Consider the following 1,046,243-nt stretch of genomic DNA (forward strand, 5'->3'; position numbering starts at 1 on the left):
GTTCACATACCGTTGAAGCCTGGCTTGGAGACTTTTGAGCATTACTTTGCTAGCATGTGAGATGTGTGCAATTGTGTAGTAGTTTGAACATTCTTTGGCATTGCCTTTCTTTGGAATTGGAATGAAAACAGACCTTTTCCAGTCCTGTGGCCACTGCTGAGTTTTCCAAATTTGCTGGCATACTGAGTGTAGTACTTTCACAGCATCATCCCTAAGATTTGAAAGCCCATCAGGTACCTCTGGCCATGGGAATCTCAAGGCAAAAATACTGGAGTGGGTTGCCATGCCGTTCTCCAGGGGATCTTCCCAACCCAGGGATCAAACCCAGGTCTCCTGCATTGCAGGTGGATTCTTTACCATCTGAGCCACCCAGAAAACCCTTCTCTCATATGTCTTCTCATTATTAGCAGTATCTCAGCTTCCAGTTACTGTGGAGTCCTGCCTCTCCAGCCAGTTGACTGTACTGCTCTGCTGCTGGTTCTGCCTTGCTCCCCTGGGGTCTCTCCCACCACGGTCTGGTTGGAGCCTCTCTCCTTCAATGGTTGTCCCAGCCTGGCCATCAGATGCACACTGTTCAGCCAGTCTCCCCTCAGCACCATTCAGATCCTGGCCTTCCACATTAGAAGACCCTTCTTGTTCTCAAGAGAGTCCTAGTTCACCAGCCAGCCCGCAAGCATCTGTGTGACCTCTTCTCAGCTTCTTCCAGTCTTGCCTGCCCTCGCTCCACCAGACTGTTTGTCCCACACCCCATGCCGTTGTCTGTGTGTGTGGCGTGTCTTCGCACTGTGCCTAATTCACGCTTCCCACCTCCACCTTTCGAAACCTCCCTCAAGCCATCTGCCACTCTTTCTTGGAGACTGTTCTGATTGCTCCAGTGGGAAGTATTCCCTTCCCCTGCCATCGTGCGTTCATTGTTGCTCCGTTCACCCTGCTGCCTGTAAGGAGGCTGCAGAGCATCATGGGCAGGAGTCTGGGCACTGCCTCCCTCATCAGGTTGTTTTTAGTACGTCTGCTGCCTTGCTGTATGTAGATGAAACCATTTAGCAGTGTGCCTTGGGGACAGTGAGTGCCCTAATCAGTGTTTGGTTTTCTTTTTCTTATTCTGTACTTTATACCATGAGCTCCCTCATGGAAGAAACACGTCTAATACACTGTTCAAATCTTCTGCAATGCTTTCACACACCATGGTTAAAGTGGACACTTGTCAAATGAACTTCTTATGCCTTTGTACTCTTCCTTTTTAATATTTAACTTGACTACAGCCCTTCCTGGAGTAAAAGTCTCAGAAGCTCAAAAGAATGAAAAGATAGAGCCAAAGTATGAAGATTGTGTCATATATGCATGCGTGTGTGTGTATTTTTAGTATTTGTCTGTATATATATAGTAGGAAGACCTGGGTTTGATCCCTGGGTTGGGAAGATCCCCAAAGGAAGGCATGACAGCCCACTCCAGTATTCTTGCCTAGAGAATCCCCATGGACAGAGCTGCCTGGCAGGCTACAGTGCATGGGGTCACAAAGAGTCGGACACAACTGAACAACTAAGCGTATGTAATGTTTTAGTATATACCTGTTTTTAAGCATGTACTTGTATATGCAGTATTTGTATTTAAATATACATGAGTCACAGGGACTATATCCATTTCTGTGAATAGCTCAACCTAAATAATCTGGAAAAGTCTGTATCCATCAGTGCTTCTGAGGAATAGTGTATGAAGAATGAAAGAGAAATAAATCCGTTTGGGGTATGAAAGAAGGACCACCTGGCAGAGGCAATGGGAAACCTCATTAAGGTCTGTTAAGCCCCCAGTACTGGGTCAATAATGGTGGGATTTGTTTTGAGCTCCATTAAACTGTAAGTATGTTTAATTACACTGTGTAATCCAGGCAAACCACTGACCCTTCTCAGATGCTTTGCTGTCAATCCAGCTGTTGTTGCAGCTGTTTGCCTTCATCCCAGAGCTGCTCCCCCCAGCTTTAAGTGTGCCAAGGCTCCCGAGGAGATAAAAGCCTTTCCTCTCACTAGACTTGGATATCTGTGTGACAGACTCTTTGCCACAGTCCGGAAGTATCTGATTGGATCACCCTCTACAGTGGCTGTGGGAGGGGGCAATGGGAGATGAGGATAGAGGCGTTATAGAGACCAAAACAGAAAAACTGCTTCTAGTCCAAGTTATCAGATCCCTTTACAGATACAGGGCTTTCAGGTGTACAGTTGAGTTGCAGTGTGAGCAGAGGGGGTCTGCTGTCATCCACCATCTTCAGACCTGGAGGTAGGTGGACACTGCCAGGACTCACCCTGAGATTCCAGGCTAGACACAGTTGGGGCCTAAATATGCCAACCTGAATGTGTGGGGCTTTTGCTTGGGGTTTTCTGCATGCATAATTCATGCATAAGAGCACCCTACTTTCTTCTGGGAAAGTACTGCATTCCGCAGTGTGCCATCATGATATGGTGGTAAATCCCAGGCATGTGTCCTCTAGTTTGTGGTTGAATATTCCATGCCAAACCCTTCAACCTCTACTTTGATCCCACAAGTGCCCCCTTACCTTCTAGAAAATTCCCTTACTGCTGAAGTTTGCCAAAATGAGTTTCTGTGGTTTTTAATCAAACTGCCCAAACTCAGAGCCTGTGTGATTGATGGGCATCTGAAAAGGGATTTTTTATTTTGGCCTTTCTACAAACACCATTTCCATTCCTTTTGGTCCTTCTCCAGAAGGCTTCCAGACATAGGAAACATTCCCTAGAGAAGAAGAAAGAAATGAAAAATGTCCATAAACAGATAAGCTCAGGAGCCAGCTTTAGGCAGGGCAGCATGAGCAGGGACCTGGGCTTGCTCAGTGTCTCTGGGGCAGTGCAGGCTGGCTGGACCCCATGGGGAAGTGTGGGCTGAGCCAGTCAGCTCATTGAAGGCTCACCCAGCTAAATATCCAAACCGAGTTATGCTTTTTGGTTGAAAACCTTCCCTAAAATGTACTGATATGTTTAACATTTCTACATTAAGCTATAATGCCCGCAACGCCCATTTCGTTGTTGTTGTTGTTCACTTCTATGTCCTGTCCAACTCTTTGCTACCCCATGAACTGCAGCATGCCAGACTTCCCTGTCCTTCACTATGTACTTGAGTTTGCTCAGACTCATGTCCATTGAATCAATAATGCAATCCAATCATCTCATCCTCTATTGCCCCCTTTGCCTCCTGCCCTCAGTCTTTCCCAGCATCAGGATCTAAAAGCCATCATCAGATCATCAGATCCCTTTACAGATACAGGGCTTTCAGGTGTACAGTTGAGTTGCAGTGTGAGCAGAGGGGGTCTGCTGTCATCCACCATCTTCAGACCTGGAGGTAGGTGGACACTGCCAGGACCCACCCTGAGATTCCAGGCTGGACACAGCTAAAAGCCATCCCATTGGAAAAGATCCTGATGCTGGGAAAGACTGAGGGCAGGAGGCAAAGGGGGAAATAGAGGATGAGATGGTTGGATGGCAGGTAGCCAAAGTATTTGGAGAAGGCAATGGCACCCCACTCTAGTACTCTCGCCTGGAAAATCCCATGGATGGAGGAGCCTGGTAGGCTGCAGTCCATGGGGTCGCTAGAGTCGGACACGACTGAGCGACTTCACTTTCACTTTTCACTTTCCTGCATTGGAGAAGGAAATGGCAACCCACTCCAGTGTTCTTGCCTGGAGAATCCCAGGGATGGGGGAGCCTGGTGGGCTGCCATCTATGGGGTTGCACAGAGTCGGACACAACTGAATCGACTTAGCAGCAGCAGCAGCCAAAGTATTGTAACTTCAGCTTCAGCATTAGTCCTCCCAATGAATATTCAGAGTTGATTTCCTTTAGGATTGACTGGTTGATCTCCTTGCTGTCCAAGGGACTCTCAAGAGTCTTCTCCAGTACCACAATTTGAAGGCATCGATTCTTTGATGCTCAGCCTTCTTTATGGTTCAGCTCTCACATTGGTACATGACTACTGGAAAAACCATAGCTTTCACTATACAGACCTTTGTTGGCAAAGTGATGTCTCTGCTTTTTAATATGCTGTCTAGGTTTGTCATAGCTTTCCTTGCAAGGAGCAAGTGTCTTTTAATTTTGGGGCTTGTGCCCCCAGAGATGTCTGCCTCTGAACTAATTCCCATGCTACTCCGGTGCGTCTGTAGTTTTCAGTTGTTCTCCCTTCCCCATTTCTTGATTTTGAATAGTTTTCTATCACTTCTCACCACTAAACGTGTCTACACTCTGTATCACTCTTTTGATTTTCTATCAGCTTAGAAACCAAAAAGTTAAGCTGGTTAAAACTAAGTATAAAGAAAGAGTGAAAGCTTTTGTTGTGAGTAAAGTACATCCCAGAACATGGAGTTCATGGCATCACCTTTTCTCCTAAAAAAAAAAAACAGTTTCCTCTTATATTCTGAAATGTTATGTGATTGTCAGGGCTGGACTCTGGACACAAGGGGTGTTACTGTGCTCATAAAAAGTTTTATTTCTCACTGATTCTACTGAACTTCCTCAGCTGCTTTTCCTCCCCCAGTGAACTTGTTAATCACCTTGACAAAAAAAAAAAAAATCAGTGGAAATCACTGAGTTCTTACAGATTGTTCTTGATTAGATGTTTACATCAGAGTCCACTCTTGTCAGAGAGCAGGAGTGAAAGATGTTATCAGGTAGTTTTTGTTACATAACATGTCACTCTGAAATCTATGAGTTTAGAATGACACTCTTTGTCTGTTTATTTGTCTATGATTCTGTGGTTCAAAAGTTAGAATCAGCCTCAGCTGGGGTGGGGCATTCCTGCTCCACTTGGTGTCACTTGGAAACTTTAACTAGGACACCAGGGATGGCTGGGGAGGCTGGCCCTCTCCCACCTCATGGTTTCATCCTCCAGGAAGCCAGGAGGTGATTTCTACTCCTTTCTGTGGATGCTGGGTTACACGAGAGACAGGATGAAGCTATGAGGACAGTAGGCTCAGAAGTCCCAGACTGTCACCTCAGCCATACTTTGTTGGTCAAAGCAAGTCACAAGACTGGCCTGCACTCAAGGAGTAGAGAAATAGACTCCATCTCTCGATGAGAGAACCTGCAAAGGATTTGTGGTCATTTTCAATCTATAACAGCAACCCTCCCCCAAATTCATCATCTTATAAAGGACCAATTAGGCATAAACTCTTCTGATTCTAAAATAATCATCTTTCCCTGGCCCTGTCCAACCTCTTGTTATCTGATTAGTGCTTGTCAATTAACAAATTGCTTTCATGTTCTATATTTCATTTATCTACACAGCAAACTTTTGAAGTATGTCATTTCCTATTTTCAGATAAAGAATTAGAAGTCCAGCACCCCACAGCTATGAAACAGGGGTACCTCAAGTCCTGTTCTTGTCCTCTGTGCTCTTCTTATGAAGAATTCATTTATTTCAAGAGGTCAGTCTGCTTATTTACTATCATGTTTGAGATCAGATTGAAGCTAGCTCTTCCCCTGACTGAAGACTTCTGCTTTCATGCTACCATTGAATCTTGGGAGAGGAGCACACATTTGTCTAGGATGCCCATCTCCCTAACCATAGAACTGTGCTTACAGGTACCACATGTGCTTCCTGGGGGCTCTTTTACACCAACACTTAGATTGACTGACTGCAAGGAGAAGTATATGTAGCTGGTACCTCCTCAGAAGAGCAGGACTAATAGCCATCTCATTAAAAAATGATAGCAACAGACTGGGAACTTTTATGGCTTCTAAGCATATATAGTGAAATTCTTGAATTTCCTTCCAAAGTCTGCAGCCTCTAGCTAGCTATCCTATGAAATGAGGTGTGCATGCCATGGTTCTCTAGCACAAATGAAGTTTTTAATTTAGCTAGGAACAAGTTTTCTTAAAACAGAGGAAGTTTCTACCCACACTCTTAGAATCTTGAAAATTTACTAGGGAGATGCTTTAGAAATGAAATGTGCATAAATTAAATCATTGAACAGAATATCCACACTGGACAGAATGTTCAGGGATACATAGAGGGATCAGAGATCATTACAGCCAACTGTGAGGGAACGGTGTTGTGTGCAGTTGTGTCTGACTTTTTGCCACCCCATGGATGGTAGCCTGCTAAGTCTCTTTGCGCATGGCATCTTCCAGGCAAGAATACTGGAGTGGGCTACCATTACCTCCTCCAGGGGATCTTCCCGACCCAGGGTTGGAACCTGCGTCTCCTGCATTGGTAGGTGGGATTCTTTACCACTGAGTCACCTGGGAAGTCCAGAATGATTAGTGATACATTACTTATTTACCTATTGCATTTCAATGCTTCCTCTAATTTTTCAATTCAAATGCCAAGGAATCCAAGGCAGGGTTCTTGGAAGGTCTTTAGTTTTCATATCTTGTGACACTTAGTGGTATGTTGTCATTGATGCTACTTTCAAAGCTTCACATTTTTTTATGTATATGGAGCATTCTTACTTGTAATTTCTTTATTCCCAATTCTGTGAGAGAACAGAGCAGTTTCCCAAACAGCTGAGTGAGGAAGCTGAGACCATGAGGAGTTAATTGTCTATTCTAAAATCACAAATCTGCGTGTGTGTGTGCATGCTAAGTCACTTCAGTCGTGTTCAATCTTTTGTGACTCTATGGACTATAGCCTACCAGGCTCCTCTGCCCATGGGATTCTCCAGGCAAGAATACTGGAGTGGGTTGCCATGCCCTCCTGCAGTGGATCTTTTTGACCCAGGGATTGAATTTGCACCTCTTATGTCTCCTGCATTGTCATGTGGCTGCTTTACCACTAGTGCCTCCTGGGAAGCCCCAAATCACAAAGAGACAGAAATACCAGACCACCTTACCTGCCTCCTAAGAAACCTGTATGCAGGTCAAGAATCAAGAGTTAGAACCGGACTTGGAACAATGGACTGGTTCCAAATTGGGAAAAGAGTATGTCAAGGTTGTATATTGTCACCCTGCTTATTTAACTTATATGCAGAGTACATCATGTGAAATGCTGGGCTGGATGAAGCACAGGCTGGTATCAAGATTGCCAGCAGAAGTATCAATAACCGCAGGTATGCAGATGACACTACCCTTATGGCAGAAAGTGAAAAAGAACTAAAGAGCCTCTTGATGAAACTGAAAGAGGAGAAGGAAAAAGCTGGATTAAAACTCAACATTCAAAAAATGAAGATCATGGCATCTGGTCCCATCACTTCATGGCAACTAAATGGAGGAAGAATGGAAACAGTGAGAGGCTTAGTTTTTTGGGCTCCAAAATCACTGCAGATGGTGACTGCAGTCATGAAATTAAAACACACTTGCTCCTTGGAAGAAAAACTATGACCAACCTAGACAGCATATTAAAAAGCTGCTGCTGCTGCTAAGTCGCTTCAGTCGTGTCCAACTCTGTGCGACCACATAGACAGCAGCCCACCAGGCTCCCCCATCCCTGGGATTCTCCAGGCAAGAACACTGGAGTGGGTTGCCATTTCCTTCTCCAATGCAGGAAAGTGAAAAGTGAAAGTGAAGTCGCTCAGTCGTGTCTGACTCTAAGGGACCTCATGGACTGCAGCCTACCAGGCTCCTCCATCCATGGGATTTTCCAGGCAAGAGTACTGGAGTGGGGTGCCATTGCCTTCTCCGATATTAAAAAGCAGAGGCGTTTATTTACCAACAAAGGTCCATCTAGTCAAAGCTATGTCAAAGCTAGTCAAAGTTTTTCCAGTAGTCATCCCTGATAGCTCAGAGGTTAAAGCGTCTGCCTGTAATTCAGGAGACATGGGTTCGATCCCTGGGTTGTGAAGATCTCCTGGAGAAGGAAATGGCAACCCACTCCAGTATTCTTGCCTGGAGGATCCCATGGACAGAGGAGCCTGGTGGGCTACAGTCCACCGACTCGCAAAGAGTCGGACACGACTGAGCGACTTCACTCACTCACTCATGTATGGATGTGAGAGTTGGACCATAAAGAAGTCTGAGTACTGAAGAATTGATGCTTTTGAACTGTGGTGTTGGAGAAGACTCTTGAGAGTCCCTTGGACTGCAAGGAGATCCAACCAGTCCATTCTAAAGGAGATCAGTTCTGGGTGTTCGTTGGAAGGACTGATGCTGAAGCTGAAACTCCATTACTTTGGCCACCTGATGTGAAGAACTGACTCTTTAGAAAAGACCCTGATTCTGGGAAAGATTGAAGGTAGGAGGAGAAGGGGTCGACAGAGGATGAGATGGTTGGATGGCATCACTAGACTCAAAGGACATGCGTTTGAGCAAGCTCTTTGAAATGGTGAAGGACAGGAAAGCCTGGTATGGTGCAGTCCATGGGGTCGCAAAGAGGCAGACATGACTGAGCAACTGAACGACAATGACTCAAGTCAAAAGTGAAACTAGGGACTTCTCTGGTGGTCCAGTGGTTAAGACTCTGTTCTCCCAATGTAGGGGGCATGGGTTAGATGCCTGGTCAGGGAACTGAGATCCTGCATGCTGCATGATTGTGGCCAAAAAAATGAAGTGAAGCTGAAACCCCTATTATACATCCTTCTACAGGTCATGTTGCTGGCTTAAAAATATACAATAGTGTATCAATTGTTTTCTGAGTATCAAATAAATGCACATAAAAATAGAAGTCTAAACAAGAAAATAAAAATTATTTTAGATCCCACCACGTAGAAATAACCACTGCCCTTCTATCATCAGCTGGCTTTATCTTTGGCATTACTGGAATTAGTTGTGTATACAGAGTTTTTTGTTGTTTCACTTGTTTTAGTTAAACTTACGAGTATTTTTCCGTGCTATTTAAAAATCTTTGGAAATATAGCTATAAAATGCTCAGTGACACTATGTCGTATGCATAGTCCATAAATCATTTATTCAGTGTCCTGCTGTTTGACACTATCAGGGATACTATTGTATTTCTACTCTAGTAAGTAACAATGGAATGAAAAAGTTTATGTATAAATGTTCTTTTGTATTTCTGAAGTTTTCCTTAGGACATATTCTTATGGAACTGTACGGTCAAAAGCCGTTACGTTTTTTAAGGCACTTGACATTTCTTAAATATTAAATTTCTCCATTAAATTCAAGTGAAATTCATACTGTGCAAGAGAACGTCTCAACAGTAAGCACTAGTGTTCTCTAATGGAAATTTTCCCCTAGGAGAGGCAGGAACAGAATTGGTGGATAGTAGCTTGGTCTCAGAGAATAGACCCTACACAGAGATTGGAAATAAAAATTTTAATGGGCTTCACTGTTTTACGTTTGCTCTCTCTGTCCCTGTTCTAAGGTTCTGCTATCACTTAATTTTCCATTATGAGATTAAAAATCGGGAGTGACAGAAATAAAGCGTAGGACTCTAGTGAGAAGGCTGTGTTGCAGTTAGCCTGGGTTTGCTTTCCTTGGCATCAGTACACCCTTTTCATTCAGCTACTTCAACTCACCTTCAGTTCTTACTTCTTCTGGGAAGCTTACTCTGTCTTCCTCCCCATTAAATCTCATTTTTATTATGACTTTGTCATACTTGCTGCTTAATTGTGGTATTAACACATTTTAAACTTTACATTTATTTGAAGACTTATATTTGGTTAGTATCTGCCTCACCTGCTTATTGAGAAGCTCAATCACATCTAATTTTTGCATATTATTGCATGTTCAGTACAGTACCTGACATATAAAGATTCAATAAATATTTGTTGACTTAATAAATGATTGAATGAATGGATAAGTCAATACACAGCTGTATAAGCATCAAAATAGAAGTTAGGCATTAGGAACAGTAGAGGGAAGGAGATGAGTGTGGCCTTAAAAGGGAGCCTTATGGTGATGGAAACATTCCCTAGCTTGGCTGGGTCAGTGTCCAGATCCTGGTTTGGCAAGATGTGGATAAAATATAGATAAGATCTCTGTATTATTTCTTAGAACTGCATGTGAATCTAAATTCAAAATAAAGTTTAATTAAAAAAAATAGAAATAATGTTCAGTCTGTGGAGGTTGGCCTAAAACTCTTTTCTCTACATTGAATTAAAAGGTGAGGAAAGCTCCAAACTACTTAATGTGGTTGCTGGAGAACTTCTCCACTAAATCATAAGGATAAGAATGTTGGAAGAGCTGTTCATGTCACTGTACTCCTGCCATAAATGTATGGCTGGGGAAAAAACAGAGGTACATTTTCTGAGACATACAGAGGGTATCAAATGTGAATAGAATATTTAAGAGCTCTATTTTATAAGGTGTAAAGGGTGGCCTTTTTGAAGATGCTAAACTATGTAGTTATGGTCTGGCCTTTCTAGCAATGCAGTAAAGAATCCACCTGCAGTTCAGGAGACTTGAGTTCAATCCCTGGGTTGGGAAGATCTCCTGGAGAAGGAAATGGCAACCCACTCCAGTATTCTTGCCTGGGAAATCCCATAGACAAAGGGGGATTTTATATGCAAAGAAATCCTATGGCAGGTTACAGTCCATGGGACTGCAAAGAATTGAACATGACTTAGCAACTAGACAACTATGATATATGAGCATACTTTTCAGGCCTATACTTAAATATCCTGGAGGAAAATATCTTCTTATGCTTTTTTCAGTACAGATTTGTAAATTTATGGTGGAAATGACTAATACTAAGCCCTAATCAGAATGCTGCCTGTGATCTACAGAAGCCAAGATATTTGCTGTTGGTTTACAGAGCTGAAAGAAGAGAACTTTCAAGATGTAGTGGTAGCTGGGCTCTGTTCATTCCCTAAGGAGGGAAACAATTATTGCAAAAATCCTTAATTAGTGAGAAAGTAACTTGGGGCCAGATAAAATGAGAGGGAGACCTTATCAATATTAGGGTCATATCCAGAGACTATCTTTTGATCTTTCTCTTTAAAAAATATATAATATGTATTCTTTAACTTATGTGTGTGCGTGTGTGTGTGTGTGTGTACTTACGGATCTTTCTTTAAAAACACATCAGATTTTTCTCTTTAGATTTGTTTAGTAGTTGCAGGAGGATTCCTTTTAGATCTGGACAGTGTCCGGTTAGTATAAATGTGCATGTTTCTAAAGGACAAAGAAAATTTTGTCTTCAGTTCTGATAAACTATATCTTCAAAGACAAAATTTATTTGTATTGCTTATACAGTTCTTTGAGTATTTAAAATTTTTTTCTCCCAATTCATACCCTGCCTTTTCTTCTATTTTCTCTGATTACTATCTTCCCATAGAATTTGCAGAACAAAATAACTCTGCAATTATAGGTTGTAACTGCTCAATAATTGCAAGCACGGTGCTTGAGTGCTTCACACAACGGGTTGGTACAAAAACAGGACCCCTTCAGGTCATCTCTGCTGGAGATATTTATCATCAGAGAGATGCAAATACAGTCATCTGGAACTTTTCTTTTTTAATTAATTCAAAGGATGTTAGATGAGAATGGCCAAAATCTTATGATCCACAACATACTAGAAAATGAGAATAACTGAGTACAAAACACACAGAAACAGCACTTGATTCATGCTAAAATGAAGGCAGGTTTTTGGGAAGGAGACTAAAGAGCACAGGGTAAGTCAATTCTTGTTTGACAATCTGATTACTAAGAAATAAGAGGAAGTGAACAGCCTGTTGGGCTTCCCTGGTGGCTCATACGGCAAAGAATCCGCCTGCAATGTGGGAGACCTGGGTTCGATCTCCGGGTCGGGAAGATCCCCTGGAGAAGGAAATGGCAACCCACTCCAGTATTCTTGCCTGGAGAATCCCCATGGATAGAGGAGCCTGGCGGGCTATAGTCCATGGGGTTGCAAAGAGTCAGACATGACTGAGCAACTAAGCACAGCACAGCAAACAGCCTGTTGTTTAATCCAAGGGCTGGTGGGGACTAGTCAGCTGCTCTCTGAGCATAGTTGCCAAGGTGGTAATAAAACCCTTGAGATGCACAGAGAGATGGGCATGGATCTTCGAGCAGGAGAGACAGTAATAAAAATGGAAGTGAGTGTTGGCAAATATTTTCTTGCAACCTTGAAGAAGCTCTGCTCTTTGTAACTAATGAGTAATGTGTTGATGTTTATAAAGCTGTCGTTGTTGTTCAGTCGCTAAGTTGTGTCTGGCTCTTCTGTGACTCCATGTGCTGTAGCCTGCCAGGCTCCTTTGTCCGTGGGATTTCCCAGGCAAGAATACTGGAGTGTGTTGCCATTCTCTCCTCCAGGGGATCTTCCCAACCCAAGGATCCAACTTGTATCTCCTGCATAGGCAGGCGGGTTCTCTATCAGTGAGCCACCAGGGAAGCCACTTATAAAGCTGAGCTCAAGGTAAATGTTATTTTCCTTGTATAATGAGATACTGTAAAAGATGTGGCTAGAAAACAAAACATCACTAAGAAAAGGACTAGAAAAACTTGAGGTGGGTAAGATTTCAGACATATCTACACTTTTGTTGAAAATCTCCAAATTTAGTAGTTTAATAATGATAAGGCTATAATACCAAGTATTTAGAATGACTGTAGACCAGTTGAGTTATCAAGTCTGAGAAGAAATGAAATTAGGAAATACTTTGAGATGAATAAAAATAAAATGCAGCATAGCAAAACTTACAGACGGCAGTTAAAGCAATATTTATGGGGAAAAGTATAGCTGCTGATCACTGTATTTTTTAAAAGAATATAGACATCAAATTATTAACCTAAACTTTCATCTTGAGAAACTACAAAATGAAGATCAAATTAAGCTCAAAGGGCTTCCCTGGTGGCTCAGATGGTAAAGAATCTGCCTGTAGTGAAGGAGACCTGAGTTTGTTTCCTGGGTCGGGAAGATCCCCTGGAGAAGAGAATGGCTTATTCCAGTATTCTTGCCTAGAGAGTTTCATGGACAGAGGAGCCCAGCAGGCTATAGTCCACAGGGTTTCAAAGAGTTGGACACATCTGAATGACTAACACACACGTATCAAGTATGGAAATAATGAAGATTAGAGCAGAAACAGATTAAATAGCAAATAAAAATATGACAGAGGAAGTCATTCAATAAATATAGTTGAGCATATTTATGTGCCAGGCATTGTACTAAGTATAGCAAATATCATGTCTTTCTCTTCCCCATGACTGTGGGTTCCTTGTGGGAAAGAGTTTGAGTGGGTTGCCTCTGTGGCCTCTACAGGGGTTTGTAGGTAGTACCCAGTACTAGTTGTTGAATGTTGGTCCACTTGAATAATTAGTACTTGCACATCCTTATTTCAACAAAGCTCAGAGGTTCATACAGTTCACTGGGCCTCTTTGTGTAATAACATCACTAGCTAGAAATTACTGAATATTTTCAGAGAGGTACACTCTACCTTATCATTGATGTTCACAGAAATTCTGTAAAAAGTGTGATTTCCTCTTTATAAATGAGGAAACTGAATGCTGAATTGTCACACACAGTACTGTGTGGTAGAGGGGAGTTTTGAACTAAAGTCTACAGTACTCTTCTCACCATACCATTGTGAGTAGTAATATAAAGCTTCATTTGAATTGGACTGAATATTACATGAAAGCAAGGTGCTAAGGAGTCCATGTCTCAATGTGCTGAACTCTGTGACCTCTGAGAACAGTGACCCTTCGGCACACTGTCCAAGAGGGGAGTCTGGGAATGTCCTTATCCAGTAGCTGCTGCCTTTCATGGAAAGTGAGCTTTCAGATTTCAATGCTGAGAGCTATGAAGGCCTCCCCAAATTGATTTTTTTTTTTTTCCTATGATGGCTTTTGTACCCTTTAGCAACCCAGGCTTATTTTTTGATTGAACTAGACCCCAGTAATTTCCAGACTAAATGGATTTCAGAAGTTCCAAAAGGCTGAACTCTTTGAAAAATACACAGCCTACAAGTGGTCACAGAAGGAACCTTCCTCTTGAGCCAACTGTATTCTGAATATTGAAATGTCATTTTTATCACTAATGCAGTTTTTCCAGATGGATTCTTTTTCAGGTTTGCTCGACATTCGCAGAAGGATAAGTTCTTGTTATTAAAAAATTTCTTTGAGTTTGAAATAAACTAAAATTAGAAATAATGTTCTTTGAGAGGAAATGTGAATTAAGATGCCTCACATTTCACTTATTCCTGATGTGTTTTCCCTGAGAATGTTGTCAGCATTGCACTGGCCTCCTGATGCAAAGAACTGATTCATTTGAAAAGACCCTCATGCTGGGAAAGATTGAAGGTGGGAGGAGAAGGGGATGACAGAGGATGAGATGGTTGGATGGCATCACCAACTCAATGGACATGAGTTTGAGTAAACTCTGGGTGTTGGTGATGGACAGGGAGGCCTGACGTGCTGCACTCCATGGGGTCTCAAAGAATCGGACATGACTGAGCAACTGAACTGAACTGTATTAAGTAGGGAAAAAATGCTTAGTAATCTCCACAGAGTTAATTCCATAGGGGACAGTAAGTACATCCATTTAGTCTAATAACTACAGCACATGGTAGTTACTTGAAGTAAGCACATTTTCCACCTGGAAGGCAAATTTGGAAGCTAAATTCTGTATTTTATCTTGTTGATGTCACATTTTATAGTGTCCCTGTGATCTGATTATCAAGTTGCAAGGTTTTGTTTTTTAACTTCTTAATCGAGGCATTATATGTGTGTATATATATATTATATTGTATATGTGTGTGTATATATATTATTTCTATATGTGTGTGTGTGTATATACACATATATATATATATATGTATAGTTAAGCATATAAATCTTCTGTGAAAGATCCAATAAATGTTACCATATGTATACATCTGTGTAACCACCATCCAGATCAAGATGTAGAACATTTTCAGCACCTCCAGAAAGTCCTCTTGTGCTTCCTTTTAGCCAATAGCCTCTTCAGAGATGACCACGTTCTAACTTTTGTCACTATTATTAATATTTGTTTTGCTTGTCCATGAGCTTTATAACCATGAAATCAGTGTGTACTCTTTGGTTTCCAGTTTATTTTGTTCAGCGTTATCTCTGTGAGTTTCATGCATGTTGCATGTAGCACTAGATCATTCTTTTTTTTTTTTTTTTTCTGTGTGGTATTCCATGTACCACACTTCCTTTGAAGAATCATAGTCAAGATGACCATAAATTTACTCAGCAAAATAGGCAAAGAACCTATCTATCAGAGGAAGGTATAGTAGATTAACAAAAAAAATCCTGTGATCTTATCTCATCCTACAGGGAGGGAGGGAGGGAGAGAGGGAGGGAGAGAGAAAGTGCCATCATCTAGTCAGAAAACGTTTATCTCACATGAGCAGACTAGTCAGCCTTTTATTGGGTCTGCGAAGTTTTACTTCTCAACTGCCTCTACAATGGTTTGCACTATTCAGTAATTCCTAATAAGATGATATTGTTAATTGACATGGATGGAAGAAAATATTCCTTTTTGGTTCATAGTAAAGTGTATTTAGTCATGTAAGTAGTGTCATCTTCAAGAAGAGGCAGTTTCTAGGAGCAGCACACTTGGGACAAGCGTTGATGGTAGCCTGAGTCATGTTGGTGCTCAGTACAGAGAGCAGTGTGTAGAGTGTCTTCAGTACACTCAGTCCATGAGACTATGAGGACCTAGAGAATGGAGGCTCTTTAGGTAGTGCTCACCATAGATGTGAAAGAGCAGAACAAAGTGAGATGGGTGAGGAATTTTAATGGAATAAAACTTGAGACTCTGGTGGTTTTATGTGGAAATACAACAGTATGGGGCATCTGAACACATACCACATTTACCAGGGAGTGGCGATGAATAGAGCCATGGGAGCCTAGATTGTCTTTCAGCGTTTGAGGCTCTTCTATGATCTTGTAGGGGACTGAGGCATTCTGAGATAATTCCAGCATAAAGTGTACAAAGCTCCAGACCTTATCAATTGTATTGTCTTGGGCCAGCCATCTGAATGGTCAGGACAACTAAAATCTGAAAGGCATTTGATAAGATAATAAAAAAGGTAAATGATATAGAATTCGTATATCATGAAAGGAAGAGTTTGAGGAGAGAGCACAACTTTTAAACTATTTCAGCTTCATCATTCCAGGTATATCATTAAAATAAATATGTATTTTGTCTATAATTCATTTATTCATTCATTCAGTTAGCTTTTGTTACCTCCTACAATGTGCTGGGATACTCCCAGGCAGCAATGCCCATTGTCATTGAGCCTACACTGAATCTTTTCCAAGGGCATTTTGTCCTACAGCTGTTTTTGCTGCTTGAACTTTCAGGTTTGTGACTATATTTACAGTTTCCTTTTTGCCTTTGACATTTGTACTTCTCAACTCAATGCTTGAGTAACTTTCCATGCCCTTTACATATCCTGCAGCTAATAACTATGCTGCATACCTAAGAAAAAGGAAAGAATCTTGATTTGGGAATTTGTTGAGAATTATGAGCCAAAAGCTTCTACATCCTGACTATGCATTTTCTGAGCATGGTTTACAAAGGAAAAGCATCTGGGTTTGTTTGGATGTGGAAGGAAGAGAAAAGTAGGCATCTGCTAGAACTTTGGGCTATCTGTAATGAAGTTCCTTTACTATCAAGGGGGAATTTGTTTTTTTTCATCCTTTAGCTTCAGATGGTCTGAGAAATGTTTCTGACGTGTAAGGTGCTCATGCCAGTGCTATGACAAACCTAGGCAGCATATTAAAAAGCAGGACATTGCTTTGCCAACAAAGGTCTGTATAGTCACAGCTATGTTTTCTAGTAGTTCATGTGTGGATGAGTCAGGTGGGTGAGATTTGGACCATAAAGAAAGCTGAGCACCAAAGAATTGATGCTTTTGAATCGTGGTGCTAGAGAAGACTCTTGAGAGTCCCTTGGACTGCAAGGAGATCAAACCAGTCAATCCTAAAAGAAATCAGTCCTGAACATTCTTTGGAAGGACTGATGCTGAAGCTCCAAATACTTTGGCCACCTGAGGTAAAGAGCTGACTCATTGGAAAAGACTCTGATGCTGGGAAACATTGAAAGCAAAAAGAGAAGAGGGCAAAAGAGGATGATATGGTTGGATGGCATCACTGACTCAGTGGACATGAGTTTGAGCAAGCTCTGGGAGATGGTGATGGACAGGGAAGCCTGGCATGCTGCAATTCATGGGGTTGCAAACTGTCAGACATGACTTCAGTTCAGTTCAGTTCAGTTCAGTCACTCAGTCGTGTCCGACTCTTTGTGACCCCATGATTGCAGCACACCGGGCCTCCCTGTCCATTACTAACTCCTGGAGTTCACACAGACTCACATCCATCGAGTCAGTGATGCCATCCAGCCATCTCATCCTCTGTCGTCCCCTTCTCCTCCTGCCCCCAATCCCTCCCAGCATCCGAGTCTTTTCCAATGAGTCAACTCTTCACATGGCCGAAGTACTGGAGTTTCAGCTTTAGCATCATTCCTTCCAAAGAAATCCCAGGGCTGATCTCCTTCAGAATGGACTGGTTGGATCTCCTTGCAGTCCAAGGGACTCTCAAGATCATTCTCCAACACCACAGTTCAAAAGCATCAATTCTTCAGTGCTCAGCCTTCTTCACAGTCCAACTCTCACATCCATACACGACCACAGGAAAAACCATAGCCTTGACTAGACAAACCTTTGTAGGCAAAGTAATGTCTCTGCTTTTGAATATGCTATCTAGGTTGGTCATAACTTTTCTTCCAAGGAGTAAGCGTCTTCTTGGAGCCCCAAAAAATAAAGTCTGACATTGTTTCCACTGTTTCTCCATCTATTTCCCATGAAGTGATGGGACCGGATGCCATGATCTTCGTTTTCTGAATGTTGAGCTTTAAGCCAACTTTTTCACTCTCCACTTTCACTTTCATCAAGAGGCTTTTGAGTTCCTCTTCACTTTCTGCCATAAGGGTGATGTCATCTGCATATCTGAGGTTATTGATATTTCTCCTGGCAATCTTGATTCCAGCTTGTGTTTCTTCCAGTCCAGCGTTTCTCATGATATACTCTGCATAGAAGTTAAATAAGCAGGGTGATAATATACAGTCTTGACATACTCCTTTTCCTATTTGGAATCAGTCTGTTGTTCCATGTCCAGTTCTAACTGTTGCTTCCTGACCTGCATACAGATTTCTCAAGAGGCAGGTCAGGTGGTCTGGTATTCCCATCTCTTTCAGAATTTTCCACAGTTTATTGTGATTCATACAGTCAAAGTCTTTGGCATAGTCAATAAAGAAGAAATAGATGTTTTTCTGGAACTCTCTTGCTTTTTCCATGATCCAGTGGATGTTGGAAATTTGATCTCTGGTTCCCCTGCCTTTTCTAAAACCAGCTTGACCATCAGGAAGTTCACGGTTCACATATTGCTGAAGCCTGGTTTGGAGAATTTTGAGCATTACTTTACTAGTGTGTGAAGTGAAGTGAAGTCGCTCAGTCCTGTCTGATTCTTGGCGACCCCATAGACTGTAGCCTACCAGGCTCCTCCGTCCATGGGATTTTCCAGGCAATAGTACTGGAGTGGATTGCCATTTCCTTCTCCAGGTACTAGTGTGTGAGATGAGTGCAATTGTGCGGTAGTTTGAGCATTCTTTGGCATTGCCTTTCTTTGGGATTGGAATGAAAACTGACCTTTTCCAGTCCTGTGGCCACTGCTGAGTTTTCCAAATTTGCTGGCATATTGAGTGCAGCACTTTCACAGCATTTGAAAGAGGATTTCACAGGATTTGAAAGAGCTCAACTGGAATTCCATCACCTCCACTAGCTTTGTTCATAGTGATGCTCCAAGGCCCACTTGACTTCACATTCCAGTATGTCTGGCTCTAGGTCAGTGATCACACCATTGTGATTATCTGGGTTGTGAAGATCTTTTTTGTACAGTTCTTCTGTGTATTCTTGCCACCTCTTCTTAATATCTTCTGCTTCTGTTAGGTCCATACCATTTCTGTCCTTTATCGAGCCCATCTTTGCATGAAATGTTCCCTTGGTATCTCTAATTTTCTTGAAGAGATCGCTAGTCATTCCTATTCTGTTGTTTTCCTCTATTTCTTTGCATTGATTGCTGAGGAAGGCTTTCTTATCTCTTCTTGATATTCTTTGGAACTCTGCATTCAGATTCTTCTATCTTTCCTTTTCTCCTTTGCTTTTTGCTTCTCTTCTTTTCACAGCTATTTGTAAAGCCTCCCCACACAGCCATTTTGCTTTTTTACATTTCTTTTCCATGAGGATGGTCTTGATCCCTGTCTCCTGTACAATCACGAACCTCATTCCATAGTTCATCAGGCACTCCATCTATCAGATCTAGGCCCTTAAATCTATTTCTCACTTCCACTGTATAATCATAAGGGATTTGATTTAGGTCATACCTGAATGGTGTAGGGGTTTTCCCTACTTTCTTCAATTTCAGTCTGAATTTGGCAATAAGGAGTTCATGATCTGAGCCACAGTCAGCTCGTGCTCTTGTTTTTGTTGACTGTATAGAGCTTCTCCATCTTTGGCTACAAAGAATATAATCAATCTGATTTCAGTGTTGACCATCTGGTGATGTTCATGTATAGAGTCTTCTCTTGTGTTTCTGGAAGAGGGTGTTTATTATGACCAGTGCATTTTCTTGGCAAAACTCTATTAGTCTTTGCCCTGCTTCATTCCGTATTCCAAGACCAAATTTGCCTGTTACTCCAGGTGTTTCTTGACTTCCTACTTTTGCATTCCAGCCCCCTATAATGAAAAGGACATCTTTTTGAGGTGTTAGTTCTACAAGGTCTTGTAGGTCTTCATAGAACCGTTCAACTTCCGCTTCTTCAGACATGACTTAGTGACTGTAAAACAGCAACAGTGCCCAGGAAGGAAGTTCAGTAAGAGATGTCATTCAGGAGATGAATTGGGTTCACTCATGATTGAGAAAAAAGGACCAAGGAAAAGGAATGAAGGAGATAAAGTGGACCAAGAAAACAAATCCAGAGGAGAGAAAGCATTTAACCCTAGCTGAGCTGACAATATTACACCCAGGCTCTCATTTTTTGATCACTTACTGTTTGTCAGAGCCTCTGTAGCTCCCCAGGGCTGGCAGTGTCTAATTTAAGTGTTCCAGCAATCCCATCAGATATCTATTATTGATTTTATCATGTTAAGAAAAGGAAACTGAAGATCAGATGCTTTGTCTAGATCACCCAAATGACATGCCACAAATCTGGGATTTGAACTCTGGCATGAATGGCCCCAGGAGCTATGAATCTAACCAACTGGCATGCTGTCCCTGAATTCAGATGTGCACAGCAGTAAGGGGCAGCTTGCAGCAAGCAGCAGTGAGCAGTAGCTGGAAGCAGGGTGTTAGTTTTCCAGACTTGGAGTCCTAACCACCTGACCACACGGGCCAGCAGTTAGGGCCAAGGCCCATAGTCTTGCCTGCCTAGTCAAGAACAAATTCAGGCCAAGAGGCAGAAGGTAAAGAGTAAAGTAAAAAGTTTATTGAAAAGTACATGCAGGAAGACGCTTCAGCGAGCTCAGAGAGAGAGTTGTGCCTTTGGGAAGTATAAATCCTTTATAAGGGGGCAGCTCTCCAGGTCTTTGTCTTCCCTCAGGCAAGTCACCTTCCTTTGTTACCTGCTGGTAAATTTGTCTCAGGACCCTCCCTTGGGGTGTGCCTGCACACTTTAGCCAAAATGGATCTCAGAGTAAAGGCTTCTGCGAGGAGCAAGACTCATTATGACCTGGAATTATCCTCTGACTTTTGACTCCAAAGAGCCTTTCTGTGCATGTGTAGTGTCTCCCTTATCTTTTACTCAGACAGGGTTTTTTTCTGTCTCTTTGTCCTTGCCATGATTATTCCCTTGATATGTTAACAAGAGACAAAGACTGGCTATTTACCCTGTTTTTGTTGTTACTTGCAAATGTAAATACAAATAGGGGCGAGCTGTGAATTCCTCAACTGGAGCCTACCTAGCTCTTGTCTCAAGAAATATAAAGAGGAAGCTGGTGGATTGTTAAAGTCCAGCCTCAGTTCAGTTCAGTTGCTCAGTCGTGACTCTGTGAACCCATGGACTGCAGCACGCCAGGCCTCCCTGTCCGTCATCAACTCCCGGAGTCCACCCAAACCCATGTCCATTGAGTCAGTGATGCCATCCAACCATCTCATGTCTGTCGTCCCCTTCTCCTCCTGCCTTCAATTTTTCCCAGCATCAGGGTCTTTTCAAATGAGTCAGCTCTTCACATCAGGTGACCAAAATATTGGAGTTTCAGCTTCAACATCAGTCCAGCCTGGAGCCCATCTATTTCCTACCTCATCCCCATCTCTATCTGTAGATTGAGATAATGAAAGGTGTGTAGGACAGAGTGCTGTTTACTAGGAGGTGAAAGTAATCAGAGGCTGTCTGGAGACAGAAGGATGTGTCCTTGAGTTTAATAAAACTGGGTTCTCTTCAAACCTCAGAATGCTCTAATGCTTCACGTGGCTCTATACATGGAGGAGTGGCGTCACAAATGTGATGCTCTAATGCTTCAAGTGGCTCTATACATTGGAAATGCTCTCAAAATGGTGTCACAGGAATACAACAGACAATTGAAAAAGGTAGTCTTTACTTCTGTAGAAGGATGTGCTACAGTCAAAGGTTTGGGAGCAAGCACAGGAAGCAGGAAATCCACTCCATTTTTATTCCTAAAATGCAGATTCTCTCCTCCGGCTCCTCATAGGCTAAGTCACAGAGTTCCAATCTTCCCAGATATTATCTAAGTTTTTGATTGAACTATTTATATTAACTATTTTCCCTATGCTTTTAATTTTTTGTGTGCATGTCCAGGACAAAGCCCGTGAAATTAGCCCACCAAAACGTTCTTCTGAGGAAGGAGAATTAGGAAGTGAAAAGACCAAAGGATTGGCATCTAGCCACCATTTTAGGAATCTTATTTATAAGCCAACTATGTATCTTTTTGTTTAACTATTCTAAGAATGAATCACTTCTTTATTTCTTATAACTTCTCCTTTGATAGAAAAGATCATATCCTTCTTAAAGTGGGAATCACTGCCTGTCAAACCTGGGTGTGTCCTTTATGGAACCGTGATTGTCTTGTCTTCATTTGTCAATCACTCTGGAACTAAACCAGAACCTCTGCAACTGGGAGAGCTCATTAACCTTCCATAAGCTCTCTTCTCATAATGTCTCATCTGCATCTCCCCCATGCTGCTGTGAAGTATGATGCAGATGTGATTACTTGGTGTTTCCAGGTAAGGAGCCTGGACTGCAGGAAACTACATGGAATCTGGACTACCTGGGTCCCTGCCCCCTCCCTGTGCTCCAGGCTGATTCAGTTGTTTGGGCTTCTGTCCGTGTCGTCCTAGATCAGAGAACTAGTGCTAGTCTTATCAGAATTTAAATTAAATTTCAAAGAATTCTCAGGCTTGCTTTCTTTTTCTTTTTTTAAGGAAAATGGTCTCAAAGACTTGATGTAATCAGTCATTCGAGTCCTTCCTGCTCTAGAGCCAATTCCACAAGCTGTTTCTGGGAAATGTGGAACAGCAGCTCACCCAGGCCTGCTGAAGCCTGCAGGGTGGGCAGAGCAACCAAGGGCCCCATTAGTGATTCTGGAACCATTAAGAAGGACTGTGCAACCTTCACAACTGGCTGTATCCATGCTACTTGGGCTCTATTGTATTGCTTCCTAAAAACCATTAGCTCTTTATTATGCCAGGCATTATGCTGTGTGCCAGGGTTTTAGAGTTAAATGAAACTCTGTCCTTATCTTCAAACAATCATAGCTCAAATGAAGTGTGTATTGGTGGGGGTGGTGGTGGTAAACATGTTAAGACTTAATATCTGTAAGTCATGCTTAAGCATGAGACCAACTGCATGAATAGTGTGCTTCAGAATTTCTGAGGAAGAAAGAATTGATTGTGCTTGGGTAAGGAGAATGAGTGGGGGAGGCTGTTTGAGTTGGGCTTTGGGGCCCCAGAAGAATTTTATAGCAGAAACATTATGAGCAAAAGTGAGAAAATGTAAGAATAGTTTGAAAATAATAATTCCAAAGAGAGTTCTGTGATTTTAATTACTTCCTTAAAGCCTTATCCACTTACTTGTTTATTCAGCAAATATTTGCTGGGTTGCTACCTGTGCCAGGGCCTGGCTCAGCTTTAAGGATGCAGCAGTGACTAAGAGCAGCCAGGTCCCTGCCCTGTGGGAGATGAGAGTCTCATGGAAGGAGGGAAAAGCGAATTGGCTGATTTCACAGGGATTTCTTTGGTAATAATAATGGTAAGGAGAAGTTCAAAAGGGCTAGAGAGGAAATGGCAACCCACTCCAGTATCCTTGCCTGGAGAATCCTGTGGATGGGGGAGCCTGGCAGGCTACAGTCCCTGGGGTCACAAAGAGTTGGACATGACTTAGCAACTACACACACACACACAGAGAAGTAAAAGGGCATCACAAATGTGCCTGAAAAAGAGGCCAGAGCTTGACTTTGGATACTGAGGAGGCAGTCAGGATGGGTTTCTTTAAGGAAGTAATGTTTTAAGTTGGAATCCAGAAGATGATTAGGAATTAAGCGAAGGTGGAAAGCATTCCCAACATAGGAAGTCATTATGGGCTGCATTGTATCCCCCTAACCCATTTATATGTTGAAAGCCTAAACTCAGTACCTCAGAATGTGACTGAATTCAGACCTGGAGCCTTTAAAGGGGTGATTAAGTTAAAATGGGGCCATTAGAATGAGCACTAATCCAATCCGACAGGTGTTATTCTAAGCAGAGGAAATTGTGATATGCCAAAAGATATCAGGGGTGCATGGGCACAGAGGAGGGATCCTGTGAGAACACCACAGGAAGACAGTCACTTGAAAGTCAAGGAGAGAGGCCTCAGGAAATCAACACTGCCAACACCTTGACATTAGACTTACAGCCCCCAGAACTGTGAGACACATTTCTGTTGCTGAAGTCACCAAAAATGGGTGGCATTTTGCTTTGGCAGTTCTAGCAGCTAATGCGGGGGTAGGATGTGCCGAGGCCGTCGAGTGTGCAGGAGCCCTGTGGAGAACCGGAGAGGCGGCAGTGTGGCTGATGGCACTTCCACTGCTGACCTGGTTAAGTCTGTCCCCTGTCCCTGGAACTTGGAGTGGTCTCCCTGTAAGGCAAAGGTCTTGGGCTGATTGACTATCTCTGGGGTCCCTCCTGGGCCTGTGATGCTGTAAAGTCAACGTATAAATCCATATAATCCTGGAACCTTAGAGAATAAATGGGCAAGATGATTATTTAGGAAACTTTCAAAACATTCGTTTTTTTTCCCCTCAGTTTTATTGAGGTATAATTGACAAATAAAATGATATACTTTAAAGTGTACAGGGTGATGATTGAACACACATATACTTTGTGAAATGCTTACCACAATCAGGTTAATTGTCATATGCACTGTTTCACATGGTTACTACTCCCACCCTTTTGGTGTGTGTGTGGTGAGAGCACTTACTGCTTTCTTAGCAAATTTTAAGTATGTATTATTATTAACTGTAGTCACCCTGCTGTACACTAGATTTCCAGAACTTATTCATCTTATAACTAAAGGATTGTACCCTTTGACAAGCATCTCCCCATTTCCCCCAACCTCCAGCTTCTGATAACCGCTGTTCTGTTCTCTACTTTTTGTTTCTCTGTGTTTGCCTTTTTTTTGGGGGGGGGGCCGGATTTACACATGTAAGTGAGATCACAGACTATTTGTCTTTTCCTATCTGACTTATTTTGCTTAGCATGATGTCCTCTCAATGCATCCACTTTGTGGCAAGTGGACTTCCTTCTTTATCGTGGCTGAATAACATTTCATTCTCTCTCCCTCTCCCTCTCTCCCCCACCCCCTTTATTTACATCTTCTGTATCTATACCATAATGTGTTGGCTTTGTGAATAATGCTTCATTGAACATGGGGTGTGGATACCTCTTTGAGATACTTATTTCATTTCCTTCAGAAATGCACCTCAAAGAGAGACTACCAGGTCAAATATAGTTTCATTTTAAAACTTTCGAGCAGCCTTCATACTGTTTTCCATAAAGGCCATACCAATTTATATTCACATCAACAGTCCAAAAAGTCTCCCTTTTCTTCCCATCCTTGTCAACAATTTATCTTTTGTCTTTTTCATAAGAGTCATTCTAACAGATCTGAGGTGATAACTCATTGTGGTTTTGTTGAGGTCCTTTAATGGACTGGAACCTGGTGGTCTAGAGTTGATGATAAGAAAGTAAAGGAGAGAGAAAGAGGCTGATATTCCTTGGTTTACGCAGAAAACCAATAAAGCCCCTGCACGGGACTTGCTCTGTTCACAAAGGCCTCAGGCGCCCTCTCGATGAGGTGAAGGTGCAGAGTGCATTCTCGAGAGGGTCTTAGAAGCCCAGGCAGGAAAGTGAACTCAGAGAGCCTCTGCACTCCAGGGGATCAGCCTGAAAAAGAGAGAGAGGGAAAGAGAGAGAGAGAGAGAGATAAAGACAGACCCAGGGACCAGAGCTCTGATGGAGCAAAGATGTTTTAATCAACATGGTGTGGGCATATATACTGTCTTATAAGGTAGTTATTCTCAGCAAAGATAAAGATTAAAATTCCAGACTTACAAAACATAGGCGATCAATATTAAAGACAGAGAGAGTTGTAAACAATCACTTTTACTGTATGGTTCATAAGAAGGAAGAGGGTACTTATCACCATATAGAAAAACTAAGGAAGGAAATGCCTGGATTCCTCAGCCCCCTGGAAAGGCTTGCCTCAACTCTTAGGAACAGAGGATTCCTGACAGATCCAAAACAGCACACAGGAAGCCTCCTGTTAAATGCTTCCTGACATGGTTTGATTTCCATTCCCCTGATGATTAGTGATGTTGAGCATCTTTTCATGTATGCATTGGTCATTTGAATATCTTCTTTGGGAAAAAGTCTACTTGGGTCCTTTGCCCATTTTTATATTGAAATATATTCTTTGTCTACTGTTGGATTGTATAAGTTTGTTATGTATTTTGGATATTAACCCACCATTAGATGTATGGCTTGAATATATTTTTTCCTATTTCATGGGTTACCTTTCTATTTTGTCAGTTATTTCTTTTGCTTTCTGCAGAAGCTTTTTAGTTTAGTGTGCTTTCCATTGCCTGTGCTTTTGGTGTCATATCAAAAAAATTATTGCCGTGGCCAATGTCAAGAAGATTTTCCCTACTTTCTTCCAAGAGTTTTTCAGTTTCAAGTCCTACACAGTAGTTCCCCATTATCCACAGGGCTATGTTTTAAGATCTGTAGTGAATGCGTCGGAGAAAGCAATGGCACCCCACTCCAGTACTCTTGCCTGGAAAATCCATGGACGAGGACCCTGGTGGGCTGCTGTCTATGGGGTCGCACAGAGTCGGACACAACTGAAGAGACTTAGCTGCAGCAGTAGCAGCAGCAGTGAATGCCTAAAACCACAGATAGTATCAAACTCTATATATGCTATGTTTCTTCCTATACATAGATGTCTATAATAAAATTTAATTTATAAATTAAACACAGTAAGAGATTAACAACAATTATAATAAATAGAAAAATTATAGCAATATACTAGAATAAAAGTTATGTGAATATTATTTCTCTTTCTCACAATATCTTATTATACAATATTCTTCTTGTGATGATATGGGATGACAAAATGCCTATGTGATGAGATAAAATGAGATGAACGATGTAGGTATTGTGATACAGTATTAGACTACTATTTGCCTTTGACAATATGTCAGAAGGAGGATCATTATCTGTCAGAAGGAGATGTTTTTGGATCACTGAGTCATGATGATGTCAATGGTTAGATGTCAGGAGCAGACAGCGATGGCAGTTTGGGAGCCCAGGTAGGGATAACATGAGATTTTATCATGCTACTCAGAATAGCATGCAGTTTAGAACTTATGAATTGTTTATTTCTGGAATTTTCCACTTAATATTTTTAGACTGCACTTAACTACTGGTAACTGAACCATGGAAAGCAAAACTGTGGATGGGGAGACTACTGTGTTTAAATCTTTAATCCGTTTCAAATTAACTTTTGTGAATGGTGTAAGATAGTGGTCTAACGTCATTCTTTTGTATGTGGATATCTGGTTTTCTCAACCCTATTTTTTGATGAGATTTCCTTTTATATGTTCTTGGCACCCTTATTCAGTATTAGTTCACTGTTTATGGGTGGCTTTTTTCCTGGGCTCTTTATTCTGTTCCATTGGTCTGTATGTCTAGTGTTATGCCAGCACTATACTGTTTTGATTACTGTAGCTTTGTAATATAGCTTAAAATCAGAAAGTGTAATGCCTCCATCTTTGTTCTTTCTCAAGACTTACTTTGGATCCTTGGAGTCTGTTCCTGGTTCCATATAAACTTTAGGATAGTTTTCTCTATGTCTGTGAAAATATCAATGGAAATTTGATTTGTTTTGTTTGTTCATTCACTCAGTTGTGTCCTACTCTTTATGACCCCATTGACTGCAGCACACCAAGCTTCCCTATTCTTCACCATCTCCCAGAGCTTGCTTCAGCTCACGTCCATTGAGTTGGTGATGACATCCAACTATCTTGTCCTCTGTCTTCCCCTTATCCTCCTCCTTCAATCTTTCCCAGCACTAGGGTCTTTTCTAATGAGTCAGCTCTTCACATCAGGTGGCTAAAGTATTGGAGCTGCATCATCAGTCCTACCAATGAATATTCAGGATTGGTTTCTTTTAGGATTGACTGGTTTGATCTTTTTGCAGTCCAAGGGACTCTTGAGTTTTCTCCAACACTGCAGAGACTTTGATAGAGATTGAATTAAATCTTTATATTGCTTTGAGTAGGCTTCCCAAGTGGTGCTAGTGGTAAAGAACCTGCCTACCAGCACAGGTGACATAAGAGACAGGGGTTCAACCCCTGGTGAGTAGTGTGGACATTTTAATGATGTTAATTCTTCTAGTCCATGAATGTGGGAATATCTTTCTATTTACCAATTTATATTTTCTTCAGTTTCTTTCGTCAATTTCTTAATAGTTTTCAGTGTTTAGGCATTTTACCTTCTTGGTAAAATAACATTTATTTCTTGGTATTTGGCTGTTTTTGGTACTAGAGTGAATGGATTATTTTTTTAATTTCTCTTTCTGATAGTACATTGTTATTGTATAGAAATGCAACTGATTTGTGTATATTGATTTTGTACACTGCAACTTTATTATATTATTATTAGATAAAAGACACGTTTATCTGCAGCCAACAAGAGCCCACTTGCTGGCTGCAATTTGCAAGTCTCTATTATCATGCTCCATGTCATGTTCAAGCACAGAATAGCCAAACAGTGACAGATAACAGATACATTGACACTCCCATGTCTAAGAAGGATGGAAGAATGTGTGGCACTATATTTTGAGGGGTTTAGTGGGGACAGATCTTGAAGACTTTGTGGGGAGCAGGCTGCTTAGGAAGATGAGCAACCAGGAGCTCCTGTTTCCAGACACCTTCAGGAGGTCATTTTCTGGTCTTGCCTAAATCTTGTAGGCACAGGCCTGATCTCTGTCGCTGCAGCCTAGCTTCCGAGTTTGTGTTTGGCTTGGGCAGACTCGCTCGGCACCTTCCCAAACCCCCAATCACCTTTCCACTCTGTCTAAATAGACTTGATATGATGAAAGACACAGACAGAGTTAAGCTATTCCCCAATGATATCAAATAAATTGGCACAATTAGGGAAACTGGGTGACCAGAATAGTGGCATAAGAGATACTTGTCCCTGTGTACCTTTTTCAGTCTTTTCGCTTTATAGCCAGTGAATGTATTATTTATTCCCACAAAATGAAATTCAAAACTGATGCATAAATAAGCAAATACATAACTCATATTCCCTTGGTGGTTCTGCTGCACAGCCAGGTTTGAGAACCACTGCATTAACTCATCATAAGGGAGGAAAGTAAACTCAAATTGCTTAGCCCATTTATCAATCTTCTAGTGTAGGCATCTGCCTTGTATCCCCAATGCTTAGTACAGGGCATGGATGAAGGGTACTCAGTAAATATTCGTCGAATTTAAATTGTTATTCACTTGACCTCTATAGGAGATTGAGTTGAGTTGGCCTGATGTTCTGTGTGTATCTTTACCTGTCACCCATAACACTAAGGGCCATATCATCATGTCCCACATGAAAAACTGATCTCCAAATTTCTAGCTCTGAAGTGCATGTCACTGGGCTAGCCCCAAGGAGCAATGGGGCTCCTTCTCTAACCCTTTTCAAAATCGTGACCTTTCCAAGCTGAATTTGGAAAGAATCTCAGGGCAAAAGTCAGAATTCTGTATCAACAGGGCATAATGCAAGCTTGGGAAAGTCTTCATGGAGGCAGGCACACCTTGACCTGTTCTACGAGAATGGCTAGGATTTCACGGAACCGTGCTGTCACAGGAGACGTGGATTTGGGGATTAGGAGCTATGGAAATGGGACTGTAAAATGGGGAAATGCTTTGAGTGGGAAAGTGGGTAGGTGTTTAGGGGAAATTGGGAGCAGCCTAGCTCTGAGAAAGGCACACCAGGAGATGCAGGCTGGAGAGAGGAGTGGGCCAGATTGTGGGAGGCCTAATGAGAACAGTTAAAAGTATTTGATATGATACACAGAGGAAATTATAATTGTTATCTCATTAGGATTATTAAGACCTGGTTGAAGAAATACTGCAGATTATGGCTTTGTAGCCAAATCGGGCTGCTATTTTAAGCAAGAAATATGCCCCAAAGCTTGCTGCAGAAGCAGACAGTATCTGTGAAACCACGCTCTCCAGAAAAAGAATGAGTTCTGGGACAGATTCAGACAGGTTTTTGATGTTGAACCTGCTGAGAATAATGAGGAGAAGAGGTAGTGAGTGGGAAGAATAAGATAATCATTCCTTGAAGAAAGAAATATAGAAGCAGAGAAAATAACTGTTTTCCCCTCTCTGTGTGACAGGGAAAGAAAGGCTGAATAGGGTGATGATAAAAGGTGGCCTCAGATGAAATTGAGGATCAAGTGACAGAAATGGATTCCCTGGCAATTGTATATCCATCCTGGGCTGAGAGGCAGAGCCACCCTGGACTTTTGTTCCATATTCTCAGCTCGGTAAATCCCTTTTCCTTTTCCCTAAAGCTCTTCTTGCCGAGTCTTTGTTGGAAAGGATGGGGTGTGTTCTTCCGTCTCGTCTGAAAGCTGCCAGGCATTCTGAGTGTGTGCCATGTCAGCACACCTCCCCACAGATGGCAGGGAACTCCAAACAATGTGAAAGAGTCCAAATTAATGGGAAACAGTGCAAAATAAAACACTCTGTATGTGAGCCCTATTTGCCCACAAATGGTTTGAGGGAGGAAATAGGAAAGAAATCAAGCAAAATTAACTTCTTTCAGGAAGTCAATTTCATTCTTCTAGGAGAGCAGGAGAACCTGGGGCGTACAGGTCGTAGTTACACATTCCACCCTAAACTGGAAACCTATTTGTTTTACAGGCTGAAAAGGCTTGACATGTGGGAGTTACCTTTTTGATACAATCTGATGCAAAATATCCACTGCCCAATAAGTTTCAGGTCCTTTAAATCAAGGGACATTTCTTAATAGGGTTATTTTTTTCTCCCTTTCTTATTTTTAATGTTCAAATTCCTACTAACAGCTCTTTTCAAGGGAGATGGGGATGAATTTAGAAAAGATGTTCTTCAGGGACTAGATGGAGCCCACACTGTTGCCCTGTCAGGCTTGTGAAATTTCCCCTTAGGCTAACACATAACTAGCTTACTCCAACTTGGTTTATAGAGGGCTATGGAATGTAAATTTGTATGAGAAAAGGTCTAGGGGTGAAATTAAGTATCAAGAGAGTCCATTTGCTGTTACAACTGGAAGATCAGCCCCAGCAGGGCTAGCACAAGGTTGAGGTAAGCAAAGTACTAAGGCTGAAATTTAAGGAGGCACTCACTCTCAGGGTTATTTACATGTGGGGTAAGCTCCAGGAGCCTCCTTAAATTTTGCTCCCCATGTGCCTCACTCTAGCCCCTGTCCAGAACCTCAGTGCTCCAGTCACAAACACCTTGACAGTTATGCTGCTGAATCACCATTTATCCAGCAGTTATGTTCCTAAATACTATTCACAAATATTGAGAAGCTTCATCTGTTTCTTAGGATCTTCCCCTGGCAAGGGCTCCAACCCTGTTAACTTTCTATTTCCTTTATTGCTTAATACAGATTACCTTAAATGTCAAGAAGTTGACATTGAATGAATTGATAAAAGAAAAATAATCTTGGGGTGTTAATGATCACCTCCCAAATCTATTTTACATTTTTGTTTTCCTGGCTTGATTTTCTATAATATGAGACCGCCTGTGATAAATTTGGATTTCAGTAGTCCCACTAGGAGGCTAGACAAAATGAGAGTAACCATGACTCATATTACTGCCCATTCATCATGCATACATTCTAGGTCAAAGCTATATGCCGTATTGAAGTGTCTTAAAGTACCCAGTAGATTCTACATTCTCAGGGTTAAGTTAGTTGGGAACCTACTGTTAACCACCTAGAGAAATGGATTCTCACATTCTATGGTCCTTGATCTAGCATCTTGCTAATAAACAAGGGCATCTATATCAGCCTGCATAACAAGATTCAGATCATTTCATTTTAACCTTTTTTGTAAATCATGAGATCAGTTTTGGCCAGTACAAGCTTGAATCCAAGACAATTTTAAGACCTTGGTCAACAGAGGACATCTTCAGGTCATTTCATCCTAAGTATCAGAAAAGTTGTATCTGCATCATTCATTGCTGAATGATATGGAAATATAACTGGATATCTAAGAGGGATACTTCTTGCAAGGGCAGATCTATCAATATTTTTTTTTTTCAGTTTCCATTGCTTTTATGATTAGAAGATCCTTTACTGTTAAAAAACAAAATTAAAAAATCATATTGATTTTATCCAGTGATTCATGCATCAGACAGCATCCAGGCTAGCAGACAGAAAGTTCCAAGGAGCTGTACAAAATGAAAGACTTATGGCAGAGGGAACAGAAACAAGGAAGTCATATTAGATTTTAAAAATAAAAATAAACCCTATTGGTTACTGTAAGGTTACTTTCCTTTAGAGGGTAAGACCCCTGGAGAAGGAAATGGCAACCCACTCCAGTACCTTTGCCTGGAAAATCTCATGGACAGTGGAGCCTGGTGGGCTGCAGTCCACGGGGTGGCAAAGAGTCAGGCACGACTGAGTGACTAATACTTACTTACTTATACTTAGGAGTCTATTGGACAGATACCTAACTGGTAATGATTAGGTGATCCCTGATTGACTGGTTCAGAAGGGCATTTCTTGGAAAGCTGTATCTTTAAGATTTGGTTTGGTGATGTGGGGCATCCATTTGGGGCTTGTTGTCTTGTTTATAAAAATTTCCCCACCAATCAGACTCTCGGCCTTTCTGAGAGATGTGATTAAAATAATTAAGGCACTAGCTTAGCAGCTAAGTGATTCCCAGCTAACACTCTGGAGTCCTTAGAAGTTTTGCTGAATTTTTGTGTGGTGTTCACCGATCACAACATCTCAGGTTCGCATTCTTTGTGAGTCATCCTCTGTTCCTTTTCTAAGGTGCTAACCTTAGGGAGATCATTGGCTCCTATGTTCTAGACTTAGACCTGTTTGTCTTTGGAATGTTTTCTTCTCCTCTGGGTACATGGTTTCATTTAGCGTAGAGGAGAAGGTCTAAGAAACGCTCCCATTTGGCTCTGAATATCAACTTTCAAAATGGCCAACTTCTGACCATAGAGCTATTTTTAAGAAAAGTCCTTTTAAATATCTTGTCAGGTTTCAGCCAGAACAAACGTTAAATATTCCTAGAAGTACTGAATAGCCTTTTGGACAAAGAGGCATCCCCAAAGAAGATACAAAAGGAGACTGTACTCCCAGGGTTCAGAGCCATCCCCCAAAGACAGTCAAAAGAAAGGAAAACTTAGTTCCCCTGACAGCTGGCAGCAGTTGGTGGGACCCTCTCTGAAAAAGGAGTGCAGCCCACATTTCTGTCTGGCCATATTTTTAGGCCCTCAAAACTGATGGTTGATCTGCCTGTGTGTGCAAGAACCAACAACTGGAACATCCCAGGCAGGCAGAAAGCCAAGCCAAGTTCTCAGGATACAAAATAAGACAGACAAGAAGGAAAGGGCTGTCCCTGAGAGCTGTCAACAACCAGTGGGTGCCCTGAAACTGAATTTGTAAGAGTCTAAATTTGTAAAGGAAGTGACAGCCTGAAATTCTGTTTCTCTCTCTCAACTGGCCACTCACAACAGAGAACCAGGAGAGCTGACCAGAAGGGTAAGATTTCTCACCCTTCACTGACTTTTGCCACTGTTCCCAGGATCTCATCTGCAGGCTCCAGAGAGTAGGGTTTCAAGTAAAGAGGTAGCCCTAGTTTCTACCACAGTTTGGCAAGATTTAGTGCTAATTTTACTTTTGGTTTACCCTTGACTCTTTAGGGGAGTCACGGGTAGCAGTTTACCAGGGAATCCCTCAGAGTCCCAACATCCCTGGGAGGGGCCCATATGGGGTCCCTGCTTCAGTGGTAGATATGGGGGCATATGTAACGATGCTAACTTGGCAGCCTTTTACTTGCAGTCTTGTAACCTCTTCATTGTGGGAAGGTGACTCAGGTAGAGGATTAATGGGGTCTGAGGATGGAGGAGAGTTATAGGAGCCATGTCAGTCTTACAGTCTTTTGTTTTAGCTTGCCTCTTCTGTCTTTAGTTTTCATTAGCTTTTCGCAATGAATGTTTCAGTGAAGCTGTTTTGAAACTTTGAAACCTTTTGGAAATTTTTGCATGCCAATTTAAATAGGTATCCCATTCTGTTTGTTTGATTTGGGAAACTTGCTCTCAAGTGCACCTCTTAAAAGAACGATCATGTTTAACTGGAACGTTCCCCTAAAGGCCATTGTCATTCTAGGTTGTCCTAGTGAGATTTGGCCATTTTTGTAGATATCCACAGCTTCTGGGATGACAGTTCTTAAATGGAAAATAAGTAGGTGTGCCAGAAGGTGGCTCATTCACTTCTTTGAAACCCGAGGATCTTATGTCTTCAGATGAACTTTGGTCTTTCAGAGCCAAATTAAAACCTCAGAGGTATTAAATACAAACAGATAAGGACAAGCCACCAGTGGCCACAAGATCTTCACACTATTAGCATTTTCGTGGAAGAAAAAACAACAGGGCCGCATCTGATAGAACTGAGACCAGGAGAACACGAAACAGTCCATAGGTATTCACCGGAAAGCTAGGGAGGCTGGTTTGAGAGCAGCAGATGAAATGAGGAGGCATTTTTCTTTCTCCAGTACTGGCTGAGTGCTAAGAGTCCACATTAAAAAGGTTTGAGGGAGCTACCTTAGTCCAGACCCTGTGAATTCTTAAAACCAGCCAGCTGGAGCGCCCATCAGGACAGCGTCCCACCCTGAGGAGTCACTGCTGGGAGTAGAATGAAAACCGAACAGGAGAGAGATGACAGGAACAAGGAGAGACAAAACCCGGGAGGGGAGGAGCCAGGAAACCTCAGGATATGGGTTGCCCTATTTTTGAACATTACAGAACAACCACGAGGGTGCTCTGACAAGTTATAAACGCTATCCCGAAGCACGTCTCATTCTAAAAGTTCAGGAATCCAATTTCACGCAAAAGTCAGCAGCAGGAAAAATGGAAGTCAAATCCATACCAAGTTGTTCTAAGATAAAAGAGAATAAGGAGAACAGCATCCCTACAGACAATGAAAGCATACCAGAAAGGTACTTTCTCAAATGGAGTAAAATCGTAGCCTATTAAATATTTTAAAACAAGCTTAAAGTGATTAAGAAAAGGGTATAAGACATTAAGGAACAGTACAAGTCAGAATTTGAAAAACTCAGAAATGAAGTGGCAAGACTCAGGACAGGACTAAAGATAATATAAAACCTTGTGGTCTTCATATAAACATTTTTTTAAACCAAATCACTAGAGAGATAATAGATCTAAGATCTGCAGTGAGTTTTGGATACATAGGTGCCTACAGAAGTAAAACAAAATGAGCGTTAGGGAGAGGTTGGAGTTTATAATTACTACATGCCATAGCAATGTAGATACAGTAGAACTGCAGCTAACGTGGGGGGGATGTGTAGAGCATGTGCAAAAATCATTTTAATGTTTTCACTAATCATGTCATCATCAGTATTAAAATTAGTATTTGCATCAGTATGGTCATTCCAGTACTATCATGTGTATAATATGTGAAAAAACAAATGAGTGATTATCGAATATTCTTATTCTATCACCCCTGCTGTTGCTGAGAACCAGGACTCTCAGTGTGAAGTTTCAAAAGGAGCCACACATATAATATAGAAAAGGTTAAATAAAAGTTTTACAGGCTCAAATTTGAATTCTAAGTAGCAAAATGAACTCATGAAGCCCATGTATGTGTGTGCACATATTTCCTAGTCCTGTGTACCTTTTAAAAGCCTAGAGATAATTGAAATACAACTTTTCTCTAAAAGTAACTTGGGCTTCGTAAAGAGATACCTGATTCTAGATCTGGAGCAGAAAAGCTAAGATGGGCATGGGCCAGCCTGTCTCACACCCAGAGGGGGCGGCTTGGAAGCTGCCAAATCCTACTTGGGTCATGACAAAAGGACTCTCCAGGGAACTCAGCAAGGGTCCCACTGGCTAAAGGTGAGACAAATTGTGTTTCAGTAATGATGAAAATCGCAGTGGGTTGAAAGCCAATGAGTTCAGTTCAGTTCAGTCACTCAGTCGTGTCCAGCTCTTTGCAACCCCATGGACTAGAGCACGCCAGGCTTCCCTGTCTATCATCAACTCCTGGAGCTTGCTCAAACTCATGTCCATCGAAGCCCAATAAATATATTTAAGCCCATGATTTTATAACATTAAAAAATAATCACCATCAGAGAATGACAGGAAACCACTTCATTGTCTGGAAAACCAGTAAATAAATGAAAAGAACCAAGCATCTTCCTAGCTTTCCTGTGTGAACTGTATTGCAAGTAGTCAAAGAGTAGAAGAGGACAGGTTGAATATAAAATATTTCAACAAATAAACTAATGAAATGTCTGTTTTTTTTTTTTTTTTTTATGTTTGATGGCTATCAGCTTTTAAGCTTCAGTCTTCTTTGACCTTTTGCCCCACACCTGGGCAAGCTGATAAGACTGGATGTTCTCTCCTTGGGCACCTATTGAAAGTTCAAACCACACAAGTCCTATCCAGGCACAGAAACCCTTACCTCAGTCTCACCTTCTTATCAAAATAAAAACCCTAAGCCAGTGTCCTTTCTTTGGTCTCTCAAGTCATTTTTTGGGTTAGCTGAGAAAATCAGTCATGCTCTTCCAGAAGCTTCATTATATAAATAATAAGCCTTTTTATTCCCTCTTGGTGTGTGCATGTGTCTGTGTGAGTGTGTGTGTCTGTGTGAGTGTGTTTGTATGTGTGTAATATGTTATCAGTCTTGACATCCAAACCAGTTTTGGATGGATATTCATTCTTTCTTTTCAGAATGAGCTCATCATAAACTAAAAGGAAAAAGTAAACTTAGAAGATTGCCATTTATAACGCATAATTTAGAAAAATGTATCTAAATCCTGCTGCTGCTTCTGCTGCTAAGTCGCTTTAGTTGTGTCTGGCTCTGTGTGACCCCATAGATGGCAGCCCACCAGGCTCCCCTGTCCCTGGGATTCTTCAGGCAAGAACACTGGAGTGGGTTGCCATTTCCTTCTCCAGTACATGAAAGTGAAAAGTGAAAGTGAAGTCACTCAGTCGTGTCCGACCCTCAGTGACCCCATGGACTGCAGCCTTCCAGGCTTCTCCATCCATGGGATTTTCCAGGCAAGAGTACCGGAGTGATCTAAATGCTAGCATAAAATTAGAGACACAGCAGACATGTGTTCCTCCTATAGTTTTGGTAGAATCTGAATCTCTGTTTGTGTGAGTGTATACTCAGAACAAGTTAAGACATGATAAATCTGGTACTCATAACCCTGCTTGTGGAAATATACACTTGTACTATTTTTCTGGAAAGAAATTTGGGAATAAATTTTAAGAAACTTCAGAGTTGTAAAGTTCTGTGTCACATACCTTGCAGATATAAAATCTAAGCAATGATTAGTGGTGGTAAAAACTTATGCCTAAATAGTTACAGCATAGTAATATAGGATCATTTAAAGTAGTTAAAGGAGAAGGATATGCAATGTCTAAGTGTAAAGGAAAAGAGTGAATGACATGCAGCAAATTAAAAGAAGATTTTGAAAAAACGTAATGAGCATAAATCTTTAAAAACATGCCATAGTGTTGTGTTTTTTTTTAAAAAGCAAGAAACAAATAAGTGTTTAAAATGGTTACATAGATGAATAGTAAAAAACCTGGGGGGAAATTCAGCAATGCAAATTCTATGACTCCTGATGAAAACAGCTGTTTGGGAACCCTTCTTCAGTCAGCCTGTGAGAAATGAGGGTTCCTTAGCAAAGTCAGCAGGCAGCACTTACCACATTCTGAGGTTTCATGTTCACTGAAGACTGGGTCTAGAAACCTCATTCCTTCGTCCAAATACTCTTGCAGTAAGTAGGGAAAGGAACCTTAACATTCCCCAAAGGGGATGATAATAGAGAATGCCCTCAGCTTTTCAAATAAAGGATGCAGGTCAAGTTATCATCATCATCATCTTTGATTCTGTGCTTGTCAGGGAGGAGCTCATCCCAGTCCCAGGGCCCCTGAGGTGCTGAAAGGCAACTTTTCATATCACATAAGAGCACACACATGAGAATTTTAGTGTCCTGGCAAGACTCTAAGTTCTACAGTAGTGAGTGTATATCTGTCCTAATCCCTACTGGAGCCCTGGCTCCCAGCCCAGAGCCTGCACACAGAGAGGATCAGATTAATACTTGTCAAATGGATGAACAAATGATCCTGTAACAGATGTGCTCCTTGGGAACCAATTCTCCAGTGTTTAAGTTTTCTTTATCTAGCTAGAGATGGACTGAAATTATCTCTAGGAAAGGATTCTATATGTCCTACACCAACCTAATGGATTGATATTAAATGTGGGCAGCCTTGGAGAAGGGAATGGAAACCCATTCCAATATTTTTGCCTAGAGAATCCCATGGACAGAGGAGCCTGGTGAACTACAATCCATGGGGTTATAAAGAGTTGGAAACAACTGAGCTACTAACACACTGTGGGCAGCCTACTACTTCAATATTAATGCTATCTACCATTTATTGTATGCTACAAGGCATATAAATAAGTGCTGAGTATTTCATATTCATTATGTCTAATACTTGAACCATAGAGAATTTAAGTTGCTGGACTGAGACCACAGAGCTGCAAGCTTCCAAGTCAAGGTGAAACTGTATGTTTCCATAGCCCACATGCAGTCATAGGGATAAAATTAAGAAAAGAGAGAAGATGAAAATTATCTCTAGATGTCTCCACCGAAGGGAATGAATAAGTAAGAATATCATCAACAGGCAGTGAGATTAAGTTGGTGGGAAATTCAGAAAACTCCCTGATATTTCAGTTGGCTTGTTCATTTTCATTTGAAAAGGAAATAAGAAAAAATGGAGTTCTTGAATCAGATACCTTAATCCTATCTTCAGGGAAGGCAGAACATGGTGTTAGAGATGAGAATAGCTTTTTTAAAAAAGGGTGAAGCTTTTCTTGAAAAGATGAAGCACAGAGATGCTGGGGAAAATGGGGATTTGAATCAGGCAGATTTTTTTTTCAGGTTTTTTATAAACTTTGGCTGTGTGGATATTCACTATTAAATGTGAAGAGGAATGAAAAATTAATTAATGTATTAATGGGACAAAATGTTAGCAAAAATGAAACAAATATGCAAATGATTATAAATTTGAATATTTCATCTAGAAGTGTATACACATGGAACTTTAATTTGATTATTGACACTAAAGAAAGTGAAGTCGCTCAGTCATGTCCGACTCTTTGCGACCCCATGGACTGTAGCCTACCAGGCTCCTCTGTCCATGGGATTTTCAAGGTGAGAGTACTGGAGTGGGGTGCCATTTCCTTCTCCAGGGGATCTTCCCAACCCAGGGATCAAACCCAGGTCTCTTGCATTATGGGCAGACGTTTTACCATCTGAGCCACCAGGGAAGTCTGACACTAAAGATGGAAATTAAAGGATAGTTTTTATTCTTAAATATTAATCATTTAGGAGAAATGGTTAATAATGGGGAATTGAGATGTTTTCATAAATGGGGTTCAAAACCAATAATGAAAGTAAAAATTTTAAGATTAAAACAATGAAAACCTGATTGTTAAACAGAATTTAACCAGAGAATAGTGATAAAAATAATTCAAGGGTTTTATAGATGCTGACATTTTTAGAGAATTTGTAAAGTACTTACTTTTATAAGAAGAATTTATTTTGCCACCACAAGATAGAAAATGTTCTAGGTATCTTAAGGAAAGCTAAATAATATACAGATTTGCAAGACTCTTATTGACTATTACTGGCCGTTAGTTCTCAATACTGGCCGCACATTAGAATCACCTGGATAGCTAAACAGTGTTCATCTTGGATCCCTACCCTAGACTAATTAAACTAGAAACTATGGGAATGAAAATCAGTACTTTTTAAAAGCTCCCAAGATGATTATATTTTGCTGCCAGGATTGAGGATCACTAATTTAAACAATGATGAATAAGATTATGTACCTAATGAAAGTAAGAACCATGCATGATTTATTCAGCACAGTATCTGGAACATGATAGATACTCGATAAAGACTCGCTGAATGAATTGAGTAATTTAGTAATCCTGTGGCATATCTATAATTAGGGAAGCATATCAATGCTTCTCTCCCCATAATATAATTTTTTAAAATTGCCTGTGCTGAGTGATAACTTATTTTCATTTCTCCATGAGTATGTATCCAAATAGTATTTTCTGATTCATAGTCTAAAAAAATGAAAGGTCCTTTGAAATAGGGCTGAATTTGAATGTGTCTATTTCTCTCACTCAAAGGAACCAGCTAATTGTCTTGCCATCATCATAAATGGTCCCTTAGCATCTCATACAGAGTGGGACAATACTGAGATTCTGGCCCCAGGAGGCATGCATTGACACATTTTTGATGGTGACCTGCTGGAAGACATAGTCTACATCAGAACCAGTATATCCATACATGAAACAAAAAATCAGTACTTCTCTTTAATATGTAAGGTAATCTTTGATGTTTTCTGTTCTATTTTATTCATTTAAAATGGTAGTAAAATGTAATTTCATGACCCACTAGGGGATCTTCACTCACACTGAAAAACATTGCAACAATTGGACAGTACAAATAGCGTGGCCAAAGCAGAATAACAGTACTTTCCTTGCTGTGGAAGAGAAAATACATTCTCAGTGCTTATGACTAACTCATAATATCCTGGCTCATTACACTTGACAGAAATGTATATTTTATTATTTACTGTCTATTTCTTGCAATGTGAATGTATGACTCCTGAGGGGAGAACTCCCATCTGCCCTGTACACCATTGTTATCAGCAACCAGATAGAAACACAGTGCCTGGCTCATGTTAGCCACTCAAAACACGGTCATTAAATTGCTGAACAAATGAATGAATAAGTCCCTACTATAATGATTTCTCAATAACATTACATGAAATTTTCAGTTATTTTCCAAACAACTTTCATTTCCAGAGTCCTTGTCATAAAGTTTTTCATCCTCTTGAATACCCAGCTATGTCATTGTTTTAAAATATCCACTCATCCCAGGGTTCTAAAACTCATCCTACAGTTTAAAAAGTTATCTTTTTTTTGTTGTTGTTGTTGTTCATGGCCCTAAGACCTATGAAGCAAGAGAGAGAGAAAATCTATCTTTTGAATATTTTTCTAGGAATAATAATTTCTAAATATCTCGATGGAGAAGTAGGAGCCTTTGAAAGTAATTTAGTTTCCTATCAGTGTGCTGTCATGTCCCACTCTTTGCAACCTCATGGACTATAGTCCGATAGGCTCCTCTGTCCATGGAATTTTTCCAGGCAAGGGTACCAGAGTGGGTTGCCATTTCCTACTCCAGGGTGTCTTCCTGACTCAGGGATCCAACCTGCCTTTGGAAGTAAGAGAGCCATCAAATAAGGAAGCTAGGCGCTATGAACGGTGGGTACAAATGAGGCCACCAAATCACAGGGAGGTCTGGCTTGTGAGGGGGGAGACAGAAAAACTGAAAATGACCAGTAATTACGCACACAGTGAAGGGAATGAAGAAACAAAGGGCTACATGGTAGGGGACCTGGGAGCACGAATGCAACCCAGGGAAAGAGAGAACAGAGGAAAAGATGAGAGTATAGATCTATGGCTGTCCATCCATGTACACATAGAGCATACCACAGATAATCGCATAAGTCTGTGTCAGCCAGTTCTCATGGGGCTGAGTGATTCATGAGATTCATCTCAGAGATTTGTTGCACTTGGAGATTTATAGACCGAGTTTCTGGTGTTGATGGAGGTTGCAAATCCATTCATTCACATAGTCAGTGAATATTTATTGAATATTTGTCTTGTGTAAGTATTATAAAGAGAATGGCCAGTACAATAGATGCATTACCTGTCCTCATGAAATTTTTATTCTAATGAGGGATTTATACTGATAACAGTAATAAATTAATTACACAATTAACCATGGATCACAATTTAAAAGATTATGGAGATAGCCAATGGTACTGTAAATATTTGAACTATGATCTGAGGCATGAAGAGGAGCAGAGCATTCCAAGTAGAGAGGACGGTATTTGCAAAGGCCCTGTGGCAGTGATGTCTGTTCTATGTGAGGACAGTGTGGCTGGAACGTAGCTAGTGAGAGCAGGATCACTAGGGAAGTGAGCAGGGTCTGGGCCATGCGGGAACTCGCAGGCATACTGTTGAGTTGAGTCACTCACTTGTGTCCGACTCTTTGTGACCCCATGGACTGCAGCACACCAGGCCTCCCTGTCCATCACCAACTCCTGGAGTTTACTCAAACTCATGTCCATTGAGTCCGTGATGCCATCCAACCATCTCACCCTCTGTCATCCCCTTCTCCTCCTGCCTTCAATCTTTCCCAGCATCAGGGCCTTTTCAAATGAGTCAGTTCTTTGAATCAGTGGCCAAAGTATTGGAATTTCAGCTTCAGCATCAATCCTTCCAATGAATTTTCAGGACTGATTTCCTTTAGGATGGACTGGTTGGATCTCCTTGAAGTCCAAGGGACTCTCAAGAGTCTTCTCCAACACCACAGTTCAAAAACATCAATTCTTCAGTGCTCAGCTTTCTTTATAGTCCAACTCTCCCATCCATACATGACCACTGGAAAAACCATAGCTTTGACTAGATGGACCTTTGTTGGCAAAATAATGTCTCTGCTTTTTAATAAGCTCTCTAGGTTGGTCATAACTTTCCTTCCAAGGAATAAGCGTCTTTAATTTCATGGCTGAAATCACCATCTGAAGTGATTTTGGAGCCCCCAAAAATAGTCAGCCACTGTTTCCACTGTTTCCCCATCTATTTGCCATGAAGTGATGGGACCAGATACCATGATCTTCATTTTCTGAATGTTGAGTTTAAACCAGCTTTTTCACTCTCCTCTTTCACTTTCATCAAGAGGCTCTTTAGTTCTTCTTCACTTTCTGCCATAAGGGTGGTGTCATCTGCATACCAGATGAGGTTATTGATTCCAGCTTGTGTTTCTTCCAGCCCAGCGTTTCTCATGATGTACTCTGCATATAAGTTAAATAAGCAGGGTGACAATAAACAGCCTTGATGTATTCCTTTCCCAATTTGGAACCAGTTTGTTGTTTCATGTCCAGTTCTAACTGTTGCTTCTTGACCTGCATACAGATTTCTTAGGAGCCAGGTCAGGTGGTCTGGTATTCCCATCTCTTTCAGAATTTTCTACAGTTTGTTGTTATCCACACAGTCAAAGGCTTTGGCATGGTCAATAAAGCAAAAGTAGATATTTTTCTGGAACTCTCTTGCTTTTTCGATTATCCAACGGATGTTGGCAATTTGATCTCTAGATCCACTGCCTTTTCTAAATCTAGCTTGAACATCTGGAAGTTTACAGTTCACATACTGTTGAAGCCTGGGTTGGAGAATTTTGAGCATTACTTCACTAGCGTGTTGCCTGGAAAATCCCATGGACGGAGGAGCCTGGTAGGCTGAAGTCCATGGGGTCGCTAAGAGTCGGACACGGCTGAACAACTTCACTTTAACTTTTCACTTTCATGCATTGGAGAAGGGAATAGCAACCCACTCCAGTGTTCTTGCCTGGAGAATCCCAGGGACGGGGGAGCCTGGCGGGCTGCCGTCTATGGGGTCGCACACAGTCGGACACGAATGAAGTGACTTAGCAGTAGCGTGTTAGATGAGGGCAATTGTGCAGTAGTTCGAGCATTCTTTGGCATTGTCTTTCTTTAGGATTGGAATGAAAGCTGACCTTTTCCAGCCCTAAATTGGGGACAACACTGGGCAGCAGCCTCGCTGTCTGCAGCATGAGCTCGAGCTGGAGCTACACCACCTTTTTGACCAGTGGAGGCCAGGTGCAGCTGTCCGGTGCGGTGAGTGGATGCAAAGACGCGTGGGTGTCAGAGGAGCTCCTGGTGCTGCTGCACGCGGGGCCAGGAGCTGGGTGGAGCTGCAGGCCTGGGCGCCCGGTTTGGCACTCTGCCGGGAGCCCCTCTGGGCCCAGGCCGTGCTAGAGGTGGAACACGGACCCAGCAGTGATGAGACCCAGGCAGGGCTGCTGTTGCTGCTGCCCTGTACTTGTGCCTAAGTGAGCCCGCTGCCGCCCTTCTACTGGTCTCTGGCCGGAAGGCTGCGGGCGTGTAGGCTGGAGCTGGGCGCCAAGCACAGGTTGCTGCTGGATGCTGCGGGCCAGGTGTTCTCCTGGGGCATGGGCAGGCATGGACAGCTGGACCATGGGACCCTGGAGGCAGAGCCAAAGCCGAGGCTGTTAGAGGCCCCATGGCTGAAGGGCATACTGAGAATTTTCTATTTTCTCCTATGAGAAATGGGAATCCACTCAAAGGTCCGGAACAGAGTTCAGAGGGGCGGCACTATGGAGGGATCAGGAGCAGGATTTAATACGAGTATATCTGTGTCAGGCTGATTCTGTGGCAAGTATTCCAGCTTGCTAGTTGTCAGGTGCTGCGAACCTCTCATTCTTATTCTAACTTGTATGATTTTGTTAGGGACAGCAGCTTTAGTTCTGTTACTGAATGATCTTTCCAGCATGTCTCTGAATCTGTCCAATTTACTGTGCAGAGAAGTTCCCCAGTTTAAACCACTTCTCATTAGAGAATGATTTAAAAAGAAAAAAAAAAAAAAGAAGAAGAAGCTCTGCCTGTCTGTTACTACTGAAGAAAATGTTCTTGAGAGAGGCTCACCTTAATCTTGGGTCTGTAACTCCTGCACTCCAGTAATGATTTGCAATAAATCTGCTTAAATCCTCATCGTGTCTCCCTTTTAATCCTCGGCTCCATCCCTACATATCAAGCTTGGGAAGACACAAATCCTCTCATTTATCAAAAGAAACCCACAGCTCTATAACCTGAGAGTGTAGTTCCATCTGTACAGGAGGGTGGTTAAATACAGCTTTGTGAAATTTTGGTGAAAATGGAATTTTACTTTGCAGATGAGGAAAGTAAGAGGCAGAGGGTTTGGGACTCTTTAACAGTCCATAGGGCCCTGTCTAGACAGCTAAGATGCATCCTTCTAGGGTTTTTATATTGCTTTGCAGATTAGATCAAATTTGATTTGATTATGAACCATTCTTTCTTAAAAAAAAAAAAAAGAAACATTCTTGGAAAAATTCAGGTGTGAAATCTGAACATTAGTGGGAACATTTGAGTTTAGTTACCACATCTAGCAATGAGGAAAGAGTGGGGAAACTTCTTTTAAATATTTATTAAGCAGTTATTGATCATCAGGTACTGTGCCAAAGCTTTAGAGGCACTACCTTATTTTACCCTTGTTACTGTTCTATGAAGTAGATGCTATTAACAGTCTTCATTTTACAGGTGAAGGAAAATGAGACTCAAAATGATTAATTCAGTGCCTGGGATTGGTAGAATCAAGATCTGAACACTGTCTAAACAAACTAAGGGGCATCCCTTGTGGCTCATCTGGTAAAGAAACTGCCTGCAATGTGGGAGACCTGGGTTCAATCCCTGGGTTGGGAAGATACCCTGGAGAAGGGAAAGGCTACTACCTACTCCAGTATTCTGGCCTAGAGAATTCCATGGACTGTATAGTACATGGGTTCACAAAAAGTTGGACATGACTGAGTGACTTTCGCTACTAAACAAACCAAACACCCTCTCTTTTAATTCCAATACATACCATAACATTAACTGCCTAAAATGTATTAATACCAGGCCAGTTTTGACAGGCTCCTAGTATTGTCTAATAATGTAATGTTAATAACTCAGGCTGGCATCTAGGAAAGATAGTGACTTGACCTTAGAAGTTGAATCCCCTCCCTTCCATTTATTCCCTCCCTTAAATTGACCTGGTGGCTCAGACAGTAAAGAATCCACCTGCAATGTGGAAGACCTGGGTTCGATCCCTGGGTTGGGAAGATCCCCTAAAGGAGAGCATGGCAACCCACTCCAGTATTTTTGCCTAAAGAGTCCCCATGGATTCTTCATGTAGCCTGGCGGCTACAGTCCATGGGGTTGCAAAGAGTCGGACACGACTGAGCAACAAAGCACAGCACACACTAACCAGAAAAAACAAAGAATCCCGAAACGGGGAAGAAACCGGCATCAATACAGGAAATCAGAGTTGACTCCATACCCATATCAGAAACCTGCAGGAATTTCTGATACAGTATGGAAATCACACATGAAAAGAAGTAGGACAGTTATAAGGGAACTTAGCAGAAATGAGTCTGCCAAATCCTTAACAGCCTCTAATTTGGACTCTCAGTGGGAGAGGACGCGGCAGCCTACAGGACTGAGGAGTCTCCCTCAGAGTCCCTCCCACACTGGGGATCAGGCAACAGCAGTCAGCTCAGCAGGCAGAGGTTCCATCAGAGAAAAAGCCCTGGGGAGGTGAACTACATATTGAGAGGAAATTCAAGAGCAGCTAGGTTGGAGAAGGAAATGGCAACCCACTCCAGTACTCTTGCTTGGAGAACCCCTTGGACAGAGGAGCCTGGTGGGCTACAGTCTATGGAGTCGCAGAGTTGGACACGACTGAGTGACTAACACACACACAAAATTGAGGAGATACTTGGTGCCAGAGCACACTTTATCTACTCTCCCATCTCCTGCAGGAAGCAGGATGGGCTAGTCAGCACCTGGGAGGCAGGATGGCTTGCCCCGGCCCCCATCCCCTCTGGAAATCTTGGGGCCTCAGTGCCTACAACAGCTGGCCTTGGGCAAATAAAAGGCTAAGTTGTTTAAAACAAAACAAAAGACAAACAAAACAAAAGAACAGCTAGGTGTATTTTTTTTTCTCTCCATCCCTAATATCAATAAGGTAACAAAACATTACCTACAGCAAACATTTCGATCAGAACACCATATTCATTCGGAATACAATCTTCCTAAGTAAGATAGTTTGTTTCAAGGAATGGAACATGCATTTGTTTCTTAGCCTTGGGATAACACAGGGAAGATTCCATTGGCATTCGTGGTGCTTGGTTTTGAAAGTGTGGAAATTTGGTTCATATTCCTTCTTTTTCCCCTATCTGTAAGTTCTTCCCATGCCCAGGTTATAAGACCCAGCTCAATTGCCCATTTTTTCATAAAACCATTACTAACCTCCTTAATTTTTATCTCCCTAAGCCAGGAGTGCTATCTACATCCTTTTATGTCTCTTTGCTAATTGTTGTTGTTGTTTTATAATTCCTAAAATTATAGTTCTATAGGGTGAAAAATCAAAACTAAATACTAGGGGTGGGGTGCAAGATGAAAATATATCTCCCGGCACTCCAGAGATAGTCATCTACATCAGCAGATAGAAGTTCTTTCTGCCATTCTCTTCATTCAGTTCAGTTCAGATGCTCAGTTGTGTCCAACTCTGTGCAACCCCATGGACTGCAGCACGCCAGGCCTCTCTGTCCATCACCAACTCCCAGAGTTTAGCAAACTTATGTTCATTGACTCGGTGATGCCATCCAACCATCTCATCCTCTGTCATCCCCTTCTCTCACCTTCAATCTTTCCTAGCATCAGGATCTTTTCAAATGAGTCAGCTCTTCGCATTAGGTGGCCAAAGTATTGGAGCTTCAGCTTCAGCATCAGTCCTTCCAATGAACACTCAGGACTGATCTCCTTTAGGATGGACTGGTTGGATCTCCTTGCAGTCCAAAGGACTCTCAAGAGTCTTCTCCAACACCACAGTTCAAAAGCATCAATTCTTTGGCGCTCAAGTTTCTTTATAGTTCAACTCTCACATCCATACATGACCACTGGAAAAACCATAGCCTTGACTAGATGGACATTTGTTGGCAAAGTAATGTCTCTGCTTTTTAGTATTGTAATTATCTTCATTACTTCCAGCATAGTTTGGCCCCAGGTAAATAACAGGGAGGGAACACAGCCCCACCCATCAACAGAAAGTTGGATTAAAGATTTACTGAACATGGCCCTGCCCTTCAGAACAAGACCCAATTTCCCCCTCAGTCAATCTCTCCCATCAAGAAGCTTCCATAAGCCTCTTATCCTTCTCCATCAGAGGGCAAATAGACTGAATACCACAATCACAGCAAACTAACCAATCTGATCACATGGACCACAGTCTTGTCTAACTCAATGAAACTATGAGCCATGCCGTGTAGGGCCACCCAAGTTGGACAGGTCATGGTGGAGAGTTCTGACAAAACATGGTCCACTGGAGAAGGGAATGGCAAATCACTTCAGTATTCTTGCCTTGAGAACCCCATGAACAGTATGAAAAGGCGAAAAGATAGGACACTGAAAGATGAACTCCCCAGGTCGGTAGGTGCCCAAATGCTACTGGAGAAGAGTGGAGAAATAACTCCAGAAAGAATGAGGAGATGGAGCCAAAGTGAAAACACCACCCAGTTGTGGATGTGACTGGTGAAGGGAGTAAGTCTGATACTGTAAAGAGCAATGTTGCATAGTAACCTGGAATGTTAGGTCCATGAATCAAGGCAAATTGGAAGTGGTCAAACAGGAGATGGCAAGAGTGAACAGCAACATTTTAGGAATCAGTGAACTAAAATGGACTGGAATAGGTGAATTTAACTCAGATGACCATTATATCTACTACTGTGGGCAAGAATCCCTTAGAAGAAATGGAGTAGCCATCATAGTCATCAAAAGAGTTCGAAATGCAGTACTTGGATGCAGTCTCAAAAATGACAGAATGATCTCTGTTCATTTCCAGGGCAAACCATTCAGCATCACAGTAATCTAAGTCTATGCCCTGACCAGTAATGCTGAAGAAGCTAAAGTTAAACAGTCCTATGAAGACCTACAAGACCTACAAGACCTTCTAGAAGACCTACAAGACCTTCTAGACCTCCTACAAGACCTACAATACCCAAAAAAGATGTCCTTTTCATTATAATGGACTGGAATGCAAAAGTAGAAACTCAAGAAATACCTGGAGTAACAGGCAAATTTGGCCGTGGAGTACAGAATGAAGCAGGGCAAAGGCTAATAGAGTTTTGCCAAGAGAACCCACTGATCATAGCAAATACCCTCTTCGAACAACACAAGAGAAGACTCTACACATGGACATCACCAGATGGTCAACACTGAAATCATATTGATTATATTCTTTGCAGCCAAAGATGGAGAAGTTCTATACAGTTAGCAAAAACAATTCCAGGAGCTGACTGTGGCACAGACCATGAACTTGTTTTTACCAAATTCAGACTTGAGTTGAAGAAAAAAGGGAAAACCACTAGAACATTCAGGTATGACCTAAATTAAATCCCTTATGATTATACAGTGGAAGTGACAAATAGATTCAAGGGATTAGATCTGATAGACAGAGTGACTGAAGAACTATGGACAGAGGTTCATGACAATATACAGGAGGAAGGGATCAAGACCATCCCTAAGAAAAAGAAATGCAAAAAGGCAATATGGTTGTCTGAGGAGGCCTTACAAATAGCTGAGAAAAGAAGAGAAGTGAAAGGAAAAGGAGAAAAGGAAAGATATACCCATTTGAATGCAGAGTTCCAAAGAATAGCAAGGAGAAATACGAAAGCCTTCCCCAGCAATCAATGCAAAGAAATAGAGGAAAACAATAGAATGGGAAAGTCTAGAGATCTCTTCAAGAAAGTTAGAGATAACAAGGGAACATTTTATGCAAAGATGGGCTCGATGAAGGACAGAAATGGTATGGATCTAACAGAAGCAGAAGATATTAAGAAGTGGTTACAAGAATACACAGAACTATCAAAAAAATCTTCATGACCCAGATAATCATGATGGTGTGATCATTCACCTAAAGCCATACATCCTGGAATGCGAGGTCAAGTGGGCCTTAGGAAGCATCACTATGAACAAAGCTAGTGGAGGTGATGGAATTCTCTTTGAGCTAGTTCAAATCCTGAAAGATGATGCTGTAAAAGTGCTGCACTCAATATGCCAGCAAATTTGGAAAACTCAGCAGTGGCCACAGGACTGGAAAGGGTCAGTTTTCATTCAAATCCCAAAGAAAGGCAATGCCAAAGAATGTTCAGACTACCGCACAATTGCACTCATCTCACATTCTGTAAAATAATGCTCAAAATTCTCCAAGCCAGGTTTCAACAGTACATGAACCATGAACTTCCAGATGTTCAAGCTAGATTTAGAAAAGTCAGAGGAACCAGAAATCAAATTGCCAACATCCGTTGGATCATCAGAAAAGCAAGAGAGTTCCAGAAAAACATCTACTTCTGCTTTATTGACTATGCCAAAGCCTTTGACTGTGTGGATCACAACAAACTGTGGAAAATTCTGAAAGAGATGGGAATACCAGACCACCTGACCTGCCTCTTGAGAAATCTGTGTACAGGTCAGGAAGCAACAGTTAGAACTGGACATGCAACAACAAACTGATTCCAAATAGGGAATGGAATATGTCAAGGCTGTATATTGTCACCCTCCTTATTTTATTTATATGCAGATTACATCACACGAAATGCTGGGCTGGATGAAGCACAAGCTGGAATCAAGATTGCCGGGAAAAATATCAATACCCTCAGGTATGCAGATGACACCACACTTACAGCAGAAAGCAAAAAAGAACTCTAGAGCCTCTTGATGAAAGTGAAAGAGGAGAGTGAAAAAGTTGGCTTAAAACTCAACATTCAGAAAAGTAGGATCATGGCATCCGGTCCCATCAATTCATGGCAAACAGATGGGGAAACAGTGGCTGATTTTATTTTGGGGCTCCAAAATCACTGTAATTGGTGACTGCAGCCGTGAAATTAAAAGACGCTTGCTCCTTGGAAGAAAAGTTATGACCAAACTAGACAGCATATTCAAAAGCAGAGACGTTACTTTGCCAACAAAGGTCCATCTAGTCAAAGCTATGGTTTTTCCAGTAGACATGTATGGATGTGAAAGTTGGACTATAAAGAAAGCTGAGTGCCGAAGAATTGATGCTTTTGAACTGTGGTGTTGAAGACTCTTGAGAGTCCCTTGGACTGCAAAGAGATCCAACCAGTCCATCCTAAAGGAAATCAGTCCTGAATATTCATTGGAATGACTTATGCTGAAGCTGAAACTCCAGTGTTTGGCTACCTGATGTGAAGAACTGACTCATTTGAAAAGACCCTGATGCTGGGAAAGATTGAAGGCGGGAGGAGAAGGGGTCGACAGAGGATGAGATGGTTGGATGGCATCACTGACTCAATGGACATGAGTTTGAGTTAACTCCGGGAGTTGGTGATGGACAGGGAGGCCTAGAGTGCTCCTGTTCATGGGGTCGCAAGGAGTCAGACACGACTGAGCGAATGAACTGAACTGTACATTGTTCTGCCTCTTGCCTCATTTGTTTTAGCATGTATCTTGGAGACTATTCTACATCAGACATAGAGATCCTCCTGGTTTATTTCCTTGGCTATCTAGCATTACAGTCATGTGTCCTTTTGAATCCCACTGTTGTAACTGTATTGCTGCTGTATAAATGCACATCTTATTGACCTTGAGATCTAGTGTCCACATACTTCTCCACTTGATTTTATTTTATTAATAACAGAGACTATCTGTTATCCTTTGTTACATTTCCTTAGGGTTATTATCATCTTAGGGCTTCCCTGGTAGCTCAGCTGGTAAAGAATCGCCTGCAGTGCAGGAAACCCCAGTTCCATTTCTGGACTGGGAAGATCCCCTGGAGGAATGTGTGGCAACCCTCTCCAGTATTCTTGCCTGGAGAATCCCCCTGGATAGAGGAGCCTGGCAGGCTACAGTCTATAGGCTCACAGAGAGTCAGACCAGACTGAGAAGCTGAGCACAGCAGGGCATTATCATCTTAGGGTAGAAGTATGAAATAATTAAATTGTGAGCTCTGTCAATGTGCTATTTTGTTATAGGGTAACAGGGTTGGTTTTTTTTTTTTTTCTATTGTTGTTAATTTCAGTATACTTTATAAGCAATAACATGGTCAAATCTTAAGTGTTCAGTTTGATAAGTTCTGACAGTTGTCACTACTAGGCAAAATAAGATATGAAGTGTTTTTTTCACCCTGGAAAACTCCCTCATGCAGCCTTCCAGTCAATTTTTAACTGTCTCCCACACCAGAGGCAATGATTTTCTGATTTCTAGCATCATGTATGAATTTTCTATGTTCTTATACTTAAGTGAAAAAACATAGTATGTATTCTTTTGTTCCTTTTCATTGCTGAGTAATACCAACTTTCATGTGGAACGTACAGCAGTGCTAATTATATTTTTCATGTTCATTATATTCCTAGTACTTGTGTATCTCGCAATGGGAAGTCTGTAGTACCTCCTGACCCCCATTCATCCAGTTCCCCCTCCCGCACCCGCCACCCCATCTTTGTTGTTGTTCGGTCACTTCAGTTGTGTCCAACTCTTTTGCGACCCCACGGACTTTAGCCTGCCAGGCTTCTCTGTCCAAGGGCTTTTCCCAGAAAGAATACTGGAGTGGGTTGCCATTTCATTCTCCAGGGGCTCTTCCTGGACCAAGGCTCAAATCCAAGTCTCCTGCATTGGCAGGTGGATTCTCTGCCACTAAACTACCAGGGAAGCCCTACACCACCTTTGGTAATCACAAATCTAATCTCTTTTTTTATGTTTGTTTGTTTTTGAAGTACAACTGACCTACAATACAAGTTAGTTCCTGTTATAAAACATAGTAATTTTTACTATGCATTTTGAAATGATCACAATATTAAGTCCAGTCACAATATGTCACTATATAAAGACATTACTTACTGCCTATATTCCTCACCCCCTTCACGGGTCACTGCCGTGTTGTGGCTAAGATGTTTGCAGAACTCAATGAAGCTATGAGCCATGCCATGTGCATGGTTGGGCAACATCACCAACTCAATGGACATGAACTTGGGCAAACTCTGGGAGATGATGAAGGACAGGGAAGCCTGGAGTGCTGCAGTCCATGGGGTCGCAAAGAGTCAAAGATGACAACTGAGCAACAGCAATAAATGTACCTCACACTGTACATTTTTAAATCATGACTCATTTATTTTGCAACTGGAAGTTTGTACCTCTTAGTCTCCTTCAACTATTTCTTTCTTCCCCATACCTTTCTCTCTGTTTGTTTGTGTAAATAATTCTGTTTCTTTTCTGTTATATTGGTTCATTTATTTTGTTTTTTAGATTCCACATGTTAGTAAAATAATAGTGTTTATTTCTTTGTCTGGCTTATTTTACTTACCATAATACTCTCTAGATCTATGTTATGGCAAATGGCAACATTCTGTTATTTTTGTGGCTTAGTAATATTCCATTTTTTGTGTGTGTATATGTGAGATATATATATAATCTTTTCATACTCTTTATCTATTCATCTGTTGATGGGCACTTGGATTGCTTCCATAGCTTGGCTATTATAAATACTGCTTCAATGAACATAGGGGTACATATATCTTTTCTAATGAGTGTCTTTGTTTGGATAAATATCCAGAAGTAGAATTGCTGAATCATATGGTAGTTCTACTTTTCTTTTTTTAAAGAATCTTCAAACTGTTTTCCATAGTGGCTGCACCAATTTACATTCCTTCCCACAGTGCATAAAGGTGACTTTTTCTGCACATTCCTACTGACGCTTGTTATTTACTATCTTCTTGATGATAGCCATTATGACAGGTGTGAAGTGATATCTCATTGTGATTTAGATTTGCATTTCTCTAATCATTAGTGATTTTAGTCTAGAAATTTTATGGTTTCATGTCTTAAATTTAAGTTTTAAATCCATTTTGAATTTATTTCTTTGCATGGTGTGAGAAAGTAGTCCAGTTTGGTTCTTTTGCATACAGTTGTCCAGTTTTCCCAATACCCTTTACTGAAGAGTCTGTCTTTTCCTTATTTCATATTCTTGGTTCTTTTGTCATTAATTACCAATGTCAACGTGGGTTCATTCTGGGCTCTCTTTTCTGTTCCATTGATTTATGTGTCTGTTTTTGTTCAAGTACCATACTGTTTTGATGACTATAGCTTTGTAGTATAGTTTTAAACCATTTTGCTTCTGTAGTCCATTTGTTTCTGTGGCTGTAGATACTTTTACTACTCTTGTCTTTTAATGGTCCTCCTTTTTTACATGATTGATTTACTATCTTTACTGTATATTTGCCTTTAACAGTGAGCCTTCCTCTTTCATACTTTTTGAGTTTAGTGTTGTACCTTTCTTCATTTAGAAAAGTTCCTTTAACATTTCTTATAAAGCTGTTTTGGTGGTGCTGAACTCTTTCAGCTTTTGCTTGTCCGTGAAACTTTTGATTTCTCAAATGTCAAATATGAAATAAAGCTTTGCCAGGTAGAGTATTCTTGGTTGCACATTTTTCCCTTTATCACATTAAATATGTTGTCACTTTCTTCTGGCCTGCAGAGTTTCTGTTGAAAAATCAGCTGATAGCCTTATGGGAGTTTCCTCGTGTATAACTTTGTTGCTTTTTCCTTGGTGCTTTTAATAGTCTCTTTTTTAATTTTTGCCATTTCAATTAAAATACATCTTGGCATGGACCTCTTTGGTTCATTCTATTTGAGACCGTCTGTGCTTCCTGGACGCGGATGTCTGTTTCCTTTCTCAGGTTAGGAAAGTTTTCAGGTATTATATCTTCAAACATGTTCTCTTCTTTCTCTTTTCCCTGCTGAGACTCCTACAATATGAATGCTAGGACACTTGATGTCCTAGGCAGTCTCTTAAACTGTCCATATGTATCTATTTCTTTGTTTTCTATTCAGGTTCAGTTATTTCCACTACTCTGTCTTCCAGCTCATTGGTCTGCTCCTTTATATCTTATCTCCTGTTGATTTCTTCTTTGTTGTTTAGTCACTAAGTCATATCTGAGTTTTATGTTACGCCATGGACTGTAGCCCATCAGGCTCCTCTCTCCATGGGGTTTTCCAGACAGGAATACTGGAGTGGGTTGCCATTTCCTTCTTCAGGGGGTTTTCCTGACCCAGGGACTGAACCACATTTCCTGCATTGGCAGGTGGATTCTTTACTACTGAGCCCCCAGGAAAGCCCATTGATTTCTTCTAGAATAATTTTTATTTCAGTTATTGTATTGTGAAGCTCTACTTGGTTCTTCTTTACATCTTCTGACTCTTTGGTAAACTTTCCACTGGGTTCATAGTCTTCTCCCGAGTTCTCTGAGCATCTTTACAGTAACTGCCTTGAACTCTTTATCAGGTATGTTCCCTATATGCACTTCACTTAGTTCTTTTGGGGCTCTAGCTTGTTCCTTCCTTTGGAAAATGTTCCTCTGTCTCCTTATTTTGCCCAATTTGATGACTTTATTTCTATGTATTTGGTAGTTTGTTTATGTTTCCTGACCTTGGAGAAATGGCCTTGTACAGGAGACATCCTGTATGTCCCACCAGCTCACTCCCCTCTGGTCCCTAGAGCTATATGCTTTAGAGGGACCCCTTATTTTGGTTGCATGGGTCCTTCTGTTGTGCAGGGTTACTACAGTGCATGATCAGATGAAAGCTAATCTCTCATCTGGTTGATTGCCAGATCCTGCCTTGTGTGGAGGCTGCTGGCTGCCACTGGGTAGGAATGGGTTACAAGGCTTCTGCCTATGGGCCTGGAGTGGGGGTTCCTGAAACAAGTGCAGACCCACTGGTGGGCAGAGGTGGGTTCTGAAGTGGGCGGATGTAGGGTTTGGGGTCTCAGATCAAATGTCAGTCTGCTGATGGGCAAGGGTATTTCCTGACATGGTTGGTTATGAGTCTGGGGAGTCCCAAAGTTGGTATTGCCTACTGATGGGTGGGGCCAAATCCCAGCATGGCTGACTGAAGGACTCCAGTGGTCCTAGGGCTGGTGTCTGCCAACTGGTACAGGGTCAGGGCCCACGGGTCTCAGGTGCCTGACCACTGGGGAGTGGGGCTTATTCCAGAGCTGGTATTAGCGTGTGGAGCTGGGTCCCAGGGTTTCTGTCTGCAGGGTCTTGGTGGTCCTGTGGCTAGTTTCAACACACTGGTATGCAAAAAACCTGAGCCCTTTCGGGGATGTGGCCAGGCCTGGGGGCAGTTGTGGGCTCAGGCAGCCTTGGGGAAGTGGGCCTGTTGGTGGGTGGGGCTGTCTCTGCCCAGGTAGTTGCTTGGCCTGGGCAACCCAATACGGGTACTGAGAGTCTGTTGGGTGGGGCTTGGTCCTGAGGTTTCTAAGCTAAAGAGAGGATTCCAAAATGGCACTTGCTCGCATCAGTGTCCTCATATTAGTGCATGCTCCCCAGAATGTCTACCACCCATGTCTATTTCCCCAGAGTGAGCCCCCAGCTATTTTTTGCCTCTCTAGGAGTCTCTCAGAGATCAACAAGTGGATATGATTGTGGCTTCTTTCAAAATACTATTTCTGCTCTGGGTCCCAGAGCCTGTGAGATTTTATGTGCACCCTCTAGGAGTGTAGTTTCTATTTCCCACAGCCCTCGAGCTCTCCTGAAGGTAAGCTCTACTTGGCTTCAGATGTCCTGGATGTTCTTCATTGTGTAGGACCTCCATGCTGTGGAGCCCAATGTGGGGCTCAGACCACTCCCTTCTTGGGGAGAACCTCTACACTTATAATTATCCTGCAATTTGTGGGCCTTGACTAGACCATGTCTCTGCTCCTCCTGCCCTCTTGTTATGGTTCTCTCTTTATATCTTCAGTGGTAGAAGATCTTTTCTGAGACTCTCTTGGTTTTTATCATCAACAGTTGCTCTATAAATAGTTGTAATTTTTGTGTGCCTGTGAGAGGAGGTGAGTTCAGGGTCTTCCTACTCCACCACCTCGGCCACTCCTCTGTGACTGAAAAAGTGAAAAGTCAAAATCACTCAGTTGTGTCCAACTCTTTGTGACTCCATGGACTGTATAGTCCTGAATTCTCCAGGCCATTTTGAACTCATAGAGTGTAAGTTTTACCACTTTGTTCTTTTTTAAGATTTTTTTTTTCTTATTTTAGACCCTTTGCATTTTTATATAAATTTTAAGATTACTTTGCCATTTTGTTCAACAAAACCTCCTGGGATTTTGCTTAGGACTATATATAGAGACATGGTCTAGTCAAGGCCCATATCCATGGGTTGGTGACCCACAAATAGCAGGATATTTATAAGTGTAGAGGTTCTCCCCAGTGTATAGGTCAATTTCAAGAGAAGAGACCCTTTAACATTTTTTAGGTGTGTGATTCAGGAAAACTGGATACTCCTCCATTTATTTGGATCTTACATATCTTCCACTGGGTTTATTCTAAGGTGTTTGATATTTTGTTTGTTGTTAAAAATTTGATTTTATATTTTAATGTTATATTACCAGAATATGCAGTACAATTAATCCATGTATATCGGTATGTATTGTGATATTTATGTTTTGTCAGTGAATCTCTCTTTTAATCATTATATGTCCTTATTTTTCCTCTTGTAATTTTCCTTGTTCTGAAGTCTAATTTTTCTGATATAATATGGCCATGTCCCTCTCTTGTATATTTTGGTATGCATGTATCTTTTTCAACCCTTCTACTTTCAACCTGTCTGTGTCTCTATGTTTAATATATGTTTCTTGAAAACAGCATATTGTTAGAGCTTGCTTTTCTGTTCAGTCTGACAGTGTCTGCATTTTACATGTAGTACTAATCTATTTACACCTAAAGTAAGTACCAATATTGTTGAATTTTAATTTTGGCTTCTTGGTATTTATTTACTATATGGCTGTATCACTTTACTAGGGCTGCCATAATGAAGTACTGCAAGCTGGGTAAGTAACAGTCTAGAGGCTGAAGATCTGAGATCAGGGTGTTTGCAGGGTTGGTTCCTTCTGAGGGCAGTGAAGGAAGGATCCATTCCAGGTCTCTTTCCTTGGCTTGTGGAGGGCCATCTTGTTTCTTTGTTTTCACGTGTCTTCTCTCTGTGCCTGCTGCTGCTGCTGCTGCTGAGTCGCTTCAGTTGTGTCCGACTCTGTGCGACCCCATGGACTGCAGCCTATCAGGCTTCTCCGTCCATGGGATTCTCCAGGCAAGAACACTGGCGTGGGTTGCCATTTCCTTCTCCAGTGCATGAAAGTGGAAAGTGAAAGTGAAGTCGCTCAGTCGTGTCTGACTCTTAGCGACCCCATGGACTGCAGCCTACCAGGCTCCTCCATCCATGGGATTTTCCGGGCAACAGTACTGGAGTGGGGTGCCATTGCCTTCTCCTCTCTGTGCCTATCTGCATCCAAATGTCCCCTTCTTGTATGGATATCAGTCATATCAGTTTAGTTCTCACTTTTAACTTGATTACCTCTGTAAAAGCATTAACTTAGAGACTTCCCTGGGAGTCCAGTGGTTAAGACTTTGCTTCCCAATGCAGGGGGTGCAGGTTTGATCCCTGATTGGGGAACTCAGATTCCACATGCTTCAGGGCCAAAAACCAAAACATAAAACAGAAGCAATATCGTAACAATTTCAATAAAGACTTTAAAAATGGTCCACGTTAAAAAAAAAAAAAAAAAGGACCCTAGTTCCAGATGAAGTCATAATCTGAGGTACTGGTGCTTAGGACTTCAACATATGGATTTTGCAAGGAGACACAATTCAACCCATAACGATGTCTCAAAGGTTCTTAGTTCCTGTGTTCCTCCTTTCCTGTCTTCTTTTGGATAAATCAGGTATATATTTAGTATTTCATTTAATACTTTTTATTGACTTCCTAGTTATACCTCTTTGTGTTATTTTTTAGTTGGTTGCTCTCAAGATTACTATCTGCAACTTTTAACTTTTAAAAACTACTTTAAAATATTATATACTTATCAACATTCTGAGAATGTTACCACATTTATCATTTACCCCAAGTTGACCTTTGTGCTCCTTTGTTATTTTACTTTTGCATCTGTTATAAACACTCCAGCACATTGATATTAATTTTACCCTCAATAGTCAATTATCTTTTTAAAGTTATGTGAAAATGAGATAACATTAATTGTCATTAAGGAATTATGTATTAAAACATAATTAAAAGATATATAGTATTTGAAAGAAATATAAAAATGCATAAACATTTGTTTCTACATACATGGTTGCCATTATTAAAAGTAAATACAAATATGACATTGTATCATTCAGCAGCTTGTATGTACTATTCTATTGACTCTGGCATCATTAAAGCAACAGTTTCTAACCTTAGCTGTTACAGCCAGCAAGATGAATGCTTAGGGTAAAGGGAAAGTCCCTGTAAAGGAAAGAAATCAGTCTTCTATGTAATACTGGGGGGCTTAAAAATATTACTCCCTGCTCATAGGCATATTGCATTTTTTCTCCACAGTGGTACCAGGAAGCTCTTTGTTAAGGCTCATCGGGGCTTTTGCACACTAGTAGAAAGATAGATCTTCTGAATTTTACTATCAAGGAGTCTGTATAAGAAATAAACAATGGATCTCTATACCTCCTGTCACTCACCTTTTGCAAGGAAAATGGAATGGGGCAGAGGTGAAGAGAGAATGAGGATTTCTGAAAACAAGAATGGTCAGGTTTACAGGAGGGACTGGTGAAAACATTGGGACTTGTAGAGGCTGAGAGATCTTTTTGGTAATTGTAGAGCTTCTAGTGAGCATGGGATGGTTCTGATGGTCCTCTCTGTCCTCCATTCTTTCCATCACACAGCCTTATGGTTTTGATGGCAGAAATGAGAATGAAGACATGATGTCTGAAGTGTGGGTATCTGGGCATTAGCAAGGGCAGTGTTTTGCATACTTGTTATCTCTCTTTGCTTCACATACTCCTGGCTGTCACCCTGGTAGTGCTGGCTCATATTCTGAACTGAGATTCTCATTTGAGGAGACCCTAAGGGCTCTAATATCAGGCAAGGTTCTACTGCTTGAATGAAAAGAGAGTCACTAAATTTAAAATGAGAATGAGTAGTGGTATGTGCTTCATCTAAATTATTTCATAAGCCCAGTGCTTTAAAATTTGCCACATGTAAATGTAATTGAAACCTTATTAGAACATGCCATTGTGTAGTAATCATTATGATCTGATATATTTGACAGGTATTCTCAAGTTACTTTTTTCAAATATCATGTGGAATTGCAAATATCCATAGTGACTTACGCCTAGAAAATATTGGTAGATATTTGTTTTACACAAACGGTTGATACTTGGAGTGAACATTCCCAGGCAATAAATTGAAATAAATTGAATGATCTCAGAGCTTGCTTGGCTGTCATCACCAAGTTATGAATATTGTGGTTGTAAATAAGAAAGAAAAAAAAAAACCCCACTGAAACCAAACTAAGCAAAAAATGGGAATGAGGAGGGCAGTTCTTGGATCACAGATCTGAATGATACAGAAATGGTTCAGGCAGTGCTTGATCCAGTAGCATATACATTGTAACCAGAGCCCAGTTTTTCTATTTTGCTCCATCTCTTGTATCGTTGGCTTCATCTTCAGGCTCCATGCATTGCCCAGCCCCTGCCACATTGCCAGCTCTCTTTTTCACAACTGACTGCTTTTAGCTGCAAGCTGCTGACCAGCTGCATTGTGCAAGAGAAGAGGATGTGTCCCCTCTGATTGTTCCCGCATGGACCCTTAGGTATCCAGTCTCTTATTGGGCCACATTTGCTCATGAGTCTCTCTTGAATCAATCATGGTGGGCAGGGGAAGAGGAGATTGTGACTGGCTTAATTCCATCAGGACCTGGCCATGGAACATGGTGTGAGTCAGCACTACCTGAATCGCACAGCGTCAGAGGAAGGGAGAGAGGCGTGGCTCACCACTGTGGTCTGGGGACTCTGGCCTGGCACCTGTGTTAGGCTGTCACTTGCTATCTTTCTATCACTGTCTGGAGGAGGTTACCTAAGAAGCTTCATATTGTACCACATTCAGTCCTTTCCTTGTGTTATAAACCCCAGGCTCTGGGATTTTCCTTATCACATAACTGATGCCTCCTTTTAGGGCATGTAGGGGTACAATCGGAGAAGGCAATGGCACCCCACTCCAGTACTCTTGCTTGGAAAATCCCATGGATGGAGGAGCCTCGTAGGCTGCAGTCCATGGGGTCGCTAAGAGTCAGACACGACTGAGTGACTTCACTTTCACTTTTCACTTTCATGCACTGGAAAACGAAATGGCAACCTGCTCCAGTGTCCTTGCCTGGAGAATCCCAGGGACGGGGGAGCCTGGTGGGCTGCCGTCTATGGGGTCGCACAGAGTCGGACACTACTGAAGCGACTTAGCAGCAGCAGCAGCAGCGGGGGTACATTTTGTCCTTAGCAGGGGCCTCCTACTTTTGTCAAGTATAAAAGTACCTCTGATTCAAAGATCTCTAGCTACAAAATTAAACAGTCTGTGTTTCACTTCAAAATGTGTACTTAGCTCTTTGTCAGTCTAGTACTCTAACAAGAAGTGTACCTGTCTACAAGCTGCAGAATTGCTTTGACTACCATCATCATCATCATTTTCACTGTAGACAATGTACTAGGCACATTGCATATTCTATTTTGCTCCAGTCTTGGGAGACACTGCTTTTTAATCATATACACATTTCGAGGCCCAGTTTCAGGTATTTTTCCTCCAGGAAAACGTCTATAATCACCCTTACCCTTAGGAACATCTTCCTTGGGTAATCTTTTTTGTGTGAATTATTTATAATGCTCTGCTTTAATCCATCTTCCCAACTGGATTGTTAGCTGCTCCAGGGAAGTGGTCTTAGCTCATGCTCCCTGTATCCTCAGAGCCTAATGCAGTGGTCTTGAACATCAGGGGCTCAGTAATTATTGATTATTACTCAAGATCATGGAACTCTCATTCCTTAGAGAAAATCAGGAAACCTTTGTGCCACATGAAGAAACTATTTATTTAGGCCATATCCCAGGACAGTCCCCTTCATCTGAGCACTTGCAGGCTTATCCTGTAAAACTACATTTTTCTGAACATTTCTCACACTTAGGAGACTGAAGACCTAAGACCAGAAATGTTTCTCTTAGCAATTCTATTTTCAGCACCATTCCTGGTAATGGCACTGGGATAAGCATTTGTAATATCTGACCTTTGTGAAAGTTAGAGCAGGTTGGCATAAAGCAGAAGACTCACAGAACTTGGAGACTCATCGATCTGCGTTTAAATTCTAGATCTTTTCACTTACTCCATGTATTACCTGATGAGAATTACTTACTATTTCTAAGCATTAGCATTTTCCCCTGTAGGAAATATAATTCCTACATCACAAAGTTAGGAAGTATTCCTGTCTGCATCCCATCTGGAAATACTGCTTGAATTCTGGAACTCAGCTGGAACTCAACTGGAAATACAGTTGAATTCTGACAGTAACCACCGGAAGTTAGTACCTGACTCCACAAGTTTAGGACATGATCCACAACAAGACTTCCCTTAAGATACTAGCCGCTTGGATCCCCAGGTCACCTACACCTCAGACCAATAGGGTATAAGTCCGTGAGGTTCCTGCTGTGCCCCTCATGTTTGAGAATTTGTTCAGATCATTCAAAGAACTCAGGGGAACAGTGCTTATACTACCATTTTGTTATAAAAGATACCCACAGGGTGAGGCCTGGGAGGTAACTCAGATCTTCTGTGCCCTCTCCCCATGGAATCAGTGTGTGTCGCCCTCCTGGCACACTGATGTGTTCACCAGTCATCAAACTCCACTGTGCTTTGGTGTCCAGAGATTTTATTGCAGTTCCATTATATAGGCATGATTCATTAGATAAATGGTCATGTGATTGAACTCAGTCTCTAGCTCCCTCTTCTCTCCAGAGGTTGGGCTAGTTCAAATCCCAACTCTCTAATGACATGGTAAGTTGTTTTGATGACCAACCCAACTAGCACAACTGAAGCTATCTAAAGGCTTCACCACAGAGGTACCTTATTAACATAACAAAGATACTCCTGTTGCTCAGGGAATATCAAGGGTTTTAGAAGTTCTCTACCAGGAAATAGGACAAAGACCAAGCAAGCTGTTATACTTGAGTTTGTGAGCTAATGAATGAAACCATATATTTATGGTAAGAAAAACTGAACATGAAACTCGTTAAAGTATTGAGTTTAAAGGCTGTGTTTTATGATTATACCTGTTGTCCTTTCCTCCCTTTTCTTTGTTTTTGAGAACTACAAAGATTCCAGCCATGCAAAGACACAGAAAATCTAGTGGGTTGAATAATAATGGCTTTACTCAACATGAAAAGTAATCTGTTGTAACTTATGTTTGGATTTAATTCATGAAGTATAGGACAACTTCTGAGTAAAGAAGCTATTAAGGCCGCTCTCTTTTTTTGTTTGTTTTCGTTTATTCTAGGGGATTTGTTTTATTTTGTTGTTTCAAAACTTTTTTATTGGGATATAACTAATTAACAAATAACATTGTGATAGTTTCAGGTGAAAAGTGAAGGGACTCAGCTATACATATGCATGTAGACATTCTCCTCCAACTTCCTTCCCATCCAGGCTGCCACCTGACATTGAGCAGACCCTGTGATATACAGTAGATCCTTGTTGGTTATCCACTTTAAATATAGCAGTGCGTACATGTACATCCCCAATTTCCTAACTATCCCTTCTTCCATCCTTCCCCCGACCCCCGGCAACCATAAGTTCGTTCTCTAAGTCTGCAAGTCTCTTTCTGTTTTGTAAGTAAGTTTGTTTGTATCATTTCTTTTTAGATTCCACATTTAAAGGATGTCATATGATATTTCTCCTTCTCTGTCTGACTTACTTCACTCAGTATGACAATCTCTTGGTTCATCCATGTTGCTGCAAATGACACTATTTCATTCTTTTTAATGGTATTTTAGCCATTCTTCATAAATGTTACCATAACAAGAACATAGAGAAAGCTGAGTGACCTGCTTAGAATAATGTCAGGAGGAAGAATGACAATGGAAACAGCCTCAGATATCATCAAGTTACAGACATGATGAGCACACATGCTGAAGACTTAGGCGTGACAGAGTAAAATGCTGTAATTTTCACATTCTATAATGCAACTTTGGATCTCTGTCCCTGGATGAATTCTTTTGAGATTCCACTAGGTTTTCATATCACAACTAGCCTTGAAATAGGCAAAAAAAAAAAAAAAAACACTTTAAGAAAGTCTTTGTGTGGGACCACTGTGGTGAAACCATTGAGAGCCGCACATCCATTTTCCAGCCATGGAATACTAGAAGAGGTCAGAATGAGTGATGTAGAAAAATGTTTATATTATCATACTCAGTGGAAAGAAAAGTTGCAAAATTGAGCATGAATATGATCCTATTCTTATCCTCATGCACACATGCAGATGGGCACAAAAATGCTGGGAAACATGTCAGGATATTAATAGTTAGAAATTTCTGAATCATGGCATTACCATTCAATTTCATTCTCTTCTTTATTCTCTTCAAAGTGTTTACATTACTTATACCTTCATTTTATCATAAGCACATGGCATGCTTGTGTATGCATTTCTCTGTAATTATTTTCACTTTATTCCCTATGTGCCTAAATGATAATCTTAGTTCCCCAAGTGGAATTTATCTCCTGGAATAGGCATAATGCCACCTATTTTAGGCACACAGTTACCTTTATGTCATGTGCTCACTGTTCATCAGTTTCTAGGTGGACACATCTGCTACCCAAATCTGTTTTCTCTGAACAGTCGAAAAAGAATCCTAGAGACCAAAAATTTAGGATGAATGTGTAAGGTCAGCAGAAATATTAGTGGCTTAGTTTTATCTTAAAACTCTATACACCATCTTATCTAACCTCTTTCTCCATAAGGCCCATATGATTATAGAGGGCCATCCATCCATAAAAATTCTCTGCTAACTTTGAACTTGGCACATCACATTCCTTAAAGTAAGGCTGATGATTCCACCAAAGTCCCTTTAATAGGTGCTAGTTCATTTTCAGAAGTAGAAGCCTGGGAGGAAAATAGCAGATGAGGTCTTCATTTCATGGAACAAACTCTTTCCATGCAGAGAAAAATCTTTTCAGCAAATATGTAATTTAAGGGCATTTTCCCTGATCCCATAATGTGTCTTTGGCAACAGGGGCTGGCTATTGAAATGACCATGTTTGATCCTAAAGACACTTCATTTTTTACTTTGCTGCATAATTCATCCATTTATTCATTCATTCACAAACTTATTGTTACAAACAAAATTCAAAATAATCTGCAGACACCTTCACTATAACCCCATGCTATGCACTGAGAGAATGTAGAGGGCAGAGTATTAGGTCTTACATATTTCTGTTGAAAATCATCACCCAATAGACACCATGCTTCTTATCAATAATGCATATTACCTGGATTTCAGATTTTTTTCCAACCCTCATAGTCCTCAGCTTAAAATAACTGAATCACCCCCCTCTTTTTTTTTTTTTTTTGCAATATACCAAATTTTAGGCCTTCTCCAAGCCTTCTCCCCTGCTATTGCCATGAATTAAATACTGACAGTGGAAATCTTATGATACAGAACCAATGAAAGAATTCAGAAAAGTTAGAGAGACTTTAAGAGGCCCAAAGGTAAAATACACATATTATTAGGTGAAGAAACAAATTTCCTAGAGGTGTTGTTTAGAAATATGCTTTCTTGGTGAGCTCCAGAAGCTTTTTCTCCCTTTGTGATATTAAAAAAAGAATAGGCTCTGGCAGAAGATCTTGCATCATTTTTCCTGCCAAGGTGAGTTCTAAGATAGGCGTTTTCTAGTAAATGTCCTTGTTTACAATAATTGCTTTCCTGGCATTGTGATATAATGCTGCTGTTTCCTTTAATCTAAGTCATACATGTTTCAGTATCTGTGACCATTCAAGCTTTTGTAACAAGAGACACAAAAAGAAATTACTTTGGCTGGTTTCCTGAGATGTTAGGATAGATGCTATCATTTACAGCCATAGTTGAGGAGAAATCTCTTTAAAGCACAAGGGAATCTGTCCCTGAGACTTTATCTGTTTTATTATAATATGATGGAATATGAACAATATCACATATTTTGTGTCCATCCATTGATTGACTAGGTCTTTAGTCTTAAGTGATTGTGACCAATACAAATAATCAATGACTTACTGACAAGATGAAAAGGGATTGCCATAGATCATCTTATAAAAAACCCCAAATGAAATCTGAAACTAGAAAAAGAAATTTAAGCAAAATAGATTCCTCATGGTGCTCATGGGCCCATCAGTCACATCTTTGTGTCTCTACTAAGAGGTACATCTTTCTCTCCAAGATGGGCAACTGGCTCATTTCCCAAGGCCTTGGCTTCACCAAGCCTACTTCATCCCCATTCATGGCCTCAGGGATTTCCCTTTCTTGCAAATATAATTTGTCTAGGAATTGATTTAGTGTTTAATTTGAGATTTACTCTACTGTTATGCTGTGTACATAAACAACTTGGTGATTTTCTTTAAAGTTAAATAAGTCAAAGTCATTTCAACAAACAGATCTTAGGACTGATGTTGGATCAGCATTTATTTAAACTTAGCACAATCACAGAGAAATATTTCTTTTATTTCTAAAAGTTTATTAAGGCCTTAGTTTATACTAGGTGATGTTGTAGGCCCTGGGATTTTGGTGGTAAAAGGACAGATAAACTCCCTTCTCTCATGGTAGGTATGTTGTGGGGGCAGCCCACAACAGTGAATGAATTAACACAAATAAAGAGAGACGGAAGGAGGTAGAAGAAGGGAGAGAGAGAAAGAGGAGGGAGAAAGAGAAGGAGAGAGGGAGAAAAGGAAGAAGGCAAAGACTACAAAGAAAGGAAATTACAAAGAAAGGGGAGAAGGGGGAAGGGAGAGATGTTAGGAGCAATAAGAATTCTGAAACAAGCAAGAGATAGAGTATGTGTGTGTAAACCACAACCTTTACAAGTATCACAGCTCTAGTTCAATGGAATGTACAAATTAGAGCCATGTGATTGTAAAGGTCAGGAACCTCTAACAACCCAGCGTTATTTCATTGATGGGCTATGGCCATGTGGGTCTTTGCAGTGTTCCTGAAAGAATGTGATGTGAAAACAACTACTCCCTACTCTCACAACAGAAAAGAGTACTACTGCGTTTCAATTATACCCCCTTCTTGAAGACTCATAACCAATATTACCATATGAAAGATTCTGGAAATTTACCCTGGTCTTCTGCATTGCAGGCAGGTTCTTTACTGACTGAGCCACCAGGGAAACCCAAAATACTGGAGTGGATAGCCTATCCCTTCTCCAGGGGATCTTCCCAACCCAGGAATCGAACTGGGGTCTCCTGCATTGCAGGCAGATTCTTTCCCAGCTGAGCCACCAGGGAAGTCCTAGTTTATTAAACTGATTTTGACAATGGAAACTTTTTTTTCCTGTTCTACTTATTAACTTCCACCTTACCCATGTTCTAATGGTTGTCACATGAGTAGGATGGCTAGTGGAAGAGGCATCTGTAAGCAGAAAGCACTATCACTTGGACACTCAGCCTTACTAGACAGTAGTCAAAAGATAGTAAAAAGATGATACCTACATGCTAAGGATTTATAGTGTGAGTATGGGCCAGCTCAGTTCATTAACACCTGTTCTGTGCCAGTCCTGGGAATCAAGGTATGAGTAAGGCATCGTCTGCCTTCAAGAAGACCCAGGAAGGTATGGTACAATAGAATAGGTATTTACATGTAAATTAAAATTTAAATCAGTATTACTTGCTCCAGTAGAGAGAAAGACACAAGATACCAGGGAAGCACAGAGATTACCTGGTTAAGGAGTTACAAGGGATATCATGGAAGACTTCCTAGAGGAGGTGACAGGAATTACATATGTAACATCACTGGAGAATAATCCATGCTGTACAGCTATCATATGGGCGATGCTCTCAGTTCCCAACCCTAAATCTACAGACTTTTTTCTGCTTGCTCTCTCTCTCTCTTCCTTCTCTCCATTTTCCCTTTTCTCTGGGACTGCATGTGGACTATAGATTCTTCTTTCTCCTTTCAGTCTTTTTCTTGAAACCACCAGCATCTAAACATGCTCTGCTGCTGCTAAGTCGCTTCAGTCGTGTCCGACTGTGCAACCCCATAGACGGCAGCCCACCAGGCTTCTCCGTCCCTGGGATTCTCCAGGCAAGAACACTGGAGTGGGTTGCCATTTCCTTCTCCAATGCATGAAAGTGAAAAGTGAAAGTGAAGTCGCTCAGTCGTGTCCGACTCTTATCGACCAATGGACTGCCGCCTACCAGGCTCCTCGGTCCATGGGATTTGCCAGGCAAGAGTACTGGAGTGGGGTGCCATTGCCTTCTCCGTCTAACCATGCTCAAATCCCTGTTATTAAAAACAAAACAAGTGAAATCAATCCTCTACTTAAAAATTCCTTTCCTGATACTATGTCTCCCTCCACTTCCCTTCCCTTTACAGCCTGTCCTTCTGCAAGAGTTACCTTTACTCATGTCTCCACTTCCTCACCACTTACTGCTCACCAAGTCCAAAATGCCTTATGATCAAGCCAGTGTTTGCTAAGGTGACCAGTAACCACCATGTTTCTAAATCCAATGACCATCTTTCAGCTCTCCATTATTTAACATCTCTGGAGTATTTCTTCATATTAACTGATCACTCCCTACCTTCTTGAAATACACGCTCTCTTTGGCTTCTGTGACATGATACCTTCCTGATGTTCCTCTTACATCTCTGTTCAATCCCTATTTAGGTCATTAAATATTAGAGTTAGTTGAGACTTAGTCATAGGACCCCTGTACTTTGCACTCTGTATTTTAACTCTATTTTCTGCCTTGGTTTCATTGATTACCATAGATTCAGTTATTACTTACACATGATGAACCATTGATATAAATCTTCAGCTCAGCTTCCAGAACATAGATCTGTCTATCTGGCATGTACACTTGAATGCTTTCTAGGTACCTTGATCTTAGCATATCTACAATGTCAAGTTTAGTCCTTTTTCATCATCCTCTGTCTCAGTGAATAGCATCCCCATATGTCCAGTTCCATAAGCCTCAATCACAGGAGCCAAACTTGACCTCCTCTTTCATCTCTGCATATCCAATCTGTCAACAAGCTCTCCCAACTTCCAAATCTGTACATATCTCTTTCCACTGTCACAATCTTAGTCAAAGTAGCCACCATTTTTCATTTGTGTTTACTGTATGGTTAGCCAAGTATTTTTTAAATGCAAACTGACCAGACCTCCTGCCGACTCTTAGCTGGAAGACCAAAATCTTTAGAATGGTCTACAAGGCCCTTCTTGTGTTTATTCTTGCATTGCTTGACTCATTGCTTTAAGAACATGTTTTGAATACACACACTGTTCAAAGTACCATGGAAACATGCATGTTAAGTCACTGAGTTGTGTCTGACTCTTGGCGACCCTGTGGACTGTAGCCCTCCAGGCTCCTCTGTCCATGGGATTCTCCAGGTAAGACAACTGGAGTGGGTTGCCATGCCCTCTTCCAGAGGATCTTCCTGACCCAGGGATTGAACCTGCATCTCTTACGTCTCCTGCATCGGCAGATGGGCTCTTTCCCACTAGCGCCACTTGGGAGGCCCACGCACTTCTCAAAGCACCAAGGAAACAGTGGTGAACAAAACAAATAAAGCTCCTGTCCTCATCATGGAGCCATGAATATATATTCTAGTGGGGGAGATTAACAATTAAAAAGTATAAGAAATAGAGACTTATTTTCAGGGGTGATAAGGACTATGAAGAAATATTAAGTCGTGCAGGGATTAGAGAGTAACCAGCTAGGAGCGATTTTAGAAAGGTGGTAAAAGAAGCCTCTTTAAAGAGAGGATTCCCACACAGAACACTAAAGGAGGTGAGCACACACTTGAGGTTCTGGCTTTCTGCTCTCTCTTGTTGGTGCTGTAGACCGGCTCATAGTGTTTATATTTCCCAAAGCCTCAGGCTACTCCAAGACCTTTACACAGACTCCCAGTGCATCCTCTTTACCTCTTCGTGTTCCCCTGCTCCTTCTACTCCATCTCCTCCTGCAGTACTCTCCTCTCCTCCCCGAATTTCTTCTGGAAGAATCTTTTTGGCCCCCTGCTGCTGCTGCTGCTGCTGCCAAGTCACTTCAGTCGTGTTCGACTCTGTGCGACCCCATAGACGGCAGCCCACCAGGCTCTGCCATCCCTGGGATTCTCCAGGCAAGAACACTGGAGTGGGTTGCCATTGCCTTCTCCAATGCATGAAAGTGAAAAGTGAAAGTGAAGTCACTCAGTCGTGTCCAACTCTTAGCAACACTATGGACTATAGCCCACCAGGCTCCTTGGTCCATGGGATTTGCCAGGCAAGAGTACTGGAGTGGGGTACCTAGACTAAATCAAACTCTGTGTTCATGTATTCTTGCTGATTATGCCCTTATCTTCATGTTGTCAATTGAGTTTTGTATTGTATGTGGGTGGATTTACACATTCAGTGGAATATTTACTGTTCCTTATGTTTTAATTAACACTAAATTACAGAAATTTAAATTTTTTAAAGTTAGCTGTAAGTTTTAATCTCAAGAGTGAATCACTTTTTAAATTTATAAATCTTTAGTCATGAAATAATAAATGTTTAATTTGTTATATAATTAATATACTTTGATTAATAGTGATGTTAGTTGTAAATTTAACATATTCTATTTTCCATAACATTTAATCTAACTTACTTAATTAATCATATCTTCTTAGATGTTTCAAATTGCAATCATACATGTAATGGATCTGATTCTCTCAGGGCACAGTTTTAGGCAGAACTAAACTCAACCATAATTTTCTTAGACACTTGAACTCTGCTTTCGAAGCTAATAAATGTCAACTTTTGGATGTAAGGGATCCAATTATCAATTAAACAGTTTACAAATACAATCAAATTATCCTATATATTTCAAGTTAAAATCACAAGTTACCAGTTAACCATTTAAAATCAAAGTAACAAACCCCATGGGTCAGTCAACTTACCTACTTCATACAATGTAAATTGCTATTTATCCCTTAGTTTGCCCAGGGTGTGTCAAGAATTGATGCCCTCAACTGTGAGGCAAGAATGTGAGACTTGAGTTGGCCAGAATCTGTGGCCTGATTGCATTCTGCAAAGAACAGCCACAGATAGGGTTCCAAATCCCTCCAGTTAGCATAGCAACCCCAATATTCTTTTAAAATATGATTTGTCTCATGTCATGGGAAAGGTTGGGAAGCATTGCCACAGAGAACAAATACACACACATGTTCTTATGATTGCAAAACCTGTCAAAACCAGATACTGAAGTGTTAATACTTATGGGTGTGTTTTACATACTTCACCAGCTCTTGACTTATTTCCAGACCTCTCAGAATGCTAAGACGCTTACCCAAATAAAGACAGACGATTTGCCATCTCTGGTCAACTGAGGTCACTGGGCTAGGACACAGGATATTGATGGATTTGGCTACATGTCCAGAATAATTCTCCCTGAGCCTCAGATTTAGAAGCTGAGCCCTATTTTGTAGTCAGACTCTGTGTCCTTAGTTCTTAGTAAACTGCACCCTCTTTCACAGTTGTGCTGGCTGATTTGAGTCAGTTCTATTGGACCATGTGGACTGGAATTAACTCCTTTCCTATCATGTGGAAGATGACTACATCCATATTTTAGCTTCTCTCTTGCCACCATCACTCATATATATATATATATATATATATATATGTAGCATGATCACAGTTGCAAATTTACATATGAGTCCTTAATTACTTGATTATCTTTGTCTCCTCTCCTGGACTGTGAAGGAATTCACAGTTAGAGACCTTGACTGTGTCTGCTTTTTGTTCAACATCTTACCTCTACTCTGTGGGACAGGACACCTATATAATCAATTTACCAATGAGCAAATGAAGAATAAATAAAGCATTGTCCAGAGATGTGTGGCCACTAGAATATAAGAGAACTGCTTACAATGTACTCTCAGCCTGTTATGTTTCAGTGGTTGTCAGATCGAGAACAATCTTCCTTATAACTTGCAAGAGTCATCATATAGGTAATACATAGATGTACATCAAGGAATATGACCCCTGAACAAACAACCTGGCCATAAGAAATATCTAATTGCCTTCTGAGAAATGAGCAAAAGACCGAAACATAATAGACCGGAGTAGATGTATACAAAGTCAAAGATAGAAAGTATTCTAGGCCAGTGAGGTTAGTTTGATTTTTTTCAACAAGAGAATGTTACTCAGTGGGATACTCACCAAGGGAGACACTGAAATTAGCCTTCTGAGTGATGTCCAGAGGTAACGGTATCCAGAACTGGTCTGGACTTTGAGCAAACTATATGTCTACTGTGGAAATAGTATCTGTCTTCAAACAACCCAGCAGAGCAAAAGGTCTGTGGTTAACAAGCCAAGATAACTAGGACTTGGACACTCTTCCCTGCCTCCCTCTCCTTACCAGCCTTCTCCTATGTTCATCTGCCACTTTTAAGATGAACCACTCCAGCCCCTCTTAGTGAGAGAGGCCTGTTCCCCAGGCTCCCGTAGCATCATATACTTTGCCATAGCATCATATCACATTATGCAAGTTCCACATCATTTCATACTCACTTCTCCACCTGTTTATGTCCTTTCTTAGACCGTGGATTATACAATGGGAGAAGTGAAGTATGATTTGCTTTATCATTCACAGTGCCTTGCACAGAGCCAGACTCATAGCAGCTGTTCAGTAAGCATTTACTGAATGAATACGTTGTTCTGATCCCCTGTTTAGGAGACACTTTCTGGTTATTATTGGCCTTCACATGTCAAGAGGGTGTGTATGGAGAGGAGTGTGAGTCATAGGAAGAACATGTGTAATCATCTTAGAATTTCTCATTTCCCTGCAGGTTGGTACGTTGGTGTTCTAACATATACGTTGTTTTTTTCTGAGCACTTAGAGAGAAGTCTAGTTTGGCCAGGTTCTTTCTACCATTTCTTAAGCAGCCTCCCTCACACAAATCCTCTCTCCATCTGCATCCTTCTGATCCCAGGTTTTGCTTTTGAAACATTCATACATGGGAGGAGAAAATAATTCAAGACTCAACCTGAAGGCAATTCGGCACTTAAAAAAAATGAGCAAGTAAATGATAAAAAGCGGCTTGCACAAAGGCTGCATTCATCAGCGGTGCCCTGATGTTAGATTTTTATTCAATTTAGTGGCTGTGTAGCTGTTTAGCTATTGAATGTTATGATCTAAATTTATGCTACCTTGAGTCTGAAAAGAATTTAACCTATGATGAAAAACAGCTTGTCTTACTGGTTTCATCCCAGGAAAGGGATGAAATATCGATGAAATATCATGCAGGGTTTTACTCTCTTCTCTTTTTCCAGAAGCCATGGGGTTTAGTGAAGGTGAAGCTTGAAGCAGAGGTGGGGGGAATATGGATGGTGCTCTCACTGCTGCCTTGGGAAGGTGGTGTCTGAGGGAGGGAGCGTTTTCTGTGCCAGGCCAAGGTCTTGTCTCTTCATAGTATTGTTCTGATCTTAGCTTCCATGTGTATCAGCTGACCAAAAGGAATGGATAAGTAGCAGATCTTTGGAAGCCATTTGAAACCCTTGGTGCCATCTTTGTTTCAGGAGCGGACCTTGGCTTTACAATTACTTTAACTTGTAATTATGATTTAAAAAAAATATTTATGTATGTATGTATTTTTGACTGCATTGTCTTCATTGCTGGGCGCAGTCTTTCTCTAGTGGCACCAAGTGGGGGCTACTCTTAGTTGTGCTGCGCAGGCTTCTCACTGTGGTGTGTTCTCTTATTGCAGAGCACGGGCTCTGGGAGCAGGGGCTTCAGTAGTTGCAGTTCGTGGGCTCCAGAGCACAGGCTCATGAGTCGTGGCACACTGGCTCAGTTGCCCCATGGCATGCAGGTTCTTCCTGGGCCAAGGATCAAACCAGTGTGGCTTGCATCGCAAGGTGGTTTCTTAACCCCTGGACCACCAAGAAAGCCCCTGTAATTACAGTTTGAATGATTGCTACTTTTATGGCATGTTTTCAGTATCCCAGACCCTGTGTTAAACCCACACTCTGCATCTATCCTCTTTAATCCTTACAATGACCCTATAAATTTGGCACTCATGCTATCACTTTCTAAGGTTTAGAGACATGAAATGACTTGTCCAAAGTCACAGAAAAGGAACTGGCAGCACCACGACTTATACTCATGCCTGTCTGATTCAAAGTTCATATTCTTTACCACTGTGGTGGCTCCCACGGGAGCAGGTTAAACATTTCTTGGTAAGCGCTGGCAGTTCTGACTCAGTGACTGCTGCCACCAGCCTCTCCTACACTGTAGTCCATTGTGGTTTCCATAGCTCTTTGAAGCCACAGCCTCCAGATTCACCATGGATAATACAGTAGAGTGATCATTACTTATAGGACAGCCTGGCCAAAGTAAGAGTGACATGTCGTAAATGCTTTCCAGGCATTGAGACAAGAACCATTCTGGATTCAGTTCAGTTCAGTTCAGTTCAGTCACTCAGTCACGTCTGACTCTTTGTGACCCCATGGACTGCAGCACCCCAGGCTTCCCTGTCCATCACCAACTCCTGGAGCTTGCTCAAACTCATGTCCATAGAGTTAGTGATGCCATCCAGCATCTCATCCTCTGTAGTCCCCTTCTCTGCCCACCTTTAATCTTTCCCAGAGTCAGGGTCTTTTCCAATAAGTTAGTTCTTTGCATCAGGTGGCCAAAGTATTACAGCTTCAGCTTCAGTATCAGTCCTTCCAATGAATATTCAGGACTGATTTCCTTTAGGATTTACTGGTTGGATCTCCTTGCAGTCCAAGGGATTCTCACGAGTTTTCTCCAAAACCACAGTTCAAAAGCATCAATTCTTTGGTGCTCAGCTTTCTTTATGGTCCATTTCTCACATCCATACATGATTACTGGAAAAACCATGGCTTTGGCTAGACAGACTTTGTCAGCAAAATAATGTCTCTGCTTTTTTATATGCTGTTTATGTTGGTCATAGCTTTTCTTCCAAGGAGCAAGCATCTTTTAATTTCATGGCTGCAGTTACCATCTACAGTGATTTTGGAGCCCCCAAAATAAAGTTTGGGGCTCTCTCAATGTTTCCATTGTTTTCCCATCTATTTGCCATGAAGTGATAGAACCAGATGCCATGATCTTAGTTTTCTGAATGTTGAGTTTGAAGCCAACTTTTTCACTCTCCTCTTTCACTTTCATCAAGGGGCTCTTTAGTTCTTCTTCACTTTCTGCCATAAGGGTGGTGTCATCTGCATATCTGAGGTTATTGATATTTCTCCCGGCAATCTTGATTCCATCTTGTGCTTCATCCAGCCAGCATTTTGCATGATGTACTCTGCATATAAGTTAAATAAGCAGGGTGATAATATACAGCCTTGATGTACTCCTTTCCCAATTTGGAACCAGTCTATTGTCCATGTCCAGTTCTAACTGTTGCTTCTTGACCTCATACAGATTTCTTAGGAGGCAGGTCAGGTGGTCTGACCTATTCCCATCTCTTTAAGAATTTTCCACAGTTTTTTGTGATCCACACAGTCAAAGGCTTTGGCACAGTCAATAAAGCAGATGTTTTTCTGGAACTGTCTTGCTTTTTCGATGATCCAATGGATGTGGGCAATTAACCTAGGGAAAAATGCAAGGTCTTTCTTTGCTTTCCAGGTTAAAGGTTTTGAAAGCTTTGAAGAACGAGAAGATCCATGTGACAGAGTATGTCATGTTCAGGGTAAAATAGAATTACTAACATTCATATAAGGTCAGACATTTGTGTTCAGTAGAGATAAAAACAGGTAGCACTTAGTAAAATGAAACCCAATCACATGAAATCAGTATGCAAGATATCAATCTTTTATTCAACAAATATATATATTGAGTATTTAGTTTACTTTGTGGAAGGCTCTGTCCTAGATGCTGGAGATGTTTTCCTCTACTTAAGCTTATGTTATGGTGCTCATATCATAATGTAATTAAAGACAACTCTTGATGATTAAAGCATGACATGGGATCCACGTCAGCTTTTCCCCAGAGAGAGAGCCAAAGCCTCCCTCTTGATTCAAGGAGTCCTGCAGGGGGATATGTAAACAAACAAGGATGTCTTCAGGAGAATCAGATAAAGGAGCATTGGCAGGTCATGACCCTGACCTCTGAATAAGGATTTGGGAGATGGGGAAAAGTGGTTGGTGAATTACATTTAACTTTTTATTGAGCATTATCCTGAAATGCTTTTCATGTGTCTTGAATACTCTGAATTTGCTCTTTTTTTTTCCCTCTTGGTCTTCTAAAAATGAGCTTTGTAGATAAGGTCAACTGAAGTTCAGTGCTTCTTTTTTCAGGTCTGTGTGCCTCTAAGATATGCAAATCCTCTCTCCATACCAGTGGATTGTGTGGCCTATCCTTTCTTTTCAAACTTCTGAGAGGATTTGCCTAATATAAAATATAAGATAGCTAACATTTTACTTATGACTCGCTATGAGCTAGGACAGATATGAAACATTTTTAAAGATTCAGTGTTTGGCTGGTTTTCTTCTTATGCCCATTGCATGGACGAGGAAGACTGAGGGTTAGCAGATTTAGGTAGTTTGTCCAAGTAAGTGACTGAGGTGGGGTCATACCCAGATCCAACTTCAATGCCCTTGACCTTAAACAATTATGGTGCTCACCACTCAACACAAAAGTATGGCGTGCCCGCTGTGTGCTAGTTCCTCTGGACACTGGGGATATGGAGGGCAGGAGAACAGACAGAGGTCTTGCCTGTAGATATTTCTTCAGCTATGTGGGGGGAACCATGAACAATGAAACAAACATGAAATGTACTATGAAGGAGTGAGAGTTGTATGGGCAATTCGATCCTGTATGGATAGTTACATGTGGATATGTGTTGATTACAAACGTGACTGAAAAAAAGACTAGAAAGACACATACTGTAAGGGTGATTACCTCTGGGTGGTCAGATTTTTATTTTCTTCTTCTCATGTTTTTGAACATTTTCAAATATTCCGCAAGCAGCTGTATACTTCCAATATAATCAGATGAGATCCATAAAGATTATTAAAAACAGAATTTAATCTTAGAAAATCCTGGCAAACTGCATAGAGTTTAGGCACACCCCTCTTACCCTCTTTTGTTTCAGTCCTTGAAGCAAAGTGTGTATTCCTCCCCTCTGTGCCAGTGTCTGACATATTTATCCCTGCCCCCAGGGATCATGTTGGCTCCCTCTGTCCCAAGCTTCTCTAAGTTTGTGCACATCAGTCCTTCCCAAGGCTGGCCCCACACGTGAATCTCCTGGGCAGTGTTTCAAATACTGATGCCAGAGCTTCAACCCCCAGACCTGCTGAAGCTCTGTGTGTGTGTGTCTCCCAGGTGACTGTCACACATCCAGGGTTAAGAAGCCTTGGATGGTGAGCCCCCTCCCCCTGTTCCTCAGTGCTCTCACTTCTGGGGGAACAGCCAGAGCACCTCCTTCCTCTCTGTCTCACCTGGTCTGGGATGCTCAGGAAAGAGAAGGAGGAGGGAAAGACCCGAGCAGGTGGGCAGATCCTAGCCCTCCCAGCACCAGGCTGCAGCCCCCACCACCTTCCTGACCTACTTACTCAGGGCCTGCAGTGCAAGCAAGTGACTCAAGCCTGGCAGCCAGCAGGGATTGTTAACAAAAGCCGAGTACTGTACAGATGGGAGCAGAGGGCACACTCCAGCCACACTAGAATTCTCACCGTTCCGGAACACAGCGCTGGCTGTCACAGCTTCGGGCCTTTGCCTGTGCTGCCCTTTCAGACTGAAATGTCCTTTGATGCCATCTCCCTCCTCCCCTGGGGCTGACTCCTGCTCCTCCTTGAAGGCTGAGCTCTGTGAGCTCCTCCCTGACCTTCTGCTCCCCAGACAGGATGACTCCCTCCCTCTTCATCTGTGGCTCCAGCAGGAATTTGTTCCCAGCATTAAGGCAGCACTTCAAACCTTGTGTCACCTGGGGAGGTGTCTGCCTCGCTGGCTGGATGGGGAGTCCTCAAGGGCAGTGCATCCCTGTGCCTCACACAACCGACTGGTGAGTAGAAGAACCCAGTTCAGTGCCAGCCCTGTTCCTATGGCTGACTACATCCCCAACCACTAAGCCTGTGGTATTTGCCTACACAGATTAGAAATGCAGACTCCTGGAACCCAGCTCAACCAGATCCTGCCTTTGGCAAGATCTCCAGGTGATTCAGATACACACTAAGGTTTGAGAAGCATCAGTTGGCCCCCAAATTCTCAACTTCCTTAGCTGTATAATGGGCATAATAAGTGCTAACTTATAGGGTTGTTGTGAGGGTTGAATAAGCTGCATACTCAAGGGTATCTACTGCAGAACGGAGTGCACAGGGGACATTTTTATTGTTTCTGCTTAATAAATGTTGCCCTGGGGGCAAGCAGGAGTCTGCGGTGGACCACATTAAGAGATCTGGAGTCTGACCCAGTGAGACTTAAACACTGGAGTGGAGCAGACTTCCCAGCCCTCCAGTGGGAAGTGGGAGGGGAAGATGGGTTCCCTGTGGCCCGTGGGTGTGAGTAGGACCCGTGGTCTCTCCTGTACCCTTTAAGGGGCCTTGATCCTTGCAAAACACAAGTGTGTGTTGAGCTTCAGTGCTCTGCCCTGCTGAGCCAGCCTCACCGCCCCCATCCCACTGTCCCCACAGTGAAGCCCACCTGGGTCTTCCTCACTTTGTGAAGTCCATTATCGGAACTGGGAAAATCCCCTGTAAGATCACAAAGAGTTGCAGGTAATTCATACATGATCAAGCTGCAGAACAGGAAAGTATGGTTATTTGGGGTGGGCATCTTTATTATTAATTAGACTTTGATTCCTGGGCTTCCCAGGTGGTGGTAGTGGTAAAGAACCCATTGGCCAATGTAGGAGATATAAGAGACGCAGGCTCAATCCCTGGGTCGGGGAGATCCCCTGGAGGAAGAAATGGCAACCCACTCCAGTATTTTGCCTGGAGAATCCATGGACAGAGGAGCCTGTGGGCTACAGTCCATAGGGTCGCAAAGAATCAGAGGCAGCTGAGGCAACTTAGCACAAAGGCACACCCTGATTCCCAATTCCTTACAGCACAAGAAATATACCATGTCATCACTCACTTATAAGGGCTTTTTTCAATCTACTATATAATTTTGTATTTATTTAATATTTGATGATCATGATGAGCTCTACACAGAGGTCAGTTTTGAGGAAAGTTATTAGTGTTTCATGGAAGGTAGCTGGGTAAACACTGCTCCCAAGTAGTGATGTCTTTTTGACTTGGAATTCCCAGACTCAGTTGCTGCTGGAGAGATAAGACCACATATCTGTCTAGCTCCCAGGCCACCTCCTCTCTCTGGGGCAGGGAGAGAAATGAGACATCTCTCTGCTCTCATCAGATCCTGTCAGCCAGGGCAGATAACCAAGGGAAATAATATCAGTTAAGTGACACCAGCCTCAAGTTTGAACCTTCAGACCTCACTCCCAGACAAATTAGATCAAGGTTGCTCTTCAGTCCACTCTCTGGGACACGGTAGATAAGCCCGACCTGTGAAGCCAGCAGAAGCCCCTGGGGAGACACAAATACAAACAGGCAGAAGGCATGTTTATTTTTCAGTGACATGGCCTGAGGCTGTTTCAGGCCAGGACTGAGAGCTGAAGACTCTGGGCAGCCAGCAGACAGACATTTCTGGCAGGGCTAGAAGGCAGTTCGAGGGTAGGGTTGGACTGACGTCTAATTACGCAGCAGACTCAGAACACAGAACAGATTGTAATTGTAGTTAAGTGGCAAAGCAGGAGCAGGAAGCCAGCAGGTGCAGCGCCGAAGACGTCTAAGTATAAGAATTTGCCTTCCAGGACCTTACGATCTAATAGGAAGGATTAGACTCCCAACTTCAAAGAGTTCAGATAGATGCAGCTGTGGCCAGAGTAAGTCAGCATCTACTCCAGCCTTCATTCTCAGATAGGACTCAGAGGTAGTAGAGTGAATGGAACTAGAAAGTGAAGTGTTGAACATGGTTTTATACAGTGTGATAGAGGGGAAATTGACACACAATTAACTATACGTACCTAAAATATACACTTTGATATGTTTTATGATCTGTATACACCTGTGAAATCCATACCACAAACAAGGTAATGAACATATCCATCACTTTTGGAGTGATGTTCCTTTGTAAACCCTTCCTTGCATCCTTCCCTGCTCTTCCAGTCCCCAGGCAGCCACTGATTAGCTGTCACTATAGAATATTTTGCATATTATAGAATTTTATGTAAATAGTATCATGCAATATGTACTCTTGTCAGACTTCTTAGCATACTTGTTTTGAGATCACTCATGTGATTGCATGCATCCAACTTTCCTTTTTACTCCTGAGTAATGTTCAGTTGTATGCCACAATTTATTTATCCATTCACCTAATGATGGGTATTTGAGCTGTTTTCAGATTTTTGCAGTTATTGCTTTATTTTGTTTTATTCTATATTCATTTATTTTAGCTATATTTCTGCTGCAAACACACACAAGTCTTTGTATGGACATATTTTTCATTTCCCTTTGTAAATGCTTCCGAGTATAGTGACTGCATCATATGGCACATGTGTATTTAAGTTGGCAAGAAACTGCTGGACTGTTTTCCAAAGTGGTTTTATGCATAAAATATTTGGGTTACTAACACTAAAAAAATTGTTTATGTGAAGTTTAAATTTCACAGAGTGCTCTGTATTTTATCTGGCATTTCTATCCCCAAATAAAAGCTTAAAATCAGACCATTCTCTTCCAGATCAGGAATTGGCTAATTTTTTCTGTAAAGATTCAGACAGTAATTTAGGCTTTATGACTTATATGGCTGTAGTTACTCAACTGTGCCCATTATATTTTGATGAGAGCCATAAACAGTATATAAATGAATGAGCATGGCTATGATCTACTAACATTTTATTTACAAAAACAAGAGACAGCTGCATTTGACTGACCATAGTTTGCTGACCCCTACCTTAGGTCACTGATTTCCAAGGTGTGGTTCTGTTATCAAATGCAAGTTTGTGCGCCCAATGCACAGTGAGGCCAAACAGTAGTGAAACATCAGAATCTGAAGCAAAGAAAGCTTTATTGCAGGTCCATTTGAGGAAAACAAAGGAGTGGCTCATGTGCTCGCCCCCGCCCCTGCCAAAACCCTGAACTACCCGAAGAGTTTCAGCTGGGCATCTGTAAAGGATGAGAGAGGGGTGTGGTTGGTTGCTGCAAATTTATGGGTGTTGGAATTATTTGTTATTGCAGCTATCTACATAGGTCAGGTCAGGATATTCCTGTAAATCTCTAACAGGACAAATATTCTTCCCTGTTTTGCAACTTTTTATCTCTGTATGAATGGAAAAGTGTTACACCCCTAAACACCATAGTCTTGAGAATGGGTTATCCTGTATATTTCAGGCTATAGGCAACATTCTTAACTTGAAGCAAAAACAATAGAATACAAAGGTTAAAGTAAAAGAAACAGAGCTAATATGGAGTCAGATTTGTTCTTCCCTATCACAGTTCCAAGAAAATAAAATAAATATAATAAGGATTTTATTTTCTTAGGCTCCAAAATCACTGCAGATGGTGACTGCAGCCATGAAATTAAAAGATACTTGCTCCTTGGAAGGAAAACTATGACAAACCTAGAGAGCATTTTAAAGAACAGAGACACCACTTTACCAACAAAGGTTTTCCAGTAGTCAGGTACTGATGCAAGTTGGACCATAAAGCTGAGCACTGAAGAATTGATGCTTTTGAATTGTGGTTCTGGAGAAGACTCTTGAGAGCCCCTTGGATTGTAAGGAGATCAAACCAGTCAATTCTAAAGGAAATCAATCCTGAATATTCATTGGAAGGACTGTTGCTGAAGCTGAAGCTCCAATACTTTGATGACCTGATTCAAAGAGCTGACTCATTGGAAAACATTCTGATGCTGGGAAAGATTGAAGGCAAGAGGAGAAATGGGCAGCAGAGGATGAGATGGTTAGATAACATCACTGACTCAGTGAACATGAATCTGAGCAAACTCTGGGAGATAGTGGAGGGCAGAGGAACCTGATATGCTATGAGGTCACAGTCAAACATGACTTAGCAGCTGAGCCACCACAACAACAAAATTACAGTTCCAAGATCAGTAACATGAGTATCACCTGGGACCTTGGTAGAAAAGTAAATTCTGTTTCTGTCTGAGACCTACCAAACCAGAAGCTCTAGGGATGGGAAATCTGAATGAATATGTCTTTATTATTCTTTTTTTTTTTTTTTATGCCCAGGCAGAGGTGAGAACATTTATAAAGAGTGGTTAATGAATATTAGATTCAGGGGCCACTCATGTTTTAAGATTTCAAAGCACGAATGTAAAAGCAATTAATTTCCTTCAGATTAATATATTTTCTCTATCCCAAGTTATCAAATAGTAAAGATATGCATAAAAGTGGAATTAGGTTCAGATTCAGTTCAGTTCAGTTTAGTAGCTCAGTCGTGTCTGACTCTGCAACACCATGAATTGCAGCACTCCAGGCCTCCCTGTCCATCACCATCTCCTGGAGTTCACTCACACTCACATCCATCGAGTCCGTGATGCCATCCAGCCATCTCATCCTCTGTCGTCCCCTTCTCCTCCTGCCCCCAATCCCTCCCAGCATCAAGACTTTTCCAATGAGTCAACTCTTCACATGAGGTGGCCAAAGTACTGGGGTTTCAGCTTTAGCATCATTCCTTCCAAAGAAATCCCAGGGCTGATCTTCAGAATGGACTGGTTGGATCTCCTTGCAGTCCAAGGGACTCTCAAGAGTCTTCTCCAACACCACAGTTCAAAAGCATCAATTCTTCAGCCCTCAATTTTCTTCACAGTCCAACTCTCACATCCATACACGACCACTGGAAAAACCATACCCTTGACTAGATGGACCTTTGTTGGCAAAGTAATGTCTCTGCTTTTCAATATGTGTCTAGGTTGGTCATAACTTTCCTTCCAAGGAGTAAGCATCTTTTAATTTCATGGCTGCAGTCACCATCTGCAGTGATTTTGGAGCCCCCAAAAATAAAGTCTGACACTGTTTCCACTGTTTCCCTATCTAATTCCCATGAATGAAGTGATGGGACCAGATGCCATGATCTTCATTTTCTGAATGTTGAGCTTTAAGCCAACTTTTTCAGTCTCCACTTTCATTTTCATCAAGAGGCCTTTTAGTTCCTCTTCACTTTCTGCCATAAGGGTGGTGTCATCTGCATATCTGAGGTTATTGATATTTCTCCCAGAAATCTTGATTCCAGCTTGTGCTTCTTCCAGCCCAGTGTTTCTCATGATGTACTCTGCATATAAGTTAAATAAACAGGGTGATAATATACAGCCTTAACGTACTCCTTTTCCTATTTGGAACCAGTCTGTTGTTCCATGTTCCAGTTCTTACTGTTGCTTCCTGACCTGCATATAGGTTTCTCAAGAGGCAGGTCAGATGGTCTGGTATTCCCATCTCTTTCAGAATTGTCCACAGTTTATTGTGATCCACACAGTCAAAGGCTTTGGCATAGTCAATAAAGCAGAAATAGATGTTTTTCTGGAACTCTCTTGCTTTTTTGATGATCCAGCAGATGTTGGCAATTTGATCTCTGGTTCCTCTGCCTTTTCTAAAACCAGCTTGAACATCTGGAAGTTCACGGTTCATGTACTGCTGAAGCATGGCTTGGAGAATTTTGAGCATTACTTTACTAGTGTCTGAGATGAGTGCAATTGTGTGGTAGTTTGAGCATTCTTTGGCATTGAATCAGCGAACTAAAATGGACTAGAATGGGTGAATTTAACTCAGATGGCCATTATATCTACTACTGCAGGCAGAAATCCCTTAGAAGAAATGGAGTAGCCATCATGGTCAACAAAAGAGTACAGTACTTGGATGCAATCTCAAAAATGAAAGAATGATCTCTCTTCGTTTCCAAGACAAATCATTCAATATCACAGTAATCCAAGTCTATGCCCCAACCAGTAATGCTGAAGAAGCTAAAGTTGAACAGTTCTATGAAGACCTACAAGACCTTTTAGAACTAACACCCAAAAACGATGTCCTTTACATTATAGGGGACTGGAATGCAAAAGTAAGAAGTCAAGAAACACCTGGAGTAACAGGCAAATTTGGCCTTGGAATACGGAATGAAGCAGGGCAAAGAATAATAGAGTTTTGCCAAGAAAATGCACTGGTCATAGCAAACACCCTCTTCCAGAAACACAAGAGAAGACTCTACACATGGACATCACCAGATGGTCAACACCGGAATCAGATTGATTATATTCTTTGTAGCCAAAGATGGAGAAGCTCTATACAGTGAACAAAAATAAGACCAGGAGCTGACTGTGGCTCAGGTTCAGATTAGGAATGTAAAAACAATGCTGTTCTGTATTCAAAGGTCCCTTTTCTTTGCCCAGAAACTAAGAATGTACTTAATAAATGCCATTAACCACCTTCTCATAATGCCATTCCCCTGGGCAGAGTTAGTTAGACTAATTCTCACTCCTCCTTCCCACTGGGTAGGGAAACTACATAAACTAATTTATACAGGGTAATACACTACGATTTTCTACCACAAAGGATATTATTCTACACAAAGACAAATTACGAACTCAATCAGCCACATTTCCTTTTGGCTAATTCCCCTCCTAAGCCTTCCCAGTACATCCCACCCTGACAAACAACAATCTGTCAAAATATTATAGGCATAGGAAAGGAAGACATGAAAATTCATTAAATGCCTGTTCTGTTATGAAACAGCCTCAATTAAGGTCTTAGACACTATTTTTTCTGCTTTATAGTTATTGATTTTGTTTTGTTTCATTAACAACAAGTGATCAAAGGGCTTTGGGCAGAGGCTTTTGGTCTTTTCCACCCCCTTAAAAAAGAGTATTATTAATTAGTTTGTCCTTTTACAAGTAGGTAATGGCTAGTGGGGGTTCAGAAGTTCTTGGGTCTGCCCCCAAGAAGAAACCAGCAAATAAAAAACCTTGACCCTGGGGAAAATAACAGCTTCCCTTGTCCGCCTTCATAAATTTCACTTTGAACACTCCATCAATTTGAACAGGCAACTTAAAAAAGAAAAAAAAAAAAATCACACACACACAATAGTAGTTCAGGCTCCAGTTAATTAAGCAGCTCTGAACAGGAGTTCTCAGGGCAGGTGGAATAAGGCCAAAAGACTGGAAACCAGTTTGGCAGAATATTATCAAGAGTCACAAAGTTCTTTGTGAAAGGATGAAGAATTCTTCCAAATGGTTATAAATCTCCTCGTAAAATATCCTTTTTGAATGTCTCATATGAATTCTTTTCTTCTTCAGAATTAAATTTAGTAACTACGAAGGGATGGACAAGTTTGACAACTGTATATATAACTATGAGAAGAAAACTAAATATATCCATCCATGGAGAAGAGGGGTTTGCTACTGCAAATGAAGGTGGTATTTGTGAATCTCTCCCAGGAGGAGGTATGTCTGAGAAATCTTTCCTAAAGTGGAAATGTTCCCACTCTTTAATATTTGCCATTTGACTGACCAGGTTTAGCGCACCTATCTTTGAACAGCTGATCTGCTTAAAAATAAATCTAGCATCCAGCAAGCACCCAGGACATAGGATGCAATAAATATTTGTGAATAGTGATCACAATGTTCCTAGAGTCTAACACGTGTCATATCTACTTGGTTCTAAATGCTTTACACACTTTAAATGTGAGTATGAAATACTTGTAAGAACTCTTTAAGGGAGATGTCACTTTTGTCATTTAACAGACAAGCAAAGTTAAAAGCAGGAAAATAAGTTATTTGCCTTCAGATGACATAGCTGATTAGTAAACTAGCAGAGATTTGAACTGATCCTTTCAGTTTTAAAATCTTTTCCACCATGTATGTCTTCCTCTCTTTAGTTTCTATACAACTGGGTAGATGACCATTACATAGCTATTAATACAATAAATATAATAATTTTAAAATGTGTATTTAATTAACTTTTATTTATCCCAGTTAATTTTCTTTCTACCTCAACAGAGTATAGTCATTTTAAGCAACTTTGAAAATGTCAAAGTTGGAAATAGTCAAAATAATCGCAGTAAGACCTTGTATACTTGAATGCTAAAATTTAATGTTTTTACTGGAGAAATGCAAAATTTCCTCTACCCAACTATCTTGGAGCCTAGAGACAAAATAGTGGTCAAAAACCATAGACAAATCCAGGCTCTACTGCTTGAAAACTGCATAATTTCAGACAGTCTCAACCTCACTTTTGTAAAGTAGGGGTAAAAATGGCGTTTATTTTATGGGGCTGTTGGGGAGATAATAGCATATAAAAACTATTAGCCTATTCCTAGCACATAATAGGCATGCAGAGGATTTTACTTTCCCTTCTTGCTTTCCTTATGATCTAGTTTGCCACTATTTCTAAGCTCCTGTTTGATAAGCATGACAGGCAAATACACTCTGCTTATAAAGTTGAAATCCTGTCCCACTGTATATACATATATGTGTATAAATATATGTGTGTAAATAAATTTTTTCTTTCGTTTTGTGGTATATAAAAATGCAGTTATCTAAATTCTTTCTGCCATTTTTTGAGTAGAAAAATCTCTCTCCAAATATTTCCCCTTCTGGTATTTCAGTCAGCAAGACAAATAGACTAAGGAAATTGCAACCAAAAAACACCAAACCACACACACAAGCACACATACCAGGGAAGGCAATATTCGTCAATCAAAAGTAGGAAGAAGGAGCCTTGCTTATCTGAAAGCCCCTAAAATCTCCCTGAAGATGCTTTCAAAAAAGAAAAAAATAAAGTGTCTTCTTCATTAGAAGAATGCAGGAGAAATCCCCATGTCCCTCTCACCTTCTCAGCCAGGCACAGAACCAGCTTATGCCCCAAGGGCATCATTAAGTTAACTGCAGCGGCATCTCTGACAGGTGAGACAGACTGGGAGATTTTCGTGTTCTGGGCAGTTCTCCTCCCACATCCTGCTCCAGTGCCCACCAGCGCCTGCCAGATCACAGAAACAGAGCAGGTCAGCCCCTCTCCGGAGCCACTTTGAGATCAAGCCGGCCATGTTGGAAGACCTGGTCTATGTTCAGGGCTCCTCAAGTGGTCTTTTGCCATTACCAAGAGACTCCACTCTCCCCCATGGAGTCTTTTTGCAGCCCAGGCATTCCCTGGATTTTTAGCAGGCCAAAGGGAGCTTTGAGCTTGCAGTAAGAAGATTTTCTTTGGAGAATTAGGGAGAAATGATAGCACTGACCAGCCTTTATTGGTCTTTGTATCTTCACATGTAATAACTCTCATGTATTGGGTGTTGGCAGATGGTATACTTTTAATACATTTTTATACGTTATCAAATTTGAGCTGGATAACAACCCTACAGGATAGTTATTATTATCGTCTTTGATCTACATATGAATACAGAGGCTTAAAGGGGCCAGGCTACCTTGCTAGGGATATACAGCCAGTAATAGGTACATCCAGGGTTTACCCCCAGTCTGTGCTTGCTTTCTTTTTCTTAAAGAGCAAACACTAAATCCTAAGGGGAGAGCAGAGGTGTGGACACATAGGAGGCCTACCTGCATGTGGCTCATGGTTTCTCCTACAGCCCTTCCTGGCCTGACATTTCAGAGAGATGTTTACATGGTGGGTATTTGGACTTGGGCACTTGGACAACAAGCAGGATGGTGCTGGGCCAGCCTCATCCTGAGCATAATACGAATCGTGTGGATTTAGGAGAAACACCGCGTCGCCTTTCACTTAGCTTTCCTGTGGGGAGCGCTCAGAAATCACTCTTGAGATCTCTATCATTTCCAGTCGTTACAGAACCAGCTTAACATGAACTTTTCCGTCCACGAAACAGAAATGGAAGAGCAGCACCTACTGAGAGCCTGGACTGTTGAGAAGAGCAAAGCAACAGGAAAAAGGAGTTCTATCACCTTAGTGTGAACCTCAGCATTCTTCACAAGGCTGTCAGCATCTCCTGAGCTGGTTTTTAAAGTCTCCTCAAATCATTTACCCCTGGGAAAGGTGGCTTGGGTAGCAGAGAGCATGGATAGGAGGAGGCGCCGAGCGGGTATCACTTAATTGCTAAATGAGAAACTGAAATAGGAATGTTATTCAGTGCCATTTGAGATCTATTTTATAGTGTTCAAAGAGCTACCTCAGGTAATTATGGGATTTGGTCCACCTCCAGAGGAGACTCCACTCAGTCTAATTGTGCATGAGAAGAGACTTGAATTTCCTTGCAGTATCCCCGCTCCATGAGGAGACTCTGAGACCCTCAGTGTGAACAGCATTCTCTTGAAGCTCTGAGTCCCCACTAGGAAGTGGACTCAAGACACTCAAGGTGTGTTGGTTGTTGAATTGAATTGATTAAGCCCATTGGAGGCAATGGGCTTAATCAATTCAATTCAATTATGGGACTCCCCATGTGGCCCAGATCCCCAGGCTTAAACACATTATTAATACCAAGAAGACGTCCTCAACATCCCTGATGTAGCTATTATCTATTTCTTGGAAGTTTTATATGGGGAGAGGGAGTGAGGACCTCTCTGCATCCTGCCCACACAGCCTTGAGCTCCAGTGGATGACAAAGGCTTCTGACCATTAGGCATATAGGACATGACGCCTTTTCTGAAGTTTCTTTGACAGGGTCCTTTTGCAGTTGGATTCCACAATCTGTTACATGCCTGTAAAACTCTACTAATGTCCCATCACAGGGCAGGCCTGGCTAGGCAAGGAGTGGGGATTTCTGACTAACAGTATACAGACATGTGAGATTCTATCCTAGGTATGTGACTTGGTTCCTTAGTGACCCCATTGCAGAGCTACCTGATATCTCTCCACAACAGTTGTCCACATGAGCACTCTCCCTGGAGGGCAGAGCTCCTGGCATGGCAGCAGATGCCAGGCTCTTGCATCCAGTCCTCGACCACCTTCTCCATGTCTTTGCCTCTGTGTGGCTTATTTGGAAGAGGCTGAAAGGACTTGTGGTAAAGAGGGCATGGGAGAGGATCCTTATGCCAAAGTGAGGCTCTTCTGAGCCTCCTTGCCCTGAGTTTGAGAATCCAGGATGGAGAAGCCCTGTTTGCATTGATTTGCCATTCAGTTCTGCCTACGCCATTTACCCTGGTTTTGTGGGACCACATGGACCTCATTTACTTCAAGCAGTAGATTAAAATGGAAGATGAGAAAACTTACACAAAGCAACTGAGTTTGAAAATAATGAATTAAAATCTCTGGGAAAACAGGATGTTGAGATGTGGACTACCATGCCAAACACATGCTGAAAATGTATGCATGCATACAGGCTGTGGGCACAGGTGTAGAATCTGTGGGTGAAGTCATCACCCCATGACTTAGTAAATACCTGCCACATCCATGGCCAGGGGCTTAGAGTCAGGAAGCAAGTCCCAGTCACCTTAGTGTGCGTCAAGTAAGCAAAAGCAGCAAAGACATCCTCCAGAGTTTCTTACATGGGCAGAGGATGGGAGACTTGATTGGAAGCTTGACGGAAACATCAAGGGCTTCACAGGCAGCCAGGCACACGATAAGTGCTGAATACATGGACAACCTATTAGTCCATCTTTGATCAAGTGGGCGGAATCACTCTGGTCCCAGGTGTGACATTTGTGTGAAAAATGGGATCTCAAATTTGCCAGTTAGCAGAAGGTTGCTTCACAGCCTAATTAGAGGCAGAGCTCATAAAGGTGACAAAACTAAATGAGCTGATCCACTGCCTGAGAAGCTTTCCACCTTGTCCATCCTCTTCGGAAGAGTTGCGCAAACACCTGTCTCCTAGAGACAGCAGAGCTTTCCTGAAAAAGGACTCCAGGAGCTGCCACTCAGAGCCGCCAGAGCCCTTGAGATTACACAGCAGAGAAGGGAGAGGAGTCATGGTTGTGCAGCTGCTCCATGCTGCTCTGGAGGTGTCATGGTCATACGCACCCCTCCTACCTTTCCATTCTGTGCATACTGGGGAGCAACCCGGTCTACTCAGCAGCCACAGTACCTTCTGTGTGCTGAATGCTGTGCTCACCCATGTGGCCTTGAGCCCCAGCTGAGAGCACAGGGTGTTGAGATTCCATAGCCTCCTCAGGGTCACCAGCCCAGATCATGAGGGATTTTTAACTATTTTATTAAGAACAGCTGTTTCATACATATCTAAACTGTGCCAGGCAACAAGCTAAAGGACTTCATCTGTGTCATGTCAGTTAATAGTCCCAATAATCTAGTAAAGTCAGACCTGTTATTATATCTGAAACTCCAAGAGGTGAAATAGCTTATGGATGAAGAACAAGTAGGTGATGGAACTGGATGTGAACTCAGGTTCCAGAGTCCCCATGTTGGCCGGATCAATAAGGCCAGGTGAGCCAGGTAGCAAAGTGAGGGTGAAGCCTCTCTGTCTCTCGGACATAATCTAGGCAACATCAGGGGTGAAGCATTGATGCCACATGGCTTTCTGAAACAGGACCGTGGTAGGCAACAGAAGAGGAAGGAATCTAGGAGAATAGCTTTTGCTCTGAGAACTCCCTACAGGCCTCTGTGCTCCTCTAAACTCCAGCAGGGCCACCCAGGCCAGGAGCTTTGCTACAACACAAGCCTCCGTTTTGTGGTTTCCCAGCCCAGTGACCCTGGACAGATCCCTTTACTTCTCTGAGCCTTGATTTGACTTTCTATAGAAGGAGTTGATAAACCTTCTGTTTAAAGTGTTTCAGAGAGGATTAACTAAGTGAACACATTTAAAACAAAGTCTGCCACAAAGTAAATGATCAATGAGAACTCAACAGATCATCTTCTTTTCCTTCAAAGGATCATGGTTAGCCTCTGAACCAAGATATATTGTAATCATTTGCTTATGCCTCCTTCTAGGCATCACACAGACTTCATCCATTCACTTAATAATGATGGCTCTGATCTCAGACTGGAAGGGTTCAAATCCTGTCTCTACCACTCACCACAATCTTGAGCAGGTTACCTGAATTCTCTGAGCCTTGCTTTTCTTATCTGTAAAAAGAGGGTAGTAATGGTACCTACAATGTAGGGTTGATATAAAGATTCAGTTCAGTCACTCAGTCATGTTGACTCTTTGCAACCCCATGGACTGCAGCACACCAGGCTTCCCTCTCCATAATCAACTCCCAGAGCTTATTCAAACTCATGTCCATAGAGTTGATGATGCCATACAACCATCTCATTCTCTGTAGTCCCCATCTCCTCCCACCTTCAATCTTTCCCAGCATCAAGGTCTTTTCCAATGAGTTAGTTCTTCACATCAGTTGGCCAAAGTATTGGAGCTTCAGCTTCAACATCAGTCCTTCCAATGAATATTCAGGACTGTTTTCCTTTAGGATTGACTGGCTGGTCTCCTTGCAATCTAAGGGATTCTCAAGAGTCTTCTCAAACACCACAGTTTAAAAGCATCAATGCTTTGGCGCTCAGCTTTCTTTATAGTCCAACTCTCACTTCCATACATGACTACTAGAAAAACCATAGTTTTGACTAGACAGACCTTTGTTCGCAAAGTAATGTCTCTGCTTTTTAATATGCTGTCTAGGTCGGTCATAGCTTTTCTTCCAAGGAGCAAGTATATTTTATTTTCATGGCTGCAATCACCATCTACAGTGATTTTGGAGCCCAAGAAAATAAAGTATCTCACTGTTTCAATTGTTTACCCATCTATTTGCCATGAAGTGATGGAACTGGATGCCATGATCTTCGTTTTCTGAATGTTGAGTTTGAAGCCAACTTTTTCACTCTCCTCTTTCATTTTCCTCAAGAGGCTCTTTAGTTCTTCTTTGCTTTGTGCCATAAGTGTGGTGTCATCTGCATATCTGAGGTTACTGATATTTCTCCCAGCAATCTTGATTCCAGCTTGTGCTTCATCCAGCCCAGCATTTTGTGTGATATACTCTTCATATATGCTAAATATGCAGGGTGCCAATATGCAGCCCTGATGTACTCCCTTCTCGATTTGGAACCAGTCTGTTGTTCCATGTCCAGTTCTAACTGTTGCTTCTTGACCTGCATACAGATTTATTATTAAAGATTTACTTATGAAAGATTTACTGAGCATGGCCCCATCCAAAAGAACAAGACCCAGTTTCCCCTTCAGTCAGTCTCTCCCATCGAAGCTTCATAAGCCTCTTAAACTTACCTGTCAGAGGGCAGACAGAATGAAAACCACAATCACAGAAAACTAACCAAATTGATCACATGGACCACAGCCTTGTCTAACTCAGTGAAACTATGAGCCATGCCGTGTAGGGCCACCCAAGATGGACGGGTCATGGTAGAGAGTTCTGATAAAACATGGTCCACTGGAGAAGGGGATGGCAAACCACTTCAGTATTCTTGCTTTGAGAACCCCATGAAAATCATGAAAAGGCAAAAAGGTATAACACTGAAAGATGAACTCCCCAGGTTGGTAGGTGTCCAATATGATATGGGAGATCAGTGGAGAAATAACTCCAGAAAGAATGAAGAGATGGAGCCGAAACAAAAACAACACCCACTTGTGGATATGACTGGTAATGGAAGTAAAGTCCAATGCTGTAAAGAGCAATATTTCATAGGAACCTGGAATGTTAGGTCCATGAATCAAGGCAAATTGGAAGTGGTCAAACAGGAGATGGCAAGAGTGAACAGCAACATTTTAGGGATCAGTGAACTAAAATGGACTGGAATGGGTGAATTCAACTCAGATGCCCATTATATCTACTGTGGGCAAGAATCCCTTAGGAGGGAGGGGGGTTCAGAATGGGGAACACGTGTACACCCGTGGTGAATTCACGTCGATGTATGGCAAAACCAATACAATATTATAAAGTAATTAGCCTCCAATTAAAATAAATAAATTTATATTAAAAAAAAGAAATGGAGTAGCCATCACAGTCAACAAAAGAGTCTGAAATGCAGTACTTGGATGCAATCTCAAAAACAACAGAATGACCTCTGTTCATTTCCAAGGCAAATCATTCAATATTACAGTAATCCAAGTCTATGCCCCGACCAGTAATGCTGAAGAAGCTGAAGTTGAATGGTTCTATGAAGACCTATAAGATCTTCTAGAACTAACATCCAAAAAATATGTCCTTTTCATTATAGGGGACTGAAGTGTAAAAGTAGGAAATCAAGAGATACCTGGAGTAACAGACAAATTTGGCCTTGAAGTACAAAACGAAGCAGGGCAAAGACTAATAGACTTTTTCCAAGAGAACACACTGGTCATAGCAAACAGCTCTTCCAAAAATACAAGAGAAGACTCTACACATGGACATCACCAGATGGTCAATACCGAAATCAGATTGATTATATTCTTTGCAGCCAAAGATGGAGAAGCTCTATACAGTCAGCAAAAACAAGGCTGGGAGTTGACTATGGCTCATATCATGAACTCCTTATTACCAAATTCAGAGTTAAATTGAAGAAAGTAGGAAAAACCACTAGACCATTCAAGTTTGGTCTAGTGGTTGACCTAAATTTAGGTTGACCTAAATCAAATCCCTTACAATTATACAGTGGAAGTGACAGATTCAAGGGATTAGATCTGATAGGCAGAGTGCCTGAAGAACTATGGATGGAGGTTCATGACATTGTATATGAGGCAGGGATCAAGATCATCCCCAAGAAAAAGAAATGCAAAAAGTCAAGAAGATTGTCTGAGGAGGTCTTACAAATAGCTGAGAAAAGACGAGAAGCTAAAGGCAAAGGAGAAAAGGAAAGATATACCCATTTGAGTGCATAGTTCCAAAGAATAGCAAGGAGAGATAAGAAAGCCTTTCTCAGTGATATAAAAGTTAAATGAGATAATCTATGTAAGATAAAGTGTCCAGTGCATAGTAGGCCTTTAGTAAATGGTACACAGAAAAATAAAGAAAAAGAAGCTATAAACTCGTGTTTATGCAGCACTGCCTATGTGTCAGAGACAGCCCTAGATGCCAGAGCTACTGTGATGGTTGAACTGACCTGGTCCCAGCCTTCCTGGAGGCCCCAGAGTCCAGAGGAAGACCCACACAGCCAGTAAACCTAGAAATAAATCTAACCCTGCAAATTGTGATTCAGCCTAGGGAAAAATGAGCATGGTCCGTTTATGGAGAGTAACAGGTGAGACCTACTTTGTGAAGGTCAAGGAAGATTATGAAGTCTGGAAAATCCTGCATATGATATTTCCCTTCTTGGAAATTCATGACATTCATTAGCATATTAAAGACAGAAATCTTCAATAAAGAAGTGAAGAAATCCATTTAATTTTGTTTAACCTAGATTTGTCCATATTGTTTTGACTACAGCCTATTTTTCCCTGCAGAAGACCTTTTAATCATCCTTTTTAAAAGTTAGTGTTCTGCTGAGCACATGTAAGGCTGAACTAAGCTAGTATTTCTCTGTAATTAGCTGTTTTTGGCAGCTCCAGGCAGGACTCTTTTATTTGGTTATGCTTTAGATTACAATGACAATACTTCTGGTGAAAAAGGTGTTTCCAGGTGTCACATTCATCCCATTTTTTTCAGTGCTATTGATTTTTCCTCTCTCTTTGAACTTCTTTCTTGGTACATTTCTTCATGTCTCTTTGTTAGTGAACTAGTTTTCACTCTGTCTTTTTGCAGAGGGGTGAAAAGATCTTTTTCAATGGGCAGTGAATTCAGGTGAGTTACACAGCAGGCATCGCAGCATGGAGGTTTGACAGCATTTTCCTGGAGCCAGCTAGAGGCATCTGTACCTGGGCTGTGAGAGCAGATGTCCTGTTTAGAATTCAGAAGTGACAATGAGGCCTCCATGCCAGCTGGCAAAGATGTCCTGGGCATTCCCTGATCCATGCCAGCAGGGACAAAGAGAGAGAACAGAGACACAGAGCTTCCAACCTCAGTGTCACTCTGCAGAATAAGTGAGGCTAATCCATTGCTGCTCAATTTCACAGTAGAGCAGGGAGCAGGCAAAGAATGACCTTGGGGCACAGGAAAATGCCCTTGTGCACAAAATGTTTCATACTTCAAACTTGAGAGGGAACTAGAAATTCTACCTTTTGTCTACCATTGGGAAGGCTTAATGAAATACAGTATTTCCTGAAATTAAATTGCAAATATTTCATGAACTAGAAATCACATGGATCTATATTTGTATCCTGACACCAAACCTAAGCTTTGTGACCTTACTTACCCTCTCTAAGCCTCAATTTCCTTTCTTTCTTGTTTTTTTTTACATTTATTTGTTTGGCTGCATCAAGTCTTAGGATCTCAAGTGAGATCCTCGTTGTGGCCCACGTACTCTCTAGTTGAAACGTGTGGGCTCAGTTGTTGTGATGTGTGGGCTTAGTTGCCCCAAGGCATGTGAGATCTTAGTTCCCCGATCAGGGATCAAACGCACATCCCCTGCATTGCAAGGCAATTCTTAACCACTGGAACACCAGGGAAGGCCCACGCCTTAGTTTTCTCATCCATAAAGTAGGAATGCTGCCACACACCTCATATGAGGATTAGCTGGGAAGGTGTAAGGATATATTAAAATGACATTTTGCCTCCCCTGTCATAGAGCGAGGGCAGAGAACAACAGCGAGAAATAGGAAAAAGGATTTGAATATGTAAGAGCACCCAACTATCTGGAGCATGGGGCCCTTAGAGCCTGCAGGCCGCTGGTTGCATGCAATAAAATGTGGGGGCATTTCGAAGAGCAGGAGGAAGGAAAGGCAGTATGGCAGGGTTCCAGGGAACACTCCGGATCCCTGACACCGTGACTCAGCAAGGTGTGGGCCTGCAGTGTACAGTGAGAGCCGAGGACCAGGTGTGTGATTAACACTAACATTTTGCTCCGTGCCCCAGGTGGCCACCTGGTCAGCAGCAAAGCCCCATCTTTAAATGATCATCCCACTCAGCTTCCTCATTTCACAGGTAGAGAAACTGACATATGAGAGACAAAGCTGTCCTACTCAGTGAGACAATGTGATCTAAGAAATCTGGTTCTTAACCCTCATCTTCTTTTTCCACTACACCTAGTACTGCACACCAGAGCAAATAGCCCTGCATAGGGGAAGCTTCCTTACTACATTTTTGCTTTGGGGACTAGAAGAGTCTCAGCACTGGGCACAATGCACAAATCCAGGCAGTGTATTTGAACCCAGATTATTAAGAAAACATCTAGTAGGCATCTTTTATTCTTCCCTTTTGCTCCTTTCTTGTTCTGTTTTTTCTGAACATGGTGATGGTACAGTGACCATTCTGTGACTCTGAGGATACCTGGAGGTGGTGCCAAGGAGGAAGGGGAGAAAAGTGAAAGGAGGCTGGGCCATTGAAAACCATGGAGCCATCACAGCAGTCTGGACTGTCCACTGTGGGCTTATTTTACACCAGAAAAAAGTTTCCATTTCATCATGTGTGTTGGGATGGGCTTATAGTATAGTATCAGACAAACTTGGCTGCAAATCCCAGCTCTTCATGACTTTACACAACCTAGTTAATTTTTTTCAGGAATTTCCATTTCCTTATAAATACTGATTGCCATTAATTAGATACTCTGTGCCAGGAATTGTGCTGGTTTCTTTTCACATGTCATAGAGTGTCATCTCCATTGTACAGATGAGAAAACTGAGGCTGAGGTTGGCAAGTAAGTTGCCTAAGGAAGAATTTAGACCTAGAACTGTCTGACCCTGGACAGCAATGTTCTTAAAACAATAGGTGTCCATACAAAAGGGATGAAAGATTTGTACCACAGGATTTTTTGGGAGGATTAATGTAAAATGGTGTAACAAATGAAAGACAGGAATCACACTGCATGGTAGCTATTTTAATAATTTTTACATTAGTTTTAGTTTTATGTTTTGTTTTTGCTTTTTTTTTTTTTTCCCTTCGGTCTGCTTTGGCTCTTAGTTGCAGCAGTAGGAATCTTTGCTGTGTTGTGCTGGATATTTCATTGTGGGTCATGGTCACTCTAGTTGTGGGGCACAGGCTCTGGACTCTGGAATGCTGGCTCAGTAATTGTGGTGCTTGGGCTTAGTTGCTCTGTGGCATGCAGGATCTTAGTTTCCCAACCAGGGATTGAACCCGCATCCCCTGCACAGCAAGGCGAATTCTTAAGCACTGGGACACCAGGAAAGTCCTGGTTTTGTTTGTTTGGTTTGTGGGCAAACCAAAAGAAAAAAAATCTGTGGGCAAAACAAAAGGTAAAGTAAAAGGATTAGTATTAGTTCAGTTCAGTTGCTCAGTCGTGTCTGACTCTTTGCGACCCCATGAATCGCAGCACGCCAGGCCTCCCTGTCCATCACCAACTCCCAGAGTTCACTCAGACTCACGTCCATCGAGTCAGTGATGCCATCCAGCCATCTCATCCTCTGTCAGAGGGCATTATTCCTCTGTTATTCCTGGCAGTGGCCAATTATTTATAGATGATTTCAAAGCTAGTACTGTCTACTGTAGGGGCTTTCCTGGTGGCTCAGTGGTCAAGAATCTGCCTGCCAGTGGAAGAGATGCAGGAGACTCGAGTTCCATCCCTGCATAAGAAAGATCCCCTGGAGGAGGAAATGGCAACCCACTCCAGTATTCTTGCCTGGAAAATTCCTTGGATAGAGAAGCCTGGTGGGCAACAGTCCAGAGGGGTCTCAAAAGAATCGTACCTGACTGTGCGCATGCACACACACACACACACTATGCACTTTCTACTGTATCTCAGGGGTACTCAGAAGGGCACTGGACTGGGAATATCAGGAAATTTGTTCTAATCTGGATGTATTAGTAACTCACTGTGTGAACCTTGACAAATCTTTTCCATTTTGTGGATTCTAGTTTTGGGCTCTGTAAGCAGAGATGGTTAGATTGAGTTATCTCTAAGGACCTCTTTCTATTGCTTCTCTGATCATTTCAGATGCTCGCAGAATGGGTATACCACCCTACCCGCCTCCAATAGAATACTTATTTCAATGAAGTCTTCAGTCATTTCAAGATACTATATATTCATATTCAAGACCTATGTTAATTTCAAGGCCACTGCTCATATATGTTACTTTTAACATCTTATTACCAAATCCTTTTTCCTCAACACAGGTACTGCAGTTACTTCTAAAAATTCCTTTTAGGACATTAGAATAAGGAAAAATTACAGATAAAATCAAAGTATCAATAACCCTAAAATCTGACTTCCTTTCCAAATTATGTTTTGTTTAGGCTGCTGTTAAAAATGAGTCAGTATTTCCCACCTGACAGTAATACAAGGTGCTTACAAGCTTTCAGGATAAAGAGAAAGCAGCCCAAATTACACATCATTCTTAGAGAGGCTATGAATCACTTGAGGGACTCTGGCAGTTGTCCTAGTAAAAGCTGCATCCTATACATGGCCCATTATACATTCTAAGATCCCAAAACTCCCAAGGTGTCAGCCATGGGAATAATTGTGAGGAAGGAGATTCAGAGACAGTGTTGGGGAAGATATGTATCCAGGAGACTGGGAAATTGGTGTTATCTTCTCAGCACCCAGCCCTGCATGCCCATCAGCATCCAGAGGGATCTCTAGTTGAGGCATACAAACCCTCAGTTGTGGTATGTGGGGTCTAGTTCCCTGACCAGGGATTGAACTGAGGGTCCTGGCACTGGGAGAGTAGAGTCTTACCCACTGGATCACCAGGGAAGTCCCAGAAGACTGTATTTTGATTCACCATGTCTCACCTCAGCACCTCCATGTAGGAGGAAATGCCAACCCCCTGGCTGACAGGTTAGCCAGCCTCTGGTCACACCTCTTGAGTGAACACCAACCACTCTCTACTGGTAGAGATATGAACGTCACCAATCAATGACTGACTTTGGCCTGACCAAACACACTGCTCTCCCAAGAGTAAGAGTTCTTACTCTCCCACTTGGCTTCTCTTCTTATACACCCGAAGCCCTGGGTTTGTTATCTGAGGATGGAAGCCCTGACTGCTGTGGAACAAGAGTCTGTGTCTAGCGCTGGTCCTCCTGGAGCTCAGATGAGGCACCTTGAAGAGATGCCATCAGCTTGGCCTCTTATCACAATTGTTTGGAGAGAAAAATGAGGGTACTTGGGAGTGATTTAATTGTATGGATTGCAATGACTCGCTTTGCTATTGATTTCATATATTCAAGGAGTCTTTAAAGTGATTATTCTTGGAATGGACAACCACCACCACATCGATTTCTGTGAATTTGATGGTGTCTGGAGAAGATCCAGTCCTCCTGGGCGGCATACATTTGGAAGGGAAGTGGCAGATCCTTGATAATGAGGTTCTAAGAGGACAGTGTTGAATACAGAGGAGTGAGCAATGTGGCTGGCTCAAAGCTGCTGTTGCTGCTAAGTCGCTTAAGTCGTGTCCGGCTCTGTGCGACCCCATAGACGGCAGCCCACCAGGCTCCCCTGTCCCTGGGATTCTCCAGGCAAGAACACTGGAGTGGGTTGCCATTTCCTTCTCCAATGCATGAAAGTGAAAAGTGAAAGTGAAGTCGCTCAGTCATGTCTGACTCTTAGCGACCCCATGGACTGCAGCCCACCAGGCTGCTCCGTTCATGGGATTTTCCAGGCAAAATACTGGAGTAGGGTGCCATCGCCTTCTCCAGATTGCTTTAAACACAGCCAGCATGGTCCACTTATGCTGCTCCCAGTCTTGTCCTTCTGGCTGGATGTTCATTTCCCACTGCCCTACATGCCCCAGCCCTGGGAGTCTGGAAACCAGAATAAGAGGAGCACCATAACACTTTAGCATAAGAGGTAATTTCTTAGTCCTCATATCATTTTTATATGAGTTTGTGCTTGCACATAAGAAGTCTATATATCAATTAAAGAGGCAAACATATTAGCAGTGACTCTCTTCTGGTAGATAGAATACAGGTTATTATAATTTTCCACAGTTATTTTTCATATTCAGAAATATATTGGTGTGACCAAAAATATATTTCAAAAAAGGACCATGTCCTCTGACTCAATGGTTCACCACGGAGGAGCCTGGTAGGCTGCAGTCCATGGGGTCGCTAAGAGTCAGACACGACTGAGCGACTTCACTTTCACTTTTCATTTTCATGCATTGGAGAAGGAAATGGCAACCCACTCCAGTGTCCTTGCCTGGAGAATCCCAGGGATGGCAGAGCCTGGTGGGCTGCCGTCTATGGGGTCGCACAGAGTCGGACACGACTGAAGCGACTTAGCAGCAGCAGCAGTAGTAATTTAAAACACAGAAAATATAGTTTTGTATAAACATGATGATCTATAGCAAACTAATTTTTTATACCAGCAAATGAGTTATACTTTGAAAATTAATCTAATATGCAATAATAATAAGAGTCGTGTCCGACTCTGTGCAACCCCATAGACGGTAGCCCACCAGGCTGCCCCGTCCCTGGGATCCTCCAGGCAAGAACACTGGAGTGGGTTGCCATTTCCTTCTCCAATGCATGAAAGTGAAAAGTGAAAGTAAAGTCGCTCAGTCGTGTCCGACTCTTAGCGACCCCATGGACTGCAGCCTACCAGGCTCCTCCGCCCATGGGATTTTCCAGGCAAGAGTACTGGAGTGGGGAAGGATATATAGGATTACATAAATGTTGATACAGTTATAGTGTAGACTATTATGCGATCTTTTAAAACATTTTTCAAAAGACTTTTAAAGATTTGGGAGAAAGTACAGTACGTATTGTGGAAAAAATGTGACTTTCAAACTTTATTCACAACGTAATTCATTTTAAATATAATTATAATTCTCTAAAATACACAGAAAAATGTTTGGTAGGTAGCTTTGTATGGCAAAATCCTGGGTGACTTCCCCATATTTTTTTTCTACTTTAAGTTTTCATTAGTGAACATGCTTTATAGATACATATATACACATATTCATTAAAAAATTCTTATCAGAAGGAGTTTTAAACCCTGGAAACTAGAGCTTTGCTTATTTAAACTCTAAGGAGAGCAGTCAGGCCTTAAGTGAATATAACTTTTGTTGCTGTTGTTGCCCTCAATCTTTCCCAGCCTCAGGGTCTTTTCCAATGAGTCAGCTGTTTGTATCAGGTGGACAAAGTATTGGAGCTTCAGCTTTAGCATCAGTCCTTCCAATGAATATTCAGGACTGATTTCCTTTAGGATGGACTGGTTGGATTTCCTTGCAGTCCAAGGGACTCTCAAGAGTCCTCAATACCACAGTTCAAAAGCATCAATTGTTTGGCTCCCCACTGGAAACGCCCTCCGCCGTATTCTTTCCATCTTGTTTGAGGTCTCAAACCACTGCCTCTTCCCCAGGGTAGACCCCACCGCAATGAGGTTGTCGTTGTTCAGTTGCTCAGTTATGTCCGACTCTTTGCGACCCCATGGACTGCAGCACACCAGGCTTCCCTATCCTTCACCAACTCCCAGAGCTTGCTCAAACTCATGTCCATCAAGTCGATGATGCCAGCCAACCATCTCATCCTCTGTCATCCCCTTTTCCTCCTGTCTTCAGTCTTTCCCAGCTTCAGGGTCTTTTCCAAAGAGTCAGTTTTTCGCATCAAGTGGCCAAAGTACTGGAGCTTCAGCTTCAATATCAGTCCTTCCAATGAATATTCAGGACTGATTTCCTTTAGGATGGACTGGTTGGATCTCCTTGCAGTCCAAGGGATTCTCAAGAGTCTTCTTCAACACCACAGTTCAAAAGCATCAGTTCTTTGGCGCTCAGCCTTCTTTATTGTCCGCCTCTCACATCCATACGTGACTACTGTAAAAACCATTACTTTGACAATATGGACCTTTGTAGGCAAAGTAATGTCTCTGCTTTTTAATACACTGTCTGGATTTGTCATAGCTTTTCTTCCAAGAAGCAAGTATCTTTTAATTAACTTTTTATATTCATCTAATTTTTTTCTAAATTTAGGATTAAATGCTTATGCAGTTACTGAACCAATATCTAGAATAATCTCACTAGTTATTTGGAAATCATGTTACATGGAAATGCAGAGGCACACAGGTCAAATGAGCTAGAGGGTCTCAGGTCAGACATTATTCCATCTTCAGAAGACGGGACTCCAGGAAGTGCATTAATCAGCTTCTGTCTTTCTCTAAAGAAATGCTTATTCTACTCAGAGACCAAGTTCTAATTTGATCCATTCATATTGAGGTGGTTGGCATTTATAATTGATGGTGGGTTTGGCTTATTGCTACATTTCTCACATTGCCACCAAACTGTACAACTGTTAGAGGCATGATTCTCTATGTTCAGCATACTCTGGAGCACTCTATGCAAGGCATCTCAGAGAAATATCCTCCAGAAAGCATTTTCCACATAGCGTTCTGGTGGGCAAATGCCCCCTGGAGGAGCAGGGGCCCTGAGTTTTGCACGAATTCCTGTAGTATTGACTTCTCACCACTCTTCTCCCATCAAACTTTGTATTTCAGTTGGAAATTGTCTATATTAACCAGAAACTGAAATAATGGTCAATATAGACATCAGAGGAGGAAGTGAAGGTGGTTAAAAAAATGTAGGGAAATTTGACACTTCTTACCCAAATCAGATTCTGTAATCCTTAAAATAGCAAGTGTTTTAATCTTCACTTCCTAAGTAGAAGTCTACTGACTCTACTATTATGGGAAATTGTGATCAGATCAATACCGTGTATTACTGATATTATCTTGTGATGTGCCAAGTTTGAATGGGAACAGTAGGTTTAAAGCAGGGTCATTTGTTTGATTGGCTAAGTTATTTAAGTGGTTATACATTATGATTATATGAAGATTCAATCAAAGCTGAGCTCCTACCTCCCCTCACCCCCGAAAGAGAAGCAAAAGATAAAAATTTTTTTTCTTTTTTTTTAGAGTGTCTTCATCAGTGTGGCTAGTCTCATCTACACTGCAGTAAAATGAACACCCCCAAGTCTTAGGCTTACAACAACAAAGATCTGTCTCCCACATCAGTCTGATATGAATTGGGGACTTCCCTGAGTGACTGACTTGTCTCCAGGCAGTGGCCCAGGGACCCAGGCCTTTTCTATCCTGCTGTTGCACCACTTGGCGTCTTTTGCTTCTGACTGTGCACACAGATGACATTGAGAGGGACCAAAGAAAAAACACTCCCATTCTGAATTCATATGAACCTTCCCCCGGAGATGCTCAGTTACTGGCTCTTTAGTGAGGACTAATAGCCTCTGCCACAGACAGGAAGTTGATTGTTGCATCCTTGCTGGAGGAGTATGTTCCCATTAGGGAGCTCACATCCCTCCTGTGGCAGCTCGGTGCCTTCTGGGCTCCAGTGTGAGTCCCCCAAGAAGAATGGATCTGTCCACAGGGCCAGTCAGTTCCTGATGTCAAACTCAGCTATCCTTTCAACCATAGCCCACGTGGGTCACATTTTCCTTAAACTAGCACGTATACTGGTACCCTACGATGTGTGCATATTCTGTCGGTCTAGTTCCCTTGAGAACTGAGACACCCACCTCTGGACTCCTATTCACCCTGTTACTTTCTGCCATAACAACCCCTCTACTCTAACTCCAAACCCTGCTTGTTAAAAGCCTTCCTTTGTTAAGACACATTTTGAAAGACACCACTTCTTTTATGAAGTCTCTGGTCCTGTCAAATAATGTTCGTTATTTAACAGATATTTATTGACCATTTATTAAATGAGAAGCACTGTCTTAGTCCCTGAAGAACTTGTGTCCAACAAAACAGATAAATTCTCTGATCTTGTACAGTTTATCTTCTAGTTGAAGGAGATAATAAGACAGAAAGTAAAGGTTTTTAAATCACCAACTGTAGTAATGGCTGTGAGGAAAAGAAAGCATTGTGACAAAGGGAGGTGGACTGCTTTAGTGTGGACAAAGGGCTTTTTGAGAAGGTACCATGTGGGCTGACTCTTGAAGGTGTGCACCAGTCTTCACCCAGGGCTCGCGGCAGGGTATGTGTACCACATGTAAAATACTTCTCATAATCCACATGATATTTGTTTTCCTTCTACCTCTTCACCCAACATATTAGATTATGAGCTTACAACATCTAATCAAATATTTAATGCCTAACATAGTGCCTGGCAATGGTTGCTTAATAAATGGAAGCTTAGCTTACTGAATACACATGAATGTGCACACACACACACACACCATATAAGTGTTCAGATGTGGACTGTTGGATTGAGGAGAAGTGAATTGACTAGACATCATTAGAAGTAACCCACAGTGTTAAAAACACACAGTCTCATATCTAGTTTGACAGCGAGTCAGTCTCTGTGTGGCATTTCTCAAGTCAGACAGCAAATTGAGAGTCATCCCCAGTCTTCCATATGTCACTCTGAACATACAGCTGGCCCAGAGGGTTCTCTTGGCATCTGCACATATAATTTAGTGGCTAGGGCTCACCCTTAAAAGAAGGGGATAAAATATACTCTCCTACAGAGCAGGGCATCTTGTCCGGGTGCGACTGTGGAGCGGGCTGGACCGCTCTAGCTACCATCTGGTACAATCCTGGCCGGTTTCTAGAGTAGTGAGTGGAGAAGGCTGTAATGGACTTAATACCCTTGCTGTTACAAGGCAAACAATATAATACTATTTTTATTATTGTTTTGTTCCTAAGCAAAGCCTTTGACATGTCTTATTTCTTTCATTCCTCCTAACAGCTTTTTGAGATCGGTTCTGTTATTATTGATAACACTGATTCATGTTCCATATGCAGAGCTGAGGTTTCACCAAGTTAAGAAACGTGTCCAGCTTGCACAGCTGGTAAGCGATGGAGCCGTGTTCAGAAGTCTGACTCCAGAGCCCATGTGTGAGTGACATTGCAACTCTAAGACAGGCACTGTTCTGTTAGTTAAGTTGGTACTGCTTCTCCTGAGTAGGGCAGGAAACACTTCCCAGGACTTGTGTCCCCATGTGGTCCTGGGTTGGGGCCACCGGAGGAACTTGTATGAGACTGGGAAGTGGAAGTGAAGCCAAAGCTATCCTCTCAGACAGGGAGAAGTCAAATGCGATGACAGACGATGCCAAGATGCCTGGGAAGCCTCAGCCGGCCTCTGCTCTCCTCCTGTTTTATGCAGTTCATCTGTTTCTGCCACCCAACAACGGCCTCGGGTGCACTCTTGTGTGCTTGGCCGTCATCTGCAGATGAATTCCTAAGGTACAGCTCATTCCACAGAGCAGTTTTCCAGCTCTCTCCAGGAGCTCTCCCTTTGTAGCCCTCTGTTGACAGCCAGGTACACAGAGCTTCTCTGGCTTTCCTATAAGCGCTGACCTGCCCACCCTCACTGGTGTGTCAGGTGGGCGTGGCTCGTGACTCTGATCCTCCCACCCCTCCTTCAGGGTTTTCATTTTCCCATGCCACCATTTGTGTACACAATGATTCTGCTGTCAAATACTTTATTCTCATAATCGTTGTAGGGGCTCTGTTTTTGTGACACACCTGTGAAATAAAAGTGATAGTAAAAAATAAGTGATAATGATAAGACCACCAGTCCCTGCAGTGCAGCAAATGCCTCGTGCTAAGGGTTCTATGTGCTTTAAGTGAAAGTGTTAGTGGCTCAGTCGTGTCCAACTCTTTGGGACCCTATGAACTGTAGCCCACCAGGCTCCTCTGTCCATGGGATTCTCCAGGCAAGAATACTGGTTGCCATTTCCTATTCCAGGGGATCTTCCCGACCCAGGAATTGAACCTGGGTCTCCCACATTGCAGGCAGATTCTTTACTGTCTGAAGCCCTTGATGGTTATGCAGATGCTCTCTTATACAAGGCCATTTCTGAGTTATGCTGGCCATTTCTCTAGCAGAGAAAAGGACTGGCTTTGTAGTAACTAATTTATGACTAAAAACACCAGCAAGGTGACATTATCAAACACATGGGACTTTGCTGCCGATGTGCCTGTTTAATTGCCCTCCTTAGTGCTCTACTCTTTCGAGAGGATTATTTTCATGAGCTGTGAGTGACTTAACTCACACGGTGACGTATACCTTCATCTGCTGCAACTGAGAGGCGTTAATCAGCACCCTCACACGGTGACTCACCAGGGATGTTCTTGCCAAACAAGGATTGGGTGTTCAGACAGCCCCAGGTCAGAGTGAACATAAGCCTCAAGTTTCACTTCACCTTCTTAAACATCTCCTTTCCATTTCAACAGTCGCTCTCCAGTTCCAGCGCCACAAGGTGTGTGTTAAGTATTTTTATGCCAAAACTAGCCTTGCAAAGTCAAACTTTACCATCCTTTCCAAAGGATGTCCCCAAACATTTCATTTTAGGAGGATGAACTCCTAAAGGTGTGTGTTAAGTATTTTTATGCCAAAACTAGCCTTGCAAAGGTCAAACTTTACCATCCTTTCCAAAGGATGTCCCCAAACATTTCATTTTAGGAGGATGAACTCTTGGTGCCATCATTATCAGTTAGCTTAATGGCCTTGCCAGGCTGTGTCCTTCTCATACCCACACCGTGATCCCATCTTGTACATGTACCATACAGTGATGCATATCAGTTCCCCATAAGTGGGTGCCATATCAACCTGTATATTCTACTCAAGAAGTTACAAAGCCTACCCTATAAAAATACCTAATCCTCATTTGACCTCATAGAATGGACGGATGCAGGATTCAGGCCCCAGACATTCATAAGGAACTGCTTATAGTTACAGGCATGAGAGGGAGCAACGATTCTAAAGTGGGTACCCACACCCATCTTGAGGGCATCATGTAATGAAGTGTCTCCTGCTCCCCTGTATGAATTATTGACGCAGTTCCTTGATCACTTTAAGTCCACAGGTCCATCTGTCCACAGGCTTCCCTCATAGCTCAGTTGGCAAAGAATCCACCTGCAATGTAGGAGACCCTGGTTCAAGTCCTGGGTCAGGAATGTCCCCTGGAGAAGGGACAGGCTACCCACTCCAGTATTCTTAGGCTTCTCTTGTGGTTCAGCTGGTAAAGAATCTGCCTGCAATGCGGGAGACCTGGGTTTGATCCCTGGGTGGGGAAGATCCCCTGAAGAAGGAAAAGGGTACCCACTCCAGTATTCTGGCCTGGAGAATTCCATGGACTGTATAGAGTCAGAGTTGCAAAGAGTCAGACACGACTGAGCAACTCTCATTTTCACTTTTCACTTTCCACTTTCATTACCTTACACAAACAGAAAACTCAACAAAATGGTACATGAATGAGTGACTAGTGAAAAAAGTCCATGCGGATCCCTGTGTCAGATGACTAAGGCTTTTTCTTCAAGGGGAGGTAACTTGGATCACAACGTAGCAATACACAGTGTTTCCAGGGACTTGGGTACCTATTTATCAGTTGTGTCTTTTAGAGTAAACTCCATGTATATCCACTAAAAATGTGGCCCTCAAGACTTTGTGCATCCAGAGATATGGACAGGTGGTGGCTAGAGGAGGACCCAGCTCAGTCACTTAGCTGGCTTCCTAGTACTAGTTAGTGTACCTCCTGAGAGATGGGTGTGTTTCAGGTAGAGGGCTGTGAGCTTGACAGGTGACCCTGACTTTACCCAGACCCTCATGTGACTAGAGGTGCTTACAGAACACCCCTCTGAGATCAGATGTGCTATATGTGGTCACAAGGTCCGTCCATCCACCTGTAGAATATGGATCTTGACTCATTGTCCTCATTTTCTGAACACTGACTTCCCAAGGCACACCACTTTCATCTTCCTTGATTCAGTGCTGTCTATGCATATTCTTGAAATGAAATGTACATTTACTTGAAAAATGGCAATAATCATAATGATGATAGTGGTGGTGATGCTGATAAGCCTTTAATAAGTGCTTAAATGACTAGGCACCTCTTGTAAAATGTAATCTTCGTATGTCAACCGCTATTATTGTCATTTTGTGGATGAAAAAACTACATCTTAATGTAAATATCTCACTAAGGTTAATTCGGCCTTAATTGGTTTACTTGGTTGAACCTTTGCACTCTGAGGAAAGCACCCTTATTTTCTTCTGTTTTCTGACTAATTGAAAATCAATTCTTTCTACAAAAGTCTTACAGAATATTTATTTTATATCTCCTTCACAGTCCATAAGAAAAATGAGTTGTAGTTTGTTAAATTCCATTCCAGTTTTTCTTAGTATAGTTCAGATTACTTCCTTGGGGCATGTTGATCAATAGCATAGTAGAGTAAAGATGTTTTTAAAGCCATAAAGCTTAGCACAGCATTATTTATACCAGCAGCCACAGAAACATACATACAAAATTATCTTAGAGTGTTTAAAGCACTTAATGTATTTCTAAAATCTAAATTATCCAAATAGCATCATTAAAGAAGAAAACACATAAAATGTATAAAATTAAAGTGGATTTTTGGAATGACACTATGGATTTTGTGACAAGCTGTGGGCTATGTCAGGAAAAGGTCGTTCGTTGGTCCTTTTATAAATGATGCTGTTTGGGAATTCTTCCCAGGGTAGTTAGAGATGGATGCAGAGCTTCAGTTCTCAGTCTGCATTGCTTTGCCAACTCTGTGATCAGTGGGTTACATTTGCTGCCTGCTACAGGATGGATTTGAGCAAAAGCTGGAAAATTCTGTTCCTTCGCCTTACGTGTTTTTCCTCTCGGCTGAATGTAGGGTGAGTACAACAATGCCAGCCCCTCGTGGTGTGAGGTGCTGGTGTAAAAGAGACAGCAATGCAAGGCCAAAAGCATTTTTAATGCTGGGGCTTCTCACAGGGTTTGGCCAGAATTCTGGCTCCCAACCTGCCTCCTACCTCCACTCCCTTACTTGACCCAGACCTGTGGGCTATTCAGAGAAGTACTAGGACTCAAGGACTTCTTCGCTTTGGGCTAGTTGTCCTGGCACAAACACAACAGAACTAAACTTCAGGATAGTGAATGACTATAGATCTGCCAGGGAGTGCATGCTCGAGAACTGCTTTTCTTATATTGTTTCAAACTAGGTCCTGGGAATAGGATCCAGTTTTGTGAATGCTGAAGGACCCAGCTTTGAGAATAATCAGCATTTTGGTCTTCCCAAACTATTTTAGGTCCAGCATGCAGTCTTTTTCCTCCTGGTCACATGGCTTGGGTCTGTAGGCAGCCCACCCAGGGCACAGTTTGCCCCTGCCTGGTTTAATAGCAGCTCGCTGCAGGGCAAGTCAGCAGAGTGACAAGTGAAGCATCAGTGGACCGCACACTGGACAGCTGGACAGTTTGACCAATTCTTCTGGGTTTCCTGTGTTTCTCCCAACTCATCTCAGAGATGTTTACTCTCAGATTTCTTTTACTCTGCCACCGTTATTTCGGCCATGTTTTGTGAGTTAATCTTTGTATTTAGGAAGCAAATGGTTTTCATGCTAATTTCTCCCCTAAGGCTCTTTAGGCATTGTATAAACCAGTATTTGCTTTGCTCCAAGATACAGGAATAATGATATTTATGCAAAACACATTAGCTTCATTGGGTCTCTATCCTGTTTCCAGTATGCATGTTTTTATAAACACATACCTGAAAACTTTTTGGCAAACATATCACCATTTTCTTCATTCACTAGATATTTATCAGATTATCTATAATATTCAGTTGACCTTCAGTTGGCCAGAAGAAGAGCAGCAAGCCAGTGCTTTGGGAGAGTAATAAAGTCGAAGGGCTAATGAGATGATTGCCCTGAAGTTTCCTTGCAGTTCAACAGTGTACTTATGGATGGGAAGCTGTGTTATAGACAGGTTACGTACAATGGTATGAAGCTGGAGGGCTGGATTTCAGTGCCTGCTCTGGTACTCACAGACTATGTGATCCGGGAAGGCTTCCTAATCTCTCTTAAGCTTGGGGTTTTCATAAGAAGGAGATTGATTACCCCTAGATCAGAGGGTTAGTGAAAGGATAATATGAATTTATCTATATATATAAGGTATTTAGCATTGAGTCCAGGATATAGTATGCATCACAAGGTAACTTTTATTAATATGAAGGACTTCAGTGAAGGGGCTGGACAGTCTTAATACTATTATTGACTGAGACCCTGATGTCAGGACTTGTGTGAACCTGTACCCAGATTTACAATTGCAGGAAACTAAATATCAGCTTTCCAAAAAGCAAGGGGTGGATCACTAAAGTCACCAAACAACTGCTTATTTTAACATAGAAAATTACACCACAAAATAATATTTTGGCCAATTCTTAAATCACTTTTAAGACCAGGAGATGGAGAGAACCGTAAGTAATATTCTGGTATCTGTTCTTCCACCCTTTTTCTCTGCCCTCACCAGCTTCTCTTCACACGCACACACACACACACACACAGAATTACACAAAGTCAAATGGGATAATAACATGCAGAATATTTTGTAGCCCTTTCTTTTTCACTGAGTGAAATATTATGAATATTCCATTCTACCTATTAATAGCTGTATCGTGTCAAAGTTGACTTCATCACTTGTTTGAAATTTATTTAGATTTTTGAAATGTTTTAAGTGACACTTTGATAAAGATCTTGAAACATATGTATAAGTACATACTGCTATTACATTCTTATAAAAACTTCTAGAGGCAGGGGTTTGGGATCCTAGAATACACACTGTATTTTAGGTCTTTCGTTGCATCTTGTCTCATTTGAAGTCAGTTTCTCCTCTTGTCCTGTGGATGCTGGTTTCTCCTCACCCTTGCTTACTGTGGTATGTGCTGTGTATGCTGTGCTTAGCCATTCGGTTGTGTCCAGCTGTGGTATAGTCACTTTAAAAACTTGCCAACTTGAAAGGGAGAGATGGTATCTCAGTCTTCTTTTAATTTACATATCTTTGAACTTTTTCACACATTTATGGGCTCTACCTCCTTAGTGAACTACTTTTCCAAACTTTTTCTTTATTAAAAAATTGGTAAATTGTGGGATGAAATTAGGAATGCAGTATCTTAGCATATTTTGTTGACTTTCAGGCCTGAAAGTAAAGTAAACGTAACAGCGATGACAGACATGCTCCTTCACAGCAGAAACTATGCCTAGCAGAGCACAGCAAGCCCTGGAGCTGCTCCCTGTGTGTGGACATCTGACGATCGTTAGAACAAGGTCTTCCGATAGTAAAAGCCATGGTAATTAAGGACTTAGCCCCTAGCAGCTACTGTGAAACAATGAATGAAAAAATTTCCATCCTAAAATATAAAGGTTTATTATAGCTCATCTGTAAATGCTACCTGAACCAGTTTCCAGAATTTTTTAGGGAATCTAGAAAGACATTTCTGCAAGTTATACTTGTAGAACACTAATTTAATAGCCATACAGAGAAGCTCAGAAGTTCAGGGAGGCATAGTATCTAAAAAGATCATATGTATTATATGTGAGGATATATTAATATTAATAAGGATATATATATGCTGCATATAGTATATACACTATATATGTATGTGTATGTGTGTGTGTTTATATATATATGTATACACACACTATATCCTTATATTTATATCTATAAACAAAGAGAGAGATAACATATGAAAAGGTCATCCTTAACATCATTTCTGTTTCTGTTTTACAGTAGGTGTTCCACAAAAGCTGTTGTATGGATGGTGGTCATGGTGACTTTCATGCTTAATTTGCCTCTAAGCTTAGCATTTAAAGTGGAAACCTTTGAAGGAAACCTCTACCATAGGGTAATGAGCCCAGGAAATCAGACAGAGCCCACCCATGTCCAGACCTCCCTAATGTTTATAAATTCACCCTTTCTGTACCCAAACAATGTAAAGTGATAAGTCCTAGTTTGTTAGTGATCTCGTGTGTGTGTGTATGTGTGTGTGTATTTAAAGGAGCACATGGGAAAACCTATGATTATAGGGTCACAGTCCACAGCTCTATGAATCAAGGACCAAGGGCTGGAAAATGGATACTTAAAATGAGAAATTGTCCATAGAATTTGAAAAATGTCATGGCAATTTAATTTACTCCTTCTCCCAAGATCCAAGGTCAATTGAAACACCAGTACCTCACTCAAGTGAAACAGGCCCAGTGCTCTTACAGCCACCCACACACACACTGTCATGCCCACAGTTGAACACACCTCTCCCATCCCTAACATAAAGGCCCTGTATTTCACAGCCAGCTCTCATCTTATGCATACCTCCCTGGAGAGGTAACTAGGTCACAGATAGCTTCTCTGACCCTGCTCTTCATCTTCATATCATGACCTTAAATCCCTTCTCCCTGAATTTAAAGAGCAACATGCTTAAGAGGTGGACAATTTGTGCTTCCAAGCCTGACAGATAAGGATACCATCTGACCTCTGCTACTTATTAGCCCTGTGACCTGAAAAAAGTTACCAAAAGGGAAAAAAAAAAGTTACCAGCTTCCTTTTTCGTGAAAAGAGCATAAAAATAGCATCACCTTCCCAAGGTAGTCATGTGTGTTAAATGCGATAAAATGTGCAAAGAATTTAGCAAGCTGGCACAAAGTAAGTGTGCAGTGGCTGTAGGCGCTCATTGTGGCTGTGATTGAAACTCTCCCAAATAGAGAGACAGGTTGAGAAACTGGAGCCTGTAACACAGAGGGAAGTAAGCCAGAAATAAAAACACCAATACAGTATACTAACGCATATATACGGAATTTACAAAGATGGTAATGATAACCCTGTATGCGAGACAGCAAAAGAGACATAGATTTATGGAACAGTCTTTTGGACTCTGTGGGAGAGGGAGAGTGTAGGATGATTTGGGAGAATGGCATTGAAACATGTATAATATCATATATGAAATGAATCGCCAGTCCAGGTTCAATGCATGATACAGGATGCTTGGGGCTGGTGCACTGGGATGACCCAGAGGGATGGTACGGGGAGGGAGGTGGGAGAGGGGTTCAGGATGGGGAACACGTGTACACCCCTGGTGGATTCATGTTGATGTATGGCAAAACCAATACAATATTGTAAAGTAATTAGCCTCCAATTAAAATAAATTAGTTTATATTAAAAAACAAAAACAAAAAAATAAATTTCCAGCCTCCAGAACTATGAGAAAATAAATATCTGTGGTTTAGGTCTAAAAAAAACAAACAAAAAACAAAACAAAAAGATTCTGCAATTACTGAAATGTTGGTTGCAAACTTCACAGAAAAAGGAAAGAGACAGAAGCACAGAGGTTTGTACTATTTAATGATAAAGCAAACTCACTAGACACCTCTGTAGATTCTTCCCCTCAGCTCCTTTCTGTTGCTTCCAGCTGGTTCTCAGAATAAGCTACGTGTACCCAGTTAAATTTCCACTTAAAAGTAAGGTAAAGCCACTTTCCTGTTTGCTTTTAAGAACTGAATAAGGGAGAGAGAATCAGCTGAGGAGACGATGGTGCACCCCAGGCTTGGAAGGAGCCTGAGTCATCCCTACGCTTGGGCACAGGGTGCTCTGCTGGAATCCTGTGCCCCTGCAGACTCCTCCTGGCTCAGGAGCAAGGCAGCTCCAAGCCAGACCCATCTTTTCTGCATGGAGGCAAAAGTGAAAACACCCAGGCTAATGTAGTTATCAGACCATTCATCACATCTGAAAAAGGAAAGAAAGAATGTAGCAAAATTAAATATTTTCCATTTTAAAAGTTTTCTCCATTTTAATGATAAAAATAACATTTGTTATAACAAATGTTGGAAATTTCCCCAAAGTACAGTAAAAAAAATTAAATTTTCTATAATCTCATAATTTATGCTAGCTCACTGTTAAAATACTCCCAGGCTTTTACATATACATTAAAAAGATGGGATGATATTTTAACCTCATTTCCTCACTTAATAGAACATGAATATATGTCCATATAAATGTTAATCATTAGATATAAAACATAATTTTGATGGCTGCATAGTATTCCACCTTGTAATGATATCCTTAGTTATTTAACTTATGTCTTATTTTTGTACATGTGACTCGTTCCCAATTTTTTTTATTCTTATGGGCTCCTAACTAATGAACAGCCTTCTAGCTACGTATATGGGCCCATTCAAGAGTATTTCCTCTGGTGTGGGTTAATTGGCATATGTAGTTATGAGCCCGCCCAAGATTATTTCTTTTGGAAGAAGTGGAATTGGGGCTTAACTGGTACATGTAGTTCAAATACTTTTGATATTTTGCCTGGGAAGTATGCATCAGTTTATACCCCACTAGCAGCCTCGGTTCAATATAGTTGCTCAGTCATGTCTGACTCTTTGCGACCCCATGAACCGCAGCACGCCAGGCCTCCCTGTCCATCATTAACTCCTGGAGACCACCCAAACCCATGTCCGTTGTGTCCGTGATGCCATCCAACCATCTCATTCTCCGTCGTCCCCTTCTCCTCCTGCCCTCAATCTTTCCCAGCATCAGGGTCTTTTCAAATGAGTCAGCTCTTTGCATCAGGTGGCCAAAGTATTGGAATTTCAGCTTCAACATCAGTCCATCCAATGAACATTCAGGACTGATCTCCTTTAAGATGGACTGGTTGGATCTCCTTGCAGTCCAAGGGACTCTCAAGAGTCTTCTCCAACACCACAGTTCAAAAGCATCAATTCTTCGGTGCTCAGCTTTCTTCACAGTCCAACTCCCACACCCATACATAACCACTGGAAAAACCATAGCCTTAACTAGATGGACCTTTGTTGGCAAAGTGATGTCTCTGCTTTTGAATATGCTGTCTAGGTTGGTCATAACTTTCCTTCCAAGGAGTAAGCGTCTTTTAATTTCACAGCTGCAATCACCATCTACAGTGATTTTGGAGCCCGGAAAAATAAAATCTGACACTGTTTCCACTGTTTCCCTATCTATTTGCCATGAAGTGATGGGACCGGATGCCATGATCTTCGTTTTCTGAATGTTGAGCTTTAAGCCAATTTTTCCACTCTCCTCTTTCACTTTCCTCAAGGGGCTTTTTAGATCTAGCAGCCTCTAAGATTTAATTCGGATTCAGGGGCTAAATCTTAGCTAGTTTAAGCCAGTAGTGATAATTGCTTATCCCTTTCCAGTTACTAGGTTAGTCATGGGCATATGACACAGTTCTGGCCAGTAAAACTGAAGGGACATCTTTTTGAGAGCATCTAGGAAATGGGTTCCTCTTTGATTACAAGAGACACAGAAGAGAAAACTGTCCATTTTTTTTTTTCCAGTTATTGAAGTGGAACAGGATGTTGAGAAAGAGCTGCTGCACTCAGAGAGTGACTGGGGATACATGGAGGACAAGAGAGTGTGCAGAGAGAAAGGTGGGAAAAGCGGGCTCCAGACAACGTGGTGAGGAACCAGATTAACCCCGAGGAACTGGCTCCTGACCAGACTCTTTTGTAAAAGGTAATAAGTGTTCTGAGCTACATTTATTCAGGCTTTCTGTAATTTACTATGGAAAACATCTTGATGCTGCTGCTGCTGAGTCGCTTCAGTCGTGTCCGACTCTGTGCGACCCCAGAGATGGCAGCCCACCAGGCTCTGCCATCCCTGGGATTCTCCAGGCAAGAACACTGGAGTGGGTTGCCATTTCCTTCTCCAATGCCTGAAAGTGAATGTGAAAGCGAAGTCATCGCTCAGTCATGCCTGACTCCTAGGGACCCCATGGACTGCAGCCCACCAGGCTCCTCCGTCCAAGGGATTTTCCAGGCAAGAGTACTGGAGTGGGGTGCCATTGCCTTCTCCGGAAAACATCTTACTTGGATAATAAGCAAAAAATGATAAACAATGGGTTTAATGTTCATTCTCTTGATTACAGTGAACTTGAACTTTTCTTTATTTTTTTAGCTTGGTTTTTTTTAATTTAATTTTTATTTATTTATTTATTTTACTTTACAATATTGTATTGGTTTTGCCATACATCAACATGAATCCACCACGGGTGTACACATGTTTCCAATCCTGAACCCCCCTCCCTCCTCCCTCCCCATACCATCCCTCTGGGTCATCCCAGTGCACCAGCCCCAAGCTTCCTGTATCCTGCATTGAACCTGGACTGGCGATTCATTTCTTATATGGTATTATACATGTTTCAGTGCCATTCTCCCAAATCATCCCCCCTCTCTCTCTCCCACAGAGTCCAAAAGACTATTCTATACATCTGTGTCTCTTTTGCTGTCTTGCATACAGGGTTATCGTTACCATCTTTCTAAATTCCATATATATGCGTTATTATACTATATTGGTGTTATTCTTTCTGGCTTACTTCACTCTGTATAATAGGCTCCAGTTTCATCCACCTCATTAGAACTGATTCAAATGTATTCTTTTTAATGGCTGAGTAATACTCCATTGTGTATATAACTTGACCACTTATGGTGCTTCTTTAGTGAACTATCTGTTGCCTTTTTCCTACAGATGTATTACCTTCATATTGATTTAATGTTTGAAATAGTCTTCCTACTTTCAACATATAGAAGTTTTAAAATTTTCTGTTTCTGACCTATTGAATCTTTTTTTTCCTCTGATTTCTTTGATTTTGTGCTTCGTATTTTCTCACAGAGAGAACAAATATTCGTCTATAATTTGCTCTAGTTATCTCTCAGTTTTATTTTTTATATTGATTCTTTAAGGTACATTTTTTTGAATAGTATGAAATAAAGATCAAGTTTTCACAGAATGTGGGAAAATCTTAACACTATTGAAAACAAGGACATCCCCTGTGATTCACAAAATCTTTATCTATGTTCATACTACACCCAGGCCTGTTTGATAGTTTACTGTATTACACATATATTACATTTCCATATGTTATATGCCCAGCATTATGCTATTTACATATTATTACATAGTTGTTTTTTAAAACAGCTATCAGATAAAGAGAAAATATACATTTATGCTGTTTTTCATACCTTTGCTCTTTGTTTTATCATGGATTTGAATTATTATATGAGGTCACATCCCCACAGCCTAGAAAACATCCTTTAGTTATTCCTTATCAGGTGGTTCTGCTAGCAACGATTCTCTCACTTTTAGGAACGTCTTTATTTCAACTTCATTTTTGAATGGTAGCTTTACTGAATATAGGATTCTTGATTGATGGTTTTATACTGAGAATTTTGAATGCTAAGCACTGTCTCTGGTCTCCATTGTTTCTGCTGATGAGTCAGCTATTATATTATTGTGTTCTTTTTTAAGTGGTGAGTCATTTTTCTAGGTGTTTCCAGCATCTTCTCCTTGTCGTTGATTTTCAGAATTTTCACCGTGATGTGTCTCTGTGGATCTCTGCTTTTATTGTACTGTACTTGCAGTTCATTGAGCTTCCCAGATATGTAGATTATTTTTTAAATGTGGAAAGTTTTCACGATTATTTTTTGAATATTTTTTTGATTATTTTCCCTCCTTTTATGTCGTGCTGATGCACTTGATGGTATTCCATGTTTGTCCAAGGCTCTGTTCACTTTTTTTCATTCTCTTTTCACTTGGCTTACTTATCTCTACTGCTCCTTCTTCAAGTTTGCTAATTTTTTTCTTCTGCAAGTTAAAATCTACTGTTTCAACCTTCTAGTGCTAAAAAAAAAATCAGTTATTTGAACTTTGCCATGCTAGAATTTAAACTTTGCCAAGCTAGAATTTCCACTTGCTTTTTGTCTTATATTTCTTTATTGATATTCTCTATTTGATGTAGCAGTGTTATTTTACCTCCCTTCACTTCTTTAATCATGATTTCCTTTAGTTCTGTGATCATATTTAGAATGGCTATTTTGAAATCTTTTTCTGGTAAATCTGACATGTTTTCTCACAAGCTGTTTGTGTTGTCTGCTTTTTTCCCTTTTTACCCCCAGTGTAGCATCAATATTCTCAACACTGTGTGCCCAAGAGAGAGCCTCCATTCCACAAACAGGGTCCAGAAGAAAGAATGGAGTCCCTGCCTCTCAACCGCATTGTGCTGAGACTTAGCATCAGCAGCAAGTAGTTTGGAACATAATGAGAAATGCTGAAGCCTTGCTTCTCTCAGGAAAAAAGACCCCTAACTGGGAGGGAGCAGGTGTGGGCAACCTGTGTTCTTGAGGACAGCAGTCAGGAATGGAGTCTGTGCCACCTTTCTGAGCTAGGACATGGGGAGGGAGGAATGTTTTTGTTCAGATACTATAGAGCCTAGTCTTTCTCACCAAATTTTTATAGATTTTCTTGTGTATTGTTATTGTTCAGTTAAGAAGTTGTTTCTGACTCTCTGCGACCCTATGGACTTCAACACATCAGTCTTCCCTGTCCTTCACTATCTCCCAGAGTTTGCTTAAACTCATGTGCATTGAGTCAGTGATGCCATCCAACTATCTCATCTTCTGCCACCCATTTCTCCTCCTGTCCATAATCTTTCCCAGTATCAGGGTTTTTTCTAATAAGCCAGCTCTTTGCATCAGGTGGACAAACTATCCGAGCTTTAACTTCAGCATCAGTCCTTCCAATGAATATTCATGGTTGATTTCCTTTAGGATTGATTGGTTTGCTCTCCTTGCTGTTCTTGTGTATATGTTTCTTCATTTGCCATTTATATGTAAGACCATTTCCAGGGGTTTTAAATTGTTGTTTTTAATCATTTTTACTAGTTTCACTGAGGAGCAGGTCAGTGGAGCTCTTTGTGTTATCACACTGGAGGCAAGACGGAGAGCAGCAGCCTCATTCCTACAAACACAGCCCTGTGCCCTTCCTATAGCTGTAGGTACCTAGTAGGTCATTAAAGCTTATTTATTGATGTGTCTTTTCTCAGTTAAGTAAAGCTGTATTTCAAGTGTCATTTATAGTTATAGTTTCCCCTACACACAAGTAGGTGTGATGAATCCCTTCTTTCTACAACCATCAATTAAAAGTTAGCATTCTTTCCCTTGAAATAACTCAGAAGATTTTTCACAGTTTTTGTTTTTAACTGCTATAAATCACTTGGCATCCAACCTTGTAGTTTATTGAGACTTTTAACAAAAAGTTTTTCCAAAGGTTTTACTCAAATAATCAGTTTGATCAGTAGGACCAAGCCACTGCGATAACTTTATAATCTCCTTCTGTTCAGTATCAGGGTGACAGATTTGGATTTTTTGGTAGTAGTATTTGAAACTGGAGATAATTATATTACTTTGAACTGTTCATGGTTAATTCCACTCAAGTCTAATCTGAAGGAGGGGCATGATAAAAGTTACCGACAAAAGCAGGGCAAGCTTATGTATGCGCTTAATTCACATTTAGCCTATGGCCCATGTTCAGGATGGATTGCATCCACTGACATTCTGACCATGGGAGAGGGTCTCCTGTCAGGCTCTCTGCCCCTGCCATTGCTATTACAGTTGTGGGGATTCTCAAACTATAGTAAAGATGATTAAAAGTACGTGTGAAGATTCAGTAAATGCAGGATATGGCCCAGAAGTCTGCCTTGTTAAGAGGCTACTGGGCTGGTTCTGATGGAGGTAGCATCCATCAGCACTCATGTTGAGGAACACTGAGCAGGCGCATCATCAGAGTCTTCTTGCTCTGATTTTCTTGTGGCCAAGCAAATGGACAAGCGCTTGATTTCTCAGTTGTTCCTTTACAAGGAGTGAACATGACGATCATGTTGACATTCTGCATACTAGCTTTTTTTCCCATTACAAGTTAGTAACTTAATATTTAGATTTTATTAAATATCTGTTTATAGACCAAGTTTAAATGCACTCAAATCACCAAGGTAGGTATCTTAAGAGGTAGGTATCTTTATAATTACAGATTTCAGCTCATTTGACCACTCCTGGGAAGAATGTAAGCCACCTGTCTGAGAGCAAACTAGTCTTAAGGGCAGCAATATCCTTCAGTGGTCTGTAGAGTACTACAACTTCTTCTTCTCTTTAAGAAAGGAGATAGGATGGTAAAGACTTGGAGGTTGGGCAGATCTGGGTTTGAATCCTTTCTGTGTATCCTCTGAGCAGTGTGGACTTAATTCAGTTGCTTATACTCTCTGAGTCTAAGTTTCTTCATGTGCAAAGTGAAAGTAATAAATCCAATAGGTAAAATCTCTGTTTGAGTCAGAAAACCCATCTTAATTTGGCAAAATATATACATACATACACATACATACAAAAACATACACAGCTTCCTGGTAGCGGAGATGGTAAAGAATCTCCCTGCAGTGCGGGAGACCCAGGTTCGATCCCTGGGTCAGGAAGATCTCTTGAAGAAGGCAACCCACTCCAGTATTCTTGCCTTGAGAATTCCATGGGTGCAGGGGCCTGGTGGGCTGTTGTCCATGGGGTCACAAAGAGTTGGACATGACTGAGAAACTTTCATTTTTATACATCCATAAGAATATCTTGACCCCAAAACTCTAAGATAGGGCTAGCCTGAACTGTGTGGTGTTGGAGAAGACTCTTGAGAGTCCCTTGGACTGCAAGGAGATCCAACCAGTCCATTCTGAAGGAGATCAGCCCTGGGATTTCTTTGGAAGGAATGATGCTAAAGCTGAAACTCCAGTACTTTGGCCACCTCATGCAAAGAGTTGACTCATTGGAAAAGACTCTGATGCTGGGAGGGATTGGGGGCAGGAGGAGAAGGGGACGACAGAGGATGAGATGGCTGGATGGCATCACCAACTCGATGGACGTGAGTCTGAGTGAACTCCGGGAGTTGGTGATGGACAGGGAGGCCTGGCATGCTGCTGTTCATGGGGTCATAAAGAGTCAGACATGACTGAGTGACTGAACTGAACTGAACTGAGCCTCAGGCAGAGTTGAATCTAGGAATTCAGATGAATTCATCTGAACCCATTTGTTCCCCATCTCTTGGGTCTGTGTTCTGCCCTGTAGACTCCATTCTCAAGCTTCCCACAGCTGTCCCCAGCAGCTCCATTTATATGCATGTCGTCCCAAGGTAATAATGTCCGATGGGAGAGAGCAAACGTTCTCACTTCTCTGAGCATGCTTAGCGGCATCTCACTGTAAATCATTTTCTTTGTGTCAAATACCCATCCCTCAGTCATTCACCATGACTAGAGAAAGGTGTTCTGATTGGTCAGGTCTGGATCATATGGCCCTTTGGAGCCAAAGATACATCAACTCCACATGTATCACATGGCTGAAAATAGGAAAGAGTGTGACTTCCACAGGAAAATGGGAAAGCTGCTACCAAATGAAGAGCTGCTGCTGCTGCTGCTGCTAAGTCACTTCAGTCATGTCTGACTCTGTGTGACCCCATAGATGGCAGCCCACCAGGCTCCGCCATCCCTGGGATTCTCCAGGCAAGAACACTGGAGTGGGTTGCCATTTCCTTCTCCAATGCATGAAAGTGAAAAGTGAAAGTGAAAGCGACCCCATGGAGTGCAGCCCACCAGGCTCCTCAGTCCATGGGATTTTCCAGGCAAGAGTACTGGAGTGGGTTGCCATTGCCTTCTCTGAATGAAGAGCTAGAGAGAATAAAGGACCTACATTCATAGCTGTCAAGCCCTACTGCACAGGTCTTAGATGATGTAATCATGGTAAATCACTGAGCACATGACTTGGCACACAGTAAGTATTCAATACATGAAAACCATTCAGAAAATAAACTATTTATTACTGTGAACTAAATCCTCTCTTTATCATAAGTTATAACTTGTTAGGAGCATCATCTCCTAAAGAAGAAAAAGATGATCTGAAATGAATCTTTTCCCCTAAATGGAAACAAAGATCTTAGACATTCAAGTATTCGAAGGTTGAATCCCTGTAGAGGGAGGACAAGGGAAAACAGAGGAAAAGTGGGGAAAAGAAAGAGGCATAGCCTCACTGCTGACACACAGAGAGAGCTGGGTGTGAATCCTTGAGACTCTCTGAGTCTTAGGTTCTTCATCTGTAAATTAGAAATGATGACTATCACCCACCTGCTTCTATAGTGATAACCAACAATTAGTATGAAGAGAATAAATAGATATATTGAAATGCTAGGGACATGAATATTGACTGTCTGGGGGCCAGGCACCGTTTGAGTTCTTTAACAAATGTCATCTCATTTAATCCTTACAGTCATTGTAGGAGGTAGATACTATTATTGTATCTTCACTTTACAAGTGAAGCTCAGAGAGATTGCATAGCAAGCTCAAGGTCACATAGATTATAAACTGACATTCAGTTTAGGTCTCTGATGACTTCTTTTTATTCAGCCTTACAGCCTGCTGTTTCATTTTAGCCTGATGCAAAAACAGACCTGGAGCTTACTGTGGCTCAGATCATCAGTTTCTCATAGCAAAATTTAGGCTTAGACTAAGAAAGCGGGGAAAACTGCTAGGTCAGCCAGGTATGACTTAAATCAGATCCCCTATGAATGTGCAATGGAGGTAACAAACAGATTCAAGGGATTCAATCTGGTAGACAGAGTGCCTGAAGAACTATGGAAGGAGGTCCATAATATTGTACAGGAGGCAGGGGACAAAACTGTCCCAAAGAAAAAGAAAAGCAAGAAGGCACAGTGGTTATCTGAGGGGGACTTACAAATAGCTAAAGAAAGAAGAGAAGTGAAAAGCAAGGGAGAAAGGGAAAGGTACATCCCACTAAATGCAGAGTTCTGAAGAAAGGCACGGAGAGACGAGAAGGCCTTCTTCAATGAACAGTGCATTAAACTAGAAGAAAACAACAGAAGGAGGAAGACTAGAGACCTCTTCAGGAAAATTGGAGATATCAAGGGAACATTTTGCCCAAAGATGGACACAGTAAAGGACATAAACAGTAGAGACCTTGTAGATGCTGAAGAGATCAAGAAGAGATGCAAAGAATACACAGAAGACCTGTATAAAAAGATCCAAATAAACCAGATTGTTATGATGGTGTGGTCAGCCACCCAGAGCCAGACATTCTGGAGAGTGAAGTCATGTGGGCCTTAGGAAGCACTGCTGTTAATAACTCTAGTGGATGTGACGGAATTCCAGTAGAACTGTTCGGAACACTAAAGGATGATGCCATCAAGGTGTTGCATTCATTATGTCAGCAAATCTGGAAGACCCAGCAGTGGCCACAGGGCTGGAAAATGTCAATCCTCATCCCAATCCCCAAGAGGGGCAGTACTAAAGAATGTTCAAACCACCAGACAATTGCACTCATCTCCCATGCTAGTAAGGTCATGCTTAAAATCTTGCACTCTAAGCTTCAGCATTATGTGAACTAAGAACTTCCAGATGTCCAGGCTGGGTTTAGAAAAGGAAGAGGAACCAGAGCTCCAATTACCAACTTTCACTATATCACAGAGAAAGCTAGGAAATTCCAGAGAGACATCTATCTCTGTTTCATCTACTACATGAAAGCCTTTGACTGTGTGGATCTTAATAAACTGTGGAAAGCTCTTAAAGAGATGGGAACACCAGACCCATCTTACCTGTCTCCTGAGAAACCTATATGCAAGTCAACAAGCAACAGTTAGAACCCTCTGTGAAACAACTGATTGGTTTAAGATTGAGAAAGGAGTATGACAGGGCTGTCTGCTGTCATCCTGTTGGTTTAATCTATATGCCAAGTGCATCATGAGAAATGCCAGGCTGGATGAGCTACAAGCTGGAATCAAGATTTGTGGGAGAAACACCAACAACCTCAGATATGCAGATGATAACACCCTAATGGCATAAAGTGAAGAGGAACTAAAGAGCCTCTTGATGAGGGTGAAGGAGGAGAGTGAAAGAGTCAGCTTAAAACTAAATATTAAGAAACCTAAGATCATGGCAGGAGAAGGCAATGGCACCCCACTCCAGTACTCTTGCCTGGAAAATCCCATGGACAAAGGAGCCTGGTAGGCTGCAGTCCATGGGGTCGCTAAAAGTCGGATGACTGAGCCCCTTCACTTTCACTTTTCACTTTTATGCATTGGAGGAGGAAACAGCAACCCACTCCAGTGTTCTTGCCTGGAGAATCCCAGGGATGGCGGGGCCTGGTGGGCTGCCGTCTATGGGGTTGCACAGAATCGGACACGACTGAAGTGACTTAGCAGCAGCAGCAGCTAGATCATGGCATCCGGCCCCATTGCTTCATGGCAAATAGAGAGGAAAAGATGGAACTAGTGTCAGATTTTCTCTTCTTGGGCTCTGAAATCACTGCGGATGGTGACTGGAGCCATGAAATCAGAAGACAATTGCTTCTTGGCAGGAAAGCTATGACTAACCTAGACAGTGTGTTGAAAAACAGATACATTACTTTGCTGATGAAGTATAGTCAAGGCTGTGGTCTTCCCAGTGGTCTTGTACAGTTGTGAGAGCTGGACTGTAAAGAAGGCGGAGCACCAAAGAATTGATGCCTTTGAACTTTGGTGCTGGAGAAGACTCTTGAGAGTCCTTGGACAGCCAGAAGATCAAACCAATCAATCTTAAGGAAATCAACCCTGAATACTCATTGGAAGGACTGATGCTGAAGCTGAAGCTCCAGTATTTTGGTCATCTGATTTGAACAACTGACTCATTGGAAAAGTCCCTGATGCTGGGAAAGATTGAGGGCAGAAGGAGAAGAGGGCATCAGAGGATGAGATGGCTGGATGGCATCAATGATGCAATGGACATGAACTTGGGCAAACTTCGGCAGATGGTGAGAGACAGAGAGGCCTGGCATGCTGCAGTCCATGGGGTCACAAAGAGTCAGACACAACTGGGCGACTGAACAACTACAACAACCTGTGAGTGAGCTGGGACAGTTGTGGATGGCTACTTACCTCTCTCATGCTGAGTCATCTCCAGTTTGCATGCACATGCACACTACTCACACTAGCAAATGCTCCTTCCTCTCCCCTCTTTTCACTGGAGTCATGTTCTCCTCTACTTCATGTTCACTAGCCAGTAATTTCTCCTGGAGAATGGGACAGCTCTTGAAATCAGAATCTACAGACTACTTTCCGCAGCAGCCAGGATCTCAGTAGCCTCCCAGGAACAGGGATGTAGGGGAGCACTTCCCTGCTAGTCTGTGGACCACACCCATGGCTTCAGATCTGCATGCTGCTCTTGAAGAGCTGCTCTGTGCTTACCTACACTAAAGTGTACTGGTTGCCAGGGGACCAACTTAAGAGAAACCCAATGGCCATTAGGAGAGATTTACAATGACACAAGCCATAGAGTTTGAACTTACCATATCTATAGTATAAAGAACTATTGAGAGTTTGAGAGGGACAGGTGGGAACCTTCTATGTGCCAAACCTATATGTATGGATTGTACAGTCGCAAATTGGATGCTTTTCCTGATGAAACCCTGTTTTATGGCCTCACACAATTTCTTTGCCTCTGAACCTCCATGCATTTCAGGCGTTCAGCACTGGCAATCATTCTAGTTCAATCAAATTTTATTCAGGTACAAGACCTCATGTCTCTGACTTCCAAGGTAGTTCCTACAAGAGTGCTTGAACTTCTCATCCATGTGTCCTGATTTTTGTCCTCATACCTTTGGGCCCATTAGGACTCATGACACTTTTGAGCAGGCCTTCTCCTGAACTTCCTCAACGCTTGACGTGGGACAGATATAGGAATACTTGGGGACTATGCAGAGAAATACAGCACAGAGAATTTAAGCAAGTTGCCAAATGTCACACAGTTGGTGAGTAGTAAAACCATGTTTTGATGCTAAAAAGTTTGGCCTTGGAGGCCATGCTCTCAGCTACTATTCTGTCACTGCCTCTCATAGAAAGTGTTCAACCAGGGCCACTTCCTCTTTTTTTCTTTTTATATAGTAAACTGTCTCCACTGGCAGTAAGGCCTGGATTTCTGTTTGGAGTCATGAAATCCCTAAATCAGACCACTCCTTTGAATCTCAAAACCCTTTCTCAGAGAGTCTCAAACTTGTTTTTTTGTTATAATCACCTGAGAGCTTCAAAAAGAGGAGTAGTATCTGGGTCTCCTCCTGAAGATTCTGAGGGAACAGATCTGGGTTGTGGCCTGAGCACGAGGGTTATTGAAGGCTCCTTTGGTGATTCTACTGCTCAGCACAGCTGAGAAGCCGATCTCTACCAGCCCTGAGCAGCAGCACGTTTACCTGGCCAAGACCATCTCACTCCATGTGGTCAGATTTTATTTCCAGGTGTTGGTGACATAAGCATACACACACATACAAATGTGTCAGTTTAGACACACAGCCAAAGGGAACATTCAGCTGCATGTTAATTTCCATAATATAGCTTCACACATGCACCTCCGTCTGCTGGATCCCTGTTTTGCACGTCCTTCACCCGTGGGCCCTGGAAGGGTAAGTGTGTAGGTGGAATAGCGTGGTGATGTGTCTCAGACTATTTATACTAATCCCTATAGCTGGTGAAGCTGTCACTTCATACACAACCATTGTAATATGAAGGGCTCTTCTAAAAATAGAGTTTTTTATCTTCCAAAGGCTATGCTACCTTGAACTATGGAATACATCCAGCTCCAGTGCAGCTACAGTAAAGATAAAAACCTGCCTACTTATCTCTGGTTTACACCTGCCAGTGCTTTGGGAAAGCCTTCCCACCTTGTGGGGCCAGGAAAATACTCAGCAATTTGAGTTTTTACATTCCCGGGTAGTCATGGCAGAGTAGCCTGCACTGGGACTTGTGAGAAAGCTCGGCCATTCCCAGGAAAATGACCAGCCCCTCCCCCTGGGGAGCTAGCCTTTTTTCTTCAGAAAAAGAGTCTGGAGTGCAGACTGGTTCCAGTGAGCTGTGTTTGATAGGCTGCTGAGGGAAGTGAGGTGTCCATGAAAAGCCACCTGAGCATTTGAATCACCTAAGGAGCCTTCGAAAACCCTCATGCTCAGGATGCAGCCCAGAGCAGTTTCCTCAGAGTCTTTGGGAGAAGATGCACCTGTGAATGTGCTGGAACAGAGCTCAGGATTCATTCACCCATCCATCCACCAACATGTTTGTGCCACGAGCACCTCACCGGCTCATGAGGAGGATAGACGTTAAGTGATTAGTGAAAGTGAAAGTCGCTCAGTTGTGTCTGACTCTTTGCGACCCCGTGGACTATACAGGCCATGGAATTCTCTAGGCCAGAATACTGGAGTGGGTAGCCTTTCCCTTCTCCAGGGGATCTTCCTGACCGAGGAATTGAACCAGGGTCTCCTGCATTGCAGGTGGATTCCAAGTAAGCTATGAGGGAAGCCCTGTTAAGTGATTAAGGGCAAATAAATACATAACTAGAAATTGTGCTGGGAAAGAAAAAGAAGCTGTTATGAGGGAAAATAGTGGCGGAAATCCCCTTGAGATTGGATGATGGGGGTGGCCACCCCAGGCAGAAGGGATGAGTTAGATGTGGCGTGGGGAGAGGAGTGTCCCAGGAAAGGGGGCTTTGTGGGAGACACTCACACGTTCCTCCAGGAGTTAGCAGGACTGGAGGCAGTAGCCAGGGCAGGAAGGATGTTAGGAAAGTGGGAAAGGAAAGATCACTCAGAGCCTTGGAAATGAGGAAGGGGACATGGGATTTTATTCTGAGCCCTGTGGGAAGTCTTGGGGTAGTTTAGGTGCAGGCTTGCTGCGGGGAGTAGGCAGAGAGGTTACATGGCCATTGTTGGCCTTCCAGGTGGAGAAAGGGTTGGAGAAGAAGTGCTGGTGGATGTGAGGACATGGGAGGGAAGGTGAGAGGTGATGCTTCATGGCATCCTCACCTTTCTGGTCACCTTGCTTTCTCTTGCCTGCATCCTTGAAGAGAGGGACCAGCAGGTATGTCCCCTGCAAATCGGCACTTGTGTTTTCTGTATTTGGAGGGACGAGGCTGGCCGTGCCACTGCGTCCTCACCCTCATCCACACTGGCCTTGGGACCAGCAGAGTTGCAAGCGTGTTTCCCATCTGACCAGCAGGGTCCTTGCCCCTGGGAAGAGGCTGCGTGTCTCTACCTTCGGTGATAAACAAACACCTGGTGTTTTTATCCACTCTGGCTTTCTCTCATCTGACTCCTTTCTTGCAGTCTCTCTGCCCTGTCCCACTCCAGACCCTGACCTCCTCTCACCTGCCTGGCTATAGTAGATTTCTAACTTCCCTCCCAACTGGGTTTAGAAACACTAGTGTCTTCTGCTAACCAAGCCCATCTTGAAATCTGACTCATCCTTCCTAACCACAATCTTCAGAACACCAACCCTCCCCCCGCTCCCCCCCACCACTCCGGATTTTAATTTGGCTCATCACTGCAGATAAATTAAAACTGAAGTTCTTTCGTTTGCATCCAAGTCTCTTGCTCCCTGGATTATCAACCAGACAGAACTAGTCTTTATTCCAGGGCCGTGGACCTTTGGTCTCCTCTCTTCTGTCTCTGGCATCTGCTCTGCCTGACAGATTCGAGTGACCCCTTCTGTGAGATACACGAGCGTATTCTCACGCAGTGTACTCCCCAGCCTGCATCCTGACCTCAGCCACTCACCCTGTCCTACATGTTCTGGGAGGATAGATACCTTGGTTTATTCCTCAGTGTTGCTGTCCATCTTAGTCAGGGGGTCTAGAGACCCTAAGCACACTTGGACACGTGCTGCTGTAATTTTCCTCCCTTTTCACCCATTCTCTGGGAATGCTGTCAACTTACCAATGGCTCAGAGCTGAGAGACACCTCTGTTCTTTTCATCTAGAAGCTGGCTTGCTTGCTCATCTTGCTTTGTCTCTGTCAGCACCAATCATGCCAGCCAGTGTTTTCTTTTAACAGAGGGCTCCAGAAAAGTCTTTCCCAGCCAGTGTAACAATATTGGCAACATCCCCTCTACAGTGTCAGCTCCTCAACTGGCTAAGTCCCTTCCTCAGTGATGGGGAGGTAGAGGAGAACCAGTTCCATTCTCACCTGCTGTGCTTGCAAATGGCCACAGATTGACAGTGTGACCCAGCTATCGTGTGATGCAGCCCCACTGAAGGGAGGGAAAGCCGTGTAAGTGTGTTACCTTCTCTGGGTCCCTGGAGGGTTCTCAGGCTCCCATGTCTGCAGAGTGGTATTAAGTGGACATGTCACAAGGCATCAGCTGATGGTTAGCTGATGTAGAGAGTACCCTTAATGAAGTGTCAGGAAGCCTAACTGTGGGCCCTGAACGGCATAGCTTCCAGCACTGCAGCACTGATGGCTGATTGCTCAAGGACTTAACAGGCTTCGGGGACATGGCAGCTTCTGAATGTCAAAGAAACTGGGGACAGTGCCACCCTAGACTTAACCAGGAAAATGTCTAACGACAACTTGACCGGCATGGGACAATATTCTACTAAAGTTCTCTACTGTCCCCAGCGTCCTGCCTTCCTCTGCACACACCTTTTTTCACTTCCCTGGCAGATGGAGTGGATAGGAGACATTAAAATATGCTATGTGTTTGAAATGTTCCTGATAAAAAGCTAGGGAAAAATGGTGCCCAGCAGTGCATGATATTCCAAGGGAGAAAATGTTGCTTCTAACTTTACTGAGTTTATGGTGTATTTAAGGAAATTCTAGCTAGTATTAAACCACATGCTGGGCACTTAAATGTGGCACACACTGTACCTGCCCTGTCATTTAATCCTGACTTACCCAGAACCTCTCAGTGAGTAGACCAGTAGAAGAACCAATGCCTGAGAATGCAGCGGCCTGAGGGTTAGAAAGTCCTCCCCCTGGGCTCGCTCCGTGACTTTTAGGCAGATGACTTCCCTCCCTGGCAAATGACTCCCCTCTCTGGGCCTCGATGCTATGTCTATAAAAAAGAGAACTTGCCTTCTAGCTCTAACAGTCTAAAGATGTGTAATTTTTAAATCAGTGTAAGTTACTACACTTATAAACAGGAAAAAGGAAAGGGACATCTTGTTTCTGGGTCCCTGATCACTGCATCGTCACTCAAGTGGGAAACAGTTTATTCCAGTGCAAACACCATCCCCTGGTTTCCACCTAAAAGGGAACCCCTAAGGAGCAGGAATGTATCCGCCTGACAGATTTAATCATGTGATTTTGAGAATTTGCACATCAGCCAGGGAAAACAGCTTTTTTGTTGCTGTAGTTACACTAATACTTGCCACTGTGAATCAAATAGTGAAATAATTCAACCCAGCTTCCTTCTGGACAATCATTTAGAAGCCGAGTGTGTGACCAAGCAATCTGGATGTGTGGCTGAAATGGTCACACATGGTCAGGACAAATTCACTGCAGGTCTGTGGAGGTAGTAGCTATTTCCTTTTATTCTTCTCAGGCTTCAACTCTCTAAAGATTGGTCAAAGATGGTGGCTGATCTGGGGCATAATAACCGAGGACAAAAAGAGACAGATTGTGCTTTGGGCACATCTTTCCAAGGTACGTTAAACTCTGGCTGAAATCTTGGAGGCGAAAGGACAGAGAGTCCCAGTTATCTATAGATACCCACGTACCTGTTGGTGTGGGTACATACCTGTGACAAGAGTCAGTTACCCTTCACCAGGGGGAATGTTTTTCCTAGAGGAGGGATGGGCTTGCTCTAAACCAAGATGTCTCAGCCTCAGCACTAGTGATGCTTCGGAGACCACTTTTCATCCTGGGAGACTGTCTGAGCATTTAAGGATGTTTAGCATCATTACTGGCATCTCCCTAGTTGTGATGACCAAAATGTTTCCAGACCTTGTCCATTTCCCCAAGCCAGGAAGCACTGTTCTAAACCATCCATGTGCCCTTAACTAGACTTCTGGAGACCAAGCTGGGCATTTATGAAAAAGTAGGATAGGGTCAGGGAAGGAGCAGATGTCTCATCCCTCAGGTGGCTTTGAAGAAGCTTAGTTTCTAAAGAATGCCCTCAACTTGGCACATAACTTTTGTTTTTAATTGTGATAAAATACACATAACATACAATGTATTATCTTAATAATTTTTAAGTGTATAATTCAGTATTGTTAAGTCTATTTATATTGTTGTGCAACAAATTTCCAGACCTTTTTCATCTTTCCAAACTGAAACCCTATGCCCTTTGGGCAACTTCCCATTTCTGTTTATACCCAGCACCTGGAAATTACCATTCTACTTTCTCTCTCTTTGAATCTGACCACTCTAGATATATCATGTAATTGGAATCATAAAGTATTTTGTCCTTTTGTGACTGGTTGTCACTTAGCATCATGTAGTCAGGGTTCATCCATATTGCCAGAATTTCCTTCCATTTCAAGGCTGAATAATATCCCATCACATGTACATATATACACTATTCTTTCATTCATGTATGCCCCTCTCCATGGTTGCTTTGGGCTATTGGAAGTAATGGACATGGTTGTTCAGAGAGCTCTTCAATACCTTGCTTTCAGTTCTTTGGGGGTACAAACCCAGACTTGGAATTTCTGGATCAGATGGTAATTCCATTTTTAGTTTTCTGAGGAACCACTGTACTGTTTTTCATAGTAGCTGCACCATTTTACTTTCACAGGGCCATACAAGTATTCTAATTTCTTCATGTCCTAGCCAACACTTCTTTCTTTTTTGTTTTAATATAGTAGCCATCCTAATGAATGTAAGGTGATATCTCATTTGGTTTTCCTAATGATTAGTGATGCTGAGCATCTTCATATATGCTGATTGGTCTGTATATTTTTGGAAAAAATGTCTATGCATATCTCTTGCCCATTTTTTATTTGAGATATTTGGGTTTTTTTGTTGTTACTGAGTTATATGAATTCTTTATGTGTTCTGGATATTAACCCCTTATTAATTATGTGATTTGTAGATATTTTCTCCCATTTCTCAGTTGCCTTTTAATTCTGTTAATTTTGTCCTCTGATGCACTGAAGTTGGTTCTTTTTTTAATGTTTGTTTATTTTTGGCTCTGCAGGGTCTTGTTGTGCAGGCTTTTTTTAGTTGTGGTGAATGGTGGTTGCTCTTCATCGCAGTACACGGGCTTCTCGCTGTGGTGGCTCTCTTGCTGCAGAGCACGGCTCTGGGGCGTGTGGGCTCAGTAGTTGCGGCTCCCAGGCTCTGGAGCACAAGCTCAGTAGTTGTGACACACAGGCTTAGTTGCTCCGTGGCATATGGGATCTCCCCAGACCAGGGATTGAACCCATGTCTCCTGCATCGGCAGGTGGATTCTTTACCACCGAGCCACCAGGGAAGCCCTGCACAGAAGTTTTACATTTTGATGTAGTCCAATTTATTTATTTTTGTTGTTCATGCCTTTGGTATCATATCCAAGAAATCCTTGCCAAATGCCATATCATGAAGCTTTTCCCCTGTATTTTCTTCTAACAGTTTTACAGTTTCAAGTTTTTGATTCATTTTGTGAGGTGACACACACTTATATGTAATACTATCATGTAGGGTAGTTCCCTGAGGCCTAAGGCAGTCAAGCCTCACTTGGCCACTTACCCATGGAATCATGGTTACAGTGATAACCTGCGTTTCCTAGGATCTTTCTTCCCTAGCTACAGCCTCCTGTAAAGTCCCTGAGGCCCTTCTTGGGAGTATCAGCAGGTTCCACACACGTGCACAGAGGCAAGCTCCATTAGCCACTGCAGTTAAGTTCCCTTTCAACTTGGCATCCCCAAGTCCAGTGAATACTGCTGCCTGTTCAGACCTAAATCATCTCTAAACCATCGGCACTCCTGCCACGCATGCTTCTACTTCCCATAATCCACTGCTTCCAACTCGCATGGAGACTGCCAGCACCGTCCTGGAGCTGGATGCCAGAGCTGTATGCGAGACCGGATGGATGTACAGGGCACATCTACAGCTCAGTGGTGGTTCATTGTTCTAAAGGAGCCACACGGTATGGATTTGGTGTTTTGTTTCACTTTAACAATCTAGCACCTTCAGCATTTGCTAGCAGTGTCCTCTCTCCCTAAAACCAGACATGAACACATGGGGGTAAAGCTAAGCTTGAGACATCCAGGGGCAGGACAGCTACCATGCTGTGCTCAGACCCAGCTCTAGTAACAGAGCCTTGTAACACGATGAAGCTGGTGGAACTGAGCTCCTCTTTCCCTTGGGATTTGTACTTTCCCACAAGGATCCCCAGTCCCTCCTGCAAATGGACTTTTGTCTCCTTGCATTTCAATACCCAGCTTAGCATTGCCCTAAGACCTCACCTGCATTCTATTAGAATAATCAAGAGCTCAGGAGAGCAGCCTCCCTGGCTCGCTGAGGCTTCAATGTGAGTTGGTCATGGCATTGAATAAAGCTCCACTATAGTGTGTTCCTTGGAGAAGGCAATGGTACCCCACTCCAATACTCTTGCCTGGAGAATCCCATGGGCGGAGGAGCCTGGTAGGCTGCAGTCCATGGGGTCACTAAGAGTCGGATACAACTGAGCAACTTCACTTTCACTTTTCACTTTCATGCATTGGAGAAGGAAATGGCAACCCACTCCAGTGTTCTTGCCTGGAGAATTCCAGGGATGGGGCAGCCTGGTGGGCTGCAGTCCACGGGGTCACTAAGAGTCAGAGACGACTGAAGTGACTTAGCAGCATAGTGTGTTCCTAAGCAGGTACATAAATCTCGTCTATGGAGAATCTCTGTGCTTTATCCAAAAGGATATATATATCGTATACCATGCAATATTTATGAGTTAATTTGAATCCCACAATGTAACAAAGTACAATAACTACCAGAAAACACCAATAATCCTTCCATTATGCATCACTGTTGACACACTGTTAATTTCATTCTAATTGCACAGTCTTATCACTGAAACACTGGCATCTGTGTGACAGTAATTCAAAGTGTTCCAACTTGAGGGGGATGGGAAAACAAAGCAAAATAAGCTGGCAGAGAAGCTGTGAAATAAAACGGAATTAGGAATTACAGCGTGTGGTTGCCAGCACCTGTTAGCATGCAGAGAGTCAAGCACCAAAAGTCATAGAACTTTCCCCTGGTTGAAGAGACAAGTGATTTTGCCGTGAGCCTAAACCTCTCGCTGGAGTCATGAATGGGTTCTCTAAAGTTATATGTTTAATTAGGACTTGTGTTAATAGAGAGGTGTTCAGTGAGGCTTTAATGTGATGATGCAAAGAAAGCAGGCAGCGTGGCCTGGTATTTATCTCAGTGAATACTAATTTTACAGCATTCCTATTTCTTTTTAAATATGCACTGAGGGCACAGTGTGGTATGGAAGAAAGGAAATGTGCTTCAAAGTCCTACAATTGTGATCAAGTGACTCTGCCTAACAAAATAACCTCTCTTCATTTACCCTGGGCACCTCATCTTCCCCATATATAAAATGGAGACACCATTACCTTCAAAGAATTGTTGTGAAGATTATGCGCGATAACACAGTTCCTAGCAGAGTGCCTACTTCATCATCCTCCTCATGGGGTGGCAAAAGCACTTATTGTTTGTTGATTGCCAGCTGTATGCCCAACACTTAGCTTCACACAGAATCCAGTTACCATGACACAAGGGTGTGTTTCCACTTTTCACTATGGAGTCTGTAGAAGCCATTGGATCTACAGCTGCTTGCAGAAGAGACCTCTTGGGTGAATAGTTGGGGACTTTATCTTGCCTTCCAATCATTCGACTTGCTCAGTAGGTGCTTTAATTGTATCTATTTGATGGATGAGGAAACTGAAATTCTTACAAGTTAAGTGACTTCCCAAAGTCCCATAACTAATAAGCATTCATTTGTTAAAAAACTGAAGCCTTTATCAGTTTGATTCTTAAGCTCATGAACTTTATCACTCTGTGTAATTGACTTGTCCCTTTGTTGCCAGGACTTTCAGTGATGCTCAGTGGCTTGGGATCTGAGAATCCAGTCAGGAAGGATGATTGAGGGTAGGGATGGATGAGGCAGGATGGGACAGGGAAGAGTTAATGGCCCCAGAGAGTGTTCTGTTGAAATGGCTGTGAAATGACTCAGACAAGAGGGTGTGTGCATGTGTAGGTGGAGGGAGGCGGACATAGAGATAGATGTTAGGAAATTGACATGTAGCCAGAACAGTAATGAACTGAGGAAATTGAGCAAGTCGAATGATTGGAAGGCAAGATAAAGTCCCCAGCTATTCACGTAAGAGGTCTCTTCTGCAAGCAGCTGTGGATCCAATGGCTTCTACAGACTCCATAGTGAAAAGTGTAAACACACCCTTGTGTCATGGTAACTGGATTCTAACTGTGTGATACTTGTAGAAATGAAACTACATCAGGAGGAAGAAAACTATGGTAACCTCAGCATCACTCTCACAATATGGATACCTTTCTCCAAAAAATTTTATAAAGGAAAAAAAAAACTGAATGGTTGAGAATCTTAACACCATAGGAAGAATAGATTTGAGAGACCAACCTCACATAAACCCTTAAAAACTTTTACATTCATCAGTACAAAATAAATCCAACTCAATCCAATTAAAAGAATATTGGCTGTGTTTAATACATTTCAAATTAACAGTAACTGGTCCTACACAATTAATTTATGTGTCATGGAAAATTTAATATTACCCTTCCTTGGGGCATCAAAGAATGCCTGGAAATTCATTTTGCTTCATCATAGACATATTATTTTTTTTCCATTTGATATTCAATCTAAACGTTTAATTTGTCTTTGATGAGATGACTCAGACTTCTTGACTCTCATCCCCTTGGTCTTCTTGTAGTCCTAGGAACTGAGCCTTAAGCACAAGCACATCCATCAATATCCTCTTAGAGATTGTACAACTCAGCTCTCTGTCTCCCAAACACACGTCAAAGTGTACCTCTGAGCCCCGGTTGACCTCCTTTGCTTTTTTTTACTCTCCCAAGTCTTCATCATAAAAACCTCTTTCCTGCCTCATTCTTTTCTATTCTCAAGCCCTGATTTCACCTTTTTATGATAACAGCTAATAGAAGTAAAGTGACTCATATGCTGTCACTGAAGTTCTTATGGATGTATAAAAGCTGACGCAAGGGAAGTTCAGTACTCTAATATTTTCAGCTCAGGATATGCATGTGGTTTGGGAAGGATTACAACCGAGAGCTTCAGAATCAGAACCAAAAGTATTTTTGTATTGTTCCCTGGCAAAGAGTTTCTTTCCAAGTTCAGCTTTAGAGATGCCCAGTGAATTCTCCCTCAGGTAAAGCTCTGAAGGTCATTTCTATCTGGTTGCCTTACAATGGAGCCTCAGAAAGACTTAAACAACCTCTTCATTAAAACTGTATATGACACTGATTGACATGGTACTGTTAACACACCTAAAAGATGGAAAGAGCATTTCAGGATGTCATTCAGTGACAACTGAGACAATGAGAATGGGTGCTAGCTTGCAAATTAACTAAAGCTGTTTCAGTGATGGCCAGTGTTGGCAAGAGCGTATTAAAATGGGCACTGGTACACACCAGTGAGATCGTAAGTTGATACATACCATCCTCCTGGAAAGAGACTTGGAAACATGTTATAAGAGTTTTTAATCTTGATTTCATATCCACAACCATCTTAACTTAAATTTGGATTCTTATGTTTATCTCTATTGGGGAGAGACGCCAATGGAAATGTCATAGCATAGGGTGAGTGATTTTTTTTTTTTAAACCGTAAAATTGGCCCTCTGTGTCTACTTCAGGCTCTACGAGAGCTGGAATAGTATGAGTTTGTCCTAAGAGGCAGCTCTCCTTTGGAGAGTTCAGTAAAATCAGGACTGTGGTTAACTGAACAGACTGAGTTCCCTGGGGAGGACTCTGACAGTGATGCAGTTGACATTTCTTTGTAGCACCTTGACCAACTACTCTCTGGTCATGCAAACTGTGCCTGAGAACATACATATAATTTACTCTGAGAAGAAACTCAGAGGATGATGTGTTTCAATGCTGAAATAGGAAGAAATGGAACAAGAAATGAGCTCCAACAGAAGCAGGAGCAAAAGTGAAGGGCAGACATCATATGCATTTTGATGTCATTGACAGTTTTGAGCCTTGGATGAGTAACTTAGGGTACAGGTGTCAACAGAAGTGACTAAATAGTCCTAAGGTAGTCAAGCTGTTGAAACAACAATGACTTTAGAAAAACAAATCATGGAGGGTTTTGGAATCATTTTTCTTGTCCGTTACTGAGGCTGGGGTTGGGTGGAACAAAAGAAGACACAAATAGATGTTAGTGAAAAAGGAATAAACTTCAAGGACACATGAGGTGAGAGATCCTCTTGACTGTCAGGCGATATAACCCTAGAACAGGATGCTGTTGAGGCAGGGATTCCTATTGCTGGCAATTCTCAGGGAGGAAACTGATACACCAGCTTTCCTGTCTAGTTTAGCCAGACACAGGCCTGGATTTCACAGTTCCTGGGCAATCTGAATCAAGTCTTAAAAGTTCAGCTCTGATTATAGGAAAAGCCATTTGCTTCCCTGCTTCCTTCAGATTGGGCTTCCCAGGTGGTTCAGTGATAAATAATCTGCCTGCCATGCCGGAGACACATTAGATGCAGGTTCGATCCCTAGGTCGGGAAGATCCTCTGGAGGAGGAATTGGCAACCCACTCCAGCATTCTCGCCTGGAGAATCCCATGGACAGAGGAGTCTGGAGAGTTACAATCCGTAGGATCACAGTGTTGGATATGACTGAGTGACTGAGCACACACACATGCTTCTTCAGGTCACCTCTAGTCTTCAGCTCCCTATTTCTGTCTCAGATTATCTGGAAGCACAAGACTTGCAGAATCTGGCTGCTTGCATTTCACAGGAACTTGTTAAAAGAAATTGATCATTAGATTCCAGCACATTGCTTAAATCTCTCACAATATGCAGTCTTACACTGAGTGTATTTACAGAAACAATGATGAAACCTATTTTCTTTCTCTAGATTACCTTTTTATGTTGAAAATAGAGATGCTATATTTTTTTTTTAAAAGCAAAGAATGTTCTTATATTTCAATGAGTATTAAAGTATGTAGTAGTTTGATTTACTAATAAAAATGATGACTGGTATATTAACCTATTCAAAGTCCAAAAGGATGGTGTGTGAAATAAACTATGAACACTATACCAAACATTATCAAGATGTAGAAAAGTGCTTTCAAATCTGCAAGTTATAACGCAATCCCAACATCATAAATGTTGAAGCAATGAAATAATGACTCTAATTTAGCTAAACCTACTGAGTGAATATTGTAAAATTCCTTAATGGTATAGCTTGAAGAAAACAAGCTGACAAGAAGTTTGATATATCAAATTTAAACTACATACTTTATCAGTTAAGATGATTGTAAATGCAGGAAATATTAACTCAACTCCAGTTGGCTTTAAAAATAAGAGAAATGTTACTCTTGCATAGAAACAGGTCAAGGCAGGATTTGGGGTTGGTGGACTTCGGGGTTCAACTATATCATGGTGGAACCATGAGTATTTTGTCTGTCTAGACTGCCATGTGTAGCATGAACTATATTCTAAAGCACAGAAATTTTTTTTTGGTCAGATTTACAGCTTGCTTTCTTATTTGTAATACCACAGTTATAACACTGTCTGCATTTTCTTACTCAGACAGGTCTTTCTGATTTGAGATGAACTTCCAGAGAATTCCAGGCCTTGGATCTCTCAGGATGCATGTCCAAATTGTGGCTCCCACAGAAGCCAGTTCGACCTGGTCCTTGGCACTTCCCATGCCTGCTAGGCCCAGCACTCTTGGCTTGGGGTGATGGTGAATCCTCGGTTGTCTTGGCTTCCAAGAGCAGACTCTCAGCCTCTCAATCAGGTATTTCTCTTTGGGCTAAAGGTAGGCTCTTGTAGAAATAGAACCAATAGGATGTGTGTGTGTGTGTGTGTGTGTGTGTGTGTATGGAGGGAGAGAGATTAATTTTAATGGATTTTCTCATGCAACTGTAGAGGCTAACAAGTATAAAATCTGTAGGGTAAGCTGGCAGGCTGGAGACTCAGGAAGGAGTTGATATTGGAGCCTGAAGCAGTCTAGAGGCAGACCTGGGGGCATCACTGTCTTTTTTCTCCTAAAGCCTTCAACTATAATTGTATCAGACCCACACACATCATCTTAGGTAAGCTGCCTTACTCAAAGTCAACTGATTTCAATGTTAACCTCATCTAAAAATACCTTCACAGACATTTAGCCTAATGTGTGATCAAAGTCTGGGGCTTCCCTGGTGGCTCAGAGGTTAAAGCATCTGCCTGCAATGCTGGAGACCTGGGTTCGATCCCTGGGTCAGGAAGATCCTCTGGAGAAGGAAATGGCAACCCACTCCAGTATTCTTGCCTGGAGAATCCCATGGATGGAGGAGCCTGGTGGGCTATAGTCCTCAGGGTCACAAAGAGCCAGACACAACTGAGCAACTTCATTTCACTTACTTACTTGATCAAAGTCCAGGTATCATGGCCTAGGCAAGTTGATACAAACAATTAACCATCATAGTTCTGATGCTGAAAAGTGATCCAGAAGAGACAAAGTATTCCTAGGGGCCAGGCAGAGGTAGAGTTGATAGTCCACTGACCCTGCCTGAAGCATCACGATCACACCTGTCTATAGAGAGTAAAAGCCTAGATAGTGTTCCATGCCTCCATCTGCTATGTTGTTTCAGTCCCATGAAACCAAGAACACACAGCCTTAGAAGGAGCCCGTGCAAATAAGGATCCCTGGCACAGAAATTTCATTAACTGCCTTTGGCTAAGAGACAGTTATTTTTTTTTTTTTTAATTTCTAAACCAGACCATTACTCAATAGTGAAGAAGGAACGGGTTAGTAATCATAACATATTCATTTAGAAAGAAGAGAAAGGGCATGAGCAAAAAAGGCCCATTTTAGTAAAGCTACAATGTCATTTCTCTCCACTCTTAGAATCTACTTTAGCCTAAGCTTATCTATTGTAAGACCTTGCTGAAGACTAAAGGAAGTGGCCAGAAACATAAGGAACAGCATGCCCTGGCAACATTTCAGTAAAGTGTTTCCCAGCTGCATCACCAGCATAAGCAGTCTGCTAAATAAGAATAATAGGTCTTCCAGACAGAGGACCATAGAGGACTAGGCCAAGCTGAAAGTGACTGTGGTCTGGTATAAACTCTGTGCTGTGTACTTATATCAGTTAGAATGACTTCTGGCTGCAATTAACAACAGCAAAGAGTAAAGGTAGCTTAAATCTGCAAGGATATTTCTTGTCTACGAAAAATACAAGAAGTCTGAGGATAAGTGGTTTCGGGGTTAACTCAGAGGATTGAGCTTCCCTGGTGGCTCAGATGGTAAAGCATCTGCCTGCAATGCAGGAGACCCGGGTTCCAACCCTGGGTTGGGAAGATCTCCTGGAGAAGGCAATGGCAACCCACTCCAGTACTCTTGCCTGTAGAATCCCGTGGACGGAGGAGCCTGGTAGGCTGCAGTCCATGGGGTTGCAAAGAATCGGACACGACTGAGCGACTTCACTTTCACTTTCCAGAGGATTAGCAGTGTCAGGGCTCTGTGTCTACACCTTGCAGTCCTCCTGGCCTTGCACTAAGAGTGACAAGATGATGACTGAAGTTTTAAGCAACATATTCCTAAATAATATCCCAGGCAGGCAGTAGGGCAGGGGTAGCCAAGGGGACCTTTCTCATGCAGTATTCTTTCTTTTGTTATGAAAGAGAAGGCCCTCCAGTAGATGTCCCCTTAGTCTTGCTGGTCACATTGGGTCACATACCCACGTCTAACAGAGATGACTGGGGACCTCATCAGCTTACCCCAGGGAGGTGAAAATGCCAGTCTTCCCCGAGCCTGCTGCTGCCTATAGAATAAGGTTCTCTTTGCAAGGAAGGAGAGGCTGAGGAAAGGGTGTCTGCCACAGACCTATAGAAAGAGAAACACCTGAAGACTGAATAAGGTGGTGCCCAGGAAATGTTGAGTATTTGTGGAATCCTTTTGGAGATCTGCATGAAGTTTCTGCTCCTCTCTGGTTGAGAGGCTATAGCATGAGAGAAAGCAGAGAAGAAAAGCAAGCCAGCGTGACAGGGGAGGGCTAGAACAAAGGAATGGAGAATCAAGAATGAATTGGAAAGGAGAGGGGAAATTGAATTGGAAAGGAGAGGGGAAATTGGAGACCATAGGGGGGCAGAAGGGAGCCTTGTGGGTTGTTTTTTTTTTTTTTTTTTAAGATTTTCATAGTGAAAAGTCTATGAAGATTTTCAACAGCTTCTTCTGGGAAAGCGGGTGCTTCCAGAAAGACTCATCCTGTGGACAGGAGCCAGTCTAGGTCTTAGGGCATCTGAACCTTACACAATTGAACAGTCTTCTTTAAGAAAAGCTTGTAAGTATAAAATTAGATATAAAAGTGAGTATTTATTTAGAATGAGGAAAGAGATCTAATCTAAAAATTTTAAAAATATGACACATAAAGTGACATTATTTTTATTAACTGACTGACATACCTCTTGAATAATTTTTCCTTCAGTTTATGCCTGTCTACTCAATACCTCTTCATATTGATGACAATTTTATAATATTTTTTGTAGCTGTCTTAGGAAGATAATTCAGTCTTCTAGCACAGTTGGTTGAAAAAGATATGTTTTATTATAGTTAGCATACATAAAATATACAACTTCACACAGATGCCTCACTGCTTGTTGAGCTGCTTCAGGCTGTGTCCTATAACCGAGGCACTCAGTAAAATTCTATTCCACACAATTTCATTCAGAAAAGGGGAGAACGTGCATGGTATAACTGTAATTGCATCCCTGACCATCATGACAAGGTGTCGTTGAAAACCAAACTCTCCACTTAGAATTTTGCACATCTGATGAAGAAGTTTTCCTGAATTGGCTTCTGGCTCTGTATTTGAAACCTTATTCCTCCTCTCCTGTTCGCATACTCCCAGTGCCAGGCCCCGGAAGCCCATGTCTGTGCAGGTAGCCTCACCTTCACTGTCGTGGGTCCAGGTGAGCGGGCAGAGCAGCAGCAGTGTACCTGGATTGCGTTCTCCCACCAGATGGCTAGCAGTAACTCTGCAGGGAGACAATGGTGCCTTCCCTAAACGTATCCCACTAGACCTAAACTAAATGTGCTCAGAAGTCACCTTCTCCTGAGCTAGATCCAAAAGAAATTGTCACAGCTACTCCAGTACCACCCAAACAACAGGCAAGTGACAGAGGGAGATTGGAGTGGGAAGATAGTAGTCGCAACCATTTGTGGTTCAAATATCTGATTTTTCAAATTTCACAGAAACATATGACAGTGTGCAGAGATTGATAGACCCCTTCCAGGATCTAAATCATAAGCTTCCTTTGCTTTGGGTAAAACTACCTCTGTTTGGAGGGAACAGAGGGTTTGGATGGACTGAAATAATTTCATCTTCCTTGAGTTTATCCCATGGCCCACCATGCAAGTCATGCCACCAGATTCCTGACTTAAGTGCCCCCTCAGTGACCAAAGCAAGTCCAGGCTGCTGACTTTTGTTGTCACCTCTGGCCAAAACATGTTTATTCTTTACATATATGGTGAACTCGCCCTTCAGAGCTACAGTTCCAACTGCATGACATGTTCCCTGATTTCTACAGCAAAGCTGAATTCTCTTCCTTTCCTCTGATTTACCACTGTACCTCTTCCAGCCTCTCCTAAAGCACTTTTGAAAATTGTTCACTTTGGGCTCCTTCGCTTTCACAAGGCGTTTGAAGGCTTCACTGCACCCTTGTGCTTAGCCTTGTGCCCAGCATGGTATATCAAGCCCTGAAGATATGTTTTGAAAAGAAGTCTGGAGAGAGTATACTGGTGTTAATAGAAGTAATAACATCTTCATTGTTAATAACATTTACAATATGGTAAGCCACTTTAGGGCTTCCCAGGTAGCTCAGTAGTAATGAGTGCCAATGCAGGAGGGGCATGAGATCTGGGTTTTGTCTCTGGGTCAGCAAGATCCCCTGGAGAAGGAAATGAGAATCCACTTGGGTATTCATGCCTGGGAAATCCCATGGACAGAAGAGCCTGGTGGCTACAGTCCATGGGGCCACATGAGTTGGGCACAACCGAGTGGCTGAGCACGCAGAAGCCCCTTTATATAGTTGTCTCATTTACACAGTGGCCCCAGGGAGTCTGTATAATTATCTTTCCTACTTTATAGAGCTCAGAAGATTGAGTTAGTCACACAGCTTGTAAGAAGGCAGAATTTCAAAAAAAAAAAAAGAAGGCAGAATTTCAACTTAGATTTGTATGGCTCACCAAGCCCATAAGTAACAAATTCACCTTCTGGGTGGAGATCACAGGCTGACCTCGTGAAAATGATATAGTCCAAGACAATGAGATCTGTTCTCTTCTATCTTAGCTGGTAGAGATGATCAGGACGCTTTTGTCACCGGCTTTGGAATGATGGCTGCATCCACCTCCAGGAGCTACTATCACATCACTGAAGGAGGAGTGAGAGCTGAAACCTGCTTTTCCCCTGCGTCTCCTCCATCCCCTCAGTTGTGTGAAGAGGCAGGCAGTGCAGAGAGAGGAGGGCGCTTGCTCAAGTTTACAAAAGGAACTTCCTGTCTGTCTGGGTCAGCGATCTCCACTTTCTCTTCAGTGGTCTTTGATCTACACTGTGACCACTCACCTCACATCTGGTAATCAACTCTTTGTCTTAGGATATAAGGCTCCTTTTAAGAAATTCCCAGTGAGTTAGTATGATTTGGACAAGCTATCATAGCTGATTGAGAAGTTAGGTCTTTCTATAGAGAGCTACAGGTAGCATTTCTTCCAAGGACCTTTATATCCCACAATTCACCTGAATATGTTATACATGTCCCTAGTAGATATCAACTCAGTGAATTATAATATGGCTTCTTGCTCTTTCCTTTTTCAGGGAAAATAGTCTATTTTATCAGTTTTATGATGAGGCATACTCAACCAGTCACGTTAGATCTACCAGTGACAGAAACCAATATGAGTGTTGAAAACTGAACTTGGAGGACAGAATTGGCTTCCCAGAGTACTCCAACCTAATTTACATCAGAAAAATATCAAATCAGTTTTGGCCAGAATGGAATGAAAAGCACCTAACCTGAACTGATGTGTAATAAATGCCCTACTGAAGCCTCAAGTTGTCTGTCACTAGAGGTGAAGATGTGCCTCAGCAAACTAGAAAGTCAAGTCATTGTGGCAGGCTAGCTGCACCAGCGCCTTTCAGGCTCATTTCCCTCCTGCCTGTTCCGTGAGTGACTCCCTAAGACCTCTTTGGGCACTACTTGCTCACCTCCCCAGTGAACCTGCTGCTTCCCCAAATATTCTAGTCTTCCCTTTCTCAGACTCAGGCATGTCATCTTTTCTCTACCACTGAGTTCATGTATCACAGTTCTCTTACTCTTCTCATCTCAAGGCATTTTCCACTCCTCTATCACATCCTAAGAGGCCGGTTGAAAGGTTATTTACACCTCAGGAAGTGAGGTCAGAGGTAGTCACACAGTCTAAATGAAAGACCACTTGAGTCCTTGATCTAGACCTACAATGAATTCCTTTGGTAATATTAAGCAAGTCCCCTTGCTAGTCCTTAAAATTATCAAGATAAATATTCTTTCAGAATCTCCTGAGTGCAAATAACATGTTAGCAAACAGAGATTCAGTGAAGTTTTAGAAATCCACATTCTATCTGAAGCCCACCTTTTGCCTCTAGATCTAAGGAGCCCTCCAGCCTTAAATTTACACATCTCATCTTTGAGCTCTAGACTTTTCTCTTGCCAAATCCTAATGCCTCCATCCCTTCTTCCCTGAAACCTGAGTCCTCCTGTCTCTTGACAGTGGGTACTAATGTTTTGTCATTGTTATTCAGTCACTAAGTCATGTCTGACTCTTTGCAGCCCCTTGGACTGTAGCATGCCAGGCTCTTCTGTCCATAGGGTTCACCAGGCAAGAATACTGGAGTGGATTGCCATTTCCTTCTCCAACTAATGTCTTAATTCTCCCTAATAAGAAAGTTGCATTCAGTGAGGACCTTTAGTTCACTTCAATGCAGCCTACATTTGAGTCCTTAAAAATCCACAATATGACCCTGGACAGGGAGAAAGATAGTCTTAAGACTAGTTTGGTAACACAGAAGGTATCAAGTGTTGGGTGAGCTGAACTGAACTATGTGGTGTGTCTTTTGGTACCTTCCAAGTCAGACTTTGGTTATTCCACCAACCTGCTGCAGATGGAAAGATAGGATAGAGAACGTGAACCCAACAACTCCTAGACATCACCTCAGGAGGGCAACACGCCCCTCCCTCTGATTTATGGGATCTGTGGAAAGGGAAAGTGTTCTAACATGCAGTCTCCCCTACTACTTTCCAGGAAGTGCCAAATGCATTCCAGATATAGACTGATTGTGCTCAGCTTTCTGAGCATAAAAATAGCATAGATATCCTGCAGATTCCAGTAAAACCACTGACTTGCAAAAGGTGTGGCTTTGACCTCTTATGTAGTAGTGGAGATCGCACAGACTCACCCACTTCTCCCCCTCCTCCAAGTACTGCTTTCCTTTGTTTATCCATCCATCTACTGAAGTGCATCTTGGTTGTTTCCAGCTTTGTGCCTGTGAATGCAAGCACTATAAACATGCCCTGGCAGATGTTTGTGTGGACTTATACTTTGAACACAATTGAGTAAATACCTAGGAGCACAATTGCTGAGTCTTATGTTTAGTTTTGAAAGAAATTGCTGAACTGTCTTCCCAAGTGATTTTACCATTTGTATTCCCATGAATACTGAATGCATTCCTCTTGAGCCTGACTAGCATTTGGGGGCTGCCAGTTTTTTGGATTTTAACCATTCTAATAGGTGCTGAGAGTGCCTTGAAGAGCAAGGAGCTCAAATCAATCAATCGTAAAGGAAATCAACTCAAATATGCATTGGAAGGACTGATGCTGAAGCTGAAGCTCCAATACGTTGGGCACTTGATGCGAAGAGCTGACTCATTGGAAAAGACCCTGATGCTGGGAAAGATTGAGGTCAGGAGGAGAAGGGGGTGACAGAGGATGAGATGGTTGGTTAGCATCACTGACTCAATGGATGTAAGTTTGAGCAACTCTGGGAGATAATGAAGGACAGGAATGCCTGGCATGCTGCAGTCCATGGGGTCTCAAAGAGTCAGACAAGACTATGAAGCAAACAACACAATAGGTTTGTAATGGTACTTCATTTTTTTCATTTCATTGGAATTCCCTTGTGACAAGTGATGTCTTTTCTTATGACTATTTTTTTTTAATTGGAGTAGAATTGATTTACAGTGTTGCATTAGTTTCAGGTGTAGAGGAAAGTAATTCAGTTTTACATATACATATATGTATTTTTTCAGACTTTTCTCTATTATAGGCTATTGCAAGATTTTGAATATAGTTCCCTGGCTATATAGCAGGTTCTTATTGTTTATCTACTTTATATGCAGTAGTGTGTCTCTATTAAACCCATACTCCTAATTTATCCCTCCCCCCACTTTTATTTGGTAAGTATAAGTTTGTTTTCTAGGTCTGTGAGTCTGTTTCTGTTTTGTAAATAAGTTCATTTACATCTTTTTTTAGAGTCCACATGTAAGTGATATCATGTGATATTTTTTCTCTGACTCATTTTACTTGGTATGATAATCTCTAGGTCCATCTACATTGTTGTGTTGTTGTTCAGTAGCTAAGTTGTGTCTGACTCTTTGTGACCCCATGGACTGCAGCACACCAGGCCTCCCTGTCCCTTCCCATCTTCTGAAGTTCACCCAAGTTCATGCCCACTGAATTGGTGATGACATCCAAACTTCTCATCCTCTGCCACCCTCTTCTCCTTTTGCTTTCAATCTTTGCCAGCATCAGGGTCTTTTCCAATGAGTCAGCTGTTCGCACCAGGTGACCAAAATATTGGAGCTTCAGCTTCAGCATCTGTCCTCCCAATGAGTATTCAGGGTTGATTTCCCTTAGGGTGGACTGGTTTGATTTCCTTGTTGTCCAAGGGACTCTCAAAAGTCTTCTACAGCACCACAATTTGAAAGCATGGGTTCTTCAGTTTTCAGCCTTCTTTATGGTCCAACTCTCACATCTGTATGTGACTACTGGAAATCCCACAGCTTTGCCTATATGGACCTTTGTCAGCAAAGTGATGTCTTTGCTTTGTTATATGTTGTCTAAGTTTGGCATCGCCTTCCTTCCAAGAAGCAAGCATCTTCAAATTTCATGGCTGTAGTCACTCTCTGCAGTGATTTTGGACCCCAAGAAGAGAAAAATCTGTCACTGCTTCCACTTTTTCCCTTTCTGTTTGCTATGAAGTGATGGGATACTTCATCCACATTGCCAAAGATTAATTGACCACAGGGGTGTGAATTTATTTCTGCGCTCTCTACCCGGTCCCATTTATGTGTTCTGTTCTGATTTATTTGTCTGTTTTTGTGCCAATATATGCTGTTTTGATTACTGTAGCTTTGTAATATTATTTGAAGTCTGGAAGGTTTTGCTTCCAGCTCTTTTGTGATTTCATATAAATTTTAGGATTATTTATTCTAGTTCTTTTCCTATTTGGAACCAGTCTGTTGTTCCATGTCCAGTTCTAACTGTTGCTTCCTGACCTGCATATAGGTTTCTCAAGAGGCAGGTCAGGTGGTCTGGTATTCCCATCTCTTTCAGAATTTCCCACAGTTTATTGTGATCCACACAGTCAAAGGCTTTGGCATAGTCAATAAAGCAGAAATAGGTGTTTTTCTGGAACTCTCTTGCTTTTATGATGATCCAGCGGATGTTGGCAATTTGATCTCTGGTTCCTCTGCCTTTTCTAAAACCAGCTTGAACATCTGAAGTTCACGGTTCACGTATTGCTGAAGCCTGGCTTGGAGAATTTTGAGCATTACTTTACTAGCGTGTGAGATGAGTGCAATTGTGCAGTAGTTTGAGCATTCTTTGGCATTGCCTTTCTTTGGGATTGGAATGAAAACTGACCTTTTCCAGTCCTGTGGCCACTGCTGAGTGGAGTACCCAGATATTTTGCCAAATATTATTCCCAGCAAGTCTGTGACTGTGTTTTGGATAGGATAAATAAATGAATTAGGTAGACTGAATAAAGCAGATGCCATCCTTATGTGGGTGATTCTTCCAATCAGTTGAAGGTCTGAGTTGAACAAAAAGATCAATCCAGCCTTGAGCAAGGGGGAATTTTTTTTTCTGCCTGACTACCTTGAACTAAGACATCAGTCTTTTCCTGCCTTTAGATCAAACTGAAACATCACCTCTTGAGTCTTAAACCTGGAGGCCTTTGAACTCAGACTGGAATTATACCATCAACTTTCCAGAGTGTCACACCTGCTGGCTGAAGGTCTTGGGACTTGTCAGCCTCCATAATTGTGTGTCAATTTCTTTTCTTAATATCTATTTATTACTTATTTGGCTGTGTTGGGTCTTAGTTGAAGTGCACAGGCTTCTCTTTAGTTGTGGCACATGGGCTTAATTGCCCTGTGGCATGTGAGATCTTAGTTCCCTGACAGGGATCAAACCTGCATCCCCTGCATTGGAAAGCAAATTCTTAACCACTGGACCACCAGGGAAGTCCTGTGTACCAACTTCTTATTTTAAGTATCTATGTATATGTAAAACAATATTTTAACTGAGTAATATCTAATGTTAATAACATAAATAAAATATATTTTATTGGGTCTGTTGAACCTATATCTATATATGTATCATATTGGGTTGCTGAATCATACAGTACTACAATGATGGATACATGATATCATGCATATAGAACTGTACAACACAAAGACTGAATCATGAAGTAAAGTAGTTCAGTTCAGATCAGATCAGTCTCTCAGTCGTGTCCGACTCTTTGCGACCCCATGAATCACAGCACGCCAGGCCTCCCTGTCCATTACCAACTCCCGGGGTTCACTCAGACTCATGTCCATCGAGTCAGTGATGCCATCCAGCCATCTCATCCTCTGTCGTCCCCTTCTCCTCCTGCCCCAATCCCTCCCAGCATCAGAGTCTTTTCCAGTGAGTCAACTCTTTGCATGAGGTGACCAAAGTACTGGAGTTTCAGCTTTAGCATCATTCCTTCCAAAGAAATCCCAGGGCTGATCTCCTTCAGAATGGACTGGTTGGACCTCCTTGCAGTCCAAGGGACTCGCAAGACTCTTCTCCAATACCACAGTTCAAAAGCATCAGTTCTTTGGTGCTCAGCCTTCTTCACAGTCCAACTCTCACATCCATAGTTCACAGTATAAATATAAATTATTTCACAATAATGCATCAATATATGTTAATTACTTGTAACAAATGTACCACGTTTATCTAAGATGTTAACAGGGAAGCTGTGTGTAAGGAAGAGGTGGGATATGGAAACACTGTTCTATCTGCTGAGTTATTTTTTTTTAATGTTTCCTTATTTATTTGGCTGTGCCAGGTCTTCATTGCTGCATGTGGGCTATTTAGTGGCGGCATACATATTCTTAAGATGGGGCATGTAGGATCTAGTTCTCCGACCAGGGATCAAATCTGGTCTGCCTGCATTTGAGCACAGAGTCTTAGCCCATGGACCTCTGGGGTAGTTCCTCTGCTCAGTTTTTTTATGAGTCTAAAACTGTTCTAAAATATAAAGTGTGTTAATTTAAAAAATGTCAAGTATGCAGATCTTGGTGGTGTTTGAAGAAAGTAAGACTTGTGTGGAATGGATTGATGCTTGCGGCTGTGAGTTGCCAGAAGTAAATTGATAATTAATTCAGAGGGTAAGAGTGTTTAAGTAGAGGTGGCCAGGTGCAGTACAGCTGCTTCCCAGGAATTTCCAGATGAGTTGGTTGGTGATGGTGGAGGAGTGGGTCGGAGTTGTGAGTTTACTCTTTCATGTGGTTTTGGTATCTGAACCAATTCAGAGTAAAAGTTAAAGGAGTCGGTGACCTAACTGTCATTGTGTAACCCCTCAGTCTGTCTGCAAGGTCAGACGTGTCAGGCAGGTACCCCATCACCAAAAAGAGAAGTAGATTAAGCACCCTGAATTCAGATGGTGGTGTAAAATATTTCTTGACTTTCCCCCTGATTCACTTGCAGTATAAATAAAGCCTGCCAGCAGGCTGTCTCCAGAAAACTTCTTTCTTCCTGTGTTCTCTAGTCGTCCTGCTGTTGAGTCTTTCTCTCTTTTTATCCTGTCAGGCCAAGCCTGGATCCTCTCCTCGGGACCCTCATCTTCACCCAGGAGAACAGCTACAAATGCTCCTGGTCACTTAGAGCCTCCTCCTGGCCGTCAGTGCCGGGTCTTTAGATACGGCAGTGGATGCCCCTTGGGATTTGGTATACTTTCAGCAAAGCCTCAGTCTCTCTACACTGTCTTATCACAGACACCTTCTTCACCAGGAAAGAGGAGGGGAGGGAAGGAAGATACGAGGATAAAAGGAAACTCTGTCTTACTGTATTAGCTATTATTATTGTTACAATTATCACTGTTATTGCTGGAGCATAGAACTGCCTGCTGCTTGACTGCTTTTCTGTCCCTGCTCCAGACACTAGATATCCCAACAATAATATCCCTTTTTTTCCTTTGAAGGAATATGAGTGAGCCTTTGGCAGAACCCCAACTGTTCTCTAACCTCCCCCCACCCCCAATGTTCTTACAGAGGAGTTGGGGCTGCTTATGCTGCAGGAGGTGAGAAGGAAGCACCATCCAGGTGCAGCTGTGTCCACAGGAGGCAGAAAAGTGTAGAGTTTGACACTCATCATCTCTGATGTTATCTTTTAATGAGAAATACATCGGGAAGAAGGCAGCTTTGACGGGCCCCTGCTGGGGAGAATGTGGCTGAACGGCATATGGTCTAATTGTCAGGAGCATGCACAGAACTGACTCAGCAGCTTTGATTGCTGCTGCATCTCTGAGGCCAACTCCCCCTGCTCCTGCCCTTTCTGTGCTATTCCCAAGCTGAAGGTTAGTCCCCCGAACGAGCTGAGGTCTAGCCAGGAGACTGGGGCCAGCCTGCCCTTCCAGCATCTCTTTCAGATACACCAAAAGGAGGAAGCACATCAAAGGAGGATGAGCAATTTTGCTTTCTTCTCTGAAGGCCAATATAAACAGAAATCATCATGCCAGCCTTTAGGGAGAGAGGGCAGAATCAGGGGCTTTTTATCCAATTCGTCCATATCAACATTTCGAATCCAGAGGATCGGATGCCTTTGTTCACAAAAGGTCACAAGAAGAGCATGTTGACTCCAGTAAGCATTCTTAAGCAGTCTCCTGGGTCAGGCCATTCCGGAAGGGTCTGCCTTCGGAGACACACCACACGAGGATAAGAAATACAGAAGGGGCACAGAGTTCTTGCAGCTCAGAATTCTTTGTCTAATTGCTCAGAGCCCACTGAACTCTGCAGGATGGGTTCTGAGTTCTGGTCCTGTTTATGTCTCATACCTGGCAGGTGACTCCTCTCTCTGGGGCATCAGTTTCCTCGTTCTGCAGTATGAGGAGGGACTGCACTGGTACAACCACCTATGACTCTGAGTCCACTTTGAAAGAACCTGGCAAACTCTTTTTTTGAGTATAGTTGATTTACAGTGTTGTATTAGTTTCAGATGTCTGGCAAAGTGAATCTGTTATACATGTGCATATGTCCACTCTCTTTTAGATTATTCTCTCATATAGGCCATTAGAGTGTTGAGTATAGGGCCCTGTGCTATACAGTAGGTTCTTATTATTATCTATTTTATATATAGCAGTGTGTATATGTCAGTCCCAATCTTCAATCTGCCCACTCACCCCCTGATAACCATAAATTTATTTTCTATATCTGTAATTCTAGTTCTACTTTATAGATAAGTTCATTTGTACCCTTTTTTTAGATTCCATATATAAGAGATGTCATATTATGAGATGGCTAGACAGCATCACTGATTCAATGGACATGAATTTGGACCAGGAGACAGTGGAGAACAGAAGAGGCTGGCATGCTACAGTCCATGGGGTTGCAGAGAGTCAGACACAACTTAGTGACTGAATAACAATGATATTTGTCTTTCTCTGTCACTCTCTTACTTCACTCACGATGATAATCTCTGTCTATCCATGTTGCTGCGAATGGCATTATTTCATTCTTTTCTGTGGCTGAGTACTATTCCATTGTATATATGTACCACTACTTCTTTATCCACTCATCTGTCAGGGGACGCTTAGGTTGCTTCCATGTCCTGGCTATCATAAATAGTGTTGCGGTAAACATTGGGGTGACTGTATCCTTTCAAATTGTGGTTTTCTCTGCCTATATGCCCAGGAGTGGGCTTTTTATTTTTGGCTAAATGAACGCAGATTCCTGGGTCCAATGCCAGGTTTTGTATGTCAAGTTTTCTAGGGCTGTGGCCTATATCTTTGCGAATTTAATAAGTTTCCCTGGAGATGCTGAGGCAGCCAGCTGGGTACTCAGATAAAACATGCTTGGCAGCCACTGAACTAAATGATCTTTAAGGGCCCTTTCTCAGATGATTATTTTTAAAATAATTAATTATATTTTAACAACATAAAATGTAGGCAATTTTCAGAAAAATCAGAAAAGTGGAGAAAATTGAATTTTTTAATGATAATCATTCTACCAGTCAGAGGACTCTACACTATCAGTTGTTCTAATACAGAGGTTTCTGGATTTTTCCTTTTGTTGGTTTGCACAGTTATAACTACACTGCAGCTACAAATCTGCATCTTGGTTTTCATCTAACATTCTCTTATAAACATTTTCCCATATTTTGTCTATGTTTTATAATTAACATTTTAAAAAGTAAATGACAATCTGAGAGCATGGTCCCTGGCCTGCCTTTTCCTCCCTTCTCCTGGGCATTTTCAGCTATGTGAATTGAACCACTTTCTTTGTTGCAGAGTTCTGCAGATGTGAGAGCACAGAATGGGCTGTCTACCCTTCCGTGGCTAGGCAGGACCCTGACAACCCATGTTCTGCCTACAAAATGCTCTACTTTGGCATTTATGCCAGGTGAAGACCAATTCATGAGTCAGATGCGCTAAGTGAAGCCAGCATGGACACCTTTCCACGCTCTCTGACCCCTCTCCTGAGAATCCTGTATCATTGCTGTTGATGGAACAGATTAATGGAGAAACTGATGAGTCTGACCCAGAAAACATCTCCTGATCACTCCCAGTCAGTTTTCATTTGCTATGGTTTGTTTGGCCACTTAGGGGCTGCAGTGAACTTCAGTCTTAATTGGCAAGATCTCAGGTTTGGGAAGCTCATTCATAGACCCAATCACAAGCCCTCTCAGACTCAGTAACAAGCAGAAAACTCAGGGCTAGGCTTTGGGCAGAGAGGATGCTTAGCATCTGGTGGCTCAGGGCATCCCTACCCTCAGTAAGCTTCTCTTCATAGACAGCAGAAGTCAAGAAGCCTGCTACAACACATGCTATTCAAGCAGGAAGCTGAGACTTTTCCTGGGGAAAGGACTATTTAGGGCCTCATAGTGGGTATGAGGCAGAACTTGTTGGCCAGAACTGGCTGCCTGTCCTTGACATCAGGCTGAAGTGCTGATACAAAGTGTCTGTGACTGCTCCTCCTTCAGGAAGTCTCCAAAGCTCAGGTTGACCTTGTCACTCCTCCATGTTCCCAGCCAACTGCTCTGCCTCAAGCCCATGCTAATCTAATGTCCTTATGGTCATCCCTTCTCTTCTCTTCCTTCCCTCCCTCTCTCCCAACTTCCCAAAGTCTCTTCCTCTTTCCCAACCTCCCTCCCTCCCATTCTCCCTTCCTTCCAGAAGTTTTTTGAATGTTAAGCCTATGTCAAGTACAGTACTGGAGATTCTACAGGTTCAGCAGCTGTTGGGAGTGACAGACCAGTCCACCTGTATGGCGGTTTCACCCCCAGCATGATGAATACTGTGACTGGGCTGTGGAAACATAGGGAAGGGCACTGATCCCAGAATGTAGAGGAGAGGGGCTTCCTGGAGCAGCTAACCTCTGAATCACATCCTGAAGACTGAGTAGGAATGAGCAGGGAGAGTGCGAGGACCATTCAGTCTTGAGCCTATGGGTAAGAAAGCATATGACCCACGTGAGGAACTGCGCATCGTTCTGCATTCAGGGCCCACAGGGTTCCGAGTGATGGAACACGACCTTCTATGTAAGTGGTGTGCTGTATGCCACTGGTGGAGCCTTGTAAGCAGTAGCATTCCACTCTAGCAGCAGGGAGCTGTGGCTCTGTGCACTTGGGGAGACAGAGGGGACTGCCCAAGCTCTGAGAGGGAAGGAAGTCTCCTTTGGTTAAATAACACTGAAAGCTTCTGTAAAGTGCAGAGATGTCCTGGAAGAGGCTATCATATTCAGCTGTTCTCACTGGCTGACCTCATCACTCTTCCTATTGTTCAGTCACTTAAGTTGTGTCCAACTCATTGTCACCTCATGAACTGCAGTATGCCGGGCTTCCCTGTCCTTCACTCTCCCAGAGTTTGCTCAGACTCATGTCCACTGAGTGCAGTGATGCCATGCAAACATCTCACGCTCCGTCACCCTTCTCCTCCTGCCTTCATCTTCCCTAGCATCAGGGTCTTTTCTAGTGAGTCGGCTCTTCGCATCAGGTGGCCAAAGTATTGGACCTTCAGCTTCAGCATCAACCCTTCCAGTGAATATTCAGAGTTTATTTCCCTTAGGATTGACTGGTTTGATCTCCTTGATGTCCAAGGGTCTTCTCCAGCACCATAGTTCATGCTTTTCCTGTGCAGGCACCCAACTAGGCACTGAAGGGATAGAACCCAGGAGTGGTGGGCATCATGGGGAAGAATCAGAACCTTCTGGAGGAGAACTTGTCCCGATGGGACACTACTGTGAAGGTCCCTGGGCAGCTTGGCAGGGAGTCAGCACAAGCCAGATACTGATTGAGAAAGAGAGCTGAGAGCACCAGCGTGGCCTTGTCCTCTTATCAACTCTATCCTGAAAGCCGACAGCATCCTTAGCTCTGGGATCAGAGCATCTAGTTTGTAAACCTAGTGCTATGGGTTTTCTTCCTCATAGCATTTAGTTTATTAAAACTCAAGCATCGTGGAAAAGCCTTTTTCATTTATCAAGACAAATGATGAGCTAAGCCTTTTATAGGAATAATCTTCTGCTTGGGGAGTTTGGACTTCAGTCTTTATAAAATCATCTCATTTGAGGCATGGGCTAATTCTGGATGATCTCAGTTCTTTCTGCCCTCCCAAAATTGGATAACTGGCTATTATCAATTAGTTTTTTTTTAAATCTGCATTTGTTACTAAGCATCTTATAGAGTCATTTCATAGACATACAGTCCAGCTGGTGTCTGTTCTCATAATAACTTAGGAACAGTTAAGAGATAGGCAGTCCAGAAAAAAAAAAAATAGTAAGAAAGGATGAGACCTGCAGTTATTAAGTGGCTCTTTCATTTAATCTTCCCAATGATCTGGAAGGTAGATTTATTTATCCATTTATCAGCTGAGGAAACTGACATTCAAAAGCAGATAATGTAGCCTGAGGAGATGGGGTGAGCAGAAAGCTAAGATGAACCCATTGAACCTCACCCTTGCATAATTCCTCCCTCTTAAGCGTAGGCTGAACCTATATATACGATTGGTCAGAACTTTCCTAATTAGTCTATGTGATATGGCAGGGACTGTGCATTTGTAATTAAGATTACTTAAGGTGAGAGAGGAAGTCAGAGACTAGAAGAATGAGAGAGGTTAGATGTAAATAGCACTCTCCCTTGCTGGCTGTGAAGTTGGAGAAGCCATGTGAGAAGGAATACAGGTGGCCTTTGGAGTTGATGCATTCCTGCTGACAGCTAGCAGTAGAATTGGGCTTCCCTCCTGCAACTTCAAGGAACTGAATTCTGCCAACAACTCCATGAGCTTGAAAGCCCCGAGCCCCAGAAAGGAACTCAACCCAGCTGAAGCCTTGACTGCAACCCTGTTTAGCTCTGAGCAGGGGATCCAGCTCAGCTGTGCCTGGACCTCTGGCCTGTGGAAACCAGGAAATAACAAACAGGTATTATTTAAAACTGCTTTGCTTGTGCTCATTGGTGACACAGCCATAGAAAACAAACAGAGAAGGCGATGAACCAGAACTTAAAGCCAAAGCTCAGGCCTGAGGCCTGGCTTATCCCACTGCAGCCGCACCGCCTCTGCCCTTTACTCCATGGGGGAAGAAGGCGAGAAAGGCTTATTGGGCAATTAAACTCTACAAGTATTTACAGAGAGCCTTTTCTACATAGCCCTGGATTAGGCTGTGGGTTACAAGATGATGAAGATCAGCAGCCTCCCTCAAGGGGCCCACTGTGTAGCATGAAAGACAAATGAGGCAGATGGTGGAAGTGATGTGGGAGAGTCTGTGGCAGACAAGCGGCAACATGCTGTGAGAGATGGGCTGGGAGAAGGCTCCACAGGAAAGGACACTTTGAGCTTGAACTTAAAGACTGTGTTGGAGGCCACAGTGCACAAAATGGGAAGTGTGTACGTGAAACATGTCAAAACCTCTCTGCACAATGAGTGAAACAAAGCAGAAAGATGAGTTTTATCGCAAGGGTCTTGATCCACACACCAGGAAACTCAAAGCTAGGGAGTCAACGAGTTCTGAATTATTCCCTCCCTAAGGGTTTTCCTGGGGTAAATGTCAGTGCTTTTCAGCTGATTGGTAACCTGGTGGACTTCTTCCTTATTTGGAGCAAGTAGCTGAGTCAGGGGAACAAGAAGTCTGGAGATGGTGTGAATGGACTTGGCGTTTGGGGAATGGCTGGCATCCTCGGCTGATCTCTGAGAAGAGCTGTAAATTCCTACAACTTATGTTAGGTAAGGGTAAGTTTCATTTTCTTTAATGTGTTTGCATTGGCCAACTGCCTTTTGTCCCTGACATAGTGACTCCATTTCAGTTTGGCTCTACAAAGGGTGACAACAGGGGAAAAAGCAGAGACAGGATATATAAGGTTCTAATAAGTGGTCCGTGGTATCTGGACCATCAGGTGGGGACAGGGCAGGTGGGGACAGGGCAGGTGGGAGGTGGAGCTGGAAGTGTGGATTAGACCAGAGAGAGGCCTTTAAGCTGGTGATACAGCACTCAGACTGTTTCCTCTGGGAGGTTAGAATAAGTTCTCTGTTCTGCCAGCCCTGTCTGCCTAGAGATCTCATAAAAATCAAAATGCAATTTACTACATGACATTCTAGGCTGCCTAATATGCATTAAATATCACGATCTATGACCTCAAATGGCTGTCATTTCTTTGGTCAACTCTTTCACTCAACTTAATCTGGGATTCATTCCACAAACATTTCTGAGCAGCAGCTCTTGCTGGACAGGGCATGGGCCCCAGGGGTCCCAAGCCAGCTGCAGGAGGCCCTCCCCTCAGGGAGCTGCCCTGATCCAGCCTGGGGTGGATATGAGAGAGGAGTAACAAGGATTAAGAAAGCATGTCCAGAAGGAGAAGGGAATCTGATTCCTGGGAAGTGAGGGAAGGAAAAGGCCAGAAAGCATCAAAATCTTCCTTTTCCAGAACTCTCTGGAATTCTCTATGATCCAAGAATCTGTGGCTTCTGATAAGTAGCTCTTGAGCTTCAGCTGGAAAGTTTATACAGGTTACCAGAACTAGTTCAGAGCTGGCAACTGTACTCAGTCTCATTGAAAGCTCAGGACTGAATTACCATGAATGCTCTGCCTTAATTGCATAATGCTTTCTTTCTTAGTTAAAATTTGGCATGAGGACATCATAGGCAACAAAATATTTTAAGGAGTATTTTGTACTTTTTTGTTTTTCCTACACCAGATTTCTCTTTCCTAGTCTCAAGTTCAAAGTTTTTCAGTCTATTATAAAAGGAATAAAAGATAATTTGGGGTAGGTGGATGTAATTGTTCCGCTGACTGTAGTGGTTGTTTCCTGAGCATCTTAGCTCAGGCTGCCATAACAGAATACCATAGATTGGGCAGCTTAGATGACAGAGATTTACTTTCTCACACTTCTGGAGGCTGAAAGTCTAGATCAGGGCGCCAGTATGGTCCAGCTGTGGTGTGTGCTCTCTTCCTGGTTTGTAGATAGTCACCTTCCCACTGTGTGTGCACATGCCAGAGGGGTGAGAGGCAGAGACAGAGAGACAAAGACAGAGAGACAGAGACGGACACAGAAACAGAGAGAGACACACACAGAGATAGAGTGCTCTGCTGTCTCTTCCTCTTATTTGAAGGAAAACATTCCTATTCATTTAATCTTAATTATCTCCTTGTAGGCCTCGTCTCCACATGCAGCCACATTGAGGGGCTGGGCTTCAACATGTGAGTTTTGTGTGGACACAGTTCAGTCCGTAGCAATAGTGGTATAAATATGTCAAAACCCATCAATCTCTATGCTTTAACTAAATACAGTCTATTGTAGATGAACTACACTTCCATAAAGTTTTTTTAAAAATATATACATAGAAGAATAAGCTTGAAACAACCAGAACTTGGCCTTTTAGATATAATACAGACTGTGAATGTCAAATCAGTCCTTAACTCTAAGATTGAATGACTCAGTCACTTGTTGTTCAGGAGCAGAATTAGAGGGGAGATCACCCCCTTCCTCACACCTGATCCCCCTGGGCTGACACCTGTCCCTCTGAGACCTGGCTCCAGAGACAGCATGATGCTGCCTTTTGGCCCAATGAGTCCAGGCTGGCTCCTCCTCTTCGTCAGGCAGCATTGGGCACTGGTAAGTCCTTGCACCTCACTTGGCTTGGGGGCTTTCAGAACCCAGATGAAAGACTGGCCTGTCCCTACCTTTGAGGAGCAGGTCCATTTTCCACCTGCCCTTGAGCATAGAGCATCTCCAGAGGGCCCTGGTTGAGGCCCTGGAAGAGCTGTGCAGTAGATGAAGGGTCTCAACTGGTGCTGTCCCCACCATACCAGGACCTACCAAGGCTTATCCCTTCTAGAAAGTGTTGTGCTCCAGCATTTCTTGTCCCATTCTAGAGCCCCTCATGACAAGGATCTGCAGACTCAGTGTGCAGATAATTTACTGATGGACAGTCATGACTTGTATAACCTGAGGTTGCCTCTGAAGTAACAGAAGCACTCTGGAGACAGTGTCTGAATCCCAAAGAGTCCTGATGCTTTTTTCCTAACCCCCTCTGAACTCTAACCCATGTCCCCTCCACGTCAGGGGGGTTTTTCTAAAACCCTAAATGGATCACGTCACTTGGCTGATTATAGTCCTTCATTATTCATTCCTGTACCCTTCCAGATACTATATATCAAGTTTCTGCTGTTCTCAGCATTAGGCATACAGGAATGAATAAGACACAGTTTCTACCCTCTAGAAAATCACTGTCTCACAGAGGTAGATAGACTTGTGAAAGGATAAATGTCACAAAGGACTGTAGGTGCTTTGATAGAATTGATAATGGGATTTAGCAGAGCCTGAAGGAGGGACATGTCATTTCTTCCTGGGAAACAAGAGGGTGTCAAGCAAGGAAAGCTTCAAAGAAAAAGTGACCCCAAGCAAGGGTTTGAAATGAGAGTCAAGACGTTCCTAAAGAGGAAGCTACATGGAGCAAAGGCATGATAGCAGTGTAGACATACTCACCCCCATTTTACTCATAAGAGTTGAGGATCAGACAGGTTAAAAGTTTGCTTATAACCATAGTGCTCCTGTTGCTAGTAAGAGCTTCTACTATCTATTATTCTAGGGGCTAGCAATACAATGGAAAACAAATTCAAATGCAAATGCAGGGCTCGCTCCAACACTCAACACTGCTACTCATCTTTTCAAGTTAACAGTTCTATCAAGCATCCTTCTGTGCACAAGGCATGTTGGGGAACATGGAAATAAGTTCTCAGGATGTAAGTGTTATTTAGGAAAGGGGATTATATCAGGCACAAATAATTATGTGGTCCTCTCAACTTTGTAGTTTTATCTTAAAAAAACATCATTGGTTTGTTTTGCTTATTTTATTTTCCTGATGACAAAGGGCAAACATTACAACAAAACCAAAGTTTTATTGACCTGGTACTTAGCACTTGACCAAGGTTTTGATTTATACGTTCTTATGAACAAACTAAAACAAACTCTGGCCCACAGGCAACTGGGAGCTGTTCTATTTGTACCCACGCTTAGTCCATGTAACACGAACTGTCATTCTGACAAAGGTCAGTCTTTGTAGTTAAGCTGTTGGTTCTGCCAAGTAGACTCCTTGTCCTATCTCCTGGAGGGGGACCTCTGAATCCATAAATTAGAATCAATACTCAATGTACTTTAATGCCAAGAAGGTTTTCACATGGATGCCTGAACATCTATTTCTGGCTGTCAGAGGGAAAAACAGTGATTAGATCCATAGATAGCATCACCATTCCCCACATGACACTTGCGGATTAAGTGAAGGTCAATCAACTCAAGTCTTTTCATTCCTCTAGGCCCTCCTGGCCTGGGCCAGTGGTATCTAGGATTAATTATGTCCTGTATCGTAGGAGAAGAAACTTGAATGGGATGGGAGAGAGGGCAGGAGCCTGGGAATGATTTTTGCTCACTGAAGTCTACCCAAAGTCCCATCCCCATCCCAATCCCCAAGTAACCAACAAGACTTCTGGAAGCCTTACCTGACTGTACCAGGGAAATTTTTAGGTCCCAAATTCCAAAACTATACACAGGTAAAACATTGGGGATCAAGAGTAGATTCTCTAGGTATTTCCTAGAGTTAGATTCTCCTGGAGTAGAGCTCCAGAACACTGCCTACCCATAGTGTATTACTCTTCATATAAATCCCCAAGAGAAAGAATGGACAGGATGGAAATAAAAAACAGGCTTGGTTCCATGTTAGCTGGGCCTTTGACCCTAAAGCCCAACATAGAGGATGGCAATAAATTAGCCTGGGCCGCGAGTGACACTCTTCTGTCCCACATTAGTTGTGCCCTCTAACCCTAAGCCTGTGTTAGACATCACTAGTTAATTATGGTACTCTATGACAGATCCCTGGAGAAGGAAATGGCAACCCACTCCAGTGTTCTTGCCTGGAGAATCCCATGGACAGAGAAGCCTGGTAGGCTGCAGCCCATGGGGTCGCACAGAGTCGGACATGACTGAAGCGACTTAGCAGCAGCAGCAGCATGACAGATCCCACACTTAGCCTCACATTTCTTTTCCATACAAAGTTTCAACAAACTATTCCTAATTCATAAAATGAGTACAAAGGCTAAGACTGTTTGCATTATTTTTTGGGCCAGAAGATGAGTGAAACTTGCTTTGTACTGTCCTTGCCTCAATACTTCCTTCTAGGTTCTCCTGCTGCTCTAAGCTTGGCTGCCTACCCATAGATTTCACACCATTAAGAAAGATGTCACATACTTGGATTTGGGTCACTAAAGCTGTGCCATGTATCTCCTCTCCTTCCTTCCTTGTTTCTTAACTCCTACCAGCCAGTGATGAGAGGGCATTGTTTTCTCTTCATCTTCCTCCATTTTTGCTTTTCCCTTATGCTGACTTGAGTCATGACCCTCTGCTTGGGTTATAGTTTGTTTGTCCTCTCCCCACCATCTCATATTCCCAAATGGTTTTCGTGAAAATCACATCTTGGGAAGTTTAAACAAAGAGTCATTTAACTTTTCTCTTTCATTGTTAATAACACGAAGAGTCTTATGTGCCAAATGAGCTGGTACCTCTGACTCCAACATCTCTTAATTTATAACTGAAAGTGCTGTCACCCACTGTCCCAAGGATATTTTATGCCCCACGACCTCATGATGTCTCTGAGGCTTTTGTTAAATAGTAGTACTCTCAGAGAAGACTAAAACCTTCTTGCCTCTAGAAAACTTCCTTTTTCTGCTTGACCTTATCTCCCCTTGGCTTCCCAGGCTGGCCCTGAATCTCCCTTTAGTACCCTTGCACGAGGTCAGTGGAAGATGCTGGTGAAGGGGCATGGGTGGCCTTAGTTACTCATAAGCTCAAAGGCTCCTGGGAACTGAATAATAATTTCTGCTTCCTTCAGAGGTTGGAATCAAATCAGTGCTTCTCTCTAACTCCATTGATTTCACTCTCAGGGAGGTATTAATCTGATTGGTCAGATTCCAATAAGTGACAAGTCTTAACAGCATAAATAAGCCCTAATGGACAGACACATCCTTTTTCACTTCATTGCCTCTGTAGCTGGTGAAAGTGTATGTTGCATGATAATAATAAAATTCAAGACTTGAGTGTGGGAGGAGTGGTATATGGGAAACAGACAGAATATTATCATGGCTTCTTTTATCTAAAAATACTTCAATTCAACTCAGTCCTCACAAATGTTCAGGGACAAGAAGTGTTCTCACTGTCCCTTATTAGGACTTTTAAAATGACTCTTCAGAAGTCTGATTCTCCAACCTTCCCTTCTTCTGATCCATCCTGCACTCTGAAGCCATCATGATTTTATGAAATGTGAATCTGATCATATCTCTGCTCTGGGAAAGAGGAAACATGTGGAGAGCTCTGGAACAAGGAGCAGAATGTGATCTTGCTTAGAGAAGTGTGACCCTTGCATGTCTACAAGTCATGGATTACTAGAGAATTCAGATTTTGGTAAAGGGCCATATATACCTCAGTCTCTCCAGGGGAGGCTATCATGGTGAGCAGAAAAATGAAAAGGACCTGGAAAGCAATTTTTAAAAACTAAACGTTTTTGCACAATAGGAAAACTCTTGTAGGATGCCACATTTTCTGAATTTTTTTAGTAAGAGTGCATGGGATCTTCTCCCAAACAGAGAAATCTGAGTCTACTTTTCAAAAGGGTTATGGGGCTGGAGGCCCACAGGCTGGTCTGTTCCCATTTCTGTATGAAGCCCAAAGCACAGCTTGGCTGCCCTATTTCTCCTTCCAGAACTCTGGGCCTGATTAAGAAACAACTCAGATGTACCCAGGTGGGAAGGAGCCTCTGTTCCTTAGCAGTTCAATTGGAAGCAGTCACTGCCAGCTGTCAGGACCGAGGCAGGAGAAGCCAAAGAGGGAAGCTGAGGTCAGGTGTGGGGGAGTGGGGCCAGTGTCAGACTCGGAAGTGTGAAATGAGGCTGAGCAGGGCAGGGAGGATGGAGGGACCTAGAGTCTGAGGCTAGGTCAGCTCTACAGGAGATGACTAATCTAAGCAGTGTGTGAAAATTGGAATTTGGGGTCAGATTCAAGGGCAAACAGAGCTTGTTAGAATGGCAGGGCCAGTTTTCAGGACAGATCCTTGGCCAGCTGGAAAAAAAAAATCATTTCTGGGTATAGAAAACCAGAGAGGCAAGAAGTTTCCACTGCCTCTGATCTTAAAGGCACCATGGGCTTCCCTGGTGGTTCAGATGATAAAGAATCTGCCTGCAATGCAGGAGACCTGGGTTTGACCCCTGGGTTGGAAGGATCCCCTGGCAAAGGGCATGGCAACCCACTCCAGTATTCTTGCCTGGAGAATCTTCATGGACGGAGAGACTGGCGGGCTACAGTCCATGGAGTCACAAAGAGTCGGACACAACTGAGCGACTAAGCATAGCACCCGAAACTAATGTCTATTATAGGCTGAGGTTGGCTTCCCAGATGGCACTAGTGGTAAAGAACAAGCCTGCCAGTGCAGGAGATGTAAGAAATGTAGGTTCAATCCCTGGGTCGGAAAAATCCCCAGGAGAAGGGCATGGAAACCCAATCCAGTATTCTTGCCTGGAGAATTCCTGTGGACAGAAGAGCCTGGTGGTTTATGGCCCATAGGGTCACAAAGAGTTGGACATGACTCTTTCTAAGTTAAGAATAAAAACCATAAAAATGGGCTTATTTTTTAAAAATCAAAAGAAGTGGCCTGCGTGTGTGCTCAGTTGTGTCCAACTCTGCGACCCCATGGACTATAGACCACCAGCTCCTCTGTCCTTGGGATTCTCCAGGCAAGAATACTGGACTGAGTTGCCATTTCCTCCTCCAGGGGATCTTCCTGACCCAGGGATTGAAGCTGTGTCTTCTGCAAGTCTCCTACACTGCAGGCAGATTCTTCACTACTAATCTAACAGGGAAGCCCCCTTTTAAGTCAAAACAGTGGTCAAAAAGAAGATAAACCATTTGTATAAACCAGGAATGAATGTTTATATTTGGATTTTTTTTTTTTTTTCTTTCTGTGATGTGTCTGCCTGGAGGAGAACTTTCATATAGCTCTCCCATTTCATGGCATGTGATTCAACAGGAAAAAGTGGCGGGCAATCTAGCCTCCCACTGAGTGCCCTGACTCATCCTCATGATTTTAATGGCTTTGATTTGCAATGCCCTGTACTTGCCCTTGAACATCAGCAGAAGGGGTGCTCTGATCAGGCAGTGTTTGCAGCCTAACCTTGGAACCATCACATGATCATACAGGAAACCCCATCTCTGATGCTGAGACTGGCAAAGGTACTGGCTAAAGAAACAACTGTCTTCATTGGTGCAAGCGTTTCTCTTCCATGAAATACCCGTTCCTAGCCCTGTGCCATCATCGCCTACTGGGAGCACCAGGAGGGCGAGGCCGGGTACCACTCAACCCTGCTCACCTCCCGGGTCTTCTCACTGGGTCCTCCGATTCTTGCTGAGTGCAGCCTCATTCAGGCCAGCTTCCACCGTCCCTGAGAGTTCCCAGCAGCCCCTCACCAGTGGTTTCTTGCTGGGAGGCAGCTGGTACCCTGGGAAGAGTATTTTTGGGCAAGAGAATCACTCAGAATAGAATCTTACTGCTGATACTTGCTAGATGTGTGGCTTTAGACCCCAGACCTTCATCACTGAACCTCCTTTGTTATAAAGAAACCTGCTTTGTTATAAAGAAGAAATGACATGCAAAAAGAATGCCCCTAAGGTAAAACTGAATTTGAAAACCATGGATGTGCATAACATTAGCTTTGAGGGTAAAAGAACAGGGCCCTGTCCTGCACAGCCTCCTTCTGTTCTCCACCAGCACTTCCCCAGCGTTTCTCTGTGCCAAAAGCTGAGCTAAATACTGAGTGTCTCCATCACCAAGGAAAAAACGTGACCTTTACCCCAGCCCTGTCACCTGGAGGCAAACATCTCACAAATCACTCTGCCCCAGCACACAATAGGCCCTCAGAAATGCCTGGTCTTGTCAGTTTCAGTATTCTATGCCCTTCTAGCTTTGTGTAAGCTCACTGCCCCCACCCAAGCATTTCACCTGCCCTGCTTTTATCTTCTGCAGCCACGAGAGAGCAAGAATCATTGTTCTTTTCTCTGTAATTAGTACAGTGTTCCCAGTAAGAGTTCAATAAAACCTTTGTTATTTAACTAACTAGTAAAACTCAACTTCCAGGCGGTATTTTTCAGAACAGCCTATAGAGGGAAGAGTGGCGTATTGAAAACGACCTCTTACACTTTGAGCTCTGGTTTGATACTGGAAAGGGAAAATGAAGAAAGGTCTTTGCCTTTCTTTGCCATTCTTCAGTTGGCTGGTGAGTCAGGTGGTCTCAGACTAATCCAAGCAAACACCTGTAAACAGGTCACCACCAGGCTGGAGTGGACAGAGAGGAACACAAATGCATACACATCTTTGTTGGAGCTCACTATCATCTTATGTTTACTTTGCCTGTTTTACTACTTTGAGAAGCAACCAGATGAGGGTGTTTGAGGAAAAAAAAGGAAATGAGCCCACAAAATATATTTGTTACTCAGCATGGCATAATGTAGGTGATTTTAACAGCAGGCAGAAATAAGCTCCTTCAGTAAATTAATTCGAACGTGGTGACAAAGCATCCTGAAGTCAGAGAGGCTGCCCCTGGCAAACCCTTAGTTCCTTGGCAGCAGTGCTGAAACCCAACTTTATGTGATTAAAACAGGGAAGCTCCTTTCCAGGAGAACAAGCTAGGAAAACCAAATAAAGAGCAACTTTTCAAAATGCATATTCTTTTCCTTACTTTTCAAGAAAACACTGATCAAATAAGCAGAAAAAATTAATTGTGTTTCTGAAATAAAAAGGCTGAGGGCTCTGACAGTGGAAGTTATGCCTCAGGCCCTTTTATGTTGAAAGGCAGCTCAGTTCTTCTGTCTCACTTCACAGGCCCTGCAGCCAAGCCCCTCCTTACCATAAAACCCCCTCCTTACCATGCAGGAAAAATCATGCCAGATTCATTATGGCTCTGACTGTCAGAAATGTGATGCTAGGGAAAATCTGGAAAACCAATTAGGGGGAACCTCAGTTTCTAGCTACATTTGCTTTTGTTATTTATAAGTCTCATCCATGTGGACATGCACATTCCACAATTTATTTCAGTTTTGTCGCAAATGTTAGACGAGGATTGGGCAAATTAAAGGTAAATAAGCTATGTGCCTGGCGTACCCATCTGGCCCAGGGCTGAGTGTAGATTCCGGCAGAGCCCTGCTTGCGATCCTCAGTGGTCTCTCCTCAGGAGAAGCAGGTATCTGATATGTGGCCCTTGCCAGCCTCTCCAGCGTCACTGTGCCCGTTTTAAACTGATCTTGTTCAGCTGTTTCTGAGCCGCATGCTTTGTACCAACCCTCATCTCTGCTGCAGGGTCTCTTCCATTCTCCATCTCATGCTCTGTGGTGCAACTGAGAAGTCCCCTCAGACCTGGCTGCAGATTCCTCTTCTAGGAACCCTCCTACGACTGTCCAACCTTCCTGACAGCCAGCCTGGCACAACTGCCTCCTCAGGGTCTTGCCCACACCTGGTGTGGCTCTCTTTACAGGCATGTGTCTTCCTTTCAGATCCCTCCCAGGGACACAGATCCCAGTCTTATCCAGTTACGTGGAGATTTTTCTTGCAGCTTTGGGTGCAGTTGTTATTCCAAATGGAAAGACAGACCCTGAACTGGAGTCAGGAGAACTGGGCTATCACTGATCCAGGTTCCCCATGGCTAGAAAGAAGCATGCCTAAAGTCTCTTATAGCAATAAGGTAATATAATTTTAAGACTAGAGTAATGTAAAATAGCTAGAAATAATAACTGTAGGAAAAAGTTTTTGACATGATTATTCTTATACACAGTCACTGTGTATGTCATCTTGAACAATGGATATGGGAAACATAATTAACATGGTTCTTATTTGATGATTATCATTTAAAAACAAGCACAAAGTGAACTCTATTATTTTTTCTAAGTACTCAGAGACCTATATAGGCCTTTTCCCTAAGTGTGGGTGATAAAGTAGCAGAGGCCCAGGTGTATTAATTTCCCAGGTTCCCTTAGCTAATAGCAAGAACATTCTGTCTAGTACATTTAGTAAACAGTTTGTACTCTGATTTGAATTCTGAAATTTAAAGGTTGTTGAAGGGAGAAAGTACCTTAAAACAGCTTCTCACAATTTATTCAGGTCACCATGATTGAACTTCAGGTTATTGAAAATGGTCATTTCCTTCCCTGTTTTGGAATTATAATTGTCCTTGTGAACGACCATTGTTTGCTTCTGTTGAAGCATTGCTTATTAAGACAGGACAGTCAGCTGGTATGCCTTAGGAAGATTTTCACCCCACAGGTTGAAATTATAAGCCACTATGGCTATAATAGAGTTAACTAGAAAATTCAGTTCAGAAAATTCTATATTCACTGATATTCCTGGTGACTCAACATTTTGTTATATTTTGCATTAAAAAGGAAGATCAATCATGCCCTGTGTGATGAAATGCTGCCTGGCATAATAGTGTGGGCGGAAACAAAGCAATTCAGCTTTGTTTTTGCTGTGCTATGAATTAGTCTCGTGGTTTAGGGAAACTGTGTAACCTCTCTGAGGCTCAGAGTGCCAACCTGGAAAATTAAGGATCAAATTAGAGATAGTCCAAAATCCTGTAGTTCTTGGTGCATACCTTGCACCAAATCACCTATCAGGTATCACAGGTGAAGCCAGGGGCATCAGCCAAGAGTTATCTTCAAGAAGTTCAAGTGTGATCATCTTAATCCACTCCCACAAACTGTCAACCATTTCCCAATTTCTACTGAGCAAAGTTTTGAGAATAACATTGAAATATTTTTATCTCTGAGGATAAAGGAAAGAAAGAAAGGGGGCTGTCTCTGCCCCCTGGATCTGTAGGTGAGAAATAAAGTGACTTTTATCATTGTACTTTCTAATGTAGTAATTTCTGCTGAGCCAGGAGTTACACAGAGTGATGGGAAATTTTAAGTGGATATGAGCTCTCCAGAGTCCGTGTCAGTGAGGATTGAATGGACTTTGGGATCTGGGCCTGGCAGCTGTAGCAGAGACTCAGTCACTGATTCCCAAGTTCATCTCCCTCTCCTGGGCACAGAGCTGGATGAAGTATCCCAGCCTCCCTTGCAGGTAGGTGTGATTTTGCCTCTGAATTCTGTCCTATGGAATATGGAGGGAAGGTACCTTTTCCAGCCTGACCCTTGAAAGTTTCTCTACCTGATCCTCTAATCTCTCTCTTCACCTATCTGTCAGCTGAGTACTCATGTCCAGGGCAACTTTGAAAGAGGTCACGCATCAAAAGATGGAAACCTGTGATCTGGGTTCCTGAATGAATGTCTCTACCATAGACTGGATTTTGAAAGAGTAAGAAATAAACTTCTGCATTCACCTGCAGACAATTTGGAGTTCCTTTGTTACAGCAGCTAGCTGCATATAAAAATGCCTGCCTCCATACAAAAATGTTATTTGCATTATTGATTATTTCATGGTATACAGCCAGTAAAATGGCAGCTTTTAGGGTTTTACCTAATTAAGTCAATAAACCTCCACTCACTGTGTTTATCAGGTCTTAATGAGTGAATATTGAATAAATCATCAGATAAATAAACAATGGATAATTAAATCATTGGGTAAATAAACAGCTCTTTCAAGAGTGGGTAAGATAGCAAAAACGCCTTCTTCCTCTTGCCCTCCTATCTATGTCTGGGACAGCTTGGAGCCACCACCGATTTACTCCTGGAGAAATAAGACATAAATTGTGATGCAGCCACAGGACTCTCTGAGGCAGCTGACAAAAGACCCAGAAGGAGAGTGACTGACCCACAGCTACTGCCCATCTCCTGGGTAGGGGGGAAAGACATAGATGGAGATTCAGAAGTGCCATTAAACCAGAAGCCAGGGCTAATGTGCCTCCTGGAACTGGGAAGGAAAGAGAGACTGTTTCCCCATTCTCCATACTGCATGGGAAGTTGGGTGTAATTATTATTTTCAAACCATTGAAAGCAATAAGTCTCTTGTAATATGGAATGAATGTGTCAAAGATTCTGAACTAAAGTAATGAGGGAGCTGGTATAATGGTAAAGCTGGTTCAAAGAGCATTTTGAAGAACAAGGGATATATGGTCTACCAGAATAAATTTGATGAGTTAGACACAAAGCTGGAATATCCTACAGTCAGAAAATAACATCTAGGGTAATCTTTCTTATCTAAGAGAAATCTGCATGTTACATTTAACTTTTTGGGGTCTAATACCTTAATGAAAGTGAAAGTGTTAGTCACTCAGTTGTGTCCAACTCTTTGAGACCCCATGGACTGCAGCCTTCCAGGCTCCTCTGTCCATGGAATTCTCCAGGCAAGAATACTGGAGTGAGTAACCATGCGCTTCTCCAGGGCATCTTCCAAACCCAGGGATCAAAACCTGATGTTCCAATTTGCAGGCAGATTCTTTACCATCTGAGCTACCAAGGCAGCCCCAAGAATACTGGAGCCATGTTCAGTTTTTAGTGATTCCATGGACTTCAGCCCACCAAGCTCCTCTGTCCTTCACTATCTCTTGGAGTCTGCTCAGATTCATGTACATTGAATAAGTGATACTATTTAACCATCTCATCTTCTCCACCCCTTCTCCTTTTGCCTTATATCTTTCCCAGCATCAGGGTCTTTTCCAATGAGTCAGCTCTTTGCATCAGATGGCCAAAGTATTGGAGCTTTAGCATCAGTCCTTCCAATGAACATTCAGGGTCAATTTCCTTTAGGATTGACTGGCTTGATCTCCTTGCAGTCCAAGGGACTTTCAAGAGTCTTCTCCAGAGCTGTAATTTGAAATCATCAATTCTTCAATGCTCAGCCTTCTTTATGGTCCACCTCTCACATCTGTGCATGACTACTGGAAAAACCACAGCTTTGACTAAATAGACATTTGTCAGCAAAGTGGTGTCTCTGCTGTCTAGGTTTGTCATAGCTTTTTTCCAAGGAGCAAGTATCTTTTAGTTTCATGGCTGCAGTCACCATCCACAGTGATTTTGGAGCCCAAGAAAAGAAAATCTGTCACTGCTTCTACTTTTTCCCCTTCTATTTGCCATGAAGTGGTGAGACTGGATGCCATGATCTTAGTTTTTTGAATGTTGAGTTTCAAGCCAGCTTTTTCTCTGTTCTCTTTCACCCTCATCAAGAGACTCTTTAGTTCCTCTTCACTTTCTGCCATTAGAATGGTACCATCTGCATATCTGACATTGTATATTTCTCCCAGGATTCTTGATTCCAGCTTAGGATTCATCAGCCTGGTATGTTGCATAATGTACTCTGCATATAAGTTAAATAAGCAAGGTGACAATATACAGCCTTGTCATACTCCTTTCCTAATTTTGAACCAGTCAGTTGTTCCATGCCTGGTTCTAACTGATACTTCTTGACCCGCATACTGGTTTCCCAAGATACAGGTAAGGTGGTCTGGTTCTCCCATCTCTTTAAGAATTTTCCATAGTTTGTGTGATCTGCACAGTCAAAGGCCTTAGTGTAGTCAGTGAAACAGAAGTAGATGTTTTTCTGAAATTCCCTTGCTTTCTCTATGATCCAACAAATGTTGGCAATTTGATCTCTGGTTCCTCTGCCTTTTCTAAACTCAGTTTGTACATCTGGAAGTTCTCAGTTCACATGTTGCTGAAGACTAGCTTGGAGGATTTTGAGCATAATCTGCTTTGTGTTGTTTAGTTGCTAAGTCATGTTTACTCTTTTGCAACCCCAAGAAATATAGCCTGCCAGGTTCCTCTGTCCATGGGATTTCCCAGGTAAGAATACTGGAGTGAGTTGCTATTTCTTTCTTCAGAGGATCTTCCTGACCATGGGATCAAACCCACATCTCCTGCATTGGCAGGCAGATTCATTACCACTGGGCTACCAGAGAAGCCCTCCTTGAGCATATAGTAGTGAGCATATAGCAAATATAAGGCCAGAGAATTAACTTCTCTCTGGTAATTTCATTAAGAAATCTCATTAAGGGTGGGCTATTCAAAAGGCTTAATTATTTGACCTTCTGTTTTGATACTAGAAACGAGGCCCAATAAATCTCACCAGACTTCATATGCCATGTCAATCAATACCAAAGTCTTCTCTCTTCTAGATTCTCCAGATTTTATTAAGGTCACTGGCAGGGCAGAAAGTGCCCTTCCACACCTCCTATGAGTCTGGGGTCTTATAAGTCACAAATATATCTTGGGACAGGTGTCCTGAGAGGGTATTGGAAACATGGGCACTACATGTTAACTATATCTTTTAATTTATTTATTATATATTTTTGGCTGCACTGAGTCTTCATTGCTTTGTGAGGGCTTCCTGTAGTTGCAGCTTGTAGTAGCTACTCTTTGTTGCGATGTGTGGGCTTCTCAACAGAGTGGCTCCTCTTGTTGTGGACAGGCTCTAGGCATGTTGGCTTCAGTAGTTGCAGCATGTAGTCTCAGTATTTGTGGTGCTTGGGCTTAGTTGTTCCATGGCATGGGGCATCTTTCCTAACCAGGGATTGTTTTTTTTTTTTTTTTTTTCCTAACCAGGGATTGAACCCATGTCCCATGCATTGGCAGGTGGATTCCCATCCACTGGGCTACCAGGGAAGTCCAAGTGTACCTTTTTAAATGGAGCTTATCACACTTGTTTAAATGAAATCAATTTTCAACATGGAACTCCAAATATGACCTTGGTTGCAAAGCTGATTTGTCAAAGTATATCTTGGTAAAAAAAATAAAATAAGCAAATAAAAAGGACTTCCCTGGTAGCTCAGCTGGTACAGAACCTGCCTGCAAATGCAGGAAACACAAGAGTCAAGGGCTCGATTCCTGGGTCAGGAAGATCCCTTGGAAGAGGAAATGGCCACCCACTCTAGTATTCTTGCCTGGAGAATTCCATGGACAGAAGAGCCTGGCAGACTACAGTCCATGGGGTGGCAAAAAGTTAGAAGCAACTGAGCGTCTAACACACACACATATCTTGGTTAAAAAAAAAAAAGAGACTAAGTTCTCACTGAGCATATGCAAATGATATTGTTGTGCAAAATGAAGAAACTCAATATTAGTTTTTGAGTTCTGAGGTATCAGTGAGAATCTGATACCATTAAAAATGTCATATTTCAGTTTGCCAAAGCCTAGTCTACCAAATTAGAAATAGATTAAAAAGAAAGAAAAAATATTTCCTCATATACCTATCAAAAACAGAATATTAGAAAAAGATAACAATATTACAAAGTAAATAAGTATAATTATATTTCTCTCATGAGTTGACTCAGTCCTGTGTAACTAAGTTTATTTCACTGGATCTTGATTCAGCAACTGCTTTCCTGAAGTTGTCTGCTTCTGAACAAAAAGAATTCTGGACATTCCGACAAGCCCCCTAATACAGCCTGACAGTTGTCTAAATAATGGCATGTTTGCTTTGTGGAGCTTGTACCGATGAGTCTAGTTCTTGAAACATAAGTAGTTATTGGTAATGTGGTAGAGTCCTTTCCTCAAGATTCTGAGTCTCTTCTTCTTTGTTGAAGATACAGGTTCTAGCCTGTGGCCCTTCAGGAAAAATATCAGAGGAAAGTGGAAGCTACCTATAGACAAGACAATATGTCTGTGGTCTCACCTAATATGAAAATAGAGGAGGATTAAATTCTTTGTCAGAATATAATGTATAACTTTTTCCCAAGAAGTCAGCCAATGTTTCTTCTTTAGCAAATCATGTTATAGACAGTGAGAGCACTGGAAAATCTCTGCTGCTGCTGCTAAGTTGCTTCAGTCGTGTCTGACTCTCTGCAACCCCATAGACAGAAGCCCACCAGGCTCCCCTGTCCCTGGGATTCTCCAGGCAAGAACACTGGAGTGGGTTGTCATTTCCTTCTCCAGTGCATGGAAGTGAAAAGTGAAAGTGAAGTTGCTCAGTCGTGTCTGACTCTTCTCGACCCAGTAGACTGCAGCCTACCAGGCTCCTCCATCCGTGGGATTTTCCAGGCAAGAGTACTGGAGTGGGTTGCCATTGCCTTCTCTAGGAAAATCTCTAGCACCTGCCAATTCTCTCTGTAAAGTATACATTTTCTGGAACCTTATTATTAATAACATTTTACCAATACATACAGAACTATTCTTTGGTTTGACAGATCAGTTTTCATCATTCAGCTCTTAGAATTTTGCTGAATAATCTAAGAAATATGTGAAAAAAAAACCCTAATTATTTGAAGCATTTCTATTCTTATAAGACTAAAAAATAAATCTTTTTGAGTTTCCAGGAGAACTTTGGTACATTGTGACTATTTTTAGATGTAAAAGAAATGCGAATTTTTTTACATTAATAAGTTATAGTTAGATTTGGGGATGGCAAAATCAAGAATCATTAGAGGAAATGTGGGTGCCTGATCAAGAGAGAAATAATAGCTTGGCTACTCATTAATCAGAGTGGCAATATAATGTTTTAAATAAACAAAAAGGAGGATGACACAGATTCATGGAACATGAGTGCCTTGAGAATCATGAGTATAACAAAATTAGCACAAAGTGCAGAAAATTATTCTGATGAGAACTGGAATCCTTGCTATCCAGACAATAATAGAATATAAAGAATAAGCTTTTATTCCCCCTTTAAGGGGGCTTCCCTGATAGCTCAGTTGGTAAAGAATCTGCCTGCAAGGGAGGAGACCCCGGTTCAATTCCTGGGTTGGGAAGATCCACTGGAGAAGAGATAGGCTACCTACTCCAGTATTCTTGGGCTTCCCCTGTGGCTCAGATGGTAAAGAATCTGACTGCAATGCAGGAGACCTGGCTTTGATCCCTGGGTTGGGAAGATCTCCTGGAGACGGGAAAGGCTACACACTCCATTATTCTGGCCTGAGAATTCCATGGGGTCACAAAGAGTCTTTCACTCACTCCCTCACTCCCCCTTTAAGAGCAGATTAAAAGTTCTAAGATTAGATTATACTTTTAACAGTTTACAACTGTATGTTAATATCTGATTTGACAGTAAGAATTCTCTAGTTCCTCCCACCCCATTTATTAAACTTGTGAGTAAGCCCATCAACACTGAACACAGTTTTCCAAAATTTTAGCACTCTTCTTTCATTCTTGCAGCATCATTATTTGCAGGTACTATAAACCAAGGTAAATAAGATTTCATTTCAACAAACCGTCTACAACTTCCAGTATCCAAGTTTTGTCTTTCATTATTCTTTTCCATATTCAAAAATGGCCAGATATTACTGTTGTTATTGTTCAGTCACTAAGTTGTGTCCAACTCTGCAACCCCATGTACTGTAGCATGCCTGGCTGCCTTGTCCCTCAACATCTCCCAGAATTCACCCAAGTTCATGTCCATTGAATCAGTGATGCTATCCCACCTTTTCATCCTCTGCTGCCGTTTATACTCCTTTTGCCTTCAATCCTTCACAGAATCAGAGTCTTTTCCAGTGAGTCAACTATTCACATCAGGTGGCCAAAGTACAGGAGCTTCAGCTTCAGCATCAGTTCTTCCAATGAGTATTCAGAGTTCATTTCCCTTAGGATTGATTGGTTTGATCTCCTTGTGGTCCAAGTGACTCTCAAGAGTCTTCTCCAGCACCACAATTTGAAAGCATCAATTCTTTGGCGCTCAGCCTTCTTTATGGTACAACTGTAACTTCAATTTCTGCTTTATTGACTCTGCCAAAGCCTTTGACTGTGTGGATCACAATAAACTGTGGAAAATTCTGAAAGAGATAGGAATACCAGACCTCCTGACCTGCCTCTTGAGAAACCTGTATGCAGGTCAGGAAGCAACAGTTAGAACTGGACATGGAACAACAGGCTGGTTCCAAATAGGAAAAGGAGTACATCAAGGCTGTATATTGTCACCCTGCTTATTTAACTTCTATGCAGAGTACATCATGAGAAACGCTGGGCTGGAAGAAGCACAAGCTGGAATCAAGATTGCTGGGAGAAATATCAATAACCTCATATATGCAGATGACACCACCCTTATGGCAGAAAGTGAAGAGGAACTCAAAAGCCTTTTGATGAAAGTGAAAGAGGAGAGTGAAAAAGTTGGCTTAAAGCTCAACATTCAGAAAACAAAGATCATGGCATCTGGTCCCATCACTTCATGGGAGATAGATGGGGAAACAGTGGCTGACTTTATTTTTCTGGGCTCCAAAATCACTGCAGATGGTGACTGCAGCCATGAAATTAAAAGATGCTTACTCCTTGGAAGGAAAGTTATGACCAACTTAGATAGCATATTAAAAAGCAGAGACATTACTTTGCCAACAAAGGTCCATCTAGTCAAGGCTATGGTTTTCCCTGTGGTCATGTATGGATGTGAGAGTTGGACTATAAAGAAAGCTGAGCACTGAAGAATTGATGCTTTTGAACTGTGGTGTTGGAAAAGACTCTTGAGAGTTCCTTGGACTGCAAGGAGATCCAACCAGTTCTTTCTAAAGAAGATCAGTCCTGGGTGTTCATTGGAAGGACTGATGTTGAAACTGAAACTCCAATACTTTGGCCACCTGATACAAAGAGCTGCCTCATTTGAAAAGACCCTGATGCTGGGAGGGATTGGGAGCAGGAGGAGATGAGGATGACAGAAGATGAGATGGTTGGATGGCATCACTGAGTCAATGAACATGGGTTTGGGTGGACTCCAGGAGTTGGTGATGGACAGGAAGGCCTGGTGCGCTGCAGTTCATGGGGTCGCAAAGAGTCGGACACGACTGAGACTGAACTGAACTGAACTGTAACTTCAATACATGACTACGGGAAAGACCATAGCTTTGACTATACAGACCTTTGTTGGCAAAGTAATGTCTCTGCTTTTTAATACACTGTCTAGGTTTGTCAAAGCCGTCCTTCCAAGAAGCAAGCGTCTTTTAATTTCATGGCTGCAGTCACCATCCACAGTGATTTTGGAGCCCAAGAGGATAAAATCTGTCACTGCTACCGTTTTTTTCCCTCTGTTTACCATGAAGTGATGGGACCGGATGCCATGATCTTAGCCAGAACTGTACTCTAGGTCAAATCTAACCTTTTTTTTTCCCACTTGAGAGATATATCACCTTATCTTGCAAGGAGTTAAATTTTCTTGTCATTATTGCTACTGTAGTTTTAACCATTCATATTGATTAAAACTTTTAACTAGGGTAACTAAATTCTGTTTTTAAAGAGAGAACTGTGAGGTAGGTTGGTAGTTAGCTGAGAATCACCTATCATATATAAGGACTTAAGACACCAAAAATCTCACAGAACAAACATTGTGACCCCCAACAGCTACCCACATGCCTTTATACCCTCTCCAAGTGGCAGAAGGGAGCACATACATTAATATGACCCAAAAATATAGCCACTCTATGACATGAAAATAAGAAGCAAAAGTACATCTATTTATATAACAAGACTATACTCCATAACCAAGTTTTCTGTATTCTCTTTTACTTAGAAATTATCCAAGTATCTAAAAATTATTTACTAATTAACTCAATTTAATACTAGCCTATGATTTTAAAGTTAACAAAGAGTGTTGGGAATTATGTTCACACTGACACACTATGATTGTAATTGCTGTTGATACAAAAGGTTTGTCAGAATGATAATTCAAGTTAGTTGTAGTTTTTACATTTCACAATCCTAAACGTTATGTAGGAGAAAATTTAGCTTTTCTGATCAGTAAATTAGTCTAAAAAGTTTAAGAAGTTCAAATTAGCTAGTCTCTATGAAAAACATGCCAAAACCTTACTTTTGAAAAAATCTTGCATTATACCTCATACTGATAAAACCAGAGAAAACAAAGATAACTGTTGTTAAGCAAAAAATTTTAAATCAATCTCATTTTATCAAGTATTCACCTTATTTGATTTTTAATTTTTATTTCATACTGGAGTGTAGTTGATTAACAACGTTGTATTAGCCAAGGGTGGAGATGCCCCAGCCGCTGGTGAAAATACATGAACAGGTCCCACCAACTGTACATTTTGAAAAATAAAAATAAATCAAAAAAATAAAAGCAATGTTGTGTTCGTTTCAGGTATATAGCAAAGTGGTTCAGTTATACATATACGTGTATCTATTGTTTTTCACATTCTTTTCCCATTTAGGTTATTACAGAATATTGAGCAGAGTTCCCTGTGCTGCACAGTAGGTGTTGTTTGTTATCTATTTTAAGTATAGTAGTGTGTACCTTTTAATCCCAAATTCCCAGTATATCCTTCCCCCCTTCATGGACGTGTGTCCCCTTTGTTAAGTTTGTTTTCTGTCAGTAAGTCTGTTTCTGTTTTGTAAATAGCTCATTTGTATAATTTTTAAAAGATTCCTCATATAAACAATATCATATGGTATTTGTCTTTGTGTGACTTACTTCACTTGGTATGATATATTTCATGTCCATCCACATTGCTGAAAATGGTACTATTTCATTCTTTTTAATGGCTGAGTAATATTAATTTGTGAATGTATGTGTGTGTGTGTGTGTATATATATATATAAACACATTTTTATCCATTCATCTGGTGTTGGACATTTTTTTTGCTTCCATGTCTTGACTATTGTAAACAGCACTTCTATGAACATTGGGGTGCATGTATTCTTTTGAATCATGATTTCCTCTGGATATATGGCCAGAAGTAGAATTGCTGTGTCATATGGTAGCTCCATTTTTAGTTTTTAAAGGAACTTCCATACTGTTCTCCATAGTGGCTGTATCAATTTACATTCCCATCAATAGTGTAACAGGGTTCTTTTTCTCCACATTCTCCCCAACCTTTATTTTTTGTAGGCTTTTTGAAGATGGCTAATCTGACTGCTGTGAAGTGATATCTCATTGCAATTTTGATTTGCATTTCTCTAATAATTAGTGATGTTGAACATCTTTTCATGTGTCTGTTGACTATCTGTATGTCTTCTTTGGAGAAATATCTACTTAGGTCTTCTGTGCATTATGATTGGGTTTTTATTTTTATTATTGTTGAGCTGTATGAGCTGTTTGTAGATTTTTGAGATTAATCCCTTGTTGATTGCATTGTTTCCAAGTGTTCTCTCCCATCCTGTGCATTGTCTTTTTGTTTTGCATATGGTTTCCTTTGCTGTGCAAAAGCTTTTGAGTTTACCTAGGTTCTACTTGTTTGTTTTTATTTCTATTACTCTAGGAGATAAATTGAAAAAAGATATTGCTGCAATTTATGCCAAAGAGTATCCGGTGTTTTCCTCTAAGAGTTTCATGGTATCTAGTTTTACATTTCTGTCTTTAATCCATTTTATTTTTGTGTTTGGCATTTAAGGATGTTCTCATTTCATTCTTTTGTATGTAGCTATCCAGTTTTGCCAGCACTGTTTATTGAAGACACTGTCTTTTCTCCATTGTATAGTCTTGTCTCCTTTGTTGTAGATTAATTGACCATAGATTGGTGGGTTTGTTTCTGGGCTTTCTATCCTGTTCCTTTGATCTATATGTCTGTTTTTTTTTGTGCCAGTACCATACTGTTTTGATGACTGTAGCTTTGTAGTACAGTCTAAAGCCAGGGAGCCTAATTCCTCCAGCTCTGTTTTTCTTTCTTAAGATTGCTTTGGCTATTCGGGGTCTTTTGTGTCTCCAAATTTTTTTTTTTAATTTGTTCTCATTCTTTGAAAAATGTCATTGTTAATTTGATAAGTATTGCATTGAATCTGTAGATTGCCTTGAGTAATATTGTCATTTTGACAATATTTATTCTTCAATTCCAAAGACATGGTATATATTTCCATCTGTCTGTATCATCTTTAATTTCTTGCATCAATGTCTTATAATTTTCAGATTTTTCCTCCTTAGGTTATTTTATTCCTATACATTTTATTCTTTTTTTATAAGGTAGTAAATTGGATTGTTCCTTTAATTTTTCTTTTTGATCTTTTATTGTTAATGTATCAAAATGCATGAGATTTCTATGTATTAATTTTGTATCTTGCAACATTACCAAATTCAGTGATGAGCTCTAGCAGTTTTCTAATAACATCTTTAGGATTTTCTGCATATAGTATGTCATCTGCAAACAGTGACAATTTTACTTCTTTTCAATTTGGATTCCTTTTATTTCTTTTTCTTCCCTGATTGCCATAGCTAGGACTTCCAAAACTATGTCAAATAAAAATAGCAAGAGTGGACATCCTTATCTTGTTCCTGATCTTAGAGGAAATGCTTTTAGCTTTTCTCTGGTGAGTGCAATGTTAGATGTGGGTTTGTCATATATGGCCTTTATTATGTTGAGGTTTGTTTCCTCTATGCCCACTGTCTGGAGAGTTTTCATCATAAATGGGTATTGTATTTTTGCCAAAAGTTTTTTTCTAGGTCTACTGAAATAATTATATGGTTCTTATTCTTCAATTTATTCGTGTGATATGTCGCACTGATTGATTTGTGGATATTGAAGAATTTTTGCATCCTTGGGATAAATTTCATTTGGTCATAGTGTATGAACCTTTTAATGTATTGTTGGATTCATTTTGCTAGTATTTTGTTGAGGATTTTTACATGTATGTTTAGTGAAATTGGTCTGAAATTTTCTCCTTTTTTATGGTATTTTTGTCTGGTTTTGGTATCAAGGTGAAGTGGCCTCTTAGAATGAGTTTGAAGTGTTCCTTTCTCTGTAATTTTTTGTAAGTAGATGCAGAAGGATTGATGTTATCTCTTATCTCTAAATGTTTGGTAGAATTTGTCTGTGAAGCCATCTGGTCCTGGACTTTTGTTTTGGGGAGGTTTTTTGTTTTTTTACACTTTCAGTTTCAGTACTTGTGATTGGTCTGTTCATATTTTCTGTCTCTTCCTAGTTCATTTTTGGGAGATTGTACCTTTTTAAGAATTTGTGTGTTTCTTCTGGGTTGTCTATTTTACTGGCATATAATTTCTAGTAATCTCATATGAGCCTTTATATTTCGGTGGTGTCTGTTGTAACTTCTCCTTTTGCATTTCTAAGTTTACTGATTTGAGCACTCACTTTTTTTTCTGATGAGTGTGGCTAATGGTTTATTAATTTTATTTATCTTTTCAAAGAACCAGCTTTTAGTTTCATTGATCTTTTCTATTGTTTTTTAATCTCTATTTCATTTATTTCTTCTCTAATCTTTACAACTGCTTTCCTTCTACTAGCTTTGGGTTTTGTTTGTTCTTCTTTCTCTAATTTCTTTAGGTATATGGTTAGGTTGTTTATTTGAGATTTTTCTCATTTCTTGAGGTAAGATTATATTGCAATAAAATTTCCTCTTAGAACTGCTTTTGCTGCATCCCATAGGTATTGGCTCATCATGCTTACCGTTTCATTTTTATGTATTTTTTATTTCCTTTTTGATCCCTTAAGTGATCCATTGATTATTTCATAGCATACTGTTTAGCCTCTAGTCTTTGTGTTTTTCATAGTGCTTTTCATATAGTTGATTTCTATTCTCATAATGTTGTGGCTGGAAAAGATGTTTGATATGGTTTCAATTTTCTTAAATTTACTGAAGCTCTCTTCATGGCCCAGCTTTATGATCAATTCTGGAGATTGATTTTATTGTGATTGCATCCCTCCTATGGTCTCACTGTGGCTTCTTTGTCTTTGGATGTAGGATATGATTTTTTGGTAGATTTCCAATATATATCTATATATTAGAAATTGGTTATATATTGGAAATATGGTTATTCAGCAGTTAGTTGTGATTTTGGTGTCTTTGTAAGAAGAGGTTTGGTCACATCCTTCTATTCTGCTATCTTCAGATTTTTTATTCTTTATGAAAATGCCTTTTCTGTTACGAAAATGACAGAATAATCTCTGTTCATTTCTAAGACAAACCATTCAATATCACGGTAATCCAAATCTATGCCCCGACCAGCAAAGCTGAAGAAGCTGAAGCTGAACAGTTCTATGAAGACCTACAAGACTTTCTAGAACTAACACCCCAAAAGATGTTCCTTTCATTATAGGGGACTGGAATTCAAGAATAGGAAGTCAAGAAATACCTGGAGTAACAGGCAAATTTGGCCTTGAAGTACAAAATGAAGCAGAGCAAAGGCTAATAGAGTTTTGGCAAGAGAACGCACTGGTCATAGCAAATACCCTCTTCTAATGACACAAGCAAAGACTATACATATGGACATCACCAGATGGTCAACACTGAAATCAGATTGATTATATTCTTTGCAGCCAAAGATGGAGAAGCTCTATACAGTCAGCAAAAACAAGACCAGGAGCTGACTGTGGCTCAGATAATGAACTCCTTATTGGCAAATTCAGAACTCCAATTAGCAAATTGAAGAAAATAGGGAAAACCACTAGGTACAACCTAAATCAAATCCCCTACGATTATACAGTGGAAGTGACAAATAGATTCAAGAGATTAGATCTGAAAGAGAGAGTGCCTAATGAACTATGGATGGACGTTCATGACACTGTACAGGAGGCAGGGATCAAGACCATCCCCAAGAAAAAGAAATGCAAAAAAAGTAAAATGGCTGTTTGAGGAGGCCTTACAAATAGCTGAGAAAAGAAGAGAAGCTAAAGGCAAAGGAGAAAAGGAAAGATATACCCATTTGAATGCAGAGTGCCAAAGAATATCAAGGAGAGATAAGAAAGCCTTCTTCAGTTTTAAGTGCAAAGAAATAGAGGGAAACAATACAATGCAAAAGAGTAGAGATCTCTTCAAGAAAATTAGAGATACTAAAGGAACATTTCATGCAAAGATGGGCTGAATAAAGGACAGAAATTGTATGGACCTAGCAGAAGCAGCAGATATTAAGAAGAGGTGGCGAGAATACACAAAAGAACTGTACAAAAAGATCTTCACAACCCAGATAATTATGATGGTATGATCACTTACCTAGAGCCAGACACCCTAGAATGCGAAGTCAAGTGGGCCTTAGGAAGCATCCCTATGAACAAACCTAGTGAAGGTGATGGAATTCCAGTTAAGCTATTTCAAATCATAAAGGATGATGCTGTGAAAGTGCTGTACTCAATATGCCAGCAAATTTGGAAAACTCAGCAGTGGCCACAGGACTGGAAAAGGTCAATTTTCATTCCAATCCCAAAGAAAGGCAATGCCAAAGAATGCTCAAACTACTGCACAATTGCACTCATCTCAGACGCTAGTAAAGTAATGCTCAAAATTCTCCAAGCCAGGCTTCAGCAATATGTGAACCATGAACTTCCAGATGTTCAAGCTGGTTTTAGAAAAGGCAGAGGAACCAGAGATCAAATTGCCAACATCTGATGGATTACCGAAAAAGCATGAGAGTTCCAGAAAAACATCTATTTCTGCTTTATTGAGTATGCCAAAGCCTTTGACTGTGTGGACCACCACAAACTATGGAAAATTCTGAAAGAGATGGGAATACCAGACCACCTGACCTGCCTCTTGAGAAATCTGTGTGCAGGTCAGGAAGCAACAGTTAGAACTGGACATGGAACAACAGACTGCTTTCAAATAGATAAAGGAGTACATCAAGGCTGTTTATTGCCATCCTGCTTATTTAACTTATATACAGTGCAATTGTGCAGTAGTTTGAGCATTCTTTGGCATTGCCTTTCTTATATATAAGTTATATACATCATGCGAAATGCTGGGCTGAATGAAACACAAGCTGAAATCAAGATTGCTGGGAGAAATATCACTAACCTCAGATATGCAGATGACACCACCCTTATGACAGAAAACAAAGAATAGCTAATGAGCCTCTTGATGAAAGTGAAAGAGGAGAATGAAAAAGTTGGCTTAAAACTCAACATTCAGAAAACGAAGATCATGACATCTGGTCCCATCACTTCATGGCAAATAGATGGGGAAACAATGGAAACAGTGACAGACTATTTTGGGGGGCTGAAAAATCACTGCAGGTGGTGACTGCAGCCATGAAATTAAAAGACGCTTGCTCCTTGGCAGGAAAGTTATGACCAACCTAGATAGCATATTAAAAATCAGAGACATTACTTTGCTGACAAAGGTTCATCTAGTTAAGGCTAGTTAAGGTTTTTCCAGTAGTCATGTATGGAATTGAGAATTGCAGTATAAAGAAAGCTGAGCACTGAAGAATTGATGCTTTTGAACTGTAGTGTTGGAGAAGACTATCCTGAATATTCACTGGAGAAGACTGATGCTGAAGCAGAAACTCCAATACTTTGGCCACCTGATGCAAAGAACTGACTCATTGGAAAAGACCCTGATGCTGTAAAAAATTTAAAGTGGGAGGAGAAGGAGATGACAGAGGATGAGATGGTTGGAGGGCATCACAGACTCAATGGGCATGCGTTTGAGTAAACTCCAGGAGTTGGTGATGGACAGGGAGGCCTGGCATGCTGCAGTCCATGGGGTCATAAAGAGTCAGACACGTGAGCGACTGAACTGAACTGAACTGAATAATGCCTTTTAGCTAGCATTTTCTATAAGAAAGGATTTTTGCAAGCCAACTCATTTAAAATACTAAAACTTCAGATTTTTTATTTTGTGGGAACTCTGGCAATATTATTTATATAAGTGTTTAAAATTTCTATGATCCAAGTAATTCATTTAATTAAACTAGACATTGTATTCTAGTTAATGCCCTTTGGGAGAAGGAGAACATTTCATTCATAAAAAAGTAAAGGCTTTGCTTAATTTCAGACACACAAACCTACAGTGAACATGCAGCTTCAGTTCTACAAACTCAGTCACAGATCAAGAAAACACATAGAAATACTGAAATTCATTGGTCCAGACATCAAAGGGCTATTCCTGGAAGCACATTTTTTTTTTCAGTTGTTTTGAATTCATAATTAGCCAAACAGACAAACAGAAAAGACTACAAAGCTGCATTGTCTATTTCTCACTCTACAGAGAATAGATCCCATCATTCCAGTAGCAATAATCAGACCATAAAACAGGAGTCTCAATCACTGGAGTCACCAATGTTAAATATGAATGGGTGATGCATAAATCAGAATGAGGACTAAAGATGGTCAAAGACCAGAAATAAAAACAGTTAGGTTAAAGAGAGAGAGAGTGTGTCAGAGAAGATGAAGTTTTATTACTCTTTGAGATCCATCCCAGTAGCCAAAATAGCATGCAAGGCTGAACACCCAATGAGGTGGACTTGCTATACCACAGTTAAATTGCCCAGTTGGCAATTTCACTGAAGTCTCCCAAATTGATGATTATAATTTTTACAAATTTCAAAAAGTGAAAAACCTGTAACTATAGAAGGAACATGTGTCAAAGATTTACTGTCTCATCAGTAAGAGAAGCAGTAAGATAGTAAAGCTAGTTAAAGTTGCATTTTGAGGAACAGAAGTTATATAATTTATCCCCAAAACATTCTTAAATGATGGTGGTTCTTACAATGTGGTAAGCTGGAAAATGATTCCTCAGAGATGTAAACTCTCTAATCCCCTGAATCTGTGAATCAGATCAGATCAGTTGCTCAGTCATGTCTAACTCTTTGCGACCCCATGAATCGCAGCATGCCAGGCCTCCCTGTCCATCACCAACTCCCGGAGTTCACTCAGACTCACGTCCATCGAGTTGGTGATGCCATCCAGCCATCTCATCCTCTGTCGTCCCCTTCTCCTCTTGCCCCCAATCCCTCCCAGCATCAGAGTCTTTTCCAATGAGTCAACTCTTTGCATGAGGTGGCCAAAGTACTGGAGTTTCAGCTTCAGCATCATTCCTTCCAAAGCACAGTCCAACTCTCACATCCATACATGACCACAGGAAAAACCATAGCCTTGACTAGACGGACCTTTGTTGGCAAAGTAATGTCTCTGCTTTTGAATATGCTATCTAGGTTGGTCATAACTTTCCTTCCAAGGAGTAAGCGTCTTCTAATTTCATGGCTGCAGTCACCATCTGCAGTGATTTTGGAGCCCAGAAAAATAAAGTCTGACACTGTTTCCACTGTTTCCCCATCTATTTCCCATGAAGTGATGGGACTGGATGCCATGATCTTTGTTTTCTGAATGTTGAGCTTTAAGCCAACTTTTTCACTCTCCACTTTCACTTTCATCAAGAGGCTTTTGAGTTCCTCTTCACTTTCTGCCATAAGGGTGGTGTCATCTGCATATCTGAGGTTATTGATATTTCTCCCGGCAATCTTGATTCCAGCTTGTGTTTCTTCCAGACCAGCATTTCTCATGGTGTACTCTGCATAGAAGTTAAATAAACAGGGTGACAATATACAGCCTTGATGTACTCCTTTTCCTATTTGGAACCAGTCTGTTGGTCCATGTCCAGTTCTAACTATTGCTTCCTGACCTGCATACAAATTTCTCAAGAGGCAGATCAGTTGGTCTGGTATTCCCATCTCTTTCAGAATTTTCCACAGTTTATTGTGATTCATACAGTCAAAGGCTTTGGCATAGTCAATAAAGCAGAAATAGATGTTTTTCTGGAACTCTCTTGCTTTTTCCATGATCCAGCGGATGTTGGCAATTTGATCTCTGGTTCCTCCGCCTTTTCTAAAACCAGCTTGCACATCAGGAAGTTCACGGTTCATGTATTACTGAAGCCTGGCTTGGAGAATTTTGAGTATTACTTTACTAGCGTGTGAGATGAGTGCAATTGTGTAAAAGCACAGGCGGCTGCGACCTGCGCGCTAAAGCGCAGGCGAGAGGAGCCATCCCACGTCCGAGGTCAGGGGCAGAAGCCGGGAGAACCCCATGCCTGAAGGGTTGCGGCCAAGAGGAGTTACCCCACGTCCTAGGTCAGGGGCGGTGGCCGAGAGTATCAGACTGCAATGGCGCAGGAACTGCCGAGAGGAGCTACCCCATGTCTGAAGTCGGGAGGGAGGCCAAGAGGAGATACCCAGTGCCTGAGGTCAGGGGCGGCGACGAGAAGAGTTACCCCGGGTCCAAGGTCAGGGGCGGCGGCCGGGAGGAGATACCCCATGCCCCTAAGCCCGAGGCCAGGGGCGGCGGCCGGGAGGAGCAACCCCACACCCGAGGCCAGGATGGGTGGCAGGGAGGACCAACCCCACGTCCAAGGAGCCGTGGCTGCACAGGCGCAGGAGGGGCTAGAGGAGCTATCACACGTTGAAGATCAGAAAGGGCAGCGGTGAGGAGATAACCCTTGTTCAAGGTAAGGAGCAATGGCTGCACTTTGCTGGAGCAGCCGTGAAGAGATACCCCACGCCCAAGGTAAGAGAAACCCAAGTAAGACGGTAGGTGTTGCAAGAGGGCATCAGAGGGCAAACACACTGACACCACACTCACAGAAAACTAGTCAATCTAATCACACTAGGACCACAGCCTTCTTTAACTCAATGAAACTAAGCCATGACTGTGGGGCAACCCAAGATGGGCGGGTAATGGTGGAGAGATCTGACAGAATGTGGTCCACTGGAGATGGGAATGGCAAACCACTTCAGTATTCTTGCCTTGAGAACCCCATGAACAGTAGGAAAAGGCAAAATGATAGGATACTGAAAGAGAAACTCCCCAGGTCAGTAGGTGCCTAATATGCTACTGGAGATCAGTGGAGAAATAACTCCAGAAAGAATGAAGGGATGGAGCCAAAGCAAAAAGAATACCCAGCTGTGGATGTGACTGGTGATAGAAGCATGGTCGGATGCTGTAAAGAGCAATATTGCATAGGAACCTGAAATGTCAGGTCCATGAATCAAGGCAAATTGGAAGTGGTCAAACAAGAGATGGCAAGAGTGAATGTCGACATTCTAGGAATCAGCGAACTGAAATGGACTGGAATGGGTGAATTTAACTCAGATGACCATTACATCTACTACTGCGGGCAGGAATCCCTCAGAAGAAATGGAGTAGCCATCATGGTCAACAAAAGAGTCTGAAATGCAGTACTTGGATGCAATCTCAAAAACGACAGAATGATCTCTGTTCGTTTCCAAGGCAAACCATTCAATATCACAGTAATCCAAGTCTATATCCCAACCAGTAACGCTGAAGAAGCTGAAGTTGAATGGTTCTATGAAGACCTATAAGACCTTTTAAAACTAATACCCAAAAAAGATGTCCTTTTCATTATGGGGGACTGGAATGCAAAAGTAGGAAGTCAAGAAACACCTGGGGTAACAGGCAAATTTGGCCTTGAAATACGGAATGAAGCAGGGCAAAGACTAATAGAGTTTTGCCAAGAAAATGCACTAGTCATAACAAACACCCTCTTCCAACAACACAAGAGAATCTGTGAATATGTTACCTTAATGGCAAAAAGGATTTTGAAGTTGCTATTTAGGTTAAGGATCTTGAGATGAGGAGATCATCCTGTATTATCTGAATGGGCTCAGTTTAATCATGAGCGAGTGAAGTCGCTCAGTCGTGTCCCACTCTTTGCGACCCTATGGACTGTAGCCCACCAGGCTCCTCCCGCATGGGATTCTCCAAGCAAGAGTACTGGAGTGGGCTGCCATTTCCTTCTCCAGGGATCTTCCCGACTCAGGGATCAAACCCGGGTCTCCTGCATTCCAGGCAGATGCTTTAACCTCTGAGCCACCAGGGAAGCCCAGTTTAATCATATGAGTCTTTAAAAGTGGAAGAGGAAAGCAGAGGGTGAGTCAAGATGATGCTATGTGAGATGGATCTGCTGCCAGTGGCTTTGAAGGTGGAGGAAGGGGGCCATGAGCCAAAAATCATGGCAGCCTCTACACATGGGGCATGGCCCTCAACTTCCATCTGGCAAAAACACAGGGACCTCTGTCCTACACCTGAGAGCGACTGAGTTCTTCCAACAACTGGAATGAGCAGGAAAAGCATTCTCCTCCAGAGCCTCCAGGAAGGAACACAATCTGCCCACCACTTGATTTAGTCATGCGAGACCTGTGCTGAACTCCTGACCTCCAAATGTGTAAAATAATGTTTGTGTTGTCTTAAGCCACTAAATCTGTAATAATTTGCTATGGCAACAGTATAAAACTAACACAGTAAGAGAGAGATAAAATTTGTTAATATCCTATAGACCAATGAAACAATAACCTTTGAGGTTGTCTTTCTACCAGATAGATACCTATATAGCACATTTAACTTTGTAAGAGTCTGAATTCATAACCATAAATACCAGTAAACAGCCAAGTCAGACATAGGTACATTGCTCTAGATAATTAAATCATCTTTGAGTAAATATGTTAAACAATACCCCAATCAACATTGAAAGAAACTGCCACTGATCTTTTTGCTATATTTCCAAGTTTAATTAATTTTTCCTTAATGGGTAAGACAGGAAATATAATTTCATTTTGCTGACAATAAGTTCCTTGAGGGCATCACCTTATTTATATCAATTAATGTTGTCTTATCTCCATACTTGACACATAGCAGCTACTAGATAAATGCTTGTCGAATGGAGTAAAAAAAAAAAAAAAAAAACCCTGCAACCTCATCTCTAAATATTTCATCCTATGAAATCTATGATTCAGCCACACCGAATTCTTTCATTTCTTTAATATAAACAAGGCATGTTCTGTCTCAACTTGAGACTTGCGTTTGCTTTTCCTTCTGTCTGGAACCCACATCCCCATTCAGCTTGGCTATTGAGAAATCATACATTAGGTCTCAAATATAACCTCCTCTCAGAAGTAGTGTCTACTCACCTCATCTTCTCACATGTGATTCTCTGCTCTTATAGCTTCTGAATTTAATGCCATAGAACTTAATATATTATATTCACCTTATGCAGACCCCCAATGATGGTCTAATGCTGGAAATTGTGATAATTTAAGCATCAACTCTAGAGTCAGACTGCCTGGATTCAAATCCTGGGTCTCCAGCTAACTAGCTCTGTTATTTTAGGTAAGTTAACTGATCTTTTTGTGATTCAGTGTTCTCATCTTTAAAATGGGGATAATAATAATATATCCATTACATACAGCTATGATAAGAATTAAAAGTTAAGGGCTTAGGAAAGAGGTTGGTATATGGCTATCACGTGGGAAGCTATTATTGTTTCATAGGTTCCTTGAAATCAGAACCACCATCTTGTTCACCACTGTCCTCAGTTTCTGTTGCAGAATGCTTGACATTGAGTCAGTGCTTAGTATACTTTGTTGACCTGAGTAGAACTGTGACCCATTGAGAACCTTTTTTTTTTTTTCAGAGCAAAGCTGGAGATAAAAGAACAACATCTTGGTAGTGAGATAAGCTATCCAGAGAGACTTAACACTAAAGCCAAGAGAGACCTTCTCTCTGAAATGTCCGGAAGTGAAGTACTGGCCCTGGTACACTCTGAAGGAGGCTGTTGACTTGAGCCCTCTGAGACAGAAGCCTCCTTATATCACAGGCACAGTTAGCCTGGTCCCCAAAGGATCATGGGATCTCAGTAATGGCAGACCCTTCCATCCCCACCTCCCAAACACACACACACATACACACGTACACAATACACACACACATATATTTGATCTTATGGTATGATCATTTTCTCCATCCCATCCTCTCTCTTCCTGGGTAAGGAAATTCTTCAGCAGCCTTGAGAATTTTTCCACTGAACCCAGGGATCAGCCTTTGAGTTTCCTAACAAGGTGAATCTCCAAGCTTTTGCTCTAGTCCAGGGTATCCCCTGGAGGAATATAAAAGATCATGCTCTGGCTGAGAGAATGTGATACCCCTCTTTTCTTTGTTTGTTATTGGTGTTGCTAGCTGAGCCATCACACTCTTTTTGGTGTACAAACTGAGAACTGTCCTCCTTTAGCCCTTCTTCCCAGTGGGATCTAGAAGCACCAGCCCAGCCAGGAACAGCACAGAGACTCCCATGCAGTCTATAGCCTGCAATGACTTAATCAAACTCACACTCCTGCAGGCATTGGCGTTCAGCCCCCACGGAGTGAAAAGAGAACATAAATTATGGGAAAGGCACAGTCACTTTGCAGAAATTACCATGAGCCAGGGTGGAATTTGTACATGGACAGAAACTATGAAATTTAGTATGAATTTTTAAAGGCTTGGTCTTATTACATGCTGAAATGGCTATGTGGGCTGCATCCAAATGAGCTATGAAGAGGCTCACCAATGATTGTCTTCATCTGCCTTGTTTCCATCTGTTATTGAATAAGGTTTTATAATCATTACCTTTGCAATTCTCATTTTAATGCTTTTATTTCCCCTAACACTAAGGAGCTTGAACACACTACACAAATATAAGCATTATAACAATGATATAAAACTAAATGTCATCCCCCTGAATAATAATAATAATTATTTTGCATTTGAGAAAAGTGAGTCAGAAGAAGGCTACACAAAATTTGAAAGGTGATATCACATGGTAACTACAGAGACCAGACTCCTGGGTTCCAGATTTCTAGAAACATTACTCCACCTATTTCTCATTCTATGAGTGGGGTGCTATTATTCCACCATTTGCAGCGAAGGAAGCAGTCTCTTGAATGAGATGAGGCTGGATTCAGAGAGTAGATATTTAATGAAAAGACATAGTTAGAATTTTGCTTACTTGGGTGACAGGAAATTTAAACAGTAAATAAAGGCATTCAGAAAGCTTAGAAGTATTGGCAAGGGGAATTCCAAATGTCGTGCCCAGGATGACTTTCTTCCTTTCATCTCTGCAATATGGTTTGTTGACATTTGAAGGTTTATTTTCCCAGAAGGCAGCTTGCTTGGACCCATGGCACTGCCAGAAATCATAAGACCACACTGAAAAGACACAAAGAAGTTCCCCCTTCGGCTCTAAGCACCTCCTGGTTTGAGTAAATATTAGCGTTTCAGCAACACTAGACTACAATTTCTGAGACTAGCTTGGCATCAACCCATTAAAAATACCATCTTGGGTCCATCTTAGGGGAGAATGGGAAACAGAGTTTTTTCAAACCTAATCCCCTTCTAGCACTTCCATCCTCTGCAGCTGTCTCAGGTATGTGGCTTGAAGGGGAGACTGTGATGCTGGAAAAGGGTCAAGGCCATCCCTTGGTAAGCCAGGAGAAGAATTTGATTTTCCAGAAGGCTCCTTTCCTAAGCTCTAACCTGTAGCTGCACATTGTTCCTCTTTGCCCTCAGGGATGCCTTGCTGGGCACAGCCCTGTCTGCTCCTCCTTTGCACCTTTGCTGCCTCCCTCCCAGCCTTCCCCACTTGGCACCGGTGGTAAAGAATCCACCTGCCAATGCAGGAGATGCAAGAGATGCAGGTTTGATCTCTGTGTGGGGAAGATCCCCTGGAGGAAGGCATGGCTACCCACCCCAGTATTCTTGCCTGGAGAATTCCAAGGACAGAGGAACCTGGAAGGCTACAGTCCAGGGGGTCGCAAAAGAATTGGACGTGACTGAGCATGCATGCACTGATTGTCTATGCAGGATCTCTCATCTCACCTCTCCTCCCAGCCTTCACTCCTGGAAAAGACCCACCCCAGCTTCTGTCTCCAGAGACTCTTGGAGCAGCTTCCTGGTGTTTGAGTTACTTTCCCCCTGGCTAGTATTGGTTAATGTGTCCTATAATGTGATATAGTCCTGTTTTAACAAGGGCTCCTTGAGACAGCTGAGACATGTTTTTTTTAAAAAAAATTATTTGCCTTTTAAAACTAAGTACATGTCTTACTTTGATTAATAGTGAAGTTATGTAAAAGAAGAAAATCATTGCAGTTTCATACATTAGTTTTCCCCTCTGTAAATCAAGTAATTACAGTTCTAACCCAATTCCTTTTGAATAAATCATTTTCCAATTTTTATTCCTTGATGTGATTGATTCTTCTCTGTGTATTCCTCAAAAAGTCTCAATCTAACCAAAACACTTCCTGAAGGACCCCAAATGCATGTCATCTGATATATACTTTTCTTAATATTTATCTTTGTCACTATTTCTTGGCATTTATCACTGGTCTCATTTATTTATTTTTAATAATTATAAAATTGCTACTAATCAATTTTTATTTTTTAAAATTATATAATTGCTACTGTTTTTAATTTTTTATTCATTTTTATTGAGATGTAATTAACACACAACATTAGTTTCAGTTGTACAGCATTCAATACTTGTATATATTGTGAAATGGTCACCATAATATATCTAACATCCATCACTATATATACAGAGTTTTTCTTGTGATGAGAACTTTAAGATTTATTCTCCTAGCAACTTTCAAATATGCACTATAGTATTAGTAACTGTACTTGCCATGATATACCTTACATCCCGATAACTTGTTTGTTTTATAACTGTATATCTGTCCTTCACCCATTTGAGCCACCTCCAGCCCCTACTTCTGACAGCCTCCAGTCTGTTATCTATATCTATGAAGGTGTTTTTTTTTTCCTTTTTTAAATTCTGAGATTCTGTGTATAAGTGAGATCATACAGTATTTGTCTTTTTCTCTGACTTATTTCACCTGGCATAATGCCTTTAAGGTCCATTCTTTCTAAATTCCATATATATGTGTTAGTATACTGTATTGGTGTTTTTCTTTCTGGCTTACTTCACTCTGTATAATAGGCTCTGGTTTCATCCACCTCATTAGAACTGATTCAAATGTATTCTTTTTAATGGCTGAGTAATACTCCATTGTGTATATGTACCACTGCTTTCTTATCCATTCATCTGCTGATGGACATCTAGGTTGCTTCCATGTCCTGGCTATTATAAACAGTGCTGTGATGAACATTGGGGCACACGTGTCTCTTTCAATTCTGGTTTCCTCGGTGTGTATGCCCAGCAGTGGGATTGCTGGGTCGTATGGCAGTTCTATTTCCAGTTTTTTAAGGAATCTCCACACTGTTCTCCATAGTGGCTGTACTAGTTTGCATTCCCACCAACAGTGTAAGAGGGTTCCCTTTTCTCCACACCCTCTCCAGCATTTATTGCTTGTAGACTTTTGGATCGCAGCCATTTGGGAAAATGGCATTAAAACATGTATAATATCATATAAGAAATGAATCGCCAGTCCAGGTTCGATGCAGGATACAGGAAGCTTGGGGATGGTGCACTGGGATGACCCAGAGGGATGGTACGGGGAGGGAGGTGGGAGGGGGGTTCAGAATGGGGAACACATGTACACCCGTGGCGGATGCATGTTGATGTATGGCAAAACCAATACAATATTGTAAAGTAAAAATAAATAAATAAATAAAAATAAAGCTATGATTATAATAGGAAAAAAAAAAAAAGAAACATCAGGGCCTATTGGCCTAATACCATCCATCAGACGTGGGGATGAGGTGAACCATCCAGTCTGGGTGACTCCACGGCTGCATGTAGCCCTGGAACCACCCAGGAGAAAAAAAAAAAAAAGGTCCATTCTTGTTGTCACAAATGACAAATTTTCGTTGTTATGATGGCTAAGTAATTTTCCACTGAATGTAAATACAGTCAACCCTCTGTTTCTGCAGGCTTTTCATCCTTGGATTGAGTAAAACGCAGATTGACAATATTTGGCAAAAAAATTCCAGAGAGTTCCTAAAAGCAAAACTCGAGTTTTCTGCATGCTAGTAAATATTTACATAGCATTTACATTGTGTTATGTATTATAAATAATCTAGAGTTTATTTAAAGTATAAGGAAGATGTGCATAGGTTATATGCAAATACTATTCCATTTATGTAAGGAACTTGAACATCTAAGATTTTGGTATTGGGCAGGTGGTCCTAGAGGAGAAGGCAATGGCACCCCACTCCAGTACTCTTGCCTGGCAAATCCCATGGACGGAGGAGCCTGGTAGGCTGCAGTTCATGGGGTCGCTAAGAGTCAGACATGACTGAGCGACTTCACTTTCACTTTTCACTTTCATGCATTGGAGAAGGAAATGGCAACCCACTCCAGTGTTCTTGCCTGGAGAATCCCAGGGACAGGGGAGCCTGGTGGGCTGCCATCTATGGGGTCGCACAGAGTCGGACACGACTGAAGCGACTTAGCAGCAGCAGCAGCAGCAGGTGGTCCTGGAAACAAACCCTCATGGATACTGAGGGCTGACTGTTGAGCATTTTCTGTATCCATTCTCCTCTCCACAGACACGTAGGCTGTTTCCTTATCTTGGCTATTGTAGATAATGCTTCAGTGAACATGGGTGTGCATGCATGTTTTTGAATTAGTGTTTTCATTTTCATCAATGAGTACCAAGAAGTGGAATTACTGGATCATATGGTAATTCTATTTTTTAATTTTTTGAGGAATCTCTATATTGTTTTCCATAATGGTTGCACCAATTTACATGCTCCCCAGCAGAGCACAAGGGTTCTTTTTACTCCACATCCTCATGTTGCCTTTTGATTACAGCTGTCTTTACAGATGTGAGGATGTGAAGTGATATCTCACTGTCAATTAGATATGCATTTTCCTGATAATTAGTGATATTGAGCATCTTTTCCTGTACCTGTTGGCCATCTGTATGTCTTCTTTGGAAAAAAGTCTATACAGTTCCTCTGCTCATTTCATAATTGGATTGTTTGGGTTTTTTTTTTTTTTTGATGCTCAGTTGTATGAGTTCCTTATATATTTTTGATATTAACATATTATTGGTGGGAGACATATTATGGCTGTGGGCATTCATTTCTGCAAAAATCCGCCAGGCAATAGTGTGTTAACACCATCAAATATATGATCTGCAAATATATTTTCACATTTGGTGGGTTGCCATATCATTTTATGGATGGTTTCCTTTTTCTTACTGGAAGTTTTCTAGTTTGATGTAGTCTCACTTGGCTATTTTTGCTTTTGTTGCCTTTGCTTTTGGTGTCCAATTTTACAAAATCATCACCAAACCCAATATCAAGGAATTTACTGATTGTATTTTCTTCTAAGAATTTTATGGTTTCAGGTTTTTCATTCAACTTTTTTATTCATTTTGAGTTAATTTTTTTATATAGTATAATATGGTGGTCCAATATCATTCTTCTGCATGTGACTTTTCAGTTTTCCCAAAACCATTTCTTGAAGAAACTGTCCTTTTCCCATTGTATTTTCTTGGCTCCTTCACTGTCAATTAATTGACCAGATATGCATAGGTTTATTTCTAGACTTTCTATTTTGTTTGATAGTGTTTTTATTACTACAGATTTGTAATACAGCTTTAAATCAGGGAGTGTGATGCTTCAATTTTGTTCTTTTTTCTCAAGATTGCTTTGGCTATTGGGATCTTTTGTAGTTCCACGCAAAATTTAGAATAACTGTTTCTAGTCCTGTGAAAAAATATCATTGGTATTTTAATACAGATTGCATGGAATCTGAAGGTCACTTTGAGTAGTATGGACATTTTAACAAAATCAATACTTCCAATCCATGAGTGCAGAATATCTTTACCTTTATTTGTGTCTTCTTAAATTTCTTTCATCATTTTCTTATAGTTTTCAGTGTAAAGGTCTTTCACCTCCTCTATTAAATTTATTCCTAGGTATTTTATTCTTTTCGATGCAGTCATAAATGGGATTGTTTTCTAATTTTTTTTCTTTCTGATAGTTCATTGTTCAGTTCAGTTCAGTTCAGTTGCTCAGTTGTGTCCGGTTCTTTGTGACCCCATGGACTGCAGCATGCCAGGTTTCCCTGTCCATCACCAACTCCTGGGGCTTACTCAAACTCATGTCTATCAAGTCAGTGATGCCATCCAACCATCTCATACTCTGTTGTCCCCTTCTCCTCCTACCTTCAATTTTTCCTAGCTTCAGGGTCTTTTCTAAGGAGTCAGTTCTTCGCATGAGGTGGCCAAAGAATTGGAGTTTCAGCTTCAGCATCAGTTCTTCCAATGAACATTCAGGACTGATTTCCTTTAGGATTGACTGGTTTATATCCTTGCAGTCCAAGGAACTCTCAAGAGTCTCCTCCAATACCACAGTTCAAAAGCATCAATTCTTTGGCACTCAGCTTTCTGTATAGTCCAACTTTCACATCTGACATCAAAGGTCCGTCTAGTCAAAGCTATGGTTTTTCCAGTGGTCACATATGGATGTGAGAGTTGGACTATAAAGAAAGCTGAGCTCCAAAGCATTGATGCTTTTGAACTGTGGTGCAGAGAAGACTCTTGAGAGTCCTTGGACTGCAAGGAGATCCTACCAGTCAATCCTAAAGGAAATTAGTCCTGAATATTCACTAGAAGGACTGACTGATGCTGAAGCTAAAACTGCAGTACTTTGGCCACCTGATGTGAAGAACTGACTCATTTGAAAAGACCCCGATGCTGGGAAAGATTAAAGGAGGGAAGAGAAAGGGACAACAGAGGATGAGATGGTGGGATGGCATCACCGACTCAATGGACGTGAGTTTGAGTAAACTCCGGGAGTTGGTAATGGACATGGAGGCCTGGCGTGCTGCAGTTCATGGGGTTACAAAGTGTTGGACACAACTGAGCGACAGAACTGAACTGAACTGGAAAAACCATAGTTTTCACTGGATGGACCTTTGTTGGCAAAGTAATGTCTCTGCTTTTTAATATCCTGTCTAGGTTGATCTTAGCTTTTCTTCCTAGGAGCAAGTGTCTTATAATTTCATGGCTGCAGTCATCATCTGCAGTGATTTTGGAGCCCAACAAAATCAAGTTTCTCACTGTTTCCACTCTTTACCCATTTATTTTTCATGAAGTGATGGAACCGGATGCCATGATCTTAGTTTTCTGAATGTTGAGTTTTAAGCCAACTTTTTCACTCTCCTTTTTCACTTTCATCAAGAGGCTCTTTAGTTCTTCTTCGATTTCTGCCATAAGAGTGGTGTCATCTCCATATCTGCTGCTACTGCTGCTAAGTCACTTCAGTCGTGTCCAACTCTGTGTGACCCCATAGATGGCAGCCCACCAGGCTCCACCGTCCCTGGGATTCTCCAGGCAAGAACACTGGATTGGGTTGCCATTTCCTTCTCCAATGCATGAAGTGAAAAGTAAAAGGGAAGTTGCTCAGTCGTGTCCGACTCTTAGCGACCCCATGGACTGCAGCCTACCAGGCTCCTCCGTCCATGGGATTTTCCAGGCAAGAGTACTGGAGTGGGGTGCCATTGCCTTCTCCTCTCCATATCTGAGGTTAGTAATATTTCTCCTGGCAATCTTGATTCCAGTTTATGCTTCATCCAGCCAGCGTTTCTCATGGTGTACTCTGCATGTAAGTTAAATAAGCAGGGTGACAATATACAGCCTTGACATACTCCTTTCCTGATTTGAAACCAGTCTGTTGTTCCATGTCCAGTTGCTTCCTGACCTGCATAAAGATTTCTCAAGAGGCAGGTCAGGTGGTCTGGTGTTCCCATCTCTTTAAGAATTTTCCACAGTTTATTGTGATCCACACAGTCAAAGGCTTTGGCGTAGTCAATAAAGCAGAAATAGATGTTTTTCTGGAACTCTCTTGCTTTTTTGATGATCCAGCGGATGTTGGCAATTTTATCTCTGGTTCCTCTGCCTTTTCTAAATCCAGCTTGAATATCTGGAAGTTCATGGTTCACATACTATTGAAGCCTGGCTTGGAGAAATTTGAGTATTACTTTGCTAGCATGTGCTGCTACTGCTAAGTCACGTCAGTCACGTCCGACTCTGTGCGACCCCATAGACAGCAGCCCACCAGGTTCCCCCGTCCCTGGGATTCTCCGGGCAAGAACACTGGAGTGGGTTGCCATTCCCTTCTCCAATGCATGAAAGTGAAAAGTGAAAGTGAAGTCGCTCAGTCGTGTCTGACTCTTGGCGACCCCATGGACTGCAGCCCACCAGGCTCCTCTGTCCACGGGATTTTCTAGGCTAGAGTACTGGAGTGGGGTGCCATTGCCTTCTCCGTTGCTAGCATGTGAGATGAGTGCAATTGTGAGGTAGTTTGAGCATTCTTTGGCATTGCCTTTCTTTGGGATAGGAATGAAAACTGACCTTTTCTAGTCCTGTGGCCACTGCTGAGTTTTCCAAATTTGCTGGCATATTGAGTACAACACTTTCACAGCATCATCTTTTATGATTTGAAATAGCTCAACTGGAATTCCATCACTTCCACTAGTTTTGTTCGTGTGATGCTTTCTAAGGCCCACTTGACTTTGCATTCCAGGATGTCTGGCTCTAGGTGAGTGATCACACCGTTTCGGTTATCTGAGTCATGAAGATCTTTTTGTATAGTTCTCTTTTGTATTGTTGCCATTTCTTCTTAATATCTTCTGCTTCTGTTAGATCCATAACATTTCTGTCCTTTATTGTGCCCATCTTTGCATGAAATGTTCCCTTGGTATCTCTAATTTTCTTGAAGAAAACTCTAGTCTTTCCCATTCTATGGTTTTCCTCAATTTCTTTGCACTGATCACTGAGGAAGGCTTTCTTATCTCTCCTTGCTAGTCTTTGGAACTCTGCATTCAAATGGGTATACCTTTGCTTTTCTCCTTTGCCTTTAGCTTCTCTTCTTTCCTCAGCTATTTGTAAGGCCTCCTCAGATAACCATTTTACCTTTTTATTGAGGATGGTCTTGATCTCTGCCTTTTGTACAATGTCACAAACCTCTGCCCATAGTTCTTCAGGGACACTATCAGATCTAATCCCTGGAATCTATTTGTCACTTCCACTGTATAATCATAAGGGATTTGATTTAGGTCATACCTGAATGACCTGGTGGTTTTCCCTACTTTCTTCAATTTAAGTCTAAATTTTGCCTTGAGGAGTTCATGATCTGAGCCACAGTCAGCTCCCGGTCTTGTTTTTGCTGACTCTATAGAGCTTCTACATCTTTGGCTGCAAAGAATATAATCAATCTGATTTTGGTATTGACCATCTGGTGATCTCCATGTATAGAGTCTTCTCTTGTGTGGTTGGAAGAGGGTGTTTGCTATGACCAGTGCATTCTCTTGGCGCAACTCTGTTAGCCTTTGCCCTGCTTCATTTTGTACACATTTGCCTGTTACTCCTGACTTCCTTCAAGGTATCTCTTTAAGGTATTTCTTGACTTCCTACTTTTGCATTCCAGTCCCCTATAATGAAAAGGACATCTTTTTTGGGTGTTAGTTCTAGAAGGTCTTGTAGGTCTTCATAGAACTGTTCAACTTCAGCTTCTTCAGTATTACTTATCAGGGCATAGACTTGGATTCTTGGATATTGAATGGTTTGCCTTGGAAATAAACAAAGACCATTCTGTCATTTTTGAGATTGCATCCAAGTACTACATTTCAGACCCTTTTGCTAACTATGATGGCTACTCCATTTCTTCTAAGGGATTCTTGCCCACTGTAGTAGATATAATGGTCATCTGAGTTAAATTAACCCATTCCAGTCCATTTTTAGTTCACTGATTCCTAAAATGTTGCTGTTCACTCTTGCCATCTCCTGTTAGACCACTTCTAATTCATCTTGATTCATGGACCTAACATTCCAGATTCCTGTGCAATATTGATATTGCTCTTTATAGCATTGGACTTTACTTCCACCACCAGTCATATCCACAACTAACAGATTTCTGTATATTGATTTTATATCCTGAAAACTTACTGAATTCATTTACTAGTTCTAAGAGTTTTTTTTGGTGGACTCTTTTCTATTTATAATATCATGTCATCTGAAATAGCGGCAGTTTTATTTCTTATTTTCCACTGTGGATACCTTTTTTTCTTGTCTAATTTCTCTGGGTAAGACTTCCAGTCCTATGTTGAATACACATGGTGAGAGTGGACATCTTTTTCTTGCTCCTGATTTTGAAAAAAGCTTTCGGCTTTTCACTAATGAGCATGTTAGCTGTGGTCTTGTTCTGTATGGCCTTTATTATGTTGAGGTGCATTCCCTCTATACCCACATTATTGACAGTTTTTATCATAAATGGATGTTCACTTTTGTCACATGCTTTTTATGCATCTGTTGAAATGATCATGTGATTTTTATTCTTCATTTTATTAATATGTTGTATCACATGAGTTGTTTTGTGGATGTTGAATGTTTGCATCCCTGGAATAAATCCCATTTGATCATGATGTCTGATTCTGTCAGTATATTATTGAATTTGGTTTGTTAATACTTTGTTAAGAAATTTTGCAACTATCTGCATCAGGGCTACTGGGCTGTACTTTTTCTTTCTTGTGGTACCATTTTCTGGCTTTGCTATCAGAGTAATGCTAACCTCATAGACTGAGTTTCAAAGTGTTTCTTTCTCTTCTCATTTTTAGAAGACCTTGAGAAGCATTGGTATTGATTCTTTTTTGAATATTTGGTAGAATTCACCAGTGAAATTATCTGGTCCTAGCCATTTGTTTATTAGGAGGTTTTTGATTACTGATTAACTCTCTCTACTGGTAATTAGGCTGCTTAGATTTTCTACTTCTTTGTAATTCAGTCTTAGAAGACTGTATATTTCTAGGACTATATCTGTTTCTTTTACGTTGTACATTGAGATGATATTTCAGTCTAAAAGTGTCATGGAAACCAGAGGGAAGATTGCCTGAGGATTCTTAAACACTAGCTTCAAATAGGCAACAGCTAACAACAACATTCTCTGGCTTTTTTTTTTTTAAGTATAGTTTATTTACGGCGTTGTGTTAATTACTGCTGTACAGTAAAGTGACTAAGTTATACGTATATATACACATTCTTTTTCATGTTCTTTTCCATGATGAGAAGGCAATGGCAACCCACTCCAGTACTCTTGCCTGGAAAATCCATGGACAGAGGAGCCTGGTAGGCTGCAGTCCATGGGGTCACTAAGAGTTGGACACGACTGAGCGACTTCACTTTCACTTTTCTCTTTCATGCATTGAAGAAGGAAATGGCAACCCACTCCAGTGTTCTTGCCTGGAGAATCCCAGGGATGGGGGAGCCTGGTGGGCTGCTGTCTATGGAGTCGCACGGAGTCAGACACGACTGAAGTGACTTAGCACTTAGCACGTTGAATACAGTTCCCCATACTATACAGTAGGGCCTTATTGTTTACCCATTTTCTGTGTATAAGTTTGCATCTGCTAAGCCCAAACTTCCAATCCATCCATCTGCCACCCCTCCCCTCTGGCAACCTCCATTCTATTCTCTATGTCCCTGACTCTGTTTCTGTTTCATAGGTCAGTTCATTTGTTCTCTGGCATTTGTTAGCTGTGATGGCTCCACCCCTCACCCCAGTACTCCACTGGCTCCTTTGAATGGGGCCAGGAGGAGGCAACAGGTCTCAAATGGCAGTGTTTATCAAAGCCTGATTTACTAGCGATGCCTGCTTCTCCCCAGACAGGTAGGATAGGTTCCTAGGGGCCTCTTAGAAGCTCCAAGTCTCCCAACTTGTTATCCCAGATGATGATTGGCAGGTATAGACAAAGTGCATCCATTCCACACAGGAGTCTTGACTGCAGAGGAAGGGGCATGACTAAGAATGTTTATAACTCAGGGAAATGAAGAAGAAAAGTCAAACTATGAACCATGAACTCTCAGGACTTTTATGACACAAAGCAGCAGAAAATGAAGACTTGAAAACACAATGGTTGTTTATGGTGAAAACAATCTGGAAACTTCACAAACAATGAAAAATCACACGATCAAGTGAGTGTTGTTCTTCAGAGTAGTCTCTTGGCAGACTTGATACTTATTCTAAAAATGGTTCTTTGCTCAAAATGTTTGGCCAACTCCAGCTTCAAAATTACTCTCAAGCTTGTGACACATTCTTTTGATATCTCATAAAGATGCCAAGTCTCTGTCTTTTGAAGATAAATTGAAATTTTGTAAAACAGATGAAGGTCATTAAGTCTCATATGTTAGGTAAGTTGAATTATACCATCCCACCACTTCCCCTGAACCTCTGCAAAGTAATTGTGAAGTGATGAAGGTAAATTTCAGTTCTGTCCAACTCTTTGTGATCCACATGGACTATAGCCCACCAGGCTCCTCTGTCCATGGAATTCTCCAGGCAAGAATACTGGAGTGGGTTGTCATTCCCTTCTCCAGGGGATCTTCCTGACCCAGGGATCAAACCTGGGTCTCCCACATTTCAGGCAGATTCTTTACTGTCTGAGTCACCAGGGAAATCCAAATTTCTTATACAGTTTGTAAAATGACCCTAAGAACTATCTTAAAAGGAGAATAGAAAGATTACTGAAAGGTCTTGGAGCAACCAAAGCATCTTTGGAATAAGTGTGCAGCCTTTCGGAGTGGTTACAGATAAATGGGTAATACTACTAGAGTACATAGGTCTGGGGAAGATCCCTTAAAAAATGTGCTTCTATCAGAGCCACAGTCAAATCTAGGCACAATCAAAGACACATAATATTTTGCCATATTTCCACTTCTGAAAACTTGAATAAGGAAGACAAACTCCTTTAGCTTCTAGAACCTTCCAGGCCACCCTCCTCTCTTTACCTCCTGCCGTATACACGGGAGACAGCAGGAGACTGAGAATGAGAGCGAGATCACATGAGCATGAGTGCACAAAACACAGTGAACTGTGCCTGCAGCACGCGCCACTTTCGTTTTGCTCCACACGAAACTGCTTCTTCACTTGACAATTCACTACAGAAAGGCTGAGAAGTGTGTCTCTTGTCTCCAAGCTCAGTATTCATTTAAACCATAGGTCATTATCAACACAAAATATAACTTGTATAACACAGACACACATACACACAGGGAATTTTATTCAATATCTTGTAATAACCTATAATGGAGAAGAATCTGAAAAAAAGAAACTTGCTTTCTTTACCTCTAAGTTCAACTCAGCCCAACACAGACAAAGGAGGTACTCATCAAATGGTTGTCAGATACATGGAAGAATGAATAAAAATCTACACACAAAGTTTATAGAATAGATACTGAATACTTTTTATGTGCCAGGCATTTTGTTAGTGCAAAGAATTCAACAGTCACCAGACAGTCAGGGTTCCTATCTTTGAGGAGCTTCCAGTTGGGTTTATAAGTTTATGAGCCCTAGCTTCATTCCTTGCCCCTACCTGGAGAAACCCACCTGAGTCTCTTTCTTGGTGTTTGGGACCTGCAGCCAGCCTTGCACTGTACAGAGGACACAGCAGGGTCTGGGCCATATCCTCAGCCTTCCCTGGAAAGAGGACTATGGACATGTGGGTGGCAGTGGTGGGAGAGAAGCATATGTTTCTGTCTTTTGCTTCGGGATCCAGCGGCTCCTACTGCCTATGACAGGTTCTGCAGAGCTACGCTGCAGTTACTCATGTTTCAGGGTGCTTCCTTGGTCTTGATCTAGTGCAGCAGATGCCACAACCTTCCAGAACCTTCCACCCTTCCTCAATGAGCACACATCACACGGCATCATGTTAGGCAGACCCCAGCATGCTTACCCTTTGTTCCCTCCCCTTGGCGAAGGGAAGTGATAACTGCCTGCTTTTCAGCACATGCTGTGTCTCAGACAGTTACTTTTCTAAACTCTCAACCCACCTGCGAGATACATGTCACAAATAAGGGAATGGAAGCACTCAGAGGTTGCACATACTTCCTCAGGACCACATAGGATTTGAACTCAGGTCTTGCTAGATCCATGTGCCTAGCATGGATGGCTCAGATGGTAAAACTGCCTGCCTACAATGCGGGAGACCCGGGTTCGATCCCTGGATCAGGAAGATCCCCTGGAGAAGGAAATGGCAACCCACTCCAGTACCCTTGCCTGGAAAATCCCATGGACAGAGTAGCCTGGTGGGCTACAGTCCATGGGGTTACAAAGAATAGGACACAACTGAGCAACTTCACTTCACTTGCTAGATCCATAGTAGGTGCTTATCCCATTACATCAGATGTTACAGAGCAAAATGAAGGGCTCCAGTTGGAAATACTTGGGCACATTTGCTGAAATGAACAATCATAGGTTCTTTGCAGTTTTATTGAAGGCTATGGTGTTGCTCTATGGAACTGCAGTCTTTCCTCTTACAACCTAAAGAAAAAATTAGTATCTGCCCATGGAAGAGAATGTTCAGGAAGGAGCCCAGGAGGGTTTACCAGGGTACTATTAAATCTCCAGTGAGCTATGGCAAATGCTTCACTCATGAACAGCTTTATAATCTAGCTAGGGGCTGCATGCTGTCTGCCAGGCAGATGGGATTCCAGAGATCTGGGTAAATTGGGACTTATTCCCAGAGGACATCATAAGCAGACTGTTGGGGTGCTGTTGAGACCCCACTGTGTGATGGCAAGTTTCCATAATGCCAGCTGACACATGGGGGCACCAGCTCTGTGCCAGCCTGTGGGCTGGGCTAAGTTCTCAGCTACGAAACCAGCCATGCCCAGGGGTTGATGAAGGGGCGGTCAAGCAAGTAAAGGTTGTGCAGTGTGAGAAGTGCTAAAGCAGGGGTAACTCCTTTTGGCACCTCTGCCCGGTGTAAATAACAGCTCCTCACTGCCCTCCAGAGTTCACGGCTACTGTGACCTGCGTGAGACAAGGGCACAGATAGCTGATGGCACATGATGTTCTTCCACTCGCTGAGCACCTGTGGGCCGGTGGAGACAAGCCAAGTTAGACATAGCCCTTGATCGCAAGTTGCCTGTCTTTTCATCATCATTCCACACATTTTACAAAAGTGGGAAAATGCTTCCAGAAGGTTTGTTAATTTGCCTGGGGTCATGGAGCTGGTGTGTGACAGGTGAGGGGTTAGAACACTGGACTATTTGACTACAAAGCCTAGATCTATCTTTCTATGACACAACAGACACATAAGGCTTCTGAAATGGGCCCTCTAAGTGAATTTTGCATTACCTACTTCCATCTTTAAGCATTCTCGGGAGTTTAAAGAGAGGCATTAACAGAAGGCCAGAGGCTTGTTCATTAGCCCAATCAAATCTGAGTTAGCTCAGAGGCCTGGAGAGAGCCAAGCTGTTGCAGAAACTCTTCCTGGGAGCCAGTTTATATCACAGGGGTGGGGTTGGTGGTGGGGTGGGACCATAGACCTCGTCCAAGCAGCCCACCACAATTAGATACCCACTGTGGAAGACACATAGATGCACTCCGATCCCTTTAGGGAAGGACTTGCCATCCAGCTGGCGGAACACAGATAGCTAGCAGATGCCCCGTACTGTCAGCCTCCGGGGCAGGGGGCCATTCACACCCGGGCCACACCCTTCGAGGCAGCCTGTCTTGAGTGGTACCAGGCCAGGCTATTTCTGCCCAACATGGAATGAGTGATCCTGGCTCCCAGGCTCCCCACCCAGGTGGTCAAAGCTTTGTGCGGCCTCCATCATAATTCGACTTCTCCCTGTGCCCAAGGCTGCTTCCTCCCTTTGCTTTCATGGATTCATCCCTCACAGATATCTTGTACTCTACCATCTGTCTGAGCATCTGCTCAGGGAGACTCCAGCCTGCAACTGCACTGAAGCCTTTAGGGTTATGCTTGTGTGAGGGGCGGGTGGGAGACAGTGACACAGGGAAGAACAGTCTTTGCCCATAAGATGCTCACCCGTCAGGCACAAGGGAAGTGTGGGTCGCTCAGCTCAAACCCCATCTGCTGGTGAGCTCAGAGTAGAGTCCTCCTGCCTCTGCCTAAGAAGCAGCACAGCAAGGCCATCCTCAGTGCCCAGTCAGCGTAGGGCTGAGGCCACACAAGGAGTCCTCTGGCCCCAGATACCAGCTTCTTCCTGGCTGATCCACCAATTACATCTTACAGCCTTCGCTTCATATCCACTGATGCCTGTCTGAGCCAGCACCTTTTCTGGACTATTCTGCCAGCTCTGCCTCTAGCCCCTGCTTCTGGCCATTGTCCAGTGGCTTCTCACTGCTCTTATTTATTTGGCTGTCCTGAGCCTTGGCTGTGGCACGTGGAATCTTTAGTTGTGGTGTGTAAACTCTTCTTACAGCATTTGGGATCTAGTTCCCTGACCAGGGATCTAATCTAGGCTCCCTGCATTGGGAGTGTGGAGTCTTAGCTGGGGACCACCAGGGAAGTCCTGGCTTCTCACTGCCTTTAGAATCAAATGTGTACCACTTAGATGGTCTGTGATAGTCTCCGTGGTTGGGCTCTGCCGCTGTTTCTGACCTCAACTCATATATTTTTGAGGGTCAGCCACATGCCAAGCACTGTGCGAGATGCTGAGGATACAGCAGCGAACAAAGCAAAGTTTCATCGTTGTGGGGAGAGACAGGCAACAGACAAGCAAACAATGGATGCAGCAGGCAGTGCCGAGTGTCATGGAAGAGAAAATAGGAAGTGTCTGCAGTAAGAGAGGGTGGCAGCAACCAGGGGGAGGAGACAGAGTAGTCATAATGTACTGACATTTTAGTAGGTTTGTAATAGATTTCTCAGGTGGCTCAGTAGTAAAGAAACTCCCTGCCGATGCAGGAGATGCGGGTTCAATCCCTGGGTTAGGACGATCCTCTGGAGGAGGAAATGGCAACCAGCTGCAGTAATCTTGCCTGGAAAATCCAGTGGACAGAGGAGCCTGGTGGACTACAGTCCACAGGGTCACAGAGAGACAGACATGACTGAGCAACCCACACCCCCAGTACACAAAGGGTTTTAAGGGAGGGAGCCATATGCATATCCAGTGTGTGTGTGTGGGGGGGGGTTGGGTGGGGTGTGGTGGGGGGGATGGAGTGGTGGGGCGGGGCATGTGCCAGCAGAGGAAGGAGCAGGTGCAAAGGCCCTGAGGTGGGTGCCTGCTCGGTGTACCTCAGGGAAGCAAGGTTGCCGCTGAAGTGGAGCGAGGAGGAATGGTGGCAGAAGAGTTCAGGAACACGTAGGGTTTCAGGAGTCATCACGAGAGCTTAAAATTAGACTGAATGATGTGGGAGCTTCAAGAGGGCTTGAGCAGAGCAGTCCCTTTTCTGACTTACATTTTAAAAGAGGCCTCTGGCTGAGGGGGGTGGGGAGTGTGAGGGGCAGTGGGACACCACATAGACATGTTCCAGGTCGGGGTGGACTAGGAGAGCGGGAGTGGAGGCGGGCAGGGTCTAAACACACAGTGGAGTTGACTGCGCTTGGCAGTAGCTGGCTGTCAGGTGTGAGAGGAGGTCAAGGAAAGCTTGGGACTCGTACAGTGAAAGGATAGCTTTTTTTTTAATGAGATGGGGAAGACAACAGGAGAGGCAGGTTTTGTGTGAAAATCAGGAGTTCCCCCGCCGGCTTGACAAACTCAACATTTCGTCGCTTACCACTCCCCATGAACTCATGGCACTCTCACACTGGCTGTCTGTCGGTTTCTAGAAAATCAAGCTTGTTTTACCTCAAGGCCTTTGCACTTGCCACTTCCTTGTCCAGCTGCTTCCTGACTGTGCGGTCTGTGGGGAGCAGCTGTCTGCTAGAAAGGGCTCTGACCTTTAGGCACCTTCTTTCAGATCTCGACACGGCTGCCACTTCTTGCCCATGTGTTGAAAGTAGCTTCCATCCCCTCCCAATCACATAAGTGGGTTTTTTGAGGGGCGGAGTGCGGAGTGCGGAGAAAAGAGTTTTTCTCTGTGCATAACCTTTCTGTTCCTTTGTTTATCTGCTGGTCTGTTAATTCCAGGAGGGTCGGAACAATAGCTCTCTTGCTCCCTAGCCGTTAGCTCAGCGCCTGGCCTCGTGGTTGCTCAATAAACATGTGTTAAATCAATTGAACAGCGAACAGGAAACATCACCCTGTCTTCCAGGGGCTCACAGCCCAAGAGAGGAGGAGATATCACTGAACATTAGTCCCAGGTAAGAAAGAATCAGTGCCGACGGGGCTAAAGAACAGAAGTGGCAAAGGAGCAGATAAGGGGTCTGGCTGGAGTGCCTGGGCAAGGCTGCCTTGAGAAGAGAGATGGAGCAGGTGGAGAGCTGGGAGGTGCAGACAGGAGGCGTGGTGTGGATGTTCAGACCAAGGGCAGGAGGGCCAGGCCCAGGGGGAGGGAGGCAGTGGCCGCCAGGGTAGGCCAGCAGGCCTTTTCTCCTCTGCCCCCAGCAGGGAGGATGAGCAGTGCTCTGCTAGGGCCAGGGCAGGGAGTACCAAGAATGGAACGGCATCACCTGCCACAGAGCTACTCTGAAAGTTCCTTCTCCGGGTGGCAGAGGGACATGCTGGGACCATAAATCAGAATTAATCGCAGCTGTCATGCAGTCGGTAGTCCCCCAGCACGCCCTGGTAGACACCAGAGGAAAGAAACCCCACTGAATTCAGCCATCAGTTGCCCACCCGTTGTATATTCTAGCCCTCTGCATGCCTGCTTGACCCCTGCAACTGCAATCAAACTCTGTTGACACTTTCTGTCCTCAAAAACCCTTGTCTTGAACACAGTTGGAGAATAGCCCTGCTGCCAAGGTCAAGGCCTGAAGGAATCAGAGGAGCTAAAAAATACTGAAACACTCTGTGCTTTATTCCCCACCCACTCCTGAGGCCTTCCTGTCCCCTCCTCTCCAGTCCCCAGCCCAGAAGGGCAGCTGTGTGGATGGGCTGAGGGGAGCAGCCTTTTCACATCACCAGCAGAGGGAGGCCGGTTGTGTCGGCTCAGAGCAGAGAGCAGGGCCAGTGATGGGACAGGACCGCTGTGCAGCGGACACCAGCAGGGACAGAGCCACTCTGGCAGGTTTCCTGGCAACTGTTGGTGCTGGCTGTGATCAGCAGCAGCGTTCAGAGCTAAGCTTGGTTGAGCCCATGGATTCCTCTATTCTGGGCATTTTTCTTGGTTTCTTGGGGCCTTAGTGGGGTTTCTCCTCCCCGTGACTGTTTGGGGTCTGTGCCAGGGTTAAGCTGTCTTCCCTGAAGGACAGGCCCCCACTGCATCAACACTGTGTCTGGCACAAAGGGAACATGTCAAATGGAAGAAAAAATACCCCCCTACCATATTTTTGGACATCCCAGTGACCACCTGAGGCACTTCCAGGGTTATAGGGGGCATGCCTACAAGTGTGAGAAAATTGGAAGGACCTGTCTCTGGGTCATTTCCTCAGCTGGGTTTTTAGCCCTCCTCTGAATCTCGCTGGAAAGCTTCTCCCTAGGTCAGTCTGCTGACTGTGCTGGGAGGGAAACCTGAATACCCACATGGCTGCTTCTCAGTCCAGAAGCCTCAGCACGACGGTCACAGTCTTGTCCTCCACTGCCCCCCAGTGTCTATCTAGGCTCACTGCACCCTGACTGCAGCGCCTTACCGTAACTCCCTTAAACGTTAGACACTGCATTCCTACTACCTGCCTAACCCTTTCCCTAGTGCCGTAAAAGAGGCAGTGCTTGCCCTGAAAAGAATAAAATCTCCCCAGGAGGTGAAGGTATACCCACAAAGGGACATTGAAGCCAAATAAGGCAGCACACCCTCAGAAAAGTGTGAAAGGGTTATTTACAGTGAGAGGTACGCATTTAGTCTTTGTCCTGTTCCTGGCTCTGAGCTCCTAAAATCCTTGGAATTTCTTAACTGATGAGAGTGGTAACCTTTTGTTAGGTGAATGAGGTTGGGGATGGTTTCCTGGAGAACTGATCAGATTCAAGGGTTGAAACTTTTCAGTCTCCTTCCCCCTCCCCACTCTTTACACCTCTGACTTCCAGGATGAGAAGAGGGGCTGGAGGTTGAATGAATCACCAATGGTCAGTGATTTAATCAATCATGGCTAAGTAATGAAACCTCCTTCCAGGTTGGGGGAACACGTGGAGATTCAGGGAGAGAGGTGACTCAGAGAGGGTATGGAAGCTCCTCACCCTTGCCCCATACTTTCCTCTCTTCATGGCTTCCATGAGGCTATTCCTGAGTGTGTCTTTTTATTTACATAATAAACTGCAGATCTAATAAGTGAAATGTTTCTATGAATTCTGTGAACTGCTCTAGCAAATTATTTGAACCCAAGAAAGGGGTCCCTGGAACTTCCCATCTATAGCCTGTCAGTCAGAAGCACAGGCTACAACATGGGCTTGTGACTGACATCTGAATCTGGAGGGGCAGCAGTCCTATAGGATTGAGCCCTTAATATATGTGATTTGATGTTCTCCATGGACAGTGTCAGAGTTGAGTTGAATTGTGGGATAGCCGGCTGGTAGAGGAAAACACCTCTGTCCCCTAACACACATGTTGGAATTGGGTTCCTGAACCCTTTTAGTTGGAACTGGGAGTGGGATTTGTTAGATCATCCTCAGCTCACAGAAACGTGTTTTGAGAAGAAAGGATGAGACAAAGGGGAATGAAAAACCTTTGGTTCCTGGCCACATGGTCGCCTGTGGCATGGAACAGCAGCTGTGCTGCAGTCAGTTACCGAAGGGAAAAGTTCCCAGTGGAATTCAGAGGTGGATTCAGATCCTGGGGCGTGGAATCACTGAATGTATAGGGAAATGCAAAATGATAAGCATGCTAAAGATACAGTCATTTGATTATTATTATCTGTAATAGCTAAAATAAAAGTAGAAGAAAGTGTTGGGTTGGGCCTTGATGGTAAACCAAGCTGAGTCTTGGCCACTAGCTTCTATGTTGCCTGAAGTGAAGTGAAGTGAAGTGAAGTCGCTCAGTTGTGTCCAACTCTTTGCAACTTCATGGACTGTAGCCTACCAGGCTCCTCCATCCATGGGATTCTCCAGGCAAGAATACTGGAGTGGCTTGCCATTTCCTTCTCCGGGGGATCTTCCCAACCCAGGGATCGAACCCAGGTCTCTGCATTACAGGCAGATGCGTTACCACCTGAGCCACCAGGGAAGCCCTATGCTGCCTAGACAGGGAAAAAATTATGCAGGGGCAACACAAAGTACCTCCAAGACCTCTGGTTTCCAAGAAAGTAGTCAGTGTAGGGGAGGGCAAAACCAAGAAACTCCTGAAACCAAGGAATGTACTGTGAAGGAAGAGTCTCATTTGTGGATCTATAGCATCTTATTCCCGAGGAACCTTTGCTGAAATAGACTGTGACAGTAGCTAATTTAGGAGCCTTATCTTTGGTTTTGAGTGTTACAGAGTGAAAGAGGATGTTTGCATTGATACAGAACCCATACACAACAATGATACAGAACTAACTATATAACAACCACAGATATCTATCTGTACAGGAGCTGGACTCACAGGAGGTTGCTCCCAAATGGAACTCTGTAAGGTCCATTTACCCTGAGAAGGAAGGCTACCTATGTGCCCCGATGAATGCAAGTGGAAACTCCAGAAGAAGCAGCTGATAAGCTTTGCGCACAAGCCATGTGGGACTGACCTCAAGATGACTAGGATATTCACCTGCTGAATATGCTACCAGGTCGTGGTAGGTGTAGTGGTTAAGGGGGCCCCTTTCACATGGGCACTCCCTATAACTGTATTGTTGCAAAACCAAAAGATAGGTTGGGGGGGTTTATCTGACATTGGACCTGGCTGAGTCTTCCTAGTACAGGGAACATTTTGAAGGCCAGAGGAAAGGAGTCTTTCCCCTTCAAATTTCAGGAATCTCAAAAGAGACACAAGGTGAAACTAACAGCCGAGCAGGGGGCTGGGTAAACTCAACAGGCTCCAAGAGTAATAAGCATAAATAGAGCCCCTCAGGTCCAGCCTGGCCCACCCCTGGTTTAGGAGGAGGCACTACCCATGGAGGAGCAGAGGTATTCACATGCAAGAAGGCCTGACGTGCCTGATCTGTGCGAGGTGTCTTATCATCTGCTGGCCTAGCTAAGCCCCACAATGGTCCTGTGTGGGAGGTGTGGAAAGTTGCCCCCACTCACAGATGGGCAAACCGAGGCTCAGAGAAGTCAAGTAGAAGGTCACACGGCTGATCAGGGGCCAAGCAGGACCTCAAGCCCCTCTGAGATTCCACAGCTGGCTGCTCTTTGATAACAACCACAACTAACACAGCGTGTGAGTTCACAGTCTGTGCGGTGCTCTCATGTATTTAATTTCATTTAATGCTCATGTCAACCTCATGAAGCTGGAGGTGTGGTTTCCATTTTATATGTAAGAAAATAAAATCCCAAAGAAATACCATATCCATCACTCATTGTGTAATGGGTGGCTGAACTGTGATGTGAAATTGAAGCAGAGGTGTATCTGGTAACCCAGACCCCTCTATGACACCACAAAGTTCTGCTGTGTATCCTTCTTGCCATTAAAATCTGGGGGCTGAGACTTTTCCTGGAAAAACTGTTCTGCTGTGTCCCAGCAAAAGCTGGGGTTCACCTAAGCCTTCCCCATCACTAAACATCTGCCCCGTCACAGGCAGTTAAGAGCACACACCCTCCATGGAGGTCAGGGGCCACGCACAGTCTGCATCCCTGTCAGCAGGTCTGACTAATACTATTGCTGGTTTTGCTCCTGCTCCCCTGAGCATCTCCAGGTCCTGTGATTGGGCACAGTTAGAAACAAAGTCTCTGTGATCAAAGTCCCTATGAACAAAGTTCTGTGATCACTGTGAGGACCCGCGGTATGTCCTGTTGAACATTACCCCGCTTTTCCCCTGAGAACCCTTTCTCCCTGGAGCTGAACATTTATGCACATTCTCTCCATTTACAGGGCTTGCGTGTGGGGAAGGGAGTGACAGCAGCAGGTGAGACACACATGCAGAGGTGAGGTGGCAGTGACCTCCACTCCCTGAGTGTGGCTCCCAGGATGACCCAGTGACAGAGGCAGGGCAAAGCCAGTGTTTAAGCAACTCTGGGTCAAAACAAGGGCTTTTGCTTACTGGAATTCTACATGCTAAGTACTGGTGATGCTCCACTCCATGTAAACATCTTCTCAACCCAATGAGGGCAGAACTGTCCTATTCCTGTATTATAGATGAGAAAAGGGAGGCTCAATCAGCTCAAGACTTCATAAACAGGTCAATTTGATTCCTTCCTCTCTGTTCAAGATCACTTTGCTACAGTACCCAAGGGCTTCCCAGGTGGAGCTAGTGGTAAAAGAACCTGCCTGCCAATGCATGAGACATAAGAGATGCAGTTCTGATCCCTGGGTTGAGAAGAATCCCTGGAGAAGGGCATGGCAACCCACTCCAGTATTCTTCCCTGGAGAATCCCACAGACAGAAGAGCCTGGTGGGCTACAGTCCATAGGGTCACAAAGAGTCGGACCTGACTGAAGCAACTTGGCATGCACACACAGTACTCAAAACAATGGCTCTCAAAATCACCCAGAAGGCCCTCTCCATAGAATTTCTTATTTAATAGGCCTGGGGTGGGCCGGAGAGTTTGCATTTTTAATGAGTTCCCTGCTGACCCGGGAACTTTAAGAAGCTCTGCTCTAGAGGCTGAATGGCTAACGAAGACTCTGCTCAAAACCAACCCAAGTACATGGGAAAGGGGAGTTGTTTCTTGCAATATGTATCATCTGGTGATGCCAGAGGGCTCCTTGAACTGTAGCAGAGGCTGACATTGGACCTGACCCTCACCCTCGAGGCAGCTCTCGTGGAGCAGGCAGGGAGGTGGGCTCTGCACTGTCGAGTCCTAAAGGGGAAGTCCTGTGGGCTAACCCATCAGGCATGGTGGGCTTCAGGGCCTCTGTCTGGCCAGTAAGGGCTGAACTGAGGGAGACCCCACCATCTGTGAGCATGACCAGGGAGAGCCAAACTATACTCCTCGTTTTGTTCAAACCATAGAAGTCTGAGTCCCTGGGAATTTGGTTTCACCGTCTCAGAATCCAGAAGCAAGCATACTTGCTCTGCCAACATCTCTGAGAGCATGCAACCTCCTCCCCACCCCTGCTCCGCACGCAGCCTGCCAGGAGACAATGACAGCTGGCAGGAGGAAGAAGAGGGAGGAGGAAGAGGCAGCTGGGTTGGGGGAGGTGTTGAACCTGGAAGCTCGGAAGACTTCACCCCTTTTTATCGTAGTCACTGTCTGCTGAGGTCTGGCCAAGGTCAAGTGGCAGGTGGTGGCAAGAGATTTAAATTCTCAGTAAAAAAAAAAAACAAAAACAAACAGTAACCCTCCTTTCCTGTGGGACTGTTTGTGCTCTGCTTCAGGTCGGGCTGACCCCATGTTCTTCAGGTTAACAGACAGTCCAAATGCAGATCTACTGCACAGGCAAGGAACCTTCCAGCTATCAGACACATTTCTCATGACATCACCCTTTGGCTCTCCCTTAATGGACCCATGCACAACCAAGGAAGCCAGTAGTTTGTATGGGCTCTGCCTAAAAGCCTGTGTTGAAAATTCATTGCTCTGCAGCAGCTATATGGTATTCTTCTCAGATGCCTGGTATCGCGGGTCAGCACAGGGATGGGGGACATCAGTGAGGCACATGGCAATATCCAACAGGAAGTTCAAAACAGTTTTCCAAAATGGTCTTAGTATATGAGTTGTGGCCATACAGGGAGCCAGTCATTGTAACCTGGGAAGAAGAAGTCACAGTTCCATTTGTTTTGTGCCCATTTAAGATTCGTGAAATTTCAAAATCAAGGTAAGTAGAAAGCAAAACAAACAAAAAATGAAAAGCAAAATGAAAGAAGAAAACCACCAGCTTCCCAGAACACATGCAGCATGTGATTGCCCAGATGAAGGGAAACACTTGTGAACGAGGATGAAGACACAGTTTTCTATCTTCAGAAAAACACAAGAAGGGTCAGGCCCTATGAGAAGAGATGTCCCCATCGAGTTTTCCCTTTCTAGGGGCCCAGGGAGAAAGGGCTGGAATCTAGATTTCTTAGGCTAACAAGAGATTGTGAAGGAGCAAAAGATACTACCAGTTCACTGCCCTGATCGGCCTCTGAGAGTAACATAATAGTTTTCAATCTTAACTGAATATCAGAATTATCTGAGAAGCATTTAAAAATCTTAATGTCAGGGCACACCCCAGACCAATTAAGTTAATGTTAAGAACCTCCCAACAAAGGCTTAAAAAAAACCCTGAGTGATTCCATGGGCTGCCAAGGCTGACAGTCCCTGATCTTGAATGTTCTTGTTGACTTCGAATGTCCTAGATTATTGGCAGATTTTGATAATCTGCTTAATGGTTGTCACCCTTCGCTGGTTGCTCAGTCAATAAAGAATCTACCTGCGATGCAGGAGACCACCTGCAGTTAAGGAGGCCTGGATTTGGTCCCTGGGTCAGGAAGATCCCTGGAAGAGGAACTGGCAGCCCACTCCAGTATTCTTGCCTGAGAAATCCCATGGACAGAGGAGCCTGGGGGCTACAGCCCATGGGCTTGCAAAGAGTAGGACACCACTTAGCAACTAAACCACTAAACCCCTCTCATTTTCTGTCTTTGATACTCTATATCCTTATTTACATGCAGTGATTTTAAAAGAAGCGTGAACTGGAGGCAAGTAATTAACTTATACTTTAAAAAAAAGCATAAATAAAATTGTGAAAGTATTTCCCAGGCCTCCCACATCCTAACTTAAGTCATAAATGCATTTGCAAAATAAAACTTTAGTCCTGAAAAACCCAGCAAGCCAAATGTTTCTTCTCCCATTCTCCCATTTTCAATCAGTTCCTTGATCTTATCTCTAGCCTTAAAAAAAAAAAAAAGAAGAAGAAGAAGAGAAACCTTTTTGCAACAGCTGCCATCTCTTAAAATTTTTTTTTGGTACATGTGATAATGTGGTAATTCTGATTTTTTTTTTTAAGAAAAAATTACACCAGATAGGTCTTAGATAATTTTTCCCACTTCATCACCATTCCCTTGTTCTATTTTTTTTAAGTTTTTTTAGAAGTGCCTCTTCCAATCAAAGGAGGGCCATTTATTTCAAGATCTATAAATAGCTGTGGGTCTTTAAGATTCTTCTAGCACACTGTATTCCTCTGCTCTCTGCGATGTTCATTTTCTTCCCAGTTTTTTATACCTCCACAGCCTGAAAAATATTTTCCTGTGGGGAAAGTTACGACAAATACAGTAAAACAAAAGCAAGCATGCCATGTGCCCAGAGGGGACTTAATCATTAATGAGTGCATGGAAGAACAGCAAAGGGCCTGTCTAGTCCAGGTATGGATTTCAGTACCAGGAGCCGCCTCACATTCCTAAACATGTATGTCACAACTCTGGAGAAATACCTGGAAAAACTGTGCTATTAGACACTTTGCCAGTGGCTACTATGATAAACCAATAGACAGACTGACTATCCAATCTCTGCTTTTATCTCTGCTCTGAATTTCTAATGAATCTTGGGGAGAACCTGCTTGGATTCAGAACCAAAGGAAAAGAACTGAGATTATTTGGTGACTTAGGGACTTTGTTTATTGCCACTTGAGACAATTATTTAAAAATGTTTTATCTCAGTGCATTCATCTTATTTCTGCATTCATGGTTTTGTCTTGTTCCTATCTTTCAAACCATGAATCCTTCAGTAGGATACACTTTATCCATGTTTCTAAGTTGTCAATCACCTCATCTTTTGTGTGTGTGTATTGAAAATTTCACAGAACATTTTCATCAATTTGTGAAAGATTGGCAAGTTTTATGATAATTTTCCTTTCTATTCATCCATAAATGTTGTATAACTCTGTTTATTTTGGTACTCTATACTGTCTTTCAACAGTCTTTTATCAGAAATTTTTACACAAAAATCATATTTTAGACATTATGTATTTTTAGACTTTAAATAGCAATTTCTAAAATTATAGTTTTGAATTATTTATTGCTGTACAATAAAAATATAATTTATTATTATCAGATATATCTTGCAACTTTTCTAACTCTTCCTATTATTTTAATTTCCTGTAGTAGTTTTTCTTATGCATTCGAGACATTCTTAGAAGTTCAATGGCTGTATAAAAGAGTATGCTTTTTTTAAAGTTTAATTTGTATACACAACAGTAATATTTGGGGCAACCACCTAACCTTTAGGAGTAGCTAATGAATGGGCAAAATGTTTTGTTTCAGGATTTAAATTGTGTGTCTAAAAGAAAATGAACTTGCAGGAATCACACTCAAATCTTTAGCTAACCTAGCTGTCTCTCCTCATAAGTCCATGGTTTGATGGTCCATGGAAAAGGCCTTAGATTTTGGAGAGTCTTGTGTTTCAGTCTCTTCTCTGCTTTTTCTAAAGGTGTATTACTTTTTCAAAGAGGAGTGAGAGTGCATTGTTTAGAAATTGAATTCTCATTTTGGATAGCATGGTGAGGTTGGTTATGTATCTGATTGCATTCATTGCTGACCTGCCCCATGATGAGCATTCTTAAGGACACTAATTAGTTTGGAGAGAACACGGATAAGAACAGATGCAAGATTCATCAGCCACCTCTCAGCCAGACGGTTCCAATATGCTGCTCTGTCACGAACCCTGTGTTTCCATACCAGAATTCCTTAATGGTATTTCTCCTCCAGTTTTCTGAGTTCCCAATTCTGAGGAAAATGGATCAAGGAGTCAGGACAAAGGGAAATAAGTATTATAAATCTCCTTTGAGAGTTAAAGCTTAACAAGTGATAGAGACTTTGCTGGTTGGAAGGAATCCACTGACATTGAGTTAAAAGCTGGAGTAGGAGAAGTTGGCACAGGGAGTTAAAAGTTGAGGAGAACATTTCTGGGAGCCTAGTCATTGACAGTCGACTCTTTTTCCCTTGTAGCTCTTGCCATGCTTGTAAGTGGGTGACCCCGCACCTGTCTGCTACTAGTGGTGAGTCATTTTTGCAAATAAAATAAATATTAATCAACTTATGGTATGCTTTCTACAAATCCTGTGAGTGATGTTCCAGGAAGTAATAAGTTTTGCAAACAAATGAAGTCCTTAAATTGGCAATTTTGACATGTGATTCTGTGTTGTGTCATTAATCTTGTTGGGAGATCTGAATGCGACACTATTGGAATACTACCTTATAATGTTTGCTGGTATTTATATGGAATGTGAATATTGCCATAAGCCACAGTTCTTCAGAATGACATTAAACTTAAAATTTCCTATTTTTCTTGTTTATTTTTATAAATCAAACTTTCATATTACCATAATAATGATTAAGGAGTATAAAGAGGTTTAGAAGTATTATATTTTAAGGAAAACATAATGCAGGAGACCTGGGTTCGATCCCTGGGCTGGGAACATCCCCTAGAGAAGGAAAAGGCTACCCACTCCAGTATTCTGACCTGGAGAATTCCATGGACTGTATATTCCATGGGGTCACAAAGAATAGGACATGACTGAGCTACTTTCACTTATGATTTCAGAAATTCCAGAGAATTCCCTGAATTCTAATTTCTTGGTGCCTTCAACTTTATCTTATAAATTTCTCTAAGATTCTGGTGCCCTGTCTATGCCCTGACATCCTCTTTGGATTGGACTGATGTACCAGCCTGGTGATGGCTTCTCTTCAGTTCAATCTCTATACTGAAGCCAGAGAGACCTCAGAGAAACACCAATGTGTTCATTCATCCCCTCACATAGGATGTTATAATGGCTGCCCACATTAAAAAGGTACTTATTAGTGATCTGAGAAATGAAAGTTGAAACCGTAATTACATACCTCTCGTCATGGCACAAAATGATAATTCCTGGCTCCATGAGGCAAGGACAGTATTTATCTGTGCTCAACATCTTATTTATGAGTCTAGCTCAGTGCCACTCTGTAGATGGATGAATGGGTAGATGATAGATGAATGAGAATGAGACATACCAGAGCTTCATGCTGTGTATTACACAGTGTCACCCTGACACGTGGCCAAACAGAAGGTCCTTTGAGTATTGCCCAAAGTGGCTTTTTTTCTCCAAGGCTGACAGTCAAGGTCCCTTAATTTATCCACAATGCCTTCTCCTGTCAGAGCAGAGAAATGGATTCTTCTGAGCTCAAGTTTTCCCATCTTGACCACAGGGAGGATATACAATAGGATATACAATAGGCCTAGTATTTCCTAACTTCTGAAAATTTATCAAACTGTATCACATTATATAAAAATCCATTCAAATATAGCCTAACATTAGCAATGCCCTTCCTCCTGTTTTGCAGAATTACAGTGACAAATGAGATAGTACATGTAAAAGTGCTTCCTAAAGCACAAGGCATTGTGTAGAACTAGTATTCAGCATGATTAAGTCAGTGTGCCTCCACTTTCCAGTCATAGCCATGTCCACCTGTGGGATTCACATACCACAGGGCCTGGGCTCAACCTTGAGCCAAGTTGGAGAGATCCTCTCTCTGTCTGGAAACTCCTTCTTTTCCGATTCTCTCTAACCTGCGTTGCATACCTAATAGTCTAGAACCTAACGCCCTTAATCAACATCCTCATTTTCTCTGGGCAAAAATGGATTGTAGAATGAAACTCACCATGTTTTAAATTTTGGCTTTGGGGCTTTGAATTTCCTTAACCCTTGATCAGTTTCTTAACATTTCTGAACCTCAGTTTCTGCATCTGTAAAATGGGAATAATAATCTTTCCTAACAAGGGTGTTGTTGAGAATTGAATAAAGCTGTGGGTTCAAAATAACATTCTTACTCTTTGGTTCATAATGAGTGTAAGATGTATATTGTTCCACTCCATTTCCCTCTGAGTGATCCCAACTAATTGAAAAGCTTATCTTCACTAATGGGCTTCCCAAGTAGCTCAGGGGTAAAGAATCTGCCTGTCCTGTAGGAGGCATGGGTTCAATCCCTGGATTGGGAAGATCCCTTGCAGAAGGAAATGGCAACCCACTACAGTATTCTTGCCTGGGAAATCCCATAGACAGAGGAAACTGGTGGGTTACAGTCCATGGGGTCACAAAAGAATTGGGAACAACTTAGAGACTGAACAACAAAAACAAAATCTTCGCTAATAAAAAAGGGCAAAAATGCAGGGTTTGGTAAAACGAAAGGTGGAAATATCAGGTTGGGTAAGATAGTTTTCAATCTCTTAATAAAGTAAAGGGTGAGAGATCTGGTCACACAGAAGCCCTCCAGCCTCTCTCAGGGTCGCGGAGCCTTTTGGATAAGAGAAGGGTTGGAATATACAAAAGCTGACCTTGTGACCAAAGACTTTTGTCTGCAAGTATGTTCTAGAAGCAAGATGGTTTTCTAGATCACAAAATCATAGCCAGCTGAAACTTCCCCATCCTGAGTTTGAGTGGACCTCTTTAACACATTCTGGGAGCCATGCCAGCAACAACTGAATTCCAGTTGGCAACACCCAAAGCACGTTTTCCCTAAACCTGGACTTTAAGTCTAAGGAATTATTATTTTGGACCTAGACTTGCAATAAGACGGCCTTATCATTGGCTTGTTGTTGTTATTCAGTCACTCAGTCATGTTTGACTCTTTGTGACCACATAAACTGCATCCCTGTCCTTCACTATCTCCCAGAGTTTGCTCAAGCTCATGTCCATTGAGTCAATGATGCCATCCAACCATCTCATCCTCTGTTGCTCCCTTGTCCTCCTTCCCTCAATCTTTCCCAGTATCTCGGTCTTCTAGTGAGTCAGCTCTTCACACCAGGTAGCTAAAGTAATGGAGCTTCAGCTTCAGCATCAGTCCTTCCAATGAATATTTAGGGTTGACTTTCTTTCAGATTGACTGGTTTGATCTCCTTGCTGTTCAAGGGACTCTCAAGAGTCTTTTCCAGCCCCACAGTTTTAAAGTATAATTTCTTTGGCACTCAGTTGTCTTTATGGGCCAACTCTCACATCCATAGATGACTACTGGAAAAACCATAGCTTTGACTGTGTGGACCTTTGTTGACGAAGTGATGTCTCCGATTCTTAATACACTGTCTAGGTTTGTCATAGCGTTTCTTCCGAGGAGCAAGTGTCTTTTAATTCCATGGCTGCAGTCACCATTGAAGTGGTTTTGGAGCCCAGGAAGACAGTCTGTTACTATTTCCATTGTTTCCCCACCTATTTGCCATGAAGTGATGGGATCAGATGCCATGATCTTAATTTTTTGAATGTTAAGTTTTAAGCCAGTTTTTTGCACACAATCATTGGCTTGTAGTGAGAGTTCGTTTAAGACCACCCCTTATTGGACCTCCTCTATTTACCTACACACTGAGGCACCAAGTAGGTTGGGTCTGCACAGAGGACCCTCCCCAGTCTTGTACTCTGCTGATCAGTAGTGTAAACCATTGCTCCTGGCAACTTATACCTCAGGATCAGGGAATGTTTCCTTTGGTTTTGAATCAAAATAATTCCTGCTGCATTTCAAATATGTTTTCTGAGGTTTTTGTTTGGTTTTTTAAACAGAGAAGGAGCAGCTTTTCACTGGTGCAGCTCCCAGAACCACCCTTCCTCTGTTTCTGATTTCTTGCTGCCCACTCACACTGAGCTTCCTGGCCTCAGCTCTGTGACCACCAGAGTGCTGGCTATCAGCACAATGGATGTCATGTCATCCCTGAAATAATTTTATTCTATGTTCTTGCTCTGCTACTTTCACACAAACAAAAGTTTGGTGCACAATATATGAATTTGCCTATTTCCACTCTGACTCAATACCTGAGTTGAACCTGAAGGGACTGTAATCAGACACAGAAGGCTCTTAGATAGAACAACTTCATATCAGGGATTCCCTAGCATAGTACCAACTTCAGATATTAAGTTCTACTTCCAAATCAGGAGTTGTAAATTTCTATTGTGAAAACAGTCACTTCAAGAGAGATTAAGAGCAGGAAAATGATTGTGAAATTGACCTGTCAGATACATAAGTGATGGGGAGAGTCCATGTGTAATAGTTATGGCAAAATTATTCAACATAGGAAGAAAGCATGCATTTTAGCAAGAGTCTTTTTTCACTGTGGGAAGCCACAGTATGTGCATTTTAAAATGAGTGTGGTTTTACTGCCCTCCAGTGTCTCAGAGTGTTAAGAACCTACTGAACCTACTGAAAAATGCCTTCTCACCACTGGCGATAGATTTTATAGTCAGAGAAAACAAAAAATATTAGAACTCAGTGGAAAAACCATTAGAGGTAATCCAGTGAACATCAGCAGCCTTTATATAGGTGGAAAACTGGAGGCAGAGAGGAAGGGCAGGCTCAACCTGCCAAAATCAAAGATAGCATATCAAGGACTAATCATCTCATTCATTCATTCACTTGTGTGAATGTGTTCACTTTCTCATATAATACTGGAAAAAATAAATTCCATCTTTGTTCCCTACATTTTATCATTTTCTCTGAGGTCCCTGAGGGCAGAACATTCCTTCTTTCTGACTCCAGAGCCAGAGTACTTAATTTAAACTTTGTCCCTCAACTCCTTTATATCCCTTAGGAGAGAAGAAAGACTGGGTCCATGTCACTCACAATTCTCTTCCAAGAACTTTACAGACTTTGGCACATGTAAGGTATTAAATTGGTATTCTATGAAGCAATCAGCCAGTTAGTGAATGGAAAGATAATTTGTTGCAACATTAATTATGGTCTTTTTATTGTTGCTCTCATCACTATAGGTATGCAGACATTTTGTTGAAAGAGCAAAATTTAGCAGGGATACAATCACAAAACAATTCTCCCCTAATTACTACCGCCCTTGTATACTTGCTTGGTGGACTAGTTGTTTTTGTTTTTGTTTTTCTCATACATTACTTAAATCTAGGGTGGGTCTTATGACTTTTGTGGTGAGTTTCAAATATAAAAACAATCTCTGGTCACTTAAATTTTTGTTTTATTTTGGTAAAAGTCACATAATATAAAACTAGTTTAACCATATTTAACTGTACAGTTCAGTGGCACCAAGTACATTCACATTGATGTGCAATTCTCACCATCATCCATCTTCCTAATCTTTCATTTTGTGAAGCTGAAACTCTGTCCCCAAATCCCCATTCTCCCTCCCTACTCCTCCACCCCTAGTCCTTGGCATCTATCAGTGTACTTTCTGACTGTATGAACTGACTATTCTAGCTACCTCATATAAGTGGAAGCAAACAGTGTCTGTCTGTATCTACTGTATATTGGAATGCATTTTTATGGTTAACTTAATATATGTCCTACCTCATAGACAAAGGAGCCAGGTGGGCTACAGTCCATGAGGTTGCAAAGAGTCGGACACGACCGAGTGACTAAGCACACACACACACAAACAGATTGTACCTTTTCCCCTTTGTGCGATACAGTAGGGTCTCATTAGTTATCTGTTTTATGCATAGTAGTGCATATATGTCAATCCCAGTCTCCCAAATTATCCCTCCCCTTTTTTCTCATTGGTGTCCATACATTTGTTCTCTATATCTGTGTCTGTTTCTGTTTTGCAAATAGGTTCATCTGTACTATTTTTTCCTAGATTTCACATGTATGTGTTAATATACAGTATTTGTTTTTCTCTTCTGACTTACTTTACCCTGCATGACAGTGACTAAGTTCATACACATCTCTGCAAATGGCAATTTCATTCTTTTTTATGACTGAGTAGCATTCCATTTTATCTATGTACCACGTCTTCTTTATCTATTCATCTGCTGATGCACATTTGGGTTGCTTCCATGCCCTGGCTATTGTAAATAGTGTTGGGGTGAACACTGGAGTACATGTATCTTTTGGAAATACGGTTTTCTCTGGATATTTGCCCAGGAGTGGGATTGTTGGGTCACATGGTAGTTCTACTCTTTTTGTATTTTTTTTTTAAGGAACTTTTATACTGTTCTCCACAGTGGCTGTATTAATTTACATTTCTACCAATAATGTTAAAGGGTCCCCTTTTCTCTACAGTCTCTCCAGTGGTTATTGTTTGCAGATTTTTTGATGATGGCCATCCTGACCAGTATGAGTCCGTATCTCATGGTGGTTTTGATATACATTTCTCTAATAATTAGTGATGTTGATCATCTTTTCATGTGCCTCTTAGCCATCTGTATGTCCTCTTTGGAGAGATGTTTATTTAGATCTTTTGCCCATTTTTTGAATCAGGTTTTCTTTTTTTCCCTTCTGAGTGTTATCTTTTCATTTTGTTCATGGTTTACTTTGTTGTGCAAAAGTTTTTAAGTTTATTTAGTACCATTTGTTTATTTATTTATGTTTTATTCTAAGCAATACCTCAAAACACAAAAGATCTTGCTTTCACTTTAAAACACAGTGATTTAATTTTCCAATCACTTGAAGATGGACTTTTGCACTGTTTTAGTCCTCACCTTAGAAATGGGGAGAGAATAATGATGAGATGTCACTTATGCTATCCAACTGACAAAGATAAAGCAGATAGTAGTGAATTTCTGCTTCTCAAAATATCAGGCTAACATATTTCAGGCCAAGAAACTCTGGGAGATAGTGAAGGAGAGGGAAGCCTGGCGTGCTGCAGTCCATGGGGTCGCAAAGAGTCAGACACGACTGAGTGACTGAACAAAAAGTTTTCCCACATTTAAAAAGCCTAAAAAAAATTATTTGAACAAAAATCTGCTGATGATATTAGAAGAGAGTTACAAAAACAAAACTTGAGAGATTGAAGATTTCTAAGAGATAGGAAGCCCAGAGCAATGAAGCTAACATTTGCAAAGGCTCCTTCCCTGAAACAATTAGAAATTGAAAAGCTGTGACAAAGACTGAAAATGCAGCAGTTGAGAATCTGAGCAGAGATTTTTATCTGTGTCATAGGATTAGGGAAAATTGGAATTCAGGACTTACAGAAGAGAGTAATACCCCAGAATTTCAGTCTTTCTTCCTTCCCCCTAAGGACCTCATAATGGGTTAGGGTAACCTCCACAAAGAATAAAGCTCAATCTGTACCTGCATTAAGATGATTTGCCCCCAGGCTAGCTGCATGCCAGAAATAAGGGTAAATCCTCTCTGGAGAAGAGGACATTATCCACAGACTCAAATGGTCTCTGCTGCTGCTGCTAAGTCACTTCAGTCGTGTCCAACTCTGTGTGATCCCATAGACCGCAGCCCACCAGGATACCCTGTCCCTGGGATTCTCCAGGCAAGAACACTGGAGTGGGTTGCCATTTCCTTCTCCAATGCATGAAAGTGAAAGTGAAAGTGAAGTCACTCAGTCGTGTCCGACTCTTAGCGACCCCATGGACTGCAGCCTACCAGGCTCCTCCGCCCATGGGATTTTCCAGGCAAGAGTACTGGAGTGGGGTGCCATTGCCTTCTCCACAAGTAGTCTCTACAGTTGTTTAAACACAAGCCTCATACTCAGTCAGAATTAACCAGACATAACAGAGTATATCTGGAGAAAGAAATGGCAACCCACTCCAGTGTTCTTGCCTGGAAAGTCCCAAGGACAGGGGAGCCTGGTTGGCTGCTGTCTATGGGGTTGCACAGAGTCAGACATGACTGAAGCGACTTAGCAGCAGCAGCAGCAGCAACAGAGTATATCACCCCATATAAAATCAGTTAGACAATAGAAACAGACTCATGGGAGATTCAGATATTAGAGTTATCAGACAGACTTAAATAGGACCATGATTCATGTGTTCAAAGAGTTAAAAAAAAAAACAAAAAAAACAAATGGAGTCTTAGAGTAGAAAACTATAAAACAGAAAGATTAAAATAAAAATTCAAGAACTAAAAAGTAATAATTGAAATAAAGCTTTGATATAGTTAAGGAGAGTTAATAAATCAGAACATAGATAAGAAGAACATACCAAGACTGAAGCACAGAGAGACAAAATAATACCAAATATAAAAAAGAGCATAGGAAACATACATATACTGCAAGTCCCAGAAATTGGGATGGTAAATAGTGGACCAGAAACAATATTTGAAGAGTTAATGGCTGAGAATTTTTGAAACTGATGAAAGAAATCAAGCCACACATTCCAGAAACTTTGCAAACCCAAATCAATATAGATTTATAGTGAATGAAATCAAAACAGAGATTAACTTTGGAGGGATAATAGTGATTGAAGAATGAGAGGTAAAACGTGGTTAAATATAAACAAAGTTTTCATTAAACAGTCATCGTAATAGTGTCTTGTGAGATTTAAATATATAAGTATATAGATGCTTTCCTATATGTATATACATATATTAAAATATTTTAATATACAAAACGTTATATAATTATAATACATGCATATTAAATAAAACAACAACAATATTCAATACATGTCCATGCATGCTAAATTGCTCAGTCATGTCTGACTCTCTGACCCCATAAACAGTAGCTCTCCAGGCTCCTCTGTTCATGGAATTCTCCAGGCAAGAACACTGGAGTGGCCATTTCCTACTTCAGTTCAACAGTCAGGACAGAGTTAAAGTATTGCAATTAAACTAGAGGTTAAATATTCTAAGGTCTTTATATTGTCAAAGAAGTATAAAAAAACAAGTCTATATAAGAAAATACTAAGCTATGTTTCAATATTTAGGATGATATATGAAAGAATAGCAAAAGAATGGCTAACAAGAAAATGTAGGAGAAAAATAAAATAGTAAAAAGAATTATCTGAAAGAGAAACTAAGACAAAAGAGAAAAAAAGATTGTATAGTTGATGAAATAAATACAAAACACATAGTAAATTTAAATCCAGATATGTCAACTGTCACATTAAATGTGAATGAAACTAATTATGTCAATTAAGGACAAAGATTGTCAGGCTAGGTAAAATTTTTTTCAGAAACTCTTTGTCACTTACATAAGACACACTTTAAGGATAAAGAAGAATTAAAAGTAAAAAGATGAAAAAAGACTATATAAAGAGTATTGCTATGGTCTGAGTGTTTGATTGGTAGGTTGAAATCCTAACTCCTTAAGGTGATGGTAAAAGGAGGAAGGAGACCTTGGAAGGTGACTAGTTCAGGAGAGTGGAGCCCTCATGAATGAGATCGTTAGTTGCTCAGTTTCTCAATCGTGTCGGACTCTTTGTGACTCCATGGTCTGTCCATGGAATTCTCCAGGTAAGAATACTAGAGGGTGTTGCCATTCCCATCTCCAGGGTATCTTCCCAACCCAGGGATTGAACCTGGGTCTCCTGCACTGCAGGTGGATTCTTTACCATCTGAGCCACCAGGGAAGCCCATAGGACAAAAAGCACTACTAAGGAAAGATTTATCATAGTGGTAAAAGTTTCAGTGAATGAGATTAATGTCCTCATAAGTGAGGCTCCAGAGAAATCCCTCACCCCTTCAACCATGTGAGGACACAGTGAGAAGTCAGTGACCTAGAAGAGGGCTCTTGTTCAATCCTGCTGGCACCCCAATCTCAAACTTCAACCTCCAGAACTGTGAGCAGTGAATTTCTACTGCTTTTAAGCCACCCATTCTATGATATTTTGTTATAGCACCTTGAAGGGACTAAGGCAAATGCACAAAAGAAATATTTCTATACTAATACCAGTCAAGTTAGATTTTAGGGCAAAAAGTACTACTAAAGATCAAGAGATTTATTATAGTGATAAAAGTTTCAATTAACTAGGAAGATTGTGATGGCTAATGTTATGTATCACCTTGACTAGGTACAGTACCCAAATATTCAAACATTATTATAGATGTTTCTGTGAAAGTATTTTTTAGATGAGAGTAACCATTAAATCAGTAGATTCTGAGTGAAGCAGATTACCCCTAATCATATGAGTGGGTGTTCTCCTGTCAACTGAGGACCTTAATAGAAGACTGACTTCAGAAAATCAGAAGATGCCAGTAGATAGCCTTTGATCTCTTCCTAGGTCTCCAACTGTCAGCCTACCCTGCAGATTTTGGAACTGCCAGCCTCTACAGTCATTACCTATCATATCTATAGATAGATGGATATAATAGATAGATGAGCAAATATAGATATGCATATAAAACTGCTTATTAAGTTTGTACCTTAATTAAGCCACAAGATATCCCTTTACAACCTTGTAAGACTGGCAGTTAGGATATTCCCATTCAGATCAGATCAGATCAGTCGCTCAGTCATGTCCGACTCTTTGCGACCCCATGAATCGCAGCACGCCAGGCCTCCCTGTCCATCACCAACTCCCAGAGTTCACTGAGACTCACATCCATCAAGTCAGTGATGCCATCCAGCCATCTCATCCTCTGTCGTCCCCTTCTCCTCTTGTCCCCAATCCCTCCCAGCATCACAGTCTTTTCCAATGAGTCAACTCTTTGTATGAGGTGGCCAAAGTACTGGAGTTTCAGCTTTAGCATCATTCCTTCCAAAGAAATCCCAGGGCTGATCTCCTTCAGAATGGACTGGTTGGATCTCCTTGCAGTCCAAGGGACTCTCAAGAGTCTTCTCCAATACCACAGTTCAAAAGCATCAATTCTTCGGCGCTCAGCTTTCTTCACAGTCCAACTCTCACATCCATACATGACCACTGGAAAAACCATAGCCTTGACTAGACAGACCTTTGTTGGCACAGTAATGTCTCTGCTTTTCAATATGCTATCTAGGTTGGTCATAACTTTCCTTCCAAGAAGTAAGTGTCTTTTAATTTCATGGCTGCAGTCACCATCTGCAGTGATTTTGGAGCCCCCAAAAATAAAGTCTGACACTGTTTCCACGGTTTCCCCATCTATTTACCATGAAGTGATGGGACCGGATGCCATGATCTTCGTTTTCTGAATGTTGAGCTTTAAGCCAACTTTTTCACTCTCCTCTTTCACTTTCATCAAGAGGCTTTTGAGTTCCTCTTCACTTTCTGCCATAAGGGTGGTGTCATCTGCCTATCAGAGGTTATCGATATTTCTCCCAGCAATCTTGATTCCAGCTTGTGTTTCTTCCAGTCCAGCATTTCTCATGATGTACTCTGCATATAAGTTAAATAAACAGGGTGACAATATACAGACTTGACGTACTCCTTTTCCTATTTGGAACCAGTCTGTTGGTCCATGTCCAGTTCTAACTGTTGCTTCCTGACCTGCATACAAATTTCTCAAGAGGCAGATCAGGTGGTCTGATATTCCCATTCATAGGCCCCCAAACAGGACTAAATGGTTGCATAATTTGCTGAAGGACACACATCTACTGATTATTAGGATCAGATCAGAATCCACGTCTTTCTGACACCAAGCACATTTTCTCTTCCCATTGGTTTGTCCCCTCTTTTCAACAATCTTAGTAATTTAGTCTGGCATGTTCCTTTGTTTTGTAGATGGAGATGATGTACTTAATTTTCCAGCCTGATAGACTCATGGCACAGCATGTGTGGCAGGGCCAGAGCGGGGCTGTCTCTCCACACAGGCTGTCCTGCCAACTCCCTGCCCTTGCTTGCAGATCTCTTTGCCAAGTGCACATCTAATGCTTTCAGGGCACTATTGCTCTTCAAGTGACAGATCTTAATGCTCCTAATCGTCACCCATTATATCATCATTACTTTTTCTGTGGAATTAAAATTCTTTTCATAAAAGGGCAAAAAAGTTCATCTGCCTTACAGCATATCCCAGACTTCTCTGTTGGAATAGTTGGTTCTTTAAAATTTCCAGCTCTGGCTCCAGAGTGACTTTCATTATCTTTCCCTGTGGCAGTTTGTGGGAAGGAGTTACAGTCACACAGTAACTTCTGCTGTCAGTGTCTTCCTTTTAAAATGAAAATTGAGACTTCCCTGGAGATCCATTGGTTGACTCTGTGCTTCCAATGCAGGGGGTGAGGGTTTGAGCCCCAGTCGCGGAACTAAGATCCCACATACCACTCAGGGGGGTTAAAAAAATATTAGTAAAAATTTTAAAAATAAAACTGCTAAACAGTGAGTCATAGAGGGCAAGGGCAATATCTTATTATCCTCTGTGTGCCTGGTACCCTGCCTGACACATCATAGGTGATCATTACATACTTGTCAAATAAGTTAGTGGGCCTTTGCCATTCCTTTTTTTGAAGCACATTTGAATTCTCTGCCTTCAGATCTATGGGGTGGCCATTAAGCTTAAGAAACTTATAGCACAATAGATTTTAAAAGACGTATATAGGAATTTTATGTCCCGTCTTACAGGTGAAGAAATTGTGGCATGAGGCACTGAGATGCTGAAGCCAAGAGCTACACAGCAGAACCACAACAAAGGCGATGCCCATCAGAGGTAATCCAATACCTTTCGTTTCTATCTCCTTCCACCTGGACACCTCCCTGGTTCCATTTCTTTTCATTTTTTCTGATGTTACGATTGCAGAAGTTCTTCCTCTCTTAAACCAGTGTAGAAGTTACTATCAGCACAAGGTCAGTGAGTTATAAGCCCTTCTTCATCAACATCAGAGCAGGGACCCAAGACGAGCCCTGTGAAATTCCTTCCCGTCTAAGCTTCCAAGGCAGCATCTTTGACCCACAGGCCAAAAAGAAGTGACTTGCGTCACATTCTGTGGCTGTTGTTTGCTGGCCTGTGAGTTTCTCCGTTAGGTGGCCAGAGGCTCCTGGAGAGGCAGTAAGCAGTCACCAGGGGGACAGTTCAGACTCTGGAGTCACAGCCCAGGGGGCCTTGGCTATATGCTCAGTTCAGTAAACACAGACTGTGCTGCCACTGGGAGCTGTTACGGTAACAAGACAAGCATGGGCCCTGCTTCATGGAACTTTCAGGGTTACATCTAGAAGAAGACAGGCATTCAATGAATGAATAAAAACCTGGCTAGTATTTATGAGTGCTTATTACATGCCAGACACTGTACAGTTTCACACATTATTTGACGGTGAGTCAGTAGGTGGTAGAACTAAAAGATTCGAGCCACACTCATTTCTGTCTGACTCTAAAGCCCAGATTGATGAAGAGAGAATATATACCAAGTGAAATGTCTAGCACTTAGTCAGCATCGTGGAAGAATGGAAGAAATCTGGACTTGAGTCAGGAGGCTCGAGTCCTGGATCTGACCCCTCTGTGACAATGGGCTGAGAAGGTGAGGCCACCGCAAGGGAGAGGAAGCTCCCAGAGGCGGGGCCAGGCAGGTTCACTACCTTGCCTTTAACATCTGGCGCAAAGAAGGTCGTGGAATTCAATTACACTGGCCTGATTGAAAACATCCTGGGATGCTGCCACATGGCTGACCCTTGAAAACATTCTGCTAACTAAAATAAAGCAGGCAATAAGGACAGATATCATATGATTCCATTCAGATGAGGTCCTTAGAACAGTCACATTCATCAAGAAAGTATGGGATTCTGTAAGACGTTATGGAAAGACCACAACCAACTTTTCAGCCAACCCAATAAAATAGTGATTACTGGGGAGTGAGGAGAGGGGAGAATAAGGAGTTATTCTTTAATGGTTGTGGAGTTTCTGTTTAGGTGATTAAAAAATTCTGGACATAGTGGTGATGGTAGCACATTGTGAATGTCATTAATGCCAGTGAGTCATTCCCTTTAAAAATGGTTTAACCTGGTAAGTTTTATGTTCTGTATGTTTGAGCAAACTCCGGGGGTTGGTGATGGACAGGGAAGCCTGGTGTGATACAGTCCATGGGGTCGCAAAGAGTCGGACACGACTGAGCGACTGAAATGAGTGAAACTGATATTTACCACAATAAAATGCAATATTTTTTAATTAAAAAAGTAGATATTCTTGGAAACCAAGCACTGTCACAAGACCTTAGAAACTGAAGAGGACAGACCTGAAGGATATAAATGGAGAAATCATTTGATGATATGCTTTGGCTGATTACTTATTGATACTGAATATCAGCACTAACATAATACTTTCCCAAGTACTCTGTGTACTTTACTACCACGAGAATGGAAGCTACTGTTTATCTTTTGCACAGAAGAGGAGAGCTTGTTCTGTCAGCTCCACATGGGGAGAGTCTGGCCTTGAACTCAGGTCCCACAGGTAAACATCACAGCAGGCTCCTCCTCTCCAGGAAAGCAGCCTCCATCCAAGTAGACTTGATTGGGGTGGACTAATAGCTATCATTTAAAAGGAAAATATGTTTATATATATTTATTGAAATATAACTGCTTTACCATTTTATGTTAGTTTCTGCTGTATGATGAAGTAGAGTGAGTCAGCTGTGCCTGCTAAGTCGCTTCAGTCATGTCTGACTCAGTGTGACCCTGTGGTCTGTAGCCCACCAGGCTCCTCTGTCCATGGGATTCTCCAGGCAAGAATGCTGGAGTGGGTTTCCGTGCCCCCCTCCAGGGGGTCTCCCTGACCCAGGGATCGATCACCTATGTATATACACACATATATCCCCTCCCCCTGAACCTCCTGCAGCCCCCTCATCCAGCCATCTGGATCATCACAGAGCAGCAGGCTGAGCGTCCAGTTCTTTTAGCAGGTTCCCGCTAGCTCTCTATTTCTGACATGGTAGTGTATATATGTCAGTCCCGATCTCCCATTCGCCCCACCCTCCCCTTACCACCCTGTATCCACATGTTTGTTCTCTACATCTGCATTTCTGCCCTGGAAATATGTCCATCTGTACCATTTTTCTAGATTCCACATGTATATTAATTTATTAACTTATGACTTTTTTTTTCTCTTTTTGACTTACTTTGCTCCATGTGACAGACTCTGAGTCCATCCACATCTCTACAAATGACCCAACTCCCTTCCATTTAGTGGTTGAGAAATATTCCACTGGGTATTTAGGTTCTTTCCATGTCTTGACTATTGTAAGTAGTATTGCAGTGGACATTGGGGTACATGTGTCCCTTTGAATTATGGTTTTCTCAGGGTATATGCTTAGTAATGGGATTGCTAGGTCATATGGCAGTTCTATTTTTAGTTTTTCTGGGAACTTCCATGCTGTTCTCCGCAGTGGCTGTACCAATTTACTTTCATTCCCACCAATGGTGCAGGAGAGTTCCCTTTCTCCACACCCTCTCCAGTATTTACTGTTTGTAGATTTTTTGATGATGGTCACTCTGACCAGTGCAAAGTAATACCTCATTATAGTTTTGATTTTCATTTCTCTACTAATTAGTGATGTTGAGCATCTTTTCCATGTGTCCCTTGGCCATCTGTATGTCTTTTTTGGAGAAATGTCTATTTAGATCTTCTGCCCATTTGAAGATGAACTTTGATGAGATTCTAAGTTCTCCTGGACCCAAAGACTGAAAAGGACAGAAAAGCTCTAACCAAATCCATATGATCTCCGGGCTACAAAAAACTCTGTACAAATAGTGGTGCACACAAAATGCGATTTCTTTTGTGCTAAGGAGGAAGTCTAGCTTTTCTCTGATGTTCTCCAGTGGTCTAGTCCTAAGCTGTATCTTCTCCATCCCAGGAGAATGGGTGAGCGTGTGAGGCTAGGCCCTGTCTTGGATAGCTGTCAGTCCTTATAATGCCCCTGGAGCTCTGACAAGGCTGAACAAGATCATCTGTTCATTGCCCCAAGACAGCGCTTTTCCAGATACTGCCATGTACCCCCATGGGGCAAATTTTCCCCTGGTTGGGAACCACCACCATAAGGAAGGACCTCTATGGGGAGACATTAATTCATTCAGGTGCTTAGCCCTCCTTGCTGTGCTGGTCTTTTCTCCTACTTCTGCTGGCCCAGTGTGCTGCTGATCCTATAATTCAGAATTGGTTCATGCTGAATTAAAGAAGGGAACAATGCTGATCCCAGACTCCCACCACCTATCCCTTTACCCTGTGGGATATGCAAGACTTTTGCAGTGTGTTATTCAGTGATATCGGAGAAGGCAATGGCACCCCACTCCAGTACTCTTGCCTGGAAAATCCCATGGACAGAGGAGCCTGGTAGGCTGCAGTCCATGGGGTCGCTAAGAGTCAGACATTACTGAACGACTTCACTTTCACTTTTCACTTTCATGCATTGGAGAAGGAAATGGCAACCCATTCCAGTGTTCTTGCCTGGAGAATCCCAGGGATGGGGGAGCCTGGTGGGCTGCCGTCTATGGGGTTGCACAGAGTCAGACATGACTGAAGCGACTTAGCAGCAGCAGCAGCATTCAGTGATATAAATGAATGAAGAAATTAAATGTTACAAGTGGTTGGTGAGGGCCCTGATCCCAGATCAGCCAATAAAGGGGATCTTGTGATCCCTGCCCTTAGATAATCTACCAGTGGTGTCCCCCTGAGAAACGTCTCAGGGAAGGGACTTGGCAGCTGTCTCTTGGTGCAGCTGGCCACACGCTGGAATGCCTCAGCTGCTGTAAATGGACTTTGCAAACTCCCACACCGGGGATACTCCAGTCTGTCCTTGGAGTGTGTATGAGAGTCACCTTAACTTGTCAAAAAGCCACCCTGCCTCCCTCCTTGAGGCCAAAACAGTGGAGCTATTAGCAGGGGATCACAACAAAGTCACAAGCGGGAACAAGACCATGCACAGCCCATCGTGAGCTTTCAGTAAATGCTGGTTGGGACTTCTCTTCTGGCTGTTTCAAAGGAGGTAGCATGTTCTCTACCAGGTAAGAGAGGATTTACTCCATGTTAGTCACAGTCTCATAAAATAAAGGTTAGCAATTTCTGAACAAATTCAATTTTAGAGTAACCTTTCCTCTCTACTAGTTTTGTTCATGTAAGAACATTTAGACTCTTACTTTTTAAATGAATGATAAATGTAATATTTATTATAGAAAAAGTAACTGCAAAGAAGTGCAATGGCACAGAAAATAATTCACAGTAGTCCTACTGCCAAAGAGAGTGCAGCAAACAATTTTGACATTTTTATCATACATTCTGTCAAGGTTTTTTTTCCTTTGCATGATTTTTATTTTTAGAAGTAACGTGTTGTATTACAGCCCCATCAAAGAAGAAGTGATACATTTCCACTGAAAAAATTGAAGAGAGAGTTTAGTAAAGTTACTGTTAATAAGAGAGTTGCTGCTGCTAAGTCGCTTCAGTCGTGTCCGACTCTGTGCGACCCCACGGACTGCAGCCCACCAGGCTTCTCCGTCCCTGGGATTCTCCAGGCAAGAACACTGGAGTGGGTTGCCATTTCCTTCTCCAATGCATGAAAGTGGAAAGTGAAAGTGAAGTCAATCAGTCATGTCCAACTCTCAGCGACCCCATGGACTGCAGCCTACCAGGCTCCTCCATCCATGGGATTTTCCAGGCAACAGTACTGGAGTGGGGTGCCATTGCCTTCTCCCAAAAGAGAGTAGATGGGGTCAAAAAAGGAAAAGAAGGAACAAGGTAAGGAGACCTCAAGAGATGGTACAGCAACTTCCCTGGAGACTAACAACAGGGAAGCACCATTCCCACTCCCAGCCTTTAAAGGGGAGGAGGAGAATCGGTGGTCACTCCAAGACAGAGAGTGAGTTGGAAGGTTGCATGGGGGAGAACCCCTTGAGAAGAAGAGAGATGATGAGGCATCAGAGGAAGGGAGAAAATGCCTTGTCCTCTAACCTCTGAGTCCCTGCCAGTGGCCCCAGACACCAGCCAGTATGGCTGCCCAGTGGTGCAGTCAGCCTTCCCGAGTACAGGGCAGGGTGGGCAAGGATACTGGGCAGACAGCCATCCAGGCCAAACAGGAGCATGTTCCTGGAACTAATATTCACTCCACCAAGACATGACCATTGGTTTAAGTGTGGTCAGGATCCTTCAGACATTTTTCTAGGTAGTTACCTATATAACTTGTGTGTTCTCAGTCACGTCATTCATGTCCGACTCTTTGCAGCCCCATGGTCTGTAGCCTGCCAGGCTCCTCTGTCCATAGGATTCTTCAGGGAAGAATACTGGAGTGGATTGCCGTGCCCTCCCAATGTGGTCCATAAGAAGCCTGTTTCCTAGTATCCAGCTTCTTGTTCTCAACTTCTGGGGCCATGGCAAGACTGTGGGTCCCTTTTCTATTAAGTTCAGGTGTGCCAGTGCAGTTTCCTTCAGGTAAGGTATACAAACTGAAATCCCATGTGTTACTTGCAGGGAAAAGCTTTAAGAACCAATGAAATCTTCCCCATTTCTCTCTTATCTTCTGCCACTGGGACTAGGAATGTTTTAGACAAGTGATGTCCAATAAAAATGTAATACAAGCTGCTCTGAAATTTGTTCTAAAATGTTCTAGAAGTCACATTAAAAAATTAATAGATAAAATTAATTTTGATAATATGTTATTTGTCAAATATATTCAAACTATTATCCTATGCAGTTGAGATTAAATATTGTTGAGATACTTTACATTTTTTATACAAAACCTTTGAAACCCAGTGTATATTTTATATTCACAGTGTGTAACAGTGCTGATCAGGTACATTCCAAAGGCTCAATAGCCACTCTTAATAGCCTTGCTGCTGCTGCTGCTGCTGCTGCTAAGTCACTTCAGTCATGTCCGACTCTGTGTGACCCCATAGATGGCAGCCCACCAGGCTCCCCCGTCCCTGGGATTCTCCAGGCAAGAACACTGGAGTGGGTTGCCATTTCCTTCTCCAATGCATGAAAGTGAAAATTGAAAGTGAAGTCGCTCAAGTCATGTCCGACCCTCAGCGACCGCATGGAGCCTACCAGGCTTCTCCATCCATGGGATTTTCCAGGCAGGAATACTGGGGTGGGGTGCCATTGCCTTCTCCCTTAATAGCCTTACTAGATAGCAGCTACCATATGGGATGGGCTCTCTTGATGGTTCGCCAAGAGATGGGTAGTAGAGCACCCGCCTGCCAATGCAGGAGATAAGGGTTCCATCCCTGGGTCAGGAAGATCCCCTGGAGAAGGGAATGGCTACCCACTCCAGTATTCTTGCTTGGAGAATCCCCATGGGCAGAGGAGCCTGGTGGGCCACAGTCTACGGGCTTGCAAAAGAGTCGGACACAGCTGAGCAACTGAAAACAACAACAATCATATGGGACAGCACAGTCCTACCTGAATCTCAGGATGACACATAGCTGAGTCAGTAGCCAAAGTGTGATAAGCATACAGTGTGACTGAGAAGTAAACCTCTTTTGTTTACTTAAGGCATCAGTATTTTTGTGTTGTTTGCCCGTAGAGCATCACCTGGTCTATCCAGACACACACACACATCCTATCAATAACTCAGGTAATCAGTTTCCTATGGATGGGCATACACGTGGTTCCCAGTTTTTCACTCCCATAAAAATGTGTTGATAAACATCCATATGTGTATTTCTGATGCTCATATGCAGGTTTTTCTCTGGAGTAATTACCTAAGAATAAAATCATATGTATACTTTTTGTTTTAACAAGTGTGTCTAAAAAGTTGTCTGGATGGACCATACAAATTTTCACTTTAATCAGTGGTATCTGAAAGTAACTGCTTTTCTGTATTCTTACTGGTATTTAATATCATCAAATTTTTCATTTAAAAGGTTTTTTTGTATTTACATTTTGATATTATACTTGACAAAACAGCCTGTTCTTTTAACATCATAAATATTTTAATCTAATTAAAGTTTGTATTAACCTTGATTTTAAATGACTGCATAAAAACACGATATGGATATGCCAGATTTATCTAACCATCTCCTGAGTCTTTTTGGCATTTGGATTATTTATAACTCAGATTATATATATACCATAATGAATATTTTTACACATTCAACTTTTTCCACAGTTCAATTATTTTTCCTTAGGATAAATTCTAAAAGTGTAAGTATTGGATCAAAGGCCCATAAATTTTGTGTTTTTCACGTCCCCTCTTTCCTTTTCTACTTACTTTACCATATTGTATTAGTTTCTGCTGTACAACACAGTGAATCAGCGATGTGTATTCTTTATCCTCTCCTTCCTGAATCTCCTTCCGACTCCCACATCCCGACCCTTCAGAGCGCCTTTCTGAAGCCCCCGTGCTGTGCAGTGGCTTCCCACCAGCTATGTCACATTCAGTAGCAGATAACTGTCAGTCCCACTCTCCCAGTTCATCTCACTCTCCCTCTCCCCACCCATGCTCACATGTCCGTTCCCTATGTCTGCATCTCTGTTCTTGCAAATGGGTTCATCTGCACCATTTTTCTAGATTTCATACATATGTGTCAGTATACAATATTTTTCTCTTTCTAATTTCACTCGGTATGACAGGCTCTAGGTCCATCCACATCACTATAAATGACCCAATTTCATTCCTTTAATTGTTTTAGCAGATTTTTTCCCCAGAAGAATTGTATCAGTTACACTCCTTTGGGAAATGTCAGATTTTTATAAACCATATACTGGGTATATATTTATATATGCAGATGCCTTCGAGTGCAGTATTGGACTTGGTGCTCACGAGGGTGAGCAAAGGCGAAATGACATGTCCCAGGTCATGTGGTAGGTAAGGGGCAATGCTGACCCTTGAACCCAGCTTTGGACCACAAGTTTATGCTTTTTTTAAAAATATAATTTTATTTATTTCCTTATTTATTTTGGTTGTGCTGGGCCTTCATTGCTGCGCAGGCTTTTCTCTAGTTGCAGTGAGCAGGGGCTACTCTCTACTTGCAGAACAAGGGCTTCTCATTGTGGTGGCTTCCCTTGTTTGGGCTTACCTGGTGGCTCAGATGGTAAAGAATCTGCCTGCAAAATCTGCCTGCAACAAGGGAGACCCAGGTTCGAGCCTGGGTTGGGAAGATCCCCTGGAAAAGGGAATGGTTACCCACTCTGGTATTCTTGTCTGGAGAGTTCCATGGACAGAGGAGCCTGACGAGCTACAGTCAGTCCTTGGGATCACAAAGAGTTGGACATGACTGAGCAACTTTCACTTTTACTTTCTCTTGTTGCAAACCATGGGCTCTAGGGTGCACGAGCTTCAGTAGTTGGGGCCCGTGGGCTCGGTAGTTGCGGCTTCCAGGCTCAGTAGTTGTAGCGCATGATCTTAGTTGCTCCACAAGATGTGGGATCGTCCCAGACCAGGGATCAATCCCGTGTCTCTTGCATTGGCAGATGAATTCTTAACCACTGAGTCACCAGGGAAGCCCAAGTTTAGGCTTTTTGTTTGTTTTGTTTAATGCTTCATCTGTCTCCTTTATCCTGGTGTTGAAAATAGCCTTTTCTTTGATCACTACAGCCACAACTCTTGACCCCAATTAATTAATTAAGATCTTCAAGTAGAGCTGTGTAGTATTAACAATGGCTTCTTTCTGTAGGAAAAAATCTCTTCCATGTTTAAAAAAAGGCATGTCAAGCTATAACTTCAAGATGCCAGGAGAGGGCACTGCTGGCCCATAATCTGCTTCAGAAATAAACAGACCAGCTCTCCAGAGGAGACTGTTTTTGAGATGGTTTCCCTAGGAGAGAGAGAGACCTTCTGCTGGAGGAATATTAAGCTGTTGTTTGGCATACAGAGCTGTTTTCCAAGGAGACTCATCAGGGTTCTTTATTCAGGTGATTTAGCCACACAAACAAACCACCTTGTTTCAAAATGAAAGGGGAGTCATGAGAAGGCATTGAACTCTTTTAAAGCGGAAACCATCACAGATATTTCTTAGTATAGTTCTCACCACTGGAGACAACAATGAAATGCACACAGGGACATTCTCAGTCACTCAGTCGTGTCTGACTCTTTGCAGTCCCATGGACTGTAGCCCACCAGGTTCCTCTGTCCATGGGATGATACATGAATACTGGAACAGGTTGCCGTTTCTTTCTCCAGGGGATCTTCCCGACCTAGGGATTGAGCCCTCGTCTTGTGTCTCCTACAGTTGGCGGGCAGATTCTGTACCAGCTGAACCATCCAGGAAGTGCATGCACATGGGGAAATAGGGCCGAATGCAAGTGTGTCAGAAAAGATCAGAAACCGTCTCCGGACATTTTCCCATTTTGTTCCTTGGACAACTGTTGGTGTTCTGTAAATGTTAGCTGAGAGCAGAAGGTTCCTGCTCTCTGAGGATACACAGAGATGTCCCTTCCCTGCTATGATCAGAGCTCCTTTCTTGCCTGGGCCATGGCCATAATATTCTTGATTGGTTTTCTTTCCCCCATTGCCACGTCCCCAGTTCCACTCTGGCCCCACAGTGCAGCCTGAACAGACTTTGTAACGAAGAGTTGGATACCATTACTCCTCCCTTGAAAACCCCCTTGACATTCCCCACCATCTCTCAAATCAGAGTCTTTGCATATCTTACCCTACTTTCAAAATCAAGCCTCTGCCCACTTTCCCAGCCCCATTTCATGCCAGTCTTCCTGCTCCCCTCCTACTACTGTGTTCCACACACACAGAATTTCTTGCCTTCTCCCCAACGTGCTTTGCCTTTTAACTCTCCTTTCATTGAAATTACATGTCTGTTGAGGAGTTCATGCTGGTTTTGGTCCAAATTCTAACCTCCATGCTTTGCGCCTTCTATTCCCTCTGACCTGGGAATTCTTCACCATTGTTTTCTCAGCCTATCAAATTCCTGCTCATTCTTCAAAATCCAGGTAACAAGTCACCTCTTCCTGATGTCTTCTCCAAATCTCCAGACACAGTCACTATTCTGTTGGTACTCCCATGGGTCACTGTGGGTCTACTGTGTGCTGCTGTTTCTTATTTTGTCTGTTGGTACCTCTGTACAGAGAGCTCTTATAAGAAAGGGACCATATCTCGTTCTTCATTTTATCTAAGCTTAGCTAAGCTTATATAGCCTGGCATGTAATAGACTCTCAATCAACTATTATTATTTTCATTTGCATTTGGATAGATAGGCTTTCCAGAAACTTGGGTAATCTGGCAACATACCGCATGTATCATTCTAAAATTTTTGGAGGTTCTAAGCTCTCATTATTCATAATTTTGCAGTTCACACTTGAGAATATTTGTTTATGCTTACTTTTATTTCTTTCTTCTGAATGATTTTATTTGGAAAGAGAATATCTGAGGTTAGATTTTGGACCAAGACCAGCATGAATTTCTTAACAGAGATGTAATTTCAATGAAAGGAGAGTTTCTAGTGGGTAAGAAGGGAAACTGGCTCCAAGTATTTGACAGAAGGAAACAGAAGAATTAAAGTGGAGAGGGAAGCAAGGATCCTGAGAGCTGGTTTGTCACACTGTAGGGAGGGAGAGACAGGTGATAACAGGAGTGAGTGAGGAAGGAGAGAGGGGTGAGTGTGAGCATTTATTTCTCCTCCTACAAGTTCTATTTCTGCTCCCAATGGCAGGAATTAACATTGGTGAAAGACAATTGCCAAGTTTCTACCAACTCCCCACATTCTTTCAGATGGTAATGAGTTCTGAATGATCATTACATCTTGAAATGTATAAAGTCACTAAAAGGAACATTATTCACTCAGAAATTTATGGAGCTTGTCACTTCACAATGTAGGTATTTTAATGAGTCTTGAAACTCTTCATACTGGTCCTGTACACACACAGAAAGTTTTAACAGCCTATATAAGCACATGTCTGCACGCGCACGCACACACAGACATGGAGCTTCAAACACCCACTCTCCCACGTGGGGCATGACTCCGTTTTCCTATTGATGGATAGAACTTTAGGTTGAGATGAACCATCTGTCTACCAAATGGCATTTCTAGTGCTTCAATCACATCTCCAATAATCACTTCTCCTAAACACATTAGTGGGAAATGATGTAAAAAATAATTAAGTGTAACTATCCATTCCATTAGAAATTGATGATATCTATGTTTTATAAATTAGAGACATGTAGGAGAAAATGATTATTCTCACAACTCATTGCGACAGGAAGATCTCTTCATTGTTGCATAAAATTTATCCTAGTAGGAGGAATGAATATTTGAATACTTGGTGGTTTAGGAGAGAAGACGCTAAATGAAAGAGCTACTTGAAAAAAATGGAGTGATAAGGGCAAGTAGGAAAAAAGGGTTTATGCCAGTAAAACTTGCTTCTCACCTTAGGAAAATTAAATACAGTGTAGAATTGATTAGTATAGTTTCTGTGACCCATGAAAATCAGGTAGATTTTTGGTTGTCAAAATGTAGCTTCTGGCTTAGCCAGACACAACATTACTCAAGTTTCCATTAACCCACCTATGAAAAGCCCCTCTCATCCTAAAGTAAGTAGATAGAATCTTTGTTCATCACTGTCCACATGGTTTAAAACACAACAAAGAAAAGCGAGTAATCTCTTTCAGTTGCCTGGATATTTCTTTTTGAGAAGAGAAAATATTGCTCCTTCATTTATTTAGTGCACTATTCATACAAACACACACAGTTTTCAGCAACTTTTATACTATTCATGGACATAAATTCTGAGAAAACAACTAAAGGAAATGTGTGGGATGAGGGGGAGCGTGTATGGTGTGTACAAGCATGTTTTCCTCAAGAGGTTTCTTTTTTTTGGCTTTTGTTTTTGTTTTCTTGATCATAAGTAAAATAATTCAGACATACATGAAAGAGATGTTCTGGTAATAAGGCATATTCAGAGAAGTAGCTTGTCACATTCTCTACTCATTCAGAATGTAAGAATGTTCTGAATTGAGTCAAGCCCATGACTCATAGGAAGGCTAGTAGATGCCTTCTTGGGCTAAATAAGGACACTGACTGAGTGCCTCATGGAAACAAGCAATTGGGCTGGTAGCTCTGCATATCATTTTGCTCTTTGGCTATAAAATAAAGAAAAGTTGACTAGTGTTCAAAGGGACCATAGTTGGATAACACATATAGCAACATTTAGCTCTGGAAGGAAAGTTATGACACACCTAGACAGCATATTAAAAAGCAGAGACATCACTTTGCTGACAAAGGTCCATCTAGTCAAAGCTATGGTTTTTTCAGGAGTCATGTACAGATGTGAGAGTTGGATCATAAAGAAGGCTGAGCACTGAAGAATTGTGGTGCTGGAGAAAACTCTTGAGAGTCCCTTGGACTGCCAGAAGATCAAGCCAGTCAGTCCCAAAGGAAATCAACCCCAATTATTCATTGGAAAGATGATGCTGAAGCTCCAATAGTTTGGCCATCTGATGGGAAGAGCTGACTTGCTGGAAAAGACACTGATTCTGGGAAAGATTGAAGGCAAAATGAGAAGGGGGCAACTGAGGATGAGATGGTTAGATGGCATCACTGACTCAATGGACATGAGTTCGAGCAAACTCCAGGAGACAGTGAAGGACAGGAAAGCCTGACATGCTACAGTCCATGGTGTGGCAAAGAGTTGGACACAACTTAGTGACTGAACAGTAACGAAAGCTCACTATTCAAGCCCATGAAAGAAAAAAAAAAATACTATGGGGTTTATGAAAATAGTCTCTAGGATTGGTAAGAGGTATATTATTCTGAAGGGCTTCCCTGGTAGCTCAGCTGGTAAAGCATCCACCTGTGATGCAGGAGACCCCAGTTCAATTCTTGGGTCAGGAAGATCCACTGGAGAAGTGATAGGCTACCCATTCCAGTATTCTTGGGCTTCCCTGTTGGTTCAGCTGGTAAAGAATCTGCCTGCAATGTGTGAGACCTGGGTTCAATCTCTTGGTTGGAAAGATCCCCTGGAGAAGGGAAAGGCTACCTACTCCAGTATTCTGGCCTGGAGAAATCCATGGATTATACAGTCCATGGGGTTGCAAAGAGTCAGACACAACTGAGTTTTTGGGCTTCCTTGGTGGCTCAGCTGGTAAAGAATCTGCCGGCAATAAAGGAGACCTAGAGTCAATCCCTGGTCATGAAGATCCTCTGGAGAAGGGAAGGGCTATCCACTCCAGTATTCTGGCCTGGAGAATTCCATGGACTGTATAGTCCAAGGGGTCGCAGAGTCGAACATGACTGAGCAACTTTCATTAGATATTATTCTGAAGATACAGAATAACAGCAAATCTTTGAAGGTAAGTTACTACAGGAATCAGACAAAAATGTTTAGAAAAAACATATTTGACTACCTAATAAGATGCCAGGAGATATGGCCTCTGTGAAACAGAAGCAGAAATCCTCAAGGATGGGAAAAGCTAAAATGAAAATATAGCATAAACAAAATAAGGATTTCAGGGAAGACAGAGAAAATAAAAGAGGCAAAGATTTCAAGTACACTAAAGATGCAGAATAAATCTACACTGGAGACAATAATAATCAGAAATTGCAAAAAATTAAATTTAGTGATGGAGAGAACAAACTTTAAAATATATTTGATAGAGGAATGGAAGATGGAAGAGGTAATATACAGAGAAAAAAGAAACTAGATACTCTACTTAACAATTACAAGAGTTTCTGAGGAAAAACCCAGAATAATTGGTATTGAATTGATCAAGAACATAACTGAAGAAAATCAAGAATCAAGAAAATTAAAAAATCAAGAACATAATCGAAGAAAATTCTGCAGAGATTTTTTTAGGGAGGTATTTTTAATAGCAAGATATTGTTGGGGGTCAGGGGTCATATCTTACTACATTCCCACATAGAATCAATGAAAATGACATATACCTAAATATTATATAAATCTGAAATTAAGCACTCATTGTATTTATAAATAAAATGAAAATAATTCCATAAGCATCCTCTCAGATAATCCACATATGAGCTACAAAGAAACATACATCTGGCTGGCCCCAAACTATTCTTCTGTTTTTCTGATACTAAATAAAAAAGGATAAGAGAACAAAAATTTTGAGAGGAAAACAGTGAGCTCTGGTAATTCATATGTGAAAGCAATAGGAAAATACTCTCAGATACACCAATGCTAAGTGGCAGCAGTGGGTAAAGAATCTGGTTGCTCAGTGGGTAAAGAATCCACCTGTCTGATCTGATCTGAATGATCCATATGGGAAAATAATCTAAAAAAGATCGGATGTATGTAGAACTGATTCACTTTGCTGTACAGCAGAAACTAACACAATATTGTAAATCAACTATACTCCAATAAAAATTTTAAAAGAAAAAAAAAAAAAAAGAATCCACCTGTGATGCAGGAGACACAGAACACATGCGTTCAATCCCTGGGTCAGGAAGATCACCTGGAGAAGGAAATGGCAACCCATTCCAGTATCCTTGCCTGAAAAATCCCACGGACAAAGGAGCCTGGCAGGCTACAGTCCAAAGTGTGAGCTATCTCGTTTAAAAAAAAACAAGGTTGGAGACAGAGCTTCAGTTGGTGAAAAAGACTCTCATAAATCAAAAAATTAGGATGATATGTATAAAAGTACTGAAATTTCTGTTGTCATTTGAAGTTTCTTTTCTAAGGAAATATTTTTATATATACATTTTATTGTCCAAAGATATCAATTGAAGCATTATTTCTTTAAGCAAAAGTGGTAAACAGGCTAAATGTTTAACATCACTGAAATACCCAAATGATGGGTCATTATTCATTCATTAAAAGTGATATTTAGGAAGAATTTTAAGGATGTGAGAAAATATTTATGATATAAAGTTTAATGAAGAAAACGTGGTAGAATTTTGTACAGAACAACCTTTACGATTTAAAAAGCACCAAAGAAAATAGATTAGATAAAAATGTAATGAACAGCAGCTGTGGATTCCCCTCAGGAAGGGAATTAGGATTGAATGTTATACTCATGAGCAGTCTCTAAATTTTCTTGGAAAACCTCGAATGTCAGGATGGGAAAGACAGAATAACAAAATTTTAGAACTTGAAATGCCTTTAGTGATTGTCTACTGTTGTAATCCCAACCATGAAACCAGTTTAGAACTCCTCAAGCAATTTTTAGTGCTTCAAATAATAACAAAATACATTTACTATACATTAGTTGGTGCCGGTCACAATTTCTTTACATAGACTCTCTCCAGCTTTAAAAAGTGTTATATATTTATTTACTCATCAGAAGGTCAAGAAACTTTATCTCAGGTCTTCTAACAGCTGGTCTAATAGCCTTTCTAATTCCCCAAACTTTGCATGAACTGGAATGTTCTCATAGGGCTCATAAGTGAGACACCTAGTTTTGCTCGAGTAGATCATAACAGTACCAGAGAGGAGACTATGTGGAATATTTTTGCAGGAGAGTTGTCATGCAAAGCATTTGGAGTCTAACAGCATTGGCTTTTACATATGACTCAACAACTTAAAAGCTGGATGGTTTTAGATAAGTCAATTAACCTTTCTGGATCTCTGTATCCTCATAGACATGTTTTAAGAATTTAATTAGAGGACACATATGGAGCACCAGGCACATTTCCTGGCATATAGACCTCGCTTATATCTATTGATTCTCTCCACCCCTTCACAGAATCTTCTCAACATCCATTCTGATGATCCATTTGACACGCTGACCTCTTCCTCTGAAATGGGAAGCACTCTATGCCCCATTTTCAAACATAATGGAACCATTTTCCTTTCCCTGTAACTTGCTCCCAGTGCCCTCTTTTATTCCACTTTCTAATTGAACCCTGAGTACTGCAAGTTCCTCTCGGCAAGAGCTTAAAGTGGCTTCCTGCCTCCTTGCAAATCTGCCTCTGATTCGACCCGTTTTCTTTGCCTCTCCCAGTGGCAGTGCTAGCCCCCTTGGAGACCTCCAGCAAGGCTGGCTAAACCATGGGGAGCAGGCAGCACGCAGCTACCTTAACTGCAGGACTGGCATCTTTATTCAGACCCCAGGGCACTGGCAAAGGAGGATGGTTGAGTTTGAGTCATACCTGGCCCCAGACTATTCCTTCACCCCGTCCTCCTCTCATTTTCTCTGTGACTGGCATAGACCACCCTGCCCTCCCTCCTGGAACATTCTTACATCCCTTTGTAGCTCTCCAGATGGTAGCCATCCATTAGCCTTCCATTTCAATCCCACTCCCCCAGGAACTGCATGCTCACTAGTCCAGCCTGCTTCATTCCCTACCTCCTGCCAACAGCTGGGGCTCTAGGTTACTCCTCCTACTCAGTTGTGTTTGAGAATGAAGACTCAAACACAGAATGGACCTGAATGGATTTGACAGAATGGATTTGAATCTTGGCTCTTTGTCTTATTAGCTGTGTGATCTTGAGAAAGTGGCCAATCTTTTCTAAGGAAGAGTTTCCTCATCTGTAACATGCATTCGTGTGTGTTAAGTCACTTCAGTCATGTCCAACTCTTTGCAACTCTTTGGACAATAGCTTAGCGGGCTCCTCTGCCCGTGAGATTCTCCAGGTAAGAATACTGGAGTGGCTTGTCATGCCCTCCTCCAGAGGATCTTCCTGACTCAGGGATGGAATCTGTGTCTCTTATGTTGAGTCTCTTACCTCTCCTGCATTAGTAGGTGGGTTCTTTACCACTAGCGCCACCTGATAAGCCCCATTTGTAACACAGGGATACTAATAATACAAGCCTCATAGAAGTGCTATGTAGACTGCATTAAAAAACACTTAGAAAAGTGCCTTGCACATAAATAAGGATTTAATAAACATTTTTTAAAGTAACATACGTTTTTTGAAGTAAGCTTCTATATGACAAGATTGATCATCTATCCATCCATTCATCCATCTATCCTATACTTGGGACCCAGGGGAAAACCAGGCCCAATCTGTGTCCTCAAGGAGCTGGCAGTCTTACCAGGGAGAAAGAAATGTGAGCACGTTTATTATGATAATGATATATCTGAAAGCTTAGGACTTGGCAACTTGGAGCCTGTTGTCTTCCCCATTGATGTGACAGCTGAGACAGAGCATCCTCATTTGGCTGCAGTGTGCTGTCTGCCCATTGCTACTGGCTGCTCACTGAAGCCTCTTGGTCCCTGAGAAAAAGCTGGAGGGACCAGCTATTCTGATTTCAGCGCCACAGTAACCTCTTCTTTTGCTGTATGGGAAATGGAGGAACTTTCAAACACAGCCTTCTGGAGCTTCTAGGACCTTGGCCAGGATTTTAATCCTTCCAAACCAATTACTCCAAGCTGAGGGTCAGTGGGCCAACTCTGGATTTGATCCTAGAGTCAGACAGCAAAGGTTGCCAGTCACCTGATACCCTCTCAACACCTTCCACCCAGTAGATCAGTCAAAAACATCCCCAACAAGGAATAAGTCCTATCTTTAGAAGATTTTTAGGGAGTCATTTCACAGATGCCCCTGCCAATATGAGATTATTCAGAAAACCTCTGAATCACCATACAAAGATGTGAGAGGACACAAATATAGAAATAGTGCCCAATTAGCTCAGAGGATTACAAGAGCCTCTGATCCGGGCCTTAGTCAGGGCTGTGATTTCCACATAAGCCAGCTGGCCTTGTGTCTGATGCCTGCAGACCTAACGCCGAGAGGACAACATGTGGTCTTCAGGGAGCAGGGGAGAGTGTGGGCTGCTCTGCAGAGTCCCCATGACCCAGAATCAAAGGTTATATCCAGAATTAACTCTGTGCCTTTGCCCAGAATGTTCTTTCCAGTTGGCACCCCACCTGGCAAGATCCCTGCCTTTCTGGAAAAACATAGCTTATGTGTCCTCTCTTCTGTAAGGTTTTCCCTAATTCACCATCCATCACCTGATGCTTCCAGTTCTTGTTCAACAGACATTTATGACATTCTCTTTTTATTACAGTGTGCATGTGTTGCTGCATTTTATGAGGTGTGTACAAGTCTGTTAGACTTGAACTTCCCCAAAGCAGTGTCATGTCCTCCCTATCCCAGTGCTCATCAGGGAGTTGGAATTAGATGTAAACAGACAGGACCAGATGAGTAGATAAGAGATTTGATTTCCAACCACACTAGCTGGGAAGTCAGAGTTACCATCAGCAAAGAGCTCAGAAGAATGGAGCCTCTGATGGTCTCCAGGTGAGAGGAGCTGAAATGGGTGATTTCTGAGCCGAGATGGTAGATATCAATTGAATCCCTTATTGACTGTTTTCCCACAATGCTTAGCAACTCTTACCTCCTGGCCACCTGGTTTTGCTTTTTTACTAATTATTTTACTTCTCTCTACCATTAATCTCTCAAGCTTACATACATCTACTGGATCTGTAGGTGAAAATACTATAGTGGTCCACCGTAGAGATCCAATAGATGTAAATAACCCTCAAAGCAAGGGTAACAGTAAAATGTAGCAAACCAACCAGTTTGGAAAATTCCTAAAAATGTAACAGTCAGCACCTGTGAGCTGGACTGGGCCGGCTCCAGCCCCGTTGTCAGGACCAATAACCCTGATCCCTGACAGGACCACCCCTCCAGGACTCCGCCCACCAAAGGGAAGGCATGGCAGGAGAATCCACTTGCCCAGCCCTAGAGACTGCAATCAAAACAGAGAAAAAGCAAAGAAAGTCTGGCCATCCGGAGAACTGCCACTGCCATCCAAGAGGCTGGAGACCACAGAGGCTACAGACAGGTCCGTCCTTTTCTTCACTTGCTAGACGTTGCATTGCCGGGAGTCGGGATGGTTTTGAAACGGAGATTGGTATTTACTGGGGAGCACTGTGGGGAACAACACCCTGGAGGAAGCTGCGGGACCAGCGAAAAGTTGAACTGTGATCTCGATGCAGTTTGGGCTGGTCCCCTGGGGAGCCCCCGTCCTGGGAGGGCCCTTCCCGCTGTTTTGCTCAGAGGCGCAGAGCCAGGCCTTTGTGTGCGCACCGCTCTGGTCTTGGGATGCAGGCTGTCTCAGAGCTTAAGTGTAGTGCCTGACTGGCAGCTCCCTCCACCAGGGGCAATGCCTGTGGAGGGACTAGGCGCTAAGCGTCCAGCATTCAGCACTCGTGGCAGCTGGGGTGGGAAGGGAATGCCTCGGTCCCGCCGGGGTCTGGTCTGCACTCCGGCCATCCCTTACCCCAGAGTGGGCCCCACAGCAGTATCCACTGGGAACCTGTTAGAAATGCACTGGGTTTTGAGGTCCCACCACAGACCTCCTGAGTCAGAAATTCAGCAGGTGGGGCCTAGCAGTTTGTTTTAACAAGCTCCCCAGGTGATTCTGATGCAACCTGAAATCTGAGAGTTTAACTACCTCACACCAGCAGTTCTCAAACTCTGGTCTCAGAACCCCCTCATCCTCTTAAAATTTACCCAGAGAGCTGTTGTTGACATGGGGAATATCACCATACATTTACCACACTAGAAGCTAAAACTGGGAGATATTTTAAATGTCTTTTGGCTTGTTAAAACAAAAATAAAAGCCTAGAATTTTATGAAGAAAAACTGTAGATTTTCAACACTAGAAAAATAATTAGTAAGAAAAGCAGCATTGTTTCATATTTTTGTGAAATTTTTTGATGACTGGCTTAGTCGAAGGCAGCTGGGTTCTCATATCTACTTTTATGTTCAATCTTTCTTAACATCACATGTCATGTAGCTTCTAGAAAATTATACCATACACCTGTACACTAGAAAGAGAATGAGAAGTAAAAAAGGCACGTAACTGCATATTATAAAAATAGCTTTGACCCTGTAGGCCTTAAAAGGGTTCCAGGGACCCACACTTTGAGAACTACTTCCCCTCACTGTCTCTCCTGCAGCAGGTCAGGCCTCCAGGTCAAATACTGCTAGGTTTTCATGTGTGGAGTAGTTTAGGATTGAGTCTTGGACCTTGTAAATATCACATTGAGGAGACTCTAGGTTACGTTACATCCTAGGAAGAGTGGTCTTTGAATTCACTTGGTTGGGCTCAACAGGCCAGCTCTGTCTCTGGGACAGCAGCATAATGCATTCCTATGGTCTGTTCTCTGTGTGTGTGGATCAGGGCTTAACCAGAGAGTTGGACAGCACTGAAACAGTATTTTGGAGAAGGCAATGGCACCCCACTCCAGTACTCTTGCCTGCAGAATCCCATGGACGGAGGAGCCTGGTAGGCTGCAGTCCATGGGGTCACTAAGAGTCAGACACGACTGAGCGACTTCACTTTCACTTTTCACTTTCATGCATTGGAGAAGGAAATGGCAACCCACTCCAGTGTTCTTGCCTGGAGAATCCCAGGGACAGGGGAGCCTGGTGGGCTGCCGTCTATGGGGTCGCACAGAGTCAGACATGACTGAAGCGACTTGGCAGCAGCAGCAGAAACAGTATTTGAGTCTCTCTCCTTTCTGGGTACCCCCTCACTTGTCAGCAGCTGTGTTTGTCTTGTGCTCAGTTCTCTGCTTTCCACTAAAGTTTTCACCACTGCTGTGCCCCCAACCCCTAACACGGAGTGCAGATTCCTGCTGACCCTCAGGCCAAAAATCCCTTTAAAGATCTCAGCCTCACGATGCTGTTCCTTTATTCTGAGTGTCATCTCTCCTCCAGAATCTGCCTGATTTTGTTCACTCACCAGTGCCTTTGGATCATTGTGGTTTGGTATTTCGTTAGGACAAGTGTTTCCCTTGTGGCTCAGCTGGTAAAGAATCTGCCTGCAGTGTGGGAGACCTGGGTTCAATCCCTGGGCTGGGAATATCCCCTGGAGAAGGGAAAGGCTACCCACTCCAGTATTCTGGCCTGGAGAATTCCATGGACTGTATAGTCCATGGGGTCGCAAAGAGTCAGACTCAACTGAGCGACTTTCATTTTCAGTTGTTATTAGCAGGAAGATAGCGTCATCAGGTGGAGAAGGAAATGGCAACCCACTCCAGTGTTCTTGCCTGGAGAATCCCAGGGACGGCGGAGCCTGGTAGGCTGCCGTCTATGGGGTCGCACAGAGTCCGACACGACTGAAGCGACTTAGCAGCAGCAGCAGCAGCAGCAGCGTCATCAGGAGCTGTCCTGTTACAGAGGAAAAGGAGGGCCATGGGACAGTGGAGGGGGCATTCTCAAACCTCCTCTTTCCCATGTCTTCATTCCCCTCTGGGGTCCTACCAAGAAGGTAGAAATCTAAATTTAGTTTCCAGGACCCTGTGAGTAGAATTGCTGTAAGTTAACACTTGGTACTAGGGCATGATTCTCTTTTTAGCTAGTTTCCTTCCTGTGGCAAAGGTCCAGGTGGACACAGGTCCACTTCCTCCAGCTCAATCAGCCAGTATCTGTTTCTCCCAGGATGCTCTTCTTTCTCCCGCTTGGCAGTGGACCCAGGACATCTGCTTTGGCTGAGGACCAAGCTGGCTCAGTGCTGAGGACTGGGGTCCTTCCTTCTGCTCCCACTTCTTTCTGGTTGCATTCTTCTTGTTAATGGGTTTGTACTCAATCAACCTCTGGTCTGCAGTTCTTTAGACCTAACTGGTTTAGGAAAAAGTATCTATAAGATTACTAGAGTTCCTTGTTTTGGAGTTTGAGGCAAAACCTGCAGCTGATAATATATTGTTTTGTTATATTTGCTGCATTTTGTCAGGCATTTCCCCATATTTATCTCTCTCTTTCTCTGAGATCTCAAAGGGAGGGAGGTTGATTGGCAGAGCAGGATTAAGGAGTCCCCACGTGCTTAGCAAAAGCAGTATCTAACAGTACCCCAGAGTCACCCTTAGTACCACCTGGAGACACTATTGAAACTTGGCAGACATATGCCTTCTCTCATGTCACACCCCAAAACCACAGATCTGAAGGCAGAGTCCAGAGTCTATAGACATGGGAGACCTTGATCTGGGACAGAAAGCACCCAGGACTTGAAGCTTACCCAATCCACACATCTTTCAGGGCGCAGAGCAGGCGGGGGGCCTGGCTGTTACAGTGTGTGACATACTGGGCTGTAGGTGTCTCCTTTCACACTTGTCTCCTCTGCTAGACTAGGAGGCTCTTGGCTTCCAGGAGCTCATCCCTTTTTCCTTTTACCCCTGGCAGCCTTGTGTTACACATTATTCTATTTCTGTTCCCAGACTTAGCATGCTTAGAAGATTCATTCAGAAGTCAGATTCATTCTGTTTCAGATTTCTTCCACAGAATCTTAAAGGGGCTGGAAGCAACATTCAGCATGACCCTTTCTCTGGTCCAGATGAGCCTTCCTTAACCCCGGCCCCGCAGCCCGTCTCGACACCTTCTCTGCCTGCCACGGACCTCACTGCTGCCCTCAGCCCCCTTTCTAGGTAATGCCTACAGGCCTGCTTCCTCTCTGTCTAAAGCTTGCTGTGTTCTCTGCACCAGTCAGTGTCCCAACAAGGAAAAAAAAATGGCAAATACCAACTGGATTAGTTAGGAAGAATTTGATAAAAGGACGTTTTACAAAGATAGTCAGGATTTAAATAAAAATCAAGGTCCAGGACGAGGTGAATATTCCTGGCTCCTCGGGAGGAGGTGGGGGAGAGGTTCTATAGTTGAAGATAAGAATGGGCCTGTGATAAAGGAACACAGGCAGGGAAAGACACCCAGCCTCGCTCTCCTGTTGTCTTCTGATCCCCTGCCCTCGGCTTCCACCGTGAAAGGTCAGTGCAGTGATCTTCCACGGCTGTTGACTTCAGCTGGAGCTCAGCAGGCAATCTATTGAAGCCACACACAGTGGTCAAACTCCCGGGCGCAGGGCAGAGTGGTGAAGAGGTTTGGGGGATGGGTCTGAAGGAGGAAAGAGAAGATGATCCCACAAGAGAGGGACTATTTTATCCCATGGAAGGTAGCACAGTATGGGCATTTTTGTTCTAATCTTACCTGCTGTATGATCTTGAGCAAACCACTTAATCTGTATGTGTTTCAGTTTTCACTTCTGCAAAATGATGATAATACAGGGATTTTATGAGGCTGCTGTGGTAGGTATAAAGCCCATAGGCTGAAGCCTACTACATAGGAAACCTCAACAAGTGGCAAATATCCTTACTAAGACAACCTTCCTGTGTGCCCTTAATCATACCAGTATTCCCTCTCACTTTTGCATCTTCGTTCTCTCCAAGGAATTCTTCCCCTTTGCCTGCAAATATGTCTCAGTAGCTGTTTTCCTCATTCAACTTTGGTTTGTGAAGATAAGTGCAGTGATGGGCATTCTCAGAGAGCTGGACACTTCAGCAGGGCCAGAAAGCTGGTCTGGTACACAGCCTTAGATCAGCAGAATGCCCTTCATTTGTGATCAACCCACAGGCTGTAGCCAGCAAATTATCTTAACTTTCTGATTGAGTCAGCTGAAGGGTGATGCTTGTTAGCAAAGGCAGTACCAAGATTGGTCAGCCAATCTGATCAGGAATGGTTGTGTTGAGAGTTGTATCAACATGAAAGACAAATCTGAAAAAGACTGCCTGTTTTGGGGTGTGATTTGTTATGAAATGTGGCTGTTTATGGTTCATTGGCCTTTTCTAGTTGTGTCCTGAGCATAAACAGTCTTCAGATTCTAAAAGCCAGAAGTCCCTTATTGGTGATGTGATAAAGTCACAGCTCTTAAGTGGATATCTAATTACCATTGGGGTTAGCAACAAGTAAATGATACAAACTGTCAATAAACTGTCAATACCCAAATGCTCTCTGCATTAGCTTTCTGGGGCTGCCATCAAGGAGCACTATAGATGAGGTAGCTTAAACAACAGGAATGTATTGTCTCACAGTTGTTCTTGAGCTCAAGGTCCAAAATGAGTGTGTTGACAGAGTTGGTTCCTTCTGAGCCCTGTGAGGGAAGGGCCTAGTCCAGGCCTCTCCCCTTGGGATGTAGACGACCATCTTCTCCCTGTATCTCTTTACATCATCTTCCCTCTATGTGTGTCTGTGTCCAAATTTCCCCTTTTTTATGAGGACACAGGTTGTGACTAGAGTTCTCCGTAATGACCTTATGTAACTTGATCACTTCTGTAAAGACCCTTTCTCCAAATAAGGCTGCCTTCTCAGGTCCTAGGGTCTTGGCTTTCAACACAGGAATTTTGAGGGGACACAATTTGTTCCATAACACCCTCTGATTGCTCTTGAGTCAATAAAGGCTCATACAAGTAAATATGTTTAGAAGACTCTCAAGTTGGTTACATCTCCATAGTTAATTTTCTTAACAACTGTTTTCCTGCAAAGGGCAAACTCCTTTCTCATCCTCCTTTGTAATTTTTGGGGGCGTAGTGCCAGTGTATGCCAAATGGATTAAAGAATTCACTGAACACGCTTCAGGGATCTGACTACGTTGGCCTCTTCCTTTTGCACAAATCAGGTCAGGTCCCTGGGTATCCTCAGATGAACTAACTGACAGAGAAGTCGGACTTTCAGCCTGAACCTGTCTGCTTACTGAGTCTGCCTCTGCCACATCCTTGGGTAATACTGTCTGAGAGCCGTTATTTGTCTTGTCAACACAGACCAGGAAAAGAACATTAAAAATGAACTCTATCAACCTTGTCTTTCCCACATCTTGTCCTCTACATGATGTCTAGAATCCCAGGGTGTGCCTGGCACCTAACCCTCAGGGCAAAATGAAGAAAAGGCTTGCTTTCTTTAGGGCTTTAACTGTTCAGGCCCATCCTTCTGGCTCCAGGCTGCTGCAGAAAGCTAATGTTTGTCCAGGGCTCAGAGTCAGTGAAGAGGCAGTGGGCTTTTGGTTCCCACAACCAGTGTCTGCAGAGAATTGTGCTCTGGGAGCTGGGCAAAGCACATAGGATAGGGGAGCTCTGCCCTCAAGGGTCTTAGAAAGACTCCGAGAGACCTAGGTGGGCAGGGAGGAGATTCAAGCTGAGGGGAGTTGGCTGGAAATGTGCTGACCTGGGTTTAGGGTTCTGCCTGGATTGGACTGTTGGTGTCTCACCTGAGGGTTGCATCTCACAGGTCTGTCTTGAGACTGAATGAACCAAACTCTGGGGTATTCTGATGTTGGTCTCTTGTATGGCTTCCAGCTTAGGTCCTTAGGGTCAGACTGGTGATGGAGGGAATTCCAGAGAGGTGGAAAACATGCACTACTCATCCTCCAGGGTAGGGGGCGATAGGGAAGGCAGGCTGCTGACTGACCGGGACAGGTCTTTCCCTGCTCCCAGGGTCCATCTGACCCGACTCTGAGGCATAGAGGGTTCCTGATTTAGGGATGGGTAAAGGAGAGATGAACTTAACATGCCAAAAGGAAGCTGCTCACTTGAGTAAAGGAGGCTACAGGATGAGAAGCCCCAAGGCTGGAGCTTTCTGCCCTGCAGTTGAATGATCTTCCTCTGTATTAGGGGCTTCCCAGGTGGCTCAGAAAGTAAAGAATCTGCCTGCAGTGCAGGAGTGAAAGTGAAAGTGTTAGTCACTCAGTCGTGTCCGACTCTTCTGTGATCCCATGGACTATAGCCCACCAGGCTCCTCTGACCATGGGATTCTCCAGGCAAGAATCCTGGAGTGGGTTGCCATTTCCTTATCCAGAGGAGCTGGTGGAATACATGTCCCTGTGATTCAAGTTATACAAGCAATCAATTGAAATTCACCCTGATAAATCCTGGGTGACAGGTCAGCACAGATGTGAGGAGAAACCCAAAGCAGTGTGGACGGTGGCTCAGAGCCTAGGAGTTTAGCTGCATAGTGAGAGGACCTCAGAGGGTGGGTTCTCGAATCAGACATGAATGAAAGAATGAAATCAAGCTCATAGACACAAAGAACAGATTGGTAGTTGCCAGAGGCAGGACTGGCAGAAATGGATGAACTTTTTAAAGTTTAAATAAATTGAATAATAAGAAAAAATATAAACCAAGACAATAAACTACCAAATAAAATGTCTTTCTACCTTACAAATATATCAGGGAAGGAAAAAAAAAGTCAAAAAATGTCTGTATACCTTCTATTTAAGTGTTAATCATTCATTCGTGTCTGACTCTCTTTCTGACCCCATGGACTGTAGCCTGTCAGGCTCCCCTGCCCATGGGATTCCCTAGGCAAAATACTGGAGTGGGTTGCATTTCCTTCCCTAGGGGATCTTCCCAACCCAGAGATCGAACCCGGTTCTCCTGCATTGCAGCCAAATTCTTTACCTCTGAGCCACCAGGGAAGGTATAATTCCAGGGAAGTTATTACTACCTTAAGTTAGTAAATAATAACACTGAAATATTGCTATGTTATAATGTTAAAAATTCAGTTCAATATTCAGTGATTTTTTAAATTCTTATTCATCAATAAACAATACAAAATATAAGATGAAAGTAAATTGGAAAATTAGGAAGGAAATCGAGGGGGGGGGCACTTGTGATTCTGCTTAAATGTCTTTGGCTAGTTCATGAACAGATATAGAGTGATAAAGTGAAATGGTTGTAGTATAAGTTATAGAAAATGGGCACTTCTGTGAAAAATAAACAAAAGCAAAGTCTGTTATCAGGGAAGCTAAGTAGCTATGAATAAAATGGTAAGAGAGAAAGAAGTTTTACATCTTGGGCAAGTAATCAAGATTAAAATCTCCAATTTTTATAGTCCTAGAGAAATAATCCAATTATTCAACAGTCTAAATGTATCACTTGTGATTAAACTACTAAATAGATAAGTATGATTTCCTTACAGTTTTGAATATGTACCAAGGTGGAAAGATGGGGATGTTTTAAGGTGTTTCAGTAGTCTCTTCCAGCTGTGAACCATCATTAGACTCTAAAGATGTCAGTTAGAATCAACTTTTCAGAAGGTGATTGTGCAGTTAATCTACTTCCATGTCCTTTTTCTCAATATTTGTCTTTTCTTTTTCATTGTTAGCAAAAAGAGACAAATGGCCTTGGAAGCAAAATTAGTTGATTTTGTGTAAAATGCTAACCTGAATTTTAGGCATGTTCTACGCTATGCTTAGTCTCTCAGTTAGTGTCTGACTCTTTGTGACCTCATGGACTATAGCCCACCAGGCTCCTCTGTCCACAGGGATTCTGCAGACAAGAATACTGGAGTGAGTTTCCATGCCCTCCTCCAGGGGATCGTCCCAACCCAGAAATCAAACCGGGGTCTCCCGCATCACAGGTGGATTCTTTACCAGCTGAGCTATCAGGGAAGCCCAAATTTTAGGTATAGTTGGGGATTAAGAAAAACTTTTAGTTTAATTTAAGATTGGGTATTCCTTTAAGGTTTTACTTATTCATGTATTTTATTCCTGAACAAAGTACTTTAAATCTGTTTGTGTATTAATACCTTGCAATAAGATGCTGTCAAATAGTACGAGAAATGCACTGAAAAAATAGATTTTCTTTTCAATAAATATGTGAGTATGTAATGATGGAAAAATGTATTTATGACATTTTACACATTAAATTCTTGATTATTTCTACTGTTAAATGGTAAAGTCTTTCCAATTCAAATCAACAAACTGTTACCTAATAATACACTTTGGGTTTGTTTTTTTCTCTCAGAGATATTTATTTTGTATAATCCACACCATAGCCACCTAATTTTCTTGCTCTTATCTGACTATGGATAGGTTAACACTATTTGAACAGGGATTAAAATGTTCTCCCTGATTTGCTCCCTAATTTTCCAATTCACAGTGTAGGTAAAATTTCACTGGGCTTCCCAGGTGTCTAGTGGTAAAGAGCCCGCCTGCCAATGAAGGAGATACGGGTTCAATCCCTGGGTCAGAAAGATCCCCTAAATTAGGAATGGCAACACACTCCAGTATTCTTGCTTGGAAAATTACATGTACAGAAGACCCTGGTGGGATGAAGTCTGTGGAGTCACAAAGAATCAGACACGACTGAGTGACTGAGCATGCATCACAAAATTTCATTATATTTTATAGTATTTTTATGTTGATAAGAATTTGATAGTAGTCCCATCAATAAAAGATACCTTTGAAAATAATGGAAAAATTAAAATAATTATTCCTCAGGTAGCATTTGAGAAAGAAAGAAAAGGGTGAGTGAGAAAATTGGAAAGCAGAAGGGAGGTAAGGTAAAGATATTCCAGTTGCACCATCAGCACAAGCAAACATGGAGGTGACAGAAGGTTCATAGAAATTGGGATTTCAGTGGCCACTGGCCACTTTACCCCTCTATACTCTTCCCTGTGACCAGCTGTGTCAAGGAAGCCCTCTGAGTTGGAAAGCATTTTACCAGCTTTGTAGCTGAGAAACCCATGTTCGAACCCAGGAATTGTTATAACTCACCTGAGTCACTTTCAAATGGCCCCCACTACACAGCTTGGCTGAACTGAATTCCACAATGTAAGAATCTTGCCTCACTTTTCAAATTCCCTAACACCATGGCAACCTTCCAATTATTTTACAGGGTCGAATGAAAAGAGCAATTAGAGAATGAGAAAATTATATAGGACTTGAGGCTGAGAGAGCTTAGAAATTAGCAATTCATTATTGGAATGGAAAATGTGACAAAGGAATTTTGAGAGTGATGATAACCTAGCTGAATCAGCCAGTCGGTAGAAGATTCTGGAAACGCTGTAATAAACCATCTCCTAGTTCAACTGAACTAAAGGCTCCCACTGCTTAGAAAATTGTACAGCATTCTTTCCCTCTCCTTGCAGGCCCCCCTGCCATTCTGAGCAAGCAAGTGTGCGTGTGATATGTTTGCAGGGCTCATTCGCAGAGAATCTCCATTTGTTTCTGGTTTAATCAGTTCTCCACGTGCCATAAACCAATTACCACCTGTGATCTGTGTGAGCCCTTCACAGTGTGTGCTATACAGGAACTTTTAACAGGATTCTAACTCTTGTCTGGTTCACAGTGCAGCCTCAACAAAAGAGCAAGGCATAGGATGTGAGCATTGGCATCTTTATGTTCTGGGAGCCCAACCTGAGGCTTGTGACCTGCCCAGAAGTGATAATTATGGAAGAAGAATAGCTGATGTTAGTTATAGAATAATAATCACTAACCTGAGTACTTACTATGAATAAGGTAGTACCATTCTAAGCATTCTACATGTATTATGTTAATCTTCACAAAATCTCTTTTAGTTAGGTATGATTATTTTTAAATTTATTTTATTGAAGTATAGTTGATTTGTAGTATTGTGATAGTTTTTGGTGCACAGCAAAGCGATGCAATTACACACACACACACATACACACACACATATATATATAGCAAATAATAAAATAAAAGCAAATAGCTTGCATTTGCTAATCTCAAATTCCCAACCCATCCCACCCTCCATGCCGCCAACCTTGGCAACCACAAGTCTGCTCTCTGTGATTCTGTTTCTGTTTTATACATGAGTTCATTTATGTCACATTTTAGATTCCATATGATGTGGCACCATATGGTATTTATTTTTCTCTGACTTCATTTAGTATGATACTCTCTCTCTGTCTATCCATGTTGCTGCAGATGGTGTTACTTCATTCTTTGTGTCTGAGTGATACTCCATTCTGAATGTATCTGTATGTATGTATACGTGTGCATACATATATACACACACACAGAAACATCACATCTTTCTTATCCATTCCTCTGTTAATGGACATTTAGGTTGTTTCCATGTCTTGGCTATTGTAAATAGTGCTGCAGTGTGTATTGGGTTGCATGTATCTTTTTGAATTATGGTTTTGTCTGGATACGTGCCCTAGAAGTGGGATTGCTGGATCATATGGTAGCTCTATTTTTAGCTTCTAAGGACCCTCCATACTGTTTTTCACAGTGGCTGCACTGGTTTATATTTCCACCAACAGGGTCAGAAAGAAGGTTCTCTTTTCTCATGTACCTTGTCCAGAATTTGTTGTCTGAAGACTTTTTAATGACAGCCACTCTGACCAGTGTGAGGTGGCACTTCGTTGGAGTTTTGGATTGCATTTCTCTAATACTTAGCAACATTGAGTATCTTGCTCATGTGCCTTTTGGTCATCTGTATATCTTCTGCCCATGGGTTTTCTGCCCATTTTTTAAAATTTTTGTTCTTGAGTTATATGAACCGTTTTTATATTTTGAAAATTTAGCCCTTGTCAGTTGCATCATTTACAAATCCATTCTCCCGGTTCATAGGCTGTCTTTTTGTCTTGTTTATGGTTTCCTTTTCTGTGCAAAAGCTTATGAGTTTGATTAGTTCCCATGGAACTAATAGAAGGACTGATGTTGAAGCTGAAACTCCACTTCTTTGTCTATCTGATGCAAAGAATTGACTCATTGGAAAAGATCCTGATTCTGGGAAAGATTGAAGGCAAGAGGAGAAGGGGGCGACAGAGGATGAGATTGTTGGATGGCATCACCGACTCAATGAACATGAGTTTGAGCAAGCTCCAGGAATTGGTGATGGACAGGGAAGCCTGGCGTGCTGCATTCCATGGGGTTGCAAAGAGTCAGACACAACTGAGCGACTGAACTGAACTGAGTTCCCATTTGTTTACTTTTTGTTTTATTTCTATTGCCTTGGAAGAGTGAAAGATAGGTATAATTATTAACTCCATTTTGCAGATGGGGAAATTGAGACCACAGGAGTTTAATTATTAATAACTTGCCCATAGGCACCCAGCTAGTAAAGGGTAGAGCCAGGTTTTGAACTCAGGCAGTCCACCTCAGGGTCCTTGTTCCTAACTACAGTGAACATCATCTAGTTTCTCTTGTAGATGACAGGTAATGATTGACTGGTCTTATTACTTGTCCTAGCTTATGTGATTTTATTACCCACTTCTTGAAATACATTTGGGATGGTATGGAGAGCACTCAAACTTACTGTTCAACTGTTTAAACTGAATTGACCTTTTATCTGGAATCTTTGCATTGACTTTTACATGAGTCAATCTAATGACCTGGGGAAATCTGAGTGAGAATATTGCTCAATAAATCAGGATCCCTTTCCCTCTGGCTATGGTGATTTTATCTCCTTTATTTTACTTGTAGATAAGTTGTTATGCTTTGTGTTGCTGAAGTTCAGCTAGGCAACACTGCCTTATTATAGAAAAATTGTAAATCTCTGTTCTTGGTTGTATTATTCTCCATACTCTTCTGAAATTTAGACAGTTAAAAATTATATATGTATAACACACACATTTGTTTTGTTGCAGCATTAGGTTGCTGTAGACAGAGTTAGGGTATTTTATATATATATATATATATATATATATATATTTATATTGTTGTTGTTTATATATTTATATTGTTGTTCAGTGGCTAAGTTGGAAGTGGCAATCCATTCCAGTATTCTTGTCTGGAAAATCCCATGGACAGAGGAGCCTGGCTACAGTCCATGAGGTCGCAAAGAGTTGGGCACAACTAAGCGATTAAACAGCAACAACTACTCTATCAGTTCAGTTCAGTCGCTCAGTCGTGTCTGACTGTTTGCGACCCCGTGAATCGCAGCACGCCAGGCCTCCCTGTCCATCACCAACTCCTGGAGTTCACTCAAACTCACGTCCATCAAGTCGGTGATGCCATCCAGCCATCTCATCCTCTGTTGTCCCCTTCTCCTCCTGCCCCCAATCCCTCCCAGCATCAGAGTCTTTTCCAGTGAGTCAACCCTTCACATGAGGTGGCCAAAGTACTAGAGTTTCAGCTTTAGCATCATTCCTTCCAAAGAAATCCCAGGGCTGATCTCCTTCACAATGGACTGGTTGGATCTCCTTGCAGTCCAAGGGACTCTCAAGAGTCTTCTCCAACACCACAGTTCAAAAGCATCAATTCTTCGGCGCTCAGCCTTCTTCACAGTCCAACTCTCACATCCATACATGACCACAGGAAAAACCATAGCCTTGACTAGACAAACCTTTGTTGGCAAAGTAATGTCTCTGCTTTTCAATACGCTATCTAGGTTGGTCATAACTTTCCTTCCAAGGAGTAAGCGTCTTTTAATTTCATGGCTGCAGTCACCATCTGCAGTGATTTTAGTTGTTGTTATTTAGTCATGTATGTGTGTATGTACACACACACATACATGACTAAATAACAATGTGTGCATGTATGTGTGTATATATATATATAGCGGAAGGATATATAAGACCTGAGAAGAGAATAGACAATGAAAGAAATGATATGAGCACTTCAGAAAGTACCAGAGAACAGATTATGGGAGAGGGCAGATTCTTATAAATTCCTTCATACGCCTTTCTCATAAACAAACATATAACAAAGAAACTAGGCCAAGAGCAAGTTGGCAGGTGGGGAGGGAAGTGGCAAGAATTTTCCTACAAATTGAGCTAAGCATCAGCATGGTAACACTGTCCCTTGTGAATCTGCGAAGCAGAGGTCACCTTTCAAGTTATTGGGCATGGAGAGACCAAAGGGCAGTGTCTCCAGCAGCCCCTGTTGGCTTGGACAAGCTCCAGAGACCTGCACAGGGGTTGTCATGGCATCTTGGCTTCAGTCTAATGGGGTAGTGCTTTCCTGTCTCTTCCCCAGGGGGATGGGATGCTTTCTATCAGATTGGGAGATGTTTCCTTTCCTTTAAGCCAGAGAGCAGAGGCTGCTGGGCCCCTGGGGACAAGGCAGTCATCCACAATGCAGACCCAGCATGTTCCCCTTAGAGAACCAGAGCTGCCTCCTTCTCAAGGATAGACAAAACTAAGATGCACCGTGTCCCTGGAAACAGAGATCCAGTGTTGTTAGGATGTCAGCACTCCTTAAAAAAAATGTCAACATTCCTTGACTTCAGCTAAAAAGCTGATGAATTCCAAATCAAAATCCCAACAGAATATTTCATAGAAACTGCCAAACTGATTATAAAGTTTGTATGAAAGAGAGGCTTTTTAAAAAGAGAACAATTGAAAAAGAATGGTGAAGGATGTACTTGACTTAACATGTATCAAAGTATACAAGAAAGAGTAACTAAGATAGGAGAAATGAATGAGTACATCATTGGAATAAAACAAAATACAGAAATGGTTCTGTGTATGTACAGGGATTTAGAGTGTGAGAAAGATGGAGTTTCACATGGGTAAAAAGACAATGAAGTATTTCCCCTGAAATTGAGAGCTGGTTATCCGAATATCATTGCTTCAGTGAAGTTAGACATGCCCCAAGTCACCACCCCCAGTGCCAGAATATAGCTGAGGTGGACTAAAGAGATCTTTATTAAAAACAATATTTAGGTGAAAATGAAGACGATTTTGATAACCTTAGAGTAAGTTAGATCTTTGGTAGGATGCAAGATGCCAGAAGTTAAAAAAAAAAAACAAAAAACTGTTAACAGACTATGAAATAAATATAAACTCTGTACACAAAAACACCGTAAGGGAAGTTTAAAAAAATTCAGCAACATTGTTTCAATTTGCTAAATATTTGAAATTTTTCATAATAAAATTTTGGGGAAAATATAAGCAGCAGATGAGAAAATGTTTGTGACACAAATTACAAGCAGGATTAATATTCAGAATATAAAAAAGTACCAATAAATACCAAAACTGAAAAACTGACGAAGAATAGAGATGGGCAATTAAGAAATGCCAACAGATTATAAACATAGGAAAAGTAATTCAAATTACTAGTAATCAGGGAAATGAAAATTAAATCAACAGTTAGCTAACATTTCTTATGCATTAGATTGGAAATAATTAAATGTATTGATCATATCCTGTGTTGTTAAGGAAATAAGACACTCTCATCCTCTGTTGTTTGGAGTGTTCATATCAAAGCCTTTGGGAGAGCATCCTGGCAGTATTATTAACATTTTAAATTTGCACACTCCTTAATCCAGAAATTCTGTATCTCAATTTATGCTAAAGAAAGACATATTTTTTTAAGATTCATGTAAAAACATTGGGAAAAGTGCCCATTTTTAGAGGGATAAACTGTTGATGCACATAAACTATAGTTATTAGAAAGAATATGGTAAATATATATACTATATATACAAAATTTTTTCCAATGCAATTTTTTTGTCAGTGACAAAGGCCAGTCAGTAAACAATTCATAGAACATGATTTGCATTATATAAAGGGAAAACAGAAAGACTTGATTTTCACAGAACCATGCCTGGAAGGATGGCCATCACAATGTCCCTTTCTTTCTCTCTCAGTTCAGTCGCTCAGTCGTGTCTGACTCTTTGTGAACCCGTGGCCTGCAGCATGACAGGCCTCCTTGTCCATTATCAGAGTTTACTCAAACTCATCCATCGAGTCAGTGATGCCATCCAACCATCTCATCCTCTGTCATCCCCTTCTCCTCCTGCCCTCAATCTTTCCCAGCAGCAGGGTCTTTTCAGACGAGTCAGTTCTTCGCATCAGGTGGCAAAAGTACTGGAGTTTCAGCTTCAGCATCAGTCTTTCTAGTGAATATTCAGGACTGATCTCCTTTAGGATGGACTGATTGGATCTCCTTGCAGTCCAAGGGACTCTCAAGAGTCTTCTCCAGCACCACAGTTCAAAAGCATCAATTCTTCGGCACTCAGCTTTCTTTATAGGCCAACTCTCACATCCATACATGACCACTGGAAAAACCATAGCCTTGACTAGGTGGACCTTTGTTGCCTGTCTCAAAGCTTGCAATTCCCTCTTCTCTCCCTCAACTCTTCACACAAATGAAAGCGCACCTGTATCCACATACACACACACATACATGCATGTGCACACACCACCTGCAGCATTACATCCTAAGTAGGTTCTGAGCTCTTCTCCCTATTCTGCGTTCTCATAGCATCCTGAACTCCCACTTCCCTCATCTAGATCATAACTGTTGTTTCAAACTCTTTTTTATTCTAACTTCCAGAAGACAGGGACAGTGTGTCATATGCTGTTGTATTATATTTGGAACTAATTATATGCTAGCCCCAAGGCCCAGCACTGTGTTTGGCACACGGCAGAAACTAATTTGTTGAGTGATAAATAACTCCTTTGTAATAGTCAGCATTGAAATACATCAGTACATTGCTAGTTAATAAATAAAATGACCTATAAATTTACATCTCCTCTATCAAATGACTGACTTAGAGGAGAAAAAGAAATTTGCAAGTGACAGAGTGGGAGACTGTTCGTAAGCACTCCTTCCTCCAAGGATCCCTGTAGCACCATTTTCTCTAGTTTGCAATGAAAAGAGGTCAGCTGCTTGCCCTCACTTTGTATGGACATGAGCCTAGACCTCACCTGACATCCTCTCTATTCATTCGATATGTAAAATCGTCTTTTGGACTCTGTGGGAGAGGGAGAGGGTGGGATGATTTGGGAGAATGGCACTGAAATACATATAATATCATATATGAAATGAGTTGCCAGTCCAGGTTCGATGCACGATACTGGATGCTTGGGGCTGGTGCACTGGGACGACCCAGAGGGATAGTACGGGGAGGGAGGAGGGAGGAGGGTTCAGGATGGGGAACACATGTATACCTGTGGCAGATTCATTTTGATATTTGGCAAAACCAATACAATATTGTAAAGTTTAAAAATAAAATAAAATAAAATCTCAAAGGAGAAGTGACAGAACAGTGGATAAGAGAAGCTTTTTTTTTTTTAACAGTTAATCAAAGGTAATACTGGCACTTCAATTTTTATTAAAGGAAAAAAAAGCTAAGATAACATGGAATTTGGGTTCCAAAAGATAGATAAAAGATGGAAGAAATGCAGTTCTCCTGTAAACACAGATAATGTTTTAGGACCAGAGAAACCCCGTATCTCAGGGGTGGAATGGATCTGCGAGGTTATCCAGTCCAGTGAAATTATATTTGTTATAACATATAAGTCTTCAGTAGATAAGTTATCACTATGGTTAAGTTTTCAGACAAGGATAAAGCTAAACGTGGGTGTTGGGAGGAAATGTGCCATGTGGTAAGAACAGATGGAATTTGTAAAGAAAACTGGGTAAGATAAACCCTCTTGTCTTTGTCTTAATATTCAAGCCTGCCTCAAGTTTGAATGTATTTCCAGCAGGCAGTGTATCCACGGGCTTTGTGAAAGCCCTGCGAGAGAAATGAGGCAAATGTATAATATCATGATCACTGCTTGAGCTGGAATTCCCTGTGCACCTATCTGTCTCACCAATCCCTGGGAATCTGTTAATTGTCTGGTTCTGCTGTCCAGGCATTGCCAGCAAGTAGTAGGCAATCAAAAGAAGTTTAATTAATAGTATTAGATGCTTTTTTAATCACATGGAAAGAATGAAGTGGTTCTTTGAAAATGATACATGGCTTCGGAAGATGGGAAAAAAGACAAAATACTTTTTATCTCTGAAATATTCTTTGGGATTTGGTATATGATTTTTTCCCCTTACTTGATAAGATTGGAGACCTAGAGACTCAATAGAAAGTAAGTCTTAGGCTCATGATCGGGCTTCCCTGCTGTCTCAGTGGTAAAGGATATGCCTACCAATGCAGGAGACACAAGAGAAGTGAGTTTGATCCCTGGGTCAGAAAGATCCCCTGGAGAAGGAAATGGCAGCCCACTCCAGGATTCTTGCCTGGGAAATTCCATGGAGAGAGGAGCCTGGTGGGCTACAGTCCATGGAATCACAAACAGTCTGACACGACTGAGTGCACACAAGCACACGCAGGCTCATGATTATTTCACTCTTAGAGGATTATTGTCTATCAGTAGGTTCTCTTTGACTGAGGATGGGTAGACCAGAAAGCAAGAGAGCAAAAAAAGAGATTCCAAGCTTTTCTGTTGTGCACAATGCATTTCTCTCAATAAACTTTCTTGAATTTTGTGGCTCTACTTGTAGCCCTATTCTCTGGGAAGTCCCTCCATCCATAGATACCCTGTGGAAAGGACAGGCCTGGACAGGGAGCAGAGGCAGCTAGGTTGGGCAAGAGTCCATGGTGGATCAGGAAGGAAGGAAAAAAATCCAGGTATTCAAACACAGACTCCAAAGCTATGAATAGTGTCCTGCCGGTGGGCAAGTGGGAGATTGCCTTCTGAGGACGAATGTCCTTAAAGGGGTCCTCATTCAGGTGAATGTCTATCCTTACTACCAGTAATCTCTAAGAAATTTTTGTTTGATGACAGTAAGCTACCTTTTGAATAATACTTGCTGCTGTGGGTGTCCGTGTATATGTGCATATGTGTGTGTGTGTGTGTGTGTGTGTGTACACCCTCTTGCCTCCATCTCCTGCCTGTAAGAGTTCTGCCCATAGTCTAACCAGGCTTCTGTGTATTCTCCACCAGAAAAGAGACACACCCATTACCAGATGGTAACAATTGAAAATGAAAGAATTGGTCTCTAGAAACAGCTCCCTAAGTATATTTAATATATTTAATAGTGTTATTAATATCCAAAGAGCTTCCCAGGTGGTGCTAGTGGTAAAGAACCCACCTGCCAATGCAAGAGACATAAAGAGATGTGGGTTCAATCCCTGGGTTGGAAAGATCCCCTGGAGGAGGGCATGGAAACCCACTCCAGTATTCTTGCCTGGAGAATCCCTTGGACAGAGAAGCCTGGAGGGCTATAGTCCATAGGGTCAGAAAGAACTGGACATGACTGAAGTGACTTAGCTTACATGCATTAATACAGAAAACTTTAGGGATGTTCTATCTAAAACAAAGTCATGTTGAATACAAGTCCCATTCTCACCTGTCTTTGGCCAACAGGATCATTGACTGCCCTGCAGCATGTTTGTACTGTAAGGGATCTAGACTGGTATGTACAGCCCTCCCCTTTACAGATGAAGAAACTGAGGCCCAAAGAGATCAAGTGACCTACTTACCCAGGGCCACAAAGTGATGCAGGACAAGCTAGACTGGACCCCAGGCGTTGAGGAATGTCAAGCCCCATGTCACTTTACTTTCCTCGAGTCATCTCCTTATCTTGCCAGTGCTTACTCCATCCCTGGCTGCAACAGGTCCCTCTTGGCTGGCTGGATCTAAACTTAGGCATTTTCTTTCTTTTCCAGTGACGTTTTCCCATATGGTTCATTATATAATTGGTCCTCAGCTAGAAAAGAAAATGTATGCTGGTGTCAGGAGGTAAACTCTCTAACAGTTCTACAGTTACCTTTCTGCCCGCTACACTTTTCAGCTGCAGAGCCAAGTAAATCTAGGACAAATGCTCTGATGGGGCCTGTAAAAAAGGATGTTTCCAGGCCCTCAGAGACCCAGCTTAAGAAATGCAAGTAGTTTCAGAAAAAGAGAAAGGCTGCCACTTTTCAAACCACTACTTTGTCCACCCTCTGAGTCTCTGACCTGCCAGCACAATATTAGCTCAAGCAGACATGATCCCCTCGGCTTCCCCGGGCTTGTCATCTCAAATCCCCAAATGCATTTGAGGAGCAGCACTGTTTGGAGGCAGAAGACTGCAAAAGAACCAGAATAATAAGCCCAGGAGAAGCCAGAGAGTCAAGAGGGAGAGATACTTGGCAATGGCCAGAAGTCCTGGAGCTACTGGGCAAGAAGTTCAAGAGCATCAAGAAATCTCATTTGCCTGCCATGTTCCTGCTCAGGGCACAGCATTTGCTGTTGCCAGTATGGGTAGATGGAACGGGCCAAGAGGAAGGAACTAAAGGCACTGCATGCAGATTTACAAGCTTCATCTTGGGATGAAGGAAGCAAGGCTTCAGAAAGAAAAACTAATCAGCCATGCGGGGAACACAGGACCAGCCTTTAAGCCTGAGCTTTGAGCCTGTGCTGTTCCTTCTAAGGGAAGCAGTTACTTCTAGGGTGGTGGGGAAGGGTGTCCAAAACCTTCCTGCTCTGCCACACGCTGCTTGGTACAAATAGTAACAAACACTTGGCATTTCCCCTAGTGCTATCCTGGGCACTCTTTCCAAGTATTAGGCATTCATTTAACCTTCTCCCAAAGGCTGTTATTATCCCTATTTTCCAAATGAAGAAGTCAGACTCTGCAAAGTGAAAAACCGTCCCCAGTTTGCACATTTGTAATGGAGAAAAGCCATGATTGAAACCAAAGTCTCTGTGACCCCCAGAATCCACAGTCTAAATAATTAGGCTCATTATCTCTGGCAGTGCAGTTGCTATACAAGAGCTTGCTGACCCTCTTGGTAACCATGCTGAGATGCTGCCCAGGTCATTTGAAGGGCCCAGGGTTTCTGATCAGCTTCAAAGGCATTTATAATGCTCTGGGATGCCCTGCTTCCTTCCTCTTTTTCTCTTTCTCTTCTCATCCTTTTTCCCTTTCCTTCTACATCGATTGAAGCTCTCCTTGCCTCAAACAGAATAATATTGAAGCCAATATTTGGTTCCATGTATCAAAAGGTTTTTTATTTGGGGCCAAAGGTCACACCTTTTCTTTTCCTTTTGTAATTTCCAGCTCTTTGCTTATCAGAACTTACTTTCAAGGATCTAACATATACAGTAAAGTATAAGTGATTGATGAGTCTCATAAAGGAGGTGCCAATACCTCCTTATAAAGGAATATCCAAAGGCCAAGAACCACAGAAGAAATATTAAAATGGAGATTGTCACCAAAGGAAGGAATCAGTCACCAGGAAAAACAGAAGGTGTCATCAAGGCCAGGAGGAGGGTGTGGGAAGAAGATGTGGCCAGTAGATTGAGTGTATGAACCTTCTTAGTTGACTTTTGTACCAACTGCTGGCAATGCTCCCCCTTCTCCCAGGGCTACCTCCCTGCAGCCCATCCATTCAGGAAGTGGCCAAGTTGTCTTTTTTCCAACCCACTCTTGCCATCCTTCTTTAGCTAACCCAGAATCCTAATGTAAGTCCTGCCCCCATGCCTCTCAAGGCAGCCCAGTTCTTCCTGTCCTATAGCATGGCTGATTTATCCAGGTCCTAGATAAGAGTTTTCAGGGATACACTCCCTCCCTCCACCTTACTCCCCACAAGAAAATGCACGCACATGGGGATCACACCTAGAAAAGAACATTCCCAGAGATGTATTCTCAGAATTTGCAACTTCTTACTGCTGGGTGAATGGAGAGGCAAAGGGAACTGCTGTTCCAAGCTAGGGGATTTACAAAAACAGCCATCATCACTGAGGACCAGCTCTTCCCATTCCTGTGTTTCATTAGCTCAGCATCAACTGACTTAACTAGAACAGACAAACGCTCATTAAAATATCATGTTGGATAAGATGTAATTCTCAGAATAATGTTAACATCAAACAAGCAATTGGGAGGCAGCATCACTCTGGCCCTGCAAGGGAGTGGGTATTCTGCAAGGTAAGCACTCTTCTTGCCAATGGGAGTGGGATGCTGGGTGGAGGGAAAATGATTATGGATGAAGAGGCTGTTGCTGTGAGAGTAGAATTTCCTCACTGACTAAACCAAGCCCTATTCTCTGAATATTTGGCTTCTCAAAACATAATTCATTGTCAAACCTAAACTCAGTAATTACATCTTCTCCAAATCGACTATTCAGCATTTCCTCTTTACAGATAAACCACCCATCCACTTGTAAGAGAAGCTGCCAAATTAACTTTGAGTTTGCCAGAGTCATCTTCCTCTTAGAGAGGATTAGTGAGGTGTGAGGCATTGTGGGGAGTATCGCCAAGACAAAGGAATCTTAGAGGTAGCTAGTTTGATGTAGTATGAAGAACACTGCCTGAAGTTAGGTCTCACTTTAAGTACTAGCTGTCACTGTAGTGGATTGAAAGTGTGCCTCTCCCAAACTTATGTCTACCCAGAGCCTCTAAATGTGACCTTACTTGGAACCAGGGTCACACTGGACTAGAGTGGGCCACAGTAATGACTCGTACCCTTATAAGAAGAGGAAAGGCACACAGAGGGAAGAAGGCCATGTGAAGACTGGGACAGAAATTGGAGTGGTGAAGCTATTAATACAAACCAAGGAATGCCACAGACTGCCAGAGCCACCAAAAGGAAGAAACGAGAAGGATTCAGAGTGAATGTGGCCCTGCTAACACCTTGTTTTAGGACTTGCAGTGTCTGGAGCTGTGAGAAAATAAGTTTCTGTTGTTTTAAGCCACCCAGGTTGTGGTAATGTGTTGTGCAGTTTTAGGAAGTGAATACAGCCACTGAAAGGCTGAGCAAACTTGACCTAGTTATTTTCTCTGAGCCTCAGTTTCTTTGTCTAGACCAGAGATTAGATCTATGACTTTGGTTAAGTTTTATAATCAATTTTCTCATCTTAAAATGGGGTACTATAACTTTTTTTGATAAAATTACAGTTAACATGTGTTCAGCATTTACTACATCATGAGCATTAATAGACATCTCACTAAATATTTGTTCAGTTCAGTTGCTCAGTCGTGTCTGACTCTCTGCGACCCCGTGAATCGCAGCACGCCAGGCCTCCCTGTCCATCACCAACTCCTGGAGTTCACTCAAACTTACATCCATCGAGTCAGTGATGCCATCCAGCCATCTCATCCTCTGTCGTCCCCTTTTCCTCCTGCCCCCAATCCTTCCCAGCATCAGAGTCTTTTCCAATGAATCAACTCTTTGCATGAGGTGGCTAAAGTACTGGAGTTTCAGCTTTAGCATCATTCCTTCCAAAGAACATCCAGAGCTGATCTCCTTTAGAATGGACTGGTTGGATCTCCTTGTAGTTACTTCTTCCTAAATTCCACTTTGATCTGAAAAGAAGCTGAGATACTAGCTTAAATTCTTGTCACAAACATGAATCACTTCCACAGAATTTAATGTCAAACTTTCCAAAATCCAGTGTAAAAAAAGGAAAAATAACATTTTAAATAACTCATACAATCACAGAACAATTATTTTTTAAGGGTTTTATTTCTTTTTAAATTTTTTTAATTTATTTTAATTGGAGGCTAATTACTTTACAACATTGTGGTGGTTTTTGCCATACATTCACATGAATCAGCCATGGGTGTACATGTGTTCCCCATCCTGACCCTCCCTCCCACCTCCCTCCCCATCCCATCCCTCAGGGTCATCCCAGTGCACCAGCCCTGAGCACCCTGTCTCATGCATCGAACCTGGACTGGCGATCTATTTCACATATGACAGTACACATGTTTTAATGCTATTTTCTCAAATCATCCCTCACATTCTCCCATAGAGTCCAAAAGTCTGTTCTTTACATCTATGTCTCTTTTGCTGTCTCACATATAGGGTCATCATTACCATCTTTCTAAATTCCATATATATGTGTTAATATACTGTATTGGTGTTTTTCTTTCTGGCTTACTTCATTCAGTCTAATAGGCTCCAGTTTCATCCACCTCATTAGAACTGATTCAAATGCATTCTTTTTAACAGCTGAGTCATATCCCATTGTGTATATGTACTGCAGCTTTCTTATGCATTTGTCTGCTGATGGACATCTAGGTTGCTTCCATGTCCTGACTGTTGTAAACAGTGCTGTGATGAACACTGGGGTACACATGTCTCTCTTAATTCTGGTTTCCTCAGTGTGTATGCCCAGCAGTGGGATTGCTCAGTCATATGGCAGTTCTATTTCCAGTTTTTTAAGGAATCGCCACACTGTTCTCCATAGTGGCTGTACTAGTTTGCATTCCCACCAACAGTTCCCTGTTGAACTGTTCAACAGGGTTGAACAGAACTAAGAGGGTCCCCTTTTCTCCACACCCTCTCCAGCATTTATTGTTTGTAGACTTTTTGATAAGAGCCATTCTGACCGGCATGAGATGGTACCTTATTGTGTTTTTGATTTGCATTTCTCTGATAATGAGTGATGATAAGCATCTTTTCATGTGTTTGTTAGCCATCTGTATGATTTCTTTGGAGAAATGTCTGTTTTTTGATTGGGTCTTTTATTTTTCTGGAATTGAGCTGCAGGAGTTGCTTGTGTATTTTGAGATTAATTCTTTGTCAGTTGCTTCATTTGCTATTATTTTCTCCCATTCTGAAGGCTGTCTTGTCCCCTTGCTTATAGTTTCCTTCGTTGTGCAAAAGTTTTTAAGTTTAATTAGGTCCCATTTGTTTATTTTTACCTTTAATTCCATTACTCTGGGAGGTGGGGCATAGAGGATCCTGCTATGATTTATATCAGAGAGTGTTTTGCCTATGTTTTCCTCTAGAAGTTTTATAGTCTCTGGTCTTCCATTTAGATCTGTAATCCATTTTGAGTTTATTTTTGTGTATGGTGTTAGAAAGTGTTCTAGTTTCATTCTTTTACAAGTGGTTGACCAGTTTTCCCAGCACCACTTGTTAAAGAGATTGTCCTTTCTTCATTGTATATTCTTGCCTCCTTTGTCAAAGATAAGGTGTCCATAGGTGCATGGATTTATCTCTGGGCTTTCTATTTTGTTCCATTGATCTATATTTCTGTCTTTGTGCCAGTATCATACTGTCTTGATGACTGTAGCTTTGTAGTATAGCCCAAAGTCAGGCAGGTTGATTCCTCCAGTTCCATTCTTTTTTCTCAAGATTGCTTTGGCTACTCTAGATTTTTTGTATTTCCACAGAAATTGTAAAATTATTTGTTATAGTTCTCTGAAAAATACCATTGGTAGCTTGATAGGAATTGCATTGAATCTATAGATTGCCTTGTGTAGTATACTCATTTTCACTATATTGATTCTTCTGAACCATGAACATGGTATATTTGTCCTCTTTGATTTCTTTCACCAGTGTTCTACAGTTTTCTATATATAGGTCTTTTGTCTCTTATTCTTTTCATTGCAATGTTGAATGGAATTGTTTCCTTAATTTCTCTTCTGTTTTCTCATTGTTAGTGTATAGGAATGCAAGGGATTTCTTTGTGTTGATTTTATATTCTGCAACTTTACTATATTCATTGATTAGCTCTAGTAATTTTCTGGTGGAGTCTTTAGGGTTTCTATGTAGAGGATCATGTCATCTGCAAACAGTGAGAGTTTTACTACTTCTTTTCCAATCTGGATTCCTTTTATTTCTTTTCCTTCTCTGACTGCTGAACCACAGGGCGATTAAAAAAAATTTTTTTTTATTGGAGTACAGTTGATTTACAATGTTGTGTTAGTTTCAGGTGTACAGCACAGTGGTTCAGTTATCCTTATGCAAATCTCCATTCTTTTTCAGATTCTTTTCCCATGTAGGTTATCAAAGAATATTGAATAGAGTTCTCTGTGCTATTCAGTAGGTCCTTGTTGATCATCTGTTCTCTATATAGTTGTGTATATATGTTAATCCCAAACTCATTTAACCTTCCCCAACCTTTACCCTTGGAGAAGGAAATGGCAGCCCACTCCAGTGTTCTTTCTGGAGAATCCCAGGGATGGGGGAGCCTGGTGGGCTGTCGTCTATGGGGTCGCACAGAGTCGGACACGACTGAAGTGACTTAGCAGCAACCTTTACCCTTTGGTAACTGTAAGTTTGTTTTTGAAGTCTGTGAGTCTCTTTCTGTTCTGTAAATAAGTTCATTTGTATCATGTTTTTAGATTCCATGTGTAAGTGATAACATATGATATTTCTGTGTCTGACTTAGTATGATAATCTCTAGGTCCATCCATGTTGCTGAAAATAGCATTATTTCATTGTTTTTATAAATGAGTAATATTCTATTGTGTGTGTGTATATATATATATGCCACATCTTCTTTATCCATTCATCTTTCCATAGACTAGGTTGCTTGCATGTCTTGGCTGTTGTAAACAGTGCGGCAATGAAAACTGGGGTATATGTATCCTTTTAGATTGATTTTCTTTGGATATGTGCCCAGGAGTGGGGTTTATGGATCATATGGTAGCTCTATTTTTAGTTTTTTAAGGAACCTCTGTGCTGTTTTCCATGGGCTTCCCTGGTGGCTCAGTCAGTAAAGAATTCACCTGCCATGCAGCAGACATGGCTTTGATCCCTGGGTTGGGAAGATCCCTTGGAGAAAGGAATGGCTAACCCATTCCAGGATTCTTGCTTGGAGAATTCCATGGACAGGAGAGAGTCCATGGGGTTGCAAAGAGCTGGACACAACTGAGCAAATAACACTTTTACTACTATTTTCATACTGTTCTCCATAGTGGCTGTGCCAACTTACACTGTAGGAAGGTCCTCCTTTCTCCACACGCTCTCTAGCATTTATTGTTTGTAGACTTTTTGATGATGGCCATTCCTTGTGTGGAGTGATATCTTGTTGTAGTTTTGATTTGCATTTCTCTAAAAATTAGTGATGTTGAGCAACTTTCATGTGCTTTTTGGCCATCTGTGTATCAGATGATCACAATTTTATCCTGGCAATCTTAGGAGAGATACTGGTGGGCCAAACTATATACTCCTGTGGACCAGAGTTTTCCTGTAAATGTTTCCAGACTTGATTTAGTCTCGTGTGTTACTAAATTTCTTCTGTGTGTAGGACTCACAGTAGCAGAAATAAAGAAAGACCCAACTTCTGTCCATAAAGAACTTCTAGGCCAGTAGTAGGATAGTGATTGGAGGGAAGTTAGATAAGCCTACCAGAAACTGATGTGAGGAGCCATAGGATCCTGTCCTTATTCTTTGAGGGTTGACCAGATAGATAAATCAGTAACATTCTGAAACAGCACAGACCATCTTTTAACTTGCAGCCAGGGAACACATTTCTTACTAAGCAGTGGTAATATCATTTTACCTTCTGTTCCCAGCCTAGTGCCCACACAGGGCAGTTTAGAGGATAAAAGACTTCATTTTCCTAAAAAACCTACTCTAAGAATTTCTACTTCCAAGAAAATTAAGTCTAGAGATTGAAGCAAAAGATGTGTGCTGAGTCCTGGGAATATACAAGTGAGAAAAACCAACAGACCCTTGCTCTAATGGAGGTTTTATTCCAACAAGGGAGACAGATGTCAACTAATAATTCTCATTAGGGAGGTCAGGGAGGTTGTCCTGAAGTGATGTCTGAGCGGAGACCTGAGTTTATCCAGGTGAATGGGGAGAAAACAGCATCCCAGGCAGAAGGGGCAGGACATGAAAAGGCCCTGAGGTGAGCAGGGCTTGACTAGTAGAAAGGATGGAGTAGAGCCTAATGCTGGTGCTCTTGGGAGGGCAAGGCAAAGTATAGTGGCAAGAGGGCACTGCTGAGTGACACACAGAAAGACCATGCAGGGCCTTGTCAGCCATGATAGCTTTCATCCTTATCCTTAGAGGAGTGTGAAGGTATTTGTGAGTTGAGAAATGTGCAGCACAGTGTGGTTCATGGATCAGCTGCATGGATGTCACTGGGGAGCCTATTAGAAACACAGAACTCAGGCCCAATTCACACCTGCTACTGAAACAGAATCTCTTCCCCATGTGGTTGGCATGAATATTAAAGTTTGAGAAACACTGGATTAGAACATTTTCAGGTAGTATAGGAACTGCACAGTATGGACCTTTGTCATTTAGTATGCATGCATGCATGTGTGTGTGTATGTGTGAATTAAAAGAGGGACCATAATAAATCCCATCATAGACACCTGTTGAATGGTAGGACATGTCCTGTTATTCTGTGAGCACTCTGAGAGTATTTCCTCCTGTGTTAGACCTCCTCTGTGACTTGGGACAGGGCTGAGTATGTTTACTATGCTCCTCAATCACTGCATGGCCCAAGGAAGCCTCTCTCTGTGGTGGCACATTAATCAGGTACTTTGGTGGCCAGTTCCTGCCCCTGGCAGCCATCTCTAATTGATCAGGCTCCTGAGTTTAGACATGGCTTGAGACTCTCTCCATATAGTTTACCAGGGCATACCAATTGATCTGAATCACAAGGTTAGATCAATTTCCCACCCTCCGTTTCTTTGGGCAAGGCATGAAAACAAATTTCAGCAACAATCAACATTTCTGAAGCATCATCTGTATCTTCCCAGGATCTGTTAGGCTTGCAAGTCTAATTGCTGAAAGTACATTTCCAGGAGGGTAGCAGAATCACAGACCCTTGGAGCTTAGCCACAAGGGACAGGGAGGGTTACACAGCAGGCCTCCCAGCCAGAAGAGCAGGAAGAGACAGTAGCTTAGGGAGCCTGCTTCTAACAAAGGCACTGACAGTTCAGGAAGGAATGGCAGAGACTTCTTCAAGAAAGTGTTTGTCTTTTTGAACTATCAGAGCTGCCTCTGGGTCTGCAAAGAAGGATGACTGGAAGTTGTTCAGAAAGACAACTTAGCAGCTAGGCAGCCTCAGCTCCCACAAGCTTAGACAGAGATGGATAATCTGTCAAACACCACAAAAATTCATCCTGTGTCTTGGAACCAACTAAGGTTTCCAGCAGCATAAGTATCCAGCTTCATTTTCCCCTCAAATTATTTATAAAAGAAGAAACTAATCTTTCTGTCTCCCCAACACATGCTTAGAGGTGAATGATAAAACTGGATATGCCACCAACTGTCCCAAATCCAATACTTGGTCAGTTGTTTCAAGACAAGCATTTTTCTGCACACTCAGATACATGGCTGTGATCAAATGAGATTAATTATGTGTCTGAATGCATCAACTTTATTATTCTGGAGTTTTGTGGGCTTGACCTAGGTCAGCATTTAGTTGGTATCCACTTGGTAGCTTCAGAAAGACTGCTGGACACTCTATTTGAGTCTCCTTTGAGTCCTAGTGGAAAGAGGAACAAACAAAAGATTCAGGACACAGCTCCAAAGGGCAACAATATTGCTATCTTTAAGTGATATTTTATTTATCCCTATGACATCAGCAGAGGCAAATGTATGGTTGACTAATAAACAGTTAAAACTACCAGCCAAAGAGAAGGATGTGGGTAGGTAAGGAAGAACCAGAAAAACATAGGTATTAACAACAATGCAGTGGCTCAGATGGTAAAGAATCCACCTGCAATGCAGGAGACCCAGGTTCGATCCCTGGGTTGGAAAGACCCTCAGGAGAAGGGAATGGCAACCCACTCCAGTATTCTTGCCTGGAGAACTCCATGGACAGAGGATCCTGGTGGGCCATAGTCCATGGGGTCGCAAAGAGTCAGATACAACTGAGTGACTAACACTTTCAATTTTCGCATAACACTGCAGTACAGTGGGACATAAGAATAACAGTATCATGGCATTGTTGACCAAGGCTGCAGACTTAGAGGAAGAGGGGGAGATGTAAGCTGAATGCTAGGAGTTGGAAAGGAAAAAAAAGTCGAGCCATTGAGCAGGTCATTCAGTGGCTTCCTTGAGCGTGTGCAGAGGTTCTAAGTTGACCCTGTATACCATACACCTAGAATAGTCTTCCCAAGAAGACAGTAAAGGATGCTTCAGATTGGCAGATCTTGAAGGAATGATCAAACAGGTAAAGACATCTTTTCAAACACCAGTTATTTCTCTGCGGTGTTCAGAAAGGTTTACTCGGAAACACAAAATGCAAGCAACTAATTTCAGCTTTTGTATCTGAGTACTATAATTTCTATATTCCCCTGGGAGTTATTCCATTATGTTTTCTTTTATTACTGTGTTCAGTTCTATGCATGGCATGAAAAGCTAACTTTGAGCCACCAGATTCCATAATGCTGATTCAATATTATTTTATACTTTAGCTAACTCTTCCAGGGAAAGTAATATCGAGATGTATTTCTGTTTGAGAGAGCTGTGATTGTGCTCATGTGCCCAAAGCTGAGCCAAAGACATGGGTCCAAGTGTGTTCATGGTGCATCCCTGGCACGAGTGTAAGGCTCTCTATACAATGAGAAAAGTGTCCATTTATTCATTATTTATTAAAATAGCTTCCAATCTACTCTTTCCAGCTTTATTGACACATAATTGACATATAACATTGTCTACGTTTAAGGTACTCCAAAACTGTGTTGATTTGCTACACTTATACATTTCAAAATCATTATTACAGTAGGGTTAGTTAAAACCTACATCCCCTCACATAATTGCCACTTCTGTTTTGGATGAAGTGAGAGAGAAACCGGTATCTTTGGCATGTCCTGCATAACTGAGGAGGCTGGGTACTCTCTCACATTCTTTTACTTTGCCTTAAGGAGAAGTCATACTCTGAGAAAATCTCTCTTGGCTCCAAGCTGTAATGCCTTTGGGGAGGGATAATGCATAAAAAGTTTCCAATATGTCCAAATTCCTCTTTTTTCTTTTTTTTCCTTCTGTTGCTCTATTGGTATGTTAGGACTTCTCTGTTGGAACCTTGACTTCCGCAAATGCTTTCTTGTCTGTGGGTGATTGACTAAGCCAGTGTGTTGCAGGGTCTCCTGGACCAAACCTGAAAGGGGCTAGGACTGATTCATGAACCACTGTAGGGTCCACTGCTGGGGCCAGAGGCCTGTATGCCTAACACCTATTGTATGGGTGGGCGAGACTGCTCTCCGTTTCCTTAGCATATGGTGCCAGATCCCCAAATTCTCACAATGGCACTTTCGTTTGAGGATGGATGACAAATGGTTGGAGATGGACATGACAGGGGATGTCTTATTCAGTCGTGTTGCTGATGTAAGCTGTCAGTTCATTTAGAAAGTTGGCCAAAGCAGTTGTTGATTTCAAACCAGAGAACATCTGGATGAGGTATGTAATTTAAAAGAACTGTTTGAGATTCATCAGTGCAGTGGTATTAATGAGAAGTGGGAGAATGTATAAAGGAGCCTTATTATTATTTAACTCACTGCTTGAAATGGAGATCTAAAACCAGAGTGACATAGTATATATTTTATGTGATAGATAAAAGCAAATACAATCCAAGAAATAATATTGTGCTCAATTCTGAATGGACTACAGTAGAAAAAATGCATTTAGATCTGGGCTTCTCTTCCTAACAAACATGAATGTTCATGGAAAAGTGCCCAGTTCAGTTCAGTCGCTCAGTCATGTCTGACTCTGTGACCCCATGAATCGCAGCACGCCAGGCCTCCCTGTCCATCACCAACACCCAGAGTTCACTCAGACTCACATCCATCGAGTCAGTGATGCCATCCAGCCATCTCATCCTCTGTCGTCCCCTTTTCCTCCTGCCCCCAATCCCTCCCAGCATCAGAGTCTTTTCCAATGAGTCAAGTCTTCACATGAGGTGGCCAAAGTACTGGAGTTTCAGCTTTAGCATCATTCCTTCCAAAGAAATCCCAGGGCTATCTCCTTCAGAATGGACTGGTTGGATCTCCTTGCAGTCCAAGGGACTCTCAAGAGTCTTCTCCAACACCACAGTTCAAAAGAAGCAATTCTTCGGCGCTCAGCTTTCTTCACAGTCCAACTCTCACATCCATACATGACCACAGGAAAAACCATAGCCTTGACTAGATGGACCTTTGTTGGCAAAGTAATGTCTCTGCTTTTGAATATGCTATCTAGATTGGTCATAACTTTCCTTCCAAGGAGTAAGCGTCTTTTAATTTCATGGCTGCAGTCACCATCTGCAGTGATTTTGGAGCCCAGAAGAATAAAGTCTGACACTGTTTCCACTGTTTCCCCATCTATTTCCCATGAAGTGATGGGACCAGATGCCATGATCTTCATTTTCTGAATGTTGAGCTTTAAGCCAACTTTTCACTCTCCACTTTCATTTTCATCAAGAGGCTTTTTAGTTCCTCTTCACTTTCTGCCATAAGGGTGGTGTCATCTGCATATCTGAGGTTATGGATATTTCTTCCGGCAATCTTGATTCCAGCTTGTGCTTCTTCCAGTCCAGCGTTAATCATGATGTACTTGCATAGAAGTTAAATAAGCAGGGTGATAGTATACAGCCTTGACGTACTCCTTTTCCTATTTGGAACCAGTCTGTTGTTCCATGTCCAGTTCTAACTGTTGCTTCCTGACCTGCATATAGGTTTCTGAAGAGGCAGGTCAGGTGGTCTGGTATTCCCATCTCTTCTAGAATTTTCCACAGTTTATTGTGATCCACACAGTCAAAGGCTTTGGCAAAGTCAATAAAGCAGAAATAGATGTTTTTCTGGAACTCTCTTGCTTTTTCGATGATCCAGCAGATGTTGGCAATTTGATCTCTGGTTCCTCTGCCTTTTCTAAAGCCAGCTTGAACATCTGGAAGTTCACAGTTCATGTATTGCTGAAGCCTGGCTTGGAGAATTTTGAGCATTACTTTACTAGCGTGTGAGATGAGTGCAATTGTGCAATAGTTTGAGCATTCTTTGGTATTGCCTTTGTTTGGAATTGAAATGAAAACTGACCTTTTCCAGTCCTGTGACCACTGCTGAGTTTTTCAAATTTGCTGGCATATTGAGTGCAACACTTTCACAGCATCATCTTTCAGGATTTGAAAAAGCTCAACTGGAATTCCATCACCTCCACTAGCTTTGTTTGTAGTGATGCATTCTAAGGCCCATTTGACTTCACATTCCAGGATGTCTGGCTCTTGGTGAGTGGTCACATTGTGGCCATCTTGGTCGTGAAGATCTTTTTTGTACAGTTCTTCTGTGTATTGTTGCCACCTCTTAATATCTTCTGCTTCTGTTAGGTCCATACCGTTTCTGTCCTTTATCAAGCCCATCTTTGCATGAAATGTTCCCTTGGTATCTCTGATTTTCTTGAAGAGATCTCTAGTCTTTCCCATTCTGTTTTCTTCTATTTCTTTGCATTGATCGTTGAGGAAGGCTTTCTTATCTCTTCTTGCTATTCTTTTGGTGAGATAAGGTACTGATAAATTCTTTTTCATTGGAGAGTGGGTCTTTGTTATAGAAAATGCTCAGAGTGCATTTCAAAGTGTTTACTTTTACCGTCTTTTTGCCTGAACTATGAGGTGATTTTTTTGGGGGGGGCCCTCCATCATGAAAATCTGATGGGGACCTGAAGTTAAACCCACAAAAGTTTAACCCACCCAAGAATGCAGCCCCCTGGGGTTTCTTACTCTCAAGTTATCCACATTCCACCTTCAGCAATTCATCAAAATTGCCATTTAAACATTTCTACCAGTGTATGACCCCAAGGGCTTCCACACTAGGTAAGCAGAATCCCCTGGATTCCTGAAGAATTCTCTGGCCGTGATTCTCTGTGTTTTGGGGTGGTGACTTGTCCTGCAACCTCAATTATCTGTTAAGTTCTGATCTTATCAGATACACTGATAAGATCAGATAAGATCAGAACTTACCTAATCAGAGAAGATCAGAACTTATCTGAAATGTTGTTGATTTTCAGTTTGTTCAGCTTTTTTTGGTCATTGTTATAAGTATTGGAGTGATGATTCCCAGGGTTTTTACATGATGTAAGTGAAACCAAAAAACTTTGGGAGAATGAGGCAAGAAAATGAATTACAAGAGAGATGCAGATTTATGATTTTCATTTTTAGTCTCAAAAAGGATTTTCAGCTGTGTTCTATTTTTCCTTTCATCAAATAAGGAGTCTGTGAACATACAGCATAAGATGTTGATGTTCAGCTATAGAGATGGTGAGACAGGCATTCACCTAATTTGAGGTAACTAAAACTCAGAGAAGGCAGATTTTTCAGGTTTTCCTCTTGTGTGGAATGGAGGGAGGGCATGAGTTGATCATGATATATATGTCTGGATGCTCCAGCAGATGACTGGAAAACATACTGTTCTCATTTGTTAGTATTTTCATTTTTTTTTTCTTTTATTATGACAGAAATTTATTAACTCATTGCTTAATCATCCACCATATACAGGCTGATCCTTTTTTGTCTGAACTATCTGAGAGTTAATTGCAGACTTCTTGAAGCTTCTATATTTGTTGTTGTTCAGTCACTCAGTCACGTCCAACTCTTTCTGACCCCATGGACTGCAGCACGCCAAACTTCCCTGTCCTTCACCATCTCCCCGAGTTTGCTCAAATTCATATATATTGAGTCAGTGATGCCATCCAACCATCTCATCCTCTGTCACCCCTTCTCTTCCTGCCTTCTATCTTTCCCAGCATCAGGGTCTTTTCAGATGTCAGTTCTTCACATCAGGTGGCTAAAGTATTGGAACTTCAGCTTCAGCATCAGTCCTTTCAATGAATATTCAGGGTTGATTTCCCTTAGGATTGACTGGTTTGCTCTCCTTGCTGTTCAGGGATTCTCAAGAGTCTTCTCCAGCACCACAGATCAAAGGTATCAGTTCTTCGGCCCTCAGCCTTTTTATTGTCCAGTTCTCACGTCTGTACATGACTACTGAAAAAACCATAGCTTTGACTATATGGACGTTTGTAGGCAAAGTAATGTCTCCTTTTAATACTCCTTTTAGGTTTGTCATTGCTTTTCCTCCAAGAAGCAAGTGTCTTAATTTCATGGCTGCAGTCACCCTCCACAGTGATTTTGGACCCCAAGAACATAAAGTATGTCACTGTTTCCATTGTTTTCCCATCTATTTGCCATGAAGTGATGGGACTGTCATCAAAGATCATGTCATCAAAGATGACATGATCTTTGTTTTTTGAATGTTGAGTTTTAAGCCAGGTTTTTCACACTACTGTTTCACCTTCATCAAGAGGCTTTTTAGTTCCTCTTCACTTTCTGCCATAAAGGTGGTGTCATCTGCATATCTGAGGTTATTGATATTTCTCCCAGCAGTGCTGATTCCAGCTTGTGATTCATCCAGTCCAGCGTTTTGCATGATGTGTTCTGCATATAAGTTAAATAAGCAGAGTGACAATATACAGATTTGACATACTTTTTTCCCAATTTTAAATGAATCAGTTATTGCATTCCCACCAACAATGCAAGAGTGTTCCCTTTTCTCCATACCGTCTCCAGCATTTATTGTTTGTAGGCTTTTTGATGATGGCCATTCTGACCGGTGTGAGGTGATATCTCATTGCAGTTTTGATTTTCATTTCTCTAATAATGAGCAGTGTTAAGAATCTTTTCATGTGTTTGTTAGCCATCTGTATGTCTTTCTATTTAGGTCTTTTTCCCACTTTTTGATTCGGTTGTTTGTTCTTCTGGCATTGTGTTGTATGAGCTGCTTGTTTATTTTGGAAAATAATCCTTTGTCAGTTGTTTCATTTGCTATTATTTTCTCCCATTCTGAGGGCTGTCTTTTCACCTTGCTTATAGTTTCCTTTGCTGTGCAAAAGCTTTTAAGTTTAATCAGGTCCCATTTGCTTTTGTTTTTATTTCCATTACTCTGGGAGGTGGGTCGTAGAGGATCTTGCTTTGACTTATCCCATTGAGTGTTCTGCCTATGTTTTCCTCTAAGAGTTTTATAGTTTCTGGTCTTACATGTAGGTCTTTAATCCATTTTATCTTTGTGTATAGTGTTAGGAAGTATTCTAATTTCATTCTTTTACATGGGGCTGTCCAGTTTTCCCAGCACCATTTATCGAAGAGGCTGTCTTAGCCCCATTGTATATTCTTGCCTCCTTTCTCAAAATTAATGTACCCATAGGTGCATGGGTTTATTTCTGGGCTTTCTATCTTGTTCCATTGGTCTATATTTCTGTTTTTGTGCAAGTATCATACTGTCTTGATAACTGTAGCTTTGTAGTATAACCTGAAGTCAGGAAGGTTGATTCCTCCAGCTTCATTCTTCTTTCTCAAGACTGCTTTGGCTATTTGGGGTCTTTTGTGTTTCCATATGAATTGTGAAATTTTTTGTTCTAGTTCTGTGAAAAATGTCATTGGTAATTTGATAGGGATCACATTGAATCTGTAGATTGCATTTGGTAGTATAGTCATTTTCACAATATTGATTCTTCCTACCCAGGAACATGGAATGTCTCTCCATTTGTTTATGTTGTCTTTGATTTCTTTCATCAGTGTCTTATAATTTTCTGTGTACAGTTCTTTTGTCTCCTTAGGTAAGTTTATTGCTAGTTAATTATTTTTGTTGAAATGGTGAATAGGATTGATTCCTTAATTTTGCTTTCTGACTTTTCATTGTTAGTATATAGAAATGCAAGTGATTTCTGTGTATTGATTTTGTATCCTGCAACTTTGCTAAATCCACTGATTAGCTCTAGTGATTTTCTGATACTCTCTTTAGGGTTTTCTGTGTACAGTATGTCATCTGCAAACAGTGAGAGCTTTACTTCTTTTTTGATCTGGAGTCCTTTTATTTCTTTTTCTTCTCTGATTGCTGTATCTAGGACTTCCAGAACTATGTTGAATAATAGTGGTGAAAGTGGACACCCTTGTGTTGTTCCTGATCTTAGGGGGAATGCTTTCAGTTTTTCACCATTGAGAATAATGTTTGCTGTAGGCTTATCATATATGGCCTTTACTATATTGAGGTAGGTTCCTTCTATTCCCACTTTTTGAAGAGTTTTAATCATAAATGGGTGATGAATTTTGTCAAAGGCTTTTTCTGCATCTATTGAGATACTATGGTTGTGATCTTTAAATTTGTTAATATGGTGTATCACATTGACTTACATATATTGAAGAATCCTTGCATTCCTGGAATCAGTTCAGTTCAGTCTCTCAGTCATGTCTGACTCTCTGTGACCCCATGGACTGCGGCACCCCAGGCCTCCCTGTTTATCACCAACTCCCGGAGTTTTCTCAGACTCATATCCATTGAGTCAGTGATGCCATCCAACCGTCTCAGCCTCTGTCGTCCCCTTCTCCTCCCGCCTTCAATCTTTCCCAGAATAATGGTCTTTTCAAATGAGTCAGTTCTTCGCATCAGGTGGCCAAAGTATTAAGCCCAACTTGATCATGGTGTGTGAGCTTTTTGATGTGTTCCTGAATTCTGTTTGCTAAAATTTTGTTGAGGATTTTTGCATCTATGTTCATCAGTGATATTGGCCTGCAGTTTTCTTTTTTTGTGTTATCTTTGTCTGGTTTTGGTATCAGGGTGATGGTAGCCTTGTAGAATGAGTTTGGAAGTGTTCCTTCCTCTGGAATTTTTTGAAAGAGTTTTAGAAGGATAGGCATTAGCTCTTCTCTAAATGTTTGATAGAATTCTCCTGCGAAGCCATCTGGTTCTGGGCTTTTGTTTTTTGGGAGATTTTTGATCACAGCTTCAGTTTCAGTGCTTGTAATTGGGTTGCTCATAATTTCCATTTCTTCCAGGTTCAGTCTTAAAGATTGATCTTTTCTAAGAATCTGTCCATTTCTTCCAGGTGATCTTTGCTTTCTTAAAGCTGACTTTCAAGCCAGCTTTTTCACTCTCCTCTTTTACCCTCATCCAGAGACTCTAATTCCTCTTCACTTTCTGCCTTTAGAGTGATATCATCTGCATATCTGAGGTTGTTGATATTTCTCCTGGCAATCTTAATTCTGGCTTGTGCCCAGCACAAGCACAAATGATATATTTACTCATTTGTTCAAATCTACAAAACATAAAAATAAATAGTCTCAGAGGGATGGTACAGGGAGGGAGAGGGTTCAGGATGGGGAACGCGTGTATACCTGTGGCAGATTCATGTTGATATATGGCAAAACCAATACAATATTGTAAAGTTAAAAATAAAATATTTAAAAAAAATAAAAATTAAAAAAAGTCTCAGTTGTTAAATACCACTACCAACAACAAACCTCCTAAATAAAATCAAGATTTCTTTGCTGTTCTTTTTGTCTGTAGAATAAACCTCAGTGAAGGTGTTGGAGTAATGTGTTCAAATTTTACTTGAACAAATATCATTTATCTTTTGAATAATTTGATATTTATTTGATATAGAGAAAGGATAACTTAATTTTTTATATTAAATTTTATCCTTCTTCCCATCCTGGTTAATATATTTTGATTGTTTGAACATGTAAACATAGAATCTAAGAAAAGCTATATAAAAATATATACTCAAAGATGTCCCAATTCTTCTCTCACTCTGGCACCCTATTCCCACACATTCTCTCTGGGTTAATTAGGGAACTAATTTCATTAGTTTTTGGTTTGTTTATCCTTCTAGTATTTCTTTTTGCAAAAATAGCAGACTCACATTTTCTTATACTAATTTTTTTTTAACTAAGGAATAAAATACTATATATAATCTTATGCACATAGCTTCTTTCCACTTAAAGATATGTATTCTGAAGATCACTCCATATTAGTTCATAAATAGCCTCCTTGTTTATTTTTGCGATGCATAGAACATCATTATGTGAGTGTATAATAGTTTATTAAACCAAAAGTCCAAAAATGAGCATTTAATTCATTTCCAAGTGTTTTGGTATAATAGATAATGCCTCACTGAATATTCTTGCTCACATGCCGTTTGTTTCTTTTTTTATATTGTTGTTATTCAGTCGCTCAGTCGTGTCTGACTCTTTGCAACCCCATGAACTGTAGCATGCCAGGCTTTGCTGTCCTTCACCATTTCCCAGAGCTTGCTCAAACTCATGTCCATTGAGTTGGTGATGCCATCCAACCATCTCATCCTCTGTTGTCCCCTTCTCCTCCTGCCTTCAATCTTTCCCAGCATCAGGGTCTTTTCCAGTGAGTCAGTCCTTCACATCAGGTACCTAAAGTATGGGAGATTCAGCTTCATCATCAGTCCTTCCAATGAATTATTCAGGGTTGATTTCCTTTGGGATTGACTGGCTTGATCTCCTTGCTATTCAAGAGACTCTCAAGAGTCTCTTCCAACATCACAGTTTGAAAGCATTTGTTCTTCAGCACTCAGCCTTCTTTATGGTTCAACTCTCACATCCATACATGGCTACTGGAAAAACCATAACTTTGACTGTATGGACCTTTGTCAGCAAAGTAATGTCTTATATGCCGTCTATGTTTGTCATAGCTTTCCTTCCAAGTGTCTTTTAATTTCATGGCTGCAGTCACCATCTGCAGTGATTTTGGAGCCCCCCAAAATATATTATTGGGTATAGATATTTTTTATATTATTGGGTATACATCTTTAGGGTAAGTTCCTAGAGGCTGGGTTTTTCAGGTTTTATTTTTTTCATTTGGCATGAACAATTAGACTATATTGAAAGCAGATTTTATTATGTTTTTTGTATTGTGGAGGTACGGGGAAGAATATAAGAATATTTTGGTTATGTAAAATTAGGAAAACTGAGGCAATGAGGAACCAACCTCTTAAGTGTAATAATAAAAGTTTAACTTAGCTATTGCAGATCTCCATCAGGAGGCAGGCCTAAAATTGGAAGTAATGAGGAAACTAGATTTATTCTCACTCTGGACCTCAAAATAAACAAAAAGCTGGGGACCAACATGGCTGCGATGCTCCCAACTCTGTGAATGCCATGTTTATGGAATAGAAATTGAATAGAATGCCCCAGGAATTATGGCATGTTACAGCCTGGGCACTTGGACTGTCAGTTCAGTTCAGTTGAGTCCCCCAGTCATGTCCAACTCTTGGCGACCTCATGGACTGCTGCATGCCAGGCCTCCCTGTCCATCACCAATTCCCGGAGTTTACTCAAACTCATGTCCGTCGAGTTGGTGATGCCATCCATCACTCTCCTCTTTGACTTTTATCATGAGGCTCTTTAGTTCTTCTTTGCTTTCTGCCATAAGGGTGGTGTCATCTGCATATCTGAGGCTATTGATATTTCTCCCAGCAATTGTGATTCTAGCTTATGTGTCATCCAGCCCAGTGTTTCTCATGACGTACTTTGCATATAAATCAAATAAGCAGGGCAACAATATACAGCCTTGACGTACTCCTTTCCTTATTTGGAACCAGTCTGTTGTTCCATGTCTAGTTCTAACTGCTGCTTCCTGACCTGCATAGAGATTTTTCAAGAGGCAGGTCAGGTAGTCTGTATTTCCATCTCTTGAAGAATTTTCCAGTTTGTTGTGATCTACACAGTCAAAGGCTTTGACATAGTCAATCAAACAGAAGTAGATGATTTTCTGGAGCTCTCTTGCTTTTTTGATGATCCAACAGATGTTAGCAATTTGATCTCTGGTGGTTCTGCCTTTTCTAAAACCAGCTTGAACATCTGGAAGTTCACAGTTCACGTACTGTTGGAGCCTGGCTTGGAGAATTTTGAGCATTATTTTACTAGCATGTGAGATGAGTGCAATTGTGCAGTAGTTTGACCATTCTTTGGCATTGCCTTTCTTTGAGATTGGAATGAAAACTGACCTTTTCCAGTCCTGTGGCCACTGCTGAGCTTTCCAAATTTGCTGGCATATTGAGTGCAGCACTTTCACGGCATCATCTTTTAGGATTTGAAATAGCTCAACTGGAATTCCATCACCTCCACTAGCTTTGTTTGTAGTGATGCTTCCTAGGGCCCACTTGACTTCGCTTTCCAGGATGTCTGGCTCTAGGTGAGTGATCACACCATTGTGATTATCTGGGTCATGAAGATCTTTTTTGTATAGTTCTACTGTGTATTGTTGCCACCTCTTCTTAATATCTTCTGCTTCTGTTAGGTCCATACCACTTCTGTCCTTTATTGTGCCAATCTTTGCATGAAATATTCCCTTGGTATCTCTAATTTTCTTGAGAGATCTCCATTCTATTGTTTTCCTCTATTTCTTTGCACTGAAAACTGAAGAAGGCTTTCTTATCTCTCCTTGCTATTCTTTGGAACTTTTCATTCAGATGCTTATATCTTTCCTTTTCTCCTTTGCCTTTTGCTTCTCTTCTTTGTAAGGCCTCCTCAGTCAACCATTTTGCCTTTTGGCATTTCTTCTTCTTGGGGATGGTCTTGATCCCTGCCTCCTGTACAGTGTCAGGAACCTCCGAACATAGTTTTTCAGACACTCTGTCTATCAGATCTAATCCCTTGAATCTATTTGTCACTTCCACTCTATAATCATAAGGGATTTGATTTAGGTCATACCTGAATGGTCTAGTGGTTTTCCCTACTTTATTCAATTTAAGTCTGAATTTGGCAAGAAGGAGTTCATGATATGAGCTACAGTCAACTCCTAGTCTTGTTTTTGCTGACTGTTTAGAGCTTCTCCATCTTTGGCTGCAAAAACTATAATCAATCTGATTTCAGTGTTGACCATCTGGTGATGTCCATGTGTAGTCTTCTCTTGTGTTGTTGGAAGAGGGTGTTTGCTATGACCGTTGCATTCTCTTGGCAAAGCTCTATTAGCCTTTGCTCTGCTTCATTCTATCCAAGGCCAAATTTGCCTGTTACTCCAGGTATCTCTTGACTTCCTACTTTTGCATTCCAGTCCTCTAATGAAAAGAACATCTTTTGGGGGTGTTAGTTCTAGAAGGTCTTATAGGTCTTCATAGAACCTTTCAAGTTCAGCTTCTTCAGCATTACTGGTTGGGTCATAGACTTGGATTACTGTGATATTGAACTTGGACTGTGGGACAGAGGTATTCAGATGATTGAAGAGCCTCACTAAGGACTGGAGAAATAGGAGCATCTGGATGGCATCAACAATAGAAATCTATTTTAGAGTGATTGTATGGATTCCACTCCATTCAACCCACATTATTTGGCACACACTGTACACAAGGTTCTGAAGGATTCTTGGAAAGCAAGCTCTCAATGTGTTACTGACTATTTGCCCTAGACTGTACTATTCACTGGGCTTCCCCAGTGGCTCAGTGGTAAAGAATTCACCTACAAGGCAGGCATCACAGGAGATGCAGTTTCAATTGCTGGGTTGGGAAGATCCCAGGGAATGGCAACCCACTCGAGTATTCTTGGTCGGAGAATCCCATGGACAGAGGAGACTGGAGGGCTACAGTCTATAGAGTTGCAAAAATCAGGCACAACTGAAGTGTCTTCGCTCGCACACATGTAGTATTCATTATTTAAGTTCATGTTAACAGGTTTGTAGAGAGGTTGTATCGGTATCCCCCTTTCATAGGTGAGGAATCTGAAATTCTAAGTGGTCCATATATGTTAGATCAACCTATTTCTGAATTCTGTACAGCTTCTTACCAGCTTTGTGATCTTCAGTAAATAAGATAATCTGAGACTCAGTCTTCTCATCTATAAAAAGGGAAGAATAACAGGAAAATTGGCAACATAATCTAGAGAAGCCTGGTGCCATCAGCATCTGTATCACCTGGCAACCTTTTGGAAATGCCTGTTCCTGGATTCCATCTCAGATCCAGAATCTCAGAGAGTGGGTTTAGCAGTCTGCCAGAAGAGCTTCAAGAAACTGCGAAGCTCTGTGTTGACCTCCGAGGGAGGAAGACATCAGTATTGGGGAAGTGATGGAGGGAAGAAGTTGATGACCTGCTGGGTGAGAATTGAAAGGGACACATCATTTCAGCTGGAAACATTCAAAACATCATTATTTCGAAATTGCTGAGCAAATTCAACGACTGGTATTGCTGTGCTAATGTGTTAATAATAATTCTGCAGTTAGAAACAAGACCAGGCTGTTAGCATTCAAGGCCACTTAAATTTTAAAGAGTCATTTTATGGAAAGTTTTAATTAGCTCTGGATTGTAACTAACATTCTCTTTAAAACTGTGGTGGGCATTTGATTAGGTCTGCTTTCCAGTGGATGGAAATTAGAGCTGGATTTTACTCATTCCTCTGCCTTTGGGCCAAAGCAGTTCATCTTCTCTGCCTCAGCTTGAGCTCCATGTAGCCAGGCATTGTGCCCATCAGAGGATTCAGACCTGCGTGTCCCCTTGTTCTCTGTGCAAAGGAGAAGTGTACTAAAGCCACTCAAGGGTGAAGTTTGTTCCGACCTTCATCTACAGCCCCTGCCTGTTTCCTCTCTCAATTTATATTCTTTCTCCTAAAGTCTACTTGCCCTGCCTGATTTTTAGGACAGTCTTTTGGGTACAAATGCACATTCCAGCTTCATGCTATGCCTTCACCTGCCTTCAAAAACCCTGCTGAGATGTGTGAGCCCAGCTCTGTTCACTCTCTTTTGCAGCATGGTGAGGTGGGACCAACATGAACAGGGACTGGCTTGTGGACTTATGTTTGTAAACTGACTTTGACACATATATATACTTGAGGTTTTTTCATCTCTCACGCTCAGTTTCCTCATCAGTAAAATGGAGATAAAATATCTTTGCTGTGAGGATTAGAGATGATCCAGAGGTTGGCATATTGTAAATATTAAAGGAGCGGTTGTTACTATCATCATCCCATCACTGCCAGTCATTCTGCCATTTAGTTGTGTTCTGCCTGTGTCCTTTTCAAATTACTTTTTGGAATCTTCCCTTCAAACCCTGAGGGCAAGGACATGGCTTACTTCTTTGAAGTCCCTTTTACTGTTCCCCTACCCTAATCTCTCCTATGGTAATCACATGTTTGCATTGATTGGGAGCCTCACAGCAAATGAGCACCCTTGTTACAGGTGAAAATGGGGTTATTGCAAGTAGCTGGGTTCATGATCAAGTATAAACTGGCAAGCCAGTCCCTGTTCATGTTGGTCCCACCTCACCATGCTGCAAAAAGGGTAAACAGAGCTGGGCTCACACATCTCAGCAGGGTTTTTGAAGGCAGGTGAAGGCATAGCATGAAGTTGGAATGTGCATCTGTACCCAGAAGACTGTCCTAAAAATCAGGCAGGGCAAGTAGGCTTTAGGAGAAAGAATATAAATTGAGAGAGGAAACAGGCAGGGGCTGTAGATGAAGGTCGGAATAAACTCAAACAGAGAGAAAAATAATCAAGTTTAAGATCTGGAACTTTAAGACCTCGCTGACTAGCAGTACAGGAAGCTCAGCTCTGAGGGCAGATTGGTGCAGTTCTGGAACCTGCCTGATATTTGAGGGTCTGGGACACTCACAGAAAGTCCAGAGATTGAGAGGGGTGGAGTGAATCTCACCCATATCTATGACTGGGCAGCAGGGAGCAGAGTCAAGCAGGGGGAATCAACCAGCAGGAAATGGTGTGTCTGCAGACTGTGGTCCCAAAGGGGATCTCAGGGCTTTGCCTGGCAGAATAGAAGGGGGAAAACCAGAAAGGAACTGGAGAGTATGCAATGGCCATCCTTCAGTTTCTTCCAGATGGTGAACCACTTCATACCTTACAACTATCTTTCTATCTCTTTCTGGCCACATGCCTGTTTCAAATGTGGCTATGAGTTCCTTGCGACCCAGAGCTCTGATTTCTTATATTCTAAAGTTTGGGTCCCTGTCCTGTGCCTCACCACAGTAGAGAAGCTAAGCCAAAATATGCAGAAGATGTGGTCTTTGGAGTTAACCAGACACAATTTGAATTCAGGCTGTAGCATCTACCAACCTCGTTGTGTTGACAAAGTCTCCTTATGTCTTGGCCTCAGTTTCTTATCCAAAAAGCGGACAAAATAAGGCTTATCTTCCAGCTGTGAGGTTTCTTTACTAAGGCACAGTTAGTGTATTGCCTGCTCAATTAATGGTAGTTATTTGGTTCTCAGTCCCACCGGTGGCTCTGATTAAATCTTGGCCTAGAAGATTCAGTGAATTGTGCAGGAGATGACAAACTAACTCCAAGTGTCTAAGGCTCTTCTTTTTTTTTTTTTTTTCCCCCAGCTAATTTAGTCCAGCCATCTTCAGCTAATTCAATCATTTCTCATTCACCAGTGGATAAATTGTCCTCATCATAGGCTTAACCATGCAGCTAATATGGTTTGGAGAGAGATTGATTAACAAAGCCATAATTGAAGCTCAATAAGTGAGATAAATCCAAATGTCTGTAAGATCAACCAGAGTCCAGAGCTGACCATTGGCAATATTCAGTTACCCAATTCATTTAACAGTATTTCAGCAAATACTTATTGTGTGTCTATTTCATGCATGTCAAGCTTAGGACTATCTCCTTTGTCAAAGTTGGATATTAAGGGAATGCCAACTCAGCCATGCTGGAAAAGACCTTGATGCTGGGAAAGTCTGAGGGAAGGAGGAAGGGGACAACAAAGGATGAGATGGTTGGATGGCATCACCAATTCAAAGGACATGAGTTTGAGCAAACTTTGGGAAATAGTGAAGGACAGGGAAACCTGGCATGCTAGTTCATTGAGTCACAAAGAGTCAGATGTGACTTAGTGAACAACAGCTCAGCCATGGTCAGTCTGAGTAGACTATAATTAGGAAAAATGACCACTGTGGAGGTCAGAGGTACAGCAGAAAGTTTAAGGCAAGTCAGAAAATGGAGACCAGCTGAAAAAGGGACCAGAAGGTGGGCTCAAGAGGCCATAAAGAGTCAGCCCAAAGGTCCAGAAGTAGTTCTCTTCCACCAGAGGTGAGGAACAGAGCAGAAATTGGAGACACAGGGATCTGAGAGTGATCAGGCTGAGACCAATGTCTCTGCATGTGGTGGGTAGGTGAAGGCTGGGATTAGAAGGTGAAAGGGTTGAACCCAGAGACTTCTCGTATATTCTGATGGGAGAAATGTGTGTTGGTGCGTGCTGGAATAAGTCCATGTGACTTACAGGGACGAAACAAACCACAGATTTGTTAGACTCAATGTAAAATGCTACATTCTCAAGTCAAATATGAGCTGTTGGCTTTATAGTTGTAAGCCTATTTGTCCTTCCCACTAAGAGTAGGGAACTGCACAGATAAGCAAGTATGTGTCTGTTTTCTTGGACTTTAATTGTGGTCTCAGCACTAAGTCCATGTCATTTAAATTTACCACACATCATATCTTCTGAGCTGTGCCATCTCACACACTTGCTCAGCTTGCTGAGGTCAGATTCCCAGGCATTGGGAGTATGACTTTTCCAGTAGGCACAATAGCACTGTGTAGGCTAGTAGAAGTCTTTACTCATGTCCACTTAATTGTCTGATTCATATTGGGCTTACCGCCCTTTTCTTAATAAAAATGTTTGCCAGTCTTCATCCTTACCCTGGCACCTCTGTACCCTCTGCCGGCTATGGCTGAAAACAGAGATGGAGTGAGAGACTCTGTATCTTCCCTGGATGCTTTTAGACAGATCCTTTATCGCCTCTCTCCATTTCCATGAAAACAGCTCAGATAAGGACTATTTGAATTTCCATTCATTTTCTTCCCTCTTCTGTAATAGGTTGATGTTCTCATGTTTCAGCCTTTGAGTGAATTTGCTCCAAACGTTAGCTAACAGAGCCTATATCACCCACCTAGGATCTTTATTTCTTGGGTTCTTTGTCCTTCCTCAGAAGGATGTGTGTCGTGTAAAGAAAATAGTGGATTGTGTGATACCAAATTTCTCTCTATTTGCAGTTCTGGAAACTAAGGTTCCAGAAAACATAACAGTTTAGGGAAGTGTCAACAAATATTCCATGGGCAAATACCCAATTGAATGCAGAATTCCGGAGAAGAGCAAGGAGAGATAAGAAAGCCTTAATTAAGTGAACAATGCAAAGAAATAGAGGAAAACAATAGAATGGGAAAGACTAGAAGTCTCTTCAAGAAAAAGGGAATATTTCATGCAAAGATGGGCACAATAAAGGACAGAAAAAACAAAAATCTAACAGGAGCAGAAGAGATTAAGAAGAGGTAAGAAGAGTTGGCAAGATACACAGAATAACTATACAAGAAAGGTCTTAATGACCCAGCTAAACATGATGGTGTAGTCAGTTCACCTACAGCCATACATCCTAGAGTGTGAAATCAAGTGGGCCTTTCATTACTATGAACAAAGTTAGTGGAGGTAATGGAATTCCAGCTGAGCTATTTCAAATCCTAAAAGATAATGCTGTTAAAGTGTTGCACTCAGTATGCCAGCAAATTTGGAAAACTCACCAGTGGCCACAGGACTAGAAAGGACCATTTTCATTCCAATTCCAAAGAAGAGCAATGCCAAAGAATGTTCTAACTACTGTACAATTGTGTTCATTTCACATGTTGGTAAGGTGGCAAGGTAATGCTCAAAATTCTTCAAGCTAGGCTTCAACAGTACATGAACCAAGAAGTTGCAGATGTACAAGCTGGATTTAGAAAAGACAGAAGAACTAGAGATCAAATTGCCAACATCCATTGGATCATAGAAAAGCAATGGCAGTCCAAAAATACATTGATTCATTGATTATGTTAAAACCTTTGTGTGGATCATAGCAAACTGTGGAAAATTATTAAAGAGATGAGAATATCATACCAACTTACCTGTTTCCTGAGGAACCTGTATGCAGGTCCAGAAGCAACTGTTAGAACTGACATGGGACAATGGACTCATTCAAAACTGGGAAAGGTGTAAGTACATCGAGGCTGCATATTGTCACTCTCCTTGTTTACTTATATGTAGAGCACAGCATGCAAAATGCCAGACTGGATGATTCACAAGCTGGAAACAGGATTGCTGGGAGAAATATCAATAACGTCAGATATGCAGATGATACCATTCTAATGGCATAAGGAGGAACTAAAGAGCCTCTTGATGAAAGTCAAAGAGGAGAGTGGTAAAGCTGGCTTACAACTCAAGATTCAAAAAACCAAGATGATGGCATCTGGTCCCATCACTTCTTGGCAAATAGATGGGGAAAATGTGGAAATAGTGACCGATTTTATTTTCTTAGGCTCCAAAATCACTGTGTACGGTGACTGTAGACATGAAATCTTGCTGTTTGCTCCTTGGAAGAAAAGCTATGACAAATCTAGACAGTGTACTAAAAGGCAGAGACATCACATTTTTTTTTTTTTGGTCTAGTGTTTTTCCCTAATTTATTCAATATAAGCCTGAATTTTGCAATAAAGAGCTCTTGATCTGAGCCACAGTCAGATTTAGGTCTCGGTTTTGCTGACTGTATAGAGCTTCTCTATCTTCAGCTGAGAAGAACGCAGTCAGCCTGATTTCTGTGTTGGCCATCTGGTGATGTCTATGTATAGAGTCATCTCTTGTGTTGTTGGAAGAGGGTGTTTACTATGACCAGTGTGTTCTCTTGGTAAAACTCTGCTAGCCTTTGTCCTGCTTTGTTTTGTACTCCAAAGCCAATCTTGCCTATTACACCAAGTATCTCTTGACTTCCTACATTTGCATTCCAATCCTCTGAGATGAAAAGGACATCTTTTTTTTTTTTTTTTTTTGGTGTTAGTTCTAGCAGGTCTTGCCAGTCTTCATAGAACCATTCAACTTCATCTCCTTTGGCATTAATAGGTGGGGCATAGACTTGGATTACTGTGGTGTTGAATGGTTTGCCTTGGAAATGAACTGAGATAATTCTGTCATTTTTGAGATTGCCCCCAAGTATTGCATTTTGGACTCTCTTGTTAACTATGAGGGCTACTCCATTTAATCTAAGGGATTCTTGCCTACAATAGTAGGTATAAGGGGCATCTGAATTAAATTCTCCCATTCCTATCCATTTTAGTTCACTAATTCCTAAAATGTTGATATTCACTCCTGCCATCTCCCTCTTCACCATGTCCAATTTACCTTGATTCATGGACCTAGCATTCCAGATTCCTATGCAATATTGTTCTTTACAGCATCGGACTTTATTTTCACCACCAGACACATCCACAGCTGAGCATCATTTCTACTTTGGTCCAGCCTCTTCATTCCTTCTGAAGTTATTTCTCCAGCATATTGGACACCTACCGTCCTGGGGGAAATTGCTGTCATCTTTATCTAGCTCTAACTATGAAGGTTACACAGCTTAGAAGAAGCTTCTCTACAGGAACATTGTGTGCTCCCATCAGATGTGTGATACCAGCCATGGTACCAGTGTCACCTATCTAATATTTTGAAGTGAGAATGTACTTTCTCTTCCAAGTCATCTGTCATGGAGAGCTTGAGGGGTAGAAAAACAGCAGAATGCTTTCCTTGTGGTTCTAACCAGTGGGTGGGCATATGAACTCCTTTGGTGTGCACCTTAACCCCTTTGCTTTGAGTTGGAGGACCTTTCCTTGCACAGAGAACATGTTGACTCTCTTATTAGTTAATTATTTAAGTTGGCCCCATGACCCTTCCCTCTCAAGGTCTGAAAGCCACTCCTACATTCTTGTTTCTCGGCTCATGTACTTCTAAAGTTTTTAGAATGTATTTTTAGAACAAGTATGCTTATAAGTAGGTTTTTGACATTTTCAAATATTAGAATTGGAGCATATTTTTTTCTGTATCAAATGCACAATGGCAGAATGTACCCTTAATTTCAAGGAGACTCATTGAAAACTTCCATCTTGATGCATAATTACCACGAGTCAAAGTGGTCATGATTAGTCAGTCAAGCCTCACAATTAAAATCCTCTGTTTGATGAACTTTTGAAATAAAATGCCATTATCATCTAAAACCTCAATAATCTATGATAATGAGGCTCTCGATTAATTCTTTTGTTCTTCACAAAAAGATTAATAATGTTCATTTTTTTTAAAGTATCAACATCTGCAAGAGGCAAACCATATAAACCATATGTAACTAATCTCTTCCAAAGGGAGCAAGAAACAGATTTCGGCATATGTTTTATGGACAGCTAGTATTGCCCTACAATAATTGTTCATGCTAATTATCTTTCTTGAATTGATTACATTTGCAATAAATTATTATCTTTATGATTATTGTTAGTTTCAGGAAAATGTTCAAGAAATAAATGGTGGTTAGTATAAATGACCTTGCACTAAGCTAGTATTTCAGATAAATGCCACATTAAGTGGATAATTGCTATGATCTGATTTTTACCCTTCACAGCTACTTCTGGTCTAGCTGCTGCTTTAGAAATCCTGAGCACCCAGGTGGAATTCTACAAGTATTAAGAATACATTTGAACAGCTTAGATAAGTCATTAAGTTTATGTGGAATATTGTCCTGGACATTATCATGACTTTAACTTAGGTGGCCACTAGTGACTATAGTGATGACCTTTATTTGTTCCAAGGTAATGATCCATCATGAAAGCCAAGAACAGATTATATCTTCATTTACCTATAGGGCCCATGGCTAAAAATACAATGTGTGTGTTTGTGCTCAGTCGTGTCTTACTCTTTACAACCCCATGGACTGTAGCCCACCAGGTTCCTCTGTCTTTGGTATTTTCCAGGCAAGAATACTGGAGTGGGTTGCCATGTCGTTTTCCAGGGGATCTTCCTGACCCAGGGATTGAATACACCTCTGTTGTATTACAGGCAGATTCTTTACCACTGAGCCATGAGGGAAGCCAAAAATGTAATAGACTAGGGCCTTCCTGATGGCTCAGATGGTAAAGAATCCACCTGCAATGCGGGAGACCAGGATTTGATCCCTGGGTTGGGAAGATCCCCTGGAGGAGGGCATGGCAACCCACTCCAGTATTCTTGCCTGGAGAATCCCTCATGGGCAGAGGAGCCTGGTGGGCTACAGTCCATGGGATCGCAAAGAGTCAGACAGGACTGAGCAACTAAGCACACACAGGGCAATGTTTGGTCATCTCCCTATATAAACTCTCCCAATGTTCATAGTCTTTATGATCAATAAGATCTTCTTTTATAGTAATCGAAATTTATTTTTCATCATGTTTCATCCTTGGTTGCAAAAACAACTAGGAACTAGGTGCTCAAACTCTTATCAATCATTGATAGGCCACTGAAAAAGAGTAACTACTTATAGAGGAACATGATCCACATGAATGCATCTCAGTCATCTCAATCACGTCTGACTCTTTGTAGCCCCATGGACTGTAGCCCACCAGGCTTCTCTGTCAATGGGATTATTGTGGTAAGAATACTGGAATTGGCTGCCGTTTCCTCCTCCAGAGGATCTTCCCAAGCCAGGGATTGAACCCTTGGCTCCTGTGACTCCTGCATTGGCAGGCAAATTCTTTACCACTGAGCCTCCTGGGAAGCCCCATGATCCACATAGCTAACAACACATATTGATTCCCTACAGCATGCAGACCCTTGCATGCTTTTGTTACAGAAACAATTCATGAAGTAATCAAGTACAAATTGGGTATAAGCTAAATATCTGGATTTACTTTCAGCAAAATTAGCCAACGATCCTAATATTTCTCGGTATTACTTGGTATTAATTATATATAGCATAATATATAATATATATATCAGACTTTCCAGGTGGCACTATTGATAAAGAACCTGCTTGCCAATGCAGGAGAAAGGAGAGACTCGGGTTCGATCCCTGGGTCAGGAAGATCCCCTGCGGAAGGGTTTGGTAACACACTCCAGTATTGTTTCCTGAAGAATCCAATGGACAGAGTGGAGCCCATCCATGGGGTCATAAAGAGTCAGACATGACTTAAGCAACTTAACACACACACACATAATATATGTTACTTGGTAATATTCTTAGTATTATATCCGTAATATACCACTGCTGCTGCTGCTAAGTCGCTTCAGTCCTGTCGGACTCTGTGGGACCCCATAGACGGCAGCCCAACAGGCTCCCCCATCCCTGGGATTTTCCAGGCAAAAAAACTGGAGTGGGTTGCCATTTCCTTCTCCAATGCATGAAAGTGAAAAGTGAAAGTGAAATCGCTTAGTCGTGTCCAGCTCTTAGTGACCCCATGGACTGCAGCCTACCAGGCTTCTCTGCCCATGGGATTTTCCAGGCAAGAGTACTGGCACAGCAGTTTCCAACAAATCAGTCAGCCATTCTTTTGCTGGTTCCTGCAGAGCACAGTTGTGAATAAGACATCCATTTCACCTGAGCAGTCTTCTGAGGGATATGAAGCAGATAATAGCAAAAAAAAAAAAAAAAAGTCAGTACATTACAGGGTTATTGTGTGGTTAGACTATGGGAGGTCCATGGAACTGGAGGATCATAGAGAGATGCACCTAGCCTAGCAGGAGTGACAGAAGATGTGTGGTAGAAATGACATCACAGTCAAGTTCTGAGTGGTGAACAGGATTCAAGAGAACTCAAGTGAGCTGGGTGAGGACTGGGAAGGCACATAGAGAGTGGGTTCTGGGTTCTTGACAATGAGAGCATGTACATAAGTTCCGAAGGCCAGCAAGAGTATGGCATGCTTTGAGAACAATACTGGATGTTAGTTCAGTGTGGCTGGACCATCAGGTGCAGATAGTAGCTGAGCCTGCAGAGCTGGAAGTTTGGCTTTTGCACTGAAGGTAAGGAGAGCCATTACAGTGTTGGGAGGGGAGGGATGTGCTCAGACATGAATGTTAGAAAACGTATTGAGATAGCAGCGTGAACTGCCATGGGGGGAGTTGCTGGAAATATAACCTAGGACGAAGAATGGCCCACTCCAGACACTCTTGCTTTTCCATGTTCCCTGCAAGTAAAAGCCCATCCGGGAACCAAGCTAACAGTTGAACAGGATTTTCAATTATTCTGGAGCAATGCTATAATCTACTTCCTATGAGAAGAATGCTGTTTGCCATGGCTGAAAATGCTCAATTGGTAGTTCTCTGGGAGAAACTACTCAATTTGCAAAAATTTAAATACCCACAGAGTAAAAACAAAAGCAGCTAATAAGAAATATGTCACTGAAATTGAACAGAAGCTAGAAAAGTCCAATTTCTTGTTTTATTTTATCTTTTCAAAAGCTTGGTTCCACAGCCATTTACCCATGTTATCATTCATCCTTTGTATCATTAGCACTTGGGAAAATGCCTGAAACTGTCACCATGAGACAGGCAACATGTAGAAACTAGAAATGCAGTTTAGGGAAATTAGAAAATAAAACTCTTAAGGAGAGAGTTGAACGTTTCATTAAACATAAAGATGATGCTAAAAAAAAAAAATCCTTCCTGACTTCAAGACTTGCTGGCTACTGAAATGTCATCGCCAATTAGGTCTCTTTTGCATGCTCTGTGGTGCAAAACCAATTATTCTGACAGTGTCTTCAGAACACAGAGATCACTGATTTGGGCAGGCAAAGCAAGGGCCAGTTTTGAACCAGACATATATTAAAGCAGGTACCCGTTTTATAAAAGAAAGGCATTGCTAATCATTCATTCATGCCAGTACAGATCATACACAATGCAGGGGGCCCAATGGAGGCAGGCAGTTCCAGAACTGGATATGGGCCGTGCATGTAGAAAGCTTAGTTATAGTTGATTAAAAGTGTTACGTCGTGGCCTTAAATGGCAGAAACAAAGTGGAAAGCAGTCAGTGTCAATAGAGAGTGTGCTTTCATTAAAAGTAGGTGAGAAATATGGCATGGGGCAGGAGTAGTGACTAGAAGTAAGAGGAAAAACAGTTAATACTTTCCTGAACCAGACCCTGTATTTAGTGTGTATATGTCTTATCTTGGGGCTTTGCTGGTAGCTCAGACAGTAAAGAATCTGCCTGCAATGCAGGAAATCTGGGTTTGATCACTGAGTCGGGAAGATCCCCTGGAGAAGGAAATGGCAACCCACTCCAGTATTCATGCCTGGAAAATCCCATGGACAGAAGAGCCTGGTGGGCTACAGTCCATGGGGTCGCAAAGAGTCAGACAGGACTGAAGTGACTAGCACAACAAAACGACAACAATATCCCACCTTAGAAATGGATATCACATGATAGGGATGCAATTACTTATCTTTTAATATGAGGGAAGTAAGACTTAGAGTCAATGGTTTACTGGCCCTGGGACTTTGGTTTCTGTTAGCACTGGGGATCACCCTGGACTTCATGGTACATCATTTTATTTCTACTTTACTCTGAAACTAGAGGTCTCAGGGTAAAGACGAGATACAATTTTGGTTTCAGAATTTTGTAAATTTCATTAGGTCAAGGAACCATGAGAATTCCTTGTATATTCTTCAAAGAGTAAGACAGAGGGCAAGAAGCATGGAGCTAACTCCAAGAAGCATGGAGTTATAGGGTCTCTTCTGGTATTGTACCAGCATGGGCAGTTCAAATAATGAGACTCTCAATATGCCAAGGAAGGCTTCTTAGAAGAGGTGAAGGCCATAGCTGGACTTTTGAAAGTAGGACCTGGACAAAAGAATACAAGGGAATCCTTGGAAAGGAAGAGAGCTGAGGAAATAAAACCAATCCTGGGCCTGCTGGAAGGGCAACATGGATTCCAGTTCAGATAACTGAGAAACGACTTCACTGTACCAGTGTCTGACTTGAGGTGAGGAAACCAGGAAATAACACCATGAAGGTTGTACACTAGAGATCTGCGCTTTGGGAGTTGGGAAGACACATGATTTTTGGTTAAGTTTTTTTTTTTTTTTTTAATGTGGACTACTTTTAAAGTTTTTATTGAATTTGTTACAATAGTTTCTGTGTTATGTTTTGATTTTGTGGCCATGAAGCATGTGGAATCTTAGCTCCCCAACCAGGGATTGAACCCGCATCCCATTCATTGGAAGGCAAAGTCTTAACTATTAGACTGCCATAGAAGCCCCAAGAGACAGGATTTTGAGAGGCAGTTGATGGTAGACAAGGAAAGGCTGAGCTGCTCCCTTGGTCTTCACTTGCCCCTCTCCAGTTTTGGATCTGTACAGCAGACATTTTCCTAATTTTGATAAATGTGGTTTTAAACCTTCCTCTCGTCCCACTTGACTTCCAAGTAGACTGTATTTCTGTGCCCCTCTTACAGCCAACACTTGAGAGAAGGATGAGTTAGAAGGAAGAATGTTGGGGATATTAGAGTATACCTCTGATTCTCTGGCTGGCATTGCCTCCTTCTACATTCTAGATTTATTTACCTGGTTTATAGTTTTCCTCCCTCCCTGTTTGAACATACCAATCACTAAATTCAGGTTTGAAGAGTTCCTTTTGTCTGAACATGGCATGCTCCAGTGAGGGTTAGGGCAGTGGAATAGAGGGCCAGTTGTTGAAGAAAGGGCATAGGATTTCGAGACCTTGAATACAGGCTGGACACTGAACTCAATCATAGCTGAGAAAGAGGAACATGTTTGTTTTTATGAGAACTGGGGTATGTCCTGCACAGATCAGAGAAGCATGGGCTGAAAGGGAGAGGGAAGAGTTGCATTTTCCAAATAATTCTCTGCTCCTTCACCTGAAGTTTGGCTCTGTGATACATGACTTGGATGTCATAGGCAGATGACCGAAAACTGTACTGAATTCTGCAGAGCTCAGCTTTGTCTATATTGGTGGTAACTCCATTGAGTTACTCTTTGAGTTCACAGGTGGAGTGACCACTTTGACCACTGACATAATTTAGAGAAATAGAGTAAGTTCAACAGGAGTATATGTATAGCCTCAAATGTACTTTTTTAAAGACTTTGGGGCAGCAGGCAATTTCTTTAGTACTTCAGTTCTGGGATGGTGATGAGACTAATCTGACTTTGGTAGATTTCTGTTGGGCAGATGGGAATCCATGCTTTTCTCCTCTTACTATCTTTTGATGTCTTAGATGTCTTATTAGTCAATAAAGTTCCTTTTTTTTCAGACACTCTTGGTGTTTCTAACAGCTTTCTTCCAGCCTCGCTGTCATTCAGTCAACCATGGCCAGTTTTAGCCTCCCACCCAAGTCATCTGACTCCATTTGTGACAAGAGAAGCTATCATCTGGGCAAATCTTCAAGAATTATCTCAGTTGATTGGTACCAACACATAGCAAGCATGCCAAACATCCAGAATACGCCTTAGCGGGTAGGGCCAAAATGAAAAAATAAAATTTCATCTTAAACTTTTAGGTGAATTCATTCTTTCCTTATTCAAAAGTTACAAAATATTTACTTACACTGAATACATCTTACAAAATAATTTCAGGGGCACAATTCTGTTCCTAAAGAGCCCATCATCTTTACAAAGTGATGTCTGCATTGTCGTTGCTGTTGTTTAGTTGCTCAGTCGTGTCCGAGTCTTTGTGACTCCATGAACTGTAACCCACCAGGCTCCTCTGTCCATTGGATTTGCTATGGACAAGAATACTGGAGTGAGTTGCCATTCCCTTCTCCAGGGGACCTTCCCAACCCAGGGATTGAACCCAAGTCTCTTGTGTCTCCTGTATTGGCAGACAGATGCTTTACCACTGTGCCACCTGGGTATATTTAATGGATTAGGAAAAAATCAACACTATTAGCAAAAGTGGCCATGTAAGCATTGCTATTTTACCTGTTATCCTATTCGTCCAGTAGGACAAAGCTGGAGATATAGAGATGATTAGGGAAAAAGAGAAAAGAATGATAAAATATGTTTAAGGATTTGCTAGAAATTGCCAACTAGGATGTGGGAAAGATTAATTAATATTGTTTTGTCTAATGTAATCACTCCCCATTTTGAACTAAGAAAGCAAATATAGTGTAAATGAATAAAGCATAATCAAATCTATTTCTTTGAAATGTACTTTACACCAGGTTAGTACAGATTCTTGAACCATCTCTTTGTTGAAAAGAATCCACGTATTCAGTAATTGCTTTGGTACAATTGGATAGCTATGAAAATGTTTTAAGTTAATTTTCTTCCTCATATTGTACATTAAAATAATTTCCAGATGAGCTAAAAGTACTTAAAACATAACAAATGTATTATAAACTGGGGATAGAGCTGGTCTTTCCAAATGTGGCTGCAAAGAATGGACCTCTAAGGAAAAGGAAGGGCTTCCCTGGTGGCTCACATGGTAAAGAATCCACCTGCAATGCAGGAGACCCAGGTTTGATCCTGAAGAAGGGAATGGCTACCCACTCTTGTATTTTTGCCTAGGAAATCTCATGGACAGAAGAGCCTGGCAGGCTACAGTCCATGGGCACCCAAACTAATGGAACACAGCTGAGCAACTAACACTTTCACTTTCACTTCCAAGAGGTAGGGAGAGAGGAGACAGAACTGACTACATTAAGTTATTAGCAACCCACTCCAGTACTCTTGCCTGGAGAATCCCATGGAGGGAGGAGCCTGGTGGGCTACAGTCCATGAGGTCACAAAGAGTCAGACACGACTGAGCGACTTCACTCACTCACTCCAAAGCGTCTCCATACAAAAGGCAGTATAAATAAAACTACAGGGGAAATTATAAAAACTTGAAAAATACTTGCAACATATGACAAAGTTTGAGGAAAAAAATTCTTAAAAGAAATTTGAATAGCCAATAAGTGTATACAAAGTGGAGCTTCCAAGGTAGCTCAGCAGTAAAGAATCTGCCTGCCAATACAGGAGATGCAGGAGATGTGGGTTCAACCCCTTGGTTGGAAAGATCCCCTGGAAGAGGAAATGGTAACCCACTCCAGTGTTCTTGCCTGGAGAATCCCATGGACAGAGGAGCCTGGTGGACTACAGTCACAGGATCGCAGAGTCAGACATGACTTAGCAACTGAGCATTTAGGCACATATACAAAATAGTCAGCCCCCGTAGTGCTATGATAATGTCAAGACACAGCAAAACAGACAAGATTTTAAAAGTAACAATGCTAAGGGAAATAGTTTCTCACAGTCATTAATGCCAGGAAACAATCTTCCTAGGTCACAGGTTGGTTAGCACATTTCAAATTTGGGTCCATCTTTTGACCCAGAAATTTTACACTGAAGAATTTATCCTATAGAATAATTTAAAAATTATATTATTATTATGCCTACTGTACATTTACTATGTTCAAGGCCCTCTGCCAAGCAATTTACCTGCTTTATCCCATTTAATTTTCCCTACCATGTTATGAGAAGGGGCTGTTATGTCCTATTCTCTGTTTGAGGTAAGAAAAGGTCACCTGACTAGTAGGTAAGTAGAAATAAAATATTTCTTCCTATTAAGTATTGTTTTAATTATGAAAATGACTAAAACAGCTTAAAATTCTAATACAGGGATTTGTTAAATTATGTCACAGTTATTCAATGAAATTCAACCACCTCGACTTTAAAAAAAAATGGGGTAGAATATTTTTTAACATACACAGATGTCTCTGATGTGTTAAGTGTGAGAAATATGTTACCAAAGAATGTACACAAAATGATCTCAGTTTTGTTTAAAAAATAGTATCGGTATTTTCCTATGTATATACAGACATCTTTATAAGTCTTAAAAAATATATGTTAGTCATTTCAGTTCAGTTCAGTTCAGTTGCTCAGTCGTGTCCGACTCTTTACGACCCCATGAATCGCAGCACGCCAGGCCTCCCTGTCCATCACCAACTCCCAGAGTTCACCCAGACTCATGTCCATCGAGTCAGTGATGCCATCCAGCCATCTCATCCTCTGTCGTCCCCTTCTCCTCCTGCCCCCAATCCCTCCCAGCATCAGAGTCTTTTCCAATGAGTCAAGTCTTCGCATGAGGTGGCCAAAGTACTGGAGTTTCAGCTTTAGCATCATTCCTTCCAAAGAAATCCCTTCAGAATGGACTGGATGGATCTCCTTGCAGTCCAAGGGACTCTCAAGAGTCTTCTCCAACACTACAGTTCAAAAGCATCAATTCTTCGGCACTCAGCCTTCTTCACAGTCCAATTCTCACATCCATACATGACCACAGGAAAAACCATAGCCTTGACTAGACGGACCTTTGTTGGCAAAGTAATGTCTCTGCTTTTGAATATGCTATCTAGGTTGGTCATAACTTTCCTTCCAAGGAGTAAGCGTCTTTTAATTTCATGGCTGCAGTCACCATCTGCAGTGATTTTGGAGCCCCCCAAAATAAAGTCTGACACTGTTTCCACTGTTTCCCCATGTATTTCCCATGAAGTAATGGGACCAGATGCCATGATCTTCGTTTTCTGAATGTTGAGCTTTAAGCCAACTTTTTCACTCTCCACTTTCACTTTCATCTAGAGGCTTTGTAGTTTCTCTTCACTTTGTGCCATAAGGGTGGTGTCATCTGCATAATCTGAGGTTATTGATATTTCTCCCGGCAATCTTGATTCCAGCTTGTGTTTCTTCCAGTCCAGCGTTTCTCATGATGTACTCTGTATATAAGTTAAATAAGCAGGGTGACAATATACAGCCTTGACGAACTCCTTTTCCTATTTGGAACCAGTCTGTTGTTCCATGTCCAGTTCTAACTGTTGCTTCCTGACCTGCATACAAATTTCTCAAGAGGCAGGTCAGGTGGTCTAGTATTCCCATCTCTTTCAGAATTTTCCACAGTTTATTGTGATCCACACAGTCAAAGGCTTAGGTGTGTCCAACTCTTTGTGATCTCATGGACTGTAGCCTGCCAGGCTCCTCTGTCTGTGGGATTTTCCAGGCAAGAATACTGGAGTGGGTAGTCATTCCCTTCTCCAGGGGATCTTTCGGACCCAGGGATTGAACTGGGGTGTGTTGCATTGCAGGCAGATTTTGACCATCTGAGCCATGAGGGAAGCCCTATTAAAATGTATATATCAAACTATTAATAGAATTTATGTCTGGATGATGGTATTGGGCCTGGCATTTTCTTATTTTTGCTGCTTGCTTCTTATTTTTTCTACATTAAACACATTTTTGCTTGTTTATTTTAAAAGTTTGCTCTCTACCCTGAAGTCTTTAAGCAACAGAGCCAAGTCAGTTAATAGTTGTTCACTTCTCTCTCAAGTGGAAAATAGAAGATCCAGTGGCAGTGTGCTCAGTGGACGATAAAACAAAGCAGGCTGAAGAGAAATAGGTTTCAGCTGGACTCTCAAAAGATTTTCTTGACAAGTAGTGAGTAAACATTGAATTACTCAGCAGAGGTAGATGTAGAGCTACATGGCCTTATAAAGAACAAGAAGAAGACTCTCTAAATCTCAATTACCAAAGTCCCCAGCCTAAAACAGAGATTCTGACCTGGGGCTCAACAGGTCCCTGGATAGAATCAGGGATACCTATGAACTTGGACAGAAGGAAGCTGCATCTTTATCTTCTTAAGTGTCGAGCTACACATTAGAATTTCCTTCCATTGAAAATACAGGCAACAAACCACTGTTAGTGGCTCCTGTGACTTTTTCACCAGTAGAAAGCCCATGTATTTTCATGTCATATTACAGATGTTTATATTGTTACATTTATTATTTGAAATTATCATAGATAATGCTTCATAGATTGCTCCTTAGTCTTATTTAATACAATTATAAAGAAGCATACATACTGCCATATTTTTTTTTAGTAGTATTTTGCTAACCTTGTTTCAATATCATGGTTTCCTTTTAGAATCCTGTGTATCTTAGTCTTATGTGTTTGAAGACATGCTCCTGAACAGGGGTCAGTAGACTTCGCTGGAGTGCCAAGAAAGTCCATGGCACATGATAGGTTAAATGCCTCTGATGCAAAATCTATAGACCAGACAGGTGTAGGCAGTTGGAAGGTGCCTCTACTCTTCTGCAATTCTCCATGAGGCATCTTGCCTTGAGGTTCAAAGTTGGGTTACAGAGCTTCCAGTTACAGGAGTGTGAGTGCAGTGGCTGGCACACAGTAGGCATTTTAATATAGGTGTGTAACCTCTCTTTCCATTCCTTGCCTGCCTCTTTGAGCAGCCAACAGCTATCCCTGTCCACAAGCCAGGTAAAAAGTAAAAAGTTAGTATTTACTATTTTTTTAAAATGGTCTTCTGTTTAACTGTATTGAATTGGGCTTTAGCCAGCTAACATCTGTATAACCAGATCATCCATTCAGACACCTGCTGAGCAGACACCTGGTACAAAGGCCTATAAGAGTAGTTCTTGGAGACACAGACTGTTGGCCCTTTGTTCTGCAGGAGAGCATCATCTGGCAGGGGAGAAATGAGGTACATGCAAACCATTTTCACAGAAGGTGTACAACTGAAGGAGCAGCTGAGATTGATTTTGGAGTGTGGTGGCACACTTATTTCTGGAACTCTGTGCTTGCCTACTTTTTTCTTTATGGAAGTTTGGTTGATTTCTGTTGTTCTTATGGGAAAGGGACACCAAAAAAAAAAAAGTACTAGCCACCCTTCCTCATCTCCTAGTTGAGTTTATTTTTCTGGCCCTTTCACTGTTACACCCCTACACTTGCCACTGGGTGGTAGGTATCCAATCAGTATTTGCTGATGGATGAAGGTAGCGTGCATCCTGATTTATGAAACACCTTCACATTCATTGACTTAAACCAGTTTTTAAAGTGTGATCTGAGAAACAGAGAAATTGTTAAAATAGACTCCTGGGCCTGATTCCAACCTTCTAACTCAGACTCTCTGAGCTTAGGCGACAGAAACCTGAATTGTGAACAGGTTTCCCTTTCTGGTCCTCTTCTTTGGTGATTTTTTTCTTCACACAAAAATTTGAGACCCACTGTCTTACATGATCCTTAAACAAAAAAAATTCCTATAAATTAGGTAGGGCAAGCACCATCAGCCCATCCAGAAATTAGGAACGTGAATGAGGAGAGGAGAGGTTAAGTGGTTTTGTTGAAGTTGACACATTATAACATAGCAGCTGGTTAGGGTATTACTCAGAGAGAAGGAGCTCAGCAGGTAGACAAAAGAGAATTTTACAGCCAGAACCTGTAAATCCGGGCCCAGAGAATGGAAAGTGTAAGGTGGAAAGGCTGAGGTTCAGGCGGAAAGATTGCCCGGGGGGTTTCATCCAGGCGAGGGGTAGTAAAGGTTTCAGTGAGGACAAAATTGCTGGGTATGAGAAGGAGAGAGTATAATCAGTTCTCATCATTCGCACATTCCATGTTTGCAGATTCACCTGCTCTCTGAGATGGATCTGTGACCCACAGTCAATACTCAAGGTGTTTTCACTGATATTCGCAGACTTGCACAGAGTAGTGAAAAGTTCTGGGTGCCCAGCGTTCATGTTCCCAGCTGAGGTGGAGCAAGGCAAGTGCTGTCTCAGCTCTCAGACTATAAATACGTGTCCTTTTGGTGGCCTACTTAGTAGTGCCATCTTTTTTGCATTTCACTGGTGATTTCTATGTTTAAAATAACCCCCAGTGTAGTAAATGCTGTCTAGGTTCCTAAGCACAAGAAGGCTGTAACATGCTTTAGGGGATGAATAGGTGTCAGATAAACTTCAATCAATAGCAACAATGTGGGTGGGCATGAGTTAAATACTAAAGAATCAACAATGTTTAGTAAGTAAGGTGGTTTAAGACAGAAACAAGCTTAAAACAAGGTTACATATGGATTGGTTGATGAGATTGTTGTGATCAGAGTCTGGTAAGAACCTAACCCTAGATTTCTCTAGGTGCCAAGGCTCAGTGTTCACTAATTCAGCGTTCCCTGTGATTTCACAGAATGCATGTATCAAGAAGAATACACTGTAATTATTTAGCAGTAATACCTGGAAGTGCCTACCCTGCCCCTGTTCTGTGTTTTAGTGTCAGGGCTAGGCACCCTTACAGCAATGCAATTGTTTACCTTGATCTACATGGCAAAGGTGGGGAAACTGAGGCTCCGAATTTTGGAATTAATCTGACATCACTTAGCAAAGAAATGCCAAATGCTAGTTTGCCATAGACATTGCGATCAGAGCAAACAGGGCTTTACTTACTGTTGGAAGGGTAGGTGGGCAAGAAATAAGGGAGATTGTAATGGTAATCTCAAGATGTCAAGCCCAGGGGCAGGAAGGTGGTGGAAGGAAGAAGAGTAAGCTAAGATTTTAGAGGCAAAGCAAGACTTGCTGTTAGCTCCATGGGGTTGCAAAGAGTCAGATATGACTGAATGGCTTTCACTTCACTTCACTTCACTTCACAAGATCTGAAAGTCACCCGCAAAGACTCCTTTAAGGTCATGGGCGAGAATGAGACACTCTCCCCAGTCCCTAAAAGAAAGAGAATTTGAAAAACAGTGTTTATATTTTATGGAGTAGAGGGAGGAAAGGGAAGCCGAAAGAGAACAGAAATCCCATCCAGAAGAAGGGAACGAATAGAAGACTAGAGAGTAATGGAAGCAAAAATGGATTTCCCAGAGAGGTGAAGATGAGACGGCCCACAGTGTGAGACACTCAGAGAGGTTGAGCAGGACGAGGACTGTGAAGATGAGACGGCCCACAGTGTGAGACACTCAGAGAGGTTGAGCAGGACGAGGACTGTGAAGATGAGACGGCCCACAGTGTGAGACACTCAGAGAGGTTGAGCAGGACGAGGACTGTGAAGATGAGACGGCCCACAGTGTGAGACACTCAGAGAGGTTGAGCAGGACGAGGACTGTGAAGATGAGACGGCCCACAGTGTGAGACACTCAGAGAGGTTGAGCAGGACGAGGACTGTGAAGATGAGACGGCCCACAGTGTGAGACACTCAGAGAGGTTGAGCAGGACGAGGACTGTGAAGATGAGACGGCCCACAGTGTGAGACACTCAGAGAGGTTGAGCAGGACGAGGACTGTGAAGATGAGACGGCCCACAGTGTGAGACACTCAGAGAGGTTGAGCAGGACGAGGACTGTGAAGATGAGACGGCCCACAGTGTGAGACACTCAGAGAGGTTGAGCAGGACGAGGACTGTGAAGATGAGACGGCCCACAGTGTGAGACACTCAGAGAGGTTGAGCAGGACGAGGACTGTGAAGATGAGACGGCCCACAGTGTGAGACACTCAGAGAGGTTGAGCAGGACGAGGACTGTGAAGATGAGACGGCCCACAGTGTGAGACACTCAGAGAGGTTGAGCAGGACGAGGACTGTGAAGATGAGACGGCCCACAGTGTGAGACACTCAGAGAGGTTGAGCAGGACGAGGACTGTGAAGATGAGACGGCCCACAGTGTGAGACACTCAGAGAGGTTGAGCAGGACGAGGACTGTGAAGATGAGACGGCCCACAGTGTGAGACACTCAGAGAGGTTGAGCAGGACGAGGACTGTGAAGATGAGACGGCCCACAGTGTGAGACACTCAGAGAGGTTGAGCAGGACGAGGACTGTGAAGATGAGACGGCCCACAGTGTGAGACACTCAGAGAGGTTGAGCAGGACGAGGACTGTGAAGATGAGACGGCCCACAGTGTGAGACACTCAGAGAGGTTGAGCAGGACGAGGACTGTGAAGATGAGACGGCCCACAGTGTGAGACACTCAGAGAGGTTGAGCAGGACGAGGACTGTGAAGATGAGACGGCCCACAGTGTGAGACACTCAGAGAGGTTGAGCAGGACGAGGACTGTGAAGATGAGACGGCCCACAGTGTGAGACACTCAGAGAGGTTGAGCAGGACGAGGACTGTGAAGATGAGACGGCCCACAGTGTGAGACACTCAGAGAGGTTGAGCAGGACGAGGACTGTGAAGATGAGACGGCCCACAGTGTGAGACACTCAGAGAGGTTGAGCAGGACGAGGACTGTGAAGATGAGACGGCCCACAGTGTGAGACACTCAGAGAGGTTGAGCAGGACGAGGACTGTGAAGATGAGACGGCCCACAGTGTGAGACACTCAGAGAGGTTGAGCAGGACGAGGACTGTGAAGATGAGACGGCCCACAGTGTGAGACACTCAGAGAGGTTGAGCAGGACGAGGACTGTGAAGATGAGACGGCCCACAGTGTGAGACACTCAGAGAGGTTGAGCAGGACGAGGACTGTGAAGATGAGACGGCCCACAGTGTGAGACACTCAGAGAGGTTGAGCAGGACGAGGACTGTGAAGATGAGACGGCCCACAGTGTGAGACACTCAGAGAGGTTGAGCAGGACGAGGACTGTGAAGATGAGACGGCCCACAGTGTGAGACACTCGGAGAGGTTGAGCAGGACGAGGACTGTGAAGATGAGACGGCCCACAGTGTGAGACACTCAGAGAGGTTGAGCAGGACGAGGACTGTGAAGATGAGACGGCCCACAGTGTGAGACACTCAGAGAGGTTGAGCAGGACGAGGACTGTGAAGATGAGACGGCCCACAGTGTGAGACACTCAGAGAGGTTGAGCAGGACGAAGACTGTGAAGATGAGACGGCCCACAGTGTGAGACACTCAGAGAGGTTGAGCAGGACGAGGACTGAGAAGATGAGACGGCCCACAGTGTGAGACACTCAGAGAGGTTGAGCAGGACGAGGACTGTGAAGATGAGACGGCCCACAGTGTGAGACACTCAGAGAGGTTGAGCAGGACGAAGACTGTGAAGATGAGACGGCCCACAGTGTGAGACACTCAGAGAGGTTGAGCAGGACGAGGACTGTGAAGATGAGACGGCCCACAGTGTGAGACACTCAGAGAGGTTGAGCAGGACGAGGACTGTGAAGATGAGACGGCCCACAGTGTGAGACACTCAGAGAGGTTGAGCAGGACGAGGACTGTGAAGATGAGACGGCCCACAGTGTGAGACACTCAGAGAGGTTGAGCAGGACGAGGACTGTGAAGATGAGACGGCCCACAGTGTGAGACACTCAGAGAGGTTGAGCAGGACGAGGACTGTGAAGATGAGACGGCCCACAGTGTGAGACACTCAGAGAGGTTGAGCAGGACGAGGACTGTGAAGATGAGACGGCCCACAGTGTGAGACACTCAGAGAGGTTGAGCAGGACGAGGACTGTGAAGATGAGACGGCCCACAGTGTGAGACACTCAGAGAGGTTGAGCAGGACGAGGACTGTGAAGATGAGACGGCCCACAGTGTGAGACACTCAGAGAGGTTGAGCAGGATGAGGACTGAGAAAAGGTCACTGCACTTGCTGATGGGCTGTCACTGGTGGCCTTTGGGAGAGTGGCTTCTGTGGTGGTGGGGATGGAAGACAGAGAAGGAAGGAGTGAGGACGTCTAGCAGTGGAGGCTGCAGATGTGGATGGCTCGTCTCCAGAGGGCTGAGATGGGCAGCTTTCACAGGAGACAGGAGCAGCCCTGGGATAAGGAAATGAGTCCAGGGAAAATGGAAAGGCCAGAGAAAATGTCGTTTTGAAAACCCAGAAGGAACTAAGAGGGAAGGAACACAGACTGGTCTTTGAGAAGAGAAGGAGGCATTTTATGCTCCTTGAGGCGGAGTGTGGCTTGCATCTGCTCGGACCTGGAGAGACAGAGGAATCCAGAGTTTTAAAGCCAAGATCCAAATTCATCCTAAAAGACTGAGATGAATAAACTGAAGGAAGGATGGGGACACTTATTATGCTCAGATTTTCAGTCTCAGAGAGGTTATGTTGACATTATCAATTTTGATGAAAGAATATCTAATCATTTGGGGAAATAGCATTGTTGGAGAAATAGACTTATTTTAAAGCAGATAGAGTTACTTGGCTACTTTTAAAAAGTTATGACCTAGAAATCTTGCTGAATCTGCCTTTGCTATTAATAACAACTATTTAGGACCTAGCATTTTCAGGCAGGCACCTTGCTTAACTTCTTCACAAACAAAACAAAACAAAATCACTTTAATCTCTCAAGTAGGTTTAACATTTCCCATTCTCACTTGTCTGTTTTCCTTATTCATCAAGAAACTTGGCAAGCTTTTTATCTACAGATGTTGCAGAGGCAAACTTCAGCCAGGGTTATGTGAAATTGTCACAAAACCCCAAATTAATAAGACCTGACTGCCTAACGCCACACGCCGGCTAGACCTGAGTGCCCCTAATTGCCCTGCCCATGGGAATAGGAAAGTGAGCTTGGCAGTTTTACTGCGTCTTGGTTAAGCCTCTTCAATGATAAAATGCTTCCAGATATAGAATGTTCCCAACAGCCTGTTCCCTGAGAAATGCTGTGTAAAAGCTGATGGGTAATAGCAGCTCACTCAGCCAAGCCCAGCCATGAGAATTGAGATATTAAAGTTTGATATGCGAAGGAAGCAATTCTAACCCTGAGTCTGGCTCATGGCTGTTACTATCGCTGCCCCGCCGCTGGGCTCAGAAGGAAATTGCACCATCTCACCTGAGACCCTTGTTCTGTAGCCTCCAGCTTGACCTTCCCCAGGGCTTCTGCAATAAACAGACCTGGATTCAAGTCACCTATGTCCCTAATCAGTGGTGTAATTTTAGGAAACTTACTAAGCTTTTCTGGATCTGTAAAATAGAAGCATAGGGTTGCTGTCAGATGCAAACAGGTCATAAAACTCAGCATTGGGCAAGGTCTAGAGCAGGCTGTAAGACAGTGCTTACTGTTATGATTCAGTACTGTTTGTTATCTTAGATGCTAAGTGACTTACTATTTCTAGCCTTCTTACCAGTCCTTTTAATCTCAGATTCCAATGATGTGTGCTCCTCATGACAAGTCAAGCAGTAAGAAAACCTTATTTTTATTCTCCTTCCCTTCCACCATCTCACACATCCTTCCAGAAGTATCCATGGCTAAGTTCTGTGAGCATCCCTCACACCTTTCTCTACTCACATTAACACATTTATAAACATCAGTGATTTTCCTGCTAATTGCATATGTGTGTTTGTTTTTTATTTTTATTATTTTTGCAAAATGGGATCATACTGTTCTCAAACTTACTCTTTCTGCTGGCACAGATGTCTATGTTAATATTCCAAATAAACATATCCTTGGAAGAGTCACATATTACCCTAAACAGTCTATTAATAGTATAATTCGTGGATAATATATGCTCTTATGATTGTCTCAACCAGCTTCCTATTGATGGAGAGTCAGGCTATTTATAGTTTTGTTTCTCTAGCATAAATATTATATTATTTCATCATGGGCATAAAACTGGATCTCCTGTAATATCATAGTTTAGAATGGAAAACTAAATCCATAATTAAGTCTCGTGTTCTGCAGTATTCTTTCTCCCATTCTACCCTATCTGCCCTCAATTCTCCTGTCTCTTGCTTTCGCCTTCTATCTCTCTCTACCTCTCTCCCTTTCTCAAACCCAGTCATCTTTCTTCTTCGCATACAATTGCTTCTCACGGCCTGATAAACTCAGAAGCAAGGGGAAGTTGAAGGTTTGTTTTATCTCTGCGTTTTATTGAATCTAGCCTTAAGAGAGCCTGTAGTCATTTTTTATGACACAGCATTACTTGTAAAAGGACTTTGCAGTCTCTAAGCAAAGGTCTTATGTAAATGAATTACCAGGCTGTACCTAGCTGCCCAGTGGGCACCCTGATGGGTTCATTTTGTTCCATTAGTCTCCTCAGGGAAATCAGAATTATGAGATTCTCATCTGATCCGATCTAAGCAGAGGAGAGCTCTTATTTCAGTCTGGGGAAGCCATGTTGGACATTTTGGACTCTTTCTGCTGCGTTTTTAGATCTTTAGGCTTAGATGTACAAACTGCTCCTGAAAGTTTAGTGTGTTCATTTCTCCCCAAATCCACAGCCTCTGGCACGTGTACAGACTGAGCTCATCTTGAAGCCGGAGACCCAAAGTCTTGGCCCATCTTGAGACGGTGGTACCCACAGGTGCCACTGGACACACGAGGCTATGCCAGTGTTGGCAGAGAGGGATGGAAGGGTTCCTGGTAAGGGACAAATTCTGGCCTCTAGGGCAGAGAAAGATCAGCACAGGCAAGCCCTCGTGTCTCTGCCTGGCAAAGAGAAAATTCCATTTAGCCTAATTTCCTATATTCAGTGCAACCTATAGAGTTTTAGTCAGAGAGCTCTCCCTTGAGATTTACACACACACACACACACACACACACACACACACACACACACTCTCTCTCTCTCTCTCTCTCTCTCTCTCTCTCTCTCTCTCTCTCTCTCTCTCTCTCTTACTTGATTCCAAGCTTCTTGGGGTCTCAGGTCATTAGAAAGACCCATAAGGAGGAAGAGGAGAGGTCTGTGTCTGCCTATGGGTTCCTCTCTGGGTCCTCCTTCCCCACCCTCCTGAAACTAGAGGCATGGACATTTCCACCAGTCTTTGTTATGCTCTCTAGCTTGGTCTTGCCATGCTGAGTGACCTTTTTGCTGCCTACTATGCTGGCCCCTGTCCCTATTATTTTCTTGCCCACTCCAGGCCTACAGGAATATGCTGTGCCAGCTGGGGCTTGCAGGAGGTTGAGGACCAAGCCTAGCCACCACCTTTCTGCCACCCTGCCATCTCTGCTGCTTTGTTCATTTCTCCACAGGGCTGGTGCTCAGGAAATATCAAGTGAGAAGCAAGTGTCAGGCCCTATGTTCATAGTCACCCTTGAGATCTCAAGAACATTCTCTTGAGGTCACCCAGAGAGGGGAAACCATCTGAGAGATGTGGTTTGTCCTCTTCGTCAATTTTTCCCAAAGCTCCTCTCCTCTGTCCCCAGTCTTTTGGCACTGTTTGGTGGCAGCCACCAAACTGCAACTTTCTGTTTTGGTGGTAAAAACCTTCAAACCATTTGTGTTTTCTTTTCTATCTGGTACAGATTGGGAGAATTTTGCCCCAGGAAGTGTATCTCTTTCATTTATGAGATGAAGGATTTAACCTCTCTGGTCATCAGCTATGAGCTTGCTCCTCTATAATTGGAAATTGGTTGGAGGGAGGGACTAGCGAATGACAAGGTAGAGAAGAGAAGGCATCTTTGGGTGACACTTCATGTCATCTTGTCCCAGAATTCCACAGTCAACTATGTGACTAGTGCTTTGTGTCAGCTTCCCATCTGCCAGGGGAGGCAGCATTTCCGTGGTGGCAGAAATTGTACTGTTCATTATTACATCCCCTAGACTCTCCACAAGACCTGCCAAGTTGCAGGACTCAGCTAACATTTGCTGAATGAATGAAGGAGCCATCACACCAGTGCCCAGGGTCAGAACCTGCCTGCTCACAAAGGTGACCTCTGTCAACCCAGCAGGGCTGCCTGGTGCTCCTTTTAGTCTTCATCCAAGGGCCAGAATTGGTAAAAAAGAGGTCAGGGAAACCTGGATGAGCAATTGGGAGAAGAGGGCTAAGGATGTGGGGAAGGAGGAATGACCTCTGAGAAGTAGGAGACAGAATGCCTACTATCTAGCAGTCTCCTGATCTGAGATGTCAAGGGCTCCTGTCTGAGTGTTAAGGACAAGATGCTTGGTCTGTCAGTGCAAGATTCCAGCTGTCATCAATGGCCATTTTCTATGCTTTAACTTGGGTTGAATTTCATAAAGAAAAGGGAGAAAGAAATCTAAATCCCATCCACTTTGCTCTTTCATTTGAAAGGGCTTTGTCTGTGTCTGGATGCACATGACTGAAATCCACAAGTGTGGAGCTCTCCCTTCATTCTTATACCAGAATCTGTGATTCCTGATATATGTGGGAGTCTGTGTAATATAGTGTTTCAAAGGATTTGAAATCAAAATTCTGCTACTTGTTAGCTGTGTGACCTGTTAGTAAACTCTCTAAGCCTCTGTTTCTTTATCAGCAAAACAAGGGGACATACTCCTAATAAACGTACAATAAATGTTAGCATAGGTAACAGGTAAAGAAAAAAACACCCCTCTCAGACTTAACCTCTGTTGGCCAGTTAGTCTCACAATTATGCAAATTTAAATTAATTCATTTGTTTATAAACACATTCATCTGACACATCTGTGTCAGTCACTGCAGTGTAGTTGCTGAGACCACAGACTTTGAAGGTCAACTATCTGGGTTTAAATTCTTGCTCAGATATTTGCTGGCTGGGTCACCTTGAGCAAGTTACTTAACCTCTCTACTCCTCAAACTCTCGTCTGAAAAGAGGGTGCGCTAATGATATTTATTTCATTGGTAACTGTGGGGATTTAAATTAATGCATTGAAAGTGAAAGTGAAGTTGCTCAGTTGTGTCCGACTCTTTTTGACCCCATAGACTGTAGACTACCAGGTTCCTCTGTCCATGGGATTTTCTAGGCAATAGTACTGGAGTGGATTGTCATTTCCCTCTCCAGGGGATCTTCTTGACCCGGGGCTCGAACCCGGGTCTCCCACATTGTAGACAGACGCTTTACCATCTGAGCCACCAGGGAAGTCCAATTAATGCATTAAGAAGATGGAAAACCTCCCACAAATACTAACCATTGTCCTGATTCTGAGTCAGGTACTGTGCTAGGGGGTGGAATATGGTGCTGAATAAAAATACATCCCTGACCTAACAAAGCTTACAATCCATCAGGCAGTATGGTTTACAAATAATGATACAAACATTCTTATATTTATTATTGCAATAAGTGCTGAGAAGGCAGTGTCAAGGGAGTGATAAGCCCATGGAGCAGAGGCTTGATCTGGAATGGGTAAAGAAAGGCTTGAGGGAAGATGCCCCAGTGCAGTGACAGTCCAACCAGGTTGTGAGGATTAGGGCGATTTGGCCAGAATCTGAGGTAGAGGTGCAAAGGCCCTGGCGTTCACAGGAGCTGAGCAGGTTAGAAAAATGAGATGAGGCTGGTGTTGTGGGAAAGACAGAGGGTGACCAGGCTGGAGATGTGTGCAGACTTCAGAGGCAAGGTCAGGATTTTCAGCTTGATCCAAAGAGCATAGGAAGACACCAAGGGTTTTAAGTCCAGAGGTGGAGGGAGTGGGTGGTGGTATGGCCACTTTCTCACTGCCTTGTTCTATCTTTGGATTTATAGGGTGTGGTCAGAAATGGCCCTCTGGCCACTGAATCATCCTCATGCTTTCCTTCTGCTTATCTTCATTCTATAATCCATCTCAGATCAGTTCAGTTCAGTCACTCAGTCCTGTCCGACTCTGCAACCCCATGAATTGCAGCATGCCAGGCCTCCCTTTCCACACCAACTCCCGGAGTTCACTCAAACTCATGTCCATTGAGTCGGTGATGCCATCCAGCCATCTCATCCTCTGTTGTCCCCTTCTCTTCCTACCCCCAATCCCTCCCAGCATCAGGGTCTTTTCCAATGACTCAACACCTCGCATGAGGTGGCCAAAGTGTTGGAGTTTCAGCCCCAGCATCAGTGCTTCCAATGAACACCCAGGACTGGTCTCCTCTAGTATGGACTGGTTGGATCTCCGTGTAGTCCAAGAGACTCTCAAGAGTCTTCTCCAGCACCACAGTTCAAAGGCATCAATCTTCGGCGCTCAGCTTTCTTCACGGTCCAACTCTCACATCCATACATGACCACTGGAAAAACCATAGCCTTGACTAGATGGATCTTTGTTGGCAAAGTAATGTCTCTGCTTTTCAATATGCTATCTAAGTTGGTCATAACTTTCTTTCCAAGGAGTAAGCGTCTATTAATTTCATGGCTGCAATCACCATCTGCAGTGATTTTGGAGCCCAGAAAAATAAAGTCAGCCACTGTTTCCACTGTTTCCCCATCTATTTGCCATGAAGTGATGGGACCAGATGCCATGATCTTCGTTTTCTGAATGTTGAGCTTTAAGCCAACTTTTTCACTCTCCTCTTTCACTTTCATCAAGAGGCTTTTGAGTTCCTCTTCACTTTCTGCCATAAGGGTGGTGTCATCTGCATATCTGAGGTTATTGATATTTCTCCCGGCAATCTTGACTCCAGCTTGTGCTTCTTCCAGTCCAGAATTTCTCATGATGTACTCTGCATATAAGTTAAATAAGCAGGGTGACAATATACAACCTTGATGTACTCCTTTTCCTATTTGGAACCAGTCTGTTGTTCCATGTCCAGTTCTAACTGTTGCTTCCTGACCTGCATATAGGTTTCTCAAGAGGCAGGTCAGGTGGTCTGGTATTCCCATCTCTTTCAGAATTTTCCACAGTTTATTGTGATCCACACAGTCAAAGGCTTTGGCATAGTCAATAAAGCAGAAATAGATGTTTTTCTGGAACTCTCTTGCTTTTTTGATGATCCAGCAGATGTTGGCAATTTGATCTCTGGTTCCTCTGCCTTTTCTAAAACCAGCTTGAATATCTGGAAGTTCATGGTTCATGTATTGCTGAAGCCTGGCTTGGGGAATTTTGAGCATCACTTTACTAGCATGTGAGATGAGTGCCACTGTATAGTAGTTTGAGCATTCTTTGGCATTGCCTTTCTTTGGGATTGGAATGAACACTGGCCTTTTCCAGTCCTGTGGCCTGCTGAGTTTTCCAGATTTGCTGTCATATTGAGTGGAGCACTTTCACAGCATCATCTTTTAGGATTTGAAAGAGCTCAACTGGAATTCCATCACCTCCACTAGCTTTGTTTGTAGTGATGCTTTCTAAGGCCCACTTGACTTCACATTCCAGGATGTCTGGCTCTAGGTGAGTAATCACACCATCATAATTATCTGGGTCGTTAAGATATTTTTTGTATAGTTCTTCTGTGTATTCTTGCCACCTCTTCTTAATATCCTCTGCTTCTGTTAGGTCCATACCATTTCTGTCCTTTATCGAGCCCATCTGTGCATGAAATATTCCCTTGTTATCTCTAATTTTCTTGAAGAGATCTCTAGTCTTGCCCATTCTGTTGTTTTCCTCTCTTTCTTTGCATTGATCGCTGAGAAAGGCTTTCTTATCTCTCCTTGCTATTCTTTGGAACTCTGCATTCAAATGGGAATATCTTTCCTTTTCTCCTTTGCTTTTTGCTTCTTTTGTTTTCACAGCTATTTGTAAGGCTTCCTCAGACAGCCATTTTGCTTTTCTGCATTTCTTTTCCGTGGGGATGGTCTTGATCCCTGTCTCCTGTACAATGTCACGAACCTCCGTCCATAGTTCATCAGGTAGTCTGTCTATCAGATCTAGTCCCTTCAATCTATATCTCACTTCCATTGTATAATCATAAGGGATCTTATGATCCATCTCAGCAGTCTCAAAGCCAGGAACAAATGTGGGAAATCTCTAGGGGCAAGACATTTAAAGCCTCAACCATTCTGTCTTGAATTCCCCCATATGAGGACACACTCTGAAGGAAAACGATGACACATCCTTGTCCTGTAATCCCATCCCCAGTGCCTCACACCATCTAAAGATGTGATATGAAGTTGTCCATCTGTTAAGGGTAAATGGGGAACAGTGACCACACTGATGTCTTCAGAAGTTCATCATGCCATACCCAGCTCACCTTTCACTCTGGTCTTTGTGGCTTTTGCAGGTGGGACTCGGCAGAGGGCCTGCCCATTGGGTTTTTGCCCTGAAGCCCTGGCATAATCAGTGAGAATCGCTCAACTATGTCCAACTCTTCCCAACCCCAAGGACTATACACTCCATGGAATTCTCCAGGCCAGAATACTGGAGTGGGTAGCCTTTCCCTTCTCCAGGGGATCTTCCCAACCCAGGGATAGAACCCAGGTCTCCCACATTGCAGGTGGATTCTTTACCAGCTGAGCTACAAGGGAAACCCAAGAATACTGGAGTGGGTGGCCTATCCCTTCTCCAGGTGATCTTTCTGACCCAGGAATTGAACTGGGGTCTCCTACATTGCAGAGGGATTCTTTACCAACTGAGCTATCAGGGAGGCCCTGGCACAGCTTGCACCAAAATTATTTCTGATTTCAGGAAACTATATAGTTCACAGGGATGAGATGCTGTGACACAGCTTAGTTTTATTTCTGTGTTTTGCTTCTAGCAGCCATTTGCTCCCCCTCTTAGACCTCTTTGCAAAGCTTCAGATTCCCTAAGAAGGACTGGAGCCATCTGCATTACAATACATTGTGTTCCTAGCCAAGGTGTCTGTGCTGGAGAAAGCCTCCCTTGATCAAAAGCTACAACTACTGTTGAGCTTTGGAACAGCATGGAACTTTCTTTACTACGCCTGAGGAGTATTATTTCAAGAAGGAAACATTGCACTCTCAGCGTAACAAATCATAACTGTCAGATAGGCTGCCCATCTCTGGACGCATTAGGCACAAGACCAAACTCTCTGCTATCTTTCCTGGACCGCAGCTGATTTCTCGAGCACTGATTAAACAGCAAATGCAAAGTCTGTACCGACAAATATAGGTCATCTTCCCCTTTGATGACTGAATTGCTAGCGTGTGGGCCGGATGTCAGATCTCTGACAAGGTTTTGTTTTACATTCCAAACCAAGCAGGCTAGTAGAGTCTTCTGCCACCCACGTAGGTGCTGTCTCTTAAGCTCCCGCTGCACAAACTCAGCCCTCCCCTCCTTCCACAATCCGAGGACTAGAACCAAATGAAATACCGGTACAATTCAATTCAGATTCCGTTTAGGGAATATTTTGATTTTCTGGTTGAATAATTCTAGAAAAGATACAGGTTTAGTCCCGAGTCCAACTGGCTTATTGGATTTATATGTTTAAAAACAACTTTGATTTGCTTCATAGCTCACTTTAAAATAACCTGGGCTTCTTCCGACTCTGGAAATGGGTGTGACCTCTCCTCACTTTCTGCTCAGTGCTCAGTTCAAGACCCTGATGCCCCATGCATGAAGTGCTGTGAAGCTCAGTTCTGAAAAATAAATCTTTTAGGGTCCTTGTCTGACTGTGTTTGGGATCCAGGGAGAGCTGAAAAGGCCCAAGAAGCCCATTTTAAGCAGAGAGTTGGCCTACAGCCAGGTTTAATAAAAATAGCTTCACTTTGGGGCAGTGAACTTAAAACCAGCCATGTGTAGTGTGAGAGAAGCTTACCAGGTAGCAACCAGACACTTAGCAACTGATCTAAACTCCTGCAGGAAATAGAGAATTGACTGTAGTGGAATCCAAGTCATAAAGGTTAAAGTTTAGGGCTAAAGGTTAGCCTACAGATTAGAACTTCCCTGGTGGTCCAGGAGTTAAGACTTCACCTTCCAATGCACAGGGTTAGAGTTCAATCCCCAGCTGGGGAGCTGAGATCCCACATTCCTCACGGTGAAAACACCAAAACATAAACCAGAAAGAATATTGCAACAAATTTAACAAAAACTTTAAAAATGGTACATATCCAACACACACAACTTAATAAAAACGGGCTAAAGGCTGCTCTGTGACCTCATATTGTGTGTCTCACCTTTCCTTGACCCCCTATAGTCTATAAATTCATTCTTCTTCTTACTGTTTCCAGAACTAAGCACTGGGCCTAAGGCCTACTAGGTATTTGCCATGTGTAAATTGAAACCAAGTCTTATTTCGTAGAAACTAGGATTCGGTTCTCTGATAGCTCAGTTGGTAAAGAATCCGCCTGCAATGCGGGAGACCTGGGTAGGGAAGAGCCCCTGGAGAAGGGAAAGGCTACGCACTCAGTATTCTGGCCTGGAGAATTCCATGGACTATATAGTCCCTGGGGTCGCAAAGAGTCGGACAGGACTGAGCGACTTGCAATTTCACTTTCACTTTCAGGATTAGGTTTGGATGCAAGGAACTGAGATCCCCTAAATGGTGACTTAAGATTGGGGTACTTAAAGTAGCTCCGAGGTCAGCAGTCCAGGGCTGACATGGTGTCTCATGGGGAGCCCCATTTTCCTTGTGCCATGTGTACAGTGTAGCCCTCCTTCCCCATCAAGGAAGGAAGAAGCCCACCTGCTCACTACTTTTTTAAAAATTTTACTTATTCATTATGAAATATACCACACATGCAGAAAAATGAATAAAATATATACAACTTGATACATTATTGTAAAGCAGGCATATATATAATCAATATCTAAGTTAAGAAATAGAACTTTACCGGCACCTCCAAAGTTCCCATTTCAGGTTTCTGCCTAATCTCTCTCCTTATCACCCACCCGCCGAAAAAAAAAAAAAAAGAAAAGAAACTATGATCGTGACTTTTATAGTTGTCAGTTCATTACTTTTCTTTATAGTTTTATCAGTTTTGTTTATCCTAATTCACTACAGTTTTTTATTGTCTGTTGTAAAGTGTTTTTATAAATGAAATCATCTAGCATGCTTTGTTGTACATCTGATCCCTTTTGCTCAACATTACGTTTGTGAGATTCAGCCATATTGCTGTGTGGAGAATATGTCTGTTTTTATTGCTGTGTACCGTTCTGGTAAGTAAACAGTGGTACCTCCTTGAGTTACTAATTAGCATTTTCTTGATTACTAATGTAGTTAAGTACTTTTTCATGTGGATTTTAGCTGTTGGGATAACTTCTTATATGAACCACCTGCTCAGACTTCTCTTTGTTTAAAAAGATTTGCATTATCTTTTATTTATTTGTAAGAACTCTTTGTGTATTCTGGAGATGCTTTTTAGTTACTGTGTTACACATATCTTCTCTTACTCCAAAGCTTGCCATTGCAAAAGACAAAGTATTTTGTCTTTCATATTTATATCTACAGTCCTGTTGAGATTGCTTTTTATGTATGTGTAAGGTAAGGTTACACCAGGGGCTTCCCTGGTGGCTCAGATGGTAAAGCGTCTGCCTGCAATGTGGGAGACCCGGGTTCGATTCCTGGGTCGGGAAGATCCCCTGGAGAAGGAAATGGTAATCCACTCCAGCACTCTTGCCTAGAAAATCCCATGGATGGAGGAGCTTGATAGGCTACAGTCCATGGGGTCGCAAAGAGTCGGACATGACTAAGTGACTTCACTTTCACTTTCAAGGTAAGGTCTAGGGAGCCACCACTGGTTATCCAGTGGTTCTAGTCACCATGTATGAAAAAGCCCAGGCTCATCTCGCAAGGTCTGGGTGATGAGGTTTCTCCCCACTACCTACAGCACCAGGTTGGCATTTTTGGGGAGCTATGGATTTGGTACCTGGAACATGAGGCCTCTGGCCACTATGTTGTGTTCTCTGCTGCACCATTTGCCCCTGGGGCAGCAAGCATTCCTGCTGTTGCCACACTTCCAAGGGCAATTTCCATGGAAGGAAGGCTGCTAGCTTCCTTGCCTTCATGTCCCCTGCCCTGGAGCACCAGAGCCCAGGCCTCCAGTCCAGCTCTGGCAGAGCACCAGCCACCTCGCCAGGGCCCCAAGGGCGTTTCTTCATCCACCTGGCTCGCAGAATGAAGATGATGCAGAGGAGAGCCACAGCTGACTCTGACAATCATGTTGCAAGAGTGAGAAAACATCATTTGTGAGATCAAGCCCGGAGCCTTTGGAGTGGAAGCACTGACTCCAAGACCCTAGAATACATGAGAACTAACTCTAAGGAGTATCAAATAGTGAAGACTCACACAAAGGAAACCTCTTGAATACAAGACTCGGCATCACCCAACCACCAATAGCACCCTGTGCAAGACCCCTCATCTAAACAACAAACAAAACAGAAATACAAACCCAATCACCAGCAGACAGGATTACCACCTCAGTCAACCTTCATCAGAGGAAAAACAAGCAAACAAAAACTTAGCACAAATCTCATAAATCTTGCACAAACCACTGGATCAAACTTAGAAGGGAAGAAACCAAAGGGAAGAAAGAATTCAAACTTGAAGCCTGGGAAAAGGAACCCTGAAACACAATAAGTTAAAAAAATAATGAAAAGGCAGAGAAATACTACACAAATGAAGGAACAAACTAGAAACACAGAAGTCCAAATAAATGCAGAGGAAATAGGCTGAAAAAGAATTCAGAATAATGATAGTAAGGATGGTCAAAACCCTTGAAAACAAAATGGAGAAAATGCAAGAATCAATTAACAAAGACCTAGAAGAATTAAAGAATAAACATACAGAGACAAACAACACAGATACTGAAATTAAAAATACTCTAGAAGGAATCAATAGCAGAATATCTGAAGCAGAAGAAGGAATCAGTGAGCTGGAAGATAAAATGGTGGAAATAATGAAAAGAATTGAGGATAGTCTCAGAGACCTCTGGGACAACATCAAATGCACCAACATTCAAGTTATAGGGGTCAAAAAAGAAGAAGAGAAAAAGAAAGGGTATGAGAAGATTTTTTAAAAGATTATAGTTGAAAATTTCCCCAACATGGAAAAGGAAATAAGTCAGTCAAGTCCAAGAGGCACAAAGAGTCACATACAGGAAAAACCCAAGGAGAAACATGCCAAGACACATACTAATCAAACTAACAAAGACTAAACACAAAGAAAGAATATTAAAAGCCACAAGGGAGAAGCAGCAAGTAACATACAAGGGAAACCCCATGTGCTTAACAGCTGATCTTTCAGCAGAAAACCTGCAGGCTGGAAGGGAATGGCAGGATATATTTAAAGTACTGAAAGGGAAAAAAATCTATAACCAAGATTACAAATCCAGCAAGGATCTCATTCAAAATTGATGGGGGAATAAAAAGCTTTTCAGACAAGCAAAAGTTTAGAGAATTCAATACCACCAAATCAGCTTTACAACAAATGTAAAAGGGACTTACATAGTCAAGAAATACAATAGAAGAAAAGAGGTCTACAAAATCAACCCCAAACAATTAAGAAAATGGCAATAGGAACGTATATATCAATAATTACTTTAAATGTAAATGGATTAAATGCTACAACCAAAAGAAACAGACTGGCTGAATGGATACAAAAACACGGCCCATATGTATGCTTTATACAAAAAACCCACTTCAGACCTAAAGACACAGACTGAAAGTGAGAGGATGGAAAAATATATTCCATGCAAATGGGAAGCAAAAGAAAATTGGAGTAGCAATCCTCATATCAGAAAAAATAGATCTTAAAGAATTTTATAAGAGATAAGGAAGGACACTACATAATGATTAAGGGATTGATCCAAGAGAAAGACATAACAATTATAAATATCTATGCACCCAACATAGGAGCACCTCAATGCATAAGACAAACACTAACAGACATAAAAGAAATTGACAGTAACACAATAATAGTAGGAGACTTTAACTCCCCACTTACATCAATGGACAGATCATCAAAACAGAAAATTAAAAAAGAAACACAGGTCTTAAATGATGCATTAGATGAGATGGATATCATTGATAACTTCAGGACATTCCATCCAAATACAGAAGAATAGACCTTCTTCTCAAGTGCACACGGAACATTCTCTAAGACAGACCACATGTTGGGTCACAAATCAAACCTCAGTAAATTTAAGAAAATTGGAATTGTTTCAGGCACCTTCTCTGACCACAATGCTATGAAACTAGATATCAATTACAAGAAAAAAAACTAAGAAACACAAACACGTGGAGATTAAACAATATTACCTTAAGAACTAGAAAGACATTGAATAAGCAACATAACTTTACCCCTAAAACAACTGGAAAAAGAGCAAAAACAACCTAAAATTAGTAGAAGGAAAGAAATTATAAAGATCCAACCAGAAATAAATGAAAAAGAAGTGAAAGAAGCAATAGTAAAGATTAATAAGACTAAAAGCTGTTTTCTTTGAGAAGATGAACAAAATTGACAAACCTTTTGCCAGACTCATCAAGAAAAAAAGAATCAAATCAATAAAATTAGAAATGAAAAAGAAGAGGTTACAACAGACAGTGCAGAAATATAAAGGATTATAAGAGACTGTTATGAACAACTATATGGCAATAAAATGGATAATCTGGAAGAAATTGACAGATTCTTAAAAAAGTTCAATCTTCCAAGACTGAACCAGGAAGAAATGGAAATTATGAATAAACCAATTACAAGCATTGAAATTGAAGCTGTGATTTAAAAAAAAAAAAAAAAAAATCTCCCAAAAACAAAAGCCTAGGACCATATGGCTTCACAGGAGAATTCTTTGAAACATTTCAGTTCAGTTCAGTTCAGTCGCTCAGTCGTGTCCGACTCTTTGTGACCCCATGAATTGCAGCACGCCAGGCCTCCCTGTGCATCACCAACTCCTGGAGTTCACTCAGACTCATGTCCATCAAGTCAGTGATGCCATCCAGCCATCTCATCTTCTGTCATCCCCTTCTCCTCCTGCCCCCAATCCCTCCCAGCATCAGAGTCTTTTCCAATGAGTCAACTCTTCACTTGAGGTGGCCAAAGTACTGGAGTTTCAGCTTTAGCATCATTCCTTCCAAAGAAATCCCAGGGCTGATCTCCTTCAGAATGGACTGGTTGGATCTCCTTGCAGTCCAAGGGACTCTCAAGAGTCTTCTCCAACACCACAGTTCAAAAGCATCAATTCTTCGGCGCTCAGCCTTCTTCACAGTCCAACTCTCACATCCATACATGACCACAGGAAAAACCATAGCCTTGACTAGACGGACCTTTGTTGGCAAAGTAATGTCTCTGCTTTTAGAGAAGAGTTAATGCCTATCCTTCGAAAACTCTTTCAATAAGTTGCAGAGGAAGGAACACTTCCAAACTAATTCTACGAGGCCACCATCACCATGATACCAAAGCCAGACGAAGACAACACAAATTAAAAAAACCACAGGCCAATATCACTGACGAACATAGATGCAAAAATCCTCAACAAAATTTTAGCAAACAGAATTCAGAAACACATCAAAAAGCTCACACACCATGATCAAGTTGGATTTACTCCAGGAATGCAAGGATTCTTCAATATACACAAATCAATCAATGTGATATACTATATTAACAAATTGAAAGATAAAAACCATATGATCACATTAATAGATGCAGAAAAAGCCTTTGACAAAATTCAGCACCCATTTATGATTAAAACTCTTCAAAAATGGGAATAGAAGGAACCTACCTCAACATACTAAAGGCCATATATGATAAGCCTACAGCAAACATTATTCTCAATGGTGAAAACCTGAAAGCATTCCCCCTAAGATCAGGAACAACACCAAGGGTGTCCACTTTCACCACTGTTATTTAACATAGTTCTGGAAGTCCTAGCAACAGCAATCAGAAAAGAAAAAGAAATGAATCCAGATCAAAAAAGAAATAGTAAAGCTCTCACTGTTTGCAGATGCCATGATACTGTCTGTAGAAAACCCTAAAGATAGTATCAGAAAATTACTAGAGCTAATCAGTGAATTTAGCAAAGTTGCAGGACCCAAAATCAATACACAGAAATCACTTGCATTTCTATCTACTAACAATGAAAAATCAGAAATAATAATAAATTAAAATTAAAAAAAAAAAGTCCATCATCTCCCTTACTGCTCTGCGACGTCACTGTTTACCTTAATCAAGTGTCTGTATACGCATGGATCTCTTTTTCAGCTCTCTGTTCTACTGCATTGAGTTATTTGTCTCTCCTGGATTCAGTGTTGTTGTTGTTTAGTTGCTAAGTCATGTCTAACTCTTTTGTGACCCCATGGACTGTAGTCCACCAGGTTCTTCTGTCCATGGGGTTTCTCACAAAGAATACTGGGATGTGTTGCATTTCCTTCTCCAGGGGATTTCCCTGACACAGGACCAGAACCTGCAGTTCTGCATTGGCATATACATTGTAAAAATTACTGTAGTAATTTTATAGTAGTAACGTTACAGTAGATCTTCATCTCAAGTAGACTCTTTCCTTTTCTTTTCTTTTTTTCCCTTTGAGAGTCTTAGCTTTTCTTTTCTTTTTTTTTTTAATTTCTAAATAAATTTCAGTCAGTTTGTCAAGTTATACACACACATGTACACCTCATACACTTGTTGGGGTTTTGGTTGGAATTTCATTAAACTTATAGATGAAATTTGGAGAGAAGTGATTTCTGACAATACTGAGTTTTCAAATCCAAGAATGTGGCACATCTCTTTTTTTAGTTAGGTCTTTAATTTCTCTGAATAATGTTACAGTTTTCTATATGAAGCTCTTACACATAGGTTATTCCTAAATATTTGATAGTTTTAACTTTATTGTATATAAATTCTTTTTAAAATTTCACCTTTTAACTGATATATAGAAATTCAGTTAATATTTATATTCTGATCTTATAACCAACAATTTTTCTAAACTCAATTATTATTTTAATTATTTCTTTGTGGATTACTTTGGGTCTTTACATATATAATTATATCTATAAATTATCTTAAGTAGTGTAGGTCTGTTGAAGTTTTCTATTTTTTCTTTGGTCTATTTTATTAACTTCTGTTTGAATCTCATTCTTTCTGCTTTCTTTTTGTTTATTTGCTCTTCTTTTTGTGGTTTAAGATAGAAATTGAGATGATCAATTTGAGTCCTTTCTTTACTAATAGAGCCTTTTAAATTTATTCTTCTAAATATTGCTTGGGCTGTATCCCAATATTTTTGATGTTTGTATTCTTATTGTTAACCAGTTCAAATATTATCTAATTTCACATGTGATTTCTTTTTAAAAACCAAAAAAGAACCTATTATTTATAATTATGTTGCTTACTCCTTGGAAGAAAAGTTATGACCAACCTAGATAGCATATTGAAAAGCAGAGACATTACTTTGCCAACAAAGGTTCATCTAGTCAAGGCTATGATTTTTCCAGTGGTCATGTATGGATGTGAGAGTTGGACTGTGAAGAAAGCTGAGCGCTGAAGAATTGATGCTTTTGAACTGTGGTGTTGGAGAAGACTCTTGAGTGTCCCTTGGACTGCAAGGAGATCCAACCAGTCCATTCTGAAGGAGATCAGCCCTGGGATTTCTTTGGAAGGAATGATGCTAAAGCTGAAACTCCAGTACTTTGGCCACCTCATGCGAAGACTTGACTCATTGGAAAAGACTCTGATGCTGGGAGGGATTGGGGGCAGGAGGCGAAGGGGACGACAGAGGATGAGATGGCTGGATGGCATCACTGACTCGATGGATGTGAGTCTGAGTGAACTCCGGGAGTTGGTGATGGACAGGGAGGCCTGGTGTGCTGCGATTCATGGGGTCGCAAAGAGTCAGATGCGACTGAACTGACTGACTGAGTGATGTTGTTTAGCTTCTAAATACTCAGGATTTTTTAATTACTTTATCTTTATTGTTTACTTCAAATATGTTTTTTGCACCTTGACACCCTCTTCTCCTGTAGGATTTTAAATATATGTGTGTTTACTCTTTAGCATCATCTGATAGATTCATAAGATTCTGTTAATTTCTTTTTCAATCTTCTTCATCTTGTATAATTTCAATTAATCTATCTTAAATTCACTTATTCTTTCCTCTGTCATATCCATTTGGCTATTAAGTCCATCCCATGATTTTTTTTTAATTTCAGAAATTGCATATTTCATTTCTAGAGTTCCATTTCTTTCTTACTTATTATTTCAATTCTCTACTGTGGTGCTCCTTTATTGAAACATGCTTTGTTTTGCTTCATTGAGAATAGTTATTATACTGCTTTAAAATCCTTTTATATTGGTTTCAACATTTAGTTCTTCTTAGATATGAAGTCAGTTGACTCTTTTCTCTTAAGAATATGTTTCATTTTCTTGGCTCTTTGAAAGTTGGATAATTTCAGATTATATCCCGAAAGTTATAAATGTTAAGCTGTGAGAATTTTGGAATCTGTTATTTTTACCCCATTTTTGTTGCTTCTTTTGTTTTAGTGAATACTTTTCTTGGATGGGCTTGAATTGCAAATTCTATTTTGAGGGCAGCAGCTTTGGTCTTAATGCAGATTCTTTGTTTTTAACTTAGCTGCTCTGAATCTGTTCTGTGCCTGAGTCACTCAGGGGTTATACAGAGATAAGAGGAAACAGAGTTTATAGATCCCTGATCTGGCCCTTTCCCTTTGAGGATCCTTCCTCTCTTTAGCACCTATGAGTGCCCAGGCTCACTTTTCTGATTCCCCAGGGTTTCGTTTGTTTGTTTCCTGCAACCCCACCTGTCTCTGTGCACGCAGTTCAGCTCCACACTAATAGCCTTGGAGATGGGGATTTGTGTAACTCTCTGGCTCCTCCTCCAAGCTAGCATTCCCTCCTCACCAGTTAGTCTGCTAACGTTCACTTTCTGGCACCTTCAGGCAGTTGGCTTTTCTATTACGTCCAGTATTAGCAGGTTTTTCTCTTCAGGAGAAAGGGGGCTGTCTTTGTCATATCAGAAGCGGAAGTCTTCTTTCAGAATTCCATCAGGACACTGAAGAGTAGAAGGATCCAATGTTAGTGTCTCAGGCTCCAGACTGGCATAGTCCTCTACTTGATATAAACTCACCAGTAAATTTCCTTGTTTCTAACACTACTAAGGGCAATAGGATCAGATCACTTCTTTTTCTACAGAATGTCAAGACTCACTGGCCTTCTGAATAAGCAGCCTCAAAGTAACATACCTACACTTTGTGGAAAGTTTTTGGCTTTCAGATATGTTTAGAAGGGTATGAGTTAAGTCTGGCAATTAAATTTTCTTGTTCCATGAGTAGGATACTTCCCTGGCTCTTGTCACCAGTATTCTCCAGGAAGGATAATATATATGGTCTTATAGAACTCAAACATGGAGAAGGCAATGGCAACCCACTCCAGTACTCTTGTTTGGAAAATCCCATGGATGGAGGAGCCTGGTAGGCTGCAGTCCCTGGGGTCACATGGAGTTGGACATGACTAAAGCAACTTAGCAGCAGCAGCAGCAGAACTCAAACACAGGAGAATTAATCAAGAAGGACTGGGAGTTGAAGGAAGACAGGAAGGACCCATTATGAAATTCAAATAGGGAAATAGAAATTCTCCAGGTCAGAATACTGGATTGGGTAGCCTTTCCCTTCTCCAGGGTATCTTCCCAACCGAGAGATTGAACCCAGCTCTCCTGCATTGCAGGCAGATTCTTTACCAGCTTAGCCACAAGGGAGTTTTATTAATATTGACTTAGACATTTGGGAAATAAAGTCAGGAGCAAGTTCTGGGCAGAAGAATGCCCAGTAGATCCATTTGGGCCATGTCTGGGGGAGAGGACAGCTAGGTATTGAGTGCTCACAATGTTCTTGGCCTACCACAGCTGCCTCGTGGCCCCTCTTTGGCAGAATGAAATTGAACCTCAGACAGGTTTTATCACCTGTCCAGTGTTTCATGGCTAGGGAGTGGCAGATTCAGTCTGAATCATTGCTTGGCCTCAGAACAGGCAGGGAATCAGGTCAGGGGAGAGAACTTTGACCCATTCTCTGAATCAGAGATTCTCAATCCTAACTGTAGTATAAGCAAGACAGATAGTGGATCTTTATCAGCCATTAAAGCCAATTGAAAGGCAATGAGCAAGACCGCCATTGTTAAAAAATTAACCATGAATCTCAATTTATTTAAGAAAAGGAAAAAAAAAAAGTCATTTGTACATTGCACTGTCTTGATCATTATTTATAACAAGTTACTAGAGCCACCACTTCATGACTTATTCCCTGCATTGCATCAGGGTGAAAGCACTCATGGGCTAGAGAACATTAACCTGGAGAAAGGTAAATAGCTCATATTTGGATGCAGGGACTCAGCAAGAAAGAAGCTGAATCAGTTTTCTCCAGGCTGTCACAGCAGAGCAGCATGAGGCAACCAACCTGAAGCGTGGTTTCTCCCATCCACTTCCAGCCCCCTCTCCACCTCCTCAGCTCACTCCAGCCTGCAATCAATCTGGTCTCTTAGAGCTATTGACCGGCTGCCTCAAAGTCATTGCCCAAATTCCATCTCCTCTCAAATCCATTTTCCCCGCCTCAGAGAGAGCCAATTGGATTTCTCAATTATCAAATTGTACAGTCATGAGCTTATATACTTCTGAGAGGTAATATGGTGTAAGTTTCTTTGCCGTGGAAATGTCATATTGGCTCCTCTGGGGAGTGAATGGAATATTTAAAATACTCTTTCAGTCTCAATAGCCCATTAAGAGGGATGCAAAGGTGAGATGTGACTTTGCTTAGGCTGGAATAGAAATGTGTATTCTTTGAGAAACTGTAATAGCTCCACTGCCTAATCTTTTATTATCTGTCTCACTTTCTACTTCTCTGCCTGGATTAAAAAGTACACAAATGGGCAAATGAAACACATGCCTTTGATAAACATAAACTAATTTTTGACATATATTTATATACACATTTATGATTAATTAAGTCAGCATTCCTTATTTTTTTAAATAATAAATGCAATTGCCATTTGTTGGGTGTGTACTTTGTGCCAAGCAATACTTTGTGCCAAGCAATATATAGCAATAAATGCTATATAATTTTATAAACTAATTTTTGGCTACAAATAATATATAATTACATTCTCCTTATAAAAATTCAAATAATTTAAATAACATCGAATTCTGATTTGATTTCAATCCCAAGATTCTGCTGTACTACCAAAAAGTAACAGCTTTTTCAGTTTTTTGTGTCCATCCAGGATATTCTGTGCACTGACATACATATGTTTCTGTAAAATAGATGTAGTAATGTGGTTTTGAGTGTATATTTGTTTTGTAAATAGAATCATCATCACTGTGTTTCATGCTGCAGTTTGCTTTTCACACTCAACAGTATGTCTTGGGTATTTCCTTGGTTACTGAGAGAGTTCTGGCTCCCTTTCTTTTAAACTCCTATTTCATTGTGCATAACAGGGTAGCACCAGATTTTACTTGGTTATTCTCTATTAAAGCAGAATTAGGTTACTTTCTTTTTCTTTTCTTTTTCCTCTTGCTATTACACACAATGGTATATTTTTATCACTGGGGTCTTTGACATTTATTAGCTTTCTTGTTAGCGATAAGAGGATGCCAGTGCTCAGCCAGGTGTAGTGTGTAGGTCACCCAGATTTCAAAACCTTAGATCTAGTACTAGAATATAGGGAGGATCATCTGCATTTCATTTTGAGCGTGCTAGGGGTTAAGGGGGCTTCCCAGGTGGTACAGTGGTAAAGAATCCACCTGCCAATGCAGGAGACATGAGTTCAATCCCTGGGTTGAGAAGATCCCCTGGAATAGGAAATGGTTACCCTCTCCAGTATTCTTGTCTGGGAAATTGCATGGACAAAGTGGACAAAGGAGCCTGGCAGGCTACAGGTCAGGGCATCACAAAGAGTTGGACAGGGTTGAGCAACTCAACACACACACTGGGATGGGAAGGGTAAGAGGAAGGGAGGGGGAAAAAGCTAAAAACCCAAATGATTGCCATTGAGCTATCATATCTATGATCAGTTACATATTTTTCAGACAACGAAAAGGATAGCTGAACCATAGGAAACACATAGTGTTTTCATTTTGGCTTCTTTGTGTTTTAAATTGGAAATCAGATCTCCTGGAGAGAAAAGGAAAACAAACTCCTAATTAAGAAGCAAGTACTAGGTTTGTGGAGACCCTATTTCTTTCTAGACACTCCATGTACATGTATGCCTCATGAGCTTTTGAAGGGAAGCAGAGTCTGTCATCCCAAAATATGCCACTTTGTCATGCAGATTGTTTTCATCTGAAGACATACTCCGAAGACTCAGAAAAAACTTTTACCTCTTCCTTAACTACCTAAAAGAATTGAGACAGGGGGCCTGTACCAGGAAGAGAGCTGTTGCCTGGGAGAACTCTTCTAGTCTGAAAGAACTCTTTGCAAGGCAGAGCAAACTCCTAATTACCAAGCATCTGCTGTTAACATCCTGTGAGGTTACACTCCTGCCTTGGAAACTCTAGGCCAGTTTCACATTCCTTAGCTCAGGATTGCATAGAAATCTCAATTGCCTGACTTGCTCTTGTGTCTCATATCTTTGGGGAGCCTGTACATAGGAAATTAAATTTGGTTTTCTCCTTTTAATCTGTCTTGTATCAATTTAATTATTAAACCAGTGAAAGAACCTGAAAGGGAAGAAGGGAACATTTTTCCAACCCTGCAGTCTGATTATGCTACGATTCTCACGGCTCCCGACCTCAAGTAGCTGAATTTCTATCCTGCAGACTTTGCAAGGACAAAACACAAACAATTGTGTTCGTTTATCTTTCCAAAATCAGTAGTATTGTTTAGGATGTTTTATTATAAATCTGACTTATTCTCATATGAGATAGTCAAGCATTATGGGAATGTTTAAAGAAGAAATAAAAAAAGAAACTTCAATGTCTTCATCCTGATATTAATTACCATTTTGGTAAGCATCTTCCAGACAGTGCGTTTCTCTCTTTTCTGAGAAATCAGATTTTCTTTAAATATGGTTCTAACACTCATGCGTTTTTATAGCTAATTTTTTTTCCCCACTCAACAACATATTCTGTAAATTTTTAACAATGCTACTAGATGTGATGGCTCCTTGACCAAATCATAATCATATGGTGGTGTGGCACATTTAACCGTTTGTTCATTTCCTTAGTTCCTCATCCATTTATCCCCCATCTTTGTTTCCTGGCTTGTTATAGGTCCCCCATCATGCTAAGCACTGGGCATACAATGGTGGGCAATACAGGTACAGTATGAGGGCCTTAGGAATTTAGGTCTAGTAGGGAAAACAAACAAGCCATCGTTTATCATATGATAAACCCTGTGGGACTTGGTTTAGAAGGTGTGATTAAGCGAGGCTTCTTAGAGGAAGTAATAACCATGCTGCAAAATCACTGAAAACGAGTAAGAGTTTGCACTACCACAGAGGGGCAGGTGTTTAAGCAGGGGGGCAGCATTTGCAAAGAGTTGGAAATGAGAGATATCCTGGCCCTTCTGTAGAAACCAGGATGCTGCTTCTTTATAATGGGTTGCTGACACGGCCTAGCTAGGGCTGGTGGTGGTTGATAGTGGTGGGGGCACCCACCCTGATGTTTTTCATGGCTTTGGTATTCAGCTACAAAGGAAAGGTGTTAGGAAGCCAGAGCCCTCCTCTGCCCGAGGACAGGGCTCCTCTCCCATCAAGCTAGTTTCAGTAGGGAGAGGATGAGAAACCACAGGAAAAGGGTTTTCCCCAGGCTCCCAAAGCTCTGCCCAGGCAGATCTCCAATAGGTTCCCAGCAGCCTGGGTCCTCGCAGGGTCAGAGTGAACCTGCTCAGGGAATGAAGGGTCTGATGAACATGGATCAATGTCAGAATTACTGGCTTTAAAAGACTAAGGGACAATTAGCAAGATTCTGACCTCAAAGATGAGGATAAAGGGGCTAATACAGACAGTCTTAAATTCAACAATAAGTCATAATTTTGACATTTGAGGATAATGTCATTTCCTCAAATGTGGTTTTGCATTGGCATTTTATACCCCTCTACCAAGGGAAATTCTGATAAATGTAAATAGAGCCATGGTTCTCCTTGCTTTCCAAATTATAATTCTCTGAGCTTTCTGTTTAAAGTACCTATTTTTCCTGTGTTGAGTAAGAGTATTGAGTGCCTTACAGGACACTTGGCTAAGTTAGGCTCTGCCCAAGTATCAAAGGAAAAAATACCTTTGATCACTTGGACCCCAGTAGTCATGTTGGAAGCTCATTGTCCCCAGACAGTGGCAAAGGATTTGCAAATGAATTAAATTCTGATGAGTGATACTGCAGGTAAAGCTGCACATCCCAGGGAAATGTTTATTGACTACATATTACACTGAGAAATAGAAAAGATAAATATTTGCACTTCCATTGAGACACATTTAAAATTCCCAGACAGCCGTTGTATAATCTGCTAAGCAATTTGCCCAATTGTTTTCCATTTTTTTTTTTTTTACCAAACAGGTGATTATATTTATTCTAGTCTGTGTAGATTTGTTATTGGTGATTATTTGTAGTTGTTATTCATCTGCTGTTGAAGCTTTTTTTTTCTTTTTGAGGGGGTGGTAGCATCTTAATGGAAATTACATATAAGGTACAACAATAAATCTCTTCTGAGTTTTAAAATCAGAATCAATTTGATGTCTCCATTGACAAAAATGTACAAATCCACAATCTTGAAAATTGCTTGTGAAGCAATATTATTAAATAGGTAGCGTAAACTCTGCTTTAAGAGTTGTAGAACTGGGGTTCCTGGTTCGTCAAATACACTGGATAATAAAGGGTTACCACACCTACAATCCAATTAGAATACAATAAAATGCCTGTCACTAAATTAGGGTCAAATAGGTATTTTTCTCTGATGTTCTATAGATACCCCTGGATCTTAGAATGCCTTTAGGGTCACCATTCATTATTTCTTACTGTATAGAAGGTCTGTGGAAATAAAGTGCAGTAGCGAGCTCTCATTATCCACATCTTGAATAGCAAGGGTTCACCATTCATTTTGCTCATTTCCCGTTTTCATTTTTGGAGACTGATTCTTCAGAAGACTAAATGGGATGAAATATTTTAGGAATACTTGCCTGGCTAGTATATATATGACAGACAGAATGAAGAGGAAACGAGAGAGATAAAGACCAGTAATGAGGTTCCAGGATCAACCCAGGCAAGAAGCAAAGAGGGTCTTGATGAACATGGGGGCGGTAGAAGCAAAAGGAGGGACTAAAAGTTGGCCAGGAAAGAAACGAAAGAGTAGAGTATAGGAATCAAATATGATAAAGTTTTAAGGCAGCAGGAATATGTGGGTTTAGCAGGAAGTAGACATTTGGTTTATTACTTATGGAGACTGCCGTCATCTAAGACACTCCATGCTCCTTTGGTTCATATTGGCATTCTGTATTTGTGAGAGCTTCTTGGGTAGCAGTTAGTTGATGGGAGAACTTTCCCTTTCCACAAACCTTGATCCTTGTCTATCCCCGTTGTATTCCTAAAGCACCTAGCATCATACAGGGCACATAATAGGTACTTAGTAAATGTTTGAGAAAGTAAGTATGTGGTGAAGAAATCAAATGAAGTGAGGGACTAAGTGGGAAAAGAGCAATGGTCATTTGATATTTGTCTTAAAATTTAATTTTCAAATAGAACAAATTCTAGAGCAATATCCTTAGTTTACCAAATAGTAAACAGGGGCCAGGCAAAGAAGGCAAATTGTCCAACCAAGGTCAAGGTCAAACAGAGTCAGAGGCAGGGTAAGAAACCAGGTCTGTGTTGCATACTGTTCTGTCCTCACCTGGTGAGTTCTCCTGCCCCTTTCAGACAGAGGGGTGCCTACTTTGTTTTATTTTTTCTTTATTGAAGTATAGTTGCTTTACAACATTGTGTTAATTTTTCCTGTACAGCCCAATGATTCAGTTATACACATAAGTACATTCTTTTTTATATTCTTTTGTATTATTGTTTATCCTAGGAGTTTGGACATAGATTCATGTGCTATACAGTAGAAATTTGTTGTTTATGCATTCTAAACGTAATAGTTTGCATCTACCTGCCCCAAACTCCCAGTCCTTCCATCTCCCACCCCACCTCCCCCTCGGCAAGCACTAGTCTGTCCTCTCTGTCTGTTTCTGTTTTGTAGATTTATTTGTGCCATTATATTTTAGATTCCACATATAAGTGGTCTCCGTGATATTTGTCTTTCACTTTCTGACTTCTTTCACTTAGTATGATTATCTCTAGGTTCATCCATGCTGCTGCAAATGGCATTATTCTGTTCTTTTTGTGGCTGAGTAGTATTCCATTGTGTATATACCCCATCTTCTTTATCTGTTTCTCCGTCAGTAGACATTTAGGTTGTTTCCGGGTCTTGAAAGTGGAATGACAGTGTTAGTCACTTTGTCATGTCCGACTCTTCGTGACCCCATGGACTATAGGCTGCCTGCCAGACTCTTCTGCAATTCTCCAGGCAAGAATACTGGAGTAGGTTGCTATGCCTTTTTCCAAGGGATCCTCCTGACTCGGGGATTAAACTCAGGTCTCCTTCATTGCAGGCAGATTCTTTACTGTCTGAGCCACCAAGGTCTTGGCTGTGCTAAATAGTGCTGCAATAAACGTTGGGGTGCATAGTATCTTTACAATCCAGGAGCAGGATTGGTGGGTCATAAGGCGATTCTATTTTTAGTTTTTTAAGGAACCTCTATCCTGTTTTCCATAGTGGCTGTACCAATTTATATTGTAGGAGTGTAGGAGAGTTTTTTTTTTTTTTTTTTTCCTCCACATCCTCTCCAACATTTATTGTTTGTAGACTTTTCGATGATGGTGTGAGGTGATACCTCATTGTGATTTTTCTTTGCATTTCTTTTAATAATTAGTGGTATTGAGCATCTTTTCATGTGTCTAACTGGTCATCTTTGTGTCATCTTTGGAGAAATGTCTATTTAGGTCTTCTGCCCATTTTTCGATTTGGCTATTTGCTTTTTTTCATTACAGAAGCTATTTGTATATTTTTGAAATTAAACCCTGGTTGTTTGTGTTGTTTGCAAACATTTTTCTTTCATTCTGTAGGTTGTCTTTTCAGTTTTTCTTGTGTCTGTGTGATTTCCTTTGCTATGCAAAAGCTTATAAGTTTGATCAGGTTCTATTTGTTAATTTTTGTTTTTCTTTCTATTGCCTTGGGAGACTGGTGTAAGAAAACATGAGTGCGATTTATGGGTCAGAGAATATTTTGCCTATGTTCTCTTCTAGGAGTTTTATGGTTTCATGTGTTGTATTTCAGGCTTTAAGAAGTTTTGAGTTTATTTTTGTGTATGGTGTGAGAGTGTGTTCCAGCTTCATTGATTTTTATGCAGTGGTCCAACTTTCCCAACACCACTTGCTGGAGAGACAACAGTGCCAGTTTTAGCTCTCTCCAGGTGACCAAGGGCTGGGACACAAAGACGCAACTCCTTGAAAAGATATGTCATTCAATAAACAGAGATGACCCTGATGACTCTGCCAGGGATGGGTTCAAGCCCAGTAAGACTGACCACAAAATACAGATGTATTTTCCAGAAAATGGAATTTTAAAAAGCATTCAGTTCAGTTCAGTTGCTCAGTCGTGTCTGACTCTTTGCGATCCCATGAATCGCAGCACGCCAGGCCTCCCTATCCATCACCAACTCTTGGAGTCCACCCAAACTCATGTGCATCAAGTCGATGATGCCATCCAGCCATCTCATCCTCTGTTGTCCCCTTCTTCTCCTGCCCCCATTACCTGATTAATTTTTGAAGGGTAATGCTATCACGTGATGTGAAATCGTAAAAGAATAAAGAGGTATAAATAGTGAGAAGTCTCTTTCCCTTGCCTGTCCCCCACCAGGCCAGTTACCACTCCTTATGTAGGTATGTATTTTTTAAAGTTTCTTATATATCTTCCAGGGTTTCTGTACAGATATATAAGCCAAATGTGACTAAGTATTCTTAGCTCCTTTTTGGTACATACAGTGTAGCATGTTACAGACACTCCTCTGCACCTTGCTTTTTCTTTAAAATTGAGGTTGGAGAACTGTCATACCAAAACAAAAGAACTACCTTTGCTAAGCTACAAAGTAATCTATGGAAAAGATGTAACATAATTTAATTAAATGTCCCCTGTTGATGTATGTTTAGTATATTTCTAATCTTTTGATGTTAGAAAAATCCTTTAATGGCTAACATTATATATACACCAAGGATTTGTGCATTTGTAATTTTGGAATGTTGACTGTTACTCTCCTAATGGTTATACCAAGTTACTTTGGAGTTGGCAGTTTGAGAGTACCTGATTCTTCACAGTTTCTACATCAGAGTGTGTTATCACACTTTAGAATGGTAGCCAACCTGATGGGTGAAAAATGCCATTTCAGGGTAGTTTAACTTGCATTTCTCTTAGGAGCGAGGTTGCACATCTTTTAAATGCTAGAAAATGGAGATAGAAAAATTAAAACACACTTACCAAGATCAATAACCAGCAGACACTTGGCTCTAGAGAAGGAGACCTCTGCCATCTCTGGGAGGCATTGGAAGCCAATCACCCTTCTGTGCCAGAACTTTGTGTGGATTTGCGATTCAGATTGCCAAGCCCTTGAATAGTAGACACTGCATTCCCATTGTACAGAAAGGGAAAGTAGATTAACAGAGGGTAACCCTCCCAAGATTTGGTAAAGAACACAGCAGAGGCTTGAAGCCCGGTCTAGAAAACTCCAGGACCTTGGACAGCCACTCCCCTGCACTGTGCAGGATGCTCTCTTTATGGGGAGTTTGCATTAGATCATTTTTATGCAGTTCTACTCCCACTGGATTTATGCTCTGTAGCCTAGCCATCTCCCTTCCCTGTGCCTCGTTTGGAAAAATAGATTTCTTCTCTAAGGTAATGATGGTTCATTTCTTTCCCCTATAGGATTTTGAGATGCAGCAAGTTTCCTCTCAGGCAGTCTCTCCCTCTCTGCACTTTACCCTTTTCTGCTAGTATCTTTATAGAAGCCACTGTGTTTGTAGCAAATTATAAATATTGATCTGTTTTCTCTCTCACCTTTTATATAAACATGGGAGTTGGGGCATTGAGCTGTGTAATAATAGTAAAAAAAAAAAAAAGAAAAAGAAAAGGCATTTGGGAAAACTTACTATTTTCTTGGTTATATATGAGGGATTGACTCAGCATAATCATGTGAGAGCAAAATAATGGAAGACTAATTGACTTCTAAGCTAACGACAACTGGACTTTTCCAAAATTACCTGAGAAAGGCTAGTTATCCCCAAGTGGAACTATTACTTTGAAAGTGGTGGAGAATTTACAGTGGCACCCAACCTCTGCAGCTGTCCATCTAGGAAGCTAAGAAATAATCAAGGTGTGCTTGCCACTCTTCTCTCCAGGTCTGTTTGCAAACCTTTCCAGGTCCATTTGATCTAATTATTGCCTGTAGGTGTCCAGCCCCTGTCCTCATAGTGACATTAAGAATCCCTCCTATGGGTACAATGAGCAGCACTTCTAGAAACCACTTCTGCCTTCTCAGTGTGGCCCTCTCAGTTTCTCCTCCTGTCCTGAAGCCTCAGAATGCCTTCTGGAGAAGGTCAACTTTATGGGGGATCAGTGCCATCCCCATGAAACCTGTACCACCACCAACCAAGTATCACAGTCTTGGGTCATAGATGTCCTGGAAACCAAGGACACAATTAAAGTAGTTTCCAATCAAAATCATCTATGCAGTTCAAGCCACTTGAAAATGGCTGTGAAAATGCACCTTTCAAGTGCCTGGCAGGCACTTCAGTTGAGCAACAGAGAGATCTAGAGAAATGCCAGGCCATGCATTGCCAGGTATCTCATTCAGGACTTTCCTAAGGATGTTGTTTTCTGTTCTGGGGAATCAGGAAGAAGGGCTTGGCAGGAAGAGGAAACAAGACACTGATACTACTGTTTTTCTTCTCTCTGCTTCTGCTGTGAACAACCTCCTTTTACTTTAAATGGTGCTTCTCAACCTTGGATGCACATTGGAATTACCTGGATGGTTTTTAAAAAGACTGATGTCTGGATTCTATCCCCAGAGATCCCTAGACTATTTGGATCGTCTAGGTGCAGCCTAGACACTGGGTTGTTTTAAAACTCCCTGGAGGTTACACCCAGGTTTGTAACAGCACTATTCACAATAGCCCAAAGGTAGACGTGCCCCCGAGTGTTCATTGGTGAATGAATGCATAAACCAAATGTACTATATCCATGTGATAGAGTATTAGTCAGCCTACATGCTACCACATGGATGAATCTTGAGGGTGTTTTGTTAAGTGAAATAAGTCAAACACAAAAAGACATATACTGTATGATTCCACCTATATGAACTATTAATATGTAGAGCTTCTCTGGTGGCTTAAATGGTAAAGAATCTACTTGCAATGCAAGAGAACCAATTTCCATACCTGGCTCGGGAAGATCCCCTGGAGAAGGGAATGGCATCCCACTCTAGTATTCTTGCCTGGAGTATTCTATGGACAGAGGAGCAAGCATGGACGTTTGTCTCCCATCATGGATATAGGTGGCACTTCCATGACAATATCCAGATTAGCTCTATGAGAACCTCCAAGGGTTTCCAGTTTCCTTCCTAAGATTATAGAGTCAGAAGTTCAATGGTTGGTGCTTGGATATATGCATTTTTATAATCTCCCCAAGTAACTTCTGATGTGCTGCAAGGACTGGAAATGACTAGATATCATAAGATCGAAAGTCCTTGATTTCACTTGAAGGTCTTGGGCAGTCTGGCTCTTGCATGCTTTTCCAACCTTACTTCTTATCTTCCCTGTGTCTCTCAGTACTTTTATCCTCACTGTAACACCCTGCACTTACCTGATAATCTGCTTTGGAGTTTTCTTTCTTCCTGAAGTGATTTCTGCTACTTCTTTGCCTCTTACAATCCTCCTCAACCTTTGAGATTTGGACCGACTTTTACCCCTTCCACAGAACTTTGCTGGATTCCTTTCCCATCTTCATTTTTTCCTCTTCTCTCTCCCCTCACCACTGGTTACCATAGTTTTGAGCTTTAGTGTCCTTTCCATTGTACATGTGTATTTCACTCTTAGCATTTCAACATATAGTCTTATGCTTGAGTCTGATTTGCTGCTTAGACAAGGTCCTAGAATGATGCTTGCCTCAGAGTAAGTGTTCAGTATTTATCACATAAAATTGAATTTCACTTTCCAGACTTGACCATACTCCTAAGCTCCAGATAAATATATGCAATGGTGCACGTGATGTCTCAAGCTTTTCAGCCAAACACTGTGAAAATGAGGTTTTCATTTAGCTCTGTACATTTTTCCTACCCATAGTGTCCCCATTTTCAACAGTAGCATCTCCAGCAACCTGATGAGTTGCTCCACTCAAAATGTTGAACATCACCTTTTATACCTCTCTATTTCTCATCTCCTACATCCAGTCAGCCATCAGGGAAAATTCTATCTCCAAGATAAAACGTAACCCTTCCTTTTTCTCTCCTTCTTTACTGTCACCACCAAAAGCCAGATCTCTCTCTACAGTGAAAAACTAATCGGTCTCAAACACTACCCATCACTCCCTACCTCTTTCAGGTGGTTCTCCTGGCTGCAGTCAGACTGGAGTGAGTAACATTTCTGGCTGTGTCCCTCCATCATTTAAGCCCTTTTATTAGCTGTCTGCTGCTCCTGATGGTCACCGTATTTAATAGAATCTAGAAGGCTCTTTCTGTGCCTCCTGCCTCTCATCCTGTTCTAACAGCATCATTTCCATATCTGTTCCTTATTTTGATCTTATGTCTTTCCTTCATCAGAAAATTTTTTCAAAGGATTATTTCTGCATCAGATGCTATTACTGTATCCCAAACCCTTTAACCATCCACCTACTACCCTTCTTTCAGACTTTACTCTAAATGTCACTGCCCCAGGAAGACCTAGCCTCAGTCAGAATGCAGTAGCTTCTCAGAATACCCTATTTTTTTCATCTTAGTATGTAATAAAGTGTGCTTATAAAAATTTTTGGGTGCTCACTCCATTGGATTTTATCCCTGATTGTATGCCTGGATACAAGCCTCTACAAGTTGTTCAAAATAAATATTTATTGCATGAATCAACTCCATACAATCTGCCTGCCTGTGTAGATTACACTTATTTTCTGTACCCCACTCCCAAAGGAGTGAAAATCATTATTATTATTATTTTATTTTATTTTTACCACAGAATTGCTTCTTTCTTGAGCTGACCAAAGCTAATTGTTGAAATGCAAAATGTTGTGGGGGTGGGAAAGGCTGTATCAGAGGGAAAAAAATGCATGAGTGAGTCCATAATCACCATCATGTCCTCTAGTGGGTCCCTATCACCACTCAAGTCCTCCAGCCCATCTCCTCTGAGCTGTCACAGCTGGGAGCACAGTTCTGTAGCCCTGGATCCCCTACCTGCCAGACTCCTTACCTAGAGTTGGGGGGTAGGAGGGAGGAAGGTCCCGCCCCTTTCTCTCTCCCACTCTGGACACATTATCATGAACAAAGACCAGAGAGGAAGATTATTTTCTTGTGATGAATGGTGCATTTTAAACAACGTTCCTTAGGCATTTCAACAATCACATTTATTCTACATGCAACAATAGTTTCATTATATATAGTGAAAATCCTTCTAAATGTTAATGTAACATTGGCCCAAGAACCTCACATTTGGAATAAATAAAGCAAGATATGGCCTCATACTAGTGAAAACTTATTGAGCCCAATTTTCTCTTGGCTGCAACGCATTTTAGGGAGAAAACTGTTTCTCATAGTTGTAAAGAATACAGCCTTTGAAGCCACAGCAATGTGGGTTCAAATCCTAGTTTACTAACCAGGTGACTTTAAGAACATTTTTTACATTACCGGGCCTGTTTTAAAAGGTTTTTCAAAAGATCACATGAGAGAACATGGATCAACCGAGGAGGGCATTTAATACACTTTTAGTATGTGGTGTACTGTATATAGTTAGTGTCTACAGTATGGATAGTGTATATAGCCAGCACTCAGTAAATGGTAATTAATAGTAGTTACTACTATTACAGATTATCTGTCTTCTAGCTCAGCAGTAAAGCTTACCTTGGGTCAAGTTGAAACTTGCCTAATACCAATGATTTATCCAGTAAATATTTCTTAAACCCCTCCTATGCTCAGGCACTGTGCTAGGTACTGAATAATATTTGAGTGAATAAAATGGGAATTTAAAAAAATTGAAGTATAGTTGATTCATAATGTGTTAGTTTCAGGTGTACAGCAAAGTGATACAGTTACGTATACATATCTGATTTTTCAGATTATTTTCCCTTATAGGTTATTACAAAATATTGAGTGTAGTTCCCTGTGTTATACAGTAGGCCCTTGTTATTTTTATGTTTTATATATAGTAGCGTGTATGTGTTAATCTCAAACTCCTAAATTATCCTCCCTCCACCATTTCCCCAGGGTAACCATAAATTTGTTTTCTATGTCTATGGGTCTATTTATTTCATTTGCTCATTTGTATCTGGCTTTTAGATTCCACATATAAGCAATATTTTGGTATTTGTCTTGACTTACTTCACTCAGTATGATAACTTCTATATCCATCTATGTTGCTGCAAATAGCATGGTTTCATTCTTTTTCATGGCCGAGTCATATTCTGTTGTATAAATATATCCCATCTTCAAGATCAGTATGAAGGTTCCTTAAAAAACTAAAAATAGAGCTACCATATGATCCTGCAACCCCATTTCTGGGCATGTATCTAAAGAAAACCATAATTCAACAAGATACTTGCACCCCAGTGTTCACTGCAGCACCGTTTACAATAGCCAAGACACTGAAGCAACCTAAATGTCCATCATCAAAAATGGGCATGGTTTTGCCCTCATAGAGCTTAACGTTCAATGAGAGACAGTAGAACAAGTAAGCAAACCATTAATGTATGGTTGTAAAATGTGCTGAGCTGTACAGAGGGATGAGCTGTATGACCTAAGAGGACACAGAGAAAAGGGCCACATAGGTGGAGGAGTGAGGGAGGTGCCAGTGGAGCAGCTACAGCTGACTGGCTACGTCTATGGGCTCTTTCCTCTCCTCAGCACAACACAGTATCGAAAGAGACTCGGTCAAACGCCTTGTTTATCCATTGTGATAAGCAATGGATACACAATAGATCATATTCCTGATGCCTTGTACAAAACTAGCCTAACTGATGCTCTGATCTGATCAAAAATGACGAGTGTGGAACATTTCTAACCTACAGATCAGCAGATGAAAAAACAGAATCCTTAAAGAAAATGCTAGCAGGTTAAATCTAGCAGCATTAGAAAAGGAACAAACTCCAAAGGCAGACTGACACAGAGAGATCTGCTAACATAATTTATCCTGTCAGTTGGTCAGAGGAGAAAGACTGTGTCCTTTTCTCCTATAAGTAGAAAAATCCTTTCATTGTATTCAACATTCAGATTAAGGGTTTCCACATGGCTGTGGTTGATTTGTCTGAAACTCTAAGGCTAACAAATATGATTAAAATCAGAAAACCTTAAAATCTAGCAAAAGAAAAAAAAGTGTGTATATGTAGAGAGGGTGTATACTGGCCAACTCTACCAGGCTAATTTGGGATGCATCGGTATTTATCAAACCAATGTAAGCCCCATTTCTGCCCAATATGAGCAGTCTGTTTAGTCCAACAGCTTTGAAGAAGCAACGGAAATAAACCCCCAAAGGCTGTGGTTGCTCACTAGCGGCATGGTTTATGCCAGCGTATAACTGAGTGACAGCCTCCATTTCTGAAATTAATTATTTTTCTTCTGGAGTTAAATTTGCTGATGATGCTTCTCACGAAAATATGAGGTCTTTACATAGCAAATGCTCTAATTAAATAAGAATAAAGGCAGAAAACTTCCAGTCCTAAATGAGATACATTTATTCTGTGCGTGTGGTTGAATCTTTAATGATTTGAAATGCAACAGTCTCTTCCCTCCTGGGATAGTGATGATATCTTGCTCTTTTCTAAATTTGCATCTATCTCTTTTCTAATGTTTATTTATGACTGTGGCGAAGAGGAGAGGTGCATTCACTTCGTTCTTTCCCTGCCACCCTCTGCCCAGTCTCCTAACCCCCAGTGCTGCAGACGGAATTGTGTCCTGAGAAAATTCATGTGTCGAAGTCCTCCCCCTCCAGTGTGAATGTATTTGGCAATATGGCTTTTAGGAGATAGTTAAGGTTAAATGAGGTTGTAAGGGTGGGTCCTAATCCAATATGATTGGTAACCTTATAGGATGAGGAAGAGCTTTCTCTTTCCCTCTCTCTCATATCCCATATCTTCCTTATGCCATCTATGCATTCTTTCCTGCTTTCAATACTTGGCCCATTCAGGGAAGACTGCTTGTTTCCTGTGTCCTTTGAACTGGCTTCTAGGGGCTCAAGGGCTTGTACATGTTTCCCCCTATTAATGACCACAGACATTATTGTTGTCTGAGGATCAGTGTCTCTTTTCTGCTCCTCTCCTTTGCTCTCTCCACATGACCATGCATGGGATAGACAGTGAGCACACCATGTATCAGTTACTGGGCCAGGCACTGCAGCCCAAGATCAGTCCTTTTAATCCTCATGTCTGCTGCATCAGGAGAAACACAACAGTGGTCCCCCTTCCATACCGCCTATAAATAATAGATTATACATGTGTCTGGCCTTGAAGTCATTGCTCTTGTCACCCATTTTGTGATGCTCTCAAGAGCCAGTGAGCAGAGGAGTCACTGCTGGCTGAGAAGGGGTAGAATGCAGAAAAAAGTTGATTTTCAAATGGCCAGGCTACTATCAACATCTGCTTTCCCACCTGTCTGCACACTCCCTTACATTGGACCTGGCTCCAGACCTGGCCCTGGCTCCCTCACATCGGACCTGACTGTAGAAACTGGACAGAAAGCCCTTCATCTCTTGTTCTCTGCCCTTTGCTGCTTAGCTGCTTTCTCCTCTTCTCTTTCCATATGACCATTGCTTTCTCCACTCTGCAGAGGGCAATATGGGTGCCCCACAGAATCAAGGTTATATATTCTTATTTCAGCTGTCCAGAAACTTCTGGAATCTCTTGTAGTTTCACTTAACCCTAGGAGACAGGGCCTGACTGACCCAGGTTGGGTGAGGGTTCCACCCTTGTTCCATGTTGCTGTGGCCCAGATAGGCAAGCTCACAGGGTGAGCAAGGCAATGGGCATAAAGAGGCCTCCCTTCTCCCCTAAGCGTGCTGTGCTGTGCTTAGTCACTCAGTCATGTTTGACTCTTTGTGACCCCGTGGACTGTAGCCCACCAGGCTCACCACAGGAAAAGGAGAGGAAGGAGGACGATGGGGGCACCAGCTGGCCAGCTTTGTTGAGTTCCTGCAGGATGTCTTAATATGTTCTGGATGCCCTGATGAACACAAGTGAAATAAAGCACGGTCATCTAAGGGTCTAGCTGGGGAGACCAGGCAGACCTAGAAGAGACAATTCCTGAGCAACATGAAACAGTGTTTACTCAAGAGCTATGTGGCCCAGATACAGTCCTTAGGAGTTCAGAAGCTGATTAGCGTCTGTGCTGGTGAGAAGGAAACTCACGTTCACCGTGACAAGTATCTGTTAGATGTGTTTCCATGTTTTGCCTGATGCCAGCCTCTCAACTCTGTAAGTTAAAGGCTATCTAAGAAAATTTCCTGGAGGTTGGAAGGAAAGGGCATTCTACTAGACTTCATGGCATGAGCAAAGTCATGGTAGTAGGAAAGACCGTGGCTTGTGCAGGGGAGATGTAGGTGACCAGTCAAATGGAAGCAGAAGATGCTTTGGAAACAGTGGGACTTGTAGAAAAGAAGCTTAATAAGGGCACAGATTAAATGACACCACCTCCATTCATTTGTTCAGTTTACTTCTTGACCCCTGCGATGGTGTGGCAGGCCTGGGAACTTAGCACTGGGGATAAAGAGATGAACGAGATGCCACTCAAACTGGGAATTCCATAGTCTTGTGGATAGAGGAATGAGTGATGGAAGCAACAGGCACACTCTTCACACATTTCAAAGATGGGAGAAACACCTGGGGATTCTGGTTTCTCAGTATTTGCCGTGTTTTGCCATGGCAAATAGGGAAGGCTAAGGACTCAACCCAGATACCACTATTGCAGGTCCTCTGTGTCTGTCATCTTAAAGGGCACCCAAGGAGATTTTATAAAAGGAGCTACTAATCAAACAGCTGAAACTTTGGGGATTTTTAGGGTGAACCGGTATCCAAAACAACAGGCTAAAGACACTAATCTGCAGTAGCAACTAAGCATAATTCTCCAAAAAGGCTGATGCCATACCATTGGGCAGCAACTTTGCAGTGCTGTCCATATAGAATAAATCCCATTTTTAATAAAAATGTATCTTTAAGATATACACAATGATTGCCCAAGAAATAGATTGGACTGTCTATTATATTGATATATATATACAATCTCAGAAATTTGTCTCTAGTGCCTGGTTTACTATACACCCACAGAATTTAGAGCTCAATAAAAATACTTTATAGCATTCAGGCAGCAGTGTTCCTATTTCTTATGCGGATACATTGGAAACGTGGTCAGAGCTGTCATTCATCCCCTGCGCTTAAATGTTTTCCACAAACAGTTGCTGCCTTAAGAAAGCATCACCAAATAAAATGTTTTTATTTAGTTCTTCAATGATGTGTCAATAGACATTGAAATAAAAACTTTCTTGTACTGAGGTGCTGTAGCTCCCTTCAGAATGTTTTCAAGGGGAGCTGGAGGGTCTCTAAGGACCCATTAAGGGGATGGGGAGGCAGAGCAGAGAGGTTATTACCTCTCAAAAGGATGGTTCTGCTGTTGCCCACTTCACCTTTATGGGGAAAGAGGGAGCATGATAGAATTTTATTAAGCTGTGCCCTCATCTGTCCAGAGGGGGATTGCCATATCACTGTGCATCTGCGGCATGGGAGTGAGGACCTGCAGAGCACGCCTGTCACTCCTTCCCAGACACCATAGTGTGAAGGTGTCCCTTTCTTCAAGCAAACTCAGTCCACGATGGCATCTTTACCCACTGGAGGTGGTTGAAAAGGAGGAGGATATGTGGACTTTACCAAATGATTCATTTATAATCTGTTTTGATAAGAAAGTTTGGTAGGATGTTGAAAAATAGACTTTTGCATTCAGAAGTTACATTTGCCTGCCCAGTTGTGTTACAACAAGCCCTCTATGTCCAAGGGTTCCCCTTCTACAGATTCAACCAAATGCAGATCAAAAAATATTTGGAAAAAAACAGTCCATAAATTTCCAAAAACAAAACTTCAATTTGCTGTATACAGGCAACTAATTAATACCACTTACATTATATGTACAATTATTTGCATAATATTTACATTGTATTAGGTAACTTAAGTAATCTAGAGATGATTTAAAGTATACAAGAGTATATGTACAGGTTAATATGCACATACTATGCCATTTTATATAAAGAACTTGAGCATCCACAGATTTGGTATCCAAGGTGGTTCTGAAATCAATCCTGAGGATACCACAGGATAACTGTACTTGGAGTGGGCTACGTATCTATAATAATAATAGTATTACTACAAATAACAGTAGCATTCCCATAAAGCCCCCTTCCTTGCCTTAGCTTTCTCCATGACACTTATCATATTTATCATTTCTTTTCTATTTTATTATTTACATTTCTTCATTAGAATATATTGATATATACTATACAGGCAAGTGATGTTTCTTTTTTATTCCACTACCCCATCTTCAGTGCATGGAACTGGCTTAAAGTATGTTCTCATTAAATATTTTTTGAACAAGTGACCTTTATTAATCTTTAAGATCTTCATAATGTTTTGACTATATTTTTATCTCATTTAATTAGTATGATATGATAAATAATATAATTTATTATTCTCATATTTTAATTTTAAAGGAATAAATGAATGTATTTTTCATGAAAAGGGTTAAAGTACCACTAGAGCCCAGATGACGGTCTTAAAATACCATTTCCTGGGAAAAATAGCAAGGTTTCCTAGAGAAATGGCTGATTTCAGAACTGGGGAGGGGAGTGCACAGGACGAGGCTGGAACATCTTGCCAAACAGAAAGCAAGGGAGCTGTCAAACACTACTTGAGTCCTGCCCAAAGATCCAAGAGGGCAACTTGAATGGGCTCACACTGGTCAAAGGTTGGGAAATTTAAGAGTGAAAAGAATAATTGCAATAGCATGAAAACTTGAATGTAGTAAATAAAAGAATCTGTTCTGCCTCAGAGATTGAGAGAGCTGGCAGCAGCACTGTTCCTCACACTTACAGCAGGAAAAACCTGGGTAAATGCAAATGAGTGTCTTTCCTTGAGCTTCGGGAGAGCTGAGGCCACAGGGCAGATAACTAACCCAAAAGGTGGTGTCAGAGACATAAAGCACCAGACCGTTAAGGAGACTGCTGCAACAGGGCCATACCCAGATTCAAGGATCAGGGCTCTCAGTGGAGGCTTTGCCTTACACCTTTATAGGGAGCAGAAGACAGGTTACAGGTTGAACTGTTTTGCAGTCAGGGACAGTCTCAGCGGAAGTGGAAATGGGTATTTTTGTGTCCAGCCACTTGCAGGAGAACAAACATTTCTAACTTTAGCTATTCAAGCATGAGACAAAGAACAAGAAATTGGCCTTCTTGTGAAAGGGACTGACCGGGGCTGGTTTTTTCAGTGGGTCCAGGCAGAAGGGGAAAAGTCTGAGTTTGAGACCCTCTCAGGTAAACGTCAAAGTCATCTTGAGTGTTAAGCCAGTCATGAGAAAGAGTAAACAGCCAATCTTAACCTGAGTCACGGGCTTCCCTGGTGGCTCAGATGGTAAAGAATCTGCCTACAATGCAGGAGACTCGGTTTTGATCCCTGGATCAGGAAGATCCCCTGGAGAAGCAAAGGGCTACCCGCTCCAGCATTCTTTCCTGGAGAATCCCATGGACAGAGGAGCCTGGCGGGCTGCAGTCTATGGGGTTGCAAAGAATAGGACACGACTGATCAACTAAGCACTGCAGCTGAGTCATATGGGGAAAGCTGGTTCTTCATAGTGAGCCATTTTCTGGAACAAAGACCGGTAAGGGGACTTCTTACTGTCATTGATGGGAGCACAAAGTGAGGTAAAGTTTCATTTTGTCACTGGAGAAACAGGTGGCACCAGATGTCTAACTGTCTGCAGTTACTTCCCAAGGGCAGAGTACCAGCTACAGAAGTCCACGGGAGATTCAGGCAGAACTTTTAAAAAATTCCTAAAGACCATTGATGGGCTGTGTTGCTGAGTGTGAGTCTCAAACATAGAGGAGGTTTGCAGACTCTTACAGGTATGCTTCTCTCAAGAGCCATGCAGATGTTCAGCTCATTCCTGGCTGGGCAAGGCAGATGGCAGCCCCTCTGAACTCTACTGAGACCTGTCTCCTGTATGAAACAAATGCCTTCATCTTGCTGAGGAAGAAGAGGCTGGAGGCAGTCTTTTGCAGCTGCCAACAAAGGTCCGTCTAGTCAAAGATATGGTTTTTCCAGGAGTCGTGTACGGATGTGAGAGTTGTACTACAAAGAAAGCTGAGTGCCAAAGAATTGATGCTTTTGAACTGTGGTGTTGGAGAAGACTCTTGAGAGTCCCTTGGACTGCAAGGAGATCCAACTAGTCCTTCCTAAAGGAAATCAGTCCTGAATATTCATTTGAAGGACTGATGCTGAAGCTGAAACTCCAATACTTTGGCCACCTGATGTGAAGAACTGACTCATTGGAAAAGACCCTGATGCTGGGAAAGATTGAAGGGAGGAGGAGAAGGGGACGACAGAGCATGAGATGGTTTTATGGCATCACCGATGTGATGGACATGAGTTTGAGTAGGCTCCCGGAGTTCGTGATGGACAAGGAAGCTTGGTGTGCTGCAGTCCATGGGGTCACAAAGAGTCGGACACCACTGAGCGACTGAACTGATGGGGAAAGGAAGAGAAAAAGCTCTAATCCTGGGGGAAGGGCAGGCAACCTGTAAAGCCCAGCACTAGTTCTGGAGGAGGGGCAAGATCATTTGTGAGGCCACGCCCCCAGCCCCAGTTGTACAGTGATTGCCCATGACCGAGCCTCAGTCCAAGGTCGGAGAACATCTCTGTCTCTCCATCTCTCACCACCACACTAATGAGTATCAGGGAGAAATAGCAGTGGAAGGGCTCAGCAGTAAAGAATCCTCCTGCAATGCAGGAGATGCGGGTTCAATCCCCTGGTCAGGAATATCCACTGGAGAAAGAAATGGCTACCCACTCTAGTACTCTTGCCAGGACAATCACATAGACAGAGGAGCCTGACAGGCTATGGTCTATGGGGTTGCAAAGTCAGACAGGACTGAGCATGTAATGCATGCATACATGTATGCATGTGAGAAGCACAAGAAAGAGATTTTCTCTGGGAAGCAGGGCAAAGGAAAGACCAAATACTAAGCAGGGAGCAGACCCTGAGAAATGCAACCCCACACAAGGTAGGACTGCTTATGACTATAATAGGTTTTTAGTTGGTTTTTCTTTAATTAGTATTAAGTATTTCTATTGCATCACTGTTTTGCCCTCTGTTCTACTTCATCGTGTATTAACAACTGACTTTCTTGTTATTAGGTGCATTTTTTTTATTACTTCATTTTCAATCTTCCTGTGTCACTTTGTTTCAGATGTTCTCCTTATAAAACCACATCTCTGCTTTTGTTGATCCTTGTTGGTATCTGTTGCCTTGATATTTTATAGTGGCCTTTTTGATTCCCTCCAGAGACGTATCTTTTGAGGGTTTAGATGGGATCCTAACCTTGGTTAAATAACTTGTTTAGCATGATGATTGTAGAGCATTTGCTTTATCTTTTTTCTCTTTTTACATGGGCTAAGTCTTTATCATAGCCACCTCTCTAGAAAGTAGAAAAGTGCCTACACTTACTGTTCAGGTTTGATGGGGATTCCAGCAGAGGTGAGAAGCCCCCTTTGTTTCCAAAGCACCCCAAAGCCATGTACTGTCTGAAGGCAGGCCTGCTAGTTGTGCGTATATTTATATGCAAATATGGACATGACTCAACGACTTTCACTTTCACTTCACTCTCTGGTCTTTGGCTAGTTAACAAGCTCTAGCGAGCACAGTAAGTTCTGTCATCTGGGTTGTTTTTACCTCAAATAGAGGTCTGTACAGTATTCTAAGAAAGCTTGAATTAGTGGAAGCATGTCTGCTTGATATCCTCCAGTTTCACTTTTGAGGTCTGGTGCAGGGTCTTCCCAGGTGATGCTGTGGTAAAGAATCCACCTGCCAATGCTGTAGACATAAGAGATGCAGGTTCAATCCCTGTGTCAGGAAGATTTCCTGGAAAGGGAAACGGAAACCCACTGCAGTATTCTTACCTGGGAAATCCCATGGACAGAGGTGCCTGGTGGGCTACAACCCATGGGATCACAAAGAGTCGGGACATGGCTGAACACACACACACACACACACACACACACACATCACCACCACCATCCCCATCAATGAATAGCATTAGGGTGAGTAGCAGTTTTTACTAAATATAAGCAAGGTGCAGAGAGATTCTTAATTGACAAATGGCAATGAGAAGATGCCCCTTCTTGCAAGAGTCAGGGTGCTGCAGTGGCGAATAGTAAAGTGAAAGGGAGAGAGTCATAGAATTTCGTAGGAGGTTAATCAGTTGGCTGAAAAAGTATTATGGGCTCTCAGTCAGTAGTAATGTCTGTTTCCTGCATGTGTACTCATGAGGTCAGGTGGGGAGCCTAGAACTGGTTCAGTAAAAACATCAACACGTTTTGAAATGGCAGCTATTGCCCTAAGACAACGGGTTAACCTTTGCAGCTTGGTCAAGGATAAAGCTATGCTAAGTGATGGGTTTTTGATGGTTCCCATGGAGCTGAATTAAAACCCCAAGAGCTTGTTCAGATGGCTCACACACAAATGGATGAAACAGCTTTTTGTGGCTAAGGAAACCTGAGGAAAGAGGTTATTGAAGAGTCTCCTCTGGGTTATATATGGCTGGTTCTTGTTTGAGCTCTCAGAGCAAAGAGCCCCTTACTAGGGACTTGGTCAATTCATAAAGAGGCGTTGCAATTTCAGAAAAATCTGGCACCCCTTGTCTGCAATATCCATGGAAACTGTTCAATTGCTGTTTGTGAGGAGTCTAAGATATATCTGAACAGCCTTCAGTCCATTAGGAGACAGTGACTTTCCCTCTTAGATAGGTCATGCCCTAACTATTGATAATAAACTGTTTGGCAAAATTTAAAGTTGTCATTTGAAACTTTATGTCTCTTTTCTGCTAAAACTGAGAACATGTGGCTTCCTTTTCACAGGCTTCTTTGTTCTCTGAATAAAGTAGATCATTTACATATTGTATCGGAAGTGAATCACAAGGGGAATTTAGATCTGTTAAGTCTTGATTAAGGGCCTGGGAATGTAGCAGCAGGGCTTCAGTGAATCCCTGGGCCATGACTGTTCAGGTGAAGGCAAAGAGAGGAATTAATGGGCCCGGTCTAGAGGCCTCCTGAAAACAGACAGCAAAGATCCACTGTGGTGAAGCCAGTGGCTTCAGGAGGAGTTGATGACAGGATTGTGTTGGGGTTAGGTATTACAGGGAAGCAAGGAATAATCATTTTGCTGATGGCCTGAGATCTTGAACAAATGATATTGCCATCCACCTGGTGTCTTTGCAGGACAGAAATGTTAAAGGACCAGAGTAAGGATATGAGAAGACCTTTGGATATAAGGCTTCCAAATAGTTTTGAACCTTCTTCTTTGCTTCTGGCTTCAAGGGATATTGGGGAGGTTTATGTAATGGCATGGTTGGATCTATCTGAACTTGGAGAGCTTAGATTCCAATCATTTTGCCTATGTATATGGTTTGTCAACAAAGGTTCATCTAGTCAAGGCTATGGTTTTTCCAGTAGTCGTGTATGGATGTGAGAGTAGGACTATAAAGAAAGCTGAGTGCTGAAGAATTGATGCTTTTGAACTGTAGTGTTGGAAAACACTCTTGAGAGTCCCTTGGACTGCAAGGAGATCCAACCAGTCCCTCCTAAAGGAGTTCAGTCCTGGGTGTTCATTGGAAGGACTGACGCTGAAGCTGAAACTCCAATACTTTGGCCACCTGATGCAAAGAGCTGACTCATCTGAAAAGACCCTGATGCTGGCAAAGATTGAGGGCAAGAAGAGAAGGGGACGACAGAGAATGAGATGGTTGGATGGCATCACCAACTCAATGGACATGAGTTTGGGTAAACTCCAGGAGTTGGTGATGGACAGGGAGGTCTGGTGTGCTGCAATTCATGGGGTCACAAAGAGTCGGACATGACTGAGCAACTGAACTGAACTGATAGTATTTTTAGCCCAGATAGTGTCAAATGCAACATCAAGATCTTTGTTTGTGTTATGCATTAAATATAATGAAGAAAGCAAAGTATGTTCACAGTAGACACAGCTTAATTATGAACAGACAAGTCTTCTAGAACCTAGTGGGCGTTTGATTTTACAGCCCCCTTTTTGAAGTAAGTGTCTCCTTATTAAATTTGAAGAGCTGATATCATAGAACAGGAGGTAATTTTTATCAGTTAAGGGCTTGGAGATATGGAAAATCTGTGGCTTATTTGAAATATGTCCCCCCGGTGTGACATATTACTCTGAGGAAGAGGTTGAGCAAAAGTGGCAGGGTTTAGTGCAGAAAGAGTGGCACGCATGTCTCCTTGAACATGAGTGGCACCAGGAATTCATGAGGAAGACTTTGTATTTATAAGCACTTCACCTTGAGCATTTAAGAATATGTGTCCAGTGTACAGCAAATCTTCTGCATGATGTTGCCACCTTTACATTCATTTTGTGTGGCCAAGTGGCCTGCAGGGGCCTTGAACTGACAGTAGCCCCTCCCTACAGTGCATGCCACCAATGATAGCCAGAGGGTCACAGGTCAGGATCAGTTCCTAATATGACTCCCCCACCGCCCATGGCCTTCACCTTATGAACTCCATGATAAGAAGGGATCAAAGATCACTGAGGGGTCTCAGTGATCCTAAATGAGGGATTTCCCTTTTTCTTACTTCTTTTATAAGCCAGGGCCATCTTTCCTCCATGTTCTTCTGTAAACCATGTCTACAATCATCACTGTCTGTAGGTTGTTGATTGGTTTGTGGGCCACCTCAGTCTTTGATCTGCAGGCTAAGTTTACTTTGAGTCTTGTTTCATTTTTTCCTAAAGCCCTATCAAAATATTCTGCTAGGTATTATAGCTTAGCTCAAGTGCCTTTCCCATTCTGATTTCCGTTTTTGAATTAGATCTCCAATTTCATGTGTAAGTCCATCATCAAAATGAGGTGGAAGGGCTGCTGTGCATTAGCATCTTCTTTAACCCACAAGTATTGTCAGGAGTTATTTTCTAGTCAGCCCTGAAAATCTCCTAGTTTCGTCTTGTTTGTTTGCATACTTGAATTACCATTCAATCAACTTTGGAGTGGGGAATGTTTCAGGTAGGGCTTTTATGATATGAATTTCTTTTCCAGCCCCATTTTTTTCTTTTTTAACCTCTCAGATTTATTGTGGAAAAAAAGGACCTATAGGTCCCTTTCCAGATCAATCCAATCAACTTTTGCCACCCAGGATTTAGCATCTGAAGTTCCAATCAACATGTGCAGAAGTTAATATAGGTTAGGTAATCCCAGGTCATATGTACCCAAAGAATTTTGAGTTCTTTTGTGAATTCAAAAGTGGTAAAGAGTCTGCCTGCAATGCAAGAGACAAGGGTGCAATCCCTGGGTCAGGAAGCTCCTCTAAGATGGAAAATAGCAACCCACTCCAGTATTCTTATCTGGAAAATTCCATGGACAAAGAAGCCTGGGCACATGTTTGGATTTAGGGAAATTTTAATTATAGCTCTTAATTCAGCTCATATCCAAAGCTTAAAGTCTATAGTTGCCTATAGAGTTCTATAAGCTAATGGGAGGGATGGAGTCTTACAGGCAATTGGTATTTCAAGGTTTTAGGTGAGAGGTTGGGAAAAGGTAGGGTGTCTGGACAAGGGGAGGAGGGAGTAGGTGGACGGAGAGAGAGCCGAAGGACAAGGAGGAAGAGGGAGGGCTGGATAAGAGGAGGAGGCAGAGGACAGGGGGAGGATTTATTAGGGAGGGATTCTCCTTTGTTCTTGCAAGGTTGTCAACGTTTCCTTAGCTTTGGCCAGAGAATCTTTTAGTGAAGTAATTGCTTATTCAGAATTTCATTTGGAGGCCTCTGCATGCCAATCAAAAGTGCTGCTCATTGGGATTGTGAAATCTTACTCTCTTTCTTTTCTAAGACACCTCTCAAATGAATAATTTTGTTTAAATGTTCCCAAGAGATGCCACTGAAGGTCCAAACCATCCTTTATGAAGTTATGACAGTTAGAAAGTTAGACATAAGAATTAGGATATTAATCAGAGCACATAAAAAATCAGGACTTTTTGACATAGAGGACCCCAGGAGAATTGGAGCTTGTGGGCAGGAATGTAATGTTTATATTCCTGTGTCTTGGGCACCAACCTGGGTGCTAGCTACCTCCTAAAGCAGACCCAATAATCTGTGCTGCTGGCAGATGGAAAACCAAAGAGAATACTCTCTTTAGATCAAAGCCAGCCTTTTAGGACAAAAAATAGAAGGGAAACCGTATCCAGTTCTATTGGTGACCCACAGCAAAGTATATTCACTGGATGCTGATCTGGTGAGAACTGAAAACTCAAAGGTCTGTGATGCCAGATCAAGTCACAGGCTTATAGGCCTTTGCCTGCATTCTGCCCTTTAAGTCTCCTTTTTAGGACAAATAACACTTTTAGACACCACAGCACAAAAGAGTAACATGAAAGAAAGCAAAAAAAGAAATGAAAAGGAATGGTCTGATTCTACCAACAAGGTCAACAAATGTAAAGCAATAACAAAGTCTGTGTACCATGCAGAGAATAGCCAGGGAACTCAACACAAAAGCAGAGTTCAGACTGGGTGTTGGGTCATAGACTAGACAGGCAGCAAGGCACAAGGGAGCCGGCCCTGTGGGTACCACATGTGGTTGAAGGTTAGGGTCCATGCAGTTCACAGGGCAGACGGGACTTGTAGGGACGGGGTAGGGGTTGGAGGGTAGGGGGTGGGGGATGGAGTCCACCATAACTATGGAAATACAACCAAATAGAAATATGCAAATGTTATTTATTTAGAGCTTGCTATAGAGGCAGATGGAGGAGTGAGAAAGCTTTTTAGTAGTAAAAAGGGGAAGACTTCTGTGCCCTGATTGGAGGTTGCTGGTGTGAGGAAGTTGTGGACAGGCTAACTGGAAGTGGGACATCTAATGTGGTTGGTTAGGGATACATAATTTGCTTTCTCTGGTTGGTTCTAAATTGGAAACAGGGACAAAATTAGGGAAGCTATAAGTGGTTAATAAAGTCTTGGTCACTTGAGGATGATTTTGACAAGATTTCCCACAAGCCTAACTTACAGAAAGCAGTCTGCCTGCCTGGGGTGCATAGTGTACATCACGGATTGGCCTCCTGGGCTGGTTGTTGCAAATCATGAGAGTTCTAGTTATGTACAGTCTGCCCTTTATTGTCTGCATATTCAGTCTCCCATGTCAATCTGTTTATTCTTATATAGGTACTTATTCTCAGTTTCCTAGCAGATTTTAGAGTTTAACATGCATCCTTGATACTATCTTGCTTGACACTCAGTGGTTTCTCTCAACCAAAGGATTAATCAGTGTCCACCTTCAGTCTTTGACTTTTCTTGCTTTTCTTACAGCAATCTCTCCATTATCAATTCTCATTTTCTCCAGAATTTCCCTTAGAAACTTTGGTTTCTGGATCTTTCACATTTTTTAACTTGCCTGTCCTCATTTTCATCTTATCTTTTTGGCTGCTTTCTGAGAGAATTCTTTATCTCAATCTTCCAGCTCACTAATTCTTTCCCTGTTTATTTGGCTTTTCCATCCATCTATTACTAATTTTCCAGACTGTATCAACAATATTTGTCACTTGAAAAAGTCAATGTACAGTATGTTTTGTTTTAAAGTTTCTCTCTGAGGATAGTAATTATTATTATTATTTTAAGAAAGTCCTCTTCTGAATGATGAATTAATTCTGTGTCCTCTTCAGGTATAAATTCTTCCATGGGTCAGACCAAAGAGGTCTTTGTTGTATCTTTCAATATTGAATGATTTTCCTGAGCTTCCTCCAGTACTGGATGATTTGGGGTTGTGTTTTTCTCAGTGATTGAAATTTCCTGTTTCTCTGTTTCTCCAAGTCATGTTTTCTCTGTGCTGTGGGGCCTTACCAAGAGGTACGGTTTTGAATGAACTGTGGATGGTGGGAATGGGCAAGTGTGATTGATGGCTGGGTGGAGTATTTATCATTCTGTACTTCAGCACTTGGTTTCTCCTGGCTCTAGAAGTTCTTTCTAGTCTCTTTGGTCCTGGCTCCAACCTATACACAGATACTCATTATTGCTATTGCCTCGTCTCTGAGGAAGACAGGAATAATGCACAAGATTTTGTCTGCCTGGAGTGCCACAATTTAACTAGCACCCAATTAATTGTTTCTAGGTCACCTTCAGGTTTTGACTTCATGCATGGACTTTTTTAATGCTTGAATGCTCTCTCAGTGAACCCCCACTGTGTTCCATCTTTTCTAATTGTATTGGGGTATAGTTGATTCGCAGCATTGTTAGTTTCAGCGGGACAGCAAAGTGAATCTGTTATACATATGCACAATCCACTCTTTTTCAGATTCTTTTCCCATATGGGCCATCATAGAGTCTCGAATAGAGTTCCCTGTGCCATACAGTAAGTCCTTATGAGTTATCTATTTTATATATAGTAGGGTATATATGTCTATCCCAATCTGCCAGTTTATTCCTCCCCTCACCTGCTCCATTCTGTCATGCACACATACCTAGTTGTCTAAGCACAGCCATACACTTTTATTTAATATATTTTCTATAATTCAGTTTTGTATAGTAATCAGATGATCGCTACATGTGTTCAATTTGCAGTCTTGAAACTAAAAGCTTTTTAGTCTAGTGCTTGTTAAAGTATAATCCAAAGATACCTGGGTAGTGGTGAGGGGTGGTCCCTGAGACCTTTTCTGGGTTCCACAAAGCCCATCCTCTTTCAACTTTATAGTTTGTGAAGCTGGATTCCCTTCACATGCTTCAACCAAAACAATATATTGCAATAGATTGAATACTGTTGCAGCTGTGAGAATTCATCAGTAATCAAAGTCAGGCATTAAAGTGATTTGCATAAATGTGGAACAGTGTTACTCTTCTCATTAATTATGTTTTGTTTTAGAATATATAGTTTTCATAAAATATATTATTGATATTAACATGCACTAGGTTTCTTATTGTTATTTGATTAAGAAACAAAGTATTGATAGATATAACGACCAACATGAACATTCTATCTTTAAGGTCCTTAATTATAAAGGGGTCTTGACACCAAAGCCTTTGAGAACTACTATATTTGTCCCATTTCACATGTGAGACTTCTTGTCTAAGGATCTTACCTAGTGGATTGTGGCAGTAGGAACCACCCGTGGAGTCTTAACTGCAGAGCCCATGTACAGAACCACTACAGATCCTGTTTTTCTGTGTTGCAGCCATCTCTCTATTATGTGCAAGCATATATTTTTATTTAACTGATTGTATTACAGAGAATTTAAAAATGATCTCTTGTGAAAGTGAAAGTCACTCAGTAGTGTCTGACTCTTTGCGACCCCATGAGCTATACAGTCCATGGAATTCTCCAGGCCAGAATACTGAAGTGGGTAGCCTTTCCCTTCTCCAAGGGATGTTCCCAACCCAGGGATCAAACCCAGGTCTCTCGCATTGCAGGCGGATTCTTAACCAAAGTAGTTCAAGTATATATGGTGTATATGTTCACAAAGTCTGTCCCCATTGTAAAGCAAATAGAAATTGTTTATTACTCTGTTATTTCTTCCTGTAGGGGACTTTGGAGTTGGAACTTAATTGCACTAATATCATGTTTTCATAGATTCCATAGCTTTTCACATGCCTTTTTTCCCCAGAAGCTTTCTATCCCAAAAGCTGTTTATTTTATTTTAATTAGATAGCAAATACATACAAAAGACTGCATTATAAGCATAAATGTTAAACATCAAGAAATATCAGTTTCCTAAGTCTATTTTCTGATCGGTAACTACCCTGTGGTAATTCTACCACCTTCTACCACCCTGAAATAACTACTTTCCTGAAAATAGCATCTCATTTTCTTATTTCTGTCCATAATTATACCACATGTGGACTTATCCTTAACCAAAATGTTTTGTAAAGTTTGACCTACATGAACCATACATAGAATCACAGTATACTAATTTTTCTGCAAATTTTTTCCACAATTAGAATATTTTTGGAGGTTGACCCATGTTAACATAGCCATCTAGTCAAGGCTATGGTTTTTCCAGTGGTCATGTATGGATGTGAGAGTTGGACTATAAAGAAGGCTGAGCCATGAAGAATTGATGCTTTTGAACTGTGGTGTTGGAGAAGACTCTTGAGAGTCCCTTGGACTGCAAGGAGATACAACCAGTCCATCCTAAGGAGATCAGTCCTGTGTGTTCACTGGGGGGACTGATGTTGAAGCTGAAACCCCAATACTTTGGCCACCTCATACGAAGAGCTGACTCATTTGAAAAGACCCTGATGCTGAGGAAGCTTGAGGGCAGGAGGAAAATGCGACAATAGAGGATGAGATGGTTGGATGGCATCACCAACTCTATGGACATGGGTTTGGGTGGACTCCGGGAGTTGGTGATGGACAGGGAGGCCTGGCGTGCTGCGGTTCATGGGGTCACAAAGAGTCGGACACAACTGAGTGGCTGAATTGAACTGAACTGAATATGTGAAACTGTAAATTTTTCATTTTCCTGCTGTACAGTTTTCTGGTGCCTAAATATATCATGGTTTATTAATTTTTTATCCTGTCAAAATGACATCTAGATTTTATATAGGATTTTTTTTCACTGTTAAAAATTTTTTTCTAAGACTTCTCTGGTGGTCTGGTGGTTAAGACTCTGTGCTTTCACTGCAAGACACATGGGTTCAATCCCTAGTTAAGGGACTAAGATCCTGCATGCTATGCAGTGTGGCAAAAAAGAAAAAAAAAATTTTTTTTCTATGAACAGTTTAAAACCTTTCTGAGATTACATTCACATGCAGTTTGTAACAAATCATATAAAGAGATCTCTATGCCCTTCTTCCAGCTTCTACCAATAGTAACATCTTACATAATGATAGTAAAATATTATAGCCAGAAAACTGACATTAATGCAATCCATTTACCTTATTCAGATTTGTCTAGTTCTCATGAACTCACATGTGTTTATGTGTGCGTGTGTTTAGTTCTGTGAAATTTCATACACAGTCAGGATACAGAAAAGTTGCATTATAATACTCTTCTATGCTACTCTTTGATGACCACAGCCACCTCCCTTCCTTTCTCCCTTCCTCACCCCTGGCGACCAATTTGTTCTCCATCCCCATAATTCTGTCATTTCAAACCTGCTATATAAATGGAAACTCACAGTATGCAGCCTTTTGAGGTGGCTTTTTTTTTTTTTTCAGGCATCATATTTCCTTGAGATCCATCCAAGTGCTTGCGTGTACCAACACTTTGTTCTTTTTTAAGTGAGCAGTGTCCCATGGCACAGGGGTACTACAGTTTAACTATTCACCTGTGAAGGACACTGCATTGTTTCTAGGATGAGTCTAGTTCATAAAACTGCTATGGACATTTGTGTGAATGCAGTTTTATTTTTCGGCGATAAATGCCTAAGGGTGTGATTACCTGGGTTATATGGTAAGCACATGCTGTTTTGTAGGAAGCTGCCAAATTGTTTTCCAAGAGTGGCCGTACCATTCTGCATTCCTATCTATTAACATTTTTATATGTCCTTTTTGTGACACACAAATACATCTTAGGTATGCACCCAAGGGTTTACTTGGCATCTATGCATCTCTACCTTTTCCCGGGGCTTCCCTGGTGGCAAGCCAGGGAAGAATATGTGGCAAGACAGTAAAGAATCCACCTGCAGTGTGGGAGACCTAGGTTCAATCCCTGGGTTGGGAAGATCCCCTGGAGAAGGGAACAGCTACCCACTCCAGTATTCTTGCCTGGAGAATTCCATGGACAGAGGAGCCTCGTGGGTTACAGTCCACTCACAAAGAAATCAGACCTGGCTGGGGCAACTTTCACTTCACTCACCTTTTCCCGACCCAGGGATTGAACCCAGGTCCCCCACATTGCAGGCAGATTCTTTGTCATCCAAGCCACCAAGAAAGCCCTACCTTTGCTTTCAAATTGTTTTCAAAAGTGCATGCACTAATGTGTTCTTCAGTATATACAAGTTCTGTTTACTCCTTGTCCTCGATGACACTGGATAATGTCTAACATTTCAATTTCCTCTGTAGGGGGGAAGTATAGAATATCTTGTGGGATTAATTCATAGTTCCCTAAACATTTTTCATACATTTATTACCATTTAGTTCTCCTTTTCAATGATATCCTGTCCTACTCCCTTATTCTTGTTTCTCCTGGGTTGCTTGTCCTATGCCTAGTGATTGTTATACCCAGGATACTAAAATTTTGTCAGATATAAACATTACAAGCATTTCATGTTTATGGTTTGATTTTTCATGGCCTTTCTGAAACCTTTTCAGGAATGAGATTGTTAATGTTCGTACAGTCAAATGTATCAATATTTTCTTTCATAGCTAATGCCCTCATGCATGTTTTCCTATATTCTAAAAGTTTTATAGGCTTATCTCCTCTATTTAATCTACATGGAATTTAGTTTAAAACATAGTGTGAGGTGAGAATCCAAATTCAATTTTGTCCAGAAAGATATCCAGCTGTTCCCGTATACTTTCGTGCATGCTGTACTCCACTACCAATCACTTGCAGTAAAGTGTCCGTGTAAGTGTGGCTCTGCTTCAGGGTTCTCCGCTCTGTTATCAACCACTGTGCTGATTTACACAGTGCCTTTGCACGTGCTATTACTGTAGCCATATTCAAAATGTTGATATCTGGGCGAGTAAGTCTAGCCTTCTGCCCCCAGCCTGCTTCTTGATTCCCAGGAGTGTTTGTTCATTTTTCCTTGCTTCGCTCTTCTGTGTAAACATTTTGAAATGCCTTGTCAAATTTCATCAAAGTTTGGAATACTTGAAGTTAAATTGAAGCCATAGAACAGTTTAGGGAGAAATGCATCTTTATGATTATGATTTTTCAACCTATATATGTGGAATCACTCCATGCATTAGATTCTCTGTGAATGTCTTTCCATAGAGTCTTCTAACGTACTCCAAACAAGTTTTGCATGTCTTTTATTTACTTCTAAATAGGAAGCATATATTTGGTTGCTACTGTAAATGATGTATTTCTTTATTGCATCTTTTGAGAATTTGCTGGTGTACAGAAATGCAGCCAAGTTGCTAAATCATTATCATTTCACATTGCCCCCAGTGCTTATCCTTGTGTGAGTTTAATATTTTTTGTGCGTGGAGGCTATCTTTGGTTTGGATGCTTGTTGTCTTTTCTTAGTCTGTGCTGGCTGTTACTCCCTTGAAAGGGGGGCCATGGCCCACATGCTCCCAGGAAGGTGGGGGCAGCAGTTGGCTCCTCGTTGCTGGACTGTCAGCCACAGTGGTTGGGTTGTGCTCACGTGTGAGGAGGTGGGTGCAGCTGCTTGAAATTTGCTGAGCTGTCCTTAATGGCCTGGCCTGTGTATGTGTTTTCTCATGTAGGACTTTGTTCTATCTTGTCCATTAAGCCAGCTATTAATTACGGCATACACTTCTTTTATAGCCTTACTCTTTTCCCATATGTTTGATTTGTCAGACAGATGTTTTTTGTTGTTTAAATCTCCTTTTATTATGGTGAATTTGTCAATTTTATCCTCTAGGCATTGATTTATTTATTGCTTTTTTAGGGTTTGAAGTATGTTATCAGGTATATACAAACCTAGAATTGTAAATCCACTTTTCGTGAGTTATTTTTGTTCACTGCTGCATCCCTAGTGTCTAAAATAGTGGTTAGCACATGAAAGTGAAAGTGAAGTCGCTCAGTCGTGTCCAACTCTTTGCGACCCCATGGGCTGTAGCCTACCAGGCTCCTCTGTCCATGGGTTTTTCCAGGCAATAGTACTGGAGTGGCTTGCCATTTCCTTCTCCAGGGGATCTTCCCAACCCAGGGCTTGAACCCGGGTCTCCCGCATTGTAGACAGACTCTTTACCATCTGAGCCACCAGGGAAGTGGCACATAGCACATAGTAGACTCTAAAAAAAAAAAAGTTTATTGTGTGGATGAATTTATATTTTTATCTATCAATTTGCTGCTGCTGCTAAGTTGCTTCAGTCATATCCGACTCTGTGCAACCCCACAGACGGCAGCCCACCAGGCTCCCCCGTCCCTGGGATTCTCCAGGCAAGAACACTGGAGTGGGTTGCCATTTTCCTCCTCCAATGCATGAAAGTGAAAAGTGAAAGTGAAGTTGCTCAGTCGTGTCCGACTCTTAGCGACCCCATGGACTGCAGCCTACCAGGCTCCTCCATCCATGGGATTTTCCAGGCAGGAGTCTATCTACCTATCTACAATCCTGTGAATCTCAGTGATTTCTTTTTTGTAAAGTGTACTTGGTCTGAAAGTAATGAAGTTATAATAAAATTTTGGGTTGTATTTGCTTGATACAGCTGTTTTTGTCATTTTACTTCTAATTTTTCTATATCCTTGTGTTTTATCTGTATCTTATAAGCAGCAGGTGCCTGGATCTTAATTTTATCATTCAGAGAGTCTATAATTTAACTGGAGAGTTAAGTACATACATACTGACTGATTATTCATATGTTTGCATTCTTTTCTACTAATATTTTCTTTTGTAAATTCCCTTGGATCATATTTTTTTCTTTTTATTTAATTCCATACTTTCTCTCCTACTGATTCTGTTAGTATATGTTCTGTTTCTGTTCTTATAGTGAATACCCTGGACATTTTAAATTTGTATTTAACTTTATAAAAATGTAATCCTCAAATAAAATAAGGATATTAGAATGTTTTAAATCTGATCATTCCAATCTTGCTTTGTTTGCTTTTATGTTCTAGGATGCTAATTTTAAATTTTGTAGCCCTACAGATTAGAGAGTAATGTTTTTGATTTGTACAATTAATATTGATTTAAATTTGCCAACACGTTTACCGTTTTCTATACTTTCACACTTCCATATCAGACCGTCCTTCTAAGATAATTTTTCTTCTAAAAGCACATATTTTAGAAGTTATTTCAGCCAAAGTCTACTGATAGTAAACTATCAGCTTTTGTTTGTCTAACAATGTCTTTATTTTGTACTAGCTCTTGAAAGATAATTTTCCAGGACATCAATTCTAGATTTTCAGTGATGTTTCTTTGGTGCTTTACAGATACCATTCTGTTTTCTTTTGTCTGACACTTTTGCTCTTTATAATGCAACTATCAGTCTTATTCAGTGGTTTTCAAAAAGTGGCCCCTAGACCAGCAGCATTTGTATCACCTAGGAGCTTATTAGAAATTCATTTTAAAAAACTATTCCAGACCTACTGAATCCACACTTTGTGGCTGGAGTGACGGAATGTGTGTTTAAAAAAATGTTCAATAGGTGATTTTGATGTATACTGATGGTTGAGAGGCATTGATGAAATGTTATTTCTTTGAAGGGAGAAGATAATTTTTTATTTCTGCTTGCTTTTAAGATTTTGTCTTTTTCTTTCATGTTCTGTAGATTATGATGAGTATTAGAATTTCTAAAAATTTATCTTGCTTAAGATTTCCTGGGCTTCCTGAATCTAAGGATTTGTGACTTCCATTAATCCCAAAAAACTGTAACAAAGTACCTTTTTAAATATTTCTTTTACCCATTTTCCTCTACTGTATTTTTAAGGAACTTCTTTAGACGTACATTGCAATCCCTCACTTTATAGTCCTTATTTTTAACTATTTCCCCATACTTTATATATATATTTGTTATCTATATTATATCTGAGGTCTTTTCTCCAGTTATCACCCAAAGGTGATTTGTTTGCTTCTGCTTGGGGCACACTAAATTTGATTTACATCTTGGGATATTGTATTGGATAAGAAATATGAATCTCATTTTCAAACCCATGTGAATTCAGATTGTGTTGGATAGTCTCATGGGAAAGTTTTCTTTCTTTGTCATTCTACTGTAAAGTGAGCTAAGGTTAAGACTTTCATATATAGCTTCCTTCCCTAATTTCTTATTTTTTTTAAACAAACTAATCTACTGAGGTCATTGCATTTCAAAGGTTTTGGCTTCCCTGGTATTTCTGAGCTTAACCCTATCCTACTGAGGTTCAGTCTTGGTCTCCTATTTCCTGAATCCAGGAAGTATTAAAACACGGCTAGGGACCACCAAAAGATAAGCAGAAGCTAGCTCTACTATTAGCTTAGCCTGTGGATTTTTGCTTTTTTGTTTTTCCCTAGCCAATTAAAGAGTTAATATATTGATTAAATGATAAAATGATAAATTTAATCAAATTTATTGATTAAATGATAAATGATCAAGGATGGGTTGATGATGACTATCAGGGCGGTAAATGAATTTTATTCGTTATTTTGGGAAATACTATACCAGGAGTGTTTTCTCTGAGCACCTTGTCAGCCCTATTGCCAAACGTTGAGATCACAAACGTTGAATTGTTTATTCTAACCTCTCCTATCTCTATTCATACTCCTCATTGAGCATCCTGGACCTAGTGACCATCCTGGCCCCAGCACTCAGTGGATAGTTTGGAGAATTTACTTGCTCATAGGCTTGCGAGGTGAGATGGTAGGGGTAGGCAAGTTCACATGCCTTGTGTAGCCTGTAGGAGTTTTGTCCAATAGAGCCCAAGCCTCACCCTGGCTTCGCCAAAATGTCATAACCTGAGATAACTTGGAAGCCAACTTGAAGGGAGTGGCCTTTTGAGGTCATACCCCACCTTGTCCCTTCCATCTTAGCTCAGCAGGACCGGGCCCGAACGTGTCAGGGAAGCACAAATAAGAAGACTGCAGGTCAGAAGCCATGATGTGTAGACAACAGTGCATTGTGTCTTAGATCTAGTAACTGCAGTTCCACAGATGTGATGCCGGAGTGTGGACATTCCCTCTGCTCTGAGTGTCACAGATCCTAGGGTGAAAAAAGAGCCCATCAACTAATACAAGATGAAATAGGAGCACAATAAATGTTTGTCAATGGATGAGTTTGCAGAGATTTCTCTGAGCCTTGGAATCTTACCAGATGTTCTAGTCCATGATGGACCCTGATTTATTATCATTTCTTTGTTCTTTCAAGATGAGTGTATATTGAGCAACATGTTCTGTACCTTGTTCTCTGTAAATTACCTAAAAATAGACTTGATATTTTCTGTTAGGGACTTGCAATGCATTCAGTTCAGAAAATGAGACCTGAATTGCAGCAGCCGAAAGGCTCAGGGCTGTTTTTGTGGAGCAGTAGAGAAGTGGCCCCTTCTGATGGCTAAGGGGAACCATAACAGGTAGATAGACCATCACCTGAGAGACGTCTGTCTTTCAGGATGAAGCACATGCTTCAATCAAGCACAAAGATGGGAAGAAGTGAGAATATCCCAGAAACAGGGAAAACTACTGTTTTTTGTTATTCAATCTGGGTGGTTGTGTCTGTAGCACTCCAGGCTTCCCTGTCCTTCACCATCTCCTGGAGTTTGCTCAAAGTCATGTCCATTAAGACAGTGATGCCATCCAACCATCTCATCCTCTGTAGTCCCCTTCTCCTCTTGCACTCAATCTTTCCCAGCATCAGAGTCTTTTCCAGTGAGTCAGCTCTTTGCATTAGGTGGCTAGAGTTTTGGAGCTTCAGCTTCAGCATCAGTCCTTCCAATGAATATTCAGGGTTGATTTCCTTTAGGATTGACTGATTTGTTCTCCTTGCTGCCCAAGGGACTCTCAAGAGTCATCTCCAGCACCACAGTTTGAAAGCATCAATTCTTCAGTGCTCAACCTTCTTTATGGTCCAGCTCTCATATCTGTACATGACTACTAGAAAAACCATGAATAGCTTAGCCACTCAGTTGTGTCCAACTCCTTGCAATCTAGTGGACTATAGCCCACTAGGTTCCTCTGTCCATGGGGATTCTCCAGGCAAGAATACTGGAGTGAGTTGCTATGCTCTCCTTCAGGGGATCTTCCCAACGCAAGGATCAAATCCAGGTCTCCCACATTGCAGGCATATCTTTACCAGCTGAGCCACCAGGGAAGCCCAGAAAAACCATAGCTTTGACTATAGGGACCTTTGTCAGCAAAGTGAGGTCTTTGCTTTTTAATACACTGTCTAGGTTTGTCATAGCCTTTCTTCCAAGGAGCAAATGTAATTTAATTTCCTGGTTGCAGTCACTGTTCACAGTGATCTTGGAACCCAGGAAAATAAAATATTCCAGAAATAGAGAAGCTGAAGCTGATGCTGAAGCTCCAGTAATTTGGCCACCTGATGCAAAGAGCCAGCTTATTGGAAGAGACCCTGATGCTGGGAAAGATTGAGCGCAGGAGAAGAAATGGGTGACAGAAGATGATATGGTTGGATGGCACGACCAACTCAGTGGACATACAAGTACAGGATATACTTGCATAGGATACAAGTAAAACAGGTTGAAGAAAAGGATTAAAATGGAAAAAGAAATCAGGGGCCAAGGTGTTAATATACTTGAAGAGACGTGGTGGGATTTGTATATTATTCAGACAGCAAAAGGGTGACCAAAAACGGTCCAGGATATTTTCATCTTAGCAGAGGTATTTGACTGAACCTGTACACAGGCTAGACATTTTACATTGAGGTAGGAGGGTTTCCAGGTGTCTATATAGAGTTGCCCTCCAAATGACCAGTGCAGTTGGTTTCAGGTGGGAGGGACTGTCTGGTGTTAGGAATGGATGACTAGCTGGCTGTCATATTAAGTACTATCATTATACTCAGTGTGATTCTGGAATGTGGCTTCATAGCTATCAGTTAATTTTAGGCAGTTCCTAAATCCTGGCTTGGTGCTCACCCAAAGTGCTAAGATCTTTTGTTGGCAAACTATTTGTTAAAGTATAAAATGACTCAGGAATTATTCTGCACAAAACATCAAGCTGCAGAATAAATAACCATTCCCCTCATTAATCCCTATGGGCAGCGTCTGTTGGAGAGCCTGGCTTTTCCATAATGAAAATATGTCAGCCCTGAATATATGTTTGCACTGTTGAGACTGAACAGGAATTGGAATGAATTCTCCACTCAGCCGCAAGTGAAATATGGCCGTTTGTGGTGAACGAGGCGCCCAGTGCGGTGAAGTTGAGATCAGATTTGGATTTGGAGAAACCATGGGGAGGCCGAGATCAAGCGAGAGGGGGGAGGGCAGTGTGTGATGGAAGTGAAAAGCAATACCAAGTAAAATTCATCTTAATCTGTGCCCATTTATAAGAGAAAGCTCTGCCACATAATATAGCTGGGTGTTTAAGAAATATGTGAGGCTTTGTTGTCCTGGAAGCTGTGGAAATCAGCAGGAGGTCCACAGTCAGTTTGATGTGCAGAAACGCTGTTAACACAGGAAGCAAAGACCGCAGGCTACAGTGAGTGCAGAATCATAGGGGCTCAGAGACCAGAGCACCCAGAGCATTCATTCACATGTGAGAAAGCTGATGCCCAGAAAGGGAAGGGGTTTGCCTAAAGAATCACAGGGAGCCAGTGAAATTCTTGATTCACGATGACCTCTACTCAGCTTAGCCTTTACAGTCGACACTGAGCCCAGGCTGGGCCTATCTGTCCTCTGCTGTAGCACAGACATCTGGAAGTCTTTGAGGACAAGGTCTGATTGCCTCAGCAGACAGTGCAAGGTACATGGTAGGTGAAAAAATGTTGTAAATTGAAGTATTGCCAGACCTTTACCCAAGGGCCAGGGTATCATTTTTGTGTGTGTATGTGTGTGTGGTTATCTTTTATTTCACTTTGTGTTGTTGTTCAGTTGCTGAGTCCTGTCTGACTCCTTGTGATCCCATGGACTGCAACCCACCAGGCTTTCCTGTCCTTCACTATTTCCCGGAGCTTGCGCAGATTCATGTCCATCAAGTTGGTGATGCCATCCAACCATCTCATCCTCTGTTGTCCCCTTCTCCTCCTGCCCTCAGTCTTTCCCAGCATCAGGGTCTTTTCCAATGAGTCAGCTTTTTGCATCAGGTGGCCAAAGTATTGGAGCTTCAGCTTCAGCAACAGTCCTTCCAATGAATATTCAGGGTTGATTTCTTTTAGGATTGACTGGTTTGATCTCCTTGCAGTCCAAGGGACTCTCAAGAGTCTTCTGCAGCACCACAATTTGAAAGCAACAGTTGTTTGGTGCTTAGCCTTCTTTATGATTTATGATTTCACTTACTTACCTATATTTTATACTTTTTAAGTCAGAGCAGTCAGCCCCACAGTATAATTTAATAGTGAAGAACATGGCCTTTGGAGACATCCCGTCCTCAGTGGCTTCAGACAAGTTGTTTCACCTTTCTGTAAAATAGAAAGAGTAATCATGCCTACTACAAAACTGTTGTGACACAGTTAGGAAATGATATAGGTAAAAGTAAGTAGCCTACAGTCATCCTTGCCATCTACTGATGGTTATATAATTTCTGCCTCATCTTGACTCACTCCTGTACCATTTCTGCCATGACAAATAAGAGGTGCAGAGGTTGACCTGCATCCATTTGAGACACAACATTCTCTGGCTGCCTGTTACAGCATTGCTGCTCTTCCTAGTTTGCAAAGACAGCTCCAGGCAATGTTCTCCTCAGTGGGGGGATGAGTGGAGCCACTGAGCAGACTCGAAATTTTCATTGGTTTTCAAAGATGAGCACGGATGACCAGGAGTTAATAATGCTGCCTGGAGTCCCAGGTCCACAAGACATAAGAACAGCATCATCTGGTCCCTATTTTAAGAACTGGCCATGATTTCCATAAGAGCTAAGTCTTAGATTTTAATGAGTTTCATTGTTTCTTTTGCCAGAATGTGATTTGTACTACCGCTTTTAAAAATTAAACTTAGATTTATATGAATAGAGTTCAAATTTGTGAAAAGTTAGTGGGAAAAAATTCTTCTGTATAATCACATAATCTCGAAGTCCTTAGAAAAAGAAAAGGAAAAGGGTTAATAGTAAAACTAGCAACAGTAGGGCAAATAGTAAAAACATCAGGAATGTCAGGAAAAGAGAATGGCAGACTTTGGAGAACATGTGTTACCAGTTTTGTTAACAACGTGTATTAACAGACCCCCTGTTAAAAAGACTTGCAAATCATTATTTGACACCAAGTTGGTCCTCTGAATTTGTAACCTTCCAGTTTGTGAGTGATAGCACTCATTGGCATGGTGCATTTGTCATCAATAGCCCTACACAAAGCTCACATGTTATAGGATTTCCGCTATATGAAAAGTTCAGAAAAGGCAAGTCTGTAGAGGCAGAAAGTAGTTTGGTGATTGCCTAGGGTTCAGTATGGTAAAGAGGTAGAACTCTAGCTGGGTATGAAGTTTCTTTTTAATGTCATAAAATTAGATGTGATGTGGTTGACAACTCTATACATTTAATAAATGTCAGTTAAAATGGATAGATTTTATACTAAGTTATACCTCAATCAGTTCAGTTCAGTTCAGTCGCTCAGTTTTGTCTGACTCTTTGTGACCCCATGAATCGCAGCACGCCAGGCCTCCCTGTCCATCACCAACTCCCGGAGTTCACTCAAACTCACATCCATTGAGTCAGTGATGCCATCCAGCCATCTCATCCTCTGTCATCACCTTCTCCTGTCCCCAATCCCTCCCAGCATCAGAGTCTTTTCCAATGAGTCAACTCTTCGCATGAGGTGGCCAAAGTACTGGAGTTTCAGCTTTAGCATCATTCCTTCCAAAGAACACACAGGACTGATCTCCTTTAGAATGGACTTCACACAGGTTGAATTTTTCCATCAATTCATTTAGGTCGCTATACCTCAATAAAGCTGGATTAAAAAATCTAACCTAAATGAATTGATGAAATCTAACCTAAATAAATTCAACCTGTGTGAAAATATTGATCAAATGTCATCCTTCCTATGAGGCCTATTTAAAAAAATCTTTCCAGGCAGAATGAACTGGTCATTCTCTTTTTCATTCCCATTACTATTTGTATGCAATACTCATCCAGTAGACAGTAAGTGGTAATGATGTTTTGGTCACCGAGGATTGAGAAAGAGCATAATAGAAGGACATCTCTTGCTTCCCTCCCCTTTTCTTTTTACTGTGGTAAAATATCCATAAGTTATGATTTTAACATGTTAAGGTGTGCAGCTCATTGGGACTAAGTACCTTCACTTTGTTGTGCAGTTGTCACTACTGTCTGTCTCAGAACTTTTTCATCATCCCATGCTAAACTCTAGACCCGTTTAACGCAAACTTCCCTTTACCCATCCCCAGCCCCTGGTAACCTGCAGTCTCCTCTGTCTCTATGAATTGGACTATTTCAGGTACCTCATATAAATGGAATCACACAATATTTGTCCCTTTGTATTTGATTTATTTTATTTAGTATAATACTTTCAAGGTCCGTCTAAGCCGTAGCATGTATCAGAATTTGCACATTTTCTTTACCCATTCATTCATGCACTGATGGACATTGAGATTGTTATCTCTCGGCTATTGTGAATAAAGCTGCGATAACATTGTTGTACAAGTAGCTGTTCAAATTCTTGTTTTCAGTTCCTTGGGGGTGTATACCTAGGAGTGAAATAGCTGGATCACATGGTAATTGTGTGTTTAACTTTCTAAGAAGTTGCCATAGTATCCTCCAAAGTGGTTGCAGCATTTTACATTCCCACCAGCAATGAAGGAGACTTTCCATCTCTCTACATCTTTCCAAACACTTATTATTACTTTTTGATAATAGCCATCCTAAACAGTATAAAATGGTATCTCATTGTGGTTTTGAACTGCATTGCCCTAATTATTACCAGTGTTTGAGCCACTTTTCATGGGCTTAATGGTCATGTGTATATATTCTTGGGAAAATGTCTAATGATCCTTTTGCTCATTTTTAAACTGGGTTCTTTTGTTGTTTACTTGTAAGCATTCTTTATAAATTCTGGGTATTATTCTCTCATCAGATATATGACTGCATGTATTTTCTCTGATTCATTATCTTGATAGTGTTCTTTGATGCATAAATCTTTAAGCTTTGATGAAGTCCAATTTGTCTTTTTCTCTCATGGCCTGTGCTTTTTGGTGTTGTATCTAAGAAATCATTGCCAAATTCAGTGTCATTAAGCTATCTTCCTGTGTTCTAAGAGTTTTACAGTTTTAGCTCTTACATTTAGACCTTTGATCTACTTTGAGTCAATTTTTGTATATGGTATAAATAAAGGGTATAGCTTAATAGTTTTGTATGTGGATACCCAGTTTTTTCAGAATCATTTGTTGAAAATACAACAAATGATTGTATGTAAAATGTCCTTTACTCATTCAGTGATATTGGCACCCTCATTGGAAAGCATTTCCCCATATTTGCAAGGGTTTATTTCTGGGCACTCTACTCCATTTCCATTAGTCTAAATGTCTGCCAGGACCTCATAATTTTGATAACCATAGCTTTGTAATGAGATTTGAAATCAAGAAAATAGAAATCTTGCAACTTGTTCTTTTTAAAGACTGTCTTGACTATCTATGGTCTCTTGAGGTTTCATATAAATTTGTGAATCAATTTTTCTGTTCCTTCAATAAACATCATTGGGATACTGATAGGAACTGTGTTGAATCTGTAGATCAATGGCTAGTAGTGCTAACAATATTTTGATATATGGACAATATTTATATTTTATAACTGTAGTTTTTGCTGCATGCTGCTGCTGCTGTTAAGTCATTTCAGTCATGTCCTACTCTTTGTGACCCCATGGACTATAGCCCAGCAGGCTCCTCTGTCCATGGAATTCTCCAGGCAAGAGTACTAGAGTGGGTTGCCATTTCCTTCTCCTTTTGTTGCATCAGTTCAGTTCAGTTCAGTCGCTCAATTGTGTCCAAATCTTTGTGACCCCATGTACTGTAGCCCAGCAGGCTCCTCTGTCCATGGAATTCTCCAGGCAAGAGTACTAGAGTGGGTTGCCATTTCCTTCTCCTTTTGTTGCATCAGTTCAGTTCAGTTCAGTCGCTCAATTGTGTCCAAATCTTTGTGACCCCATGAATCGCAGCACGCCAGGCCTCCCTATTCATCACCAACTCCTGGAGTTTACTCAAACTCATGTCCATCGAGTTGGTGATGCCATCCAGCCATCTCATCTTCTGTCGTCCCCTTCTCCTCCTGCCCCCAATCCCTCCCAGCATCAGAGTCTTTTCCAATAAGTCAACTCTTCGCATGAGGTGGCCAAAGTATTGGAGTTTCAGCTTTAGCATCAGTCCTTCCAATGAATACCCAGAACTGATCTCCTTCAGAATGGACTGGTTGGATCTCCTTGCAGTCCAAGGGACTCTCAAGAGTCTTCTCCAACACCACAGTTGAAAAGCATCAACTCTTCGGTGCTCAGCTTTCTTCACAGTCCAACTCTCACATCCATACATGACCACTGGAAAAACCATAGCCTTGACTAGACGGACCTTTGTTGGCAAAATAATGTCTCTGCTTTTTAATATGCTATCTAGGTTGGTCATAACTTGCCTTCCAAGGAGTAAGTATCTTTTAATTTCATGGCTGCAATCACCATCTGCAGTTATTTTGGAGCCCAAAAAAATAAAGCCTGACACTGTTTCCACTGTTTCCCCATCTATTTGCCATGAAGTGATGGGACCAGATGCCATGATCTTCGTTTTCTGAATGTTGAGCTTTAAGCCAACTTTTTCACTGTCCTCTTTCACTTTCCTCAAGAGGCTTTTTGTTCTTCTTCACTTTCTGCCATAAGGGTGGTGTCATCTGCATATCTGAAGTTATGGATATTTCTCCCAGCAATTTTGATTCCAGCTTGTGCTTCTTCCAGCCCAGTGTTTCTCATGATGTACTCTGCATATAAGTTAAATAAGCAGAGTGACAATATACAGCCTTGATGTACTCCTTTTCCTATTTGGACCCAGTCTGTTGTTCCATGTCCAGTTCTAACTGTTGCTTCCTGATCTGCATATAGGTTTCTCAAGAGGCAGGTCAGGTGGTCTGGTATTCCCATCTCTTTCAGAATTTCCACAGTTTATTGTGATCCACACAGTCAAAGGCTTTGGCATAGTCAATAAAGCAGAAATAGATATTTTTCTGGAACTCTCTTGCTTTTTTGATGATCCAGCAGATGTTGGCAATTTGATCTCTGATTGCTTTGCCTTTTCTAAAACCAGCTTGAACATCTGGAAGTTCATGGTTCACGGATTGCTGAAGCCTGATTTGGAGGATTTTGAGCATTACTTTACTAGCATGTGAGATGAATGCAATTGTGTGGTAGTTTGAGCATTCTTTGGCATTGTTTTTCTTTGAGATTAGAATGAAAACTGACCTTTTCCAGTCCTGTGGCCACTGCTGAGTTTTCCAAATTTGCTGGCATATTGAGTGCAGCACTTTCACAGCATCATCTTTCATGATTTGAAATCGCTCAACTGGAATTCCATCACCTCCACTAGCTTTGTTCATAGTGATGCTTTCTAAGGCCCACTTGACTTCACATTCCAGGATGTCTGGCTCTAGGTGAGTGATCACACCATCGTGATTATCTGGGTCATGAAGATCTTTTTTGCACATTTCTTCTATGTATTCTTGTCACCTCTTCTTAATATCTTCTGCTTCTGTTAGGTCCATACCATTTCTGTCCTTTATCAAGCCCATCTTTGCATGAAATGTTCCCTTGGTATCTCTAATTTTCTTGAAGATATCTCTAGTCTTTCCCATTCTGTTGTTTTCCTCTATTTCTTTGCATTGATCGCTGAGGAAAGCTTTCTTATCTCTCCTTGCTATTCTTTGGAACTCTGCATTCAGATGCTTATATCTTTCCTTTTCTCCTTTGCTTTTTGCTTCTCTTCTTTTCACAGCTATTTGTAAAGCCTCCTCAGACAGCCATTTTGCTTTTTTGCATTTCTTTTCCATGAGGATAGTCTTGATCTGTCTCCTGTACAATGTCATGAACCTCCGTCCATAGTTCATCAGGCACTCTATCAGGTCTAGGCCCTTAAATCTATTTCTCACTTCCACTGTATAATCATAAGGGATTTGATTTAGGTCATACCTGAATGGTCTAGTGGTTTTCCCTACTTTCTTCAATTTAAGTCTGAATTTGGCAATAAGGAGTTCATGATCTGAGCCACAGTCAGCTCCTGGTCTTGTTTTTGCTGACTGTATAGAGCTTCTCCATCTTTGGTTGCAAAGAATATAATCAATCTTATTTCAGTGTTGACCATCTGGTGATGTCCATGTGTACAGTCTTCTCTTGTGTTGTTGGAAGAGGGTGTTTGTTATGACCAGTGTATTTTCTTGGCAAAACACTATTAGCCTTTTCCCTGCTTCATTCCATACTCCAAAGCCAAATTTGCCTGTTACTCTAGGTGTTTCTTGACTTCCGACTTTTGAATTCCAGTCCCCTATAATGAATAGGACATCTTTTAGGGGTGTTAGTTCCAAAAGGTCTTATAGGTCTTCATAGAACCATACAACTTCAGCTTCTTCAGTGTTACTGGTTGGGGCATAGGCTTGGATTACTGTGATACTGAATGGTTTGCCTTGGAAACGAACAGAGATCGTTCTGTCGTTTTTGAGATTGCATCCAAGTACTGCATTTCGGACTCTTTTGTTGACCATGATGGCTACTCCATTTCTTCTAAGGGATTCCTGCCCACAGTAGTAGATATAATGGTCATCTGAGTTTAATTCACCCATTCCAGTCCATTTCAGTTCGCTGATTCCTAGAATGTCGACGTTCACTCTTGCCATCTCTTGTTTGACCACTTCCAATTTTCCTGTATTCATGGACCTAACATTCCAGGTTCCTATGCAATATTGCTCTTTACAGCATCAGACCTTGCCTCTATCACCAGTCACATCTACAACTGGGTACTGTTTTTGCTTTGGCTCCATCCCTTCATTCTTTCTGGAGTTATTTCTCCACTGATCTCCAGTAAAATATTGGGCACCTACCGACCTGGGGAGTTCCTCTTTCAGTATCCTATCATTTTGCTTTTTCATACTGTTCATGGGGTTCTCAAGGCAAGAATACTGAAGTGGTTTGCCATTCCCATCTCCAGTGGACCACATTCTGTCAGACCTCTCCACCATGACCCGTCCATCTTGGGTGCCCCCACACGGCATGGCTTAGTTTCATTGAGTTAGACAAGGCTGTGATCTGTGCAATCAGATTGGCTAGTTTTCTGTGATTATGGTTTGTTGCATATGTGTCTTTAATTGTTATATCTTTTTGGTGAATTGACCCTTTTATACCTAATACTATTCTTTGTCTCTTGTTAGACTTTTTGACTTAAAGTCAATTTTGTCTGATATTTGTATAGCCCCTCTTTGTCTCTTTTAAATACTGCTTTCATGAAATACCGTTTCCCATCCTTTCAATTTCAAACTATTTTTGCCCTTTATCTAAAGTGAGTCTGTTATAGACAACATACAGATGAATCGTGTTTTTTTTTTCTTTAATCCATTCTGCTAGTCTATGCCTTTTGACTGATGAATTTAATCCATTTACACTTAAATTATTGATAGAGAAAGACTTACTTTTGACATTTTGCTGTTTCTTTTCTGAATGTTTTGTAGCTTTTTTGTCCCTTATTTCTTCCACTGTAGTTTTCTTTGGGTTTAGTTCATTGTTATTTCCTTTTTTGAAACTCTATGAATATTTTATTTGTGATTACTATATGCCTTACATATCACATCCTAAAATTATAAAATTATTTTAAATTGATAATAACTGAAATTCACTTGCTTACAAACTTTACCCTTTTATAGCTTCTTCCCTCTGCCTTTTCTCATTCATATTGCAAATTACATCCTTTTATATTGTGTACCCATTTATATAGATTTATAATGATTTTTATATATTTGTCTTTTAAACTGCTAAAAACCAAAATTACAGCAATACTTTTAAAAACTATTTGACCATGCATTTACCTTTTACCTGAGAGTTTTTGTTTTGAGTTACCATCTAGCTTCCTTTCATTTCCACGTGAAGGACTTAGAATTGATGCTTTTGAACTGTGGTGGTGAAGACTCTTGAGAGTCCCTTGGACTGCAAGGAGATCCAACCAGTCCATTCTGAAGGAGATCAGCCCTGGGATTTCTTTGGAAGGAATGATGCTAAAGCTGAAACTCCAGTACTTTGGCCACCTCATGCGAAGAGTTGACTCATTGGAAAAGACTCTGATGCTGGGAGGGATTGGGGGCAGGAGGAGAAGGGGACAACAGAGGATGAGATGGATGGATGGCATCACCAACTCGATGGACGTGAGTTTGGGTTGGTGATGGACAGAGAGGCCTGGTGTGCTGCAATTCATGGAGTCACAAAGAGTCGGACACAACTGAGCAACTGAACTGAACTGATAGGACAGGTTTAGTGGCAATAAATTCCTTCAGCTTTGGTTTCTCTGAGGTATCTAAATTTTTTTGAAAGATATTTTTACTCATAGAGTTCTTTGTTGCTATGTTTTTTTTTTTTTTTTTCTTTCATCAGTTAAAATAATTTCATTCCACATCTTCTAGCCTCCAAGGTTTCTTGCTGGGAAATTGGATGGTAGTCTTACAGAGGTTAATATGTATATGATGAGTCACTGTTCTCTTATTGTTTTTAAGATTCTCTTTCCATAGTTTATGATGTGTCTTGGTGTGTCTCTTGGTGTGTGGATTTACCCTAAATTTATCCATTTAGCTGCTTGGATGTGTAAATTCATGTCTTTCCTTAAATTTAGGACATTTTCACCTGTTATTTTTTCAAATGATCTCTCCAGTCCTTTTTCTCTTATCCTTTGGAGATTTATATAATGTATATACTGGTCTACTTTATGGGATTTCATAAATCTCTTAGGCTCTGTTCACTTTGTTTTTTCCCTACTCCTCAGACTTGATGACATCAAATGTCCTGATTTGATATTTTTCACTAATTTTTTTTCTTATGACTGCTCAAATCTGCTGTCAAACCTTTCCATTGAAATTTTGTATTCAGTGCTATTTTTCAGCATCAGAAATTCTATTTTTAATGGGATTTTAATATTTTAAAAAATATTTTTAATAGAATTTTTGTCTTCGTTCATATTTTGTTCTCTTATCATTTTCCTGGGTTTCATTAGTTTTTTGTTCATGTTTTCTTTTAGTATTTTGAATATATTTATAACAGTTGTTTTAAAGTCCATATGCTTCTTCAGGGATAATTTCTGCTACTTTATTTTGTTCCTTTGAATGGGGCGTGTTTTCCTGGTAGTTTGTGTACCTTATATAAAATAGGGCATTTAAAAAACATCCACCTTTCTCAGACTTTGCATACCAGTCCTGTACCAGAGAAGTCTTTCAGTAATTAACTGGTCTGATCTGAAGCTTGAGATCAGTCCAGGGTGAAAGTGTAAGCTTTTCTCATGTGTCTTGGCTGAGCATGCATTTTGCCTGGGCCTGTGGGCAGCCTTTTTTGACTCTTCTATGTACACTGTGTGCTAAGTTGCTTCAGTCTTGTCCGACTCTGTGCGACCCCATGGACTGTAGCCTGCCAGGCTTCTCTGTTGATGGGATTCTCTAAGCAAGAATACTGGAGTTAGTTGGCACGCACTTTTCCAGGGGATCTTCCCCATCCAAGAATCGAACTCATATCTCTCACTCAGTTACTTTAAAAGTCTTAATTTCCCAAAGAGTCTACTTCAGCTTCTCTTCAGAGCCTTAGATGGCCTATTGTACTCCTTTACCCATACTCTTCTGTCCCAGGCATCTGCAGGTCTGTAGTACTCTGCAGCCTTCATGAGCAGTGCTAGCTGCCTCTCCCTACCTGAGCTTTGAGGTAGGCATAACAGAGCCCTGTCCTTTAGAAAGCCCCCAGATATTAACTGGTTAGGATATTGCAAAAAAGGTATTTTTTGTTCCCTCTGGTTCATGGGATAGAATTAGGAACTTTGCTGCCACCTCCTCCAGATTAAGACCATTTGTACTGGGGAAGCAGTGTGTTCAGGGCAAGTAAAACACCATGGAATTTACTACCATTATGAATGTGGGTTTTTATTGATTAGGTGTTCACTTGGTTGTTGTAGACTGTAATGACTTAATAGAGTTCTATATAAGGTTATCTTAGACCGTTTTGGGTTGGTTTTGATGTCTCTGTGGAGGAATGATGACTTAGAGCTTCTTAGTCCACAATTTGTTTTATCTCTGGCTTTTGAAGGGAGAATTATACATTGCAGTTACCAAGCACTGGTTTGGAGATACACACAAGGTTCTAGAGAAAAGGGGAGGAGTGCTTGGTAATTCTTAGAGTAGTTGGAAGGGTTGCTAGAGGAGTAATAATTGATCTGAGACTCCTAGGCTGTTCTGGTAAAGAAATTATCAGGAACACAAAGAGAAGCTTGAGAATGGTGGAGGTGCTTGGGGAAAAAATTAGAATTCAAACAGTGAGGAATGCAAGGAGACCAAGAGGTACAAAGGGATCAGTTACAAACGAGTGTATTTGCCAAGCCAAGTAATTTAGATTTGGTCCTGACAGTGATGAGAAACCTTGAGAATTAAGTAGAGCAGTGACATGATCAGATTTGCCTTTGAGAATAAATTAGTCTGGCAGCAGCAGCATATAGAATGTATTAGAGCTGGTAAAGAATAAAGCATGGTCACTGGTTTAAAAATTTCTAAGACAGCTGAGAAAGACGATGGTGGTAAGAACCATGATGGTGGTGAGATAGAGAGGAAGAGATATTTAGAAAGAACTGACAGAATTTTGTGACTTAGTACAGATTGGGAGCTGGGGAGAGAGGTGTAGATGGTGCCATTCTTGAAGCCCAGGAGTATAAGAGGAGAAATCTGAAGAGGAAGAAGCTAGTGAATTATTTTGAAATCATACAAGACATAGTATATTGTTTTCATGATAAAAAACAAAAATGAAACATAGATGAGGCTGATCAGACCAAATCCCAGTCTTTTCCTCAGAGGTTACCACTGCTACCAGCTTGGTGTGTATCCTTTCAGACTCTGTGTATTTTTATATCTACTTGGAAAAAGTGGATAGTGTCACCTTATAGGTGTCTAACTTATGTATTTCATACTCTATTATCACTTGACTTTTTCTTCATACAACAGATGTTTTAGAAGTTCTAAGTCAGTGTGTATGAATTACTTTGTTATTTTTGACTGCTGTATAATATTCCAGAGCATAAAGTTGCCCAGTATGTCCACTGATACTTAGTTTTGTATCAAATTTCCTGTCCTAACAGATGATGTAATAATGGATATACATACATTCAATGTATATCTTTGTGAATTAGTTTGATTTTTTTCCCTCTAGGAGTAATTTCTGAGAAGTGGAATTATTCAGTCTTAGGATATTTACTCTTACTTTTATGGCTATTTCCAAACTGCTCTCCAGTGGCTGATCTGACTGTGCAGTGTCAGAGAGTGTTCCTTATACTACATTCTCAACAACATGTGACATGATCATGATTTTTCTCTGAGTGAAACTGAGAGATCATTGCTTTAATTTGTATTTCTCTGATCATGAGTGAGGTTAGGCATGGTTTCTTTGCCATCTGTGTGTCTTCTATGGCTCACTTGCTTTTATCTTTCCCCATTAGTCTGTTGAATTATATTTTTCTTATGGATTCATAGACATTAAAACATTTTATGTCCCAATCCTTCATCTGTTTTATGTCCTCAATATCTTCTTTAGTCTTCTGTTTATCTTTTAAATTTGTTCATGATGTGCTATTAATTTTGATGGAGGAAAATTTATCAATCTATTCCTTTATGGCTCATGTTTGCTAGGAATTGTTTTTTTGTTTGTTTTTTAAAAACCTTTCTGACTCCTATTGTCAATGGATACTTACTCTATATTTCACTCTATCATTTTGATGTTTTAAGGTTTGAAATTGAGGGGTTAATGGGAAATTTGAGTAGAATGATCTAAATTCCAGGTGTTTTTGTTTTTTCAAAATGGAGCAGAGTCAAAAGCTGCACTTGAAACATAGATTAGGGCTTTTCCAAGTGGAGGAAGTTGGTTGAAAACACTGATGTAGATAAGGCTGCTTAGAGAAAGCATGTAGAGTTGAAGAGAAATGGGCTGAGAACACAGATGAGAGGAACACCTGTATGAGCAGAACTGGCTGAACAAAAGGATATACAGGAGACCTATCCTATGTACAGGATATACAGGAACAGCCAGAGAGGTAGGATTAAATTCAGGGATTGATGGATATGGGAAATCAAGAAAGGCACATTTTGACAAGGCTGGAGTAGACCTTGGTGTCAACCGTGATATCCATCAACCCATACTGTAGCAGTTATTTGTCTTTTTCAAGGAGGCAACTGTACGGAGAAGGACCCTCAAGGTCTTATTCACTTCTATATTCCTAGCACTGAATGTGGTGCCTGCCCATAATGGCATTCACTCATCAAACACATATTAATCTATAGATCTATAAATCTCCTAATTAATCCATATACATCTAGTTGAATGAATAAATTTTGAAATCTTCCCCTTTTCTTAAATCAGTTTATCGAAGTAAATCTCACAACCAACCCAGAATTTTGAGAGGTGCTGGGACCTTTTCACTCACACTATATAATTAGTATTCCTTTGGTCCTGGCCTTTTTAACAGACCGAGGTGGATTCCATGAAGGCACAACTTGAGACGTGGGGCTTGACTATAAATCTGCTGTTACGAGGAATTTCAGGAGTGTCCGCCAATGCCAGCTACTCTTTAGTGTACCCTGTACCTACCCCAGAGGCTTCATATTGACCACTGTTCTCCTGACATTAGTTATTTTGTGGATTTATGAAGCACCTTTCCGTGAACTGTCAATCTCTGAATTGTCTGTAAAATACGGTCCATTGGGTAAAGGATTAGAATTATTCATAAGATAGTTTCTACCTCAGTTGGTGCTGAAATTACTCACTCAGGGTATAATTAAGTCATAGATACATTGGCCTTCATGTGGCTAAGGAGGAAAGGAAATAATTTCTGTTCTGATTGGGTGTTTTCTGATGTTTGACAAGCATATGGTGTGTTAATCCATGAACTGAGGAAAACTCAGAGTCCCTGTGAAGTTTTTTGGTTTTTGTTTCTTTTCTCCCAAGAGAATTGGAGAAGACCTGACTAGGGAGGGAAGGAATAAGAACTGAAAAAGCTTAAGGTTGTAAACAGGATGACAGCGATGAAATCTGATGGATAAGGACGAAGTAACAAAGTTGCAGCTTGAGAAAGAAGAAAGCAAAAAGGGGGACTGAATACTAAGATTCTAGGCTGAGCGGGCACAGGGCTTGGGTGTGCCAGGGTGTTCTGAGAGGGTCAGGACAGGCTGCACCCCCTCGTGGTTGGCTCCCCCGGCGTACAGAAGCCTTAAGAGAGAGCCTTGCATTTAGTTACCCCCTTGACTTGCCCAACCCTTCCGCAGAGATGATGTACGAACGTGGCCTGGTGAGCGCACGTGCAAGCTAACAAAGTACAAATGCGCAGACACTGCAGACAAATTAAAATTTATTGAGACAAACAAATGCACCTACTCAGGACTACAGTTAAGCATTTACTATTAACCAAAAGAGTCGTGTTCACATTCCAGATAAGTCTACATGGGAAAGCATTCAGAATTTACTAGGTTTTTCTACTTCACTATTTCATCTACAATAGGGGCAACAAACTTGACACTCAGGAGTTGGTGGGCTCTCATTACATTGCTACACATGGAACAGAGACAGAAACAGTGACTCTGAGAAAAAGGTATAAAAAGACCAAAACCACCCACTGTAGAAAGGGCTCTTGGATGTTACTGTACAGTGTGGTCAAGGTTAAAAACAAAACTGTAGATGGCATCCTGGGAAGAGGAGAGGGGCAGACCTGGACAGACACGTTGTCATTCAGTGCTGGGTGTGGGAAGATGGGCATAAAGGAGGAAGAACTGGTTCAGTAGGAAGGTATTCCCTTCCTTGCCTACAACATGCCTAGAATGTTGGCAGAAACAAAAAGACACTAATGTGGTAGACAACTAACCACTGTGGAATAAAATTCTGGGGCTTAACTTAGATGCTAAGGAAATGGTATCAAATAAAAGAACCATTTATAGAATAAGAATAAACCCATTCACTAAGGTTCCAAAAATGAGTCATTGAAGTTTCAACTCCATACCTGTCTCCAATAAGGGGATGATTATCACAGTACTATATTTTGTAATCAAAATTTTGATGGATGCTTTGCCACTATCTAAAGGACTCCTGCCAAAAAAAGAAAAGAAAAAATTCTTCTAAAGACTAAGTAACTAAAAAAATCACATCTTTAGTACTTACGCAAAGTATCTTTGAAAAAAACTAATGCTGTCTTACCAAAGTGAGGCATGAAAAGTGGCATTAATGTTGTTCCATTGATTTTGGGTTCCAGTCTTAGGAGGGCTTTTTATTTAATATTTTAATGAATCAAAATATCTTCTTGGAATATCTCTGAAAATGAGCATCTCATTACCTTCCTGGGAATTGACTAGTGAGCACTCTTCTCCATCATTAAGTTAATGCTAAGGATCTTTAAGTGTCATCTTAATTTGACACTTGTCATAAGATAATTAGGCAAATTAAAATCAGTGGTTCACTCTGTTCCTAGAAGTTTCTCTAAGTGAAACCAATTTGTCGATTTTAATTTGTTCTCTTGTGTATTTTTCTAAGCTCAGAGGAGACAATAACAATGGTTTTCTCTGATGGCCTAGACTGAGATTTTTTAACATGTCTCGATTCTTTTATATACGTGATTATAATTTAGCTGCAATTAAGCACCTGTTTTTATAAATTATCATCTCAGAGTTTTGTTCAAGTGAGAAAAAAAACTGAAACAGAAGTGATGGAGTTGAGATCCCAATACAGAGCTTGCCCATGGTCACCTGACACCTAGGGTCCTGGCTGTTCTCATGTCTTTCAGGCTGAACAAGTTCAGTGTATCAAGTAAGTTCATGTCCCATCTGAGCCAACTCCAGGGATAAGGCAAGTGGGCCTGGCCAACGCAGGGATTTGAAAATAGTAGTTTGAGGTGGGCTGGTAAAGTAGAAACAAATGGTCAGTTTGGGGTAGGGTTGGTCAGCTGCCACTATAATCCTAGTTTGGCTGAATATATTTTTTGCCTGAGTTTGGTCTCCTTGTGGACTGGCTGGAGCGCAGGAAGGGAAGAAAAACAAATGTGGGCCACAGAGCCTTGCTGGGTGGCTGGTGAGGAAGGTGACAACCAGGTGGGGCAGGAGCTTAAGGCCCATACTGAACTAAATGGGGCCACTTGGAAGACTACTCTTTGGTACTTGTATCAGGAGAAATCCTAAAGATTGCAGAGATGATGACCCTACCAAATTTGGAGATGGATTCTAATCAGGAGTTGACTTAGGGCAAAGAAATGCAATGGTGAAGGGCTTTCTTCATGAGTCCCTTGACACATGTATGGGGGAGGGGATGAGTACAGGATTAGCTCTTAAAAAAATCCCACCCTGGCTTCCCATGTGCTGTCATAAAGTTCTTTCTGGGCCTCCATCTGAGATTCTTTACAAATGTTAAGTGATCAAAGAAAATCTGTAGAGCTTTTGTAGCCTCATCATGATGTGTGGATAGAGAGGGGCAAAACTGAAAGATTGAGTTAAGGATGCAAAATTTTCTTCTGCTAAGGAACAGCAAGGAGACTGTCTTCTTAGAGAGCGGCGGATATGTGTACATGCCTTACAAAAAGCCCTTGAGTACGTAGGGGAGAGAGGGGCCTGCCACAGACAGGACTGCCACAGCCCAAAGCGGGGTTGGAGCTGAAATGAGAGCAATGGCTTGTGAAGCTGCCCACGTGGGAGTCTCATGGCTTCTGCAAGGAAAGCGATTTAGGCAGACAGAGGCTTATCCAAATCAAAGAGGCTTCCAGTAGCTCTGCTGCCGCAGATGGAAGCAGCCTCCTCAGCCTGTAGGCTACAAGTGCCAACTGGTAGTGCAAAAAAAAGGACTTTGATACAGATTTGCTATTCCAGAAATGACGATCCAGGTCTAAACAAGCTGACAAATGTGTAATTGTTTTTCAAATAAGTTTTTTAATAGATACCCAACTCCCCCCGCCCCCTTTTTTTCCAGAGTGGTGTGTACAGTGTCTTCTGTATATACTTACCTATTTATGCACGTACAGACAGAAGTATCCAGATACCTTTTTTAATAAAATCAATTCCCCAAAGGGACTCTTGACTGAATTAAGGCTGTCATTTGTAGGAAGCCAGATTGAGTGAAGTGAAAAACTGATTTGTAATAATAGACACAGGGATGGCGGGGGGTGGGTTGGGCAGGGGGGAAAAGGTACAGTGTGGTGTGTTTTCCACAACATCTACAGGACACAAGAAAAGCACTTAGACACGGTAAGGCCGGGAACCATGCTGTAATAACCACCCGTGTGGGTGGCTGGAAAGGGTCTTTGACATTTAGAGGGTGGGGGCTCCCTGCACTGTCAGAATCCCACATACATCACATGCTTGTTGTAAAAAAACTCACAGAAGGGAAGGAGGCTCTCATTCGGCCAGCCATTCCCCTAAAAAACAAAGCACAATACCCTTCTTCCCACATGCCGTATGCAAAATCAGCATGATCTGGGAACAAGGAGTTGTCTTCCAAAACCCTAGCTTGGGTAGAGAGTGCGACGATGGAGAAGAGGCTGTGTGCTGTGGAGTCTTAGAGACAAATGCAGGAACGGGAAGTGACTTGCAATTCTGTGCAGACCTCGTGTCCTCCTCCGTGTGGGGACTACCATATGTACCCGACCTCATCCTCTTTGTCGTCGTCCTCATCCTCATCATCCTCCGTCACCGCCCGGGCATGCACCCGCGGCTTCCCCAGTCTGTCCTTGGGTCCCAGGTCCTGCTCATCCTCCAGGTCATCCAGCAGAACCACAGAGCCACCGCTGCCAAAATCCCCCGAGGTCTCCTGCTCCTCCTCTGAAAGGAGGGAGAAGAGATGGGAGGTAAGTTTCTGCTATGCCTCACAACCTCCTTAGCTATAAGGCAAAACCATGCAGTTTACCTTCTGAACATGGGAGCATCCCCATCTACCTGGTAGGGACCACAAGCTTTAGTCTGTTAAAAGCTCCAGAATTCTAGGGAGGTTTATCTTGAGAGTCACTCTTGGCTTGCAGCCACTCCCTGACTGTCAAAAACTGCTATCCAGTTCAATGGTCATGGTGAGCTCCTCCCACTCAGAAAACTAGCTATGCATCATCTCATGTGATTCCAGGTTTACTATATCTTGTTTGTCAACTTGCTCACTGTAGACCACAGTGACTTCCTGAGATTCTTCTGCCCAAATCTTCATACAGTGAGTACCTACGAGTCTCTAGAGGTCACTGAGGGGCAGGTGGAGAAGGCCTTACTCACCACAGTTCACAGCGCCCTGTTTCCTGGAGCCGGCTAGCTCATTGCCGTATTTATCCACACACCAGCATTGCCCCGTGCTGCCATGGCACTGTGTGGCTTTGTAATAGCCCTCCTCATTACACCGAGGGATGAATGCTCCTGGGGGAACAAAAGGTACAACTTGAATCAGAAAGTCAAAATTGCTCAGTTGTGTCTGACTCTTTGTGACCCCATGGGCTATACAGTCCATGGACTTCTCTAGGCCAGAATACTGGAGTGGATAGCCTTTCCCTTCTCCAGGGGATCTTCCCAACCCAGGGATCGAACCCAGGTCTCCCTCATTGCAGGTGGATTCTTTACCAGCTGAGCCACAAAGGAAGCCCAAGAATACTGGAATGGGTAGCCTATCCCTTCTCTAGTGGATCTTCCTGACCCAGGAATCATACCTGGGTCTCCTGCATTACAGGCAGATTCTTTACAAACTGAGCTTGAATCAGAGAAGTGCACAGATAGAGTCAATGCCTTCTAAGACAGACAACTTCTGTAGAAAAACATCTACTTCTGCTTTATTGATTATGCCAAAGCCTTTGACTATGTAGATCACAACAAACTGTGGAAAATTCAAGAGATGGGAATACCAGACTACTGTACCTGCCTATTGAGAAATCTGTATGCAGGTCAAGAAGCAACAGTTAGAACTGGACATGGAACAACAGACTGGTTCCAAATCAGGAAAGGAGTATATCAAGGCTGTATATTGTCACCCTGCTTATTTAACTTATATGCAGAGTACATCATGAGAAATGCCAGGCTGGATGAAGCACAAGTTGGAATCAAGATTGTTGGGAGAAACATCAAGAACCTCAGAAACAGAGATGACACCACCCTTCTGGCAGAAAGAAGAGAGGAACTAAACAGCCTCTTGATGAAAGAGGACAGTGAAAAAGCTGGCTTAAAACTCAATATTCAAAAAACAAAGATCATGGCATCGGGTCCCATCACTTCATGGCAAATAGATGGGGAAACAATGGAAATAGTGAGAGATTTTATTTTCTTGGGCTCCAAAACCACAGCAGATGGTGACTGCAGCCATGAAATTAAAAGATGCTTGCTCCTTGGAAGAAAAGCTATGACCAACATAGACAGCATATTAAAAAGCAGAGACATTACTTTGCCGACAAAGGTCCATCTAGTCAAAGCTATGGTTTTTACAGTAGTCATGTATGGATGTAAGTTGAACTAAAAAGAAAGCTGAACATCAAAGAATTGATGCTTTTGAACTGTGGTGTTGGAGAAGACTCTTGAGGGTCCCTTGGACTGCAAGGAGATCCAACCAGTCGAGCCTAAAGGAAATCAGTCCTGAATATTCACTAGAAGGACTGATGCTGAAGCTGAAACTCCAGTATTTTGGCCACTTGATGTGAGAAACTGACTCATTGGAAAAGACCCTGATGCTGGGAAAGATTGAAGGCAGGAGGAGAAGGGGATGACAGAGGATGAGATGTTTGGATGGCATCACTGACTTGATGGACATGAGTTTGAACAAGCTCCAGGAGTTGGTGATGGACAGGGAAGCATGGTGTGTTGTAGTCTATGGGGTCTCAAAGAGTCAGACACGACTGAGTGACAACTGAAGACAGACAAGAGGGCTCACACATCAGTCAGTATTTGCTGTTGAGCCAGCAAGAAAGAATGGCATGCTTCATAATAACCTAGTCAAGGTTTCAGGGGCCTAGGACTTACTCAAGGTTAGACAGGATTCCTTCTTTGATCATGAGTTCTACTTTTCCCTGTGGTTCTACTCTTACTTTTATTTCAGAATTTTCCCAAATTTTACTGAAATATAATCGACATATAATTGGCATGGTCTTCCCAGCTGGTGCTAATAGTAAAGAATCCACCTGCCAATACAGAAGACACAAGAGACCTGGGTTCGACCCCTAAGTCAGGAAGATCCCTTGGAGGAGGAAATGGCAATCCACTCCAGTATTCTTGCCTGGGAAATTCCATGGACAGAGGAGCCTGGCAGGCTACAGTCCATGGGGCTGCATGGATTTGGACATGACTGAGCAACTGAGCACACACACACATAATTGACATATAGCACTGTAGAAGATTAAGGTGTACAGAATAATGGTTTGACTTATATACTGTGAAATGATAACCATAATAAATTTTGGTTACATCCAACATCTCATATAAAAAAAAAGTTTTTTTCCTTGTGAGCACTCTCAGAATTTACTCTCTCAACACTTTCATATCTACTATACTACAGTGTTAACTATTGTGTTATGTATCTTCAATATTTATTTATCTCTTAACTGGAAGTTTGTACCTTTTGGCCACCTTCATTCAATTCTCCCACTGTCAATACCCTGCCTGTGTTTACCACCAGTTTCATCTATTAATATTTCTTCATGAGTTTGTTTCAAGATTAGACATACAAATGACCATATGCAGAGTTGGACACGACTGAAGCGACTTAGTAGCAGTAGCAGCAGCAGCAGACCGTATGGTATTTTCTTTCTGACTTATTTCACTTAGGATAATGCCCTCAACATCTATCCATGTTGTCGAAATTGGCAGGGTTTCCTTTCTTTCTTATGGATGAATGATATACTGTTATACACATATACTCACACACACACACACACACATACACACACACACCCATGCATACACTTCTTTATCCATTCATCCATTGAAGAACACTTAGGTTGTCTTCATATCTTGGCCAATGTGAACACGAGTGTGCAGATTTCTCTTTAGTATATTCATTTCCTTTGGATATATCCCCAGAAGTGAATTTCTGGATCATATGCTGCTGCTGCTAAGTCATTTCAGTCGTGTCTGACTCTGTGTGACCCCATAGACGGCAACCCACCAGGCTCCCCCATCCCTGGGAGTCTCCAGGCAAGAACACTGGAGTGGGTTGCCATTTCCTTCTCCAATGCATGATAGTGAAAAGTGAAAGTGAAGTCACTCAGTTGTGTCCAACTCTTAGCAACCCCATGGACTGCAACCCACCAGGCTCCTCCGACCATGGGATTTTCCAGGCAAGAGTACTGGAGTGGGGTACCATTGCCTTCTCTGCTGGATCATATAGTAGTTTTTTTTTTTTAATTTGGGGGGGAACCTCCATACTGTTGTATTCCATTGTGGCTGCACCAATTTATAATCCCAGCAACAGTGCACAACAGTCCTCCTTTTCCCACATCCTTGCCAGCATTTGTTATTCCTGTTATTCCTTTTTCATGATAGCCCTTCTCACAGGCAGAAGCTGATATCTTACTGTGGTTTTGGTTTGCATTTCCCTGATGATTAGAGATGCTGAGAACCTTTTCATGTCCCTGTTGACTATTGCAAATTGTATCATCTGCAAACAAAGGAAATTTTACATATTCCTTTCCACCTCGGATGACTTATTTCTTGCCTGATTGCTCTGTCTAGGACTTCCAGTATTACACTGAATAGGACTGGTGATACCTTTGTCTTTTTTCTTGATCTTAGAGGAAAAGCTTTAAACCTTTCACCATTGAATAGGATGCTAGCTGTGGTTGTCATATGTGGTCTTTATTAAATTGGGGTACATTGCTTTAATACATAATTTATTGAGGTTTTTACCATGAACAGATGTTCAGTTTTGTCAAATGGATAATATTTTTCTTTCATTCTATTAATGTGATGCATCACTTGGCTGATTTGTATGTGTAGAACCATCATTACATCCTAGGGATAAATCCTACTTGATCATGGTGAATAATCCTTTTAATGTGATGCTCAATTTGGTTCACTAGTATTCTATTGAGAAATTTGTTTTTGTGCATCTATATTCATCTGGGATATTGGCCTGTAGTTTCCCAGTAGAGTTTTTTTCTGGCTTTAGTAACAAGGTAACTCTGGCTTCATAAAATGAGTTTGGGAGTGTTCCTCCCCTCTGCAATTTTTGGGAAGAGTTTGAGAATGATTGGTATTCTTCTTTAAATATCTGGTAAAATTCAACAGTGAAGCTATCTGCTCTTGGTCCATTCTTTCCTGAGAGACTTTTCATTATTGATTCAATCTACTCACTAGTCTGTTCATATTTTCTGTTTCTTCCTGATTAAAGTTTTTTTTAATACTTGAGAGAATCATAGGATTTTTTTTAATCCTTTATATATTTCTAATGAGTGGCACAGTTTAAAAAAATACCTGTTTTCCTAGAATAAATACTACTTGGTCATGATATATTGGATTTAATTTGCTGATCCTTTTATATCCGTGTTACTCAGTGATAGAGGTATATAATTTTGTTCAATGTCTATATCAAAGCAACTCTTTTGTAAACTGATTCAGGTACTTTTCTTTTTCTATACTCCAGATGTTTTGTATAAAATGAGAATGATCTCCATAAAGTATTCAGCTGTAGAAATATGTTGAGCCTAGTGCCTATTTTAGGAGGTGACAGTAGTATTTTGATTTAAATTAATTTTTTTCTTAGTTTAGTTGAGTCTTCTTTTTCTTCATGACCCAAATATGGTAATTCATAGTATCCTTTTCAGTGACGTTTTCATAATTGCTAAGAGTTTATAGCAATGGTTTTCAAAGTGTGGGCCCAGAAGCAGCTGCAGCATCAGTGGGAAATAGCTTAGAAAATTTTTGAGCCTATCCCAAACCTACTGAGTTAAAAACTTTGACAGTAGGGCCCAGAAAGCTGTAATAAACTCTCCAAGTGTTTCTGATACACAGTGAAGTTTCAGAACCACAAATTTATAGTATGCATCTATATCTGTGGTTACAAGGCTTCCCAGGTGGCTCAGTGGTAAAAGAATCTGTCTGCCAATGCAGGAGTTGCAAGAGATGTGGGTTCAATCCCAGAGTCAGGAAGATCCCCTGGAGGAGGAAATGGCAACCTACTCCAGTATTCCTGCCTGGAGAATACCATGGACAGAGGAGCCCGGCAGGCTACAATCCATAAGATTGCAAAGAGTTGGACACAAATGAGCATGCACGTGTGCATATCAGAGGTTACATCCCATTTTTAAATTCATGAGAACATTTGAGACTTTCATGTTGTCAAAGCTTTGTCTATTTAATTTGTTTTTGCTTTAGTCTTAACTTATTGTCCTTACAGCTTTTTTATTTGAAATTTTAGGTTTCTTTTTCTCCAGAAATGCATTTGAAGCCATGAATGTTCCTCTAAGTTTCATTTTAGTTGCTTTTCTCTCTCTCTGGCACACAGTGCTTTCATTTTCATTCATGTCTAAATGTTTTGTATTTTTACTTGATTCATTTTTGACTACTAAAAAAATCTAGACATGTAAGATTGGATAGTCTCTTTTTTTTCTTCCACTTGTAGAGAATGAATATGATCTATGGTACTTTTTTGAGATATTTAGTTTCAGCTTTCTTTTTTTTTTTCTGTGACTCTATTTCTGCTTTTTCTTTTCTTTTTAATTGGAGGCTAATTACTTTACAATATTGTGGTGGTTTTTGCCATACATTCACATGAATCAGCCATGGGTGTACATGTGTTCCCCATCCTGACCCTCCCTCCCAGCTCCCTCCCCATCCCATCCCTCAGGGTCATCGCAGTGCACCAGCCCTGAGCACCCTGTCTCATGCATTGAACCTGGACTGGTGATCTGTTTCACATATGATAATATACATGTTTCAATGCCATTCTCTCAAATCATCCCACCCTCGCCTTCTCCCACAGAGTCCAAAAGTCTGTTCTTTATATCTGTGTCTCTTTTGCTGTCTCACATATAGGGTCATCGTTACCATCTTCCTAAATTCCATATGTATGCATTAATATACTCTATTGGTGTTTTTCTTTCTGGCTTACTTCACTCTGTATAATAGGCTCCAGTTTCATCCATCACATTAGAACTGATTCAAATGCATTCTTAACAGCTGAGTAATATTCCATTGTGTATATGTACCACAACTTTCTTATCCATTCATCTGCCAATGGACATCTAGGTTGCTTCCATGTCCTGGCTATTGTAAAGAGTGCTGTGATGAACATTGGGGTACACAAGTCTCTTTCAATTCTGGTTTCCTCAGTGTGTATGCCCAGCAGTGGGATTGCTGGGTCATAAGGCAGTTCTGTTTCCAGTTCTTTAAGGAATCTCCACACTGTTCTCCATAGTGGCTATACTAGTTTGCATTTCCACCAACAGTGTAAGGGGGTTCCTTTTTCTCCACACCCTCTTCAGCATTTATTGTTTGTAGACTTTTTGGTAGCAGCCATTCTAACTGGCATGAAATGGTACCTCATTGTGGTTTTGATTTGCATTTTTCTGATAATGAGTCATGTATGGATGTGAGAGTTGGACTGTGAAGAAGGCTGAGTGCCAAAGAATTGATGCTTTTGAACTGTGGTGTTGGAGAAGACTCTTGAGAGTCCCTTGGACTGCAAGGAGATCCAACTAGTCCATTCTGAAGGAGATCAGCCCTGGGATTTCTTTGGAAGGAATGATGCTAAAGCTGAAACTCCAGTACTTTGGCCACCTCATGTGAAGAGTTGACTCATTGGAAAAGACTCTGATGCTGGGAGGGATTGGGGGGCAGGAGGAAAAGGGGACGACAGAGGATGAGATGGCTGGATGGCATCACTGACTCGGTGGACGTGAGTCTCAGTGAACTCCAGGAGTTGGTGATGGACAGGGAGGCCTGGCATGCTGCGATTCATGGGGTCGCAAAGAGTCGGACATGACTGAGTGACTTATCTGATCTGATAATGAGTGATGTTGAGCATCTTTTCACATGTTTGTTAGCCATCTGTATGTCTTCTTTGGAGAAATGTCTCTTTAGTTCTTTGGCCCATTTTTTGATTGGGTCGCTAATTTTTCTAGAAGTGAGCTGCAGGAGTTGCTTGTATATTTTTGAGATTAACTCTTTGTCAGTTGCTTCATTTGCTATTATTTTCTCCCATTCGGAATGTTATCTTTTCACCTTGCTTATAGTTTCCTTCGTTGTGCAAAAGCTTTTAAGTTTAATTAGGTCCCATTTGTTTATTTCTGCTTTTATTTCCATTACTCTGGGAGGTGGGTCATAGAGGATCCTGCTATGATTTATGTCAGAGAGTGTTTTGCCTATGTTTTCCTCTAGGAGTTTTATAGTCTCTGGTCTTCCATTTAGACCTTTAATCCATTTTGAGTTTATTTTTGTATATGGTGCTACAAAGTGTTCTAGTTTCATTCTTTTACAAGTGGTTGACCAGTTTTCCCAGCACCATTTGTTAAAGAGATCGTCTTCTCCATTGTATATTCCTGCCTCCTTTGTCAAAGATAAGGTGTCCATAGGTGTGTGGATTTATCTCTGGGCTTTCTATTTTGTTCCATTGGTCTATATTTCTGTCTTTGTGCCAGTACCATACTGTCTTGATGACTGTTGCTTTGTAGTATAGCCTGAAGTTAGGTTGATTCCTCCAGTTCCATTCTTCTTTCTTAAGATTGCTTTGGCTATATGAGGTTTTTGTATTTACATACAAATTGTGAAATTATTTGTTCTAGTTCTCTGAAAAATACCATTGGTAGCTTGATAAGGATTGCATTGAATCTATAGATTGCTTTGGGTAGTATACTCATTTTCACTATATTGATTCTTCTGATCCATGAACATGGTATATTTCCCCAACTATTTGTGTCATCTTTGTTTTCTTTCATCAGTGTTTTATAGTTTTCATATATCCATGACAAATGTGTGTTTGAAAACACTCTCTATTCTATGCTCATGTACAAGAATACATATATTAAGATGCCAATGAATTACACTGTTCATTTCTTTTGTCTCCTTGAACTATAAGTTTTCAAGAAGAGGTATATTCAAGTCTCTGAATAGTTAGGTATGACAGTTCCTCCCTGCAGTTCTGTTATTTTTATGTGCGTTTGTTTCCTTAAAAAAAATTTTATATTGGACTACAGTGGATTAACAATATTGTGTTAGTTTCAGGTGTATAGTAAGGTGATTCAGTTATACGTATACATATGTCTGGATTCCCTGGTGGCTCAGACGATAACGAGTCTGCCTGCAATGCAGGAGAAATGGGTTCGATCCCCAGGTCAAGAAGATTCCCTCAGGGAAGGAAATGGCAACCCACTCCAGTATTCTTGCCTGGAAAATCCCATGGATGGGGAATCTGGCAGGCTACAGTGCAGAGGGTCACAAAGAGTCAGACATGACTTGAGTGACTTCACTTTCACTTATTCTTTTTGAAATTTATTTACTTTATTACAGAATATTGAACAGCGTTCCCTGTGCTAACAGCAGATCTTTGTTCACTATTTTAAATGTAGTAGTGTGTCTATGTCAACCCTACAATTTTCTTTCTTTGTGTGATCTTGTCTGATTTTTGTATTAGGGTGATAGTGGCCTCATGGATAGAGTTTGGGAGTGTTCCTTCCTTTGCAATTTTTTGGAAGAGTTTCAGAAGATAGGTGTCAGCTCTTTTCAAAATATCTGAGAGAATTCGCCTGTGAAGCCATTTGATCCTGGACTTTTGTTTGTTGTGAGTTTTAAAATCACAGTTTCAATTTCAGTGCTTATGATCAGTCTGTTCATATTTTCTATTTCTTCCTAGTTCAGTCTTGGAAGGTTGCATCTTTCTGAGAATTCACCCATTTCTTCTTGGTTGTCCATTTTATTGGCATATAGTTGCTTGTAGCTGTCTATTATGATATTTTGTATTTCTGTGGTGTTCATTGTAACTTCTCCTTTTATAGTTCTAAATTCATTGATTTGAGGCCTCTCCCTTTTTTTTTCCATGATGAGGCTGGCTAAAAGTTTATCAATTTTGTTTATCTTTTCAAAGAATCAGCTTTTAGTTTCATTGATCTTTTCTATTGTTTTCTCTATTTCATTTATTTCAGCTCTGGTCTTTATGATTTCTTTTCGTCTACTAACTTTTTGAGTTTTGTTCGTATTTCTTTCTCTAGTTGCTTCAGGCATAAGGTTAGGTTGTTTATTTGGGGTTTTTCTTGTTTTCTGAGGTAAGATTGAATTGCTGTAAACTTTCCTCTTAAAACTGTTTTTTTGCTGTGTCTCATAGGTTTTGGATGGTCATGTTTTCATTGTGATTTGTCTCTAGGTATTTTATTATTTCTTCTTTGATTTCTTCAGTTATCCATTGGTTGTTTAGTAGCATATTATTTAGCTGCCACATATTTGTGTTTTTACAGTGTTTTTCTTGTAGTTGATTTCTAATCTCACAGCATTGTGGTCAGAAAAGGTGCTTGATATGATTTCAGTTTTCTTAAATTTACCAAGGCTTGCTTTGTGGCCCAACATGTGATTAATCCTGGAGAATGCTCCATGTGCATTTGAAAAGAATGTGTATTCTTCTACTTTTAGATACAATGTTCTATAAATAAAGTCCATCTGGTCTAATGTATCATCCAAGGTCTGTGTTTCCTTATTGATTTTGTGTCTGGATCATCTGTTAAAGTCCCTTACTTTTACTGTGTCACTATCAATTTCTCCTTTTATGGCTATTAATATTTTCCTTATATATTGCAGTGCAATGGCACCCCACTCCAGTACTCTTGCCTGGAAAATCCCATGGACGGAGGAGCCTGGTAGGCTGCAGTCCATGGGGTCACTAAGAGTCGGACCTGACTGAGTGACTTCACTTTCAGCTCCTATGTTGGGTACATATATAGTTGCAATTGTTATAATGTTACATTTTGTTTTAAAATTATAGGTATACCTGTTGAGACATAGTAATAGTATAGTAAAAGAAACATTTCAGCAAGATAATATTACATCGTTCTCTTAAGAACTGAAAACAAAGTAGGCAGCTTTTAATAGTCTCTGTCTCATAATAAATGAGTTTGGCTCGCTCACATTTATTGTGATTACAGATATATGCTTGTTTTTATATCTACCACTGTACTTCGTGTTTCCTATCTTCCCTCTTTCCTTCTTTTCGTTGAAATGATCAAATTTTCTTTTTTCCATGGTTTTCATACATTTAAAAACTATATATTATTTTCCCAGTATTTTTATTGTTACCTTAAAATACACAGAAGTATATTTTCCCTAATAAGCTCTAAAGTTAAGCTTTTTATTTATTCAGAAATAAAAGAAAACACAGATTAACATATTTTTTCACTGACCCCAACAGTCTGAAATGTTGATTCTACCATGCTATCAAAATATTTTTATTGTTCTTATTTATTTAGATTTAGCAGCATGCCTTTTTGAGATAAAATGTGGAAAAGAAATACTTCTTTCTGGAATTATGTCTTCTGTATATTAAAACCTTTAGTGATATTTTAGTAAGTCTTGGGTTAGTAAGCTTACTGAATCTGTGGTTTGAGAATCTCTCTGTTATCACACTTGGATGATCACTGAGATAAATTTAATATTTCCAGTTCAAAGTGATTTTCTCCTCTTAAATTAGTGATACCAATCTGATTCTTACTCAACTGTAGGTAATATTTAGTTATGACAAGTTTTCTGTAGGTAATATTTAGTTATGACAAGTTTTTTTTTTTTTTCATTTTTCTCAGGATGTGTTTGATGATTGTGTGCTCATCTACTAGGGGATAATTCTCCTCAGAGTTATCTAAGTAGTAACATTATATGTCAGTCATCTAGAGTGATAAGCAGAGACCTCCATCCTCAGATTTCTACTGCCTAATTTTGTGGGTTTTTTTAGAATGATTGTTTTTAAATATACCATTTATTTCTCAGACTAGATCTGGAAAGAAGGGTAATAAGGCAGGCAGTAACTTCAGATCCAGCTACTACTCAAACTACTCAATTCTAGCAACTACTCAAACAAACACTGATCACTATTCCAAGATGACTAGGCTCCCAAAGATCAAATGAGATCACAGAAAGGACATTTCCCCCAGTGAAAAGTAATTCTGCTGGTGCCACAAAGAAGTAGTGCTCATATTCTAAATTAGATGTTCAGTCGGTGCACAGCACTCCTGGTCAGCAGGGAACAGGAGGAAGGGGGAAAAAGATGATGCTTTCAATAAACAAAAATCAGGGAAGATTTTGCAAACCAATAGAAAGCTGAGGAAATGCTGATCCTTACCCTTGAGCTGCAGTTGGAAAACAAGAGCACTTAATAGAGCAAAAAAAAAAAAAAAAAAAATGCATACCAGGTTGAGCCCCCAGGATGGTTAGAAGCAGGTGCTGTTCTATATCTATAATGTAATAAAATTATCATTTTTCCTAAGTAGGCAGTAATTATACCTGATTATAATTTGTTATTGCTTGTTTTTGCTCAGACTGTGAATGCCCCTGAATACACATTTATTATATTAGATTTCCCCATGCAAAAAAATAATTTGTAGGCAGATAAATGGTATTTTTATGAGTCAGCTAGAATAATATCCCTTATGTAGAGAGGTGTGATAACGTGTGTTTCAAAACTAGGTGGGATTCACAGTAGGAAAGAAGTAGGCCTTTTATTCCTATGAACTGGAGAAAATAAAAGATGAGATATATTATCTCAGACCACATTACTTTACAAATATATCATTATTAATGAAGCAGTAAGAAGATATCCATATATCCAAAATAATTTTTTAAAACAGCACTATTAGTTCTCTTAAGCACATCACTAAAACCCAAAATAACCTCCCATGTGGAAGCATCAGATCATTAAACACAAGTCCTTGCACTGGAGGAAAGCCCCATGGAAGAGAGATCCAGAAAGATGCCTTTATGTCTTTCAACATCAGGGAAGAACCTACACTCATGTCCAGATTACAAAACTCTTGAGTTCTTGGTGAGTAGAAAAGGGTGTTATCAGAAATGGAAAGTCTGAGGCAAGCCAGTGAAGTAAGTAATTTTTAAAAGTAGAAGGAAGAAATAAGATCCACTTTGAGGTGACCCAAAAATCAGATGAAGAGAAATGGCCCAAGTTCTCAGACCATCTCCATTTGACAATCTGCAACAACCTTGCCCATTTCCTTCAAGAAAATAAAGAGATAACTGCCTGAAATGGCAGGCTGTTTAGGGGATGCACCTGCTCCTGAATGCTTAACGAGAATAATCCTGAATTATTGTGTTGTGGCTGTCAGTTCTTTTTTTAAAAAGCAATGAAAGCAATGCAGGCTCTTTTTGGGCAAACAAATGAGGTGTCTGTGATTATCTCAGCAGTACTGGTCTAAGTACCACAACTACACTTGAGTGCTGCAGAAAGGAGGGTATGGGGCAAAAGGGAACCTTCAACAGCAAGCCACAGATGTGCGTGCCAGGGAAATACACACACACACACACACACCCCACTAGCTTCCGCCTCAATGTTTGGATAAAAGGTAAGAGGAGAAATGTAGAGACAGGGTCCAGGGATCATGCAGATGAAACAGAAATGTGTTGAAGTACACTCAAGTCCTTGGACCCTGTCTGGTAAATTTAGAAGGGAATCAGCTCATCTTCCTCCTTGAATGGACAACTTGATCTGAGGAATATAGGAAATTCTGTAATTTATAGATTTTATCATTTTAACTTGGAACACTTGAGAACTGCATTTAATGGCCATACTTGAAAGAAAAAAAAAAAAAATCCAAGATCAGGGAGGAGTTAGCAGTAAAGAGAGTGCTCAATTTCAGCTCTGGTGACCTGCCCACTGGTCCTGGGCTTACCTTTGATCTCTCTTCCAACTGATGGAGCATGTAGCATTTCTCAGCCACCTCTCTGATCCTCAAGAGTATGTCCTGTGGCCTGTGGCATATTACCAGCTCCCTAGAAGAACCTTGTCTTGGGTAAAATGAGGCATTTCTTTCACAAAGCACTGGTCCCTAATTGAATAACCATTGCTGTGCTAGATATTACATGGATGGTTTAATTAGTTTAAATTAGTAGCAAGAAATGGTACTTACCCAACAGGCTTTTCCCCTTGCTCAACTTCTGGATCCTGTTCATTTCATTCTGGCAAGGGAGACCTAAAAAATAATTTATGAAAGTCAGTTTCCAGATGGTAAGGGATATAATCTCTAATGATTGGCTTCACTCTTGACGTGAAATGTAGACAATGACACACCTGGGAGTGGAATTACTCCATCTGCTGTTACTATGCAGCAAAACAAATTCAGGCCATTAGTGTTACTAATTTAAAAAAAAAACATCGTATACCACTAGGTACTTAAAATAGTATTTGGGGGCTATTTGCATGTATAGGAATCTTTCTTCTCACCACCAGTTTAAGCAGATATCAACTGTCTAGTAGGGTGATTTCATTATTTACTTCCTCATATTTACCACCTCAGGTGGTATGGTGGCAAAGAATCTGTGTGCCAATACAAGACACACAAGAGACCACTCATGTTCGCTCCCTGGGTCAAGAAGATCCTCTGGAGTAGGAAATGGCAACCCGCTCCAGTATTCTTGCCTAGAAAATTCCACGGACAGAGGAGCCTGGCTGGCTACAGTCCATGGGGTTGCAAAGAATTGGACACGACTGAGCGACTGAGCATATAAGAAAAAGTCTCCTGTCAGCCAAGATTATATGAGCTGAGAACCAGGATGAAAGGTTATTAGTGGGTACATGTGCTGAATCCACAGACTGGGACAAAAACTTAATCTACCCCACGTCTTGCTGCAGGATAGAAATAGGATTACAATGGCTACTTCTGACTTCATGACTCACTACCCCAGCAAAGTCAAACATAGGTCTCCGAGGACAACTCTGAAGGTACAGAAGAGATATTGAGAAGCAGTGAGTATAGAAGAATAAGACTTTAACTCTGAATTCTGCCACCTCCTAGCTAAGTATTAATACTTTGGACCAGTCTCTTTATCATGCTCAGCTTCCAAGTCTTCATTTAAAAAACAAATGCCGTTACAAACAAACTCAAGTGCAGGGCTGATAGAGTTGGAGCCACATGGCTAAAGAGGGCATATGGAAGTGTGTGGTACCCTTTAGACTTCCACTCCAAGCAAAAAGAAGGGGGATCTCAGTAATCTCAAATTTTACCATGACCTGCCATTGCAGTTGCTATGGCCCTGGGAGGCTCTGCTATTTGCTCACAGTCTTCCCACAAAAACCATAACATTCTGATTCTCAGGGCACTTACATACCTCTGATTAAGGCAGTCACCTCATTCTCGGGGCCTGGCATTACACCCCCAGGTGATCATTAGACCTGAGACGTTGCTTCTCACTCAGCCCCCACCTGGACTCTGGGGCTAAAACCACATGATTTTCTATGAACTCAAGCCCAAAGCTATCATTATGGTTAATGATGAACCACTACAAGCATTCCTATTGAAGTAAAAATCATGGCTGTTATTAACACCGATGTGGAAGGGCCAGCTGATGTGATTAGAAAAGAGAAATAAATGAGGTATAAAAATTGAAAAGAGAAAAAAATTATCACTCTTTCCAGATAATATGACTGCACACCTGAAAAATTCAAGGAAGCCAACCAGAATAAGTATCATAAATAAAATGAGAAAAATGGATTTTGTTTACACTGGCAACAATAATAAACACAAGGGAAGTATATCTGTGAGAACAAAACTTATAGCTCCACTGGTTAACAGACAAACAGTGTTCTAGGATAAAAGGAGTCAATATTGTATAGCTCTCAACTCTCTCTAATTTTGTCTGATCTAAAGAAATACCAGTAAGATTTTTAAATGGAATAAACTGATTATAAAATTCAAAGAGTTCAAACCTACAGGACATATAACAATAAACATAAAAACAAGAATATTCAGGAGAATTCTGATAAAATGATTAATGGTAGGAGGCTGTGGTGGTGGTTGTTGCTCAGTCACTAAGTCCAGCTCTTTGCGATCCCATGGATGGCAATTCACCAGGCTTCCCTGTCCTTCACTATCTTCCTGAGTTTGCTCATTTATATCCATTGAGTCATTGATGCTATCTCACTATATCATCTGTTGCCCCCTTCTCCTTTTGCCATCAATCTTTCCCAGCATCAGGATCTTTTCCAATGAGTCAGCTCTTTGCATCAGGTGGCCAAAGTATTAGAGCTTTAGCTTCAACATCAGTCCTTCTAATGAATATTCAGTGTTGATTTCCTTTAGGATTGACTGGTTTGATCTCCTTGCTTTGCAAGGGACTCTCAAGAGCCTTCTGAAGCACCACAATTTGAAAGCATAAATTCTTCGGTGCTCAGATTTCTTTTCTAATGGCAGAAATCAAAGAGGAACTAAAGAGCTTCTTGATGAGGGTGAAAGAGGAGTGTGAAAAAACTGGCTTGAAACTCAACATTCAAAAAACTAAGATCATGGCATCCACTCCCATAACTTCTTGGAAAATAGATGGGGAAAATGTAGAAACAGTGACAAATTTTATTTTCTTGGGCTCCAAAATCCCTGCAGACAGTGACTCCAGGCATGAAATTAAAAGATGTTTGCTCCTAGGGAAAAAAGCTGTGACAAACCTAGACAGCATACTAAAAAGCAGAGATATCACTTTGCCGACCAAGACCTGTAAGTCAAAGTTATGGTTTTTTCAGTAGTCATTTGTGGATGTGAGAGTTGAACCATAAAGAAGGCCAAAAAATTGATGCTTTAAAATTGTGGTACTGGGAAAGACTCTTGAGAGTCCCTTGAACAACAAGGAGGTCAAACTAGTCAATCCCTAAGGAAATCAACCCTGAATATTCAGTAGAAGGACTGATGCTGAAGATGAAGCTGCAATACTTGGGCCACCTGATGTGAAGGACTGACTCACTGGAAAAGGTCCTGAAGCTGGGAAAGATTGAGGGCAGGAGGAGAAGGGGGCAACAGAGGATGAGATGGTTGGATGGCCTCATCAACTCAATGGACATGAGTTTGAGCAAACTCTGGGAGATGGTGAAGGACAAGGAGGCCTAGCATGCTGCAGTTCATGGCGTTGCAAAGAATTGGACACAACTTAGTGACTGAAAAACAACAGCATTCTAAATGATCCAAATCTCACATCTGTATATGACCACTAGAAAAGCTATAGCTTGGACTACATGGACCTTGGTTGGAAAAGTGATGTCTTTGCTTTTTAGTATGCTGTCTAGGTTTGCCATAGCTTTTCTTCCAAGGAGCAAGCATCTTTTAATTTCATGACTGTAGTCATTGTCCACAGTAATTTCGGAGCCCAAGAAAATAAAATCTGTTATTGCTTCTACTTTTCCACTTCTATTTGCCATGAAGTGATGAGAGTGTATGCCATGATCCTAGTTTTTTGAATGTTGAGTTTCAAGCCAGCTTTTTCACTGTCTTCTTTCACCCTCATCAATAGTTCCTCTACATTTTCTGCCATTAGAATGGTATCATCTGCATATCTAAGGTGGTTGATGTTTCTCCTGGCAATCTTGATTCCAGCTTGTGATTCATCACTCTGGCATTTCTCATGATGTATGCTGCATATAAGTTAAATAAGCAGAGTGACAATATATAGCCTTGTTGTACTCCTTTCCCAATTTTAAACCAGTCCGTTGTTCCATGTCTGGTTCTAACTGTTGCTTCCTGACCAAGATACAGGTTTCTCAGGAGACAGGTAAGGTGGTCTGGTACTCCTATCTCTTTAAGAATTTTCCACAGTTTGTTGTGATACACACAGTCTAAGGCTTTAGCACAGTCAGTGAAGCAGTGAAGTGAACGTCACTCAGTCATGCCTGACTCTTTGCAACCCCATGGACTATATAGTCCATGGAATTCTCTAGGCCAGAACACTGGAGTGGGTATCCTTTCCCTTCTCCAGGGGATCTTCCCAACCTAGGGACTGAACCCAGGTCTCCCACATTGCAGGCAGATTCTTTACCAGCTGAGCCACAAGGCAAGCCCAAAGTAGTGAAGCAGAAGTAGATGCTTTTCTGGAACTCCCTTGCTTTCTCCATGATCCAATGGATGCTGGCAGTTTGATCTTTGGTTCCTCTGCCTTTTCAAAACCCAGCCTGTACATTTGGAAATTCTCAGTTTACATATTGTTGAAGCCTACCTTAAAGGATTTTGAGCATAACCTTGCTATCATGTGAAGTGAGTGCAATTATATGGTAGATTGATCATTCTTTGGCAATGCCTTTCTTTGGGATTGGAATGAAAACTGACCATTTCTAGTCCCGTGGCCACTGCTGAGTTTTTCAAATTTGCTGACATGCTGGGTGCAGCACTTTAACAGCATCAACTTTTGGATTTTAAATCAGTCAGCTGGAATTCCATCACTGCCACTAGCTTTACTGGCAGCAATGCTTCCTAAGACCGACTTGACTTCACACTCCAGGATATCCAGCATTAGGTGAGTGAGCACATCATCATAGTTATCTGGTTCATTAAGACCTTTTTGTCAAGTTCTTCTGTGTATTCTTGTCATTGCTGCTTAATCTCTTCTGCTTCTTTTAGGTCCTTACCACTTCTGTCCTTTTTGATTCCCATCCCTGCATGAAATGTTCTCTTGATATATCCAATTTTCTTAAAGAGATCTCTAGTCTTTCCAATGATATTGTTTTCCTCTATTTCTTTGCATTGTTCATTTAAGAAGGCCTTCTTCTCTCTCCTTGCTCTTCTTTGGAACGCTACATTCAGTTGGGTATATCTTTCCCTTTCTCCCATGCCTTTTGCTTCTCTTCTTTCCTCAACTATCTGCAAAGTCTCCTAGACAACCACCTTGCCATCTTGCATTTCTTTTTCTTGGACATGATTTTGGTCACTGCCTCCTGTACAATGGTACAAACCTGTCCATAGTTCTTCAGGCAATCTGTCTGCCAGATAAAATCTGTTGAATCCATTCATCACCTCCATTATATAATCACATAAGGGATTTGATTTAGATCATACCTAAATGGCCTAGTAGTTTTGCCTACCTTCTTCAATTTAAGCCTGAATTTTTCAGTAAGAAGCTGATGATATGAGCCACAGTCAGCTCCCAGTCTTGTTTTTGCTGACTGTATAGAGCTTCTCCATCTTCAGCTGCAAAGAACATAATCAATCTGATTTCACTATTGACCATCTGGTAATGTCCATGTGTAGAGTTGTCTCCTATGTTGTTGGGAAAAGGTGTTTGTTATGACCAATGCATTCTCTTGACAAAACTCTGTTAGCCTCTGCCCTGCTTAATTTTGTATTCCAAGGTCCAACCTGCCTGTTCTTCTGAGTATCTGCTGACTTCCTACTTTGGCATTGCAATCCCCAGTGATGAAAAGGACATCTTCTTTTGTGTTAGTTGTAGAAGATGTTGTAGGTCTTCATAGAACTGGTCAACTTCAGCTTCTTAGGTATCGGTGGGTTGGGGCATCCAGTTCCAGTTCAGTCGCTCAGTCATATCCGACTCTTTGCGACCCCATGAACCACAGCACACCAGGCCTCCCTGTCCATCACCAGCTCCCAAAGTTTACTCAAACCCATGTCCATTGAGTTGGTGATGCCATCCTACCATCTCATCCTCTGTTGTCCCCTTCTCCTCCTGCCCTCAATCTTTCCCAGCTTCAGGGTCTTTTTCAATGAGTCAGCTCTTCACATTAGGTGGCCAAAATATTGGAGTTTCAGCTTCAACATCAGTCCTTCCAATGAACACCGAGGACTGATCTCCTTTAGGATGGACTGGTTGGATCTCCTTGCAGTCCAAGGGACTCTCAAGAGTCCTCTCCAACACCACAGTTCAAAAGCATCCATTCTTCGTGGCTCAGCTTTCTTTATAGTCCAACTCTCACATCCATACATGACCACTGGAAAAACCATAGCCTTGACTAGATAGACCTTTGTTGACAAAGTAATTTCTCTGCTTTTTAATATGCTATCTAGGTTGGTCATAACTTTCCTTCCAAGGAGTAAGTGTCTTTTAATTTCATGGCTGCAATTGCCATCTGCAGTGATTTTGGAGCCCAGCAAAATAAAATCAGCCACTATTTCCACTGTTTTCCCATCTACTTGCCATGATCTTAGTTTTCTGAATGTTGAGCTTTAAGCCAACTTTTTCACCGTCCTCTTTCACTTTCATCAAGAGGCTTTTTAGTTCCTCTTCCCTTTCTGCCATAAGGGTGGTGTCATCTGCATATCTGAAGTTATTGATATTTCTCCCGGCAATCTTGATTGCAGCTTGTGTTTCTTCCAGCCCAGAGTTTCTCATGATGTACTCTGCATATAAATTAAATAAGCAGGGTGACAATATACAGCCTTGACGTACTCCTTTTCCTATTTGGAACCAGTCTGTTGTTCCACGTCCAGTTCTAACTGTTGCTTTCTGACCTGCATACAAATTTCTCAAGAGGCAGGTCAGGTGGTCTGGTATTCCCATCTCTTTCAGAATTTTCCACAGTTTATTGTGATCCACACAGTCAAAGGCTTTGGCATAGTCAATAAAGCAGAAATAGATGTTTTTCTGGAACTCTCTTGCTTTTTCAATGATCCAGCAGATGTTGGCAATTTGATCTCTGGTTCCTCTGCCTTTTCTAAAACCAGCTTGAACATCTGGAAGTTCACGGTTCATGTATTGCTGAAGCCTGGCTTGGAGAATTTTGAGCATTACTTTACTAGCATGTGAGATGAGTGCAATTGTGCAGTAGTTTGAGCATTCTTTGGCATTGCCCTTCTTTGGGATTGGAATGACTACTAATGAGTCCTGTGGCCACTGCTGAGTTTTCCAAATTTGCTGGCATATTGAGTGCAGCACTTTCACAGCATCATCTTTCAGGATTTGGAATAGCTCCACTGGAATTCCATTACCTCCACTAGCTTTGTTCATAGTGATGCTTTCTAAGGCCCACTTGACTTCACATTTCAGGATGTCTGGCTCTAGGTGAGTGATCACACCATCGTGATTATCTGGGTCATGAAGATCTTTTTTCTACAGTTCTTCTGTGTATTCTTGCCACCTCTTCCTAATATCTTCTGCTTCTATTAGGTCCATACCATTTCTGTCCTTTATTGAGTCCATCTTTGCATGAAATGTTCCCTTGGTATCTCTAATTTTCTGAAGAGATCTCTAGTCTTTCTCATTCTGTTGTTTTCCTCTATTTGTTTGCATTGATCGCTGAGGACACTTTCTTATCTCTTCTTGCTATTCTTTGGAACTCTGCATTCAGATGCTTATATCTTTCCTTTTCTCCTTTGCTTTTTGCTTCTTTCATTTTAGTTTACTGATTCCTAAAATGTCAATGTTCAGTCTCTCCTGCTTGGCTACCTCCAGTTTACCTTGATTCATGGACCTAACATTCCAGTTTCCTATGCAATATTATTTTTTACAGCATCAGACTTTACTTTTACCACCAGACACATCCACACTCAGCATTTGTTTCTGCTTTGGCCCAGATGCTTCATTCTTTTTGGAGCTGTTAGTAATTGCCCTCTGGTCTTCTGCAGTAGCATCTTGGACGCGTTCTGACCTGGGGGGCTCATATCTTTTTGCCTTTTCATACTGTCCATGGGGTTCCCTAGGCAAGAACACTGGAATGGATTTCCATTTCCTCCTGCAATGGACCGTGTTTTGTCAAAACTCTTCACTATGACCCATCCGTCTTGGGTGGCCCTACATGGTATGGCTCATGGCTTCATTGAGTGATCAAGTGCCTTTGCCATGATAAGGCCGTGATCCATGAAGGGGAGAAGAGAATGGACCACTAAATAATAAAACATGTCGATTAATAGGGCAGAGCACCCAGAAATAGACATATATATATAACATATAGGAGTTGTATAAATGATAGAGGAAGCATTTCAAATTAGAATGGGAAAGATGGGCTAGTCAATAAATGACAAGTGGGCAAGTAGTGTGCTATCTCCAAGGATAGGGACCCTGCTTGACTATACACACAAAAAACTAAAATGATAAGAAATTTCAACTAAAAAAAAAAAAACCCACAAAGGGACTAAAGAAAACAAAAGGAAATTGTTTTACTATCTCACAGTGGGAAATGCCTATGTAAGCTTAACATAAGCTGTATAGGTTCTCAGAATCCCTAAAATATACACAGAGAAATTTGACTATCTTAAAACTTAAAATTTCTTCTTAGGAAAAACACACAAAGTCATAATTGGGGGAAAAATAAACTATTTGCAATACATATGACTAGAACAATTCTAATATATTTGTATAGAGAGAGTCCCTACTAAAAACAAACACACAAGAACGTAATCTGAAGAAAATGTATAAAAAATAAAGACATTAAGAATCTTACACTGACCTTGGAAATTATGTAACAGGTTTCTACACCCACTTTACAGATGGAAAAGCTAAGGCACAAAGGTTAAAAGATTTTCCTAAAAGGAGGACTGGAATAACACATTCCTTGATTATGTTCTTGGGTTTTCTCTACCATGCTGAAAGTGGAGATCAGTTAAGAGAAATGAGCCTTTTAGCATTCCATCAGATGGAGGAATGTATTGTTCCCTAGCTGTGTTTTTCTGCCTGCTGCTCCTTTCTGTCTCTCCAGTGCATGATAGATGGCCCTTCCCTACCCAGCATGGCGGCCCTGGCCACTGGGCCCCACTTCCCTCCCGCCTTACCTCCAGGCTTCTGGAAGCAGTAGCACCACTCATTGTTAGAGAGCTTGCCATCCTTGAAGGAATCACAGGAATTGAAGAGAGGCTTGATACAGGGCTCGTACTTATCCAGGTAGATGGCGTTGATCTCTGAATGGTCAAGCAGGAGGTCATAGTTCATATCCAACTTGTTGAACATCCAGCCCAGGGAGTCCTTGCAGATGGGCAAGATACTGGTGTCAAACCCTGTGATGGAAAGGACATGTCTCAGACTGCTCTCTCCTGCCCTGCGGGCTTCCCAGCTTTCTGTCCCAAAGGGTGCCCCAGGGCCCACCCCTCCCCAGGTATATTCTCAGCAGCCTTCTACCAGAATATGTGGTGATGGTTAGTTTTCAAATGAAACAATTTAAAATGCACTAAAATGGAAGTCAGCATTTGAGGAAAATGTGTTCTAACGGGAACAAATCCCCAGTGCTAACTTATCTGTTATATAAATAGGAGTTTTTGTGTATATAGAGAGTACAGATTCTATCTATACAAAGATATTTGAAATTCATAAATAGGAATTAATCAGACTTGCTTAAAACAAGGGATACCTGAAAGGAAGAGTACAAATATGGTGAGTAAGAGGACTAGTGGATAATACTGCAAACGATGCTTTTATATTGAGGAAAAATTATTTGAAAAACCAAAAGAACCTATTGTAAAAAGGATGGCAGTGAAATGAAACTAGGTGGCACAATCCAGAAGCAGTGATTATATCTCAAAGGACTGTTCAATCCAAAAGGCTGAACATTAATGGGAAAACAAGCCAGACACCTGCCTCTGTTCTCCATTTTTTCTTTTCTGCAATCCCCTCAAGAGATACATGATATGGAATCCAAATTGACACAGACAATGATTTCTTTCTTATTTCCCAGGTGTGGGGAGGAGGGGTAGTTTTCTTACAGAATTGTTTCTACAATGGAAACTATATGTACTCAAATAATGACACTTGGCTTAACACTGGGGATATTAAGCCTACTGCAGACAAGCCCGAGAGCAGATATGCCCCCACATCTAAAACTCATCTTTCTTTCAGAATCAAAACCACCAGGCCATTTCAAATTATTCCATAATCTGGATTTCTAAGACTGGTTTTATTTTCCTGAGAAAATGATGAAAGTAGTTCACTTTTGTGTTACTTAAGGCACTCTTCTAAGCATTTTATAGTTGATTATCTCACTGAGTCCTTCTAACAGCTTATGAAATGATGCTTTATTCTCTCTAAAGATTTTTTTTTTAAGCTCAAGGTTTAAGTTACTTATTCAAGGTCATACAGCTGTGGGGTTGAGATTCAAGCCCAGGTGGCCCAACCTTGAGTCTACATTCTCAGTCCCTCTTCTTCTAGGGCTGCCTCTGCCTTGCATGACATGGAATCCTCCTACCCTGAGGACATCCAGTAGGTTTGGGTGCTAAGCTGAGGGATGAGCAATGCAAGGGGTGATACAGTAACTGTCAGGGAGGCTCCTGATGGGGTTGATTGTCCCTCTGGGGTTCTTACCTATAGCCTGTCATTGGATTCGATGTGTCTCACCAGGAACCCCTGCTTAGCCAGCATGATACAGGACAGAACAAAGCACGCCCACCCTTTAAAGCAGTGTCTTTACAAAAGAGTCTTCACTGTCCAGAGGTCAGTAAACTGTTGCACCTCCTCCTCTGAGCTCTCATGGAAGCCTATGCTTCCCTCCCATTTTCCGTACCTGTAAATTAGACTCTTAGCTACTTGACAGCAAAGACTGTCTTGTTTCCTTCATAGACTCAGCCTGTAGAGGCACACAGGAAGTGCCCAATGGAATTTGTTGAGAGAGGTTGTCTAGCTATTGCAAAGTTTAGCACCTTCCAATATAAAAATCCTTCCATTTTAAAATTTATTCTTTTTGATATCTTAAAACACATCTTAGAAAAATACCCCTTCTCAAGAAGAGATACTGTGGAACATAATCAGGCCTCTTCTTTAACTGAAGGTCATGACTGGACAGTCTCTATGTTGATCATGTCCTCAGGAGCAACTGAATAAAGGAATAATTTACTCTGACACTAAATGGCTCCACACTTTTGTACAGAATAATTTATGTGATATTCATCCATATTAGAGGATATTACCATTTTAATACATGGGAAAGGGAAACTTAATTTTTTAATGTTCCCAGAACTCTGAGAACTTCTTTACAAATGTTTATCACCAAATTTTCTTCTTGGAAAACATGAATCATGGGTAAAAAAATGTACATCTATGCTAAGTTCAGTTGTGGGGGTTTTGTTTTTGAGCTATACATTATATAATTTAGAATCAATCACTCTTTGGTTGTAAAAAAATGTAAGCAAGTTGATCTTTAAACTTTTTTGGCACCTTGATATTGAAAGCAGACTAATGTTATCTAGACCTCAAGGAAAAATCAAAAGGAACTAAATCCTGACATCATTAGAGCTGGCCATTTTGCATATATATGTTCAAAGGATGTGTGCCCATGATATATCAGAAACATCATGCTGGTACTTGTTTAAATTTCTTCACAGTCCAGTGTATAGCAGTGCACAGTCCAGTGTACATCCAATGTATGTCCAGTGTACGTAATGTACAATCCACTGTACTGTATACAGTGGTGTACAGTCCAGCGCACATCTAGGGCACAGCTGGTGCATAGCTGAAACACAGCTGGCTACATCTGGCATACAGCCCAAATGCACATCTGGAACACAGCTGTCCACATCTGGAACACAGCTGGATACATCTGGACACATCTGGAATACAGCTGGACACATGTGGCACACAGCTGAACACAGCTGGAATACAGCTGGACCACAGCTGGACCACAGCTGGACACATCTGGCACACAGCTGGACACATCTAGCGCACAGCTGGATACATCTGGAACACAGCTGGATACATCTGGACTACAGCTGGAACACAGCTGGACATATCTGGCACATAGCCCAAATGCACATCTGGAACACAGCTGGACATATTTGGTGCACAGTTCAAATGCACATCTGGCGTAGAGTCCAGTGTACACCTGGTGTACAGTCCAAGGGCACATCCCACTGTGCAATGTACAGTCCAGTGTACGTCCAGTGTACACCAGTGTGTCTAGTGTACAGTCCAGTGTCTGTCAGTGTATAGTGTATATTAAGTGTATAGTCCAGTGCACATCCAGTGTACAATCTATACACTGTAGTGTATGTCCAATGTCTTTGTGCTTGTCTTCTCCATATTCACAAAATTCTATGGTTCTTATAGTCATTCTTAAAAGAAATGGCAATGAACAAGTAGTCAGTAGGTTCAAAGAAGCCAGAATAAAAGGAACAAAATTTAAGTGAATTGAAGATTGTATTGCTTGACACTGAATTCAGGTCAGTGATGTGCAAGAGCAAGTTACTGAACTTCTCTGTATATGTTTCTCATTTTCTTCAGCTGTATTGTAAAAATGTTAGCCACCCCTCTTTAGACTTACAGTTTTTAGTAATAATTTCTTGATCTCTCAAGAATGTGAGTCAAGAAGAGCCGAAGGAAACATGACAGTCCAACGTAATGTGGTAGCCTTCATTTCTCTGTTGTCGTCTGATTGGTTGGTGAGATCTGAGTTGTTCTTAATTTGCTAAGTCATTTTTTCCACTGTTCTAACTAGCTATCATGTCAATCTTTCCATTTCAGTTGCTGCTTTAAGGTCTAAAGCTGTGGGAAAGGAAGGACTAGTAAACCCATTTATGAACATGATTCCTGACCGCCATTGGTCCTTCCTCTTCATAGCTTTTTGGGCCAGAGCCCATTTCCCCATTTTAGGGATAAGTCTGGAACAGCAACTGCTGGCACCCCAGGATCGTGTCTCCATCCCAGAATTCTGGGAAATTTTAATATTGCTTACTGACCACCAAAAAGAAGTGCCAAACTGGTTGGGCAATAGGCTAAAGTCAAGCCCACCCACACCTATTTGTAAGGCTCTAGAAGAGAGGTATCTGCATCTGCTCTCCAGGGATGCAGGGGGAACAGACTAGCCCTTCTGGTTGGTTGGCCCCAAACTCATGGGACTTCTAGGGTTGTATGGTTTCCCCTTCAGAACTCCTGTGCTGACAATGTCTCTCCCTCCTCATGTGCCTCATGGACAAATTCAGTGTCCTTCCTTTATATCTCCAACTGTTTCAGAACATCACACCTAAAAACCTCTTCAGGGACTCAATTTGCTTGTGGCCAAGGGCAGGCATTTTGCAGGCTCACTGGCTGTCAGCAGAAGGAGTCTCCTGGGACTGGAGGCTATGAGGAGCAGCTCTTTCATATCAATCTGCTCTTCACTGAAAGGTTATACAGAAAGCCCAGTGGTTCAGCCACTCCTGGAAGATCCCTGGGAAAAGCTTCCCACTGTCCACAACTCCCAAGGAACCTTTGACATGAATGGGAAGAATCTTACATCCCTCTTCACACTCACACAACCACCAGGACCCTCTCTTTGGATATATAGCATATGCTTCCCAGAATCAACCTTTCCCTTAATTGGTAAAAATTCCAACCTGGTGAGTGAATTGTCCTCTGGATCAACATTCTCTAGGTGGCTGTGAACAGCAAAGAATAACCCTGAAATTATGAAGAATATTCTGATTTGGGCTGAAGACCAGATGCTGGTTAGACTCTGGGTCCCAGCAGTTACCAGTGTCACTTCTTACTCACTTAGCTCAATCCAGGAGCATTACATTCCGAAATCCTGTCAACATAAGTGTGACATCAGGGATGGGGTGAAATACTCTCTGCTTTAAATAACATGTGTTTTTATATTTTGACAAATCAATAAAAATCACTACATAGAAAAGGCTGTGCCAAAGCTCCATGTATCTTGACAACTGTGTTATTGAGTCAGCCCTTCTGTACCAACTGGCCACAGTGTAGAGAAGTGCCCCACTAGTGGCCTGTGGGTTAGAGGCAGTGAGAGGCTCCACCAAAGTGCATACACACAGACCTAACCCCCGGTTTGCTCTCCGGCTTATGGAGAGGTTTGGAGTATGGTCTTGAGCCACTTTGGTGATGGTGGAGGGAATGCTTGTCAGGTAGTCTATCTCTGGAAAACAAAATGCAGTCTCACTAAAGTCCAAAAGCCCGAGATATCAAAGATGTTTGCTACCATGTTGCTTATAATAGCTGAACATTAGGAGCAACTTCAAAGCTCCCAAATAAAGGTATAATTACATGAATTATGTTATATCAATATATTGAGATTTTATGTCATGTCTACAAAGCAGAATACTACTCAACTGTATAGAAAGATAGTCATAGTGTATTGCTGAACGATAAAAGAAGGCCATAAAACAGTCTGTAAAGTGTGCATGTGTATACATACACACAGAAATATAGTTTTTTCTATGTGACAAGAAAAAAAAATGGAAGAATATGCCAGGAGAGCTTAAAGCTATGAAAATGGTGTGGTTCTATATATTTCTTAATTGAAGTATCAGTCAGTTCAGTCACTCAGTTGTGTCCAACTCTTTGTGACTCCATGGACTGCAGCACGCCAGGCCTCTCTGTCCATCACCAAATCCCGGAGTTTGCTTAAACTCATGTCCATTGTGTGAGTGATGCCATCCAACCATTTCATCCTCTGTCATCCCCTTCTCTTCCTGCCTTCAATCTTTCCCAGCATCAGATTCTTATCCAGAGAGTCCGTTCTCTGCATCAGGCGGCCAAACTATTGGAGTTTCAGCTTCAGCATCAGTCCTTCCAATGAATATTCAGGACTGATTTCCTTTAGGATTGACTGGTTGGATCTCCTTGCAGTCCAAGAGACTCTCAAGAGTCATCTCCAACGCCAAAGTTCAAAAGCATCAGTTCTTCATGGCTCAGCTTTCTTTTTATAGTCCAACTCTCACATCTATAGAAGACTACTTGAAAAAACATAGCTTTGACTAGATGGACATTTGTAGGCAATGTAATGTCTCTGCTTTTTAATATGCTGTCTAGGTTCATCATAGCTTTTCTCCCAAGGAGCAAATATCTTTGAATTTCATGGCTGCAGTCACCATCTGCAGTGATTTTGGATCCCCCCAAAATAAAGTCTCTCACTGTTTCCATTGTTTCCCTATCTATTTGCCAAGAAGTGATGGGGCTGGATGCCAAGATGTTAGTTTTCTGAAGGTTGAGTTTTAACCCAACTTTTTCACTCTCCTCTTTCACTTTCATCAAGAGGCTCTTTAGTTCTTCTTCACTTTCTGCCATAAGGGTGGTGTCATCTGCATATCTGAGGTTATTGGTATTTTTTTCTGGCAGTCTTTATTCCAGCTTGTGCTTCATCCAGCCTGGCATTTTGCTTAATATACTCTGCATATAAGTTAAATAAGCAGGGTGACAATATACAGCCTTGAGATACTCCCTTCCCAATTTGGAACCAGTCTGTTGTTCCACGTCCAGTTCTAACTGTTGCTTCTTGACCTGCATACAGATTTCTCAAGAGGCAGGTCAGGTGGTCTGGTATTCCCATCTCTTGAAGAATTTTCCACAGTTTGTTTTGATCCACATAGTCAAAGGATTTGGCATAGTCAACAAAGCAAAAGTAGATGTTTTTCTGGAACTCTCTTGCTTTTTCAGTGATCCGACAGATGTTGGCAATTTGATCTCTGGTTCCTCTGCCTTTTCTAAATCCAGCTTGAACATCTGGAAGTTCATGGTTCACATACTTTTGAAGCCTGGCTTGGAGAATTTTGAACATTATTTTGCTAGCATGTGAGATGAGTGCAATTGTGTGGTAGTTTGAGCATTCTTTGGCATTGCCTTTCTTTGGGATTGGAATGAAAACTTACCTTTTCCAGTCCTGCAGCCACTGTTGAGTTTCCAAATTTGCTGGCATATTGAGTGCAGCACTTTCACAGCATCATCTTTTAAGATTTGAAATAGCTCCACTGGAATTCCACCACCTCCACTACCTTTGTTCATAGTGATGCTTCCTAAGGCCCACTTAACTTTGCATTCCAGGTTGTCTGGCTCTAGGTGAGTGATCACACCATCATGGTTATCTGGGTCATGAAGATCTTTTTTGTATAGTTCTTTTATGTATTCTTGCCACCTCTGCTTAATATCTTCTGCTTCTGTTAGGTCCATGCCATTTCTGTCCTTTATTGTGCCCATGTTTGCATGAAATATTCCCTAGGTATCTCTAATTTTCTTGAAGAGATCTCTAGTCTTTCTCATTCTATTGTTTTCCTCTATTTCTTTGCACTGGTCACTAGAAAGGCTTTCTTATCTGTCCTTGCTATCCTTTGGAACTCTGCATTCAGATGGGTATATCTTTCCTTTTCTCCTTTGCCTTTTGCTTCTCTTCTTAGCTATGTGTAAGGCCTCCTCAGACAACCATTTTGTCTTTTGCATTTCTTTTTTTGGGGATGGTCTTTTAATTGAAGACTTATACTTCTTTTAATTGAAGTGTAGGTGATTTACAATATTGTGTTAGTTTCATGTGTACAGCATAGTGTTTTTGCAGATTATACTCCATTCTAGATTATTACAAAAAAATGGCTATAAATCCCTGTGTTGTATATTATTGCCTATCTATTTTATACATGATAGTTTGTTATTTTTGTATATTAATATGTACTTAAATGTATTTCCTAAAAATCAGTATTAAATACTAGATAACTTTGCAACCCAACTTAAAAAAATTAAACAAGACCCTTATATATGTTGTCCACCTTGAAACAAGGGACACATACAGACTGAAAGTGAAGGCCTGGAAAAAGATATTCCATGCAAATAGAGACCAAAAGAAAGCAGGAGTAGCAATACTCATATCAGATAAAATAGACTTTAAAACAAAGGCTATGAAAGAGACAAAGATGGACACTACATAATGATCAACAGATCAATACAAGAAGAAGATATAACAATCATAAGTATATATGCACCCAACATAGGAGCACCACAATATGTAAGACAAATGCTAACAAGTATGAAAGGGGAAATTAACAATAACACAATAATAGTGAGAGACTTTAATGCCCCACTCACACCTATGGATAGATCAACTAAACAGAAAATTAACAAGGAAACACAAACTTTAAATGATACAATGGACCAGTTAGACCTAATTGATATCTATAGGATGTTTCACCCCAAAACAATGAATTTCACCTTTTTCTCAAGTGCACATGGAGTCTTCTCCAGGATAGATCACATCCTGGGCCATAAATCTAGCCTTGGTAAATTCAAAAAAACTGAAATCATTCCAAGCATCCTTTCTGACCACAATGCAGTCAGATTAGATGTCAATTACAGGAGAAAAACTATTAAAAATCCAAACATATGGAGGCTGAACAACACGCTGCTAAATAACCAACAAATCACAGAAGAAATAAAAAATGAAATCTATATATGTACAGAAATGAATGAAAACACAACAGCCGAAAACATACGGGACACTGTAAAAGCAGTACTAAGGGGAAGGTTCATAGCAGTACAGGCTTACCTCAAGAAACAAGAGAAAAGTCAAATAAATAACCTAACTCTACACCTAAAGCAACTTGAAAAGGAAGAAATTGTGAGCCCCAGGGTTAGTAGAAGGAAAGAAATCTTAAAAATTAGGGCAGAAATCAAGGCAAAAGAAACAAAAGAGACCATAGCAAAAATCAACAAAACCAAAAAAAACTGGTTCTTTGAGAAGATAAATAAAACTGACAAACCATTAGCCAGACTCATCAAGAAACAAAGGGAAAAAATCAAATCAACAAAATTAGAAATGAAAATGGAGAGATCAAAACAGATAACACAGAAATAGGATCATAAGAGACTATTATCAGCAACTATATGCAAATAAAATGGACAACGTGGAAGAAATGGACAAATTCTTAGAAAAGTACAACTTTCTAAAACTGAACCAGGAAGAAATAGAAAATCTTAACAGACCCATCACAAGCACGGAAATTGAAACATAATCAGAAATCTTCCAACAAACAAAAGCCCAGGACCAGATGGCTTCACAGCTGAATTCTACCAAAATTTAGAGAATTAACACCTATCCTACTCAAACTCTTCCAGAAAATTGCAGAGGAAGGTAAATTTCCAAACTCATTCTATGAGGCCACCATCACCCTAATATCAAAACCTGACAAAGATGCCACAAAAAAAAGAAAACTACAGATCAATATCACTGATAAACATAGATGCAAAAATCCTTAACAAAATTCTAGCAAACAAAATCCAACAATATTTAAAAAGATCATACACCATGACCAAGTGGGCTTTATCCCAGGGATGCAAGGATTCTTCAATATCTGCAAATCAATAAATGTAATACACCACATTAACAAATTGAAAAATAAAAACCATATGATTTTCTCAATAGGTGCACAGAAAGCCTTTGACAAAATTCAACATCCATTTATGATAAAAACCCTCCAGAAAGCAGGCATAGAAGGAACATACCTCAACATAATAAAAGCTATGTATGACAAACCCACAGCAAACATTATCCTCAAAGGTGAAAAATTGAAAGCATTTCCCCTAAGTCAGGAATAAGACAAGGGTGCCCACTTTCACCACTACTATTCAACACAGTTTTGGAAGTTTTGGCCACAGCAATCAGAGCAGAAAAAGAAATAAAAGGAATCCAGATTGGAAAAGTAGAAGTAAAACTCTTGCGGTTTGCAGAGGACATGACCCTTTACATAGAAAACCCTAAAGACTCCACCAGAAAATTACTAGAGCTAATCAATGAATATAGTAATGTTGCAGGATATAAAATTAACACACAGAAATCCCTTGCATTCCTATGCACTAACAATGAGAAAACAGAAAGAGAAATTAAGGAAACAATTCAATTCACCATTGCAATGAAAAGAATAAAATACTTAGGAATATATCTACCTAAAGAAACAAAAGACCTATATATAGAAAACTATAAAACACTGGTGACAGAAATCAAAGAGGACACTAATAGATGGAGAAATATACCGTGTTCATGGATTGGAAGAATCAATATAGTGAAAATGAGTATATTACCCAAACCAATCTAGGGATAGGATTCAATGCAATCCCTATCAAGCTACCAACAGTATTTTTCAGAGGACTAGAACAAATAATTTCACAATTTGTATGGAAATACAAAAAACCTCGAATAGCCAAAGCAATCCTGAGAAAGAAGAATGAAACTGGAGGAATCAACCTGCCTGACTTCAGTCTCTACTACAAAGCCACAGTCATCAAGACAGCATGGTACTGGCACAAAGACAGAAATATAGATCAATGGAACAAAATAGAAAGCCCAGAATAAATCCAAACACCTATGGACACCTTATCTTTGACAAAGGAGGCAGGAATATACAATGGAGAAAAAAAAAATCAATCTCTTTAACAAGTGGTGCTGGGAAAACTGGTCAACTACTTGTAAAATAATGAAACTAGAACACTTTCTAACACCATACACAAAAATAAACTCAAAATGGATTAAAGATCTAAATGTAAGACCAGAAACTATTAAACTCCTAGAGGAAAACATAGGCAAAACACTCTCTGACATAAATCACAGCAGGATCCTCTATGACCCACCTCCCAGAGTAATGGAAATAAAAGCAAAAATAAACAAATGGGACCTAATTAAAATTAAAAGCTTCTGCACAACAAAGGAAACTATAAGCAAGGTGAAAAGACAGCCTTGAGAATGAGAGAAAATAATAGCAAACAAAGCAATGGACAAAGAATTAATCTCAAAAATATACAAGCAACTCCTTTAGCTCAATTCCAGAAAAATAAAAGACCCAATCAAAAAGTGGGCCAGAGAATTAAACAGACATTTCTCCAAAGAAGACATACAGATGGCTAACAAACACATGAAAAGATGCTCAACATCACTCATTATCAGAGAAATGCATATCAAAACCACAATGAGGTACCATTTCACACCAGTCAGAATGGCTGCTTCCAAAAGTCTACAAGCAAATAAATGCTGGAGAGGATGTGGAGAAAAGGGAATCCTCTTACACTGTTGGTGGGGATGCAAACTAATACAGCCACTATGGAGAACAGTGTGGAGATTCCTTAAAGAACTGGAAATAGAACTGCCTTATGACCAAGCAATCCCACTGCTGGGCATACACACTGAGGAAACCAGAATTGAAAGAGACACGTGTACCCCAATGTTCATCGCAGCACTGTTTATAGTAGCCAGGACATGGAAGCAACCTAGATGTCCATTGGCAGATGAATGGATAAGAAAGCTGTGGTACATATACACAATGGAATATTACTCAGCCATTAAAAAGAATACATTTGAATCAGTTCTAATGAGGTGGATGAAACTGGAGCCTATTATACAGTGAAGTAAGTCAGAAAGAAAAACACCAATACAGTATACTAATGCAATATATATGGAATTTAGAAAGATGATAATGATAACCCTATATGCGAGATAGCAAAAGAGACACAGATGTATTGAACAGTCTTTTGGACTCTGTGGGAGAGTGTGAGGGTGGGATGATATGGGAGAATGGCATTGAAACATGTAAAATATCATATGTGAAATGAATCACCAGTCCAGGTTTGATGCATGAAACAGGATGCTCGGGGCTGGTGCACTGGGATGACCCAGAGGGAGGGGATGGGGAGGGTGGTGGGAGGGGGGTTCAGGATGGGGAACACATGTACACTCATGGCAGATTCAAGTCAATGTATGGCAGAACCAATACAATATTGTAAAGTAAAATAAATAATTAATTTAAAAAATAAGTGGTTGTATTTTCTTGATTCTAAGGCATTTCCTTGTCCTCCAGTATTTTAATATTTCTGAAATTGCAGTGTGTTTCAAGTCACTGTGTACATTTAAGTTAGTGTTTCTTTTAACAACAGCATCTCAGGGTGGTCAATCAATATCAGTAACTGAAGAAATGTGGTGTTTAAAATGAAATAAACTAGCAAGAGTAAAGTGTCTTACTGCCTTGGGCTGTTTCAGAGCTGGTGGGCTTGATGACCCTGTTTGCATCCTCATGAAGGGCTCCAAACCAGTCCTTGAGTCGGGAAGCAAGGTTTCTCAACTCCTTGTCCGTGCAAGCTGGAGAAAAAGCAGATGGAACAAACATTAAGTCTGTGGGCTCTCTTCCCTCAACAAGCAATGCTCCAAACAGAACTCTCTCTCCAACCAGGATGTAACTCCTTACCCCACTGTGAAAATGCCCCAAAGATGTTGCCTTCACAGGTAAAGAGCGTGACAAAGTGAGAGCTGAGACTCCCAGGCAAGCAGCGCTATGCAAACCTGAACGTGGACTGCCTCTGCACTCTGAAAGCAAGCTGGGGTGGTCTTAGCATCACGTACCAGCCTCCAAAAGCTGTTATGGGTCCTTTTGCTAACCTGATCAAACTTGCTATTGCAGTTTGCCAGAGAAGATCACATTTTCCACTGAACTCATGCCAAGAGATAAACACTTAGGGATAGCTAATGTTCTTAGGGAAAGGCAGCCTGGGATATCAAAAGACCCCAGTATGAGCAACTCTCAATTTTGCATCAGCTCACATGTGGGTTTCTGAGTGTGGCATATTTTGCCGGCCTTTGGACAGACTGATTTGAATTTCCCTTATGGACAGATGGATGCCTCGTCCCTGAAAGAGTCCTTTTCTGCAGCCCATCTTTAACTAACCAGCTCATCTTTTAGGGTATGACAGAGAAAATTTAATGAACACTCCTTCTGAGAACAAGAAACTCCAGATGCTGGATGGGTAGGTGCAGGCTATCTGACAGTCTCAGCAAGAACTAAGACTGGAGGAGAGGAATCCCCAAAGGAGGGACAGTGGCACAGAGAAGGGAGCTGACTTTCCCTTGCTGCCTGATTTTACCCTAATTCTAGGTCCTGAGCATCCTGACAAAGGGTCCAGGCAGTGGGCCTCTAGCAAGAGGCAGAACACCCAGCACTGCATTTAGCAGTTTGCATCGAGAGGGACAGGAATTAGAGACCCAAGGAGATAAAGTCTCAATAAAGAAAAAGTGAAGCCCACCACTGTCACTTTTCCCAAATTCTAAAAGCCAAGCAAGTCACCATTATGACACAGAGCTGCGTTCTGAATGTCTCACGGTGCTGGCAAGATGCAGATGAAGGCTCGAATCTGTCAATGCAGGGGGACCCCAGCGAACACCCAGGCTCTCCACTGGAAGGGACACGGGCAGTGATAAAGGACCTGTGGGTCTCACTCAGACGCCCATCCAGCCTTCACTCTGCTGAGCCCATCAGCCCCCATCTGCCCTGCCAAGGGGTGAATCCTCTCCAGAAGACAACAATACTAGGCAGAGCCTCTCCTCCTGTTTACCTGACTGCATTTAGGAGAGCCCCTCTTTCCTGAGCCTGGGGTTAGGTACTTGATGGAGAACACAGCCCAACTTCCTAAACCTCAGGGAGGAAAGGACTCTCTTGCCCTCCACTTGAGGTGAGGTGGTGAGCAGACCCAGGTGAAGTCTATGCAACCTGAGTGCGCTCATGTCTAGCTGCTGTCTTCCTTCTAGTCAGGAGCCACAGCTGAACTCTGTAAAGCGTGGAATGTGTGACCATTGCTTATACCCAGGTCTCTAATGACCTCAAGACAACACCTGGCTTCCAACAACCAGAACATGATTGTATCTGAAAACACCAGCCAGGAAGTGGCACTGAGGACTGTCTGGAGAGGCAATGGAGTATTTGAGCTCTGGGATGTTGCTGCCTGGTGTGAATCCCAGCTCGACCACTGACTTGCTGGGTGACTCAAACCAGCCACTTAACCCCTCAGCGCCTCCGTTTCATCATATCTGTAAACTCAAGGTATCATTATGTGACTATGAAATAGACAAGGTATGTAGCATACTGAGGAAAACACCTGGTATACAGTAATTACTCAGCATGTGCCAGCTATGATTTTTATTACCTCTACTATTATTTTTATTTTAAAATTGATGATATATAGGTAAGTGTAGAGCAGCTGTAACAGCATTCAGAAAACTAGTCAGACAAATATACTAGCTAAGTTGCTTCAGTCACGTTCAACTCTGCAAAACTATGGACTGTAGACTGCCAGGCTCCTCTGTCTGTGGGTTCCCAGGCAAGAATACTGGAGTGGTTTGCCATGCCCTTCTCCAGGGGATCTTCCTGACCCAGGGATTGAACCTGTGTGTTTATGTCTCCTGCACTGGCAGCCAGGTTCTTTACCGCTAGCACCACCTGGGAAGCCCAAAGACAAAGACAGCTAAACACAATTGGCTTTGGACACACAACTGGCTTCGGCATACTTCTGTGCTAAACTGGTTTTGGCACACACAGATACCTCTGCTATCCAGTAGAATTGCCGTGAGCCACAGGTGACTATTTTCCTTTAAATTGATGAAAATGAAATAAAAGTTAAAATTTAGTTCTTCATTTGCACCCATCCCATTCCAAGTTGCTCAGTAGTCATATGTGGCTAGTGAATGACTCCATCTGGGACAACACAGATACACAGTATTTCCATTGTGGCAGAACATTGTATAACGAGCCCTGGATGAAGCTAGCCACCTTTGGGATTTCCGGCTTTCGCAGGTCCATCGTGATATCCTGACATGTAAGTCTGTGCCTCCAGCCCTTCCCTTCATTCCTTAGCAATGAGCTGAGGAAGGAGATCACGTGCTCACTCAAGCTGGGGACCAGCATCCCATGTTGAACCACGTGCACAGAAAGGAGGAGGAGGAGGAGCTTGTGCTGACAGTGGTGATGCCCATCTCTGCCAGGTACCAGTACCAACCCTTGGGAGAAGCCTCCACTAACAACAGCCCCATTTCAGAGCCTCTGGGGAATAGAAGGCTCTCTTTTCTAAATTTTCGGACTTTGCACATCTCTAAACAGGAGAGGCCGTGGTCTGTTTTTCCAAGGAGAATGCGATATAGGCTCTATAGTCAATCTCAAGTTTGCAAATGGAAAATTAATAGCATCTATTTCTTCCTGATTGCCATGCACACTGTCTATTCTAAATGTTCTTTGAGCAGAGAAAATTGCCAAGTCAACTTGTAAAGGAAATGAATCCCCATCTCATGCTGCAGGATAAATTAGTCATGTATAACTAAACCCTGACAGATGTGCAGGTAATCTATATCTTGAGAAGACTGAATTTCCCACCAGCTTCTCAAAGTATGCAGGCTTTGGGTGGCTGATCAAGTCAGGGACTGGAGTCTTGAAGGAGCAAACCTGTCGCTTGGGGAGAAGTCCTCAAGCAGGATGGCACTGGCCTGGGTAGAGAGAGATCAGAAGCCGAATGGAGATAGGACGCATTCAATTACTGGGCCCTATTCATGCATAGTGTCCTCAGCCGAACAGTCCTTATAAGGAGCAAATCAGGCACAGTCTGCCTGGGGCCAGATATGTCCCAGAGGAATAAAATATTCAGAGACGATGGCACACAGAGAGCTATTTGCTCAGATTCGGTATTCTAGCCACAATGCAGCCCATCTCCTATGGGAGAAAAGTGCTTGCCTTTAAAGGTGCCTCTTATAGCCCCCGAAAAAGGCAGGAGAGGAGGATTAATGCTCCAGAAATAGGGGCCCTGACGGGTGCCTCCCATACACTTGGTTCCTTCCTTGGGAAAAGACACTTCTGTGTGGAGAAAACCATAAAACCACATTTAAATCACACTCTGCCCAGAGGTGGGCCAACCCTTATGATTTCTAGAGGGCTGTCTGGTAGTCTCTCCTGGTGAGAGAAGCAAGGTTCTCAGGCCACCAGCATCCGATCATCAGAGGGGAAGATGCTGCTGTCTTGGGAGAGGATCTGGCCAAGTCGCGAAGACCAGGACCGTGTCCCCATCCACTGCCATATTTCCTGAATGGTGGGCGCAGCCAGCGCTCTGCCCTCCATGCTCCATTCTCTTCCCTTTCACTCCCAACCCTGGCTTTAGCTAACTTTTAATTGCTTTCATTCTCCTACTCATCTCTGCCCAACATCCTCTTCTGCAATCTTTGCATATCTACCTTCTTATTTCTACAGGTTACTCTCTTTCTTCCATGATCTCAATCTGTCCAGCATGGCTAGTGTTGGCAGCATCTCTGAGATCGACTGACCCCCAATCTCTGCCTCCTCCTAGAATCAGAGTGCGGCCCTGCCCAGCACTCATAACCACAGGGCAGACACCCAGGACTGCCTGTCCTGACTCCCACCAAAGTCCCCTGCTTCTTGCTATCTCCGCTGCCAGCCCAGGCACCACTGAGACCTCCCACCAAGTCAAGGCTCCCTGTCTTGCTCCTCACTTTCCCTTTGCCATCCAGCAGCCAAAGTGATCTTTCCAAAAGGTAAATTTGATTAAGTCACTTTCCCACTTAGCTACTCCAGAGGGCCTCAACTGCTCTGCACAAGCCCACCTAGACTCCTTAATGTGACCCCAGTGGCCTCTGCCTCCAACTCTTTTTGCTCCTCCTGGGCCTTGAGGCTCTGCGCTGTCTTTTGCACACACTGTTCTGATGGAGCACGTTTCTTCTCTTTGTCTTGCTAATGCTTATCTTCTGTCAGATCTCTGCTTTAAAGCACACCTGTAACTTCCAGCTCAGTGTCCATCTTCCCTTCTAAATCATAGCAACATAAAACACGCCCCGAGGCTGGCTTGCCCCAAGGCTCAGCTCTTGGAGCCCAGCACCTAATGCAGTCAGTTCCTGGCATAAAGAATGCTTCCAACGCATACTTATTAACTGGGCATAACAGTGCTCTTGCTGCCTTCTGTAAACTTCCATCCATCCATCTGCAAGATGGTCTAATAAAGCTTAGCTCGTAGCATCACCACATGGAGTAAGATGAGACAGTATCAGTAAAACCTAGCTCACAGCTACTGGCTTACAATGGGGACTTGATAAATTTATGTTCCCCTTCCCATCTCCCAGTTGTCTGCATAATATGTTAGAATATTATTGTTATGCTTTTCATAAAAGCCCGAGGAGATGCCTGGAATATAAAGAATGACATCTCTCCTTCACTTATTTTGTATGTGGGTCAGTACAAGTCCAGGAGATTCGGGTTGTAATAGTTGCCTGCTTCTTCCAGGTGGCAAAGCTACATGAGGGGAGGGGGGCGTCTGATTCCCACCCCCCCCACACACACCTCCATTCTCAGCACTTACCATAAGGATAATCGTTATTCAGAATATATGTACTGAAAGAAACTGTGTGGCATGGGTTACAGACTCCCCAAGTCAAATTGCCATCAGGTGGCAGGGACAGGATTTGGATCTCAGCAGTCTCCTTGCTGGGCTGCCCCTGGGTCCTGGACCACCTTTCTGGATTGACTGGGCTTGTGAATAGCCAGTACTAACTGAGGCAATTAATACACCTGGTCCACGCTGTACATGGAAAAAAATCGAAACCTCAGGCCCTCAAAGGTAAAGGAAGCTCTGCCAGCGGGGCAGGGAGGCAGCTAGCCGAGCAACAGAAGATGGAGGGAGCACCGTCAGGCTTTACTGTGAGAACGTTGTCTTTTGGAAGGGCTGACTCCAGCCTGCTGCCTTCCTATTATGCTCCCAGGAGCATCTATCATCTGTGCAGCCACTGGGGCTTCATTAGAGAAAAGGAGAGGGCTGCTACGTTATTGCAAATGTGCAGGCAGACAGCTCCCTACCCTAGGAAAGCGCAGCACTCAGGCAGAGAAGGCCCAGGTAATTTGGTGTTCTCCCAGCAGACCTGCCCTGTCTGTTTGGAAAATATGAACGAAATGCAATAAGCAAATGTAAATAAGGTGCACGCAGCCTCTGTGGATGGTATACAACCCTGGGAAGAAAATGTGATGGCTTTTTCTACCTGGGCTCTTTCCCCCTCCACAAGGCCTGGAGCTTTTAAGCGGGTATGAAGCCTGTGGGCTTTGAATGCAGACCGTGTTGAAACAAAGCTGGGAGTAAGTACATCATGATGGCTCAGTGGATGGGAGGGAGAAGGGGCACTGTGGCCAACATCATCGGGTAGAAAGTGGTGATGAGGTCATATAGGCCTGGCAGGGTCAGGAGAGAGGAAGGGGTGCCCTGATCTATGATTATGTGCCTGTGGAGGGGTCAGTCGAGCTGAGCACTGCTTCTTCACTGAATGAGTGTCAGTAGCCTGGTCCTGCCCACCCCCATCACCCATTCACTCCTTCTTCCCTGGCTCCTCTATCTTCCTTCAGACAAAGCCAAAAGCTAGTGAGGAAGTTTCAAGATACATAATGTCCAGGGAAGAGACAGGAGCTAGGAGACTGTGCTCCTTTGAAAAATGCTCCCAAGGTTGATGACCAGTATTCCAAGCTGATCTCAGCTGATTGTTGACTTTGGGGACTGAATGACATGCTCCTTATACCAAGCCCTCTTAGAGGATTAGAAAAGAGGAAGGTAAGGAAACAATCTGAGGTATAAACATATATAAGAGATGATGTGAAAAATAAAGGTGGGGACAGACTGTGGACATTCTGTATTTAGAGCTACAGTGTTAATACCTAAAAGATACAGTAAGTGTCTATGTCTGTGTGTTACAAATCCTAACTGAAGGCCACGTTGGAACACCCAACTGGGGACGTTTGAAAATGGCAAATCTGACACACAACAATTTTAGGGTATCTGTGAACCTCTGCTAGGGAACCAATTACTGGTATGCTCTCAAAACTCAGAAAATCTTGCAACTAAAGAACCAAATGAGAAAACCAATGCTCCTGCTCAAGGACCCTCCCTCTCCGACCCTAGCCTTACCAATGCTTAGTTCAGCGTGCTAGAAGAAGCTAATATGAAAACAGAATGTAATTTAAACTTTGGTGCTTCGGAGGGTAATTAAAGAGTTGGGCTGGACTGGAGTTGTCTTTGGAGCAGGCCAGCAGGCCTCTCAGAAATGGAGACCCAGTGCCGGCCCTTTCAAACTAATCTCCTTCAGCCCTCCTAGGTGCTGTTTGTGCATAATTACTTAATCAGAGCAGCAGTGGATCGATGCACTCAGAGTGTTTGCAATTAGCGTCTTCTCTAAAAGGCCTTCTTCAGGGCAGAATTAGATGCTGAGCTGGATCGACACAAGGATGCCTTCCTGAACCGCGTTGCCTAGGGTCCAGCCTCCTCTTTCTACCCTGCCATCCTCATGCTGCTGGGAGCCTTCAGTTACACGTAGTCTTCTCCTCCCCAGTAGGGACTGGGTCCCTCGTGCTGCTGGTTCCCTCCAGCCAGCAGCAAGTGCACCAGTGCTGGCAGGGGGAGTGTGCAAGGAGCACAGAAGAGGGGGTGCTGCACTCCAGGGAGCTCGAAAGACAGGAAGGAAGAGCTACAATTGCTCCTTGGGCTACAGTTTTGGGGTGCTGATCAACTAGGACTGAAATAGGTGAGGGTTGATTCTGCTTAGTATGGTTTTAGGAACAATAACCAGTCATTCTGCTTTAAAAGAATCCTGGGGAGGCAGGAGAGAGTAACTCAGCTCTGGAGGATGACAGCACTGGGCTCAGATGCCATCCTAGCTGAGACTGGACAGGGGCTTTCCCAATGGTCAGTTTCCTCATGTGCAGAATGGAGGTGATGACAGGAAAAGTTTGCAGCTTTATGGGAGGATTAGGCTAGAACAGATTTAAGTGTTCAGCACTTTGAAACCACTGGCTCTGAGATTATTTGTGTCTGTGGATCCACCAAATGTAAAAGGATGGGACTCCAGATCATGAGCATGGTATTTTCACATGAAACGATCCCTGAAGCCAGCTAGTAAGACAAGATTCCTCTCTGCTGTTTCTCAGAGGTTAGGCAACATCTCCAAGGTCTACAAACCCAAGTCCCCTGATTCGACATTCACTTGGCCTACTCACACCCCAGATGCCTGCACCCGGGGGCACTCTGGCCCCATATGCAAGAGAGACACTCTTCCCCAAGTTAAAGACCACACACCTGAAACAAAGGTCAGAACCACACTCCCGACCCTGAATACAAACAGGAGTATAGCGCCTCATTAAGAGTTCAAGATTCTAATACAGATGATCAACAGGCACATGAAAAGATTCTCAGCATCACTAATTATTAGCGAAATGCAAATCGAAACTACAGTGTGGTGGTACCAGTCAAAATGGCCACCATTAAAAAGCAAACAAATAACAAGTGCTGGAGAGAGTGGGCAGAAAAGGGAACCCTCCCACACTACTGGTGGGAATGTAAATTGGTGCAGCCACTCTGGAGAACACTATGGAGGTTCTTTGTTGTTGCTGCTGTTGTTGCGTTACTGTTGTATCTTGACTCTTTTTGTGACCCCATGGACTGTAGCCCACCAGGCTCCTCTATCCATGGGACTTCCCAGGCAAGAATTTTGGAGTGGGTTGCCATTTCCCTGTCCAGAGAATCTTCCCAACCCAGTAATCAAATCTGTGTCTCCTGCATTGGCAGGTGGATTTTTCACCACTGAGCCACCATATGGAGGTTCCTTAAAAAACTAAAAACAGAACCATCATATGATGTAGCAATCCCAGTTCTGGGCATATATCCAGACAAAACTATAATTTGAAAGATACATGTACCTCTATGTTCACTGTAGCATTGTTTACAATAGTCAAGACAAGAAAACAACCTAAATGTCTATCAATAAATGAATGCATAAAGATGTGATATACATAGACACATATATATGTTCATCTATACGTGTGTGTGTATACGTATATATATAAAGAGAGAGAGACAGAGAAAGACATGAATTTGAACGAACTCTAGGAGATAGTGTAGGACATGGAATCCTGGTGTGCTGCAGTCCGTGGGGTTGCAAAGAATCAGATACGACTTAGCGACTGAACAACATATAAATACATAAAGGAATATTATTCGGCCATCAAAAGAATGTAATGCCATTTGCAGCAACATGGATGGACCTAGAGAGTATCATACTAAGTGAAGTCAGAAAGAGAAAGACAAGGAAATACGTGGGAAAATATGGCACAAATCAACACATCTACAAAACAAAAACAGATGCACAGATATATAGAACAGACTTGCAGTTGCCAAGGAGAGAGAGGGTACAGGTGGGAAGGACTGGGAGTTTAGCAGATGCAAGTAATTATTATATATAGGATGGATAAACAACAAGGTCCTATTGTATAACACAGAGAACTATATTCAATATACTGTTACAATATACTATGACAATATAATGGAAAAGAATATGAAAAACAATATATTAATATAATTAATATATTAAGTATAATATATATAAAAGAATATGAATATATATTGATATGATTGAGTTACTCTGCTATACAGAAGAAATTAACACAACCCCTGTAAATCAAATGTACTTCAATGAATTAAAAAAAAATTTTTTTTTAAGTTCAAACTTCTGGCTCTATCAGCTCTGAGTTTGAACACCAGCTCTCAGTTTACAAGTGGTTGCTTTTCACATATCCCTTCTCTTCTCCAAGCCTCAGGTCTTTCATCTGTAAAATGGTGATATTAACAGTCTCAACCCCATGGGGTTATGGTAGGGAGTTACTGTGAAGATGAAGCTTTCAGAAACCAGCAGGCAACCACAAGTATCCTCTCTTCTGAGGAACGTCAGGGGCTGGTTGCACTTACCCTTGAGATCTAAGAGATATGCTGCCAGCCATAGCGGTTTTAATGACAGAAAATAAAACTGGGCAGATAGCAAAGTGAATCAGTTATACCTCATTGTAAACCAACTATATTCCAATAAAAATTTTTAAAAAGAAAAAAACTGGGGCTTCTTGCAGGGATTTTATTTTTTAAAATTAATTTAATTGGAGGCTAATTACTGTACAGTATTGTAGTGGTTTCTGCCATACACTGACATGAATTAGCCATGGGTGTACATGTGTTCCCTATCCTGAACTCCTCTCCCGGCTCCCTTCCCATCCTATCCCTCAGGGTCATCCCAGTGCACCAGCCCTGAGCACCCTGTCTCATGCATCAAACCTGGACTGGCAATCTATTTCACATATGGTAATATACATGTTTCAATGCTACTCTCTCAAATCATCCCACCCTCACCTTTCCCACAGAGTCCAAAAGTCTGTTCTTTACATCTATGTCTCTTTTGCTGTCTCACATATAAGGCCATTGTTACCATCTTTCTAAATTCCATACATATGTGTTAATATACTGTATTGGTGTTTTTCTTTCTGACTTACTTCATTCTGTATAATAGGCTCCAGTTTCATCCACCTCATTAGAACTAATTCAAATGCATTCTTTTTAATAGCTGAGTAATATTCCATTGTGTATCTGTACCACAGCTTTCTTATCCATTCATCTGCCAATGGACATCTAGGTTGCTTCCATGTCCTGGCTATTGTAAACAGTGCTTTGATGAACACTGGGGTACATGTGTCTCTTTCAATTCTGGTTTCCTCGGTGTGTATGCCAAGCAGTGGGATTACTGGGTCATATGGCAGTTCTATTTCCAGTTTTTTAAGGAATCTCCACACTGTTCTCCATAGTAGTTGTACTAGTTTGCATTCCCACCAACAGTGTAAGAGTTTTCCCTTTTCTCCACACCCTCTCCAGCATTTATTGTTTGTAGACTTTTTGATAGCAGCCATTCTGACCGGCATGAGATGATACCTCAATGTGGTTTTGATCTGCACTTCTCTGATAATAAGTGATGTTGAGCATCTTTTCATGTGTTTGTTAGCCATCTGTATGTCTTCTTTGGAGAAATGTCTGTTTAGTTCTTTGGCCCATTTTTTGGTTGGGTCATTTATTTTTCTGGAATTGAGCTGCAGGAGTTGCTTGTATATTTTTGAGATTAATTCTATGTCAGTTGCTTTGTTTGCTATTATTTTCTCCCATTCTGAGGAGATTTTAAAAGCATACACAAGGTGAATTCCCATTTCTAATTGGAGATCATCTCAAAGAATTGAGCGAGGTTGTGCCTGCTCAAACTAAATTGCATTATTACATGTAATTCCAGTTTTTACTTTTCAGTGCCTAAAACATCGATATATATGCATGTTTCTCTTATCCTTAGAGGATGCATCATTTTGTGTAAAAACAAGCATGAGCAAAGGAATTAGGGCTCCATTATTCAGGAGCTTGCTAATAAAGTCCTTCTTAAAAAGCAATCTTTGAAAGAACTTAAAATACATTAAACTGGGAGGAAGATGAGTTAAACCAATTAGTGGTACAACCTACAAGAAAAGACAGATAGATTTCCCTATTAAACCCATTACTGTTCTCAGTAACCAGATTTGAGGAGACTTTAATGTTTCTCTTGATTCTAATGCTAATCCTTCATCTGGAAAAAGAAATACATTCAGAACTTGTACAACATTTGTAAATGTGCATTAGTGGAGTAGCATTTATAACAATAATCTGGAGCAGAGAGGTTAGCTTGATGAAATAAGCTTTTAAAACTTCTGATAAAAATCCACAGATTTTCCATACTCCAGGGCAAAACAAAATGTTATATATGCAAAGTATTGGTCAAAAATTGCTAACTCTGGCTTTACTTGTCTTTGTCAGGCAGTAGGTAAGCATTTCCCTAAATGGGAAACCTAGAATAGATGAGCAGTAGTGCAGAAAATAGCAGTTTTAAAGAAGGATTTCATAGCCAACCACATTTCCCAGGTCCTCAACTAATAAAGACTAAACTGGAAAAAAATCTTGTTCTCACTTAAAATGAGATAAGGCAGAGCCCTGGGAACAGGGCAGGGATGTGGAGGGTCAGTTCCTGCACGGCTTATCCCACTGCAGAGACGCAGACTCAGTGCCTGCAAATCACTTTTGTGTTTTATTAATGTCTGAGCTCAAATGGCTGGTGGCAGTCAGGGAAGGCTTCCAGGAAGAGGCAAGACTAGAGCCAAGGCTTGTGTGCAGGGTTGACTTGGAAAAGGAGAAGACATTCCAGGAAAGTCTTAGAAATAATGAGGAAGCCAACTGGAATGAAGTGACTATTTAATTTTTACAGCTGATTTATATTTAAATTAGCTCTACTCAAGCACACCAACTTGAGCATAATTTGCTCTAATTCTGAATCATAAACATATACAAAAATCAAACATATAAATATGTGTATATATAAAATCTCCTGTAGATCTGTGTAGAGACAGTTCATTATTTTACACATTATATACATGTTTACATGCATTTCAAGGACCCTTTTCTGACCAGGTGAAACACTGACTATTCAAGGACTGATATACAAGCCTATATCTGCAAGGTTTTAGTAACAGAAAACCTATTTTTTAGGGTACATATAAGAAGAATCTCCATTCCTAACTGGAGATTTGTGTCCAGTGTAATCTGTTCAAATTCAAGGTCCAAATTTGGGCATTTTAAAACAAGGTTCTGTGTTTTTCAACCCCTAAAGACCAATACACGCATGTATGTTTTGACCTTAAATATGACATAAAGTTTGTTGTTTAACAGGATAGGAAGTGACAGAGGATTGGCAGAAGACCATGCCTGCCAAGCTTGGGATGGAGAGGTGGTGCTGATGGCCCAGGTTGTGTATGGAACCTACCACCCTCTTCTCATGACAAAGGTCCAGAAGAACCTCCAGGGGTGCAGGTGCTGGAGTCTAGAGTGAGAGGGTAGAGGTTGGAGCGGGAACTGAAAACCCCCAGTGGTAACTGAGGTCAGGACAGAATGGTCGTGGATGTGCCTGGAGCAGATGCAGCCTGGCATCTTCACTTTCATGCTTCTGGTGGACAAGCTGATAGAAGATGAGGATAAATAAAGCAAGGTCTGGAGAAGAACTGCCTTCTGGAACCATATAGGGTGTCTTAAGCTATTCCAAGTTCTGCCAGGTTCAGTGAAAAACTCACTGTTCTCTTCACCCTTGAGGTTATACAGCTCACTCTAAATTTGTCTCCACTGTACCCCGGTAGCCTTAGGGCAGAAATGACTATAGCTACTTAACAGGATAAGATGGTATCCAGCCTCAAGGGACTTTCTTTGGACTCACAGAGGGCCTCTGACTGGCAAAAAGATGAAATAGTAGCTATTATTATTTCTGTTTCTATAAATATTTCTGTATTTGGTCACAACAGATTGTTTAGAGATTTGGTACCTAACAAGGCATAGCTAGCAACTTCCTATTTCCCCTCCTAAATATCATAATAAACAAAGAAAACAGAAAAAAAGTTATAAATTCCATTTTCAGTAAAACTAGAAAAGAGATATCATCCATAGCTTTAAACAATATAGCAGAAACCACCCAGATGGAAGTAAAATGTCCAGGTAGGGCAATAAAAAAAATCAAAAATATGTTTCTGATAATGTGAAGGACTCCTCCTGAGGTGATAGATCCACATTTCCTGCTCAGCAAGAACTAAGGGACCTGAAGAAAGGATGGGGCACAGATCAAACAGATGCTACACAGGTAGAAAAATGAGTAAGAAAGCAGGAAAAGAGTGTAGTGGCCTAGGGGCAGCAGGTCTCAGAAAATGCTCATAGCATTGTTCCTTCTATCAGTAAGAAGCACTCCAAAGTGTAACTTTGGTACAGCAAGAACAGTGGAGATAGGTGATGAGAGAAACCCTCTTAGGGCTCATCTGTTTCAGAGAAACAGAAAAGAAACACAGAGCAGCCATCTTAGCAGGAAGCCATCTATCACCGGTAACACTGAAGTGAGTGCTTTTGTACTGTGGGGGCTATAGAAGAAACAGGTTTCACCCCCTCCATCCCTAGGACTCCCTTTCGAACAGGTAAGCCATTAAACTCTTAACTTATTGTAATATGTTTTTAAAGATGCTGACATGTAGATATTGTTCTTGTTCAGTCGCTCATTGGCATCTGACTCTGCTACCCCATGGACTGCAGCACACCAGGATTCCCTGTCTCTCACCATCTCCTGGAGCTTGCTCAAACTCATGTCCATTGAGTTGATGATGCCATCCAACCATCACATCCTCTTCTCCTCCTGCCTTCTATCTTTCCAAGCATCAGGGTCTTTCCCAGTGGGTCAGCTATGTACATCATGTGGCTAAAGTACTGGAGCTTCAGCTTCAGCATCAGTCTTTCCAATGAATATTCAGGATTGATTTCCTTTACGATTGACTGGTTTGATCTCCATGGAGTCCACTCCATCTCTTCTCCAACACCATGGTTTGAAAGCATTAAATCTTCAACCCTCACATTCATATATGACTACTGGGAAAAAATGTAGCTTTGACTATACCGACCTTTGTCGGCAAAGTAATGTCTCTGCTTTTTAATACACTGTCTAGGTTTGTCACAGCTTTTCTTCCAAGGAGCAAGAGTCTTTTAATTACATGGTTGCAGTCCCCATCTGCCGTGACTTTGGAGCCCTATAAAGTAGTCTTTCACTGTTTCCCCATCTATATGCCATGAAGTGATGGGACTGGATGCCATGATCTTCGTTCTTTGAATGCTGAGTTTTAAACCAGCTTTTTCATTCTCCTCTTTCACCTTCATCAAGAGGCTCTTTCATTCACCTGTGCTTTCTGCCGTAACGGTGGTGTCACCTGTGTATCTGAGGTTACTGATATTTCTCCCGGCATCTTGATTTCATCTTGTGCTTCTTCCAGACCAACATTTCTCATGATGTACTCTTCATATAAGCTAAATAAGCAGAGTGACAGTATACAGCCTTGACGTACTCTTTTCCCAGTTTTGAACCAGTCCATTGTTTTCTGTCTGGTTCTAACTGTTGCTTTTTGACCTGCATACAGGTTTCTCAGGAGGGAGGTAAGGTGGTCTGGTATTCCCATCTCTTGAAGAATTTTCCATAGTTTTTTATGATTCACACAGTCAAATGTTTTAGTGTAGTTAATGAAGCAGATGTTTTCTAGAATTCTATTGCTTTTTCTATGATCCAGCGGATGTTGGCAATTTGACCTCTGGTTCCTCTGCCTTTTCTAAATCCAGCTTGTACATCTGGAATTTCTTAATTCATGTACTGTTGAAACCTAGCTTGGAGGATTTTGAGCATGACATTGCTATCATGTGAAATGAGCACAACTGTATGGAAGTTTGAACATTCTTTGACATTGCCCTTCTTTGGGACTGGAATGAAAACTGACCTTTTCCAGTTCTATGGCCACTGCTGAGTTTCCCAAATTTGCTGGCATATTGAGTACAGCACTTTCACAGCATCATCTTTTAGGATTTGAAACAGCTCAGCTGGAATTCCATCACCTCCACTAGCTTTGTTTGTAGTAATGTTTCCTAAGGCCCACTTGACTCCACTCTCCAGAATGTCTGGCTCTAGGTGAGTGATCACACCATTATGGTTATCCAGGTCATGAAGATCTTTTTTGTAGAGTTCTTCTATGTATTCCTGCCACCTCCTCTTAATATCTTCTGCTTCTTTTAGGTCCATACTATTTCTGTCCTTTATTGAAATGGACATGAAATTAACATGAAATGTTCCCTTGGTATCTCTAATTTTCTTGAAGCAATCTCTAGTCTTTCCCATTCTATTGTTTTCTTATATTTCTTTGCATTGTTCACTCAAAAAGGCTTTCTTATCTCTTCTTGCTATTCTTTGGAACTCTGCATTCAGATGGGTATATCTTCCTTTTTCTCCTTTGCCTTTCACTTCTTTTCTTTTCTCTGCTTTTTGTAAAGCCTCCTCAGACAACCATTTTGCCTTTTTGCCTTTCTTTTTCTTGGGATGGTTTTGATCACTAGCTCCTGTACAGTGTTATGAACCTCCATCCATAGTTCTTCAGGAACTCTAATAGATTTATTCCCTTGAATCTATTTGTCAACTTCCACTGTATAATTGTAAGGGATTTGATTTAGGTCATAGCTGAATGGCCTAGTGGTTTTCCCTATTTTCTTCAATTTAAGTCTGAATTTTGCAATGAGGAGATCATTATCTGAGTCACAGTCAGCTCCCAGTCTTGTTTTTGCTGACTGTATAGAGCTTCTCCACCTTCAGCTGCAAGGAATATAATCAATCTGACTTTGGCACTGACCATCTGGTGATGTCCATGTGTAGAGTCTTCTCTTGTGTTGTTGGAAGAGGGTATTTGCTATGACTGGTGCATTCTCTTGGCAAAACTGTTAGCCTTTGCCCTGCTTCATTTTGTACTCCAAGGCCAAACTTGCCTATTACTCCAGGTATCTCTTGACTTCCTACTTTTGCATTCCAGTCCCCTATAATGAAAAGGACAGCTCTGGTGGGTGTTAGTTCTAGAAGAACTTGTAGGTCTTAATAGAACCATTCAACTTCAGCTTCTTCAGCATTAGTGGTTGGGATATTGACTTGCATTACTGTTGTTTTTGAGGTTGCCCCAGTACTCTATTTTGGACTCTCTTGTTGACTATGAGGCTATTCTATTTCTTCTAAGGAATTCTTGCCCACAGTAGTAGATATAAAAGTCATCTGAATTAAATTCACCCATTCCAGTCCATTTTAGCTCATGGATTCCTAAAATGTCGATGTTCACTCTTGCCATCTCCTGTTTGACCACTTCCAATTTACCTTCATTTATGGACCTAACATCCAGGCTCCTATGCAGTATTGTTCTCTACAGCATTGGACTTTACTTTCACCACCAGACACAACCACAACTAGGCATTGTTTCTGCTTTGGCTTAGCCTTTTCATTCCTTCTGGAGCTATTTCTCTGCTCTTCTTCAGTAGTATATCAGACACCTCCCAACCTGGAGAGTTCATCTTTCAGTGTCATATCTTTTTGCCTTTTTATACTATTCATGGAGTTCTTAAGGCAAGAATGCTGAAGTAGTTTGCCATTCCCTTCTCCAGTGGACCACGTTTTGTCAGAACTCTCCACCATGTCCCGTCCATCTTAGGTGGCTCTACATGGCATGGCTCATAGTTTCATTGAGTTAGACAAGGCTGTGATCCATGTGATCAGTTTGGTTAATTTTCTGTGATTGTGGTTTTCATTCTGTCTCCCCTCTGATGGATGAGGATAAGAGGTTTGTGGAAGCTTCCTGATGGGAGGGACTGGCTATGAGGAGAACTGGGTCTTGCTCTGGTGGGAAAGGCAATGCTCAGTAAATCTTTAATCCAATTTTCTGCTGATGGGTGGGGCTATGTTCCCTTACTGTAGTTTAGCATGAGGCCAGACTATGGTAGGGATAATGGCAACCTCTTCCAAAATGACTTATGTCAGCATGTTGATATTATATATATGTATAATATGTGCTTTCCATATATATATTATTTCATAAAAATTATGGAAAAGAGCAACAAAACAAAGCTTACCACAGAACACTCAGCATAAAAATGGTAACAGTGAAAATATGTATAACACCATGAATTAAGATAAAACAATTACTTTTATGAAGAAAGACAATAAAACAATATTCAAGGACTCAGAGAAGCGATGAAGAGAGAACAGATGAGACAGCCTGTGAACATTCAGATCCCAGCAAAGAAGTAGAAAGAACATCCAGAATCATCATAAAAATGAAGCTGGATTGGAAGAAGCACAAGGGAGGATGCTGAGGGAAACTCACTGAGAGAGGAGGATACTAAAATAGAGAGAGTGAACAGCATGAAATAAGAAATTACAAAGGATTACAGAGCAAATTACAGCTACGGAAAGGAGGCAAGGGAAATCCTACATGTGCATAATTGGAGCCTCTGAAGACACAAAAGAAAACACTGGAAGAGGATATATGTTTAAAATGTAACTCATTAACCCATTCCTAAAATAAAAGAAAAATTGAAGCTACATATTGAAAAGGCACAGCATGAGCCAGGGAAAATCAGCCTAGAATAGTCAACTCAGACATTTAAATCTATCCTAACGAAGTTTGTTGTTTAGTCACTAAGTCATGTCTGACTCTTTTGCAACTGCATGGACTAGCCCACCAGGCTCCTCTATCCATGGGATTTTCTGGGCAAGAATACTGGAGTAGGCCATTTCCTTCTCCACGGGGTCTTCCCAACCCAGGGATAGAACCTGTGTCCCCTGCATTGCAAGCAGAATCTCTGCCTCTGAGCCACTGGGGAAGCCCATCCTAATGAAGTTACTAGACTGTGAAAAGCAAATAAATGGTAACTTAGTAGCAGAAAAGATGACTAATAAACTTATGAAAGATAAAAGAAACAAGGCTGCCTGCAGATTTCAGAACAGCAATATTCAAAGTCAGAATCCAGTGAAGCAATATGTATAAGACAGTCAAGAAAAGAAAATTGAACCAGGCGTTATATCCACCTGAGTTACCATCCAGGAATAAATACTACAGAAAACCAGTTTTGAACCTTCAGTGACTTAGGTGATATGGTTTGCATGAGCCCTTCAGAGGAGCTATGAGAGCATGCACTGTGGCCAACCATAGAGATGACTTGGGAAATCCATTTACTTGTGAAGGAAAAAAGATGGAGATGAGCATGAAAGGTAAGAATGCAGATGCTACATGCCCTGATAATGCGGAAATGATACAACTACAAAAAAAGAAAAAGAAAAAAGAAAAGCAGAGGCGGGAGGAAGGAAAAAGATACAGGTAGATCAAATTTCCTGATTTCCTCTTTGGGTCATAAAAACATCAAAAGATGACAAATCAAGTATTAGAAGAGTGAATATTTTTACAGAACAAAGACAAGCTCTAAGAGAATAATTATATTAACAATCATCAAGTAATAGAAGGGGAGGAGATGTGAAAAGAAGGGAAGGAACAAAGGGAAAGAATATTATTTTCCTAACTTTTAAAGGGATAACATCCTTGAGTATCAGAAGAATTATACATGCACCTGCCCTCCCACAAACAATAAAATAGAGCATACAGTGGAAGGAAAACAAAAAAATAACAGAGTTGATAGGACCAAACAATTTTTATATCAATAAATCTAAATTGGACTCAGAGGGATGGTACGGGGAGGGAGGAGGGTTCAGGATGGGGAACACGTATATACCTGTGGCAGATTCATGTTGATATATGGCAAAACCAATACAATATTGTAAAGTTAAAAAATAAAATAAAATAAATTCATCTCATAAAAGAATAATATTTTAATTTCAAACCAGGTTATAGAGAAAAACCTAACTCCATACGGACTGCAAGAGCATAAGAACTGCCAAGCAATTCAGAAAGGTTGCTAGATACTTTGACTCCAGATTTCCTCTTTGGGACTAGAATCTCCAATTATGAACATTCCATGCATTTGGAGTAACGTGTATAAGGCTATCTGCTACAGGATTATTTGAAATAGCAAAAGGCCGAAAATAATTCAGATGTGCATGGTTAAATCCACTATAGCACATCTGCCTGATGGAAAACTATACAGCTATTTGTATGATATGCCAGAATCTCTGACATACATTAAGTAAAAAAGCAAAGTACAGAATACAATATTGTAAAGTAATTAACCTCCAATTAAAATAAATCAAATCAGATCAGATCAGTTGCTCAGTCATGTCCGACTCTTTGCGACCCCATGAATCGCAGCACGCCAGGCCTCCCTGTCCACCACCAACTCCCGGAGCTCACTCAGACTCACGTCCACCGAGTCAGTGATGCCACCCAGCCATCTCATCCTCTGTCATCCCCTTCTCCTCCTGCCCCCAATCCCTCCCAGCATCAGGGTCTTTTCCAATGAATCAACTCTTTGCATGAGGTGGCCAAAGTACTGGAGTTTCAGCTTTAGCATCATTCCTTCCAAAGAATCCCAGGGCTGATCTCCTTCAGAATGGACTGGATGGATCTCCTTGCAGTCCAAGGGACTCTCAAGAGTCTTCTCCAACACCACAGTTCAAAAGCATCAATTCTTCGGTGCTCAGCCTTCTTCACAGTCCAACTCTCACATCCATACATGACCACAGGAAAAACCATAGCCTTAACTAGACGAACCTTTGTTGGCAAAGTAATGTCTCTGCTTTTGAATATGCTATCTAGGTTGGTCATAACTTTCCTTCCAAGGAGTAAGCGTCTTTTAATTTCATGGCTGCAGTCACCATCTGTAGTGATTTTGGAGCCCCCCAAAATAAAGTCTGACACTGTTCCCACTGTTTCCCCATCTATTTCCCATGAAGTGGTGGGACCGGATGCCATGATCTTCATTTTCTGAATGTTGAGCTTTAAGCCAACTTTTTCACTCTCCACTTTCACTTTCATCAAGAGGCTTTTGAGTTCCTCTTCACTTTCTGCCATAAGGGTGGTGTCATCTGCATATCTGAGGTTATTGGTATTTCTCCTGGCAATCTTGATTGCAGCTTGTGCTTCTTCCAGTCCAGCGTTTCTCATAATGTACTCTGCATATGTTAAATAAACAGGGTGACAATATACAGCCTTGATGAACTCCTTTTCCTATTTGGAACCAGTCTGTTGTTCCATGTCCAGTTCTAACTGTTGCTTCTTGACCTGCATACAAATTTCTCAAGAGGCAGGTCAGGTGGTCTGGTATTCCCATCTCTTTCAGAATTTTCCACAGTTTCTTGTGATCCACACAGTCAAAGGCTTTGGCATAGTCAATAAAGCAGAAATAGATGTTTTTCTAGAACTCTCTTGCTTTTTCAGTGATCCAACGGATGTTGGCAATTTGATCTCTGGTTCCTCTGCCTTTTCTAAAACCAGTTGAACATCAGGAAGTTCACAGTTCACATATTGCTGAAGCCTGGCTTGGAGAATTTTGAGCATTACTTTACTAGCATGTGAGACGAGTGCAATTGTGCGGTAGTTTGAGCATTCTTTGGCATTGCCTTTCTTTGGGATTGCAATGAAAACTGACCTTTTCCAGTCCTGTGGCCACTGCTGAGTCTTCCAAATTTGCTGGCATATTGAGTGCAGCACTTTCACAGCATCATCTTTCAGGATTTGGAATAGCTCAACTGGAATTCCATCACCTCCACTAGCTTTGTTCATAGTGATGCTTCTAAGGCCCACTTGACTTCACATTCCAGGATGTCTGGCTCTAGGTCAGTGATCACACCATCGTGATTATCTTGGTCGTGAAGATCTTTTTTGTACAGTTCTTCTGTGTATTCTTGCCATCTCTTCTTAATATCTTCTGCTTCTGTTAGGTCCATACCATTTCTGCCCTTTATCAAGCTCATCTTTGCATGAAATGTTCCTTTGGTATCTCTGATTTTCTTGAAGAGATCCCTAGTCTTTCCCATTCTGTTGTTTCCCTCTATTTCTTTGCATTGATCGCTGAAGAAGGCTTTCTTATCTCTTCTTGCTATTCTTTGGAACTCTGCATTCAGATGTTTATATCTTTCCTTTTCTCCTTTGCTTTTTGCTTCTCTTCTTTTCACAGCTGTTTGTAAGGCCTCCCCAGACAGCCATTTTGCTTTTTTGCATCTCTTTTCCATGGGGATGGTCTTGATCCCTGTCTCCTGTACAACGTCACAAACCTCATTCCATAGTTCTTCAGGCACTCTATCTATCAGATCTAGGCCCTTAAATCTATTTCTCACTTCCACTGTATAATCATAAGGGATTTGATTTAGGTCATACCTGAATGGTCTAGTGGTTTTCCCTACTTTCTTCAATTTAAGTCTGAATTTGGCAATAAGGAGTTCATGGTCTGAGCCACAGTCAGCTCCTGGTCTTGTTTTTGCTGACTGTATAGAGCTTCTCCATCTTTGGCTGCAAAGAATATAATCAATCTGATTTCAGTGTTGACCATCTGGTGATGTCCAAGTATAGAGTCTTCTCTTGTGTTGTTGGAAGAGGGTGTTTGTTATGACCAGTGCATTTTCTTGGCAAATAAATTAAAAAAAAATAAAAAGCAATGCCAGAATAGAGTGTATTATGTCTACTACTATGTCTCTGTTAAAGGAGGGGATAAGAATCTGTATTTGTGTTTACTTCTGTATGCATCAAGAACTCCTCAAAGATATGTGGAAAACTAATTATAATGGCCTCCCTTTGCAGGGAAGATGGGGGAATGGGAGGAAGGACCCCTGTCCTCCTTTTCATGCTTTCTGGCTGTGATGAGAATGCACACCTCTTCAAAAAATGAAGCTCTGTTTTCCCAGTCTGTCTGTCTCCCTGTTCCCCACTCACTCAGTTGGGTCCTCAGTGCTGGGCTCATGAACACCACAGAGTGCTGGTTGATGTCTGCTGAATAAATGAGCAAATGCAGTGCAGGGCAGTAGCCCCTAGGTGGGATAAAGCTCCAGGGATAGGACCTCGAGAGGCCCATGAGCTATGTAACTCAGGACAGTGTATGCCCCTCCTTCCATTCTAATGCCACCTGCTAATGTTTGTCTTTTGAACCCAAAGGGGAAAAATAATCCCTAAACACATATTTTTTAATCAACTCGATCTGTGTGCTGTTCACCATCCTGCCTTGTGACCTTGGGCAGGTCTAAATTCAATTTCAGCACTCCCTCAGCCAGACACGTGGGGGGATGCGAGATAATTAAGACATGGCCCTTGCCTGGTGTTCAGGCTCCCCTCTCCTTATTTGTAAAAGGACAACGTTTTCCCTTCACTGAGTCAGAGGAATTTTAACGACAAAAACCTTTCTCCCAGAATGTTCTCTGCTCGAGAACCAAGGCTCAGCACAAATGTGTTCCTGTGTAGGATCCTCTCTTCCACCCACCCAGGAAGGTGCAACCATCCCTTCATGGGATGTCCCCAGAGCCCTCTACTTAGAATTCTGCTTTTCTGTGCTTTGTCACACCCTATTGTCCCTTCTGGACTCTGAGCCAACACAGCAAGGATTCTGCAACAGTCACACCTATACTTACTCCCAGTTTACAGCAGAGTGTCTGGTCAAAGGTGGGCATTTACATATTTGCAGAAGGCACAACGGAAGTAATCTGAATACTCTGAGCTAAGTGATGGTATTTCCATCACCACAGAAGTATCAAGAATAAACATAGTAAAGAAATCAAATAAAAGAGTGCATTTGAGGATAAGGGGGAGAATTATAACCACCACCAAGATGAATAACTTCTAGCCAAAAGATGCCTAGACTTGGAGGGGGGAAGGGATGGGAGAGATATGATACATGGCTGCCTGACTCTATGATGCTGACTAAATATAAAGACATGCTATCTTAGTGACGCCTCAGGAAGCCTGGGAGGGTGATCCTATGCCCGCCTCCGCCGACACTTGGTATTTGAGAATGCCAAGTAGGAAATGTAGAGTAGAAGTAGGAAATGGCAACCCGCTCCAGTATTCTTGCCTGGAAAATTCCATGGACAGAGTAGCCTGGCGGCCTATAGTCCATGAGGTCACAAAGAGTTGAACATGACTTAGTGACTGAGCACACAAACACGCTAAAGACAGGTTGAGGCCTTGCCCATTCTTGCCTGCTTTCCGTGCAACACACATGTAAAGCCCAAAGCTGGCATCTGAACCCATGACCAAATGATTCTCGTTCCTGCTGTTTACTCTACCCATGCTGATTCACTTACGGGAAGGCTGGGCTGATTCTTCCACTGCAGATACCATTTTGACTTCCCCTGCCCAAGGCAAGAAATTACCAGAAAACCTGGTAACTCTGAGTTCGGGGTTCCACAGGCTGATGTCTGGCTCACGGGCTTACAGATTGGCATTAACCCGTTCTGTAAACACCTCAGCCAGCCTGGCAGAAGCTGGGTGTCCCTGGGATCTCACTGTCCTATTTCTTTGCATATTGTGATGGAAGGATGCAGGAAGGACACCACACATCTGGCTTGTTTCAGCACTGGCTTCTCATTTCTGTCTGGATAGTTACCACTAAGTAATTTAGTTTATCTATGTCTCCGTGAGCTTATTTGGAAACCATGGAACACTGCTTACAGAAAATTAAGCTTCGTTTTCTTTAAGCATTCAGCCAATAGTACAGGCAGGAGAGAGTGATCTGGAGGTAACTGGCTTATGAATATGTAAACACGATACATTTAGCAAATTATGTAGACTTCACACTTCAGAGCATTGATGAAAACAAAGGTACCTTCCAAGGAAGCTTTAGTGCAATAGAGCCATTCTGAAAGGAATAGAGTTATTGGTTTTTAAGAATAGCTCAACTCAGATACAAATGGAAAATAATGATTTACACTGTGGAGCAGGGGGTGGGCATAAGCAGAATTTGAACAGGTCTAATTTGAAGTGGTGTTAAGGTGTCTCCAAGGACTTGGAAAGAATTATGGCCCATAACGTGCGTTGAGATTGAATTCATGGTGTGATGAGGTTGTACATTTCAAACTCAATTCCACTGTGACTCCTCACGTTTCACACAATTTCCCAGCATATGTTTTTCTCCTTGAGCCTAAAGAAAGAATTCTAGATGTACCTTTAGCTCAAAAACAATTGCAATAGTTAAAGCATGCCTTAAATCCATTATCTTTTCTATTCTCCACCAAGACCTGTTGCCTAAGGGGGATCAGGGCAGCTCAGCTGCATTACTGTCATCAATATTAACCCCACTAGTAATAATATGTTCTAAGAGCTGCCATATATTAAATATCTACTATTGCCAAGAACCATGCTAGCACTTTGCCTTCAGTTAATCCTGGTAATAACTCATCAAAATCATTACTCTTACTCCTCTTTTACTGATAGAAATAAGTTAGGGAGGGTAAGTGACTTCTTTTCTGGCTGCCACTGAGTGCTTATGATATGACAGGTGCTATATATGCAAATAGTATCTCACTGAATCATCATCCCAACTCAACAAGGTAGGGAGTTTCATTAATATCCATTTGCAAGGCTGTGAAACAGAAGAAGTTACATTGCATTGCAGGTCAAGCTAAAAGAGGGCAGAACCAGCAGTCGCATTCAGGTCATAGCCACAGCCATGTGTGTCCCTGCACTGGTGTGTCCCTGCATTCGTACCACTTGAAAAGAGGTCCTCATTGCTGGAAAATGAGGAGGAGTGGAGACAAGAGCACCCTGGGCAAGTAGAAATCAAGGTGGGTCTCTGGTACCCAGTTCTCCTCCTCCCACCCTGCCTTCCACCACAGCATCCTCCCAAACACACACACACTCCACCCCTATTCCAAGTGATAGACTTGTAAATGCTCACAAGAATTCTTTGAGGAAGTTACCATTATCATTATAATTTTATAGCTGTGCAGACTGAGGCTTGGAGAAGTTACATCAGCCACTCAAAGTCAGAGACCTATTAAGAAGCAGGGGCAGGGACTGCATCAAGGCTGTCTGACTCTGGTCCTGTACTCCCAGCCAGGCTGCAGAAGAGTTAGTCTAATCATTAGAGACATGGTGTTGATGACCCAAGAGTTGGTCCTAATTAGAATTCTGTCTCAGGATAAAGAATGCACACTGAAAATTATGACCCTTTAAAAAATTTTATAAGAGACTTAAGTAAAGCAAGCACAGATGGCTACAAAGATTTAGTTTTATTCTTACAAATAACTATAATGGTCTACACACACACATGCACACACACACACACACATACACACAAAACCTAGAAACAAAAGTCCAATAATAAGGATTAAATTATGGTTCACAAATATGCTAGAAAACCTAGAAGCTATTAAAAAGTATGACAAGAAGGATATTATGACATACAAAATGTTTATATTAAATGAAAGGATTGATCCCACTTTTGTAACACAAAATACATAGTGTGGACATGTAGTGAATGAGAGAGACAGATGGAGACACAGGCAGAGTCAGAGATGGGAAAATATAAAATAAAAGGCTACAATTAAGTCTATTATATGGGAAGATTCTCTATTGTGTTTCCATCTTTTGCCTGTTGATGTTGTCTAATTGTTAACAATTAACAAATACCCATTATTTTGTGATGTTTAAAATGTTTTGTAGGCCTAAGATAAAAACAGTCCACTAAGGCTCAGAAAAGATTGCTGGAAACCAGAACGGCATTTACCAGAGTTTGGAGTGCACAGATATTTCAAGAGTTTCACAGATAAATTCATTTGGTAAACATTCTACTTATCTTTCATGACTTGCAGTGCAGAGTCTCATGTTACGATGCAGAAGAATCAGGGTTCCTGACTGCATACTATACAATAAAGCTACAGTCATCAAAGCAGTATGGTACTGGCACAAAAACAGAACTATAGATCAATCCACCTCCTAAAGTAATGGAAATAAAACCAAAAATAAACAAATGGGACCTGCTGTTGCTGCTAAGTCGCTTCAGTCGTGTCTGACTCTGTGCAACCCCACAGACGGCAGCCCACCAGGCTCCCCCGTCCCTGGGACTCTCCAGGCAAGAACACTGGAGTGGGCTGCCATTTCCCTCTCCAATGCAGGAAAGTGCAAAGTGAAAGTGAAGTAGCTCAGTCGTGTCCAACTCTTAGCGACCCCATGGACTGCAGCCTACCAAGCTCCTCCGTCCATTGGACTTTCCAGGCAAGAGTACTGGAGCGGGGTGCCATTGCCTTCTCCAAAAGAAGACATAAAGGCTGCTAAAAAGCACATGAAAACATGTTCAGTGTCACTAATTACTGTTATTGTTGTTCAGTCACAAAATCATGTCTGACTCTTTACAACCCCATGGAGGGTAGCCCGCCAGGCTCCCCTGCCCATGGGATTTCCTAGGTAGGAATACTGGAGTGAGTTGCCATTTCCTTCTCCAGGGGATCTACCCAACCCAGGGACGGAACTCATGTCTCCTACATTGGCATTCATATTCTTTACCATCAAGCCATCAGGAAAACCCGATTATTAGAGAAATGCAAATCAAAACAACAATGAAGTGCTACCTCACACCTGTCAAAATGGCCATCATCAAAAAATCTACAAACAATAAATGCTGGAGAGGGTGTGGAGAAAAGGAAACTGTTCTACACTGTTAGTGGGACTGTAAATTGAAATAGCAACTATGGAGAACAGTCTAGAGATTTCTTAAAAACATAAAAATAAAGTTACCATATGATTCAGCAATCCCACTCCTGGGCATATATCCTAAAAAAGCCATGGTTCAAAGGGATACATGCACCCCAATGTTCACTGCAGCACTGTTTATAGGATCCAGGACATGGAAGCAACCTAAAAGTCCATTCCACAGGAATGGATAAAGAAGTTGTGGTACATATATACAACAGAATATTCAGTTCAGTTCAGTCGCTCAGTCGTGTCCAACTCTTTGCAACCCCATGAATTGCAGCACGCCAGGCCTCCCTGTCCATCACCAACTCCCGGAGTTCACTCAGACTCACATCCATCGAGTCGGTGATGCCATCCAGCCATCTCATCCTCTGTCGTCCCCTTTTCCTCCTGTCCCCAATCCCTCCCAGCATCAGAGTCTTTTCCAATGAGTCAACTCTTCGCATTACTCAGCCATTAATAAAACTGAAAGAATGCCATTTGCAGCAGCATGGATGGACCTAGAGGCTGTCACACTGAGTGAAGTGGGACACAGAAAGACAAATATCATATGATATTGCTCACACGCGGAATCTAAAAAAGGGGGTGGGTACAAATGGACTTATCTACAAAACCGACAGAGATAGAAAGCAAGCTTATAGTTCCCAGGGGAAAGAAGGGGGACGGATAAATTGGGAGATTGGGATTGATGTAAACACTATTACATTTAAAATAGATAACCAACAAGGACCTACTGTATAGCATATGGAGCTCTACTCAGTACTCCCCTATGGCCTATGTGGGAAAAGAATCTAAAAAGGATTGGCTACATCTATATGTACATGTATTACTGATTCACTTTGCTGTACACCTGAAACTAACAGAACATTGTAAATCAACTATATACCCCAATAAAACTTTGTAAAAATTAAGAGAGTTTATTTAAATTTTGCCTGGAGGTTCTTCAATTTTTATGGCCACAGAACACTTATTTTTTGCATATAGGACATAATTAATATCTACAGGCTCTGAGAAACACAGTCTGGAAAATGTCTGCCTACAATTGCAATTTACCCATCTCTATAATCTACTTATAGTTCAAATACAACCTCCCTCTCCCAGGAATTTCCTTTGTCTAATAACTATGACACCAGTGAACTTTTTCTTCTACATGTCCCCCATACTTTCAGAATCTAAGTGAAAAAGGAAGAAATATTCTTATTTCTTTTAGACATGGGACACCTGCACCTGTATACATCATCTCAGGTCAAAATACTTTCTCATGTGAGAAATTTTTTTCTTTTTCAGTGTTGCTGCTGTTACCACCAGTGTTATCACCACGTGTATACTTTTTTTGGAGAATTTGTTTTGAGCTACATCGCAAGCCTGCTTACCCCTCAGAGATCAGCAGGCTGAGACAATGGTGGCTGGATCCAGTGCCACAGCATGCAGTGGGGCGGGAATGATGGCTCTGATTATATGGCTTCCTTATTGTACCCAGTTTTCCTTGGCCAGATAGTCCCCAATTGTGGTCTGCCCTAAAGACATTCTTTGCAGTAGTCCATGGGTGTGGGTCTCAGGACATCAGTGTTTGGGGTCTTATTGGAAATGTGGCCTCTGACAGAATTTACCAGCTACGGAAGCCTACAGTATCCAGATTATAAGTGCCTAAGCTAGAGAGAGAGGTGAAAGAGACTCTTAGGTCCCTGAGCTCTACTGGAAAGGGGACTTTCTGTGTCAATACGCTTGAGCTTACTGCCCATAATGAAATATGTACATAGCTAAGACTCATTAATCCAATTTTCTAGCTCAAAGGATATAAAAATCCTGACAGGAAGAAATTCCCAAAGGGCTCAGGATTCATCATATTTTATTTAGTTTGTTTTCCCTTTTAAGTCCTGTTTATATGAAAAACCCCAAGGACTCTGTTGGAAACCATCCATTTCTCTGACAGGAGTTATTCTAGAGGCAGCAAGGGTCTCCCCAAGATAGCTTGGCAGGGGGAACAGGCAAAGGCCAAATCGTTTGGAGGCGTCTTCCCCAAGACGGATGATTCTGATCCTGGGAAATTAGTCTGGGGCTGATGCAAAAAGTCTTCGGGGGTAAAAGTCAATTCTGAAAGACTCATTGTTCCACTTCTACCAAGAGGTTGCTTAAGCAGCTGTGGAGAAGGGTTTGTAATGTGGTTATCACATTCATCTTGGGAAAGAGACATCACTGTGCTTTATGGAGAGCAGGGCAAGGAATTTGATGCTGGTGTCAGTAATGCTCACATTCACATCAGAGCCCCTCTCCCTCCTGAGAGCCTGCTCTCCTAACAGAAGTCTCAAGGAGCCCAAAGGCCTGCAGGAAGGACCAGGCAGAGCCCTGAGAGATCATTATGCTTCTGATACTGTCTCCTCCCTGCTGAGTCTTAATGGGGAAGGCTAACGGGGTCTGCTTAGCTGTGTGCACACATGTGAATGTCATAGGCCACAGAGGGGCAGGGTCCCATCCCACCTTCCCACAGTCACACACCCACGAATGGCCAGATCAATTCTGGGCCATAAGTGTGGTCCATACCTCTGGACACAGTGGGTGGGGAGAAGGAAACATATGGTGGGTCTGCTCTTTCATGCCACCAGATCAGGACAGCATTTCAGAAGGCCCCAGTCACCGGAGGACAAGATGCTGAACCTGACAACACAAGCTTTGAAGGGAATCCCACTGGGTCAGGGTGGTGTGGACAGAAGGAGTCACAGCATCCACACCCTGGACCCAAGATCTGGAGTCTGAAGGATGCCCTGGGTGAAATGGCTATGGTCCAGGCAGACCTTACTGCTGCTGAAATGGAGGGAAGCTGAGGCGGGGGAGGGTGTGGACTCAGGACACAGATGACTCTGTCACAAGGCCACACTGCTTTGCACAAGCAGATCACTGACCAACACCTGTGCATCTGTCCCTGGTCCTCGACAGACATGAGCATCGCTAAGGAGCTGTTGTGCTCTTCCATGACCTCTGAGATAGCACCATGTGGACACCAGCAGAGCAGGGTTTCCACCTCACAGTCTGCCGTGAAGAGTACATGAAGGTTCCACAGGCTTCAAGCAGGAGTATCACACATGGTGGGGCTTGGCATCACTAGATGGCTCACTCTTGGGCTTGTTTACTTAGGACTCTTCACAAGGGAGGAGTCAAAGAACTAATAAGGAGTCTTAAGTTCAAATTCAAGTGTATGTCCAAAATAACCAGACTTAGTAATCAGTGGAAAACAGACTTACATCAAAAGGCAGACCTCTGATTATAAAACCTTGGAAAAATCAGGTAGGTCAACTCAATACCCACTAGTGTCTACCTACTGTAACAGGAAGGAGGTGCCTAGTTCTCACATCATTCTGACCAAAGGGTCTGGTATGTTTTTCTAGAATTCTGGAAGGAAACCAAACATAGGGTTAAAAGTTAGGTCAAGGAAAGCTTGTTCAAGAACCCAATGAGGCAGCCTGGGACCCAAGCCATTTGAGGTATTTTAAGAGAACAGAAGACTCAGAAGTACCAGCACAACGTGGCCCCATGTAGACAGTACTGTGAGGCTGTCTCCCAAGAATAAGGGGGCTCGGTTCTGGGTCCAAGGAGTGTAGGACAGCTGGGCCTCCTCTTGTTGATCCAGCAAGTACATCAGGCCAGAAATCATACTATGGCAGACACAGTGTCCCTCCCCTGTTCTCCTAGTCAGCATTACCAACTGGAGGAACCAAGGAGTGGGAAAAGACTATCTTTTTCACAGTGAAACCTTGACATAGGAAAAAGCTTGATACTGTGACTCATGGAAGGAGGTTCAGGCTGCCATTCTTGTTTCTTTTCTGAGTCAAATTCCAAGGGATTTTAAAAATCACAAGAGAAAACTAGGATCAAGTTTTTACATTATGTTACTCCCAACACCTACATGTATGTGTGTATAAACAAATACTGTGTAAGGGGCTTCTTCACACTAATAGCTTAAAAAAAATGAGAATCTTTAGACAGAACCAAGAAACAGAATATACAACTTTGTGAAAACAGGATCTATTAACTCCTTCTCTTAAGGAACACCATAATGAAATTGCTCAACCCACGGCATCATCACATTTGTAGAAAAATAAAGAAAAAAATTAAAGCCTCACCTCCTGATACACATCAATGTAAGTTTCATGTGGATTAAAAGCTTAAGGTAAAAACAATTAACAGTACCAATTATTGCACAATCAATAAAGAAGGACTGTGCATATATCAAAGCAAAAGAAGAAATTACAAAAGTGTTAATAGAATTGACTACTAAAAAAGGTTTATGTTCATTAAAAGGCTTGCTATAGGCAATAGCAAGTACCCTATATGGAGTGGGTAGCCATTCCCTTCTCCAGGGGATCTTCCCGACCCAAGGATCAAACCCGTGTCCCCTGTGACTCCCGCATTGGCAGGTGAATTCTTTATCTCTGGACCACCTGGGAAGCCCTAGGGTACCATATAGGGATCGTGAATAACCCTTAGAAGGCTATAGTGATAGTCTGTTAAATATATAGCTATAATGTATGGATCTCTACATCCACAGAGAGGCAAATGACGAGACAAATCACCACCATCTTCCTATCAGTTAAAAACTCTAAGAGAATACTCTTCCTTCTCTCCCCACTGGTAGCCACTAGTTTTTTCTCCACACTTGCAAGTCTGCTTCTTTTTAGTTACCTTCGCTAGTCTGTTACTGTATTTAGGTTTCGCATGTAAGTGATATCCAACAGCATTTGTCTTGTCTGACTTATTTCACTGAGCACAGTGTCCCCAAGACCATCCATGTTATTGCAGACAGCAAACCCATTCGTTCATGGCTGCATAGTGTTCCACTGAACATCTTTATCCATCCATCCACTGATGCACGGCCCTTAGACTGCTTCTGTATCTTGGCAACTGTATTTAAATGATGCTGCTATGATCATTGGGGTGCATATATCTTTTCAAACTTGTGTTTTTGGTTTTTGGGGATTTATACCAAGGAGTGGGATTGTTAGATCATATGGCAATTCTAATTTTAGTGTTTGGAGAAATCTCAACAACATTTTCCACAGTGGCAGCATCAATTTATATTCCCACTATCCATGTATGAAGTTTCCCTATTATTGGAATCTTTTTTGAATGCATATTTCACCTTATTTATAATTATTCCTAGTTTTTCAAAATGTATATCTGAATCATTTAAAAAATGAAATATTAAAAACAACCAAGTGATATTTAAAAGACAAGTTGGAAAATATTCTGAAAAAAGGCAGGGTCAATATTCTTAATATATAAAGAGTTCTTTCAAATCAATAAGAAAACCATTAAGAATGTAATTGAAAAATCAACAAAGGATTATGAACAAATGCTCTAGTGAAAGAAGAAATTGAAATGGCCAATAAACACACAGACACAAAAGCATTCTACTTCAATACTAATAAAATAATGTAAATGGAAATAACAATGAAACACTAGAGTATACTTATAAAATTGGCAAACATTAAAAATATAATTGCTACTCATACACTTCTGGGGTGGAATGTGAGTGTAAATGATCCAATCTTCTTGCAAATCATTTTGATTATGGGTAATTTTTAAACTAAATAACTGGTTCCTAATTATAAATGCTATGGAGATGGTCCCCACCTTATAATGGTTTGACTTAATGATTTTCCAACTTTATGAGGGTAATGAAAGCAGTGCATATTCAGTAGAAACCATACTGCAGCTTTTGAGTTTTGACCTTCTCCAGGGCAAGTGATCTGCAGCATGAGACCTTCTTGTGATGCTGGGAGTGGCTGGAAAGCTCCCAGTCATGTGACCACGTGGCAGTGACTGGAGGGCACAGCTCCCACACAGCCACGTGATCATGGGGGTGAACAACCCACATGCTTACAACCATTCTGCACCCTTACAACCACTGTGTTTTTCACTTTAAGTCAGTATTCAATAAATTACATGAAATGTTCAACACTTTATTATAAAACACGCTTTGTGTTAGATGACTCTGCTCCACTATAAGCTACTGTAAGTATTCTGAGCATGTTTAGGTAAGCTTGGCTAAGTTGTGATGTTTGATAGGTTAGGTGTATTGAATGCGTTTTCAACACCTGATGGGTTTATGAGGACATAACCCCATTGTAAGTCAAGGAAGATCTGTACTTGCTTTTGCAGGAAGTTTATACACTATTGAAAAGTATAGCAATGATGATCAGAGCCACTAGCACTTCAATACCTGAGAAACAAAGAATTTTAACTGTTTGCCATATTTTCCTCATCTTGTCTGAGGGTATTTATGTGAGCATGTGTACTAATTTATGTGAGCATTTGGTATGTTGTGTTTCTCTTCACTTAATATTGTTTGTGAGTGTGATCTTATGCCATTGCATTATCTCTAAAAACATGACAATTTATGATTGTATAATTTATCATATGGATGAATTTGTACCATAAACCACTCCCCTTCTGTTGGACCTGTAGGTTTTTCACTATGTGAAAGCGTCACTCTGACTCCATGTTTTCTGTATCTTCAATAATTGCGATTTGTCTAGGTTATTCTTATAATAACAGGGAAACAAAGACATTGTGAGACAGACAAAAACTAGATTCTTCACCACCCACAGACTCTCATCACAAGAATTTCCAAAGGATATGCTGTACACAGGAGGACACTGACCCCAGATAGAACTTCCAAAGTTCAGAGTGATAATGGGCAAAGAAAAAGGCAAATATCTGGGTAAAACCAAATAAATATTAACTGTATACAACAATGATAACATCTTAGAAGTTCAAAGAATATAGAATTCAAGCACATACCAACAACAGCATGTAAGTTAGAGCAGAAGTACCTTAAGGTTCTTCCCAGTACCTCCCAGGAGTGAGAAAAAGATACTAATCAACTTCAGACTCTGATAAATAAAGTACGATGTCAAAATTTCTGGATTAATCACTAAAAGAATAGAAATGGCATGACTAGCTTCGAAAGTAATGGATCAAATTAAAAAATAGAATCAGAAAAAAAATAATTCAAAAGAAGACAAAGGGGAAAGAAAAAGAATCCTGGAAAAGGCAAAATAAAAAGCATAAAATATTAATGAAATGGAATTATCATAAATACATGTGTGCATAATGATTTAGTTAAGATAAAGAATGTAACATAACGTGAAAAATAAAACCTAGCTATTGGTTGTTAACAGACAACTAAGACTAAAAGGCAAAGAAAGTATTAAAGAAGGAACCCTAGGCTCATGCTAATTCAGAAAGTTCATGTAGCTATAGCATCAGAATTATTGAAATTTTTGACATCAGAGTCCTTAAATGATCAAAGTTTAAAGCAGAAGGACTATGGAAAATAAAGATTCAGTATATAGTGACATAAGCTTCACATCCCCAGGAAAGCAGTCTTCCTAAATATGCATGCACTTAATAATCAAAAAGGCAATCCAAGTGTATTCAACATGTACATATCAAAGAAAACAGGATAAAGCATACAGAAGAAACTGTAAAAGAATGTATTTCCAACCTTAAGGTAGGGAAGGATTATTAAGGTTAAGACACAAAAATGCCTATATCAGGAAAATATTTTAAAATTTCAAGTATTAAATGAACAGTTTCTCTGTATTAAAAGACACCACCAAGAAAGTTGAAAGAAGCAGCCTACAAACTGGAAAGCGAATATTTGGAGCACATATCTGAAAAAAGATTAGTGTCCAGAAGAGAATAATAATACTCCTCTAAAGAATAAAAAGACACTTCACAATACAAAAAAACAACAAAAGACTTGAACAGGAACTTAATGAATAAGAAAACAAGAATGAAAGATAAATGTAAGAAAAGATATTCATATACACCAAAGAAAACCACAATAAGACAACACTTCATACACATCAGGTTGACAAATGCTTAAAAAAGACCACAAATAGAACAAGAACTTTCATATAGTGATGGAACAGATGTAAAGAGAACAATCACTGGACAATTTGACATTTCTAATAATTTGGAAAGTGAGCATTGTTCAGTCAGTTCAGTACAGTCGCTCAGTTGTGTCCGACTCTTTGCAACCCCTTGGACTGCAGCATGCCAGGCTTCCCTGTCCATCACCAACTCCCAAAGCTTGCTCAAACTCGGGTACATTGAATCAGTGATGCCATCCAACCATCTCATCCTTTGTCATCCCCTTCTCCTCCCGCCTTCATCTTTCCCAGCATCAGGGTCTTTTCCAATGAGTCGGTTCTTCACATTAGTGGCCAAAGTTTTGGAGTTTCAGCTTCAGCGTCAGTCTTTCCAATAAATATTCAGGACTTATTTCCTTTAAAATTGACTGGTTGGATCTCTTTGCAGTCCAAGGGGCTCTCAAGAGTTTTCTCCAACACCACAGTTCGAAAACATCAATTCTTCAGTGCTCAGCTTTCTTTATAGTCCAGTTCTCACATCCATACATGACCACTGGAAAAACCAGTAGTTTTTTGTCAGTAGTTTTTAATCAAAGCTTTTACTAGATGGACCTTTGTTGGCAAAGTAATGTCTCTGCTGTTTAATACACTGTCTAGGTTCATCATAGCTTTTCTTCCAAAGGGCAAATATCTTTGAATTTCATGGCTGTGGTCACCATCTGCAGTGATTTTGGAGTCCCCCAAAATAAAGTCTCTCACCTTTTCAGTTGTTTCTCCACCTGTTTGCCATGAAGTAATGGGACTGGATGCCATGATCTTAGTTTTCTGAAGGTTGAGTTTTAAGCCTACTGTTTAACTCTCCTCTATCACTTTTATCAAGAGGATTTTTAGTTCCTCTTTGTTTTCTGCCTTAAGGATGGTGTCATCTGCATATCTGAGGTTATCGCTATTTCTCCCAGCAATCTTGATTCTGACTTGTGTTTCATCCAGCCTGGCATTTTGCATGATGTACTCTGAATATAAGTTAAATAAGCAGGGTGACAATATACAGTCTTGACATACTCCCTTCCCAATTTGGAACCAGTCTGTTGTTTCATGTCCAGTTCTAACAGTTACTTCTTGACCTGCATACAGATTTCTCAGGAGGCAGGTCAGGTGGTCAGGTATTTTCCACAGTTTGTTGTGGTCCACACAGTCAAAGGCTTTGGTGTAGTCAAATAGATGTTTTTCTGGAACTCTCTTGCTTTTTTGATGATCCAATGGATGTTGGCAAATTGATCTCTGGTTCCTCTGCCTTTCCTAAATCCAGCTTGTATATCTGAAATTTCTTGGTTCATGTACTATTGAAGCCTGGCTTGGAGAATGTTGAGCATTACTTTGCTAGCGTGTGAGATGACTGCAATTGTGCGGCAATTTAAATATTCTTTGGCATTGCCCTTCTTTGGGATTGGAATGAAAACAGACCTTTTCCAGTCCTGTGGCCACTGCTGAGTTTTCCAAATTTGCTGGCATCTTGAGTGCAGCACTTTCACAGCATCATCTTTCAGGATTTGAAATAGCTCAACTGGAATTCCATCACCTCCACTAGCTTTGTTCATAGTGATGTTTCCTAAGACCCACTTGACTTCGCATTCCAGGATGTCTGGTTCTAGGTGAGTGATCACACCGTCATGGTTATCTGGGTCATGAAGGTCTTTTTTGTATAGTTTTTCTGTGTATTCTTGCCACCTCTTTTTAATATCTTCTGCTTCTGTTAGGTCCATGCCATTTCTGTCCTTTATTGTACCCATCTTTGCATGAAATGTTCCCTTGGTATCTCTAATTTTCTTGAAGAGATCTCTAGTCTTTCTCATTCTATTGTTTTCCTCTATTTCTTTGCACTGATCACTGAGGAGGGCTTTCTTATCTTTCCTTGCTATTCTTTGGAACTCTGCATTCAGATGGGTATATCTTTCCTTTTCTCCTTTGCCTTTCTCTTCTCTTCTTTTCTCAGCTATTTGTAAGGCCTCCTCAGACAACCATTTTGCCTTTCTGCATTTCTTTTTCTCAGGGATGGTCTTGATTACTGCCTCTTGTACAATGTCACAAACTTCTGTCCATAGTTCTTCAGGCACTCTGTCTATCAGATCTAATCCCTTGAAGCTATTTGTCACTTCCACTGTATAATCATAAGGGATTTGATTTAGGTCATACCTGAATGGCTTAGTGGTTTTCCCTACTTTCTTCAGTTTAAGTCTGAATTTTGCAATGAGGAGTTCATGATCTGAGCCACAGTCAGCTCCTGGTCTTGTTTTTGCTGACTGTATAGAGCTTCTCCATCTTTGGCTGCAAAGAATATAATCAATCTGATTTCAATATTGACCATGTGGTGATGTCTACGTGTAGTCTTCTCTTGTGTTGTTGGAAGAAGGGGTTTGCTATGACCAGTGCGTTCTCTTGCAAAACACTGTTAGCCTTTGCCCTCTTCATTTTGTACTCCCAAGGCCAAATTTGCCTGTTACTCCAGGTTTCTCTTGACTTCTACTTTTGTATTCCAGTCCCCTATAATGAAAAGGGCATCTTTTGGGGGTGTTAGTTCTAGAAGTTCTTATAGGTCTTCACAGAACCATTCAACTTCAGCTTCTTCAGCATTACTTGTTGGGGCATAGACTTGTATTATTATGATATTGAATGGTTTGCCTTGGAAACAAACAGAGATCATTCTGTCATTTTTGAGCTTGCATTCAAGTAGTGCGTTTGAGACTCTTTTGTTGACTATGAGGGCTACCCCGTTTCTTTTAAGGGATTGTTGCGCAGAGTAGTAGATTTAAGGGTCATCTGAGCATTTGCTATACACCAACAATTTCATTCCTAGGTAAATGCTCTGGGAAACGTTTGCACATGTATACCTGGAGACGTCTAAGGATGTTAATATCAGCATTGTTTGTGATAGAAAAAATGGAAAATGACATGTCCATTAGACATCTAAATTACTGTTTATAACACTGAATATTACATAACAATGAGTGTGATTAAAATCCAGCTACACACAACAGCATAGATAAATCTTGAGAACATAGTATTTTGTGAAGGAATATTTCTAAACTATGAAAATGTTTGGAAGCAAGCAAAACTAAACTAAATATCTTTAAAGGATACAAATATGTGCCAAACTGTAAAGAAAATTAATGTGGCAGTAAGCACAGAAGTCAGGGGTTACTTTGAAGTGGAGAGGGGAAGGGATGATAGGAGATGACTTCAAAGTAAATGGCAATGATCTATTTCTTACTGTTGCTGGTAGACACACTAGTGGTTTTGTATTGTTACTGTTTCTTTAATATGTTTCATAGATTAAAAAATAACCTATTTTATAATGAATAAAAATAATTCTAAAAATGAAAAATAGTAAGTATGTTAGTAAAAAATGTTTATTTATTAAGGTAGGTCTGGCCTAACCTTACAACAATATGGTAACCATGAGGGAACATCCCTCTGCGAATTAGAAAATACAAAGACGGAACACAGTTATACTACAAATTCTTTGGTTATATTCACCATTCCTTGAATTAATCTGAATTAGTTATGCTTTGCTTGGGATGAAAATGTTTTCAGTTGGTTCATATTGCTTGAGATGCATACTTGATTTTTTTATTACCCAAAATGTCTCACTGAGGAAACAGCTGATATCAATGATGAGTTTAAAGAGAAATATCTATGCTGATAGAAATGCTTGCTTAGGGTAGAAGTTTCAGCTCCAGAAGGCAATACATATATACCCCCAAACAACAACAACAAACTTAGAAAAAGCTATGTGGCAGATTCTATTTTCCAAACACAGCCAAAATATGTTCTTCCTTATTATATGATCTTGATACAACTCATACAGGGAGGTCCTCTCCTTGCACTTGGAGCTTTGTGTCAACCTATGGGAGGTGTGATGATCTGCAACTTCTAAGTCAGAGAATGTGATAGAGCTTCTCATTCTCTCTTCCTCCCACTCTCCCTCCCTTCCCCTTTCCCTTCCTCATTCCCTTTCTCTCTTCCTCCCTCCTTTTCTTTCTTCCTTCCTCCCTCTCTCTCTCTCTCTGCCTACATGGTCTTGGAATCCAGCTGCCAAGTTCTGATGGAGCCCAAGAAATGCACAAGAGAAGTTCAAGAAAGCATACATGTGGATATTCTAGTTGAAGCTGACAGCCAGCATTGATGCCAAACACACAAGAATGCTTTCAGTAGGACTCCAGTCCCAGTCACCATCTGATGACAACCACACAAGGGACTCCACACAAACCACCCAGCTGAGCCCAGTCAAGCCCTGGAACCTCAGTACTAAAAACAATAAGAGATTTGGCATTATTTTATGCCACCAAAATTGGAGTGGTCTGTTACATAGCAACAGATAAGTGGAACAAACTATATTATTAAGTTCCCTTAAAGCAAGTGAAGGAAAGACAATATAGAGTATTAAGTGAATGTCAGAAACCCAGAACATAAAATTCAGCTTTGCCACTAACTAGATGTATACTTGGTTAACTACTGTGAGTCTCGATTACCCTAAAATGAAAAATTGGGGATTATCATCAACTTGTATCTCAAAGTTTTTTAAGGTAGGGATATGATATCCATTATACTGTACACTGTACAGAAGAGACATCAGAGGCTAATGATACTCATACATCATTAAGCCAGCATTGGCTCCCATTCTCGTCCAGACCTCTTTCATCCCTCTATGAGCCATGGATACAATTTTCCACAGCCAACAGCATGAGGATGTGCCTACTGTGTCTGCAACTCTCACGTGAGGGATCAATTGGTTACAATTGTATCTCTTAATTTTCTTTTTTTTCTCCCATTCTAGAAAATTGGTCATGGTTCCAGAACAGCAAAACCTAGCAAGTAAGAAAGGCAGCGTAACAGAATGCTAAGAGCACAGTCTCTGGAGTCCGGCTGTCTGAGTTCAAGTCCTAACTCTGCCTCTTACTGGTTTTGTGATCTTGGACAGTTCATATGCTGTCTATGCCTCTAGTTCTTTATCTAAAGAATGGAATTAATAACATTATTTACTGCATTCTCCAGGCCAGAATTCTGGAGTTGGTAGCCATTCCCTTCTCCAGGGGATCTTCCTGACCCAGGGATCAAACCCAGGTCTCCCACATTGCAGGCGGATTCTTTACCAGCTGAGCCACAATGCAGGAGACCTGGGTTTGAGTCCTGGGCCAGGAAGATCCCCCGGAGAAGGGAATGGCTACCCACTCTAGTATTCTAGCCTGGAGAATTCCATAGACAGAGGAGCATGGCAGGCTACAGTCCTTGGGTCGCAAAGAGCTGGACATGACTAAGCAACTAAAACACACACACACACACACACACACACACACACACACTGCATAAGTGGATGATGAGGATTAAGTTAAATAAATTAACACATGGAGTGCTTTGAACCTTGCCTGACACACAGCAAGTTCCTCACGAGCATTCAGAGTGCTTGGTCATTAAACTGGAGGGGGTGACTTATTTTGGTCATGCCAAGAGAAGAACTCAATAAAAACAGAAGAGCTGGCTTCATTCCCAAACAGCCACCACCAGAGAGCAGGAGGGCTCTGGTCAGGGGATACAGGCCCCTGTAGTGCCATCCTAAAGAGAAACCTCAGTAGCCATTGTTCCAAAGGCACTAGGGACAGACCTGGGGGGATGATGTGATCGGGCAACAGCTGCTGTACTTCTGATGTCTGCAACAGACAACATGTACCCAGAAATAATCGACACAAAAAAATGTGACTCACATACCAGACAGCGCCTAGAAGGATAGTCTAGAAAATGAGAATCAAAGAGTCCTCCCAGTGGGGAGCAAGCACAACGAGAAAGGCATCCTTTCTTCTGCAATACAACGCCCAGACACGTTCAATACCCTAATTATAATAGAGGAGGAAAAAATGCCAATTCTTTGTCATCCTAAGTGATGTTCATCCCCTGTCCCTCGCTCTGTCTGCCCTCACAGAAATGAAGGAGAACATGACTGATTTGGCTCTTTTAAAAGATGGCTCCTCCCCCACAAATATACTGAGTGTCATTAGCAGGAAATACTTCTGTAGCACAATGCAAATACAGGTAGTAAAATTCACATAACCATAGCAGGCTGCATGGCATTATTGGATCTAATTAGCAAATGTCAATATACTATTCCTTGCTAACTTTAACACTTGCATCCTTGGCTATTTCAGAAAGTCTATGAAAGATTCCATTAGACAAGTGACCTAACAGATTGTATTTCCTATCTAGTCTCTATATTAATAGAGTGGGCTTCCCTGGGGTCTCAGTCATAAAGAATCTGCCTTCCACTGCAGGACACTTGGCTTCAATGCCTGAGTCAGGAAGATCCCCTGGAGAAGGAAATGGTTACCCACTTCAGTATTCTTGCCTGGGAAATCCCATGGACAAAGGAGCCTGGTATGTTACAATCCTTGGGGTCACAAAAGAGTCAGATATAACAGCAACTAAACAACAACAACAAATATTAATAAGGGAGCTTCTCTCTGAAATTCAAGGGTCAGGAAGCTCCCTACATGACAGGAAAGCTAACTCTGGCTTTTGAGAAGCAAGATCCAGCAGCATAGCTAGCACCCCTCTGATAAGACTAGCACACAATGAAGGAAGGCGGCCGAGGGTGACAGGTGTAATTAAAATTATGCTCAGTTGCTGATCTGCCAGACAGATAAATTTCATAAGCACTAAATTGCATCAGTTTACTGAAAAAAGTTACAATTGACTGCTCATTTTTGTTGAATTCAACATTGATTCAAAGCTGGGATCCTGGAACTCTTCACTGTGAATAATGAAATCTCACCAGGTCTTTGGAATAAAAACAGCACCAACCTTTGACCCAAAGAAATGCTTAAGGTATTAATGCAGATGATGTGAGAAAAATTTCCCAGTTATTGTTATCCACTCCACTTAGTTAGTTAAGTTGCTCAGTCGTGTCCAACTCTTTGCGACCCCGTGGACTGTAGCCCACCAGGCTCCTCCGTCCATGGGATTCTCCAGGCAAGAATACTGGAGTGGGTTGCCATTTCCTTCTCCAGGGGATCTTCCCAACCCAGGGAACAAACCCAGGTCTTCTGCATTGCAGGCAGACGCTTTAACCTCTGAGCCACCAGGGAAGTCCACTCCACTATTACTCTGCAATTTGGATAACTTAGTCATGAAAACTAACTTCCATTTCGTATAGAACAATTCCTAGGAAGGGGGCTACCTGCCATGTAAGAAAAATGGGAGAACCAAAGAGTGAGGCAGGGAAAAGAAAATGACTGATTAGCCAATGATGTCATATGTCAATCATCTCTACTGTGCAGGTGATATAAGGCTAGAGGTAGCACAGGTGAGATAGACCTGGGAGCAGGACCTAATGACAGTAGTGGGAAAGACACTTGCACTTACAGTATTTGCCACATACTAAACCTGTATGCAGGTCAGGAAGCAACAGTTAGAACTGGACATGGAACAACAGACTGGTTCCAAATAGGAAAAGGAGTACACCAAGGCTGTATACTGTCACCCTGCTTATTTAACTTCTATGCAGAGTACATCATGAGAAACGCTGGGCTGGAAGAAGCACAAGCTGGAATCAGGATTGCCGGGAGAAATATAAATAACCTCAGATATGCAGATGACATCATCCTTATGGCAGAAAGTGAAGAGGAACTAAAAAGCCTCTTGACGAAAGTGAAAGAGGACAGTGAAAAAGTTGGCTTAAAGCTCAACATTCAGAAAACGAAGATCATGGCATCTGGTCCCATCACTTCATGGGAAATAGATGGGGAAACAGTGGAAACAGTGTCTGACTTTATTTTTGGGGGCTCCAAAATCACTGCAGATGGTAATTGCAGCCATGAAATTAAAAGACGCTTACTCCTTGGTAGGAAAGTTATGACCAACCCAGATAGCATATTCAAAAGCAGAGACGTTACTTTGCCAACAAAGGTCCGTCTAGTCAAGGCTATGGTTTTTCCAGTAGTCATGCATGGATGTGAGAGTTGGACTGTGAAGAAAGCTGAGCACCGAAGAATTGATGCTTTTGAACTGTGGTGTTGGAGAAGACTCTTGAGAGTCCCTTGGACTGCAAGGAGATCCAACCAGTCCATTCTAAAGGAGATCAGCCCTGGGTGTTCTTTGGAAGGAATGGTGCTAAAGCTGAAACTCCAGTACTTTGGCCGCCTAATGTGAAGAGTTGACTCATTGGAAAAGACTCTGATGCTGGGAGGGATTGGGGGCAGGAGGAGAAGGGGACGACAGAAGATGAAATGGCTGTATGGCATCACTGACTCGATGGATGTGAGTCTGAGTGAACCCCGGGAGTTGGTGATGGACAGGGAGGCCTGGCGTGCTGCAATTCATGGGGTCGCAAAGAGTCGGACACAACTGAGCGACTAAACTGAACTGAACTGAAGTCTTCTAGACTTCATGCTAGACATCAAAAAGAGTAGGACTGGCCTGAGCACAGAACCACAGAAGAAAGAACATTCATGTACAGTGTGGTAGGGAACAGGATAGGACCAGGATAAGAACTGTATCCCAAGTCCACCAAATGGAAAGAAGACAAGACTATTGGAATAGGATGGTCAATTTTATGTGTCAGCTTGGCTAGTCCATGGCACCCAGATACTTGGCCAAATATTATACTAGATGTTTCTCTAAAAGTATTTTTAAGATGGATTAACATTTAAATCTGTATACTTTGAATAAAACATATTATATTTCATAATGTGGGTGGGCCTCATCCAATCAGTTGAAAGCCTGACAAGAACAAAAACGGACTTTCTCTGAAAAAGAAGAGGAATTCTGCCAGCAAAGTGTCTTTGGACTTGAACCACAGTATCAACTCTTTCTGAGTCTCCAGCCTACCCATCTACCTTGCAGATTTTGTGCTTTCCAGCCTCCACAACTGCATGAGTCAATCCCTTAAAATCCATCCATCCATCATTCTCTCTACATATATGCACATGTATACACACACATATACACACATACAAATACACACTACACACACACACACACACACATATCCTACTGGTTCTGTTTCTCTGAAGAACCCTGACTAATACAGCCACATTAAAACACGGAACTAGGAAATCAGCTTCAAAGCCCTGAGAATACCACCTATCTAGAACAGGATGACTGTCTCCCAGGTGCTGTTCTGGGTAGCTGGGCCTATTACCCCCACTATATACCCCAAGATATATGGGATGCAAAAAGGAATACCAGACCAAATGGCTCACTGGACATTTTCAGGGTGAATAATTCATTCATTTGATACATATTTATTGAATGCCTACTATGTGCCATGCCCTGTGTTAGGTGCTAGAGAATCCGGGCTCTTCTTGATACAGAGTAGGCATTCAACAAATATCTACTGAATAAGTAAGATCTTCAACTCTAAAAAGTTAAACTTACTCATTTTTATGATTGTTATATTTTGTAAAGAATTCTGAACCCAGGTGACTAAATCTGGAACTCAAGTCAAGATACCAGGAGGGCAAGGATCTCATACAGGCTAGGGTGACAGTGACAAGAATTCCTAATGAGAGGAGAAGGGTTCTGGGACCTTCCTTCACAATCTGGAGATTTTCTCCTCAAACTATTTTTATTTTTTGAACTTAATTCTTACTAGTGGAAACAATGTGTGTCAGAAAGACAAAGCCTTCAGAGACAAACAGGCCCCACTTTACACAAATAATGTAGTCATCAAAAGCTCTAAGGCCAGTTTTATGTAAATCCAATGTTTATAAAAGTGTCCTATTACTAAAAGACCTCCAAGGTGAATTCTTTTGTATAGCCAATGATCACTCCCTAAAGTGGTTCAACAGAACTTTCTGAGGCAACAGAAATGTTCTATATCATGGTATCCAATATGGTACCCACTAGCCAAGTGGTCCATCTCTCACATTCATATATGGCTACTGGAAAAAACCATAGCTTTGACTATACAGACTTTTGTTAGTAAACTGATGTCTCTGCTTTTTAATATTCTGTCTAGGTTTGTCATAGTTTTCCTCCCAAGGAGCAAGCATCTTTTAATTTCATGGCTGCAGTCACCATCTGCAGTGATTTTGAAGCCCAGGAAAATAAAATCTGTTACTGCTTCCACTATTACCTCATCCATTTGCCATGAAGTGATAGGACTGGATGTCATGATCTCAGTTTTTCGAATGTTGAGTTTCAAGTTGGAACATAAAGAAAGCTGAGATCTAAAGAATTGATGCTTTTGAATTGTGGTGCTAGAGAAGACTCTTCAGAGTCCCTTGGACAGTATATTAAACCTCGATGACATATTAAGCCTAGATAGCATACTAAAAAGCAGAGACATTACTTTACCAACAAATGTCTGTCTAGTCAAAGCTATGGTTTTTCCAGTAGTCATGTATGGATGTGAGAGTTGGACCATAAAGAAGGTTGAGTGCTGAAGAACTGATGCTCTCAAACTGTGGTGCTGGAGAAGACTCTTGAGAGTTCCTTGGACAGCAAGGAGATGAAACCAGTTAATCCTAAAGGAAATCAACCCAGAATATTCAGTAGAAGGACTTACTGAAACTGAAGCTCTAATACTTTGGCTACCTGATGTGAAGAGTCAACTCATTGGAAAAGACCCTGATGCTGGGAAAGACTGAAGGCAAAAGAAGAAGGGAATGGTAGAGGATGAGATGGTAAGATAGAATCACTAACTCAATGGGCATGAATGTGAGCAAACTCGAAGAGATAATGGAGGCAGAGGATACTGGTGTGCTACAGTCCATGGAGTTGCAAAGAGTTGGATACGACTTAGCAACTGAACCACAGCAAGCCAAGTGGATCACTGCAATGTAGCTAATGTGACTAAGCAATCAAACCTCTGGTTTTATTCCTTTTTAATCCATCTTAATAACCATATGGGGCTAGAAGCTAGCATACTGGACAGCACAGCCCCAGAATGGAGGAAGTTGTTAAAGTATATTTTAACAAAGCAGGGCTGTCCAGGCATGGGGTGACTTCTTCCATCAATTACTGATAGACTGGCTCATCAGCAATCTGACTGTGATCTTCCCTCCTCACTCCCAGCACCCACCACCCTTTGGTGGCCTTCATTCTCCTTTGTATGACAGTAGGCAACCTCAAGGAAATCTCAAGCCTGTCCTCCTGTGAAAAGTCTGCTGGGCAAGGAACTACTGAGGGTGACAGAAGGGACGCCAGGATGGGTGGTGGAAGAGTGGTGTCTATGATGCTCTATGGTGGCGATACTGTTCATACTGTTCAAAATCACTGCAGATGGTGACCACAGCCATGAAATTAATTTTATTGCTCCTTGGAAGAAAAGCTATGACAAACCTAGACAGCATATTAAAAAGCAGAGACATTACTTTGCCAACAAAGGTCTGTCTAGTCAAAGCTATGGTTTTTCCAGTAGTCACGTACAGATGTGAGAGTTGGACCATAAAGAAGGTTGAATGCCGAAGAACTGATGCTTTCAAACTGGTGCTGGAAAAGACTCTTGAGAGTTCCTTGGACAGCAAGGATATCAAACCAGTCAATCCTAAAGGAAATCAACCCTGAATATTCATTGGAAGGACTGAGGTTGAAGGTAAAGCTCCAATACTTTGGCCATCTGATCTGAAAAGCTGATTCATTGGAAAAGACGCTGATGCTGGGAAAGACTGAGCATAGGAGGCTACAGAGTATGAGCTGGTTGGATGGTATCATTGACTCAATGGATAAGATTCTGAGCAAACTCTGGGAGATAGTGAAGGACAGGGAAGCCTGGTGTGCTGTAGTCCATGGAGTCACAAAGAATTGGACACCACTGATGGACTGAACAATAACAATGTGGTGAGGATAAACATCACCATAAATGCCTGTCTCCTTTAGATTGTAAGGAACCAACTTTCTTGTTTTCTCCATTATGTGATGGCGGGGTTTGGGGGATTTTCTGCCTGGATGCACACACACCTCCTTTGCTTCTCTTTTGAAGTTGGGATGACTCTGACACATCAGATGGGCCAGTTGTCAAAAGAGACTTGTCCCCACATTCTGAGCTGTGAGTCTCCTCTGGGAGAGGCAAACTGCCTTCTTGGGAATGGAGCTGAAGGGCTGAGTGAGTGGCAATTACAGGGAGAGGATGCATGGTTTTTGCCCATGGGAAATGGAGTATAAAAATCATTTCAGCCAGACTCTCTCACTGGGCAAAATGCTATGTCCCAGAGGAAATGTAACTCATGCCACTACCACTTGCTGACTCTAAAGGACGAAAAATGGGACCCAGCAGAGAATGTCTGCACAGCCAGTATGGCAGCACAGGGCTTGTGGCTTGTAGTGTGTTCCCAAACATAGTCACCGGCACATTGAGCAGCAGGAGACCACTGAGGTTTCTCCCAGCTTTCTGGGGACAAGAGATAACATATGTGTCGGTGGTGACGTCATTCCTGGAGGTGGCTTTTGTATCCCTACCACTGCTTAAGGCAGCAAGTTTGCTGGGAAAGGTCACGGGACAGGGGCGCTTCCCCAGTGGCTTAGCAGTAAAGAATCTGCCTGAAATGCAGGAGACCCTGGTTTGACCCCTCCAGTGTTTCTTGCCTGGAAAATCCCACGGACAGAGGAGCCTGGTGGGCTACAGCCCACAGGGTCACAAAAAATCAGACATGAATGAAGTGACTGAGCATGCATGGGGTAGGGAGGACAGTAAGGTATGTGCCTCTCACCTACCCACCCACTCAAGGGCTCTCTAGAAATGAAACTGACCTCAGAGAAGTGAATGACAGGATTGATGCTCAAAGGGACACATGCAAAATCCCCTACAGAGACTCAACCCTAGAATGAAAGGTTTATTGGTAACTAACGGCTGGTCTAAAGACAATGTGGAGAAGGTAATGGTAACCCACTCCAGTATTCCTGCCTGGAGAATTCCATGAACAGAGGAGCCTGGCGGGCTATAGTCTATGGGGTCTCACAGAGTCTGACATGACTGAGTGACTAACACTTAAAAACAATGACACAGCCAGACAGGTAACATGTCAATCAGAAAAAGAAAATGGTCAATGGAGAACCAAGAAGAAAATGAGAGTTTGAGAGGCAATTATGGGCAGTGCCCATCAAAACTCTCCCTAGAGGATTCACAGTACATAGATGGTCAGGGAAGACTAATCCTATAAGGAGAACAGATCATCAATGTATCTTAGCTGGAATGTGGGTGGGGAAGTTGGCTTCTTACCATCAACTAAATCTCCTTGCTCGCATTCTCTACTCACCTAAGGAGCACTAATTGTAATCTGGCTCTCACAGAGCTCTCCTAGAGGGAGAGGAAGGCTGACCTGTGCTGTGCATATCCCAGTCCCCACCTATCTGACAACAGGATGGGTTATCTTGTTTGCCATTTAAACAATGGTCTCCTGTTGTTGCTCAGTCCCTCAGTCTTGTCCAGTTGCAACCACGTGGACTGCAGCATGCCAGGGTTCCTTGTCCTTCCCATCTCCGGGAGCTTGCTCAAATACGTGTCTATTGAGTCATTGATGCCATCCAACCGTCTTATCCTCTGTGGTTGCCTTCTCCTGCCTACAATCTTTCCCAGAATCAGGGTCTTTTCCAATGAATCAGCTCTTCACATCAGGTAGCCAAATTGTAATAGGAGGGAAAGAGGCAAAGTACAACTTTTGAAAGAATGACATAGCCAAGGACACAACTATTTCAAATCCTAAAAGATGATGCTGTGAAAGTGCTTCACTCAATATTCCAGCACATTTGGAAAACGCAGCAGTGGCCAAAGGACTGGAAAAGGTCTGTTTTCATTCCAATCACAAAGAAAGGCAATGCCAAACAATGCTCAAACTACCGCACAATTGCTCTCATCTCACATGTTAGTAAAGTAATGCTCAAAATTCTCCACACCAGGCTTCAACATTATATGAACTGTGAACTTCCAGATGTTCAAGCTGGATTTAGAAAGGCAGAGGAACCAGAGATCAAGTTGCCAACATCCACTGGATCATCAAAAAAGCAAGAAAGTTTCAGAAAAACATCTACTTCTGCTTTATTGACTATGCCAAAGCCTTTGACTGTGTGAATCCAACAAACTGTGGAAAACTCTTAAAGACATGGAATACCAGACCACCTGACCTGCCTCCTGAGAAACCTGTATGCAGGTCAAGAAGCAACAAGAAGTTAGAAGTGGACATAGAACAAGAGACTGGTTCCAAATCGGGAAAGGAGTACGTCAAGGCTGTATATTGTCACCCTGCTTATTTAACTTATATGCAGAGTACATTATGAGAAACGCTGGGCTGGAAGAAGCACAAGCTGGAATCAAGATTGCCGGAAGGCTGTCTTTTCACCTTGCTTATAGTTTCCTTTGCTGTGCAGAAGCTTTTAATTTTAATTAGGTCCCATTTGTTTATTTTTGCTTTTATTTCCAATATTCTGAATCAGTTCTAATGAGGTGGATGAAACTGGAGCCTATTATACAGAGTGAAATAAGCCAGAAAGAAAAACACCAATACAGTATACTAACGCATGCATATGGAATTTAGAAAGATGGTAATGATAACCCTGTATGTGAGACAGCAAAAGAGACACAGATGTATAAAACAGTCTTTTGGACTCTGTGGGAGAGGGAGAGGGTGGGATGATTTGGGAGAATGCCATTGAAACATGTATAATATCATATATGAAACGAATCACCAGTCCAGGTTCGATGCATGATAGAGGATGCTTGGGGCTGGTGCACTGGGATGACCCAGAGGGATGGTATGGGGAAGGAGGTGGGAGGAGGGTTCAGGATGGGGAACACGTGTACACCCATGGCGGATTCATGTTGATGTATGGCAAAACCAATACAATATTGTAATTAGCCTACAATTAAAATAAATAAATTTATATTAAAAAAAAGAAGTGAGACAGGAAGGAATACATACAATGTAATTCCATTTTTATAAAGGTTGAAAACAGGCAACACAAAACTATATTGTTTAAGGATCCATAAGGTAATAAAATTGTAAATGTAAGAAATTTAATTTGTTGAAATTTTCTCATATATAAATGGAGATACAAATAAAGCCAGATTCAAAAGATTTCCGAGATAATTGAAGAAGTTAATCCACGTAACAGACTCACCCTCCACTTAAAAAGAAGTAGAGATCATTTAATAGCACAGTTATTCATAATTTTCTCCTTGGCCTTGCTATTAATGTTCATGGTGTTAGTATTGCCATTGATCTTTTTTTTATTTTATTTTATTTTTAAACTTTACAATATTGTATTAGTTTTGCCAAATATCGAAACGAATCCACCATAGGTATACCCGCGTTCCCCATCCTGAACCCTCCTCCCTCCTCCCTCCCCTACCCTCCCTCTGGGTCGTCCCAGTGCACTAACCCCAAGCATCCAGTACCGTGCATCGAACCTGGACTGGCGACTCGTTTCATACATGATATTATACACGTTTCAATGCTATTCTCCCAAATCTCCCCACCCTCTCCCTCTCCCAGAGTCTATAAGACTGATCTATATGTCGGTGTCTCTTTTGCTGTCTCGTACACAGGGCCATTGATTTTTTATCTTTTGAAATCTCTGAGAACACAAACATTTATCCAAAATAAAGTTTCCACAACAACAACAACAACAAAAGATTGCCAGAAGAAGTATCAATAACCTCAGATATGCAGATGACACCACCCTTATGGCAGAAAGTGAAGAACTAAAGAGCCTCTTGATGAAAGTGAAAGAAGAGAGTGAAAAAGTTGGCTTAAAACTCAACATTCAGAAAACTAAGATCATGGCATCTGGTCCCATCACTACATGGCAAATAGATGAGGAAACAATGGAAACAGTGACAGACTTTTTGCGGGGGGAGGTTCCAAAATCCCTGTAGATGGTGACTGTAGCCATGAAATTAAAAAATGCTTGCTCTTTGGAAGAAAAGTTATGACCAACCTAGACAGCTTATTAAAAAGCAGAGACATTACTTTGCCAACAAAGGTCCGTCTAGTCAAAGCTATGGTTTTTCCAGTAGACATGTATGTATGTGAGAGTTGGACTATAAAGAAAGCTGAGTGCCCAAGAATTGAAGCTTTTGATCTGTGGTGTTGGAGAAGACTCTTGAGAATCCCTTGGACAGCAAAGAGATCCAACCAGTAAATCCTAAAGGAAATTAGTCCTGAATATTCATTTGAAGGACTGATGCTGAAGCTGAAACTCTAATACTTTGGCCACCTGATGCGAAGAACTGACTCATTTGAAAAGACCCAGATGCTGGGCAAGATGGAAGGCAGGAGGAAAAGGGGACAACAGAGGATGAGATGGTTGGATGGCATCACTGACTTGATGGACATGAGTTTGAGTAAACTCCAGGAGTTGGTGATGGACAGGGAGGCCTGAATGCTTCAGTCCTTGGGGTCCCAAAGAGTTGGACACGATTGAGGGACTGAACTGAATTGAACTGAAGGACACAAGAGAAACTGATTAGGATCAAATGGGACCAAGATGGCAGATAAGACTAGACCTTGATCCTGAATCAGCAAGTGAAATGGCACACCCAGAGGTGCCATGACAGTTCCAAGGCACTGTTAAAAGGCCAAGGAGTGGGCAGTGGCGCAAATCCAGGAAATCTCCGCCCCTTCTCCAAAATAGTCGGAATAGTCCTCCCACTCATTAGCATATGAAATTACCCAGCCTATAAAAACTAACCATGCCACATTCGTCCTCTGTGATGGCCCACACTCTGTCTGTGGAGTGTGCTTCTCTCTGTATCTGAATAAATCCACTTCTTACCTATCACTTTGTCTCTCACTGAATTCTTTCTGTGATGAGACATCAAGAACCTGAGCTTCATTAGGTCCTGAAACCAGGTACTGTGGGTTTTGGCTGGGTTCAAGTCCCAGCCATGTGGGTTCAAGTCCAAAGCAGGGTTTTGACTGGGTTTGAGTCCCAGCCATGTGGGTTCGAGTCCCAATCTGTGGTAAATGGTTTCAAAACTATTGGAGGTTCAACTTCAGCATCAGTTCCTCCAATGAATATTCAGGATTGATTTCCTTTAGGATTGACTGGTTTGATTCCTTGCAGTCCAAGGGACTCTCAAGAGTATTCTATAACACTACAGCTCAAAAGCATCAATTCTTCGGGGTTCAGCTTTCTTTATGGTCCAACGCTCACATCCATACATGACCACTGGACAAAACACAGCTTTGATTATACAGACCTTTGTCAGCAAAGTATGTCTCTGCTTTTTAGTACACTGTCCAGGTTTGTCATAGTTTTCCTTCCAAGGAGCAAATGTCTTTTAATTTCATGGCTGCAGCTGCCATTTGCAGTGATTTTGGAGCCCAAGAAAACAAAATCTGTCGTGTTCCCATTGTTTCTCTATCAATTTGCCTTGAAACGATGGGACTGGATGTCATGATCTTAGTTTTATAATGTTGAATTTTAAGCCAGATTTTTCACTCTCCTCTTTCACTTTAATAAGAGACTCTTTAGTTCATCTTTGATTTCTGCCATAAGGGTGGTGTCATCTGCATATCTGAGGTAATTGATATTTCTCCCAGAAAGCTTGATGCCAGCCTGTGCTTCATCCAGCCCAGCATTTCGCATGATGTAATCTGCATGTAGTTAAATAAGCAGGGTGACAATATACAGCCTTGACCTATTCTTTTCCCAATTTGGAACCAGTCCGTTGTTCCATGTCTGGATCTAACTGTTGCTTCTTGACCTACATACAGGTTTCAGAGGAGGCCAGTAAGGTGGTCTTGGTATTCCCATCTCTTTAAGAATTTTTCAGTTTGTTGTGATCCACACAGTCAAACGCTTTAGAGTAGTCAATGAATCAGAGTACATTTTTTTCTGGAATTCTCGTTTTTTCTATGATCCAATGTATGTCAGCAATTTGATCTCTGGTTCCTCTGCCTTTTCTAAATTCAGCTTGTATATCTGAAATTTCTTGGTTCACATAATATTAAACCTAGCTTGAAGGATTTTGAGCATTTACTTTGCTAGCATGTGAAATGAGTGCAATTGTGTGGTAGTTCAAACATTCTTTGGCATTGCCCTTCTTTGGGATTGGAATGAAAACTGACCTTTTCCGATCCTGTGGCCACTGCTGCATTTTCCAAACTAGCCGGAATACTGAGTGTGGCACTTTCACAGCATCATCTGTGAGGATTTGAAATACCTCAACTGGAATTCCATCACCTCCACTAGCTTTGTTTGTAGTGATGTTTCCTAAGACCCACTTGACTTTACACACCAAGATGTCTGAATCTAGGTGAGTGATCACACTATCATGGTTATCTAGGTCATTAAGATCTTTTCTGCACAGTTCTTCTCTGTATTCTTACCACCTCTTCTTAGTATCTTTTGCTTCTTTTGGGTCCATACCATTTCTGTCCTTTATTGTGCCCATCTTTGCATGAGATGTTCCCTTGGTATCTCTAATTTTCTTGAAGAGATCTCTAGTTTTTCCCATCCTATTGTTTTCCTCTATTTCTTTGCATTATTCACTTAGAAAGGCTTTCTTATCTCTCTTTGCTCTTCTTCAGAACTCTGCATTCAGATAGGTATATCTTTCCTTTTCTTTTTTGCCTTTTGTTTCTCTTCTCTTCTCAGCTATTTGTAAGGCCTCCTCGGACAACCATTTTGCATTTTTTTTTCTTGGGGATGGTTTTGTTCACTGCCTCCTGTACAATGATTTGAAACCTGCATCTATAGTTCTTTAGGCACTCTGTCTATCAGATCTAATCCCTTGAATCTATTTGTCACTTCCACTGTATAAGCATAAGGGACTGGATTTAGGTCATAGCTGAATGGCCTAGTGGTTTTCCCTACATTGTTCAATTTAATCTGAATTTTGCAATGAGGAGTTCATGATCTGAGCCACAGTTAACTCTCCATCTTAGGGATTATTGCCCACAGTGGTACATATAAGGGTCATCTGAATTAAATTCACCCATTCCAGTCCATTTTAGTTCACTGATTCCTAAAATGTCAATGTTTACTCTTGCCATCTCCTGTTTGACCACTTCCAATTTACCTTGATTCATGGACATAACATTCCAGGTCCCTACGCCATATTGTTCTTTACAGCATTGGACTTTACTTTCACCACCAGACACACCCACAACTGGGCACTGTTTCTGCTCTGGCTCAGCCTCTTCATTCCTTCTGGAGCTATTTCTCCACTCTTCTCCAGGAGCATATTGCACACCTACTGACCTGGAGAGTTCATCTTTCAGTGTCATATCATTGTGCCTTTTCATATTGTTTATGATATTCTCAAGGCAAGAATGCTGAAGTGGTTTGCCATTCCCTTCTCCAGGGCATCACAATTTGTCAGAACTCTCCACCATGACCCGTCTGTTTTGGGTGGACCTACATGGCATGGCTCAAAGTTTCATTCAGTTAGACAAGGCTGTGATCCATGTGATCAGTTTGGTTAGTTTTCTGTGATTGTGGTTTTCATTCTATCTTTCCTCAGTGGATGAGGATAAAAGGTCTGTGGACGCTCCTGGGATTTTGGTTAATATGCTCTCATACCTGAGAGACTGAGCCACTCGCAATGAGAAAATAAAATCCAGTTTCAGATCTGTGAAACCAAAGTCCAAACAGAGCCAGAATTTGGCCAGTGAGTTGAAGTAAAAGCCAACTTACAAGATCTTTTTCATAGCCAACAATAGGTTTCCTTAATGGTAAACTTATATGACTTTACCCCTGTAATGATAAGAGCTATTATTTAGTATCTGTTTTGCACCAAACACTTTAAATCATCATCTTGCCTAATCATTCAAACTGCACCGATGAGATAAGCTTTATTTCCTTGTTTTGTATGCTAGGAAATGGCGACCCAGAGAAGATGAATCATGAGCCCAAGAACTAGGAATAGGCTCTGAGTCTACCTGGATCCAAAGACCTTACACACCTGACTCCAGCAATGATTTTCAAGCTTAGATTGGCCAAGAGGTCAGAGATCAAACGAACGGGCAAGGTGGAGGCCAAGAAGAAACCACACTTTTTAGCTAGTACAAAAACGTGCTGGAGGAAGTTTGGCTTTGTTTTCTACAAGTTGACTTTGACCTGTTTGATGCTGATTTGCCTCTCAGAGAAAGCACTTAAGAAGAGGAGGAGAACATATGCTCCAAAATAAGGTGAGATAAGAAGTTTCTGTCTGTAGATGAAAACATGCGCATTTTCTAGGGTCAAATGCATCCTCTTAAGAAGAACGTGTCTTCTGAAGAGTTTCCTTTAGTGAATTAGCACACTGTATTGTAAACACCTCTTCTTTAGACTAAAGTTCTTGAGAGTAGGAACTAAAAACCTAAAACACAGCCCAGCACACTTAAAAATACATAAGGAGCAGAATGATGGGTGAACGAGGAAGAGAGGGAATAATATCCAGCCACTCGCTGGGGGAGCAGCCAGGGGCTCTTGGCCCTGTGGCCATCCACCTAACACATTACGATTCCACAAACAGAGATTGTTGGACAAATGACCGGTTTAAAGATCTGATCCAAGATGTTTCAACACAGCTTAATGGACCATTAGTGACTATGCCTCAGCAATTCAGTGCAAGAACAAAGATGTTTAACAGGGCCTCTAAATACAAAGGACACAAACAGCAGTTCACACAAGAGGAGCTATAGATCGCCAAACGAAAAAGGGTGCAACCTCTCTCGTGATCAAAGGAACACAAACTAAACTAAGAATCGATTTTAGGGGATCTAGCAAATAGGCCACATTTTAAAAAATGTTTGTGTCTTTTAAAGGGATACTCAGGATTGGAAAGGATGTCAGCAGATGGCCAGTATGACAGATTGAAAGTTGGGCCAGCATTTTGGGGCAGATAAGTTGGTAGTATGGATCAAAGGACCTAAGAGTATCTGTATCTTTGAATCTGTGTTTTTACTATAACCATTTATCCTATCAAAGATGGGTACAAAAACTTATATATAAAAATGCTTATTTAGAACAACAACAACAAAAAATTGGAGCCAACAGCTTAAACCAAGGAACTGATTAAATACATCATATAACAGAATGCTATGCAGTCATCAAAAACCAGTTTCTCAAAAGGTTGATTTGGGAAATGTTTGCAACATCTCAAAGTGAAAAAAGCAGGTTTCAAAGCAATGCTTAGAAAACCATTTGAGTTTTATTAGCAAAAATCTACATTTTCTATATTTTTCCTCTGTATTTTCTCTTCTCTATGCTCAAGTATATACTTAAAAAATAAAATTTATTGTTTTATTTTGAAAATAGTAGGTCTCACAAATCCAATCAACAATAACCTTTGACACTTAGGAGGGACTTCATCCTATCTCCTCACTCTTTGTTTATTCCTGACAGTAGCCCTGATTGGGAAAGAGATGAAATGACTTGTCCATACTAGCTACTAACTAAACACCAGAGCTGGCTTCACACTCATCTCACTCACATCAAGAGTATAATTCTTTTCATTACACTAGAGATAAATTTACCCTTGTGGGTGCTCAGTTCTGTCTGACTCTTGGCAATCATATGGACTGCAGCCTGCTAGGCTCCTCTGTCCATGGGATTATGCTGGCAAGAACACTGGAGTAGTTTGCCATTTCCTCCTCCAGGGGACCTTCCCAACCCAAGGATGGAACCTGCATCTCCTGCACTCCTTCACTGGCAGGCAGATTCTTTTCCACTTGAGCCACCTGGGGAGCCCAATAGGTACACATTTCCAAAATTCGTCAGATCTCATGGTGAACTTCTCAGAGTTCACATAACCCAACTGCTTTTGAAAATGGCAAGTGTAATTATGCCATGTGCTGAGATGTAAATATTCCCCAATGAGAGATCCCAGTAGCTAGCATATGTTTTAAATTCAAATTCTTCCAAAAGAAATTCTTTAAGTTATAATATGTACAGTAATGAAGAGTTTTGTTTTGTAAGCATTTCCCCAGAATCATGAAAGTACATTCTTCTTTGTAAATTATACATGGCATAATTACAACAAGATGGGCCATGCTTTGGGTCTCATTTCAAAGTGATTCCATTTTAAAGCATTCCCTTTAATAAACACAAAACACCAGCCTCCACTATGAAACTATTTGGAATTATCTAACTAAATTTTTAAAGGGTAGATACTAACTGTAGGATTAATAACCAGTTTTCAAAGCCTTACTTTATTCTATAAAAACTCTTTTTATCATAATCATAAGATCAGGAATTAAGAGAGTCATAAAAATGGCAGTGGCAAGAACAGTTAACAACTAGAGAGTATGCAGTCCTAGCTTGTGGGTGAACCATCAAAGAGGAGTTTAGAATATATCAATATATATCATTTCTCCAGAGAAGAAATGATTTCTCTAGCTTTTTCTACAACTGTCCATCTTCTCGCATACATGAAACATTTTGGGATGGCCTGATACATAATAGGAGCTCCATAAATGTTTGCTGGCTAGCTGTGAACGCCAGTGAGAAAGACCCCCTCCCCTCACCCCTACTCTTATCACAGATTAGATATCCCTGTAGGCTAGGGAGGCTTTTTGGATTGAGAAGGGAAGTGGGTATTTCAAGACTTGGGAACAAGATACATGAGAGTGAAACCCAGTTCAGAGGAAAATGAGTAAATGAGTTTGATTATACCAAAAGGGAGGGACAGATGTTCCTTCAAGCAGTGATTTTAAAAGACTGATCTGGAGGTGGGGTACAGCAGGGTGGAAAGGAAAAGAGAAGATGAAGGACCCCCTGTGAGCAGATGCCGCAGTGCAGGAGGTAGATGAGGACCAAGGTGAGGTCACTGGGAAAAGGTGCGAGAGATATCAAATAAATAGAAAATGTGAACCAGCCAATGTGAAGATAGTACAGGTGAGAAAAACAAGGAAGCAGAGATGGGCTCAATTTGTGGAGAACCCTGGCAATCCACTAAGGAGAGGAAGGGGAGTTTTCAGAAGGAAGAAGGTGGTCACCATCCCCAGAGGAGCCATGGAGGAGGAAGACAGGAAGCCAGGATTCAGCATCAGGACTGCTGCTGTGGACCTGAGGACCAAAAGGCAGGGTTCAGAAGGGGTGAGTGGTGAGACAAGGGATGCAGTACGTATACTCCACAGAATGGACTAAGAAGCTGGACAGTTTTCAAGACTGGGGAGACCCTGTTGGGGACATAAGATGGAAGAACAAGCAGCGAGGGAGGGGTATCAGGGATGAAGGAAGAATGGATGGGCACCCGAGGGCTGAGAACCAAAGAGCTCAGCTCTCACAACCTCAGGAGGAAGTCCACCTGGTAAAGGGACAGGACAGGCAGAAAGGCAAGCCTGGGCTGCTGGAAAAGGAAAGGAAGTGCCTTTCCCTCACTGCTTCTCCTGCAGATCGAATCTGCTCTTCCTTCATTCTAGGAACTGCAAGAGCCCCTCAGATGCAGGAAGGTGCCTCCCCACTAGCAGCTCAGTTGACACTTCTCCCTGGGCCTTGTGGCTGAGTACTAATCCCTCCAGCCTCAGGCTGAATGCCCTTTCCTTCCTTCCTTCCTGCCTCCCTCCCTTCCTTCTTGATGGAGGCCTCCTCCTCTGAGCACACCCAGCAGAGCTGGCTCTGCCCTCCTCTTCATCAGGCACTGGGCACCTGTCCCTTGGCATTTCCCTTACAGGCTCACCACCTCCTAACCAGTGATGTGTTCTCTGGTCATATCACAACTGTCTTCCCTCATGTTAGATTGAAACATTAGACTGTAAGCTCCATGAGGGCAGGGACCTGTTCTTTTAATTCACTGTTATACCCTAGACCCCAGCACAGTAGCTGGCCCTGAGTGAACACTCAGGAAGCCCCTTCAGGTAAACAAGTGAGTGAGTTAGACTCTACCTCGTACTCTCGCACACATGGGGTGGACCGTCTCGGGCACCAGTGGTTCCCAGGACCTGGCCCCCAGGAGGTCTTCCCTAAGAGCCTGCCTGCTGATGAGCTGCCTGCCTGGCTGGAGATGGTGGTAACCTCCCCCCATACCCCCACAGGGCCTCAGTTCCCTGTTGGGTATCAGGACAGCTGGAGACCCCAAGCTCTCAGACCCTTTGATGATAAGGGATCTGTGAGAACAGTTCTTCTGCAGGCTCAGTACCTTCTCCTAAGGGCCAGATCCCATTATGGGCACAGGGAGATGGAGGAGAGTGAGAGAGCTCTTGTCCTTAGGGCCTCTGGGCCTCTGGAGGGAGACAGAAACAGGCTGAAGAATAAAGCGAGGGTAAGTACAGCACCGACACCGAGGGGGGACTGCTCCCACTTACGGAGAACTTAGCAGGTGCCAACTTCACTGGAAATGCTTCACAACAACGGCTTCGTGTAACTCTCACAGTGCCCCTAAGTGAGTCCAGAGGTGGGGGTCTCCAAGTGGGCTGTAACCCCCACCAGCAGCTGTTATAACAATGGTGATGGCAGATGGCATGGTTGAGCATTTATTAGGGTCCGGGCCCATATAAAGCCTCTTATAGGCAGCACCTCATGGCTGTCACAGTCTCATGAGCTACGTATGAGAGTACATGAGCTCTCATCACATACATTTCACAGTTGAGACACCTGAAGCTGTCTCAGAGAGGTTACAAGATTTGTCCAGGCTCAAAGCTTGGATGTAACAGAACTGGGATGAAACTAGGTGAGCTCCAGAGTGAACTACGAGGCTGCAGGTAAGGAAGCATGTAGCCACGGGTAGAACCACGAGGTGATGATAGATCATCGCTAGTTGAGAAAGGGCACGGCAGAGCTGGCATAGGCGATGGGCATGGGTGATGGGCAGCTTTCTCTTTCAACTTGAGGAAAGTCAGGCAGCACAAAAGGCTAAGTGCAAGTGGCCCAGAGGGGTCCAGGTGCAGGTCCGCCCAGCCTCCTCGGTGAGAGGACGCAGCTGCAGTCAGCTGGCCAGCACCAGTGGCCAGGACTTCTTTTTCTATGAGTCAGACCACAGGCAGCTCCGCAGACCCTGGGCCTGGAGTGGAGAGGACTGCACATGTAATCCAAGCCAGATTCGTGCTATTCCTGCATGTATCTGTGTCACAGCTTCTTTTTTTTCTCTCCCTGTGCCCAGGGAAGGAGAGGGAGATGGTGAGGAGACCAACAGCACCACTGCATGAGGACTGGAGCCAGCTACCTGCAGGCCAGCTCCCCCAGACAGGGTGCTGTGAGCTGGAATCAGAGAAGACCTGGGGAAGACACAAGATCTTCACGCCATCCAGAAAGCCACTTCCGATTAGAGACTCTTGTATACAAGGCACAGTGGCAGATACGTCTCTGCAAGGTGGTTGCTTTTCCAGAAGAAATGGGCAGATGGAGAGAAGGATGGCCAACCTGGAACAGGGCAAGTGTAGGTAGGAAGGGACGAATGAATAGCCATGACCAGAGAGAATGCTCTCCTGGGCCTCTGCCCTCCCAAGCCTTTGGCCACAGTCCAATGTGGCTGGCCTGGCCTGTTCACCACAGCCTAGCGGTAGGGCATCCAGCACCTATGACTGGTTGGGAGGAAAGCCCAGTCCTCAGGTCACTGTGTACCCTTGCCCTCCCTTGTCACACGAATGAATTTCAGCCAAGCCTTGCTGGTGAAAGCAGCTCTTTTGCCCATTTCGTTTGCCCATTTATTTTTAATCCTCTCTAACATTGAAAGAAGCTATTAATAAATATAGGGATGAGATTACCAGGCAATTTAACCTGACTTCTGACTTATGCTCTCCTGAACGCACATCATGCCTGCCTTGCCTAGCCTGTTGATTCTTTTCCTAGATTAAAAGAAGTAAATATGAAGAAATAAAGAATGACTAGCTCCCTACTCCCATGAGCCCCCTTAGCAATTCTGTGGGCAGATCACGTGGGCAAGACCACACTGAAGAGTCAGCCAGTCTGCACGCGAGTGGAAGACGAGGCAGAGTCCAACCTCCTGCTTCAATGAGTCACTGTCGTGCTCAGTTACTCAGTCATGTCTGACTCTTTGCAACGCCACGAACTGTAGACCGCCAGGCTCCTCTGTCCATGGGATTCTCCAGGCAAGAATACTGGAGTGGGTTGCCATGCCTTCCTCCAGGGGATCTTCCAGACCCATGGATTGAACCCATGTGTCTTGTATCTCCTGCACTGGCAGATGGGTTCTTTGCTGCTACCACAACCTGGGAAGGCCAATGACTCACTGACTTTCCCTTTTCCCTTTATGAACTATCATGGCTGGGACATGAGTCTATCAGAAGATTGCCAGCTTTTCTGATTAAAGTAACTTTCCATTCTATTGACACTTGCCTTTTGATTACTGACTTTTGAGTGGCAAGCAGCTGAACCTGGGTTTGGTAACACTGAGACCATGCCTAACTCAAGCTAGAACATTAGGGTGGGTGGGTCATGGGTCTGAAGCACCTCACCTTCAGTGCCTGGTTGACCACCCAATTCACTTTCTCTCTTTGGCTAAGCTCTACAAGGGTGGTAAGGAACACTTAGAAAGGAAAGACCAACTGCTAAGGTGGGAGCAGGGCTGCATTTTCTCTCTGTTTTGATGCCCTCTGTGCGTCATGAGAAATAGAATATTTCCTGCCATACCTGTAAACAAAGGAGATCACAGTCCTTAGCAACTGCAGCCACCACAGATGGTGAGCTGGGGAGCCCTGAGGGAACTCAAGAAGGAAAGAATACCTGCCATCTAGCAGCCATCAGACTGCAGATACCCCCTATGATGAGCCCTGAAGCAACTCAGCGTGAGAAAATACAAAGTACTGGCCCCAATAGCTGAGTGCACATCAAAGGAATGATTTTAGTGAGCTCAGACTCTAGCATGTTCCCATACATATAAAAGCACTAAATTCCTAAACTTGAGGTATCTGGTTTTCTTTAATTAACAATAATCTTTGATGTTCAGACTATCTGCCCTTTGTTGCAAAACTTATATATTACCTGGCCCCTCTCCTTGCCTTCTTGGAGCAGTTCTCTCAGAGTCACTTGAGATGCTGTCTCCCGGGCTTGAAGTCCTAAAAACTCCCACCAAATAAAACAGAACTCTCAACTTTTCTATTGTGAATATTTTTAAAATCCACAGTTAGATGCTGCTCTGTACTGGGAATTAACTAGGGAACAAGACGGATGTGGGGTTTGCTCCATAAAGCCCTCCACTAAGGAACAGAACCCAGAGCCAGGCAAAAAGGAGGGCACCATGAGAATGAACCTGATGGTGGTGAGAGAGAAAGCTGGGCCAACATAAGTCCTGTGCCCTGGCAGCAGCAAAAGGCCGAGCAATACTCTGGAGCAGAGGCTGAGGAATAGTCTATCCATTTTTCTGAAGGGAAGGGACCTACCTAGACCTGCTGGGCCCTACATTTTTTGCTGTTGTTGTTCAATCAGTCGTGTCCAACTCTTTGTGACCCCACAGACTGCAACAGAGCAGGCTTCCCTATCCTTCACTATCTCCCAGAGATTGCTCAAACTCATGACCATTGAGTCAGTGTTGCCATCTAACTGTTAGGTAGTTAGAATAGGAAAAAGGAGTCCAAAATAGTGGTGGCTAAAAGACAAAGAGAGGGAAAAGCCCGCAAATATAGAATAAAGGAAGGTCTGAGGACCAGAGTGAGAATCTCAGATAAAAGAAACAGCCCTCCTGGCTAGCCCAATTTACACAGGGCAGGCTCAGGGGGAGGGGAAAAAAACATATAAAAAGAGGAGCCAAAATTGAGCTTATCTCTTCTCCTCTCTTCTTTTGGGTCGGCTTACCCTCATGCCTTGAGGATGTACTTTCCTTTGCTTGCCAAATAAAACTGAGCTAAAACCGAGCTGTAACACTAGTCCACAGTTTAAACTGAGCTTTGATCGAGCTGTAACAATGATCCATCCATTGCTTCAAATTTTTGCTGCAGCGAGACAGAAACGAGGAAATTACACACTCCCCTGACACAACCATCTCAAATCTGTCACTCCCTTCTCCTCCTGCCCTCAATCTTTCCTACCATTAGGGTCTTTTCCAATGAATCAGCTCTTCACATCAGGTGGCCAAAGTATCAGAGCTTCAGCTTCAGTATCAGTCCTTTCAATGAATATTCAGGGTTGATTTCCTTTAGGATTGACTGGCTTGATCTCCTTACAGTCCTAGGGACTCTCAAAGAGTCTTCTCCAGCACCACAGTTTCAAAGCATCAATTCTTTGTCTCAGCCCTCTTTATAGTCCAACTCTCATATCTGTACATGACTACCAGAAAAACCATAGCTTTGACTATATGGACCTTTATTTTCTATCAATTCTTATCTGCCAAGCAGCCTAAGTAGGGGCTGATCACACAATTGCAGGTTTCTGCTTTCCATGTCCTGACCAATGTCTTTTGCCCAACTTAGGAGTTCTGGAGAAATGGAGAGAAGAGTAGTCAACAAAGACTTCCTCCTTTCCCATCCAGGAAGCCCCTTCAGACTCTCCCCTGCCCCTCCTTCCCCCAGGCTCCTTCTCTGTGCTCCCCCAGCCTCTCTTCCACCAGGACACATATGACACAACTATCATGACTGATCTGTCTGTCTCCCTCCAACAGGGAGCTCTCTGAGGGCTGCGGTAGTGTGTCCAGCTACCAGCACAGAGCTCAGAAGAGGTACTGCAGTGAATGAATGAATACTGCCATTCCTTCTCATCTTCCAAGCAGGTGGATGCACTTTGCAGCTCAAAGAGCCCAGGCCACTCGGAACAAGGAAAGAATAGGGTAGGAATGAAGCCCTTCAGCCTCAGCAGCTTTTCCTGCTCCAGGCATTCCGGCTGCCCTAAGCACTGCCCCAGGCTAAGTCTCCAGGGAATCTGCTTCATAAACACTTACTTAGCAAGACATTTAAAACGCTATTGATTTCTCTCCTCCAAAGCAGAGGTGAGACAGTGATAGACACGGTGAGCAGTTAGCAACAATGAGTCCCCTCCACCCCCTAAGCAGAAGTTATTTCCCTTTCAGATTACCAGCCTGGCAGCCCTGGGAGAGATGCAACGCACTAACGGAAGCAGCCGCTAGAACCGCAGGTGCTCTGGCTCCGATAGCGGCAACTGGAGGCTTAAGCTCCCTTTTCTATGAGACAAGGAAAAATAAAGCTGATTTCAGACAGTATACTTGCTTGCAAGGCATCTTTCCCTCCTATTAAGGAAAGAAGACAGGAGGCCACACCTCTCTGGGATCCAGGATCAATGTCAGGCCACCATGGACAACACTTTTAAACCCATCCTAGGTGTTGGACAGGTAACTCCATGGGACCCAGTAGCAGGGACATGAAGGTGCATAAAAACAGAGCCCTTGCCCTGCCGTGGCCAACCTACATTGAACAGAGCACCTGTACATCATATTGGTCAGATGATGCCACACTAGAATAACAGCCCCACGGCAGCAAATCTTCCTCTGCTACAGACTGAATGCATGTGTCCCCCCAAATTCATTAAAGCTCTGACCCTAAATATGATGATGACATTAGAAGGTGGGGCTTTCGAAAGGTCATGAAGTTTAGAAAATGTCACAAGTGTGGAGCCTCCCCAATGGAATTAGCTCCCCTATAAGAAGAGGAAGGAGAAGGCAATGGCACCCCACTCCAGTACTCTTGCCTGGAAAATCCCATGGACAGAGGAGCCTGGTAGGCTGCAGTCCATGGGGTCGCTAGGAGTTGGACATGACTTAGCGACTTCACTTTCACTTTTCACTTTCATGCACTGGAGAAGGAAATGGCAACCCACTCTAGTGTTCTTGCCTGGAGAATCCCAGGGATGGGGAGCCTGGTGGCTTGCCATTTATGGGGTCGCACAGAGTTGGACACAACTGAAGTGACTTAGCATAAGAAAAGGCCACAACCCCAACTCTCTCCACCATGATGTGAATAGACACAGAGAAGGTGGCAGTCTGTAAGCCAGGAAGAAGGCCCTCACCAGTAATAGAATCCACTGTTCCCTGGGTCACAGACTCCCAGCCTCCAGAACTATGAGAAATAAATGCTGTTCAAGCCACGCTATTGGCGGTATTTTGTCACAGCAGACCTGAACTAAGACAGGGTCCCAGAACCTTGCACAATGCCTGTCTCATAGCAGGTGCACCATCAACATGCTTTGAATTAATTTCTACATGAGTTAGGGTAATGGTAGCTACTGCCACAGATAATCTGCAACATCTAAGTGGTTTAATGTAGAAAGTATATAACCATTCACTGTCCCTTCCAATGAAGACAAGGGAGTTGCAAGACCATCAAAAATATAATCTTGGCCTCATTCACAGATATCTCTAAGGTGGGCTCTGCCCCTTAAACTCATAGTCTCCTGATATATAAATATGCATTGGCAATAATAAACACAGAATGCAGCTTCAGAAACCTCAGTCAACTTACACCCAGTATTTGAGGGCCAAGGCACAGTGGAGAAGGGAGAGGTAAACCAGAGGTGCGGGCCTCAGTCATGGATGGAGTACTGCCAGGGGCTGCATTTACATATTTTAATGAGCACGTGGATGGGGGTTCGTGGAAGAAGCAACATCAGATTTGTCACAGAATAGAAAGATGCCGCTGGGAACGAGGCACTAGGGACCAGCTGAGATGTGTGCTCTCGCCTGAGGGGGGAGCCATCTCTCTGGTGGGCCTGTCATTTGGGGAACGCTATGCAGAAGCCCTCAGGAGTGGTTTGAAGGGGAAAAAAAGCACTGAGTTAATTCCTTTCTGCTTCTGACGTGGAGAGGGCAAGACAGTTGAAGCAGCTATTCTAAATCCATGCATCTGGTCACCAAACTCTGGGACTCGTGAATGACCTCACTGGATCCCAAACTGCTCTGTCTCGGGGAAAATCTGTACCTCCATGTCCCCAGGAACCTCCCAGGATACAGGATGCTCGTATCAGGCAGGGAAGGAGCAGGTGAGTGACAACACCCAGAAGTGGGGCCGGGAATAGGGAACAATCACAACACACAGGATCTACATCTTTCCTTTTCCTCCCAAAGAAATATTTTCAATGCCAAGGTTTCAACTGCCTGTGTGGTTTGGAAGTGAAGAAAGAGGGGGTGGAATTGGGATGATTCAGGAGGAAGATAAGGGAAGAAAGCAGGAAAGAAGAAAGGGAGTACCTATTTAGTGCCAAAACAAAAGAATGCTGAGAAGCTTTGCAGTGGCTTTGATTTGCTTCTCTGTCCTCTCTGGGTCTCCTGAACTTTTCAGGGCAACGGTAATTTTCCAAGAAAGATTGACAGTGATATAAACCAAGGTAAGACCTTGTGGTCCAGGACTGTCTGTAAACAAATGAGCGCCATTTCTTTGGTATTCTGAGCAATTAATAACCACCCATGCATGTGTGCTAAGTTGCTTCAGCCATGTCTGACTCTTTGCAACTCTGTGGACTGTGGCCTACCAGGCTCCTCTGTCCATGGGATTCTCCAGGCAAGGATACTGGAGTGGGTTGCCATCCCCTCCTCCAGGGGATCTTCCTGACCCAGGGATCAAACCCACATCTCCTACATCTCCTGCACTGGCAGGCAGGTTCTTTACCACTAGCGCCACCGGGGAAGCCCTAATAAGCACATAACGCAATGCTTATTTTTATACTTGTCATTGAACTTTAATACACGTAGGAACTTTCACCACTATAAGGTATGAGTGCTCTGAGAGCAGAAACTGATGCTGTCTACATTTGTCTGTATTCCTGCATACAGCAGGGATCAAGAAGGGCTTTACAATTTTGATTTAACACAATGGCACCCCATTCCAGTACTCTTGCCTAGAAAATCCCATGGACAGAGGAGCCTGGAAGGCTGCAGTCCATGGGGTCGCTGAGGGTCGGACACAACTGAGCGACTTAACTTTCACTTTTCACTTTCACGCATTGGAGAAGGAAATGGCAACCCACTCCAGTGTTCTTGCCTGGAGAATCCCAGGGGCGGGGGAGCCTGGTGGGCTGCCATCTATGGGGTCGCACAGAGTTGGACACGACTGAAGCGACTTAGCAGCTTAGCAGCAGCTGATGACACAGACTAGAAAGGTTGCTGTTCAACGAACCCTCCTATTACCAGTTGTAATGTAGCTGATGATGGTGACGATAACAGTGATACTAATAATGGTGTTTACTGTGTGGTGATCTTACCAGGCCTCTTTCCAAGCACTTTACATTGATGATTCCATTTACAACTCAAAACAACTCCATGAGGCCATAGCATTATCTGTATCAACATTCTTCCAATGAAGACATGAATTCAAATGGGTTAAAGTATTTGCCGAAAAGTCATCCAAAGAGTAGATTTCTAGACTAACACAGATCTGTCTGAATCCAGAAGCAAACTTTCTCCCAACTCTGCTTTTCTGCCTGTCATGCCATGGTTTTTACAACAGGGACATTCCGTTAACATCAGGAGCCCTAGGCATAAAAAAAAGGATACTCAAGGCATGTGCAGACAAAGCAAACTTGAGTTTCAAGATTTAAACGTGAATCTTGATCCTGGGGGGACTTCAGTGTCCAGGTCCATGATGGCCTGATAGATGCTTGAATTTCAGTTAGTACTTTTCTGCAATGTCACCCCAGCCTGCATGCTATCCTGCAGAAGACCTGAGTTGGAAGATGCAGTTCAGATCATAAATTCTCATCCACTGTCCTGATAACCCCACAAATGCAGGGCATCCTTGCACGAGGGCCCTTCAGCCCATGAGCAGGGCCCATAGATTCAGCAAGCATGTCTTTTTTAACTATGGCCCAGAGGAAGGCACAGCCCAGGTATCAGGGCCTGAGCAGGATTTAGGCCATCCACTCGCTGCTGCTAGAAGCTACTACTGATGACACAGGGCAGGTCCTGCAGGAGAAGAACAGAGCACTCAAAGGGAACTCTGGCTCCTGTCCCCCCCCACCTCTCACCCTCAAAGGGAACCCACGCACCCAGGACAAGGCTGCACAGTCACAGGTGTTCAGGTGACTGGCTGGTCACCTGAACAACAGCCTCCTTCCCATGCCAGGCTTCCTCAGATTACGGTTGGACCAAATGCCCCCAACAAGGAACCCATTCACTGCAAAAAGGTTTGAAAAGTAATAACTCAAGCTGCTGGCTTGGGTCAGCCAAGGCTGCCTTCCAGGAGAGCTTCTCTACAGGTTAATGTGGAGTTGTCATGCACAGCTAGACTTCCACTCAAGGCTTCTGTTGTTCCCTGTGTACTCGTGTCCCTGCTGTAGCTCTGTCCGGCAGCTGTCCAGTGCCTGCTGGCCATGGTACCAGCAGAGACTGGGCTCAGAGCCTGGAGCAAAAGGCTGATTGGCTTCCTGCTGAAGTGGGCCCGCCCCACAATCCAAAGAGGCGGGAAGGAGGGTGTTAACAGCAGGCTAGCACTTCATGAAGGCTTGGACAACTGTTATAATGCATCCTGATGAGCTCCATCTGCTGCCAATCTACACTGGGCATATGTCTCCTCGCCCCAGCACTGCATTTTGGCTGGAAAATTCATCACCAAGTATGTATCTGCCTTACAGAGAGGAGACAAGCACTGGAGACAGTCTTTAAGCATATCTGGGAGCAAAGGAAGGTAGGTGGGACAAAACATTCTGCAAAGATAGATCCACAAAATGCATAAAGGATTCACCTTCCTGAAACATTCACCAACACCCAAGCTTCCAGACAATGCCAGAGCAGAACAGTGACCCACACGAGTCACTTTTACACTGCCTGCAGCCTTAGCTGAAACTATTTCATGAACTGCTTTTCTCGTTTCTGTTCGGTGTGGTCCCTGCTCTCATTCTCATTCAGTTCTGAATGTTTATCTCAAATCTCTGTTTTCTGGTTAAGAATAATCATTTCACAAACCACTTCATGTTAATAATCTTCACTAGGAATCAGTTTTCTTTGGGGAACTATGAGTGTTTATCACCTCACGAGAGATGCTGAGACATACGAGCCCACTGAGATGGCCATGCTTGACCATCTACTGAACTCAGGCACTGGCCGATGGAGCTGTCCCCACACTGTGCTACCAGGCAATCAGCAACTGGTGAATGAGCACCTACTATGTGCTTGGAGAGCACTGGATTACCCAGACAGAGTACATGTGTCAGGCAAGAAGGCTGAGAACCAAATATACTTCCTTTTCAAAAAATATTTTGTATTACAAAATATAAAAAGAATTTTGTAATACTGAAGAAAGAAAACAAAGCAAGAGTGCTTATACCACCGGATTTCAAGACTTACTACAAAACTGTACCCTTATGTACAGTATGGTAATGGTAAAAAAAAAAAAAAAAAAAGAAGAAAAAAAATGATCAATGGTACAGAATAGAGGGCTGAGATGTAGACCCACACAAATAGAGTCAACTGATTTTTGAAAAAGGAGCAAAATCAATGAATTCCATTCAATGGAGAAAGAATAGTCTTTTCAATAAACAGTACTTGAGCAATTAGATGTCCAGATGCAAAACAATGAGCCTAGACAGAGACCTTACACTTTACACAAAAATTAACTCAAAATGAATGATAAGCTTAAATGTAAATTGGAAAACTATAAAACTGCTAGAAGAAAACACAGGAGAAAATCTATGTGACCTTGGGCTTGGTGATAGTTTTAGACATGACACCACAAGCCCAATTCATGAAAAAAAAAACAGATTAAGTTGGATTTTTTAAAATAAAAAACTTCTGCCCTGTGAATGACACTATTAAGAGAAATAATACACATGACAGAGCCCAGGAGAAAAGATTTGTAAATGCGTATGTGACAAAGGACTTGCATCCAAAATGAACTCCTCTTACAACTGACCACCCACCCAATTAAAATATACAAAAGGTCAGAACAGACAACTCATCAAATAAGATGGAAAATAATCGTATGAAAAGATTCTCAACATGAGTTGTCATTAGGGAAATGCATATTAAAACAACAATGGCATACCACCATCACACCTATTAGAATGTCGGGGGAAAAAAATAAATACCAATTGCTGGCAAGGATGTGAATCAATAGAAACTCTCACTATGGCTGTAGGAATAAAATGGTGTAGCTGCTCCACTTTGGAAGACAGTTTGGCAATTTTTTAAAAACTGAACATCTTACCACATAATTTAGCATTAGCATTCCTGGGTATTTACCCAACTGATTTGAAAACTTGTGGCAACACACACACGCAAAAAAAAAAAAAAAAACTGCAAACATTTTTATCAGCTTCATTCATAATTGCACCAACTGGAAGCAATCAAGATGTCCTTTAATAGGTAAATGTATGAACAAATTATGAAACATCTATACAATGGAATGCTATTCAATGTTAAAAAATAAATGAAATATCAAGCTACACCAAAACACGGATGAATCTTAAATGAATTGCTAAGTGAAAAAAGTACAAAAAGCTATCTACTGTCCAGTTCCACTTATAGGACATTTGAGAAAAGGCAAAACTGTCGAGCTCATAAATGGATCAGTGGTTCCCAGGGATTCTAGGTGGGACAGTAGCAGTGGTTGAAACAGAGAAGCGAAGCAAGTTTTAAACTATTCTTTATGATACTACAACAAAAGAGTGGCTATATGACTGTGTGAATTTACCAAAAGAACATCATAGCACAAAGACTGAACCTTAATGTATGCAAATTAAAATAATCATTTAGGAGGTTAGGAGCTCCCCGGATGAAAAGTAGAGTGTGACAAAAGAATCTAAGTGTATTACAGAGGTGCTGACCTGAGTAGCTTTGGCAATGAGCAGAGCCTTTAAGACTAAAAGCCAAAGGACTACACATAAACACTGTGCTCTTGCTGATAAAGTCATTATCCAGGAGGTAGGGATCAGTAATTTGATACCATTATCTGTATACACATGCCATAATTGCAGAATTAAGTAAATGGATGGTGAATGCTGGGAGTTTCTCACTGCTGGAGTGGGAGATTATAGACAAGCAAGAGAGAAAGCTATAATGATCTGTGTGGTGATGGATTAGAGCTAGAGACATCAGTATGAACTCATACTTAGCTTAATAGAGATGCAGATGAATACACACAGAAGAATTTACAAATGTGTATGTATACACAGACTTCCTTATTCTGTCAGCTGAGAGGGCAGAGAAGTGACATTGCAATAGTAATGCTCAGATATCCAGATCTTGGTTTCGTGTGTGTGTGTGTGAGTCGCTCTGTCATGTCTGACTATTTGCAATCCCATGGATCATAACCGCCAGGAAGGAGGAAGAGGACCACAGAGATAAGTCCATGTTCATCTCATCATACCAAGGCTAAACTCACAAACTCACTCCTCTGTCTGTGGAATTCTCCAGGCAAGGATACTGGCGTGGGTAGCCAGCCGTTTCCTTCTCCAGGTGATCTGCCTGACCCAGGGATCAAACCCAGGTCTCGTGCACTGTAGGCAGATTCTCTACTGTCTCAGCCACCAGGGAAGCCAATGCTGTTCTCTAATAAAACTAAGCAGGGTTGCCTGGAGAGACAGTTGATTTTATGGCTGGGATAAGGAATCTACAAGTTGAGTCTAGAGCACTGTGTAGTGCCAGAAAGTAAAGAAGTACTCAAAAGTAAGCAAATAAAGTAAACCACAATGGGAGTATTTCAAAGGGACACAGGAGCCTCCAAAAAGAGCTCCCAGTGTCCAAAGCTGGAACAACGTGAACAACAGAACCTTAGCATTGGATTAACCTAATAGTTAGTATTAGATGATAACCTCAGGTATAAAATAAATGTCTGCTGCTGCTGCTAAGTTGCTTCAGTCGTGTCCGGCTCTGTGCGACCCCATAGATGGCAGCCCACCAGGCTCCCCCGTCCCTGGGATTCTCCAGGCAAGAACACTGGAGTGGGTTGCCATTTCTTCTCCAATGCATGAAATAAATGTCTGTGAACCCATAAACTCACATTTGATTGATCAAATGAATGAATACATTAAATAAATAATTAAATCAGGAAGAAGAAACAAATCTGTTGGTGCAGAAGAATTCTAAATAATTTATGTAGACACTGTCCTCAAGGAAATAGAGCATTAATTCCCCACTTCTTAAGTGTAGATTGTGCATGGGGACCTCCACTTAAAGGGTACATTATGAAAAGAGGGAAAAAGAGTAACATTACTGTGGAGAAACCTGACAAACACCACCACAGCCAGATCAAGGTTCACATTCACAGTGATAAGTCAAGTTGATTGTATGTACCTTTGATAGGATGAGATGAACATGGACTTATCTCTATGGTCCTTCTCCTAAAAACCCATCTCCCCAGGCTAATCATTAGAAAAGCATCTAACAAATCCCAACGGAGGGACATTCTAGAAAATAAGTGACCTGTACATCTCAAAACTGTCAAGGTCATCAAAAATAAGAAGAAAATAAGAAACTGTCACAGCCAAGAGGAGCCTTAGCAGATATAACAACTAAATGCAATATAGTGTCCGGGGTGGATTCCTGGAACAGAAACTGGAAATTCAGTTAAAACTAAGGAAATTTGAATAAAATGCAGATTTTAATTGAAAATAATGTATCAATATTGGTTCACTAATTTTGACAAATTCAATGTAAGATGTAAGGGAAAAATGGCTGTGGGGCATCTGGGAACTCTCTGTACCATTTCTGCAATATTTCTGTAAATCTAAAAGTTTCTTAAAATTGAAAGTTTATGTGGGGACTTCCCTGGCAGTCCAGTGGTTAAGACTGCCTTTCAATGCAGGGGGTGTGGGTTTGATCCCTGATCAAGGAGCTAAGACCCCACATGTCTTGAGGCCAAAAAACCAAAATATAAAACAGAAGCACTATTGTAACAAATTCAATAAAAACTTTAAAAAGTGGTCCATGTCAAAAAAAATAAAAATTTTAGGTAAAAAACATTAACACTGAATTCATGATTTGCAGAAATGGAATTTTGTTGGATACCAATTGCTGAAAAGAAGCGGTACGTGGTGCTATAAACATGAAAAATGACCAAGGATTGATGAAGCCAAGGAAACAGAGAGGGCCGTCTGCCATAGATGCCTGAGGACACCAGCCACAGAGCCCAGGCCTTCACAAGCCCTGGTTCACACTGGTGCCTCAGCAGAATTTAAAAACGCCATACCATGGACATCTTAGTAAACAAATATCTTATGTACTCCATTCTGGAATGTTTATCCAGGTCATGCTACGTGTGTGCTAAGTCACTTCAGTTGTGTCCGACTCTTTGCAACCCTATGGACTACAGCCCACAAAGCTCTTCTGTCCATGGGATTTCCAGGCAAGAATACTGGAGTGGGTTTCCATGCCCTTCTCCAGGGGATCTTCCTGACCCTGGGATCAAACCCAGGTCTCTTGCATTTCCTGCGTTGGCAGGCAGGTTCTTTACAACTAGCACCACCTGGGAATCCCACTGAGTCCTAAAAGAGAAGTGTAACGTACATACAGGCAATAGAGTGAGATACTTAAAAGCTCAGGCCTAGAAGTCAGACTCATCTGGGTTCAAATCCTGGCTCTACCATTTGCTAGATGTGTGACCTTGAGCATTTGAAATTAATAAGGTCTATTTTCTCAGCTTTAAATGGAAATAACAGTACCTCCCATCACTGGGCTTTCGGGATAACTATATGAAAACATACGCATGACACAGTGTTTAGCAATAGTGAGAAATCCCCAAATGGCAGCAATTTCTTAAAATTTACACTGGAGAGGAAGACAAAATGCCCATTATCTGTAGATGACATAGTCTTCTCTAGAAGATCCAAAACGATAAAATAAAAAGCTGTGAGAATCAAGATTTTCTGTTTGAAAGAAAGAATCATTTTAACAGAAATAAAAAAACAAGTCTCATTCACAAAAAGCAATGACAAACATCAGCTCTCTAGTCATAGGTGTAATGAGGGATGCAGGAGCCCATCTGAAAGGAAACTGTAGACACTTCCTGAGAAACTGGGAAGAGCTGTGCCACACTTCCAGATGGAGCAACTTAAGTGTAAAGTTATCACTCGTCTCAAATTACTTTGTAAATCCAATCTAAATCTCATCTTCTGCAAGTTTTCAAAATGATTTTTAATGTCATCTGGGAGAACAGGCAAGAACAACCATGAAAAATGTGAAAAAGAGGATAGGTTCTTGTTAGATGAAAAGATGAATTAAGAGTAAAAATCATTAAGAAAACTGGCTATTTAAAAAAGGAAAAAAAAATACCCCTATTGTTCCATTTCTCACAGTATACCTCAGAATAAGTATTAGATTGATTAAAATAGTATTTTTCCCAACTACTGGTCACAATGCATGTATGGGTGATGAATATAAATTTCTAAAATATGAAGTATAATGGCAGAGAACAGAAAATGCACATTTTATACAGAATACGAGTAGATATTGCTTGATGGAAGCTTTAAGTACTGAATCACAATAAAAACTATTTTCCTTGTTTGAATGCCACTGGCCTAATGCATCAGATATGAAAAATTCAACCCATAAAAGAACAAAATGGAAACACAGGTGAAATTTTTATCTGGCCTGAGTTGGGAGATTTCTAAATGTACATCAAAGGCAGAAACTCCAACAGCAAAAAAGAAAAATGATGGACCTATCTAGATAAAAACATCAAAATCTTAGTCTATGAGAAAACACCATTAAAGGCAAGCAACAAATTTTTTAAAATGTGATTTATACCCTTTATATGTAAAAGAACTGCCTTATAATTTATTGGGAGAAGTACTGTGAAAGGGAAAGAATAGCATATATGAGACAATTCATAAAAAGAATTACAAATATTTTCATATATATATAAATATATATATATACACACACACACATATATATATGAAAAATATATCAATTCAGTCGCTCAGTCATGTCTGACTCTTTGCAATCCCCCTGGACTGCAGTATGCCAGGCTTCCCTGTCCATCACCAACTCCCAGAGCTTGCTCATACTCATGTCCATTGAGTTGGTGATGCCATCCAACTATCTCACCCTCTGTAGTCCCCTTCTCCTCCTGCCTTCAATGCTTCCTGGTATCAGGGTCTTTTCTAATGAGTCAGTACTTCGTGAAGTACACAGAAACTCTGGTACTCTTTTCATATATATATATGAAAAAAATGCTAAACCTGCAGTGTAGTCAAAGAAGTAAAAAAAATCAGACTTGGACAGAGCCAGATAATGGTCTGCCAGGATCCATTTTTCTGTTTTCTTTAGTAATAAGAACTCTAATCAGTAGTTTTCCATCTTAAAACTCCATATTTCCCAGCATCTAGGTAGACCATGACACTTCATTCAAACTAAATTCAGACCAAGTCAGCCACTGAGATGTAAGCTGATTTATATCCAAATTCACAGGGGTCTGCTTGAAGGAAAGTCCTGTGCCCTCCTTTGCTCCTTCCTTTTTCCTGTTGACTGGACTACAGATGGCAATGGCTGGAGCTCTAGCAAGATCAGAGCTGGACCATAAAGAGCTCTAGCTGGACCATGAAGTTGTCCCAAGGTCATCAGAACAATAAAATGAAAAGGTACTTGATATCTAAGATGTTCCATACCAGCCCTGGACTTCCTACCACTTGACTTACTTTATATGAAAAATAACGCTTTTTTGCTTAAATCACTGTTATTTGAGCACTGGAGTGTTGATTATGCACTGCTAAGCCAAGTCCTAACTAATAAAAGTACCTTTTAAAAAACTCACAAAATAGGAAAATTCTTTAAAAATTACAGTATCCAAAGTTGATAAGTGTCTTCTAAATAGGCATTTTCATACACTGTTTATGGTATACGTTTTCTGGAAGAAATTCTTCTGGTATGTGACCAAAGACTTACAGTATGCGTATCATTTTACCCAGAAATTCTACTGCTAGGGCTGTATCTTATGAAAATAATTAATATATGCACAAAATTAATACCTAATGATGTTCATAAAAGCGGTATTTATAATAATGAAAAATCAGAGAAAATCTAAGTGCTCAATAGAGGATTAGCAATTACAGAGAATTTATAAAATTAGATACCAGCCAGCAACTAAAAATCAAGTTTTAAAAGAATATTATTAAGTAGCATTAAGCTAATAATAATGATTTAAAAGTAGTATGTGATTATACTCAGACTGGGAGACTACAGGTAATTTTAAACTTTCTACCTGGATTTTTTTAAATTCTTCTAATGTTCTGTAACAAACATGTGAAACTTCTATAGTTTTTTTAAAATGCTTCTTAAAAATGTGCATGAGTCTACTGCCTTTTACCACACACCTATCTTTTCCAGTTTGACAGTTTCTTCTGCTCACTCTCATGTACACTGCGTTCTAGACCAGTACTCCTCGCTCATTGCTATCATGAAATATCCTTTCTGCTCCCTCCTCAGAAATCTACGCAAGAGATTCAGAACACCCATGCACCCATACTCACAGGTCAGATGCTCCCACACCAGACCAATTCAAGCTCCTGTGTCTGGTTCTGGGAACCATATGCTCTCCTGACACACTGAGTGATGCTCCCGAGATCAACTCAGACCTCCCCTTCCCTAGATACCAAGATACCACTGGACCTGACTTCTTGGGAGCACCTGACTTCACAGCAGCATGATCCATCTCTAAGCAAATGATCTTTAAAGGGAAGGTGCTCTGTGTCGACTGGAAAAACGTGTTTAGCTGCAAATAATAGAAAGCTTGATGAACAGTGACATAAACCCTTTGGGGTTTACCTTGTAACATCAGTTAGGAGAGAGGCAGTCATGACTTTTACTCAGGGGGATGAAGTTTCTTTCAACGCCCCTGCCCAGTCATCCTTAGTGGGAACCCTAATAGTTACAAAATGGTTGCTAAAGCTCCACTCCAACCTATGATTTTCATGAAAGCCATAGCTTTCTCAGAAATCTCCAGAAAGCTTGACTTGCATCTCACTGATCAGGACTGACTCACCGGGCCACACCCCCAGCTGGAAAAGAAACTGGGAAAGGAAAGGTATCATTGTGCACATTCTTCCTCAAAGAAAAGCGGAACTGAATGGGGATGAGGCCAACAGCTAACAGTGCCTGCTAGTGTTGTCAAGACTGACTTTAGGATGCAGAGGTCTTTCAGAAGGCGGTGTACTAGCAAACCACACAAAGAGCAGACCAGGTTACTCGTGTGTGCTACCAAAAGAAAGAAGGGAGATATATATTCATCAAGCATCCTTCAGAACCAGCAGCTTTCATAATTATCTTATCAAGTTCATTTCATTCTTATAATAATCTTTCGAGACAGATATGTATTCCCTTTTTGCTTTTTTTCAGATGTGGAACCTGACACTTAGAGAAACAGCTTGCCCAAAGCCACACAACTAAGGAGTTTGGGGGCTGAATTTCAATCACACAATTAGGTATCTGATTCCCCAGCCAATGTGTCTGCTAGAATATAATACTGGCCTCTTGGCAAGCCCTATAATATGTATCTGGAGGGTGAATAAGGGGAGTTATAGATGTATTTGCATCAAAACTGCAAGATACACACAGTTAGAGACCCATAGGAGGTAAGATGGAGAGAACCCTTCAACGCGCAATAGGTATGCTAGTGACCTTGACTGTGGTCTCTCCTGTAACTGCTGCTCATGGACAAGGAGGCGACAAACCATGGACACAGGACCCTGAAAGAGCCAAGTATTCAGGACGGTCATCAAAGAAAAAGACCAGGGAAAACAATTCAGACGTTTTAGACCCAGTTAGAAATCCGAGAGTAAATTGAGAAGGAGGTGTGTCTCTACTATACATAAAAAGAATAACAACTCATAACAGCAGGAAGGAGGAAGGTACCAAACTGAACCTGGATATTTATGTATTTTACTACTTCTGTAATTATTATAACTATGTAAGAGATATGCTACAAATTTATATTTAACTTAGTCATGTCCACTTATGCAATAGACCCTATGCTAGGTATATAAAGACAAGTAAAACAGATAAAACTTTTGCTTTCAAGGTGATGATGATCTACAGGACAGATGATATTTAAGTTAGGTTAGTTTCCTTGTCTCAACCACATGAGGTAAAGTCTAGCTTTTCTGACCACTGGAACTATAACACAGGTCAAAATTCTAACTAAGCACTCAGAAAAGAATAGAAGAGCCTTTGGAGTCCCAGACACATAAACCCAACTTCATAAAGAAATGGAAAACAGCCCAGCTGGAGACAATTGATACCTTGGGACAGAAGTGAGCCCTCTATATAGACACTCAAATAACAAGTTATTGATATGTTGGGTGTTGATTTCTTGTCATCCTGCTTAGGGGAGTTGCAGCATAGAACCTGGGGACAAAATCAGCATTTAATTAATGTTGGATGGATGGACAGATGGACAGACTCTGGGTGAATGAAGACATACTGCTCACTACCTACAAACTCAAGCACTGCCCTCAGTTTTAGGGGAAAAAAAAGAGCTGTCAGAGTATTGCCTTAAGCTTTAAAATTTTAATTTTCATTAGGGCTTAGAAGACTTCAGAAGCAAGGTTCATGAAGTCTCAGATCAGTGTTATTCTAGTTCACTACATTTTTCCCGAATAGGCTACTTTCCTATTGGGTGCAGAGATGATCAGTACTTAATTCAGCTGTCTCACAATGGAAGTATGCACACATTTTGTACCAGAAGCTCTCAATCCAAATGAGAACAAACGCTACTGTCTCCTTTGCCTAGAAGTGTTCTCTGTGTCCTCATGAGAGCCCATTCCTGAACCTAATGGAATGTTCTATTCCAGAGAATACTGTATTTCTGTCATCAGGGCAAAAATCATTCTCTTCCTGAGACCACTTGAGACATCAGGAAGCTAAATTGAGAAGGCAGGATATAAGCAGAGAGAACTGGGTGAACTCAGGCTGGATGATGCCATCTGAACCAAACCAGAGAAACCAGAAACACACATGGTGTCACATTCCAGCCTGAGCTCATGCCCCAGAATGACTAATGCAAGGAAGGCCAGAGATGGGTGTCTCAGAATCACTGCGCCCATATCTCCAACTTAGGGACCTATTTCACCTACAATCCTCAACATTTTAAAGGGCTGCAACAGCTGCAAGCTCAAGGATATCAACATACTCTGAAAACCTTAGGAGCCTATACCTTTCCTCCATGAACTGGTTCTACAGTGATTGAAGGCAGCCCGATATATGCTGCACACTGGCCCATGCATGTGCTGGGCATGGTGCTCACAGCAGGGAGCTGCAGGGAAGGCTGGGGCAGAAGATCCAGGTGGCGAGGACAGACTGGCAGGTGCAGAATCACATGCAGGAGCCTGGCAAGTGACAAGACTCTACAGCAACCACGCTTATGAGGCATTGGTGGTAGAGTGGCTAGCATAGCTGCCTTCCCCCAGCAGCTACCTCTCAACTCCTGGGGAGAAGTCAGGGAGGGGTTCTGGGAGACATGCAGGTGCCAGGTCCTGGAGCCTGGGCAGGGCCTGAAGGAACTGAGCCCAAGACTGGGGTCCAAGTGCAGATCAGGCCATAGGAATAAGGGGACATGACTCCCCTCTCTCTATGCTACTGTGTGAAGCTCTGAACACCCCCTGGGACTGGCCTGGCTTGGGAGAGTCACCTAAGTGCTAAGATTTAGAGGGATGTAATCAGGGGTCCAGACCTCTTCAGCCTCAGCAACAACCTCTCAGGGTAGTAGTTCCACAGAATTAGAAGTCCCCGTAAAAGGGGCTTTCTTTTTAAACTTGGCTTCATGTAATGTTTTGAAAGTCATTCTCTTTGGAATATTACTTGGCCCTGTGCATTGGTACACGATCACAATTCTAATCAAACTACCTGTCAGCACTAATCTTTTGGTCTTTGACATTCACCTTCTAAATGCGGTTGCACAGCAGGAGTGCCCCTTTGCCTGAGTGATTTTAGAAGCTGGAGCTAAGCTTAGCATCCCTCACTAGGGCAGAACACAGAGGACTCACTGGGGTGTTACCCTCACCCCACCCCCAACACATGACATGCTAGAAAGAGCCATTCAGGAGATTCAAGCTTGGACAAAGCATAGTCAGGCCAGGGATGCCAAAATAAATGGATACTCCGTAGGATGAAGTCGGGGGCTGGGGGAAACAGGCCCATGCAATTGCCTTCTTGAGATTCTCAGGCAGACATGGAATAGAACAGGCCAGCTGGACTGGTTCCTTACGCAGAGACTTCTTCATGGTGAAGTCAAATATCAAGGACATGTACTACATGACCCGCGAGTGCATGCATCACTGGGAACTCTGAAAACAGCAATGTTTATATCCTACGGAACCATGATCAACCTCATCATCACCTCAGCCCCAATGTCCCGGTGGCTCCACCTCCCAGAACTGCCCCTAAAGCATGCTGAAACTATTTCCTTCATTAGCTCACTCTAGGTCTTCAATGATGAGAAGGACAGGCAGAAACTCTACTGTATAAGATCTACCATCTCTCACTGTAAAGTTGCTTCTTTTCAAGTTGGGGAGAGGGACCCTGGGACGAGGAGAGAAACACAAGGTTTCACCCTCATGACATCACTGTGATTGGAACACATCTCACACATCTCTCATCTCTCATGGTCTCCACAGACTGAGAGCTGGCTTGTTGTTCTTGTTGTGGCTATTCTCCTAAGCGATCTGAATATCTATTACCATATATTCAAACAACTCTTATTCTGAGCTTTATCTGGCATCCTTATATGTTCCTCAAGTTAAATAATCAAAGTAACATCCTGCCTCCTTTATGTCTAAGTGCTATTTGAGCTTTTAAACAGAGAACCAGTATCTAAATGATGATGATAACAGCTGTATTTTTAATTCTATTTATTTATGTATTTATTTTTGGCTGCATTGGGTCTTCATTGCTGCCTGTAAGCTTTCTCTAGTTGCAGTGAGTGGGGGCCACGTTCCAGTTGCAGTGTGCAGGCATCTCACTGTGGGGCTTCTCTTGTTGCAGATCACAGGCTCTAGGGTGCACAGGCTTCGGTAGTTGTGGCACATGGGCTCAGTTGCTCAGTGGAATATGGGATCTTCCCAGACCAGGAATCGAACCTATGTCTGCTGCACTGGCAGTTGGATTCCAAACCACTGGACCACCAGGGAAGTCCAAAGCTATATTTTTTGAATTCCATATCTATGGTTGAAATTGAGCCATTGAATTCTCACGATACCTGTTAGGAAGGTACCGCCCTTCCTTTGCTCACTCCTCTCTGCAAGGCCCAGGTGCCACTACAACCCTCGGCTCTAGCAAGGACAAGGACTACCGAGATTTTGTGAAGCAGCTGGCTTGGTAGCAGGGCAGCCACTCGCTCTCTTTCGATTATAATTTCAATTTACTTTTGTATTGTAATGCTGTCTTTTCTTCTCACAGCAATAGATAGCAGGGCAATGGAAGAACAGTCGACCTGAGGACAGATTACAAACGAATTTTTATCTTTAAGAAGCTAGGTCAGAAACTTGTGGCTATCAGAAAGCGTAGTGCTGTGGTGAGGAATGAGCCCACGCCAGGGTTTTGATAAACTTCAGAGAACGAAGTGTGCTTGCAGAAAGAAAGAAGAGAAAACGAGCGAGGACATCGATTCTCTCACCTTGGAGAAATCTCATCAGAGAGGCCGTGGTATCAGTGACAGACTGCGTTTACTGAGCACTGAAAGCATGGGGAAATTTAGTTTAAAATGCGTGGATGTCCTTTTTTTTTTCTTTTTCCACAGGAAGTCTGCCCTTTCAACAGACATTCAATTTATGTTAAGACCACAGTATAACGTGAGGAGAGCACATGTACTAGAAAAGACTTCAAGTCTCTGTTCTTTCATTTATTAGCTGGGTGGCCCTAGGCAAGGTACCAAAAAGCTCCAAATTCCAAAATTTCTCACCAGCAATGGAGGGGGCTTTGTTTGGTAGCTGGAAAAATTAAATATACACACCAAGGGTTTAATATACATATTAAGCACCTTCTACAGATGATTTCTTACCACAGTAAATCTCTCTTTTTTTTTGCCATTTCATACATTATAATCTATGGTACATCTATATAATAGACAACACTTTCAGAGGAATGGAATGGCAACATACTCCAGTATTCTTGCCTGGAGGATTCCATGGACAGAGGAGCCTGGCAGGCCACAGTCCACGGAATCACAAAGAGTCAGACATGACTGAGCGACTAGTACTTTCACTTTATCAGAAGAATGAGATGAAGTCAACATTTGACAAATAATTGTTGAGAATCCAGAGAAAAAGCCCTCGTGTAAATTCCATTCTAGTTGGGCAAATCAGACAATAAACAGAATAAACATATTATCTAATATATTGGATGGTGATAATTGCTTTGTAGAAAAATAAAGGAGAGGGGAATTCCCTGGTCATTCAGTGGCTAAGACTCCATGCTCCCAATTCAGGGGGCCCAGGTTCAATCCCTGGTCAGGGAACTAGATCCCACATGCCTCAACCAAGAGTTTGAATGCTGCAACTAAAGATCCTGCAGTCCGCAATGAAGATTGAAGATCCTACGTGCCATGACTAAGACCCAGCACAGCCAAATAATAAATAAATGCATCAAAATAAATATTCAAAAAAGAAGAAGAAAAATAAGGGAGGAAAGAGAGATGGAAGTGCTGAGAAGGCAGTGTTTGTGCAGAGACTGAAGGGTGGCTGGTGAAGGGAGGTGTGTAGATGTCTGGGAAGAATGTCCAGGCTGAGGCAGGAGTGAAATGGCACATCTGAGGGACCCACCGGGACCTGATCAGGGACTTGATCATGCTGGGCCTTGCAGGTCACTGAAGTATTTTCTCTTTTCCTCTTAACAAGGTGGGAAGTCAGTGGTGTGTCCTGAACAGGAAATTATACAATATGACTTCCATTTTACAGAATGTTTCACTCCTAGTTCAAAAGAGAATGTAGGGGCCAGGAAATCCACTCGGAAGCTACTGAAATAAAACATGAGGATGTTTGGGACCACTAGGGCAGTAACCCGGAGGTGATAAGAGGTACTTACATTCAAAAATCTATTTGAAAGTGGACTCAAATGATGATTATATGTGGCATGTGGGAGAAAGAAGTTTTGGTTTTTGGTTTTACTTCAGCAGATTGAACTATGGAGATGACAGTAATTAAGGTGGCAAATACAATATAGGAGGAAGGGACAGATATAGGGGAGATCGGGAGTTTCATTTTGGACATGTTAAGTCTGGTATGCTTAGGAGCATCCAAACAGAAATGCAGAGCAGTCGTCACATAGTTAAGTCTGGAGTTCAAGGGAGCAGAGTTGGCAGACTGGCTGGAGAGAGAGGGGTGGTGGGAAGGGCCTTGGGCAGGGGGAGAGAGAGAGAGATGTGACCTTCCATGAAAACATATCTACGATACACACAAAAAAAGGCAAGGCACAAAACACTGTAGAATATGATCCTGGTTTTTGGATGAGTACTATTTTAAAGGGGCTTCCCTCGTGGCTCAGTGGTAAAGGACCCGCCTGCCAATGCAGGAGACCTGGGTTTGATCCCTGGGTCGGCAAGATCCCCTGTAGAAGGAACTGGCAACCCACTCCAGTATTCTTGCCTGGGAAATCCCACGGTCAGAGGAGCCTGGTGGGCTACAATCCAAGGGATTGCAAAAGAGTTGGACATGACGCAGTGACTTAATAACAACAACAACAGACAACAACCAGTCTTAAAAGTATATTAGATGTTTACAAAACAAACATCTTTATGTTTCCAAAAAAAATAATTTGAAGCCTATGAATAGAAAGCTAATAGAACTGGGAATATGGGCCACTTTTGCCATAATATTTGGATTTTATATAAGAATGGATATTAATTTATAAATAAAAAATAATGGCAGGAGAGAGCTGTCTGAGTGAACTATCAAAGACATTAATTTCTAGCACAAGCCTCTATCTCCTTCTCTGGACTCTGGCTATGACTTCGGCCACCCCGCCCCAGTCTACCTTCTTGTATCTTTTCGCCTGCAGCCTTCCCCTAGTCAGTTGCAACCAACAAAGCTTCAGAATAGCCAGGAGAACCTGTGGTATACTTTCCCAGAGCCGAACTCACAGAAGAAGAATCTGAGTTCAAAGCCAAAGCTGGATTTACCTCCAGAGTCCTGACAAGGGAGTTTTTCTTCTTGGATACAGTTGCCAATTTCATTCTCAAGCTTCTTTTTGTTTTTTTTTTTTTTTTTAAAAAGGTCATGGCATTTATAATAATAAGGCTCTGAAAATTAAATGTACCTTTACATGTTTAATTTCTGACCATAATATAGTACTGAATAATAAGTGAGCGGACTTGAATGGCTATGAAAAAGGTTAACAGAAACTGCTTTTAAACTGCAAGTTTGCAAGCCTGGGGCCTTCACCCTGTTACACAATAGGCATTAAAGAAAAATGTTCTTCCCTGGATGCAAAGATAAATCTTCATTTTGCTGGGAGCCTCAGCAGCAGGATGCTTTTAGGATTTTTCCATTGAGACATCACAGCGAGGAAGAACTCTTCATCCCGTCTCTTTGGCACCACCTCCTGTTCCCGTTTAAACACATTTCCCCAACTTGACTTGTGATAAGTAATGGAATTAGACAGCCGCCTGTCAACCCAGGACTTCTTTTTTCCCCAGAATCCAGCCCTTGGGTTGAAATCACCATTTGAGAAGAGAAAATCATTGTAGACTATTTTTCTACTGTTTCAAATAGCTCAGCTGGAGGGAAGTTGTTATTTCCTCTTTAGCGTGCCATGTGGGAAGGATCTGTGGAAACAAACATGGCCCCACACCGCCCCCAACCCCCCCAGCAAGGTCAGGCCAGGAATGCTGACAGCCTCACAGCCTTCTCCAGAACTTCTGAGGCCAACTGGCTGGACCCACATGCCCGTTCCAAAAGCTAACCTAGTTTGGTGACACCAAATTCTCTTAACTTTAGCGTGTCTGTAAAGCTTTTGCAATCTAGAAAAATGGTACTGAAGAACCTATTTGCAGGGCAGGAACAGTGATGCATAAACCGAGAATGGACTTGTGGACACAGATGAGCAAAGAGGGTGGGATGAGCTGAGAGAGTAACACTAACATGTACATACTGCCATGTGCAAAATAGACAGCTAATGGGAAGCTGCTGTACAGCACAGGGAGCTCAGCTCAGTGTCCACGGCGACCTAGAGGGTGGGATGAGATGGGGTGGGGGTGGGAGGGAGGTTCAAGAGGAAGGGGACAAATATATACTTATAGCTGATTCACACTGTTGTATAGCAAAAACTAACACAACATTTTTAAGCAATTATACTCCAATTAGAAAACAACATAGAGAAAAATTAAAAACAGAAATAGCTAACCGGTGACAACAGAAGCAAAGAAGGAGTTGGCTTTAGAGACAGTGCTATTTTCTCAACTTCCTCCTCCAAAGGTTGGGGGTGGGGTGGGAAAGAGTCTACAGAATGCCTTCCAAACCTGGCTGCTTGTGGGAACGCAGTGACATTCTTTGCCTGATGGTTCACACTTCAAGATTCAGGCAAGTGACATCAGACCCCGGAGAAATAACTAACTCCTGCCAAACACAGCTATAGACCCTCAACCGTCTTCAGGCTGAGGACTTGGCTGGCTGTTACCCAAGGGAGTACACATGGCGGGGGGGGGGGGGGGGGGGGCGGGCAGGGGAGGACAAAGGCACAGCCCACGAGGGAAGAGGCCCAGACTCTGACCCCACCCACACCTAGCCACCATCTGAGCTGAGGAGAGATGCTTTTTCTCTGGAGAACCCCAGTTTCCTCACTGTGAATGGAAACTGAACGATGGCTTGCCGGTGCCAAAACTCTCTTCCTGCAAATGTGATCTGAGGTGGTAAAGCAGAAAAATGGAGTCATTCTAGGGCAGATCGGAAGTCCCCACCCACTCAGCTTTCCACGGTCCGTGTGTGGAAACCTGAGGCACCTTCGCGGAACACCAGGGTCCACTGAACATGGTGTGAAGGAAGTTAGGGGAGATCTTTCCTGACCGGAAACCTACAACTATGAAATGTTCATCTCAGCCAGGAGGGAGCTCAGAGCCCCTCCTCCAGAGAGAACAAGGCTGTGGAGCCCAGGCCAGGGGAAAGGGCTGCTCGGTGACGAGGGGAGGGATGGAGGCAGGGTGGCGACAGGAGCAGATGTGGAAGGGGGCTAGTGAGAGGCAACTTCCTAGCTGGCCTGGCTGTTGGGTGCCAGAAAATACTGACAGCATGTAGGGCCCTGTGGGGCTCCTGGGCACAGGTCTTCCTGTGTCTCCTGTTTCTTTGATTATAGGAAGCAGCCTTCATTCAGCCTCCGTAACCTTCCCTGAGTTCCAATGGGCGGATTCAAGCAGTAAAGTTAATCAGACAGGAAGTGATGCAAGACCAGGGAGAAACAGTCAAGAGCAACCTTAGGGCAAGGTCCTGTTCCCTCATCAATGGATAGACAAAATCCATCGAGCTGCCGTGCAGATGCTGAAACCCCCTCCAAGTGGGAGAAGTTGACGATTAACGATGGTATGCTGCCCACAACCATGTAGACCCCAGACCAGTTGGACCTGAAGGTTGATGATACTGACTTCTACTTACCCTACCACCAACCCATCAAAGAATGTCCATGAGCTGATCACGCCCTTTTTGAACAATTAATATAAAACTTCTCACTATCTTCTTCAAGTTGGGACACACCATTTTGAGGGTATTAGCCAGCTGTGACCCCCTTTGCCTGGCAAAGCAATAAAGCTATTATTTTCTAGTTCACCCAAAACTCTGTCTCCAAGATTCGATTTGGCACCCATGTACAGAGAAGCTGAGCTTTCAGCATTAATACCAGAAAAGATAGGGGAAGGATCTTTCCTGAGAAACTCTTAGAGATGGTACAGAAACCCAGGCTTAATGTGTGGATTTCAATCTCATATCCCTCTTTTTAATTTTTCCCTTCCTATGGACAATCATTACTCCATAGTCCTGAGGCTGGTTTGGCATCATAGAGATGATAAAGCAATTAAGTAACTTGTCCAAGGTCATAAGGCAACTGAGAGATGTGAGAGGAAATATTTAGAGGTAGTAAAAGGATGACTCCACCTTCTACCATCCCCTCAGGGGCCACATCAAAGAAAAGATGCCAGAAAAAAACAAAGAGAGAACACAAAACTCAACAATTTGTCTTTGATTTCCTAAAAATATTCTTGAAACCAAATCTGATCAGACAAGACACTTTTGACTTGCAAGAACTGGGTTTGCTGTAATTCAAACAGCCAAAGGCTGGAAGAAGCACAGCAAGATCAGAAAGAGAGTAAGTTAGATCCTGGTCTCGCAAACCTTGGATGTTCACACCCAGTACTGGTCACAAGTACTGGGGCTGCAAGAGGTAATATATAGGGAAAGAGAAGCACAGGCAGACACTGCTGCATCCCCAGGAAAGTTCTTCCCACCACAGTGCTTTCCTGCCTCCAAAGTCACCTCTGGGTCCTAGGCAGGAAGAGGTGATCCTGAAACCCTCGGCAGCTGGAGCTCCACACAAAGAGCACCTGTGTCTCCCTACTAATGAGGCCCATTCTGAAACCAGTCTTGTAAAGATGTCCTCTGCGTGGAAGAGAAATGGTTGCCAGGCAGATTTGAGGAGAGATGGCTTGAGAGAACAAACCCATCACAGGCTTTCTTGACATCAGAAGGTCATAGAAGAACATCCTCAAGCTTTGTGTGGCCCTGAGAGGGGCCAAGGAGGGGTGGTGAGAGGATGAGTAAGAGGACTCAGTGTGAGCTGAATGAACATGTGTAGCAGAGGTCACAGAGAAGGTCTCAGAACATCTCTCCTTGGCTGCACTGAGGGTGAGCATTGCTGGGCAACTAATTAAAAATAGCAAAATCCCAGAGAGGTAGATGCCAAAGAAAGAGACACACCAGGAACCACCTCACACCAATATGGTCGCTCATAAGCCCCCATCCCAATCCTACTTTCTAGAGTTTAGATACAATCCCAAATAAATAGAATTTACCTGGAAAGGACTACACTAATTTTTATATTACCAGAAGAAACCAAGGTTCAAAACAGAGAGGAGGTTGAAAATAAAATATCATTAACAATAATGTCACATTTTTGATACACCTATATTTGTGAGACAATGAAACATCATTTCTGTAACAGGCACAGACACAAGAGTGCTCCCAACACCGTTCAGAGCCATAAGTGTCTCATGGACAGAGTGGCCTGTGAATGCCACTCCCACCGCATGCAGCTTCAGAGAGGGGCGGCCACCAGGTTAAGGAAGGTGGATAGATGGGCATGCCCTCCCCCCTCCACCTTGACAGCCAAGTGGCCAAATGAAAGCTGCCCTTCATTTCATCTCTGATCCCTCTTGAGCACCCATTCCCTCTTCTTTATCCCAGTTGCCACAACCTCAGTTCAGTGCTCACTGCCTGCCACAAACTACTGTGAGAGCTACGTGGAAAGAATCATCAACTCAAAAGAAAAAGTCAGCCTTCCCTTGGCTGATTCTGCTCCAGATAGAATATTCTTCATGTAAATGTTTCATTTCACATAATGATCCTGGAGCTCTATCAGTGCCCTCACTGCCCGTAATATGCCCTTGTCCTCCAGGGAAACACAGATCAAATCTGTATTAAATAGTTAAGCACCCTATCCTAATAGAGGATTATACTCTCCTTCATTAAAATATTGTTAGATATGTACTAAATTAACTACAGATGTTCTGTCTTATCACCAGTAGGTAGTTCCTACTTTCCTGCATGCTTATATAAAATATTTGCTTTAAGTCACAGCATAAACTGAGTCTCTGACCAAGAAGGGCAATCTCAGAGCCTCATGGTAAGAACTGTGCCCAGTTAGTACAAGTAACAGATGCCTTTCTTGCTACGGGCTTCAAAGGTGATATTTCTTAGACAATAGCTAGATAATACTAGAGACTGAGAGGACAGTTCCCAGACTCTGACGACTTCATAAAAGCAAACTGTTGACCCAAGGGTCAGTGGAACAAAAATAATTATACAAGACTGCAGGAACTAATGAAGGATATATAATTTTGATCATTGGTTTTAGAATATTGCTGGTATTATTTTTTATGGTTCTCTTTTCTGATAATCATTTAATAAAATTCTTATGCTTTCTTCCTGGCCTATTCTCACTATTTACTTAATGGTTACTTTTACAAACATTTGGAAATGAAATACTTTCAAGTGGTAATCTTGTTCTCGCCAGCTTCTCAGAATTCTACTTTTAATGCCAATGCAGTTACTTGCATAGGTTTGATTAGACTTTGTTCCAGTTTTCACTAGTAAGTGACTGAACAAATAAATGGCACACCCAAGGCCATACCTGGCGAGTCACACTTGAGAACGAGTCTCATTTAATCAGATATGACAAGCCCACCATGAAGTAACAAGGGTTGTACTTTGTTTAAGGAAAATCAAAGCCTTCTCACAGAAAACTACAGGCAAATCACAGAAATGACTTCCTTACATCGGTTTCCTTATCTCAGAACAGAAGAGTAAATAAAAGCAATAAAGAATATATTTGAAATAAGAGGTTATGGAGACTTCCTAAGAAGGGTCTTAAGACATCTCCAAACAGAAGTTAATTTTGTGGATTTTGCTGCTTACCACACAGGGCTTTGGGTTTTCTCACCAAAGTTCAAGGAGGCTTGTATAGATTAGTTAACATTTCTTCCTGGAGTTCTATAAATGATCAGGTCAAAACACAATGAGATCAGCTTTTTGGTAACTAAGAGTAATCTACGGAGATAATTTGTGACCCCCGTGTTTCACGGTTTACAATGTCCTTCCATATCCTGGGTTAAACTTCCCCAAAAAACATGTAACACAATATTCCCTTGGTTACCATGAACAAATTTACACTTGACCATCTTCATCTCTGTGCCTTGGAAAAGACAAGCCAGCTTAGGAAGAGGCAAGTGGATAAACACTCACATCCTATTCATCTTCCTCCATTACAAATAGCTTCAGGCTTTAGAACACACGTGTGTGCAGGCATGCGCTCACTCACACACAGATGTCCAGCGTTGTTCATGGTACAGCCAGCTACAGCTGAGAAAGCCCAGCTCCACGGAAGGCAAGCTTCTATCTAGGTTTCATTACAGAAGGCTTTTAAGGGACTGAGCCCAGTGGGAAAACATTACTTTCTCCATCATGAAAACATCCAGATAGGCCTGACCTTTGACGCCCCTCTCAGCCATGGAAAGGAAACCACAGCCCCTGGGAAGTTATTCTCCTTCCATCCATTCTTTGGTTCTGTGCCACATGCCCGGTAGAATATATTCATAGAGAAATGCTTTTGCCAGTAGTGGGGGGCCTACTGTTCACCGTCATGACATCTCTGCAGTCTATGTTTTGAAATCTGGCTTTCAGAAGTTCAAAGGATTTAGAGATTATAGTTCAAGGAAGACCAAGGCGCACCCAGGGCAGGCCTGGTCTTAACGCTGAAATCCGGCCCTTCCTACACCATAGCCAATTTGACCTCTAGAAAGAATCTAATGCATATCTTGGTCTAGCAGAATTATTTTCAAAGACTCCCAGTTCTTTTTCTATCATATGGAGGTTGAAGGCAGTTCAATTTGGAGTTCCTAAATGAAACTGGAGAACTCTTGCCAAGCACACCCATCTCCCCAGCCCAAACTAGATCTTCTCTGTTAAAGGCCAGGTTCCTGGCATCTGGGGCAGACCTTGGCCACATCAGGCCACCCAGTGCCCCTTCAGTGTGATGCCCACTCACCGTTCTTTTCTGCCTTGTGTTTTGGAGGCTCGGGCTCTGGGAGACATGGACATGGCCCATCACAGAGGGTGGTGAGACTTCTGCCAGTAGAACAAGCATGGAACTCCAACTTGCACTGCAAAAGACAGACAAAACAAAGCTGTAAGAACACTGCCAATAGACCCCTCCCCAGCCTCCTTGGGAAACAGCCAGCGCCCTTCTAACCATGATTAGGCTCACAGAAGCAGAGACAAAGCAAAGGGAAGTTCATCTCTGTTAAAGGTCTCAATTATAGAATGTTAATTAACAAATGGCTTTTTATGTTTTCCCAAATGCATAAGATAAATGTCTAAAAGCACTGCATGGGGAGGCTTACTTTTAATAAGTGGTAAACTCAACCATAACTGTCTATGCGAGTATCAGTATGAAATTTAACATCTGCGGTCCACAAACACGGAGGGCTGAAGGCTGCTCCACCATGTCCCCTTACCCCTACTACGGAGGCTCTGCCTGTGTAGCAAGCCTAGACCCCCTCAGCTGCTCAGGGAGCAGGGAGGAAGAGTAACGGTCTACTTAGTAAGTCTGGATGCTGTGTGTGAGGCCTAGCCCTTTCCCCTGTGAGCAACTGGGGAGCGACGCTTTTGCTCCAACCATCCAAAACCTACGTTTGACACAGTCTTTCCCCCAGAGGACGCCTGTGGCTGTCTAGCCTAGGAAACATCCACCGTATTCCAGGATTCAAAATTGGAAGCCCCAAACACATACATTTTCTTGGCAATCCCTTCATCTGTAGCAATGGGAGTATTTTGGCCACTCTCTGCCAGCTGTTTATTCTTAAGTCTCAACTGATTCAGAACAGGAGGATAGAAGGATATCATTTACGGATGTAGAAGATCACAACAATTAATAGCATTTTATTATCTATACATTACGGTTTAAGAAAAGGAGACTCAGATACTAAATAATTTGTGAAAGATCATGACATTCACAAGCCCGGATTTCAAGCGCTGTCTGACTGACTCCAGGGCCAAGCACTTTAACAGTCCCCATCACTGTATCTGTCACCTGAAGGGCCCGAGAGAACACAGTCTGCACTGCACTCCGTGTGTGGTTAATTATGCAGCTGCGCTAGGGGCCTGGGTCTCAATTGTCTAAGGGTTTCCTCCTTTTTTCACCTGCAAAATTCTCTAGATGAAGGCAGTATATAATCAGTCTTTGCAAAGGCCCACAGGGCCAGAACCACGTTGGTATCTGCTGCCGGTTCAAAGGAAGGGGAGGTAGGTAGAGGGGACGGAGCACCCACTGTGCGTGTAGCGCTTATCAGGTGCCACGGGCAATCTTTTAAAGGGAGGAAAAGAGGAGATACGGTCCTTGCCCTTGGAAAACACAAATGCATACCTTTGAAAAGGCCACCAGTGTTTGCAAAGCAACACATGAGTGCAGATGAACCCTGGCTCCTTGTGAGCGGATGGGCTGTTCAGTCCCCACACCGATCACACACCGAGGGAAGGAGAGAGGGTTTCAATCTGCACATACTGGAGTCACTCTTGTGTAACCCCTACTGACACCCACAGTTACCTGAGACCCTGCAGAGAAAGCACAAGGACAAGCCAGCAGGGGGCTGGCTTCCTCTCAATGCAAGACTTCCTTTTGTGCACATTGCTGGGTGTTTGGTACATGCCTGGTGTGGTGGCAGGCACGTTGGGGGCCATGTGAAAGGAAGCCATGACCCAGGCCACAAATGTCAACTGACAGTGAGGAGCCAAAACACGAGCACAGGGAAGGAGCAAAAAATGAGCAACCTCAAAGAGCCAGGTAGACGTGACTATAATGAAAGGAGGGATATATGTGTGTGTGTAGGGATGCGGCACTAAAGAGCCTGCAGGTATGGGACATGCCTACAGGTGGTCCAAATGGACAGAAGGGGCACCAGGAGGAACATTGGAAGTTGGCAGGTGGGTACCCTGGAGAAGGCAATGGCACCCTACTCCAGTACTCTTGCCTGGAAAATCCCATGGATGGAGGAGCCTGGTATGCTGCAGTCCATGGGGTCGCTAAGAGTTGGATACGACTGAGCGACTTCACTTTTACTTTTCACTTACATGCATTGGAGAAGGAAATGGCAACCCACTCCAGTGTTCTTGCCTGAAGAATCTCAGGGACGGGGGAGCCTGGTGGGCTGCTGTCTATGGGGTCGCACAGAGTTGGACATGACTGAAGTGACTTAGCAGCAGTAGCAGGTGGGTACCCAGGGTGAGAAGCTTCTTTGTAACTAGCACAGCCTGTGTGCATATACTAGAGGTGAAGACCAGGCTTCCCCGGTGGCTCAGCGATAAAGAATCCACCTTCAATGCAGGAGCCATAGGAGACACAGGTTCCATCCCTGGGTCAGGAAGATCCCCCAGAGGAAGGCATGGCAATCCACTCCACTATTCTTACTTGGAGAATCTCATGGATGGAGAAGCCTAGTGGGCTACTATCCATAGGGTTGCAAAGAGTCGGACACGACTGAAGCGACTTAGCACAGCACAGAACAGAGGTGAAGACCACTATAGCCAGCTCTACTTTCTCCTCCTCCCCTGGGCAAGCTCCCTATAACAAGCCTCAGGTTCAGGCTAGGGATTCTCATACTATTTCTCAACAGAATCCTTAAAGCTAATTTAGAGGAACAAATACATTTTTTACATGTAAATTTATAAAGTCAGAAGTAGTACAGTGACTTGCTCTAAAACCTTATCATACTGTGACTGTAATTGGCTGCTTGTGCCTATGATGGATGGTAATCCTCTTCCTGAACATTCTCTGGCATTCCCCAAAGACAAACCTATACTTTGCTCAGTGCCTTGTGTCATGAAAGCTGATGGGGATAGCATCGACTGTCCATAAAAGCTCCATGGTGACAGCAGTCCTAGCCATAGGACTGTCTTTGGCCAGTGGGTTGTGAGTAAGGAATGAGGTTTTCCAGCTGGCACTTGTGATAAAGAACCCCCGCCAACGTAAGAGACACAAGAGACTCAGGTTCAATCCCTTGGTTGGGAAGATCCCCTGGAGAAGCCATGGCAACCCATTCCGGTATTCTTGCCTGGAGAATCCCATGAACAGAGAAACCTGGAGGGTTGCAGTCCACAGAGTTGCAAAGAGTTGGACATGACCAAAGCAATTTAGCACAGATACACAAGCCAGGTTTGAGCAACATTCAAAGAACCACTGCTTGGTTTCACCTCCTGCTATTTCCGTCTATTATGGAAATAGCATGTGCCCCATAAGGGCTGCTCCTTGGGTCTGGGACCCAGACAGCAGAGGACACGGAACAGAGCTGAAGCTAATCCACAGCTCATACATAACATGAACAAGGAACTAATGCTTGCTGTCAGAAGCCACTAGTATTTGGGAATCACTCATGTAATTTATCAACAGGTGACTTTGCACTAGACCCTAAAGTATATAATAACAGGGAAAGTCCTAGTCACAGTCTTATCCCTGACTTGAGATGATGAAACACATATAGCCCTGGCACCTCGTAGGTGTGCAGTAAATAGCTGCTGAACGACAGTTGGAAAGGGGGTTCTGGTTCGCTCTGTAGCTCTAAAGCTCTGTTCCAGCCTCCAGGAGCCACCAATCTGCCCGCACAAGGAGTGCAGGTGCCGGAGCTCAGCATCCAAGGTGCTTGTCGTGAACCATCACCGACCCTCCATGCTTCTGGTCCTCTTTATGAGCTCCACACTTAACACTTTGCCTTTCAGCCTCCCTGCTCATGCAAATCCATCACTGGAGTTGGAATCCATCTGCTTCTCAGATACCCAGAACAACTGCCCCTGGATATAGCCTTGCTGGCCTAGGGACTCCAGCAGGCCGCGATTCTAGCACCACGGCTTCCATGGCAGGCCCCGGCATCCTCACCTCCACAGCCACGCAGCGTCTCAGCATGTGCAGGCAGCCCGGTCTCTTCCCTGACTCCAGGAAGGGGCCACCAGAGAAAACAATATTTATCTGCAGTGGTGAAAATGCATGCTTCAAGGACACAGATCTGCCTTTTATCTTCCAGAACAATATGTGGCATTTAAATGAAGCTCAAAAGGCTATAATTTCATTTTTTTATAAAGCTCAAAATGTGCTATTTAGAGATATGCAATGTATGTGGTAAAAGCTACTTTACAGAAGCGGGGGTGTTGACAGATACCATCAGGACAGGGGTTCCCTCCAGGGAGGAAGCTGAGAACGGCATCAGACAGGAGGCCACAGCAGCCCTCCTGAACATTGGGAATGGTTTATTTCATAAGCTGGGTGTTGGATTTTGATGCTTTTTTAGTAGGCATGGCAACATATAAATAATACACACATGTCTATATGTCAAGTACATTATGATAAAATATAAAACACAGTTTACAGACTTCTATCAAGGTAATGACCAACTATAACCATGTCTCTGGAGGAAGCTGGTTAGGAGGAGGAGGTGAGTGCACGCGTGTGGGGATGCCCCCCAGGGATTATCTCTAGGCAGGGACATCCTGTGGCCTGTAACACAGGCACCTCACTCATGCCCCCTCCCTGCAGCTCCTCGCCAAGTCACACCCCTGCAGTTACCCAAGTCACTTACCTTGTCCCCTCTCCCCTAGGTCCTTATTATGGAAGACAAGATACAGAAGCCCAAAGGTGATCATTGTGCCAGCTTTACCCAGGGGGGATACAGAACCCTCACAGTACAGGGCTTCCCATTAGACTGTGCTGTGCACCACACCTGGGACCTTCACTCCTCCACTCCCTCTCCCAGCCAAGAGACCTAGGAAAGTTCTGGTCCACAAACCACCAATCATAGGCAGAGAGAAAACATAGACGGGGGTGGACCTGGCAGAGCATCCTGGGTCCGTGCACACAGAGATCCTGGAGACACAAGGCAGGCATATACTACCCCTGAGTATAGACCTGCCAAGAGAATGGGGGTCAGGAGGAACAGAGGCACGTTACTTGGTGATGCGGGGATTCTGCTCCTGGCTGTAAAGACGAACCTGATCCAAGAGATGCCAGGCTCCGACACCAGGAAATGTGCAGTGTTCCTGGGAAAGGGGCAGTGGGAACAGAAAGCAAGGGAATGGAAGGATCTTCCTGCGGGGGTGTGGGGAGGGAGAAATACATGTCCTCCAACAACACAGGGACCTCAGGACCACATAGCAAGTCTCAGCACTCCCACACCTTCCCCTCACAGTGTTCTCCCAAGCAGGAGTTGAAAACTGGCAAAATTATGGATGATGGATGGTGCTTTCTCAATAGTATGGACTTTCTCAGGAAGCTTGGGCCCACGTCTTCCATATGTGCCTTGCAGGTCCAGAGGATCCAGGCAGCCCACCATGTCCTGCCCCATCCCACCTCAGATGGGCTGTTGTCCTGCTTTAAAACAGGATCTGCAGAGCTCCAAGTTAAACAGGGTGGGCTGTGAGTCTACCGCTTAGAGTCTGCAGCCTGGAGGTGGCTTCTATTAATAAAAACAAACTGAAAAATGACATTCTTGGAAAGTGACACCCATAATTCCTCATTTTAGGGAAAATAATTTTGGAGTTGGAGGAGAGAAGAGGAACAGACAGGTATAAATAAAGTATATGGAGTGGAGAGCAACTTAGTCAATCCAAGCACACAAAGAGCTGAAGACAGAGGGGCTCCCTGGAGCTTGTCCATCACACGGGGAAAGAACACAGCTTAGTAAATGTAGAGTGACCACCAGAAGGTCACCGGGGCCCAGCAGGGAGAACCTTTCCAGTCCTGGCCAATACTGGGAGCTGGTCTAAGCAGAGAGGACTCACAACTTTCCCTCTGGGGGGTAAAGCTTCATACCTAGTACTGTGGGTTGAATTACATCCCTCATGTTGGACTCCTAACCCCCAGTATCTTAAAGTGGCTTACTTAGAAATATATGACAGAGACAATCATGTTCAAATGCAGTCATTAGAGTGGACTCTAATCCAATATGACTGGCATGCTTAGAAGAAGGGGAAAATTGGACACACACAGAGGAAAGATGATGTGAGGAGTCATGCAGGGGAAGGGGGCTATCCACAAGAAATGAACGAGGCTGCCAGAAGCTAGAAGAAGCAAGAGACAGCCTTTCCCTGGCAGCCACAGAAGGAACCAACCTTGCTCACACCTTCATTCCAGACCTACACCTCTGGGACTGTGAGATGATAAACTTCTGTTGTGTGAGCCACCCGACTTGTGGCACTTCATTACAGCAGCTCTCACAAACTAATACACCTTCCATCCAGATTTTTAAAAAGAGTCCCTACAGGATGGATAACCTTGTCTTAGGTTCATAAAGTGCAGAGCTTGTGCCAAGATGGCTCAATTCTCCTAAAAAGAAGGAAAGAAAAACATTGACCAGCAGCCTCAGGATATGGGGCAGTTGGACATAAAGAACTTGGTCAATGTATCAGCTGAGACTTGGGCCTAGAAAAGAGGAAATATGAAAAATTCATGGCTTTATATTGACTTCATGATAAAGCAGCTAAATAAGTAATCAGCCTTAACTATTGAAAGAAGCAGAGTCAAAGAAGTGGGAAATAAGGACTTTAATCAGAGTAGCAGAACCCATATTTCTACAAACACAAATAAAAAAATAAATACAAACCCCAGAAGCTTCGAGACCCCTTGACTTGGTAAAACACAATTGTCTTTCTCAATCATCACAGTAAGAGAGAAGACGGAAGAAGAGCCAGAGATTTTCACAAATGGTCAAAAATATTCAAACTGTTGACCTACTTAAAAATAAATGTGCTAGCAGATTTCCCAACCAATCTTCCTTTCCATTTTACATAACATGCCAACACGTCGGAATGAGTGAATGTTTTCCCGCAAATGGCCAGTAAATCTCTCTCCTCTGTGATGTGTAAAGCAAAACTAATAACCTCTCTCTGGTTCACTGCTCACGCAGGCCTCCGCCGGGCACATTCTCCACTGCACCACACTCTTCCTGTTGCCTAGCCCACTTTGGGTATTATTTTTAACGTTTTATTTAAATTGCTTTCTCCACTGTATTTCATCAACTTCTCGTCTATTTTTAAACCAGACTGTTGACAGTTCACAGTTGACAATTTTGTTCACAGTTGATGAATTCTGATTTGTTTTTATTCCCCCAAAATCATGTCAAGGAAGTGGGGGCGGATAATCTTCCAGCTTTTGTAACTGGGCACCAAGAAAGAGGTGGCTGATGGCACATGTTATCCCAGGGACGAGAAACAGCCATCCTCTCTGCCCAGGATGGGAATGTCTCTGGTCACCTGGATAGAGCAGCAAGAAATGAGGGGGAGGGGCTCTGATCTCATACAGAACTTTACCAATCATGTGTGCACGTGTGTGTTCCTTCTTGCATGCCACAAATTCCCTTCATTGCCTATGGGGAGTCAGGGTCCACTCTAGGCTCTGAGCCAATGGGGCAAAGGGCCTGTTCTCATGATGTTTATGGGGCAGGTATGACAAGGGCTATGGAGGATGCACAACAGAGAGTAAGAGATAGACAGTAATGGGAGGGGACAGTTCATAATATGGGTGACCGGGAAATCTGGCCAGATGACACCTGGGCAGGGAACAGAATAAAGTGAGCCATGTGGCTATTGGGGAAAAGGGGTTCCAGGCAAAGGGAAGTGCAAAGGTCCTGAGGAAGAAGAGGCTGACAGCCCTTGAGAAACAGCCAGGAAGACAGTGAAACTGGAGCGGGTTGAACAGGCCAAAATAGCAGGAACCAGCTCCACCGGGCTGATGGTGGGCCTCTGTGAGAGCGCCTCTGTGTGCAGGACTCAGCCTTCAGGTCTCATTCTCTGTCCCTGTCTCTCTCTCACAGACACACCCACCCGCACACATATACACTCACTATAACACACTCTCTCATATACACTTTTCTCTTCTGAACTAAGAGTTCCAAAGAAAGCAGAACCCGAAACTTTCAAACCAAGTTGCTAAAAATATGAAAGAAAAGGTCTTCTTTACAGAAGAATGCCAGCTAAATAAATTTAGAAGGAATGCTGGAATTAGCAAATTATCATTTTGCAATCCTCCCCACCCCCCACCCCCCAGTGTAATAATTGAGTCAGGAAGGAATCATTTGATGTTTGCTAAAAACATTGGGTGAAAGTCTCTGGGGACATAACATTCACACAGTCTCCAAGTGTCACCCCACAGAATATCCAATTACAAGTGTACATATTTCAATAAACATTTGGCAGGCATCTCCTAACAAAGGGACCAAGGGGCCAATTTAGTGCCACTAGGAGTGGGACCACCTGGCATACATCTCCTGAAGCGCCTCAAAAGGAAACAGTAACAGTGCCTTTGAAGTCTCAGTGCCAACAGATGCTTAACTTGAATCTATTCATTAGAAACCAAGTCTAAAATTGAGGACATTTTATAAGACAACTGCCTAAATGCTCAAAAAAATTAAACAAACAAAAAACCCCTGAAGTGAGTAGGTCCTTGTTCTAGAAGAAATTAAACAGATGAAACAAAGGCAGTGAGTGAGACGTGATTGGTTCTTGAATAATAATAATTATACAACGCTATAAAAGGCATCCTGGGAAAATGTTGTGATTGTAATGTAGATTATATGTTAGGTGATGCTGAACTATTGCTCTCGTAGGTGTAATAATACCTACCAACGTGCTCATATAGGAGAATGCCTGTTTATTTTCTTATGGGTGAGATGTCACAGTCTCTACATGGTACTTCTAAATGGTCCAGAGGAAAACTGTGCATGTGTGAAAAGGAAGAGAGGAAATGGGGCAAAATGTTAATAACTGTCCAACCTTGGCAATGGGTACACGGTATTTATTGCAGTATTCTTTAAACTCTTCCATACATTTCATAACTACTAAATGAATAGCTGCTGCTGCTGCTGCTGCTAAGTCGCTTCAGTCGTGTCTGACTCTGTGCGACCCCAGAGACGGCAGCCCACGAGGCCCCCCTGTCCCTGGGATTCTCCAGGAAAGAACACTGGAGTGGGTTGCCATTTCCTTCTCCAATGTAGGAAAGTGAAAAGTCAAAGTGAAGTCGTTCAGTTGTGTCAGACTCTTCGTGACCCCATGGACTGCAGCCTACCAGGCTCCTCCGTCCATGGGATTTTCCAAGCAAGAGTACTGGAGTGGGGTGCCATCGCCTTCTCCGAAACAAACAGCTAGGGGAAAGTAAATATAACTTGCTTTCCCCAGCAGTGTTTGAATTCTTTGAAGAAACCCCTCTTATCTACTCCCCTTAGCTGCTCCCTCAGTACTGCTCTTTTTCTCTTCGCCTGCCCACTAGGGGGCGAGCTCTGGCAGCAGAGAGGAATCTGCACTGCCGCCTACAGGACCTGCCCGGGATTGCAAAGAGTCGACCTTTAACAAGGCTAGGTGAGATCCCTGACTGAGATTTTCCTGAAGCACGCACTCTCCCCTTCACTGACCTACGCAGGCACCAGTGCAGTGAGCAGGCTCAACACAGGCACCGTGAGCTGCAGCACTCTAGGTCTTCCTCTTTCTTGTTGCATAGGGGGACTGAGGCTGGAAGAAGTCGTGCATCTCGTGGGAGGGCATTCTCTTAGATAGTTTCCCTACCTGCTCCTGACCTTGCTGATTTTGTCAACAACTTAGTGTCAACAACTTAGCAAAGCCTTTGAGCAAATAAGGATTCCACGTCTGTTTTCAGGGGCCAAGCTGAATAAAGGTCCTCTAATTTGCATAACAAAGCCAGTGGAAGGTCCTGGGCAGGAAACCCCAAAGGAAAGGGGCCAAGTTTCCTGAGGGGGCCTGAGAAAAACATGGCCCTCTCCCCAGGACCTCCTTCAAGCTGGAATCAAACCAGCAATCTAAAGATAAGCTCATGCTTTGGCCACCTGATGCAAAGAGGCAACTCACTGGAAAACTCTTGACACTGGGAAAGATGGAGGGCAGAAGGGGATGACAGAGGATGAGATACTCAATGGACATGAGTTTGAGCAAACTCCAGGAGATAGTGAAAACAAGGGCAGCCTGGTGTGCGCCAGTCCATGGGGTCACAGAGTTGGACACAACTTAGAGGCTGAATGACAACAACCACAGAGGCAGAAGTTGTGACAAATTACAACTCTGAGCCAACTCCTACAGCCTTTGCTTTGCTTGGGGTGGAGGTGGAGGTGGCGGGGGGGAGGGGTGTCAGTCTCCAGGGGTTGCATCCCCACTTCCTGACCCAAACCTGGTGAGGAGAGTCAGATGTCACCTCACCTCACATGCCCTCAGGCTCTCTCCACTCCCCACCCCTGCCCCCAGTGGTCCAGCTTTATTCTCCCTGATAATCACACCCCTGTGGCTTCCTGGCCTCTCATCAGCAGCTTCTCACCTCTGGGTCTTTCTCCTGCTGTCTGCCCTGCATGGGATCCTCTTAAGGCTATGCTATGCTATGCTAAGTCACTTCAGTCGTGTCCGACTCTGTGTGACCCCATAGACAGCAGCCACCAGGCTCCCCCGTCCCTGGGATTCTCCAGGCAAGAACACTGGAGTGGGTTGCCATTTCTTTCTCCAATGCATGAAAGTGAAAAGTGAAAGCGAAGTTGCTCAGTCGTGTCCGACTCTTAGCGACCCCATGGACTGCAGCCTACCAGGCTCCTCCATCCATGGGATTTTCCAGGCAAGAGTACCGGAGTGGGGTGCCATTGCCTTCTCCGTCTTAAGGCTAAACACTACTTAAAAATGTCAGATTTCTGTGGCATGTTTCCTCTTTCCGGGATTTGGAGGAGACAGCGCAGATGAGGAAGGCCTTTCGGAGCCCCAGGCTCTGCTTCCTGTCAGCCTCGTGGGGAGAAGGCAGACCCATGGGAGGAAGGACCAGCAGTTATGCACAGAAGAGGTGGGACCATGCACAGCCTGGCCAATCATAGTCTGGGAGCAGCAGGGACCCCAGACCGACAGGGACCCTGGGCCTCTCCCTTCATCACCTCATCTTCCCTAGGCCTTTGCTCATATGTCACTCTCTCACTGAAGCCTCCTCTCAGTACCCTTTTAAAACCAGAACCTGGCATTCTGGTTCCCTTACATTGTTCCACGTGGCCCTTTTAAAATATGAAATCTGTGAGTGTGTGTGTGTGTGTGGGGGGATGTTAGTCTCTCAGTCATGCCTGACTCTTCGCGACCCCATAGACTGTAGACCCCCAGGCTCCTCTGTCCAAAGGATTCTCCAGGCCATCATCTTGTAATATACTGCTCAAATTACTTTTTTTTTTTTTTGCGGCATTCAGTTTTTCTTGCTAGAATGTGGGTTCTGTGAAGACAGGGATCTTTGCTTTATTCACTGTCATATCCAAACTTCTGAGAACAGTACCTGGCACATAGTAGGTGCTCAAAGAAGATAAACTGAGTACAGGGAAATGAAGGAACAAAAGCAAGGGCCTCTGCGTGGAGGTGACCGGCAGAGCAGCACCTCCTCCCCAGCCCAGGGTCTTGACTCTGAGTAAGAGTTCAGATAGTCGACAGGACCCATGAAGGAGGCAAAACTCATAAAATGACTGAGGTCAGGTTTCCAGCCAGCCCTGTAGGAAATGGGCTCCAAGTAGAAATGAAACCAAATGGTTTAATAAAAATGAAGAGGCATGCTACTTCCCACACCTAAGCATGAGAAGAGAGAGACCCGCCCTCCTGCTTGCTGGCTTAATGCCCCCTCCCGGCAGGCCTCCCTGGGCTCCCGCCTCTGTGCCCTGTGCCCTTTCCTCACTGCCCTGACCACAGGCACCACAGCTACCTCCTGAAGGACACGTGCCCCTGTGTCTCAGCCCCAGCACACAGCACTTACTTACTATCTGCCTGTTTATTTATGCCACGCACCTCACAAAACACTAGGTGAAAACTGGTATTGGTTTTACAGACAAAAAAACCTGCAAGCTGGAGAAAGCAAATGATGGCCTCAAGGTCACCAGGCTGTCAATGGCAGCTTCACTCAATCCAGGTCGTTCCACCTCCTCCAGCCCCCTGCTGCGTGTGTTCCACCTCCCCCAGTCCCCTGCTGCGTGTGTGTTTCACAGACCCCCAGAGCCAGGAGTCTGGCCAAGGCTTGCTGGGCATCCAGGAGGGCTGGATGAAGAGGGGGAGGACAGCAGGTGGGGGAAGATCCACAGCGGGGGAGATGGAGGAACAGGGCTGCCACGACGCTGAGCTCTGTGACTCGCTGGCCACTTCTCCCTAAATTATGCCAAACGAAACCCTAGCTCATCAACTGCACTACTGATAGGGATGTTATTCAAAGTCACTTTAAATTATTGCAACTAGCTAAGATAACACACAGAAACAAGCTGGTTAGCCAACAGACCTGGACAAGATCATGTGGGCACCTTTCCTTTCCATTTCAGAAGCTGAATACACCCAGGCTTACCTCCCCTGGAGGAATTAGGGCATGAAGCTATTCCAGGTTAATTGAGTAACCATCAAGGAACATAAAGGGCCTCTTTCCAGCAAAACACTTTCAGAGGCTGGCAGTCCAGACTGGCCCAGCTGAGGCCTCGAACAAGAGATCAGGCCTTGGAACCTGACTCCTGCCTGGCTGAGAAGCTCCTAGAGAGCAAGAACTGGATGCTGCTTATACTCACATCCTCTGGGGCTAGACAGAAGCCCCACACCTGGAAAGTAGGGAGAGAGGGGTGCTGAAATAATGAACTAATCCTCCTCCCAGGAACTCTAGGTCAGGATCAACCACTCCCACCTTACAGATGAGGAGAAACACAGGTCAGGAGGGTGAGAACACAAGGAAGAAAGAAACGGGAGAGGAAGAAGGGACAGCAGTAAAGGAGGCTCGAAAGAAGCAGAGGCTGGAAGCAAGTGAGGAGAAATAGGATGAAGAGGATGCGGCAATGTTGCAAGCCTGGGAAGAAGCAGAAACCTTCAGGGAGGAGCACTGGGGTGGGTGGGAGCAGGGCCTCCTTCAAGCATCTCTCATCCAGCCTGGCCGGCCTGGCTCAGACAGCTCCAGGAGCCAGGATGGGAGGACCAGCCCTGCTTAAAATAACATGCTCCTACTGCTAGGAATGCTCTTGGTGTGCCTGTCTCCCTAGATGGCCTGGCTTCCTGGGAGGCCCTGCTTGTGCTAAGCCACTGCTCCCACTCAAGGTCCCCCTATACCTCTGGGGCAGGATCTTCCACATGGGACTCACGGGAGGGGCTGGGCAAGTCAAGTCGGGGTGTCATCTGATTGCTCTGATGACTCTCACCTCTCCTGCTGTGATGACGGAGCAGCTTCTGCTCCCGGCCCTGCTTCCCTCTCCCAGTATAAACCTAGAAGAGACTCTGTCACTCAGAACTCTGGCTGCTTCCTGGAGATGAGAGCTGGAGCAATGTGCATAACCTGTCCAAGCCTCCCCTCCTTATCACTAAACAGAAAGAATCCCCCTCCCGCAAGTGTCAGGAGAGTAGAAAGGAGCCCTCCAGGGTCCCGGGCGCTGGCAGCACTCCTGGCAGGACAATAAATCTTCTCTCCTGCCTCCAAGAGCTTCTCCACGCCTGAGTGAGTTCTGTCAAATGCAAATGTATTTGTGATGCTCCACCCAGCTTACACTCCCTTCCTTGTTCCCTGTCATCCTTGGATGAAAATAAAGACTTGAGCACAGCAGAAAAGGCCTCCGGTGATCTACACAGCAACCCCACCACCCCCTGCTCCGCCCCACCCTGCTACCTCCCTCCACGCTCAGCCCTTGGCTTTTCTCTCCAGCCTGCCTACTCTGCTCTAGAGTACAGACCCTAGAGTCTACAACCCACATTCCTCCTTCCCCTCCTTCTGCCTTTGCTCTGTCTGCAGCCCCGCTACAGCCCGTGGCAGGTGTCCCCAGAGGCTGCCGACACCTGTGCCACCCCAGCCCCGGTCCTGCAAACCGTGATGGCCTCTCTCATGAGCTCCACACACTGGTGCTTTCATTCACTGGTTTAGCTCCAGCGCCTAGCAGAGCATCTAAGAAGCAGTAGGTATTAAATAAACAGTGGATGGATGAATAGATGCTTGGACAGATGAATGGGTGGATGGTGGTCCCCCTCCCCCTCCCACTGCCTGCTGAGCAGTTCCACAGAGCCCTGGGGTCATCATGTCTCGTTAAGCTGCCACCTCTCACCACACAGCTCCAGGCCTCGATGCTCCCTGGCCCCATGAACAGCATCAGGCTGTCCGGGCCTACCCGATGCAAAGCTTGGTCCTTTCTCCTAGCCAGTGTGCTCTCCCGGCTTACTGGGGAGTCAGACCGAAGAGCCCCAAATGCTCCACATGCTTCCCATTTTCTCCACATGCCGGTATTAAAGTCAAGCCCTTACTTCTGAGGCCCATTACCTCTGGTCCTGCCTTTCTTTTTTGCAGATATATTTATTTATTTATTTTTAATTGGAGGATAATTACTTTACAATGTGCTGGTTTCTGCCATGTAATAACATGAATCAACCGTAGGTACATACGTGTTCCCTCTCTCTTGAACTATCCTCCCGCCTCCCACCTCATTCTATCCCTTTAGGTCATTACAAAGCACCAGGCTGAGCTCTCGGTGCTATACAGCAACTTCTCATTAGCTATCAACTTTGCACATGCATTTATTTCAGTGCTACTCTGCCGATTCATCTCACCCTCTCCTTCCCCCATTGTGCCCATAAGTCTGTTCTCTATGTCTGCATCTCTAGTCCTGCCCTGAAAATAGGTTCATCAGGATCTGGTCCTGATGTTGCTTCTCCAGTGACAATACCCTAATCCTTCAGCCTCTGTCCTCCCCTGCTCCCCAGGTCTGGCATCACTCGGATCTTCCTCTCATCCAAATGTTCTCCTCCTTTACTATCCCAACCTCCCTGCTCAGGCCCAAGCTCCTTGAACATGCCTCAGCCACTCTTGCTCCAGCAGAACCCCTGATCCAGGCACATTTCCAGCCTCCACACCCAACCTCCAGGTCCCAGGCCAGCTCCTCTTATTGCTCTGTCCCCCTAATGTGTTCTTCCCACTAATAATTTAGCTGCTGGACTTCAGGCCTCTTGTTTAATATACCTGAGCATCCTTCAGAGAAGAGCTATGAACACTAAGTTCATTTATATCCTCCACAATGCTGGCAGAAATGGATACTAAAGACTTAATCATATATATAAATCATTTATATAATGTTCACTACAGTTATTCGTGGAACCCCAGGCATTGTGCTAAAAGCTTTACCTAACTTCCTTAATTTTCACCCTGGTGGCTACGAGGTAAGAACTACTGTAATAGCCATCTTACATAGGCTCAGAAACATTGTTTGCCCAGGGAAAGTCAGCTTTAAGTTGTGGAGCCAGAATTCAAACCCAGGGCTTCTGACACTAAAGCCTGTGTTCTCAAGAGTTTAATTATATGGTCTCATGTCTAGATGTTTACCAAGAATTGTGCTGATTATGGTCCACCTGATCAGCCCACCATGGTGCCTGTAGGAACCACTCTTACAAAGACAGCCAAGTCACACACCTGGGAGGCACTGTCTGTGACTTGCGCCAAGGCGGTACGCCCTTAGGGTAACAGTGTTCCGCAACCAGACAGGCAAAGAGGTGGTGTCCCTCCCAAGTATCTCCGTGGGGCTCTAGTCATGATCCCACTAGACCCTGGCCTCCAGCATGGCAGGAATCTTTGACTTTTCCTTCTCTGCTGCTTCTCAGGCATCTAAAGTCATGCCCAATACTAGAAACTATTTGTTCAATGAAAGAATACATGAATAGCAGAGAAAATAAGCAGCTCCTCTGTCTTCCACAAGCCCTGTCAGATTTATCACCAAAGAATGAATGAGTTTCTTGGAGAAATGAGGGGAGAAAACCACAGACCTTAGAAGCGGCTACAGCAGAGAGAGCAACTCACAGCCACCAAAAGGCTGGGAGGACCACGTCCCCCGTGGGAAGGAAGGTCAGAGCAAGAAGTGTGTATCAGACCCACAACCTCTGCAAAGCAGCCCAGTGAAGCCTATCCTGTGTGGCTGCAAACTAATTTTCTCCTGTTCTGCACTCCAGAGAATGCAGGCTTCATAGGGAACTTAATCATTTGGGGCTCAGAAAACAGTGAAACCACTGTTTTGTTCTGGTTCCCTCAGCAGGAGAATGTGCCGTCTCTTGTCCCTGGGCATCTCTGAGGGGTGGTCCCTGGGCACCTGTCTCGTGTTGACTGCATTTCTTTGTCATCACAAACAGACTGTAAAGACAGGCTCCTGAGGCTTGGTTTCTGAAGGAATGACCTCTTGTAGAGCCTCTTCATAAAAACCCTTCTCTTCATGTAAATTCAGAGAATCCACAGATGAGGGAGAAGAAATACAGACAAAGAGAAGCAGCAGATTTCCAGAGTGATAACACGTCCAGGTCACATCCCCAGCAGTCCCTGACATTCCGAAGAATGAGAAAACAGATGCCAGCTAAGCATATCCACCAACTCCCTTCCCAAAGCTAACACTTGCCAAGGTCAAAAAAAAGCCATTAACATCTCATCATGGCCTCACATAAGATAACCATCACCAGCCATTCAGCCTCACTTTACATCTGCTCTTCAGCCCAATTTCTTCCTCCCTCCTCCTTTGCTTGCTTTAGAAAATAAATCCCAAATGCCTTTCTGAATAAAGCCTGCATATGTTCCTAAGAGCTAACAAAATAAAGCTATAGATAACGATGACCAAAAATGTCAAAGTGGACTTTGACCAAGTGCAACAAGATTAAGGTGATATTTTTAAAATGAAACAGTAACTTAAACTTTGAATTACTGCCTGATTTTACTGCTTAGAGATGAAAGATCCTGTAGGGCTGAACGAAAAAGCCATATAACTCAGAGAGGATTTTCTTTGCTTGGCATCACCTCTGTGAGAAATACATTGAAGTAATAAAATGCCCTTGCAAGAGTTCATTCTCTGAAACTGGTGAGGGCCAGACAAAAGTCTGTCATGTTCCCTTTCTTTTGAGTACACGGGTTTCCCCCAAACAAGTCTCATCTCATTTCTTCAAAACCTGAGGATGGGGAACCAGCTAGACCAGGTGCCCCACGAAGCTGACCTTGGCCCCAGTTCAGCCCTGTGATACAAGCATGAGCTGATGCTTCCCACGGCTCATCCCACGGCCAGAAATGTCACGGGGACCCTCCCATCTTTTGTTTATCATGAGGCCAAAATTATATCCCCAGTGATCCTGAGATAGTCATGATGACACAGGCAAACTTACAAGGGTAGGTGAGGTGTAGGTATCTGACACTGAAGAGTAGGTACCTGCCTAACTCCTTGGGATGAACAGAGAGAGATGGATCTGAAACTAGAAAGTCAGCCTCAGGGACAAAGGGAGCAGATACACCCGGTGCCTGCAAAAAGCCCAGGCTCATGATGAGACATCACGACCCAACCAGGCGGGTGGGATGGTCATGTAGGTAGATTCAAGGGGTAAGCAACTGACATGGCTCCAGGCAAATGAAAATGTTAGTTGCTCAGTCGTGTCCGATTCTTTTTGACCCCAAGGACTGTAGCCCACCGGGCTCCTCTGTTCACGGAATTCTCCAGGCAAGAATACTGGAGTGGGTAGCCATTCCCTCCTCCGGGGGATCTTTCTGACCCAGGGATCAAATCCAAGTTATCAGCACTGCAGGTGGAAACTTTACCAGCTGAGCCACCAGGGAGGCAGGGGAGGAATAGGGACACAGCTATAAGAAGGCATGCTTGGAGGCAAAAAGCCATTGAAAGTCCTGGTGAAGACTGCAGGGGATGATGGGTTTAGATGAGGATGCATAACAATTATCCAGGAGCTGTGGGAATGGGCCACGAGAGAAGCAGGTGGTACCCCTTGTGAGGGTCCTTCAGCCTTAGATCCCCTGCTGGCCATGTGTCCTTGAGAATGGAATGGGGCCAAGAAGGCCCTAGAGTCTGGGGTGACTTAGTCTACAGAGGTCTGAGCAAAGCAGTACAGCTTCAAAGATCTAGGAGCTCATTACACATTCAGTTCTCAGCTCCAGGCTTCACACAAGCCTTTCCTTCCCCCGATTTCAAAGTTAGAGAGTTTAAACTAGTCTCCTCCCACCCCGGCCAAGTTTCTCCTTGCATATTTTGATGTCAATCCAGAACCTGTGTTAATCAGGCCAAAATTCATTAACGAAGGCCAACTGTGATCTCCAGGAAGCTAGCTGCTCTCCATCTAGTATAATTTGTGTTTCATACAGCTGAGCGTTTTTTCCAACACTGTAACACTGAGCTCCGGGGGAGACCTCCGCGAACCAAATGGGACAGCTCCCATCTCGTGGCAGCCCATTGCAATGGGCTCCCTCCCATTTCAAGGAATTCTATGCTGCCTAGTAATAAAAAGCACTCCCATGGTGGCACCCTCATCATGTCATTGCCACAGATAATTAAGCTCATCAATTATCTCCCTCCCTCTGCTGCCTTAGGATGGTGCCCCTTGTGAGGCTCACAGGAAGCCCATCCATCAGCCACTCAAACCCTTGGGGACCACACCCAGCTGATGCCCCAGGAAGAGCTGAGTGGTTAAAACAGAAACACTAGAATAAACCACCCTGGGTACCCATTCTCCCTGGCTCCAGACTTCTGAGCCATGGGAAAACCAATTATGCCTCCTGTGCCTTACTCTCCTAATATGTAAAATGGGGGCAATAATTCTTCACTGTCTCAGTGGCTGCTGTAATCCATTTGTTCAACTAAAGTTTGTTGAGCACCGACTGTGTGCTTGCGTGTGTGCTAAGTCACTTCAGTCGTGTTCAACTCTTTGCGACCCTATGGACTGTAGCCCACCAGGCTCCTCTGTCCATGGGATTCTCCAGGCAAGAACATTGGAGTGGGTGGCCATGTCCTCCTCCAGGAGATCTTCCTGACGCAGGGATCAAACCTGTGTCTGTTTAGTCTCCTTCATTGGCAGGTGGGTTCTTTGCCTCTAGCGCCACCTGGGAAGCCCCACTGTGTGCTTAGCAGTGTTCATGGAGCCACAGACACAGCAGGGAACTAAACAGGCAGAGCTGCTGTCCTCTCAAAGCTTACATTCTAGAGAAGGAAGCCAGATACTAGGAAAAAATTAACATGAAATGAAATGATGTGTATAAAGTAGAAAGTGCTCAGCATAACACCAAACACAGAGCATGGGCCCGTGAGTGCTGGGCAACACTGGTTACACTCAGGCACACATCTCCCCCACCCATGCCTGCCCATGGAAGCTCACTGGGCTTCCATTCCTCTGGTGTGACAGGAGCGAACGACGACACAGGAGAACCTTACTGGGGACAGGAACGAGGCAGGGCCAGGGAGAGGAAAGGGTTCAGAGGCAGACAAACTTGGACTCAAATCCCAGCTCTCATCTGCTCAGTCTATGACCCTGAGTGTGTCACTTAACCCTCAGTGTCTGCCTCCGGAAAGTGGGGTTGGTAGTGGCATCTGTCTCCTTGTGTCATGAGCATCAGTCAGGGCTCAGCCCAGTGCCTGGCGCCAGGTCAGAGCTCACCCGCTCTGTCACCCTCCCCCTGCAACTCATGCTGACACGAACAGCTGTGGCTGTCATGCTGCCTCCATTCCACTTCTGAGACTGTGCCCAGAGTGACTGAGTCACTTCACTTGTCATCCTTAAAAAGGCCGTAAATTCCATCACCACCAGATGGCTTTGCCCCCTTGCACTTGTAACAACAGTGCTGAGCGCACAGGTGTGCCTTGAAGCCACAGAGGGACCTGGGGACCATAAAGCAGGAGCAGCGCACAGCCTATAACTCCCTGTTCAACCCGGAGTCACAGCAGAGGAGCACCCTCCTCTCCCCGTGAGGCTGTGAGCGTCCTGAGCATCCTTCTGGGGGCTCAGATGTTGCGGGGACACAGAAAATACCCGGGGCGGGGCAGAACCAGTCAAAGCAGGAGTGTCCAGGGACATTGAGAAGCCACTTCTAGGGAGGGACTTGTCACTCCAGTTGCCTACAATAAGTCTTCTAAGAAGCATTAGTGCAAACGAATGTTCTGCTGAAGACACTGTAGGGCCACAGAGGAGAAAGTGGTACCACTGGCCCCTGAACCTAAAGCAACAGAACATCTCTATTAGGTTCTTCAGTCTCCCCCAGAAGTTCCCCTTCAGCTGCCACGGACCCAATCTCTGCTTCAGCCCTCCACAGTAGCCCCCACTTCACTGGCTCCAATGTTTCTCCTCTGACTCCTCATATTCATATCCCACTAAGGAAGCTAAGAACCCTTTTAGAGACCCACCATCTGCAAAAGACAGGGAATTTAGACAAAACATATAATTGTCCACAGCACACAAATATTCTGCATTTATTATAATTATAATCAGAACAAAGCAATAAAGCTAGTATTAAGTAAAGTAAAATTTCCTAATATCTAGAAGACAGACAAATGTGTGATTCTAACAGGAGGGACCTTTGGTATCCAGAGCAATGAACCATGAGAGGAGGTCGCCCATCGGAGGGTTCCCTAAGCAGCACCATTAAGACCTACCTCCACCTGACCCTCACCCCCTCTCCTAAACACATGCAGGGCAGGTGACAGAGGACAGTGCTTACAAAGTGGACCTAAGTAGCTGTTAGAAAGGACCCATAAGTTACTAAAAAGGAAAAAAAATCAAGATTTAAATTTAGGGCCACAACAATCCACCGCTCTCAGGCATTTGGGAGGCAAGAGCAGGAAAGTGACATTTCCCCAAGCAGAAGTTCAGCTCCAGGGAGATGATCCCACTTGCCATCTGCAGCAGGTGTAAGCCACTACCCTCCTGACTCTGCCATAGCAGAAGGAGGGAGGTGTGATCAGAGAGAGGTCCGTGTTCACCAGGACACTGATAAACACTGAGTTACTTTGTTGGTGAGCATCAAGGGCACCTTTGCTCTCTACACTGCGGAGAAAGAACCTTGCCTTTCACACGGGAACAAAGAAGGATAAAGCCAGGTGCGCACCTGTACAGAGAATGGCCCCACCACCCCTGCTCAGCCATTATGGAAGTGGACACCCAGTGATGATGACAGTAGCAGACACACGCGGACAACGCCGGCTGAAAGGAGAGCCTTGCGCTCATGGGCTCATTTGAACCTCACAATCAACATCCAAGGCAAGCATGCTTGGTTCTTAGAATACCTGCCAATCTAATGAGCAGAAAATTACATCTGACCATTGTTTCATCAACACAAGCCCATCCCTTTCTGTCGCTACAAGGTAGGGCCATTCAGGGCTGGAGGTGAGGGCCTCACAGTCTGGCAGACCTCACCCTAATCCCAGTTCATCTGCCTTCTGTTAGGTCTGCTTCTCCCATCTGCAGACTGGAGGCAACGAGACACCTACATCAAGGGCTGTTCAGTTAAAGGCAAATGAAGTACAAATGTTCACAGAACGGCGATCACAGGGATTCCTCATCTGGTCTTCCTCCCTTTTCCTCACCAAGAAGGCCCCTGCATCTTACCGTCCCTCTCCCTAAGTTAACCTGTTTCCAGCCAGCTGATGATACCTGAACCCCATGAAGGACCCAGAGAGCTTCTTCTTGAACCCCTTTTCCCTCTGATCCTTTCTGCCATCTCTCCCCACACGCCATACCCCATCCACCCACAAGGTTTCTCGTAAGTGACAAAAGAAGCCAAAGATTCTAACATGTCAGGGCTCACTGGCCCCCAGTCGGCCCTCATTTAAGTGCAGAAACTGAACAAAGATGTCCCCAGCACCCTTGGCATCATTAGCTTTCCTTGACAGATGATGAAATCGAGACTCAGAGAAATCACGTCATCTGTCAGAGGGTATCAGAAAAATACAAAGTAAAGCTGAGACTTGACTAATGTTTCCTGAGTCCTAATCAGATACTCCTATTATGTAACAAGCTATCACTTCCCCAGTTGCTGAGGAAATCCTTGACGATATTTATTGAAATGAATTAAATCAATACAATAAGATACACCAGGAAAACCTTCCTAATGAAGAGAGCGGTACACAGCCTCTTTTTCTTTCCCTTTCAGCTGGTTAACTGCAGCAGGATCCAAGGGCAGTAGGGTCACTGAGTGACCTTCCTTCTTATAGTGACAGCCACATCCTCAGGCTGCATCTTAAAGGGCCTCCACCTCTCAGACCTCTGCTCTGCCCAAGAGGCCCTGAGTAGGTCGGATGTGTCCTAGACACGTGAATTCAAACAAGTCACCTCCACTTAAGCTTCACATCTTACTCCAGAAAATAGGGTAACTACCACTGACCTTTTGAGGGCTATGTACTAAGGAGAGTGAAAAAGTTGGCTTAAAACTCAATATTCAAAAAACTAAGATCATTGCACTTGGTCCCATCACTTCATGGCATATAGATGGGGAAACAATGGAAACAGTGACAGACTATTTTCTTGGGCTTCAAAATCACTGAAGATGGTGACTGTAGCTTTAAAATTAAATGACACTTGCTCCTTGGAAGAAAAACTATGACAAACTTAGATAGCATATTAAAAAGCAGAGACATCACTTTGTCAACAAAGGTCTGTATAGTCAAAGCTACGGTTTCTCCAGGAGTCATGTATGGATGTGAGACCTGGAGAGTAAAAAAGGCTGAGTGCTCAAGAATTGATGGTTTCTAACTGTGGTGCTGGAGAAGACTCTTGAGAGTCCCTTGGACAGCAAGGAGATCAAACCAGTCAATGGTAAAGGAAATCAACCCTGAATATTCATTAAAAGGACTGATGTGAAGCTCCAATACTTTGGCCACCTGATGCGAAGAGCTGACTCATTAGAAAAGACCCTGACACTGGGAAAGATTTAGGACAGGAAGAGAAGGGGACGACAGAGGATGAGATGGTTGGATGGCGTCACTGACTCAATGGACATGAGTTTGAGCAAACTCTGGGAGATGGTGAAGGACAGGGAAGCCTGGCGTGCTGCAGCCGGTGGGGTCGCAGATAGTCGGATATGACTTAGTGACTGAGGAACAACAACACTAAGTGAGAAAGTAGAGATAACGTTCTTGGCGTGGTGCAGCATTCAGTAAACAGCAGCTATTTTATCTCCTTCATCATCTTCATCACTACTGATACTGCTATCCATGTCATCAAGTTCCTCTCAAAGAGCTATCTCCTCAAGACCATTTGCCCTCAAAACCCTGCATCCTCAGGCCCTAGCATGGTGGTGCGGGCTGTATGTTTTGCTTCTCTGTGAAGCAGCCTCTCTCCTACTGAATGTGTCAGGGCAGGAAACCCAGGGAGCACTGCGACTGTGACACGCAGGAGAAGCTGGCAACAGAAGCGCAGCATCAGCTGGATCTGTCGGGGGCCCGCAGAGGGTTCCTCACACCATGCAAGGGGGAGAACACCGAGGAGTCTCCCAGGAAGTCAGGAAACAGTCAGAAAAAGAAGAAATATGAACCGGGGGGAATGCATGTGACGCTCTACTTACTGGAACCTCCCACCCAGGATTTCTGCTGTGGCTGGTGACACGACCAGCTTCTCTAAGCCAACTGGCATCTGGAAGCATTTATCACCCTCCCATGAAAAGCTCTCATGTGGAAGTCAGATGACTCAGGTTCTAGTCTCTACTTGGACAATAACCTGACTTCTTGTGTCTCAGCTCCCACATCTGTAAACATTCTTGGGGGGCAGGAATAGGGATAAGGAGGGGCTTAACCAGTTGGGTTCTAGGCTTCCATCCAACTCAAGTGCACTGTGCCTTCATGAGCCAACAGAACACCCTACCTCAAGACTGATGTGGATTCCTCTCCAGGGAGGGGCTCCATCTGCGCTCCTAAAGCCTCCCAAGGGCTGTGACTGGAGTCTCTGAGCAGTGTTAGGAATCTGAAGTCGCATCCCTGCCTCCTGCATATTCCTTGGGAAAATTTAACTTCCTAACCCCACTGGTTTTATCAGTGTGAGTGGGTTGTAATTTTCCATTTTCTCAGAATATCTCTCAGGGATTTGCAAGACAAAGAATATCTGTCTCTCCAATGGGATTGTTCCTACTTGTGGATACAAATCACCTGACCAACTTGCTCCAAAGCATTTACAAATAAAGATAAAAATAACTGTACCAGAATGAAAACCTACAGTGCTTTAGAGAAAGTTTAGTAATCCCCCTGCCTCACCTCTTGCCCATCACCCTGACCCTTCTGGATATCCTCAGCTGGTCAGGCCAATCACTTGTTTTGGTGGAGGTGACATGTTGAGGGATACACACAGAAGTGGCAAGGTCAAAGTCACTGCCCTCAAAGAGTTTCCAAGTAGCTTAACAAACACAGCTACCAGCATGTCATACCAGACTGGCCACCTATACATGGTAGACCATGGCCAGTGACCTTGAGCACTGTGGAGTTTGACAGATGGAAAACCTCAATGGGGAGAAGTCTTCAGGGTGACCTTGCATCTTGGTACAAAACTTTGTGGATTTGGAAAGAATGAGGCACATGGGAAATCAGGAGAAAAGACACATTAGGAAAGGGACTTCAAGTTGGAGTCAGAGGAACTGTTGTGAGAAGCAATAAGCAGCTACTGCACTTGCTCAAGGTAAGGAGATGCATGGCCCATGTGCCAGGAGAAGAGGGCAGGAGGAGCACTCTGGCTGTGGCAAAGAGAGGCACTGGAGAACTGGGGAGGAACAGAAACAGGGAGGGAGCACAACCATGCCAGTGCAGGGAGAGAAAGCGAGGGTCTGTTCCCACCAGAGCCAAGGCACTGCCATCCTCCCTGGCTTCCCATCCATCCCCATCCCATCACAGTTCCTGCCACTCCCTTTGAATCCAACTGGAAGAACACAAAACCAATAACCTCCACAGCCACACTGCCTCAACAGCATCTTCTAATTCTCTGACTAGCTGGGGAAAGCAAGTAGCAATGCCTTTTGTCTTCCAGACTCAAAACTACAGTGATGGCTCCTATCTCATACTGGGTGCAGGAACCCTAGAGGCCAACATGTTAATTCCTCAGATGTGGTCACCCTTCTCATTCTCCTGCACCTGCCACAGTGTGACTACTGAGGGCCTCGGTGCCAGTGACCAGAGGGCAGTGGGATGCCAGCAAGGTCTCCTTCACACCCAAAGCATGGAGGGCTGTGCTGTGTCTCTCAGTGCCTCCCCAGGGACCTTGTCCAGCCAGACCTCCCTGAGTCACCAGGAAGAGCAGGGGCTGAACTCAGGAAGCCACGCAAAATGGACAAGGCTTTCCTAAAGAATTACTGTCCGCGGAGCCTGGATGTCTGCTTAACCTCAATGCTTCATCAGATGCATCACCTTAGGCAAGATGAAAACAGCCAAATCGACACTAACTTTTAATAACAAGATAAGCAGGAGATCATTTTCTCAATAAGAAATTGAGAGGAAGCTTTGAAAACCTTAAGTTTCTAAACATGCTTTCTGAAGCCCTGGGTTAGAGGGCTTTGTAACTACAAAAGAGAGCTCCATGGTGCGAGTACAAAGGAAGAAAAGGACAAATACACCCTGGAGATGAGCCAGGAATGTGACTGAGGCCACCGGCTGGAGCTTTTCCTCCCCAAATAATCAGCTGGGGTAGAAGCACAGGCTCTAATGCATGGATGCTAGTCATTTTTTGCTTGCTGACTTAGTTGGGAATCCATGGAGAAATGGCATCACAGAATCAATGTGGAGACAGTCTATCCTTTAGAAAAACAGAAATGGAAGCAACCCTTTCCTAACAAAACGTGCAACTCCCGTGTAAGATGAGATGCTAGTTTGAAGGTTCTGTTTCAATGAGAAAGGGTTGAGCTTGCCACAAGAACAAAACCACTTTCTGCAAAACAGCAATTTGAAGTTCATCCCTTTGTCAACAAAATTGCTGTGTAATTTCCAAACTTCTCGTAGAGAAGCAATTAGCCAGCAAACACCTCCACAAGTCATAACAGAAGGGAAGAAAGAGAAGAAGCCCTATTCTGTTAACCACCCCATCATGCTGCACTCATCCTGGTCTGGAAGAGAGCATTTCATTCCCTAGCTCTGCCTCTGGCCATATTCAGGCTGCCCTGCTCTATGCCTGGCAGGCATCTGACAGACAGATACATATGGTTTGGGAACCCTCGAACTTCCACCTCAGTGCTGCTCACAGTACAGATGGCCAAAGTATCAATAAGTGGCAGCTAAAATGGACAGTTCTTCAAAGGCAGGTGTCATGTCCAACCCATCTTCATCGTCCCTACAGCATCCCAGGCTCGGGGACCAGAACTCAGCAAGCTCTTCTGCCAAGTGAAGTAATGAAAGAGCAGAGTCAGTCCCATTCAGCTGCCATGCGGTTTCATCTTGAAAGCATGAAGCACCTCTCAAATGCTCCACAGTCCTCACGCTGGGAGAGAAGAAGAGTCATAGCATAAACAGAATAGGGAGATTTTGTGAAAGGAAAACCCCTTTGTTCCCCTGGGCTTTTAAGCAAGGAGCCTCGACAAGATGCATGAATCTCCTGAGACTCAGGCACCTGTCATCATCAGGAAGAGCTTTTCTTTCTTCTGGTCCTCGCTAGCTCAGTTTCAGATTCCAGCCACCTTCCATCCCTCCCTCACCTCCTTAAGTGCTTATACAGCCATGGAACTGAGCCAAGATCCAGAGGAAAAAAGGCAATGTAAGAGCAATGAAAATCAGGTTGCAAGTTCCCTTCTCGCCTCTCTGTGTTCAGGGCCTGAGTATGACGGGGGAGCACACAGGGAGGGCAGGGTGAAGATGGCCAGTGGATTCGAAGACAGATCTCACCAATCTGCTTCTTTATGAGCATGGGGACTGTGCTTCTAAATTTGACAGCCTGAAAGTTATCTCCTCCATCTTCCCACGGACTCTCTCTTCTCTACTCCATCCTTTCTTTCCACCAGCATTTACTGAGCATACTAGCTGCTAGGCACTGGAGGAGATTGCCAGGGATATAAAGTAAGAGCTCTCGCAAAACAGGGCCCAGCCAGGACGAGAAGAGCCTCCCAAGGGTGACACTAAACTGAGAAGATAAAACCCTTGCCGCAGCTGAAGCGAAGAAACAACCCCCTTCATAAAAAAGCATCAATACCAGGCAGCTGAATGCCCTGGGCTATACTTGGAAAAGGCCTGTGCACATTCCACTGAGAGACGTGCCCGTCGGCAGCCTCTATGTCTGGTATCTGGGTAAAGACAAATAAAAATAACAGTTTTGTGGACAGCCACATTTAATTTAACTACTGGCTCTTGGGCTCTCTGAGCTTCCCTCCGCCTCAGCGGTCCAAGTTTGCTCACTGCTGGAGGATCAGCAGTCAGCCTTGTTCTCCCAGTGGAGAGGCAGGAGCCTTGATTGTTCATGTCCATCATCCTTGGGGCTGGGCACAATGGTACGTGTACTTGGATGGTGAATTAAAGTTCATTAACTCCTTTCTCTGTAACTGAAAGCTCTTTGCCTAGGGGGAATTTATGTGTCTTTGGTGGTTTAGTCACTAAGTCGTGTCTGACTCTTGCAACCCCATGGACTGTAGCCTGTCAGGCTGCTCCATCCGTGGGATTTTCCAGGCAAGAATACGGGAGTAGTTTGCCATTTCCCTCTCCAAGGGATGGTCCTTAGATACTCTTTATTATACTTGCTCACAAAGCTTTTCCTTCCACTGAGACAAAAAAGATTCCCCATACCATGTCAGCCTGTATAGACATGATAAAATTATATTTCCATTATTCTCCTGAAAAGTGGCATAGCAGGCCACACAGAGACCTTCACGACCTGCCTTGACCACCTCCCTGGCCTCATCTCTCCCCAACCCCCACCCACCTGCCTTCTGATACTTAAGCGCCCACTGAGTCATGTGTCCATGCCAGGCATCATGCAAGCAGCCAGCCAAAAGCAAATATGGTGACTACTCCAAGCTGTTCATAGTTTACTGGGAGAGGGAGGCTAATCAAATATTTTTACAAATTCAAAATAAGATGATACTTTTGGTAAATGCCAAGGACAAAAAGTAGGTGGTGCTTCTGAGATATTTAATGGCCCTGGCCAGCTTCAGGGCATCAGGGAGGCATCCCTAAGGGAGTGACCAGGGCTGTGCCTGTGGGAGGTGTGGAGTCTGCTCCAGGTGTGTGAAGGGTGTGGGCACAACCGGGGCTTGCTCCTGCACCCATGCTTTCGCCCACATTGCTCTCCACGCCAGGCACCCTTCCTGGATGCCGCTCAGCTGCCACCTCCTCAGGAGGCCCTCTCTGATTGGCCAGATAAGGTCAGATGACGTCCCGTGTGCCCACATGGTGCTCTGTACATGCCTACCTTTATCAGGCCACTTAATGTGACTGGTCGATCCCCGCTTCAGATTCTAAGAGGGCAGGGAGATCACCTAATACATTTTTCCTTCTCCAGGACCTAGAAAGGAACAAGCACCAAGTTCTTTCCTGATGAATGAAGAAGAGATGGATGGATGGATGGAGTGTTGGTCACTCCCATCGTCCTCTCCTGACTCTTTCGGGCAGAGTGTTGGCACACACCAGTTTCTGATCAGTGTCAACAGTATCTTTGTATTCAGTATCAAGCTTCTGTTTTCTCCCTGGTCTCCCAGAAGGATAATCAGAAGAGGCTACTATCTTCCTCATTAGGCAGAAGAACAGGATTCTTCCTCAGCACCTCCACGCAGCACCCGCTCCCCACCCCCCCACCCCCCCCCCCAAAACCTCCAACCTTCTGGACTAAAAGAAGCCCAAAGCTCTAGCCAGTAGCTACTCTGGCACATTTTGAGAATTCTTTACTCCATTTGATCATTCACTCTTCAGTTCACAAATATTCAGTGAGCATCCATCACATGTTAGACACTATTTTAGAAACTCAGCAGGAAACATAGCAGACACAATCCAAGCCTTCAGGGAGCATAGAACCTTGAGCAGCAATAAAAATATATTCTTAAATAAATCCAGGTAATCAGTATGAAGAACACAGAGCAATGGACTAAAAGTAACTGAGGGTGAGGCTCGCTCTGTTGTGTGGTATCAGAGGGAACTTTTCAACTGAGACTGGAAGGGTGAAGAACTAGTTATGTGAAGGAGAAAATGGCCATGTGAATTTCTGGGAGAACATTCAGCAGAGGAAAGGACATACACACCAACTCCATGATTTGGGACCAGCTTGGAATGCTGGAGAGAGAAAAGTGTATCGAGGTGTCCAGACAGAACAGTGGAGAGAGACACATAGTAAGATGCGGCCAGATCATAGAGATCTGGGGGAGATGGCTAAGGATTTCAGACGTCATTCTTCAAGTGATGGGAAGCAAACAGGGTGTTTCAACTGCTCCCTGAGTGACCCTGTGAGCAGTGTGGATGGAAACAGAGGGAGCAGTGAAGAGGCCAGGACAATGGTGGTCCACACCAGTGTTAGGGGAGGCACAGCGGTGGTGAGAGGTCATATCAGGATACAGCTTGGAGGGAAAAAAGACAAGGCTTTTTATTGACTCATCTGCTGATGCGCATTTGGATGGTTTCTGTATCTTGGCCATTGTGGACAGTGCTGCCACAAACGTGAGGGTGCATCTCTCCCACCAAATGCCTGTTATCATTTCCTTTGGGTACATTCCCAGAAGTGGCATCGCCAAGTGGTATGAGGTGCCTACGAGAAGGGAGGATATCCTGCTGTGCGTGACAACGTGGATGGACCTTGAAAGCACAATGGTAAGTGACATAAGCCAGACAGAGAAAGGCAAGTGTGGTATTATATCAGTTATATGTGGAATCTAAAAAGATCAAATGTGAAAAAAAACAGAGTAAAATATTAGTTACTAGGGGATGGAAGGTGAGGGTAAGACTGATGCCATTTAAGGATGCAAATTATAACGAGTAGTAAAATAGCCAAAGAGATTTAATGTACAGACTACTGGACATTTTTTTGCCTTTCTGTAGTGTTCATGGGGTTCTCAAGGCAAGAATGTTGAAGCGATTTGCCATTCCCTTTTCCAGTGGACCACATTTTGTCAGAACTCTCCATTATGACCCATCCGTCCTGGGAGGCCCTACATGGCATGGCTCACAGTTTCAGTGAGCTAGTCATGGCTGTGGTCCATGTGATCAGTTTGGTTTGTTTTCTGTGATTGTGGTTTTCATTCTGTCTCCCCTCTGACGGATGATGATAAGAGGTTTGCAGAAGCTTCCTGATGGGAGAGACTGGCTGTAACATAGACAATAATATTGTACTATATGGATATAATGTGATAAATATCATTAAGACAACAACCATATTATAATATATAAATATACTAAAATAATGCAACATAACGTCAAATGTCAAGTTTGTTCAGTTAAAAAAAGAGAGAGACAAGGTTTGCTAATGAACTGGCTGGCGTGGATGATAGAAAATGAGGAGTCACAGATTACGTCATGGTTTGGTTTGGGGCGGAGACACCGGGTAGATGTTAGAGTGATGGCCGAAGGGGAAAGCCCTGGAGGATGAGGACAATCAGGAGTTCAACATCCTAGGTCAGTCAAAGAATAGTTCTAGCCAATCACTCAAAGACATCCTACAAATGCACCATGTTTCTGTAATCCACTACTGTTAACCAGGAAGGTTCAGTATTTCATATACTTCAAGTACTGATCAAAGACCAAAACCATGTTCATGAGTGTGTAAGCTCAGTCGCTTCAGTTGTGTCCAGCTCTGTAATCCCATGGACCGTAGCCCACCAGGCTCCTCTGTCCATGGGATTTCCCAGGCAAGAATACTGGAGGGCGTTGCCATTTCCTCTTCCAAGAGATCTTTCAGATCCAGAGATCGAACCTATGTCTCCTGCTTTGCAGGTGGACTCTCTACCACTGAGCCACCAGGGAAGCCCCCATACTGTATGTGTTTGGCTAAATCTCCCTTCAGATCCACCTGTCACTTGGGGCTGTGCCATCTTAGGTAAGGAACAATCTTTTTGTGAGCTTCTGTCTTCATCTGTAAAAGTGAGGACAACACCATTTCACCCCAGGGCAGGGACGGCAGCCTCCACAGTGAGTGGCAAACAGCAGGCAGGGAGTATGGTCACTGCAGGCAGGCTTATCACCAAGTCCTAAGGGCCAGGCCTTGCCCACTGGGGAGAGGCTGGGTGGAGTTGTTTGTGGTTTTCCATCCTTCTCATTATTTATGATTCTTCCTAGGTTGATGGAAACTTTACAAAGGAAAAAAACAAAAACAAAAACAACTGAGCAATTTCAAAGCAATATAGTAATATTGTTTTGAGTGACTGAAAAAGCAGGTCAAGAAAAATGACAGCTACAGGGATAAAAATGTGGATCTACAAAACATGCAATCAAGAAAACCTGTGAGCTGTGAAAACCAAGTAACTTCAGGAACCCTCCCAGGCTCCCCACAGGACCAGCTCCCAACAGTACAGAGAAGTCAGGGTTGGGGGGTGGACACCAGTGAGGGGGAGGGGAGTCACCAAGGAGATGGGACTTGGGGAGTTGTCAGTGCTGTCAGCATGTGACAGAAGCACTTTGTGCGACACAATGATGGGGTGGTGTGGACAGTTTCCTCCTGGGGAGCCCTGGGGCCGCCCTGTTCTCAGCCTCCAGCTGTCTGCTGTGGCCCTGAAGTGGCCCAGACACACACACTGTGGCTCATCCTCCACGAGTGGGCTCGCCACTCTTCCCATGTAGCTGTAATAAAATAATGATGGCTGCCCAAGACAAAAACAAACAAGAAAGTGGGTTTCCATGACAACCACTTCTGAGTGAGGGACTTGGGATGACACCACACAGAGGCAGCCAGCACCTGAGGGCAGCTTGTGGCCCATGAAGATTCAGCCTCTACCACTCCCCATTAACACCCAGTGTCTGCGCAGGGCTCTGTGAGATGTCATACTGGGCTGGGCCCAGGATGGGAAAGAAAGGGTCCCCTGAAGGGGAGGAATTAATACAGAGACAATCACAAAAAGGACATCTCAAATACTCAGGAAAGGAGGCTGCTCATGATACTTGAAAACAAACCACCATCAACCAAGGAATGGTTAAGGTACATATATACAATGGAATATTACTCAGCCATGAAAGGAACAAAATTATGTCATTTGCAGAGACATGGATGGATCAAGAGACTGTCACAGAGTGAAGTAAGTCAGAAAAAGAAAAATAAGTATGGTATATCAATGCATAATATATAGAATCTAGAAGAAATGACACAGATGAATCTATTTGCAAAGCAAAAATAGAGACACAGACATAGAGAAAAAACATGGACACCAAAGGGGGGAATAGGGGGTGGGATGAACTACGAGATTGGGATTGACATATATACACTGCTGCTGCTGCTGCTAAGTCACGTCAGTCGTGTCCGACTCTGTGAGACCCCATAGACCGAAGCCCACCAGGCTCCCCCGTCCCTGGGATTCTCCAGGCAAGAACATTGGAGTGGGTCACCATTCCCTTCTCCAATGCGTAAAAAGTGAAAGGGTAGTCACTCAGTCGTGTCCAACTCTTAGCGACCCCGTGGACTGCAGCCTACCAGGCTCCACTACTATGTATAAAATAGATAACTAATGAGAACTTACTGTATATATAGTACAGGGAACTCTACTTAATGCTCTGTGGTGACCTAAATGGGAAGTGTGTGTGGTAGTCATTCAGTCGTATCCTACTCTTTGTGACCCCCATGGACTGTAGCCCACAAGGCTTTTCTGTCTGTGGAATTCTCCAGACCATTCCCTTCTCCAGGTGATCTTCCTGACCCAGGGATTGAACCTGGGTCTTCTGCACTACAGGCAGATTCTTCACTGTCTGAGTCATGGAATCAAAATCAAAAAAGAGGGAATATATGTAAACATATAGCCAATTCATTTTGCTGTACAGCAGAAACTAACACAACATTGTAAAGCAACTATACTCCAATAAAAGTTCATTTTAAAAAAAGAAAGAAAATAAACCATCAGAATAGCACAGCTGTAGCTAAAAAATTGACAAGCCAGCCTAAGCCATTATCTGTGTGTATTTGCCAAGCCAGGATTAATAGCCCTTCAGGCTGCAGCCACAGTACTTCTTGAGAGCTAAAGAAAAAAATTCTTTAAAAATATGTATGATTAAAATCCAATTTTCTTGCCAATTCTAACTGAATTCAGTCCCTCTGAGATGAGTCTGAATTGGGCAGTTCTGTTGTACTGACTTTGGCAGTGTGGGAATTATGTCTGTCTGGACATGGTGAGTTGTCAGGGTGATGTTGCAGGCAAGCCTGACTCCTTCTTTAGTTGCTGAAGGATCACAGAAGAATTAATACCTGAGTCCAACCTACTTCATTACCTCAACAAGAGGTTAAACATAAGGGCCTGTCTCACAGGATGAGTGTGATAATTCAGTAGGATCCCATCATGTCACAGGGGGTGACACAGGGCAGACACCCAATGTGGTATGGACACCAGCGATCATATGATCAGCAGTGCACATGGGGGGCTGGGGTGTGACGTCCAGGCCAGGAAACATGAGCTGATTCCTGGAGGGGTGCAGGAGCACGCCCTAGCCTCTGGCCTTGTGAATAAAGGGACTATTTTTGCTTAATTCCTTAAAGTAGAGGGCTTTCCAGGCCAGGGCAGGCTTAAGCCCATTTATCTACTCTCCTTGCATGGCTGGCAGACTTGGCTGGGGTCACATTTCTGCCCATCCCTTCCAGCACAGAAAGTCAGGCCAGCAACCAAAGCTGCTGGTGACTTAGATTTCCAATAGGGCCCTGTATCAGAGGTACATAAATCCCAACTCAGAAATCCCAGCAAATCCCAGCAAAGCTACTCCAGCCCCAGAAAGCACAGCCAGCTCAGTCCACCCACATCAACAATCTGTACAAAGAAGAGGGGCTCAGCAAGCGCTGGATGGTTGGATGGATAAATTAGTGGGGTGAGGATGGGGTGACATCAGGGAGAGTCAGGTAGAGGAGTGAGCCTGCAAAAAAGCATTCCCACACTTGTATAGTCAAAGATATGGTTTTTCCAGTAGTTATGGGATGCGAGAGCTTGACCATAAAGAAAGCTGAGTGCTGAAGAATTGATGCTTTCAAACTATGGTGCTGGATAAGACTCTTGAGAATCCCTTGGACAGCAAGGAGATCAAACCAGTCAATTCTAAAGGTAATCAACCCTGAATATTCATTGGAAGGACTGATGCTGAAGCTGAAGCTCCAAGACTTTGGCCACCTGATGGGAAAAGCCAACTTAATGGAAAAGACCCTGATGCTGGGAAAGATTGAGGGCAAAAGGAGAAGGGAACGACAGATGGTTCCAAGTTGGATCTGTTGACAGATCCAACAGATGGTTGGATGGCATCACTGACTCAACGGACATGAGTGTGAGCAAACTCTGGGAGACAGTGAAGGACAGGGAAGCCTGGTGTGCTGCAGTTCATCAGGTTGAAAAGAGTGAGACACGACTTAGCAACTGAACAACAACCTACAACGCTGTGCAGGTATTCACCCACTTCTACTGCCTCACCATCCCTTAAGACCACTCTGAACTCAGGGCCACCCTGATTTCACCAGGACACTCAGCCACACCTGAACCTATTCAGCTGCATGCTGCAAGTGGCAGAATGAATGGAAACAGACCTTGGCACCATTTCACACCAACACCTGAAGCATCTGCCATGGTGAATGTTTCCATGGGACCAATAGTGAGAGACTCATGCCAGCCAGAGCCTGCTACAGAGCAGGCCTTCAGCAAGGGGTGCCTTCTACCATCATCCCCATCACCGCCTTCACAGTTCAAAATATGAAGCAACCTGCCTACCTGGGAGAAAGAGGCAGAAAAGACCTCAGGAAGAACATGCAAAGTATGATATAAAAGCTGGGTCACTGGGTCAACTCTCTGAGAACTGCCAATGCTATCTTCTGATGTTGCTCATCCTGGAAGAGGCTGCACAGTGGGATCTTTCTGTATGATGAAGGCTACCAGTGTCAAAAAAGAGAAACATGGGAATAAATGTGGGTGCTTGGGAAAACTTACTAATCTTGAGACACACTCCGCAGGGCTGATCATCTTTTTAAAAACCGTTTAAACAGCTGTACTTAGGTATAATTAGCATACCATAAACTATACATAATTAAAGTGCACAACTTGATCAATAAAAATTTATGCATACTCAAGAAACCATGATCAAGGTAATTACCATATCTATTGACATCATTGCCCAGAGTTCCTTCATGCCCCTCCTATTCCCCACCACTACCACAGGAAACCAGTGATCTGCTCTCTTCACTATAGACTAGCATGCATTTTCTGAAGTTTTATATCAATGTCATCAAGTAATATGCACTATTATTTATCTGGCCTTCATGCAGCATAATTATTTTAATATTCCATCATGATGTTACATGCATTAGCAGGTCATTCCTTTTTACTTCTGGGGAGTATTCAATTGTATGGATATACCACATTTGTTCATTCATTCACTTGTGAATGGACATGTGAGTTGTCTGCAGTTTTAAGTTATTAAAAATAAAGTAGCTATGAACATTTATGAACCAGTATTCCTGTGAACACATTCCTTCCTTTCTCTTGGGTAAAGATCTGGAGTTAGAATGGCTAGATCATATGACAGTACTTCTTTTTTAAAGAAACTTCCAAACTGCTGTTTTCCAAAGCAGGTGGACCATTTTACATTCACCAGCAGCGTGTGAGAGTTCCAGTTCCTTCACATGACAGCCATCACTTTACATGACCATTAAAAAAAAAAAAAGACATTCTCATGCAGTGATGTCTCATTGTGGTTGTAATTTGCATTTCTTCAATGATAAATGTTGATCTTTTTTATGTGCTTATTTATCACCCCCATAACCTCTTTGATGGAGTGCCTGCCCAAATATTTGCCTACTTTTATTGGGTTGTTTCTCCATTATTTAATTTTGAGAATTATATATATATGTATATATATGTATATATATATGTATATATATGTATGTATGTATGTATGTATTCTGGACACAAGTTCTGTATCAGATACATGGTTTTCAGATATGTTGTCCTTAGGCCGTGGCTTCATTTTTCATTCTCTTCACAGTGACCTTCAAAGGCAGAGTTTTTCTAAAAGTATCAATTTTTTATTTTATGCATCATGCTTTTGGTTTTTTATCTAAGAAATATTTGCCTAATCCAAGGTCACAAAGATGTTTCTCTTTTTTCCTAGAAGTACACAGCATTAGGTTTTATATTTAAATATATGAGATATGTATTTTTATACTTTTACAAGTTTACCACTTTTGCTTTTCCTAAAACCATCCTGCCAACATAGCTTCCTTTCTTCCATCCATGTTCATTTTCAGCATTCAACACTAGAGATAATAAGATTAGCAGGAAATATTTTCTCCCCTCAAAGACTGTACATTTTTTTATTTAGGAAAAACTGAATATATGCCAAAGTGGAGAAATTAGTATACTGAATCTCCACAATGCCAACTAAAATTGTTGCTCCCCTTCTGGCTCTCTAAGGATGAAGTCACTAGTCACTACAGTCGCTGACCTTCAACACACCCTAAAAGGGGTTCAGGGTGGAGATCAGGAATAAGGACCTCTAGGCTCTGGGAAAAACTGTCAGAATAAGACTTCAGATAGTTAGTTCAGAAGATTTCATGAGCCCAAAAAGCACTAAAATCATTAACAGAAATATCTACTCCTTGTGACTAGCAGCAACCTTCTTTCAAAATATGTGCTTGATCACATGTATCCCCCTTCACCAAACTCACCCATATAATACTAACTTTCACTGCTACCTCTCTGGAGCGACTCCTCGGAACTATCTGAGACACTGTCTCCCAGGCTATAGTCCTCATTTGGCCCAAAATAAAGCTTAACTCGCAACTCTTATGTTGTGCTTTTTTTTTTTTTTTTTCCCATTTGGCTGTAACATCAGTTCAACAATTTCCAAGATTTTGCCACATTTGCTTGATCTTACTTAAATTATCTTAAAAGCAAATCCTCTATGTTCTTTACAATGTATCTCTTTAAAAAAATGTGTTTTCCTTACTCAACTACAATTCTATCAACACATCTAATTCCCAGTCCATCATCAATTTCCCTCAAAGTTCCCTTGGGCTTATCCTAGTAGGAAGGGCTCAAGGATGCTTCACTGAGGAGATGGTGCTTAGGCAGAGCCCTGGAGTTGAAAATCGCAGGAATTTGTTTATGCCACTTTGGGCAGAGGAAGATATGGGTGAGGGAGGCTCAATCCATTCTATCCCATTACATGTGCTAAAATGCACACACACAAAAGGATGAATCCTTTCTACTCCACATCTATTTTGCTCTGTTTGGTGCCAGGGAATTGGGTCCTGTGGTGGTATGCTACAAATAAATGCTTAATAGAACTGAGGACAGTGACTGTTCTTGAGAGCTCCCAGCAAGAAAACAGTGGAAGAGATGAGAAATGTAGCAGATCTTTCTCAGGACCACTTTTGGGGAGTCCCACCCAACTTAAGCCTACTGTCATCTTTTGGTCTCTCTATAAGGAGAGGAAAAAGCAAATAAAACCTTATAAGGAACTTCATCAACCCAGTCAGGGTCCCTGGGTTCCCGTGGTACCTAGTCACCACTTTAGAGCCCGCCTTTGGGGAGGTTTGCATTTCAAAGCAATCACTAGTGCCTTTGGATAAGAACTTGGGGAAATTGCTTTTTTGGACACAGGATCTTTCCTGGTGCAGAAAATCTTCCATTCTGGGCACCTTGATGGACAGAATCCAACATCACAGGAAGGTGCCACCCTTGGTCAAAGGATAGAGCACTTCTATCCTATGCATGGTATATAAAGATGCAAAAACATTCCACTTGTTTTAGAAAGGGAGAAAACCACCAAAGTACTATGGTAAAAGGGAGAGCATCATTTAAATCATATCTCTCAATCAGCAGTTACAGCATCAGTTCACAGTAAATTCTAACTCAGCTAAAGATCCCCTCTGCAGCCATGAAATTAAAAGATGCTTGCTCCTTGGAAGTTAAGTTATGACCAAACTAGACAGCATATTAAAAAGGAAAGACATTACTTTGCCAACAAAGGTCTGTCTAGTCAAAGCTATGGTTTTTCCTGTAGTCATGTATGGATATGAGAGTTGGACTATAAAGAAAGCTGAGTGCTGAAGAATTGATGCTTTTGAACTGTGGTGTTGGAGAAGACTCTTGAGAGTCCCTTGGACTGCAAAGAGATCCAGTCAGTCCATCCTAAAGGAAATCAGTCCTGAAGATTCACTGAAGGACTGATGCTGAAGTTGAAACTCAATCCTTTGGCCACCTGATGCGAAGAACTGCCTCACTTAAAAAGATCTTGACGTGGGAAAGATTAAAGGCAGGAGGAGAAGGGGACAACAGAGGATGAGATGGGTGGATGGCATCACAACTCAATGGACATGAGTTTGAGTAAACTCCAGGAGTTGGTGATGGATAAGGAGGCGTGGAATGCTACAGTCCATGGGGTCGCAAAGAGTTGGACACAACTGAGCTACTAAACTGAACTGAAATATCTCCTCATTCCCTGACATAACATACAGGTCCTAGCCCAAGGCATAGAAAGTGCCTTAGGAGCATTATCCATATCTAGCACTGAAATATTCTCTTGGAAAATGTCATGAACAAGTATGACTGTACTCATTTGAGCAATAAGCCAACAGGTAATATTTTGTTTGCTTGTTTTTAAAGACAAACAAAAGCAACATGAACCTGAACTTAATTAAAGTTGTTTGTAATTATTTAATTAGATTTATAACACTGAACATATTCATTCTGGCCAGGGACGCTTCCTCTCTTCTAAAGGATTGGTTGGCAGAGATTTCATGTGCTTTGTGATTTTTCCTAATCCTTAATTTCATCTCCTGTTGAGGTGAGGATGCTCATAATCGTGTTCAGGTAATTGCTTTATCAAATGGTTTAATTGTGCATTCAACAGAACTGACAACAAGAAGGTTATTCTTCCTAATGTGTTTTTAACAAAAGCACTGACTAATTACATGGCATTCTATTCAGGGCATTTGAGAAGAAGAAATGAAAACCTATTCTTCAAATCTTGGTTAAACACATGTTTGCATATACAGCATAGAAATAAGTGGTAAAATAATTAGTTGCATTGCTTCCTTCTGCTATAACTTCATAGCTAATCTGCATGTTGAAGCAGACCATGTAAATTCTGAGGATGCATTTTCACCATGGGTGGTGTCTGAACATCTGTGCTTTCTGAAAAGGTCACGATAACCATTTTGCCTGAAAGTTTATCCTTAGGAGCCAAAAAGACTTATTTTGGCATGTTCCAAAAAGAAATAAAAGCTTAATACAACTGAGGATAGGTGTACCTCATGATTAGAAGGAAATATTACAACACTAGGCCAAATGGTTTAAAAGATTTCTGAATCAAAATGGTGCTGAATCTATTTTATTTTAGATGAAATTCCTCTTCAACTAGATAACTAACATGTCTGGTATGGACCTGTATTATATGTTCCTTTTTTGTCTACCATTTCTAGAAACACGTGTAGGCCAAGTCATTTCAGTCATGTCCAATTCTTTGCGACCCCATGGACTGTAGGTCACCAGGCTTCTCTGTCCATGGTATTCTCCAAGCAAGAATACTTGCATGGGCTGCCACGCCCTCCTCCAGGAGATCTTTCCAACCCAGGGATTGAATTCTGTCTCCAGCGGCTCCTGCATCGCAGGCAGATTCTTTACCAGTGAGCCACCAGAGAAGCCCCTCCTAGAAACACAGTACACCTTAACACATTCTGATATGCTCAAGCCAGTGTCATTTAGCTAAGGCCTGTAATGACACAAATATTTAATAATATTCAATATTTTAAAAGGTGATTATACAATACACTACTTTAAAATTTTTATTCAGTCCAGTAAATACTCTTTCCCTCTTTTTTTCTGGTTAAAACACACACACACACACACACTACACTTGATCAAAGTGAAGGGTAGAGTTAAGAGGGTCACGTGACCATAGTATTTAATTAAAGGATGGACACACAGTTCAAAAACAGCTGATTGGAATCCTTTCCTGGGATTGAGACACAGATATTGGCAAATTTCTTTGCATTTTCTAGGCTAGAAGCAAATAAATCTGGGGCTGTCAAAATCTATATTTCTTGCCAAGGGGAGAAAGCCTCTTGGCAGAATGAAGCCAAGCAGAGACGGACAAAGATGAGAAAGAAGGAAAGGCAGTGTTGTCAACACTGAATTTCCGCTTCTTTCTCTGAGGTCTGCCTACCCCCGTATACTTTCTAGCCTTGAATGCCAGTAAATCTTCATTTTTTGATGAAGCTAAGTTTGAGTTATGTTTCTGTCACTTGAAATCAAAAGCGTCCTGATGATACAGCTGGTATTTTATATTACTTTTCAGATGGCGTTTAACTCGTAGAAGTAAAGACTGTCATTCAAGAATCAGACAGACCATGGTTCAAATATCTACTCTGCTGCCAAGAGCTGTGCTGACCTTGGACAAAGTTTCACTTTTCTCCTCTTTGAGACTGCTAGTGGTCTCGACCACAAAAGTTTATTGTGAGAATTAAATGGAATAATGGAGAAAATAGAATACTACAGCACTTAGTACAATATCAGAGTATCTAATATATGTTCAATAATTAAGTACTGTTGTTTTGCTGTTATTGCCACTGTTGTTACTATTTAAAATAATACTAGGGCAGAGGCTTCTAGATTACTCCAGTATACACTGCATTCTTCTTTTTAATAATACCACTCTCAAATTTTAGCTGGGTATAGAGCTGCCCTGGAGAAGGCAATGGCAACCCACTCCAGTATTCTTGCCTGGAGAATCCCAGGGACAGCGGAGCCTGGTGGGCTGCTGTCTATGGGGTTGCACAGAGTTGGACATGACTGAAGCAACTTAGCAGCAGCAGCATAGAGCTGCCCAGAAAGAAACCCTCATTTCCCAGCCTCTCCTGCAGCTTGGCATAGTCTTATGATTAAGTTATGGCCAGCAGGATGTGAGCAGAAGGGATCTTAGTGACTTACAGACCTTGCTTCCTCTCTTTCCTCCTAACTGGCTGGACACAGCACCCACTTTGAATCCAGAAGCTCAGTAGTTCCAACTGCTGAGGATGACAAAACAATAAAGTAAAGGATGCTGGTCATTGATTGACAGTCTAGAGGCAGCATGTTGGCCCCAGGCTGCTTATCTTCAGAATGTTTCCAAGAGAGAAAAGTAAAACTGTATCCCTTTTAAGACTCTGTTCCATTTGGACTTTTGCTATAGCAGCCAGAACATATATCCTAATATACAATAAATATCTTATATATTATTTATTCCTGTTCCTTCCCAAAACCTCATGAAAGAGAAGAGGGAATGACAGCCAAACAAGGGCAAGAACTAATAGTTGAGGGTTTTCATACTACAAACACTAACTTCTCATTGTTCATTGAGGTTCAGCACCCTCAGACTGAAGAAAGGATGATGAAAATCAACAAGACCTCAGGGTGTGGTGGGGGTAAAAGCAAAGTTGGGGTATCTGGCATGGAGGACTTGTCCCCAAACTTCAAGCTGGTTAATGTATACAACAAACTTGCTTAGAGTTGGTTAGCTGCCACTAAGTATGTCTCCAAAGACATGACACTTCTCATGTTAGCTTTTTTCTAAGCTACATAAAATTAAAATATTAATAGTGAAACCTGACCCGACTCCCTCATCAGACCTTTGATGTCCACGTGGTCTAGAGGCACATGATCCAACCCTCTCCTCCCATGACCACCTGAGAGCAGGTAGGGATGGGGTTGGGTAGTTCTTAGTTCTTAATTCCCCTACAGGGCTGGATACATGGCTGCATGCAATGTCCTGCCTAATTGCTGCTATACCGCTTGTTCCTAGGACCATGACCACCACCATGGTGCTCCAGTTTCCTCCTGCACAAAATGTGCAAAGGCAGGTCTTCCACCTCATTGTCCAATCATCTTCTCTTCTGCATAGTCAGTCAGAGAAAAATATTGTATATTAACGTGCATATGTGGAATCTAGAAAAGTGGCACAGATGATCTTATTTGCAAAGCAGAAATAGAGACACAGATATAGGAAACAAATGTATGGATACCAAGGAGGAGGGAGGTGCGATGAACTGAGAGACTGGGATTGACATATATATATACACTATCAACAGTACATATAAAACAGATAACTAATGAGAACCTACTCTATAGTACAAGGAACTTCACTCAGTGCTCTGTGGTGACCTAAATGGGAAGGAAATGCAAAAAAAGGGATATGTGTATACATCTAGCTGATTGGCTTTGCTGTACAGCAGAAACTAGCAAAACACTGTAAAGCAACTATACGCCAATAACAATTAATTTTTAAAAAAAGTGAGGCCCTCACCAAGGAGCCATTTGCAAGTGAAGACAATTCTCACCCAGCAAGTTCTATGGAGACAGGGCTATCTAAAAATATCCCTGAGAACACTGACAGCATCAACGCAGCCAAAAAGCAGCAGAACTGCATATAAAAATCACCCATGCCTGTCGTGGACACAGGGCCACAGAAGTCTGCAGGAGACTAAGAAGACACACCGAGCCTGATGCTATCTTGAGAAGGCTCATAGATTCAGGCCTGGATTCATGCTAACCCTCAGAACAGACTGTTCATGGGAAATGCCGGCCAACAGAGACTCCATTTGCCAAGAAGTTCAAACATGACCTTTACTTGGTAGCAACTGTTGGAAACTATTAAGACGACTCTGAAAATAATATAATCCTCAGCGACAATATGTTGAAAGAAATGCCAAGCCTGTAAGGCAAGTTCTCTTTCCCCCTCCTTCACGTGCCCATTCTCAGAACAGAGGAGAACCGTCCTCCTCCACAGCACTTCCTAACTGGGCATCTCTCTCCTGCATCCAGATAGAAAGGAGCCATTTGCTAATTGTTTCACAGCAGTTAATGAATAAATGTTGTTGGGAGGGGAGGGGCAGAGCAGAGGACTGTTTGCCTGCTAGTTTCCCCAATCCCAACAGCCAGGCTGATGCCAGGGAACAAGGTTCCCAGGGGCAAGCCAAGAACCCTCTCCTTCCTCCATACGGCTTCTGCCTCAATATAAGCAGGCCCAGCCCTGACAGCTGAGCTCTGGTCACGTAGGTATAAAAATAGAGAGGCATCAAGGAAATCCTATTAAAAGAGGTCTGACCAGGGAGAGGACTTCCCTAGCAGTTCAGTGGTTAAGAATGCACGCTTTCATTGCAGGGGGCACGGGTTTGATCCCTGGTCCAGAAACTAAGATCCTGTATCCCACATGATGTGGTCGAAAATAAATCAATAAAAACAAATTGTAAAAAAGGCCCAGCCAGGAGAGAGTCAGCAGGGCCAGAACATGGAGCCATGGGGAACTCCACCCTAGCTGCCTTCTGAGTTCCCAGGACCCCAGCATTGTTCCACATCTGCTCACACTTTTCCCAAAGACCTCTCCCCTCCAGAGGGAGGAAGAGCTGAGACTGCCCACCTGAAGCCTGGGCTAGCTAGACAGTGACGCTTCCCCTCTTACAGGTAAAATTATAAGTTAGCAGCCAGAACCCCAGGAGTTTTCATCTTTCTGTGCATTTAACAGCAGAGAAAGGCAAGGCACTCACAGATGCCAGGCTCCCTCTGGTTTAGGCTGAGGCCACGGAGCCATTGGTAAGAGCAACTGCAAGTCCCACCGGGACCCAGATGGTGAAAATGTCCTTCTGTTGAGCTCAAAGCTAAAATGACTCTCTATATTTGAAACTGAGACAGTCGCCAAGGCCAGCTATGACTTCCTGAATGCCTCTTCTGACTGCATTCTATCCCGCTCTGCAACCACCATACAAGTCCAGTCCTGCCCTGACCACTCCTGGTGTACAGCCAGAGTAAGTGGAGGCAAAATATAGATCCTTAGTAAGACCACCGGGGTTCTTAGGGTGAAGTCCCACCCCTCTCATTTGGCCTTCAATGCCCTGGAAAAGTGGTCCCTGATAGTTTTCGAGCCTCATTTCTGTAGGTAGTTAAGCCACTATCCCCAGTCCATGTGTGACAGCACCACAGCAGTGCTTCAAGGGGGTTCTTGCTGTGTTTCATCTCTTCAACTCCCTCTTTGCTCTGATGAAATGAGCTGTCTATATCTCCCACCCCGATCTGTACCCTGGGCGACTCCTTCCAGGTTTAAGATCTCAGTGAACCATTGCTTCCCTCTAAGAAGACTACTCACACCTCCAAACTGGTTGAGGTGGCTCTGTTCCATGTCCCGCAGCACCCCAAACATCCCTTATCTGAACACCTAGTTTAATGAAAGGAGACTGCTCCGTAACCTACCTTCCTTGTGAATTCTGTGAAAAGAGGGCTTTGTCTTTTGCATCATCCCCAGCATTTAGCATAATGTGCGACAGTAAGAAAGAATTCACCAAACACTTACCAAATTTCTGGACTGCTTCAGTTTTCCTCACCAGGACCTCAGAGCAAGTTAAATGATGAGGGTCATCCTTACTGTCTAGAAGCCACATCGAGGGGCAGGGTCTCCACCGTGCTCTACCATGCCAGGCCTCTGCTTGCCTGTTCCCAGTGGTTTCTGTCCCTTATCTGTTGTGGGTTATGCTTTATAGAGTCTGAATACAGAGTCATTTATTGCCATGTAACATCTTATATCCCTTCATCTCCAGACTCTGTGCCTTCTTGTAGATTTTATCTTTGATCCTGGGGGAGTCACAGAGCTCTGAGTAGCATCCCTGGTGCTAGGTCACTGAAAGAGCCCTGCTACAGACTGAGGTTCTAAATGCATCTCCCTCTGTTCTAGGAGCTCCTGATCGTTCAGAGTCCAGAGCAGAAAGAAAGTTCGTTCGATGGAACCTAAAGACAAACACCAAGAGAACAGAGCTGACACTCTCTGTCCTCCCCCTGCTCCTGACGGCATGCCCCAGACTTCTGATCCATCTGTGAAAGGGTTAGCACTTCCCCTGGAACACTGTGACGGTTTCTTACAGATTTCCTTGATGGTGGTGGGACTGGGTTGTAATACATTTTTGCCAAATTTTTTGTGAATTTGATTTATGACATAAAATCACTTCTAGTTATACATGCATCCTGGACTCCTCTGTCCTTTGTTTCTTGACCCCAATGACCTCAAAAAGGTCATAACTCCAGGGGATGGGAAGTCATTTGTTCACTAATAGTCAACGCATTCACTCTATTAAGTGCCCGTCTATTGGCAGTCCTGTGACAGCTTTGTCTGGGAGACTAAAATGTGCTCTTGAACCTCAGTAGAGAAGTGGTTGTGTATAGGGGTAATAACTAAAGCACTCCAATAAGTGAACCTGACCAGTCTGAAATATCTCCCCTGAAAGGAAGTTTAATTGTACACCACAAGGGTTTAGAATTGGTCTTGGCTTCAGAGGTCTTGGGCAGTCAATGCACACCTTCAGCATTTTATTCATTCCTTTTGGAAAAAGAGAATTTCAACTTTCTAGAATTTAAGATAGAAAACTAGGAAACTAATGTCAAAAACCAACGTTCACACCATTTTCCTGGGCTTCCCAGGTGGTGCTAGTGGTAAAGAACCTGCCTGCCAATGCAGGAGACATAAGAGACGCGGGTTTGAACCCTGGGTTAGGAAGGTCCCCTGGAGGAGGGCATGGCAACGCACTCCAGTATTCTTGCTTGGAGAATCCAATGGACAGAGGAGTCTGGCAGGCTACAGCCCATAGAGTCAGAGGGAGTCAGACACGACTGAAGCGACTTAGCACGCACACACACCATTTTTTCAGTGCAATGATGGCCCTCCACGAGTCCCTCCCCTCTGTTTTAACTTGATTAGAATTGTGTGATTACATATAACCAGGCAGGAAGCTTGAGAATCAAACTCTGCCACTGCGTTTGACTCTTTGGGCCTCAGGCTACCCTACACGGAGGATGGGGAGAAGGGTACTACAACTTCTGATGAGAAGGCTTTTGCTCCAAGAAAAGACAGCTGACCAGGTCTGGGAAGCAGGACTGAGGCAGGTGCAGGAATTCAGGGGCACTAGAGGAATAACAGGCTGGGGCTGGAGCTGGGGCAGGCTTTGGGGCTCTGCCCAGCAGACTCTGGAAGCCATTTCTCTTTTGAGGAATCATTCTTGATTCAAAGGAGCCTTTCAAATTCTGATCCTGCCTCTCAAACAAGCTATTTATCACTACCTGTAAGCAAGCAACCTTCTCTAACACAAAAAGCCAACTTTCCTGCCCAAACTGCAGGGGGGCCCTGACCAGCAAACATTTGCAGAGACATTCCCTGGGCAACTGACAGCATTTCAAGCCACATCTGACAGGTTACGACTGCTCCTTGTAGCTCAAGGGTCACAGGGAGCTAAAAGCACTTGAAGCTCCTCCTGCGAATAAGAGACAGAGGCGAGCAGGCAGGGTGTTGCTGGAGTCTGATGTGCAATGTGCCACCTGCCCAAATAGCCCCTGATCACTCACTGACACTTCATGGCTCGTCTCCAATCACAGATGCCAAGATCAGACAGTTCACTCCGAAGCTGGAGGGAATAACTGAACAGCACAAACTGGAGCTTCACAAAGACAGACTCGTTGCAAGGAGCCCCTCTCTGCCAGGGCCCCCGGGTGGATGTTTAGCTAAGCAACTTGGCCCAGGGTGGGGATGGCTGATTTCTCTCAGTTACCGAGCTCTCTGGAACCCAATCACTAAAATTCGGGAAGGGCTGCACAAACTGGAATCTCGCCATTCCTTCTCAGTGGGAATCTGCAAGGGCTCCTCTCTCTCGTCCATGATACTGAGCACCCACTGTGTGTCCTGTGCCTGGTGAAGGCAGAGGGGCATTATTTCTGCCTCTAGGACTACACACTCTTAAGAAAGACATGTGCAAGAAGGTACTTACAGTAACAAGTGTCCCATAAGCTTGGCACAGCCCAGCCACCTGCTCACCTTCCTAGCTTTGACTGAAGGTCTCCTCCTGGACCATTCTCACATCCTCTGCTTCCTCCTCCCCTGTGCCTCTCCCTTATTGTCAGAGCCACCATCAGGGCATACTCTCAGTTCTTCGAATTCATCATCCTACCTTAGGGCCTTGGCCCATGCTATCTTTTCTATCTAGAACATTTTTCTGGTTCCTTCAGGGTCAGGGGAGCAGGGAATAGGGGAAGGTGGGCATACTTAGCCAGGTTGGGCTGGGCTATCTGGCCAGGAAGTTCTTGGCCATGATGCTGGGCGGAGAAGCTGTAATTCACACAGCATGTCTCAGGTTGGGGGGTGGGGGGGTAAGGATTACAGACTTAGGTCAGGAGGAAGAACCAACATGCTTCTTTCCACTCCATCATACATTCCCAAGCACCCGGCACAGAGCCTGGTGCATAGGAAGGGCTCCAGCGAAACCTGCTCAAAGAACAAAGGAATGACTACCAAGCAGTAAGGGCAGTACTGAGCTCCTAAAGCAGATTACACAGGTCTGGGTCCAAGCGAGACAAACCTTCGGCTTCCCACTTTGCTACATATATTCCCTTTGGTAAGAAAACTGTGAAATACAGAGAGAATAAAAGTCTACTTTCATTGAATAAAAAGACATGACTCACATCAAGAAGAGTCAGTAGAAAAGCCTGGCACAGCCTCACCATAATCCAAATAAGCTTCCAAGGACAGCAGAGGGGACCCCCGGCCTGTGCCATCTCCATGGTGTAAAGATCAGATGGTGAGGGGACCACAGAGAATGGAAGCCATGCACCACGCAGTGGGGAATGGACAGAGGTGGGACCAGCCTAACAGCCCAAGCCCAGGGACCACACAGCCACGTGGCCATGAACGCCCAAGGAGTCACCATCTGTGACTCTCGTCATCCCCGACTCTATTCTGCAAATGAACTTTCCACAGGAAACAAGGGACAGCTGTGGCTAGAGGGGATGGGAGGGTCAGAGCCTCACTCCTTGCCCCCCACCCACGTCTCACAGAAAGTTCCTGAGACTCCTGCACACAACTCTTCACACGTAGCATTAAGGAGGGTATTGAATTATACTTGTTGAATAAGAGAACAAATAGGTAAACCCTTATCAATTTTGTGGTTTCTTTTTCTTCCATTCATTAACCCAGTGAAATTTCCATTCCCAAACACAGATGGACAACCTTTACCCAAGGAGACTATTCAGAATTCCAAGAACAAAATCTCCCTCCTTCACCCTGGTGATGCCTGCCCCTCTGCCTCGAATTCCTTTTATTAGAGCCCAGATGAAAAGCTCCTCTTCTTTTCCTCATTATTCTGATAAGAATAAACAGACCCACTTTATCCCTAGTTCCTTTTTCTATGAAATCATTTTCTCTTCATCGATTTGAGTTAAAATGACCCGTCTCCATACTAGCAAGCCCCCTCCCATTAGACTGCAAGGCCTGAAGTCCCCAGAGAAAGGAACGGCAGACCCTCTAGCCCCGGGTCTGGTGTCACACTGGACACATTCTAGATACACAATAAATGCTGCTTGAACATGTGCTGACATCACTCGCCTTCCTTTCACCTCGCCGTCCCTAAGACGTGGTGCCCCTCTCATGGGTCCCCTCATATCTTGGCTACCCATCAGCTAGGTTGAATGACTCACATCTTTGGAACAGTTTGCTCCCTCATTGACTCCAGGAAGCTGGTCTAGATTCACTTCAGGACCACAGGCCACTCTTGGAATCACCCTTCTTCCCCTTAGCCCTTGATCACTCCAGTTACATGGATCATAATGATTTTATCTCATCTCTTCGGTCAAAGAGTCTATTCCTGTGGCAGCTTATCAAAGGCAAGACCTCAAGTCCACCAAGATTCACAGGGTCCTGTTTCTGCCCAGAGAGCCTTGTCAGAACAAGCAGACACAGAGTACTTCTTGATGACAAGAAAAAAAAAGACAATGAAGAAAACTGACCTTGGATGTATAGGTGTGGCCATCGGAGCCACAGACCATGGCTGACTGTGCCGCGGGGCAGGGCTTGCACTTGACCAGATTCGAAGGTCCGACCCAGTGCTTGTGGACCACTGTCCCCTTCTTTTGCCTGAGGATGAAAAAAAGAGGGCATAAGTAACTGTCGCTCCAGTTTCCAGGGGTCTTTCTCCTCCAGGTTACCTGGATAAAGGCCAAGTAAAAGAGGGCTGGTCAAACAGTCCCACGCATCCCCAAGTCCCCTGGCTAGCATCCGCATGGAGTCCAGCTCACTGATAGCAGGCAGGAGACAGTTCCAAAAACCTAGGTTCACCCACCAGATGGACAGGAGAAAGCAATGTGGCCACTAAAAATGTAGTAAACACATGACTTACTTTTTTTAATTGGAATATAATTGCTTTACAAGGTTGTGCCAGTTTCTGCCGTATAGTACAGTGAATCAACTATAGGTCTACATATATCGCTCCCTCTTGAACCTCCCTCCCACCTTCTCTCCCCCCATCCCACCCGCCCAAGCCAACACAGAGCACTGAGCTCCCTGTGCTGAAGAGACATTGACAACACACTAGAAAGACAATGAGAAACTGACTCTGTCAGTTCCTCCAGCCCCCTGAGGAGGGTGGCAGATCACAGGTGTCCCCACTCAGCACCCAGAGCCTCAGACGCCTCCAGGGCTGATGAGCATCCTCCAAGGAGGAGGACGCACAGACGACTCAGAAAGTAGTCTAGATAGAAGCAAACACAACCAAACGGCTTTATCACAGCTGTGGAAAAGCATCTCTGGATATGTTTTAAAGCAATTTCAGTCCAGCTTTCAATTTGCCATGCGACAGCGGCTCTGAGGTGATGTCACTTTCAGCTGCTAAAATCATCAGAATTCTACTCTTTCATTCCAGCTCCGGCATCTCCCTAGCCTAACCTTTGTCATAATGATAAATGGCGCTATTAGGATGGCTTATGTCCACGGAAAGAGCCCTGTCCTCATATCATAAACCACCAAAATCAAGGCCTGCAGTTACGGCCACCCTTCCTCTCTTAGAGGAGCTGCTTTCCCAGCAGACCGTTGGGAGCCACATCCCTGGCCAAGGGGCCAGGGCTGGGTGGCGGACAGGCAAGCCAGGTGGGTACTGTGCCCTTGACACACTTTGCCTGGGCCATCCTGTGAGGGGCTTGGTTGGGCTCCAGAGCCAGAAAATACAAGTCCAAACCTCAGCTCTGCCACTTACCGTGCCATCACAGCAGGATATTTCACCCTGTAAGTTTCAGTTTCCTTATCTTTAAAGTGGTGGGGGGTCGGGGGACAAGGAATAGTATCTCTTTCAAGCAGATAGTATGAGGATTAAAATGGCTCATGTATGTAAATGACTCAGTACAACGCCTGGAAAAAAGGGAGCAATCAAAATGTCATTACCATTATTATTGTTGTTTCGTCACTATATCGTGTCTTACTCTTTGTGACCCTGTGGGCTGTAGCCAGCCAGGCTCCTCTGTCCACGGGATTTCTCAGGCAAGAATACTGGAGTGGGTTCCCATTTCCTTCTCAAGGAGATCGTCTTGATCCAAGGATTGAACCCACCCACATCCCTTGCATTGGCAAAGTGAATTATTTACCACTGAGTCACCAGGGAAGCCCATTATCATTATTATATGCCCTATCAGATGGAGCTGTAGGGAATGAAAGCACCATTGCCATAGAAATGTGACTTAAGTCTAATGCCCTAGGTTTGGAGTTGGTGCTGAACTCCCCAGAACTCACGGGCCACAAGGAGTAAATCTTTTCTGCCAAGTGTAGAAGGGATCTTCAGCACCTCGGGAATTCAGGTGTGGCATCTGATGTGACCTACCCTCTTCCAAATGAACAACAGTGAGACACAAATGGCATCCACCGACTTGGTTCTATCCTACCTCAATCCTGTCCCAGCGATTTGTGGGAGGCAGTAAGAGGAAGGAGGTCCGTTTGGGGAATTATTGGGTTGGCCCAAAAGTTCGCTCGCTTATGGGAAACCCAAATGAACTTTCTGGCCAACCCAATACCTTGGCGGTTGACATCAGGAGGGCGACCACACACCCTGTGCACAACACCTTAGAGAAACTGGGGACCCCAGGCCAGACAGGGTCATAGACTGAGCCCATCTAAACAATGAACTCGGAAAGGAAGTCCTATGAGGGCACTTGGGATGGCTGGTCCAGATGACTCATTTTACTCACAGGGACAACTAAAACCAAGCTGGGGAAGGGTTTGCCCACCAGAAAGGATTGGTGGCTAGGTAATGGTGACAATCACACAGCCACAGAGTGTCGGGATGGCTTTCCTTCAACCCTCCTCAGACACACTTAGATGACTCACCTGGATGATTCGCTGGGGGCATCTACATGTTCACCACTAGGGCTCCTCTCTCCAATGCCTCCCTGCTTCCTCAGCAGTTACTCACCTTGTCCCTGCCTCTCTGTCTGGAATAAAAACATCTACTGTTCACATTTCTAAATCACATGGATATGGGTCTCCTATTATCTTTAACCAAACACACTTTCTTCTTTCAAGATGTATTCTGCACTACAGAAAAAGGGATGGGAGGGGATGAGACTCCAGGCAGCAGACAAGCAGGCTGCCGGCACGGGCTTTAATCTCGGAGTGGGTGATTCCTTCAGAAGAACACCACACATTTATCATCATTCTCACAGCAGATTGTCTGACGCTGATAATGAATCAGCAAATACAGGCAGCAGTTCTGTGTCTGGCAGCCTCTCTCCTGGGTCAGTCCCCAGCGTGTGCGCCCATAGCCAAAGTAATTCTTGTTTTGAGTTCCCAGAGAGTGGTAATAAAGTCTAGAAAGTGGGCAGCTTTGCTGGAGCAGACTACCATGTGTGATGATGCCCCAGAGGAAGGCAGATGGCGGGAGCTTAGCCAAAGGCAGGCCAGGGAGAAGTGAATGCTGAGTCACTGGCATTAAGGAAAAGATAGAACTACCAATTAATCACCAGCCAGTAAAGATGGGTCATCCCTGTCTCTGGACCTGAACTTCACCATTAAATACATTAAGGGGAGACAAAGAGATGAGGCTTTCTAGGGCTTCCTAGTGGTCTGGGGCATCAAGGATGCTCAATATAGCCTTGTTGGGTGAGTGGGTGGATCCCTGAGTGCTGACCACTGCACTGGTTACTAGCAGTTAATCACAAAATCACAGACTGAGCCTGAAAACCCCTTAAAATGAATCTAGTCTAAGGACTTTAGTTTATAAATGAGGAATTGGACACACAAGTGAATAGCAGAAGTGAAGTGCCCACTGTCACAAAGAAATACAGCCAAGTTACTTCATATACATTTGTCAAGTTGAAGTTACCCTGAAATTGACTGCATTTCTCTGGAAACATTTTAATTCCTTACTTTGGCATCTACATTTTCACTATCAAGGCTCAGTCTTATCAATAAAGCCCTTCTGAAACACTGTCCCTGACTCTACACCTGTGGAGGAGGAAGCTCTCGCTCATACCCCATGCCAGGTGGTCATGGATCATGCTCAGGAGGAACCACCTCTGACCCTGGGATGCCCTGGGGACTAAAGGTACAAAGGCCAAAGCATGCTGAGTTTTCCCAATTCTAATGAGACAAGCATACCTGTTACATTCAGACAAACTCAAGTATTTCTTATTCCACTAGGACTCGTGAGAAAATGGCACCCAAATCAGTACTCTCTGTCCAGAGGCCAAATTACACAAAGTAATGTACAAGTAGATGTGAGCCCAAGGAAGCATAACTTCCCTGGTTATTGGGTATATATTTCAATCCCTGCAATTCAGTGCAAACCATAAAAAATAACCAACCCAGGTGAGGCAAGGGACTAAGCTTTCAGGCTCTCAGATATTTCACTTCTTGAGTCAATGAAGAGTGAAATCCGATGAAGGTGTCTTGATGGCACTGCTATTCCCGGTGTCACAGACATTAATCAACTGGGGCAACACAAGCAATTTAGTCTGGGAGGCAGGTCCTGCCAGCCCTCCCTTTGGCCTCAAAACCCTACCTCCACCCCAGTCTGGCTGGTGCCAGGGGCAGCCACGCCTCCCACCCTATTCTCGGCTCCACACAGAAAATCTAAGCTGAAAAGGGAAGACAATCAGGAGATCACCAGCATTGCTTCCTCTCTTTCGGTCAATTGCTTATCCTTATCTCTTCAAGAAAATTAGAGATACCAAGGGAACATTTCATGCAAAGATGGGCTCGATAAAGGACAGAAATGGTATGGACCTAACAGAAGCAGAAGATATTAAGAAGAGGTGGCAAGAATACACAGAAGAACTGTAGAAAAAAGATCTTCATGACCCAGATAATCACGATGGTGTGATCACTCACCTAGAGCCAGACATCCTGAAATGTGAAGTCAAGTGGGCCTTAGGAAGCATCACTACGAACAAAGGTAGTGGAGGTGATGGAATTCCAGTGGAGCTATTCCAAATCCTGAAAGATGATGCTGTGAAAGTGCTGCACTCAATATGCCAGCAAATTTGGAAACTCAACAGTGGCTGCAGGACTGGAAAAGGTCAGTTTTCATTCCAAACCCAAAGAAAGGCAATGCCAAAGAATGCTCAAACTACCACACAATTGCACTCATCTCACACGCTAGTAAAGTAATGCTCAAAATTCTCCAAGCCAGACTTCAGCAACATGTGAACCGTGAACTTCAGATGTTCAAGCTGGTTTTAGAAAAGGCAGAGGAACCAGAGATCAAATTGCCAACATCTGCTGGATCATGGAAAAAGCAAGAGAGTTCCAGAAAAACATCTATTTCTGCTTTATTGACTATGCCAAAGCCTTTGACTGTGTGGATCACAATAAACTGTGGAAAATTCTGAAAGAGATGGGAATACCAGACCACCTGATCTGCCTCTTGAGAAACCTATATGCAGGTCAGGAAGCAACAGTTAGAACTGGACATGGAACAACAGACTGGTTCCAAATAGGAAAAGGAGTACATCAAGGCTATATATTGTCACCCTGTTTATTTAACTTTTATGCAGAGTACATTATGAGAAATGCTGGACTGGAAGAAGCACAAGCTGGAATCAAGATTTCCGGGAGAAATATCAATAACCTCAGATATGCAGATGACACCACCCTTATGGCAGAAAGTGAAGAGGAACTAAAAAGCCTCTTGATGAAAGTGAAAGAGGAGAGTGGAAAAAGTTGGCTTAAAGCTCAACATTCAGAAAACAAAGATCATGGCATCTGGTCCCATCACTTCATGGGAAATAGATGGGGAAACAGTGGAAACAGTGTCAGACTTTATTTTTGGGGGCTCCAAAATCACTGCAGATGGTGACTGCAGCCATGAAATTAAAAGACGCTTACTCCTTGGAAGAAAAGTTATGACCAAACTAGATAGCATATTGAAAAGCAGAGACATTACTTTGCCAACAATGGTCTGTCTAGTCAAGGCTATGGTTTTTCCCGTAGTCATGTATGGATGTGAGAGTTGGACTGTGAAGAAGGCTGAGCGCCGAAGAATCGATGCTTTTGAACTGTGGTGTTGGAGAAGACTCTTGAGAGTCCCTTGGACTGCAAGGAGATCCAACCAGTACATTGTGAAGGAGATCAGCCCTGGGTGTTTTTTGGAAGGAATGATGCTAAGGCTGAAACTCCAGTACTTTGACCACCTCATGCAAAGCGTTAACTCATTGGAAAAGACTCCGATGCTGGGAGGGATTGGGGGCAGGAGAAGAAGGGGACAACAGAGGATGAGATGGCTGGATGGCATCACTGACTCGATGGACGTGAGTCTGAGTGAACTCCGGGAGCTGGTGATGGACAGGGAGGCCTGGCGTGCTGCAATTCATGGGGTTGCAAAGAGTCAGACACGACTGAGCTACTGAACTGAACTGAACTGAATCTTTTTTTTTAAGTTTACCAAATTCCCAGCATGTATGTATGCTTTTGAAGCAGTAAGATGATTCTTAAGGACAAATCTGATGATGCGATTCCATGCTTAAACCCTCCATCTTCTCACCCCCTGGGGCCTGTCTGAACTTCTAGTTTTGGTGTTAAACTGACCGAGCCTATCTTCACCGGGCCACTATCTGTCCACTTTCCTCCCCAACCCTCCACCACACACATCCATGCATATACACACATACCTATGCATGTACATACACACATACACCATGCAGACACCCCCCATACATGCATATACACACACACACACCCCATGCACACACAGTCTTGCATGCAGGCATGGACACACACACACGCATGTATGCATGCACACATGTGTACATATACGCTGACCGCCAACACCAAATATTTTTGCTCCAGCCACTCTTTGCTACTTCCCAGAGCCCACCAAAGAACTCTGCGCCATCGTGTGGATTTTTCCCAGATCTGAAACACGTTCATCCCCACCCACGTTTCTCCCCTTCACTCCTGCCTGCCTCATAAGGCTTTCTTCAAGGCCTAGTTCAAAACTCCCCTCCCCCAGGAAGCCACCCAGGGCCCTTCCCACAGGCAGGCAGGCTGCACTCCCAGTCCAGCATGGTCCTGTGATCACTTGTGGTCCCCAACTTGTCTGTAAGCAAGCATCTTTATTAGGCTGGATCAATGTTAAGATGCCATTATGATTCAGACAGGACCTGGGGTACACCCAGGCTAAAAGCCTTGGTGCCCGTCCTGGACATTCCCCTCCCCGTGCTCAACACTTCTCCCCATCACTCAAGTCCTACTGATTCTATCCCCAGCCAGCCACATCAGCCCCTTACATATGTCATGCTAACTTGAATCTGTATGACTTGGTAAATAAATGCTTTCTACCTATATAGCAAATGTCTGCCCCTTGTCCAAGCTTCAAATTGACTGCTTCCCATGCAGTTTCTTTGCCCTCTGGGAGCCCTACCCGAAGAAGAATTAATCATGTGCGTGCATCTGAGCATGCTCAGTAGCTTCAGTTGTGTCTGACTCCTTGCAACCCTATGGACTGTGGTCCGCCAAGCAACTCTATCCACGAGATTCTCCAGGCAAGAACACTCAAGTGGGTAGCCATGCCCTTCTCCAGGGGGTCTTCCCGACCCAGGGATTGAACCCATGTCTCCTGCATTGCAGGCAGATTCTTCACCACTGAGCCACCAGGGAAGCCCAGCGTTAATCACGTTCATATCCAACTGTGACGGTCACCACAGCACAAAGCAGTTCACTGTGTGTCTATCTTCCACAACAAATTGCATGTTCCTCAAGGAGAGTGACTAGGCCTTAATCATATTTGTGATCCTGGGGCTTGGAAACATGGTTGACCCTTGGGACATGGGTGTGCTCAGTGAAATACATGAATTTATTAATTTGGACCTTCAGAATTTTCTCCTTTTATTTCTGGAAATTATTAGCACTAACTGGAAGACAAAAATAGCATGTGGTTTAAGCAGCAAGAATTCAATAGACTGAGAAATTCTAATTCAGACTTGAAAAACAATTAGCAAAAATGTCTAAAGACAGCAGGGAAGTGGGTAGAGGGCTCTCCTGTATATATGAGGGCTAAGGGACTCCCCATCTTTTGAAAGTAGGTTGCCTCCAAAGCTAGGAGAGGACCTCCAAGGCACAGGTTCCAAATTCCCAACTGATAATAATTTTCCAATTTGAGAATGAAAAATGAGAATTCTCAAGAAATCTTAACTGTTACTGAAATAATTTTTTCTATATTCTTCTCAATACTATATTTAAGTGTTTTTTTAAATCAAATAGGATACAGTAAGTTTAGTAGTATTTATAAAGAAATGTAGCTTAAAGTGAAAATCCAAATACTAGAAATTGCCAGCAAACACTGGTGGGTGGTGTTCAAATACTGTGATACTTGGACCTCCTAGCAAGTTAACAGCACAGCACAGAATCGCGTGTTGACATTTGTTCTAAAACTACTTTTTGGAACACCACTCAGAGGATTTCCATAAGGTATACTATGCAAATACATTTATTAATATTCATTTTATTTACAAGAGCAACTCACCACTGGCAGCAGAGTGGATGACGACTACATTCTTATAAGATGACAATAACTACAAGTAAGATAGACCAGATCATGACAGCTCTTCCCTGTCCTAGTTCCTGATAACTGGTTGACCAGTTGACCTGGTTGACCTTAACCTTCAAGTCCACTTTTCAGCATTTCCCGTTTTTGCCTCCCACTGGACCCAGCCACTCCTTACTCTGAGATCCCCACCCTAGCCACTTGAGGCAGATCCCAAACCCTGCCACTTCCCCATGTGATAAGCAAGGGAATCTTTGATGACATGAGTTGTAACTCAGTATTTCATTTGACCATGGGCAGAATAGGGTCATAATCAGGGCCCACAGTAAGTAAAGCAGTATCAGAACAAAGACTTCCACAGTAATTTTTCCAGCAATAAATATATATGCCAGTATAAACTTCCTGATATCAATCCCAGAGGATGAAATTCAACATTGTGTATCAAAAATACTTGCACAATGCAGCAGGGCTGGGGGCCGCTAAGACTGTCTGTAGAATTGCTGACTTTTTTCAGTTATTGAAGAAGACAAGACCACTACATTTTATTCAATACACTGTGCATTCTAAACATGTTTGCATAACTTTTGATAGAAATGTTTTACTCTGCATATGAACAGCTGGTAAAAGAGGAAAGCAAATTCTAGATCACAAATAGTAGCAGCAACACTCCAGCTATTTTACATGACTGCTAGACATCCCTCTAAATGCTGATCACACTTCCCTGACTCCTCACCCACAATGACCCCCTGGTGGTAGATGCTATCATTAACCCATTTTATAGAAGCAAAAAAGCAGAGGTCTGCTTAACCAGTCCCAGTCCCTTCTTCTCTGACCTGTCTTTGTTCTCTCATCAAATCTCTATGGCAGACCTGTCAGCTCAGAGGCCTAGAGAACCCACCCAGGAGCCAACCCTTTCCAGTAATCACAGTGTCTGTTTGCTGGCAGCCAGGATCACTGCATCTTATTATCATGTTAATATCAAACTGCCCATTGAAAATGAAGATTGAATTTGTTTGCAAAATCAGAACTAATTGCTTCTGAAACAAGGATGGAAGATACTCAGACAGTTGATACGGTGACTATGTTGAACCAGAGACAAAATAATGAATGCTAATTAAAAGGGAAAATATGTTAACCATTGAAATAATCTGTCCTGTAAAATGAAGCTATAATTCCTCCATTGTTAGAGTTATTTGAGTCATTATACTAAGTCATAAAATGACACAGGAGGAGTATAATGGCTTGTGTCATTTCAAAAGCTGCTTTGTGAGAGAGACAGACTCCCACGTGAGACAAGCTACACCCTGGTATCTGTGGGCTCAGGAGTCTCTTTCCCAAATGAAGAAGGTCCCAGATATAAGATCCTGTCCAGAGAGAGTTCAGGTTTCCTAATAAACAGATGCCTATTAGAGAACTGTGGAAAAAAATGCCCAGTCTCTGTGGAGTAACTGTTGAGCACCTTGGAGTGTTGTAAGCACCACCAGGCCCTCGCATGGTGCAAACACAAGCTGTTTACAGAAGCTTAAAATTTTAAAGGGCAAATATATAATAATGAGCATAGCAGCTAAACATTTATTGAGGCCTTATTATTCTGCTGGTACTATTATTACTACCAGCAAGAGTAAGTAACATGTTCTGAGCTCTTACAATGTTCCAGGCCCTTTACATGAACTGTCACATTCACACCTGCCAGCAGCTCCAAGGAGGAGAAAAGTGATGGTAGAAATGGGAAGAAGTGTGAGGAGTGAGCCAGGGAGAGTTTGTGAGCAAAGAAGACCTACTGGATGGGAAGGACAAAGACCACAAGGTGGACCCTGGTCATCAGGGAGAAGCACCTACTAATTCACTGATTCAGGCCTGCACATCACTCACAGTAAGCCAGCACCCTGTGTGGCTTCATTCCATCTGGCTTGGCCCAAGTAAGGAGGCTGAGCATGTGATATCTCCCAGGTCAAGGCTCAAATGCATCAGAAGAGACAAGCAGGTGCCAGAATCAACAGAAAGCCCTCAATGCCCCGGCATACTCCCAAGCCACCACCACATCAGCTTACTACTTCAAACTCATAGGAAAAGTATGTATTTTTAGTTTTTAGAGCAGAATCAGGGCCACCAAAAAGACATGTGGCTGGTATGGATGCAATTCCAAAAGTAGGAACTTCTGTGTGTGTGTGAATGTCAACCTCTGGCCTGCAATTCATTTCAACTTGAGCCTCCGTGACCTGCCTTTCACCTGAGCTGTGTAATGGCCCAGGCAGCTGGAAAAGCATCTAACCTTCAAAGATGACAAGATTCAATAGCCAGAGGAGAGTTTCCAAAAACATTGTATGTGCATGTAGAAAAGAGCTGGAAATGCATTAAGAGGGCACATACCAGGGAACACACCCTCTGCCAGGTAGGAGTGAGGGTGTGAGAAAGGGAACTTCAGCTTTGTCACTCCATATATCTAGTATCTGACTCTATACCAGGTATTGCTGGTTTAATCTGTTCAAAATCTAAACATGGAAGGTATTTTCAGAAATTTAAAAGAAATGCATGTTGTCAAGCCTACCCTTCACTGCCAGCCGTGCCTCTCTCCAGTAATGTTTGAAAAAGTCAAGGTGATTGAAATAGAAGATCTTTCAGGTGCAGGAAGGAGGGCTGAATAAAGGAAGTTCATCTGCATAAAAGCATCGGGGAATACTCAAAAGATTCTGGTGAAGACCAACAGGTCAGATCTATTGAACTATGTTTCTTCATTACTGTATTTTCAGGGCCTATTTAAGCAAAGCTATCAAAGCTGAAGGTATAATTATTCCAAAGGTGGTTAGGATCCTGGAGACAGTCTATTTACTAAACATTCATAACAAACGTACTGCACTGCGCTGTGCTTAGTCACTCAGTTGTGTCCAAATCTTTGTGACCCCATGGACTATAGCCCGCCCGGCTCCTCGATCTATAGCAAGTATCCAGGCAAGAATACTGGAGTGGGTTGCCACGCCCTCCTCCAGGGGATCTTCCCAACCCAGGGATCAAACCCAGGTCTCCTGCATTGCAGGCGGATTCTTTACCGTCCAACCTACCAGGGAAACCCAATATACCTACTATGTGCCAGTAATTGGGTAAAGAATTCAAAGATAATACTAGCATTGTGTTAAATGTACTTCCTAAAACACATATTACCTGTAACAATTTTTTGTAAACGTAATGATATTTAATTATTCTAAATGACTGAATTTATTTGGGATAGGTGTTACCTTAACTGTTTTTATTCTTACTCACATCTTGAGACAGTAAAGAGTCTCTGCCCATGGACTTCTCCAGGAAAGAATACTGGAGTGGATTGCCATTCCCTTCTCCAGGGACTGAAACCTCATCTTCTGCTTGGCAGGCGGATTCTTTACCACTGAGCCACCAGGGAAGCCCAAAGAGTCTCACAGACTGCTGACTTGCTCAATAAAATTTCTAACAGCAAGACATTCACTATTTATTTCAGGACCCCCATCACCACCCTCAGGCCATTCTACATTTAAGAGTGTCGGAAGCAGTTTGTGGGCCAATGGCTAAAGGCCAAAAGGAAAGGAAGTTGCCAGATTATAAACCCAGATCTCTGGTGTTCTCCCATTCTGCACATTACTTGAATCAAGGTTTCCTTATACTTGAAACCAAACAGATATGTCCAGGGATCCTCATCAAACCTAAACTCACAATGCCCTCAAGTGTCTCCTGACCAGATCAGGAGGATTAGCGGGCGGATGTGATTATGTAAATTCCACTAAGTGCTCAGAGACTGTCTGCAGTCACCTTCCATTAAGGCAACGACACAACATGGCCAGTGGCACCAGGGGCTGGGAGGCAGGGGTTTTAACTCAGAGTTCAGCTTGTGGAAGAGCTCGGCCGCTGGGGCCTGCATGCAAAACCAGTCTGTGTGGGTGGGTGCACATGTGCACGCACGCATGCACACGCGCGCACACACACACACACACACAGAGACATTTACAGGCCACAACTAAAATTCTGCTTTGTTAATGAAAAGTGCTAAGCCAGCAGTGTAATAGCAGCTATTAGGGAAATATAATTGAACAGTTAAGCTTCCTTTATTCCCTTAGGATAATGGATAGCAGTGTACTGTTTTAAAAATCCATTTCTCCCTAAAAGGGAGCAGAAGAGAAACTGTCACTATTACCCAAAGACCTTTGGCATCCCCATTTGACTTCTTGTTTGCTGATCGTCTTTGTTTGCTGGTCCAAGAAAGCAAGGTCCCTTTCTAGCCCTGAGACCTTAGAGGAAATCTTATAGCAACGGACACACTAATTGGGAAAAAAAAAAAATCAAATGTTAAGCAAGAAGCCTAGGGCTGAGAATTTCCACTGCCTCTCTCCCTGAGCATTCCTGATCCTCCCTCTCTGCAGGAGGGAACAGAAGTACTGCGGGTTTTGCTACAGCTTCCAGCTAAGTGTATGTGAGCTCAGGTGTGCACACGAGGCTGAGTGCAGGTACATGCAATTCTGTCACTGGCTCTGTGATGTCATCTTCGAAAATATATTCTTACATTCCTGAGAGGCAATTCATTATTATGGGACATGTGCATGAGGGAAGAAATAGCCACATTTGTTTTCTAGTCACCAGCAACAAAGCCCATTCTGGGAGGGCTACATATAACCTAATAGGAAGAATAAGTCAGCAAAATTAAACAGAGGAGGGTAGATGGCATTAGGGACATTGCCTCTTTAGGTCAGGCCCAGAGCTGAAGCTGAAGTTCCAATACTTTGGCTACCTGATGCGAAGAGCTGACTCATTGGAAAAGACCCTGATGCTGGGAAAGACTGAGGGCAGGAGGAGAAGGGGATGACAGAGGATGAGATGGTTGGATGGAATCACCAACTCAATGGACATGAGTCTGAGCAAACTCTGGGAGACAGTGAAGGACAGGGAAGCCTAATGTGCTACAGTTCATGGGGTTGCAAAGAGTCAGACATGACTGAGAGCCTGGAATGAGACAGGCTGGAAGCTGATAGAGACATGGATCCAAGGAGATTCGGCTGAACACCAATATCTGCAAACTATCAACACGACACCACTCACCACCAGTACTGCAGAACGCAAGCACAGTCACATCTACATTGTAACTTTCACTTGATCTGAAAGCTTTCTCCAAGCCAAGGTTGGAGCCACTGACAAACTCCTCACCTCTGCAGCAGCCCAGCTGGTAGGGGATTTTCTGGGTGGGGAGGCCAAGGATGAAGCCTAGTTCTCTTGGTCTTGTGCTTTCTCAACACCTTCTCCTTCCAGGTTCCTCTCACCTTTTCCCAAGGACCAGCTCCACTGCCACCCCTCCTGGAAGAAGTCTCAAACAGCCCTTCCCTTCCCCCAAGCACGTCTGTCCCATGGCCATTGTTCCCAGTCCGTTGTTCATGCCCCACAGGCCTTTAGCACTGGCCACTTTGGACTATGCTCACTGAGGTCCCCAGCTCCTCCCACATACAGAAAAGATGCTCAAGGATGTATCGGCACAGACAGCAGTAACCCTGTGTCCAAATGCTATTCCAGAGTAGAACCTGGACCAATGTATAAAGGTTACTAACAGAAAATATCTGACTCAATACAAGGAAGACATCTCACAGAGTGAGAACTGTCCAAGGACAGAGGTTCCATCTCAGAAGGTTGGGGATGGAGGCTCCCAGTACCACAAGAGTTCAAGCAGACGTCATTTGAAGGAAGGGGATTCTACAAAAGGCATGCTCTGATTTCTGTAAGCATTCTTATATATGATGGATAATAAGGAGGCTGTTTCTTTTTTTTTTAATATTGTGGTCAAGTACACTGAACATCCTTGAATATATACATGTATCTGTATTTGCTTCCATGAGATAGGGTGTCCAAAATGGAACCAAGGGGCCAATGAGGTCAAAATACCCACTGGAAATGTTGTACCAATTTGCACCCTGAAGGAAGCATTGGTCCATTATCCCAACCCTGTGTTCTGAAGACAGCTACCAAGATTTGCAAAGTGCTTAGATTCACCACCAAAGGTCCACAGGTAATCAGCAGAGCCATTAAGAGCAGCAAGCCAATTTCACCCCATAACATGAAGTTAAAAAAAAAAAAAGGCACATGGAAAAATTGCTGAAGTTAGAAAGCAAGTAGATGAGCAGGAAATCAAGTGTCACCCCAGTATGTGCCAGTCAGTTGGCAAGTACTCTGTGAGCTCACACGGGGCAGACAGCAGCAGCTGTGGTCCAGGCCCCCTCCCTGGCACCAGGTGGACCAAGCCTCCTGGCACCAGGCTTCTCCCCAGGACAGAGGATGGACCCTCAAGACTGCTACCTGCTGTTTTCCCAAGTTTCTTATTGGCTGAGCAGGCACCTTGGGCTGGAGTATTTCTCCCTAGCTTACTCTTAAGGACAGGAAGGGCCAGTCGCAAGGGCCAAGGAGCAGAGGCAGACCTCAGAGACAGGAGATTCTGGAGCCTGCAAGCCTCCTGGATGAAGCAAGACAGTGAATTTAGGCCAGTCACCAAGAACCACAATGGAGTCACAGAAAGCTATTCAGTCTTGGCCTGTGGTGGCTGGCAGAGTGCATCCCCAGTGGTGCCCTTCTCCTGTTTTCTTCCTGAAGGTAGATCCAAAGGCCATTCTATAGTCCTCAGCAAACACAGACCTCCAGCTCTGAGGGACCCAAGGGGTGGATGAGATGGATGATACCTGACCATCAACAAGGCCAAGTCTCTGGCCCCAAAGGATGGTTGACCTTCAGATATATCTAGTCACAGAGCACAGAGAGAGGGTGGGCTGTAAGGAAGCTGCCAGCCACCAAGTCAGGGCAGGGAAAAGAATCAGGGTATGATGCCCCGCCCCCCACCAAGAATAGGGCCACTTCCACACCACGGTGACATACAGGTTACCTCCAGGTTCCCCATGGGGTTTCACAGGCACTTCTTAGTATTTTCTGGGTGTCTAGGAATGTGGTAGGTGCTATGCAGAAAATAGAGGGAATACAATATGCTGTTGACCTCATGATAAGAGCCCTAACCCTCACCTGCAACATCATTGTGCAAGTTGGCTGACCCATCAGAGCTTCTAAGTAAGTCCATCAGCTTGGCCCTGCACCTCCAGCTCCTTTCATGACTCAACTGATTCATTCATCCATGAAGTATGTTGTGAATACCTGCAGGGTGTGAAGACCTGGAGTCACACTCCAGAGGGAACTAGATATTATGAGTAAGTGGGATGAGCATGATCAGGGTGGAGTGGGGGTAGGGGACATACTCTGCTGGTAGGGTACTCACTAACCATGACAACTGACACAACCCCCACACGACAAACAGAAAGGCCTTGGCAGATGTGAACTCACATGAGCCTGGCAAGAATCGTCACCCCACCTTCTGGTTCCTTGAGCATCTGGAGTCTCATATGAGAAACTAACTTTCATTGAACACCTACTATGTTCCAGCATCATTTTAAAGTCATCCTCTGATGAGAAAATGCAGATTGCATGTAGGGAAGTATCTGGAAGTCTAAGAAGCCCTTATACAGAAGATGAGCTTTGAGCAGCCTTGCCCTGGTCCCCCATCTCTGCCACATAAAGGCTGTATAGGATTGAGCAAGTCACAAAGTGTCTGAGCCAGAGTCTCCACTCACTCTTAAACTCCTAGGAAAATGGTAAATACCACTGGCGTGCTGCCCCTTCCCTGCCTTCTACCCCTGGCCCAGTCCCAACTGCAGCTGTGCGTGGCTGCTCCCTTCTTGAAATTTTAACTTTAGTTTATAGGATTCTGACCTGCTAGCCTAGACTATATGCATCTGTGTTCCTACTCCTCTAGGCTACAAGCTCCAATGAGGGAAGCAAACACACACACACACACACACTCACACCTAGCCTTCCAGCTCTTCTCACATAGCACACAATCTGGCTTTAAGAATAAGAATTCAAGAAAATTCAGTCCACATTTTCTTGTCAATTATAAAAAAACTCTACCAGATCTTTAACAATGGTTCTTTTAAATCTTCAATTCATAAACAATTGTTGTTTTATTCTGATGCTTTCTTGAAAGCTTTTGCAATAAACTATAATTAAAAAGTAATTTAAAAACTCAGTCCATCCTAAGCTACAACACTATGTCCCTCTCTGGTGCAAAGCCACATAAAAGTTCTTTTCACACCTGGCCTGAGAGCCGACCCTGTCTGTGGCCTTCAAAGCTCTGTACACTCTGGCCCTGCCTCCCTCCCCAGGTGCTCGTAGCCAGGCCCCTCTCTGTCACTGCCTTTCTGCAGCCCAGGCCTCTCTCCTCGTACTTCCTCTAGGACACGAAGGCCCTTCCCTTTCTCTGAGCCAAGGCCTTTGCAAAGACTGTTCCCCTCTCCAAGACCTCTTCCTGCTCTGTACCTTCTCCCCAGCTGGCACCTTACACCTTTCACCCCTTCAACCAACCTAAAGTGACTCTCTCTTATGGTACCCTGCTGTTATCCTACTTAATACATAGCACAATTTACATGATACTCCTTTATACCTGTCTTTTCCAGTAGACTTTAATCTCCACAAGGGTAGACTGTGTCTATTCATCACAGAATTCCAGAGTCTGGCAAGTGAAAAGCACCATAAATACTTGTTAAAGAAATGATCACAGACTCCAATTAATGACCTCTAACCCACCATCACCGGGTCTTCACAGGCAGTTCAGTGGAAAAGCACCTGCCAGCCAAGCAGGAGATGTGGGTTCAATCCCTGGGTTGGGAAGATCCCCTGGGGAATAAAATGGCAACCCACTCCAGTATTCTTGCTTGGGAAATTCCATGGACAGAGGAGCCTGGCAGGCTACAGTCCTTAGGGTTGCAAGGAGTCGAACACAACTGAAGGACTGAACAGTAGCAGCAACACATCATTACCAGTGTGCAGAAGCCCCTTTCCGAGAGACAGTCCTGCCAACAGGTGGGACTCAAGCCCGAAAGCCCTTCATCCCCATTACCTTCACAGATACCTCCCTGGACACTAGTTCCAGGCCAGAGGGGAGCCCTGTCACTTGGCCCTCCACTTGGGAATCCTCAGAGCCATGAGGTTTGAGCCAGAGCCTCCTGCCTCGTCCTCCAGTCAGCTAAGTGGGAAGCAGGGCACCCCAGCACCCCAGCTGCAGCAAGACCATGGACAAGACAGGCTGGAAGAGGGGCCTTCCACCTCTCAGTAAGACAACCACATTCATTTCAATGTGTACCCGTGAAAAACATCACTTAAGTGTGTGCCTTGGAAAGGTACCAAGGTCCCCAAACCAATTAACTTTCATCTCTCCTGTCCTTCTGTGCGTGGAAGGCCTTGCCGACTGCCCATCCCCTCTGTGAGGAACATTAAAGATAGGACATTAGCTTGAGAACATTCTATTTAAAACAAAAGTACATCCAAAGATAGCCTCAGACATCCATCTAAATCACCTCAAGTCCATTTTCTGGCCCCGGAACTCTCATGGTCAGTGCCCCAGATGGGTCCTAGCCTGGTGCCTGACATCCATAAAGAATGCCTTTCATGGTTCATTGGTTGAATTAATCTGATATAAAATGTCTAAACTAGAAACCTGTGAATTGAGATCTTGATGAGTTTCGGCAGAGCAGCGAGCAGGCCACAGCAGATTTATTAATAACAAAGGCGAAGGAAAGAAGTTTAAAAAACTTAAAACAGAAGTAAGTGACAGTGGGAAAAACAACGTGATCAATTCTGAAAAAGAAGACGATGTTGTGTCCTGATGCCACACTGACCTTGCTCCCCTGGACACAGGGCACAGCTCTCTCCAGACCCTGGAAAGTGGCCAAGAACGGGCAGGCGACACACACATGCCATGAGTCTCAGGTGGCTTAAGCTTGTCTGCTGCCTCTTGTTTAAGGGTGGACGGGCTAAAATGACAACTCACACCCATGTGCCACTCAGCACACCCTGAGCCCTGATGGAAATCATGCCTCGCCATGACCTCTCCAAATTAGGCACACCCACCTCAACCTCCTGTTTTCTAATCCATCTCAAATGATGCACAAAATGTGTTACTGTATGTGGCTTAGTGACTAAACCACCACCATGCATTCCTTAATATGTAAGAGCACCAAGAAGCACAGCAGCAGAAGCACAGCAACTGCAGCCCAGTGATCTGGGGCAGAACCACAGAGCAGGGAAGTATGCTTAATGCTTTCTAACAAAGCTACGACAAACCTAGACAGCATATTAAAAAGCAGAGACATTATTTCACTGAAAAGGTCCGTATAGTCAAAGCTATGATTTTTCTAATAGTCATGTATGGATGTGAGAGTTGGATCATAAAGAAGGCTGAGCACTGAACAACTGATGCTTTTGAACTGTGGTGATGGAGAAGAGCCTTGAGAGTCCCCTGGACAGCAAGGAGATCAAACCAGTCAATCTCAAAGGAAATCAACCCTGAATATTCATTGGAAGGACTGATGCTGAAACTGAGGCTCCAATACCTTGGCCACCTGATGAAAAGAGCCAACTCACTAGAAAAAACTCTGATGCTGGGAAAGACTGAGGACAAGAGGAGAAGGGAACGACACAGAATGAGATAATTGGATGGCATCACTGACTCAATGGACATGAGTTTGAGCAAACTCCAGGAGATGGTGAAGGACAGGGAAGCCTAGCCTGCCACAGTCCATGGGGTCGCAGAGAGTCGGACACGACTTATTGATTGCAAAACAACAGAGACAGGGAGGGGATGAGAGAGTCATGCTCCATCAGTCCCTGTCGACAGCCACTCCCATCTCCACACACGCTTGGCTCACTAGCTCTCCAGCAACCTTGCATCTGGGCATGTGTGTCTTCAGAGAATTCCACCATAACACATTCTCCATCTCCTCCAGATAGAATCAGGCTCAAAAAAAGACAGCCAGAGAGAAGAGACAAGGCTCCTTTGCTTTGGATCCACTAGAAACTGAACTGCCCTCTCTAGCAGGAGGCCCTTCTCTAGCAGTGCAGCCAGGAGGTGGGGATGGCAGGCTGGCAGAGGGCGCTGGAGAGTATTCGCGCAGGGCAGAGGATCCAGTCCCTGAGAGCTACACTCAGAAACTGCCCAGTCAGGCAGGAGACCATGAGACTGACTGAGAGGCCTCACCAAGTAGCCCTGCCCTCATCCACCCTGTCTTCAGACATAACTCTGCTTTGGCACTGGCAGTAAGGTTTGGAAAAAAAAAAAGGGGGGGGGGGCAAGGAAACCAAGGCAGGGCAAGATATGGGTCTGGGACATTTTCCTGACAGATGTGATTTTTATGTATTTTTAATGTATTTATGAAACTTGCCTAGTGAATCTGCCTTCCAATGTAAAGGTCTGCCTCTCACTCCTCTCCTGGCTCCAAGGGACTACAGATTCCACATGATGATTCTCATCTCCATTATGAATTGTTTTTGACTCTCTGCTGCTTTGGTCCTCAAGCTCATCTAATCAATACCCCTGCTTCAGAAAGGAAAACAAAGGTGGGGAGAAGCTAACTGGCTTTGCATGAGTTGTTCAGTCTTGCTTAGTGAAGCCTCAGAAGCAGCTCAGGGGTGGAGGCATATGGTACTTCTTTCCTTTGAAAAAATAGCTTTGGTTTAAAGTAATTAAATATCTGTGTATTTAAGTGACATGTAGTTTGAATGATTGCTTTTGGAAAAACCACAGAGAGGAAAAAAGAATCCAGAACTACTGCTTTTGGCATAGAAAGAAGGAAATGGGGTTAATAGCCGAGCTCCCCGCCAACCCCTCTATAAGGGGAAAGAGTCAGGAGAGAAGTTCCCAGGAGTGTGTGTGGAGGGGATCTAGGATTAGGAACAGATTGAGTCCTGGGCCACAGCACTGTAGGCAAAAGCGAACTCGACAGTGAAAGCTCACACCCATGGCTCCGCAGCAGAGGGGGCTGCATCCCTCCATCCTGGTTCCAGATCTGCCCCTTACAGCCCTGTGCAACCAAGGGAGTTACTGACGGAAACTCAATAATCCCATCTGTAAAATGGGAATCATAATACAGACCGACAGACCCCTTTGGGAAATCCATAAGGGCACTTCTGCTCAGTGAGCTGAACCCAGTAGTGAGACGGGCTGGGACCTGGGACCCTTGCTGCAATGCTTGCACCTGGACACATCTCTCCTCCAGCAATGAAATACAAAGAAACTGTATGGACTAAAAACAACCCAGGGCATATGCAGTTGGGGCAAATTCTGGACGCAAAAGGTACGAAGAGACCAAAAAACCCAACTTCCACTTTTGAAGTGCCTGGAGCAAAAACAGGGTATTGGCAGTAAAAGCAGGGTACTGCGCATGCGCCCTGCACACAACACTACCCAAGGGGTGGGCACACCACCTCAGCCACCCCTCTGGCCTGGGCCCTGGACACACCCCTACCCTCACCCCATATAAGGAATAAGCAAGGGAAACTGGTTTTATTCTCACTCCCTCCTGCTACAGTAGGGGCCTGAGGAAAGCCTTGCCTGAGTTTCTTGTCTGGCCTCTAGTCAATTTCTATTGACTGGGGGAAGGCCAAGAACCCTGGTCGGTTAACAGTAGGTGGCCAGCAAGTGGCAGCTTGGAACCAACCACTCTCTCTCTGTTTCCTTCAGCACCCTCGGGAAGGTGTTTGCAAAACAACAGACCACAGCAGTGGGTTTTCTGTTTAGAAAGGTGACTGATTCAGAAGTGGGCCCACACTCCAAACTCCACTGCACGTATTCCACAAATGGCCGAGAAACAGCATCAAGCCCTCATTAGCACCCTACCCAGACAACATGGCAAACAAAGATCCCTCAAGGCTAGCATAGAACACAAGGCAATTCGTAGGCCCCTTGGAGAAAGGGTATGCGTGGCATTCATACAAAATTATAGTAAGGAATGCAGGCATGATTCCACTTTGGTAACTGGAAACAATGCCTGGAATTGTGAAGCACCAGAAAGCCATCCAGGTACCCAGGAATCACCCGCCTTCCACGTGGCTGTGTGTCTCCCAAACTGAGACAGACACGTGTGTGTATAATCAACCAGTTCAAAGTCCCTGTAGCAGGAGGCAGTGCTTTGCTGTAAAACAAAACTGAGATGAAATAACCGTCATCCTTTCAAATATCCTCTGAGAGTTTGGTATTTGAGGCGCATCCTGTGATGTACTTCTCTCTGACCTCAGACACTTTGATTCTGTTTTTCAAGTTCACATAAAAGACAGAGAGCTCTCAGATTGGTCCACTGCACTGCCAGCCTCGACTGGATCTGAATTCTTCACTGGTGCCGAGAATTCGTTGTTATTCCAGATAATTAGGAAGTAGAGATAAAGGACCATTACGTTAGAGAGGCCTGGCCCACTGGGAAGACCAGCTGTCGGCTCCTTATTTAAAAACAGATTAGTTCCCACTGCTCCCAGAAGGCTTCCAAGGGTACACTCAGACATCGAGAGTCCCACCCTGACATCCTTCCCTGTCATTCACGATGCACGTGCAGAATTTGAGAATGCAGCTTGTCTGGAAGACTTAAAACAAATGCTTCAATTTTCCATTCTCCAAATGAAAATCAATGGCAACAGAGAGGCAAAATCAATGTTCAGCGCTCTGTAGGGAGAAGCCCTCCCCATCTCTCGCCCACCCAGAACAATAAATCAGAATGAGCTATCCCACTGGCAGTGAATTCCTGAGAGCAGATCCCTCTGCAGGTAGTATGACTTTCTGTCCATTTTTTCATCAATCACACCCTAAGAGGGTATTCTCTTTAAGAAGAGCTGAGAGAATATTTTTAAAACTTAAGTTAGAAAGAGTAACACACTGCTGTACTAAAAACTCTTCTTCCCTAAACTGATTTGCCACTAGGATCTTTGGCACCTAAGACCAGAATTTGACTTAACTGTTTCCCCAAGTTATCAAACATTAAAGAATGCTCAGGCACCCCAATGACCCACTTCCCAAAACAAACCATGATCTGCTGTCACCAATGGTTAGCTTATATCCACCACAATGCCATATAAACATAAATCATACAATTCATATTTTTTGTCCTCTGTCACTCAGCAGAATTATTATGAGATTCATCCATGCTGTAGCACGTATCAATAGCTTATTCTTTTTTTCATTGTTGAGTATTACTCCATTGAAATGAATATACCACAGCTTGTTATCTGTTCACCTGTTGATGAATGTTTGGGCTGTTTCCAGCTTTTAGCTGTTACAAGTAAAGCTGCTATGAACATTTGTGAGTCAGCCTTTACATGGACATATGCTTTCATTACATATTCTAGAAACAAATCTTTTGTTGGACATATGTTTTGCAAATATTTTCTCCCAGTGTGGCTTGTCCTTTTATTAGTCTAACAGTGTCTTTTGAAGATCAAAGTTTTTACTTTTGATGAAATCCAATTTGGTGATTTTCTTTTTTTTTTTTCTTCTGGCATTTATAGTTCATGGTTTCTTTGTGCTCTGTTTAAGAAATCTTTATCAATCCCAAGGTTACTACTCTTGCTTCTTTCTAAAAGCTCTACCATCTCAGCTCTTATATTTAGGTCTATGATCCACTTCAAGTTATTTTTAATATTGTACATTATATAATCACTAAGATTTATATCGATAAAGTGCTGTGGTATCATAAAATACTTACTTGTAAATATCAATTGAAGAGAACCCAATACCAATTGTTATATACATGATAAACACCACTCAATAAGCAAGTTTTGACAAAAACAAATCAATGGACAAAAGTAGAGGAAAGAATGGAAGGCGATGCACTGGAATATTTTAATTACTATTTTTAGATTCTATGACCATGGCTTGTTTCCTGTTTCTTTTTCTTTGTCTATACTTTTCAGTGTTTTCCATAATGAGCCTCAATTACCATAATATCAAAAATAAATTAGAATGTTAAGAAAAAGTCACCTAAGAGAAGCTTTTGTGACCCCAGGTTTCCTTCACAGTGCTCTTAAGTGCATCAATGGCCCTCTTAGAGCACCTAAAAGATGAACATGCAACCAAGAATTAACCCTCTCCCCACCCTACTCAATACAGCTCAACAACAAGAAGAGATAAAACGCAGAATTTCCAAAGAGAATCTGAGTTTAGCTGAAGTCTCTCAATGAAACTAACCACAAGCCCAATACCATTCTAATACTGGGGGAGTGTTTGCACTGAAATTGCTAGTCCAGTCACCCTGACACCAGGTGGTCACAAATGTGTGTGTGTCAAACGGCTTCTCCACTCACGTAGTCTCCAAGGGCAAAGAAAACTAATGAATTTCTCTTGTAGATGTGCTTATAGTCCTCCGTCTAAACTTGCTTGCAAAGACAGCCCAAGTCCGCAGCCTCACAAGCAGCCCCAGGCCAACCAGCCATCTCTCCATGTGTGTGCGGTCCTGACTGTCTGGCAGGCGGGATTTACCCCTTGAGCTGTTGCAGAGGCTAGACTGCCTGATGGGATTGCCTACAGATGTTTCAGAGAAAGAAAGATGACTTCCCTGATTGATGAATAAATAAGAGTTGTCAACACGGCCTCCCTGGTCAGAAGGGATCCCTGAAGTATAATGTGGAAGGACAGATGTTTCATCTGGGAAGACGTCCAAGACCCAAGAAGAGGTGTGTACTGGGCTGATAAGGGCTGAGTAATTCAGCCTCCAAAGGGGAGGGGAGGCAGGCACAACTGCAGAGAACACCACCACAGAGCTCCCCCTGGACACAGGCCACCTCCCCAATCCTGAGGAGGACACAGGCATACCCCTCAGTCAGAGCCTCCTCTTTGGGCTGTTTTTCCAGTCAATGAATGATACCCATCATCAGAAATGCAGTTTTTGTCCAACTCCTCACCTGTCATGAATCACAAAGCAGGCAGCAGGCTTCCGTGGGCAGGAAATCCAAAGGCCAGAACAAGACAGTGGGCAGGGCCCCTGGGGTGAGCTACTTATTCTCAGGAGCATGCAAATGAGGGGTTTTCTGGCTGGACTTCCAGAATGAATCAGACAATAGTAATATCTATTACCATAACTGCTGTAGTCATTGTAAAACTAGTTGTCCTTATGTGACACTAAACTATGTACCTCCGTCTTTCTGACCTCTCACAAAAAAATACACACAAAATGTTCTATGCAAGGATTAGTAAAACTTACCACCCATAATCCCTCTCTGCAAGAATCACTAACGGATGTATCCCAGCAAATGGGCAAGAGGAAGGGGGTAAACACTTTCTTTAAACCCATGTTAGAGTGGAGGGAACCCAGAATCAGAAAGGTCGAGTAACTTGCCAAGGTCACACAGCTAGAAAGTAGCCAACCTGGGAATGGAGCCCAGAATGGTCTCATTCTCAAATCTATGCTCTGAGCCACTGAACTCTGTAGCCACCAGGAGATGCCAGAGATGAGGATAACACTTTCAACACGAGCAAAAAAGTGGTGGTGTTTCCAAACAAAAACACGGCATGCCCAGAAAAGCACCATTTACACCTAGATATGCCACAGGACTGGAAAAGGCAATGGCACCCCGCTCCAGTGCTCCTGCCTGGAGAATCCCATGGATGGAGGAGCCTGGTAGGCTGCAGTCCATGGGGTCGCTGAGGGTCGGACATGACTGAACAACTTCACTTTCACTTTTCACTTTCATGCATTGGAGAAGGGAATGGCAACCCACTCCAGTGTTCTTGCCTGGAGAATCCCAGGGACGGGGGAGCAGAGTTGGACATGACTGAAGCAACTTAGCAGCAGCAGCAGCATGCCACAGGACTGGAAAAGGTCAGTTTTCATTCCAATCCCAAAGAAAGGCAATGCCAAAGAATGCTCAAACTACCACACAATTGCACTCATCTCACATGCTAGTAAAGTAATGCTCAAAATTCTCCAAGCCAGGCTTCAGCAATATGAACCGTGAACTTCCTGATGTTCAAGCTGGTTTTAGAAAAGGCAGAGGAACCAGAGATCAAATTGCCAACATCGCTAGATCATCAAAAAAGCAAGAGAGTTCCAGAAAAACATCTATTTCTGCTTTATTGACTATGCCAAAGCCTTTGACTGTGTGGATCACAATAAACTGTGGAAAATTCTGAAAGAGATGGGAATACCAGACCACCTGACCTGCCTCTTGAGAAATTTGTATGCAGGTCAGGAAGCAACAGTTAGAACTGGACATGGAACAACAGACTGGTTCCAAATAGGAAAAGGAGTACGTCAAGGTTGTATATTGTCACCCTGCTTATTTAACTTATATGCAGAGTACATCATGAGAAACGCTGGACTGGAAGAAACACAAGCTGCAATCAAGATTGCCGGGAGAAATATCAATAACCTCAGATATGCAGATGACACCACCCTTATGGCAGAAAGTGGAGAAGAACTAAAGAGACTCTTGATGAAAGTGAAAGTGGAGAGTGAAAAAGTTGGCTTAAAGCTCAACATTCAGAAAACGAAGATCATGGCATCTGGTCCCACGCATTCATGGGACATAGATGGAGAAACAGTGGAAATATTTTTGGGGTCTCCAAAATCACTGCAGATGGTGATTGCAGCCATGAAATTAAAAGACGCTTACTCCTTGGAAGAAAAGTTATGACCAACCTAGATAGCATATTCAAAAGCAGAGACATTACTTTGCCAACAAAGGTCCGTCTAGTCAAGGCTATGATTTTTCCTGTGGTCATGTATGGATGTCAGAGTTGGACTATGAAGAAGGCTGAGCGCCGAAGAATTGATGCTTTTGAACTGTGGTGTTGGAGAAGACTCTTGAGAGTCCCTTGGACTGCAAGGAGATCCAACCAGTACATTGTGAAGGAGATCAGCCTTGGGATTTCTTTGGAGGGAATGATGCTGAGGCTGAAACTCCAGTGCTTTGGCCACCTCATGGGAAGAGTTGACTCATTGGAAAAGACTCTGATGCTGGGAGGGATTGGGGGCAGGAGGAGAAAGGGATGACAGAGGATGAGATGGCTGGATGGCATCACTGACTCGATGGACGTGAGTGAACTCCGGGAGTTGGTGATGGACAGGGAGGCCTGGCGTGCTGTGATTCATGGGGTCATGAAGAGTCAGACATGACTGAGCTACTGAACTGAACTGATGCCTGAATACCAGTGAGGTTTCTGCCTGTGTCTCAAACAGATTTGAGCTTATAACTAAAACTCTCTTGTCTGGGACTTACAGACAGGGCTATATTCCAGGAGGAAACAGGCAATGGACTGTCCATGTTACACACACACACACACACATAAAACCAGATGGTCGATCAACACAACACTATTCCAAGGAGTATTTGGTATTTGCAGCAAAAGAGACCACACTGTTTGTCCTTCAGAGAATGAAGAAGTCTTGTGTGGCAGGAGAATCTAGGAGAGCTTTCTCACGGTATATATGCCTTAGAAGGACTTTTGAAGAACAACAAAAAATGATTGTTTTTCACATCCCACCCTGCATGTAGTGATCTAGATTTTCCTTGAGAGGAGAAATAGGGTCTCTTGTTTACCTCTGCAGCCTCAAAGCCAAACAAAGGCCTGGCATATAGTAGGTACCTAATACCTTTTTGTTAAATGACAAGGAATGAGTGGATAGACAAAACAGATCAAATGATGTGGCCTATGCATGGTACTCAGAGAAAGCAATGGCACCCCACTCCAGTACTCTTGCCTGGAAAATACCATGGATGGAGGGGCCTGGTGGGCTGCAGTCCATGGGGTCCCTAGAAGTCGGACACGACTGAGCGACTTCACTTTCACTTTTCACTTTCATTCATTGGAGAAGGAAATGGCAACCCACTCCAATGTTCTTGCCTGGAGAATGCCAGGGATGGGGGAGCCTTGGGGGCTGCCGTCTATGGGGTCACACAGAGTCGGATACGACTGAAGCGACTTAGCAGCAGCAGCAGCAGCAGCATGCATGGTACTGACGAAAAACATAAGCTTTGGAGCTCAACAGTCCTCGACACAGCTGCCACTTACAACTATACAAGCAAATGACCAACTCCTTTCTCTGCCTCAGTTTTCTCATTTTTAGAATGAAGACAAAAATAAGCACCAACTTGAAAAAAATCACTGGAGGAATTCAAGGCTACAGGTCCTGAGCATAATGCCTGGCATATGCTAGATAGGGTTCAGGGGTGAGATCTGGCTTTAATTCCAGCGAGAACACTGGGGAAGAGCAAAGCACATTATAACACCTTGAATCCCAGTCTTATGGAGACAAAACTTGACTGTTGTTAGGTGATCACAGAGACCAGGTCCGCAGCTGCAGGTGCTGGGTTTGCAGGGCCCTGTGCTATCAGGCCACTCCCAAGCACCGCTTCACTGCTGGACTGCCTGCCAGAGCATAGGAGCTCCCCACACATGTTCTTAGGAACTGAGGGAACTGAAAGCATGTCCCCAAAAGAGCGGCCACAGGGGCAAGCATTGCTCCGACTTCAAGAACTAAGAGATGGGATAGGACTCATTCTGCACGGTCCCAGGGTCAAATTGGAACTAACCAAAGGGCATATGTTATAACAAGTCAGATTTATCAGAAAGGCTACTCTTCTTTGTCTGAGTTTATGGTGCAGTGTAGGTAAATGGCTGATAAAGTCGCCAAATTCAAGCGTGTGTAACTCCACTGCCTCTTGCTGCACCTCTCCACTTTAGAGTCAGTACAGGCACAAGGGTGGGAATGGCACTGAAATCACCTTTCTCCCACCTGCATCCCATCCAACCCCATTCTTGAAGAAAGTTTGTTGGGTGCATGTGTGCATGCGTGAGTGTGTGTGTGTGTTCTTACTTCAAGTATTTCTGCAGGACTGAAGGCAGAAGTAGCCTGAATTCAAAGGCTCATTTGTAAAAATCTAAGCTCCAGTGTTTTGGTCATCTGATGCAAACAGACAATTCATTGGAAAAGTCCTTGATGCTGGGAAAGACTGAGTTCAGAAGGAGAAGAGGGCATCAGAGGATGAGATGGCTGGATGGCATCACCAATGCAATGAATATGAACTCGGGTAAACTCCAGGAGATGGTGAGGGAGAGGGAGGCCTGGTGTGCTGCAATCCAAGGTGTCGCAAAGAGTCAGACACGACTGTGTGACTAAATACCAACAAAGCCCAGCAGATGCTCAGAATGGGTGGAGGGTACAGGACAAAGGCTTTAATAACCCTGAAGATGAAGGGAGAGACCTCCCCCTGTGCTGAGGAAGCAGGTATCAAGTGCTTTGCCCTGAGGAAACAGGAAGACACGTTCTCGGAGGGAATTCTGGTGTGGCTGTCTTGAGGAGCAGGACCCCAAACCAGGACTCTCAGCCTGGCAAAGATTCCCACATCCCATGGAGTGCTGAAGCAGATAAACTCCCAACTCTGACTTCAAGGGACCTTCAAGGATTATCATGGGGAGGATGTCTGTGGCAACCAGAAGACTAAAGAGAAACTTCCTGGATCCTGAAGTCATCCAAGGAGGAGGAACGGCCCCACAATGACCAGAAAGGGGTTTTCTGTTCATCTGCTTGGATGAGGGCTCAGAGTCAGATAAAGTTGATTCAAAGGAAATTAAAAGGTTAACTTTCTTTGCATATGTGTTTGAGAACTGAGATGCATACCATAGCAAGACAGCATGTACCATGTACCACATAAGACACAGATCAAACACCTGTCTCCTCCTCCCCCCTATCCCCCAGCCAGAGGTCAGGTACCCCAGATCTGGTGGCTGGAGAATACCTTGGGGCCCTTGGTTACCTGGGGAGCAGGTGCTTGCGGCTGACACACAGGGCGGTCTGGTAGTCCTGGGTCACACACACCTTGTGAGGACTGCATTTCACCTTCAGGCAGGGATCTTTGGCTGGGTCCAGGGCTGAGGCAAGAAAAGCAAGAGGAGAAGAGTTAGGACCTCCAGGTAAATTTAATTTATACTTATACTCAAATAAACAAGTGGGAAACAAACAGACCACGTGTTTGCACTCTGCACTGTTTACTTAGGCTGGAGGGAATTAGACTAAAAACCCAAACCAGGGGGAATTCTGTGTCTATGCCATGTGTTTTTCTTCAGCATCAGGACAGTGATTCTTTTGTGCTTTGGGAGTTTCAGTATCTTCATCTTGGCCAGGAATTTATTTAGAAGCCTGTGTGTTCCAAGGACCAAAAGCTACACGGCACTCTTTGGTTCTTTGTCTGTCACTCCTTTATATGACTTTGTGCCCAATTTCACTTATTTCCTGTAATATGCGATGTCCCAGAGGAGGACAGTTTTGCCTTCAGTTCCATCAACACGCACTGTGAGCATCCATCAGCCTATTTTAAGTTTTGTGAAGAACTTCAGGATGTACAAGATAGTTATGAGCCATACAAACTCGTGAGATAATTGGGTGGGGGAAAAAAAGCTGACACATAAATATTTATTGTGCAGGGGAGAATTAAACAAGGGCCATGACAGGCATATAAAATGATAACAGAGCTTGAAAGAATAAGAGAGATCAATTTCTGGGGCAAGGATTAATGAAGCATTAACATGTGAGTTGGATCTTGAGGGATGGGCGGGATGGTAAAAAGCAAAATGAGAAAAGGCAAGCTAGGCAGAGCAGTCAGGCCTACTCCAGGGTGGGGAGGCATGTCTGGGGAGCCCTCAGATATTCCATCTGACTAGAAAGTGTGGGCTTTGCGGGTGGGAATAACACAGGTGGTGTGGATTCATGAGTCACTGGAGAAGGGTGGTCAGAGTCAGCACATCTTAACGGCAGCACTTTCTAGAACAGGCAGAGTAGCCGGCCCCTGGCTAGGCAGCACCCCACAGGTTGAGGTGCACATGCTCCTCAGAGCAGAGGCCACAGGGAGCTCTCTGCAAAACAAAAGCAACAGCTCCATGTCCCAGCTCCCGGGCCAGAAAGCCCATCAGGTGGTCAGTCTGTCACGGCTGCCCTCCACAGCCAGGCGAGCTCACGCTCCCACATCCTCCCCCAACACACGCTCCGTTAAAAAAACCTGCATTCTGAGCAGGGAAAGAAAAACGACTCTAAGAAATATTAATACCATGCCCCCTCAACCCTGGGGCCCCTCAGCAATCATGAACACTCTGCTCTTACAGGAAGTAAGGATTCCTGTCAGGCTACCCAGGCCTAGAATCTCAATCATTTTCTTCCAATGGCCCCAGGGAACTCCACAAGGGACCTGAACACACGACTTCTGAAGGTATTTCTTCCTGGGGCTTGAACTGCTCAGGGAGGCTCCCTCCACTGCAACAGCTTCAGCTTCTGCAAACAGAAACCAGGTGCATTTGTAGGCCAGTCAGCTGAGCAATGAGACCCAGGCCTTGGTCCCAGGGGAGTCACCTGGTGGAGCCTACTCCCCAGTGGGTGTGCCCGGCTGCCTGGTGTTTAGCAGCAGGAAATGGACTGCAAGAGAGAGAGATGCTACAGGGACAGGGAGCTCACTCTGAGCTCTTAAACTAAGGGCGTCCCCTCTGGGAAGTGAGTGGCAGGGGCCTGTGTCTGGCCTCAGAGCCTTCCCAGGCTGGCTTTCCAGAAACTTGCAGCAGGAACTTCCTGGCTCCAGGTGGAATTCTCTGGCTTCCTGGGATGTCCTCATGAGGAGCCAGGAGGCCAGTGCATTTCAGGACAGCGGCCGTCACCAGTGCACTGCCCTCCAACCCCCACCTAGGGCTCCAGTCCAGCCAGCTGTGACTTGTTCTCCAAGACACACACAGCACAGAGCTAACAGTGCATGACAACTGGGTGACCGCTGAGAATGACCATGCCAGTCCTTTACTGCCCTTCTCACACTCCCAGTCACCACAGGTGAAGACAGACACTTAGGGACCTGAAGAAATATGGGGATCAGACCCCTGAAGAAATGTGGGGACCAGGCCCCTGGCAGCCCTGGCCACAGGAACCAAGTGAAGTATTTCCCTGACAGGTGCCAAGCATCGTAGACCCTTTGGGATTGCCACTGGAGTGGATATCATAGATGGAGAACACCAGGCTGGCCAAGGCAATGGATGTCAAAATATGCAGGACTATATGACAAGCCTTATCGCCCAACTTAAGCTTCTTTTAGCTTTTGCAGCCAGTTTCACAGACACGCACCATCCACAGTGGGGTCCAGAGGACCCCAGTGAATAGTGAGATCTCAAGGAAAGTGAGTCCGCTGAGCGGAGCAGGAAGGAGTACAGCCTCTAGACACAGTGATCCAAGTGAATGCTGCCTCCACTGCTTCCTAACCTCCTACACCTCAGGTTCCTCTTCTGTGAAATGGGATAACAGCAGTCCCTCCTATTGCTTTAGGTTGTCATCAAGATGAAATAAGTCCATCTTTATAAGTGCTGCCAACAAACCTGGGAACATGTTAAGTGCCTCATAGGTGTCTGTTATTTTGTGTGTCTGGATTTCATTCCCAGAGTGAATAATAAGCCTTCATAATAACCAGAACGATAGCTCACATGTATCCAGTGCTTTTGACATGCAGGCAGTGAACTAAGCCCTCTAATTGGATTACTGTACTTAATTCTCACACAAACACCCACGGCGGTGTCTGCTATTCCTGTGCCCATTGTACAAAGCAGACGAGAGGAACGTTCAGTAAATGACACCTAGTCGGCTGACTCCAGAACCCAAACTCCTCAACACGATACGCCAGTGGCATGAAAAGCACCCAGAGTCTCCTAAAAAAGGTTGATGTGGGGCTTCCCTGGTGGCTCAGTGGTAAAGAATCTGCTTGCCAATGCAGGAGACACAGGTTCGATCCCTGATCCAGGAAGATTCCATATCCCAGGGAGCAACTCAGCCCGTGCACCACAACTACTGAGCCTGCACGCCTGCAGCCCCTGCTCTGCAACAAGAGAAGCCGCCGCAATGGGAACCCACACAACAACGGAAGAGGAGCCCCTGCTCTCTCCAACTAGAGGAAAGCCCTCACGGCAACGAAGACCCAGCATATAAAGAATAAATACAAAAATTATATTATACAAAAAGGCTGATGTGGGGCCCTATCTCACACCAAGTATTGAGCCCAGATGCACCTGCTCTTGAGAGGCCTCCAGGGCAGACTGAGCCTTCAGGAATAAAAGCAAGGGGTATCCAGGGGGGCTGGTGCTGTCAAGGCTGGGTCACATGGCCTCAATATCCCCCCAAGAATAGGAGGCTGCCCACCATAGGCAATTGTGCCCTCTGCCTACCCTCTCTGAAGGCAGCAACCCCTCAAAGGAGTTACATGGTCAGTGGCCGTCAATTTTCTTTCTGCAACCTTGCCATCTGTTGCTGCTGCTGCTGCTGCTAAGTCGCTTCAGTCGTGTCTGACTCTGTGCGACCCCATAGACGGCAGCCCATCAGGCTCCACCATCCCTGGGATTCTCCAGGCAAGAACACTGGAGTGGGTTGCCATTTCCTTCTCCAATGCATGAAAGTGAAAAGTGAAAGTGAAGTCACTCAGTCGTGTCCGACTCTTAGCGACCCCATGGACTGCAGCCTACCAGGCTCCTCCGTCCATGGGATTTTCCAGGCAAGAGTACTGGAGTGGGGTGCCATTGCCTTCTCCGTGCCATCTGTTACTCTGCCTAAATTAAGCTAATACTAAGATCGAGGGCAGGAGGAGAGGGGGACGACAGAGGATGAGATGGTTGGATGGCATTACCAACTCAATGGACATGGGTTTGGGTGGACTCTGGGAGTTGGTGATGGACAGGCAGGCCTGGTGTGCTGCGGTTCATGGGGTCACAAAGAGTTGGACATGACTGAGCGACTGAACTGAACTGACAGATCACCCTACTCCACTTATTTTGTTTTCTTTTTTGTAATTTTTTTACGATAGCTCTTTATTTCTTTTGGCCACGTAGTGCAGCATAGTGCACACAGTCCCTAGTTCCCAGACCAGGGACTGAAACTGCACCCCGCTTCTTTGGAAGCATGGAGTCTTAACCTGTGGACTATCAGGGAAATCCCCGCTCCTCCAATTCTTGAAGCTAACATTTCTTAAAAAAAAAAAAAATTAAAATTAAAAAAACTCCAACCAGAAATACTACTAAATAAAAATCATCAGCTATTTAACTCTATATGCACACTTACTTAACAATTTGCATATAGAAATCAAGACTGCTAAAAATTAATTACCAGGTTCTGAATACTTCAAACATGTATGGGAATTATTTAGAGTAAATGAACTTCACAGAACAACAAAACAGTAACAAATCAAGCTGTCGGTGTTTATTTAATCACCAGGACGCATCTTGTTTTTGAAAAACAGCAGACTCAGGATTGAATGGGGATAAAGATGGTGATGGAGCGTGCCACTTCCATGTAAATGCTGCCTCTCCAATATGCTCTTTCCAGCACCCCTGAGGCTGTGGAGACTGACAGGCACCCACACCTGTACTGGGCAGGGCGGTGCGGCTCCACTTTCTAGAGGAAATAATCGGAGACCAGAATAATAAGTAGTATTCGAGAGGCCCTTTAATAAGGTGTAGGGAAGCCACGCAGGGGAGGGGGTAGTGGCAGAGGGCTGAGAGGGAGCGACAACCCTGACCAGGGGCAGAAGCCTCCTTGTCAAGGTGCTAATGGTTTCTACAGACTGTGCTCCAAGTTTCTCTCTCCCCAGCGCATGCCTGGTGATAAGACTCTGCAATCCCCACAAGATGCCAAAGCCCTGCCACCTCCGTTTCTATCAAATACCTGCAGGACTCATGTGGATTCAAGCAAGACAGTATGCCCAACAAGTACCCATGGAAGGTTAATTGCATCTTTCCTGCCCATTCATGAAAACCAATCAAGTGTCAACTGGCATAGGATACGTGTCCAGTTAATTTTCTCAGTAATTTTTACAAAACATTTTTCAAAGGAAAAAAAGAATGAATTAATTGAAACAAATTTGTCAAGCTGGAAAACATCAAATTCAAAAGTCAGTTAATTACAGGCTTCATGTAAGGTTTTTTTTTTTTTTTTAATTAATTTTATTTTTTAACCTCATTGCTTGGTATCAATTAAGGTAGTGATATTTTAATTATTGTAATTGTTTCAGAACTTATTTTTCAGTATGAGTTAATTTTTAATTAGCTATGTTGATTTTAAAACTCTAAATCAAGTCTTTTTGCTGTTCTTGGGCACATCCTATAAGCTCACTGGCAAATGGTTATAACACCTGGAAGAGCAGAGCAGGGTACCACCTCAAAGATGCTGGGATGAGAGGATGTTCCATTCTGTGGGCTTAACAATGGGTCCTGAGAGTTACCTGGAGATGTGACATATACTAGGATTTATTTACTCTGTTAACATTTGCAGAGCAAATTTTAGGCTGGCAATTCTAGAGTGAACAGGATGTCATTCCTGCCCTCCGGAAGCTCACAGCTCAACAGAGGAGACAGGTAAAACAAGACTTAAGTTTTGTACACTATGGGAGATAAGGAAGGTACTGCATCCAGCCTTTCAGTGGGTTAGGTGAGACTTCCCGGACAGACTGTTATCTATGGAAAAGTGGGTTTAACCCAGGTAGTAGCATGAGGAAGAACACTCCAGGGAAAAAGAAACTCCCTTTTCAGATGTAAGAGAAATGGTGGCAAGTCTGGGGAATGGCAACATTTCATCAGGCTGGAAGCAGGCTAGAGCAGGCATGGGATGAGATGGCAGTGTCATCATGGGGGGCCTTGAAACCACAATGAGGACTCTGGGGGGCCATGGCTACCAAGTTGCATAGTGATGACAAGCATGCACACCCTCCTGTGCTGAAGCTGGTGGAGAGGGGGTAGGAAGAGAAAACCTTTTATATACATTTTACATGGAGAGTGGACATTGATAAGAACAGACACACTGCACACTCTCACCCTGCAAATGAGAGGCAGTGTCAGAGTGGAGGGCCCAGTGGGCAACTCTTAGTGCCCCGTTTCCTCCTCTGAGGAACCTCCATGACCCCCTTCCCTGGGGCCATGAAGCTGCACAGGATTCTGGAAGGCAACCAGGCTACCTGGTGAAACCAAGAAGTCAAGATTTCATCTGAAACCACCATGTGAAATCATGGTCCTCTCCGGTGACTTGTGGAAACTTCCTCTGACAAAAGGCCACTCAATTCTCAACGAGTTGACAAATTAATGACTGTTTGCTGTCTCCCTGCTCCTTTTAAGCTTGCTCTCTGCCCAAACCATGCTCATGTGAGGTTCATTCTGAAGAACAAAGACACTCCCAGTGATTCATTAGGAGTGACTTAATGGATGATTGACAATGAAATTACTCCAAACTGCTAAAACCTTGTCAAGCTAAGGTCCCGAACATTTATTACGGCTTGTCTGTCCCCATGGTAACCCGTGCATGCATCTTGCTTCCCCTACCTCTCCAGAGGGGCTTGTTTACTAGCTGATGACATAGCCTCACTGAATACAAAACAGAAGATTCCACCCATAGGATTTTGCTGGAACCAGGGAAGAATGGTAGACTGGAAAGACTCTGTCTCTGTTCTCAGCTTTCATATCAAGGGTTTGCCATGCTCTTTGAGATGGAACAAAGGGGCTATTGGCTGTGTGTCTAAACAGGACAGGTGAGTAATACAAAAGGCGGGATGTGTGTGCCTAAAAACTGGAGGATGGAAGTGGGCAGGGCCATAGGACAGATAAGGACAAAGAGGAAGAGAATAAAAAGGTGCTTCCAACCAGAAATACTCTCCTGGGAAAAGATTTTTTCTTTCCCTTTCAATCCAAGGATTTGAAGACATTGTAACTAAAAGTATCCTCTCTCTTACAGTAGTCTGTGTGTGTGTGCAGGAGATGGTATAAAATATGAAAAGCCTTTTTAGAGGGCAATTTTTCAACCACGTATTTAATTGCTAACAACCATAAAACATAGGTAAGACAGGTGTTTATCATTCCCTCAACTTTTGATACATATGAAAATTTTAATAATAAATGGAAAGAAGGGCAAAAAGAAATATCCAATGACCTAGTAGATGAAAGTGTTAGGCAAAACATATCTTTATGGTCTACAATAAGGGGAAAATCTAAACAACTTGAATGTTCATCTATATCCATCCACTCAGGTTGCTACAAAATACCAGAGATTGGGTGGCCTTGAATACCAGAAGTTTATTTTCTCACAGTTCTGGAGGCTGACAGGCTGAGATAAGAGCCCCAGTCTGGTCAGTTTCTGGTGAGGGCCCTCTTCCTGGCTTGCAGACTTTTCACTGTGTCCTCACATGGGTTTCTCTAGGTGGACTCACAGAGCAACAAGCTCCCTGATGCCTCCTTTGATAATGACCCCTGTTCTATTGTATCAGGGTGCCACCCTTAGGACCTCATTTCACCTTAATTACTTCCTTAAAGACTCCCTCTCCTAATACAGCCACAACGAGGATTATGACATAAGTATTTAGTCCACAACACCATCTACAGGGAAATGGTTATCCTAATCACAAGACATCCATTTATGAAATATTGTCCAGCTACTATAAAGGAATAAGTAGGTTTATATGTATTAACCTAGGTAGATGTTTATGGTATATTAAGTGAAAGTGAAAGTGAAGTCGCTCAGTTGTGTCCAACTCTTTGTGACCCGTGGACTGTAGCTCACCAAGCTCCATCCACGGGATTCTCCAGGCAAGAATACTGGAGTGGGTTGCCATTTCCTTCTCCAGGGGATCTTCCCAACCCAGGGATTGAACCCAGATCTCCCACATTGCAGGCAGACGCTTCAACCTCTGTGCCACCAGGGAAGTCATATTAAGTGAAAGAGGAAGGTAAAGATGAGAAAATGGATTTGAAATGGATAAGTAGCTTTCTGACAATACATGGCTAATAAATGGCAAAGCCAGGGCTCAAAATCAGGGCTGTCTACATCCAAAGGAGATGTGCTTTCCATTTCCTATCCTGCTTCCTTTGAAAAGAAGCACCAGCCCCAGCCTCTACCACTCACATGCCAGGGCCCTCAGCTTCTCCTGAACGTCATTTGTCTTCCGGGGCTGTCCCTGAGATAAGCTGTGAATCAATGCAGACTGCCTGTGCCTGCAGGCCACCACCACTGCAGCCTGTCATTCAGCAGTCTACAAAAGGCACAGTCTCCTGCTTCCTGGAGAATCTCTACATCAGGGAGACAATGAGTCATGACCATCGCCGGAGGCAAGAGCAAGTTTCCAGCCCTGGGAGATGACAGCACTCTTGCCTCTGAGATGTAAGAGTTAAGGATGTACTGTTCGGGCCTGGAATGGCAGTGGCGGGGAAGAACTTTAACACCCCCTCCTCCCTCCCCCTCCTCCACCACCATTCATGCCCAAAATGAGACACTAGGAGCCAACTGGTAAGTCCAACATAGCTAATTTACACATCCTGATCATTTGACATGAATGCACTAAGATGCGTCCACTAGAGCAGCTGTGAAAAGAGTCGTCATAAAATCACAGGCCGCAAAATGTTATCAGTCAGTGTCCCTTTCTTACAACTTTTATTCAGTGCCTTCCCCCATTCCCCGGCTTCTCTGGGATGCTGAAGGCAAGGACCCTCACTCTGCATTTTCACCAAGAAATTGATTTCCCTTCAAAAGAGGGATGGAGGAGAGGAAGAAAATGGAGAAGGGGAGAGAAGAACTGAAGGGGGAAAAGGGAAGAAAAGAGTATTTTATTACATAAAGCATCATCCCAACAGGGGGATGACAACTGAGACAGTGACATCACCCAACCTGCAGAATAATGTACTATTATTCTAATTCACCACGGAGGTAACTGATACAGAGATCAGTTTGATATGAATTAATTCATGAGGAAATTGATGTTGAGTAACCTGTCCGTGGTCACACAGCTGGTAAGTCTGGATTTCAATCTAGGTGAGTCTCACAACAAAGGAGATACTTGGAGCCACCACACCACTCATGAGAAGAGCTTATGATGGGGGATAAAAGTAACGATTACCGTGCCAAGCAGCAGCACACAGAACCCCTCTGTCCACCCCCCCTGAGAATCATGTCACCCATAGGACCCCCATAAGGACCGCCTTCTGTGAAGAAAACATGGTGCCAACAGAAGTCAAAGCCAAATGCTTGGATATGTGTATAAACTTATATGATTTTTATAATGAATACAAAAGTCAAAGTTTCCTTCCAAGTCAATGCTGATGTCCAGTGAACTTAACTTTCTCTCTTTCTCTCTCTGACATAAGAAACAACGCGGAACGCCTGAGCCTTGTGGTTCCTTCTGTGAGTGGGTTTTGTGACGCATGTATACGGTGTCACTGGGGATGTTCAGGATACCTGGTGGTGCCATGGGACAAGGCAAGGCAGCATGAGCAACAGACCTGAGAAGAGTCACAGCTCTCAACAGAGGGACAAGACACCATGCACAGAGAAGTCTTAACCTTCTCGTCCATTAACATGGCCAGAATTTACTAAAATGTTGTAATAGTGAAAGCTCTTGGGTTCTATTTAACTGTAATTGACAGAAATTATTCATCAGACATTTATGAACGAAGAAGACAGAATCACTTGAGACCAGTTCCATAACCTTGGAAAATAAGAGGATATAAAAAGCACAATAAAAATCAAATATTTCTAGGAAAAAGGTATACTTAAAAGAGTTCTAAGAATTCTACATCTCATAAAGTCTAGCTTTTGTACCTGGGCCTCACTTCAATGCAATTAAAGCTCTTATAAAACACATAGCTTTTCTCAGAGAACTAACTCCTTTGGTGCTAATGAGCATGATTCTACATTATTCTGCAGCCATAGTAGCTGACCATAGTAGAATGGGGAAATTTAAAAACTCTACTAATTAAAAAAAAAAAACACCAAAATTATTGTACCTAGAATATTGCCCAAGGGTTTGGATCAGAGAGGCATGAGTTTGAGAGGACAGGCACAGCTGGCTGCTTCCTACCAATGTATCTTGATGGGTGACTCACCTCGTTAGGATTCAGTGGCACACGGACAGACCTGCCTCACTGGAGTGTTGTTAGGACCTGATGAGATGATGCATGAAGGGTGCTGAGCACAGGGCTTGGCATATGGTCCACGTTATCCTCCTCTTACCAGCTCTTCAGGTAAAGGGAACGCACATCTAGGGCAGGGACCCTGGGCACTTCAGAGACTCAAGATCCTGGAGCTGCGATGCTGTTTAGCCTTTCCAGTCTCAAATGTGAGATTCATCTCCACAGGAAAAGCATGAAAACTTCTTTTTGAACATCAAGCTCAGGGTCTAATTGACTCAGAACCCCTTTGCTGATCAGCCAGATCTGCAGCACTCCCGAGGCCAATGTGTGACCACTAAGGCATCCTGTCTCTCCAGTGGAGCTGTGCTCTGCTTGTCTCATGTCAGAGACTGTAAGGTCTGAAAATGAAGAATAAAAATCTTTCCTTCCCCTAAATTATGTTCACTAAGAGCACAACCTTCATGGTCATACTTTTTTTTTTTCTTTTTTGAGAGAAAGAATTTGGGCCTTGAACAATTCTACTGGAGAATCAAGGGGTTTGAGTGATAAGGTATCCTAAGAGCCTACATTCAAGCACCACTGGTAAAAAGCTAGGGGTGAAAAAAAAAGAGAATAATGAAGGAGAGAGAATCTGGCAAACAGTGTTGATCCCAGAGGCCAAGGGCTTGGGGATGAATGGACAGCAAGGTTCAACCCGGTAGGTTTGGTGGACAAAGCTGGTGCATTTGGATCATCAGCTAGTGGGCATCCATCAGGTTGCTTCCCACCCTGACCTACAGAAGCCAGCAGGTGCAGGTGTTAACTGAAACCAGAACAGTAAAGACTGTGGGGAAAACCTACCCCAGACTGGAGACCGAGATGCTCAAATGACCTCTCAGAGCCTTGCGCCATGCTGCATTCTCAGGAGCAGAAGCTCTGCACCAAGCCTGAGTTAAGCAACATGCTGTTCATTCACTGGACACTCCCAATAAGCCTAAAAATCAGTGAAAAATAGGCAGTCCCACACCATATGTATCTATCAGACTCGTCTCCTCTTCCTGTTCTTCAAAATCTAATCTAGTCCTTGCTTCTCAGACTGTGGTGGGCCAAGGAGGATACAAATTCATAGTGACTATCCCTGCAACCTCTATTTTACTAGATGGTGGGTAATTTTAGATACTTTTAAACTTTTTTTTTTTATTAAGACAATCACTGGTCCACCATGGACTAGAATGCGAAATTCACATAAGCTCATATCAAAGAGGCTTCCAAAATGTATGGGCTCACAGTGAATTGTGCCTCCTGAGGCTGAAAGTAGATATTTGCTCTTACTTGCCCTTAGGGGCATTTTGGTAGAAAAGTTTGAGAAGTGTTTAAAGGATTTACTGAGTTTAAAGAGTCCTAAAACGAAGCAGAGAGCTCTCCAGGGTACTGATATGTATGGTGGAAAATCAATAGCAAATTGTTCATTCTTGCAAAGACCAGAAAGCAGCTCCAGTTAAAAACTGGTGAATCAAAACAGTATCCTGTGCCCCTCTGGAGGAGACCCCTACCCCACGCCATCTGTCCCAGGACTATCACTGTCCCCCTAGTGAAAGATCCCGAGGTTTTCTAGAGAACTGACCTTGCAGAACCCAAAGTTTTTTTTGAGTCTTCAGCGTGCCAAGCATGGGGTGATGTTTATAAATGAGCTATGAAGCATTTGTGACTCTCCAGGTACAACTATCAAAATTAAAGCTGTTATCACTTTCATCCCTCCCACTGTTTTCAGAAACTCTTGGCTCTGGATTTCTAAATGGGTAATCGGAGACTATTCATTTCCAAGTCCTTTCTTTCTCCAATTAGGACAGATTCATTTCTGCTTTCTTGGGATGGTTCCCAAGGTTATTAAATTCCACTCTTTAACTGTTAACATTGAGTCAATCATGAGAAAGTTAGTGCTGATTGGAGCTGAGGTTTCTTGGGGCATCTTCTAAGCTATTAGAAATCACCTTAAGCTGAGAGAGGAATGCTTGCATCACCCACTGTAGGTTTTAGTAAGTGCCGGATCATTTAAATCTTGTGTATTCTTGATGCTCCTCTGGTTTTTGTGTCCCACACTGTTCAATCATTTCGAAATACAATTTTCCACATGCATCCAAATAAGCTGAGCAATTCACAATTCCAACCTTGCTCACAACCAGCCTTCTTTCCTGCCTGTCTCTTCACCAATGCGCTGCTCAAGGGCCAATTCCCTCCCTTCCAGTACTCTAAGCTAAGGCTGATAGTGCTAAAGTAAAATATAAATCAGGTGTAAACTGCACATGGAAGACAGATGCAATGAAAAATTATGGGCAAGTACCTATGAGGTTTCCTAAGACAAATGTGGAATAAACACAAGGAGCAAAATCTTTCATTTTCATTCTTTAGCAATAAATACTGGGTACCCAGCAGGTAAGACAGAGTAGGGAGATAATCATCTTTAGATACTATAAGGGCTGCAAAGTTTTGTGTGTGTGTGTGTGTTTTTTGTTTGTTTGTTTTTCCCCCACTAAAGGAGGAGAATTGATGTTCTTGTTTTTGTTAAAGTTATGGATTCAAAATTTTAAAATAAATTAAAGAAAGACCTTCATGTACCATCTTCCACAATCTGGCCTCAAACTTCTCTTCCAAAATTTAGTTCCTATTCTCTGCCCAATTTCTCCTCTTCCTCCGATATTTACTCTGCTCTCAGTTATAGCAGACAACTCATATCCCTCAAAAACTTGTTATGCTTTCATGCCTCTAGAGTCCAGACTGCAATGTCTGATACAAAGACCCATTCCCTTCTTACAGTTACTTTATGAGGCTAATTTTATCTACAGTTGATAGATGAGAATAAATATCAGAACTTGCCTAAGGTCAGGCAACTAATCAGTGACAGAACTGGGATATGACTCTACGTCTGCTGAACGTAGTAGAAACCTCAGGAGACTACAGACAGTATCTTTCTTCCTCATTCCTGGTTGCCCCTCACCTCCACACAGTCTGGAATATCCCGGGGATAATGACAATTGTTGAATCAGTGAATGAATGGCCCCCTAGCCCATGGACTTAATCACTCCTTTGTCTTGCTCTGTGAGGCTAAGGAACAAGTCTGGCTCATTACTTCTGAACCCCAAATCCCCTGACATGTGTCGACTCCAAGGGATACGCTCAGTTAATGCTAAGTAAACTGTCTGCACCAGGAGTATCTTTGGAGAAATCTTTCATTTCTAGGTCACAAAGGTTCAGAGCTGGAGGAGTCCCTGGAGCATCTGCCTCTAGACAAGCACGTTTGTATTTAACACAGGAAAGACTCTGGCCCATCAATTCTGCAAACATTTATGAAACTCATTTCACATGCCAAGTACCATTAAAACACTGGGCATTCAGAGACGGGCAAGACAGAAAAAGTCCTTGCTCTTAAGGAACTGACATTCTCAAGAAGAATAACAAGAAAGAGAAGGAAGGAAGGAAAGGAGGGAGGGAGGGAAGGCAGGAGGAAAGAAGGAAGGAGACATCAGGAGTAAAAGCTGAGCAGCTCATTTTAAAACAGTGAGGCAAACGGGAGCTGCTAAGTAGTCCCAGTGGACTAAGTAGTCAGGGAAAGCCACCTCTGCCCAGCCTGGTCTTGCTGTCTGCAGCACCGCCTACCAGTGACTGTCTCCCCAGCCCATCTCCCTGATCCCCACTTCACCCTCATCAGAAACCTGCTCGCTCCACTCAGCATCCATCATCACCCAGGCAGCCAAGGCGGGCTGGTGACTGGAAGGTTCTCCTCTTCCACTCAGCGAGTTCAAGCTGAACATGCATACCTGGCTCTCCATAAAGATACCGAACAGAATGAAAAGAGAAGACAAAGGACAAAATGAAAGAGATTCCCTCTGTCCTGAACACTGCTTCCCTATGCAAATGTGTCACAGAGTTTTGTTGGCATCAGATCCCACTGGCTGGGGCTGCATCAGCCATCGGGCCTTTTGTGATCCTGAAAAAGCTAATGAGAAGATGTGTTTTTCTGTAATCCAAACAGTATCCATTTCATGCCAATCGTTTTTTAAATGGGCAACAAATCTCCCTGGTGTGTTCCTTCCTCTGACAAATAAAACACTTCGACTGCCCTTTCTGTGAGCCCTGTCCAATCAAAGGGTCATGGGGCCCGATGCCAATTCAAAGCCACTGTCACAAAGGCAGCCCCGCTCGGCCATCTCACTCCCTCCAAACAAGTCACCCTCATTGGAAGCCAACCCAGGATTTTTAACTCAGGCTGATGAAGCAGTCCAGTGATTTTTAACTCATTTCAAAATTGCAAGCTGACAGTATTTCAGACTGAATTCACCGCTGTGTCAGGCAATGACATTAATGAGATGGAGTATGACAAAGCTTCATCAGGTATAGAAGAAGCTCCCAGAATCACAGAATCAGGGATCTTGGGGATACCTTCTTCATGGGGAAGCAGGAGAAGTGCCTTTGCACCCTGAAGTGTGGGAAGGGGGCTATAGCAGGACAACCCCCAAATCTTGCTGCAGAAATGAAGCAACACACTGGACACATTCTGTGTGCCCCACTGGCATCTGCCTCCGTGCACTTCCTGGGTCAGGAGTATCATCTCGACCCACCCCTTCCCCCACCAAGAGCTTCCATAGTCACTGCTTAGGAGATTACTCCTTATGGGAACACATTCCTTAGCAATTCCTTCCCTAGGACTTCAATAAAGAAATCAGTAGAACACAGTTTACTTGAAAGGAGTCTGATATCTAATAATTCTTCTACTGATTAAGTGCAGACCTTCACTGAGTCCACCCATGTGCCGGGTATCATTCTGGGTGCTGAACAAGAGAGAGCCTCGCCCCATGCCTATGGCACTGACAAGCCCCTGAGTGCCACCAGGTACCTGCCATATCTGCTTGCACAGAATCCCCACAGCAACTCCATGATATGGGTGGTACCATCACGCTAGTGTTACAACTAAGGTAACAGAGGACCTTTAAAGAAAGGCCACAGAATACGCTTCAGCATCTAGAGCCACAAGAGACAAGACAAGCATTCAGACAGAAGTGGATCCAGAGCCACCCTGTTCCAGAGGCTCCAGAGAGCAGGTGGGGTTGGAGTATCCCACAGGTGTGCTTTGACCAGCCCAGAGAGTGCTTTTAAAATCTGACTACAATGTTAGCAGTAATGAGTTAGAGGGAAATGTACAGGAATCCAGATGCATTCCTGAGTTATTTTCTGTTGGAAGTGCTGACAGTCCTGGGCTTGCATTCCCACGTGGCTGCCTCCTCCACTGCATCGACTCCTTCTGTACCCCCTTTACACTCATTTTCACCTCAGTCCCTTCCTCTCTCCTCTCCTGAAAGAATCACCTGCCTGGTGCCCAAGACACTGCTGTCTACACTACCCATAGCTTCAGAAGAACATGTTATTTCTTTACAAAATAAACAACAGCACCATGCAAATTCCTTCCTTCTCTTAGCAAAGACTCCCAAGATAATTGGGATGAAATGTTCCTGAAGGCTTAGTCTTCTTTAGTCTAAAAGCACTTCAGTATTTAGCAAAACAACATAATTTTTTTTTAACAGACTAATTTTTCTTCCTTTGAATTTTTGCATCTGTGTAATTAATTTAGCAATCCTGTGCCCTAGAGACTTCTCCCCTCCTAACAGACTTTACTCTGACTTTTTTTTTTTTCCTCCTTCAAGTCTTGACTATGCTGAACATCAGTCTTAGGGTGGTCAGACCCCAGAGGTGACTCTATGGAAGGGGAGCGACCAAGGAGCCTCATCCTCCACCCCCCAGTATTTTCCTTGAGGCGGGGCTTTCACCATCAGTCTATCCCAGAGAGGCAAATAAGGACATCTTCTACGTGGTTTCTCTCTCTGCATGGGTTTCTGCTATTTGCATGGCCTGCAATTAACAAACCTCTCCACATCACAGCCTGCAGAAACCCCATTCCCTGGGCACTCACGTCCGCAATGATATGAATAAACAGACATTTCTTTAGGTGAATGGTTGTTAACCAGGGGTCTATGGACAGGCTTCAGGGGGCCTAAAACCTGACCCCCCCAACTTTGTAGACATTTTCATGATGAAAGGGACCCAGAGTGAATGTTCACCTGAGTCTTTCAATCCCCTCTTCCTAGCAGCAGCCTGTTTTCCGTACACAGAATCAGGTCTCCCCACTGTGCATGGGCTAGGTGGGACAGTGGTTCAAATTGCCTTCTTATCACTAAAACAGACAGGAGTGACAGGTAACAACTGATCCTTCCTCCCCACCCTGGTTCATTCAATCCCAGTGACCTTCCTATAACTCAGCAAGGTGAAGGGAGGCCCCAGGGCAGAATGGACACTGGGCATCATTAGCCTGTGGTCCCCAGCCCTCTGGCACTGCCTTAGTCCTTTCCTATTTCCAAGCCAGGGTTTTCCACCCCAGCCTCTTGCAGCCTCCGTGAGTCCTGAATATCCTTCCTGCAAGTGATCTTTGAGCCAGACTATGTTGCTACCATCCACAGAACTTTTAAGTAGTAGAGATTCATGGTCTCTGGAGAATGTCACAGGGTCGGTAGTTAGAAACCACAGTCTCAGGGTGCTGGATGCTCCTTGTGAGTAGAAATGCACACCTAGTAAGTTAATGCACTGAACCATCCCTGCTGTGAAGGCGCAGAGTGATGGGGTGAGCAGACCCTTCTCAGCATCACAGGTCTCAGAAGCTACTCTTTGGAGATGAAAATCACCGTGCATATCACGGGAACGTGGGCCGTGAGATTTCCGCAGGACACTCCCATGAAGGTCAGCAGGGGAGGAGGTACTAGCTGGGCCTCCAAAAGGCAGGAGTCCTGGGGACACTGTAACAAGGAGGGCCCTTGGGCAGAGGACAGGCTGGGCCGTTGAGAAGACTCCTAGGCAAACCCTTCCCTCCACAGGGTAGCCCTGGGATGATCTGGTCCTCAGGGTATCCATGACCGGTACTTCCAGGATCTTTTTCAGTTCTCAGTTCAAACCACCAGCTTCTCAGGCATCACAGGGGAGAGGCTGCAGTGATGCCCAGATTCCCAGGCACAGTTCCAGTCCCATGCCTCTCAGTCCTAAGTACAAAATCTCAGCCTAGAGTCAGATGGAATCAGGGGCCCACTGTGATCCAGTTGGCTATTGCCTTAGATGGTGAATCAAGTCCCAGAAAGCAAGCTACCAGGAGCCCACCCACACCCCTAAGGGACATTTTCCTTTTTGATGGAGATATAATATTCCTAGAGGGTGGGTGATTTTCCACTGGGAAGATATCTCAAAGGGTATCAACCTCAAGAAGCATGAAGCAAGAAAAGACATGCCTTTTAAAATGGGATCACCTCTGTTTTGAATATTCTAAGCCAACGGAATATATGAGAGTTGACACGATGTCAAGTGTATGTTGTCTCACAGGTCTCCAAATAGGAATAATGAGGATCAAACCCAACCCCCCGACGCTTGAGTCTAAGTCCTTCAGGGTATCCTGTGTTCCTTGGGAATCTCTCAGCTCTATCCCCAGGCAAGGCCAACTTCCCCTATCAACTTGAGCTCGCACAGGTATCTCCTTGGGCTTCAATGGCAATGATTGCTTATGCTATAAAACCATTACTGCTTTCATCTACACATTCAGTTATGGTTTCAGTTTCCACCAACTTTTGTCCTGCATCATCGACAAAACTGTGAGCTCCCACCTTATAGACAGTTTTGACTTCCCTCAGAGCTGCCAGTTGGAGGAGGCAATGGCACTCCACTCTAGTACTCTTGCCTGGGAAATCCCATGGACAGAGGAGCCTGGTGGGCTGCAGTCCATGGGGTCACGAAGAGTCAGACACGACTGAGCGACTTCACTTTCACGCATTGGAGAAGGAAATGGCAACCCACTCCAGTGTTCTTGCCTGGAGAATCCCAGGGACGGGAGCCTGGTGGGCTGCCATCTATGGGGTCGCACAGAGTCGGACACGACTGAAGTGACTTAGCAGCAACAGCAGCAGAGCTGCCAGTATTATACTTCCATTGATGAAAGATGACCACTGAGTTTACAATAAACACCTACACATTGTTTATAATATCCTGGCACCACTGAAAATGTTTTGTCAAATTTTTTCGGTATTCAAGAATCTCTAGGATACTCCTACATCTAAGATATGAGCAAGACGGAATATTTTAAAAACCTATCTTTTTCATCAAGTATTCAGTGCCACCACTATCCAATTTCCATGATGTAAGAATAAGATCCAATAGCTGTCACAGTCTGGGTAACATCTAAGAATTGTCATTCCCTATCCTCATCTCTGGTGATTTATTATACACCGAATTATCTCGGCGTGAATCCAGGGCCCCAGAACAATATTTGAGCTAGCTTTATATTTCTACTTTTAAGCGGATAAGAAAGTTGTTTTCTTTTTCTTTTCTTTTCCCCTGTCTCTAGGGGGGAAAGAAGCCTCTGATCGATGCAGTCTTCCCATTTGCTCTAGTCTCCTGAGAAAATAGCCTGTCTTCTTAGAATGCCATGTGAAATAAGACTATGAGAGAATTTGTGCTTACATCAGGGATTATTTACAGACCACCCACCCCACCCCCAAAACAGAGACACTGGGCAAGGTCTGTGTCACAACTGGTGGGGGTGGGGTGGGAAGAGGCTACTGGCATTTAGTGGGTAGAGGTCAGGGATGGCATTGAACATCCTACAACCTTCAGGACAGACCCTCACAACAAAGAATTATCTGGTCCTGAATGCCAATAGTTCTGTGATTGAGACAACCTAGCTTAGACATTCCAGGTGTATTGGCAGGAGCTTTGGGTCTGAATTCATGTCTGTGTGGGGGATGAGAAGTAATGGAGCCTGGCAAGAAATGGAGGCATGAAAAAGTGGGAGCAGCAAAGTGAGGGTTACCCTCAAAGAAACTTCAGAGAACATCTCTGTCCCATGGTCTTTCTGAAATTAATAAATCAATTTCCAGATGACACTATTGAAGAACTGAAGTCCAGAGGGAAGAAGCTAACACAGCCAAGGCCCCTAAGCCAGTTGGCTGAAGAGCTGAAATGAGAACCTGGTCTCATACTCCCAGCCCACTCACTGTTCCATCTACTCTGCATGCTGAGCCCCAGGAAGAGAGAAAAGGAAATATATCTCTGAAACTATTGCTGGCCTTTAAATTCATTAAGACAGATGGGAAGTAAGAAGAGACCTTTCTGATACAGGAAGGAACCAGACGAAGATTGAAAGGCAATGGATTTATTCAACATAAAATATGTATTTAGCACCTACTATATGCCAGGCTTTGGTTTAGGTGTTGGAAACATACCAGTGAACGGAAGAGACAGAGTACCTGCTGTCATGTGACAGACTTTCTGGTGATAGATGCAAGAGTGGCAGGCATGGTCACCGGGGAAAGGCAGGAGAGCTAAGGCCAAAGATAAATAAAAGTTTACGGTAAAGCTGGTATCCTAATATCCCCTCCTGGGTTCAAAACCCTATCAAAAGGCAGACTCCCTAAATACCTTTTAAAAGGATGTTACAGGCTGATGCAACATTTTGTTTCAAGCTCTAAAGCTGCCACAGGTCACTAACTATCCCATTACTTGCTAATGACCTAAGTAACGCACTACTAGGTAATGCAATAGTAGCAGTAGCAGTAATGGCCAACATTTCCTGGACATGGGTGTATGTTCAGAGGACTGTGCTCTGCATTTTACATACACCATCCATCTCATTAAATCCTCCTTGCAACCCTGAGGAGGAGGTATCAGTACCCCAACGGTTAGGTGCAGAAACTGGGGTCATTGATGTCAAATAACTAGGCCAAGGTCACACAGATAGAGGAACTCACATCCTGGTCTGTCTGCCTCCAAGAGTAAAGATGAGGCTGGAAGACACAGCCTGTCAGCCTACACTCAACCTGTTGGCCACTCCATGCCAGTGTGGGTCTCTCGATTTTCCTGTTCCTCCTACACAGGACAGGTGTGTAGGATAGGTGTGTAGGACAGGTTTCCTCCTACAAACCACACACCTGCAGTTTATCCATAAGGTCTTATGCCAAGCAAACAACTATTTTCATTAATATACACTGTATTTTTGTCTATTCAATGTGGTTTCTCAGAAAATGTAAGTTGTCAGCAGACCATCTATGTCCAAGTCGTGTATTTCACACAGATAATAAAAGCACACAGTGGCATGAGGACTACCTTGTTTGAAATGTAAATGTTCGCACACTGTTAAACTCTGAAAAGCAGGGAGGTTAGATGAAGTATTCATTTGCACTTTTGAGCACCATCAGGCAAGACAGATTGCTTGCTGCCCCATAAATTTTCACCACTAGATTAAATTTTGTTAATGGGACCAAGAACATTCAAAATAACCCATTTTTATATGTGAATATTGGATCTAAATCATTACTCCTCTACCAAATTAAGTTTTGTTGTTGTTTTTTTTTTTTAATCCTTCTAAGAATCTCATCAAAGGGCTATCTGCCCAGGCTCACCCCTCTGCTGACTAACTCTGCCAGCTCTAGGAATCCCTCGTGGATAAGTGTGTAAGCATCTCATTCTATCAACATTTAGACAATACCCACAATGTATCAGAAAATACAGGTGCATTCACACAGGTTGTGTCATTTAAGCCTCCCCAGAAGTCTGGGAAATACGAGTTTTCTCATCTCACTGATCAGGGCGGGGGGAAGAAAAAACAAGGCTCAGAGAGGTTCCGTCACTGCCCCGGGGGCACACAGCTAGGACAGGGCCAGGCCAAGGTCAAATCTATTGTTCCAAATCCAAGTGCTTGGTCTCCTTTCACAGGTGTTTCCTTTATACCAATCAGTTAAGAGACGTCGGAATTTAGCTGGTGATGGAGGCTCTGTAAATGTTGGCTGAATGAGGAAAACGTACTCATGGGCTGTAAGTAACTGAGAGCTATCTATATTTATGGGCTTCCCTAGTGGCTCAAATGGTAAAGAATCCGCCTGCAATATGGGAGACCTGGGTTTGATCCCTGGGTTGGGAAGATCCCCTGGAGGAGGGCATGGCAACCCACTCCAGTATTCTTGCCTGGAGAATCCCCATGGACAGAGGAACCTGGCGGGCTACAGTCCATGGGGTTGCAAAGAGTCGGATATGCCTGAGCGACTAAGCAGAGCACAACACATCTGTATTTACATCAAGACAACTCTCACTTCTTCCTGGATCATAACAACTGTCATAAAACACTACAAATGACCAAAGAAAGGAAGGGGTCAAGAGAAGAAAGCCTATGCTGGCACACAGTGGGCATCCAACAGCATCTCTTGGCCTGCTGGGCTCATCAGCTAATAATCCCTACAAAGAGAAACTCACACTGGAGTGTGAACTGCCATTCCTATCTGAGAGGGCAACATGACAGGGACTGTACCCTTCTAATAAACTTATGTTACCCATGCACATCCAATGATAAGGTTACCGAGACTTAAAATTCCAGTCGGATTACCAGAGCAGCTGCTCAGGTGCACCGTGCATGTCTCATATGTTACATCACCGGCGACAGCCTGCTTCGCTGGCCAGTGAATGGCCTGAGCATCTGGCCTTTGAACTGTACATTTTCATACTTTACCTCCCTAGAACAGCATTCAGGAGGAGTTCACGACGCCTGCCCTGAAACACTCAGCACCACAGAATGCAGCCCTGGCCTGTGCACCACCAACATTTCTCAGTTTTCCAGAAAGAACTGAAAAATAATTCTCCACCAATCTGTAAAAAATAGGTGGTCAGAATGGGCCCTCAGACTGAACCCACAGGAAGTGGCTGATCCTGCGTGCTGATTTCTATGGAAACGTCGATACTTTGCCGTGACCTTCCATTCATTTTGCTGTCTCGGTTACGCCAGGATAATGAGGATTTGGAGAACAAGACTCACCAAGTCCATTTATCCATTAATAGATAGGGTTTGATCCATTAAGGGGAATCGTAAGAGTATTTCCAAGCTATCTTAGTTGCCACATAGAAAAACCAATTATCCAGAGGCCCCTCTCCCTGGCAGGAGGATGAGCTCTCTGTGCATCAATATTTCATGCCTTGTCATCTGTGCATTATTTAATAAAGCAATTGAGGGGATGAGTTTATTTTATTTTTCAACCTCCCCACCAGAGACCCAGGCCTACAGTACATGATGCTGGAACGCAGCTGGTAATCATAGAGATGTATCTGCAGGTGTTCTGAAGCCAAGGGGCTGTTTCTAGCCTGAACTGCACACTCCCAGTATCTGATATACACTCCTGACACCAGGGACACCCAATCACCATCTGTTCTCGCTGCCTGAGGTGAACTCACTTCAGAATCCGATTAACAGCGATGCAATTGATCACCAAATGACCAGACACTTACTGAGTGCCACATTAAGGGACACAAAGCTCATCACCTGGGGTCCCTGCCCTCCTGGAACCTAGAGGCTCCCTGTGGAGACAGGATGAAAACACATGGGCAGGCAAATGGTGGAGATGGCAAACCAGCTGAGCACATGACTGGCTATCATGCTGGTGGTGCACAGGGCCTAGCACGTGAATAATGTGTCTGGATACCTGCCATCTTCTTTCCATCCAATATTTCACTCCTTTTCTTCCAGCACCCAGGCTCCCCTTTCTACATAGCGCTCATGGGAATGTGGTCTCCATTGATATCTGCCTTTCTTCCCATGGTGAAGGGACCAGATCCCGCTTTTTCCTGAGGCCTGGGGTAGCAGATAGCATGTGGTCCGAGCCCAAGCCCCAGACCTCTTTCAGAATCTTCAGAAAATCCGAGGATCACATTCACCACAGCCAAGCACTTGGACTTGATGTATGTGTATGTATGTGCCAGGGTATGACCTCCAGCAGGGCCCTCAGTTCTTGTCCAGTGTTCAAGCCCATCCCCAATCCCAGCTGTACCTTGAAGTCCTGTCACCCTTCTCTCAAATAACCTGTTTCTGAAATTTTCTTAAGCCAAGGGAGTTGGCTTCTATTTCTTGCACCCAAGATGCTGCCTGATCAAGAACTGTTTGTTGAGCAAGAGATGGAAGCTGTAATCCAATTGCTTCTCCATCTCATCACCAGCCCAGATTAGTCAGCCAGCAGACAGAGCATGTGCTTAGTGTACCAAAAGTATTTTTATGAGACTGATATTTCAAAGACAACTCAGCACCATCAAGCTGTGGACTAGAATCAGGGTAAACATCAGAATCGTGTCAGCTTTCCTGCATCTATTTTGTAGTTCAGCGTGGATTTCATTTTGATTTGCCTATAGGGTCAGAGCTTAAGGATCTGAAAAATCTTAGTCTGGCTCTGCCCACTGAACAACTATCTCTGCATTTATCGCATCAACAAAATCAGGGTAAAGACTGGATGTTTCTTGTTGTAAATATTTAGCTACTGTATATTTAGAACTCTTACTGTGTTACGTAGTTACTACATTCTTTGTCTACCTGTTACCATTTAATCCTCACAACAGTACCACAAAGTGTATTATTATTTCCATTTTGTAGTAAAGGGAAGAGATACTCAGAGAAGATAAGTAACTTGTCCAAATTTACACAGCCAGGAGAAGGCAGAGCTAGGAGCTTTGGGTGTAACCTCACCACCAAATGATGTCACTTGAAGATTAGCCCCAGGCACCTATTACAGTGTCTTTCACAGTCAAACCCAATGACCATGTCCTGGAGGCCAAAAGAAGATTGAGCTATACCCAAGTCAGTCCCCAGTTTCTGCCTAAGGTTTTCCTTAAGAAAGAGGGATGTCTTCTCCAACTTTGATGTGAGCAGTTTTGCACCAGCAGCAAACAATCCCACATTTAGCAGAAGCCCTTCCTCTTCAAGTTTAAACATATTTCTCTCCTCTCCACGGGGAAGAGGCAGGCTGACCTGACTCAGTGGTATAATTGGCTTTCGTATGCTTGAAGACAATTACTAGGTCTCCCTGCAGGCTTCTTTTCCTGAGGCTACAATTCCTAATTATTTTTCATACATGCCCTAATTTCCGACTCCACGATCACATTTGTTGGTCTCCTTTGAACCATGTCCTAGCTGTCCTTTGCAGTTAGCAGTCCTGATATGTGGCATCACCCCTTGGTACCCAGCCTTGTCCATCGTCTTACACCTGACTCAGGTATCTGTGTTAGATGGGCAGAGGCAAAAAGATTCATGCCCAAGACAGGTGATAGCCTCCACTCTACAAGGGAGTATCTGCCTTGATCAGTGATCCTGTTCCAAAGCAGGTTCATTGGCAGGCCCAAGCATCTAGCAGTTGGTATTAGGGAAGGAACACCATCCAGGCTTAGCATCAGGGAATTCCTTGCCCTTCACCAGCCCCGGTGTTCTCTGATGAGTAATGGACACAGCCAGCAAGAAGAGTCCAGCACATGTCCATGGAAAGGAATAAAAGGAGAAGCAGTACCGTGCACCCCATGCAGAGGGCATCACCCAGGAATGACACTTTGTCATGGACAGAGCCACCACTGCCTTCTTACACATGCTGTGTCTCACACACCAAAGCTCCCCCATACCTCAACACACACACACACACACACCCCTATGCAGATCTAATTCCTACTCATTTTTTAAGTGTCTATAATTCAGCTGGTCCCTGCCTTTGAGGAGTTTACAAAATTACACAAAGCTGCCAAGCATCTAAGAGAAAAAAATGACAGACTACCATGGAATGAGAGTCAAGAAGAGAGAGAGATTATGACCTATACCAGGCATGAAGAAGGCTTATAGAAAGGGGGGAAATAGAGGTGGGGGACTTGGAGGTGGGCTCTGAAAAATGGGTAATCTGAGACATGAGGAAGTGGTGGGCAGGTAAAACAAGTGATCGCAGGTGACAATAAAGTGCAGGTAGATTGGTTAGGCAGAGGGAAACTGAGGCCTTTGAGCAAAATCACGATATAACTGTACGTGATTTACAATTAAATGCAACATCTTTACAAAGCACAAATGTTGGATCGCTATAGTTCCCACGTGAGTTGCTTAGGGCAGAGTACAGCTGCACCAGGGACAGAGTAAAGTAGGAGACGGATAGCTGCGTGTTATGGTCTGGTCTCTCCACTATCAGGAATTGCTGCATTGTTCTAGTAAGTGTTACTGTCAGCCAATATAACGCAGTGATTAAGAACTTAGGCTCCAGGTTCTAATCCCAGCTTTAGCTTTTCCTTGACCTTGGACAAGTTACTTAACTTTTCTTGACCTCAATTTCTTTATCTTTGAAATGGAAAAATAATTATATCTATCTTATAAAGCTGTCAAGTAATAAGTCAGACAATCCATATAAGGTGCATCACAGAGAACCAGGCATACAGAAAGCTCCTAAACCAGCCCTTTCAGCCCCATCAACCCCAGTCCACCCTCCCAACAACCATCCATTTAGATCAACATGATTTAGCTCTGTGTATGCAGATAGACCCGGAGAAGGCAGTGGCAACCCACTCCAGTACTCTTGCCTGGAAAATCCCATGGATGGAGGAGCCTGGTAGGCTACAGTCCATGGGGTCGCTACGAGTCAGACATGACTGAGCGACTTCAATTTCACTTTTCACTTTCCTACACTGGAGAAGGAAATAGCATTCCTTCTTCTTGCCTGGAGAATCCTAGGGAAGGGGGAGCCTAGTGGGCTGCCATCTGTGGGGTCACACAGAGTCGGACATGATTGAAGCAACTTAGTGGCAGCAGCAGGCAGATAGACCTCAACACAAACACATAACTGTTTATTACAAGCAATAAGCAGTGACTCCTTTGGAAAAGACACATATTTGTTCAAAACTCACAACAAAATTAAAATGTATTTGCAATAGTAGTAGGGGCTTTTCTGGTGGCTCAGATGGTGAAGAATCCACTTGCAATGCAGGGGACACAGGGTCAATCCCTGCGTCAGAAAGATCCCCTGGAGAAGGGAATGGCTACCCATACCAGTATTCTTGCCTGGAGAATTCCATGGACAGAGGAGCCTGGTGGGCTACAGTCCATGGAGTTGCACATAGTTGGACACAACTGAGTGACTAACACTTTCATAATAAAATTAAAAACGTATTTGTAATAATAGTGAAGGCAGAAGGCTTGCACATCTATTTTTGACAACACTGATGCTAATTCTAATGCTATAAAAAGAGGTTTCTGGAGCTGGGTCACAACCCCCAGGGACTTCCAACACCGTTAAATTTTTACCTAATCTTCCTAATGATTGAATTAATCTAAGGCAACAACCATTAAAATCAGGAATCCATCTTGCTTTAGAAGCTCCTACAATGAAAAGCGCATAGCAAATCTCACAACGTGCTTTATTTGTCTTCAAGGGAGAAAGAGCCCATCCCTTAATCACACAAATGGTCAGCTTGTCCTCGATTCTTTTAGGCATCTGCCATCAAGGTCATCTTGAACAGGCTCAGGCTGAGGGCTCCCTTCAGGCCTCCCAAAACACTTGGAAGAAGAAGCACTGCTCCATCCTTGGCCACGGATAAAAGAACAAGCAGGTCAATGACACGACTTAGCACACACCCTAGAAGCCGGAAAGATCCGTGCCTGTGTCCAGGGACATTGAGACTTTGGTATAACGAACCTGAAATGTTGTAACTGAAAGGCTCAGAATCTTGACAGGCTTCCCATGGTTACAAAAATCCCCCTCACCACAATCCATTGTGTGTGTTTCTATGTGTATATATACATATACAGACACTTTTTTCCATCAATAATTAAAATTGATGACAAGGACTCATCATCTGTTAAGTCCTCAGAAAGATTTTTTCGTCATCAGAAAACGCAATAATCCAGAATGATATTCTCATCAATACAGATCAGCCAGAGGAGCAGAACGGGCTGAAGACTAGTATGGATAAAAGAAAAAATCATGCTTAATATAATTGCATGCTTTGTGTTTGTTAGTCACTCAGTTGTGTCTGACTCTTTGCGACCCCATGGACTGAAGCTCACCAGGCTCCTCTGACCATGGAATTGTCTTGGCAAAAATAATGGAGTGGGTTGCAATTCCCTTCTCCAGGGATCAAACCCAGGTCTCCCTCATTGCAGGCAGATTCTTTACCATCTGAGCCACCAGGGGAAGCCCCAATAAACTGCATATGGCTAACCAAATGCAACAACAGCTGATGCAATACCAACAAAATCCTAAGGATACCATGTCCTCTTCTCACGACCTTCTCCTAAAGTGCCTTCTTGGTGGTGGAGGGAGTGGTGGTCGGGGGTGGGCAGAAAGCTAGTGATCGGGTTTGACAATATAAGAGCATAACCACAAGACCCTCTGATTTCCTTTTTTTCAAGTTCTGATCATGTCCCCTTCTGCCAGAAAATTTTCAGCAGCACCCAATGCCTGGAACTGCAACCTACAGAAAGGAGTCAATCACCAGAGACTAGAGGAATTCATTCATTAACATAAGGCTGGACATGGTGTGGTCAGGGAACAGAGGAGAATGGACAGCCTGTAAAACCCTGTCTGCCCCCTTGATAATGGCATGTGGGGTGTGCATTTCTCTTAGTATTTGCAGCAATTCCTTCCAGAGAAAATCCACCATGCGGACTCAAAGACAACATTTTCTTTCTTTGAAATCAGGCAACCTCAGCCAGTGGGCAAAGCAGGTGTCCCATGGCACAAGTGTGCCAGGGGCATCCCACATTAACAAAGGCATTTTCAAAGAGATTCAGGGTAGAAGGGAGTCCAGATGCCCCTTCTCTGAGAAAAACAGCCCTTGGCAGCAGCTGGGTGAAGGAGCTTGGGGCGCTTGGCTTGGACGAGACAAAAGATAAGAGAGAACCATGGTGCAATGTATGAGTGAGGGAGGCTGGAATCAAGAGGGAGTGACAAAGAGAGAAGAGAGTAATAGATAAGAAAAGAAGATGCAAAAATACTTCAGGAAAACAGGTTTAAACAGGCTGGGGAGGGGGAAATGTAGGGGTTTGCGAAGGAGGGGCACAAAATGGAGAGCTTATAAGATAACAAAGTTTAAAACTCTCTTTCACAGGAATGCACGCTAAAAAATTCTTCCACCAAAATGCTGTCAGACTCAAAGATAAGAGGAAGGGGAGCCCCGAGCATTTACTTTGAAGAGTCTTTTAAAGAAATGTCTTTGGTGTCATCCAGTGAGAGGAAAGTGGAGAAGGAAATTGCAACCCACTCCAGTGTTCTTGCCTGGAGAATCCCAGGGACAGGGGAGCCTGGTGGGCTGCTGCCTATGGGGTCGCACAGAGTTGGACATGACTGAAGTGACTTAGCAGCAGCAGCAGCAGCAGTGATAGGAAGGAGGAGTTGGAGGGACCAAGATCTCTGATGAAGTGTTGGGGGTGTGGCAGGGGGCAGGGAGGGGAGTATCATTTGTCAAGCCTCCCAGAAGGGAGATTAGAGAAAAATCCCATGACCTCCAATCCTAAGCAGAGCCAGTCCAGTAAAAGGTGTGGCCATCAGGCCAGGGAAATGGAAGGACCTTCAGGGAAGGGAGGGGAACATACCTGCTCTGTGGCCACCTTCCAGATATCACCTCCATGCCTGTGGAGGATGAATCCCTGGGGCCATGTCAACCCCCAGCCCTCGGAACAGTCATCCCATCCCACGGCTCAGTTCACAAACACGTCCACCTTCTCCAGAGGCCTCCCAACCATCCAGCGGCTTCGCACCAAACCGCCCAGAAATGGGCTCATCTATCTATCTGCCAACATCTGCTGGATCATAGAAAATGCAAGAGAGTTCCAGAAAAACATCTACTTCTGTTTCAATGACTACGCCGAAGACTTTGACTGTGTGGAAAACAACAAAGTGTGGGAAATTCTGAAAGAGATGGGAACACCAGACCACCTTTCCTGCCTCCTGAGAAATCTGTATGCAGGTCAAGAAGCAACAGTTAGAACCAGACATGGAACGATGGACTGGTTCCAAATTGGGAAAGGAGTACATCAAGGTTGTATATTGTCACCCTGCTTATTTAACTTATATGCAAAGTACATCATGAGAAATGCCAGGCTGGATGAAGCACAAGCTGGAATCAAGACTGCCAGGAGAAATATCAATAACCTCAGATATACAGATGATACCACTCTTGTGGCAGAAAGTGATGAGGAAGTAAAGAGCCTCTTGATGAAAGTGAAAGAGGAGAGTGAAAAACCTGGCTTAAAACTCAACATTCAAAAAACTAGGATCATGGCATCAGGTCCCATCACTTCATGGCAAATATATGGAGAAACAATGAAAACAGTGAAAGAATTTATATTTTGGGGTTCCAAAATCACTGCTGGTAACTGCAGCCATGAAATTAAAAGAAGCTTGCTCCTTGGAAGAAAAGCTATGACCAAGCTAGACAGCATATTAAAAAGCAGAGACATTACTTTGCTGACAAAGGTCTGTCTAGTCAAAGCTATGCTTTTTCCAGTAGTCATGTATGGATGAGAGAGTGGGACCATAAAGAAAGCTAAGTGCTGAAGAATTGATGCTTTTGAACTGTGAAGTTGGAGAAGACTCTTGAGAGTCCCTTGGACTGCAAGGAGATCAAACCAGTCAATCCTAAAGGAAATCAGTGGAAGGAATTCATTGGAAGGACTGAGGCTGAAGCTGAAGCTCCAATACTTTAGCCACCTGATGCAAAGAACTGACTCACTGGAAAAGATCCTGTCGCTGGAAAAGACTGAAGGCAGTAGGAAAAGGGGATAACAGAGGATGAGATGGTTGGATGGCATCACTGACTCAATGGACATGAGTTTGAGCAAGCTCTAGGAGTTGGTGAAGGACAGGGAAGCCTGGCATGCTGCAGTCCATGGGGTCGCAAAGTTGGACATGACTAAGCAACTGAACTGAACTGATCTGTTTGATTATTGACCATTGATTCTCTCGTTAGAACACAAGTTCCACAAGAACAGAAATCTGTTTGTTTAAGCTCTCAAACCCCTATGCTTAACACATGGTAAACACACACTTTGTAGAGCCAGGAAAAGAAAGTCTACAAGCAATAAATGCTGGAGAGGGTGTGGAGAAAAGGGAACTCTCTTACACTGTTGGTGGGAATGCAAACTAGTCAGCCACTATGGAGAACAGTGTGGAGATTCCTTAAAAAACTGGAAATAGAACTGCCTTATGACCCAGAAATCCCACTGCTGGGCATACACACTGAGGAAACCATAAGGGAAAGAGACACGTGTACCCCAATGTTCATCGCAGCACTGTTTATAATAGCCAGGACATGGAAGCAACCTAGATGCCCATCAGCAGATGAATGGATAAGAAAGGTGTGGTACATATACACAATGGAGTATTACTCAGCCATTAAAAAGAATTCATTTGAATCAGTTCTGATGAGATGGATGAAACTGGAACCTATTATACAAAGTGAAGTAAGCCAGAAAGAAAAACACCAATACAGTATACTAACGCATATATATGGAATTTAGAAATATTGTAACAATAACCCTGTGTACGAGACAGCAAAAGAGACACTGATGTATAGAACAGTCTTATGGACTCTGTGGGAGAGGGAGAGGGTGGGAAGATTTGGGAGAATGGCATTGAAACATGTATAATATCATGCATGAAACGAGTCGCCAGTCCAGGTTCGATGCACGATACTGGATGCTTGGGGCTGGTGCACTGGGACGACCCAGAGGGAGGGTATGGGGAGGGAGGAGGGTTCAGGATTGGGAACACAGGTATACCTGTGGCGGATTCATTTCGATATTTGGCAAAACTAATACAATATTATAAAGTTTAAAAATAAAATAAAATTAAAAAAAAAAAAGAAATTTCTCAACAGTCACTGTACCCCTTACCAGCAGCTACAGAGGGGACCGTCATGCTAATCCTGTTCTGATGTCGGTTATGCACCAAGCATCCATCTGCAAGCCATCCTGACAATTTGCCAAAGGAAAACACACTGGGCATATCTCACAATAAAGAGTCTGAAGCTCAAGGAGGCCAAGAAACTTGACCTTGGGAGTAACTGGATGACAAAGCAACAAATTCAGAAACCCAAGGTCCTTTTCTACCAAGTTTGGGGGACGACAGAGTCTACGCCAGGCCAGCTGGCTCACTTTGCCCTGAGAGATCACAGCTGGAGCCCCTCATCCCAGTCCTGCACCTTCAGGGTGGGAAGGGGCAGAAATAAGCAGTGTAATTTGTTCAGACCCAGCCTACCACTGACCCACCTCTGCACTGGCCCAACACTAATAGTATCTCTGCCTCCAGATTCCCAGCCCCGTGCCCCACCCTGGATGCAGGGATCAAATCTGGAATCACAGCAAGTGTCAGAGGAGAAGCTTGTGGGGACTCGAGAAGCACTTAGTACTTGTTGGCTCGAGAGGGAAAGACGGTGCCCTGGGCTTCTGTGAGGACACTGGGCCTCAGCTCTATGGCTCCAGGCCTGACCTCTCCTAAGGGCCCAACTGCTCTTCCAACACCTACATGGGTCTGAAGAGCCCACACTTCATGTCCTAAAACAACATTCTTGATTCTGCAAAACATGTTCACCTGTTCTTCTCCATCTCACTCAACATGAGCACCACCCACTTGGCTCTGAAGCCAGACACTTAGGAAGTTACCTCGATTCCTCCAACCACATCATCCATCAGTCTCACTGGTCCTCCTCTTAACTGTACCCTGCATGTGGCCTCTTCTCTCCATCCTCATGGTCTCTCTGGATACCTGCAGCAGGAGTGGACCACCTGTCCTCCCCTCGGGTCCTGCAGTCTCCCTTTCAGGCAGCATCCGGAGTCATCATTCAGAAATATGAATTCCATTAAAGCTTGAATCCTGTTTGAAATCTGCTCCCATGACTCAGAAAGCCTCTCCCATGGCCTGTAAGACCCTATATGATGTGAACCCTGCCCACTTCTCTGCCCTCATCCCTGGCTGCCTCACCCTAGGGTCCAGCCACGATAGCTCACCTTCCGTCTGACCCTTTGCCAGGAAGTTGGTTCTAGCCTCAGAGTCTTCACTATGCTTGGAATGGTCCTCCCCAGGTCATCGCTTCCTGGCTCCTCCTGGTTACTTATACGCTATGTGTCTCCAAAGAACCCTTCTCGACCTCACTTTGTAAAGAAGTCATATCCCTCCATCATATCCTGACTTTTCTTGGCAGCATTTAGCAGTCTTTGCTACTTCCTTGTTTATCCCTCTCAATAAAATGTAGGCCCACAAGAGCAGTGATCTTTCCTATTGTGTATCCCAGAGCCTAGAAAAGTGCCTAGAGCATGGCAGGAGCTTGGCATAACCTTAACAAAGGGCTAAAAGTTCCTCTGCATCCCCAGGGACTGCACAGTGCCTGGCACAACACCAGGCCAGAAGAAGAGGTACCCAGAAACATGAAGACATGTTCGGCTGAGGATAGTGAGTTTCTTTTCCACACTGATTAATAAGTGACTGGTTATAGAGCATTTCTAAAGCCATTCAGGTTATTCAAACTCTGGCATTATTTTCCTCTGATATGAAAAATAGATTTTGATGACAAAAATGGGACTGTGCAGGAAAGGCCAACTCCATCCCAAATCTGCTAAGAGCCACACTTGTAATGGGTTAAAAAAATTAAAGGGAGCAGTTTTCTACTTATACCTAGTGAAAAAGCAAGATATCTGGCCCCTTTTCCCCATTTGATCTAAAAATAAAGGCCCTGGCTTTGAGTCCCTGGGTGAGAGTCTGATCTAAGTTCCGATGGTGTCTGAGAAAATGTTCAGCCATGTGTTCAACCCTTAGCAGGGCATAATGTCACCAATTAGTTAACTCACACATCTAAGTCCTCACACACGGTGAATTACAGGCTCCCAGCGCTGGAAGAACTGCAGGGGTCCTCCCGTCCCTCCTCCGCTTTGTTGGGGTATCTTGAAGCCCCAAGAACTATTTCTATCTTTAAGGGAGGGATACTTTTCCATGACACCTATTTTTCCAACCACTCTCACAGCCTGAAATTCCTCTAAGTAACAGCCTAAGTCTTGCAGAGCACTAATCAATGGTCTGCCCTGCTCTTTGCCCAGCAGAGATGAACTAAAGTTCATGCCCAGGTTGGGCAGCAAGAGAGGGAGGGAGCAGAGCTGCTCCAAGCCCCAGGGGAGTGCTTGCTAGCAGTGACATGTGTGTCAGGGCCCTGACTTTATTGAGAAGGACGGATTCAGAGCACTGACTCTCTTTCTAATGCTTAGGGCTTTTGTGAGGATTCAGCCCAAGTGAAGTCACTCCCTTCTTGGACCAGGCACTCCTTGAGGCCATGTCTTGCTCTCTCCAGGCCCCTCATTTATGTGGACTCTGCCCTCTCCAGATGCTAGACAACACAGCTTGACAGGAATCATCTCCTTTCCTCTGTAGAATAAGCCCACAAAGGGACCATCAGCATCACAATTTTACAGTGAAGAAACTGAGACTCCAAAAGGTTACATCACCCACCAAAGGTCACACCATCAACAAGTGGTTGAGCTGGGGCCACTGGAATTCTGCAGCAGTGAGAACCCCAACTTTACTCCACCCCTCACCCCCACACAGCTGGCCCAGAAAACCAGGCACGTGGGACACTCCAGCACTTATCGAGCTGAGTTTAACATACTTTGCAAAGCAAGCAAGAAAGATGCATATGTAAGATGATACTGTTCATTTATATCACTTTTTGTAACAATAATGTTTGTAAGTATCTGTCCAGTCTAAATATTTGACTCTCTGAAGCACCAGGCTCCTTTCCTGAATTATTGCATCTTATTCCTCAGTGACTCTGGGTTACACATTGTGATCCTCATTTTGTAGGAGAGAACATCAAACTCAAAGAAATCTCCAGCTTCCTAAGCCCAAAGCCAGTGGGTTCTATTTCCCAAAGACCCTGCTTGTAAGCTTCTTGGGGATTCCAGTCACTGCTCCAGGGGCTGCTGGATTCCCTGGCACTATGCCTTTGGCCACCCCACGACCACCTCCGCTATGACACCGAGGCCCCTCCTTCCTCCAGCGCTTGGCTGGAAGAAAACCAGGAGAGCCAGTGGCTCCAGAACATCTGGGGCAGAGCCGAGAGGAGACCTCATTTCCCCTCCTTAGCATCCCTCCTTCCCACACTCTGATGACCACAGTCTCAAAATAGATACCCCAGAGATCAGGCAACCAGGATGATGGGAAAAACACAAAAAGCCCATGAATGAGCCATGTACTATCCTCATCCTCAAAACAGAAAACCAAAGTAATGTGTGATCCAGTAGATGGCTTGCTTAGGTTTGACTTGCAACAGAATGCAACCTTGTCAAATGTGAGGTCTTGGTCTGGGCAATGAGAGGGCATGGGGATAAAGTTGACCTCAAGCTCATAAGCGCAAGCATCTTCAATCTTACAGCACCACCCTCACAACAACCCTGTGTGTGTGATTAGTAGCTTCAGTAGTGTCCAACTCTTTGTGACCCTATAGACTGTAGCCCATCATGCTCCTCTGTCCATGGGGATTCTCCAGGCAAGAATACTGGAGTGGGATGCCATGCCTTCCTCCAGGGGATCATCCTGACCCAGGGGTTGAATCCGTGTCCCTTGTTTCTCCTACATTGGCAGGCAGGGTCTTTACTACTAGCAGCACATGGGAAGCCCCAGAAACAACCCTGCTGCTGCTGCTGCTGCTAAGTCGCTTCAGTCGTGTCCGACTCTGCGAGACCCCATAGACAGCAGCCCACCAGGCTCCGCCGTCCCTGGGATTCTCCAGGCAAGAACACTGGAGTGGGTTGCCATTTCCTTCTCCAATGCATGAAAGTGAAAAGTGAAAGTGAAGTCGTTCAGTCGTGCCTGACTCTTAGCGACCCCATGGACTGCAGCCTACCAGGCTCCTCCGTCCATGGGATTTTCCAGGCAAGAGTACTGGAGTGGGGTGCCATTGCCTTCTCCGACAAACAACCCTAACTTGGAGCAAAAACACACAGGGGAAACACAGGTGCTCCCAGCAAAAAGGGAAAGGCTCAGTAGAGGAATGAGATTTGGCTGGGCACTGAGAAGCAAAGATGTTTCCAGCAGGACTAAAGCATCCTGAGGAGAAGCAGCAGCATGCATGAACATGGAAAGAGAGGAAACTGAAGATACGGAGAGGATTGTTCCAATCTGCATGCATGTGGGGCTGGCCCAGGCCCGAATGAGAACAGAAGAACCATAAGCCCTGTGCTAGGCAGTTTAGACTTTATTCAATAGTCAGTGTATGCCCCATTGTCAGTTTCTAGGAAGGAGAGTGATACCAAAGGAGGTGCTTTAGGGTCCTTCACATCATCAATCATGGGGGATCAGGATAAACCAGAAGAACCCACTGACAGGGGGCTGTGGGGACCATGGTTCTGCTGACAACATGGGGCTCTCTCAAAAGCCAGCCTTAGAAATGAAACTTCTGAGCTGGATGGAGAGATTGAGAGAAACAGTCACAGGGCAAGATGGAGAGGAGCCCCGAAGCTAGCTTTCCAACTCCCGAAGCTTCTAACTCGCCATCAGCTTTGCATCTCTCTTTTGCTGGATTTGAATAAAGCATTAAACAGAGCTGGAAGTGTGGTCCCCACGGAGGTTAGAAACTTAGGAGCATTAGCTGACAAACAGGCTCGCTGCTGTGTAAACTCCCAGGGCAAATGCAAAGTGTGAGCTAATCTTGCCATCATCACAAGTTCTCTGAGCTGAGGATAATGTATGATAATCTAAATCTGGCCAGGCAGACGCCTGCCTGGGAAATCTGATAAGGATTTGCTTGCTGATTCCCTTCCATCCTCTGGGAGACTGCTGGACATGGCAGATCAGACCTGGTCATGGAGCTGACACGTCCCCAGCGCTCCAGCCCCTCAGGCATTCATCTGCCAAACCTCCATTACTGGCTAAAAGGGGCCTGAGGACAACAATCTGAAAATAATTCTGCAGTGGTGGGTTCACTGGAAAAAACCTACAGCTTGATCAGCACACGGTCGAAGAGTTCAGAGACCGCCTCTCTCTACAGACCATATGTAAAGCTCAACTATGCCCCTTCTTTGCTTAATGTCTTCCAGAAGATTCCATCAACTCTGAAACAAAATTTAAAATGTTCAGTCAGGGACCTCCCTGGTTGTCCAGTGGTTAAGGCTCCAAGCTTCCACCACAAGGGGCACAGGTTCAATCCCAAGTCAAGGAACTAAGATTCCACATGCCACATGGTAGCACCTCCCCGGCCAAAAAAAAATGAAAAAATCATATGCTCTGTTGGGCACACGTCTCAGCTCCCCACCCCCTAAAACCCCACACCTCTTGATAAGTAAGCAGCCTACAGCTCCCCTCATGGAACACACAGCCCCCCACACTGTGGTTCTGATGGTTCCCTCCACTTGCACTGCCCCTCTCTGCTCCTGGCTGGATTTCATTTGTTCTTCAAAACACAACTCAGATGCCTCCTTCTTTGGGAAGTTACCTCAACAACATCTCTTCAGCTCTCAGTTACTCTGCTGATACTTGTCAGTGTTTACTATATGTACAGGCAGTGCTATTACAATCCCTGCTTTACAACAGGAAGACCAGAGAGGTTAACTTGCTGGAAGTCATGGAGACAGATCCTGAATTCACACCACACTCCAGCCTGGATTTTGGAGCCCTCATCTGAATGACCTGTTTACACTTAACGACTGCACCAGCATTTCTCTGTCTTGGTCTCTTTCCCACCAGATGGCCAAGTCCCTGAGGGCAGAGATAGCCCAATTCCTCCCCCTGGCCAGTGCAGGGATAGTGGCCTGCTGCAGGGCTCAGTCAAGAGTCTCAGAGCCGATGGTCCCACAGGAGCATCAGGCTAACACCTCCACTCCAGATGCCCTCCTCCTAGAAACACACTCCCTGGACTCTGGCCAACCACCTTCTAGGCCTGTGTCATCAATTTGCAGAGAAACTTGATGAAGTGTGAACAGTTTAGTAGAGAGACACTCCATTTCAGAGCAACTCTTAGTGTACTCATTAGGGACAAGGTACCAGCACTTTGTACGAAGGACATAAGAAGGCACCGGACTGACCAGGAAAGAATAGGTGACTCTCTGTGTAAATACATAACATTTCATTATGTGTAAATATACCCATTTTCAGTGGAGAAGGAAATGGCAACCCCCTGAAGTATTCTTGCCTGGGAAATCTCAGGGACAGAGGAGCCTGGCAGGATAAAGTCCATGGGGTCGAAGAGTCCAACACTATTGAGCACACAGGCTCACATATCCCTTTCAAACACCCCTAAAGCTCACGAATCTTCACACAGTGCTCACTATGTGGCAGAGACGTGCACAAAAAGAGGAGTCAGACCTCGTACCTGCCTACAGCATACCTGGCAAGACAGTGACCTACCTGGAGATGAAAATGAAGGACCGGCCAACGCTGGGACTATGAAAGTTGAGTAAAGGTCAGGAAAAGCGACATGGAAACATCCTGACCTAAAAACCATTATTCACGCTGTTACTATCTGGGTCCATGTTCTAAAGCCAACTGGGCAACCAAAATATGGATTCCTAGATCTCACTTCCTGAAATCAGAACCTGAGTGGGAGGGCCCATAATTCCACACTTTCAAGTTCTCCAGGTGACGCCCATGCAGACTGTCTGGCATGGGTCTAAGGATGGGGTTCTGGAGCCACTGTTCAGGGATATAGGGGCCCTGAGAACACGGAGGGGGCTGCAGGAAGTCTGAAAAGCCTCAGACTCTAACCTAGATGCAAGGCAGGGATAGAGATGCAGAGGTAGAGACATGTAGATGCAACGGGGGAAGGAGAGGGTGGGATGAACTGAGAGAGCAGCATTGACATATATATACTGCTGCTGCTGCTGCTAAGTCGCTTCAGTGGTGTCTGACTCCGTGCGACCCCATAGACGGCAGCCCACGGTTTAAAACACAGAGCTAATGGGAAGCTGCTGTAGAGCACAGGGAGCTCAGCTCAGTATTCTGTGATGACCGGGAGGGCTGGGATGGGAGGGTGGGAAGGAGGACCAAGAGGGAGGAGACATATGTACACATATAGCTAATTCAGTTGTTTTACAGCAGAAACTAACATAACACTGGAAAGCAATTACCCTCCAATTAAAAAAATAAAAAAGACTGGCATTTATACCCAGCCTTCAGTTCTTGCTGGCTGTGTAGACAGGGGTAAGCCACTCTGCCTCTCAGAACCCCGGTCCTCCCCGGCAGGCTGGAAGGCACAAAGGTTCAGAGTCAGAAACCCCAGCTCCACTATTTCACTGCAGGGTGACTTGGGGCAGGTCACTCATGCCTGCTCTGGGCTAGAGCTTTCATTACTTATAACATGGAGTGATGACTATTATCCCCTCAGAGAAGATGATCCACATAGTGCACTTCGCACAGCAGCTGACACCTGGCCTTCAGGAACTGCTTCCCTGCCATTATCATCATCATCCCCACCATGGCGTGGCCTTGTGGCCTTAGCATTAGCCCCGTGACCACCAACGAAGTAGGGTTCCCAGGGCAGGAACAAACTTTATCAGAATCTTAAAACAGAGCATTGTCTTCTTTGATTACCATGCAAGGGAGACATTCTCTAGCGAGCATTTGCAGACGCGTTTTCTCCCGAGGGTCCACAGGTGTGCTGAAGAAGCCAGCAGAATCAGCTCCTGAGAGCATGCAACACACACCCAGAGTCAAAGGAGGCTGCTGAAGCAGGCACCAGCCTGGCATTAGGGTTTAGACATGGACCCCAGCACCCAGCCAGGCACAGCCCTTCTCTTTCCCAGCCCCACACGAGTTACTCCTGACCCAGACGTCTGTCCCTCTCCTTGCCCCAGGATGTCCATCATCTCCTGGTGTCTGCCACCCACACTCCTGTCATCTGGGGAGAAGGTAAAGAACTCCCCAGGCTGGAGCTCCATGAGATTTCCAATAAAATCAACACCAGTGTGCACATGCACACACCCATGAAATCAAACGAGAGGTCACTTGCCCTTCACAGTCCAGGGCAGCGAACATTAAGGCGGCCACTCATTGCCCAGCCTGGAACAGGATCAGGAAGGCCAACAGCACTACGACAGAGGCTTCTCCAGGAGAATGGGGAGGTACGTGGCTGGCACCAGCCTCTTCCCAAGCTCCTCGGCTGCCCCTCCGACCTCCCTCCTGTTTCACCCTCAGCACTCCTCTGACCTCCCTCCTGTTTCACCCTCAGCACTCCTCTCAGTTTCCAGAGGATTCCAAGAGCTACCCTGCTTGGAGACCTTGGGCTAGCTGCTTCCTCTCAGAGCCCTGTCAGGAGCTTCTCATGCCTGCACCCACCCATCCCCCGGGGCCTCATCTTCTATGGTTCCATCTCAGAGAGGCCGCCCCTGACGACACTGTTCCTTTAACTCTCTCCCAACAGAATCTGCATGATCCCTCCAGAGAACTCCTGGTGATTCTGTCTTGTGTTTATCTTCCCGACCACAGCTCTAGCACCCAGCAGAGAGGACAGCACAGAGTGGATGAATGAAAGGACCAAGAGGGGCTCCCCTGGTGGCCCAGGGGTTAAGGTGCTGTGCTTTTCCACCGCAGGGGCCACAGGTTCAATCCCTGGCCAGGGAACTAAGATCCTTCATGCCCTGAAATGTGGCCAAAAACGTAATAGAAATATTTTGTTTAAAAAAAGGAAGGATCAACAAAGGGAAGGGGTGGGGCAAAATGAAGGCAGCAGGAGGACAAAACGAAAAGGCTCAACTGGAAAGGGAGGGAAGGGAAGAAATAGGATGAAACAGAAGACAAACTGCTTTTCTCGGGTCCTGCCTGACCAGAGGTATTCCTATTTCTTGTTCTTTGCCTTGGAAGCACTACACAGATTCCACTCCATCTACTTCAAATTGACTTGCTCCGGCACTAAGGCCACCCTCTCTGAAGCCCCCTACCACCAGACACCAACCCTGGCTGCTCCCCACACCCATGGCCCAGCTATTTCTTCCACAAGGAAGAAACCTGTGGGTTGTAACTCTGGGAAGGATCCTGAAATTTCCTGAGCAGCTGGTGCAGGCTTCAGCACTGAAGGAATCCTAGCAATTATTTTAATTTGTTGAGTTTCTCTTTTGAATTCAGGAAACAGAAGCAGACAAATTAGCTACACTTGTATGACTCCAATACCTGACAGTTTTGTAGCAATCGCCTTTTCAACCCAGGGCCCTCTGAGGCTCCTAAGTCTTCATAAAATAAAGGAATAAGTAAAATCTTCAGAGAGGAAAGAGATGGATACAGTGGGGATGTGTGATTAGGTGATGGAGACTGAGGTGCCAGGATACCTAGAGGAGGCCATCTTACTTGGAGGCAGAAAAGATGTGTGAGCCAGGCTGGCATCCAAGGAGGCCCCTGCAGGACCACAGAGCCATCCCGCGGGGGCGGTGGCGGGGGGTGAAACTGCAAGCGGTGCCTGCACTAGATAAGGCCTTTCAAGGTACAGCCCGGTAATTGAAAACAAAATGAATGTGGGATTGCTACAAGACAGGCAGTAACAAAATACAGTGTTCCATCCTGATAAGTCATGAGAAATGAAGTCTTCTTCAGGGCCCGAAGTGGGGATGGCAGCATGCGGAAGCCGATTTCCCTTGAGACCAAATTTATCTGCACTAGAGAACAAAGGTGATTACTCGTCCCCATCAAGTGTCCATCCTCGCAGCCACGACGCCTCCCTAAGTCAGGGCGTGCATGTGCAGCAGTGAATGGGTGAGTCACCTCTCCCCGCCACCTTTAACAACACAACTCTGGCCCCATACCCCCTTCAGCTGCTTTCCTCTCGCTTACCTTTCACAACCAGCCTTCTCAAAGGAGTCTGTGGAGCAGTAACACTGATGACCATACAGAGACCGGTAAGCCAGGCCAGAGGCTCCCATTGCCCACACCCCCGCCCCACCTCCCCTGGGCCCCTCCTGGTGGAAACAGCTACATAATAGCTATGGCTCTTGCTCCAATTATCTGCTTGGATTACCTCTGTTGTCACCAACAACGTCCTGAAAGGACTCAATTTCACTCCATGAAAACACCTTAAAGCCCTGGACCAAACTGGACAAGATAGCATCAGTAACTTTCCCCTATCCCGCAGGACAACAGACAGAAGGCATGGGCGTTGGGAGGGTGTGACCGTTACTATAAACTAAACGAAGGTTCGTTAGCTAGGTCAGGCTTAACCAAGGATACAACTGATACACGAGGGGCCACTGAGATCCCATCTGTGAGCCAAGTGTTCCCCACATTCCTCTCATTATCTCAGAATCCTAGAGTGTCCAGCTCGAGGAGGGATGAGGCAATGAGTGGGGCCCTCGTCTGCATCTGGCCTAGTCCTGTTTCCAGTGCCCTGGACTCCAGCTGGCCTTCCTTCTGTATCATTCCACTCTTGTTGGACACAACACTGTTCTTCCCCAGGGATCGATGACCTCTAGGCCCCTAACTCCACACATGTGCATACTTACCTGGCTTGGTTCTCAGCTCCCATAGGTCCCCTGACCACACCTTTCCTGAGTATGACTCTCCCTGTGGTTTCCATGACACTCTGGCTCTGTCCATCCCAGTCAACTTCCCTCCTTTCTGGTATCTCCTCAGTCTCCTGTGAGTGCTCCTCCTGCTTTTTATCCCTTCTATGTCGCAATTCCCTGGGATTCTCTCCTGATTCTCTCTTTCACCAGTCTGCTTTCTGTATAACATGACTCAAGTTCATCCCATCCCACACCTGGCCCCAACTTGCTCCTGGTTCCAGCCATACCTGAACACCATTTTCCAACCATACTCTGCTCCCAAGACTTGAGGACCTTTCTTATATTGTAATCTTCTGCCTGAAATGCTGTTTCCACCCTATCTACCATCCTTCAGGTCAGGGGTGACAGCCCAGAAAAGAATAACCAACTGCGTCTCTCCCTCAGGGCCTCTGTGGTCTTCTTCCCCCATCCTCCATGAGATCCAGGTCATGCAGGGCAGGGCTGCGGTCTGATCCTGCCCTGCCTCTCAGGACTTACTTCAACCTCTGGCAGGGACTACAGCCCTATATGTATTTCTGAGCAAACCAAGCAGGACCCCTTGTGGGGTCCACCTGCTGCACAGCCAGGAGAAGCAAGCTTGCCCAGGACAAGAAGGGAGCTTTGAAAGGGCTTCCTGTCTGTGTTCCCACTTTGCAACTAAAGGATAGGATATTCTAGGATGTTTTTGAAACCTCTTATCTCTTAGTTCCTGTTTTATCTTCCCACTTAGAAGCTGCAGAGGGCCAGGACCTGGCAGATGCAGAAGAAAGACTCCAATCCTCCCTAGATATATCACCTTGAGCAACTTATTTAACCCCTCTGAGCACTTCCACTTCTGTAAATGGGAAACATTCAGCATCCCACAAATGGGTTGGAAAAAGAAGTTACCATGCGCCTTATAAAGGGCATAGTAAGCCCTCAGTTAATGTGGCATGCCTTTACCTCCATCCCTTTGTTCTGTAATCCTCAATAAGCAACGCACAGCACCCCATACCCACCTGTGTCCAAAAAAGGTGTGCTCTGTGATGGAAACTCTGTGACAGTGAACTCCATGACACAGCATGTACTTGGGGGCGAGACTGAGAAGTTCAAGGTACTTGGATTTTGGACATACAAGCCTTTGTTCAAAATAAGCTAGGTTTCATCTCATGGTTCAAAACCTTTGCATGAATCATAAATTTCCTTTTCAAGGACTGCAGAAGCTGACCTGTAGTATCAGTAGGTCAGTCACACCCTTTCAGTCTCCACACAGTATCAATAGCCTCTAAGCTGGAATGGGCTTGGATCTGCTGTTCCATGATGTAAAATTGGTTTGTGATGAGCCACTCACACCACTGACCGTGTCTCACTGCTTTCAGACAAGGTCTTATAGGCAATGAGGGGTGGAGGAACTTGAGGGGATCAGTCCCTAAAATCCATAAGTCTTAAAGCTCAGACACTTGGCTCCTAAAATTCCTAGTATCTGTCATGCAATCAACTCATCATCTGTCTTTATGGAAGGCAAAGAAGAAATGAGTGTCATATTAAAAGAGAGTCATACTAAAAAATAAGCTCAGAGAGACTCCTCCCCAGGAATGCATCCTGAATGGAGGGACTGAGTAGGAAATGATATTGTAGGAGGGCAAGGCATATATGAAAGCTCATAATAGAGTATAAACAGAGCACTCCAGACCTGAACACCAGGGCAGCAGAGTCCAGTGAGATCTGCTATTCGCCCACCAAGAGCAGCCACTGCCAGCTAAGAATAAAGAGAAAAGCCTAGAGTTAGCCTTTGGCCACCTGATGCAAAGAACTGACCCACTGGAAAAGACCCTGGTTCTGGGAAAGATTGAAGGCAGAAGGAGAAGGGGACAACAGAGGATGAGATGGTTGGATGGCATCACCGAGTCAACGGACATGAGTTTGAGCAAGCTCTGGGAGTTGGTGATGCACAGGGAAGCCTGGTGTACTGCACTCCATGGGGTCACAAAGAGTCGGTCACAACTGAGCAGCTGAACTGAGAGTTAGCCTGAGTTAGAGGATTTCTCCCACTCCCAAGGCTGCCTCCCCTGGGGGTACCTGTCTGTGTTGGGCTATTCAGTCCCTAGCATGGGTATAGCCAAGTAAGTGGCCTGGGATAGCCACCTCTCAGGGCACTGAAGAGTTTAAGCAAGGAAGAAATACAATCTGATTTATACTTTTAAAATATGCCTCAGTATCCATCAACAGAAGGATGGACAAATAAATTGTGTACATAACAGATTACTGCCCAGAAGCTAAAGTGAATGAGCTAGAACAATATGGATCAACATGGATAAACCTAAAAGAAATTGTTAGATGAGAAAGCACAGTATGATACTGTAACATGAGGTTTAGAACATGCAAAAACAATGGTATGCATGCTTACTTGTGGACACATATGTAGTAAAAACATACACATACAGTGCAAAACATCAATGAGAAATTAAGGTTTATAGTTACTTCTTGGGAGAAAAGAGGGAAGTAAAAGCTGGGAAGGGCATCCTGGAGTCTTTAGTAACAAATCAATGATTTTTTTCTTTAAATAAATGATCTGAAGCTGACACAGCTGTGTTAAAGCTGGTAGGCAGACAGAGACATACATTTTTAAAGTTGTAGTTGTATAGAAGAATGTGTCACTCTGACAGCTATGCGGCAAAGGGACTGGAAGGGGTAAGACACAGGAAGCAGATGAACCAACCAGGAGGTAACAGTCATAGTCCAGACAAGAGGTGGTGGGAGTGAAGGGGGTTAGTGGAGAAAAAGTGAACAGTCACAGCATACATCTTAGAGGTGACAGAACAGGCTTTGGGTATTGATGGGATGTTTAGGGTAGGTGGAGGTTGATGGATGGAGAGGAGGCATTATGATGTATGATTTCTTGGTAAGAGTAAGTGGGTGGTGGTAGAAAGCAGTGGAGGAAAAACATCTGGTCAACCCAGGGACAGATTCAGAGCCAACCACCCCCAACACCATTCCCTAGCAAATGAAGTGAGACAGACATCTCCCCAGACCCATAATGGGCTGTCACCATAGAATATCATGAGAATTCTTTTATAAACCATGCCTGGTGCCTGCCTTTGATGAAATAACCCAATTAAGAAAGGGATGGGAAGGACAGAACTGAAGCCCTCAGTGGTAAAGCAGCCAGTACTTAAATCTGTCTTCAAACCTTTGGGTACGGCCAGCAGAGAAAAACGGGAGGTCTGGATGGTGTCCATGAATACCTGATAGCTCAATATAGCTTTGGGGGTGCCAAGGACTATGAAATATGGACAGCGCTTGGCTGCCCCTGAGAACTTACATTAGCGGTAATAACATGGTAGGCTATAGGTAGGGTGCTGATAATTTATTTCCCCTTTAAGGATATGTTAGAAAAGGCACATTTAATAGTGTGGAAATGAGAATGGGTGAGAGATGATGTTGTAATCACGTAGATAACCCATCAGGCTCCTCCAGCTCTGAGATAGCCCTGGGTTGGCTCTCCTTTCCCATAGACACTTGTGAGGCTCCCTGCCAAGTTTCTTCCCTCCATTGCCCCCTCCAAATGCACACCCCACTCTGTTAGGCCAAGTGGGAAAGGGTTTAATTGCTCATTTCATTCACAAGCTGCCTGAGGTCTTGGTTTGCATGTATCCAGTATACCAACGTGCCTGTTTCAGACTGAATATTCCTAGAAGCAGGGCTAGAGCTGGAACCAGCCACTCTGCACAGTATCATCCACAGATGGAAAAAGAGCTGGCAATTTCTTTTCCCACATGTTTTAGAATCAATAACCCTTCTCTCATCACCAAAAGGAGAGAAGCGGCATGGAAGACTTAGTCATTCACATTCATTAATAAGGCATTAAGTATTTATTATACTGGGCACTGTGCCTTGCTCTCAGGGGGCTCTCAGTGCAGGGGATGGACAGACAAGTGAGGAGGCAATAAAGAACTGTGTGAGAAGGACAAAAGCACAGGGAGACACAGGGTGTCTAGGGGAGCCCACGTCACAACTGGGAAGGCTGCCCAAGCGAAGCTGAGACATGCAGGACTAGAGAGCATTACAGACGAAGGGAGTGGAACAGTCTTTCAGGCAGAGGGAACAGCATGTGCAAGGGGCCATAAGTAAGAGCACATGTGGCCTGTTGGTAGAAAGGCAGCGATCCCGCCTTGTCAGAGCGGACAGCGGTGGGTGGCAGGTGCAGCAATGGGGGTGGTGGGTGAGCAAGGGCGCTGGTCTTTGCTCTCCCCGCACTCAGCCCCGGCTGCCTCGCCCTAGGCAGAGAGAGACATGTGGCCACCCACCCTCCAGGATTTCACAGAGCAGAGCCAAGTCCCCCTTCCCAGCCCCTCCTGGCTTCAGTCTTTCCTCTCACAGCCTCCCCATCCCCTAGACCCCAGCTCCCTATACCGGCCCCCACGGGATTTTCCCCTAGGAAGGCAGTTCTCACCACGCTGTCACAGAATCTCTGCTGACCACTATCCACCCAGACCAGAGGGAAACCAGGCTCAGCAGAAAGCTTCCATCCAACCCCTCCACAAATACCACCTCTTGAGCCAGCAGCTACATTCCCATTCGGGTCAGAGCCTTCTGTGAAGGATGCTGACGCTGTATACAGCAGCACAAGGGGCGCCGGTCCTGTCTGGTCAGGGTCGACAGGTTTAACCATAATGAAAACAAAATGCGAAGAGCAGACTCCCCCTAACACGATCCAGACTCCCTCTATGTCCAACACGTGAATTAGGAAGACAGAAGAGCCTGGGAGCAGTCCGTGATTAAATGCACCATGCAGCAAAGGGGCCATCCATCACTTCTTTTGTTTTCTTCTCACTCTAACAATGTAAAATGACCCTCTTAAAAAACTGGAGTAAGCTGATCTGGCCTCGCCTTCTAATCCCCCTTCACTGAAAGCACACCCGCTGCCTGTGCACAGATTTCCAATCCCCATCCTCTGAGTTTTGAACATACATCTTTCTGACTATAATAATTGTCTGCCTACTCAATGGTGTGGCTTCTAGGGAAGGTGCTTTCCACAGGTACCACTCTGCCAACCTGCCTTGATGTAGGCAATTAGCAATTCACCTGAATTTCAGAGATATTTTAAAAGGCAACTGTGCAGAGCTCTGGTTTTGTCTAATATCAATTTTTTAAAAAAAGATAACAAAGCATATGGGTGGCTGTGAAATTAGCTAAGATCCAGTCCCAATATCACTATTACCCCCACAAGGCAGGAGGCGGAGAAGATGTGGGAGCTGGGGCAATGAATGAAGGAAGGGCCCAGGCATGGCGGCAGCCCTATTTGGCCACAGGCTACAGCATGTCAGCCTTGACACTAGACAGCTGCCAGTGGGCATGGCATGACATGAGGGTGGCCCACTTTTCCAGATACGTGAATTTTACCTGGGTCACCACCCAAATTGTCCACTCCAAGGAAGGTAGCTCAGCCCAGCCAGGTTCACCACCCCCTATAGTTGTAAATAAGAAGAGAGTGCCACTTACAAATTGGCACTTGCTATCTATGTCTACAAGGATTAAATCACGAGCTGTTGCAGCTGCTGACCTTCAACACCCCCTGAAAGGAGCTCAGGGTGGAGATTAGAAATAAGGCACTCTGTGTTCTCGAAAAAACTGGCAGAACAGATCTTCAGATAGTTAGATAGATATTTTCAGGAGACTATTTTATGAGCCCAATTCTTGCATCTCTTCATATCTCGGAAAGAACTAAAATCATTCATGGTGATGTCTGCTCCTTATGATTAGCAATAACCTTCACAAGACCAGTAGAAACCTTCTACGAAAAATATGTGCTTGATTGCATGTATGCCCTCTTCCCCAAAATCACATATAGACTGACCTTCCTCTCTGCCTCTTTGGAGCAGTTCCTCAGACCTGAGATGCTGTCTCCTGGGCTACAGTCCTCATTTTGCCTCAAATAAAACTTAGCTCACAGCTCTCACACTGTGTATTGTTTTTCAGTTGACAAGAGTTATGAGCATATGCTGGTTGGAAGCAGCAGAGGTAACATCCCTCCAGAGAAGGCTGGTATAGGCTCCTCCAAGCTGGGGTTGCAGATGTCAGCACTCTGGGTGGTAGTGAATATGCATAATCATGTATACCCTCTGTGATATTGTGATTTATAGTAAGAAATGTGGTCTTCAACCCCATTCCTGGCACAGAGCTCCTAAACCCTACAAATTTCCTAAGGTGTCTGTTGTTATACTAATGAGATGACTTTTGGGAAACACCCTAGCCATCCAACCTAGACGGCATATTATGACCAGCCTAGACAGCATATTAAAAAGCAGAGACATTACTTTGCCAACAAAGGTCCATCTAGTCAAGGAAATTGTTTTTCCAGTAGTCATGTATGGATAAGCTGAGTGCCAAAGAATTGATGCTTTTGAACTGTGGTGTTGGAGAAGATTCTTGAGAGTCCCTTGGACTGCAAGGAGATCCAACCAGTCCATCCTAAAAGAAATCAGTCCTGAATATTCATTGGGAAAACTGATGCTGAAGCTGAAACTCTAATCCTTTGGCCACCTGATGTGAAGAACTGACTCATTTGAAAAGACCCTGATGCTGGGAAAGATTGAAGGCTGGAGTAGAAGGGGACGACACAGGATGAGATGGTTGGATGGCATCGTGGACTCAATGGACATGAGTTTGAGTAAACTCTGGGAGTTGATGATGGACAGGGAGGCCTGGCGTTCTGCAGTCCATGGGGTCACCAAGAGTTGGACACAACTGAGTAACTGAACTGGCCATCCAGGGAATTAACTATAAGATTTCAGTCCCTGTCTCCCCTCCCCTCACCCACCTCCCACCTACTGCCCAGGCCTCCCAAGAGAGGAGAGGATGGGGGCTATTGAGTTTAATCACCCACTGTCAACATCAATGATTTAATCATTCACGCCTAGGTAAGAAGCCCCTATAAAAACCCAAAAGGGCAGGGATTTGGAGCATCCTCAGGTTGGTGAATAGGGCTTCCTCGGTGGCACTTTTGGTAAAGAACCTGCCTGCCAATGCAAGAGATGCAAGAGACATGGTTTTGATCCCTGGGTTGGGAAGATCCCCCAGAGGAGGGCATGGTAACCCACACCTGGTGGGCTACAGTCCATGGGGTCACAAAGAGTCAGACATGACTGAAGTGACTTAGCACACAAACAGGTTGGTGAACACAGGGAGACATGGGGCAAGTGGGGCTCTTGGAGAAAGCACAGAAGCTCCAGCCCCTCCCCCAAAACTTGCCCCATGCATCTGTTCTATCTGGCTATTCCTGAGTTATAGCATTTTATAATAAACTGGTAATTCAGTAAGCACAGTGCTTCTTTGAGTTCTGTGAGTTGCTCTGGCAAAGTAATTGAACCCAAATTGTGGGCCATTGGAACCTCAAATCTATAGCTGGTTGATTAGAAGCACAGATGACAACACAGTCCTGAGACTGGCATCTGAAGTGGGGGTTGGAAGTTAAGATGACTAAGATGCCTGGGAAAGTGGGAAAGTTTCCTGAAGGAAGAGACTCACTCTGTCAGGCTATCCAAGCATCCCTGAGTCAACCGAATTAACAAAGTTGACGTTACTGTGTGTCTAGCAATATACTAAGTACTGTGAAGGAAACCAAGAAATAGGAGTCTCAGAAACTCCTTCTTACCCATTATCTCAACAATCACCACCTCAGTCCCTCCCACCCCTTCCGCATACTGAGTCTATCTCCCTATAGCCATTCCCTCCCAGCCCAACCTAAGGCTGGACCGCTGAAACAATCTCCTGACTGCAGACCCCAAACTCCAGCCCTCCCTAACCAAGCCATCCTCCACAGGGCAGCCAGTGGGCACTTTTCAAAATGCAAATCTGTCATCCAACCTCCCACTCCCACCTGAAAACCTTAGAGTGGGCTCCCCCTACTGCCAGTATTAATGGCAACTCTCCTTAAGGTACCCGCATGGCCCTGTGTTGTCCAGCCCCAGTCAGTTCCTCTTCCTCATCTCCTGCCCATCCCCTTGCTCTCTGCATTCTGGCTTTATTTCAAACTCTTTTGAAACAGGAAGGGAGAGGGCAGGGCACAACCTTCACAAGAATGACATGGCCATAGGACATGACAAAAACTGATTAGAAGCAACTCAGTCCAAGATCGGTAGTTCCCTGGCAGTCCAGTGGCTAAGACTTCACCTTCCAATGCTGGGGGCACAGGTTTGATCCTTGGTCAGGGAACTAAGATCCCACATGCCTCTTGGCCAAAAAACCAAAACATAAAACAAGACAATATTGTAACAAATTCAATAAAGACTTTAAAAAATAATAATAACTAGGATCAAGGTAGCAGAAGATTTGACTTCCAGCAGACTTTGAGCCTCACTATGCACTCATTGAAATATGCTAGCATGTTAAATCAGAGAAGGCGATGACACCCTACTCCAGTACTCTTGCCTGGAAAATCCCATGGATGGAGGAGCCTGGTGGGCTGCAGTCCATGGGGTCGCAAAAAGTCAGACACGACTGAGCGACTTCACTTTGACTTTTCACTTTCATGCATTGGAGAAAGAAATGGCAACCCACTCCAGTGTTTTTGCCTGGAGAATCCCAGGGACGGGGGAGCCTGGTGGGCTGCCGTCTATGAGGTCACACAGAGTCGGACACAACTGAAGCAGCAGCATGTTAAATGATACACCCACCAGTGCTGAGACAGTTCTGAGGCTAACCATAAAAGGCCAAAAAGTGGGCAGTGGCCCAATTGTTGGAAATAGCCACCCCTTCCCCAAAATAATTGGAATAATTCTCCCATTCATTAGCCTATGAATATCCAGTCCATAAAAACTAACCATGCCTATTTCAAAGCTCTCACTCACCTTCTGAGATGGTCCACACTCTGTCCATGGAGTATGTTTCTCTCAAAATAAATCCACTTCTTACTATCACTTCATCTGTGAATTCTTTATCAACAAAACAAGAACCTTAAATTCACTGAAAACACTCTTACTTACCCCACTACTGTCATGAGATGACAGTTAAAACATTCTGTTCCCTCTGGCTGCAATGTTTTTCCTCTCTGCTTTACTTAATCAGCTCTTTCAAGTCACAGCTCCAATGCAACATCCACAGGGAAACCTTCCCAGATTATTTCTAACTGCGTCAAATCTTCCTTTCATAATCTCCTGGAGTTCCATGTACCTAACTGGCACTTATCACTGTTTAAAGGATACACTGACTAATGTGATCATATCATTACTGGACTCTAAGCTCCAGGAGAGCAAAAGCCATGCTTGATTTTGTCATCATTGTGTGGCCAATACTCAATAGGGTATCCTACATACACTATGAGTTTGATGTATATTCAGAGTCAAAGAATCTTGTCTTCCAAGGACCTGCAAAAGCTGTCTAGTTCATAAGATGATCTGTAACTAGCTTCATGAAAACTGACATACAGCAATGAAAATAACACAGCCACCAAGAAAAACTGGAGAACCTGGGTAATGAGCATGACTCAAGCTGCCCTGTGACTTAAACAGAATGTTTTGGGCAAGATAGCAATGAGAGGACCATCACCTTCATCCTGACGACACAGTCAGGATCTTGCGCCCTTTGAACCACTGTAGGAAGCTCACCAATTCTGCAAAGCCCCCAGAACCCACTTAGGCATGAATGTCTCCAATCACACAAACAAAACTGACTCTGGCCCCTGTTTATGCTGGAGTTTCAGGATCCATGGGCATCAACAGGAGACACTGTCCTGAGAAAGATGCTGATGGCTGCTTGATGTAGCTCCACCAAAAAAAGTGTCTCAACAAACACTCAGAGAAAGACCATGACACCCTGTAGGATGAGGTATGAGGATTCCTGCTTAGAAATGAACCCCAGCTGTGCTATGCACAACCAGCCACAGACAAGTCATGGCGCAACTTCAGGTCAGTTTTCTTGTGCACAGAGTCAGGATAAGAAGCAGACTATCTTATTAAATAATATAGTATATGTGTAGCACGCCTGGCACAAAGTAGATACTCAAATTTCAGTTTCCACTCTAAGAGAAAAATCCTGATACTACTTCTCAACAGAAATAGACAAGCTTAAAAATAACATTTGGGAACACACTGTATTCCTTAAAAAAAATTTTTTTTAAAGATTCTTCTTTTCTGATTATCATAGCAATGCATTTTCATTGAGAGAAAATACATAGGCGACAAGGACCCATTAAGTGGATTCAAGTGTAGCACTAGCTCCTAACAGCTGTTTGGCCTTGGGCCAGCTCCTTAACCTCCTGGAATTCAGTCTCCACATCCACAAAAATGGGGACAACAGCATCCCCCAGTTTACCCGAGTTGTGCATGAGATAATCCACGTGAAGTTCCTGACACAACGCCTGACACACAGTGAGGACTCAGTAAACACTATCTCAATCATCATCATCACGATTGAGACTTATTTTTAAGTCAGAAAGATATAAAATATGGGCAAGATTATTTGAAATTTACCATCCATAAATAAATATTTTAACATTGCAGTTTTTTTCTAACAATCACATTAGTATTTTAATTTTACAAAATTTGGCTCATGCAATGTAAACTTTGTTGTTACTATATTCTGATGTTTTCACTTTCCTTATGTCCTAATTATTAAAAACATGATGTTAAAGTTTCCATACTATTTCATCATATGGTACCATCAAAGTTAATCTATCATAACATTCAACCAAAGGACAGTCTTATAAATAATGCTGCAATAAATGTCATTTCTATATATTCCTTTGTCCTCATTTCAAATTATTCCTTTAGGACAGACTTTTAAAGGATGAATCAGTGTTTAACAAATTTTTTTTTTATTATTATCAGTATATGATGAATTGTTTTCCAGAATTTATATGGTGCCTTAAATAGTACTTAACCCACTTTTGACAAAAAGCTGTCAAAAGGAGAGAAAAGAATAAACATTGTCTTTTTAAAAAATAGAGGCTAACAATAGAAGAAAAATTGCATATTTTTATTTTATATTTCTTTGAATGCCAGTGAGTCGAATATTTTTTCCCTGTTATTTATTTGTGCATATATTTCTTCTATTAAATCTTATATTTATGCATTTGTCCATCTTGTACAGTTTTAGTATTTTTTAATTAATTTATAAGTGCTTTTTATATACTAAGGCTATCATCTCTTTGACTTACTTGTGATAATATTTTTCTCAATTTGCATTGCGTTTTGTTCTTGACACAAATAATATTTTAATCTTAGGGTGGTCCAAACTGCTGGTTTTACTTTAAGATCTAGGGTTCTTAGGTCAGATGTAAATTCAACCATAGCTTAGTCTTTTATGTGTTCTCATTTTTTATACATAACTCTTTTGAATAAAATTCTTAACAACCTGACTAAATGTGGTTTAATGATTTATAGGCAAGAATTACCTATCTTACAGTGTTTTGCAAAATCTCCCAACACCTCTGGTAAAATAATCCTTTTAGTGCTGCTATTGCAAGCATATGCCAAAGACCTTCCAATGACTATGAGAGTTTATTTTTGACTTGTGAATTCTAGTCCATCGTCCTGTCCACTGATTTTTACATCATTCACACTAAACTCTTAAGCAGGGGAAGAACTCATTTTCCTCAGAGCCGGAGTCAGTGGAGCCTATGACATGATGACCTGGAGGACCTGAGCTGCCACTGCCTTCTTTCAGATGGCAACCCCCTGTCACAGAACCAGCCTGGGCACTAGTATGAAGATCTGGGGCTGCAGAAGCATGTCAGTCTGACACATGTCTCTGACACTGTTAACATCATCTAGGCCTAGCACTTCACCTCATGGATTCTCCTCAAAGCCATGGTTTATTTTGTTCTGTGCATATTATCTAGTCCAGACTGGTCACAAAAGAACCTGCTGGTCTGCCTGAATCAATGGAGACCTGATCTGTTGAGAAAAAAGGTGACCATATCAAAGAAGGTTCTCAGCCGGCTGTGGCCGCTACCATCAATCCTAAGTCCTTTGATCACTTGCTTTGCCAGATATTTTACCCAGTTTCTCTCCCCCTTTCCCTTGAATACTTCTCCATGTGGCTCCTAGGACGTCACACTCTCCTGATTTTCCTCCCTCTCTTGAGGAGTTTCCTCTCAGTCTTTTCCGGTGCTTACTCCTCATTTTCCTAACTTCCTGAACTGAGTCATCAGCCTTAGTCAACAGACCTCTTTGCTTTTCCACCTACACTCAACTCCCACAGTGATTTCATCCAACAACATGATTCTAAATGCCGAATACAGGCTGACAACACCCCAAACCTTTACGAGTCCAACTTAGGTCCCTTCCTGATATTCAGACCAATATATCCATTGATCCACAGCTGGACATCTAACATGTCCCAAAGTGAACTCCTGACCTCTCCAAGGCAAACCACCTCACCCCATTGTCTTCTCTCATCACAGTCAAATCCACCAAAATGCAGTCAGAATCCAACTGCACTTTACTGTCCTTATTAAGACCACCCTGGTCCAAGCCACTATCATGCCAGCCTAAATAAGAACAAGTCTCTTAAGTGCTCTCCCCCTTCTGCTCTGTGACTCTCCTCAGGGTAGTCCGAGTCTTACAATATTGATACGGCCCATCACCTCTCTGTTCTCCCTTCCTGCTGTCCTCCCCTCTGCCCACCCATCCCTGATGCTCCTGTGACTCCTCAGACCAGCCAGGCTCACTCTCTCCTTTGGGCCTTTGTGCCAGCTGCTCCCCCTCCCCAGTGTTCCTTTCACCTGACTCTACTACTTCCTTTGGTCTTTGCTCACGGTCACCTGCTCAGTGAGGCTTCTGCAGCCCCATCTAAGATGTTAACCCCCTCAAAAAAAGTATCAACTCTCCATGTTATATCTCCTTTCCCTGTCTTATTTATTTTCCTTGGTACTTGTACTAACAGATTCTAGATTTTGCCTATTTAGCTTGACTGTCAACTGTCTCCCTCATCAGAATCTAAGCTTAAGAAGGCAGGCATTTTTTTCTGTTTACGGCCATAGGTGTAGTAGGACAGTATCAGAACAGTGCTTGGCACATAAGAGGTACCTAATTACTCAGCGAGTGAATGGATGCATAGCTGGATGGATTTATGAATCCCTTTTTCACAAACCAGGAAGCAGAGGCTTCGAGTAGTTAGAAAGCCTTTCCAGGTTGGAACTTGAGCCCAGAACTGATTCTACAAGCAGGCTTCTGCTCATAACATGGTGAATATGAATTGACGGGTTGAGATGGTGACACTATGAATAGAAACGAGATCTATTTAGCAAGCCTGCTCTGTTTCACAAGTCAGTAGGCAAGTTCTCCACTGACAGCCTACGAATGTAGTTTTCTTGGGGGAAAAATATTCAAAGAACAATACAGACACAGGGCAACTGTCCTCTTGAGTTGGTCCAAGAATTAAAAAAAAAAAAAAAAGGCAACAATAAGACAGTGCCCCACATTGAGTGAGAGAGCAGAAAAGGGTCTGACTGACAGAAAATGAGAGGAATTAATTCATCAGAACAAAAGAGACCAGAAAGCCTGGACCAAAGGAGAAGCACATGTAGGGGCTCCATGAATGGAATGGTGATTACCAAACAAAACAGTCCTAATAAGATTACAGCTTATAATGAATCTGCTACAAAACTCTGGAATGATGTTAGGATTTTAATAAGTATCCCCCAAAGAGCATTCAGTCAATTTCACAAATGCCCATTCTCATCACTTAATTCTAAGGGGGAAGGAAGATCACGCTACCTATGGCTGCTTCTAAATTAATAATGTGCCTCATTCTTATTATGCCTCAGAAGTAAGGCCACTGTAACATTTCAAGCTGTTTGGGGGAGAGTTTTAATATTCTCGCTGCTAATATAAACAGAACCTTAGAGTTCCAAAGATGCCACATTTGGGATGTAATCCAGGCCACAGTGCCAATTCCAATGTTAACTTTTCAAAATGCCTCATGTACACACTTCATTTGAACAATTAAGGCAATATAAGCTGTCTCCCAGAAAAATGAAAAGGAAAAGAAAAGGTAATTCAGTGTACCCCCCATGATAAAGGCTGCTTAATTTCAATTTCGACAAAGACCACAGTGAGTGCTACATTCTGTCTCTTTTTCTGCATCGTTTTCATAACATCAGCTATCCCTCAGCGTAAAGAATCTGTATTATAAATATAGCCAGTTCCATTCCATGGAGGGGAAAATAGAAAGAGGAAACCCACGTGACTTCTATATACGTTGAAACAGAATCAGAGCAGGCCACACAACTCCCAACCCAGTCAAGATCCAAATGTGGTAGCTGCGCCTCAGCCCCAGCCCAGAAGCTTCCCAGGGGAGTGAAGGCGAGCATGCCACCATACAGGGGTGCTCAAGGCCTCAGGGCACAACGTGCTGCCAAGCCTGTGAGCAGCACACAGCCTCACATCATTGGATACAATCATTTCCAAATAATCCTGGTACCAGTCTCACGACTCAGTCTCTAATGACAGCCCAGCCTCCTGTAGCCACAGCAAATCCCCAGGACTCCCAATACCAACACAGGAAAAATGACAAGTAATAGGACAGTGAATAGGAGAAAGTGAAATGATAAACAAAAGCAGTGGGAGGAGGTACAGTTGTCTGCTTGTTCACGATCTGAACGTAATATTTATCATGCAAGTATACTGTTGTCCTCCTTATACTGGACATAAAAGGGGAAACCAGAGGCATCATGCAATAGAACAAACCAGAGGAGCCAGACTAAAACCCAGGACAAGGCAGTGTGCAGCTCCCCTTGACACCTGATTTTACATACCCCGATAGAGATGCACACATGAACAGACACATAACAACTGCATGTGACATATCAATTTCCTCGTGTTTCCAGCACCTATAAGTGCCTCCAGGAGCAGCAATGAGTAAAAATGGTATTGAACAGCACGGAGAGGCTCAATTTGAGCTACAAAATCATTTCCTCCATTTGTTAATGAGTTAGATGCTCACAGGCTGAGATGGCTCCTTCATTCCGAGGAGCTCCGATTCGGAAAAGAAAAATAACTGCAAAGCATTCTTTTCCTGGAATTAAAAATCAGGTCACAGTAAACTCAAAAATAACTTTGCCAAGGCTAAGGATGGGAATAGAAGAGTTATTCTATAAATAATCACTGACATCCATATTCATTGTGAGCCTTTGAAAGTCGCCGGACAAGTAGTTTCAGAAAAGCACCGGCTGATCTGAACACGCTACTTGAAGAGCATCATCCATATTCACGTCCTAGAGGTGCTCTAATCAACAAATCAAAGTACTCGACTAATTAAATGCTGATTGCTTGTTGCACAAGGGTGAAAGTCAACCATCTTGGCCAAGGTTGGAGTTATTCTAAGAAATGATGATAGTTGGGTTCTTTCAAGCCATTTTGTGCCTAATGAGTACATTACCCCTTAATGAAACTTCATTTAGGCTAATGATTACCTTGGTTTAACAAATAACTAACTGATGACTTCCTGTCTTTCAACGCCCTGAATTTGGTAACTGGCACTGTGAACATGGCTGATAAACGCTGCACACTTTTCTGGGCTCGGCCACACTGACAGTCGAAGGATGATGATCCCATCCTCCTGCCCCACAGAATGACTGCGCAGCTCACGCTGGGGGGAAGGTGGTACCTTCGACAATGAGGCTCGGGGGAGTGTCAGTATCACTGTCCACTGATGAGGCCATTTCCCAAAAATCAAAGCTAAAGGCATGAGATGACTCATGCTGAAGGGCAATACAGGGCTTCCAGCATCTTATTGTTACCTCCCTAGGGAAATCCCAAGAGCTGCTTCTAATTGCTAATGTTCAGTGTATGATTTCCTTATCATTACTGCTATTTACCCTTTTTTCCTTAGGATGGCATTACCATGTTTACCTGAAGGGTAATGTGCACTTTAGCTAAATGAGAAAATCATTCTGTCTCTCTAATCCTTAGGAATTTTGCAGACGATGCTGCTTACATCAATTTAAAGTATCTCACCAAGTCATCAACAAAAATTATTTACTCTACCTGGCTTACAACTTTTTGATTTGTGGCTTGCTTTCTAACGGTGCATGTGTAAACAAGAAACTATTTCGATCAGGAGCGATGCCACTCTTACCTAACTGTCTCTCCTTCATAAATTAATCAGGCAGATGAGAGGTACATCAGAGAAAACCCCTCTTAAGTAATGTGAGTTAATGATGTGCTGCCACTTTCAAAAGGAGGCGCAAAGTAGAATTCTTCCCAAAGCTGGGATACTGTCGACATGAGGAACACCTCTGGTTAGTGGGTAAGAGTTTAGGCTCTGGATCCCAACAGATCTGGATTTCAACCATGCTATATATTTGTCTGGGTTGGTTCATTAAATCAGCTCAAGCCTTGGTGTGCTCCTCTGTAAAATGGAAATCATTACCCCTAACTCTTGCTCTGTTATAAGGCGTTGACTACTATATCATACCTACAAAGTTTTAAGCACTGGCTTAATAAACATAGATGCTAATGTCATTTTTAACTTTATTCTTAATATTATCAGTCATGTCCTGCCAGCAGCCTAACAGTTTTCAAAAGAGCAGAGGTTTTTGTAAACTTGATCAAACAAAACCTAGAGAGTTGGTTGCATCCCACCCCCACCACTGTGTGTTCAGGAGAACACACCACCCTGCCAAGGCTGGCTCAGCTCTGATGCGGAAGCAAGCCAGCAGGCTGACAAAAGGGAAACATATTGATTGATTTTTAAGACTCATCAATAAATAGCATCACCACCACCTCATGGTCAAGGTAGAAATATGAGTTAGCCTTCATTTCACCTGCCCGCTCCAATTTCTTTTGTTCAACACATCATGTTATTCCATAGGATCTGCCTTTAAATCTCATGCCCAATTCTCCACTCCTCTCCACTCACTTTCAGCCCTAGACCCCAGGCATCATCTATCTGCTCAGCTGCAATACTGCAACTTACCTTGCTTCTGTCCCCACTTCTCATCTCACATCAACGCCAGCCAGACCAAATTCAGTCTCCATCCAACTGTCAGACTCACCAGCTTAAAGCCCCTTCATGACTGCCCATCACCTCTGAGATCAAGTCCAACTCTGAAACAGGCCTCCTCTGACCCTGCCATCACACATCCCATAATAGTCACCCTCCCTATGCACTCCAGGGGCACTGTACTGCTCCTCAAACCCACCCCCACCCCTGGACTATGCACATGTGTCTTCCTCTGCATAACAGGGACTCCCTGGCTCTTAGGTCAGCAGGCTCCCTCCTTGTCATCAGGATGCAACTAAGACATTTTCTCCTAAGAAGTGAGAATCCCAATGACTCCCAAGATGATTTATGACCTGTCATAGTGCCCCATCCATTTCTTTACAACAGTCTTTTCCACCTGAATGCCACTCTGGGTTGTTCACCTGCATCTCTCCACTAGACCGCAGGCTTTGCAAGAGCAACTGGGACCCACCTTTCATTTGCTGTCCTGCTGTCTGCACTTCAGCAGAGTATTTGGCAAACAGTAACTTAGCAGGGCTTCCCAGGTGGCACTAGTGGTAAAGAACCCTCTTGCCAACGTGGAGACCCAGGAGATGCGGGTTCGATCCCTGGGTCAAAAAGATCCCCTGGAGGGGGACATGGCAACCTACTCCAATATCTTTGCCTGGAGAACCCCATGGACAGAGAAGCCTGGGGGGCTACAGTCCATGGGGTTGCAAGAGTCAGACATGACTGAAGCAACTTCATGCACACACAGTAACTTAATAAAAAATGAACATGTCTGGTGGTGTCATGGAGTCAAGCAAGATTTAGACTTTTTTTGCATGGTTTCAGGGTAAAGAGAAAACTCATAAGAGCAAGAGTTAAGAGGCAGCGGGCACATCCAAGTGAAAGGAAGGCATCCTTGTCTCAAAAAATCTGCTTGAACTCTAAGTAGTGAGGTTCGTGTCCCTTCGAGTATTCAAGTAGGGACTAGTTGACATTTCATAGGAAAAGACTGACTGGACCACACAGCCTGGCTGGTGGTTTTCATCTCTAAGACTCTGGAGATGAGAAAGTTCAGGCCTTGGCAGCGCCCTTCCCAGCAGGGTGGCAGGAAAGGAGATGCCAGGACCATGCACAGAGGCCCAGCAGCTGTACCAGCTGCGGCCGTGACTACAAGCGTCCCAGTGTCATAGGCAACTAGCTTTGCTCCTGTCCCCACTTCTTATCTCACATCACCCACAGCCCCACCAAATCCAGTCTCCATCCAACCATCAGTCTCAGATCCTGAAACATGACTTCTTGGCCTCAGTTTTACAGAACATGCCCCATCAAGTCCAGCCACTAGTGAGGGCAAAACTATACTTCTCACTGCTCAGGAAACACAAACAGAGGCCCATCTCTGTGCAGGCTGGCCCAGGCTAGTCTCTGTAACAGAGGGACAGTTAAGTAAGAGGAAAAACAAACAGCTAACGAAGCTTGTTACAGAATGCTCACGTGTGCCTGACAAGGTTCTAAGCCTCTGCAAGTGAACTCTCATCCTCAGAGTTAACCAGAGTGCTAGGAGAAAAGCATATCACTGCTACCACTGGATGGAGCAATAACATGAAGACGCCAAGAGAGGTCAACACACAAGGCCTAAGGTCAAATATTCTACAAGTGTTAAAGCCATGATGAGGACCTGGGCAGACCAATCAGAAAACACATGCACAACCTTAACAACAGACTGTAGCAAAGAAACTTGAAAGCAAGACTCACGGCGTAGCATCTTTTTCAGCTGCTCTAGAAGAACTGTGGGTGGTGTCCAAAAACCCACTGAACACATTTGTTAATGTTGGCAGACTAGAACAGATTCCAAGAAGCCAACAAGAACCCCTAAGCCAGTGCACACTGAAGGGTGGGTTCAAGGAAGGAGTTCCCAAGAATGTGGACACAAAGCCCTGGAGTGGTTGAGAGCCCAGACAAGGCCCTACAGCTTATGCACCAAGGTGCACGGGCCTCCCAGATGACCCATGCTGAGGGCCGGACCCCACAAGGGCTGCCGAACTTCAGGGCCTGCCAAGCACACAGAGAGGTATGTATGAGTCCCTGCTGGCTGGAAAAGCCAGACAAGGGGAAATGATTTGAGAGAGGCTCACAGAAAAATGGGAGAAGCCTGGGCAGCCACACGGCTGATTCCTGGCCCTTCCCTTTACCGCTCGGGCACAGGAGACAAATGAATTGCTCTACTGGGCCTCTGTCCCCCTACCCGTGTTACCCAACTGCTTCTTAGGACTATTATGAGACGCAATTTAACAGGCATTTTTAGGATATGCTAATATAATCGTACAAATTGAAGTTGCTTTTAATCTGCTACAACCAACACAATTAATATAAGTAGGAAAAATGTCACATAAATATCATCATAGCTGACATTTATTAAGCAGTAACCATGTGCCAGACAACACCTTATGCGATATACTTGGGTTGTTTTATTTAATTCTCAAATGCACCATAAAAATAGGACAATTAACCCCATTTCACAAGTAAGGAAACAGAGTGAGAAATTAAGGAAGTTGCCAAAGGGTGGCTGTTGTTTGGTTACTAAGTTGTGTCTAACTCTTTGCGATCCCATGGACTGTAGCACACCAGGCCCCTCTGTTCTTCACTATTTCCCAGAGTTTGCTCAAAGTCATGTCCATCGAGCCAATGATGCCATCCAACCATCCTCTGTTGTCCCCTTCTCCTCCTGCCTTCAATTTTCCAGCATCAGAGTCTTAACCAATGAGTCAACTCTTCACATCAGGTGGCCAAAATATTGGAGCTTCAGCTTCAGCATCAGTCCTTCCAATGAATATTCAGGGTTGATTTCCTTTAGGATTGACTGGTTTGATCTCCTTGCTGTCCAAGGGACTCTCAAGTGCCAAAGGGACACTATACCTAATAAGCCCCAGATCCCAGAAATGAATGACCAGGTGATGGCAGAAGGTACATGCCAAACCACAACCACACCAGCCTCTCTGGAATAAGAGTGCACAACACGCTGTCACCAAATACATATAGTTTTAACAAGTATAGTCCTTTGTCCTAAGTGACACAGATTTTCTTGGATCCAGCCTCAGGTCACCGGAATCTCCTTTTGTCCAGGTTCTCTGACATCCAGCTTGAGGTCTCTGACTGGTTGACAAGTCTCGTTCACTGCTGTCAGAGGCCAGCGTGTCCATCCCTCTGCCCGGGTCACTGACTCAACCCCGAAGCCCCGCAAAGGGCACGTGCAAGCCCAGAGCAAGCCTACCAGTAGAGAGGCTTCCCAGGAGGATCTGTTGTAAGTTGGAACCACGATACCAGCACATGCATTCTCCTGATTTATTATCACGGGTAAGGGATGGTGAATAAATGATTTATAGATGCACATATATTTCCTTCGTGATCATCTCAATCAAACTTTTTTTAAACTGTCTGGAAAAAGGCACAGGCTTCAGTTTCGGCACTTCTTTGAAGACTGGCCCTGGGTTTGCATTGGCTGTACCTCCAGGTTACAACAGACCACCTGGGTTCCCACCCACCTGTTGTGAGATGCTAAATGAGGCACCACCAGGGTTGAATTAAGGACAGGGGGCAGCAGGCGGAGAGGAAGTGGAGGAGGGAGCTACCCTGCGTTGTGACTGAGCAACAGAGGAACTTTATCTGAGCACAGGAGATGTGCTGGGCCCTGTGCGGGATGCTTCCTGGGGCTGTTTGAGGATTAAATGAAATGGAGCATGTGAGGGCTCAGCCCACGCTCCACACACGCTGATGCTGCTTGCCTGTGATTTACTATCAAGATGATTCTTTTTAATGATCATCCCCCACGAATCCCAAATCCTACATGGCTTACAATCAGAGCGCAGCTTATTCATTTAACTTAAAAAATGAATTCCATCCTTTAATGTCTCTAAAAAGCAGGCGAAAAGGATGGAAATACAGAGTCCCCAGGCACAGTGATTCACATCGTGTCTCACCCCCACTAACTCCCCTCCTAACCCCCGAGAAAAGCCAGCCTCACCAAGCACACTCCCCACCATATCCCTCCTCCTCTCCCAGTTGAAATGTCCTTTTTTCTTTGGCCCTAATTATTTTGACTGGCTTAGCCTCTCTCCCAACCACAGAGAGAGACATTTTTTTGCCCTATTTACAAGGAAGGAGGAGAGAGAAAAATGGGGTTGGCAAATCCAGGATTCTCTTCAGTGGCCGCCAAGGCAGGGAGCTCCACGGACGTGCCCGTATTAATGGTTACACAGACAACCATGTGAACTTCGGGATACTGTCTCTATTTTTACAGGTGAGGAGATGGAACCTAAGAGGGGTTAAGAAAATTGCCCAGATGGGAGAGACTGAGCTTTTCACAGCTCCATTCTGCCTCTCTAAAAGAGGCTGTGCCATCCAAACACCTTTTCTATACCTGAAAGAAAACCACACAGACCTACCCGTGGTCTACAAGGAACATGGATGTGAGAGAGCTGCCCAACGGTGAGGCCCTGTCCCACCCCTTCCCAGTGGCGTGACCATCAGTCAGCAAGGTCTCTGACCCCTTCCATACATTTTCGCATTCACGGCCCGGGGATGATAACTCTTACTTCATAGCGTTGTGGTGAGAATTCAAAGAGCACACTCAATAAGTGTCATTTCCTCTCTTTTACCTGATGAGCCAGCTTAAAAGAAATTTCATTTGGAGTCTCCTGAATGTGGCAGCAGCAATGTTTTCTCCCTTTCAATATCAAATCCCTCACCATGGTAAGAATTACTTGCAAAGAGTGTTTACTATTTCCTATTTCCACAATATATTTTCCATTAGGTAATTCAAAGTTATTAACGCTGCCACAGCCGTAAAGAAGCAGGCCACGTCTGAGCCAGCACTGCATGTGAACCTCATGCTGCCAATGATTGCTTCTGACCCTAAGTAGCTATGGAGGTATGTTGATGTTGCTCTGATATGACTCATATAGATAGAGACACTGTAAATATCCTTCCCAAAGTTGGAAGCAGGCAGCATTACCACTGGCAGCAAATGTGAAACCATTGTCACAATAATTTGTTGAGGCAAGAGCTGCAAGAGTGGCTTGTGTGACAGATGAGAAGGTGTCAGATTGGATTGAATCAGACCAACCACGTAGTGCTCAACTGTGCTCTGCTCTGCTTCCCTTCCGGCCGCCTGAGAGTTCAGGCCCCATGTCAGTCAAACCCTACGCAAAGCCAAACCCAACCCTCCAGCCTGGAAACAGCCAGGAAATTATGTTATGTCAGAAGGTGGAAAATTGATTCAAATGGCCAATTAGCACAGTTACTGGGATCAAGTTTAAAAAAGGATTCACATAATACACTTCATACACAAATATAAAACCACAAGAAAAGCAGGGAAAGAAAACTCTTCCAAAAACTAAATCTAATAAATGCATAATTTGTGTTCTTGGGCTTTAAAACTCAAGGACTCTTCGTGCTTTCAGTGTTCTACTGCAGCCTTCTCCAGCCTGTGTATTTGCCAACACAACTAGATTCGATATTGATTTCTTGTTTCAAAGCCAAGAACTGAAAGAGCCTGGGACCAAATATACGATCCAGGATGGCTGATTTTCCTCCTTGCATCTCCAATTCTAAGGAATTTTAGGGTGACATTTTCACCCTGATATACATAAGACAATGAGGCAACATGATGGGAGATGTCAGTTGTATAACATCAGTTTAGTGACTTTCAGTCTCCTTTTCTTTAGCAGATAAATACACATACTCACACATCCTGTAACAGGCAAAAGAAACTGGGCCAAGTTTTGTATGAATTCATCTCAAAGAAACACTGAAAATGGAATGATCAAAAGAATGGAGAGCTCCCTTGCTTTCTTATTACTTCTCAGGCAAGGGCTGTGTAAACTATTTAACTTGGTAGGGGACTCTTAAAGCAATATCAACATCTTCATTTTTTGGAGAATTAAGAATGAGCCATGTGCACTTGTGTCTGAAATGTCTGCAAATAATCAGGTTTGTTTGAGTCGTGTCATTCTGTTCCTTATAACCTCTGAGCAATTCTGTTTATTAACCTGGGGTGGTACAGGAGAGAATACAGAACACAATTCTAATACAGTCTGGGCACTGAGTCTGGGATCAGGGGTCATCTGGAGAGGGAAAGAAAGCCTTTACCCAGTAAGCCATCACTGCGAGTCCCAGAGTTTTCATGTTCTAGATGAGCCATCCACTGGGCACGGGTGGGCAGGAGTAGCTGGGGTAGGGGGGAAGGTTTGCCCAGGGTTCTGTGTTACAGTTTTCATCTTCTAATTGTCTGTGTCCCCTCAGTCCTGTTTTATTCCAGTTAAGGATTGAGATCTGCCAATAAGCCTGGCCTGCACAATATGGCTAGAGTTTGAGAGCTTACTTCATCCCCCTTGTAGTCTGTCTGCAAGCCCATGAGCTATGATTCCTGCCAGTGAGCCAAAGCATATGGAAACACAGTCCTCCTCACCTCAGTAGCCAGAACATCATTGCTGGGAGATGAGCTTCGAGTAGCACTCAGCCCAATGGACACCTGAAGCCCACAGACAAAGCACACCCAGCATGACAGCTCTGGAAGGAACCTCCCAAGCCCCACTTCGGTGCTATTTCTTTAAAGACGGGACAGGAAGGCCCAGAGAAGTAGGGGACTACAAGGCTTCACTTGATCTCCCGTTATCCTGGGTCACATTTTAGCACAACAGTTAAAAGCAAGATCTTCAATGTCAAACACATCTCAGTTTCCACCTCAGTTACCCGTTAACTGTGAAACCTTGAGCAAGTAAGTTGTTAAGTATCTGAGGTCCCATTACCATAACTATAAAATGAGGGGACTAATGACACCTACCTCAATAGGGGTGTTGCTAAGAATCCATGATGGATCACATGAAGCGTTTAGCACCCAGTCTCTGGCATGTAACAAACATGTGATATGTTGTCACTAGCCTGATGATGATGGTGTGGTTTCTTAGCATTTCTTCAAATTGTGACAGGACTCTCTCATCCACCTTGGCCTGAATCATTTGCATGCTGCCTAGTGAACAATCTCATCTTGCTCAGGTGAGGAGGACCCCGTATGGTTACCTGTTTAGTCCGTGACTGACCTAGAAGCCCAGGGCTGGGGCAAGGAGTCTTAGCCCTTTCAGGCTGCATTTCCAAACTTTCCTGAATTTGTATTTTGTTCACTGTCAGATTTTCTTCTCCTGCCACTGAGCTTCCTTGTAGCAGACAAGGTCAGAGGCTCAGCATCTTACACATGAAAACAGTTCCAGGCAGTGGCTGGACTAAGGACTCTGGGTTTTCTGCAGGAGGAGGCATCCATGGCCCCAGGCTCTGCCCCTGACCGCCCAGGCCCCAGCTGCTGCTGTCTGGGAGGCAAGCAGTGAGCTGGGTCTGGGGAGGTCAAATCAATGGACCCTGGTCTCAGTGCACTGCAGCAGCCTCTGAACCTCACTGAGGACCCTTGCAGGAATGCAGAAGCTAGAGATGACACAAGGGCCAAGTCTGAGGCCCACAGTCATGGGCTTAATTCTGGATTAGGAGGGAAGAGTGGAGAGGGAAAGCAAAATCATCAGCATTGTCGCCATCACAGTGGCACTTAACCTTTGCTGAGCACTGGCTATTTGGACTGCATGGTTAATTGTCACTGTTCCCATTTCACTCATGAGAACGCCGAGGCTTAGCAAGGATCAATGAGGAAGCAAAGTCACACAGCAAGGAACTTGTAGAAACAAGCTTCAAACCCAGGGGGTTTCAGAGATTGCCTGCATGGCTCTACTGACAAGTGCCCCCAATGGCTCATACTCACACTCAGGAGCCAAGCAAGCTCCATGCAGGGCCACAAGTATGTTCTCTCATGTAATCTCCAGCAAACCTCTAGCCCTGGGTGCCACTTCCCATTATACAGAAGAGGAAACTGGAGCTCAAAGTGGGTGCCAAGGCTGGTGTCTGACTCTAAACCCTGAGTGTCTGAAGCACCAAGAAAGGACTAGTTTGGGAATTGGGAAACCTGCTTCTGGTCCCCCCTTAGCCACTCACTGACTGCACATCCCAGGCTAAGTCAGTAATCTGGATGGGCCCTTGGTTCCATATGTGAAATGGGATAGCGGTCCCTGCTTCCCAGAGTTCTAGCAAGGCTCCAGAGGAAGAGGGCAACTCATGCATTTGGGAGAGCGGATATCACTGTGGCAGCAATGACCTTCATCCTGGCCATGATTGCTGCTGGATGCAGCACGGTCCCAGATCAAACCCAAATACTGCCCTGGTGCTACCATTTTCATTCATTCTATTTCAAAGCAAGAAGAATAGCAACAGAATATGCACCCGAAACACCCACATATTTAATGTGCATCCATTCACATCTGCATTCAACTTATATCACCACTAGGAAATGCAGACCAAAGAAAATTGCTACCAAAAGTCTTTAAGGATTAGGAGCTTTGTCACTGCATTCACACAAATCCCAATAATCAGCATAGCATCCAGTCCAGGATCTATCACACAAGTCCACCAGGCTCCTCTGTCTATGGAATACTCCAGGCAAGAATACTGGAGTGGGTTGCCATTTCCTTCTCCAGGGATCAAACCTGGGTCTCCTGCACTGCAGGCGGATTCTTTACCATCTGAGCCACCAGGGAAGCCCTCTATCACACAATAGGAGCTCAAATATTTCTAAATAATACTGACTAGCTAACCAATTACTACTATTTGCTAAGAACCAGGTACTGTCTTATCTCAATATAGTAAGCCCCATACATAGAAACCTTCAAGTTGCAAATTTTCAAAGATGAGAACCTGCATTCCATCAATGTCAGGCGTGAGTGAAACTGCAGCTTGCCATCCCGTCTCCTATCGTGGACGATCCTTCAAGTCTGCCATCTCCCACTCTCTTGGCCTCCTCCAGTCAGTAACTCTTTTTGCCTGTTCACTTGATGCCAGCCCCTATATGCCAGATGCTGTACTGTGCTACTCTACTTTTCAAGGTACAGTACTGTAAGATTAAAAATGCTTTGTTTTTTGTTTCCTTTTTTGTCTTCTAATTTATTTTTAATTGGATGATAATTGCTTTACAATGTTGTATTGGTTTCTGCTGTACAACAATGTGAAGCAGCCATAAGTATATGTATATCCCCTCCCATCCTACCCCTTTAGGTTGTCACAGAGCACCGGTTTGAACTCCCTGTGTAATATAGCAACTTCCCACTAGCTATCTGTTTTGCATATGGTAATGTATATGTTTCAGTGCTACTCTCTTAATTCGTCCCACCCTCTCCTTTCCCCGTTGTGTCTACAAGTCTGTTCTCTATGTCTGCATCTTCCGGTCCTGCAAATAGGTTCATCAGTACCATTTTCCTAGATTCTGTATATATGTGTCAATATGCAATATTTGTTTTTCTCTTTCTGACTTACTTCACTCTGTATAACAAGCTCTAGGTTCATCCAACTCAGTTCAACGGACTCAAGTTCGTTCCTTTTTATGACTGAGTAATATTCCACTGTATATATATACCATAACTTCTTTATCCATTCATCTGTCAATGGATGTCTAGGTTGGTTCCATGTCCTGGCTATTGTAAGTAGTGCTGCTGTGAACATTAGAGTACATGTATCTTTATGAATTATGATTTTCTCAAAGTATATGCCCAGTAGTGGGATTGCTGGGTCATATGCTTGTTTTTTATGTATTCTTTGTGTGAAAAGTATTATAAATCAATCACAGTACAGTACTATATAGCTGACTGTGTTAGTTGGGTACCTAGGTTAACTTCATTGAACTTATGAACACACTCTGGGAATTGAACTCATTCATACGTAAGGGACTTACTGCACTCTTCCCAACCTAGGAAATAGATGTTATTTTTATTCTTATTTTATCAATGAAAAAACTGAAGTTTAGAGAGGAAAAATAAATCAGCCAAGGCCACAGAGCTGGTAAGTGGTGAAGCCAGAACTCCAGTCCCAGCCCATCTGAGTCAAGCCCAGAGCCCTTCTACTGTACTGCCACCTAGCTACAACCAGAACCGTTCAGACACCAGAAAGGTATCTCACTTCTTGAGGCCAAGTGGGCCCTCACAGGGCACCAGTTTCACTATTCATTCAGAAAGCAGGGATCAAGTCTATCTGGTTCACCACTATTTCCCTAAAGCACAATTCTAGCACCTTGCGATCACTCAACAAGAACAAAATTTTCAATGACTGAATAAGGGTTTCTTGATAGCTGTGGTTCACACCCTCAAACCAATTAGGATCAATAATGAGACAGAGGCTTAATAAAACAAACAAAACCAGTGCCTCACACACCAGGTGCCAGTTTCAGGACATATATGATTTGAGCTAACCAGGGGGTGAAAGGAGACATTAGTGGAGCTCAAGGAAGCCTCCTGAGAAGGAATCTGCCCTTGAGCTCATTTTGCAGGAAGTTAATAATTTAAATAAGAGATAATGGGAGGCAGAATTCACAGCACATTGAATCATAATCATTTTGCTGTAGAAATATTCCATTCCTATGCAAATATATGTTTTAATTAGTAAGTTCTATCCCAATTTAAAAAAAAGAAAACCTCAATGTTTCCATTCCAAGGGAAAAAATAAATATTTGCTCCTTAATTAGGTGCACACCAAATGTGTGATACTGTGAACTAAATATTCACAATACTGTGAACTAAATATTCACAAGCACTATGACTCAGGCAAATGAAAGATAAACCCTTGCCCAATGATGAATAAATACAAGCTGGGGTTGATGGGTAGCAATGTATGTAATTTCGATAGGAGAAAATGTTTTGAACATTTACTATGTGCTAAGAACCAAGCTCTGCATAGGCTTTCTCAACTAGGATCTAAGAGGAAGCTGTTTTTGCTCCTACAGAAAACAGGCATATTCCTTCTAAGAAATGTCAAAACTCTGACTTCCATCTAGGCAAAGACATAAACTTTCTTCCAAGCAGCCTCAGCTCCTTGCAGAACTCACCTTCCACCCGTGTACAGCCTTCACAGCCCTACAGAGCATGGTTCTCCAGCAAGAGGATAACCGTGCTCTACAGGGCCCCTGAGATTAGACTCCCCCACCTTTAACTAGAGAAGATGCATCAACTAAGCTCTTGGGACAAGACAGAAAGCCAGAGCACTACCAAACCTAATGTACAAGGAAAACCAGATGAGAGCAACCTTCCTGGAATGTAATGTTAGTGAGTGGCAATTTTACACAATCTCATACCACAATAAACACAGACATGAAGGAGTATAATTCAAAATGTGTATGAATTTTTAAATATGAAACCTAAAACTTCAAAGGAATTTAAGGTTTCTGGAAGACTGCTTCAGGCTACACCCAAACTTCTCAGCAATATGGATCATGTTTCTCTACATGGGGCATTTCTGGTAGAAAGTTCTTTAAGGCTCTGGGTTAGTCAAATTTTGTGGCTTCCAGATCTGCCTGGAAACCACAAGGTATCTCTGGGATGACTGCTTATTTCTGATCTGATCCATGAGGGCTCACTATGAAGGGAATTCCCCAGACACTAGGCTAGCTGCAAGTGCCTGGGAATATGTAACTCCCTATTCCAGAGGTAAAGTAACTGAGATCTGAAGAGGTCGGAACTGGCCCAAGGTCAAAAAGTAGCAGAGCTGCGGGGTCAATCCAGGCTCAAATTCAAAATATGGTCTCTCTGTTATAGGAATAAATGACCCAGATGACACACTGAAATGTTCAATGAAAAGATGACTCCTCACAAAATGCTCCCTATCAGATGAGTGGCACTCACAGAATGATTCAAGGCATGGCAGGGGAATGGGACATCAAAGTGAAGCCCAAATGACCAAAAGGAATCAGACAGAGAAAGGGTGATATATTTGGTAGGTGAAGACCATCTTCTGATGGGCGGGGCCATGCTCAGTAAATCTTTAATCCAATTTTCTGTTGATGGGTGGAGCTGTGTTCCCTCCCTGTGGTTTGACCTGAGGCCAAACTATGGTGGAGGTCATGAAAATAATGGCCACCTCCTTCAAAAGGTCCCATGCAGTCACTGCTGCACTCAGTGCCCCCGATCCTGCAACAGGCCACTGACGACCCACGCCTTCGCCAGAGACTCCTGGACACTCATAGGCAAGTCTTGGTGAGTCTCTTGTGGGGTCACTGCTCCTTTCTCCTGGGTCCTGGTGCACACAAGGTTTTGTTTGTGCCCTCCAAGAGTCTGTTTCTGCAGTCCTGTTTAAGTTCTGGTGGCTCTGTGGTGGGGTTAATGGTGACCTCCTCCAAGAGGGCTTATGCCATAGCCAGGTCTGCTGCACCCAGAGCCCCTGCCTCTGTGGCAGGCCACTGCTGACCCATACCCCAACAGGAGACACTCAAACACTCAAAGGCAGGTCTGACGGCTCAGTCTCTGTAGATTCTCCTGGTGCACACCAGGTTTTATTTGAGCTCTCCAAGCATCTCTGGCGGGTATGGGATTTGATTCTAAATGTGATTTTGTCCTTCCTACTGTCTTGCTGGGGCGTCTCCTTTGCCCTTGCACGTGCGGTATGTTTTGTGGGTGGGATCCAACATTCTCCTGTCAACAGTTGTTCAGCAATGATTTGTAATTTTGGAGTTCTTGTGGGAGAAGATGAGGCCACATCCTTCTACTCCACCATCTACATCCTCAGTAATTCCCTCGCACCTGAGGCTTCCATAAGCCTCCATTCTTTATCCATCAGAGGGCAGACAGAATGAAAACCACAATCACAGAAAATTAATCACAGTGGTCATATGGACCACAGCTTTGTCTAATTCAGTAAAGCCATGAGTCATGCCTTGTAGGGCCACTCAAGATGGATGAATCACCTGGAGAGTTCTGACAAAACAAGGACCACTGGAGAAGGAAATGGAAAACCACTTCAGTATTCTTGCCTTGGGAATCTCATGAACAGTATGAAACGGCAAAAAGAAAGGACACAGAAAGATGAATTCCCCAGGTCAGTAGGTGCCAAATATGCTATCAGAGAACAGTGGAGAAACAACTCCAGAAAGAATGAAGAGATGGAGTAAAAGCAAATACAAACCCAGTTATGGATGTGACGGGTGATGGAAGTAAAGTCTGATGCTGTAAAGAACAATATTTCATAGGAACCTAGAATGTTAGGACCATGAATCAAGGTAAATTGGATGTGGTCAAACAGGAGATGACAAGAGTAAACATTGACATTTTAGGAATCGGTGAACTAAAATGGACTGGAATGGGTGAATTTATCTCAGATGACAATTACATCTACTACTGTGGGCAAGAATCCCTTAGAAGAAATAGAGAAGTCCTCATAGTCAACAAGAGAGTCCAAAATGCACTACTTGGATGAAATCTCAAAAATGACAGAACAATCTCTGTTCATTTCCAAGGCAAACCATTCAATATCACAGTGATCCAAGTCTATTCCCCGACCAGCAATGCTGAAGAAGCTGAAGTTGAACGGTTCTATGAAAACATACAAGACGTTCTAGAACTAACACCCCAAAAAGATGTCCTTTTCATTACAGGGGACTGGAATGCAAAAGTATGAAGGCAAGAGATATCTGGAATAACAGGCAAATTTGGCCTTGGAGTACAGAATAAAGCAAGGCAAAGGCTAACAGAATTTTGCCAAGAGAATGCACTGGTCATAGCAAACACCCTCTTCCAAATACACAAGAGAAGACTCTGCACATGGACATCAGCAGATGGTCAATACTGAAATCAGTTTGATTACATTCTTTGCAGTCAAAGATGAACAAACACTATACAGTCAACAAAAACAAGACCAGGAACTGCCTGTGGCTCGGATCATGAATTCCTTATTGCCAAATTCAGACTTAAATTGAAGAAAGTAGGGAAAACCACTAGACCATTCAAGTGTGACCTAAATCAAATCCCTTACGATTATACAGTGGAAATAAGAAATAGATTCAAGGGATTAGATCTGATAGACAGAGTGCCTGAAGAACTATGGATGGAGGTTCCTGACAGTGTACAGGAGACAGTGATCAATACCATCTCTGAGAAAAAGAAATGCAAAACAGCAAAATGGTTGTCTGAGATAGTCCTACAAATAGCTAAGCAAAGAACAGAAGCAAAAGGCAAAGGAGAAAAGGAAAGATATACCCATTTGAATGCAGAATTCCAAAGAATAGCATGAAGAAATAAGAAAGCCTTCCTCAGTGATCAATGAAAAAAAAAATAGAGGAAAAAATAGAATGGGAAAGACTAGAGATCTCTTCAATAAAATTAGAGATACCAAGGGAACATTTTATGCAAAGAAAGGCAAAATAAAGGACAGAAATGGTATGGACCTAACAGAAGAAGAATATATTAACAAGACGTGGCAAGAATACACAGAAGAACTATACACAAAAGATCTTCATGGCCCAGATAACCACGATGGTGTGATCACTCACCTAGACCCAGAAATCCTGAAATGTGAAGTCAAGTGGACCTTCAGTTCAGTTCAGTTCATTTCAGTCATTCAGTCATGTCCGACTCTTTGCTACCCCATGAATCGCAGCACACCAGGCCTCCCTGTCCATCACCAGCTCCCGGAGTTCACTCAGACTCACGTCCATTGAGTCAGTGATGCCATCCAGCCATCTCATCCTCTGTCATCCCATTCTCCTCCTGCCCTCAATCCCTCCAAGCATCAGAGCCTTTTCCAATGAGTCAACTCTTCGCATGAGATGGCCAAAGTACTGGAGTTTCAGCTTTAGCATCATTCCTTCCAAAGAAATCCCAGGGCTGATCTCCTTCAGAAGGGACTGGTTGGATCTCCATTCAGTCCAAGGGACTCTCAAGAGTCTTCTCCAACACCACAGTCCAAAAGCATCAATTCTTCAGTGCTCAGCTTTCTTCACAGTCCAACTCTCACATCCATACATGACTACTGGAAAAACCATAGCCTTGACTAGACGGACCTTTGCTGGCAAAGTAACGTCTCTGCTTTTGAATATGCTATCTAGGTTGGTCATAACTTTCCTTCAAAGGAGTAAGCGTCTTTTAATTTCATGGCTGCAGTCACCATCCGCAGTGATTTTGGAGCCTCCCAAAATAAAGTCTGACACTGTTTCCACTGTTTCCCCATCTATTTCCCATGAAGTGATGGGACCAGATGCCATGATCTTCGTTTTCTGAATGTTGAGCTTTAAGCCAACTTTTCACTCTCCTCTTTCACTTTCATCAAGAGGCTTTTTAGTTCCTCTTCACTTTCTGCCATAAGGGTGGTGTCATCTGCATATCTGAGGTTATTGATATTTCTCCCGGAAATCCTGATTCCAGCTTGTGCTTCTTCCAGCCCAGTATTTCTCATGATGTACTCAGCATAGAAGTTAAATAAGCAGGGTGACAATGTACAGCCTTGACGTACTCCTTTTCCTATTTGGAACCAGTCTGTTGTTCCATGTCCAGTTCTAACTGTTGCTTCCTGACCTGCATATAGGTTTCTCAAGAGGCAGGTCAGGTGGTCTGGTATTCCCATCTCTTTCACAATTTTCCACAGTTTATTGTGATCCACACAGTCAAAGGCTTTGGCATAGTCAATAAAGCAGAAATAGATGTTTTTCTGGAACTCTCTTGCCTTTTTGATGATCCAGCAGATGTTGGCAATTTGGTCTCTGGTTCCTCTGCCTTCTCTAAAACCAGCTTGAACATCTGGAAGTTCACCGTTCACGTACTGCTGAAGTGGGCCTTAGGAAGCATCATTACGAACAAAGCTAAAGGAGCTGATGGAATTCCAGTTGAGTTATTTCAAATCCTAAAAGATGATGCTGTGAAAGTGCTGCATTCAAGATGCTAGCAAATTTGAAAACTCAGCAGTAGCCACAGGACTGGAAAAGGTTGGTTTTCATTCCAATCCCAAAGAAAGGCAATGCCAAAGAATGTTCAAACTACCACACTACTGCGCTCATTTCACATGCTAGCAAAGTAATGCTCAAAATCCTCCAAGCCAGGCTTCAACAGTATGTGAACTGTGAACTTCCAGATGTTCAAGCTGGATTTAGAAAAGGCAGAGGAACCAGTGATCAAATTGCCAACATCTACTGGATCATAAAAAAAGCAAAAGAGTTCCAGAAAGATATCTATTTCTGCTTTATTGACTACGCCAAAGTCTTTGACTGTGTGGATCACAACAAACTGTGGAAAATTCTTAACGAGATGGGAATACCAGACCACATTACCTGCCTCCTGCAAAATCTGTATGCAGGTCAAGAAGCAACAGTTAGAACTGTACATGGAACAACAGGCTGATTCCAAATTGAGAAAGGAGTACGTCAAGTCTGTATACTGTCACCCTGCTTATTTATATTTTATGCAGAGTACATCATGCAAAATGCTGAGCTGGATGAAGCACAAGCTGGAATCAAGATTTCCAGGAGAAATATCAATAACCTCAGATATGTAGATGACACCACCCTTGTGGCAGAAAGCAAAGAAGAACTAAAGAGCTTCTTGATGAAAGTGAAAGAGGAGAGTGAAAAAGTTGGCTTAAAACTCAACATTCAGAAAACTAAGATCTTGGCATCTGGTCCCATCACTTCATGGCAAGTAGATGGGGAAACAATGGAAATGATGAGAGATTTTATTTTGGGGGCCTATAAATTCCCTGCAGATGGTGACTGCAGCCATGAAATTAAAAGATGCTCCTTGGAAGAAAAGTTATGACCAAACTAGACAGCATATTAAAAAGCAGAGACATTACTTTGCCAATAAAGGTCTGTCTAGTCAAAGCTATGGTTTATCCAGTGGTCATATATGGATTGAGAGTTGGACTATAAAGAAAGCTGAGCACCAAAGAATTGATGCTTTTGAATTGTGGTGTTGGAGAAGACTCTTGAGAGTACCTTGGACAGCAAGGAGATCCAACCAGTAAATTCTAAAGGCAATCAGTCCTGAATATTCATTGGAAGGACTGATCCTAAAGCTGAAACTCCAAAACTTTGGCTACCTGAAGGAAAGAATTGACTTATTGGAAGAGACCCTGATGCTGGGAATGATTGAAGGCGGGAGGAGAAGGGGATAACAGAGGACGAAATGGTTGGACAGCATACCGAATTGATGGACATGAGTCTGAGTAAGCTCTGGAAGTTGGTGATGGACAGGGAAGCCTGGCTTGCTACAGTCCACGAGGTCACGAAGAGCTGGTCATGACCTGAGGGACTGAACTCAATTGACCATCTTGGCCAAAGACTGAACACCATGTGTGACATTCATTCACTATAATGTAAGGAGCAGTAGATTATCCCACACTCAAATCCTTAACTCCATCACTTACTAGCCTGTGTGTTGCAGACAACTTGTTATCTTCTTCGTCCCTTTCTTTCAGTGCTCAGGTGGAGCTCCTAATTGACACAGCCACATAAGAACCTCCAGAACATCAGGTGAGATATTTGTACGTGGCCAAGATAGGGAACATTTCATGCAAAGATGGGCTCGATAAAGGATAGAAATGGTATGGACCTAACAGAAGCAGAAGATATTAAGAAGAGGTGGCAAGAATACACAGAAGAACTGTACAAAAAAGATCTTCACGATCAAGATAATCACGATGGTGTGATCACTCACCTAGAGCCAGACATCCTGGAATGTGAAGTCAAGTGGGCCTTAGAAAGCATCACTACAAACAAAGGTAGTGGAGGTGATAGAATTCCAGTGGAGCTATTCCAAATCTTGAAAGATGATGCTGTGAAAGTGCTGCACTCAATATGCCAGCAAATTTGGAAAACTCAGCAGTGGCCACAGGACTGGAAAAGGTCAGTTTTCATTCCAATCTCAAAGAAAGGCAATGCCAAAGAATGCTCAAACTACCACACAATTGCACTCATCTCACACGCTAGTAAAGTAATGCTCAAAATTCTCCAAGCCAGGCTTCAACAATACGTGAACTGTGAACTTCCAGATGTTCAAGCTGGTTTTAGAAAACACAGAGGAACCAGAGATCAAATTGCCAACTGTGATTCATGAGGTCGCAAAGAGTCAGACACGACTGAGTGACTGAACTGAACTGAACTGAGCAATAGCTATTATGGTTCATTCAGTCAGACATGCAAACATGTATCAAAAATTTGCTCCAGGAAAGCCACTGTAATAGCAATACTGAATAAAGAATTGCATAATATACCATTATTTCCATTAAGGATCATGCAACATATTAGTAAGATAAACAAGTATAAATTGAGAGCAGAGAGTAAAGGTAGGTAAAACCTCACCCAATTTTGCCTGTAGGGGCCCAGGTTGGGGATGGTTTGTGAAGCCAGCAGCGGGGAAGGCTTAAAAGAGGTAGCAGTTGCCTGTCTTTCAGGTTAAATAGGAAATCACAAGGAAAGGAGTGGGGAAAAGGCATAAAGGAGAGAGGAAGGCATGGGTCCTGGAGAATGCAACTTGGTGGGGCTGTGCTGGGGACAGGGGTGTCCAAGGCCACAAGGAGCCACGTTTTAAGCAGATGCACAATGTACTCAAATGTGTGTTTTAAAAATAGGCATCAGGCAGGAGTATGGGGACTTGATGCCATCGAGAGGGAGTCCATAGGATGGGATATGGGTTAGGAGGTGAGATTCTGAAGGTGTCTTGCAGAAGGGACAGAAAAGTCAAGACTAGATGCTGTGAACAGAGAAAAGACAAGGGGCCTGCTGAAGCCATGCCAACTCAAGATAAACTGACGGAGATAATAAAACTCAGTTGACAGAAGCATCTCTTTCCCATACTGGAGGCTCTTCTCAAACATAATGAATAAATAAACATGCTTCCAATGGCTACAAAGCAGCACTTTGCTTTCCTTTAAATCACTCTCCAGAGCCAGTCATCGTAGGAGCCCTTAGTGACACCCAGCACACTGAGCAGAGGTGCCTCCAATCTCTGTGGGGGACACCCAAACGGGAAGCTTTGCCAAGCAGATGGCAGAGGTCAATGACAGGCCAGAGTTCAGGAACAGGGTCCACTTTACCTTCATCCCCTTACCATCCCAGCCTCAGGTTTAAGGTCCCACCTATAAAACACGGCCTCTGTGATCCCTGGTAACTCACACACTCCCTGATTATAAAGATGGGAATTTCCCTTTCAGGCTTGGTTGTGACCCCTCTGCATGCTCTGAAGTCATCGCCCACATTCACGATGTTGGTTTAGAAACAAAGACAGCTTGGCAGTCAGCCACTGTTAGCGGAGGAAGTACAGAGCACACTCCTTACATTAGTAACAACAGCTCAATCACATTTGTATTGATCACCTACCATGGAAAGGCCTCAAAAATGCCTGACTCAACCCTTGTGACACTCCCATGAGGTAATGACTACAGCATTCCCCTTTTGCTCAAGAGGGGACTGCAGTTAAGAGAGAATAAGTAATTCATTCAAGATAGCCAAGCTAGAAAGTGGTGGAGTTGGGACAGAACCCAGGCTGTAGGGCTCCAACCACACTCCCATTCCCTCTGCTGCACCATCTTACCTGCACAAGCCCACGCCTGGTGTGTCTATACAGGTAGAGAACAGCAGAAGCAGAAGGGGCTTTGGCATTACCTGCCTGGACAATGCTCCCCCATCCTCTCCTTACCTGTGGTAGACATAGCTAATCAACCACAGAATTTTCCCCAACTGACTTAATGACCCAAGTCCCTTTCTCACTGATCAGAATTCAAGATGAAACCTGATCCTCTGTCTTCATTTTTGCCCAAGAAAACAGAATTGAGTCAGAGGGATGTGATGCATTTAAGGTAACACAGCTGGTCTGTGAAAGCTGGAACCAGCATCCTCATCTCTCATCTCCTAGTTTGGCAGGCTGAGGAAGAGACCTCTCTATGCAAAAGACAGAGCCTCTCCTAATGTACCAGAGGTAAACAGGAGAGGAGATACACCTACGATGGTCACAACATCAAGGTCTAGAAGAAAAATGTCCCAAGTCTAGCCCCGACATGTGTTTCTCAGACACTGTAAGTCTTCCAACTAATGGTCTGCTACAGAACAGCACTTCTGCTTAATTCTGATGGAAATACACGATTCATACACCTGGGAAGTTAACTTTCTTTTCAAGCTAACAAATATTTGAACTGGGAAACCCAGAAAATTCATGAATTTAACAAAAGAACACTAAAGTGACTTATTTGGTTCTTTCTGGACAGACTAGCTTTTCTTTAAGCTTTGTGGGGAAGTTCGGTGACTCAGCTATATCCAGGGGAGGAGCAGTCTATCCCATCCCCAGGACACAGCAGACTCAAGTTCCCAGAATAAGATCCTCAGGAAGCCGCCAGACCCTTCTCCTCTCCCTGTGGCATCCAGGACAGGTGGTCCCAGACCTGCCAAAAGGAACTCCTCCTCACCAGACACCCCATCAGAAGAGGGGCTAGGGGAGCCCAGGCAGCACCACTGAAGGCCAGGAACAGGTAAGCGGCTGCTGAGTGCCGAGGCAGGCACAGAAAAGGGAAGGAAAATCATTAACACGGAAGAAAGCAGTACCCAGGAGAAGGAAATGGCAACCCACTCTGGTATTCTTGCCTGGAGAGTCCTGTGGACAGAGGAGCCTGGTAGGCTGCTGTCCATGGGGTCGCACAGAGTCGGACATGACTGAAGCGATTTAGCGTGCATGCATGTATTGGAGAAGGAAATGGCAACCCATTCCAGTATTCTTGACTGGAGAATCCCAGGGACGGAGGAGGCTGGTGGGCTGCCATCTATGGAGTCGCAGTGTCGGACACAACTGAAGTGACTTAGCAGCAGCAGCAGCAGCAAAGCAGTACCCAGGCTGGCTCCAAAAGGACAATCAGAAACGGGGCAATCAGAAAAGTCAGGGTTCCCTCCAAGGCACTCCTCTTTGCAATCTCTGGGTAGGCAGAGTCATAAGCAGGCACATCAGAAGAAACCTGTTTGATAGGAAGCTTTCTTCCCAGGAAATTTACCTGGAATCTCTCTAAATAGATGACTGCTGACAAATGCGCATCCAGGAAATGCTATCTTTACCTGATCAATCCATCCAGTAGCCTGTTTACACAAACACCCTGTGTTCTTTGAGTGAATGGGAATAAGGATGCTAAAATTATAAAAATAACTCATCCAGAGTTATTTGCAGAGTTGTAAGAAAGCAGGATTGTGACAGTGAAAGTCTCAATGGTGCTTTCATTAAATATTAACTCTTACCTGTGAGAGGGAGAGCTGGCTGGGGGCAGCAGAGATGGGAAGAAGGAAAGCTGTCCCCAGACCTGACAGGGGCTGCCCCAGGGACAGGCATGTGTCTGCAGAGGTAGAATGGGCCTAATGAGCCAGGAATTGGCATTTCTGCAAATAAGTTTCCTTCTAAAAAGGGAACTCATTATTTCTAAATCGCATTTCTGAATTCATGAAGGTAAAATTACAGCAATTAAGAATCATTCCTTTTCTTTGCCAAATGAATAGAAGCTCAAAATACAGCCAAACGAAAACCCCAGGTCAAATTTCACGAGAAAAACCTACCAGACACACACAACGATGTGGAGAAACACTAGCTGGGCCAGGCCCTCTACTTAGCGTCTTATATCTCATCATCATCAATGGACTCATTCATCCCTCATCCATTCATTCTGTCCACAAAAGCTTGTTAAGGACAGGGTCCTGTGTTAAGTGCTTAGGAAGCTGAGCTCTCAGTCCCAGTCTTGTCTGCTGAAGATAACTTTTTCCAGGCGTGAGGTGATGATTTTATAGGGATTTAGTCCTGGTACTTTTTCTTTAACATTATTACAAAGAATTTTTTTTTTTTCATGTAGACCATTTTTTTTAAAGTATTTATTCAGTTTGTTACAACACTGCTTCTGTTTTAAGTTTTTGTTTTTTGGTCATGAGGGCTATGGGACATTAGCCGCCTAAGCAGGGATTGAACTGACACCCTTGCATTGGGAAGAGAGGTCTTACCACTGGACCACCAGGGAAGTCCTTGCAGTCCTGGCTTCTAGAGTTACTTCGCCTCCAAAAAGTGAGGAGGTCCAGAAAAAGCCACTTTTAAAAAACAGTGAATCTTTACAGAGCCACAGCCTGCAAGATTCTCTTGTTCTAGAGTCTCAACCTGGGGGTAACAGAAGCAGCTCTGTCTGCCTCAGCAGCAGATCCTGAATGAGGCCCTCCTCTACTGGGGTCACCTGCATCTCTTGACCCTGGAGGCTGAGTCCAGGACAGAGCAGTTGGGGGCAGGGTAGGAGGAATAAGAGGGGTGCAAAGAGAGAACAGTGAAGAACAAGATCAAACAACTTCAAATCATGTCCTGCACATCCCATGCTGACCATTCCCCATTTCCCCCAAAGCGCCATATTGGAAAATGCCTTTTTTTTTTTCCCTGTGGGCACACAAGTGACTGTCACTTGAGTTGCCCTGTCTGGTGGCACGTCCCTGGCTGTGCTATGAGTCCCTCTGTGCAGCACCTGTCTGCTCCTCTATTGGATGGATCATCTTCTGCACATCACCAGGTGCCAGGCACTATACTTTGCATAGATTTAGATCATTTAATCCTCAAGGAACCCTGTGAGGTTTGTCCTCTTTTTAACACCACTTTAAAGATGAACAGACCAAGCCACAGAGGATACAAGGCATCTGGCCAAGGTCACTTGGGGCTGACACCTAAATCTAGTCTCCTAAGCGTTGTGAACCACTCCACTTGCCTCCTACAGTAACCACTGGACTACATGACAGTCTCTAGTCAGGACACTAAAGACTAGGACTGGGTGAGATTCTTCTCTGCCTCCCCAGCACCTTGCAGAGGGACCAGCACACAGTGGGCACTGAGCAAAGAGTTAGCAAGTAGATGTGTGAGTGAATGAGGGAGTGAGCCAATTGGTGAATGTCGCTGGTCTCCATGCTGGATCCTTAGCTGTCAAAGACAGTTCAAGACCAGAAACATATAACATGCAAATGAAATTCAAGTGAAAAAGTCCCCCAGTTTTGTTCAAGATGTTTGAATTAATAGCTAGATTTTCAAAACTTTTTTGAAAATAATTCTCCTTTAAATATTAAATAAAAATTCTCTGCAATGATTCTCCTTTAAAACGACTCACTTAAATCAACATTCCCACTATGGCACTAGTGGTAAAGAACCCACCTGCCAATGCAGGTAAAAGACACAAGTTCGATCCCTAGGTTGGGAAAATCAGCTGGAGGAGGGCATGGCAACCCATTCCAGTATTCTTGCCTGGAGAATCCTATGGACAAAGGAGCCTGGCAGGCTGCAGCCCATAGGGTCACAGAGTCAGACATGACTGAGAAGCGACGCAGCACACAAGGTGAAACAGTAGCCACAGAAACAGGGCCAGTAGGAAAATATCTGCTTAGACAACTATGTCTCATTTTAAGACGAACTGAGATACAAATCCTAAGTATATATGTAGAAATATACCAGCGAAGTCCAAGAATACTGCAGTGGGTAGCCTATCCCTTTTCCAGCGGATCTTCCCAACCCAGGAATTGAACCAGAGTGTCCTGCATTGCAGGAGGATTCTTTACCAGCTGAGCTACCAGGGAACCATACAGAAGGAGAGACATTTAATTATAAAAAGGATTCACTATAAGTTTCCTTCAAATAGCCTATTGCCATGGATTTTTTTTTTTTTTTTTTTGGCCCATAGCTTGTAGGATCTTAGCTCTCTGAACCAGGAATTGAACCCGGACACTCAGCAGTGACTGCACAGCATCCTAACAACTCAACTTCCAGAAATTGAAATTCTTGAAATTCTGTTTTAAATGTTTGATTTCAATAAGTACATCTTGTAAACTACGTCCATCCTAAAGAAAATGCCCACTCTGTTATACTTACTAAGAAGAGTGCATGGCTTCATCTCATAAATGTCTAAGCCAATATCGGGAACTTACAGGGACATCTGGCTGTGACAAAGCTCCAGAAGACTTAACAATATCCCAAACCCTACCAAAATAAGAATTCTTACAAGGCAGTATTATATGACACACTTAGATGTTATTGAAAGGAACTGGCCCCAACAAAGCAAATGAAAAATTCAAAGTCTTTTCACTTTCAGTCAATGACTCACTTGACAAGAGATTCCAATTTTAGGGATTTAACTTCATTATTACAGCCACAAGGGTCAGACTATCAGAACCATTCATTATGATAATTGCTTAGCCTGTAATTAAATTCATTTTCTTGACATGAATATTCATATTTTCCTATAACTGTTGGTATAAAAGTGAGAATGCTGGCCTTCTTTTCTAAGGAAATTAGCACTTGAAACATTTCTGTGGAGAAAAAAAGGCTACCTAAAATGGTGAATGAACACGTCTCTTTCTGGGGAAGCACACCACCAGTTATCTCACCCAAGGCATCTCAAGGAAAGCAGACTGTAGCTCTGCATGAGGCTTCAGGCACTGAGTCTGTCTGTGTCTGACCCTTGGTCAGACTGCAGTCTGAGAGGGTTCTCCTGGTCTTTGACAACTTAAAGGACACATATCAATTGTTTTATTTCTATTACTATTCCCAACACACAAAGACAGCATGAAGTCTCAAGTTTTCTTATTTTGTTTAATGCAATAGAAATTGCTGGTTTTTATCATGCCACATATGTATGCCATCAGGAAGGAGGGCAGAGAAGTTTCAGATCATCAAGTGATCTGGAAACATACAAGGTACCTTGCTAAGTCCACAGCACACTAAGAATTTTGAAGTACCTCTGTTTGGGTCCCACCCCATTCTGGAGAAACCTGTTTCAGTAAGGCCACCATTGTGGGGTGGGGGTGGATATGATACCAAACAGGCCATTTTAAGGACCACAGCTTAAGTGGTAACAAAGAGCAATGCCAGTAGCTAGTGAGAGCAGTTCAGAGAAGGCAATGGCACCCCACTCCAGTACTCTTGCCTGGAAAATCCCATGGATGGAGGAGCCTGGTAGGCTGTAGTCCATGGGGTCACTAAGAGTCGGACACAACTGAGCAACTTCCCTTTCACTTTTCGCTTTCATGCATTGGAGAAGGAAATGGCAACCCATTCCAGTGTCCTTGCCTGGAGAATCCCAAAGACGGGGGAGCCTGGTGGGCTTCCGTCTATGGGGTCACACAGAGTCAGACACGACTGAGGTGACGTAGCAGCAGCAGTAGCAGCAGCAGTGAGAGCAGTTAGTAGATTTGTGCACTGGCTTTTTGTTTATGCATCAATTGTCAAGGATAATTGTGGGTTTAAATAAGACCATTGATCAAAGCATTCCGTTCACTGATTGATCACAGACTCACAAGAAGAATGAGGACTTCACACACTGTGCAAAGGATCTCTTCACATACCTAGCAAGTAGTTAGCCAACATTTTTTGGCCTCCACTGAAAAAAAAAAAAAGATGCAACTTTTTTGCAACATGAAAACTACTATCAAGCACCTGCGACATTCCAGGCACCCTCCTTGAGAGTAGGTCTAGAATGTACATTCTCAAAATGGGTACCATTGCTCCTCAAGGGGTTTCTAAGGGATAAAAAAATTCTTATACCTTCTATATAGAAAGCACAGATATACATGGGGCTTCCCCAGAGGCTCAGGGGTAAAGAATCCACCTGCAATTCAGGAGACCTGGGTTCAATCCCTGGGTCGGGAAGTTCCCCTGGAGAAGGAAATGGCAACCCACTCCAGTACTCTTGCCTGGAGAATCCCATAGACAAAGGAGCCTGGGAAGGCTACGGTCCATGGGGTGGCAAAAAGATTGACACAACTGATCGACTGAGTTTGATGACAAGATATACTTCTAGGACATTAACAGATACATGGTATGTGGATGATAATAAAATTGCGTGGGTAGGAGGGCAATTAGCAAAAAAACAAAGTCTGAAAACTCTCCCTGGGAGAGTGATAATGGGGGGGCAAGTTGAAAAACACTTGTCTAAAGTAATGAATATACAGAACTTCTTCCCCTCATGGAGCTAATACTCTTTTGGTAGCAGGGAGATGATCAACAAGTAAAATGCAGTTTATTAAGGATAACTGCTGGGGAGGAAAACAAAGCAGGGAAAGTTAGCAAAGATTGACCAGGAAGGGACAGAAAGGAGGGAAATGGGGTGAAACTACCATCTCTATTGATTAATTCCCCAATTTTCTCTCCTAGCTGTGGCTGCTAATATGACTTTCATGTGAGAAAAATTAAATTCTGATGAAAAATTAAAAGGGTAGTCCCTATACCTCTGAACAGCTAGGAAAAGAAAATGTGATAGTCAAGCAAAAGGTTTATACCTATCAAGGGGAGTCTCAGTAATGAAAACAGCAAGGAATTCCTAATGACACCATTTTTAATACATCTTTGATGACATGTTTTCATCAGTTCATATGAGTCTTTTAATATTCTCTCTCCTCACAACTGAATACCCAGTGGACTATCTTAATTCCAATGTTCGCCCACTTGAGACTAATGTTTTGCTAATTTGGGTCATCTTTAATGATTCCCAATGTTATCTTCCCATTTATGAGACCCAAGCTTCAATACCATTATTATCATTTTATCACACATGTTTATGAAATAATGAAGGAAAATGCACTGGAAGTTCAGAGAATTGCTGGAACACATAAGGCTGTACAAGCAATGCAATGATTTTGCCAATAGCATGAACTTGTGGCTGTCAGGCCCCCAGGGCTCAGAGTTTCTGTCTGCCAGAGCACATCTAAAAAATGCCACAAAACTAGCAAACATAAAGAGGTACACGGGCATCAGTTCAAAATGCACTAACATAAGGTTTATGCAAAAGTTGAATCTGGAGAAGTTGGGACCACCCTGTTGGATCATAAGAGAAGTTTCCAAGAGTCACTTCATGAAGTTTACTCCAGAAGTAGCTTTCTCCTAACTAATATGCCACGAAGTTTCCCATTTCCCATAGCACTGGAGCATCTTTACAGATGCTAGGTAAAGTTATTCTCCAAGGGAGCAGCTTATGATTTGAAAGGAAGAACAGCATAGCTCAGCACTGTTTGCAGGCTCAGTACGGCCTCCCTGTAGCTTTGCCACATCTTTTCTATGGGGAAATTAACAAGAAAAGCTCTCGGCTTAATATATCATTGGAACTTGGCTACAAGCTAATTGGGAAAAAGAGATCATGAGGATATGCCGTTACGCTGGGTGTCTAAAATACAAATCTGGGAAACAGTGAGACACTTAGGGACAGAGGACCGCTTACCATGCAGGCAAGATGTAGGAGTCCAACTGACTCACTGTACATTTAGCCAGATTCTTCCTTGGAAAAAAAAATGACGTGCTTTCAAGGAGCAGATTGCAAAATCATGGTCCATAAGCAGGAAAGAGCCAAAAAGAAATCCTTAAAGAATGGAAGCTGGGAAAGGAGGCTGGTATAAATCAAAAGGCCAGTTTATACCCAAGTCCCAAAGCACCCACCTTCTTATAGATTTCAGAGATAGGGAGAAACTTGAAAAAGCATCACAGATCACTCTGAAAGCAGCAAGCTGAGATTCAGAAACTGTCTCTGCAATGCCTAATAAAATAGTAACCTCACACACTTGCCTTCATAATGATTTCTAAATCTCAGCCCAGTCATTTTTTTTCCCTCCCCACCCCTTAAATAAAATAAAAGTGTTACTGTATGTTTAGTTGCTCAGACGTGTCCAACTCTTTGCAGCCCTTTGGACTATAGTCCACCAGGCTCCTCTATTCATGGGATTTTTCAAGCAAGAATACTAGAGTGGGTTGCCATTTCCTCCTCCAGGGGATCTTCCTGACCCACGGATCAAACCTGCATCTCCTATGTCTCCTGCATCGCAAGTGGATTCTTTACCCACTGAGCCATCAGGGAAGCCCATAAACTGCTACTGCTGCCTCTTTAATAACAAGAGGAAAGTACATGAAGAGATGTGCAGGCATCTCTCCAAGATAAGGCCCGTGTCCCTCTAGCAGGCCACTCCAACCTCCTGGGAAAACAATTAACCAGCCACCCCCTCAGTTCACCTCCTTGTTTTAAGGGCCTCAATCATGGGCACTGGGAGCTTGGGCCCAGCCTGATTTAATAGGCACTCTATCATAAGTGATGGGTTTCAAGTATAAAACAGTTGGCTTGGTTTTCTGGATTCTTGTTTGTGCTTCTAATGTTACTTGTGGAAAGGAGATTAAGTATAATTCTCCCCCCGCAGCATGAAAGCCCTCAATGCCTTCACTCTGGACTGAAACATGTCCACCACACCAGCCCAAGAGACCCACAAGAAACCCAGGCAGTGCTGAGAGTGGCCATGCCCAGAAGGACCAGTACCTGAGCAGAACCAGAGGAAGGTCAGGCTGCAGTGCCAGGAGTATAGGCTGTGAAACAGTGAACATTTGTGCTGGGGTTCCCTCTCTGCCGCTTTCTAGTCAGGCTATCTTGAGCAAGTTCAGTTCAGTCGCTTAGTCATGTCCGACTCTTTGCGACCCCATGAATCGCAGCACACCAGGCCTCCCTGTCCATCACCAACTCCCGGAGTTCACCCAAACTCACGTCCATCAAGTTGGTGATGCCATCCAGCCATCTCATCCTCTGTTGTCCCCTTCTCCTCCTGCCCCCAATCCCTCCCAGCATCAGAGTCTTTTCCAATGAGTAAACTCTTCGCATGAGGTGGCCAAAGTACTGGAGTTTCAGCTTTAGCATCAGTCTTTCCAAAGAACACCCAGGACTGATCTCCTTTAGAATGGACTGGTTGGATCTCCTTGCAGTTAGTTAGATCTCCCTTGAGCAAGTTAGTTACCTGCTATAAGCCTCACTCTGACTTAAAACTCAATACTCAAAAAACTAAGGTCATGGCATCCAGTCTCATCACTTCATGACAAACAGCTAGGTAACCAATGGAAACAGTGACAGACTCTATTTTCTTGGGCTCCAAAATTACTGTGGATGGTAACTGCAGCCATGAAATCAAAAGACACTTGTTCATTGGAAGAAAAGCTATGACAAACCTAGACAGCATATTAAAAGAGACATCATTTTGGCAACAAAGGTCCATACAGTCAAAGCTATGGTTTTTCCAGTAGTCATGTACAGATGTGACAGCTGGACCATAAAGAAGGCTGAGCACCAAAGAATTGATGCTTTCAAATTGTGGTGCTGGAGAAGACTCTTGAGAATCCCTTGGACAGAAAGGAGATCAAACCAGTCAATCCTAAAGGAAATCAAGCCTGAATGGGCATTGGAAGGACCAATACTGAAGTTGAAGCTCCAATACTTTGGCCACCTGATGCAAAGGACTGATTCATTGGAAAAAACCCTGATGCTGGGAAAGACTGAGGACAGAAGGAGAAGGGGGCAACTGAGGATGAGATGGTCAGATGGCACCACTGACTCAATGGACATGAGCTTGAGAAAATCTGGGGAGATAGTGAAGGACAGGGAGGCCTGAGGGCATGCTGCAGTTCATTGGGTTGCAAGAAGCCAGACACAATTTAGCGACTGAACAACAACAAGCCTCACTCTAACTCATGATAAATTAAAGACAGTAAAAGTAACTACCTGATAGAGGGTATTATGGAAATCAAATGAGAGAACATGCATGATGCTTGGCAGAGTGGCTGGCACACTCAGGCTCCATCCTCATTGGCTATCATCATCAACATCCCTACTAAATATCAAGAGGCATGAAAGAGCACATACACTCCAACACACTTGGGACCTTCTTTACCCATGTGTGCCAAAGCATGAAGCAGGACCCCTTAGCACATACACTTGCTGAGACAGGGGTTTCCACCTGGAAAGCTTGTTAAAACACAGGTTTCTGGACCGCCTCCTCAGAGATGCTGATGCAGTACATCTCAAGTAGAACTCAAGACTTGGCATGTCTGATGCGCTGGTCCAAGGACCATGTTTTGAGAACCATGGAGCTAAAGGAAGGAGACGTAGGAGACGAGATCAAGGACTAAGAAAGGGAAATGTGCAAACAAAAGCCACCTTTGAAAAACTCAAAACCAGCTGGAGCCCAGTCCTTGACAAAACCAGGAGGGAACCCCCAGGTAAACACCCAGAATGGGGGCAGGCAGGCATGCTCCCGCTGGAGGCGTCTCAAGGTACTCCTGCAACTTGCAGTGTAGGGCTGACCCAAGGCCACAGCCCAACAGGGACATCCAGACCACCACTGGGCCCTGAAGAAGAGGGGGGGTTCTGGAAGCAAGACCACCAGTGGGCTGTCCCCCATCCTGCTCCTTGACGGTCTCCTCCTTCATGTGCACACAATGCTGCAGCCTAATGTTTCTTCACAGGGAGATTGATGGGCACATTTCATGCTAATTCTTCCTGGAGTTGGGGAGCTTTTATTTTCCTCATGTCAAGAAGAAAATGATGGCAGACATTTCCCGTAGAAATGCCACTGCATTCTTTATAATGTCATTCGGCGGCTGCCAGAATTAAACTATTGACCAAATTAATCTGTTTACCACATACATTGTGGTTTGATCTTCCTGCCCTGAGGGCTGATGTGTCATCTGCAGAGGCATCTACATTTATTCTCAGTAAGTGATGCTGGGCCATAAAGTGCTACAGACACAGGCGGGGATTTTAATGCTAAGAAAGTGACACCGATCCAGGGTCACCGTGTATCCACCATGCTTCACCACCTCCCTCAGAGTTATGACCAAACTCCAGCATGGCGTGAGTCCAAAAGACTCTCATGTACTTCCACAGTGTACATGTCCTCCGTTCCCACTCCCTGGGCTCACAACACAGTACCAAGGGCCCAGGACTCTCCCATCTCTGGGACTGTGAACAGACTCCCTTTCCTCCCTTCTTAGCATGTTGAAGCCCTATTTATTCTTCTAGTATTAGTATAAGTATCACTACTATATGCCTCAATAGTGCCTACAATGCACTGAATTGTGTTCCCCACTCCCCAAAATAATAATCTCCAATACAATGGTATTTGGAGATGAGGCCTTCAGGAGATAACTAGGGTTAGATAAGGTCATGAGAGTAGGGTCCCAGAGTGGGATTTGTGCCCTTATAAGACAAGGAAAAGACACCAGAGCACTGTTTCTGCCATGTAAGGACATGGCAAGAAGCCTGCCACCTGCAAGCCAGACACCAAAGCTGCTGCCCTCCTGACCTTGGACTTGAAGCCTCTAGAACCATGAGAAATAAATGTCTATTGTTTAAGCCACCCAGTCAATGTTATTTTGTTAGAGCAGTCCAAACTGACTTATACACCGCTCCCCGCCCCCCCCCCATAGTATTCCTGTTTCTGATAATTATTTGTATCTCGATTATAAACTGTGTGAATCCAAGGACACTTACTGGCCAGAGCATCTCCAGAACACAATAAAGCTGTGTAATAGGTGCTCAGTGAATATTTACCAATGAATGAATAAAGCACCAAAAGAATGAATGAATAGGTAACTCTGAGCACCTCCCCATCCCTTTCAGAGACTCCCTTTGTCCATCTGAAAAGTGAGCCATTTTGACTAAGAACTTCTAACAAAATTTGTGACCAGGGGGTACAGCAGGGTCTCCAGAGCAGCTGCAGTGCATTAGGTTCAAAGCATGCAGGGTATCAGAAAACCCTACCCCTTGCCAAATCTGTGTTGTGTGGGCTGCGCAGACTTCAGCTTTTAAGGGAGTGCAAAAGGACTTGCAAAGCCAGCAGCCCTCAAAGGAGGACCTGCAAACCCTGAGCAACCAGGAAAGTGCCCAGGATCAACTCTAGGAGGCTCAAGGCTAGGCTAGCTGTAGAAATTCTGCTTTAGTCAGTAATATGTACTAGGTCCTAGGTGCAATTTCATTTGACAGAAAAAAATAGATTTTTCTGCTCCATAGAAAAAAAAATTAAATTGAAAGTGGTGTTTGTTTTCTAAAGCTTCAATCCCACCAGTTGGCCCTGTCTTGTGAAGCACTTTCTAAGGATAGCAAGTTGAATTATTTGCCATATTATGACCTAAGTCAATCATTTCATAGGATCTTGAAATCCTGATGATCCTTTGGCTCTGGAAGATTCAAAATAAAACAAGAATCTGTGAGAGTTTGGCATCTATTGCCCACATCAGTTACAGGTGTTGAGATTTGCAAAGGAGTCTGAGATCTTCCATTTTGGTTTAAAGAACAAGCCAACCTATGCATTAGTGTCTACAGGGCAAGGGAACAAAGGCAATGACCTAAATTTAGGAACACTCTTGGAAGAAAGGCCTTTGGTTTCAGAACAGACCCCTGGGCTTCACAATCAGGCAAACTATCACAGGGCTTATAGAAGCAAAGTAACAACAGCCAATACTACCATCATTACAGACTATAGACAACCTAAGTGGATCTGTAACATACCAGCAAGCCTCTCAGATACTCCCATTTCCAGGATCTTTGCTGTTCTATTTCCCGGGGGATTCCATGATTAATAGGGGCTGTTGTGAGGCTGATATACCTATAAACAGGAACCACAAAACTCTGTCACCTGGACATTTTCCTCATCAATGTCCAACACAGACTGAAACCAAAAAGCAATGATGAGCAAACCAAGCCTGTTTTCTTTTCACCCTCCCTTCTCACTTATCAGCAGAAAGGTGCAAGCCTTTTGATTCTTGCCAGTTGACCTGAGATGCTCTGAAAGACTCAAACAAGCTTGGGGACTTTCAAAGGGCTCATGACTAGTACAAGAGGAGGGAGGGCTCTGACAAAACAGTAGGAGCGAGAAGACTGCAGTGGCCCACCCTCTGTAGAAGTGGCTCCCAGGCCAATTGAGTGTGGCTCAGATTATGCACACCATGAAGTAAGACCCCACCCAACACCACCCAACGGAAAGAAATACTGATCATCTTCAGAATACTGCTTGTGTGTTACTGCAGTACCAAAGTGCAAAGATTTTAAAAAATCACTCTGTGAATATTTTAAACATGTTTTGCCGAGGGGCAGAAAGCATATACAAATATAATATTTTCAGTTTAATTACTACGTAGAAGCCCTTGCCCAGATAATGGATTTACCTCCTAGCAATGTCAGAATTTTAGGAACAATCTAAATATACCTCTGCAACTACTCGTCAGTCTCCATACATGGGTTCATTAGGACTGGGTGATGACAGCAATCTCTTCAGCAACAAGATGAGCTCATACCCTGCAGATAAAGGCACAGGGAGCAGCCTGAGCTGCACTGCTCTGGGCCTGTTAACTCTGACATTCTTGATGAGGCTGGAGTCACTCTCGTAGAAGCTCCTGGTCCTCGCTAGACACACAAAGCAAATCATCAACTGCTCTGGTCTGGGACATGGCAGGAAACTTGAATAAAATAAAATGAGGTACTTATTTTGGCCTCTCCTTTTAAAGCTAAGAACAGGAAGACATAGGAAAGAAAATAATCAGTATCGATCTTAGAGAGAGTATTGAGTCAGGACACTTGAACACATGCAAAGAAAATTCAACATGAAGTAGCTAAGCCAAGGAACACACTTCTCTTGTGTAAACAGCCACCTCAAAGGATGGCTACTCTTGGGGGTGACTGGAACCAGGGGCTGCTCCATCACTAGGTCAGGGAAGCATGGACGTGCTCAGGCTCCACTGCAGTCAGGGGCACAGCTTCTAGGGGAAGATGATACTCTCATTTGAATCACAAGGTTACAGAGGAGGAAAGACACATCTCCTAGAAAAGTAAATGCGATGGTTACTGCTCTGGGCAGGCAAAACAACAGATGTCCAGGACAGGGGCTCAGGGAGGAGAGGTTTTATACTGAGAGCAGCTTTGCCACTGCTGTAGAGTGTGTGTGTGTGTGTGCTCAGTGGTTTCAGTCGTGTCTGACTCTTTGCAATCCCATGGACTGTAGCCCGCCAGGCTCCTCTGTCCATGGGATTCTCCAGGCAAGAATACTGGAGTGGGTTGCCATGCCCTCCTCCAGGGGATCTTCTGGACCCAGGGATCAAACCTGGATCTCCTGCACTGCAGGCAGATTCTTTACCACTGAGCCACCTAGGAAGCCCGCTTACTGTAGAGTCAGTTCAGTTCAGCTCAGTCGTGTCCAACTCTGTGTGACCCCATGGACTGCAGCATGCCAGGCTTCCCTGTACATTACCAACTTCCAGAGCTCGCTCAAACTCATGTCCAGTGGTGGGTAACAAAGGCAGACTTTTGTCTCTGAAGGAAAAGCAATCCATGACTCCCCAGCGCTCTACTCCAAAGAAGCAGGAGAGAAGCCCTTATAATGAAAAGGGCTCATCACAGACAGGATTGGATAACCCTGGACTCTAAGCTCTCCCCATCTCCCTTTATATGCAAAGATCCACTGGCACCCCTTGAGTTACCACCTACTATTAGCTCAGGCTGCTAAGAGTGTGGAGGAAGTTTATTTCCTTTTATCTTGTGAGCAGCTAGCTTCTAAAATGTTATGCAAGAGCCTGTCTCAAACAAAGAGCATCCCCGAAGACACAGTTCAGTGGATAAAGACCTTCACACTCAAGGACTTGGGGACTCTACTTGGAAAGGAAAGGTCACCCCACTCATCCACAATAAAAGGAACCAATGAGAGCAAAAGATGACAGGACTGCAGCCTCATGGCCATTAAAAACAAACACATATAAGTGATATTTATCCTGTTCTTTGGGCTTACTTGGAAATTTCAAACACAATGAATCTTTAGTACTTTTGTAAGAATAAAAATAAAAGTTGCTTCATTTAAAAACATATTAAGTCATTGGATCAGAATAAAATGGACATATATTAATTTCTGTTAATCTATCAACTTTGAGAAGGGAATTTTAGATGGTATACAGCTCATTCCTTTCCTATATATTTTTCTGAAAAATTCATAGGACTATGAAACATTTTCAAAAGATATTAAGTGCTTTTGAAATGCTTTCAAAATATATTAAATCTGACTCCATCACATATCTTTTTTCATCAAAATTTTTACTGAAATCATTGTAGATTCATAAACAACCATAAGCAATAATCCAGAGAGACCCATACACATTTCTCCCATCTCATCTTATGGTAGCTTCTTTCAAGACTATGATACAGAATCACAACTAGGATATTTGCATTGATACCTTCTATCCATCTTACTTGGACGTCTCCAATTTTACTTGCACTGTATATGTTGACTTCTGTATATTTTAATCACATGTAGATTTGTGTATATCCATCATCACAGTCAAAATGCACAACAGCTCTATCACCACAAGGATCCCTGGCATCACCATGCTATAACCACACCCTTTTCCCTCTGACCCCTCTTAGTCATCCCTAACCATTGGCAGCAACAGCAGCAAATCGCTCAGTCGTGTCTGACTCTTTGCGACTCCATGGACTGTAGCCTACAAGACTCCTCCATCCATGGAATTTTTCAGGCAAGAGAACTGGAGTGGGTTGCCATTTCCTTCTCCAAGTCTGGCAATGACTACTTTTTCTTTCATTTCTAAAATTTTGGCATTTTCAGAATATTATCTCTAAATGGAACCATACAGCATGTAACCTATCAAGACTGGCTTTTTTCACTTAACAAAACACCTGGAGATTCACCCACACCACTGCTTATGTTAACAGTACCTTCCTACTTCAGTGCTGGGTGCTCTTCCACAGTGTGGATATTCTGTAGTTTAACAATGACTCACTGAAGGACCTCTGGCCTGATTCCAGTTTTTAGCTGTTACATACAGAGCTGCTATAAACATTCACACACAGACCTTAAACTTGCAAAATGTTACATATCAATTCTATCGTAATAAAAATCAGGGGAGAATAACAGGAAAAGAAAGTGGTAGGATTCATTGGGCCATTTGGAAACTGATTTTCTTTTCTATATATGAGTTCTATAATTTTCTTTACTGTATATATATATATATATGTATATGTGTATATATGCATATATATTATATGTATTTTTACTATGCTTTTAAAGTAAGTGGTTATAAAATTAATTTGACTTAGATACATTCAGTCTTGGCCACTTATATAAAATAATCTTCTGTTAAAAACATTTCATGCAAGTTTCTCTATGAACACAAGTTTCCATTTCTCTGGGATAAATGCCCAAGAGTGCAATTGCTGCACCGTAGGCCACTTGCATTTCAGAGCAACCACACCATTTTACTTTCCCACCAGCAATTGCAAGTAATTTTTTCCTCCACGCCCTCAGCAGAATTTGATCCTGACACTATCTTTTTTCATCTTAGCCATTCTGGGAGGTGTGTAGTGGTAGCTCATAGACATTTTAATCTGTGTTTCCCTGACGGCTGACGATACTGAAAACCACTTCATGTGGTCATTTGCCATCTGTGTACCCCCTCGCTTGGTGAAAAGTCGCTTCTCAACTTTTGCCCAGTTTCTAACTGACTTTCCAGTTTTTTGACTCCTGAGTTTTGAGAGTTCTTTATACATTCCAGATGCTAGTCTTTTGATGGATGTGTGAGCTAAGTATTTCCAGTGTATAGCTTATATTTTCATCTTCCTAACAAGGTCTTTCACAGACTACAATTGTTGATATTTTGATAAAGTTCAATTTATCAAATTTTCCTTTTGTGGATCATGCTTTTGTTCTCAAATCTGAGAATTCTCTCTCTAGTCCTAGATCCTGAAGACTTTCTCCTGTATTTTTTCTCAAAGTCTGCATGGCTTTACAGCTTACATTTTTAAGTTCATGATCAATTCTGAGTGAATTTTTACTAATATATTGGGTTAGGATTTTTGCTCATGGGTGATCGTGGCTCTAGCATCATTGTTGAAAGGTCTTCTTTCCTCCATTGAAATGCTTCTGCACCTTTGTCAAAAATCAATTGAGCATATTTGTCTGGCTATATTTCTGGGTTTTCTTTTCTGTTCCACTAATCTATCCCTCTGGCAATACCACACTGCCCAAGTACTATAGCTATATAGAGCTATATAGTAAGCTTTGGTGGCTCAGATAGTAAACAATCCATCTGCAATGCAGGAGACCCAAGTTTGATCCTGGGTTGGGAAGATCCCCTGGAGAAAGGAATACCCACTCCAGTATTCTTGCCTGGAGAATCCCACGGACAGAGGGGCCTGGAGGGCTACAGTCCATGGGCTTGCAAAGAGTTGGACATGACTGAGCAACTAACATTTTCACTTTCTTTCAAGTTTTAATATAAAGTAGAGGGATCCCTATTTTTCTTTGCCAAGATCATTTTACCTATTTTAGGCCTATGCCTATCCATATAAGTTTTAGAATAAACTTATCTACATCTACAAAAATCCTTTCTGGAATTTTGATAGAAATTTCTTTAAACCCGTGTGTCAATTTGGGGAGAATGGACATCTTTATTATGTTGAGGCTCCCAAGCAAGATATGTCTATTTGTTCAGGTCTTGTTTGATTTCTTTCATCAATATTTTGTAATATTCAGAATACAGATCCTATGCATGATTCAAGTATATGTATAAATATTTCATTTCTTTGGAGTCAACATAAATGGTATTGTGTTTTAAATCTCAGTTTTTACATATTCATTGTTGGTATGCAAAAACATAACTGATTTTTGTACACTCATGGGAGCCTGGTGGGCTGCCATCTATGGGGTCACATAGAGTCGGACACGACTGAAGTGACTCAGCAGCAGCAGCAGCAGCAGCAGCTTGTATCCTGTGATGTTTGTGAGCTTACCTATTGGTTCGAGGAGGCTTTAAAAATTATTCCTTGGCATTTTCCACATATAACCCCATGTCATCTACAAATAGGCACAGTTTTATTTCTTCCTTTCCAGTGTGTTTTCTTTTCCCCACCTTATTGCAATGGCTAGCACTTCTAGTCCCTGAAGAAGGAAACAGCAACCCACTGCAGTAGTCTTGTCTGGAGTATCCCATGGACAGAGGAGCCTGATGGGGTACAGTCCCTGGGGTCACAGGAGTCAGACATGACTTAGCGAATAACCCACCACCAGCACTTCCAGTACTAGGGTAAATAACAGTGGTGAGAGCAGACTTCCTTGCCTCACGCCTCAAAACAAGGGGGCTCCCCAGTCCAAGTCACTGGTCTCTCTTGGTTGGAAAGGACAGTCTTGGGTCATGAGGATGAAGAGGTGTCAACTGAGTACTTGTTGTGGGAGGCATCCTCCAGCCATCCAGGTGTCTCTAGGCAGGGGAGGGGAGAACAAAAAAGCTTCCCAAGTCAGGCCACATGTTGTGAAAGGTCCAGTTTTCCTGGCCACCCCCCTCCCCAGCTACTCCTGTATCCCTTGGCGAGAGACAGGAGTTTCAGGCACCAGCAAGGAAGAAGAACACTTCCCACGGCTATGACTGTTGGTGGAGCCAAGGTGCTGGGTTCACCAAGTACTGGTGAAGTGAATTTCACTGTGTCAAGGGAGGGCTGTGCCTACCTGGGCCACCTTCTGGTGCTAAGCTATAGGTCAGGAAAGGCCACTCAACACTCTGCCACTGTGCTGTTCCTCCAGCCCTGGCTCCCAAACCATCACACCTTCCTCTTACCATCTTTCAGAGTTCTCCTTCCATCTTTCAGAGTTCTCCTTCCATTGCCTCGTGCTTTTTCCAAGGTTTATTGTCACTTTTAGCAGAGAGAAGTGGGGATAAACAGGTCTATGCCATTTCATCCAGACTTGAGGCTGCACCAAATATCTTTAGAGCTTTTTAAGAGAGGGAGGGGACTTCCCTGGGGGTCCAGTGGTTAAGAATCTACCTTCCAATGCAGGGGACATGAATTCATCCCCTGGTTGAGGAGCTAAGAGCCCACATGCCATGGGCAACTGAGCCTCCACCACAACTAGAGAAACCCATGCACTGCAATGAAGACCCACCAAAGCAAAAAAAAAAAAAAAAATTCACCTTAAAAAATAAAAAAGAAAAGTGAAAGAGAGTGAAATCTTTCAGCAAAATTCCAAATAAAATATGTATATACTGCTCCTTCCAGATGGAGAAGGCAATGGCACCCCACTCTAGTACTCTTGCCTGGAAAATCCCATGGACAGAGGAGCCTGGTGCGCTGCAGTCCATGGGGTCGCTAAAAGTTGGACACGACTGAGCGGCTTCACTTTCACTTTTCACTTTCATGCATTGGAGAAGGAAATGGCAACCCACTTTGGTGTTCTTGCCTGGAGAATCCCAGGGATGGGGGAGCCTGGTGGGCTGCCATCTATGGGGCTGCACAGAGTCGGACACGACTGAAATGACTTAGCAGCAGCAGCAGCAGCAGCTCATTCCAGAAGTGGGGCTTAACTCCTGCTTCCCCACTTGAAGGTAGACGAGAAGTAATGACTTGCTGCCAAAAAAGAGTGTAAGGAAAGGGGGAAATAGCCTTACCAAGGAGAACACTGGAAAACACTGCTTTTACCAAGTGATGAAAATCTGGAGTTAAGCTAACTGTCATGTACCAATGCCAGTGTCTTAGGTTTGACAAATGTACCATGGTTATATGAGATGCTATCCATGGGTGATGGAGAAGAAAATAGCAACCCACTCCAGTCTTCTTGCCTGGAGAATCCCATGGATAGAGGAGCCTGAGGGCTACAGTCCCATGGGGTCACAAAGAGTCAGACACGACTGAGCGACTAAGCAACAACGACCCATGGGTGAAACTGGGTGATGGGAATACACAGACTCCCTGTGTATCTTTGCAGATACACTTCAGATTTCCCTTTCTGTAAATCTAAAAGCATCCCAACACACAAGTTAATTTTCACCAAGTTAAGTCAAATGAAATAGAATCTGACTGCTGAATACCAAACACATTTCCAACAAAACGGCCCATCACACACTTGGACGTCTTTTACTTTAAGGCCGACAAGACACTGACATGAAAGGACTTTGGCCCAACCACTGCTGACCTGAAAGCGCTTCACTAAGTCCATATTGTTCCATCACAGAGACAGTGCTGCCATGGAAGTGACTAGAAAGAGCAAGCTATTTGCATCTGCCTCTGAGGCAGTGACCCAGAGATGAGATTTTCAGAGCTATGTCTTTGGCTAAGCGGGATCTGAGGCCACAGGAAGACCCAGGGTCACTCAGTCTTCCCTGCATGAGTTCCTCTGTGTCAAGGGAGAAAGGATGTGGGGATGCTATAAAAACAATCCTGAAGGCTGCTCTTAAAACATCTAGACAAAGGAACCAGGGCCAAAGGCTCTGTGCTGCTGGATGACATGTGACCACCTTAGAGGGACTCCACCACCTACAGAGACACAGCAGATGTCCGGGTTTCCCAATGGCCATCAGTAAATTCATCAGTAATTTCATTATCTGCTAATGAATCATAAGTAGAATCTCAATAAAATAACCACTCCTACAATCCTGAAGCCTTACTTTAGCTGTGAGTTTCAGCCCGATCCCTGATGACAACTCCTGAGAAGAGAAACATACCAGATGAAGTAACCATCAGATGCAGTCTGTGCACAGGTGCATGTATGTGCAGGCTTCCCCGAGCTTCCTTGAGCTCTGCCAACCCCAGGCTTCAGCCCTCAGACCTCAGACCAGAAGAAATATGGACTGAGGGTGTGGTTGTTTCTGACCCAGATTCTGGGGGTGTGGTTCACTTAGAGTCAGCTCACACAGAGACACACAACTTGCAGATCCTGCGAAGTGGTTCATTTAACACATCAATCCTAACCCATCCTACATACATACATAAAAACACACACAGACACACACAGACACACCCTGGACATACACACAAACCCCATACATATACACAAACACACACACCATACATACCACACATAGGCACACACACATAAACACACACATACACCATATCTATATACACACACCCCATGTATCCACACACACACAGAGACCCCATGTGTACACAAACATATATCATACTTACACCCAGAAACACACACACCCTATACATATACATACAAACATGTCATACATACACACACCCTGTACATTCACACACACAGACCCCATACATACACAAACACACACTATACATACACACATATATCCCAAGTATATACAAACACATACATACCATACCTATACATACACACTCCATACATACACACACAAACACCATACACATACATATACTCCCCATACATACACACACACACACACGTATACATACACCCACTGGGAAAACATTTACCGAGCACAGAAACATGTGAGTCTGCAGTCTCCTAGAATTGGACAAGATGCCTGAATATAATTAAAAGCCATTTTCAGCAAACTATACTGAGTCACTGGGAAATCCACAGCACCCTCACAGCCCGAAGCTGATGCCACTCCGATCTAATTACTCTGGGGTGACAAGTAACGCAGGGACAAAAGTCACGTTACCGAAAACCACTTTAGCAGTGCTCCAGCTCACAGCCGCACCGCCCTTTGTAATGACTTTACCCAATTATCTTGCAAGCAGTCTGCCTTTTGTAAATCAGTGACACTGATGAAATAAATCCTGCACCTGGAAGGGAAGGGCAAGCAGCAGGCAATTGCATGGAAATCATTAATTGGCATGAGCCTTTTAGGTTAAATGAATTATCATTATTTCCTCAGTTTGGTGGCACTGTGGAGATGAGGTCAAGTGGGCAGCCTGCGATCGTCTCACCTTCCTCCTGGCATTCACTCATTCGGGGAAACTAAGTCTTTGTGAGCCTGCCGGAGGCAGAGTACGGAGGCTGCCAGGATCCTGCCCTCACAGCCCCTTTCCTACACAAACTGTCCCAGCAACGTACACCCTGCATAAGGGCCATGTGTACAAAACACACCGATCTTCACACTGCTCACACTCCCAAAACGAAATCTAATTAGTTTGCTTAAGATCTCTGCCTGGACAGAGGCTGTGACATTTCATAAGAATGTTTAATTTTCACAAGTTTCCTAGGGAGCTCAGCTCAGCAAATATTCCCTTTTGTGTGCAAACCACAAGGTGTTAAACAAACGATTAGCCTTTATTTCTAAAGAGTAAATGGAGAAAATAAAGAATATTTGCCCTATTCATAGAGTCAACATGCTAACAATTCCTGAAATTCAGACTGCAGAAAGGAAAAACAGCCTGCAGGTCCCGAGGCAGCAGATCTCCACCTTCAGTGTATGGAGCTGAGCATCACCACAAGGCCTTATTAGTCACAGATTTTGGGGCCTCATCCCAACTCAAATTTATTTAAAAAACAATTCATCATGGAGGTTAGGCATATATATGCCAGGCCAGATACTTCTAGGTTTAAAGTGTGATTCCATCCCTTACTAACTGTGTGATATTGGCCAAGTCATGCTCACCTCTTCAAGTCAGTTTTATCTTCCATAAGTTAAAAGAAATTCCTCTTTTAAGGATTACAGAAGATTAAAATTAGCTAATACATGTAAAGTGAAGCTACTACATGTTAAGCTAATTAATTTAACTAATTATCGATCTTGTACTTATTAGTAATAATAGAAATACTAATATAAATATTAATACTAAAATTGCTAATACATTCTTTGCCATACTTTGCCTCCCCAAAAAGACAAAGCTTACCCTTATTAGTCGGTTAAATTGGCACCCACATACACAAACATATTCATAAGTAGCTTAGGAAACTACTCATTCCCTTAAGTCAAACATGTTTCCTAAAATTTTCTTCACAGTATGAACTTGTTTAGAAAACACTCCTTCACACAAAAAGGAAGTTTTTACATAAAGTAAGTACCTCAAAACTATAATGCATCAAAGAAAACTGAAGATCAATCTCATTCATGAATATCAATGCAAAAAAATTAGCACATGGTATCAAGAAGCACAATAAAAGAATATCACATCATGACCAAGTGTGATTTATACAAGCAGTGCTTGCTTAATACTAGTCAATCCTTCAAACTAGCTCATGATCTTAATAAAGCTCAAGTGTAAAGTCATGTAACCATTGCATAGACAGCAAATAAGTATTAGGCAAAATTCAACAACTATTCTTAACAATGACAATCAATCAATCAAACAGGAATAAATGTATACTTCTTTGACATAAAATATATTTATCTCAGCTCCAAAGCTAGAATCATATTTAATGAGGTGACACTTGAACACAAACCAGTAAGAATCAGGACCAAGACAAGGGTGCTCACTATCACCATTATTTCACGTCATATGAGGGGAAATCTAGGAAGGCCTTAAGAAGTATAAAAATTGGGGGACAGTAGATAAAACTAGGACTATTTAAGGACAAGTTGCTTATACTCTTGAAAAGCCAAAAAATAAGACCAACTAAAACCTGTCAGACAATTCAAAAAGCTAGCAAGATACAAAAATCAACTTGAAAATACTCATCCTTGCATACAAACTTCCACCAATTAGGACATCTACTCATCTACTCCAAGAAAAAAATTCCTTTTACTTTTACTATAGCACATATGGAATAAAATATCAAGGAACTGACTAAATAATAAATGTATAAACCCATAAAGCTTTATAGCCCTTCTAAAGGGCACAACCTAGATAGCATATTGAAAAGCAGAGACATTACTTTGCCAACAAAGGTCCGTCTAGTCAAGGCTATGGTTTTTCCAGTAGTCATGTATGGATGTGAGAGTTGGACTGTGAAGAAAGCTGAGCACCGAAGAATTGATGCTTTTGAACTGTGGTGTTGGAGAAGACTCTTGAGAGTCCCTTGGACTGCAAGGAGATCCAACCAGTCCATTCTGAAGGAGATCAGCTCTGGGATTTCTTTGGAGGGAATGATGCTAAAGCTGAAACTCCAGTACTTTGGCCACCTCATGCGAAGACTTGACTCATTGGAAAAGACTCTGATGCTGGGAGGGATTGGGGGCAGGAGGAGAAGGGGACGACAGAGGATGAGATGGCTGGATGGCATCGCTGACTCGATGGATGTGAGTCTGAGTGAACTCCAGGAATTGGTGATGGACAGGGAGGCCTGGTGTGCTGCGATTCATGGGGTCGCAAAGAGTCGGACACAACTGAGCGACTGAACTGAACTGAAAGGGCACAAAAGAAGACTTGCACAAATAAGAAGATACTTTTCCTGGACAGAAAGACAAACTCACAGAGATGTTCCTTTTTTCTTAAAGGTAATTTATGAACCTAAAACACTGTTTCAGTTTGGGAACTACACGAGTTTATCTTTGCTCATGCTCATGCTTCAGGCGTGTCTGACTCTCTGTGACCCCCATGGACCGTAGGCCACCAGGCTCCTCTGTCCATGGAATTCTACAGGCAAGAATACTGGAGAGGGTTGCCATGCCCTCTTCCAGGGGATCTTCCTGATTCAAGGATCGAACCTGTGTCTCTTACATCTCCTGCATTGGCAGGGAGGTTGTTTACCAGTAGTGCCACCTGGGAAGCCCAATTTTTTCTTTAAGCATATTTTTAAAAATAAATATGTAACACTATCAAGAAAAGAAAAAATATACAAGACTGAAAAAGAAGAAAAATGAAGGGCAGCCCTATCAGAGTCTAACATTATAAAGCCATAATGTTAAAGCAGCAAGGTACCAGTCCTGCAATGTGACTATAAAGACAAATGAATCAGAATGCAAAGTCCAAAAGTCGATTCAAATACAAATTCAGCATTCAGTAAAGGTGGGCATCTCATATCAGTGGGGGAAAATATATATATATATTGAACTAGTGATGTAAGGACAATTGAATAGCAGCTCGAGGGGAAAAAGCGGCTTTAGTATATAATAAAATAAATGCCAAATGTGTAAAAACATGATTGGAGGGGAAAAAATGAGAAAATTCCTTATTAACCTGGAAGTTGAAAAGGCCTTTTGAGTCTCACCTAAAAATCCAGACACTTACAAGAGTCAAGGTCAATAAACATGAACACATACAAATGAAGTTTTTACCTTGGCACATAACATAAGTCAAAGCAAAAGGTAGACATCACCAGTGGGAATCTTGTATTTGCATTCGAATTAGAGGTAAGGAGCTAATCTCTCTGATATATAAAGAGCTCTCAGAACCTAAGAAGTAGAAGACCAAGGACCTACTAGAAAAATGGGTAAAGGACTCAAAAAGATACACCTATTGTCAAGGCTGTTTGGAAACAGTCTCAAATACTTACCATTATTGGGGGAGAGTAATTTGATAACATAAGTCATCAAAATTATAAGTGCATTTATCTTCTGATCCACAAATTTCTCTCCTGAGGATTCAGCATACTGAAGATCTTGCACTCAGTGTGCAAGATGACAGTGACACAGAGTTATTCATTCCAGCACTGCTTTTGATAGTAAAACACTAGAAACAACTTGAATGTCCCTCAAAAGGGGACTGATTCAATAAACAGTACATTTGTGCACCGGAATACCACACAGTAGAAGGAAAAGGAAAAGAGACGACAATGGTGTCTATGTACATAACTGGAAAGATCTCCAAGATATAGTCGTACTTGTAAAAAAGCCGGTAGAGGATACGGCCTACAACATCCTTTTTTTTTTTTTAAAGAATATATATGCACACACAAACTATTTAATAAATGCTTTAAACATATCTCCAGAAGGATACACAATAACCTGATAACAGTAGTTAACAGGTGAGAAAATTAGGCACAGAGAGATTTTTTTTTTTTTTACTGTATTCCTTCCTATTCATTTTTATTTCTGAACCATCTGAATGCATCCCCTACTTAAGAATTGTATACAAAGAACAAAGAAAATAAAAATGAATGTGATCATCTTTCATAGGGTGACTTTTTAGAAACTGTTATCCAAATATGCCCTAGGAGGTACCTCATCCAAGTTAACAACTGAGCCTCTGAGGTTCGCCTTGGCTCCCTCTCAAGCCCCTGCTCATGTTTTCAACACAGGTAGCATCTGGGGAAGAGCACACTGAGACTTAGGTACCATATAATCAGGAGTTATTTTATATCTCTCAAAATTACACTAAAAGTCCCCCAAAGATCAAAAGTAGGCTAGGGTTTGGTTAATATATTTTAAATAGAGCACTAGAGCCTTTCTGTTTTCTTGTGCTTAGGTCTCATTTTCCTAGAACCAAAGACATCATCAACAAGGTGGTTTTCCCAAATCAATAGAAAAATGGGTAGTATCTAAATGTGGACTGGCACATCTGTATGTGGGTACCAAGCAGAACAAACTGGTATGGAGATTCTGAGATCGTGGAGGACTTATTCATGGAGAAAACTTCCAATCTCTCTGTGTTACCAGAAACCTAAACTAACCTGCATAAGAAATGATCCTGTCCAAATCTGCTATTATACTTTTATACAGGAATTCAACAGGAAAATGCCATAATTTAATGCACTGATGGCGCTGCTGATTCAATTTTCTGCTCGCATAAATACCTGCTAAATCCCTTACTATGAATGAACACGGCTGGCCTCGGGTACAAGGCCTCCAGTTCTAATCACTGCAGCCACCAGAACTAATGATTCGGTAATGACTTGAAACTGATCGTGGGCCAGCTTTGCCCACCACCCTGTTCCGAGGGCTTGCATTCACAGCGCTGGCAAGGAGAGTCAGAATCTATGGGCAATGAACAGGGATTAAAGGATTATCTAACGAGATAAAAGCAATAAGGATGAAACCATTTCTAATAAGGTGGCAACGGCACTCTGCAAACAGTGGTGGCAATCTTAGTAAATATTCGAGAGAAGGGTGTTGTGGCTTATGTTATTACTGATGAAAGATATAACTCTAATAAAAATTCAGTGCGTATAAAAAATGTCAGAGATGGTTTCATTTCATGTGTTATAAAGTAAGGCACATAAAAATAACATGTTGGCTATAAAGAAACTATACTGCGTTCAATACAGGTGTGCAAACACACAGAGTGAGGGGCTTAAGAGACTGCTAGAGGCACTAGAATTCACAGAAAAGGAACCCTCAAAGTTCAACCTGTACAAAATTCAGACTGAAGCTGAGACTAGGAGACCATGCTGGGAAATACACTGTCCTTCAGGTAACTGAGCCTAGAGCTTCCACAATTGGATTTACAAAATGAAAGACATTAGGAGAAAAGACAAAGAACAGAACTGGGGGGAAAAAAAAACTTTTAAGGTATTTGTAAGGAATCAGCAAAGTTTGGGCTGATTTCTAGGTGTCTTCTCAAGGCCATGGCACTAAAATGGAAAACTTGACTTCTGAGAGAAGAACTAGAAAATGGACTGAGCAGCCTTGAACTTAAAACCAGGAGAGTATCAAGTCTGTGGGTCTCAATTTCAGAGTGTCCTGCCAAAAGATGGAGTCCCACTTAAGCCTGGTCAGCAATGCTTTACTCCACCCTCAAAGGGAGGTGCCAACACTCAGGGGAAAGAAAGTGAGGCTGCCAGACCTGCATTTATGACTGCCAGAGACCCCACTGGGCAAGGCTCTACGTGACTGCTGGCCCCGGCAGACTTATCACCGGATGCTGGCTCTGTGGTGCAAGCACCTGTCACCTTGGCCTAATGTCCTCCAACCTGGGAACTAAAGGTCAAACCCCTATACAGTGGGGAAGCCAGATTATCAACAAAGACTTTTGATAAATTACTGCTTAAACGCTAATGTGCTAACTTGCCAGTGTCCAGGACAAAGTTAACCTACATCTATCATGAGAAAATAGCTCATAAATTGGGTAAAAAAATTAAAGGTTTAATAGTAAACTCTGCGCAATACAAAATAATCTTGTAAGGATTTAAATTAAAAAGATATTCACTCTCTCCTTCCAACCACCACAAAGTTGAGGAGAATATTAGTGAACAAGACCCCTTGTCCCAGCAGAACTACAAAATCAACATTATTGGTACTATGCTGCCAGGTGAGAGCTAACATAATTAATTGTAAACACATTATGTTTCATTAGGACTCTCCTTGATGCTAGTATTAAAAAAATCAATGATCTTTTCAACTTAATAGCCAATCTGAAAAGCAATTTTAAAAAATAATTGGTTTTACAAATGGAAAAAACAAATGGCTGTAAGTATTTTTCCATTACTTTCTGGAGCTTTAAAAAGCCATTCCCATGACTCATATAACATTTATAAGAAATAATTATACTTCAAATGATTATTATACCAATTGTTGGTTCTAATCAATAGTTAAGGACATAAGCAGGAGAGGGAATTAATTATACATTCAATATTGTTCCTTTAAAAGGAAAGCAAAACTGAGGGCAACATAAACATCAAGAACTGGTGGGATGAAAAAAAAAAAATTAAAAAAAATTTGCCCAGAGGCAGAGGATTCATGCTTTGCAAAGCCACCCAGCTGATTATAAAATCAGAATCACACTGACATCAGCAATCTCAAAATTAAAAGATGCTTGCTACTTGGAAGGAAAGCTATGACCAACCTAGACAGCATATTAAAAAGCAGAGACATTACTTTGCCAACAAAGGTCCATCTAGTCAAAGCTATGGTTTTTCCAGAAGTCACATATGGATGTGAGAGTTGGACCGTAAAGAAAGCTGATCGCCGAAGAATTGCCGCTTTTGAACTGTGATGTTGGAGAAGGCTCTTGAGAGTCTCTTGGACTGCAAGGAGATCAAACCAGTCCATCCTAAAGGAAATAAACCCTGAATATTCATTGGAAGGACTGATGCTGAAGCTGAAACTCCAATATTTGGCCACCTGATGCGAAGAACTGACTCATTGGAAAAGACCCCAATGCTGGGAAATACTGAAGGCAGGAGAAAAAGGAGATGGCAGAGGATGAGATGGTTGGATGGCATCACCAACTCGATGGACATGAGATTGAGCAAGCTCCAGCAATTGGTGATGGACAGGGAGTCCTGGCGTGCTGCAGTCCATGGGGTCGCAAAGAGTTAAGACATGACTGAGCAACTGAACTAACTGAACTGAACTGAATCTCAAAGGATCTGTGTTCAGAGAACCCAATCATGAAATCTCTGAAGTGTAAAACTTTCTCATTTTTCTAAAACAAACAAACAAACAAAAACACCTTCTAAGGAACTCTAACTGCGCTGAGATACTCTTCAAGAATGGAATCCATGATCAACTAAGTTTGGGAATCAACTTCTATGACACGTGTTTGGAGAATCACAGTGTGCGTAAGTGTATTAAAGGGTCTGAGAAGTCTAGTGATAAAGCATCTATTTTATTTAAATCAGTGTCATCTCAATATACTTACACACATAACTATTAATAATTAATATCTATTAACAGTACAAGGAACTTCTTGAGGTTTCCTGTGGTCTCCTCGTTTTACATCAATAAGTCAGTGATGAGATCTCAGCCACCCACAAACACCCTACATCATTAGAGACAACTCTAATTACCAGAGGAAACAGCCCAGTGGACACACTTCAGGTTTTAAAGTGAATCTGATCAATATCTGAATTTTCAGTAACCATTTAATCACTGTATATTTTTGGCAACTTTTAAAATTACTTCTGAGTCCTTGTTCCATAATCTATCTAGTTCAGTTCAGTTCAGTCGCTCAGTCGTGTCCGACTCTTTGCAAGCCCATGAAGTGCACCACGCCAGGCCTCCCTTATCCATCACCAGCTCCTGGAGTTTACCCAAACTCATGTCCATTGAGTCGGTGATGCCATTCAGCCATCTCATCCTCTGTCATCCCCTTCTCCTCCTGCCCCCAATCCCTCCCAGCATCAGAGCCTTTTCAAATGAGTCAACTATTCGCATCAGGGGGCCAAAGTATTAGAGTTCAGCTTCAACATCAGTTCTTCCAATGAACACACAGGACTGATCTCCTTTAGGATAGACTGGCTGGATCTCCTTGCAGTCCAAGGGACTCTCAAGAGTCTTCTCCAACACCACAGTTCAAAAGCATCAATTCTTCGGCACTCAGCTTTCTTTATAGTCCAACTCTCACACCCATATATGACTACTGGAAAAACCATAGCCTTGACTAGATGGACCTTTGTTGATAAAGTAATGTCTCTGCTTTTTAATACACTGTCTAGGTTGGTCATAACTTTGCTTCCAAGGAGTAAGCGTCTTTTAATTTTGTGGCTGCATCACCATCTGCAGTGATTTTGGAGAGCAAAAAAATAAAGTCTGACACTGTTTCCACTGTTTCCCCATCTATTTCCCATGAAGTGATGGGACCAGATGCCATGATCTTAGTCTTCTGAATGTTGAGCTTTAAGCCAACTTTTTCACTCTCCTCTTTCACTTTCATCAAGAGGCTTTTTAGTTCTTCTTCACTTTCTGCCATAAGGGTGGTATCACCTGCATATCTGAGGTTAGTGATATTTCTCCCAGCAATCTTGATTCCAGCTTGTGCTTCTTCCAGCCCAGTGTTTCTCATGATGTACTCTGCATAGAAGTTAAATAAGCAGGGTGACAATATACAGCCTTTTCCTATTTGGAACAAGTCTGTTGTTCATATCCAGTTCTAACTGTTGCTTCCTGACCTGCATATAGGTTTCTCAAGAGGCAGGTCAGGTGGTCTGGTATTCCCATCTCTTTCAGAATTTTCCATAGTTTGTGATCCGCACAGTCAAAGGCTTTGGCATAGTCAATAAAGCAGAAATAGATGTTTTTCTGGAACTCTCTTGCCTTTTTGATGATCCAGCAGATGTTGGAAATTTGATCTCTGGTTCCTCTGCCTTTTCTAAAACCAGCTTGAACATCTGGAAGTTCACAGTTCACGTATTGTTGAAGCCTGGCTTGGAGAATTTTGAGCATTACTTTACTAGCGTGTGAGATGAGTGCAATTGTGCAGTAGTTTGAGCATTCTTTGGCATTGCCTTTCTTTGGGATTGGAATGAAAACGGACCTTTTCCAGTCCTGTGGCCACTGCTGAGTTTTCCAAATTTGCTGGCATATTGAGAGCAGCACTTTCACAGCATCATCTTTCAGGATTTGGGATAGCTCCACTGGAATTCCATCACCTCCACTACCTTTGTTTGTAGTGATGCTTCCTAAGGCCCACTTGACTTCATATTCCAGGATGTCTGGCTCTAGGTGAGTGATCACACCATTGTGATTATCTTGGTCGTGAAGATCTTTTTTGTACAGTTCTTCTGTGTATTCTTGCCACCTCTTCTCAATATCTTCTGCTTCTGTTAGGTCCATACCATTTCTGTCCTTTATCAAGCCCATCTTTGCATGAAATGTTCCCTTGGTATCTCTAATTTTCTTGAAGAGATCTCTAGTCTTTCCCATTCTGTTGTTTTCCTCTATTTCTTTGCATTGACCACTGAAGAAGGCTTTCTTATCTCTCCTTGCTATTCTTTGGAACTCTGCAATCAAATGGGTATATCTTTCCTTTTCTCCTTTGCTTTTTGCTTCTCTTTTCATAGCTACTTGTAAGGCCTCCTCAGACAGCCATTTTGCTTTTTTGCATTTCTTTTCCATGGGGATGATGTTGATCCCTGTCTCCTGTGCAATGTCACAAACCTCCATCCATAGTTCATCAGGACTGTCTATCAGATCTAGTCCCTTAAATCTATTTCTCACTTCCACTGTATAATCATAAGGGATTTGATTTAGGTCATACCTGAATGGTCTAGTGGTTTTCCCTACTTTCTTCAATTTAAGTCTGAATTTGGCAATAAGGAGTTCATGATCTGAGCCACAGTCAGCTCCCAGTCTTGTTTTTGCTGACTGTATAGAGCTTCTCCATCTTTGGCTGCAAAGAATATAATCAATCTGATTTCAGTGTTGGCCATCTGGTGATGTCCATGTGTAGAGTCTTCTCTTGTCTTGTTGGAAGAGGGTGTTTGCCATGATCAGTGCGTTCTCTTGGCAAAACTCTTTTAGCCTTTGCCCTGCTTCATTCTGTACTCCAAGGCCAAATTTGCCTGTTACTCCAGGTGTTTCTTGACTTCCTACTTTTGCATTCCTGACAGAATGTGGTCCACTGGAGAAGAGAATGGCAAACCACTTCAGTATTCTTGCCTTGAGAACCACAAGAACAGTATGAAAAGGCAAAAAGATAGGACACTGAAAGATGAACCCCCCAGGTCAGTAGGTTCCCACTATGCTACTGGAGATCAGTGGAGAAATAACTCCAGAAAGAATGAAAGGATGGAGCCAAAGCAAAAACAATACCCAGTTGTGGATGTGACTGGTGATAGAAGCAAGGTCCAATGCTGTAAAGAGCAATATTTCATAGGAACCTGGAATGTCAGGTCCATGAATCAAGGCAAATTGGAAGTGGTCAAACAGGAGATGGCAAGAGTTAACATCAACATTCTAGGAATCAACAAGCTAAAATGGACTGGAATGGGTGAATTTAACTTATATGACCATTATATCTACTACTGTGGGCAGGAATCTCTTAGAAGAAATGGAGTAGCCATCATAGTCAACAAAAGAGTCCAAAATGCAGTACTTAGGTGCAATCTCAAAAATGACAGAACAATCTCTGTTCGTTTCCAAGGCAAACCATTCAATACCACAGTGATCCAAGTCTATACCCCAACCAGTAATGCTGAAGAAGCTGAAGTTGAACGGTTCTATGAAGACCTACAAGACCTTTTAGAACTAATACCCAAAAAAGATGTCCTTTTCATTATAGGGGACTGGAATCTATCTAGTTGGGTAGTAGTAACTTTTTACAGTGATGCTATAAATATCAGCAACATTATGGGAAATAAGACCAGTCAATTTCCTAACACCTATTACTATTGTCATTGTGATACAACATTTCCCTTGCTGTTGTTATTGTTTAGTTGCTAAGTCGTATCTGACTCTTTGGGACTCCATGGACTGCAGCCTGCCAGGCTCCTCTACTCATGGGATTTCCCAGGCAAGAATACTGTAGTGGGTTGCCATTTCCTTCTCCAGGGGAAGCTTCCTGATCCAGGGATTGAACTTATGTCTTCTGCTTAGCAGGCAGGTTCTTTACCACTGAGCCACCTGGGAAGCCCAACATTTCCCTTACATTGAGCAAAAGCTGCTCTTCAACTTAACTAGCTCTACCTCTCAGAAATAGAACATATCCTCTCCCACTTGCATTCTCATGTTGGCTTTTTCCTAAATTAAACACTCAGTTCTTGCAGCTCTTCTCCATGGCTTCCAGACCCTCACCTGTTACCTCCAAACATGTCACTGCTTCTCTTATCTACAAGTTAGTTACCCACTTTTGTTGGACTCTCTAAATCTGGTGGATGGCCCTGGTGTGATACAGGTGAGGACAGTGTGGTTTGAGGGGATCTTCACACTTGGAATCTGCCATGAATGGCCACACTCACTAACCACTCTGGATCTTATTCTGTCACACACATCCTTCTTGAAATTGTCTAAGAAAGTTTGCCCAACCTTTGGCTGAGGCAGATGGGGACGTGGAAGCAAGAAATCGGGGAGAAGAAGCTGTAAGACCAGTGCGGGTTTCTGAGCAGCTGCATTCGGTCATACGTATGGAACTTGTGCTACATCAGTTCTTAGGTGGATCCTTGAACCACCTAAATCATACCCTAGATCTACTAACATCTGTACATAGAGTCCAGGATCTGCATTTTAACAAGCATGCTAGTGACTGAAGCTGGAGAACCACTATCCTACAGTGTGGCGGACTGAACCTGACTCAAAGAAAAACCTGCAGAACTATCTGAAGGATGAAGAGGTATTAGCCAGGTCAAAGAAGAGACCACTGAGGGAAGGGGGAACATGGCGGCAAAGGTGGACCACGGCCAAAGTACTCATTCGAGGCCAGGTGGAAGGAGTAGGACAGGGCTCTGCGAGGTGGAGGCGAGTGCCCGCCTAGGACCTGGCATGGTGAGCGCAGCTCTCCTACTGAGGCCTGGAGGAGCCGCTGGAGGTCTCATAGTTTCTGTGCACACAGGTGGCATCTGGGTTATACCCATCCCTGGTTTAGGTGTCACCAGCCACGCAGAAATTTTGTTTCTGCTTTCATTAGGACCCATTCCACCCCATGGTGTGGAATTAATGCCACTGCGTATTTTCTTTGCACTATCCATTCTGTTTATTTGTCCAGAATGATCCAGAGGGCAGAAAGCTTAGCACATACACCTCTCCTGGACCCTAGCTACACAACCAGTCATCACCATAGAAGTTCACAAGACACATACACAGAATGTATCATTTCTAGAAAAAAAAAATAAAAAGTTTTGTATTAATTCATCTATTTTCCTACATATAACTTGGAGGCTAAAATAGAGTGACCAAGCAAAGTTTCAACATGCTAAAATTAAATTTCACTATTTTTTTTTGTTTTATTCATAGGTGAGAATATATAGAGAAGTATGAGTTTTACTAGACTTTTTACCTTTAAAAACTTATAACATCTTACTCTCTATTCCTACCACTTAGCCTTTAATCATACAAAGACTTAAAGTGTTCTCTAATTATACGGATTTACCTAATTCATTCATTCATCCATCAATTCACTGAGCACCCTTCTGTGCTAGGGTCACGAGTATAAGTCACATACCATCCTGTCCTTGGAACTCATACTCTAATTAAAAAGCCTGATCCCACCATCAACTGTAAAGCTGAAAGCAGAAGTGCAGAAGCAGCACCTGCTTCTATGGGCTCCCCATAATTACCAGCTGATCAATTTCTATCACAGAGCACAAGATATTTACACAATTTTTAAAGAAGTAATGACAGCAAACAGGGTACTTGGTGGTCAAGAATGGGAGCTGTAGAGTCAGTACTAGGTTCAAAACCTGGCTTTACAACTTACTTGCTATGTGACTCTGGGCCTCTCTGAACCCCAGTTTCCTCATTGGAAATGAGAGATGAGAAGAGTTCCAGGCTTCTAGGATCAGTAAGCACACTCAAGGAGATAACTCATATAAAGGGATTAGTACAGAAGCTATCACAGAGGCAATACTCAAAATTACTAGGGTTAATTGATATATAAGCTATTAACAATCCTCTCTTAGGTCTGAAGAAACAGTAAAGATTAACTGCAGTTTTCACACTCCACTGTTGTTTCATCAGAGAATTCTGGCCAGGGTGGCCAGAACACTTTTCTTAACATTCTTAAAGAAAAAGTGACTGTTCTTTAAACAGAAGTCAAAGATCATGATGAGATCCAGAGCCCAAAACCTCCATGGTACCATGTACTAATTCTCCATTAATGGTTTTGAAGATGAAACAGGACCCATTTTTCTCATCAAACAAAAAACAGACATCTGGAAATATTACAGGAGGCAAGAGGGAGTCAATTCCCCACCAGCAACGCTGTTCTTTGTAGACATTCTTGACTCTGGCGAATAACGTGTTTGAAATTTTATGTAAGAAAAACATTAACTAACATATCAAAAATGCACATCTCCTTTGATGCAGAGGCTTCACTTCTAGGAACTTATCCTACAGAAATACTTGCAAAAGCATAACTGACTTACAGCAATGTTCAACGAACCATTTTTAGTAATAACTAAAAACTGGAAATGACTCAAATCCAAATATGGGAACATGGTTAAATAAATAGGAGTATTTCACAAGTACATCCACACTAGAATATTACAGATCCACAAAAATTAATGTATTGATGGAGGAGTTGATAAGGGGAGCTCTCCAAGTTGTAATCCATGACAAAGAAAATACACAGAGAGAAATGAATATGCACATACACAGAGTTACAGTCACCTAGCCAGCTTCCAGAATGGTACCCAAGAAGCTATTTCACAGTAGTTATCTACAGCCAAAGGAATTACATAACAAAAGAGAATGAAGGGGTGAAAGAGCTTTACTTTGCATTTTACACACTTTGGGCCTGAAGTTTTTACACCACATGCATGTTTTTTCACTTTTTATAACTTTATAATTTTAAGCCATCAGTTCCAAGGTCAAAATGTATCCCCCAGTTATAATGAGCACTGAGCTAAAATGACACAAGTTCGGAGGGAATTAAAACCAGACCTCCCTTGAAAACCTGACAAATTCCATAATTAAAGAAAGCAGTACTGTTAGTACAGGAAATTTTTTTCTTTGTTTTTTGAAAACAAAAAAGTTGACAATTAGCTACCTCTCCTTATGAAATACAGCTGATTGTGGAGACACACCTGGATTTGAACCCACACTCCAGATGACTCTAGACCAGGGGACAAAACCTATTGCCCAGGGGTGACACTCAGGACTAATCTGGTCTGCCATCAGTTTTTATATAGCCTGTGAGTTAAGAATAATTTTTACCTATGGAAACAGTTAAAAGTTAAAACTAATGTTTAATGAACATGAAAATTCTATGAAATACAAATATCAGTGCCCATAAAGTTTTCCTGGGCTGTGCCCACTCATTTGCATGTCATCTGAGACTGCCTTCACACTGTAAGGCAGAATTACATTGTGGTGAAAGAAACCACATAGAGCCTAAAATATTTACTACCCGACCCTTTACAGAAAAAGATCTCCTATTCTACACAACTGACTCAGGTGAGTCTGCTTCTTACCGGTAAAGTAGGTAGAGTAACAGCACTTAAGTCACAGGATAGCTGTGAAGACTGAAAATAATAATGCATGAATGCTCTCAGCACTTACTGTGTTTTTATATAAAAGTGAAAGTGTTAGTGACTCAGTCGTTTTGCAACTCTTTGCGACCCCATGGTCTGTCCATGGAATTCTCTAAGCAAAAATATTGGAGTGGGTTGCCATTCCCTTCTCCAGGGGATCTTCCTGACCCAGGGAATGAACCAGGGTCTCCTGCACTGCAGGTGGATTTTTTACCATCTGAGCTACCTTTTCATATTTTAACAATGAAATCAGGATTTTTTTTTTAATAAAAACAATCAATGGCATGCCAGTTGGTTCACACTGGATAATTTTTTGTTTTATTTCCAGTGGTGTATAAACTAATGTATCTTTCAATCCATGGTGTCTGAGATTAGACGAAAGCAGGCTGAATCTGTCTTGTGTTGGTTACCTGAAACTTTTGGCTGAAGCCATGATGACCACTACCTTCATGGAGTCTTCACACTGTCATTGTACACAGGCTGTGGTCACCTGTCTCTTGTTCTGACTGCCCTCTTCTCTCAGAGCCAGTCTCCCCAGGTCATTTGCATGGTCCAGGCACAGACCTGAGTCAGTCTCCCAGCACAGCCCTCCTGGCTGCTCCTCAGCCACACATTTCCCCCTTTTGAGTCTACACAGGTTGTGTGTCCTGGTACAAAGACTTGGGAAGCTCAGTCTCCCAAGAGGCCTCAGGGAGACATATGGAGTATGTCAGGTATAGGCTCTATGAGTCCGCAGGAGAAGACGGAGACCAAAAACAACTTTAAAAGCACAGAAGAAAGAATGATGGGATATTTACCAGTCCCAAAAGATATGAGCAAGGGCACGCCCCATTATTTGGGCATGCATGCTCAGTCACTCAGCCAAGTCCAACTCTGTGTCCCATGGACTGTAGCCCACCAGGCTCCTCTGTCCATGGGATTTTCCAGGCAAGAATACTGGAGCGCGTTGCTATTTCCTGCTCCTAGGCATCTTCCAGGATCTTTGACCCTGGGACCCAACCTGCATCTCCTGCATTGGCAGGCGGATTCTTTACCACTGAACCATCCATGAAGTCCAGTTATGTGGGCACTGCTGAGTAATCACACTCACCTACAGTAGCTGGCTGATCCTTCCACACTGAGGTTAAATATCACCATCCATCCCCATTCTACATATAATGAATGAAACTGAGGCCCTGAGAAGTCATGTGACACACCCCAGGTCCCGGCTAATGGAATGGCAACACAACGAAGCAAAGTCCCATTGTCTTTCCCTCTCACCAGTGGTTTTCACATGTGACTGTGCATCAGAATCACCCAGGTGACTGTTTCAGGGTGACACAGATTGGTCTCACTCCCAAGTCTCCTATTCAGCAGGTCAGAGATGAGGTTGGAGCTTTTCATTCTACCAAGTTCTCCAGGGAAGGCATCCTGCTGGACTGAGGGTCACAATCCGAGAAGCGCTGAACACTACTGCGTCTGGGAAAACAAAGCCCTCACTCCCTCATATTCTGCTCCCTGAACCAGGTCCAATCTCACCCACACAAGGAGAAGATTTTCATGTCTATTTGTCTCTTCATCTTTAAGAAAGAGATGATTCTTTTCTTTGCATCCTTGTCTTAGGGCTAATGGCAACACCAGGTGCCAGAGGCCGCCAGTCCAGTCCTGACTGCTCAGTAATTAGCTCGGTGGTTTGAAGCTTCATTTCCCATCTGCGGTCTCAGTTTCCCCTCTGTGATGTGAGAAGATCAAGTGAAATGATGTTCAAGAGCTCCCCCCCACCCCCTAGCAGAACAAAAAGATTGATGCTAGGATTCTGATGGAGCAGCCTCCCTGCCCTCAGTGCTCCCTGTGAACCTGCAGCTCATAGAGGGGTCCTCCGTTAAGGAGGACAGACTGAGGAGACCTCATGCAAGCAGAGCAGAACAGTATCCAGATTGGCTTCTGGAGGCCTGCATGATACCTGATTTCAGGTAGCACATCACTTTGTAAATCACTAAAGGAGATGATGAGGACCATCACCCCTCCTAAAAGAATTTTCAGTTTTCCTTCAGGTCATGCTAAGGCACACAGAGGCTCCCATCCACCCATTGCACTTCCCAAGGACCCCCTCTCTCTCCTAGTGGTCACCTCTCTAAAAGCCCAATCAGCTGTCTATGTCTATCTCTTTGAAAAGCTTTCCTTGGGGATAAGGTCAATACATGGTTTAACTTTTGCTGTTTGCACTGGGCACTGAATTTACCTTCCATGGACCAGGGCTCATTAGGCCAGTGCCAGGCATCCCATGGCCACATGGCTGACGCTCCCATGGGGCTGAGCTGGACACCAGAGTCAGTTCAGGACTGCCTGCCATTCTAGAACAAGATGCTCAGCACTGTTGACCTGTTGGGCTAGACAACTGGAAGGGGTGGGGGCAGGGTGGGGGTGTCCTGTGCATGTAGGATGTTTGCAGCATCCCTGGCCTCAACCCACAGATGCCAGGATGCCCACAGATCCCATCTCATAGGTCTCTTAGTCCACAGTGTAAAAACAAAAAGTGTTTCTATAGACACAGCCAAATGTTCTCTGGAGGACATTTAAACTACAGCTCTAGACATATCAGAGGTATCAGGAAGAGAATCTAGGCTTTAGGGCCAGATGCACTGGGGTTCAATTTCTCCCTCAGCCACCACATCACTTACATGAACTTGGGCAAGGCCTCTTCTTTCCATTATTCTTTATTTAAAAAGTAAGGCTCACAATAAAAATTTTAAATGACAATATATGAAACATCACAAAGTAACGCTGCTTATGGCCCCCAGCCCACTCCTCAGAGATAAATAGTTACAAGTTGGTGTTGATCCAGACATTTTGCATGCAAATGGAAGCAAAATGGTCCATCAATTATGTACATACACAAATACTTTTTTGTATTGAGGAGAAGGGGAAGACAGAGGATGAGATGGTTGGATGGCATCACCAACTCAATGGACATGAGTTTGAGTAAACTCCAGGAGTTGGTGATGGACAGGGAGGCCTGGCGTGCTGCAGTCCATGGTGTCGCAAAGAGTTGGACACGACTGAGCAACTAAACTGAACTGAACAAATATTTTGTTTCACTTAAGTAAAATGAAAATGCTTTTTTAAGGGAAAAAAAGGCAAATATGTTCTCTTTATAGAGTTGTCACTATTAATGACAATTAGATGCCTGGTCACTCACATTGAGCCACACATCCTGGAGTGTGAAGTCAAGTGGGCCTTAGGAAGCGTCACTATGAACAAAACTAGTGGAGGTGATGGAATTCCAGCTGGGCTATTTCAAATCTAAAAGATGATGCTGTGAAAGTGCTACACTCAATATGCTAGCAAATTTGGAAAATCCAGCAGTGGCCACAGGACTGGAAAAAGGAAGTTTTCATTCCAATCCCAAAGAAGGGCAATGCCAAAACATGCTCAAACTACCACACAATTGAGCTCACTTCACATCCTAGCAAGATAATGTTCAAAATCCTTCAAGCTAGGCTTCAGCAGTATGTGAACCGAGAACTTCCAGATGTATAAGCCGAATTTAGAAAAGGCAGAGGAACCAGAGATCAGATTGCCAACAAACACTAGATCATAGAGAAATCAAGGGAATTCCAGAGAACATCTACTTCTATTTCATTGACTATGTTAAAGCCTTTGACTGTGTGTATCACAACCAACTGTGGAAATTCTTAGAGATGGGAATACCAGACCACCTTACCTGCCTCCTGGGAAACCTGTATGCAAGTCAAGAAGCAACAGTTAGAACCTTACATGGAACAATAGACTGGTTCCAAATTGGGAAAGGAGTATGTCAGGGCTGTATATTGTCAACCTGTTTATTTAACTTATATGCAGAGTACATCATGTGAAATGTTGTGCTGGATAAAGCACAAGCTGGAATTAAGATTGCTGGGAGAAATATCAACAACCTCAGATATGTAGACAATACCACTCTATCGGGAGAAAGCAAAGAGGAACTAAAGAGCCTGTTGATGAAAGTGAAAGAAGAGAGTGAAAAAGTTGGTTTAAAACTCAACATTCAAAAAACTATGAGGCATCTGGTCCCATTACTTCATGGCAAATAGATGGGAAAAATGTGGAAACTTACAGATTTTATTTTCTTGGGCTCCAAAATCACTGTGGACAGTGACTGTAGCCACGAAATTAAAACACGCTTGCTCCCTGGAAGAAAAGATATGACAAACCCAGACAGCATATTAAAAAGCAGAGATATCACTTTGCTGACAAGGAAGTGTATAGTCAAAGCTATGGTTTTCCCTGTAGTCATTTACAGATGTGAGAGCTGGACCATAAAAAAGGCTGAGTGCTGAGCAATTGATGCTTTCAAACTGTGGTGCTAGAGAAATCTCTTGAGAGTCCCTTGGACAGCAAGGAGATCAAACCAGTCAATCCTAAAGGAAATCAACCCTAAATATTCATTGGAAGGACTGATGCTGAAGCTCCAATAATTTGGCTACCTGATACAAAGAGCTGACTCATTGGAAAAGACCCTGATAATGGGAAAGATTGAGGACAGGAATAGAAGGGGTTGACAGAGGAAAAGATGGTTAGACGGCATCTAACTGACTCAATGGACATGAGTTTGAGCAAATTCTGAGATAGTGAAGGACAGGGAAGACTGGCGGGCTGCAGTCCATGAGATTGCAAATAGTTGGACACAACTTAGCAACTCAACAACAAGATCCTTGTACGCACACATCTTTTAAAGAGGAACAGATGGTACTAGTATACAATAGGTGCTCAATAAATGGTAATTATTTTTTTTAACAAGTATCAACTTAGCACTTGCTTTGTGCTCTACCCTATACCAGCTCTAGAGATACAGAAGTACACAACACACATAAGCCTGCTTCTAAGATCACTGTTTATCAGGGACACGAACAGTAAATAATTCTGAAAAATTATTAGACTATAGCCGTCTAACAACACAAAGCATAAATTATTAAGAAAGTGTGAGCTACCATAGTCTAAGGTCAATGAGAGGAGGTTTCCTTGAGTAAGTAACATATACCATGACCTCAGGGATTAGCCAGACAAGGGGCTAGAAATATGCTAAGCAGAGGGCACAGAGAGTGCAAAGGCCTGGGTTCAAACTATTTGGTAGTTATTAAAATATTATGGTATTAATACTTAAAGGAATAGGCAAACAGTCAAGGGATAAAATAACTATCATTTACTCTATCTTAGTTACAATTCTCCTATCTCCCTTCGCACTATAACCACCCAGATAACTTTCCACTTTGTACATTTAAAGACTCAAACTCACATAGGAAAACATGGTTCCAAGAAAAAAGAAAAACATACAAAGAAGAAAATATAAATAACAGTTATTAATAAACGAAGAGCTAAGAATATTCTACAAAATGCTCCACAATTAACTAGACAGCTAGCATTATCATTTCTGACTGACACCTACCGCCCTCCCCCTCTTCCAATCTGATGGTTCAGCCTAAGCGGTACTTGGAAGCAGGGATGGTCCCTCCCCTTCTCCTCCAGAGCAGACTATCTCAGTGTTGACCAGATGCAAACACTAGGCGTGTCCTTTCTAAACACATAATAATCCATCTTTATCCGGGAGTTGCAGCATCTCTTCCTTGGTGTCTGAGATAGCATAAGGTTCTAACTATCTTGAGAGTCACTATTTGATATGCTAACAAAACCACATTTCATCCTGAATGCACTTCAGATTTCTCCCACAACACTACTCAGTCCGATGACAGGATTTGTCAAAGCATGCCTTTGGGGCTGTGGCAGGGGATCCAGGGATGTGATGCTAGCCTTTGAATCTGGAGGAACACTGCAGGGCTATTCTGGAGGGCAGAGACCAGCCTCAACTATTCTTCCAGCCCCTCAGTGGCTTCTCTGTGAAGAAGATAGCTCTCCCTGTTCCATTCTATTCACTCCCCTTACTCGATCATCTGAATGTAAGGCAAAATCATTTCTTTCTCCACAGAGGACACCAGTCTCTCAGCAAGCATCTCACACTGATAAATCACACTGCATTTGGAAATTTACGCCTGTATCTGCAGCTCTGGCAAAGTAAAACACGGCACCACGGCCATTTATTCCCTAGCCATTCTTGCCAAAGACAATAGAATCTATTCAAATGCATGGAGCAGAAGTCTTAAACTGATTGAATATGTTACTTTCCTTACTAGGAAGACCCAGCAATCCAGCCATTTTACTTTCTCAGTCGTTTATATTTGTAATGGATGAGGCATCTGATCAACCCCATTTGCCAATCAGGAATCCATAAACAGCTGCACAGACATAACTCAGTATACTGAATCCACTTCAGATGTACCAACTAGGTGAGTTGTTTGAGGAAATCCTAAAGGGGACAAATTCTATCATAAAATAACTTATCACTTCTCAACAGACCTGTCTTACCACAGAACTACATAAATTCAAAGTCAGAAACGACATCGCTGGTAAATACCCCTAGCCCCATCCAAAGACTGGTTCCCTCAACAGGGTGGTTGGCCAGTCTCAGGTGTGCACACCCCAGCTGTGATGACTCGCCCCGGCCCCAGGTGGTCCATCCCATCCCCACACAGCCTGGGGTGTCGAAAAGCCAAACCTGAACTCAGGCAAAATTCATCACTCTGCAACTCCACCCACTGCTTCCAGGGCTGTTCTGTGGAGCCAAATAGACTTCTCAATTCCTTCTCTACCCACCAAATATCCAAGCGCAGCTATTACATCAGAAGGAATTCAACACTCCATGCACAGTGCGGGCTTACTAGCGACTGGCCCACATCTCTGTGCTTTATCACCCTGCCCTTACTTCCCAAACTGTACATAAAGCACTTGAAACCCTTTCTAGATGAAGAAGTCTACTCCTTGCTGTGATAACAGAATGATGAATGTCCACCCTAATCTCACAATGTAATTTTATCATCACAAACTGGGACTTTCTCTGCCAGCCTAATCACTGATACGACTGACCTCACTAAAAGTGAAAATCATCATTAGCAGCAGATGTCTGCCAACACTCATATGGCTCATACCCGCAAATTGTATTTTTTCCTAAGGGAAAAATAAATGTGTTTATTTTTCAAATATTTTATCTTAGTAGTATTGCTGAGAAGTGACATGGCTGAAAATTAGGCATTCTATGAGTTTTTACTGGGTTCTTAATGAGTACTTCATAACACTTGCTTGAAAACATTCCAGAATAAAACTCCTGTGTCTACGTGCTGTGGCACTGTCCCCAAACCCTTCTACCATGAGCACCCCTTCTACTGTGAGGACTCTGTCAAAGAACACCTGTAAATGGCACCCCTCTTCATCTTCCACAGGTAGCCATCCTGCTAATAGTCCTGTTGATGGTGGAGAATTTCCTAACAACTAAACCTAATATGAACTTGGGAATACCTTTAAATAAAACATGAATTTTATTGAGCACATCAGCATCTGCACACATTTGAGAAACAGGAGTGTAAATGCATGTGTGTGTGCAAGGGAAGTTTGTCCCATCTGCATGAGGCCCCAAATCACATTATAAAGCTCCCACATGACACCTCTTTGACCCCCTGAGTTTTTAGCAGTATGTAGGGCAGGACGCTGATGTTCATAATCACCCACTGCCTATGGGTCTGAATTCACCTACAGGCTTGGCATGCAGGAAGGTGACTATGCATTCAGGCATCATGGTTCTGGGTCAGATTCTGCATGTCTGACTGAGAATGGGCTCTACCCACCACTTGGCTGATGAAGGAGATCCATTTGCTTCTGCTAATCGGCAGCACAGGTCCTCTGAACTCCTTGTTTCTGCCAGGAAAAGCCCAGAACTCTCTGTTCCCAATGCTAATCAGTAATGAGAAACAGAGTATTCCCTGGTGGAGACAGGGATCCACTCTTCCTGATGTCAATTTTATCCGTGTTATCAAGCCAGACCTTCAGAAGACTGTATTAGTCTGGCTTATCATCAAATTACCTTACAGAACTGCATTTTGGCACTAAGCCATTGGCATATACTGAAAGACCTTGGACGAAGCAATTGTAAAAACTTACAGTGGTATTTACTGTCAGACATTGTCAGAAAAGTGGTCCAGGCTCACACAACTCCCTTTTTGAGAACTCACTGGAGGAAGGCATCTCCAGTCTCCGTACCAGAAACACCTAGTATTTCTCATGAAAATCTGCCTTATTTTCATCTCTCCTGCACAGACGAGTGTGTACTCCCTTCCTTTGGATATTAGGATGCCCCAGGGCCCGCTCTAGAATTGCACGGAAACATACTCTGTGTGTGTTTTGAGTACTACCCTTGCTGCAGCTTTATTAATTCATTTACATTTTTTCCTTAACCCACACATTGTCATCCATTCATTAACTGGTACTACACATTCCTGAAAGTCACCTTTTCATGAGTGAGACAGAAAAAATTATCTTAAAAAAAAAATGTCAGGTAATCATCATTTGGTTACAAATCTGAGGACAGATGAGTGACATTTCAACTAAGTTCCTGCAGGGAAACTGAGCATTTACAGACCTTACGGGACTGTAGCAGGAGAAGTCAAGTGCATTTATCGCCACATTTTGAAGTTAGAGGGAAAGACAGGGGCTGGAGTAGAGGGCAAGGCTCATGGCTGGCATAAACCCTAGGCCACTTCAGGGCCATAATGTCACGGCTCAAAACAACCTTCCACCTAACTGCAGTCTTCTTTGGGCATTCAGAGCATCTGACATTTCCCACCGTTCCCTTTCTACCAATGTTTTTGGGCCAAAGAAGAGCAGGAGCAGCACAGAGCCAGCCATGCCCAAGACTCATCTGCTGAGTGCTCCTCGGGTCAGGCTTCCACCGCCCAAGGCACCGCCCCCACCCACCCCACAGCAAGGACACACTCACTGCCTAACACCATCACCCCCAGATCAAACGGGTTTGGCTCCGGCTCTTTGGGACTCGGTTTATGTTTCTAAATCCCCGTAGCACCATGTTTCATGAGTTGTGTGAGTGCTGGAGTGCGTGAGGGACGGCAGGGGTGTCTTTCCCTCTTCTGGAGATTAAAACAATCCATCTGCAAGTGGTGCGGGTGGCTGCAGAGAAACAGCAGTAATAATCCAGCACTCAGCCAGGGGCTGGGCTCCCCTGCTCATTCTACATGGCTGCAGGCCTCCTGGTACCCAAGCGCAGCCTGGCAACGCGGACTCCATCCAGGATGCATGTCCCACTCTGCCAGGCGCTGCCTCTACCCTCAGGCCACCCTGCTGCTCCAAGTCAGAGGGACCCCAAGAACTCATCAGTCTCCAGAGCCAACACACCACAGGCAAGAGACAAGGTCTGACGACGAAGCCCTCAGCTCTCCTCTAGGAGAACTTACGGACAATCCGAGCACACATTTACCCTCTTCTCAGTCTGTTTTTAAATAATAGACTTACTTGCTAATGCCAATGAACTAGGAGTTTTCACCCACATACAAAGACTTCTTCATTTCAGGATCCTCTGCAGAAGTCAGAAGCCCTGGTGATGCTGGCCCCCAGCCGCTGAGCAACAGCTGGGTCATGGTCCCTCTCTGGAGGTGGAGTAGGTGTTGGCTGGTCCTAAACCCCACCCTCCTCCCTATATCCGGCACCAGACCTACCCCACTGTTCACAGTCCCCGCTCTAGGGGTATTTGAAAAACAGAAGGATCTTGACAGATACTTGGGGACAGAGGGAAACAGCCTGCTTACATTTCCTTTCTCTCTTTTAATCAATGTATTTTTTTTAAAGCATCCTATCAAACTTTACTTCTGTAGTAACCAAAGTTCTCCTCAGCTCTTCCCATCAGATGCCACCCCTCCAGTTCACCTCCCAGCATCTACTCACCCTTAGAAAGGCTCTGGGCTACTTTCTCCCATGGTCATTTTCATGACCCCCACTCCAGGAAGGACTGGCTGTTCCACCCCGAGCCACCCACCGTCTGCAGGATTCTGTTGGGGGGCCCCAAGCACGCTCCTGGGGTTATCTTATTTCACATGTCTCTCTCTCAGCTACACCAACAAGTGTCCCCAATGAAAGCTGCTGTCACATTCCTCCTCATGTCCCTGCACAGAACCAACTCAGCACCTACTAGGTGATCAGTAAGTGCGTAACTGAACAATTCACTGATCAATTAGCTCCCACACAGAAATGGAGGTGCAGGCACAGCAAAACTCCTAGGAACCTTTGACACTGAGAATCCAGAACAAAACATCAGTCCTCCTCCTTTCACCAAAGCCTCACTCCCTTCATCCTGTTCGTGACAGTGAAACTGGATCAGGCACTACATCTGGAGTTTTACAGACCCCTTGTGTCACAGGTGTGAAAAAAAAGTCACAATTTATTTTATAGATAAGGAAATTGAGGTCCAGAGAAGCGAAATGGTTGCCTAGGTACACACAGATACTCGAGGAAAGAGCTGGAGTTGAACTCAGCCTTTGAGACTGCGAAGCCCAGGGTCTTCCCAGTACATCACACTGCTTTTCATCATACATGGTTATTAGGGCAGCATGAGCATTTGACAAGCCTCCAGCAACGAACTGCTCCATAACACACAAAGAAGACCTTAGCAAAAGAAAACTCTCCATCTTAGGCAGAAGAACTATGGGGACACAGGTGATTCTGGCGATGCTTCTCCAAGCAGCTATCTGCCTGTTGTGAAAATGCACGAATCCACTCTACAGTCTCTGGTGAGGACAATTTCAACAGCATTATGGATCAATTTTGAAATTCAACTGACATTTTTTTCCCCTACTGAGAATTTTCCCAAACCAAGGCTGTTTTATTAAGACTCAGCAGATACTATATAATTAATTCAGGGGCTGTTGTTCTAGCAGATGGAATAACAGGAAGGTTTGGGCTTTGGTTTTGTTTGTTTTTTTTTTTATAAAACTAACACTACGTTTCATGAGTTGGGGGAAAAGTAATAAACATGTCTTTTAAATGGATCTGTTCATGCTGTAAGAACCTCTTAAATACAGTGATAGAAAGTGATGGTGACCCATAATTGCAAGAGAAATTTTACCAGCCTTCATGATTCCCTGTGATTCCATCCAAAGTGTATAACACAACCCAGAATGACTTTGCTCCTTGGTCTGAAAGCACAGGGTGCTGGTGGCTCCTAGAGGAGCCAGAGGAACCTGAAGCTTAAACCCGCACTGTGGCCACCTCCCCAGGCGAAGATAGAGCCACTGGGGGTCCCTGGCAGGGCTGAGCTGAGAAGAAACTGAGCTTTCCTGGGCACATGCCACAGGCCAACTCCCTATGCTGTGCTAAGTCGCTTCAGTCATGTCCAACTCTTTGCGACCCTATGGACTGTAGCCTGCCAGGCTCATCTGTCCATGTGATTCTCCAGGAAAGAATACTGGAGTGGGTTGCCATGCCCTTCTCCAGGGGATCTTCCTGACCCAGGGATCAAATCCATGTCTCTCATGTCTTCTGCATTGGCAAGTGGGTTCTGTACCACTAGGGCCATGGCCAGATCCAACTCCCTGGCTCTCAGCAAACATGAGCTCAATCTTTTTTTTTTTATGTATTTATTTGGGACTACACTGAGTCTTTGTTGCTACACACAGGCTTTCTCAAATGGCAGCAAGTGGGGGTTACTCTCTACTTGCAGCGCCCAGGTTTCTCATTGAGGGGGCTTCTCCTGCTGTGGAGCTTGGGCTCTAGGGTGCTCGGGCTTCAGGAGTCATGACATGTGGGCTCAGTAGTTGAGACTCCTGGGCTCTAGAGCACAGGCTCAGTACTTGTGGTACACAGGCTCAGTACTTGTGGTACACAGGCTCAGCTGCTCTATGGCATGTGGGATCTTTCTGAATCAGGTATCAAACTTGTGTCTCCTGCAATAGCAGGAGGATTCTTTACCACTGGAGCTCACTCCAGATATTACCAGCCTAGATAAGTGAGATTTCTGCAGTGGATGTCTCAGTTCACAGGGAAGTCGGGATTTGAACTCAAGACTTTTAAACTCTTTATTTCCTCCAACCCTTGCAATGCCCACAGGACCCCGTGAGAAGACAAAGTACCTTCTACTTTAGCACTTTTTGCTTCCCATTCTGAGCCTCCCCTCCCTATCCCTGATGGTTAGAAGGCCCATTTAAGTCCATTGGTTTTATTGAAGTGATATTCATACCTCATTGATTAAACTGTAACCTTTGAAATAAGAGCACTGGGCTTCAGATTTTTCATTTTTCCATCCTTTTGAGGAAAACATATACAGATTCTATTAACATGCAGCCAGAAACCATGATAGCTTGGCTATCAGAAGGTAAAGACCTCAAAGGCCACCTGGTCTGCCCCTTTTATTTCAGAGGTAGGCAAAGAGAAGTCAAGAAACGCCACATGATTTGCCTTAAGTTTCACATTTTAAGAGCGGCAGACCCACCTAGGTCTCCCTCCAGGGAAAACCACTTCTCCGGTCAAAGGGCTGGATGGATGAATAGGTCAATATGAGTTAGAAATGCTAAGACAGGGCTTCTCTGGCGGCTCCATGGTAAAGAATCTGTCTGCCAATGCAGGAAATATGGGTTTGATCCCTGGTCTGGGAAGATCCCACATGCCACAGAGCAACTAAGCCTGTGCACCACAACTATTGAGCTTGAGCTCTAGAGCCCAGGAACCACAGCTACTGAAGCCCATGTGCCTAGAGCCTATGCTCTGCAACAAGAGAAGCCACTGCAGAGAGAAGCCCCCATGGTGCAACCAGAGAGTAGCCCCTGCTCGCCGCATCTAGAGAAAAGCCTGCACAGCAATGAAGACCCAACACAGTCAATTATAAATAATTTTTTTTTAAAGAAATGCTAAGAAAAAGCAGCCTGCAACAGCAAAACTAATGAGACAACACAGAAGTCCACCAATAGGGGAATAAGTGGATAAATTAAAGTAAGATAGTAAAGTCAGTTCAGTTTGTTCACTCAGTCATGTTCAACTCTTTGTGACCCCATGGACTGCAGCACAGCAGGCTTGCCTGTCCATCACCAACTCCCAGAGCTTGCTCAAACTCATGTCCATCAAGTCAGTGATGCCATCCAACCATCTCATCCTCTGTTGTCCCCTTCTCCTCCTCCCTTCAATCTTTCCCAGCATCAGAGTCTTTTCCAGTGAGTCAGTTCTTCACAACAGGTAGCCAAAGTACTAGAGTTTAGGCTTCAGTCCTTTCAATGAATATTCAGGACTGATTTCCTTTAGGATTGACTGCTTTGCTTTGATCTCCTTGCAGTCCAAGGGACTCTCAAGAGTCTTCTCCAATACCACAGTTCAAAAGCAACAATTCCAACCTGGGCCAGTTCACCCCTCCTTAGGCAACCTGGTGGTCCCCCCTCCCGGGAGGTCACCATATTGATGCCGAACTTAGTGCGGACACCCGATCGGCATAGCGCACTGCAGCCCAGAACTCCAAGAGACACTGATGTATAGAACAGTCTTATGGACTCTGTGGGAGAGGGAGAGGGTGGGAAGATTTGGGAGAATGGCATTGAAATATGTATAATATCATGTATGAAACGAGTTGCCAGTCCAGGTTCGATGCACGATACTGGATGCTTGGGACTAGTGCACTGGGACGACCCAGAGGGATGGTATGGGGAGGGAGGAGGGAGGAGGGTTCAGGATGGGAAACACATGTATACCTGTGGCGGATTCATTTTGATATTTGGCAAAACTAATACAATTTGTAAAGTTTAAAAATAAAATAAAATTAAAAAAAAAAGAAAAGAAAATAATGTGGAGTAATAGTGGCAAGAAAAAGCAGTCTTATCTAGTTCCTGACAATAATTAATGTGATTTGCATGGTCTGCTATTTAGAATCACATTTGCCAATGAAGCAACAGTTAGAACTGGACATGGAACAACAGGCTGGTTCCAAATTGGGAAAGGAGTACGTCAAGGCTATATATTGTCACCCTGCTTATTTAACTTATATGCAGAGTACACCAATGAGAAACGCTGGGCTGGAAGAAGCACAAGCTGGAATCAAGATTGCGAGGAGAAATATCAATATCAGAAAGTGAAAAAGAACTAGAGCTTCTTGATGAAAGTGAAAGAAAAGAGTGAAAAAGTTGGCTTAAAACTCAACATTCAGAAAATGAAGATCATGGCATCCAGCCCCATCACTTCATGGCAAATAGATGGGGAAACAGTGGAAACAGTGACAGACTTTATTTTTTGGGCTCCAAAATCACTGCAGATGGTGACTGCAGCCATGAAATTAAAAGATGCTTGCTCCTTGGAAGAAAAGTTATGACCAACCTAGACAGCATATTAAAAAGGAGAAACATTACTTTGCCAAAAAAGGTCCATCTAGTCAAAGCTATGGTTTTTCCAGTAGTCATGTATGGATGTGAGAGTTGGACTATAAAGAAAGCTGAGTTCTGAAGAACTGATGCTTTTGAACTGTGGTGTTGGTGAAGACTCTTCAGAGTCCCTTGGACTGCAAGGAGATCCAATCAGTCAATCCTAAAGGAAATCAGTCCTGAATATTCATTGGAAGGACTGATGCTAAAGCTGAAACTCCAAACTTTGGCCACCTGATGCGAAGAACTGACTCATTGGAAAAGACGCTGATGCTGGGAAAGATGGAAGGTGGGAAGAGAAGGGGATGACAGAGGATGAGATGGTTGGATGGCATCACTGACTCAACGGACATGAGTTTGAGTAAACTCTGGGAGTTGGTGATGGACAGGGAGGCCTGGCGTGCTGCAGCCCATGGGGTCACAAAGAGTCAGACATGACTGAGCGACTGAACTAAACTTGCCTATGTTTTATAAACTTTATCTTACTTACAAAAGTTCCTCCTGTACATATCTTCCTAAAATTATTATTAAGGATAGCTGCTGAATGTTTATCAAGATGGCTTTTCGACATCTATTGACATGTTCACTTATGTTTCTGCTTTAATCTGTTGAGGTAATGAGTCTCATTGCTTGATTTCCTGGTACTAATGAAACCTTGCATGCTTGCAATAAACTACTTGGCCATAGTTTAAAAACAAACAAACAAACAAACAAAAAAAGCAACAATTCTTTAGAGTCCAACTCTCACACCCATACATGACTACTGGAAAAACCATAGCTTTAACTAGATGGACCTTTGTCAGCAAAGTAATCTCTCTGCTTTTTAATATGTTATCTAGGTTGGTCATAGCTTTTCTTCCAGGGAGCAAGCATCTTTTAATTCCATGGCTTCAGTCACCATCTGCACTGATTTTGGAGCCCCAAAAAATAAAATCTCTCACTCTTTCCATTGTTTTCCCATCTATTTGCCATGATGTGATGGGACCAGATGTCATGATCTTAGTTTTCTGAATGTTGAGTTTTAAGCCAACTTTTTCACTCTCCTCTTTCACTTTCATCAAGAGGCTCTTTAGTTCTTCGCTTTCTGCCATAAGGGTGGTGTCATCTGCATATCTGAGGTTATTGATATTTCTCCTGGCAATCTTGATTCCAGCTTGTGCTTCATCCAGCACAGAATTTCTCATGAGGAACTCTGCATGTAAATTAAATAAGCAGGGTAACAATATACAGCCTTGCCGTACTCCTTTCCAGATTCGGAACCAGTCTGTTGCTCCATGTCCAGTTCTAAGTGTTGCCTCTTGACCTGCATACAGATTTCTCAGGAGGCAGGTGAGGTGGTCTGGTATTCCCATCTATTTAAGAATTCTCCCCACTTTGTTGTTTTCCACACAGTCAAAGGCTTTGCTGTAGTCAATAAAGCAGAAGTAGATGTTTTTCTAGAACTCCCTCTTGCTTTTTTGATGATCCAATGGATGTTGGCAATTTGATCTCTGGTTCCTCTGCCTTTTCTAAATCCAGCTTGAACATCTGAAAGTTCACAGTTCATGTACTCTTGCAACCTGGCTTGGAGAATTTTGAGCATTATTTTGGTAGCGTGTGAGATGAGCGCAACTGTGCAGTAGTTTGAACTTTCTTTGGCATTGCCTTTCCTTGGGATTGGAATGAAAACTGACCTTTTCCAGTCCTATGGCCACTGCTGAGTTTTCCAAATTTGCTGGCATATTCAGTGCAGTGCTTTCACTGCATCACCTTTTAGGATTTGAAATAGCTCAACTGGAATTCTATCACTTCCACTAGCTTTGTTCGTAGTGATGCTTCCTAAGGCCCACTTGACTCTGCATTCCAGGACGTCTAGTTCTAGTTGGGTGATCACACCACTATGGTTATCTGGGTCATAAAGATCTTTTTTGTACAGTTCTTCTGTGTATTCTTGTCACCTCTTTTAATATCTTATGCTTCTGTTAGGTCCATAGTGTTTCTGTCCTTTATTGTGCCCATCTTTGCATGAAATGTTCCCTTGGTATCTCTAATTTTCTTGAAGAGATCTCTAGTCTTTCCCGTTCTATTGCTTTCGTCTATTTCTTTGCAATGTTCACTTAAAAAGGCTTTCTTATCTTTCCTTGCTATTCTTTGGAACTCTGCATTCAAGCAGGTATATCTTTCCTTTTCTCCTTTGCCTTTCACTTCTTTTCTTTTCTCAGCTATTTGTAAGGCCTCCTCAGACAACCATTTGCCTTTTTGCATTTCTTTTTCTTGGGGATGGTCTTGATCACTGCCTCCTATACAATGTCACGAACCTCCGTCCATAGTTATCCACGCACTCTATTAGATCTAATCCCCTGAATCTATTTGTCATTTCCACTGTATAATCGTAAGGGATTTGATTTAGGTCATACCTGAATTGTCTAGTGGTTTTCCCTACTTTCTTCAATTTAAGTCTGAATTTGGCAATAAGGAGTTCATGGTCTGAGCCATAGTCAGTGCCCAGTCGGATTTTTGCTGACTGTAGAGCTTCTCCATCTTTAGCTGCAAAGAATATAATCAATCTGAATTTGGTATTGACCATCTGGTGATGTCCATGTGTAGAGTCTTCTCTTGTGTTGTTGGAAGAGGGTGTTTGCTATGACCAGTGCCTTCTCTTGGCAAAACTATTAGCCTTTGCCCTTCTTCATTCTGTACTCCAAGGCCAAACTTGCCTGTTACTCCAGGTATCTCTTGACTTCCTACTTTTGTATTCTAGTCCCATATAATGAAAAGAACATCTTTTTTGGGTGTTAGCTCTAGAAGGTCTTGTAGGTCTTCATAGAACTATTCAACTTCAGCTTCTTCAGCATTACTGGTTGGGGAATAGACTTGGATTACTGTGATACTGAATGGTTTGCCTTGGAAATGAAGAGAGATCACTCTGTTGTTTTTGAGATTGCACCCAAGAACTGCATTTCAGATTCTTTTGTTGACTATGAGGGTTACTCCATTTCTTCTAAGGAATTCTTGCCCACAGTAGTAGATATAATGGTCATCTGAGTTAAATTCACCCATTCCAGTCCATTTTAGTTCACTGATTCCTAAAATGTCAATGCTCATTCTTGCCATCTCCTGTTCAACCACTTTCAATTTACTATGATTCACAGACCTAACATTCCAGGTTCCTATGCAATATTGTTCTTGACAGCTTCAGATTTTACTTCTATCACCAGTTACCTCAACAACTGGGCATTGTTTTTGCTAGTACATTGTTAGTACAATGGAACATCACAATACAAAGACATTAACTATATCAACAAACAAAAACCCTTAAAAACAATTTTCAGTGAAATAAACATGTCAGAGAAGAAAACATACATCTGTACAATAAACAGCAGTGTTTATAGATATGCACATATGACATGAAAGCATAAGAATGTGGAGAGAAAAGCATGTAAATGAAATGGTCACCTTCAGAGAAAAGAAAATGGGAAAGAGGGACCAAGAAGGGGCCCCAGGGTGATTTCAATCTTGCATCTGATGTTTTATTTCCTTAAAATAAGCAAACAGGCAAAGGCAGCCAGAGATGAAAGATAAAACTTTCAACTTGATCTAACTTCAAAGCGGATAGGCTGAGCTACAGCAGGAGTGAACCAATATTTGAATTAACAGGGCTTGGCTTCTTCTCTGGCAGAACTGACTCAGAAAATTTAAAAATCAATACTCTAAATTTTTAAAAATACTAACTATTGTATCGTCGTAATCAAGAAAGTGAAGAAGATGGCCAGAGGTGAGAGGCTGATGTGGCTGGGGTGCGAGGTGAATGTCTAGGGCAGAAAGTAGTTATTTTGAGCAAGAGTATCTATTTCTATAAAGGAGAAATAATGGTTCTTAAATTACATGCGAAGGCAAAGGTAAGAGGGAGGAATCAAGCAGACCAAACATGAGGGAACCTGGAAAAAACTATGAAGATGTTTCCCACAAACCAGACCAGCTGCCTCTGAGAATCAAGGGATCAGATAGGATGAAAAGATCCTTAAGCCCTGAAAAATTCCTAAGGCCCTGTGAATGCAAGTCAGAAACTCCTCTTGGAGTGAGGTTAAATTCCCCATCAAGAGGAAAGCTATGGAGATTTAAGATTTCTATTGAACCTATCAGGTAAAACTTCAGATTAATCTAGAGGGGAAAAAAAATTCTCCTAAAGTTTAGAAATAGGCAACCTTGCCTCCCCCAGGCACCCTTTCAAACTCTGATAAAACACGTTGCTGTGATAGTTCATGGGCCTCTGGTTCCAGAAACACAAGTCAAACATGGGAAGGCCTCTATCCTTCCGAGTTTTAGAATTTTCGCCTGAAAACAGTGCAGGGCTTTGGTGAGGATTTGAGCTTGTCGGGATCTTGGTATAATAGATTGGAAGTCAAAGGGCAAGGTTTTTCTTCTTTTATTCTATTGAAGTGAACAGCGTGAGTGAAAGGGGTCCCTGCCTTTCGAAGCTTTATTTTTATCTGGAGATCAATTTCTACAAGTTCATATTCTGCTCTGAAAATCACCAGAATCATCTGAGATTTAGTCACAGCCAGGATGCTCTGGAGGAACAATAATCAGTATTCACTTCAGAAGGAAAAACATTATCCTTTAAACCAACACCTGCACACTTTACCTAAAACATTTCCCTATTCCACATTAAAAGAACCCACTTGTCTCAAAAAATCTCCCACGATAAAGCCCCTTCAGCCATTTTCCCTAAAATGGTTTGTCTCATCAAGTAGAAATTCCTACCCAAATAAGTCAGTGGGCTCTTTCCTGAGTAGACTATGGTTATAGGATGAAACCTTGATTCATCTGCATTCCAACACTTGAGGACATCTTGAGGTAACCAGAATTTTATAGTTAAGTGATGTATTGGTTATACACATAAATTGCCTCTCAATCCCCCAATACCACCACTACAACCTTTTATTTGGCAAAAGCATTATGAATAAGCTCCAATTTTCTTTTTTTAAAAGGACTGGTCTAGAAGTTCAGCAACTTCTTGTTAGAAATCACTTCTCTTCTTATTCATTTCATCCCCTCCCTCAAAGCAATACCTTTTATTTTTGTATCACAGTATTGTGGTCCAACGTATTATTTCTTTTCTTTGTCCTCCAGGCCCTTTGGATAACCTTCTCCATTAGCCACCTGATTCCATAGGAAAAGAGCATCTTTGTGACAGCACCTTCAGTATCACACTCAAGGGGATGCCAATCAGCTAAGACTGGGGGTGCCCTGATCCATGGTCCACAGACACTGAATGAGGCCAAGAGGTAGTAAAAACTGTCACCCCAACTAATACAGACCTACGTAACTTATGTAAACACTTGAGATTGACATTGTATGGATTTCTCAGTTTTCTAGACCAACTCTTTTCACTTTCACACCCCCACCAGCCCACTTGTCCCTGCTTCCCACCTTGCCCCATCAACCCCAGTACACACATACTCTGTGCCAGTATAAGAGCTTGCACGGATGACTAATGACTTGTAATTCCAAGAGTCCCGGGAGAGACCTTCCTTAGTGTGGTCCCTAAACATCAGCACTTGTAACTGTTGAATGAATGAATGAACATGAAGAGCCTGAACCTTTTCAGCCCCAATAATGAGGATGTGGGGTGCAATGCTGCAATGACTTGCCTAGTGTAAGACAGGTTGGCTCTAATCTAGCCCAGGAGCTCCAGTTAGCATTACAATTGTGAAGGCTTCCCAAAGGGAATACACGATGAAAGAAAGAGAACCTGTCTCGTATACAGGGTTATTGTTACCATCTTTCTAAATTCCAAAACCAATACAATATTGTAAAGTTTAAAAAAAAATAAAATAAAATAAAGAAAGAGAACCTGAGTGGGAAGGGAGAGAAGCAACAGGGAGAGGCAGCCAAACAGGAGGAGGAAGGAATGGAAAAGATCCATTACTGAGTAAAACAACACTCATGGAACACTTACTATCTGCCAGACACATTAACTCATTCAATCCTCTCAAGGCTCTCATTGTTGCCATTTCCAGATGGGAAAGTCTTAGGATCAGAGAGGTTAAGCAACTTGCCTAGAACCACACAGCTAACAACTGGCAGAGTCAAGTTCTGAACTTGGAGGATCTGACTGAAAATCCCAGGACCCCATACTGCACTTACCGAAGTATATGCCGCAGAATAGACTACTTTTGCTGGATACATGATAGATGTGGGGTGAAAAAAATAATAAGAAAAACATGTGGTCAAAGGCAAATTTAGCAAACGGTAAGATAAATGGGCTTCTTTCCTAAAAGACTTCTCAGAGCTTTTAAATTGCTAACAAGCACTGCAGCTCTCCAAGAGACGAACAGAGCATATGTGTGTCCCCAACGGATTGGCGCAGGGACTGTTTTCGTGGGGAAGCCATCTTGCTGGACCAGATGTCACTCTCAGAAGCATAAACCTCACGTCTGCTCCACACCCACTGTGTGCATGCAGGTTTGCTGGGGGCCAGTGGAGGGAACGTGCCAAAAGGCAACAGCGGCAGAGGCCACCCCGAACTCTGGAATCGCCCCAGAGCTCTCCAGGCTCGGCCAGCCTCCTGCAGAGGTCCACCCAAGGCCCTCTACTCCTCCTGCCCACAGAAGGCAGGAGGCTGTTTGCCTCTGCCAGCTGCCCCCTCCCACCTCACAGCAGGGCCTCTATCTTTGTGGACTTCACAAGAGAAATTTCTCACCTGAGTTAATAATCATTGCCTTCAATTCTGAACTCCTCTCTGGCCCTTCTGTGAGGAGATTTGGCATTAGGCATTAACAATCAAAAAAGGATAGACTACTTTACCCAAATCTCAGAAAGAATTCTCAGAAAAGCCTGAAGGTGATGGCTATTATACTCCCCTGACAGAAGCATTACTGATTCTCCTAAAGATAACATGCTGAAGATGTATTCGGTCTTGCAGAAGTCCTCCAGGCAAGGCGCTTTTCTTCTAACTACTGTGGAGTTGTTATATGGTAAGTGCCTACTCTATGAAGCCCTGTTGTTCAAAGTTCGATAAATATCCATCAGCAGGGAGAGCAATTACAGGGAAGTTAACTATTTCTTGAGTATTATCTGTGTCCTGACTATTCACACCAATACTTGAGATGGGAGCTTCAGGGTCTCTCCGAGGTCAACCTACAGAGCTGAATGGTTAAGCCTGACCACCAGTGACCAAAGCCTAGGGCTCCAAGGCAATGGAGAAGTTACCTAGAGTCCTGTGTGAGGGGCATCATTTAGAGGTGGGTGTTAGGTTCCAAATCACTGCTGTCGAGACACCCAACTACATACAGTCTCTAAAACAGTGGTCCCCAACCCTTTTGGCACCAAGGACAAGTTTCCTGGAAGACAATTTTTCCACGGACCAGGGAGGGGGATGGTTTGGGGATGATTCAAGCACATCCAGGGCAAACTTAAGGAGATGGTGAAGAACAGGGGAGCCCAGCATGCTACAGGTCATGGGGTCGCAGAGTCGGACAAACTGAGCGACTGAACAGCAGCAACCACAAGCACATTACGTCTACTGTGAACTTTCTCTCTAATCTACTGCTGCCACTTATCTGATAGGAGGTACTGGACCACGCCCCGGAGCCTGGGGACCCCTGCTCTAAAGAGCAGCCCTCATGCTATTACTCCTCTGCTCCAAAACTTTCTATGGCTCCCCAGTGTCAAGAAAACAAAGTCTAAAAGCATCAGGGAAAGCAGGGAGAGCATCAGTATGAAATGTCCTTTACAAGCTGCCTTGAGTACACCCATCTGGCTATACCCTACCAGAATCTCCTATGCATGGCCTTCCTTCCTCTTTTCTCTGCCTGTATTTCAAGCCCAATCCACACCCACCTCCATCATGAAGCCTCTTCTACCTCCATCCCACAGCATCCTTGTCATCAGGCCCTCTAAAATGCCTTCCAGCAATTCAATTCCCATGAACCGAAAGTCCTCCCAACCACAAAACTGCCTAAACCACGTTGGATTCTCTTTCAGTGTAGGAGGGAAAAGACTTTTCTCTGCAGCTGATGATCTCCACTGGAGTTTGGCAATCCTCCTATTTTCCAGAAGATGAAGTGTTTGACCCCTTCCGTGCCTATGGTTTATATTTTGCCAGCCCACATCAGCACTGATATAGTAACCTCCCATTTTTATTGAGCGGCGCTCAGTGTAATTGATGATATCTGCTGGGGCTGATACTTTAAGTGAAGGCTATTCTCAGTCCTGCCACCACCCACTGCCCACCCCACCGTACTCCACCCCAGCTCAGGATATAATAGCCAATAGCAGTTACACCTGAGCTACAAAGTGGGGCTTCTCAGCAAAGGTCCTCAAATATACCCAGAAAGTCATGAGGTTTTCTGTGAGGATTTATCTCAGCAGATCCAGTTTTCAAACCTGCAGAGCTGGAAAAAGAGGGAGCCAGGGCAGGAAGATGTTGCATAGAGCAGCCAAAGTTCTTTAGAGAGAAAAATCCCTGTCTGGGCAATTTGGTTAAACAGATTTAAATAGTATGTTCAGAGGAAGCTATCACTTGTATCATATATGTAGATGTATCATTTACATATATCAGCTGACAAATATATGTAAATATGTGTATAACCTATCCCAATGTGTACTAGTAAAAATTTAAATGCCTTTTCCTTCTTTGGTAAAGTTTTAATATCTGTTTGCAGACCTTGAGGGAGAGTAAATCTGACATTCACTAACATTTGATCCTTACAGAACTAGAACCTAAGTCCTTCTCTGGGCTGGAAAGCGCCAGTGCCCAGTCTCCACCACTTGTGTAGCTCCATAAGCAAACTCCCAGTATGAGTGTTTGCAGAAAGGCTCATTTACCAGGTCACACAGGCAACAGGCTGCTCTATATCTGAGTGTTCTGCCAACATGAAGGTGTCGCCTTTTAAGAAATTTTGACCATTTTTGATGGAAAACATCTAAATTACAAACACCTTCTGATGCTTTATCGTGATGATTCAGTCACTATAAAAGTTGTCAATTCTCCAAAGACTTCAAGAAGGCCAAGAGGAATGTATAGGCTACAGTACATAGATTCACAAACGGTTAGACGTGACTGAGCGACGAACACACATACACAAGAGGAATCTGAAAAGATGCTCATCACTGATGATTATCAGAGAAATGCAAGTCAGAAGCACAATGAGGTACCGCCTCACACCAGTCAGAATGGCCATCATCAAAAGTCTATGAACAGCAAATGCTGGAGAGGGTGTGGAGAAAAGGGAACCCGCCTACATCATTGGCAGGAATGTAAAAATGTAAACTGGTACAGCCACGATGGAGAGCATTATGGAATTCCCTCAAAAAAAATAAAAACAAAGTTGTCATACGATTCAGCAATCTCACTTCTGGGCATAAATCTGGAAAAAAAATGAAACTTATTTAAAAATATACAAGCACCCCAATGTTCACAGCAGCACTATTTACAATAGCCAAGACATGGAAGCAACCTAAGTGTCCACAGATAGGTGAATGAAGAAGATATGGTATGTGTACACAGTGGAATACTACTCGGCCATAAAAAAGAAGGAAATAATACCATCTGCAGCAACATGGATGGACCTAGAGATTACCATACTGAAAAGACAAGATTCTATGATACCACTTATATTTGGAATCTAAAAAATAATACAAATGAACGTATTTACAAAACAGAAACAGACTCACAGACATGGAAAACAGATGTGATTACCAAAGAGGAAAGGATGGAGGACAGATAAATTAGGAATATGACATTAACAGATACAAGTCACTATATGTAAAACAGATAAACAACAAGGATTTACTGTATAGCACAGGAGACTATATTCAAACCTTATAACAACCTATAATGGAAAAGAACCAGAAAAAATATTCATATCTAAGTATAATTTAACCACTTTGCTGTATACCGGAAACTAACACAATATTTTAAGTCAAATATACTTCAATTAAAATTTTATGTTTCATTTTTTAAACTGTTGATGTGTGAGGCCCTTGAAGTCCACTAAGATGGTGGAGTCCACTGAGATGGTGCAGCCCAGACAGGGCCTCCAAAGAAAGCCTTACCTGTCCACAACACACATGTGCACGCCCACTAAATCTCCCACCTATAGACTCGCCCACACACACCTGCATCACAGCCTTTAACATACCCCACTGCAACTGCCGACTGAGCTATTTCCCCACTCCTTACTGTGAGCTCCTCCTGGAGAAGGAGCCAGAAATAAACAGACCATAAATCTTCTGTTTTGTCCCCAAGACCTGGCTTTGTGCTTGTGCACACAGTGCTAGGTCAGTGAACATTTGAGAATGAATGAATGCATGCATGTATGTATGAATGAATAAAGTGTTGCACTACTTGAGGGCATAATACACTAAATGTCTCTGCGGACATTTTAATGCCAATTTTGCTTACAAGACAACCAGAGTCCAGATGGAGTGACCTATTAAAGCGACAAAGGAGAGGGCAGAAAAGGGCGCCTTCTATCACGTTACACATCAATGCCTTCCCTGACGTCTTTGTGTCAAGTTGACCACTGTGATCACATCAAATACTCAAGCTACAGAAATGAAGCTGGTTCTCAGAAGTGTGAATCTTTGAGACCTAGTAGGCAACATGTTCCCTCTGAGTTGCAGCGTTAACTGCATATACGTACTTAACACCATTTCAGCAGCAAGGTCTGTGCTAAGGGCAGCCACAAATGGAACGATAGGAACAGGGACGTGATTCACAGCAGGCCTTCGCTGCATCTTAAATAACTCCCAGGACGACAGAGGTGGTGATTTACAATGGCCCTCAGGAGCCTGGCTTTGTGCTTGGAGGGTGAGTGGAAAGAGCCCTCTGAGGGCTAAAACCCAAGCAGTCAGTGAACCACCTGTGAAACAAGCTTCTACTTAGAAACCATGAAGAAGTTATTTAAACAAATGAAATATCAATGCCCTTGAAAGCCTCCTGGGATTGGCCTATTTCTAGATAAGAAAGTTTCATGTTTGTGGCTCATGTGAATTGGACAGCGTCTCTAGGTACAGTCAGTTCCATGAATGAAATCACTGGATTCAGCCCAACAATCCACCAGGTTAGTCTGATAAGCATTTTACTATTTTGTTTCTTTTTGTGTTTGTTTTCTAACAAAACCAGCCAATGATTATAGTGGTCAATTCAATAAAAATATTATTTAAATCTTAGACAATCTCAGACAAATAACCAACTTGATAAAATAATTTCTATCACCCCAATCTATTTAGTCCCCCAACGTGGGTAAAATAAGTCAGCTAGCTGGCCTTTGTGGGAAGAGGAAGTTAGCAAGCAAAGAAGGAAAAATGAGATCGCATTTTTCCACGAAATATACAACAAGAAATAGTGCATCCTTTACCTTGGTCAAAAGGCTTGTTGGGATTCCAGTTTCTGAAATAATCATCCTATATAAGGAAAAAAAAAATAGAAAACAAAAGTCAGATTTCAGGAAGTTTCTCATATAACTGCACAAAAACCTGCCTTTCCCCCCACCACCTCCCAAAACACAAAGGAAAACGCTAAGGGTTCAGAAATTTTTCTAAGGCATTCACGTGCAATCAAAAGTATCAATTGCCTTTTCAAATTCTTGTCTTTCAAACTGTATGGATTATACACTAGGAAGAGTTAATACATTTCAGCCTAGTATGGAAACAGCACTGCTCTTCCCGGTTTGACAGATAAACCCAGACACCTTCTAAGTGCAAGATGTATTTGCTATCAATTATGCCGCAGGTGATGCCTAGCTGTTCTCACTTGGGATTAAGCCTCTGTGTTTGTAACCACTGATAATTCAACTGTCAACATTTCTCCTACATGGAGACATGTAACTTTGGTGCACAGTTCCAGTTTTCTAGCACTTCTCGAAACTAAAAACAGAGGGTCATTCAAATGTGAGAATTAACCACTGGCATATATTCACCTTAATACCATTTGTTCTGGTTGTGTAGATAAAAAACAAAGGCTGGCCAATCTGGTTGATTCATAACCGTGTCTTTCTTGCATGTAGCTTGCCTCAATTTATGCTCCAAGGCTAGACAGTTGATCACGTTGAAATTGTAAGGGTCTAGGTCACTCACGGCTCCATCATCCTGTTAACCTCTTCCTCACTTCTAATAACCCTTCCCCTCCAAACCTTCATTATCCACAGTTTCTCTTCTCTGTCAGCCTTCACCCACTCCACTGCAGATGAGCACACCCCCTCTGCCAGCTCAACTCAACTGTCTGCAGCATGCAGGGGCCCTGCCCATGGACAACTTCCCCACATCAATTTTAGGGCATGTGCCCCCATTCAGTTAATTTCCTCCAGAGTATATTCAAACAATTTGTGGGACGTGTTTTTGGCTGGCACTCTGCATGCTGCAGTTTCATAAAGCTGTCCAAAATGAGGCCTGGATTTCTCTTCTAGAAAACCTCATTTACACCAAAGTACACAATTAGTTTCAACTATGGTCCATGCTCTCTCCTGTGACCATTTATCTCCCATACCATCTCTTTGCATTTTATTGGTCTCAGTGTCATTCAATTACCTGGCTTTATTAGATCCTTGTTGAGTTCACCTAAGCCCTTAAATAGATTTTAGGAAACAGGATTTAGAGTAAAATCAGAACATTGCTTCTTGGGTGGTGATTCCATTTTCCAGGGCATGAATAAACATGAACAGGTTCCTCTGGATCCTGGGGATTCAGCATTAAATCATGTTTAACTCCAAGGAATTGGTCCAATTTGCTCTGGCTTTAATTTTACGCCATAACTGGCCTTCTCAACTCAGCTGGTTAGGAAATCTCTGAGGTCTACACCATGAAACAGCACTGAGAAAGTTTAAAATAATCCCTCTGTCACATCTCTCTCCATTTATTATTTTAAATACAATCCTCATCTCTTGAATTATGTGGTTTGAAACTCGGCAGCCAAAGTTAATGGTTCTCAGCTAAGGGCTGGATGATCAGTGGGAAATTTACCACCTTATTTCTCAGGTTGGATGGCCAATCTACTCTTAGCAAGTGAACATAAGCAAGTGACTCAAACATTGTGCAGAGAAGGCAATGTCACCCCACTCCAGTACTCTTGCCTGGAAAATCCCACGGATGGAGGAGCCTGGTAGGCTGCGGTCCATGGGGTCGATAAGAGTCAGACATGACTGAGCAACTTCACTTTCACTTTTCACTTTCACACATTGGAGAAGGAAATGGCAACCCACTCCAGTGTTCTTGCCTGGAGAATCCCAGGGACAGAGGAGCCTGGTGGGCTGCTGGTCTATGGGGTTGCACAGTCAGCCACAACTGAAGCGACTTAGCAGCAGCAGCAGACATTCTGCTATTGACAAGGGCAAGAAAAGAGATAACCTAAGATGAACTTATCCTCACTATTGGAGAAAAAAATAACAAAATCTCCATCCTTCCAGCTGTGGTCCATAAGTGCCCTCTGATAAGGATGGCATCACCTAATTACAGTCTGAAATCATGTGAACTATTTTCCACTAGAACATGCTCCTTTAATACATGGAAGTCCTTAGAAGCTTAGGCTGTGAGTCCGACAGGGAAGGACTGGAGCCAAAGACAGTCCTGCTTTAACTTCACATGTCACATTCTCTTTGATGTCCAAGTAAGGTTTGAGCCAGTCTCAGGAACTGAATATTTCCTAACGATTTCAACATATGTTATAACTTGGATGGAATATGAAGCATTCTACTGGACCTTGTCACTTTTCCAAGCTAACTATAATTGCCATTTCTACATGTTTCTTGGGGAAAGTCAGAGATTTCAAGATGAAACTTCTACAAGTGGCTATCTGCATGAGAATATTTAAAACTCATCACACATGTAATAATACTGCCTAACTGCTGCCCAAATGTGAAAGTACACCTTGAGTCAGAGCTCATTATGCAGAACGAGTCTAACAGCCTCTCACCCAGCAAGGCCAAGTGGAGAAGGAGATGACTCCCTGCCTCTGATTGCTTTCACCCTGCCTTAGGAAAGCAGATGGCCAAAGCAGACCCCAATGAGCCAGCAGTGCAGACAACCTTGGGTGTGACCCCTTTGGCTCCAGCTGAGAGACAGGCACCAGAGCCCACTTGGGGGTTGGTCGATGAGCACAGGGGATGGGAGTCCCTACTGGGCCTGGCCATAGCGAAGTCCAGACATACAAGCCCAGAGCTCATGGATCAGCCTTCCACTCTGTACCAGCTAGGTCTGCAGACATGACCCGTCCAAGCCCCTGGGGCTGTACTAATCAATACACTCATCTGCTAGGGGAACGTTGGTGAAAGAGCATCTAAATCCACATGGAAAAGTCGAAAAGAATGCCCTTCTAGGGCTTCACCTCATCCTGGGGCCTCACTTAACAGTCAGTATGCCCAAGGGACAAAGGACAGCTGGATGGTCATTTCTTCAGGGCCTAAGACCAGGGGCACCAGCCCAGCTTTTCCTTTATCTTATTTTCTGTCTGAATTTTGTAAATGTAACATACATTTTGCTGCTGCTGCTGCTGCTAAGTCGCTTCAGTCGTGTCCGACTCTGTGCGACCCCATAGATGGCAGCCCACCAGGCTCCTCTGTCCCTGGAATTCTCCAGGCAAGAACACTGGAGTGGGTTGCCATTTCCTCCTCCAATGCATGAAAGTGAAAAGTCAAAGTGAAGTCGCTCAGTCGTGTCCGACTCCTAGTGACCCCATGGACTGCAGCCTACCAGGCTCCTCCATCCATGGGATTTTCCAGGCAAGAGTACTGGAGTGGGGTGAACATACATTTTAGGTTATCCTTAAACAGACCCAGGACTTGCTGTGTTGTTGACAACACCCAGCATCTATTTTCTCACTATGACAAATCCCAACATGGGAAGCAGTGTGACAGCCCCAACATCACCCCAGTACTGCCCTGTAACCAAATGTGTTCCTGCTGCATGGCCCCCAGAATTTGGTCCACAGAGCAGAAAAGTCTAGGGCCTCAGGAGCCCTTGTCTCTGACCTTCCTTCTGACCAATAAAGATGTGGCCTGTTAAAACTCAGACTGTAGTGGAAGGCATGGTAGAGGGACTCAGTCGCACTTGCCAGGAGAGCCATATCCATCTGAGTTGGCCTCTTAACTGGTAATTTGATCATCTAGTGATAAAGCCTTTAAAAATGACTTGGAAGGACCTCAGCATCAGTTAATTTTTAAAACAGACAATCTAAATAGAAAGATACATACCTGGATACAGTCATTTATTAAATTGATTAACTCCTAATAGTGCATTCTACAAGCTGAAGAGTGAAGGGTGGAAGTGTTACCATACATGTGTATTTTATGCGCTACCCTGCACAGGATAATTAAGTCAGACCTCTGCTGGACAGGGAAGAGAAAAGCCTCCTTCTAAATTCTCATCATATGAGGAAGACCTGATTCCATTTCATGATACCACTTCAAAAATGATATACGACAAAACCAATACAATATTGTAAAGTTAAAAAAGAAAAAAAAGAAAATCACCCAAATTTTTAGGGACTGTTACAACCCAGAAGATCCTGTAAACTTGAAAAGTCTCAAATTTGAGCCTGCTGACTCATGTCCAAAATCATGAAACATTGCAGGGGAGCATACAGTCATAGTAAAAAGAAAAAAAAAAAAAAAAAAAATCACAAGTTGGCGTACAAATCCCAGCAAGAAAGTGACAAATGATAGTATCTAGAAAAATGAAGAAAGGGGTGGTGGACTGTGGAGGAAGAGTCATGGAATGACCATGGCCCCAGTTATTTTTTAAAATCCTCCACAGCTGATCAACAGAGATAAAATCATATTCATTTTATTAACATTCGATATCCCACAAACCTAATACTGGATCCTAAGACATTATTGGCACCCAGTAGCTGGTACAAAGAAATTCAACTCTAGGCTTTCAACTACTTTAGAGATACCCTGTTTTAATAAGCATTTATGGAAAATGAAATCTTTTTAAAATATATATATATGTAACATATATTTTATATTATCATATATAATAGATATTAATTCCCAGGTGGCACAAGTAGTAAAGAGCTCTGCCTGCTAATGCAGGAGATGTAAAAGATGCTGGTTAGATCCCTGGATTGAAAAGATCCCCTGGAGGAGGAAATGGCAACCCACTCCAGTATTCCTGCCTGGAGAATCCCATGGACAGAGGAGTCTGGCACCATACGGTCCATAGAGTCGCAGAGAGTCAGACACAACTGAAGCGACTTAGCACACTCAAGGATATAATACATATCAGTATATGTTAATAACACACACACACACACACACACACACACCCCAAAGAACATTCTGCTGTATAATGCATCTTCCAAGAAAACGTTTAAGCCTCCCTACCAGGAAATGATGCAAAAAATATCCTCCCATAATTTTAGTGATTAAGTCTCTTTATCATAGACATCATAACTGATTGGAAAGTCTCTCATTTTAACCAACTGTGATCGGGAAACTGAATTTTTCTTCCACTGTCCCACCGCCCCCAAATGGCTGATGCAATTTAGTTCAGATATTCCCCAGGGGTTTGCCTTTCCAGAGGTGCTTATGTCAGCTCCAAAGAATGTTAAAGCAACTCTGAGGAAGAGAGTGGCACAATCAAATGGAAACCACTTCTGCAATCCAACTGCTTTACTCCCACTTATGAAGATGATGATGGCATGTATGATATACTTTACAGCTTTAGCTACCACAGATCAAATATACTCAGCTCTCACGGGACAGATCATTTCTCTTTTATACATATTTTAGCTAAATTGTTTGAACACTGTAGTTTCATCTGAAGATTACCTGAGATAATACAAATTACCAGCCTAGAAAATAAGTGGGTGCCTCATTTGTCTCGACCAGGGGTGAGCCATGGAGACATGTACACATGTACAGAAGAAAGTAAGTCTAAGCGAGAGCAGGCAGCCTCTTTGAGGTCATCTGAAGACCCCCTGTAGATAAAAACAAAAGAGAAAAGCACTGCCCTGCAGGGCAAAGTGGACTACAGTCAGGTTTATAGATCCTAGAGGGAGGTTAATCCCACTTTATCGAACCCCATACTTTTATAAAGATGTCAGTTAAGGGGCTATAGGCAAACTGCTTTCCAAAGAATTCAGTGTGAAAAAGTATCTTTTTATACTACTTGACTGGGGAGAATAAGAAGGAGGGCTGGCTGGCAGGTGGGGAAAGTGTCTCTGAAATGATCATAGAAATCACTGGAAATGTGAGACTTCCAGGTGACACTGTATTGAAAGTGTTGGTCACTCATTCGTGTCCAACTCTTTGCGACCCCCTGGACTGTAGCCCACTAGGCTCCTTTGTGGAATTCTCTAGGCAAGAATACTGGAGTGGGTAGCCATTCCCTTCTCCAGGGGATCTTCCTGACCCAGGGATCTAGCCCAGGTCTCCCGCATTGCAGGCAGATTCTTTACCATCTGAGCCACCTGGGAAGCCCCAAATGACACTATATAAGTGAAACTTGCCTGTAATTTTAATTTGTGTGCAGTAAAAATCCCTACTCGTGATGCTATTTGGAAATACAAAACATTCCACCTATTGAGAAAGAAGTTGGCTTCTCATACACCCCCTCACCTCGATTTCCGGTAACACCTCTGGGTAAGCACTGTGCTGTCAGTCTTCTCTCCATCGGGCCTGCCCTTCCCACCCTGGTGAAGAACCCCAGTAGGAATCCTTCTGCATGAAGCATTCAACCACCCAGCCCAGCTTGGGCAGTGACTCGAGGCCCCCTGCCCTGTCACTCCACAGATCCCACTCATGAGAACCCTGTACACTAGGGACTGGGACCTGGACCGATAACACATCTGCATGGGCACAAATCACACCCACACACCTGGGCCGGGCTAATTCTGAGCAGGTTTGGATTTTACCTGCACATTCCCCCAGGGAAAAACAGTACACAGTAAGTCCTGGCTCTACTGGAGTCAACTGAAGTAAGCTGATTCAGCTTTAACATCTCCATGTTCCTGTGAAATGCGCATAACCGCTCCTGATGTGCACATAAGGACAGGTGGGTGTATGTTTATACACTCTAAATCACTTGCTTCCTGAATAGAGTAATTCTTTGATAAATTGGTCTGACATTTGGTATAAAGTCCTGCAGGCCTCAGACAAAGTGATTTAGAAAATAACAATGTCAGTTGCTCTGCTCTTTCAATAAATAACCCACCAGTAAAACACAGATAATAACTGACAATCATACTTGTACTGTAACTAATGAGAAAAGATAAAGCAGCAAATGGACTGTTTATATGCATTTGATAAATTGCATCCCCTGGATATACCCATGAAAAATAAATGTGTGTGGTGCTGGTTCACTGAACTAAAACAAATATTTACCACTGAGATTTAGGATTGAGAGTGATATTTACATTTTATTTGGCAACTATTTTGATGCTATGTCTAATACACAGTGGAAAAGTCAAAAACCTACCTCAACTTCCTGAGTACGAAAGCATTATGAATGAGGAAAAAAAAAAAAAAGAATCACATCAAACAATAGGAAGGAATGTAAACATTTTTGATAATTGCATCAAATTTTCAAATTATAACATTAGAAAGGTCACAGGCAGACATTTTCCTTTAAGTTACCGACCATCACTCCCTTTAAAAGGTCCCCTCCCTCATTCACTAAGTTCATGAAAAGAACGTTAGGTTCTTGGTGGAATAAGTGAAGTGTGGGGAAATCTGAGGGCCCTCTGGTGATCTGTGTCGTTACTATAGAACAGCTAGCAAAATTGTGATTAAATCCAAATATACAGGCATAATTATTATCTTTGAGAATTTTAAACGACTAATTTGCTGTGACACTGGTCCAATGGGTGAAATTCAATGAAAGTCCTGAGATGACATCAGAGAACAAGAATAAAAGACCTTCTACATTTCTGCAAAGCAATTATTTCACCTTGCAGCTCCAAAATAACTTCAAGGGGTCTAAAACCTGAGAAGGACATGAGTTTATGGTCCTGGGTTGTGAAATGAATAGCACTGTCGTGGTCCCTCCAGGTGATTAAGGGATTATACCACCACAAAGAAATCCCCCTTCCTCACAGCTGTCTGCCTGTCCTTGTCTGTCCATCCAAGCTGGGTTCTGGAAGAGTGACTGCTGATTGCAGCTTTTCTCAAAGAGAAAAACTGAGTCTGAGATCTGTTCCAGAAAGGGTGCCCTACACCTAACTTTCTCTTCTGGGAATACAATAGGTCTATGATTTTGCATTTGTATTCTGACCAAGACAAGGGGTGTCTTCCCAGACTCAAAGCTACCCATTCCCTTGACCTCAATAGCAAAATGATCAAAACACCTGAGCGAGCCAGGAGTGGGCTTCTGAATGTCCAAACAGGAGAGAAACAGAAGGATTATGATTCAAAGACAATAGAAACACTATGAACAGGACAGGCTGTGAAGCAGACAAGCTCAGATCCTGCCTCGAACACTCACCCACCAGCTGGCCTGGCACAAGCCCCTCAGCTTCTGAGTTGCAGCCCCCTGATCCACAAAACAAGACTGCTGCACCTACCTTGGAGGATGGGTCACAACAATTTGCAATAATGTGGCAGCAACTGGGATATCATCAGGCACAAAGAATGACTCAATAAATTAAAATGTACACTTTTGTGTCTATCTCCAGAGGTTTATAATATTGAGATGTCTCAAAAACACTGAAACAGGCTTATAGAAATAATGATATGCTTAAAATTTCAGTTATGTGGCTCTTGTGCATTTGAATCATACCATATAGGCCCAAATGAAGGGAGACCAATTGCCCTTGGGAACAATAATTATGAAATATTTTCAATGCATGCAATTTTATTAGTCTTACAGATGAAGAGTGGCTTAGAAAAAAATGCAATGAAATGTGAAAACATGACTTACATGCACGTCTCTGTTTAAAGGTCAGGCTCCCATTCTCTAAGATTTAGTGACCCTGTCTATTAAAAAAAAAAAAAAAAGATAATACTTACACCACAGAGCTGTCTGTGCAACCAGTGAACCAGTGAGAGATGTTTTGAACCACTGTTATCAATTACACATCATCTAATTCTAAGTAAATTTAAGTTTCAATTATGACTCACTATATTCTCTTAAGTGGACTAGGCCTCTCTGAACAGGTAAAATTTCTGCATAATCATTAATTTACATGTAGAAAACAGTCAGAGAAACCCAGAGAAGGGTCACTTCACTGAAACACCAAGTAAGGCCCTTGCCATCTTGGAGCATATAAACCTCTCCTTTACAGAAAATACAAATCGTACTGGCCCAAGGCCCAGTCCTGTCTGAGCAGCACGAACTCCAAATTAATCAGGTCCCACCATCTTTCTGAGAATGCCACTCCAGCCACCACCGCCCCCTCCCCACCGCCACCTCCCCAACCCCCCACCCCCCCACCAAGGCCAGCAGGCCTCAATCAACATCCAGATGTTGCCTTCCAGAGTATAAAACAGCCTCTGCCTCAGCTGGGCCCCCAGCTTCTCCTGGGGTCACCCCCACGTGCCAGGCCAGCCTACTCTCCCTGTACGCTGCTCAGGCTATCCCCTTTGCTGCTCCTATGAGGATCCTCTGAAGGGGCGTCAGCCCTCACCGTGCCCGGGTATCAAATACTCCAGTTTCCCCAACAGCCCCCCGGCCAAGACCAAGCTCACGAGCAGCTCCCAGGACCCTGTGAGGCACAGCCCCTGCTGAGTCCTCTAGTCCCCCTGAGGCCACACCCCTGCCCACACGCTTCACTCCAGCCCCACATGAGCTACTTCTCAGGACTGCAACAGCCAAGCTCCAAAATTCTACACATGCTGCATCCTCTGTGCTGAAACCCCCTTCCTCTCCCTTCTCTGACTAATATTCACTGCTCTATCAACTCCCGGTTTGGATTAGACGATGGTCCTCAATGGCCACCTCCCTGTTCCCAGTCCCCCCACGCCAGAGATGTGTCTGCTGTGTGGTCCACAGCCCCTGGGCAGCCCCTAGCAGAGCCCTGATGTCACCGCTCTGCAGCGGCTGACCACTCTCTGGCCACTCGACTACACGCCTGCCAGTCCCCAGGGCCAGGGTGGGGTGTCTTCCCCTCCACACCTAGGGCCAGCACGGTGCCCGTTCCAAACCAGGTACTCAGTGACCACCTCCTATGAAGAAAGAATCACTCAACCTCTGTGGCTTCTTTTATGTCAGCTGCAGATCCCCAGTTAATCTCCCTTTGATTCAGAACACAGGCTCTGTGTCCTGGAAGTTTCAGAGGATGGTGAAATGGGCAACTCCTTTAGTGTGACTTCAACTGGGGCGGTAACAGGAACCTGGCACCAGCAAAGATGATGGCAGAAGACCTTGGAGGGAGCAACCAAGGAGGGCTGGTGGACCTCTGCCTGACAGCGTAGCTCCACGGCTGCTAATGCCCCTGAGTCACCCCAGGGAACAAACGAACTTCATGACTTGGCTTGCCACAGCTGGCAGATGTCTGATGCAAGATTCAGAATCTGAGACAAGCTGAAGTTGAAATCCAATCAAAACATCAAAGTAATAGTAACGTTTAACATTAATCATCTAAGAATAATAGCAGCTACCAGTTTCTGAGTGCTCAACATGGGCCAGGCACTGTGCCAAGCCGACTGTGTTTTAGCTCACGGAATCCATACAGTAGCTGTGTGAGGGAGGCACAATCAGCACCCTGATGACCTACCTGGGAAAACTGGAGCTCAGAGACATCACATTACTGTAAGTTTACACAGCTAGTAAGAAGCAGGAGGATTTGAGCTCAGTTTTGCCCAGCTCTGAAGATTTCTTTTTCAAACTGGACAAATAAATAATAGTAACAATATTTACATTAGGGGCTTCCCTGGTGGCTCAGACAGTAAATAATCTGCCTGCAACGCAGGAGACCCTGTTTGGATCCCTGGTTAGAAAGATCCTCTGGAGAAGGAAATGGCAATCCACTCTGGTAACAATATTTACATTAGTACGTCACATTGGGAGACTCCAGCATGGCTGGAGAACAGAAGAACAAAGAATGTGCTCCAGTCTTGGGGCTTAGACCTGGGTCCCAGTCAAGGGGGGATATCCCATGAGAGGATACAGGGATGGGTGAGGTGAGAATGAGCAGAGATGGTTGGGGTCTCCTCGCAGGTCCAGGGAGGTGGAGTGGGCGGGAGACGCTGAACTGTTCCTAGATCAATGAGGTTCCAAACAGACAAACAGATCCTGGTTTTCTCCACCAAGCACTGTGCAGTGGTCAGGGTCACTGAATGAGTTGCTCCTAGGGATGCTGGGGGCCTTCTCTGACAGCCGGCATGGCAGAGCTCCACACACTGTGTGAAATGCACCAAGTGAACAGAGGACCAGTGAGGTATGTGAAGACTGGAGCACCTGGGAGGAAACACAGGGCTCACTCCCTACTGGAGATGGAACACGATGGTTGCAGGAAATGGCAAGGGATTTGACACACAGCCCAAAGGCCTCCCAAGAGACTCTACCACTGCACTGATCCTTCATGCATCTGAGCCTCAGCTTTCCCATCTATGAAAGGGGAAATGTAAACACCTGCCCCCACGGGGTCTTTGTGCAACTGGACAGCAAGTCCATTTGTCCTGTGCCTGGCTCTGGGAAAGTAGCTGGGACACCCAGACGTCCTGACCCCTCCCTACCCCACATGGCTGCCCAGGCTTCAGAACCATGGCCAGCAGCTCTGGTGACAGCAGCCTCAGGAGCAAGCCCCACTGAGGAGCACTTTGTGGGCTCTGGACCAGACACTGCCAGCACACCTGTCTGCCACCACACTCTCTGAGGCTCGCTTCAAAGTGGAGTGTCCAACACTGACATCAAGCCACTACACAGAAGACCTGGTGGCTTTGGCACCGGCCATCTCTCTGGGAAGCCACGGCCGCAGACTTCGCATGAAATTTTCATTAGCTGCACAGCAAGACCTGCCACAGCTCCTCCCAGCCCTGCCATTCAGCCTCTTCTCTTGGAAAGAGCATCTGGGAAAGTTAGCAATAAAAGCTCCCTCACTGTATCCCTGAGCACATCCTAGCAGTCGTCCTGCCTGCCCTCCTCTGCATCCCGAGGCTTTGGCCTTTGGACCACATACATAGCAGATGCTCCCACCAACACCCCAGAAACAAATCTGGTCAAGGTCTTTAGTCCACTTCAAAGCAATGATGTCACCATCAGAATCTGAGAGAGTTTCTTTGAAATCTGCAACTTCTGAAGTGATGTTCCCCCTATGCTAAAGCGCAAACGAGCCTGCCAATTAGACCCACACTCCCCAGCCACAATTTCCCTCTGTGATCACTGGCAAAGCTTCCACAGAGAATGGGAGCAGTGTTCCCTGTCCCAGGTACAGCCACTGCTATAACTAACTGGGGCTCACCGCAAGAGTAGAACAATCTTCCCACACTGACTGAAGACCCCCCATGGGACCCATACTCCCAAAGGCTGTTGGGTCCAATCAATCCTGAACCGTGGACTAATAATCCTGGAGACGGGCTCATTTTCCTCTCACCTAACGAACATTTCTACAACTCTGTGATGGATGGAAGCCAGTCTCTCACCCTCAGCGCTGCCAAACAGAGGCCTGGTAGGCTCAGGTGACTTAGAGAAAGAATCCCAAAGCACCTTAGCCAGGCTCCATGCTTGAGAACTTGCTCATCTGACCACTTGGACAGGTAGATGATGTACTTACGTCATATAAAAAGATAGCATCCAGAGATAAGATGACCATCCTTATACCAAGGTCAATGTGTTTGAGTCTTGTGATAGCTGTTCAGCTCTAACTCTTGGGGATCTGTGTACTCCACAAATATCTAACCATCCTGTTGCCTTCTGGGGGTGGGGGTTTCCATAATCCGCCTGGGGCACCCACAGAGACAAAGCAAGGCTGAAGCTGCAAGGAAGCTGGGGCTGAGGCTCAGGGACCTTGTGCCTGATGAGATGTCCACACCTAATCTCCAGGCACTGAGGAACCGCTGAGGGTGAACTTGGAGGTGGCTCCCATCACAGTGGTGCTTTCTGAAGGTGCTGGGCTAAGTGCGGGACAGGTTGGAAAGAGTCAATGAAAAAAAAAATTAAAAAAAAAAAAAGGAAAGAGTCAATGAAACCAAGGACACCAATGAAGAAGTTCATTCCATGTGTGCACAGTTACCACATATGGAGCACTTGCTGCATGTCTGCCTTTGTGCTAAGAAACAGACACGTGTAATACTCTGCCCTTACTCTCAGAAGCCCATGGTCTGGCCAGTGTAGAGGGAGCCAGAAATATCAGCAGATGGAGCATAACAATGCCTGGCAGTGTAGTCATTATAAAGATAAAATAGCTACAGAACACAGAGGAGGAAGCCGCCACTCATTCTGGGGAACTAGGGCTGACTCTACTGAGGCACTGGGACCTGCACTGGGTCCAGATGGACAAGGAGTTTTCTAGGCAAGGAACATGCAGTGGGTGGGATGAGGAGCCAACAAGTACAATGAGCAGGACTCTTTGCTGCAACAGCCCTCAACCCGGGCAACAAGAGAGCAAGCCTGAGCCCAGGGGCAGCCACAGAGAGTGGACAACAGGAGGTCTGCCTTGCTCAGGGTCTCCGAAGCCCCCATGGCCACACCATCCGGTCTGCCACTTGCTCTGGGACCAGAAAGCCTGGAGCTGCCATGGCTGATTACTGACATCACTATGATCAGTCCACTCCAGCTGGAAGGCTGAGCAATGGTATTATGTCTGGAGGGGCCACACTCACCCCATGGCATGCCACCCCAGGGACGAGAGCCAGCTCACACCCTGGCCCTTCCAACCAGCAGGTGTTTCCATGCTGCCTGTCAAGAACATATGTAAGTCATATGGGCCACAATTGGAACCAACTAGTCTGTATGCCTGACCCTCTTTCTGTCCTACAGAGACACAGGGCCAGCTTGCTCAACCTTCCTTTATTAAATAAGCATCTCTTTCTTTGGAGGTGAGATCTCTGAGAACAAAGGCTCTGGGAACCAAGACCCTAGAGGTCCCCCCTTCTTCTCCCAGTCAATGATAACAATTAAGGGCCTCATTTAATGGTAACAATTAAGGGCCTCTCACATGCTAGCAAAGTAACGCTCAAAATTCTCCAAGTCAGGCTTCAACAGTACGTGAACTGTGAACTTCCAGATGTTCAAGCTGGTTTTAGAAAAGGCAGAGGAACCAGAGATCAAATTGCCAACATCTGCTGGGTCATTGAAAAAGCAAGAGAGTTCCAGACAAGCATCTACTTTTGCTTTATCGACTACGCCAAATCCTCGGACTGTGTGGATCACAACAAACTGTGGAAAATTCTGAAAGAAATGGAAAAACCAGACCACCTGACCTGCCTCCTGAGAAATCTGTATGCAGGTCAAGAAGCAACGGTTAGAACTGGACATGGAACAACAGACTGGTTCCAAATCAAGAGAGGAGTACTAGGTCAAGGCTGTATATTATCACCCTGGTTATTTAACTTATATGCAGAGTACATCATGAGAAATGCCTGGCTAGATAAAGCACAAGCTGGAATCAAGATTGCTGGGAGAAATATCAATAACCTCAGATACAAAGATGACACCACCCTTAGGGCAGAAAGCAAAAAGGAACTAAAGAGCCTCTTGATGAAGGTGAAAGAGGAGAGTGAAAAAGTTGGCTTAAAACTCAACATTCAGAAAACTAAGATCATGACATCCGGTCCCATCACTTCATGGCAAACAGATGGGGAAACAATAGAAACAGTGAGAAACTTTATTTTGGAGGGCTCCAAAATCAGTGCAGATGGTGACTGCAGCCATGAAATCAAAAGATGTTTGCTCCTTGGAAGAAAAGCTATGACCAACCTAGACAGCATACTAAATAGCAGAGACATTACTTTGCCAACAAAGGTCCATCTAGTCAAAACTATGGTTTTTCCAGTAGTCATGTATGGATGTGAGAGTTGGACTATAAAGAAAGCTGAACACCAAAGAATTGATGCTTTTGAACTGTGGTGTTGGAGAAGATTCTTGAGAGTCCCTTGGACTGAAAGGAGATCAAACCAGTCCATCCTAATGGAAATCAGTCCTGAACATTCATTGGAAGGACTGAGGCTGAAACTCCAATACTTTGGCCACTGATGTGAAGAACTGACTCATCTGAAAAGACCCTGATGCTGGGAAATATGGAAGGCAGGAGGAGAAGGGAATGATAGAGGATGAGATGGTTGGATGGCATTACTGACACGACACACATAAGTTTGAGCAAGCTCCGGGAGTTGGTGATGGACAGGGAGGCCTGGCTTGCGACAGCCCATGGAGTCACAGAGTTGGACATGACTGAGTGACTGAACTGAACTGAACTGAAGGGCCTCCTGTTCTTCCTGAGGGCTTCCTAGCCAATGTACCCATCTTTTAAAATCAAAACCCTCCAGGGCAAAATTACCAGCTAGGGCCATTTCTATGGTAACAAAATACCTATCAATAAGGACATATTTATTTCTTGTGGAAGAGTACTCAGCCAGCAGAAGCCATGTCATATGTTTTTATTTTCAGGCTTTCTTTTCATGTATTATCTGGAAGATAACAGGAATATTAATAACAATGCAGCCCCCTTACAGTCTTAAAATTCAATGATTCTAAATATGTCAGATAATAAATCAAATACACTTGAAAGCTCTATGTAAATGAAGTGGGAGCAATTTTCAAACTAGCAAGGACTGCAAGGCACTGGAAGAATCCAAAGAAGACCAAAACATTAAGTTGTTTTTGTCTTTGATTTTTATTTTTGCTTCCAGTTTTTAAGAACCTAATATGAACACAAACAGTCCTTATATTCTAGATCTTTAAAATCCCTTTCCTATTAAATAACTTTTGAGCATTAAAGAAAGAGTTTAGAGAATTCCCTGGTGGTCCAGTGGCTAGGATTCCATGCCTTCACTGCTAAGGGCATGGGTTCAGGACCTGTAGATCCCACAAGCTACATGGTGTGGTAAAAAAAAATAGGAAAGAAAGAGTCCAGTTGGGTTTTTTTATTTTTTTCACATGATGCCCAGAACTACCAAGAACCTTTTGGAAAGATTTTCCAAGATCAAATTCTTTAGCCAAATTATCTTCTTATGAAAGGTGGAGACTCTGAGAAAGTCCCATACAAAACATGGGAAGAAAGAAACAAAGATGCAATAGAGAGGACCAAAGATGCAATGGTGATAATTTCATCCACTCCATAACCACACCTTCCCCATGCCTGGAGCCCACCCCCTTAGAGGCCTGGGACAGAAGAAGGGACAGCCATGCCTACCAACATGCATGAAGCCAGGACAACGAGGCTACACTGGCGTAGTGCTGGGTCCCACTCATTATAAACAATCTTCTCATTTAGCCAGTCACATGCTCACGTTTTCTAGATACCTCAGCTACCCTTAAAGAATGCCCAAGACCCATTGTAAGAAGACAAAACTACAGAAAAGCAATAGAGAAAAATCAAAATGGTAACAATGGTTATTAATGGATGGAGGAATACAAGAGTCTTCTTCCTGCTTTATTATTTTTCAATTAAAAACTAACATGAATTACTTTCTATATTTGCATATTGTCTGTTCATTCATCCATTTACCCATTCATTCATTCATTCAAAGTTCTGTAGGATAGGGAAACAAAGAAAGCATTACCCTAAAATTTTGTTAAGGTTTTTTAAAGAGTTTTGTAAAGGTTTTTTTAAATTTTAACAAAATTTAAATTTTGTTAAATTACCCTAACAATTTGTCCTAACATTGCAGTCAGGACAAATCTAGCCAGAGAGGGAAAATCATTTTTACATGAATTCATACAGCACTAAAATCTGCAGTATACGATCCATCTACACCAACAGTTCAGACTGAGAACTGAAATCACAGCCCATGGGGAAAAAGAAGGCAGAACCTCTTGGGCCATGACCTAAAACAATGACTAGGCACCTTTTCAGGCAACTGAATGGAGTCACAAGCCCTTCTAATTTGCCTGTCTCCAGGCTGGCAAATAGGGTAAGCATTCATTTATTCCTTTTGTCCTGGCATCCTATTAAGGAATGCAAGATCTGGAATAAGCAGGGGGTGACCCTCAGCTCACTCAGTACCACACAGCCCAAGGCCCTTGCCAGAAATAGTCAGGAGAAGGACCCAGACCTCACAGTAGAAATCGTATATTTACTCACAAGGTGGTGACAGCTCCTGAAACAAACCCAAATTGTGGCTCGATTTAATAAGGCATCTGAGGCTCAGATACTTCATCTGATTTACCAGGAGGATACACAAATCACAGCTAGAATCAGAGGCACCTTGTCAGGGCTGCCTGCTGGAATTATTTGGGAACAACACCGCACAGGTTATTTTGGTGTTGCCCATCAAAGCCTTATATGTCTGTTTCACACACCTCTCTTTTCACAAAACTCAGCTCTTAACCTCGCTTGGAGCTGAAATCAATGGTTCTGCTTCTGGATATGAAACATAAAGAAACATAAAAGACCCAGAGGGAGGGGAGGGGAGGGAGGAGGGTGGAGGGTTCAGGATGGGGAACGTGGGTATACCTGTGGCGGATTCATTTCGATATTTGGCAAAACTAATACAATATTGTAAAGTTAAAAAAAAAAAAAAAAAAGCCCATGGTAGTTTCTTAACTAGTAACTTCTCTTGACATCTCCACCACCATTGGCCAAATGATTCTGGGTAAATGTTTTGCAACCTTTATGAGCTTCAGTTTCTTCATCTATAAAATGAGGGCAATGGTGTCCACTTCACTGGTAGGCTTACTTGGAACACATATGCAAAATGCCCAGCATGTAGTATGCACCGAATAGCCAAACATGTCACTGCTTTTTTTTTAAATTGACCTCAGTATATCCTCTGCTGAAAGCTGATAACAGAATTTGAAAAACAGAGTGCTAGTTTCCTCTGGACGAGTCCATTTGTGATGCTGCCGTCCCGACTGCAGACATTTTTAAGAAATCAAATATGGGTAATGGCTGCTTTGGAAAAGCAGCAGCCACTGCTTGGTGCAAAAGTGTAAATAAAACGCCACTTAAGTAATCACATTACTCACAGCTTAACGCACGTGATCCAGAGCTGCAAGCAAGCGTGTGTGTGATGGATTTCTCATTATCCGTTGGCTGCCACTGCAGCCCATCCAAGCATCTGCAGACATCCGGACTGGGAAAGTCTACATTAGCTCCTGGTGGGACCCACACTCCTGCTATCAGTGGAAACAGACACAGCAGGAAGGAGGTGATGCCTTCATAAAACGGTGATAATACAGACAGACGTGTCTGCTTGGGGACGAGCTGCCAGGTTCTAATCAGCAGTTAAATGTCCCTTCCTTGGCTGTCAGGGGTTTCCAAAATAGTCTGGGTGAGAGGAATTCCCTAGCTGAATTCTCTTAGCCCCTGCCAGGTAGAGGTGGAGCCTCCTTGGATGCCCTGATATGACCTGATTTCAACTCGGTGCCAAGACTAAACAGCAAAGGAGACTAAACACCAAAGACCAATGCTGGACTAGATCCATCATCTTTCTGAGGAGGGGCTCTGAAATCTCAGCAGACCAGAGCTGCCCTCAAGCATGGGCATCCCAGGTGGTGCTAGTAGTAAAGAGCCTGCCTGCCAATGCAGGAGACAGAAGAGATACAGGTTCAAACCCTCGGTTGGGAAGATCCCCTGGAGGAGGGCATGGCAATCCACTCCAGTATTCCTGTCTGGAGAATCCTATGGACAGAGGAGCCTGGCAGGCTACAGTCCACGGGATCACAAAGAGTCAGACACAACTGAAGTGACTTAGCACACACACATGCCCTCAAGAGTGCTAAGCACTAACTGGGGATATGTTAGGTCCTTGGACAATTTACACTCTGGATAAATGCAGAACTTCTAGAAAAGTCACTTCAGAATCCAACTACAAGCATACTCTAAAGATGTGGGTGTCTGTAGGGGCACAGGCTGGAATGTCCTCAGGGAAGGATGTGGGAGTCACTTCCTCATATGAAATCCAAGTTCACCAAGGCGCCTGCTGCCTTTCCTCACAGAATTCCCTACACACAGGCAGCTTTGACTGCGACAAGGCAATCAGAGACTCTGCCGCTCCTCCTCTACCTCCCAGCAGGGCATCTGTGCCCTTATGGTCTTCTCCCCTACCCTTTCTCATCAAAACTTGCTCCTGGACCTTTCTTCAGAGCCGGTAAAGAGGACTGAGAGTTCCATTCATATTCAAAAGGGATCCAGTCTGAGGTGACAAAATCCTGCCAGAGTGTCTGCCAGTAGAAAAACGAGCAACGTTTGGGGAGAAAACCTTGGCTAGCCCTTGAATTTAAAGCATATCTATCAGGTCCAGGCAAAGATGGAAGGTGAGGAGGATTAAAAACCAGTGGAAAGGAGACATCGGACAATATTACAAAGCTGTAGTAATCAAAACAGCATGATATTGGCACAAAAACAGACACGTGGATCAATGGAATGGAATCAAGAGCCCAGAAACAAACCCACACATCTACCATCAATTAATCTTCAACAAAGGATGCAAGAATATACAATAGAGAAAAGACAGTCTCCTCAGCAAGTGGTGTTGGCAAAGCTAACACCATGTAAATCAATGAAGTTAGAACACACCTTCATATCATACACAAAAATAAATTCAAAGTGGTTTAAACTTGTAAATATAAGACATTTTTCTACCATAAACTTCCTAGAAGAAAGAGAACATAGGCAAAACCTTCTCTGACATAAATTGTACCAATGTTTTCTTAGATCAGTCTCCCAATTCAATAGAAATAAAAACAAAAAATAGTTTGATTAAACTATTTATTTAAAAATAAATATTTATTTAAAAATAATCAAACTTATAAGCTTTTGCACAGCAAAGGAAACCATAAACAAAATGCAAAGACAACCTGTAGACTGAAAAAAATATTTGCAAATTATGTGACCAACAAAAGCTTAATTTCCAAAATATACAAACAGTTCATACAACTCAATATCAAAAAAAACAACAAACAACTCAATCAAAAAGTGGGCAGAAGACCTAAAAAAGACATTTCTCCAAAGAAGACACACAGATAGTTAAAAGGCACATGAGAAGGTGTTCAACATCACTAGTTATGAGAGAAATGCAAATCAAAACTATAGTGAAGTACTATCTTACACTAGTCAGAATGGCCATCATTTAGAAGTCTACAAATAACAATTACTAGGGAGGATATGAAAAAAGGGAACCCTCCTACATAGTTGGTGGGAATGTAAGTCGTGCAGCCACTATAGAAAAAAGTATGGAGGTTTCTTAAAATACTAAAAATAGAGTTGCTATATGGTCCAGCAATTCCACTCCTGGGCACACATCCAGAGAAAACTGTAATTCAAAAAGATACATGGACCCCAATGCTCACAGTTGCACTATTTATAATAGCCATGACATGTAAGCCACCTAAATATGCAATTTACCAACAGATAAATGGATAAGGATATGGTATGCACATATATACATACATACATATATAAATATACATATATATGTACATGTGTGTATATACATACATACACACACACAATGGAATAATACTCAGCCATAAAAAAGAAGGAAATAATACATTTGCAGCAACATGGATAGACCAAGAGATTATCATACTAAGTGAAATAAGTCAGAGAGATAAAGACATATGATATCACTTGTATGGGGAATCTTGAACTTATTTACAAAACAGAAACATACTCACAGATGTAGAAAACAAACTTATGGTTATCAAAGGGAAAAGGGGTGGAGGAGGATAAATTAGGAGTTTGGGATTAGCAAATACAGACTATTATATATAAAACAGGTAAACAATAAGGTCCTATTGTATAGCATAGGAGCTATATTCGATATCCTATAATAAGTCATAATGGAAAAGAATATTAAATATATGTATATATACATATATATGTATAACATGTCACTTTGCTATACACCAGAAACACAATATTGTAAATCAACTATACTTAAATTAAAGGAAAAAGAATGAGTGGAGAAGGGAAAAGGTAATGAAGAGTCTGAGATTGGCCTTTAAGGGAAAAGATACAGTGACCAGGAAAATGAACATGGCAGTGTGAGAATATTTTCTCTTTTGGCAGGGAGGGTATTTTTTGGCTGTGTCACGTGGACCACCAGGAAATTTCCCAAGAATATTTTCTACTACAGACCCAAAATGGAGCCAGTGGGCAGTACAGCAAAGACCCAGGTACTAAGGAGGTGCTAAGACTCCACTATTCTCCAAAGCAAGATGAAGAAATGGCAATTCAAGCCTGTATTCAACCTACAATGGGAAATAACATATGTCTATTGAATACCTGCTGCCAGGCAAGCACTGTGCTCTGCACTTTGCATTGATTATCCTCTATAATCATCACAATGCCTTTGCAAGAATGGAGGTAGCCTCTACATTTTACAGTAGAGAGGACTATGGATCAGAGAGGTTAAGTAACTTGAGCAGGGGGTCAGCTCCAGCTCTGTCAAACCACAGAGTCCTGGGCTCTTCCCACACACCACGGCAGTCCAGTATTCCCAGATGGTAGAGTACCCGCCAAGTTCTACACCGTCAGCTCCCAGAGGATGGACTCTACTGGACCCAACTCAGATGTAATCAACCTACAAAGACTCCGAACAGCCACCAGTCAAATCAGAGCTGGTAAACGGAGTTTTTATGATTCTCTTGGAAACTTGTAATTTAATTATGTTGAAAGCAAATCTCACCTTTGACAAAGTAGACGGAAGCTGAGCCTCTGGGCTAAGATGTGGGTGAAGCCAAAGTATGGAAAGTGTGGGGAGAAAAACTGAAATCCTAGGAGACACCCTGGGGTTGGGAGGACAAACTTATTACACCAGATATCTGGTGGTTTCTGAGCCAGAGTCACGGCTAGAGGACAGAGGATGAAACAGGATCTTTGCCCATTAGCTGTACAACACTGAGAAGGTTCCAGGAGTGGGCGGTTCCCATCGTAAGTGAGAGCAGCTTGCTAACTGCACCAGCTGGTAGTCTGATCCATGAATCACCCCAGACTAATGTGCTTCTTCCCTGGCTAACAGCCATGAGGGCCATGAACAGATCCTATGCCCTCATTTATGGGAAAGCATGCACCTTAGCAGGTGGCACAGCAGTAAAGTGACACAAGAGATGCAGGTTTGATCCTGGGTCAGGAAAATCCCCCAGAGGAAGAAATGGCAACCCCCTCTGGTATTCTTGCCTGGAAAGCCCCATGGATAGAGGAGCCTGGTGGGCTACAGTCCGTGGGGTTGCAAAGACTTCAGCCATGAGTGAACACATAGCACAACAACACACCTTAACAAATCTGAGGCCCAACTAACTAAAAATTAGACCCGATTTTGATTTAGGTCACTGCTTGCCTTCCTGCTGGCCCTTGCATTCTGCTACATGACCAAGGGGCCCAAATGGCAGAACTGGAGAAAATAGCGAATAAACTATGAATACACACTCAACCACGTTCATGCTTATTAACAATGCCTCTCTACCACGTTATTCTTAAATCTTTCACAATTACAATCTACCTGGGAACGTAAATCCTCCTCACCATTATGTGAACAAGTCTCGTAATAACAGTCGCAGTTCATTATTGAGCCATTTTAGGTTCCATTTCTCCAAGAAAATAAATAACCAGTTTAAAGAGTGTCAGAAAAATGTTCCACTGGCACTCAGCTTAAACATGATTATTTATTAGAAATTATCAAAAGCTACTCACACCTGTGGTAATTCTAAGCACACAAGGGCGTCAGTGAGTTTTAGATTTAAAGGTGGGGAAGAAATGAAAATCACAGAAGTGCTACGGATTTTCGCTTTGAATAGATCTTCATTTCTTGGCCTTTGGGGCTGCTCTTGATGATGGGAGCCTCTTGCACCAAATGCTCAGACAGAGAGAACCCTGGGGAAAGATTTATAAGAGGTAGGAGAGAGGAAAACACCACGTGGAGAACTGCTAGTCATGCCAGGCAGGGCTCAAACATCCAAATTAGGAAATGACAGACTTTCTCTATGAAGGGTCAGAGAGCAAACTTTTTGACTGTGGGTCACTAACAGACTTTACCACACATTCCTCTCCCTGTCCCCCTCTAAAAATGTACCAATCACTCTAAACTGATGACCTCAGGAAGACTTGGCTCTGGGGCTGAGTCTGTCCGCCCCTGCTCTAAACAGATTACTTGTCTTAACACTCTTCACCGCCCTCTGTAGGAGATGTTGTCTGTGCTTCCATTTTAAAGACAAAGGGAATGAGGTGCTGAGATATTAGGAAAACTGCTTGAGTTCACACATGTGGCTTAAGGGTCAAAGTACAAAGCCAGGCAGGATCCAAGCCTAGGCCCTTTGGTTCTCAAAAGTCACACTCTTCCCATTACAACACATGGCATCAAAAACACTCTGAATATGGTAATTCTCTTTCTTGCAAAGACAGCATTCATATCATGAATAAGAAGGGATGACAAAGGAACCGATGGGAGTTGGTGATGGACAGGGAGGCCTGGAGTGCTGCGATTCATGGGGTCGCAAAGAGTCGGACACGACTGAGCGACTGAACTGACTGACTGACTGAATGTGTACTGGGCCCTGGCCATGGACTTTACACACGAGAGTGCACAGGGCCAGCATGGACAGTTGTTCAGGTCACTCACTGGACATGATGCCTGGTCAATATGGTCACCAGTGAGGAGAGGAAAGGGGAAGTGGGGCAATCTAGGGGTAGGGAAACAGAGTTATTATGGAATTATATGAACTCATGTGTGTGAAACTTTTGAAAATTATAAAGCACTACAGAATTTAAAGAATCTTTCATTCAATTAAAAGAAGGCTTCGCTGGTAGTCCAGCGGTTAAGAAACCACCTGCCAATGCAGAAGACACAGGTTCAATATCTGGTCCGGGAAGATTCTCCATGCCACGGAACAACTAAGCCCTTGCACCACAACTACTAAAGCTCATGCACCTCGAACCTGTGCTCCCAACGAGAGAAGCCACTGCAATGAGCAGTCTGTGCATGGCAGACAGACAGCAGCCCCTGCTTGCTGCAACTAGAGAAAGCCCTTGCACAGCAACCAAGACCCAGGGCAGCCAAAAATAAAATTAAAAACAAAGGAAGACTGCCAGGTCAGGAAAGGAGGAGGGGCTGAAATGCCATGTGAACTACATGCACCAACCGCACCCTGGAGCAGGACTGTGCCCACCCAGAGGGGACCCCTCCTTCCATTTTGAAGGCGCCACAGCGGCTGTAGCAGTCCTGCCAGTGCACCTCCAGAGGGCAGGATGTGAGAGGAAAAGCCTCACCAAACCCCAGGGGAACCTGCAGCCTGGAACAGCGAAGGGAGATAGAAGAGAGCCTAAGTGCTCAGACTCGCAGACCCCAAGGGGGATGTGGGAAGCCAGTGACAGGAACCCAGGGATCAAGCATCAGTCATGAAGGAAAACCAAACTTACCCCCACCCTTGAGTCTTAGGATGCAGCTGTGCGGTCAGGAGGAAGACCACCGTTTCACATACCATGTGAATTAATGGACTCTATTACTCCAATAGGTGTTAACGATGGAAAATAAGTATTTTAAAGGAAAATTTACACAAATTCTATTCAGTTCAACCGACACTTATTGACTCGCTTAGGGATCACAACCTGAGAGTTTATTAAAGGAGCCAGGAGCAGCTGCAGAATATCTCTAAGATCATGAAGTTTACATGGTGTAGCTGTCATCCTTAACAAAACCAGACTCTTAATCACAAAGCAAAATAGGTGAGACCCAGTGTGACTGCTCTTTGGGTGTAGGCTCCTATGCTGTGGTTCTGATCACTGCCTCCTAGGCCACCATCATCCCTCCCCATCACTCACACAATAATGGGACCAAGGACCTAGAAGGGCCCCACAGAGCTATCTTGGCATAAACAGTTTGCCCAGAGTTCCCCAGCAGAAGACGGCCCAGGTGCAGCCCTGAGATGGCCCATATACACCTGCCTTACTCTCTGCCTCCTGGACTTAGTCATCCTGGTCTTGACTTGCAGGAGACAAGCTAACCCAAAGGTGGCAGGAAGACCCACATACAGAGGTCTGCCCCCGCCTCAGCCCCTGGGGATACCTCCCAGGAGGGACAGTGCCAGGAAAGAGTCCTTAAGGACCTATGGGACTTCCTTTCTCCCACACCCTACCCAAAGTGGGAGAAAACTACACTCATTATTGTCTTCCTGAGACCTCAGCAGGCGAACACCAATGGTTAGGCATTAGTTAACCAGTGAAAGAAACTGCATTTTCTTTCCTTCATCATTTTCAACTCCAAGGACAAGATTTTTCTCAAATGCCCCTAAAAGTTCTTGCAATTGTCTTCAGATAGACAGTAGTGAAGAGAGACAGCAAATTGCTCTCCACAATTCCTCAGCGCCGAACTCCCTAAACAGCCCATCTTTATGCCGCCAGTGTAGCTGTGTCAATGGACGGCTGGTTCAGGCGAGGGCAATCGTTCCCTGAGCCCTCCCCTACTGCTCAATGCTCAAAAGGCAATGTGGAAAATTACCCAGAAAACAGCTGTTTATGCTTTAGGCGGTTCCTACATGGAGAGAGGCGTGATGGGCAGGTAGAAGTCACAAGCCATAAAATTGAGAAAATACTATTTTCAAGTTAAATGTGAAGGGAAGTCCCTCTGCAAGAGGTAATCAATAGTCAAGCGGAAGCACCACAGGACAAGACCCTCCAGTGAAGGAGAGAAGAAAAGTGGCAAGATCACCTCTGAGTGACAAGTCACTGAGCTACAACAGCTGCAGATGGTTGAACTTCACCACTGTCCCCATTCCCCAGGCACTGAAGGGGCTTCACCCAGCAAAAGGGAGCCAGCTCCAGCCCCCAACTTCTGGGTGATTTTCTCCTTCCAAGCTCATGACCCTACAATGTAGAGACAGCATCTACATCAACTGTGGTCAATTCTGCTGCTCCAGGCACTGCCCTGTGACATTTTGAAAGAACTGGAAATGGTACCCATGACTCCCTCCCAGCCATAACCCAAGAATCTAAGAGATCTGCGAACCCTTGGACATACCCAACCCTGACTTTGCCCCAGTCTTGATAATAAGCTGCTCACAACAGAGAGAGCCCAGCACAGCATCCTGAATCCTACTCTAGGCTTCCTCTATGAAGTTCCTATCTCCCCAACCAGGGCCAACTCCTTCGCTCATGGCTGTGAGAATTTGGCCCAGTGGCTGGAAATGAGAGTCTGAAACCAATGAATAGACAGAGGATCTGGAAGCAGTCAGAGGTTCTCATCACTGACCTCTCCTAGGTTTCTAAGACCAGGAAGTCATTTGCTGCCAAGCTTGAACAGCAGGTTACATTTAAAAGGGAAATATGGACTCATAATTATTTTAAACATACACAATTCCAGACCAGGTGATTGCTAAGCACTGAAGTCTACCATATTTTACTCCAAACTTCCCGGTCTTCCGGACTGCAGCCGGAGAACAAGATGCAATGCCTTTGGAACAAGGAAAAATAAAATCACTTCAAAAAGCATTAAGGAGACAGTCAGCTTCACTGATTTATTTCTGAGATGGGAAACTGGGGGAGGAGAAGGTTCCAATTTTCCATCAGTACTGAGCTATTCATAGCAGGAGGCTTGGCTGGCGGTTTGATTGGCTTGATTCAAATTGCAAAGAGCAAGGATGCATCCTCCCCAGGAGGGCAGCACAGCAGAGCACTGAGCTCTGGAGCCCAGTAGAGCCCACTCTGAACCTTGGCACCAACACAGTGATTGACTGTGTGACCTTGGAAAGGTACTGACCCTCACTCTTCCAATCAATAAAATGAGGTTATTAATGGGGCCAACTACATAGAATTTACAAAGTCCAAATGAGGTAATCCATGTAAAGGATTGATGAGTGCTCATAAAGAATAGACATTAGTACTGCTGTTTAATATATGATTCTCATTTAATATATGATTGTTGTTTATGTGTAACTCTCAATTACTCTTCTTTTTCAAAGCTGGCCCATTGTATTAGGATTTTAGGAGGAAAAATTTAAAAGGAACACTGGCTTTTCTTTGAAACACAGTATTTTCTGGCTCCATGGTCTGAAAACAGGTCCAAAGGGTCAATGACTTAGTCTTTTAAAAATAAGGGGGGGAAAATAACCTAACGTAAGCCAGAGGCAAAGGTAAGAAGAAGTGGTTCTATTTTAAAGCAATTCAGGATGAAAAATTCACATGTCTTTGTTGGTTGAAACCAGAATAAGCCCACAGAAAGCTCTGCATTCTGCTGAAGAAGAGCAGGCAACATTTTCCTGGATGCTTCTTTAAAATATGTAAGGGAAATGGGATACAAAGACAAAAACTCATAAAGCATCTTTCTCATCAAAAAACACCATAAGGAGAGTGGAAAAAAAAAAAAAAACAAGCCATAGCAGGAGAAAAGGTATTTGTATCATCTAAAACCAACAAATGGCTTACATCCAGAATATATAAAAAGTATGTATAAATCAATTTAAGAAAAGACAGACAATCCAATTAAAAGTAAAAGGCAAGATATGTGAACAGGCATTTTACAAAATATGATACCCCAAGGCCAAAATACACCATAAGGGCTAAAATAGTAAACTCTGACCACATCAAGTATAAAAAAAGATAGAGAACAACTAGAACTGTCCTGCCCCACTGGCAGGAGTGGAGCCTTGCAAGGGTACAGCCACTTCAGAGAACCACTGGACAGCGTGAGCAGAAGAAATTCATATGAACCCTGTGACCCAGCAACCCCACCCCTAGGAACATATCCAATAGAAATGAGTACAGGCATAGGAAAAAGATGGATACAGAATGTTCATAAGTGGCAACACTCAAAATAATCTTCCCTCAAAACAACTCAAATACCCATCAATAGCAAAATGGATAGGTTGAGGTCTGTTCACACAATAGAATACTGGACAGCAATGAAAACCAGTGAATTACTACTACACAATACAGTCTGGGTGAGACCACGTGCCTAAGGTGGACTAAAAAAGAGCCAGATAAGAGTATAAACTATAGGTCATTTACATGAAACTCATGAAAGGGCAACTGACATACACTGAAAGTAGCATACACGGAAAATTAGACTAATGGTAACCTCTGGGAAGGAGGGAGCAGAAAGAATCCAGGGGGGGGAGTACTGAGATTAGGGGAGAATGCGTGAGGCTTCTGGGGTGCTGCTCACGTCCTGTTTCCTAATCTAGGGGATGGTCACATGGGGATGCGCACTTGCTAACAGGTCTATTCTATTTATGCACCTTATATGCATATTACACTCCAATATAAAAGTTTAAGAAATGAGTGAAACAGACCCAGTCTATTCTGTTGGATTTATGTCATCCAGCTGGGTCACTGCTTAGGTGAAAATAAAGAGATGCAGTTGACTCGAACAACACGGGTTTGAGCTCTGCAGGTACACTGATAGGTGGATTTTTTTTTTCAATAAATACGTATACTACAGCACTACATGAAAAAGACAATGGCACCCCACTCCAGTACTCTTGCCTGGAAAATCCCATGGACAGAGGAGCCTGGTGGGCTGCAGTCCATGGGGTTGCGAAGAGTCGGATACAACTGAACGACTTCAATTTCACTTTTCACTTTCATGCATTGGAGAAGGAAATGGCAACCCACTCCAGCGTTCTTGCCTGGAGAATCCCAGGGACTGGGGAGCCTGGTGGGCTACCGTCTATGGGGTCACACAGAGTCGGACATGACTGAAGCGACTTAGCAGCAGCACAGCACTACACTGTCAAGGGTTGGCTCGATCCATGCATAAGGGACTGTGAATACAGAGAAACCACATCTACAGATGATGAGATGTGGACTATTATACGTGGATTTTTAACTGCACAGAGAGTTGGCGCCCAAGGCCCCACACTGTTCAAGGGTCATGTTTGCTCTGAACCAGAAACAGGCAATCCAGGGAAACTTTCACACGGCAGAATGTATTGTACTAACACAAGGGGGACTGCTGGATGGGGACACCTCACTGTCACTGCGAGGGAGGGGCACCATCCCAGTCTCAACCCTGACAAGTCTGGGAAGCCAGAAAGGCACACAGGAAACCTAAGATTGGCACAAGTAATAAAAAATGTATTAATCACTTATTAAATGCTGGTATTGTTTTAAACACTCATATAATCCTCCTAAGTCCCTATTTCACTTTTCAAATGAGCTAACTAAGCGGAGAGAAGTTAAATGGCCAATCTAAGGTCACACAGCTGGCAAGAGCCAGAGTGTGGATCCAGGCCACGAGTTCCTGCTCCAGAATCCACAGACTTATCCACATGCTGTGCCACCTCCTTAAACTATCTAACAACTTTAGGAAGAAAAGGAGATCCAACCACCTTGCCTCAGCAGACGCATCCATGCCAGTGATGGGGAGAGGGAAGCTGGAGGCCAGGGGGAGAAAAGCCACCACTCTGAGAGTATCTACTATGTGCCAAGCATTAGGCTAAGTACTCTCTTCATGCCCAATCTGGTTTAATGTTCACAAAAGCCTTAGGAAGTATCTAGTATTATTATCCCTTTGGGGAGATGAAGAAAATGGGCTGGGAAAATTTAACTAACTTCACATCGCCAGTGAAGGGCACAAACAGGATCTGAACCCCCACCTAACGGTCAGTGGTCTCCAAGATCCTACAGAATAGGCCCTGATATCATGGTGTCTCCATGGTAACTCCAGGAGGACACTCCACTGAAGTGAAATATGGAAAGCAAAGCTCATGCCTCTGTGGCTGCTTCATAGACCCAAAGTGAAGTGAAAGTGAAAGTTGCTCAGTAGTGTCTGTCTCTTTATGACTCCATGGACTATACAGTCCATGGAATTCTCCAGGCCAAAATACTGGAATGTGTAGCTGTTCCCTTCTCCAGGGGATCGTCCCAACCCAGGAATCAAACACAGGTCTCCCACATTGCAGGTGGATTCCTTACCGGCTGATCCACCAGGGAAGCCCAAGAATACAGAAGTGAGTAGCCTATCCCTTTTCCAGCAGATCTTCCTGACCCAGGAATTGAACCGGGATCTCCTGCATTGCAGGCAGATTCTTTACCAGCTGAGTCACCAGAGAAGCCCATAGCTCAGAGACCAAGGCCAGAGCCAAATCAGCTAGAAAATATGGAGCTGGGAGATGGGTGAAATGAGGTGCAAGGATCCCTACACAAACCAAAGCTGGAGGGAGGCCTGAAGATGCCTCACCCAGCATGGTGAAGAAAACATCTTCTGTCTGGCCCACAGGGCTCCCCTCTTCTTCTAAGAGAACTTTTGACTTCTGGTTCAGGCCTAGCTGACCACACTCTCTAACCACACAGAGAACCACGTGACTCAAGCATGGCCAATGTGAGTTCTCTTTCCTTGCCACACCACAGGGATCCACTCAGGAAGGGGTACATGATCCCATAGATTAATAAGAGTCCTCCATGGATATGAATATGGATTCAGGAAAGAGAGGATTCTCCATTAGGAAGGGTTGTCTTGGAACTGCCAGAGAACATCTTCCCAGTCACTGAGAAAAGTGTGTCTGAGAATAAAGCCAACAAACCAAAGCCACTGCAGCAGAGAGATGAGGAGAGAGTGAGAGCAGGCCCTGGATGCAGCCCTGCCTGAAGTCCACAGCTGGATTTCCAAATTCTGTGGACCATAACTGGGTCTGTACTTAAGCTTATCTAAATCAGGTTTTTTTGGCTTGCAACCCTAAGGGTCCTAACACAGCAGAGGTCTCTGAATAAGGTATGATGTAGAGTATTGACATTTTTCAAAGCAAGAGGTGGCCAGACTGGATGGGGTGAAGCCAAGCCATGTGAACTACCTCCAAGGAGGATTTTAATGGGAACCAGCCTAGGCTGAACCCCCAAAACCCCTACTTAGCTTCCAAAAAAGGAAGGCAGCATGGCGTCATGAGAAAACTAAGCTGTCCCCATTCACTGGTATAGTTTAAAAAAAAAAAAAAGTGAATGGGAGCCAGACCAAAATGCTGGGGCAGCTACCCTGGATGCAGATGTGATCTGAAACAGCTGAGTCACTCATCATCTTGCGGCACAAACAGCTATCAGAACTAAGCTCTTCTGCGGCAGAACTGAATGCAAAGCCAGGCTTGTCTCTAACAAATGAATCTCTGTGACATAATGAATTGACCCATCTTTAACAAGATTTTTCTTGAGATTTTAATTCCATACAAGACTCAGACAGCGAGAACAATCAAAACGGTATTTTACTACCTGTAGATACACACCTTACCTTTTAAATTCGTATCTTCAGATAGGAAGGAGGCTAGCAATAAGAGGAAATTAAATCCATAAATCCACTGATTTATCACTGCACAAACACACAACAGGCACCATGACAGTAGACTCTTTGCAGGCGGTTATTTCCCCCAGAGTCATCGCTGCACACACAGTGGAAAATCCTGATTTGGAATGAGAAATAATTCCATTTTAATCTTGTTTATCTTCTTGGTCTAGTAATCCCCTGTGGCCACTGCCCATCTGGCATGTTCCTATATGAAAACTGTGGCCACTATTGTGTAATTCAACTTGATGGTTGCTTCGTGGAATTTTTTTCAATGTACACTATAGGCTGTTGGGTATTGTGGTTTTTTTTTTTTTTTTTTTTTAATAAATCTAATAAACCAACACCAAGTACCATTTATTTCAGGAATATTTTGAAAGTACAAATAAGACATAGGAAGCTTTTATGAGAATACATGAAATGCTATCTGCAGGGAACTAACAGAGCCCAACAAATTAGTCTAATCTCAAGTGGACCAGGAGGAAAGGGAACTGATTCACCAAAGCAATTTGCAATTAGTAATAATATTCTGCAGTGCTGTGGCTTGCACCATCAGAGCATCTTAGGATATGTAGCATGCCTTAATTAATTCTGACAGTGCCCTTTAGCACCCCAAATTGCACGCTTTACCCTGCACTGGAATCACAGAGGACATGACTAAGAGGCAGATCTCTGGGCATTACTCTCAGAAATTCTGATTCCGGAAATCTTCCACGGGGTTTAGAAATCCCAACCCAGGTCCTCTTCCAAGTGGCCATGATTGTGGAGGTTCAGGGACAGCGTTCTGAATGCCACCACAAAGAAAGTATTATCTCACCACACACATGCCTCGGAGCTCAGAGTTAGTCAGGGTTTGGCACTTGTTCTTCAGTAGCACTGTCCAGTGAAATTTCCAGTGATGATGGAAATGTTCTATCGTCTTCATGGCTCATATAGGAGCCACGTGTGGGTAATGAACACTTGAAATATAAGTAGGAGGGTTGAGGAATTGAATGTTTCATTTCAATCAATTTTGACTTAAATGGCCACATGTGTCTATTGGCTTATTTACTGAACTATGCAGCTCTCAATAAAACAGCAGCATTTGAGAAAAAAATGGGAAGTTCACTATGTTAGAACATATTCCTTTCTATCTTCAGCAAATTGCCAGCAAATTCTTTAACATAGACAAAATGGCATGACCTGAGTACCTACTAGTCTCAAAAACTCTATCAGCTAAGTTCTATAAGGAAGCTGAATGAAGTCACAGGGCTGGATATAACAGAGAATACAAGATTTGAACCCAATCTGTGCAATTCCAACACCGTGATGCTTCCATTACAACATGCTGCCTCCTCGTATATGAGCTCAACCTAAAACACAGAGGGAAACTAATAGAAGTGTCACCTCCCTCATCTTAAACTCCTGAAAGTTTTCATTGGTTTTCTGCCTTCAATTGACATTCCCATGCAGGGGGTTCTATGAACAGCATCACACAGAGAAAGGAAAAGATTCCAGGGCCAACCACACACTGCAGGATTTGGCCCTCACTGATCCTCTCCAGCTCTCCTCTCTGCTCCAGCCACACTGTTGCGTGAATAGAGCAGGCACTCTCCTGCCTCAGGACCGTTGCACTCACTGTCCACTCACCTGAAATGCTCTGTCTTCAGATATGCACATGGCTTACTTGCTCTTTCCTGAGAACACTGCTCAATTGTCCTTTAAAAGTAAGTCCTTCCTCCACCATTATTATTTTTTTAATTCCTCTTTCCACTCCCACAAGTCACTACTCCTGGCACTGACTCTCTCCCTTTATTTTTCTCTGTAGTATTTATCACTTGTTTATCATCCTTCTCTATTCCGATTGGGATAGAAGCTGTGATGGACAGTAATTCTGTCTTGCTTACTAATGTGTCCCACCACCTAGCCTGCAGGAGGCACTCAGTAAGTACTCTGGATAAATACATAAATTTATAACAGGAGTTTTCTTGCATGGTTGCAATTTAGGTATTATTTTTTCATTCTTTACACAATTCTATATTTACCCAATATTCCACAGTAAACATCTATGTCCCTAGCAGTCATATATCGATAAGTCATTCAACGAATTATCTTCACATAATCCTACTCAGTTGTCTTAGTGTTGCCCTAATGCCATCACCTGCACGAAGTTTTATACCTGCCTCTACTCCCCACCTTCCTCCTCCAAGCCCCACTAATGATGGCACTGAGCTAAGACCCCCTTGAAACAGAGATGGTTATGTCTGTATTTCATCATAACTGCTGAATCCAAGGAGCCTAACCACAGAGGCCAACCAATAAATCATATTAGATATTTTTCACTTAAAAATATAACTGCATCATTTCTGACAAATTTACAATTGCATCAGAGGCTAAGAAATAGAGAGTCGCATACTTGACAAATTTACAATTGCATCAGAGGCTAAGAATTAGAGAGTCGCATACTTGCTGAAATAGCTACATGATTTTCCCCCAATAAAGATCAACTGTAAACAGTTTATAATGCTAGCATTAGGAAGTTGGGGGTGCACTCAGCCTCACTAACCAAGCATGCTTAGAAAATGCCTTATTTACTGGGGGGAAAAAAAGCATTGTTGAATGTGGTCTCCGATCAATCTCAATCAGGTATCAGCAGAGCTGCATCAAATATAAAACAATAAAGGCACGTGATGTCTCCCTTTATTTTACAAAAAGCTTTTTCCTCATGCATCACCTTACTGAGTCTGGTCAACAACTCAGTAAGATGGGTTTTATTTGTGTTCCTGTTAAGCTGAGAAAACTAAAGCAAAGAAAAGCAATATGACTTCTCTCGTGTCCCAAGTCATGCAGGTAGACACTCATGCAGGTGGAGCTGAGTTAAAGAACATAATCTGTAGCTATGAGAGTTATGAGCAGAGCACCCAGGAAGGGTGTCCAGACAATAGAGACGCTATGATGGGCAGCTATGAAGGGGGGAAATGGCTGACTGAATACGAACTAAGGAGCATCCAGGCTGTGAAATTGTGCTCCGGGTTCTGCCTATGGACATTAGTGTTTGACAAGTGCAGTCCGGTGAATCAGTAGATGGAAAGGCTTTCCTACTGGCCTGACACTAATGCAGGCCTCGTAAGTAAATAGCACTCATCTGTGACAAGTACAGATAAATCCCAGTTTAGGGCTCTCCTCTGAAAGGGCTGCTGGAGGTGTCCTGACACTCTGCTAGGACAATTCATCATCCCAGGCAGACAGGTTCAAAGGTGCACTCAGCACCACAAAGAATCTCAACACAAGCTCAGATGGCAGGAATTGGGGACCCGGGATCTGATGAAGCACACAGATGGAAGGGCACAGACCTGCACAGCAGGCTTCCTGGGCCCTCCACCAAAACAGTGAGTGGCACAGCTACCCCAGTAAACTGTAATACATTTGCTTACAGAATTTTAGTTTGAGTGAACCTCAAGAAAAGACAGAAGAAACTATACACATACACACACATATACATAACCTGCATGTATTATTTGAATGATATATATTATATACGTATGTATACCAAGTGTGTGGGTGCATATACACTCACACATATACATGTGCGTACTCACCTACACATACATGTCAAAGGTTACCTCACCTACATCTAGGGAGGTTAGTAGGTACCTTCAATTGAGGTGCAAAAGGATGACCTCTGTGCACACTTAATTTCAACAAAAACAGAATAATTATATGAAATAGAAAAAGTATGGCAATAAGCTGTAAGGGTAGACAATGGACAAATGTATATCAGAAAAGACCACAGTTCTAAAAATCTCATCAGGAAAGGAAATGCAAGTATACAAGTGTGATTGAGAGATCATACTTTAATGTGGTCCAGGGAAGGGCCTCGAGTCGGACAGACCCAGCCGCATCATCAGCTTCCCCATCCACTGACTATGAAACTTTGGGCAAGTCACTTCAGCCTCAGCTCTCCAACAGGGTTAACTGTGTGAGGATTACATGAATTAGTGCATTTGAAGCACTTTTAACACAGTCATGTGTCAGTAAGGACCTGCTGAATGTCAGCATCTTCCCCTCTCACTGTGGTGGGCTGGCCATACCCAACCCTAAGAACAGGGGGTCCTGTTGTAGACACCAAATGGGGGTCTGTGGGGACCGTACACAGCATGATGTAGTTTCTACTCACTTGGGATTTGGTTGATATTTATTTCTAATTCAAGCCCATTGTGGTCAGAGAACTCTAAGATTTCAATTCTTTGAAATCTATTTTATGACACAGGATGGTCTTCCTCAGCAAATATTCCACACACATCTGAAAAGTTTAAGATACCCCTCTGTTGGCTAGAGTATTCTATAAAAATCTATATTAGGTCAAGATGGCTGACAGTGTTTGTCAGATCTGTATTCTGATTTGGTGGCCTGGTTGTTCCTCCAATTACTGAGAAAGCAATGTTACGATTTCTGGTTACAATAAGGAAGCTTATTTTTTTCATGACATGCTTTTCTCCATGCTCTTACTTTCAACCTATCCATCCTTCCATATTTAAAGTGGGCCTCTTGTAAATAGCATTTAGCTGTCTATCCTTTCTATTCAGTCTGGCAATCTCTACCTTTTAAATTAATGTTTATTTACATTTAATAATAGTGCATATGGTTGGACTCCAGTCTCACATTTTCCCCCTCCTCCATTCTGTTCCTATGAACTATTGTTGATGTTCATACGATATATTTTATACACATCATCTACATACATTATAAACCAAATATGGTGGTATACTTAGGTTTTAATAGCTATATGTCTTAAATAGGTCGAGATTTTAAATAAAACAAAAAAAGAAAAATATATACATAGGGACTTCTCTGGTGGTCCAGTGGTTAAGAATCCAACTGCCAATGCAGGGGACACATGTTCAATCCCTGCTCTGGGAAGATCCCACCGGCTGCAGGGCAACTAAGCCCCCTGGCCTAGAGACCCGTGCTCTGAAACAAGAGCAGCCACTGCAGTGAGAAGCCTGTGCACCGTTACGAGGAGGAGCCTCCACTCGCAGCAACCCAAGAAAGCCCGTGTAGAACAAAGACCCAGCACAGCCAAAATAAAAAATATACACATTTACTTTGATAATAAAAAATTTTAAATTTTAAAATTTTAAAAATTATCTAAAAATAAAAAATTTACTTTAAAAAATACATATATACATAACAGTCCTACATATATAAATAAAATTTACTCCTGTAGATCCATATTGTCAGCCAGTGTCACTTTCCTTCAGCTTGAATAACTTCCTTTAGTATACCCTGCAAAGCAGTCATGCTGGTGACAAGTTTTATGCTTTTACTTCTCTGAAAATATTGCACTTTCATTTTTGATGGATATTTTTGTTAGATACAGATTCAAGAAGTGATAGGGATTTTTAGTGTTCTTTTACTATTTTAAATGTTATTTCGTTTTCATCTGGTCTCCATTCTTTCTAATAAAGAGCCAGTTTTTTAGTATCATTTTCACTATATATACTGTCTTTTTCCTCACTCTGGCTGCTTTCAAGATTTCTCTTTCTTTGGTTTTTAACACTTTAACTATAATGTGCCTAAAGGCAGCTTTCTTTGTATTTTTCCTGCTTTGGGTTTGCTGAGTTTGCTCTTATCTTTAAGTTGATTTTTCCTCCAATTTTAGGAAATGCTAGGCCCTTATTTCTTCAAATATTTTTTCTGCCTCATTCTCTCTTCCTCTCTCTGAGATTCCAGTTTTATATATATATATATATATATATATATATATATAACTGGATTCCATATATATAACTGGATTCCAGTTATATATATATTAGGCTTTATATTGTCCCACTGTCCCTTGATGCTCTGTTCATTTTTTTCCAATCTTTTTTTTTTTTTCCTGTTTTTCGGACTGGATAACTTTTTATTGACCTAACTGCAGGTTCCGTGGCTCTTTCTTCTGCCATTTCCAATCTTCTCTTAACCCAATCTAATAAACTTTTTATTTCGGACACTACATTTTCTGATGCTAGAGTTTTTATTTTTAAATAGCTTTCATTCCTCTGCTTAGACTCCTCAATCCGTTATTCACTAAGACTTTTTCCTTTAAGTCTTTGAACGTATTTATAATGGTTGCTTTAAAGTGCTTATCTCCTAATTCTACTATCTGGATCATCTCAGAGTGAGGTTTAATTGCTTTGTCTCTTAGCCATAGCTTTTACATTTCTGTTTCCTCTAGTAATTTTTACTGCATAGTGGATACTGTAGAGTTCTCCAGCGGCACTAGTGGTAAAGAACCCGCCTGCCAATGCAGGAGACATAATGAGACGTGGGTTTGATCCCGGAGTTGAGAAGATCCCCTGGAGAAGGGCATGGCAGCCCACTCCAGTATTCTTGCCTGGGGAAATCCCATGGACAGAGGAGCCTGGTGGGCTCTCTCTCCCCCTCTCACATGGCAGAGAGTCGGACATGACTGAAGCAACATAACACAGCACAGCATAGTGGATATTGTGTAGGAGACACTGCAGAGGGAGTAAATTATTTTATCTTTTTAAAAACATATTTATGTTTTTGTTCTGGCAGGCAGTGAATGTGGCTAGACTCAAACTCCAAATTCAGTTTCCCTGCAGTGGGTAGCAGCTAAACGTCTCAGTTTCCTCAACTTTTAAGCTGCTGCTCTTGTTGGGAACCTTGGTGTCTCCCCCATCCACATGAGCTCAGGCATCAATGATTTGGGCAAAGTTTACAATGATGTTCGTGCTCCTCCTCCTCCTCCTGCAGTTCCCTCCTTTCTTAAATATCTTCCCTCGCTTTCCAGCTGTTCTGGAAGCTCTGAACTCCATCCTCCAACTCCTCAACTCAGTAGCAACACAGCTTTCTGCTTGACCTCTGACTACCCATGCTACAGTGACTACCAGGGAACTGCAAGCAAAAAGCCACAGAAAAGTTTTACCAAGTGCAGTTCTTTTCTTTGAAGGGTTGATCCTCTTCTAGTTACTTCTAGCACACCTAAACCAATGGATTTGCTCCTCAAAGAGAGGAGACTTCTTTAGGACTCTGGTCTAAGACTACAACGAGGTCTCGATAAAGGAAAAGGCTCATCCTTGGCCAAACAGGAAAGAAATAGACATATCCTCGGGAAACTCCCAGTTTCCCTGGGTCTCTTTATCCTAGCCTCCTCTGACTCATTGCCTTGCAAACCCTACCAGGGGTGTCCAGGGTCTACACCAGAATTCACTCCCTCCCTAGCAAAGGACGATGGTTATATTCTATTCACACTATCAGTATCTGCTGTTGGATGCCTGATCAGAGACCAGATCCCTAAAGCTGCCCACGGCTATCACTGATCAGTTAGTAACTGCTATTACTCAAAGCAATTTGGGCTTCCCTGGTGGCTCACACAGTAAAGAATCCACCTGCAATGCAGGAGACCTGGTTTGATCCCTGGGTTGGGAAGATCCCCTGGAGCAGGGCATGGCAACCCACTCCAGTATTCTTGCCTAGAAAAGCAATTTACCAATTAAGAAGCATTCCTGACAATCCTACTATGTGTACCTGGGGCCACCACAAGAGGGCATACTAGGCAGGCTTCCAGGCAGTTATTCTCTGCCAACCCCAGAGCTCCTTGACAAACAGGGAAAGCCCCACATGAACGGCCTCCTTCCTCCACCATCAGTTCCCCTGGTCTGTTCTATAGCAATAAAATGCATTATCTCCTCATCTCCTTTTGCTGGGTATGAAGTCTGGTTCAGACCATTAGGAGCCCTATCAGCAAATACACTTATTAAACGTTTCATCATTGTTTTAAGTGTGTTCTCATTTTAGGCAAGGACTCAAGGCATAGAAGGACAAAGAATCACATGATCTACTAAATGTACATTGGCAAGACAACTCTATGCTTACACAACCTCCTGTATATAAGTAGAGACAATCTAGACAACGAAAGAAATCAGTATGATTTCAAATGTATATCTTGACAGGTCCAGGTTCACAAATTTTCCCTAAAGAGTACTGTTTCAGAGTCACAGGTGAATAATTTAAGTGCTGGGAGGATGGCAAGGGCTATGAGTACAGTGACTGACATCCACAAGCAAGTCCAGGCGACCTGTAAGGCCGAGGGTCGTGACGTTTCTAAAACAATATGCTTCCAACTGTTATAAAATGGAATTGGCTCTTGAACAGGCATCTCATAAATGATCTGAACTTACTACTGAATAATACTGCAGGACCTATAAACAGACCAACAGAAATTCAGGCTAGCCCTCCTTCACAGACTTTTTAGAATCAGAATGTAAAGGCAAAGACAAAAGTCAAGTTAGATTTTAAACCGTTTTGAACAAGTAAATTGTGGGAAGGCATGCATACTGTAGAAGACTCGTTTTTACAAAAGGAGTTAACCTTGGGGTTCCTTTAAATTTGCTTTAGATCCCATTGAAAGTCTATTTAAATGATAAGTTCTCTCTCTAAAAAGCATATATCCACACATATACATTACAGATAATTTCAGGGGTTTGGAACACACTCGAAAGTGCCCATGAATGTTCACAGTCATTAGAAGTTCAAGATTCAGGGTTAAGAAACTCAACAGTACATCTCCTTTCCCACCCTGTCACTCCATCTCGGTGAATAAAAACGGAGGTTTTAAGACTAGGAGAGTTACAGTCACTTTCAGCACCTTATTTTCATCACTTTGAACAGGTACAGGGCTGGTACAAGGTAGATGCTCACTAAACACATGTGGTTGAAAATACTGAATCAGCAAACAAGCCTCAAATAAGGAGAACAAAAATAAATAAATGGTGAAACATTAAAAAGTCTTTACCAACTGAAAACTGGAAAGACAGCATTGCTGATATTAATAATAAAAGGTTATTGAAATATCTCACCCACAGGAAAATAGATTTTGGTGTTCTATGGCATGAATGCACACATAACACCGAAAGCAGGAGAGGAACAATGTTGTATTTGCCTCTGCCCCCACGTGGGCCCTGACACACAGCAGGTTTGCCTATAAACCCTTGTTAACAGTTGTCCACAAGCTCCGTTGCAGCACACTTCCTCCCAGGCTTCCCAACACTCTGGCCTCCCTCGCCTTCCAGGGGCTCTCAAAAGGAAGGCACCTGATTTGCCAAGTTCTGCAGTTTCAAGCGTGTCCAGTGAGGAGATACAAGTGAAGCTGTGCAGGGCTGGGGACAGAAACTGCAGAATATATGAAACAGTCAGGAATAGGATTTTTGCAGTGGCAGGAAGTTGAATCCCCTCCTCCCCCGCGAAAGAGGCACTGTGGTGGGGTCTGTGCCACTGGGAGCCAGGAGGGCTGACCAGGGAGCAGCTCCCATCCTGATGGTGGAGTGGGCAGCAAGTCCTGGTCTGAAGAGGAGCAAAATCCACTCCCTTTTCTGGGTCGGCAATCCACTCATTGCAGGAATACCCACAGGACAGCCTCTCCCAGAGCAGAGGGGAGATAGCTGACCAGATGACACTGTGACCAACTGTGTGCCCCCCGACACTGACTTCACCTTTCTGTGCCTCAGATTCCCCAGCTGCCAGTGGGGCCTACGGTTTTGTTTTCCTCATATGGTCGATGGGGACTGCATCGCTTTACAGGGTTGCTGTAACACAGCATCACAAAGTGGGGGGTTTAAAAACAAGAGAAATAATAGAAATCCAAAGTCGAGGTGCTGGCAGGGCTGCACTGCCCCTGAAACCTGCGGGGAGGATCCTTCCTTGCTTCTCCTGGTGGTTGCCAACAGTCCCTGGCACTCCTTAGCTCCCAGGTACGGCGCTTTATCCTCTGCCTCTGTCATCACACAGCTTCTCCCTCGTGTGAGTCTGTCTTCTTATGAGGACACCAGTGGACTGAGTCCACTCTAATCACCTCACCTTAACTTGATTGTGTCTGCAAAGGCCCTTTTCTAAATCAGGGCACTCATAGATACCAGAGTTTGGAACCTCACCACAGCTCTCTGGAGGCCACAATTGGACTGAGGGACTCTCTGAGATGGGGCTGAGTGGGCTCTAGTATAGAACCTGGACACAGGAAGTACTTAGTGAAGGTCGGCAGCTCCAGAGACACTGATCAGCATCATGCAGACTTCAGGCTGGCAGTTCCCAACATCTATTTCACTCCACCTCACTGTCTGCACTCCTTACTGACTCCCTAATTATGACCTTTGCTATAAAACATGGCTCCTCCCCTGAGGCCGCTCCCAGTCCCATCACCTTCATCCCAGATCACATCAAGTTCCTCCACGGAAACCTTTACAGTCAAGGCAGCCCCAGGGACCCAGAGTTCCCCCCTGGCTAAAGGCAGGCACGCAGTGAAGACAATAAGACTCGGCCCCTCCTAGCACCGACTCCTTCCAAGACCTTGAGAAGGGCCTAGCAAATGTGCTCACATGGATACATATTTTGCACAAGATGTGCCAAAGTATAATGTTTTAACCATCAGTTAAGATCCCTGTCTCCTTCCACATCACTGTCACACCCCACCTGGTTCCAGTTACCACCAGAATCCAGCCAAGAAGAACTGGGTGGAAATACATGCAGGGAAAATTCAGTGGTATGGATTGTGTAGTTTGTGGGCACTTCTATGGAAAGGCAAAATTATCACTAGCCATCACAGTATAGGAATGGTTTATAGGAATGACGCCATTCACCCCCTGTCATGGTGACACACAAGAACAGGGTCGGAAGTCACACCCATATAGGAACAGGTCCTACCAGAAGTATGTGAGTGGAGAAGAAACAAGGTCTGAAACTTACAGAGACAGAACCCAGGATGGCACAGTCCTCCAGTAAGAAATCAGATGCATACGACAGAGCTTGTTAAGGTCTATTCAAAATGGAAGCTCTCTCCCAGCAGAAGGGAGCCTGGATAATATGACACACACAATTATGATGCTCAAGTTTAATTCCTCTTTTTCTTGGCGGGAGTCACATGACATCAAATTAATTAGAAGCCCTGTGCTTCAGGGGTACAACATGATGAACAGTGGGCTGAAGAGATCTGCAGGAGAAGTCGTGTGCTTGGCACATCCAATCATCAAAAATAAAAAACAAATTTCACCAGCCATGCCAGAGGAAAGCCTGAATTATCCTTCTAATCTCTCTGTAGAAAATATTACAAAATTAATGTCATAAAAAGAGACAACTAAAGGGCATGCAAAAAAAAACATGCAGGGAAAATTTATTATAGAGGCGTGTCAGGCAGTTAACTGACAATATAAATCTGCTATTTTCTGGGCTAGGTCATCTAGGCTTTCTAGAATTTGTAAATTTGTGATGATTTATTTTCTCAGCCTAAACAACAAATCATTTTATTCTTAAATTTGTACATATATATAATTCTGTGCTATTTTTCCTAAAGAGGACCCCCCATATAAATGTCAGACCCCACAAAACCTGGATCTGCCCCAGGCTGCCACTACTGTGGATCTCTGCATTTTGTTTCTCTTTGGAAAATCCAGTGGTCTCAGAACGCACTGTGCACACACAGATCCTCGAGCAGGACCACTCAGGGGTCAAAACAGACCCCCTGCTTGTATCCAACTCTATCGCTCAGTGGATGTTTACCCAACTGCTTTGATAAGCAAGACTCATTTTTTTTTTTTTTTTTTGCTATAAGATGGGGATAGTATATATGGCAATTTATACATTCAGACCCAAGTGTGTGTGTGTGTATTTGCTGCTTTTCCAAAGCAGTGCACTAGCCATGAGACATAAAATCACAAGCAATCACAGACACAAAGGTGTGGTCCTTATCATGAGGCACAGAGAAAGGAGGGACGCAGGCGTTTGTTAATGTCCATCTGCTTAACCCCTGCCCCTGAAATCTTTCCCTAACAACCCCAAGCATACATACACACCAGACACATCAGTACAATTTTAATATGCATCTGTTTTTTTTTTTATTTCTCCAAGAGCTTCTCACACTCCAGGCAGGAGGAAACATGAACAGCTCACTGGACAGCTAAGCCTCTCAGCCAGCACATGCCCCACCACACGATCCTGAGTTGATTCTACTTTGCAGTGTGTTTCCTCTGCTGGGGCCTCTTTTTCCACCATCACAGAGTTTGTGTTCAATTTTTATTCCTTGTGGGTGACACCCATAATGGTTGGGGAAAGATATGTAGCAAAGGAAGAGTCTGGCATATGGCACTAAAATGCAATGCTGCCGGAGGAAAGCGACAAAAAACAAGGAGCGAAGAGGAGCAGACCCTTCAGGACTGGACACTAAGGGAGGCGTCATAACAGCCACTGCAGCCTGGGCGGACCAGCCCACAGCTGCCAGGAATGGGGAGCGGAGTAAGAGCAGATGGGCACCTGGCACGACCCTGGGGAGCCTGACCTGAGGGGTGACGGCAGGCGGCTGAAGCCTAGAACACAGCGCCACAGGCCTTGCGTACGGCGGCCTTGCCTAGTGCTGACTCAGTGATCACGTTCTTCTCCAGGAACACATCCTGCACTAGGCAAGGTCTGCATTTACGTAATGATAGAATGAGATCAGTGTTAAGAAGAAATGGAATGCTGTTCTACGAGCCACGAAGATTAAAATGATAATATACGTAAAGTGCTGAGCACAGTGCCTGGTGGTTAGTAAATGCTCAACAAAGCATCAGCTGTTAGCAATTCTTATTACGCCCCCTGCTCAACTTTGCTACTGAGCAGGGTAATGGCCTAGAGTTCTTCGTATTCCCAGCTGGACTTCTGCCAGTGCGGGGCATACAAAAGTGCTAAAAAGACAGCACTCGATTGACTCTACCAAGTTTTTTCAGACTCATAAAAAAAGCCTTTGGACCAAGTTGCCCAATTCCCATCCATGCCAGTCACTGGCCCGTTTGATCTCAGAACAATTCCTTGCTCTTCCTCTGCTCTGTATCCCGGGCAGACATTCCTCCACTCCTCTGACCTCTATTGCAGCAAGGCTATTTGTCCAACGAGAGGTACAGGTGGGATGCTGGAGGGCAGGGAATGGGAGAAGCTGAGGTGTTTCCCCCCATCTTCCCCTGCTCCCAGTGACATCACAACAGTCACTCTGTCTCTGCCACGACCCAACCTGCTGTGGTCCCAGCTCAGGCAGGGCCACCCTCGCCACGGTCCTGGCTGCTGACCTCTGGCTCTGCCACCTCCTCCCACGTGTCTCCTAGCCCAGGAGTGGAACAACTTTCTGCTCTTCTCAACGCTTTCAGCTCCCATGTAATCAACATTCTATATTTGGTTTTCTCCACTGAGAATACCATATGTGATTCCTTTTTTCCTATCTGGACCCTGACTGATACACCATCTTCAGAAGAATCCATTACACATCCATTCAAGGGAGCACTCAGCAGAAACAATGATACATATACCTGAATGTATAGACATATAAAGATGACTTAGTGACTCTAAGGTTAAGAGAAAAAGAAGATGATTATGAAATAGTATTATACTTTGGGAAAAACAGTGAGAGGCAAGTTCACTTAATCACTGGAAAAATGCATTTAAAAAACCTAAATATACGTGAAATTTTGATTACGGTTATCTCCAGGTGGTGAGATGATGGTTTTTTAACTTCCTTGTATTTCTCTGGCGAGTCCGATTCTTTTGTAATAAGTAGGAATTACTTTTCTATTGGAACGCCAAAAGGTGGGGGGTGCAATTCTATTGTGGGGGAAAAATATCACCTAAAAGGAGACTGATCTTCAGGGAGAAGTGAAGGATCATCTATCCCACTGCCATCTGTCTGTCTTCTGGGCCTCAGTCAGACTCCTCATGGAGATGGCTTTCCAACCATGTTCCTGGCAGGAGGAGGGGAAGCAAGGAACCCACAGGAGGATGGTGTGAGCCATGAGAAAGGGTGGCAGAGAGTTATCAGAATTCCTCCTCAGATAACAGGGACCATGTACCCACTCTGTGGTCTTCTCCTGGTGGCCCCAGACTTGTCTTGAGGACTCTGACCTCATCAGCCACTTCTCCTCCAGCTCCCTCCAACAAAACAAATCAGATAGCTCCTTCTCCAGAAGCCTTCCCCACCCTTCTCAGCCAATGCTATTACTTTTCCCAAGTATACTTGCTCCCTTTATTCCTGGCACAAGCAAAAGACACACCATACGTGTTTGCTAAATACACTGATCTTCTCCTTGTGTTGACCATGTTATGGCATGATTCCCACGAACCGTAATTATCTGTTCATAAGAAGCTCCAGTGTTAGTCGCTCAGTCGTGTCCAACTCTTTGAGACTCCATGGACTGTAGCCTACAGGCTCCTCTGACCATTGGATTCTCCAGGTAAGAATACTGGAGTGGGTTGCCATTCCCTTCTGAGTCCAAATCCTGGTTCTGCCACTTCAAATATGTGTGTCCTCAAGACAGTTATCACAAAGGATTATCACACAGATTGAATAAGAAAACTCAGGTAAAGCACATGGTGTTAAAGCTGTCCCACAGTAGGGAGTCGGACACTGGGCTCCCCTACCATTCGCAGGTCCAGCTGTCACTAATGGGGCCAACACAGTGCAGGCACTCTGCAAACAGCTGTTATTCAATGTCCCCTGTACACAGAGAAGTCGTTCATCTTGTCATCAAGGAACCCTCATATGAAAATGCCTGCCTCTTGGCACAATAACCCCAGAGGCACAAAAACCTAACTGGATACAGGGCCCTTGGTTCAAATTCAGGCTGTGTGCCACTTGTAGCCGTGTGCCTCAAGCAAGTGACTGACCCTCTCTGTGTCACTTCTCTACAGGGAGATAATACTAACTTCCTTAAAACAATTCTTATAAGGATTAAAGAAGAAAATGTTTACCAAGTGCTTCATAGCTCCTAGCACAAGAGGGGTCTACAAATATTAGCCTCCATCCCTTCCATTTAAGTGGCTGACACTAAGTCTTTTTTTTTTTTTTCAACTCATGAAAAAAGCCAACCTCGCTGCAATTATAAATACCACGGCGTAATTTTTTAACGGCACCCAGGTGGAATCACACCAGTGTCATTTTCACTTAAGAATTTTATATTGTCGACTGATTTATTAACTATAAGAAGCAATTCCCCAGGGGAGACTACAGTTGAAATAATTGTTTTGAAGAAAATAGGGTGGATCAACACACGGGAATCATTAATCATCAAAACAGTAACATACATTTGATGAGGTGGCCTCCTCCGTGGAGCTTTCTTCCTGTGATAAAAGAAGAATTTGCACAAAATATCTACTGTAAAGCTCTGTCATGCAACAATTCATCAGCATCTCCCCCAGCCCTACCCTGCTCCACTCCATGGCAGGGGAATCCATGCCTGGGAATGACAGAGCCAGTGGAGGAGGAGCCCCCATCATGAATCACTGCAAAGCAGCAAGAGTTTAATGGGTTTATTAACGAATTAATAATTTAACAAACATTACTGGCTATTTTCTACTGAATAATGTCCATGAAATACTGCAAAAGCAACCAGGAAATGAGAGGCTATGAGGCTGAACATGAGAAAGGGCTGCCTCCCCCAGATGCAGGTAAGACATGGTGTTAAAATCAATTTGGCACTTATTAGTACAAGGGACCGCAAGGAGATCCAACCAGTCAGTCCTAAAGGAAATCAACTCTGAATATTCATTAAAAGGACTGATGCTGAAGCTCCAATACTTTGGCCACCTGATGTGAAGAGTTGACTCAATGGAAACGACCCTGATGCTGGGAAAGACAGAGGGCAGGAGGAGAAGGGGACGACAGAGGACGAGATGGTTGGATGGCACCACCAACTCAATGGACACGAGTTTGAGCACACTCCAGGTTATAGTGAAGGACAGAGGAGCCTGGCTCACTGCCATCCATGGGTCTCAAAGAATCAGATGAGACTTAGTAACTGAACAACAGAAGATAACAGAAGGACCACTCTGTTCCCAGAGGCATTCCTTGAGAGGACAGGCCTCGGGGCAAGCCCCCTGCTCATTCAAGAACAAATCTCCTACAGGCTGGTCCAGAAACTTCTGCTGTTTTCCTTTTAAACAGCATATGTTTCAAAGTGGATACTAATCTCTCAGGCCATAACAGAGCTTCTGGTGTTGGTTTAACAAACATAACGAATCCAAAGGCACAAATTCAAGGTCATTTCTTTTTCCCACTTGCTGCAGAACATCACGGTTTTACCGTAATCAGAAGTAAAACCCTGATTTCAGAAAATGATGGCTGACTCTTTTCTATGCACTTACTATGTATTAGACACTGCCTTAGATTATTTGGGCTTCCCTGGTGGCTCCAATGGTAAAGAATCTGCCTGCATTGTGAGAGACCCAGGATCAATCTCAGGGTCGGGAAGATCCCCTAGAGAAGGAAATGGCTACCTATCCCAGAATTCTTGCCTGGAGAAGTCCATGGACAGAGGAGCCTGGTGGGCTACAGTCCACAGGGTCCGAAAGAGTCAGACACGACTGCGTGACTAACACTTGGATTATTTGGGGAGGGGTTGGAAAAAGAAGATAGGCCAAATCGATGTCTATTCCTGAGCTCCATGCTAATGACTGGCTTTTGATCCTATCTATTAAAAGCACCTGGAAAATATTAAATAATATGAATGTCTTAGATTCTTCAGAGACATTCTCATTTGATAATTTCAACAAGCCTGTAGAACAGATGAGGTTACTCCCCCTTTGCTGACACTCAGCTTTTTCATCGGTAAATATAAGTCATTTGTCCAACAAACTTTTAAGTTCCAAGTATCAACTCCCTTCTTTTCTCAAGCCTAATCTTTATAGACACACTATTTTTATTGCTTTTTTTTCCCTCTTATTTGAGAACTATCACATGTATACTAAAAAAAAACCAACATACAGAAATAAAAAACAACCATCACCTGCAAAGTGAACTCTGGGAAAAGCCACCATTCATATCTGAGGCCTGATGTGACAGAAACATCGGTTTCCATCTACACTTTTTTTACATTACAAGAAAATAAGATAATTCTGTACCTACTCTTTTGTAGCCTGCTTTTTATACTTACTAAAGCATGAACTTTTCCCCATGTCATTAAGGATTATACTGCATCATCTGAGCAGTTATGTAGGATCCCAGGGTATGTGTGCGCCCTCATTTACCAGCTCATCTGAATTAATTAGGTGTTACTGTCTGACAAAGGTTAGTCTTCCATTTCTATCCAAGCTGGAAGAAGCAGGTACTCAGGTATTTGGAAGTGTGGAAACTGTTTCATCACTTGTCATGTCGCTGCATTAATATGTCATTTCTTTAGGGTACTTCCTTTTCAAAGGGATTGGAGACACATCTCTTTGCAAAAACTGCCTGGAAACCCCCTCAGATGTGGCTCCATATTCAAACTCAGCTCCCTTAAATCGCCAAGAGCAAGACAGCACTGAGAGTGTTCCCACCTCCAGGCTCAGGACGGCCTTCTGCCAGAGTTGAGAGGTGATGAGAAAAGGAACACTGCAGGTTCCAGACACCAGGTTTGGCCTCAGCTCTGCCCTGACCTGGCTCGTGACCTCAGAGAATCACAGATCCCCGCAGTTTCATCCAAGAAGCACTCAAATGAGAGTAGCATCCTTCAAGCAATGAGTCTTTCCTCCAGGAGGCTTTGAGAATAAAGCAGAAAATTGCTGACTGCCTTGGGAAAACCAAGGCATCAACATTCAGGGCCCTTTGTCACCATACCAGTGAGGAAGGTGCAAGGTTTATTGTTGTTATTATTTTTCCTAATCCAAATTCAGAAACTAAGTTGTAATGTAGATCACGCCAAGAAGCGCCAGCACAGGAGCCCACAGCTACCGGGAGCCTAGGGTGGTTTGGGTTGGGAAGTTGAACCCGTCAAGAAGCAGTGAGTCCCCTGGTCTGGCAGCCAGGAGGCAACACAGAGGTCCACTGGGGCTCCAGTCTTGAGGATCTGAGAACAAACACTTTCTTAGCTCCAAACTCCCACCCCATGCTCTCTTTCACCATCCCCATCTGATAAATATTCCACCAACAGAAGGTCCCGCTGTGGTAGAAGAACCTCACTGCGGAGCAAATACTCTGCAAAGGAAATGCCCACTTATGAGACGATGGGTACAACTGGAGCCACGCACACAATGGTGACTCCTGGGCCGGGCCAGGCCTGTGTTTCCACCATCAGCTGGCTTAAGTTCCAATCCTGAGAACCTGTGTGAATGTCCTCCCCTGAAGCATCCTGGATTAGAGAGAGGCTGGACCAGCAGGGGAACATGGTCCAGCTACGTGGGGTCACAGAGGGCAGGGCCTAGGTGTTAGTCGCTCAGTCGTGCCCGACTCTTTGTGACCCCAAGGATTGTAGTCCATTAGGCTCCTCAGTCCATGGGATTCTCCAGGCAAGAATACGGGAGTGGGTAGCCATTTCCTTCTCCAGGGAATCTTCCCTACTTAGGGATCGAACCTGGGACTCCCGCACTGCAGGCAGATTCTTTACCATCTGAGCCACTTGGGAAGCCCTAGGGGGCCTAGGAATCCTGAACCAAAATGTGTCCCTTCCATCTGCTCCCCAAAGCACCTAAACTCCCCACCATTAGAGTCTCTGCTAAGAACCCAGTGGGAATGTGTGAGTTTTACTAAGTATAAAACATTATGCTTTGTTGAAATTGAAGAGGTAACACATCAACCAGTCCCTAATAAACAAGTCCACTCAGCGCATTGCAAGACACTCCCTCCTCCAGCTGGAAGCAGGGATGAGGTGTGGCCATACCCAAGAGGCAGGCTTTGCCGGAGGATGAGGCAGGAGAGAGAAAGGGCAGAGCCCAGCCTCGCATCTCGCTGCAGACGGTGCTTCGCCTGCTGCAAGCACTGGTTCCAGAATAATTGGAGAGAAGGCTGGGTGTCTGGGCCACCCAACCAATGCGATGGTCACCAATGGCCCCAGCTCCAACCCCTCAAAAGGAACCTGACTCCATTCCTTCCTCTGAACTCCCAGAACAAACTGCCACCCTGCATACATACTAAGGCTCTGGGAAAGAAGGGTTCGAGTCTTCCAAGCTGTAGTCCACTCCTTGGCAGCAGCCCACTCTGCCCTACTGGCTGCCCCCACAGGTGCCTCAGTTCCCTGCACTGAGGGGCTATGTTTGGGCAAGACAGGGAAAGGAACGGTTCTCCTTGCTCTCTTGAGTTGTTTACTGCAAGACTCAGCCGGGGGAGATGTGGGGGTGGAGGGAGAAAGACACCCACCACCACTTGGAAATGCTTCCCATGGAAGGGAGCAGCAAGAGAACGACAGAAGCACCTCACCGGAGATGCAGAGCTGGCTGCCTATCCTTTCAGATGGATCCTGCCCCCCCACCCCCCAACTGCAGACACCCAGCCTCTCTCTCAGTGGGGACTCCTGGTCCCCGCATCTTCTCAGTTTGGTCTGGCTTCAGGCTCGGAGCCCTACCCCTCAGGCTTCCCCACCCTGGGGCTTGATTCTTTTGATCCTAAGCCTACCATCAGGAGGCCTGGAAGGGCCTCTCTGCTCCTAACAAGCAGCACCCACCTCATTCCCCTACTGGGCTTACTTCACTTAGCGAGGGACCCCCTCCCATCACTGCTCACTGGTAAATAAAGGAAGCATCATTCCCTCATATAACACTGGGAAATTCCTAACTTCCCCGGTTCAAAGAGCTCCAAAATCTAGCCTCACCAACACTCCCATCTTTGCACTAGAGTAACCCCAACCAGCTTCTCTGGGCTTGATTGAAAACTGACATGTGATACACCAGGAAGAAGACAGAACCTTCCATGGGACAAAGCTGTGTTCGTATCCCAGCTTGGCCCCTCACAACCTTTCTGAGCCTCACTGTAAAGCTGCTTTGGGGATTTTAAAAAATTCATTAGGAATACCACACAAAAGGTACAGAGAACACACCCCATTCTCTATGAAAGAGAGTTAGCATTTAAATTTGTCACATGTCCATTGTTTCTCCCCAGGTGGAATCCTTGGCTATTGATTTATACCCTGACTTTACTTAAAAGCCTTTGATTATTTATTTTTTAGGCTTCCCTTGTAGCTCAGTTGGTAAGAATCCACCTGCAATGCAGGAGATCCCCGATTCAATTCCTGGATCAGGAAGATCTGCTGGAGATGGGATAGGCTACCCACTCCAATAGTCTTGGGCTTCCTTTGTGGTTCAGCTGGATAAGAATCCACCTGCAATGTGGGAGACCTGAGTTTGATCCCTGGACTGGGAAGATCCCCTGGAGAAGGGAAAGGCTACCCATTCCAGTCTTCTGGCCTGGAGAATTCCATGGACTGTATAGTCCCTGAGGTCACAAAGAGTCGGACACGACTAAGCCACTTTCACTTTATTTAAAAATACATACAGATCCTGTCACAGTTAATGTTTTCCCTCTTTACTCCCCTAACCCCATCTCCTCCTGAGCACAGCACCAAGCAGGCACTCCACAAACAAGGCTCCCAGGAGAACCCCAGCCTGTCTCACACTTGAAATAGCCTGAGTGAGGTCAGCATCTCTGAAAGTCATCTGTCCATCCACATGCACTGGCCTGGTCTCAACACCCAGCAAAGATGAGTTGCCTTCAGGAACATTTGGGTATGTTGCTGTCAGGCACCAAACCCAACCACACAAGAAATCCTGAAGCTTCTCTCAAATCAGATCCCTCCTCTGTCTGCTCACCCCTGGCAACTGCATCAGGCCCAACTCCCCCCTGCAAGAGCTCAGCAATGACCGTCCACAGCTCTGAGAGAAGCAAAGACTCTCAGAAGCTGGATCTGGAACTAGGCCCATGAACAGTTGAATCGTCTCAACTAAAAATCCATCTGTCTCCACTAGGAGGCCTTCCAGGATGCTCCCAGACAGAATTCTATGTCAGTCCTCAGGGGCCCTGCCCAGTTCAGTTTCCACAGGACAGTAATTCCCTCTTCACTCCAGAGGCCAACCCCCTGAAGCTGTGAGCTGTGATTTGTCTTCAACTCTACACCAAGTGAGGTTTCAGTACATCGTAGCTAGTCAACGAACTCTTACTGAGTGATCTTAGCCTGTGACGCTGACACTGCTTTTCCCCTGCATTTTGTACATACGAAATCAGAAGTTGGGAGGGGCTTAGCCCTTCCTGGGGTCCCTCTGCTCTACACCAGAGGAAAAGAAGTCCTCCACACCAGGACACCTGCCACCAGAGCACACAGGGTGGCCCCCCTGCTGTCGCCTTGAAGGCTTGAGACTCCCAGAACACACCCATGAGATCAGTTTATCTCCTTTTGATTATTTGCCACCTCCTTCTAGACAGTAAACTCCCGAAGACCAGGCACCAGTCTGCCTCCTCTCACTGCATCCAGAACTAGCATCGAGGCGAGGCTAGGTTTCCATAAAAATTTGCTGCCAGAGGGCAATGGCTTGCCCTTCCCTTAGTGCCTGTCAGACTTTACGGGGTCTTTAGATCTCCGGGGGAGCTGCTTAAAATGCAGATTTTGATTCAGTAGGGCTGGAGCCTAGAATCAGTCTGTATTTCTAATAAGCCCCCTGGGTTATGTGGAGGCGGCTGGAAAGCAGGGCACGCTCTGAGAGGTGAGACTGGAGTCGCTGGGGGCCCAGCAAGCTTGACCTAATCCTCTTCTTTTCAAAAAAAACAACCTGTTTTTCATGCCTAAGCACTTAGAGTTGTCCCTTCTCTCAGCTATGTCATGAGAACATCTCCTGATGCTTGGTATTAAGATTCCAAAAAATCAGACAGTGAAGCTTCAGCCCTGCAAAGCCAGGAGCCCCCAGGCTTACTCCCCTCTCTGCGGACTCCCAGTCGCAGCCAGGACCCAGGGTTCACACCGCTCACCCCTAACAACCTGGCCACAGCCACAGAGGCACGAATAGCTGCCGCTGCTTTCAAATTCCTGGAGTTCAGAACTGTACACGCTGAGCCCCATTCTAAAGACTTTTTTCCCTGCAGGCTTCATCTCTAGCTCCTCTGCCCTCTGCATATTTCATTCATGCTCCAGACGGAGTCTTAAATTGCAGGAAACCAGAACTCCGCAGATCAATTAGCTGAACTCACCACATGTCGTTTTTCTCATTTCACTATTAGAATAACACGGTTTCTGGGCTGAGTGTGGGCCTGCTGTGTCCCACTAGAGAGCAAACCCACCTGCCTTTGGAGAAGATCCATGAAAGGGCCAGAGCCCCTGCAGTGCCTTGTCACAGAAGACGGGGGACACTCTGCATCCTTCTGAGGATTATGTTTTTTTCCACACTGATAAGGGCTTTGAATGGTCACTGAGTTGGGCAGAACAAGCAGCCCACCTGTCTTCTGAGGGCTCTGGGCACAACACACCTGCTCCTCCCTGGGCTGTGTGGCTGAGGCAGAGGGGCAGCTCTGCCAGCAGAGTTGAATACTGAGCTCCTACAGACAGTCCCACTCACCAATCTATACCTCTTGTCTCCTCTCCAGCTTCCACGACAGCCAGATAAATTTTTAGGCTTTGTTAAAAAAAAAAAAAGTTAAAATCAAAGCAGAAAGGGCCTCTATTACTGGTCCTACAGTGAAATTGCTAGAATCCAGTACCTCCTCCTCCCTCCCATCTCATGGCCACAAAATGAGGGCAGAGAGAACTCATGGTCTCCAACCTTCAGGGACTCCAAGGATTCATCGCTGACTTATAGGGCTACTGCTCCTATGCAGTGCAGAATCCTAGGGACAACATGGCTTTCAGCTCATCAGGAATGAGTAAGTTTCAAAAATGAATGGAGGGCGATTTATGAAAGTCAGGTGGGACTGTTTACAAAATTAAAGCGTTTACTGGTGTGACTGAACAAAAAGCAACCAGTTCAAACTGTCTTTATCCAAAGAGCAACTTCAAAACATCCTGTTTCATTCAGGAAGTGAAGGTTTGGTTCAGCACGTACCATATCTTTATCTAGCAAACCAACCTGATGAGTCAGTGGGCTGGGAAAAAGTGTGACACCCACAAAGATAAAACATTACTACAAAGGGCACCTCCTTCCAGCAGTGTGATGCATTTATGACAAAAGAGGTAATTGACCAACCATGATCCGCAAATGAAACCGAGTTACAATAGGCATATTTTCTCTTTTTTTACTCCATCAAATGAAGCCAGCTTCCAAGATCTGTACAGTAGCATATTTTCTCTTTTTTTACTCCATCAAATGAAGCCAGCTTCCAAGATCTGTACAGTATAATTTCCTACCCCATCCCACCCAGCAATTTATATTTTTCTTTCTCTTGGCAGACACTTTATTTTTGAGTTGTACACAGTTCTGTTTTGATAGCTCACCAGAACTGAGGGTAACAAATACTTCTAATTTGATTATTTGAAGAGTCTCATTAATTTTTCAAGCCACACAACACACACAGGCACAAACGTATTCGCCAGACATTCGCAACCAGTGAAGGTTAATAGGCACTTAATGTAACTGCAGACGTTACAAGCAATCTTCCTGTCCCACTGCATTTTCAAAGACCACATAAATATGTAATCTATTCCTCTCTTTTTCTATCATAACATTCCACTGGGGCAATCCTGATGAGCTGTCCCCTTGCTGCCTCCCCAGTAAAGTGATGCATGGTACCTGATGGATAGATATGGGTTTGAGTGAGGAGGATTTCTGCAGCCATCCATAAACCTAGCTCATTTAAATTGCGAGCTGTCGACTACCTGAGAAGAAAGAAAGAGCTGTCTTTAAATTATATTTTTTAAAAATTTATCACTCTATTGTCTAGAATGCAAGCAGAATTCTTATTTCCAGGCAGCAGGAGTAAAGGACCACCTGATCATCATGACACTCATTTCTCTCCCCAAGGAACTGCTCTCAGTGTCTTGAGAAGAGGGAAGAGGGCTCAAGGTGATTCTCCCTATAACTAGGTTTCTTCTGAGTGATGAACCAGATAATTGTTTAGATGGTCAAGTGGACCTGAAGTGGGAAAAGAAACAGATTCAGGATGTCACTAAGAAAAGCTCCCCCTGACAAAAAGGGAAATTAAAGAGGAAACAAGCATTGCCCATTGGTGAATCTTCCCTCTGTCATAAGTAGGGCTCACAGGGGGAAAGCTAGGACTCAGAAAACAAGAGCATTCATGGGAAATTACAGAGCAGGCTTGTTTTGGATATTTCGCCTGATTGTGACAGAATTTCTTCCTAACCCCAAGGCATGCCACCCAGGGCAGAGACACCAGTGATGTGGATGTGCTGACTGATTCACCTGCTTCTCTGCAGGAAATAAAACTTCATTCACTTACACACTTGCTCAGTCACAAAGGAGGGCTCATGAACACCATTTTACCTAGGGCACGCAAGTCACATTTCTGCCCCTAAGACTTGCCAACAGACACAGTCGTAGGCTAAGAAACATTAATAAGTCACTTTCTCCACCTCAGCAGTTCAAATATGTTGAATCTCTGCCTCAGAGAAAAGACGAGGTGCACACAAATTCCAAGGTTGTATATCATGAAGGTTATGGAGCCTGTTTGAGACATCATGAAACCACCCAGCTGAATTTTAAGCTGCCTCTCCCTGGAGACCTGAGAACTCATGATTTCCCAGATAAACTACATTTGGAGGAAAACCTCTGTGAGCAAAAACCCAGAGAGAGTTCAATGATTCAGCTCTCCTTTGGCCTTTAATTGATTTGCAAGCAATACTCCGTGCCTAGTGCTGGATGAAATACCTATTAATTTAAAGCCATTTATTACCACTTTCTTTCATCCAACACATTTTCCGATATGTTTATTGCTCATTATAAGTAATAGATTGACATCCCTTGAAGAGAAAGTCTTTTTAATACTTATAAAATGGTTTCTTGGAAGACATCAATTATAAAACTAGCTATGACACCAGTTGAGTAATGCAGCATTACAATTTCAGCAAATGTCATAAAACAATACTTTGTGTTCAAGTGACATCAGCAAGATGGCAAAACAGAAAGTCCCAGGCTTCATTCCCCAGCAGAAAATCCAACTTAAGAACAATATATGGTCCAAAAAGCCTTTATAATAACTCCATGAATCAATCAGAAAGTTATAGTACCCTTGGCAAGCTCAAGGCCCAAAACAAATGCCTTAAACGAGGTGGTAAAATTAATTTCATTGCAACCATGTCAGTCCCTCCCTCAACTTGGCACTACTCACCAATGGGAGGAAAATCCCTACTTGCAGCTTTTCCCTTGGAAGGGAGAGACAACAGTGGAACATCCATCAGTGCTCTGACTTTTCAGGGGGCTGCCCATGGAAGTGGTTTCTGTCTCACCAGATGCAGAGCACTGATGAGGAACCAGAATACCCTTGGATGCCTGGGGGCAGCAGAGAACAAAAAAGAGTTCAGCAGCTGTGGCAACACCAGAGAACCTGTAATACTGCAGAAAGAAACTGGCACAGCTCTCTGCATCTAGGAGAAGGTGCCCAGCCTGTGGCTTCTCCCTGCATCAAACATTCTAGCTTTGTGGAGGGCTGCCTGAGGAACTGGTTTATGTCTCAGGTGACTCAGAGCACTGACAGATGGCAAACTTTGAGTACTTGGGGGCCACAGAGAACAAACCAGAACTCAGTGACTTTTAGCAGTGCCAAAGAATCTGCAGTGCCATGGACAGACACCAGAGGGATCAAGAGACAAGAAAGTCCTGAAAAAGAAACAGGCAAACCTCTATCACTGGAAAAACACATGTACAAGCCCAGAGATTACACATTTCCAAAAAAGTTTTGAGAGGCTCCCCAAATCTCTAGCCTGGCTGACTGATGAAGTTCTTTCCCTGTATGATGCAAATCTGTAAAGGTTGAAAGAAATGACTTTCTTTTCCAAATGCACACATCCCAACACATAGCTACAAGTCACATGAAGAAACAAGGAAACATGGCCCAATCAAAGGACGAAAATAAATCTCCAGAAACCAAGCCTCAAATAACAGAGATATATGAATTTGAATTACCTAAAAAAGAATTCAATATAACCATCATAAAGAACAGTATATGGTCCAAAAAACCTTTATAATAACTCCATAAATCAATCAGAAACTTGTAGTACCCTTGGCAAGCTCAAAGACCAAAACAAATGCATTAAACGAGGTAATAAAATTCATTTCATTGCAACCATGTCAGCCATTTTTAACAAGCTCAGGAAAATGATTCATGAACAAAATGAGATTATCAACAAGAGACAGATAATTGTAAGAAAAGCCAAGTCAAAAATCTGGAGGTGAACGACCAAATAAATGAACTGAAAAGTTCAACAATAGATTTGATCAAGCAAAAGAAAACTCCAGGAACTTAAAGAGATGTCATTTGAAATTACCCAGTTAGAGGAACAAGTTAAAAAAGAAATTAGAAAGAGTAAAGAAAGGCTGAAGGAGTGATGGGATACCTAGAAGAAAATTAATAAACACACTGTAGGATTCCCAAAAGAGAAAAAGCAGAAAGCATTATTTGAAGAAATAGCAGCTGCATATTCAAAAGCAGAGACATTACTTTGCCAACAAAGGTCCGTCTATTCAAGGCTATGGTTTTTCCTGTGGTCATGTATGGATGTGAGAGTTGGACTGTGAAGAAAGCTGAGTGTCAAAGAATTGATGCTTTTGAACTGTGGTGTTGGAGAAGACTCTTGAGAGTCCCTTGGACTGCAAGGAGATCCAACCAGTCCATTCTGAAGGAGATCAGTCCTGGGTGTTCATTGGAAGGACTGATGCTGAGGCTGAAACTCCAATACTTTGGCCACCTCATGCAAAGAGTTGACTCATTGGAAAAGACCCTGATGCTGGGAGGGATTGGGGGCAGGAGGAGAAGGGGACGACAGAGGATGAGATGGCTGGATGGCATAACCAACTCAATGCACATGAGTTTGGGTGAACTCCAGGAATTGATGATAGATAGGGAGGCCTGGCGTGCTGCAATTCATGGGGTCGCAAAGAGTCGGACACGACTAAGCGACTGAACTGAACTGATGGACTTCAGATTCAAGAAGTCCATAGATCCCAGAAAGATGTATTCAAAGGAATCCACAATGAGATATATTATAATAAAATTGTCAAAAAGTAAAATTAAAAAAAAAAAAGCTTGAAAGTGTCAAGAAAAAAGTGACTCAAGAGGGACAAAGGAACTCCTCAGAGACTATCAGTAGATTTATCAATAGAAATCTTACAGGGAAGAAGGAAGTTGGATGACATATTTCATAAGCTGGAGGAATAAAACTGCCAACCAAAAATATCATATCAAGCAAAACTGTCCTTCAAAAAATGAAGGAGAAATAAAGACTTTCTGAGACAAAAGCTTAATAGAGTTTATCACCACTAGACCTGTGCAACAACAAATGCTAAAGGGAGTCCTTTGAGTTGAAATGAAAGGATGCTATATAGCAAGAAGAAAGTATATCAAAGTATAAAGCTCATCAGCAAGAGTAAATATATACAGAAATATAGAATATTATAATATGTAATGGTGCTGCATAAATCATCTTTAATTCTGGTAAAGCAATTAAAAGACAAAAGAACAAAAAGGACTAAAATTAGTGGATGAAAAAAATAAAAAGATATAATTTGTAATATCAATAATACAAAATGCATGGGGGGAGAAGTAAAAGGGTAGTTTTTATATGTAATTGAAGATATTAGCTCAAAACATATTGTTACAACTATGTTTTATTTAAGTCTCATGATAATCAGAGATTATCTGAGAAGGGAATCAAAGACTATCACTACCAATTTAAAAAAAACACAAAAAAAAACAGGATACAGCGAGGGGAAAACAGGGAAATAAGGATGAAAAAGTTATAAGAAAGAAATAAAACAATTTTTAAGTGACAATATTAAGCCCTACACTCTGAGTAATTACTCACTGATCAAAAGAGTCTCTAAATGGATTTTTTTTTAAATCCAACTGCATGCTGTCTCAGAGAAGGTAATGGCACCCCACTCCAGTACTCTTGCCTGGAGAATCCCATGGACAGAGGAAGCTGGTGGGCTGAAGTCCATGGGGTTGCAAAGAGTCCAACACAACTGAGCGACTTCACTTTCACTTTTTACTTTCATGCATTGGAGAAGGAAATGGCAACCCACTCCAGTGTTCTTGCCTGGAGAATCCCAGGGACGGGGGAGCCTGGTGGGCTGCCATCTATGGGGTCACACAGAGTTGGACACGACTGAAGTGACTCAGCAGCAGCAGCATGCTCTCTAAAACAGACTCACTCAAGATTTAAGGACATACATAGACCGAAGGCAAAAGGATGGAAAAATATATTCTACACAAATAGCAAACAAAAGAGAGCAGGGACTATCTTAATTATATCATACAAAATAGACATTAAGATAAAAATTGTCACAAGAGACAAAGACATTACATGATGATAAAAAGGTCAATTCACCAGGAAGATATAATAATTATAAATATACAGTTGACTGTTGAAGAACAGGTTTGAACCACATGGGTCCACTTATACAGGGATTTTTTTCGATAAACATATAGTGGGCCCTCCTTGCTTGCATTCATGGATTCAACCAACCCAACCATGGATTCAACCAACCCAACCATGGATTGAAATTTCCACCCACAATTGGTTCCATCTGCAGATGTGAAACCTGTAGATATGAACAGCCGACTGTATTCATTGTACTGTCATTTTATTTAAGGGTCTTGAGCATCCATTGATTTTGGAATATGCAGGAGTGCATGGATACTGAGGGATGACTGTATATGCATCCAACATCAGAGCAATCAAATGTATGAAGCAAACACTGACAGAAGTGAAGGAAAAGGTAACAACATGGTAATAGGAAGATATGTCAATACGTCACTTTCAATAATGGGTAAATCATCCAGAATGAAGATTAATAAGGAAATGGAAGAACAGAGCAACACTAAAGACTAAATTAACGTAATAGACACATATAGAACATTCTACCCAACAAGAACAGAATACACATTCTTCTCAGGGGTACATGAAATATTCTCAAGGATAGATCACATGGTAGGTCATAAAAGAAGTTGACAAATTTAAGAAGTTTGAAATCATATCAAATATCTTTTTTGATCACAATGGAATTAAATTAGAAGTCAAGAGTAGAAAGAAAATGGAGAAATTTTAAAATATGTGGAAATTACATGACACCAACATTGGGTCAAAGAAATCAAAAGGGAAATCAGAAAATACTTTGAGACCCAAAAAGTGCATATAAAAATGTATGGGGTATAACAAAAGTAATACTAAGAGCAAAGCTTATAGCAGCAAATGCCAACATTTTAAAAGAATAAAGAGCTCTGTATACTCGGCTCCAGTTTCATCCACCTCGTTAGAACTGATTCAAATGTATTCTTTTTAATGACTGAGTAATATTCCATTGCGTATATGTACCACAGTTTTCTTATCCATTCATCTGCCAGAAAAAAAAACACCAATACAGTATACTAACACATATATATGGAATTTAGAAAGATGGTAACGATGGCCCTGTATGCGAGACAGCAAAAGAGACACAGATGTATAGAACAGTCTTTTGGACTCTGTGGGAGAGGGAGGTGGGGGATGATTTGGGAGAATGGCATTGAAACATGTATAATATCATATAAGAAACGAATCGCCAGTCCAGGTTCGATGCAGGATACAGGAAGCTTGGGGCTGGTACACTGGGAAGACCCAGAGGGATGGTGTAGGGAGGGAGGTGGGAGGGGGGTTCAGGATTGGGAACACGTGTACACCCGTGGCAGATTCATGTTGATGTATGGCAAAACCAATACAATATTGTAAAGTAAAAAAAAAAAAAAAATAAAAGAATAAAGAGCTCAAATAAACAACTGAACATTATACCACCAGGAACTAGGAAAACACTAAGCTCAAAGTTAGTTGAAGGAAGGAAATCAGTATTAGAGCATAAATAGACAAAATCAGATCAGATCAGATCAGATCAGTCGCTCAGTCGTGTCCGACTCTTTGCGACCCCATGAATCGCAGCACGCCAGGCCTCCCTGTCCATCACCAACTCCCGGAGTTCACTGAGACTCACGTCCATCGAGTCAGTGATGCCATCCAGCCATCTCATCCTCTGCCGTCCCCTTCTCCTCCTGCCCCCAATCCCTCCCAGCATCGAGGAAAACAATTTGTTAAAAATCAATGAAACTAAGAGCTGGTTTTTTGAAAAGGTAAACAACCCTGATGAGCCATAAGCTAGAACAACAACAACAACAACAAAAACTCAATCACTAAAACCAGAAATAAAGGTAGGAAACATTAGCACTAATTTTATAGAAATAAAATGGATAGGAAGAGAGTACTGTGACTAGTTATAAGCCACTTAGATGAAATAGAAAAATGCTTAGAAACAGACAACCTAGCAAGACTGAATCACATAGAAATAGAAAATCTGAAAGACCTATACTGAATAGGAAGATTGAACCAGTAATTAAAAACCTACCCCAAAAGAGAGCCTCAGAACCAGATGGTTTCAAAAGAGAATGCTAAACATTTAAAAAAGAATCAACACCAAGCCTTCTCAGTCTCTTCCAAAATATTGAATAGGAACACTTCCAAACTTATTTTATGAGGCCAGCTTTACCCTATATCAATGTCACACAAAGACAATACAAGAAAATAAAACTATAGGCCAATGTTCCTGATGTATATTGATACAAACATCCTAAACAAAATACTAGCAACCTGAATTTAACAGCACACTCGAAGGATCATATACAGTGAGATTTATCCCTTAGATGCAAGAATGGTTCAACAAATGAAAACCAATCAATGTGACTGACAGAATGAAGGACAAAAGTCAAATGACCATCTCTAGTGAGATGAACCTTAATGACATTATGCATAGTGAGATAAGTCAGTTACAGAAGGACAAATACTCCTTTATTCCACTTAGCAGGTATCTAAAACAGTCAAACCTTAGAAATGTGAATTAGCACAGTTGCCAGGGTTTGGAGGAAGCGATAAATTGGAGTTGCTGTTCAATGTTCATGGAAGATAAAAACATTCTAGAGCTCGGCTGTACAACAACACACATACAGGTAAAACTGCACTGCATACTAAAAAATTTATACGGTAGATTTCAAGTTATATACTTTCAGCACAATAAAAAAAATAAAAATAATAATTCCTGTCTAAGCCTAAAGTCTCACAAGAATCTGAACCCCAAACAATCTCACAAGCAGTTTTCTCCATCCTAAATTTAGCTTCCAAAGGAACAAGAGCAAAATGCTATCATCACTAAGCCATACAGAAAAGTTGATGGCACAATCCCCAAAGAAAAATGAGGGGTCAATGTCATCCAGGAAGCTAAGCATTTACCAATCCACTTGCAGACCTTCAGTTTCATATACACATATGTAAACCCACAAACGTATGCCTAGAAACAGAGATGGCAAGCTAATAATAACACTGATATTCCAAGAGGAAATGGGGGACAGGGAGCAACTGAAGATTAGAGATGGTCCAGATAATTTTAGACTTGTAATATTAGAATCTTCTAAAAGAAAAATGGTGATGACTTGTGTAATTTTAAATAAACAAAATAAATTTTCCTGATTAAAAACACTATCAATTGGTTGTGGCATTCTCTCTCAATATATGTCACTGGTACATAAGAACAGCTAAGCCCTCTCTTGCATGACATACCTTTCCAAGCCAGGGAAATTTCACCTATCAGTGACAATCCACACCCTTTCTGGGGACTGAGTTCACTGCCCTTAGTTCCTTGAGACCAGGACAATGTAGTCCATCCACTCCTTGTCAAGGGAGTCAGACGTCATGTACAGACACTACTCAGCACCTGTCTTTGCTCAAAGTAACAGTTCGTATGTGGTTCCCAAGGTAATACCCAGCTCTATGGAATGCTTACCCAAACAGAACTTCAAGGCAATAACTTGTGGTTATATTATTCAACAGTTATTCATCAAGTGTCCACGTTGTGCCAGATGCATCATTGCTGTCAGTGCTGGATACACAGCATGGAACAAATCAAAGACCCTGCCTTCTTGGGACTCACCTTTGTGAGTTCCTTTGGAGATGGTGTAACAATGTCACAGACAGTTAAGGGCTCTGGAGGAAACCAGAAGGGGACAATAATCTATAGAGTGATGAGTGGTGCTGGTCTACATGGGACAGTAGGGTACCACCTCTCCGAGAAAGTCATGCCAGAGCCAAGGCCTCAAATAAAGAGTGAGCCAGTCATGCAGGCAATTGTGAGTAAAGTGCCGCAGACAGAGGAAACAGGAAATGCCAAGGCTCTGAGGCCTTTTATTCTGATGGGTATCAACAAGTTGACCTCTAAAAGGGCTGCACCAACTCACACACACCAGCAGCGTCCGGGAGTGCCTCTTTCCCCACATTTTCACAAGTATCTCATTTAACCATATTACTTTTGTATTCTATAGAAAACAATGACAACTGGAGCTTTGGCTAGATGGAATCAGAGGAGTGGATGATGGGAGGGGAGAATGGGAAAGGAAGGCAGCTTCCATCTGGTACTTTCCAGACCATGCACTTTGCACCTCAATTAACAGGTGTTTTGATTCAGATCAACCATTCAAAAGAAAAGCATAAGGTACCCTCTTTTGCATGCAAAAGAGCTGAGGACTTGAGACTTTGGGAAATCAGGCCAAGGGCACTCAAACCTTAGGACATAACTGGAACTGACTTCTAATAATCCTGGCTCCAGAGCCTGGACTCTCTGTGACACTGGGCCTTCCAGCCAGGGGTATAGAAGAGCCCTCTAGGTAGTACCAGGGGGCACATACAAAGGTCATGGGAACCTATTCACTCAGAGCTCCCGCCTGACTGGAGCTGATTATCCTGGGTAATTTCTTGCATATGCATTTAATCTTCCTTTCACTAGATTTTTTTCAACAGTAGAAGCCAGTATTTCCCAATGCACCAGGAATTTATCTACAGCTGAAGTAAGTTACTGTCAGGAAGATGTGGATATGAATAATTAAGTCCCTATTAAGAATGCACACATCTTGTAATAAATCTCAAATTAGAATGTGCCAAGATCTTGTTAAACCTGCCAACACATATTCTTAAATAAGATGGGAATATAATTTGGAGCTTATCAGGAGATCCAACCTTTTGCAAAAGATGCTCTTTGACTGCTCAGAATTTTAATCTAGACATTACCTGAATCCATGTGGTCTATCATTCCACTGTGTTTATGCCCATTGTAAAAATCAACCAAGTACTTTATCTTGAGGGGAGCATTTATTTATCCTCCAATGAGGGGGGCATTTTAACACATATTTCATTAAGCCTCATTGTTTAGGATGAGACATTGTCTAAAAGAGTCTCACTCTAAATATACTTCACCTAAATTCTGAAAAATAATCATTTGTATTCATCACTGACTTAAATAGAACTTTGCTTAGAGCCCAAGCATTTTGCTTTCTGTTGTGGGAGGGATGGATCACAAAATCTTGAGGCAGACTGAGTTCCCAATGGTAAAATGGGAACAGGGTTCAAGATCCCATAAGCTAATAAGCTGCCCGCCCCATTGTAAGTGCTGAGTTAACTGTCAGGTGCAATTATTATTGTGTGGTGTGCCCCAATAATGCAGACTGATAACAGCCAATACATGTAACTAAGTTTTTGATAACTCAGAGGTATTATTCTGACATGAAAATAATATCAGTATATTTTCATAATCTTAATCTATAAGAATAAATTTTAAAATAATTATTAAATATAACATAATGAAGTCTTAAATATCCCTGTGACACTGGCAAAAGCCAATACAACCACATTCATTTTGCCATCAGGACGATAAAGACACCAGTGGTTGAGAACTTGGTTCTTACCAACGAAAAGGAAAGCCATACAGATGCCCAGCCTTCCACAGACCTCCGTACAGGGCCCCAGGGCTTCCTAACCCGATCGCCCAGTACAGTCCTTAAATGTAAAACCCTCAATTTTATATTCAAGCTGCGGAAGCTTGGGCAAAGCAAATAACCAATCTGTGCCTCAGAGTCCTCATGTATCGGGTGGGGAATAATAAAAATACATAATTGCCAGAGTTGCTGTGAAGAAAATGAACTAGTATATCAGTGTACAAGTCCCGCCACCCACGTGTAGTGTTGCCAGCTTGATGAATTGCTCTAAAGGAATATCCACTTGCTTTTTCTAGAGTGAGTCTTTATAACTTGGGAAATCATCCAGATTCTCAAGCAAAAGAAACAGGAGGAAAATGTCCTAGCAAGAAAGAAGACCATGAATGTATTATTCCTGCAGAGACCCCTCAGATCCTTAAGATCACCCCTTGGAATGAGCCATCCACTGTCCATGCCCACCTGTGAGACCGTTTCAGGGCAGCAGCGCATCATAGCCTTCTGTGCTAACACCCAGTTGGCAACTGAATCTCTTTCTGGTTAGTGGGGGACCAACCATGGAACATGATTGGACTGACCAGAGAACATGAGCCAGGAACCTTCCTGAAGGACAACCTTGAGATTTTACAGAACCTGTGTATCTTGCCCAGCTGGATGGCCAAACATGCTGGGGTCCCTGGGTCAGGGACCTTGATCCCTCGGCCATGCCCCCTTCAGGGCCCTTGCCTCCAAGCCCTCCCCCACCTCCTCAGCACTCTGGACAGAGGGCCAGCAACATGAAGATGGGCCTGGGGACAGTGACAGTTGGCCAAGGCCATCCAAAGGATGACTGACCTCACCCCCCCCAAAATAAACCTTTTGTTTAAATGATAAAAGGAAAATTCCAGAAAAGAAAAAAATAACCCATGCGGTCTACAGGGAAGAGATCAGATACTAAGACCCAAACCCAGTTTCCAAGCAGACAGGCCACGGGGGAGTCCTGGCAGGGATAGCACTGAGAATGGGACCAGGCACACAGTGCTGACTTCATAATACAGACCCCCTTCATCCTCAGCACAGAAGACAGTGACAAGGATAGCAGCACACCACGGGCCACAGTGTGATGCTATGTGTTTTCATGCTGTGTTTATTTACTCTTCAGAACAACACTAAAGAGCACGTGCTATTATCATTCACTTTCCAGCTCAGACAAGTGAAGCTTAGAGCAGCTAGGAGACCCACCAGTCACACAGTGGTTCAGAGCTACACCACCAACCAACCCAAGCCTTCTGCATCACTACCTCTAAACTATCTCATCTTCATAGCCCATGTGATGTTTGAACAATAGTTCTGCGAGGTCAATGTCTTTGGGGACTTGAAAATGATCTATCAAGTCATGAACGGCTTTCAACTGGAAGGCTTCACCCTTGCTAGACTCTGGAAGCTGGGATGGTTAATTCTGTGTATCAACTTGACTGGGCCATGGAGTTCGCAGACATTTGACCAAACATAATTCTGAGTGTGTCTGTGAGGGGTGTTTCTGGGTGAAATGAACATTCCAGTAAGTAGACTGAGTAAAGCAGATTGCCCTCCCTAACATGAGTGGGCTTCACTTAATCAACTGAAGATACGAATAGAACAAAAGGCTGAGTAAGACAAAATTTCTTATGCCTAATTGAGCTGGGCCACTGGGCTTTTCTTGCCCTACTACCTAAATGGAAAAACTGATTCTCTTCGGAGCTCAAGACTGCCAGCTTTTGGACTGGAAATTACACCACTGGTTCGCCTGCTTCTCAGGCTCTTCAGACCCATATCTAAACTACACCGTCAGCTCTCCCGGGTCCCAAGCTTGCTGACGGCAGGTGATGGGACTTCTCAGCTTTCAAAATAAGAGAGCCTCTCAGCTCCCTTATTCTTATGTTTATATTTACTCCCCTGGCTCTCAAACTAGGCTCGATGGGAATTAATCAGTCATCAGGCTATTCAAATCAGCTGAGTCAGATCAGCTATTACTGCCTATTGCATGAATTTACCTATCTCCACTCTACTGGTCCTCTTCCTCTGGAGAATCCTGGATAATACAGAAGCCAAGTATCACCTAAATCCAACTAAAGCCTTTGTTAACAGTGGAGCTTTCTTATGAGCTGTTGAGACATTAAGCATCCAATAGCCCAGGTTTTAAAACTAAACCTTAAGTAAACGTCCAACCTGAACAAATGCTGCTTTGAAAACAAAATGGGAAGCGATATGAAGAAAAGGACTTAGGGGGAGAGAGGAGGGGTGTAGGAGAGTGGCGCCCCCGTGCCCCTGCTCAGCACTCCCCACATTAGTGCTGCTCCACTGGCTCCTCCAGCACAGTGTGTCCCCTTGAGCACATACACCACCCCATACAGCAAGCTTGAGAAGCGCAGCACCCACAGGTGTCCTCAACTCACTGAGTCTACAGAAGGGTCTTGAAGAGTCTGGACAGGTCATGGCTAAGTCAGAACCTCCTTTGAAGTTCTCTCTCCCATGGACAAGACAGATTGCCCTGGCCCTCCAGCTAGGCTCAGTGGGGACTCATCTTTAATGGAGCTGGAGGCAGATCAGCCATTGTGGCACGTTACATGGAAAACAGATCTGGGACCCCACCTCTGCCCTGCCGGGCCTCCCACCAGGCCTTTGCTTCTGAAAATTAGCTCCTTCATCATGACGAGCTATCCAAAAGCATAGAAGTTAAGAGATGACCTGCAGGCCCAATTCACAATATGTATGTCCCTGCCTTCTATCTCTGCTCAGTACCTCTGACTGGTTGAATCAGAGGTCCCTAGACATTGTGGCCATGGAAAATGTAACAGCAATTCCCAATCACCGGCAACTTAGAAGATGAGGGCTACATTCCTACAATGCTCCTAACATCTCCCAGCTCCTTCCACCAGCTTCAATCAAAATGCAAACTGACACCACCTCTGCATTTATATTAGGATAAAGCCAGATGAACTCACTTTTTAAATACATCATCACTTATTCTAAAGCCACCTGTCTCTCAGATCTCAAGACATGAATCTGCTCCAAATCTATCATCAGATGCACTGTAAAAAAATCACATGGAAAGCTAGAAGCAGAAATTTAAAAATGAGTGTAAGTGTAGGGCTGGTACTTGATTATGTAGCCTGTTGTAAGCTCTTGACAGGAAAATATTCATCCATGCAACACTTCAATGAATACCTGGTAAGGAAGGACTCTGTACCAGGCACAGTTCATGGAGGCACAGAGATGGGGACTGAGGGACTTTAAGAGTCACCATTCATTCATGGACTCTGCCAAACTCCCTCCATTTGCCAAGAAAGGGTTCTGTGAGTCTGTGCAGAGACCTGCCCAGCCCAATTCATCCTCATAATTGAGCTTTCATCTAAGGGAGTCACATGCCAAACATAACTCAGCCATATGTAATTGTCATCATTTCATTTATTGAGCACCTGAGTCAGACATGTGACAAGTACTATGCACATTATACCCCTTAATCCACCTGACATTTCTGCAAGGTAGGTATTAGCACTGCTAGCTTACAGCTGAGAGCCAGAGAGGTTAAATGATTTGCCCAAAGCCATGAAACCAGTGAACAGTGGTAGAGATAAGATTCAAATTCCTCATCTGTCTGACGGCAAAGCTCATTTCCTTGTAGGCACGCACTATGACTCTCAAGGGGTTCAAAGGAGGCCTGCTCCTCACTCAACCATACAATCACCTTCACACCACTTGTCTCTGAGGCTGGGAATTGTTGACTCCTCTGAGAACAGCTATGCGAAGGGTGGGACTGTAGCTGCAGGTCCCAGAGTTGCCCCCCCACTCCCTTGAGTCAGTCTTGTCTTCTATCAAATGACCGAGTGGGATAAGGGGACCCAAAGATGTCTTCCAGCCTCAGGGTCTCTGAATACCCACAACCGGAGGACTTGCCAAGGTGCAGCCAGGGATTCCAGCTCCCTCCCAGGGCACATGGTCCCACCACCAGGCCTTGGCAGGCAGCCACACAGGGATGAGCTGACCCCAGAAAAATTGTCCCAGCCACAGCCACATCAGACACACAGCCCTGGCTGCCCACGTGTCCAAGTTCACCTCCCTTGCCCATAGAGTGCACTGTAGTTCATATTAGAGTTTTACAAAATCAGATCACATCACTCCCCTACACTAAAGATCACATCCCCCAACCATGGCTGATGGAAACCCTGGGCATGGTCTGAAAGCCCCTGGGCTCGCGCTGGCCCCTGGTCCCTCCCTGGAACCACAGGCCTGGCTCCTCCTCCCACCTCACCAGGGGCTCTTGCCCTTGCTCATCCATGAATCATTTTCTCCCAGTCCCCACATTACAGTTCCCCTGTCCTCTAGGCTTGGGCTGGCAGGTCCCCTCCTGTGAGAGTCCCTCTGGCTGAGTATTCCCTATCTCAGCAGAGAACACAATCAGTCCTTTTTCTGCTGAGACTCCCCCGCTGAGGACTCTGCTTCACCTGCCATCTGCACCCCATAGAGTGCCCATCACAAAGCCAGCCTCAGTGAAGACTCGCTGAACATCCAAAAGCACGACGCTGCTCATCTCAATCAACCCTATCTGCTGGCTGCTGCAAACGGCCAGACCGTCTCAAGGGTCTCTCTCAGCTCCTTCTGGCTGCCTGGTGGGTTGGCGATGATGCTGAGACCCCTGCAGTAAAGTAAGTTCCCTGCTCTGTAGGAGTGAAGTTACACACACAGTAGTGTTTCCACACTATAAATTGCCATGCAAATACATGGCAGCTCTTTTAGATATACATAATTAGTGTGAAACTACATCTCTGACAAATACTTAGATCACAGTCCAAGCAGAACATGCTAAGTACAAAAAGTAAGCCTCACAAACAAAGGGTGAGAGAGTACCAGGGGGACCAGGGAGGTTTCCCAGGGAAACAGGAGCCCCACCAGGCCCCAAAGAGGTAAAGACTCAGAGATGTCAATAGCCAGAGCAGCTCAAGTGTGGCCCCACTGCAGGAGTGATCACAGGAGGAGTCAACCGATGCCAGCACACCCAAGCCTTACCTCTGACTCACAGGCTTAAGCTCTGGGCACCGACACACTTCATCACATCCCCAGGTGATTCTGATGCACATTAAAGAAAAGTAATCATCCAGTCGACATCACTTTCCTGACAAAGGTCTGTTTAGCAAAGCTGTGGTTTTTCCAGTAGTCATGTATGGATGTCAGAGTTGAACCATAAAGAAGGCTTAGCAACAAAGAACTGATGCTTTTGAATTGTGGTGCTGGAAAACACTCTTGAGAGTCCCTTGGACTACAAGGAGATCAAACCAGTCCGTCCGAAAGGAAATCAACCCTGAATTTTTATTGGAAGGACTGGTGCTGAAGCTGAAGCTCCAATACTTTGGCCACCTGATGCAAAGAGCCAACTCACTGGAAAAGATCCTGATGCTGAGAAAGATTAAAGGCAAAAGGAGAAGGGAGTGGCAGAGGATGTGATGGTTAGATAGCATCACAAATCAATGGACATGAATTTAAGCAAATCTAAGTAAATTTCAGGAGATAGTGAAGGACAGGGAAGCCTGGCTTGCTGCAGTCCATGGGGTCACAGAGTCGGACGCGACTTAGCAATGGAACAACAATGAATCACCCAGCTAAACAGAAGATCACCAGGCAAAAGGGTCTGGTGGCACCCAACACTGTTGGTAGGACAGTAACTTAGAAGAACCTTGAATGAAGGGAATTAAAAGTTGGAAATACATCTTAGGGCTAATAGCGAGGGGCTTTGAAAGTCAGGTTCAAGAACTAGGTCTGGATTCTAGGGGAAAGGACTTGGAAATAAAGGAGTGACATGGAAATATTCCAGAAAGAGAAGGAAACAGCTCAGGAGGATGGGGAAGACAGCTGGTGAGAACAGAGAGGATGGTCAGTGGGTCACAGAAGGCTCCAGCAGACTGTGGGCCAGCACAGCCCTCCCTTGTCCGCAGGACCCCAGGCAGGATTTCACGGGGCAGCTACCACAGGTCCACCACCAAGCACAAACACCAAGGCTCCTTCCAAGGCATCTTCTCTGACCTTCCTGGTAAATCCAGGCTGAGGATGCTCTGACAAGGAAACACACAGGATCTCAAGGCACAAGTGAGAAAATCTTATTTGCAGGCCAAGAGAGTAAGAGATCCTTCAGAATTAAGTGCCCAAGCACTGCTACTTAGCAGAGATGTGTGCTGTGCCAGTACTCTAAGTTCCTGGAAACAAATAAATAGTAACTGTGATCTAGTCAAAGCCTGCTTTTCAGAAGAAAGCTGGCACATGCCCGCTGCATCTATAAATAAGCAAAGATATCTGTGAACACTAAATGTAAGTGCAATATTTTCTAAACACACACATTTGTTGGTGATGAATCTCAACGGTCTCTACTATTTAATAAAAAAAAGAGAAATCAGGAGAGAGGAGATGTATGAACATCATATCCAAAGCATTACTATTAAAGTGAAGCACAGTGGTTAGTCTTTAATTCTGACTTGGGCATTTAAAAGAGGACCCATTACAGCCCAGCAGAACCTCTCTCTCCGGAGGGGTAGGGTCTCTGCCAAGGGAGCCCTTTTTTCTTGCCTCCTTCCACCACTCTCACACTGTGAGTTATGAAAATTTGACTATCTTTACAAGAGTACACAGATTCTGTGAGATAGACTTGCCTCAAAACAAAACAGATACATAACATGGACTCCAAACGAGGAAGTGTGTGAACATCCAAACAATTTCCTTTTATGCTAAAATACACAGAATAGGTAATTTTTTAAAAGATTCCATCTTTGGAAGGCATGAACAAGGTTCCAGCCAAACAAAAGGACATTGTTTCTACTTGTCTGAAAGCAGACAGGCTGTAAACATTCCAGCAAGATTTGGGGGGAGTCCTTTAACCTCCAGGTAAGAAAGCACCTGGTTTGAGAAAGGTCTCTCCAATTAGCTGAGCACAAAGAGAAAACAAAAATGTTTCAATTCTGGGTGCTGGAAAGATTTTTGTCTTCATTCAGGTCCCTGCACTCCTTGCCCTGTCGACCCACATTCTCTGCAAAGCAGACAATGCTTTTCTGGCCCTTCTGGTTTCAAAGATAACCTTCATGGTGAAAATCAATAGCTGTAACACAGTCTTTGGTTCAGAATGAAGCAATAACCCTGGCCCGACAATGAGGTCCCCTGTTGAGGTCAATGGGATGCTGACATAGACACCTCATTTTTTTCCCTCACAATCATGTCAACATTTGTAATGGCTGCCCTCTTGGCACTTGGGCAAGAATCCAACTCGATCCTGAAGAAAGACACCTGTGCTGTCCTGCCTTTCCCTAAAGAGAGAGATGGGCTCACCGTTCAGTCACCACTGCTCGTTAAACCAAACACTGGTTATATGGGGCTTGCAGGCCAGTGCTGCCTCCGCAGGACTCTGCTCAGCAATGGGGACACCATCATTCTGCTCAAGGAAAGAAGCTACATGTGAAAGACCACGTGTATGGGAGTCCATTCATGCAGTATGTTCCCAATAGGTACGTTTATAGAAACAAAGAGACCGGGGTAAAAGTGGAAACTCAGGGGATTTGGGAGGATGATGGAAATGTCATCAGACTGGATTGTGGTGATGAGTTGCACGGCACTAAAATTTTACTATAGCTCATTGAACTATCAGAGAAGGCAATGGCACCCCACTCCAGTACTCTTGCCTGGAAAATCCCATGGACGGAGGAGGCTGGTGGGCTGCAGTCCACGGGGTCTCGAAGAGTCCGACACGACTGAGCGACGTCACTCTCACTTTTCACTTTCATGCATTGGAGAAGGAAATGGCAACCCACTCCAGTGTTCTTGCCTGGAGAATCCCAGGGACGGGGGGAGCCTGGTGGGCTGCCATCTATGGGGTCGCACAGAGTCGGACACAACTGAAGCGACTTAGCAGCAGCAGCAGCAGCATTGAACTATACACTTAAAACAGGCTACTGTTATATTAATACCTCTATAAAACCATTAAAAATTGCATTCATTGAGTAAAAATATAGAAATGTGATAAGTAAAAAACAACAGAACAGAATACTATCAAATAACATGACAATTTACTGAAAACACATACTGGTACACACAAGGGCATAGTAGAAATAAGAGAAAGAAATATGCTAATTCAAAAAGATACATGCACCCCTATGGTTCACAGCACTATTCACAACAGCCAAGACATGGAAGCAACCCAAGCGCCCATCGACAGCTGAAAGTATAAAGAAGATATGATGTGTGTGTGTGTACACACAATGGAATATTACTAAGCCATAAAGAGTGAAATTCTGCCATTTGCAACACTGTTGACGGACCTAGAGAGTATTATGCTTAGAGAAATAAGTCAGACAAGCGTACATTACTTTGTCAAACATACAAAATGTGTTATCACTTCTATGTAGAATCTAAAAGTATATAACAAAATGAACAGAGTCATAAATATAGCTAGTGGATACCAGTGGTGAGAGGAAGGAGAGAGGGGTAAGACAAGGGTATGAAATTAAGAGATACAAACTACTACATATGAAATAGGTAAGCAAGAAAGATATATTATAAAGCATAGGGAAATATAATCATTATTTTAATAACTTTAAAGGGAGCATAATCTAGAAAAATATTGAACACTATGCTGTATACCTGAAATATTGTAACTCAACTGTATTTCAATTAAAAAGATATATCAAAGCATTTATAGTGATTATAAATCACTATAAATTTTCTATGTAATGAGATATTATAGACATATTATTAGACTTTTTCTTCTTTATACTTTCTGTATGTTCCAAATTTTGACCATGAACATGCACTACTCTCATAATTCAGACATGAATGCGTTCAACTATGCAGGCATGAGTCATCAGCCCAGCGTACATAACCGGAAGAGCTCACAGCAATATTGAAGAAGATGCCACTTTGGGCCCCCTCAACTGAGTACACTCTAACTGCCTGGCTGTTGCTGAAACTCAGGGGCTTGAAAGAGTTAAGGCTTGTCTCTTCAAGTCAACACATCCCTCTCTCCTCAGGGAGCCCTCAGTGTGTGTTCTCAGAAGGGGGTCAGCACAGGGAAAGCAAACATTAATTAAGTCACATATTGCACACACATTCACCAGCTCCCTGTTAATACGCTGGAACAAATTTCAATGTGTTCAATTCAATTAAATGTGGACGAGAGTAGCTGGAATGACATTAGCAAGTAGGAGCCCTGAGGTGCCTGTCCCCAGCTCACAACACAGCCTATTTGTACAAAGGCTTTTTTCTTTCCCCATGAGAAGGGCTCTTTATTTTCTTGGAACACACAGCCTCAGTGTAACAGAGGATTTACTGGCCCCAACTAATGATTTCCTATCCTTCAGAATTAATATCACACACTGGATCCCGAGGTACTTTGCTGATACAGAATTTTCTAAAACAATAAACACTTTAGACCATGCTTCTCCATCAGAGGTATTAAGATTGAGGACAAGAGTCAGCTGAGGCCATTCCTTCCATTTGCTGGTTTGAAGAAGTGTTCTCAACTGAAGCAAATAGCATGTTTCCTTAACCTGCCCAGCAGGAATCCTCAGCTGGTCAGCATTTTTCCAAGAATGGCCCCCCACATGTCACAGGGATGGGCCCTGCAGCCTGGCTTGCACCACAGAGTCCAGCATCCCCTCTCAGACCACAGCTGCTGGGGCTGTGGGCAAAATTCTGGCCCAAGTATCCTCTCTCCTGACATTAGAACCAAGATCTGCAATGCTATTCTCTCCACTGGTCCTTTGAAATATGGATCTATAAATTCCAGAGCTCTGGGGCAGCCGTGTCCCAACAATGCACCAGAGGAAGCAGGTAAAGCCGAGTTCAGGAGACAGCAGAGAACACAGCTGTGAGAAGGTGAGTGTGGCTTTCTAAATCTCCAACAGTCAGCTAGGTCCTTGAGACAGTTCCATGAGGTCAGCTCTCAGGTTGTACAAACTACTCCTTTATTCCAGACTTTGGCTTAAATTAGTCTGTTTTTGTGACTCACATCCAAAGGAGCCTTTGATAAAGAAGGTACAAGATACACTCCACTCTGAAAATAGGAACTACTTCCCTGGGCTGTCTGCCTGGAGTCATTAACAAAGGGAGAGCCAGAAAAAAGAATGCTTTCCTCCCCAGGACTGAAGGCCCAGAGAACTTCAAATTCAAGTTCTTCGGAAAGGGGCTCCCAGGTCAGATGTCCAGGCAGGAAACCCACTAGAGCCTCCAGGATGATCAGTTCACTCAGTGGATCAGAATAGACTCCCCAAGGGCAGGAACCAGGGACAGCACCTGCCTCGCCCACCACTATATCTCGTGCACCCAGGACAGCATCTGCAGCATAAAAGGGGCTCAACGAGTACCCTCGGAACTCACCAGTAGATGCCTAAACACTTAGTGAGCATTTATTTTGTGCAAAAATCATTCTAGGCACAGGGTCCAGAAGTTCCATATCCCAAGATGGAGCCATTGTCAGGGAGCAGGAAACAGCCCCACCTGGGGGAAATGCCAAGCATGTCTGCAGATTGTGACTGAAGAGAGAAAGCCTTGAGTATCAAGTTAAACAAATAATCTTCAAGTTGACTCATCTGCCGGTCACATCACACCACAGCTAAAATACCTACAGAATGGAAGTCATTTCCACAGTGGTTTCTTAAATCACACTTCCTACTTTGTTTCATCACCCTACCTCCTAGGTATTCCTACTTATCCAGAAGATTTTGTAGCCTCTTCCCTTTCTGTATCATGTGCTATGAAAATCCTGAGTGTACCAAGACATATATGGTCTCAGACTCACCAGTATCCTCCACGTCTGACCACAGGCACCCAACAGCTAAAGTTACAGAGAAGAGAGACCAGGTCAGCCTCAGCAGCCATCTGGCTCAAGGCAGAGAACAAGTGTAAGCTCACGTGAAAACCAGTGGCTCAGCTCGCTCCATTCTACAGCATGCTGATACACACAGAGAGAACTCAGTTGATAACGGCATGGAATCCTGAACCTGCTGAGTGAAGGGACCTTCCAGTTGCTTTCTGTCTAGCAAGAAGCATTAATAAATACCCAATTATCTTTCCAATATGTGTTCTACAGGAGGGGTGAGTGATTTGGTAGAAAGAGTACCAGCCACTAGACAAGAGTAACTTCTCACTGTGGCCTCTCCACTAATTAATCCAAGTAACTATGTGACTTTCCAAGCCATTTCATTGTCCAGAGTCTTTATCTCCATCTCTAAAGATGGGCCAATGATACTCCTTTGCAGTGTTACTTTCAATGATGAAGTCAGAGAATGCAGAGAGTCTAGCAGTGCCTGTCACATGGCAGGGACTCAATAAGTGGTAGCTGTGACCCTAAGTAACTGATTTTATTCAGAGCGAGCTGTCACGTCAGTGTGAGCAGGGGCCAGGGTACAACCATGGACCTGCCTTTGGAATATAGTCACAGGCACGCACAGAGGCCTTCCTCCAGCAGCACATGCAACTACAGGAATGGCCAGTGACTAGGAGCCAAAGACATCTACCAAAACAGCAAGTGCAGTGAATGGTTTTTATATCATGGCCACCAGCATCCACCTCCCCTTCTCTGGGTTCCTTTGGAGAACCAGCTCTCTCCTACATTTAGTTCTTGGCTTTAGGTCACTCCAGTGAAGGACACAGCATGTGATCCAAAGCTCCGCCCCTCCATGCACTGAATTTTTCTGGCCATGTGGATGGGCACATGACACAGTCGGAGTCAATGAAAGGCAAGATATTTGCCATAACACTTCCTATGACCTGTTAGCGCGAGAGGTTAGGGGCCTGGAGCCACTGCTGCCAGCTCACTGCCACAAGGACACTGAGTACCTGAGAACAGACGCGACACACAGAATGGAGCTCAGAGGTGAAGGCGGAAAACCAGGCCCTGTCGACCTGCCCTGAGCTAAACCTCAAGTCACAGTGACCTCCTGAATCCTTGGTTTTGTCTTAATGGGTTCTATTCCCCAATCAATTTGAAGTCAGAATTGTGTCTCCCGATACTGGCAGAGTCCTGACTGATGCACGGAGAGGATGTGGAGCTGGTTAGAGGTGGGGGCAAGCAGAGAGGCCTGGATTCACTGTGGACTGTAGAGAAACCAGCCTCAAGAAGCAGCTGGATCAGACACACACAAACCCCAAAGCCCTGGGATGCATGTTCCCACCTGGGTGGGATATGTGCTATTATTGCACAGAATGGCACTGGACTTGCTCTCCATATAAGGGCCACACTCTCTTCAGCACAGCGTGGAAGCTCCTCATAAATTCTACTTTCCTAACTGCTTCAAAGGAGAAAAAAAAAAAAAAAAAACTTGGATAAAACACACACAGGAGAAGGTGAACCGTTAAGGGACTTAGAAACTTCAGCTGTCATCATGGGAAGACAGCTTGATTCGAGAGATTCTGATTGATTCTTGATTCTGGAGAGCAGAGACAACTCCCAGAGCCCTGCACTCCCTGCCAGTGGCACCAACGGGTTTACTAAAACTGTGCGTTCACAGTGATGTGGGAACAGCTAACCCCAAGAGAAAACCATTTCATGTAACAACATTTGGAAAAACTTGCTCCTTCTAATGAGATGTCGAGGGAAGAAAACAAAAAGCTTCTGTGGCCACATTAGTTGAGGACTGGTTTTAAAACTGGTGCACCAGTTTCTTCCCTGAAGAATGTCTCCTGCCCTTAACCTCAGGAATGTGCTTGGTCACTTGCCAATGGGGCACCAGGGCAGTGGGCACACAGGGCCCAGCCAACCCCACAAGGCAAGCACAAGTTTGCAAAAACGTACGTGATCAGACAAACTCTTGTCCATAGGACGTTTGGATGAGCCAGCGTTCCAGGGAAAGCACTTTGTAAAAACACTGCCATCAAGGATGGTGGCTGAAGTAGACCCACTATGGCAAGAAAATTGCACCACCTGATCCCTGCTCACCTGTCTAGGCCATCGCAGTATGCCCGTACGCTCCTGTATTTCTCTCAGAATAAGAATTTCTTCCAATGAAAGAAAATAAAATTGAATACAAGAATTGGAATGGCATATTATTCCTCAGGTTACTAAAGAATATCTTATCTTGGGTACTTCTTTCAGCTCATCCCGTAAAATTCATCGCCATGAATGAGTGACAGCATAAATAAATTCACTCAGTGGCCCAGCCAATCACTGTTGCATCCACTAGGGGTTGGAATAATTGTGATCTCAAGGGGCATTTTTGTGACCTTCTTGCCACTTACTCAGGACTGCGTTTCCAATGAAGAGTGTCCAACGGAAGTAATGAACAAACATGCCATAGAGCAGCAGAAACTGGAGGCCCCACAAGGAAATGAGGACCTTCATGGATTATTTACAATAAAACAATTCTTACTAGAGTTTCAGACCTGAAGAGCAGAGCAGGCTGACATGGAAGATGCTTGGCTATTCACAGTCCACAATTTGTGGCTGAGGAAGGTGTCTGAAAACCTTGCCCCCTGACAACAGTGGAAATTTCTTCTATCAGCTCTGGTCTCCAAGTCATGTGCCCTGTTAGTTCCTCCCAGCTTTTCTTTTCCACTCCTTGTGCTGGCCTGCCCCTCTGGGGAGTGAAATATCTATACCCACCTCTCCCAGCACAATCTCATCTCAGGAAATAAGCTCCACTGCATTCGCACCAAAATGTAATGACTCATACCAGATAAATGATTTGTCCTAGATTCAGTATTAAAGCAAAAGAACCACACTCCCAAAGCAGGTTTTTTAGACATCAGAGAGCTGGTAGGTAACTTTCTTTGAGCAGAAGTGCCTTCGACCAAGTTCAAGTACATCATGAAGTTTATCCACTTCCACAGGTGTCAGAGGAAGATGCTTCAGGAGCACCAATCATCAGGGGAAAGGGAGCGGTGAATAGAGGCTCTTCATACCTGGTCCAGGTCAAGCCTCTGTGTCCACGCCCAGCTGTATCTGCAGAGTCTCAGGGGTCGGGGAGGAGGAGTTGGGGGGTAGAGCAGAGAGTAGACAGAGATCAGAAATCACAAAAGGTTTCCTTCCCCTCCCTGCTCAGGATCCTGTAGTCCAGGCTCACCCAGAGCAGTAGAAATGCAAAGGTCACAGTCCATCTCTACACAAGAGCCACACACAGTGGAGTTGCTCAAGTTCAACACTCCAGTCCAGCAGGGGAAGAAGCAAGGACTGAAGGGAAGGGGCTTCCCTGGGTGGTCACTCAGAGGACCAACAGAGAGCTTTACAGAAAGCACTTGGTTGCTTTCTGTAAGGTTGGAAGTGTTGCTTCCAACCACCTCATCTGCCTCTGCTCAAACCCCCATCATAGCCGCCCAGGAGGCTCCAGGCTCTCAGCCCCACTGTGTGAAACCCCAACTCCAACAGGAAGCACACACACACAGGTCTTCTTTAGGGCCACTGCCAACCCTCTTCTTTCAGACAACAAGCCGTCAATCCCTTCTGCAATACTAAGGACTCACCCTGTGGTGGGTCCCTGGATACCAGGCTGCCAACAAGACACTGTCCCAGTATAAGAAGACCAGAAGGCTCAGCTCTGGCTGCTATGAAGAGCACAGAGGGGCCTGCCCTGGCTCACTGATTCCCACTAGAGGTGTTCAGTTCAGGTGTTGATCTCTGGATGCAACAGGTGTACACTGGAGAATTCAACTCTAGCTCCCAGAACAGACTTCACAGTGTTCATTTAACCAGACTGTGGTCCACATGGATGCCCAGTGCATTCTCTGTCTCACAGAAAGTGTCATCCGTAACGCTCTTGGAATTGGTATTTGCAGTACAGAAGGATATTTCACACAATAAAGAGCCCTCTCTCAAAAGCTAGTAGAATTTAACTACTTCAGAAAGCTTCTAAGAGAAATGAAGTTACACATCCCTCCCTCCCTCCTCCAAGTGTTCCAGGCACCTGCAGCATCTAGCCAACATGTGAGCCTGGGAAAGTACATGGGTGGTCTCGGCGGGTGTGATCAGATGCCCCTGTCCAAGTGTACAGTCATTAATGCCAGTCCATCCTTCATGAACGACTCTCCTCTATGGCTGTTTCAGAATCAAAACATAGGTCATAAAGCCAGCATGTTTATTCTACTACAAGTCAGAAGTCATCCCACATTTGCATTAATAGCCTCCTGTAAAGACACTTGACATATCTTAGCTTTTAGTGACCTTGTGACACGTGCTGTCTCTGAAATGGGCTGGATGTTCATGGTACACATCAGAGCAGTGGTGCTTAAGAGAGAGTGATTTTGCCCCTAGGGGACGGTGGCCGATGTCTGGACACAGTTTGATTGAAACAGATGGGGGAGTGGGGAGGGGCTACTGACATTTAATGGGGAGAGGCCAGGAATGTAGCTAAACATCCTAACTGCACAGGACAGCCTCTCACAGGAAGTTTCCAGCCCAAATAGTTAACAGTGTCAAGGTTAAGAAACCTAGATGTGGAACAATGGGTTTTCAAACCACTCTGGGCATAAGGTTTATCTGAAGGGTTTACTCTACACGCAGGTTTCCAGATCCCTCTCCAAAAGACTTTGTTTCAGGTAGTCTGGGATGGGAATTTGCAAAAAAAAGAAAAGAAAAGAAAACACAACACAGAAAACTCACTCCTTTCCTCAAGCGGTTTGTTTTTGCTGCTGCTGCTGCTGCTGCTGCTAAGTCGCTTCAGTCGTGTCCGACTCTGTGCGACCCCATAGACGGCAGCCCACCAGGCTCCCCCGTTCCTGGGATTCTCCAGGCAAGAACACTGGAGTGGGTTGCCATTTCCTTCTCCATTGTTTTTGCTAACGCCTCAAAAGGATGGGCTTGCAATTCCAGAAGCTGCCACCAGGGAGCAGTCCTTTCAGCTTGGGCAACAAACCACACAAAAGTTCTTAAGAAGAATCTCACAAACACATATGCTTTGTTTCATAACCACAGTTAAGGAGCAACATGGACTAAATATAGAAACTGAATAAAATCACATAATATAGTGCAATACTTAAAAGGAATGCAAACATCAAACACTGGGGGCACCCTGCCAACAAATATTATCCTCTGCCTGAGTTAACATAAACTGAATCTTTTATTAGAGTCAAGCAACTTAAGAAATGGAGGGACTTAAGACATCCAGTCCTACAGTCTCATTTTAACAGACAAGGACATCCTGGCTTCTAGAGCTTGTGACCTTGCCAGGCTGTGCCCACCCAGAGTCTCATCTGTCAGCACTTCAGGGAAGATATGGAGTTCCTTCCCTGATGGGCTCTTCCCATTTATGGGCTGGACATGTATGCCTTAAAAACACATCCTTAGTTGCTTGAACATCTTGCACAAACCCACAGAGGTGGGCCTTACCTGGATCCCTAGCCCAGTGTTGCCAACTTGCTTTATCCTGAGAATCACCTGGGACCTGGTAAAAAATGTAGGACCTCCTCCTGGAGAATCCCTTGCAGCAGGTCCAGAGCGGGGCTGAGCACCCCTCTGAGCAAGCCCCAAGGCCGGAAGACACTCCAGCTCTGGCTCCATTCCCAACTTTCCCACAATGCCATCCCTCTCAGAATCACCTAGGCACCATTCCAGACTGATGGGACCCTGGGGGAGCTGGGTCCAGGACTGTCTACTTTAACAAACTCCAGGTTGATCCTTTTGAACATGAAGGTTGAGAACCCTTACCTTCTCTATGGAAACCACTTATAGGAAAGGATGCCCTCCCTTGTCTGGTAGGAGCATCCTCTAGAGCAACGGACGGGGAGCTGGGTGGACATAAATGCACAGACTGTTGCAGGCACTCCACCAAAACCAGGGCACTTTGTTTGTGAGCACTCATCTTAGCCTCATCTCATCCTAGCACACCTGTGTAAAAGAGATTCTCACATGAGTAAACACACCTACTCAGCTGCCCAAGACCATGGGGCTAGTGAGTGGCAGAGTCAAACTCATGTCTGTTGCACTCAAAGCCCCTTTCTTTGTTTGACATGTGAGAGACAATTTCAGTAAGGCCTCAATTTCCCCTTTCCATGCACTGAATTCCTTTCAGTTTCCTCTCCTAGGGCACAGCAGAAGAGACCCTTAAGACTTTGAAGCCCAGGAAGGCTGTGAGCTTGCACTGTCTCACAGTCTGCTCTAGTCTTCGGATCTGGTTACCAGTCACATGGGAGCCTGAATCACAGCCTGAGCAGGAACTTGTTCCCCTCCTCACTCTTCTCTGCCCATCCTTCCTCCTGGATGTCTAACTCACATGGAGACAATCTGTCTCAACTCTGCATTGCTTGACCCCAACCTGCTTCCAGCTGCAACTTCCAAGTCTAAAGATAGGAGTCAGAACAGGGAGGAGAGGAGGACCAAGATAACCAGCCCTTGATTAACACTGAGAGACACCTCCTTCTCCAAAGATGGGGGTGGCGGGGTGGGGGTGTGGGCAGTGAAGGGAGATGGTGATGGTACAAATGAGACGGTGGTGATGAAAATGCTGTCTGCGAGGGAAAGCACCACACAAAAAGGAGTTATCATTCACGTTACACAGAAGCAACAGGGAAACACAGCTTTTTCCAGCCAACCCTCTGAGAATCACCTTCTGCAACTGAAGAAAGGCAAGGTCTTGGGAAAAGCTCAAGATGAGGACTCCACACAGCACCAGTGCCAAACTTGGCACTAAGCACCATGAAGAAAACCAAAAGGTGTAAGACCGTGGCCTTGACTTCGAGAAGCTGATGATCTGGGGAAAAGGGGAGGAGATTCCCCAAGCCCCCATGACATAGGTCTACAGGAGGTCAGAGGCAGAAGAGGTTGCCCAGACCCTCCGAGTTCTGGCCCCTAGGCACACCTCACAGGCATCCACTCACCTCCCCCTACTGTCTCATCCGGTCAAGCCCATCGTCTGCTGGCTGGACAGCACTCTACTCTCCCCTACACCAATCCATCCCTCCCCAACACTGCAGAGGAAGTCATCTTTCTATAATCTGCCACAGTTTGAAATCTAACCCCACTTAAATGCCCCAGTGGCTCCTTGTGACTTTCTGGGGAAGATTCAGATTGCAGTGTGAAGTCCTCTAGAAAGTTCGCTGCCTCCCCTCACAGCCTCCTGCTGTGCTCCGAGCTCCTCTGGCAGGCTGGACTCACTACCTCAGAGCTGAAGCCCTAGGGCTGCCCCCTGGACTTGTCTCTCTCACTCCCACTCAGTCTCTGCCTGGTTCATGCTCCTGTCGCCATATGATTTCAGCAGCTGTAACAGTCTCTGGTCCTTCTGAAGCCTTTCCTGAGCCCCTCCCATTCTAGCACAGGTAATACTGTTCAGCCGTCTCAGATTGCAGAACAGGTGAACATTTTCATACCCGAATGTTTTCATATTATAATTACCCATGGAATATGCATTTCCTCTTCTAAACAGAATAGGAATCACCCACAGATTATGTTAATGGATTCAGCAGGCCTGGAGTGGGGCCTGCAACCTTGCATGTCTAACCAGCTACCAGGTGATGTTGCTGCTGCTGCTGGGCTGTGGACCATGGATAGTCCACGATGGATCAGGCAGGGCCATGCTCATCTTGTTCACTGTATATCCCTAGCTCCAGGCCCAAACCTAACACATGCTGGTACTCAACAAATTGTGACAGAATGAATAAATACGGAAGATGGAAGGGATGGAGAAACACACTCAGGAGTCTGGGGTTCAGATAATAGCTTCACTGGAGACATAGAAGACAGTTATGTGGACAATGTCCACAAAATTAATACTGCCCCTTACAAATCAGACCTTCCTGACAAATATATAAGCATCCACTTATAAAGTTGACTTTCCACCCAAATCCAATCCACAGAGCAAGTATAAGACCAAAATAGAACATCTGAACTTAGTGATTTTGTGCCCTTTACCAAAGCTAAACAAATTGCTACTTGCTGCAATCTCAGACAGGGGGCCACAGCGCCTGTACTTAACTGTGAATTATTAATGTGAAAGATTTGCATGTGCTTTTTATGATTATGGCCGACTTTGATGTCTTTGTGCCCTGCTTAGGGCTTCCACACACAACTATAATTTCTTTGCCAAAAAAAAAACACAATTTGCATAGACCCGGTATAGAAAATGTGTTGAAGTCGTTTCAATATAAAATGAAATTGCAACAATTATATTGCTCCTCCGTTGCCAAGGGTGATCTGAAAGGATGACGCATTGGGACTTGTATAAATCACCATCAAGAGAAAAGTAGCACAACATCTCTTTGGAAGCCAGACTCTTAGATTCTACAGACCAATGATTTCAATATCTCTGAATGGGGAAAATGGAGGTAAGCATTTGCAACAACTTCAATAACCGGCAGCAGATCAATACAGCTAGAAAGCTGCCCTCCTCGCCCTAAGCCTTCCAAAGAACTCAGTCCAACTTGCACGTTTCCTTACAAAGATCACAATGTAGAACTCAACACACCAGTTCAGGTTGTACACAATGAAGAAGGAACTGGTGAAAAGGGAATTTTTAGGTAACTCTTCAAAGTCAAAATCGATATTTCTCTGAAGAATAGAAAGGCAAGCATGCGGCTGAGTCCTTATTTACATATGTGTGGCTCTCGATATATGCCTGCCCCATGGCGGAAAGAAGAAATCAATAGTTTCTCACAGGAAACCTGAAGTACAGAGGGACAGGAAGGATACAAAAGGGGTTTGGGGTTTGTATCTCTTTTTAATTCCAATTCTGCACATCCTCAGGGTAATATCTGTAATTGCCAAAAGACCTGCTATAGTGGAGGGCATCTATTAAAATAGTCGATATTATTGAGTGCCTAATTTCAAGTTGGCCCAGTTCTTAGTGCTGAGAATTCAGGTTTCTGGCTTAATCAAGTGAGGCGATGGAGGAGCCATTTGCTGAGACAAGTACTACAAGAGGAAGAGCAAGCTGACAACACTGTGGTGCAGGGAATATATAAGCTTCCTAGGGCTGCCATAATAAATCCCCATGAACTAGGTGGCTTAAACAATAGAAACATATTGCCTCACAATTCTGGAGGCCGGAGGTCCAAGACCAAGGGGTTGGCAGGGTCGGTGCCTTCCAAGGGATACGAGGGACAATCTGTTCCAGGTCTCTCTGAGATTCCTATGGTTTGCTGACCATCTTTGGCATTCCTTGACCTGTAGATTCATCACCCCCGACTTTTACCTTCATCTTCACATGGCATTCTCCCTGTGTCTATTCCCACAATCTCCCCCCTGTGCACATCTATCTTGGTGTTGAAATTTGCTCTTTTTATAAGGACCTATTCATATTGGATTAAGAGCTTAAGAGTTCATTTTACCTTGATTTTAACCTCTATAAGATCCTATTCCCATATAAGGTCCCATTCTGAGGTCCCAAGGGCAAGAATTTCAATGCATCCTTCTTGAGGGACACAATTCACCGTCTACCATGGAAGAAAGGGAAGATGGTAAGCCCAGGTCTCAGCAGGGTGAGGGTGAGCTTCCTGGGCACGCATGGGTGTTTAGACCAGGAGAAAAATTTGAATGATAGATATAGGTTAAGAGGATATGTTCATGTATCGGTTCAAACAGAAACAGACGTTAGAAGGTCAGGTCAGGTTCTCAGTGAGGGTGGTGTGGCTAAAGCCATGGCATGAATGAGATTGCCCCAAGAGGAGTTATAGTGCTTCAGAGAGTAGGGGCACCAAGCAGGAACCCAGAAGTAGTGCTCTTCAGAGATAGATAAGGGAGGAGGTGTTGCCAAGGCGGTGGGAGAAGACCTGAGAGGGCAACATTGCCAAGCTTCAGAGAAAAGAAGGTCTGAAGAAGAGTCACTGCTTCCATTAGGAAATCCCAGTTATCTATGACTACACAACTAACTTCTCCAAACTCGACAGCTTGATGCAACATCACCTGTTATCTCTCAGTTCCATGGGCAGGAGTCTAAGTGGGGCTTGGCTGAGCAATGCTCTTGTACCATGTGGGACCAATGGGTGTCACCGTGTGGTATTCACCTAGGGGGTGAACTGGTCTGGAGGGTCCACCAATATTGCTCCCTGTCATGTCAGCACCTAGGGGTGGGAGATGGACAGGGGAAATGGCTGGACCCGGTGACATGTGTCCTGCAGAGCGCCCACTCACGGCCTCTGCAGCGCATGGTCTCAAGGGCAGGCTCTGTCTGGCTTGTGCCTTTCTATCCTCCTGGTCCCAGTGGAAGCAGTCTTCAGATGCAAAATGAAAATGTGGGAATTCTACAAAAAGCAGGAAAAGGTGTCATTAAAGAAAAATAATATACACTTAAAAACTTGTTAAGAGGATAGATCTCATGTGAAAGGGTCTTACCACAATAAAAAGAAAGGATTAAATGAGATAACCAGGTAAAATCTCTTAGTATTGAGTCTGGCACACATTAATCATCCATTATATGGTCTCTATGACTTAATCAGTTCTACAAGGCTTGTTATGAAAAGCAATATACACATCCATTTCTCTCTCCCCAGAGGCACTCTGGTAGCTATTTTTATAAACCAGCATTATCTTTTGGAAGGATGGCCTGGGCATAAAAGGAGTTAGGGAATAAGCCTGTTCTAACTCGAAAATAATAAAGCTTTTAAAATGGTTAAGACCACAGAAGGGGGGGGAAAAATCTTGAAGAAAATCTGCATATTCCCAGCTAACTAGAGGATAGTATACGTTTCTTGAAAAGAAACAGCTCTCACAAAATCAAATCAACAAAATTAGAAATGAAAATGTAGAGATCACAACAGACAACACAGAAATATAAAGGATCATAAGAAACTATTATCAGCAACTATATGCAAATAAAATGGACAACTTGGAAGAAAAGAACAAATTATTAGTAAAGTACAACTTTCCAAAACTGATCCAGGAAGAAATAGAAAATCTTAACAGACCCATCACAAGCACGGAAATTGAAACTGTAATCAGAAATCTTCCAACAAGCAAAAGCCCAGGACCAAATGGCTTCACAGCTGAATTCTACCAAAAATTTAGAGAAGAACTAACACCTATCCTACTCAAACTCTTCCAGAAAATTGCAGAGCAAGGTAAACTTCCAAACTCATTCTATGAGGCCACCATCACCCTAATATCAAAACCTGACAAAAATGCCACAAAAAAAGAAAACTACAGGCCAATATCACTGATGAACACAGATGCAAAAATCCTTAACAAAATTCTAGCAAACAGAATCCAACAACACATTAAAAAGATCATACATCATGACCAAGTGAGCTTTATCCCAGGGATGCAAGGATTCTTCAATATCCACAAATCAATAAATGTAATACACCACATTAACAAATTGAAAGATAAAAATCATATGATTATCTCAATAGATGCAGAGAAAGCCTTTGACAAAATTCAACATCCATTTATGATAAAAACCCTCCAGAAAGCAGGCATAGAAGGAACATACCTCAACATAATAAAAGCTATATATGACAAACCCTCAGCAAACATTACCCTCAATGGTGAAAAATTGAAAGGATTTCCCCTAAAGTTGGGAACAAGACAAGGATGCACACTCTCACCACTACTATTCAACATAGTTTTGGAAGTTTTGGCCATAGCAATCAGAGCAGGAAAATAAAAGGAATCCAAATTATAAAAGAAGAAGCAAAACTCTGATTGTTTTCAGATGACATGATCCTCTATATAGAAAACCCTAAAAACTCCACCAGAAAATTACTAGAGCTAATCAATGAATCAATGCAACTTTACTATATTAATCAATGAATATAGTAAAGTTGCAAGATATAAAATCAACACACAGAAATCCCTTGCATTCCTATACACTAACAATGAGAAAGCAGAACGAGAAATTAAGGAAACAATTCCATTCACCATTGCAACAAAAAGAACAAAATACTTAGGAATCTATCTACCTAAAGAAACAAAAGACCTATATATATAGAAAACTATAAAACACTGGTGAAAGAAATCAAAGAGGACACTAACAGATGGAGAAATATACCATGTTCATGGATCAGAAGAATCAATATAGTGAAAATGAGAATACTATCCAAAGCAATCTATAGATTCAATGCAATCCCTATCAAGCTACCAACGGTATTTTTCAAAGAACTAGAACAAATAATTTCACAATTTGTATGGAAATACAAAAGACCACAAATAGCCAAAGCAATCTTGAGAAAGAAGAATGGAACTGGAGGAATCAACCTGCCTGACTTCAGGCTCTTCTACAAAGCCACAGTCATCAAGACAATATGGTACTGGCACAAAGACAGAAATATAGATCAATGGAACAAAATAGAAAGCCCAGAGATAAATCCACACACCTACGGACACCTTATCTTTGACAAAGGAGGCAAGAATATACAATGGAAAAAAAGACAATATGGTCTGGGAAACAAGTGGTGCTGGGAAAACTGGTCAACCACTTGTAAAAGAATGAAACTAGATCACTTTCTAACACCATACACAAAAATAAACTCAAAATGGAGTAAAGATCTAAATGTAAGACCAGAAACTATAAAACTCCTAAAGGAAAACATAGGCAAAAACACTCTCCAACATAAACCACAGCAGGATCCTCTATGACCCACCTCCCAGAATATTGGAAATAAAAGAAAAATAAACAAATGGGACCTAATTAAAATTAAAAGCTTCTGCACAATGAAGGAAACTATAAGCAAGGTGAAAAGACAGACTTCAGAATGGGAGAAAATAATAGCAAATGAAGCAACTAAGAATTAATCTCAAAAATATACAAGCAACTGCTACAGCTCAATTCCAGAAAAATAAACGACCCAATCAAAAAGTGGGCCAAAGAACTAAACAGACATTTCTCCAAAGAAGACATACAGATGGCTAACAAATATATGAAATGATGCTCAGCATCACACATTATCAGAGAAATACAAATCAAAACCACAATGAGGTACCATTTCACGCCAGTCAGAATGGCTGCGATCCAAAAGTCCACAAGCAATAAATGCTGGAGAGGGTGTGGAGAAAACAGAGCCCTCTTACACTGTTGGTGGGAATGCAAATTAGTACAGCCACTATGGAGAACAGTGTGGAGATTCCTTAAAAAACTGAAACTAGAACTGCCATATGACCCAGCAATCCCACTGCTGGGCATACACACCGAGGAAACCAGAATTGAAAGAGACACATGTACCCCAATGTTTATCACAGCACTGTTTACAACAGCCAGGACATGAGAGCAACCTACATGTCCATCGGCAGATGAATGGATAAGAAAGCTGTGGTACATATACACAATGGAATATTACTCAGCCATTAAAAAGAATACATTTGAATTAGTTCTAATGAGGTGGATGAAACTGGATCCTATTATACAGAGTGAAATAAGCCAGAAAGAAAAACACCAATACAGTATACTAATGCATATATATGGAATTTAGAAAGATGGTAATGATAACCCTGTATCAGTTCAGTTCAGTTGCTCAGTCATGTCCGACTCTTTGCGACCCCATGAATCGCAGCACACCAGGCCTCCCTGTCCATCACCAACTCCTGGAGTTCACTCAGACTCACATCCGTCAGGTTGATGATGCCATCCAGCCATCTCATCCTCTGTTGTCCCCTTTTCCTCCTGCCCCCAATCACTCCCAGTATCAGGGTCTTTTCCAATGAGTCAACTTTTCCCATGAGGTGGCCAAAGTACTGGAGCTTCAGCTTTAGCATCATTCCCTCCAAAGAACACCCAGGGCTGATCTCCTTCAGAATGGACTGGTCGGATCTCCTTGCAGTCCAAGTGACTCTCAGGAGTCTTCTCCAACACCACAGTTCAAAAGCATCAATTCTTCATCACTCAGTTTTCTTCACAGTCCAACTCTCACATCCATACATGACCACTGGAAAAACCATAGCCTTCACTAGACGGACCTTTGTTGGCAAAGTAATGTCTCTGCTTTTCAATGTTGTATGCAAGACAGCAAAAGAGACACAGATGTATAAAACAGTCTTTTGGACTCTGTGGGAGAGGGCGAGGGCGGGATGATATGGGAGAATGGCATGGAAACATGTACATTATCACATGTGAAACGAATCGCCAGTACAGTTTTGATGCATGATACAGGGTGCTTGGGGCTGGTGCACTAGGATGACCCAGAGGGACAGGATAGGGAGGGAGGGCGGAGAGGGGTTCAGGATGGAGAACACATGTACACCCATGGCAGATTCATGTCAATGTACGGCAAAACGAATACAATATTGTAAAGTAAAAAAAATAAAATAAAATAAATTTTAAAAAAACAGAAAAGAAATAGCTCTCTCAATGAGACCATCATTGCTATTGAGTACATTAGAGGTAAGAGTAATTTATTCAGGCATTACTATTATTCATAGCATCTAAGTTAAGAACCTTCCTACCAATGTAAGAGACATGGGTTCAGTCCCTGGATTGGGAAGATCCCCTGGCAAAAGAAATGGCAACCTGCTCCAGTATTCTTGCCTGAAAAATTCCATGGACCCAGAGAAGCATGGCGGTTTCTCTGGGTCCATGGGTTCTCAAAGAGTCAGTCATGCCCAAGCATGCACACACGCATGCATGCAAGTTATGTAAATATATTGGTTTAAAAAGCTTTTTAGACAATGAAGTTACATGTTTAAACACAGTTGAATCATTTTACATTGTCAAACATCAAAATTGTTTTAAAAATCAAAAGTGAAAAAATATAAAAGTTGGTATCAATGCAGCATGAAAGTACCACTACCCTGACAGCATTAAGTTTGATCAGTCTTCACGCCAATGATGTGAGTTTCTATCTTATCAATAGGCATGCTTCCCATGAGCACTATATGAAGGACACATTTCATTCTAGGTCAAGACAGCTGACTCCATCAGGACCCAGCTGAATGCAGATGGTCACAGTTACCAACTAGGGCTGAGCAGCAGGTTCAGTGAGTGACCACATCTGTTCCAGAACACAGGCGCAAAAACATTCCCGACCCAACCAAAGGCCACTGCACTTGAGGTGATCTCAGGTGGAGAAGAATCTGGATAAAGACCAAAGCACCAAAGAAGCAGGATGCTGGGAGGGAAACAGGATGGCCAGGAAAGGTAGAACAGCAAGGAGAACATCAGCCGGAGCAGCAGGCTGTAGAAAGAGCTCGGCCAGATGGCTGGTGCTGTAGCTGCAGCAAGGCACTCAGTTCTCAGCCTCCCCACTGATCACATAGAAACACAATGCAGCTTCTCTCTAGGGGGTCATGATAATAGGCTGGTTGGTGGAGAGCATCCTTTACAAAGATACTCTCATTGTCATGGTCCAGTGGTCCTCCTCAATCCACCTGTCCACTTCCTCCCAACAGGAGAGTGCAAGTTGAGCCAGAATCCAGCTTGGAATTATCCATCTTCCACTTCCTGGGAAGAAGAAGCTCCTTCATCATGCCCTCCAGGTCCTCCCAGTTCTGTATTGCCACCAGCCACCCTCTGTGCAAAAAGGCCTGACATTTAGTATTCTGAGCACAGAGTCATGACAGTTGCATGAGGTGACCACATCAGAGGGCAGCAATCTCACACACATTGCTGTAGTACATGGAAATAAAACAGTTCCCCAACATGCCAAGCACCAGCTCCCTATACAGCAGCACCTTTCAAGACACTTAGAGGACACATATTTTTGTCATTTCGATCAGAAAATCTCCAGAACCCTAATATGAGTAGGGCCTGTCCAAATCAACAGTGTATGATAGCCATAGGGAACCAACAGTCGTAATTCAGCCTCTCATCAGGCTTTGCTCTTGAAGGCAGGGCAGAGATGCTGATGAGAAGCTTCCTTAGTTAGGCTCTGGAAGAGCTGAAGGCCAATAACCAGCAAGGGGCTATGGGACTTTTGCAATCACCAGGGACATGAAGGGCTCAGATTCTGGAATCAGACAGAATAACACTGGAACCCTCTCTGCAATTTATTGGCTGTGTTACCTGAAGTAAGTCTCTCGACTCCTCTGTGCCCTCTCTCTTCCTCATGAGTTGAAACCCAGCCTTGCTGGACTGTTGAGAAGGTTTGATAAAAGGCAAGAGAGATATCTACAATGAGAGCTGATATATTGCAGGCCTCAATGAATGGCAGCTGCTACTTTTATTATTGTACCAGTAAATATTTTAATAGATTAGCTTTCTTCTGTCAAGGCAGAGAAGTAAATTTCATCTAAAAAGACATCTCTGTTAATCACACATTAAATATTTAATGAACCCCTAATATAGTCAAATACTGTAGAGGAGAAAAACTAGATGCAGGATGGTGCCCCACACCTCAAGGTAGATAGAATGTCAAGAGGGCTGAAGATGCTCAGTCTTAGTCACATGACTTGAAAGGAATGCTCTGTATTTTTCATCAAGTTGTGAATCATCTTTTTATGTACGTGATAGTGGCATCCACTAAAGGGACAGCCTTGGAAGGACCACATCTGCCACAGAGCTGGGAGGGTGTCGAGCTCAGCACTCATAGGAGCTCAACAAGGAGAGGTGGGGGAGGGGAGACACTCAAGTCAGAAAGTCCCTGGAGAAAAACAGTGGCACCACATACGGACACTGATAGACTAGCCAAGGAGAACTCAGCATTGCTTGTAAATGCTAGTGACGTAACTTCTCTAGTTCAAAATGAAGACAGAAAAGGTGGAGTGGGTGGTTTTTCATGTGTAGTTGGAGGGGTGGGCAAGGCAATGTCCTATTTCCACATTCTCTTCTCTCTTCACACATATGCACATTATTATATTTTCTGTATATACAAAAAAAAAAAAGTGCACAAAGTCCTCCTGAAGGTCATTTATAGGGCACACAGCTTTGTAGTTCTGGATTTATCTAGTAGTACCGCGGTTCAGGTCAAGTCAGAGCAGACAGACTGACAGAAGACAAATATGCAGAACTTCAGCCAACACTCTGCTGAAAGTGATACAGGACAAGAAAGAGACCCACTGGCTTCTTCCCAGTAAACCAGAAGGCAGCCCAATCACAGAGCCCACTGCTGGCCTCACACCCACCACCGAACACCCCAGGGGTGGGGTTATCACTACACATCAGAAACAGATGTCTCTGACCAGATAGCACCAGATAGCTTCTGATCAGAAGAGAAAGCCCCTGAAACAGACACAGATTACTCAGTCCACCAGGGCCCTAATGCAGCCAGATCCCACTAGCAGGCAGGACAGCCACCTATGAATGAAAGGTCCCCAGAACACAGCACACTCAGTGAGCACAAGTTCATGACCTAAAACCCCCTCCTAGACGACAGGGCAAGCAGAGGCATGCAGGGGAAGCCCCTCCCCAGTTCTCTGCCCCACATCTTTCTCCGCAGTGGCCTGTCTCCTTCCAGGCTTTTATTCCTGCACACCTCTCCCTCCACAGACACCTGCTGGCCTCTCTAGCACCACAAGGCAAAGCTAAGCACCACCTCTTCCCTCCAAGCCACACTGCCAGCGGGACTTCTCAACGTGTGTTCAAGGCACCCTTGGGGTCCTCTCTGAGTCAACCACATTCTGTAAAATATCTCAAGGAGGCTGCCTCCTAAAGCCATTTTCTCTCCACTCCCAGCATCCTCACTCCCATCCAGATCTTCAGGAGTTCTGAAATCAGACCTCCCTGACTCTAGTCACCTCCCAATGACAACCCCAAACTCCTGCCTCCAACCCACCCACCAATGGGGGAAATCTGACAGCTGCTCCACCCCCCACTTAGCCATACTGAGCACAAATCTGGACTGTGGCCCCCGCCTGTCCAGTCTCCTGCACTCCTCCACGTAGACCCTTCACTCCAGCCAGACCTTCCCAGAAAGCAGGCCATGCAGCCCTGTCCCCCAACCCCTGCCCTTCCACACCCGCCAAGGGCTGCCTGAAGCAGACCTCCCTCCAGCCCTCACCGTGGGCTCTGATTCTCCTTATCACCCCCAGCTTGGAGATCCTCAGAGGCAGGACTTAGTCCTCATCACCTCTGCATACGTCTCTCGTGGTGCTCAAGCTTTACACACTACAGGCTTTCGATCAATACTTGCTAAACATACTATCTCATCCATCAATACAGCATAATGTTTAGAACAAGGGCCCTGGCAGCAGCACCGGTATCGGTATTTGCCTGCTGATAGCTTTATTTTTTGTCTACGCCACTACAAGTTATCCTGCCTGAGCAGAGAGCCCTGTCTGCCTGGTCCCTGTAGCCCCTCAGCATCCAGGGGAGCAGCCAGTCCCCAGGAGACAGTTAGTGAATGTTTTACTAATTCTGTGATCTACTCTCAGGTCCCAGCTCTGCCAGGCATCAGCTGTGTCACCGTGGATAAGGGACTCGCTCTACACCTTCATTCCCGTCTAAGTAAACTGGGAGGACCGTGCGCAACACCCTCTCCCAGAGTTGCTGTCATGAGGCGCCAGTGAAGCGATGATGCCAGCCCAGGGCTTGGGGTTGGGTTGGATGCTGGAAACATCCACAGTGACCTCCTGGGGATGGGCTGCCACTGTCACAGGGTTCCTGCCCCTCCTCATTCACTCCCGGTTTGCTTTAAAGACTTGATCTGCTCAATATACCTTGAAGCACTCTGGGCTGTGCTCCCAGCACCCTCCACACTCCTACCCTATCCCCCAGGTGGGGTCCTAGACGCCTTGCTCAGAGAGAGTCTAGAACACGGCAGACCATGCAGATCCAGGCTGGGCTTTGGAGCTCAGCCCGTGAAACACGGCCTGGGGCCAGTGAGCTCCCCCAGGAAGGAAGCAGGCTTGTAGAGCAGCTCCACTCTCCCCTCATCCTCCCGTGGGAAGGAAGCTGTGTACTCACACTCAGAGAAGAGCCCCCTCTGAGCCAAAGCAGCCCAAGCTCTGGCCCTCCTCCCTCCTGCTCGATCTCGCTGCTGCAATTGGAAGAGGCCAGATGCCCCGTTTCCATCTCACTCATGGTAACTCAGGCCCGATTTGGCCTTTCAAGCCCCCCACTACCAAGTCTACCTATTAACTAAGGTACACTGCCAAGTGAGGTCAATTCATAATTTAAACCTACCCTGCATAATGCATAAGATATCTTATTATAAATTATTCACTGCAAATTGCCATCTGGACGCTTAGGGAACTTGCGGGACATTTAAAAGGGAAGCGGGCATGTGCCCAGCATCACATCAGTGAGCAGAGTCTTCGCTTCGGTTGTTGCTGCTGCTGTTTTATCTACCAGGAACCTGAGCAGATGGGTCCCACCCTCCTCACCTAAAGCCACCCAAGAGCTGCCCATCCTGAGAGTGGCTACTTGCCCAGTCCCTCTCCCTCCCCAAATCCCTGCCATGCTCCTCCTCCGTGACAGCCTCAGGTACCTGTGTCACAGGAGCCCATCCTGTCTCCCAAGAACACAAAGGGTACCATCACCTACTGCTGACCTGGTCATCAGCAGAGACTTCTCTCTTCCCCTTGAGTCGATACAAAGAACCAGTTTTCACTCAACCACAGTTCAATATTCAAAGCTCCCCTAAAAAGGGGATAAGAGCTTACAGTGGAACCCAAAGAGGGGACCATTCGTTGAGTGTGCCTTCCTACACCAGTAAGTCCTTCTCTTATACCACTATGACAAATCCATCCATTTGGGTAATCTTAACTGAACGTCTATTACTATGATCCAGGTATGATACTATCTGCTAAGGCACAGACATGAATAGAATACATCCCCTGTTGTTAGGACATTCACAGACCAAAAGCAAGATGCTCACACAAATAGAGCACTACAAAACAAATTAGATCTGAGGTCCACTTTATTCTAGGTGCAGTCCGAGGAGATGAGAACTGTATGCAACAAATTCACGTTCAAGGTCAGTGGGGATGCAAAAGATTCTGTGATCAGTTCTGCTCCCACGGGGAAAGGGTCAAAGATGGCTGCACAGAGGAGGAGATGCCTGAGATGGGTCTTGAGGGATGAATAGGAGTTTGCTAGGCAGACAAGGAGAAAGGGCATTCTGGGAAGAAGGGCTGACGTGTGCAAAGGCTGCAGTCAGGTAGCTGCAGCACACAGAGGGAACTGCAGGTGGGTGAACAACATGAATACTTTAAGGGTGAGATGCAGCCTCGAGTTGTGCGGCATGGGCCGGGGGAGGGGGGGGGCAGGCAGGTACGTGTGTTCTTCCTTTAAGAGGTCAGTGTGTTTCCACTTCATCTGTGATGAATGATTCTCACAGAGTCTTTGTGAAGGTGGAAGTAGATGGAATTTTTCTCGTTCTTTCACAGCAGAATAACTGGTTCCCTTGCAGGCCCCTCTTCTCAACCTCTGTTAATAACCCAACCCTCACCAGAGTAAAATATTGACTCTAGGATACCACTGCATTCAAACCTTATGGATCTTCCTAGCAACCAAGAGATCACCGTCAAACTCACTCCATCCTGAGATACAGATGTGAAAGAAAGGACTCTGCCAACAAGGACTTCTGAAGCCCTATTTCTCCCCTGAAGACTATACACTGGTTACTGAAAATCCTGATGGTTTTTCTATGCAGAGAGCAAGTGACCCAATTAGACCTGCTTCGTAGAGAGCTGCAGGTTGGAGGCGCTTGGGAGCTGCATGCTGTGTGTCCATGAGAGACATCACAAGGCAACGACAGACTAAGCCCAGTTGTATTCGCAAAGTAAAATATCTTGCTGCCTTCCTTCATGCCTGGCAAGTGTGCCGAGCACAAGGCGCTATGTCCAGGGCAGCTTTGGCCAAGACCACTGTCCCCTCAACAGAAAGGGACATAATGGTGACCCAGAGCATGATGCTTTGGCCCTTCATCTTCATACTGCATTTGGCTTGTTCACTTTCATGCAACAAATCCAAAAGACAAATGGACAGACAAAGACCTGCTCTCTCCCTCAGTCTCATCTCTCCAGACAGCTGTAACTTTCCACCAACCAGGATAAGAAACTGAATCCATCCGGAAGTTCTTCATCTGTCTCCTCTGAAACTTGAGTGCTCCAGGTGCTTGGGTATTCAAGGGAAAGTCTCTGTTAGTTTTTGATAAACTGTTCATATCACAGTTTGATATTCTTTGGCTAAACCCTCTCTGAGACTATGTGTTCAAATAGATTAAACACTCAAAACTTTGAAGGGTTTTTCTATGCCTCCTGGATAAAATTTCAAGACTTCCACGATCAAATCAAGAATCTAGAAACCCTGAACTCCAATTTAATAGGCACTTTCAGATGGTGCTGAAGGTATGAATGCATCACAAAGCCTGCAGTATGGGAGAACAGAGGACAGCTTCTTAAGGTATCATTTCTGGGATGAAGGCTAAAAATTGTCTATCACAGCCAGTTAGCCTCAAAGGAAGCCTAAATAAATCAAGCCCACTGGGGAGCCAGAGGAATATAAGGCCTATATTAGGAACAATCTTTTGAGCATCGTGTCCATATGAGGTAAGCATTCTCCCTCTAACTGGGGCATGGGTCCCTCTTAGGAATGAAACTTTGGCTGATGTTATAGTATGTGTATAGACAGTAACCTAAGGGTTGAACTGGAAATCTGTATCCAGAAGATACTCTCATTTGATTGAAAGATAGCTTTCTGATTTTTCATCATCAAGACCGTAGCAACCCCCAGAAAGATAGGTGAGCCACATTCATGCCATCCTCATGTTCAGCTCCATCTAGGACTCAAAACCAAAATACAGGTAATCCAGAGCATACACTATCAATGCCAAGAGTTGGCACACAGAAAGCACTTTGAACCCTGAATGAAATGTAGCTATTATACCAATAGGAATAATAGCTTCCATTTCCTGAGTACCTGCGATACACCAGGACAGGTGCTCTCTAATTTAATCTCAAAGCAAACCCCACAGGGTAGTGATAACTCCCACGTTGTACAGACGAAGGTGAGGAAATGCAAATTTTGTTAGTTTCTGTCTTGCTCGCAGGCCTTTGTTAATGAAAAGTCATTTTTATTTTCACTTCTTTAGAAAACACTGCATTCCATACTAAAGAGAAAATGCAGCTGGCATTTTTCTATCATTGCCCAACTTGGATAAAGATAAAAAGCCAAAAAGAAGTACACAGACTGATACACCTCCTGAAGTGGACTTTTTTCCCTTCTGTGATGGGCTTAACATAGCACTGAACTCTCCCCACATCACTTACACACCCGTGTGGCTGCCCTGTCCACTGCTGAGAGGGGGTTATGACCCACAGATCCACATCGTCACTTCAGAGGTCCTTGAGGTGACAAATGCATTACTGACTAAGTACCCACCAGGGCCCCCCTGACCAGTTCCATCCCCTGAATGTCCAAGAAACAAAGAGAGTCAACTTCCATTTCAATCGCTCAGGGAGGATCTAAGAAAAACAGCAATTGGTGCCACTATTCCCTCGGTAAATGCATGGCTCTACGGCCCAGCTCAGCTGTCAAACACACATGTGCACAATTCAATCTGCAACCAGTTTGTCACAACAGCCATCTCTCACTCTGTTCTTCCTCAGGGGAAATAATGTAAAAACACACACAAGAATCAAGACAAAAGGCAGGAGGCAACGGCAAGTGTGTGCTCAGAACTCTGGAAGAGCACATGGTCTGAGTTTCGACCTTGCAAAAAATGCCGTGTGTCACTTCATCTTTTACAAGGCACACAGGCTTCTCCACACTTAACGCATGGTCATCAGGACCACAGGGGTCTGGAGCACCTCCATCAGCACCAGGAAGCAGACGGGAGCCAGATTTCTCTACAGTGCTGCCAAGTCTTCACAGCACAAGAGCCTCTCCACATACTACCCATTCTAGCCCTAAGTCTATGGAGGGGATTCTCTTTGGAACACTGCCTCCTGTCTCAAGAAGAAGCTGAGAATCTACAAATAAGTTTGCCTGCTTTTATTTCTGCACTTGTTGTTGTTCAGTCACTCAGTTGTGTCTGCCTCTTTGCGACCCCATGGACTGCAGCACCAGAGAAGGAAATGGAAACCCACTCCAGTATTCTTGCCTAGAGAATCCTGTGGACAGAGGAGCCTGGTGGGCTGCCGTCTATGGGGTCGCACAGAGTTGGACACGACTGAAGCAACTTAGCTTGTATGCATGAACTGCAGCACACCAGGCTTCCCTGTCCATCACCAACTCCCGGAGCTTGCTCAAACTCATGTCCATCGCATCGGTGATGCCATCCAACCATCTCATCCTCTATCATCCCCTCTCCTCCTGCCTTCAATCTTTCCCAGAATCAGGGTCTTTTCCAGTGAGTCAGCTCTTTGCATCAGGTGGCCAAACTATTGGAGCTTCAGGTTCAGCACCAGTCCTTCCAATGAATATTCAGGACTGATTTCCTTTAGGATGGACTTTTTCATCTCCTTGCAGTCCAAGAGACTTTCAGCACCACAGTTCAAAGGCATCAGTTCTTCAGGGCTCAGCCTTCTTTATGGTCCAACTCTCACATCCATACATGACTACTGGAAAAACCATAGCTTTAACTAGATGGACCTTTGTCAGCAGTAGCTCACCTGATTTCTAAAGTTCCCCATGCTGGGAAGACAGTCTTGATAATTCCATAGTACAGACATTTGGGGGGCTTCCACCACCAACAGTAACTACTAATTTCCTTTCACTCCATCCCATTCAAGTGCACATATCTCAGAAGACTTGCTATCATTCCAAGGAGAGCTTATTTATCAGGATTCCTCAGGCCTCCTTCAAAGAGATAACTGGAATTAGCTTCCTGTGAAAAGTCTTCTGCCCCATCCCAAGTTCAATGATGGGTCTCTTCTATCCATGATCCTTTATTTCCCCACATTAAAGCACAATCACATGATGCTGGCTACGGACTGAATGTCTGTGATCCCCACAATTCACATTCACCTCACACTCCCAAGGATGGTGTCAGGAGGTGGGGCTGGTTTAGAGGAAGTTCTAAGGGTGGGGTAACATGATGAGATTAGTGTCCTTATACGAAGAGGAGGAGACATCAGAGCTTCTTCACTCTTCCGAGTCAGGGGACAATCAGAAGGCAGCCATATGTAAGCCAGGAAGAGAGTCCTACCAGACGCAACCATTCTGGCACTCATGTCTGACTGCTAGCCTTCAGAAGAATGAGAAATGAATGTCTGTTGTTTAACCCACCCAGTCTATGGTATTTTGTTACAGCACTCCAAGCTAAGACAATTTATAATGATTAACTCTCTCTCTGCTCCCTATGAGGCTGATCTCTGTAAAGGGAGTGATGAGGTCTGTGTGTGCCCATCACTGCATCCCTGGCCGCTAGTACAGGATTTGGGATGTAAGGGGCACTAAGGAAATATCTGTTGGATGGATGGATGGGTGCGTGCCTGAGTCAGTGGGTGGGCGAGTGGGTTTACGTGTACATGCATAGATGAGAACTGTGGTTTTGAAGAACATTCAATGCTGGAGGAAAAGCTTATGACATATTCAGTAAAAATGCAGGAAATAAAATTATATAAACAATGTGATTTCAATTATGTAAACATTTACACATGATTAGGGATCTGGAAGGAAATACGCTAAAAATGCTAATAGCAGTTATCTCTGGGTGGTACGATCAGGATTGATTGTTGCAGTTTTCTCCATTTCCCATGTTTCCATAAATTGCATGTATTACATTTACGATCCAAAATAAGATTACATTTTTAAAAAGGAAATTACTAACAAAAAATTACCGAATGTCTCCACATTTTAGGAGACTTTCTCCTCTAAAACCAGAAAGACTTGGGGCGGGGTACGCCCAGACTCTGGCAGATACGTGTGCCCAGAGCCTGGGGCTCACACCTTTCCAGGTCTCTCAGGAGCATGAAGGAGCCTCACACGCAGCCTTCGTCTTTTCACAGAGGGATTTCCCCATTGTGTTCTTTTGGCTTCAATCATTCAGAAATGAAAGCTATCCAGAGATGGACATGGAATAAAGGCCCCCTCTGAGGACAGACCAAAAACTATGAGGAAGCATCAAACCAGGAGAAAAGAATGGGGAAAGAAGCTGACCCAAATCTTGAGAACCATGAAGATCAAGACTAAGGGAATCGCAAATTTGTTCACCACGTAATTAAAGAGATCCTCCCAAGCTCTAAGGAACAGAGGAAGGTCAATGCTCTGAAGGTAACTTTTTCATGGAGCAGAAGTAGTTGAACTTACAGGTAATGATAGCAATTGTTGTAACAACTACAGCTACCATCTGTACAGTGCTTAACATGGAGGTCCACAATGTAAAAAGTAAAAAGCCAGGTAGAAAATTTATTTGGGGACTTCCCTGGCGGTCCTGTGCTTAAGACTCTATACTTCCAGTTCAGGGGGCATAGGTTTGATCCCTGGTTGGGGAACAAAGATCCCTCATGCCATGTGGTGTAGCCAGGAAAAAAAAAAGAAAAAAATATATTTGGTTCTGAGGGTCACAGAGTCTCCATGACAACTGCTTACCTCTGCTATTGTCGTGCAAAGCAGCCACAGATGACAGAGAAAAGGATGCGCATTGCTGTGTCCAAACGAGACTCTATACACACAGCAGACCAGATTTGGCCAGGGCTAGTGTTTGCCAACCTCTGACTTCACACGGCAGGCACTGTTAAACCTCTGATTTCTTTCCCACAACCCTAGGATGGGGAAACAGACTCTGAGAAATAGGTCACTTTCCCAAATCAGGGCATCAGAGAGCAGTGGTTCTTGATTCAACTCCACATCAGTGGAGTTGAGTCCTAAGAGCCTGCTCTTTACCTTGAGGCCATGCTGAGCACATCCTTATGCCCACATTATACTCAATGTGGGGACCCAGGGATGAGTGAGAGTCAGACCTTGACTTCCAAAGTTCAAAATTTAAGATGAGCACCTGCCCCACAGGTAATGATCTGGCACCTGCTCCCTAATACAAGGATGTCCCAACAGAATAAAAGAGGCATCAGGGAACACTAACACCCACAGTGAAGATATACACTGATGTACCAATTCCTTTACAAAAGGGTTTCATGCTTTCTACAAAGGATATTGCTAGGATGTGAGCTCACTTGGGGCTTTTACATACTGGTTCATACATCTGTAAGTCATGAGGGTAGAAGCCAAGAGACAAAGAGCTTGAGGAATGCTTACCAGAAATTCACTGAACCGGGTCACAGTTTTTCTTCATGGTGAAGACCACAGGACTTGAGGTCAGAGAGACCTGGATGGGAATTTCAGGTCTACGTGACCTTGAGCATATGATCTAAGCCTCAGACATCTCCCCTGCAAGCCGAGTTAGGAATTCTGACTGTCTCAGGGATGTTAGGACACCAGATGGGGGACAGGGCCTGTGTTTATCTTTTCCACCATCATATCCACAACATCAGGATCATAGGAAATAAGATCCATAAAGGGAAGTAAGAGAAATTAAAATGGAGGCTTTCTGAAATAACTAAGTCAAGCAGGAAAATAGGACTAGCATGGGAAGCAAGACACAGCTGTCTTGCAGAGCCAGGGACCAGCCTGGAGATACACAAATGCACCCTCTGAGTGAGCCCAGGAGGTGTCTTTCTGCCAGAGGCGGGTGTGGATGGCAGTTAATGTGAGCGGTGAGGGCACAGCAAGTCCTCTGTTTACCCATCTCAAATGGCCTGTGGTTCCAGGAGCCTGGCTCTGCCATCAGCCCCTGTCTCTGGTTTATTTCCCTAAGCCGCCCACCTCCTGCTCCCTACTCTAGAATAAACTCTGACCTTATTAACCTTCAGCAAGCAGGTGAGTGACAACCCAGCCTGACCCTCCACAAGTCCTCCTGGAAAGCTGCCAAACTGGAAGAACTCAAGGGTTAAACATGAAGATTTGCAAGCATGTTCCCTAATTCTGAACCACCATCTACACATCTATGGCTGCTTCATCAACTTCCCAAAGCCAGAGGCAAGGGAATGGGCAAGAAAGGTGACATTTTCTGCATCTTCAGTATGCCAGGGCCCAGGGACCAAACACACAAATTCTGTGACTGTTTCTGTATGGCAACCCTGAGTGTGTTTTCATCAACAGTTTTAAGAGGGGGCTGTAGCTCAGAGAGGTTATGTTATCAGCCCAAGGTCACACAGCTTGTAGGGGGCAAATCCACCTCTATCTGAGCCCAAGGGCTCTCAAGTTCACCTTTGCCCAATGCCACCTTGCCCTACATCCCCCTTGTCCTTTGTACTCTAGCCACAGTGCTCTCCTTTCTAAGAAGCTGCTGCTCCTCCTCCCTGGAGTGTTCTTCCCCTTTCTCTTTACCTGGTTAACACCTGCTCACCCTGTAGTACTCAGTTGTCACTTGCTCAGGAAAGTCTTCCTGGCCACCACCCCTGACAGAGGCCCAGATGAACCCTCCACTCTCACCTCTCTCTCCTCCACTGTGGCTCCAGGTCTTTCCTTCATAGCGTTTGTAATCTAAGGGCAAGTGATGGATAATTATTTTCTTGTGGTTTGTTTCCCAACCAGGACAGTGGATTCTGGGAAGGCAGTAACTGTGCCTGACTTCTACGTTACTAAACCCAAGCACTTCCCACAATGCTTAGCATAGAACAGGTAGTCAATTGAATCTGATGAATGAACAAACCACCATCTACACATACTCCCGGGACAGGAGGCTGAAATAGCATCTTCCTTGAGTTTAGCACAAGCATTGCACATATCCATAAAATCTACCACCCATGGTAAGTTCTTGTAAAGGAAGATTACAAATTGCCCACCCTCTTTTCAGATTATAGCACAGTCCTACTCTGCAATTTCCACACTGAAACTTGTACATTTCGTTTCTAGAAGCTAATGCCACTTCAGTTTATCTGCAGTTGCTACTCAAGTGACGTGAATGAAGAATTCACACAACACCAAAGAAAAGTGGAGTCATTTTTCATAAACCGCAGCAGTATCCTTTTGGATACACCTCCTAGAGTAAAAATGAAAACAAACAAATGGGACCTAATCAAACTAAAAAGCTTTTGTACAACAATGGAAACCATACACAAAACAAAACAACAACCTACAGATTGGGAGAAAATATTTGCAAATGACGTGACTGACAAGAGATTAGTTTCCAAAATATATAAACAAACTATACAGCTCAATGAAAAAAAAAAAAAAAAAAAACTCCATTAAAAAAAAAAGGACAAAAGGCCTAAATAAACATTTCTCCAAAGAAGACAGATAGATGGTCAAAAGGTACATGAAAAGATGCTCAACATTACTAATTATTAGAGAATGGTAAATCAAAACAACAATGAGGTACCATTTCACTCTGGTCAAAATGGCCATTACCAAAAAGCCTACAAACAATAAATGCTGCAGAGGGTGTGGAGAAATAGGAACCCTCCACACAGTTGGTGGGAATGTAAGTTGTTCTCACTGTGGAGAACAGTATGGAGGTTCCTTATAAAACTAAAAATAGAACTACCATACGATCCTGCAATCCCACTCCTAGGCATATACCCAGAGAAAATCATAATTCAGAAAGATATATGCACTCCAGTGTTCACTGCAGCACTATTCACAATAGTCAAGACATGGAATGTGAAAGTGTTAGTTGCTCAGTCATGTCCGACTCTTTGTGATCCCATGGACTGTAGTCTGCCAGGTTCCTCTGTCTATTGAATTCTCCAGGCAAGAATACTGGCGTTGGTTGCCATTCCCTTCTCCAGGGGATCTTCCCGACCCAGGGATCAAACCCATGTTTCCTGAATCGCAGGCAGATTCTTTACCATCTGAGCCACCAGGGAAACCGCAGTCAAGACATGGAAACAACCTACATGTCCAAAGACAGATGGGTGGATAAGAAGTCGTGGTACATGTATACAATGCGATACTGCTTGACCATAAAAAGAATGAAATATTGCCATTTCACCAACATGGATGGACCCAGAGATTATCACACTAACAGAGAAAGACAAATACATGTTACTGTTTTTGTGTGGAATATAAAAGAAAAAAAGACATAAATGAACTTATTTCCAAAACAGAAAGAAACTCAGAGACATAGAAAACAAACTTATGGTTACCAACAGGGAAAGGCGGGTAGGGGAGGGATAAAATAGGAGTTTGAGATTAACAGGTATACACTGCTGCTGCTGCTGCTAAGTCGCTTCAGTCATGTTCAACTCTGTGCGACCCCATAGACGGCAGCCCACCAGGCTCCCCCGTCCCTGGGATTCTCCAGGCAAGAACACTGGAGTGGGTTCAGGTATGTACTACTATATGTATAATAGATCAACAACAAGGACAGCACAGGGAACTACACTCAATATTTTGTAATAACCTATAAGGGAAAAGAATCTGAAAATGTATATCTATAAAATATACAACTGAATCACCACGCTTATACCTGAAACTTTGATGATATTGTAAATCAACCATATTTCAATAAAAAAAATTAAAGAAAAGTGGAGTCATTTTTATAAAGCACTTGGGTGAGGAGTGGATACACAGAAGACTGCAGACATGAAGAACTTTTACACCAAGGTCCCACAGCCCTGATGATATCTGGCAAAGAGATAATGGGGCAAATTCACTCGCTCACTCAACTAACACCTACAGTGATGAGTATAGAAAGGGCAGGATCTTGACCTTCCCTCCACCCCCACTCCTGGGGCCTATATTGTTGGGACCATACCCAACAGTTTTACACTTAGGACCAGGTTGGATTTGAAGTTGGACAAAGCTGGGTTCAGAGCATGACTCCACCACTTAACCACTGTCTGCATGGCCCTAAGTCTCCTCTTCTGTAAAATGAGGCTAACACCAGCACCTTCTTCCAAGAGGCACTGTCAGGGCCAGTGATTTCGATGCATGCAGTCTGCCTGGTAGTGCTCCCTGCATGACAGCTGCCACCCCTCCCCTGTGGTCCCTGAAAGAATGGAGCGCCTCCCAGGGAGAAATCATGAGAGGTTCCATTCAGTGTCCAAGTGCTCAGCACAGGTCATGCTTTTGATGCAGACACTCATGCAAACTTATAGGCTGCCTCTGCAGAAGACCCAACTCTCAGCTGCTGCCCCCCTACTCAGCTCTCAGCTGCTGCCCTCTACTGCAGCCCCTGGCTGCACTGCTCGGCCCGAGCTCTCTGCTAAGAGAGCTCTTGGGGGCAGTGTTGTGCTAGTGAGAAAAAAGCCTCAGCCTTTTGCTTCATTTATGAGGCGTCTCTGGCCAACCTGAATGAATCTTGGATTCTTCTCAACCCTCCACACAAGGCCCTGGACTCAAAAGTTCACACCTCAAGGGGAAGTTCTGACCTCAGCCTTACTAATTAAGTCACGTTTGGGAGAAATTCTGGAGTCTGTGACATAAGTGGCTGGCCTTCCTCCCCTGCAAACAGGTTTTCCCTCTTTAAATAAAGGACACTGAGATAGCCCCTTAAAAGTAACACCAATATTGGGGCAAACCTCCTTTTTGAGGGCCTTTGACAGTATAGTAAGCTAAAGTCTTCCTTCAAGAAAGCTAATTGTAGAACAATCTGCCTCCTAATGTATTCATAAATCAGACATTCAACTCCTAGAATAAATTCCCCATAATTCATGTTAATCATTCCACTCTCGTAACATGAATCATCTGTTTAAAGGGAACTTTTACCAAGACAGGCAAGAGCCACTGGATCTTGCTTTAAAAATCTCTCCAGAGCGCCAAAGGTTTTCTATTATTGACAGAAAAGTTACTGCATTTTTAACAGGCACTTTAAATATTACTCATGCAATCAAAGCTGTTTTCCTAACTCAACTTAGACAGTTTTCAAACATGTATTACGGTTGACCTTATTAAGTATTCTGTAGCGCCACTTGCACACGATGGCACACAAAAGTGCAGTCCCAGAACTTCTGGCAGCACTGGGAAAAAGGGAGTCCTCATATATTGTCCTCGAGGCAGCAGTAAAGGCTCTGAGCATGGCACAGACTCCCGAGGGATGCCACGGGAGGCAGAGACAGGGGACAGGTCCCCAGAAGAGCTCTTTGCACAGAAGTTGAGTGGGAAGGCAAACAAAGATCTGGGGTTTTTGTACGCTAATCAAGAATTTCACCAAGTTCTCTCCAAGAGCACTCTCCAAGTGCTCCAAGGACAAAATAGTATTTTTCAGTCTTATTAAGGTCCAGAATGTCATGGGAGTAACCCAACGGTGTGATGTTTTTAAAACGGAAAATTTGGAATAACCTCTCATCAAGATCTATAAACTAGATAATAATTCCATAAGTAGCTGCTGTTTACTGAACACTACCAAGTGTTGTGCTAAATAGCGTAGAGAATGATATCTTCCTTAATCTTCATGATAATCCTATGAGATGGGCAATATCATCTTCATTCTTCAGATAAGTAAAGAAAGACAGAGATGTTAACAACTAGCCCATGGCCACGACACCAGAGAGTGGCACAGCCAGGCTAGAAGCAGAGGTCTGTTCAACCACAACTCCCATGTCCTAACTCCTTACCCAAACCTGGAAAGTCAAAGCTAGAGTTCCGCCCCACCCCTATCCACACTGTGTGGGATGACAAGCAAGTGAAGGGTAACTGCCATTTACCACCAGTCAGCTGTTTATCAAAATAGTTCAGCTCCTTTGGATGGGCACGTCGCTGAGTCAGGCTGAGACCTCCATGACTGAGCAGAAGTTTATTTAGGAACAGTTAGGACTGGGAACCCATCTCCAACCTCCAGTGAATTCAGGAGAGACCCAGAGGGGAAGGAGTATGTCTCTAAGTAAAGGTGAGAGGAAGGGAGAGAGATGCTTCTGCTATGTGTGAACCAACCAGCAGCAAAACAAAACAAAGCAATATCAGACCTAGTAAATGAACAGAACAGCAGGAGACCTGAGACTGCTTTCACGGCTGAGCCAGTGACTGGGGTGCGGGGGAGGCACAGAGGACAGAGGGAAGAGAGGACAGGGGAAGAAAGAAAAGGAGAGGGACAGAGAAAGAGGGGGAGACGGGGAGAGAGAGCACAAGCTGTGACAAATGAGTCAAATGGCGGTGATTCTATGCTTGGAGAGGTCTTGTTCTGTTTGTTCACCTATTCAATATATTTTAAAGTAGATGAAATAAAATGATTTGAATTACTCTGACTTTCTATCAATGCGGATACAAGGGAGGAGGTTTACCTGCCCTTCTTGGTTTGTCTCCCTCTACCGAATCCCGGACCAAGGTTCTTCTTTGTTCCCCAAAGCGGACCACTGACAGTCACTCATCAGCAACAACTGGTGAGAAACCTGTGATGCAGAGGAGCACCCTGGCCTCTCTTGGACCCCCCTTAAGCCTCCAACATCCCTGAACCATCACACCCTACACTGTGGTCAACAGTCAGCAGGAAGCAGCACTGGAACACTTCGGGAAAGAAAAGAAAGCTGAATTTTAAAGAAATCAACTCTCTGGGCATTTCTAGAGCAGCTCCAAGGGATCATGGCCCCTGATTAAACACACGGAGACACTTTTACATAAGAAGTTTACAGCTTAATGGGAAAATATAAATAACTCTAACTAGAAATATGCCTAAGAACAGTACATTAGATAAGAGGCATAAGGTGAGCAGATGTCAGAAGTGCCAACACATGGGACCTATTATTACCATTGCTATCCCATGTTAAGCTCCTCTTCCTCCCTATTTTTATCTGCCCACAGTCCTTCATGCCATCCTACATAAACCACACATCCAAAGTTGCTCAGCACAAAACGTTTGGCAGTCTCTTTACAGATCTTCTCCTCTCACATTGTTTGAACAAATACCTATAAGCACCAACTACCTGTCAGGAACTCTGCTGAGCTCTTGGGATGCTAAGATAAAGCCTATGACAGAGGCTTTAATTTGATAAAATTAAATATACACTTATGATACTAACCCTCACCAAAGTGGGCATAAATGGAATATATTTCAGCATAATAAAAGCCACTTACAACAATTGCACAGACAACATAATACTCAACAGCGAAAACCTGAAAGTCTTCCCACTAAACTCAGGAACAAGACAAGGATGCACACTCTCATCACTTCTATTCAACGTAGCATTAGAAGTCCCAGTCACAATAATCAGACAAGGAAAAGAAATAAAAGAAATCCAAAATTGGAAGGGAAGAGGTAAAACTACCATTATTCGCAGATGACTGATACTCTGCATAAAGAACCCTAAAGATTCCACACAAACCTATTAGAACTAATAAATGAATTAGGAAAATAATAGCATATAAGACGTACACACAGAAATCTGTTGGGTTTCTTTATACTAGCAAAGAAATATTCTTTAAAAAAGAAGGTAAAACAAAACAATTTCATTTAAAATTGCATTAAAAAAACCTTAAAAATAAACTTGATCAAGGAGGTGAAAGATCTACACACTGACAACTACAAAACACTAATAAAGGAAATAAAAGATGATTCAAAGAAATGGAAAGATATCCTATGCTCTGAAATTGGAATTAATATTCTTTAGAAGGCCATACTACCCAAAGCAATCTACAGATTTAATATGATCCCTACCAAAATACCTGTGCCATTTTTTCACAGAACTGGAACAACTCAACCTTGAGAAAAAAGCATAAACAAGCTGGAGGGATAACCCTTCCAGACTTCAGGTAATACTACAAAGTTCCAGTAATCAAAACAGTGCAGTATTGGCACAAAATCAGACATACAGACCAATGAACCAGAAGAGAGAGCTCAGAAATAGACCCACACATCTACAATCAATTCATCTATGACACAGGAGGCAAGAATATATAAAGGAGAAAAGACAACCTCGCCAACAGCAGAGTTGAGAAAGCTGGACAAAATGGCTTGAAAGTACAGGTAAAACATTCTCAGACATAAATCATAGCAACATTTGCTTAGCTCAGTCTTCCAAGGCAAGAGAAATAAAGGCAAACGTAAACAAGTGGGACCTAACTAAACTGAAAGCTTTTGCACAGCAAGGAAAACTGTCAATAAAACAAAAAGACAACTTACAGAATTAGAGAAAATATTTGCAATTGATGCACCCAACAAGGGGTTAATATCCAAAATACATAAACAGCTCATACAACTCGATATCCAAAAACAAAATTCAAATCCAAAAATGGGCAGAAGACCTAAATAAACGTTTCTCCAAAGAAGACATACAGATGATCAACAGGCACCTGAAAAGAAGTTCCACATTGCTAATTACTAGAGAAGTGCAAATCAAAACTACAATGAGGTGTCACCTCACACCAGTCAGAATGGCCATCATCAAGAAGTCTGTAAGTAGTAAACACTGTAGAGGGTGAGAAGAAGAGGGAGCCCTCCTACACTGTTGGCGGGAATGTGAATTGGTGAAGTCACTATGGAAAACAGAATAGAGGTTCCTTAAAAAGCTAAAAATAAAGCTACCATATGGTCCAGCAATCCTACTCCTGGGCAAACATCTGAAAAAGATGAAAACTTTAATTCAAAAAGATACATGCACCCCAGTGTTCATAGCAGCGCTATTCACCAGGGCCAAGACACGGAAAAGACCCAAGTGTCCATGAGGAGATGACCAAAGAATGTGGTGCACATGTTTTTGTTGTTTTCACAACTATCTGTAAGGCCTCCACAGGTGTGTATGTAAAAGGGAATAATAGTCATAAATAGGAAAAGCATTGCCATTTGCAGCAACATGAATGAACCTAGAGAATATCAGAGTGACAAATATTATATGATATCACTTCCACGTGGGATCTAAAAACTTGACACAAATGAACTTATCTATAAAACAGAAACAGACTACAGACATAGAAAACAAATTTATGGTTACCAAAGGGGAAGCAGGGAGGGAAGGATGAACAGATACAGGATTATCCCATACAGGATAATCTGTACGGGATTAACAGATACAAACTACTACACATACAAAACAGATAAGCAACACGGTTTTACTGTATAGAACAGAGAACTATATTCAATATCTTGTAATAATCTGGAATGAAAAATAATCTGAAATAGACATATACATAAAAATAACTTAATCACTTCACTCTACACCAGAAACGCAATATTATAAATCAACTATACTTCAGTATCTACAACACAAAGGAAACAAGAAAACAAAACCACCACAAAAGATACAGAGCCTCTCGCCACCTGGAAAGTCTACAGCAGGAGGCAGAGAAGCTACTGCTTTGGAAGCAGGAAAAAGGGCTACAGCTGAGTTGCAGACAAAGGGGGCAAAGCCCCACCTCCAGTCAGGAAACTGCAGCGGGGTGTCAGCCCATATGCCCGTCCCCATCTGGTTTACCCTACCCGACTCCCTCAAAGGCTGTTCTCTAGCTCATGACCCTGTCCTCATAACACTGCTTAAATCGGGATGACAACTGACCCCAGAAGACATGCTCCATAGCTCAAATCCCCAACCAATCCCTCCCTCGAAGTGCAGTTAGCTAACGATGGACTTTTGAACCAGAAGATGATGCTGGGCTGGGGGAACAGTTTTTAGACACGAACATACTAATGAACCAGAAGAGAATCTCAGTTGACTGAGTGAAGTGGGAGAATAAACTAGACAAGCCAAAGAAACGGGGGCAAGGGGGCACCTGTGCAAAGTGCCCCAAAGGAGGGGAGCCTGGGCCCCTGGGAGTGAAGGATAGGCACCTGACACCTACAGTAGGCATCAGGGAAACTGCCCCCCAAGAAAGGAGTCCCACCTGGGCACTCCACACCTGACCCCAGAGTGTCCACATGCCATGAGACACTCAGGCCAGACCCAGGTTTGGGACCCCTGTCCTGGGCTACCCTTCCTCCCAGCATGTTTCCTGGGCTGGCCTCCTGTGGGGCTGCTGCCCCGGGTGCCCCCTCTACCCACCCCCAAGCCCTCAGTCTCTGATGCTTCTGCCTCACACAAGAGAGCATGCTCCCTGGGAGCGTGTGCTCTGCTCCCTTATTAATCTTGCTGTATCTTATTAAAACGGCCTGGTGCCTGCCTGTTGTTCTTCTGCACAGAGCAGTGGGGTTCATGCGACAAGCGGCAGCTGGGCGAGCTGTATTTCACTTCTTTTGTGTTGGAGGAATGACCTAGATGCTGCTGCTCTGTACCACAGACTCACTGACTCACACTTGCAGGCTTTAACCCCTTCCTTCCCATCAGCCCCAGGCTCAGGTGGAAGCAGAGGTCTGGGCACCCACGGGACGGTGTCAGCCAAGCTGACAAGGAGGCAGAGCTGGGACAGAACAATATGAGACCACTTGGGACTGTTCCAGATGACCACAGAAATGCCCCCCTCCCACCAATGGGTGGGTGTCTTGGGAAGACCACATGCAGCAGGGGAGGTGTCCCTGGGGACCCTTTTTCATGGAAAGTGGTGCCCACGGCTTGAGTGAAGGGAGGTGAGGGACTCGCGGTTCTCTCCATCTGTCTCTCTTCTCAGCTGGCTTCCAGCCCAGGCTGTCATACTCATTTATTCATTCACTCTTTCCCCCTAGTCATTCATTCACTCTGCTGGTTATCTTCTCAGTGGCTGCTCTGCACAGACTCTGCGGTTGACTCAGAGGTAAATGACACCACCATAAGAAGCCCTTTTACGGAGAGTGCAGATAGCAAAACCCCCACGGGCACCATCCTCAGCCACTTCCCAGAGGGAAAGAGGAGCCAGGGAGGCCACACAGCAGATCACCGCCCAGACTGACCTGGGGCACTGACCAGGCAACTCGGGTAAGCGCCTCCACGCATACCCGAACTAGATAAGCGGAACTTACCTAGTAAGGTAAAAGGAACTAGGACCACACTGCCTTAGAAGCTCAGGCTGCTGCAACAGATCACCACAGACGAGGTGGCTTGAACAACAGAAATTTCCATCTCACAGTCCTGGAGACTACAAGTCCAAGGTCAAGGTACCTGGGTGACTGAGTTCCCCAGTGAGCACACCCCTGGGCTTGTAGATGGGTGCATCTCACCATGTCCTCATACGGAAGAGAGAGAGAGAAGCAGCAAGCTGTCTGGAGTCTCATGCTCTGTGACAACCTGGAGGGATGGGGTGGGGAGGAAGGTGGGAGGAGGGTTCAGGATGGAGCGGGGGGACACATGTATACCTACGGCCGATTTATGCTGACGTATGGGAAAAGCCATCACAACATTGTAAAGTAATTGTCCTCCAATTAAAATAAATTAATAAATAATAATAAATAAGTAAATAGAAAAATTAGAAAAAAAAGAACAGCTATCCTGTCATTATGGCCCAACCCGATAGAATTATCATGAGAACTAACTGGGATCTCATGAGGCCACCACTTAGACCAAGGAACTGCCCTGAGACGCTGGTTCTAGCAGTGATTGGCGTGGGTCTGGTGCCTCAGGCAACTAGCAGGCAGAGTTTTTCTCCCAGGCCCCCCTCCGCACACCCAGAACCAACAGATTCCAGCCCCCTCTGAGCCCCTCCCTCTCACTGCCAAACCAGAGCATGACTTGGAATTGAACTTTTTCCCTCCAGGGGTATGAAAGGAGATGGAACACACAAGAGATGTGATTAAATGCTGAGCTGGTCATCATGCCACGATCCGACAGTCACACGCGGACCCAAGTCCAGCGATTTTCCACCTCTTAATCACGTCCCTGCTGGATTTAAAATGCAATGAACATCAATGAGAACAAATGCTAATAAGGCTCTAACAGGCAACGGATGTCAAGAGGTGAGGAATGAGCCTTGCATATTTTGACTGAGTGAGGGTCAAAGAGGAAATAACCGGGATACTAAATAGAAATCTTTTATTCACGAGGAACGGCTTCCCTGAGAGGCAGCTGCTCCAATCAGTGACACTCACTCATTAAAGAATGTGCCGCTCAGTGTCCTGAGGCAACAGAAACACCCAGCTCCCTGACATGGATGTTTCCTGGCATTTAGCTAACTGCAGTAAAGTCACCAGTAAATTTACATCTGGCCTGAACCAAAGATAAGGTCCTTTTCTGACACAAAGCGGTCATTAGAGTTCTAGCTGTAGTGAAATTTCTCCCAGAAATACTGCGGCCTTGGGTGGGGCTGAGCTTTTCTCTCCCTCTGCGGGGTCTCAGGAGAGCCTCTCTGGTTGACAGACTTCAGGCCTAAGGGAGAATCACAGGACAACTACCTGGCTGGGAGGGAGGGACAGTCCAAGACCAGGGCTATATTGCTTTGACTGCTGGTCATCGTACCTGGTCACAACCCAACGCTGGGCACCCTGCCCTTCACTTTGGTTCTAGAACCCAGCTCAGCCATGGCCTGAGGATGCTCAGCTGTTTTCCAGGCTTCCTGTGCCTTCAGACGTATGTATGGTCTCTCCAGCTTCCCAGACATCCTGCAACACCCAGTCTGCGGTGGCTTTGGGTTTCCTGATTGAGAGAGACTTGCTTGGAGTGCTAATGAGGCAGAATAAAGAGTGTAGTGACTTTCCCGTCAGGCAGACCTGGATACCAGACCCAGCCGTCTCCCTTGCCGGCTATGGAACTTTGAGTGCAGCCTTATCCTCAATGCTGCTTTGCTTCCATGCCCACAGGGAGGTCTAGCCTGTATAGAAAGCACTCAGCACAGGGCTGGGCATGTGGTGAGCACTTCATAAAGGGTAGCTCTTATCACTGATTTCAGTAAAAATGCATTTGTCACTCCTTACAACAGTCAAAGTAGCTGAGTAAATAAGGAAGCCTTGGTGGGGAGACGGGGGTCAGGGGTGGGGCGTTCGACAAAGCACTTTGAGTGAGTTGTCGTTCAGTCACTAAGTCCTGTCCGACTCTCTGTGACCCCGTGGACTGCAGCACACCAGGCTTCCCTGTCTGTCACTGTCTCCCTGAGTTTGCTCAAACTCATGTCCATTGAGTCGATGGTGCCATCCAAGCATCTCATCATCTGCCCTTCTCCTCCTGCCCTCTATCTTTCCCAGTATCAGGGTCTTTTTCAATGGGTCAAGAGGCCATTCCTTTAGGTAACAGGTTCACCATGAATTACACAAACAATCTTCCATTAAAAACACAAATGGAGGGACTTTCCCGGTGGTCCAGTGGTTAGATTCCAAGTTTCCAATGAAGGGAGCGCAGGTTTGATTCCTGGTCAGGGAACTAAGATCCCACATGTCGCGCCACACAGCCGGAAACACACACACACACACAGATGGGAAGCCAAGGGGAGCAGAAATCTCTACATCACTAGAGACCCCCTAAATCATATACAACCTCTTTGGAGGAAGGAGCATTCACGCAGAACCATAATTCAGACATCTCCAAATTCTAGCTTAGATTCCCACCCTTAATGACAAGATGACGGCCACGGTGACTGTGATAGCCTCGAAGTTTCCCTGAATGCTTGCTACAGGCCAAGCACCAAAATAAGCTCTTTCGTCTATTTGCTCAGTTAATCTTCACAAGAACTCATGAAGAAGGGCTCTACCAGCCTAGGTCAGCTCTGCCCAATAGATATATAATGTGAACACACACATACGCCATGGAGTAACATAAATTTTCTAGGAGCCACATTAAAAAGTAAAAAGAAATAGGTGTAATTAAGTTCAGCAAATATTTTATTTAACCTAACATATCCAAAATATTATTTCAACATGTCATCAGTATTTTAAAAAATAAATCTTCAGTTTTACTTTTGTTTTCTTTCATTTCAGGCTTTGAAATCTGCTGTATATTCTACACTCACAGTGCATCTCAATTCAATCAGTAGACACACTTGGCTGGTGGTCACTGTGGTGGACCATGCAATGACATGAAGAAGCTTGGCCCGGGCCTCACATGGGCTCAAGCAGGGCATCCAGAGCCAAGCTCTTAATTCCGATGCTCTCCTGTCTCCTGCTTGCTAAACCCATTAAATTCCACATTCCGCAGCCCACCACATGTGCCGAGAAATACGGTCTTCATTCTTCATTCCAAGGACTGGATACAAATTCCTTCCTGCGTGCTAAGGGGAAAAACCCACGGAGACACCCACAATTTCATTTTTTCACCTTTTTAAAGAAAAGATTCTGACAAGCCACCTTCTTTAAAACCTGCTAAAAATGACCCCAGGGTGAGAAACAGCTAAGAAAGGGAAACACACATCGTTAAGCAGCACCCAACTGACATCAGTTTCACAACCGTCCCAAAAAGAGTCCAAGTCTGTATCAGGAATTCTCAGAAACGGAAGAGAATGTATGTAAGAGACTAATTATGAGTGGGTAAGGATCCCAAAGTAAAATACCAGGAAATGACAATGCTCACACAGAAAACTAAGGAGTCCACAGAGTAGTGATACATACTGAACCACAAACAGGTAAGCACGTATTTCACTGGAGACAGAACAGGAGCAACGAACAGCCGGTGAAGAGGCCCAAAGGTGAGCAGCCCTTTACCAGCCAGGATCTAGTCTTGAGTCGTCTCCTCACAAACATGGAAATTACTCAGAAACTCTCGGCAGCTGCAATGTGTGGTATGAGGGCATCATGGTCATCACTTGCTGCCAACTGTGCTGTGAGTTAAACTGTGTTCAAGAACCAAGATGGGGATGTCCTGAGTGGTCCAAGGGCTAAGACTCTGCACTCTCAATACGCAGGAGGAATTGGTCAGGGAACTAGATCCTGCTTGCACAACTGAAGAGCTCAAAGGCAGCAAAGAGGATCAAGGACTCCAAGTGCCACAACTAAGATCTGGCACAGCCAAATAAATAAATAAGTATTTAAAGGAAAAAAAGAAGAAGAACTGAGATGACTTGAAAGGCCTCCCTGAGGATGGCATGCTCAGCATAGGTTCCAGTCCAGAGATGGCTTCTGGGAATACCCAGAGCTTAAAGAGAAAGAGGGTGAAAACTCCCAAGTGTGAACTGCTTTGCCTTGAGCTAAGCACAAAACTGGACTTCCCAGGTGGCCTTAATGGTAAAGAACTCACCTGCCAACGCAGGAGACCCGGGTTCGATCCCAGGGTCAGGAAGATCCCCTGGAGAAGGAAATGGCAACCCACTCCAGTACTTCTGCCTGAAGAATCCCCAAGGACAGAGGAGCCTGGCAGGTTACAGTCCATAGCGTTGCAAAGAGTCAGGCATGACTGACTCAACTTAGCATGCACACAAAGTACAAAACTGAACCACTGTCCCTGTCAGACAAGGGTGGGTTCACTTCCTGCCCTGCCCCCCAGTCCCCCTCAGCCTTCCTCTAGACTGATTCAGGACAGAAATGCCTCCCCAGCATCTGCAGCATGTGAAGGGCCAAGCCTGAGGCCCACCACTGAGCTTCTGCTCTGTCAGGCCACATGGGGGCGCCCAAGACCTCAACCCCTCCACAGGTCCTGAATGACCCCAGCTGGGTAGCAGAGGACACCTCCTCAATGACACACACTGGGTTCATTACCAGAGAGATCTCCCAACCCTGAGCTCAGGTCCCCAAACCTGGACCTCTGTCCTCTGAGTGGGGCCGCCACCCCCTGCACAGGCCACAGTCATCAGCAGAAGCTCAGCATCACACATACTCGGCTCTCACAGTGTGACCTTGGCTGAGTTATCTAACTTCTCTGAGCTCCCATGTCTTCTTCTTTAAAAGAGAGAATTATTCATTCATTTAACAAATATTTACTGGTTCTGGACTATCTAGTTTCAGGGGGATATAATGGTGAAGAACAGGAAAAAAAAAAATCCCTCCCCGGTAGGACTTAATTCTAGTTGGAGAAGGAGGTACCCAGTGGGCAGATCAACATGTATCAACAAATGTAACAATGGTGCTTACCTCACAGGGCCGTTGTGAAGCACGTCTAATGCAGATAGCACACACTAAATAAATGTAAGATCCTGTTATTATGAATAGTAATAACAGTTACATCTAATCCTTTCAGCTACATCTGGGCCTGGCTCCAAAAATCCCATTTGGCTGGAAGCCAAAGTGGGATAAAAGCCTGACAGGCGGGGCTCCATTCTCCCCATCCTAACATCTTTCTGGATTCAGGCCACAAGGACATCCCGCCACAAGGATAGAGCCCCAGACAGACAGGCTTCATTTAGCAAACACAACAGTCCCACAGAGCCCAGGTCCACAGCAAAGGTGAGCCTGGATGGGGCTTTGGAGGGTACATTTCCACCGCCCAGTGGAGGGCCAGCTTTCTGCCAGGCTCCACAGGGAGCCACGTGCCTGCCTCACCGGCGCTCACACACCAGCAGGGAGGAGAACCTCAGAGCCACTCCACGCGCTGTGGTGTATTGCATCTCCATGGGGCTGGAGGGACGGTAAGGGCTGCAATCCTGCCAGTGGCATGAATTCATAGCTTTGTAATGGTGCCCCAGGGAGCACGAGTGGAGATGCGGGTGCCTGCGAGGATGGCAGCGGCACGCAGCATGCCGCTCACCAAGCACTGGCTAGGTGTCAGTGCTGCTTTGCCTTTACTGCCTTAATGTTTTCAATAACTGTATGAGGGCACTGCTTTCTTCAACCTCCATTTTGTACATAAAGAAACTGAGATTAAGTGATTTGTCCAAGGATGCACAACAAGGGAAACCAGGCAGGTGGTCCAACTCCAGAGGCCAGGTCCTGAAACAACCAGCTAAGCCTCCCCTCCAGCGGTCACCCCAGGGGACAGGGAAGGCAAAGAGATGGAGCTGAAGCCACCAACCAGTTGAAGCAAGTCACATTCAATCTAGCTCCTCAGTACAAATTCCATGTGGAATTGCACTTGGGGAAAAAGAAAGTTCCACTGCTATTAAAAAAAAAAAAAAATCATTTGAATAAATGATGACCAGCATCAAAGGACAGCCTATATGCCCAGCTTTTAAAAATGTCGTGGGACACTCCCTGGTGGTCCAGTAGTTAAGATTCCACGTTTCCACTGCAGGGGGTATGGGTTTGATCTCTGGTTGGGGAACTAAGATTCCAAATGTGGTGTGGCATGGCCCCCCAAAAAAGAAAAAAATAAGGATTTTAAAAATCTGAAGAAGCCAAATGCCCATCAACAGTAGAATAACTAGATTGTGATAATAAAGTCAAGTAATGGAATATTACACAGCAGTGAAAAAGAACTACTTCTGGATACAAGGTAATCTCCCAGACATGATGAGTAAAAGATACAGAAGCATACATACTAGATGAACTCATTCTATATCAAGTTCAAAAACAGACCAAATTAACTGATGGCAGTAAAGGTCACTATGATAGTTACCACTGGTAAGGGAGCATGCGAAGAGCATGAACCTTTTCGGGTGTTGCAAATGTTCTTATATCTTAATCTAGACAAGACTGCAGAGGAATATTAGAGAGAAACATTTATTTAGCTGTATACTTAAGATGTGTGCACTTTTCTGCCTTATACCTCAATAAAATATAAAATGAAAATCACAATAAGTTATTTAATCCAGAATCCTGCGTTTTGGTAAGAACGAACCCAGACTTCTTTAAGAAAGAAGGTCATTGCCTACCTTGGTTGTTAAGATAAAAATAAAGATTTTTTTTTTTTTAAACCCAAACAAAACATCAGCCACAGCAATCAAACACTCAGCAGCAGAATTAGCCAGGGGGAGCCTCATGCTCCAGGTTTGCACAGGTTATATTTGACCTCCAGCCACCTCCCCGCCTGCCCCGCTGGGGAGATCCAGTTTGATTCTGGAAAGACTCAGCTGCAGAGAACAAAACCCGTGCCCACCACTTCAAAGGGGCTTGGAAGAATATTCCCTTTCACTGCACCCAGGAGCATCAGGCCCTTTCAGAAGGCACAGCAAGAGACTCAAAAGCAATCTTAAAAGTGCTGAATGCAGTAAAACTGTCGCTGGCCATCTCAGCAACCAAGTACATGAGGTGACATGGGCATCTGTGACAAAAGGAAGTCAGCAGCCACCAGGCTCTCACACCTACCAGACCTCTCTGGGCACACTTGCCTCTAATTATTTCCAGGGCTGGGAACAAGCTGGACTTAGCATAAGAGCCGGGGACCCCACCCAGTCATAGCCCCCTGAAAGCAACCCAGGGCCCTGGGGACTTCTGGTCCCAGGAAGAGAGCAGCACAGACACAGCCTCGCCCCTCCCCCCAGGCCAGAGCCAGGCAGCCTCCCCTAGCAGAGTCCCTCTCCCTCGTGTTCTTTCCAGCTCCTGCCCCTTACTCAACTCGAAGCAGGCCTGCCACGAATCACAGGCCAGCGTGCTGGCCTTTGCTACCATCACTGTGAGCGGTTTTGACGTAAGAGGCTAAGGAGTAATGAGAGTCACTGGGTTTGATCACAATCACACTCTGATTTGAATTGCAGTTCAGCAATTACAAGGTCCTCAGTCAGCAGAGGCCTGTGGGACTGGGGGAGGGAGGAACTTATCAAAGGGAAATTTGACCCACCATGCATACAGGTTTCCCTTCCAAACTCTCTGGGGAAAGGGAAGTCTTTTTTTCCCCACATAAAACCCCTTCTGGTGCTGGGGGAAGCAAACAAGCCTCATGGAAAATAAGCCCCAGATTCCTGTTGTTTTCATGCCCTTGTTTTCCTATCTGTTCTTATTTTTTTAGAGGCTGCTGTACACTGTATCTCTATCCCCACCCTTTCTGGTACACCCCTCTGTTGCTAAGTCACTCGAGTCCGACTCTGTGCGACCCCATAGACAGCAGCTCACCAGGCTCCCCCGTCCCTGGGATTCTCCAGGCAAGAACACTGGAGTGGGTTGCCACTTCCTTCTCCAATGCATGAAAGCGAAAGGTGAAAGTGAAGTCGCTCAGTCGTGTCCGACTCTTAGCGTCCCCATGGACTGCAGCCCACCAGGCTCCTCCGTCCAAGTATGTGCCTTGAAAAAATACTGGGTCCACGACAAAATGTTAAGCCCAGGGAACACTGAAATGTGAACAAAATGTGAACCCCAGGGAACAGATTCAAGGGTGACTTGAGCCTTCCCCTGTGTGTGTACTTGTTCATAAAAGGGGTGGACTTCCCAGGTGGCACTAGTGGTAAAGACCCCACCTGCCAATGCAGGAGACATTAAGAGACACGGGTTTGATTCCTGTGTCAGAAAGATCCCCTGGAATAGGAAATGACAACCCACTCCAGTATTCTTGCCTGGAGAATTCATGGACAGAGGAGCCTGGTGGGCTACTGTCTGTAGGGTGGCACAGAATCAGCTTGGCACACACGCATGCACCTTCATAAAAGGGTATATTATCCAGAACTGTATCGGTGTCTTTTTGTTCATCCCTTTGTTTTTGTTGCAATATTCTCACCAATAAGGCGCCTCACTTCCCTAACCCATGAAGAAGAGTCCAGCTTGAACTTCTAAAGATCTGGGTTCTCTGTGCTCCACAGAAGAGTAGATGTTATTATGTGTGGCTTGCAGAATGAAGCAGGGAGGAACTGAAAGCTCTCCTCCAATTTCTGTTTTCAATTTCTTGGCCCAGTGAGGAACATCATCTGTATGAGGATCTCCGCATGGCAAGTGATGCTGGTCTGGGCTCAAGCACTGAGTCAGGGAACAGTCTCATAAAGGGGGCTGCATTGGACAGAGACGAGCAAGCAGAGGTCTCCCAGGTTGGGGTGGGGAAACTTGACTCCTCTGGGTCCCAGGGTCCTGGTGGAGGCGGCACCTGTGTGGACCAGGCCCTCAGTCTCCCAAGCCTCTCTCAAGGGAAGGAGCCTTGAGCAATGCCTAATACCAGGTCTCTCATCTATCTCAGCAGGTTGTACTTAAAGTTGATTTAACTTTAGGGAAAATTTTTAATGTGTGATGTCTTGCTCTCCAAGTATCAAGGAACAATTTGTTCCTGTTACTTTTTTTTTTAATTTTCTACAAGGAACATGTATTACTTGTGGAATAATAAATTAAGTTTTTGGAACAAGGCAAGACATCAGCAATTAAATAAGCTGACAGATCAATCGTAGGGGCGGGGCTACTGCTTCTGCTTCCACATGACCACCAGCTGTAGCAGGACTCAGGATCCTCTTCTAATCGGCCCAGAAGAAACCCCTTGACATTCCCAATGCTGGACAGATTCCAAAGTCCACAAATTAACCAGATCAGTCCTGAAAGGAAGTCCTCATCCCAAAGAGAAATTAGCGGGAGTCTGGAAGAAATCAGGCAAGACTAAATAAATGAGAATCAGGAGACAGAGCTGGAAGATGCACAAGACAATCACCTCCTCCCTTCTGTTTTCTTAGCTTCGTTTTGCATGGGAATCACTGCCTGATGGACGCTCAGTCTGGGATAGACCAAGGCAGATGCTTGTGCTGTGGGGCTGGAGGAAGGAGAAAACAGCTAAGGGGGAGGGGAGAACGAAGTGGCATTGGGGATACAGGACAGACACAGCCACCCCAGCTCCATAAGATGTAGACTGGCTGGCTGATGATCCAAGTCAATTTTGAAGGATGAGCGGAACAGCAGCAATTTGTCTCGGGCACGGATGGCTTCAGTTGGAGCTGGAAACAGGAATGAACCCAAAGGCCTTTCATGCAAATGAGGCCGGACTCCCCAGTGAGCCAGAGAGGAGACTAAGATGCTGCAAACAGTTCCATGCAGACAGCCCCTTCCTGAGCAAAGTGACCAGACAGGCTCCAGGATCAGGTGCACGGGGTCAGCGTGTCTGTGACCACAGAGTCCTCCTTCTGGGCCAGATCAGGGTCCAGTGCCTGAGGCAAAGCCTCTCCTGCACAGACCAGCCAGCCACCATGTGCTGGAGAAGCAGCTCAGTTCCTCCTGGGGAGCTGGAGTGTGGGCCCTCTCCAACCAGGTGAGAGAAGACAGAAGTGGCTGAGGGGCATAAAGGCAGCCTCAGACACTGAAATGCCCACAGAGGCTGCGGCTGCATCCTGAGCCATGGGGTTTGCCTTTCGCACAACTGAGACTATTCCCTGAGCCTCTCCCCTCCCACATGAGCCATGCAGGACAGCCCGCTCTCCTGCCCTGAGCAAGCCTCTGCTCCCAGCAGCCTGAAAGAGCCCAGCACCCCTTCCCTGCACAGTCTAACCTGGAAAGCTGGGGGTGCTACTATGCAAGGCAGTGTCTGGTGGTCAGTCAGCAGGGAGCACCTGTCAGCCCTCCCCCACCCCGAGACTTACCATGTCAGGATACTGTTTTGAAGCCGCTGGCAGGGAAACTCATTCCGCTTTTCCATCACAACAAAGACAGGCTAACCATTTAAAAAGAGCTTCATCATAATGAATCTATTTTAATCTCCCTCAAACACAAGAGAGATCAAACATACACAGATTTATCTTTATGCAAAGGGGGAAAAAAATCTTGGATAATATATGAATGCATTTTTGTGCCATCCTGTGGCTTTAACTAACCAAGCAGGAGGGTTTCATGTTCAGAAAGACATTGTTCAAGCAACAAGGTCCCTTAAGACTTTGGTTGCTTCCCAAGGAAGCTGCCAATGCTACTGAGCAGCATGCCTTGCCCACTGGAGGGTACCGGTGCTACTTAAAAATCATATAAGACAAGCCCACAATTTTAAACTCTTTACTCACTGCTTTGGCTTAATAGCTATAAATCATGCATCAAGTTAGCATCTGATTGGAATGTGTAATTTTCCTTCAATAAGTCAAGACACATCTGGTGGTACCATCGCACAAGTCGGCGGCCGGGACCTGACCGTCAAAGGCTGTGGGATGAGTGGAGTTGAAAACTATCTTCTCTTCCCAGAGTCCAAATAAACTCATCTCTCAGGTAATTCAGACCTTGATGCTGGATCAATTCACGAGCCCCAGTGGTGAGAGCACTAAAACCAATTCCCAGCACAGACTGCACCATCAGACTAAATACTGCCACTTGAACACTTAGTGAGTAAGAATTAGAATGTCAAGGAAGAGCGCTCCCAGCATTCATCATTCCCCTCTTTTCCCTCTAAGATATTCATATAACAACTCCCTAAGACCCACACCAAATAAACTCAGCAGACCAACAGCTCGGCAGAACCAGCGTTGTATGCGTGAATCACGCACCATCTGCCATGTAAGAGAGCAACCACCCACCAGCCGGACTCACTAAGGGCAGAGAGGTGAGGACTGAGAGGGTGGGCTACTGAGGGAGGGGAAAATGCACAGAGAGGCAGTGTGACGCACTCGACCACAGCCAAAGTCAGGAATGGACAAAACTCAACACAAGATTCATTAACACAACTACTCCACTGGTGAAGTCTTCTGGGTGTGTATGCCTAATTGAGTAATGAAATGGTCTGTGTGTGTATCTAATATGTGGGTGTGAGCCTCTGGAAGAGGCTGAGGCTCAGGGAGACAGATGCCAGCGAGAGGGAGTAGGGAGCACTGCCCAAGGGTAGAAAGCAGCTTATTATATTGTGTTAGCCAAAAAGTTCATTCATGGTTTTCCAGACCATCTTATAGGAAAACCCAAAAGGGTTTTTTTTGGCCAACCTGATGCATCCATGCGTGCCTGTGAAGTCGCTTCTGTCGTGTCTGACTCTGTGACCCCAGGGACTGTAGCCCGCCAGGCTCCTCTGTCCATGGGATTCTCCAAGCAAGAGTACTGGAGTAGGTTGCCATGCCCTCCTCCAGGGGATCTTCCCAATCCAGGGATCAAACCCGTGTCTCTTATGTTTCCTGCATTTGAAGGCAGGTTCTTTACCGCTAGCGCCACCTGGGAAGCCCAATAGAGTCACTTTAAAATGGAAACATATAACATGACTATATGTTATGTCTCAGAAGTTTGATTCACTGCTAGGCCAGGACTGGTTAACACTGTGAAACAAGTAAAGATGGTCCCCTTGTCTTTCTGTCCTTCCTCCAGTCTCCACACGGACCACCCTGGGCCTACCCCTCCATGACAGCAACCTGCACTCCCAAAGCACATTGAGGAGCATGGCCTTGGAGTCAGAAAGATGCTGGGCTCAGTCACAGCACTGCCTCTTACTGTGAGTCCTAAATCAGCCACTTAAGCTGCAAGCCTCCTTCCCCATCTGTTAAATGGGGGTATGACAGCTTCTCAAGGAGCTGCTGTGAAGCTCAAATTATAGAAACATGCAGACATTTTTAAAACTCTCAGCACACTCCCTGGCCCATGGAGGGCTTCATCAAACGGTAGCTCCAGCTGTCTTTCTCCCACCCTCCTAGCCCTCAGCTTCCACAGCTGACCTGATGAATAGATGAATTCTGTCAACATCAGTAGCTGAGTTTTACCTACTCCTCTTCCCCAAGAGGGGATGGGAGGGGAGTCTGGGGGAGCTTCTGGCATCTCCCTCATCCTGCTCCTCACACCCAGGGATGCAAGCCGCCTTCTCAGGGCAACTTGACTTCTTCCCTCCGACCAGGGAGAGAACACAGGCCGGGACCCCAGAGGGCAGCCCAGGGACTTCCCTGGTGGTCCAGTGGTTAGGATTCCACGTTTCTACTGCAGCGGGGAGCAGGTTCAATCCCTGGTCAAGGAACTAAGATCCTATATGCCATGCAGCCAAAAAAAAATTTTTTTTTCTTTTTTAAAGAAGGCAACACACAGGCTCAGGGCAGATGGGAGCAGCCTAAAGCCAGGCCAGCGCTGACCATGATGGAAATGACAAGACTGGATGCACCCGACGCCTCTGAGTCTAGACCTCAGGCATCACCCTGCCCTCTCTCTGCGACAGGAGGCACCTTCGCAGGGCTGGGGAGACGGTCAGCCCCCGGCTCCTTCTCTGGAAATGCCTTCAGTCTTTCAGGCCTTGGGGTCTAGTCTAACTTCCTTCCTCCCAAGGACCACTGAAGCAGCAGCAATTTTAAACAAAGTCCCCACTAAAGTTCAGCCACCAGGTCCCTCCTCCTCACCAGAACAAGGTCACTGCTCTCTCAAGGGCCACAGAAGGCATATGCCATCCTCCCCACCCCCAGCTCAAGCACAGAGGCCTCCTCTCCTGCATCTCTGTGTCCTGTGCCTCAGAGAGCCAATCAGGAAGGAGGCCACATTTTCCCAGGCTGCCCTCTGTCCCCAGCTGGCACAAGCCACGTGGGCCCTGTTCCAGGCACGAGGGCCATGGCCGAGGCTATGAGCACAGCAGGAACATATGGCCTGGTGAGCTCCATGGGGACACGGGGAGCACAGAGGTGCCTTCTCTTCTGGACCGGGAGCATCTCAGAGGTGTCTCAGAAATGACTGCAGATGCTCACTCGGAGAGGATGGCAGAGCTGACCAGTGGGGCTCTGCCTGCAACAGCAGTCTGCTCATCAGACTCAAGCCCCAGCCAGCGGCTAAAGCAGGCTGACCTGGGTTTGAGTCCCAGCTCCAGCAGCACCAGCTGTGTGCTCTGGGAAGCTACTCAATGTTTCCCAGCAGGGTGATAATTGGGCCTGTATTTGTTTCTTGGGGCTGCCACCACAGGCTATCTCAGAGTTGGTGGCTTTAATTTCTCTTTTTCACCTTTTTTTGGAAGCCAGAAATACCAAACTCAAAGTGGTGGCAGGGCCATGCTCCCTCCACAAGCCCTTAGGGACAACCCTGCCTTCCCTCCTCCACCTGCTGGTCTGTCTTCATGTGACCTTCCCCTCTGCATCTCTGTGCATCAAATCCCCTCATTCTTTCTTTTATAAGGACATCAGTCACTGGATTTAGAACCCACACTAAACCCAGGATGATCTGAAGATCCTTAAATTAATGACACCTAAAAAGACCCTCGGAGAAGGCGATGGCACCCCACTCCAGTACTCTTGCCTGGAAAACCCCATGGACAGAGGGGCCTGGTAGGCTGCAGTCCATGGGGTCGCAAAGAGTCAGACACAACTGAGCGACTTCACTTTCCCTTTTCGCTTTCATGCATTGGAGAAGGAAATGGCAACCCACTCCAGTGTTCTTGCCTGGAGAATCCCAGGGACGGCGGAGCCTGGTGGGCTTCCGTCTATGGGGTCGCACAGAGTCGGACACGACTGAAGCGACTTAGCAGCAGCAGCAGCAGCAGAAAGACCCTATCCCCAAATAAGGTCACATTCACTGGTACTAGAGATTAGAACTTGGGTGTATCTTTTGGGGGAGAAATAATTCAACCCTATAATATCTGCCTATCATACAGGGCTACTCAGATTAAAAGACAGAGTATCTGTAACATGTGTTGCATGAGAGAGAGCACAAGGTAAAAAATAAACATTACAAGTTACTATTGTCACAGTCGTCATCTTTATCTCCTTCTCCAGGAAGCCTTCCTGGTTTTCGCTATTGTTCAGTCGCTGAGTCATGTGCAACTCTTTGTGACCCCATGGACTGCAGCATGCCCCCAGGCCCTTCTGTCCTTCCCTATCCCCGGGAGTTTGCTCAAATTCATGTCCACTGAGTAGGTGATGTCATCCAACCATCTCATCCTCTGTCTCCTTTTTCTCCTCCTGCCCTCAATCTTTCCCAGCATCAGGATCTTTTCCAATGAGTCAGCTCTTCGCATCAGGTGGCCAAAGTACTGGAGCTTCAGCTTCAGCATCAGTCCTTCCAACAGCAAACTACTCCATTCTTGCTACGAGAACCCCACAAAGAGTATGAAAAGGCAACAAGCCTTCCTGATACCTCAGGAAGATACCAAAAAGAACCTGAGACAATTCAGATATCCTGTCTGGATAACAACCTCCTTTAGAGCAGGGACCATGCTTGTTGAAATCTACTTCCCAAGCAGTCCTAAAAGTGTCAGGGAACATGGTCTCAGTGGTGAGCTCATGGGCTCTCAGGTGAGACAGAACTGTGTTTGAAACTCAGTCCTGACAACCTCTCATGATAAGGCCTTGGATATGTGTATCCATGTCTGGGATTAACCACTATCATCTCAAGGAAAGGAATATTACAGCTATGCAGGAATGTGATGAGCACTTCAGATAACACATACATAACCCAGAGTGACCAGCAAACAGTATGTTCTCTGTAACTAGAGTCACAATGCACCACTGGTCCTCAGTAACTGTCCAGTTCAATAAACTGCTGCTGCTGTTCAGTCGCTAAGTCATGTCCGACTCTTTGTGACCCCCTAAACTGCAGCACGCCAGGCTTCCCTGTCCTTTACCATCTCCCAGAGTTTGTGCAAACTCATGTCCATTGACTCCGTGATGCCATCCAACCATCTCATCCTCTCCCGTCTCCTCCTGCTCTCAGTCTTCCCCAGTTCAATCAACACTGGATCACAAAATAAATGGATGCCACCAGCCATTCCTCCCCATTGTCCAGTCAAGGCAGCAGATCACACTAAGCCAATCTACATTCTTGTGCAGACTTCACAGGCAGGGCCAACACTGAGCCCACCACCTCACCTTCTGCACAGCCCTAGAAATGAACACACACACCCATCTCCCACAGATGGGTAAACCCCTCCCTTCGTCTGTCTTTCAGGTATTCACTGAACACAGGCTCTGCCAGGAATGTACCTACCATGTGCCAAGCACTTCCTGGATGCTCATGAGCAGCGATCAGCAACCTTTCTGGAAAGGGTCAGAGAGTAAGATGTTAGGCTTTCTGGGCCATATGGATTCTTTCACAACTACTTAACTCTGTGTCAAGGCATGCAAGCTGCCACAGATAATGCGCACATAAATGAGCAAGGCTGGGTTCCAGAACAATTTTATTTACAAAAAACAGGTGTTGGGCCATAGGCTGTGACCTTGCTTTTGAGGATATACAAACAAGTAAGACTCAGCATCCACAAAGAGAGAAGGAGACAAGTAGAGAAGAGAATCTAGGTATCTCATTCCCACATCACGCTATTGAACTGCATCCTACCTGGTCTATTCAGGATCGATTAAAAGTACACTTATAAGCAGACTCACAGGAGCTTCCCTGGTATTCCAGTGGTTAAGAATCTGCCTTGCAATGCAAGGGACACTGGTTTGATCCCTGATCTGGGAAGATCACACATACCACGGGGCAACCGAGCCCACGCGCCACAGCCTCTAAAGCCCATGCACCTAGAGCCCAGGCTCCACGATAAGAGAAGCCACAACAATGAGAAACCCATGCACCACAGCTAGAGAGTAGGCCCCGCTCCCTGCAACTAGAGAAAGCCCACGTGCAGCACGATGAAGAGCCAGCACACTCAAAAAGAAATAAATTATTATTTTTTTTAAATAAAGTAGACTCATAGAACAAACAGTGGTTACCAGTGGGGCAGGGCAATATGGGAGTAGGGGAGTAAAAGTACAAACTACGGGGTCTAAGATAAGCTCAAGAATGTAGTGTACAACACGGGGAACGCAACCAATAATTTACAGTAATGGGTAAATGGAAAGTAACATTTACAGACTGTATAATAATTTAAATTTTTACTTAAAAATTTTTAATTTTAAAAATAAAAACAAAATTTAAGTACACGTAAAACCAAAGGGAGAAAAATAGGAATAAACTCAATGGCTCAGAGGAAATACTTGTCATATAAAATCCAACCGACAAATCAAAAGAGTCTGTTCACACACACATTCTACAGGTATTTAGGTAGTTCCTACTGTGTGCCAGGCCTCAGCTAGATAGTAGAGATGCAACAAAAAGCAAAGCAGACCCAGCCCTTAGGCGGCCCACACCCTAGTAGATGAGAGCCTCATCTCCTGGGTGAAAGCCCTGAGCTATTATTAGATGCTAATGGAAGGCACACAAAGTCTACAAACCCACAGAATACAAAGAAACCCACTCAACATAGACATCCTTTTCAAATATTGGGCTAAGTTCTTGCTGTGTTCTCTGATGTGATCTCTGGGGGCCAGGGGCATGGAGAGAGTTGCCATTCAGTTCACAAGATACTGCAGAGAAAAAGCAAGGTCACAAAATTGTATGTTTCCAAAACTCTTTTTTCCTGATACGCAGCCAAGTGCCCAGAGTTTGCAGGCCGACACTAACCAATGCCATCTCCTGCCCTTGACTTCCACACAGTGTGACAGATTTAAGGCTCCAACCTCAAGATCTGCTCAGAGGCATGACAGCATCTCTGACTTTTCAGCTCTACAAGGAAGTGGAGCCAGTCTCCATGCTGGTGGGACACTCATGCACCCACTGAACATGCAGCTTTCAGCTCCTCTGCCAGGGCTGCAGATTCTGCTCTGCAAAGCCCTCTGACTGCTCAACAACCTCTTCCAAACAGTCAAAATTAATTTCAGACAAACATTTAAGAGGAAAAGAAAATCTATCTGGAGGACTTGCCAATGCTCACAGCTGGGACGCTGACAAGGAAAAGGCTGCAGAGCAGAGAATTCGCCTCAGACCATTCACTTGCCATCATATAGCATGCTTTGCACAAATTGGCATAATTTAGGGAGGGAAGAAAATAGGCCAATGACAGCAAAATACCTCAGGGTCACCCCAAAGCCGAGGATGTAAGAGGTACCGATGAAGCACACTGTCACACACTTCCTGGGAGATGGTTTTTTATCACAGGCTTACAAATGATAATCCAAATAAAACTTGCAGTCCCAAGTCTATCAGCCCTCTTTAAAATAGTATAGAAGCACCTCCAATTTCTCACATGCTTTAGAGTCACACAGGATTACAAGAAAGGCCAAGAGCTTTCTAGACTTCCAAGAACACTTTGCCCAGGTCCAGTCTGCACTCAGAAGCCCTCTCCTCTGTCACCCACTCACTGCCTGCCTTTGTGGACTCCAAACATTTCCGTTCCTGTTTTCTAACACTACTTTGACTTGTTTTAAGTTCTCACTGCACAAGGAATCGCTGGACCACAGCTTCATCAGGATTCAGGGGGTCACTGCCAAGGTGAAGGGAAGCAGAAGGGTGAGCTGGTATTGAAGACTTACCATGCATGGTCCCAACACTTGACAAGAAATCCCAAAGCTGGTGTTGGTGGTGAGAGACACCGGTGATGAAGACAGCATCTCCACCTCATAGACTGGGAGCCACAGAGCTGCATGAGGCAAGGCTGAGGCTCAGAGGCAGGTCTCTGAGATGCCAGAACGAAGGCTAAGGGATGCATTTCACCCAAACTCCTCAGGGCTGGAGTGTGGAAGAAAGACTGCATCATCTTGATTGAGCACAACATCATGGCTTCCACACAGTTAAGCCGGGCTGTCCTAATTGCACATGAGCTCTCATCAGGTTCAGATAGGGGGTGTGGGTTTCAGGCATGCTTAATGGCTTTTTGTGGGGGAAGCCTCAGGCTATACACGGTACCCACAGATCCTGAGATGTGAGAATGTCACACGCCCACTCAACAAACAGGGACACCACGGCCTCTGCCTTACTCCCCCTCCAGCGTCCTGCCCATCCAGACCCACACATATAAGTCCGGGGCACCCCTACCTCCTCCTGGCTTCACTCAGGACTTTGTCTTCTTCCTTGCTCTTGAATAAAACCCCATGTCTTTGTCCCAGATTCCTATTAGTTAGAGGAGACCATTCCTCCTCTTCTCAGTATAAGGGACTCTGCAACATAGGGGTACTTGGGGATTTTCTATTTAATAAAAAGGGCGAAACAGAAGACAAGCTGGCAGACAGAAACCCCCTGTGGCCTGAAACAAGGTCACGGAGAAGTCACCGTGAGGAAATGATGCCTGCAGGAAGCTGCATGTATCTATAAGCAGATAAAGGACATTTGTTCCCATGGCTGCTAACGCAATGACCCCTGGGACCCAAACAGCCTCCCAGCCTGACTCTTATATATTTTTAATGAAAAATTGCAAATTAGATTAGCTTAATTTGACCACATCTGCCTTTTTAAACAGAGAAAATTACCATTTTAATAGGAATACCAGCTATTTGTCTAAAGGAAAAAGGTCCTTGTGAGGTCTACTCTGCCTGTTCTGTTTCCATTTTAAAAAAGAAAGAGAAAAAGAGGCTCTCAGGGCAGAGGGCAGTGGGTCAGGCTTGGAAAAATACACAGTAGTTCTCCCTGTGAGCATCAGAAATATCAGACAAACCCCACCTTCCAGAGATGTCTTAGCCACCAGAGGCAGTGAGGGCTTCCTGTCTGGTGTGTTCATATTGCTCGTCCCGGTTTCCTTCAGCAACACTGTGCTGAGCCCCTCTGTGTGCCAGGCATGGTGCTGAGTGCTTGATCAGCAGAGATCAAGGCCCTTACCAGAGCAGAAATGCAGGAGGGAAGTCAGAGGTCAGCTGTCAGAACAGAAGCCTGGAGTTAGAAGGGAAGGAGCTGGTTGGTGGGGGGGTGGCAGGGCCGAGCACCCAAGGCCAAAGGGACAGGAAGGGTGGGAGTCCTGGATGAGGGTACGGCTGAATGGGGTTGAGGGACTGCTGAAGGGCGCCTGACATGCAGGCTGCTTCAAGGAGAGAAGGCTTCATTCTGAGGACACGGGCATCATCAGTGGTTTTCTTTTCACAATAGCCACTGGTTGCACTGAGGGAACTGGGCAACCGCAGGGAAGTTGAAGCAAAGTGAAGATACAGTGGTGCTGCTGCTGCTCTGTCTGAATGTGGTGACCTTTCCTCCCAGCCCCACCTAACATCAAACCCAGGCACAGGCCTCCCAAGTCGCTTCTACCCACCCCTCCCTCCTCTCCACGGCTAATCCCCTCTCCTCTGCCTGTCCCTGATCTCTACCCGCCATGTGTCCCTTCCTGGGGTTTGCACCCTTGATTAGCTCTCCCTTCTCAGGCATCTTCCCTGGTGGCTCAGACGGTAAAGCGTCTGTCTACAATGCGGGAGACCTGTGTTTGATTGGAGATTCCCTGGAGAAGGAAATGGCAACCTACTCTAGTACTCTTGCCTAGAAAATCCCATGGACAGAGAAGCCTGGTGCAGGCTACTGTCCATGGGGTCGCAAAGAGTTGGACACGACTGAACGACTTCACTTTTCACTTTCTCAGGCATCACCAGCTATCTCCTCCTGACACTCCTCCCACTCCACTCTGTGATGTACAGGAGCCCTTGGCACCACCCCCCACAGTGGGCCTGGCTTGGCTGCCCAATGCCTTCAGCACAGGCTCTAAAGGGACACAAAAGTCCTGTCCTCAGTCATTCCATCCAGGCAGCCCTCTGCTCAATGCCCGCACTGACCTCTGCATCTCCAAACTCTGCCGCTCGTCTCAGTTTTCTGCCTCCTAATTGCCCTTCCCACTCTAGACCCCAGACCACCCTCCATCTCGACACTCTCCTCCGAAAGTTTGGATGGAATAAGTCGATTCTACCCATGTTCTCCATCTACCTTTCAGATCACTCCTTCACTGGCTCTGTTTCCCCTTCCTACTGCCCATTGCAAACTGGCCTCCAGGCTCCACCACCCTTCACATGCCCCTGTTCTCAGCCAGATCTCGCAGGACCACCACTTCCCCACTTCTTCCACTCACCATCCACAGACATCCAACTTCATCTCAACCTCAGCAACTTCAAAAACCCCAACTCCAACATACAAGATGCCTTTCATCGAGCTTTCCTGCTTCTGTCAAGAATACTAGTCCTATGACTAGGGCAGTCAATTATTTCCATAACTTTCCTCCATAAACTGTTACTGAGTTTTAGAAAAGCTCCTTCAACAGGACCCTCCGCTATCAAGGTGACTCCTGGAGTCACAGCAAAGGACGCAGGCTCTGAAGACAGCCTGTACAGGGTCACAGCCTGGCATCACTACTAAGGAGCTGTGGAACCTTAGGTAGACCAGCTGCCTCATTGCTATGCCTCAGTTTCCCAGACTGTTAAGGAGGATAATATAAGTACTTATTTCATAGGATTGTTCTAAGAATCTCAGATGACGACACAAAACATGTGTCTAGGATGTGGTGGCCCACGGTAAGAATTCAACTAATGAAGGCTGCAATTATTAACTCAACTATCCTGGTCCATCCCTCCCTTTCCATTTCCTTCCACCTCCAGGCCCAGACTGAGATTATCCCAACACATGCCGACTTATCTCTCTTTCTCCAGCCTCTAGTCACCTAAACCCATGTCAAATACCATTTTCAGATTTACCTTCTGACATCCTACTTTTATCGCATCATCTCCAGTTACTGACAAGATGAGTTCAGCCTCCTCCTCCTGGCACGATGTTCTCCACCCTCTGGGCCCAGTAGGTGGGCAGAGCCAGTCACACCCCCAATGCCGCCTCTGCACCCTTGCTGAAAGTGCCCCATGTGTAAAATCCCACCTGTCTCCAACACAGAATCTGGGCAGCAACTAGGAAGGGTAACGAGGACACAGACTGTAGTACATCAACTGCATTAAAGACCCCAGTTCTCCTCTCCTCCCTGTCTCCACACCCTTGACCACACCATCTTTCAGTGGTTTCCCTCACACTCTGCCCCTGGGCCCAGCCATGTGACTTGTTAGCAGTCATGACACAAGCAGAGGTTTGACACTGTACTCTAGCATTTCAGTTTCTGCTCCTGTGCCTTGGCCATGACCAAGAGAACATGCCTGATCCAGCTTCTGGGAGGCGAGACACGTGGAGTGGTGCCAGCCAGGACCATCTTAGATCAGCTGACAGCTAGTGGACCCACAGCGAGCAAGACTGGCCAAGACCAGCCCGGCCCAGCCAACTCCAGATACTAATGCTCATGGATAGCGATGCAGCTCGGTGGTCGTCTGACAGGCACCAGGTAACTGATCCATGTGTTAGCCAGCATGGTGAAAAGATAACAACGCTTTACAGAGGAAAAGTGACTGACAGCAAAGCAGTAACACAGGGCACAGTTCCAGCTGAGAGAGTGAGTGTGTGCCTGTGTTCACAGAAAGCCACACAGCTGTAATATTTACTTATTTAACTGTCTCTCAGCCTAGTCAACTATGTCCTGGAGGAACCACATTCACTATGTTTACCATTATAGACTTAAGTGCATAACTCCAGGCTAGTGAAACTAGTATCCTCTGAATAAATACTATTCAATGAACAAATGAGTGAATTTCCATGTATGTGCACGCATTCAAAGAGGCTTTATACCAAATGATCTAAAGTAGTTACCTCCAACTGTTAACACAACAGGTGGCATGTGCTTTAGCTTTGTTTTTTGGTTTTTAGTAAGCAGCATTCTCTATTCTTCCACAATTTACATGATGATTTCTATAATAAAGGACTGTGAGTTCAAATGAAATCCTTCAAGGTGAAGACCCTGGATTCAGGGCAGAGGCCTCCTTGGTCAGCCAAACCCCAGGTTATGCCTTCTCTCTCCTAAGTCTGTGTCTGCTGGCATTCAGCCTTACTTTTTTTTTTTCATTTTGGAAAAATTTTATTGGAGTATAATTGCTTTACAATGTTGTGTTGGTTTCTGCTATACAACAATGTGAATCAGCTATAAGTATGCATTAATCCCTCCCTCTTGGGGCTTCCCGCCCACTCCAGTGTTCTTGCCTGCAGAATCCCAGGGATGGTGGAGCCTGGTGGGCTGCCGTCTATGGGGTCGCACAGAGTCAGACACGACTGAAGTGACTTAGCAGCAGCTTGGGGCTTCCCCAATGGCTCAGCACGTAAAGAATCCACTGGCAATGCAGGAGACACAGGAGATGAGGGTTCAGTTCTTGGGTTGGGAAGATCCCCTGGAGGAGGAAATGGCAACGCACTCCAGTATTCTTGTCTGGGAAGTCCCATGGACAGAAGAGCCTGATGCGCTGCAGTCCAAAGGGTCACAAAGAGTCAGACACAACCAAACGACTAAGCACCTTCTCACCCTCCCTCTTGAGCTTCCCTCCAACACCCTCTACCCCGCCCTCCGCCCCACCTCACCCATCTAGGTCATCACAGAGCAACAAGCTGAGCTCCCTATGTTATACAGCAGTTTCCCACTAGCTATCTATTTTACACATGGTAGTGTATAAACGACAAGGCTATTCTCTCAATTCATCTCACCCTCTCCTTCTGGTCTTACATTTTTAATTTGCCTTTTTATTGGCAAAAGTCTTTTTCCATGGGTAAATAGCAAAACCCTTAATAACAAAAGTTTTACAATTTAACCAGTTTAAACAGTACAGTCCCAGAGCAGTTAACAATTGACTTTATTTAAATTGTTACATGAGCATATTGGAGTCTCATAGTAATGCTAAGACACACAAGGTTCTAGAATTACTGACCTTATTGTACTTAAGAAGAAACCAATGCCCAGTAGACTGTCTACACTCATGAAGGACAGAATCCAAACTCTTCGCAAGGCCAGAATTAGAGCTCAAATCGTGACTCCCTCCCCAGAGTCGATGCAGCACCCTCACGGCCTTCACTCCCCACAAAGCTTGTGACCACAAGAACTACTCCCTTAGGAGACTGGGGATGTATTCCATCCACCCCGGTACTCCCACATCCAGCCCCCTGCCTCACATACAAAATGTGCTCAATAAATATTCCCTGCATTGAACCAGGCAGTTGAGCACAGGGGAAGTGAGTCAGCCTGCTCTGAGGGCCAGGTCTCCCTCTCCTCCACTAGAGGAGAGTGTTCCCAAGTCAGGTAGGCTTCAAGATGGTCTCAAGGGCAGGGGGAGACTGGCGGGCTCGCTGGGTCTGGGAGTCATTCACCTGAGGCCCATAATGGGCTTGGAGAGGTCCACCAAGCCCTGGAATTGTGGGAAATCACTTTTTGAATGTGCATCTGTTTCTCAGGGAGAGGGCACAGTGTTCATCAGATATTCAAGGGGAGTAACCCCCAGCTAAGCTGAGGTCCAGCCAAACACAATGCCTTCTGTCCAGTGGTGAACAGTGGGGAGTGGGCAAAGCTGGGGCCAGAACCCAGGCCTCCTCATTTCCATTACGGGCCATCTCTCTATTACAAACTGCCCACCATGTGGCATATTTATGCTGATGACACTGTCCCTGAATGCTGCATTTCTACAACTCAGAAGGATGGTCAGACAGCTTTATAGCTTTATCGGAATCTGTTTTCCGCAGACCACAATTTTTTGTAATGGTAAAATATTTCTGACGTGATCTGGATCCATGCCTTTAATTCATCAGCCATCCATACAAATGTCAAGCATGCCAAACTAATTTTCTTTGAAATGATTTATCAGCCATATGAACACAAGTCATCCTGTCTGATCTCCAAAATTAAAACCACATTTCTCTTCAGAAAAGAATGAATGTGCAGTCCTGACAAACAGGATGCATTTTCATCAGTCTGGGATGAGCAGCCCTTTGTCAGGAAGCAGCATGGTGAACAGGAGGGCACTCCAGCCAGGCCTGCCACCTCCCTGCATCTCACCAACTCCACATCTGGCACCCAGTGCCTGGGGACTCCTTCCCAGTGCTGACCTTTAATAATGACAATAATCACCCATCTTTGGCCAAGCTGCAGGCAGCAGCTACTCTGTGTGTGCAGTGGAGAGGAGGAGAAGGCAGGGCTATGGCGAGGTGAGAGGGGTGATGGAGCAGAAGTAACATGCCTGCAGTGCAGTTTGACAGAGATACAAGTTCAACCCCTGCAAAGCCATGGAGCTAAATTCTTGGGAGGTAAGGAAATAAGCCAAGGGGGCCAGTCTAAAGGCAGGCTGCTAGCATGGTAGGATTCTATCCCAGGGAGTGCACTTGTACCCTGAGAAAAGTCTGGAAAGGAATGTCAACCAGAGGTCATTCACTTAGCTTCCTTCCAAAAGGATCCCACATCCCTCAACATCATTGGAAAGCTATGATTTCATGTTAGGGGTGCCCATTCAGAGCTCTGAAAGTCTCCCCAACACAAGTTACATTTTTTGGCAGCCTATAATATTCCTCAGTATTTTGTAACTTTGTCAAGGACTACCTCCGATAAGACTTTGGGGTTCTACTATCCAGAAAGAGGCTTCCCTGGTGGCTCAGATGGTAAAGAATCTGCCTGCAATGAGGCAGACCTGGGTTTGATCCTTGGGTTGGGAAGATCCCCTGGAGAAGGTCATAGCAACCCATCCCAGAATTCTTGCATGGAGAATCCCCATGGACAGAGGAGCCTGGGGGGCTACAGTCCATGGTGTCACAAAGAGTCAGACACAACTGAGAGACTAAGCACAGCACTGCACATCCAGAAAGAGATGGAGATTTTAAACTTGAGGATGCAAATACCAAAATGGATTTGGAGTTCCCCACTGCAATTCAGCCAGTTCTATTCCTTAAACTCCCTCAATAAAAGACTTCCCTCACCAACCAACCTCCAACATGACCTCACTCTTTATTCATGAGAAGTAACAGAGAGAATACTTTGAATAGGCACCAAACTACCATAAATGAATAAAATCCGCACCATGTTTTTCTATGTGTGGCACCTACACTACTGAGGATTTTAAGGAATTTGTTATGTATATTAAACCTGTGATTTCACCAACACCAAGCTGGAGGGAAAAAAGAATTGACTTAAAGAAAAAAATATTTTTAAATAAATTCAGGTATTTGGAAATGTGGCAGAAATCAGGACCTGGTACCCACAGGTCTGGGAGACACAGGACTGGAGGTGAGTTGGGAGATCCACACCCACTGCTCCTGCAGCCGCTGATGAGCACACACCACAGCTCAGCTGTGATGGGGGAAGGAAACAAAACATTCTTTGAGCAGCCACTCTGCAGACTTCAGGCGCCTTTCACGCATCATCTCGTTTAATTCTCACAATGATCCTGCAAAGCAGAACTAGTCTCCTCACTTGATACTCAGAAAAGGAGCGCACACACCTGGAATCCAAGTCTAGAGACAGAGCAATTCAATTAGAAGCCTGGTGCCCGCCCCCCCCCACCACCACCAACTCCATCCCCAAAGAACCAGGTGGGTTCCCTACCCACCACCAGGCTCCCTGTTCCACCCACACCAGAGATGGAGGTTTATTCTCAATGGAAATCAAACATAAAAGGTTCAAAATCCTGGTAAGCCAAGAGTAGCAAGGAACTAAATGTGGCAAAAAACTAACTAAATAAAATGACTTAAATAAAAGACTTCAGAGTGAACTCACTCCTGCACCTTGAATACCAGCAACCAGGTTTACATATCACTATGAATTCAGACAGTGAAAACACTAATTATTCACTTAATCAAAATTATGTCACAGTCATTACTGATTTAACCAAAAATTATGGAATAATTGTAGGGAAGATTGGGAGACAGAAGGTAGCATGGACAAAAGAAGAGGGATGGAGCCTAAACTGCTATCACAGAAGTCTAGAAATAATGTGAAATTGATATATTTGAAAATAGTGGTAAAAACTTAATTTTTGTCAATATGCAGGTAAACATCAAAAGAAACCATTAAGAGAGTAGAAAGTAATTGCCTCTTGGATGAGTATAGGAGATAGAGAAGAAAGGGGAAACTGATCTTTTTCTTTATAAGACTTATTGTACTATTTTAAAATTATGCACATGTGTTACTTTGATGAGTACTTTTAACTGAAAAAAAAAGAGGAAAGAAACACAGTGGGCAATGCAGATGTCCAAAGTAACAGATTTATAATCCCAGGAGTATGAACTGGGTCATCTGACTTGAAAATGTGGCTGAACCAATGTATTGCCATACTAGAGGGCATCTCAGTGGTGAATTATTCCCTCCCATTGCACAGAATAAGAAAGTATTACATTAAGAATGTGCTCTGCAAAGAGCCTTATACTTTTAAACTTGAGCTTTTCACATCCATCAGTATCCACTTAAACTTACAGTATCACTTTCCTTTGACACAAGAAGGAAACAGGCCCAGAGGTGGTGAGCAAGTTGCCCAAGGTGGCCCAGTAAAGTGAGCCACAGAGGCTTTCTCAGCTCTGTCTTTCAAACTAGATCCTAAGTTCCCAAGGATGGGGATCAAGCCATCTTTGCCAGCTCAAGCTGCTCTCCTCTATGACAGCCCTGAAGGCTGTGAGGTTTATTCACTGTCCGCTCACTCATCACAAACGTCTCCTTATTTTCCCTGCCAACATGGAGTCAGATGGTGGATCTTGCCTGTCTGTCCACCGTGAAGTTACGATGATGAGCACGTGGACTCTTGCTTACTGGCTGAGTCATGTCCAACTCTACCACAATCCCATGGGCTGTAGCCCACCAGGCTCCCCTGCCCAAGGGATTTTCCAGGCAAGAATACTGGGGTGGGTTGCCATTTCCTTCTCCAGGGAATCTTCCCGACCCAGGGATTGAACCCATATCTCCTGCATTGCAGGCAGATTCTTTAGCGCTGAACCACCAGGGAAGCCCCTTATCAAAGTCTGACTCATCTTTTAAGACCCATCTCATTTATATTATCTTCTCTGTGAAGCCTTTCGACACTTCCCTATGCTCACTTAAATACTTTCTTCTTGAACATTCTTACAATGTATTTTCATGACTCTCTCCCTCCCTCTTTTCTTTTTCTTTGGCTGCACTGCATGGCCTGCAGGATCCCAGTTCCATGACTTGTCAAACCCATGCCTCCTGCAGTGGAACCTCAGAGTCTTAACCACTAGACTGCCAGGGAAGTCCCTCATGACTCTTAGTTTCAGAGCTTCCCCTCATCTTTACAATCCTAATGTCTAGGGTCACATGTCTAGTGCATTAGTAAAGCTAAAAAAGTGAATCTATGAATGAATGAGTGATTGATTCATTGAAAGAATGAATTAATCTTAGCTCAGAGATGAAAAACTTATTGAGACAAGTAGAATGTCACATATTATATATCTCTCACTAAATTCAGGACAGTGCTTTGTGCCTACTAAGTATTCAATAAATATTTATAGATTGAACACATTAATTCATCAAAACACAAAATAGTTCTTTAATCCTTTGTTTCTTTCCCTTAGTCATTCTTTTTTTTTTTTCCTTAGTCATCCTGACTAAGTCATCACTACTTCTGGATCCTCTTTTCCTGGCCAAAGACCAGACCTTTTTTTTTTTTTTTTTTTGGCCAGAATCTCAGTTCTACAACCAGGGACCAAACCTATGCCCCCTGCAGTGGAACCACGGGACCACAAGGGGAGTCCCACGGCCCAGACCCTTTAATGTGCTCCTATCACTGCTATGTAAGACTTAGGTGGTCGAGTACAGAAACACAACAGTTTCGTCTCTACACACAGATCAAACCACCCATAATGCAGTCCTTCTCAAACTCTTGTCCAAGCCCACATACATATTCTAAACACAGCCTTTTGAAGTCTCATCTCCCCCCGCTTACATAGGACTTTGGAGACAGACTTCCAAGTTCAGGCACCAACTGTTGACCTCCAGCAACTCACTCACCCTCTCTGTCAGTCAGTTCCTCCTCCAAGTGGAAATAACATTAATGCCTTACTGCTCACAACTGTAAGGGGTCCAACTGAGAGAATCAGCATGAGTCATTTCACCTGCCTCTTAAATATTCTTCAAGACTCAGCTCAGGCATCGCCTCCTCTAGGAAGCATTTTTGGTTTTTGTTTTTTTCAATAATAGAAGACGTTTATCAGTTTTCACAATCAATAGCCAGATGAAAAAATAAAAGATCCTTATAATTGCAAGCCATAATGGAAACATGATTAACCTAACAATATAAAATAATTACATAAAATTTGGGGGGTGAGTGATGTGGTAAATGGAAGTACATGCATGCTTATGTTTTCATCTGCCCAGCCAGTCTTTATCTTTTGGTTTGTACATTTAATCCACTTACATTTACGGTAAGGTAATCATTGATAGGTATGATCCTATCACCATTTTCTTAATTATTTGGGGTTTATTTTGTGTAGGTCTTTTCCTTCTCTCATGTTTCCTGCTTAGAGAAGTGTATTTCTTGTAAAACTGGTTTGGTGGTGCTGAATTCTCTTAACTTCTACTTATCTGGAAAGCTTTTAATTTCCCCATCAAGTCTGAATGAGAGTCTTGCTGTATAGAGAATTCTTAGTTGTAGGTTCTTCTATCTCCTTAAATACATCCTGCCATTTCCTTCTGGCTTGTAGAGTTTCCGCTGAGAAATCAGCTGATAACCTTACTGGAGTTCCCTTGTATGTTATTTGTTGTTTTCCCTTGCTGCTTTTAATATTTTATCTTGGTCTGTAAATGTTGTCAGTTTGATTACAATGTGTCCCAGTGTGTTCCTCCTTGGGTTTGTCCTGCCTGGGACTGAGAAGCACTTTTGGGTACATCCACCCTCCAGCCCACAGAGGGTGGGCTGGAGGCCCACCTGGCACACAGCAGTAGCTCCATAAATATTTAGCCAGTCAATATTTAATGAGAATTTCCAAAAGAAAGGAGAATCCTCAAGGCCCAAAAGAAGAAGGATGACCTACTGAAACGACAGTGGGAAGGCCGATCTTCGGTAGCCCGGGGAGCCTGCCCAGGACACCCTTTCCCCACCAGCTCACGGATGTAGGGGGCTGCCTCTTTCACTGACACTGGGACTCGTTCTGCTACCTATGAGGCTTTCAGTGAGACCTGCCTGCAGTTTCTGGGTATGTGCAAACCTCAGTGAGGCAGCCTCATTAGCTGATGGGTTGCAACAAGGTGGTACCATGACAATAACTCGTGCCTTTGAAATAATTGGTGCCTGGAGACCAAGTGTTCAGTTCAAGATAAAGTGGCACAAGGCAGGTCCCCATCACCCCAGGAGACAGGCCAGGGAAACCTGAACTGCCATCAATCCCCAGCTCCCCCAGGAAAAGCAGAATTCAGCATGATTGTGTCTGGCATAAAGCAATGTCTCTGGCCTTGGATCATTAACTTATATGGCTCATGAAAATACAGTAACAAATCTGAAATATTTGCTTAATTCATTTCTGTGCCCCTATCCCCTCTAGTAGCTTCTCATAGGATATGCAGAACACACCCTTCTCTCAGGAAGACAGAAACAAATCTTTGGGGAAATTATAAGAGTAAATAAAGCAGGAGTCACCAGGAGACTGAAGCTAAACAAATACTCCACAAATCTAATTGATTCTCTGGTTTGGAAATTTGGCAGATTAACAGGGTTTCATGGTGATTTTATGGATAATATTTCCATAATTTCTTACTGGTTAAGTGATCAATAAAAATCTAATACTACAGCACCTGTTTATTCTTGAAAATGAACGAACAGCATTAAAAACACATAATGATGGCTTCCAAACGTACCAACCTGCAATAACCTGGAGACTGCGGACAGAACAGAGAGACCAACCTGGTGGGTGCACCGTGCAACAAACCATGTGGCTCTCCCAACTGCCTGACACTGCAGACAGCTGGGGAAACCCAAGATGGCCAGAGGTTTTAGCCAAATGAATGGGTGGGGGAGGGCCATCTGTGTACCAGTGAACCCAAAGGGTACACACGGGAGGTATGGAGAAGATGCATGTGTGCCGGGAGATGTGCACGTATCGTCAATATTTCAGTAAACTGCTGATTTTCCCTAAAAGTTCTATTTTTCTGAGCACAGCAGCCCACATAGAATGCTGAAAGTGATGCCAGAAAGTGTTTGAAATAAACCAGGGGTGAGGATGTCAAGGAAAGATTGCATAATGTAACCATGATAACTAAGAGTTACTGAGAGTTAGGTATTGTGTGTGGAAACCAAGAGCTCTTTTAATTCTAGCAAACCTACCAGGAAGTATCCAGAGCCCAGGTTCTTCACTGCTGGGCTATACTGCCTCTTTAAACATTAAAAAAAAAAAAAAAAAAAACTGTGCCTCTGTTACCAACGTTGACAAACGACTCTGTGCAGAAGCCCACCACCAATAGAGAGCTCCCAACCGGCTGTGGTCTGGGGTGAAGACCACAGACCATTTGCACTGGAGAGGGAAGATCCTGACAACAACAGAGGAAAGCTTTGTGTAGGGGTTACAAGTCAACTTTTTCAAACTGCATTTTTCAAATCAACATGCTATTATAAAAATATATGAAATGAATCACCAGTCCAGGTTCAATGCATGATACAGGATGCTTGGGGCTGGTGCACTGGGATGACCCAGAGGGATGGTACATGGAAGGAGGTGGGAGGGGGCTTCAGGATGGGGAACATGTGTACACCCGTGGTGGATTCATGTTGATGTATGGCAAAACCAATACAATATTGTAAAGTAATTAGCCTCCAATTAAAATAAATAAATTTATATTAAAATATATATATTTTTTAATAAGGAATAAAGACATCACAATACTTGCTAACTCTGGGAAAGTCCACCTAATTTTTCTTCTGACCCCACTATCTCTGAGGTCAATTTTCCCTGGAAAGCAACAGAATAACTTTCCAATCTGTCAGAATTGTCTGCTGCTGCTGCTGCTGCTAAGTCGCTTCAGTCGTGTCCAACTCTGTGCGACCCCTAGACGGCAGCCCACCAGGCTCCCCCATCCCTGGGATTCTCCAGGCAAGAACACTGGAGTGGGTTGCCATTTCCTTCTCCAATGCATGAAAGTGAAAGTGAAGTCGCTCAGTCATGTCTGACTCTTCACAACCCCATGGACTGCAGCCTACCAGGCTCCTCTGTCCATGGGATTTTCCAGGCAACAGTACTGGAGTGGGGTGCCAACTACAGATAAGCTGGCTCATCTGCAAAGGTCTGGTTTGCACACATAGACTGTAAGGTGGGCATGATCTTCTCGCCTCTTTGTTGGCAACTGTGTGTCACATGGCTGTGGCCATGTACCTGGCAGCCTCTAGCCAGCTCAGACTATCTACCACTCACAGGGTGGAAGAGGACACTATTCCTCATGCAGCCCCAGCGTAGGCCAATCTTCAGTGCCTGTCCCCAGGGGCAGAGACTGCACCCAGGAGCCTATGGTAACCCCAGGCAGCCTGCAGGTTCCCACAATACAGGCAAATGACTAAGGGAAAGAGCCTCATTAGTACTGGAGCTTCCACAGAGCAAACACTCAAGCCAGTTCTGCATGACAAGATTCTCAAATGGACAAAGGGACCATTGAGGTCTGCAAGGAAGCTACATGGAGGGTTGACCCCCACCTGTGCCCAAGAGATGCTTGGTCCTGCCTTGTCCATCCCATCCAGCCAAAACAGCCCATCTGCAAGATGCACTGCATTTCCTAGGAAGGAGGGCCTTTGAGTTACAACCCATTACTCCTACTTGGAGGAGTCAAGAGGAAGAGCTTTTACCATAACTGGGTTTCACAGAGAGTGCAGAGGGTGAGCACTGCGGTGGCCAGGAACCCTCAGCACAGCACTCACAATTTCAGAGGGCCCTTGAGAAGACTTAGGCTCCACTCCCAGCCAGGGAGCTGGATGCTATGTGGGCAAACACACAAGCTCAGATGCTCCCAAGAACAGCTGGCAAAGAGGGAGGAAAGGAATGGATCAAAGAGAAGGAAGTCCAGCTCCAGATAAATCAGGGGTGTTCCCTCTTCCCAGAGGGAGATCCTTGCACAGCTGCTTACAGACTCAACCAAGGGAGCCCATGCTGGAGACCCCACCCCACCCATCCCCTAGTGTGCTGCCTTTGCTGGGAAGAGTCAGTGGGTGGGTGTGGGGCAAAGAGAAGAGAGGATCTGTCTCCCGTCGAGGCTGCAGTGCATCCTTGCACCACACCCAACACGGAACCAGGGGCCGGGAACCAGAGGCCATCCCCGGTGGTTCTAGAAGGCCCAGTCACCAGGGGAGGTGTGTACCAGTCCCACTCGTGGGAACATTACGGCTGGAGAAAAAGCAGCAGTGCTGGAGGAGTTTATATCTTCTCATTGTTCTAATAGAGAAGAAACAGGCTAACCCAAGGGGCCGGGGGAAAGTTGGCAAAATGAGAGCTAATAAAAGCAACATTTATCCTGTGCTAGCCATGCACTGGCTCCACCTCCATCACCTTATTTACTCCTCAGAATGACCCTGCAGCTCCTGCTATTAACATTCTTGTCTGGAAAACGGAGGTTTAGAGGTTATATGACTTGCCCAAGGCCACACAAAAATGGCTTCTAACCCTCTGAGATCTTAAGGTTTGAGCTTCAGGTTTGTCTGGGAAGAAAGGGGCACTATGAGGAAGCACATTTTTTAGTGTTTTCTCAGAAGCATTTCTATCTCCTACCCCAGGAGCTCTGAGGAGTCCCATCTGTTCATGAAGATTTCACCTTGAGGCCAGCACAGAAAAACTCAGGAAGACAGGTTACAAGTGCCATGCTGTTGTGTCTACGAGAAAATAGACCCATTTATCTCAGTTCCCCTGAGTCAGAGGGGGTTTGCATTTGTTTCAGGAGAAGCTGTTTGGTTTCTCTTGGAAAAGCTTTTAGGAAAACATATTCTAGTTCTTGTGAGATTAATCTGCTTACAGGCATTATAACAAAACAGACCCAAACATCGCCCCCCAAAATGAAATTAAGGAAGAAAGCACTTCGCAGGTTGGAATTTAGTCAGCGTTTTTAAATGCCGCTTTTTATTGACAACCATCTGGAGTGGAGATGAGGTGTGTTTTATGCCACTTGGCCGAGGTGATGGTTGGCCCATACTATTTCACATATGACTAGTTAATTTTCTATTAGTAAGTAGGGATGGAGGTGCAAAGCCACACAATCCTACTAGACACCACAGTGTGAACACTAGGCTCCCAACAGAGCCCGAGGGGGTAAGAACTCAGCATGTCCCCAAAAGAGATGACACGAAACCACACTGAGTAAGGCAGAACTTGGGAATCACATTGTATTTCAGCAAGTAGAAGAAAAGTGTCCGATTCCAAGAGAAATTGCTAATGGAAATACGACAAACGAGAAAAATTGCATTTTAAATAATACAGATCCAGGTTCAGGAAACGACTTGGAACAGTACAGTGCAGGGGAGAGGCCCAATGATTTTACCTGGAGATTCTCCTCCAAAGTGGGAGATACATTCAGTGTGGACCAAGACCTTGTCAGAACTATTGATCTACAGCAATAAAGAGCTGAGATATCCTCAGAGAGGGTCTGAAACCACAGGCTCATTTTATGGCTGCTGATACTGAAGCCCAGAAATGTGTAAGCAGTGACAGAGCTGTATAAACTCAGAACTGGAGCCACCTGCATGTGTCCCATCCCCTCTCTTTCCCCACTTCCTCTTTGCTATGTTGAATAAGGACGCTACCCCCTTCATCCTCAGTAACAGAGGAAGAGAGAAAGTGACAAGACCAAGTGAGAAGACCATGTAGGAAACAAGATCAGGGGAAAGTCCTGGAATCCTGGCCCTCCCACCTCAGGCCGCATTGCACCCAGGCTGCCACTTCCTCTGGTGAGCTCCCCTCCGGGTGGCACTCACCAAGATGGGAAAACCACTCCCTATTTCCACCATTCTTAGTTTTAAGCACCTCAGAGCTCAAGGCAAACACGCCATGATTTCAGCAGCATCCAACAACAGACACTGGTTACTATTCGCTGTGTGCCAGGCATTGTTCTAGATGCCTGGGATAAAATGGTGAACACAACAAAGACCCTTGTCATTGCAGCATACACATTTCAGCAGAGAGAGGAGGCAAATAATAAACATGTTAGAGAAAACATATATTGTGTTTAAATGGAATAAGTACTATAGAAAAATATGGAGCCAGGTAAGTTGTGAGCAAATACAGAAGGTGAGCAAGTGTGAGATGCAATAATAAATGACATGGTAAAGGGAGGTCTTGCTAATAAGGTGAGATCTGAGCCAAGATATACAGGAAGTGATGGAAGTAGCCAAGAGGTATCTTGGAAAAGAGCTTCCACAGAGATTGAGCAAAGGCCCTGAGATCTGGCACATTCAGGGGACAAGGAGGTCAGTACAGCTGGAACAGAATAAGTGAGGGAGAGAGGAGGAGACCAGCTCAGAGAGGCCAGGAGGCCAGATCATGATGGGCCTGTAGGATGGTGAGCTTTGTGGCTTTTCTTCGGAGACAAATGTGGAGAGATTGCAACACTGTGAGCGAAGGAGTGAAATGGTCTGCTATGTTTTAAAAGGACCAGTCTGACTCCGGAGCTGAGCAGTGCCAAGGGAGCAGCGAGGATGCAAAGGAAAAGAAGGCAGGAAGGACTGTGGGAAGGTGTCTGCAGTAGCCCAGAGACAAGACATCAGCTCAAGCCAGGACAGGAGTAACAAGAACAGACAGGCAGTCAATCACTGGGCATAAATACCTCCACTCACTGTGGCTGTAGGGTCACAAACTCAAATGCCAGGTGGGGCCAAACTGATGAATTAAGCAAAGCACATCAGGTGGAAACAGAAGTGAGTTGACAGAGAAGGTGCTCATGCCCCATTGGAAGGGGCAGCCACTGTCACACTAGCCAACTATTTCCTTAATGGACCACAGGCCCCTGAGGCCATGTCCGAGGATTTTCCAAGAGAAACAGGAAATCCAGATACATAGGGTTTTGGATGGCATCTTCTAATTTTTTAATGTTAATATCTGATTAAAAAAAATTTTTTTAATATACTGTCCAAAAGAACACATCTGAGAGGTGGGCGTAACCCATCGGTTTGTCACCTCTGGTGCACTGACAGAAGCAGTTTAAACAGTCATTGAAAAACTGGCCAAATAACAGCTGAAGAGTTACACCACATGAGCACTCTCCACACAGTTACATTTCCAGGTGCTCACGGTTTTATCGTCAAGAATACCTCCATCAGTCACTTTGAACCTGGCTGTAAACACAGCAAGCACTGACAAAAAGAACCAGAAGGCTAAGTCCTTTGAGGTAATGCTCTTAATAAATATTTGATAATTAGGAAAACAAAGACATCACAATCTTACCAAAGATGCAAGGAGCCTCTGTCACATGCGATGCTAGAACACATCATCAGAAACCTCATCTAAGACAAGTTTTTTACAAAGCGTTGGATGCAGAGCTCAGAAGTTATCCTGAACTGAAAGAAGCTAATGTCTAAATCCATCGCTGTCAGGTCAAGAATGCAAAATCAACCTGCGATGATTCTACAAGCATCCATGGGAAGGAAGAGGGAAATCCCCTCATCAATTCATATAATTACTGACAATGCACATAATGAGCTTATTTTAGTCCCATAAATCAGCTGAACTACAAGTCATCATGTCTCTGAAAGGGGAGAGAAGCCTGAGGTGTGCTTTGTAGAAGGGCCAAGGGAAGGAGGCAGAAGGCAGACAGACAGATGGCAACTGTTTCTCACATGGCCTGCCCTCCAGGCATAAAGGGGGGTGTTCCCAAGGGCAAAGCAGGGACAAGGGCCACCTCCCTACAGCCCCCCATCCCATCCTTCTCACCAGGAACAAGCCAAGGAGCTGCCCTGATCCCCACTGGTATAAAGGGAGCTCCTCCTGTTGCCCCCCGCCACCTGGGAGGGGGGCCAGATTTCCCCCCAACAACCCAGGGCAAAGGACCACCAGGAACAAGCCGGTTGACAAGGCCCACACTGCAGAGGCCAAGGAAAGACATAAGTCTGGCTAATTCCTTTCCCAGTTTAGCCAAACACAGTAAAATTCCTAATTTGAGAGGACACATCTTTATTCATAGTTAGAAAAGCAAGGAACACACAGCTGTGCTGTGGATCAACCATGCAGCCTCACCACGCCTCCGGGAGCACAGATCAGGTAAGCCAAGTCACCCACAGGCTTCCTGCAAGAGCCGGGCCCCAGCTCTGTGTTTCCCAATCTGGCCCCACTGAGAGGAGAGAGAAAACAGATGCTCCTGTGGCCAGGCAGGATCCTGACCCCATCACCCCTGAAATTCAGTAACCCCGGTAAGCTGTTGCCCTCCAGGCTCCTGCCCCACTCCTACTGAGAAGACGTCCACAGTTCCAGGAGGCAAAATGAGGAGATGCAGTTTACCCACTGCAGGCGCCCAGCAACTCTCCACGGATAGGAACCCGCAGCCCCAGGCCAGGCGTCCTCATAAACACAGCCTCTTCCAAGGGCAGTCACTCTTAGACACACAGAAGTGGCATCAGCCCTGGTGCTCCATGCCTGTGCCAGCTGCCATCGGTGCTAAAGACATCTGCAGGAAGGTATTAAACCTGGGATTGAGAAGCATGTCAGATTCCACCAGGAGCAGCCAGGCCAGCAGGAGTGGATGCCTGCCCACCCTCCTGAAGGCAGCTGATACGACTGGGAGCCATGACAGATCACCAATTTCCAGACAGCTCTACTGTGTCAGTGCTTCCTGGCTGAGCATGCAATCCATCTTGAGCATCAGGTGCCAAGGGACTGTCGCCATCAGCAGAAAGCCCATTTGGATTCAAAGCCTCTGCCCTTCTACTTAGAAGGCTTCCAAGAGGACAACTCTTCAGAATCAGAGGCAGACTCAGGAAGGGCGCGGAACACTCAGCAGGCACTGTGATTAGGGCAGAGCTCACATTTTCCACTGATGTCTCCAAGGGAGGTTTAGTTAGGTGCTAAGAACACAGGCTGTGGTTTCATATCCCAGGTCTTTTATTGATACTTTCTGGCTGAGTGACTTTGGGCCAGTGATTGAACTGTGCCTTAGTATTCATCTCTGTAAAATGGAAATAATTACAGTACTTGCCATGTTGGGTTGTTATAAGGATTAAATGAATTATTCAAGTAGGTGCTTCGATAGCCTAAGTATGAATGTTACCTACCATTAGCTTCTGCTGTTATATCAATTTTACATGGAGGAAACAGAAGCTCATGGGGAAAAGTAATTTTCCTGAGGCCAAAAAGCTAGTAAGTGGCAGAGCTGGGTCCTGAACTGAGGTCTCGCCCTTAACCACTGTGAAACGTTAACAGCATCTTGAGATGCTGCTGAAATGGGGTTGAAATACACTCAAGAAGCACTAACAGCTTAATTATATCAGTGAAATATGTACTGGTGCAGGGCATACTTTCACAGTCTGGGAAAAGACATATACGATCTGGACTTCAACTCCAGGGCTGTCACTTTAAGCCAGCTCTTGTCCAAGGAGAATGGGCCTTTCAGAGCCATTGATCTTTTTTTCTCTAGGGCAAGGTGACAACACTGTGCTTTTGTGCTTTAAGCTACATTTCACAATTGAGGAAAAACTTAGGAAGAGACAGGAGCCAGAGAAAGGGCAGCAGTGACAGGCTTAACCCAGAGGGCAGGATGTTACAGTAAAAATTACACCTGCCTGGGACCCAGGCCCCCCAGGGTTCTCGCAGGCATTTACTAGGTGTTGCAGCTGACAAGGGAAATGGTGATCACATTAGGGAATGACGCACTGGTCCCAGCAGACAGTGACCCAGGGATACCTAAATCCTGTTCAGGCCCACTGAGGATATGTCAACCATGTCCCAAGTCCACTGATGTCCAAGAAGAGAAAGCACGCCCCTTTGCTGGGACCAGCATCACCATATAAGCCCCACCTCTGGAAACTAGTAACTCCTAAGTGTTCTTGACCTTGAAATGCATCAATCCTTGCCCTCCTCCTCAACAATGAAGAATTTATATTTGACTCCAACCTACCTTTGGAAAAAAGTAAGAAAAGGAAGAGGGGAAAGGCTTTGAGCTCCCAGCTATGGCCAACATGTAAGGAAGACACTCTCTGGATCCTATTTACTTTATTTTTCAGACTGCGTGATTTTTAAGGTCATTTGCGGCTCATACATTCTCTGATTTTGCATCGTGGTAGAGGATACCAGGTAAACCCACCAAGGACTGATTCCCCTGGAAAGCAGAACAAGATGTCAAAGAAAAAAAAAAAAAAAAAAAAACATGAATCCTGGCATGAAACAGATGGGGGGACATTCCATCCCTACTCCACTAGCTGTGTGGCCTTGGCCATGCTTCCTAGACTTTCTGAGCCTCAGCGTCCTCAACTGTAAAATGGGAGGATAAATCCACCCTCCTCCCCGGGTGGTGAGTAGATGGATGGGTACACAGTGGGTCCACCACTGTGCCTGACACACAGCTTATGTTCAAGCAAGGTCAGTCCCATCTCCTCCTCAAACCCTCTCTCAAAGATGTACCTCATAACACAGTCAACTAGACTCCTGAGCAGGAACTTCCAAGTCTGAGGGGACCCACACTACCTTCAGACCCCCAAAGTGTCATGATAAGTCTCCCCAACCCCATCCAGGAAACGCCAGACATGGTCCAACCACCTCCCCTTCCTTCAAGAGGAGTTCCCTTTCTTCATTCAAAGTCTGGAAGGAGGCAATACTGTTGAAACACCAAGAGGGTGAGGGTGAGTTCAAGTCCTATTCGTCATCCCCTTCATAGGACACCTGAGGAGAAGGGCTGAACAAAAGCATGAGCTCAGGGAAATCTAGATCCACAAACAGTGTACAGGGCAAGAGGCAGGCTGCATTAAATACACTGGCATGAGGCTCCCAAACCTTCATGGGATTGAACTGAAGGCCAGAGGACATCAGGTGAGGTGGTCTGTCCAAGTGACTCAGAGTACAGCTTGCCTCAGATCCCAAATCTGCCACATCCTCACTGTGTGAGGCTCTGTTTTCCTTTCTGTAAAATGGCATAATAGTACCCACCACATAGGGTCATTGTGAGGGCTGGGCTGATGCACACAAAACACTCAGCACACAATCAATAACTACATGGATAAGAGGCATAGAGCAGCAGCCCAAGGAAGACCAGCGGTCGTGTTAGCATCATTGGGTTGGTAACATTAGTTTTGTTCTGCTTTTTCATATTCCTCTGTCTCTCTGTCAGTCTAGAAGTTTGTACATGCAAGTACCCTATTCATACCCATACATCCATACATACATGTATGGATATGAGAGTTGGCCTATAAAGAAAGTTGAGCACTGAAGAATTGATGCTTTTGAACTGTGGTGTTGGAGAAGACTCTTGAGAGTCCCTTGGACTGCAAGGAGATCAAACCAGTCAATCCTAAAGAAAATCAGTCCTGAATATTCATTGGAAGGACTGATGCTGAAGCTGAAGCTCCAATACTTTGGCCACCTGATGCGAAGAGCTGACTCACTGGAAAAGACCGTGATGCTGTGAAAGACTGAAGGAAGGAGAAGAAGGGGATGACAGGGGATGAGATGGTTGGATGGCATCACCGACTCGATGGACATGAGTTTGAGCAAGCTCTAGGAGTTGATGATGGACGGGGAAGCCTGGAGTGCTGCAGTCTATGGGATCGCAAAGAGCTGGACATGACTGAGCAACTGAACTGAACTGAACCCCATTCACTCGGTGGTTCAACATCTGCTAAGTTCTAGACTCACTAAGCAATGGCACCCCACTCCAGCACTCTTGCCTGGAAAATCCCATGGACGGAGGAGCCTGGTAGGCTATAGTCCACGGGGTCGCTAAGAGTTGGAGATGACTGAGCGACTTCACTTTCACTTTTCACTTTCATGCAATGGAGAAGGAAATGGCAACCCACTCCAGTGTTCTTGCCTGGAGAATCCCAGGGACGGGGCAGCCTAGTGGGCTGCCATCTATGGGGTCACACAGAGTCGGACACGACTGAAGCGACTTAGCAGCAGCAGTAGCAGCAGCAGCAGCCTCACTAAGAGTTGCCTGGCCCCTGGGGAACTAATGGGTGAATGAAAACACAGTTTAGCCCAGTTCAGCATTTCAGGCCAGGGGATTAGGGGAAGAGATGCCAAGCTGAATCAGATCAGGATGGTCTTACAATGGACCCTTGTGAGCTGCTTGCTATCCCTTGGGGCCTTCATTGCCTCCCTTGGCACCACCACACCTCAAATCATCACATCAGTACATAGCTACCTTTTCAAGTCTTCCCATTTTATACCCTGATTATCATGCCCCTGATATTCAGTGTTCACAGGCACTTAATCAAGATGCTAGGCTGGTTTATTACAACATCTTCCAGCTGATATATTTCCTCTTATCTGGGAACTCCACCATCGTGCCTGTTAGTGTTTAAAAAGATCATTTCGAGGTATCATTTCGCTTGTTCCCGATGATAATTAATTTTAAGAACTTATCAAGATGTTAAGGGGTACCAGCCCTTGGGAACTGATGGCCATGAAGGTTTATCATGACAACCAGGCCTTTTTAAGATGTTATAAGCAGGCTGGCTGCAGGAGGCAGGGTGAAGGCTGCTTTTCGATAACCGTCTCAGTGGCTGCATGGATCATTGCCATTGGGCTCTGTTATTAGTTTCATTATTCCAGACAAGTTCTGCTTTGTGCTCATTGGATAACTGCCTACAAAAATGTCTCTCTCTTTTTTTTTTTTTAAATGGAGCCAGCAAGTATTAGAGACCAAGCCCCACATAGCCTAGGGCACATTCCAGAGAGCCGGCATGCACAGTGGGTGCTGCCTTTGCTGTCCATGGCCCTCACCATGAGCTCTAGTTAGGAAGGGCGTGTGTGGGTCAGCACTCTGAAGGGTACAATCAGAGACATGCCCGGCACAAAGGAGGGCGCTCTTCTCTCCTCAGAGGCCAGAATGGAGAGGTGCGTGACTGGAGGAGGGAGGGAGAAAAGGGTGCACAGGGTGGGAGAGGCAGAAACGCTGCCTGAGAAGGACACCAGACCCCCAGACGATCCCACCAAGTTCAGAAGCCACAGAAGGGTGCTTCCTAGCATCTTCCACAGTCCAGTCACAAATGCCCTTGTTCCTGGTACCAGTGGCAGCATGGATTCCAACAGGAAGGTCCTTACCTGGCCCCTTCTTACAGACCAGGCACAGTGCTGGGGATACTGAGGATTCAGGGGAGAACAGCAAGGTCCCTGCCATCAAAGTCCAGCTGTGACTGAACACAAGTCCACGTGCCAGATGCACAGTGAGGCCAAGCCAACCAAAACGTCAGAGTTTGGAGCAAAGAAAGCTCTATCGCAAGATTCTGCAAGAAGAATGGGTAGCTCACACCTCAGAAACCCTAAACTCCCCAAAGGCTATCAGCAAAACATTTTTTAAGGCCAGGTGAGGGACTAGCATCCAGGGTCTGTGATCAGCTTGTGCACAATTCTCTGATTGATGGTGAGATAACAGGGTGGTTAATTGAACATCATCAATCTTCAGAGGCCAGTAGGCCTGAGGGCTATGTGTTCATGGCCACCAAGTAATTCATTTCTTCCATTTGGTGGGGGTTTTAGTATCTGTAAGACAACTCGGAAAATGTGCATCTGATACTGTTATCTGGGTACTTCAGAGAGGAGCTACAGCAGAGGACATGGAGGGGGGTCTATCCCAGAAAGGCCCCACAGGGTCCTGCTCAGCTACACAGCTGGGGACACACACCAACACACACAACAGGGTGCTGCACAAGCAGCTGAGAGACCTATTTAACCCAGACTGAGATTTAGCCAAGGCTTCAAGTTTAATTTGCTGTTCAAAGGATATTAAGTTTAGTTAGCACTGGCTATTCACAAAGACACCCAGAAGATGGTACTAACTCATGCTGCCCATCTTGGATGGGTTAGAAAAAGATATCCCATGCCACAGCATCTCTTTCCTGGGCTTCCCAGGTGTCTCTAGTGGTAAAGACTCTGTCTTCCAATGCAGGATACATGGGTTTAATCCTTAGGTCGGAAAGATTCCCTGGAGCAGGAAATGGCAACCTACTCCAGTATTCTTGCCTGGGAAATCCCATGGACAGAGGAGACTGGCAGGCTGCAGTCCACAGGGGTGCAAAGAGTTAGACATGACTGAGTGACTGAGCACACACATGGTCCCAGACCAAGAGGACTCTGAGCCAGGGCCTGAAGGATGGGTCAAGAGCATCCACAGAAACGGGGCAGAGCAGAGAGATGAGCATGTTCTCGGGGCAGGAGGCAGGACAGAGTTTGTTCATATGGCTGGAGCAAGCCTGTGAGAAGCAGAAAGAGAGGTGGTACCAAATCACCCAGGGCCTTGCCCGGCTCCTTGAGAGTTTGGACTCTACTCTGAACAACACAGAGTCCTGGAGGATTTCAAGAACAATGAAGACAACTGGTAACTAACATGCGGTTCTGGAACGAACCCTGGACTCAGAGCAAGGAGGCCCAGACTTGCACACACTCCGCCGCTTGCCAGCCGTGTGGTTTCGGATGACTTGCCTCCCCTCCCGAGCCTCATTTCATCATCCATAATATAGGGTGAACCAAAACCAGACCCTGATGGCCTCACCAGGGTATGTGAAGCTCCAAGCATCAAAGGAAAGCAGTGTGAACCACAGTGGGTCAAACCAACACAATGTGATCATGACCATCCCCAGAACACCCAAGTCTCACTTCATCCCATCATTCTAGCCTCTCCAGGGAAAAAAATCTATTTTAGATCCAAAAACAGAAATAAGTGTTGAGTGGGAGCCTCCACTGCTCTCTCCAGTCCTCACGTTCATAAGAAAGAGGAGGTTTGCACGACTAATGCAGCCATCAAGGAGAAAGAAGAACTCGGGACAAGAGGCACTCAAGGATTCTGTGACACTAAGATCCCCGCCCAGGCACAGGAAGAGGACAGACTCTTCCCCAGTTCCCCACATCAGGGGAAGCCTGGGAACATCCGTGGAGTCTTCACCTTGGCCTGGGGCCCAAGGCAGGAAGTGTGTGCTGCCTTTTCAAAGGCCTCAAGCAAGAGGCTTGTGAGGGAGACAAGCACAGGAGACCTAAATCTCAAAAGAAACTGGAAAACAAGAGACTCTAAGCACACTTTGATTAGATCTCTGCATTCCAGCATAGAAAGTTGACCAAAATCTGACATTAAATGGAAAACATGGTACTTTTGAACACAATGTGTTTAGTAATATCCTATTCTTATAAATTCTTAAGAGTTCACTGTTTGGGGTGTTATATCAAGATACTTACAGGCATCATCATCTCATTTAAACCTTTATGGGACAGGTATCTACTATTACCTCATTTTGTAACTGAGAACATGAGTTCAGAATTCTCCCAGACAGTTTGCTGAATACAGAACTGTACTGTTTCCCATGGATGAGTACAAGCACTCAGTCTATCCCGAGGTTTTTCTCCCAAGAACACTCTTCATTCTAAACATTAAATCTCAAAAAAATTAAAATATACACACAAACACTAATTCTCTTTTGTTTGTAGAAAAATAACCACTCACACCAGCAAGAAAATATACACATATACATCATAACCCATGATTTTATTAACTTCCTTTATTTCAAAAGTGACTTTGCTACTTCATATTTTTAATAAGTTGATAATCAATGGGTGAGTGGGCAGATGGTTGGAATTCATATTCACACATCTGGGTAGCTCCAGCTGATCTTGGCCTGCCTCCCTGAAGGTTCTTCTTTGCCACACCTACTCACTCGTAGCTCCTAGACTGAGCTTCATCCAACCCAGGCATAAATCATAGCCCTCCAACCAAGACCTGAGCTATATTCTTGGCATCCCTGAAACCACAACCTTTGGAGGGAGCTGTGCCACATCCAGATTTCACAGTCTTATATGGAAATATGCTGCCTCTAGACAAACTTCAGTCCCAAATACTCGAATACTTTACCCCTCACAGTACTTAAATAGCAAAAATACCATACAGAACCTCTACCTGTTTCCATAAACAACCAGCTCATCAATCACCTGGGACCAACAGGTGTACGGATGACAAGAGGCTGTATTTACTCATCTCTGCATCCATTCAGTTTTTACAGAGATCATGCTCTCTCCACCCTCCTGTTATCCACAAATCCTGCCTCCAATTCTTTTGAAAGCTCAATGTAAGCACTCTGCAAATCAAAGAGCTTCTTTCCAACAAAAGGTTCAAGAAAAGATCATCTCTAGACAAACTATGAGAAATGATTCCAAGTAGAAAGAAAACACAGAAAATGCTTTGTCCAACTCATAACAGTATGAACAAATTTAATATAGAAAAGTTCCTTCTAGGGAGTCAAGCAGATTTGACTTCCTTCCTACCCGTGCTCTGTCCTTCACCACAGTACTTGAAATCTCAGGCCCTTCCCTGCCCAGCAAACCCCCTGGTCAGGTAAGAGGAGCAAGTAGGCCAGTGTTCCTGGATGGTAAAAGACAGTGACCAAACATGCCCGTCCTTTGTCACTAACCACCTTTCTCATCCCCCTCTTCCTTCTGCTGAGCCATCTGCAGGAAAATGTCAACATGTGCTGCAGGGAGAAAATGCATTTGCTAATTTATGTGCCAGGTAAATTCACTTATTCAGTAGAATAATAAAAATGTGACTGCTCACCACCCTTCCCTTCAAGGGTAAAGACATCTTTATTAATGATTTTAAAACCTGAAGAAATGGGAATGCTTGCTCTGTTTACATTTCCCTATATTAAATGGAAGACATTCTCTTGCTGGTGGCAAAACATCAAAAATACCCTTCTGGTCATGATTTATTGCTAGAGAAATTTTATTAAATTGGGATGAGACTATGTGTCTAGCTATCAATTACATCACTAGAAAAAGAAAACAACAGAGATTTACATTTTCAGTAATTCCTACAATAAGCATTCTGTGTTCCTGGGAGATGTTAGAAAATATTTTCCAAGATCTCATGTTTTAACCCCTAAGGTTCAGTGCTTCAAATGCTGTATATTCTGGTGCTAAAAGGAGTCACAGATGATCCCAAGGATTTCCCTATCCCAACCACCTTACTAACTGGAGGATATTACATCTTGTGCCTCATATGCTACAAGTTTGCTGGTCAAAGAGTAGTCAATCAAAGACCTCCTTAATTCTGAATTTGGTCTAAATCCACAAATGAGCATTCAAATAGGATCAGAGAAGCATTTAGATTTAGGAGCTAGCATAGTTATAAATAAATCAGAAGAGACTATACAAGCTGATGCTTTTAAGTCTTATTTTGAGGATATGAGGCATTTGGGGGGGGTTAAATTCCAATTAGATAAGGGGGGAAAATGGTATTTCAGGATAAATACATATATTGGTATTTATGAATAATTCCTGAATTAGGGGAAAAGACAAGATAGATAAACAAGGTCCCAAATGTTTTGATATTCCAATCATTAAAGGAAGTCCTTTCCTATTAAGAGTTTACAGATACTTTTCAGTTGAATCAACGTTACTGTAACCCCTTGGGCTGACTTTTGAAATATAACTGTGAGAGAAAAAGAATAAATCCAACCTGTGTTTTTGTGCAGCTGTTGAAGGCTACTAGCTGAGGGGAAAACTGTGGCCATTACAAGCCTAGGGTGGAATGACTTACACCACAGGAAGTAGGAAGGGTCTGCAAGGATGGGATCGAGGTGACAGCTAAGTCTTGCCTTCTCCCTCCACTATAAAGGATAGTGTAAATCACCGGGATTCCCCTCATGGGGTAAATAGTCAATCAGTTCTGAGTCCAGACAAGCCATTCAATGCATCCTAGAAGTTCTACCCCAAGAGTCAAGCCACAAAGCCACAAATGGGAAATCTTTAACCAGTCAACTACCCAGATGAATCAAAATTTAAATTTCTTTTAATTTCATTAATTAGGAAAATTCATTTTCTTAGCCTAGAGTCTGGCAGCAAGCCCACCTTACTTCTGGTGTAGAAGTAGAAACTTACTAAACCATAGCCACTTATTTCCCTGCTAATTCAACTGAATGAAAATTCATTGGCTAGCATACTTGATTGTTACCTTAGCAACCCTGAGAAATCACATATTCCTGAATATTCTGATATCTCAGGTCATCTTGTTAAACTCACAGAAATCTTAGTAGATAAAAACTATAAACCTACAGATCCAAGAACCTCAATGAACCTTAAGCACAAGAAACATGAAGAAGACTATCTGAAGTCACATCTTAATCAGCTGTTCAAAATAAGTGGTAAACAGAAAATCTTTCACATAGCCAGGAGAAAATATATGTCACACACACAGAGAAACTAGTGAAAAGGAAAAAAAAAATTTCTTTATTGAAACAATACTAACAGAAGACCAAGGAGCAGTATCTTTAAAGATACTAAAAGAAAAGATTGTCAATTTATAATTCTATACCCAGCAAACATATCTTTCAAAAAATAAAGTTGAATTAAAGACTTTTTCAGACAAACAAAAGCTGGGAGAATTCCTCATCAGCAGACTTAAACTACAATAAATGTTAAATAATACTTTAGGCAGAAGGAAAACTACAGCAGATGTAAATATGGATCTACACAAAGATATAAAGAGCTCTGAAAGTAGAAACTACATGGGTTGTCAGAATCAACATTGTCATATATATTAACTGCTTCCTTTAGAATAATTATCTTGTTGAACATGTGTTTTATTCTTTTAACTCCCACCTATATAGTATGGCTTTCTTTGACATTGCCTTGGGTTAAGTAGAAGAGCAAAAGTAATAACAATATAATCCTGCTCAAAGATAATGATATCAAGACTTGAGAAAATGTATTACTCTCCCTAAAGAGCTATAAAATTGGGGGAAATAAAATAAAACATATAGTGACTGTCGCTTCAGTCATGTCCAACTCTGTGTGACCCCACAGACAGCAGCCCACCAGGCTCCCCCATCCCTGGGATTCTCCAGGCAAGAACACTGGAGTGGGTTGCCATTTCCTTCTCCAATGCATGAAAGTGAAAAGTGGAAGTGAAGTCGCTCAGTGTCCAACTCTTAGCGACCCCATGGACTGCAGCCCACCAGGCTCCTCCATCTATGGGATTTTCCAGGCAAGAGTACTGGAGTGGGGTGCCATTGCCTTCTCCATATACAGTGACAGCAGGAACCTATAACACACTGAAAGAATTCAGAAGGCTATCAATAATAACATGGATGAGAAACTGCCAAACACTTTTTGAAAGTGATTGTACCATTTCATACTCTTGTCAGCAATGCATAAGAGTTCCAGGTGTCACACACGCTCACCAGCACTAGGTACTGTCAGTCTTTTCAATGTTACCAAGTATAATGGATGTGAAACAGTATGTTATTATGGTTTTAATTTGCATTTCCCTGATGACTACTGGTAATGGCACCCTACTCCAGTATTCTTGCCTGGAAAATCCCATGGATGGAGGAGCCTGGAAGACTGCAGTCCATGGGGTCGCTGAGGGTCAGACATGATTGAGCGAATTCACTTTCACTTTTCACTTTCATGCATTGGAGAAGGAAATGGCAACCCACTCCAGTGTTCTTGCCTGGAGGATCCCAGGGATGGGGCATCCTGGTGGGCTGCCGTCTATGGGGTCGCACAGAGTCAGACACGACTGAAGTGACTCAGCAGGTGACTACTGGTTACATACAGAGGAACAGGGGAAAAGCAAACAAACAAACAAGAAAAAAGTTTCTTGATGGAAACAAAGCAAAGGAGCAGCGTCTTTAAAGTACTGAATATCTTTGTCAATGAATACCTTTGCATGCGCTCATTGGCCATCTGTACATGTCCTTTTGTGAAGTTTTTATTCAAACCTCTTGCCCATTTCCTAAGTTTTTAATGGTGATAAGATCCCATTCACTTTTTTCTTCTATGACAAGTGTTTTTTGTATCCTATCTAAAATATCCTCAAGGATATGCCTCCTCAAGGTAATAAACACTTTCTCCTATGTTCCTTCTAGAAGCTTTACAGCTTTACATTTTGCTTTAATGTTTAAGTGTGTAACCCGTTTAAAGGTTATCTTCACGTGGTATGTGATATGCTTATTTTTTTCATATAGATATCTAGCTATTCCAGCACCGTTTGTTGAAAAGTCTGCCCCTTTCCAGGGAGTTCACTTGGCACTTTTGTTTTTTTAAAAACAACTGACCATGCATGTGGAGACCTGTTTCTAGACTTTCTGTTCTGTTCCACTGGTCTATGACTCAGCAATGACACTCCTAAGTAACTACCCAACAAAATTAAGTGATATGTCTACAACAGCTTTGCACATGAACGTTCATGGCAACTTTATTCATAATAGTTCTAAGATAGAAATAACGCAAATGTCCACCAACTGGTGAATGGAAAAACAAATTATGCTATATTCATGCAATGGAATAGCAGTTAGCAATAAAAAATAATGTATCACTGGTAACACACAATAACATGAAGAAATCTTTACAATATTATGCTAAGAGAAAGGAGCCAGACACAAAAGACTAAACATCATATTATTTCATTTATATGGCAAGTTTAGCTACAGTGAAAGAAAGTAGATCAGGTCTCCTGGGGCTAGAGGACAGATTACAAAGGAGCCAGAGGAAACTTACAGTAATGGAAATGTTTTAAATCTCGATTGTGGTGGTATTTAACATGGGTGTGTACATTCGTTAAAACTGAACATTCAAAATGGGTGTATTGTGTTGCAGGCAAATTTTTCCTCAACAAAATTGATTTCTGAAAAGCAGCCTTCACTGTTATCAGTATGGGTTTTCTATTCTTCAAGTTTACCCAAGAGTCTGTCTATATTCTTAAGTACAAAAGATCACATTTATAGATATAAAGATGCTGGGCTACCCCTCATTTCTATCGACTATTTCTAGAATGCTTTCACAAGGCTAATATTTTAAAGTAACACTCAAGGTTGGACTAGCACACTGAATGGCCTTACCTAGTGGAGACACATTTATTACTAATGTACTTATTGATCTGCCATGGTTGTTTATTTTCCAGAGTTCCATAAAGCCATTGGTATGATGCTACAGACACAGCAGAAATATTCAACACAAATACACTTCACTGCATAACATCTTCTGCTCACATGTGTATCTTCCTGTCTATGCTACCATGCAAACATCTTTCCTAACATGTCCTGCAAAACAGGATGACCTGGAATTTTGCTACCTAATTCACCTCCAAAAAAAAAAAAAAAATGAAGAAGAAATATGTCTGCATTTTCTGAAGCAAACCAAACAGCAACCATAATGATATTGATGAATTACAATACCACTCAGCTCTGCAGAGCACTGTGACTTGCCCAGGCCGTCATACTCACACCCTACTTCCTGAAAGCTGATGAGACATCTTTTAGCCAATGTCTATTGAAGGTATTCAACCTGGGAAGTGGTTACCCCAAGCAGCACCCTGCATTTTACTAGGAAGCACAGCAAACAACAAAATAATATGGTGTATCTTTTCTGATGCATCAATTTTATATGGAACTTTAGAATGGAGAAAATGTTTTTAGGGTAAATGTCATGCCATATTACTGAATAGAAAGCAATATTCACATAATTGGTTAAGATTTTTAAAAAGACACTTTCAAGACATTTCTTACCTGCAATAGCAGTTCCAGATTTAATTCTAAAATCTTCAAATCCTTTTAAGGTATGTGTTCCCTTTTCTATATTGTCCAGAAAAAAAAATAAAAGAAAAGGCTGCCAGAAGAACCAAAGTATGACTAAAGCCATTAAACTGACAGAGATCAGAAAACCCAGCTCTTGGCATGTCCCTGATCCCCTACCAAGTCATTCCACCTCAGTGCCTATACAGTCAGGTGCCAGACCCAACAGCCAGGACACCAACCCTGGCTTGGCCACAAATCTACATTAGCACCTTGGAAGAGCTACCAGGAAAAGAGCTATCTCTTTTCCTACATCCATAAAAGAGAGATGCCGATAGTACATAGTTTATAAAGTACTATCCAGCTCAATGCCTGGCCAATAGTGAATGATCAATCAATGTTAGCTGCCTTATCATCATTATTGCCTTATTATGCTTTTTAATTCCTATATCCCACAGCACAAACTTTTTGTGTATCAGCTCCAATCCATTCAGTAATAGATTACTGACTGCTGCTGCTGCAGCTGCTAAGTCGCTTCAGTCGGGTCCAACTCTGTGTGACCCCACAGGCGGCAGCCCACCAGGCTCCCCAATCCCTGGGATTCTCCAGGCAAGAACATTGGAGTGGGTTGCCATTTCCTTCTCCAATGCATGAAAGTGAAAAGTAAATGTGAAGTCGCTCAGTCGTGTCCAACTCTTAGCAACCCCATGGACTGCAGCCTACCAGGCTCCTCCGTCCGTGGGATTTTCCAGGCAAAAGTACTGGAGTACCCTTCTCCAGAGATTACTGACTATTCACTCTAAGAATTCTGGACACCCAGTCAGGAAGCACAGTCTTTCAAGAACTCTTACTCAAACACAGTATACTTCCTGGATAGCAGCTGACACCCTCAAAAGAAATAAGGACTCTTTCTGGTTGAGCTTCAAAAGGTGACCTGAAGCAAGCTTTGGTGCCCAGCTTTGCAGTGGAGATGAGCTTAAGAATTAACTCACTCCTTCTGAACAAATATAAGTCCAGTTTATAGCTCAGAATGCCCACTTATATATTCATATGCAACAGGAATATCTATGATCAAAAGCCAGCCATTCACACAAAGAGGCCTCTTCATGCTGAATGGGGCTTCCCAGGACACCACAGCACCCAGCAAAAGCCTGCCTTACGAGTAGAGAATGAGAGCCAAGGCAATGACAAGCTTTCAAAGGATATTTCTAACAATGGCAGCCTGATGAGTTATTCTCCTACATTTCAAAAATATTTCTACTTAAAGAACGTGGAGAGTGTCCCCGAGCAAAACACTGGAAAATTCTCATTACATGTAATCCAAGTTTCCTCAAACTTAATCAACATACAGGCTTTTCCCCAGTGTCTTCCCCAACAAGACATAAGACCTCCAGCTTCCAGAAGTCCCATCCAGTTATTCCTAGGAATCTCTGGGAGTAAAATACACAAGCTTACACACAATCCTTCCCCTCATGGCTCCCCTCTATTGCAATGTTCTACCCCAGCAGCACCTCGAGAATGCTGATATCTCTATGAAGGATACAATCTCCAAGGGCTTCCCAGGCCACCAACCCAGAGGTGTACTACACTACAGCTGTATGTGGAGGAGAGAGCCAGCTTCTCAGAGGAGCTTTCCCAGCCCACCCACCCCCACTACATCAATTCTCTCATTACATATGGTATACATTACATTGTGCTTTGAATATATGTAAATAGACTATATATATAACATAAAGGAAATAATTACATGTATGAAAAACATATAATTTCATTATACTTTTCCTCTGTAACATTATTATAATAATTATTTATTTATGATAATTGTAATTGTTGTTGTTCAGTCACTAAGTCACGTCCAACTCTTTGCAATCCCACGGACTGCAGCATGCCAGGCTTCCCTGTCATTTACCATCTCCCGGAGTTTGCTCAAACTCATGTCCATTGAGTCAGTGATGCCATCCAACCATCTCATTCTCTGTTGTCTCCTCCTGTCCTCAATCTTTCCCAGCATCAGGGTCTTTTTCAATGAGTTGGTGCTTCACATCACATGGCCAAAGTATTGGAGCTTCAGCTTCAGCATCAGTCCTTCCAATGAATATTCAGGGTTGATTTCCTTTACGATTGACTGCTTTGCTCTCCTTGCTATCCAAGGGACTCCCAAGAGTCTTCTCCAGCACCACAGTTCGAAAGCATCAATTCTTCAGTGCTCAGCCTTCTTTATGGTCCAATTCTCACATCTGTACAAGACTACTGGAAAAATCATAGCTTTGACTATATAGACCTTTGTCAGCAAAGTGATGTCTCTCCTTTTTAATATGGTGTCATAACTTTTCTTCCAAGGAGCAAGAAGTCTTTTAACTTCATAAACTTATTTGGACAATTCTTTAATAGCTGTCTCCTTTGCCAGCATCTAAGCTCCATGAAAGCAGGAATATGTTCAACTTGTTTTATGCTATATCCTGGATAGCAGCTGACATCCTCAAAAGAAATAAGGACTCTTTCTGGTTGAGCTTCAAAAGGTGACCTGAAGCAAGCTTTGGCGCTCAGCTTTGCAGTGGAGATGAGCTTAAGAACTAACTCATTCCTTTTGAACAAACATGAGACCAGTTTATAACTCATAATGCCCACTTACACATTCATAGGCAACAAGAATATCTATGACCAAAAGCCATCCATTCACACACAGAGGCCTCTTCATACTGTGTCCAGTACCCCCGCACATAGTAGACACTCAGTACGTTAACATGGCTTAGTCAATTCAACCCTCCTATGTAGTAGATGAAAAAAAAAGGAAGCCAGAGAACATAAGTCTTTTTAACTTTATCAGAGCCATAGTTCAAACCCTAGACTCTTTAATCCTTAGCCCACACTGACACCTAAGCTGCTCTAACACTTAGTGATCAATCCACCCATGATCCAAAGGAGAGAATAAAATCTAAACTACAGAGACCAAAGACCTGTATTCAAGTCCTAGATTTGCCACTTAAACCTTACAAGGTTGTGACAGGAATTAAATGAAGTGGTGTATATACAGTGATAGGCACAGGATCAGGCACATATAATCTATTAATCTCAGCTATTTTAGCACAACTTACAAAGTCTGTTCTTCAATTTCCACATGTCATCTTGATCAGGCCACAACAGCCAAGTCCTTAGGAAGACAGGAAACCCTTCCTAATGAGCAGTCACTGTCCTCTGCCCCCAAACAGGGATGGAGGAAGATGATAAACACAGGCCCACCAATCTTACCACACAGATATGTGTGTTCAACAGTGGGCACACAGAGCCACGTAGCAAGTGATCTGTCTTAAAATGATGGCATTGCCAGCTAACTGATTTCTGCCAGCCATGTGTTTATGAGGAATTTAAATTCTGATTTAAATGTGCTCATAGCATTATTATCGAATATACCAAAGGCTTGATTTCCACATGGACAAACCAGACCATCCATCACTCCAGTTCATACTCAGCCAATGCCCAGACAGCCTCGGCTGTGTGCAGGAAATCAGTGTCCTGGAAGCTTTTACACCACTAGCATATTAAAATGATGTTTCAGTCAATTCTATAATTACCTATTTTTTCCCATGATGTTTCAGGCCCAGTGTTAGGCCCTGGGGAGTCAGCAATGATGAGACACAGCCTCTGCTCCAGGAAGCTCACAGTCCTGCGAACTACATTTACATAGTATTTTACTATCTACTAAGTGATTGCACTTAAACCTTTATGTATCATTCCTGGTATTTTTATTATTGTTGTTATGGTTCCTTTGGTCTGAGAACAATTTGATGTCAAATTTGTTTTCAGTTAAAATCAGGCAGAGGAGCTTAATTACCCTTGTTTTCAGCTAAAGAATTCTAAGTAGGGAGGAACAAATCAACAAGATTCCTCTAGAAACATACAGTGGACAGACTGTTGAGTGGCTGTCCAAAAGCCACAGCAAACCCCCTTTTCCTGGGCTACCTTTCACAACAGAGGCTAAATAGTCAGGTGCTTGCCAGCCTCCTTTTCACTGAGGGATCACCTGGTTCCAGCCATTGCAATATTTGTAGGAATCTGTTCCAGAGCTTCTAGGAACGCTTTTGGTCTGATTACAAGAACAGAGAGTCCCAGCTAGGTTGGCCCTAATCCTCGTTACTGTCTTCACAACACAGAAATGTAATGCTTGGAGCTGTAACAGACAACTTGCAAACAGGAAGCAATTAGCAAGTCACAAGGGAAAGACTCAGAGAGTCAGAGTCATTCTTGTTGCTAATGTTAAGCTGCTGAGACAATGACAGCAGCTCTATTCAGCAGCTCTATGCCTTTACTCTTCGTACGAAGTAAGAAAGACCAAGTCCTGGTTGTTTAAACCACTGCAGCAGAGATTTTCTGTTACCTGCAGCCACACAGTCCTGGAATACATAGTTCAGGGCATGACTGAGCACATGCCTTTAAACTAGACACACTTGGGTTTATGTACCCACTCATTCACTTACAAGCCACATGAGTCTGGACAAGTTATTTAATTCCTCAGAGTTCAGTTTCCACCTTCTATAAATGAAAATACTATCACTGCTGGCAAGAATGTAAAAGGGTTCAGTCACTATGGAAAACAGTATGATGGCTCCTCAAAAAATTAAACATAAAATAACCAGGGGATCCTATAGTTCCACTTCTGGGTAGGTATTTTTTAAAAAATGAAAGCAGGAAATCAAAAAGATATTTGTACACCACGCTCATAGTAGCATTATACACAATCAGTTCAGTTCAGTCGCTCAGTCGTGTCTGACTCTTTACGAGCCCATGAATCGCAGCACACCAGGCCTCCCTGTCCATCACCAACTCCCAGAGTTCACTCAGACTCACGTCCATCAAGTTGGTGATGCCATCCAGCCATCTCATCCTCTGTCGTCCCGTTCTCCTCCTGCCCCCAATCCCTCCCAGCATCAGAGTCTTTTCCAATGAGTCAACTCTTCGCATGAGGTGGCCAAACTACTGGAGTTTCAGCTTTAGCATCATTCCTTCCAAAGAAATCCAAAGAAGGCTGATTTCCTTCAGAATGGACTGGTTGGATCTCCTTGCAGTCCAAGGGACTCTCAAGAGTCTTAGACTTGTGCAATCCAAGAGTTCATCAACAGATAAATGAATCAACCAAATGTGGTACACATACAAGGGAGTATTATTCAGCCTTAAAAAAGGAAGGAAATTCTGACACATTCTACAACGTAAATGAACCATATAAAGAACACAGATGTTCTTCATGCTAAGTGAATAAGCCAGTCACAAAAAGACAAATACTATATGATTTTATTCACTGAGGAGCTTGGTCAAATTCATTAGACACAAAGTGGAATGGTGGTTATAAGGAGCTACAGAGGTGGGGATTGGTGTCTCCATTTTGCAAGATGAAAAAATTTGGGGATGAATGTTGAAGACTGGTCCTCTTAATGTGATTATACTCAAGGAGACTAAACTACACTTTAACAGGGCTACAGTGGTAATCTTATACTTATTTTACCACATTTTTAAATTAATAAATTACAAAAAAATAACTTTAGAAAATAAATAAAATGCAAAAAACCATCCTAATGAATTCACAGCTTGTCAGACCACACCACGGCGGACCACCACCCTGGGTGAAGTCCAATAGTATTTGTCCCTTGTGGATTTGCCCCAAATCTAAGGCTCTAAAAGGTATTTCACTCCTGCAGCAAGTAAACACAACTCTTTACCTCTGCAGGAAGTCAGACAGGAGTTGTTTGGCTTCCTGCCCTGAGGCAGTCAAAAAGGTATCCACAAATAGCCACCCTGCAAAGGAGAATTTAACATCTGCCCTGCAGAGAGGCAGAAACAATGCAGGGTCTTCACAGGTCGGAGCCACTGCTCATAGCTTTGGAGTCTGAGAAAAGTTCTGAAGAAGAGATGGCACGGGGAGCTAGATGTGAAGATAAAGAACATTTATTGCTGAAACAGGTGGTTTTAAAGATGTTTCCAGATAGCAATAACAGCAACATGAGCAGAGGTGACAGAGCATTTGTCTGGTTAGAGGGAATCACGCATTAGGATGAACAGGAAAGATAAGAGCCAAACGAAGCCCTGAGCACCAGGAAGGCAGCCATTATCTTTATTTCAGTAGAGGAGGACTGAGATAAATGTTCTTGGATCCACAGCACCTAAGACTATTCTAAGCACAGCGCAAGTCCTCAAAAACTGTCAACTCATTCAGTGGACTGCAGCCTCTGGACAGATGCTCCAAATGACTAGAACTGGTCATCAGAGTGGGAAGACCCCACTCAGCTGACAAAATCCCTCCTACAGCGGTTCTCAGGCTACTTCCAAAAAGAGTGAGAAGCCACCACGATCACCTCCAAAGACCTCAGTTACTGCAGGACACCACAGGCCAGTCTGAGCTTCCCAAAGGCCTTTAGTATGCATGCTCCCAGAGGGGCCAACACCACCAGACAGCGAAGGGCTCCCCTTCTAAAGGGACACTGCCCACTTCCAGCTCAACTCCAAACCCAGGCATCTGGCTCCTGGAGAGCACTGGCCCTTGTCCTTCTCTATTGGAAGGCAAGTAAACTAGCACAAATAATTAAGAGAGAAAAGAAAAAAAAAAAAAAAAAAACACGGATAAGGAGAATCAATGCAAAAAAAATTTCAATTGAGTCCAATTTTAAGAAATTATTTCAAAGTTCTAATCGCTGTAAGTGATGAAACAATTCATGACAGAAATTGCAATTACCAAAGAAATGATCTGTTCTGCAACGGCAATTTTAGCGACATTTATAACACACAGGAAATCATGAGGCTTAATTATTTGAATTTACTGGGGCTACAGATGCCGTGTTGAAATCTAATTAAATAGATCCACCGAAACTGGCCAGCTGAAGAAATGGCTAAGTTGCTGAACCGTGCACTGGTTTTTAAAAGCAGTTCGTGAACAGCCTCCAAATAGGCAGTGAGTAATGATCTATCTTTCTTCCTCAACTGTCATTTCAAAAAAATTAAAAAAAGAGAGACATTTCTCTACTGATCTTCAGTCCTTCACAATAGAATTTACTTCAACTCCTATACCATATCCCCCATTCTAATGATCTTCGATAGATCACCAGAATAAATGGAAACAACTCCACTCCTTACCTTTCAAGTCTTACATCCAAACTATCTCAGGCCTCAAGGAAGAAAGTGCAAGTCATTAAGTGGTGGAAAAAAATATTTCCTTCTTCAATTTCTTAAGAACATTAACAGTCAAATATTAATAGCCTCAAAAAGTTCTATAATTCCTGAGGTCTCAATGAAATGCTTGTTTAAATACTAAGATTCTGATTAAAAAACTAGTAAACGTTTAAAGGAAAAAACATGCAGAAAACACATAAAGGTACAAAACTGAAAATTAAAGTTTGCCAACCATCCCACCAACCACCATACTTAACCACAATTAACATTTTGGCCTCTCTCCTTCCAGTGTATTTTCTAAGCATACATATTTTTATCACAATGTAAACATGCTATATGTATAGTTATATCCCATTGTATCATCAAACATTATTTCAAGCACATTTAACATAATTTTTAAAACAATCTATTTCTGCATTTATAGTTTGCTCCCAAGTTTCAAGCCTTCATCAGTAAACTGATTCATATCCACTTACATAAACTTGTATCAGCAGCTCTGATTCATTCTTTAGGAGGCATTCTCAGAAACAAACTCCTGGGACAATGTTCATTAACGTTTTAAGACTCCTAATAAGAATAGCCAAATTGCTTTAACTAAAAGTTATACCAATCTACATTTCTACCAGCAGTTTAATGAATACCCAAAATTGAGAACTGTCTTTTTTTTCCTTTCCAATATTATTAAACTTTCAGTGAATGCCTTGCCAATTCTTTCTGCATGCTTCTCTGTTTTATAAATCTTGATATATTACTTTGTCCTGTTTTCAAATAACACTACAAGTAACATTGGAACCCTAAAGATTCTTTGAAAACATGATTCTCTTAGTGAATACTCTTTGACCATAACATAAAATGTATTTCTATAAGTAAGGGGAGGGATTTTAAAAGGCTGATTTTTTTTTTTTATTAGCTATTTGTATGTCCTATTCTGTTAACAGCCTGGTTTACAGCCTTTGCCAATTTTCCTACTATCATTCTTGTTTATTTATACATTAACGAAACTAATCATTTGTTGAGTATGTTTTTCAAAAGTTTTTTTTTTTTTTCAAACTGGCATTTTTGTTTTCTTTGGGAAGTTTTGACTTCTAGAAATGTTAATTTTATGTAAAGCAATAATTTTCCTCCTTTGAAATTTTCTCTCCTAATATCAGCATCAAGTACAATTCTTCTTTGTTTCTATTTTTTGTGGTGGTTAATTGTTTTCCATTTAACTCTTTAATCCAACCAAAATTTATTTTGGTATATTGTATGAGGAAAGGCTATGATCATATTTTTTCCAGTAATTAATTTAGAATTCATTAAACAATTCCCCCTTCCCTTTAATGCATTATACCCCCTCTCACATTAAGCTCTGTTTCTAGACTATTCTGTTCCATTCAGTAGTATGTCCCTGGGCTAGTAACCACATGGTCTTAATTAGTAAAGTCTGTAAACTAAGAGGAACTAAAAAGCCTCTTGATGAAAGTGAAAGAGGAGAGTGAAAAAGTTGGCTTAAAGCTCAACATTCAGAAGACGAAGATCATGGCATCCGGTCCCATCACTTCATGGGAAATAGATGGGGAAACAGTGGAAACAGTGTCAGACTTTATTTTGGGGGGCTCCAAAATCACTGCAGATGGTGACTGCAGCCATGAAATTAAAAGACGCTTACTCCTTGGAAGGAAAGTTATGACCAACCTAGACAGTATATTGAAAAGCAGAGACATTACTTTGCCAACAAAGGTCCGTCTAGTCAAGGCTATGGTTTTTCCAGTGGTCATGTATGGATGTGAGAGTTGGACTGTGAAGAAAGCTGAGCGCCGAAGAACTGATGCTTTTGAACTGTGGTGTTGGAGAAGACTCTTGAGAGTCCCTTGGACTGCAAGGAGATCCAACCAGTCCATTCTGAAGGAGATCAGCCCTGGGATTTCTTTGGAAGGAATGATGCTAAAGCTGAAACTCCAGTAGTTTGGCCACCTCATGCGAAGAGTTGACTCATTGGAAAAGACTCTGATGCTGGGAGGGATTGGGGGCAGGAGGAAAAGGGGACGACAGAGGTTGAGATGGCTGGATGGCATCACTGACTCGATGGACATGAGTCTGAGTGAACTCCGGGAGTTGGTGATGGACAGGGAGGCCTGGCGTGCTGCGATTCATGGGGTCGCAAAGAGTCGGACACGACTGAGTGACTGAACTGAACTGAGTACATTTTATATCTGGAAATGCAAATCTCCTCTGATTATACATCATTTTCAAAATTTTCTTGGCGATTGCAGACAGCTGATTCTTTAAGAGTGTGAGAATAATTTGACACAATACCCCAAAAAGAAGAAAGAAACTCCAAGCTATGATGTTGATTGGACTGGAGTGAAATGATACATTATTTGGGAAGAACTGACATCTTCATCACACCGGGAGAAACTGGCAGCCCTCACCCCCATCTATTCAAGCCTTCTTTTTGTCAGTCAACACGTTTTTGTGATTTTCTTCACACAGATTCTCCAACATTTCTTGTTACACTATTTCTATGAGTCTTATTTATTTTTACTCATAAGTAGACTACACCAAGCAAGGATGGTGTGAAATAATGTGCTTCAATTTCAGCACCACGTCGTGAAGGATACACTTGTCTCTCCAAACTCTGACAGAGAGGCTCATCATTTCACGAATGAATGAAAGGACAAATAGCAAATGGATGACAAGTGGGTTCAAAAGCCCTGATGTGGAAGAACTGAGTTGGCTAAACTATACAGCAGGCTCGTGACAGGTCTATCATGATCAATACTCACATCATATTTTTTTTTTTTTTAAAGAGAGAGAGATCATCTTAAAATATTTATAGAACTATGGATACTGAAACTGAGTCAGGATGGTGTCAGCCCCGATGAATACTTTTTAAAGTACCAGTTTTTAAAAAACTGGTTTGAAACAAAAACAGATCATTTTAATGATACCATCCACATGCCATCCAACTCACTCACTTGAAGTGTATGACTTTATGGTTTTAATACACAGAATTGTGCAACCATCACCTCAAAAGGAAGCCCTGTAGCCATTTTTACCTTTTTTAAACTGTAAAATATACACATATTTACCATGTAAACTATTTTTAACTGTCTAGTTCAAAAGTGTTACATATTTTCACATTGTTCTGCAACCAATCTCTGGAACCATTTTCTCCTTGCAAAGCTCTATACCCATTCAACAGTGATTCCCTATTTCTCCCCTATTCCCAGCCCCTGGCAACCACCACTCTACCTTCTGTCTCAGTGAGTAAGGGAGGGAGAAGCAAGGAGAGATACAGGGACAAAAGGCAGAGACCAGCAGTTGGAAGGCTCCTGCACTGGTCATGACAGGAGATGACAGTGGCCTGCCCTACAGCAGTGATGGGGAGACAGAGAATCCAGATGCAGTCAGGTATATTTTGGGTTAATGAAATATACTTAAGGATAGGATGACAGGACTTGCTGATGGATGTGATATGGGACTAAAAGAGAGGAATACTCCAGATAATACCTTGAGTACCTGAGAGATGGAAATCAGCACAGGACAGATTTAAGAGGGAAGGGAAATATGGAGCCAAGCAGCCCCTGGGAGCTACACCTAAACAAGCCCAAGAAGAAGGATAAGCACCTCATCTCAGTGAACTTGAGTCTGCTCTGACACGGAGTGTCACAGGCAATTTTCCTAAAATGTGTTGGTCAGTTTACCACCACTGTTCACTTTATAAGAAGACTTCATTCATCAGGATTTCCTTTAGAAGAACACACTCACATGAACATGCATACAGAGAAGCCACAGAGCTCAACCTGATGATTTATCTGAATTCTCACCAAAAGATTAAAACGAAAGATAAAGAGTCTTCTCTCAGCTAAAAGGAATTAAAGGGCATGCCACTGCCTTGCAGAGGGAACAGTAAGGCATAGACCAGATGATCACACTGAATCATAGGGAAGAGTGTGATTCCTATGGCTTCCCAAGTCAAGGTTGGCTATCAAAGCCATCACAAGAGTGAGTAAGGCATACAGATAGTCTGGTATTTCAGTCAATGCCCAACACATGACTTAAGAAGGTTCAATGTAAGAGTTAACACTGTGCACTTGGGAATCTGACACTGGCTCTACCGCCAAATAGCTCTGTGGTCATGGACAAATCCAGGCATTTATCTGAGTTTCAATTTCCTTGTTTATAAAATCAAGATATTCAAGCCTACCTTAAAGGATTGGTGGGTGATTTCACATGAAACAGAGAGGAGGAGGGAAGAGTGTGAGTGAGTGTGTACATGTGCGTGTATGTGCATTACAGGAAGCTATGACAAACCCAGACAGTGTATTAAAAAGCAGAGACATCATTTTGCTAACAAAGGTCCATGTCATCAAAGCTGTTTTTTTTTTTTCAGTAGTCATTACAGATATGAGAGTTGGACCATAAAAAAGCATGAGCGCCAAAGAACTGATGCTTTCAAACTGTGGTGCTGGAGAAGACTCTAGAGAGTCCTTTGAACTTCAAGGAGATCAAACCAGAAAATTATAAAGGAAATCAACCTTGAATATTTGTTGGAAGGACTGAAGCTGAAGCTCAAATACTTTGGCCACCTGAGACAAAGAGCCGACTCACTGGAAAAGACCCTAATGCTGGGAATGATTGAGGGCAGGAGGAGAAGGGGGCGACAGAGGATGAGACGGTTAGAAAGCATCAACTCCATGGACATGAGTCTGAGCAAACTCTGGGAGATAGTGAAGGACAGGGAAGTCCATGGAGTCACAAAAAGTTGGACACAATTGAGTAACTAACCAACAACAATGAGTTCACTGGGTGGTTTCAGGGCTAGACAAGGAGTCAAAAGATCTAGTTTTTCCTCTGGTTTATACTAAATAGTTAAATGACAACAGACAAGTGACTCTCCTCTCTTGCCTTGGGCTTCCTCACTCATTAAAGTCTCAGCTGACCTGATAAACAGCCTTAAAAAACTAGCAACAGAGAAAGCTAAGAACCAACCCATAACCATTTCAATACCAAAAGGCCGAGAAACTCCTCCTTTTGAGGTTCCTCCTGAGATATGGTGTAAGGGCTTAAAGAAGAGTTCATTGAAATTCAGATCAAGAAGCAAGAGAGTCCCCAGATGCCCTCTGCCACTCTGCAGAGCTGAGCACTGCACTTTCTCTACCAAGGCAAGACACAGGAGGTTATCAAAGGACAGGGGATATTAGAGGGTCACTTCACTGAGGGACCCCCACATAGGATGAAGGCTAGGGCTGTTGTTGTTGTTTAGTTGCTAAGTCATGTTCAACTCTTTGTGACCCCATGGACTGTAGCCTGCCAGGCTCTTCTGTTCATGGGATTTCCCAGGCAAGAATACTGGAGTAGGTTGCCATTTACTTCTCCAGGGGATCATCCTGACCCAGGGATTGAATCCACATCTCTTGTATCTCCTGAACTGGCAGGCAGATTCTTTACTGCTGAGCCACCCACCTGGGAAGCCTGAGGGCTAAGGTAAATCACATAAAATAGAGGGTTAAGCAAACAAAGGAGGATGCTGAGATCATCTCACACATACACACACCCCAACCCTCTCCTCTCCACTGGCCATCAGTAATTCTGATGGTCTGACCTTCACATTCCAGGGAGGAGATGGTAAGAGTCTTCTGTGGAGAGTCTGAGCAGCCCAAGAGGAAAGGGCAGGAGACAGTAGCACTGACTCTCTGGTTACACTGGTTTATAATATTATATACATTTCGTGTGTACAACATGACATTTCAACTTCTGGACATGTGTGCTCACGTGTCTATGCATCACCACCACCCAGTAGGTACTAAGGAAAACAGTATGGAAAGTCCCCCAAAAATAGGAATAGAACTCCGTGTGACCAAGCTATTCCAATTCTGGGTATTTATCTAAAGAATACAAAGACACTGTTAGTGTCCGTCATTTAGCCGTGTTTGACTCTTCGAGACCCTATGGACCGTAGCCTGGCAGGCTCCTCTGCCCATGGGATTTCTCCAGGAAAGAAAACTGGAGTGGGTAGCCATTCCCTTCTCCAGGGGATCTTCCTGACCCAGGGATTGAACCTGGGTCTCTTGTATTGCAGGCAGATTCTTTACCATCTAAAATACATGCATCCCTATGATCATCACAGCATTATTAAGAGTAATCAAGATACGAACACAACCTAAGTGTCCTGGTCTTGAAGAACGTGACACCCACTGATGGAAGAGGGAATAAAGAAGATGCGGTCTATACAGAGACAACGGAATACTACTCAGCCAACACGGATTCTTTAATCAGACATCCCAGCCAGAACACCCTACAGGGAGACTCAGCGTCAACGAGCCCCACACACACAAAAGCCTCCAAACAGCTTCAAAGCCCCTCATCCAGACAAACCAATAACTAAACATTATCTGACACTGGAATAAAGCTATGATCGTGAGAAAGGTCAAAACAGAGGAGAAATTAAAGCAAGAAACTTAAAAGAAAAAAAAAAAAGACTCTACAGGAAGGGAAAAAAGCAAAAATAATTACGATTAACATCCTCAGAGGGATAAAAAAGATATTGTAACTATAAAATATTAATATCACAGTACAATAAAAGACCATCTGGAAAAAAATTTTTTAAAGGTCTTGGGAAGTTAAATTTATGTACATGTGTATTTTCAAACTAATAAGGATGGTAAGCTGGGGAGGCAACAGTAGAAATGGGATGGATGGTGGGTAGGACAGAAATGAAACTCTGCATTTAGACCTTTTTGAACAATGTGAATGTTGCTATCCATTTCTAAATACCGTGTGATACCTCGTAACATGCTATTTAGCCACACCATGGCTACACAGATTTTTCAGGGCCATTTGGTAATGTTATTTCCAGGGCAAAATGCATCCATAGCTGCCTATTGATTCACTTATAAACAAGTGACATTTACAGACCTAAGCTGGAACTGCCAGCATGAAATAAGAAGGAAGGAAGGGAGGAAGAGGATGGGAGGATGAATATTGGTCAGTTTGGGTTGCCACAACAATAAATAAATACAACAGCCTGGGTGGCTTAAAGAACAGAAATTAATTTTCTAACAGCTCTAGAGGCCAAAGATCTGAGATCAGGGTGCCAGCATGGGTGAGCGTCCCTTTCTTACTTGCAAATGGCTGTCTTCTCCCTGTGTACGCATGTGGCAGAGAGAAAGAAATCTCTCTTCCTCTTCTTTTAAGGTCATCAATGCTATCAATGTTAAGATGTATCATCCTTTAACTGTGATTACCTTCTAAAAGCTCTGTCTCCAAATACAGTCACATTGGGAGTCAGGGTTTCAACATCTGAATTTTTGGGAGACACAATTCAGTCCATGCAGACAGAAGAGCATTTACATGACCCAAGAATGTAACTCTGGGACAAAATATGTACACCTAGCTTTGGAAGGATGTTCATCGAAGAGCAAAACCAATATACAATAGAAACAGACTCCCAGATATCGAAGTCAAACTTATAGTTACCAAAGGGGAAATGTGTGGGAAAGTAATAACTTAGGAGGCTGGGATTAACACATACATACCACCATATATAAAACAGATAATTAATAAGGATCTACTGTATAGCACAGGAAACTCTATTTAATTTTCTGTAATAACCTATATGTGAAAAGAATCTAAAAAAAAAACACACACACAGAACCAGTTCACTTTGCTATACACCTGAAACTAACAAAACACTGTAAGTCCACTATTCCCCAATAACATTGAGAAAAAAAAAAAAAGAGCAAGACCAAGATCAACAGGAATGAACAGGCAAGGGCGATGCTCACATGTGGAATCTTCTGACTGTGTCAGGGGCCAACCCCTACCTCTTGCTGTTTATCACCGTCCTTACACGCCCTCTCCAACCCTCCAAGCACCATTACTAGTGGCCCTATCTACATCCTTCCTCATGAGCAGTCATCTTACAGAACTCAGAATTGAATTTTGAATCTAAACCTCATTATGGTGAAGGGTTGATAGAAATGGAAATGGTATAGTGCTTTGGTTCCCTGGAAGTCACATTTTATGTCTTATAATTCCTAAATTGGACTCAAGCTTTATTCTTATAATCTGCCAGTTTTATTTTTTCCCAAAAGCCTATTGCCCCTAAGGCAAATTCCAGAAAAAAAAATAATAAGCCTGTCTAACATGAAAAAGAAAGATAAATGTCTTATGAAAATGATGTCTATTGACGCAGATCCTGCTGAGTGAGCAAGCGAATCCTTAGGTGCAAACAAGGCACTTATGACTGCTATTTAAGCCTCGGGAGGCTTCATTTATTACATGCCTGTCGGACGGCACTAATAGTTCTTTAATAACCTGAAGAGCAAGGGAGTGTTCTAACATGACAACTGATCCTCGCTCACCTGGCAGAGTGGTTGAGCATTCACCACCACTATTCCTATGATTGTGGACAGACATAACCAAAACAAAATCAAATGCTCAACATTAGAGCATGAAGAAGAAACCATCCAAGTCCACTGGAAGACTGATGAGGTTTCTCCTCCCATTTTGTCAGCCAACAGGATCAGCCTCAGAAGCATTTTCCCTGGGGATATCCAGAAGCAGCAACCCAGAAAAATTGCGGGCACAGGTCAGGGGACTGCCTCAGCTTTCTTCCCTTTCTTCCCTGAGCTCTGATAAAACCAAGCCAAAAAGAGGACCTCCTTTCTCCAGCCTTTGTTTTCTCACTTACAAGATAAAAGGATTAAAACAAGGTTCCTTCAGTTCCCTAAGTCCATGATTCAAACGTTTATCAAATCACAATACTTAGGAAAATAAATGCAATCAGAAGGCTTAGCCACTTGGCAGGCCTAAACCACTGCTCACCAAAGGCTAGCAAGTGAAGGCGTATTTGCAGGGCTCCCTGTGCACAGGAAGGAAATGTGAAGGTGGCTAATGGTGCAGCTTTGCAATCACCTCAGGGGCTCTGAACTCGGTTCCCAGTTACACAGGGCTGGCAGCTGTGTCTTATGCCTCAGGGATGGCAATGTCCGTCCACTATGCCCGGGCCATTGATTCCTGGACAATTCATTAGCAAGAGAGCGCAAGGCCACCCTAGTGACAGAAGGGAAATCCATCAGCAAGAGGTCTCAACAAGAGGAAATCTTTGTAAGTATTAAGACACTGGCTCTCAAGAGTCACTCAGTCCAGGTCTCTGGGGATGAGCAGTTACCTAGTCACAAGCCAGCAGGTGGAGCTGCCAGCATGCTCCTGGCAGGAATGAGGGGCCCCCAGAATTGCTCGTAAAGGCCACAGGGTGTTCAATCACATCGCAATTTCCAGAGTCTCACCAACAGCCTCGTTCCACTTCTAAAGAAGCAGAACAAAGCTTTGTCGGCAATGGGCCTGCAGTGTTCACTAATTGGTGATGGTCTAAAGAACGCAGCCCAGTTCTCCTGGGCTTCCAGCTATTTCCCAGGCATTTGCTACTCCAACCTCCGCACAAGTGACTTTCAGGTCATTCAACCAGTTACCTCTTCAACAACCTTGCTAGCCCTGCAGGGTCCTCCAGGACAATCATATTTACAGGCCAAAAAAAAAAAAAAAAAACACACACACATAGACTCAGGCCAAGGAGACTCTGACTGGACAAGATGCTCAGCCCACAACAAACAAGGGAATATGCAGACAATAACTGGGGGGAGGCCAGAGAGCTGAATTCAAATCCCTAATTCACCACCATTTGTCATGGGATCTTGAGAAAGCTGCTTAACTTCCTTCAGGAGAATTTCTCCACCAGAAAAATGATAATTATATTACCTAACTCCCAGGGTTGCACCAACAGGTAAATAAGATAACACAGGGACAACATTCAGGTATATTCTCTTGTACACAGTAAGTACTCAGTAAATGTCAGATATAGGTGTGTACCCATACTCATGAAACCTGAGGACCACCCTACAAACACTTCACTGCCCAGCAAGACGATTCCAACATCGAGACTTTAGATAAAAGCTGATCCATCAGGTGTACTCAAGAAGGAAAAACTAAAGAGACATTTGCCAACAAGAAGAAAAGAATAGAACTAATTATAGTAGGTCCTCTGTGTCTTGTGCCCAACAGAAAATGAGTTTGTTGCTAGGTTCCTTCTCTGGCCTCAATTCATGATGCAATTACATTACTGGCATTGTTTTCTATGTTTCATTTTAAACAGACTCCTTGTCCAGGTGTCCGTTATATGACCTACACAATGAGAAAGTAGGTCAGTGGCCCCCATCTCAGACTTGTACGTTCAGTGGTTAAGTCCCCTGAACTTGACACCTGCCCAAATTGTTGGGGTCCCTGGAGGAGAAGGGTTTTCTGGACTCTGGTGCCTCCATCTGTACTGCAGCCACCATTCCCACGGGGTAGAAAAGAACGTGGTCTTTGAAAAAACTTGGGCCTACCTAGTTGGCTGGGCAGCTAATCTCAGGCTCGTTACTTAGACTCTAAGCCTATAAATCATGACTAATGCCCACTTGCAAGGCTGTGGCAGGTTTCAAGAGTGAGGTTCATGAAGTCCCCAGGAGGGTGCCTCAGTCATACTAGACCTTCACTTAATAATAATGATTAATGATAACACATTTCGTCCTATATCTCCTGCTAGTCCTTCTTGGTGTCCTTTGTAGACTCACCTTTTCTTGCCTTCCCCTTAGACACTGGCATCCCCAGAATAGTTTTGACTTCGTCTTCAACACACTCTCTCCCTGGATGGTCACATTCATGGGGATGGCATCAAAGATCACCCACAGTCTAATGACTCCCAAGCTGCTATCTCCAGGCCAGTCTCCTCTTCTGGTTCCCAGACCCTTACTTCCAGCTCCCTGCTTGACTTTTTTATCTGGCCACCCCTAGGCCCCTAAACTACATATCTAAAATACAGCCTCAGTATGCCCAGTAAGCCTGTTCTTACTCAGTTACCCTCAGCAGCCTCCTCACAGATTCACATGGTCCTACAGTCTGTTCCTTTTGCTGGTTTTGCCATTAATACTCTCTCTTCTAATTCCATTACCATGGCTGGCTGCAGTCCATTATCACTAACCCTGCTTCCAACTGTGTTCCCCACCCCACCATTCTCTCCACTGCCTCTTGAATCATCTCCACAACTTGAAACCTCACCCTGCCATTCTGATGCATTACATACTGCAGTGGATCCCGCAACCTACAAGTAAGACGAAGGTTTAATTTATTATCGACCTGGACACTTCTAAGAATGTAAAGGGCACTGTTATGTTCCTCCCACCGGCCTCTGGCTGTGGGTAAGAGCTGCATTTAGTGCAGTAGAGATACCCAAGGTTCAAATGAATATGTAAGATCCAGCCAATGATCTCCCCTCTCAGTTCTGAGACCAGGTCACACAAGAGTGCCAAGCCATGGCAGAGGTGACAGATTATGACCAAGTCACTAAGCCTGGCTGCTAAGGAGATCAAGCCCGACCTCCCCAACAAGCTGGTAAGATACAATGAGAACTCTAGTTCTTCTCCCTGAGGCTCCCTCTATTCCTCAGCACTCTTTTAGATGCAAGTAACACATCATTACACATCAGAGCTGAACTAAGTAGAAACCACAGGGATACTGAAGCGGGTGGGCAGGCAGGGCTACAGCCTGGCCCTAGGACAAGGTTGGGTCCCAAAGACTGGAAAACCACCCAATCTCTTCTCAACTCTCTCCTCTTCCTCTGCTAGCCATCCTCCTCCCCTTTCACAGCCTCTGAAGCAGGTACCAGATGTCCACCTCCCAGCTCCCAAACTCACATGACACAGACCCAGCCACCCAAGTTCCTCTCCCAGTTCCTAATCCAAATTCCCAGGAAAGAGACTGTTTGAAGCAGCTTGGGTCAAGGGCCCATCCTTGGGTCCATCAGCTATATGCATCAGGGAGATGCTTTACGACAGTGGCTGCTGAGGGGCCCACTACTGTAAGTGTGGGAATGAGAGGACTCATGGTGAATTAGGTCAACAGTTCACAGAAAATGCGCTGCCTGTCTCCACTCTGGGCAGCTTGCTTTTTTTCCTCTCCTCTCTGTATTCCCTTCCTCCTAAGTAGGCTATTTTTGCTCTGCTAGAGTTGTCTTCATGAATTTTTTGCCCATCCTTCAGAACCAAGACCAAATCTCACCTCACTGGTGAAGCCTCGTAGGACTGATTCTACCCAGTTACCAAACTCTCCTCACATTACTTAAGGAAACTGCATTTTATTTTTAACTGTACTTATTCCTCAACCCTGTGTAGTCTACTTAAATTCAGTACAACCATATTTAAAGGGCCCCTCCTATGCACTGGCCATGAGTTAGAAGCCGCAGGAGGACCTCAGGAAGCTTATAAGAGCACAGGGAGTAACTTACGAGGTCTCTAAAGAATCTCATACAATTTGGGGTGAGTAAAGGTAAGAGGGCATCAAAGGTGAATGCAAACATTATTTCCCGTAAAAGGATTAATAGAGGGTGATTTTTTTTTCTTGTTGTAGAATAAGTTTTCCATTTTCAGAATGACTTAATCCAACAATCTTCTAACAGCACCTTGGAATCTTAAATTCAAGAGTTGATTTTTGCACATGGCATTCAGAAGAACTCTTTTGGGTAAAGGGAGAACAATCCATGGAGGGTTTCAGACATGGTAGAAAGTCACTTCTCACAGCTTTCGGACTCAGCACACACTTACTTCAAGCTAACAGATGTATTATGCTCTGAAAAGGATGATGTTTGCATATGTGGAACTAAATTCAGTTTTATAAATTCCAAGAGGGTGAACACAAGGAGGCCACAATACAAACCAGAACCTCAGCCTGGTTCTGGCTGTGCCATGACCACTTCCCTAGTCAAAACCCCAAATTCCTCCTCTATAAAACAAGGAGGTTGAAATAAAAACCCTCAGAGATCCCTTCCAACACTAAAATTCTACGTTCTACATTAAATCATGTACATGCAGACTCCACAATATCCCTTTGGACTTAAATATCACACCAAAAAGCAGTAGCAGGCATTTATTAGCAGTAAAAATTCAAATGATGCAAGAAAAAGGCTACGTTTTCTCTTTGGGGAAAATGGAAGTACCCAAAGACTTTTTTTCCTGCTGTACCTTGTATAAATTTGTCAGCAGCAGAGTAATAGCAATTAAACCAAACCCAGTGATACAACTTTTCGATGCAGCTGCAAAAACAACAACACAGCATTTGGATCTCAAGAGACTGGCTGGGCCAGGAAGAAACAGATCATAGGTGATACCCAGTGATGACAAGCAGAAACCATCATGGGAGGGCCCTGGGGGGGAAGGCAGTCTTTGCTTTGATCTCTGTAGGAGGCCACAGGTGAGAGATCCCAAAGTAAGTCCAACCTGGATTCTGAGGAATTCCCACAGGAGGAAGGTATGTGAGATGCACAGTAAGAGAAAACTAAAAATGTGCCAACACCAGGGAAGAGACTAAAGACAGGCACAGATCAGCATGCCTTAGAGAATGAAAAAAAAATTACTTTTATTTTTCTTTCACTAGGGTGAAAAAAAATGTCACATAAAATTTAGCATTTTTGCTATCTTTATGCCTATAGTACAGTGATGGTATATACATTCATATTTTGGGGCAACAGATCTCCAAAACTTTCTCATCTTGCAAAATTGAAACTCTATGCCCATTAAATATCAGCTCCCCATTTCTCCCTCCCTTCTCAGTTCCTGGCAACCACCATTCAGCTTTCTGCCTGGATGAGTCTGACTACTCTAGATACCTTATATAAGTGGAACCGTCTATAAAGTTTCTTTTGTAAGTGGATTATTTCACATAGCACCACGTCCTAAAGCTTCACCATGTCACACCACATTTCAGTGTTTTCTTCCTTTTAAGGCTGTATACCATTCCGTTGTGTATATACTACATTTTGTTTATCCATTCATCTATCAGTGGACACCTAGGTAGCTCTCACCTCTTAGTCATTATGAATAACCCCTGATTACATCCCGGCTGTATGAATGTGGCAATGGTTCTTTTAAGTAGATTTTTATAAATTGAAAAGCTTGTTTTTTGCTTTGGGAAGGTTTTTTATGGCCACACTGTAGAGCTTGTGGAATCTTAGTCAGTCCCTCGACCAGGGATTGAACCTGGGCCTCGGTGGTGAAAATGTAAGTCCTAACCACTGAACTGCCAGGGAATTCCCTTGAAAAGTCTGTTTTGACACAAAAAGTCAGCCAATTTTTTTTTTTTTTTTACTGTTTCCTAACATAAACTATCACACCTCTCAGCCTAAGGTGGAGAAGAAGGGGGAAGGAGCTGATACAGCTCTTCAGCAGCAAAGAGAAGAACGTCACAGTGCTTCCTAAAATGTACCATCACGGCCCAGCGTTAGGGGCAGTAGCTTTTCCCTAAAGCCGTGGTCCCCTATTTGGTGTTTCTGTTTGTTCGTTTGTTTGTATACAATGAGAATGAAAATAACTTCCTGCTGTATCAGTAAACAAAGGTTGTTGCAGCCATCCAGCCATCAAATTACCGCTGCCCTGACAGGAGCTCTGGATGGTGCACCCTGAGGAGACTCAGGATGAGAAAACACAGGATACTGGTCTCAGATAGCTGCAGTGCATATCAAAGGAATGATTTCAGTGAGCCCAGACTCCTGCGTTTCCCCATACATAGTCCTAGTTCAGTCATTCAGTCGTGTCCGACTCTTTGTGACCCCACAGACTGCAGCACGCCAGGCTTTCCTGTCCACCACCAACTCCTGGAGCTTGCTCAAACTCATGTCCAGCTGGTCGAAGTGTTGGAGTTTCAGCTTCAGCATCAGTCCTTCCAACGAATATTCAGGACTGATTTCCTTTATGATTGACTGGTTTGATCTCCTTGCAGTCCAAGGGACTCGCAAGAGTCTTCTCCAACACCACAGCTCCCATACATAGAAAAGCACTAAATTCCTTAACTTGAGATATTTAGTTTTCCTTAATTAACAGCACTCTTTTGATGTTCTGATTATCTGAACATCGTTGTAAAACCTTCTATATATCCTGACTTCCCACGTTATGGAGCAGTCTCTCAGAATTGTCTGAGATTCTGTGTCTGGGCTTAAGTCCTCAGTTTTGTCTGCCAAATAAGATGTAACTCTCAACTTTTAGGCTATGCACTTTTTCAGTCAACAGAGTTGCTCCTTTAAACAGCAAAAAAGTCTTTAAATAAAGGACACAATGAAAAAATCTATTAGTAATTTAGAGGAGTTTAAAATTAATTGTTGCATTACATCGATGGTGTCCTCTAATATATATAAACAATATAAGCAAAGCATGACGGGCATAAGGGGTCATAGGCTTGAAACCACCCACAGATGATACACGCCACCATACGACAGCCACCACCCCAGCCAGGGACTCGAGGTCCAGGGGTGGAAAACGCCTCCCCACACCACCCTTATCCACCCACTCAGGCAGCTGTCACCCATAATTGTAAGAGAAATGACAAGGGTACCACCTAGGCCTGCAAAAAATTGCTAAATAAACAATCCGCCTCTGTTAAGCCAGCCTGAAACATGAATAACTCAGGTACACAACACAACCTTTCAAAAGCCAGGAGCCTAACGTCTGGTTTTTTCCTTATATTCATCTTCAGTCTCTCACATCAAGTAGGATTTAAGCTCTAGTACTGAACAAACAATACAAGCTCACTGGCACTGCAGTCAGAACCACCCCGACCTCATGTTCACGCTATGCAGAGGCACTCACTCTGAGAGCAAGGAACCACACAAAACCATTTGATTAGAAACCTGGCAGTTTTCTCAGATCTCCTGGGATGAGGAAAACTGGGACGGACGAATTCCACTGTGAAGGGCAGCCTGCAATCCCTAAACCACCCCCCCACCCCACCCCCACCCCTGCAGAGACCACCTGTGGAGCCCGCCAGCAAAAAAATGAGCCCCTCCCACAAACCTGGGCCAGTGGAGCTGGGAGTCTGCAGACCCGCTTTCATCAGATACTGCCACTATAGAGAACCCCCAAAACAGCCAAGCTAATGTGCAAGTGAAAAAAATCAGACATGTTTTTCAATTTTCCTAGTGAGATATCCTTGAACTTGAAGTTTTCAGATATCCTTGAACTTGAAGTTTTCAAACAGCAGTACACTGAAGGACCCCTTTTTCCTATCAGTCAGTGTGAATCACTAATTTAGAATTAATTCAGTGATGGATTTCAGATTCCAAAACAATCGGGTTCTCCGTTGTTCTGACATCCGTAGATTTAGCAGACACTTTGTACAAACACATCCGGTATTTGACAGCTGCTCCGCTTTCTACCCCCTCCCAGTGTTACCCCTTCAGCTCCAGGTAGAGCCTGTCTTCAGGAAGAAGGTCTGACGTGCAGCAGGAATTTGACCTGAGAGTTGCCTTCCCCCAGAGCCGTCAGCTGTGTGCCAAGGGCTGTGAGACTGGCCCTTCTTACCCAGGTGCTGATTTCTCCCCCACAACCTCCCTCCCATCTCCCTCCCTCGGGCTCTGCTTCCAGGCATTGGAGCAGCTGAAAAGCCAGGAAGGAGAAGGCTGGTTTGGGCCCCCAGAGTGTCTGGATGACCAGTTGCCCTGATGTTCCCTCCAGCCTGCTGGCAGGTCACAATCTACAAACTGGAAGATGATTTCTCTTCAAATGACTCAAGGGCCAGACACTTCTTCCCAGTGAGACAAAAAGAGAACCGTTTCCTCCAACAGACTAGAGGCCTCCAGGGCCACTGTGTCAGAGGCAATGCCACCTGACCCTGATTTTTACCCCAGAACAGTCTCAGCCTCTCCTCTCTCTAGGGCCCTGAATCCAAAACCCAGTTGATTCCCTCAAAAAATAGTTTTAACATAAGTTCTGCCACAACTTTTTAAAAAAATCTTGAGCAGCTCAACTGTTTGTGTTTTCATGACCAGTAAAGAAAGGCAACATCATGAGAAGAGACAGATCCTGTTGCCTGGAGCTGTGGAGTTTTAGAGACTCTTGCCTCCCTAAACTTTAGTTTTATCTGTAAAATACAGATAAAATAATAATGCCCATATAAAAAAATTAGCATTCATAAATGCTCTCTAGAAGAGTGTGTCTGACACAAATATGACAGACATCTGGGAGGGAAAAAAAGGTTAATATCTTTTTTCCCCAACCCCAAAATGCCCAGGGAGTCTGGGCAATATGCACACCAGAGTGAGCTCTTGGTATGGAGAAAGAGCAAAAAGATGGGGAGGCTTCTAAAAGTTCTTCAGCTTTCATAGTTTTTATTCACATTTCAGCTGAGAAAAATGTCAGACTTCTGGGTCCCCACTTGTTCTGAGGAATTAATCACATCTGGTAAGAAGCTTATCACCAATGACCATGGGGATAACTACCCCATGCAGAGATGGCTGTAATTCTTGTTCCTCTCAGCACCGTGATATCCCTGCACCAGTGAGCACAGTCCTGCTCTGTTCCTCACTGGACATTCCCAGGCACGTGAACAGGAGCCCAGGAAGAACGTGGGGTGCACCGCTGTTCAATCAGGGCTGACTTTACAGGGAGTACCTGTGCATTCACCACAGCCCATGCTTTGAGCCCCATCTCAAGCTCTGTTTTCAGAATATTTACCTTTTCTCCTGAACCCACTCTTCTATTCCTAACAACAGCCACTCCTTCCCCATTACCTAGGCTGGAATCATAGACCCTTCTCTACCCACAAGCCCCACCACCCCACCAGCACCGCACTCCACCACAATGAAAGCTGCCAGGCACGGTCAGTTCTGTTCCAACCTTGTGTCCACAGCTTCCTCACCATCACCATTATGGTTGCTCAACTGCTCTCTCTCACCTGGATTATTAAAATACCCTCCCAACTCCTCTTCCCTCCTCCAAGCTCTTCACTCACTCAACCACCCTGCCCACCCATGCCAGATGAACCTCACCCAGGCAAGAGGAGTCACAGCAGTTTCCTACCCACTGCCCATCCCAGTGGCTCACTCTCTCCCAGTGCAGTAGCTCTGTGGTTGTATAGCTACTGACCACCCCAGCCCTGGCCCAGACAAGGAAAGGACCCACCCTGCCCAGGACTCTTCAGCATTTTAGGAAGCCACAGGCTAAGGGTAAGGTCCCCTCTCCCTCCTGGATGCACCCTCTTTCTGATTTATGTACCATCCTTACTATACTATATACACCCTGAGGTCGGAATCCATGCTTGAGCCACTTCATCTCTGCCTTCTGCAAAGCACTCCAGCACAATGCAGAAATTTTTAGAAGTGACGTCTCACAATACACATTTTCAGCGTTGCCCTAAGCTCATGTTTCAGCCTTAGCAGGGGTGAACTCAATGCTATCACAGTACTTTTTATACCATATTTAATTTTGCAGGACATCTGTCATCTTATTTTCTCCTTCCTTTTGCTTTTGACAATAAACACAGAGGAATTACATTAAGCATAAACAGACTCTTGAAATGTACCTCAAAGTAATATAAAAAATCTTCACTAATCCAGCTAATGTGCTTTCTCTCCAACACCCACTGAAATCTACTTCTCATTTGAATATTTAACAAGCATCATCTTGGAAAACCTCTTTCTTGATCTATGTAGGAACAAAAAAAAAAAAAGGATTTAGCCCATTCAGGCTGTGTTTGGTCCTGTGCACACACTTTATGCCTCTATTCAAAATCTTAATCCCATTGCAGAACATTAATTCTGGTTTGTATGAAATCCTGCCAGCAGAATCCATTGATTTGCCTCATCCATTTATATGAGTTTTTTCCAGTAAGTTCCATAACTTTTTAGCAAAGTAACTATGCATGCATGTTTTCTAATTCTACAGATTAGGATAATTTCAGACACTATAATGACTGCATAGTTTAGATCACTAGCTAATAGAGAACCTTGTACATGTGGTTTGTAAAATAAACCAAGACCTAATGATCTATAGTTTCAGTACATAACCTCACCACTATTAGATGTGTGTTTCGTATCACAACAATGGTATTCTGATTAGACAAGCTAATGCCAAGAAGCTTATTTTTGTATCAGTTCTGCAATTTTATTGTTACACAGAGTAAAAAAAGAAAAAACAAAGAATTTTAAATAGAATGTTTTTCCAAGTTATTACAAAGCTGTCATTTTAAAAGGGTAGGGCTTATTGACCCCATGTGATTTAGTTCTCCTTTTTTCCATTTGAGTTGGCTACAGCCTACTGCCATGTGAGAACATAAAAAAACTCCCCCTTCTTACTTTGGGTATATCTAGGAGACATCATAATAATTGAGCTTGTAATGTACATGGGTAACATGCTCCATGTGATACTCATACAATAATTTTTAGTGGGAAAAAATTCCCAGGACATAGTTCTGAAGAATCCTGACAATGCTATGTGTATTGTTATGGCTAGCATTTCATATGCAAACATGAAGCCTCACCCTTTGCTTATGTGGCATCCTTAGTACATGGACAATTACTTATCCTATGTCTGTTTTTTCTACTGCACTGTTGGCTGTATGAGGGGCCAGCTACCAAAAATATACACATAACTGAATATCACTTTTGATCCTGGTGTTGGTATCAAGGCAGCACAGCTATGTAGGTGATACACTTTCTTCTTGAAAGTGTTCCCTGTTTCCTGGGAATCTTCTAGGGCATCAGTAGCCTACAAATCCAGGACACCTTCAAGCCTATGAATCTGACTTTTAGGAAAAGAAAAGTTGGCGGTATTTAATTTTTTTAATCCCTTTACACCATACAGTGTTCTTCACTTTCATTCAAACATAGACAAATATTAGACAGCTTGTGTTTTCCTCAAATATTGCAACTAGTTGATTTGTTTAGGATAGGAAGACATGCTCCTGAAATAATACTCAAAACCAGAGCCCATTTGGTCTTGCCAGAAAATGATTATGGAACTCACTGTCAATACAAACAGCACTAGTAGCACATCCCAAAGCCCCTGATTCCACTAAAAAGAAGTGCAGGGAATTCAGAATAAGAAGCCGCTTCACATACACCTCTCATTAAAAATAATTGTCAATTCCCTGTGTTCTCTCTGTGATCCTCTGGGGTAACTTCAAGAAAGGAAAAATGAAAACATGAGCTGTATCTACCAGAAACAGTCCAGAAGTGAGAAACTCTCTCAATATCTAGGACCAAGAGAACTTAAAACAAACAAACAAAAAAAATCAATGTACAAACAGGAAAAAAAAAAAAGCATTAGTTTAGCGCAAACCAATGAAATAATTATCCTCAATTCCCCACTTCTTTCAGTATGGCAAAATCCAGCCATGGGAATCTACAGCTTTAAGTTCAAGGAGCCAAAGGTTTGATTCCATCCAAGGCTATGTTCTTGCTCAAGAATAGTTTTCTTGTAAGCCTTTCAGGACCATGGACAGTTCAGAGGAGAGCTGCCGAGGCATAAATATTTCCACACAGTTACCTACATCACAACAGTGATGCAATTAGGGAGTGGACTGAAAAGAGATAATATTGTCACTGTCTGCTTTATCTTGCCCTGTTTTGTTGGAAGAGAACACGGCAGAAGGGAGCAAAAAAAAAAAAAATGAAAAATCAAGGTCTTAGAATTCTAACATGACATCACCCTGGGTTTCACTTCTCTAAGCTAAATTCAGCTGTTTGTACATGGATTAAAACTAACATATACCATGTTCCCTATTGGTAAATAACTATGGTTCATAAATATGTCACAAACAATAGCAGACAGATGTATTTGGGGTCAGGGGAAAAATGTAGGAGAAACAAAATCTGAGTCCATCCACTGTATTCAGGAATAGAGTAGGATAAAATAGGATCATGTCTGTCCCTTTTAGAGTGGTCCAACAAGAGACAGGTCCAACACCAATACTTGGAGTCACCAGGTGGATTCAACCGCAAGGACCCTCCAAAATACCTAGGAGAGTGGAAATACACTCAGAGGATCATTAAGCTGCTTCTTAGTTGTAGCTCAAAAACAATCACATGAAGGAGCATTTAAAATCTCTTTCACATGACTGGTACACTCTGAAGCAAATGTCACATCCCTGTAAATCCACAGAAAAACCTCAAAAGCCTGTGGCACAGGAGAAGTATACAGAGAGATTTAACTTGTTGGGATAATGAGGTGAGTCCCCTAGAAAAATTCAAAATTATTTCTCCCAGCAATGTTTGAGAAGGGTTCACAGTGATTAGGACTCTCATTCAAGAGTGGATATTGATTCCTCCATGGAAGAATTAATAAACATGAAAGTTACATAATTTTCATGATGAGAATGTTGTTTCCCCTTAATTTTGTTTTGGCAAAGTACAATGAAGGCCCTTGAACAATTAATCACCATGGCTGAATTACAGCAATAAATGACAGCTTTTCTACAGTCCCTGGCCAAGAATGCTGTCAAGTCATATATATGCAAAGAGTCTGGTTTTTTGCCTTTAGATACCAGCTTTTTGAAAAGCTGTCACATATAATTTGGAGCATTTGAAGATAAGGCATAAATTTCTTTTTTTTTAACCCAGAGAAAATAATATACTAGAAAATAATCTCTTCTTTCCAAATTAAATGTATCACCAAAGCAGACCTCCATTGTCTTAAAGAGCTTCTCCAGATTCATATTCAGTTCTTAAACCTTTATATGATGAGTTCATTCAGCTAGAAATTGTGGAGCAATGAAACCAAGGTTTGAGGCATTAACCACAGATTTTGTATCTTACACCAGAGAATGCACCCATTTTTCATCATGACAACACTGCTTCCCTATCATCATCCAGAATATATATTTCCTCAAAAGACTTGAATCGATTGGCAGATACTACCTTATTACAAGGGCAATACAGAAGTTATTTTCTCCATCTGAAGAGGGATATGAGATGAGAATAGGTTAAGGGACCTGTCCAGAGTCCACAGTAACTCATCAAGAAGGAAGGATCCTTCCTTACAGATGGGTTTGTTTCCAAGGCAGCCCAATAGACATCAGGCTGCCTGTATCAAACAAAGGTAACTATTCCCAGAATACTGAGCATGTCTCCTAGGAGACAGGGCCACGTTGGCCTAAACGGGTGTATGAGAGAAAGAGCTGCTTTGTGGGATCCTAAATGAAGACAATGCTACAGTGGTCAAAGTCACAACCCTGAGATGGCCTGGGACAGCAGGAACCACTCTCCTCGAGTGTGTGGGCTGACACGGTCCACAGTAACAGGTTGTTCCTTGGCTCTAGTACTTGCAGCCCCAGAAATCAGAGATACTTAGCAGATTCGCTCTTAATATGAGATCATTCGTTCCTGGCAGCCACCAACTTTCTCATGGCTTAGAATTCAGAGGCTAATTCATTTCCTCAGTTTAATTGAAACATCACAGTGGTCAAATGAGGGGCCACAGGATGGCCTGAGAACCCTGTGGCTGTCCAGAGTCCTTACCTGCACTGCTCCATGATACTCGGTTGATTCTCCAAATCTTCAGACACTGGTGATTCTGCCCAATCCAGTGTTCATAGTTCTAGCTTTAACTGGAGTGAAAACTATGTTATAGTACCTCAAAACTAACATTACCAATATCTCATGCAATTTATGTAGCTTCTTACACAACTTTTAATATTCACTAATATGATTTCTTCTTTCCTTTCCATACATGGAGAGGAACCGTGCCCCTCAGACTTCCCACTGATTCTCCAACCATATGAACTGCTAAACAATCTCAATAACCCCTCAACTCCAATGGGATCTTCATACCCAATCACTCAAAGGTGTTCTGATCCACCAGCTTAAGACTTTTGATACATTTATTCAATTGATTAACACTTATTGAATAGAAATGTCCTGGCATAATTATCACCCCTGGGAATGCATACAAAAAGACTGCTCATGTCATCAAGGAGAAAATAATGAATACTGGGGAAAGAACCCATTGCCAGTAAAATGATGCTCCAAAGGAACTACAACAGAAGTCTGTTATGGATGTGACGGTGGACTCATGTCATCAAGGAGAAAATAATGAATACTGGGGAAAGAACCCATTGCCAGTAAAATGATGCTCCAAAGGAACTACAACAGAAGTCTATTATGGATGTGACGGTGGATTCAAACAATAATTGGCCACCTAAAGCCAATGGGAAACCTATACAAATTTTATGTCATCAATGAGACTATAATAAGCATACCAAACATTCTACTTCCACATAAGACAGCTTGACATCTATAAAAGAAATTCACTGGTGACACACTACCAACTACTTCGCACTGCTAGTGGGTATGTTAACCTTTGTTTCGAGAGACTACGTAACAAATCTGAAATAAGTCTGCAAGCTGTTGACTTACTAGTGTCTTCTACTACTCATCCACTTAACGGTCTAGGGCTTTTTTGTTTAGCTTGATATCCAAGAAAGAGAAAATTGAAATTTAAGAGCAACTCATCCAATGGGGGAAATCACTAGGTAAGATGCGGCTTCACTGTCAAGGAGGAGTTTCACATATGGCTGGTTCTGAGCAGAAATCCACTCACAAGCAGATACCTGCAGAGGTTCGTATGAATTTTTCAGAGGAAGATCAAAGAGAAAATAGACATGAATGGGTTGGAGCAGAATGATATGAAGTGGAAGCAATGCTGGCATGGATTGGAATTTAGATAAAGTCTATCCATTCAGGGTGAACTTGAGCAGAATACAAGGTTCCAAGGCTGAAGGAGGCAACTGGGACATAGTGTGAAATAGGGCAAGAGCACGGGTGGCTCCAAAGAGGCCAACCCAGTGCCACTCACAAAGGCTGTTTTTAAAAAAATACTATGAATCAAGCAGCTAATCAAATCTCATACCCTGGATTGACTATAGCTTGTAGACAAGACCAACACACTCGGCCACACAAGCAGGACAACCCATGTGAAGGATGTCCCAGGGGTTACACAGCATGACAGCCTTATATCAAGGAAATGAACCAATAAGGGTGTGTTGATGTTTAATTCTGTTTTTTAACTGAAATTCATTTTTGAGTAGCTACTATGTGCTAAATAGTCTGAAAGGCACTGGGGATGCAAAGATGGAATGGTACTTGGGGTCCGCACTCACAGAATTATCATATCACTGGTCTTTCAACAAAAATAGGCTGGTTTTTCTAATTACCTCAGAGAAACAAAAAAGAGGAATTTGTGCCTTGAACAAGGCACAAATTTGTGCCTTTGAACCAAATCACCTTTGATTCAAAACAAAGTGAGAACGGTGTGTGGGAGAGAAACCAAAAGACACAAAATGAGAAAATCCACAGAAATGACTCACTTCCATTCAGTGGTCACTGAAAATGAAACAGTGGCGGTCAGTTGATTGCCAGGGAATACGAGCAGGTACTTAAATGCTGGGGTGTCTTCTAAAGAAAGACTGTTTCTTTGAGGACTAAGCACCATCCTTTCAGTGGTTCCTCGTTCTAAATGAGGCTGTCCCCTTGACAGGTCAGAGCAGCACATTTCAAAGGGAAGACAGCATGAGTAAGCTGAAGCTGGCAAAGGATCTACATGAACAGACACACTCTTCTGTAAGGTTCAAGACACAGGCACTGAACCAGCAAAATGATCCTGAAAAAGCTACAAGAGAGTGTCATCATTTCTGAAAATAGCTCCAAGATCAGGTTATCTTGACCACCCTGGGAAAGTCTCAGAAAGAAACCAAGAGTTAACTCTATTTTCTAAATTTCAGACAGCAAATATTTACTATTTCTACAATAAGAAATACTACTTAAAGAAAAAAAAAAAAAGGGTACTAAATATTGCCTGAAGCAACATCTTTGGGCCCTAGATGGTTTAACTTTGCAAAATAAGTCATTCTTCATGAAAAAGTTAGTGAGTCTTGGCCTTCAGTCAAGTTTTTATAGTTAGAACTCCTGTGCTATGAAATTTGGAAAACATTTCTGTTATTCAATTATCTTATTTTCCCCCACCTAAATTTCTCCTGGGGTAAGAGTTTCATTTCTTGTGTGTGTGTGTTTTTAGCTTTTACCAGTAAGACAGGAAATCATTTAATTTTCTTGAGTGTATCTTATTGTCCCTTTGAGAAAACATATGTGATCTGTGGGTAAAAGAGAAACGCTTGGCCATCACACAAAAGCATACCTATTAGCCTCCGGGTAATATAAAATACTTGTTTCCAATACTTAGAAACATTTACGCCAAAAGAATATTAGAGGAAGCTGATTTGGATGGTTTTACTATCTCTCAGCCCATAAGGGTAGACCACAAACTTGGTTGTGCCTATTTGAAATGCTGTTTGTGAACAGAGAAACAGAATGCACACGAGTGCAGAGTACGCGCTCTGAAACTCTGGCCACACCGTGCCACTCCTCACTGAAGCCACTCACACAATGAAGTGTGGGTAAGCAGCTCCAAGAACATGCGGCCCGGGTATCAAGCGAGCACACTGGCATGATAGACAGGAAGGGTGAACAAGATGAGCGGGTGTGGATGTACGTGCCCTGTGGACCCCTAGAAACAAGAGTCACTACTGAATTCAAGGGCAAGAGAAGCTCCCTGAGGTCTGAGACAAGAACATTTATCAAATCATTGCCAGAAGCAAGAAGACGGTCCCTGGGACCAGGCTCAACCAACTCTGGAATTGACCTTCCTCCCCAGATGAAAAAGGCACCTTCCACTCCAAGCCTGGAGGGAGTTTTCCCATCAACGAAGAACTGGTTCCAAGAGCAAGATATCCTTGCCCTCTACATGGGATAAAAGCTAATTCAAGGCTACAGCGAGATAAATCATCTTTCCTCGTGGCCATAGTTCAGGAGAGACATTTCAGTAAGGGGTCCTTTCTGAAAAGCTAACCAAGACTGCCTGGAAACTTAAAACACGGCTGTTCCCTCTTTGTGGACTTGTTCATCTGGATTAGACTCCCAGCCTGAGCTTTAGGAGATGCATGTGGTCTCCAGCTTGTTCACAGATGTTTACCCTCCCTCAACCTTCTATCATCATCATCATCATCATCAATAAGGCACCCGCTTCCTTCAGGAGCTGATGGAAGGGCGAGACACACACAAAAAAGTAACCACCTTGTGAGGTATGACAATTGAAAATTATAAGCACTTGAGTTGTTCAGAGGTACACAAAAGATCTACATTAACTAAAGCAACAGGGAGAGGCTTCCTGGAGAGGCAAGCTTGAACTAGAAATCCAAGGTGCTTCTGGGGTGTTAAGATGATAGAAAGGTGTGTTAGGGGACAGGCTTGGCCTGCACAAATACATGAGGCCAGAAAGTACAAGTGGTATCTAGAGACTGCAAGTAATAAACAGGTCTGCCATGAGGGCAAATCTATGTAGAAGAGTGAGAAGGACAGGGCAGTAAACAGGACAAAACTGCCAGGTTAGGAGGGTGGATTTAATTCGTCAACGGCAGGCTGTTTTTGAAAGCACCCAAGCAGGTACATTTAAATGCCATATGGAAGATTAATATGGAGCCCCCCATACTGTGGTCTGGGGTGGGGAAAGCCTGTGTTGAAAAATCAGGAAAGACTCCGGAAGTCCAGGATAGCTGGCTCTTGCATCTGTAGGGCTGAAGAGGTTATGACCATGATTCTTCTGAACCTCCCTGCCCTGAAATGTAGCAGGACCCTTTGGGGCCTTCCCAGGACTGACCCCCCACCAATGCCTGCACCTGCCTTTTGACTGTAGAAAGTCTTTAGCCAAAGAATGAATTTAATCAGGGAAGTGAGAAAATACAGAAGCAAAGGAAAACAGTCGATCAAGACCAAATAGTAATAGCTTAGTCATCAAACAAACTCAAGGACCCTTAGTTCCTCCTCAAGGGTTATAGATAATATTGAAAGTCATGAGCTGTTTTATAAATACTGAAACCCCCACCAGGTGGTAAGTTAACTACATGATGACCAGACTGGCCATGACACAAGCTGCCACAATTCCAAAAACTGGCCTCAAAGAAATGGGAACGAATGAACTCTGGAACTGAAGATTAACTGTACTTAAAATAATCAAGACATTGCTGATGAGACCACTGCATGATCAATTTCAAGACGACTGTCAGCACCGTCCATGGTATTCTGCATGTAGCCCCCTCCCTCTGCCAATACACCTTGAGATTCCCCTTTAAAAGCTCTTGCCCACTGATCAGCAGTGGAGAGTTGGCCTTTGGAGTCTGCCCTCCCCTCCTGGTTGCTGGCGTCCAGAATAAAGTGAACTTTCCCTTCTACCAGCACCTGCCTCTTAAATATTGGCTTTGAAGAGGCAAGCAGCCAGACCTAAGTTTCATTAACAGTCCCATCTGCTTAACCATCTTTCTGGCAAGGGAGCAAGCCCCTAGGATATGAAGTTCCAGAAAGAATCTTCTAGGTCAAGGAATAAGGCAAGGAGTCAGTGTAGAGCATTCAAAGGACACAGAAGAACCTAGAACTCTCCCCATGTGCCCCAACCCCACAGAAGATAGCCAGTTTGCCAGTCAGCCAGTAGACTAAGGCCAGCCCCCAGGCAGATCCTGCACACACAGGGAGGACCATGGTGACCGTCCCCAGTAGACAAGCGGGTAACACAGGATCACAAAGTCTCTCCAGGCAACTTCACACTGTGGGATTCTGTTACACTTGAAGAGTAGAGAAGTGATATCTAATTTCAAGCAAACCCCAACTTCTTAACCTGTCTACAAGGCCCTGCATGATATATAGAACCCTGCCTACTTATTCCATCACACTGCTGCTCACTGAACATACTCCAGACATACCACTTCCTGTTCCTAAAACAGGCCATGTTCATTCTCACCTCTGGGCCTCCACATGGGGGCTTCTCAGGTGGCGCTAGTGGTAAAGAACCTGCCTGCCAATGCAAGAGACTTAAGAGATATGGGTTTGATCGCTGGATCAGGAAGATCCCCTGGAGGAGGAAATGGCAACCCACTCCAGTTTTCTTGCCTGAAGAATCCCATGGATAGAGGAACCTGGCAAGCTCAGTCCATAGGATATCATAGTCAGACATGACTGAAGCAATTTAGCATGTACACATCACCCAGAACACCTTTCCCCAGACTTAACCTGCCTCCACCTGACTTTCATTTCTCAGTAAGACCTTGCTGACCACCCTCATTTAAGGGTGGTCCACCCTCCACACCAGCACACCTATCTCATCACCCTGTGACGACTTCTGTTCTTTCAGAGATTCTAATTTATCTAAATGTCTGGGGTGATGTCTGTGTTCCTAGACAAGCAGGGACTTTTTCACTCTTGTCCAATTCTGTCTCCCTAGTGTCTATAAGAGTACCTGACACATATTAGTGCTCAATAAATATCTGTCAAGTAAGTGAAATAATCAATCCATGTCTTGGGAGATCCATGACACTTCCCCCTCTGAGCAGAAAATCTAGCTAAGAGAATGTGATGCTCAGGCATATCCTAAACAGACTAGAGCTCTAGAGTTTCTAGTTTCCTTTAAACCATCTGCATCCAAAACACTGGCAGCTGGGTATTATATGTGTTCACGTCAAATGGGGCAAGCAATGGGGAATGTGCTGAACACAGAGTCAGTGGGGAAAAGAAACTTTCAGAAATGTCTTCATTAACAAAGCAGCTGTAGGGGCAGCCCCTTGAAATGTTGCCACTGTCAGTAATAAAACTCCCTTAACTGTGGAGTTAAGGGTGGGGAAAGGGGGTATGAAGGCTGGCATTTCACCACAACTGAAAGGAGAGAATCCGGAAGCCTTAGGCCCTAAGTCCCGGAAGGGTCCCAGACCCGCATCTTGCTCTGCTCCCATGTCTGGGCTCTAATGAGGCTTTATGAATAGAAGAGCTACCTTTTAAGAAACTTTCGTCCTAACCTACAAATACCAAAATGCAGCCAAGTCTCACTTACTGGGACTAATGATGCGGAGAAGCAACAAATGAAACCTTCAGATAATTCAAAAAATACCTTCCAGCAAACCTCTCTATGATTGAACAACAAAAACTGCTGCCATTTCTGTAGCATGGGATCACTAATGAAGCACTTTCACATTTTACCATCTCTTATGATTTTCACACTCCCCGCAAGGCCATCATCAGCATTCTACATATGAAGAAACTGAGGCTCAACAAGACAGGAGGCTTTCCTGAGTCCCAGACAGGAGGGAGAACGGGGTCAGGACCTTGTGCCTGCAGAGGGAGGAACTCCCGACCCATCCCACAATTCCTGAAGGCAGGCGTGTGAGCACCTGGGGTCATCCTACAGGGACCTGTGCTCGGTCTCCTGGGCCAGCACAGGGAGGCTCACACCCAGGCTGCCCCAAATCGCTCAGTCGTGTCCGACTGTTTGCCACCCCATGGACTGCAGCACACAAGGCTTCCCTGTCCATCATCAACCCCCAGAGCTTGCTCAAACTCAAGTCCATTGAGTCAGCGATGCCATCCAACCATCTCATCCTCTGTTGCCCCCTTCTCCTTCCACCCTCAATATTTCCCAGCATCAGGGTGTTTTCCAATGAGTCAGCTCTTAGCATTAGGTGGCCAAAGTATTGGAGCTTCAGCTTCAGCATCAGTCCTTCCGATGAATATTCAGCATTGATTTCCTTTAACATTCACTGGATTGATGTCCTTGCTGTCCAGGGGACTCTCAAAGGTCTCCTTCAACACCACAGTTTGAAAGTATCAGTGCTTTGGCACTCAGCCTTCTTATTTTCTCTTATTTTCCACTGCTGGAATCTGCTGTTTGCATGGCTTCCTCCAACTATTTCTAGCACGTTCATTTCTCCCCAACAACCAGACCCAGGAAAGGCCCAGAGGCACAGCCATCACTGCTGTGCCTGCAGCTCCCCTGGCGGCAGCCGTGACTAGACACAGACAGGCCTCAGCTCACACCCTCAGGTGGCAACGATTCTTGTGAGCCACAGTCCTGGGACGGGGAGGATGTGCTGGTCAGCGGGCAGCTTTGTGGCCTGATTGTCTGGCTTGGAACCCCAGCTGGGTCACCTCCAGCTGCATGACCCAGGGCAAGTGATTTAGCTGGTGCCTCAGTTTCATCTGAAAAATGAGATTTATGACAGTACTGATGTCAGGGGCTTACAGTGAGTATAAAGGGAGAAAACACCTGCAAAGCACTTAGCACAGTGTCTACCACTGTCAAGCAGGGGCTTAAGAAATGTTGGCTATTGCTATTAATTGCTGTCATTTCAGATACAATGTTCTTGAAAGGTTAAAAGAATCTGCAAAGCATGAGCGCTGGGAAGAAACATGGACTCATGTTAGAATGTGGAGTGCTTAGCACCATTGCAGAGAGCTGGACAAAGCTTGGGAGCCAAACACAAAACCAAAAACTCGTCAGAAGAGACAGAAAAGGTGTTCCTGAGAACATCAAGCTCACTGCAGTTTCAAGGTCTTTGCACTTGCTTGGCAAGGGCTATGCCCTCTTCCTCCCATGACTGGCTCCATGTCCCCTTCTCAGAGAGGTTTCCCCAACCACCCATCTGAAGGGGACATGTTTATTCACTACTGCTTTGCTAGGGCCTATAACAGGGCCTAACACAGGGCAGATACACCAAAAAACTGGCTGAACCAATAACTGGACACTGAACTGAGCCATGAAGAATGAGCGGGAATTTCCCAGGTTGAGAAAGGATGCCCCAGGCAGGGAATGATGAGAACAAATGTGCATCTGACTTGAAGTGCTACCCACAGCGGAAGTCCCAGAGGACACCATAATGTCAAATTAGATGATCTCCTGTGTCATGGGCCACACAGTGTGATAACTCTCTTTAAGTTCTGAACCTCCACTTAGTCTCTCTAGAGCCTAGCACTCATACAGTTCATCCAAGCAACTCAGAGCCCCCCCACCACCATCCATCACAGCAGGGGGCAGGGGCTTTCCAGCACCCAGGGGATATCTGCCATGTGAGATGGAAGAACCTGGGTCTTCATCCACCTGCTTGAAGAAAGGAGCACGAGCGTCCCTGTGACAACCTCATGTCAGGAGCCTCCTCCAGCAAACCACCAAGCTCTCCAGGGACCAATGGTCCGCTACGAGATTGTGTCCCAAGCCACACAGCCTACATGGGGGAAATTCACTTGTAACAAAGGGCTGACATCAAAACATTTCAGGTGTTTGAAAATTAAGAATTATATTAGGAGAGAACTATATTTTATCTAATAACACATAACTATAAATTATATTGGGCTTCCCAGGTGGCGCTAGTAGTAAAGAATCCACCTGCCAATGCAGGAAATGCAGGAGACATGAGTTCAAGTCCTGGGTCAGGAAGATCCCCTGGAGGAGGGCATGACAACCCACTCCAGTATTCTTGCCTGAAAAATCCCATGGACAGAGGAGCCTGGCAGGCTATAGTCCATGGGGTCACAAAGAATAAGACACAATTGAGCAAATGAGTATAGTCCAGCACATAAAATTATATTAATAATTAAATATTAATAGCAATACCTAACATTTATTAAGCTTCTGCACACTGGAGGAGAATTTTGAATTTACAATATAGGAATATATGAAATCATTAATTCAGTAAACACTTATTAGGTGCCTCATCTATGCCAGGCGCTGAGATTTAGATGAGGTCACAGATCATTTCCTCATGGTGTGCCCAGTCTATGTGTGACATAAAGAAGGAGTGATCCATTCTGCTTGAGTAGGTAAAAAAACATTTTTAGTTAAATAACAGATCAAGTAATAATAATGTTATAAAAAACTAACATTTATTGAGCAATTACTACCTCCCATACATGGTCCTAACATATTCTTCACTCATTTAAACCTCGCAACATACATAAGACATTGAATAATCATTACTTGCATTTTATATATGAAGAAATTGAGACAGAAGCAAGGTCACTTGCCTAAGGTCACAGAGCTAGTCAAAGGCTGCAGAAGTGAACTGGTCTTGACCTGGCCAAAGCAAAAGAAGTCACCAAGCACCACGGCAGTCTTTCTCAACCTGGCACTCCAGGCACATGAAAAGAGTTAACTCTGTTTTGTGGCTGTCCTATGTGTTGTAGGAAATTCAGCAGCAGCCCTGGCCTCCACGTGCCAGTAGCAACTCCTCCCTGCCAACTCCTGTTCTGACAATCAAAAATGCCATCAGACGTTCCCAAATGTCCCCTGGAGGGAAAAACCAACTCCAGGGCTTGGTTGGTTTGAAAACCACTGGACTAAAGGAAGAGCATGCCCACAGCACCCTGGCAATGGCATGACAGGTCTCGGGAACTACATATGACTAGCATGACGTGCCTGAGAGCTGGGACAATTTAAGGAATGGCCAAGAGTGAGGTTAAAGGGATGAGCAAGAACCAGATCACAGAGAGGCATCAATAACCCACAATAAGAATCTGGACTTTACCTGGAGGACAGTAGAAAGTCACTGAGGTGTTTTAAGCAGGGATGTGACAAGATTACATGTCGGTTGCAGAAATATGGAACTGGAAACCAGCTGGCTTAAAGATGGTGTAATAAGAAGGACGAATGATGTGGGGCTGGGGGAAGGCAATACTAATTTAAGGGACTCATGGGAAGCTGGGAAAGAAAAATTGATTTGAGAGCATCAGAGGTATAATGGTCAGGTTTGGGGATGGGTAATTCAGGGGTAACAGCAGCACATAGACCAGGCTGACCAGATAGAAGGCAATGCCACTCTCTGTGACAAGCAGCAGGAGGAAGATGGGCTCAGTTTTGCACATACGGAGTTTGGACTGCAAATTCACAGGAGTGAGGCCACACAAGCACCAATGTCCCTGAACAACTGGACGAGCAGTATCGTGAACCTCTGACCTGGGCTGGAGATATCTATTTAAAGGGTGGAGCAGTTATGTGTATGTAAAAACTTCCCTAGTGAATGGAAAGATCCAGGAGAGATTAATAAAGAAGATGCTTGAGGACAGAACTCTGGGTAATCATTAATATTTAAAGGTTGACAGGAAGAACCGGACACAGACAAAAAGACAGAGCCAGAGATGTCAGGGAAGCCACGTCAGAACATGAGAGAACAGTGCTGCAGAAGCCAAGGGAAAAGATGGCAGATATCAGGTGATGCTAGGATCCAGGGTCATGGCTGAATGGGAAGAAGCAACTGTTATGTACCACGGCCATCCATTCTAGTTATAGTTATGATATATATATAATATATATATATATTTCCATTCTAGTTACAGTCATAATATATATATATTTCCATTCTACTTAGAGTCATTTTATATATATGTATATGTATATCCTTTCATGAGCAAAATATAAGTTACCAGTATAAAGAACACATTTCTCCAAATGTAGATACTTGAACAGAATACCAAATCAAACATTCATTTCATTCACTTGTGATCTCACTCACATTAGAAAACAATTCCAGTGTCAAAAGGCTGCCAAAATCATGACAGCTGAAAACAAATTCAAATCATGACAGCTGAACACTGGAGGCCAAACAGAGCTGTGCACATAAAATCCAAATTCCATCCAAACTCCCTTGCATAACACCATTAAGACCAATGTACAAGCATATACTCCTGACAAATTGTAAACTGATCTTTTCATAAGAGCCCAAACTTGATTATTGTTTATCTAGAAAAGTTCTGTTGAACTGTCAGAGGGTTTTACTATCAGACACATGGGTTTGTTTGCAGAATACGAGGTCTTCTCTCAGGCAACATTTCAAATAGTTACACAGTCAACATCCTTTTTTTTTTTTACCCAACACTTATTTGTAATCTGTACATGCCTGGTTATTTGTCCATCATTCAAAGTGAATCTATTTGAGCGAGCAATTATGATGCAACGCCACAGTACTCAAGAAGTGGGCAGAAATCAATCCTGAGGCGGGAGGTACACAAGCACACCACAGGACAGAAAAATGGACAACAACGCAGTCACGGTCTTCCAAAATTTTTTTGAAAGAACATCTATTCCAGAATTCCAGGCTCAGAGTCATTGTGCATACAAAAATCATTTCCAGCACAAAGCCTTGGAACTGCGGAACCTCAATTTATAGAGATCTTACAGCATGTTAGCCTCGCCCTCAACACATCTTCTGTTCTGTTGCACTGCATTTTTAGGTCTATAGATAAATGTGATAAAATGGGACATAAGCTTAAAGGGCTTTATTACCGGTTTAAATATTCACAATGCCACAATCTGCCGCAGACAGATCTGAGTCATGTGGTTAAATGTGCAAACAATTACTCAATTTAATTTCATCCTGCAGAAGTTGAAAAACAAGTTGTAATCACGGTGGATGCTGTTCATTTTCTTCCAAAAGCCACCATCTTTTATTTTCCTGATTGGATTTTATTCTTGGACACAGGAGGAGTGGGCTTCCACACTAAGCATGCCAATTCACAAGGCATTAGGAAGCCAAGCCTCTATCAGAGAACAGCTGGATCGCTTCTAGATGGGCTCATTCCTCTCAAAGAGACAAGGTCGAAGCTGAGCCACCACCCAAACCCTCATCCTGAACCGTGGCACCCCCCAGCCCCATTGCACTAAGTCCTGGAAACTAAGAGTTAGGATCCCTGGTCTTCATGTGAGGAAGGAGCCCCAAAGTGTTTCAGGTTCTAGTCTGCCTTCAGCACAGGCTCCAGGATTACACTGCCTGTGCTCTGCCGAGACCCCTGGACAAGCTACTCCACTCTTCTCTGCCTCATGTTTCTCATCTGTAAACTGGAGATAATAATAGAACCTACATCAGACAGCTCACGTGAGGAACAGATAAGAGTGTGCATATTAAGTGTTGAGCACAAGACCTGGCATATATATAGATATATACACACACACATACAGTAAATTCCCATTATCATCATTAATATCATCTAATAACCTCACAGAGAAAAATCTGGGTATTCATGATCTGACTCTCTAACTAAATTACCCCAAAACTTAGTGTCTTAAGACCACAAGCATTTACTATCTCAGTTTCTGTGAGCCAGGAATCTCAGCACAGTTAGCTCAGCGCCTCTGCCTTAAGGATCCTCACAGGCTGCGGTCGACTTAAGGGCCAGGGTCTCATCTGAAGGCTCAGCTGACAGATCACCTGCTTCAACGTTCACACAGGCGGTTGTGGGCGGGATCCCGTTCCTCCCAGGACACTGGGCCAAGGGCCTCGGTCAGCTGGTGACCAGAGGCCTGCCTCAGCTCCTGGCCACGCGGCCTGGGCCTCTCATTGCACAGCTCTCAATACGGCAGGCAGCTTCCATCAGAACAAGCAAACAGCAGAAGGGGGCACACGAGACAGAAGCTTCATTCTCTACGCCACCTCCCTTCACCAGTGACACCCCGTACTCTTGCCATGTTCCACGTGTCAGAAATGAGTCACTACACGGTTCATTTGAGGGGAAGAGCTCACACAAGGACATGAACCCCAGGAGGTGGGGATCACTGACGGCCATCTCAGAGCTCTGCCAACTACAATGTGAAGAGCCAAATTCTTCACAATAAGCTTCCAACTCTTTCTTTCCATCTTTCAACAAATGTTTGAGCACCTACTTTGTACCAAGCTCTGCACAAAGGCCCTGAGAATATATTAAAGAACAGAGATATACCTTTTCTCTCAGGAAGCTGATAATCTAGCAGGAGACATTAAAGAAATAAGACAGATTACTACTGAATTAAAATCGTGGCAAGCACCATGAAGAGAAAAATACATCATGTAAAATTTCAGGAAGAATGGAATCTACTCCAATTCATGTAAGGCTTCTCAGAGGAAGAGAGCCAGGCTGAGACCCAAAAGGATGAGGAGTAGTTAACCAGGTAACAGGCCAGGCCAGGAAAGAGGTCCAGACACAGGCAAGGGAATAGGAAGGCTGTAGGTGGGTCAGCAGACCCTGCAGGTGGCAGGCTCCCTAAATGGAGGGGTGGAGGCAGGACAGGGGCCAAACAGCACTCAAGTTTCTAACTGGCCCCTATTCTCAACTAAATTAAATTTGCAAAATACAATTCAGAGAGGCTGGCCCTCTATGATTAGGGTTATATCCACAAAATACTGCAGAAACAATTAATAAAACCCACTTTGTTCTCAAATTTGCAGACTTTTAAACCTCCAATGTCTTGTTTGGGTTTTTGGGGGGTGCGGGGGAGATGGGAGGGGTTTAAGCTGCTCTGCACAGCTGATGGGTTCTTAGTTCTGCCACCAGGGACTGAACCCAGGCCAAGCAGTGAAAGGGCCAAGCACCTAACCACTGGACCACTAGGGAATTCAAACCTCTGATGCTTTGAATGCTTAGGGTTACTTTCATAATTCATCCATGAAGACAGGCTTTCATAAAGAACACACTACCCCCAACCAAAATCATATCTCATTCTGATGAATTATTGCTAACCTAAAGCACTCACTGAGACCCATGAAAACTTCCTCTCATTCCATTTCATTAAATTCAATCAATTTTTCCATAAATAATGCTGCTAAATGACTCCTGGAGTTAAAGAGAACACGGGAATGCTGATCCATGGCTGAGGTAGACTGAAACACTCGAAATAAAACTGCTTTTCCGTTGATTCCCAAGGTTAGAGAACAGACCCAGAAACAGATGCAGCCCAGTGGGAGTTTAAATAAAGAACTTTCCTTCAGGCGCTCAAATTCTGCTCAGTGCCCTCTCTTGCGCACCAAGCTGCGGGTTCAAGTGTCCAACAGCCACAAAAGGACGTTTCAGTGCACCTGAAATCTGACACATGAACACAGGTAAAGAAATCCGTAGATCCTCATTATATGCGCATTACCCTGGGCTGAGATCCTTATGGTAAATGGCCTCCATTGTAATCCTAGTTGACAAGGGACCATCTTTTCTAAGGAGGCTGTGATAACTTCTAGTACACTGTCAGTAGTCAGTCCACACATAATGACACAATTAAGGTGACATGTTTATTATGCTCAAAAACAATGTGCACTGGAAGCTAGCTCTGGGAAGAGCATCCCTCCAGCCCCACTCCCCTCGCACCTAACACCAGGATGGAGTCTCTAAGGTATGACTCACAGTCAGAACAAAGCAGACCAAATCAAAATTGTATGCTTTCCTGGGGCAAGAAGGTGTCCTGGGTGAAAACTGAGGAAGGAGGGCTGCCCATAAAAATAAAAAACCTCCCACAGGTTGTCTAGTCACCCGCATAATGACAGCTTCAGCCATAATAACATGGGGAAAGAGAGTCAAGGATGATAGACCACGAGAAAACTACTTAATAAGGGAGTTCAGTAAGCTTTTAAAGCAGCTTTGGGAACCAGCAGGAGACTAGAGGGCCCTAAATTTAGAGTTTGTTGGCTGGCAAAACAAGCCTCTGGCTAGAAGTTGAAAGAATTGGATTCCAGCCTCAACTAATTAACTTTTTGGCCTTTAGCAAACATCTTCAATCAAGCAATTAGCAAGTAATTATTGAGTAGCAACTATATGGTCAGTGCTGATCAGGCTTAGGGGTTGACACAAAGGGAGTTAAGTCTCCTCTGCTGCCCTCAAGGAACTTCACTTTTTAACTCAAGATGAAAAACAAGCAATAACACCTCAGCTTTCCAGAACCTGCCCGATTGACTTTTGGTTACTTGGTCTTCCGTGAGTTCAGAGTTAAAGCTTTAAGTATAAGAGCTTTTAACAGTTAAGTGCTTTTAAGATGAAAATCTTTCAGAAACTTATTATCTCAGCATTTCCAAAGTGTTTAAACACACACAAACACAGGTTCTGCTTTATATTAATTATTCCCTTAAAAAGTTGGGTGGCCCCATGGTCAGTAAGTTTTAGAAACAATGGACTGAAAATTAAATAGGATTCCTTAATACTGGACTTCTGAGAGCCTTTTTAAAATTGATGTGTACTGTGAGCATCTACAAGAAGACATGATATATTTCTCCAGAGAATTATTTTTCTCATGGGATTAAGGTTCTATACCATGAGTTTGGGTAAACTCCGGGAATTGGTGATGGACAGGGAGGCCTGGTGTGCTGGTCCAGGGGGTCGCAAAGAGTCAGACATACTGAGCAACTGAACTGAACTGAACCATGTACTTTGGAAAGACTGTGCTGTACGCTTCCCTTTCTCCTTAAGTAAATGATGAGTCAGAAATGTCTTATCATAGACCTGAGTCATTGTAATGAGATGCTGATGAGGACAAAGCGCTGCGCAGAAAATGCCTTCCCACCACTGGCCACCCTTGGACAACGAGCTGTGTCACGATGGCAGCTCTGGACCGCCCTAATCATGCTGCATGACTGACTGTGCTGCTGGGGGCAGGGAGGAGGGGTTTTCTGGGTAGCACAACCTTCAGAGTGGAACCCAGAGGCGGACTAGGAAAACCAGTCAGGACCTAAAATACTCCAACCTCCATATGAAACTCCACTGCAAAGTATCACCTGCCCACATTGCCTTTAGGAAGATTCCAGACCACATTGCCCTTTTCCTGCTCCACTCAGAGCACAGATGGCCTGCAAGATGTTCTTGGCACTCACCTGGGCACTGCCTTATGACACTTCCTGTGTTTCCTGTTATGACTACTGTTCTCGTGGACTGTTTCTTTGTGGAAGGATTTGTAGGCACATCCTCAACTAAACAACGCACTCCATGGAGACAGAGACTTTGTATTCCCCTGCAGCACTGAGAACACAGGCTTTCAAATTTCGGGTGACTGACCAAGAAAAATTTAAATTAAAATGCAGGGTGCTGTTACGAAAAGAAGTCAGCCAGTCCAGCACTGGCCCTCCTGAGATGAGAGCTGTGCTGTTTGTCTTATCCTTGGGGACTGGGGGAGGCGAGCCCTTCTGTTGGGATGGGGATTATCAGGAAGAAGGCCAAACTGGAACAGAGGTGGAGGAGGTCACAGGGACATCAACAAAAGGCTTCTCAAGTGCTGGCTGCTGGGCATGGTGTTCCCAAGACCCCAGCAAGACCTGATGGGGTCAGCTGTTTCCAAATCCAGTCTGGGGGCTCATGCTGCCCCAGAGCCATGCCTTCTGCACTGCCTGGAGATACCTTGGCACAGGCTCACCACAGGCAGAAAGGAATTCACTAACAACGAACAGCAATAGATCCTGGCCTCCCTCCTTTCTCTGTCCACAGGGAGGGTCCCCCTGGTGGCACTGCCCAGAGGTCTGGGGAGACTTGCCGAGCCCCAGAGGGAGGTGATACCTCATGATAGTTACGAGCATGGGTATCTGGGGACAGGATACCCAGGTCTGAATCATGGCTGTCTTGTGATTTACCACTGTCTTTAGGGCTTCCCTGGTGGCTCAGTGGTAAAGAATCCACCTGCAATGCAAGAGGCCCAGGAGACTCGGGTTCAATCCCTGGTTTGGGAAGATCCCCAAGAGGAGGGCTTGGCAACCCATTCCAGTATTCTTGCCTGGAGAGTCCCACGGACAGAGGAGTCTGGGGGGCTATAGTCCATAGGGTTGTGAAGAGTCAGACACAACTAAGCAACTACTATATATATATTTTTATACTGGGAAATTCAGTTAGTGTTTTGAGCTTGTCTCCTCATATGTAAACTGGGGAGAAAACAGTTTCTTTTTCATAAAGTTGTGAGAATATATGACAATCTCACAGAGTGTTCAGCCCACACTGAGTGCATAGTAAATGTTCACTGAACACTGGCCTTTCTAACTAATCACCACATCCCCTAACTATGGTCCTCATGGTGCAAGACCTTGCTCTGCTCAACCTTCCACCCCAAGATGAGGGCCCTACAGCCACAGTGGGTGATGCAAGCCTGATCTAGTTAAGTGACATATCCTCAAGAAGCAAAAATTATTTTTTGCATCATTAGATTGGCAAACTTTACTGCCTTCCCCATCAGATGATAATACTTCCCAGAGTCAAATTACTTGTGTACTTCCTTGCTTTGCCATTTAGTAGCTATGAAGGCTTGGGCAGCTGCCTCATCTTTTATATATATATAGATAGATAGATAGATGATAGCGTATACCTTATTCTGTTGCTGCAAAGGTTGAAAGTGTTGAAGTGTTAGTTGCTTACTTGTGTATGGCTCTTTGCAAACCTATGGACTGTAGCCTGCCAGGCTCCTCTGTCTATGGGATTCTCCAGGCACGGATATTGCAGTGGATTGTCATGACCTTCTCCAGGGGATCTTCTAGACCCAGGGAGCAAACCCAGGTATCCTGCATTGCAGGCAGATTCTCTACTGTTGCTGCAAAGGTTAAATGGAAATATGTATCAAATGGTCACCACATAGGAAATACGCAGTAAACAGTAGTTGCTATTACTATTTGTGTGGCTATACTCTCTAGAATCAAGAGAAAGACTCACCACCATGTCTTCTGCTGCCATAGCACGGCTAACCAAACGGTTGGAAACTGCAAGGCCTTGGTGGCTGTTCTGACCTCACATGAAAACTCAGAAGCAGACCCATTACCACCCAGCCTAAAGATGGCTCCTGGGACCAGCAGTCAGCAGACCAGACCCAGGGCAAATGCAGCCAGGCAGGAGGGCAGAGTCGCAGCAGTAGGAAAAGGAGCTCCTCCTCTCAGAGCAGGAGGGGCCTCAGCCCTCTCTCCACCTCTCAGCGGGGAAATGAGAGGCTGAGAACTAAGTGACCATGGAGCTCTGATGCCTGGCAATCAGCACCAGGTAATCATATGTCCGTGGGCCATGAGGGCATGGGAAATAATGGAGCACAGTGATTCAGCCCCAGTAGGTTGAGCAGGAGAGGGGAAGCAGGCAGCTGACAAGGTGAACAGAGAGAGGGTGATGAAACATTCAAGCTGCAGTCCTGGCAGCAGGCATTTTCTCCACCAAGCAATGCATCTGGAGAGAAGCTGGCCAGGGACTCACTGCTGGGAATTCATGTGAGGGTACACCATCTAGCAGGGCTGGGCCACCAGCAGAACACATGCATGCTCACAGGGGACCTGAGGAACGGGGAGATTTCAGGAATGGTTTGGTTTGCGGCTGCAATTCTCCAGGGGAAGAGTTCCTGGTCAGACAAGAGATGTCCCTGTCACTTGTTCCCTCTAATACCCCCTTCCCCTTGTCCAGGTAGAAGGGTGATCTGCCAGGAAAAAAGGTGAGTAAACCTTGGGATGTAGGTGATACAATGCAGAAAAAGAAATACAAGTATCTGAAGTGTATGAAAAATGCCAACACAAATTAATACTTCACTGAGATTTCAAGTTTCACCTATCAAGACCAAAGCACAAAAGCCATAACCCAGTCTGGGAGGAAACAGGCACTCACAAACATTGCTAGTGAGGGTGTTAACTGGGGCAACCCATGGGAGAGGAGGGTTTTCCCAGTGGCTCAGTGGTAAAGAACCTGCCTGCAATGCAGGAGCCACAAGAGACAGGTTCAATTCCTGGATCAGGAAGATCCTCTTGAGAAGGGCATAGTAACCCACTCCAGTATTCTTGCCTGGGAAACCCCATGGACAGAGAAGACTGGCAGGCTGCCGTCCACAGGGGTGCAAAGAATCAGACACAACTGAGTGATTTAGCACATACGAATGCATACATGGGAGGGGAGCATAATTTGGCAAAACCTATTAACATTATTAATGCATATACCCTTTGACCAAGCAAATCTGCTTCTGGAATTTAACCTACAGATACAGCTGCACATGAGTGAAATGGGGTTTCCATAAATCATTCACTGCAGCATTGTTTTTAACAGCAACATACAGGAATGAATCCAACTTCTACCAACAGGAAACTAAGTAACTAATGTACATATATTCAGACAATGGAATACTATGCAACTTAAAAAAAAATAATTAAAACCCAAGAGGAAAATGAGAAAAATTTATAAACAGTCCACAAGACGGGTAAAATATATTAAAAGACGCTCTACTTGATTCTGTTGTAAGAGGAATGGAAATTAAAACTATTGTTATACATTTCTTGGCTATCATATCTGCAAAAATTCAAAAGCTTTATCACATATGCTATCTGCAAGGCTGTTGGGAAACCAGCTATGTCATCTGTCCATGATAGGAATACAAAATGATTCAACCCCATGGAAGGGGAGTTAGCAACACCCAACAAAACTGCATATACTTCTACTCTAAACTAGTAATCCCACTTTCAGGAATTTACTCCCAAAATGGAACTCCACAAACACAAAACAACAGATGCCCACGGTTATTCACCTGCCTTCATGAATTTGCCAGAAAACACTGGAACAACCTAAATGTACTTTCACAGAACACTAGCTGAATACTACTATAAATCCACATAGTGGGAAAAACTCTGAAGCAATATTCAAGAATGAGAAAAATCTTGATAAACTGCTATGAACTCTTTCCAAGGTATGCTGTTAAGTGAAAAAAACAAGGTGCAAAAGTACATATCTGTATACCCACACACACACACACACAAAAGAAGGAAATAAAAACATACACATATGTGCACTTATAGAAAGAAACACAGAAATAAAAACCATAAGCTAATGAAAATGTCTACCTTTAGTAGGTCGGTGTAACAGAGAGGAATGTACTGCTGCAAGGAGTAAAAATTCTAAATAATCCTTTTTATATAGTTTTGATTTTGAAATGTAATATTTAATACAAAATTTTAATGACAAAAAAGCAAACTCCAATGCTGAGTACAAACAATAATAAACCTAAATGGTTATTTAAATGGTAACAAAATCACTTAGAAATCTCGAACATACTACTCTGACTGCAAACCCTTAGCAGGGCATGGTTTAAGGACAAAAGAACTGTAAACAAAGCTAGAGCCTTACTTAGCAGTTGTTGGGAGTCGTAGCATTGGTGCTGTAATCCCTAGACTCTTCGTGTACAAAGGAGAATAAAATACATGAATAATTGTGTTATTATTAGGAATCAGGGTTCTCACTTAAGGAAAAAACAGATTAATAGCATGTAGAAATGTAGTGTTCAATTTACACTGAAAGTATTGGTAAGGCAAGTAATTTACCCAATCCCTACCGACACGCACTTACAGAGGCTAAAAGCAATGCCAAGTTCCAGCACTGATGAGCACCCCCAGCACCTAGATCTTGGTTTCTAAATACCAGTTCTCACTAGAAAGAACCAGGACTCTGAATAAATGTCTGATTCCAGGATTGTGGAGGGAGATACATAAGGTAATCCCAGAACATCTTACTATGCCAGAAAGCAGGAGAGTGCCCAAAAGGACATAAAAGGAAGCTTGAATTGTTTCCCACAGTCAAATCTGGGACAATTTGAGCATCAGGAGGAATAAGGATGACAACACACTAAATGGTAACACATTCCGTTTTTTTTAAAAATCCATGTGTCCCTTGTGTTACTAAAAAGTAACACTTCTTTGCTAAAAAATATAGAAAGAGTATAATTGGAAAACCGTCACTTTGCAATCCCCAATGCAGTAACTGATACAGGCAAGGACCATCAGTGGATGCTAAAACCATTAGGCAAAAGATTTTTAGGAACACAGCATTCACATGGTCTCAAAATTCCACCCCACAGATTGTTTATTAAATACAAAGGATATAAGGTACCTTTACAGGGAGGGAACTGGCAGGTATCATCTAGACCAAATGATCAAATTAAGCATCCCCAACAGTAAGAAAAATTGGTATTGGACATTTTATGTGATACAGTGCTAAGTATCAAACATCATCCATATGGTCTTCTAGCCCAAATGTCTGATCTGAATCTAACTGTGAAGACACAATCAGATAAACAGATTGTAAAACGTTCAATAGAATAATGGGTCCTAACTCCCAATATTTCAATGTCTTCAATGACTCCCAAAAAAGTGGAGGCACTCCTCTTTCCTAGACAGACTGTGACACGACAACCAAATTCAATATTCAATTCTGACTAGTTCCTGGAATGAGAAAGAGCTGTAACAGTGTCTTTAGAAAGTAGGAGAAGGCTTAGTGTAGACCAGCTAACATTATTGTATTAAAGGTAAGTTTTACATTAAACAGGCAAGATATGTAACAGTGTATAAAGAATTCTTCCTTGGCTTAAAAAGTGGAGTAAGCGGGGGAAACATACAGCTTTATTTGCTTGTGAGAGGGTAACAGGCAGGAAGGATAGAGGGTCCCCAGGCGGCCTGAGGAAATAAGCTGCAAGTGGCAGAAATTTTTTTTTTTCCTTCTCTACACAAAATTTAAAAAGGCTTCTTTTAATTCTGAGTTGACAACACCAGGTTCTGCCTTGAGCTAACCGATGTGTTTTTCTTATGAAAACGTTTTTAAGCTATATTAATGAAACTATGTATTTGCTTTGGAATTTGCCTTTCTTCAAAATGGTTCCACCTATGGCTAACTTTTATTCTTTTCTCAAATCTTGGGCTGATAAAAGCTCAACAAACCAGGATTCCTGTCAACTGTTTTATGGCCAGGGCACCATCCTATCTCAAAAGTGCATATTGTGGGAGAGGGGCCTGGTGAAACTCCCTCAGCCTTGAGGTGTCTCTCTCATCTGATTAGCAGCTTGCCAATAGACATAAAACACCTGGCTAAAAGCTAGCAAGGGGGCACTCTCTCTGTTCCCTTCTGATGCCTATGCCAGAAGCTTTCCCTATCTCTATTATACTTTAGTAAAACTTTGCTGCACAAAAAAATTCCAAGTAGCCAAGCCTCATCTCTGAGCCAGGACCGAAATCCTCCCCTCCAGAGATCACGAATCCTGATGTAACACGTGGCTCACAGCAGCAACCTTCACTTGTACGTGCACATGTAATTTCTAGAAGGACACACAAGAAACTAAACCCAGTGGTTATCTGCAGCATGCAGCAAAGAGGAGCAAGGAGGAGAACACGAGAGACGAGAGATGGAGGTGGGAGCCAAGTACATGCACCGTGTATACTTTTTAAAATATTGGGAACCATGAGTAGGTATTATCTACTCCAAAAGAACTGAACATGGTTTTTCAGAAGAAAAAAAAAAAAAGACCTACAAAATGGAAGGTCAGTGAGAGAACTGAGGGACCTTTGGCTCCAGGTCTCAATATGTCCTTGGTTTTGGAAAACACGGTCATCTCAGATTGAGTGGGGGTAGAGCAGGTGTGCAGTACAACAAAACACGTCCAAAGTGTTAGATGTTGCCTGAAAATTCAGTAATTCTTTCCTAAAAATTTATCCTAAGTAAATAATTATTAAGATGAACAAAGAGTTAATCACCAAAAAATGTTCATCACAACACTGTCATAATACGGAAAAACAAAAAAAGTCCAAATGAAAACAAAAAAAATTCTACCCACAGAAGTACTAGGAAGATGTGGTCAAAGCATATGCTGTGACATAAAGACATTCATATAGCATTTTAAAGTGAAAAGAGCACAGCATTTTGTCATTTCTTTTAAAGTTATATACATGTAGGTATAAGAAATGCACAAACCAATATAGCTATATTAGGGTGATGGGATTATGGGTACTTCTTTTTTCTGTTTATTTCCTCAAAAGATGAGATTTTCATAACTCTAATTTTTTAAGAAGTGAATTTATTTTTGTAAGTAGGCCTAGAAAAGTCTTGTGCAGAATGCTTCTGCAGAGGTACAATCCAGACACCTTCCCCACCAATTTCAAGTACAGGAAGAGACATGAAGATCACTGAGAGTTTGGGGACTACCAATTTACATCTCTAGTGCCTGTAACATTTTTCAGTATAACCTGTGGAAGGGGAAAAGGGCGGGGAACCACCTTGCTGGCTAGGAAAGCAAAGCAAACCTGTCAGCCTGCCGACAACCCCTCAGAACAGCCCTGCACAAGAGTAGGGCAACGTCCACTGGACCATGACAGCACTTCCCGCCAACTCCCGGGGGGGATGGATAACACTTGAGGGACAAACGTAGCCTCATTTCCACCGTGGCCCCTTGCTAAGCTCCACGTGTCAGCTCAGACAGCACCTGAAGCTAAGGACCCCTGTAATAAGCTGACAAAAGCAGCTCCTGCACATCAGCATATCCTTGTGACTGGAGAGATGGACGCTTCGCTTCATGTAATAAAGCTGAAAAAGCCCCAGTTTCCGTCGACTTGCTGGCTGCCGAGCCAGTTAATAGAATGAGGTTTATTTCCACCAGCGGCACAGCATGCTTGAGAATGGAGGTTTGGGGTACAACCTGCATTTGAAGTTCCCCCTTCTCTTCTTTAGATCTACTGCTGGGTGTCTTACTCCTTCTGAGACTCAGGCTCCTCAGGGATCTCTAGGAAAATAGCTATGAAGATGAAACGAGCTGTGTGCAGAGTACATGGTAGAGAAGCTTAGTTTATGTGTGAGTATGCACGGGTTTCCCTGGTGGCTCCAATGGTAAACAATGTGCCTGCCATGCAGGAGACTTGGCTTCAATCCCTGAGTTGGAAAGAGCCCCTGGAGAAGGGAATGGCCACCCTCTCCAGAATTCTTGCCTGGAGAATTCCATGGACACAGGAGTCCATGGGGTCACAAAGAGCTGGACACGACTGAGCAACTAACACTTTCATGCACATTCACAGAAAGACAATGGATAAACAGAAAGCAAAATGTTGACCAGGCTACATTAGAAAAGCACCTGGCTGATACTTAGTCTCAATAAATATTAGTTGTTACTATTGCAAGAGCAAAGATTAGTTAGCTAGAGTCATCTCCCAACAGACCAGGAAGCAAACATGAGAGAGTGAGACACAATCACCTGTGGCTGTTCTCAACGTCTCTGGGACATAAGACTGGCACTGGAATCTCAAAAAGGGAAGAAGTCACTGGATTAGACGAAAAAAATCACACCCAAGTCCCACATATATCAGGGACATAAGATCTAAAATAACCACTGGTTTTACTTTAAATGGAACATAAACTAATAATCCAATAAAATGTTTGTTTTAAGAAATTAAACTCTCTCCCATGTCCCCAGTTAATGTGAACAAGAAAAACACAATTGCATTCAGCCAAGTTTCCCGTGTTGAACAATACAAGCTAGGGTGCAAGTCTAGAGGGTGTTTAAACAGCCTTACTAATTTAAACTAGTAAGTGAATACATTAGTAGGACTTCCTGTTTACCCATGAATTACTATTTTACCAAGAAGAAGGTTAAGTCCCTTAAATCAGGCCCTTATAGTCAGTTGTTATAGGAAAACAGCTCAAAAACTGGGGGCACCTCCAAGTGGAGAGGATTCATTTTCCCAGTGGGAATTCTTCTCAAGCAATGGGCTTGCTCATCTGTCCTGTGACTAACTGAACAAGAAAGAGAGAATTTGAGAGGACTGGCCAAACAGAAAATAGAATTGGGGAAGCATGTGCCCCCATTATTAGTAGAACAAGCAGATGAGAGCTTAGAGAACAAAAGTACATCAAAGGCAGCTCAGCCGGAGCTCCCGTGTGTGCATCCCTGCATGGGGACCACCCACCAGCTGAGTCGACCTCATCAGCATGAGGCTGTGGGCTCAACAGCTGGGAGAGGACACTCGGGATGTTAACATCACTGGCCAAACAGGTGTCTTCCCCTCCTTCCAGGTACCTGGTAGGATTACCCTTAATTTCCTCACCGATGTGGAGTCTGGCCATGTGACTTGCATTATTCAAAAGAAGGCCTCATTTGAGAAGCGGCGCTGAGCATTTGAGTGAATTCTGGGAGATGGTGGAGGACAGAGGAGCCTGATGTGCTACAGTCCATGGGGTCGCAAAGAGTTGGACATGACTTAGCGACTGAACAACAACAACAACACAGTTGAGCTGCTAACACCATGTCCTGCAGCACACACTTCCTCCTGCCATGGTGACGGTGAACCCACGGAGCTGGAGTCTTCATTAGCCTGCCGCCCTATGGACAGCACAGATCAGAGAGAGCCCTACCAACCCATGAGAGATGTGTGGCAGGGGGGAGAGATAAATCCTTGTTTTAAGCCATAAATATGACTTTTGGAGTTATCTGTTACCGGAGCATAAACTATATTGTGCTCAGTCGTTCAGTCGTGTCCGACTCTGCAACCCCATGAACTGTAACCCGCCAAGCTCCTCTGTCAACAGGACTTCCCAGGCAAGAATACCAGAGTGGGTTGCCATTTCCTTCTCTAACCTAGCCTATCCTGACTGACAAAAAGGCAAAAGGGAGGAAGAGGCTCATCTGGAGTCAAGCCACCCCATCAAGGAATTATGTAGTAGGTAGGCCACTGTCTGCCCCCCGCCAACCCCAGAGAACCCACCTTGATGCCAACCCTGGGAGGAAAGGGATGAGACAATTAATTATACATTCACCACTACACCAGCTCCTCAAGCCACAAAGTCTAGACCACACAGGCGAAGCGAAAGAGAAAATTCCGAATCTGTCATGAGATGCAAGTTTTAAACTCAAATGGCCTTAGATTCAAAGCTAAAAATGATGGAGAACCATGGAATGTGCCCAAGATGTTATTAAGGAAAAGAAACGATTGAAAATAAACAAAATTGTCTCCTGTTTATTTCCCAAACTGAAGCTCCTCAATAAGCTGGTTGCCCATACATGTTTGGTAAACAGGGACATGTGTTTATGACTGGTCTCTGAAAGCTGCAGCTGTTCACATTCCCTTTAAACACACACAGTACTGAAATAATCCGAAAAAGACAATCAATATTGCCCCAAGACGATCAGCTCTAATTGGCCCTACCAGCCATGGTGTACTAATCCTATTATGGGGCCTTTCTGCTTCTTTTAGAGATAGAGTTATTTTTCTCTGCACATAAAAAAAGATACACCCTACAGGGAGAGAGAAACAATTAGGATATCAGGAAGTAACGCGTCTGAGAGAAGTGGCTTAGAGCCCAACCATTGCTACTGAGAAGGGTTTACACTGAACAGTGGACATGGGGTGTTACAGGGAAGAGACCCATTAATATGTAAAGGTTTTCAGATTCTTCACTCCACCTTTTCAGCCAGGAGAGACAAAAGTCAAACTACATGACAAGCTGTCAGGAGAAGAGGAAGAGAAAGAAGAGGAAAGGTTCATGGCTCTGTCATGTACAAGACTCCTGAGTAACACAAAGAACAAAGCTTTTGAGAATATAGTTGCAGGTTATGAATTGGGTCTTCTCTAACACACTTGGTGGCACAGTGATAATCTACCTGCAAAGCAGGAGACACAAGAGATACAGGTTCAATACCTGGGTTGGGAAGACCCCCTGGAGTAGGAAATGGCAAATGGCTCCAATATTCTTACCTGGACAATCCCATGGACAGAGGAGTCTGGCTGGCTACACAGTCCATGGGATTGCAGAGAGTCAGACACAACTGAGCATGCATGCTCCTGCTAACAAACACACTTTGAAAGAAGACAAACTGAAATTCTTTCTGAAATCCTTTGGCTGCTCGACTATACGTCTGTGAATGGGACTTGAAACAAAGCCTTGACTGTGTGGAGCCCTGGGACACACAGATTTGGGTGACAGATAACTGCTGCAGAAATTCTGGACCCTCCACATCCTTCCCCTTGCCCTCTTTATCTGGTCCTCCCCAAAAGGCATGGCACAATTCAGAACAGGCATCCTTCTCCCCACAAGTCTCCCTGACCTCTTGTGTGGGGTCGGTCAGATGATCCCCACTGGGGTTCCCATAACATCCTGTGTGTCCCTGTGTTTACTTATATTGTCTGTCTTATGACTATTTTTCTGTTTATCCAAGTGGAGCATTGGCTCCTTAGGGCCAAGATTTAGTACTGAATTTCCACATCCGTGAGCCTGGCACCATGCCTAGCACACAGGTATTCAATAATTAAGATGATCTAGTCTCCCTTGAGCTCAAAAATTTACTTGACCAAAATAATGAGAGGAAAGTGATTCTTACCTGCTCCCCTATCCATATAACACAAGCTGAGTTTCTTGCCTGTCTACCAGCATCTCTGGCTCAGCGACTCTGCAGGTCAGTTCTATGTTCTATGAAAACATCTCCCATAAATATTAACTCTGTGGAGTGGGGAGGAGAGCGGACAGAGTGTAGGATTTTAAAACTATGACCAAAAAAAAAGGATCCCTAAAATTACTGCAGATTAGTTTATGTGTCAAGGTCCCATGTTAGACAACTACTAACAGAGAGGCCAAGTCTGCTCCAGGTCTGATCAAAGCCACAATGGAAGGGGTGCTCCAGAGCTGTGGAGAAGTGGGCAGAGATGCACGACATGGGTTTTCTTCTCTTTGTTCCATGCCCCCGAAAGTACACCTGAGAACTCAGTGAGCTGAGTTTCTTGAACATTTATTTCTTAATTGGAAGCACTGGAAGCATTGTTTTACAATGCTTCTGCCATACATGAATAAGTCATAATTACACAGATATCGCCTCCCTCTTGAGCCTCCCTCCCCTCTGCCATCCCACCCCTCTAGGTCATCACAGAGGGTCAGGCTGGGCTCCCTGTGTTATACAGCAGCTTCCCCCTGGCTATTTATACATGATAGTGTATATATGCTAATGCTAGTTTCTCAATTCATCCTACCCTCTCCTTCCCCTGCTGTGTCCACAAGTTCTCTATCTGTGCCTTCATTCCTTCCCTGCAAACAGGTTCATCAGTGCTATTTTTCTAGATTTCATATATATGCATTAATATATGATACTTGTTTTTCTCTTTCCAACTTAACATCACTCTATAACAGGCTTCAGTTTTATCCACCTCACTACAACTGATTCAAACTAGCTCCTCTTTATGGCTGAGTAATATTCTATTGTGCATATGTACCACATCTTCTTTATCCATTCATCTGTCGATGGACATTTAGGTAAATGAAACTCAAAATAAATTTAAGACTTAAATGTAAGGCCAGAAACTATAAAGCTCTTAAAGGAAAACATAGGCAATATACTCTCTGACACAAATTGCAGCAAATCCTCTTTGATCTGCTTCCTAGAGTAATGGAAATAAAAACAAAAACAAAAAAGCAAATGGGACCTACCTAATTAAACTTAAAAGCTTTTCTTACAGCAAAGGAAACTATACACAAGATAAAATGACCACCTCAGAATGGGAGAAAATAATTGCAAATGAAACAACTGACAAAGGATTCATCTCTAAAATATATAAGCAGCTCATACAGCTTGATATCAGAAAAACAAAGAACCCAATCAAAAAATAGGTGGTAGACCTAAACAGACATTTCTCCAAAGAAGACATACAGATGGCCAACAAACTCATGCAAAGATGTTCAACCTTGCTCATATTCAGTTCAGTTCAGTCGCTCAGTCGTGTCCTACTCTTTGCAACCCCATGAACCACAGCATGCCAGGCCTCCCTGTCCATCACCAACTCCCAGAGTCCACCCAAACCCATGTCCATTAAGTCAGTGATGCCATCCAACTATCTCATCGTCTGTCATCCCCTTCTCCTCCTGCCCTCAATCTTCCCAGCATCAGGGTCTTTTCCAATGAGTCAGCTCTTCGCATCAGGTGGCCAAAGTACTGGAGTTTCAGCTTTAGCATCATTCCTTCCAAAGAACACCCAGGACTGATCTCCTTTAGAATGGACTGGTTGGATTTCCTTGGAGTCCAAGGGACTCTCAAGAGTCTTCTCCAACACCACAGTTTAAAAGCATCAATTCTTCGGTGCTCAGCTTTCTTCACAGTCCAACTCTCACATCCATACATGACTACTGGAAAAACCATAGCCTTGACTAGATGGACCTTTGCTGTCAAAGCAATGTCTCTGCTTAGAGAATTGCAAATAAAAACCACCATGAGGTTTCACCTCATAAAAATCAGAATGGCCATCATCAAAAAAATCTACAAACAATAAATGTTAGAGAAGATGTACAGAAAAGGAACCCCTTCCTGCACAATTGATGGGAATGTAAATTGATACAGCCACTATGGTGAATAATATGGAAATTCCTTAAAAAAAAAAAAACTAGGAATAAAACTACCATATTACCCAGCATTCCCACTACTGGGCATATAACCTGAGAAAACCACAATTCAAAAAGACAAATGTACTCCAATGTTCACTGCAGCACTATTTACAACAGCTAGGACATCAGTGAGACTTCTGATGTTAACTCAAGGCCAGAAAGGAGAATAATACATTTTCAGCTTAGCATCACACATGAGTTATGTTGGTGAAAAGTTAACCTTTGAAGTAAGAAAGGGTCTTTGAGACCAGACCAAAGAAAAGATCCTTCTCCACACTCAATGCCTAAGACACCCAACGTTACCCAGGAGTGAGACCAGACAGGGCAGAGACAGCAATGCACGGGGGATGCAAAGGCCAGTAATTGATGGGCCTTGAGAAGGGATGCAGAATAAAGGAGAAAAGAAGGGCACTTTTTAATGGGGAAAGGGGACATGGTGGCAAGGCCCAGTGTGACAGGGCACATGGCACACCATCCTCCTGACCTGAGCTCCACCTCCTGAGAAGCAGCCATGGAAACAGGCAAACAGTCAAAACACAGTACTCAGACATATTACTCCCCTCTTCCCACCACCACTTAGACTCAGAACAGACCGGCAGACTACTCAAAGCAGCAGTAAAGGCTTGATCAGGTAGCCTCTGGGAAGCTGAATGGGCTTGATCACTCTCTTACAGGCTTTGCCCGCTTTCCCATCCTAAAGTGCTGCCATTACAAGGGAAACAGAAAAGGCCTCTCCATACATCCTCAAACACGTAATGAATATGTGGAAGCCTCAGAGAGACCAGACTTCAAGAGCCAAGGTCCTAGAATACAAAAGCTCACAAACCAGGTGCACCTCCGACAGACAAAACAAGAACCCCGTGTGGGGAATACGCACTCTGGTATGGAGCTCTGCCGTGCGGGCTGTCATGGCTACAGAACCCAGAGGAGCAGGTCGTTAAAATCTGCTGTGCAGCATTTAGGGAAGAAGGGAGTTGTGAACAAGAATCATCTTGCTGGAAACAGCCACTACCCAAGACGTGTGGTGAAACGAGATTCAGGGGAGAGCCACCAGTCCATCCATCTGGAGCCTGTCAGCTCTTTGGAGGAACAGAAATATTTTCATGGTGCATTTTTCTGCTCCTTGGGGAAACGAAATCAAACAGTCTCTCTGATTCACAGTGCAGGCAATTTACCGTGACTCACAGGTAAATACACAACATCTCACACAAAAACTCCCTGTGGCCATTTATCTTGACAAAAATAATAATAAAAGTCGTATGATTTTTATTATACCTGATTGGCTGTGATAATGCATCAGATTTCCTCAACATATAAAATAATAATGTATGTGTCTGATTCATCCTCTCTTCTCTTGGCTCCAGCAGAGTCAAGTACCTGGAAATCTGAGGAGCTCATGCCCTAGAATGTGCGCTCCACTGGGACAGAGAATGTTGTCTATGTCCCAGGGTCTGGGACAGTCCCTGTCACACTGATTTCTTAAATGAGTGACAGAAAGAACAACTCCCCATAAGCCCTTCACCCTAGACTCTTCCACCTAGACTACACCTCACATTAAAAAATCATCATCACAGGGCTTCCCTGGTGGCTCAGTGGTAGAGAGTCTGCCTGCCAATGCAGGAAATGCAAGTTCGATCCCTGGTCTGGGGATCCCTTGTGCTGTGGAGTAGTTGAGCCCATGTGTCACAGCTTTTAAGCCTGTGCTCTGGAGCCCAGGAGCCATGGCTACTGAGCCTGGTGCCACAGAGACTGTGCTCTGCAACGAGAGAAGCCCCCACAATGAGAAGCCCACACGCCACAACTAGAGAGTGGGTCCCTCTAGCTGCAACTGTGTTGCAGTGAAGACCCAGCACAACCAAAGGTGAATAAATAAACAAAATTTTTAAATAAATAAATAAAATCATCACCATAAAAGGAACAACCATCTTTCCAAGGCCAGCATTTTTAACCTTGGCACTGTTGACATTATAGGGGTGGAGAGGACATGCAGGGAGACCTGTGCTTGATAGAATGTTTAGTAACAGTCTTGGCCTCTACTCGCTGGATGCCAGTAACACCATCCCCCAGCACACCCGCCCCATGTGGGAATCAAAAATGTCTCCAGACACTGCCCAACGTCCCCTGGGGGCAAACCCTTCTCCAGTTGGGAATCACCGCTCTATCACTGCTCCAGGCCTACAGACAGTGCCCAGGGAGCTGACAGACACAGAGAACTCGTGTTTCCCATCCCCAGCATGATGCTGAGACAGCAGCCAGGGGAAACCCTTCTCCCTGCCTCCTCGGAGGCGAGAGCACCAGAAGGCTGGCTGTGAAGGAAATACTAGGTGATGAAAGTCAAGCAGATGTCTTGAACACAAATGCAGCCTGAGACGCGGGCTCTGGCCTTGTCGGTATTCGACAGGAGAAACCATTTTACCACTGTGCTGGGGATGGACTCGGATTTTAATGATCTCCTCTCACCCTCCTCCACCGCGAGGGCATGAAAGCATCTACACGCTCTATCAGGAGCAGGGGATCTGTCAGTAGCAGTTTCACCTGAAATGCAGCTTGCAGCATCTGCTCCTGCTCCTTGTTATGAACGAGGCTGAGATTTGTTCATATCTCCACAACCAGTTCAAAGGCTCTTCAGAGAGTGGGCTCTGCCATGCATTCACAGGGCCACGTACCAAGGAGAGAAGGGGACGCAGCTCCTGTCCCCCCAACCTGGGTCAGCTGCTGACCTCTCACACCGGGGTCCCTGACAAACTCAGGAGGGATCAGAGAAACCCTCCTCCCTCCTGGGACTCTTGCAGGCATCATCTTACCTCTGTTGACTCAGTACCTGCACATATCTTGGCATGCTAAGCTTCTATCATATTCTCTTTCTTTACCAAAAAGTCACTAATAGCCAAAGCTGGCAAGGATGTAATAAAACATACCTTCCATAATACTGGGGATCGAGTCACATGGTAACATACATCAGTGACCTTGAAAATACATGTCATTACACCATGTATTTCTACTTCTGGGAATACATGGTAAGGAAATCTAACTGCTGAAAGGCTCATATACTCAAACATTCATCATATAACTATTTAGATTAAGGAAAACTGGAAACTGCTAAGTGTTCACTGTTAGATATTTTAGTTTGGTATATTGCAGTATAGATAGTCAGTGGACTTATACCATTTAAGTGTCATTTACAAAGAACAGCATCATAGTATACTAAAATGATCATGCTAACAAAATGTTCATGCTGTGTCATTACATGAAAAAAAAAGAGAGAGAAAACCAAGTCATAGTCACAGAGTGATATCAACCATGAACACAAAAATTTTGACAAGACTTTGGGAAGTTAACAGCAACTGCATATGGGAAGGAAGTAAATTATTTCTCTTCTTCTGTTTAGCTTCAGAAGAGATTTCTCTTCTCTTCAGCTAAGTCCTCTTTCCAAATTAGCTCTCAACGAGGAAAAGAACAATTTAAAGACAAAAGAACAAAAACTCACAACTAGAGCATAAATATATCCCCTTCTTATTCCCTTTAGCCTAGTTAGCCCTCAGTGTTACAAGAGAACATTGTGTGAGTTTAAGGTACACGAAGTGATGATTTGATTCAGGCACATATTGTGAAATGATTACCAATTACAATAGATGACCTCACAAAATTACCACTGTGATGCTGTTGTTATGGTAAGAACACTTAAGGTCCACTCTCCTAACAACTTTCAAGTATACATGTAGTGTTTTTAACTAGAGTCACCATGCTACACGAAGATTCCCAGAAGGTACTCGCCTTACACCTGGAAATTTGTACTCTTTGACCAACATCTCCTTATTTCCTCGACTCCCTGGGAAACATCACTTTACTGTTTGTTTGAGTCTGGCTTTTTTAGACTCCACATAAATGATACCATACAGTAATTTTCTTTCTCTGACTTATATCACTTAGCATAATACCTTTGAGGTTCATCTATAGTCTCACAAACTGCAGAATTTCCTTATTCAAGGTTGAATAATATTCCATTGTGTATATATCGCACAGTTTCTTTATTCATTCCTGTGTCTAGGGGCACCAGGGTTGTTTCCATGTCTTGGCTATTGCAAATAATGTTGCAGTGAACAGAGCGGTGCAGACACCTCTCCAAGACAGCAACTTCATTTTTTTCAGATATATACTCAGAAATGGGGTCGCTAGATCATGTGATAGTTCAACTTTTAATTTTTTGAAGAACCTTCATAGTGGCTGCACCAATTTTCAACTCCAACAACACTGAGCAAAGGCCCCCTTTTCTCCACATCCTCGCCAACACTTGTTATCACTCATGGCTGTGTTGGCGGCCACTCTAATGGTAGGAGCTTCCCCAGTGGCTCAGCAGTAAAGAATCTGCCTGCAGTTCAGGAGATGTGAAAGATGCAGGTTGGATCCCTGAGTGGGGAAGATCCCCTGGAGAAAGAAATGGCAATCCATTCCAGTGTTCTTGCCTAGGAAATCCCATGGACAGAGGAGCTATAGTCCATGGGGTCGCAAACAGACATGACTGAGTGCACGCGCGCGCGCATGCGCGCGCGCGCGCGCGCGCACACACACACACACACACACACACACACACACACACACACACACATTCCAACAGGTGTCAGGTGACAGCACATTGTGGTTTTGATTTACCGGGTCAATTCCCAGGTAACTAGTGAGATTGAGCATCTTTTCATGTACCTCTTGGCCATTTGTATATCTTCTTTAGAAAAATGGCTGTTCAGGTCCTTTTCTGTTTTTATTTGGATTTATTTTTTGGCTATTGAGTTATATGAGTTCCTTATATATTTTGGATATTAATCCCTTATCAGATCGAAGGTCTACAAGTATTTTCTCCCATTCTGTAGGTTGCCTTTTCATTTTATCGATTGTTTCTTTTGTTATAGAAGCATTTTAGTTTGATATAGTCCCATTTGTTGATTTTTGCTTTTTCTGCTTACACTTTTGGTGTCATATCCCAAAATCACTGCCAAGACCAATGTTAAGGACCTTTTCCCTCTGTGGTTTCTTTCAAGGGTTTTTACAGTTTCAGAACTTATGTGTAAGCCCTCAATCTATTTCTAGTTAATTTTTGTGAGTGGTGTAAGATAGATAGGGGTCCAACTTCTTTTTTTTGCATATGAATACTCAGTTTTCCCAACATCATTTATTGAAGAGACTACTTTTCCAATTGAGTCACCCTAGTTTGCTTTTATCCTTAGCACTTAAAAACCAACTATTGTACCTCAGTCTGCATACTGTTTTTCTTCCTCAACCAGAACAGAGGCTCCATAAGGGTAGGCAAGTACTTGATACATAACTGATGCTCAGCACATTTTGGTTGACTTGGATTATGAGTTAGAGACAAAAATGTTGCTCCCAGTTAACTTCTATACACTATTGGAGGCAGAGTAACTGGCAGAACTATTTTGGAAAACTATGGAGTCACATCTCTAAACACTGAGCATTCACCTACCTTATGAGCAACGGATTCCACAACTAGGTATGCAGCATCTGAAAAAAATGTACACGTAGATGCGCCAGAGGACATGTCCAAGAGATTGCTACTCTGTAAGTCAAAACCCAGAAATTATCCAAGTGCTCCTTCACAAAAGAAGAGGTAAGTTGTGGAATAACCCCACAGCAATGAGAATGGACCAACCACAGTCACAAACAACAATGTATCACAAAGGTAATACTGAGCAAAAGAAGCCAGACACACACACAAATACCTTCTTATGATGCCATTGATAAAAGTATAAAAGCAGTCAAAACTAACCTTAGAGTTGTAACTCAGGAGAGCTCTTCCCTGGAAGGGGGACAGTGAGTATGGGAGTCACAAGATGGACTTTTCAGAAGCTGGTAACATCCTGTCCCCTGACTGGGCTGCTGGGTGGATGGTGTGTGAAAGTGCATCAGGTATGACTGGAACCCTCACTATCTCTGCACATCTTCCACTCCAATGAAACACACTCCCCACCCGTGCCAGGCTGTTAAGGACCAGGACTCTTCTGCAATTCTCTCTCCACTTGCTACTGGCCCTGACCTGGAGCCCTGACAATGTTCAACTCTCTGGACTTCAGCCTCCATACACATCCAGGCCAGTATCCTAAATGCTCCACCTCAACTGTACAGACCACACCCTTCTGCTGTCAGTGTCTGGGTCCTAAACTCAGGTAAAATAGCAGGAGCCACCACCTATGTCAGTAAGAGTTGCAATAAGTTCAAGGGTCTTGACCACCAGACAGATTCAGAGATAAAGTCTTATGTGACTTTCTCCCAGGTCCCAAGGCCTCTGGATGTCCACCTTGCCCAGATTTCTCTTGTCCCTTTATAGACCAGGCCTTTCCCTTTGCAGAAGAATACTTAACAGGCTTCCCTGGCCACCAAGCACCTCTGTTTCTTCGCTTGATCTCAGACAAGAAGACTGTGGATGCCAGAGGAGAGAGAGGATATTTTGCTCCCTGCTACATCTAATTGCCCAGCATAGTGCTTAGTACACAGAAGCCTGGACAGTGAGTATCTGTGGTATGAATACATGAATGAACAAACAAACTACTGAATCTGTGCACCAGGCTCTGGTTACTAGAAAGGTATAAGGATCTAGGTTCAGGATGACCATGGAAAAAAACAAAAGATATTTTTTTTAAGCACATGCAAAGGTCTTTCTGAGGAGAGAGGAATTTGTAAACCAATTTCATCTTATTTAAAAAAAAAAAAATTATCTAACACCAGGAAAGACAGCATGATTTTATCTTTACAATGGACAGCATTTTCACTTTCACTCCTTTTACCTCATTCAAGATGGCTTGCCGAAGGTTACAGACCAGGTACAGAGTCACAGCAAGGCTAGAAAGCTCAGGTGGGAAGTGATGCCTTTATGGGATGAAAGTATTGGACACCAACCAACCAAGCCCACCAAAGCCACAGAGGAATTCAACATGTCCAGCGAGTACAGAAATACCTGGAAACTACCCAATTATCCCTTAACAATGGGGTGACTGAAACATTCCAAATAGCCACTCAAGTCTGTTCAATACACTGAACTATTTTCTTCCTCTTGGCAATAGTTTTGTCAATTTTCAGTGCCATTAATTAGAGGAAATTCAGCCAACACAGAGTAAAGCAGAGTTTCAGAGTTTGCTCAGTGTGCCCCAAGGAATTACTGCTATGTCTTGTTGATCCTCATAAATTTTCCAGACTTTGACTAGTCTTTGCTCTTATTGTTCTCTGATCTTTCCAAAATGATCTGACCAATCAAGCATGAAGATTTAGTACACCAAGAAGAGAGTCCAGGCCATAGCCCTCAGACCTTCTCTGTGTTCCCAACTGACAATACAGTCTACCCTCTATAGCCATAGACGCAGAACCCTTGGATGTGGTGGGGGGAACTTGTACTAGGACATTTTACATAAAGAACTAGAGCATCCTTGGGGTTAGGTATCCACAGGGGTTCTGGAACCAACCGTATGCTGATATCGAAGGACAACAATATCTGCATCTCTATGCCTAGAGTAAACACTGTTTATTACATCTACCATCTTCAATACCCACTTCTCCATAAACCAGTGCCAATGTCAGAGTCAATGTCCTCCTGTTTATCTGTGCACAAAACATCATCAGTCCTGCTAGAGAAGATGCAAAGTCAGACCAGAGTTGGCTGTGATTAGGCCCCTTTGGAGACTTTGTCATGGGAAAGGTCCCACATCAGTTCCACTGAGCTCATGTGCATAAGCAGCCCTGATGCCCTAGGAGTAGTGACAAGTCAAACGTCACCCCACTCTAGGAACACCTCATGACAAGGTTTCTGCTGAGACCCATGCACATACATACACCAGAAAGCAAGCCCTTTCTTTCTACTAATGTCAACGATAGCCTTCTCGGCCTCAAGAGAAAATACAGCACTCATAATAATTTACTCTGCATCTTCAAACGCTCATTTTGTCTAAAATCATATTATTCATTAGTGCTAGTGGTATTGGCTATTGGGGACAAATAATAATTCTCCATGGTTTTCCTGAAAATACAGTCTGAGAACTATCTGCATCAGAATCACCTGGATTGCTTATTTTAAATGCAGGTTCCTGGGTGACACTCTTGACCTATTCAAGACTGCTCAGGCTGAGATCTGCATTTTAAACAAGCCAGTGATTTTTTTTTTTCAAGACTATAAAGACATAATTCTGAGAACCACTGCTCTAACACCTTTCTCTGGGCATCTTTCTTTTTGCCTTGGCCATGAAGCATCATCAGCAACTTGGCCTGGCCCTTCTTAGAACTCAAAGTGATTCCACTTAAATAGTGGAACAGTAAGGGCAGAGCTACAATAGGAAAGTGGAGCCTTTTGCCCACTGTCTGTTTTCTCCACGCTTTATCTCTGCAAAGATTGCCTGGAACACCCGAAGTAAGTTCTGCTTCCCTGCTTCAATCATAGGCGCCCATGGACTTTGCATAAATTCCTGCTCACCCACCACATAATTATGCTGGGGAATGTTGACAGTGTCTTCTGTAGTGCGACATGTCACAGATCACCCAAGAAGAGTTTGCAAAGTATTACAACAAAATGTATAACATGTCTTTCCTTCCTTCCTTCGCCACTGCACCAAAGAAAACTTGGCCCTAAATGATCAAGGGAGAGGGTTTCCTGAAGGACATATTTGCACAGAATCCTAAGAATACCAACCCAATCAAGTTAATTTGGACATCAGTGCTATCCTTCCAGGAGTATCCCCAGTAATTCGCATCACTAGTCGTGAACACACCTTACTTCTGGCCCCAAGATAAATCAACATCCTCACATCTGTCATAAGGACACTGGAAGGACCCGGACCCAGGGGCAATGACGCCTCATACTGTTCAGCACTCCAACTGCAGGTATGTCTGAACTCTGACACTTGTGGGTGGAAATCTTGGTTTCCATATTTAGCTTCCAGGTTTGGTGCCCAGTTGGTTCTCAGAAAAGGGAGGGAGGGATGGGCAGGACGTCAAGGAATAGTCCATATAATACCAGTCTCATTTTTTAAATAGAGACTTCACAAATCTCTCTATCCAAGAAATTCTATCTCACCCTGATTTCTAAAGAGCAACGAGAACTGGAGGAGTTCTAAAGCCCAGGATACTTGACCACAGAGGGAAGGAGAAACTCATGGGCCCCAGACCCCAGAGGAGGAGGAAGAATTTTTTTAAAGGGAGAGGTAGGGCAAGGGCAATTTACACAACAGAGATGGCCATGCCAGGACCTACAGTCAGAAAAAATTTAACTTTCAAAAAACCATATAGAACTGAAGACAGCCTCCTAGCCAACAAGGTATGGAGTAAAGACAGGCTTAAGGAAAATGGAACCAATTTCCCCAACATTTCTCTAAGACATGAGACAGAAAGCAACATCTACAGCTGTGTGCGAGCAACTCACTTATGCCCCCAGGACATAAAAGTGACCCTCGGAAATGATATCAGAATCACAGGTAATTATATCAGGCACTGAAAGATCACAAGGATCTACTTTGTGCCAGAAGCTCACTCCATGCTCCCAAAACTCCACAGGAGGTGCGATCATTAGTTTTGCAGATAAGGACAATGATGCTGCAGCCAAGACCCAAGTTCATCCACAACAAGACTGGAAGGTGAGCCCAGGCTCAGAGGGGCCTCTTCACCATGAAGAGCTTTCCACAGGTTCAGGGACCGCACCCAGATTGTGAAGGGGGGCGTTGAGCTTCTCAGTCAAGCTCCCCTGCCTCTCTACAGCATGCCCATCGGTTTGTATCCATCATCATGGTCAATTACTAACAGAATGAGAGACACAAGTCCAAGGCCAGCATGGCGTCCTGGGGCCAGCCCTCTACAAGGAACATCTGCTTCCTTGTCGTGTAAGTGTGCAAAATCCTGGTACGGAAGAGTTCATGCCTTCATTCCTTCATTCACTCAAATTCATTCAAACATTTACTAAGCAGATTTCTGCACTGGGCTCAATGGGAAAGGTCTGGGGACAAAGAGCTCTGTCCATCAGGATATCCTAAAAGGGGTTAAAAAGTTGTAAGGTCCTACTTAGAGATGGGGGTTAGACTGAAAGAAAAAAAAAAAAAAAAAAAGATGTTTTTCAATGTGTGTGTAATCTAGAATCTTCACCTACCAAAAAATATGCACCAGTAATTCTACAGGCTTTCCTTTCCCAGAGATTCATCAAGAGGTGTGCTTAAGTAATAGTTCAAATCAATAAAATGCTAACAGACCACCTACTGCATGCAAGGCATGATAAAATGCAAGCTCTTGTTTCAGGAAGAATTAACTACAGAAGAAGCTAAAACATAAATACATACAACCATAAATTGAGGAAAAATGCATATGTAAGTATAACAGGAGTTGTTAATACTAACAAAATTAATAGCCTCCACTTAGTATTAAGCCAGACACTTTGCTAACAGCTTCACCAGTATTAGCCAATTTATCCTCCCCATGCCAGCCGAGTGGGGCTGATCAACACAGTGGATGCCTGTGATGTTTGCCCACAAGGCATCCATTTCCCCTTAAGAAACTACCCTTCAACCTACTTCAACCATGTAACCTGATGGAGTCCCCACCACCCAGGTCCCAGGTCCCACCCCAGGAATGGGTGTGTACCCAAGACTGGCCAGTTAACACATATGCCACCAATGTGGCCATAGTGATCAACTGGGGTACAACACAGGCAAACCTGACAAGTCTCAACTCTGGGACTTCTGTGGCAATACTGAGACATAAAAACTACAGTACGTTAAGTTCAGTTCAGTCGCTCAGTCGTGTCCAACTCTTTGCGACCCCATGAATCACAGCACGCCAGGCCTCCCTGTCCATCACCAACTCCCGGGGTTCACTCAAACTCACATCCATCGAGTCGGTGATGCCATCCAGCCATCTCATCCTCTGTTGTCCCCTTCTCCTCCTGCCCCCAATCCCTCCCAGCATCAGAGTCTTTTCCAATGAGTCAACTCTTCACATGAGGTGGCCAAAGTACTGGAGTTTCAGCTTTAGCATCATTCCTTCCAAAGAAATCCCAGGGCTATCTCCTTCAGAATGGACTGGTTGGACTTCCTTGCAGTCCAAGGGACTCTCAAGAGTCTTCTCCAACACCACAGTTCAAAAGCATCAATTCTTCGGCACTCAGCTTTCTTCACAGTCCAACTCTCATATCCATACATGACCACTGGAAAAACCATAGCCTTGACTAGACAGATCTTTGTTGACAAAGTAATGTCTCTGCTTTTCAATATGCTATCTAGGTTGGTCATAACTTTCCTTCCAAGGAGTAAGTCTCTTTTAATTTCATGGCTGCAGTCACCATCTGCAGGGATTTTGGAGGCCCAAAAAATAAAGTCTGACACTGTTTCCACTGTTTCCCCATCTATTTCCCATGAAGAGATAGGACCAGATGCCATGATCTTAGTTTTCTGAATGTTGAGCTTTAAGCCAACTTTTTCACTCTCCTCTTTCACTTAATAGAAATGTGTAATTGCCATGAGTCACTACATGGAACTAATCAACCTGAGAATACAACCAACACGTGGGAAATAGAGTCCAAAGATGGGTGGGCAGTTGGGGAAGTGGTAAGAAAATGACAAACACACACACCCAAGTCTGGTGGTGCAGCCCGAGCCCATGGAGCCAGCCTTTTCTAGATCTAGAACTTATCAGCAGAATTTTCAGTTACACAAGTAAATTTTCTTTTCCATTTAAGTCAGTGTGGACCAGGTTTCAGTCACTTGCAATTTGGAGCCCTCACCAATACACTGTGATCACCCTACATTTACCCAACGAGAAGTCAGGGATTCAGAGAGGACAAACAGCCTGAGACTGAATTTACTGTCTAAGGTTGCGGCGGGGAGACCACCATGGTTGTGTGCACTCAGGCCAGAAATCTGCAAGAGCCAGTCTGACAATCGCCCAGATCCTATCTTTCCCCTTCATCCACCAATGCCAAGGTAGAGACACACGAGTCACTCTGCTATGGTCCCTTTTCTGCCTTGTGAGTTTATTTCTCGTTTACCTTCACACCGAGGGGATCCTCTGGAGTCCTAGCTTTATCTATGGCTCTATTAAACTCTTCCTTCTCAACACTGCTTTCTTTCTGAGTAGCACAAAAATGGCACATCCTACAATTGACAGCATCTTATACTGGAGAAAATATGAACCAAAAAATACCTGTAACCTTGGGCAAATTATTTAGTCTCTTATAGAAAATTTCTTCCCTTTGTAATTATCTTACCCGAGGAGATGAGACCATCTATGAGCTTGAGTCTGAGGAATTTCCTAAGGAACATAAACAGTCACCTCCCCAGAGGAAAGGTAAAATGAGTCATCTTGAAGGTGCTCAAGTTTAGACACTAAGCATGTTTAATTTGAAATACACTACAGTGAGTAAATGAGTAAGAAATGACATTTTACAATATTTCATTTCTAACATTACTGTGTCTCCCTGAGCACAATAAAATAGTTGTGCTCATGTTTATGTCCCACTCTGCCAGGGGAAGGGTATGGGTCCGATGATCCATTTGAAACCAGTCCTTGCTTTTGAAAATAATATCAGCATACAGGAGAGTACTCATCCGCCTAGCAATCCAATTCCACTGGAGCACAGTTGGGGCAGGGCTGGGAGAACCAGGAGACACAAGGGAACTCAGCCTGGGAGGGTCGACTGGGGCACAAGCTGTACCATCCTTGCCAGGCAAAAATGAGGTTCTCTCTACAAGAGTAAACTGAAAGGGCAGAAAATACAAGAATGGCCATAGGCTTATCAATTTCTACACTGTCCCTTTGTAACGATTCCCGTGAAATAATTATTTCTATTGGTGGTCATCTAGTATAGGGGATTTAAGATAATGGGTTCATTAAGGAAAGTCAGGATCACAAACTCATTTAATTCTCCTTGAACCTGTTTAATCAAAATGATTTTCTGCTACTCTCTATTACAAGTCGAGTTTCTGTGGTGACAGATTAATGACTGATCCACTAAGCCACACCACCTCTCTTGTCACCAACCCCACAGACTGAAGCAGCCACTATTCTATCAATAAGCCTCCCTTGCCCTTGAAACTCATTATGGCTGAGACGTTGAGATCAAATGAGCAGATCAGATGCTCCGTGCCACCCCAGTCCTGCTACAGAGACCACCAAATCCCACAGCGTGTGCATGAGAAAGAGAAAGCACGCAGGCTGGTCCTTGTGGTCTCATTAGAATTACAAACTCAGGTCACTCTGGAGTAAGATAAATGCCAGCCAAGGCAACACTTCTGAGTCTTCGGGCCTGCTAAAGGCAATTATCCCAGAGTTAAATGTCAGGGCTAGTTTCATGAGTGCAAAAGAAAGAAAATGTCATGTTTGGTGTAAGCAACAATATTATTTTAATCAAATCAGAAGCTCATTATTAGCAGAAGAGAAGCCCTGATGTGACCTCTACCATAAGCTGTGTCCACCTGGCTTCCCACTCCACTCGGTCTCAACCTAAGGCTCCTCACTGATTTCCCTTAGGCAGAAAGCAGCAAAGACGTTCAGTGTAATACCAGTGGCGACTCACAGCCCAAATCCACTCCTCTCAACGGGCTGCAAGAGTCTGGAGTCAGACCGCCTGGGTCCAGCCCAGCTCCTTCACAGTCCAGCTCTGTGGGCAAGAGACTTCACCTCCTAGTAAATAAGAATAATAGTGCTTCTCTCCTAGGATGGTTATGAATATTACATGAGATAATATATGTAAACTACCTTAAACAATGGCTAGCACACTAAGTGCAGGATAAATGTTAGATTCCACTATTTCTGCAATGTTTTATTTTAATTGCAATTTGTGTATATTACCTTTACAAGAAAAAAAACTTTTAAAAAAAGAAAACAGGGACTTCCCTGGTGGTCCAGTGGCTAACACTCTAAGCTCCCAATGCAGGGGGCTGGGGTCCGATCCCTGGTCAGGGAACTAGATCCCACACCCCACAATGAAGACCAAAGATCCTGCATGCCACAACTGGTAAGACCTGGTGCAGCCAAATAAATGAATAAAGATTCTGTTCAAAGAGAACAGAACAAGGAAGCAATACCGACTGCGGAAGTTAAAGTTCTAGCCAGCAGACAAGCGGTTACCTGAGAGAAGGGATCACATGTATATATCTTACTCATTCTTCTAGCCACTGCCTAGCACATGTTAGACAGTCAAATATTTGTTGGAATGAATGGACAGATTACAAATGAATGTAGGAATGAACAGAGGAAAATCTCCTTACCGTAACTGTATGGAAAGCCAAATCAGAGTCAGAAAAAGATCAGGAAAACGGCGGTGGCATCCTCACCCCTCAACCTGAAACCACAGAGGAGCTAAAAGCACACCAGTGGGAGCAGCTGGAATTGGGAAATAACCATACAACTTAACAAAAACATCTGCCTTCTTCATCTTCTCCTTCTTCATACTGTATTTGTGCAGAAGTCCAGGTCTCCATCTGGCCAAAACACCCCAATTGCTAGTATTTATCAAGGAAGAATGACCACCACACTAACAGGCTCCCACTACATTTTGGAGCAAAGAGTAGCTGTGAAAGTTTTACTTCTGGAAAGAAGGAGATAGCATTATTTGTGTATCTAGAACAACAGGACCACTTCAAAGTATTAAGTAGAGGCTGACCGGTCCTCTCTGGCAACATCACAGCACATTCAACAAGCAAGAGGACAAGGAGCACACAGCCCGCCACCCACTTTCACTTCAAATTTAGCCAATAACGTCCACCAAGGGGTATTATCAACTCTCTAAAAGGGGCTCTTAGTTTTCAGTTTCAAAAGTTCAAAAGCCACTTCTTAATATATCTTCCCTTAAGTGCAAAAAAGAAAAGAGACAAAGGAAGAAAAAGAAAACAAGTCAAGGGAAAGGGCAAAAAGTTTTCTTTCACAAAGTAAAAGAAAAAAAGTGACTTTATCACAAACTGACAAGCATCATAACAATATCATAACAACAGTCTCAGGGCCTGGTCTTTCAAAGTGATCAGGGGTTTCCACAAAACTGAAACATCAGGAGAGAAGCTGAGCGTTGTCAATCTCCAGCGAGACCAGTGAAACAGTGATGGCTCGGTGAAAATCACCAGGCTGGCTGATCCCTGGCACCCTTAGCTGAGGCTTTGTCAACTGTCCACTGAATTGCTTCTACAGGAAGCAATCTTTTAGTCCCTGGTCCCAGGGGATGGAGGTTTTGTGCTTATTTCAAGTAAAACAATCAACTAAAGACACTCAGACTCAGCCTAAAAGAGAATCTAGTTTGAGTTTCGCAACACATTAAAGAGGTTAATGGCATTAAATTATGTCTGACCCACGGCTAGCATCAGAAGACTCCATGGAGCATATATTAATGCCATGGTTGATGATTGAAGATATTTGGAATTCTGAAACATTTTGGATGTTTTTAATGGTACGTTGGATTAAATTATCATTTTTAAAGAATATATACTGCTAAAAAATATTAGTTGAACACCTAAAATTGCTTCAGAAACAAAAAAAGCAATACATTTGAATACAGGTTTTCTCTTTTTGTTAAGATTAGGATATTTTCAACAGGAAGTATTCCTAGTCATCCTAGGAATTACCTAGAATGTTCTTTTAAAATATGGATTTCCAGCACTCATCCCAGAACTATAGAATCAGAATCTCTGAGGAGGAAGGGGTGAGTCTGGGTGCTACAATTTAACAAGCCCCCCAGGTGAGAGCTTCATGATCAGTTAGGCTTGTAAAAACACTGATCCAAGAATTTAAAATGTCACCATTTGCAAGAAAGATGAGAAATGAAGAAAAGCCCAATCTTTCAAAATTTAAATCTGAATGGGAAACAAGAATAATGCCATATGCATGATACACCAAGACTAGAAAGCCTTAAAAAGATACAGAAGCAGAGTAAACCTGTCCACACAGAAGACCAACAAGCACAGTTGCTTTCCATCCAACCCAGCTGCCACATGAACCAGAGGGGGTGTGCAGAAGGGGCTGAGTCCTCCAGCTCTAGCTGAGTCAAGCATCCACCCCTTTCCTCAACTCTAAAATGTAATGAAGAAGGTAAGAAAAAAGCAAGATAATTTCTACCCTGTGTGAGTCTGGGAATGGAAGCTTCCGTGGGGCATCTTTCAGGCAGCTTGGCCATCTTTTTCAGCCACAGGCAAAGGTAGTCTGTACAGGGCTCTTTGGGGAGGAACGGAAAGGGGATGGAAGATGGTTAACAGAATAGATCAGGAACAGGAGATGTCATGGTGCCAGGTGGTGGGGGCGGGGGGAGCGGGGAGGAGCGCAGTAAGGCCTCATATCGCTTGTTCACCGCAAGTGTTTGAAAGTCTCTTTCAAGGAAAAGACCACCATCAACTAAAGGGAAAGGGAAGAGGAACAGAGAGGAGAGAGATAAGTAAGTCCCCACTCAAGGCCTTAGCGCCTCTGGAATGGGCCCTGGAGAGATGCTCTTTAGAAAGTACTAGAAGACATCTGGATTTCTCAGGCCCTCCCTTTGCAATGGCTGGGCATGTCCGGCATGGGGTAAGAGGAATCCAGGGTAGGGGGTGACTCCCACATGTCTCCCACTCAAGGAGTCCTGTGCCAAGACCAGGGGCTCCGTGGTATGGGTCCCTCCCCAGGGCAGGAATTCCTAGTGTTAAATATCATCCAAGTTTTCCCTAGTCCCCTAGAAGCACACGGTCCCAGCCACCTAGGGCAGCCTCTGAGAGAGCTGGCAGCACCTCCCACAGCACAGAGGGGATGCCATCTGCTGGAAAGACTGCATCAGGAGCCTCTGGGCCGGCATCCTTGGGGCGTACCTGGGGAGCAGCCGCCAGCCTGGGGCAGAAACAGGCAGCAGATTGCCACTGGGTGCCCAGGAATAACTTTCTCGCCTCCCACGGCTCCCTCAGAGGAGCGATCCTCTGCCATTCAGGCTCCCCTTCAGGGTGGCGGACCAACTCACCAGTGCCTGCTCCCTTTCCCTTCTTCTAAGGATTCCCAGGGGCCAAACCCCCATGCTCCCTCCCAAGAGGAGCATGTATTAAAGCCATGGTTCTCTGAACCTCCTGGACACCTGGCTCCCTACTCAACGAGCTGGGCTCACTCCAAACCTAAACCTCGGCAGCAGGCATTCTTCTGGACACCCCCCACCCCACCGCGCCCCCTGCCAGAGATGGTCTAAGTCACTGCTGCCCAGGGAGGTTCTCCAGGGGGCTTGATAAAGTCAACCAGCAGCATTAGGAGAACTCGAAAGCTTAAGGAGCCTCTGTCTCCGCAGCTGCTCGCTGTTAACAACATGTTCAGTGCAGTCACTTTCCCCCAGTCGTACCAATTACACACACCTGGACCACAGGTAACAGGGGCGAAGAGCATCAAGCCTTCCAAGTTGTCTTTAAAGTTCCTCTCAGGCAAGATGAAGCCCATGAACCCCGACCCCACAAGCTGCCTGCGAAGTCTGCACCAGCGCCTTTCCCACACGTTAAGGAGGCGCACCGCACCGCACCGCACCCCCAACCACCACCCACCTCTGGCTCTGAGGCTCTCCCGCCACCCGCAGGGCCCCCGAGTACTCACGTCTCGAAAGCGGTTCCAGTACTTGTCCCGCTCGTACTCAGAGACTGTGCTCAGCCACTGGTCATTGTCCAGGAAATTGCCGTTGTTCGGGCCCGCGCCTCCGGCGAGCGCGTCCAGGTGCCGGCTCTCGACCTGGAGGAGGCACCACGCCGCGGCAGCCGCCGCGAGCACCGCGATCGCTGGCATCTGCGGGGCAGGGGCACGCGGGGGCGGTAAGGGGAGGCCCGGGGCGGCGAGCCCAGGGCCGCGCGCCCCCGCCGTCGGGGCAAGCAGGGACCGCCCCGCGGGGCCAGGGTCAACCCTGGGCACACCTGCGGCGGATCTACAGACCCAGGGGTCTTTCTCACGAATGGAGGGGGGTTGGGTCGGTTTCAAATGAAGAGGCTGCGTCACAAATTAGGGGCCGCTATCAAACTATAGAGGACCCCTATCGTCCGGGCGCCCCACGCACCGCCGCTCTCGGATAGGGGCTTCAGTACCCCTCCCCGAAAACGGAGAGCCCTGGCTCCGCAAGCCTGACTCCCAGACACTGCGCCCAGAGCTCGGGGTAGGGAGGGGGTAAAGAGGGCTCCGAGCAGCAGTCCAGGCTCCCACTGAATGAGGGATATACCTGCGTACGGGGTGGGGGGGTGTCTCCCCTCGGCCCCCGCCGCCGCCTCGGGGAAAGAGGGGCGCGCGGAGACAGCCCCAAGGCAGGCCCTGACCCCGCCAGCCCCCACCCCCGGTGGCCGCGGGGAGGTGTCCCAACTACGCCAAGTTGGGGCGCGGGGTTCTGCAGGAAACGTACCTTGGGGCCCGGCCCGGGTCCCCGCGTCCGAGTTGCTCGAGCTCTTGTGGCGCGGTCGCCGGGAAGGCTAATCGGCTGGCTAGCTCCCCAGCGCTCCTGCCACCCGCCGCCGCGCGTCCTGCCGCTTTGTGAGCCCGCAGCGCTCTGGCTCCGCTCGCTCGCTCGCTCGCTCGCAGGCTCGCTCGGGCGCGGCGTCCGCGGGCGGAGGAGCCCGAGCGCTCGAGCCGAGGCCTCTGGCGACCCCTGGCGGCCGCGCGCCGCTGTGCGGCCCGCCCGACCGCCCCGCCGCCCCTGGTCCTGCAGCTGGAGATCCTGGTTATCCACATCTCTACGCAAGGCTGAAATAAGCTTTCAGGCCCAGGCTGGCGAGCGACAGCTAGGGAACTGAGGATCAAGGCCAAGAGGAGGGCCAACGTTGAGGCATTCTCAAAACCAAGGTCGTTGGACCACTTAAATCAGGATCATCTTAGTGGGGGGGCGGGGGAGGACTTTTTAAAAATCAGGACTCCTGGTTCACGCCCCAGACTCGCTGAATCAGCGTGCCTTAGGAGAGCATCCTGAGGTGAGTGAATCTCTGCACTGCCCACCCCAGGTCATGCACCCACCCACGTCTCTGCACATCCATGGCCTGTACCATGACAACTACCGTCAGTCCCTTAAGACAGTCCTTCTGGCCCCCATTTCTATCATTTGTCACCTATTTCTGCCTGGTGTCACCACATTGACCCTGTGGGCATCCCTTGGTGTTCTTACACAGCAAGGTCCATATCTGTTTCTGTCCCCACCCCTTGGGAACTGGCCGCAGCACCAGCCTCTTGGGTTTTCCTAGAGGGGAGGGAGCAGGAGAGGGAGAACTAGGCCAGGCTCAGGGACAGGACACAGAGGCAGGAGATGCAGCCCCCATTGGCATTCCAGATCCTCAGGCAAGTCTGATCAAAAGGACAGGGCATACTGACCTGCTGCCTTGTACAACCACGGCCCATTCTGCAGATGGCTGAATGCTTTTAGAACAGGTCTGAGATAGTCACCCATCTTCCCTCAATACACACTTACATCTCTTCGTGTTTGCTTTCCTGATAAAGACCAAACTCACGGCTGGGGCTCCAAACCCTGCACATTTGACCTCTCTGGCTGCCTGTCACACCACTTCATCTCTTCCCTGACTTCCTAGCTTTGGTATGGGTCTCAGTGGATGCGAGCTCCCTCTAGCACTGGGTGGTAACTTCTACTTGGGCTGCTATCCAAGGGACTAGCGGTGGGTGGTGACTTCTACTTGGACTGCTGACCACACCTGCCCCCAACACCAGCCTCATTGATTTCAGCCCTCAGCTTACTCACCCTGACTGCTTCAGACAGGCTTGCTAAACTGAAGGCCAGGATGCTGCATGAGGCCAGGATGCTGGTGACTTTCCCCTGAGAACAGTGCTTCTCAGCTACAAGATCACTTGAAATCACTCATTCCAAGTATGTGTCTCCGCGTGCCTGGAGTGAGCTCCGTGAGGGCAGAGGCCCAGTTTGGCTTGTTCACCAGTGCCCACGGTGCCCAGAGCCAAGCTCCCGACACTGAGCCCCAACATATGTGAGGTGGTCATCTACTGATTGTGCTGCAAGTGATTTGGTTGCATGTAGAAGTTGGATTATGATTTTTTCCTAAAAAAAGTAGCAGATGCTTATCCCAGCATTACTGTGACTGATTTACATTCCTAGAAGTGTTCCTGAAAGGGAGGAAAAGAGTGGAGTCACAACTATTATACCGGGGACTGCGGTTGTCACAGGAATATTTTAGGTATTTTCATTTTATGTCCTGGTGGTGTCAGAGCAGGAGAGAAATTTACATATGATGGAGAGTACATTTCTTACATTCTCATGGAAACCCAAGTAAGTTCAGCTCCAATTCCTTTTTCCATCCACTCTAACCTGCCTTTCATCTTCCCTGACTGACATGACTTATCACATCAGCAGTCTCCTCCAAGTGGGCAGCCCTGAATCCTCCCATATTTGACTCTGAGTGTCCCTTTAGGGCCCCATGGGACTCTCCCTCCTGGCTGGATGTACCCACGTGTACACGCCATTGCTTCTCTGGGCTCGGGCCAAAGCTGTCTGCCCTCTCTGGGTGTTCCCATCCTGTCCTGTGCTGAGATGCTCCTGTTGCATTTCAGCCCAGAACTGTCTGATAACTTCCAGCTGTATATCCAGTTTTATAATCGACAAGTCCTCCAGATGCCCCAGGGGTATGTCAAATCAGAAGTCTAGATTTTCCTCCACAAACCTGTGCTGAGTCCTCCCCATAATAGTAAATGTCTCCCCAGCCACATGGCTGCTAAAGCCAGAAACCCACGAGGCACCTTCAATCCCTCCATCTCCCTGGTCCCTCACTGCCCATCTCTCAGCAAGCCAATCCCCTCCACTTTCAGACTCCCCTCCCACTCATCCTCATCCTTCCACCTCCATGGGACCACCAGGTCCTCTTGACTGTCACGCCCTCCTGAAAGACTACAGTGGCATCTTGGCTAGTTTCCTTGATTCTTTCCTTTCCCTTCCAACCCACTATTCACTAAGGGGTCAGTGCCATCTTTTTAAACAGATTGTTACTTCATCTTATAAAACTGCTCAATGGCTCACCATGACACACAATGAAAATCTAAACTCCTTGCTGTGATCCATAAAGCCCGGCACCATCTGGCCCCTTCTCCTATGCTGTGATTCCCTGAATTCTAGCCACACTCCTGCTCACGATTTTGCATGCACATGAAGCATGTTCTCACCTCTGGTCCTCTGCACTGGCCATACCCTCTGCCTGAATGGTCCTCTCCCTCCTCTTCAAAGGTCAGCTCCTTCTTGCGAGCCTGCTCAGATGTACCACCTCATCAAAGTCTTCCCTGACAACCCATCTAAAATAGGCCCTCCCCATCCAGCCACATCAATACTCTCCATCCTTGCATTTGGTTGTTCCCTTTTTGTCCCTTGATTCTCTGTCTTGCAATTCAAATAGTAATTCTAGAAAAACAAAAACAATGTATTTGTCATGCCTGTATCTCCAGGCTTAACTCATAGCCTGATGGGCATTCAATAAATATTTACCCAATAATTGGATGAATGAGTGAAGCAAATTCCATAACCCTTAATTCACCCTAAAGTTTGAAACCTAACTGTCTGGAGACATTTCCTCTGGTCACCCTTAAACCCCTTGCTCTGCAGATTCAATCTCTGCTTTTCTGGCCAGCCCTGTCCCTGGTTTAATCAGAGGGCATCTGCTCTTGGCCAGGCTCCAGTTCCACAACTGGAATTGTCCCTGTAACCACCCACCAGGGTGGGAAGGGCACTCAGAGCAGCCGAGGCAGGCGTGGGGTTGCTGAAGCTGGCCTGAGATGAGAAAGGACGTAACCTTGGAGCCAGGGCAAGGAGCTAGAAGCTGGAGACCTGCCATCAGCCCAGCCGGCTTGGCGAGGAGGGATGTCAGATTTATTCGGCCGCGGGAAGCACCCGGGACCAAAATCAATACTGAGCCTTGGGGCTGTATTTCTGCTTGTCATTGGCTTACACACCACTATAATAACTCCTTGTTTTAACATAGTTCTTATTTCCAAAGAGCACCACATGTTTTATTTTCAGTTTAATGGATCCTCAAACATGTGCTATTGGTAGCCTGAAGCAGACATAACTATCACCATTTTATGCTGGGAACAGGGACACACAGAAAGGTTAGATGAATTGCTGAAGGTCGCAAAGAGAGAGAGAAAGATGGATCTAATAGTGGAAAGTTCTAGGTGTAGTGCCCCCCCCAACTTCATGATACCTCCGTCTGATCAGAGGGACCTGTAACACTTACACTGTCATCAACCCAGATTTATTTTTAGCTGCACACTCATATACCTACCTGTTACACAGCATCTCCATTTGGCAACTGTCTCACTGGCCACATGAACTCACTGTGTCCAAAACTGAATGCTTGAGCTGTATCCCCCAGCAAACCTGCTCCCCTTCCACCTCCCCGATGGGAAAGCAACCGCCACTATGCTAGTGGTGGTCGCCAAATGCTAGTGTCATTCTGACGTCCTTCACAGCCACCACTTTTAATGAATCAGTCAAAAAATAAAAATGAGGAGAAATGGCTCAAAAAAAAAAAAAAAAGAATCAGTCAACTGTCAGGTCTACCGTTGCAGTTATTTCCAGTTCCACCCACCCTCCTCCACTGCTATACTTTCCCGCCACCTCTCACCCCCAACTCCACAGGGCCCCTTACAAAGGTCTTGCCTCTCAGTCAGCCATGTGTAGTTCATTCTCCATGTAGATGCCAGAGTGATCCCATCTCAGCATAAATGTGGTCACTTCTCTCTCCTCACTGACCTTCCTGAGCTCTCAGGGTGACGATCAGGCACCCCACTATGACGACCTATGCACCCACTAAGCCTGGGGGCTGCCACCCTCCTTGGTCCCACATATCCCTCCCCCTCCCCTTCTGATCACCTGCATCCTACACCCTCCACCTCAGGGCCCTTCTGTGGGGGGCTCACTACAGCCTGGATGCTCTCCTTCTTCCCTGCCTTCTCCTCACCCTCCCCATGCACACTTCAGTTCACAGCTTCCCTCCAAGTGCTCAGGAAAGCCGCCCCTGACCCCAACAACCCATGGCACTCATCCCAGCTGTGTAATGCCCAGCTCCCACCAGGCACTCAAGGCACAGGACAGGGTCCAGCTGTGCATGTCTTGTCTTATTTGCTGATGAACCCGTAGTGCTTAAAAAAGCCTCTGGTACACGGTAGGTACACAATAAATATTGAACAAATCAATGGATGCTCACAGCTCAATGCATTTAGTTCCTTGGAGGCAAAGGAGCTCCCAGGTTTACGTTGACATCTTAACCCCAACACTCCATGGATGGAAGGTGGTAACGGTGGAGGAAGACTTGACCTCTCCAGTCACAGGTCTGAGGATGAAGCTGGAACCCATCCTGGCCCCATGAAGAGAACAATGAAATAGATGCGCTTCCTGGCATCCCTGAAAACAGCTCACCCAGCAGGGCCTGTAGCTTTCACAAACACGTCGATTTCACCTATTGATTATATGTGTTCAGCAGAACCAGGCTCACTCCACCTCCCCACATCCTCCATTGCCATCCTCACCCCCAACATGTACCTTCATGCTTTCTTCTCCTCCCCCCATGCAGAGCCATGGTGTATGGGCAGCCTAGCTTGGGAGGAATTGATTTTAAGCAAATGAATACCTCACAAATAAATGAAAATAACTGGCAGAAAAACCTAAAGGCCAAGTAATTACCCAGGGACAGAGTAGAGAGGGTCAAAGAATCACCAGTGTGACAATACCAGTGACATTTGCTGATGTGTACAGGGCACTTGCGATGTATCAGATCAGATACCGTAGTCCTGTGTGTCATATAATGTCATCCTTACTGCAACCCCCTAGGAAGTTGGCACTGAGATAAGCCCTATTTCACAGCTGGAGACACTGAGTCCCAGCGCTGTGCTGTCACTCATTCTGGATCCCTCGGTGAGTAAATGGAAGAGCCAGGACTCAAACTGGCCACTCTGATGGCAAAGGCCTCCCACAGCCCTCAACCCCACAGCTGACGTCTCCTTCACTGCCCCATTTCCCTCACCTCCCGCGATAAATTTCACACTAGGGGAAGGGCACCTTCTGATGCAAATGGGCTGGTACCAATTCGTTTATACACAATGTATGTTGTCGTCATGAAGTTTAGTGTCTGTTACCATGGAATGTATGGTCTAGTCAGCAAGATTTAAATGGAAAATAATACTAAATTAATTATGGTTGTGATCGTATATCCTGCAAAAGGCACTGGCACCTGTGACTCATTGAATATAGTAGCAAAAAACTTAATATGACACAGGGTCACATTAAGTGTAAAAGAGTATTTGGCTGCCAAGGGCCACATGTTTGGTCCTCCCCCAGGAACACTGGGATGCTCGCTACCTCTAATAGTGATGGCTGCTTACAAGACACCTGGTAAATGAGACGAGGTGGTGTCTTGACCCACCTCTGCGGTCCCCCAGGTAGAGCCTAATGAGGTGGCCAGGGATCATGGGAGAGAGACTCCTGGGGACCAGGGTATCTGTGAAAGACACTGGGGAGGGAAGCCACCTGGGTTGCTCTGGGGAAGGCAGAGTCTTCATTTACCCATTCAGCAATCAGCTATGGAGCAGGCCCTTTGTGCCAGGCTAGATGACGATGGGAAGACGACAGGGAGGTGGGACTGATAGAGCCCAGCCCTCATGGAGCTCTCTCTAGCAGAGAGGGCCTCAGCACTTCTGGGCAGCACTGCAGGCAAGTGTGCTTGGCCAGCTGGAAAGCACTTGTCTTTGTTTGATTCCTCTGTGCTCCTGCAGGCTCCCCAAAGCTAAGACATCCTTCGGCCTGGAATGTTCTCCCAATTCTTAGTTTGTGGGACTATCAGCTGTCAGCCGCATCCCATTTCAGAGAAGTTAACACAGCACTCATCTCAGACCCAAGAAGACAATGTCATGCTTATCTCATAGGGGATTAAATGTGTTTATATTTGTGATGTGCTTAGAAAGTTCCTTCCACATGATAAATGCCATGTAAGTGCTTGCTTGTTAAAGGTTCCTCACCCCACCCTGTGAACCAAATGCCTCAGTTCTCCCACTTTGTGTTTAAGGACTCTGAGGTCAGGAGAGGTTAAATGACTTGCTCAAGGTGATGAGGGATCTGAACCCAGGCATCCTGGCTCCCGAGTCCACGTCCACACCTCAGTGTGGGGCTGCCTCACTCTTTCCATGTACATGATGCTCTGTGATGGAAAGTATGAAGACACCTGCCCTCTGTTGACTGAATAACAAGCCCGCAGAGACTAGAAGATAATTGTCTTCTCCTCTCCCAGAAAAGCCATCCAAGCTCCTTTTCTTTCTCCTGTTCTCATTTTTATGTTCCTTTCAAGAGGAGCATTGCATCCCCGTGTCAGCATGAGCCTCCACACTCTACTGCAAAGATTCAGAACTGGCTGGCTGGGGCCTCCTTCCTCTCAGGGTCAGCGCCACATCTCTGCCTTTGGAAGGGCTTCCATTTAGGCTGATGTGGGTTCACACGTTTGGGAGGTGGAGGCCAGAGAATGCCTGGTCCACAGAGAGCTTAGCTGTGCCTCCAGACAGCAAGGTTCCCAAAAGAGGACCTGACAAGGATCCCAAGACTGGCAGCAAAACAGGGTTCCTTGTGGAAGAAGCTCTCCAACTCAGATGGAAACCAGAGAGCAAAACTGGAGCTGGAGCAGGCACACAGAGCCAGGTGAAGCTTGGAAACACCACAGAGTGAACCCGACTGGTTCGCCCAGTCCCAAGAGAAGCCCGAGCATTAACAGTCTTGTTGAATGCAGCATGATCTAACACAAAAGGATTTCCAAAACCACCCAGCAAACTAACTTGAACCATAACCAAGTCTCCTGTAAATACTTCCTATCACAGCTTCTGAAATGGAATACAGATGGGTCACCAGGTCCTAAACACTAAATTGAACCAGCTTATGCCCCCAAGAATGAACAAATCTAAGAAGGCATCATTTAAAGGCAAGACATCTCAGAGGCCTGGACAGCTAGATAAGAAGATTCAAACTATGGCTGTGCTAATACCAAGAGTACAGAAGCTCTGGGGACCTTGGCTCAAACATCAGCTCAGCCTCTTACCAGCTACAGACTCTCAGACTAGTCAATTAACCCCTCTAGACCCATTTGCTTGCCTGTAAAACGGGGATAATAATGTCGTGCCTTCTTTACAAGGCTGTGGGGAGGATTAAGAGGTATGTAAAACTCCCGTGCCCAGTGTCTGCTCATGAGCACTATAAACACGGTACAGCGGTGTCATTGCCGTTCCTATAGGATGTTTTACAACTCACCCAGCAATGTCTTATTAAAGTTTCACATATGAGGCTCACATAAGCAGGTCAGTCACCCCTTTAAAAACTGAGAAACTTAGAGAAGAAATTTTAATCACTTACACACTTCTCTCCACTAGATATTTGTTAAAGTCAAAGTGTTAGCAAGAATTTGCCTGGCTACATACATATTCGTATATAATTCACAGATGCCTACAACTATGAAAGACATCCTGAGGCAATTTGCAAGTTAAATTTGTATCATTTCATTCAAGGCATGAAGTGAAAAGGGAGCTATCAAGTCAGAGAGAACTGCAGAGAAGACAGCGGGGGTCCCCAGAAGTTCTCCCAAGATCTGCAGTGGGAGAACACTAAATTCAAGAATTTAGCATCTGCCCAACAAAGGAATATTATGCACATCATTAAAATGATGGCTATAAAATCCATGAAGCAATAGGGAGAAACACAGAGTGGAAAAAGTCAAGTTACAGAATTGGATGTACAGAATGATTTCAGCAGGAAGGAGGGAAGAGGGAAAGAAATACACCGGGAACTGGCAGTGACTGTGTTAGGGGCAACCTGTGCATAATGTTCTTTTTCTTCTTCCACAGATATCTCATTATGGAAGTATAACAGAAACACTATAACCTTTGTGAAGAACATGTACTCTGGAGTGAGAGAGACTGGGATTTGGAGCTCAACTTTAATGGCTGTTCCCATAACTTTTGCACTCTTTTGGAGCTTCAGTTTCCTTATGTGTAGGATGGAGGTAATGATAGCATATATGCACCATGATTTTGAGAAGATAATACCACATCCAACATATTCTAAGTTCTCAATTACCATTAAATGAGTAAGTATAAGTTTTTCCAGTAGTCATGTATGGATGTGAGAGTTGGACTGTGAAGAAAACTGAGCACTGAAGAATTGATGCTTTTGAACTGTGGTGTTGGAGAAGACTCTTGAGAGTCCCTTGGACTGAAAGGAGATCCAACCAGTCCATCCTAAAGGAGATCAGCCCTGGGTGTTCACTGGAAAGAATGATGCTAAAGCTGAAACACCAATACTTTGGCCACCTCATGCGAAGAGTTGACTCATTGGAAAAGCCTCTGATGCTGGGAGGGATTGAGGGCAGGAGGAGAAGGGGACGACAGAGGATGAGATGGCTGGATGGCATCACTGACTCGATGGACATGAGTTTGAGTGAACTCCGGGAGTTGGTGATGGACAGGGAGGCCTAGAATGCTGCGATTCATGGGGTCGCAAAGAGTCAGACACGACTGAGCGACTGAACTGAGCTGAAGAAGTAGAGGCTCTCTTCTCCTTATCAGTGGGCACTGGCCAACAGTGGCTGCTGTTCTGTCAGTTCCTCTCCATCCTCACTTCTGATGAAGATGGTAGAGGGAATTGGGTTGGAAGCCCAATTCATGTGCTGTTTTCCTGTCTGGCCCTAGGACTCTGTTCCTCCTCTAAAGTGAGGGAAGGAAACTCAGCACCTCTGCTCCAGCACTCTACTCTGAGGAGGAGTGAGGTGCCCTTGACATTAACAATTGAAACTTCCATATACTTTGAATCAGTTAAAAGAGTCAGATCTATGAGAGAAAGAATATCCACCAATGGGAAAACAGGCAAAGGCCTTGAGCAGGCAATTCACCAAAATACAAATGCCAAACTATATACCAGTCAACTGCCTCATAACCAAAAAAAGTACATTAGAATAATGTCACCTATCAAATTTGCACACTTGTAAAGTTCATTATTCTCTAGTTGGCAGATATGAGGAAAAATCACCCTCCCATACTGTGGGCTCATTAACCGGCACAGTCCTCCTGGAGGCCAAGTTCATGATGTTTATATTAAGAGCCATAAAATGTTTGTGACCTTTGACTTCACAACTTGACCCATAACAATTTAACCTAATAAGATAGTTAAGGATGTTTACAATGATTTATCAACATGCTACTCTTCTCAGCATTATTTATAAGAGTGAAACTTGGAAACAATCTTAACATCTAGAAATAGGACTAGTTAAATAACTACAATAAAGAATCTGCCTGCAATGCAGGAGACATGGGTTAGCACGTTCAGTCCCTGGGTCGGGAAGATCCCCTGGAGGGAAAAATGCAACCCACTCCAGTATTCTTGCCTGGAGAATTCCATGGACAGAGGAACCTGGCAGGCTACAGTGCATGGGGTTGCCTAAGAGTTGGACGTGACTAAGTGACTGAGCATGCACAGATGCCCAAACTGGGTAAAGGACATAAGGGCAACAATCCATTCTGTCTCAAATTAATTCAAAATGAAAAAAATTTAAAAATAAACATCAAAAAATAAAACATACTTCACATTTTATAAACCAAGAAAAAGGAAAAGAAAGTATAGGCCCAGGCAATGAAAATTCTTTTTAGTGTTACCTAAGCCCAAGCAAAACAAATAACTCAGGTAGAAAAATTAAAAATTATGTTTGCTCCCTGAACCAAACAGAAACTGTACTTAGAGTCTCTGCATGCTGTGTTCTTCCATTAGCATGGATAATTGGAAACGGACTGTCTTTAGAAATGATGCCCAGTTTCTCTCTCTGGGTACAGCACAAGATAAATCCCCAGGGCAGCGGCCTATGTTATTGAATCCAGCAGTAATTAAGTTAATGTATCCTATCTTGTGTGTCGAGGTATAATTCAGATGGTACAAATCCTTTATTGAACTCAAATTCAATAGTCATGTACAATTCCCCCATTTGTGCTATGTTCAAAGGTTGTAGGAAAATTACAAAAGGTGAAACATTATCATTATATTCCTAGAAAGGTTGGGTGCTGTCATTGACACAAGTCATTCATGGGGCACCCTTTCAGTTGCACAGAGGAAAATGTTCTGTGGAGTAAACATCAGCACATCATCAATGGAGCAAAGGCCCGCAGCTCTTGCCTGCCCAGTATGTTTTACTCTTCATTCTGCTAAATATACTCTGATTCTACTTTAAGAAACCACCTCCTTCCTTCTCATAGCCCATATGATTCAGGAGGGCAGGTGTCACACCCTAGTTCCAGACATGGGTACAGAACCCCAGCTGGTCAGTGAGGCTCCTTTCTAAGACTTTTGTTGGAACTATTAGGAAGGATAGGGGCTTCTCCTTTATAGGATGATACTAAGGTGATAGGAGGTAAACCCAGAATCAGGGGTGCCCATCTTACTGGCATCTTGGAAGAGATGCTGAATGAGGTCCATGCAGGGGATGGAGAGCTAAGAGAAATGGTGACCAACCATTTGTCAACATGTTTCTTGTCTCTCTTTCTTCCTGTCTTTCTTTAACCCAGTTTTAGTTGGGTTTCTAACACTTACTAACAGAGTAAATAATTTTAAAAATGTTTCCTGGCCAAAATATATATATATATCACTTATTTGAAATCTCAGCACCCAGATCTATCTCTGACAGACCACTCTGTTACCCCACCGTAAATAATTCTGTCTTCCTGATTCTTTTAATTATCCTCTTTCACTTATTTGGTCTTCCCTTTCACCTCACATCTCAACAACACTCACGAAGCTCACCTTTCCCCAGAGCAATCAAGCGTCCTGCCTGCTCCCTTCCCCAAGTGTCACACAAGTGAAGCCTCTGTAACTCAGGCTCTGAGTTTTCTCTAAGCTCTAAAAGAAACAGTAAAAAAAAAAAAAAAAAAAAAGAGGAGGGACAGAGAGAGAGATGGTGAAAAGAATAAGACTGCATAATCATTCTGAGGTGAAACTTGGAAGTTTATTCTAACAGAAGCAGCAACCAGAAGTTGCCATGGCCAGTGTTTTCATGGTAGCTACTTACCAGTTCAGGAGTCTTGGACAAGACACCTGAAGGCACAGGCTCCAGACACCTAAAGTTTAGGACATGAAAGGAAGGATTACATTAGATGGAAAGCCACCAACATGGTTTTCATTGAGTCAGCGCATCCTCCACAAAGAAAAGTAGCAGAGGGAACCAATCCTCAAGCGTACCAAGAAGCTAGACAAACTATCACTTCCTAATGTTCTTATGCAACTTTCACATTCTACCCACCTCCCCATAATAACCAAATTCCTACAGAGCAGAGACTGTCTGCCTGCAAGCAAAGAACAGCTACACACTGGTAGCAAACACTTTCTGCATACTTACTACATGCCAGGCACTATACTAGACACCCCTCTAACTGTATCTCCAACCCTCGCAGCATCCCTTTAAGGTAGATTGCTTTAGTCTCCTTTGTTAAACAAGAAAATTAAAGTTCAAAGAGGTTAAGTAATTTGACCGAGATCCCACAGTGAGGAAGGGTCTGCACTGTCTACCCTCCGACCCTTCCTTTTCCTCTGTGTCTTGCTCTATATCCACGTTCCATCTAACATATGAAAAGACACAAGCAGGGGCACATGTGTCAAGCTGGTGTCTTTGAAAGAAACTAGGAGAGCTGGGTCCACCAAACAGAGAAAGGACCAGAGAACCACCTCCGCACTTATCCCTCAGCAGTTAACACTAACAATGATGAGTAAAAAGTACCTATTTCCAATGTGTATCAAGGGAAAATCACAACACTGTAATGAAGGGGAAAAAAAAATCTGGAACTGTCCACCGGGGAAGTGGCTAAGCCAACTGGTACAGATCACTAGGACAGAGATCTTGTAGCCTTAAAAAATGATGTTACCTGTTGTGTACATGAAACGAGATCAAGCCAAAGGAAAAGAAAAACAGGAACCAAAAGAATAACATCAATTACATAAAATAATTTTTTGATCATATACTATGTGCAGGCATAGTGACTAGTACATTACTTGGATTATCTCACTGAATCCTCAACTATAATTCTATGAAGTGGGTATTATTCTTTCCCATATTTCAGATGGGGAAACTGAGGCTTGTGTTAAGTAAAATACCCGAAATAATTCAACTGGAACTCATTTTAGAAACTAGGGAAGTTTCACTCCAGAGCCTTCTCTTTTAAGTGTTTATCACTACGATATGAAAACACAAATATGAACATGTATTCAAGAACAATGAATAGGAATGCCCATATATGCTCAGCACTTTTTAGTGTTCTGGGACACAGAATTAACAAAGCAGAGAAGGTTGCATATTTCATGGAGCTGACATGCTGGGAGAGGTAGAAGACAGACAAATGTGAGAATGGAAACATGGACCATGGAGAAAGTACAGAGCAAGGTAGGAGGAGGGGAAGTGGTGCGGAGGGGGCTGGTGTAGATACTTGAATAGGGTCATCGAGAAAGGCCATTTTGAGAAGGTGACACTGGACTAGGCAAATGAAAGGAGAGACCAAGCCATGCAGCTGGAGTCAGGGTAGGTGGGGGAAGAGGGGAGGTCCTCCAGGGGAAAGAAACATTAGTGTGAAGGTGATGAGGAAGGATTAACCTGTGAGTCCAAAGAACAGCAAGAATGCCAGTGTGGCTAGAAGAGGAAGAGGATGATAGAAGGTGAGTTCAGAAGGAGGGACAAAGTCACAGCAATATGGATGGACCTAGAGATTATCATACTAAGTGAAATCAGACAGAGGAAGACAAATACCGTGTGACACCACATGTGGAGCATCTAAAATATGACACAAAGGAGCTTATCTGCAAAACAGAAACAGACTCAGACATACAGACATGTAGATGCCAGAGGGGAGGGGACACGGGAGACTTGCACTGGCAGTTTCGCATCAGCAGATGCGAACTATCACATAAAGAATGGATAAACAACGAGGTCCTAAGAGATAGCATAGGGAACTACATTCAGTATTCTGTGATAAACCAAAATGGAAAGGAATATGAAAAAGAATATATAATATATGCTGCTGCTGCTGCTAAAGCGCTTCAGTCGTGTCCGACTCTGTGCGACCCCATAGACGGCAGCCCACCAGGCTTTGCCATCCCTGGGATTCTCCAGGCAAGAACACTGGAGTGGGTTGCCATTTCCTTCTCCAATGCATGAAAGTGAAAAGTGAAAGTGAAGTCACTTATTTATATATAAATAAATACGATATACAAATAACATATATTATATATATACATATATATTTATACAACCCACTCCAGTATTCTTGCCTGGAGAATCCAATGGACAGAGGAACCGGGTAGGCTACACTCCACAGGGGTGCAAAGAGTTGACACAATGGAAACGACTTGGCATGTACACACACACAATCCACGTATAGCTGAATCCCTTTACTGTACTGCAGAAATTAATACAACATTGTAAATCAACTGTACTTCAGTCAAATAATTTTTTGAAAAAGGAGGAACAAGATTCTGAAGGACTCTGTGACCACTGTAAGGCCTGTGAATTTTATGAAACCAACTTTAGAGGACTGTGAGCAAGGAGTGATACGATTTGATCAGGTGGACCTAAAAGGGGGGCTCAGTGGTAAAGAATCCATCTGCAGTGCAGGAGTCATAGGAGATACAGATTTGATCCCTGGGCCAGGAAGAGTCCTTGGAGGAGGGCCTGGTAACCACTCCAGTATTCTTGCCTGGAGAATCCCATAGAATGAGGATCCTGGCAGGCTACAGTCCATAGGGTCCCAAAGAGTCAGACACGACTGAAGTGACTTAGCGCAGCACACTACAGGGGCACAGTGTAAGACTGAACTTCAAACTCAAAATACCTCAAGTCTGTGAGGTCTCTTAAGGACACCTCGTCCGCCTGCAGATGGGCAAACTGGTCCCAAAGGTGCCTGACCTAAGCTCAAAGAGCAACACGTGTGAAAGGGCCAGCTCCTTCAATGACCTGTGCGACTCTGGGCAAAGGAAAGGAATGAGCCAAGGAAAAGGAATTGCAATGTTTGAAATCAAAAGAATTTAGGAACTTAAGACCCCTCAGGGACAAGGTCACTGGGGGTGCTCGAATCTGTGTTCTTATGTGTAAAATGAAAATAATGGTTACCTGACAGAGTTTCTTTTAGGATGAGACACGTACACTTCTCTAGGTGTGGTAATAGACTACTGACTACCCTGCAATGTGGTAACCCAATTTAAAGCTTAGCTGGTTCCCAGCTGTCTATAGGATAGAAGCTAAATGACAGTCATCCAGGTCTCATCTTAAATATCACCGGTTACGTAACCCAACCCTCACTTGCCTATTCCCTCGAAAGCTGTGCCAACCCCTAGGCCTCTCTACCACACGTCCCTGCTTCATTTTCTTGATATCACAAATCCTGGAGTTTCTTATTGAAAACCTGCACATGGCTATACCACAAGTACTTGAAACCATAGCTGTTAGATAGTGTTGTCCTCTCTCGGAGGACATCATAGTTGATGACTGAATTGGCTTGAAATTGAAGACCTTGGAGGATGAAATGATTGTCAAAGGACATTGTGAAACCCTCTTTTCTACCTGGAATGGCCTGGAGACAGTCCTGCCAGTGGACAGAGAGCTGGAGCCAGAAACCTCTTCAGGCCCGTTCTACTTCTGGGAGTTTTTTTTTTTTGTTTTTTTTTATCTCCCCCTGTCTCTTTGCCACTGGAAAATCTGTCATTTGTAAGAAGAGACAATGAACCAGCAGCATCTCCCACTTCCCTGTGAAGCCTTAAACCCATACAAAATTGTACAATCTGGTCACGCAGTTGAAACTCAACTCTTGGAAAAGAAGGAGACAGAGAGCTTTTTATACTCAAGAGCTAAGACTAAAATACGTAAAGAAAAATAACAACGCTGGCAGTGAGTATTGGCAGCTTCCCTGACAGCAAAATTCAATTTTAAAATAAATCAGGCAATTCTTCAAACTAGAGCTAGACTTCAGGAAATTAGGGTTTGTGTTCAAGTGGGCACATTACAATTCCATAAAAATTGTCTTAGCTCTTTCTCAGCTGTGGACTTGGGAAGATAATGATGTACTTAATGTTTCTGATTATGTTGCTGGGCGAATCGAGGGCCATGGAATAATTGGAGAAGCAGAGACAGAGAGGTTATTTGGAAAGAAATAAACCAGAAGCCATCCTCCAAGACTTGTGCTTTCAGCTCACAGGCTGGGCCAGACCTTCATATCACGCCCCCACCTCACTCCTACTTCTACTTTGACTCCTTTAAGTCAAATTCAACCAAAAGGGACGGAAGATCCTAAGTCCATTCTTAATAGGGATTGTTCTGTTTTCAAATAGATAGTGTCAAAGGAGGGGGAAACCCTGCTGCTGCTGTTGCTGCTGCTGCTGTTGCTGCTGCTGCTAAGTTGCTTCAGTCGTGTCCAACTCTTAGCGACTCCATGGACTGCAGCCCACTAGGCAGGCTTCTCCGTCCATGGGATATTCCAGGAAAGAGTACTGGAATGGGGTTCCATTGCCTTCTCTGGGGAAAAAACCTGCTCTGTGACAAACATCTCAATGGTTCAAAGCAGCAGGAAAGCTCTTTCTCTGAGAGCAAAGGGTCACTGTGCCTTCCAAACCAAGATTATTCCAAGTCAAAAAAGGAAAAAGATATTTAACAAGAGAATTTACGATTTATCTCCTAGCAAGGAGAGTCCATTAGTTTAGGTCCAGAAATGACTTGCCTTAAAAATACCTAACATAAAGAAAATCAAATCCTATAGACTGCCAAAGTCAACCCTCTCTCTTCTCACACAAAAGGAAACAGAGGCTTCAAGACACTGAATGTCATGCCCAAGGGGACTCTGCAGAGCCAAGAAAAGATCTCAGGTCTCTTCACTCCAGAGTAGGGTAACCAACCACCCTGGTTTGTCCAGAACTGTACTCATTTTAACATTGCACAGCCCTCCTCTGACTTCCAGTTTCTGGTCTGGCATGTAAAGAGTATGGAATCTTCACTTCTGTCCTAACAACTAAAAGGCTGAACAAGCTGAAAAATCAACAACTCTTTTTAGATCCATCAGAGAAGTGAAGTCATAGGTCAAACAACTGCCTCCCAAATTGGGGGAAATAGTTTACTAGAATAGAAACACTCAAGCAAAAACCTCTGCAGGAGTCAGTACTGGGATAGGATAACCTGAACTATAAGTAATGAATTACTGAAGGTTCATCAAGGACAAGTCTGAGAGTTAAAAACTCTGGCAGGGCCCAGGCAAAGGAAGATCCTCATACTTGTGAGTTTTGCCTCCAGGTAAGCTCACAGTGAGGACAGAAGAGAAATGCCTTCATGCTTCAAGCAGACATAGAGGGAAATAGCCATTTTGAAATACACCAGAGCATTCTGTTCTTTCTCACAAGGCCTACCCATAAGAGAAACTATTTTACCAGAGCCGAACATACTGGGGTGTATCAGAGCTCAGATAATCCGGGCGAAGGAAACATTCAACTCTAACCTGCTCCAGCCTTCCCCATGGAAGAAGGAAAATACACAACTGAGCCCCCTCTAACCATCCTGTCCCACATGAAGGGGGAACAATTCTAAGAAACACTGTGATGTTCACAGTTCAAGGACACAGATTCACTGAGACCGGAACCTAATCATAGGACCATAGAACACTTCTCTTCCCCTACACTTCACCACCATATCACTAAACGCCTATTTATCACAGTTCCTTTTACCCAATACATCATGTCTGGCTATTAGAAAAAAAATTGCAAGGGATACTAAAATGCAAATAACACACAGTTCAAAGAGACTGAACAAGCATTAGAACCAAAGTCAGATATGGCTTTGGAATATTGAAATTATCGGGCCAAGAATTTTTCTTTCTTTTGGCCCATGCAGCATATGGGATCTTAGTTCCTGAACCAGGGATCAAACCCATGCCCCCTGCAATAGAACCATGGAGTCTTAACCATTGTACCACCAGCGAAGTTCCAAGAATTTTTTTAGACTATGATGTATATGCTAAGGCCTCTACTGGAAAAAGTGAACAACATGCAGAAACAGATGGAAAATATAAAGAGAAAAGTGGAAATTCTAAGATAGAATCAAAAAGAAATATTAGAGTTCAAAAACACTGTAACAAAAATAAAGAATTCCTCTCATGGGCTACTAGTAGATAAAGTTTAGGGAAGACTCTTTGAGTTTGAGAATATGTCAATAGCAATGTCCCAAACTGAAAAAGCTAGAAGAAAGACCGAAAAAAATTTTTAAAGGAAGAGAATATCCAAGAACTGTAGGACAACTACAAAAGGACAAATGCACATAATGGGTAATAGCAAAAGGAAAAGAAACAGAGAAAGGAACAGAAGCCATACGTGAAGTAATATTGATTGGTTGTTGATGTTCAGTCACTAAGTCATTTCCGACTCTTTGTGACCTCATGGACTGTATCACGCCAGGCTCCTCTGTCCTCCACTGTCTCCTGGAGTTTGTTCAAATTCATGCCCATGGAGTCAGTGATGCTATCTAACCATTTCATCCTCTGCTGCCCCTTTCCCCTTTCACCTTCAATCTCTCCCAGCATCAAGGTCTTTTCTAATGAGTCAGTTCTTTGCATCAGGTTGCCAAAGTACTGGAGCTTCAGCTTCAGCATCAGTTCTTCCAACGAATGTTCAGGGTTGATTTCTTTCAGGATTGACTGGTTTGATATCCTCGCTGTCCACAGGACTCTCAAGAGTCTTCAACACCCCAGTTGGAAAGCATCAATTCTTCAACTCTCAGGCTTCTTTATGATCCAACTTTCACATTGCCTCAAATTAATGTCAGATGCCAAACCCCAAATCCAGGAAACTCAGAGACAACCAAGCAGAATAAATGCAAAAAAAAAAACAAAAACAAAAAAACTACACCTAACTAAACTACATTCTAACTAAAAAAAAAAAAAAGTCAAAGATAAAAGAAAAAATCTTGAAAGAATCCAGAGGAAAAATCATCTTACCTATAGTGGAACAGGAGTTTCCCTTGTAGCTCAGGTTGGTAAAGAATCTGCCTGCAGTGCAGGACACCTGGGTTTGATCCCTGGATTGGGAAGATCCCCTGGAGAAGGAAATGGCAACCCACTCCAGTATCCTTGCCTGGAAAATCTCATGGACAGAGGAGCCTGGAGGGCTGCAGTCCACGGGGTTGCAAAGAGTCAGGCACAACTGAGCAACTAACACTTACTTACTATAGTGGAACAAAGATGAAAATTAAATCTGACTTCTCAAAAACCATTCATTCAAGAAGAGAATGGAGTGAAATATTTAATCTTGAGAGTAAAAAAACCACCAACTTAGAATTCTGCATCCTACAAAATTATCATTCAAAAGTAAAGGAAAAACACTTTCTCAGATAAACAAAAATTAAGAGAATTTATTCTGCTAGACCTGCCTTGCAGAAAATGTTAAAAAGAAATTCTTGAAAGAGAAGAAAAATGGAAGGCCAAAACCTTTTATCTACATAAATCAATGACGAGTACCAGAGAAAGAATATATAAAAATAAAACTTTAATTTTTCTTATTTTTTATTGATTTACCAGAGAGAAGCTAGGATGAATTCTGCTTGTGCCTTACTCGGAAACAGAGGCAAAGTGTCTCTGTAATGACTACAAAGGTTAATGGGGAAATACAACTTAATTTATAAAAGTTGTAGTTGAGGAGAAATCTTCGGAAATGGGTCTCCTATATAAACCAAGACATACCTATTAACAATTACAAAAAATCAAATATTTGAAATTGGATTTCTTAAATCACAGGTTAAAATGAATTACTTCGGTACTTCTGTCCTTAGGCTATAAGCCAGCCTCTGAGAAGACAGCATGTAAAACAAGTCCTTTCACCACCAGCACAAGGATTTATGGATTATTCTGGCACACACATCTCTGAACTATGAGAGGAAAAGGTAAACTTGCCTTCTAAAATACAAACTTTAACACTTAGAGAAATCACATTTTATCTGTTAAGAAACTTACTCCACTCACCTGAGGTGTCCACAGATCCTTAAGAGCTATGAAAATTGTATTAGTATTTGTATAAGAAGGTGGAGAAAGGGGCCTAGAAGAAGAGAAGAACCCGCACAAGGACTCCTTGCTGTGAAAAGACTGGTACTAAGGACTTAGGGTCACTTCTCTCCCAAGCGTGTTCTACACACTGCTTTCCCTTGAAGCTGATGCATCTTACTGGACCATAGATTCCCCTGGAATCCTAGGGAAATGCATCTTGCCAACACCTTGATTTCTGACCTCTGGCCTGCAGAACTGTGAGAGAATATGTTCCTGTTGTTGTATGGCACCAAGTGTGTGATAATTTGTTGTAGCAGCCACAGGAACCTAATATATCCCCTATAGTCTAATCTCAACCAGCAGCCAGAGGATCCATTTAAATCGTAAATCAGAGCTGATCACTCTTGGGTTCATAAGGGAAGTTCCTAAGGTACCTCCCCATGTCCTTCATGATCAGCTGGATCCTCGGAGGCTCTGCGCCCCAGTTCTCACACCTCATGACTTCTCTGATTTCCTCCCCTCTGCTCTCCCTCCTGCCCCTCCACTCCAGCCACATGGTACTCCTCAATCTACCTTGAATCCACCAGGGACACTTCCACAACAGGGCCCTCCGCAGAGATCTCCATGGCACTTCCTTCACCTCCTAGACTTTCATTCAATTTCGCTTTCTCACTAAGGCCTACTCTGACCATTGTTTTTAAGATTGCAAGCCCCTTGCTCTGCTATTTCTTTTTCTATAACACTTGTAACCTTCTAACATATAATTTCTGTATTTATCATGTTTACTATTTATTATCTGTCTTCTCCAAAAAACTATAAGCTCCCAGGTGGCAGCAATTTTTATGCTTTTGTTCACTGATATAATTGCCTGAAATAGTGCTTGGCCACAGTAGCTTCTGAAGAAAGATGAAAAAAGAAAGAAAAGGAAAGGAATAAAAAGAGGAAGAAAGGGAGGGAGGGAGGAAGAGAAAAAAAGAAGAGAAAGGAAAAGGAAGGAAGAAAGAAAAACAATATCATAATACAGCTGATATTCAAACCCAAGGCTGTCTGGTTCTAAGGTCTTTACTATTTTTAATCCATGCCCCTCCATAGATTGTTGTTACAATAATACTCCTGAAATACCTGCCTTTGTATATCCTTGTATGTTAAACTCTCCTATGAGGAATCCCTCTTGCAAGTTCCATTCTAAACACACATAGAGTGAGTCCAAGGCAGACTTAGTAGGCCAAGTGAGCTTAGTGAGCTCCAGCAGGAGCTACAGAGCAGAGTGAGATGTGGGCTGTGTGCACACGGAGAGAGGGGTGTGCAGGCAAGGGCAGAGGTGAGACATATCTGAAATAAGTCAGAAAATAAACCCAGAAGTAATTTAAGAAATGCCACAAGGCAATAAATCAGGTACTTCCAAAATGGAAAAGGGAGTCCAAACACCTACCACTTCTTAAATCACCTTGATATCAATCATACCAAGAAGGTAACTCAACTCTTACATTCAATTAATATCTTAAATTTAGCTTTTCTTCCTTTCATTGTATAAAATGGGCCTTCTTAAAGTGTTCACGGTCAAATCCTCCAAACTAGATCATCTTCCCATGCAGTAGACCAGAGGTCAGCACACGTTTTTTTGGAAAGGTCCAAGTAGTAAGTAGGCTTTGTGGACCATACATTCTCTTTGGTAACAGCTCAGCTCCACTACTGGAGTACAAAAGCAACCATAGACAAGGTACACAGGACTAGGTGTGGCTGTTTCTGATAAAGCTCTATTTACAAAGGCAGCCAGCAGACCTTGGTTTGCCAACCCCTGCATTAGACCACCCGAAACAAGTCACGTCTGTCTTTCACAGGTCAGTCCTGCAGATACTGTAAGATAAATTCAACAACTTCTCTATTCTCTGAATCAAAAAAGTCCAGCTTCTTCCTTTCTCACTGGTATGGTCTCCAGTTCCTCTGTTGGAATCCTCTTCTAACACCACCCCCCTCCCCCCATCATCTGTCTGTGAAGTTCTCATCGAGAGTCCTACCCTGAGCAGGATGCCCCAGCATGACCAGGCCATACTAGAGAGGGCTCCTCAGCGCCTTCACTCCAGCCATCATGACTCTAGTAACACTGCCACAGGGCACTTGCCATCCTGCATCCCCTGTCCTACTGTTGACTCAGAACGCCCTCACCATAAACTAAAACCCCAAATTACATCCACACAGGCCAAGTCCCTACCCGTGTCATGTTTGTGCCCTTGGTAATTTAGGCCTCATCTTTGCCCCCATTAGATTTGCCTCATGAGATTTCAGGCTCTGGCTCCATCCAGCCAAGATCTGACTCCTACATCTGTCACTCGGTGTATTAGTCACCCTCCCATCTCTGTCATCTACAAATTGATGAGTGGACCTTCTCTGTCCTCACCCAAGTCCTTGATAAGAAGTCTCTGGGAGGATGTGGCCACTCGCCCCCATAGTCTCCAGCACCACTACTCACATGAAGCCCCTTCTGTGGTTCAGAATGACATCCAGAGTCATGATTCCCCTGGCTGCCTTCTCTCTCCTTCAGATCCTTCATCACAGGAACTATAAGCCCAAGACAGAATAGGACAGAATTGTGTGGAACTTGTCCCCACATCAGTGGCCTGTGGTGGTAGGGAGAGAGGAAAGAGGAGGAAGAGCCCCTGCTGGGAGACAGCAGTCAAACTCCAGCACATTTAAAATCCAAAGATGTGCCTGTGCCTACTTTTTAGGGAAACGACACGACTGCAGTAATTTTACATGATTATCTCTGATGTGATATTGGATGGAGAAAGTCAGCTATCAGTGTTTTTTCTCTCACTACCATGAAGTGATTGAAAATGGAAACGTTTTACCGTTTCTTAGGCTGGCTGAGTTTTTGAGAGATGAGGTAAATGGGTTTTTTTTCTTCATTGTGAAGTATTTTTAGGTGAAAAGCTAATTGTTTTACATTAGGTGCTATTTTTACTCATAGCACTTCTGACACCAACTGTGGGGGTTCTTCCTTCACACCCACCAATTCTCCAGACACCAACTGGGTGCCCTCCAATTCACCTCAATCCCAACACTAACCACCTGGGGTTGGCATCATATCCCATACCCCCACTTCAAGTGCCAGGCGCAAATTCCAGACCATCGTGCTTCTGACCAGAAAGCTATAAACTGAGGGTTCCCACGGCCCTCTCCTCATGCTCAGTAACTCACCAGAACAACTCACAGAACTCAGGGAAGCGGTTTACTTACTGTTAGTGGGTTTATTATAAAGGATTCAATCCAGGAACAGCCAAATGGAAGAGGTACATAGGGCAAGGATGGGGCAAGGGGCACAGAGCTTCCATGCCCTCTCCAGGCGTACCGCCTCCTGGTACCTCAGTGCATTCACCAACCCAGAAGCCCTCTGAACATCAGGTTTGGCAGTTTTTATGAAAGTTTATTAAGGAGACATGTGTGCATGCTTTGTTGCTCAGTTTTGTTCGACTCTTTGTGACTCTATGGACTACAGCCCGCCAGGCTCCTCTGTCCATGGAATTCTCCAGGCAAGAATACTGGAGGAGGTGGCCATTCTCTTCTCCAGGGGGTCTTCCTGACTGAGGGATCAGACCCGCATCTCCTGCATTTCCTGTATTGGCAGGCAGATCTTTACCACTGAGCCACCTGGGAAGCCCCTTATTAAGGAGGCATAATTGAGCAAATCATTAGCCATTAGTTATTGAACTCAACCTCCAGCCGCTCTTCCTGGTCAGGTGCTGACCTGAAAGTTCTAATCCTCTAATGGCTAGTTCCTCTGGCTAACAGGCCCATCCTGAAGCCCATCAACAATCACTTTACTAGTGTAAATTCAGGTGTGGTTGAAAGGGGCTCACTTCCTATTATTCAGGAAATGCCAAGAGTTTCAACAGCCCTGTGCTGGAACCAGGCACAAATACGATTTGTTGTTCAGTCGCTAAGTCTTGTTCAACTCTCTGTGACCCCAAGGACTGCAGCATGCCAAGCTTCCCTACCCTTCCTATCTCCTGGAGTTTGCTCAAACTCATGTCCATTGAGTCGGTGATGCCATCCAACCATCTCATCCTCTGTTGCCCCCTTCTCCTCCTGCCCTCAATCTTTCCCAGCACATGCTCAAAGTTCAGTTATATATTTTATTATATGACAGGTACAAATCACTGACTTCTATTTTTAAAAGTTTAAACATCACATCTACTTGGGTCCCAAGAGAAAAGCAACTCAGAAGAAATGTTGGTCTCTCCCTTGTCAGGATCAATCTAGAATCATCTAGGGTTTCATGCTGCAACAAGGAATCAAACTTTAAAAACCAGAGAGAGTAGAAAGAGCCAGAAATACAAAGTTTTTTATTGTGACCCTAAGGAGTAAGGCTGGAAGTTCATCAGACCTGAGTCGAGACTGATGGTGGCTTTTTCTTCCACTTGAATAGACAGTCAGACTTGGAGCATGTACGTGTGAGTGTGTGTGCTTCCAGCCAGTTACCCAAATAGAATTTGGTATTCATGAGTTTTATATTCGTCTGTTTAAGGATGCTCAGACATAAATGGATCTTTAATTACGTGGGTTTAAATATAACCCCATCTCCTTGCACACGAACCTCACCTTTCACCACATACATTCATTCACTCCTACTACTTTAGCTCTTTCGGAGCTTTCAGAGAAAAGCCTAGGGTGAGTTAGGGAAGGAGTTCCTTGTGTGCAAAGGGAAGACCTCTCCCCAACAAGAAAGCCCTCCCTCTTTTCTGTGAGTCTTTCCCTTTCTAGGGAAAGCGGGTGTGAGGAGCCTGCAGCTGCGTAATTGCAGCCTGACCTGCCCATCTGCTGTTTATGAACATCAGTGCTTTTCAGGCTGAGCAGTTTTGCCTTAATGGGAGGTTGTTACTAAGTGCCAAAAGGCTCCACTCCACTGCCCTGTACAGAAAGAGTTGAGGCCTGGGCTGAAAGTCAACGTTTCTGAGCAAAGTAGGACCATCCTGGTCCCTGTCCCCAGGACAATCTCTCAGCCTCTGGCTTCCCAAAACCTGCATGGTGCTCTGAAGCTCGTTTATTTCCTCCAGCACTGACATCTGCAAGTTACTCTGGTTCCCTGTCCAAAAGTAGAGTTGATTCTGGGCTGGTGGGAAGGAAGCAGAGGCAGAGGAATAGTGGGATAGGAGTTGTGTTTTAGGTGGAAGAACCAGGCTGTGTGGATCCCATTAGACCTGCCTCACTGAGCCTGTTCCTGGAGACACACCACGTTTTCCCTCCTCCCTCCTTCATGCCTGAGAGCACAGCCACACCCAGCTCCCAACCACACACTTCTACCTGCTGTGAACCCTTACTTGGCAACCGGAGTTCCTTTTCTTCCTTTTCTTCTCCAGATGAGCTCAGCTGACCCAAGGGAGTGAGACGAGGCCAGATTCCAATTTATTTCCTTGAGCTCCAAACCTGAGACATGTTCACTGCCTACAACCATGAGCTCTAATAGCTTGCCTGCCATTACAACCACCCCACATTGCAGCTGAGGCAATTTGCTTTTCAAAAGTAATAGAGAGTAAATTGCAGAGGAAATATTTTATGCAAATTAACCAAGCTTAACATTTTGATAAAGGCCTCTTATTTCCAAATGAACCAAGGAATCCAATACTCCATTGCAAGTTTAACACAAAAGAAAATTTTAAAAGCCTGAGTTTTTAAAGTAGGTGACAGCAAGAGACATTAACCACCTGTAAGATGGAATACAGAAGGCAAAGTGCATAAATCTATTAGTTCAAAACAATATTTATGTGAGCTTATGGATTAAGGTGTTTCAATAATTTAAACAATTCTCTCCCTTCTTCTGAGTGGACTCATCGCTAAGCCAAAACATATTTGTAGTGGGATCAATGCTACATTTGCAAATGAGCTTGAAATGTGCTGTCAGAGCAGGAAAAGAGCTAAGATTCCTCCAGTGTGAACTGTGGGCCAGGCCCTGTGCTAGGTGCTTGGCGTGTCTTATCGCTTTGCATCAGGAGTGCTCTGAATTCTCCCAGAGAAAATGACAAAGGGACCAGGAAAAACCACAAGCCCATTATCCTTGGTGAAGACACTTTGTTTGGAAAGAAAATTGCTGAGAAGAGTATCGTTAACGTCTTTCTCACCTGCTCCCAGGATATCTACATAAGATAGCCCTTCAAAGTTGAAAAAGGTGGGTTGAAAACAAAATGTTTTAGAAGCCTACTAATACTGCCACCCTGGAGAAGGAAATGGCAATCCACTCCAGTACTATTGCCTGGAAAATCCCATGGACAGAGGAGCTTGGTAGGCTATAGTCCATGGGGTCACAAAAAGTCAGACACAACTGAGCAACTTCATTCATTCATTCAGTACTGCCACTCATCCCAAATCCAGGCTTCCCAGGAGCCTCAAGCCCATGTCCTCACAATTGCTAGCTAAACACAGTTTAGAGGAAGAGGCAGGCTTCAGCATAGGCAAATCACTTAATAAAATGTGATTCCCCACAGAACTTCCCAAATCTGAGGCCTTAGAATTACTACAGAGGCAGCCAGCATCTACATGCACACCAGATTTTGTCTGTAGACAGAATTCATGCTTCTCGGGTGTGCTGTTTCTCAGATGTGTGTCAGGGCTGGGGTGATTAACACAATGCAGATTCATATTTAAAAGTAACTGAATGGTATAGGTTTTGGCCATTCTCCATCCACAGACCTAAAAGTAAAATCACTCTCATGTGGGGGTCCACAATGTTTTTACCTTAAAAAGAGTCCATAAACACAATCAACTTGGAAAGCAGTGACCTCAACAGGGCTGGAACAGCTGCCACCAAACTCACATGCATTACTATGTAGGAAAAAAAAAAATTAAAAGTCACAGGCCCACACTATAGCCTCAGTGACTCTTACTTTGTAAGAAATCTCAGGAAGTTTGATTACCCATTGTTTTCCAGAGACAAAAGTTACAAGTCAGTAATGTGGAAAAATATAAAGAACATTCATAACACTCAATTGATTCAACTATAGAACTTTTAAAGTCCCTGTGAGTCAAAAATTCTCTATAAAAATTAAAATCACAAACTGGGAAAATAAACATAAGCAAAAGGTTTAATAACCTTAATACATAAAGGCTTGGGTGTGTGTATACATCACACACACACATAGACATACGTCTTAATGTATAAGACAGCAGAGAGCCCCCAAGTTATAAAGGACATGAATAAAATGCCTAGAAGTACAAATGACCAATAAACACTTTATAAAATACAAACTCAGCACAAGTCAAACATGTACAAAATTAAACAATTATATATCATTTCTCACCTATCCAACTGGTCAGAGATGCTTAAAAATTGTAATACCTAATAATGTCAAGAACCTACCAAGAAAGACATTTACATACTTTTAGTTTGAATATAAACTGGTACTATATTCTAGAAAGAAATTTGGCCATATGTAACAAGACCTTCTTTGAAAAATAGCTTCATCAAAGTATAATCAACATACAACAAATGATACATATTTGAAGTGTATTATTGATAAAATCTGTCATACCTATGAAATCATCATCACAATCAGGATGCAGACATATGCATCATGCACCAGAAAGTTCCTTGTGTCCCTTTGTAAACCCTCCTTAGCCGTTCATCCCACCTGCTGATTTCCAGTCAACCATTAAAACGCTTTCTGTCTGTGCTAGATTAGTTTTTACCTTTTAGAATTTTATGTAAATAGAATCATAGAGAATGTGCTCTTATTTGGTTGGCTTCTTTGACTCAGCATAGTAATCTTAAAAATTCATCCATGAGAAAAGGGAACCTTCCTACACTGTTGCTGAGAAAGTAAACTGGTGCAGCCACTGTGGAGAACAGCATGGAAGTCCCCTAATAAACTAAAAACAGACTTACTATCCAATCCTGCAATCCCATTCTTGGGCACACACATATCCAGAAAAGATGAAAACTCTAATTCAAAAAGATACATGAACCCCAGGGTTCATGGCAGCACTGTTTACAATAGCTAAGATGTGGAAGCAATCTAAGTGCCCACCGACAGATGCATAGATAAGGAACATGTGGTATTTGTATACAATGGAATATTACTCAGCCACAAAAAGAATGAAATAATGCCATTGGCAGCAATATGAATGGACCTAGACATTATCAAACTAAGTGAAGTAAGTCAGAGAAAGATAAATATCATATGATATCACTTATATGTGGCATCTAAAAAAATGATATACATGAAAGAGACTCATAGACATAGAGAATGAACTTATAGTTACCAAAAGGGATAGCAGGAGAGAGATAAATTGGGAATTTGGGATTAATGGATACGTATGGAAACAGTGGCTGACTTTATTTTTTGGGGCTCCAAAATCACTGCAGATGGTGATTACAGCCATGAAATTAAAAGACGCTTACTCCATGGAAGGAAAGTTATGATCAACCTAGAAAACATATTGAAAAGCACAGACATTATTTTGCCAACAAAGGTCTGCTAGTCAAGGCTATGGTTTTTCCAGTGGTCATGTATGGATGTGAGAGTTGGACTGTGAAGAAGGCTGAGCACCAAAGAATTGATGCTTTTGAATGGTGGTGTTGGAGAAGACCCTTGAGAGTCCCTTGGACTGCAAGGAGATCCAACCAGTCCATTCTGAAGGAGATCAGCCCTGGGATTTCTTTGGAAGGAATGCTAAAGCGGAAATTCCAATACTTTGGCCACCTCATGCGAAGAGTTGACTCATTGGAAAAGACCCTGATGCTGGGATGGATTGGGGGCAGGAGGAGAAGGGGACGACAGAGGATGAGATGGCTGGATGGCATCACTGACTCGATGGACGTGAGTCTGAGTGAACTCCAGGAGTTGGTGATGGACAGGGAGGCCTGGTGTGCTGCGATTCATGGGTTCGCAAAGAGTCGGACACAACTGAGTAACTGAACTGAACTGATTACTATATATAAAATAGATAAACAACAAAGACCTACTGTATAGTATAGGAAACTGTATTCAATATCTTGTAATAACCTGTAATGGAAAGAAGCTGAAAAAGAATACATATATACATATATAAATGTATACATTTATATACAAATATAAATGTGTATGTGTATATATATATATATATACATACACACACACACACACATATATATAAGTAGCTGTGAAAAGAAGAGAAGAGAAAAGCAAAGGAGAAAAGGAAAGATATAAGCATCTGAAGGCAGAGTTCCAAGGATTAGCAAGGAGAGATAAGAAAGCCTTCCTCAGCGATCAATGCAAAGAAATAGAGGAAAACAACAGAATGGGGAAGAATAGAGATTTCTTCAAGAAAATTAGAGATACCAAGGGAACATTTCATGCAAAGATGGGCTCGATAATGTCAGAAATGGTATAGACCTAACAGAAGCAGAAGATATTAAGAAGAGGTGGCAAGAAAACACAGAAGAACTATACAAAACAGATCTTCATGACCAAGATAATCATGATGGTGTGATCACTCACCTAGAGCCAGACATCCTAGAATGTGAAGTCAAATGGGCCTTGGAAAGCATCACTACGAAAAAAGCTAGCAGAGGTGATGGAATTCCAGTTGAGCTATTTCAAATCCTGGAAGATGATGCTGTGAAAGTGTTGCACTCAAGAAGCCAGCAAATTTGGAAAACTCAGCAGTGGCCACAGGACTGGAAAAGGTCAGTTTTCATTCCAATCCCAAAGAACGGCAATGCCAAAGAATGCTCAAACTACCGCACAACTGCACTCATCTCACACGCTAGTAAAGTAATGCTCAAAATTCTCCAAGCCAGGCTTCAGCAATACGTGAACCATGAACTTCCAGATGTTCAAGCTGGTTTTAGAGAAGGCAGAGGAACCAGAGATCAAATTGCCAACATCCGCTGGATCATGGAAAAAGCAACAGAGTTCCAGAAAAACATCTATTTCTGCTTTATTGATTATGCCAAAGCCTTTGACTGTGTAGATCACAATAAACTGGAAAATTCTTCAAGAGATGGGCATACCAGACCACCTGACCTGCCTCTTGAGAAACCTATATGCAGGTCAAGAAGCAACAGTTAGAACTGGACATGGAACAACAGACTGGTTCCAAATAGGAAAAGGCGTACGTCAAGGCTGTATATTGTCACCCTGCTTATTTAACTTCTATGCAGAGTACATCATGAAAAATGCTGGGCTGGGAGAAGCACAAGCTGGAATCAAGATTGCCAGGAGAAATATCAATAACCTCAGATATGCAGATGACACCACCCTAATGGCAGAAAGTGAAGAGGAACTAAAAAGCCTGTTGATGAAAGTGAAAGAGGAGAGTAGAAAAGTTGGCTTAAAGCTCAACATTCAGAAAACGAAGATCATGGCATCTGGTCCCATCACTTCATGGGAAATAGATAGGGAAACAGTGGAAACAGTGTCAGACTTTATTTTGGGGGGCTCCAAAATCACTGCAGATGGTGACTGCAGCCATGAAATTAAAAGACGCTTACTCCTTGGAAGGAAAGTTATGACCAACCTAGATAGCATATTGAAAAGCAGAGACATTACTTTGCCAACAAAGGTTCATCTAGTCAAGGCTATGGTTTTTCCTGTGGTCATGTATGGATGTGAGAGTTGGACTGTGAAGAAAGCTGAGCGCCAAAGAATTGATGCTTTTGAACTGTGGTGTTGGGGAAGACTCTTGAGAGTCCCTTGGACTGCAAGGAGATCCAACCGGTCCATCCTAAAGGAGATCAGTCCTGGGATTTCTTCGGAAGGACTGATGCTAAAGCTGAAACTCCAATACTTTGGCCACCTCATGCGAAGAGTTGACTCATTGGAAAAGACTCTGATGCTGGGAGGGATTGGGGGCAGGAGGAGAAGGGGACGACAGAGGATGAGATGGCTGGATGGCATCACCGACTCGATGGACATGAGTTTGGGTGAATTCTGGGAGTTGGTGATGGACAGGGAGACCTGGCATGCTGCAGTTCATGGGGTCGCAAAGAGTCAGACACGACTGAGTGACTGAACTGACTGAACTGAATACATACACATATATAACTAAATCACTTTGCTGTACACCTAAAACTTTGTAAATCAACTATACTTAAATTTTTTAAAAATAGATTTATCCATGTTGTTTCAGATAGAAATAGCTTATTTCTTTTTATTGCTAAATAGTATTCCATTGTATGGATATTTCACTATTTATCTATTTTTCAGTTGAAGGGATTGGAGATATTTCCCAATTGGGGCTATTATAAATAAAGCTGCTATTGATGTTCTTGTACAGGCCTTTGTATGGACATATATTTCTTTTTATCTTGAGTAAAAACGTAGGAGTGGAATGACTGAGTCATATGGTGGGTGCCTATTTAACTTTTCAAGGAACTGACAATTTCACATTCTCATAAGCAATGCAGGAGAGTTCCCATTCCTCCGTCACCAACAATTGGTATTGTTAGTGAAAGCAGGTATCAAGAGCTTTAAAACAGTAATAATTCTACAGTATGATCTAGTAACCTCACAAGACCCCCCCCCCAGGTATATGTCCAGCCCCTGATTTGTTGGGAGTTGCCCACAGTGTAAACAGAATCAGTGGATTTCAGAGCTGACTGGACGCCTCCAACAAGTAAGCCTTGTTGGAGCTCAAATTTCATATGACTGAGAAATGAATGGACCCTTCTCAATAGAGGACTTCCAGACATGTCTATCCACAGGATCACATTCCAGGGGAACATATACACACACTTGAGGAAGACTGTGAGGGGATGAAGCCACGAGAGATCGATCTGCACTGGCGAGCCAGATAAACTGGGAGGCTCCCTAGCAATGAGCTTTTCCTTCCAGAACACAGCTGTGAAGTGCAGATTCCCACTTATAGAGAAAGCTTTTCCCAAAGGACTCACTGATACTAAGAAAAAGGAAGAAAGTTATCAGTTGAGTCCCCAGACACTTGAATTGAGTTTCCTTGAATTCAACATTCAGAGAGCTACTTTCACTATCCAAAATTCACCTAGCCTCTACAGCTCACGGATAGAGTTGAAGGCACATAGATCTTAAAAGCTCACCCTACTCTTGCCCCACCAACTTACAAAAGTTCTCAGCCCTTGGAGATCCTCCACCTCTAACAAGTCCCTGAGGAGTGTCCCTTACAGGCTCATGGTGATAGGCCCATCTATCACCTAGCAGCCACTGCGCAGGACCTCCACAGCCCCCCTCTGCTTTATCAATGTCCTCACCATGAGCTACAACAAAGAGAGCCTCAGCCCTCTTGCTTCTGACAGCACCCTTCAGAATGCACTGATTCGTGACAATATTCATGTCATAAGTGCTCTCTCCAGACACCTCCCAGCGCCTACAGAGCCACCAGCTTTCCACAACCACAAGGGAGAATGCCCCTCCCTGAGCCTGCATTACTCTGTCCTGTGGGCACCAGAGCATCCTCCAGCACTGTCATGACTCATGGGGTCCTTTGTGCAAATAGTAACTTCTGCTTCCATCCCTAAGCCCTCTCATCATCAAATTTAAGAACTGGGTTAAGACCAGGCTGCAGAGCATCCTTTCCACCACCCTTGTCCTCTCCTTACTTTGCTCCAGGTGCTCTGGCCACCAGAAGTCAGCTCCTTCCTTTTAGGCAAAATCCAAAAAGTCACATAAAGTGTAACTCCTGCAAATAAAGAACTAAGCAGGTCCAAGACCTGTGTTTCCTGCTAGATAATTGCCACTCATATGGCCCAACTCTCCTCAGGTTCAATATGGGTGAACTGAACCTTTCCTGCAAACATAGCCTCCTCCCTACCACTATCCCCTGTCTGTGTCTGCTAGCAAAATTCTCATTCTCCCCAGAGGTAACCAGACCCTCAGAGATCTCTTGCCTCCTTTCTCTCAACTCCACTCCTGATCACCAAGTCCTAACCAGTCTTTCCTGCTTGCTGCTCTCTTCCTCTGGCCCCAGTTCTACAAACCTCATACCTGGACAATGAGACAGCCCCTCACTGGCTTCCAGCCTTCCTCTCTCTCTGTCTCTCTCCCTCTGGTCCATAGCTGGCCCAGAGCTCAGTGAGAGCAAAGCCACCAAATCACCTCTCTGATCACAGCCCATTCCACATGCCCACTGCGATGCTGGGGTAGACAGTCACCCATAAGCAAAGTCATGTCCTATTACCCCGTGATCACCAGTAACAGTGGCCATCTACTATGCACCTGAGCCAGACCCTTTGAATACTTTATTTTACCAATCTTCACACAACTCTGTGAGGTAGGAGCTATTGCTCCATCTTACAGATAGGAAAAATGAGTCATATATTTAAATTATTTTTCCTCCAAACCTATTATTTTTCCTTAAATTATTTTTCCACTAAACCTATTTGAGGTCTCAAAATTCTGTGAGAATCTAACAAAAGCTACGGACCTCTCATCCAGAAAAATATATGTGCTTAAAAATTATAAGAAATATAACATATGTGTATTATATGTAATATATTTCTTATGGTGCATATTATGCTTGCAATACAAAGTCCTGCATCCTATTTCATGGGATGAGCAGATAGAGTGAAGGAACCCATATGCCCCCTATTGGTGTACTGCCAGGTGAAGAATCCCAGCTTAACAACGTCTTTCACTCTCCCTAGAAGCAGGCATCCAGAATTTTAAGTTAATGATCTTGAATGGTTGGGGTTATTTTTATTTTTCATCTTTATCTTTTAGCACATTCTATCCCCTTAGAATGGGACTAAGGCATCCAGCTCATGACTCTAAAGAAAGACAAGAAGGTGGGTAAGTCATTACACCCCAATTCGCCTAGAAAAGCATATTCCCATTTCCCTAAATGTGTGTGAGGCGTTTCTCCTGGGCAGCCAGTGTGGCTTTGGAAGAGATGAACAGAGCAGAGGCTGTCACTGCAGGGAAAGTAACCCACAAGGTTAAGAAACCAACCACTTTGCTTCAAGATCAGAATTTAATCTGACTGGTGTCAGAAATACTTCCTGGTGGCACCAAGATTTAAACTCATGACACCAAAAGAACAGTGAATGTCCAGCTTTATAATCGCTAAAATGCCCTCGCCAGCCCCGGGTTAATAGGCTGCCATTCAGAACACAGGTTTAGCCGGAAACAAACCACAGCCACGACAAAACAAAACCTCTTCCTCTCCATCTCACTCTCTCCTCCATCCATTCAAAATTTATTAGACATCTACTGGATGCTTGTGGATTCAGAAATGTCCCTGCTTTCAATGAGCTCACCGCCTCCAGGGAGAGACAGATGATTAAATGGATAATTATAGTGTTGTCCGAGTGTGGATAAATGGACATTATAAGGGACAGGTTAAATTAATCAGGAAACGATCATACAATAGAGTCCTATATACCCATTACAAAGAATGATGCAGCCCCATATTTATTGACAGGCAAAAATCTCTTCAGTGTATTAAATGGAGGGGGGAAAGCAGATTGCAAAACAGTAGTTATGGTATTTTGCTCTCTGTAAAATTATATTTCATATACACACCAATGTTGAAAGGATGTTCACCAAATTATCTACCAGTTAGCTCTGAGTGGTATGTTTTCAGGTGATTTTTACTTTATCCTTCATGCTTTTCCATTTTGTTTATACAATTTAATATTTTCAAAAGGAAACCTCTTTCTATAATAAAAATGAGAGGCAATCACAGCAGAAAATTCAATGTGCTAAGTTCAGTAACAGAGATACTGTCACACACAGACACACATGCAGCGAACATACCCCACTCACTTGGAGTGAAAGGCTATGTGAAAGGTCAGTGACTGTGTCTGGAGTTTTCTTCAATTGGGGGTTAGCTAGCTATATGGACCAGAATTCCCAAAGCCAAAGATCTTGGAAAATAAGAAAGGATACCAAATGGCCTGTAGTGTTCCCTACCAACAACGATAACAACTTCCCCATTCGAGCTTCCCTTGACTAACGGAAGCAGTTTGCTCTTGATTCTGCCAGAATACCAACCCCCACCCCCACCATTCTGGCCAGCCCCTATGTACTCCAGCCCTGTGGACCAGTAAACCCACTGAGCCCTAATCCTCTCCTTCACACCTGCCTTCCCCACTCTTACACCCAAACAAGGCTGATCACTGATTCACTTAACAAATACTTACTGAGCTCCCCTGTGTGCTCGGCTTCCGTCGGGAACTAAGGTGTAGAGATGAACGAAACAGGTACTGTCCCCATCTTCATGGACCTGGTGGGGGAGGGGACTGAAACAAAAGTCGTCTGGAGTTAAACTCCCTGCATTTATGTCCCGGCATCCCGCTGACCAACTGGGTTACGTGGGGATATGGCTTAACCTTTCCAGCCTTCAGTTCCCTGTTCTTCCTTTCCTTTCCTTTCCTTGCATGAGTGCTGAGTCATGTCTGACTCTTTGTGACCCCCATGGACTGCAGCCCGCCAGGTTCCTCTGTCCATTGGATTTTTCCAAGCAAGAATGCTGGACTGGATTGCCATTTCCTCCCTGGGGGGATCTTCCCAACCCAGAGTTCGAACCCGCATCTTCTGCATTGGCAGGCAGATTCTTTACCACTGGCCTCACCTGGGAAGCCCCACTGGTAAAGGAGCTGTTAAAGGGGCATAATAACCCTCACTGAGTCGCTATGGGGATTAAATGAGATGATGCATGTGACATGCTTGGCACAGAGCCTGACACGGAGCAGCCCCAGATGAAGGTTAATTACTATTGTCACAAGCACTTACATGTGTAGTGAGTTGTGTAAATGAAGAGAGCTTAGAGAGCAGAGCCTGGGAGCTCCCGGCAGGGTCATTGCCTACCTTTCCAGTAACAGTGGCCCCATAGGGTAAAGGGAAATATCATCAGACTTGCCACCATCACTCTCTTTCAGTAAAATCGTGGTCATCAAGGATCCACAGCACTGCTGCAATCTCCTGACCACATGGGCAGTACTGAAAGGAAGGACAAGGCAGAACGTCAATATCTCTCCCAGAAAAATATATGGTAGGAGCCCCACCATGTTGACCTTTTCCACACAGAGTATTTTGATTAACTGGTCATCCTATTCCTCCCCCGCAGGTCTAGAAGGCTATTAAACAGAGAGGGGTGACTGGTCCGCCAGTCACATTTTGACTTCATGGAAAAGGTTAAGAGACTGCACAGTAAAGCACAGTGTCTGGAGGAGGAGAGGAACCACAGCGGCAGTCTGGAGGAGAGAGGGGAATGGGAGACAGCGGCACTGCCCCACCTTGAACCCCTGGTCCTGAGCCAGGCGCGGCCCTTCTGCTGGCCTGTTCATTCCAAGCACCAACATCTGCCCTGAATGCTTCAAGGTAATTAGCACCACATGTTATCAACAGGAAGCTGGTACCCACAGGCACTTGAGATAATTGTTTCAGCACCAGCACGTCTCTGCCTACCGTGAAAGGTCACTGCAGCCGATATATTCCCACCACCCCCATCCCTCTCATCAAATGAAAAAAGCTGTCCCTGTGACTGCAGTTCTATCAGTTCTTTGGTGCCGGGCTCAGGGCATCCACACAAAGGCTTCTCAGATGGACATGTGCTCCAGGAGTTTGTAGTGATTACTTCCTGTGACATTGCAGTGTGGCCATCCCCTCATACTGGCAGTAGTTGAGGAACACAGCCAGGTTTCGTGTGTCTGGGACCTGATGTGCTCAGAAGAAGAAAATACAATTGCATTAGATGACTGTGACCAAAACTGCTCAGGACCCCTGCCAAAGTCCGAGGAAGCATCTTCCAGAGAGCCAGAAGAAGTGGAAATCTCAGTGCCCTGGCCAGTCCTGCTCCAGGAAGGTGACTGAGCCGCAGTCTCCTTCCTCTAGATCTGTGTCCCCTCTCCTGTTCTCTTTTTCCTGACCTCACCCTCTTAATACATCCTCCTCTGGGTCTCACCTTAGCCAGCACTCACCCCCGAACCTCTCATAGCCCTCAGTCTCTCCAGCCTTGTCTGTCCCACCCCAATCCATCCTCTCTCCCACCAAAGGAGAACTGAGAAGGAGCAGGGGTCCCGGCTATCTTGTTCACCCCCTCTACCTCCAGTGTCCCAAACGTCACTCAGTAAATATTTACGGAGTACATTTTGATCACACAGAAGGCATTGCTATTTGCTAACTGATGCTGTCCTGCTTCCCACTCCACGTAACATGAAATTCAGGAGACTATTAGTCCCCAGGGAGACATAATCAACAAGTTCTTTATTCCAGAGCAAACAGGAGCAAGAAGAATCTAAATTGTGAAGTAAGTCAGCAGCTGGAGGCCCCAGCACGAGTTTCTCAGCAGGCAGCCATGTCCTTCTGTCTGCATGGAGAGCTGACGGCCCCCACAGGTCAAGGCTTCAGACACGGCAGCAAGAAATGCAGGACTGCCCCCAGGCAGCCAGCATGTGCTTGTTACTCTGTGCGCCCAGTCCACGGAGACCTCCTGCACCCGGGTCAGGAACGGGAGCTCGCCTTCTGCAGACACTGCCCTCCTACATGGCACCCCCCAGTCCCACCCAGGTGATAGCTGCACCAAGTCACGGGGAAGGGAAATTTCAGTGGCTCCCCTGTCTTCTCCATCAGACCCCCACAAGACCTCCCCCGCAGAGCGCTGGCCACACTGGTTTCTCCCCACCTCTAGAAAATGCCCCCGCCCCCGGCTCAGGGCCTCTGGCTTGGTTAACGCCCTGCATCCTTCATTTCTCCTTCAGTCACACAGAGGGGCAAATCCCCAGGTGGAACCACAGTCCTCTCCTGCACGCACTTTCTCCTGTTGTCATTTTACTTCCAGCATGTGCTTACTTGGTTAATGCTGGTTTCCCCCACTAGACTGTCATCATCATGAGCACAGAGTCGAGCCTAGGTCTGCTTTTACTAACCACTTTGTCCCCTGTACCTGGCACTCGGGTGGCCGCCCTAGGTATGCATTACCCAAACTGAGTCTTAAGAAGATCCCATTTGCTCAGTTAACAATCAGTGTGCTCAGAGCACACTGATGCTCAAACAGATGCCCAGTGTGAGCATTAGTGTACTCTCGTCTCATGGCATGTAGTAACAATCTCAGACAACAACATCAGCATGTAATACGACCACGTGTAAAACAGTTAGCTAGCAGGAAGCTGCTGTGCAGCACAGGGAGCTCAGCTCCGTGCTCCATGATGACCTAGACAGGTTGGATGGGGCTGTGGGTGGGAAGGAGGCTCAAGAAGGAGGGGATGTATGTATGCTGCTGCTGCTGCTAAGTCACTTCAGTCGTGTCCGACCCTGTGCGACCCCAGAGACGGCAGCCAACCAGGCTCCCCCGTCCCTGGGATTCTCCAGGCAAGAATACTGGAGTGGGTTGCCATTTCCTTCTCCAATGCATGAAAGTGAAAAGTGAAAGTGAAGTCGCTCAGTCATGTCCGACTCTTAGCAACCCCATGGACTGCAGCCCACCAGCCACCTCTGTCCATGGGATTTTCCAGGCAAGAGTATTGGAGTGGGGTGCCATTGCCTTCTCTGGGATGTATGTATACATATAGCTGATTCATGTTGCCGTACAGCAGAAACTAACACAACATTGTCAAGCAATTATATCCCAATCTTAAAAAATAAAAATAAAAAAACTCCAAGCAGTGTTGTAAGAAAGAAAAGTATTCATTCAACTTTAATGCAGTGTTCCAATTTACCTGAATATGGAATCCTTTTTCTCATTCCTTTCAATATCCTAAGAAGAATAGTGTATCTTAGAACACTAGTTTGGGAAACATTATTCTGGGTAAGGTTTCTGTTTTTAAATATCCTATTTAAACAGATTAGTGAACCCACAATTTTTCAAGAATGCTCTGAACCAAAACAGTGGGGTGAGAAGGATCTGCTGTTCCCAGGCTCTGACTCCTGTCCACCCCACCCCTGCCCTTCCTTCCCATGGTCTGGGCCATGCCAACTTTGTGCCAAAACCACGCTGATAGATATGGACAGAAAGTTCCAGGCTCATGTCCCTTGGGTTTAAGTCAGGATGAAGAACAGGCTGGAACCTGCACAGGCCTGAAAAGGACCATACTTTTCACATTCACAATCCCTTCATATCACAGGTTGTCCACACAAAGAACAGCAATTGGGCATTCATACTCTTCAGATCGTGTTACTGATGTTTTCCTTTTTGTCTCACAAAAAACCTCAGGAGCCAGTAGGTAATTCTGATGTAATTTTTCTTATTTGAAAGAACAGAGGCATGGAGGCCAGTGGGGTGTGACTTGCTCAAAGTCACTCAGCCCCAGAAGTGGCAGAGCATGAACAGAGGACAGCTCCTGTGCCTCTCTTCCCTCTACAGGATGAGGTCACTGCTTCTAACTAAAACTCTCCCCAGAACACACAGTTTCTGGCCCAACAAGTCTGCGAGCAGAGGGAACACAGGCAGGCAATCCCAGTTCATCATGAGCCCAACACATCAATGGCAGAGGCTGCAAACAGGTAGTCTCTGAGCTGAATCTAGTGGTTTTTATTCAGTTTAAAGAGTGGTATTACTTCTTAGCTGCCTGCATTCTAAAACCCACTGGAGACCTGGCCCCCTGGGGACTGCATTCCTGTGGCCACCATCAGTGGCACAGGGCTCTCTGTCCTTCCAGACAGGCATGACCCCTCCAGTTTACTCCAGGCCCCCAGCCTATGTCATTCATTTATTTGCCTGCTGGGCCCTATGGGCACTGGAGTTTGACCCCTTGCTTTGTATGTGATGGTCTTGTTCACAATACCACCAAACTCGGAGGTGGGGGCAGAATGGAGGGGCACAGGGATAGCTAAAGAAAGAGGGGGAAAGCACCAAGAAGGACATTTTCTGAAGCCTGGAAGAACTAAAAAGCAAGTTTCTGCAACAAAGAGAAAATACGGACCTAAATTCCCTTTAACCAGCAGTCAAACATTTTAATATTTATGCCTAGACTTTCCCAGGCAATTTTAATTCACATGTGCACTTTTCCTATAGAAAATAAAAAGGAAGACAGAGGGTACAGAATGTGAAAAATACTCAAAATGCCATCATTTAAATGTAATTGAATCCTTTTCAAAACACGGTGTCCAGTGAAGCCGTTGCCTTGAGAGGTGTTTTGTCAGCTCCCCGCACCACTCAAAACCCAATGAAAGCTATAAAAAGCACCTGCCACCTCAGTGAACTCCAGATTCATTCGCTCTGGGCTTGGATTCTAACGTGGCCCCTTTGCAGCTGGAGCAGAGCTGGGAGCGACAGCTGAGGAACTTCTCAGGCCTGTGACAGGCGACCTTGTCACATTACATTTCAAAGCCACACACTGTGTGAAAAAGAGGCAAAGCCTTCCAGGGTGGCCGCATCCCATCCCCGGCTCTATCAGGCCGGGCTGGCCCTGGGAGGAGAATACTGATGCGGAAATTGCCAACCACACTTTTTCCGAGTCCTTCAGAGTTCAGTAGTTCAAGTTGGCTCTTTCTTAGAGTAAAGTCACCTCGTATGGGCTACGGAATTGGCTGACTGGGCACTGCACGTGTACGGGAATTAATTTCTCCTCAAAGTGAACTCTCGAGTCAGCCCACCTTTCAGTCTCAGGTTCACCTCTGTCTCCACCAGGGAGCCCTCCACCAAGTCTCCAACCTTCCCCGTTCTCACTTTCCTCCCAGCTGCTGGGGTCCTTGGTCTTTTTAATACTTGGTCCGCTTCCTTGAATTATTATTTTCCTTTTCTACCTGGAGATCTTTGTGAGCAGCAGTTAAACAGGCTGGTCCCTCAGGACAGAATAGGGCCTCCTACTTCTCTTTACAAAAACCCATGGTAGGTGCAGGAATGGCCACCTCATGCAGAAGACACTCTGGACGTGAGACTCAGGGGCTCCAACGATGGCAAAGAAAGAGCAGAAGCACAGGCCTGGCGGACTATGTGGCTGGGAAGATAGGCATCTCAGTGGCCAGTGGCTGGGGATTTCCCAAACCCTTGGCACTGCCTAAAACCTGGGACCTTGGCACTTCCCAGGGGAGAGACAGGACCCGGGAATGACCAAGGCTGAGCCTCTACCAGCCTGGTAGAATGGGAACTCAGATTTACAGAAATGAAACATATCTCACATCTGAGCCTGTGCACTGGGATTCCCCTTGGCCTCAAATCCAACTGAACGAATGACAGAGAAATAAAGTGTAGATTGTCATCCTCAATGTGGTGGAGGGAGGGATTGAGAACGTGTGGGAGGAAGCTGCAGCATAGGCTCTAGGAGCAGAGAATAAGGTATGAGTGTGTCTCAAGCCTGGGGTCTGTGGATTAGGTTTGCTTATGAAACCACAGCACCCATTTGGATATAATTTCTCTACCGGTCTCAACAGGTGCCCAGAACCTATTGTCAGTCCCCAGAACAAACCACTAGAGGCCACTTAAAGTCCCCAAGGAAGCAAGGCACCTTCTGAGCAGAGAGTTCTTATCCCAGAGAAGGCACCAGGGTACAAAACCATGGCATGTCATGCTGTAAGTAGCTGTAGCCCACAAAACATGCAGGATAGGAACAAGGTCCCCCTTCACCAACAAGAAGCATGCTGAGCACATGGCTGAATCAAGAATGAATTAATATCCACAGATAATAAATGCTGGAGAGGGTGTAGCGGGTGTGTACTTTTGGTAGGAATGTAAACTAATACAACCACTCTGCAAAACCATATGGAGGTTTCTTTAAAAAAGTAAAAATAGATCTACCATATGATCCAGCAATTTCACTCCTGAGAATATATACAGAAAACCAAAAATACTAGTTGGAAAATGTGCATGTACCCCAATGTTCACAGCAGCACTATTTACAGTTGCCAAGGTATGAAAGCAACCTGTGTCCATCAAGAGATGAATGTGTTCATCGACAGATGAAGAAGACATGGGCTATAAATACAATGGAATACTACTCAGCCATAACAAGAGATACATTTTGCCATGTGCAGCATGTCCACTTCACTTATGCTAAGTGAAATAGGTCAAAGAATGACAAATACCGTACAATATCCCTTCTCTGTGAAATCTAAAAATAAAGCAAATAAATATAACAAAACAGACTCGCAGATATAAAGAACAAAGTGGTGGTTACCACTGGGGAGAGGAAAGGGGGCAGGGGCAGGGGGAGCAGAGGATTAGGAAGTACAGACTACTGGGTATAAAATAAACTACAAGTATATATTGTAAAGCACAGAGGCTTCCCTGGTGGCTCAGATGGTAAAGTGTATATTGTATAACAAAGGAATATATCCAATATTTTGTAATAACTATAAATGGACTATAACCTTTAAAAATTATGAATCATTCTATTGTATATATGAAACATATAATATTGTAAATGAACTGCTGCTGCTGCTGCTAAGTTGTTTCAGTCGTGTCCGACTCTGTGCGACCCCAGAGACGGCAGCCCACCAGGCTCCCCCGTCCCTGGGATTCTCCAGGCAAGAGCACTGGAGTGGGTTGCCATTTCCTTCTCCGTGTAAATGAACTATACCTCAAGAAATATACATAATTTCCCTATTACATGTAAATAAATAGGAAAATTCACAAAGGAAGAACAACAACTTTTAAAAATGAATAAATGAGTCAATCCACCAGTGAGGCCCCACCTGAAGCTTTCATCCACTCAAGAAGTATTCATTATACACCCATTGCCACGTGCCACACACCCTGCAAATGCCCTGGCACAAGAGCTACAGCAGGAGCCAGGTAGACGTGGACAGACACAGTCCCTGTCTTCATGAGGCTTGCCCTCTAAATCGGGGAGAAGACCACCCAAAACTGACAAATAAACTGTTTCAGCTAGGGATCAATACAGATAAAGAGAAGTAAAGCAAGAGAAAATGTTTAAATGTTAGAAGAGAAAATATCTAGACAGTCACCTGCAGGATGGGTGACATTTGGGCAGAGACTTTGTGAAGATCTGAGATGAGCATTCCAAGCAGGGGAAGAGCAGGCACAAAAGGCCTAAGGCAGGAGCGAGTCTGCCAGAGAGAGGGAGGGCCAGTGTGGCTGACGTGGAGGGAGGGCCACAGGCGGAAGGACTGCACCACGCCACCACTTGTCATCCACTCGTGCTCTGGGAGCACAACCACCTGTGCCCATGCCAGCCCCAGAGGGCAATGTGAGTGGCAGGCCCAGTGCGGCAGCTCCTACCCCAGACCTTAGCCTCCAGCACTAGTAAGACCCCACAAACCCTGCTCAGAGAGAAGACCCATGGAATGGCGAAACTTCAACAAGATAAAATGGGTACTTTCCAACCCAGAACTTTCTGAACATCACCTTTGGGTCCAACATTTATGTTTGACACTAGCACAAAGGAAATTTTGTCTCAAAGGGTGAGTTACCTCTGTTCTATTTCTGCATCTGGGGAAGTAGGAAGTCCAAACTGTGCCTCAGTTTGAAGAAGATTCCAGAGCTCCTCTCTTCCCTGTTTGAATCACTGAAGGGATGCTGAGTTTCTAGATGGAAACATCAAGAGTGGACAGTTCAATTCAGTCGCTCAGTCGTGTCCGACTCTTTGCAACCCCATGAATCGCATCACACCAGGCCTCCCTGTCCATCACCATCTCCCGGAGTTCACTCAGACTCACGTCCATCGAGTCAGTGATGCCATCCAGCCATCTCATCCTGTCATCCCCTTCTCCTCCTGCCCCCAATCCCTCCCAGCATCAGAGTCTTTTCCAATGAGTCAACTTTTCGCATGAGGTGGCCAAAGTACTGGAGTTTCAGCTTTAGCATCATTCCCTCCAAAGAAATCCCAGGGCTGATCTCCTTCAGAATGGACTGGTTGGATCTCCTTGCAGTCCAAGGGACTCTCAAGAGTCTTCTCCAACACCACAGTTCAAAAGCATCAATTCTTCGGCACTCAGCTTTCTTCACAGTCCAACTCTCACATCCATACATGACCACTGGAAAAACCATAGCCTTGACTAGACGGACCTTTGCTGGCAAAGTAATGTCTCTGCTTTTCCTTATGCTATCTAGGTTGGTCATAACTTTTTTTCCAAGGAGTAAGTGTCTTTTAATTTCATGGCTGCAGTCACCATCAAGTGGTCCTAAATTAGCCCTTGTGACTGGGCCTGCAGGGACAGTCTGCACCTATGCTAGAGACCAGAGACCTGCCCTAGAAGGAGCAAGTCTGAGGGAAGTCCAGGGCTGAGGCCAAGTCTCCTCAGTGCACCCCTGGGGTTCTCCTCCATCTCCCAAGCTCTCTGCTCCTTCCGCAGTCTTCTGACCACCTGTCATGTGGAACATTACTGCAGTCTCACCTCCCACTTCACACTGCCCAGACTGCAGGCCCAGTCGTGACCTCACTGCTCTCTGTGTACAACCTTAAAAGGCTCCCACCAGTCTAGGAACAAAGCCCAAGTCCCTCTCACAGTCCCGTCTCTCCCACCATCCACTCCAACACTCAGTCCAGCTGCACCAGAGTTTCCCACAAACCTGGGACTGTGCTCACAGCAAGAGACAGGTTTTTCAGGAGACCCAGTGTACACATCCACACAAGCTTCTGAGACACAGGTTTCAAGAAATGCTGATCCATAACATATATAACCCTTAATGTTTTTGACTTCAGATTATTCTATTTGCTTTTAAAGCTGGTCATGACATACTAAATGGATTTCGTGACCCACTAACAAGTCATGAACCACAGTTTGTAAAACAACATACAAGAGGGATACTGAAGTCTGAGTCATCTTTTCCTCTTGTCCCTCTGATATTTTAATACAAGCAGTTCTTTCTGGTGGAATTTCCTTTCTCTTCCCCATTCCCCCTTCTTCTTGCTAATGCTGTTGTTTTCAGTCTTGGCTGCACGTTAGAGTCACATGCCTTAAAAATGCCCAGCCCCCAGTGCCCCTGATCTGATGTAATTGGTCACTATGGGGTCCTGACTTCCCAGTGATTCTCAGGCACAGCCAGGGGTTAAAAAGTCCTGGACTCACTCCTAGGTCAGTCTTCAAGTTCATCTGAAACATCCCCTCTAGGAATCAGGAAACAGCCTCTCTCCCCACTCCCACTCTTTCTCTTTCTCAGTAAACACACACACACACACACATACACATACATACACACACACACACTCCCTAGCCCAGTCTCTGTAGCACCCACCACATGTTACTGTGCTTGGGGTTCTTTATGTGAGTGGCTTGAGGGCACAGTCTGTGTCACATCTCATCCCTGTAAACCCATGGTGCGCAGCACACAAAAGCTGGTCAGGAAATATCTGTTACCTGAACCTGTGAGGAAGGTCCAGTCATGATCTCGGTTTACAGGTAAGGAAACTCATCCAGAAGCTTACATAAATGAGCCAGTGTTGTACAGCTAGAAGTGGTAAAGGTGGGATGAGAACTCGGATTACCCAGTTCCAAGGTCAGAGCCTGCTGACCAGCACAGTAGCTTCCCATCATAGCCTGAGAGACAAGAGTTACAGTAAGTCCACAGACCCAACTCACACAGTTACTCCCAGTCCATATGGATGAAGATCCAAAGAAAGCCATCAGGTCACCATTAGGTCACGTAGTAGGGCTATTCCACCCCCACCCCCCGCCCCCGGGTCTTTTCTGGCCCTGGGTTCACACAGCATCCTCCAGGGACTTGGCCTCCAGTCCTCTTTTACTTCTACCCTGCCCTCTCACCAAGGATGCCCCAACCCAGACCCCATACTGGTAATGCTAGTTGAACACTTGCAAATGGACATTCTCAGATCATGACTCATCCCAAACTCATGTTCTCCCTGCTATCACCAGTCTCACCTCCTCCTCTCTGTCTTAATGTTTCCAATTAACTAAGTTCAAAATATCCCAGCCCCAACATGGCTGACTGGCTGCCTCCTCCCAGGCCCCACACCATATCATTCTGGTAGTCACCTGGCTCTCTTATCACTTCCCACACCCTACTTCTCAGCCTCACCACTCTATTGGCCCACAGCCAGCCTGCCCCCAGTTCATCCCCACTTTCCCCTGGACTGCAGGAGTGGTCTCCATACATCTTTCTGTTTCCAGGTTCTCCCCACCTATCGACCCCTCACAAATAGGATACCTGACAAATCCTCCCAAGCCCAGTTCTGGCCAGATCTCTTCCCTATTCAAAATCCCCAGGGAGCCCACACCGGCCTACACTGGTAGATGAAACTCCAGTGGCAAATCCACTGCTGTGACCTGATAGAACTGGGCCTCACCAGCCACATCCGAGCGTGGCTCTGCCATGGGTGCCTGTGCGGCAACTGACGGGTCTGCCAGGTGTGTCACTTCTCAGAGGTGCCTCCTACCCGCACCCATCCAGGCACCAATACCACCCGATTGCAGGAAGGGCTCAAGGAGAAATAATATCGCAGGAGGACCAGCCCAGTAAACCAGATGATTTAGACACTGACTCCCTACTCTCCAAGTTAGGACCATGAAATTGGGTCATAGCTCAGGTTCACTCATAAGCTAAAAGCAGGGCCATGGGATCATGAAACCTTGGCCATGGCAACTGTAAAAAAAAGCAGGTGGTGATATTAATAGTAACGGTTTCTAGCAGAGCCATGAGAAGGTGACTATGGATAGGGTAGCACGAAATTACGAGAGTAGGAGGGCTAAAGCATGGAGATCCACCAGGTCATGGGACCTCTGAGGGCAATAGGGGAAGGGAATATTGATCCCTGGTATGCCCTCAAGTCAGTTACACTTTCATTAGGGGAGGAGGTTCTGCCAGGATGTCTGTCTGTTCTCAACTAGGTAAGACTCAGAGGTTTTGAGGGAAACATTATTCAGAAACATCCTCCACTCAGCAGAGCTTTCTTTCCTCCCAGAGCTTGGGGAGTTTGGGACCATGCCTCCTCCAACCCACAGCACACAGGGAATCAATCCCTAGGGTCCCATCCCAGGGGGCCCCCAAATCAACCCCTTTCTCTCCCATGCCCTGTCCCTGATTCGGGCCTGATGCTACCTTGCCTGGGTTCAACTGATTGGGGCCCCTACTTTGGCATTCCAAATGCCTAATTGGGAATAATTATAACTCTTAATTATACTTCAATCATTACATACCAACACCGCAGCTGCTTTTAGGTTTTATTTTTCATTAAAGCAATGTTTTCAAGAACCTGTTTAAAACGAAGAGAAAAAACTACTGAATAATCATTTATAATTTAAAAGTAAATAAGAACAAATTATGTTCATGTTTGTGAAACAAAATGCTCTATCTAATCCAGTAAGTTATTAACCTAAAAGTCTCCTTGAGTCACCTGGAGCTTCAGACTCAGGCACTAGACTCAGAGACTCTGAATCTGATTCCAGCATTAATTTCCAGTAACCATAGACCCAAAGATATCTTGCATCCATAGATCCAAAAGCTATGTTTTTTCCAAGAAAGAATGGCAAGGAAAAGGATGGTCAGCTCAGAAGGATAACACTGACAGACAAAAAAGCAGGTGACACAAAAATAATGCCAGGCACCGATAGAGCACTTCCCATCTTGAAGCACATACTCAGATGTACGGGTGCATAACTCCAAGCCTCATTTTCTCAGTGGTTCTTAACCTTTTGAAGATAAAGCTGTGAAAACTTGTCTCCAGAAAAAGGCACTATAAAGAAAGCTGAGCACCAAAGAATTGATGTTTTTGAACTGTGGTGTTGGAGAAGACTCTTGAGAGTCCCTTGGACTGCAAGGAGATCCAACCAGTCCATCTTAAAGGAAATCAGTCCTGAATATTCATTGGAAATACTGATGCTGAAGCTGAAACTCCAATACTTTGGCCATTTGATGCAGAGAACTGACTCATTTGAAAAGACCCTGATGCTGGGAAAAAGTGAAGGCGGGAGGAAAAGGGAACGACAGAGGATGAGATGGTTGGATGGCATCATCGACTCAATGGACATGAGTTTGAGGAAGCTCCAGAAGCTGGTGATGGACAGGGAAGCCTGGCATGCTGCAGTCCATGGGGTCGCAAAGAGTCAGACACAACTGAGCTGAACTGAACCGAGCCAAAAATACACAAGATTTTGCATATAATCTTAAGAGGCTCACAAGATTAATAAGGCTATCTGTAAATTCCTTAAGATATATGATTTGCAACCTTCCCAATGTTCATTTGTTTGTTTCTATAATTTGCATGCCCTAGCATGGAGGCCCTTGCTAATTTTATGCACTACAAAAGTTTTAGGCAAAATTATTTACAAGTCATTCCATAAACATTGACTAAGTGCCTACTATGTTTCAGGCACTGGGCTCCTTGTCAGTGAGGTTGTAATGATAAATCAAATAGGGTCCCTTAAGGAACTCACATTTCAGTGGGTGAGGCAAGGAGAGGATATTTTCTATAGTGAGAAGGAATTGGGAGGAAGCTCTGGAAGAATGCTGGTCCCTATGATGCTGCCAAGCTTGGCCGTGCTCCATAGGAAAGCATGGTGGGGTGGGAGGGCGGGGAAGTGCCTCAACACAGATGTGCCATGATGACATTAATGCCAAGACCTGAATCCCATGCTAGGAATGCTGACCCCCTTCAGACAAGCCCTTGAGCCTAACCCAGTGGCCAGAGAGTATGACCAGCTCATCCATGTACTGAGTATTTTCTAAGGACCCAGAAGATCAGAAGAGCCCCTACAGGTCATAGAAGAGCCTCCATGGGTCACAGAAGAGCATTTGGAAACTACCACAAGAGGGTTGGGGAAAAAAAAAAGAAAACATGGTCAAAATACACTGTTGACCCTTGAGTAATGTGGGGTTAGGAGTTCAAACCCTCCACACAATGCAAAACCCAAGTAAAGTTTTTAGTCCTCCCTCTGTATTCATAGTGCCCCTGTATATGGGGTATCTCTGCATCTGGGGTTCTGCATCTGCAGACTCAATTCACCATGGATCCCATAGTACTTTAGTATTTACTATCAAAAAAATCCACATGGCAAGAGGACCTGTGCAGTTCAGACTCTTATTATTCAAGGGCCAACTGTTTGAGAAGCAATTAGCCCTGACCAGGACAGAAGGAGGGCTTCTAGGTCACTCAAGTGGTAAAGAATCCACCTGCCAATGCACAGGCCACAGGAGATGTGGGTTTGATCCCTGGGTTGGGAAGGTCCCCTGGAGGAATAAAAGGCAGCCCATTTCAGTATTCTTGCCTGCAAAATCCCATGGACAGAGAAGCCTGGCGGGCTCCGTGGGGTCGCAAAGAATCGGACATGACTGAGCATGCGCACACACGCACAGAGGCCAGAAGAAGGAAGGTTTCTCAGTGGAGGAGCTATCTAGACTGAGTGCCGAAGGTTGTAAAGAGCCCCCATCAGTGTGGTTGCTAGAACCCTCCAGACACACTGGAAAGAAAGGAAGTTGGTGAGAAGCACAGTGCCAACCTCATTTTTTTAACCTCTTCTACCTGTTAATACCAACGGGGGGTTTCCCAGGTGGCTCAGTGGTAAAGAATCCACCTGCCAGGCAGGAGACATAGGGTCAGGAAGATCCCCTGTAGAAGAAAATGGCAACCCACTCCAGTATTCTTGTCTGAGAAATCCCATGGACAGAGGAGCCTGGTGGGCTACAGTCCATGGGGTCACAAAGAGTTGGACACAACTTACAACTAAACAACAACAACAAATCTACCAAGAGCCCTTTTTGTCCACGTCTGTGTCTTTGCATGTTATACACTGTTATCTCTAGACTGCCCTCACAGCCCAAAGCTGGGCTTTCCTAACTTTTGGACAAATACTTCAATCTCTTACTGGCTGACCTTGCTCCCTAAACAATAATGCAGCTTTACAAGGTTTACTTCATTTGTGTGTAGTTCCTTATTTTTACAAACACTTCAATATTAGCTTATGAAAGAAAAAAAACCAAAAGCCTATAACAAGAGGGGGAAAAAATCATATAAACTTTCTACAGTTTGGAAAAAGAGGAAAACTATTTTGTGAGCCCAAAGCAGTACATCTTTAGTCTCCACAGTACTCCCTGGACTTAAGCCAGTCAACTACATATTCAATTTGGAAAAGAACAAAAACATAAACATAAAACTTCCAGTTAAATACAACCCACTGATCACAAGCATTTATCTCTTCTTCCTCTGAAAACCCCACTAAAATAATAGCAGAGTAAATTTTAAGTATAACTACCAAGGGAAAAGAGAATGAGAATGGAGGTACCAGAGAATAAACATTTTCTAAGATTTGGGGAAGACAGCAAGTAGACGCAGGGTTGATAATCTACATAGCTAGGCGAGCTATGTAGATAAATAAAAATTCCTCCAACGCATCCAACCAGCAACGCATCCACAAAATAGAGACACTCATGATATACAAGCTAATCCCTTCTTCCCTCACCCCAGCACAGACCTTGGAAAGCCTCCGAATTTAAGGTTCTAGGTGCCATCAAAGGCAGTAGGTGGGTAGCGTGAGGTACAAAGTTGAAAATAAGAGGACTCATGAAAAGTCAGAATACAGAATTATTGTGCCTTCACAACCCCAAAGAGCCAGGTGACTAAGTCCACCCACCCAGTTGCCAAAGGTTTACTCTCTGGAGAAATCCATCCAGACAGGCTTTGGACTCAAGAACAGCTGGCATATTAGAGATAAACGTAGCTTAAGTCTGCAGTTCCCATTCCTCCACTCTGTTCTCAGAAGGCTGAAAACAAAGCTTTCCACTCACAGGCTGGAGACTAGAGGATTCATTTCCAAAGAAAAGATGTCCAGATTTCTACATTTGCCTGGTATCACTTGAGTGAAGTGTACTAACAGACATACATCACATGCATGCACACACACACACACACACACACACACACACAGTAACCAGCTTTTTCAGGACCCTATTGTGCAATAATACCCAACCAAAGATCATTTAACATTTGAGGAATTTTTCTGATATGAAAAGTAGATCAAAACAAACAGAGAAAAGTAAAGAACAGGTAAACTAAGCTAATCAAGAGAAACAAATGTCAAAATTTTAATAAAAAATAGATACTACATCCAAGAAAAAAAATAAGATTCTCTTTGTTAAGAGAACAGAGTTGAAAAAAAAAAGAAATCTAAAAGTAAAAATAAGATAGCTCAAATAAAAATCAATAAAAAACCTTGGAAAACAAAGGATTTACCCCAAAACTAGAGTTTTCACCTAGCTTCCTCCCTCTTTTCTAGAAATAAAGACCAAAGAAAGGGAGATAATTGAACATGGGATGCAAAAGATAATGGATTAATGGTTTCAAATAAGTTTTTAACCTGAGATTTCTTAACCAGCTAAGCTATCATTCATGTGAGAATAAACAAGTTCATTTTCAGAGTTGAAAGAACTCAAAACTTAAACAAGGGATCTGAAGCAGGAAAGCTGTTACTATTTATGGGTGACACTGTGCCACAGGCCTAGAGAATAATCAGTTTAGAAGAAGCAAGATAATCGAAGCTTCTAGAAAGGAAGACTCCAGAAGAAAACCAACATCACAGAATTGATAGGCTATCTATGTGTGTATTTAGAAAAAAAGTGTGATAGAAGTGTAGAGGTTGCTAATGAAAAAGAAATGAAGGTTATGCAAAAAGAAAATTCTGCAAGTAAAAAGTAGGAGGGGGGAGACATTAACTCTAGGAAAACAAAACAAAAATTCCTCCAAAAAGAAAACAACTGTAGTACTGTACTTAGCTTGTCCATAAACTAATCATAGTCATGTAACCATTGATTTCAAATTCAAATAAAATGTACTACATAATCATACTGGAAGGATGGGGAGGTAGCAGTGTGGTGAGAAGTGGACGGTAGGTAGAGGACTGTGTGTGAGCATTCCAAACCCACCCAGATGCTGAAAAGAATGCAATGATGTCTAAAGTGGGGACATTAAGAAATGGTAAAATATATAAGCTACAAGGACATATTGTACAACACAGGGAATATAGACAATTTTATAATAACCATAAATGGAGTACAACCTTTAAAAATTGTGAATCACTGTTTGTACACCTGTAACATAATATGGTACCTTAACTCTCTATCTCAATAAATAAATAAACAGAAAGAAATGGCAGTGTTAATATATTATCTGTAAAAACAGAGTTAAGTTCCCCCCAAAATATTAAAGATGTGGAAAGCAGCTGACTCGGGGACATAACTAAAAAGGGATGAGGGAGGGACATTTGACTGCTACTTTTCATTTTAAGTATTTAATGACTGCATATATTACCTTGGGGCTTCCCAAATGGCTCAGTGGTAAATAATCTGCCTTCAATGCAGGAGACGTGAGTTTGATCCCTTGGTGGGTAAGATCCCATGTGGGAGGACATGGCAACCCACTCCAGTATTTTTGCCTGAAAAATCCCATGGACAGAGCAGCCTGTTGGGCTACAGTCCATGGGGTTAGAGAGTCAGACATGAATGAAGTGACTGAGCATGGCATAGTACATATTATCTTGATAAAAGTACATTTTATTTTTTAAAATAACATATGAAACATGACCATGTCATTTAATAATATGTTTAAATGTTAAGAAGCTTCAAGGATTTTGTTATAGTTTTAGTTCTCTGAGAACAAACACACTCTTATAACACATGTCTATTGTTCAATGGCCACCTAGTCACTTTTGACTTTAGTTCAGACACATGTTACATACAAAAACAGGGGTATGACTGCTAACATTTTCCTACTGCTGCTGCTGCTGCTGCTAAGTCGCTTCAGTTGTGTCCGACTCTGTGCAACCCCTTAGACGGCAGCCCACTAGGCTCCTCTGTCCCTGGGATTCTCCAGGCAAGAATACTGGAGTGGGTTGATTTTCCTACTATTCAGTAGCTAATGGTTCCCCAGGCCTCTGCAGTCCAGGCTTGGACTAATAGTTTCATGATTGGCCCAACCTGTCTGGCCCACATGCTAATGACCTCATTCATTGTTCTGTATGATAACAACAGTTGAGCCATGATTTTCAACAGCTGGAGCCCTGAGCAGCCTGCCAGGCCCAGCCAACACTCCTGCTGTTAAGGAAACCACCTGCCCCTCAGCAGAAGCCAGGAAGCTGCTCAGACCAACTTGCTACCCTGGCTCAACACTGAGCATCGTGTCCTCTCCCAATACATCCTCAGTAGGAACATGATAAAAATGTCTTTTTGCAAGGTAATAATCTCATAATTGTGACAATTAATAATCTCCCTGTTGTGAATGTCATATCTTCCCAAGAAGTCAGCAGCAGTTAGGTTCATACAATCTGTGACGCCTCCTGGGGCTGGGGTCCTGAATAGTCACTGCATCTGGACCCTCCTTCCCAGAGGTGCCAGGGGCTCTCCTTCTGCCCTGATGTGGAAGCCAGCCTGTGTGATATAAGCCTGCTATTGAGTAGACTACCAAATGGGCCAGGCTTGACTTGGACAGCCTCAGTTCAAATCCAATCACATCCTAATCAGGCTTAATTGAGATTAATAACCTCTCACAATGGCTCTTAGCTAGTTCATCAACAGATATCCTGCTAAGGAAACAGCTCCGCCAGCCTCCAGTCTGGCCACAATTTCTACCCTTCTCCATCCCCACCCTGGCTCCCAGCCCATCAAACCACCCAACCCTGCAGGAATGGAAGAAAACACCAAGGGCACTGTCAGGACTTTGAGAAGATGGGAGACACCAAAGCAGAACTACTACTGAGTCAGAAACATCGCAGCCCAGGCATGAACCTCTTTGCCCCACTCTGATGGCCCCTACAGGGTAGACGCAGTGAAGTCCTAGAAGCACTGTGTGAACAATGTGTCCATCATTGTTTCTGGACAGACCAGACCTAGACCTTCTGCACTGTGGCTTATGCTTTCCAGCTCTGCCCACCTTGGCTGCCACACTGGACCAAAAGTTTACATCCATCATTCATTTCCTCAAAAGATGCTTGTTAAGTACCTACTATGTTCCAGGCACTGCATGATAAACTATAATTTACTGGAGAATAAGACCGACAAGGTACTTGCCCTTGGGAGTTTAGAGTCTAGGCAGACAAAGTCAGTAATTTCAACATGCAGACATGGCCCAGCAAATTTTAATAAGGGCTGTGAATTGGGAGTGATGGATGGATAGTAGAGTGAAGAGAGGGTACCTGATTTAGATTAAGGGTCAGACAAGACCTCCATAGGGCCAAATGAAGGATGAGCAAGAATTACCTGGATGTGGAGAAAAAGAGCATCCCCATCACAGGCACAGTCTGTGCCATGTCCCTAAGGTGGGACCAAGACAAGTGATTAGTACAGCTGTCACAGAGACAACAAAGCAAAAAGAGGCCACAGCAGTCCAGAGAGGCTGAATTATGGCCAGTCGTGTAGGCCCAATGGGAAGTTACTTAGGCAGGACAGCCCTCTGTGGTTTATGGTCAAGAATCTGCCTGCCACATGGGAGACCTGGGTTCGATCCCTGGGTTGGGAACATCCCCTGAAGAAGGGAATAGAAACCCACTCCAATGTTTTTGCCTGGAGGATTTCATAGACAGAGGAGCCTGGCGGGCTTCAGTCCACGGGTTGCAAAGAGTTGGACACAACTAAGCTACTAACACTTCCACTTTCATTCTTCACTGGGAAACTTTATTGCAGTTTCCCATTCAGAAAACACTTTCCCAGAATAAGTATATACTAAGATGATAAGACTGACTCTCCCACACCATGGGTGAAATCAGTGTCACATGGTCAGTGGAAGGGACAGCCCTAAAGAAATTCTAGGTGCTTCACTGCCTGGGCACATGGAGGCCACTGGGGAGGAACGCAGGCTCCTGACCTCAAGAGGCTGGAAAGAAAAGCCAGGTCAGCCTATGGCTCCCCAAACAAGAAAGGCCCCTTCAGACCCCTGCTCTCAGTTCAGTGCAGTCTCTCAGTCGTGTCCGACTCTTTGTGACCCCATGAATCGCAGCACACCAGGCCTCCCTGTCTATCACCAACTCCCGGAGTTCACTCAAACTCATGCCCATCGAGTCTGTGATGCCATCCAGCCATCTCATCCTCTGTCGTCCCCTTCTCCTCCTGCCCCCAATCCCTCCCAGCATCAGAGTCTTTTCCAATGAGTCAACTCTTCGCATGAGGTGGCCAAAGTACTGGAGTTTCAGCTTCAGCATCATTCCTTCCAAACAACACCCAGGGCTGATCTCCTTTAGGATGGACTGGTTGGATCTCCTTGCAGTCCAAGGGACTCTCAAGAGTTTTCTCCAACACCACAGTTCAAAAGCATCAATTCTTTGGAGCTCAGCCTTCTTCACAGTCCAACTCTCACATCCATACATGACCACAGGAAAAACCATAGCCTTGACTAGACGAACCTTTGTTGGCCAAGTAATGTCTCTGCTTTTGAATATGCTATCTAGGTTGGTCATAACTTTCCTTCCAAGGAGTAAGCGTCTTTTAATTTCATGGCTGCAGTCACCACCTGCAGTGATTTTGGAGCCCAAAAAAATAAAGTCTGACACTGCTTTCACTGTTTCCCCATCTATTTCCCATGCTGCTCTAATGGGGTTCTTTTAACTTAGGACTTCAAAAAGAAATAAAACAAGCTGAAAGGAACCGAACTTCACTTAAGAATGAGAATTCTGAAAATGTACCAAGTAATACTTTTTACATGGACACATACATTCCAAGCTCAGTCTAAGGCATTCTCTGCTAAGGGGCGGTCCTGAGAGTCAATATTGTAAGAATTAGGAGGGGAGGGATGGGTCTCTGTTTCTTCAGATGGAAAAGCAAGAAAATCCCCTGCTAGTTTACCTCAGCCCCATTAACTCACACTCTGCACATGGGCTATTCAAAGAAGCACTTCATAGAGAATCATAATTGAACACTTCAAAAAACTTCAACGCTGAATATATTTTTTGATGGGGCCTAGAAGGTAACAGCTTTAGTCCCAAGAGTTTGCATTGGCACCAACAGCCTGTACCAAGCCTTTAAGTCGACCCAACCCTTGGGATTAGCTTTTTTTTTTAAATTGGAAATGGGCCCTTACCTCATCCATTGTGGCTCGAATACCGTGTCTATTACCCAAACTGCTGGCTACAAAAGGAGAGAACCTGAGATGACTGTCACAGTGAAAACTGCAATTACTCATGGCTCCAGCTCACCTTTGTGCTTCCTCATCTCTGCACCTTTCCAATCAAGTGTTTTTTCCAAAACTACTGAAACTTGAGCACTGGGCTGTGTTCCTGTGTGTTGTTGCCAGAATTCTCTTTCCTAAACATCCTAGGAAAGTCAGAGCCTCAAATTCTTGTCCTGTCTCACTCCTCTTGTCTGCAGACATTGAGTAGGGTATCCCAAGCCTTGCCAAAGTCTCCTTTGGAAAACTGAGTCTTGGGAAGCTCTCTGCAGAGCAAAGGGTTAGAGCAGGTAAAGAAGTACAAACAAGGCGCCTTTGGCTGAAAGGGAAGCAAGCACTTTCCCGGGGCAGATTACAGAGTTCCCCAAAACCTAAAACTACAAATCAGATCAGATCAGTCGCTCAGTCGTGTCTAACTCTTTGCGACCCCATGAATCGCAGCACACCAGGCCTCCCTGTACATCATCAACTCCCGGAGTTGACTCAGACTCAAGTCCATCAAGTCAGTGATGCCATCCAGCCATCTCATCCTCTGTCATCCCCTTCTCCTCTTGCCCTCAATCCCTCCCAGCATCAGAGTCTTTTCCAATGAGTCAACTCTTCGCATGAGGTGGCCAAAGTACTGGAGTTTCAGCTTTAGCATCATTCCTTCCAAAGAAATCCCAGGGCTGATCTCCTTCAGAATGGACTGGTTGGATCTCCTTGCAGTCCAAGGGACTCTCAAGAGTCTTCTCCAACACCACAGTTCAAAAGCATCAATTCTTCGGCGCTCAGCCTTCTTCACAGTGCAACTCTCACATCCATACATGACCACAGGAAAAACCATAGCCTTGACTAGACGGACCTTTGTTGGCCAAGTAATGTCTCTGCTTTTGAATATGCTATCTAGGTTGGTCATAACTTTCCTTCCAAGGAGTAAGCCTCTTTTAATTTCATGGCTGCAGTCACCATCTGTAGTGATCTTGGAGCCCAGAAAAATAAAGTCTGACACTGTTTCCACTGTTTCCCCATCTATTTCCCATGAAGTGATGGGACCGGATGCCATGATCTTTGTTTTCTGAATGTTGAGCTTTAAGCCAACTGTTTCACTCTCCACTTTCACTTTCATCAAGACGCTTTTTAGTTTCTCTTCACTTTCTGCCATAATAGCAGCATACAAAGCAATCCATGATACAAACTCCAACTGTTCCCTCCTCTCACTTCCCACTGGCTTTGCCTGAACTTAGGGACTCGCCACTCCTCTTCCAGACTGTTGTAGCAGCTTCCCTGCCTCCAGCCTGGCCTCTCTAATCTAGCTCCCCTATTAGGACCACACTTCTATCAGAGTGACTTTTCCCAAATTCAGTTGTGACTCTGTCACTCCCACACTGAACACTCTTCAACAACCACCCACTGCCTATTAGAAAAAGTCCAACCAAGCTCCCTGGAGTAATGCAGATGGTCTTTCATGATCCATGATCTCCTGTGACCTGCACTGTCTCATACAGTAAGACCCTACATACAAACCTTTAAGTTGCAGACTCTCAAAGATGTGAACATATGTTCCATCAACATCAGGCATGAGTGAAATTGCAGCTTGCCCTCTGTCTCTCATTGATGATGGTCCTTCAGCTCCACCATCCTCCACCTCCTCTCCCTCCTCCAGTCAGTAACTCTTCTTACCTGTTCACTAGATGCCAGACGCTGTATGCCAGCTGTTATACTACTGTACTTTTTAAGGCATGGTACTGTAAATTTTTTAATGTTTTATTTATTGTGTTTGTCTCCTTTTTATGTACTATTTGTATGAATAGTATTATAAACCTATCACAGTACAGTACTATATAGCTTATTGTGGCAGCCAACTGGGTACCTAGGCCAACTCTGATGGACTTATGAACATGCTCTGGGAACAGAGCTCCCTTGTATGTAGGGGACTTGCCATATTCCCCTCACTCTTCTCTTTCCCCAAGATGCACATCCTTCCACTCAACAGAAATGCATCACCAGTGACTATTCCTGGGTTGTGCCTGCATGAGGTTTGCATGCCCGGGCCTTTACACATGACCTTCTCCCTGCCTGGGATGCTTTCTCCCTCTGCCTTATCTGTTCATAAACACTCACCTAAATGTTCCCTCCCTCTAAAGCTGTCTGTTCTTGTCTGATAACAGGTCTGCTCCTGCATTGTCTAGTATGACCTGTAACACCACGTGGCAAGTGATGATTTACAGGTTTGTCTACCCCACCAGATTAAGTTCCCCAGAACATTAAGAGTTTATCCTTCTCCAGTCCCTTATCCAGCACCTAGAGTGAAAGGATCTTTACCTTGTCCTTATCCATAACTAGAATCATTTTCATTTTACATTTGAAAAAACTGAGGCCCAAAGAGGTGAGTCACAATGCTCATGGGCAGTAGACTTGGATCTAAAAATCAGTTTATCCAAATCTTAATCCAGAGGATTTTCCACCAGGGCTCCCTTCCCACATGGGGCTGGGCCTGCCCATCTCTGCAGAAGGTGACATCTTCAATCTTAAGTCCCATTCGTCAGAGTCACTTGATACAGAGGCCTCTGGGGTCTGATGTCAAGGGCTGCCATGTTACTGTGTTGCCTTTTTCTCCCATTTCCAGGGAGCTCACTAGACTCCCCAGCAGCAGGTTAACATCAGATACCATAGCTCACTCAAGCCCCTGAAAGTCCATAGAAGGCCTCATGCAAAGCATTTTTGTCAAGGAGTAGAAAAGTGGCCTGGTTGAAAGGCCTTGGACAGAGGGTCAAGGCCGAGACATAGCAGAGGGGCTGAGGGCACCTATATCCTCCACATTGTCTTAACCTCCCAGAGTCGTAAGTACAGAGAAGGCCATCAGGAGGGAGCCTTTAATTACCTGCAGGTGTCCCAATTAAGCAGTATTGCCTCCCCAATTAGCAGTCCCTTCCATTGGAAATCATTAGGCTTAATTCCATTTCCCAGGAAACATCTTAATCAAGCAAGCTCTGTCCGCAGCTCCTGAGGCAGCCAGACTCCTGCTGACGTCAGCCTGGCCCTGTCTGGCCTAGATGATGATGCTAAATTGGGTTCTGGGTCAATTTCCCAATTAAATACATTCCCTGGGATTACACAGTTTTCTAACGTTTAGCCAGACCAAGAGACTATGTTTCTTGAATTACTTATTAAAGGTAAGAGCATGTTCAAAGAAGGCCCTTCCCTAAAGAAGGTGATAAACTTGTAAACATACTCCCAAAAAGCATCCATTAGAAAAAATAAATCCTGGTCAAGCCCAAGATGGCAAAAGAGTAGGAAGCAGAGTTTGCCTCCCTCCATAGACACACTGAAACTATATCTATAGGTGGGACGATTCACACAGAACAGCTACTGAATGTAGACAGAAGACCTCAGAGGACTGAAAAGACAAGAAAACCTCCACATAACTGGGTAGGAAAAAAAAGACAAAGAAAAAAGAAGGAATCAGACCGAGGCCTGCACCCTAGGAAGGGAGCTGTGAAGGAGGAAAGGCTCCTCACCAGCAGAGAGATTAGACTAGATGGAGGGAGAATTTTGGAAACTTCCGAGGGGAGAGCAGCAACCAGTCTGTGGAGGGCAAAATGGAGAGGAACCTGTACAGAGGGTTGGCACTGCCACCAGGTGCCCACAACCTGAGATACTCCTGTCAGTGAGGGTGGGGGTCGGCGGCTGAAGTTCAGACTCTGAGGTTCAGTCCCAGGGACAGAACCAAGGTTAGGTGTGGAAACAGCCTGAAAAGGTCAGGCCATCGAAACTCAGGATGGACTAGGAAGAAGCCTTGGCCTGCCAGAAAGACAAGGCACCGTTGTTGGGAGGTGCATAAGGAGAGGGGCAGGACCACCACAGGAATTTCTTTCCCTGTGAGAGCTCCCAGACTATAAGACTCTCCCCACAGGAGCTCCAGCTGCAGTGTGAGTCACTGCTGCCATCTTGGGCTCCAGAGGCCACGACTGGCTGCCTCTTCCAACTCACAGGCAGATGCCAGGCCCTACCACTGTTGACCTAGAAGGGCACAGATGGCTCCAGCCACTAGCCATTCCACCAGTGTGCCCCGGGACGCACCCCCACTGACTCAGAAGGGTGCAGACAGCTCCCCGCACTAGGAACTCCACCAAGACCTGCCTACACTGTCCAGGGAGGGTGCGGATAGCTCCCACAACTAGGAAACTGCCGATGGGTACCAGGACCCACCCAGCTATCCTAGGAGGGCATGGATCACTCCCCCACTAGGCACTCCATCAGCAGATACCAGGACCTGCACCACTGTCCTGGGAGGGTACAGAAAACTCTGCTACTAGGAAATCCTCCAGTGGGTGCCAGGACCCACCGCAGTGATCCAGGACAATGCAGACAGATCCCGTGCTAGGAAATCACCCAGAGTAGGAGCTGAAGCTGTTAGGGGAAGCACACGGACTGAAACCGCTCACCCTGGCCAGGCACCATAGTTACCATTTGCATGAGCTGTTTTACAACAGGAGATTCTGACATAAACCACAGCAAGATCTTTTTAATCCACCTCCTAGAATAAAGAAAATAAAAACAAAAATAAATAAATGGTATCTAATTAAACTTAAAAGCTTTTGCACAACAGAGGAAACCATAAACAAAACAAAAAGACAACTTTCAGAATGGGAGAAAATATTTGCAATCAAACCAACCAACAAAAGATTAATCTCCTAAATATACAAATAGCTCATGCAGCTCAATATCAGAAAAAATGAATAAACCAATCAAAAAATGGGCAGATCTCAACAGACATTTCTCCAAAGAAGACACACAATGGCCAAAAAGCACATGAAAAGATGCTCAACATCACTAATTATTAGAGAAATGTAAATCAAAACCACAATAAGGTTCTCACAGGAATCAGAATGGCCATCATCAAAAAATCTATAAACAATGAATGCTGGAGAGGGTATGGAGAAAAGGAAACTCTCCTACACTATTGGTGAGACTGTAAATGTACAGCCACTATTGGAAAACATTATAGAGGTTCCTTAAAAAATTAAAAATAGAGTTATGATGTGGTCCAGCAGTCCTGTTCCTGGGCACACACCCAGATAAAGTCATAATTTTCAAAGATACATGCACCCCAGTGTTCACTGTTTACAAATCCAAGGACATGGAAGCAACCTAAATGTCCATCAACAGAGGAGTGGATAAAGAAGACGTGGTACCTATATACAACGGAATACTACTCAGCCACAAAAAATGAACAAAATAATGCCATTTGCAGCAACATCGATGGACCTAGAGATTGTCATATTGAGTGAACTCAGACACAGAAAGACAAATAGCATATGATATCACTTGTATGTGGAATCTAAAGTTTAAAAGGTACAAATGAACTTATTTATAAAATAAATTTATATACAAAATGAACTTATTTACAAAAAGTAGAGTCACAGATAAGGCAATGGCACCCCACTCCAGTACCCTTGCCTGGAAAATCCTGTGGGCGGAGGAGCCTGGTGGGCTGCAGTCCATGGGGTCGCAAAGAGTCGGACACGACTGAGCGACTTCACTTTCACTTTTCACTTTCATGCATTGGAGAAGGAAATGGCAACCCACTCCAGTGTTCTCGCCTGGAGAATCCCAGGGACGGGGGAGCCTGGTGGGCTGCCGTCTATGGGGTTGCAAAGAATCAGACACAACTGAAGCAGCAGCAGCAGCAGTGTCACAGACGGAGAAAATAAACTCATGGGTTCCAGGGGATAAGGGGTGAAGATAAATTGGCAAATTGCAGTTGACATATACACACTCAGTTCAGTTCAGTCGCTCAGTCGTGTCCGACTCTTTGCAACCCCATGAATCGCAGCACACCACGCCTCCCTGTACATCACCAACTCCCGGGGTTCACTCAAACTCATGCCCATCAAGTCTGTGATGCCATCCAGCCATCTCATCCTCTGTTGTCCCCTTCTCCTCCTGCCCCCAATCCCTCCCAGCATCAGAGTCTTTTCCAATGAGTCAACTCTTCGCATGAGGTGGCCAAAGTACTGGAGTTTCAGCTTCAGCATCATTCCTTCCAAACAACACCCAGGGCTGATCTCCTTCAGAATGGACTGGTTGGATCTCCTTGCAGTCCAAGGGACTCTCAAGAGTCTTCTCCAACATCACAGTTCAAAAGCATCAATTCTTCCTCACTCAGCCTTCTTCACAGTCCAACTCTCACATCCATACATGACCACAGGAAAAACCATAGCCTTGACTAGATGAACCTTTGTTGGCCAAGTAATGTCTCTGCTTTTGAATATGCTATCTAGGTTGGTCATAACTTTCCTTCCAAGGAGTAAGCCTCTTTTAATTTCATGGCTGCAGTCACCATCTGCAGTGATTTTGGAGCCCCCCAAAATAAAGTCTGACACTGTTTCCACTGTTTCTCCATCTATTTCCCATGAAGTGATGGGACCGGATGCCATGATCTTCGTTTTCTGAATGTTGAGCTTTAAGCCAACTTTTTCACTCTCCACTTTCACTTTCATCAAGAAGCTTTTGAGTTCCTCTTCACTTTCTGCCATAAGGGTGGTGTCATCTGCACATCTGAGGTTATTGATATTTCTCCCGGCAATCTTGATTCCAGCTTGTGTTTATTCCAGTCCAGCGTTTCTCATGATGTACTCTGCATATAAGTTAAATAAGCAGGGTGACAATATACAGTCTTGACATACTCCTTTTCCTATTTGGAACCAGTCTGTTGTTACATGTCCAGTTCTAACTGTTGCTTCCTGACCTGCATACAGATTTCTCAAGAGGCAGGTCAGGTGGTCTGGTATTCCCATCTCTTTCAGAATTTTCCACAGTTTATTGTGATCCACACAGTCAAAGGCTTCGGCATAGTCAATATAGCAGAAATAGATGTTTTTCTGGAACTCTTTTGCTTTTTCCATGATCCAGCAGACGTTGGCAATTTGATCTCTGGTTCCTTTGCCTTTTCCAAAACCAGCTAGAACATCAGGAAGTTCATGGTTCATGTATTGCTGAAGCCTGGCTTGGAGAATTTTGAGCATTACTTTACTAGCATGTGAGATGGGTGCAATTGTGCCGTAGTTTGAGCATTCTTTGGCATTGCCTTTCTTTGGGATTGGAATGAAAACTGACACTACCATATATTAAATAGATAACTAATAAGAATTTGGCACAGGGAACTCTATTCAGTACTCTTTAATAGCCTATATGGGAAAAGAATATTTTAAAAAAAGGTGGATGCATGTATATGTATAACTGATTCACTTAGCTGTATAACTGAAACTAACACAACTTTGTAAATCAACTATACTCCAATTTTTTTTAATTTAAATAAAAAATAAATAAATCTCAAACACCATAGGTTGAGAGCTACAAAGCACAGCATGTGTAAATGATTTAAGGCAGGAAAATTAAAGGTGCCTTCATTATCAAAGCCAGAGGAGCCCCATTTCTCTCCCCTTTCTTTTCCTTCACTATTCGCCCAAATTATTAAATTCAGGGAGATCTTTCCAGGTGCAGATGCCCACAGAACTTTTAAAGTTCTCAGTGTCTAAATTTAAAACATTTTAGTCAAAAGGTGAGGGAGAGGGACTAAAGAAAGAAGAGAATTTGGAGTTGTCCCCTGCTTGGATGACTGTCAACAGAATTGCAGCCTAATCCATGTCAGCACTGAACACAACCGCCAACCACCAGATTTACAGTTTACAGATGCTCCTTCTTGGTTGTGTCCAACTTGCTTCTTTCAAATTCAGAGAGCCCTACTCTCATGCTGACAAAGGTTCATCACCAACCAAGGGGCTCTCTTCCCCTGGATACACCAGCGTGAAATCCTTTAGACTGGTGTTGCTAAAGTACCTCCCCTCCCTACCCCCAGCATGGCATCCTCCTGGCACTTCACTGCTTTATTTCTTCCTTCCTCTTGCTTCATTCCCAGCAGACTTAAACCTCATGGAAAGAAGAAAGGGAGGGAGAAAAAGTACAAGATGAATTTGGTTCAATCACAGTTTAGAGTCCCTGGAAACTTATCCACGAAAACTCTGCAAATGCATCTTAATTTTCACTTTGAAATAGACTAGAAGTTCAAATCAAATTCTGTTTCCTTTAACTTTTTTTATATCCATGTTAATCACATTCCTATGAAATTGAAGAGAGAGAAGTGCCCCTCTCCTTGATGCTAAATTTAATATGGAGATGATTAGAAGTGCATTTGCCATTGTTGCCTGGAGAGCTCCATGCATTAGCCCTTCAAAAATTAGATCAACACCTAACCATTCCTGCCTCTCCCCAAGTCCTCATCACAGTGCCAGCCTCTCTCTAAACGTGTGTGTGTAAAATTTGTCTGAAGTCAATTGTTTCGTATTGACTTTTACCATTTATCCCCTCTCTTCCCCAAAGACAACACTGTTTAGATCTGATAAAGCATCTGGCCTGTTAGATGAGCCAGTCTTTCTCCCTTACAGAAATACTGATTGAAAATGTCTCTGCTGTGATAGTGGATAGAGACAGTTCCCAGGTGTGAACCACAACCTGTCACTGGGTTCAGTTGTAAAGCCTTCTGGTTGGAGAAAATGGGACTCTTCATATTTTCCTTAACAAGTCTCAAGTCAGCCCTGTGAATTCAGATAACATGTGCCCTGTGCCTTGTGACCCAGTCCGTCTAGCCTTTGTGCCTACTCAAGGGAGTAAGCCAGGTTAAAGCCGTGTAATGATAGTACCGGTGGTCATGATATTAATAATAAATTGTTACTAATAATAGATAATTGTTGACTCCTAACTATGTTCTCAGTTCAGTTCAGTCACTCAGTCATGTCCGACTCTTTGCGACCCCATGAATCGCAGCACACCAGGCCTCCCTGTACATCACCATCTCCTGGAGTTCACTCAGACTCAGGTCCATTGAGTCTGTGATGCCATCCAGCCATCTCATCCTCTGTCATCCCCTTTTCCTCCTGCCCCCATCCCTCCCAGTATCAGAGTCTTTTCCATTGAGTCAACTCTTCACATGAAGTGGCCAAAGTACTGGAGTTTCAGCTTCAGCATCATTCCTTCCAAAGAAATCCCAGGGCTGATCTCCTTCAGAATGGACTGGTTGGATCTCCTTGCAGTCCAAGGGACTCTCAAGAGTCTTCTCCAACATCACAGTTCAAAAGCATCAATTCTTTGGAGCTCAGCCTTCTTCACAGTCCAACTCTCACATCTATACATGACCACAGGAAAAACCATAGCCTTGACTAGACAAACCTTTGTTGGCAAAGTAATGTCTCTGCTTTTGAATATGCTATCTAGGTTGGTCATAACTTTCCTTCCAAGGAGTAAGTGTCTTTTAATTTCATGGCTGCAGTCACCATCTGCAGGGATTTTGGAGCCCCCCAAAATAAAGTCTGACACTGTTTCCACTGTTTCCCCATCTATTTCCCATGAAGTGATGGGACCAGATGCCATGATCTTCGTTTTCTGAATGTTGAGCTTTAAGCCAACTTTTTCACTCTCCACTTTCACTTTCATCAAGAGGCTTTTGAGTTCCTCTTCACTTTCTGCCATAAGGGTGGTGTCATCTGCATATCTGAGGTTATTGATATTTCTCCCGGCAATCTTGATTCCAGCTTGTGTTTATTCCAGTCCAGCGTTTCTCATGATGTACTCTGCATATAAGTTAAATAAGCAGGGTGACAATATACAGCCTTGACATACTCCTTTTCCTATTTGGAACCAGTCTGTTGTTCCATGTCCAGTTCTAACTGTTGCTTCCTGACCTGCATACAGATTTCTTAAGAGGCAGGTCAGGTGGTCTGGTATTCCCATCTCTTTCAGAATTTTCCACAGTTAATTGTGATCCACACAGTCAAAGGCTTTGGCATAGTCAACATAGCAGAAATAGGTGTTTTTCTGGAACTCTTTTGCTTTTTCCATGATCCAGCAGACGTTGGCAATTTGATCTCTGGTTCCTCTGCCTTTTCTAAAACCAGCTTGAACATCAGGAAGTTCATGGTTCACATATTGCTGAAGCCTGGCTTGGAGAATTTTTAACATTACTTTACTAGTATGTGAGATGAGTGCAACTGTGCAGTAGTTTGAGCATTCTTTGGCATTGCCTTTCTTTGGGATTGGAATGAAAACTGACCTTTTCCAGTCCTGTGGCCACTGCTGAGCTTTCCAAATTTGCTGGCATATTGAGTGCAGCACTTTCACAGCATCATCTTTCAGGATTTGAAAGAGCTCAACTGGAATTCCATCACCTCCACTAGCTTTGTTTGTAGTGATGCTTTCTAAGGCCCACTTGACTTCACATTCCAGGATGTCTGGCTCTAGGTCAGTGATCACACCATCGTGATTATCTGGGTCGTGAAGATCTTTTTTGTATAGTTCTTCTGTGTATTCTTGCCACCTCTGACTCTTTTGTTGACCATGACAGCTACTCCATTTCTTCTGAGGGATTCCTGCCCTCAGTAGTAAATATAATGGTCATCTGAGTTAAATTCACCCATTCCAGTCCATTTTAGTTCGCTGATTCCTAGAATGTTGACATTCACTCTTGCCATCTCTTGTTTGACCACTTCCAATTTGCCTTGATTCATGGACCTGACATTCCAGGTTCCTATGCAATATTGCTCTTTACAGCATCGGACCTTGCTTCTATCACCAGTCACATTCACAGCTGGGTATTGTTTTTGCTTTGGCTCCATCCCTTCATTCTTTCTGGAGTTATTTCTCCACTGATCTGCAGTAGCATATTGGGGCCCTACTGACCTGGGGAGTTCCTCTTTTAGTATCCTATCATTTTGCCTTTTCATACTGTTCATTGGGTTCTCAAGGCAAGAATACTGAAGTGGTTTGCCATTCGCTTCTCCAGTGGACCACATTCTGTCAGATCTCTCCACCATGACCCGCCCGTCTTGGGTTGCCCCATAGGCATGGCTTAGTTTCTTTGAGTTAGACAAGACTGTGGTCCTAGTGTGATTAGACTGACTAGTTTTCTGTGAGTACGGTTTCAGTGTGTCTGCCCTCTGATGCCCTCTTGCAACACCTACCATCTTACTTGGGTTTCTCTTACCTTGGGCGTGGGGTCTCTTCAGGGCTGCTCCAGCAAAGCGTAACTGCTGCTCCTTACCTTGGACGAGGGGTATCTCCTCATCACCGCCCTTGCTGACCTTCAACGTGGGATAGCTTCTCTAGGCCCTCCTGCGCCCACGCAGCCACCGCTCCTTGGACGTGGGATTGGTCCTCCCAGCCACCGCCCCTGACCTCGGACGTGGGGTAACTCCTCTCAGCCGCAGCCCCTGATCACGGATGCAGGGTAGCTCCTCTCGGCTGCCTCCCCTGACCTCGAACTTGGGTAACTCTTCTCGGCCGTTCCTGCACCGTTGCAGCCTGGCACTCTCGGCCACTGCCCCTGACCTCGGACGTGGAGTAACTCCTCTTGGCTGCCGCCCTTTGGGCATGGGGTCCTCCCAGCTTCTGCCCCTGACCTCAGACATGGGAACTATGTTCTAGAAACAATTAAAAAGGGCTCTCCCTATAATATCTCATTTATGTGGTAGGTATTACTATTACCTATAATACAGAAGAGAAAGCTTAAGTTTAAAAAGGTCAAGTAATTTTTTCAAGAACAGGCAGCTATGAAATGACTGTGCTCAAAAACCAAACCTGGCTTGTTCTACTGGCAAATTGTTTGAAACCCCAGAATGAACAAGAGAGGAAATTAACACTGAGCTGGGGTTAACAGCCACTATCTTAGACACTAAACCCTGATTCCTGCACAGTTTATGTGACTACAAATTAGCTCAATATATTAGATCTCACCCTGGAATCAGGTTCTGACTTCAGGTGAATCACTTTCTCTCTGAGTCTTAGTTTTTTCACGTATGCATTGAGAATACTAGACTGAGTGATCTCATGGGAAACTTCCAGCTCTTAGTCTGGGATTCTAGGTAGATGTGAGATAGATAGTGCTATTGACAGACGTTTAAAGCTGGAAGCAATCTAATCTAGGTATGCCAAATGCACAGCATACAAACTACCTCTTCCCCAAGCTGTGCCCATGGCAGACATCACTAATGGATCACAATCCCCCATCTTGCTAAGCCCAGATGTAGTTTCAGGATCCTTTTCAATTCTATGCTGATAAAGCAACTGATCAAGACAATAACATATTGGATAAATCTATTTGGTTTCCAAATTTACAAATGAGGAATCCGAGACTTAGAGAAAGTATGAGGTTCAATAAACATTTTGGCCAGTTAGTACATGCCAGGTCTTGTGTTAGATGTCTTCAGTTCAGTGAGAGATGTAGGCTGTTAAATGAACAATTGTAATACTTTGTAATGAGTCTTATTTGGCCTTATGGGAAGCCACCTAACTTAGATTAAAAGATTCATGGAAGGCTTCCTATAAGAAGTAGAACTTAAGCTAAGACTTGAAGGGAAACAGGAATTTGTCAGATGAAGAAGGTGTAAGAAGGCCACTCTAAAAAAAGGTAGGAATCCAACAGTGAAAGAGAGTTCAGATTACTCAAGAAGTTATAAATTTCTAAGGATGGCTGAAGCTTTGGGGCACAAGATCCAATGAGTTTAGAGAATGGTAAGCAGAGAGGAGGCTAGCAAGAGCCAGCCCATGAAGGGTCACACACACCATGGTACTAAGGCCATCCTCTGAAGACATGACTGTACTCCTCACACTGAGAGGTAGGGTCTTTGTCCATTCTCCTTGAAACCTGTCAGGCTTGTAACTACTTCAGTCAATATAGCACTATGGAAAATGATGCCATATCATTTGTGAGACTAAGCCATGAAACACCATACAGCTTCTACCATCTTCACTGGAACCCTGATTCTTGGAGCCATGAATCACCATGTAAGACCGACTACCCTAAGACCACCATACTGGAGGGGCCGCACATGGGTGCTCCAGCTGACAGTCCCAGCTGAGCCCAACTTTGGTCTTCTCCACCAAAGTGCCATATATGTGGAGCCATATAAGTGGAGCCATCTTGGGCTTTAGGCTAGCCCATTACCAGCTGGATATGACCAAATGACCTCTGTTGATGCCCCGTGGAACAGAATTGCCCAGCTGAGCCATGTCTGAATTCCTGACTCAAAGTTTATGAAATATAAATAATGGCTATTTTCTTTAGCTACTAAGATTTGGAATAATATTTTTATGCAGCAATAAATATCCAGAACAGAAGAGGAGCACTGAAGGTTTTTAGGAAGGAGAGTGACATGATTACTGTGTTATGGAAGGGGCTATGTTGGGGGGCAGGGAGTGGGGAGTGGGGAGAATGGAACAGAACAATTCTCTGGGCTACTGCTGTTGTGTAGGTAAGTGATGACCAAGAGAGGGGCAATAAGGTGAAGAGAAATGCTGAGCTAATTTGAGCTACGTGTAGAAGGCAAAGTTAACAGAATGAAGTGAGTGATGGGAAAGAGGAGAATCAAGAAAGGTTGCTAGTGTTCTCGCTCTGGTGGATGGTGGCACTACTGCTGTGATGGAGAAGTTTGGAGGAGAAGCAGGCATGGGCATCATGGGGAGAGGAATGAGTCCATGGTCATCGTGTGAGGTGAGACAATGCAGGATGGGGTGGGTAGCAGCTGGAGAACTCAGGAGATCCACCTGGACTGGAAACCCAGGTTTGAGAGTCACGCAGTAAGGGATGGTGATGAAAGCCCTAAGATGGATGGAAAGACCAGGAATCTCACTGCAAGGAATGAGAAGAGAAAAACCAGGCACAGAATCACAGAGAGTAGGAGAGCTGAGACTGAGTAGAAACAGGGAACGGTCTAGCCAGCTAAAGCTGCCCCTCCTGGCTGAGCCCCAAAGTTACTTACCACCTCCATTCTCCCATTTCCTGCCCCCGAGGAACTCTGTGGCTTTGAACATGACAAACACTAAGGCAGAGAAAATGTGGGACTAGGCTCTCTTCCCCTGGTGCTCATCAGAAATGCATATGCCACCCCATACCAACTTCTTTAATTTTTTAAATGCTCTGCTGTATCCTCCTCTCTTCATTCCCTCCAGCCTGATTGTTTTCTTTTAAATGCTCCTCATTTCTTTCCCATTTCATTTTCTTTCATCTGCAACCTGCTATTAAGGTTGTTTTCCCCACAGCTATTTTGACACCAAAGCAGCTTAATCTATTCTCCTAATTAGCTTGTGATACATACACAGAACCCAACATCCCCTGCACAACAGCATCTCCCACACAATGCAGCTTTCCTCCTGCCTGTTCCATGGTTCCTCCGACCAGATCTTCCTCTCCATGGTCAGGGAATCATGAGCCTGGACCACTGGTCTGCCCCATGACTACTGCAGCAGTCATCTTTAGAGTTCTTCCATGGAGTGAGACATTGTCTCCAAAAAGCCATTAGAATGTACCATGAAAATTAAGGAGTGCTAATGGTATGTCAGATAGCTTTCTTTGAGAGTTAACTTCTGATGGAATAAGGGAACTCAATCAAAGAGGAACTCAATCAAGACACTGGATAGAAGAACCCAGCTCAAGTCCATATATAGGAAAATGTAAAAATGAACCTGGAGAGTGGACAGCTGGCTCTGGGGTGAACGGGGGCAGGGGGCATGTGAACAGCTCAGAAGAAAGACATAGTGCGCCCTGAAGTGGGGTGCCAACGCCATGCGGAGGTAGTGCAATAGCCTCACAGAATCTCATGTGCTTTTACTCCTCCCACCTGCTCTGGTGGTGCCTCACAGTGTGCTGAAAACCAAGGGATCTTGCAGCACTGCCCATCACATAGTGCAGAGGTGTCACAACATTGCTCATGATATAACCAGAAATTTCTAAACACACACACACATACACAAACACAGTATGTTTCCCCCACAAAACAGGCTGCTGATAAAGCTAATGAGCCTAAGCTGGCCAGACTCACCTTGGAATTTACATGACTGACTGGGTACAGCCCCAGCACAAGTGAAAAGAGGAAGAATCTGAAACAGGGACTGAAATAGCATGCCTTTCTTCACAATTCCCCACTCTGCTCAACTTGTTGGCAATTGACTTAACAGCCTACAAAAACTCATTTTTAGCCTCATGACAATCCTGAGAATTTTCCTCATCTTACCTCCAGGACAATATTAAACGCTACAACATTGGAATCATATGGGGTCCCAGAAGAAGAAGACAAAAAGAAAGACCATGAGAAAATACTTGAGGAGATAATAGTTGAAAAGTTCCCTAAAATGGGGAAGGAAATAATCACCCAAGTCCAAGAAACCCAGAGAGTCCCAAACAGGATAAACCCAAGGCGAAACACCCCAAGACACATATTAATCAAATTAACAAAGATCAAACACAAAGAACAAATAATAAAAGCAGCAAGGGAAAAACAACAAATAACACACAAGGGAATTCCCATAAGGATAACAGCTGATCTTTCAATAGAAACTCTTCAAGCTGGGAGGGAATGGCAAGACATACTTAAAATGATGAAAGAAAATAACCTACAGCCCAGATTATTGTACCCAGCAAGGATCTCATTCAAGTATGAAGGAGAAATCAAAAGCTTTTCAGACAAGCAAAAGCTGAGAGAATTCTGCACCACCAAACCAGCTCTCCAACAAATACTAAAGGATATTCTCTAGACAGGAAACACAAAAATGGTGTATAAATTCAAACCCAAAACAATAAAGTAAATGGCAACGGGATCATACTTATCAGTAATTACCTTAAACGTAAATGGGTTGAATGCCCCAACCAAAAGATAAAGACTGGCTGAATGGATAAAAAAACAAGACCCCTACGTATGTTGTCTACAAGAGACCCACCTCAAAACAGGGGACACATACAGACTGAAAGTGAAGGGCTGGAAAAAGATTTTCCATGCAAATAGGGACCAAAAGAAAGCAGGAGTAGCAATACTCATATCAGATAAAATAGACTTTAAAACAAAGGCTGTGAAAAGAGACAAAGATGGTCACTACATAATGATCAAAGGATCAATCCAAGAAGAAGATATAACAATTATAAATATATATGCACCCGACATGGGAGCACCACAGTATGTAAGACAAATGCTAACAAGTATGAAAGGAGAAATTAACAATAACACAATAATAGTGGGAGACTTTAATACCCCACTCACACCTATGGATAGATCAACTAAACAGAAAATTAACAAGGAAAAACAAACTTTAAATGATACAATAGACCAGTTAGACCTAATTGATATCTATAGGACATTTCATCCCAAAACAATGAATTTCACCTTTTTCTCAGGCGCACATGGAACCTTCTCCAGGATAGATCACATCCTGGGCCATAAATCTAGCCTTGGTAAATTCAAAAAAATAGAAATCATTCCAAGCATCTTTTCTGACCACAATGCCGTAAGATTAGATCTCAATTACAGGAGAAAAACTATTAAAAATTCCAACATATGGAGCCTGAACAACACGCTGCTGAATAACCAACAAACCACAGAAGAAATCAAAAAAGAAATCAAAATTTGCATAGAAATGAATGAAAATGAAAACACAACAACCCAAAACCTGTGGGACACTGTAAAAGCAGTCCTAAGGGGAGAGTTCATAGCAATACAGGCATACCTCAAGAAACAAGAAAAAAGTCAAATAAATAACCTAACTCTACATGTAAAGCAACTAGAAAAGGAAGAAATGAAGAACCCCAGGGTTAGTAGAAGGAAAGAAATCTTAAAAATTAGGGCAGAAATAAATGCAAAAGAAACAAAAGAGACCATAGCAAAAATCAACAAAACCAAAAGCTGGTTCTTTGAAAGGATAAATAAAATTGACAAACCATTAGCCAGACTCATCAAGAAACAAAGGAAGAAAAATCAAATCAATAAAATTAGAAATGAAACTGGAGAGATCACAACAGACAACACAGAAATACAAAGGATCATAAGAGACTACTATCAACAATTATATGCCAATAAAATGGACAACGTGGAAGAAATGGACAAATTCTTAGAAAAGTACAACTTTCCAAAACTGGACCAGGAAGAAATAGAAAATCTTAACGGACCCATCACAAGCACGGAAATTGAAACTGTAATCAAAAATCTTCTAGCAAACAAAAGCCCAGGTCCAGATGGCTTCACAGCTGAATTCTACCAAAAATTTAGAGAAGAGCTAACACCTATCCTGCTCAAATTCTTCCAGAAAATTGCAGAGGAAGGTAAACTTCCAAACTCATTCTATGAGGCCACCATCACCCTAATACCAAAACCTGACAAAGATCCCACAAAAAAAGAAAACTACAGGCCAATATCACTGATGAACATAGATGCAAAAATCCTTAACAAAATTCTAGCAATCAGAATCCAACAACACATTAAAAAGATCATACACCATGACCAAGTGGGCTTTATCCCAGGGATGCAAGGATTCTTCAATATCCACAAATCAATCAATGTAATACACCACATTAACAAATTGAAAAATAAAAGCCATATGATTATCTCAATAGATGCAAAGAAAGCCTTTGACAAAATTCAACATCCATTTATGATAAAAACTCTCCAGAAAGCAGGAATAGAAGGAACATACTTCAACATAATAAAAGCTATATTTGACAAACCCACAGCAAACATTATCCTCAATGGTGAAAAATTGAAAGCATTCCCTCTAAAGTCAGGAACAAGACAAGGGTGCCCACTTTCACCATTACTATTCAACATAGTTTTGGAAGTTTTGGCCACAGCAATCAGAGCAGAAAAAGAAATAAAAGGAATCCAAATTGGAAAAGAAGAAGTAAAACTCTCACTATTTGCAGATGATATGATCCTCTACATAGAAAACCCTAAAGACTCCACCAGAAAATTACTAGAACTAATCAATGATTATAGTAAAGTTGCAGGATATAAAATCAACACACAGAAATCCCTTGCATTCCTATACACTAATAATGAGAAAACAGAAAGAGAAATTAAGGAAACAATTCCATTCACCATTGCAACGGAAAGAATAAAATACTTAGGAATATATCTACCTAGAGAAACTAAAGACCTATACATAGAAAACTATAAAACACTGGTGAAAGAAATCAAAGAGGACACTAATAGATGGAGAAATATACCATGTTCATGGATTGGAAGAATCAATATAGTGAAAATGAGTACACTACCCAAAGCAATTTATAGATTCAATGCAATCCCTATCAAGCTACCAACGGTATTCTTCACAGAGCTAGAACAAATAATTTCACAATTTGTATGGAAATACAAAAAACCTCGAATAGGCAAAGCTATCTTGAGAAAGAAGAATGGAACTGGAGGAATCAACCTACCTGACTTCAGGCTCTACTACAAAGCCACAGTTATCAAGACAGCATGGTACTGGCACAAAGACAGAAATATAGATCAATGGAACAAAATAGAAAGCCCAGAGATAAATCCACGCACATATGGACACCTTATCTTTGACAAAGGAGGCAAGAATATACAATGGATTAAAGACAATCTCTTTAACAAGTGGTGCTGGGAAATCTGGTCAACCACTTGTAAAAGAATGAAACTACAACACTTTCTAACACCATACACAAAAATAAACTCAAAATGGATTAAAGATCTCAACGTAAGACCAGAAACTATAAAACTCCTAGAGGAGAACATAGGCAAAACACTCTCTGACATACATCACAGCAGGATCCTCTATGACCCACCTCCCAGAATATTGGAAATAAAAGCAAAAATAAACAAATGGGACCTAATTAAACTTAAAAGCTTCTGCACATCAAAGGAAACTATTAGCAAGGTGAAAAGGCAGCCTTCAGAATGGGAGAAAATAATAGCAAATGAAGCAACTGACAAACAACTAATCTCAAAAATATATAAGCAAATCCTATAGCTCAACTCCAGAAAAATAAATGACCCAATCAAAAAATGGGCCAAAGAACTAAATAGACATTTCTCCAAAGAAGACATACAGATGGCTAACAAACACATGAAAAGATGCTCAACATCACTCATTATCAGAGAAATGCAAATCAAAACCACTATGAGGTACCATTTCACACCAGTCAGAATGGCTGCGATCCAAAAGTCTACAAGCAATAAATGCTGGAGAGGGTGTGGAGAAAAGGGAACCCTCTTACACTGTTGGTGGGAATGCAAACTAGTACAGCCACTATGCAGAACAGTGTGGAGATTCCTTAAAAAACTGGAAATAGAACTGCCTTATGATCCAGCAATCCCACTGCTGGGCATACACACTGAGGAAACCAGAAGGGAAATAGACACGTGTACCCCAATGTTCATTGCAGCACTGTTTATAATAGCCAGGACATGGAAGCAACCTAGATGCCCATCAGCAGATGAATGGGTAAGAAAGCTGTGGTACATATACACAATGGAGTATTACTCAGCTATTAAAAAGAATACATCTGAATCAGTTCTAATGAGGTGGATGAAACTGGAGCCGATTATACAGAGTGAAGTAAGCCAGAAAGAAAAACACCAATACAGTATACTAATGAATATATATGGAATTTAGAAAGATGGTAACAATGACCTTATATGTGAAACAGCAAAAGAGACACAGATGTATAGAACAGTCTTATGGATTCTGTTGCAGAGGGAGAGGGTGGGAAGATTTGGGAGAATGGCATTGAAACATGTATAATATCATGTATGAAACGAGTTGCCAGTCCAGGTTCAATGCACGATACTGGATGCTTGGGGCTAGTGCACTGGGATGACCCAGAGGGATGGTACTGGGAGGGAGGAGGGAGGAGGGTTCAGGATGGGGAACACATGTATACCTGTGGCGGATTCATTTTGATATTTTGCAAAACTAATACAATTTGTAAAGTTTAAAAATAAAATAAAATTTAAAAAAAAAGAAGAAGCTTAGAGGCAACTCCTTGAAAGCTGGACAAAGTCATAGCTTTCTCAATAATTCCAGGGTTCCCCCTCCAGCCTCAGCCAAGACTCTAAGGATCATCCCATGGGTAGAGGTTATCATAGGATAGTATACATAGAGAGACTTACACTGGGTCTAAGATTTGTTAGGTCCCCCATGTGGGGTTCTCTAACTCCAAATGTCACAGCTCTTTCCACAGTGCTTCATGGTGTGCTGAAAACCAAGGGGTCTTGCAGCACTGCCCATCACATGATGCAGAGGTGTCACAACATTGCCCATGATACAACTAGAAACTTCTAAAAATCCGGGTTCCTTAATTCTGAGAACAGTCTCTGTGGTCTGAGCCCCCTCCCTAACCACCCATAAAAAGAACCACAAGCCCTCAAAAGGAAGAATCATGCTATTATCTGAGCTGCAAACAGTGTTTATAAACCCTCTGAAAAACCCACAGTCCCTTGAGGTTTGCATTTCTTTTTCTGAGGTTCACACCCTCCCCTCTAGCCCCCTAATTCTCTGCAGGAGAATTACAGAAACTCACCATTACACTTCAGTACACATCTCCTGCTCTTTCCCTAAGGGGACTTGGGCTATTCCAAACTCTGTCTCCAGTATATATCAGGCTCTTTCCAATAAAGCTTATGGGGCCTGGACTCCCAAAATAATTACAGAAAACACATTTCCTAGACAAGAATATATTTATCCTAAGAAGCATTACCTTCTTAATCTGCCTTGCCCTTTGCACTCCTGATGACTTCCCTAATTGAGTTTTGACAGTATTATATATTAAATCATAACTGATAGTTAGAGCAGCATCTGGGCCTACACTGTCCTTCTGCCCTCATCCTATCAAAGCTCCTGGGTAAATACACACCTGCAGCTTCTGGAACATCCCAAACCTCATTTCCAAAAGCAGAAAAGTACAGAAACTGGAGAGATGTGTTCTTGCCCTCAAAGGTAACATATTTGTTGCAGGTGGCTGATCTGGAGAACACACAATGTGACCGAGAACATAGGTTTTAGACTCCATCAGACTGGAGTTAAAATATACTAGCTTAGCCACTTACCAGCCCCATGGCCCTAAGCAAGTTATGAATTTTTTCAGCACCTCTTATTTTAATCTGTAAAATGGAGATGACAATAGTACCTGTCTCAGAGGGTTATGAGAGAGAACATTATAAAGCTCCCAGCACTGAGCAAGGCACTGGGGAAGCACTCCATAAATGACATTTATTAATTATACATTATACTAGGGATGCCTTTTATAAACTTTGAGCTTCGTAGTTTGGTGCAAGGGCTATCTTGGGATGAGAGAACCAGGTGTCTTCCTAAACAGTACTGGGTAGCATCTATAATTTAGCTGTGATCTCAGGAGCCATCTTCACTGCCTGGTAATAGGTTTTGGTGTTACCAACATTTAGGCACCCCTACATCTTCAGATTTAGTGGTAAAGGACCCGCCTGCCAATGCAGGAGACATAAGAGACACAGGTTCAATCCCTGGGTCAGGAAGTTCCCCTGGAGGAAGGCATGGCAACCCCACCAGTATTCTTGCTTGGAGGATCCCATGGACAGAGGAGCCTGGGGGGCCACAGTCCAGGGCATTGCAAAGAGTTAGATGTGACTGAAGCAACATAGCGTAGCACACACCTTCAGATTGCCTAAAGCTATCAGTGGCCTTCACACAACTCTTGGTCTACTCTGGGCTGCAAAACTGCCATTTTGTTGTGTTATTTCAGAGATGATTGGATGAAAACAGGCATCAGCAACCATCTAGCTCAAAATCCAAACCCCACACATGGAGATATTAAATCAATGAATTCAATAAACACCCTACCTACCTCCCAGCCGAGCTCATTTCTTCTTTCTAAGTCACTCTCACTCAACCTTTGGAATGGCAGTATATTAGCTGGGTCAGCAAATATTTAATGAGTACCTACTGCATTCTAGGAAGCATGCTAAGCA

At 43.3% G+C, this 1,046,243-nt stretch overlaps 1 protein-coding gene and 4 long non-coding RNA genes across 11 annotated transcripts; 3 read left to right on the forward strand and 2 right to left on the reverse strand.

Annotated features, from left to right (window-relative positions):
- The first annotated feature begins 43,060 nt into the window (after nucleotides 1-43,060).
- Nucleotides 43,061-176,369, forward strand: LOC147369416 (uncharacterized). 2 transcript variants are annotated; one of them, XR_015167445.1, is made up of 4 exons: nucleotides 43,061-43,435; nucleotides 114,365-114,542; nucleotides 137,426-137,636; nucleotides 174,705-176,369. It is a non-coding gene; the product is annotated as an uncharacterized LOC147369416 (long non-coding RNA). The 2 variants fall into 2 exon arrangements; XR_015167446.1 differs by lacking the exons at nucleotides 43,061-43,435; nucleotides 114,365-114,542; nucleotides 137,426-137,636 and adding an exon at nucleotides 150,657-155,591.
- Nucleotides 176,370-246,652: 70,283 nt separating this feature from the next.
- LOC147369417 (uncharacterized) lies at nucleotides 246,653-269,546 on the forward strand. 3 transcript variants are annotated; one of them, XR_015167448.1, is made up of 4 exons: nucleotides 246,653-247,138; nucleotides 250,582-250,724; nucleotides 252,746-252,846; nucleotides 255,385-255,803. It is a non-coding gene; the product is annotated as an uncharacterized LOC147369417 (long non-coding RNA). The 3 variants fall into 3 exon arrangements; XR_015167449.1 differs by lacking the exons at nucleotides 252,746-252,846; nucleotides 255,385-255,803 and adding an exon at nucleotides 268,918-269,546 and having other exon boundaries at nucleotides 246,660-247,138; XR_015167447.1 differs by lacking the exon at nucleotides 252,746-252,846 and having other exon boundaries at nucleotides 246,665-247,138; nucleotides 255,385-255,796.
- A 116,067-nt stretch (nucleotides 269,547-385,613) lies between these two features.
- SPOCK1 (SPARC (osteonectin), cwcv and kazal like domains proteoglycan 1) lies at nucleotides 385,614-969,083 on the reverse strand. 3 transcript variants are annotated; one of them, XM_086411694.1, is made up of 12 exons: nucleotides 968,938-969,083; nucleotides 968,151-968,336; nucleotides 776,075-776,110; nucleotides 730,121-730,166; nucleotides 590,044-590,158; nucleotides 561,413-561,539; nucleotides 512,789-512,903; nucleotides 422,788-422,904; nucleotides 410,876-411,097; nucleotides 402,314-402,376; nucleotides 389,508-389,645; nucleotides 385,614-389,072 (listed from the first exon to the last, which is right to left on the reverse strand). In XM_086411694.1, exons 2-12 carry the CDS (start codon nucleotides 968,334-968,336, stop codon nucleotides 388,882-388,884), a joined length of 1,356 nt encoding a protein of 451 aa, XP_086267820.1. In that variant the 5' UTR covers nucleotides 968,938-969,083; the 3' UTR covers nucleotides 385,614-388,881. The 3 variants fall into 3 exon arrangements, with proteins under 3 accessions (XP_086267820.1, XP_086267821.1, XP_086267822.1); XM_086411695.1 differs by lacking the exon at nucleotides 776,075-776,110; XM_086411696.1 differs by lacking the exons at nucleotides 776,075-776,110; nucleotides 968,151-968,336; nucleotides 968,938-969,083 and adding an exon at nucleotides 786,000-786,155.
- LOC147369419 (uncharacterized) lies at nucleotides 542,440-548,279 on the reverse strand. The gene is made up of 2 exons (XR_015167450.1): nucleotides 547,337-548,279; nucleotides 542,440-543,742 (listed from the first exon to the last, which is right to left on the reverse strand). It is a non-coding gene; the product is annotated as an uncharacterized LOC147369419 (long non-coding RNA).
- A 34,414-nt stretch (nucleotides 969,084-1,003,497) lies between the features above and the next one.
- On the forward strand, nucleotides 1,003,498-1,006,939 carry LOC147369420 (uncharacterized). 2 transcript variants are annotated; one of them, XR_015167451.1, is made up of 3 exons: nucleotides 1,003,498-1,003,743; nucleotides 1,004,610-1,005,347; nucleotides 1,005,758-1,006,939. It is a non-coding gene; the product is annotated as an uncharacterized LOC147369420 (long non-coding RNA). The 2 variants fall into 2 exon arrangements; XR_015167452.1 differs by lacking the exon at nucleotides 1,003,498-1,003,743 and adding an exon at nucleotides 1,004,387-1,004,534.
- The last annotated feature ends 39,304 nt before the right edge of the window (nucleotides 1,006,940-1,046,243 follow it).

This window comes from Bos grunniens, chromosome 7 (genome assembly GCF_055505025.1).
Source record: "Bos grunniens cultivar Pamir isolate PY7600 chromosome 7, Bosgru_T2T1.0, whole genome shotgun sequence".
NCBI classification, from domain to species: domain Eukaryota; kingdom Metazoa; phylum Chordata; class Mammalia; order Artiodactyla; family Bovidae; genus Bos; species Bos grunniens.

Bases quoted from the DNA above. Each gene is read 5' to 3' on its own strand.
- SPOCK1 (XM_086411694.1), bottom strand. From the start codon at position 968,336: ATGCCAGCGATCGCGGTGCTCGCGGCGGCTGCCGCGGCGTGGTGCCTC. The intron at 730,167-776,074 runs GTATGTTACTGT...TTCCTTATATAG, and splicing joins AGGAGGCCACCTCATCAAAT to GATGATTATTTCAGAAACTG. The intron at 411,098-422,787 runs GTAAGACACTTT...TTTCCATCACAG, and splicing joins CTCTGAAACAGCCCAAGGCA to GGTTTGACACCAGTATCTTG.